The sequence below is a fragment of the Heterodontus francisci genome, chromosome 8, assembly GCF_036365525.1.
Source record: "Heterodontus francisci isolate sHetFra1 chromosome 8, sHetFra1.hap1, whole genome shotgun sequence".
In the NCBI taxonomy this organism is placed as follows: domain Eukaryota; kingdom Metazoa; phylum Chordata; class Chondrichthyes; order Heterodontiformes; family Heterodontidae; genus Heterodontus; species Heterodontus francisci.
In genome coordinates, this window is record NC_090378.1 from 58,483,053 (window position 1) to 59,575,329 (window position 1,092,277).

At 42.4% G+C, this 1,092,277-nt stretch overlaps 1 protein-coding gene, 1 long non-coding RNA gene and 1 pseudogene across 15 annotated transcripts; 2 read left to right on the forward strand and 1 right to left on the reverse strand.

The window, feature by feature from the left end:
- Window positions 1-1,593: 1,593 nt before the first annotated feature.
- nfia (nuclear factor I/A) lies at window positions 1,594-517,927 on the reverse strand. Of its 14 annotated transcripts, XM_068037191.1 has the most exons (13): window positions 515,007-515,084; window positions 509,944-510,055; window positions 507,905-508,436; window positions 256,500-256,562; window positions 209,864-209,938; window positions 190,946-191,063; window positions 161,922-162,049; window positions 111,922-111,996; window positions 110,464-110,592; window positions 86,152-86,339; window positions 63,700-63,865; window positions 60,908-60,999; window positions 1,594-7,346 (listed from the first exon to the last, which is right to left on the reverse strand). In XM_068037191.1, exons 2-13 carry the CDS (start codon window positions 509,962-509,964, stop codon window positions 7,329-7,331), a joined length of 1,605 nt encoding a protein of 534 aa, XP_067893292.1. In that variant the 5' UTR covers window positions 509,965-510,055; window positions 515,007-515,084; the 3' UTR covers window positions 1,594-7,328. The 14 variants fall into 14 exon arrangements, with proteins under 14 accessions (XP_067893292.1, XP_067893293.1, XP_067893297.1 ...); XM_068037192.1 differs by lacking the exons at window positions 509,944-510,055; window positions 515,007-515,084 and adding an exon at window positions 517,587-517,927; XM_068037196.1 differs by lacking the exon at window positions 509,944-510,055 and having other exon boundaries at window positions 515,007-515,061.
- On the forward strand, window positions 210,923-216,824 carry LOC137373000 (PHD finger protein 23B-like; annotated as a pseudogene).
- LOC137372847 (uncharacterized) lies at window positions 517,816-523,711 on the forward strand. Its single transcript, XR_010975509.1, has 3 exons — window positions 517,816-518,144; window positions 519,131-519,368; window positions 523,210-523,711. It is a non-coding gene; the product is annotated as an uncharacterized lncRNA (long non-coding RNA).
- Window positions 523,712-1,092,277: the final 568,566 nt, after the last annotated feature.

A 1,092,277-nucleotide genomic window follows, 5' to 3' on the forward strand; every position in this document is an offset into this window, starting at 1 on the left:
GGCAAGGGTAAGTTCTATCATAAATTTCTCCATTTATGTCACCCCTTTCCTCCCTGCCCAACCTCCCTTTCTTCGGCATGGCAGTGGTACACGTGCCACTCCGTGTGGGCACACCCAGTTTTAGTGGAGCTCTGATGTAAAATTGCACTTACATTTGCAGTTTACAGCAGGTCATTCGTTTGCGACACTGGACCCAGTCTCGGTGGGTGGCTGCACGGCTACTGACCTCCTGTGCCACCTCCAGCCAGGCTGTCTTGGTCTGGTGGGAGGGCCTTTATTGGGGAAGGGGACCTCCTGCCTTGCACACACAGCCTGGAAGAGAGTGAGCTGGGGGGCATCACTGAACTGTGGTGCCACCCTGGCACACCCCTCTGTCACCATGCAGGTAAGTTTCTATGTTCACTGATGGATCGGTCTCTGCAGTTCAACTGCTGCTTTCTTCTGTCTTCTCTATAGGTGCAGGCATAGATGATGTGCTGGCTGCCTTTTAAATAGGGTTCCAGTACATGACCATCAGCTGTGCCAACATCGATCATGGCGCCGGATGTCCCCACCCCCCCACACGTAATATGGAGGGGGCACAGCGGCAGCCGATGTGCGTGGGCACGCTGCCGGGATTTGAGCGCGCCACCGTACTTTGCGGTGCGCTCATAAAATGCATCCCTGTGTGTTAAGAAGCTTTGCATCTTTATTGAATAAGTCTTGTTTCATAATAAATCAACAATTTTGTTGTTTATTAAAGAAACCTGATTGGTAGATTTTTATTCTGAAACTAATATAGGTGAAGCATATAATTGGCTGTATCAGTAACCTAGTAAAACATTTAAATATATGTTGTGACCAGTGAACCTAGAGAAAGACAACGCATTCCTCCAAACTCGGTCGTAACAAGATCCAGAAAGGGATTTACCCAGAATAAAATTCTACACTTTAAACAGTGAAACAAGTGAAGGCAAAGATAAAGAATGGAGAAAATGGACAACTAAGAGACAGAAATATAACATGCTCCAAGATGGATACCATAGCGCATATGAACTTTCAACTGAAGGGGGTACCTGAATTAACTTAACAAGATGGAAGAACAGTACAAGAATTTTCTTGAAACAAGTTATATTAGATGATTAATTTGGTCATTATTCTTTTATTTAAAAATAAAACCTCCTTCTGAAGAGACAAGTGTTGCTTTTATATAGCAGTTTCCTATGTCTCTTAATATTTTGAAGTACTTCACATTCAATGAATTACAGTGGCTGTTATCATCTTATTGAAGGGAGAAATTTGGAAAATGAGAATTTTAAGAAAACAGTAAGATGCTCTGTAATAATAGTGCTAATGGGACTATTTTGTCAGTACTATAAGCTGAACAGTTGCTTTTGGAAACATAAAAATCTATGGTTGCTAGGGCAAAACAAGGAGGCACAGCAGCTGAAATTCAACATTGGCAAAATGGCAGTAGGGGATTGGCTGCCCAGTACACACACTGCCTGATTCCCCCCCCACCCTGCCACCCAGTTTTCTGTAGGACGTTGTTTGCCACTGTAACTAAAAGACCGCATAAAAATGAGACATGAATACAGAGTACAGTAGCATTAGCATTTTATTTTCCTTTTTTTGTTGCATAGGAAATGCAGCACTTGCTTCCAGTAATCGTATTGTAATGTGAGAAGGTGGTAGCACTAATGGTTGAATACAAGAGTTAAACTAATCCACACCAGCTCAAAACTTGCAGAGATTTAGTTGAGTAAGAATTGATGCCCACAGTGTTTCTCAACCAATAACATACTTTCACATACACGTTTTTTTTTAAATGACCACGAGAACAGAATCATTGCCAGTACTAGAGGCACAACATTTTTACTGAATTCATCTAAAGTAAATGTTCAACCGTGCATGAAACTAAACAGCCACTTTTTTTCTCGTTTTAAAAATACGTGCTCTGGTGTGAAGGTAGGGGTGGGCACGGGTACCCATTCACCCGCCTGTTAAAGTGCTACCTGCTCCCAAAAATCTGAAGTTCTCTAAAGTCCTTCTGTTGGGAAAGGAGCTTCTGACCCAGACAAAACAGCACTGCTGCACAGTAATGGGACGGTAAATGCACAGACGTCATTTAAAAAAAAATCAAACTGAATTGCATGCGATGCCACTTATAGGTAACTGTCAGGTAAGTGTTGTCGGGTACACAGTTTCTAAATTTTGAACTGTGCCCACCCCCTAGGGTGAAGCAAAATAAACAAACAAAAAAAAGTAATACTGAAAATGTTTTTAAAAAGTAAATGTATTACCTCGAAAAATACTGAAAACACCCCCAAAAATAGACAGATGTGTTCTCAGTGAAATATCTTTAAAACTATCTGACAAGAACCAAGTCAGGAAAAAAAATGACTAACATAAACTTGAGTAATATTTATACAGCTCAATAAGCATTATGGAATAGCATGCAGTAATATTGTATGGTTACTTTACATTTGCTTAATCATCAGGAGAAGGTTCTGACAGACAGCGAAGGCGACCGTTGTAGAAAATTGTAGTTCAGAAGATTCATATAATACAGATTTCACAGGCACCACTTTTTTGTAATGTTTCAGGTAATATGCTGGTATTCTTATTTCTTTTATCTAAAGCTGGCATTTATAATAATGACAAAAGGCAAGGATTGACGTAAACTCAATAGATATCAAGGTTAACCATAGATTTTGTGCATAGTTCCCATGCAGAAAACACTGCTACACATTTACACTGTCATAAAGCAAGTGAAGTGAGCCCAAGTTGTCACATTTCATTGCCAGCCTGTAATAGCACCATGTAATGGATTTGCATTTAACAGTAAATTTAATTATAAAGTTGATGACACAGTATTCATTACAATTAAGTGCTATGGAACAGCTTCAATGTTACCTGCTGCACATCAAAGCAATTTTCGGTACTGGTTGCAAACATTTTTTAAACTTTTTTTTATTAAAAAGACGTCCTAAGTTATGAGCTGAACCGTTGTGCAGCCTCGGTTTGCAGTTGCAAAGCTGAATTTTACTGTCAAACGCTGATGCATGCATTACTCTCAAGACAAGACTTTTTATTTTAGTGCATCTGAATCCTGCCAGGTGCCATTGAAGCTCTCCTTATATTATCAAGCCAATCTCAAAGTCATGTTCATATGGTACTTTGTTCCATGGAGGCCTTCTATCAAAGATATTTCCAGAGACACAATTCAAAGTGTAATATTGTTTGACATTCCAAAAATCACCACAAGGAAAAAAACTGTCTCAAGCTGTGTATCTGATTTTTTTGTCCAGTATATATTTTAACAACACTGCCACTACAAAGCTGCAATATGCATGAAGAAAAAGGTGAGAGAACCTGTCATGGAACTTGCATATTCCTACGGGCTGACTGAATTTTGTGAACTATGCTTTTGAAAGGAAATCTCATTCTTGTGTGGTCTTTATCCCTCTCCCTCCCTTTCTGGTGAAGAAAAGCCGATCTAGTGCTTCGGGCAATTTCTAGTCTGGCTCTACAGTTATTTGACTAAACTCAATCTTGACTCTGAAGTCATTCAATCAGAACTGCAGACTTATTGTCAGACAAAAACCCATGATCATTGTTTTGCACAATTACAAAAGACAGAAACATACGTTTCTAACCTGATGTTGCAGACTTTAAGCTTGTTTTTTTTCTACCTCAGCTACATTCTAAGGTTACATTCTAGATATGATGCAAAGATAATTCAATACTCAAAGGGTTAAGTTAACATTTTCCAGCTTGAAGGGGTGGGGGTATGGGGTGGGGTGGGGGGGGGGGGGGGGGAGGGGAAAAGAAAAAAAATCACACTTCCCTTGGATTAACAGAATGACATGCTGTCTATACCTCCAGAATGAAACTGAGTTCTCATCTTGTTGTGTTCTTTGCATGATACTGTGAAAGAGAGTTAGCTTAATAATACTTACAACCCTAGTCTGTTTCGTCCTTTACACTTTTGCCTACACACTATCATTTTTTCAAACCTTTTTTAAAAACTTTTCCTTTTTTTTTAAACTTTAAATTTGTTCAGGTTCCCCTAGCATCTTTCAGACTTGAAACAACAAATACCTTCAAAAATACAGCATGTAATATCCATTTACAATGGTTCTTCAGTAGCCTATACTTTATAAGTATAGGAATATGCCATACCGATCAAAGAAGAAAAATAAAGTACTTAAATACATACAAAAAAAGGAAACAGGAAAGTTTATAACTCAAATCCAGTTCCCAGAGGAATAGCAATACTACGAATGCTGCCTTATAACAATCAGAAAATCCACTAAGCTAGGTTGACAGATTTTTTTTTCTCAATTTTAACAATGTTACAAAAGTTCCTGCATTACAAAATAGGGCAGATTAAATCAGTGTAATTAATACAACTATACAACATACAAATTACAAATCTGCTGAATGGGCAGCTCAACTTTTTTTCTTTCCTTGCTTTGCAGCCACGACTAATCGCACTCACCAACAAAAAAAATAAAAAAAATAATTAACTGCCCGAACTATTGCTTTTTTTTAAAACTGTTTTAAAAACAGGGTGCAATTTCTTTTACTTAATATTTTGTATGTACAACCAATTCTACTCATAAACCTTGGCTTTTAACAAGGCTCTTACAAAAAAAGTTTGTCCGTGCTATTCCCTTCACTGTGAAGCACTGCAAGCTGCTCTTTATAGTGCACATATGTCAATGTAATGCCCAGCTACGTGCTAAAGGAAGGCTAAGGATGTGGATTACAAGAAATTACATCGAACAATTACAATCACACAATACAGTATTGTGGAACACTTACTCACCACTTAGTAGACACCTATCAAAATCCAGAAACTTGTTTTAATCATTTTAATATACATAATCAGTAAACAATTTGAAAACTTGGAAGTTTCAAATGTGCATAAAAAATGGGCATTTTTTTGATTTTCTTGAATGCAAATTCCTTGCAGTCTGCTATGCTGAGAAAAAAATGGGTCTGGGATTTGAATGAAAGTTTAAGGCTCAAATGTGAACAAACTGTTCTGAAATTTGTTGGAGCAGGGTTCAGCTTAGTGCTTCACAGTTCTACTGCAACTCTAAGGAGAGCCCTTCCTGTCTGTGCATTCAGCGTTTACAATTTACAAGACAAACACCTAACAGACTGCATTAACAGCAGCACCAACTTTGGTCAAATAAAAAAAAATAAAAGCAAAACTTGCTAAGCATTTCTACATGATAAATCAGGTATTGCATATTTTTTTCATATATCTGGGAAAACAAAGGAAGACGCCAAATAATATTAAAACGTAGCAACATCCAAAAAAAATTGATACACTAGCATCTACAGATTTCAAAAGCACTGACTGTACAGGACAATGAAACCTAATCCTATCTGCGGCAAAACTGATTTGTTTTCTACATGTTGAAACTTTACAATGGCTGACATCAATGTCGCATTTAAAAAGTGTCTCTGATTGCTACACCAGGAAAAGACCCAAGAGGATTGTTACGTTATAGGAACATGTGCAATGATTCCACGTATAATTGCTATCCAGGGCAAGGCACATTGATGCGGAATTTTTTTTATATTATTCGTGCAAATCAAGAAACTTATTCCATTAGGGAAAAAGTGAGGAGCAAAAGTGTCTTCCCAAGACTTCCTGTTTACTGATTGTATAGGACAGTAGTAGAGGCCCTTTTCTTAGGCCCAACAAGTACGGTTCAAAAGGCAAGTGCCCAGAATAGGGATTATATTTCTTGTGTCTTAATGCACTATACATTTCTCCTACATTGTCTATATAAAAATTAGTCACTAACACTAGATCATGCATTTTAAATGTCTGATTGGCTGGCAAGCCAAACAGAGAATATATACGGTTGGTATACCATGGGAAAATGGTTTGTTAAATATTTGCGAAGCACACCTCATAGCACGGATGAGGGTTTGCTTTGCTGTTTGGTCAAAAATCTATTTCAATGCAGTGTTTTTTGTTTCTTACATGTACAAGTTGCTTAAATCGATAAGGATAGATTCCTAGATATAACATGTGGATCTGAATTTCAGTGTTCTAAGGTGGAACACTAAAAAACTCGTCAAGATCATAATCCATGTACTGTGTCTTTGAGCTTAGAAAGAAATTTACTTGAGTACAATGTGGCGATTTTCTATTATGTGCTTAGTTAAAACAACGATTAGCTATAATTCTGAATGTAGTTTACATGATCTGGTAAAAGCACCATTAGCTTTTTTTTAAATTTTTTTTTAAATCTTCCTTCAGTTTACTTGAGGGATGCAAGTTTATTTTAAAAAAAATAAAAAAAGCAAAAAATAGCTCCCCTTTTTTTCTTGCAAGGCTATGATTTTACCCCAATAGTTTAGAGTCCTGGGGTGGGAGGACTTGGAAAACAAAAATAGAATTTTCAACAATCTCTATCATACAAAGATATTTAACTATCCAATGAAATTGCACTTTACTCAATTAATCAAAAAAATTAAACCTTTGTGATTGATTCCTGTCAGTTTCAATCAAAGCAGACCATCCTCCCCAGTTTGCATGGATTTCTCATTTTTAACATTTTTTCTTATTAATTGTCGGAGAAAATAAAACAAAAAAAATGGTGTGAATGCAGCATTTTAACTTTCTTGCTGTGAGATGCTTGAATTTTATATACCTTTCAGGATGCCTTTCGGAGCCATGATAACTGATATGCGTCAGTATATAGCTGGGTTTGCATTTAATTAATTTTCTGGAAAAAAAGAAGAGCTGTATTTTGTGATATGTTGCAGAGAAAGCTGCCCTAACTATTTCCATGGTGTTGTAGTATTTTATATCTTGCAGGATTTAGCTATGGAACTTCAAAATGTGTGTGTTTCATTATCTTTCACTAATATTTCACCTTTTGAGGGTCTCCTGCTTGCTGGAGATAGCCTGAAATAGTTAGACTCTACATAATTGTGTAATAATCATTGTCAGTAAGTGATAGCGGACTATTTCTATCCGGTATGAGAAACTACCTTTCTATGCCTATGTTCTACTATTAAAACACTTCAGAAATTTCTAACAGAGCCTAAGTATTTCAGTTCCTCAGTAACAGACCCTTACATATCAATAGCACGGTAACAAAAATGACGAGTATGACCAGTTCTTATTAAGTAAATCCATTGCTGTGGTCTTCATCATTCAGCCTTTAGGCGTGCTGTTTCATGTCATTTCTTCTGTTAAATTCTATTGATCTCCCCTCCCCCCACAGCTTGAAGTGAAGATGTCTTGCTCCCATGTTACAGAGTTGGGAAGGGGTCAGGTGGTCTGTCTGCTGGGTGGTGGGAAGCTATGGCCTTTATCCCAGGTACCAGGACTAGAAGAAAAAAAACACAGGATTAGATTAGGCAGTAATCAGCAAGACGCAACACAACAAAAGTAGTCTCAAAGTTTTTTCAAAAATATAATATTCAATTTCTTCAGCAATTGAATTGTGGTAGATAATGAAACATTAATAGAATATCGATTTTAGTCACAATAATGACTCTATGCTCTTTATACGAGCATATGTTTTGACACTGTACATTATATGTACTTTATCCAAGATCCTAAAAGGAACACTGTTAGGAGAGTTGAATATCCATTACCATTTGCCCTTTTCAAATGCATATAGCAGGTCAGAGCCTAACTGTGATAATTCTGCTGATGAGTCATACTTGAATTATTAACTTAGTTTTTGCTTTCAGGCACTAATTCAACTGCTACACATTAACAAAATTTTTCATTTTTATTAGTCATTTTTTTTGTTTCACAAAAATGGTCTAAGAAAGGCAAAACATGATTCAGCTTTCATGTGCATCTATTCTTATTACACCTTTACAATGTTAATTGTGTAATGCAAGAAGAGAATCTGAGGAACAGGAATAGGCCATTCAACCCTTCGGCTTGTTCCACCATTTAATTAGATCATGGCCATCTTTGAAAACATTAAAAATGGAATCACTCCACTTCATTTTTGAATACACCTTGGATCCAGTTTACAGAAGTTTACATGATTATTAGGCACAATTTTGTTTCTTGAGGGCATGTCCCATTGTTCTTAATGTTACTCCAGTTGGTTGAAGCTTCTGAATGCCATAAAATGGGTCATTTACATAGGATTAATTTAGTTCCTGGAGGAAAGCAAGGTCTGGTTTTAAAGTGCAAACTGGTTGTTGCTGTACAAACTTCTGTGTGGATTTTATTTTTGCAGCAACCGGGCTGATGTGCTAATTGCCAGAAATAACTATTTTACAGAATTTAAAGATGATTACATACAAATAAGATTGGACACACTGGCCTACGTATTATCATCAATATGACACACTTTTCTCACTGAAGGCAATGGCTTGTAAGAAGGCAAAAAACACAGCATCTCAGGTTTCAGTTACAGAATAATCTTCATTTAAAAACAATCTATGCAACACGCCATCTAAAACCTTAGTTGAGGCAAAAATGGACAAAACACTCAAATTTATTTTGTAACATCGGAGTCAATCTACTGTGGGGAGTCAAGAGCAATGAGGTTTAATGAGGAGTGTAGGAAAACATGCTGGGGCAGCACCAGGCATACCAAAAAATGAGATGCCAACCTGGTGAAGTGACAACACAGGACTGCATGCCTGTTAAAATGCAGAAGCAGCATACTATCAACAGAGCTGAGCAATCCCACAACCAATGTATCAGATCAATGCTCTGCAGCCCTGCCACAATCCAGTCGTGAATGGTGTTAGACAATTAAGCGGAGGAAGAGAAGGCTCCAAAAACATCCCCATCCTCAATGATGGCGGAGACCAGCACGTCAGTGCAAATGATGAGGCTGAAGCATTTGCAACCATCTTCAGCCAGAAATGCTGAGTGGATGATCCATCTTAGCCTCCTCCTGAAGACCCCCCACTATTAAAGATGACAATTTAATTCACTTCACATGATATTAAGAAAGAACTGATGGCACTGGATACAGCAAAGGCTATGGGCCCTGACAACATCCTTGCTGCAGTACTGAAGACTTGTGCTCCACCACTTAGTCAAGTTGTTCCAGTACAGCTACAACACTGGCATCTACCTGACAATGTGGAAAATTGCCCAGGTATATCCTGTACACAAAAAAGCGGGACAAATCCAATCCAATCAATTACCGCCCCATCAATCTACTCTCAATCATTAGGCTTGGATCTGCCAGGGCCACTCAGCTCCAGACCTCAAGACCAAACGTGGATAAAAGAACTGAATTCCAGAAGTGAGATGAGAATGACTGCCCTTGACATCAAGGCAGCATCTGACTGAGTTTGGCATCAAGGATCTCTAGCAAAATTGAAGTCAATGGGTACCTTCACCCCAGCGGCCGGCACTGCCCTGCCTTCAGATCCCCATCCAGGGAAACAAGGCACAACACAAATGGAGAGGGGAAAGGAGGGAAGTTTCTCAGTGCGGGGTGCGGCGGGGATAGGGTCAAATTAACGCCATGGGTGTAGGGGATGGTGGGAAGGGTTATAGTTTAAAGTTTGTGCAGTTGGGGGGGTAGGTCAGATGGTAAAGGCAAGTGTTTTGGGGGAGGGAAGGGCAAATAATTAATGTAGGTATTTTTTGGGGGGGTAAGAGAGGGGCAAAAGAGATGTTTTTATTTATTTCAATTCCATTTTGTTTTAAATATTTAAATTTCCCGGTGGGGCGGACAGCCCTTTAAAAATGGTGTCAGCAGCTGCGCACAGGCAGCTGACGCTATTGCTGGGGATGGACAACCCGCCTCCTCCACGTGATCGGGGTGGGGTGGGGGGGGGGGGGGGGCGGGTAAGTCGCGGTGGCTCTCTGGCGTGCGGCCTATTTCGGCAGCGGGCTTATAGAATTCAGCGCATTATCTTTTCCGTTTGAATCAGAATTGTACACATATACCTTTTGGCTATGAATATTTGTACCTCAAAGATAATCTAGATTTTTTTAATACATTCTCAGGATGTGGACATTGCTGGCAAGGCTAACATCTATTACCCATCCCTGCTTGCCCTGAGAAGTTGGTGATGGGTTCTTGAATCACTGCAGTCTATTCTTTATTTTTTTAATTTTTTTTTTAGAGATACAGCACTGAAACAGGCCCTTCGGCCCACCGAGTCTGTGCCGATCATCAACCACCCATTTATACTAATCCTACATTAATCCCATATTCCTACCACATCCCCACCTTCCCTCAATTCCCCACCTACCTATACTAGGGGCAATTTACAATGGCCAATTTACCTATCAACCTGCAAGTCTTTGGCTGTGGGAGGAATCTGGAGCACCCGGCGGAAACCCACGCGGTCACAGAGAGAACTTGCAAACTCCGCACAGGCAGTATCCAGAATCGAACCCAGGCCGCTGGAGCTGTGAGGCTGCAATACTATAACCACTGTGCTATCCTTAGTAGGAGTTTATTTGAGTATCTTGCTAGGTCATTTTAGAGGGCAGTGCAGAGGGACTGGATTTACACATGAGCCGGCCTGGGTAAGGATGGCAGATATTCTTCTCTATAAATGGTGCTGGTATCAGTAAAAGAAACCATGAAACGATCAGATTGTCATACAAGCTTGGATTACCAATACCAACTTTTTCCTAGATTTTTTAAAAATTGAATTCAAATTCTCAAAATGCCATGATGGAATTGGAATTCATGTTCTGTAGATCCACATCTCTAGATTACAAGTCCCCTAACATAAGCACTAACTACCATATTGTCACTGCTGGAAAGGGTTAAAGTTGAAAGTGCAAGGTTCTCTATTCAAAATCAGCATGAGTGCATAGATCTTAACGCAACTCAACATCAATTAGCAGATCAATGCAAAGGGAATACTGCAGCTTCAGCAGAACCGCAATTGGTTGGTATTTAGTATGCACGCTTTGAAAATTGGTATTCAATCCTGCCGTTTATGCTGCTTCGCTAATTGAAAAGTACTGTTTGAGGGAAAAAGATCAGTAATAGAGTGTTTTACATTTCATATCATTATCTTTAAAATAAAAACAATGTGCATTTGTATAGTTTTAATAAATTGGTTTTCAGCCTATCCAAATGAAGTATATTTTATTTAACCGTTCTGGTCACACACTGAAGTATTCTAACCTTTTGGGGTCTACAAGTATTTTTTCCAAGCTTTTTAAAAATTTTAATCAACATACTTAAAGGAATACATTTATGTAACCATCATTGTACTTGGTCACCCATATTTTACAGCTCTATTAAAATTTGCCACTAACATTTAAAAGTGAACTTTCTAAAACCAAAAGAGAAACGAAGAAATGTACACAACCTGTACTTAGAGGACTTTTTTATTTACATGGAGTTTACAGTTAAAGTAAGCAAAAAAGAATGGAACTTAAAGTGAAAACTGTGGTACTACCAGCATTCTTAATTAGAAAGTCCACATTCCCTATGAAATAATACTGACTTTTGTCAGCAGGGGGTGCAACTGAACACAGCACCTTCCTTCTCTCTTAACTGCAGTGTTGGTTTGCAGTGCTTCTGCCCATCCTCTTAAATTAAGACAAGGTTCTTTCCCACTCCTTACTATTCACTGCCTGGCATGCAAGGTTACCCGAGAGCAGTGCTGTAATCCTTCACAGAAGTATGCTTTATTGATTACTCTGGTCTATTGTTCCCTTTTTAAGTCCCCCAAGTTCAAGATCATCCTGGTGTTACATCATGTCTGGTTTCCATTGGTTACCAGACAGACCCAGACGTGACTATCATTATCAAGAAACACTCTGCTCTCCACCCACCAGCCTTCAAGCGGCTCTGACGTAGCAGCTCTACTGCCGACACATTGAAGTATTTATTCTGTCTAATTTATGGTCCATGCTGTAAATGAGACCACAGTCCAAAGAGCAACACTTGTATATATAATTAATTTGTCTTTCTCAAGCATATGGGAAAATTAGACAATGACTCAATTATTGCATTTTTCTCAAAACACACATAAAAAAGCTTACTACCAACCTCCAAAAAGTGTTTGCACAAGAAAAGGACTTTCAGCCAGAGGCTGGTTTTCCTTTTTTTAAAAAAAACTATTGACATTTGATGAAATACTTCAGCTATTTCACTGTATTTTATTATATTTTTAAAAAGTCAATGCGAAGGTTGCTTCATTTAGCTCTACAAATCAACTTGTGACATTTTTTTCCATTTACAGTCTATCCACACGCTCAGAGAGCCACTTTAAGGTTAGTTTTTAATCAATAGAACTTGCTGACTCTGTACTTTTCTGTTGTGCAGTGCAGTTCCTCTGCGTGTGTCTGGCTGTTACTTCAAGAAATGTCTTACAGTAGCAGTAATGAAATGTCATTTGAAGTTTTTCTCAGGAAGATGGCACTGTGGAGGAAATTTTGCCAGACAGATAAGCAGGGCTCTTCTTGTTGGTACAAAACAGGCATCACTCTCCACAGCATTATCTTTCGTACCATCATTCCTCCCTCCTCCCTACATATCTCACCCCATCTCACTCACTGTAATTCAGGATTATGGGCTTGAATTTCTCACTAGCAATCAATACTATTGTGGTGACCAAAATCAATGGAGACAGTGGGCAGATATGGGTCCATTTTTAACAAATGCAATTCTGGGCAAATTTACTTATAAAGGAACAATAGGTGCTATAAATTTTTATTAGCTATGACAAGCATTATGTTCTAAATTTAATTACCAAAAGACATCTTCACCACTGTGCTAAATTACTTACAAAAGGGCTATTCTTCATCCTTTGAGTAGAGATCTCTTTCACACACTTCAGCGAAAATTCCAGTGGGTCAACATGAGAAAGTATCTCCTGCCATGCCCATGTCCCACTGATGATACATAATTCTCCCCCATCCACAAATACAATTCAGACTGATTGTGTTACCTCCTAATAACTGTAGGTTCTTACTTGATAAAATTGCAATGATTACATTAAGTAACTGTGCAATGGCACAATCATCACACACTAATTGCAGAGCACAGTGACAGTATGACCAAAATATTTATCCACTTGCAGCTTGTTTGCTGTTGCTGCTCAAGCAGTATGATTTAGCTTAAAAAGTCCTAGAGACAGACAAAAATGGGCCATGTTAATTTGGTTTGACACCTTGAGACATATCTGAATATGGAGGTGAGAGCCCTTTAAGGTATTATGTTTACAACTCAATGTGCAGCAAGAAAACATGATTGCAACATCACCATATAGTGTTGGGGTTTGATAGATCTGAACATGGATAGGCCACTAGTGGGAAGGAGGTGTAGGCAAGTTATAGAAAGATGCAAGAACTATAGTGATATTGGGGGACTTCAATTATCCCAATATGGTACACAGTGTAACAGTGTAAAGGGCAAAGAGGGAGAGGAGTTCCTGAAATGTGTACTAGAGAACTTTATCCGTGTGTTTCCAGCCCAATGAGGAAGGGGAAGATTAATCATATCATTAAGTTTGGGGAAGTTATTAAAATGGACAATGAACAATCAAACAGAAAAATACTTAACTGATGGAGGGCTAGCTAATTTCAGTGAGTTAAAAAGGGATCTGTCCTAGGTGGATTGGAATCAAAACATGGAAGGTAAAACAGTCATTGAACAACGGGAGGCCTTCAAAGAGGGGATAGTTCGGGTAGAGAGTAGTCACATTACCACAAGGTGAAAGGAAGGGCATCCAAAGCTGGAGCTCTCTGGATGATAAAGATATAGGGGTTATTTTGGCCAAAAAGTGAAAAGAGGTGCTAAGTGGGTGCTGTGCTAATAAAAAAACGCCTCTTTGAAAGTCTGGGATTGACACGCAATTTTGAGCTAATTACCATAATTTGAACCTGCCTAACCAGGCGCTAACCAAAAACCTGCAGGTTTAGCACTCAAGTGCTGAGTGGCCACAATTTTCGTGGAGGACTATACGTGGGCTTCTCCCATCGACTGCCACTGAAGGTGTGGTGTGTTCTGCTTGGCACACAGTGGCAGGTTTCAGGTTGGCTCAGGGATTCAAGGAGAGGGTACACAGAATCACAGAATTGTTACAACACAGGAGGCTATTCAGCCCATCATGCCTGTGCTGGCTCTCCGAAAGAGTAATTTACCAAGTGCCACTCCCCCGCCTTCTCCCCGTAGCCTTGCACATTCTTTCTGTTCAGATAACAATCCAATTCCCTCTTGAATGCCTCGATTGAACCTGCCTCCACCAACCTCTCAGGTAATGCATTCCAGATCCAAACCACTCACTGCGTGAAAATGTTGCCATTGCTTCTTTTGGCAATTACCTTAAGTTTGTGCCGTCTTATTCTCAACCCTTCCATCAATAGGAACAGTTTTTATCGATGCAGTCTAGACCCGTCATGATTTTGAATACCTCTGTCAAATCTTCCTTCAACCTTCTCTTCTTCAAGGAAAACAGTCCCAACTTCTCCAATCTATCAACTTAACTGAAGTTCCTCATCCCTAGAACCATTCTTGTGTGTCTTTTCTGCACCCTCTCTAATGCCTTCTTTCCTAAAGTGTGGTGCCAAAACTGGACACAATACTCCAGTTGAAGCTGAACCTGTGTTCTATACAAGTTTACCTTAACTTCCTTGCTTTTGTACTCTATGCCCCTCGTCATGCTCATGCAATACGAACTTATGAACTATAAATATGAACTTATGAAGTATAAACCAGAAACAGACACTTTCCTGTAAAAAAAAATATAGTTGAGAAGTCAGGTAACATTTTCCTTCCTGCCATTACACATGGAACTGCAAGAACCCTGAGCTAATTTTCATGTTTGGACAAGTCTTGGCAAAGTCATTAAAATGCAAACGATCCTTCCTGTGGTAATGGCTGAATTTCTCCAACTAATTAAAAGAAAAACTAGGTTCACAATACTGTTGCAGACTCTTCGATTCCAAACTTGAAATCCAGAAAATGGATGTGAAAATCTCTATTTTATCAAGATGATATGTGGATGAGTGATACCCAGACTCCATTGCCTGACAATGGCCTAACCATCAGAAACTATTTATGAGGAAAATGGAAAGAGATGCTCTGGTCACATGACAGAAACTAGGTTTCTGATAAGAGGTTTTAATAAGGCATATTCCAGGCAAACAAGGAAAAAAAACAACTATGTCAATGAAGAAAAATAAGACCACCAGCTTTAAGCCACAAGTAGGTAAAGACTCGAGTTGGCCTTGAACGCTCCACCTGAGGAACTATATCAGGGCTTCACCACTGAACCTTGACTGGAGTATAACCAGACAAATCTGCTGCTGTGAACATAAAACAACAGCGAATCCATCCTCCTAAAACTCAAGAGCTTTTCTTCGGTGTACAGAAAAGGATTACAGGCCTGCATCCTTTCAAATCTTCATCAAGGGGTAAAGCAAGTGTAACAGAGAACTCTTGAAATCATAAGACCTAAACATATGATACGTTTATAATCGCAATCTTTTCCCGAGTGTGTCTGAATCTGTATGAGTGTGAGAGTGGGTGCAGTTGCGTATATCTGGGTGTTGAACAATAAACATTTATCTTTCTTTTAAAACTTACGAGAAAACCTGACACTTCTTTGTTCCTGATAATTAGAACACTCGGGAGTTAAAATATATTTTTTTTAAACACGCTGTTTTCAGTCAGTCGAGAAGTGAAAAAGGGGAAGCCATCCCTATCATCTCCAGTCAGTCCGTAACACCCTATTAAGAAAGCTTAGGATGCTGAATGCTTTATTAATTGCTCTCTCAACCTTTCCTTCCCTTTCGATGATTTATGCACATATACATCCAGGTCCCTCTGTTCCTGTACCTCCTTTAGAATTGCATCCTTTATTTTATATTGTCTCTCCACGTTCTTACCAAAATGAATCACTTCACACGTCCCTGCAGTAAATTTTATCTGCCTATTCCACCAACCTTTCTGTGTCCTTTTGAAGTTCTCCACTATCCTCCTCACAATTCACAATGTTTCCAAGTTTCGTATCATCAGCAAATTTTGAAAATGCGCCCTGTACACTGAGATCTAGGTCATTGATAACTATCAGGAACAGGAAGGGTCCTAACACTGACCCTTGGGGAACTGCACTATAAACTTTCCTCCAGTCCAAAAAACATCCATTAACCACTACTCTCTGTTTCCTGCCACTCAGCCAATTTCGTATCCATGTTGCTACTGTGCCTTTTATTCCACAAGCTATAACTTTGCCCACGAGTCTGTTGTTTTATTTTATTTATTTTTATTTTATTTTAGAGATACAGCACTGAAACAGGCCCTTCGGCCCACCGAGTCTGTGCCGACCAACAACCACCCATTTATACTAACCCTACAGTAATCCCATTTTCCCTGCCACCTACCTACACCAGGGTGTCACTTTATCAAATGCTTTTTGAAAGTCCATGTACAACACATCAACATCATTACCCTGATAAACTTTCTCTGTTATCTCAACAAAAGAACTCCAGCAAGTTAGTTAAACATGATTTGATCTTCATAAATTCATACTGGCATTTGCCCAAGTGACTTTTAATTTGTCCCAAATTATCATTTCTAGAAGTTTTCCCACCACCGACGTTAAACTGACTGCCTGTAGTTGCTGGACTTATCTTTACACCCTTTTTTGAACAAGGATATAACATTTGCAATTCTCTAGTCCTCTGGTACCACCCCTGAATCTAAGGTAGACTGGAAACTTATGGCCAGTGCCTCCGCAATTTCCACTCACTTCCCGCAGTATCTTTGGATGTTTCTCATCCAGTCCTGGTACCTTAACAACTTTAAGTGCAGCTAGCCTATCCAATACCTCCTCCTTATCAATTTTAAACCCTTCAAGTATCTGAATTACTTTCTCTTTCGCCATGTCTTGCACAGCATCTTCTTCCTTGGTAAAGACAGATGCAAAGTATTCATTTAATACCTCAGCCATGACCTCTGTCTCCACGCATAAATCCCCTTTTTGGTCCCAAATCAGCCCCATTCCTCCTTTTAGCACCCTTTTACTACTTATATACCTAGAGAAGACTTTTGGATTCCCTTTTATATTAGCTGCCAGTCTCTTTTCATAATCTCTTTGCTCCTCTTATTTGCTTTTTCACTTCCCCTCTAAAACTTCCATATTCAGCCTGGTTCTCAGTTGTATTATCCACCTGACATCGGTCATAAACACACTTATTCTTCTTCATCTTCATCTCATTCTCTTTCGTCATCCAGGGAGCTCTGGATTTGTTTGCCCTTTCCTCTTCGTGGGAATATACAGGTTCTTGGATGAGGCACTGGAGATCCTGGTGGAGGATGCCTGCAGGGGAGAAAGACGCCACCTCAACCTCTTGTCCCTCTCTCCTGCAGCAGCTGGTACTGTTCAGCCCAGCCTCATGGTCTCCTCCCACAGACCAAGGAGGGCCCACAGCAAGATGCCCATGATTTTTTGATTTAGAGATACAGCACTGAAACAGGCCCTTCGGCCCACCGAGTCTGTGCCGACCATTAACCACCCATTTATGCTAATCCTACACTAATCCCATATTCCTATCACATCCTCACCTGTCCCTATATTCCCCTACCACCTACCTATACTAGGGGCAATTTATAATGGCCAATTTACCTATCAACCTGCAAGTCTTTGGCATGTGGGAGGAAACCGGAGCACCCGGAGAAAACCCACGCAGACACAGGGAGAACTTGCAAACTCCACACAGGCAGTAACCAGAATTGAACCCGGGTCGCTGGAGCTGTGAGGCTCCTGGTGACTACCAAAAGGTGAAGCAGCACAGTACCTACTCTTTTTAGGTGAAGTCTTCAGAGAATTTATGTAATAATACTTGAGTGTTGGTAAAGTCTTGACAGATTGTCCTAGAAAGTTTCCCAATGTGTTTCAGAAGTCCTCTTTACAGTTCCAGCAGCAATGACCATGAAATGGTGAATATTCCTTTAAGTAGCACTTGAATTCTACATCAACGCTGTGTTTACTCCCAAACAGCTGGTCGCTGTTAGGAGAGGGAGATAGTTGAAGTGCTAATCACTAAAATGCCATGCAGCCTTTTTAATGAGCGCTAGCAGGCATTTTTAAGTGGCTGATTAAAAGGCCTCTGGGCAGCCGTTCCTCAGGCTGACTTCAACTCCTTTACCAACCTGATGTCTTGCGCTAAATGCGGGCTAAACCAACATTTCAGCTTAAGCTCGAATCTTGGCTCCCTCTTTACCTCCTTAGCACCTAAGGTCTTTGGCAAAAATCACCACCAGGGAGGTTAAATAAAACAGAAAAAGGAGGCTTATGTCAAATGTATGGTTTATAATACGATGGAGAACCAAAGTACAAAAGAAGGTCTAAAAGAAAATTAGAACCAAGAGGGACAAAGGGAAAGTAAGGGAATAGATTAGTAGCTAACACAAAAGGGAACCCAAAAGTCTGTTATAAACAAATAATAAAGCAGCAGTGAACAAAGTGATTAGAGACAACAAAGATATTGTTGTGCAGGCAGAGGGCATGGCTGAGGTATAAAATGCATCTGTCTTCATTCGGGAAGAGGATGCTGCCAATGTAACAGTAAAGGAGGAGGTAGTAGTGATACTGGACAGGATAAAAATAAAGGAGGTAACTAAAAGGTTGGCAGTACACATAGAAAAAAAAATCATCTGGTTCAGATAAATTGTATGAGGATAGCAAAGGTAGAAACTATGGAGGCTCTGGCCACAATCTTCCAATCCTTCTTAGATATAGGGGTGATGCCAGAGGACTGGAAGATTGCAAGTGTAACACCCCTGTTGGAAAAAAAAGGGAGAAGGATAAACCCAACAATTACAGGTCAGTCAATCGTCAGTCTATCGCCAGTCATGGGGAAACTTTGAGAGACAATTAGCTGGGACAAAGCTAATAGACACTTGGAAAAGTATGGGCTAATAAATAAAAGTCAGCATGAATTTGTTAAAGGCAAATTATGTTTGACTAACTTGATTGAGTTCTTTGATGAAGTAGTGGAGAGAGTTGATGAGGACAGTAAGGTTAATGCTGTTTTGTTACGACCAGGTCAGAAAGGCGTCTAGGGGTCTTTCCCAGCTTCACCTAGTCTTATTGTAACAGGGTTTAATTTTAAACACACCGTGTTTTGAGCTCCCACTTGGTGAATCCTTTTTCACCGCTTTCCAATTATAAGGCAAAGAAATGAGCACAAACAGGCCTTTTTAGGTTTAAAGAAGAAAAGTGAAATTTGTTAAAACTTAAAACTCTAATTCGGTTAATGCCTACATATACACGCCGCGCCCCATGCTAGCATGCATACATGATACGCACATGCAAATAGAGACAGAAAAGAGAAGGAAAAAAAAAAGAGCTTTGAGGCAATATCAGAAGAGTTTCTTGTTACTATGCTTCGAGCTCACTGTAGTCCTTTTGTAGGCAGTTCTTGTTTGTAGGTAATTTTTGCTTTTGTTTGGGCCCAGTATTATTCTTAAACCTTGTTCACTGTAAGAGACTTTTCTCTCTTGGGGTTCATATGTCTTCAGTGGTTTTCAGTTCCATGAGAAACAGGAGAGAGCAGACAGGAGAGAGATGTTCTCAGTCCAGGAGTCAAGAGCTTTCTGAGTTTTAAAACTATGTGGCAAGTTCAAATTCAAAAAAACTCCAACAGCCAGTTAGTCATGTGACTAAAATGGTCTGACCACATCTTTTGTGTATTGGGGAAGCAGGGACTGGTTCCTTTGTTCCAACACTGTCTGCTCGTATGCAAGAAAAGTCTTTCTGGCGAGGGGCCTGGCAATTCCTTGTGATAGGTCCTCTTTTCTTCGAAGCAACAATTTTAAGTTTTAATGTTCATATGATGAAATTAATGTCTCATTCTTGGCAGGTGGGGACCTGCATGACATGTGTATATCGACTTTCAAAAGGCTTTTTATAAAATGCCACATAATAGGCTTGCTAGCAAAATTAACACAGATGGGATTATAGGGATAGTGGAAATATGAATATAAAATGAATATAAAATTGTCTAAGGGACAGAAAGCAAAGAACAGTTGTTTTCAGACTGGATGGATGCATGCAGTGGTGTTCTCCAAGGGTCAGAATTAGGACCACTGCTCTTTTTGATACATATTAGTAGTCTGGACTTTGGTATACCAGGTATAATTTCAGATGATACAAAACTCGGAAATTTAGTTGCGGATAGTAACAGACTGATGAAAGAGGCACGCTTGCAGCAGATGAAATTTAACGTAGCGAAGTGTGAAGTAATACATTTTAGTAGGAAGAATGAGGAGAAGCAATATAAACTAAACTGTACAATTTTAAAGAAGGTGCAGGAACAGAGAGACCTGGGGACATATGTGAAGAAATCAGTGAAGGTGGCAGGACAAGTTGAGAAAGCTGGTAAAAAAAATGAGATCCTTGGCTTCATTAAGAAAAGCAAGGAAATTATGCTAAACCATTATAAAACACCAGTTATGCCTCAGCTGGAGTATTGCTTTCAAGTCAGGGCACCACATTTAGGAATGACGGCAAGGCCTTCGAAAGGGTGCAGAAGAGATGAGGTACCAGGAATGAGGGACTTCAGGTATGTGGGGAGACTGGGGGAACCTGGGGTAGTTCTCCTTAAAGCAGAGCAGGTTAAGAGGAGATTTGATAGAGATGTTCAAAATCACGAACGGTTCTGATTTTGTAAAATAAAATAGACATCCATGAATATGGCTACTCCTGGTGATCCTGTTGGTCTTTTACTTCCCTGCAAACCTCAACTTTCGAAACAGGTTCAAGTCTTCGTAGCCTTTTGCTGTATCAGTTTCTTCCTGAACATACGAATTAGGAGCAGGAGAAGCCCACTCGGCCCCTTGAGCCTGCTCTGACATTCAACAAGATCATGGCTGATCTGACAGCAGGTGTTCCCTCTCCGTTGAGGCTACCACTGCTGGTTGTCTTCCTTTCTTACAGCCTGCTCCCTTCAGAAAATCTGTTAAATTTATCTAGAATCAAAAATCAATAGCTTGTTGTCCTTTTCCAATAGCAAAGTCCACAAGTCTGGATTCAGCAGCATCACCTGGGTCTTCCATTGTTTCCAGGTGTTAGCAGCTGCCATGCACATTTCCATTCTCAGAATCACTGGCCGGAATTTTATGTTGGGTGGGAGGCCCCGCCTACCGGCCAAAAAGTCGGTGGCAAGCCTGCCTCCATCGGGCCTGGGGAGCCACACTGGGATTTTCTGCTCCCGCCCAATGGAGCTGCCAACCAATCAGTGAGCCGGCAACTCTTAGTCCCAGCAGCGCCACTGGGAGCAGTGGCCACTGCTGGGACCACACCCAGCCATCGGAAACAAGAGGAAGGATGGCCCCGGAACTCAGGTTAAGTCTTTGGGGCCTCGCCGGGGACAATCGGACAGGCCTTAGCGAGGCAAGGGGGTTTGGTTGGGGGTGGGGGTAAGTGTTGGGCATTGGGGGTGTTTGGGGCTTCGGAGGCGGCCCACTGTGAGGCAAAGGGTGTCCGATCAGGAGGGTCCCCCCGCCCAGCCCACAAGAAGGCCGCCTAGTTTTACCAGGTGAGATTCTTGGGGCATTTGGCATCCGACTGCCGCAGGTAATATACCCATGGTGGTGGGAGGAGGCCCTTAAGTGGCAGTTAATTGGCAACTTAAGGGCCTTGATTGGCCGGGGGCAGGTGGGTCCTTTCTTGCTGCCGCTGTCCCGTGTAAAATTGCAGCGGAGCCTGGAAGGCATCAGGAATGGTGCCACCCCAACCACCCCCCCCCACCCCAGTCAAACTCAATTTTTTGGCCCCTCCCCTCGGCCACCACTAGCCCGCTTGTTGGGGGAGCGTAAGATTCCGGCCACTGACTCCTTGTTTACGATCTGAAAGTCTGGGAGAGTGAAACCCATTGTTCTTCAGGTGTTATGCCTCCGCCATCTCTGTTTTTCCAAAAAGTCTTTGATCGGTGTTCTCTGTTGTCCTGTTAACCAAGATTTCTGACTTGACTTTAAGTCGAGTTGATGTGAGGTCACCTGACTTTGATTCCATCTTAAACTTTTAAAAATCAGTTTTAAAACATAATCATGTTACAAAGTCCAGCGTTCATAACAGATTGCATAGAGATGTAAATGTGAAAACAATTAGTTGACTGTTTTTAAATGGACTTCAAATATGCTGCTAGTTACAGAGTCATAGGAGCAGGGCACTTATCTACCCTCTTAGGGAATGATGCGTGGTACAAGTGAACTCAAGGAGGGGGGAAAAATGCATATGTAGATGGTATGCAGTTCATGTCTGACGGCAAAGAACAAATACTTAAAAAGCTGTGCGGTTTTGGCTAAAGAGTGAATGAAAATGAGTTTACATTTGTCATGGTCCCAGATTGTCTCCAAGCAAGAAAATTAGGTATGCACTTCCGAAAATTGTGTTTCTGGATGCAATTCACTAATGGCATCTTGCAGATGAGGAACACTCCCTTAACAGTCCTAGTTTCCTTTTAGAGCTCTAAGCAACAACGCATCATTACATCAGGGCAAAGGATCATTCAGAAAACCCATCTTAAAAACTTCAGCCTGTCCTTCCTCAGTATTCAAGGTGAAATGTGAATGGAAATGTCGCAATTTAAGATGCGGATTTAGTTCTTCGATTGCTATTCAAAAAGCAATGTAATCTCATTCCCACCAGAACTGCTGAGTAAGCATTTAATAACTGCCTGCATATGTGTTGTCATTTCAAAGGTATTCAGCTCATGTAATGCAAAACAGTCACACACAGAATGTGGTTATAAAACACTATTTTAATGGTGCAAACTGATCCTGTACTGTGATGCTGAATAAAATAACATTTTATATTGTTCATCAGTCAAAGATCTATTGGTCAGTGAGATCTCTTATGAGTTTACAACCCTAAGCAATTTGATAAGACTGAATATTAATAATATTCTACCACTCAAATATTTTAAACAATTCTGAAGCAAACACCTCAGAAGTTTCAAATTATTTAAAAGTATAGGTGGATAGAAAAAAAGTGGCTTAGTGCTTGGCTCCCAATCACCAGACAGTCAATTCAAGTTCCAGGGACTGCCTACCACTCAAACACAGTGGGCAGATTTCTGCCAGCAGTGCTTGGGTCTGAAGTATTGCCTGGAGAGAGCACAGAAAACCTGGCAGGGAAGAACGCACAGTCATCACTGAACCCACACCATTTTTCTCACAACCAATGGATCAGATCAAAGCTCTGCCATCCTGCCACATCCAGTCATGAATGGTGGTGCACAATTAAACAAAGGGGAGGCTCCATTAACATCCCTATCTTCAATGATGGCAGAGCCCAGAAGGTCACTGCAAAAGACAAGGCTGAAGAATTTGCAGTAACGCTCAGCCAGAAGTGCCAAGTGGATTAAAAACATAAAATACTGGAAATACTCAACAGGTCTGGCAGCATCTGTGGAGAGAGAAATAGAGTTAACGTTTCAGGTCAATGACCCGTCATCAGAATTGGGAAAAGTTAGAAATGTAATAGGTATTGAGTAGGTCAAATGGGGAGGGTGTAAAAAGAACAGAAGATAAGGTCTGTGATGGGGCAGATGTCGGAAGTCGGGAAACATTAAATGACAAAAGAGTTGGTGGGGCAGAGTCAAAGGCCGGGATTTTGTTGAGCTCCTGACATCGGGCTCCCTGGCTGGGAGGGGGGGGGGGGGGGGGGCGGGGGGGGGGGGATGGTGGTGGTGTTGGGGATTGGGGCGGCTGGGGGGCTGTGGGAGTGGGCTGGAAGATTGCATCAGCAGCGGCTCGCCACAGAGGCCGAAGCCTAGATTGCCAGGCCCGATCTTCCTGGCAGCAAAGCTCCATGGTGTATTAAATATTAAATAAAGGAAATGAATAAATTAACATACCTTTCAATGCAATCTTGGCGGCTGTCCGCGATCTTCTGCACAGCTTCACTTTCCTGTCCAGGGAAAGCTGGCGCTACCGAGGTAGGGAAGGGGAAAACCTAGAGTAGTAGGGGGTGGGGCGATGGGGTCAAATCTGCATGTGCAGTGTGGTGGAGGAGAGGGGTGACCTCTGTTCTTTGTGCTGTTGGGCGGGGTGAGGGGGAAGGTCACATCTTAAATGTAAGTGTTTTTGGGGGGGGGGGGGGCTGGGGGAGAACGGGGCAGCCATTTATTTTGGGGAGGCGGAACAGGCCAAAAATCAGTTTACAGCATTTTTGGTGGTGCTGTGGGGGATGGTACAGGCCTCAAATGTGCAGGTCTGGCAGCCCTTTAAAAATACTGCCATGCCAGCGCAGAGGCAGCTGATGCCGTTGCCAGCGTCGCAGAGCCCGCCCCCGCCAGAGATTGGGACTGTAGGCCACCCAGCATATGCAATGAGCCGCCACGTGCAAGATCACGGCGATAGGGCCCGCATTTGTTTCCCTCTTGGTGTTGGGAGAATATATTTCAGCCCGAAGGGTGTAACAATGGAATAAATAACGAAACGATGAGCCCAGAGGAGATGTGAATGGCAGAATAATGAACAGCTACCATCCAAAAACAAAACAAGGGAAAACAAGAATAATTCTGAAACATGCAAAAAAAAAAGGAATCAAAATGGGGGGTAGAGATTATGCCCTTCTGATATGTCTTCCATCGCCAGGACCACTTTTTTTTTATTCCTTCATGGGATGTGAGTGTTGCTGGCAAGGCCAGCATTTATTGTCAATCCTAATTGTTCTTGAGAAGGCTCCAGACCTCATTACAGCCATGGTTCAAACATGCACAGAAGAGCTGAACTCCACAGGTGAGGTGACAGTGACTGCCTTTGACAACAAGACAACATTTGACTGAGTGTGGCATCAAAGTGCCCTAGCAAAATTGAAGTCAATGGCAATCAGGGAGAAAACTCTCGACCTAGCAGAGAGGAAGGTGGCTGTGTTTATTGGAGGCCAATCATCCCACCCCAGGATATCATTGTAGATATTCCTCGTGTAGTGTCCTGGGCCCAACCAGCTTCAGCTGCTTCATCAATGACCTCTTCCCCATCATGAGGTTAGAAGTGGGGATGTTTGCTGCTGATTGCACAGTGTTCAGTTCCATTCGCAACTCCTCAGATAATGAAGCAGCCCATGCTCGCATGGAGCAAGACCTGGACAACATTCAGGTTTGAGCTGATAAGTGGCAAATAACATTCGTACCACATAAGTGCCAAGTAATGACCATTTAAATTTTTTTTTACTTTATCCATTCATGGGATATGTGCGTCGCTGGCAAGGCCAGCATTTATTGCCCATCCCTAAATGCCCTTGATGAGCTGCCTTCTTGAACTGCGGCAGTCCTTGGGGTGTAGGTACACCCACACTGCTGTTAGGAAAGGAGTTTCAGGATTTTGACCCAGTGACAGTGAAGGAACAGCGATATAGTTCCAAATCAGGATGGTGTGTCGTCTGGAGGACACCTGCAGGTGGTGGTGTTCCTATGCAGCTGATGCCCTTGCCCTTCTAGGAGGTAGAGATCGCGGGTTTGGAAGGTGCTGTCGAAGGAGGTGAGTTGCTGCAGTGCATCTTGTAGATGGTACATACTGCTGCCACTGTGCATCGGTGATGAAGACAGTGAATGTTGAAGGTGGTGGATGGGATGCCAATCAAGCAGGCTTGGACGGTGTCGAGCTTCTTGACTGTTGTTGGAGCTGTACACATCCAGGCAAGTGGAGAGTATTCCATCACACTCTTGACTTGTGTATTGCAGATGGTGGACAGGCTTTGGGGAGTCAGGAGGTAAGTTATTCACCACAGAATTCCCAGCCTCTGTCCTGCTCTTGTAGTCACAGTATTTATGTGGCTGCTCCAGTTAAGTTTCTGGTCAATGGTAGCCCCTAGGATGTTGATAGTGGAGGATTCAGCGATGGTAATGCCATTGAATGTCCAGGGGAGATGGTTAGATTCTCTCTTGTTGGAGATGGTCATTGCCTGGCAAGTGTAGCACTAATGTTACTTGCCCCTTATCAGCCCAAGCCTGGATGTTGTCCAAGCTTTGCTACATCTGGACACCGGCTGCTTCAGTATCTGAGGAGTCGCGAATGGTACTGAACATTGTGCAATCCTCACTTATGACCTTATGAAGGAGAGGCATTTATGAAGCAGCTGAAGATGGTTGAGCCTAGGACTCTACCCTGAGGAACTCCTGCACTGATGTCCTGGGACTGAGATGATTGACCTCCAACAACCACTACCATCTTCTTGTCAGTGGAGTGTTTTCTCCCAATTCCCATTGACTCCAGTTTTGCATGGGCTCCTTGATGCCATACTTGGTTAAATGCTGCCTTGATGTCAAGGGCAGTCACTCTCACCTCACCTCTGGAGTTCAGATCTTTTTTCCATATTTGGAAAAAAGCTGTAATGAGATCAGGAGCTGAGTGGCCCTGGCGGAACCCAAACTAAGAATCAGTGAGCATATTATTGCTGAGCAAGTGATGCTTGATAGCACTGTCGATGACCACTTCCATCACTTTGCTGATAATCGAGAGAGGACTGATATGGTGGTAATTGGTCAGCACGGATTTGTCCTGCTTTTTGTGTGCAGGGCATACTTGGGCTATTTTCCACATTGTCGGGTAGATGCCAGTCTTGTAGCTGTACTGGAACAGCTTGGCTAGGGGTGCAGCTAGTTCTGGAGCACAAGTCTTCAGTACTATTGCCGGAATGTTGTCGGGCCCATAGCCTTAGCAGTATCCAGTGCCTTCAGTCGTTTCTTGATATCACGTGGACTGAATCGGATTGGCTGAAGACTGGCATCTGTGATGCTGGGGTCCTCAGGAGGAGACCAAGATGGATCATCCACTCGGCACTTCTGGCTGAAGATGGATGAAAATGCTTCAGCCTTGTCTTTTGCACTGATATGTTGGGCTCCCCCATCATTGAGGATAGGATTATTTGTGGAGCCTCCTCCTCCAGTTAGTTGTTTAATTGTTCACCACCATTCATGACTGGATGTGGCAGGACTGCAGAGCTTAGATCTGATCCGTTGGTTGTGGGATCACTTAGCACTGTCTATCGCATGCTGCTTCCGCTGTTTGGCATGCAAGTAGTCCTATGTTGTAGCTTCACCAGGCTGACACCTCATTTTTAGGTATGCCTGGTGCTGCTCCTGGCATGCCCGCCTGCACTCTTCATTGAATATAAGTTTTGACTCAGCATAGCTGAGTCAAGAGTTTACAGATTGTGGTTGAATACAAATTCTGCTGCTGCTGATGACCCACAGTGCCTCATGGATGTCCAGTTTTGAGTTGTTAGATCTGTTCGAAATCTATCCCAATTAGCACGGTGGTAGTGCCATACAACATGATGGTGGGTACCCTCAGTGTGAAGATGGGACTGCGTCTCCACAAAGACTATGACTGCACACTGGTCACTCTTATCAATGCTGTCATGGACAGATTCAACAGGTAGACTGGTGAGGATGAGGTCAAGTTGTTTTTTTCCCTCTTGTTGGTTCCCTCACCACCTGCCGCAGACCCAGTCTAGCAGCTATGCCCTTTAGGACTCAGCCAGTTCGGTCAGTAGTGAAGCTACCGAGCCACTCTTGGTGATGGACATTGAAGCCCCCCAACCAGAGTACATTCTGTGCTCTTGCTACCCTCAGTGCTTCTTCACCTCCCCTGGACTTTCAACAGAATTACCATCGCTAAGTCCTCCGCCAGTAATATCCTGGGGTCATCATTGATCAAAAACTTAACCGGACCAACCACCTAAATACTCAGGCTACAAGAGCAGGGCAGAGGTTGGGTATTCCGCAGCAAGTAACTCACCTCCTGACTACCCAAAGCCTTTCCACCGTCTACAAGGCACAAGTCAGGAATGTGATGGAATACCCTCTACTTGTCTGCATGAGTGCAGCTCCAACCAAAACTCAAGAAGCTCGACACCATCTAGGACAAAGCAGCCCAATTGATTGGTGTGTATTTATGGATTAGAAACTGAACCGAAATAAGGGCATTCGAGTAGTTGTACATAGTTCTAAGATGTTCTTTGCACTTTTTCATTTGCACAATAGATAAGTAGAGGTTTAATCACCATTATCACATCCACCACCACAAGCAGTCACTCCCTCCACCTCCAGTACACAGTTGCAGCAGTGTGTACCATCTACAAGATGCATTGCAGCAACTCACTAAGGCTTCTTCAACAGCACCTTCCAAACCCATGATCTCTAACACATAGAAGGACAAGCACAGCAGGAACATTGGAAAGTTCTTCTCCAAGTCATGCAACATCCTGATTTGGAAATATATCGCTGTTCCTTCACTGTCGCTGGTTCAAAATCCTAGACCTCCCTACCTAACAGCTGTCGTGGGCGTACCAACACCATATGGACTGTAGTGGTTGAAGGTGGCAGTTCACCATCACCTTCTCAAGGAAAATCTGGGATGGGTAATAAATGCTCGCCTTGCCAGCGATGCCCTCAGCCCATGAACGAATAACCAAAAAAAAGACTGGATGGGCAAGGTTTATTCCTTAACAGAAGAGTTAATACTTCCAACATTGTTAAGGGGCTAGATTTTTAAACACCCATGGGGATGGGGTCAGCTATGGGCGCACTTTGAAAATAGTCTTCCAAAGTCTCTGGAACGTGCTGCTATTTTCAAAATGAGGATGGCTTGGGGGGGCGGGGGGAGGGGGGTGGCGGTGACGGTGGTGGGAGCTGGTAACCTGCTCACCTCCAATTAACAGCCTGTTAAGCTCCTTAAAGAGCTCGTTAATGGCCTGGTGAGGGCCAGATGTTGATCTTCAAAGTGGAGACTGGGAAAAGGGAATGGTCGAGTGCACCTCAGCTGCTGGGAGCAATTCGGGGAACCAATATGTGATGCAACTGATGAATAAAAGCAAAAGTAGCGTGATTCAAACTGAGCGGGTCAAGTACCTTCCAATTGACTGCCTGGCCACTTGTTTGCACTATGACGCTGATGGCCCTCTTATCTCGTATCAGCTCCATTCTGAAAAGCAATGGTAAGCCTGCTGGTCATGGCTGCTGTCTGCCTTTGAGCATTACAATCTGGAGCTGGTTCCAGCCTCCATGCAGCACCTGCTCCACTAAGCTCATCTCCAGCCCAGTTTGTGGCCACAGGGGAGGGAGCACTGTTGAAGTAACCTTGGTGAGTTGCTGCAGTGCATCTAGTAGATCATAATACTGCAGCCACAGTGAGCTCATGGTAGATGGGATGAATATTCAGGCCAGTGGCAGAGGCGCTAATTAAATGAGCTGCTCTGACCTGGATGAGCATAGGCGTTCTCCACAATGTCCTGGACAATATTTATCCCTCAACGAACATCATTAAAAGACAGATTAGCTGGTTGTTATCTTGTTGCTTTTGCTTTTTGTGGGACCTCGCTGTGTGCAAATTGGCTGCCCTGCTTCTTACAGTACAACAGCAACTATGACTTGTGGCTGTAAAGCTTTAGGACATCCTTAAGTTATGAAAAGCACAGATGTCAGTGAAAACAGATGAGATTAGCACACACCTTAGTCACCCCTAGATGTTGTTATGAATGCTGGACTTTGTAACATGATTATGTTTTAAAAATTATGATTTCTGGAAGGTCAGGTGGCCTCACATCCACTTTGTTAAAGGACAAGACAGATCAAAGACTTTTTTTGAAAAACAGAGACTGCAGGGCTAACAACTGAAGAACAATGGGTTTCACTCTCCCAGACTTTTGGGTCGTAAAACTGGGGTCAGTGATTCTGAAGATGCAAATGTACCAAGCAGCTGTTAACACCTGGGGACAATTCAAGACTCAGGTGGCTCTGTGAAACCAGACTTCTGGACTCTGCATAATGGAACAGGTCAATAAGCTATTGACTTCTGAGACCAGATAAATTTAACAGATTTTCTGAAGGGAGACAGGCTGTAAGACAGGAAACCAGCAGTTGCAGACTCAAGGCAGGTTGTATGAAGGGTACCCAGCGGTTGTAGCCGAGAATGAGTGAGTGAGTGAGAAAGAGAATGAATATACCTGCTCCTCTCGGAAGCCTGATACTGAAAAAGATTGCAAAGACTTGAACCAGTTTTGAAAGTTGAAGCTTGGGGAGAAGTAGACCACCAGCGGGATCATCAGCAATCACCTTATTCACGGACGTCCAGGTCAGAAGTGCCCAGAGAAGTGAGTAAAGAGGACAGTGATTTTTGAAAAGATCAGAGATCTAACCCATTGCTACTGGGAGGAGTTTGAGACTTTTAACTGCAAAGGATTGCGCCATCAAAAAGGACTATGTAACGTATACGTACGTGAGGTTTTCAAGTATTTTAATAAGTAAATACCTTTCCTTGTAATCCAGGGTATCAGCTACTTACAAAGAACTCTTTAGTTAATGGATATTTCTGTTAGTTTAGTTGTTATAATAAAAGTTTTAAACATGAAATCTTTTCAAGTAATTCTTTAAATTGGTCTGGAGGTTCATATCTTGTATTTTTAACGTTAACGGTCTCACTGAGGTCGTAACAATATAAAGAATGTTTGCAATGGGGTGGACTCCATTACTGTTAGAATGTGTCATTTTTGGATCAAACAATTTACTTTTCCCACTAATTAACTCTTTTAATGTGGTTGTGTTCTGAATATGATATAATTTGCAGCACATAAAATGATTATTTTATGGGTCAAGACAGATCCTGCCACAGTGATAATTTAGTTGAAACTATTAAGGACACCACAGCTGCGCAGCACATTACATATCCCTCTACATTGTGCTTAGATTTATTTAATCAAGGAGAGAACCTGTTATTGGTGAATCTTCCCCAGTCAGGTTGGATGTGGGCAATTTTTTGGTCAATTGCCCAAACTGGGGTGGGATTTGAATCAGAGGTTTGAGAAAGAAGAGTGTGAAACTGGGAAGTGCATCTCCTTATTCATCATTCACAAATAAAATCTGCTAATAGAAAGGATTGATAATAGCAGACCAGGTTGGGAGACAGACTATGGAATGTTAACTATATTTTTTTTAAAAATTTTAAACCTTCCTTGACCATTACTTACAAATATTTCTGCAACAATGAAGTCACCATTGCTGATCAGAATTAAAGATAGCATGGTAAATGAGATTGACTTGCTTAAATGTTGGTTGTGATGTCTCAGTAGCATATTGAATTGAAATTCTTTTTGTACCTATTTCTTTGTTGCATTGCACTTTTTCATATTGTATAAATATATAATGAAAATCCTGACAGCTAACAGGATTCTTTTTAAGGCGGAATTTTGTGTTTGAGTGTTGACAATCCAAAATATAAACATTAATTCAGTAACCACAAAGTCACTGGGGTAAAATTAAGCTTCAGCAGGTGCACAAAGTGGACAGTAGCAGAGCAGCCGCCCGTTAGACACCTCACTCGATTCTCCTTTCCATTGATTTCAGATAACGTGCCTGATAGCATCAAATAAATTTTCACAGGATTTGGCCAACACTGACAAGGTCACATTTATTTCTTGACCCAAGCTGCTTTGAAATGGGCCTTTTTCCTGAAGCACTGCAGTCCTTGTCGTTCATTGCTCTGAGTACAATTGAGACTTCACAATATTTTCACCAACAGCAAGTGCCTGTTGTTAGAGACACTTCTGTAGTATAAACAAAGCAGTGCAGATGCCTCTAGACGCACAGAACACACTGTTAGCTGTCTTTTTTTTTCAGATGCTGAACTCCTGATTTGCCAGTTTACATTGCTGGCCTGTATGGATCTTCCTGAACAAGAAAAGCCATACAGACCAGCAATTGTGCATGTGCCCTCGAAGCAGTTCCGCAATATTAATGTACCATTAGATGGAATGGTCTAGGCCTTGGGGGAATTTGCTGGTCTGGTTGCTTGCTAATGATGTGCACACAGTGGGAAGGCAACATTTACACCACTGTAGTAGTAATGGAGGGAGGAGGAGCTGATGAAGTTGTTATTTTTTAAAGCTGCCTCAGAAACGTGGATTGAAAAAAAAAATTAATACAACATCCCCACGATCAATTTGATGGTTCGCCCTGGAGTCCTACTGTGTCGCAGCCAGTGTTTATAAACTAAGTAAAATGGCAAAGAAATAAATATGATGATTGGGAAATTCATGATGATAGAACTGATGCTCAGGAATTTGTAGCAACTCTTGCACAGGCTCTCAAAATAAGGCTTTTATTACATCTTCAACTACTGATGAAAGATAAAAAAGTCTCGATTTTCTATAGTAGCATCTGTGGAGAGAGAAGCAGAGTTAATGTTTCAGGTCAGTGACCTTTCATTCGAACGGTCTGAAGAGTTCTGATGAAAGGTCACAGACCTGAAACGTTTACTCTGCTTCTCTCTCCACAAATGCTGCCAGACCTGCTGAGTATTTCCAGCACTTTCTGTTTTTATTTCAGATGTCCAGCATCCGCAGTATTTTGCTTTCACCTCGATTTTCTATTCTGGGTTACTTTAATTTTGGCATTGGCATTAACCTGCTTAATGTTTCAATGTTAAAATATCACTGACAGTAAATACAGATTCCAGTCTTTCATGCCTACACAGCTTACTGTTGACAGAAAAAAAATGAAGCTAACTGGTTAAAAAAAAAGTGTAAATCACAAAATACCTTGTAACAATTCAGTAATTTTACAATAATTCTTTGTTTCCTGTAAATAAATGTTCCATTCTGCAAAATAACAGAATGAATGAATTATATATTCAACATTTGAAGTGGCCAAAATCTGGTCTTGGATTCTGGATGAATGTTATAAAAAAAATCTAATTATTTAAAATGAGGGTAGACAAAGGGGAACCAGTGGATGTAATATATTTGGATTTTCAAAAAGCATTTGATAAGATATCACACGAGAGGCTGTTACACAAGATCAAGGCTCATGGGGCTGAGGGTAATATATTAACACGGATAGAGGATTGGTTGAAGGTCAGTGAACAGAGAGAATTAATAAATGAGTAATTTTCTGGTTGGCAGGCTGTTAATAGTGGGGTGTCACAAAGATCAGTGTTGGAACTTCAGCAATTTACTATCTATATTAATAACCTAGATGAAGGGACAGAGTGTAACATATACAAGTTTGCTGACAATACAAAGCTAAGGATGTGATTGTATTGGAGGGGGTGCAGAGGCGATTCACCAGGATGTTGCCTGGGATGGAACATTTAAGTTATGAAGAGAAGTTGGATAGGCTTGGGTTGTTTTCGCTGGAGCAGAGAAGACTGAGGGGTGACCTGATCGAGGTGTACAAGATTATGAGGGGCATGGACAGGGTGGATAGGGAGCAGCTGTTCCCCTTAGTTGAAGAGTCAGTTACGAGGGGTCACATGTTTAAGGTGAGGGGCGGGAGGTTTAAGGGGGACTTGAGGGTGGTGACGGTCTGGAATGCCCTGCCTGGGAGGGTGGTAGATGCAGGTTGCCTCACATCCTTTAAAAAGTACCTGGATGAGCACTTGGCATGTCATAACATTCAAGGCTATGGGCCAAGTGCTGGCAAATGGGATTAGGTAGACAGGACAGGTGTTTTAATGCATCGGTGCAGACTCCATGGGCCGAAGGGCCTCTTCTGCACTGTATTATTCTCTGATAGTTGGGAAAGTAAGCTGCGAGAAGAACACAAAGGGGCCCGCAAACGGATATTGATAGGCTAACCGAGTGGGCAAGAAGGTAGCAGATGGAGTGGGGAAATGTGAGGTTATTCACTTTGGTAGGAAGAATAGAAAAACAGATTTGGGGTAAAATTCATTCAACTTACCTCAATTCCCAGGAGCAGGTAGCGACATGGACTGCTACCCATGTGGCATTCTTCAACGATATCAAGCTGCACTAAGCGAATGAATTTATCCCCATTATTTTTTGAATTGTGAGAAACTATTAAATGTTGGTGTTCAAAGAGATTTAGGTGTCCTTGTACATGGAACACAAAGTTAACATGCAGGTACAGCAAGCAATTAGGAAAGAAAATGGTATGTTTATCTTTATTGCAAAAGGGTTGGAGTATAAGAGTAAGGAAGTCTTGATGCAATTGCACAAGGCATTGGTGAAACCACAGTTGGGAGTACTGTCGACAGTTCTGGTGGGAGGGAGAGAGAGAGAGAGGAAGGAGAGAGAGAGGGAAAGGAGAGAGAGAGAGAGAAAGGAGAGAGAGAGAGAGAGAGAGAAAGGACAGAGAGAGAGAGAGAAAGGAGAGAGAGAGAAAGGAGAGAGAGAGAGGAAGGAGAGAGAGAGAGAGAGGAAGGAGAGAGAGAGAGAGAGGAAGGAGAGAGAGAGAGAGAGGAAGGAGAGAGAGAGAGAAAGGAAGGACAGAGAGAGATGAAGGAGAAGAGGGGAAGGAGAGAGACGAAGGAGAGGAAGGAAGGAAGGACGGCTGGCCAAGGCAGGTTCCCCATGCTTTTTCGGCCCGGCGCGACTAAATGCAGCCCTTGGTCATTTTTATTGAAGGGGTTAAACCTAAAGTACACAAATACACAGAGAGTAAGCAGTGGTGAATTTAGAAGTTACTGCAGGGGGAACAGTTGGGAAAATGAGATAATTAGTCAAAGAACAATCTGAGAGCACGTTCCCCACTCATCGCCCAGGAAATTTTGATATTTTACTCTTTATTTTGTCCATTTCAGGCATTTGGAGCTTACTATAATTTTGCATTTCAAGGAAACACACTTCATCATATTCCAATTATTCAAATACCAGTGGATCTCCTCTGATGATGCTCATGGTCTGTTGAAAATACACTGTTTTATAGGAACATTAGTATCATACCATGAAACGCACAATTGGACTGGATCTTCAACTCTCACCACAATGGGTGTGAAACATCATCTCATCCAAGTGCAGAGCAGAAAATCTGATGAGAGGATCGCACATTGTTGCAACTAGTCTGAGTTTGCAACTTCACACATCAAGACTCAGACATGTAAATTTCTGTGTCATACTTATATTTAAAAAAATTCAGCATGAAGTCTAATTGGCCTGAGCATCTGTCAAGAGCAATCAGCAGATAATTGAATCCAAGTAAATCTGATGGAGGATTTCATGTCAAAACAGACCCTTTTTGATTTTCTTACCATTTAACTTAACAGGTGGACAATCCTCCTTGCCCAGTTTTTCTCTGTGCTCTGCCCAAATAATATTTTAATGCCCAGGAAGTACAGCCTGAAATCTACCCCTATATATTATTCTGCTGTTAAAATGCAAGTGTGTCTTTAAAACTATAAGTTCTAATTGCTTTACATCCTTGAAGTCAATTATTTGCTGATTGGGTCAATTAAAGGTCAGACTGGCTTTGTTTTAACACTTCTAAGTGTATAGAACGGAAATTTGCATGCATTAAGTCTGACACCTGAAGTGAGAAGACACAGAAACTTATTTTTAGATGAAAATGAAAGTAGTTATGCAGACTTTGATGCAACTTCATAGGATCCCATAACTTTAGTTAGGAATTTACCCCTAAATACATCATGTTAATTTGTGAATGGAAACCTTTTATAATAAGCATCTCCAATAATATCAAACGGTAGAGCATTCCACATCCACAGGACAAAGCTTGCTCACTATTGAATCTGTCTTTCTCCTGGATCCTAGGACAACTCAGAGATAGGTGGAGGATTACCTGGGTTGATTTACATATTTTAAACGTCCTTTATTTTTAAGCAGCTAGATAGGTTAACACCTCCATTAAAATATCAGATATAGAAATGTCATACAAGGGAAAGGAGCCCCTTAAGCATGTTCCACCATGCAATTAGATCATGGCTGAGCTATATCTTTAATCCATCTACCCGCCTTGGTTCTGTAACCCCAACAAAGATCTATCAAGCTCAGTTCTTAAATTTTCAATTGATCTAGTCTCAACAGATATAGATATAAAGAACTGTTCATCTGCTATTATCACCAATGGCAATTTCCAGTCTAATTGCTTTATTTTATCCAATCAAAAATGTCTATTTTGGTGCATTGGGAATAAAAATCATTATGCATTGGCAATCATAAAGAAACACTAGAATGCACAAAAGCATGATTTGCAGTAACAGGTATCTGACACGGACTTTTGTGCTCATGGGTGGACCTGATTAATTGCCTCCAGTCTGGGATTTGAAATCTATTGCCCTCATATTAATGCTACCATCACATTTTTCCATAGATTTTGATGATTCTGTAATACAGGGATTGTGGGTTGTTTCCCCAGGTATTGAAAGTGCCAAACTCCATCATGTATGCATAAACAAATTGTAAACAGCTTTCAATGTTAAAGAGAATAAGCAGCAACCTAAACCAACATTGTTTAATACATTAGCTTCTAGCCACCTGTGGCTAATCCAGTAGATGCAGCTAATTGCCTTTTTGATTAGTTAGTAAAAACAGGCAATAGATAATCATTTGAGCATGTGATCTCAATACTCATACTCACATTCCTGACAACACAGCTGCCCGCTGACGTCATCAGAGTGCACCAAGTGCGTCATCGTGTATCCGTGCCTGGTCCATCTTGGCGCATGCGTAATAAAGCCTTGCTTCTTCGGGCGGCGCATGGTGACTGATCAAACGTGGGAGTGAGTGGCTGAGGGGAGGGAAGTGGCACGGCCTAAAGCTAGCGGCTGGAAGGGAGGGTGGTGCAGGGAACGAGCGACTGACCAGAGAGCGGGGTGGCGCAAGCTGGGAACAATCGGCCAGGGGTTTGAGGGGGAGGGGGGCAGCAGCGAGGTCTGGAGCGAGCAGCTGAGGACGGGAAGTGAGTTGCCAAGCAGGGGGGGGGGGGGGCGGGAAGAACGGCCAGTGGGGTGGGAGCGATTAGCTGCGTTCGGGTGAAATCAGTCCTGGTCAGTCATATAAACAAATCACAATAACAAATTGGCAGCACATTTTATACCCTGCCCGATTTTCTTTTCCATCGATCCAGGTAGCAATTCACTATCTTTCAATGGAAATTCAATCATAAAATTCCTTTTGTATTTAATAGGATTACTGGAATATTAAATGGATCTGAGGATTAGTTAGTATCCTATAACTACATAGCAGCATATTACTGGGCTTCCATCCTATTTAATGTAGGGTTGGTTTGCTAGAACGATCTAGCCATAAGCATTTCCTGTGATAAATTGAGCAATGCCATCTTTAATCCTGGCAGATGCCTGAACGTCGCAGACACTGACGTTCCAGTTGAAGAGCCTGCATTTGCGCATGTGCAAGTACTGCACCACCTAATGGTTGCATTGTCAGCAAACGCAGCCTTTTGTATATTTGTTGGTAAATTGGTGAGATGAAAAGCAGAGTGTGCGAGTGCTTTTTGATTGTTGCATTTGCTTTACTTCCTTGGTTACCAAATGTTAATAGATGTTTGTTAAGTAAATATACACATGTGAAGTACATTTTACTGTATTATGAAAGTGTCCCTATGACGGGTTGTACTAAAATGTGCTAAAATGACATTGGCATGGCCACATCTGTGGTTAGTGGGCAATTTCCATTGGGCAACACTGCCCTAACAAATAGAAATCAATGGTACACATCATGGATCACAGTTTTACACTTGTTAAATCCTAAATATATGCATCTCAGTGTCATTTTGAAAAAATAAATAAAATATATCGCTCCAACTCCACTATTTTACTTTCACGTCCTAGAAATTCTAGAAATGCAATTACAGGAATGTTGAAATAAAGCCAGATAATCCATTCACGCCGAGGAATATCATCGTTATCTCAAAAACAGCTGCAACCAGTCTTTGAGAAAATAAACCCTCAGATAAGACAACAGCTAGGCATGACTCAGAAAATTCCTTTGAGGAAAATGAAAACTTTTTAAAATAGCATTTTAGTAGCTTATTTGTTATACATAACTGATTTGGAGAAAAACTTGAAATAAATGCATAGGCTACAACTCTCAGAAACCATTTTGAAACTTTTCTGACTCAAGTCTGTGTATAAGCAAACGAGGAAAGGTGTAACATTTGATTTGTGAGTTGAAAGGTGGGGCTATTAGAACCAATCTGATTGGTTGATACTAGATCCTCTGATTTCTGAGAGAAAATTCTTTCCTAGTCACATGGGCTGAAATATTGACAATTGGCATTTATATGTAGCTAATGAAAAATGGAACACTTCTGCAAGTAAAATGAGTGCCAAGATCTCATTCATTTAGCCACTTTTCCTGGACTACATATATCAGGTTGCTTCAGTTGGTAGCACTTATCTATAACTCAAAAGATTTTAGGTTTATGCTCCACAATGGACATAAGCATATGATCTAGGTTGATACACAGTGCAGTGCTGCATTGTTGGAGATGCTGTCTTTCAGGTGAGATGCTAAACTGAGGCCCCATCCACCCTGAGCCGGTAGACATAAAAGATTACATAGTACTATCCCATTCCTGGTGTTTTGAGGATTGAATTCCCTGATTCACGCAATCAATTATTGTATTTTCCTTTATCCATGTACTTAATTTTTATTTTTTAACCTTTTTAAATCTCAGGACAAACAGTAAGAAAATAAGCAAGATGTACCTGGCATTTCACAACACAGAAAGGGAGCTTTAGGATTTATTAGCAGTGGGAAACCTATGCCTCAGTAATACTGTTGTCTGCCTAATAAGAGCTGAAACATTTACTTTCCAGTTGTCTAATGGAAACTAGACTGGGCGAGGGGTTCAAGTTGGCTTGAAAAAGACATACCCAATGGTGGATGGTTAAAACTGAATTACTTCCCTGTGCAGGCTCAGTAATCTGATATCTCAGCCAGGCACCACCTCCACCAAGGTGCTATTGAAAACTAGTCAGAAAACATGGCATATTAGTCAGCAATCTGCCACAGATGGAGTTCAGCATGGGGAAGTGTGAAGTTATCCATTTTGGACTCAACAGAGAGATCAGAGTATTTTCCAAATGGTGAGAAGCTCGGATCCGTGAAGGAGCAGAGATTTAGGGCTCCATGTACAGAAATCACTAAAAACTAATGGATAGGTCCAAAAAAATGTAAAAGGCAATTGGAATTTTAGCCCTCATCTTAAGGGGGCTTGGAATACAAAGGGGTGCTATATTTATAGAAAACTCTGGTGACAGCCCATTTGGGGTTTTGGGCACCGCACCTCAGGAAAGGTATATTGGCCTTGAAGGGGATGCAGCTCAGATTCACCAGAATGGTTTTGAGCTGAAAAGGATTCAATTATAAGGAACGGTTGTATACACTAGGCTTGTATTCTCTTGAGTATAGAAGATTAAAGGCTGATATAATTAAGGTGTTTAAGACGATTAAAACATTTGACAGGGTAGATGGAGAGAAACTGTTATCTCTGGTGGGGGGATCCAGAACAAGGTGGGGGGGGGGGGGGATAAATTAGAGCTAGACTATTCAGTAGTGAAGTCAGGAGATGCTTCTTCACATATAGGGTAGTGGAAATCTGGAATGGTCTCTCAAAAAGTTGTTGAGGCTAGGTCAATTCAAAATTTCAAAACTGAGATTGATAGATTTTTGTTAGGCAAGGTTAATAAGAATTATAGAACCAAGGTGGGTAAATGGAGTTAAGACACAGATCTAACTGAATGGTGCAACAGGCTTGAGTGGCCGAATGGCCAACTCCTGTTCCTATTAATTGAAGCTAGAGGGGAAGAACTGTCAATGGACTTTTTTTTCCTATTTGGCCACAGAGAAACCTATGGTTCAAGTGGTGCTAGCAATGAGCAATTTATCCTCCGCTGTTTCTAATTTATCACACTGTTTGTTCAGCATCCAGTACTAAATGAGCAGAAATTTCCTCCAATTAAATATTGGGAAGGGCAAAGCTATCATCTTCAGACCGTCACACACTCTGTTCCGAGCCAGTGACTCCATCCTCTCCTGGGCAACTATCCGAGACTGTTCGTAACCTTGGTGTTGTATCTGACCCAAGATAAGGTTCCAACCATATATCCACTCCATTATCAAAACCATCTACTTACACCTCTATTCAGAAAGAACCTACAGTTTCTATAACATCGTCCAACTGCAGCCCTGCCTCAGCTCAACCATGCCTTTCTTACCTCTAAACTTGACTATTCCAACTCTGTCCTGGCTGGCCTCCCATTTTCCACCCTCCATAAACTTGAGCTCATCCAAAACTTTACTGCCATATCCTTACTTCCACCAAGTCCTGTTCACCTATCACCCTTGTGTTCACTGACCTACATTGACTCCCGGTCAGTTAACACCTCAATTTTAAAATTCTCAAACTTGTTCTCAAATCTCTCCATGACCTCACCACTCTCCATCTCTGTAACCTCTTCCAGCTCTATAAATCTCAGAGGTCTCTGCACTCCTCTAATTCTGACCTCTTGCCCATCCCCAATTTTAATCGTTTCACTCTTGGCAGCTGTGTCTTCAGCTGCCGAGACCTGAAGCTCTGAAATTCCCTCCTTAAACCTCTCCACCTCACTTACCTCCTTTAAGTTGCTCCTTAAAACCAATCTCTTTGACCAAGCTTTTGGTCATCTGTTCTAATATCTCCTTATGTGGCTCGGTGTCAAATTTTGTTTGAAAGTGCATTGGAATGTTTTACCACGGTAAAAGTACTATATAAATGCAAGTTGCTGTTGTTGACAATCCTCCCTGTTAGTAAGAAGTGGTTTTAATTGGCTAAATTGCAGCAATACCCTATGTACAGGAGAAAATGACTAAGCTTAGTCTTTTGCAAACCTAAGCCTGAATTCTGCAGGCTTAGGTAAATAGAATGTATCCTATTGGGAAAGAATGCATATGGATATCAGGCAAATGGAAACACTATTTGTGCAGACCTGACTGAATAGATGTGGAAGTGGACCACATCCCAGAGTATCTATTCAGAAAGAACCTACAGTTTCAATATTACAAAATTCAGCTAATTTAAAAAAATGATTTCAGTGTTTTTGCCTCCACTACCCTACCTGAAATCCATTCCATTTACAGATCATTCTATGTAAAGAACTTCTTCCTGGCATCAGCCCCAAATATGTCTTTTGCTAACTTGATAAATGCCCCCTTATTCTATTCTCAAAGATTTAATTTAAAGTATTATATCACATTTACTTACTCATAATAATTTACTATCATGTTTACCTCTGTAAGGTCACCTCTCAGGTACCCATTGTATTAATATAATGTATTACTCCTTTCTGCATATTGTGGCAACACAGGATCGTATGATTACATAGGACAAAAGAACAGAAACTGAACATTAGGCAGCAGCACAGAAAGAACTTCTGTGTACATTTAAAGATTTTTGTTGCTTTCTTTTGAGTTATCAGCTGATACTGCTCATTGTACTTTATATCACAGTCTGCGATGCAACCATTCAGCAGTGATGTTTTGCTTCATCAATGTGGACATCTGCATGCTGAACTCTGACCCCATGCAACAGTAACTGCCTGTTAGAGTTAGCCTGATTTATGTTGTTATCTTGTGGTTGGGTGAAGGGGAGGGTTAAATAGTTTCTGGTATAAGATACAAATCCAATCACTAATCTGACTTCAGCGAGATAGAGAAGGAGGTGAAAAGACTAAGTAAGATTGATCTCATCAGGCTTGGTTAGGAGAGGATGCTGTTAACCAGAATTTAATTAATACCTCAGGTAGAGTTCAGTGGCTGGACATTACTACTGAGGTCTATTGTCCACATGCAAGCAGCTGGATGATTCATGGATCCTGACTTTAACGTCATAGAAAAAATGAAGTGCTTCACTTCTTGCACTAGCTGCCTTGTGGCCTTGCCTCAGACCTTACGACCCTATAAATCTGAGGGATAACTAGAGAGCTTGGAAAATGTTGCACCACTCTGTTGCTGGGAGCTTACTGGAAGTATGGCAGAACGAGGAGTGGCGATGAGGAACTTCCTGGCTAATAACTCTCTAGTTTGTACTGTGGTACTTGGCGTGAAATAAGTGTTGCATGTCCAACTGCTGATCTACCATGCTGTTACTGTCAGGTGCTACACTACCCTGTCACACATTTAGGTTATACAATGTCTTTCTGTTATTCATCTCAATTTTAAAATGTAGTTGGTCTCCTGCAGCACCATTCAGCATTTTTCTTAAGAAATTACACTGGCTTACAGGAAGTCAGTCAATGGCACTTCATACAACTACTTCAGCTTGCAAATGTGAAATCCATTCAGCCACTGCATAGTGACACAAGTAGCCAGCGTCACTGGGTGCTCCATGTTTGTACTTGCACTTAAATAATGCAAGTAATCCACGAGTATAATGAATATAATGGTGCTAATAATTACAGTGGAGTTTACTTTCTGCAGACTGGCAAGAATACTATCACTGGCTGGTATTGAAACTAAAAAACTTAAAACAATTATTTGGGACTGAGAAAAAGAGGCCAAAAATTGTCTGCCTGCCAGATTACCCTGCTGTCCTTGCACACATTCCTCTTATTCCTCCAGGCAACATGGTGGGGGGGCAGCCTCTTTGCAAAGTGAAGTTATGAAGTGTGTAGTACACTGCCACAATCCTTGAAGTACTTGTTGGACTATATTTGAGTGCTACCATGATCAGTCCAGGGACCGAACTTCCAACTGTCTACTCGATGATGATTCTGGTGGCAGGAGAGCCTCTACTGTAGTGGTGCTCAGTTGGTACACTAGGAAAGGTCACAGATGTCATCAACCATATCTGTAGAAACGGTCCCGATCACCTAGGATCCATCAGGACACGTGATTTTAGTTCAAAAAGTGGTGGGCTGATGAGCAGCCTCAAAAACTGTGGCAGAAAAATGAGCATTATATTCAAATGCATGTGAGAAGCAACCTTTTCTTTTAAGGTAATTGATGGGATTGCAAAAAGGGCCATGTATATGGCCATGTGAGTACAATTCTATGAGTTTCTGGATTTTGGATTTTCTTGCCGCAAAGTTAAGTTGTGACATCTCGTCGTGGTGCTGCTACATGTCTATGGAGAAACAGATGTACTGGCAGTTGTAGCAAACAATGAATCTGTAACTTACTTCATGCATCTGTGCACAATTAATTGGTCAACAATGCCCTGAAATAAGACTGTGTAATAGAAATTCAAAGTGATGGTGGCCTTTACAGCCACTAATATTGCGATGTCTGTGGTACAGGTGGTCTCTAAGGCGTTACCAGCATGTGGCATAATTTATAATTCAGTGACAGCTTCCAATGTGAAGCACAACCTCTACAAACATTATTCATGACTCAAGTAGAGATAGGAGCACTTAAGTTGATGCATACAGATGAAGGATATAAGATGGCTCTTGGGCTGTGTGATGAATCTCACCTCCTCCAAGAAACAGAGATAGAGAACTATTTTGAAAAATAAATCGCCTTCTCTGGAGCATGTGTAAAGGGATAAAATCTGAAGCTCCAAAGCACAAGAAAAAAATGGGACCTGAAGCAGGATTCTTCAGGAAAAAATACTGCAAATGGTAGAGAAGAAACAAAAGTTAGAGTACTTCATAGTTTGACTTCAACACTTCCATTACATCACTTGTTTTGAATTTTAATATATCGGACTATATTTGAGCAGGTACTACTTGCTGTTGCCTTCAACTCTGTCAGAAAAATTATCATTGGCATTCCAGTGAGTAGGGATGTGGCATTTGGCATACCTGCCTCATTTACACTCCTATCAATTTCAAATTTCCTCAAATTAGATAGTAAAAACTCAAAGTCAAGCCCATGCTAAGATATTCACAGCTTCTGCTGGTGTCCTGCAGTTAACTCCAGTGCAACCTTCTGCCTGGGATGCCTTCCTTCTTAGTCTACCAGAAAACATGGTCACATTTCCTCCACCACGATAGTGCTGGGATTGACATCATATCTGACTTCTCCCATAATAAGAATTGAAATCAACATTTCTTTGATCCTATGCCTAAGCACGTATAAAGCAACTGCATACATATGTTATTCTGCGTGTGTGTGTCTCACTATTTATTTATCATTAAGAGAATCCATTGCTGGATACAAAACAATCGCATATTTGGACCAATTCATATTTTTGCAAATAAACATAAAAGGCTAAAATTTGGATCAATCCTGCCATTTAATTTGGTTTGGAGTCCCTTTCTAATAACATCACTCAAATCTCTACTCTTTTGTGCTTAAGACATTTTTCTTATTTTGCAGACACTGCTGATTATTCAAAATATCTTTCCAATAATAAAGTTTAAAGTTTATTACACACAGATGAACTGATTTTTCCTTTTTTTTGGTACAAACACCCTGTCTGATTTTAAAGATTTAAAATGATCTTAGAAAAAGTCATAATAAGAGAGTGATTTTTAAAACATTACTGTTGATTCAAACGCAGTCAGAAGTGCTGCTTCTTTCAGAGGCAGGTGCTGTAAGTTGCAGAAATGCTTTGCAGATGAAACATCCCCCATCATGGAACATGCACAGGAACAAAAAAAATTAATGAGAAGTAAAGAAAAAGCCTCTTAGAGAGTGTTAACTCTGCCATTTCACTATCTCAAAGAGTATTTTATGCTTGAGTAATAGCTTCCTCTCATTATGCCTTTCTTTTGCTCATGAAAAAACATCAAAGAGCACTGCTGGCCTACCTGATCTACCAGAGGGGCTTTCAGGATATTGCGGTGCAAATTCTAAAGAACCCAAGTGTCAGCTGCGAAAGACCCCTGCCGACAGGCCAGTTCAACACAAATATTTCACCAGTCATTACATTTCGGAAATCTCTTGACAAAAGACAGCTCATTTCCTGCTTTCTTCCCCCTTTTCTTTTTTTTTTGGAAATAAAGCATTGTGGTGTTGTTGGAAAATGATTACAACAAATGTATTCACAGCATTAGGATTATAGGGAAAATGTCCGGTTCCTGTTAATCAAAAAGAGCAGGAAACATGCAACCATGATAGAAAATATGGCAACATGATTAACAGGAGTAGCAAGTCATCAGTTTTACTTTTTAGGAAATATGGTCAGCATTAGATGAGCAATTAGATACAGGAAGGGCAACCTGCCCTTTTTAATTGCTTATTCTTTTGTCATAAATAGTAAGCAACAATAGCAGTTATGGTGGATCACTTAGGTAAAATATTGGGTTTTCCCGAATGGTATACATTAAATTGCAATCTTATTTAAATATTTAGCATTGCTATTGTAGAGTATAAAATTTATTTTGCTTAGTCTCATAAAAGGTAAATATTGCAGTTATTAATGTATTTACTTATTAACATACATTTGTACTTTCTGAAACTCAGCTCAGAAATGTTTGAACATTTCTGCATATGCACAACTTGGTCTTGGTCTAAAATGTAACCTTTTTGTCACATTTTTACATGGCTCGCTGACCGCACTGCCACTTCGATCAGAAATTGTGAGTTTGACAAAGACTATCTGACTGCACTTAGGCACAAAATTAATTATTTTGCTGCAGAGTGGCACTTTTTTCAACCCCCTCCCCTTCCCACCCCCAATTCCCTTTCCTTAGGAATGCAGCTCTGCAACAAGTTCAAGTTCATGCCACAGGAAGACACTCTTGAGCAGCTTGCAGTGAGAATTAATTTGCATGTGATCCCTCTGAACTTATGCTGTGCAACAGCAAAGTTGTTTCCAGGACCACTAAAAGGAATTTTCTTAGCTTTTTAAAAAAAAAGCTGCATCAGCACACAAGATGAGAGGCGCGATCTCAGTAGCTAGCTATTAACTCTTTAGGTTCTGCATTTTCTGTGGTTTGCCTGGCAGGAATGCTTTCTTTGCAAAAAATATTAAGCACTTGTAAATACTGAATTTAAAAACACGTGCAGTTCTTGAACTACTACTTTTCATACGTAGTGGTTATATATTATGTAGAACTTTAATTAATTGTACATATGACACGACTGAATAAATAAATACTTTATCAGTGTTCACTCATTACCAATTAATACAATTAAAAGGAATTAGAAGGAATTAACATTTGTACATTGCCTTCCATCTTCTGAAGCTAACTGTAGCATCCTCACTATCATGCCAGTCAACAGGACTGGAGTTAAGTGAGCTGAGCGCTCACTGAAGTTGCACTGGACTGACCTTATGGGATTTCTCAAAGTTAACCCTCACTACTAATACATGGTAAGCTCCTGGCTTATATTAGAGCATGGCTACCTGACCCGAACCCGGCAGAACCCGACGACATGTCGGGTTCGGGTCGGGTCGGGTCGCTCTTCCTGGTCCGGCATTTGGGCTTGGGTCGGGTCGGGCTGGGACAGAGACAGTGGCAGTGCTGCCTTTTGGTCAGAGAGGAAATGGGAAGTAAGAGTATGAGTAAGTGTCATCAATTTCCAGTAGTCGGGTTGGGTCGGGTTAAAAACCAAAGGACTCGGGCCCGGGTCGGGTTCGGGTTAGATGTTTTCAGGTTGGGCCCAGGTCGGGTTTAAATTGTATATCTGAGCAGGCCTTTAGCCTATATATTAGGCCTGGTGCTGAGAGCTCACCAAAGAGGCAGAGTGATGGAAAATTTAAAGGAAGGCAACTATTTGAAGGGAGTTTGTACAATAGGGGTAAATAAATTATTTCAGCCTTTCCGAAAGCTGTTCTGAAGTTTTATACATTTTTCAATCACAGTCAGCTTTTCGGTGAATTAGCAGAGAAAATAGCAGAGGGAAACGAGAAATGAAAGAGGAGCTGGAGCCTGGCACTAGGGGCAGAGCAGACCCTCATTTCATCATAGCCCACCTGGGCCTAATGCTGGAGACCATGAAGGAGAAGAGGGAGGTCCTCTTCCCAGAGGGTGGCAGAAGGAGGCCACCTCATACTGTAGTAGAGGCACCTCTCGCTTCAGTGTTATCCCTCTCTGCCCCCCTTCCTCCTGCTCCTCCCCGGATGAGCTGTCTCCTTCCAGGGCCTCAGTGTCCCCAAGGTCCACACCTCCCTAGAGGGCCATGTTATGGAGAGGGCAGCAGGCCACCACAATGACTGAGACCTTTGCAGCAGGGTATTGGAGGGTGCCACCCGACCGATCCAGGCACCAGAATCACATCTTCATAAGCCCGTTGGCCTGCTCAATGGTTGGCCTGATGAGCAGGTGGCATTGGTTGTTTTGCCTCTGTGTCTCTGTCTGGGGCTCATGTAGAGCGGTCAGTAGCCATTTCAAGGGAATTCCCTTGTCCCCTTAGAGCCAGCCATGCACTTTGGGGGATGGAGTGAAGGACCTGAACCGGCGGAGCATGAAGAAGTCATAGCAGCTGCCAAGAAAGCGAGTGCACACATAGAGGAATCTCTTCTTGTGGTTGCAGACCAGTTGGACATTGAGGGAGTGGAAGCCCTTCCTGTTGATGGATCTCACTGGTTGGTCATTCGGTGTCTTGATGGTCACATGGCTGTAAGTGATGATGCCTGAACCTGGGGGAATCCCGCAATAGAGACTGAACCCAGTGCCCTCTGTGCAGGCACAGGTCCATATGTGTCAAAGTTGGTGTAGTCCCTGCCCTTTTGAAATGGGCATCCGTGACCTGCCCGTTGGCCCAATGAAATGCCAACTGTGAGATGCCACCTGGGTCCACAGCTGATTCCAGAACAACCTGGTTGCATAGTTGTTCAGGGCGACGGAGATCTTGACGGCTGCAGGCATGGGAGTGCCAGGAGGGCCGTGGAGCCTCAGGTCATTGAGGATCAGAGCACAGAGGAACAAGATCAACTGCCTGGCTAGGTACAGCCTCCTATGGTACTGTTTTTTTAAATTCATTGATGGGATGTAGACATCACTGGCCAGGCCAGCATTTATTGCCCATCCTAATTGCCCTTGAGGAGGTGGTGGTGAGCTGCCTTCTTGAACCGCTGCAGTCCATTTGGGGTAGGTATACCCACAGTGCTGTTAGGAAGGGAGTTCCAGGATTTTGACCCAGTGACAGTGAAACAATGGCGATATAGTTCGAAGTCAGGATGGTGTGTAACTTGGAGGAGAACTTGCAGGTGGTGGTGTTCCCATGTATTTGCTGCCCTTGTTCTTCTAGTTGGTAGAGGTCGCGGGTTTGGAAGGTGCTTTCTAAGGAGCCTAAGGTGCTCTGTCTATTACAGTAGCTGACTCTTGAGCTGTGCATTCGATGTTTTGGGTAGCGCCTTTGTCTCCTTGCAGCACCCCCACTGTGCTCCTTTGGCCTCCTTCTAGCCAGGAAGTTGCATCTGCTGCATTCTGGCTGCTCTCACCGATGTCAGAGTAACCAGTTCCCATCTGAACTCCCTCAGCTGGGCTTGGTACGTATACTAGGACTTCCTCTACCAACCCCAGCTTCCCCTATGATACCAGCGGGCTCAGGTCCCTCTCTAGTTTCCTGCCACATAGCAATGAGAAATGCAACTCTTCTAGCTGCAGCAATAGCTATGTGGAGATACATCTGAAGCAGGCGAGATTTATTTCCTGTCTCTGCTTTATTTCAATCAGCCCTTCCCATGGCACTCCACACCGTTCACGTCTTCACAACCCTATCAGTAGGACGTGCGGAGGGCATTGTGTTCAGCCTCTATTGTATTCCCCCAAGGCATCTTCCCCATTCCCAGCCTTCAAAAATTGTGAACTGATACTGACAAATCTTTAGATCACACTCGCCTCTGTACCCGCACTCAATGGACTTTGAAAATCCGGCCCTATGTTTTTTAGGCTCCAAATAAACATTACCTATTGTCAGGAGGAAGAAAAATGGGTGGAAAATTTTTTCATAAAATTGCATACAAATTAAGAACAAAAGCCAGTAAATAAATGTATATGACTGGAACGTTAAAAAAAGCTAAAAAAAACTGTCTGACCCTTTAAAAGCCCTGACTTCCATTAAACTTCTACTACACCTACTCAAGATGTGTGAAGGAAGCATGCAGCATGATTCAGTCTAAAGAGGACAGAAAAATGATGCAAGTTGCAATGTCATATTTAAATTAAGGTGTGGCTCATTTCCAATGAGGTCACTTAAGAGAGTCTAAAAGGCCTGCTGGAAGATGACACTTGGCAGGTAGGCACGAGTATCCAGTCCTGCACCGCCTTCTGGAGAACTGTTATTATGAAAGCGTAACTGAGACACCTCTGGAGATGATGCTGCTCCCTGCTTGACTGAAAAGGAAAGGCATAGGACGGGGGTGGGGGAGAGGGGGTTGCTGTTCTGGAGGTACGGGTATTTAGTTGCTATTCATAATATTCAATATTTTACGTCATGAATTCTGGATGTGATTTGTAATGAGATACATCGTGTCATTGGTCGTTGTTTTTTAAAAAAAAACAGGTAGTCAATCAAGCTTTCTAATCATTGTAAGCTAAAAATTACTATTGCTGGACAACATTTTGCTGCAGAAATAGTGGCCTCTGGAAGAGCTGGTTACAGAAGTCATACCTTAAATATCAGATGGTATTAAGGGCACACTCAGAGCAGAAAAGTCATCTTTCATTCCCTCTTCCCCCGCTTCCACACTTATCTCAATTCTTCTTCCTTTTTAATGTTAGAGTCCATAGGAACAGAAGAATAGGAGTAGACCATTCAGCCTCTTGAGCATATACTGCCATTCAATTAGATCATGGCTGCTCTGTATCTGAACTCCATCTACCCACTTTGGTTCCATAACCCTGAATACCTTTGCCCAACAAAACTCTTATCAATCCCAGTTTTGAAATTTTCAATTGACCCAGCCTCAACAGCTGTTTTGGAGGGAGAGTTCCAGATTTCCATTACACTTTGTGTGAAGAAGTGCTTTCTGACATCACCCCTGAAAGGCCTAGCTGTTATTTTAAGGTTATGCCCCCCTGTTCAGAATTCCACCAGTGGAAACTATTTTTCTTTATCTACTCTGTTAAATCCTTTAATCATCTTAAAAACCTCAATTAGATCCCCCTTAATCTTCTGTACTCAAGGGAATATAAGCCTTAGACCAGCTAAGAAGGATTAGAAGGGCAGAGCATATCCATAACCAAGTTAAGAAGCAGTCAAGGCAACAAGAATAGTCTTTTATGGTGATAGGCCAGGTGAAGAACGAAAGAGAAGTTGTGGCGCATCTTTTGGTCTAAATTATTAGATATTAAAGATTTGAAGAAATTACAGAGAAGAGCATAAGGTGGGTCCCTAGAATCAAAGGTCTGAGCTATGAGGAAAGATATGAGACATTGGGGCTATTCATCCTTGAAAGAAAACCTCTGACAGGTAATCATATAAAGAACAAAGAACAGTACAGCACAGGAACAGGCCATTCGGCCCTCCAAGCCTGCGCCGATCTTGATGCCTGTCTAAACTAAAACCTTCTGCACTTCCGGGGTCCGTATCCCTCTATTCTCATCCTATTCATGGATTTGTCAAGATGCCTCTTAAACGTCGCTATCGTACCTGCTTCCACCACCTCCCCCGGCAGCAAGTTCCAGGCACTCACCACCTTCTGTGTAAAGAACTTGCCTCGCACATCCCCTCTAAACTTTGCCCCTCGCACCTTAAACTTATGTCCCCTAGAAACTGATTCTTCCACCCTGGGAAAAAGCTTCTGACTATCCACTCTGTCCATGCCACTCATAACTTTGTAAACCTCTATCATGTCGCCCCTCCACCTCCGTCGTTCCAGTGAAAACAATACGAATTTATCTAAACTCTCCTCATAGCTAATACCCTCCAGTCCAGGCAACATCCTGGTAAACCTCTTCTGTACCCTCTCCAAAGCCTCCACATCCTTCTGGGAGTGTGACGACCAGAATTGCACGCAATATTTCAAATGTGGCCTAACTAAGGTTCTGCACAGCTGCAGCATGACTTGCCAATTTTTATACTCTATGCTAAAATATGGAGGTATACAGATAGTAAATCTGGAACATTACCTCCAAATAGAAGGAAGCTGTTTGAACCTAACTTTGCACAGTCAGATCATTAGCACAGCTTCAGGTATAGATTTGGATGGATGCAAGAAGCAGGCTAATGACAGATGTGGAAGACTGCCTGTAAGTGAAATTGAACGGATGGAAACAATTAAAGTGTCACCATTGAATGACATTAATGATGAAAGACTCTGGAGAACCTCGGAAGGCAACTCAACCTTTCAGCAGCCTTTGCTAAACTTGAAGAGGCAACAATGAAAGGAAAGGAAAGGAAACCTAAGGTGCTTAAACCGGTTTTTCAAGTAAAAAAGCCCATGTTTCAGTTGGACGTTTGCCTCCGATGACTTGGGGTACCGGAATTCTTTATAGGTCTTCTCGTTTTCATCTACATTGCTCCAGGGCAGTTTGGTCTTGGTGTCATGGTCCACATTGACATCATCACAGGACCAAACATGGACAATGCACAGTCCATCGATAAAAAACTCTGAAGTCTGTATTCAGGAGCCCAGCACCTGACCTCCTGCTAACAGCTGTTCAAGTGGAGGTGGTGCTGCGTGAGGTGGCTGCATGGAGGTGGAACTAAGTTTCTAGCCACAGCTGATCATTTCTACCACTTGATGTATTAACAGTAATTGAATGTGTCCTTGCAATGAATGGCACAGTTTGCAGCTGCTTTTCTTCCAACTCAGAACCTGACAGGGCTGTACCTCGCAATCACTGGCAGGTTCGCGTACCTCGAAATCACTGGCAGGTTCGCGTACCTCGCAATCACTGGCAGGTGTGTGTACCTCGCAATCACTGGCAGGTTCACATACCTCGCTATCACTGGCAGGTGTGTGTACCTCGCAATCACTGGCAGGTTCACATACCTCGCTATCACTGGCAGGTTCACATACCTCGCAATCACTGGCAGGTGTGTGTACCTCGCAATCACTGGCAGGTTCACATACCTCGCTATCACTGGCAGGTGTGTGTACCTCGCAATCACTGGCAGGTTCACATACCTCGCTATCACTGGCAGGTTCACATACCTCGCAATCACTGGCAGGTGTGTGTACCTCGCAATCACTGGCAGGTTCACATACCTCGCTATCACTGGCAGGTGTGTGTACCTCGCAATCACTGGCAGGTTCACATACCTCGCTATCACTGGCAGGTTCACATACCTCGCAATCACTGGCAGGTGTGTGTACCTCGCAATCACTGGCAGGTGTGTGTACCTCACAATCACTGGCAGGTGTGTGTACCTCACAATCACTGGCTAGCAGTTATGCCAGGGCCTGCAGAAATGGTTGATGACATCTTGATGGTTCTGACCAATCAGGAAATGCTGGCTATCAATCACTCTGACCTGCGTTCTCTCATGCAGGGCCTCTGGAAGTGGGATACTTCCAAGGAAGTAGTCAACATTACAGTTAGTTAGGCGTTCACATATCTTAGTGGCGTCATTGGGTCTGTTAATTGAACTGAACATCTGCCAAAACAAGATACATCTATGTCTGCAGCTATAGGTGTGCAGGTACCAGCAAGTGTGGATAGAGCATCTTTTATGTATTCCTTCACAGGTCTTTGTGCTCTGTCAAATATGCCTGATAGAGGCTTCCAATTAGGAATCCCATTGTTGACAGTAATGGCACTGGGGGCAAAAAGTAAATAATTTACAACTGGCCCAAAGATTTATGAGAACCTAAGTATCAAGAAGGGAAAACAAGGAGTTAAGAAACTACTGAAATACCCGACAACATTTCTCCATTACCTCCAGTATTATAACTACTCCCACCTAGAAATCCTAGACACCCATTGGAAATGAATATAATTAATGACTGACATTCAGACAGCACATCAAGATGGACAAGTACCCAAAGTTATATTTAAAAGAAGTGCCCACCCATTAGGGGTGACTGCTCCTACAATCACAGGTCTCTCCTGCTGGAAAATGTACCAGCTGCAAACTGGGTACAGTTTTAGCAGGGCAGGATTTCTGTTCCTGGCTGCCCATTTTACTCCACTATAATGGGTGACTGGGAGCAGGAAAATCTAAGCTACTCTCTAAACTAAGAAATAATACAACAATAATACACAATGCTAGTGCAACATATAATTTTAATGACCCAAAACATGTCGGGGTAGAAATTCATATTGGGCAGTGACGCGAACCTGGCAGCATTGGATTGGCTGCCTTGCAGTCAATGGAACAAAATATCAGTCACTGAGTAAATGTGAGCGGCCGATCTGATACCGCCCGTTCTGCTACAGCCAAAACCTTTGCATTCTTTGGATTTATTGCCTTGAATGCATTCAGTGGATAGATTATTACAGAAATTCCTCTGATGTAAGTGCACAAGTTACAAAAAGGAATGTGTAAACCTTGTGCAGTATCTTACTTTATGAAGTAATAATTATTGTGAAAGGTAGCAACGATTTTCTTCAGTATGGAACTTGATTGGTATAACCCACAAGCAGGTCTTTTTAACATTTAAACCCAGACTTTATAAACTAACCGTGAGTAATGTGGTGAAGTTAAAGATGGCATAAAACAAAACAAACCTTGGCTACGCTAATCCTTTTCAGTGGGATATGCACAGAATTAAAAATGCTGAAAACTGTGAATATTTTGCTATTTTTCTAGCATTATAGTTTTATATAAAATAGAAGCAGTCCATTTAAACTCACCTACAGGTCATCAATGCCATTAAGGATGGATTTCAATTCAAAACACCTAGGAAAGAAAATCTGCCAGTGTTGTCTAGCCATACTGCTTATTGCATGAACTAAGAATCCATTTTATCGATAGGCTGAATCCTATAATGCCATTTGTGTCAAAATGTGATCGGATTGCAGTCTGAAGAAAGCAGCAGAGGGGGAGAAAATGCTGAAAGTTGGTCAATGTCTCCATCACCTACAAGAAATCAAACACTGCATTTCTGTAAAACTATGCAATTCTGCAGAGCTCTGAACTGGGGTTAATTAATAATGCACAACCACCTGATTAACTGAAGTGCTCTTTCCTGTATAAACATTTAAAGATGCATAAGGTAGAAAAAGTAGATGTCATATTTTATTTTTGATGCAGTGCACTCTCGCCTTCCATTCCTCTCCTTCAACAATTACTTACTATGCTGACAAAGTCAATAAATTGATCTTCCTCCTGATGTGCTATACAGCAGGCTAATCCAATACTGTGCTATCTGCAGTAAAAATAATCAGGGAAGATGGATGAAAGAGACAGCAGTAATATATGCATATCACTGCTCTCCTCTGGCACCAATCTATGGATAGTCAAATTTTTTTTTAAAGTAAATCAGATTCGCCAACAATGTTATCTAAACCCAAAATCCTCATAAAGGGTGCCTTGTTCCAATGATACTAAGCAAACTTATGGCTCGATTATAACAGAATTGCTTCCAATGAATTTGCTAAGGTCCTGGTACTGTAAATTTATACTCCAGGACCAACTACAGAGTACCAGCAGCAAAAAGTAACCAACAGTGCACGTGCAAGATTGCACAGTTACAATTAAATTATTAGGCTCCAGACGTTACAGAGATATCATGTGAAGATTAACAATGTAAGGACTGCCGAACAGCAGCTAGAAAGAATATTTGCAGAGTGATTGGAACGTGCTTCTGATGGCAACACAGTGATAGATGAAAGACTAAAATCCATCTATTTCACCTTTGACCATCCTGAGAGTCACAAGATACAACAATAATGAAGTTCTTGACTAATCATGGCAATCAATTTCGATCATTTAATCTACAACATATCCAGACAGGAGGTGAGGACAACTCCTAGTGGTGGAAAGCTTTGGAAACTGTGGGTCCAAAGTCATCTTTGGCTCCTCTTGAGATTCAGGCCATCAGGAGGCCCCAGTGCCACCTTAATTATACTACACAACCCACAGTTGTGTGTTAGGTTCATGAATGGTGTAACAGTTATGCATCTAGTTGTGTGCTTTATTTATATTATGGCTTTTTGATGCAATGGAGGTAAAACTGGTCTTCAGCAGCATTGTAATACGGGCAACAAGGAATTGGCAGTCTGATTTTCTTTTCTGCCAAAGACCATTTTCACCCCTAATGTCTTTGAAAAGCTCCACTGCATAATGAAGAAAGAATGGTGTAAAAATCAATCAGAGAAAGCTCAAGTTAGCCAATCAAATAGCCATTTTTTGTTACTGCAAAGTTTCAAAAAAATTCTATATGTGCAGCAAATGATTATATCAGAGCTACAGAGACCATGACACAGTATAAATGGTGAAATAGCTTACTCCAATAATCATTGGTTCTGGGCAGTCGGTAGGTGCATAAGAGGGAGATTGGGAGGAGCATTTTTGTCAGTGGTGGCAGCGGGGTTGGGGGTGGGGGGTGGGGGGAGGGGGGTGTGCTTGAGGAATGGATGGTTGGTGGAGGGAAGCCCAGGGGCAGCAATGGCACAAGATTTCACTTCTGCTCTTCCTGGCCCAAAAGGAAATCTAAAAGTGTTTTTTTTTTAAACATACCTAACTTTTCTAATTACATGGCTTTAAAACATGGTGCATTAATGTTACAGAGCCAAAGTAACATTTGTTAGCTCACAGAAACATCCCTGCAAAAATCTGATGCCAAATAAAAATCATAGATTATTGGAGTGAACTGCAATTCTTACATTTTAGGAACAGCCTATTAACTTACCCTGAGGCTCTTGTAACATGGCAATTGATTAATGGCTTCTCATGCAACCTGTCGGACACTGGGGTGTACAGCAGCAAAGATTTAGACTGAACTTAAACATTTTATGTCTAACAGCACATTTACTATCACACAAAATGAATGAGAACAAATCTAGCTGAAATTTGTTCTTTTTCTTAAAAAAAGATACAGCACTGAAACAGGCCCTTCGGCCCAACGAGTCTGTGCCGACCATCAACCACCCATTTATACTAATCCTACACTAATTCCATATTCCTACCACAACCCCACCTGTCCCTATATTTCCCTACCACCTACCTATACTAGGGGCAATTGCTAATGGCCAATTTACCTATCAACCTGCAAGTCTTTGGCATGTGGGAGGAAACAGGAGCACCCGGAGGAAACCCACGCAGACGCAGGGAGAACTTGCAAACTCCACACAGGCAGTACCCAGAATTAACCCGGGTCGTTGGAGCTGTGAGGCTGCGGTGCTAACCACTGCGCCACTGTGCCGCCCGTTCTGGCCCACTGGACCTGTTCTGAAGAGGACACCTACATAAAACCTACCAAGCCCATTTTGTTGTGAACCACTTCAGCATGAACGCCATGATAGATATCAGAGCCTAGATTTGAACTGCTGGTGGGAGTCAAGTGAGCATAGCTGAGTCGGTCAGCAAACTATCCACCCACTGCTTCTCAGTGTGAGGCCTGGAAGATATTAACCTGTGGGCCTCATCTGTGCGCTGGTGGAGGCCACCCATTGAATGCTCAAAGGATTGGTCCTCAGCAGCCATTAAGTGCATAGGCTTGGGGTGAGGGGGATCGTGGAGGCATCTTTTTCAGGGGGTGTGATTACAGGGGAAGGAAAGCCCAGGGGTAGAGAAGGCACAAGATTTTACTTCGGCTGTCTTTTTTAACATACCTTCCTTTTCTAGGCATCTTCTGGCTTCAGACCCACTTGCAGGTTAGCCGAGCAGGGAAGCCACAACTAAAAATTGCAGTCAGACTCTGAATGCATCACTGGAGCCAGAACTTCATGTTTATCGCACGGCCCCAGTGCCATCCGGGCAAAATGTCCCTGAAAAAAGCAGGTTAAAATAACATCTCACAAAGGGCAGTGGGGTGGGAGGGGATATTGCTACCCCAATTTTAGCTGGCTACCCACCCAGTTTTCTGTTGAGTGGACAGGTTGAAAAATCGACCTCTGGTGTGTAATCCTGATTCAGTATTTCCCACCCATGCATAGGATAAGTGGAACTGTCCAGTTATACTGATTTTCTTATTGAGGCAATTCCATGTCATACAAAGACACTGGCAAATGCTTCTTTTTAAATTAAATTAAATTGCTAGCAGCAAGCACGACAGGCTATATACATCATGTTTATGGGAAAGGGAAGTTTGTTGATGAAGAAGAGAGGGTAACATGTGCCCCATCACCTGATAGGATTGAATTGGCACTTGTGTAAAATCAACCTCTGAGGTGGGCTTTGTTTATTATGGCAGTGACTCGAGATGCATAAATCAACATGAATATACTGCATTCCAGAGGTCAGATCTTCAGTCCAATTTGACTTCTGAAATGCAGCATCGTCTGGTCATAAAATAACATAAGTGTCTCTAGCATTTACATATAAAGTGGGACTATTAGAAAAATATGAAGAATTATCTTCCTCCTTGGCTGGTTAGTTGAAAATGTGTTTCTCATATTCAGCTGCCTTAAGGTTGCAGTATCTCTACAATCTATTTCCCAATTTAGGTCGCCTGTTACTTTCAAGGTCCGTTATTTAGCGATCTGTGTTCTCGTGCAGGATTTTCTGTAAATTGATTTCATTTGGAAATAAATAAAAAATGAGAAAGTAAAGTTGCTATAATATAATTCTAAACAGTTAAATATAAGCAAAGGTGCCCACAGATGTCAATAAAGGTCTAGATAAGACTTAAGGAATTAAAAAATGCTTTAACTGTCCAGTAAAACATGTTATAGCACTAGGTCGCTGCTTGCATTTTTCTTGTTCAGGCAGCAGTACCAGCTTAAAGAGACAAGACTGTTCCCTGGCTTATTTGGAATTTATTACTTTTTAAAATAAAAAACATGTAATAAACACAAATTGAAGCTTTTATGACAAGACCTGTATTAGTGGATATTTAATAAGGTTTTGATTTAAAACACAGCTTATGCAGACCTTCAGATAAGAATTCTGTAGTTTCAGTTATTCTATCTTTCATCCAGCAGTGTACTTTCCGTGACCCTTCCTTTCTCAATCCAAGAGGATTCAGTGGTATGCTGTTTAACCTGTACTGTCTGAACAGCTGTATACTACAGCTACTAGCAAATGCAGAGACGGGAAGCAAACATAAAATGCTACAGAGAAAACTGAGTAAAGCCGATGCATTAGGAGCAATAAATTTTCATGTATTATGGTGCATGTCATCATTTTGCAATGTTATGAGGGTGATTTGCTCCTGTGTTAGTTTTAAGAGCAATCTATTGTTTTGTGATAATTAAGTTCAAAGATCTAATGAGACTTATTTCATGATGTACCAAGAACAAGTAACTAAATGTTTGCAAAGTTAACACTAGCAGCTCAGGTTGCAGGTTCGATAACTTACAAATAGTGAAATGAATACCAAAATTACCAGTCCTTTACATTAGAATTTGTAAACTTGTGCAATAGTCATTTTTTAATGCTAGCATTCTATTAGTAAACTGGACAATGCAAGAAAACATAACTAGCTATAGGGAAAACACAATCTTAAAAAACAAAATTTGATTTAGTTTTTCAGCTTTTATTTTTCCTCCCCTAAACTTAATATTTTTACAATTTTGCTTCTTTAGGTTCATCCATCCTGCTGTCATCCACCTTTTCCTAGCCAAACAGGTGCACAGACAGTCTAAACTCTAGTCTCTCTCAGAACCTCTGGCGTGAGCACAAGAGAAGCTTGAAAGGAGTTGATGATTTTCATCTCTTACTCTTTCAAAAGAGTAACTCACATTTGCATCTTCTTCTCCTCCCTCCCGCAGATCTATCAAGAACACAAATTCACCATGCATTCACAGACATAATCTGTCTCCTCCTACCATTCCGTTGCATATAATGTTAGTGCCTCAATACTGCCATTTTTTTATTATTCATTCATGGGATATGGGCATCGCTGGCCAGGCCAGCATTTATTGCCCATCCCTAATTACCCTTGAGAAGGTGGTGGTGAGCTGCCTTCTTGAACCACTGCAGTCCATGTGGAGTAGGTGCACCCACAGTGCTGTTAGGAAGGGAGTTCCAGGATTTTGACCCAGCAACAGTGAAGGAACGGCAATATAGTTCCAAGTCAGGATGGTGAGTGACTTGGACGGGAACTTGCAGGTGGTGGTGTTCCCATGCATTTGCTGCCCTTTTCCTTCTAGTTGGTAGAGGTCATGGGTTTGGAAGGTGCTCTCTAAGGAGCCTTGGTGCGTTACTGCAGTGCATCTTGTAGATGGTACACACTGCTGCCACTGTGCGTCGGTGGTGGAGGGAGTGAATGTTTGTAGATGGGGTGCCAATCAAGCGAGCTGCTTTGTCCTGGATGGTGTCAAGCTTCCTGAGTGTTGTTGGAGCTGCACCCATCCAGGCAAGTGGAGAGTATTCCATCACACTCCTGACTTGTGCCTTGTAGATGGTGGACAGGCTTTGGGGAGTCAGGAGGTGAGTTACTCGCCGCAGGATTCCTAGCCTCTGACCTGCTCTTTTAGCCACGGTATTTATATGACTACTCCAGTTCAGTTTCTGGTCAATGGTAGCCCCTAGGATGTTGATAGTGGGGGATTCCGCAATGGTAATGCCATTGAATGTCAAGGGGAGATGGTTAGATTCTCTCTTAGGGGAGATGGTTAGATTCTCTCTTGTTGGAGATGGTCATTGCCTGGCACTTGTGTGGCGCAAATGTTACTTGCCACTCATCGGCCCAAGCCTGGATATTGTCCAGGTCTTGCTGCATTTCTACACAGACTGCTTCAGTATCTGAGGAGTCACGAATGGTGCTGAACATTGTGCAATCATCAGCGAACATCCCCACTTCTGACCTTATGATTGAAGGAAGGTCATTGATGAAGCAGCTGAAGATGGTTGGGCCTAGAACACTACCCTGAGGAACTGCTGCAGTGATGTCCTGGAGCTCAGATGATTGACCTCCAACAACCACAACGATCTTTCTTTGCGCTATGCATGACTCCAGCCAGCAGAGAGTTTTCCCCCTGATTCCCATTGGGCTTCCTACAGACAGAACTTGCTTAAAGTTAACCCTACTAATGTTATAATTGCTACCTTAAGGTTTAAGAGTTGCTTGAATAAATGGTTAAAAGATTAGAATGTGGGCACAAAAATCAAAACAAGAAGTTTTTATGTCAGAAACAATCGAGGCTACCTGCATGAGCCATCTCTTTAAAAATAACAAGAAGGTTCAATTACCCATTTATAATGTCATTTGTAAACCACAGAGCGTCCACTTGCTGCAGCAGTCCAGTCTGCAATTGATGGCATTAAAACTCCACAGACCATCTGGTCATCAATCACTGGTTATCTGTAGAATCAGCTTAGGGTGGATACAGGATGAAAGTGGAATCATCCTGAATTTCCAGCACTAGTAAGTGGCATAAGGATCCACTGAATTCTCTCACATATATGAATCTTACAGATTGCAAGAATTACATTTTAGCATAGACTAAATACCTAATACTTCAGCCTGATTTTCTGTGAAACTTGTTCTTTTTATTGATTAGTCTGTACAGCTAGAATTATGCTATCTGTTCATATGGGAAAAAATGGATTAATGGTTCCTAAAGACATTTAGAGGCTTTACTATGTAAGTAACATGAGACTGGACTAGACAGTTTTTCACAGCGACTCTCATTACACAGTGGTATTTCCACAGCCTCCCTTGCTCACTTTTACATTTAAATCTGTCAAGTAAGATGGATATTACTTTTTTAAAAGAAGGTATGATGTGTTCTGTACTTTAGTTTTCCCTTAAGTGCTATTCGTATTAATTTATAGATTTTTTTTCTCTAGCCCACCAATTTGAAAATGTAACAGTTCAAAAGTATAACATTTTCAAAACCTATATATTACAGAACTTGAGACTCAAATAATTATTAACTAAACTAAAACAGCTCTTCCAAATTATGCAGAATGAATCCTAAGGCACTTAAGACTTTTAAAACAGCTGATGCAAACAGCATTTTATATTGCAAACTAGAGTCTGCACAGCACTTCCACTGTCTTTTGCAGAACAAATATAAATGGTTAATGTAGAAAGAAATGTAAATGCAAAACTAACAGGCAGATGTACTTCATTAGTTTCCTTAAGATAAAGAGGGTGACAACATCTTCTCACTTTACGTTTACTTGAAACACTACCAAATGCCAGGTAACATAAGAGGATGCATGGATTTTAAGTTCAGCTAATAGGCAGATCTCGTGTATGTTTCAATAAAAAGACATATTCCTTTTGTAGCTTGAGCGTAAAGACATTTCTGAAAGATTCCCAAAGGCTATTACAATATGCTGTCCGATAGCAGCAAATGAATGAAGTTCATTGCACAGAGATACAAGGTCACAAAAAGCTACACTGAATACAGAAAGGTTCAAAGCTGCCCACCTGTGGCTGTTGAGGGATATTTACAAAGCTGGGATCCCGTGGTCCAACACTCACGAATCGGTTTGCAGGGGAGGTGCTGGGTGTCGAGTAGGCTGTGAAGGGAAGGGATACATGCGTTCAGGAAGCGGCAGTGGGTCGCACACAAACAACAAACATCTTAAGCCTGACTGAAAGACAGCAGGGTCTATGGAGGCACTTACCCAAACTTACGCCTGGTACTCCTTTTTATCACCTGATAATGAACATGAAGCTTGAAAAACTACAGCTTCCATTTTTTTTTTTAAAAGGACACATATACAGACAAGACAATGATCTTTTTTTGTAGGATGATTATCACAATGCTACAACAATCTTCCATTGCAAAACAGTATTTAAACTTCATTTCTTTGAAGATGTATTAATGTGGAAGCATAATTGTCAAGGGTCACAGAAAGTGCCACTGGTTAATATCTGTTATCATCTGTGGTGCAAGGGTCTGAGGAATGAGGAAACAATATGAGCAAGTGAGCTAAAACATAGACAACAGAATTCAAATGGAAATGTCAACCAAGATGCACAGTAAAGGCAACATTTCAGTATACAGCATAGTTAACCATCAGCTAATGTAACCATCAACTATTAAACTAGAACTCTGAACAATAAAAACAACTTGTCCCCAGTTCTCAGATAGTAAAACTGCTCTTGTGCTATTTCCTTTAATGTTTCACATGAATAATGGAAGTTAAATAAGGGGAAACAGGGCTAAAACATGTAATGTTACAGGAGATTGGCCTTGCCTTGATTTGGTCTTGGAAAAATCTACATGACATTTAAAGAAGCTCAACTGGAAATTACCAGCAGAAAGAATCACAAATATTGGGGTAAAAATTGTCCTGGCCACTTTGTGTAGCAACATCGTAAATACATTTGTGAAACTTTCCTCTGGGTATTTCTTGTGTAATCAAAAATACGCTGTAAAAGAGTGTGAGGAATCATTCTAAATGTTATTATGATGTTGCTGCATGTAACAGCCAGAAGAATTCTTCTCTCAAATTCTTCCTCCAAAAAGTTTCCAAATAAAACTTTATTTAAGGTGGAGTAACATTGCTACAACCTGCCAGGGCTAGCAGCTCACTGCATACTAGTGAGCTGAGCTAACTGTAGCCATACATTGCTGTCCACCTGCATACTGCAGTACACTGACAAGATGTAAATAATTCCCCATTGTATGCGTTTCTCCTGCTGACTCAGAAACAGGGCGGAGAAACCACTGGAGAAAGGACACCAATCTCCTAATTGCAAAAAATGTAAAATATATTATGCCTCAACAGGAAGGAATAGATGCACAGGTAGCATCTTTTAAAAAATAAAAATGTGATTCCTTCCTAACTGTAGACAAGTGCAGTTAATCATGTGCTAGATCCACACTAATGAGTAAAAGGAATATTTGTAATGATTATTTAACAACATTTATTGCCTCATTTTTATTGGTGGCAAAACATATTATTTTGTATCTTCAATTATGCTTTCAACAACATATGTGTAGTGTTTTCTGCTGGGTTCTACAATGTTTTATTTAGCCTCAATTTACTTCAAATCACATTGCTTTTACCCATATATAGTAAACGTGCTGCAATTCACAAAAGAATAGCAGTTCCAAATCTATGACTACATCAAGCAGACAGGATTTGTTTTCATATTTTATCACTAACATGATTGCTTGCAGATAGCAAGGTGGTTTAACACATGATTGTCCTCAGAATATGCCTCAAACAATCCAACATGTTTATGCTTTCTACCCCACTCTACTGATGATTTCATTAATTGAAAAGCCTAAAGGTTCATGCAAATCACTTACCTCAGTCAAATATCATGAGACACACAGTTATGCAGTGTGTGGACTCCTGATTATTGATGTGCTGTTGTGGTGATGGTGGTGGGGTGTCTATGGATCAATATCTGAAAGATTTGGAGCAATCTGGATACTACAATGCTTACTGGGGATGGAGAAATGAGAAAGAAATCTAAAGTTTCTTACGTGGGTGGGTGGGGGCAGTAATTTTCAACTTGGACCATGATTATACCTCCTGGCCCGAAAAAGTCTTTAAAAAACCAAAAAGAATTAACTTTCCCTGAGCAGTCTTCAGCAGTCCCTATAAGGAATACATGACGCATGCCATTTGTACATTAAAATTGCAATAGGGGTGTTACACCAGATTACATATTTTTCCAGACGTGTGGTGCCTATTTAAAAGCATGCCTGAAAATTGAATCAGGTGGAAAAATGGGTGTCCATCATAGCTTTCCATTGCCGGTCTCCCATTTAACAGGTAAGAAATGGGTGGCTGACAATTAGAAATACCCATGTGTGCATGAAGGCACTTTGTTAATATATTCTTTGCCACATTAATGGGACCATTTACTAAAAGAGATAAGAAAACTCTGAACAGTTTTTACATTTTGGTACATTTATGGTTTAAGGGAGAAAATACAATTAAAAAGAAAATTACTTACAAACTGAAACAAAAGCAAGTGTAATTTAAAGCATTTATCTAGAAGCCAGCAAACAGATAATCACAGAAAAAAAAACACTTTACACTCAAAGGAAATCAGAAGTAAAACTCCAATTCTTCCATTCAGATGCATGGCTTTGATGGTCAGTAGCTTTATGAAGACAAAGGGTTAACCAATTCTTTTCAACATGAACATATTACATATTTAGATACAAGTGACTTAATGCTTGGACCACCTTAGAAGGCCAGCACTACATATTTTCATGCAATATGACATGGGTTTTGCTGAAGTAAACTTACTGGGTGAAGTAGGTGATGCTGCTCCTCCATCTGTAGATGTGGTGGTTGGTTTTGTGTCTGGCACTGGCAGAGGCACAGGCCTGGCCATAGGTGGAGGAGGTGGGGGTGGCAACATTGGGGTGGGAAGGAATGGATTATGGACTTTGCCTTGGCTGCTTCCATTGGGCTGTGAGACAGAGTAAAAATAATAATGAATAAGTTAAAACCACAGCTGTAGAAAAGGTTTCGTAAGCATCGATTACGGTTAATGGAAGCATCAATGTGTAAGAAATATGACACTGAAAGAAGTTAAACTACAGAATTTCTTCTTCTCAAATTATCCACACTTATGTGCATTCACAAAATTAAATTGTGGCTGTTCTTTTTGTCAAATCCTTCACATGCTTCAACCAACAATAATGTTCCATCTCAGTCTGGTCAAGCTAAGGACCCATTATTATATTTGATGATCTGGTATTAATAACAGATCATAAACATGTAGCAGTACCATTTTATTATTATCTCTATTTTCAGTACACAGCTGAGCCACTGCTGTTATATTCAGGACCAAGTACTGAAGAGAAATGGGCACACAAAGCATTAGTAAGCCTTTAGCTATCTACACAGATAATTTACATAATAACTTCAGTAGCTGGCAATCTTATGCTCAAAATAGAGGGAAAATGTGCTTTTTGACCACTTCAATGAAATGCAATTAAAATTGTGGAAGGGTATACCATCCCTAAATACTGACCAGGAAAAATGTTATTTCATCAGCGGTAGCAAAAGTAGCAACCAATCACTGCGCAATTGCATGAATTACCTTCTCACACCTTGGAAACAGAATTACATCACACTCCCTGGCTGCAGTCCCAGCAGTGGCCACCGCTCCCAGTGCCACTGCGAGGATTGAGATCTGCCAGCCCGCTGATTGGCCAGCAGCACTTGGAGGCGGGACTTCCTGCCTCAGGGGGCAGAAGTCCCACCTGAGGTCAATTAAGGGCCTGGGCCACTTAAAATTGTAGCATGGCTCTCAGGCCGGCGGCGGCAGGTTCACCCCTGACTTTTTGGCCTGTCTCCTGCCCAACGTAAAATTCTGGCCAAATAAATTGCTGTACAAAACATATACAACAGCTCTTCAAAGTTTACCTATTTTCTTCTAGCAATTTTAATAAATGATTACTTTTGTCTACTAACGAATATGAAATATTATCCAGGGATACATATGCAAGAAAAAGATATGTAATAACACATATTATTATATGCGGCACAGTGGCGCAGTGGTTAGCACTGCAGCCTCACAGCTCCAGGGACCCGGGTTCGATTCTGGGTACTGCCTGTGTGGAGTTTGCACGTTCTCCCTGTGTCTGCGTGGGTTTTCTCCGGGTGCTCCGGTTTCCTCCCACAAGCCAAAAGACTTGCAGGTTGATAGGTAAATTGGCCATTATAAATTGTCACTAGTATAGGTAGGTGGTAGGGAAATATAGGGACAGGTTTGGTAGGAATATGGGATTAGTGTAGGATTAGTATAAATGGGTGGTTGATGGTCGGCACAGACTCGGTGGGCCGAAGGGCCTGTTTCAGTGCTGTATCTCTAATCTAATCTAATCTAATCTAACACTGTGACAGAATTCCAGATTTTTGCATTGATCATGTGAATAACATTTATAAAAAAACTGAAAGGGAAACCAGCAGAGCAATGCCGATCCTCAATTATTCTAGCAGACCAAACCATGGAGCACTGCGACATGTTAGTACTAAACATGAAGAGAAGAATTAGAGAAATTGCAGGGTAACAGCATTGAAGTGGTTCCAGCCTTGGGACAAAGGCTAGAAAGAGCATGTCGAGGTGTAGAATGAAATAAAAAATTTCCTTACTGAAGGAGTAGCGGGTGGAAATAAACAGTCAAATTTGCAAACCTCCACAATTCAAAATTAACTGACTAGGAAAAATTGAATTAATCATTGAGTTTGTTTAGGAAGAAAAATATAAAAAAATATACAAGCTAGTGGGAATTGAGCACTCCAGCCATTGACTGCCATTGTTTGAGAAACTTGTGTCAGAAGATGAAGACTTCAGCTTCACTGCATCACAAAAAACAAGCACTCTATGAACAAAATATACTAAACAGTAGTTTTACAATGAGCTCAAGGTTGTTTTGTTTAAAAAAAAACTAGAAGTGATATGATTATGCTAATTACAAGAGATTAGATTAACAAATTAGCTTTCTAAAGAAGTTATATTGCAGCCAACAAACAGGTGGCATCTTAAACTGCTTCAGCTCAATTCAGAGTTTCTGTGGGATATGCCCCTTCGTGTAATCTGTGGTCTGTTCTAACACACCACTGAACAAAAATGCACAAGCCTATACACTGATTAGGGTATATATTCCACCTTTCACAAATGAAGTGTATGTGTCCTTGATTTGTAGAAAATACTAGTTGAAGATCAAGATGATTAAGGTCTTTAGCTTCCTTGCAAGTGGTTAAAACATCAGGCCCAGATGAAATACATTCCAGGCTGCTAAGGGAAGAAATTGCAGAGGTTCTGACCATCATTTTCCAATCCTCTCTGGCTACAGGCATGGTGCTGGAGGAATGTTAATATTGTACCGTTGTTTAAAAAATGAAGAAGGGATAGCCCTAGTAATTACAGGCCAGTCAGCCTAACCTTGCTTGTGGGAAAATTATTGGATAAAATTCTGACAGACAGTATAAATTATCATTTAGAGAGGCATAGATTAAGAAAGGATAGGAAGTTTGGATTTGTTAAGGGAAGGTTACATACGAACTATGAGCAGTAGGCCATTCAGCCCCTCGAGCCTGCTCTGCCATTTGATAAAATCATGGCTGATCTGATTGTGGCCTCAACTCTACTTTTCCATCTACCCCCTATACCTTTTGACTCCCTTGTCAATCAAGTATTTATTTAACTCAGCTTTAAAAATATTCAATGACCCTGCCTCCACTGTTCTCTGGGGAAGAGAATTTCACAGCATAATGACCCTCTGAGAGAAAAAAATTTCTCCTCATTTCCATCTTAAATAGGAGACCCCTAATTTCCAAACTGTGTCCCATGTTTCTACTCTCTCTCATAAGAGCAAATATCTTCTCAGCATCCACGCTGTCAAATCCCTGCAAGATTATGTGTTCCAATAAGATCACCTCTCATTCTTTTAAACTCCAATGGATACAGGCCCAACCTTTCCTCATAAGATAACCCCCTCATCCCAGGAATCAGTCGAGTGAATCTTCTCTGAACTGCTTCTTATGCAATTATATCTAAGGAGATCAAAACTGTACACAATACTCTAGATGTGGTCTCACCAATGCCCTGTACAACTGTAGCAAAACTTCCTTTACTTTTATATTCCATGTTCTTTGCAATTAACAACAACATTCCATTTTCCTTCCTAATCACTTGCTGTACCTGCATACTAACTTTTTGTGATTCACGTACCAGAACATCCAGATCCCTCTGTACCGCAAAGTTCTGCAATCTCTCTCCATTTAAATAATATACTGCTTTTCTACTCTTCCTACCAAAATGGACAAGTTCATATTTTCCCACATTATATTCCATCTGCCAAATTTTTGTCCACTCACTTAACCTATCTAAACTGCTTTGTAGACTTCTTACATCCTCCTCACAACTTACTCTCCGACCTATCTTGGTGTCATCAGCAAATTTGGCAACCATACATTCTGTCCCTTCATCCAAGTCATTGATATTGATTGTAAATAGTTGAGGCCCCAGCACTGATCCCTGTGGCACCCCACTAGTTACAGCTCGTCAACCTGAAAATGCCCCATTTCTCCCTACTCTCTGCTTCCTGTTAGCTAACCAATCCTCTATCCATGCTAATATGTTACCCCCTACACCATGAGCTCTTATTTTGCGTAGTAACACTTTATGTGGCACTTCATTGAATGCCTTTTGGAAATCCAAATACACCACATCTACAGGTTCCCCTTTATCCACATTGCTTGTTACTTCGTCAAAGAAATCTAATAAATTCGTCAAAAACCATGTTGACTCTGCCTGATTGCATTAAGAGTTTCTAAGTGCCCAGCTATAACCTCCTTAATAATAGATTCTAGGTCGGAGAGTAAGTTGTGAGGAGGATGTAAGAAGTCTACAAAGCAGTTTAGATGTTAGGCTAACTGGCCTGTAGTTTCCTGCTTTCTGTCTCCCTCCTTTCTTGAATAGAGGAGTTGCATCCACTGTTTTCCAATCTGATAGGAACTTTCCAGAATCTAGGGAGTTTTGGAAAATTACAACCAATGCATCTACTATCTCCGCAGCACTTCTTTTAAGACCCGAGGATGAAGTCCATCAGATCCTGAGGATTTGTCAGCCTTTAGTTCTAATATTTTTCTCAGTACCCTTCCCCTGATGTTTGTAATTGTTTTAAGTTTCCTCCTTCCCTTTCACCTCTTAATTTACAAGTATTTCTAGGATGTTATTTGTATCTTCTACAGTGAACACAGACAAATATCTGTTTACCGCTTCCACCATTTCCTTATTTTCCATTATTAATTCCCCAAACGCACTCTCTAGAGGACCAATGCTGACTTATGTTACTCTTTTCATTTTTAAATACTTATAGAAACTCTTACTATCCGTTTTTATATTTCTAGCTAGCTTTCTCTCATTCTCTAATTTCTCCTCTCATGTTTTTTCGTCATTCTTAGCTGGTTTTTAAATTCTGTCCAATCTTCTGACCTACTGCTAATCCTTGCAGAATTGTACGCTCTTTCTTTCAAGTTTATACTTTCTTTAACTTCCTTAGTTATCCACAGATGCTGCATCCTTCTCCTATAGTCTTTCTTTCTCACTGGAATGGTTGTGTCTGACTAACTTGATTACATTTTTTGAGGAGATAACGAGAAGGGTGAATGAGGGTAGAGTGCTTGATGTAGTCTACATGGATTTTAGCAAGGCTTTTGACAAGGTCCCACATGGCCGACACGGTCAGAAAATTAAAAGCTCATGGGACCCAATGGAAAGTGGCAAGTTGGATCCAAAATTGACTTTGTGGTAGGAAGCAAAGGATTATAACTGAGGGGTGTTTTTGTGACTTGAAGGGTGGAATTTTATGCTCTCCCCCGCGGAGATTAGGAGGCAGGGACAGCATAAAATCAGGTAGGATGGTGGCGGGGGTGGGGGAGGGGAAACGCCACCACCATCCAGCCACCACCAAAACTGAGTAATTAATCCCTAATTAAAGTCCTCTTCCAACTGCAGCCGCAATTACCCATGCGGGGGTGGCCCTGCCACTGTACGGGAAGCATGGCATCAAAAACCGTGCAGTCTGCTTCCTAATAGTGCCTGAACGAGGGACCCGGCATCAGGAAGGGGGGGGGGGGGGGGGCGGCGGGAGGGCTCGTTGAGGGTCGACGCCCCTCCCTCCTCCCCCTTGACCCCCACCTCGCAAGACCCCTCCCGCCCTAACCTACCTTAAGCCTGGTTCCAGCGCTGCTCCTCGGTATCTGGTCACTGCAGCTACACAGCCACCGCCTCTGCAGTGGCCTCTGATTGGCCGGCAGCTCTGCAAGGCCAGAACTTCTGGCGACAGGGTCCTAAATCCTATGGAAGGCCCACCGCTCTCCAGTTAAGTGCCCACGTGGCACTAAATTCAGTGGGCCTTGCAGATGAGAGGCAACGCAGGGATCTCAGCATCGGTTTTCCCTGATGTCAAGAACCCTGCTGCCAGCATTAAAATTCCCCCCTAAGTATGTTTCCAGTGGGGATCCGCAGTGCTCAGTACTAAATCCCTTGCTATTTGTGATATATATCAATGACTTAGACTTGCATGTACGGGTCATGATTAGGAAGTTTGTAGATGATACAAAAATTGGCCGTGTGTTTGATAGTGAGGAAGAAAGCTGCAGACTGCAGGAAGATATCAATGGATTGGTCAAGTGGGCAGAAAAGCGGCAAATGAAATTCAATCCAGAGAACTGTGAGGTGTTAGGAAGGACAAACAAGCTAAATGTTAGGATTCTGAGAAGTATAGAGGAACAGCAGGACCTTGGAGTGCATATCTACAGATCTCTGAAGGTAGCAGGACAGGTAGATTAGGTGGTCAAGGCGTCAAATGGGATACTTTCCTTTATTGGCTGAAACCTAGGAGTATAAGAGAAGGGAGGTTATGCTAGGACTGTATAAAACACTGGGTAGACTGCGGGAAGAGTACTACATACAGTTCTGGTCACCGCATTACAGAAAGAATATGATCGAACTAGAGAGGGTACAGAAGAGATTTACAAGGATGTTGCCAGGAATGGAGAATTCTAGATATGAGGAAAGATTGGATAGGATGGGGTTGTTTTCTTTGGAACAGAGAAGGCTGAGGTGAGATTTAAGTGAGGTGTATATAATTATGAGGCACCTAGATAGAGTGGATAGGATGGACCTATTTCTGTTAGCAGAGGGATCAACAACCAAAGAGCATAGATTTAAAGTAATTTTTAGAAGGATTTGATGGGAGTCGAGGAGTAACCTTTTTTTCACCTAGAGGGTGTTAGGAATTTGGAACTTACTGCCTGAAAGGATGGTACAGGCAGAAACCCTCATCGGGTTTAAAAAGTACTTGGATATGCACTTGAGGTCCAGTAACTGATAGGGCTACAAACCAAGAGATGGAAGCTGGAATTAGGCTGGATAACTCTTTGCCGGCTGGCATGGACACAATGGGCTGAATGGCCTGCTTCTATGCCATAAATCTTTTTATTTTTCTGTGGTGGTAACATACCATTTTCCTTCTGTTTCTTTCTTGATATCAGTTTGTTGACTTTAATAGATGAAAATTGGCCAATCAAGGAACAATTATAATTGTGTTATTTTCATATTTTTCCAGCATTACAATTAACAGTTAGACTGCACAAATCACAAACAAATTTTGTATTTGGCTGCGGAGTGTGTAGATCTTACTAAAAATGAAGTGAAGTACTCAAAGCTCAGGTTGTGATTTTCACTCAAGGGTCCTCATTCACAGCGTTCTCAACATTTTGTCCATGGAGGATGCCTAAGAATCTGCTCTGAACTCAGGAAGTCTGACAATACCCCACTGCCTAGCCAATTATTTCCTAGGCCTGGGAGAATCTATGAAAGAAGCGTTAATGACTTGACAAAGCACTTCAAGATATAGTAATAATGTACTAACTTAATATGTGGGAGACATTATCCAAAAGTGTACTTTTAACTTTGATTTTTCAAAACTATAAGTAGAATTAATTCAACAAAACATTGGGCCAAGTGTAACACAAGCTGCTGATTCACTATTGCTCATTTTGCTCTACTTGCCCAAGACAAATTTTACATCAGTATATTTAGCAATAATAACTGGTAACCATGATACAAGAGAGAAACTGCAACAGCAATTTGCTTTCCAGCTCTCTCCACACAACTTTCTGCATTTTGCTTTTCTAACCAAATTTTTCCTTCCCTTCCCCAAGAGTGAGGGAAAACATAACACCAACCTCCCCCAATCAATCCTTCAGGATCATTACATCCAATACATATCAAAAAAATCAACATTCACCTGGAGAGGTTCAAATTAATTAAGGATGGCCAGCATGGATTTGTAAAAGGCAGATCATGCTTGACTAATCTAATCGAATTTTTTGATAAAGTAACAGAGAAGGTTGATGAAGGGAATGCAGTGGATGTTGTTTATGTGGATTTTAAGAAAGTGTTTGATAAGGCACCACATAAAAGGCTTGTTAACAAAACTGAGGCTCATGGACCAGGCGGGTCAGTGTCCAATTGGATAAAAATTTGGCTTAACGATAGAAAACAGCGAGTTGTAGTAAATGGTTGTTTTTCAGACAGTGGTGTTCCTCGAAGGTCAGTGCTGGACCACAGCTTTTTTTGCTATATACAAATGACTTGGATCTTGGAATAAAGAGTAGAATTTCAAAATTTGCCGATGGCACCAAACTTAGAAGTGCGGTAAACAGTGAGGATGATATGAACTGCCTGCAACAGGACATAGATAGGCTTGCAGAATGGGCAGACAGATGGCAGATGGAATTTAATACTCACAAGTGTGAGGTGATGCATGTTGGCAGAAGGAATAGGGAAAGGCAATATATACTTAATGGCATAGTTCTAAGAGTCTGCAGGGTGCATGTGCAACAATCTTTAAAGGTGGCAGGACATATTGAGAGTGGTTAGTAAAGCATATGGGATCTTGAGCTTCATAAATAGAGGCATCGAGTACAAAAGCAGGGAAGTTATGCCGAAATTTATAAAGTTCTGGTTAGGCCAAACTGGAGTATTGTGCCCAGTTCTGGTCACCACACTTTAGGAAGGATGTGAGGGTCCTTGAGAGGGCGCAGTAGAGATTTACTGGAATGGTCCCAGGGATGAGAGATTTTAGTTACAAGGTTAGGCTAGAAAAGCTGGGCATTGTTCCCCTTAGAGGAAAGGAGATTGAGGGGCGATTTAATAGAGGTAAACAAGATTATGACAGGCTTAGAGAAGTTAGACAAGGAAAAATTGTTCCCATTAACTAGGGGATACAGATTGAAGGTTTTGGACAAGAGTGGGTGGTAATGACCTGGAACTCGCTGCCCACAAGGGTGGTGGAAGTGAAGTCAATCAATGGCTTTAAAAGGAAATTGGATGGCCACTTGAAGGAAATAGACTTGCAGGGCTATGGGGATCGAGCAGGAAGTGGGACTGATTGGATAGCTCCTGGAGAGCTGGCATGGGCCTGTGCTTCCTTTTGTGCTATAAATGACTCTGACTCTAATAGAAAATTATAGTAATTAAAAAGTCAAAGCTCCAGTGAATGACTGACTTCTGAAATGGTCTCCTTGGCTGCAGTAGTTCATGTGTTGCTCAATGCTCTTGTGCACAATTGCCTTCACGGTCTTCCATACCTCCCTGCTGCTTCTCTTGATGAGGTCCATTATCTATGGCAGCTTTGTGGAGTGTGCAGCATACAACACAGTGTCACAATTTTGCTCACCATCTCTGTGGAATACGGTGAGGGTCTCCTGATCAATCCAAGCATCTGAAGCATTATTTTAAACTTCCCAAATATTTTCTCCATAAGGATGGTGCACGTGTATTGCTGAATTTGACCTCTCCTGGGATATGGCGCTTATGTATTAGGCATGGTTGCGCCACATAGCTCGCATTTATGAGCATCTACCAATCTTTTTTCAGTCCTTAATGAGTTGTGTAACATTGAATTGCCTCAGATGAAATATTATGTCTTCCCCAGGAAGTGTACATTGACATGCATAACCTTCTGATATGCATAACTTTCTGACAGTGGTAATATACCACTTGCAGGTTCCAGGAATAGTTTTTCCTCAGATTTATGTATGCCAAGGAATTGTTGGCAGTGTATGGATGGCTACATGCATACAATCAATGATGCTCTCTAACTTGGGAAAGTGAGCCTCATGGGAAAACTGTACTGCCTCTCTTCCTACTGATAGTGGTCCTTTCTGATGAGTACATTGGTGAGTCTGTGGCAAAACAGAGCTTCAATTATGCTCGCTTTGCTGCAGTGAATGTCAATGTAATTGACTCCTGTGATGTTCCCTGAAGCATAACGTTAACAGCGCTCGTAACATTCACTACCAGTGGGCAACTATGGACCAGAAAGCCCCCTAAAAATAAGAGCTTCTCTGTTGAGCCTCAGTCTCATCATGTACTATTCCCTCATGGGGTTCAAATATCCACACCTGCTGTGTTAGATCCATTCTCTGGATAGTTTGTTCTATTAGTTGTACACCATATTTGGCCTCTCTGTTCCTTGGTCACCCCCTCCTCTGATGCATTTTCATCATGCACTAACTGGCAATGGTTGTCCCATTGTTGCAGGATGACTATTCCACAGCACTATTCAGCTATCAGTGGTCTTGTGAGATCTTTCCCCATCATTTACGAACTAATTCACAGGTAAAACTGTGAATAATGAACCCAATCTTTGTGCTACCGCCACAATAAGCAAAAGTACATCGACTGATTTTATGATCAGAGATCAAGCGGCAAGTCAGTGTTTATGATCAGAAAACTGTTTGGGATTTGTTATGATTAGATCTCTACCCATTTTGTCCCTTGTTTGATTTTCCTATCAAGATTTTAATTAGTTCAGGAAGTACTTGCCAGTTTTTATGACAGAGACATGTAAATCAGTTCACGATAATGTTCACATTATAACCCAATTCACATCATAACCCAATTTCCCATCATTTCCACCCATTTCATGCTATTTGCTTTACCCACCCTATAAACTGGTTTTCAAGGTTAGGAAATTGGAGCAGGAGTAGGCCATACAGCCCCTTGGATCTGCTAGTTTCCAGGTGTTGAGCTGCAAATAAAAATCATTTTAAAAAGGCTAATAGTGAGATTGCAAATTATGAGCCACGACCAAATTTTTTGGCTTCCTTTCGCCCTCTGCTTTAACTGAGTTCTTTCAAGAGCCTTTACAACTCTTGCTGTGGTGCTATCTAAGAATTCCATTGTATTGCTGCTTTTCTGAAAAAGAGGAGAAACAAGCGGTGGATGCTGGGATAAGAGAGGTTATACTATAGGCAACAGACACCCATCTGCTAGTACCTTGAGACCAGAATGTACAGGCAGAGGTGTAAATACTTGCCAAAGGAGCGTGCTTGCAGAGGCTTCAAACGTCAGGGAAGCTATTATGGAGTTATACCACTTGCTGAAAGCAAACCTGCAGCAAGGCACCACCACATTAACAAATGTACTCAATTTAAGTGCATCAAGATCACTTCAAATGGCTACTAGGAACATTGCAAATATCAGCCAATCAGTAGTGTAGCGGTGTGTGAAGTAGGTCACTGACACACTATTTATGTGAGCATTGGATTTCATCTCCTTCCCATGGACACCAACAGCACTTTAAGACAGCTCTGCAATTTTAGAGTGGCAGGATTCCTGAAAGTGCAAGACATTATTGATTGCACCCACGTGGCCTAAATATTCCATTACAGAAAGCCACTGCTTGCGTGAATCACAAATGATTCAACACTCGGTCAATGTTCAACTCATCTGTAACCATCAGCAAAGCAAAATGCAAGTAAATGCATCTTTTCTCAGCAGTCATCATGACGCCTTCAGTTTAAAGCATTCCATGGTCTCTGAAAATTTCACCTTGAAATACAAGCTTCAATAGAACTGGAGGATCAAAGCCATCTTCTGCAGCTGTGGCTCATGACACCTATTTGCTGTCACAGCGTCACGGTTATAATGGCACAGAAGGAGACCATTCAGCCGATCAAGTCTATGCCAGCTCTCTGTAGAGCAATTCAATCAGTCCCATTCACCCGTTCTATCCCCAAAGCCCTGTAAGTTTATTTCCCTCAAGTGACCATCCAATTTCCTTTTGAAATCATTCATCGTCTCCGCTTCCGCCACCCTTGAAGGCAGCGAGTTTCAGGTCATTACTACCCTCACATCCCCCCTGCATCTCTTGCCCAAAACCTTAAATCTGTATCTCCTAGCCTTTGTACCGTCAGCTAATGGGAATATCTTTGCTTTGTCTGCCCTATCCAAACCTATCATAATCTTGTACATCTTTATTAAATCTCCCCTCAATCTCCTTTGCTCCAAGGAGAATAACCCCAGCTTCTCCAACCTAATCTTGTAGCTAAAATCAATCATCCCTGGAACCATTCTGGTAAATCTCCTCCACACCCTCTCAAGGACCCTCACATCCTTCCTAAAGTGTGGTGACCAGAGCTGGATGCAATACTCGAGTTGGGGCCTAACCAGAGCTTTATAAAGGTTTAGCATAACCTCCTTACTTTTGTTCTCAATATCTCTATTTATGAAGCCCAAGATCCCATATGCTTTGCCAACTATTCTCTCAATATGTCCTGCCACCTTTAAAGATCTTTGCACATGCACCCCCCTGGTTCCTCTGTCCCTGTACATTCCATTTAGTCTACATTGCCTTTCCCTATCCGTTTTGCCAAAATGCATCACCTCACATTTCACTGTATTAAATTCCATCTGCCACTTCTGCTAGCCTATCTATATCCTGTTGTAGTTGATTGGTATCATCCCTACTGTCTTCCACACCTCCAAGTTTTGGTGCCAGTACATGACCTGACCATAAGTATAATAAGATGGATGCCCCTATCAGAGTTATAATCAAGAATACCACTGGCATCCTGAAAAAGTACTTTAGGAGTTTCGATTGGTCTGAGATATGCCCCACTATAGCCTGGCAAAAGCTTCTAGGATTGTTACTCACTGCTGTATGCCAATACCAACACCACCAAAACAGACCAACTGGTCACAGAATCACTTTCACCTCGCTGCTGTTTCTGGGGCCTTGCTGTGCACAAATTACCTGCCACGTATTTGTGCCTGTAACAACAGTAACTGCATTTCAAAAAGTAATTCATAAGTTGCATAGTTTTGTTCCTTTTCTGTTGTTGTGGGTTGCCTTCTCCATCAAAACGAGTACAAAAATGGAAAAATAGTTATTGTAGCATTTTACGACATTAAAGGCACTATATAAATACCTGTTGCTATTTTCACCATGATATTTTGTGATACCCAAATATCAGAGTGCAGCCCATATGGATGTGCTGATCAGTGCAAATAACAGGCAGTTAGATTACACTGGAGACTTCTTGTGCATTGAATGCATATATATCAGCGAAGGAACAATTCTAGGTGGTGGCTGGGGGTCAAAAGAACATCCTGCAGCCCTCATGGGCAATGATGGCAACCAGTTAAAAGTACTTTAAGAGAATGCGAAGCAAGGTTAGTGTAAGTATCAGACACGCTTTGTGTATCATATTAATGGAAGGTATGGATGGTTTCTCTAACCTAGTTTCACTCAATAACGTCATTAAACTTCTTCCTGCATTGTTGCATTTGGTTGAGTGGTGGAGCTGGCAGTGGAAGATGTGGTAGCCTCATCCCATTATCCCTGGGCAGATCTCTTTAGGAGCCTGCATCTGTTCATGTCAAAGAAGGCTTCCTCCTCTGTTTTAATTCAGGACTTCTACAACCTCACTAGAAAACCTGGCTGCTCTCTGGTTTGCTGTTCCTGCTGAACATTTTATCCTCCCTAAATGTTGCTTCACTGGCAAATTGAAGGAGTACAACATATGATCCTTTAAGTAGTTACAGGACTTTAAATCCTTTATGAGCAACAAATTTCCCGCTTTCAATAGATAACCTTCCAGTTAGCCCAGACGATTTCGGCAAAGCAACTGCATCAGAACATAATGGCACTATTCTTTTTCCCTCAAGAGGAGATTCGCACGCAACTGACACATTGCACAAATGTGAGCCAAGAAATTCCAGCCCTATTCCTGGATGCATTGTTTGATTACACAACTTCACACAATATGGTCACACCTTTGTCACAATTTTTTGTGTCAACCTGTTCCATTATCAATTCTTATGTCCAGACATATAATGGAATCTGTCTTTGTAAGTTTGTCATGCCGCAATTTCAGCATCAACTCATGGTGATGCTGTATTTCATCATCTTTTGCATAACTTAGCCCCTCAGCCTGTACTGGAGAGAAATTCCTATGCTCCAACCAACTCTGTTTCTTTGTTTCTCCAAATTGTCCTACAATTTGCTATTTCAATATAAACTCCTGCTGCCTCTGAAGCCTACACTGGTCTTGACTTCCTGTGAGCGATGCTGTGGGAGATTAACTAGTAATACTACAACGAGGCTGGCTCTGGAAACTACGGTGGGATATGTAACCTGTAATATGTTGTGTTGAAACAATGGCTTTGGTTGGGGGATGGAATAGATGGCAAGCACATGGAGTTTGTGGCGAGCATTTCAATTTTCCGATCACACCTCCTTACCCACATCCAGTGCTGACCATGATAAACATGAGGGCCAAAGGTCCTCTCCTGCACCACCACCCCTCCCACACCGAGCCCCCGCTCCGGACGCTTGAGTAGCATAGCACCCTGCAGGAGCATTCTTCCTGTGAGGAATGGCTGCAATCCTGATGCAGCCCTGCCCCTGGGGGGACCTTGTGTTGGAACTGGGTTAGTGGGGGCAGAAGTAGAATGCCCTCAGGTGCTACTGGTGGAAAAAAACTCAAATAATTCCTTTAACTTATGCCTCCATGTATCTTCGAGCTGATCAAGACCCCCACAGACCCTTGGTGCATGGAGAATCATGACACGGGTTCCACTGTGATTTTTGTTGGCGGACCGCATACACACAGTGAGACAGGAGGCTAGGAATGCCATACTCACTTTATTTGCTTGTTATGTTACAGAAACCCCAGAAATTGTGGAACCAGGAACCAGACAGGACAGGCCTTTGCCCCCATTCCCTATTTTATGCGCTAGGGAACGGAGTGTTTCACAGGTAGAAGGAAGAGGAAAATCTATCCCAATATTTCTGTTGAACTTTTTTAGTCATCTAGGATAAAACTGCATGCTCAGTTGGAAATCTATCCTGGTTAACAAGATTGTTTAGATCACAATCCATCAGCAAATCAACTTCAATCATGAACATTGCTGCAGTGATGCAGGCTTTCCTTGCATTTGTTCATGGAGAACTCAGGTTAACCTGCTTGCTTTTTACAATACTGAATCTGCACTTGTAGTATTCAATAATTCAAGAGTTTTTAGATGAGCTGAGCAAATGAATACTCAAGCATAAATGTTGGTGTATTGATTTGATGTCTAGACAAGTATGTATCGTCTAACTCACTGCAGACATTATTCACTCCCGTGTCGTGTGGGATATCTGAAAGCATGTTTGTGTAGAATAATGTATCAAGTATAATGAGTTTTGTATATCTGCTATGAATCGAACCTCAAGTGGTCCATCAGAATCTTGTAGTTAAATTAGATGTTCTGTTAGGTGTTCTGATGGTATGTAATTGATAGCTGATTTTAAAATCATACCATTCGCAAACATATACATGTGTTTATAAATTAATCTATCTGTATGTACTTAAGACTGAACAAATTGCTTTAGCCGTATGAAATGCAAAATGACTGCGAAGAATTATTCCCTTTGTCAACAAAATAAAAACAGACTCTTATTCACTGACCTTTATGCCTCAGAGAGATGGCATATCTTCTTCTGAGATTTTGCTTAATAGCACCGAGTCAGCAGCAAAGCTGTGCATTGAGTGGCAGTGAAACACTGGGAAAGTCAGAATTTCCATTTAAACCAATTTACTTAGATGCTTAAAATTATGACTTTGCTCATTACTGTGCTTTGTAGAAAAATAAATTATGTACAAGGAATAATGTACTAATTATCCTAATGTAGATTCGGAAAGGTAATCCACAAAAGTCACCAAGTCTGTAATAACTCTGCTAAGACTTCCCATTTCAATACTAAATAGATCCACAGAGATACTCAGTTACAGTGCAAGATCAGTTGGCATCAGTCGACTGTTCTATTTTTATCCAGGTCAGACTAAACTGTAATCTTATAACAGAGGTGTTCCTATCTGTGAGCTCTTCTAACAGCCTTGTTGAAGATGGCAGAACTTCTGGTTGCACTGACAGATTGGATAAAAAAGCCTCTATTACAATATTGTAACGGGGCTTATTATGACTTGGCAAAAAGGTTCTATCACCATAGGAAGCAAATTAGGATAGCAGAGCCAAGAGATAAATTTTACTTTGCTCAACCCTGCCTTTCTGCTCATGATTTCTGATTTGTACACTTGATTCCTGTTACCAACTCTACTGAAGATCGAGTCATTTGCATGAGTTAAATTTCATGCCTTTCATTCTCCACTAACACCTGTATCTCTCTATTTCATATTTCCTTCTCCTCTCTTCCTGAATCATGTTACAAAGTTACCACCAATTTTGTGCGCTCTCATTTTTTGATAAGTGCATATTGGCAACATTCATAGACACTCCCTTACCCACCAGGCTTGTGACCTCCTCAAAAATTCAATTGGTCAGTTCAATTAGTCAGATATGCTGACTCTCTGATCTGCTGATACTTGTCTAAACGCTCAGTCACCCTGTTTCTGATGATAGATTCCAGTAATTTCCTCAAAATTGATGTTAAAGTGACCATCGTCTATAGTTACCTGGTTTCTCTCTCCCTCCCTTCTTAAATAATGTGAGACATTATCAATTTTCCAATCCAACAGCGCAATTCCTGAACCTAGAAAGCTTTGGGAAATTATGACTAAAGTATGTACAATTTCCACACCTATTTCTTTTAATACCCTGGGGTGGAACCCATTGGATCCTGGAGATTTCTCTATCTCATGTTCCATTATTTTCTCCATTACTTTTCCTTGTCTTTACTACTTAAACTATTCTATTTTTCCCAGTCAGCAAAAAGTAAAATCTCAAAAGGACTGAAGGAAATTGCTCAAAATGTTTTGAAAAACTTTTAGCCACTTTCTTCCCCAAGATCAATGATATATTAAAATTCATAATGGGTCACAGAATTCCATGCAGTGTGTTATGCCTGTAACAGATACTTTTGATATTAAAAACTATCATAACCTTATATGACAGAACAGTGGGTTCGAATTTAAAATTATGGATGGACTCTGCATGCATTTTCCAACTTTGACATCAAATTACTTTCCTCCAATCTATAATCAACATCAAGGCGATTTCCAAGTAAATTTGGAACCATTTTCATTCCATTAAGTATATTCAGGTAAGATTTCATGTACAAAAGGGAGCCTACCACATATCCTAAATTGCAAATTGACTGTCCAGTATTAAATGGGTCCTGTAATATCTCTGGCCCAGTGCATCTTGTAGAATCTTGTTGCTAAAGCCAAGCATTGACTAGTCCTGAAACTTCAGGACTGATGCAGATGCGTGCAGCTCCATAAGAACATAAGGAATAGGAGCAAGAGTAGACTAAAAGGCTCCTCGAGCCTGCTCCATCATTCAATACAATCATGGCTGATCATTTGCCTCAGTTCCACTTTCCTGCCCGCTCTCCATATCCCTTGATTCTCTGAAAGACCAAAACTCTGTCCATCTCAGCCTTAAATATACTCAACGATGGAGCATCCACAACCCTCTGGGATAGTGAATTCCAAAGAGTCATAACCCCTTGAGTGAAGAGGTTTCTTCTCATCTCAGTCCTAAATGATTGCCCCCTTATCCTGAGATGGTGCCCTTGTGTTCTAGATTCCCCAGCCAGGAAAAACAACCTCTCAGTGCCTGTCAAGCACCTTCAGAATTTTGTATGTTTCAATAAGATCACTTCTCATTCTTCTGAACTCCAGAATGTATAGGCCCTATTTATTAAGCCTCTCATCATAGGACAACTCTCTCATCCCAGGAACCAATCCAGTGAACACTCGATGTACCACCTCCATTGCAAGCATATCCATCCTTAAATAGAGACCAAAGCTGCACACAGTATTCCAGGTGTGATCTCACCAAAGCCCCGTACAATTGTAGCAAGATTTCCTTATTCTTGTGTTCCAATCCCCTTGCAATAAAGGCCAGCATGCCATTTGCCTTGTTGTACTTGTATGCTGACTTTCTGTGTTCCTTGTATGAGTGCACACAAGTCTCTCTGAACATCAACATTTAGAAGTTTCATGCCTTTAAAAAAAAAATCAGCTTTTCTGTTTTTACTACCAAAGTGACTAACCGCACACTTCCCCACATTATACTCCATCTGCCACTTACTGCTCAGTCACTTAACCTGTCTGTACCTCTTTACAACCTCTTTGTTTCCTCCTCAGAGCTTACATTCTCAACTAGTTTTGTATCATCAGCTAACTTAGGTACATAATTCTCGGTCTCTTTGTCTAAGTCATTCATATAGATTGAAAATAGCTCAGGCCCCGGCAATGATCCTTGTGGCACTCCACTAGTTACAGCCTGCCAACATGAAAATACCCCATTTATCCCTAATCTCTGCTTCCTGACTGTTAACAAAACTTCTCTTCATGCTAATATATCAACCCCAACCCCATACGCTCTTGTATATTAGGCTTTGTGTGGCACTGTATCAAATGCCTTTTTGAAATCCAAGTACACTACATCTACTGGTTCCCCTTTATCTACCCTACTAGTTACACTCTCAAAAAACTCTAATAAATTCATCAAACATGATTTCTTTCATAAAACCATGATGACTTTGTCTGATCATACTATGATTTTCTAAGTGCATTGTTAAGACTTCCTTAATAATAGATTCCAGCATTTTCCCGATGACTGATATCATGCTAATTGGCCTGTAATTTCCTGTTTTCTTTCTCCCTCCTTTCTTGAATAGTGGTGTTACATTTGCTAACATCCATTCTGCTGGAAATTTTGGAAAATCATAAACCGAGCATCCACTATCCCTGCACCTACCTCTTTTCGAACCCAAAGAGGTAGGCCATCAGGTCCTGGGGATTTGTCAGCTTTTAGTCCCTTAAGTGTCTCCAGTACTTTATTCTCTGCTCATACTAAATATCTTAAGTTCCTCTCTCTCCTCTCTCTTATTAGCCCCTTGCTTACCTTCTATTTCTAGTACGTAATTTGTGCCTTCAGACACAAAATATTTGTTCAACATCCCTGCCATTTCCTTGTTCCCCATGATTAATTTCTCCTGTCTCTGCCTCTAAGGGGACAATGTTTATTTTAGCTACTCTATTCATATACTTGTAAAAGCTCTTATAATCTGTTTTTATATTCCTGGCTATTTTACTCTCATTCTATTTTTCCCTTTTTATCAACTTCTTGGTCACTCTTTGCTGGTTTCTAAAACACTCCCAATCCTCAGGCTTACTACTATTCTTTGCAACATTATAAGCCTCTTCTTTTAATCCAACACTATTCTTAACTTCCTTAGTAAGCCGCAGATAAATCTTTCTTCCTGAATTTTTGTTTTCTAATTGAATGTACTTTTGTTGAACAGTTTGAATAGTTTCTTTAAATGTTTCCCACTGTTTGTTTACTGCCATACCTTTTAGTCTATTTACCCAATCAACCTTAGACAGCTCTCCCCTTATACCATATACCTATATATGGCTTTATCAAGTTTAAGATTCTTGTTTGGGACTGGAGTATGTTGCTTTCAAACATAATGTGGAATTCAACTGTATTATGATCACTTTTTCCCCAGAGGATCTTTTACTATGAGATTACTAATTAAACCTGTCTGATAAGTGAGGTCTGATGTAAAACATGCTTTGTTCTCTCCTCTTTCCATCTGAGAGTGTTTTGCTGCACCTTCCTGTCACTTAGAGTGTTTACCAACTGCCACCCCCACTCTCACTGAGTGAGTTTTCCAGTTTCTCCTACCTTGAAAGTTTCTTGGCTGCCCTCACTACTTAGAGCTTGCTATCTTTTCTACTAATCCTACATGATGTGAGAACTGCATTTGGCCTTAACTCCATGTATATAATACCACAAGAGGTCAACTAATAGATAACACATTTGGCCTTACTGCTCCATCCCACACTGGCTAATTTATTGGCCTCCCTTCTAACCCCACCCTGAGCACAATTCCCACCGCACCACCCCCCACACCCACCACAAAAATAAGTTTTATTAACAAATCATGGTAGATGGTGCTGGAAGACAGCAAGTCCCAGTAGGCGGAAATTATGATAGACAGTAATGAGCAATAAGTCATGGAATGCATTCAACTACTCACCCCACCACCACCACTAGCTCAAATGCCCATTCACTCATGCTGGCTGCATTTCCTGTTCCAACCCACCAGCTGGCTGCCAAACCCCTTACCAAATCTCCTCTGGCTGTAGTTCCCCTTCAGGGGCTACCCCTACCTCGCTTCATTTCCTCTTTTAGAATAGTCCCCCATGACTAAATTTCACTTCTAAAACTACCTGCTCCACTGGCTAAAATAAAAGCAAAATACTGCGGATGCTGGAAATCTGAAACAAAAACAAGAAATGCTGGATTCACTCAGCAGGTCTGGCAGCATCTGTGGAAAGAGAAGCAGAGTTAACGTTTCGGGTCAGTGACCCTTCTTCGGAACGGTTCCGAAGAAGGGTCACTGACCCGAAACATTAACTCTGCTTCTCTTTCCACAGATGCTGCCAGACCTGCTGAGTGAATCCAGCATTTCTTGTTTTTGCTCCACTGGCTGGCTGCCCCATGCCTCAGTTACTGTAGCCCTACTGATATAATTCCACCCCGAGAGCACTCCGCCTTCCTTGTGTCTGAATTTACTAGTTTATGTGATGCAGGGCAGATAATGATATCCTTTTAGTTTGCCGTGAAGGTTGCTGAATTTGACAGTCTGTTCATCTGATATTCTAGATGGCTGTATAGGCCTGACCTCAATAAAATTATTTGCATGGTCTAATAAAGCAAATGCATTAACCACATCTGCTTGCTTGTGTGTGTGTGTGTGTGTGTGTGTAGTGCTGTGTGTGTGTGTGTGTGTGTGTGTGTGTGTGTGTGTGTGTGTGTGTGTGTGTGTGTGTGTGGCTGTGTATGTGTGTGTGGCTGTGTATGTGTGTGTGGCTGTGTGTGTGTGGCTGTGGCTGTGTGTGTGTGTGTGTGTGGCTGTGTGCGTGTGTGTGTGTTTGGCTGTGTGTGTGTGTGTGTGTGTCTGTGTGTGTCTGTGTGTGGCTGTGTGTGTGTGTGTGTGTGTGTGTGTGTGTGTGTGTGTGTGTGTGGCTGTGTGTGGCTGTGTGTGTGTGTGGCTGTGTGTGTGTTTGGCTGTGTGTGTGTTTGGCTGTGTGTGTGTGTGTGTGTTTGGCTGTGTGTGTGTGTGTGTGTGTGTGTGTGTGCGGCTGTGTGTGTGTGTGCGGCTGTGTGTGTGTGTGTGTGCGGCTGTGTGTGTGTGTGTGTGTGTGTGTGTGGCTGTGTGGCAGTGTGTGTGTTTGGCTGTGTGTTTGGCTGTGTGTGTGTTTGGCTGTGTGTTTGGCTGTGTGTGTGGCTGTATTTGGCTGTGTGTGTGGCTGTATTTGGCTGTGTGTGTGTGTGGCTGTGTATGTGTGTGTGTGTGGCTGTGTGTGTGTGTGGCTGTGTGTGTGTGTGGCTGTGTGTGTTTGTGTGTGTGTGTGGCTGTGTGTGTGTGTGGCTGTGTGTGTGTGTGGCTGTGTGTGTGTGGCTGTGTGTGTGTGGCTGTGTGTGTGTGTGGCAGTGTGTGTGTGTGGCAGTGTGTGTGTGTGGCTGTGTGTATGTGTGGCTGTGTGTATGTGTGTATGTGTGTGTGTATGTGTGTATGTGTGTGTGTGTGTGTGTGTTTGGCTGTGTGTGTGTGTGTGTTTGGCTGTGTGTGTGTGTGTGTTTGGCTGTGTGTGTGTGTGTGTGTGTGTGGCTGTGTGTGTGTGTGTGTGTGTGTGTGTGACTGTGTGTGACTGTGTGTGTGTGTGACTGTGTGTGTGTGTGTGACTGTGTGTGTGTGTGACTGTGTGTGTGTGTGACTGTGTGTGTGAGAGAGAGAGATAGAGAGAGATGTACTTAAAAAATAACTAACGGCCAGAAAGCTTGTGTGGAAGGCCAAGTGTCCAGATTTGTACCAGGAAAATGGAAGCGCTTCCTCTCTCTGTGACACATGTGCTTCCTCAAAGGTCTAAAATGTCACAACAGCAGTGTTCAGTGACATGCTGGCCTTGCAGCTGGCTATTCTAGCTTCTGTTATTAAAAATGTTCCATTTCATTCTTGGAAACCTTCTGTCACAGGCCCAGTGTCAAAAAATGCAACATTGCTGTGATAACATACTTGCCCTGGGAGGGGGAAATGAAGAGTCATTTCCTATCTGCTGTTACATGCCTTCTAGTACCCAGCTATACAGCAGCAATGAGGGAAGGCTGCTTATTTGGTCACAGATGGTGTGTGGCCTGCCAAATCCTGCACAGTGAAAAATAGTGGTAGTAGTATAGGATTTTCACAGTCCTAACAAAAAAACTCCTTATCTGACTGCAACATATCAGATCTATATTCCATATAGATGCACACATATATATAAATATTTCAGTCTGAACTCTCACTGAGTGTATGAAATAACAGCTAGGTTCTTCAATTTTAGAAGTTACAAGACAATTTGCAACCTCTGTTTAAGTACAAGATCTTTACTGACACAATGAATGGTTTCTCCTGCTTCTCGATGAACCACTGCATAACAGTACAAAAGGTTATATCTCCCACATGGTGGTATGGGATCAAATTTGCCATGTTTTTAATCTCTTGTTATTTCAAATCTTTAAATGCATTATGAAAGGTTTTTGGCCCTGATGTTGAGTGAATGCCAATGGAAAAGCAAATTCTATAGAGAGCATATTAGACATATACACAGACACAAGTATAAATATAGATTAAATCCCAGGACTTTGAAAAGCTTAAAACATGAATCCGAGAAAGAGGTAAACTTATATTTTTAGATGTTTCATTGCCTGTACCATTTAGTGATTTGAAATTTGCAGCCTCACTAACCATGATTAAAGGGGACACATAACTTTGATTTACAAGCTTTCAATTATATCTCGTGATGCAAAGTGCCATGAAGCTAGAAGATTCTATCTATCTGTTCATCTATATTAAAAATAAAAAGTGGCCTTACATTTAGGAACCCCACCTGTCCTGACTGCTGGCTGGTGTCAGGGCAGACCAGTTGGACAAACTCCTTCAGGGTTTCCTGACTAGGGTGTGGATGATAACGGATGGCCGTGTGCGAGAAGTAAGGACCTGGCTGCTGGATGATGGGAGACGTTGGAAAATGTAGAGTTGAGGCTGTCGCATGAGGACTGGCTGTAAGAAAAGAGAAAAGATTCTGTAAACTAGGTTTCAAAATCAGGTCATAATGTTAGTTGGTGATAGAGTATTGTTATCAAGGTACAAGCAATATGGATAAATGCCACTTCCAATCACTGAAATCCAGTACCAAGTGTAGCATACAGGAAATTATTACATTGTTACTTTACCTTACATTACTTATTACTTAAAGAATAAAAGGTAGAAACAATTTGTTCCCTTCCAGAGTTTTCTATTGTGGAGTGCAACTTCTTAAAATGTGCAGATGCATAAACCCAGAGCTATTGGTCATTTCACAATAATATAGGACATTTAAAACTAAAATGCAATGTCCAACAATGCATAATACCTTCAATTTTGCAGTTTATAGGAACATAGATACTTTTGTTCAGATTTACTTCCAATTTTACTTTTTCTCAAAAAAATCCTTGCTCTGAAAACTACTGGCTGATGAAGAAAAAGAATTATTCTAGCCATCTGAAATAATTTGCTTACCCACTGTTTTTTTCAGGTTGTTTTTTTTCAGGTTTGCTCTTGCTGCTGTTCAATATTCAGTGTATTCACACCTAATCTGTACTAATGCTTTGTCTTTCAACACACCATTAACATATTGTTTGCCTTTGCTCCGTGACCTTTTGGTCAGCTATGTGGCCTGGTCCAATCTGCACCTTCTCCTTTGTTATCTCTTGCCCCACCCCCACCTCACTTGCTTATAATTTGTGACTTTTCTAATATTTGTCAGTTCCGAAGAAGGGTCACTGACCCGAAACGTTAACTCTGCTTCTCTTTCCACAGATGCTGCCAGACCTGCTGAGTGATTCCAGCATTTCTTGTTTTTGTTTCAGATTTCCAGCATCCGCAGTATTTTGCTTTTATTTTATTGAAATAATTCCTTACCTTTTTGGCCATGTAATATGCCAGATCAGTTATCATTTACTATTTTCATCTCATTGTTGTAAAAGTGAAGGTGAAAATACTTTACAAATAAACAGTTAAATCCTATTGAGGAGCTTGGAGAATACGTAGAAGCAGTAAGTGCCACTTCGGAAGTGACATGACCTTCAATTACTGATATTGAACATTATTCCACATGACAGATAGAAGACAATACCTCGCAACAAGAACTATCAATCCAATCACACCTAATTTCAACAGTGACACTTGATTGGCTAAAGGATATCTGCCTTAATCAACTGAGGGCAGTTCTGCTCAACAAGCGATATCTTAGTGGTATTATAATGCTACCAGTTGTAATGTAGGATACAACCATTCCTGTGTTGCAAGCATGGTTGCAGCTTATATGATCAGGAATATCAAAAATAATCTTTAAGAGCTCCTCTTCCACATAGCAAAATGAAATTGAAATACACTTACAACTTGATTGAAGAGAATATAGAGCATATTTTCTTCTGGGCATTAAAGTTAAGGAAAAAATAGATGGAGAGAATAGAGAGCAAAACTAGAAAAAGGAGACATTGGTCAGAATTTTGGATCTGGGGTCGGGACCCGACGTCAGGTGCATTTCTGGGTCCCAAACCCGTGTTGCGTCGGCATGTTATGCAACTTTAAATGAGTAGGTCAATTCTAGGCTAGGGGGCACACTGACCACCCAATTAGGGGCAGTGGAGGCAGGACAGAAGTGAGATTGAAGGCTGAGATAGACTGATATTTGGTCTCCCAGAGAATCAAGGGATTTCGAGAGCAGGCGGGAAGTGGAGTTGAGGCAAAAGAGCAGTCATGATTGTATTGAATGGCAGGGCAGGTCTGAAGGGCCATATGGTCTTCTCCTGCTCCCATTTCTTATGTTCTTATGTTTTCCTATCCTGCACCAGGTCCTTGTTGACCTGCAATGGCTCCCGTTCACCCAGTTGTTTGCATTTAGAATGTTCAGCTTCATGTTCAAATCTTTTCATGGCCTCACCACCACCACCGCACCGACCCCCCACCCGCCCTCACAACACCGTCCCCCCACCTTATCTCTGCAACCTTCTCTAGCTCTGCAATCCACTGAAAACTGCTCTCATGCTACAGCAATAGCCTCACCATTCTTCTGAATTCTCTCCCTAAACCTCTCTGTTTCTCCACCTTCAAGACACGCCATAAAACGTACCTCTTTAACCAAACTTACAGCCTCATGCCAGTTCATTTCATTATTTGGTTTGGTGTTCATTTTTGTCCGATTATGTTTCCATGAAGAACTCTGGGATATATTTGTAAGTTTTATTTTATTTAGAGATACTTAGAGATACAGCACTGAAACAGGCCCTTCGGCCCACCGAGTCTGTGCCGACCAAGAACCTCCCATTTATACTAACCCTACAGTAATCCCATATTCCCTACCACCTACCTACACTAGGGGAAATTTACAATGGCCAATTTACCTATCACCTGCAAGTCTTTGGCGGTGGGAGGAAACCGGAGCACCCGGTGAAAACCCACGCAGTCACAGGGAGAACTTGCAAACTCCACACAGACAGTACCCAGAATTGAACCCGGGTCCCTGGAGCTGTGAGGCTGCGGTGCTAACCACAGTTGTTATTTCATTTTTATTCTGTAGAATGTAAAGACTGAGAGAATACTCCCCTCACAGCTTAATGAGTCATTCAGACCAGAAAAGTCTCAGTTCACTTATCAGTCTGTGATGCTCATTGATCTCAACTAATGTAGCAATTTTTTGCACTGTACTTGGTCTCAACATCTGATAGTAGAACAGCCAATCTTGATCACTATCCAATGACCTGGAAGGTGTGCGTCCAGGTAACTGCATAAGAAAGGATTAGGCTGGGCTGCAATGCACGCCATAGTCGCATAGGAACATCGGTACAGGAATAGGCCATTCAGTCCTTCAAGCATGTTCCATCATTCATTTAGATCATTGCTGATCCATATCACTTAATACCTTACTGAAAAATATCTATTGATCTGAGTCTTAAAGATTTCAATTAACGCAGCATTCATAGCCTCTGCAGTGAGTTCCAAATTTCCACTACCCTTTGTGTGAAAAAAGAGGACACCTAAATGGCTTGGTTCTATAATTTTATTATGTCCCCTTGTCTGGATTCCTTACCAGAGGAAATAATTTTCTGTATTTACCCAATTAAAACCCTGTTATCATGTTAATGACCAATTAGAACACTCCTCAATCATCTAAACTCAGGTGCGAAACAAACCAAGTTTATGCCAGGGCATATGATATTGGGTGAACGTATAAAAAATAGCCTCTTTGGTGAAGTAAAATAGAGCAGCTGACATCTATGGATCTGGTCCCCAGCAATAGCAACAGTATCCACAGTAGGAGGTGACAAAAGTGCAGAAACTTGGAAAAATGCATTAAAAATGGAATCTGAAATGGATCTTGAAGAACAGACGAGAAGAACATAATAAAAACAAGAAGTGCTGGAAATACTCGGCAGCTCTGGCAGCATCTGTGGAGAGAGAAGCAGAGTTAACGTTTCAGGTCAGTGACCCTTCATCAGAACTTATCTGCAGTATTAGACAAGTAGAACAGCCTTCTTTCTGAATGAAGCTTCCCTACTGACAGAGACTGCCACTTGTGATATCTGACTCAAAGGATGAATGCAAAAACAAAGCTTAATGCTACCATTTGCTCAGAATCACATCTTAGGGACATCATGAGGGCAGAAATTTAAGTTCAGGTTCATATATCCTGGAAAAACAAAATTTGTTGTGCAAATGGTTGATAGGGAAAAATAAGCTCTAGTCTGTCAGGCAAATAGACCACATGAGACAACCGTAAGTGTGGACAGTCCCAGTCCCAGGAAAATTAAAAGATTAAGTTCAGAGCTTTAGTAATCCACACAGCCAGGCACCAAAGTGGACAGATGAAATATGTCAGCATGAAGTGTAAAACTGGAATAAAAACCGTCTTTCACGCCAGCCCTTTCCTAACCTACACTGACCATTCATGGAACCCCTGGAGAAAAAGATAATGGAATACTTTCAAAAACATCATGCATACTATGAAAAGTGGAATAAAATTTCTTAACATCTAAATTGGGACAAAGTTCAGAATATTCTTATTTATAGCCTAATCCGTTTTGGATTGGAGGTTCTAGGGGCAATTTTCATGCCACTGTCCTCATGTGTGCCAGCTGATCAAACACAGTAGGACAGAAAAGGGGGCATTCCCCTTTTGGCAACGACTGCCCTTCCAGCATGTCATGAACAAGGTACAGTTACATTGTAGTACTGAAGACTTGTGCTCCAGAATGGGCCGCTCCCTTCGCAGAGTTGTTCCAATATAGCTACAGCACTGGCATCTTCCTGACAATGTGAAAAATCGCCCAGGTATGTCCTGTCCACAAAAAGCAGGACAAATCCAATCCAGCCAATTACCGCCCCATCAGTCTACTCTCAATCATCAGCAAAGTGACGGAAGATGTCATTGATAGTGCTTTGAAGCAGCACTTACTCAGCAATAACTGCTCATTGATGCTCAATTTGGGTTCCGTTAGGGCCACTCAGCTCCAGACCTCATTATAGCCTTGCTTCAAACATGGACAAAAGAGCTGAATTCAGGAGATGAGGTGAGAATGACTGCCCTTGTCATCAAGGCAGCATTTGATCGAGTATGGCATCAAGGAAACCTAGCAGAATTGTAGTTGATACGAATCGGGGGAAAACTCTCCACTAGTTGGAATCATATCTAGCAGAGAGGAAGATGGTTGTGATTGTTGGAGGCCAAACATATCAGCCCTAGGACATCGCTGCATAAGTTCCTCAGGGTAGTATCCTAGGCCAGTTGCTTCATTAATGGCCTTCCCTCCAACATAAGGTCAGAAGTGCAGATGATCGCTGATGATTGCACAGTGTTCAGTACCATTCGTGACTCCTCAGATAATGAAGCAGTCCATGTCCACATACAGCAAGACCTAGACAACACTCAAGCTAGGGCTGATGAGTGGCAAGTAACATTTGTGCCACAGAAGTGCCAGCCAATGACCAGCTCCAACAACAGACAATCTAACCATCTTCCCTTGATGTTCAATGGCATTACCATCGCTGAATCCCCCACCATCAACATCCTCGGGTGTTACTATTGACCAGAAGCTATACTGGACCAGCCATATAAACACTGTAGCTACAAAAGCAGGTCAGAGATACCATCCAAGGCAAAGTAGCCAGCTTGATCGACCCCCCATCTACCACCTTAAATATTCACTCCCTCCACCACTAGTGCACAGTGGCAGCAGTGTGTACCATCTACAAGATGCAATGCAGCAACTCTCCAAGGCTCCTTTGGCAGCACCTTCCAAACATGTGACCTCTACCACCTAGAAGGACAAAGACACAAGAAGCATAGAAACACCAACACCTGCAAGTTCCTCTCCAAGTCACACACCATCGTGACTTGGAATTCCTTCACTGTTATTGGGTCAAAATCCTGGAACTCCCTCCCTAACAGCACAGTGGGTGTACCCACACCACATGAATTGCAGCAGTTCAAGAAGGCAGCTCACCACCACCTTCTCAAGGACAATTAGGGATTGGCAATAAATGCTGACCTTGCCAGCGACCCTCACATCCCAGGAACAAATAAAAAAAACCTTAAAGCTACATTGTGCACTTTCTAGCACCTCCCTTGTGCAGCATCGCCTCATTCAGAAGGCTGCCCAAGACAGCCCAGTGCCAACTCCTTCCATATCTGTCTTCGTAATACCTATTCTGAACATTTTTACGCACAGGAGTAGGGAGAAGTCACGTTGCCAAAGTCACATCATTGATAAATGTTACTGCTTCTGTCGCAGAAAGCAGTGCATCACTAGAAGCAAATGTCACAACTGCAGGGGAAGCAGCAACCCTGCAACCTCTGCCCACGTCCAAGGAACTCATAGCCTGGATTTGGAGAAGGAAGCAGTGTATGTAGTGGCAAGAAGCATGGCCCGAGATCAAAGTTTGTGCATCACTTAACCTTCCTGTTCACTCCATCGTTTCAGTCACGTAATCGTTGACACAAAAGATGGCATACATCAGCAGCTCCATCCTGTTTGTTGGTGAAGGCTGTATGCCAATAGGTTACAGGGACATGCCCGAACCACTTTTCCTGCATTTCTCTTTGCAGCTGTGCAAAAAATCATTTGCATGGCCCTCATACCTGGACTGTTCCAGCTCCTGTTACTCAATCTCTCTTTGACCAGCAAAATGATTGAGCAGAAGCAGGAAGCACCTGGCTGGTGAGATTGCTTTCATCCACAGCCAAGGAGAAGAAAGATTTACATCTCCAGGGCCCAACATTTTGAAAGATTCCTCTGGGCATAAGCATGAGGAAAATTAGAATTTGCAATTAATGCTACTGTCTCTCATGATAACAGCACATCTACTACAAGTTCACTCTTTCCAATAACTTCACAGGTGCCAGAAGGTGGACAGAGACAAAATGTGCCAAGTCATGTAGAACAGCAGAAGCCCAAAGCAGGCACATCTTAGAATTCAAGAGCCCCAATCGAGATCCCTGAGCCTCTCCCAAATGCCAGCAACCTCATAGGCTTCTGTCACAGAGATTGCAGTAAAAAGGTGCACCAGATTAGGTATTTGAGCATAACACACACCCACTAATCGAATGGGGAAGCACTGAGGTGGCAGGCACTAGTTTCAGAGACGCTTGTTTAATTGGAATTTTCTGAACTTTTTATCAAGGTGAAGGATGGCACTGCTGGGCACTGCAACACTTCCCATTTCAGGCACTTCCACGTCCAGGTCAGGTATTGTACAGTAAGATGCTGTAAATCTCTCTCTACTCAGGTGTCAGATGTGGTTGAGTTTGTAGCACTCTTGCCTCTGAGTAAGAAGGTTGTGGGTCCATGGCCCACTCCAGGACTTCAGCACAAAAATTAAGGTGGACACTCCAGTGAAGGAGTGTTGCACTGTCAGAGGTGCCATCTTTTGGATTAAACTGAGGTCCCATCTGCCCTTCAGGTGGACGTAAAAATTCCATGACACTATTTCGAACAGCAGCAGGGGAGTTATTCCCAGTGTCCAGGCCAATATTTATCCCTCAATCAACATCACAAAGATTATCTATTCATTATTACAATGCTGTTTGTGGGAGCTTTCAGGGCACAAATTGGCTGCCATGTTTCCCACATTGCGGCAATGACTATACTTCAAAAGTACTTCATTGGCTGTAAAGCGCTTTGGGACATCCGATGGTCGTGAAAGTCGCTACAGAAATGCAAGGCTTTCTTTTTCTGTCTTAACAATATGCCTCAACTCTCACTTCACCTTTGTGACACTATAGCCATTCCCTCCATCCTGCGGTCCCTTGGAGTAAAATGGTCAATTAATGCCAAATTAAGGGCAGTTTTGTGCTATTGACTCATGTCCAATATGAACTGGATTGAAGTTGTCCAAACCTCCATTTCAGATAAGATCATTACAACCAACAGACTTTCATCCCCTCAGTCTGGGAAAAAAATTGAACCAAGGTGGGTCATTATCTAACCCACTGCACCAGCCAATTGCCCCATGTCAACATTTTATTTTGGAAATTTCCATTTCAGGCACACTTTGTGATGTGACAGCGACAATATATTATGTGCACCGCCATTTACAAAATGGGTAAAATAACATGTTAGTCATCTAAGTGGGATGATAATGTCACTTTAATAGATTTTACACCAGCTCACAAATAACCCCTGGGTCATCTGTTCTGCTGCAATTTCAGCTATTTTTGATTCTCAGAACTCAAGAAAGACTAGGGGTGGTCAAAGTAGACAATGTTTTCGATTTTTGAGAGGGAAGGGAAGAGTTAAAAGGCAGGATTAGAATCCCAAAGAAATATTCTAAGGAACTATTTATTCTCAGTGTACCAGATACATTGTTGCAGCCGCATTTGCTGCATCTTCGAGCTGTCTTGCCAGATGGCAGTAGCAGAAAGGACAGAGGATTGCTGATGCAGCACATCAGTCCCTCTTTTTCATGTTTAAAGCAGTAAGATGAGACTACATAAACAACGTAAAAGCTATAATTTTGAGCTACAAGTAATTCACTTAACATTTGGATGATTTATGGGGCTGTCACTGCAGTGCCTTGAAGCCTGTAACTCACAAGGTTATACTGTGGATGTTTCATTCACTCAGTTTGTATTTGTTATAGGAGTGGTACTTTCATACTTTTGGGAAAGGGAATAGGCTGATCAATGTCAAAAAATCTACTGCAAGTCAACTCTGGTAAGACTCTTGCACAGCTGTAGTACATTCTAAAGTATCTATTCTGGAATGACAGCAAGGGGTTATTTTCTTTCAATTAAACTTATCTGTGCCTTAGGACTTTTACCAGGCCATTCCAACAGAACAGATTTTTACTTCTCCCATTTAAAAAAAATGTGATATGCATGTGGAAAGTGTTATGACAGACCATTTTTTGTAGGTTAAAAAAAGAACCAATTGTTATCAAGAATTTCAGCTACACTGAAGGCTGTGTTTGTCAATCTAAAACATTCCAATTTTCAGTGCTCATCAACAATAGAGCTTCTGACTTTCACACTGCAACAATTTTTATCACAAACTTCAGACATTTTCATTTTCACAATTGCAAGTCGTCTGAGCCGAGAGGTGTAGGGAACACGGGAAAGGGACCCCTGTCATGGCAATATTTCTTCTTCCTTTCCAGCCATGATTTAATTGAATGGCAGAGCAGGCTCAAGGTGCTGAATGGCCTGCTCCTGCTATTATATTCCACACAGCTTGCTTACTGGCTGCCTATTGCTGATGTGATTTTTAGCATTACAATAGAGCAGACATCATTGTTAACTCTTTTCTGGCTTTGGAAACTTTAAAGATGATTCAGCAGACTGACTGAACCTTTTGCAAATTTTACTGCAAAGCTTTTTTAAAAATATTCAGTCATGGGATGTGAGGGTCGCTGGCAAGGCCAGCATTTATTGACCATCCCTAATTGTCCTTGAGATGTCGGTGGTAAGCTACGTCTTGAACTGCTGCGGTCTGTGCTGAAGGTACAACCCATAGTGTTGTTAAGGAGGGAGTTCCAGGATTTTCACCCAACAGCAGTGAAGGAACAGTGATATATTTCCAAGTCAGTGTGGTGTGTGACTTGGAGGTGGTGGTGTTCTCATTCGCCTATTGCCCTTGTCCTTTGAGGTGGTAGAGGTTGCGAGTTTGAGAGGTGCTGTTGAAGAAGCCTTGGTGAGTTGCTGCAGTGCATCTTGTAGACAATACACACTGCTGGCACTGTGCGCTGGTGTGGAGGGAGTGAATGCTGAAGGTGGTGGATGGGGTGCCAGTCAAGCCGGCTGCTTTGCCCTGGATGGTGTCGAGCTTCTTGAGTGTTGTTCAAGTTGTACTCATCCGGACAAGTGCAGCATGTTCCATCGCACTCCTGACTTCGGCCTTTAGAGAGTTAGGAGGTGAGACACTCGCTGCAGAATATCCAATCTCTGACCTTTTCTTGTAGCCACTGTATTTATGTGGTTCATCCAGTTAAGTTTCTGGTTCATGATGACTCCCCCAGGATGTTGATGGCAGGTTAATTCTGCGATGGTAATGCTTTGAATGTCAAAGGGAGTTGGTTAGACTCTCTTGTTGGAGATTGTCATTGTGTGGTGCAAATTTACTTGTCACTATCAGCCCAACCTTGAATATTGTCCAGGTCTTGCTGCATGCAGATACAGACTGCTAAATTATCTAAGGAATTGCAAATGGAACTGAACACTGCAATCATCAGCAAACATCCCCATTTCTGACCATATGATGGACAGAAGGTCATCGATAAAGCAGGTGAAGATGGCTAGGCCTAGGGCACTGTCCTGAGGAACTCCTGCAGCATTGCCCTGAGGCTGAGATAACTGGCCTCCAACTACTGCAACAATTCTCTTCTGTGTTATGTATGACTCCAGCCAGTGGAGAGGTTTGCCCTGATTCTCAATGACTTCAACTTTACTGGGTTCCTTGATGCCACACTCGGACAAATGCTGCCTTGATGCCAAAGGCAGTCACTCTCTCCTCACCCCTGGAATTCAGCTCTTTTGTTCATGTTTAGTCCAAGGCTGTAATGAGGTATGGAGCTGAATGGCCCTGATGGAACCCAAACTAAGCATCGGTGACCAGGTTATTGCTGAATAAGTGTTGCATGATAGTACTGTCGACAACCCCTTCCTTTACTTTGCTGGTTATTCAGAGTAGGCTGATGGGGCATTAATTGGCCAGATTGGATTTTTCTTGCTTTTTGTGGACTGGACATACTTAAGCAATTTGCCACATTGTCAGGCAGATGTTAGTATTGCACCTGTATTGGAACAGCTTTGCTCAGTGGTGGTTAGTTCTGGAGCACAGGTCTTCAGCACTACAGCTGGGATGTTGTCAGGAGCCACAGCCTTTGCTGTATCGAATGTGCTCAGGCACTTCTCGATATGACATGGACTGAATCAAATTGGTTGAAGACTGGCTTCTGTGATGGTGGGGCCTCAGGAGGAGGCCGAGATGGATCATCCATTCGGCATTTCTGGCTGAAGATGGTTGTAAGTGCTCCAGTCTTGTCTGGTACCCACATGCTGTGCTCTGCCATTATTGAGGTTAAGAATGTTCACGGAGCCTCCTCCTCCTGTTAGTCCTTTAACAGTCTATAGCCATTCATGATTGGATGTGGTATGAATGCAGAACTTTGATCTGATCTTTTGATTGTGAGATCACTTAGCCCTGATTATAGAATGTTGCTTCCACTGTTCAGCATGTATACAGTCCTGTGTTGTAGCTTCACCAGGTTGGCACCTCATTTGTAGATCTGCATGATGCTGCTCCTGGCATGCTCTCCTCCCCTGCTCATTGAACCAGGGTTGGTCCGCTGGCTCGATGGTAATGGTAGAGTGCGGAATATGCTGGGCCACGAGGTTACATGATTGTGCCTCTGCTGATGGTCCACAACACATCATGGATGCCCAGTTTTGAACTGCAAGATCTGTTCTGAATCTATCCCATTTAGCATGGTGGTTATGTCACACAACACAATGGAGGGAATCACCAGTGTGAAGACAGGATTTTGTCTCCACAAGGTGATCCCTCCTACCAATACCATCATGGACAGATGCATCTGCGATAGGTAGATTGGTGAGAAAGAGGCTAAGTAGGTTTTTCCCCTTGTGTTGGTTCTCTCACCACTTGCCACAAGCCCAGTCTGGTAGCTATGTCCTACGGTCAGTAGTGGTGCTACTAAGCCACTCTTGGTGATGGACAGTGAAGTCCCTCAAAGTTCAATTTTGCATTATTTGAAGATATACTGCAGTCAATGTTTAACGTCTGTAGTGTGATGCTATTGGGATGAATTTTACCAGCTCCTCAACGCGTGGGCCGTGGCGGGGGGGGGGGGGGCCGGTAAAATTCAATGGGGAGAGGCCTGCCTTGACCCCTGCTGTTGAGAAGGGCCTGCTGCATATTACCAGCGGCGGGGGGACCTTGGTGTGCCTGCCCCCGCCACCTTCTAAATATTTAAATTAACAATAATAAGATGTAAATTAACTTAACTGCAGGCAGCGGCCGTCCCATGCCAATTTTATGGCCGCTGAACGCAGCTCACGAGCACAGAACCTGGTGGGGAGGGGGGAGGACTAAAATTTTCAGGGCGGGATGGGTGGGGGAGCGGGGAAAATAATTTTTATTGGCTGTGGGGATGGTGGGAAGGGGTTGAAGGGCAAATGTTAGAAGGTTGGTGGGTGGCCGGGGGTGGGGGAAGTTCGGAAAGGGAACAAAGTAATTTTGCTAATAACAGGCAATTAAAAGACCTTGGTTGGGGCCGGGGGCGGGGGGGAAGGGCCACCATATCCTAATTATTCATTTTTTTAAAATCAGCACTACTGTAACTTTAAAAATTTAATTCTTTGCTAAGGGCTTAAAGCCCTTTAAAAATGGCGCCGCACCTGCGCAGTGGTGCCGGATGTTGTTGCTGGGGATGCGGCAGCCACCCCCTATACATCATCGGGGGCGGCCACCCCGCCCCCTCTATTCAAATCAGCCCTGCGTGTAATATCGCGGGGAATGTGCGGCAGCACTTCTGTGTTGGCAAGCCGCCACTCTCTCAGCGCGCCGCCGCGGAGTGAAATCCATCAAGTATAATGGCAACATAGAATCTCACTTAAAAGCAATTTTTTTCTAACAATGCAGCCATACATACACACATGTATATTAAGTTTGTGATGAAACATCAATATTGGAATGGCAAAACGGGTTATAAAAATATTTGTCTACGTGTGAGAAAGTGAAATCTGACTTGTTTCTCGGAGGAATTTAGTAAACGTGAGAATGTTGTATTCAGTTAAGGTTTGATGAATTCAATTCATTTAACCCAGTCTGTTTTGGTCTTTTTGAGAGTACAGCTCTCCTGTGCCTTACAACAAGCTAGTAACATGTTTAAGCACAAGTCAATCTAAAAAAAAACCCTCTTTAGAAGTTTGCTGCAGGGATAACAAAATTACCCAGCATGGTGCCACACATACCCATCTCTGCAAGATTAGTGTAAATAGAGCTTTTAGTTATGCATTTGCTTTGTAATTATTGAGCTATTACAACAAGTAACTGCACTATCATGCCTCTCCATGAGAATTTCTCAGTAGGAGGGCTTCATGTTAATCTATGATAGTGCTCCTCTAAGGAGCTCAGTCAGATACAAATATGAAAAAATAAATGTCAGAAGTAGATTGGTACAGCTGTAATGACTAGCTCATGATTGTATATAATGCATCGACCATGGATAAAAAGAGTCTAGAAAACATTAAAATTTGGCTGGAAAAACATGCAAATGGCAATAGAATGATGCTAGCCACTGTTGCCAGTTTTACTCAAATGCAGGACAAGAATGCAGTTGTTATGATGGTGCTTCTATATTTTTTGTTAAGTTTTTTTGAGGACTCGTGTATTTTAGAATTATGGACATTGTTTTATTTGGGAAAACTGAAAAGGATTCCATGGATTTTTTTTTTCCACTGCGGTATTAAAAGAGGTCATCGGAAGGTCTTTTGGACTTGGTTTGTAAATAACCCTTACTGGAAGTCTCTTCAGACAAATACCCAGCAGAGGCTTTGTGACTTGGAGAAGATATTTACAGAGAAGTGACAGGTCAAGATTTACAGGGGTCAGGAGGCTTGATGCTTGAGATATTGTTTTTGGTTTCACTTTGGACAGTCAGTTGGGGTTTGGACAGTGTTTTGAAAGATGTTTAAAAAAAAACAACCTGCCAAGGACAAAGCCCCAGCTCAGCCTTTTTTCCATCTCTTTGAAAAGCCTGCCAGCTTTTCTATCTCTTTGAGAAGCTCTTAGAAGCGAGTATAAGAAATAGAGAAATTGATGCTGCATTCTTCCTGAAAGGCCTACCAGAAACCCCTGTTGCTGCGTTTCTCCTTGAAAGCCTGCCAAACTGATCCTCAATGTCGCCAGAAAAGAACTGTTCTGGGAAAATCCCAGTGATAGCCCATCCATGCATATTTGGGAAGCCAAACCAAAAAGGGACAACTAACATCTTTCCATATCTTTTTTTTCTTCAAGAATTAGCAAGTATTTGGCCAAAGTATTATTTTTTGTCTTTTTTTTGTAAAGGAGCTCTAAAGATAAAATCTCTATTTTTCGGTTAACCAGTGTGTGTGTGTGTGTGTGTGTGTGTGTGTGAGAGAGAGAGAGAGAGAGAGAGAGAGAGAGAGGGGGGGCAAATGTAAAAAGGAACTTTCACATTTCAATCTGTGTGTTAATGCTTTGCTTTGTTACTGGTTAAGTCTTGTTTTATAATAAACTGATAATTTTGTTGTTTAATAAAGAAACCTGGTTGGTGCATTTTATTCTGGGATAAAAATAGAGTCTATGATTGACAGTATCGATAACTGGGTAAACATTTAAATATATGTTGTGACCTGTGGAGAAGTGGAACTAGAAAAAACAGTGCACTCCTCCTGCCTTGGTTGTAACACAGTCTGGGAGGTAGAATCTCCACTTAATAAGACAACAAAAATACTTCTGTGCTGAAGCAAAGCCTTCCCTATCTTTGAAAGTTCTTTTAAGAACTAAAACGTCCTGTGAAGGCTTACTTATGAAACTACCGATGATGGGAACTCCCTGAATACAGAACTATATTGTTCACGTGATGCACCTTTTCTTTTATAAGAGTACCATGTAAAATCCAAGGTTTCTTCTGGTCCTTGATGCCTTACTTAAATTTCCAGAAGTGTTGGCCCATTAGCATTTCCCTAAAGAATATATAATATGGTATGAAACTACTAATCTTCTGGAGAATTGTAAGTTAATCAGAGCCAAGCAACATAGATTTCTAAAAGGCAAGCCTTGCTTTACAAACCTTTGAAGAAATAGAGGCGGTAGATAAAGGAAACACAATGGAGATGGCTTGTATTGATTTTCAAAGAAAAATTCAGTAAGATACCACATAAGTGACTTATGCAAATATAATGAGACGTAGAATAAAGAGGGATCTGGTCACATATAGAGAGACATAGTTGATAGGAAGAAAGTCAACAATGGAAGCAAAAGGAAGTTTCTTGGACTGGGAAGCTGTCATGTTCCGCAGAAGCTATGCTGGGGTCGCTCTTATTTACATACATACATATCTAACATACATGCACATATGATCTGAACTTAGGAAGTGAAAAAATGTTGGCATTTACTGTTTACGCCAAATCAGACAAGCAAGAGGAGGGGATGGCAAATTATGAAGAAGATTGTTAGAAACTGCAGGAAAACACCAGCTGTCAGATTGGGCAAATAGGTTCAAAATAGAGAACTGTGAACTAATACATTTGGAAATAATAATCGGAAAAAGAAATACACTTTTGATCAAGTAGATGAGAAGGGGAATTTTGGTGTACAGACATACAGGCCTATAAAATACAACAGATAGAGCATAAGAAAAAAATGAATCCTTGGTTTGGTATCTAGAGGTGTAGAATAGTAAAGCAAAGAGATAATGCTGAACTTGTACAGAATGTTAGTTAGACCCCAATTGGAGTGCTGTATTTGGTTTTAGGCACTCCATTATTGAAAAGATATAAAAGCAATGGAAAAGGTGAAGGCAGAATTCACTAGGATGTTACCAGGGTCAAGAAGTCACAGGAGAAACTGGAGAAGCTAGGCATTATTTTTACACCAGAGAAAAGCGTAAAGGATAACCTGATAACAGTCTGCAAATAATGAACCTTTTTGAAAAGGTATATTGTAAAAAGTTGTTTCCACTGGCCAGCGAGTTGGTAACAAGAGGACACAAATCTTAGATAAACACAAAGAATTAAAAGGGGAAGTTGGAAAAAATCCTGATGCAAAGAATGGATGAATGTTGACTTTACTGCCAAAATCCACCGCTGAGACAGACGGCCAGATTTTCAAAGGGCCCCAGGGTCGGGAGCCGGTGCAGACGCAATTCGAAAATCGCAGTTCAGAGGTCATCTCTGGAATCTGATGGCTCTGGGACAGTCTGCAATCTTCAATTTGAGGGCAGGGAAGTCACTTGCCTCCAATTAAGGGCCCATTAAGCTCATGGGGGAGCTTGTTAAGGAGCCTGGGGATGTCCGCACAGTAATTTTCAATAAGGATTCAGGCAAGCCCAACCAGTCTGGGTGCACAATAGTGCACAGCTGTCGGGCTCACAATGGGCAGGGGGAAAACATTTTGGTGGGAGATGAAATGTTTTGGGCCCATGGGAATCTTGCACTGGACCCAACGCAGGACATCCTAAAAAAATTTTGGAAGCGCTGCCTCGCCTTTTTATTCCGTTGGCCCTCCATGGAGTTGCCTATTCTCATTGACAAGGTAGTGGCAGGCCTCAGCGTGGCTGCTGCCTGCCTTTGCCGTTCGCGCTCTGCAGGGAGCTCCCGCCTCCTGCCGGCATTGTGGCACCAAGCTCACCTTCTGCTCAATTAGGACATTTACATTTGACAATTGCATCGCTGAAGCACGGGATCAGGACCCGGAAATCATCCGAGTATCGGGTTCCCAAACCCATTTTGAAAATTCAGCCCAGAGTGCACAAACAAACATTCTTTTAAAAGGGAAACAGATAGGTAGTTGAAAAGGAGGAATATTAAAGGATATGCAGAGTGAACAGGAGAGTAGGCACTACATTTTTGGGATTTACTTGAGATGTTCTATTATGGTTCAACTTCACCAACCACTCCTTTAAGCAGATCTCACATCTCCTATAATATGGAAAGTGCCTTTACCTGTCCAATATCTAGGCAAATGATGCCAAGACCCAGAGGTTGAACAAAGAACCCTAGCCATTTAATGCAGACTAGAATACATCATGGGATTCTCATCAACTTCAGTAGGTGGATTGAATACAAGCTCAGACTGAGACTCAGGCTATAAATGACACTTCATTTTAATGTAGAGTAGGTAAATTAACTGTACTTAGTATAAAATAGTGAGTGTACTGTGAACTTTAGTCTTTTCATTTATCAAAGTAAGGTCTCGCAAACAATGAACCTTCAAAACTGATGCTGACTTACGTGATGAAACAGATTCTCCACAACTTCAGTTTCCTGTTTAGCCTGAGCTGGGTTTCTGCCTCTATATCCACTCCATCACAAAAATTATCCACTTCAACCTCAGCAACATCACCTGGTTCTGCCCCTATCTTAGTCCAACAGCCACAAAAATCTTGATGCCATTATGACCTCTTAATTTGATTACTCTCCTGATCGTCTTCCCATCCTTCAACCTCCAAGAACATTAGCTCATCCAAAGTTCCACTGCCCATAACATAATACAACTAAACTCACCTATTAACCCCGCCCATGCTCAAAATCCCACCATGGTCTCAGCCTCTAGTTCTGTAACTACCTCCAGTTTTACAACCCTGCTCTCTACAAATTCTCTGTTCTCTGACTGCAGCCTACTGTGCATCCCTCATTCCCTTCACCCCAACATTAGAGGCTGTTCATTCAGCTATCTAGGGTCCACTCTCTGCAATTCCCTGTTTAAATTCAGCTCATTCTCTATTAAAACCCTCCTTAAAAGCCAACTTTTTGACCAAGTTTTTGTTTGCCCCCTATTAATCTCTTTTTGCCGTTCATTTATCCTCATATGTCTGTCAATTGCCTTGAGACATTTGTCTATGATAAAGGGTCTATAAATGCAATTTGCTCTTGTTTTTGTTGTTGTTGTTGTTGAAATGCTGCCACAGGGCCAAAGTAGCTCAGCATCGTCCCTCTGCTGGCTTCAGACCATAGACTGGTTGAGTAAACTTACCCACAAAGGTATCATTCCACTTCCATTGAAGGCAGATTTCATTCACAAACAACTGCATTTTCCCTAATTAAATTAAAAGATTAGCCATTCTTTGACAATTGCAATGATGCTCAATAGTTGAAACATAACTCTCTGCCCAACCATCCATCAAAAATTCTATAAATAGGTACAGCCCAATTAATATTAGCATATTAAAACCATTTTTGTCTGACATAAACCCAAGATGTGCACACATATTAAACAGCCTTTCATTTTCTCAAATGAAACTGCATACTTCTGTACCTCTCAGTCACAACCCTCAGAAACAAGAATTAACTTTGCCTGTGCTGTTTCTAGTAATAAGAAATTGAAATCAATAATTTAATATAAAAACACAATTTTATTATAGTGGTATTACATTAGGCAGTTCAGGTGGGTAGAAATACTAGCATATACTTGATGGACAAAATGGCCTATTTCTGTGCTATAACATTCAGCAATTTTAAAGACCATCAAAATACTAACTGCCATGATGCTAAAACTAAGTATGAATTATTACATTAAAAGTGCAGCTTTCATTAAACAGAATTAAACTGATCTGATTCAATCTGCAGTGCTGATGTGATACAGCACTTACATTCTGCTGCACCATGGCGTGGGAGGGAAAGATGTTTGATCTCTGCTCAGTTCTTGTTTAAAAGTTTGCTGAATAGGGTAACATTAAACAGAAACTGCATCATTTCCCTGTAGGGGAATGGAGTTATGCCAAAGTAGACATTTGTAAATGAAAAAACACATCTGCCCTCTTAACTGTAAACCAGGTAGACCAGAGGAATCGAATCAATCAGGTAAATGTTTTAAAAAGAAAATTTGAAAACTCTGATTCAATTCCCTAAAAATTCATTGTTCACATATTGTTCACACTGTAGCAATTTAGTGCAAAATCTAAAACACTTTTGTCACTTTTGGATTGCATGTTTTTGAATAGAACACCTTTAATATTCATTGCATGGGGTCTAAGAAGTGTGCGCCACTGACCTACAAGCTAATTTGCAATTGATTTGCAGCTTCTAGCCAGAAAGCCTAGAAATGAGGCAGTTAGGCCTCATTATAGCTTTCACTTTGAATGTCATTTTTGTGGAAATGTGTAAAGACCAAATGAAAGTTGCTCTTCGTCAAAGGGATTCAAACTATGCAGTGTGGCTAAAAATTGCCAAAAAGGTGTAGTCTCTGGTGTGCAGACTCACAACTACCGGTGTGAGATGACTACTTGGACAAAGCTGCACAGGAAATTCAATGTCTTGTAAAAACAGCAATGAAGGATTTTTTTTTAGGTTTCATTAACATTAAAAAAATGTAAAGCCCACCACATCAATGAATAGTTGTCTGCTCGTTTTTCACAACCAAGAGATCTAGACTCAAAAGAGCATGCACACATACAACATTGCTACCAGAGTCAAAAGGTCAGTTCTCTACTAATAGCACCATGCTGACACGAGGCAAGGCCGCTCCCTGGTTCTAGATCCTCCTAGAACTATTTCAAGTCTGCAAGATTTTGTGACTAAAACCCACCACCGTTTCTCAGCTTAATTACCTCACTATTCATTTGAAATGTGTGAAGAGGATTGCAAGAAACCTGTTTAAAATTGAGTGACAATTAAACCTGTGGTATCCTTTTGAAAATGATCAACTTGTAAAATCCAGGAGTTTCTAAAATTATCAACTGCCATTCTTTGTAACTTGCATTGAATTTTTGAAAAAGCCGATCAAGAGTACTAAAATTGACATTCTAATTTTTTTAAATCATCAGTCAGTGTTACCGTTAGACAGGTGAACTCAATACCCTGCAGTTCTGTTCAGTATAAAACAGCTCTTTATGAGAAATGTCATAAACCAAAAGAGAAAAAAGGACTTACTTCAATTTTAGTTTATTTTCTTAAATAATTTGGGTCTTTCAAAGAAGCCATTAAAAAGAATACAAAAAAGAAGAATACAAGTATAAAAAGAATATGCACCGCTTTTCCAAACAGCACTGTGGTACTGAGGCAGGCAGATCAGGAAAATTCCAGGTTTGAACCCTGGATTGCCCCAAGTTAGCCAATGTGGAAATACCGCAATGAGGATCAGCATTCAGAGAACTGCTCCAGGACGTTAAAACCAATTTTTTTTTTAAACCAGTCTTGCCACTCAGTGGCTCCTTCCTGAATTGAGCGGGTATGGATGTGGATGCGAGCATTTTAAGCTTTAAACAACTTCCTGTGTAAATTGTTTGTAAGTGGGAGTCATGAGAGTATTCAGTATGATTGCTCTCTTCAGCAAAATTTTAAATTCTCCCTGATGGTACAAATGTCATAAAAGATAGAAATGTCTGCTTCGTGGACTGTACATGTTGGTTGTTGGAGAACACTCGTAAGCAACTGGTAGTAACTCTGCTCATTTTATTCAGTAGGCTTTTTGTTTATTGAAATGAGGGATCTCAGTGCTGGGAATGAGGAATTTTCCATTTCTTCATTCATTCCCACAGTGGATGCGAGATGCATGGTAAAACCCCCTTTACTCTGCCACAACAATGTGATTTAACTATGATCAAAAAAGCACCACGATTGCAGTAATAGCCTATTCAGTACTAATCTGTGCTGAACATTATATGATATGGGCCCAATAAGAGCTAAATTGAGACTACCAGTTATTTCATGTAATACCCTTACAGCCAGCAACAACACATTCACTCCATCAGTTTCAGAGGTGAAAAAAATTGCGTTCACCCATTATGCCACCAACACACTTTCAAATTTAAATTTTACAAGCAATCAATCATATTTTAAAATTACCCTACACACGTTTGGATTCTTGTTCCAATGAGAACCGGCCTTGACTGCACTTTCTTCCCTTGAGACTAGATTCTTCTCACCAGCATTCAGAAATCCAACACATAGTAGTATCTCATTTTCATTACTGCGAGCAACTGAAAAATTTCCCCACCCAATAAAAAAGTTAGTTGATGGAATGATGTTTGGTTTTGTAGCATCCAAAAAGTTATTTTGTTCCAGCGCTTTTCAGATCACTCAATGTGAAAGAAAAATTAAATAAGTTTTGCCTTGCTTCGAGCAACAAACCACCCCAAACATTATTCAACTGAAATTTCAAAATCATCACAGCAAAAAAAAATTTAACTTCAGCCTCCACAGGCAACAGCAAACAAAAATCGTGTCACCAACAACTCCAAAAGGCGGGTTGTTGGAATAAAAAAACTAAGTCATGCCAAAGTGCATAATTTTAATTGTGGATCAAAGGATGTATAAATATTTTGCAATTCAAGAATGTAGCAGAATCCAGAAAGTTGGCAAGGGATAGAGATAAACTGTGCACGGATTGAAAAGCTTAGGGAGTACTTAGGACCTGTCATTTGTTACGACAGTTGCAGAACTAATTGATTAAGTGGCTATGACTAATGATCCATGTATAAAGGTTTGTTTTTAGGTCCAGATGAATAACTACGTTTATATACCTTGACACCTAAATGTATGCAAAACCCAGTCTAGATTTTTTTTCAGACAGGATTTTTTTTGAAGTTGTTTGTATTAGATTTATTTTCTTTCAAACATCTCATCCTATCTCCTGCCTTACAATAGCTATGAAATAGCTTTAGATGGAACAAGCATAGCTAAATCCTAATTGAATTTGATACTTGATTTAAACATCAATTCAAAACACATAAATAAACTAAATTAAGACACATTGTTCTGAGGCTGTGAGAATCATATAGTACTGCAATCTCTGTTCAAAGTAATGTTACAATTTGAAGACCATTCATAAAAGCTACCACGGAAAGAATGTTAACATATGTACACATTAGGATTCTTCCTACCCCCAAACAGAAAGAAAAACCTGGTGTTCCAATAATATTAAAATATATGTGCATTTATAGAAGTGATTTTCATCCCTCAGAAGGACATCCCAAAACAATTCTCACTTTTGAAGTGTAGTCATTCTTGTAATGTCAGGAAATGCAGCAGTCAATTTGTGCACGGAAATGTTCCACAAACAGCATTGACCAGTTAATAATTTTTTGGTAGTGTTCGTAGAGGCTCCTGCTCTTCTTCAACTAGTGCGATGGGATGTTTTACATTCAACTGAAAGGGCAGACGGGCCCTCGGTTTAACACCTCATCTGAAAGGCAGCAATGCAGTACTTGCTCATTACTGCAATTAATTATCAGCCTAGATTATGTACTCATATTCGGGAATGGGACTTGAACCCACAACCTTTTGACTCAGAGATAAGAATGCTAGCACTGAGCAAAGACTAATACTTAAATATGACACCAAAAGAACTTCCTTACATTCCTTTTCTCCAATAATACAGATAAACTTATTTATTTCTACAAAGCAACAGCTAATCTACTCAGTACTAATTCAAGCTTGTTCCTTCTGCTTGAACAGATCACAACACTGTTGGAAGATTAACACAAACGATGAGCCTAATAACAAAAAGTAATAAAGGATGCAAGCAATTGTTTTTACTTCACGACTCATCTACACCTTTCTTGTGAAGTAAAAACCATTAAAACACTTGCTGTTAATTGCTTTTTTGTTCTACAAATTAAAATAGGCTATTCATTTCCCTCTTTAGAATCATATAACACAGAACGAGGCCATTTGGCCCATCGTGTCTGTGCTGACTCTTTGAAGAGCTATCCAATTAGGCTCACTTCCCTGATATAGAATCATAATATCAGCAGCTTTTATCTACTGAACTGGTATTGTAATTGCATAATGTTTAAATGGAACTGATAACTTCACAAACATTTGTTCAAGTCATAGGTTAATTTCGGTCATGCAATTGGCTTCAGTTGGTGACTAAAAGTCAAGACTAAAAGTAAGGTTTACACAGCATTTGAGTAATGACACAAAGCATCAAGTAGTTCAATTTTCTCTATGTTGATGAGCTCCCAAGTTCAGTCATATTGCAATGGGGAAGTGCTGAGCACAAGTTGGAAGGTTCCCCACAGAGAGCGATGAAAAGTAAAAGACAGAGCCAGCTTTGGACTCCTGTAATTGTTAGATGATGACTGGTACAGATTGATGCCTGGCAGTAGACTGCAAGTCCGGTGTGGTCTTTGGAGATCAAAGTTGGGGTGGTGGTGGTGGGGGCGGGGGGCAAGATATTAAAGGCCACCATATTAAATACATTGTTTTTACAGGATGTTGATGGTTTCACACTTTCAAGGTCCTCCCCTATGTTTATATTTGTTTTAACTTTAATTGTCTTTTTGAAGTCAGGGAAAATAATCTCTTAATGATAGGATAGGAGATGAGAGTAAATAAGCTTGATGGAGTTGTCTCTCACTGTGTCCTCCCTGTGGGAAAATGTCTTTCTTCTATTCAGTGATTCCTTCATTCCCTTTTCCACCTTTTTTTAATAAAAATTTTGTCCCAAACCTCTGCCTATGATGCAGCATAAAGGCCCTCCAGATGGTGTACAAGATAGTCCGAGGGCATTCCAACCTTTCCACCCTTTCTTTAGGGTCATGACAGGACTTCATTATACAACTGTTAGATGGTGCATCCATGAATGAGAAGCTACTGCGTGGAGAATAATAGGTTAAAAACATGAAACCTAACAGTTCCCTGCCACAGCTCTTGATACAAACGTACTTCTTTCTTAAAAGTATAATCTTTTGGGGACAACAGTTGCTACATTGAAAGAATGGAAAGAATAAATTAGTACAGCATCACGTGACAACAGACACCCCATTGACATCACCAATGGGTCTTGCAGGAAACATGCCAGTGGAGTGCAATAGAGATCAGTAAAGCTCTTATCCATTCATGCAGTTCTGGAGCCATGATTCACTTCCTTAACCGGCACCATCCACTTTTTATTGGCAGATACGGAGCACTAAAACTTACTCGGTACTAATTTCCAAAGCTCATCATGGCTCCCCCACTCCATTCACGAATAAGAACTATGTTGAATTCCAACTTTCTTTGTGCACATGCATTGAAACCAGTTGGTGGGACTGGCACAGTAGCTGGACTCTTTCATTCTGCAGGTGGAAATAGCTACTCACTATCATGTTTATGAAAATAGAAGTTGGTTTGAAAACCACACCTACGAAAAGCGAAAGGGCAAAAGAGATGGGTTATGATTACTCCAAATGTACCTCTTACCCCCAAGAAATGCTCGCTAGCATTTTCAGAAAGTAAGGTATCTGAAGTTCACCTGCATTGAGTTTTTATTCAGCTGTAGTTTTACATTTAGAATCCCAGAAAGCAGGGTCTGATTCTGTGTAAGGCAGAGATTTCATTTTTAATCAAACTCTGGAAAATGTGCATTTATTCATCATTAATTGCTGAAGTTGTACATGTAAGATAATTGGACGTTCTATAATGTTGAGAGCTCAAATGCATCCAGCAGATAGTCACTTATCTTGAGCAATTTTGTAATTTCTTAATTTTAGTAACAAGTCGAAAAGAGATTAGATGGGAAAATGGTCCAGCTGAGACATGTCATTAGTTATTACAACAACCAGACACGGCAAATTATAATAGGCACATATAATGAAGTCATTGAAAGAGGTTTTTAAATATAGCTTGAATAAAAATAGCTGATTAAAAAAAACCTCTGAATTGACAGAAAACATGGGAAGCAACCAGCTGTTAACAAAAGCACTGAACTTCGATTTTATTTCAAAACTTCTAAGAAGTCACCAATAAGAATCCTTTCCATCTTATTCTACAACCAAGCTGGAAAAAAGAACACCGCTTCTCAGGTTTTATAGCCCACAATGCACATAAGGAATTCTTTCCTGGAGCTTTTATTTTCTGTACTAGCAATAATTCAAGGCACCAAACTACAAACTACTTGGCCAAGACCCTAAACTCTTTAGTAGGAGCTACAGGGAAGGGCTCTCAGCGGCCGTGCCTCACCTCTGGGTGCTGTAATCACAGGCCGATGATGATGTGTAAATGCCGTTCGAGGGGAGGAGGTCTGCGAAGGCGTGGGACTGCTGAAACCAGACTTCTCTGACTTCTTTAGTGGAGTAGGCGATGGCATTCCTGGCAAGAATGATCGATAAGTGCAATTTTAATAATGCTAGGTCATGAAACGACAGCCTGTGCAATGTGGAGGGGAAGGGGGGTGTAAAAGCAGCATGAATTGGGGGGAAAGAGAAGAGGAGGGAAAGGGAAGAGATTGCAGACAGAGAGTTAGGCAGCGCAAAAAGCATTCTGCATCATTCACGTTCTATGGTGCCTCAGCATGTTTACTTAGCAACCTCAAACAACATTCCTTGTCAGGTTAATAATAGAGGAAAGAGTATGCATGCAAGAAAATGTTTTCAAGTATGAGCTACATTCATAAACCATGCTGCTCTATCTAAACTAAACCTGCAAAAGAATTCCATTGGAGTTTTAGACTGAAAATGCCAGAAGCGTCAAACTTCTAGTTGTTTCAAAGAATTCACAGAACGTACATTTAACACCATAATCGAGGATACTGCACAGCCACCTGGGAAACACCCAAAATACTCTAACAGGGAATTGGCCTCATAAACCATGATTGGCAAGGCTACAGTTGGATAATGGAAGTCAGGTCAGGAGTAAACGGTTTCTGTACCCTGTGGATAAATGTGCGGTACTCTAAATAGCCCATGAAAGAATCAGGAAATATTAGTAACCTGGATGACTTGTTCAAACTTTTTCTTTTAAAAGGAATTTTTATATGAGCAGATGCTTTTGTGGAAGTGGAGGGTTACCCACACCCAAACAGTGCCAGGTGAAGTGACCACATACACGCCAATGTTATGGCACATTGTTAAGTTTCAAATAGCCTCAAGATAGAGATACTCTGCTGATTTGATGTGTTGCTAAGATCCCAGGGTCTCCGAGTCAGATACACACCATTTCTATGGAATGCTGTTATGCGCTAAGTATCCCCAAGCCAGTACAATCTGTTGCTATGATGTGTCACTAGGCTCGAAGTAGCCCCACGGGAGACCCCATACTGTTGATATGACATGTTGCTAGGCTCCATGTAATCTCAAGTCAAAAACATTATACTGCTATGGCCAAACACAAGACCCCAAATAGTTCCCTGTCAGACACGCACTGATGCTATGACTCAGCACTAGTTGCTCCCCAGTAGCCCCGCACATTCACTGGATGTTATTCATTTGGTTCACTGGGCTACTTCTATGGGGTAAAAACATTTAAAGAACAATAGGTACATAATAAAAGCTACAGTAAACTCATCTTTGTTGATTTCAGCAAATCTCCAGCTTTCATCCTCTCCAAGTATTAATTACAGAGAAGTTGCATTTCATTTTCAAATCTTTTTTTCCCAATGTAATTGATAAACAGTACAATATTGGTAAAAAAAATAATTACTTGAATGTACATCTGTAGACTTCAGCTGTGTGACCTTTGAGTTTGTGAGGTCACTAAAGAAATATGTTTCCGGATCTGAAAGAAACAAGCAGCAGAGGAATGGAGCAAATTTTTATATGTATTTATTGCTTAAATAATTTTAATGGTGATAAATGTACTTTCAATAACATCAATAAGAGGAGTTTGACACTTCTTTGGCATGTTACATGCATACTAACTTTCTTTCATTCAATTAAAAAGAATGTCAAGCAACAAATCCACTGCTGACTGTCTTTTTAGAAGCGTTCAGTGTCCGACTGCTTTAGAGTCAAATTGGTCACCAATATTCACACAGCAGTGAAAAGGTGGTACAGTTAAGAGTTTTTTTTTGTGCAGTTGTACTTTGCATAACCTCCAATCCCATGGCATTAATAATACTTTGAATGTTTTAGGCACAGACCCAATTCTCTGAAGGTAGCAAAAGGCTGGGGATCTCTATCAGTCAGATGGTGTCACACCACTTCCTGATGCAGTTAATACCAGACCAGGCAAATAACAAAACATACAACTTTGGCAGGCATTTACCCTCAGACACATAGAATGGAATTGTTTGAGAAGTTTTAAATGCTGTAACAAATACAATTCTTCACAAATATGCCACTTAGTTGGACTCATTTACATTTCAACCCTTTATTATTCGAACTTGTAGAATCTCTTTAAACCTTTACTTACGTAAATGACAAAGTATTAATATTTGATTTTTGAACAATGCCTGAAGTTATTAAAATACTGAAGACAAACATGATTATTTTTCCCAAATGAGTCATGGCTTATTTTAGCTTTTCTTTTAGAAATATCATGAATATATAAGCTATTTATGCAAAATACCAGTAAAAGATTTGCATATTATTTACATGCGGTAAACTAGTATTTAAGGGAAAGTTTTTGACAATAAGTAAACATACAATAGCACACATCATAGACTGGAATCAATTTACGAGGTACATTGTTAAAATTAATGCCTAGTTCAGAGCTTATTATTAAATCCAACAGATTATAATAGTATTATAAAAATCGGCTGGTACATTCAATGAAAGTCATTTCCCAACGAATCAAGGATGGGCACAAATGAGAGAGAGAAGGATGAAAGGAGACACTTCTCTTCCTCCAGGGCTTTGGATCAGTACCATTTTCAGATTGTGTGATCTTTATCTCTAATTCTAGCAGTTATCCTGTCTATTACAAGCCACAAATATTTACCAAAACTGAATAAGTATTTACAGTGAAAAATAAGCAAATTAAAATTGTTACACTGAGGTCTTGGTAATTCAAAAATGAGCTTCCTAGAATTTTGCTACACTAAGAGACTTACAGCCAGCCTGCACCCATCGAAACATATCAAATTTCTTAAGCTGGTGCTTCGGAGAACTTTACAATTATGTAGGCTACTGACAAGGAAATCTTATATTTTATCATTTCTGTAGTCATCACCCAATGACATCTAAAGCAAATGGCAGTTGTAAAGCTGCAAAAGCCCACAACTTGCTTATATGGGTTCAGAATCCATTATTGAAGCATTCAGCTTATTACAACAACAACTTAAATTTAAACAGTGCGTTTAACGTAGCAAAGTCCCAAGGTGCTTCACAAGGGCTATTAATCAAAATTTGACACTAAGCCACAGAAGGAGCTATCAAGACAGATGACCAAAGGCTTGGTCAAAGATGTAGGTTATAAGGAGCATCTCAAAGGACCAGAGATAGAGAGGCAGAGAAGTTTAGGGAGGGAATTGCAGAGCTTAAGGCCTAGGCAGCTGAAGGCATGGCCACCGATGGTGCAGTGATTAAAATCAGGAATCACAAGATGGCAGAATTGGAGGAAAGCAGAAATCACAAGCTTATAGGGCTAGCTGGAGGAGATTACAGAGATGGAGAGGGGAGAGGCCATGGAGGAATTTGAAAAAAAGATGAGTATTTTAAAATTGCGGTGTTGCCAATGTAGGTCAGCAAACATAAGGGTGATGGGCGAACGGGACTTCCTGCGGGTAAGGTCATGGGCGCCAGACATTTGGATAATATCAAGTTTATACAGGGCAGAGAGCACTGGAATAGTCTAGTCTATTATTAGACATTTTGAATAGAACTGGTCCCATTGGCAATCAGTTGGAGAAATTCTGGCCCTTCCCCACAACCACCACCCGCCCACCAAAGTTTCTTGTTTTTCTTCCTAAGGCAGTGAATCATGTTGGGATATAGCTCCACAAGATATCTATGCGTGCCCAGAGAATGAGTGTTTCCAGGCCATTCATCACAGCCAAGCTCAATGTTGTCTCCATCAAATATATACACATAGGCACTTATCAGCAGAAGACACTGGACTGGAAGCAGCAGCAATAACCATGTGTTCAATTTCAAATTTCCATCAAGCAGGAACAGGTGGTAGCAGCTTAACTGCCTATTTTAACCTCATCTGATTTTCCTCATCATTGACTTCAGTACATAGGAAAATCAGGCGAGATGTAAAAGGAACAGTCAACCAGTTACCTAGCAGCAATAGTAAAGACTAACACCCACAATTAATTTTTCCTTCTCTTGTGCCTATGCTAACTGAAGCACAAAACTTTGTTTCTTTTCCGCAACAATTTGCTTTCCTCCTCTCTCAAAGGTGCTGATAGATTGCTGGAGTATAATTTCAAGGTATTGCATGGTTCTGTTTAAGTGCCATTATTCATGAGTAAGCCATGACAGTGAGCAACATTAGCCTATTCAACCACAGCCAAGCCCCATTCAGCCCTTAACCAATGTTGTGCGTATGCAGGTTCAACAGGAATCACAGTCATAAGTAAGAAGCTTGTCAATTTCCCTTTCCCTAACAAAGGGCATCGAAGCCAATGGATTCCTTCTTCACCACTGCCCCACTAATAATCAGCTAACTCAACATAGCCTAGGCATTGAATTGTGGTCTGTATGACTCAGCTGCTCAATGGATAAACTCATTACAGCATCAGGCCAGCAAGTGCTTTGGAAGTCACATCAATATTTTGGAAGCTTGTCTTTAATTACAAATTACCATGATGGTAAGACTAATGAGCATCAAAAATACTCTGCATTTAGGATAAGCATCAATACTATGCTCCACCCTCGCACTGCTACCCACAAACCCCCCCCCCCCCCCCCCTTTTCTGTTGCTCCCAACTGATAAGCAGTATCTTAATACAATAGATGTGCAGAAGCAGTGAAGCTCATGTAAAATAAGTTGTGGGCAGGGAAAAAAAAGAAAAGCACCCCAACTAATAGAATATTAGTCAGAATAGAAGAAATAACGCTTCTGGATTTCTGTCTACTTGTCTGCTGCCAATTCTATTTTCTGAAGTGTAAGTTGGGTAACGGAGTGGAAAGAAGACTAATCTGCCCTGTTCCTCTGGAAAGAAGAGCTGTCAGCTCTCTGGCACTGCTACAACTAGTGAAGCAGAATAAAGGTACTTCAATCTGTGTTGAAGAAAGCCCCTTTTGTTGAACATATGGCTAAAGAGTCAAGCAGGTTGTGACTAAAGTGGGATGTTACAAAATAGCGACAAGGTAAATCAAGAAGTCGTGGTTAAGTGACTCCAAGCTTAGATTTTAATGGTCTGCCGATGGTTGGAGGAACTTGGATAATAAAGAGGTCAATTGATGAGGTCCTGGGAAACAATGAGTTAGAATAAAGAGACAACGTAACAAAATTAAGATTCATCACACTGAGGACATAGTGAGAAGGAAGTGAGGTACAATATTAAGAATGACGTAAGCAGTTGGAAATGGACCTCCCATTCTAGGTATGCAATAGATTGTTGCAATATTTAGGAAAAATAGTTTAAAATCTTTATCAGGACTTTAAAAGCAAGTTAGTATGGAATTTTAAAATCATTAGGAGTGACTTTTTCTGATTTTTACTTCTGGAAATTTGTGTCTATATAGAGAATGGAAGGGTCTTGGCTCAAACTGTCCCCTACAAGAAAAGAAATGAGAGTAGTTGACAAAATACATATGTTCTGTGAGGATGTGATGCAACATACTCAATCCATATCTGCAAAGTCTGTGTTTTTCAAGTTGTTCAACAACCACACACAATGATTACCACAATACAGTGTTGCAAACCATGTTACAAATTTGCTGCATGTGGCATGAATGCTGACTAACAAAAAAGAAAAACTGCAGACACTCTGCTGATTGAATGGCATGAAACTACAGCCATGGAACGCAATAATAACTACACTGCTAAAATTGGACAAAATAAAATGAAGCAAAATAATACTGACAGGTTCCTTTTAGAGGAACCGATGATAGTCAGATTTTCTGTTTTCTGTGTAACCAGCAAAAGTGTTTTTATATTTAAAAAATAACCACAACAAATACAGGCCTGTTGCTCTAAAATCAGTCATAGGGAAAATGCTAGAATCTATAATAAAGGATGTGATAACAGGACAATTAAAAATAATGGCAGAGTCCACATGGATTTATGAAAGGGAAACCATGATGAGGTCCCGCATGGGAGATTGGTCAAGAAGGTAAGAGCCCATGGGATCCAGGGCAATTTGGCAAATTGGATCCAAAATTGGCTTAGTGGCAGGAGGCAGAAGGTGATGGTCGAGGGTTGTTTTTGCGATTGGAAGCCTGTGACCAGTGGTGTAGCGCAGGGATCAGTGCTGGCATCCTTGCTGTTTATAGTGTACTTTACTGATTTAGACGTGAATATAGGAGGTATGATCAGTAATTTCGCAGATGACATGGAAATTAGTGTCGTAAATAGTGAGGAGGATATCCTTAGATTACAGGACGATATAGGTGGGCTGGTAAGATGGGCAGAGCAGTGGCAAATGGAATTTAATCCTGAGAAATGTGAGGTGATGCATTTTGGGATATATAATGGATGGTAGGACCCGAGGAAGTGCAGAGGGTCAGAGGGACCTTGGTGTACTTGTCCATAGACCACTGAAGCCAGCAGCACAGATAAGGTGGTTAGGAAGGCATTTGAGATACCTGCCTTTAATAGCCGAGGCATAGAATATAAGAGCAGGGAGGTTATGATGAAGCTGTACGACATGCTAGTTAGGCCACAGCTGGAGTACCGTGTACAGTTCTGGTCACCACACTATAGGAAGGAGGTGATTGCACTGGAGAGGGTGCAGAGGAGATTCACCATGATGTTGCCTGGGCTGGAGCATTTCAGATAGACAGAGATACTGGATAGGCTAGGGTTGTTTTTCTTAGAGCAGAGAATGCTGAGGGGGGACCTGATTGAGTTATACAAAATTATGAGGGACATAGACAGGGTAGATAGGAAGAAACGTTTTCTCTTAGCGGAGGGATCAATAACCAGGGGGCATAGATTTAAGGTAAGGGGCAGGAGGTTTAGAGGGAATTTGAGGAAACATTTTTTCCACCCAGAGGGTGGTTGGAATCTGGAACACACTGTCTGAAGATGTGGTAGAGGCAGGAACGCTCACAGCATTTAAGAAGTATTTAGATGAGCACTTGAAACACCATGGCATACAAGGCTATGGGCCAAGTCCTGGAAAATGGGATTAGGATAGATAGGTGCTTGATGGCCGGCACAGCCACGATGGGCCGAAGGGCCTGTTCTGTGCTGTATAACTATATAACTATATATGTATATAACTTGCCATATTGATATTTCAGGAAAACTGTTTTATACCAGGAACTGACTTTCTCTGGGGACATAAGTTTGAATACAACCCAAGCAGATATGAAAATAGTTTCTTCTTTCATTGTCAGTAAAGATCCTAAGTGGGCAGTTTGTTCAGATCCTAGAGGATATATTCATAGGGCATAAACTACCTAAAGCTCTTCACTCATTAATAGTCCTACTGAAACAGATTATAATGGCAAGGTTTGTGTGGGGAAAAACTTATCATGTTCTTGTGAGGTTGGAACAAAGTTACAGTTACAGAAATCCTACCAGAGCTGCACTGAAAACATTCTATGCCTAGAATGATGGTGCTTGATGTGGGCACTGGGGCAAGTCAAGCCATTACCAGCATTACGTTTTTTTAAAAAGTCAACCATTTTCAAGTAATCGCAAGGAAACCCCACAGTAGTAATCTACCAAATCCAAATTTGTTTGATATCCATAGTGAATATTTTGTAATAACTGGCCAGTGGATCTGGGAGTGTCACTGAATCAAGGATTGATTCATCTTATTCAGTGGCAGAATGCACACTCTCATGTGGTACACTGCCTCCTCAGTTAAAAGATGGGGCTCATCCATCACTTCTTTGTTTTGCTGATACACCTGCATGTGATGACTCCAACCAGGTCTTCACAGTCATTATAACAGACGTTATCTTACGTGCCTGTAGAATGTGAGTTATCAAGTTCATAAATCACATTCATCAAGTAATAGAAACATTGAGTACAAAAGCAGGAAAGTTATGCTGAACCTTTATAAAGCTCTGGGTAGGCCCCAACTATAGTATTGCATCCACTTCTGGGCACCACACTTTAGGAAGAATGTGAGGGTCCGTGAGAGGGTGCACCAGAATGGTTCCAGGGATGGGGGATTTTAGTTACAAGCTTAGGTTGGAAAAGCTGGAGTTGTTCTCCCTAGAGCAAAGCAGAATGAGGGGAGATTTGATAGAAGTGTACAACATTATAACAGGCTTAGATAAGTTAGACAAGGAAATACTGTTCCCACTAATTGATGGTACAAGGACTAGGGGGCACTGATTGAATGTTTTTGGCAAAAGGTGCAGGGGGAACGTGAGGAAGAATTTTTTTACGCACTAAGTGATAATGACCTGGAACTTGCTGTCCACGAGGGTGGTGGAAGCAGAGATGATCAATGATTTCAAAAGGAAACTGGATGGGCACTTGAAGGAAATAAACTTGCAGGGCTACGGGGTTCAAGCGGGGGAGTGGTACTGACTGCATTGCTCTGTGAAGAGCCAGCATGGTCTCGATGGGCTGAATGGCCTCCTTCAGTGCCGTAAATGTCTCTCTATGAATAAAACAGTCTCATCAGTGCAGCAGTGACAGAGGATTGTCTCTGCACTGCATTCCATTAAAGGACTTCTGCGACTAAGTAGTGGAAAGTCCCTTCTCTATTCTACACATTTACTCCAGTAAAGCAAGTTAGAAGTTTTGAAGCTATAATAGCTGTGCATCCAAACTGGCAGTTTCACGATAACTTGCTCTCTGCCAGTGCATTTTATTTATTTCTTGCTGGTGGTACTCATGGATTTTTACACTTGGAATGAGGAATGCCACACATGGAGAACAAAAAATTTGACATAGAACAAAAAATGCTGAAAATACTCAGCAGGTCAGCCAGCATCTGTCGAGAGAGAAACAGTTAATATTTCAGGTCAATGAACTTTCATCAGAACTGGCTAAAACAACAGACTTCAACTCAGTGAATAAGAGTGGTCAGATGTTATTTTTCCCAAATGACAATACAATATCTACATCTCTTTATTTGTATAAAATTTGGTCTATAGTCGAAAACAAAGTAGAAAATGACAGGAGCATGTTAAGGTCTGAACATACCCATTAACTTATTTCTCTAAAATTCACTATCCTGGATCACACTGAATAATCCTGATTTCCAGAGTTAAAATTGCCCACCAAATAAGTAAATTTGACCAATGCTAACACTGCTTATCCTGCCATTTATACATATTTCAATCTCCATCGTCATTAGCATGGGTTAAATGCCATTTTTCTTATACTATATTGGCAAATACAAGACTATGCAACCTATAATGCCTTCAATTTTATCATTGCAGTTAACAACCATTTTCAAGCTCAAAATAATACTCAAACCACTTCTTGACAGTAGAGAATTCATATGGCAAGAGTTCTATTTCTAGTCTACTGAGGACAAAACTACAAAAATGCAAAAAAGCAATAGTGTTTTTGTCCATTGCTATATCCCTGTTCCTTCATCGTCACTGAGTAAAAATTCCCTAACAACACTGCAGGTGTACCTACACAAATGGACTGCAGCATTTCAAGAAGGTGGCTCATCACCACCTTCTCAAGCGCAATCAGGGACATAAATGCTGGTCTTGCCAGCAACGCCCACATCTCATGAATGAATATATTAAAAAAAATCCTTAAATGTCTGCTTCATTCTGATTGGCAGGATCATGGGTTTAAGAGCTGCCCCGACTATTTAAATACTTGAAAATGGGATGTGGAATGGGATCACTGCCAGATGAAAGCAGTGGAGAGAAGTTCTGCCCCATCATACTTTCAGTAACGCAATGGTACCACTGAATTTATATCCTAACATTTTACAAACTATTTTCATAAACTAAATATTTTAATAAAAGTCACTCCAAAGAGGCATCTTCCATAGTTTTTAACGCTTTTAATGATTTTTAAACCATCGCCTAGATGTAGATTTAACGGTGAATTGCAATTTATTGGTTTGCCACAAAAATCCACGTCAAAAAAGCACAATCAAACTCACTTCCTCATTCAGAAAGTTTTTAGAGCTACCAACAATAATCCTTCTAGTTAACCAAACACATAATTAGTGGGATGACACTACAATGATTTTCTGAAGCTCCTTAAACACACGTTCCCCATATTATCAGGGTCAGAGGCCTGTCCTGCACTAGAAGCATTTAGTTCATTAATACAGCTGGCCAGCAACTAGATTATTATGAACCTGTGCGAAAAATTGCAGAAAATCCATTAAGGTCAGCATGTCCCTGCAATGCAACTGGAATATCTGAGCAGCAATCTAGTAACACATGACCCATTTGGAATAGGTACTTAAAGAGATGTCCTATAAAAAGTTTTACCCCTTGTTGGATCTTCCTCCCCTTCCCCCATAGCACCCCTTTCCCCCTCTCAAAAGGCTAATTGGAAGCTGGGCTGCAACACAAGAGTTTTTGAAAACCAAGCATGGCTGTTGTGTCAGATCTCATTCAGAATATTGTGGTTAGTCTAGGGGCCTCTGCCTTATAAAGCATGGGCTTTTAAGAAAGTCCATCAATGATCTGCCAGCATGATCCCAGAGAAAGAGGGACTGAGCTAGGATGTGAGGCTGCATAAACCTTGGTTATATCCCCTGGAGATCAGGAGATTAAGAAGGTAACAGATTTGGATATTTGAAATAATGAAGGGAGTTGATAGTGGTGGAATCCACAACAAGGGAACATAAAATTTAAAGTTCAAGTTAAGCCAACTTACAGTCAACTCAGAAAAAAAAATCTCAACACAAAGGATTGAGAGAAAGTGGAATGCACCACTCCTTGAAGGCCAGGGGTGCAGAAATACGCTTGTGTGTAAAAGTGAAGTGAATAATTAATTGGGAAGAAAGGGTATTAAGGGGTATGGAGAAAGAGCAGGAATTGGGATTAAAAAGACTCAAGTTGCCATGATTAACATGCAATTGGGCAAATGGCATCCTATTGTTTATATATTCTAATCAGTTTCACATTGCTGATCTTTATAACAGGTAGACAAATGGCTTCCAGTATTTAAAATTTAGAAATCCATCCAATATTGTGGTAGTCTAGGGCTGCCAGGCTAGTGTGAACTGTGATATCTATCCAGCTGAATGAACAAAACTATTTGTTTCAATTAAAAGGTTTCTTTCCCAAAAGCAGTATCTTACTTATAAGGAGCAAAGTTAACTTGGCCACTTCAATTACAGGCTGATAATCAGCCAATCAATAATGAACCCCATGAAGCTTTTCAGTTGAAAATGCCAGTGGATGGCGAGTAAGTCCCAAGTGTTCTACAGCAAATGATTAAATTAGTTAACTAGGGAGAGAATAAATTTTGAACAATTTAAAAAAAAACCTTTGCAATCACAGCTGCGCTTCTGTTGAAAGGGGCAGGTGACAGAGACATTTATCAAGGTAGTTTCATAAACAAAAATGTCATCTCTGAATGTCAAATCATTAAATAAATACATTTTTGATACTGTAGAAAATTATTTGACAGTGGAATTATCCCTAAGAATCACTTTATTTACAAAAACATTTAGTGTGCATACAGAGAAAACCGGCATTTTTTGTTGGAGTTTTCAATTAAATTTTAGAAGATTTGTGCACATTCATCAGGCCTATTACTTATATTCATAAGGGAATAATTTTCATTCATGTCGAGAGCTGTCCAATTCCTAGAACAAAAAGTAATATCATTAATACTCCAGCTTTCCTGAATGAGCTGAGCTGCAAACCTGAATGATGAACTCCTGCAATGGTTTTGTCGGTTGAAATCAAACTGAAGCCGAGTCAGCGTTTTCTCTTCAGACCTTATTACTGTATGGCACTGATTTTTTTTTCCCCTATGTCTTCTACCTCAACAGACAAATCAACTTGCCCTCAACCTGTCATTCACCTCAGCTGAGTTGTCAGCAGAACTGCTGTATTATTAGTGTGCTTTTTTCTGCCTGTGATTGGCAGCTTTTTTTTCCAAAAGAAAATATATTGTTCCATGTACTTGCTGTTCTCCAATATATTGACAAGATTAGCTAAGCCTTCAGAGCATATCACATAATACAACTGGTCATAGAGCTTGATGTACGTTCAGAATACTATTATGAAACCTGAATAGATATGCGTGCTTGTGGCAGTCACAGTTCAGCAACCAAGTACTTCTGGGAAGATGGCAATGGATGGGATTAGATTATTCAGAAGTTGAGGAGGAAAAGTGGGATTCAACAGTTTGGTTCTCTTCCAGAAGTAACGCTTACAAATATTTGTGCGTGATCTAGGTACGCTATTTATGGTAACCAATTTTTTCATATTTAGATGACAATCATATTAACAAAATAAAATAATGTAACCTACATTTGTTGTAACTAATTTCTAACAAATTACATAGGACTTACAGCACAGAAACTGCCCATTTGGTTCACAAGGTCTATGCTGGTGTCATACTCCACACGAGCCTCCGCCCACCCTACTTCATCTAACCACCTCGGCATATTGTTCTATTCCTTTCTCCAGCACGCTCTTACCTCGCTTCCCCTCAAATGCATCTAGGTCATTTGTCTCACCTACCCCCAGTGGTAGCAACTTCCACATTCTAACCACTCTCTTGAGTAAAGAGGTTTCTCCTGATTTCCTTATTGGATTCATTAATGATTATCTTATGTTTATGACCCTAATTTAGGATTTCCTCACAAGTGGAAACTCCTTCCCCATGTCTACCTTAACAAATCCCTTTATAATTTTCAAGACTCAGCCTTTTTCTAGAGAAAAGAGCCCCAGCCTGTTCAGTCTTTCCTGATAGTTATACCCTCTCAGTTCTGGTATCATTCTTGTAAATCTTTTTTGTACCTACAGAAGTGAATCTACATCTTTTTTTAAATATGGAGACTAGGACTGTGTACAGTACTCCAAGTGTGGTCTAACCAGGGTTCTACATAAGTTTAAAATAACTTCTCTGCTCATAAATCCTATTCCCAAGTTCTTTGTTTGCATTTAACGGCCTTATTAACTTGCATTGATACTTTAAGTGATTTCTGAATCTGTACTCCTAGATCCCTTTGCTCCTCTACCCAATTATACACTTATTTTCCAAGGAGTATGTGGTCTCCTTATTCCTCTTACCAAAATTATGCACCTCAGAATCAATCTATATTGAAATTTATTTGTCAGTTACATGCCCATTCTGCAAGTTTATTAACATTTCCATGGATTTTGTCACAGTCCTCCTCAGTATTGAGCCACAATTTGATGTTATCCACAAATTTTGAAATTGTACTTTGGTAACCTGAGTGCAAATCATTTATCAAAATGGTGAGCAACAATGATCCCAAAACCAATCCCTGTGGAACACCACTTCCCACCTTCCATCAGTCTGAGTAAATACCTTTAACCCGTACTCTCTTTTCTGTTTTATAGCCAGTTTGCTTACTATACTACTATTTTCCCTCTAACTCAACATGATCTTAGCCATGAGTCTACTTTATCGAAGGCCTTTTGAAAATCCAAACATATTACAACTGTGTAACTCTTGTCTTACTCTGTTATTTCTTCAAAAAATTCAATAAGGTTGGTCAAACATGACTGTCCTAGTTGAAATCCAGGATTATACTTACTAGCTTAACTCACAGTTAAAGAAAAAAAATAACAGCTAATTATTTATAATTGGAAAGAACATCCATCTTGCCAAGTTGTACAAGGCTCTACTTATAGAGCTTACTTCTCTCCTCCAGAAATATCTGAGTAGCCCAATCATGGGAATACATAAATAGATAAGAAACCCATCTAGTGCACATCTTACAGACTTATATATCTCTTTAATTCATATTATAGATATTGGCCAATATCCTGACCTCGGGATGTATAGTCTTCCCTGAGCTAGTCCATACAGAGAAGGCAGGGTGCTTCTTGAGGGACACAAGGGTCTATTCAATGTGATACACTACTGAAATAGCACCATTACATCTGATCAATATGATTGGAGGGATCGTTCCATCTGCGACACCCTGGTCCACTCCTCCATTACCCCACCACCTCATCCGCTTCCCACGGCACCTTCCCCTGCAATCGCAGGAGGTGTAATATCTGCCCATTTACCTCCTCTCTCCTCACTATACCAGGCCCCAAACACTCCTTTCAGGTGAAGCAGTGATTTATTTGTACTTCTTGCAATGTAGTATACTGTATTCGCTGCTCACAATGTGGTCTCCTCTACACTGGGGAGACCAAACGCAGACTGGGTGACCACTTTGCGGAACACCTCCGCTCAGTCCGAATGCATGACCCCGAGCTTCCGGTTGCTTGCCATTTCAACACCTCCCCCCGCCGCCCCCCCCGGCTCTCAGGCTCACATCTCTGTCGTGGGATTCTGCAGTGTTCCAGTGAACATCAACGCAAGCTCGAGGAACAGCATCTCATTTACCGATTAGGCACACTACAGCCTGCCGGACTGAACATTGAGTTCAATAACATCAGAGCATGACACCCCCCCCACTCTCCTTTTATTTTTAGTTACTTTTTCATATATTTTTTGTGTTTGTTTTATTTTATTTCATCTTAGTTTGTTCAGTTTGCTTACCCACTATTTTTTTCATGTTTGTACCTGCGGCTGTTCAATTTTCAGTCCATTAACACCCTATTCTGTACTAATGCTTTGTCTTTCAACACACCATTAACATATTGTTTGCCTTTGTTTCATGACCTTTTGGTCAGCTATTCTGTGACCTTGTCCTTTCTACACCTTCTCCTTTGTTATCTCTTGCCCCACCCCCACTTTACTTGCTTCTAACCTTTCACATTTCTAATATTTGCCAGTTCTGAAGAAGGGTCACTGATCTGAAACATTAACTCTGCTTCTCTCTCCACAGATGCTGCCAGACCTGCTGAGTATTTCCAGCATTTCTTGTTTTTATTACATCTGTCCTGATATTCTCTCTCTAAATGCAGAAAAGCTATGCGAACGATGGAGTGGAAATTCCTTCTTGTGATACTAAAGAGCATTCATAGCCTTAAGTGATGCATTTAGGAGGTGGATTCTAACCCTATACTCACCCCACGTCCACAGAAAGCATCAAGACCTCAATTTGCCTGTATTCCCACTCCATTGACAAGAATGTCCACTGTCTCCCTTCCTCTTTATTCTGGCCATATAATCCTTGGCGACATATCAGAGGAACCCCAGGCATCCATCCAGGAGGAAGTGGACATAAAATACCACTGATGACACACTACTATATGCAACTAACCCAGCTACTTCATCTCTCGGCGTCTTGTGAATCATCAGAGAATTTTGACACCTTTCTGGTTACAAACTGAATTGCTATCAAACATCAAGCATGTACCTCATACAAGAACTCTCCTTACAAATTCAGGAGTCCGACTCCTTTAGAGTCTAGTTTTAGCTACTTTGGTGTTCATGTTTTTCTGAAATTTGCCAACTTGTATAAAAGGAACTTTCTCCCTCACTCCCAAACCAGTCTATATGCACACCCAACTAGATGGAATAAACTGCCCATATCACTCCTGGATAGGATGAATAGAATAAAGGTGACTATCCTCTCTGCCTCCTCTACCTATTTCAAATGCTGACCATCAAAGTACCTGTCCAACAATTTCATCATCTGAGCAGTTAAATGTCCAATATCTACTGCTTAAGCAAGAAGATCTCTGCTTCCAGGAGAAGATTAGATTAGATTAGAGATACAGCACTGAAACAGGCCCTTCGGCCCACCGAGTCTGTGCCGAACATCGACCACCCATTTATACTAATCCTACACTAATCCCATATTCCTACCAAACATCCCCACCTGTTCCTATATTTCCCTACCACCTACCTATACTAGTGACAATTTATAATGGCCAATTTACCTATCAACCTGCAAGTCTTTTGGCTTGTGGGAGGAAACCGGAGCACCCGGCGTAAACCCACGCAGACACAGGGAGAACTTGCAAACTCCACACAGGCAGTACCAGGAATCGAACCCTGGTCCCTGGAGCTATGAGGCTGCGGTGCTAACCACTGCGCCACTGTGCCGCCCAAAGAGGGGACACTTAGTCTTTCACATCACTGGCAAATCCAGAACCATGTAATTGTGACCTGGTCCCTCATTTCTCATCAAAATCCATGATTTAGAGAGCAGGACATTCCTACCAATCCCTCTGCAGAGTTTATCATCCATTCACCCTCAGAAGAGAACAACAGGGTATGATAAACCAATCAAGGGGGTTGCTCATGGCAAAATCTGTTAACTGGTCAAAGGGCAGAATCTGTGGGGAGCTGGTCTAATAATCCACCTCAGAATTCTCCTGGGAGCTCCCAATTGTTGCTGCAAACACATCTCATTCTGCCTCCATAAAGAATCTGCCAGGTCTATCTCCTCAAACTGGTGCAACAGGGAATTTCAAAAGTAACCTCAGATGAATTCAGAGCTTGACATGAGAAAGGGTTCACCCTGTTAGGTCACATTATACCCTCCCAAAGTTAGCCTACAAAATGCACCTCTCCCAAAACTGGATCCAAAATTGGCTCAGTGGCAGGAGGCAGAGGGTGATGGTCAAGGGTTGTTTTTGCGAGTGGAAGCCTGTGAGCAGTGGTGTGTCGCAGGGATCGGTGATGGGACCCTTGCTGTTTGTAGTGTACTTTAATGATTTAGACGTGAATATAGGAGGTATGATCAGTAAGTTCGCAGATGACATGAAAATTGGTGGTGTCGTAAATAGTGAGGAGGAAAGCCTTAGATTACAGGATGATATAGATGGGCTGGTAAGATGGGCGGAGCAGTGGCAAATGAAATTTAATCCTGAGAAGTGTGAGGTAATGCATTTTGGGAGGACTAACAAGGCAAGGGAATATACAATGGATGGTAGGACCCTAGGAAGTACAGAGGGTCAGAGGGACCTCGGTGTACTTGTCCATAGATCACTGAAGGCAGCAGCACAGGTAGATAAGGTGGTTAGGAAGGTATTTGGGATACTTGCCTTTATTAGCTGAGGCATAGAATATAAGAGCAGGGAGGTTATGATGGAGTTGTATGAAACGCTAGTTAGGCCACAGCTGGAGTACTATGTACAGTTCTGGTCACCACACTATAGGAAGGATCATGTGATTGCACTGGAGAGGGTGCACAGGAGATTCACCAGGATGTTGCCTGGGCTGGAGCATTTCAGCTATGAAGGGAGACTGGATAGGTTAGGGTTGTTTTCCTTAGAGCAGAGAATGCTGAGGGGGATCCTGATTGAGGTAAATGAGGGGCATTGATAGGATAGATAGGGAGAAACTTTTTCCCTTAGTGGAGGGATCAGTAACCAGGGGGCATAGATTTAATGTAAGGGGCAGGAGGTTTAGAGGGGATTTGAGGAAAACTTTTTCACCCAGAGGGTGATTGGAATATGGAATACACTACCTGAAGGGGTGGTAGAGGCAGGAACCCTCACAACATTTAAGAAGTATTTAGATGTGCACTTTAGAAACGTCACAGCATACAAGGCTACGGGCCAAGTGCTTGAAAATGGGATTAGAATAGATAGGTGCTTGATGGCCGGCACAGACACGATGGGCCGAAGGGCCTGTTTCTGCGCTGTATAACTCTATGACCAATACTATTATCTCCAGATGAAACACTATTTCCAGAATCCTGCAATACTTTGCCGTGTTCAGTGTAAGCAAATCCCCAGTTGGCTTATTCCAATCCCCAAGAGTCTCTTCAGACACCTCTCCACTCTGGGCATCATACTTCCCTCCATGACCAAAATAGAACTAGTTTGTCTGTTAAGGGAGAAATAATGGCAAGAGGTATGAAGTCAGGAAACCAATTCAAGATGATACAGCCCACACAAGTTCCACAAATTTTATCCTTGCATACAAAATGATTGCTAGAGTGGCTGTGGCTGCCCTCTTACACATATTTGGTCATGCCCTCAGGTTCAGTCATTCTGTTCAGTGTTCTGGGCAATCACAAAAACCATGTCCGACCTTAGAATTCCAGAGGAACAATTTTGCTTTGGATTGATCAAAATCGCTAACTGATTACATTTTTTGCTGGAGGACAAAGTGATACCAATTAATGCATGAAGTGTTTACTGGAACAGTTTGTGTTGAGGGCTCTTCAGCCATTCCTCAACATCATAGCTAAAAATGACTGTTGCTAATGCCAGTGCATAAACACCTGAAGCATTCATATTTCATTACCTATTTTAGCAGAAGAATTAGCCTGATTAAATTGAAGATAAAGGATTGTCATACAAAAGCATTAAGTGTTCGTCCATTGATATCTGCAGCAGTAATGTCTAGCCTTATATCGGTAATCCTTTGATTTTTTTTCATGTTCGACTTATTGCAGTCACTGATGTTTTAGTCAGCCATGGCCAACCATCCATATATTCTGACTAAATTATTATTGAAACTTTAATTAATCAATGCATTCCTCACAATTCCCAGTACTCGAGCATTCAGAACTGAAGATAAAAGATCATGTGGAAAGCATGGAAAACTGTTAAACAGTTAGGGGCTCGACACCGAATTGTTAACTCCAAGCTCAGGGAGTTGGCGGTGGGGGTGAAAGAAAATCAAATATTTGTTGGCCAAATTACACTATTTCTCATACAATAGCCCAAGAGTTACTGAATTTCATTCTGAGGGCAGTCACAGTAACTCAGTTCCCCACCACAAAGGTCAAAGAAAAGCAACAATGATTCCCTTTGGATTATTCAGTAAATTTGCATATTCATTTCAATCAATTCCTTTCAAAAATATCTAGTGGGTGCAGCTCTGCCAACACACTCACAATTTGACTTTTGGTATCAGTGTTTCTTCTCACTGAACTGTATAAAAATATGAACTTTCTACTTTCAGATATACAGATAGAATTTAACCCTTACAATGACAATGTTAATCACAGGATTTGTTACACTAAACATTATGAAATTCCACCTTATTTGGCAGAGGGAGGGTTAAATCCAGTATGCATCAATCTTTCTATTGTGAAACCATGCTAATAGATCTCTTTTAATAATTGATGGCATGTTGTGCTGGAGTTGCACAGACTGGCACAGTTATGATATAATATCCTGTGGTGCCAGTTACAAAGTGATGCCTGCAAAAGGCCCCTAGAGTAAGGTATCAGATTCTCTAGTTTCTGGCACTGTTTCAACAACATTACAGTAAATATTTATAAAGTGAGCAAGTAAGAGCAGTTGATTTAATGTTTGAGGTACACCCTGAAACTTCATTTGGAAATCAGTTAAGGGGGTATTTAGAAATAATGTACTGTCATGTCAAAAAAAACCCTTGCAAGTCATAGAATGTATTAGATTAATTCAGACGTATCTGACATGGTGGCGTCCATGAGGGCTGCCATCTTTTGTGACTAACAACGGGAGAACATAATATAAAAAATAGGAGCAGGAGCAGACCATTCGGCCCCTCAAGCCTGCTCCGCAATTCAATAAGACCATGGCGGATCTGATCATGGCCTCAACTCCACTTATCTGCCTGCCCCCATAACCCTTGACTCTCTTGTAGATCAAAAATCTGTCTAGCTCAGCCTTGAATATATTCAATGACCCAGCCTCCACTGCAGTCTGGGGTACAGAATTTCAAAGATGAACAACCCTCTGAGAGAAGAAATTCCTCCTCATTTACATCGTAATGGGAGGTCCCCTAATTCTACATATCCCACGAGGGGAAACATCCTCTCAGCATCTACCCTGTCAAGCTCCCCTCAGAATCTTACGTGTTTTAATAAGATCACCTCTCCTTCTTCTAAACTCCAATGAGTTTAGGCCCAGTCTGCTCAACCTTTCCTCATTAAATGACCCCTTCATCCCTGGAATCAACATAGTGAACCTTCTCTGAACTGTCTCCAATGCAAATGTATCCCTCCCTAAATAAGGAGGCCAAAACTGTCTGCAGTACTCTAGGTTTGGTCTCACCCCAATGCCCTGTACAGTTGAAGTAAGACTTCCCTACTTTTATACTCCTTCCCACTTGCAATAAAGGCCAAAATTCCATTTGTCTTCCTAATTACTTGCTGTACCTTCATGCTAACCTTTTGTGATTCATGTACAAGGGCATCCAGATCCCTCTGTAGCACAGCATTCTGTAGTCTCTCTCCATTTAAATAATATTCTGCTTTCCGTTCTTCCTGCCAAAATGGACAACCTCACATTTTCCTACATTATACCCCAATTGCCAAATTTTTGCCCACTCACTTAACCTATCTATATCGCTTTGCAGACTCTTTGTGTCCTCCTCACAACTTGTTTTCCCAACTATCTTTGTATCATCAGCAAATTTGACAATACGCTCTGTCCCTTCATCCTAAATTATAAATAGTTGAGACCCCAGCACTGATCCCTGTGACACCCCATTAGTTACAGTTTGCTGACCTGAAAATGGCCCATTTATCCTGACTGTTTCCCGTTAGTCAATCCTCTATCCATTTCAATATATTACCCGTAACACCATGAGCTCTTATCTTGTGCAGTAACCTTTTATGTAGCACCTTATTGAATGCCTTTTGGAAACACAAATACACTACATCTATTGGTTCCCCTTTATCCACCCTGCTTGTTACATCCTCAAACAACTGCAATAAATATGTTAAAACACAATTTCCTTTTCATAAAACCATGTTGACTCTGCTTGAATGTGTTATGATTTTCTCAATGTCCTGCTACTACTTCCTTAATAATGGATTCCAGCATTTTCCCAAAGACCGATGTTAGACTAACTGGCCTTAGTTTCTTCCTCCTTTCTTGAATGGAGGTGTTACATTTGCAGTTTTCCAATCCACTGGGACCTTTCCAAAATCTAGAGATTTTTGGAAGATTACAACCAATGCATCCACTATCTCTGCAGTCACTTCTTTTAGGACCCAAGGATGCAGACCATCAGGTCCATGGGACTTTTTAGCCTTTAGTCTCATTAGTTTTGCTAGTACTTTTTCTGTAGTGATAACAATTGTTTTAAGTTCCTCCCTCCTTTTTGCCACCTAATTTTCTACTATTCATGGGATGCTTTTTGTGTCTCCTACCATGAAGACAGATACAAAATACTTGTTCAAAGTCTCTGCCATTTCCTTGTTTCACATCATTAATTTCCCAGTCTCATCTTCTAAGGGACCAACATTTACTTTAGCTACTCTATTCCTTTTTATATACTTGGATACTTATATCCACCTAGCACCAAGACATCGCAAGACCCAAAAGTCTAAGAGGAAGTCCAGCAGCTCACCACCACCTTCTCAAGGGCAATTAGAGATGGGCAATAAATGCTGGCCTGGCCAGTGACATCCACATCCCATGAATGAATTAAAAAAAAGGATGAAGATCAATGTCTCAGCCCTAAAGCAGCCTGACTGGAGAGAGGAATTCCAAGTGCAGCTCACAACCAATCTGGAAAATCTTCACGCATCCAACTCAATTTCAGAACAGTGGGAACAAATAAAGTCAGCTGAACTAGACTCCTGTGTCCAGACCACTGGGTTTGAGCATCGTCACCACCAGGATGGTGCAACGAAAACAATACTGAAATATGTGACCTCCTGGAACAATAACGAGCAGCCTTCATTGCCTGGCAGAACAACCCAAGTTTGCAAGACAAGAAGGCAGCATTCCAACAGGTCAAAGCTGACAGCCAACGACAAATCGGAAAGATAAAGGACAAGTGGTGGGCAGAGAAAACCCGAGAGATCCAACAATATGTTGACCATCATGACATGCAAAGCTTTTTTGAAGCCACCACGGCCATCTATAGACCACAGGATGGTGTCACTCTGCTTAAGGATGACAATGCCATCTGTCAATGCTGGAAAAAACATTTTCAACAACTCCTCAACTGTGAATCCACAGTGGCAGCTGATACACTTCAGGCTATCTCCCAGTTTCCTGTGGTAGAATCCATGGGTGAATCACCATCGATGGGAGAGCTGCAACAAGCAATCAAACGGATGAAAAACAACAAAGCCTGCAGCCCTGATGGTATTCCAGCTGAAGTCTTCAAAGCTGGTGGGCTTTTGCTCCCATTCAGACTCTATGCACTCATCCTATGGATTTGGGAGGAAAAAGAACTCGCCCCCCCCCCCCGCAACTTCAGGAAGGCAACAATTGTAACTATCTTCAAGAAGGGAGATAAATCATGTTGTGGAAACTATTGAGGTATTTCCCTCTTATCCATAGCAGGGAAAATCCTGACACACATTCTCCTGAATCGCCTACTCCCTGTGGCTGAGGAAATCTTCCCAGAGACATAGTGTGCCTTTAGACCTTCCAGAGGAACCTCTGACATGGTCTTTGTTACCAGACAAATCCAAGAAAAATGTCGAGAACACCACCTGGAACTCTTCAGTGAATTCATCGACCTGATCAAAGCATGTGACTCAGTAAATCTTGAGGCTCTGTGGAATGTGCTCCAAAGACATGGATGTCCAAGAAACTTTATCACAATCCTGTAATTGCTCCATGATGATATGACTGCAACTGTCTTGAGATCTGAAACAGATGCCTTTAAAATCCGAACTGGGGTCAAGTAAGGCTGTGTGATAGTCCCCATACTATTTACAATCTACCTGATAGTGTCTATTCACCTCGTGAAAGATCAACTTCCCTCTGGTGTGAGTATTAAATACTGCCTAGATGGATAAATCTTTAGCCTCAGTCTCCTCCGTGCCAAAACTAAACTGACCACCATAGACACAAATGAACTAAGTTTGTGGATGACTGCATTGTTGTTACCACTCTGCACCAGATTTGCAAGCCACTCCTGATCTCTTCAATTCTGCATACGAGAGACTTGGCCTGTCCTTGAATGTTGCCAAAACAAAACTCATACCGCACCTAGTCAGCCAAATATTCCACCTCCCATATATGTTGAAGGAGAGACTTTGGAATATGTTGAGCACCTCCCATACCTTAGCAGCCACCTCTCTCAAAAGGCCACCACTGACGAGGAGATTTAACACCAGATCAGCTGCACCAGCTCAGCCTTCTGCAAACTGCAGCAGTGAGTGTTTGACAACAAAGACCTCCGCACGTCAACAAAAGTCCTAGCAGTTGTTGTCACCACACTCTTGTACTGCAGTGAGACCTGGACTGTGTATCAGTGACACATAAGAGCGCTAGAGAAATTCCATCAGCAATGCCTCCGCCACATCCTCTGGATTCAATGGGAGAACTGTCGAACAGATGCTAGTGATTGAATTTTATGATTTAATTTTACATCCAGTTTAAAAGAGAGCAGAAGTGGGTCTAGACGAGTATTTTAAACTTAAATAAATGTGGCATGAAAGCTGAGCTAGCTGAAGTGAACTGGGTTACTAGGCTAGGAGATAAATCAATAGAGAAGCAGTGGCAGACATTTAAGGGGATATTTCAGAATACTCAGAAAAAGAATATTTCTATGATAAAGAAAATTCTAAGGGGAGGACCCACCATCCGTGGTTAACTAAAGAAGTTAAGGAAAGCATCAAACTTAAGGAAAAAGCACAAAGAAGAGTGGCAGTTCAGATGATTGGTCAGAATATAAAAGAATGGCAGAGAGTGACTAAAAGGTTAATCAGGAGAAAGAAATTTGAGGATGAGAGAAAGCTAGCTAGAAGTGTAAAGACGGACAGAAAGCGTTTCTACAGGTATTTAATAAGGAAAAGAGTGAGTAAAGCATGTGTTGGTCCTCTGCAGAGTGAGAATGGGGAGTTAATAGTAGATAATAAAGAAATGGCGGATGAAGTGAACAAATATTTTGCTTCTGTCTTCACTATAAAGGATACAAAAACATTCCCGTAATAGCTGTAAATCGGGAGGTGGAAGGAAGAGAGGAACTTGGAAATTACAATCACCAGGGAAGCGGTGCTGGGCAAACTGATGGAGCTGCGGGCTGACATGTCCCCAGGTCCTGATGGACTTCATCCTAGGGTCTTAAAAGAAGTGGCTAATGAGGTAGCAGACGTGTTGGTGTTAGTTTTTCAAAAGTCGCTGTATTCTGGAAAGGTTCCATCAGACTGGAAAGTAGCAAATATAACCCCTCTATTCAAGAAGTGGGGGAGGCAGAAAACAGATAACTATAGCCAATTAGCTTGATGTCTGTCGTGGGGAAGGTGTCAGAATTGATCATTAAGGAGGCTGTAGCTGGGCACTTAGAAAAACTCAAGGTAATTGGGAATGGTCAGCATGGCTTTGTGAAAGGGAGATCATGTTTAATCAATTTATTGGAGTTCTTTGAAGGAGTAACATGTGACGTGGATAAAGAGGAGCCTATTGAAGTACTGTACTTGGATTTCCAGAAGGCAGTAGACAAGGTGCCACATAAAAGGTGGAGCTCATGGTGTAGGGGATAACATAATAACATGGATAGAAGATTGGCTGGCAGGCAGAAAACAGACAGTATGCATAAATGGGTCGTTTCTGATTGGCAGCATGTGATGAGTGGAGTCCCGCAGGGGTCTGTGCTGGGGCCTCAACTTTTTACCATTTATATCAATGACTTAGATGAGGGGAGCGATGGCATGGTAGCTAAATTTGCAGATGACACAAAGATAGGTGGGAAAGTATGTTGTGAAGAGGACATAAGGAGTTTGCAGACCGATATCGATTGGTTAAGTGAGTGGGCAAAGATCTGGCAGATGGAGTATAATGTGGGAAAATGTGAAGTTGTTCACTTTGGCAGGAAGAATAAAAAAGCAGAGTATTACTTAAATGGAGAACGACTGCAGAATTCCGAGATGCAGCAGGATCTAGGTGTTCTACTGCATGAGCCACAAAAAGTTAGTATGCAGGTACAGCAAGTAATAAAGAAGGCTAATGGAATGCTATCCTTTATTACGAAAGGAATTGAAAATGAAAAAAAGGATGTTATGTTTCAGTTATACAGGGCGTTGGTAAAACCACCACGTCTCGAATACTGTGTTCAGTTTTGGTCTCCTTATTTAAGGCAGGATGTGAATGCTTTGGAGGCGGTTCAGAGGAGATTTACTAGATTGATACCTGGAATGAGTGGGTGGTCTTATAAGGAAAAACTGGACAGACTGGGCTTATTTTCACTGGAGTTTAGCAGAGTGAGGGGAGACTTGATTGAGGTGTACAAGACCCTAAACGGTCTTGACAAGGTGGATGTGGAGAGGATGTTTCCTCTTGTGGGTGAGTCCAGACTAGGGGGCACTGTTTTAAAATTAGGGGTCGCTCTTTTAAGACAGAGATGAAGAGAAATATTTTCTCTCAGAGGGTTGTGCAACTTTGGAACTCTCTGCCTCAGAAGGAAGGTGGTGGAGGCGGGGTCACTGAATATTTTTAAGGCGAAGGTAGATAGATTCTTGTTAGGTAAGGGAATCAAAGGTTATCGGGGTAGACTGGAGTATGGAATTCGAGACATAAACAGATCAGCCATGATCTTATTGAATGCTGGAGCAGCTCAAGAGACCGAATGGCCTACTTCTGCACCTAATTCCTATGTTTGTAGTGCCCTTCTTGAAGCCAGCTGCACAAGCATTCAGACAAAACTCCTGCAAAACCAACCTCGATGGACTGGACACTGTGTCCGGATGGCCAAAAACCATCTCCCCTGCCAGGTCCTGTTTTCTCAACTCTCAAATGGCCAGTGTTCCAGGGAGGTCAAAGAAAACGCTTCAAAGATACTCTGAAAGTCTCTTTGAAGCGTGGCAGCTTTGACATTGAGGACTGGGAGGAGCTTGCTACCAATCGTTCAAAATGCGACAACTGTCCATCAAGCTGCATCATGCTTTTGAGTCCAAACGCCCTAATGATGAGACACTAGTGGCAGAGAAGGAAAGAATAGGAAGCAAATCCTGCACTCCTGATCCCACTACCTCGTGGGACATCCTGCCCCATATGCCCAAAGATCTGCAGGTCGAGAATTGGCCTGTTCAGTCACCTGAAGACCCATGGCAGAAACTGACGACCTTGAGTAGACATCATCCTCGGTTTGAGGGACAGATGATGCCATCGACGACAACTCTCCTATTCTAATTTCTCCCTTTTTTTTTTAAGTCATCCGATACATGCAAAACTGTAAACCTATGTAGGATGGGTTTTCAATTTTGTTACACAGGGCATGCTGAGACAGTGCGATTCACAATTTTGACAATAGAGGTGCGTAATGAAGGACACACCACCATCTCTTCAACGGGAAGGATAACATTTGGAAAGGGACCCAGTAATTAGTTGCAGAGCTGCCATAACAGTGCTGGCACAGCGGACTTCGAAGGTGGGAATTGAGGCGGGTCAGTTGCAGGATGCCGTTCCCAGTGCTGGCCATTATGGGGAGTAGGAAATCAGTCATGGTTGCCCCAGGGCATCATCCCAACATCCTAAGAGGCTCAGTAGAACAAAAGGTGACTTGGCACTTGGTGCCCGGGCTTTGAACTGAGTTGGTACCCCTTAGCATCGTGGGTGCAGAAGAGCAGGGGAAAGGCTGCTGAGGACAATTGGGTATCCACCTGCCCAGAAGGAAAGCTCCAGCTGGAATTGGGGGAGCAACTGTCAGACTTTGGGCTCAGTGGCAATGAGGGGCAACATCCTCTACAGAAAGAGCAGAAACCCGGTCATCAGGAAGGCATGGGTGAGGAAAGAAGGAAAGGGAGGCAACAGAGACCAAACTCTCAACACAGGATCTATTGCCGAAGTCGGAGCTACTTGGAGATCAGGGTTGCAGGAGACTGCGACTCTCCAGGCAGATGGTCACAGACTTCTGTGCCGTTGTTGCCGAAGACCTCACACTTGGAGCACTGGTCACCATGCCCTGCCAGTGACTCTCAAAGTCACTGTGGCTTCAACTTCTTTGCTACTGGCTCCGTCCAAGAATCAGTTGTGGACCTTAGTGACATCTCAAAAATGGCTGCACAGCACTGCATCTTGCTGATCACTGATGCCCTCTTTGCCAGAGCTGTGTTAAATGGATCCAAGCCAAACAGTGAAGAATGAAACTAGACACAGAACCTTTTCTTGATATTCAGTTTATTCACAGAATGCAGCATTACATATCTCTGCCTTCTGTTCACCAACAACCCTGGTGTCCATCTGGCTCTCTTTATATTCACTTCAAATCCTTAAATGAACAGCTGTTTACCCGTAACATCATAATTAACCATTAACAAGCTGGACAGTACACTCATGCGATGATAGACGTAGCCTCGCAGGGATAGACTGCATTGGGTTTTGCCGCCATTGCCGGATTTCCCCAGGTGCAGGGCATCATTGATTGCACTCATGTGACCATCAGGTCACCCAGTGACAGGCCAGTGAGATGATCAACAGGTAGGGCTTTCACTCGCTCAATGTCCAACTGGTCTGTGACCACAACAAGAGCTTCCTCGAGGTGTGTGCGAGTGTTCCTGGCAGCTGCCATGACTCCTTCATCTTCCACCAGTCCAGGCTACCTCAGATCTTTACTCCAACCCCCAAAGTGCGTGGATGGATCCTCGCGGATATGGGATATCCCTTGAAGAAATGGCTACTGATCCTTTTCTTTTATTCATTCATGGGGATGTAGGCGTCGCAGGCTAGGCCAGCATTTATTGCTCATCCCTAATTGCCCTTGAGAAGGTGGTGGTGAGCCTCCTTCTTGAACCGCCGCATTCCATGTGGGGTAGGTACACCCACAGTGCTGTTAGGAAGGGAGTTCCAGGATTTTGACCCAAGGACAGAGAAGGAATGGCGATATAGTTCTATGTGGAAGCACCAGAGTCACAGAGGCGATACAACCAATGTTACCTGCTCAGTAGGATAACCATAGAGTAGGACATTGAGCTCCTGAAGATGCAATTCCGGTGCCTAGACCAGTCAGGTGGTGCCCTTCAATACTCTCCTGCAAGGATCTTGGTGATTGTGGTGGCCTGCTGTGCTCTTCATTACATGGACCTCCAGAGGTGTACGGACCTTGAGGACAATGAGGCCCTGGAAAAATACAGCTCATTAGGGAAGGAGCAGGAGGTGAGACAGGAGGAAGAAGAGGAGATGGAGGAAGATGATGTTGAACAGAGAAGTGCCCCTGCTCCACGATGAGGTGGCCTCCTCCTGCCACCATCTGGGAAGAGAACCTCTCTCCTCTCCCTCACAGTCTCCAGTATTAGATCCAGGTCAACATTGATGAAGGAAGGAGCTATCCTGCCCCGGGTGCCAGGCCTCCGGCTCCTGTGATGTCTTGCTTCCCTCTGGTGTTGTCGAATGCTTTGGGACAAACCGCACATCTCTCCCTCAGGACAACCAGCAGCCTCAGTGATGGCTAGCGTGGGAGTCTAATGAGTCCCATACCTCATCTGACCCACCTCCATTCCCGTCCCCACTGGCTCCAAGTGGACAGAAAACCTATCTCCGTACCAATTAAGGGCTTCCCCACACGAAAATCTTAACTTTAGTCAGTTTCCCACTGGAGGCAGGTTTCTGACCCGAAAACAAACCCGGCTCCTGTTTCCCATCTCTGCAGCGGAAATTCAGCCCCAAGTCTTTAAAGTAAAATTAGAAGCAGTAGATGTTTCGATATCAATTCCTGAGGCACCCCACTCAGCATTTCTCCCCATTTCAATGTAACCCTGCAACAAGTACTGACATTTCCTACCCTTTAACCAATTTAATTTGCATTCTCAGTTTTATCTCGAATCCTGACTCTTTTTGCAGCTTTATATGCAGAATATTTATTTACAGACAATTGCAAATTGCAGTGTTTGAGAAATTTGGAACATTCTGATATGGTATCAGAAAGAGCCCATATTCATTGGCAGCCACAGAGGCTCTGGTTTCACTTTGGACTTAGAATCCCAGGTGTAAATTCATACTAGAGTTCACTTACCTAGTATTTACGACTTTCTGGTTTATAAACCAGAACTACAGGACAACACGTCCTTCAAATTGCCCTTGTGGTTGTACTCGGATACATGACAAAACCATCTGCCAGACTATAACGGTATCTTATAAACAAGAGGGTTAAGGATGTCTGCAGAATTCTACTTGCATGTGTTTTTCAAGAGAGGCAAAAAGAAGGAATTACTATTCAAGCAGATGATATAGTTGCACCGAAATATTAAGTAACAAATAATTTATTTCATGTGGAAAATCTATGAAAATATAACAATTATTTTTGTAAAACTGCTCAAGGCATTCCACGTCGACTTATATAATAAAACCTTTTTATACATTTAATTTGAACATTTTTCTCTTGTGCTGCTTAATGCATATCTAAAAAGTATAACACCCTCACCTTTTCAAAAACAGTCTGCTTCTATATCAGACAGTCTTAGTTTATCCCATGCAATCTCCCACAGCTTGCTGCAAAGTCAGTAAAATGTAGTACGAAATAAGACTCTACAATATTATAATGTTGATAATTAATAAAGGTCTTATAAAAACATGATCACTATTTCTTCCAAAAAACATTTATAAAGAGAATTCAGGTAATGATCACTTATTAATAGCTTGCACTACCACATTTTCTCCAGGGTTGGGAATTCACAGGATTTGATGAAAACTGCAACTCAGTTGTAATGTGACCAAGACTGGGAATTGGTATGATTAAGCCTAGGCAGTCGATATGATCGAAGTTGGGGATATGAGATGGAGGAAAAAAACATAATCCGACAGTATCAGCTGCAGCAATCCTTTACCGCAGAACCAGTTACAACATCTCTACAAAGTACAATCCAATCAAGCTATCTTTGGTCACGCATGGGTCAGTGTTTGAACTGGTCCCCATTGCAACTAAGTGACTGACCTCTTCTATACCTGGCTGGCTACATCCTCTGACATATTTAGTCTGCTATTGCCAGTAATCAAAAAGTTAGACCCATAAATGACAACATCTATTATTGCTGCAATCTGAATATGGATCATGAAGGCTTCAGAATTTAAGCTTAAGATTCAACCTCGGCCTGCTTCTCCTGTGCCCAAACCCGCCCACTCACTTCCAAACATTTTTTTCAAGCTGGCAGAATGCAGCAGGTGGTCTCATTAGTGGCATTTCCCAAGACTGCTGTCCAGAAACTAAGCCAGCAAGGGAATATTTGCAGAAAGCCAATGCTTTTCTATTTCCAGGGGTGGCTTCACAGCCGCAAATTTGAATTTTTGTGAACTTGTGCCAAACAATTTTTTTTTCAAGTGTTGTAACTTTCCATTCAAATGTCCACTTCCTAAACTTTTGAAACTAGTGCTGGGTGATATAAATCTCATGGAAGCTGGAGGAGAATCCAGAATGTGATGTTCCCACTGTGGCACTGGGTATTTAAAAATCAATCCACTGGTCTTCCTTTATTGGCTGTCCGTTATTGTTCTTTGAGAGACTTGGGGAGAGGTGTAAGTATAGGTTGGAGGACCTTCTTAATGTTCTGCTCCTGGGACTGGCCGGGGTGGCAATTTACAGGTGTATCCATATGGGAGCTGGTCCTGGCTGCCTGCCACTCTTCCACTCTGTCATCCGTGCCTGGTGCCCTTGGCGAAGGAGCATACGGATTCCTCGAGACCATCCATGACCAATGGGCACCGCAGGAAACGGAGCATCTTATAGACACTGACATCATGAAGATTTAAGTGCCTTTTGGTTTTATTGGCACTTTATTGCTTATTTTGGCATCTTTTAGCTTGATTGGACCATGTTTGTTTATATTAGTGAGGCCCTTGTGGGGTACTTGTGCTGATTCTTGTTAGGTAGCACTGGGGCAACTTGTTGTACCCTTATCAGCTCATCATAATAGACCTGTGCCATTTTTGTCCTCAGTTCCACAGTGGAGTCACTTTGAAGAAGTTGCAGTGGAAAACACTGGCACAACCTCTACTGGAGACACTCAGAGACATTCTATGCAATTCTAGCAAACATTTGGTGTAACTGGGTTGTCAATTTTCCTTTTATATTCCTCCCTGTCACTGTATTAGAAACTTGCTCCCCAGCTCCTTCAGCATTCCCCTTTCTGGCTGACTAAACGACTCATCTGGATGTTCCCTCTGCTGTTCTCCAATGTCCCCCACGTGATAACCCCAATGCTATCAGAGGTACCAGGAAAATAATATTTCTGCCGAGGCAGAAAAAGAGAAATAAGGGGAAAATGAAATAGAATAAGCACAAGAAATAGAACTTGAGAAGAAATAAAAATAGAATTAACAGAAGAGTAAAAAAACAGAAGTGGAAGAGGAGCAAGGCAGACACTTCTTTATTTACACCCACAATATCCTTAATTAGAGGAGCGTAGGTGGTTGAGTTTTCTGGTGAACCTCAAATGAAAAGAACTGAGAACCACTGAATTAAATAGTTTTATTCAAATTTATTGTCCAGAATATAATTTAGCTCGCATGAGACTAGAGTAAAAGTGAGCATAAAAAATACAGAAACAAAATATAATTTTGCAACAGAACTTCAGGATTTTGCTTCAACAAAATCAAGTATTCCCACACTTGCTTTCCCTCCCGAGATGTTGAAAAGCCTCCCCTCTCCATTGGAGCACCTTCATTCAGGATTTCTTCTGAGGTCATGGGACTTCAAGTAACCGGCATCGGCTACTACTGTTACTAAACGCTTTGGCATAAAATCGGAGCTCAGGAGTGAAATAGTTCTGGATGACTTACACAAGCATTTACTAATGCTGTAACGCATCACTTCCTATACAGGCTGAATTGGTTTCTGAAATATACCATGGGATAGGAATCGTTCACCATCATAAAAAATTAAAAAAATTCATATAACTGAGGAAACACATCATTATGGACAAATCCTAGTGCCAGACCATCTTGTAGAGCCTGTAAAACAGGAGCCTTAATGTATGGGGAGATGTTTTTAGTTGTTGAAAAAAACAAAAATAATTAATGTCAATTTTGACAGGTTCAGGACAAAGACAATGGCTGAATTTTTCTAGCCAAGTGGTGGCAGGAGTGCCGGGAAAACAAAGGGTAACCGGGTCAGGACGGCTCACCTGGGAAGTGGTTTGCCTGCCCACTGCATGGATTGGTGCAGGCAATTTAAATTATTCAGATTCCAATTAGGTACGATTTTGCTCTGCCACCAGCGTTTTGCTGGTGGCAGAGCAACCTCCTGCCATGTGGGGAGGCCGCCAGCTCCATGGAGATGGCCTACTGGACTGTCGCAGGGAAGCCATCAGAGCCAGAGGCTCCATCCCCCAAAGAGAGGGCCACGGGCAGGAAAGGCCATACCTACAGCCTCAACAATTCCCCCAGAGGGCTTTCCCCTCCATTCTGCGGGGCCAGCGGCCATCCCACCTGTGAAATATTGAATTATTTTTACGCCTCCAAGGGCGCCTCCATTTTGAAGCCTCATATTCTCAGGCTTGCCTCAACAACGCCCAGCTCGCTCAGTGGGACTGCCAAGGTTCTGGAGCTGCCAGCCCTCTGACTGCCGTTGACATCAGTGTCCCAGAGCATGCGAGAAAATCCTGCCCAATATCTTCAATTAGAGGTAAAAAGGGAAACCTGAATAATGATATTTGAGAATGTGAAGGAGCAAAGTACGCGTGAAATTAAAATTTGTTGGTAGCAAAAACTGGGTGTTAATGAGTGGTTGGCAGCCTATTTTACACCCCACTTGATTTTCATTCACTTCAATGGAAAACAAAATTGGGCAGAGTGTAAAACGAACTGTATTGGAACATAGGAGCAGGAGTGGGTCACTTATTCCCTGGCACTTATTTCACCATTCATTGAGATCATGACTGATCTATGACCGAACTCCATAAACTTGTCTTTGCCCCACATAAGATCATATGAAATAGGAGCAGGAGTAGGCCATTCAGCCTTTTGTTCCTGCTCTGCCATTCAGCAAGATCATGGCTGATCTTCTACCTCAACTCCCGTGCTATCTCCATATCATTTGATTCCCTCAATAGCCAAAAATCTACCAATCTCTGTCTTGAATATACACAACGACTGAGCATTCATAGCTCTCTACCCCAGAGAATTCCAAAATTTCACAACCCTGAGTAAAGGAATTTCACCTCATTTCAGTCCTAAATGGCTGATCCCTTATTCTGAGACTGACACCTAGTTCTAGACTCCCTAGCGAGGGGAAACATCTTTCCCAGCAGCTACCTTGTCAAGCTCCTTAAGCATTTTATATGCTTCAAAGAGATTCTTATTCTTCTAAACTGGTCTACTCAATCTCTCCTCATCGGACAATTCCCTCATCCTAGGAATCAGTCTAGTGAACCTTTGCTGCACTCCCACTAAGGTAAGTATATCCTTCCTGAGGTAAGGAGACAAAATTGTACAGAGAACTCCAGGTGTGGTCTCACCTAGGCCTTATATAATTGCAATAAATTCTAAGTGCATATTCCCTAATGCCTTTAGTTACCAAAAAAATCTTATCAATCTCAGATTTAAAATTATTAATCAATTGCTTGCAGAAGACAGTTCCAAACATCTACCACTCTTTGCGTAAAGGAGTGTTTCCTAATTTCACTCCTGAAAAGCCTGGCTCTAATTTTTGGACAGAGCCCCCTAGTTGGAGACTCCCTAAGCAGTAGAAGCACTTTTTTTTCCATCTACCCTTAATATTTTGAAAACTCCGATCAAATCTACTCTTAACCTTCCAGGGAATACACCCTAGTTTGTGTAATTGCTCCTTGTAATCTAACCCTTGGAGTCCAGGTATCATTCTGGTAAATCTATGCTGCACTCCCTCCAAGGCAAATATATCCTTCCTAGGGTGTGGTGCCCAGAACTGCTCACAGTACTCCAGGGCTTTGTATAGATGTAGCATAACTTCTACCCCCTTGTATTCTAGTCCTCTAGATATAAAGGAGAGTGTTCCATTACCCTTTTTGATTATTTTCTGTACCTGTTCATAGGATAGGATCATAGGAAATAGAAGCAGGAGTAGGTCTTTCGGCCCGTCAAGCCTGCTTCGCCATATAAGCAAGGGGGTAGGAGGTTATCAGGGGTAGGTGGAAATGTGGAGTAATCAGTTCTGCCATGAACGTATTGAATAGCGGAGCAGGGTCGAGTGGCCTACTCCTGCTCCTAATTCGGATGTTCGCATTCCAGCAGATCATGGCTGATCAACTACCTCTATGCCATTTTTCCCCATTATCCCCATATCCCTTGATGTCGTTAGTATTCAGAAATCTATCAATTTCTGTCTTGAACATGCTCAACGATTGAGCTTCCACAGTCCTCTGGGGTAGAGAATTCCACAGATTCACCACCCTCTGAGTAAAGAAATTCCTCCTCATTTCAGTCTTAAATGGCCTGCCCCTTATTCTGAGACTGTGTCCCCTTGTTCTAAATTCACCAGCCAGAGGAAACATCCTATCCACTTCCACCCTGTTACAAGAATTTTGTAAGCTTCAATGAGATCACCTTTCATTTTTCGAAACGCTAGAGAATACAGGCCCAGTTTCTGCAATCTCTCCTCATCAGACAATCCTGCCATCCCAGGGATTAGTCTGGTGAACCTCCATTGCACTCCCTCTCTGGCAAGTATATCCTTCCTTAGATAAGGAGACCAAAACTGTACACAATACTCCAGGTGTGGTCTCACCAATGCTTATACAATTGAAGCAATACACCTTTACTCTTGTACAATTTAATGATCAATGTACATGTATCCCCAAGTTTCTTTGGACTTTCACTGTTTCTAGCTTTTCACCATTGAGGGGGTATTCTGCCCTATCCTTTTTAGGTCCAAAGTAGTGACCTCACATTTGCCGACATTGAAATCCATTTGCCACAATCTCGTCCATTCACTTAATCTTATTACTATCTCTTTGTAATTTTATGCTTCCATCTACACTGCTTACAATGCCACCTATCTTGGTGTCATTGGCAAACTTGGATACGTGGATTTCTATCGCATCATCTAAGTTGTTAATAAATATGGTGAATAGTTGAGGCCCCAACACTGATCCTTGCAGGACACCATTGGTCCCATCCTGCCAATTAGAGTACCTGGCGATTATCCCCATTCTCTGTTTCCTACCACTCAGTCAATTTCCTAACCAGGTCAATAGTTTGCCTTCAATTCTATGGGCCAATGGTTATTTAGGAGGAACTTTATCAAGTGCCTCTGGAAGTCCATATATATAACATCCATAGATACTTCCTTACTTTAATCACCTCCTAAAATTCAATCAGGCTTGTTGGGAGTGACATATCCTTGACAAATCTATGCTGGCTCTTTCTGATCAGCTGAAAATTTTCAAGGTGTTCAGTCACTCTATTCTTAATTATAGACTCTAGCAATTTTTTGACAACAGATGTTTGGCTAACTGGTCTATAATACCTGATTGCCCACACTCACATTTCTTAAATAGTAGAGTGACATGCATAATTTTCCAATCTAAAGGAATGGTTCCTCAATCGAGTGAACTTTGGAGGATTACAGTAAGGGCCTTTACAATATTCTCACCTACTTCCTTTAAAACCATGGAATGGAAATTCTCTGGTCCTGGGAATTTGCCACTCTTTAGTGTCATTATTTTCTTTACTACTGTTATTTTGTTTACAGTAATCTTGTTGGGTTCCCACCCCTAATTCATTAGTTTGCTTGGGATGTCCAGCATGCTATTTTGTTCCTCTACTGTAAATACTAACACAATGTAATTATTCAACATGTCATTTACAATAGTTGTCTACTCAATTGCCAAAGTCAATTTCATTACCAGATAGTTTAATGTTTTGGGTATGCCCCCGACGCAGGGAAAACTTAACTGCCTCTTTCAAAAGGTGGCTGACTCGTCACACCAGTTTTATTTTTATTAGCTTGATATACGGGATGGACAACAAATGCTGGCCATGCCAGCGATGCTCACATCCTATGAAAGAATTTTTAAAAATTGCTTAATATCTTTCCATGATCTGAACTGACCAGATCTGATTTGTTCTGCCGAGTGGTGGATGAAGCACACCATTGCATTAGCGGAATATTCAAAGCACACAGCCAACCCCACAATAATCGCCATATCTGGGCGGAATACAGCGGAAACCCTACAGAGTGCAACAACTACATTCAACACAGCTTTTTCGTTCAGCTTCCAGGTTTTGCAACAAATGCTCTTGTTTATCTTGGTTGGGGCCTCAGTGCATTAGGAATGCAAGTAGGTATTTGAAATGGATAAAGTGCAGGGCAAAACTGCAGCCTAAAGGGAGTCAGCAAAGTGTAGTTGTAACCAATGACAGCTAACAGTCACCTCCAAAAGTTAACATTTCAGGTCATTCACACTCTGAAATGGTGGACTGAAAAAACACAGGCTTAAAAGAAATCAGTGGGGCATAGTAAAAAGACTTTCGGATCCAACTCTGAAGATAAGTTTTCACACTTTGCTGTGCTTGGAACTAGGGCTTTGGAGCTGGTATTTTCTTATCATTGGAGGGATTAAGACCAGTGTTTCTGGGCTATGTCACTCTCTTTGACAGCCTAATGATGCAGTATTAACATTTGCTGTATCTGCAAACAACACCGTCCCCCCTCCCCCACCCCATCTCCCTTGACAGCATTCATGACTAAAATATGACTAAAAGTCAAACTGCACACACATATAATGGGGCTATGGATGTCACTTTCCATGAGAGTTTTCCCACAGTTTCACCATAACTTCAGCAGAAGAGTTGCGGGAATGCCAGACAAATGCCATTTATGCCATCTTCCTGTGGTTTCTGCAGTTCTTCCAGCGAAGTAACGGAAAACGTGCAAAAAAAACTCCTCAGAAATTCACCCTCTATGTGCTTTATCCCTAAACCAGAGGATTCAAGTTAAACAGTCTGACTGGTGTGCTATTTAATAATACTAAATTCTTTCCATAAAATATTCAAATGTAAACATTCTCTGCCTGCTGACCCATGGAAAAGACTCAGCTTGTTTTAGTTACAGTTTATCATTTTTCTCAAAGGAGCTACAGCTGTAAAATGGTCTTTCCATATGGCTGGTTAACTCTTTGATGACTAAGGTAATATTATTCTGCCACATTTAGAGCTTTGTACATACCTCTGTCTTTACTCTCCTCTCCTAAATATGATGACTCATGCTAGGCACCAGCAGTTCTTTGGGGCACCCCCCAAATGGCCATGCTAAGTTCAGACAGTGGACAATGATCAGGATCAGGAACTCCACTAACTTCTTTCCCTCATAGTCCAACATCACTGAGGCTACTTGTAGTGCCCAAATGCCACCCGCCTCAGCATAGACCAGGTCTTTAACCTGTGACCAACCTGTTCTTTGGGGGGGTGGGGGAAAGGGGGGCTGCGGGGGAACAAAAGAGCAACCAGAATCTTGGTGGTTCCACTCTTATTTGTGGTTTACAGTATTCCCTGTAACCCTCAACACAGCAGGATTATGTTACAGAGCAAAAGTGATAATACTCAGAAGTATAGATTTTGTTTGAATATTGAAATGTTATCCTCATCTGGTATAGAATTTGATTCTTTGACTTTAATATGATGATTTCTATTTTACAATCTTGCAAAACTGTTGGCAGACTGCTGGAGCACAGGCAGTATTGGGTCAAGAGTGTAGAGGGCTGGCTTCACTGGGTCTTGCAGTTTAGTTCTTCCTACTAATGAAGTATGTTCCCTGTGGAATGAGTGCATGGAGCTCAAGGAGACACACAGTTGGCCAAGGTTGGGAACTCTGGAGAAGGAGCCAATGCTTGCCACTGAAGGGTGAGGGGACTTTTTGTGTAGGAAAATAATGACTGATCTTCAAGATCAAAATAATATCTGGAAGAATTGTGGGAAAAACTTTTGAAGATGATGCCTTGGAGATCTGCTGCAGTACGAATAAACAAATCTGCATTTGACTTTCCTCCGTAGTGGTGTTGCCACCAAAGTGTGTTGGGGTGGGACATCTGCCCATGGGTGCATTCCTGTTTTGACCCCATCGTAGATTCCTTGGACAGAGTCATTATAATATTTAGGATGGATTTCCAGCACTATTACTGCTCTCTATTTGGGAGGCAGGCCACCAACATAATATCAAGGAGTAAGCCTTTGATAAGTGCTTGTAAGAAATTTATTGGAGGGTTCTGCAGGAGGGCACAGAGCCCCCAGGTTTCATACTGCTCAACAGGTTTTACTGGTCCAAATATGGGACAGGAGGGAGGATTTATTTGAGATTGAAGGGAAGAGGCCAACTAAAGAAATGGTCTTGAACTGTGAAAAAAGGTGGCCTTGGCAGTCAGTGTTAACCCCTTAAATATTCAATGGGTTCACAAGGATATCCAAATCAAGATGGGACTTTCAGAGTACAGTAGCATAGTGGCTATGTTACTGGACTAGCAAACCAGGGGCCTGGACTAATGATCTGAACGAGAGTTCAAATCCCATCATGACAACTGGGGAATTTAAATTCAATTAAATAAATCTGGAACTCAAAATCTACAATAAAAAGCTGGGGAATCTAAGTTTAATTAAACAAATTTGGAATAAAAAGCTAGTGACCATGAAACTACCGGATTGTCGTTAACAATCTATCTGGCTCACTAATGTCTTTTAGGGAAGGAAATTTGCTGTCTTTACCCAGTCTGGCCTAGATGTGACTCCAGACCCACAGCAATGTGTTTGACTCTTAACTGTCCTCTGTACCAAACTGCTTTAAACATGTCCAAGAAGGAGAAAACTGGATGGACCATTAGACATTGACCTAGGCACCGGATTTGGACATGACAAAGGCATACCTAGCCCAATCAACCCTCACAAACATCCAGGGACTAGTGCCAAAATTGGGAGAGCTGTCCCACAGATGAGTCAAGTAAGAGCCTGACATAGACATACTCAAAGAATCATAACTTTCATTCACAGTCACAAACTCCTCTATTATTATCCCTGGGTATGTCCTGTCCCACTGACAGGGCAGGCCCACCAGAGGTGGCAGCACAGTGATATACAGTATGGAGGGCGTGGCCCTGGGAGTCCTCAACATCAACTCCAGACCCCATGAAGTCTCATGGCATCAGGTCAAACACGGGCAAGGAAACCTCCTGATTACCACCTACTGCCCTCCCTCAGCTGATGAACCCAGGGTTCTGAAGAAGGATCACTGACCTGAAACGTTAACTCTGCTTCTCTCTCCACAGATGCTGCCAGACCTGCTGAGTATTTCCAGCATTTCTTGTTTTTACTTGGAAGAAGCACTCAGGGTAGCAAGGGTACAGAATCTACTCTGGGTGGGAGACTTCAATGTTTATCATCAAGAGTAGCTCGGTAGCACCATTACTGACCAAGCTGACTGAGTCCTGAAGGACATATCTGCCAGACTGGGCCTGCAGCAGGTGGTGAGAGAATCAACAAGAGGGAAAAACCAGCTTGACCTCGTCGCCACCAATCTACCTGTCACAGATGCATCTGTCCATGACAGTGTTGGTAGGAGTGACCACCGCACAGTCCTTGTGGAGACAGAGTCCAATCTTAACACTAAGGACACTATCTATCTGTGTGACACTAGCACCATGCAAAATGGGATAGATTCAGAATAGTTCAACCAGCTGGCATCCATATGGCACAGTGAGCATTCAGCAGCAACAGAATGGCTTTCCACCACAATCTGTAACCTCATGGCCCGGCATATCCCTTACTCTACAATTACCATCAAGCCAGGGGACCAGCCCTGGTTCAATGAGGAGTGTAGGACAGCATGACAAGAGCAACACCAGGCATACCTAAAATGAGATGCCAACCTGGTGAAACAACAACATAGGATTGATACATGTTAAACAGCGGAAGCAGCATGTGATACAGAGCTAAGCGATCCCCCGACCAACGGATCAGATCAAAGCTCTACAGTCCTGTCACAGCCAGTTGTGAATGGTGGTGGACAATTAAACAATGAACATCCACATCCTGAATGATGGTACAGCCCAGCACAAGTGCAAAAGACAAGACGAAAGAGCTTGCAATCACCTTCAGCAAGAAGTGTCAAGTGGATCATTCATCTCGGTCTCCTCCTGTGATTCCCAGCATCATAGAAACCGGCCTTCAGTTAATTCAATTCACTCCACATATCATCAAGAAATGCCTCAGCGCACTGAATACAGCAAAGGCTATGGGCCCGACAACATCTTGTCTGTAGTACTGAAGACCTGTGCTCCAGAATTAGCCAGGCCTCTAGCCAAGCTTTTCCAGTACAGCTACATCACTGACATCTACCCGCCAAAATGGAAAATTGCCCAGCTGTGTCTGGTTCACAAAAAAGCAGGACAAATACAACCTGGCCAATTATTGGCCCATCAGTCAACTCTCACTCATCAGCAAAGTGATGGCATGTGCTATTGACAGTGTTATCAAACTACACTTACTCACAAATAACCTGCTTAACAATGCTCAGTTTGGGTTCTGTAACAACCACTCAGCTCCAGAACTTATTACAGCCTTGGTTCAAACATTGACAAAAGAGCTGAATTCCAGAGAAAAGTGTCTGCCCTTGACAACAAGGCAGCATTTGACAGAGTGTAGCATCAAGGAGCCCGAGTAAGATTGAAGTCAATGGGAACCAGGGAAAACTCTTCACTGGTTAAAGAGTCATACCCAGCACAAAGGAAGATGGTTGTGGTTGTTGAAGGTCAATAATCTCAGCCCCAGAACATCACTGCAGGAGTTCTTCATTCTGGCTTGATCTGATCAATGGCAAGGAGCATTCGTGCCACACAACTGCCAGGTAATGATTGTCTCCAACAACAGAACTACGTCCCTTGACATTCAATGCCATTACCATCATTGAATGTCACTCCATCAACATCCTGGGGGTTACCATTGACCAGAATCAGCTACATAAATACTGTAGCTACAAGGCCAGATCAAAGGTTGAATATGCTGTGGCAAGTGACTCACCTCCTGACTCCCCAAAGCACTTCCACCATTTAAGTCAGCAATGTGAATGAATACTTTCCACTTGCCTGGATAAGTACAGCTCCAATAACACTGAAGAAGCCCAACTCCATACAGGACAAATCAGCCCGCTTGAATGGCACACCATCAACCGCCTTATGCATTCACTCTCTCCACCACCAGCGCAGAGTGGCAGCAGTGTGTACCATCTGCAAGATGCACAGCAGCAACTCGTCAAGGTTTCTTCAAAAGCATCTTCCAAAACTTGTGACCTCTACTACCTGGAAGGACAAGGGCAGCATACACATGGGAACACCACCACCTCGAAGCTCTTCTCCAAGTCCACTCTGAATTGGAAATATATCGCCACTACTTTATCATCGCTGGGTCAAAATCCTGGAACTCCCTACCTGATAGCACTATGGGAATACCTTCAGCAAACAGACTGTAGCTGTTCAAGGCAGCGACTCACCACCAGTTTCTTAAGGGCAATTAGGGATGGGCAATAAACACTGGCTGTACCAGCCATGCCCACATCCCAAGAATGAATAGATAAAAATACCTTCTAACAGCGCATATAAAGAAGCTAATTTAACTTTGCCCTCACCAAGTTGAACACTATCTACAAAATACCAGAAATGTGCACAAGGTACAACAAGGCCCTGCACACCTTTTTCTGCAAGTATGCCTTCACTCAGAGTCTAACCTGAAGTAGTAAAAGCCTCACGTGATATACAGCAACACACTTTGTACACCTTTTAAGGAATGATTATTGACATTTGGGTTGAATTCCATATCGCAGCAAGTAGAAGAACTTCACACTATCTAATTTCTGCTTAAGAGGAGAAAGTGGGCCAGAAAGATCATCTGAGAACAGCCACAGGTGGGGATCCACAGACCTCCAGCCTTTTGCCCCATAGCAGCAGAAAGCCCTGGAACTCTTAGACAAGCAAATAGAAGCAAAAGTTGACAGAGGAGTAGGAAGGGAGCTACCAGCTGCAGATTCATCCTAAAATTCAACTTCTCAAATCTCTTCCAGTTCCTGTGGCACATGTATATCTGTTATCAACAAGGCACTGTAAATTCTTAAAGTCATATCTTATACTGAAAGGGCTATGACCAATGTGCTTCTCCTTCTATACATGTTTATCTTTCTTCTTTCCTGCCCTCCTAAGCAATTCCCAGCAGTAGGCAGAAAAGAAGTAATAAGAGCAATCCAGCCCCTGTGCTTCAGGCCCATACAGCTGCCAGGCTGTTCACTTACTCTGCCAAGTACAGCCTAGAGACATTCATCCACAGCAGTAGCTGGCCAGCATGAGGGGCGTGCACAGGGTGATGCACAGAGTGTTGAGCAGTCAAGAGGAGCTTGAGGTGGAAGATGCGATCATCAACTGGGAGTCAAAAGAAATGTAGACTCTGCTAAACATCTTCAGGATCCAGATCTCATGGATCCTAGATATACAAGATGCTTATAAAGTAAACACAAGTGCAGGCACTGAGGATGCATGTTTCAGAATGTGCTGCAGTTGGGTCTACAACTATTATCAGTGCCTTGGGTTAGAGAACAGAAAATCAGCCAGGTTTACATCTCTGGTTGCTATCCCGTGTGGAAGTGTCCATCTGCACGTTTGGTGAGGACATGATCAGGTGATTGGTTTTGCTGTGACACTGCTTACAGCCAAACACTCAATATCAAGGCTCACACATGAATATTGACCACTTGGTAAATTTGATTTGAAAAGATACAAGAGTAATAGGGTCAAATAAAGAGTGTAAACAATGTTACTTCTTAACAGTGCAAAATAAATGCAGCAAGGAGACATAATAGGTCTATGAAATGGTTGTAATATTACCTTCAATGAAACACATGCTTAAATGTGCAAGAGAACACCTTAGGATCACAGTCTACTTTAGCCTCCATCAAATTATCTTTGCTGCACTTAGGTGCTGCTGGTTTTCACAAACGTAAAAAAATACCTATTTTATCTTTGCGGATTAATCCTAAAGCAAACTACATGTATAATAAGATAAGTCACATTTAATTTACATCAACACTACTTCCAGATGATTTATCTCATGAAAGTAAACATGGCAACTATTCTAGGAACAGAAAGTACTGCCAGTGATTGTTAATGGTACTTGATTACTGCATTAATTGCACCATTGTTGATTTCATTGTGCCAAGTCATGTTGTGGATTGTATTTCTGACATTAATCTTAACCCTTCAATTGCACCTTTTCTTTTCAAAGAAACAAACATCAAGGAAAAGCAATGGTGCCAGGGAAAGTACAGGTCACTTCCATCAATCACCTATCACTGTTACTTTGCTACAATGGACCCAATATTGCAATTGTACCAGATAAGGCAGAAGGCTATTGCTTGTTGTAAATAACAAGATGGCATCTGGCTCACACAAGACTGCTTCATGTAAGGTGAAACACAACAGCACATACTAGAAGTCCTCTATCAAGTCTCAGGGAACTTTGCATTTCAGAAAGATTTTTAATGAAGCACCTTCACAAACATGTGCCAAAACAATAAGATTTGGTAAACATATAATCAGGTACTTGTATCCTTTTTTAATAATAAACTCATGTTTGAAAAAGAATACTTGGATTTCTGTTGAAATGCAATGTGAAAAGAATGTGAATTTATCAGATTCAGAATTTCAAGACTCAGCTGTGCTGTTGTAGGAATTGGAACCTGAACATCTGCCCAGAAGGAAAGGTGGGGGGGGGAGGGGGGGGGGGGGGAGGAGCACCATAAGGTTTAAGTTAGCTATCGAAAAAGACAAGGAGCAACTCAGAATAAAAATAATTAACTGGAGGAGGCCCAGTTTGAGTGGAGAGAGAACAGATCTGGTCCAGGTAAATTAGAATCAAAGATTGGCAAGCAAAACTGTAATGGAACAATGGATTGTCTTTAATGATGAGATAGTTCGGGTACAGTTGAGGTACATTCCCACAAGGGGAAAAGGTAGGACAACCAAGCCAGAGCTCCCTGGATAAAGAAAGAGATAAACAGTAAGATGAAGCAGAAAAAGGGTGTGGATGACTGATGTCAGGTTGATAATAGAACACAGGGACACAGTCTCAGATTAAGGAGTCAATCATTCAGGATTGAGATGAGGAGAAATTACTTCAAAGGGTTGTGAATCTTTGCAACCCTAGAGGGTTGTGGATGCTCCATCATTGAATACATTTAGGGACGAGATAGATAGATATTTGGTCTTGCAGGGACTCAAGGGAAATGTGGAGGGGCAGGAAAGTGGAATTGAAGCCCAAGATCAGCCATGATTGTATTGAATGGCAGAGCAGGCTCGATGGGCCATATGGTCTACTTCTGCTCCTATTTCTTGTGTTCTTGCATAATACAAATAAGAACCAGGCTGAATATAGAAAGTTCAGAGGGGAAATGAAAGAGGAAAGGGCGGCAAAGAGAGAGCACAAGAAGAGACTGGTAGCTGACATAAAAGAAATCCAAAAGTCTTCTATAGGCATATAAGTAGTAAAAGGGACCAAAAAGAGGATCTACACATGGAAGCAGAGGGCATGAGGTACTAAATGAGTACTTTGCATCTGTCTTTACCAAGGAAGAAGATGCTGCCAAAGTCATAGTGAAAGAAGTAGTTGCAATACTGGATGGCCTAAAAATTGATAAAGAGGAGGTATTAGAAAGCTTGGCTGTACTTAAAGTTGATAAGTCACTAGGACCGGATGGAATGCATCCGAGCATACTGAGGGAAGTAGGGGTGGAAATTGAAGAGGCACTGCCCATAATCTTCAAGTCTTCCTTCGATACATCTGTGATGCCAGAGGACTGGAGAATTACAATGTTACACACTTATTCAAAAAAGGGTATAAGGATAAACCTAGTAACTACAGGCCAGTCAGTTTAACTTCAGTGGTGGAAAAGCATTTAGAAATGATAATTTGAGATAAAATTAACAATCGTTTGGCAAGTGTGAATTAACTAAGGAAAGCCAGCACAGATTTCTTAAAGGCAAATTATGTTTAACTAGCTTGATTGTGTTTTTTGATGAGGTAACAGAGAGGGTTGGTGAGGGTACTGCAGTTGATGTGGTGTGCGTGGTCTTCCAAAAGGCATATGATAAAGTGCCACATATTAGGCTTGCCAGCAAAGTTGAAGCCCATGGAATAAAAGGGCCAGTAGCAGCATGGATGCAAAATTGGCTGAGTGACAGGAAACAGAGAGTAGTGGTAAACAGTTGTTTTTCGGACTGGAGGAAGGTGTACATTGGGATTTCCTAGGGGTCACTACTAGGACCACTGCCTTTCTTGGTATATATTAATGATCACAGGGAACAACTTCAAAATTTGCAGATGACACAAAACTTGGAATGTTGTGAACTGTGAAGAAAATAGTGATAGACTTCAAAAGGACATAAACAGGCTAGTGGAATGGGCAGACACACCGCAGACGAAATTTAATGAAGAGAAGTCTGAAGTAATACATTTTGGTAGGAAGAACGAGGAGAGGCAATATAAACTCAAGGGTACAATTTTCAAGGGGTTGCAGGAACAGAGAGACGGGGGGAGTTATATGTGCACAAATCATTCAAGGTGGCAGGGCAGGTTGCGAAAGCTATGGGATGCTAAATAGAGGCATAGAATACAAAAGCAAGGTTATCATGAATCTTTATAAAACACTGGTTCAGCCGCAACTGGAGCATTGTGTCCAACTCTGGGTGCCGCACATTAGGAAGAATGTGACGGCTTTAGAGAGGGCGCAGAAAAGATTTACGAGAATGGCTCCAGGGATGAGGGACTTTAGTTACGTGGATAGATGAAAGAAGTTGGGGTTGTTCTCCTTAGAAAAGAGAAGGTTGAGAGCAGATTTGATAGAGGTGCTGAAAATCATGAGGGGTCAAGACAGAGTAGATAGAGAGAAATTGTTCCAATTGGTGGAGAGGTCAAAAAACAGACTACATCGATTTAAGGTGAATGGCAAAGAGCCAACAGCGACCAAATAAGTACAGGCTTTAAAAGTTTAAAAGAGTGGTTATATGGGAGTTAGGTTCAGACATGCTGCAGCATGACAGGGTTAGCAGTAGACTTCTATATCTAACACTTCCCCAATGGGTAATTTCCAATATAAGTCAGGGTTTCCCCTCAGAGACAGTGAGTTAATCTTTTCCATTCATGTGCATCTCCCAGTGGCTGTTTTAAATCAGTATTGGCAGAGATTTGGGTGTCAGGGGAGGGGAATTCCTGTGGAACTGAGAAAATTAATTTTAGAAATAAACAATACACAAGGGCTAGATTCTGAAATGCATCAGAAATACATATTATATTACAATTATGAATAATAATTTCAATATGACATTATTAAAAAACCATCAACGTTTCAGTTAAAATCTGACATTTCCCTCTTGCGGTTAGGTCTGGTCATAAACAACAGTGAGACAATAAGCACACCCTTAACAATTATTGTGATTTTTCTTTTGCAATTTGGGGCTGGATTTTAAGCGTCCACCGAAAAAATGGCAGCCCGCACGCGCGACCTGCGCACTGCCACAATCTCCTGCGCAGTGGTTCATTTAAATACCCGGGTCGCCCCGCCCCGTTCAATCACGTGGAGGGGGTGGGCTGTCTGACGCCGGCAATGGCGTCAGTTGCCTGTGTGCAAGCGCTGGCACCGATTTTAAAAAGGGCAGCCAGCCCTGTCAGTTAATTTAAATTTTTAAAAGGAACCACCCCCACCCCCCTGCCACCGTTCAAATCAATATTCTATTGCCCCTTTCCCACCCCCAACAACAATATTAGGTATCTGCCCTTCCCCCCAAAACACTTACCTTTCAAATATGATCTCCCCCCACCCCGCCAAACTGAACAAGATTCACAGTTCACCCCTTCCCACCATCCCCTACACTAATGACGAAAGTTTCACCCTATTCCCCCACCCCCCGCCACTAAAAATCTCATGTTCCCCCCCTTCCCCACCACTGCGGCACTTGCTTTTCCCAGACGGGAAAATGAAGGTACGGGAGTGCCAGCTGCCATTCTGGAGATCACGGCCCGACCGTTAGATTGCAGGTAAATGTATCTACCATATGTTAATGCAGGTCCCATCACCCAGCGGCTGGGGGGCTGCCACAGAGCCTTGCTGCCGCTGGGAAGATCGGGCCTGGCCCTCCTGGCTTTGGGCTCTGTGGTGGGCTGCTGCCGGAACGATCTTCCAGCGTGCCCATGCCACGGCGCCTGACATTGGGGGCCCTGTAAAATCCAGCCCTTGCAATCCCCCCTCCCCAAATACAGCTTCAAAAACAATTTAAAATAGTCTCATAAATAGGATACCACTCAAGTGACTATCTGAAGTTAAATTTACATTTACTGCCTTTTAAAATATACATGCTACCAATTGCACCGTCACCTTTCCGTATGCTTCCTGTCCCCAGGTGACCTGTTGCCAGGCATCTCCTACGATCATTCTGCTACCAACTGGCAGAAATATGTAAGAACAGGTGGGGTTACTACAGCACCCTCTCCGTAAGTCAATATTTGGGTTTCATCGCTTTCCAAGTGCTTGCACACCAAGCAGGAAGTTGAAAATAGGAGCTACTAAATTTCTATAGTAGGAATAGATGTAAATACTGTGCATTAAAAGAGCACATCAGAGATTCATACAAGTAACGGGTAGGTTTCTGACTTTGCACTCCCAGTGAGCAGCTCCACATGCGGACAGCATATATTGAAAATTCAGGATCATGCTATGCATGATTTTTGAAACATTTAATGGTTGGAAAATCTTGGCCAGCACGCATTTGAATTTCTGATATGCACTTCTGGCAGACAAGGCTTCTCATCGGGAGCAAGAAGCTGCAAGGTTACCCCTCTAACACTAGTCAAGTCATGTAAAGGGCTTTTTTTTCCAATTTGTTGAAAACGTAATCAGATGTTACTACAAAATAAGTATTGAAAACATTAAGAAAATTTCAGAATCTCCCACTGAACTTCAAGTACTAAAACAATGGATTTATTTTCCTTATACCACAAGGTTCCTTAAACTCTAAAAATAGCAAGTTCTTTCTTAAGTGATGCTTCACTTCAAGCAGCTGCTCATTTAGGCAGTTCCTTACAGCTTCCAACTAGTCTGGACAGGCAAGAAACCTCAGACGCCATGACATCCCACTACAGTTGGTTCATCTTCTTCATGCCAGTGTTGCTTGGTAATCGATGGAAAAGTTACAAGCAATTACACAATTTAGCATAAATTATTAAATATATTTTTAAATGACCCCACAATATAAATTGTGCACGACTTACTGGAGGAACTGGTTTCTCAGAAATACTTTATTAGGATTATGGAACAGGTTTGAGCAATATTATGAAATTACTTCCCTCCAAACCTTCATGGAGAGCGAAGATTTCACATTGAGAAATAAGGCAAGATCCACTTAGTTCATGTCAGTCAAGAGCTCAATCAAGAAGCTGCTATACTGACTCAGTGGGGATCATAGCTTTTCACTTCTCTGTGTTGTCTGCTGAAATATTGGGTCATACAAGAGTGTGGAAGGCAATTAAAAACAAAAACTAATCCTGGAACTCCCCGATGACACTGCCTAGTGTGGCGCTGTGCCATATAGAACAAGAAAATTCCACGGTTGATTTTCGGTCTGTATGAAGTTGCCTGTTATCAGATCAGATGGTGTAATTAGCCTCAGCCTGGGCTAAAGGTGGAAAAAACATCAGCCAGGAACCTGCTCCTGATTACTAGCTGGTGACACCTGCTGGAAAGTGCATGTGTGAATGCCCTTAAGGACAGCTTTGGCCTCGAGTCCGTCGCACTTAAACAGCTTGTCAACACTTATTGCCTAGTCTCGCACATGAAGAATGGCTAGAATGGGAAAGGTAATAGATGGTGGGTAGCACCTACAGAATTGTACCCAGCATGTTCTAGTGCCTTCAGAAGAGGAAGGGGGAAAAAAGGATTTTCTCTTACCAGGCTGAAGAAGTTAAAAACAATTCTTGTTGAATGCTCGCAGGTAGGATGAGTACTTTCATCTTGCTTATACAAATGTACCCTTTTAAACAACTCATCACACAGGAGAGCTTTTACTGTTTCTTTTATACTCCTGTTTAGAAGGTAAACACTGTCATTTAATATCAAAGGTTGAAATAAACTGCTACTAGTTGTGACACAGACTATTGCCTACTCAGGTGTTGAGAGCAGACCACATGTATCACAAAGTGCACTTAACAGGCAGCCAACTCCAGCTAAAGTTACACCAAAACAAATGTACGACAGCCCTCGTTAGCAGTACCTCATCCAGATCAGCTAAATGGTTCTTAATACTGATTTTTTACCATATGTCAGGATTCTGCTCTGGATGGCAAACTGTGTTGATCTTACTAGAATGTTTGTACTCATGGATTTGCCAGTGGTAATGTACTGTTATGTCATGGAATTGAAAAACTGTTTAGTACTGCCAGCCATTTTGGGCAAGTGGATAAATATGTGCATCTGGAAAAGCCTCATCCATCTTTAATAATACAATGTTAACCCATGGCAATCACCCATATTACATATGGAAATTATAGCACAGAATCAGGCCATATGGCCCAACTGGTCAATGCTGGTGTTTATGCTCCACATAAGTCTCCTCCCACCTTACTTCATCTCATCTTATCAACATAACCTTCTATTTCTTTCTCCCTCATCAAGCTTCCCTTTAAATGCATCTATGCTCCTTGCCTCAACTACTCCATGTTCCACAATTTCAACATTTTCTAAATAAAGAAGATTCTCCTGAATTCAGTATTGGATTTATTAATGACTATCTTAAATTTATGACTCCGAATTTTGGAATTTATTGATACCAGGCATGTTCTGATGTTGATAGCACTGATGCTTCATAGTGACTTTACCCTGCTGTAATTCTAATTGATTACTTTTTTTTTAACTTTGCAAGCAAGAAAATAAACATAAGGAGATATATTCAGAATTTACGAACAACTAAGTGACCCTTTTCTGTAACTGTAAAGTCCAATATTTCAACAGCAAGAATATTTACCCATGTTTACATTATCTTTTGATTCCCTTTCACACAATTGACATATGTAACGATATATTTAGTTTTTTTAGTTTAGTTTTACTTTCGTGATACAGCACTGAAACAGGCCCTTCGGCCCACCGAGTCTGTGCCGACCATCAACCACCCATTTATACTAATCCTACACTAATCCCATATTCCTACCACATCGTCACCTGTCCCTATATTTCCCTACCACCTATCTATACTAGGGGCAATTTATAATGGCCAATTTACCTACCAACCTGCAAGTCTTTTGGCTGTGGGAGGAAACCGGAGCACCCGGAGAAAACCCACGCAGACACAGGGAGAACTTGCAAACTCCACACAGGCAGTACCCAGAATTGAACCCGGGTTGCTAGAGCTGTGAGGCTGCGGTGCTAACCACTGCGCCACTGTGCCGCCCCTTTTTTTTTGCTGCCCCAAGACTATTTTATGGTACCTTTTCAAACACAATTAAGTGTGTTTATATGCAATATATGGAAGAACATTTACTGGTCGGGCATCCCTTTCTTCTAATAATCTCAAAAACACAACTTTTGAAAATTTAACAGCGTGTGCTGGCATTTAGGTTACTTACAATATTATATTAATAAGAACCATATTTGTACCAAGGTTTGGGATTTTCAGCCTTCTGTACTTTTTTCTCAACAATTCCCTCCTTCGTCAACCAAAAGTATGAGTATGGTCTCTACCAATGACGCTTGAGCCAATGGATAGTAAATGTATAAGAATAATGCAGGTTAATTCAGCAGTCCATTTTTGTCACCATCATTTGGGTAGCATCTCTTTACTGTTTTGTATCGTGCTGAAACAGCCTGGTTGTGATTCAAAATTCATTGGCAGAGAATCAAATTGATACTCTCCTATTCTACGTCCTCCATTGTGTAACACACTTACATACCAATACACTATAGGAGACCTAAACTTTGTAGAAACAATGCTCGACAGCACTGGCTGCTATTTTCATCATTATACAATTCATAAACAAACCAATCCCCCACTCCCCACCTCAACTACCTTAAAATATAATTTTATATAGCTATGATTTTGGCCATTACAATGCATTCTCAGTCATTTCAGTAAGGGTCAATAGTTAGCTGCATTTCCTCGCAAGCATAATCAATTCCTGTACCTAAAACCAAAGGCAAGAAGTGACTAGGACAGAAATACCGACTTCATTGGTCCATTCTCAATTAGCTTTGTTAAATTCCAATTGAAAGCGCCAAAACTATCTGTCATTATCTTGCACAGGCTGTACTTAAGAAAAGATCACAAATCAAAAATGCTATGTTTGTTTTTGGCTTTCAGACAGTTCAAAGCACTGTTCCAAGTATAAATTTACAATCTAATTTGGATTATCTTACTTACAGTAACTTGCTAGTGGGCAAAGATGAAAATATGAAAATAAACTAACAGTTAAAATAATTTTCCTGACCAAAATTGGAATTGAAATTTGCCTGTGGACTCTGAAATCACCAGCAAATTCTATCAATAGTTTTGAAAGATAATTTCAAAGACAAGCCCTGAAGGTTATTTATGGCTCTTATAAAAATGTACCTCATAACATTTCAGTTAACTTATTATTTTAACAGCTGCAGCATTATTTTTAAAAGGAATGAAGCTTCAGTATTTTGATAAATTTTACATTATAATCAAAATTTGTCAATAAAAAGCATCCTTATCCATCTAAATATGATAAGCACTTCGCAAAAATGATCAGCTTTGACTGCCAATCACTTATCTGAGAATCAATTGGGCTGCTTACCTGGCTCCACCTCATGCCAACCACTGGACTGACTGCCACTCCCTGGAGATCGACCTTGGTTGGTATAAAAAGGTTCTTCACCAGGGCTGTCCATTTCATCTTCCATAGATTTGTGGCGCTTTGCAGAACTGCAACAGGGAGATGAATGTCAGGTCTGTGCAGTCATGCTCAACCCATGTACCACATTAGGGCCACAGTCTCATCGTTAATCTCTTTACATTAGAGACTGTCACAGCCTCCAAACTCATGTTCAATCTGCATCCACTAGATCCTGTCAGGAATGCACAGTCATGCTCAATCTCTATACTTCAGACCCTGTTCCGATGACAGGCACATTCAATCGATTTAGATTGGACCTCTTCCAGTATACCATCTCTGGTATCTATACAAATAAAGTTATTCTATAGTTTGTGCTTACAATTACTTTTTTAAAATCTAGGGCTGAATTTTGTAGAGGTGGCAGAAGTCCTGCCACTGGAGCTGAAAGCGGGAGGCACCCCTGCTTCAGCTGGTGGTGGACCCGGGGAGGCCTAGGTCCTACGAGAGCTGTTACGACGGAGGCGGGAGGAGTGCACTGTCCTTCTCTAGCTCCACTTCTCCACAAGTCACAACATATATTTAAATGTTTACCCAGTTACCGATACAGCCAATTACATACACTATTTTAACTTCAGAATAAAATCCACCAAACAGGTTTCTTTAGTAAACACCAAAATTATTAATTTATTATAAAACAAGACTTATCCAGTAAAAATGCAAAGCATTAACACATTGATTGAAAAATGAAAGTTCCCTTCTAACTTAACCCAATACACACAACTTAAAGAAAAAATAATGACGTTTTCACAGCAGAGATCTTTTTACAAAAAAGACAAAAAAAATACTTTGGCCAAATACTTGTCAATTCTTGAAGGAAAAGGATAAGAAATGGAATGAAATCAGTTGTCCCTTTTCTGGCATCCCAAATACATGTAGACAGCTGTCACTGGGATCTTTTTGAAGCAGTTCTCTTCAGGCAACTTCAAGGATTAGTCTGGCAGACTTTCCAGGAGAAATGCGGCATCAGGGGTTTCAGCTATCGCACACTGGATTCTCAGGGTTTCTCAGAGAACTGGAGAGAGGATGAACTGGTTGCATCTCTCTTAACAGGCTGACCCCCAACCGACTCAAAACAATCCCAAAACGAAAACAATTCTTGACCACCATAAATCTTGGCAAGTCACTTCTCTGTAAACAACTCCCCCAGTCACCAAGGCTCCTGTTGTTTATTTAGCTTAAGGCATGTGACATCCAGTAAGGGTTTGTTTTTTTAAACAAAGTTCAAGTTTTAAAGTCCTTCCAATGACCTTTTTTTAAAAAAAAAACAAAGTCCAGCATCTATAGAATCACTTCAGTCCTCCAAATGAATCCATCTCTACAATCTTCAACCACAAGTCCTCAAAAAAAAGTAAAAAATAGAAACAATTTCATAACAGAGTCTTGTCAGTAAATGTTAGCAAAATATTCGAACACATGAGGATCACAGCTGACCCTGGCCTCAACTGCCATCACTTTTGTATTCTACAAACAGGAGTTGCTGATCAACAATCCTAAACAGGAATCCTGGCCAATTTTCCTCTTCCCAATCCAGGAATGCTGAGGCAAATTATAGCACATCCACCACTGCTGTACAGGTGATTATCACAAACCAAGAAATAAGCCTGGATTTTGGCTATCACTGAGTTATTGAGGGGAGATTCATGAAATAATGCATTGTAGATATAACAGCCAAGTTTACTGATGAAGTTTATATATGTCATTCAAAGCTTGAAAACAACCACAATGCAGCAACAGTACCCCTTTAAGTGTAAAGTCAAATAACAAAGATTTTTCTTTTGCATTTAGATCTAAAAACAAATCATCTGATTAGACAGATAATGCATTGAAGCATTTAAGGGGAATCTAGATAAGCACATGAGGGAGAATGGAGTGGAAGGATATGTTGATGGCGTTAGATGAAGAGGGATGAGAGGAGGCTCATGTGCAGCATTAACACTAGTATGGATCTACTGGACCGAAAGACTTGTTTCTGTGCAGTAAATTCTTTGGAATAATGTAACTGAATCTCCACCAAGCTGCTCCAACACCGGACCTCTGGAATCACGCTTCACCAGTAGTAAAGTGAGCCTGACCCAGTTGGAGTATCTGGGGTCAGGTCATTTACATTAATCATGTTCGCACAAGTGTCAATACTGGTGCATCAAGGGCCCCTATTCGTGGGGAGAGAGGGCAAAATGCAGTGCTTGAAAGCTGTATATGTATAATGCCAGCTAGACTGGCTTAAAAGTTCTTCACATTGCTCCCTTTATAAGAGGACTGGTTTCAAGGTCTCAGACTGCTATCCTGGGTTGTTCCAGCCATGATTCTGGCCTGCACTTAACTCAATTTAGTTGGACACTTGTGCCTTGCAGCGTCCAGATCATTCAGGGGTCAGGAAGCAGGAAATCCAGCCGATGATTCCAACCCATTGGCCTCACCTCTTTTTATAACGAAAGGCTTTCAAGGGATGATGGAACTTCTGTCTGCCCTTGCCCCCGCAGGAAATTCCCTTGGCTTGACAGTCAGGGCAGAAACACGGTATTATCAGGTCCTGTCAGTCGTAGTACATTGGAATGCCACTGGCTGAAAGGAAATTGTGGCCAATATCCTTTTACGGAATGGAATAATTAACGTGATGAAAAATTTGAGGCTTGGAATACAAAACTACCATAATTTATTCACAGTTTTATTTTAGGCACAAAAGTACTGTACTTACAAAGAATAAAACCAAACATCCTAGAAGGATGAGACATACTGATGGAGAGTAACTTCTATAACACAGATACAACTGAATAAAGCTTAGAAATATCTGTAGTTTGGGTCTGGAAAAGTTACTAATGGTAAGAGAAACTCACAAAAAAAGAATGATGCACTGGAAATTCTTGCAGCTTTACAGACACGGAGAGTGGAATCTTATCAGCACAGCAGAGGCGGATTTTTGAAAGTTGCATGTCGGATCAGCACCCCGACATAATCCCGCGTCCGTTTGAACAAGCTGGAGGCGGGCTGCCACGGAACTGGCAACCCGTTCCATAGAGGTGGGCAGCCAATTAGGATAAGTAAAGTCCCACTTAGCTGTCATTTCCAGAACTCGTCGGCATCTTGCTGACGTCGGACAGGTCCCCACTGAGGCCCAAGTCCAGCAGGTACCTGGAGGTAGCTTCTCAGCTGCAGGCTGGGGGCTATTGGAGTCTCCTCTCAATTGCGCAATTAGGGATTTCCCTGCCCCTGACAGCTGTGTGCATTCTTTATTTTTAAATTTTCCTCACGCTTCAGAGAACACCTCCATTTTGAGGTGCCCTCACAGTCCCCTGCCTACTTCAGCAGCATCCACTTCTCCCGGTGGGGCTGCCAGCCATCCAGTGCTGTGGACGCTCTGATTGGGCCTCCCGCCATCCTTAATTGGACGGTGAATGCGGAGGCAACTCTTAATTGGCCACCTCCGCTGGTGCAGCTCTGATCCATGCAGGGTCGGGATCCAGAAATGGTCCCGACACCTGTAAATATTCTAAGAGCAGAAGATTCGGTTCTGAATCTCAAGGAGTAAGATGGATTTTCATTAAAGTTGGCAATTTCCCTGCATCCATCGACAGATTCTATGGCCCTTTTTTCTCTTTGCTTTAGTTCAGTGTCACCCCAGTTTCCTCTTTAATTTTTTTTTAACAATTCTGCAGCTGAGCTTAACCTTAATGAAAATTCTATGATCGAGTTCCAGCTGACAGTTGCAGTAACTAAGCCATATTGATAAAACTTCCACAGTGTGTTTTTGACGCTACAAATGTTGCAACTGCTCTGCATTTTGCAGTCCATTAACATGATTTTTCTTCATTTATCACAAAATTCAACCTTGCTAGCAGCACAAAACAAGTGGTGTAAAAGCCACACAATATCATTAAGAATTAAACATCTGCATAACTGCTCATTTTCTAAATTAATCAAACCAGCCACAGAGGGATTGACACCCTATAGTAACATGAAGCCAAATGAGTGAATCTGCTTTCAAAGCAACATAAATAAAAAGGTTGTGTGAACATATCCAATCGTTGTAGCAAGGTATTACGTTGGTAAGCATGGAAGTACACAATACACACAATATTTATCATATTAATATAAAAGCAAAATACTGCAGATGCTGAAAATCTGAAATTAAAAAAAGTGCTGGAAATACTCAGCAGGTCTGGCAGCATCTGTGGAGAGAGAAGCAGAGTTAATGTTTCAGGTCTGTGACCTTTCATCAGAACTGGCAAAGGTTAGAAAAGAATTAGATTTGAAGCAAGTTAAGGGGGGGGGGGGGGAGAGAACAAAGGGGAAGGTGTTTGATAGGGCAGGAGAGATTAAATAACAAAGCTGTGCTGGGACAAAGGCAAAGAGTGTGTTAATGCTTATGGTGAAAGACAAAGCATTAGTCCAGAGAATGTGTTAATAGCAGAATAATGAGCAGCTCTGACTACATGAAAAGCAGGCACATGATTAAAAAATAAAATATTTTAAAAAAGGCCAGTCATGCTCTGAAGTTATTGAACTCAATGTTCAGTCCACAAGGCTGTAGAGTACCTAATCAAAAGAGGAGCAGCACCTAACCGATTTAGAGTTTAAGTTTAAGTTTTAATAAATTTCACTTTTCATCTTTAAACCTAAGAAAGCCTGTTTATGCACATTTCTTTGCCTTATAATTGGAAAGTGGTGAACAGGGATTCACCAAGGGGGAGCTCAAAACAGTGTGTTCAAAAATTAAACCCTGTTACAATAAGACCAGGTGAAGACAGAAGAAGACCCCTAGACACCTTTCTCACTTGGTCATAATACCATGTGTATCTGTAAGTAAGTGTAGTTTCCGGGCTGGCAGATCTACTGTGGGCATGATCTTCTCCATATACTAGCTACAAGAGAAGTGTAGGAAATAGAATAAACCCCTTTACCTTACTTTCGTAGATCTCACCAAGAAATTCAACATGGCCTGCAAAGCAGGGCTCTACAAGATTTTGGGAAAAATTGGTTGTCCACCGAAGCTCCTCAGTCTCATCCGCTCCTTCCATGTCAACATGCCCTGCACTGTACAGTTTGATAGCTCTACTTCCGACAGTATCGGAGTGAAGAATGGAGAGAAACAGGGTTGTGTCCTAGCCCCCACTCTGTTTGGCATCATCTTCTCCAGCCTCCTGACCTTCGCCTTCCCTGCAAATATTCAAAGAGTATACTTGCACCCTAGGTCAGACAGCAAGCTCTACAATCCATCAAGGCTGAAAGCGAAGGCAAAGACACATCAGCCAGAATTTTACATTGGGTGGGAGGCCCCGCCCACCGGCCGAAAAGTCGGGGCAAGCCCGCCTCCACCGGGCCTGGGGAGCCACGCTGGGATTTTACGCTCCCCAGGCCCTGCCATCACAAGCAAGGTGAAGAACAGCCCTGGAACAAAGGTAAATTTTTGGGGCCTCACTGGGGACAATCAGCCAGGCCCCGGCGAGGTAAGGGGTGTCAGCTGGGGGTGCGGGGTGGGGTGATGTTGTACAGTGGGGACGGTTGGGGCTTTGGGGGTGGCCCTCCATGGGGCACAGGGTGCCCAATCAGAGGACTCCCCCTAGTTCGTAAGAAGGCCTTCAGCTTTTACCTGCCAGTGTTCTTGGGGCCTTTGCCGTCTGCCCGCCAAGCTGACACTTAGGACTAAGCTGATGGTTTATCAGGCCTGTGTTGTCAGCACCTTGCGGTATGGCTGTGACATAGGGGTGACTTACAGATACCAGGAAAAGAAGCTCAATAATTTCCACCTTCGCTGTCTGAGGCGCATTATGAATATATCTTGGCAGGAGAAAATCACAAATGTGGCAATCCTCTCAAGGCAGAGCTCCCAAGTGTGTGGGCACTAATTGGACAGAGGCAGCTTCAGTTGGTCGGACACGTCCGTAGGATGGAAGACTGTTGCATACCCAAAGACCTTCTGTATGGTGAGGTAGCCGGGGCCAGACCACCAGCAGGGTGCCCAAAGCTCCGCGTCAAGGGCGCTTGCAAGCATGACACGAAGGCCTTAAATATCGACTGCCACACCTGGAAATCAGGGAAATGGCGACACATCCTGTGGACTGGCATTCACTACCATGATGACCAGTTGCTACAGCAGCTTGGCAATAGGCGCCAACGCCGAAAACAACAGCTCACAGCATCACTCGGCAGCTTCACGTGCGGCACTTGTGGCAGAACCTTCTCCTCAAGGATTGGCCTTCACAGCCATCAGAAAAGGTGCACCAAGAGAAGACACCCCACCTAAATGGATTGTTTGCTGTGTGTCCATCATCTTTTGTAGATGAAAGGATGCCAACCAACCCTCTTATCTAAAGAGAAAAACTGCACTTCTCAACAGGTCTCCAATCCATCTCGTCGGCATTAGACAACTTCAGAAACTGGAGAACAGAAGCAGTTTCAAAGCTGCAATAGATTTCAGTTCAGAAACCTTCTGATAATATTACTGCCATCTCACCAAACGCTTCATATCAATTTCATTACAATGCATTTATTAAAAATAGAGCTCAAATAATTCAGTATTGCTTACAGACCCTGCACACATTGCCGTAAGAGTTCATTTATCATAACTACTTTTAAGATATTGATCAAAACCCAAAAAATTAACACACTTTGTACTCTTTTTTTTAAACTAATAACACCATCATAAAATAGTAGGAATAAGGAAAGAGTACCTAGCCCATCTAGTCACTTAGATTTACTCAAATCGTTACCATCTCTCTCTGTATGGACACCAAGCTATATTCTGCCAATCTCTGAACTATCCTGCATGTACACCTACTCCTTTTCTACTACAATCAACTTTGCATCATTGCACTGGTGGCCTGACCATTCTGGAAATTGCAGGACCTGTGCTCCCAGCAATTAGGTCAGGATATGTCCAGGAGTCTTCACTGCCAATCCCAGCAGGCTTTCCAGGGTTCAGAAGAGGCTCCCTACATTACATTCTGGTCAGCACCCAGGCCACCAGAGGTATCTTGAGTGTGGCCCATGATGGAAAGGATGGGGATTCTAGAACCACTTGCATTAGGAGGTGGCGGAGAGGTGCAGTGAAAAGGGTTTGCTGGGCCCTTCCGAGAATTATACTTCAAGTGCCCTCAGAAATTCCCCTTGTAAGGAAAACACAATTAAATCATTTGAAACAAATCTGCTCCTTTTCTTTTGGGACTTCAGGCTGGTATTGTGGAGCACATGCACAATCCTTCAGTGACCAGTATGCTAGGTATACTGTTACCAATTCTATACCAAGAATATAAGGGTTCCCTACATTGGGTGGGCTGTCCACAATCTTGCCCACCCCTACATCAATGGCCTTATGACTGGAAGAAATTGTTCTGCCCCTTCCAAGACACAATAGAATCTCTTATGTAAGCCTTAGCCCAGCCAGGTCTTGACCTAATTTATTGTCCTTCTGGTACACATCTGCTGGATTTTAAGCCTCATTCCCTTTACATTGCAGAACCACTTCTATAATTTAATTTTAATTTAATTTTATTTAGAGATACAGCACTGAAACAGGCCCTTCGGTCCACCGAGTCTGTGCCGACCATCAACCACCCATTTACTCTAATCCTACATTAATCCCATATTCCTACCACATCCCCACCTTCCCTCAATTCCCCTACCACCTACCTATACTAGGGGCGATTTATAATGGCCAATTTAGCTATCAAACTGCAAGTCTTTGGCTGTGGGAGGAAACCGAAGCACCCGGTGAAAACCCACGCTGTCACAGGGAGCACTTGCAAACTCCGCACGGGCAGTATCCAGAATTGAACCCGGGTCGCTGGAGCTGTGAGGCTGCGGTGCTAACCACTGCGCCACTGTTGCTACCAACTTTTCTGCATCTCCCTCTAGAATGTCCGTTCACTTGTGAACAAGGCCCTTGCCATCCATGCAAAAGTAAAATACTGCAAATGCTGGAAATCTGAAATAAAAACAGAAATAGAGAATGCTGGAAATACTCCACACATCAAGAACATCTGCGGAGACAGAAACAGAGGTAACAGGCCGAACTTTATCAGAACAATGCCACATACAGCGGGAAGGCCGGTAGCAGGTTGAAAACCCATTTGTAATTGAAGCAGACTTTGCCATGGTATTAGCATCCCACTTCTGGGTTTCCTGACCAGAGAGGGCTGGCAGGATAACATGCCAAATCTGTCAACGGAAGGATTTCTAGTTAAAAAGACTCTGGCAGGGCTCAGGATGGCTGAAATGCACATTGGTTCCTCTGGTTTCACCAATGAGAGGAATGGAAAGGAGACCTGAGAAGACTGCCACCCACGTCTTGAATTCTTACCTGGAGGTTCTCCTCTGAGATCTGAGAGACTGGTGAGGTAATGTTTGCCAAGGACAGGAGGAAGAGGTTAGCCTCATAAACCAAGCAGGCATGGATGGAAGTGGCCAAAAAAATTAGCAGCAGAAATATGATCCCTTGAAACTGGAGACAGTGCCCCAAGAGGTTCAAAGACCACAGGAGGGCAGGGAAGATGAGTGGCATCACATTTTCAGGTGCCAACTTCCACTCTCTGACTTGCTCAGCATTCTCCTGCACAACACTCCTCAGAGCAACACACCTTGAAGCTCCACTCATTCCTCTCTCTCCAGGCATGTCCTCACATCCCCATCTGAGCAGCTGACACTCACTCACCCTCACCTTTGGTCCATCTCACAGCCATGCCACACAGTTACCCTCCACAAATGATGTACTTTCCTCCTCGCCACACAACCGTTTTCTCACAACTCTCTGCTTTCTCTTCATGCAGGAAAGAATGCAAAATTCCAGGGAGAAACAGAGAACCTGGGGGATCCCTCCAGTGATAGCCACCTTGACAGCAACTGCCAATGTGTGCCCACCAAGCCCACTGGCGAGGTGATCTTGTTCCAGGAGGTTGCGGATGTCAGCAACAACCTGCCATGCAAACGCCTGAGCCTCCTGAGGCACTGGTGCTCACACACGTCGAGAGAGCTGATCCTGTCTTGGGGATCTCGCCTCTGTGCAACTGGATCTCTGTGCCCATCCCCTCTGTCCTATGGAACGGCACATGACTGAGGAGAAGGCAACTTGTGCTGCTACTGGTGTTGCTCCTGCTGCTCCTCTTGTTCCTCATCAGAGGTGCAAGGTAGAGCTGCATAAGTTGCTCGCTTGCTATTGTGAAGGCTGACAGCAGGGAAGTGCAAATCAAGGTCAGCGAAGTCCCAAGACAAGTGAAATGACTTCTAAGACTTTGGAGATCACCTGCCAAGCAGTAACGAGTTCTGAAAAAAGGTCATCGACCTGAAATGTTAACTTTGTTTTCCTCTCCACAGATGCTGCCTGCTGAGTCCTTGCCATCCATGAGCATAATGTGGATCAATATCATGGGCTTGACGGAAACCTGGCTGAGGGATGTTGACGCCGTCTCTCTAAATGAAGTTTCCCTGCCTGCCTATACCTTCCACCACTTGCCCCCATCCCACAGACCTTTGCGTCGTTGGTTTGGCTCTTATCACCAAATCACATCTTAGTCTGTCCCCTTATCCTCTGGCACTTTCTCCTCCTTTCAGCATCTCACCTTGCGCCACCCCTCTCACCCCTCATTTAAAATCTTCATTCACTACCACCCACCCAAGTACCATGAAAATTTACTCAACGAGATATTTTCACTACTTTCTTCCCTTAGCTGCAGCACCGAGCTTTCAGCTGTCAAGGCCCTAAGGGGGAAGACAGTGTCGCAGTGGTAATGCCACTGAGCTAGTAATCCAGAGGCCGAGGCTAATGTCCTGGGGTTACAGGTTCAAATCTCACCATAGCAACTGGTGGCATTTAAATTCAATTAATTAATAGAAGTCTAGAAATAAAAGCTAGTTCCAGTAATGGTGCCATGAAACCATCATTGATTAAAAACTCATCTGGCTCACTAATGTCCTTTAGGGAAGGAAATCTGCCGTCCTTACCTGGTCTTGCCTACATGTGACTCCAGACCCACAGCAACGTGGTTGACTCTTAACTGCCCTCTGAAATGGCCTAGCAAGCCGCTCAGTTGTCCAGGGCAAATTGGGATGGGCAACAAATGCTGACCTTGCCAGTGATGCCCAGATCCCATGAAAAAATATTTTGAAAGAGCTCTGGAATTCCCTCTCTAAACCTCCCACTTCTCTTTCCTCCTTTAAGTTTAGTTTAGTTTAGAGATACAGCACTGAAACAGGCCCTTCGGCCCACCGAGTCTGTGCCGACCATCAACCACCCATTTATACTAATCCTACACTAATTCCATATTCCTACCACATCCCAACCTGTCCCTATATTTCCCTACCACCTACCTATACTAGGGGCAATTTATAATGGCCAATTAACCTATCACCCTGCAAGTCTTTTGGTATGTGGGAGGAAACCGGAGCACCCGGAGGAAACCCACGCAGACACAGGGAGAACTTGCAAACTCCACACAGGCAGTGCCCAGAATTGATGCTCCTAAATCTTTGATAAGCTTTTGGTCATCTTCCCTAGTAGCTTATGTTGCTCGGTATTAAGTTTTGCTTACTAACCCTCCTGTGTAGCGCCCTGGGACACTTCATTGCGTTAAAGGTGCAATATAAATACCAGTTGTTGTATTGAGCAAACTGTGCAGCACTTTTTTCAGCATAAGTGATGAGTGCAGGAACAAGCCAACCAATAGAAAATGTTCTGATTTTAAATGAAACACTGTTACTTAAATATTTGTTCAGAAAATGCATTCCAGAACCATAAAGTCAAAAAAAAGATTTTATTTTGAAATTGAGTCTTTGAAGTTAAAAAAAAAAAGCTGATCACATTTTTAAAAATACTGTGAATGGTTAGCTGTACCTATCCTGGGTACACAAAATCAATCAAAACTTTACTTGGTGTACATAAATAGAGAAAAATAACAGAGGAGAAGCAGCACAACTTTTGTACTCAAATACTGAGTACTCCTCCCAACGAAAAAGTTGAAGCAAATCCAAAATGAAAAAGACCACTTTGTCTCACATTGATGAAGGGTTGAAGCATTGGGAATGAAATGGAGCAACAGTTTTCATAAACAGCTAAGCAGATGAAATATTGGAAGCCTATAGGGTTCAAAACATACAAGAAACTATACAAGCAATGAGTGCTAGGCCTGAATCTAGCTCTCCCCAACAGCATGGATAGACATATGGATGAAAATGGAATAGTGTAGGTCAGATGGTCGGCGCAACATCGAGGGCCGAAGGGCCTGTACTGCGCTGTAATGTTCTAATTCTAATTCTAATTCATGCAAGGATCCATTTAAATACCACTGGAAATAGCTTCCTCTGGACCTGTACCGCCCATGGGTTGAGGAACAGCAGGAGAGAAGCGGGTCAAGTCAAAAGTGGTCACAGGATATGACAAAATGTTAGCTGTATTATTTGATCCATACCTGCATAGATTAATTAATTGCTCACAATAGTGCAGTAAAAACCTATAGGTAGCACTTCTACTTTTGTCACTAAAGAGTTGAACGTTCCACTGCATGACATATACATTTGGGAGTAAAGACCCACCTTCAGCAAAAGCACCAGTACCAGCTGCAGGGAGGTCCCTGCTCGAGTTAATGCAGTTACACAGGCTTCTTGTGCCTAGCTCCAAATGAGGATGTAAAAGAAAGACTGCATTTATATAGCATCTTTCATAAGTTCAGGACTTCTCAAATGCTTTCCAATCAATGGTGTACTTTTGAAGTGTTGTAATGAAGGAAACAAGGTAATCAATTTGTACACCGCAAGGTCCCACAAACAGCAATGAGATAATTACAAAATATGTTTTAGTGATGTTTGGTGAGGGATAAATATTGGTCAGTTCACCACAACAAGCAAAGACGTTTATTGGCATTCTGATGGATGGCAAAGACACTGCACTCCTTAATTTCTTTTCACATTTTTTATGAAGCCTATCACTCTCTCTATAAAACGTAAGCCGTACCCTATGAGAGTTACCATTTGAAGCAGTGTACACAACCACTACCCTTTTGCATACACTCTTTCTTTATGTCAAAGCCGTTACAACTGAAGAATGGCAAACAGACATTGAGTTGCTTTGATTGATGTGCTCCATGAAGCCAATTCTCCTTCAAATAATACAGTCACAGTGGATTGCTGCACAGTGAAGCATTATGATTACTTCCTGGATAGTGGCTACTGACATTCATAAAGACATTTCAGTGGTCACACACCACCTTACCATTATAACTGAGCACAAACCCTTCTTGTTAACACTGGCTGTCAGAGATGCCATCTTTCAGATGAGATATTAAAATGACAGCCCAGTCTGCCCTCTCAGGTGGAGTTAAAAGATCCCATGGTACTATCTGAAGAGCAACAAAGCTCTCCTTGTGTTCTAGTCAACATTTATCCTTCATTGAACATCACTATCTGATCAGTTATCTCAGTTCTGTACATGCAATCTTGTATGCAAATTGTTGTGTTTTCTCTCGATTGCAAAGGACTTAATTGGCTGTAAAATGCTTTGGGACATCCTCAGAACATGCAAGGCACTATATAGAATCATGGAATAGAATCGTAGAATGGCCTCCTTCTGTGCTGTAACTATTCAGCCCATTGAGTCTGCACAGGCACTCTGCAAGAGCAATTTAGCTATGTAAATGCAAATTTGCAGATCATACAAAACTAAGAGGGGCTGCAAATTCTTCTTTTGTTACAAACAGCCCTTGTTCCCAAATGTATAATGTACAACGTGAGGGAACTCTACCACCGAGTCAAAGAACTGTCCTCCTTCCACCTTTGGCCTCCTTTCCCTGTGAAAAATGATGAAGTGTCTCTGTATCCGATGGTGAGCACTTGTAGACAGCCAGTAGTGGTAGATGCCCCTGTGATAGATTTGAAAGGTTTAGTAGCAGGAAAGTTTCATGTTGTGGTAACTTTTCCTTCTATGGAAAGAGGTATCCCTGTTCCAGAAGTTGCTGGCAGCTTACCCTGCAGCCATTTGTGTGAAGGAATGGTGACAAAGACATGTTTCTTGTGATATGTTCAGGTAGGTGTGCTGGGTTCTATCAATGCAGATCCTGGGATAATGACAGAAACATGCAAAACACTCATCCGTGTTGCTGCACTTGCATTTTTTTTTTGGTGCTTCATGAACTCAAGATCATAAAGATGAGGAAAATCAATTGCCCCATCTTAATTTACCTGCCATTGTTTGGCCCACACGTATTAGTTTAAGTCATTCTTCAATTGGGCTACCTCCTACAATTTCAAAGCCCCTCTGACCTTGGTATGATCTGCAAATTTGACTAATTTGCAATGAGTTTCTGAATGCAAGATGTAAATTAGAAACAGTGGTTGAGTGGTTAAGAACATAAGAATATGAAATAGGAGCAGGAGTAGGCCATTGGGCCCCTTGAGCCTGCTCCACCATTCAATAAGATCATGACTGATCTGATTGTGGCCTCAACTCCACTTTCCTGCCAGTCCCCCATAACCCTGGACTCCCTTGTGGATCAAAAATCTGTCCAGCTCAGCTTTGAATATATTCAATGACCCAGCCTCCACTGCTCTCTTGGGTAAAGAATTCCAAAGATTAAAAACCCTCTGAGGGAAGAAATTCGACATCATCTACGTCTTAAATGGGAGACCCTTTATTCTGAAACTGTGCCCCCTAGTTCTAGATTACCCCAGGAGAGGAAACATCCTCTCAGCATCCTGTCAAGCCCCCTTACAAACTTTTTTGTTTCAATAAGATCACCTCTCATTCTTCTATGCAGGAAGGTAGATGCAGGAAGGATATTCCCGATGGTGGAGGAGTCCAGAACCAGGGGTCATAGTCTAAGGATACGGGGTAAACCTTCCAGGTCTGGGATGAGGAGAAATTTCTTCACCCAGAGAGTGGTGAGCCTGTGGAATTCACTACCACAGAAAGCAGTTGAGGCCAAATCATTGTATGTTTTCTAAAAGGAGTTAGATATAGCTCTTGGGTCTAAAGGGATCAAAGGGTATAGGGGGAAAGCCGGAACAACTACTGAGCTGGATGATCAGCTATGATCATAATGAATGGCGGAGCTGGCTCCAAGGGCAAAATGGCCTACTCATGCTTCTATGTTGCTTAACTCCAATGAGTATAGGCTTAACCTTTCCTCATAAGACAACCCCTTCATCCCAGGAATCAACCTAGTAAACCTTCTCTGAACTGCCTCTGAACAAAGCAAGTATATCCCTCCTTAAATAAGGAGGCCAAAACTGTTCACAGTACTCTGGGTATGGTCTCAGGTGCAGCAAGATTTCCCTACTTTTGTAATCGAGGCCAACATTCCATTTGTCTTCCTAATTACTTGCCATATCTGCATGCTAACATTTTGTGATTCATGTACAAGGATATCAGATCCCTCTGTACTGCTGCATTCTGTAGTCTCTCTTCATTTAAATAATATTCTGCATTTCTATTCTTCCTACCAAAGTGGATAACCGCACACTTTGCCACATTATACCCCATTTGCCAAATTTTTGTCCACTCACTTAACCTATCTATATCCCCTTGCAGACTCTTTGTGTCCTCCTCACAACTTTCATTCCCACCTATCTTTGTATTACCAGCAAATGTGGCTACAATACATTCTGTCCCTTCATCCAAGTCATTAATATAGATCGTGATTAGTTGAGGCCCCAGCACTGATCCCTGTGGCACCGCACTAGTTAGTTTGCCAACCTGAAAGTGACCCGTTTATCCTGACTCTCTGATTCCTTTTAGTCAGCCAGTCCTCTAACCATATTAATATATTACCCCCCAACATCATAAGCTCTTGTGCAGTAATCTTTTATGTGGCACCTTATCGAAAGTCTTTTGGAAATACAAATACACTGCAGCTACTGGTCCCTTTTTATCCACCCTGCTTGTTATATCCTGGAAGAACTCCAATATATTTATCAAACACGATTCCCCTCTCATAAAACCATGCTGCATCTGCTTGATTGTATTATGATTTTCTAAATGTCCTGCTATTACTTCCTTAATAATGGATTCCAGCATTTTCCCAATGACAGACATTAGACCAACTGGCCTATAGTTTCCTGCTTTCTGTCTCTCCTTTCTTGAATAGAGGTACTACATTTGTGGTTTTCCAATCCGCTGGGACCTTTCCAGAATCTAGGGAATTTTGGAAGATTACCACCAATGCATCCTCTATCTCTGCAGCCACTTCTTTTAAGACCATAGGATGCAGGCCATCAGGTCCTGGGGACTTGTCTGCCTTTAGCTCTAATAGTTTTCCCAGTACCTTTTCCCTGGTGATTGTGATTGTTTAACATTCTTTGCTCCCTTTTACCTCTTGTTTTTCAAGTACCTTTGAGATGCTTCTTGTGTCTTCGACAGTAAAGACCAAAACAAAATACCTGTTCAATGCTTCCGCCAATTTCTTGTTACCCATTATTAATTCCCTAGAATCACTCTCTAGAGGACCAACGCTCACTTGAGTTACTCTTTTCCTTCTTAAATACTTGCAGAAACTCTATCTGTTTTTATATTTCTAACCACTTCATACTCTAATTCCTCCTTTTTTTTGAGTCATTCTTTGCCGGTTTTTAAAATCTGTCCAATCTTCTGATCTACCGCTAATCTTCGCAAAATTGTGCGCTTTTTCTTTCAATTTGATGCTATCTTTAACTTCCTTAGCTAGCCACAAATGGTGCATCCTTCTCCTAGAGTCTTTCTCACTGGAATATAGCTTTGTTGCCACTACTTCTCTACGGTCCTATTTCTTAACCTAATTTTCCAGTTCACTTTGGCTAACTCTGGTGGCCAAAATAGGAAGGCATGTTGTGATGAGGAAACAAAGAATCTGCAAAAGGATATAGATAAGTGAGTGGGCAAAAACTTGGCAGATGGAGTTCAATGTGAGAAAGTGTGAGGTCATCCACTTTGGGAGGAAGAATAAAAAGGCAGATTATTATTTAGATGGAGAAAGACTACAAAATACTGCAGTACAGAGAGTGCTCTCGTACATGAAACACAAAAAGTTAGCATGCAGGTGCAGCAAGTAATTAGGAAGGCAAGCAGAATTTTGGCCTTTATTGCTAGGGGATTAGAGTTTAAAAATAGGGAAGTCTTGTTACAACTGTACAGAGTGTTGGTGAAGCCACACCTGGAGTACAGTTTTGGTCCCTGTATTTAAGGAAGGATATACTAGCATTGGAGGCAGTTCAGAAAAGGTTCACTAGGCTGATTCCTGGGATGAAGGGGTTGTCTTATCAAGAACGGCTAAACAGATTAGGCCTTTATTCATTGAAGTTTAGAAGAATGAGAGGTGATTTTATTGAAACATATAAGATTCTAAGGGGACTTGACAGGGTAGATGTTGAGAATATGTTTCCACTGGCGGGGGAAATCACGAACTAGGGGACATAGTTACAGAATAAGGGGTCACACATTTAAAACTGAGATGCGAAGGAATTTCTTCTCGCAGAGGGTGGTGAATCTCTGGAATTCTCTACCTCAGAGTTGTGGAGGCTAGGTCACGAAATGTATTTAAGGAGGAGGTAGACAGATTTATGAAATCTCGGGGATTTGAGGGTTATGCGGAGCAGGCCCAAAAGAGGAGTTGAGGCCTGGGACAGGTCAGCCATGATCTTATTGAATGGTGGGGCAGGCTTGAGGGGCCGAATGGCCTACTCCTGCTCCTATTTCTTATGTTCTTGTGTTTTCATACCCTTGTAATTGGCTTTATTTAAGTTTAAAACACTAGTCTTAGACCCACACGTCTCATCCTCAAACTGAATGTGAACCTAGTATGCTATGATCACTGTTACCTAGAGGCTCCTTTATTATGAGATCATTAATTAATCCTGTCTCATTGCACATTACCAGTTCTAGAATGGCCTGTCTCCTGGTTGGCACTAGAATGTACTGCTCTAAGGAACTGTTCCGAAATACACTCAATGAACTCATCTTCCAAGCTACCTTTGCCAATCTGATTCGTCCAATCTATATGTAAATTATAATCACCCATGATTATTGCAGTATCTTTCTTACAAGCCCCCAATATTTCTCCCTGTACACTCTATCCTACAGTGTAACTACTGCAAGGGGACATATAAACTACTCCCACAAGTGACTTCTTTCCTTTGCTATTTCTTATCTCTTATCTAGTGGCGCAGTGGTTAGCACCGCAGCCTCACAGCTCCAGGGACCCAGGTTCAATTCTGGGTACTGCCTGTGCGGAGTTTGGAAGTTCTCCCTGTGACTGTGTGGGTTTTCGCCGGGTGCTCCGGTTTCCTCCCACCGCCAAAGACTTGCAGGTGATAGGTAAATTGGCCATTGTAAATTGCCCCTAGTGTAGGGAATATGGGATTACTGTAGGGTTAATATAAATGGGTGGTTCTTGGTCGGCACAGACTCGGTGGGCTAAAGGGCCCGTTTCAGTGCTGTATCTCTAAAAATAAAAAAATCTTGATCTTTTGAACAAAGATCATCTCTCACTACTGTACTGTCATCCTTAATTAACAGAGCTAACTCATCAGCTTTTCCTAGCCTTCCGAAATGTCAAATACCCTTGAAAATTCAGGTCCCATCCATGGTCACCTTGCAACCATGACTCTGTAATGGTCATCAGGTCATTCATATTTATTTCTGTCTGTGCTAACAATTCATCCATTTTGTTACGAATGCTGTGTGCATTCAGTTCTGTCTTTTTACTATTTTTGCAAACTCTGGCCTTATCCGCTGGTTCACTCTTAAGTTTATAAGTTCTGTCCTTTCCTGCCACAATCTGGTTATCATTACCCATGTCGCTACTCTGCACTATTGCTTTGTCTTTTCCCTTTAATTTACCACTTCTCCCCCTCACTTGATCCCTCTCACCAACTGTTTCGTTTAAAGCCTTTGCTACTGCCCTAGTTATATGACTCGCCAGAACACCAGTCCCAGCACAATTCAGGTGAAGACCATACCAACGGTACAGCTCCCATTTTTCTCAGTACTGTTGCCAGTGCCCCATGAATCAAAACCCATTTCTTCCACACCAGTCTTTGAGCTATGCATATAACTGTCTAATCTTGGGCAGCAGAGTTTTGGATGACCTCAAGTTTAGAGGGTAGAATATGGAACACCAGCCAGGAGTCCGTTGGAATAGTCAAATGTAGAGGTAACAAAGGCATGAGTGAGGGTTTCAGCAGCAGATGAATTGAGGCAGGGGTGAATCCGGGCGATATTAGGGAGGTGAAAATAGGGAGAAAAACAAGAAACGCTGGAAATACTCAGCAGGTCTGTCTGAAGAAGAGTCACTGACCTGAAACATTAACTCTGCTTCTCTCTCCACAGATGCTCCCAGACCTGCTGAGTATTTCCAGTGTTTCTTGTTTCTTGTGGCGAGTCGAAGAGACTTAGCAGTTGGCAGGAAAAAAGACAGAGGCGCAAGGGGAGAGCCAACTGTGTAACAGCCCCGACAAACAAATTTTTCTGCAGCACCTGTGGAAGAGCCTGTCACTCTAGAATTGGCCTTTATAGCCACTCCAGGCGCTGCTCCACACACCACTGACCACCTCCAGGTGCTTACCCATTGTCTCTCGAGATAAGGAGGCCAAACAATGTTTTTATTTCAGATTTCCAGCATCCGCAGTATTTTGCTTTTATTTTAGGTGAAAATAGGGGTTCTTAATACGAGGTTGGAAGTTCATCTCGGAGTCAAACGTGACACCAAGGTTGCAAATGGACTGGTTTAATCTCAGACTGTTGCCAGGGAGAGGGATGGAGTCGATAGTTATTTGGAGGTAAACTACTTTTAGAAGTCACATGATCCACAGTAAGAAAAAAGTGTCCTATTCCTTTGATTTTTCCTATTCTACATTTTATTCCTATCATCATACAAAGCTTGAAATCCTTATACAACATATACAGTTCAACAACGTCCAAAGCAAATAAAGAAGGATACAAATAAATTACTGGGTTATTATCTACGGTCCCTGCATTTAACCATTTTTATCAATAACCAGAGCTCATTAGAGAACTGTAATAAGGATAATTTGTTGTGCTATTTAAGTACATATTCTGCTGCACTTGAAATGGCTCAAATCAAACAAAATTGCTTCAAAACAAAGCCTTGCACATCAGTTTTGCGTTTTAAGTAACACATGTGGGGTGTTTAACAGCAGAATGCAGTGATGATCTGATGGATTGGTGTTTCAAGGAGACAATGGGCGAAGAATTGGGCTCGATGGTGCCTGTTCTATGAACACTAGAGTGACCTTTGTGTTTCAAAACGGTGTCTGCCGTGCACGTGTATACTTCTAACGTGAAGCGCCCTGGATGCCATCTCAGTAAAGGGGATAGCGTGCACACACGCACGTCAGTAAGGACATCATCACCAAAATCTGCCAGCTGCAGGAACAACTCCAATCTCAGGAACAGGACAAGGACCACATTGCCAGTGGCTGTGAACAGTTACACTTCTGGCTCCTTTCAGGCTGGTGCTGGATAACAACAACATCTCAGTTTGCAATCCACCATTGTGTAAGGGAGGTCACTGTGGCTCTGTATTCAAAGGGAGGTAACTTCATTTCATTCCCTCCTGCCAGATAGAAGCAGGTGTAGTGACCACGAAGGTTTCTAAGGTTTGCAGGCTTCCCCATGGTACAGGGTGCCACTGACTGCACACACATCGCTTTGTGGATGCCACATCTCAACTCTGCACTGTACCAAAACCAAAAGATGCAGCTGGTGTGTGACCATAGGTAGCAAATCTTGCAGGATCATGCCCAGTATTCTAGCAGCAATCATGATGCTTTCATTGTGTGGCAGTCCGTGTGCCAGCTGTATTTTAGCCATGAGAAACCAAAGGTGGCTACTGAGAGACAAAGGCTAGCCGCTGATAACATAGCTCATGACTCCAGTTTGCAAACAATCCACATGTGTGCAGCAGCCATGCAATGAGAGCCATGCTGCCACAAGAAATGTGGTACAGCAGACTATTGGCGTGCTGAAACGACCTTTCCATTGCCTGGACCACACTAGGCGAGTGCTGCATTACTCAGCTGAGAAGGTCTCAAGATTTGTGATGGCACTGTAGAGGCTACACAACCTCGTCATCATGAGGCAAGGACTGTTGCCACCAACTATAACGTGAGAAGCTGAGGATCAGGAGCATGAGGAGGAGGAGATGAAGGGAGGCTCCAATCTGGACAGCCCTTTTCTGTACAGGCTGTACGTGAAGATGTAATTCAAGTGCGATGCTAGTAATTACAACCCAATTCTCCATTCACCAACTGACACACGCTCCTTACCTTTCCTCTATCACTGATCATCCTTTCGGCCACAATGCAAAAATAAAAGCCAACACCAAATAAACATTGCAAACCAAATTTATAAATGAAATCATGCCATATACAAAAGTTAACTAATTACTCTTGTGCATTCCTGTTTTCCGAGTGGCTTCGCCTACCCTAGTGCTCCTATGAAGTGCGACACCAGTGACTGCAGCATGGTTGATGGAAGGCTGCTGACTTTCAGTGGAGGATACTGCAGATGGCCTTGGGGAACAAACTCAAGCAGCTCTGGGCCTAAAAGGCCTGGCTTCAGACTGCACCATCTTAGCATGGGTGGCAGTGGCACGGACTTGCTGGCTGGCACACTAAAAAAGGGAACTGGTGGAGTGGGAGGGGTGGGAGGAGGAATGCTGCCTTCCATTGGGTCATGCCTCAGCAATCCTAGTAATTTGTTGGAGGACAGATTTCTGGACTGCTGTGACACCTGGCAAGCCCCTTTGAATACTGTTAGCCACAGGTATGATGGCAGCAGTTTGAGCTGACTTGGCAGCAAGCACAACAACAGGCTGAGCTTCCACTGCAGAACACTGACTTTTGGTGGCAGCTGCTTGTGCTGCAATGGAGGCTCAGGTATTGATCATTAGCTGTTACATCATGGTTAGGTCCACGGGTGTGTTGATGGAGTTGGTCACCAGTTCCACGCTGGAAAGGATTGACTCCAAACTCTGTGCAAAACTGTGTTAAGTTAATGATCGCCTCCTCCATGATCCTTGACACTGACTGCAGGCTTTCTGGCATGCTTCTCAATGTACGAAGTATTTTGTTGTCTACACCCATCAGCCTTTTTCTGTAGTTTGGCCTATCGAAGTCCCATCTGAATCCTCTGTTGCAGCATGGTTGGTGGAAGGCTGCTGACTTTCAGTGGAGGATACTGCAGATGGCTTTGGAGAACAACCTCAAGCAGCTCTGGGCCTAAAAGGTTTGGCTTCAGACTGCACCATCTTAGCATGGGTGGCAGTGGCACGGACTTGCTGGCTGGCACACTAAAACAGGGAACTGGTGGAGTGGGAGGGGTGGGAAGAGGAATGCTGCCTTCCATTGGGTCATGCCTCAGCAATCCTAGTAATTTGTTGGAGGACAGATTTCTGGACTGCTGTGACACCTGGCAAGCCCCTTTGAATACTGTTAGCCACAAGTATAACCCGTGTGTGACCTCTCCCTCCAGTGAGCTGGCACCTACACTAGGTGATTCACTTTGGAAGGAGTAACAGGAATGCAGAGTACTGAGCTAATGGGAAGATTCTTGGTAGTGTAGATGAACAGAGAGATCTTGGTGTCCAGGTGCATAAATCCCTGAAGGTTGCTACCCAGGTTAATAGGGCTGTTAAGACGGCATATGGTGTGTTAGCTTTTATTAGTAGGGGGATCGAGTTTCGGAGCCACGAGGTCATGCTGCAGCTGTACAAAACTCTGGTGAGACCGCACCTGGAGTATTGCGTGCAGTTCTGGTCACCGCATTATAGGAAGGATGTGGAAGCTATGGAAAGGGTGCAGAGGAGATTTACTAGGATGTTGCCTGGTATGGAGGGAAGGTCTTACGAGGAAAGGCTGAGGGACTTGAGGTTGTTTTCGTTGGAGAGAAGGAGGAGGAGAGGTGACTTAATAGAGACATATAAGATAATCAGAGGGTTGGATAGGGTGGATAGTGAGAGTCTTTTTCCTCGGATGATGATGGCAAACACGAGGGGACATAGCTTTAAGTTGAGGGGTGATAGATATAGGACAGATGTCAGAGGTAGTTTCTTTACTCAGAGAGTAGTAGGGGCGTGGAACGCCCTGCCTGCAACAGTAGTAGACTCGCCAACTTTAAGGGCATTTAAGTGGTCATTGGATAGACATATGGATGAAAATGGAATAGTGTAGGTCAGATGGTTTCACAGGTCGGCGCAACATCGAGGGCCGAAGGGCCTGTACTGCGCTGTAATGTTCTAATAATTCTAAATAATAATTCTATGTTTGTCTCCTGCCCTGGTGGCACCATACTTGTGCCCAGTGTCTCACTAAATGCAGATTCTGCCTCTATGCCATCCTCTAAGATACGGCCAGTGTCAGTATCTGAGCTAGTGGTTGCAAGTGTGAAATCAAGTGACAGTGTGTCTTCAGAATCACAATCACAGAATCATTACGGTGCAGAAGGAGGCCATTCAGCCCATCGTGTCTGCACTGGCTGTCTGAAAGAGCAATTCCCTCAGTTCCATTCCACTGCCTTCTCCCCAATACTCTACACATTCTTCCTTTTCATATAACAGTCTAAATCCCTTTTCAATGCTTCAGTTGAACCTGCCTCCACCACTCTCTCAGGCAGTGCATTCCAGAACTTAACCACTCGCTGTGTGAAAAAGTTTATCCTCATATCACTTTTGCTTCTCTTACCAAATACTTTAAATCTGTGCCCTCTCATTCGCGATCCTTTCACGAGTGGGAACAGTTACTCTCTATCTACTCTGTCCAGACCTCTCATGATTTTGAATACCTCTATCAAATTACCTCTCAGCCTTCTCTTCTCCAAGGAAAACAGTCCTAACTTCACCCATCTATCTTCATAACTGAAATTCCTCATTCCTGGAATCATTCTTGTGAACCTTTTCTGTACTCTCTCCAATGCCCTCACGTCTTTCCTAAAGTGCAGTGCCCAGAACTGGACGCAATACTCCAGCTGAGGCCGAACTAGTGTCATCATCACGGTCTTCCTCTACTGCCTGGCTTTTTTTTATTCTTTCATGGGAAGTGGGCATCGCTGGAAAGGCCAGCATTTGTTGCCCATTCCTAATTGCCCTTGACAACTGAATGGCTTACTAGGCCATTTTAGAGGGCAGTTAAAAGTCAACCACATTGCTGTGGGTCTGGAGTCACATGTAGGCCAGGCCAGGTAAGGGTGGCAGATTTACTTCCCTAAAGGACATTAGTGAACCAGCTGGGTTTTTACAACAATCAATGATAGTTTCATGGCACCTTTACAGAAACTAGCTTTTAATTCCAGATTCAGAATCGCAGAAAACTAGTATGCAGGTGCAGCAGGTAATAAGGAAGGCAAATGGAATTTTGGCATTTATTGCTAAAGGAATAGAGTATAAAAGTAGGGAAATGTTGCTGCAACTGTACAAGACATTAGTGAGACTGCACCTGGAGTATTGCATATAGTTTTGGTCCCCTTACTTGAGGAGGGATATAGTAGCATTGCAGACAGTTCAGAGGAGGTTCACTGGATTGATTCCAGAGATGAGGGGTTTGTCTTATGAAGAGAGATTGAGCAGTTTAGGCCTTTACTCTCTAGAGTTTAGAAGAATGAGAGGAGATCTAATTGAGGTATGTAAGATGATTAAGGGAATTGACAAAGTAGACGTACAGAGGATGTTTCCTCTGGTGGGGCAATCTAGAATGAGAGGTCATAGTTTCAGGATAAGGGGTAGCAGATTTAAAACAGAGATGAGGAGAAATTACTTCTCTCAAAGCGTCGTAAGTCTGTGGAATTCACTACCCCAGAGTGCGGTGGATGCCGGGACATTGAGTAAATTTAAGGAGGAGAGAGACAGATTTTTAATTAGTTGAAGGGTGATGGAGAACAGACAGGAAAGTGGAGTTGAGGTTGAGATGAGATCAGCCATGATCGTATTGAATGGCGGAGCAGGCTCGAGGGGCTGAATTGCCTACTCCTGCTCCTAGTTCTTGTGTTTTTATGATTTTTATTTATCAATTGAGTTTAAATTCCACCAGCTGCTGTGGTGGGATTTGAACCCCTGTCCCCAGGGAATTAGGCTCAGCTTCTGGATTACTAGTTACATTACCACTACACCACCCTCTTCCCTAGGTTGCACTTTGTGGGTATCTGAAAAAAAAAAGGTGCAAGGGTAAAATTATGATGCAGGGAAAGTAAGAAGTACATATTTACACCATCTGCAGTTTCTCAGTCAGCAAAGATTGTGGGATGAAGAGCCAATGGGATGTGAGAAGGAGGATTAGAAAGAAAAGACTTGCATTTATATAGCACTTTTCATGGCCTCTGAACATCTCAAAGCACTTTATAGCCAACCAAGTACTTTTGAAATGTGGTCACTGCTGTCATGTAGGAACTGTGGCAGCCAATTTGAACACAGCAAGAACAGATAATCTGTTTTTATGATGTTGATTGAGGGATAAATATTGGCCAGAACACCGGAGATGACTCCACTGCTCTTCTTCGAAATATTGCCGGAGGATTTTTAATGTCTACCTGAGAAGGAAAACAGGGCCTTGGTTTAAAGTCTCATCCAAAAGACAGCACGTTTGACAGTGTAGCACTCCCTCAGTACTGCACTGAAGTATCAGCCTTCTGACTCAGAGGCAAAAGTGCTACCAACTGAGCCACGGCTGACACAGTATTAGATATGAGGACACAGTCATCTTCAATGGGTTAAGCTCTACTGGTGGCCACCGCCTCAGCAATAGCCCTTCCAATAATGGCCAGCCCATCTCTTCCATGGGGATTAAAACATACAGGTGCGCCTCTCCCCCTTCCAGTTAGTTTCTGCTGTTTCCAGCTTCTCCTGCAAGAGACAAAATTGTGTCAATGAGTGTCATGCTTGGGTTATGTGGCTGTCATGGTTGAATAACTGACGGTATGTGTAAGCTGTGAGATATGGGAGTTTGCAGCAGTGCTAAAAGGGTGAGAGGGATATGTAACATAGTAATGTTACGTAACCAGTGATTGCTGGTAGATGAGTGATGGGGGTGTGGTGATTTGAGCATTGGCTAAGGCTACGGGTTCAGTTGGCAGGATATGACATTTGAAGCTGCATTCACCGACCTTCACCACTCGTATAAGGTCATTAAACATTTTGCTACACTGCATCCAGGACCCCTGGACTAAACTCCTGGCATTGATCTCCACAGCTAATTGCTTCTACCGCCTTCTCACTGTGGCCGGAATTTCACGTGCCACCCCTCCCCACCCCCACAGGAGCGGGCTGGTGGCGGGGATGGGGTAGGGGTCGTAAAAGTGAGTGGGAGGTGGGGAATGCTGTTCCCAATGCCTTCGCGCCCCTGCTGCAAATTTATGAGGAGCGGCGGTAGCGTGAAACGGCCCGCCCGCCCCAGGCCAATCAAGGCCCTTAAGTGGCCAAATAACTGCCACTTCAGGGCCTCCTCCCACCACCGCTGGTATTTTACCAGCAGTCGGCGAGTGGCTGAGGTCCCCAAGAGGATACCAACTGAAATCTGGCAGCCTCCTTGTGGGCTGGGGGCTCCTGATCGGGTATCCTGTGCCCCACAAGGACGGCTCCCCGCCCACAGCCCAACTGTCCCCACTACACTACACTACAGTACACTCCCCTCTCCCCTCCACCCCCCAACCGAGCTCCCTTGACTCGCCGTTGCCTGGCCGATTGTCCCCAGCGAGGGTCCAGAGACTTACCTTTTTTCTGGGTTGGCGTCCCTCTTGCTGCTGTGGCTGGGTGCAGTGCCAGCATAGGCCACTGCTCCCAATGGCACTGCTGGGACTGTGAGCTGCCGGCCCACTGATTGGCCAGCAGCTCTTGGAGGAGGGACTTACTGCCTCAGAGGGATGGAAGTCCCGCCCAAGGCCAATTAAGGGCCTGGGCCACATAAAATCCTGGCGTGGCTCCCAGGCCCGGCGCAGGCAGGCTTGCCCCCCGACTTTTTAGCCGGTGTGCGGGGGCCTCCTGCCCAACGTAAAATTCCGGCCCAATGTTTCTGGAGGCCCTCCTGCACCCTTGTGAATGCAGGACATCTCTTCTCCTTTCCACCTCCTCCACCAAGACCTCCAGTGCAGCATCAGAAAACCTTAGTGCATGCTCTCTTCCATGGTCAGCACTATTCTGAATTATGTCAGCACCCCCAGCAGCCACATTGCATCTTTCCTTCAAGAGGTGCAGGCTAGCTTTAAGTAACAAAATGGGGCCTCCCGCCAATGCATGCAGCCAATGATAAAACGCTTAGCACTGGCTGCATGCAGCATTCATGATAATGAGCAGGCAGCACACCACAGGCTTAGGATAATCACACATTGCAATCCCACACCCATTTCTGGGGTCTATCCAATATAGCACACATATGTTAAACTTATTCCATGTGATGAGCTACAAGTTCTAGGTACATCAATATTGAGAGCTACTGACTGGAAGGACAAACCCTCTGTCAGGGTGAAAAAATGATTGGTGGGTGGGGTTGAAGGGTGGGGGGAAGGGAAGGGGGGATAGCCTATTACACCTGGCTACTTTTGTATACCACTTAATGCTAGTGGCTGGATTCAGTGCACCAGCAGTAGAGGCATGGGGCACTTGTCCTCTTTGTTATGGATAATGCATGCTGCGAAGTGACCCAGAAAATACAGGGAGAGAAAAATGTTGCATTCAGAGAATTTTGGGCATTTTGTCTTCTGCAATCCTGGTACCAAGTACATACCTGTTAGTGTCAGTAGAATCACTGCAGCTATGCTCAGTGACGTTCTGATGCGTGATACATAAATAGATAGATTGCAAAGCTGGTGCATAGGTAGGATGAATCTCAATGTGCAACATACAGCAAGAGCATTCTTAATGGTGGTATGCAGCAAACGGGGTCTGAATAGTGATACACAATGAGAAGGATGCCAACAGTAGTATGGAATGAGAGGATCCTAAAGGTAGTATACAACTAGAGAGTGGACCCGGCAGTTGTATGTAGTTGGCGATATCCCAGTGGGTGGGTTTAAGAGGGATTCCAATGGTGGTACACTGCAAGATAGATCCCAAAGCTAGAAACACAGAAAATAGGGATTCCAATGGTAGTATGTAGTGCAAGAAACCTCACTGCTGGTGCACACAATGAAAGATCTGAACAGTTGTGTAATGAGAGAGTAGCATGTAGTTAGAGGGATCCTAATGGTGTTGCACATCAAGAGAGATACTGGTAAACAACATTATAATGGGAATACACTACAAATGGCACATCAGTGGTGGAATGGGGAAACGCAAAGGTAACATCCTGACCATAATGAGATTCACATTGTGGCACAGAGCAAGAAATTATACAAAATAAAATCCACTAATAAAGCAGTTTTCTTAAAATATTTAATGGCTCAGATTATGCTCGAATGGGGCATCTTGCAACATGCTCCGTTAGTTAAGACTTGGTTGTACACATCTAACTTTACAAAAATTTTGCCCACAAAATTGCTGGAAGTACAAGCCAACAGCAGCACAGCGGGGACAACAGGCAATTGACAATGTTAATCCTTAACAAAGGGATTAAAGGATTGAGAAGTAAACAGAGGAATGGACTCAGAAGTAGGATGAATTAGAGTAGGTGAATCCAATGTCAAACCAGGTACAGAAACAGAAATAAAGAGAGAGAAAGAAAGATTGGATTAAGAGATAAACAGAAAAAGTAAGAAAAAAAAATTAAGAAAAAGACGTGACAATTTTAAAACCTCGAACAATTCACAACCTAAAGGAATGAAACTTCACACTTTTTATTTGTTTATTTTCTGGACAAAAGAGGTTGATTGCCAATCATTAATAATTATCATATTAAAGGGTACTTACCTCGTTAATTACTGGACTTAACTTTCTGTGGCAAGTTTCATGGGCAATGATGTGCAAATGCAGCAACTTCATGAAACATATGGGGCGGTTAAGGGCAAGGTGCCATTTTCACAAAGCCAACAGCAAAACAGCACAAATCACCAGCAACTTGTGGGAACTTGAAATTCACTGGGTAGCTCTTCCTTTTCATTTCCTCGCCGATTTGCACATTAATTATGATGGGCTTTGTTCACACACCATTATTTTTTCAGCAAATTCTGGCCCAATAACTCATTCAGAGGCCCAAATTCTCACTTAGCATTAAAGAGAATACACTGATACTGTAAGCCTGCATTTCCATTTGTGATGCTAACCTGTTTTGGAACAAATTGTATGGCGTTCTTCAAACGAAGGAGACACAGGGCGAGCGTAATTAATAAGAATTTCAGAAAAATTCTAAAATGGTTCCCAATATTTCACAGAAGCAAAACTCAATGAAATATTAACAATCAAAAGATGGCACTATACCGAGAGTTCATGAATCACCATGCATGATTAATGAAAGGGTTGTTGAAAAAGAACCAAGAATTAGCATACTAAGACCTGTGGCCTGTGCAGCATTCTTTAAAGAGATCTGGGTAGCATTTAATCTGCATAATGGTCTAAATTTGGCATGTAATTCAGATTCATAGTAAAACAGGAGCCTGATAATGAACACCTTTAGTACCACTATCAAAAATCATTATGTGGCACATTACTTGAATGTATTTTTAGGGGTAGTGGAGAAATTCGTGAGTAAAAATGAAGGGACTGATCTAAATTCTGGAGTCTTATCAGATAAGACTGTGCAAACAGAATTTACATGTGATATTGTTTTTTGACAGTCATGGTATGTTGCTTTAAACACTCAGTTGTAGCATCCTCTTCACCTCAGGTCATCCAAAAGGTAAAGTCCAGTTTCCAATGACTGAAACTCCTATAGACATTTGTCTCAGATTATTTTGTAACATCTACTTCATCATACCCATTTCAAACAATCTAAGGCTTTATCTTGGAGAATATTTTATTTTCACTTTACAATAATTACCTTTTAGTAACTGCACTCTCAAAGGTTACTTCATGATTCAGTATAAATCCTTTAATTACCTGCTCGAGGACGTGCTGGGCAAAGACCTCCTCATGGCCCCAGGGCTCATGCTATAATATGAAGATCCCTCCAAATCTGAGAGGGAGAAATTCGGGCCTGATCCGGCAGCTATTGGTGCTGGAAGATGTAAAGATAAAAACAAATATCATTTATTTTGAAAAGAAAAAAATTTGTGACTTTTCAGAAAACTACTAAAATTTACGATGGATTTGCGTTATATTACAGTAAGCTCACTTTAGGCATCTTGCACTGGGCAGTCTTTTAATAAGAAAATGAATGACATCCTGTAAACGTGTGGCAACAGTAAGAAGTAGCATGACTGATTAGGACAGAATTTGACCTGGGATCAGGTCCATCACAATTCAGACACCTTACAGCGAGAAAGCTGATGCAGTGTGTGCAATAATGCACCAGGAAAAATAGCCACATCACAGTCCCATTGACTTCAAAGAAAATCAATCATAGCTGCAATCTCAAATGCCTAAGCTTAAGGTCTTACCTATTGCTTCTTTAGGCCTGAATAGTAAGGACATTTGCTTTTAAAGACATTAATCACTTTTATATTAAAATGACAGTATTCTTTTTGTTGCTTAGCATTGTCCCGAATTAAAAACTGCCAAAGACAAAAGCTATATGACAATCATATTACTCATTCCAACTTCGTAAAAATAATTTTATAAATCTTATGTGAATAAAATAAAGCAAATAAAGGCAAGATTTGAACAATAATTGTGCAAAGGTCTAAAATAATCTTTTCATAAGTTAAAAAGGGACTCAACATAATTAAGACTACCTTCATTGCGAAAGAACTCAAGCATTGGGCTGCCTTACTGAAGTATCGTATCATAATATGCCTGGACTAATAATATTTGAGAACTGACATAAATCAAGAAATAGGGCACTTTTAAAGTACATAGTTTACATGTAATAAAATCATATGGTTTTATCAATCCTTTAAAGCATAGTGTTATGATCAGGTGAGAAAGAGGTCTAGGGTTCCCTTTCAGCCTTCACCTCGTCTTACTAGTCCCCCTTGGTGAATCCTTGTTCACCACTTTCCAATTATAAGGCAAAGAAACCAGCACAAACAGGCTTTCTTAGGTTTAAAGAAGAAAAGTTGAAATTTATTAAACTTAATTAAACTAATTCGGTTAATGCCTATGGATAAATGCTGCGTCCACGCTAGCATGCATACGCGATACACACGTGTAAGAGACAGAAAAGAGCAGGAGAAAGATAAAATGGAGAGGTTTGAGTCATATCTGAAGAGTTGTTGTTACGGTTCTTCGAGCTCACTGTAGAGTCCTTGATTGTAGGTAGATCTTGCTTTTCGTTGGGGCCCAGTATTCTTCTTAAACCTTGTTCACTGTAGGAGATTTTTCTCTCGGGGTTCATTAGAACATTAGAACATTACAGCGCAGTACAGGCCCTTCGGCCCTCGATGTTGCGCCGACCATCTGACCTACACTATTCCATTTTCATCCATATGTCTATCCTCTTTCTTTTGGGCCTCCTTATCTCGAGAGACAATGGATACGCGCCTGGAGGTGGTCAGTGGTTTGTGAAGCAGCGCCTGGAGTGGCTATAAAGGCCAATTCTGGAGTGACAGGCTCTTCCACAGGTGCTGCAGAGAAATTTGTTTGTTGGGGCTGTTGCACAGTTGGCTCTCCCCTTGCGCCTCTGTCTTTTTTCCTGCCAACTACTAAGTCTCTTCGACTCGCCACAATTTAGCCCTGTCTTTATGGCTGCCCGCCAGCTCTGGCGAATGCTGGCAACTGACTCCCACGACTTGTGATCAATGTCACACGATTTCATGTCGCGTTTGCAGACGTCTTTATAACGGAGACATGGACGGCCGGTGACCACTTAAATGCCCTTAAAGTTGGCGAGTCTACTACTGTTGCAGGCAGGGCGTTCCACGCCCCTACTACTCTCTGCGTAAAGAAACTACCTCTGACATCTGTCCTATATCTTTCACCCCTCAACTTAAAGCTATGTCCCCTCGTGTTTGCCATCATCATCCGAGGAAAAAGACTCTCACTATCCACCCTATCTAACCCTCTGATTATCTTGTATGTCTCTATTAAGTCACCTCTCCTCCTCCTTCTCTCTAACGAAAACAACCCCAAGTCCCTCAGCCTTTCCTCGTAAGACCTTCCTTCCATACCAGGCAACATCCTAGTAAATCTCCTCTGCACCCTTTCCAAAGCTTCCACATCCTTCCTATAATGCGGTGACCAGAACTGCACGCAATACTCAAGGTGCGGCCTCACCAGAGTTTTGTACAGCTGCATCATGACCTCGTGGCTCCGAAACTCGATCCCCCTACTAATAAAAGCTAACACACCATATGCCTTCTTAACAGCCCTATTAACCTGGGTAGCAACTTTCAGGGATTTATGTACCTGGACACCAAGATCTCTCTGCTCATCTACACTACCAAGAATCTTCCCATTAGCCCAGTACTCTGCATTGCTGTTACTCCTTCCAAAGTGAATCACCTCACACTTCTCCACATTAAACTCCATTTGCCATCTCTCAGCCCAGCTCTGCAGCCTATCTATGCACATTCATGTGTCTTCAATGGATTCAGAGGCTTGTGAGAAAGAGATGGGAGCAAACAGGAGAGATATCTTCTCAGTCCAGGAGCAAACAGCTTTCTGCCCAAACTGTTTGCACAAATTCAAAAAACTCAGGTTGCTCAGCAGGTTAGTCATGTGACTAGCTGGTTGGACCATGTCCGTTTGTGTATTCGGCCATCTTAGCAGTTAACCTGGAATGCGAGCTCTCCCCCACCTTCAACGTCTGGTGATCAAAAGTCCATTGTGGGTTGAATGTCACAGAATGGCTGCTTTGTCCTTCCAAACACCTTCTGTTAATATGCAACTGTCTTTTCCAGCCAAGGCTGATCTATTCAACAAGTCCTCCCCTCACTCCAGTAACAGTTTAAAATCAATGCTCATGACAAAATTAATGTGCCTCCTTCTTGGCAGGTGGGGGCCTAGCATGACAATAGCTTCATAATTGTGTTTAAAAACAAATTCGCAACAAATACTTATATGATAGCTATTCATATTCGAATTCTAACTTTATCACAAATTCCTTTTTAGTTTTAAATCAGAATAATGTGCATTTTACCAATCTTGGACTGCACAGTAAACATGCACTGTATCCCATGCAGCATATATAGTGCACCTTAAACATTACAAGCACTTCAAACACGATGACAAGGTTTTCTGTTTCTACACTCCCCAGTCCATAAACTTGTTGCCCAGTATAATGCATGGGCAGAAAATAGCAGGCTGGTGAGTACAGAAGCAGAAATCTTGACTGGTGTGTATGTACATACGTTATAATAAGGACATACATATATATAAGCACCTGATCAGATTCTCAGAAACACACCTGCCCACCTTCCAAACTGTGCTCACAGTTATATTAAGGAACTGCCAGTGAGGCTTAGACAAGGTTGCAGGTAGTGGTCAGAGCAACCTCCTACTTAATGTTTACCTTTTTTTTGCTGGAAGAAAACTGGCTTTGTCTCAATCATGGCAATTAGGCCCTAAATATGGCAATGGAGTTTTGCTGCAGACCAGTAAAGGAAAAATCATGCTAAAGATATTAGAATACAACTAATTACTGCTCCATGACATAAATAAACATTTTGGAATCTAGTTTGCTTTCCTTTCCAATTTCAACTTAAAATTAAGCTGCCTTTATTCTTTTTCAAGTTCAGAGTTATTGATCCACACCTCCTACAAACAGATACACATATGCACACTCCTCCCCCTGCACGAGGACCACTAATGCCTCCATGACCCAGGAAAGTAGGCAGCCATTTTACACCTAGAAATCTGCTGCTGTTGTTCTTAAGCTGACCACTGGAAGGCAAAGGAGATTGGCATTGAATGATTCAGTCTCAAGACTTTTCCCTCCTTCACTTTGCACAAGTATCTGACCTCCACTCTTTCACATCATGTCCAAAGACATCAATTAGTCATGCAAGGAATTGTGGGTAAAACTTCACATTCTAACATTCTACATCATTTTACCCAGGCGTATCAACTTGCTGTGCAACTGCACTGTCATGACAGTTTATATCACCAGTATGTAAAGAAACATTAAAAAGTGGAAGTGTTTTCAGAAAAATCTTGACTAATGCAGGAGCCACCTTGTACAGCAGTTGGTCAATTAACAGTCAAAGAGTGACAAACAAAAGAAAACTGTTCCCCGCAGCTGTTCATATTAAACTCCTTAGAAAGTCAAGAAAGATTTTTTAAAAAACAACCTTTAGGAAGCAGATTGTTTCAAGGTTGACCTTTTGTGGCTTCACAAGTTTTCTCCTCAGGTGCTAAAGCTGTAAAATATTTGACAAATGGCCACTTTTCCACCGTAAAATAAATGTATACTAATTAAAATTGACAGGATTACTTTGGTTTGGTAACTTAACCCCTTCAGACGAGGAATTTCTTTACAACTTCCATTATAAAAATCTTAAATTATCTTAAATTAAAGATCATTGCATGTATTTTGATACAGTTTACTGAAATATTGCAAGGTTTGATCAGTTTTATCTCATATTGCACCGTTGTTCTCAATGCCAGCTACTCTTTTCTCTGTAGACTTCCTAACTACACTACATTAGACACTGCCGCAAGCTGCCAGAACTGCCAAGCAGAGATAGGGATCCTTACTGCATTGAAATCAAGACTCATTACACGTTTGTACGCTAACTCTCTCCTTCCCAGGACCTCAAAACTGTGGAATTCAATCAGTGCTCCTACAATTTACAAGTTTTAAAATCCAAAGTTGTCATTACCTAACCACTAATACATATTTTATTTCGTCTTCCCTCCTACTCTTTTCAAATTTACCAATTACCTGCATTACGGGCCTCGGGCCACTCCAAATAAAAGAAGCCTCTTAAAGCCAATTTAGATCCATCATTAATTCATGACAATTGATTGAGTAGTCTGCCAATTCAATGTTTGTGCTCTAACTTAAACAACCTAAAGTTACTGTAGAAGGATAACTATATCTTACAAATAGTCTAAACCAATTGCTGATCAGTGCTGAGTTAGATGATCTAAGATGAGACAGCAATTGGGATAGAATAACCCCAACACCTCAGGGCTAGAGACAGGAGAGAACATTTAGTTCAGGTTTCACTCCTGATTGCTATTTAGTGGTTCGCGATATGAAGTGCCTGTGCACAGATATCAGGTGAGGAAAAGACTGGGTCAATGAAAATGTTCTCTGTGCTGAAACAGTCTGCTGACATTCAATAATTGTGCTCACAACATGAAGCAAGGTGGCTGACAGTGCCTGTGTAACCACATGTGAGCAAGAATCAATATTTTTTTAAAAAGCGGGGTGAAGAAAACTGGGACAGAAAAATCCAAATTGGTAGGCATCATGCAAGTTAATGCACTGATACTACGGTGTTAGCAGCTGCTTTTCTGCACATACGGAGTAAGCAATCTCAGCTGGGCTGTTAGGAGAGAGTGGCAAGAGTATACATTCTATAATCTGAATAAGATCCCCACCACCCCTGACCAAGTGTTTTACTGTGATGTGCAGTCATTTATTCATTTTGTAATCACTGCACTGCAGTACAAGATCAATTTCTGGCCTGAAGAAGAATGTTTGCAACCCATTTCTAAAATTACTGGTAGCTATTGACCAAACAATTATCTTGAGTTCCATTTACTAACACAATAAACCACCAACTTCATGGAGATTTTTGTGCAGCTCTAATAGGTTATTGATTGAGCGAGGTTCAGTAGAATGGGGATGTATTGCAAAATCAAAGCCTGAAGTAAAGTCACTGCAAAGCACCTATGCTATAGACTCAAATAGATAACCATTTCATTTTTCAAGTAACATTAACAGAATTAAAAACTAGCTGGGCTCCCTTGGTGGTGCACACAAGTAGTGTAGGAAATGCCTTAACAGGAGGTGGTGATCCAATCTCATCCAGCAGAGGGAAGGAGGAAACATACCTGTGTGTGGAAGGAAACCTGGGAGCAGAATTTCTGCTTCGGCTGCAATCGACGATCCAGGTACAAATTGTGCTCAAAATTTCACTAGTTTTGAGAAGTGTGTTTTTTTCCCCCTTGAGTTTTTACTAAAACTCATTTGCATATCACAGAATGTTACACAAGCCAAGCACCAGTGCAATTGGGCAGCATTTTAAAATGTACCCTTTTTGAATAAAAATGTTTATAAAATTATTCCTTGAGCTATTTAAGAGTGGTAACTTGTGCAATTTGATCAATACAGCTGAAAGAGTTTATCAAAAAAGATATGCATTTATAATTAGTGTTCCAGCACCTGTTAGTAACCCGATTCTTAAATTACAGAAAATTAATTTTTTTAAAATATCCCAAACCATTTGTTAGTTATATTGGGTACTGGTCCTGGTGCCCAAAGGAACCAAATTAACATTTACAGACTCCTCATAGGCCTGCAAACGAGTGCAATTGGAGGAAACTCCAAATGGCAATCAACGGTGAGGGCCTGGCCAGTTTTGTGGGCAGGGCCTGATTCTAGCATGATATTTTTTAAACTAGCACAAAAGATCGCAGATACTCCATTTGTACTGAAGATAATTTGTGCTTAAAATTCCACATGGTCATGCCAATTTCAAGCAAATTGTGCCAAAAAACAGCACAACCAAGTGGGAACTCTATCTAAATTTTAATGATTTAACACTGGACACCTCAGAGATGTAACAATGGCACAATAGCAGAACATGTAGCAATGGAAACCTCTAACACTGCACCACCTAAAGGTTTAACAGACAATGTAGTTAAACTTTTACATTGAAAGAAGTCATTGACAGGGATGGACATAGGGATTTTCTATACATTTTGAAATGGAACACTGTTATTAACCTATCAATTTTAATAATTGATAGACACACAAATAATTGTAGTCTCTGAGATGTTTCCCCATTCTAACGTGCACCAAGTCCTGTTCTCCATCCTGCTTTCACTGATCTGCATCAACTCACAGTCACCGAATGCCGCAATTTTAAAATTTTCATCCTCGTGTTCAAATCCCATCATGTCCTTGCCCCTCCCTATCTCTGTGGACTCCTCCAGCCTACAATCCTCCAATTCTGGTCTCTTGGACACCCTCCAAGCTCTGGAATTTCCAAATCTCTCCGCCTCTACCTCTCTCCTCCTTTAAGATGCAGCTTAATACCTACTTAATTTACCAAGCGTTCGGTAACATGTTCTAATGCCTCTTTCTTTGGCTCGGTGTTTTTTGTTGTCTGATTATGCTCTTGTGAAGCACCTTAGGACATTTTACTACATTAAAGGTAATATATAAATACAAGTTGTTGTCAAGAAGTAAAAAAAATCCCAAGACTGTTTACTGAATTTTCTTGTAGTTTCGGCACTTCTTTTAATATAAGCTATTTCTAAGAACTGCACAATAGCCCAGAATATAATTTCAAAATTCTGAGTGATGTCTTTGCTGAAGGACAGAACACAGTTACACTCCTGTACATCCAGCATTAAAGACTTAAAGATCAGGCACAGTAGGGCTATCCATCTCCAAAGTTTTCCTTGCACTGTCCTAACACTGTATGATCCAACTCTAGTGTCCATAAAGCACCTTCTACAGTAATAGCAATTCAACAATGAATGCTAAATGACACTAATTTATGCCTGGAATTTCCTCGCAGTTTCTCCCGCTCCAATGCCATAACTTTGCTGGAGGCTCAGAGGAAACCCTGTTTATGACATGAGGAAATTCTGGCCTTTAGTCTCTGTTTAGGACAATAAAGTTTTAAATGCGCAAACCTGAACTAAGTTCACACTGTCCAAAATGACAGTAAAACATCAATTTGCAAACGGAAGTGACTTTCATTCAATAACCTGCACCTAATTCAGACCCAGGCAAAACAAAAATCCATTATGCCATCATCTCCAATTGTCACAGAATCTAATAAAATCTCTGTGATCTTCCTTCCTGATTTAGGCTGCTGTGGTAATGAACTATATTTCATCAATTAAGTTATCTTGGGTAGCTGTGAGGGTAGTACAATTGGCATCAGTGTCCCTCAACTAGAGAATGGGGGGGGGGGGGGGGGCGGGGAAGGGCTCACCAAGATAGTTACACAATACAACAGCCTGCATTATATAGTGCATTTAATCTACACAAATGTACCAATACACTTCACAAAGGCATAGTCAGACAAACATGGACACCAAGTCAAAGAAGGATATTTTAGGAGGGGTGACTAAAAGCCTAGTCAAAGAGGTAGTTTTTAAGGAGGGTCTTCAAAGAGAGAGAAAGGTGAAGGTTTAAGAAGGGAATTCCAGAGCATAGGGTCTACCAGGTAAATTTAGGTACATATGATAAATGGCCACTTCAGCCAAGAGAGTGGAAAGAAAAGAATAGGAAATTGTACTTCTGAACTGTAGGGACTTGCATGGAAATTTGCTATATCAATGCTCAGACATTCAAATTAGTGCACAAAAATATTGATCAATGAAAACTAAATGATTTCTGCAAAAGAAAATAGAAGAGAAGGCATCCTCTGTTCACAGGCATTGTGTGAGTGAAAAAATATAAGCACAGCAGAATAATGAAAAGGTGCTTGGTCAGGCATGGCACTGTCGACTCATCAATGTCCTAAAATCTACTGGCCTGGAAGAGAAAGCTATCTGAATAGTCTAGACTCCAGACTAGGTATAAGATACATGCATATGAGTTGGTAACTTGATCATGAAGTGGATAAAGATCAAAAGTACAATGAACTGAGGATAAACATTTTAACCCTGTACAATATCTGTTCAGAAATAATTATGCATGAGGTGCTGATAAGATACAATATTAAAGAGACCACCGTCAGGGACAGGGTGCCTGACTGTGAGTGAGGCAGGTAAGGGGATTGAGAAGACAGAAGTGGAGGGGCCTCAGCCCTTGTAATTGTCCAACAGGTTTGAGGTTCTTTCAGCTTTTATGGATGAGAGCAAGGGCTGCAGGGTGGATGAGCAAACTGACCATGGCACTGTGGTACAGGAAGCCATTCAAGTGGGGGTGAGTAAATAGGAATGTAGTGGTAGTAGGAGACAGTATAGTCAGGGGTATAGACACAGTTGGGCTGGATTCTATGAGCCCGCCGCTGATCTTGGTGGCGAACTCAAAACACACCAAAGACTCGTCGCAATCTTAAGCATGGTGGTTCATTGAAATATTCGGGGGGGCCTGCTCCCCCAGTCACATGGTGGGGGCAGGCCGTCCATCCCGAGCAATGGCGTCAGCTGCCTGTGCTCAGGCGATAACGCCATTTTTAAAGGGCAGTCAGCCCTGCCAGCTTATTTAAATATTTAAAGACAAATTCAATAAAATTAAATAAATACACTTCTCTTGCCCCTCTCCCATCCCCCCAATAACAATTACATTAACTATTTGCCCTTCCCCCCAAAACACGTACCTTTAACATCTGACCTACCGGCCACAAACTGCACAAAGTTTAAAGTACAACCCTTCCCACCATCCCCTACACCTATGATGTTTATTTGACCTCATTTCCCCCCACATCCCGCACTGATAAACCTACCTTCTCCCCCCTCCCCACCAATGTAGCACTTTGTTTCCCCGGATGGGGATCCGAAGGCACGGGAGTTTTGGCCGCCGCACCGAAGATCGCGGCGGGCTCTCAAGATCTGTGGTAAGTATATGTAAAGGCATTAATTTTATTAATTTGAATATGGTGACACGGGTCCTGTTGCCAAGCAGCGGTGGGGGGGGGGGGGGGGGCGCGGTGCCGCCATGGTGTCTTGCTGCAGCTGGGAGGATCAGGCTGGGCCCTGCCGGCATCAAGGTCCATGGTGGGCCTCATCCGGAGCCATTTTCAGGCCGCTCCCCGCTCCACCACAGATCTCTAGGGCTGCTTAAAATCCAGGCCAGTTCTCTGTAGCCAAGATCAAGAGTCCAGAAGACTGTGTTCCCTGCCCGGTGCCAGGGTGCAGGACATCTGCTCAGGACTGGAGAGGACCTTGCAATAAGAGGAGGAGAATCCAGTTGTTGTGGTCCACGTGGGTATCAACGACATATATCGGACTTGGACAGAGAGGTCCTCAAAAGTAGCATGAGCAGCTAGGGGCTAAATTAAAAAGCAGATTCCATGAGGAATTTGGCATAGGGTAAATAAGATTAGAGTGATGAATGTGTGGCTCAAAGACTGGTGTGGGAGAAATGGGTTTCGATTCATGGGGCACTGGCACCAGTACTGGGGAAAGTGGGAGAGTCTTCACCTGAAGTGTGCTGGGACCGGTGTTCTGGCGAGTTGTATAATGAGGGCGGTAGAGACGGCTTTAAACTAAACAGTGGGGGTGGAAGGGATCATGTGTGAAGAGATGTGGTAAATCAAAGGAAACAACAAGGTAGCGATTTGGGTAATGATAATCAGAGGGTGGCAGGAAGGGACAGAGCGTACAAACTTAAAAGTGCACCAGCTGATAATGCCAGAGATTGCAGAAATGGTAAAAATAAAGTTAAAAGCTCTGTATCTGAATACACCCAGCCTTAATAACAAAATGAATGAATTGTTAGCACAGATACAAATAAATATGTATGATAGCCATTACAGAGACAGGTTGCAAGATGACCAAGGCTGGGACCTGAATATGAAAGGTATTTGACATTTTGAAAAGACAGGAAGCTAGGAAAAGGTGGTGGGGTAGCTCTGTTAAATAAGAATGTCATTAGTACAGTACCGAGAGATGACCTTAGCCCGAAAGAGCAAGATGTTGAATCAGTTTGGGTAGAGATAAGAAATAGGAAAGTTAAGAGGTCACTTTGGGAGTAGTGTATAGGCCCCCTAACAGTTTATACACTGTAGAACAGAGTATACAGAAAGAAATGTGGCATGTAAGAAAGGTACCGCAATAGTCATGGGTGACTTTAATCTACACATAGATTCGGTGAATCAGATTGGCAAAGGTTGCCTTAATAATGAGCTCATAGAGTGTATTCAGGACAATTTCTTAGAGCAGTACGTTCTAGAGTCAACCAGGGAGCAGACTAGTCTAGACCGGGTAATGTGCAATGAGACAGGAGTAATCAATAACCTCATGGTAAAGGAGCCGCTAGGCGACAGCAATCATAAGACAGAAATTCACGTTCAGTTTGAACGGGAGGTTTAAATTTGTGGATAAAGGGAACCCTGTAGATGTGAGTGATTTGGATTTTCAAAAGGCATTTAATAAGGTGCCACATCAAAGGTTACTACACAAGATAAGAACATAAGGTAACAGGAAGCAGAAAGTAGGGATAAGTGGGTCTTTTTTGAGTTGGCAAGCTGTAACTAGTGGAGTGCCACAGGGATCAGTGCTAGAGCCTCAACTATTTACAATGTATATCAATGACTTGGATGAAGGGACCGAATGTATGATAGCTAAATTTGCCGATGACACCAAGATAGGAAGAAAAGTAAGTTGTCATGAGGAGGTAAAGAGCCTACAAAGGGATATGGGATATAGATAGGTTAAGTTAGTGGGCAAAAATTTGGCAGATGGAGTATAATGTGGGAACATGTAAACTTGTCCACTTTGGCAGCAAGAATAGAAAAGCAGTATGCTATTTAAATGGACGAGATTGCAGAACTCAGTGGTACAGAGGGATCTGATGTCCTAGTACATGCACCACGAAAAATTAGTATGCAGGTACAGCAAGTGATTAGGAAGGCAAATGGAATGTTGCCGTTTATTACGAGTAGTGTGTCCAGTTTTGTTCTCCTTATTTTAAAAAGGATATAATTGCATTAGAAGCAGTTCAGAGAAGGTTCACTTGACTAATTCAGGGGATGAAGGACTTATGAAGAAAGGTTGAACAGAATGAGAGGTGATTATATTGAAACATATAGGATCCTAAGGGGACTTGATAGAGTGGATACCGGGAGAGTGTTTCCTCTGGAGAGTAAGACTAGAAGTAGGGGACACAGTTTAAGAATAATAAGTCTCCCTTTTAAGACGGAGATGAGGAGAAATTTTTCTCTCAGAGGGTTGTTAGGCTGTGGAATTCTCTTTCCCAGAAAGCAATGGAAGCCTGGTCACTGAATGTATTCAACGCTGATTTCGGTAGATGTTTGACAGACAAAGGAGTCAAGGGTTATGGGAGGCAGACATGAAAGTGGAGTTGAGACATCAAGCAGATCAGCCATGATCTTATCAAATTGATGAGCAGGCTCTAAGGACCGAACGGCCTACTCCTGCTCCTAAGTCCTATGTTCCTAACTAGTCTGATAGTGCCATCAATAAATGACAAAAAGTTGAAATAGAAGCTAAAAATCAACACCAAGAATGCAAAAACAGATGAAACTTTTGGAGCAACCAACAATTGAACATTTTAAGTAAATGAAATGCTACATTTGGTCAAGGCTTTATATGGATATGAAACTCATCCCTCCATGCTGCAACACTGAAAAGAATAAATGCATTTGAAATGTGGATATGTTACAGAACGCATGATGCTGACAAGCTGCTTAACTTAGTGAAACCAAAAAAAAGCTGCTGAGATAGCCCAAAGAAAGACCAGATACTCTGGAAATATCATTTGTGAATCGCAAGAAGTTAATATGTGTATTGATGAAGGGGAAAAAAAGAAATGTGCACGGAGCCACAATATCAAGGAATGGTCCAAAGTCAAGATGATGATTCTACAGCTGGCGTGGGATCAAGGGAGATTCACCATTAAGACTGCCATCCTCTGTTACAGAGATGGCATCTGAAGGAGATTTACCATTGTGAATGTGAATAGATAAGATTCTAAGCATGGGGTATTGAAATGTGTGAGAATTGAAATTTGCTCATTTGGATGTGAGTAGACTTTGCAGAAATATTTTGAATCACGCAGACTGGTGCTCATTGACCTCCTACTGCCAGTGTCCTCTTCTGGCGGTTAACAAGAAATGTGACCTGTTTACACTAAGGATAATTTTTAAAAAGAGCAAATCTTAAGATTTTCACCAGCAATAACAAGATGCCCAACTTGGATTAAAGCTTAGGCAGGACATCCCTTTGGACTTATGCAAGCAACACCCAGTGTTGACAGCTCTGTCAAGCACTGAAGAATTGTCCTGTTTTTAGCAGGTGGCCTCAAGTGTTTGACCAATTGTTAAGAATATCTTTTTCTTGGGGATTTTATCTTGATACATCAAGAATTTATTTCTTCCATGGTCCTATTAATAATATTTTTCCACTCTGCTTAGAATCTATTGTTACATATTGTACTTTTTGATCTTTAACTAAATAATTTGGGCCTTTTATGGAAACTTGTTCTACAACAAAGAACATATACAATATGGTATAGATGGAAACCATTTTTTGACTGACCCCATCATCTGGGCATGCTGACGGTTGAGTAACTTCCATGAGGTCTGACAGAAGCTGGTGAATTTCATGAGATACAACTGCTGAATACCATATGTGAGACTCAGCACAACACTGTCAAGTGTGAGATCTCATTAAAAATAAATCTGAAAAGACTATTGATTGAGTTGACCAACAATGCTGTTATCGATGGAAATGAAAGATTCAGTATGGTGGGAATTTGTTTGTAATGCTTCTGCATCTGGATTGTCATGATCAAAAACAATCGATGCACATTTATCTAACAAACAGGATGATGATTGGCCACTTTGAAGGACAACTACAAGCATTTGCTGACCTCTTGGCATTGATAAAGTTGGTTTCTGTCAATCAGAGATGGACTGTAGCATTCTGTAATAACCTTTACATTCAGTGGAGCATTCACTTAATACTAAAATATTAGTTCTTTATAATACAGTGGCAATTGTCTTTAACTGTTTAAACTTATGCATTAATATAATCTGTAGAAAAGAAACAAGATCACAAAATGTATTATCTTCTCTATTTTAAGAGAAATTACCTGAATTAAATGGTGTGGTGCAGCGTATAGGACCATTAGCACATGGTAGCTAAGAAATGGGAGCAGATAAACATGTTCTGTTCTTGACTGTGCTATGGAGAGACATTAAGTGGAGGGCAGCTATGTTCTCAGTTCCAAAATTGGAAAAATCATCACTGGACCACAATTTCACATCCCCATCAGCCATTTCAGAGTCACATGAGAAATAGTTTGCAAGCAGATCACCTGCCTATTCACTTGACTACAGAATGACTGTAAGTCAGGGAGATTGGAGTAACAAAGGATAAGACTGTGGTGAATCTTTTTTCCATTTTTTTTCAAACATACAATGCTTATGTAAATTCTCTCAAATGACAAAAAGTAATGCTACATTTCTCCATCTAAACAAAAAGTAGGTATACCGGCCACTTTTCTACAAAGACACTGCCCCCTTTACAGTTTCTGCTTTACTCAGCTCGTCATGTCAACATTGGTTTAATGAACGAGCCAGCTGATCCGCGAACCTCTCAATGTGCTAAGCAGTGTTATCAAATACCTGGTGGAAAAGAAATTATAGAAATCTGTTTAGCTCTTCGAGTTTGTTCTTTTAGTTGTTTTTAGTACTGATTAGCACTTAAAAATATATTTATACTATTTGTATACTGTCCAATACTGCATGATTATTGGTTCAGTACAATTTTATTCCTAAACATGTCATTTTCTAAAGAAAACTCAAAGACAAGCAATACGAAACATTTGATTTCAGTTCATTCTTTGTAAGAGCAAAGCATTCTCCCCTCCTTACTGTCTGAAGAGAACAACACATGCTAAGATGTATTTTCATGAGCATCACCCAGCACAGTTCCCGTACCTTGCCAGAGTGATCACTTTATTTGACAGTCCTGAGATTAAGCAATGATATGTTATTTGACTGTGGAAGAGGTCACACCAGAGCCTAATCCTGTATCCAGACGTCCTGACACATGCACCTTCCAGCAGGGGTAATTGGATAGTTACCAGGAATGGTAATACAGACTGAGATTTTAGTCCAATCTCGTGAAACCTCAAAGCAATCCTTACTGTACATGCGGCAGTTAACTGCGATTGTACAAGACGCTGAAGCATTAAGAAGTGGTACTACCACACGGTGAGACATTGCCCCACTATCCTTCATGCAGCGATTTCCTTTTCCTAGCTACATTGCAGGAGGGTGCACCAGATTGGAGACCTGGTTTCTCCCTGAAGAGAGGGTAAGAGCATTGGCAGGAGAGTGTACAAGGCTAGTGTCTAATCAACATTCCGTATAGTATTGAGAGGGGCCACGATGAAGGTACTAAAGGCAGAATTGAGAATGTTTTGGAAAGCACTGTGCAGTTACGATGAAGCATGCCAGCAGACCAGAAAGAACCTTGAAGTAATACAAAACCTGCATTGAATAACAAAGTGTCCATTCTTTTCTTCCTCCACAATGTTGGGACAATGTTTTACATTAAGAGAACTGCTAGCTGCTTTTTTTTGTGCTTTGGCTGCTGTTTGACTCCTTAAGAGAGAAATGGGATCAGTCTCAGCTGATAGACGACCAAAGGGCAAAACATAGATGGTGGGACTGTGTATAGAAAGATACAAATGGCAAATTAATAAAAACAGAAGCTTAGTGGCTGCCAGTTGGAAGAGCACGATCTTGTGGTGTCTATTACTTACATAAATGCCAGAAGTTGGATCTGTTCTGACGGAGGGTTTGCACTTGAAATGTTAACCATCTTTTGTCAAGCATCTCTTGTCAGATGCTGGCAGGCCAGTTGCGTATTTTGAGTATTTTCTGCTTTTATTTTGTGCCATAATAGTGTAGGCAGAGACCTGTGAGCAGTTGGTATGCTCACAGTCATGCCAACAGTTGATGTATATTCCCAAAAGAACAGAGTGGGGAGAAAAGGAGAGTTTGGTCCTCACATGAGAAAAACAGCTGACAAGTTAGAAAATTCTCATTGGCAAAATCCAGGTGCAATAGTTTGCTACTGAAGTGGAAGATGTGTCCTCTGCTCACCTTGTCTGAATACGCAATGCACACATTCAGGGGCTTTTGTTTGTTACTGTGGGTTTTAAAAGGGTGTTCAATGGTACAGGCTGCAGGACAAAAGAGTACAAGATCATCTTAGATCAATGGAGTGGTGCTGTAGCTTAAACGAGAAAAAATACTTGGGATGAGAATCACTGGAGCTCCAAACAGAAAAATAATGCTGCAGTAGTGAAAGTGGGCAGAAACCAAATGTTCTTGAATAGGAGCAAAGTGCTCTTGTTCTGAAATGGGGCTGATAGCAGTGCACTAGTTTTTTTTAATGAGACTAATCAGAGACTATTATTGAGATGTAGTACATGGCTAAGCAATATTAATTTCAAGCCAACAGCTCTGTTCAGATGATGTCAAAAAAGAGAAAACAACATTCAAGGATCCTCTTAAGTCAAAAGAACAAATATTGCTCGAGGGGCAAAAATTATTTTATACTGAGAATGTGCCCTTGGGGCATCAGCAGCTTCTCAGTAAACTTATTCAAGATATGGTCTTCAAGTCAAATATTAGCTGAAGATAGTGAATTGAAGCAGCATATTCAAACTCCAGCCTGTTATATTACAGTGTTTACTAAGGTTAGGTTTGCATCCCTGATTTCCTGCATATCAAGGGATGAAATTCTGCAGAAGCAGCCCAAGTTCATTGCCCTGTCACATTCTATGTTTCTGGTGGCCAGAAGGGACCTCACTGGGTTTCCTAAGTCTCTTCATTTGCATACTACTTGCATACTCCCATTGTGGTGTATGTGATGTGCTGCAAGCCTGGGCACAAGCAGAAATGTGCAGATGTCAATTGAAGCAACAGCTGCAGTTCCCGATGGCTAAAGATTGTTTCCTGCTGCTTCTTCTACTGAGTTGTATGAAGTATGAGGTGAGCCAGGAGTCTACCAATTCCTGTGGTGGAAGGAGGACGACTCGATTTTCTGAGAAGGCCTGGTAAATATGCTAAGGTGGGGATGGCAACAAGGGCTACCATTTCTGGCTTTGGGGCACCATCAAGGGCCCAATCAGCACAGCTCCAGGACATCACTGTTGAAGCTCTGCAAATAATGTCCTCCACCTAACCATCTTTAGCTGCTTCATCATTAACCTTCCCTACATCAAAAATGTCATTTGCTGACAACTCCACATTGTTCGGCTCCATTCGCATTATCCCCTGATAAGGCAGCAGCACATGCCAGCCTACTGCGAGAACCTGGTAACATCCAGATGTAGGAACGCAAGCGGCAGTAACATTCACACCATATAAGTGGCAGATAATGAATATCTCAAACAAGAGAAAGCGTAGCCAACTCCCCTTGACCTTCAATGGGACCACCATCAACGAGTCCCCGACCAGCAGCAGCTTGGGGACACCACTGACCAGAAGTGTAACTGGATCAGCCACATCAACAGTGCAGCTACAATAGCAGGGCAGAGACTGAGTACTTCCAGTGGGAAGAGGTTGATTGTGTGCAGAGGTTACACCATACTGGGCTGGAGGGACAGGCTCAACAGACCAGCTGATTCTTTTATGTTCTTTTTCATTTGTTTTGATCTGACATATGTCATCCATGGCACCATGAAATAAGCCAGTGGCATAAATGATCAAGAGAGTCATGACTAACTTCTGCAGGCAGGGCCATGTCAGTAATAGAGGAAGTTTGGAAGCAAAGTTCCATGACTGCCTCCCTGCTGAAATATATGTATAAGAGACATGGCTCCTCTGACATGCCCAGAAAACTGTGGCATGTTCCAAAAACATGGACCCCAGGTGGGTGCTAAGCCCTCCTTCACTCCGGGTGCATCTGTCTCTGCTCCTGGCTGAAAAACCCTTCATTCTCTTTCTCCTTAAGAGCGCAAGAAATTTCAGCGGAATTTCCATTCTATCCAAAGAGTGCTGTAGCCTAGCTCAGACAAGCTATCAAACTTAGAGGGGATGCAAAAGTGAAATTACAACAGAATAAACCAACATAATTTAGGAATTGAAGCTAACAATGCTACTGAAACATCAGTATGCAAAGAAAATAAAATGGGCCGAAAACAAGACCTTGAAAATCACTGCAAACAAGTAGGCAGCACAGCTTTAACCAGACCAAAGGATACCTCTGGTGGCCAATTATCTGGTTTTATAGGTACACAATGACATCAAACCATTGATGCAATATGTTAGAAATTTTGATGCAACCAGCACATGCCCAAATGTATGAAATCAAAGGCTCTAATGGAAGTCACACCATGGAGCAGCACAAACCACGTGTAGTTCACATGCAGGCAGAAAACCTGGAGAATTGTGTTTAAAATGCAAATTAAAGCCTAGCTCGGGTATAAAATTAAAACCTGACCCGGGCCCGACCAGACAACAGACAACCTGAACCTGACCCGGGCCCGAGTCCTTTAATTTTTCTAAATGCCCAACCCGACCCAAAAATAACAAACATATTAATGAAACAAAAAAAAATCGTTAATTAAAACGAAAACAAAACAAAACAGTACAGTCCAGCCCAACCAGACCTGAGCCCGAATGCTGGACACAGCATATAAACCCGACCTAAACCTGACACACGTCATCAGGTTTGGGTCGGGTAGCCAAGCTTTAATGCAAATTGGTTGCAAGATCACTGCCACTTCTGTGCCTGGTACATGCCTTGCACCACCAGTGCATGGGAGAGGAATTTCAGTCTTGTGCACTTCATAGGGGATGGTTACATGGTTGCATTCATAAAGGCATTGGAGCTAGTTGCCAATCCACCCTCATGGCTGGATCATGGTATATGCAATACATATAAAAGAGATCAATGATTTACAAAAGAAAGAATACCAGCATTACTGTGGTGCAAATAAGTGCAACTTTATTTTTAAAAATCTGGGATGATATTTAATTATTTGATGACTCTAACTGAGATATTTGAGCTACAGCTGGAATTTCATCCGCACCTTTATTAATCATGTATATGTTTACATATAATGTTTCCACTTACTTTGTGACACTCTCACCAGCTCAGTGACACTGAACACACCTGATGTGACAAAGCTGTCTTGGAAGCCCAAATGCCCTGCAAAACATGGAAATAAAGAAAAGTTAGCTTCTGCAGAGCACAAATTTGCAAACTGGAATTTTGTATTTCACAATAAAGTATGGACATCCTCAATTTAAAAGGAAAGACGTGAAACCTTTATTAAAAATACTCTCAATTAACCAAATAAGGTAAATAATCCAATTGAAGGCCTGCTCCCAAAGGGGAGAAAACAGTCAGCAATTGATCACTGATTCTTAAAGAGTGGACTGGTAATACAAAATATGAGATTACAAGTAGAATAGTAGATACCATAAAATCTAGTTGGAAATTGTAATCCATGTTGTTGTTTTTTGTAATAAATAAAATGCTAGGTTGTACTTTTTTCTTCTAGCTTTTTCTTGAAAGAAAATGTCAACTTAATAATGTTTCTGCCAATAGCCACTTGAATGATATATGACCATTGACTCATACATATTTTGAGAGATAAGTTGGCCACTTGCAGGGCTCTTCAAATTTGCTGCACTTCACGAACACTTTATGCCTGCCGAAAAGAAATATATAACAGAAGGAAGGGAGAAATAAACAATAGGCAATGGGGCCCGGAATCTGAAAGCCCTTATCTGGCTACAGGAAAAGAGTGTAAATTGGTGGCTCAGTATTAGTGGAACCCACAGCACGGAATTCTGCATCTTCAGGTAGCTCCCATGATCAATTCCGATTCATCCTGTTCCAATCTTTCACACATTCAGGCTCTCTATCAATCTCAGGAATAGCATTTACAAACTTAGCATCATAGCACAGCATGTCCTATCAAGTCATTTGTTTTTACAAGATGGCAGTCTTGGCTCAGTGGTAGCATTCTCATCGCTGAGTCAGAAGATTGTGGTTCAAGCTCCACTCCAGCAATAATCTCATCTGGCACTTCAGCGCAGCACTGAGGAAATAAATGCTGCACTGCCAGAGGTGCCGTCTTTTGGATGAAATGTTAAAGGCCCTGAGAGGCCCTGTCTGCTCGCTCAGATGGATGTAAAAGATACCATAATCATACATTTTAAAGCAAAGCAAGGCAGTTCCCTCCGGTATCCTGGCCAATATTTATCCCTCCAACCATATCACAGAACAGATTATCTGGTCTTTATCGCACTGTTGTTTGTGGGGCTTCGCTGTGCACATATTGACGACTGCGTTTCCGACATTACAACAGTGACTACGCTTCAAAAGTACTTCATGAGCTCTGATGTACTCTGGCACGTCCTGAGATCATGAAAAGTGCTATAGAAAAGCATGTTCTTTCTTCTTTCAACATGATTGTAATACTTGTTCCTCATAGATTACAATAAGAGCTCCCAAGAAGCTGCCCATCCACAATCCTGAAGCATGATGAGTGTTAACACTTCACAGTAGGCAGTGACACTCACTCCACCTGTTGCAAGCACCTGCAGAGGTCCATCCATTCAAGGGGATTTGGGTCTTGGGACTGTGGAGGGAGCATAAGGAGGAGCATGTGGAGGTGGCAGTAGAAAAGCAGGATCTTGCTAACAAGAGGGACAGTTCAAGGCCACCCATAGCTGATGACTTCTGGATTTTCCATCCACAGCCAGTACACAATTGTTTTCTGAGCTGTCAATTCTTGGAGTCTATTTGCACATGTGCACCCAGAAAGGTATGATGGCTATTGTCTGCTAGCTCTAAGCTCTGGAATTCCCTCCAAACCTGTATCCCCTTCCTTTCAGCCCCTCCTTAAAATCTACCTCTTTGGTCAAGCTTGTATTCACCCCCAATATCTCTTTATTTGACAGCGTCAATTCTTGTCTGTGTACTTACTCTTCTGTGAAGTGCCTTAGGATGTTTTCTTGTGTTCAAGGTGCTATACATTCTGCAAGTTATTGTTGCTGCTGCTGCATCTGTATGGTTGTGTTGAAGTGCTTCACAGAACTGCAGGCCACTCTGGAACACTTAACACATCCTGGGCCATCTTCAGCACAGGGGTCCAAAAGCAGTTGTGGGTACACTTGAGAATATTTTGATATTTGGGCTCAAGTGTCGGTGAGTGTGCCCTTACCAGGGAATTACTATAGCAGCACAGTGCTCCCTTGAAGATCACAGGTCATGCTGAAGGAGCGCCCAGCAGGAGTGAGTCAAGATTAAGCTGGGTGTGGAAGCCGTCACTCAGGATGATTCAACATCTGTGCCATCTGACTGTTCCACTCAAATAACCCAGGTTGAGGTAGAAAGAGCGCCCAAGCATCCAAAATAGCATCAGGTGTGGCTTCAACAATTGCAAGGCCAACTGATGCCCCCACACAAGCCACTCAAATGACATTGAGCAGCCAGCCTACTCACTTCCTTCTTTCACCTAGAAAGAGCACTAGATTAGTTAGTATGCAGATTAGGTAGACTACACACAGTGACAGAGGGGAAGCATGGGATGCAAAATGATAAAGATGCCTATGCAAAGTAATTCATATGAGCAACTATTTTGATTACATTTTCCATTATGGCCAGAAAGGTTCAGTTGTAATGGGGCAGATGAGCAGTGGGTGTGCAAGGTAGATGATGTTAAATAGAGGATAATGGAGTATATCTTGGTGATTCATGTAAGCAAGCACACTTGGTCAGAACTGCTTATGCATGGATACAGTACAATATTTAATGAGTTGTCCACGACCGAATGTTGCAGACTGGCACATTCCAAGGTCCAGGACTACGTGCTGAGGGACGCACTAAAGCTTGGGGCAGCCGCAGCAAAGGCTCAATGGGGAAAGACCACAGTGTAAGGTCCCCCCACCAAGCTGAACTGAGGGGCTGGATCCATGGGAAACCCCTCGAACTATATCGGGAAAATTTTCATTTGCTGTAAATGTAAAAATGTAATTGGCATGACAAATGTGAAATGGAAGGGTTGTGAAGGAACTCATGATTGTATTGAAGGAAACTGATCCCCCTTGCAATGTTTGTATTTTTTGGTGCTGTTTGAAACTGTTTGGCAATGTAATTTTTACAGATTTTATGAATAAAGTATATTTTGGAAATTAAAAAAAAATTAATTGATGTATTGCATATTGCAATTAGCCAAAGAATTATTGTGGGCTGCGTTGATGCACATGGAGGCACCTCTTTCGGCTTTGCTCATTTACCCAGTAACTCCTCTTCATCCTCACTTCTTTACGGCAAGAGGGATTCGTAGAGGAATGCTCACTGTAACTCAGCAGGGTGTTGCAGAGCTGTCAATCCACCTGAAATACTGTGATGTGGGCAAACAAGGTTACTGAAGCAAGGTCAAAAAGCCCAAATCAAAAAATACATAAGGGACTGAACTTCCACCAGCCCAACTCCAGGGGTGGAATTTTATGCTCTCCCCCGCGGCTGGTTTGGAGGTGGGGATAGCATAAAATCAGGTGGGATGGTGGCAGGGCTGTCCCGCCACCATCCCGCCTTTACCAAAATTTAGTCTGAGGCAGGAAGGCCTGTGAACCGTCATCCCGCCCAGCCGCCAATTGAGGTCTTTTACTGGATAATTAACCCTCAATTAAGGGTCTCTTCCAGCCACAATTACCCATCACCACATGGGAAGCACACCACAAAAAACTGTATGGACTGCTTCCTGGCTCCGGTGATTGGGGGGGGGGGGGGGGGGGGGTTGGTGGGTCCCCCTCATTCGAAAGTACAGTGCCTGAACGAGGGACCGAGGGATGGGGTGGGGGAGGGGGTGCTGCTGAGGGCCACCCCCTGGCTATGCTGCCAAACCCCCTCCCCCGTGAGACCTCTCACACCCTGACCTACCTTAAGCCTGGTTGCAGCGCCCCTCCTCGGTGTCTGGTTGCTGCAGCTACAGCAGCAGCCACTGCCTCTGTGGTGGCGCTACAGCTGCCAGCCTCTGATTTGCCAGGACTTCTGGCAACGGGGTCCCAAATCTTGTGGAAGGCCCACCGCTGTCCAGTTAAGTGCACGATTGGCACTAAATTCAGCGGGCCTTCCGTAGAAGCGATGACTTGGGGATCTCAGTGTCAGTTTCCCCCAACGTTGAAACCCCTGCAGCCAGCATAAAACTACCCCCCTTCCCCCCCCCCCCCAGCTGTTTAATACGTTAGTTAAAAATCATGCGGCCAAAAATCTGCTGACTGCATACCATCAGTTACAATAGCAGGCCTAATGAAACATTTTTCAGGTTCTTTTTTGCTCCCCTTATAAAGGAAGTTGATGGGGCACTTCCAGCATGTTTCCAAGGAACTTGCACATTCCCCACTCCGTCGAAAGTGGGCACATTCGGTTGGAATTATCTGCTTCCTCCAAGTGGCAAGTGTCGGGGATGTGCCCTTCGTGGCCTAGTCCCATCATTGCTATGGGAATCAGGACTGTCCACCAAGCCCAGATAATCTTCCAAGGTCAGTGAGGGAAGTTTCCTGCAGGCGCATTCCAAAACTTAGACCAGAATGTCACCTTCATCCAACGCTCATATATAATTCTACTACCACTGATTCATCCCCTGCCATCATCTGTTGATCCCCTACTCTAAGGAACACTAATTTTCTTCCCCAACTGCCCCTGAAAAATAATGAAGCAGTGTTAATATCAATGGCTCGGATGTTTTGCTCAGTGGCAAAAGCACAACACTTGGAGTTCACGTCACTGGCAGCTGCCTACAGACTTTATGTGGGCTTTTGAGCTGAAACTTGCTGTCTGATCCAGCAGAGTGCCCTATACAGTAGATCTATGACGTGTGTGCAGGGCAAGCAATAGCATGGCTCTTCAACCAACCAGAATGAAGAATTCTCAGGGAGCCACACAGAGTCTAAACCAGGAAGTATAAATTAGAATATTTAATTGATTGTAAAATCATAAACAGAAAGTGAAATAAAGAGATGGAAAGAAAGTTAAGATTGAGAGAGAGAAAAGAGACAGTAAAAAGATTACTTTTTAAAAATCAACAATAATTAAATTCTGAAGGATTGAGACTCCATAATTGTAAAATTATAATTTTAGTGCCGAAGAGGTTGTTTGGCAGTAATTAAGACTTATCATTAAAATCCACTTACACCTGGATGCATCAGCCCTAACTTTTTCTGGAGGTTTAGTGGGTAACAAATAGCAATTTCATTGGCACTGCAACTTCTTTCCCTCACTGGACTTCAATGTCAAATATCTCGGCGCGATACTGGTGCAGCGTGGCTTGTGGAGGAGCAGGACAAATCAGACAGCACCTCTGGATTTCTGCATTTAACTGCACATGTGCAGATTAGGCAGTTGTTGTCCGATCTACTCCATTACAACAGTGAGTGCCGTTAGCCTCACTGTTATGTTTAATGCAAAATCCGGGCCTATAAATTCCTCTATCGCAATTTTAGACAGATATTTTTAAAGGTACTAAATGATTCTCCTTTGGGTGCTTTTTTACATATTAGCAATTGTGTGTGAAAACTACTAACCTTGCTTGAGAGCTTGTGAATTTTGTACTTATATCCTATAGGCCTATGCGTGTTGCCCAACAGAAATAGTTTTCTTACTTGCCTTTCATTATTTTGAATACCTGTATCATATCTCCTCTCTTTTTTCTTAGCGCCAGTAAAAATAAGTTTAGTTACTTCAGCATTTCTTCAAGAATATTCTTTTAAGGCCTGGAATCATCTTGATCACAGCTCAGTGTCCTCCAGATGCACCAATGTACCCAATTTGCCTGGTTAATAACAGCCTCATAATGATTAGATACTTTCAAAATATGGTTAATGATCACTTCAAATTTCTTTTCAATTTTGGCCTCTGGCAATGGAGACCCTTTCATGTTATACACATGTTTAATATTACCTGTCCCTGTATATATTACTCTATGTCAGTGGTGTCAAATGGACTCAAATCTGGCCTGCGGAACAGTGTCAGCTGGCTCATAGACATCCCCTCAGACAAGACCTAGCTATCACGAAATTTCCCAAATGTCCTCAAAATCTTGTCAGATGAGGCAGCTGCTTTTGCAGCACTTCAAGTTTCTAAAGTCAGTCTCTCCTTTGGCTCAGATGTTTCTCGAACTCCTCACCTCCTGGCCATGCTTTTTGGCTCATGCTGTTATGTTGCGTACACCGCTCCCCACCCCCCATCCCCCCGGGTTGTGCTCTCTGATCCTCCAATCACAGCTTTACTTTTCCCCACCCACTTAAGCAGCTTTATCAGTTGGGTTTGAGAACTCAGCTCACAGTCTGACCGGAATTTTCCTCCTGCAAGCACACTTTCACGCTCTGCAATCCAGCCTAGTGCTCCTTTGCACCACACTTAATACTGCTTTAACTGAGATATATCTCATATTACTTGACATTGTGTAAAAATGTATTCTATCCCCTGAGACTGGATGGTGCATTCCACAGCAGACTGAAGTTGAAGGATTCGATCTACCCAGAGTCTGAGAAATCAGAGAAGAAAATGACAGTTGCACAAGGAAATAGAAAAGGATAGGGGATTGGATGGGGAGAAATCTAGCTCCTATTAAAAGGAGCAAGAAATTAGAGATGAAAAAAGAAAGAACTGAGGAAAAGATCAGAAGATCATTGAAACGAACTGTGATGAGGTGGTGATGAAAGCAAGCTTTCTCTATGAGCGTTTGAGAGCAAATTCAGACAACTTATACTGGGAACTATAAAATGGAATTCAAAGAGTGTCTCAGTACATTGTGGTGAAACAAGCTGTAGTTAAGGTGAAACACGGATAATGGATGAAGATATCACGGTGGGATCAGGTGGTGACTCGCGAGGCCCAGTGACATGTTATTGTCAGAAGCCCTTTGCAGACAGGCCAGTGATTGAACATAACCAGCATAATACAATGTTTTTGTGCCAAAATCCAAAAGTCTAATGCCCCTGATGTCTTTTTCTATGAGAAATGTGGAGATGTGAAAGAACAGAGTAAATTGGGCTCAAGCCAGAAGAAGCTTCCTTGAATGAAGTATTCCTGAGCCTGTTTTGTGACTTGTTTGCATGAGGTAAAAAAATTGAAATGGAAAAAAGGGCAGTAGGTCAGCCAAAGAAAGCCTGTAAAAAGCCAGAAGTGAGTTACTTTATTTGAGCAGTAAAGGTTACAAAGTATACAGATTGCCCTGTGCAGGAAGGGTTGATCCTTTCCTCTCTTCTTGCAGTTTTCCTTTCCACTGTGGAGGACTCAAAGATAATGCAAGGTACATGCAACAGTGAGTATTATGTGCTTTTGGTTTAAAGTGAGAAATCACTAAGGCAGAGAGTTGTGGTTGTATAACAGATTAACCCTAACCCTCACCCTGTGGAGAATAGTAGATAGCTCAGTTTCAAGCCCATCCTGATTTTGTGCCCTATTAGGAATCATCCTTCTCAAGCTATTGCTCGCTCTCAAATAATCGATCGCTAATTCTGGTCTAATCAATATTTGCAAGCATGTTTTTTACCTGTCTATTCCACTGATGATCATGCACACTTCTGGAACTCTGTTCTTGAAGACTTCAAAGAATAATCAATCTGTTATTGCCCTGGACATTGCCAAAGTCTTGGACTGAGTCTGGCACTGTATGCTTCTAACCATGTTATCATCATGCAGTCTCCCATCAAAGCTGCATTCGTAGCCATCTAGTTTCCTTTCAAATCACTTTATTTGGTTTGTAGTGGTTGGCTCAACCAACAGCTCTTTTTCCATTAATTCCAAGGATTACTGTTTCTTCTTCATATCAATTACCTCCTTTACTCACCATCCAACTCTATCCACTCTTTTGCTGATGATTCCACTTTACATTCATCAACGCTCAGACTGCATGCTCTCAGTGTTCACAACTGCCAGTTCTCTCGCAATGTAATGGTTGAATCAATACATTTTGATCTCTTTCAAGGGTCAACGGCGCTAAGTAAATCTTGTTTCTTTCAGTTCTTTAAAAACAGTTTCTTTGTATTTCGCACAGGGATCATGTCTTATCTTTAATGCTTAACATTAGAGCCATTAATGATTTTAACCAGTTAATGACTGCAAATATAGTGCATAAAGGAATTTCACACAAATGGATTAACCAATGTGCTAAAAACAGTGCACAAAGGAATCTCAACACTATTATGTGTTCACTTCAGTATGATATCGCAGTGGTGATTTGATCAGACATTTGAATGAAATAAATAGACTATTTCAGCCAAGGGATGGTTTTGGTGATTTTGCTTTTGATACAAATCTGCTTTTAAATTGCTATGGCAGTTGAATGGACTGAGATATAGTACAATAAGTGCACTGTTTCTGTGGAAGCAAGAATCCTCCAAAATGCACTTCACCTCTATCCCCTCCCCCAAATTCCAGCAACTGAAGTCCAAATTGCATGCATTTTATTGTTATTACAACTTGCTCACAGCATAATTGAAAGAGATGGGACTGGTAGGTATGCAAATTCAAATTGAGATAGTAACACACACATGCTGGAAAGAATAAGGAGGCATTCACCAATGATACATTTTTCCACAAAAATTAGTAAGCACTCAATAAATTTCAGTCGCTTCGGCCCAAATACACAGATGTGTTGTTCCTGTAAATAAGTCACAGCATTAAGTCTCCAAGGTCAGATTAAACACCTCCTTCCTGTATTTTTCTGGCTGGAAAATGCCAAGGGAGGGACTGATCACTCAGTGTAGAAAGTGAAAAGGAGTGAAATTGGACAACAGTATCAGCATAACCTTTTAACTGCAGCAGTCATGGTTGACTGTCCTTTGACCCTGAGAGATTATCTGGGATTTCAATGACAACTGTTAGAACTGAGTGTTTTTGAATAGAGAACAATAATCAGAGGCCGAGCAATAAAAGGCAGCAGAATCCCTGCCCAGATCAGAGCACTGATTGGAAAATTGTTTCCTGGTTCAGATTTAATAGACTGTAATAATGAGAATTTTGTAAACAAAAAAGTGAAAAGAGGACTAAAATAACTACATGCTCAACATAAAGTCAGAGCTGCAGTTATCCATTGGCACTTCCAGGGCTGCAGAAGCTGTCTACATTTAATTCTCTTAGGCTCTTATAGACAGATGAAAGTTGCCTTCCTTGTCTGTCTTCATTGTCTGGGGTAGGCTATCAAACAATATCCATTATAAGTCCACTGATTCCACAGCTACCCTGACTACACCTCCTCCCACCCTCGTTCCTGTAAGGACTCTATTCTCCCAGTTTCTCCTTCTCGGTCGCATCTGTTCTGAAGATGCTATCTTCCATACTGGTGCTTCCGATGTGCCTTCCTTTTTCCTCAACCAAGGAATTCCCTTCACCGTGACTGACAGAGCCTTTGACGGTGTCCTTTCCATTCCCCACACTTCTACTGTCAACCCTTCCCCTCCCTCCCAGAACCATGATGGGGATCCCTTTGTCCTTGCCATCCACCTCATCAGCCTTCACAAATGGGGTAGTGTAGGAGGCCACTTCCACCGTGTCAAATGTGATACCACCAAACATATCTTCCCCTCCCCTTTCAGCATCCTAAAGGAACTGTTCCCGCCCCGACACCCTGGTCCACTCCTCAATCACCCCAGCAGCCCCTTCCCTTCATATGGCACTTTCCCATGAAAGTGCAGGAGATGCAACACCTGCATTTTTAACTCCTCCCTTCCCACCATCCAGGGCTATAAGCATTCCTTCAGGTGAAATAGCATCTTACTTGTACTTCTTTCAACTTAGTATACTATATTTGCTCCTCTCTATTGGGGACAGCAAATGCAGATTGGGTGACCGCTTTGTGGAACATCTCTGTTCAGTCTGCAAGCCTGTTGCCTGTCATTTTAATTTTTGTCCCACTCCAATCTAATATCTCTGTCCTCAGCCTCCTACACTGTTCCAATGAAGCTCAAAGTAAGCTCAAGGAACAGCACCTCATCTTTGGATTAGGCATTTTACAATCTTCTGAACTCAACACTGAGTTCAACAATTTCTGATTATAACCACTGCCCCAACTTTTTCAGACAGCAGCTATTGATGATGATTCTGCTACTCCCATTTACACCTCCATTATACCCGTCTTGTACTTGTTGACTTGTCCCCTTGCCATCTCCTTTTGCCTTACGCCATAATCCCTTTTGTCATTTAATCTCTCCAGTTTTCGACCCTATTACAGACCTTCCCTTTTGTTCTATTTTCCCCTCCCCCACCATCCCTGCCTCTATATTTGCTTAAAATGTGTTGCATCGCTAACTTTGTCCAGTTCTGACAAAAGGTCATCAACCTGCAACGTTAACTCTGCTTCTCTCTCCTGGCCTGCTGAGAATTTCCAGCATTATCAGATTTCCAGCATCTGCAGTATTTTGCTTTGACATTTGCCTGCTTTTCACATTAGGGTCCACTTATGTTTGAGGTTATGTACATTCTTTCAGAATCTGGTGACTCCTTACTTACGTTTAAGGGGTTAAACATTAACCTTTGAATTACTAACAAAGACTGAAATCTATTAACAAATCTACCTTGTGACAAACATCCAAATATCTCTTCAGACTACTAGAAAAGATCGGATGTCCACCAGAGCTACTAAGTATCATCACCTCATTCCATGACAATATGAAAGGCACAGTTCAGCATAGCGGCACCTCATCAGACCCCTTTCCTGTCCTGAGTGGTGTGAAACAGGGCTGTGTTCTCGCACCTACACTGTTTGGGATTTTCTACTCCCTGCTGCTCTCACATGCGTTCAAGTCTTCAGAAGAAGGAATTTTCCTCCACACAAGGTCAGGTGGCAGGTTGTTCAACCTTGCCCGCCTAAGAGCGAAGACCAAAGTACGGAAAGTCCTCATCAGGGAACTCCTCTTTGCTGACGATGCTGCATTAACATCTCACACTGAAGAGTGTCTGCAGAGTCTCATCGACAGGTTTGCGGCTGCCTGCAATGAATTTTGCCTAACCATCAGCCTCAAGAAAACAAACATCATGGGACAGGATGTCAGAAATGCTCCATCCATCAATATCAGCGACCACGCTCTGGAAGTGGTTCAAGAGTTCACCTACCTAGGCTCAACTATCACCAGTAACCTGTCTCTTGATGCAGAAATCAACAAGCGCATGGCAAAGGCTTCCACTGCTATGTCCAGACTGGCCAAGAGAGTGTGGGAAAATGGCGCACAGACACGGAACACAAAGGTCCAAGTGTATCAAGCCTGTGTCCTCAGTACCTTGCTCTACAGCAACGAGGCCTGGACAACATATGTCAGCCAAGAGCGACGTCTCAATTCATTCCACCTTCGCTGCCTCCGGAGAATCCTTGGCATCAGGTGGCAGGACCGCATCTCCAACACAGTAGTCCTCGAGGCGGCCAACATCCCCAGCTTATACACTCTACAGAGCCAGCGGCGCTTGAGATGGCTTGGTCATGTGAGCCACATGGAAGATGGCAGGATCCCCAAGGACACATTGTACAGCGAGCTCGCCACTGGTATCAGACCCACCGGCGTCCATGTCTCCGCTTTAAAGATGTCTGCAAACACGACATGAAGTCCTGTGACATTGATCACAAGTCGTGGGAGTCAGTTGCCAGCGATCGCCAGAGCTGGCAGGCAGCCATAAAGGTGTGGCTAAAGTGTGGCGAGTCGAAGAGACTTAGCAGTTAGCAGGAAAAAAGACAGAAGCGCAAGGGGAGAGCCAACTGTGTAACAGCCCCAACAACCAATTTTTTCTGCAGCACCTGTGGAAGAGTCTGTCACTGTAGTATTGGCCTTTATAGCCACTCCAGGCGCTGCTCCACAAACCACTGACCACCTCCAGGCGCTTGCCCATTGTCTCCTGAGACAAGGAGGCCAAAGAAGAAGAAGTACTGAAAAGCACAGAGCCCAGCAGCTTTTCATTACAATAGTTTTTGTCAGTAATATATTTTATCATATATTCACATTTACAAAGTACAAGTGTTTAAACATTTCTGTAAATTCTGTAAAATGCATAGTAATTTGGTTTTAAAGTACAATGTTGTATTCATACCTTCTCCTTTTCAACTTTTTGCTCTTTATTTGCTTTCCCCTCTTATTTATTCTTCCCTTTAGGTCTCTCCCACCCACTCCTGCTCCCCATCCTCTAATCCCATGTCATGTAGCAGTACTTAATCAAGAGGTCAAGCTGGTAACCCATGGCCAGGTCTGGCTCAGTCAATGGAATCTGTAACTACTGCCTACAGTAACTCTTTCATTTCCTCACATAAACAGCCCAGTGAATGTGTGGGGGATCATAACCAGGTCTGATCAAACATTAGTTCTTGCCAATGCTACTGTTGTCAAATAATGACAGTTTTACAGGGCTCTGTGACTTAGTGGGAGTCAGGGAAATACTAGGACTGAGATTTATAAGATCAAAAAATGAGACGTTGCAAATCAATTTCCACTGAGCAGCAAAAAAAAAATTCTATGGCCCCTGGTGAGCAAGTGTCCACGTGTAGGGAGGGAAGAGTGATGTCCAACTCGAAGATCCTCCAAACTCACTTCTTCTTCTATATCTTCATCCTTGGCCTCTTCATACCATCAAACTAAAGGTATTTCCACTGAGAAATTCATGCTAGGTGTGAAAAGCAATACACTGAGCAGGGCTCAGTACAAGTAACAGCCAAAGTGCTGACTGAAGCCTCAAAGGATTAAAAAGATTTCTATGTAGGAAGTGAATCAGTAGCAGCACACAAAATGACTTCCCAAGTGTGTTATCTGCCCATGAATACTTTTCAGCAGCTCTTCCCACCCCTTAATATACTGACAGTAATTATTTGGGGTGGGTTTGCATTGTTAATGAAGGATAATTGGTGGAAGTGTTAGTCACACATCTTGACCATATTCAAATGTGCTGAACTGACCTTCTGGAAGGCCTTAAAGAATGCAGGTGTTTCTGTGGTGGATTTCAGGCAGTAGTCTTTAAGAGTGCATTTTAATTTATTTACTGTACTGGGGGCAGTAATTCAACAAAATCTGGGGCAATATATTGTTTCTAAAATGTAAATATTATAATTAGAAAATGGAAGCCAGATTGCTGGATTTTACTGAAGATTATTAATGGCTCCCACAGGAGCTCTGATGTGATATGATAAACTTTTAACAAAAAGCTAAGTGTGAGTATCAGCATATTCCCCTAAAAACCTAAGAGGAATCAATCTTGTATGTATCACCTTGAGCCTCTGCTTCAACTAAGGTTACAAAAGGTTGCCAGCTCACATACAACATACACATGGACCAGGTACTTAAGTAAGGAAAAATGACCAAAATCTAAATGATTGAGCTTCGATTTGTGATCACATTAGCATTGTACAGTTTGTGCAACGTGAATGAAATGAGCATGAAATATAAAAATGAAAAAGGCCTAACGCATTTCATACTTCAATACCCAACACTTTGAGCTCTCCTAAATTTCACCTATTTGAATTCAAGATTAAATTGAAACAATATTGCTGATTCCTTACAGCTACGAGGGAGGAGGCCATAATAGCATTATATAGATCTCGCTATGGTCTGGCATCGTGCCAGCTTGTTTTGACATAGATTTGGTTACAAGAAAAATTTGACACCCTTCAAATGTGCTAAGTTAGAACCAGCTACAAATTATTTGTTAAAACCTACCTCTTTGACCAAACTTTTGGTCATCTGACTAATATCTCTTTCTGTGGCTCGGTGTCATAGTTTGTTTTATAATGCTCCTGTGAAGCGCCTTGTGATGTTTCATTATGTCAGAGGCACTATATAAGCTGCTGTTGTTGGTTTCGAAAAACCTGCTTGATTTTCATGTTTCTATCACAACAGGATCTTTAAATCTAATACAAAGTTAATTTTTGCAATGATTTAACACTTCACTGGCACAAGATTAAAACCTTTACTGGGGGCAGGATGACCATACAGTGGTGAACCCGTTAGTTCTCACCAAAAATAAGAATTGTGAATGAATGACATTAATAAAGAAACAATAGCCCCTAGGAATTTGGTACTGAAAAAAAAACATAATGACAAATAGTATTGAAGCCTTAGGAATGTTGGAGTAATAGATTCAGGGAAGTGGTATAAAACCCATCTAGAAGCCAACTGGGTCTAGGTTATCTGGTGTTTAGACTGGCGACACAGAACGAAAGACTTGAGGATGGATCATTTACTCAGACTTTCAGCTGGAAAGTAATTTCTGTACTGAGGAAATCTAAGAAGGCACATGAATTGTTTAAAAACTGAGCACTGATTGGAATTTCAGCTTGTTTATTTTTTTTAAGAATACTAAAATTGCAATTCTCGAATGTATGCTTTGTATGATTTGACATAAAATAAGTAATTTCTGCATATTAAGATTTACCTTCTCAGCTTACATCATCATATGTTTCTGCAAATTTTCAAAGCAATTTAAAGGTGACATTAGTCCAAACTTCAGGTGCACATTACAAGGAAGTGTACACTGAATGCAACATAGATTAAAATGAACCCCACAGGTGTTTTCAGATATAACACATATTGCCATATAGCACAAGTCCATTTTCATGCCTGCTAATCAGGATATATCAAAGTCATCTCTGGCTCATGGTGTTAGGAAACAGGGAAGGCAAGTGAAGAGAGCAGGACTTCCACGGTGCAAGATTGCAGAATGGAGGTGCATTACTCTAAAAGGAGCTACTCAGCTGCTTTTATGTGAAGTTCATACAAGATAATGATGAGAAGAGGACAGAACATCAGCATGAAAGTCCATTTTGAACAAGTCTGGTGTGCAAGGCTCGCAAAAAGAGGACAGAATTCTCACATGCCCTTCCATAACCAAAATTCAATTTTAAAAAACGTAGCTTGAATTACAATAGCTATCAAAACTTGACTGTGATCTACAGTGTATGTCATGGAGATAAATGTCACAGGTGTCAATGACAGCCCAATGTGGGCATTTAATCTTTTTAGGGGGAGTTAGCCCAATGCACATACCCAAACAAGCCTGACAAAGCACTGTTACACGGCCTTCAGGAGATGCTGGCAGCTTCTGGAACTTAGGAAAAAGGAACATGTAAGCATGAGTCTTCACAACACTGGACAAACAAGGTAATGTTCTGAATGAGTTTTAACTGGAAGAGAGATCCTTCCGCAGTTGGAGGTGGTAGCAACAGACTGCAAGCAGGGCAATTTTACTATGATTCCGACATGAATGGCCAACAGCAATAATTAAAGCCAATTTTTTTAAAATGCAAGTCGGTATAATAAGGAAAGAATCACACTCTGTTGCCATTATTGAGTACTGTTAAAAGTTGAAGAGCTCATGCTTTTATTTAATCTGGGAGCTCTCTTAGTAGCAGACTCTTGGAAAACCCACAAGTGTTCAACAGTGAACAACACAACACTAGCTGTGAAATACAGGTATACAGCCATTTTCTAGATCTTCAGCCTCTGCTTACAGCAATTAATAGAATATTTCCATCAGGAAATTGTGAGAAACCTGGATATCTGAAGATCTGCATAGCTTCACTGCATGAGAAATGAGAATAAATACATATGTGTGAGTGCCATTCGCAGAGGGGAGCAGGTCTGTATCCACAAAAAGCCCAGGCAAAGCATTTTGAAATGCCGGAATGGCTGAGAAAACACCTGCTGCATCTGAATCAGACTCTAATTGCAGTGAAGTGACTTTGCACAGAAATCATCAGTGCATTTTGTCTAAGAATGTTCCGCTGAGACCTGGATTAGTTTTATTCCATTCCCACATGCAGAATTCCCTAGCTTTGTCCCTGAGGAATGGCTGCACTGTCATTACCATACTGCACATCTCACTCTTTTTATTTCATCATTGTGATATTTCACTGTTAGCAGCCGAATGGACAGATTAATGTAGCAGTTAAAATAATCTACAAAAAGTATAAGGATATGTTTTGTGAGTCAAGGCTTCTGACCTCCTTTGACAGGTGCAGATGTCAGCTCTCCTGGCTTCCAATTTTCTAGTAACTAGAATTAATCATTAGAAAATCATGAGTGCTACAAATTTGACTCAATATTTTCCACTCCTGATTCTCCAATTTACTTCTCATATTGAACAACTTCTCCTTCAACTCCACTCAACTTCCTTCAAATAAAAGGTGTTGCTATTGGTACCCACATGGGTCCTAGCTATGCCTCCTTTTTTGTGGGATATGTGGAACATCCTTTGTTCCAGAAACAAAAACAGAAAATGCTGGAAATACTCAGCAGGTCAGGCAGCATCTGTGGAGAGAAAAGCAGAGTTAATGTTTCAGGTCGATGACCTTTCATTAGAACTAGCAAAGGTTAGAAATTTAATACGTTTTGAGCAAGTGAAGTGGGTCGGGGGTGGGGGGGGAGGGAGTAGGGAGAATAAAAAAGGGAAGGTCTTTGAAAGTGCGGAGGGTAGGAGACAATAAATGAGAATAAGGTTTCATGGTACAAAGCCAAGTAAAGAAACAAAAGATGCGTCTGGATGAGGTGTACATGGCTGTATAAGGCGCCACAATGGCACAGTGGTTAGCACAGCAGCCTCACAGCTCCAGTGACCCGGGTTCGGTTCTGCATACTGCCTGTGCGGAGTTTACAAGTTCTCCCTGTGACCACGTGGGTTTCCGCCAGGTACTCCGGTTTCCTCCCACAGCCAAAGACTTGCAGGTTGATAGGTAAATTGGCCATTGTAAATTGCCCCTAGTGTAAGTAGGTGGTAGGATAATGGTGGGGATGTGGTAGGGAATATGGGATTAATGTAGGATTAGTAGAAATGGGTGGTTGTTGGTCGGCACGGACTCGGTGGGCCGCAGGGCCTGTTTCAGTGCTGTATCTCTCTATGACTCTATGAGCACTAAAGTAAAGGGATTAAAAGAAACAGGGTGAGGTGGGGGTGACAAAAAAAAATGTGAAAGGGGAAAAAACTGGGGGCAGAGGTTACGATCTAAAGTGATTGAACTCAATGTTGAGTCTGAAAGACTGTAAAGTGCCCAGTCTAAAGATGAGGTGCTGCTTCTTGAGCTTGCACCGAGCTTCATTGGAACACTGCAGTAGGCCAAGGACAGAAAGGTCAGAGTGGGAGCAAGGTGGAAAAATAAAATGACAAGCAACAGGAAGCTCAGGGTCGTGCTTGGAGACTGAGCAGGGGAGGCCTTGGTGTAGTGATAATGTCACTGGACTAATAATCCAAAGCCCAGGCCAATGCTCAGGGGACATGGGTTCGAATCCCACCATAGCAGATGGTGAAATTTGAATTCAATTCATAAATCTGGAATTAAAAGCTAGTCTAATGGTGACCATGAAACCATCGTCGATTGTTGTAAAAACCCAGCTGGTTCACTAATGTCCTTTAGGGAAGAATATCTGCTGTCCTTACCTGGTCTAGCCTACATGTGACTCCAGACCCACAGTAATGTGGTTGACTGTTAAAATGCCCTCTGAAATGGTCTAGCAAGCCACTCAATAGTTCAAGGGAAACTAGGGATGGGCACCAAATGCTGGCCTATCCAGCGACGCCACCATCCCACAAAAAAACAAATTTAAAAAAAAAAGCAGAGCTGTTCTGCAAAGTGGTCACCCAGTCTGTGTTTAGTTTCCCCAGTGTAGAGAAGACCACATTGTGAGCAGCGAAAACAGTATACTAAATTGAAAGTAGTATAATTGCTCTTTCACTTGGAAGAAGTATTTGGGGCCTGGACGGTGGGAAAGGAGGAGGTAAGAGGGCAGGTGTTGCAACTCCTACGCTTGCATGGAAAGGTGCTGTAGAAAAGGGAAGGGAAATTGGGGTGACTGAGGAGTGAACAAGGGTGTTGCAGAGGGAACGGTCCTTTGGAATGCTGAAAGGGGAGGGGAAGATGTGTTTGGTTATGGCATCATGCTGGAGATGGCAGACAGTGATCTGTTGAATACGGAGGCATATTGGAAGAAGAGGTAAGGGAGGAGGGCTGAATAGGACAAAAGGCAGGCATAGCTAGGACCCTTGCGGGTACCCCTAGAAATCTTTTGTTTGCAGGAAGTGAGTGGAGTTGAAGAAGAAGTTATTCAATATGAAAACAAGATCAGCCAGGCAGAGGAGAGTGGTGGTGGATGGGGACTGGTTGGGCCTCTGTTCTGGAAAGAAGTGGAGAGCTCTCAGACCATCCTGATGTGGTGGGGGGGGGTGGAGGTGTACAGGGATTGGACATCCATGGCACGGAGGTGGTGAGTACCAGGAAACTGTTGAAGTGGCGAAGGGCATCAGAAGAGTCACGGACGTACGTGGAAAGAGACTGGACAGGGGAGTAAAAATAGAGTTGAGATAGGAAGTTCAGTGGGGCAGGAACAGGCTGAAACAATGTGTCTACCAGGACAGTCCTGTTTGTGGACTTTAGGAAGGAGGTAGAAGCGGGCTTTATGGGGTTGGGGAACTATGAGGTTGCAAGCTGTAGAGGGAAGATCTCCAGAGGAGATGTGGTCAGTGACGGTCCTGGAGACAGTGGCTTGATGTTCGATAGTGGCATCATGGTCCAGTAGAGGTAGGAGGAAGCGTCAGAGAGTTGGCATTCGGCCTCTGCTAGGTAGAGGTCGGTACACCAGACAAAAAAAGCACCACTCTTGTCAGCAGGTTTGGTGACAATGTTAGGGTTAGACCTGAGAGAACAGAGTGCTGCAAGTTCAGAGGGAGATAGGTTATAGAGTGAGTGAGGAGAGCAGAGGAATTGTGATGGCCGATGTCACGCCAACAGCTCTCAATGAAAAGATCAAGTGAGGGCAAAAGGCCAAAGGGAGGGGTCCAATTTGAAGGAGAATATTGGAGATGGGTAAAAGGGTCCACTGAGCGGGGAGATGATTTCTGGCCAAAGAAGTGGGCACGGAGGTGGAGGCGACGGAAGAAGAGCTCAGCATCATGTCATTCGAAATTCATTGAGGTGGGGGGTAAGGGGATGAAGCCGAGTCCCTTGCCGAGGACAGATCATTCTGAGTCAGAAAGGGGAAGGACAGAAGGTATTGTGAATATACAGCAAGGGGTGAGATTTGAGGAAGAGATGGGGTCAGAGGGAAGGGAAGGGGTAGAAGGATCCAGAGGGGTGTTGGTTGAAGCTTGCGATCCTTCACACCTGAAAGGAAGATAACAAGTTTTTTTGTTAAAGAGCCAGATAAGATGAAGAATGAAATGAAACTGCAGATCAGGACAGATCTGAGATAGAGTGAGTCAGTGCTGCTTAAGAGAGAGATCAAAAGCATGCATGTGGCAACGCATGACGTGAGAGTGGATCTTAGGATGCGGCGAGAACAATGGTTCAGGAATGCTGAATGCCGAGGAAATATCGGTATGAGTGGATCTGAAACATGAAGGGTGGAATTTCAGTTGGAATCTGAGTAGAATAAGTTGGAGCTGGAGATAGTTGCTGAGGAAGGAGATGTGGCTGTGAAAGTGAGTTTTGATAGTAACCTGATCAAACACAAAAGGGGAGATAGAAAGCAATGAAGGTGAACAAGGCAGAAGGGGCAAATGGAAATCCTGTCGGAGACCAGAATTTCTTCAAGGTGGGCATTCCTGGAAAAGTGGCAGTGAATTAAACACTAATACAAAAGCAAGATACTGCAGATGCTAAAAATCTGAAACCTCAAATCTGTTCCAGTCCTACTCAGACCCCCCTCCCCCTCACCTTTTTTTTCCAGTAAACTGATGATTGCATTGGTTCAGTTTTCTGCTCTCACCGTGAACTGGAAAATTTCATCAACTTCACTTCTAATTTCCATCCTTTACTTGCCTTCATATAGTCTATCTAACACTTCCCTGCCCTTCCTTGACTTCTCTGTCTCCATTTCTGGGGATAGGCTATTGTTATGACCAGGTGAGAAAGAGGTCTAGGGTTCCCTTTCAGCCTTCACCTGGTGTTACTGTAACAGGGCTTAATTTTAAACACACCATGTTTTAGCTCCCCCTTGGTGAATCCTTGTTCACCACTTTCCAATTATAAGGTAAAGAAACCAGCACAAACACACGGCTTTTCTTAGGTTTAAAGAAGAAAGATTGAAATTTATTAAACTTAAACTCTAATTTGGTTGGCGCCTATGGCTACATGACACGCCCACGCTAGCATGCATACGCCATACACACATGCAAATAGAGACAGAAAAGAGCAGAAGAAATAAAGTGGAAAAGTTTGAGGCAATATCTGAAGTTTTTGTTACAGGTCTTCGAGCCCTCTGTAGAGTCCTTGATTGTAAGTATATCTTGCTTTTTGTTGGGGCCCAGTATTCTTCTTAAACTTGTTCGCTGTAGGAGACTTTTCTCTCTTGGGGTTCATGTGTCTTCAGTTGATTCAGTTCCCTGAGAAAGAGATGGGAGCAGACAGGAGAGGCTGTGGCGAGCCAACCAGGAGAGGTCTTTTCGATCCAAGAGCAAACAGCTTTCTGCCAGCTTTCAGTTCAAAACTGTACAATTTAGAAAAAAAAAGACTGCCAAGCAGATTAGTCATGTGACTAACTGGTTTCACCATGTCTGTTTGTGGATTGTATTGGAGCAGGGGATAGCTCCTTTGTTCCCAAACACTGTCTGTTAATATGCAAAAATGTCTTTCCAACCAGAGGCCTAGCAACCCCTTCTCACAGGCCTTCTCTTCTTCCCAGCAACAATTTGAAATTTAATGTCCATGTGGTGAAATTAATGTGCCTCATTCTTGGCAGGTGGGGGCCTGCATGACACTATCAACTAATTTTCATTATAAGCCCACTGTCTCTCACAGCTATTTTGACTCATACCCTGTTTCCTGTAAAGATACTATTCAATTCACTCAGTTTTTCCAACTTTGTCGTATCTCTTCAGATGATGCAACCTTTGATACCTGCGCTTCCGATATGTCTTCCTTTTTCCTCAACTGAGGATTCCCCACAGTGCTTAACAGGGACTACGACTGGGTCTTCCCCATTTTCTTCACTTCTGCTCTCACCCATTCCCCTCCCTCCCAGAACCACGATAGGGTTCTCCTTGTCCTCACCTTCCACCCCACCAGCCTCCACATTCAGCAGATTATCCTCCGCCACTTCCAGTATGATGCCAACACCAAATACATCTTCCCCCTCCTCTCCTTTCAGCATTCCGAAGAGACTGTTCCCTTCGCGACACCCTGGTTCAGCCCCCAGTCATCCCCAACACCCCTCCCTATCCGACAGCACTTTTCCATGCAAGCGCAGGAGATGCAACACCTGCCCTTTTACCTCCTCCCTTCTCACTGTCCAAGGCCTCAAACACTCCTTCCAGGTGAAAGAGTGATTTACTTGTACCTCTTTCAATTTAGTATCGTGTATTTGCTGCTCATTGCTGCTCATGATATGGTCTCCTCTGCACAAGGGAGACCAAATGCAGACTAGGTGACTGCTTTGTGCAGCATCTCCATTCAGTCAGCAAGCATGACCCCGAATTTCCAGTCGCCTGTCTTTTTAATTCTCCACATTGTTCCCACTCTGACCTTTCTGCCCTTGGTGACTGTTCCATTGAAGTTCAACGTAAGCTCAAGGAACAGCACTTCATCTTTCAATTACCCACTTTACAGCCTTCTGGACTCAGCATTGAGTTCAACAATTTTAGATCGTAACCTCTGCCCCAAATTTGTTTTTTTTCTCTCAGTTCTTTCTTATTTCCTTGACTTTGCTTTCAGACAGCAGCTATTCAGGATCCTGCCATTCACACCTCCTCTGGAAATATCTTTTGTTTCTTTACTTGTCTCATTACTACTCCCTTTGGCTATGGACCATGAAACATTTGTGTCATTTAATTTTTCCTGCCCTCCACCTATCACAGACCTTCCCTTTTATTGTTCTTCCCGCTTTCACTTGCTCAAAACCTATTACATTTCTAATTTTTCCCAGTTCTAATGAAAGGTCACGGACCTGAAACGTTAACTCTGTTTCACCACAGATGCCGCCTGACCTGCTGAGTATTTACAGCATTTTACTATCTCCAATTTACTTTCCTGTTGAGCAAGGATGTCCATGTTGGGAATATAGTTTGGTAAAATGCAGCCTACAGTGTACAGAATACTGTATTTAGTGTAAGTTTGCTTGAATCAAACTTCAGACATCTTGCTTTGTATGCAAAATAATTTGAGCCTGATTGGTTCAAATTGTATATTCATAAAACCATGGCAAATCAGAGCGGAACCAGTGGGAAACATACCAATCAGAAGTAGGCACAATGGATACAAATGTTTTCTGTGCAAAAAAAAACTAATGCAGGTGAGAAAAAAATGACCCTTTAAGATCTCCACAAATCTCTCCATTGCAACTCTTATAGAAGCATGAGTCCCATTGTAGCACTCATCAGCTGCTGTTCTTGCAACTTCCGGTGGTGTAATTTTTCATGGCAGCAAGGGGGCATGATTTTTCCCCCATAAGCCACAGTTACTTCAGATTCTTCTTTAAAGAGATCAGGGAGAGCAGAATTCCTGAGGATTAATGTGCCACGGCAACTTGCAGGAAATCGGCATTGACATGCAGAAGTCTTTGCATCTGGTTGCACACAATCTGTACATTCATAGAGCGTAAGCCTTTCTATTCATAAAGTTTAAGGGGTTTACTGTAGGAGCTTGAAACGTGTGTGCCATCAATTAAACCCCGCACTTCCAGGGAACCCGACAACTTGCTAAAACTGTTTGGCTCGATCATGATACTACTGCCAGGTAGTCATGCCAAACTGAACAAGCTCCACCGAAAATGATGTTAATAACTTGACAAATGCATGCCTGCTCTCCCAGCAGCTTTAACAAATGTACAGAGGGAAGGGCCATCAAAGCCACTGCAGGTCAAAAAACCAGCACAAACATCTCCCATCCCAGAATACACTACAATACTGTTCTGCTCCAATAATAAATGACTTCAAAATGCGTATCAATTTGAGGCCACCATTTGTAACATAATATATACAAAGGATAGAAATTTCCTGGGATCTGCTGCCATTCCCCTACCGTAATTTTGCTGTAAGTGTGGCAGAAAATCCGTTTATGTGCTAAGTGGGTTTTCTGCTGCATTTTTATCAAAGTTATGCAGAAAGAGTGGGAGCAACTCTGAGGAAATTTCGGGCCAATAAAAGTTCCAGAAATTACAAGAAAGTGATTAAACTTAGTTATTCGGCAGTATTTTGTGTTTAAATGTGTAACATTTTCCGTTAGAGGCCTATGCCTTTCTGATAAGGCTAAGATTTGAGTTCATGGAGAGTTCATGGAGCTCTCATGAAGAAACAGGTTCACATACTTACGTAACTGTAATATACTTGAGGAACAAATTTAGTTTTCTTCTTCGGTGTGTAAGGAAAACACTATTTACTTTAGTTTCCAAGAAGAAATCAAAATGCACTCACTTCACTATCTCACAACATATCTCTTTCAAAACTACTTTCAGCTGAAACAAGACTCCAATCAACCTCACCTTCTTGCAACAGTATGCCTCAGTGAGGAGGTTCATTCGTGTTATTGAAAGATTTGTTGATTGACAATATTGATTTTGCTGTGCTCCAAAAGTGGTGTGCATGTGTGAAATTGACGAATGTACAGAACTATGTATTATAACTGGTACCTTTTACAGAAAGTAGGAAATTGTGAGTGCATGTGTGGTATATGCAATTATAATAATAAATGCATAATTTCGTGTGCTGGAAACATGGATTGCACAGAACTCCTTGTGTGCCTTATAAACTACTTTACAATACTCAACAAATAGAAGCTGATAATCAAAGAATCAAGTCTTTATATGCTAGAATGAGTAATTAAATGTAAAGACATAGTCTATCTACTCCCTCCCATAACAAAAAAGCCAATTTTATTCCCTAAAGCTACTTGTACATGGCTTGTTCTGACCAGATAACTTGTCAGTATGCATCTAGATTATTATATGAAAATAGTAATGATATGTATTTTTTATAGTGCATTTCATGTACATGACATTCCTAGTGCTTTACAGAGAAATAGTAACAAGAACAGATGCTAAACTGAAGGAGCGCACTTAGAAGAAGTGACTGAAGGTGAGATTGAAAAGATGGTTTTGAGAATGTATTCCAAGGAAGTCAGTAAAGTAGAACAGCTGATGGATCAAGGGAGGCACTTTAGAAATTAAGGCTAAGACTGAAAGTTCTGCAACCAAATAGTTGGGTGAAGGGAAGGGAAGCTGGAGTTAGCCGTTAACAAATTACTCTCTACCAAGTTAATGTGGCAGATCTGTGGAACTCTGATGTTATATATAGACATACATACAAACAATACTGAAATACAAAAAGGGCAAGAAAGTTTCATCAAGCCCGCCCCATCAATGAACAGAGCAACCTTGCACACCATTCACTCACCCCCAGTGAAACATCTATTGGGAAAGGCAAAAAGAAAGAAAAACCTGCGGCCAATTCAGGAAAATGTCTGAAGTTGTTCTTGGACTCCCCAAGGTAATCAAGCAATCATAATTAATTTGAGTTCAGCCTCTGCAACTGGAAATGTGCTCTTCTCTTGTGGACTTCTCAAGTTACCTATAAAAGGACTGTAACACCTCCACACTGACAACGTCTCAGCATTTTATTGACAGGGCAATGACTGTGAAGAGAAATATGTCCTGCCATTGAACCAAGCTATTTTCCCATGAATTTTATAACAATGGCCTGTGAAATGAAACAATACGCAAAGTATTTTTGAGTCAAACAGTAAAAAAAAAATTATTCTAGCTGCCTGATTGGATCTTCTCAATCTTAAAAGGAACTTCTCCAATGCCAGGTCACACTGTTACAAAGTATGGAAGAAGAAGTGAGTTCAGTAGGAAAACTTTATGTAGAAGAACACGCCCCACTTAATTATGTCTTCTCTTGCCTAACCACTGCAGCATCCGTAACAAAGCAAGGATGCAGGCAACTGGTGAAGGATTGATACACAGGGGTGGGCAGTACCAATACTCATGGTGGAACAAAAATTGAAATGACAATGCACTGAGTTGCATAGGACTTTAAATTAATGTAAAATTAATCAATTATGATAGTAGCTGATCCCAGCAGGACAAAATCACAAATGCAGCAATCCTTTCAAAGGCAGAGCTCTCAAGTGTGTTGGCACTAATCCAACAAAGGCAGCTTTGGTGGATCGGACACATCTGCAGGATGGAAGACAGTTGCATACCCAAGGACCTTCTGTAAGATGAGGTAGCCGGGGCCAGATGACCAGTGGCCTAAAGCTCCACTTCACGGATGCTTGCAAGCGTGACATGAAGGCCCTAAATGTCGACTATCACACCTGTGAGCCACTAGCTTGCGAAAGAGGGAAATGGTGACACATCCTGTGGACTCACATGCATGACCACAACGACCAGTCGCGACAGCAGCTCGGCAAAATGCGCCAATGCCGGAAACAACAATTCACAGCATCACTTGGCAGCTTCATGGGTGCACTTATGGCAGAACCTGCCCCTAAAGGATTGGCCTTCACAGCCATTGGCAAAGGTGCACCAAGAGAAGACATCCCACCTAAATGGATTGTTCGCTGCATGTCCATCATCTTTTGGAGATGGAAGGATGCCAACAACAAGTAGCTGATTTATTTATTCTGCACAACTCAATCTGCTAAATGTTACTGATTCTTATTCTTTACTGAAGTAAAACAAAATCCCATAGGAAAGCGTAAGAAAAAAAGTACTGAGAAGCTCAAAGAGCCGACTCAACTGATTTGGACTTGAAATTTGGAACTAAACCTTAAAGCAACATTTGTGTGCAACTCTGGAGGTCAAAAACATTTTTTGAAGTTGAAACATTAAATACTGAAATGTGATTTCCTCTCCAAACTTTTCACTCTGAATTCCATCTAATTACTCTAAAACATCACCGCTTATCGTAAGTACAGTTTTCCTCATTCTAGCAAAGAAATCAACACTTACATACAATTAGAATTTACCATCATGTGCGGGGAGGTGGGGGACGGGAATGAAAGGTAACTACCAAGGGCCACCAAGAAATTTCCATGAATATGCTGTCAACTAACCAAATGGTCTTCTGCTTCTTCACTGGACATCTGACCTCACCCCGGAATTCTTTGATCACAGAGGGCAGCAGAGATATTGAATAACAACGTACAAACCAACGATTCATCAAGGAAGAGAGAGAGAGAGAAAACAGAAGGGTAGACTGACTAAGAATTTTGAATGAGAGAGAGAACAGTTTGGCAGATAATCTAATGTTCTTTTTCTGAGTCATGATTCACATATGATCAGGATTGCAACTATGTAATGCAGAAATTAGTGGTAACATTTAATTGTTGAAGCCATTTGGATGACATGGGGAAAATTTTCAAATGTTTACTATTTGTGGTGAAATTATAAAATCAAGTATAAAGACTAAATTTATGATTTTGCTGCAAGTAGCAAACAGAGGAAATCTCTTTTCTATTGCCAAAGTCCATCCTAGACTGTTAACACAAGTTGATAATGCTTGGGAGAAAACATGCAAGTTGCTCCAAGCACCTGCAGCTTGCTATAAGTAAAACCCTCCACATAGTGGTTGATAAAGTAAGTATAGTACAAAAACAGTGAGCTCTAACTTTACTTCATAGTTTCTGTCCTGCTAAGGACTAAAACAAGGGACTAATCAACAATCCAGTTACTAATGTTTTAAGATTTTGATCTAATATGAAACAAACAGACTTCTGTTTGGCAAAGCTTGTGGGTCTAAAGTATGAAGCTAAAAATCCATACACACTGGCGTTCCTGATCTAGCAACACTTGCAGACAGGATAGCTAAGACACTGAGTTGCATGACTGATTCTTACAGTGTGCCCGCCAAAGATGAATTCCATGCAGCAGTGTTAGCTTTCATGGTTGAAGACTTCTGAAATGTCAAGAGTCTATCAACTAAGGGTAAGAAGCCATGCTTGCTTAGAAAGATGCAGAAATTGCTTTGTCCTATTTGGTCTACTGTTGGTGCTGTTCATGAGATATGTTCATGTTCACATGAAATTTAATTACATTTATTAATAATTAATAATGAAATTTAATTGGTGTGACACACAGTTAAAGGAGAACAAAGATGTATGCTTTCATTGACTAACAGCAATTACGAGAATTGCTGCCTTAATTTTGTGAATAAAAATAGTGTCAGGAGGAAACAGCGGCAATGCACTGAGAACCCCGCCCAGTCATCAGTCACTGGTGCAAATCCTTGGTGACCTGCTGTAGGTTGCTACGAAGTCTATCCCTGGCAATCATTTGTAGAAAATTATCAATCTGTTTTGAGATGTAGAGTCAATGGGGTCAATGTTAAATACTAATACAAAAGCAAATTACTACGGGATGCTGGAAATCTGAACTAAAAGCAGAAAATCGCTGAAATTCTCAACGGTTTGGCAGCATCTGTGGAGACAGAAATAGGGTTAACGTTTTAGGCTGATGATCTTTTGTCAAAACTGGCCAATTTAACTGGTTTTACTTGGCATTAAGGAGTCAGTAGCGGCCACAAAATAGGGTCATAGCCTTATCGCCCCATTAACTTTGATGATGGGCTTAGTATTTTTAAAAGGGCCTACCACTGGACACCCAAAGAACCTGCCTGTTTCAGAACATCGGACTATTTCAATATGCAAATTGTGGTCGTGGTACTCCAATAGTCATTTTGTGTTGGAAATGGTCAGAATGTGTGCCGTGCAGGTTCTGGTCAGAATGTGTGCCGTGCAGGTTCTGGTCATTTCACTGGGTTATAGTGCCAAAGAGGCCCAGCCACGATAAGTTTGATGTTATTTTCTGCAGCACAAAGGAGAAGTGCTGCTCTATATCCGACAAAAATAATCTGGCTTCCCCCATACCACCCCCTCTCCGCCGTAGTTCGCCAGCTTGATATAAATGAGGTTGATGCCTCAAAATTCCGGCAGCCTCTTTGCCATAGGTACGGGCGACCAGCGGGTGCCTTTTATCAATCCCACCAGTACAGCAGCTGATTTTCCAGTGTGTTGATGGGAATAGAAAAAAATCACAGACCTGCCTTAAGAAACACAAATACTGTGAAGGAATTATGTAGCATTGCTGGGTGTGGGAGATGCAGATCAATCCAGTACACGGTTGCTGGTCACACCAGCAGTCCTAACTGTTTTTTTTGAAGTTTTCAATAAACTCTTGGGCAGATCAATGGCTTCCACTGATTTTTTGCTGTTGAAGGTCAGTGCTTTTAACTATTAGCATCCACTTTAGCTTACTTATCTATGGCTTTGTCCAGGGCATGGGAACGGAAACGATAACAGTTCACCATGATGCAACCAAGTGCTCCAGACTCACAAAAGTTGGGTTTGAGGTTGCAACACACAAGAACATAAGAAACAGGAGCAGGAGTCGACCATAAGGCCCCTCGAGCCTGCTCTGCCATTCAATACGATCATAGTTAATCTTCTGCCTCAACTCCACTTTCCTGCCAACTCCCCATATCCCTTGATTCCCTGAGACCAAAGATCTGTCACTCTCAGTCTTAAACATACTCAACGATGGAGCATCCACAACCCTCTAGGATAGAGAATTCCAAAGATTCACAATCCTCTAAGTGAAGAAATTTCTCCTTATCTCAGTCCTAAATGATCAACCCCTTAATCTACTATGCCTCCATGTTCTAGATTCCCCAGCCAGGGGAAACCACCTCTCAGTGATATACCCTGCCAAGCCCCTTCAGTATCTTGCATGTTTCAATGAGATTACCTCTCATTCTTCTGCAGACCAGCCTACAACAGTGCCACTCGCATCACTTCTCACCATGCCTCAGTCATGATGGCCACTAATACTGCCATCTCAAACCTGCTGACTCACCTACATTCCAGTACTGCCACTGCTGTTGCCACCCAAGTCTCTATCTGCTGCTGACTCTACATGCCTGAACCCAATACAGTTGCCTCTCACTCCCCATTGTTTAGAGGCAGACAGCCAGTTTTCCTTTAAAAATTCATCATCTATTAGTCGCAATTATTTTCTCTCATTTTAGCTGTGGAGTTTCAAGATTGTTTTCACAACTTTCTTTCCAATAATAATGTTCTAAGGCTCGCCCCAGATTTTGATAATACAAGCTGAAAAGTGTACTTTACTGAAAGTTAGAATGTTCTGTTTTGAAGGATTATAATACTGCATTTACACACAGTTACATTACTGCATATACACAGACTGGTATAATACTTCAGTACATATTCTCCAATAAGAAGTGAAAATTCAAATGCAAACAGCTTGGTTCCCCTTTAGTTTATTTGTCACAACAATTTCTATTTTAGTGTCCAGATATGTGACTTATCTGTCACAAAGAAAACAAAATGGAAAATGTGGCAGTTTGGTTCGCTGAGAGTCAGATGCATTTCATGATATTACTGAAAGAACGCGAAAAACAAAATGGTGTCATGGAAGTCACGAAACATTCAAATTCATAGCAGATGAGGAGGTTGCATTAAGTTTAAAATAGAAAAAAATAAGAAAAAACTCATAAAAAACATCAAATATTGCTAAGAACATATCTGAACGGATGTTCAAATATGCAAGTGGGTACGTTGGCAAATTTGAACCACTCAGTTCTATTTACAAAGGGGATTTGAGTATCTCAGAATCCATTTGTTAATTTCTTTCTCTAATTTTTATGACAAAGAAACAAACCTGGTTCCAAGTGCTGTACAGACTACTCGCAGCTGAGAACTGATGCAAACCAGATGTTTTTCTTGTCATAATAAATATTATGTTCTTGTAATGTACAGTGTATAGGCACAATCTTTGGTCTTTTTCTGCAATGCATACTTCAGTGTACTACAATGTTTGTCAGGAAATTAATCCCAGCTGAGAACACCTGTTTTATCTGCAACCTTCAATATGTGGAATCTTCATTGCAATGCATTTACAAAATCTTATAGTCACTATTATTGATACCACAGTAATAGATCAATAAAATTATCATTTGAAAAGATTAAAACAAAAATATTTATCGGGAGCCTTGCTGCACCAAATACATTCTGCAACAAAGGGATAAGATATCAACTTGTGGTCGCAAATTCATTAGTTTTTGATCTTAGCCAGGGAGGTACAAATTGGAGACAAGACACTTTTCCTTAGGGATCAAAAAGGAAATAAATCAGAGAGTGAGTCAAACTGACCTATGTTAGTTTGGGGCACAGACTTGGGATTATCACTAGAGGAACGAAGGAGGAAGTTAGAAGAATTGTTTCACACAGAGAGTCATTACACAAGTGGCCACCGAGGCAAAGACTGTAATATCTTGTAAAAGGGAATTGGATAAGTATTTTAAATGGAAGAACATGAAAGAGTATGGAAAAGGGAAAGAAATAGGTCCACACTGGATAGTTCAAATTATTTAGTAAACATCTACACTGATGTGATGGGCTGAGTGGTCTTGCCTGTTTTGTAATTTTTGTGAATCTAAGATATGCTGTTGCAAAATTGCTGTCTACCAATATAAATGAAAGTTTGCAAAGGTTTAGAATTAGCCAATGTCCAGATCTGGTCAATCAGTTTATAAGTAGCGGGGGCGGGGGGAAATATATGACATCTCATTAAAAACTGGAGCTGGTAAAAATTAATGGCAATGCATCTTGCATTAATTAACTAACTTGTTGTAGGGAGAACTGGCTGACCACTGAGCTCTGGGGTCCTAACTCAAATCCAGCAGAGACTGATAATATAAAATTCCTTTTATGGACAGCTGTAAAGGTGCTCTGTGTAATCACTGTGAAAATTCTGAGCTGGAATTGGACTAGAGCACAAAACTGGCCATAATTTGGAATAATCTACCACCAAATTGCCCGTTTTACTCAGAGAAGCTTGGCATATAGAGTCAAGCTATGTTAATATTTAAGCCCATTGTCTACACACATGCACTTTGCAGATTGAGTACTACAGGCTATAGCTATGAACAATTAGCCATCACTTTTTTAATCCATAGTCCTCCTCATTGCTAATTATTTGCCAGATTCCCTCATTCACACTGTGATCCTTTTGTATGGTTAAATGTTCGGCACAACATCGTGGGCCGAAGGGCCTGTACTGTGCTGTACTGTTCTATGTTCTATGTTCTCCACTGATATCTGCACAGCTATCATCAATGATATTCAGCTGTCCTGTCAGGAGATCTGCCAGACCGTAGCAAATTACAGATTTTGTGTTTGCTGAGGGCTATCTTCTCCTATTCATAGTACGGTAATGGTGGAGGGAGCACCTGGTCTCCCTGCTGCTGGGTCATGGCTATGGTATTGTCACAATGACTGAAGGCACTGGATACTGTAAAGGCGATGGACCCTGACAATATTCCGGCAATAGTACTGAAGACCTGTGCTCCAGAACTTGTTGCGGCCCTAGCCAAGCTGTTCCAGTGCAGCTACAACACTGGCATCTACCCGGCAATGTGGAAAATTGCCCAGGTATGTCCTGTACACAAAAAGCAGGACAAGTCCAACCTGGCCAATTACCGCCCCATCAGTCTACTCTCAATCATCAGTAAAGTGATGGAAGGTGTCATCAACAGTGCCAGCAAGCAGCACTTGCTTAGCTAACCTATTCAGTGACGCTCAGTTTGGGTTCTGCCAGGGCCAGCTCTTGACCTCATTACAGCCTTGACATCAAGGCAGCATTTGACCGAGTATGGCATCAAGGAGCACTAGCAACATTGAAGTCAATGGGAATCAGGGGGAAAACTCTCTGCTGGTTGGAGTCATACCTAGCACAAAGAAAGATGGTTGTGGTTGTTGGAGGTCAATCATCTGAGCTCCAGGACATCACTGCAGGAGTTCCTCAGGGTAGTGTCCTAGGCCCAACCATCTTCAGCTGCTTCATCAATAATCATCCATCAATCATAAGGTCAGAAGTGGGGATGTTCGTTGATGATTGCACAATGTTCAGCACCATTCGCGACTCCTCAGATACTGAAGCACTCCGTGTAGAAATGCAGCAAGACCTGGACAATATCCAGGCTTGGGCTGATAAGTGGCAAGTAACATTTGCGCCACACAAGTGCCAGGCAATGACCATCTCCAACAAGAGAGAATCTAACCGTCTCCCCTTGACATTCAATGGCATTACCATTGCTGAATCCCCCAAGATCAACATCCTAGGGGCTACCATTGACCAGAAACTGAACTGGAGTAGCCGTATAAATACCGTGGCTACAAGAGCAGGTCAGAGGCTAGGAATCCTGCGGCAAGTAACCCATCTCCCAACTCCCCAAAGCCTATCCACCATCTAACAAGGCACAAGTCAGGAGTGTGATGGAATACTCTCCACTTGCCTGGATGGGTGTAGCTCCAACAACACTCAAGAAGCTCAACACCATCCAGGACAAAGCAGCCCGCTTGATTGCACCCCATCTACAAACATTCACTCCTTCCACCACCGACGCACAGTGTCAGCAGTGTGTCCCTTCTAGAAGATGCACTGCAACAACGCACCAAGGCTCCTTAGACAGCACCTTCCAAATCCGCGAACTCTAACAACTAGAAGGACAAGGGCAGCAAATGCATTGGAACACCATCACCTGCAAGTTCCCCTCCAAGTCACATACCATCCTGACTTGGAACTATATCGCCGTTCCTTTACTGTCGCTGGGTCAAAATCCTGGAACTCCCTTCCTAACAGCACTGTGGGTGTACCTACCTCACATGGACTGCAGCGATTCAAGAAGGCAGTTCACTACCACCTTTTCAAGGGCAATTAGGGATGGGCAATAAATGCTGGCCTAGCCAGCGACGACCACATCCCATGAATGAATTAAAAAAAATTACCCAAGGCAGGGGTCATTTGTTGTGAAGCACAGGCTCCCAGCAAAACCCAAGTGGGATCCTGCAGTGGCAAGAGTGCAAAATCCTGGTGCAGCTGCAGCGAAACCACTTGCTGCATAGCTCGGAGGCCCAAATAAGAAGGAAAGACATTTCCTTTCAGCCTTCACTGAGGGCAAGGCCTAAAATGGTAGGCTTCTGTTGTGGGATGACCTTAAGAGCAGACCACCATGAAAAAGCTGTAAGTATAAGTCACCAGAAGAAGTGATGTTGTGTTACACCTGAGCAGGGAGTTGTGGGTGCAGCTCGGCAGAGTTAAATGTGGTTCGGATACGTTCTAAAGTATAATAAAAACCCATGTTTTTGTTGGATATTACTTGAAGTCCTGTGAGACTTACAATAGTTCACATATCAAAGGAACAAGTAATACTATATGATGTCAGCGGTGGGATATATCTTTTCTGAAGACCACCAAATATTACATCGTGGCAACGTTTGATTTTTTTTCCTGAACAACACACTAAGAAAGAATAAGGGACAGCTCAGTTGCTGATGAGAGTTCCGATGAAGGGTCACTGACCCGAAACGTTAACTCTGCTTCTCTTTCCACAGATGCTACCAGACCTGCTGAGTGGTTCCAGCATTTCTTGTTTTTATTTCAGTTGCTGATGATCCTGGAGAGCAGCTTGCAGGAAATCTCACAACAGTGCAGCAAGCTAGGACCATAGACATGACCCCAGGAGGTGTTGAAACTCTGAGTACAGCAGGCAAATCAGAGTTTTCAACTAATCTGGCAGTGGGTCAAAAAATTTGAAAAGCAGTAGCTGAAGCCATTACTGTTTTAGTTTTCCCGGTTTTTTTTTGCTTTGTGGGTGGGGCCTAGGCTGAAAAGAGAGGGAAGAACCCAACAGCGCCACTGGAGGTGCACAGTAGTGAGAAAACTGGTTGCGGCAGCTGCTGGTACTGCAAGCTGCAGCCATCTAAAAAACCTGAGTTTTAAAAAAGGTTGCATTTGCTGACAATGCAGTGCTGGCACATGCGCAAATGCAGACTCACCCACTGAAACATCACTGTCTGCAACGTCTCAGGCAGCTGCCAGTAATAAAAGATGGCGCTGCTCAATTTGTCACAAAAAACACATTAAAACCAAATCCCCTCAATGGCTGCGATCGCCGTCTCCATCCCACCCCCAACAGTACCCCAAAGGGGGCAGTGAAGTGGCGAGGCCAGGAGCAAGCAGCTGAGGAGGGAAATGGCGAGGCCTGGAGCGAGTAGCCGAGAGGGGGAAGCGGCGATTGAACTGGGGATGGCGGGAGGGAGCGGAACACTGGAATGAAAGCAGCGATCGCGGCTGTTAAGGCGTGAGGATGTCATTGCATGGTGACGTCAGTGCGCGCATGCGCTCATTCAGACTGTCAAGTTGGCAAATGTTCGCACACACTGATGACGTCCGCAATCGCTTTGTGCATGTTCTGCGTTGTCAGGAATCACTGTGTAAAAAAAAACTCACAGTTTAAAAAAAACAGAAAAGCCGTGTAAACAAACAGCTGCTCTGTTTTAAAAAAGGATGTAATCTTACTTTTAAAGGGACAGGCCTGCAGAAAACTAATCTGTCTAAAAAAGAAAAAACAAAGTGTGCCTGCGAAAAGGAAAACCTGTAAAAAGTTCTATATTTATTTTTTTTTTAAATCAGGATCATTAAGACAATGGCTTTCAGATGTCCAGTTATAGATGGAAGGCGTCAGACACCATGTCTGAATTTAAAATGTTTCAACAGTGAATGGAACTGTGTTTTCTGGATTAAGAAGTGAATGAAGGAGAAACAAGCTATCAAAATCACACTGGACAACGAGGGCCTGCAACGGATCAATACATCAGGATTGTTAGCTAAGGATCAGAAGGACCCTAGCAAGCTATGGACATTCCTGGAGCAGCAACTCAGGGTGAAGGTAAATTTCTGTTTACATAGGCTTGAGGTTATGACCTTCCCACAAAAGCAAGATGAGTCCATTGACCAGTTTGTTGCAAGGTGCCGAGACAAAGCTCTTGTGACTTTGCAGGTATTGAATTGTCAGAATGGATTATAGAGCAGATAATCACATCTACCCCACTAGAGGACTTTCAAAAAAACCTGCTAGTAAAGAAGAAAGGGCACACCATAGATGTACTACTCAATGATGGAAGGAAATTTGGAGTCATCATGGCTGGGCACCAACAGTTACAAGCGTTGGAGATGACTATGACAATTGGTACGATAACCGAGGCTCAGAAGTCTGCTACGCCTTGTGGCAAATGTGGCCTGACTCACCCAATTCACAGCTGTCTGGCATACCGGGACCAATGCAAAGCTTGTGGCAAGTGAGGTGTTATGACTAAGGCGGGAGGAGTGCACTGTTTATTCTAGTCCCACATCTCCACAGGTCACAATATATATTTAAATTTTCCCACTTACCGATATGGTCAATCATATACTCTATTTTTCCAGAATAAAACACACCAATCAGGTTTCTTTATTTATCAACAACATTTTCAGTTTATTATAAAACAAGTCTTAACCAGTAATAAAGTAAAAATAAAAGGTCATTTTGTTTAAAGCTGTTACAAAAAAAGACAAAAAAAAAACAGACTGAATACTTGCTCACTCTTGACGGAAAAAAAAGCAAAAGATATGGAAAGATGTCCTTTGTTTTCGTTTGATGTCGCAAATACATATAGATGACTGTCACTCGGATCTTCCTAGGATAGTTCCTTTCAGGCAATGTTGAAGATCAGTTTGGGTCGGCTTTCCAAGGAATGCAGCTAGAGGTTTCACAAAGGCCTTACAGCAGAAATGTGGAAACAGGAGTTTCAGTTCCCACACATTTGATACGCAGGGTTTCTTTCAAAGGAAGAGAGAGAGGTGAGCTGGGTTTTCTTGGCAGGCAAAAACCAACTGTCTTTTGTAACAATTCAAAGTGAAACCAAAAACATTCCAGAAGTCAAGTCTCCTAACTGCTATATATCTTGACCTGTCACTTCTCTGTAAACATCTTCTCCAAGTCACAACAACAAACTCCCTGCTGGTATTTTGTGTGAAAACAGGTGCCTTCCAGTAAGAGCATGTTTACAAGCCAAGTCCAGGAACCTTCTGGTGACTTGTTTTTAAAAAAAACAAAGTTCAGCAACTCTTCAAGTTTCCAGATGAATCAATGTCCATAATTCAACTATAAGTCCTTAAAAACGTATTTTACAAAAAAACAGAAGTACTCTGGTAACAGAGGACATTGGGCAAGCCTCAAATACTGCACGCAGGAATGGTCGCAGATCACACACACATGCAGAGAGAACGTCTGCAAAACAGGATGGCAAACGCAACAAAAGGTATGCCAACACACAACAAAAACCCAAACAGGTACATCCGGTCAGCAGAGAGACAGATTACCAGGATGACACTGATGAAGAATGCACTCATGTCAACGGCGAGCAAATATTTCACATAGTTAATTTGGATCAACATGTCAGCACTGTCATGCAATCTGTAGCATTCACCATGATCGGGATTATATGGCTGTAGAAGAGTGGCAAGCATAAACTCAGAGTAAAAATTGACACCAGGCACGTACAAACATTATCTAAAGAATTGGGAATATATGGTACGACCCACGACACCTTGGCTGACTGCCTACAATGGTTCTCCAATCAAGCGCATTGGAAGAATAACCTTGCAGAGCAGCTATGGGAGCTCCAAACAGCTACCACAAATGTTTTATATTGTAGACACAACTGGACCAGCTATTGCAGGACTTTTCCAGTATGCCAAGATTTACGAATCGTCACAATACATGAGCTCAGCACTGCACTGAAGATGGTAGAAAATATCCAGGTCGAACGTATCAGCTTGGTCCATGTATAGGATAACACAAAGGCTGGGAATCTTGACACGAACAGGCGATATGACCAGGAGTCTCTCCTCGGACTTCAGTTTGTTGCAGCAAGCAACCAAGGCCAGAGGGATTGCCAGTGATTGGTGATGTTTGCCAGTCATCATTTTTCTAATCTTTCCAAACAAGGGAAGATGAAGGCTTCGTATGACAGGTAGGCAGGACCCGAATTAGCTCGATTGCAAGTAGGACAGAAAGTCAGAGTCCTTAATCATGCATCGGGAACTTGGTATCCTGCAGAATTTGCAAGGATATGTAACCAGCCCAGATTGTGTGAGGCCCAGACACCCAATGGTGCAATTCTCATATGGAACTGAAGTCAACTCAGAGAGTTGTACGACAACATTAAATGTGACAATTTTGTGGCATCGCGGACATGTTCAAAGACAAAGTCTGAAGAGGAACATACAGAGGCTACAAGCTCAGAGGAAGAACATGCCAACCAGATTTCTGAGTCACCAGAGTTTCAGAGGAGTCATCAAGAAAAGCTCAGCTCTGGGAAGAGATTTACAATAACAAGATCTGGATGAATAAACAAACGTTCTCCACATTTTAGAGTGTGTTAAATTTACTCACTTGTAAATAATGATTTGTTTAAATCATGTACAGTTAGTCCAAACCCCAACACCATTGTATATTGTACATATATTTTTATCTCCAGGGAAAAGGGGGATGTTGTGGGATGACCTTAAGAGCAGACCACCTTAAGAAGCTGTAAGTGAAGGTAATCGGAGGAAGTGATATCGCATCACACATGACCAGGGAGCTGTGGGTGTAGCCCAAAAGAGTGTGATGAGTTTAGATGTAGCTCGTGCAGGAACTGTTTTTATAACCTATTCTATAACCTTTTACATTTCTAATATTTGCTAGTTCTGCAGAAGGGTCACTGACCTGAAACGTTAACTCTGCTTCTCTCTACACAGATGCTGCCAGACCTGCTGAGTATTTCCAGCATTTCTTGTTTTTATTTCAGATTTCCAGCATCCGCAGTATTTTGCTTTTATTTAACTGTTTTTATGTTCTAGTTTAAAGTATGATAAAATCCCATGTTTTCTTTGGATATTACTTGGATAGTCCTGTGAGTCTTACATAGTTCGCATATTAAAGGCACAAGTAATATTACAGTTTCTGCTGACATGCTGTATGGACAGTGAGGAGGTCAATACTAGGCCCGCTCATTCTGTGACTTTAGGGGCTTATTGTTGCTACCCAAGGGAGAACCACCAGCTTCCTCCTGGCAGATTCTGGGGTTGGTAGAGACAGTGCAGTGAGGGAAATGGGATGCCTTGCCGGGCCTTCTCTTTCCACCAGAATTTAAATGCAAAGGGTGGAGAAGGAGTAACTGGCAGCCATCCTGGCAGGGAAATTGAGGCAGGAATGTACTGATAAGCCTCACTGCTTGATTTTCGCCCAATTTCTGCTGTTATCCTACCCAAAAATCCAGCCACAAGTGTCCAAATGACTCTTAAAGGAGACTGAATGCTCACAGATTGCCATTCTATGATGCAACCTTTTAGAATTAAGTCACTGAGTTTTGTTCAACCACAATGAAACAATTTAGCCGTGTTCAGCACTTGTATGTATTATTTCAACTGCATGCTTTATTTTACGTGTAATTTTATATATTTTCAGCTTTTATTCATATTAAATCAAGATGTGACTGGGTTCACTTTGTAAGTAAAGAACTAGAAAATAAAGTAACAGCATATCCATTTGGATCATCATAAAATTAAGTTCCAGAACGCTCAAGCTTTATTTCCTGTGAAAAATGAAGCATTATTGGCTAAACTGTAGAGATTGGAGAAAATGGAAACTGGTGAAAAGCAAGTTCAGTATAAAATTGAAACTACATTCAACAATTAGGGGCAATGGTAGCAAGGCAGAGCTTGCTCAGTGTACAGAACAATTGTCATTAATTCCAAATTTCACCAGATCTTAAGTCATTTTATTACGTCAATCAACTGGGGGAATTAAACCTACAGCAGCTGCTAAGCCTCTGCATAAAAACGGAGAAATACTTTTGTTGTTTGAAGGCCTAGAAGGACTCTTGGAGCAAGGACATTAGTTTTCAACCTCTGAAAAGTCAATGGCAAACTCCCAAAGAGAGCATTTCTATCACTGTCTTACTCCCCCATCCCTCCACCTGCTGACATTCAAGTAATTTTTCAACTCGCTTCCCAACATGTATCTTCCTATTGGGAGCAGAACAGTACTGTTTAGTCTGGGACTTCACCAGGGCTAATGTCAATTCTGATCTGTGAATGCAAGAGGTTTGATTTGAGCAGCATGACTCCACTGAGGTCAATTTTCTATCTGGGAGGTGAAATGCTCGGCTTGCTTGCTGTGCTCCATCTAGTGGCCCTACTGACTAAATTATCCTTATTCAAAGGGACAGATCCAAGGGGCATATTAGGGTAAAGATTTTGATTGATGAAGATCAAATCTAAACGCTTAATGCACTTGTGTGACATTCCCGTGTGCGCGGTTTTGCCTAGACTTTCACGCATTTAAAATGAATTGGTTAATACATGTGTAGAAATAGCACACACACAAGTATAAAACTAGCACTTATTCGTATGTGAACTTCACCAATACAAATTTCTATCTTATTGTCTGGGGTCTCAACTCGTCATTGATTATCTAGCCATGATTAAGAGTTTCACTGCTTGAATCAGCAGATTGCCAGGAAGATTGTTCATTTGAAAGGTTGGCAATTCCACTCATAATTAAATTAAAAAATGAAAAAAATTCCTACTGTTTATCTTTAATGGTAGTCTCTCAATGACCAATGTCAACAGCAAGCAGCAAATATCAACTCACAAGCCAGGTTGCATTTAAGGTCCCTGTTACTTTAGAATAAGTCACTTAGCAAGAGTGTGTCTTCAATTTACAACAAATCTTACCTTGCAGTAAACAGAATAATGTGAGGGAGCAACAGATAAAATAATTTTATCATGATATTCAGATAGTGCATTAATAGTTTAGGAATTTCATCTGATTACAAGGTGTAATTACTGACTTTAACTTACTGCATACTATTATAAATATTATTTTGTGGAATATAAATTTATTTATTTAGAGATACAGCACTGAAACAGGCCCTTCGGCCCACCGAGTCTGTGCTGACCATCAACCACACATTTATACTAATCTCATATCCCTACCACATCCCCACCTGTCCCCACCACCTACCTATACTAGGGGCAATTTATAATGGCCAATTTACCTATCAACCTGCAAGTCTTTGGCTGTGGGAGGAAACCGGAGCACCCGGCGAAAACCCACGCAGACACGGGGAGAACTTGCGAACTCCACACAGGCAATACCCAGAATTGAACCCAGGTCGCTGGAGCTGTGAGGCTGCAGTGCTAACCACTGCGCCACTGTGCCGCCCCATTATTCAGTAATTTATACAAATGTGTTAACATAGAAAGCTCCTACTATATCTGACAGTAGATTGCTTTAGTGTTACATTTTCATGGTTAGTCCAATTTTAAAACAAAATTTTTTTATAGCAACAAATGCTTTGCAGAAAGTGAAAATTATATTTCCATTTTTTCCATTAGGCTCTTTTGACGTAATAATCTAGACATTAACTTCATCAAAAGAAACGCTGTACATATGTTATAGCACACTAGCAGCTGATGGCATTTCACCTGAAAAAGAATTGGATTACTTGAGAGGCTAAGTGTAATAGTGTTATGATTTTTGAGTAGCATTACATAATTTCAAAGTGTAAGGTTCATATTCTAACACAATTACACGAACAACAATTTGCATTTATATAGCACCTTTAATGTAGAAAATGAATTGGTTCATCCAAATCCAAGGCATTTCACAGAGGTACAAAGAAACAAAATGGATACTGATCTTAAAAAAAGGTAATATTAAGAGGAATCACCAAGAGCTTGGTCACAAAAGCCATATTTATTGTAATACTGTAACAAATTCATTCTATTTATATACATGCTACTAACCAGAAAACTCCTTGCATATGCACCTTTGTTTACATTTATCCACTTTGTTAATTGCAAGCAATCAAAAAGTAACATGGTTGGGACTTTGAATCATCTCAGTTTGTGGCTCTAATTTGCAACCAGTGGCAGCTAATATGTCTCTTCATTTCTTTGCCAAATTGGTTGCCGGAGCAAGCTGGCCACTCTGGAGAATAACTGATATGCTCATTTGCTTCGTGGTAAGGATTGTCTCCTGTTGGATAAGCCATGAGTCAGCTGTAACACTGGTGCTGAATATTTCCACAGTCCTCTTAATTGAAAGGGGGAGGGGCCGGGGGCTCCAGAATTACGATATGGACATAGTTGCCACATGTCCAATTTCAGTACAAACAGCTTGCTTTTTGGATCCCTGTTCATTCCATTTGCACAAGGGCTAGCAAAATAGCATTTCTGGATGTTGGCTGAACTCTTTCAATAAAATATGGTAGTTATCTTCCTCTGTGTACGCATGGCCACAGCATATTGTCTGTCAATTATCTGTGGTTTGACAAAGTTTTGAATCAATAACCGTGGAGAATTTATATACAGTTTTATTAACATTTTGCTGAGGTTGTTACTGATGGAGGTAAAGAACTGAGCTAAGATCTCACATCATGAGACTAGACAGGTCCATGAACAATATGCTACATACTAGTTCAAAGGAGTAGACCTCAGTGAAGCAAAATGGCAATAAAAACCAGTATTGCACACAAAGCCAAACTAGAGTATTGGGAACCTTACTATTATTTCTTCCATTAAACTAATTAAATTTAGGCCAGTTGCACTGATAATGAAGTAAGACATCTGCAATGCCCACAGGAAGCTGGAAAATAAAGTAAGGGATGTAGACCTCAACTGTCAATGTGTTCAAATAGCTAATTTCTTACCCAACGTGGAGAAAGAGAAAAAACTTAGTGAGTGTGGCATTCAAGCTCAGTAAAATGGTAATGACATTGTGGACATATTCTCCCAGGTGATTTTTTTTTTAGATTAGAGATACAGCACTGAAACAGGCCCTTCGGCCCACCGAGTCTGTGCCGAACATCAACCACCCATTTATACTAATCCTACACTAATCCCATATTCCTACCAAACATCCCCACCTGTCCCTATATTTCCCTACCACCTACTAGTGACAATTTATAATGGCCAATTTACCTATCAACCTGCAAGTCTTTTGGCTTGTGGGAGGAAACCGGAGCACCCGGAGAAAACCCACGCAGACACAGGGAGAACTTGCAAACTCCTCACAGGCAGTACCCGGAATCGAACCCGGGTCCCTGGAGCTGTGAGGCTGCGGTGCTAACCACTGCGCCACTGTGCCAAAATTTGATTCCAAACTTAGTCATCACACAGATTAACTTAATAGTTATGAAATATAATTTGTTCAATAACACTTTTCATTTAACCCCTTTTGATTTTTTTGTGTTAATTTGTTTGAGACACATCCATTTTGGTTTGTAATAAGTCTGTCACTCTAACTAGCTCAAATCCTATGGTCTTGCTCATATTGGACAGAATGTCCTCCTCCACTCCCCCGCCCCCCCCCGAAGAGATCATACCCTTAATTGCTGGCTTCTCTTTCTCACAGAGTAACAGTAATGAATGAACCCATGCAGTTTGTAATCAGAAATAAAGAATCAGTTACCTGGTCACTGGGTCAAAATCCTGAGACTCCCCCCTCCCCCCCCCCCCCCCACCCTAACAGCACTGTGGGTGTACCTACACCACATGCACTTCAGTGGTTCAAGAAGGTGGCTCACCACCACCTTCTCAAGGACAATAAATGCTGACCTTGCCAGCGACATTCACAACGCAAAAACAAGTTAAAAAAAACTGGTGTTTAGCTAGCTTGGAAATAATCTTTTGCCTGGAGTGTCAGCACTGTTGAGTATTTATTGTATTTATTAATTTCCAATCAACCAGGAGCAGTGGAAATAGATGGATCTCATTGTAAAAACCGAATTATGCTCATCCATGTATTTTATGTAAAATAAACGAGTTCGTTGCTTTACAATTGTACCTCATCTTGCTAGAGTTCTTTTCTGTCCGTCTTCCATGAAGGTGGGAAAACACACAGATCTATGTTATAATCCCTGGATCACATTACCATTGAACTAGATATTGGACAGTAAAAAGGGGCACTCTGAATAATAGGTAACATAATGTCTACTTACAGAAGTCATGGATGATGTAGGATCCAAGAAAATATCTAGGGTAAAAACTGAAAATTTGCAGCAGAGTGTCTCAGCTTGTCATTCCACAAAAACATCAGCATAGGTTTGGAAGCAGGTTGCTTGCTTGTATTTGGATAGTGCATGGCACTGACAGAAATGCTTTAAAAAGGTTTTACTTCACCTAAATAAAATGATGTATGATAAAGCAGAGGGCCACATACAGTCCTGAGCCCATGAAAACTGCCCTTTGAAATCTCGACAATTCAGTGCTAATTACACTTAGGATTTTGTAGGCCTGTAGGTTTGTAAAGGACTCTTAGTGTTTTTGTCTCATTGATGGGCAAAGCCTAATCAGAACACTGAGACCTGTTAGTATTAGCAAGTTGAGGTATATGTAAATGAATGAGAACTGGATTTAAACATACCTATGCAACCCACAAAGACAAAAGATTGGATATCCTGTTATATATAACAGTGAGTACAGCTGACATTCTTAAACCTTCGCTCCCATGAGCTAAGACGTCTTTAGAAGTGCTTGATTGAATTACTGCCTTGTAACCTCACTGCCAACCATCTACTCTCCTCAGTTTATTACCCATTCTTTTTGTATTAGAGAAGCAAGCATTACTAATAGAAATTGGACACAGGAAACATTAGGCAATCTTTGCAAGTGGATTAGTTTTGACTGACCATGAAAAAGAACTTGTAGTTGCAAGCTCAATATTTTAACAAAACACAAAAATAGAATTCCGCCTTTGTAATGAACTTTGTTCTACAAAGCACAAAGTTCCTTTTTTTTCCTTGCTTGCATCTCACAAATTAGATTAAAATTGTACCTTTGGTGATTAAGTGCAACATTTATGTACGGTTAGAATTGCCCTCCTTGGGAGAACTAAATAAACAGTAGAAGTCCCACCTATCACAACGCACAGTATCAGGATTTTGAGGAAAACACATGCATAAAGCCATTAAACAAAAATTATCAGCTATTCAGATAAGTTCATATTCCCTATCTGTTGCTGAAATAACCAAGGTTAAGGCGCATAAAGGAAATTAATCACTTTTGTTTTGGATTTTAAAAATTAGTTGATATCCCAAAGCAATAGTCACAGACAAACATTTTTTTTAAAGCCTCTCTCTCCCTACAATTGTTTCTCTGCCTGTTTCACACCTTTCCAATTCTTCTGGTCTCTCTGGCTATTTGTCATTAACTCTTGCCGTCTCCATTTTTTTCTTTTGTATTGCTCTCGTTCACATTCCCTCATCGATACCACTGATCTTTGTTCACAATATTACTCCGTCCCTATTTCTGTAAGCCTTCCACAGACATCTATCTCATATTAGACAAACACTGACAGCAACATCCAGAAGTCCACACAATCCAGTCCACTTCACTTTACTGTGTGGATAACAAGTGCAGTAAATGAGGAACAAAGAAGTTGGGAGAGGGAGGCAAATGAGGGAAAATATATAAATTAAGTGCATTACTGTCATGTCAAACTAAAGTCGGGCTGTATAACTGAAGGCCAAAGCCATTACTGTTAGCGTCCTTAAGTATGATATTCTACAGCAGGCTCATCATTTCAACTTCCATGACCACATTCATGTTGCAGTAAAGGAATCATTGCAAGATACAGTTAGTGATCTAAAGATGTTCTGTGTTTACACATCTTTAACAAAATATGCAAGAAATAGACATACTAGTTAGATCTAATTGCAGAATTTCTGATAATTACTGTATGCCTCCATTTAAAAGAAAATATATATACATTGGCAAAGAGTCCAATTTGGAAAGTTTGCCTCTCTTGTAACATGAAAAAACAGTCAGCACCAACAAGCCTTTTTACTGATCAATCCCATATTCCTTAATCCCTTCACTTTCTGCAAGTTTCGAGAGTGTCCAACTGAAATATCAGTTGGGCTAAATGTAACAATAGCTACCAGTAAAATACATGTTACATAATCTCCTCAGAATCTGAATTTCTATGTCTTGCAGCACTGGTGTACAGTTACAACAGAACCTAGGTGCAAACAGTTTGCTAATATTACACACCTTGGGGAGGCTGAAAGCTTGTTCAGCTATTTATTGTGAAATCAACAAAAATCATAACTCAGTCCATTCATTAATTTCAACAGATATCCTCGAAGTTAAAACACAAATTCAAATGTTAAGAGGATTCAGGACAGATAGGCTTTAAAAAAGTTCTTGTTGTGCAGACTTTTGCCATGGTTACTTTCTTTTCAACTGATAATGAAGTATCCTAAGCAAAGTACCACCAATAATGTATGCTAATGTAGCTGTATAATTCATTTATTACTGTAGATGCAAGTGTTATATTGAAGTGAGCTTATAATTCATCACTCAAGAGGCTAATGTGTGCCTCAGAGATTTAAACACCGCTCCACCCACTCATTTCCTGTGGGTAACCTTTCAGACTGAACACCAAGAATTCTGATGTCTAAATATAGATGCTGAGAGCACACATTTCTGTATGAGCAGCATGTACTGTAACTGTACTGTGCAAAGATCTGTCTGAATTATTGTATTAATATCTGAAAGTGAAGCTGCCTACACAGAATTATATCACAGTCCACGCAAAGTCTTCACCCTCATAGTAATCTTGAAACCATAAGCAAAACATTTTCAAATTTAGTAATACTTTCACAACTAATCAGAACTGTAGGTATATTTCCCTGGTTTGGAGTGCACACGAAGTGCAAGGACAATTGTATTTATTATCTGAACTGAAAATTAAATGCAAATGAGGTGAACTATATGAGGTTCAAGAAAAGTTAATGCCTGTCTCAAGTAATCCTTATCTACTGTTACCTTCATTACCGAAGATCATTTGTTAAAATTAGATTTTGGAAATATTTCATTCACCTGAAAAAATTCCAAACTTAATTACGAGCAACATCTCTGCTTTTACAGAAACTTACAGCTAGCATCACCAGTTGAACAAACTGTATGATCATGGATGGGATGTTCCATGGAGCTTGTGGGCAGGTTCAATGCTGTAACAAATGACCACAAAAAAATCGCCACTAGAGATGCCATGCTGGCTTTCGTGGCAGGTTTAATCTGAAGATGACGGATCTGCTACTGGGAACACTTCTTTCAAGTTTCCATCTTACAACTTTAGTACCAGTTACAAATCAACAGATGATCTGATAAACATGCTAAGTGCATTGCAAACATTTTCCAATGAGGACTGATACTCAGCTTGGCACTCAGCTTCCCTGCAGACTGGGAATCAGAAGCCTCACTGGAAAATCTCAACTTGCAAAGGGTTAAAGTTGTTAAACAGAATTGCTGGAGCTCATTAAAAATGATTCCATCCAGCTTAACAACACCCATTCTTTTGAATGGCATCAAATTTGTTGCACAGTGTTAAATGTGTGTTTCCGCAAAATACATTCCTCATCAATGTCAGGTGCTCAATGGTTAATGAAAACTAAGCTGGTATGTTTTTCTATTCCACAGTTGTATGATTCTTATATCTCAATGCAATGCGACATCTCACAGAAGAAAAGAATTCAAATGTATTAAAGAATCAGATCTGCAGCGCATCAGATTTTTAAAAAAACTTTTGTTGATTTTGACAATATTCCAAGCTAGCATCACTGAGGGCTTTCACTGACAGTAACTGAATATAGAACTGCAGTATTCATTGTTAGCTAACATACCTAATGCCAAAGACTTCAAAAGAAACTTTATTTATGTCTTTTCTTCAGAGCCGCTGATGGCATTTAATTCTTACAATCAATTCCCTCATGGTTTAAGAGCAAATTATTACAAACTATTGGAAAAACACAATCTAGTTTTAAAAGGATAGCTGTTCTTCTGCAGAGTTTATATAGTGAATACTGCTACGGTATATCCTTCATGTCAGATTTAATACATACCATTTTCTGGCTGGTCCTTGATATCCTCACTTTCCTGGCTAGGACTTTCAGACTGACCTGAATCTGAAAGACAGAAAATATAAGCCGACCTATTAGAATGGATTATAGAAACTTCATCATAGAAGCAGACCCTGTGTCATTGCTAGTTCCACATCCGAACTATCTATTCTAATCTCTGTGCTTGCCCCATAGCTTTTAGTATTTTATTTCTTCAAATGTTTATCTTGTTCCCTCTTACATGTCATGACTGACTCAAGTTCAGTAGCTACTTGTGATAATGTGTTTCATCATCCAAGATATATCTTTTTTGTTGAAGAAGGGGTTGTTCAGAACAATTTTGAGAATACAGGAAGTCCAATCACGTCAACACAGAATGGGATAAAATGAAGATAAATTATCTTCTCAAAATTGCAATAACATTCTGGCAATTTTATTATTGTTGATAAATGTGATTGATTGTAAACCATGTGGTGAACAGCTGCCCAGTTGCACATCGTATTGGGGCACTGGTCTGCTGCAGGGCCTGTGATTCATTATAGTGAGTTCTCAATCTCAGCCAGGTTGTCCTGGTGAAGGGCTGAGCTAACTCCAAGTCCAATCATTTTGGTGAGTCATGACCTTGAAAATGATATATTGTGTCACGACTGTGTTATGACCAGGTGAGAAATGGGTCTAGGGTTCCCTCTCAGCCTTCACCTGGTCTTACCGTAACAGGGTTTTATTTTAGCTCCCCCTTAGTGAATCCTTGTTCACTTCTTTCCAATTGTAAGGCAAAGAAACCAGACAAACAGGTTTTCTTAGGTTTAAAGAAAGAAGGTTGAACTTTATTAAACTTAAACTCTAATTCGGTTAACGCCTATGGATACGTGATGCGCCAATCGAGCATGCATACGCGATACACACATGCAGATAGAGACAGAAAGGAACAGAAGAAATAAAGTGGAAAAGTTTGAGGCAATATCTGAAGATGGCTTTGGTTAGTGTTCTTCAAACTCGCTGTAAAGTCCTTGATTGTAGGTAGGTCTTGCTTTTCGTTGGGGCCCAGTATTCTTAAACCTTGTACGATGTGGGACACTTTTCTCTCTTCAAGTTTATGTGTCCTCAATGGGTCCAGAGGCTTGTGAGAAAGAGATGGGAGCAGACAGGATAGATCTTCTCACTCCTGGAGCAAACAGTATTTCTCAGTTCAAACTCTTTGTACAATTTAGAAAAACCCAGGTTGCCAAGCAGGTGAGTCATGTGACCAGCTGGTCTGACCACGCCTATTTGTGGATTCTCTTGTCTTAGCCGACCCTGGAATGTCTCTTCTTACACATAATACCTGGTGCTCAAAGTCCATGTTTGGACTTGCTGCTGTTCAACCTTCAGTCCGTTAACACCCTATTTATACTAATGCTTTGTCTTTCAACACACCATTAACATAGTGTTTGCTTTTGCTCCATGACCTTTTGGTCAGCTATGTGGCCTTGTCCAATCTACACCTTTCCCTTTGTTATCTCTTGCCTCACCCCCGCCTCACTGGCTTATAACCCTTGACATTTCTAATATTTGCTAGTTCCGAAGAAGGGTCACTGACCCGAAACGTTAACTCTGCTTCTCTTTCCACAGATGCTGCCAGACCTGCAGAGTGGTTCCAGCATTTCTTGTTTTTATTTCAGATTTCCAGCATCTGCAGTATTTTGCTTTTATTCCATTGTGGGTTAAATTGGAGCACTGTCTGTTAGTATGCAAAAATATTTTTCCAGCTAAGTGTCCGGCGATTTTTTTTAATAAGTCCTTTCTTCACTCCAATAACAGTTTAAAATCAATGTTCATATGACAAAATTAATATGCCTCATTCTTGGCAGGTGGGGGCCTGCATGACAATTGCTTATAGGGAGAATCATTTCACTGTGGATGGTGGATGGTAATGTGGTATCCTAACAAAGTTTCCTTCAATCACAATACATGTTAATTCTTCTCCTAACCTAATTAATTCTTGTCCCATTTCCAATGATGCATCAGTATTCTTTGGTGTTCCTGTGGGTGCATGCACCAGCTACAGTGTTCAGCCATTAATCTTTGTGAAATTTTGCAAATAGCAGAACTGTGCTATCAACCAATGTCTAAAACACTTCAACATTCATTACCACTGCATCCCTCTCCATCCATACTGTACTAATATCACACTGGAAAATACGTCATCCTGTGGCCATACTTTTTTTATTTCAGTACCTGGGTGTCAGGAAAATTCATGTCTGCAAATAGCAATCTCTTCAAACACTCAAGCACCTTCTTTACTCAAACCACTTTCTCAACTCACAAGGGCTACTGGTAGTCTTCAAGGACACGTCAGTTAAATGGACAAGGCAACTTCGCCTCTCATCATTGTGGCATATTTGACCTCATATGGGGAATTCTTCAATACACTCATAGTCCTGTAACATTGTCTTCTCTCCTTCCAAAGTAAAAAAAGGCATACAATAAGCACTACAGAGGGAGGATCATCATCACTGAAACCTCTCAGTCTGCAGGAAGAGGAAGCTGTGGACTTAAGCAAATTTACATTGCACCATGAAGAGTGGAGAAACAGCCACCCTTAGCTGAGGAGCCCAGAGAACCAGAATTCAAAAGCCCAGTCATCAAAAGATCTATGATTTGGGAGCACTTTTCAGGTGGTTTTCACGTGAGATGATGGATAGCTGAAAGGGGTCCACTCCATGTATTTCCAACATACTGCAGAAGTTCCTGACAATCGGCAGAACACCTTGAGGCTATGACAGCCCGAGTGAACATGGAAGCATCAAGATGCCAGGAAGAATTCCTAAAGACATTGATGGCTTCTCAAGTGGCATCTAACAGTGCTGTAATAGATGTTTTAAACAAGACATTTCAGAATGCTTCCAAGACCTGTTGGAAACTATTCTGTTTGGGATGACAGCAATCAGTTGCACCTCAGAAACTATGACCAGCACCAGTGGGCTACAAGGAGTGGGTGCAGAGGTCATTGTCTCTCCGGTGAGTGGCAATGAATCTACTTCCTTAACTCCCATTCCTTCACATGGGCTTGGTACCTTTGGTACTGCAAGCATCAGGCAGCCAGAAGCTAATCCCTTGGGGACAGCAGCTATCCTGAGGTGAGATTCACCTCACATCGCTATGGTTCATGGCGACCATCCCAGCCACTCACCACTCGACTTTATCTCATTCAGGATGAGGTTCCACAGTACAAATGGAATCAATGGGAATACGGCTTGAACATTCCTTTGGTGCAACCTTTCCACTAAGTAAGTGATAAAGGTATTTCTCCAAGAAAACATACCTCACTTGCCTCATACAGTAATAAATTGCCCTCTGGCTTATCTAAGATGATGTTCCCTGTGGCGGCCTGAAAGGATCCTGTTGCATAAAAGCTTAATGCTGTGGTGACCTTGACAGCTTTGCAGAGTTTTTTCAGTCCTCGAGGCTTTATACAAGTCAGCCTGTAACAAATGGCATAGCTTGGCAATGTGCCTGCAGTGAAGTGCAGGCAGCAAAGATAGCTCTCCTCCATCACGCGGAGGAAAGAGTGGTGCAGTTTGTAAACACAAGTTCTTCAGCATCAATAATACTGCCTGAGGCATTTTTGATCTGAAGATGTACGCCGTGAAAATCTTTAAGATGTGATCCCAGTGACTATGCTGGATTTCCACCAGCCATTGCTCTCCGTTGCCAGAGTTTGTGGACTCAGCGGACTGGATTAGAATTAGAACATTACAGCGCAGTACAGGCCCTTCGGCCCTCGATGTTGCGCCGACCTGTGAAACCATCTGACCTACACTATTCCATTTTCATCCATATGTCTATCCAATGACCACTTAAATGCCCTTAAAGTTGGCGAGTCTACTACTGTTGCAGGCAGGGCGTTCCACGCCCCTACTACTCTCTGAGTAAAGAAACTACCTCTCACATCTGTCCTATATCTATCACCCCTCAACTTAAAGCTATGTCCCCTCGTGTTTGCCATCACCATCCGAGGAAAAAGACTCTCACTATCCACCCTATCTAACCCTCTGATTATCTTATATGTCTCTATTAAGTCACCTCTCCTCCTCCTTCTCTCCAACGAAAACAACCTCAAGTCCCTCAGCCTTTCCTCGTAAGACCTTCCCTCCATACCAGGCAACATCCTAGTAAATCTCCTCTGCACCCTTTCCAAAGCTTCCACATCCTTCCTATAGTGCGGTGACCAGAACTGCACGCAATACTCCAGGTGCGGTCTCACCAGAGTTTTGTACAGCTGCAGCATGACCTCGTGGCTCCGAAACTCGATCCCCCTACTAATAAAAGCTAACACACCATATGCCTTCTTAACAGCCCTATTAACCTGGGTAGCAACTAAATTACATGGCGGTCTGCCCGTACAGGCCGCATGCCAAAGAGCTGCCACGATTACAAGCGCGGTGGCTCATTTAAATAGCCAGGGCGGGCCACTCCCCCCGATCACGTGAAGTGGGGGGGCTGTCCTACCCAGGCAATAGCGTCAACTGCCTGCACACAGGCACTGACGCCATTTTTAAAGGGCTGTCAGTCCTACCGGTAAATTTAAATATTTAAAGATAGTTTACATGAAATAAAATAAATACATCTTTTTTGTCCCTCTCCCACCCTAAATAACGATTAAATTAATTATTTGCCCTTTCCCCCCAAAAAAACACTTACCTTTACTATCTGACCTTCCACGAACCCCTCCCCCCCCCACAACTGAACAAACTTTAAACTATAACCCTTCCCACCATTCCCTACACCCATGATGCTAATTTGACCCCATTCCCCCCCACCCCCAACAGCCCCCCACTCACCGAGAAACTTACCTCCTCACCCCTCCCCACTAGTGTTGTGCCTCATTTCCCCGGATGGGGATCCAAAGGCGCAGCAGTGCCAGCCACCAGGGTGAAGATTGTGGCGGGATTTCAGGAGGCGACAGGAGACTCATCAATTCAGGTGATTTCATTTATTTAAATATTTAAATGATGGTTCCACCACCACGATGCCTCACCACCACCGGCAATAACCAGTAATTTCCACCAGTCTACTCTCCAAGTTACAGTGGGAGACTAGCTAGACTGCCACAGAATTTCAGGGCTATTGTCTCCACAGGCAGCGGTCTCCTCTGTCCAAATCATGCACCACTGTGAGAACATCTAAAAAGATTGCTATCTCCCTGAATAGGTGCAACTTAATTAATTAGGAAAACATCAGGGAAGTGTGGCTTTGCAAACTGAAAGCTTTTGCACAAGCACACATTAAGGAAGGAAATAAAAGTTTGTAACAAGTTCAGTGCAGAAGGAGACAGATGCTCCCAGCCAATAAAGTACACAGTATGGCAACAGAGAAAAAAAAATCCGCACTTCTCAGTTCAAGTAGCACTCCAAAGCAGGCCTGGGTTGTTTAGCAATCATGCACTCGTTTCACATGGGCAAGGTGAATGCTGGGGGTGAAGTATCACTCCAAATCATGAAATTCAGCAATTTAAATAATGCACAAGTTAAATGAGGTCTCTCCATGTCCATAGCTTGGTCTCATTCTGGCAGTACAAAGCAAGTCAAGCATGCAAGCGTTTACCCTCCATACCAAACATCCTCCTGATCCCCCCCTCCCCGTGCCCGCTGCCAGAAATGCCCTGTGCTGCTGGGAAGACAGCACCAAATTGGTTCAAGACACAGCACAAAATTAAGAGGTTACCTTGAACTTTCAGCTATCAAACTGTAGCCTGCCTTTGAAGTATTGTAGTATCGTTCAAAAGGTCATGACATCAGGATATAGTCAAACTAACACATCAACATCTTTAACCACAAACAAGCACAACGTGCCAAACTCTCAACTACCTTACCATTGTTTAACAGCAGTTAACAACCTCACAGCTCTGCAGGACCTATCTTCTTTGTTTGAGTCCAAATAGAGGAATCCAAAATCTGTCTTTCATTGTTTCTTGGTCTCCGCCAGTGCTGCTTCAAATCTAGCAACAAAGAGATGTTGACTCGTGTTGGGATATAATTCCATGGATAGTTGCAGCCGCCTTCCACCTTACTGTGAACGTCAGTGGGCTACCCGACCGCGAGAAACCTTGCAGCTCAGCAAAAGACTTTCCTGACTCAATGTCTACACCTGCATGATGTCAGCAGAGGTCACCAGCGAGAACTTAGGCATTTTTTTCGTTTCCATTTTCTGAGGTTCTGCAAAGATTCAGGATTCTCACTGAAAAGTGCCAGCAACAGGGATAAACCTGGGACAGTCCTGGTCATATGTACCACATGATGCATTCGTCTCCTGAGTTATTGAGGCATTTTTTGGCTTGCTTTCTCTGTTTTCCTTGGTATATCCAATAGGTTAACTGAAATAGAGAGGACAGGCCAGGGAGAAGTACAAGCCTGATATTGTTGTGTTATTTTTCTAGTTAGCTCCCTTGTTATTTTCTCCTTATTTTTAATTCTTGTCCATGTTATGACCAGGTGAGAAGGGGTCTAGGGGTTCCCTCTCAGCCTTTGCCTGGTTTACCTGTAACAGGGTTTAATTTTTAAACACTGTGTTTTTAGCTCCCCCTTAGTGAATCATTGTTCACTGCTCCAATTGCAAGGCAAATAAATCAAACAGGTTTCCTTACATTTAAACAAGAAAGGTAGAAGTTTATTAATCTTAAGCTCTAATCCAGTTAACGACTACGAATATGTGACGCTAGCGATAAACACACACACACACAGATAGAAACAGAAAAAGTAGAAGAAATATAGGGGAAAAGTTTGAGCCAATATCTGTTAGTTACAATCCTTTAAGTTCAATGTGGAGTCTTTGATTGCCAGTAAGTCCTGCAATTTGTTGGGGCCCAGTTCACGCTTCAACTTGTTCCGATGTAGGAGTCTTTTCTCTCTTGAGGTTTACGTGTCTTCCATGGGTCTGGTGGCTTGGGAGAAAGTGAAAGAGAGAGACAGCCAGGCAAGAGACTTGCTTGTTTCAGGTTCAGTTGCACGGCCTTCTGAATTCAAACTGTTCTGTGGCTAGTTCAAAAAACCTGGACCAGCCAGTTAGTCATGTAACCAGCTGATTTAACCAGTCCTGGATCTGTGGATTGCATCATCTTAGCAGGGCCTGGAATGCACTTCCTTGCACCTTCAATGTCTGGTGATCAAAATCCATTTGGGGTAATTGGAGCAGGGAATAGTCCTTTGTCTCCACAAGCAGCGTCTCTTAGTATGCAAATATCCTTCCAGTCCAGTGTCTGGTGATCTTCAAACAAGTCATTTCTTTACTCCAGCAATAGTTTAAAATCAATGTTCATATGACAAACTTAATATGCCTCATTCTTGGCAGGTGGGGGTCTGCATGACCCAAGTTCTTTACCAACCAGCTTAAATGGACTCATTTTTACTAGAGCAACTTGTATTTGTTTAGCACTAAAACATCATAAAACATCCAAAGGCACTTCAAAGGAGCATTATCAAACAAAATTTGACTGAAACCACAAAAGTAGATATTCTGGCAGATGACCAAAAGCTTGGTCAAAGAGGCAGGTTTTAAGGAGATCTTAAAGAAGGGAAGAGAGGTGTAGAGGTTTAGGGAGGGAGTTCCAAAGCTTAGGGTCTTGGCAGATGAAGGCAAAACTGCCAATGGTGCAGTGATTAAAACTAGGGATGCTCAAGAGGCAAGAACAGGAAGAGCACAGATATCTCAGAGGGTTGTGGGGCTGGAGGAGATTACAGAGATAGGGAGGGGTGAGCCCATGGAAGGATTTGAAAACAAGGATGAGAATTTTAAAATTGAGGCATTGCTTAAACGGGAGCCAATGTGTGTCTGTGAGCACAGAGGTGATTGGTGGACGAGACTTGGTGTGAGTTAGGATACAGGCAGCAGTTTTTTGGATGACCTCAAGTTTATGGAGAGTAGAATGTTGGAGTCTGGCTAGGGAGTGTTTTTGAAGACTCAAGTCCAGGGCTAACAAAGGCATGGATGAGGGCTTCAGCATTAGATGAATTGAGGCAGGGGCAGAGTCGGGCGATATTAACAAGGTGGAAATAGGCAGTCTTAGAGATTGTCTGGATATGTGGTTAGAAACACATCTCTGGGTCAAATATGCATGAAGGTTGTGAAAAATCTGGTTCAGCCTCAGACAGTTGCCAGGGAGAAGGATGGAGTCAATGGCTAGGAAACAGAGTTCATGGCAGTGACTGAAGACAATGGCTTTGGCCTTCCCAATATTTAGTTGGAGGAAATTTCTGCTCATCTTGGCATTTACTTTGCATTTTTCTTATTTTTTTTTTACACTCCCCAGTGTCATTTTCATTTTGCATACAGAACAGTCCAGGTTACGACCTCCAAAGTAACACAGAGGGCTGAATTTTAACCTAAATAAGTGAGGAGTGGGGGTGTGGGGGGTGTTGGGTCAGGAAGGAGAGTCAAAGTCTGAAAAATTCTAAACCAAATCCACCTCCAACCCACCCATTTCCAGCTGTAACTGAGGCCAGGTGAGCAGATGACCAACTTGGTCCAAGGAGGTTGGCAGAACCTTTGAATATGATCATGAAGCAGCAAATCTCATTGTCATTCTGCTTTTCAATTTTAACTCTGGCCGGATAAGTTTCCCACATGTCAGGAAACCCAGTAGATTCAGGTGAATGTCTTTACACCTACCTCCTGGATCCAGAAGTCTGCCTGGGGCCTCTCTGTGACTGGGCACCGCCCCTCCCCCCGCCCCCCCCCCCCCCACCCCCACAACAGCATCGCCCAACACAACAATCCCCCCTGAGGCCCCCTGCCAAGGGATCAGCAGCCCACCCAGTCGCCTTCCCCACCCGAATCAAACTCCTTCCCCCCACCCCAGATTGAACCCCTCCTCTGAATCTTTGCCCCCCAATGAGAGTAAGCTTGCAGAGAACATATAAACTGACTGGAAAAGCTTCTGTAGATATGTGCAGAGAAAAAGATTAATGAAGACAAATGTGGGTCCCTTACAGTCAGAAACGGGGGAATTTATAATAGGGAACAAAGAAATGGCAGACCAATTAAATACATACTTTGGTTCTGTCTTCACAAAGGAGGACACAAATTACCTCCCAGAAATGTTGAGGAACATAGGGTCTAGTGAGAAGGAGGAACCGTACGAAATCAGTATTAGTAGGGAAATGGTATTCGGGAAATTGATGGGATTGAAGGCCGATAAATTCCCAAGGCCAAATAATATACACCCCAGAGTACTTAAGGAGGTGGCCCTAGAAATAGTAGATGCATTGCTGGTCATTTTTCAAAATTTTATAGACTCTGGAACAATTCCAATAGATTGGAGGGTAGCTAATGCAATCCCACTATTTAAAAAAGGAGGTAGAGAGAAAACAGGGAATTATAGCCTGACATCAGTAGTGGGGAAAATGCTAGAGTCCATTATAATAGATGTAATAGCAGAGCACTTGGAAAGCAATGAAAGGATCGGACAAAGTCAACATGGATTTATGGAAGAGAAATCATGCTTGACAAATCTACTGGAATTTTTTGAGGATGTAACTAGTAGAATAGATAAGGGAGAACCAGTGGATGTGGTATATTTGGACTTTCAGAAGGCTTTCGATAAGGTCCCACATAAGAGATTAGCGTGCAAAATTAAAGCTCATGGGATTGGGAGTAAGGCACTGACATGGATAGAGAACTGGCTGGCAGACAGGAAACAAAGAATAAGAATAAACGGGTCTTTTTCCGAGTGGCAGGCGGTAACTAGTGGGGTACCGCAGGGATCAGTGCTAGGACCCCAGCTATTCACAATATATATTAATGATATAGATGAGGGAATTAAATGTAATATATCCAAGTTTGCAGACAACACAAAGCTGGATGGGAGTGTGAGTTGTGAGGAGGATGCAGAGAAGCTCTAGTGTGATTTGGACAGGTTGAGTGAGTGGGCAAATACATGGCAGATGCAGTATAATGTGGATAAATGCAAGGTTATCCACTTTGGTGGCAAAAACAGAAAGGCAGATTATCTGAACGGCAATAGACTGGGAAAGGGGGAGGTGCAGCGAGACCTGGGTGTCCTTGTACGTCAGTCATTGAAAGTAAGCATGCAGGTACAGCAAGCAGTTAAGAAGGCAAATAGTATGTTGGCCTTCATAGCGAGAGGATTCGCGTACAGGAGCAAGGATGTCTTGCTGCAATTATACAAGGCCCTGGTGAGACCACAGCTGGAATATTGTGTGCAGTTTTGGTCTCCTTATCTGAGGAAGGATGCTCTTGCTTTGGAGGGAGTGCAGCAAAGGTTCACCAGACTGATTCCTGGGATGGCAGGACTGATGTATGAAGAGAGGTTGGATCGATTAGGCTTGTATCCGCTAGAGTTTAGAAGAATGAGAGGGGATCTCATAGAAACCTACAAAATTCCAACAGGACTGGACAGACTAGATGCAGGAAGGATGTTCCCGATGGCGGGGGAGTCCAGAACCAGGGGTCACAGTCTAAGGATAAGGGGTAAGCCATTTAGGACTGAGATGAGGAGGGATTTCTTCACCCAGAGAGTGGTGAACTTGTGGAATTCTCTACCAAGGAAGGCAGTTGAGACCAAATCATTAAGTATATTCAATAAAGAGTTAGATATAGTTCTTAGGGCTAATGGGATCAAGGGATATAGGGAGAAAGCGGGAACAGGTTACTGAGTTTGGATGATCAGCCATGATCATATTGAACGGCAGAGGAGGCTCAAAGGGCCGAATGGCCTACTCCTGCTCCTATTTTTCTCTGTTTCTAATTAGTTTTCTGGTTTTTGAAAAGAAGACATGTAATGACTAATGATGGAAAAAGTAATTCTACATAGTAGTAGTTCTGTTAGACATGATCCTGACACTAATTCCAAACTATCAGAAATGATATTTACAACAGTATCTTGCCAAACTATCTCCAGATTATTGAGCATGCAGTGGGGTTTCAGAAACACTCCTGTCCCAGTTTGTAGATATGACAAATCATTGCACTTCAGAAAGAAAGTAATTCACTGTGTGAAATGATTTGAGATGCTTGGACTTGAAAAGCACAATATCAATGGAAGCATTATCAGAAATTGTTATAATCATCAAGAATTTTGCAGAATACTGTCATTGGTCCCCATGTACCAACATACACATGAAGACACCAGGAAAGATTCCACTCGTGCACGTATTGCAAGTTTTAAAACAAAAAAAAAATTTGCAAGAACCATTCAAACATTTCCAACTCAAATGTAATCAGCTAATCCAGAGCCTTTCCAGGAAGTGACTCCTCTCCTAGCGGGGGTCCTCACAAGATAGGACCTGTTCAAAGATGGACAATGACAAACTAGTTGAGCTGACAATTAGAGTAAACTGCCCAGTTGCAGGTTAAACAAACAAAAAAAAAGTGGTCCTCCTACAAAATAGCATTGTAGAACAACACAAGTCAAATTAAACAGGATAAATAATTTGACGAAATTCCTGGCAGTTACCCACTCTATATGGGAAGAAGTCTTACCGATCTAGCTACAGATTCTATATCTGAATGCCCTTCCTCTTTCTAACAGATCACTTTGTACAAATTAATGTTCATGTTATTCTTTTAAATCTCTAGAATGATGTGCTACAGTTTTTATATAGTTTTAAACTTCAGTCGATGATCTTAAAAATACTGAAATCCAATCTAGGCCTCGATACATGATGTGACACGTGCTTTTTACTAACGCTTATCTTGTGAACTGCCACCCTGTGAAAACTGAATCATTTGTGGTTAGACTTTCAACATTTGATCGTATCTACATTTGGAAGAAGCCTAACCTTTGAGGGAGTTTGAAACCACTTACAATTAATCTTGTGGTTTTTGAAAAAAGACATGCAATGACTAATGATGGAAAAAGTGGCTTAACATAGTATTTCTGCTAGACATGATCCTGATACTAATTCCAAACCATTAGAAATCACACATATTGCAATATCTTAAATATAAAATTATTTTTCAGCGCCCTAGTAAATAACACGTTGGCATTTTGGACCATGAACTTTAGGACTTGAGTTTAAATCCCAATAATAAGTGATACTGATAGCCAATTTCCAGGGAGGTTTTGCTGGGTTCAGCCAGGGTGCTAAAGGACAATGAAATTGACACAGTTCAGGGCCTTTCTAGAAAGCCTGCCAAGTTGACTGAGATAATATTAATAGATTTTAAAAATGGTGCACTGATTTTTAAAAACTTGCTCTGTTATAAAAAAAAATAAACCTTTACTTTACCTTGCATAAAATCCAATTCAACATCAACTTGCATCAAATTTTACCACAAAAACATTTGAAATATTTAAGTCTTTGTACTAGACATTCTATATAAATATACCATTGTTAAAATTATGCACTAATTGAAATGTTCCACCTTATTCCTTTGACAGATGTTCTTTAACCAATGAAAGCACTATTCATAAGAAACAACGAAGAAATGTGATGCAGTATTTATGGGTAAACTGCTTATTGTTGCAAGACTAATATTTCATGATCCTTACTTCAGCTTGTTTTTGCATAACACAGAACTGATGCTGTTTACAAGCCTCCATGAATCACAATTCAATATGGAAATCCCTTTCAAACTTCTTAGTTTGCTAGTCAACAAAACAGTTTTTAAAGCAACTGTCTTTTAGTTTCTCTAGAGAAAATTCCATGGCCCGAGCAGCAGACCAGTGGAGCACACGTGAATCACATTGTAAATCTTGGACTAATGCCTGGGACTTTAAGATTTAATATAGCTTAATGCTTGAGATGTGAAAGAGAAAATAAACGAAATGACAAGGTATTCCTACTTTTTTTTTTAAACAGGGAAAATATAGTTTCATTCAAATGTGAATCTAATAATTATTCGCCATCACCATCACCTCCCCTGTCTCTCATCGTGTTGGCTCAGCCTTATTTCCAGACAAAAATAAACACTTTTATACTTTACTTGTTTGTATTCCTCTCAGCAGTGTGCTACGCATCAGCAGCTAAAAACAAAGAAACTTTTAGCTGCTCAGACACAGTACAGAAGCGCCTTGAACAACGAACCAGGGGAGAACATTCACAAAGCCTGACAGTCCGTTCAATGCGAACTTCAGGGCCATAATGCATTCCAAGTCCCTGCACTAATTAAATATGCATTTGCACAGCCCGATCGATGCGAGTCATGGATCGGGTGACACACCTGCGCATCTTGGGCCGAAAGCTCCCAGAGAAAACACAACCGCCTCCTTATCTTTTTTCATAGGCTCTCGATTTCTTCACCCAGATAACTAATTTAATTCTCTCACCCTTCAGCGAAACTGGATTAGGAAAGTCAATACTTTCTTTGTGCTCTGATGGTGGATACTGTGCTTTTTATTCAGTTTTGACCTTTCAACAAAGACAACACAATGGAATTGGTTCCTAAAGTAAGCTGATGCTCTCAGTCTCACAGGGAAGTAAAATACAGCAGAAAACAGAAACCCCTGTAGAAAGGTGTCCCCACCTCTGGGGAAGGTGAATAAAAATAAGATGCAAACAATATATATCTACAAGCAATAAAGTGGGTCTTAATATACCGCAGATTTAACTCTCAGCTGTCAGCAAACACGGTTGGAATGATGTCACCATATAATGGATAACTACTGTACCACACAGTGAAATGTTAACTATCCATGAATCTGTAGTTACAGGACTGGATATTGCAAGTAATTTTTAAGCAAAAAGAAAACCACACTCATTTTTAATGTAGGGATTGTTCACGCTTCCCTTTTTGCTCCATATTAAATGTTAAGCCCCTGATACTGTAACAGGAAATAGGGCCTCTGCACAAGGCAGAGCTATGGATCCCTAAAATATTTAGAAATTTTACATGCTGCTGTAAGACTGAGATAGAAGCAAAAACAGAAACAGAATTCAAGTCCGAAAGAGTCATCTCATATTGAGGTATGCAAGCCAAAGCCCTAATTCCTGAAATTTTAAGGCACTTGTGATTACATTTCTGACATTTTTGTTGTCCAACTAAAATCTATAACATTTTGATGATAGAAAAGAAGTGTAAAAATGTACCAGCTGTACATAAGCCACATAATATGCAGAAGTTGCTCATGTGTCTTTTTTATAAAATGCATATGACCAGATCACTGCGTGCGGGAAGTAGATTTTGTCATCACTCCTTATGTTTCACAAAAAAAGGTGCCTGCTTAAATTTAAGCTAGGGCAGCAGTTAGATGCTACAAATGCCCTCAGTGCCCTTGGGCTACGGCATTACAGCTCCTTCTGAAAAGAATCAAAGGAGGAAAACACAGCTGCGATATCTCCCACTGTCTGATCAGTGGCCACTCCTTGTGCAGGTTTGCACATGAAGCATGACCACTTGGGTGAGATACTGGATGGCAGTGGGACTACACTGCAGCAGGAGTTAGCATCTGCAGAATGAAGGGAACACAAATAAAGGGAAAACATTTCAAAGTAAAGGTCTAGCTTTTTGTGACAGCATAGGAGTTATTTTGTATTATTGCTGGCAAATATTTGATCAAAGTAGCAGAGAAAATGTGCACATCATGTAGGTTACAGGTCCAAAGTGAAAAGTACAAAGAAGGTTGGCCTTCTTAAAAACGATGGGCCAACTGTGAAGTATCACAAGGCAAAGGCCAATTGGCAGATTAAATCACTTTCTATAGGTGTTGTCGGTCAAATGACTGGATAAACTACACAGCGAGTGGGCCATGAAAAAAAATTATTGCTAGTTACCTCAGACATTTGGCCCCACCAAAATCAAAAACAGGATCTCAATGTCTTTGTTTGTTCTGATAATTGAAAAGCAGCCGGTGATGCAACAAATTTCTCTGCTTAGATTTGATCATTTTCATTACTTCGTTTTTAGTACTTTCGAATGTGATGCAAAAATTTGTGGCAGTTAGCTATTCGGCTAATCTCACCTTTGCTGGTTCTCTGGAAGAGCTATCGCCTTAGTCCTAATACACTGCCTTTTCTTCATATCATTTAATTAGAAGATAAGGTGAAATTTTTTTTTAGACTCATGAATAAACCCTAATGTGCTTTATTCCGATCACCCTGAATGCTACTTGAACAGTGGGAGCTGGTTGCTCATCCTCCCATATAATGTACTGTGATTTCTTCATTTCAGTGGAACAAGTTTTTTTAGAAAAAGAAAAACAGTTGAAAAGTGTTCTCCAGGCAATCATCCCCCAGTATAGCTTAGTGGATAAATGGACCACACTGTGGTGAGTTCTTACTGCAGGACTAGAAATTCTACTCACTGTCCTTAGGTTAGGAATTGGAAAAATTAGATTAGGCACCAGCCCAGCTCCTGATAATTATCCAACAACCCTTGTAGGAAGTTTAGGTATGTGGGCACCAGGAGAGATTAGCACTCAGCTGTGAGCATCCAAAAACTGAATAGCTAAACACTCGCTGTCCACTCTTAAACATGAAGAATAGCTACTTGGGTGCGATATTGTACAATACCAACTAGAGTTTTCAGTATGCAATAACCCTCAGGGTCAGAAATGCAAGAGTAGGAAATCAGATGATGTCGGAGCTATGTTAGATATTGGCTGTTTCTAATGCTATATTCCATTCATGTACATGACATATTCCGATCATTACAAGTCTCAGCTCCAGCACTAAAACATAGAAAAAGGCAGCGGCATCGGAGTACAGAGAACTGGAAGTGCATTGTAAATACAATTGTAGCATAGATTTATGCATTTATTGACTATGGTAGGGGGAATATGTTTTTTTTTTAATTTTAAATGCACTACATGACACAGGTGATGGTGTTGGCTACTCCTGTGGTCAAGAAGTTTTTTATATTTTGGGAGACACAACTAAATCTTAAAAAGCATCAGCAGTCAAGACAGAAAAATGTTGCTATTCTGTGTTGGGATGAACATTGTTCTGCCCACTGTAGAAAGCACAGCACTTAGAGACTGCAGATGCCAGAACAAGTAATAATGATAAATAGTCCTAATATAAAGACAACACCAACTATACAGGAGCTCATTGCATGTTTACATTACCGAAATATCAATTATCACTGCAAGCACACTTACAACAACAATTGCTTGCTCCAATAGCTAAAGAAGGCCACAATTTTATGTTATCAGCAGTTCCAAAACAGTGCAATTAATGTTTACTTTTATACGTACAGTAAACCATACAAACATTAAAAAAGGAAATGCAGTATTTACATGATGTGCTTTGAGAAACTGGTAACAAGAGGTCATCCGACTAGAAACTAATAAAGAGCCTGCCAACATTCACTAGATTCACTGTATGAAAAATGGCAATTTTGATCAAGGTAGCTGACACATCTGCAAATATACCCCCGCATCATTTAGGGTGGAGAGGAGAAGGGAAAGAAATGGTGCTGGAAATACACAGGTTTGTTAATATCTGTAAAAAGATGGGTAGTAAAATGTGAAGTATTTTTCAAAAATGTGAACCTATCTTTTTTCCTTTCAGTGCTGACAGATCTGTTATGTATTTTCAGCACATGGTTTCTTTTATTTTTTTAATTACAGTTTATCGAAGGGCAAGAAAAATCCAGTGTTTCAGTATTGCAGTGCAATCTTTATAAATTTTTTGCACATAATTTTTTCACTGATCTTGGCACAAACATCTTCCATTGCAAAGTAAACTCGGTGTACTTTTAATGTAGTGAACATTACTCTGAAGGTGAAGGATTAACCCACCAATCAATTTCACCTCATAGTTATATGACAGAATTCTTGTGTCGTTATCAATGTGGGACATTAAACAGAACTGCAGAATCTGCAAGAAAGCAGCAAGAGACAGAGTTGAAAGTGATAGAGAAAATCCAAAAAATAAATGGAGGAGTGATGGACAACAGTGGGAAGATTGTAAGAAATGCTATGAAATAAGTGTGAAAGGGGTTAAGAAATCACTTTTTAAAAATCAGACAACCAAAATTATTCACCACACTAATGCATTTGTGGACTAATGAGAAGGTAACTGACACAGATATGTGAAAATGCTTTCACTGTCAGATCATTCAAGTATTAAGGAATTTTGCATTTAGTAAAATTTGGTAGACTGGAAGTAGAATCTGGACTTTGGCTTTTGAGAAAAATATATCGAAGTTTGGATCATCAAAAACAAACTGAATAAACGGGTTTGAAATATCTGAACCTCCAAACCATCAAATCAGTTAACAAGTAGTTTAGGTGATAAAATGTTATTTACCGTGCAAACTGCACTGAGAATTGTTGACAAAATTATCACATGATTCCATTTTTCAGGACTTTCAAGATATTTTTCTTAATTGTACATTCAGGTAGCATTTTCAGAACTTCAGGCTTGACTAGTTAGAGAAATCTTACAATTATGTGACTCAGCTAAAATGCATTCTAAGAAATCATACCCAACATGAATTATTTAATATAATAAAAAAAACACATCAACAATCATGTGGATTTTCAGCTCTGGGATTGGTGTCAACCACAATTTGTTAGGAAAGGAATAAATCTCTGCAATTCATAACCACTAGTGTTTTTTAAAATATATGTTAACAAACCATTTCAAAAGGCAGACCATTTGAATGCCCAAATGTATCTTTGCCTCGTGCTGCTCTACTAGTTTGTCCCATGACAGTAGAGTGGTCATTCTCTCGGACATTCTCTGAGATATGGCAACACCATTAGTGAGTCAATCTACAACATCTGCTCTGTGATACGTTCTTGGACATAATGGTAAGCCCGGCTCACACAGCAAATTAATTAACGAAGTAAAAACCTAATTAAAAATTCTGACCATTCGGGAATTGCAACTGTCTGGGACAGAAGTAAGTAACCCTTTAAAGCTGTTATTTCACTTGGTTGATTTTTACTCAAGTCCATGGTAATATTTCTATTTTGGTTTACCAACTTCCTTCAGTAATTGTAGTAAATGATTCACAATATTAATTTAAGCAGTGATAGAATATTTGCAATTGTGTTGATATATTTGTTACTTACACTCAGTGAAAGCAGAAATAATGCAGGATATTAAACTGATATGGTAGCTGGGGTGCTGCCATGTACTGCCATACAGTGATAGGACACAGACTATTTGACTCCTGACCTGAAAGGTACCTGCTAATTACTCCATAACTATCTCTGTCAGCTGCATGTAATTTTCTCTGTAAAGTGCTCATGGTTGTCTTTCCGTGAAGTTCAGCTCTTCAATCCAAACACCAGACACACTCCTATCGAAATTGAGACTCATTTATCAGGGATTGGGTTAGAAGAATGCATTTAACCTACGACATCCTTCTATGCAATACAATGGAAACTCTTATACAGTTTGGGAACAAGGAGTTTTAGGTGATGATAGTTTCAGTCTAGCAGATAATGCTCCTTTGCATTATCCACACAAATATTTGCAATAATGCACAGTTGTCCAAAAAGATATGCCAAGGAATAATTAATAAACAAATGCTGAGGGGAAAAAAAATCAATTCCACTACAGGCTTTTACAGCCTCTGGATCCGGTGTGACATGCACACATTCAATGTTCTCTGTGTTAGCTTCAACTGATTACAGTGGTCATTTATGGACCATGTGGGAAATTAGGGAACTTTGAAAGCCTCTCAGCATCATTAAAAGAATTCATTATGCTTGCAAGAACCATCTGTAGGGTGCAAGGGTCTACTCAGATGGCACAAGATTGTCTCAAAGTATTATTATGAGTGCTTCTATATTTTTAAAAATATTTTTTGAAGAATTATTTTAAAGCTGAACATTGGTTTATTTTGAGAAAACAAATGCAGGACACCAATATATACTCACCATCATGGATATGGCTACTCGGTTCCCAAAGACTATTCCTTTGAGAACAATTTCTGCTAAGTCAGTGGTAGACAGGTTAACCCAGTTCTTCACTAGATATGGATTACCGATTGAGATTCAGTCGGATCAAGGTTCCAATTGTACATCTAAAGTTTTTCAGGAAATTATGGATAATTTGGGTATAACAAAGTTAAAGTCTTCAGCATACCACCCACAGATACAAGGAGCTTTAGAAAGGTACCATAAGACCCTCAAAACAATGATCAGGACATACTGTCATGAATATCCCCATGATTAGGATAAAGGGCTAGAATTTCTTTTGTTTGCCACGAGGGAAATCATCTATTGAGTCTACCGGTTTTAGTCCTTTTGTATTAGTTTATGGACATGAGGTAAGAGGGCTTCTAAAACGAATTACAGTTTTTAGAACGGAGGGACCAATCTTCTGTGCTAGATTAGATATCCGTGTTCCAGGAACGGCTCAGGAGAGTTTGCAAAGCAGCTCAGGAACACCTTAAAGCTTCCCAAACAACTATGAAAAAATGGGCAGACAAGCATTCCAAGACCCGGACATTTCAACCAAAGGATGAGGTGTCAGTATTACTGCCTTTACAGGGTGAACTGCAAGAAGCATGCTTCAGTGGTCCATATAAAGTGGTCAAAAGAATTGGCAAAGTAAATTATTTGATTGACACTCCAGATCGCCGGAAAAAGAACTGGCTGTGTCACATCAATATGTTAAAACAATTTCATCGCCGGGAGGATGATAAGCAAGCACAGGTATGTCAGGTAGTAGGAACAGAGAAGGATGAAAGGGATAGTGAGGATGAAGCAGAAGGAGGCCTAGACAATTCTCAGATTGAACCTCCTACTATCCGGTTAGCTAATACTGAATTGTTAGGGAGATTAGACACTATGCTTTCATATTTAGATACAGAGCAACGAGAAGACCTAACAGGGCTACTCACAGCATTTAAAAGAATCTGTACGGATAAACTGGGATGTACAACCTTAGCCAAACATGATGTGGGTGTAGGGGAAACCTGTCCTCTAAAACAGCATCCTTACTGCGTAAGTCCAGAGTAACAGGCCCAGGTAAAAGCAGAAATCCAATACATGTTGGAAAACCACCTAATTGAACCCAGTCAAAGCAGCTGGAGTTCCCCAGTGGTATTAGCGCCTAAACCTGACAGTTCAACTGGACTCTACATAGACTATAGAAAAGTTAATGTAGTAAGAAAGACAGACTCCTATCCGATTCCTCACTTGGAAGACTGTATTAACAGAGTGGGCAGTGCTATGTTTCTTCCAAAATAGATTTGTTAAAGGATTATTAAAAGAAACCTGTTTGGTGTGTTTTATTCTGAGAAAAATAGAGTATATGATTGACCGTCGGTAAGTGGGAAAATTTAAATATATGTTGTGACCTATGGAGAAGTGGGATTAGAATAAACATCGGTTGTAACAGTAGTTATGTAATTCTATTTTGTACTTGATTTTCATCAGGAATTTTCTTTCTACATTCCATGGGATATGAAAGAATTGCATTTAGAGCTTCGGAACACAGACAGGCAGCTTCTGAGAAACAGCACATTTAAAAAAAAATTTAATTGACATTATTAGCCTTCTTGCAGCACGTAGACACAATCTGCTTATCAGCAGAGCATGAAGAATTAGTCAAATTGAGACAACTGTTGAGAAGTTAAAAAAAAAATGAAACCAGTTATTTATAACAATTTTGTAAACTACACTTTTCCAATTCACAGCTGCTGTGATCACAGGCTGTGCATGCTCCAGACCATTTTCAGAGTAGGGTATGTAGGAGATACTGAGCATTTACCAGAACAGGAAAAAATATATATTTTTGTTTACTGCCCAACCAGCTGGCAGCAAGTTCAAATTCCAAGGTGGCTTGTTGTGAAAATAGGTGAGTTTGTTCAGTTCTTTGTCAGACCGCTAGGTGGAGCCATGCACAAAAGTGGCAGACTGCATTTCTGGGAGGGGGGGTTATGGGGAGATTAGAGTTTATAAATTTCTCTAATTACAGATATGAAATAATACAAAGCTCATCCTATCCAATTGACATCACAGCAGTCAGCCAAACAGTATGACACAGGGCGAAGAGCAGAAGCTGCTGTCAGACTGATGCTACAATGTCAAATCAGGGCCGACAGTCAATTATAAAAAATAAAAAAAGGAAAAGTTCATATTACTTTATTTCAGTGATTAAATTGAATGAGATAAGTTTATTTTTAATTTCATGTTATTTTGTAAAGTACTTTGAAATTAATAAAGAAAGTCTTGGTGCTTTCACAATAAGCCTTCAGGTTTCCAGTTGAAATCATTCTAGATTCAATGAAATAATCCCTTAAATAGCTTTCTGAAGCAGTTACTCATCATGTAATGGGACAGGTATGTGTTCTACAGCTGCTTTTCTCATTTCCAAATGCACCAAAACCCTTGTGCCTAATTCCTAGAGCTGGGTTATGCTATTCTCAGATGGCATTTCCTATATTTGAAGAAAACACATGCATGAGCTTCATCAGAACTATCTCAGATGAATCATAAAAAAGACAAGAAAGAGACTATGATTGTCTAAGTAGAAATACAGGTGAATAATCACCAATAAGCAGGTTACCAGGGACTAAAATTAAAGCAAAATTCTGCAGATGCTAGAAATCTGAAGGAACTGCTACCAGGAACTCCTTAATGCCAGGAGCCATTACAGTTTTGTGCAAAGATAGTTCGACTGGAAATGAGAAAAGGGAAATAGTTCATATTGGAGCGCTGGTAGCATAAAAATTGGCATCTGCCTGTTGGAAATATTCCCCTCCTTCCATTTTATCTTCTGCTATTTCTCACTGTAACTCTCCCTCCACCAACCAAGTGGGTGAGACAGGTTAGGCCACAGACGTCTCTGCACTGCTGCCAAAGTCATTTTGACTGACAGCACGATTATGCATTGCAATGTTGCTTGTGCAGTTCTCGAAAGGCCATCATTTACTGCATACATTTATAAATAGACACAAATTGCAAAAGGATGCCATAGTACTCTATATCAACAGAATAAGGTTACATCCACAACACACACTAATACTTCTGGTTTTGTGGTTGCATCAGAAGTAAAAATATGAATCTACCTGCCATTTTTCCTCGTCCTGTCACCCTACACAGCTTTTTGTCTCCTATGTCCCCTCTCAATGACCAAAATAACTCAAGACGCTTACCTCATTTATTCCCAATTTATCTTAAAACCCTACCTCTTCTTGGCAGCACTCTGCTAGTTAGAGGTAGAACAGTTGACAAACTCCACTGGGGTTGCAAATGCCAGACCTGTATCAAGTAAAAGCCAATGGGAGGCGCATTGCTCCGAACAAGATTGATAAGCAGCAAGTTTTCCCCAAAGAGAAACATTTCATGCCAATGATGCAGAAAATTGAAGTCAACAAGAATGTTACAATTAGATATTGAAATTAATAACAAATTTATATTGTTATGACAGTGCTTCTATATTTTTTGTTAATTTTTTTTGAGGACTCGTATTTTAGAATTATGGACATTGTTTTATTTGGGTAAACTGTAAAACGATTCCATTGATTTTTTTTTCCCACTGGGGTTACTGAAAAGACACTGAGAGGTCTTGTTTGAAAACAGCATTTACTGGGGAAGTTACCTGCCTTCAGATAAATCCCCAGCAGGGGCTTTTTGACTTGGGGGAAATGTTTACAGAGAAGTGACAGGTCATGATTTATAGGGGTCAGGGGGCTTGACTCTTGAGATATTGTTTTTGGTTTCACTTTGGACAGTGTGTTGGGGTGTGAACTGTTTTGAAGGCAGTTAGAGAAAACTAGCCAAGAGAGCAGTCATAATCAGCACCCTCTTCCATCTCTTTGAGAACCTCCTGAGAATCAAGTGTAAGAAATAAAGAAATTGATTCCACATTTCTCCTGAAAAGCTTGCTAGAAACCACTGATGCTGCATTTCTCCTGGAAAGCCTGCCAAACTGATCCTCAACATTGCCTGAAAAGAACTGCTCTAGAAAGATGCCAGTGACAGCTGTCTACGCGTATTTGGGACACCAAACCAAAAAGGGACAACTGATATCTTTCCATATCTTCTGTTTTTTCTTCAAGAATTAGCAAGTATTTGGCCAGAGTATTCTTTTTTTCTTGGTAACAGAGCTCTAAAGAGAAAATCTCTATTTTTCAGTTAACCGGTCCTAAGGTAAAAGAGAACTTTCACATTTCAATCTGTGTGATAATGCTTTGCTTCGTTCGTTACTGGTTATGTCTTGTTTTATAATAAACTGATAACTTTGTTGTTTGTTGAAGAAACCTGGTTGGTGCATTTTATTCTGGATAAAGAATAGAGTATATGATTGACCGGATCGGTAACTGGGTAAACATTTAAATATATGTTGTGACCTGTGGAAAGGTAGAACTGGAAAAAACAGTGCATTGCTCCTGCCTCGGATGCAACAATATCTCCCAAATACTGAGGTATTTTAAACTGGATAGTGGTGCTGATGATATCAGATAAATAGGGGTTGCAAACTGCACCAGTTGACTTTAGAAAAAAGTTTGGAGCAAATTTTGAACTTTGCCCACATTGAAGTGATGGTGTCAGTGCCAGGGAGTGGAACATTTCCTATGTTGTTATCTTAATATCAGCATCAAGCAGCATCAGCAGGAAAGTTTCCTCTAATTAACCTCAATAAAGTGCCTGAACCCCAGTACCCTAATGCACTTTCATTTCCTGTACTAGCCATTCTTCTGATTTCTCGGTGTGATACTGGCAATCTAATGCCAAATAGTGTATAGCTTTGTGGACTCGTAACAGTAGGAATTGTGTTGAGAGTGCCCAAACTCATTTCACTTGGGGGGAGCGGGGAGAGAGAGAAAGGTTATTAACATGTATTATAAACCAAATAAGATCTTTCTGAGAAGTAGGGTTTCACCAAACAGTTAAACTTGTGACTTTGGGGTTTACTCTCCCATTTTGTCCACTTCATATCATATGGTGAATTATTTAGACATATTTCATTGCTCACTGTTTATTAAACAAAATAGCAACGTAAATAATGTGACATTATGAGAATTATATTCTGTCCCATTGTTGAGAGCATATGCAGTTCTGTAGTGAAATCAGGGTTTTTATTTCTTAAATGGTAAAAAGAACTCACCAGAATTTTTTTGAAGGCTAATGCAATATTACTTAATAAACTATTGCATTCTGTGCAGCAAATTTATTGTAATTACCTACCATGCTTGTAAATATAGATAGACTTTGGGATATTTTTCCACAGAAACTAAAGGCCTGTGACAGAATAGGCTCCATCAGTCCAACAGAACAATTGCCTGCAATTAACAATGACTCTAGTTCTCCAGACATGCAACAAAAACCCTTGGTGAATTAAATTAGCATTCTGGTATTGTAATTGCAAATACTATGGTTTTAGATATATTTTCATAATTACTGCTATTGCATTATTCTTATCCCACCAATCTCAACTGGTAACCACCAATTTTAAAAGCATAGCTAGTCAATTGTGGTATTGCACATACGGACTTACGACAAAGTCCAGTTTTCAGGTCAAGCAGGTTAGAAGGCAGTGCAGTAACTGGATCCAGGTGGGCGCCAGCAGAAATAGATGGGCTGACAAGGATGGGGGGAAAAGAGAGAAGCAAAAGAGGCAGGAGGGGGAGAGTGACTGTGAGAGAGAGAGAGAGAGAGAGAGAGAGAGATACATTAACAGAGACAGACAGGAAGAGTAGGATTGAAGTGGGGGACAGCAGGATGAAGAGGAGGGGATTAGGGCAGGTGGAGGATAAGAGCATCAGAGGACTATGAAGGGATGCCAAGGCCTAATTCGTTATGGTGGTAAGGAGGGTGACAGGGGAGGGAGTGTTTGATGGGGGTGGAGAGTCAGGAGATAAACAGAGAAAAAAGGATGGGGAGAAGGGTGGAGTAGAAGGGGTAACGCCAGATAGGAAAGGGTGGGTCGCAGTTGACCAGGGTTAATTATTCCTCAATAGGAGAGGGGAGAAGCACCAGACTAAGGCCAGATTCCATTTCCGTGAGGCGAGCAGGGGTGGGGTGGGAGGGTTGCTTGTTGTCTCACATGGAGGGGAAACAAGTTACAGAGTGTGGACTATCAGCTCAGGGTCGGGGATAATGCTGAATTAATTCTGAGTGAGGAGCTGGAAGAGGCAGAAGCATGTGGGAGAAGGGAATTTGCCTTCTGTTGGATGGAGCATCCGTTACTGCCCACAGGGGGCAGGAATCGACCTGAAGCTCTTCTAAGCTGGAGGAGAGGAGGGGCCCCAACTGCTGAAGCCGCTGCTTGAGGTTGTGCTAATGGGCCACCTGTAGGTACAGTACCTTTGGGGTAATGAGAAGAATTGAGGGTTGGTGGGGGAAGGGATGAAACTGTACCTAGCTGCTCCTGTTTGTTTTATCAAATTTAAATTAAATATAAAAAGTAAATTTGAAATACTTTATAACAGTTACTTTGTGTTTTCTTTAAGCTCTAGCAGGACTGCAAAGTACTCTCCCCAGCAATCTTCTGGTGAAGAGATTCTGAACCTCAACCACAGAGAGAAGCAGCTTTTGAATAACAGTTGTGACAATGAGGGCTGACACTGGTGCAGGATGACCTTCACAGTAAACCAAGGGATTCATGTAAACATCAAGCAGTAAGTCCCAACTGCAATTAAAATAGGATTTAATTTTTTTTTTACCTTGAATGTAATTAAGCATTGCTATCTGTTTAAAATCTGCATATTACAGCAATGTAAACTTTAATAAACACAAAAAACAATCAGCCCTATCTAATGTAAACACAATGGGGATTAGCAGTGTGCATTGTTTGGGACTATGGATGCCGTTTAGAGAGCAAAATAGCATCCAATGGACATTCAAATCGCACACTGGATGCCATCTTGGTAAAGGACAAGTAAGAAGTGTTCTTTATCCACGTCTGAAGCAAGCATTAGTCCATTTACATATGCAAATAAGGGACCTAACATCTTTTCTGGACCCTGCTGCCACATAAGCAAAAAAACCATAATCACTGCTGCTCATTGTCCCGAGATCTCTGAACTCATTCCCGACTCCAACCTCCAGGCCCCAATCTTGCCTTGGATCCAACTGACTCGCCGCACTGTCATCAGTACAAGGTCTGAGTTCTTTCTACCTGATCCCTGACAGCACTCCCAAACCCCCACAACAGCACTCCTGATCCCCCCCCAACAATACTCCCGATCCCCCCCCAAACCCCCTAACAGTACTCCTGATCCCCCCCCAACAGTACTCCTAATCCCCCCCACACATTACCCCCGACCCCAACAGCACCCCCGACCAACAGCACCCCCGACCAACAGCACCCCCGACCAACAGCACCCCCGACCAACAGCACCCACGACCAACAGCACCACCGACCCCAACACCCCCGACCAACAGCGCCCCCGACCCCAACAGCAACCCCGACCCCAACAGCACCCTAGACCCCAACAGCACCCCCGACCACAGCACCCCCGACCCCAACAACACCCCCGACCCCAACACCCCTGACCCCAACAACACCCCCGACCAACAGCACCCCCGACCCCAACAACACCCCCGACCCCAACAACACCCCCGACCCCAACACCCCCGACCCCAACAACACCCCCGACCCCAACAGCACCCCCGACCCCAACAGCACCCCCGACCCCAACAGCACCCCCGACCAGCAGCAACCCCGACCAACAGCACCCCCCACCAACAGCACCCCCCACCAACAGCACTCCCCACCAACAGTACTCCCGAAGGCCTGCAATCTTCTTACCCAATCCTCTACTGAACCACAATCACAAACCCCAAGGCCCATCTGTTCCTCCAGCAGATCCCCATGATCCAACCCAATCACTTACCTGCAGTTGGAAAACGAAACTGTGCGGGCTCCTACCACAGCACTGTCTTCACTATGACGAGGTCCGCGGCCCAAAATCCAGGATTCCTCGGACCTCCCCATTTGAGCGTAAGGTGGTAACACTATATGGGTATGGTGCCCAAAAATAGGCACACCCAGGTTTCTAGGCCATTGTCTCCAGAAGGCACATAAAACTGACCAAATAAAAGGAGTAGTTTAACAGTTTCATAAAGGATAATATTGTTCAATGAAACATTTCTTGAAACATTTTCCTTGTCAGTAAACTCATCAAATGTACAATATAAAATATTTATGTTTTATTTTCAAAACTTCTGAAAATAAAACTATTTAAAGATTACAAAAACACACTGGAAAACTTTGTATTTTCCCCAGTGGGCAATATCGGGCCCACTGCGTTGTTTCTGAAGCAGGCTGTTCTGCAAACTGTGGCAGTCTGAAAACTCGAAGTGAGGCACCAACAACCCTTTAGTACTTATAGTTATACGCACATTCGAATGCTTCAATCTAAGCTGAGTTTTTAACATCTGAGCCTCGTCAAGCTAATAATTATTTACTTGTGTATACATAAATGAAAGTAAGTTAATGAATATTGTAGGAAACATTAAAAAAATCAAGTGGAAAGAATAAACAACTTTAAAATAGTATTCCTAGGTAGTTTCCCTTTATATATGAGAAGTGCAAATTTATTGCATCTACAAACTAATCGTGATTGATGGAAAACTCTGAGTATGTACAGTGATACACTCAGGGTAAAGGAGTCTTATTATTTTCTATGTAAGATCATCTGTCAGTTGTAGGTCAAAGTCATGGCTGCAAACTAACTGTGCTCTGAGCCCTGTTGTGCTCCCAGTTGGGGGAGGAGAGAAGGGAAGGGGAGAGGCAATGGTAACCTCTAATTAACCCCATGGTCTGTGGGACAAACAATCCTGCCATAAACCACTTTACTCAGCCTTTTCAGCCACAACATGTTGAAAGATTCATTCTTCATTATGACAAGTGCCACTGGTGTCTTTAACACATTGTAACCTAAATACATGCTCTTAAACAGCTGTGAAACCATCATTAACGTACTAAGGTTAACATTAATACAACGATGCACTGTGCCCCTCCTGACAGGCAGTGGGACATTAGGGAATAAATGTGATCACTTCAATCACAGACAATTAAAACAATAGATATGAATAGAACAGTGCCAAAATTTTGTAAACTTTAGTACAATGTAAAAACATTGTTTCTTTAGTAAAAATTTATTCCGGAGAAATAAACTGTAAAGATGCGCCCAAAAACATTCTTGGTTTATCTCACAACAGGAAAAATGCCTACTTCTATCTCCAAAACCCAGAATTATATATAAACAGTCCTGATATTTTTGGATGCCATCAATTTGTACAGCTAGGTGGCATGCACATGTAAGTAAGGCAATATCAAAAATATGTTCTTGAGTATTAACTGAACACTGACAAGGATGATTTTAATATTTGAATGCCAGATTACACTGGCCAGTGACATATCTCATGCTTTTTAGAAACTGACAGAGAGATGAAGAATATATAGTCACTTCCCAATCTGCTTTTAATACTGGACAAGTCTTTTTTTCCTTCATAAAGATTTAAATTGCAGCTTTATCATGAACTAATGCTGGAAGCTTGAAAAAATCCAAATGTTTTATTAATCTCCTTCTGCTCCCTCATTGATTCTGAAACGTTTAAAGGATTACTGCAATAATACTATGAACATAGGAGCTGGAGTAGGCCATTCAGCCTGCTCCACCATTCTAGATCATGGCTGATCATCTACCTCAATGCCATATCCCCGCACTATCCCCATATCCCTCGATGTTATTAGCAAATAGAAATCTATCAATCTCCGTCTTGAACTTACTCAGTGACTGAGCTTCCACCACCCTCTAGATCAGAGAATTCCGAAGATTCACCAATCTCTGAATGAAGAAGTTCCTCCTCATCTCAGTCCTAAATGGCTTGCCCTTTATTCTGAAATTGTGTCCCCTGGTTGCAGACTCCACAGCTAGGGGAAACATCCTTTCTGCGTCTACCCTGTCTATCCCTTTAAGTATTTTGTAAGTTTCTATGAGATCACCTCTCAGTCTTCGAAACTCCAGAGAATACAGGCCCAGTCTCCTCAATCTCTCTTCATAGGGCAATAGGGGAGGCGGTGGCATAGTGGTATTATCACTGGACTAGTAACCCAGAGACCCAGGGTATTGATCTGGAGACATGGGTTCGAATCCCACCACAGCAGAAGGTGGAATTTGGATTTAATTAATAAATCTGGAATTTAAAAAAAAAGCGAATCTAATGATGGCCATGAAACCATTGTCGATTGTTGCAAAAACCCATCTGGTTCACTAATGTCCTTTAGGGAAGGAAATCTGCTGTCCTTACCTGGTCTGGCCTACATGTGACTCCAGACTCACAGCAATGTGGTTAACTCTTACATGCCCTCTGAAATGGCCTAGCAAGCCACTCAGTTGTACCTAACCACTACGAAGTCAATAAAAAGGAATGAAACCGGACGGAACACCCAGCATCGACCAAGGCACCGGAAATGACAACGGCAAACCCAGCCCTGTCGACCCTGTAAAATCCTCCTTACTAACATCTGGGAGCTTGTGCCAAAGTTGGGGGAGCTGTCCCACAGACTAGTCAAGCAATAGCCTGACGTAGTCATACTCACGGAATCATACCTCACAGACAATGCCCCAGACACTGCAATCACTATCCCTGGGTATGTCCTGTCCCACCGGCAGGACAGACCGGTGGGACAGGACATACCCAGCAGAGGTGGCGGCACAGTGTCTACAGTAGGGAGGGAGTTGCCCTGGGAGTCCTCAACATCGACTCTGGATCCCATGAAGTCTCATGGCATCAGGTCAAAAATGGGCAAGGTAACCTCCTACTGATTATCACCTACCGCCCTCCCTCAGCTGATGACTCAGTACTCCTCCATGTTGAACACCACTTGGAGGAAGCACTGAAGGTGGCAAGGGCACAAAATGTACTCTGGGTGGGGGTCTTCAATGTTCATCACCAAGAGTGGCTTGTTAGCACCACTACTGACCGAGCTGGCCGAGTACTAAAGGACACAGCTGCTAGAAGGGGTCTGCGGCAGGTGGTGGGGGAACCAACACGAGGGAAAAACATACTTGACCTCGTCCTCACCAATCTGCCTGCCGCAGATGCTTCTGTCCATGACAGGATTGGTAGGAGTGACCACAGCACAGTCCTTGTGGAGACGAAGTCCCGCCTTCACTTTGAGGATACCCTCCATCGTGTTGTGTGGCACTATCACCGTGCGAAATAGAACAAGAACAAAGAACAAAGATAATTACAGCACAGGAACAGGCCCTTCGGCCCTCCAAGCCTGCGCCGATCCAGATCCTCTCTCTAAACATGTCGCCTATTTTCTAAGGTTCTGTATCTCTTTTCTTCCTGCCCATTCATGTATCTGTCTAGATACATCTTAAAAGACTCCATCGTGCCCGCATCTACCACCTCCGCTGGCAATGCGTTCCAGGTGCCCACCACCCTCTGCGTAAAGAACTTTCCACGCATATCCCCCCTAAACTTTTCCCCTTTCACTTTGAACTCGTGTCCTCTAGTAATTGAAACCCCCACTCTGGGAAAAAGCCTCTTGCTATCCACCCTGTCTATACCTCTTTCGAACAGATCTAGCAATGCAAAACTGGGCATCCATGAGGCGCTGTGGGCTATCAGCAGCAGCAGAATTGTACTCAACCACAATCTGTAACCTCATGGCCCGGCATATCCCCCACTCTACCATTGCCACCAAGCCAGGAGACCAACCCTGGTTCAATGAAGAGTGCAGGAGGGCATGCCAGGAGCAGCACCAGGCATACCTCAAAATGAGGTGTCAACCTGGTGAAGCTACGACACAGGACTACTTGCATGCCAAACTGCATAAGCAGCATGCAATAGACAGAGCTAAGTGATCCCATAACCAGCGGATCAGATCTAAGCTCTGCAGTCCTGCCACATCCAGGCGTGAATGGTGGTGGACAATTAAACAACTAACTGGAGGAGGTGGCTCCACAAATATCCCCATCCTCAATGATAGGGGAGCCCAGCACGTCAGTGTGAAAGATAAGGCAGAAGCATTTGCAACAATCTTCAGCCAGAAGTGCCAAGTTGATGACCCATCTCGGCCCCCTCCCGGAGTCCCCAGCATTACAGATGCCAGACTTCAGCCAATTCGATTCACTCCACGTGATATCAAGAAACGACTGAAGGCATTGGATACTGCAAAGGCTATGGGTCCTGACAATATTCCAGCAATAGTACTGAAGACCTGTGCTCTAGAACCTGCCCCACCCCTAGCCAAGCTGTTCCAGTACAGCTACAACACTGCCATTTACCCGGCAATGTGGAAAATTCCCCAGGTATGTCCTGTACACAAAAAGCAGGGCAAGTCCAATCCGGCCAATTACCGCCCCATCAGTATACTCTCAATCATCAGTAAAGTGATGGAAGGTGTCATCAACAGTGCTATCAAGCGGCATTTGCTTAGCAATAACCTGCTCAGAGATGCTCAGTTTGGGTTCTGCCAGGGCCACTCAGCTCCTGATCGCATTACAGCCTTGGTTCAAACATGGACAAAACACCTGAACTCAAGAGGTGAGGCGAGAGTGACTGCCCTTGACATCAAGGCAGCATTTGACTGAGTATGGCATCAAGGAGCCCGAGCAAAACTGAAGTCAATAGGAATCGGGGGAAAACTCTCTGCTGGTTGGAGTCATACCTAGCGCAAAGGAAGATGGCTGTGATTGTTGGAGGTCAATCATCTGAGCTCCAGGACATCACTGCAGGAGTTCCTCAGGGTAGTGTCCTAGGCCCAACCATCTTCAGCTGCTTCATCAGTGACCTTCCTTCAATCATAAGGTCAGAAGTGGAGATGTTCGCTGATGATTGCACAATGTTCAGCACCATTCTGACCCCTCAAATGCTGAAGCAGTCCGCGTAGAAATGCAGCAAGACCTGGACAATATCCAGGCTTGGGCTGATAAGTGGCAAGTAACATTTGCGCCACACAAGTGCCGGGCAATGACCATCTCCAACAAAAGAGAATCTAACCATCTCCCCTTGACATTCCTTGGCATTACCATCGCGGAATCTCCCACTATCAACATCCTTGGGCTACCATTGACCAGAAACTGAACTGGAGCAGCCATATAAATACCATGGCTACAAGAGCAGGTCAGAGGCTAGGAATCCTGCGGCGAGTAACTCACCTCCAATCTCTCCAAAGCCTGTCCACCATCTACAAGGCACAAGTCAGGAGTGTGATGGAATACTCTCCACTTGCCTGGATGGGTGCAGCTCCAATAACATTCAAGAAGCTCGACACCATCCAGAACAAAGCAGCCCGCTTGATTGGCACACCATCCACATTCACTCCCTCCACCACCAACGCACAGTGACAGCAGTGTGTACCATCTACAAGATGCACTGCAGCAACGCACCAAGGCTTCTTAGACAGCACTTTCCAAACCCGCGACCTCTACCACCTCGAAGGACAAGAGCAGCAGGTGCTTGGGAACACCACCACCTGCAAGTTCCCCTCCAAGTCACACACCATCATGACTTGGAACTATATCGCCGTTCCTTCACTGTCGCTGGGTCAAAATCCTGGAACTCCCTTCCTAACAGCACTGTGGGTGTACCTACCCCACATGGACTGCAGCGGTTCAAGAAGGCAGCTCACCACCACCTTCTCAAGGGCAATTAGGGATGGGCAATAAATGCTGGCCTAGCCAGCGATGCCCACATCTCATGAATGAACTTTTAAAAATTCTACCATCCCAGAAAACAGTCTGGTGAACCTCTGCTGCACTCCCTCTATGTCAAGTCTATCCTTCCTCGGGCAAGGGGACCAGAATTGCACACTATGTTCCAGGTGTGGTCTCATCAATGCTCTATACAATTGAAGCAAGACTTCTTTGTTCCTGTACTCAAATCATTTTGCAATAAAGGCTAACACACCATTTGCCTTCCTAATTGCTTGCTGCACCTGCATGCTAGCTTTCAGTGAGTTATGAACAAGGACACCTCGGTCCCTTTGGACATCACCACTTTCCAATCTCTCACTATTTAAGAAATAGTCTGCACCTCTATTCCTCCTACCAAAGTGGATAATCTCACACTTATTCACATTATGAGCTGGATTCTATTAGAGCACCACCGAACTGGGCGGCCTTCCGACATGGAAATGCCACCACCGAGCCCCCGCGATATTACATGCGGGGGCTCATTTAAATAGAGGGGCGGAGTAGCCGCCCCCGATGACGTAGAGGGGGTGACTGCCACGTCCCCAGCAAGGGCATCTGGCACCACCGCACAGGCGCTGGTGCCATTTTTAAAGGGCTTCCAGACCTTCAGTAACACTTTAATATTTAACGTTCCTGATCTCCGGGAAATAAAAATAAAAGTTTAGTTCAACTCTAAATCCCGTCTCCCACCCTCCACCCCAATGGGTAATTTATATCTAAATTGCCCTCTCCCCCATAATAAACTGTTATTGATATCCCGAACTTTCCCTCCTGAAATTTGTTCCCTTTGACCCTCAACCCCTTCCCACTATCCCTACAGCCAATAAAAATTGTTTTCCCCGCTCCCCCACCAGTCCCGCCCTGAAAATTCTATTCCACTCTCCTCCCGCCCTCCGTACGGAGTTCCGAAGGCACACTAGGTGTGTTCAGTAGCCATGAAACTGGCGTGGGACAGCTGCCACCAGCAGGTAGGTTTATTTAAATCTAATTTCTGTTCATTTGAATATTTAGATGAAGGCCCTACCCCCCCAGGCGCAAGGGGGGGTGGGTGGGGGTGGCCGCACCGATATCCCCCCACCGCAAGTAATATGCGGCGGTCCCCTCTCAACGACGGGGGTCGAGGCGGGCCTCTCCCCGCTGAATTTTATGGGCCCCTCCACCTCGACCCACGCTGTCGAGGGGCTGGTAAAATTCAGCCCTATATTCCATTTGCTATGTTCTTGTCCATTCACTCACCCTGTGCGAATCCCCTTGAAGTGTCTTTGCATCCTCCTCACGACACACATTCCCACCAATTTTTGTGTCATCTGCAACCTTGGAAATATGACAATTGGTTCCCACATCCAAATCATTGAGATAGATTGTGAACAGATAGATTGCGGTATCTCACTGGTCACAGCCTGTCAACTGGAGAATGACCCATTTACTCCTACTCTCTGTTTCCTGCCTGTTACCCAATCCTCAATCCATGCTAGTATATTATCTCCAATCCCATGCGCTTTAATTTTGCTCAGTAACTTCCTATGTGGGACTTGATTATAAGCCTTCTGAAAGTACAAATACATCCACTGGTTCCTCCTTATTCACTCTGCTAGTAACATCCTCAAAAAACTCTAACAAGTTTGTCAAACATGATTTTCCTTTCATAAATCCATGTTGACTTTGTCCATTCAGTCCAATCAGACCATTATTTTCTAAGTGTCCAGTTATCACATCCTTTATAATAGATTCTGGTATTTCCCTAGGACCGACGTCAGGCTAACAGGTCTGTAGTTCCTCGTTTTCTCTCTCCTTCCTTTCTTAAACAGTGGGGTTACATTTACTAAAGTTTTCTTCTCACAAAAATAACTGGAATCATTTTAACTGCTAAAAAATGTATAAGTTCTACTGCATGTGAGCATAGTTTTGAAACAAATAATACCTTCTTCACCTACCATTCCTAATTTTCTTTCAACAGTTGCACTTTATATTATAAAAGAACAAAGAAACCAACTTGAAGTAGAAGGGCAGAGCTGTTTGCGGAAAACAGCAGTAACCAGGTACTCATACATTGTTTAAGAACATAAAGCAAGGTCCCACAAGCCTGCACCACACACTTCAACTGGAGGTCCTTCCCATTAAAAAGAAGCTTTCAAAAGGCGATCATGCAACGTACAACTTAACACACTACTTTAAGAATGGACAGTTCAGATTGAAAAATATAAATAAGGATTATCACTTCCACAATTTGGATTTTCTAAGTTCTGTGGTTTTACACCAGCTGAATTGGAAACCATCTGGAAGGGAGAAACATAGTTATTGTTCACTTTAGCCCAGTGGTTATTAAACCTCTTTTGTTGAAGAACTGCTTTCCAAATGAGTTAGTAATCATGGACCCCTCATCTAAATTATAATACTATATAATAATCATAATACCTGGGAGAACTTGTATTTTGATGTCCTTTCTTTGAGTTTATGTAGTATGTAATCCTAAAATATTTAAAACAATGCCCCTCTCTTGAACAAGGCTGAACTCACCACCAGTCCTTCTAACTGCGGGTTTACCTGGCGATCTTCCTCTCAGTACTCTTCCATGCGCACTCCCCTCTGCACTGAACATGTGGCATCTGCACTCTGCTCTCACCTCCCTCCGGCAGCTGCTCATTCGCATACTGCTCGACTATTTTGCGGACCCCCATAAAGTCACTACAGACCCCCAGAGGTCCACAGACCCCAGTTTCAGAAACATTGCTTTAGACAGCCAGACTCTGTTTCTGGCATCAGGTCATAAGGAGTGAAATAAATTTTAAAAAAGCACGAATACAAGTACAATACATCTTCTCAAAGCAAAGTAACATTAATTTCAGAAAGATTAGCTTCCACGTGTTCGCATCACTGACCGAAAATTGAGTCATTCTAATGCTGAGGAACAAATCAGAGTTTGTACATTATTTAGTTGCATTTAATTTTAAAAAAATAAAATGATAGAGTCATGCTGCACCTTTATCAGGCCTGTCATTTCACATCAGTTGGTGAAAGATTTTAGTCTTCAGGGTTATGCTCTTAAACCCTCTTAAATCAGTTGTCTGGGTCAACTCTATCTGGGATTGTGCATGGTCATTGTCAAGCACAACAGCTCATGAATGACTGTACCACATCTTGAAAGACCTGTGTACTCCTGAGATTTATGTGAATCGAGAAAGCCTAAACATATCAGTGTAATTTTTCCACTAGGTTGCCTGAAATAAGCCAAACCAGTGTAAAAGACCAAGGAATTTCAAGTGCAAGTTATATCCAGTGCACATCAACTTTCATGCTAATTTTAAAACGTATCACTGTGGAAGCCTGACCTGTCCACAGAATTAACCACAGCCCAAGATTGAATTAATGAGCATGGTGAATTTCCGCCATTTGCGCCTGTTTACACTCAATCGAGGAGGCTCTTCAAATTAAGATATTTTTTCCTTAGGTGCAGAGGCACCAAGAGGCACCTTTGATAAGCTTTTAAATATTTAAAAAATATTTAATTTACTGAGAAACTGACTCAATTAAACCTAGTAAATAGTTCTGTATAATTTTTTAAGTTATTTAAAATCAGATTGCTCACTGGTGCTGAAGTAGACACCCTGAAAAAAACATTTTTTGTGGCATACCCATTTCAGCTGTATTAATAAAATTGCACCAGGTTACCACTGTTAAATATATCAAGGAATATTTATTTTTAATGCAAGGGAAAAGAACAACAAAGAACAGTACAGCACAGGAACAGGCCATTCGGCCCTCCAAGCCTGCGCCGATCTTGATGCCTGCCGAAACTAAAACCTTCTGCACTTCCGGGGCCCATATTCCTCTATTCCCCTCCTATTCATATATTTGTCAAGATGTCTCTTAAACATCGCTATCGTAACTGCTTCCACCATCTCCCCCGGCAGCAAGTTCCAGGCACTCACCACCCTCTGTGTAAAAAACTTGCCTCGCACATCCCCTCTAAACTTTGCCCCTCGCACCTTAAACCTATGTCCCCTAGTAACTGACTCTTCCACCCTGGGAAAAAGCTTCTGACTATCCACTCTGTCCACGCCGCTCATAACTTTGTAAACCTCTATCATGTCGCCCCTCCACCTCCGTCGTTCCAGTGAAAACAATCCGAGTTTTTCCAACCTCTCCTCATAGCTAATGCCCTCCAGACCAGGCAACATCCTGGTAAACCTCCTCTGCACCCTCTCCAAAGCCTCCACGTCCTTCTGGTAGTGTGGCAACCAGAATTGCACGCAATATTCTAAGTGTGGCCTAACTAAGGTGCTGTACAGCTGCAACATGACTTGCCAATTTTTATACTCTATGCCCCGACCGATGAAGGCAAGCATGCCGTATGCCTTCTTGACTACCTTATCCACCTGCGTTGCCACTTTCAGTGACCTGTGGACCTGTACGCCCAGATCTCTCTGCCTGTCAATACTCCTAAGGGTTCTGCCATTTACTGTATACCTCCCATCTGCACTAGACCTTCCAAAATGCATTACCTCACATTTGTCCGGATTAAACTCCATCTGCCATTTCTCCGCCCAAGTCTCCAACCGATCTATATCCTGCTGTATCCTCTGACAATCCTCATCATTATCCGCAACTCCACCAACCTTTGTGTCATCCGCAAACTTACTAATCAGACCAGCTACATTTTCCTCCAAATCAATTACATTCTAAAATGCTGCCTGATTGTGCTGGTTCATGGAAAACTTTATGTTTGTGATCATATAAATGAGATTGAGTAGAAACTTGAACTATAACTACACTTCAGAAAACCAGCACAATTTGCGCCCAGATTATCAATTACACTCAAGTGGAAACTCTACTTCATCACATTAAAATACTCTCCCTTAAAAGGTTAAAACGTTATTTATGTTGCCAAACCTGATGTTACAGTACTGAAGATTCTAATACTTCTATCAGTCAATAATGTTGGGATAATTGGGTACGAAGACAAGTAACCAGCCCCACTCATTGTAAGATCTAGGATTCTGAAATTGGACCGTGCAGAATCTCATGTCCAATTTTCAAGAATCCAATAATGGTTTCAAACAGCCATAGTGGAGAAATAGTTGGTGCAATTATTATGTACTGCTCCTCGGTGTTTTTCACATCTTTTGATCTAGTATTTAATTAATTCACTCAGAGCATCTAGTGGCAGAATATTAACACTAATCTGGACACCCATGCATTCAATTGACGCAACATCATCCCATTGGGCACTTGAAACACATGGCTAAGCCTAAAATAGTTCCAAGCCACTTGCCAGTGTGTTTTTGGAGTAAGTTCCATCACTTCACAGCCTGTACCAGCAAGTAGGGTGTCCCAGACTCAACAGAATGTAAATCCTTCCAGAACATCTCTTCATAATGCTACAGCAAGTGCCAAAACCACATTGTCTCCTCACAGCTGCAAAAGGGAATTGATTTCATGGAAAAGCAGGAATTAATTTTTTTTTTAAAGGAAAAAAGCACCAAAAATTTCTAGACACATTAATACTTTTTTACATTTTTGCTAATGGGGATTTACTATTTGTTTACTTGTTGTCACAGGGAAAAAGGTTCAAAACTAGTAAAACGACTCTGCTGTTTTTCACATCTTCAGTGTTGAAAGCTGAAGACAGTGAGAAAAAACACTTGGTTTCCCTAAAGTCTCAACTGTTCTCAGTTAAACAATAGTGAACACATGATCTTGTGCATATTGCTGACACAGCAACTTAACTGCCTTAAAGGATCTGTGGGAAATGTCAAATTTATAGCCCTTCGGGTGATTGGTAGAAGTTTTTTTTAAAGCAGGCCTGTTGCAGAAACTAGGCCTGGAGAATGTTCTTGGCTAAATCCCAGCTAAGCAGAAGGAAGCCCTGTCCCATACTTCCCTTGGGATCTAATGAAATATATAGCCTGTAGGGCTCCATTCAATTTAGTTATGCAGAATATTTCTTGCATTTGAAAGGCCAGCTCTAGCTGACACAAGCATCATGTGTCTTGGGCTGCCTGCTGCTAGGGTGCTCCTGTCTACCTGAGTTACAGTGAAAGGTTTTCTAACTCTGCCTCTTACCAGATAACTCAAGAAAAACACCTGAGTCAGTAAGTAACAGCAGTCCAGACATGAGTTCCTAAGCAATCTCTGCATGTTGAAGCTGTTTGAAAACTGGCTTCCTGCTATTGTCAGAGCCCTGGGCAAAAACAGAAACTTGAAACACAGTAGTTTCAGGAAAAGAAACAACTTCCAAATTGAGAGGTACAAGCTATTCGGTAATAGATCTCCAGCACTGCCCAGAATCATCTCAATCTTGTTAACATTTGCAATATTTCTCAATTAAAAATAATGTAGTTGAATGAAGGCTCACAAATGGAGTAGTTTAATACCTTAATATCATTTGAACTCTCTTTTAAAGTAATCATTTTGGTACTAAAATGGGAACTGGGTTAAAATAATGATTAAAAAGTATAATTTAATGATTTGGAAAATAAAAATACACAACTATGCTCCTCCTAGCCCCGCAAGGGATCTTTTTTTATACTTACCAGGAGTGCTTCTTTGTCTTTCCCATCCCCACCAGTCACTGACCCACTTCAACCTGGCAGGAAAGCAGTGTGCCCCAGTTAAAATGTCATCAGGGTCCTACTGTTGAGGCTCGTTTATCTGCTTACAAGGCCCTACAGGTTAATATTAGAGACTGCAGAAAAGGGTAAGGATCCAAGTGTGCAAGTACTCTGCTCACTTTTAACTACCGACCAACCAGTTTCTACTGGGCGAGTATGGTTAAAATCAGCCCATTGATTCCTGTCATGCTTCAGTAACATACACATTGCAGTGTGCTCCTGAGCCAAACAGTCCAGGAAGTCACAGGATCCTGCTCAATATGAAGTTACCCAACATCATCAGGGCAATAGTGGATAGACACGATAACTGATTGGAGTCCTACAGGTAAGGACACAAATCCACAATCTCCTCCTGGAAGTCTAAGGGCGAATTATAATGGGCATCAGAAGTCTAAATCTACGCTAAGTAGTAAATTATAATGAAAAACCAATTTAGCTGATGTGTTGGTTGGTTGTGTTCTCACCTCTTCGGGACTTAAGTACATAATCTAGGCTTCGGCACAGTAATGTTGCCCTGCCAGGGGTCTCATCTGTCAGATAAGATTTTAATTTGGATTCTGCCTATCTATTCAAATGAGCGTAAAAGATCCCATGGCACTATTTAAAGAAAAAACAGTGTTCTCTGCATATCTTAGCCATATTCATCACTCAACAAATACCACCAAAAACAGAATAACCAGTCATTTGCCTCATTTGCTACTTTCTTGCCACATACCATGCTTAGGTAAAAACAGTGACTGTACTTCAAAAGTAATTCATTGGTTGTGAAGCACAGTAGGACACCCTGAGGTTGTGAAAGACACGATATGAGTGTAAGTTTTTTTTCTTTATTTCTTCAGTAAGATAATAATTTGGTTTAAGAGGCAACTCAGTGAGCTGAAATTTTCCAGACAGAGAATATTCTCGGTCATCGGGACTATTTCCAGGTCCGCAACCCAACCATCAGCGCAGTGCTCCTTTCGAGTCAATTTTCGAGAAGGCAAGCAATTAGCAGGACACCTTTGGGTTTGCCATCCAATTAGAGACAGCGGCGGGTTGAGGAGAATGGAGGGCCAATCAGCAGGCCAGCAGCCTTCACAGTGGCTGAAGTGTCAGTGTGCCACTGATGCAAAAGCCTCAAAGAACAGGGGAGTGAAATGGCTGCGAGAAAAGGCTGAGGGAACCGACAGCCATCTCTGAACCCTGAGCACTGTAACAGCAGTCTCCAGGAGCTGTTCTTGCAATGGCAAGCCTCTGCCTGCGAATGCCTTCAAGCTTGCCGTTTACACCTTTAAACGATCAGAATGCATCTCATTTTTAATGCCACTCCCCCGACCTCCCGCTTTGCTGCCGCCTCCTTTGAATAGCTAATTTTCTGACACAGCATGGGGCTAGTGCAACGCGATCAGAATTGCACTGACCTTGGAAAATTGCTGCTAATTGTTCACTTAACAAGCTTACTTGGCTTTCCGCCACTGCTGGGCTGGGTGCCATCCGGGAAAAGCGGGAGGAGGTTGGAACATGTCGGTGAACTGCGACATCGCATTTTTCTCCTATTTTGCTCGCTTTCCCACCTCCAAACCCTCCTCCAGTGGCCTGGTCAAATTCCCCCGCTATGTGTTTCTGGAATGCGAAGGGGAAGAGAGGTATGGTGCAAAGGTAATAAATGGCACAGTCCCCTTGTGCCTAAAAGGTCTAACAATTTTAATTTTCTTTTGCTCCTCCGGCTGGCTATCGCTCTCCTTCCCAATCTCCATCTTTACCTTTTCAATGAAGAGTGCAGGAGAGCATGCCAGCAGCAGCACCAGGCATACCTAAAATTGAGGTGTCAGTCTGGTGAAGCTACAACACAGGACTACTTGCATGCCAAACAGCGGAAGCAGCGTGCAACAGACAGGGCTAAGTGGTTCCACAACCAATGGATCAAATCTAAGCTCTGCAGTCCTGCCACATCCAGTCGTGAATGGTGGTGAACAACTAAACAACTAACAAGAGGTGGCGGCTCCACAAATATCCCCATCCTCAATGATGGGGGAGCCCAGCACACAGTGCAAAAGACAAGGCTGAAGCATTTGCATCCATCTTCAGCCAGAAGTGCCGAGTGGATGATCCAACCCAGCCTCCTCCTGAGGTCCCCAGCATCACAGATGCCAGTCTTCAGGCAGTTCGATTCATTCCACGTGATATCAAGAAACGGCTGAAGGCATCAGATACTACGAAGATACTGGATACTGCAAAGGCTCTGGGCCCTGATAATATTCCAGCAATAGTACTGAAGACTTGTGCTCCAGAACAAACCACGCCCCTAGCCAAGCTGTTCCAGTACAACTACAACACTGGCACCACCCAGAAATGTGGAAAATTGCCCAGGTATGTCCTGTGTACAAAAAGCAGGACAAATCCAACCTGGCCAATTACAACCCTATCAGTCTACTCTCAATCATCAGCAAAGTGATGGCAGGCATTGTCAACAGTGCTATCAAATGGCACTTGCTCAGCAATAACCTACTCACTGACGCTCAGTTTGGGTTCTGCCAGGGTCACTCAGTTCCAGACCTCATTACAGCTTTTGTCCAAACATGGACAAAAGAGCTAAACTCCAGAGGTGAGGTGAGAGTGACTGCCCTTGACATCAAGGCAGCATTTGACTCAGTATGGCATCAGAGTACTAGAAAAATTGGAGTCAATGGGAATCAGGGGGAAAACTCTCTGCCGGTTGGAGTCATACCTAACACAAAGGAAGATTGTTGTGGTTGTTGGAGGTCAATCATCTCAGTCCCAGGTCATCATTGCAGGAGTTCCTCAAGGTAGTGTCCTAGGCCCAACCATCTTCAGTCGCTTCATCAATGACCTTCCCTCCATCAGAAGATCAGAAGTGGGGATGTTCGCTGATGATTGCACAATGTTCAGCACCATTCGTAGCTCCTCAGATAATAAAGCAGCCTGTGTCCATATGCAGCAAGACGTAGACAATATCCAGGCTTGGGCTGATAAGTGGCAAGTTAAATTAGCGCTACACAAGTGTCAGACAATGACCATCGCAAACACGAGAGAATCTAACCATCTCCCCTTGATGTTCAATGGCACTACCATCTCTGAATCCCTCACTATCGACATTCTGGGGCTTACATTGACCAGAAACTGAACTGGAGCCACCGCATAAGTACTGTGGCTACAAGGGAAGGTCAGAGGCTAGGAATTCTGTGGTGAGTAACTCACCTCCAATCTCTCCAATGCCTGTCCACCATCTACAAGGAACAAGTCAGGATTGTGATAGAATATTCTCCACTTGACTGGATGGGTGTAATGGAATACTCTACACTTGCCTGGATGTGTGCAGCTCTAACACACAAGGAGCTTGACACCATCCAGGACAAAGGAGCCTGCTTGATTAGCACCCCATCCACCACCTTCAACATTCACTCCCTTCACCACCAATGCACAGTGGCAGCAGTGTGTACCACCTACAAGATGCATTGCAGCAACTCACCAAGGCTCCTTCGACAGCACCTTCTAAACCCGCAAACTCTACCGCCTAGAAGGACAAGGGCAGCAGATACATGGAAACGCCACCATCCTGACTTGGAACAATATTGCCTTTCCTTCATTGTCACTGGGTCAAAATCCTGGAACTCCCTTCCTCATAGCACTGTTGGTGTACCTACACCCCAAGGAGTGCAGCAGTTCAAGAAGTCAGCTAACCACCACCTTCTCAAGTGCAATTAGGGATGGACAATAAATGCTGGCCTAGCCAGCGACGTCCACATCCCATGAACAAATAATAAAAAAATTGCAGCCAGTGGACTTGCTGAAGAATAACACCTTCCATTACTATCCATGTTCTGTGTCACTCAACACTGGATTACTTTAGTACTGTCTTGATTTAATCTTTCATTCAGCAAAAACTGTATCTTGAACATCGACTAGAGAAAATTCAATTCAAATGCTATCAAATGTATTTTGGTATAAAGAAGGAGCTCGTCAGCAGATGGCAAAAGGACATGTAAAGATAGAAAGCTGAGGATGAAACCTGTAGGATTGAACAAACCAATGAACACAGGTTATTTTCAAGCTGGCAAATTCATTATATATATATATATATATATATATATATATGATAACCTTAGAAATGAGCCAAAGCTGACCACAACTTCAAGAAGGTTGTAACATCTCCAAAATATTTAACAGTTCAGAAGCTGATCGAGACATGGTGAATGACATGTGGAAAGGAGTAATTACACTGAAACTATAGTGAGGACACAGACTTTATAATTTAAGCTGTAACTGTACCCAATATTCTTCCACTCATATTTGAGAGAATCAATTACAAGTACATACCATAAGCCAGATTTAGAATACAATTGCGCAAGGCAGAAGAAATCACTTCCAGAATGGTCATGAGTATCCCCCACTGCCAAGAATTTTTTTTAACCCTTTATTTGGTGAATTTATTTTGGAGTCTACAATGAATATGGAGATTGCATTTTTATCAAATGGAAGGGTCATTTCCACAAGTTAAAAGCTATTCTTTTATTTGCTAAGCAGAACTGAATGATTTTCTGTATAGTTTAACACTTTCTCCCAGTGGCAGCTGATAATCCAGTGGGAGAAGAAAATTTCTAATGAATTTTCATTTCTTAAAATAACTGCTGACTAGCAAAAAGTTTTAGAACCTGATCTTATTGACCATATGATTATACTAATCCAGACTCAGCACCAGATTTAGAAATGCACACATTCTTAAAGATCCCTCCCCCATCCATCCATTCATGGAGATTTATTCCAGTGAATGTTAAGAACTTTCATATATTACAATTTATGTAAATTAATTGTAAACAAAAAGATAAGTGGCATTTGTTTTTTTTACCAGTCCAACTTCCTCAAAAGCAACCAAACAGTAACTCTTCACTTTCCACAGAGTCATTCAACTCCTCCACATCCCCTTGTATACTTCATAAACGATCTACTCCCTCTGACCAACCCCCTAATTCAGAAGCTCTCAGTACACAGTCCAATCTCCACCCAGTTCACGGAAGTATTCCCCCATAAGCCCCCAAGTCTCTTAGTTCATACTGGCACTCTGCTCTTTCTCTTCCACAGTTAAAACTAGCACTCTTCTCTGCTATCAACTCCCCAACCCCCAAGTTCATACTAACTCTACTCCTGCTCGACATCACCTCCCAAATTCAACCTGGCACTCTTGTTCCCACCCCCTTCAATTCAAGCTGGTGCTGTCCTAATGCTCCAACTTCCCATATCATGCTGGTGTTCTTCTTCCTCTTTTTTTTCACCAGGTAAGCCACTTACTCTTTATTGCTTTAACCAACTTCATGCTGGCATTATTCCCTGTTCAGCTCACATTCTACCCTATCATGCTGGCACTCTCCATCCCAGTACCCTAGTTTAAATGGATATTGTGATGTGTTACATCCAGACTTGAAAAAAGTCTTTGAAAAAATTCAACATGAAAGAATGTCTCAGAAGCTTAGGGTAATGCCAGTTAAACTTGGGGCTCAATGAGAAAATGGCTAAAATACAGGACCAGAGGGTACTGGACTGGGGAGATGTACTTAGTGGCGTGCCCCTGGGATCAGTTCTGAGAGATGTACTGAGTGGCATGTTTTAGGGATCGACACTGGGAAGATATACTAAGTGTAGTGTCCTAGGGATTGGTGCTGGCGAGATGGCCTGAGTATGATTTCCAAGCGATTAATGTTGGGGAACTGTAGAGAGAGGAGTGCCCTAAGGAGAGGTATGAAATGAAGTATCTCCTATTTACTCAGTAGGAAGGATATGGCCCAGTAAGGGTTAACAAATTTCTTAGAATGGAGCTGGAATACACAGACAGTTTTGTGAACTTTTACCTTATTGTACATCAGAAACAAAAAGCAAGTTGATCAGATACTTTCTCCTAACAGAAAAGCTTATTCCGGCTCACAACAATACTTTGTTTCTTCATGATTGCATTAAGAAAATTTAACCTGATATTTGGAACATTGGATTTTTGATTTTGGAATGTTGATTATTCATCTAGAACATTGAAGGGAGAATATTTTGACTCGTTTGACATTGTATTAACTATTAAACTATAGAAGTTTGTAATGGTTTAGTGACAATGTTGTGAAATGGTTCTAGGTTTTAAAATATGCGTTTTCATGGTCTTATAGAAACACTTGGGAACTTCCTTTTGAACATTTATTGTAATGCTGCAAATATCATGGGGGATATACTTCATTACCCTCCAGGGCGTCCCATTTCCTGGTAAATCTAACATAAGTGGACAATGAAAAATTCTGGAAGCATAAACAACTGCAAGATTAACCAAAGATAGTGGTGATGACCCTTGTGCCAGGACAAACACAGCAAATTTTGTTTTAATCTTTTTGAAATCATTTCTGAATTGCTAAGTAATTTGACTTTCAGTGCGGACTGAATAAGGAAGGCATTCCTCGAAGGAGAAATGACACCTCGCATGAAATAAACATTTAGCTGGCTAAAGCAAAACCACACTGTTGTGGGAAGGAAAGCCCACAAAGAATGAAAATAGAAAGGGTCCAAGGCCTTGGCAGAATGACATTATGAAAAAAAAAAGTGAGCAATGACTCATTCTGGCAGTCTACCTCAAACCCTTCATAGCCTCTGGCAAAAAGCCTCAAAGGAGACCCACGGCTACTGCCAAGCTGTGAAACATCACAAGTATTATCTGAGAAAGCATCTAGATTTTTTTTGAAACTGTTTTGTTGATATTTCTTTAGTTGTCAAAAAAAATCTTGTTAATGGGATACTGCCCCATGAATGCCAATAGTATCTCCAATATTACATGCAACAATTCAGAACACATTTCAGGTTTTTTTTTAAATTACAAATTAAAGGTTGTTTTATGAGACGACGGTTTTTTTTTAACACTGCCTGAATCATCATCATTACTCTTCGAGCCTAAGTTTTTGAAATTGCATTCGTTTGATGGCAAGGTTAACACTTTTAAGATGAAAAAGTTAACACTGCATTCGAGTAATACTAATCCAGGAATCTATGCAGTAGTACATTAATTAGTCTTAATTTTTTTTTAAGTAACAAAATTCTTTTTAGTAACATATCTTGCCACTTCTGCTATATTAAATGATCTGATGCTAGGGCAGGTGTTTTGTTTCTGATATCATACGCATAAGAGTCGTTCAAACCAAGTTATGAACAGGAATTATTTGTGAGCACTGAAAAAAAATGTTAAATAATATTTAAAATTAAATCCAATTCTTGTGTCAACTCAGATGTCTCTAGGGAAACATGCAAATATTGATTCCAAAACATAATTTAATGTCTCTCTCTTTTCCCAACATTAAAACGTTAATTATTTTTAAGCACTGCAGTGGCTGTGCATTTAAACTAACAGGAGAGTACAGAAGGGACTAAGATGAGCATTGAGCTGAGGCCAAGTTAGTTCCCATATGAAACTGGGACAGGTTGAAAGATGTAATTGCTGTGCATCTCCTGGTGGCCAGTTTAAAGCAGTGTTGGTAAGGAACTGGGATGTGATAAGCTGCTAACTCTTTGAGACTTAGGGAGACCATTGGAGCTTTGCAGCAGCATTAGTTTTTCCTTCTTCATTTTCCCTTCCCTATGCTTTACATCATCCTCCAACTGACATGACGGATAGGTAACCTATTCACTGTTCTTGCTTTATGCCAATCTAAGATACCATTTTGTCAACTCAAATTGAGTGAGACTACTACTAAGAAGCCACTTTTTATTTCTTGTATTGCACTGATAGACAACTTGTGTCTGGTAGCACTTTGTGCTGTCGTATTATTGGTAAGTATGATGTAAGTGAGGTGGTAACGCAGAATCGGTGATAGCGAATTGGTAGCCTGTTTTAAAGCCTGCTTGACTTTTGTTCCATATTGAAAGGACATCATTCATTTTCAAATTTTTGATAATCCCCAAGTAAAACTTAAGTTTTCAAATTTTATAAAAATACAGTAAAAGAAACGATGAAGACAGACTTGCATTTAAGTGGTGCCTTTCACGACCTCAAAACATCCCAAAGAACTTTACAGCCAAGTAAATACCTTCTTTTAAGTGCGGGCATTGCTGTAATGTAGGGAAATGCAGCAGTCAATTTGTGCACAGCTGGATCCCACAACCAGCAATGAGATAATGACCAGATAATTTGTTTTAGTGATGTCGGCTGAGGGATAAATATTGGCAGGACACCAGGGAAAACTCGTGTGCTCTTCAAATAGTGTCATGGGATCTTTTACGCCCAAATGATGTACTGTCCCTTTAAAAACTGGCAGGCAAAAATTGTGTATGTGCGCACTGAGGGAGGGAGGATCTGTGTCCTTCCTTCTCTGCTCCCCTCCAGTGGGCTACAGGCCGCAGAGTCAAAACAGTTGGCAACAGCCTGCCAAGTCATCGAATCTTGAAATAATTAGCAGCATATCTAACAGAACCTCAGGGTGACAGGGTAAGGAAATAGCCAAGAAAAACAAAGTGGACAATTCATTTTCTGCAAACAAATTTTAAAAAGTCATGCCTTGGGGCCCTCTGCCTACTCTGATTTAAAATAAGATGGAAATAAATGAAATGGCTCTGAAATCCTATTCTAGCTACATGGTGCTCACAAAGCACAGCAGCAGCTGAAGGGACGGCTCAATGTGCAGCCATTATTGAAGCTAAAATCTCCACTTCTAATATACTAGATGATTATCCAACCTACTGTAACAGCAAAATGTGAAAGGTTTTAAATTAGAAAAGTTGAAGCCAAAAGCTAATGAAGTAGCAGGGGGAAGGAAGGGGCTGATCTTTGTAAAGCCTATATACATAGGAGAAAGGAAAGTCAGGGGTTAAATTTCAGCAAAGCAAGAACCTCCATTTATGGGTTCTGAAGAAGGGTCACTGACCTGAAATGTTAACTCTGCTTCTCTCTCCACGGATGCTGCCAGACCTGCTGAGTATTTCCAGCATTTCTTGTTTTTATTTCAGATTTCCAGCATCTGCAGTATTTTGCTTTTACCTCCATTTATGTGTTGTCTTATCACATCACTCAGAAACAACCCAAAACACTTCATATAGAATTAATTGGAGTCATTTTTGTAGGTAGGCAAGTCCATAAATAGCAAAAAGATTGGTGATAAAAACAAGAAATGCTGGAAATACTCAGCAGGTCTGGCAGCATCCGTGGAGAGAGAAGCAGAGTTAACGTTTCAGGTCAGTGACCCGAAAAAGATTGGTGATGTGGTTTAAGAAAGAATACTGGCCAGGGAACCTAGAAAAGTCACTGTTCTCTTTTGAAATTGTGTCATGGAATCTTTAAAGTTCACTTGTACCATGTGTACAGTAAAGTTTAATATTGCAACTGAAGGATGGAACATCTGACAAGGCAGCATTCCCTTGGTATTGAGTGGAATCGAGATGCCTGAGTTGGTCCAGAATTGGCCCAAGAGCCTCATTAGTATTAAAATAGTGAGGGGCCAGTGTCTGCTGTGCCTCTATAGGCAGTTCGGCCATTTGCAGGAACATCTCGGGATTTGGTAGAAGCTGCAATGGAGGGTGGGCACGAGGACTGAAATACTGTGGAATGAAGTGAGCACTCCTGCTCCTCCTAGCAATTTTTTTTAAATCGTGTTTGAATGTCTTTAAAAAAAAAAAATACTGGCAGTCACCCAGAGACCACTTAAGAATCCAAAATGGAGCACACTTGGCTCCTACTCCACTCTGAGATATCCAAATAAGCAAAAAGGGGGGATAAAGCAGGTGTTCGGTCTCTCATTTACATATGTAAGGAGCCTAACACAGGTTTTAGGTATCTGGCAATGAAATCTACAAAATGGCCCAACACAGTATCAGGTTGGACATCTTTCAGACGACCTTTGGGCACCTGTAAAACGAGGGCAACAAAGTTCAATTTCTACCTCAACATCTTGAGAGAGGGCATGTTCTTCTTTGCAGTAATATCTAAATTTTTATGAACCAAATTAAAGTTATTTGCATATACCAGATTACTGGTAACTTGAGTGCATTTTAATAACATATTAGAAAATATGCATGAATGCAACTATCAAAACTAACTGATACAATGTGGACAAAATTCAGACTGTATATATCATTGATCTATTATTGTTCTGCAAACTATCCTTAACATTCTTGCAACTGTCTCCTTGGATAGATTATATGATTGTTTCTCCTGTCAAAATTTGACCAAAAAGAGTGGAACACTTCTGCGGCATTGGATAAATTCAGAGAACGCTGACTTCATGTTTTGAAATAAGCTGCAAAGGTTCACACAAAGGATAGAAGGATAATGTATCTCCACAGAGACATGATCCCTTTACAAGGCCTCAATTGTTGGGATACAGTAAAGCTATGAGAATTCAGCTCCAAATTTTGTCACAGATATCCAACCTAGATATAATGTATGTGTTTGAAATGAACTGAATTAAAATGATAAAATAAATATATATAAATTCTCCACAGTCATTAACACCAAGATATGAAGGGACATAAATTTATCCCTGCTAGGAATGAGTAAATGTTTTGTGTTTGTCCCTCCCTCTGCTCTCCAAAAAAATTAGCTTCCTACATCTACCCTCACGCAGCCTGATAACCTTCATGGACACAAATGTCTCATTTCACTTCAGCAGTGCAGTAAGTCTCCATTTCACGGTCAGTTCTATCAATGACCATACACAATGTTCTGAGCAAACTGGAAATACCTCACCCTTTAGTAAAAACCTGCACGGAACTTAGGACAGCATTCCAACCTAAATCGTCTCATCAGAGGTACAGCACACAGACTGCAGCCATTTTAACCATTACAAAAGTTCACCATGCAAGAATAAGGGTTGGAGTGAGATGCAGTTTTGTGATGGCAGTGGCAAGGCCTAAGCACAGACAGGCCCACTGGGAGTCCCAAAATTATGGGCTGAATTTTACCAGCCCCTCGACGCCACTGGGCGCGGGGGGCCAGTAACGTTTTGCGGGGAGTGGGCCCATCTTGACCCGCGATGTTGAGAAGGGCCTGCCGCATATTATCGGCAGTGGGGGGGACCTCGGTGCGCCACCCCCCCGGCAGCCGGGCCTTCATCTGCATATTCTGCATATTCAAATGACCATAAATGAGATGCTATTAAACTTACCTGCAGGTGGCGGCCGTCCCACATCGATTTTACGGCCTCCGTTCAGCCTTCGCACGCCTTCGGAGTTCCGAGGCGGGAACCTGGTGGGGAGGAGGGAGGAATAGAATTTTCAGGGTGGGAGGGGTGGAGGAGCAGGGAAAACAATTTTTATTGGCTGTGGGGATGGTGAGAAGGGGTTGAGGGTCAAAGGGAACAAATGTCGGGGGGGGGGGAAGAGTTTGTGAGACTAATGAAATTTTATCATGGCGGTAGAGAGCAATTATGTATGATTTGGTCATTGGGGGGGTGGGTGGGAAACGTGATTGACACCTGACATAACATTTTATTTTTAATTCCCAGAGTTTGGGACCTTTAAATTTTAAAATGTAACTGAAGGGCTTGAAGCCCTTTAAAAATGGCGCTAGTGCCTGCGTGGTGACGCTGGACACCGTTGCTGGGGACACAATGGCCACCTCTACCTGTCATTGGGGGCGGCTGTTCCGCCCCCACTATTTAAATGAGCCCCCAAACGAAATATCGAGGGGGCTCCTTGGCGGCCCTTCCGAGGAACGCAGCGCACAATTAAAATTCAGTCCGATATGTTAATATTTCTTCAAATAAATACATTCCTCTTCTAATAATCCTGTGATTTAGTTGGGGATGCAACAATGACTATTATAAATTTGCATAATCAATTAATGGTAATAACATCAATCAGTACTTGATTCTCTTGAAGAATACAATGGTGTACCTGTGAATGTGCTGCCTTACAGTGCCACTAACGGTCAATGGGAATCCAGTGTACAAAATGTAGCCTTTGGGAAAAACATTAAAAATAGCAATGCTTTTGTCAGAAATGCTCCATCCATCAATATTGGCGACCACGCTCTGGAAGTGGTTCAAGAGTTCACCTACCTAGGCTCAACTATCACCAGTAACCTGTCTCTAGATGCAGAAATCAACAAGCGCATGGGTAAGGCTTCCACTGCTATGTCCAGACTGGCCAAGAGAGTGTGGGAAAATGGCGCACTGACACGGAACACAAAAGTCCGAGTGTATCAGGCCTGTGTCCTCAGTACCTTGCTCTACGGCAGCGAGGCCTGGACAACGTATGCCAGCCAAGAGCGACGTCTCAATTCATTCCATCTTCGCTGCCTTCGGAGAATACTTGGCATCAGGTGGCAGGACTATATCTCCAACACAGAAGTCCTTGAAGCGGCCAACACCCCCAGCTTATACACACTACTGAGTCAGCGGCGCTTGAGATGGCTTGGCCATGTGAGCCGCATGGAAGATGGCAGGATCCCCAAAGACACATTGTACAGCGAGCTCGCCACTGGTATCAGACCCACCGGCCGTCCATGTCTCCGTTATAAAGACGTCTGCAAACGCGACATGAAATCGTGTGACATTGATCACAAGTCGTGGGAGTCAGTTGCCAGCATTCGCCAGAGCTGGCGGGCAGCCATAAAGACAGGGCTAAATTGTGGCGAGTCGAAGAGACTTAGTAGTTGGCAGGAAAAAAGACAGAGGCGCAAGGGGAGAGCCAACTGTGCAACAGCCCCAACAAACAAATTTCTCTGCAGCACCTGTGGAAGAGCCTGTCACTCCAGAATTGGCCTTTATAGCCACTCCAGGCGCTGCTTCACAAACCACTGACCACCTCCAGGCGCGTATCCATTGTCTCTCGAGATAAGGAGGCCCAAAAGAAAAGAACAGTGCCACTAACGGTCAATGGGAATCCAGTGTACAAAATGTAGCCTTTGGGAAAAACATTAAAAATAGCAATGCTTTTTTAAAAAAAAAACAGAATCTTTGAACCCAAGTAAGAGGTTGTCATTATACATAACTTCATATTAGTAGACTTATAAGCAGGACCATCTGCAAAACTTCAACAGATTTTGAAGCCCGAGTGGTTGTGGTAGGGGTGGTGGGGGGGCGGGTGCAGAAACAGGACTTGCCAAATGTTGGTTATTTTTACACTGTCATTTAGTAAGTGCAAGCCTACGGCTTAAGGCTACTTTGGACAGTACTAATGTTAGTTTTCAAATTCCAAAAAAGTTGGCATTTTCTTACAATAGTCGACTAAAAAGTCAATCAAGACAATTATTGAGAGCGGGTCCAATTATTCAGATCCAATTAACTTTAATCACACTGGGCACCATCTACCAATGTTATACATCACACTTGGAAGAAGCCTTGATATACCAACCTTGATATATCAGCATTGAAGTTGTGTTTTTAGTGCTTTTCAGAATGCATCAATTGGGGCGGCACAGTGGCGCAGTGGTTAGCACCGCAGCCTCACAGCTCCAGGGACCCGGGTTCGATTCCGGGTACTGCCTGTGTGGAGTTTGCAAGTTCTCCCTGTGTCTGCGTGGGTTTTCTCCGGGTGCTCCGGTTTCCTCCCACAAGCCAAAAGACTTGCAGGTTGATAGGTAAATTGGCCATTATAAATTGTCACTAGTATAGGTAGGTGGTAGGGAAATACAGGGACAGGTGGGGATGTGGTAGGAATATGGGATTAGTGTAGGATTAGTATAAATGGGTGGTTGATGTTCGGCACAGACTCGGTGGGCCGAAGGGCCTGTTTCAGTGCTGTATCTCTAATCTAATCTAATCAAAAGGACTGTGCAAACCATTTTCATGTATGTGGAGATGTCACACATTAATACTGATAAACTGTAGCCAGCTGATGCTTACCACATGGCAAGAGTCACACACTTTCTTTGTATTGCATTGTACTAATACATTGTTGATAACACATATGTCCACGTACAATATTTACTTGGGGAAAAACTGTTACAAATGAATGGAACTAGTTAATGCATTTTCTACATAAAAGTATTAATACCACCTTGACTGTAGACTGCAAGATAACTACTTATATCTAAATATTTCAGAAACTGTTACAATCAGTAAGGTGAACAGACAAAAGGATGAAGGCTACCTTCCTATTTAGATAAAACTGAATAATTGACACAAAGAGGAAAGATGATACAGTGAACAGAAGTGAGAAAAGTGGGCATATTTTACCTCATGAAATACAAGGTAAATTAAATACGCTTTTATATTTTAAAACTAATATATACATTGTTATTTTCACTTTGATCTGAGCTACTGACTGTAAGGGAACAGATAATACTTAAAAGAAAGTATATGTGCATAATGTCATGTGGGAGTTACACCCATTGGCAGAAGAAATCAGAAATTTGACACCCACTGCCCATAATTTACCGATCATTAAACTGGATGTGCCCAAAACGTCCAATTTTCATCTTTTCCTCCTTTCTTGCGAAATATAATTTTTTTCAAAGTGTTTTTAATGGGAGTTTTTAGCAAGTCAGACTCCCATCTGCAGTGCCAAACTGGCCTATTACCCCCAATGGCACAATAATTTCAATGCCTACAGCAGTAAAATATTACAAAAGTAAGAGAGTAGAAGCGTTGTATTAATGCAATGAGATTTTACAATTTTGTGCTATTTATAGATTTACAATGTACTGGGAGCTGAACTTTGAAGGGATCTTCCACAGGGTGCTACCTCTGGATGGAAGGAGGGAAATAACTTGAGAGATCTCTGAATAACCAAAAAGCCAGTCTATTCTGCCAAATTTGCCCTGCCCAGCTGTATAACATAAGGCTAAGTGACCACATTAATATCTTACCAGATTGTACACTGACATGAACTTTGACAATGGTCTGACTGAGAGTTTCAGGAGGCTCTGGAATAATGGAGATAGTATTAAATGGTTAATGTATTGTTGCAGATACTTTGTTTTGTATAGTGTATTCTACAGATGCCTTGTACAGCGGTCAGTCTCTCCACCACTCAGCAGCACAATATGTACTCTGTTTTCCAAGTAGTATGTTTTTGCATGCTAGTTTTGCCTTGGTCAAGGATTCATTGTCTTCCTATCTCTTATTTGTGTGCTCCTCAAAAATGATTGTAACCCCAAGGACTATCACAAGAGAAATTTGATGAAGCTGATTCATCTGTACTGTGACATAGAAGAGATCATTTCATTAGTAAGCGCGAAGTGCACATGTACAAAAATCTATAAGGACTGCCCACAAGTGCATAGAATATGCATCTCAGCTCAGGTAAATAAACTTATCATCTGAAATCAATGAGTTCTGGCAAATTTTATAAACAATGGATTCAAATTACTTCTACTATATGGGAAGACTGTTAAAAAGGAAAATATTCCACACTTACCAGGCTGATCAGGGCTTCTCCTAACTATAGTCTTTCAGAGTTTCCTAGATTCAGGATGGTGCCTCTGGATTGGAAAGTTGCACATGTCACTCCACTTTTTAAGAAGGGTGAAAGGGGGAACCAAGGAAATTACGGACCAGTTAGCCTGACATCTGTGGTGGGAAAGTTGCTGGAGTCTACAATCAAGGATAGGGTGACTGAACACCTAGAAAAATTTCAGTTAATCAGGGACTGCCAGCATGGATTCATGCCTGACAAATCTCATTGAATTTTTTGAAGAGGTGACGAAGGTAGTGGACAGGGGAATGTCTATGGATGTTATTTATATGGAGTTCCAAAAGGCATTTGATAAAGTCCCACATAAGAGACTGTTAACTAAGGTAGAAGCCCATGGAGTTGAGGGCAAATTATTGACATGGTTAGGAAGTTGGTTGAGTGGTAGGCGACAGAGAGTGGGGATAATGGGTAAGTACTCCGATTGGCAGAATGTGACTAGTGGTGTCCCGCATGGATCTGTGTTGGGGCCTCAATTATTCACATTATTCATTAACGACTTGGATGATGGCAGAGTAAGTCATATATCCAAATTTGCTGATGGTACAAAGTTAGGCGGCATTGTAGACAGTCTAGACGATAGCATAAAATTGCAAAGAGATATTGACAGACTAGGTGAGTGGGCAAAACTGTGGCAGATGGATTTCAATGTGGGCAAGTGTGAGATTATCCATTTTGGACCAAAAAAGGATAGAGCAGGGTACTTTCTAAATGGGAAGAGGTTAAGTACAGTGGATGTTCAAAGAGACTTGGAGTTCAGGTGCATATATCTTTAAAATGTCACAGGCAAGTGCAGAAAATAATCAAAAAGGCTAATGGAATGCTAGCCTTTATATCTAGAGGATTGGAGTATAAAGACACAGAGGTTATGCTGCAGCTGTACAAAACCCTGGTTAGACCCCACTTGGAGTACTGTGAGCAGTTCTGGGCACCACACCTTAGGAAGGATATACTGGCCGTGGAGGGAGTGCAATGTAGGTTTACAAGAATGATACCTAGTCTACAGGGGTTAAGTTACGAGGAGAGATTATACAAATTAGGACTGTTTTCGCTAGAATTTAGAAGGTTAGGGGGGATCTGATCGAAGTCTTCAAGATATTAACAGGAAAAGACAGGCTAGATAAAGACAAACTATTTCCACTGGCTGGAGATTCTAAAACTAGGGAGCATAGTCTAAAAATTAGGACCAGACCGTTCAGGAGAGATGTTAGGAAGCACTTCTTCACGCAAAGGGTGTTAGAGGTTTCGAACTCTCTCCCACAAACAGCAGTTGAAGCTAGAACAGTTGTTAATTTTAAATCTGAGATAGATAGATTTTTGTTAAGCAAAGATATTAAGGGATATGGGCCATTGGCAGGTATATGGAGTCAGGCTGCGGATCAGCCATGATCTCATTGAATGGCGGGGCAGGCTCGAGAGGCTGAATGGCCTACTCCTGTTCCTATCTTCCTTTATGGAGCAGATGAAAGCACTTGGTGTTCCTGCATTCAGGTAAAACTAGTACTTTTCTGTAGTTTTTTTCCTGTAGCTTAATTTTTAAAAATTAATTCATGGGGTGTGGGCATTGCTGACAAGGTCAGCATTTATTTCTCATACCTAATTACCCTTGAGAAGGTGATGGTGAGCTGTATTCTTGAACCGCTGCAGTCTGTGTGGTATAGTTACACCCACAGTGCGTTCAGGTAGGGAGTTCCATATTTTGACCCAGCAATAATGAAGGAATAACTATATATTTAAGTTAGAATGGTGTGTAACTTGGAGGGGAGTTTGGAGGTGGTGGTGTTCTCATGAGTTTGCTGCCCTTGTCCTTCTAGGTGGTAGCGGTCATGGATTTGGGAGGTGCTGTTGAAGGAATCTTGGTGAGTTGCTGCAGTGCATCCTGGAGATGGTACACACTGCAGCCACAGTGCACCAGTGGTGGAAGGCGTGAATGTTTAAGGTGGTTAATGGGGTGCCGATCAAGCAGGTCGCTTTGTCCTGGATGGTGTCAAGCTTCTTGAGTGTTGTTAGAGCTGTACTCATCCAGGCGAGTGGAAAGTATTCCATCACACTCCTGACTTGTACCTTTAAGATGGTGGAAAGGCTTTGGGGAATCAGATGGTGAGTCATTCGCCACAGAATACCCAGCCTCTGACCTGCTTTTGTAGCCGCAGTATGTATCTGGCTGGTCCAGTTAAGATTCAGGTCACTGGTGACCCCCAGGATGTTGATGGTGGGGGAGTCGACAATCGTTATGCCAATGAATGTCAAGGGGAGATGGTTGGATTCTCTCTTGTTTGAGATGGTCATTGGCTGGCACTTGTGAGGTGCAAATGTTACTTGCCACGACAAGTCTGAATGCTGTCCAGGTCTTGCTGCATGTGGGCACAGACTACTTCATTATCTAAGGAGTTACAAATGGCTAAGCACTATCTAATGGAGAAACACTGATAAATTTTGTTCACGAGGTCACAGAACATACAGATGTTCAACATTCTGTGGTTGATAGCACCAACTTTGTGCCATAACATTATGCTGCCTAACCATCAAAAGTACTGTAATGCCTGCAAGTTAGTCATTGCCTCTTTAGTTTCAAAAACTAATTTCTCAAGAGCAATTTGGGAAAATCACATGCAACAGCCTGGGGCAGATGGAATATATCTGTGGCTGGACTGCAGAAAATTTTGAAATGTAGTAATAATTAGGCCAGAAAATGGGAGCACAAAGTCTCTCACATTTATTATGACCCTGACTGATCAACAGATGAGATGGATATCCAACAAGCTAACCTCTAATGAACTGCCCTATTTCTCATTTCTCTTCCAAGCTGTGCTCCATTTGGCAAGGTTCAGTACAACACAAGCCATCCCCTGGCAGACAACTTTGTGTATACGCATCTAGTATCTTGAAAGCATCAATTCCTTGCCAAGTGCCACTATAATCCTAAAAACCTATCTTCACAGCCAACTCCTCAGTCACAGAAATACAGTGTTTGTATTGTGTAACTTGAACCTGATCCAATTTTTCATTCGAGGTAAAAATCTGCTCCTTGCCCTCCTCTGTCTTCCTTTTCTGTTTTGCTGCCACATAACCACCTTGTTCTACTCTGCGGCAGGTGCCAAGCAGGCCAGCAGAAGCTCCTACCTGCACCCATCCAAGTTCAGATTGCCTGCTGCACAGACAGGGGATCCCCATTATGCCATCGCCAATTACTGTAAAGTTGGACACTATCTCTGGTATTTAGACTATGCTAAGATCCTAATCGGCTCCAGTATCAATGTGATTTAATTCACTCACATTTCATTAGGTTCCTCTGACACAAAAATAGATGTTGGCTAAGGTACAGCAGTTTGTCAATTTATTTCCCTGTTAATATTTACCAGTTGCTAATGATGTGCCAACAAACAAAGGAGCTGAAGTCAGAGTCTGTACTTCTATACCGTAGCACTGAAATAAAACAGGCTTGAAGTTCGAAGCAAACTACGCCTGCGCGAAACCCTTTGCACTCCAGCACATGCTGTCTTGACGTGGCTTCACATCAGCCATTTTATGTAATAACAGACGCCATTTTAAGTATTCATGAAGACTGATTCCAAGTACAAGATTATACGTTTCTCTTCACTGTTTTTGTACTTGAAGCTTATGAATTTCAAAGCCAACTTTCTCTCAACATGCTGCTTTATAAATAAAATGTAAAATAGTTCTCCTTTTTATGATTTACGCAAACAAAGGCCTTTATGTGGTAGCCATTTTACAACTGTTTTTGCTTCCCTAACTATTGTGCTCTGAACATAAGCTTGCCAAATACAGCAAGAGAATTGTGTATTTACTGCTTGAATTGCTGGATGACATTATTGCTGTCTGTGCCAAAGAGCAGCTGCCAAATCCAGCCACATTCTGCTTTAAAAACTGAAGACGAAATCCTGAGAACGCAGTTACAATTTTGAACCTATGCTCGGCTTTGCCCTTGGCAGCCATTTTAGAGGTTGGCAACCATTTTGAGAATTTCTCTGGCACAGCCACAGTTCACGTTGTCACACGTTAAGTGAACAGCGGATAAGTAACCAGGTTGGTACTAATTAAATAAGTGCAGGTAATACAGGTATAAATTGTTCTTCCTAGCTGTGCATAAAAACATGTTTACTTCATCATAAAAGTCTAGGTACACACTATGCCACTCAGCTCACAGGCTACAACGCACTTAAAAGAATATTTATTTCAAACTGAAAAAGTCCATCAATATTTCTTCTTACCCTGCCAAACAAAATCTGCACATGACAAATTCGACAGCTAAAAGAAAGCTCTAATTTCAGTTGCCAAATAAAATAGTCTAATATTTTTTCTTTTCAACACCTTGCTACTTTTTTTGTAAAACAACTTAACCCACAAAATTCTGAATGAAGGAGATAGTAAACAGACTAAAGCACAGATCAATATGCAATAGCAGTTCTACTAAAAAAAAACCTTGGGTTCCATTCTCAGTGAAGAGCAAAACAGTAACAAGAACGCATCAAACATGGAAACAAAAATTCTGAATTTGGCATAGCAGCCTTTATAAAGGATATAAGATGTCAATATGCATTTCTAATGGTTAATGAGCACATTACAAAAAAAACAATGTCTATATTGTTTAGACACTAGTTCTAGCTTTTGAACAACGTGAGAACAGCAGTACGTTACAACTAAGAACAGAGCAATTTCTCATTCAAACAGCTGTTTAAAAAGGCTTTTTGTGTGACCATGCAGTCATTCAGTTCTGCACTGGCCACAAGATTACCCCAGTATGCTGTGCTGTGGAGCAACACAGGTAAACAGTGAGCCCCTGATAAACACAAAGGAGAATTCCTTCAGAAAATCAATATGTATATTTTTAGAACTATCCTCCTCCTTCCCTCTCCTAGTACAGTACCAACACACAATGCAGAACAATTGGAAGACTGTATGAACATAATGCAACACTAAGCTTGTTGCAAAAGAATAATTCTTTTCAAAGCAGTATAACTAGACGATTCTTTGATTTAATAACTTGTGTTGCGTGGTTCAATTCCATCATTCTGAAGAGGTCATATCACACTAGAAAAACACACACACACACATATTTCAATTGTACTGAAAAACATTTTAGGTGTCAAATTTTAAAAACAGAACAGTCAAAATAATTGAAGTTGAAAACTTCGAATTTCTTTTTGCCATCTGCTGAGTGTGCCTCACAACAATTAAGTGTAATTGCTCTAATTTCCAATTGCTAAGTTCAATAACTATATTAAAACAGAACTGATAAACAATTTAGAACTCAAAATTCTTGAAGAATTAGTAAAGTTAACTCAATATAAATGATTACAATATAAATGTGAATAAAACATTGTTAAATGAACAAAATTTCAAAACAAATGCCATTTCTTTTTTAAAAAAATGATTATTACTTTACTGTTAGCTCCTGTTAAAAGACACATTTTTGCATTGTACACAGCCGAGTGTTTATGTAGACTCATATTGTGTTGCATTCTACTGCCTATTGATGTTTGGCTGCATCTCACACATTTTACAAAATATTACAAATTAAAATTAATGGAATAGTGTTCTTTCTAAAATTAGGCATCAATGTATCACAGCAATAAAGGAAGGGAAACAGCATTGTTAAGGGAACAGTTCTATCAGTGAATAAAATTTTGTGGCAAAAAGGTTAATCACTTAGAAGGAATCAACTCTACCTACAATCTGTATCATGTTAGAATATTCAGTCAGGAAACTGATAAATTACTGTATCGATTCAGTTCTGCTTCACTTAACATAATTATAGCACAGTAATGGATAGCATGAGTGATGTGTTTTGCTTTAGATAAGTGCTGGTAGTTAGTGTGGTATTCTGGGATATTAGAATTAAAAATTCTATCCCGATCAAGTGTCAAACTTAATTGTATTTAACCCCTTTACTGACCCATTGTGAGTTTTGTTGCGCTTTCACTGTAGCCCCATCAGACATCCCATTCAGTCTCAATAGCAATATATCGACTCTGATGTGATCTCTCTCATTACAGTCAATTATTGCCCAGAATTAGTTCGGACATCGGCTGGCATTGAAATCACCAGCCTGTCACGTGAGGGCCATTTTCTTTCTCCCAGAGGAAGATAGCAGGAGATTCACATCAGCCATTGATGCCAACCTAATACAAATCCTCCTGCTGCACAGCTTTGTACAAATCCCTTAGTGAGAGATTGGGGGGGGCGGCGGTCCACTATGGCGGTCAGTGTAAACAACTGCTGCACCATTTAGCATGCACTTGGAAAACCAGCTGCAAACTTGCAGAATGAAGACTAATGCACAGCTGTGGTGTGAACGGGGGCTTAAGCTGTGGCTATGGGCAAGCTGCTGCTCAGCTGATCATTTTGTTTGAAGAGAAATTGTTGATGCCATCATTTGCCATGCATTTCTTCAACAAAATGCAGACTGCAGCTACATTTTGCAAAGCGCAGCAAAATAAAGCAATTTTAAAAATATGCACTAAATATTTCAGGCAAATGTTTTGACACCTCAACTGCTATATCAAAGAATGCAGGCAGACATTAATAATCCAGAGATAAACCGATGTATATGAAGTGATAAAATGTATACTTTTAAACATTTTGGGATAGAGTTATTTAAAAGGAACAATATCTTGCATTCTAAGATACTTCATCAAGCAATCCCTTAACATAATGAGCCAGTGCCTTTCTTCTAATGTCCCACGGAGTCGTTATTCACCATTATAAGATAGGGCACAGTAAATGACCTGCACTTGGCTCTACATTTGAACCACATTCCTGGGCTAGAGTTTCTTCTGCTATACCAGTTATATAGCAGCAAAAGCTGAAAGAAAATTGGGTGGGAAGCCTATTATGGCATCCCTTCCCTTAAAACTACCAACCTGGATTTACCTTTCTCCCCTACTACATGGAGGACGCTGGGTGCAGGCTATCCCACCATATGCAATTGATGGCATAATGATATTTTCTGGATACCCATTTGCTTTCTCACTTCATTGGCCTGCCTCCAATGACATCAGGGGCCACTAGGAAAAGAGTGGCGTTGGGCCCTAGGGTAGAGGCGAAAATGGCGCTCAGCAGAATATTGGGCCAATAGTTGGCTTTCCTCTTCTTCCAGCTTATCAGCTCATGGAGAGCTCTACCCATTCCTTTAAGATCCTTCCTCCTCTTCTGTTGTTACAAGAAGGTTCACTAGAGAAGGTTCACTAAGTTGATTCCTGGGATGAAGGGGTTGTCTTATGAGGAAAGGTTCAGCATGTTGGGCCTATACTCATTGGAATATAGAAGAATAAGAGGTGATCTTATTCAACCATAAGATTCTGAGGGGACTTGACAGGGTTGATGCTAAGAGGATGTTTCCCCTCATGGGGGTATCTAGAACTCGGAGGCACAATTTCAAAATAAGGGGTCTCCCATTTAAGACAGAGATGAGGAGGAATTTTTTCTCTCAAAGAATCATTACTCTTCGGAATTCTCTATCCTTGAGAGCAGTGGAGGCTTAGTCATTGAATATAAAGGCTGATTTAGACAGATTTGTGATCTACAAGGGAGTAAAGAGCTAGAGGGGGCAGAGAGGAAAGTGGAGTTAAGGCCACAATCAGATCAGCCATGATCTTATTGAATGGTGGAGCAGGCTCAAGGGGCCAAATGGCCTACTTCTGCTCCTATTTCTTATGCTCACTACTGTCTTTTCTCACTGTAACAGCAGCGGGCTCCCTTTTAGTGGCAGAGATTCTGCTGGGTGCCTGCACTGCACCCATGAAATAGGCCCATCCCAGGAAAAAGGGCAGTGTCATGGTGGGGTTAGAACAACAGGTAGAAATCCCACTCTCATCTCTCCTCTGATGGCAAACACACCCCTAGTGTTATCTGGCTTTGTAAGTAGCAGAATAGAAAGCAAACACAGAAGGTGCCATGTTCTGCTAGTTTTCTCTTACAGGACAAGTAGCAGACAGGCTGAGTCACCTGAGGATCGTCAATTAGTATCAATAAAATACGGTCACTCCTATCGATTGAACCAATAACAATCAGATTACTTTCTTCACTAGGCGCTGCTTCACAAACCACTGACCACCTCCAGGCGCGTATCCATTGTCTCTCGAGATAAGGAGGCCCAAAAGAAAGAAGAAGAACTCCTATCGATTGAACCAATAACAATCAGATTACTTTCTTCACTAACAGGTGTGATTACGTGGCATCCAAGCACATTACAAACCAGGTCATTAGCTTACAAAAATGTGAATCAAAAACGTAGAATGTACTTTCTTTCTTTTAATTTGAAACAACTGCACAACAGCATGCTGCAGCTTTGTAGTGGAAATGCTTCAATGTTTATATAGGATAAATAACCTAATTACAGATATTCAATTGGCAAGAAGCATCAGGGTGGATAAAGTAAAACTGTACTACAAAAAGCAAAATACTGAAGATGCTGGAAATCTGAAATAAAAACAGAAAATGCTGGATATACTCAGCAGGTCTGGCAGCATTTGTGGACAGAGAAACAGACCTGAAACGCGAACTCGGTTTCTTCCTCCACAGATGCTGCCAGACGTGCAGAGTACTTCCAGCATTTTCTGTTTTTATTTATTGAAGCGCAACGTTTCTTTTTTTTAAATTTCCCTGGATTTGGAAAAAGTGCAAATTTTGGAGCTGGTTCTTTAAATGGAATCTTGTACATTGAGTCTTGCATCCAGCCAGTGACCATCACTCCTCGAAAATGTTCACTTTGTCAAACATCTAAAGCACTTGTTTCGCGCAAATGTGATAGCTCCATAAACAGCAAATTATATCTGGGCAATCTTTTTTTCAAAAGTGTGGACATTAACAAAAAAAAAGCCAATCATTCTTTGCTGGTTTTCCCTAACTTGCATAGCCTCTCCTCTGCCCAAAGGGGGGAGCTGTGAATTTACACAAACCTCTCAGCAACAGCAATTGGCCTCTAACTGACCCCAGGACATGTCGATTTAAATCATTTTGCCACAAGGTTGTTAAGGCCAGATCAAACAAAACTCCACCCTAGTCAATAAACACAACCAGTGCTCCAGACCTCAGACTATCTCCAAGCAACACAACAGAAGATCAGCTACACTGTTGTAACGGAACAGCTGGATGCAAATTTTTACTTATACAATCAGCAATTCAGAATAATACCCAGAGTGTGTTCTATGTCATTGAAGACAAAAATCAACTACAATTCAGGCAAATGGTATAGATTCCCCAACTAACTTTCAACCCCACCATATGCCTAAACACATCATTCCCACAAATCTGATCAGAACAGTACAAAATGAAATGTATTTATTTTATGTTCTTCTATGTGATCCTTAATAAGCCTGAAAGCTTGCCAGCAATTGGTGCCTGACCAAGGGTGACTTATCAAGACAACAGGAGACAAAGTCGAAACACCACAGATCAATAGGGTGCAATCTCAGATATTTCAGTGCTACTTAGCTCAGCAGTACTGTCATTTTATAATTGTACATAATCCTTTACATTATATTTCTGAGGCTGCATGTTGACCACACATAGACAAGACAAAGCATGACAGAAGCATTACCATGGTCTCTATTCACTTCGGTACATATTATTTCGAGCACTATCTGGGCTATCCTGCCCACAAAGACTGAAAGCTTTCTACATAGGAGTTAAATTATTATTCACATGAACATTATAGTCACAATTTGATTGCTATTACTTGTTCTCAGAATGCAGTCAATACTGGCAAGACTGCATTTATTGACATGTGGTGCTGGGCCTTCTCCTTAAACTGCTGCAGCTTGTGTATTAAGGATATTTCCACAATGGTGCTAGGTAGGGAATTCCTGAATACTGGACCAGTGACAATGAAGGAACTGTGATATATCCTAACATCAGGATATTGTGAGACTTGGTTATGATAATGTTCTCATGACATCGCTGATTTTTAAAATTTGTTTCATGGGATGTGGGCATCGCTGGCAAGGCCAGCATTTGCTGCCCATCCCTAATTACTCTTGAGAAGGTGGTGGTGAGCTGCCTCCTTGAACTGCTGCAGTCCATCTGGTCCGGCCACATCCACAGTGCTGTTAGGGAGGGAGTTCCAGGATTTTGATCCAGCGGCAGTCAAGGAATGGCGATATAGTTCCAAGGGCTTGGAGGGGAATTGGCAGGTGGCGTTGTTCCCATGGGTTTGGAAGGTGCTGTTGAAGAGGGCATGGTGAGTTTCTGCAGTGCATCTTGTATATGATGCACACTGCTGCCACTGGTGGTAGAGGGAGTGAAATGTTTAAGGTGGTGGATGAGGTGCCGATCAAGCGGGCCACTTTGTTCTGGCTGGTATCGAGCTTCTTGAGCGTTGTTGGAGCTGCTCTCATCCAAGCAAGTGGACAGTATTCCATCACACTCTTGACTTGTGCCTTGTAGATGGCGGACAGGCTTTGGGGAGACAAGAGGTGAGTTACTCACTGCAGATGTCCTAGCCTCTGATCTGCTCTTGTAGCTGCAGTATTTATGTGGCTGCTCCAGGTCAGTTTCTGGTCAATGGTAAGCCCCAGAATGTTGATAGTGGGGGATTAAACGATGGTAATGCCACTGAATATCAAGGAGAAATGGTTATATTCTCTCTTGTTGGAGATAGTCATTTCCTGGACTTGGGTGGCACAAATGTTACTTGTCACTTATCAGGCCAAACCTGAATGTTGTCCAGTTTTGCTCCATATGTACACGGACTGCTTCAGTATCTGAGGAGTTGCGAATGGTACTGAACATTGTATAATCGTCAGTGAACATCCCCACTTCTGACCTTATGAGGGAGGGAAAGTCATTGATGAAGCAGCTGAAGATGTTTGGGCCTAGGACACCACCCTGAGGAACTCCTGCAGCCAAGTCCTGGGGCTGAGATGTTTAGCCTCCAACAACCACAACCATCTGCCTTTGTGTTCGGTATGACTCCAACCAGTGGAGAGTTTTCCATGATTCCCATCGACTTCAATATGGCTACGGCTCTTTGATGTCATACCCGGTCAAATCACTCTTACCTCCCCTTGAGTTCAGCTCTTTTGTCCATGTTTGGACCTAGGCTGTAATGAGGTCAGGCGCCAAGTAGCCCTTGTGAAACCCAAACTGAGCATCAGGTTGCTGCTGTTTAAGTGACAGTTGATAGCACTGTCGACAACACCTTCCATCACTTTGTTGATGATCAAGAGTAGACTGATGGGGTGGTATCGGCTAGATTGGATTTGTCCTGTTTTTTGTGGACAGGACATACCTGGGCAATATTATACATTGCCGGGTAGATGTCAGTGTTGTAACTGTACTGGAACAACTTATCCTTCTCAATAATCACAGGGGAAGGAGATGCTGCCAAAGTTGTTGCAGTGCATCCTGTAGATCATACATACCACAATCACAGTTGCTTAGTGATGGAGGGAGTGAACATCGAGTCCAGTGGTAGGGGCACCAATCATGTGAACTGTCTGTTCGGCATAATGTCAAGCTTGCAGTGTAGTTATGGCTGCATTCTTTCAGGCAAGTGGCAAGAATTCCATCACTTTCCTGACTTGAGCTTCTTAGATAATTGGGAAGCGAAGACCATCTCTATTGAGCAACAGAAGCTACTTGTGTTAGTTGATTGTTATTTCCTTTGAGCCTACTGCAATGGTGGTTTTAATAACGATGCTACTCAGTTTTTGCAGTACTGACTATTTGGACTACTTGCTTGCTGTCCTGAAGATACCACTACCACAACTGAAGTGAGACAGAGTCATACCGGGCATCGTGTTTTCTTCTGGAACCCTCAAGAATGGCTGACAGCAAAACCCATAATACTTCTCAAAACAAACTAGATAGAATATTATGACAAGTTTGTTGCATCAAGAATTGTAAATGTGTAACAATTTGAATATTGCCTATACTAGCCAAAATAACAATAAAGCAAATTTTAAGATCGTATCCCTCTCCAATCTTGAATAAATTTGATATCATATAGAAAGACAGACTTGCATTTATTTAGCGCCTTTCAAGACCACCAGACGTCTCAAAGTGCTTTACAGCTAATGCAGTACTTTTGAAGCGTAGTCACTGTTGTAATGTACTGACAACATATTGACAGATATCATATGCAAATGCATACGAAGTTGAATTACATAGAATTAATAGCACAGGAACAGGCCATTCATTGCAACTGTTCTATGCCATTGTTTATGTTCTACATAAGGCTCCTTCCACCTTACTTCATCTCACCCTATCAGCATATCTTTCTGCTCTTTTCTTTCTCATTGTTTATCTAGCTTCCCCTTAAATGCATCTATGCTATTTGCCTCAACTATTCCAAGTGCTGCTATCGAGTTCCGTTATAACTACTCTCCAGGTAAACAAGTTTCTCCTGAATTCCTTGTTGAATTAGTGACTGTCTTATATTTCTATCTTCTAATTATGAAAGTATGATGGCAGTGTTTCTTTTCCCCTGGAGCAAGGAACAGTGGACTTTTATATACTGGCTCACTATAGTTAAAAAAAAGTTAGAAATGTAAATTACTGATATATATACAGAACGGGGCATAAATTCCTTGCAATAAATCAGTGGATTAATTGACCAGTACTCAATTCCAGCTAATTAGACATAGCCTGAACAATGTATCATGACAAGTCTACCTCAACACAGATATCCAAAATGTTATGTTTTTAGAGGCCTGAATGACTACTTTAAAACTAAACCAAACTTCACTGAATCGCTGCATATATCAGCTCATTTATCCTGACAGGGATGAGTGTCCTCTGAGCTTGTTGACCAACAGCCCCAAAGCAACTCTGAGTTTTCAAAGAAAAATAAAACTGCCCAGGGCTTTAATTTTGTATATGGCAGATAGAAGACCCCTAACATTGCCTGAATCAATCATGCTTACATAATGGGCAATGCAGATTGCATTCAACTGCAAATGGTTACTAGTCTGACCTTAAAAATTACATTTCATAGGCAGTGACATTTTTATTTGTTCATGGGATGTGGGCATCGCTGACTCAGCCAGCATTTGTTGCCCATCCCTAAGTGCCCTTGAGAAGGTGGTGGTGAGCTGCTTTCTTGAACCACTGCAGTCCATGTGGTGTAGGTACATCCACAGTGCTGTTAGGGAGGGAGTTCCAGGATTTTGATCTAATGACAGCGAAAGAACATTGATTTAGTTCCAATCAAGATGGTGTGAGACTTGGCAGTGTTTCCATGTATCTGCTGCCCTTGTACTTCTAGGTAGTAGAGGTCGTGGATTTGGAACGTGCCATCAAAGGAGGCTTTGCAAGTTGCTGCAGTGCATCTTGTAGATGGTACACACTGCTGCTACTGTGCACCAGTACTGGAAGGAGTGAATGTTGAAGGTGGTGGATGGGGTGCCAATCAAGCGAGCCGCTTGGTCCTGGATGATGCCAAGCTTCTGGAGTGTTGTTGGAGCTGCACACATCCAGACAAATGGAGAGTATTCCATCACACTCCTGACTTCTGCCTTGTAGATGGTGGGCAGGCTTTGGGGAGTCAGCTGGTGAGTTACTTGCCACAGAATTCTCAGTCTCTGACCTGCTCTTGTAGGCACAATATTTATCCGGCTGGTCCAGTTAAGATTCCAGTCAGTGGTAACCCCCAGGATGTTGATGGTGGGGGATTCAGCAATGGTAATGCAGTTGAAAGTAAAGAGCAGATGGCTAGATTCTCTCTTGTTGGAGATGGTCATTGGCTGGCATTTGTGTAGCCAAATGTTATTTGCAACTTATCAGCCCAAACCTGAAAGTTGTCAAGAACTTGCTGCATGCTGGCACCGACTGCCTCAGTATCTGAGGAGTTGCAAATAGAACTGAACACTGTGCAATCATCAACAAACATCCCCACTCCTGACCTTATGATGGAGGGAAGGTCATTGATGAAGCAGCTGAAAATGTTCGGGCCTAGGACACTACTCTGAAGAACTCATGCAGCCATGTCCTGGGGCTGAGATGATTGGCCTCCAACAACCACAGCCATCTTCCTCTGTGCTAGGTATGACTCCAACCAGTGGAGAGTTTTCCCCCGATTCCCATCGACTTCAATTTTGCTAGGGCTCCGTGATGCCATACACAGTCAAATACTGCCTTGATGTCAAGTGCAGTCACTCTCACCTCATCTCTGGAATTCAGCTCTTTTGTCCTCTCTCCTAACTTCAAGACTCATGGCTGGTGACACATTAAACAATGCTACTGAATGTTGCTCTGAGGCTGAAGTATTTCTGCTAAAGCAGTTGCAACCAGTTACTGTTCTGAAAGAAAAAATGCAATAACCCCATGTTCAGGTATTTTTCTTTCCAAAACAGAAATATTTGTTTCAGCTAAGTAACCGTGTTGAGATCGATCAGTACTTGTTAATGTTGATTCCCTTCCCTACTCAAGTTACATAAGCTGTCACTGGGAATCAAATCAACCCTCGGCCAGCTGCAGTAGAAATCAAACCCCTCTGACACTCGATAAAAGCCCGGGCTGAGCCACAAGGTTTCCATTAAAAACAGTCTGCAGCAGGATGAACAGCTCAAAACCAGCTATTGATCAGTCCATCGATCTTCAGGGGAGGGAACCAAGATGGGAAATGTACCAATCGGGATAGGATTTCTTTTTTTTTCATCTCTGGCTTAGTGGTTGCCTAGCTCTGGGTCCTTCTAGGCTTAAAGCCATCAGACATTTCTGACGGAACTAGCCAGGATGTCTGACTGAGATAATTCAAGTTGAAGGCAGACAATCTGCTGTGTGAGCTGATTAGCCATTGACTTGCAACTTGACCTGTCTGATCCGTGACAGGAGCTTCTTAAAAGGAAGGCAGCCTGATAGAACAAATTCTACAAACCAAGTTGGCCCACTGATAACAGTAAAGCGACTGCCTCTTTATACTCAGAAATAATCCTTCTTCCTTTTCATTCTCAAATACTGGCAGTAGGGAGACACTGCAGCATATCATTTCAAACAAAAACTGTGCTTGCAGTCCAAAACATTTAACCAACTGAAGAGTACTGCAATCATCTTAAGGCCAAATTATTACAAATGAAAAATTGCCGTATTTGATAAGAGAACACATTTTCTGCACAATTCCTTGATTCTATTTCATAACATAATGAAAAACAAATTTTTTGCAGATGATATATTCCTAGATATTACCTATCCACACCTTGAAATCTGCCAAAGGAACAGCATTTCAAAAGATCTTCTGTGTTTTGCAGAATGCGACGATTTAAACTTTAGCAAAAATAGGTGGGGCTGATGGGATGATTGTCTCTGCTGGGAATCCCACCAATTTTGCCCCTGTACTGCTAATGACGTGGACATTCTAGCTGTGCATGTGCAGTAAGCAGGGCCTACAATGCCATTCTCCAAAGGCATAAGATTGGCTGCTGTTAGGAAAATGGCAGCTCGACCAAAAAGCACAATCGGATTAAAAATTAGCTGTTCACTCGCTGCAGCCATACTTGTCTGCCAACCTCAAACCCCACCTAACTTGCCAAGTATGGTAAAGAGAGCAGGTACTGGTCCCTTTTATGCAAATGACCCCATTCCCAGGTTTTGGGAGGGAGTCATCAGTGCAGCAGACTGTCACCGCGACCCAACTGGAATTTCTAGTTTTAAACTGTGCTGCAAGAGGCACTCTGTGCATGCATGTCAGAACTCGTGTACAGTTCTCTCTTAGGCAACAGAACTGAAGTTTCGGACAGGCAGTATAAATGCGTATCGCATGGCTGAAACCTGAGCTATTGGCCCGAGACTGGTGACTGCAATTTAACGCTGTATAGGACACATTCACTGCACATACACCACATTGTCAGCCGCGTCCTCCCAACTCCCAACCCAACTGCGATTTAACAAAATGTTCCATCGCATGAGCAACAAATTAGTCTGACATTTTCTTCCAGGACACAAAGCTGCAATAGGTAGGAATGAAATATGGTTACTATTGCCATAACAGTGTAATAGTATCATAGCAATCAATTTATAATCATCATAACATTACCTACAAATAGCAGTCATGTTTTAAATTGTAATGAAGGTTCTCGAGGAAGTCTTTCAAATGACATAATTGTTCTTCAGAATAACAGCTAACAATGCAAACAAAATTTAGAGTTCACTTTAGGTATAACTCCTTTTTCAAATAAAAAGCTGTGATTCTAAAACCTTATGAGGGAGAGATAATATACTGTATTTTAATCTGCTTAAAAATATCTCACTATTAAACTTTACAATTTTCTTTTTTATGTAAAGAAACATAGCATTAGTGAGCACCACAGTCCTAAAGAGTTAACAAGTTTTGAAGCAGCTGGCATTGAGCCTATAATCATTCAACATGTCCTTTATCACAGCACATGGTACAGTCTTCTGCCTACTGCTCTGTGCCAGTCTCACGGTCCAGGTGATAGCATAGCGACAATGCACCAGTATTGAATTCTTTTACAGACAAAGAATGAGCTCACTCGGAGTGAGCCCAGCTTACTGTCTGCTGCTCATGACTACACAGCCTGTCTGCTGAAAGACAAAGATATCGGCAAGGGAGAGTTTGAATATAGTTTCTGGGTCCCTGCGTTTCAAAGGAACTGAAAGCCAGCGGCCCGAGGGGTGAGGCTGGCTAGTTGCTGGCATACTTGGCTGTGCATTGAGCCAGGTGGCCTAAGCATACTGGCAAACGACTGGCATGGAGCCCAATGCAGATGGCTTGCATCACTTTGGTCTTTCCCCATGAAGCCTTTTAGACTGTGAACACAGATTTCTTTCAGGTCAGAGAGCAGCTTTCAGCACTAAATCAAAGTTCCAATAAATATCCCATTGTCTTATTCTTTGTTCGTGCGTAGCAGAAAAACTTCAAGTCCTATTCTCTATCTTTTTACAACTGACACCCAGCTTGTGGACTGTATACCCTACCTGGCCTCCCTCGTTTTTAAAAAAAAACATGCCTTCAGGTTAAAATAATCTCCCCCCTGCCCCAACCCCCCACAGTCAGAGTCTTTTATTGAAAGAGAAAATTCTTTCTAGCCTCCCACTGAACGCATTATAGATTTCATCAGTCTCTGTGTAGTTTCAGGTTTTGTATAAAACTGTAGATGAAAAGTATATTTATAAAAGAAATACCAGACCCCCAGTTTTATTTATACCATTGCAGGAGGTCCACAGTAAACTACAGGGAAGCATTTCAAATCTTGAATTTTGGATATAAATTATGCAGGAGGCCTTCTTGTCCCTAATTTATTTCTAAACGTTACCTTATTTCATTTAGCACCGTGTATGCTTCTAGTGTTTAAAACTGCTCTTTACTCCAGATCCATTATTTTTTCCAATGAGGATTTCACGCCTAATGATTCAATGTATTACAACAAAACTAATGTCTTTGAAAACCATACAAAAAGGGCTTGCGTGTCTTCTACTGGTGAGGGGGGGGGGGTCTTTCCAGTGTTTCATTATTAATGAGGGAGTGGTTGCTGTGCATTAATTCAGAGCTGATGACAGCATACGTTAGAGCTGCACTGAAAGTGGTGGTTCACTTATATAATATGGGTCAATCCTACTGATCATCAATACTCAGATCAGGGACAAGTTTCTGTTAGTTATCAGCTGGTGTCTAGGATGGGTGCGAAAGAGGCTGCCAGCCTAGTTTTTCACCTCTGCATCATAATTCTTACCAGCTAATCCATACAATAGTCTAAGTATTAAGAGCTAGGCAGCATGTTCACCTGTTCTATGTGACACATGATCATACCTCAGTAATAGGAGCCAGGTATCTGGAAGTATTTTACCCTCTGACAATTTAAAACCATCTTCAGCTTTCATTTCTGCTTATCACAGAGTATCATAAAAATTAACTGGTTGCATATTTCTAAAGAAGAATAAAATATCACTGTCAATAATTCTCCAACATCTTTGAGAATCCAATGTGCAGGGGGGCTGGCAGAAGTCTGAGTCAAGTCATCCAAAGTAAAAATTTAGAAGGAAAAAAAATTTCCATACCTGTGCACAGCATTTTTATTCAACATGACTTTTTCAATGGAGCAAGGCTTCATAAATGAAATTGTAAATTAAATTCTGAGATGGATCGAAAAGTTATAACATGGTACTTAAATAATCTGTTTATAACAAATATCAAAATATATTATTGTAACAAAATGAGGATCCAGCAGTTTCTACAAGTCTACCAGTTATCTTGTTGAAGTACCGAAAAGTGCTTTACAAGGTAATTACTTTTTTAAGCCATGTGTTATTTCAGCAAATGATGTCCCACAAACAGTAATGTGATAAATGACCAGTTCATCTAGTTAAGGGAAGAATGTCGACCAGAACAATGGAAGAACTCCTTGCTATTCTTCAAATAATGCCATGGGATCTTTAGCGTCAATCTGAATGACTGGTTATTATTCTAGAGTCACTGAGGCCACAACCTTCTAACTTTCATAACAGTCTAGTTTTTAAAGTTCGGGGTAAATCGTATGGATTGTGAACATCAAAAGTCACCATCCCATTCAGCTTTGAGTAGGAAACTACAAGTAGTTTGTGGGGCCATCCTTTATTTGTGAGAACCTGTTCTGCACATCACTAATTTAAGTTGGACGTGGTAGAAGACTATGGATAGCATCTCTCCATTCTGACACAACTGCAGCAGTGCTAGGCCTTCCACTAATTTAAATGAAACAATTAATATGTCAATAGTAAGTAGTTACCCTCAGTAAGCTATATGTAGGGGCCCCATAGGAATACAGTACCTTAGATTCCAAAGTAAGGTACATGCAGAGTTGATATTGGTGATCAAATGACAACTGTGGGGAGACGTAAATGATCATTTCATGTTTTAGTCTTTCGATTTATCAAGTTCGTGGAAAAGTTAACAACACAATTGTCAGTTTAAAACTGAGCTAGATCATTTCTGTTCTTCCAGCAATGATCCCCAGTTAAGTCAAGAAGGCATCAAAATGAAAGATAACAAAGAAGTTCAATAATTTCTGTCTGCGCATGTCTGAAAGAAGCCCATCTTTCTGATTCAATTTTATCTATTGCATTTTTCAATGCAGCCAGCTACATTGTTCTACATTTGAAATTCATATTTTTTTTATAGCCGTACCCTCTTTTGATTTCCTCACAAGTTGGGAAAATGGTTTAAAATACATTCATTAGGCAGCACTTATGAGATCATTAGTTGTGCTGGATTGCACAATTCTTTCCTCTAGCTTTTCTCAATAAAATGTGCAATCTATCCTACCGGAATCAAAGAATTGATCAAAATATGAATTTCTTTCAAAAACCTGTTTTTGTGTTAGTGGCATCTTTGTTTTGCCAGCTAAGAAGAAATAGTCTGGAATCATTATTAGTTAATTTTCAATTTCTCTTTGTTCTTGTAGATTCTACTCCTACGGTGCTTAGCTGAAACGATGCGCGATATCCCACTTACAACTTTTCTAATGGGGCTTGATGGAGCCACTTGGAGATGCACAAATGTGACCCACAGATTTGTCATTTTCACAGCTCTCCCCCAGCAAACTCCAACTCGTTCAATACTCGACCAGCCATATTATGTCCCATATGAAGTCCCATTCACCAATCACCTCTTGCCAACCCCCAATGCCTCCACATTTTCCAATGTTGTCAAAGTTCTGCATTATTTTACTAAAGCTCTCCACTTTGCTACATCTCTGCTCATCTTCAAAAGGTTTCTTAAAGCTTCAACCTAGCTTCAATTCCAGAGCATGGGGCCTAGACAACTGACGGCTTGGCCACTAATGCACAAGAGGCCGGTGTCAGTGGAACAGAGTTCACGGGCCATTATAGGGTTGGAAAAGATCAAGATGGAAATTTGAGGCATTGGGAGACTGGGAACCAATGTAGATCAGAGAGGAAAGGATGATGGATGTGTGGGAATTGTGAAAGACGGGATATGAGCAGCAGAATTTCAATCAACTGAAGTTTAAAGGAGGTGCAGGATGAGAGGCTAGCCAGGAAAGCATTGTAGTAGTGGAGTCTGGAGGTAATAAAGGCATTTCTAAGGAAAAATGGAACAGATGATGTTACAGATTCCCAGACAGTCTTTTTGATGGAGATGCTGTGGGGTTCAGAAGTGTAACATGGAGTTGAATGGCAAGTGGAGGCTGCAAGCAAGGGCACTAACTTTGTGGCGAGGGCCAAAAATAATAGCTTTGTCCCCCCCAATATTTAGCTGAAGAAACTGCATCTCATCCACAACTGGATGTCAGACAAGTAGTCCAGCAGCACAGTGGCAGCAAAGATTTTGAAAGAAGTGGTGGCGAGGTCGAGCTGAGTTTCATCTGCATACATAGGGAAGCTGACCCAATGGGCCCAATTTTAACTCACTCAAAGCCCATTCACTTACACAGAGTTAAAACAGGGCCCCATGTCTGCAGATGCATTGGATATCTCTTCATGGCTTCCCCCGCTCCACTGCTGTATCTCTGGTTCAAATCCCATTTACGTGTGAACGGAATATCCACTAAACTTCTGCCAAAATTACAACAGCAGAGCCAGTCCAGAGGATATTCCTAGTGATATTATTGCTAAGGGGAAGAATGTAGAAGAGAAAGAGGACAGGGCCAAGGATGGACCCTTGACTTCCAATGCGAGGGAAGTCCCACCCAAGTAGACAACTGACGAAAGGTTTTGGATGAGGATGGTCTAGACGGCTGACCATGTAAAAAGCTACAGAGATGAGGAACAATAATGCATTACAGTCACAGAGGAAGTCAGGTTGTGGCGTTGATTTTATGTGCGGTCAACAGGTACAAGCTGACTACCCAAGTTCCATCCACAACATAATCATTATCCATAAATCATTTTTTTGTTATTTTAAATCATTTGGTAGGTATTTCCAAAATCAGGACATTCTTCATATTCAACAAGAATTGGTTTTGTTCCTTTTATCTAGCACTTCATGAAAGGTTTTGCTTCCAGGTAGATATTATAGCTATTAAATCTTTTGGTTCCGAAAACACAGACAGACTGGCATAGTGATGTTTTGCTAAGCCTGAAAACCATATTGAGAGGCAATTCATTTTACACTTGGCAGTAAATTGCGAACTGACGTGTCACAAATGGACATAAACCTTTGCAACTGAAGTTATATCAACAATGAAAGCTGTAAAAACTCAATTTGGTTTTTCTGTTTGGAGATTGAGTTGTTACTTTTGTATTTAAAAATTACCAAATAAATGGCTTCTTAAAAGAGAGAAGAATGACAAAGAAAATGTTCTTTCTTTTGAAATAAATTAACTATGGTTCATACTGCTTGCATTTTTCATACTTTAAAAAAAAATACACAGTGCTGTGCAAGTGCTCCCTCTGGTACCAAGCTGTGTTGGGGGTTGGGAAAGGGGGGGGGGGGTCAACCTACAAGCTCACTTTTGGTAACATTCCCAGAACATATGAGAAGATATGGCTCCACAAAGCTACGTGAAACAGATGTTTAAAGAACTAATGCTAACAGACCAAAAAAACGTCCAAATAGAATCTAAGGAACTGTACACAATAAATCCAATCCCAGGGTCTTTCTTCAGTGCCATGAGAGTGCCTTAGAGACATGCAGCATAGTTTGGAAAAATAGCAACATCCGCTCACTCTGCTCTGCTGTACTCAGTTGAAATATGCACAATGTCCCATTATTATTGAATCATTATCTGGCTACAGCTCTGACAGAAGCATCATATGGGCTATGAAAGACTCCTTTCTTTTCATGATTAGCCTTTAAAACATTTCCTCATGTTACAGTCCTTTACTGCCTCCCAGAATGCGCTGCTAAATTACAGTGCTGAAATTAACTGTATGCCGTTGTGATTTTATGATAAATAAAGGGGAACTGAGCTGGCCTGACCCAGTATGTGATTAACCCTTCACTGAATATTTGAAAGAATAGAAGTATAAAACATAAGACACAGAACTTTTAGAAACCAGTGCAGTGGGTGAAAAAAAAACTGTTCAAGAAAAGGATTCCAGACGTTTGCTAAATTATCAACACATACACAACATAAAGATGATTAATTCCAACTGCTGCAATACTGACAACTATTCCTTCATTTACTCACTTTGTGCCTTTCATTGCCAAACTAATTCTAATTTCTATTATCAACCTGCAACACAAACACTGTTGAATACATCAGTGGCTGGAACAGCTGTAGAGAAAATTATCCAAATCAAACCAAGAATTCAAATCACTGCTCTTGAATTTTCCTTTTATATATATATAAAAAAATGGAAAACAACAGTCTTGGGTGTTAATGGGTTGTAAAACATAGTAGGATTTAACCCCAACAGTCATATGGAATAGTGAGTGTATAGACAGGAATGCACATTTAAGTGAAACAGATAACTGCCAGCTTATGTCATATAGTGATCCACAAAAAATTGGACTGATATTTCATGAACGGGAGAAATTTCATAGGGGAAGGCCACGATGTCCCCCGCCCTATGCGCCCTTACCAACCCAATCACGCCCCTTTCCAGTCACATCCCTTCATGGTCTCCCACCTTCCCAGTCATTACCTTCCTAGTGGCACCCCTTCCCCTAGTCACACCCCTTCCTGGTCTCCCTCCTTCCCAATCACATCCCTTCCGACATTTGCACATATTTCTAAAATATTTAATATATTTGAAGCCAACCTTTTTCCAGCCAATTTTCACTCCTTATGATGAATTTCTTTTTAAAGCATCTCAAGTAAGGCATTTCATGCTTGAGCTTCTACAAAATGAAAGAAGACATGCCAGGAAGATCAGCAGGGCCCAGATCCTTCCACAGACCTTGGCACAGCCACCTGCCAATGACCAAACTACATCAGCTTAGCACATGTGCCCTGCTGAGGTATGGACATGCTTAAGATTTAGTGAAAGAGCTGAGAGTTGTGCAAAGGTTTGGCAAACTGTAAATGTGGAACAAGTTGACAGATCCTATTTTCTTGCATGTGCCAGCTACCTGGTACATGATATTGCTGCTCAGTCTTACCTCACCAGATTCTTTAAAGCACGCTGTCCTTTTCCCATTTCTATTTCCAGATACTTTTAACAGTGTTGAGTTTGACCAGCACCTCCTGCTATGCACAGTGCACTATTAAATTGTCCTGGAGTCTCCAGGAATTAAAGAGCAATCTTTGAAGAAAGGACATTGTAGCACATTTTTTTAAAAATAAAGGAGATGGGAAAATAGGCTGTTTGATGAATCCTCCTGGAATATCTCCAGTCATAGTTGGAAATTCTAACTGCTCTCCTCTGGGGAGCATGACCTGGCGTGGTAAACAGGGTAAGCCTCCTTGGACACATTTGAGAATCATGTGCTCCACACTGCACTGTGCTTTCAACCATGTCCATCATTTATTAGCCACTCTCTATACATATTTTTCAAAAGCTGAAATCTGCAGTCTGAGCATCAAAAGAGGTGCCAACATTGTTTACCAACCACGGACAGCCACTTACATTTGTGTGGATGCACCCCTTTAATTTGGAGCACTGGGGCCCCTTCATTACACACCTGCACAAGCTAAAAAATCTAGCAATACCAATCAGGCAGAACAAGCAAGCATGATTAGTAAAGTGGTGCTCCCAGGACAAGGCCAACCCATTGCAGAAATGCATCAGCAGGTGTGGTACGAAGCTAAAATGGACCATGAACCCCAGGTTCAATCCCCACTGAATGCTAAGGTCGCTGATAGTAGCTCATATCAACCAGCTATGGCATTCCAAACTAGAAAGGGAAAGGAAATAAGCAAGGACTGTAGGTCCTTGTTGGCTTAATCACAAAGCAGGAGAAAGTGCAAACTCAGTCTCCAATACCACAAATTATGAAGTTAAGTATCCACATTTGGGGACATTGCAGGCTTCAGCACACCACAAAGAGTGGGCAAGCTCATCCTGGGACATGGTGGCCTAACTTAACCCCTAAATCTTCAACTAAAAAAAAACGTTGGAAGACTAGATAACAAAATAAGTAGACTAACCCAGTCAGCCCTTAAACTGGACTTGCTGCTCTGTGCAAATGGAGCATTGGAAACTCATTCCAGTTGTGAGATAAGACTGCCAAACTATACATTATAAATGAAACTTTTAGAAACCACAATTATCATGAAGTTTCAAGATTAGCACTACAGTGTGATTTTCAAATGTTATTTAGGATCATAAAACTGCAGCACTTAAAAAAAAAATTCCCATTTAAGAGGAAAGCAGAATTTATTTTACAGTATAATGCCATAGGAGTTGGGAACTGAAACCCCCAGTTAGTATGATCAGTGGAGAATTTCCAAGTCCCTTGGGAGGCAGGAGTACTGTGCAGCTATGCTGCATATTCAGAGGCTAAAAATGAAAATGACCACTCATAGGTCCCAACTGCCAGCAGCGCAGGGGTCTTTCACATTTGTACTGACCTAACAGTTATGGAAGTTTATTTAAAGGCTGATGGACTCATTCAGCAACACATAATTCTATGTCATGCTGCTGAATACAATATGTATTTTGGCACCATGGCACAAAACAAACTCTATTAGCATTGGCGCCGTGCACCTAGCAAAAATAAAGATCTTGCCCATATTAACTTAGCCTTCAGCCTGACAAACACATATTAATTTTATAAACTGGGTGATTTCCAAAATACCTCCAGAATGCTGCTCAATTAAAGCTTAATTTATAAAACACAGCCTTTATTTTATTATGGAATATTCTTAAGACAGGTTTGTAAGTGACTTATACACAGATCTTAGTTCTCCATAGGCTGATCATATAATAAAAAAGGCAGAACCTAATTTTTGCCACCAGATGCCTCTAGTTCACTGCACAGCAAATAGGCCGTAACATGTTTTCAAAATAAACAGAAGACATCCAGAGGCTGAAAAGACCAAGGGCCGAGTTTTTAGATCCTTATCACGGTGTGAGTAAAGTATTCTGGTTAGACATTCTAAACGTATTTTCACAAATAATTCTGTTATTTGATCTATCCAAGTTTCCGCTTAACTCAGTGGTAGGATTCTCGCCTCTGAGTCAGAATATTGTTAGTTCAAGCCCAACTCCAATACCTCCACACAAAATCTACGCTGACATTTCAGTATAGTATGGAGGGAGTACTGCATTGTCAAAAGTGCTGACTTTTAGATGAGGCATTAAATCAAGGCCCCATCTGCGTTTTCAGGTCAACATTCAAGATTCCGTGGCATTGTTCAGAAAAAACAGGGAGTTCTTCTGGCCAAGAACAATCTTTCAAATAACATGTGCAAAACAGATTAACTGATCTCATTGTCATCGGTGGGACTTTGCTGTGAGCACGTTGGTTGCCACAGTTGTCCACAAAACAACAATGACTACACTTCAAAGGTACTCCATTGACTGTGAAGTACTCCGGGATGTCCTAAATGCACTATATAAATGCTTTCTTTCTTAGACTTTTAGCCAGGATGCAAACCATGTATCTTCAACAAACCTTTGCTGCAGAGGGCCAAGCAAAACCTTTAAAAATTAACAATGGAAAGTGTGTAAATTATGCCAGCTCAGCTCTCTGGGAAAGAACTTTATTTAGTTCTGAAAAGGGAAGTACAATTAATTTTAATTAAGGGAACACACTGGAATGCCTAGCTACCAAGGATGAAGGTTTCTGCTTGTAAACTCCTGGGGCTGAATTTTTGCTCTGAGGTTGGAACCCAGACATTGGCTGTATTTTCAGGTACCTGACCCCGTGTCACACTGGCACCTGATGCCCAACACAATTTTTAATAAGCAGGCCAATTAGTGGCCAGGGTGCGCAATCGTCGTCCAATTAAGGACAGTGGGTGGGCTCCCGAGGCTGGAGAGCCAATAGAAGGCCCTCCAGCACTGACAGATTGGCAGCCCCAACCTCACAGGGCGGCCTGCGGCCAAAGCTGTGGCCATCTCACAATCGCAGCCGGGGGTTGGGGAGGGGTCAAAAATAGTAGATGGAGAGCTGGCACCATCCCCTGGTACGCTGCCAGGAGGCCACCTCCATTCATTGGTCAGGATTGGGCCTCAGCAGGAGGCCCGGCTGCTGAATGGAAATTTCCAGTCGGTCCCTGCAGAGTGGCCTTAGTGGGCCCTTAAGGGGCTTAATTGGCCAACCGCCACTTATGGGCAGGTAGCCATCACCCCACCCCACCAAACTCTTTGAAAATGGCCCTCAGACGGCAACATTCCAGCAATCCGGCACAACGGCCGGCAGCAGAAAATTGCAAGTCCATCAGCCTCCGTTCCCGCCTCCTCAGCCCTTCCAAAATCCAGCTCCCAAGGTCAATTAAGGGACAATTGCAGCTACTTGTAAATTTCTGGCCCCATGTCAGCGTTCCTCAGGATCTTTCTTCTTTTCTGAATTAATTTTGAACTGTAACGTGTGCAGCAGACAGATAAATTAATAAAATGGCCAGACCTCCTGTGATGTTGCTCACTAGTAATAAGAGATCTGGAGTATGGTTGTGATATTCAGCTGCTGAGATGGAATTACGTTTAACCTTGTCTATCTCTTTAAAGCCACTGTTGAATTACTCCCTGTGGGGAAGTCGTCCATACATATTCTGAGGTAAATTCAAGCTTAACGGCTGAATTTAATGGTCAGATACTTGTAAACGCCCCAGCTCCTGCCATTGGTGAGCAGCAAAAATATTGAGGTTAGAAACACCAACAGTAAATGACTTTTTTCAATAATACTCTTTATGTGAGAGTATGACAGGTCTGCACTACATACAAATCATATTTATCTAGAATATATAAAAAAAAACTTAGATAAAACACACACTTCATATAATTTAGGGAGGGGGCCATGGTGGCATAGTGGTAATACCACTCAACTTGTAATCCAGAGGCCCAGGATAATGCCCTGGGGACACGAGCTCAAATTCCACCACAGCAGCTGGTGGAATTTAAATTCAATTAATTAAAAAAAATCTGGAATTGAAAGCTGGTCAGTAATGGTGCCATGAAATTGTCGTAAAAACACATCTGGTTCACAAATGTCCTTTAGGGAAGGAAATCTGCCATCCTTACTTGGTCTGGACTACATGTGACCCCAGACCCACAGCAATATGGTTAACTCTTAACTGCCCTCTGAAATGACCTAGCAAGTCACTCATTTATCAAGGGCAATTAGGGATGGGCAACAAATGCTGGCCTTGCCAGTGACGTCCACATCCCAGGAAACAATAAAAATAATCACTTACTTCCTGTCACACTTTAGCAATGCCATTTCAGATGCCACACTTCGACATATGCTCTGACTCACTATAAGCAATGTCACTGGAGATCTGCTGGTAACGTATTAAACAAAAAATAAAACCAAAAGAATTATTCTTGGGTTCTGTCATGATTAGTATTGGTAGAGATCATCCATCCCTCTTTTCAATCACACATTATGCGCATCATAGAGTTAAAATCAAAATGTCAACTAAAAGAAACACTGGACTGAATTGTTGGGCCGCGGTGAGGTTGGGAACAGAGGTGGATGGGGCCCGAAAATACTGGCGCTGGCTGGTATGCCAGTTTCCTGACCCTGTTCCCGGTGTTGGCCATTTTTGACGAGGTGGGTTTGGGGCCAGCAGGGTTACCTGGCCCAATGAGGCGGGCAGCCAATTAAGTTCATTAAGAGCCTTGTTAAGCGCAGCTAGAGGAGGCCAACTGGGATTTTCCCATCACCTCCAGTTTCCTGACGTGACGGGGAGAAGTTTAACTGCATGGAGTCAGGCAGCTAGCAGCAGGTTGGAGTGACAGTGTTCCAGGCAAGCTGAGAGGCCCTCCCTCCTTGCTTGGGTGCAGGTGCAGCCAAAGGCCACCCTCTAGAGGGATTCCTCCCCTACTGTAGTGGCCTGGCTGCTGAATCAGTTTTTTATTGAAATTTTTAAATTAGTTGGTGAGAGGGTACCTCCGTGCTGAAGCACCCTCTCAGTTATTTACCCTCTACTGCAGCCTGCTGCTCCTCTCAAGCTGGAAAGCCTCTGATTGGCCCTCTAGCTTCAAGGGCCATCCTGCCGCCCTTAACTAAACAGGAAACATGTCTCCATGCCAATTAAGGGAGATTCTCCGTGAAAATCCCAAAGAGTGACTGTTTCCCAACCAGGGGCCGTCTTGGAACCCGGAAATAGTCCCGACTCCTGTTTCCTGCTTCCGAAGTGAAAATTCAGCCGAATATGTTCAAAATCTATGCTATTTGTTGCTGTGTCTCTCACCTTCATAGTCAAATGGACTGGAAATTCACTTAAGCTGTAGGCTACTGGTGCCATCAAATGCTAGCAATTAACTATATAAAACGTACTACCTAAACCAGAGGCAAAGTTCCTGAAGATCCAAATTGGTGGGTGTGGGTAGCACTGTTCTTGCTTTATTCAGGCACAGACAATGGGAGCATTGCAACACTAACTAATTTTCTTAGAATCCTTCACATTCAATACTAAAACTTGTTACTATAACAACCCTGCATTCCTTAAAATAAAACTGAAGGCCAGCACTTTAAACAAACCATTTAATCTTCACCCAGTTATTCCAGAAACTTTCTAATCTCCTCATAAATGCAACTCTCAGGCACAGAATTATAGGTTCAAACCTAGGGCAATCATATAATTTTAAGTGGTTAGGTGTCTAGAGGAAGGCCCTCCCTTCCAGCCCAAGCTTTCAGCCTGTGCTAAGGTCCTGCCTTCAACCACTACTTGTGGTTTTCCACAGCCACAGGATCGCAGTGACACGAAGGCATAGAATTGTTCCCCATAAAAAGAAAATGTTAGCCAAAGTGCAGTGGTGGCACACAGCCAATGGAGACTGCTGCAAAGAGGTGTTCCCAGTCTCAGCATCCACAAACTATATATCAATAACCCTCAATTACACATTTTGTAAACCACTTCTTCAAAAACAGAACTGAAAGAAAACTGCAGTTTGCCAACATCCCATTCATGAATTTGGTCTGCCATTGCCCCCTTACAGTAGCACTCCATGCAATTCATATTCAAACAAAAATAATAATCAAAAGAATATGCCAACTCCACAGGTGGGAGTGATAGAGATGTGGTCTGTATGCGCTGCTAAAACTGGGCTCAGAAAGCACAGTTCCACTCCAGGACTTGAGCACAAAAATCAAAGCTGACACTCCAGTAAGAAATGGTAAGATATTAGGAGGGGTCAGACTAAGAGGAAATACAGTAAGATCTCATACAGTTTTACAATGTATGTATGTAAAGCATGGACTGTGGTAATTAATGTTGGTGAGCTGCAGGCACAAATAGCCACATGGCAATCTGATGTCACGACGATAATGGAGACCTGGCTCAAAAAGGGGCAGAGCTGGGTACTAAATATCCCTGAATACAAGGTGCTCAGGAAAGATAGGGAAGGAAAGAAAGGAGGAGGGGTAGCAGGATTAATTAGGGATAATATTACAGTGTTGGAGAGAGAGGATACCCAAAAGCAGTCAAGGACAGAATCTATTTAGTTAGAGATAAGAAACAGAGGTACCATTACACTACTAAGCATCTTCTAGTGGGAAAGATGTAGAGAAAATTTGCAGGGGAACTACAGAGGTGTAGACCTATAAAGTAGTGATAATGGGTGACTTTAATTATCCTAATATAAACTGGGATAGCAATGGATTACAGGGCAGAGAGGGGGAAGAGTTTCTGAAGTGTGTTCAGGAGAATTTTCTTGATCAGTATGTTTTTGACCCAACAGGAAAGGAGGCATTGCCGGATCTGGTTCTGGGGAATGAGGTGGGTTAAGTGTCAGTAGGGGAACATTTAGGGAACAGTGATCAAAGTAGCAAACGGTTTAGATTAGCTATGGAAAAAGACAAGGCACAATGTACAGAAAAAATATTTAATTGGAGGACGGTCAATTTCAGTGGGGTGAAAGGGGTCTGGCCCAGGTAAACTGAAATCAAAGATTGGAAGGCAGAATTGTAGTTGAACAATGGGCTGCCTTTAAAGAGGAGATGGTTGGGGTACAGCCAAGGTACATTCCTAAAACGGGAAAAGTTAGGGCAACCAAAGTCAGAGCCCTGGATGGCATACAGGATCCTTGGCTTTATTAATATAGGCACAAAGTACAAAAGCAAGGAAATTATAATGAACTTTTATAAAACACTGATCCAGTCTCAACTGAAATATCATGTCCAATTCTGGGCAACAGACTTTAGGAAGGATATGAAGGCTTTAGAGAGGGTGCGGAAAATATTTATTAGAATGGTTCCAAGGATGAGGGACTTCATATGCGAGTATAGTTTGGAGAGGTTGGAGTTGTTCTTAGGGAAAAGAAGATTGAGAGGAGAATTTATAGAGGTATTCAAAATCATAAGGGGTCTGAACAGTGTAGATAGCGAGGAACTGGTCCTTTTTGTGGAAAGGTCAAGAACCAGAGGACACCAATTTGAGGTGACTGGCAAAAGAACCAAATGAAACATGACAACACATTTTTTTTTTTACACAGTGTATGGTTAGGATCTGGAATGCATTGCCTAAGAAAGTGGTGGCGGCAGATTCAATCGTGGCTTTCAAAAGGGAATTCGATAAGCACCCGAAGATAAAGTATTTGCCAGTTTATGGGGAAAGGGCAGGGAAGCAGGACTAGCTGCATGGCTCTTGCAAAGAGCCGGCGCAGATTCAATGGGCCAAATGACCTCCTTTGTGCTGTAACCATTCTATGATTCTACAACAACAGATTATCTGGCCATTATCACATTGCTTTCTGGGGGAAGCTTGCTGTGTGCAAATTGACTGCCGCGTTTCCTGCAGCAGAGACACTTCAAAGTACTTCATTGGCCGTAAAGTGCTTGGGACCCCCTGTGGTCATGAAAGGCGCTATATAAATGCAAGTCTTTTTATACTGAAAAGTTTGAAAGCATTCGAGAGCTCTGTGACTAATGCTTTCAATTGATGGAGAAAAAGGAAATTTATCAAGATCAACTTTGGCAGATTTTGAGGGTTGCATTTAATTTATGCACTACTTTAAACTAGTCATTATTGTTCTAACCCCAGCATTCACATTGCATTAGTGTCATCTTCTGGTTTCCCCCATCCTCTGAGTATCTCCTATTTTTGAATCTGATCACTTCCATCCAAGTTACTAGAAAATCTGTAATCTTTGAAATACTTGTCATTTTATATCAACAGGCAGCCTTTTCTGTGTAAAATAGCAGCTTTATGTTCAAACAGCAATGACTCCAGAATGTCTGCTTCTCCTCCAAAAGCAATACCAGAGATATAGTCTGATACACACTGTCCACTTCTCTTCCCCCACCCCTCCCCCCCATGAACCTATCTGGGGCCTCTGCATTTTGAAATATGGTTGACTGCAAATGCCAACCACTCGACTTGGTGACCGCTTCTGAATAACACAAGAGAAAAGTTGGTACCATTGCTGTGCGCTCAAACAATAACAAACTCAGATTATTAATAATAAAATTACAAGCATTTGAGCAATATTTTAAGTTTTCAAGTCTTAATTTTAAGTTATGAATAAGCCTGAAAAAATTGTTCTATGTACTAAAATAGTCAGATGGTCCTTGGGAGAAAATTAACCAATAGATTTTAAATTCCAAAAGTATCGCAAAGCTCTCACAGAAACCATTACCCATTTTTGTAGTTCTCTAGGTTCAACCACCCATCAGAAATAAACTTTTGGAGCAAAACAAGTTTATAATTCAAAATATTCAGAGACTTTGAAAAACACAAATATTCAAAGTAGAATAATGACACAGCATCAAGTTTCCCAGCAGTTCTTTGGCATTTCAGTTTTAACCACAGATAACCAAAGGAACATTATTTTTGTTATACGAGAACCTTTTAGTTTGCCTTGCAGGATGCCAGCAGATTTGTACTAACCCTAAAAGAATCATAAAGGACAGGATACTTTTCAGCATATTGCTATCAGAGTGAAAAAATTGTTGCAGTTAAACATCTAGTGCAGTTGATGTGAGTAAACATTGTGAACATTTTTGAAAGTGACTGGCTGGCACAATGGAATAGCACATTTTTTCTTCAAACACACCTCGTGTACATGAAATAAAAGTCATCTCATTCCGTAAGAGCTCTATCTAAAGACTGTTTTTGCTGGTCCAAACACAGTTTGTGGAGGACTCTGGCCCACAGCAGAAAACCATCCATAATTTGGCACAAATTGGAACCAAAATTTGAGGGTACACAGATGGCTGGTGTGGTAAATGGAAATAACAAGCACACTGATCTCTCCCAATGACCAGTTACCCAGAAACCTAAACAAAGAAAAATAATGATGTACAAGGGGAGGGCTGGAATGAAGAATACCCATTAGTGGATACACTGCTTAAAACATGCTGAGCAAAAAATAAAAGTATTCTACATTTTCTTAAAGTAAACTTAAAAATAAATGTATAACCTTGCCACAGTAAAATTTTGTATTTACTGGTGCCAGCACATTCAGCAACATATATCAGGTAGATTATAATGTACAGGTTTAGGCACCTGGGATCATTTTTTTGCTTCTTAGCTATGTTGGTCACTGCGCCTCAGTGTGCATTTCTTTCTATTTATTTAAGCTCGAGATGCAAGTTACTTTTGGTAAGGGAATCATTTTTCCTTGTCTAATGTTAACATTTATCAAAAGGTTCGATGGCAACTTTAGAGTTATAAACCTTCATGGAAATGTTAGCTGGCACTAACGAGTCCTTGTAAAATTTAGGGCTTGGTCAATATATGGACATGGAGGGATCAAAACAAATAATATCCAGTCTAATCTTTTGAAATCTCTGTTGGAGGTTCAGTTACTGTGCCCAGTCGTTTCAAGAATTTTATGAAGGCATTTCTGCAACTCTGTAATTATAGTAATTTAATTTCCTTGTTCAATTTACCTAAACAGTCATGGTTGATTTGGATACTAAAGAAAAGGATTGCTTTATCTTGTCCTACCTAATCTGCACTTCTGTATTCATATTGAGCTACTCATCCCATTCTGAATAAATTCTCTTGTGATGTCAGCCTTAACAAGTTATCCTTAAGGCCTGCATTTAAAATGCTTTCTTTTCCCGAGAAACAGTCATCTCCATATTACTAAGCGAGTTAGCTGAATTATTTTAATGCAAAACCAACTGTTTTGTTAGAACTTTGCTCATCTTATACATCTATCAGTAAACATTCTTGCAATGCCATGAATTATATGCTTTATTGGGTGGAAAGAAAGGTTGAATTGCACAAAATTGCTCAGATTAGTGAAGATCAAGGAACACAGGCAATTTTCATCTTGCAAACTCGACATGGTGACAAGGGAACTAGAGGCCCCTAATATTTTTTGGATCATTGTGTGTAATTTTTTATTCTCTTCTAAGCTTCTTCTGCTTTTCAAGGACTTTCTTGACAAGCCTTATTTGCAAATTTGCTAAATTAAAGCAAAAACACAAGTTTGACGCTTAGAGCCCTGACTGCTCAACACTAATGGTGGCATTATGACTGAGTGTGCACTAAAGCAGGCATTAGGAGATTCTGAGTCTCCAGCAGTAAAGCCAGACAAATGTAGTTAACTCTCGTGCTTTCTCATCACATATTTCTACCTCAAATACTGCAAAACATTCAGTAAAATTGAAAGCAGTCTTGAGGAAGTTGCTGGGCATACAAACAACACTAACTTCAGAAAGCATTCCTTTTCTTATTTAAAGAAAAGATAAACATAATGCATGGGCAATATTTTTATAACAATGGACTTATGGTGTCACTTTTAACATATTTTTGGCAGTTTTATGTAAAATTGCCAGTAATGTGCATCAGTATTCTGTTCATTCATATATCCTACAGCAGCTCATACTAAGATTCTGAGAATGTTTATATGAATACACACTGTGAGGTAAGTTTTTTGAAAAATGAATGGATGGAAAATCATTCATGCTGTAATCAGGCATGCTGACTCCAGCACCTGAACTCCCACTATCACCGTCACTGATACAGCAAATGTGCACTGCACCTGAAAAGAGGATTTGCACCCTCATTACATGAAGAATTGACTTTTTAAAGCACACTCCTTGTAGGTCTCCATCCTAATTCAGAACTGAGGCCCGAGTCCTTTGCACCTAAAGTCCCGCAAACTCATCACCCCATCCTCACCCAGCTCCACTGGCCCTATATGGCAACTGCATAGATTTCAACATTGTCATCCTTCTCCTCCTCAAATCCTTTCATGGCCTCACTGAATTCTATTTAAGTGATCTTCTTCAGACATTCATACAGCCCCTCTCTGAGTCTGGGACTATGGCTTTATCTTCACTCCTTTCTTTCATCTTGAAGGTCAATCTTTTAGTCCCTAGCAAAATGTCTCTGGAATTCTCTCCCAAGACTACTTTGCTTTCAGCTTTCCTCCTTCCTTATGTCTAGAAACCTACATTTTCAATCATGCCTCCGGTATTGCCCTCAAACTCTTCTTTTCATGCTTGGTGTCCACCTCTTCATCCTGTAAAGGATTCTGAGATTTCATTCACATACTTAATGTATGAAGCCGTTTCTATTTGTGAGTGTGCAATTTGTAGACTGTGAGAAAACCTGTTGAAGTGAAGTAAATGAGGAGAAACTTCAAAACATGAGGTGTCTATAGCCAGAACGCAAGATACATTTAACCATTACAAATTTTTGCATTCAAGGATTTATATTTGAGTTGGCTATTTACACAAATGGACAAATATTGTAGGTAGAGATGTTATACTTGATGACTGTATTTTGTATTTTTTTACAGACTGCTGTGACGTTTCATGCTACTTTAAAGAGACATGAGAACAGCACACATTAGCAGTGGTTTTCTTCTGCCGATTGATCAGCTCATGGTGAAACCTGAGGTGGTAAATGGGCAGAAATTTTTAAAAACCTGAGAGTCTGAGGCCCCCCCCCCCCCCTCCCCGCCCAAATGGATTTTCAAGCAAACCTTGAACTGGGCACCCAATGCTCCCACTCTGCACAGCTGGAAGCCTTATTACTAACGGGGTCATATACCTGTTTAGGAACTCCAAATCAAATTGCAAGTACCATTGGATGGAGATATACTCTTCCCATGGGCACTGGCCATTGAGCAGCCTATTCAGTGGTCCTTAAAAGGATGCCGGAGGCTGCTCCAGACACATTATAGGCAAGTTTTCAAAATGATTTCTGTGAGGTCAGGAGGTGCATGAATGCTCCTCCTGGTATCACAAAAATCTTCTGGTTCACTTCCAGTCCTTCTGTGACCCCGACTCCTCCCTGTGATTGCCTCCTTCCTCCCTTTAAGCAAATATTTCTGGCTCAGCTCCATGAAGGAGTTGGTGGATTTCCTGCACTCCTGGATCAGCGAGCTGCCCATCAGCGCTCACTGAGTGCCAGCAGTTTGCTGATCGTCTTTAAACAAGGTCCAACCATGAAAATGGCTCAGTAAGGCAATCTGGCAGGCCGTGCAATCACTGTTGTTCACTGCCTGCTTGATGTACACAATAGTTGAAAATTGACCCCCTTATGTTGGGGATAATTTTATTTGAAAATTACCCTGGTGTCCCAATACAGCACAGCACTTTCTAATATGTAACAACTGCAGTGGGAGGCATGTTATGTTCCTGGACACAAACCTGGTGGGGACTTTCACAGGAAACTAGTTCTTTTCCAAGATGGATTGTTTTCTTTTAGTGCAGAAAAGTTATTTCAGCCCTCAAAGGGTTAAGAAATTGTCAGAAATGTAGAAATAGGTATAGCACTAAAAAATAAATCAAAGAGGTTATGGTCGTATAAACTATATAACAGCAGTGGGAAGAATTACTGCAGTTTAACAAGAGTGATTTTTAGGGTGTTTAATTGCTATTTTACATTTAGCAGGCCAACTGATTTATGTTCTTTCATATCATCTCTTTCTACTTCAGCACTATCCTCCTCCCCCTCCCCCCAAAGACTCCTGATAGGGAATTGAAGATGAACATTGCCTAGTCTAGACTATAGCCAACACCACAGCAAGCTGAAAAGCTCAGATATTACAATCTGCCTTTAACAAATCCAATAACGTGCGCACATCTTGACTGCAAAATAGTCACATCCTACCCCAATACTGCATCTGACTGAGGTTCCATTAAGTCTAGCTAAGCTGTTCAGCAACTGTTGGGTTGCTGCAACGAAAACTATCATTCAGATCAACTTTTGATTACATAATAATTTGTTATTTTGCTGAATTCTGGCACTAATCTCCCTTCGTTTGGTTGGAAGCCAGAAATTAGAGTGCGTCATTTCACCAGTTTTCAACAGTGAAGCTCTCATCTCACCCAGCGAGCACTCTGCACTCTTGGACAGGGGCCAGGAAGGGAAATCCATTTTACATGAAGAATGTGAACAGCACAAGGACTTACGAGACAGTTTTTTTGCCTTCTTAAAATAACCTATGGACAACTGCCAATCTAGCTAGACACATATAACTTCAGAAATTTGGCATCAAAAACAGAGTTAAGTATCTGAGAGGAAGAGAGAACAAAAATATGCTAGAGACTGGGTAACGGCTGTGAGTGCATTCGTGGCATATCACATGATCTGGCACAGCACACCCAATTGGTTAGGTTTTCAGCAAAGTACAGCCGCCATGTAAGGAGCTGCAAGCTGTATTCTGTTCTGGGGACTTAAAATGGCGGCTTCACATTTCAATAAAATGGATAAAGTGAGCCCTAAGACCCCTTGTGAACTGACTTTGCTGCAAAAAAACAGTTTCAGGGGCAAATAAAGAACAGCAGACCTGAGTAAAACCAGATTCTCTCAAAATTCAAATTACAACACAGCACATACAAACGAGTACTGACAAAGTTCCAAAATCCACAACAATTTAAAGGAGAACGTAAAAGACGCAGAGCACATTGACCTCATTACAATAAATTACTGTACTTCAAAAAAAAAAGCAACAGTGAACTCAAATCATTTTAACTGTCTGCCATTTAGTGTGCAAGAGGCCTGAATTTTGTCTAATATATGAAACCACCGGCACTCATGCAACTTTTTGAAAAAAAGGACACATCTACCTTGGCTCAAAACCACATTTACTCAACACAGACATGACCAGCTGAAAAATGCACATCTTTATACACAAATATTTGCCTCTGGCTGAAGTTCAAATGCCGTAACTGGCTGCCAGACACAACAGTGAAGTAAGGAGCAAGTGAAAGTAGCCCAGCCAGGGCAACTGGCAGATAAACAATCAGCACTGATTTGTGAGCCTCCGACAGGCTTTTGCTATTGAATGACTTAGCCACCAGTCACAAGGTGCTCCCACCCTGTTATTAGTGGTTAATCTTTTTAACAAGAAGCCTTCCCACAGTTAATACCTAACCTACAAACATGCAGTCTATTTTTACTGCAACCCTTTCTTAGCTTGCAAATGGTTATGTGGCCACAGACTAGACGGGCAGAATTATGAGCAAAAACAATTAACCCTTTAGGAATATAATACATTTCAAGATGAGCCCACACAAGTTAGTTACAGTGAATTTCAAAAGCAAACTATCAGAACACACTATAAAGAATAATCAGGAAAATCATGTTTGGTTTACACTGTATCTACAGTGGCTCTGGCATGGCTCACACTGGATGCTCGCTGTGAGATAAGGGCAAGACTATGCAGCAGTTACACTATTCTAAACTGCATATCCTGTTCATACAACTTCCCTCACAGAGGTCACATTCAGTTCATATTATGGTGACCCTGAACCAAATGAGTTTGCTTAGGATTTTTAAGTTGTGTGCAAAGGGATGTCAATTACGAATCTGACGGATGCAGTACGTTTGTATTTTGCGCTGAAAACAGGAAATTTGCCTCCAGCATTTATAACCAGCAGATTGCAAATCTCTACACACTTCCCAAATCAGAGCAACTACAAGATCATGTGCTGAGAGTCTCTACTTAAGATTGGAATCAATGACTCTGTGCTGGCTACAAGTAACAATTTAATATCCTCAGTTGTAGATTTACAACAAATGTGAATTTCCAACTCCACAGGTTTTACATGGCAGCTGTGTGGTAAACAGGAGAATATATCTAGTGCACGTGGATTCCAACTGTTTCCAAATCCAAGGACAATAATTGATCGACCAGAATTATCTCTATTTTGGTCAATCTGGGCTTCAACGGGATGAGTATCAGGTGGGGTTCTGCAATGAGCAGGCGATCCGCTCAGACAGATTATCACCCGAGTAGCGAAGGTGAAAGTTTACCCAGTGGTTTTTTCTTCAGTGCCTCAAAATTTTCCAAAACACTTTGACTTACGCCGAGAAATTATGTTGTGCAAATTAATTATAGAAATCCTTAATTTGTGTCAAGTTGGAGTCATACGTAGTACAAAAGAAGATAGTTGCAGTTCTTGGGAGATCAATCATCTCAGCTCCAGCACATCACTGCAGGAATTCCTCAGGGTAGTGTCCTAGGCCCAACCATCTTCAGCTGCGTCATCAATGACCTTCCCTTCGTCATAAGGATGTTCGCTGATGATTGCAAAATGATCAGCACCATTCGTAACTCCTCAGATACTGAAGCAGTCTGTGTCCATTTGCAGCAAGACCTAGACACCATTCAGGCTTGGGCTGATAAGTAGCAAATTATATTCGCACCACACAAATGGCAGGCAATGACCATCTCCAACAAGTGAGAATCCAACCATCTCCCCTTGACATTCAATGGCATTAACAACGCTGAATCCCCCACTAACATCCTGGGGGTTACTACTAACCAGAAACTGAACTGGACCAGCCATATAATTACTGTAGCTACAGGAGCAGGTCAGAGGCTGGGAATTCTGCAGCGACTAACTCACCTTCTGACTCCCTAAAGCCTGTCCATTATCGACAAGGCAGAAGTCAGGAGTGTGATGGAATGCTCTCCATTTGCCTGAATGAGTGCAACTCCAACAACACTCAAGAAGCTCGATACCAGCCTGGACAAAGCTGGTTGAGTGGCACCATATTCACCACCTACAACATTCACTCCCTCCAACACCAACGCACAGTGGCAGCAGTGTGTACCATCTACAAGATGCACTACAGCAACTCACCAAGGCTTCTTCAACAGCACCTTCCAAACCTGCGACCTCTACCACCTAGAACGACAGGGCAGGAGATGCATGGAAACACCACCACTTGCAAGATCCCCTCCCAAGCCACACATCATCCTGACTTAGAACTATATCGCTGTTCCTTCACTGTCGCTGCACCAAAATCCTGGAACTCCCTTCTTAACAGCACTGTGGGTGTACCAGATGGACTGCAGTAGTTCAAGAAGCTGACTCACCACCACCAAGGACAATTAGGGATGGGCAATAAATGCTGGCCTAGCCAACGACGCCCACATCCCACATCCACTATTTTAATGGATATATTAACCTGATTAAAAGAATGACAATTTAATTGATACAAATGCATTAACTGTTCATATAATACCTCATTTCCAGTCTTTAAAATCTCATTATTAAAATGTTCAAGCTGCTTTTTCATCTATCCAGCAACTAGATCAGGTATTATAACTGGAAGCTCATCAGAAGCTTTAGAAACAGTGCTACTGACTCTCATGATTTCATAGTATTAAAGTATTTACAGCACAGAAACAGGCCATTCAGCCCAACAGGTCTATGCCAGTGTTTATGCTCCACACAGGCCTCCTCCCTCCTCTCTTCACCTAACCCCATTAGTGATTTATTCATTTTATACTATTGTTTGAATAAGCATAATTCATCAGAAAAGCGGAGAATTTTTTTACTCTCTATTGTATCCCCACAACTCATAATCATTAAGATAATAGCCTAGAATCAACATATTATTAACTAAATTGTTAGTGTTGGCAACAGTGAGGGGGAATCAGAGGCATAAATCAAATGGTTCTGGAGGAATTTATAAAAGTTTATGAAGTTGAGAATGTAGCAGATACTCCATGCATTGCATTACACAAAAACATAAGAAAGCATGGAACATGACAGCAATTCAGCCCCAACTATTTCCACCGGCCACCATAGGCTCTATCCTACTTATTTAGTCGAGTAAGGGAAAATCCTGCTCCCAAAATGTAATCAAAAACCCCAGAGTACTCACCCATCCCCATACCTCGACTATTCAATCCCAATCTTGCGTGTCCATAGACAACATACCCAGTGGTAGCGTTATTACTTAGTCCTCTCAGTTTCTACATATGGCTATAATTCCCAATCTTAGAACCAGAAATTAATCAGCAGCATTAAATACTTTTTCTGGTGATCTATTCTACATTTTCACAACTCTATTAAAAAATATTTTTTCTAATCTCCTAGTTTACTTGAAGCTTCTTAATTTTAATCCAGTGCACTCTTTGTGCTCACAATCTAAATTAAACAGCTGATTTACATCTATATCAGGTCTGGCAGCATTTGTGGAGAGAGAAGCAGAGTTAACGTTTCAGGTCTGTGATCTTTCATTAGAACTGGAAAAGGTTAGAAATGTAATAGGTTTTAATCAAGTGAAGGGAGAGGGGGGAGGAAAAGAGAACAAAAGGGAAGGTGTTTGATAGGACAGAGAGTAGGAGGGATTAAATGACAAAGATGTCATGGGACAAAGGCAAAGAGAGTGCTAATGGTTATGGTGAAAGACAAATCGGTAGTCCAGAGAGAGTGATAATGGCAGAATAATGAACAGCTCTGACCAAAAGCACAAACATGAAAACCCAAGTTTAAGGCAGGCACGAAGTTAAAAAAATAATAAAATAAAATAATAAAAATTGTTGAACTCAATACTCAACTCTTAAAGGGTAGTCACTGTTGTAATTTAGGAAATGTGGTAGCCAATTTTCATACAGCAAATACCCACAAATAGCAAAGTGATAATGACCAGATAATTTGTTTTTAATTATATTGGTTGAGGGATTAATATTGGAAATGAAACCGGGGGACCTTTCCTTCTCTTCAGAGTGTCACAGATCTTTTATGTCCATCCAAGAGAGTAGATGTTTAACATCTCATCCAAAAGACAGCACCTCCAACAGTGCAGATCCCCCTCAGTACTGCAATGGAGTGTTAGCCTAGATTATGTGCTCATGTCTCTGGAGTGGGACTTGAACCCCCAACCTTCTAAATCAGAGGCAACAGCGAGTTATAGCTGGCACCTAAAAGACTGAGGACTTCAAGTAAAAAAATTATGAATGTATTAAAAGACACAAAAGACAATTTAATGCATAAATTAATCATACATTGCAAAATATGTAATTTTTTAGCCATTTTTGGACATGAGAAATTTAAGTTACTGAGAAAAAATAGCAGATGGAGATTCTTCAAAAAGCATTTTGAGCAATTTGATTGGTTCATCCTTGACAGTGAAATATTTATAATGTCCACTTTTTCAAAATTCAATAGCTGAGCACCTACTAAAGTAGACATCCCACAGTCCTGATCAGTTGTCTACTGGGTATTCTAGTAGCAATTTTAAAGACAATGGCTAACCAAAGTGCACACATAAACACTTACAGTGCACACCAGTGTAAGTCAGGATTGAGAGCATTGTTTTCAAGTGTTAGTTGAATGTCTTAGTGAATGTCTGCGATGCATTATGGTACGACAAAATCACAAATGTGGCAGTCCTCTCAAAGGCAAAGCTCCCAAGCGTGTTGGCACTAATCAAATAGAGAGGGCTTCTTACATGTCCGCATGATGAAAAATGGTCGCATACCCAAGGCCCTTCAGTATGGTGAGGTGCCCAAAGCTCCACTTCAAGGATGCTTGCAAGTCTGACATAAAGGCCCTAAATGCTGACTATTGCACCTGGGAGTCATTAGCTGGCAAAAGAAGGAAATGGCGACTCATCCGGTGGACTGGCATACCACGACCAGTGGCTACAGCAGCTTGCCAACAGGCACGAGTGTCAAAAACAACTCACAGGCAGAATTTACATCTCAAGCATTGGCCTTCACAGCCATCAGCAAAGGTGCACCAAGAGAAGACCCCCATCTAAATGGATTGTTTGCTGTGTGTCTAACATCTTTTGTAAACAGAAGGATGCCAACATATAGTATTAGCACATACAGGGCAGAGGCATTTATTGTCAATACATTTGTGTGAGTCAAAGCTGGAGCATAGTCAGAGTTTCTCACTTTTATGCAAGGAATCTCCACCAGGAAACATTCAGAATGTAGGTTCCTGGGGGAGTACAAAGCAGACAGTTTGATTATAGTGGTGATTAGACTGAATCTGACAATATTGCAAAAGTGAGAGCTCTGCACAAATGTGTTTTTCTAAATTTCCTGTTGTCAAGATTGTGCTGTGACTATTCTCAGCATTGAAAGATCACTGGATTTATGATTTCAGCAAATTCTTCAAATCCAAAACACAACAATTTTAATCTACCTTTAATTAATTATGTTTAATGGGTAGTATTAGAGGGCTGAATTTTATTTGGGTGACGGGCTGTGCAGCAGCGCCCTTTAAACTCAGCAGGGTGCCCGCATTCAGCGGCTGCCGAGGAGCCCCTGCGATATTTCGCACTGGGTTCATTTAAATAGCGGGGACGGAGCGCCTGCCCCCGATGACATGTAGGGGTGGCTGCCACGCCTCCGGCAACGACGTCCGGCACCACCGCACAGGTGCTGGTGCCATTTTTAAAGGGCTTTAAGCCCTTACAAATAATTTAAATTTTTAAAGGAAAAATATAATTGATTTTTATTAAATATAAAAATAAGTGATGGAAGCCCTTCCCCAAATCCCCCAATGATCATTTCATTACCCAAAATGACCATCAACTGATTTTTCAAATACCCGAACTTGCCCCCCCAACCTTCAATCTTTTGCCCTTCAACCCCTTCCCACCATCTCCACATCCAATAAAAATTGATTTCCCTGCTCCTCCACCCCTCCCGTCCTGAAAATTTTGTTCCTCCACCCTCCCCGCCATGTACTCGGCTCAGAACTCAGTGTGGAGTTCCGAAGGTGCGTGAAGGCCAAACGGAGGCCGTAAAATTGGCGTGGGACGGTAGTTAAGTTATTTTGCATACATTTATTGGCAATCTGCATATGGAGATGAAGGGCCCGCCACCAGGTGGTGGTGAGGGGGGGCAGCACCAAGGTCCCCCGCCGCTGGTAATATGCGGTGGGCCGTTCTCGACGTCGTGGGTCGAAGCGGGCCTCTCCCCACAGAATTTTACCGGCCCCCGCACCATGACACATCAAGGGGCCAGTAAAATTCAGCCCAGAGAGTTAATCGCTCTTTAGCTGGTTAAAAATCCATTTGAATACAATAGAAAGTTTTGCAGCAGAATAATGGTTAACACCTAATGATGGTTGCCAGCCGTGGCTCAGTTGGTAGCACTCTCACCTCTGAATCACAAGGTTCCGGGTTCAAGTCTCACTCCAGGGCTTGAGTACAAATAACAAGGCTGACACATCATTGCAGTACTGAGAGAGCACTGCACTGTCGGAGGTGCTGCATTTCAGATGAGATGTTAATTGAGGTCCCATCTGCCAGCTCGGGTGGATGTAAAAGATTCCCTATTTTGAAGGACAGCATGGGAGTTATTCCCCATGTGTTGGCCAATATGTATTCCTCAATCAACATCACAAAAACAGGTTACCTGGTCATTATCACATTGCTGTTTGTGGGTGTTTGCTGCGTGCAAATTGGCTGCCGTATTTCCTGCATTACAACAATGACTCACTTCAAAAGTACTTCATTAGCTGTATAGTGCTTTGAGACAACCGGTGGTTGTGAAAGATGCTGTATAAATGCAAGTCTTTCTTTTCTTTATACTGCCAAACGAGATAACCTGACAAGATCCTCTAAACTGGGATATAAATTATTACATTTATGAAACTAGCTCATTCCCAAATCCAGATGTGGCAGAATCACAGAGGATGCTGTGAATTTTAACGGCTTAATTTGATCCAAACAATAAAAGTAAAAACCCTCACATTCAGCACTACCAAATGTGCTGCAAAAATTAAGTTTGTGATTTCAGCTTCATTCCATACAGCAGGTTGTTAAAAGCAGAAACAGTCGTAGCAGGCTTGGGATTAGGTTAAAAGTGTGGAATATCAATAGTGAAAGAGGCATCATCACATTGGACCATTATATGCTACTTGTTTTTCTTGTAAGAATGAATGTAGATAAAGGGCTTGAAAACTGTCACGATGACAATCATGCCAACCCTAACAGCACAGGAAAATCTGGGACTGTTCAAGAGATCCCTTTGTATCGCTTCAATAATCTATTTTTTTTTTCCTTCTGCAATGCAAATCTTCAGCAACCCTGCTAACCAGACTGTCCCTGCTCCCTGTTGAATTATATTTTCACCACAAACCACAAATGAGCAGTGATGTTGCCACACTGGTTTGACCTAAAAAGCCCAGTTCTAAGTGAATTGGAACTAAACTACCAGAATCAGGGTGCGTTATGTGAAAAAGGATCAGCAAGGAATATTCTTTGCCCATCAAGTAAGGCAGAATTAATGTTGAAAGATTTTACCACCAATGCAACTAATAGTCCAGAGACTGAACAGAAGTTATGCCATTAAACAAATGGCCTAGTGAAATGTTATTTTCCTGAAGTTTGATGAAGAGGAAAAAAATGGAGTTCAGTGAGGGAGAACAAATGTAATCAGAACATGATTCTGCAGCCTAGACAGGAGGAGACAAAGTTTCAAGTACATGCTTGGTTCCTGACCTTGCCACAATCTTGACCTAGACATGGGTACAACAGCTGAATGCCAGACGTGAGGCGAGAATAGCTGCCTTCAATATCAAGGCAGCATTCAACTGAATATGGCACCTCCAGCAGACAGCACACAATTCCAGGAAATACTAGGCCATTACAGAAGGACATGCCGACATCTAGCATTTAGAAGCACAGAAGAGAAAGCAATGGCGATAACTAACTTCAGCTTTGCCATTGTAAGTTGGGAATTGTGGACTTCTCGTGTCTCCGGGAATGTAGACCTTTTTTTAAATCAGTATTTCTATGTGTTCCGAAATCTTATCAACAACTATCATTCTTCACCTAAAAGTAGCTGATTAAAATAAGTCGGCTGTTCAAGCACACCAAAGTTGACAACACTGTACACCAGAGGCTGCAAGGATATAGTGGAGAAGATTGCTGAAGAGCAACAACTTGCAGTGCCCTTGAACCAGGTCTACACTGGTAATCATGCAACGACTCTGACACCCTTTCCCTAATACTCAGTAGGTCAATGCCACCCACTCAACAAGGTGCAGATAAATGTCCCTAAGGAATTGACCCATGGTAAGACAGAGGCCATAAGAAAATCAGATGAAGCAGATGTGGAAGTGGAGCCTGATGTAGTTGAGCAAAGGCATAACCATGTAGGTTTCCTGTCTACTGAGTAAACAGATGATGATCTGAAAGGCCTTGGTTCTTGAGATGCAGACAGGGCAGTCAATTCAATGTGGAAACATCGAATAAAGGAATGAAAATTTTGGGGTACTGTCTAGAGAGGTCAATGTTAGATGCTTTGCAAAAGATATTTAGTACCTTTTAGGAGGTACTAAAAGGATATTCAGTTCATTCACCCTCAGGGATTTAAGGATCCTTCCGAATCTATGAGGCCTATTCTCCCACTGATCACTGGTGATCAGTAGGCTTCAGAGGCTGCTTCTCATCACAGCAACAGCGCTCCATGAGCTCCCTGTAAAAGCCTTCATCTGTGTAGGTTTGGAGGCCATGACAAAAGAGTGAGCCTGACCCAGGTCCATCAATAGGCCTTGAGGACTCACAAAGAATAGTCATCTCCAACCCAAGAGTCTCATAAGACTTATCTGAATTAAGTCTATATTGATTCAGAAACAGTTTCAAAGCAGTGGCGCAGTGGTTAGCACCGCAGCCTCACAGCTCCAGCGACCCGGGTTCAATTCTGGGTACTGCCTGTGTGGAGTTTGCAAGTTCTCCCTATGTCTGCGTGGGTTTCCTCCGGGTGCTCTGGTTTCCTCCCACATGCCAAAGACTTGCAGGTTGGTAGGTTAATTGGCGATTATAAATTGCCCCTAGTATAGGTAGGTGGTAGGGAAATGTAGGGACAGGTGGGGATGTGGTAGGGATATTGGATTAGTGTAGGATTAGTATAAATGGGTGGTTGATGGTCGGCGCAGACTCGGTGGGCCGAAGGGCCTGTTTCAGTGCTGTATCTCTAAAACTAAAAAAAAAACAAATCCTGGTTGAAAGATTCCAGTTTTTATAATCTCTAGCCCTTGATGGGGGAATCTCATCACCAGTACCTTGTAAAATATTGAGCAGTTGAAAAGAATGATAACATTATATCAATTAAAACATGCCTGAACAGGTCTTATTTCAGAATTTTAAAGAATTGTTTAAAATGGGTAGTGCCATCATCAGGGTTAGTGACTGTCCAGCAGTATTCATTATGCCCAACAGTGTCTGGGAGCTGAATTGACATCAGATAATCATTATTTGCACAAGGTTCTGAATATCTGTTTCAACTGTGTGCAGATTAATCCAGTTCTCTCACACCAGAGGATTTAATAATTCCTTCAAGACAATCCCCAATGATATAATCAGCACTGTGTATTTGAACACTTTTTTCCCCCAAAATCAATGATTAAGAGAAAGCACAAAAGGTTATTTTTATCCTTCTAATCTCAAAAAGATTTTCTAATGGCCAGACTTAATCTTCAATATTACCTTAAAAATGGCTACTTATTGACAAAATACTATACTTTTATACACTCATTCAAAAAATAGAGCTTAATGCTCTCAGTAAAACTGTCGGCAGCCATACATATTGCAACTTTTTTAATGGTCAGTGTACATCTACAGTTGTCAACAAGAAAAATGCACCAGGAACCAAGCTAAATTTTGCCAGAAAGTTTTTGATTCAAGAGAATTACATAGCTATTTCCCCACTTAGTTTTAAATGTATCCTGATACAAAAGCTCAATAATTAATAATCAACATTACCTTAAAGTGCAGCTGTTCACACAGATTATTAACTTAATTGCTATTTCATTGTTTTGTTTGTAAGGAAAGTGAGGGGATGCAGCTGTACCATGACAGTCAAAGTAAAACTATAATTTAGAGTGTGAACTGGCACATACATAGCAGAATTAATTTTTTTTAAATTTTAGAGATACAGCACTGAAACAGGCCCTTCAGCCCACCAAGTCTGTGCCGACCAACAACCACCCATTTACACTAATCCTACATTAACCCCATATTCTCTACCACATCCCCACCATTCTCCTACCCTCTACCTACACTACGGGCAATTTACAACAGCCAATTTACCTATCAACCTGCAAGTCTTTGGCTGTGGGAGGAAACCGGAGCACCCGACGGAAACCCACGCGATCACAGGGAGAACTTGCAAACTCTGCACAGGCAGTACATAGAACTGAACCCGGGTCACTGGAGCTGTGAGGCTGCAGTGCTAACCACTGCACCACTGTGCCGTCCTTAGTTTAAACCAGACAGAAAGTCACACAAGTCCCTGAATTAATCATGAAGTAGGTAAAATAAACGGCAGTCCCCAAAAAACCCAGCAAAAATCAAAAGTCCTGGATAAATGTGGAGGTCACAGGCAGTGTTTACAGTGGGTACAAGAGACTTGTGAGCCAGGCACACCACTTCAGAAGACACATGATCATGCTTGAAACTGCAGAAAAAAATCAATTAAAAGATTCTGTGTTCTGCAAAGACTCTTGGGTTGGGCAAAGGTGGAAATCTGTGCAAATTCACAACTGTCCATTCTTCACTGGATTCAGTAGAAGAGAGAAGAAAATAATTTCAGTGATATTGATAAGAAAATGCTTCACACACATCCTCAACATTTAAAGATCAGGGCACTGATTTTCACTGACTCTGCCATGCCAAACTGGGCACAGCACTTTGAAAATTGTAAAACGTATCTGCTCCCAATCCTCCTCCCACCTTTTCCCATCAGTTCTGGTTATAGGCAGCTGCCTCATTGAGGCATGCAAATTAGGCTCCTATGATGTACAGAGGACATAGATGCAATTTTCAAGTACTAATTGCCGCTGCATGCGGTGCACAGACTCCGCCCGTTGGTACGAGATGTACAGTGGCTAACCAGCAGCTCTTAAAAGCAACAGCACAGTTAAGTTTTCAGAATGATTTTTATGGGGCCAGAGCAGCATGAATGTTCTTCCTGGCCCCACAAAAATCCTCTGGCCAGCTGCCAGTCCTTCCGTGTCCCCGTCACCCCCTTATTGTCTCCGCCCCTTTACGTCTTGACTTCCAAATTGGGTCCAGAGAGAAGCCACAAGATGTTGTGCCCCTTCTCCGTTTGGTGAGACGACTGTATCTGCCGGTCTAGCCATTGCAGCTCACAATCTGATGCAAATAAACCTGACCACTAAACTCACTCAGGCCTTTCGCCAAGGGCATCAGGCAGATGCAGCAACTACATTCTGCACAATGCTCACTGAGAATAGAAAGCAGCCCCCTAGGTTTCAAGTCCTTAACCCTTCTGCTCACTTAATTAACAAAAACAATAATACATTGAAGACAACAGCTTTACTAATGTTCAGGTGAGTCAAAATGTTACTACAATGTAAACATAAAGACCTCTTTGGTCATTGAAATTTGATTGAAGTGTTCTTGCAGCATTAGATGTATTGTAAAGATATCTAGGACCAGCCAACTGATGTTCTATTCTATGTGTATTCACAGTCTGATATCTGAACCTCCTGCAAAGTTTTCTTATCTGTAGGAGCAAAGGGAAAACCTGGTATTAAAAAAGCAGTGCTGACAGCATCCAAGGAGATGTCACAGCATTAACAATCCAACCTGATCAATGAGGGAGGAGGCTGGAGCCTAGATTTTACAATTGGCAAACCTGACTGCAAGAGTGCAGGATGTGATTCATAGCCACTCTATTTAGTGAGATGTAACCTTACTGAAATGTCTGGGATCAAATGCCTTTTAATAATTTGGATGAGCGTCAGGTGCTACAATTGCCCCCAGTGGGTGACTGCATGTTGGGGAGGGTGGAATAAAGTGTTCTGCTGCCATATTTAAAATCTTCCATCAGTAGTTTTTTGCTACATGAAAGACATTCCTTACTCTCAAAATGTCTGTAGGTTTGGTGCAGGGCCAAGGAGATCCTTCATTACAGTTTCTGCTAAGAAAGTGCTGCTACATGACGCTAGGGTCTGGATCAATGCCTTCTTTGGAAGTCACAGATGCAGTGCCCTAAGACTTCTCAGGTTAGGGGCAAGGAGTTGGCCAGTGCAGTTAAGTTCCAACTACAAAATCTCATACCTGACCAGTCAATGCTGGAAAAAGTTTAATTACTTGACTAGATCAGGAAAGGTATTAAGTATACCTGGAATTTATAATTACCTTTCTATGCAAGAAATGTATTTTGCAATGATTGGGTGGCAACAATTAATTATAATTAGCAGGTTACTTCACTTAAAGCCACAATGTTATCTATTTTCTAAATAATCAAAAAGCATGATGCTTCATGTCTTGGTCTGGTTAACAGTAAAGAAAGCAGCTGGATTGATTCTGCCATGATTTTATAATAAGCATCAGAAAACTAACTCACTGTAAAATTAGATGCCTTGATCCATCTGCTAACTTTACAATAAGTCTGGTGCCAGGTTATTATATTCAATGGACAAACCTGGGCAGATAAAAGGCATTGGAAGTTTTAAGACCAAAATCAATGACAACAATTTGATTTGTCTTCCATTTGATTTTGACCATTTGTTAAGCCATTTACATTTTTATTGTAAGTGCATTCCACTGTGTCTTTGTACCCTTTTCAGCAGAGTTGTTACTCAATAAAAGTCAACACATTTGCATGTATACTTGACAATATGCAGCTATATCAGTTACTACATCTGTCCCAACAAATCTGCGAACATTTTTCTCACCAATTTCTCCCCTTTTGTCCTGATGGTGTTGCTTCCTTTTGGGGGTGCGGTTCGATGAGTGCCATCTCGAATCTAACTCAAGTGGTCAATCTTCATGCGCGAGCTTTGCCAGTGAGCGACCATGGGCAGTATCACAGCTGAGCTGATCTTATCCTCACTCAATGTCCACTCACACAATCCCACGAGTGTTTGCTAGACCATGAGCAGAAGTGAGACCCCTAGCTGATTCAACCCACCACTCTCGCCCCAAAAATATTCAGGCAGCACTTTGACCAATTGTCGTGTACTTAATGCCACCCCAGCTAAAATCAATCAACTCAGACAGGATGAGGATAAAACCTAGAGTGATCCTGATCTGTGTGGTTTAGCTACTCACTCGATAAAATCTGTACTACTGAATGTGTTTCAGTACAAATTTAATACGGTGAGCAACATGACAGGCTTTGAGTAGAGTTTTTGGAGTGGACTCAGTCAAGAACCAAAATACCTGAAATCTCTGCAACACTGACTGGAATCCTTTAGTAAGAGGCTTCAATGTGACAGTGGGAATCTAAATGTGAACATTCAGATTTTTGATCAGGTCAGATGCCTTCTCTACTCTAAACTACCTTGAATGTAAAGAGAGATCAATGAGTTTTCTAATTTCATATTAATCAAATTGAGAACATCCAAATCTATTCAACATTAATTCCACTAGCATTTGGATATAAACCTTAATTCTGTAGTAAGCTGTAATCTTACATCTAATAATCACCTACTGAAAACAAATGCATTAATGGCAAGTTACATCTGGGCATTAAATTGTGGATTAATTAGTAACAGTGAAAAGATAAATTCCTGATTAAAAATTGAACTGAAACTGCCCCTTTATTTGCTTTCTCTTAATGTGAATTGTCTGCACTAATGAATGCCTTGAAATTAATCACACCAATCATGTAAGGCAATGAAGCATCCAATATCATTTTAATAGTAATACCATTCCAATATGTAATACATGCATTTCAACAAATCATTCTGCAGGGTCACAGACCAACAACTTACTCATTTTTCACAGTATTTGAAATATAATTAAGAACACATTTGAACTTTTTCTCAGTGCTACTCACAGTATGATAAAGGTAAATGGATATAAATAAAGGAAATTATTTATAGGTAAAGGTACATGTAAAATGGGCTTACAAAATGATGGATAGGCTTCTCAAATTAAGCCTTACAATTGCTTGATTTTCCCACTGAATTCTTTGCTCTGTTTGCAATTTCACACCTCTACTTGTAGAACATTTAGCAAAGAGTCAAGAAGCCTCAGCTTTCCTTCAATACTGCCAATTCTATTCCCTTGCTGCATTTCACAGTAAATTTCTATCTCAGGACTCTCTAATTCAGTGTGGCGCATTGGTAATGACCTGAACGGTAGATGTTTCACACATACATATTTAATTACAGCAGCTGAACAAATTACATATTTATGCTTTATAAAGAAGATTGTCATTCTAATTCATTTGCTATGCATGCAGGTACAAGACTCCCATCTGTGACTGCATCTGCACAACAAGAGGGTTTCATGGGATAACATGCTGTCAGCAGAAACACTGAAACCTGTATTAAATGGTCATTCCATGTACTGATCAAAAATGGCACCTTAAAACAGATTGCTTCTTAATCCAGCATGGTCAAAGTGGTTCATTTGTCAGTTTATTATGGATAAGGCTCAAATAGTGACTGGCTAGTATCTACCTGCTGTAATGGTAACAGCATACAACATATAATGGATATAAACTTCCCCATTATTATTTGCAGATTATGTCTCATGAAACTTGCAATAAACATTTTGTAAATAATAATCCTGGTGTCAATAATCTCATGACACAGCAGCATTGGATATAGGTGTGGTGCCAGAGGATTGGAGGTCTGCTAACATTATACCTTTGTTTAAAAAGTGAGCGAGGGCTAGACCGAATAATTATAGGCCGGTCAGTCTAACCTCGGTAGTGGGCAAATTATTGGAATTAATTCCGAGAGCCAGGATAACTGTCACTTAGAAAGGCACGGATTAATCAAGGATAGTCAGCGTGGATGTGTTAACGGAAGGTCATGTCTGACTAACTTGACTGAATTTTTTGAGCAAGTAACGAGGAGGACTGATAAGGGTAGTATTGTTGATGTGGTCTACATGGATTTTAGCAAGGCTTTTGACAAGTTCCCAATTGGCAGACTGGTTAATAAAATAAACGCCCATGGGATCCAAGGGGATATATCAAGCTGGATAAAAAATTGGCTCAGTGGCAGGAAAGAAAGGGTAATTGTTGACAGGTGTTTTTGTGACTGTTTCCAGTGGGGTTCTGCAGGGCTCAGTACTAGGTCCCCTGTTTTTTTTGTGGTATATATTAACGATTTGGACGTAAATGTAGGGGATGATCAAGAAGTATGCTGACAGCACAAAAATTGGCCACATGGTTGATAGCGAGAAAGATAGCTGCAGACTAGCTGAAGATATCAATGGAGTGGTCAGGTGGACAGAAAAGTGGCAAATGGAATTTCACCCAGAGAAGTGTGAGGTGATGCATTTGGGAAGGTCAAACAAGGCAAAGGAATACACAATATATGGATGAATACTGAGAGGTGCAGAGGAAATGAGGGACCTTGGAGTGTATATCCACAGATCCCTGAAAGTACCTGGACAGGTCAATAAAGTGGTTAAGAAGACATATGGAATCCTTTCCTTTATTAGCCAAGGTATAGAATATAAGATGTGGAAAGGATGTTACCCTTTGTGGGAGAATCTAGAACTAGGGGTCACTGTTTAAAAATAAAGGGTCGCCCATTTAAGACAGAGATGAGGAGAAATTTTTTTCTCTCAGAGGGTTGAGAGTCTTTGGAACTCTCTCAAAAGGCGGTGGAAGCAGAGTCTTTGAATATTTTTAAGGCAGAGGTGGATAGATTCTTGATAAGCAAGGTGCTGAAAGGTTAATCGGGGGTAGGCAGAAATATGGAGTGATCAGTTCAGCCATGAACTTATTGAATGGCGAAGCAGACCCGAGGACCGAGTGGCCCACTCCTGCTCCTTATATGTTCGTATGTTCGTATAAAAGTAGGGAGGTTATGCTGGAACTATATCAAATGTTAGTTAGGCCACAACTTGAGTACTGTGTGCAGTTCTGGTCACCTCATTACATAAAGGATCTAACTGCACTAGAGAGAGTACACAGGAGGTTTTTATTTATTCATTTGTGGGATGTGGGCGTCGCTGACTAGGCCAGCATTTATTGCCCAACCCTAATTGCCCTTGAACTGAGTGGCCTGCTAGGCCATTTCAGAGGGCATTTAAGAGTCAACCACATTGCTGTGGGTCTGGAATCACATGTAAGCCAGACCAGGTAAAGACAGCAGATTTCCTTCCTGAAAGGACATTAGTGAACCAGATAGATTTTTACTACAATCGACAATGGTTTCATGGTCACCACTAGACTAGCTTTTTTTAATTCCAGATTTATTAACTGAGTTCAAATTTCACAATCTGCTGTGGTGGAATTCGAACCCATGCCCCCATAGCATTAGTCTGGGCTCTGGATTACTAGTCCAGTGACATTACCATAACACCACTGCCTCCCTGTTTATGAGGATATTGCCAGGACTGGAAAATTGCAGCTATGAGGAAAGATTGGATAGGCTGGGGTTGTTCTCCTTGGAACAGACGACCTGAGGGGAGATTTGATTGAGATGTACAAAATTGTGAGGGGCCTGGATAAAGTGGATGGGAAGGGCCTATTTATCTTAGCAGAGGGGTCAGTGACTAGGGGGCATAGATTTAAAATGATTGGTAGAAGGATTAGAAGGGGGATGAGGAAAATTTTGTTCACTCAGAGGGGGTGGGGGTCTGGAACTCACTGCCTGAAAGGGTAGTAGAGGCAGAAAACCTCATCTTATTTAAAAGGTGCCTGGATGTGCACCTGAAGTGCCATAACCTGCAGGGCTATGGACCAAATGCTGGAAAGTGGGATTAGGCTGGGTGGCTCTTTTATCCGGCCGGCGCAAACACAATGGGCCAAGTGACCTCTTTCTGTGCCATAAAGTTTCTATGATTCTAACAGAACCTGCTGAGAATAGATATCCACACAGATAATTAACACTGGTACACAAATGGAATAAATCAGTATATGTAAAAACAAAATCCACATAATAAACTATGATATACTAAGGAATCATTCATACTGTAAACTAACCTTGATCAGTTTGGCATGAATTTACTGCCTTTAATCACTTCCAGATATGCATTAACTTTATTTCATATGTTCCCTTTCCTCGCCCCTCCCACACCACAGTGAAGAAAGACCAAATGTATTACACACCAGAACAAGAGAATCTCACTGGTGATCAAGAGCATTAATGGCTAATGCACAAGTGCGTTTTGCATAAGTGAAAGAATATCCTGTATTCCTTGGGTTTTGATAATTGTTCAGATATTGCACTAAGTCTAGTCATGTTAAATTGAGGGTATTGACTTGCTGAAAAATGAAGAATGATGCAAGACTGAGCTGCATAATGCTTGAACCAAAAAGGCAGAAGAAAGAATCAAGTCAACATTACCAAGATGATTTTATTTTCGGTTTACTTTATATGACATTTTTGGTGGAACAGCAAAGAGATGAACAACTATAAATGTACTATACCACACCTCATTCTTCCAAGGTTGGGTGTGCATCATAAGCTAAATATGAACCACATTTGTTTTGGCACTGCTCACCTGGCAGTTAGTCGTACATTCTGTTTCTACATGCAAACTTATACCACTGTGAAGATAGCATTTCCTTTCTGGAACTAGTTTTTCAATGTACCGTTTTATCACCCCATCCACTAGCAGATTATATACTTACTCATCTGGTTGCAAGTTTTATACACCTTTTACTTTGTCAGTATAATGCAAACAGAGAACTGGTCTCATGTTGAATTCATTTTCATCTATAAGAGTTGCAGATCTTGAACTGGTGCATCCTAGTCAAGCAAGCTGACTTATCTCAGGTAAAAATGGGCCAACAGTTTAACTTTACAGTGATTTTAAGATTTGTTGGATACATGGGTTTATACAAAAGCCTTTAATCTCACTGAATGCCACCTATGCTAACAGCAAAGAAAATCCATTATCATGTGCTTCCCAAAGTTTACGCAGTGAAACAAACAAATTAGTTCAGGCTATTGCAGTAGCAAGAAGCAGTGTAATTATGCTTTAATTAGGGCTATCAGCAGCTCCCATAATCTGTTAGGCTACTGCCAAAGCAGACAGACGAGCAATACAGGAGCCGATACGTAAACGATTGGAAGAACAGCTGGCCTTGCTTGTAAAGTACTTAAAACCTAAGGTACTACATGTTTTTATGAGATAACAATCTTAACTGGTTAAATTTGGCTCATCTGGTAAGAGTAAACTCATCAGATTGGTTGCAGACTTTGAAGCTGCTGTGTCCATCAGATCCATTAGAGCGTGACAAAGATTGCAGTCATATTGTCAATTTAGTTATCTTTGTTGTTTCTTCCTGAAGTGACTTTCTCTGATAGCAATTTCTGTAATCATGTCTAGCCAAGTAAATTAGACATGGTACAGACTGTCAAGGGTATCAGCAAGCTTCTTGTCATATTCTACAGATTGCCCTGACTTGTATGAGAATGGGTATAATTGTTTGGATGGCACCATTATGTAAATTTCATATAAAACCAATTAAAGAGTAGCTCTATTTGGAGGGATTCTCTACATCATAATGAGAAAGCATAATAACAGAGTAAAATAAAAAGCTACATAAAAACATAGGTTAAGTATTTGCTTTAAAGGGGCAGCATTCTTTTGTACCTGGAAAGAAGACTTACAGTTATAAAGAGCAATTCACAGCCTCAGGATGCCTCAAAGCACTTTACAGCCAACTAAGTACTTTATTTTGAGTTTAGTCTCCGTTGTAATGTAGGAAATGCAGCAGCCAATTTGCACACAAGTTCCCACAAACAGCAATATGACAATGACTAAATAATCAGTTTTTTTAAAATGAAGTTGGTTCAGAAAAGAAAAAGATATTGACCAGGACGCAGGGGAAAAATCCCCATCTATTCTTTAAAATAGGGGCATGGAGTCTTTTGCATCAACCTGAGGAGGGAGAAAGGGCCTCAGATTAACCAAAAGACAACAATTCCAAAAGTACAGCACTCAGTACTGCCCTGCAGCATCAGCCTGGATTTTGTGCTCAAGTCTCTGGAATGGGACTTTTACTCTGAAAGTTCTGATTCAGAAGTGAGAGTACTACCTATTGAGCCATAGCAAAAGAAAGTTTTCCTTTCAAAGAAAGTTTTGGAAAGAAATTACATTGTCAGAATGCATGTAGAAAAATAAAGACAGAATTGCATTTATATAGCGCCTTTCATGACCACCGGACGTCTCAAAGTGCTTTACAGCCAATGAATTATTTTTGAAATGTGGTCACTGTTGTAATGTAGGAAACGCGGCATCCAATTTGTGCACAGCAAACTCCCACAAACAGCAATGTGATAATATCCAGATCGACCTGTCAATATGGAAAATTGCCCAAGTATGTCCTGTACACAAAACGCAGGACAAGTCCAACCCGGCCAATTACTGCCCCATCAGTCTACTCTCAATCATCAGTAAAGTGATGGAAGGGGTCATCAACAGTGCCATCAAGCAGCACTTGCTTAGCAATAACCTGCTCAGTGATGCTCAGTTTGGGTTCGACCAGGGCCACTCAGCTCCTGACCTAATCATGCAAATAGCTGTAAACGGGTATGATATAGTCGGGATTATGGAGACCTGGTTGCAAGGTGAACAGGTATGAGAAATGAACATCCAGGTACATTCAGTATTTAGGAAGGACAGACAAAAAGCAAAAGGTGGTGGAGTTGCATTGCTGGTTAAAGAGGAAATTAACACAATAGTGAGGAAAGATATTAGCTCTGACGATGTGGAATCTGTATGGGTAGAGCTGAGAAACACTAAGGGGCAAAAAACGTTAGTGGGAGTTGTATATAGACCCCCAAACTGTAGTGGTGATGTTGGGAATGGCATTAAACAGGAAATTAAAGATGCATTCGATAAAGGAACATCTGTAATTATGGATGACTTTAATTTGTATATAGATTGGGCAAATCAAATTAGTCACAATACCATAGAGGAGGAATTCTTGGAGCGTATACGGGATGGTTTTCCGGACCAATACGTTGAGGAACCAACTAGAGAACAGGCCATCCTAGACTGGGTATTGTGTAATGAGAGAGGAATAATTGACAATCTAGTGGTGCGAGACCCCTTGTGGACGAGCGACCATAATATGATAGAATTCTTCATCAAGATGAAGAGTGATGTAGTTGATTCTGAGACTAGGGTCCTGAATCTTAGTAAAGGAAACTACGAAGGTATGAGGCATGAGTTGGCCATGACGGATTGGGAAATGTTAGTTAAAGGGATGATGGTGGATAGGCAATGGCAAACATTTAAAGAGCGCATGGATGAACTGCAACAAGTGTTCATCCCTGTCTGGCGCAAAAGTAAAATGGGAAAGGTCGCCAAACCATGGCTTACAAGGAAAATTAGAGATAGCATTAGATCCAAGGAAGAGGCATATAAATTTGCCAGAAAAAACAACAGACCTGAGGATTGGGAGCAGTTTAGAATTCAGCAAAGGAGGACCAAGGGATTGATTAAGAAGGGGAAAATAGAGTACGAGAGCAAGCTTGCAGGGAACATAAAAACTGACTGTAAAAGTTTCTATAGGTATGTGAAGAGAAAAAGATTGAAGACGACAAATGTAGGTCCCTTACAGTCAGAAACAGGGGAATTTATTATGGGGAAGAAAGAAATGGCTGACCAACTAAATGCATACTTTGGTTCTGTCTTCACAAAGGAGGACACAAATATCATACCAGAATTGCTGAGGAACACAGGGCTTAGTGAGAGAGAGGAATTGAAAGAAATCAGTAATAGTGGAGAAATGGTGAGGGGGGGGGATCTCATAGAAACCTATAAAACTCTAACAGGACTTGACAGGGTAGATGCAGGAAGGATGTTTCCGATGGTGGGGGAGTCCAGAACCAGGGGTCATAGTCTAAGGATACAGGATTTCAGGACTGAGATGAGGAGAAATTTCTTCACCCAGAGAGTGGTGAGCCTGTGGAATTCGCTACCACAGAAAGCAGTTGAACCAAAAGATTGTATGCTTTTAAGAAGGAGTTAGATATAGCTCTTGGGTCTAAAGGGATCAAAGGGTATGGGGCGAAAGCGGGAACAGGTTACTGAGTTGGATGATCAGCCATGATCGTAATGAATGGCGTAGCAGGCTCGAAGGGCTGAATGGCCTACTCCTGCTCCTATTTTCTATGTTTCTATGACCTCATTACAGCCTTGGTTCAAACATAGACAGAAGAGCTGAATTCAAGAGGTGAGGTGAGAGTGACTGCCCTTGACATCAAAGCAGCATTTGACCGAGGATTGCATCACGGAGCCCTAGAAAAACTGAAGTCAATGGGAATCAGGGGGAAAACTCTCTGCTGGTTGGAGTCATACCTAATGCAAAGGAAGATGGTTGTGGTTGTTGGAGGTCAATCATCTGAGCTCCAGGACATCACTGCAGGAGTTCCTCAGGGTAGCGTCCTAGGTCCAACCATCTTCAGCTGCTTCATCAATGACCTTCCTTCAATCATAAGGTCAGAAGTGGGGATATTCGCTGATGATTGCACAATATTCAGCACCATTCACGACTCCTTAGTTACTGAAGCAGTCCAAGTAGAAATGCAGCAAGACCTGGACTGATAAGTGACAAGTAACATTCGCACCACACAAGTGCCAGGCAATGACCATCTCCAACAAGAGAGAATCTAACCATCTCCCCTTGACATTCCTTGGCATTACCATCACTGAATCCCCCACTATCAACATCCTAGGGGCTACCATTGATCAGAAACTGAACTGGAGTAGCCATATAAATACCATGGCTACAAGAACAGGTCAGACGCTAGGAATCCTGCGGCTAGTAACTCACCTCCTGAATCCCCAAAGCCTGTCCACCATCCACAAGGCACAAATCAGGAGTGTGATGGAATACTCTCCACTTGCCTGGATGGGTGCAGCTCCAACAACACTCAAGAAGCTCAACACCATCCAGGACAAAGCAGCCAGCTTGATTGGAACCCCATCCACAAACATTCACTCCCTCCACCACCGACGCACAGTGGCAGCAGTGTGTACCATCTACAAGATGCACTGCAGCAACGCACCAAGGCTCCTTAGACAGCACCTTCCAAACCCGCGACCTCTACCAACTAGAGGACAAGAGCAGCAGGTGCTTGGGAACACCACCACCTGCAAGTTCCCCTCCAAGTCACACACCATCCTGACTTGGAACTATATCGCGTTCCTTCACTGTCGCTGGGTCAAAATCCTGGAACACCCTTCCTAACAGCACTGTGGGTGTACCTACCTCACATGGACTGCAGTGGTTCAAGAAGGCAGCTCACCACCACCTTCTCAAGGGCAATTAGGGATGGGCAATAAATGCTGGCCTGGCCAGCGATGCCGACATCCCATGAATGAATTAAAAAAAAATCTGTTTTTGTGATGTCAATTGAGGAATAAATATTGGCCACAACACTGAGGATAACTGCCCTACTCTTGTTCGAAATAGTGCCGTGCGATCTTTCACATTCACCTGAGCAGACAGATGGGGCCTCAGTTTAATGTCTCACCTGAAAGATGTCATCTCTGACAGTGCAGTACTTCCTCAGTACTGTCTCGGCCTTGTTTTTTGGGCTCAAGCCTTCAAACTTAAGCGTTCTATAAACATCCTGCCTTTTTGTACAGATCTACAAGCAAAACGTGGATTCGGTTTCTGACAATAATTTTAGAGAAAGGCCATGTAGAATAAACTTGGAGAAAATCAGAGCCTGTGATTCCGGACTACTGGAATCATGGCTGACGGTGCTCTCCAGCGTTTACTCCATTACAGTGTGCAGAGTCAGTGTGAAGGCACTTCATTTACATTGGGCTGGCAGGCTTCTGGATCACTATGAGTAGGAGCACAGCTCCTCAACCCCTGCCCATGCACTCAAAAAATCCAGTAACTATCCGCTATCGTAGGGCAACTAGGGCTGCCACTGAGACACCACTCTTCCTTGGCAACCCATCCCCTCCAGATTATTAAACTCTTCTTGTGGGGGTCTGGTCCATTCCCCTCACCTAAATTTCCCCAACAATCATCCATGGTAGAGTCCACTTACGCCCAACTCATGGTCGGCATCTCTCCTAGCATACTGTCCTCCAGTAATACACAACTGAGCTGGGGAAGTGGTGACTCTCAATGCAGCCAGTCACTCTCCTAGTATCAGCGGTCTTGCATGAAAGGGCAAGAGGTTGTGCAAAATCCTGGAATTTGTGGGAATCCAGCCCAACCAGGCCTCTGTTGTATCCCAAAGGCAATGAAAGGTCACTGACCTAAAACATTAACTCTGTTTCTCTCTCCATAGATGCTACCTGACCGGCTGAGTACTTCCAGCATTTTCCGTCTTTATCTCTGGTGTATTCCAACTGGTTCTACAGGACTCCTGCTGGAGTTATAGTGGGGAATCCAGCAGAAACTTCAGGGAAGTTCAGACCACCTAGTTTAAAAAAAGCTAAATGCCAATTCACTTACTTTACAACTCAACACTAGGATACTCATGGTATAATGAAAATACTAACTTTTAAAATGAAAAAATAAAGGGCTAATAATACCTAAATTTTCTAACTGGTATTATTTGAGACTCTGCCAGTAAGGCATTTATGATGAGTTATCACTAGTGTTAAAAAAAGTGCTTCTTGGACTATCTTGGTCTAAGAGTCAGTTGCGTTCTGTTAACAGCATTCATACCTGGGTCAGATGTTGTGCACGATTTCAGGTTTGAGTATTCAGTAGAGGTTGCAGTACAGAGCGAATGCTTCACTATCTGCATGTTCCAATGGTGTTGGTGATTATTATCAATTTAAAGAAGAGTGGGGAATTCTTCTAATTTCTTGATCAACAATCCTCCCTCAGCCAACACCACCAAAACCAGATTAACTAATGATCCACCTAATTGCTGTTTGTGAGGCATTTCTGCAAACAAAACAACTGCTGTATTTGACAATATAATTCAAGGTAACTCACTGTAGGTGAAATACTTTGGGATATTGCTGAGGGATGTGATTAGATGCTATCAATACAACTTTCTTTCTTGTTTAGTTTCTAAGGATAGTGTAATGTCCTGATTGCTCTAACCACAATGATTAATCTTAGCTTGTTCACAGCATTAAGCCAAGAATTTCCATTCAAGGAAAGCTGAAGTAGAATAATGGTGGGGTGTTACTCACATCCATCAGCCTCAAGTCACGTGGGTTGACCGCACCACAGTTTCCAGGGTAGCCTAATTCTAATATTGCAGATGAGCTCCCTTGGAGAAAGGTTTGGGCAAATCAATTGTAGAATATGACTTGCAAGCAACATCTCTCAAGTTGCTGGAGAGCAGAAAGGCCTCAGGTTCTCTGATGATACAGTCCAAAGTCTTAACGTTCTGAAGTTAGACTGCAGAAGGATGTCCTGTTTCGATCTGGGTGACACCGGCCCCAAAGGAAAGCAGTACAGCAACAGGGAATAAATGACACTGCTACAGTACCAAGTGCAGCAAATCTTTGCTGCAAAAAGTATAATAGCCTTATTTGGTCTGCCAACATAACAGGAGCCAACCAATACCTTGCAAGGAGGTACTATATTCAGCATTTCAGCCAATGACTTTCCTGCACATTGTCCTGTGTGCTTAACCTCAATGGTCTTGAGGTCAGCAGTGCCCTTTACACTCCTTGGGCTGGATCTTGTTCTACTGTCGCCATGAGCAGTAGCAGGTGAAGAAAATGGCGGCTGCCACACGCAGGCCCTGTGCCGCTGCATCGCTGCGATCTTGCGTCCGGTGGCGACTTAGCATATGCACAGCGGCCAATCCCCCAATCACGTGGCAGGGGCGGCCTCGGCAACACTGTTCACGGCGTCACCTGATGAAGGAGCAGGTGCTGGCTCCATTTTTAAAAGGCTGCCAGCCCTGCAAACAACACAACATAGTGCAGAGTTGACCCCTTCCCCACGCACCCCACCCAACATTCACAACAGAATGCAAAGTTGACCCCCTTCCCCCCACTATACACAACAGAATGCAGCACTGACTCCTCCCCCACCCTATCCAAGCGAGTGCAGAGTTCACCCCTTCCCTATCTCAGTGGTGCCAGCTTTCCCTAGACAGGAAAGTGAAGGCACGTGAGTGCCCCACGTCACACTGAAGATCGGGAACTGAAGGTAAGATCGCTGCTGATTACATTTTAAATAATGCAAAGTTGTAATTTAAATATGCAAATTCTGGTCTCGTCGCAGAGCGGAAAAGGGGCCGCCATGGAGCTTCCCTGCCAGCAGGAAGATCGCGCCCGTCAATCCCGGCGTCAGGTTCTGTGGCGGCCGCTGCTGCTCCGATTCTCCAGCCCACCCCCCCACCGTGGAACCCGACATCGGGTTGGGAACAAAATCCAGCCCCTTGGCGTTACGAGACGTCTTCTTTCACTTACAACCTTATATTGCATTCAACCCACTGAAAGCCTCACTTGGTATGAAATAAATTGTAGCATGCACCGATCATAAACCTCACCATGATCTGCTTAATAACACCTGAGTTTTACTGAATCTCATGGTAAACAATGGAAACTGGGACACCAGCCATCAGAAGCTGCATCATGGTGGAGTCCATAAGTGTGCAAACAAAATTGGCCACAACGTCCATGCTGAAAAGCATGGGTTTCAAGCTCTGCACAATGCCCTGTGCCAAGTTGATACTGGACCCCTCCATGCTCCTTCACATCGACCGCAGACTTTCTACCAGACTTCCCAATGCACTAAGCATTTTGTTCTGCCTACCCATCAGTGTTCTTCTGTAGCCTGCCCCATCGAAGTCCTCTGCAGTAGAACCAGTATGCGACTTCGCCCTCTGGTGAGCTGGTACTTGTGTTATCCTTGCCCTCTGCCCTGGCTGCAGCCCACTTATGCCCAGTGTCTCACCACGTGCGGATTGCACCTATAACCTATTCTCTAAGATAGGCACAGTGTCAGTATCTGAGCTGGTGGCTGCAAGTGTGAAATCAAGTTTAGAGATACAGCACTGAAACAGGCCCTTCGGCCCACCGAGTCTGTGCCGACCATCAACCACCCATTTATACTAATCCTACACTAATCCCATATTCCTACCACATCCCCACCTGTCCCTATATATTTCCCTACCACCTACCTATACTAGGGGCAATTTATAATGGCCAATTAACCTATCAACCTGCAAGTCTTTGGCATGTGGGAGGAAACCGGAGCACCCGGAGGAAACCCACGCAGACACAGGGAGAACTTGCAAACTCCGCACAGGCAGTACCCAGAATCGAACCCAGGTCCCTGGAGCTGTGAGGCTGCGGTGCTAACCACTGCGCCACTGTGCCGCCCTTGACATTGATGTGCCTTCATCATCACTCTCTTCTTGGTCTTCCTCCACTGCCTGGCCAGGTTGCACCTGTTGGGTATCTGAAAGGAAAAAGGCACAAAGGTAAGACTGTGGTGCGGAGGGGAAAGTAAGAGATGCATGCTTACACCATCTGCAGCTTGTAAATCAGGAGTGTGTGGGTGGAGGGAGAAGTGAGATGTGAGAGGAGGATTAAGTATAAGGATACTGTCCGTTTTGATGGTTTCAGCCCCACCATTGGCCACAGCCTCAGCAATGAGTGTTGCAATAATTGTCGGCACTGTCTCTTCCGTGTGAGTTAGGACATGCAGGCGCACTGGTCACCCCCTGATTAGCTCCTGCTGAGTCTGATTGTGCGCCTCCTTGTCCTACAAGAGAGAGGGAAGTGTGTCAGTGAGTGTCGTGCAATCTGTTTCGCTGATGCAACTGTCATGCTGATAATGTGTGCAAGCTGAGAGATGTGGGTGTGAGGCTTGCAGCAGTGCTAAGTGTGTGAGGGTGAGGTGAAACATATGATTCAGAGGGATTTTTGGTAGGTGAGTGATGGGGGTCTGGTGATTTGAACAGTGGCTGAGACTACTGGTGCAGTTGGTAGGATATGGCATTTGAATCAAAATCGTTACAGCATGGGAGCCCATTCAGCCCGTCGAGTCCATGCAGATTCTCTGCAAAAGCAATGTAGATAGTCACAATCCCCCACCCTTATCCAATAGCCCTGCAAATTGTTTCTCTTCAGCTGATTATCCAGGTCCCTTTTGAAAGCCATGATTGAATCTGCCTCCAACAGCCTCTCAGGCTGTACATTCCAGATCCTAAACATTCACTGAATATAAAAGTTTTTCATGGCACCTTGGTTCTTTTCCCAATCACCTTAAATCCGAGGCCTCTGGTTCTCGAACCTTCTGTCAATGGGAACAGTTTCTCTCTACCTACTCTTTCTAGACCTCTCATGCTGTTGAACACCTCTATCAAATCTCCTCTCAACCTTCTCTTCCCTAAGGAGAACGGCCCCAGCTTCTCCAGTCGATCCATATAACATGCATTTGGAGGTACTCACAGATCTTGACCACTCATGTGAGGTCATTGAACTTCTTGCAGCGCTGTCCTCAGGGCTCGACGCCTGGCACTGACCCTCCACAGCTTTCCCTTCCCACTGCCTTTTGACCGTGAATCTGGAGGGCCTCCCTCACCCCGCTGCAGATGCAGGACATCTCTACACCTTGCCATGTCCTCCACAAAGACTTCCAGCGCAGCATCCGAAAACCTTGGAGTCCACTCTCTCCCCTGTTGTGCTATTCCTCACTGTTTCCCAGGTCAGATTCTCTTCAACCACGACTCCCAATACCTGCTCCAGCAACAATGCATCTTCCCTTTAAGAGGTACAGGTTAGCTTTAAGTCGAGCAAGCTAGTTTCGAGCGGTGCTAGCCACTCACAATATAAGCCCTTGGTCAATGTGTCCAGCCAATGAACAGCACAGTTCGCATTGGCTGGACGCAGAGATCATTCAAATGAGCAGAAAGCACGAAGATGATGTGTTGCCTGCATTGCCATCAACAGGCATGGGTTAATCAAAAATGGCAATCCCCACGTTCATTTTTGGGAGCTATCCAATTTAGCCCCGTGGAACCAGAAAAAAATAGAAGCAAAGTTTTCTCTTTGTGGATCGTTAATGCAATCCCTTAATTATATGCCAGCCCAATGGTCCTCAAAGTCACTCAGAACATTTTACTAGTCATCTTCATGTCAAAAGTGACAGTATAAAAGATGAAAAACATTAGTATAAAAAAAACAAGACAGCAATCGATGGATTTAATTATTTACAATATATTTCTCAAAAAATGAATACGGCGAAGAGATGCAAGTCGTCAGATTGAACGGTGAGAGATGTCAACAATGATATGAGACACATGCTAATTACAAATTGCCTGTCTCTTTTTCTTTGAGATTCAACAAAGTCCATCTAACAGCTGAGTGGGCTCAGTTCACTAGTCTGGCTGCTCTGGGGACCTTGTAATGCAGGCATTGATCTTTACTAATTCAGAGCACACTGTACTAAGCTTTCTCAAGAAGGTACAATGAGAGCTTTCAATTTTTAACCTGGTGACGTCTTTTACAGACTAATGCAGAGACTGCATTTTTTTTCACTCTGCATATTAAGAAATCATATAATGACAGCTCTTTCAGCCCGGCTAGAAGCCTTCTGTGATTTATGTTATTTTTCTGCACTTATTTCAATCCCCTTGATTTTTAAGTACAAGTGAAAAGAGAATGTCAGTCATCCCTTATGAACAAAGTACTTAATGATTCTGCAGCACAACGCCCATGACCAAAAAGACTGGTCAAGCAAACCCACTACTTATTTATTTCCCAAGTGTATAACAAAAGCCACCCTCTCCAAGCCCCAAATCTGCTCAGGGTGAGGCAAACATATTAGAATATTGTCCACAAGTGCAGGTTAATCTCAGATAATTTTTTGATGACCTTACATGCTAAAATGTAGTAAGTATATCTCAACCTGGTAAATTACATTTTTTTGGAAGGATCCCTGATACCTGAGATAATTTTGGACATAATTGCATAATTGCAAAAAAGATTAAAACATTTTCCAGTAATACAGGAAATGCTGAACTTTAATAATATACAAAAATAAATTTGCTCTCCTTTCTTCCACCTTCTCTCCCAAAAATGCATTACTAAATCACAATAGAAACATTTCATTTGTGTCATAGACCTCAAGATCCACATGAATACTGAGGAGAGGTGACAACTAAAGCCAGATATAAACCTGTGGATCCCCAACTGAACTGGTCTGTGAACAATGAATAACCATGCATGCTATTTCATTTAAAGCGCACACACTACTCAACCCATCAAAGTGTTCCTGTCTTCCCACCTGTAATCTAGTCATAAAGCACTGCCAAACGTCAGAAATGAATTGCAGTTTGATTATTGGTTACTGTGAACCAACTCCCACCTTGTCCTCCCCCTGGCCTTTTGATTTTCCCACTTGAGAATATTTTTCTTAAAAAGGCAAAATTGCTGAAATTCATATCTTATTTTCTGCTCTCTGAAGTTATAACAAGGCTGCTTATCGAGGAGAAGGTTAGCACCATAAGATTCTGAATATTCTTATTGTAACAGTGAGAAAACTCAGTAAGGATTGGTATTACCGTACATTATCATTTAATGTGTACAAATCCTTTTAACATTTGTTTCTTGGCCATCAATACAAACATTCCAGGTCACCATCAAATGGCACTTAACTAACTTTCCTCCTGTTCAATTAGTGACTCATTGTTGAACTGCTAACATATGTGACACTAAGAAAGAACTTGCATTTATAGCTTGTCTTTTACAACCTCAGGATATCCCAAGGTGTTTTACAGTCAATGTAGTACTTTTTAAGTGTAATTACTGTTGTAATGTAGGAGAGACAGCAGCCAATTTGTGCACAGCATGGTTTCACAAATAGCAATGAAATAAATAATGGGATCATCTGTTTTTAGGTGTTGGTTGAGGGATAAATGTTGGCCAGAACACTGGGAAGACTTCAATGCTCTTCTTTGAATAGTGCCATGGGATCCTTTAGATCCACCTGAGAGGGCAGATGGGGCATCTGTTCAACATCTCATCTGAAAGACCTCTGATTCTTTAGCGTGCATTTCTGACTCAGAAGCGAGAGTGCTGCCATTGAGCCAAGGCTGACACCCAATGGAGTTGAAGTAGGAGGATGGTTAGAGATATACGAATTTTAATAGACTCAATGCTCAACATGTATAATCACTGTTCAGCAGTAGTCAACAAAGCAAATAGGATGCTGAACTATAAAGTCAAAACCCTAGAGTGCAAATTGGAGAAAGTCATGATCAAACTGACTAGGGCCAGTATAGTGACAGTCACCAGTGGAATTAGGCATGCTGCAGCTGCTGGAAATCTGAAATAAAAACAGGAATTGCTGAAAATACTCAGCAGGTCTGGCAGCACCTGTGGATGGAGAAACAAAGTTAACGTTTCAAGTCGATGACTTCTGCTTATTTTGCATTTTCATGTGCCCAGTTTATGCCGCCTTCCAGTATATTTGTATCCAGTTTAGTCCCATTTGTAGTTGAACTAGATTCTGGAGGCTATTAGTAGTTTCTTGCACGTTTGATCTTGTGTAGTTCTAGGGACACCAGGAATGGGCCTCATGCAGCTGGTAACCCCAAATAAAGTAAACCTGATGGACTGACCGAGACCAGCAATCAGAAAGACCTGTTTTAACCTTGTCTGCCCAAATCACTGCTAAATATAATACAAAAGTAACTGATGATATTCTCTGTGGCTATCACCATGTTGCATTATCCTTTCCTGTGCTCAGTGACCTCTCCACAGTCTCTGACATACCATTCTCCTCTCATTCCTCTCCTCTGCTAGTGGTAATATTACAAAAGCAAAATACCACAGATGCTGGAAATCTGAAATAAAAACAGAAAATGCTGGAAATACTCAGCATGTCAGGCAGAATCTGTGAAGAGAGGAACAGAGTTAACAATTCAGGTTAACGATCATTTATCAGAACTGGCACAAGTTAGAAATTAACAGGTTTTAAGCAAGTGCATTGGCAGGGAAGGGGGGTGGGGGAGAGAAAGAACAGGGTGGAAGGCAGAAAAGATCAAATGACAAAAAGGATGATGGAGAAAGGCAAAGGGAGGGATAATAGTAATGGGACAAGTAAAGAAACAAAAGATGGATCTAGAGGAGGTGTATAAGGGAATGGCAGAATCCTCACCAACAACTACCACCCAAAAAAATGGGGGCAGAGGTTATGATTTGAAACTGTTGAACTCAATGTTAAGACTGGAATTCTATAAAATGCCTAAGCAAAAGATGAGGTGCTGTTCCCCCAGCTTATGTTGAGCTTCACTGGAACAGTGTAGGAGACCAGGGACAAAAAGGTCAAAGTGGAGCAGCAAATTAAAATGGAAGGTGACAGGAAGCTCGGAGTCACATTTGCGGACTGATTGTAAAGCAATCGCCCAATCTGTTTGGTCTCCCCAATCCTCAAGTATAACAAATTGAAAAAAGTACAAGTAAATCACCTGATAAAAGGGAAGGTGTTGCATCTCCTTTGTGAGCATGGGAACGTGGGGTCGGGGGGGGGGGGAGGTGTTGTGTATGATTGAGGAGTGGACCAGGGTGTCATGGAGGGTGTGCTCCCATCGGAATGCTGAAAAGGGAGGGGAGGGAAAAATGTGTTTGGTGCTGGCAGCATCACACTGGAGGTGACAGTAACGGTAGAGGATGACTTATTGAATGTGGTGGCTGGTGGGGTGGAAGGTGAGGACAACATAGAAACATAGAAAATAGGAGCAGGAGTAAGCCATTCGGACCTTCGAGCTTGCTCCGCCATTCATTACGATCATGGCTGATCATCCAACTCAGTAACCTGTTCCCGCTTTCGTCCCATACCCTTTGATCCCTTTAGACCCAAGAGCTGCATCTAACTCCTTCTTGAAAACATTCAATTTTTTGGCCTCAACTGCTTTCTGTGGTAGCGAATTCCACAGGCTCACCACTCTCTGGGTGAAGAAATCTCTCCTCATCTCAGTGCTGAAATGTTTACCCCCTTTTCCTTAGACTATGACCCCTGGTTCTGGACTCCCCACCATCGGGAACATCCTTCCTGCATCTACCCGGTCAAGTCCTGTTAGAATTTTACAGGTTTCTATGAGATCCCCCTTCACTCTTCTGAACTCCAGCGAATATCATCCTAACCGACTCAATCTCTCCTCATAGGTCAGTCCTGCCGTCCCAGGAATCAGTCTGGTAAACCTTTGCTGCATTCTCTCTATAGCAAGAACATCCTTCCTCAGATAAGGAGACCAAAACTGCACACAATATTCCAGGTATGAAACAAGGGAAACCCTGTCATGGCTTTGGGACGGAGGGGAAGAGGTGAGAGCAGAAATGTGGGAAATGGAACGGACACAGTCGAGGGTCCTATCAACCAGAGTGGAGTGGAATCCTCACCTGAGAAAAAAGGGACATAAATCAGAAGTGCTGGCATGGAAGGTGGCATCGTCAGAAGAAATGCGATGGAGATAGAGAAACTGGAAGAATTAAAATAAAGTCCTTACAGGAAAAGGGCTTGGGTGAAAGTGTAGTCAAGGTAGCTGTGGGAGTCAGTGGGCTTATAGTGGACATTGATCAATAACCTATCCTCAGAAAGGGAGAGAGAGAAGGAAAGGAAGGAAAGAGTCAAAGATGAACCATGTATTGATCATTATTGTTGGTACTGCCCGTGCTTGGTTCCACACTTACCAATCTGTTCGTTGCTTGAGTATCTCTCGCAACAACTTCCTTTCCCACCCCCACACCATAACCTCCAGAATCCCCAATAGATCTACCCTTAGACCCCCCCTACTTCTTCATCAAATGTTGCATCTCGGCGACATCATCCACAGACATGGAGTCAGCTGACAACAACCAGCGCACATCTCTACCACTTCTCTTAATTCACCACCGTCTCTAGGCTCTCAGAATGTTTGCCCAACCTCCAATCTTGGATGAGCTGCAATTTCATCCAGTTAAACACTGGGAAAACCGAAACTATTGTCTTCAGCCTTTGTAACTAACTCTGTACCCTTGCCACTGCTTCCAACCCCTGCCCATGACTTAACTCAAGGTGAACTAAATAACTTTGTGTCCTATTCAATCTTGAGCTGAGCTTCCAACCAGATACCATTTCCAAACAATAACTGTCTACTACCCTGCCTAAACTCCCTGTGCCTCTCCAACTCCCTCTACTCCTTAAAGCCCACCTCTTTGATCTAATACTTCCTTCTTTGGCAATGCGTCTTTTTTATTACAGCGCTGTCTAATGCCTTGGGATATTTTTTCCACATTATAGGTGCTATATAAATGCAAGTTATTTTTGTTGGAATGATCACATATCTGCTAGAATCTGCTTTGCAAGAGTAAAGAGTCAGCTCTGTCATCAGACATTAATATTACTGAGCTATTATAACTATATGATTTCAAAAAAGGCACAACCAGTTTGTTGGGGGATATGCTTGTGGCTGTACTGAGTTACAGTAATATTCCAATTAATTGGTTAGTGGAGAAAAGAAAAACTTTCTTTAACTGCTAAGTGTGACAGCATATTGTAATTATAGGTCTGAACTTCAATTACTATGTTCAGTGATTTTTGTGGTCAACAGAAGTGCTGTATGGTCAGCTAGCAGAAGTACAGGCATATTCTTAATGTTAAACAAGAGAAAAGTGGGTTGCTTTTTTTAAAAAAAGCAAAGTGGTTTGCTTTTTTTGTTTCAAAGAAACTGTGCAGAGACCACAGTTTGCTGTTGTCTTCCCCTATTGTGGCTGAGGAGTCGTAATTCAAACCATACTGAGCTGTAAACTGCCACGTTTCCAAGTCCAGCATTCCAGTCTAATCTCCACACTGCCATATACTGTTCCATATGCAGTGTTAGGTGTAAGGTCTTCATTTAGGGAAATCATTCCCCGTGGGCACTGCTTAGATACAATGCAGAACGCAGACTTTGTGGCAGCTGAGATGATTAGACCTGACCCTGTATGAAAATGCTCCGTACAGTACTTCCATCTCAAAGAAATTTGATCACTTACTACACTATATACCACTTAAGCCTGACTACTGGTAGTCACGCAACGATTCATATACCACTCCCACCACATACACAAAAAAAAATTCATTTAGAAATCCATTGTGTTAATTGGCCTTTTCTATATACCCCCATCCTTCACTATTTTAACTCAATATCACCAGCCTGCTCAAAGACACATGGTAAACTGAAATTTAACTCTTTACTTAGCACAAACCCAGATTTCTCTGGAACTAGAATCATATTCAAGAACCATAAGAGATAAAATCCAATTCCTTTTTTAAAAAGCAACAAATTAGTAACTTCAATATTCTTTTACTTATGTTGTTTTTAAAATATTTTTATTTAAACAGTGAATCATAATCCTGTATTACAATGGTGACTACACCTAAACAAAAGTACTTTATTGGCCATAAACCACTTTGAGATGTCCGTTGGCCGTGAAAGGCACTATATAAATGCAAGTTTCCTTTCTTTATTGGCTCTGAACTTCCATGCGTTACTGAACCTAAATGGCATGTAGTTACTTTTATTACCAACTTTTTAAAACCTATTTTCAGAGACTGCCCTCAGTGCACTGTTTAGCCCTATTACGTTCTACACTGGGAGATAGGGTCTGTAATATTGCTGCACAGGAAGGAGACCCAGAGTGCAAATACTCAGAAGTAGCTCCCATATTTACTCTGTTGAAACTAGCAGCCTTAACTCGATGGCATATTCATGAGTCCACATCTTCATCGATATCAGATGCTGTCAGTCCCACAAACTTGACATGATTTACACTTTGGAGTGCAGATGGTAGAAGAAGACCTGTAAGTCTGATGTCAGCTTCACTCCCATAATGTAAATACATCTGTAAGGAGCTAAGTAAGAATCAATAAAGATAAGTCATTAATCTATGAATTGTTGGGTTTTACTATGTATACTAGTCAAGCTCCTTTGCAATGTGGTTGACTCTTAAATGCCCTCTGAAGTGACTTGCAAGCCACTCAGAGTCATAGAGAGATACAGCACTGAAACAGGCCCTTCGGCCCACCGATTCTGTGCTGACCATCAACCACCCATTTATACTAATCCTACATTAATCCCATATTCCCTACCACATCCCCTCCCACATTAATCCCATATTCCCTACCATTCTCCTACCACCTACCGACACTAGGGACAATTTACAATGGCCAATTTACCTATCAATCTGCAAGTCTTTGGTTGTGGGAGGAAACCGGAGCACCCGGCAGAAACCCACGCGGTCACAGGGAGAACTTGCAAACTCCGCACAGGCGGTACCCAGAACCAAACCCGGGTCGCTGGAGCTGTGAGGCTACGGTGCTAACCAATGCACCACTGTGCCGCCCTTCAATCACCTGTTGTATCTAACCGCTACGAAGTCAATAAAGAATGAAACCGGATGGACCACCCAGCATCAACCTAGGCACTGGAAACGACAATGACAAACCCAGCCCTGTTGACCCTGCAAAGGCCTTCTTACTAACATCTGGGGGACTGTGCCGACGTTGGGAGAACTGTCCCACAGACTAGTCAAGCAACAGCCTGACATAGTCATAGTCACAGAAACATACCTAGCAGAAAATGTCCCAAACACCGCCATCATCATCCCAGGGTATGTCCTATCCCACCGGCAGGACGGACCCACCAGAGGTGGTGGTACAGTGGTATACAGTCAGGAGGCAGTTGCCCTGGGAGTCCTCAACATTGTCTTTGGACCTCATGAAGTCTCATGTCATCAGGTCAAACATGGGCAAGGAAACCTTCTGCTGATTACCACCTACCACTCTCCCTCAGCTGATGAATCAGTACTCCTCCATGTTAAACACCACTTGGAGGGTGGCAAGGGCACAGAATGTACTCTGGGTGGGAGATTTCAATGTCCATCAACAAGAGTGGCTCGGTAGCATCACTACTAACTGAGCTGGCCAAGTACTAAAGGAGATATTTGCGAGACTGGGTCTGCGGCAGGTGGTGAGGGAACCAACACGAGGGAGAAAACATACTTGACTTTGTCCTTACCAATCTGCCTGCCGCAGATGCATCTGTCCATGACAGTATTGGTAGGAGTGACCACCGCACAGTCGTTGTGGAGACAAAGTCCCACCTTCACTTTGAGGATACCCTCCATCGTGTTGTGTGGCACCATCACAGTGCTAAATGGAATAGATTTCGAACAGATCTAACAATGCAAAACTGGGCATCCATGAAGCACTGTGGGCCTTCAGCAGCAGCAGAATTACCATCACTGAATCCCCCATTATCAACATCCTGGGAGGTACCGTTGACCAGAAACTGAACTGGAGTAGCCTTATAAATACCGTGGCTACAAGAGCAGGTCAGAGGCTAGGAATCCTGTGGCGAGTAACTCACCTCCTGACTCCCCATTGCCTGTCCGCCATCTACAAGGCATAAGTCGGAGTGAGATGGAATACTCTCCACTTGCCTGGATGGGTGCAGCTCCACAACAACACTCAAGAAGCTCAACACCATGCAGGACAAAGCAGCCCGCTTGATAAGTACCCCATTCACAAACATTCACTCCCTTCACCACCGATGCACAGTGGCAGCAGTGTGTACCATCTACAAGATGCACTGCAGCAACGCACCAATGCTCCTTAGACAGCACCTTCCAAACCCGCGACCTCTACCAACTAGAAGGACAAGGGCAGCAATTGCGTGGGACCACCACCTGCAAATTCCCCTCCAAGCCACACACCATACTGACTTGGAACTAGATTGCCATTCCTTCACTGTCAATGGGTCAAAATCCTGGAATTCCCATCCTAATAACACTGGGTGTAGCTACCCCACATGGACTGCAGTGGTTCAAGAAGGCAACTCACCACCACCTTCTGAAGGGCAATTAGGGATGTGCAATAAATGCTAGCCTAGCCTGCGACACCCACATCCCCATAAATGAATTTTTTTAAAAATCAGCCTCAGTCATGTCACTGTCCCACTTCTTGCGTCACCATCTTTTACCAACTTCCAGGAGATAAGCTTGGATTGTTGTCATATAAAATGGGTGATTTTTTTTTATCCACTTACCTGAAAATGCCTAGTCAAAGTGATAAGATGCAGGAATCCTGTGATTGCATTACCTTAGGAGATATTTATGAATTGCACCACAGCCTATGCTGTGCATATGCTCTCACTCTGTTGGATATGCAGTGACCTGCAGTAATCCATTGCCAATAAGCTGCAAGATGCAAAACACTGCAGATCCTCAGGATGTAAAGCCAGATACCTTCCTCTATCTGACATTGTGAACCAAAGTTACTCAAGGCATGGAAACAATATGGCTCACTAAAATGGAAAACAGTTCAGGAAACCCTGAAGCAGCCTTTGTACTGTCGCAATACCATGCTTGCTTACAATGCCCTGTATCCACAAAATTAGCTGGCAAAAGGGTTTGCACAAGAAAAAAAGGCTACTCTATGACAAGTCTAAGTACGAATCACTAATTTCTGTGCAATTCCTAAAATTTCTCAGTGATTTGCAGTCAGTGATAAAATAATAGCCAACCCACTGCCAGAGGCACCATTGGAACCATGCAAAATATGCAACTAGAGGATGCCCTGAACAGATCCAACAAGAGAACACCTATGCAGTGCTCCATGATCATTTTGCCAACTATTCTCACATTACCTTATGCAAACATCCCTTTTCATAATTGTACATGTGTGGATTTGACACCGGCATAGGTCAGTAGAATTTGGAATCATTGTCTAATAAAACATAAGGGCCTCCAAACCTCCACCACCTTTGTATGAATACCAAGGATAACTCCCCTTCTCTTCAAAATAGTGCCGTAAGATCTTTTATATCCATCTGAGAAGCAGACAACACCTTGGTTTAATGTCTCATTCGAAAGACAAGACCTCCCTAAGTACTGCACTGGAGTGTCAGCTCATATTTTTGTGCTCAAGTCCTGGAATGGGACTTGAACCCACAACCTTCTGAATCAGAAGGCAAAGATGCTACCAACGGAGCCATGGCTGACAAATATATGATCAAAGAAATGTATGACTACAGTACCCTTTTGTCCAATTGGAACCTTAAACTACTAACTCTTAAAGCAATTATATCCCAGAATCATGCCTGTCGTGTCAACTTTGACAAAGATAACTAATCACTTTCCACCAACACAAATGTTTTTTGATTTGATTTTGATTTGATTTAGAGATACAGCACTGAAACAGGCCCTTCGGCCCACCGAGTCTGTGCCGACCATTAACCACCCATTTATACTAATCCTACACTAATCCCATATTCCTACTACATCCTCACCTGTCCCTATATTCCCCTACCACCTACCTATACTAGGGGCAATTTATAATGGCCAATTTACCTATCAACCTGCAAGTCTTTTGGGTTGTGGGAGGAAACCAGAGCACCCGGAGGAAACCCACGCAGACACAGGGAGAACTTGCAAACCCCACACAGGCAGTACCCAGAATTGAACCCGGGTCGCTGGAGCTGTGAGGCTGCGGTGCTAACCACTGCGCCACTGTGCCGCAATGTTGTGCTGCAAATACCCGGTGCCAGTTTCCAGTTAGCACCCCACATAAAAAATTAACCTCGTAACATTTGTCTCACCCTGACATTTCCATGGCTTCAGGCTCTGCTCCCTGTTACTCTCCACAGTTCCAGTCTCCCACCGTCACTCTGCACTGCTCCAGACTCTCATCCCGTCACTCTCCACGGCACCGGACTCTCATCCCATCTCTCTCCACGGCCCCGGACCCTCATCCCGTCTCTCTCCACGGCTCCGGACTCTCATCCCGTCACTCTCCACGGCTCTGGACTCTCATGCCGTCACTCTCCACGGCTCCAGACTCTCATCCTGTCACTCTCCACTGTTACATGCCATATACTCTGGTCTGTTCAAACCCTGACTACAGACTGCATCATCACAGTGATAGTGTGCTGTGACTGAGGTCTGAGTGTTGGCAAGTACTGGTGTCCTCCCAATATGGATATAGACTGAAACTCCAGTACTTGTATAATCACACAAATCATACAATATTAATAAAATGTGAAGAAAACTTTCTTTCTAACATATACTGTGGTCCTGTAGCACAAGTAATACAAAACAAATGTTGCTGCAACTTCAGCATTGGGACTCATACTGAAGTTTCTCTCTGTCGATAGGGAAATTCTGCACTTTGTTGCCACTTCTTAGCCCCAGCATTGCACATGCTCACTTCCCCAAGGAAACTAGATCATTTCTATGAACAGTGGATTGAAGTTCCAAGCTTGAGTCCTAATGAGAGTTCTAGTGAGAGCAAAAGGAAAGAATGAAAGACACACTGGAAGTAAAACAGAGGCAGAAACATACAGAAAGGAGAAAATATTTGAGGGCAAGACGAGTGCAAGACCTACAAAAATAGACAAACAAATGATAAACAAAGTGATTCCACGATACCACTTAGAGTGGCACGTGCACGAAGAGCCTCCCAGGAAATTGCAGACATGCAGTCCATGATTTTCTGAAAATTAAAATCAAAGGAAGATTCTGTGCTTCGGGCAGTTAATTTACCAACGAGCACTGCTCCTCGCTAGAAGTGCCAGATTACCGAATCAACTATATTGAGTTAATGAGAGAAAGAGAGAAAGAGAGACATATGGAGAGTAAGTATGTGAGAAACATAAATAGTTGGAAACGTAGCCATAGTGAAAGAACATCTTTCAAAAAAGAGGGAGAAACAGTGAGAACAAAGCTCAGAGATGAACAGAGATATGTAAAAGTAAATCTAAGGGCCTGGAAAAGGTACAACAATGATAGAAAGAGATAAAGATAAACAGAAAAAAGCATTGAGAAGAAAGATTTAGAGTACATAATAATCAGTCAGTTTTAAGAGACCAACACATTTTTTAACATTTAAAATTAGTCCTTGTTACAGGACATCAATTAGTGTTTAAATATTCTTGAGGCACAGCAATGCAACACCTCTAATGTTCAGCCACGTAAAAAAAAAGTGAACTGTAGTAGCAAAGAACTTAACTATAATTGCCTGAGCCATCTGGAGTTGCAAGAATGCAAGCAATTAAGTATGAATAACGAAACAATGCACTTTCCACAACATTTTAAAAAGACAACAGGACATTTTCCTGTCATAGCTGTGTTAAATTTAATGTCTTAGTTAATAAAACAGAAATAAATGTTGACATAAAGAAATACATTTTTTTCCAGCAAATAACCTCCACGCACAACCCTAATATATCTCTTTACAGTTGAGATGAAGTGTCAATAGATAAGATGTTATTCAAGATGACACCACTTCTTTGCCTTCATTCACCCATTCCATTGCAATTATTCAAATGTTTATGTTCTGATGCTAACGTTGGCTGTGAAGTTACATTAAAGTTATCTTCAGTTTACTATGAAGTTATGTACGATAAGAAATGCTATAGCCACAACTGGAATTTTTAATATTCAAATTAATTTGTTGAATAGCTTACTCAGTACCTTTCAACACTCACACCCATCCACAAGAAACATAAATGGTCAGCGAACACCTGAATAAATGCAAATTTTTCCAAAAATAAATACTTCTCCATGATGTTAAATAAAATCCTGCGTAAGGATTCAAATTAGCTATAGGATGACATTCTGGTAGATTTCTCTATCTCCAAAGTTGATAGAGTGGTGCAGGAGGCAATACCCCCTTGCGGATTTTTACTGTCCTGCATCCACTTCACTAGTTTTTCGGGTAGAACCAGGGTCCTCCTTGAAAATCCAGATCAAATCCAAACTTTGCCTTCAGTGGCGCAGCATTACTTCTCCATTTGGTCAAAATTTAAACTGAATGAAAATCTGAGCCTGAACCTAGAAAGCTAAGTAGTGTCTTGATTGCTGCTCTCAAACTTTCAACTTGGCACAATGTTTAAGCTCAGCTTTTGGTTCCTCCTTCCAAGAGCATTACACAAAGAATGGAACATTCCTAGTTGTAGATGGTTAGTTCATATGGTCAGGACCAGCAGAACACCAACAGAAAATGCAAAGAGTTTTGAAACAGGAAGGTAGATATAAGGCCAGAGAACTTCTGGCAATGTACAATTTGGCAGCACAACAAGATGACTGACAAAATATACCTTCCACATTATTCAGAAGTATTTGAAAAGTTGAATAAAAGTACTGTAAATCAAAACTCAACTCAACTCTCAGTCTGAAGTGGGTAAAGTTTAATGCTCCATTTAAGAGGGAAAGTTTCTGAAACTCTTATCAACTTTAAAGATTTTCACACTGGAATGATTAAAAGATTTTTTCTGAGCTATCATATGTCCCTAGGTTTATTGCCAGCCCCACTATTTTGCAAAATGAACAACCTCCATTTCTTCACAAACTAATCCCCAAGTAACTTTTAATCCCTTTTTAATTACAAACTTTAGCAATTCAATTACCTGTCTTGGCTTTAACACAGGCAGATGTCAGATAAGATTTTATTTTCTCTATTGCAATATTACTTTATTTTAGACCAACTGACTCGATAACTACACCACAAAAGAACACTTGAACTATTGAAGAAACTAAGGGAGTAAAATTTTAACCTAACCCACCAAGTGGGAAACCAGCAGGTGTGGGTCACCTCCCCCCGCCCTGGCCCCGCCCCCAGTTTTGCAGCCTGCTCAGTTTTACCCCCCATTGACTGTAATGGAGCATTAAATTTGTTGTGGTGCAAAATGGGCAACAGATGGGAACCTGCCTATTTCTTCCCTGGCAGGTTAAGTTAAAATTATTTCCTAAATGTTTCATTGGTAAATGTGCCTTTTTCATGTCAGCTACGCTGGAACACAAAAAGAAACCATTTGTGTTACTTTTATCAAATTGTGTTTAAATTTATTAACTTGGCTCAGTTGGTAGCACTGCCATCTTTGAGTCAGAAAGCTGTGGGTTCACGTTCCACTCCAGGATTTCAGTGCATGAGCTGGACTGCAGCACATACTAGGACTGTCTTTCGCTTGAGCCTTTAAACTGAAGCCATGCCTATTCCGGTGGGCACAAAATATCACATTGACTACTTGAAGAAGAAAATGGAGCTCTCCTGCACCAGCTATTCCTTCAAACAAAATCTCCTCATCCAAAAAAGTTAATCAGTCATTCAGTCAAGCTCAATATTTACTATTAGTTACCTCTCTTACATTTTCATAAATGGCTCTGAACCTTTCCATCGAATGAATAAGTTATTTTTTCCAACTTATTCATTTGCTGAAGGCCCTGTATCTTCTTGTAACATTGTACCATGGGGTCATCAGTCTTCCAGTATTGTTCCCAAGAAACTGAGAGGTGATCTGGCGAAAGTCGACTGGCTACAGCTACTTGAAAGAAAATTAGTGGCAAACCAGTGGCAGGCATTCAAAAGCGAGATACTACAGGCACACTGTAGGCATGTCCCCACAAAGATAAAGAGTGGTACTGCCAAATCTTGAGCCCCCTGGTTAGCTAGAAGCTTACAGGATAAGTTAAAGCAGAAAAAGAAAGCTTATGACGATCACAAAAAACTTAATACTTTAGATAGCCTAGAGAAGTATAGAAAGTGCAGGGGTGAAGTGAAAAAGGAAATTAGAAAAGCAAAGAGAGGACATGAAAAATTATTGGCAGGCAAAATCAAGGAAAACTCAAAGATGTTTAATCAGTACATTAAGAAAAAGAGGACACAGTGGCACAGTGGTTAGCACTGCAGCCTCCCAGCTCCAGCGACCTGGGTTCGGTTCTGAGTACTGCCTGTGCAGAGTTTGCAAGTTCTCCCTGTGACCGCGTGGGTTTCTGCTGGGTGCTCCGGTTTCCTCCCATGACCAAAGACTCTCAGGTTGATAGGTAAATTGGCCATTGTAAGTTTCCCCTCGTGTAGGTAGGTGGTAGGAGAATGGTGGGGATGTGGTAAGGAATATGGGATTAATGTAGGATTAGTATAAATGGGTAATTGTTGGTCGGCACAGACTCGGTGGACCGAAGGGCCTGTTTCAGTGCTGTATGACTCTATAAAAACTAAGGAAAGGGTAGGGCCTATCAGAGATGTACAAGTGAACTTATGCATGGCTGCAGAAGTTGTCAATGAGTTTTTTTCTCTGTCTTCACAATGGAGAGACTTGATGCAGACATTGTAGTTAAAGAGGAGTGTGAAATATTAGATGCAATAAACATAAAGAGATAGGAAGTACTACAGGGTCTGACATCCTTGAAAGTGGATAAATCGCCAGGGACGGATGGATTGCATCCCAGGTTGTTAAAGGAAGCCAGGGAGGAAATAGCAGATGCTCTGAGCAGCATCTTCAAATCCTCACTAGATACAGGCTAGGTATCAGATGATTGGAGGTACCAGACGACTGGTGGTCTGCGAATGTTGTACCATTGTTTAAAAAGGGTGCGAGGGATAGGCCAAATAATTGTAGGCCGGTCAGTCTGACCTCGGTGGTGGGTAAATTGATAGAATCAATTCCGAGGGACAGGATAAACTGCCACTTAGAAAAGCATGGATTTGTAAGGGAAGGTCATGTCTTACTAAATTGATTGAGTTTTTTGAGGAAGTAACAAGGAGGATTGATGAGGGTAATGCAGTGAATGTGGTTTACATGGACTTTAGTAAGGCACTTGACAAGGTCCCACATGGCAGACTGGTCAGTAAAATGAAAGCCCATGAGATACAGGGGAATGTGGCAGGTTGGATCCAAAATTGGCTCATTAACAGGTAGTAGTCAATGGATGTTTTTGCGAATGGAAAGCGGTTTCCAGTGGCGTTCCACAGGGCTCAGTGTTAGGTCCCTTGCTGTTTGTGGTACATATTAACGATTTGGACTTAAGTATGAGAGGCATGATTGGGAAATTTGCTGATGACACAAACATTGGCTGTGTAGTTGATAGTGAAGAGGATAGGATTAAAGGGGACACGAGGAAAAACATTTTCACCTAGAGGGTGATGGGTGTCTGGAATTCACTGCCAGGAACGGTGTTGGAGACAAAAACCCTCAATTCTTTTAAAAGGTACCTGGACATGCACCTGAAGTGCTGTAACCTGCAAGGCTATGGACCAAGTGCAGGAAGGTGGGATTAGATTGGGTGGCTAGTTTTTTTGGCTGGCACGGACACGATGGGCTGAATGGCCTCCTTCTGTGCTGTAAGTTTTCTATGGCTCTTACATGCTGTCTAGGCTGACACAAGTTTTGCTATCCTGACTGAAGGTGGAAGGCATCACAGCTGAGCTCAAGTTGTCCTTGTCAAGCAATATCCACATACTTTTGTTTTAGGTGGATAGCCATCAGGAATAGAAATCCTGATCAACTATTCCCCTCTCTAGCCCAGGGTGCTAAAGCCAAATGCAGCTCCTCAAATCCTCGCTGAAATGAGTTCCTCTATAAAGGTGAAAAAAGTTATGGCCAAACCTGCTAAACTACACCACTGCTGACTTGTAAAACAATAAAACTGTTAATTAAATAGAGGTATTTCCTTGGGTGTTTTGATCCGCAAAAACAAAAAAAATCTGTTCTAAATATTTTGATAAAATAAGAACATTTTAGTTAAGCTCACTTAAATATAGGTCTTGTGTTATGAGGGCGAATGGAATTTGTTGTGGCTTACCAACATGCAACATGACTTCACTGCAAAGGCAAAGAGAAAATTAACTCCTTGTGGAATTTTACAGATACAATTGCTTTAACTCAAGAGTCTGAATAAAGGGGTCAAAAAGGTGCTTGGTTGGGTACAGTTTCAATTCTAAAGGTTCAGGCACATCAGGATTCATTTTGACTTTGGATGACTGTAAAACATGTGATTTAATTTCTTTCCATTGATTTCAATAGCAAAATAAATTGTTGGAAATCAATAACTAAGATTTCATCATCAAATGAAGAGGAGATTTTTAAAGATATAAATATCTATGGAGTTCCATAGCATACATAACTTAACGCTACTAACACCAGCCCCTCCACTGTATGTTTTTAACCCCTCCATCGTATTTTTCACCAGTGCAATCACAAAATGGACCCCTTCAACTATTACGAGTGGAAGTACACCCTACCTTTCATATTTAATTGGTTGATGGTTGTATTCTGCTAAAAATATAAGCTAGTGTTACCAGACTGTATACACATCAGTCAGGGAAGAGTCACTGTGAGAGCCCACAATTCCGTAGCTTCAACATGACAGGATCATAGTTAAATGGGGAAATATACTTTGGAGCAAAGCCAGTGCCGCAGACAGGAATAGGTGACTCATGCACTACCCAAGCACCGCACCATCATCATAAATAACATAGTAGCTTTGGATAATAAGCAGAAATATTCTGATGAATGATAGATTGGAAATGTTAACCTGTCTTTCCACTTCAGATACTAATTGGCCTTCTGTACATTTTCTAGCATTTTCTACTTTCCAATTCAAATTTCCAACACTGATGCAAATTTTTTCAGCTCCTTACCTTCTGCAGAGACTTGTTCACAGCAGTTCCAATTTAAAATTACACTAAGATATCATTAAAAAGGATTTGCAATTTTGAAAAGCTCAATAAAAATCCAGATGATTTAAACATCGAATGATTTACACAATGGATATGAAGAAACAACTGGACATACAGAAAATATTGTTTTTGTGACAATTTTAAAAGTTTTTGAATCAAAACCCTTTGATCATGCACAAAGTTACAATAAATAATGATGCTGCATTCTATAAAGCAGAGTCAACATTTGTAATACAATTCAACAAGTTTCAAGCGCCTATATCGGAAGTATAATTTGCTGTCCAAAATGTATCTTAGCAATTCTCAATTGCATTGTCCTTTACAGAAATAATTAAGATACTTTCTGGGCTATTTGAATATTTTGGAATATTTCCTGACAATAAGGTCATTTTGGATAAAGGGCCTTCACTGCAGTTGATGTCATCCTTCCAGAATACCAAAACTACCACCTCCCCAGGGCAGCACATAGTTGCTTCTTAAATGCGTCCAGTGCCATCCTTCAATTATTGACCCTCGCAAACCCTTGGTTCTATTGCACTGTATAACCTGTAAATTATGGGACCTTTATTCAAAGCAAAATTATAATTGTCACAGTTGTGGGGCGCACAACCAGCTGATCATCATCAAATGATGAAAAACAATCTTTCCGAAAGGGAAAAGTTACTGTGTGGTCCTAATTCTAAAATGACTTTGGCAATATGGGACGTAAATAATTGAAAACATCTTTGTGCCACAGACCATCGTTGGATAAGGGTTTAATATGATTTTATAGGAGTGGCAATCATTCTTTCCTGTTAAAGTTGTATTAACTTACGTAAACATTCTTATTTTGTTCATTTATATCAACGAAACAGTTCACTTGCTAAAACACACTATTATATGATTCCAGATATAAACACAACATATTCTGTGAGTCCTTCATTAAAAGCAATAACATATAAAAACAATCAACTTACAAGGTAAGGGATTTATTTTTCTCCTTGCTCCAAGATAGTTAATAACCACACTTTTTAAGTATTTAATAATAAATTAAGTGTGCACAATTTTTAAACAGAATAATTCTGCACAAAACTGGTGCCAAAAAAAACAACCAATAACAATGCACTTGAAACCACAAACACTTCTCCAAAAGCTAACAAGCCACTTAACCAGAATGAATGACAGAAAGTCTTTGAATCCAGCCATGCAGTATGCAGCACTTCTCAAAAGTGGTTGAGTTGGAAATCTGTAAAACCTTTTCATGGCCTTGACTATCCAAATGTATTCCAATAAGGGAAAAAATGACAGGACATTTTGTAGGGCAAGGCAGTCTCCTAACAAGCCATATAAACTATGGAGATACATCACAGACCATGTGAATTTGATATTAAACAATTTGAGGGTCCAAAGAGGCACAAGCAAGTTACAAGTGTTGAAAGCAACAGCAAGACAAGAATACTTCTAGAAAGTAGCAGCCCAGGACATATATAATATATAATTGAGCTAGAAGAAAAGTCTTTACATCTTTAAAAGAATAAAACTAATGTACTTGCACAGAGAAATATTAACAAACACATAGTAATGAAGGCAGTGAAAATAGCTAGGTTATGCATAGTATATTACATATGCCACAAAAGCAAAGAGAATGCACTGCAGAAAGAAATTTCCATCAGCCAAGTTACCCTCCCACACTGCTCTTAAGTTTAAAACCAAAATCTGTACAAAACAGGAGAGCATAGAGTGAAACATTTTATTGATCTACCAATAAAAGATAATATAAGGAGACAGAACTGAAAACAGAAAATGCTGGAAGTTCACAGTAAATCACTGGCATCTAAAAAATGTAGACATTTATCAGAATGGAAGAGAGTTCATTTGTTCAAGAGTAGGGCTGTCAAAGATTTTGTCCCTAAGGAAATCAGAGGGGTGCACAAACTGAAACGTATCATATTCTATGGTTTTCACAATGTTACCTGAAAATGTCCACAGATATTTATCATGCAAACATTTGCAAGTAATGGCAATACCATACCCAAATTAGTAAGCTTATATACACACAGGAAGTAATTTTTTTGGGTGTCTGTTCCCTTTGATATAATTTAACAGAAAATCAGGGAAGACGTGTACACGAATTCCCAAAATGCACTCTATTTTGGGAATGCACACTCAGAATTACTCCTGTAATGTGCCATCTGCTTGTTTAACCCAGCAAGGGGTCTTCCAGGCACATCCAAAATAGCAGAAACACAACCCACTGTAATTTAAGCACCTGCATACATACAGCCTTTTCATGAGAATTAGATAGCAATGTGCCTGAAGAAGCACAGGGTGAAGCACTGATGAAGAATGTGTTACAGTACAGACCGGTGGGGAGTTGGGGGGGGGGGGAAATCAGGAGATGCCAGCTGCAGATCCTTTGTGCTTAACTGTCCCACCTGAATTATCTGGGGATATAGACCTTAGTCTCTTGTTTTTCAAAGGGAGGACGCTAGAACGCACAACCTATCAAGAGCTCTTACTTGCTTCAATCCACGCATGCTCAAACTGGACGAGCAGTTGTTTGCACTGCAGTCTGCCATTCATAGATTTTCTCTTCTCCTCAAAACAAAGTGTTGAATATTCTATTAATTTCAGCTGCTGTATTTTAAGAACTTTAGAACCACTGCAATTTAACCAATTTGCCTCTTAACCTATGACTCATAATTTTTACAGAAACATTATCACATTTTGTGAATTATAACTTTAATGGAATTACGTAAATTGCAATTAACTCCCTAAATTTAGATCATAATTTATAGCCTGTTAAGTTCTTCAGCAACACAAAAGTAGCACAGTTAATCTTTTGCTATGTTGCATGTGCAGAAGGTGGACATAAATATGTAGGTAGACATTTATTGCTCTAGGACCCCAAATTAATAATTACATTAGTTTTACTCATTAGCACTAGTCACAGCAAATCATTAAAGAGTTCCTTCTTGACAAATGTGTCACAAACTATAAAACACTGCAGCATAACTGGTATTTGACATTGTCTATCTGATTCTCTTGTCACTTCAGCTCAGTAATAATTGTTACACCAAGCTGTATAGTTTGCAAAGTCCATTAGGATCTTTGAAGACTGAAGCTATTGTGTTACTTGACCAGTTAAAGGAATATAACAATGCTTATGATGAAAGACTTCAAATAAAATGAACCAAGGTGAATCAATGATCCAAAGTATTTTCCAACAGGACAATAAAAAAAACACTATCTGTTATAGATGATCAAATTCAACCAAAATCACAGACAATACTTTTTATCGCAAACATCAAGTTCCCAAACCAGGTTTCTGCAGTTGAAGAAATGGCATATTCAGCAACTTTGGATGGCACTTGCATAATGGAAAGGAATGACAATACTGTTTTCCACATGTGGATAGTTTTTTTGTGCAATAACATTTAGGGATCAGTTGGGACCTTAACACTTATGCCTGCAGAATAAAACAAAGGCGATGGAAGAGAAGGGTTTCATTGGTAGTACGTTATTTAGTCAGTAGTTAGAATCATAAGAGTGTTCAGAAAAAAAACTTCCAGTGTTTCCCTCACAAGCCAGTAGCACATCTGCATGAATAATTTATCATTTGTCTTGATGATCTGACCATTCATTAGAGGAAATAAATTATGGTTGTGTCTTCATTCCAAGAAAGAAGGTATTGGTTCAGCCATTAAAAAATGATTCAACTTTGAGTTGATGCTTTGCCGACAGATATCTAACAGATAATAAGGCAAGGTCCCCAGTGTACTAGATTTGGGTTCCATACTGGAAATAGACCTACAACACTATGGTGTCAATTGTGCAACCCATCTCCTGAGGTTCTGCACCAAGATTACCCCACAGTCTTTCAAAATGCAAAAGAATTACCTACTTTGAGACCAACATTGTTTTCCTCCCTCAACCACCCTTTTGTGTTGTAAGCATTGCATTTATGATGAGTCTGCCTCATCCCTCCCTCTCCTCCACACTCTCTTTTAAGTTTGATATGAATGAGTCGTTCAAAACAGTCACCAAAGCAGCACTCATTATATGCAGGGTCCTAAAAATGTTAGTTTCACTGCATTGTTAACTGGTCATGTTTCAATGTTAGCTTCCTTCAACCTTGGCTTGTGCATCAATTTGTAAGCAAGAAAAATTTACATTTATATCACGCCTTTCATGACCACAGGATGTCTCAAAACACTTTACAGCTTATTTTTTATTTCCAAAATATACTTTATTCATAAAAAATTTGTAAAAAATACATTACCAAACAGTTTCAAACAGCACCAAGTCAAAAATACAAACAGTGCAAAGGTGATCAGTTTCCTTCAGTACAATCATGAGTTGCCTCACAACCCTTCCATTTCATTTGTCATGCCACATACATTTTTACATTTTACAGCACATAAAATTTTCCCGATATAGTTCGAGGGGTTTCCCATGGATGCATTTGAAGTGTAGTCACTGTGGTAATGTAGGAAACGCAGCAGCCAATTTGCGAACAGCAACTTCCCACAAACAGTAATGTGATAATGACCAGATAATCTGTTTTTATGATATTGATTGAGAAATAAATATTGTCCAGGACATTGGGGATTACTCCCCCGTTTTTCTTCAAAATATTGCCATGGGATCTTTTACATCCATCTGAGAGGGCAGATGGGGCCTCGGTTAAACGTCTCATCAGAAAGGTGACACCTCTGACAGTGCAGCACTCCCCCAGCAATGCACTGGAATATCAGCCTTGATCTTTGGGCTAAAGTCCTGTAGTGAGACTTGAACCCACAACCTTCTGAGTCAGTGACAAGACTGCCATGACTGACACATGTGAGGACATTTTGCTTTAAGGCTTGTATTGCTTTCAACCTGTTGTTATCTGCAATTCAAAAAAATGGAAGCTACTGATTAGCTAAGAGTCAAGACGACCGACATGACCTGCACTTTCCAATACCTTTTTTGCTGTTCATTTAGACAAGCTGCTACCTTTTATTTACTGCTTGTTCCAGCTCCTGAAACAGAGTGCTTTCATAGGCCGTGCTTGACAGTGGCTACTGTTTAAATACTGGTACCTTGTTTAGAGAGGAGGATTAGGTCACGGTCCCTTTTGTTTAACCACCTGTAGCTTCAACAGATACCATTACATTTGGAAATCAGTTCCTCCCCCACGAGTGTTTCATTTGCTCTTCAGGTAGTTTGTGTTGTGTAAACATGCCAGCTGCAATTGGGTGTCTTCATCAGTTATGAAAAGATACAAACTGCTTCAAGTGGCAGACCACCCACACCATCCTCATCACCACCCCCCCACCCCCACCCCTTCCTCCCACATACAAACACAAACTCTTTATTTAGCAAAGGTTTTGTGAGTGCTGTTGCTCTTGTTTTATTTTTGGAATTCCAAACAATCAAACATCATCTAATGAAAGAAAACAATGTTACATTTGGCAGCTCAATACAGTTAATAATTCAATTTTGTACAACTAAGTTATTTGATTGCTTGAACAGAAGCGTTGATACTTAAGGAATATTTCCTAGAAATTGCTGTTTACGATACTAAGGCTTAAAATGTTCATATGACATTTTGCAGTCCTTTGTTTTAACATAACTATTAAACCACAGGACTTCCATTAAATAACTGCTTAGGAATGCCACATGAAAAAATTATCAATGGATGTAAACTCTAGGTCCATTTTTGAATCTTCATACTCAATTGAAAAATAAATAGTGTGGGTGTTACAACAAAGGCCCATATTATCCCAGAATGTTAAAATAGAACATGAAAGGACCCAAGGTCTAGCAACCTTATAAAAGAGAAATGATGTGTTACACACACCTAGTTGATATGTCAAATTAAAACTAAGTGTAGTCTTCAAGCGGAGTGGGTTTGAGGGTAGGGATAATTGAACAAAGGTATGAAGACGTAATGCAGTCTCTATTTTGAAGTCATACATTGCCCTTATTTTATATTTCCATTATAAATTCCTATGTCCATATTTATAATGGAAACTACCTTTTGTAAATTCATCACTTTGTAGTTACCAATGGTGACAATGCAACACCTCAACCGACAGAAAGATGAAATTGCAGTGTGACAAGTTTACATAGGCAGTATCCAGAATAAATGTAGACATAGGAATTTAGAATGGAAAACGTTGACAGGAAGTGTGCACAGAGGTAAGGTTTTTCAGACTTGAAAGTGAATCTTCAGTGCAACTGAACACAGGAAATCAAGACCAAAAGCAGTCTTCAGGTGAAGGGGAGATAACTGAACTAGGGCAGACACACAACACTCCGTCCCCATTTTAAAGTCATGCATGTTGTTCTAATTTTGATTTCATTTTATTATTTATAGTCGAATGAAAAAATAAGATAATTTAGGAAGCAAAATTAGTTGAAGCACACATGTTTTCTCTGCAGTACTAAGAGAAGAGCTATAACACCAATACTGGCAGAAGGATGAAATTATAGCAAAAGTTTACGTAGGCAGTTTTCATTAAAAATTTGAACATAGGAATTTCTAATGGTGAAACCTTGACATAAAAGTGACAAAAACGTCACAACAGGAAATGTATGCAGGCATAAAATTTTTAATACATCATGGATATATGACCAATAATAAAAAAAAATTAGCGCATTCTCTACTGGGAAGATAGCTTGTCCAGTAAGTAAAGGTACCATCTGGTGTTGTACGCATACAGGACAGAAGGGAGCATGTTCAAATCTTGGTCTGTGTTGAGTTAGATGATGGGGAGCAGTTGATGGCTAAAATTAATCTCATTACACTTAGCTTGAGGGGGGGAGAATCATCCAGGACTCCCACTCCTGATTACCATCCTGTGATCGGTGCTGGAAAATATGCTTGTGTGGAGATTGAACGAGCACAATATTGGAGTCTGCCCTGTTCATTCAGTGACTGAATAGCCTGCCAAAGCTGGATTTTCTGATTGGCATTGAAATAACAACAAACAGAAAATATAAGTTTCATTGTCTAGGCTTAGAAATGAAGAGACATTTGGATAAGGTTTAAGGTCAATGCTACCCAGACGGCATATTCAGAAGAGATGGGAGAAAAATTGAAGGAATTTTTTTGAAAATTAAGCCAATTTGCTATGCCATGCAGTGTTCGGATTGCGTTTGTGTCCACTGAAGCTACTCCTTTAGCCCAGATATAAAATGGCTTTTGGAAAGGCCCAAGATCAAGATGCCCGTCTACCACCTTGCTTAGGAAATGGCATGGGAGGCACAAACTTTACAATGAATATACATTATGTATATATATGATTTTTAAAACCTCTGTGCCTACTTGTTCTTATATGGATGAGCAATTGTTTTGGATCTAGCTAATTTCTCACCTTAACATAAAATTATTTAGAACTTTCAGGAAACTTCCCTGTTTACTCACTAGTGACAGTTCATGATCCCTCTCCTGGTATCCTTCCTAGAATTTTCACTTTGAAATAAAGCCTCATTATAGTGGACGGCGCATACCAAAGGATAGGGGCATAGTAGCTCTTGAGCACAGGATTGAGAGCTTGCAGATGTAACTATTTACTAGGGTGGGGAAGGAAATATTTTGGTGCCGCTCCTCTAAAACTGCTGTTAAAGATACATTAAAACAAGTTTAGCACTTTGTGTAATTACCATACTGTAAGAACAGTAATCTTTTAATGAACATTAGTGGATAGATTATTGGAATTACACAACCTGATTGGAGGCTGATCAAACTTCCATTAAAGTAGCAATTAAAATCTGACATTCTGAGCAGGCATTAGAATGGGAAAAGCAGTGCATCACAGCTCTTAAGAGTGCAGTGCACCAGCTACTTCTTAATGGATGCAATATAAAAATGCACGGGTTAATGTTAATTAAAAGTGATTTCCACATGCTTTGGAAGCTCTCTGTCCTTATTACAGTCTGGTACTTAATGTTTTGGCACAAAAGCTACATTGAAAAACAGATTTTACTATCGCATTTTTTTTTAGGCTACGTGTGCTCTTGTTAATGAAACTAACTGAATATTTGTCAGATTCAGTTCAGTTGCACAGCAACATCAGAGTTCAGGTGTGACAGTCAAGCAAGAATCCATGCAAACCTGCGTTCAACTAGCTTGGACTCATAAAGCTACTTCCTTTCTTACTCAGAGTGGCGTGTTCTGCTTCCTTGTGGCAAGTTATCTGAACTTCTTATTTTCATTGTTGGATCACATTTTACAGTTCCTTAAAGTAATCTAATCTGGATAAGCAGGTTTCAAATTCTGACCAGACCTCTGTACTAAGTCCTCCAAAATTATTGCCAGGTATCAGCCTACCATTTTTTTTGGAAATAGCTTGCCTTAAAAAAAAAATTACTGAACATATTACAGCTTCCATGCTTAGGCAGCTATCAGTCTCCAATAGGAGCAGTCATCTTGGAAGAATCAGCTTACCAGGAAATGACACTAAGTATTATACTGAAGGCTAGATTTGAAAATAACTCTGGGGCACAGATGCAGTCTGCTTCTCATATACTGATTAAGCCTGACATACATTGAGAATGTTTTTAAAACCTTCACAGATGTTAAAGTTTCTCCTGTCTTATAAATAGCTGTGGTCAACTGATACCAATATGGTACTGAGTGCTACAATTTCCAGTAAAATACCACTGTTGCCATCCGGACTCAAAACATAAAACATATTGACAGGGTGTGGGCACTGCTCCTATACATTAGTTTGCTGGATCTCAAGTACAAATTGATACAATTATGCATTCAAACCGTAGAAATACTTTGATAAAGTGAAAACACACAGAATAAGGGAAACATAATTGCAATAAAAGATAGCCTAGGACATATGGATCAGGCAAAGATCCTTAAAGCTATAAAAATCTGTAGAGTGTTATTCCTTAGAATGCAACAGTTGATACAGACCAACCAATTATCAGCAGTGAAAGTTAGTTTGTGGAATTATTACTTAATAAGACAATCTGTCATTCTGTTGTTTAAGGTTCTAAAAAGCTGAACAATATTTTGCAGTGGGCATTTCCCATCATAATGAAAGCTTATTAAACAGGTCATTGTTAAAAGTCTTTATGCATAAAACACTTTCAATTCATCAATAATCAGCTCCTGTGCAAGGCATTATGTCTTCAATAGGAAGTCACATAATCCAACCATGTCTGGCAATCCCATTTTGATGTTGGAGATGTATTTGTATGGATTATTTATCCAATCTGACAAGAATCACCAAAAAAATCTGCAAGCAACTGAAACATATGCAATCCTACCATATGCCCCACGCTCAGTAAGTCATAGTTTTGCCACACTAAAAACAGCCCAACTTTGGGCATTAAGAAATGAAGTCTGGTTATGCTCTTCTATCAAATCAGGAGTGTGATACAATACACTCCAATAGCATGGATGACTGCAGCTCCAACATCACTCAAGAAGCTTGACACCATCCAAGACAACGCAGCCCACTTGATCGGTACCCCATTCACCATCCTAAACATCACTCTCTCCACCACCAGCACACAGTGGCAGAAGTGTGCACCATCTACAACATGCACTGCAGCAACTCACCAGGGCTCATTCGGCAGCAACTTCCAAACCCCTGACCTCTACCACCTAGAAGTACATGGGTAGCAGATGCATGGGAACACCATCACCTGCAAGTTCCCCTCCAAGTCTCTCACCACCCTGACTTGGAATTATATTGCCATTCCTTTGCCGCCACTGGGCCAAAATCCTGGAACTCCCTTCCTAACAGCACTGTGGGTGTTCAAGACAACTCTCAAGGGCAATTAGGGATGGGAAATAAATGCTGGCCTTGCCAGCAATGCTCACATCCCATGAACCAATAAAAAAAATGTACCCAGGGACATGAGGTGGCATTGGCTCTAGACGAGTAGAGTTTATCCCCACCAGGGGATCTATCAAGGCAAGCTGCCTAGACTCCCAAAGAATGATCAGAATTTTTTTTCAAAAGTAGAACAGCTCCCTTGAACATGGGTCAATGGAAGACTGAGTGTGTTTCAGGGCAGAGGCCTGGGCCTGGCATCGCCACCACCTGAAGTGACCAGGCACTGGATTTTCTGGCTGTTTGGGCAATTAGGTGCTGGAGATGCACCTGTTGGCCCATGGAGAATACTTGCCCCTGTTGACCCCACAAACTCCAACACAGTGAATACTGGAAGACATCCCCAGAACCACACATCATGGGGCCATAATTTTATTTAAAGTTATACAGTTTTGTAATTTTATTTAAATTTTTTAGGAAAAACAATATTAGAAAAAGTGACTAAGTGAATAAAATAGTCAACATTTTTGCTGAGTTTTTAATAGCAGTTAATTTTTTTTGTTTAATTTGTACATTGTATTCATATTGCACAGAAAACAAACAAAGCTAGTCAGTTTGGTTCAGCGGCAATACTCTGAGTCAGAAAATTGTGGGTTGTAACCGCACTTAAGGATCTGCGCACAAGATGTAGGCTGACATTTTAGTGTCGCAGTGTGATAATGCTGCATTGTTGGAGGTGCTGCCTATCAGATGAGGTATTAAACTGAGACCCTGCCTGTCTCTTCAGATGGATACGAGAAAAGAGCAGTAGGTTCTGCTATCTAACATTCATGCCTTAACCAGCATTGCCAAATACTTTTTTGTAAAATTTGGCTGCTGTGTTTGCCTACAAAACAACAGTGACTGTGTTTTAAGAAAGTAATTCATTGGCTGCAAAATACTTTGTGTTGGCCTGGATCCAAGTCTTTCTATTTCTAGTCATGCCTCGCCATTCCATTTAGCCCAATTACAGTATGTTACCACATACTATGGTTAATAGCTGGCAAAGTATCCCATTGTTGTGTACTTTTCTCAATGAATATATCGAACTCTTTCCAAATACGCAATTGTACAACATGCTTAATACCTTAATACATACCATAATGGCAATAATGGCCTAGAAGTGGGTTGAAGGCACGCCCGTTGTACAGGGCACCAAAGCGCCCAATATGTCAGGTGGCATTCTATGCTGGAAGACTGCCACCTAACATATTAGTAAAAGCAGAAAAAGAGTCCAGGACTTGCTCCTGAAACAGGCTTTAGGGTCTTAATATATGTAAATAAGAGGCCTGTTCCAGTCCCCCAGTACAAAATTTGTTTGCTCTGAGCTGTGTTCAGGAAAATGTGGTCCAAATACAACACAATCAGTGGTTCTTAAAGGGACTGATAGAGGCTGCCACCAAAAAGATAGGCTGTTAATACTTAACTGAATGCAAAGCCTGAAGCAACAGGCGTGCAGTGCCAAAGGCCTTTTCCTGATTGCCCCCTTCCTCTTGAAGCCTCCCTCCATACGGCCGCCAACCACCTCCCCCACCCGCTCCCTCCCCCTTTTCCATCACAGGGATCATTTGCTGCCCTGCCAGCCTGCACCAATTTCTAAGTCATTATCTTAATACATATTATATAAAATTGAAGATAACAATCGTTCATTGCAAAGCATACTTGCCAACACCTTGCAATCCAAATTAATGCCAATTAGCTCCTTACACTTTGGATTAAAGGTTAAAAAGAACCACTTGTAAGTTGTTAAATGATTTAATTGACTTACAAAAAAAACCCACCTGCCACATGCCAAACACCCTTTCATTACTCCTACCTCACTGTAAAGTTGCTTTCTCATCACAGGTGCAGTCTTTTGGCCTAGTTTCAATAATTCTAAGCTGAGGTAGTCTCAGGCTGTGTTAGGTTTCATTCTTTCATTCAAATTTGCTCCCCTCCCTCAACAGTTAATGCAGAAAATTGGCCAAAATCTCAGACTTGTTTACAATGTCAGAAAAAGTTGGATTGAGGCTAGTCTGGGCAATCTTCATTGTCTGGGCAGCCTGACAGAATCTTAAAGTTGACATTCAGTCAGGAATGCTAGTTTCAAATGAGCAGTTGACAAGGCCAACTGAGTTATGGACAATCCACAGGTATTTTCACCTGCACATTTCAAGAACTGGAAGGTAGACTAATATGGTGTGAAATGGCATCGATCTACTGTTGATTCACTAGTTTTGCACACATTGGCATGGAAGTTGCCACATTTTCTGGGCTTGAACTCATAATTTGTTAATCATGTTTTGTATCATATTCCAATTGTTTGCATTACCAGCAATTCTTTAAGCCAGTTGTTTCTGCAATATTATATCTCAAGACTAAACTTTTTCAATCCAAATCTTAACCATTTTCTGCAGTGAAACAAATGTAATCAACCATTTATTTTATAAATATCATTTATTTCACCATATAAAATAAGTAATTTTTGAAAAGCTAAGCAAACCATTTCCTGTTTAATAGGCTGAATTGCAACACAAAAACAATAAAATCATTGTCTTACTTTCCTGATTATGATCTCAAAGTCTTTAAAGAATAGATTATTCATTCATATATTTTAATTCTATGAAGAGTGAATCCTAACTTGCATATTTTTTTCCCAAATGCAGAAAATGTTATGATAAAATTTGGTTTTAAAAGTACTAACAGTTCTCAAAAGCAAACTAACAAATCCCCATTTTAGACAAGTTGAGGTCAAGCATTAGCATTTCTCAACCCACCATCGAATGAAAAACACACTCGGGCACTTATTCTGATGAGATTGAAAAGTATGACCATGTGGTGAATCGAGCCATGGGCTGAGATGCTGAGAAATGGCAGGGAAGGAGTGCCCTTTCCAAAATATCTCCAAATTTCCTTGCAAAACTGATGCACAATAAATAGCAGCATCATCAACTTTAGGATTTAAAGCTTACAGGATACTCGGGTGCAGTCTACATCCCAAACAGTAATGGGTATTGACGGTCCTGTTAAATCTTTTGCACCCAAAAGACACTCTAGTTCAGCAATGTCACAGATTGTGCATCATTGTGCATTTTACTTGGGTTGCATCTTTGGATCCTGAAACCTAGATGATTAGTTTAGTTTGTTTATATGTTGAGGAAGAAATGGTGGGCTTCTCAGCTGGGAAACAAATTGGGAAACCTAAACAATGACAGAGGTTAAATTCCTTAAATATGGAAGAATAAATAATAATTCAAAAATTTGCTTATGCAAGATCTTCTGATTAAACAATCATAACTGTAATGTAAGAAAAAAATGCAATTTCTTTAGAAAGATCAGATAGACATTATTATAATCTGAATTTATAGGTTCATTTTAGCTGCACAGAGTACTGGTTGCTGTGCATTCTAAGTTTAAGATTTTGTTCAACTGCAAAGTGTCATTGTCCTTCTGACATTTCCACTGAACTCCATGGGATTCCAGGTTCCCAAAAAACATGAAAATCCCACATTATTACATGTTAAAAATACCAGAATCTAACCTGTGCTGCTCAACACTGAAGTGACAAGCCCTAGAATTTTCCTACAGACTTAAATTTAGTATTTGCTCCAACTAAACCTGAGAAGCATTCTGAATTTCAAAATGTCTGATGCCTGAGCCTTGGAAAGGCATGTTAAAATTCAAATCATATTTTACCTTCAAAACAATTATGTCCAAGTCTCTATAGAATGCATGCTTATTTTTCCTATGTACTGATTAATAAAGAATTTAGTTTTGTTGTCCTCAGCTGGACTACCTTAAAAATAAGGCTAATGGATTCTAAAGTAGGCCATTAAAATTTTCAGCAGCATGCTTAAATATAGACATTTCTATAAAAGAAAAGCCAAATTAAATTCCACCAATTTTACTGTTGGCAATACTATTTTATGGACACCAGGAAATCTTTCTAGATTACAATAAACTTGATTAACCAAAGGATCAAACACAAATTGGGACACATTTTGCCACTTTCACAATGTTTAGGAGGAAAAGCTCTGAAGATGCAATTGCATATCTGATCTTGCTGACCTTTCTTTAAAAAACTCTCTAAAAAGTATATCTTTGAGTATCCTCCACGTTCTGCTTCAAACTAAGATGATTTAAAAATAAATCCAACTGTACTTTGGGGAAGAACATCAGCTAAAAGGCAGCTTTGTTGAATAAAGCACGTCCCTCCTACAATGAAAGAAAAAAGATCCTAAAAGTACCGCAGTATTCCCGAGATAATACTGGAGAGAAAATATGGAAAGTAGTATTATCCTGATGCAGCCATAGTTTGTCAGTTAAATGACTGCTGTCAGAACATAACTACTAGTACAGCAATATTCATGTCTTGAGAATTGTAGGAACATTTTGCACTTATGTAACTAATGGAGCCTGTAAGGAATGCGCTTACAGAAGGAAATATCATGAATATGAACACAATCAATGAGGATCAACTCATATCAATCTAAGGCTATTCCCTCCCCAACTTTATAGTGCATATTGCTATAGGAACCTATGGAGGTTGGTATCTATATCAATGTCCGACAGTTCCAATCTCTCTCCTCAACTTTCTGATTTTGGAAAACTGTTGTCACATACATGAAACAGATATTTTTGGTTTATTTCAAAAGTTGAAAATACAGTTGTGTGTATTAGAGCATTTTTAGTTTTATTTTTAGTTTTTAGAGATACAGCACTGAAACAGGCCCTTCGGACCACCGAGTCTGTGCCGACCAACAACCACCCATTTATACTAACCCTACAGTAATCCCATATTCCCTATCACCTACCTACACTAGGGGCAATTTACAATGGCCAATTTACCTATCACCTGCAAGTCTTTGGATGTGGGAGGAAACCGGAGCACCCGGCGAAAACCCACGCAGACACAGGGAGAACTTGCAAACTCCGCACAGGCAGTACCCAGAATCGAACCCGGGTCCCTGGAGCTGTGAGGCTGCGGTACTAACCACTGCGCCACTGTGCCGCCCTTGTCTCTTCACTAATAGAATGTAGTCTAAAAAACTGATGACAATGGTCATTAATTACAGCAAACAATACCAAAAATGGAATAGAAAATCTTTTGCTGTATATGTTATGTACATATATGTCTACTAGTTTCCGTCCCATAGTGTTGCTCATGTGTAATCTGGAACACTGTTGTAGTGGAAAACTAATAATCAGGCCACTGCTTAGGTACCCCTGTGAGGAAAAGGTCTAAATAGGGAGAAGGGTCAATAGAGGCTAATTATTGTTGTTGGAAGCTACTTTTGATTGGTAGCTGTTTTTACTCTTCTCCCTTAGCTATCCAAAAGTCAGAAAAAATAAGCAAGCAATAACTGGGTTGCTTAAATTATCTGGGTATAATTTGTTTGGTGTTACAGACAATGTGTAATGTCTGTAGTGTAGTATCTGGAGAATGATGGATGCTCTCTAAACCTTCAAATGAATACAGACATAAAGCTGACACCTTATCAAAGTATACTGTCAGAGTTCAGATTGGTTTCTAACCTAGCTTACAGCTAAACCATAGCAATATATGGTGAAGCCGCCCAAGGTTTTAATGTTTTCCTTCTTGCCAATTCAGCAATTCAACAACAACCTTTAGTGCTACCAGGCTCACTGAAACCCAGAGAGATAAATCAAACTGAAGAGCCAGAATTATATTTAAACTTCATTTTGTATTCCCCACAGTTCACCTCTCAATCTACTGAAGGTGCTGAACCATGCTGGTATAGAGCTCCATGATTACTGCAGCCTCGTACCTCATCCAAGTGATCATTTTTCACGTGTGAACCTGAACAATGAATGTCTGCAGGTTGTTGGCACCACAGTCAAACCCAGTGAGTCTGTCATCCAATATTGTTACAACCAGGTGAGAAAGAGCTTCCCTTTCAGCCTTCACCTGGTCTTGCCGTAACAGGGTTTAATTTTAAATAACCGTGTTTTAAGCTCCCCTTGGTGAATCCTTGTTCACCACTTTCTAATTATAAGGCAAAGAAACCAGCATAAACAGGCTTTCTTAGGTTTAAAGAAGAAAAGTGGAAATTTATTAAACTTAAACTCTAATTCGGTTAACTCCTACAGATATACGACGCGCCCAGTATTCTTCTTAAACCTTGTTCGCTGGAGGAGACTTTACTCTCTTGGGGTTCATGTGTCTTCAGAGGATTCAGAGGTTTGTGAGAAAGAGATGGGAGCAGACTGGAGAGAGATCTTCTCAGTCCAGGAGCAGACAGATTTTCCTGCCTTCAAACTCTCTCTGGCCAGTTCAAAAGAAAACCCTGGAAAAGCCAAGTAGTCATGTGACTAGCCAGTCTAACCAGTCCTGTCCCTTGTGGATTGTAACCTCCTTAGCAGGCTCTGGAATGCGCTTACTCACCTTTGATGTCTGTTAGTATGTAAAAAAAAATTTCAGCCATGGCTGATCTGTTTAACAAATCTGACTCCATCACCTTCCCACCCTTTGTGTTTTTCGGATTTGTGGGGGTGATTAGGAAAGATTCACCCCTAAGAAACCCACTTATAAATTAAAGCAAACTCATCGGCCAGAACGGCCACTTGCCGCGTTCTCTGGACCCACTGCTCTTCTCCATGGGTCTTTATGAAGAGTTGGAGAGAGTGTTTAAATTCCTCTAACAGAACTACTTCTCTGAGATTCTCATAGCTGAGCTGTACTTTAACAGCCCTCAGCCACTGGTCAAAAGCCAGCTGCTCACTTCTTTCAAACTCCAGATAAGTTTGATTAGTTTGCTTTTTGAGGGTTCTAAACTTTTGGCGATAGGCTTCAGGTACTAATTCATATGCCCCGAGGATAGCATTTCTGGTCAGTTCATAAGTTGATGAACTCTCATCTGGCAACACAGAATAAACCTCATGGGCTTTTCCAGTTAGTTTGCTTTGAAGTAAAAGAGGCCAGGTCTCAGCTGGCCATTTTAGCTGCCTTGCCAGTTTCTCAAAGGACCCAAAAATGTTTCTACATCCTCCTCATTGAATTTTGGAATTAGTTGAGCTAGTTTTAATAATTTTGTACCCAGCCCTGAATTACGTTCCTCCATATTGGCCATGCTTTCACTGGGGTTACTCTGTCGCCCTCTAGTTAACTCAAGCCACTTCAACTCTCTCTCTTCGCATTCCTTCCGGAATATTTTTTCTCTCTCCCTCTCCTCAGATTCAAGTTTCCTCTGTTCCAATTGTATTTTTGCTAACAATACCCTGTCAAGAGTCTGCTTCTAACCCTGTTCCTGCTTCTTCAGATTCAAGGGAAAAATAGTTGGCCACTAGCCTCAGTGATCCCAAACTGGTCAGTCATTTTCCAAAACTCCTGCATAGACAATGCTTTTAACATATCCCAAATTACTTCACCCTGGCTTTGAAAGCTACAAGCTTCAGTTGCAAACATGTTAGTATTCAATCACACACAACCACAAGAAAACCTGTATTGAAATCTTGCTTTTTTTTTTTGCTTGGGAACAATTTGGCTTCACACTTCCAATTTCTCTTGTTTGTCTGTGGGTCAATTCCGGATGCAAGCACCCAAATTTCTGTTATGACCAAGTGAGAAAGAGGTCTAGGGGTTCCCTTTCAGCCTTCACCTGCTCTTACAGCAACAGGGTTTAATTTTAAACACACCGTGTTTTTAGCTCCCCCTTGGTGAATCCTGGTTCACCACCTTCCAATTATAAGGCAAAGAAACCAGCACAAACTGGCTTTCTTAGGTTTAAAGAAGAAAAGTGGAAATTTATTAAACTTAAACTCTAACTCGGTTAACTCCTACGGATACACGACGCGCCCACGCTCGCATGCATACGCGATACACACATGCAAATAGAGACAGAAAAGAGCAGAAGAAAAAATAAAGTGGAAAAGTTTAAGGCAATATCTGAAGAGTTGTTGTTATGGATCTTTGAGCTCACTGTAAAGTCCTTGATTGTAGGTAGATCTTGCTTTTTGTTGGGGCCCAGTATTCTTCTTAAACCTTGCTCGCTGTAGGAGACTTTTCTCTCTTCAGTGGATTCAGAGGCTTGTGAGAAAGAGATGGGAGCAGACAGGAGAGTCCAGGAGTCTCAGTCCAGGAGCAAACAGACTTTCCCGCCTTCAAACTCTCTGTGGCCAGTTCAAAAGAAAACCCTGGAACAGCCAGGTAGTCATGTGACCAGCTAGTCTAACCAGTCCTGTCCCTTGTGGATTGTATCCTCCTTAGCAGGCCCTGGAATGCACTTCCTCATCTTCAATGTCTGTTAGTATGTAATGTTTTTTTTTCAGCCATGGCTGATCTGTTTAACAAGTCATTCCCTCGCTCCAACAACAGTTAAAAATCAATGTTCATGACAAAATTGATGCGTCTCATTCTTGGCAGGTGAGAGTCTTGAATGACAATATACACTTTGGGAAATTCAGCAGCTCCTCCATGGAGCCAAGCAAGCAGTATTCAATGAAAGGGGGCAGGGAGTGATCGCTGGGGTAGGGGATCCCAGAGGGTCTACCAGTGGTTGGGACAAATTTTGTGCGGCCACAAGGAGTTCTTCCCGGCCCTAAAAATATTATTAAAAGAAATGACTGAAGGCATTTTCCAGACAACCTACAGCTGTCCATTTAAGAACTATTAGTTAAGCCACCATGTTCAGTTCCACTGAGTGGACTTGCAGCGGGGTCTTAATTACCCCTCAGGGTCCCAACTTAAATATATTCATTGGGCTCCTACCTCTTTCCAGCAGTTAAGGTCAGCCTGAAAATCAGAACAGTTGGACCTCCAGCAGTCAATCAGCATTTTTTTTAAATACACGAATTTGGTCCCGCTACTGCTTTAGCCTAAACAGGGTGGTAGCAAAACAACAATCAGCTCCAATCTTAGGCATATGCACTTCTGTAAAAAAAAATGCAATGGATTGGGCTCGATGGCTTTGTTTTCACAAAGTGCTTGAAGCCAATGGTAGGCTCAGGAACATGCACTTGCTTTTATGAAAACAGTTGTTTACTTCTCTGATCATATAATGTTAAAAGGTTACTAAAATACATAAAAATAGCCAGCACAATTTAATGTCATTTTTTTTTTTAATATCCAAGGATTTTGTGAATACAAACAACCCTGTCAAAATTCTGGAGAAAAAAAAACTACAAATGTTTTAAAATTGCTGACAAGCCTACAGAACGTATTAAGTTAGAAACCCAACACCTATATGGGCGGCGCAGTGGTTAGCACCGCAGCCTCACAGCTCCAGCGACCCGGGTTCGGTTCTGGGTTCTGCCTGTGCGAAGTTTGCAAGTTCTCCCTGTGTCTGCGTGGGTTTCCACCGGGTGCTCTGGTTTCCTCCCACCTCCAAAGACTTGCAGGTTGATAGGTAAATTGACCATTGTAAATTGCCCCTAGTGTAGGTAGGTGGTAGGAGAATGGTGGGGTTAATGTAGGATTAGTATAAATGGGTAGTTGTTGGTCGACACAGACTCAGTGGGCCGAAGGGCCTGTTTCAGTGCTGTATCTCTAAATAAAATAAATAAAAAAAATAAAATAAAATATCTAATCAAAAATTAGTTGTCGTATATTTATCCTTCTCTAAAATCAATATTTCTCTCACTTGATTAGGCACAGCATTTCCAGACCTGTGAGACTCATTCTTTCAAGAGTATTTCAGGCTCCTTCACCTTTTGTAGCATTCCAGTGCCACATATTATCTGCAGCCATGGAAACAAGAACATGTCCTGCTCTCGGGCCTCTGTCAATGTCACTCTTAAACCATCCATATCAATGTTTCCAACAAGGGATTCTCCTGCTAATTTTATCTCCTCTCCTGTGGCAAAACACCTAGCCTCCCCAAGGTGATACATCTAGTATGTGAGGGAATCCCAAATATGATCCCATGTTACAACACTTTGTGGTGTTGTACCTTTACACTCCAACTCAAGGTGTCACTATGCCATTTATAGCACTTACTTATGAACATTATGTTGGCAAAAGTAGCTTGAAAGTCCCTTATCTCCGTCAACAATCTGGTGTATCACATCAAAATGATACTCCTTTTGCTAATGGCACTATCATCTGCAGAATGATATTTTCCACCTGAATGCCAGACAACATAACAACATGCAACATATTGCAAACATTTGTAGACAGAACTGACATTGGTGTGTAGTCATCAGCACAGAGAACAGCAAATCCATAACTCTGTTTGAGGACTGACCATGCTGTCACACATGTACCTCTACAACTAGATAATACTAGTGTTATTAACAAATGTTCCTTGTTTAGTAATCATATTTCAACTAAGTTGTGGGTAATCAAGTTGTAAGTAGCTATGAAAGCTGGCCACAGAGTGGGGAATCAGCCCCACATACCACTGTTGGTAACCTTGATGTTTGAGAATATGGATAGCCAGTTTGGCAGACCATCTTTTGTTCTTGGAATCAGTGGACCAGTGGTCTTGGTAAGGTTACCTTCTCCATCCTCTACAATATCAAAGTGACGTAGGTGGGATATTAACCCTCCTCAAGATCATAACTGGTTTTGCAACACAACCGTTGGTAATCTGTAAGCCAGACCTCCATTTTTCTTTCAATAACACCTAACCTGCTGCAGTTGTGCCTCAAATTGCATTATCTATAGTATTTGCACACCACACCAGTTGTAAATCTTCACACATAGTTCTTGTAGCTAAGGAACTTAGTTCTAAAGCATGTCATCATTTTAACTCCATTCCTTTCATGCAGAAGTTCAAATGCAGAGTTCTTCTTCTTTGGCCCCCTTGTCTCGAGAGACAATGGGTAAGCACCTATAGGTGGCCAGTGGTTTGTGGAGCAGCGCCTGGAGTGGCTATAAAGGCCAATTCTAGAGTGACAGACTCTTCCACAGGCGCTGGAGATAAAATTAATTGTCGGGGCTGTTACACAGTTGGCTCTCTCCTTGCGCTTCTGTCTTTTTTCCTGCCAACTGCTATGTCTCTTCGACTCGCCACTCTTTAGCCCCGCCTTTATGGCTGTTCGCCAACTCTGGCAATCACTGGCAACTGACTCCCACAACTAGTGGTCAATGTCACAGGACTTCATGTTGCGTTTGCAGATGTCTTTAAAGCGAAGACATGGATGGCCGGTGGGTCTGATACCAGTAACGAGCTCGCTGTCCAATGCGTCCTTGGGGATCCTGCCATCTTCCATGCGGCTCACGTGGCCAAGCCATCTCAGGTGCCGCTGGCTCAGTAGGGTATGTATGCTGGGGATGTGGGCTGCCTCGAGGACTTCTTCGTTGGAGATACAGTCCTACCACCTGATGCCAAGGATTCTCCGGAGGCAGCAAAGATGGAATGAGTTGAAACGTCACTCTTGGCTGACATATATTGTCCAGGCCTCGCTGCCGTAGAGCAAGGTACTGAGGACACAGGCTTGAAAAACTCGGACTTTTGTGTTCCGTGTCAGTGCGCCATTTTCCCCACACCCTCTTGGCCAGTCTGGACATAGCAGCGGATGCCTTTCCTATGTGCTTGTTGATTTCTGCATCAAGAGACAGGTTACTGGTGATAGTTGAGCCTAGGTAGGTGAACTCTTGAACCAATTCCAGAGCGTGGTCGCCGATATTGATGGACGGAGCATTTCTGACGTCCTGTCCCATGATGTTTGTTTTCTTGAGGCTGATGGTTAGGCCAAATTCGTTGCAGGCAGCCGCAATCCTGTCGATGAGTCTCTGCAGACACTCTTCTGTGTGGGATGTTAATGCAGCATTGTCAGCAAAAAGGAGTTCCCTGATGAAGACCTTCCAAACTTTGGTCTTCGCTCTAAGACGGGCAAGGTTGAACAACCTGCCATCTGATCTTGTGTGGAGGAAAATTCCTTCTTCTGAAGACTTGGACGCAAGTGAGAGCAGCAGTGAGAAGATCCCAAACAGTGTAGGTGCGCAAACACAGCCCTGTTTCACGCCATTCAGGATAGGACAGCCAACAAAATCGGAACTCAGTGATGCCATTGATTCTCCAGCCAGTGGAAAAGCCCCTGGAAAGGATGGCATTAGCCCTGAAATAATCAAGAGGGCCAAGCCTCCTATACTCTCAGCACTCCATGAACTGCTTTGCCTGTGCTGGGATGAGGGAGCGGTACCACAGGACATGCGCGAAGCTAATATCATCACCCTTTGTAGGAAATGTAGAGTTAGCCATCATTTATTGAGAATATTTCTTGCAGTGTGCATTATGTGTTATGGGAAATCTCTGACTTGCCATTTAGCACTCTAACAACATTTTTCCACATCTTTTTGTGCTCAGTAACCACCATGAGGTAAACTGGTCTTTGTTATAAGTATCTCTGTTACTACAGCACCTAAAATGCAATTTGTTTATTAAACCATTACCGCAATCAACTCAAAATTGCAAAAAATGAGTTTTATGGAATCCATCTGTGCAAGAATACTTTAATAATTACTGATTTTCATTACCAGTGTGAAACTGAAAAATATTGTATGTAGGACTGGATTTTTTGATTTTCAACCTTGAACGCAGGAAAATCTAACCCTAAATTATACTTCTGATATCCATGGCAGAGTTGGAGTCTACAATGCTATATGATCTTCCCATTAAAAAGGGCATTAATGCCTAATGCAAGAACCTAGTCATATTATCAGATCATATCACAAGAATATACTTGATGTAGAAAATACACGAGAGACCAGAAAACAAAGGTGAGAGATTTAAGTCAATAGGGTACACGGAGTATCACTGTGTAATATCCTACCCATTGTCATTAATGGTCAATGGATTGTGACATCATCAGGATGAATCAAGTACTTAATACTGAACATAGCCTAAAAGTTAGAGCCAAGTCTTTCAGGAGTGAAGTTTGGAAACACTTCCACGTACAACAGGTGATTGAAGGGCGGCGCAGTGGTTGGCACCGCAGCCTCACAGCTCCAGCGACCCGGGTTCAGTTCTGGGTACTGCCTGTGCGGAGTTTGCAAGTTCTCCCTGTGACCGCGTGGATTTCCGCTGGGTGCTCCGGTTTCCTTCCACAGTCAAAGACTTGCAGGTTGGTAGGTAAATTAGTCATTGTAAATTGCCCCGCGTGTAGGTAGGTGGTAGGAGAATGGTGGGGATGTGGTAGGGAATATGGGATTAATGTAGGATTAGTATAAATGGGTGGTTGTTGGTCGGCACAGACTCAGTGGGCCGAAGAGCCTGTTTCAGTGCTGTATCTCTCCATGACCCCAAGTTCAGAACTCTCCCGCTAACTGCAATTTGACGTTGGGTCAATTTTAAATTTTAAATCTGTGATTGATAAAGTTCAGTTAACCAAAGGTATGAAGGGACATAGGGAAAAGGTGGGCATATGGAGTTGGACACAGATCAGCCATGTTCTCAATGAATGGTAGAACAAGCTTGAGTGGCTATCGAGCCTACTCTGTTCCTAATAACAAAGTCATGACCCCATAATCATCCTTTACCAGCTGATAGGCAGGCAGACAGCCAGACAGAGTGCCAAGAAAGTTATAAACTATGGTTGGTTGGATCTCTTATCTGATGTCTGTATTGGATTTAGAGCTGGCATTTGATCTTTAAAATTACCACACTGTCAATATTGGATTGGAAGATCTCGGTCTATTTTAAATAATGTATAGCCTTTGTGCTTTAACTTGTTTGTTTTAAGACTTAAATAAAAATATCTATAAATATCTGCTCTGAGCAGCACAAACGTAGGAGTCCTAGAACACTAGCTATGCCAGAGTGGTAGGACATGAGTTTATTCCCACCATCTTCCACTTTGCGAACTTTCAATTTCCACATGACTGAGAAGACACTGAGCAGAGTGGAAACACTTCCCCACAGAAAAACATCAAAAAATATGAGAATCATCTCAGGACTATCACATCCTAAACAAACTGCAGAAAAGATGGAATGTAGAAAAGAAATTCAAATAATGTCATACATAACTTTTTTTTTTAAATGACGAAATACAAAATACTTATCCCACATTGAAAACTGCAGGAACAAAGGGGGAAGAAATTGAACTTGCACCCCAAATTGGGCACAAAGTTGACAGAGTGATATATTGACATCCCTGCACACCAGTTCGCACCGGCCTGAAGCCTGAGCCAAATTCAGCTTTGAGCCTCATTTAAATGCTACCGGCAAGCTGCATGTGCCAAACAGGCACCTCATGCAGTTCACCCACTGGGAAGGGCATAATATCAGCTGGCTGTCAAATAGAAAACATCAGCAGCTTCGATCCAGGGGTGCGGAAAGAGGTGGCGATCTGGCGGTTAGTTTAAAATGTCGGCTGGAGTAAAACCTGAATGTTTCTTGAGCCTATTATGAGCAGCCTCTCGCAGTCTTTTCAAGGAATGCTTGTTAGGCTGCTTAAAACATTATATAAATGTTGTATGATTGCCTTTAAGAGTGATATCCCTTTAAGATCTTAATATGCTAATGAGCTAAGTACCAGGATGCAGTCATATGACTACAAGCCAGAATCACTCTGCTACTGTAATACCTAGATGCAAGTTCTGTAAATAGTTAGCTCTGTACTGTATAATAGTTTAGCTGTAATAAACCTGTTTGAGATCTTCAACCAACTGGACTCCAGGCATCTCATTTATGTTGCATCAGACAACATAAAAAGAATTCATTACATGGTGGCAGCTCATTACAATAACTAGGTGCAGTATGCTCCACAAAAGATTCACTCATTTGTACCTGAATTTCACATCTGAAATCTGATAACCAGCAGTGGACTCTGATTTGCATATTCAACGCCCTGACAACTATTTCAGATGGGCGCCTGGATGACTAAAAGTCACCCAAGCCAATATGACATCTGGAGCACTCCAGTCCAGACGTATCACAAAACAAAATTCAAAGTACTAATGCCCACTTTCATGGATGCAAAACAGTTAGTTTAAGTTGAAATTTTCCCCCAAGAAATCAGGTCCACTATGAGCTTACCAGCTGCCTAATGCTGCCAATTAATGATTTATGTTTATTTACTTCAGCAGACCTATTTATACACGAATATTTTTACCATCACAAGGCCATTGAGCAACAAAACTTGTTTGCAGCATGCTCTTCAGCTAGCTAGAATGAATTACAAACAAGAGGTAAACTTTGTCTCACAACTGCAAGCACAGACTTGCCAACAATGGTGCATTTAAAATACTAATTAAGCTATTTAAGCAGGCTGTAGAAAAATGTGTTCCAGACAGAAATTCACCTCAGCATGTTACTTAGCCAGACTGCCTAAAATGGGACTTCATCTAGATTCCAGGACAAATCATTTTGCAGCCTAAGTCCTTCACTTCAATATCTAGGACATATGCCCATCTGAAAGGTCCCAAATCACTTTATAACGATTGAGATTAAAAGAATACCCCTTAAACTTACCTTTAGACTTTGCTTAAGAACCAAGGGAGTATGTGAACATTTGGCAATGGATATGGCTAGATATTACATCTGCTTTTGTTTGAAGTGAATAAAGACTCTTTCAAGTACTGGTCATCATCAACGTTTTGGGCTCATTTTCAAAAAATGTTAATTGCAAGTTACAAATCTTGATATATGTCCAAATCAGCATATGTGTGGCACACACATAAGGTTAATTCATAGTGGAGCGAAAGGGTTTCTCATGAGTAATGTTTGGACTAAGTGAATTATCAAGCTATTAGATATGTGGAATGAATATCACATCATTGTCAGTTTCCTTTATAGCGAATACATTTTTTCCCCCCAAATTGTTATGGTCTCAATATCTTGTAGGCTGGCCACAATAACACCTCCTCTCACGAGGAGGGCAGGATAGATTGGCCCAAGAAGTTATTCATGGCTACCATCAATAAAGCTTCATAATTGTTTCGACTTATACAAAGCCAGCTGGACAAGATAATTTTTGTGTTTGATTACAAGGTTGACATGGCATAACAAAAGACAAAGTAGATTTGTACTGATTAGGATGTAGGATCTAATAGCACAGAGCACTGCCTCGTCTTATGGTTTGGTTTGGTTGAATTGGGCGTTGGGTGGTGGGGGGGGGGGGGGGGGGGTGATAGGTAGGGAGGGGAAATTGTTTCCCAGGTTGTAAATTCCCACTTCAGCAGACCAAAGGGGCTCTCTAGTCAACAAATTTTGAGTTCAATTACATCTGATTTAAATACTAGTAATTAAATGTCTAAATTGAGTACAGCTACAGGGGCTTTCCTATATAAGTGAGAGTGTGAGAGGCTACATCCTGGTTGTTCGTATTGTGTTACTAACATGTAAACACATACACACCAGTTTTCCATCTCCCCTCCTTCCCCCCCAATCACAAGGAATTACCATACTTTCCAAGAATAGTAAACTCACTACTCCCTTTATCGGAACCTAGTTTCTATGACAGCAGATTTATCAAGGACAAGAGCAACTGGCTCCCCAACATAGCTGTCTCTCAGTGACCCAAAAATAGGATTGAGGGCAGTGGACCCAAGTCAACTTTCACACAGAAGTCTCTTTGATTTGGCAATAAAATTAAAAAAGGCATAATTATGCCCCAAATCTACAAGATAGCTTGATTACAGAGGATGCTTTGATGAGGTCATGTTGGTTCCTTATGCTGCCACCGTATAGAGTCTAGCCAGAGAGGTTCTTAGACTGTATTGTTTAAACATTAATCTTTATTGCATAGTAACTATATACACTCCACAGTAGCCTGTGTGTCTCCTTCAAAAGCTACGCTGTAACTGTTCTCGAGTCTCTCCCACATTATCTCTTACTTCATCATGGTGGGCGGTAATCTATACATTCTCTCAAGATTAACCCTTTGATACCGTTGTACTACAGCTCCCCCCAAGTCTATATCCCAATATATATTAACATATTCATTTTTTTTATTTACATGCTGCCCCATCTCCCCCCCTCAAGTCTCTGACTTCACAGATTCAGCCTATCAGAAGGCTTCACAATTCTCCCTGATTTTGTCGTCGCCAGATGTGGAAGATTGGTAGTCTTTCTCAGATCCCTTGTTTCTTAACTTGGACAGCCTTTGTTGAGGTTTATAGCATTCAGTGCTTTTTGAATTTCCGGTTCATTATCTGAGTCGTCTAAATGTCTGACCGATTGACGTCTTTGATGTAAAGGAATAAGATTCTTTTCAATTCTCTGTTAAAAAACCTTCTTGAGTTCGTACCAGATAAGATTGACGTTGGTTCTCGTCTTTCTGGAGAATAACCCCTTCTCTATTTCGGGCTCTTACCCTTACCTTTGCCTTTCTGACAACTTTGATAGGTTTCTTGTACGGTATCTTGTGTTATAATTATGGGCTGTTCCTGGAAAAGGACTGCCCCTATCCCCGTGGGCGAGGCATCAACTGCGATCGTAGTTGGAAATGAAGGGCGAGAATGGGCTAAAATATCCGGCGAAATCAGCATCTGCTTGATCCGTTGGAATGCTTATTTCTGATGTTGCATCCCAGTGCCATGCCTGAGCTTTCCTCAGGAGTTGCAAAGGTTCAGTAATTTGGGCTAAATTAGGTAGGTATTTTGGACAGCTTGTTAGGTGAATAAATCCACATTCTTCTTCAAAATGTGTGAAATAATCATTTGGAAATTGTGGTCCAGTATGAGATACTATCTGATCAGGTATACCATGTGCTGCGAAAACTTCTTGTAAAACTCTGATGACTGCTTCAGTTATGTACATCCACTTAACTTCAATCCATCTTGAGAAGTAATCAACTATAATTAGATAGGATCTTCCCTCAAAGACTAATAAATCCATCCCCAACCATTCCCACAGTCTAGTTGGGAACTGGGTCGAAATTAGAGGTTCTCTTGAATCTTGTCTGTCAACTGCACATACGTCACAATTCGAAATCAGTTCTTCGATATCCTTGGAGATTCTTGGCCACCACACGGACACCTGAGTGCATGCTCTACATTTAGTTATGCCCAAATGACCCTGGTGTATTTGGTCCAAGATCTCTACTCTGAGTGGCTCTGGAATCACCAGTCTTTCATCATATACCAATGTATCATCCACTATGATAAAGGGTCTTCTTCTGTGTTCGAAGAAGATTTTCATCCTCTTATCTTTGGGACTTTGTTGTGGCCACCCATAATTTTGCCAAACTGACTGACCATACCATGAAACCATTGAAGATCATGGTTCAAAGTAGGTCCTGGATAGTCACTAACGGCTCTCGCCTTTTGCCGGTCTGCCATTAAACCGCTACGGCTGACAATGTATCCCAAAAAACAAATGGACGTCTTAGAAAACTCGTAGTTCTCATTGAGTGTTACGACTTCGTCCTGCAGATGATTCAAAACCGCTCCATCTTTTTGTGAGTCTATGGACTCCCTGTGAATTAGGATGTCATCCAAATGGCAGATTACACCTTCCAGGCCCTGTAGAATACTTGACATAGTTCCCTGGAATACTTCCAATGCTGACGTGATACCAAATGGAAGATGGTTAAAGCAAAATCTCGCAAAGCAAGTAATAAAAGTCATCAATAACCTTGGCTTCTTATCTAATGGAACTTGCTAAAAGCCACTATTCTTGTCAAGCTTCGTAAAGACAGTGCTTCTGGATAACTTTGCCAAACTTTCATCCACTGAGGACAACGAATAGATTTCATGTGCCACCGCCTTATAAAGTTGAGTTAAGTCTACACAAATGCGAAGAACCCTGTTTGGTTTAGGAACTGGAACTATATTTGAACACCAATCTGCAGCCTCAGTAACAGGAGAAATGATTCCCATCCTGGTCACGTCTTCTAGTTGTTTTTTTTTAATTCATTCATGGGATGTGGGCATTGCTGGCTAGGCCAGTATTTATTGCCCATCCCAAATTGCCCTTGAGAAGGTGGTGCTGAGCCGCCTTCTTGAACCGCTGCAGTCCATGTGGGGTAGGGTACACCCACAGTGCTGATCGGAAGGGAGTTCCAGGATTTTGACCCAGCAAGAGTGAAGGAACGGCAATATAATTCCAAGTCAGGATGGAGAGTGGCTTGGAGGGGAACTTGCAGATGGTGATGTTCCCATGCAACTGCTGCCCTTGTCCTTCTAGGTGGTAGACATCATGGGTTTGGAAGGTGATGTCTAAAGGAGCCTTAGTGCGTTGCTGCAGTGCATCGCAGATGGTACACACTGCTGCCACTGTGCATCGGCGGTGGAGGGAGGGAATGTTTGTGGATGGGGTGCCAATCAGGTGGGCTGCTTTGTCCTGGATGGTGTCGAGCTTCTTGAGTGTTGTTGGAGCTGCACCCATCCAGGTAAGTGGACAGCATTCCATCACACTCCTGATTTGTGCCTTGTAGATGGTGGATAGGCTTTGGGGAGTCAGGTAGTGAGTTACTCGCCGCAGGGTTCCCAGACTCTGACCTGCACAGTATATATATGGCTACTCCAGTTCAGTTTCTGGTCAATGGTAACCCCCAGGATGTTGATAGTGTGAGATTCAGCGATGGTAATGCCACTGAATGCCAAGAGGAGATGGTTAAATTCTCTCTTGTTGGAGATGGTCATTGCCTGGCACTTGTGTGGCGTGAATGTTACTTGTCACTTATCAGCCCAAGCCTGGATATTGTCCAGGTCTTGCTGCATTTCTACTCGGACTGTTTCAGTATCTGAGGAGTCGCAAATGGTGCTGAACATTGTGCAGTCATCAGCGAACATCCCCATTTCTGACCTTATGATTGAAGGAAGGTCATTGATGAAGCTGAGGATGGTTGGGCCTGGAATACTATCCTGAGGAACTCCTGCAGTGATGTCCTGCAGCTGAGATAATTGACCTCCAACAACCACAACCATCTTTCTTTGCACTAGGTATGACTCCAACCAGCGGAGAGTTTTCCCCCAGATTCCCATTGACTTCAGCTTTGCTAGGGCTCGTTGATGCAATACTCGGTCAAATGCTGCCTTGATGTCAAGGGCAGTCACTCTCACCTCACCTCTTGAGTTCAACTCTGTTGTCCATGCTTGAACCAAGGCTGTAATGAGGTAAGGAGCTGAGTGGCCCTGGCAGAACCCAAACTGAGCATCACTGAGCAGGTTATTGCAAAGCAAGTGCTGCCTGATGGCACTGATGACAACATCTTCCATCACTTTACTGATAATCGAGAATAGACTGATGGGGCAGTAATTTGCCAGATTGGGACTGTCCTACTTTATGTGTACAGAACATACCTGGGCAATTTTCCACATTGCCAGGTAGATGCCAGTGTTGTAACTGTACTGGAACAGCTTGGCTAGGGGTGTGGCAAGTTCTGGAGCACAGGCCTTCCGTACTATTGCCGGAATGTTGTCAGGGCCCAAAGCTTTTGCAGTATCCAGTGCTGTCAGTCGTTACTTGATATCACACGGAGTGAATCAAATTGGCTGGAGACTGGCATCTGTGATGCTGGGGACCTCAGGAGGTCGTCGAGATGGATCATCCACTTGGCACTTCTAGCTGAAGATTGTTGCAAATGCTTCAGCTTTATCTTTCACACTGATGTGCTGGGCTCCCCCATCATTGAGGATGGGGATATTTGTGGAGCCACCTCCTCCTGTCAGTTGTTTAATTGTCCACCACCATTCACAAGTAAATGAGGCAGGACTGCAGAGCTTGGATCTGATCCGTTGGTTATGGGATTGCTCTGCTCTGTCTATCGCATGTTGCTTACGCTGTTTGGCACGCAAGTAGTCCTGGGTTGTAACCTCACCAGGTTGACACCTCATTTTGAGATATGCCTGGTGCTGCTCCTGACATGCCCTCCTGCACTCTTCATTGAACCAGGACTGATCCCCCGACTTGATAGTAGTAGTATATGAATACGTGAGTATGACTATGTCAGACTGCTGCTTGACGAGTCTGTGGGACAGCTCTCCCAACTTTGGCACAAGCCCCCAGAGGACTTTGCAGGGTCGACAGGTCTGCCATTGTCATTTCCGGTGCCTAGGTTGATGCCGGGTGGTCCGTCCGGTTTCATTCCTTATTGGCTTTGTAGCGGTTTGATAAAACTGAGTGGCCTGCTAGGCCATCTCAGTGGGCAGTGTCAACCACATTGCTCACATGTAAGCCAGACCAGGTAAGATTTTCTTCCCAGAAGACATTAGTGAACGAGATGGGTTTTAACGACAATCGACAAGGGTTTCATGGCCATCATTAGACGAGCTTTTAATTCCAGATTTATTAATTGAATTCAAATTCCACCTTCTGCTGTGGTGGGATTCGAACCCATGTCCCCAGAGCAATACCCTGGGTCTCTGGGTTACTATTCCAGTGACAATACCACTACGCTACTGCCTCCCTTGCTTCATAAGTGGGTGCGGAATCCTCCTCGGCGTGAAGCAACAAAGTGGTTTAGCATCTTTTCACAACATAATACTATATTCGGTCTTCAGCCTTCCTAAACCTGTGAACAATTTTAGGAATTCCTCTTGAAAGTGACTCCAGGATTCTTGTTGTTTAACCTCTTCAACTTTCTCTATAATATGAAGGTCAATATAAGCTCTTCTACTTAAGAGTGAGAACTTCTGATTTTTTAGGACATACAGTGTTTCTAATATCTGCTTTCTCTTATATTGAAGCGTCACTTGTAACTTCCCCTTTACTTCAAGTACAACACCTCCTGGGCCACGTAACTGAGTTTCTGTTGTTTGCAGAACGTGTGTGGATAGTCACGGCTCTTTATCTGGCAGGACCGTCACACTTGCTCCAATGCCCAGTTTGAAATTAGTGATATGTCCATTGACACATAGGTCTGCTGACCAAAATGCTTGTTTCGGATCATTGATTTCGCCCAGAAAGTATTTTGATTGGTCTGCTACAGGAGGTTGTGAAATTTCATTTACCTCTCTATTCTTAACTACTTTTCCTTTAGAGGTTGAGATAGTCGAGATTTTATTTTGGCACATCTTACTGAAATGCCCTACTTTTCTGCAAGAAAAGCATTCTGCTCTATTAGCGGGACATTGTTCATGCCTGCGGGAATTTTATGCACCACAGCACTCGCAGGGTTTAAAGGCGTCTTTCACTACCCCCGCTGCCGTGTACCTTTATTCCTGGTGCGTCTTGTTCAGCCCTCTGGTGAAGGAACTAAACAGTTACAGGAGGGCTCCTGGGCCAAGCTCTTTTCTCACCTCACAGGATTGGTCTGTTATTGCTGCGCAAATTGAAGTCGGAATCACAAGCTTTAAAGACTTAGTCAAATTTGGCTGATGTTTCGTCAATACGTTGTCTTGCTATTATATCAGCTACAGCAACAATTAAATATAATCATGTATTCACTTGTTCTGTTTCAGACTTGCTATCCAATTTCGATGCAATTCTGTACCAAGGAACCTTTTCCTCCATAGTACCCAGTTTTTGAGTCTGATTGGATGATGACTTTTGAAACTCTCTGGCACTCCCAAATTTTGATCCATTTTAAACATTTTTATAGACTTTTTACTGTGTTCCCCTTTAAGAAACTCTTTTTTCAGGATAGCTTGCATTGATGGAGTGTTGCAGGTGCTTGACAGAGTTCCTGTTAGTTTTTTTTTCGGCTTCTGGTAGAGACTTCCCCTTTCCTTCAGCAGTTCAGTGAAATGTTTACACAGCTGCCTATTGGACTTGACAGAGCTGTTTGATAGACAGTTCCAGTTGCTTTTTTCTAGCTAGAGTTAATTTATTTTGTTCAAGCTTGACTGCTTTAATGCTTTTTTTCTCTTCAGCTTAGCTGCATTAATGGAGACTCTGCTGTGTTCGGGGGCTTCCGCCCTTTTTTCTTCACTATTGGACTGTTTTCTCAGTTACCCTTTCCTTTTCAGGGTTTTCGCGCTCTCTGCCCTCACGTTCAGTTAGTTCCCTTTTTTCCCCCCTCTCGCTCACACGCAGCCTTTAGAGAATTAATTTTTTCAGCTCTTCACAGGTCTTGTTTTTTAAAACCGGGATTTCTCGATCGTCGGCACAATGACTAATCCGATCGCTTACTTTTCAGCCACACTTCCATTCTATGGAGCTTTTCTCCACCTTCTACGGTACGTAGCTTGTTTTTTTCTCTTCAGCTACTTGTTTTAAGGTTTCTTCTCTTCTGGCTGAAGGATGACTGTTGCTTCAAATTTCCTCTTCTGGGTATAGGACTTCGATCACAGCGCTGTTCACCATATTAGATATTTGGTTCTTTATGCTGCCACCACATAGAGTCTAGCCAGAGAGGTTCTTAGACTGTATTGTTTAAACATTAATATTTATTGTATAGTAACTCTGTACACTCCACACTAGCCTGTGCGTCTCCTTCAAAAGCCACGCTATAACTGTTCGAGTCTCTCCCACATGATCTCTTACCTCATCATGGTGGGCAGTAATCTTTACACTCTCTCAAGATTAACCCTTATACTACAGTTACAGAGAGTTTGAAAGTTGAAAGAGGACCTTATAGGAAGCTTATATTTGCTGATTTGAATTTGGTAAATAAATTGAGAACAGGTAAGGGACTGAAACCGAAAAACCTCCGATGTGAGCTTGAATAGAAACAATGGAGTTGTCAAATTAATTACAGATTAGTTGACTGACACATTTAATTTTTAATCATCTTCAATCTGTCACAAAAGGTCTTTTCTCCTGTGAGAATACAATTCCACACCTATTTTTCATAAATCCATGTGATACAATTCCACTGACTTTTTTAAAATCAAATTTTGTTGATTTTAATATGTGTGTAATATTTCTACAGTTTATGTAGCTATATTTATTTCTCATTGTATTCACAGATTTTCTTGTGGGATAATAAAGCTGCAAGTAACTAATTTCATACTTTTTTACATTGTGGTTTAATTTGGTGAAGCACACTTTCATTTTATACAACAGCAGACTTCCAGAGTCCATCCAAGATCTACAGTGGAAAGAAATTGTAGGTAACAAATAGGTGAAAAATGAGAGGTTGCTCGCCAGCAAAGAAAAAACTTTGCCTCACAAAAGAGCAAATGCACAAATAACCTATTATGCTACCCTGCAGGCAAGTACTGAGTATATTTACGAGCATCCTTGCAAAATATTTACATAATTCTCAAAGTTAATTTTATCAACCCGCTATTATCACAGGCAAGAAAAAAACCTTTCAGATTATATTTTTATAACCATAACTTAGAAATGTATGAAAAGTTTTAAATTCTAAATACACTACGTGATATGTCAGAATCCCATTCTTTTTTGTTTTGCTTTTTTACATCTCGGTCACAAATCTTTTTAACAATTTGTCTCATTTCTATGCCTTATAATCACTGGTCAGACAGCAATCTACTATGAACCTTACTAAATCTTTAGTTTATGTTAAACAATCCTAAAATTTACAGTTTAACCAAGGCAGTCAGTGCTATCCCGCAGAATGTCCTTGGAGGGAACGTGCAGGGTCCATGGTGCAACCCACAGCTGAAAAAAGCAACACATCTTCAGGCAAACACAAACTGAGAAATACTAGATTACAGGCCTGCTTGCTGTGGTTCCATCCAAAAGAAACAGTGAAACCACAGATTATATTTGTTGGCTTTTCAGTTGATAAGTCAAGTAACAGACACAATATTCATAAATTGTGACATTCTCCACTCTGGGTGGCTGTTTGACTACTCTTGGTCGACAGGCAGCTGATCCCTGAACAATTTGCCAAACCAGTGACATCATTCGTCAGGGCTGCTCTGACTCGTCTTCCTCAGGCACTCGATTTCTAAGTGTGCATGAATCAGCACTAGTGGCTGGTGCGGAGTGCAAGAACTGAGCCCAGACTTACTTTTCACATCCAAATATTATGTGGTCTAATGTAACAGGAGCCAGGAAAGACTAGTCTGGGAAAAAAAAACTAGGAAAAAAAATTTAGTTCTATATAGGAAATTTACATAACATTTGATACGCTAAGGTTTGCCATCCTAGATTCCAGGGTCAAACAGCAATGACACTGACATCATATTATGCTTCCATCTTGCATGTATTATCTGCCAGTGTTGATTTATTTCTTCATCAAATCCCTCCTCCTTGGTCTCAACAACCTCACCACTAAGGTTGAACCAGCCAAGTCCCACACAGCCTCTCGTAACATCATCCATAAGGATCAATATCTGTCTTTTTGCCACAGAATTCGGATGATAGGTGGCCAAAAGAAAACCATCTTTGGTATGACAATAAGAGAAAGGTTTCCTATTTCCCCTCTAGGAGGGGATAGACTGATCTAGTAATAGCCACATCTTTGGAGATTCCTTAATTAGTATAGGATATATAAAGTATAAAGGATGAGATAACGGGACACTTGGAAAATAATGATATGATTGGGCAGAGTCAACATGGATTTGTGGAAGGGAAATCATGTTTGACAAACCTGTTGGAATTTTTTGAGGATACTTGTAGCATAAAGGAGAACCAGTGGATGTGGTGTAATTTGGATTTTCAGAAAGCCTTTGATAAGGTCCCATACAGGAGTTGAGCAAACAAAATTAGAGCACTTGGGACTGAGGTAATATACTGCAAAGGGTTGAGAATTGGTTAACGGACAGAAAGCAGAGGGTAGGAATAATTGGGTCATTCTAGGATGGCAGGCTGTTACTAGTGGAGTACCGCAAGGATCAGTGCTTGGGCCACAGCTGTTTACAATCTATACAAATTATTTGGATATGGGGACCAAATGTAATATTTCCAAATTTGCGGATGACACAAAACTAGGAGAGAATGTAAGTTGTGAGGAGGATGGAAAGAGGCTTCAAGGGGATTTGGACAGGCTAAATGAATGAGCACGAATATGGCAGATGGAATATAATGTGAATAAGTGTGAAGTGATCCACTTTAGTAGAAAAAAAACAGAAAGGCAGAATATTTCTTAAATGGTGAGAGGTTGGGAAGTGTTGATATCCAAAGAGACCTGGGTGTCCTTGTTCATGAGTCACCAAAAGCTAATATGGAGGTGCAGCATGCAATTAAGAAGGCAAATGGTATTTTGGCCTTCATTGTAACAGGATTTGAGTACAGAAGTAAAGATGTATAGTTTCAATTGTATAAAGCATTGGTGAGACCACACCTGGAGTATTGTGTACAGTTTTGATCTCCTTATCTAAGGAAGGATATACTTGCCATAGAGGGAGTGCAAAGTTCACCAGACTAATCCTCCTGGGATGGTGGGATTACATTATGAGGAGAGATTGCTGAAACTGGGCCTGTATTCTCTTGAGTTTCGAAGAATGAGAGGTGATCTCATTGAAACTCACAAAATTCTTACAGGGCATGACAGGGTGGATGTGGATAGGATGTTTCCTCTGGCTGGTGAGTCTAGAAATAGGGGACACAGTCTCAGAATAAGAGGCAGGCCATTTAAGACTGAGATGAGGAATTTCTTTACTCAGAGGGTGGTGAATCTGTGGAATTCTCTACCCCAGAGGGCTGTGGAAACTCAATTATTGAACATCTTCAAGACAGAAATCGATAGATTTCTGAATACTTTAGACATCCAGGGATAAGGGATAGTGGGAGAAAATGGCGTAGAGGTAGATGATCAGCCATGATCTGTTTGAATGGCGGAGCAGGCGCGATGGGCTGAATGACTTACTCCTGCTCCTATTTCCTATGATCCTAGTAGCTAGTTTATCATGACCAAAAAAGTTCAGATATTTTCTCTTTCTTACTCTTAATTATGGGGATAAAATTCAAAGTGTGAGAAGCTGTGGACCAGCACTAATGTATCAGCCATCTGTATACAACCTGTCTGACTGTCCTTTCTATTAATATCAATGAAAGAGAAAATCAGGTGGAGTGTAGGTACAGCAATGGTCAGCAGCAGCCTGAATCTTTACTGTATCATCTTGCAGGCATGTTGCAGTGCTGGCCTATGGACTGAAGAGTGGCACAATGGAAAATTTGTGGCAATCGATCTGCTACTGCCAGTTTTGAACCTCTGCCGATGTTGAATTTTACCCTGTTTCCTAAACCATGGGACAACTTTCACCTTTACATATAAAACAGTTCCAACCTGCACTATTTTCAGACCTGCCAGAATCCCAAGTGCTACTGACATGCAATTTTCATGCAACCTTATTTGCATAATGATTCACAATTCCAAGTGTAAACACCATTAATTCTACGCTGCACTGGTAGGAGACAAGAACTGAGTGTAAGTCAAATTTAAAGCGGTGGCAACAATTAAGGGAAAGTGTCACAAGGAGAGGGGGCACAAATTTTCCACTGTGCCACTCTTCAGTCCATAGGCCAGAACTGCAACATGCCTGCAAGAAGATACAGTAAAGATTCAGGCTGACCATTGCTGTACCTGCACTTGTGCACGTTCTGTCCTACATGGTACCAATGGAGACCAGGCGACAGATGGAAGAGTTCGGCATCTTCCTCTCAGCTGATCCAGATTTTGAGAAGGCAGGTTACCACATTCATTCCCAGCTGGTTTTACCTGGGCCCACAGAAATGGTTGGTGGCATTTTGATAAGTGTGGCCAAAAAGCTGACACTGGCGCTTGGTCACCATAGCATGCTATATTTCATTCAATACTATATAAAACAAGGCAAGGTGTGATTGGGTTGCTTCAAAAGAACCATCATAAGAATTATACTGGCATTCACATCTCATCACGTTAATTCACATCTGGCGCAGGCATGATGGGCCGAATGGCTTCCTTCAGTGCTGTATCAGATGATTGGTACAGCCTCCACCAACAACATCTGCTAAAGTGAGACTTGCTACCTCTCTGCAGATATTGTGTTGTGAGTGCAGAAGCATACAGGAGGGTCCAGACCATCTTTCTGGACCTACTTGGCATTTTTCCACTGATCCCTTCTTCCACTGAACACATAACCTTAAACAAACAAAGTTTTCTGGTGGCAAGCCCTCTATGCCAATAAAGGCAGCTTGGGTTAAAATAAATAAATAACTGCACCTGCTACTAAGGCTTATGAAAGCCTAAATGCCAGCTGGGGTCGACCAAAAAAAAGAAAACTCTTTAAAGGGGAAATGAGATTACCAGCTTCCCATGATAGTGTGCGGGCCTTTGAACTGACCTTCTGCCTGTAGCTCTGCCAAGTTTTGCCCTCACCAGGTTCTAATCATGTGCTGGAGACATGGTGTTCAGCATACCCCAAGGTCATAATTAGCCTGGCAGTCTCCTTCCCCCCACCCACCTTTTTAAATACAATAATAAAGCTTCTGTCTTCAATATATCAGGAGTACAGTTTGCAGGATATATTACTGACTTACAAAACATCTCAATGAACCACTCTTCAGCTTACAAAATAACTGAGGTTTAGAAGTTTATACTGCAGGAAACAGGTTGCCCATCATTGTGACTCACGTGCCCATGTGACGCACACATATCCAACTAACCACATTCACAAATGCAGTGGATGATGAACTAAATTGAGAAAGGTGGGGAGAGGGTGATCTTTAATGTATTTCCAGAACAGGCCGGTCCAAAAAGTTTTGTAACAGGCAGAAGTGTGCATCTGAATGGATACCGCATCAGTCCAATTTTCTTTCATTCTAATCAAACTTCTCCCCTTTCTCTGCTCCAACCTTGAATGCAGTGAACCATTTTTTGATATGGTTCCATAGCAGCAGCAGCCCTTCCCTATGTGCTCAATTGTGTCCATCCTTCATGACGGAGTATTGACAGGCTATTCAACATGGGGAGTAATCCAGTCATTACCTGTGCATCCAAGGGTCATTGGATAGCAGTTAGAAATTGCCTAGCCCTGGGATGCTGAGAACAAATGCATTGTCCTCACATCAATTCACTAGATGAGACCAGCTTAAGAACAGGCAATGCCATGTATTTGCTCATTAAGTCATTTTGGGAGTCCACTCCCATTACACTTGAATGAAACAGGGTTAGAAGCACAAAGCAACACATCAATTCATTACTTTACGCATACATGCTTTAATAATCCTGATAAATCCACTTGTTGGCACCCTTCCTCCTACGAAAGATGATGGACATGCAGCAAACAATCCATTTAACTAGGGTGTCTTCTCTTGGTGCACCTTTGCTGATGGCTGTGAAGGCCAATCCTTGAGAGGAAGGTTCTGCCACAAGTACTGCATGTGAAGTTGCCAAGTGACGCTGTGAGTTGTTGTTTTTGTCGTTGGTGCCTGTTGCCAAGCTGCTGTAGCAACTGGTCGTTGTGGTAGTGCACACCAGTCCACAGATGTGTCACCATTTCCCTCTTTCGCCAGCTAGTGACTCCCAGGTACGATAGTCGACATTTACGGCCTTCATGTCAGCTTGCAAGCATCTTTGAAGGGGAGCTTTGGGCACCCCACTGGTCGTGGGTACCCAAGGACATACGACCATCTTCCATCCTGCGGACATGTCTGATCCACGAAGTCGCCTCTGTTTGATTAGTGTGAACACGCTTGGGAGTGCTGCCTTTGAGAGGATTGCAACATCTGTGATTTTGTCCTGCCAGGATATACCAGGATATAAATCCACGAGAGTGTCATTATCTTGAAATCACCAGAAATCCTTGCGTTTCAATACTTATTAATTGCTGACTCATAGTTTTCTGTGCATGTGATACATTCATTGCAGGCAGCATGTCCTTCATGTAAACTGAAGCTAAGTCTTTATCTTTCACATCCCCCTCCCCCTCCATCTGACTGTACTTTTGGTCCTTTTGAACCCCTTTCATCTACTGAGTTTAAGCCATTCCCAGGGTAGCTACTGGGTTGCGTATAATTTGTCTAATTAAATTTAAAGAAGGGCTATTTTTACAGAGCACTATTTCATCAGCCCCCCTCCTTGCACTTCACGCTGTGGCCTTTAATGAGGCTTCAAACATCACTTTAGCTCAGCTTTGGTTTCAGTTAAGATGGGTTGGCCTTGTTAAGGCAGTCTTCATTTGTCAGGAAAAATTGCTTTATTGGGGTCATGGAATGCAAGAGCTTTGATTAAAGCTAATCAAGGGAAAAAAAAAACTGGTCCCAAAGCATGTTCAATTGACCTTTAGTAAAATCTATCATTAGAACCCTCCTACAGAATCGCCTAGTTAAACAGTCATAAATAATATCAGGTTTCTTTATAGAGTCACAATTTACAGCATGTAGAAGCAGTCAACCTCCAGCTGCTCCCAGTTCTTGGGGAACTAACGGATGCTGAAGTGCTTATTCTTAAAATGCCATGGTTGCATTTTTATCTGGGATAAGTAAACAATCAGAAAGGTTTTCAGTTAATTATCTAAAAGCTGCAATACCATTCCTGTCTTGAGATATATCCATGTAACCCAGGTCCTGTTAAATACCATCAGTTCGAACTAACTGTAGACTATAAATGCCAATAAGGAGTTTATCAGTAAAATAAAATATAGCGAGAGTTCTGCTTAAAGGTCTAAATTGAAAGTTAAACCTATCGCTGTGGGCTCAATTTTAACCCGACCCACCTGTGGGCAGTTCAAAACAAGCAGGTCACTTACTTGCAACATTAAACTTTCGATACTTCCTCCCTCTTCACTACTTACATGGAAGCTAGAAGAGCAGCCAAGGGCTACCCAATCTTTGTCCACTGGCAGCCTCTCTGCATCCTCTACATACCCATTGAGTGGAAGGTGGACCTGGGGCATTTAAAAAGAAACGCGGCAGTTTCAAATCACCAGAGCCTCCTGCTGCCTCTGCTGAGCAGGAAATCAACTCGCTGGCACGGTTTCTGACCAAAAGAAAACACTGAGGTAAAATCTACAACTCATTTTCTGATGCTAACTGACCTATTGTGTATTTCCAGCATACTCTTTTATTTCAGATTTTCAGCATTCCCACTTTTTCTTTTTGTCATCAATACTGGTAAGGTATTTGGTTTGAACAGAGCTTTACAATAGTAAGATAGAAAAAAACAAAAAAGTTAACAAACTGATAAATGATTTCATAACCTCCTTAAAGTGACTGACACTCTTTGAAGGTTTATAATGTAAAATTCAATATTGAAATATTAAAACAGGTAATCCTAAAGCCCAGGAAGGGGCTTGCAGGCTTCACGGATATAGCAACATCTGATTGGTATAAGTATTTCTAAAAATGTAGGTACAGTCATGCCAGAGCAGAATTTGCTGATCAAAATATCAAAAGGATGCAATGGTTTGGATAATGCTCACTGATGGATATATAGTTACAGTGACAGTACAGCTCAGCCTCCAGTGAAAACTTTCATGCAGTCACACTCTCGATTAAAGATTTAATTACAATGAAATGGCCAAAGCTTGAGAGTTCTTACTTCAGTGTTAATGCATTAGGACAATCTTCTAGCATATCTCCAGGAACTTGGGAAATACACACAAGGATATCCTGCTAACAACTTTTTAGAAATGAACAACTCCATAACCACTGTGCATCTCTGACTGTGCAGGCAAGTAAAAAATCTGCAGGAAAATAAATGGCAATAATGGAGAAGCGCTTGCCAATTACAACACCTAATACAAAAAGGTCTCTATTGTGTAACATAACTTCAGACTGGTAAACCCATAAATAAACACATTTAATCTTAAAATGGAACTTTGCATATTGCGTTGGAGGCAGTACAGAGAAGGTTTACTAGACTAATACCTGGAATGGGCGGGCTGTCTTACGAGGAAAGATTGGACAGGCTAGGCTTGTATCCATTGGAATTTAGAAGAGTAAGGGCTGACTTGATTGAAACATATAAGATCCTGAGGGGTCTTGACAGGGTGGATGTGGAAAGGATGTTTCCCCTTGTAGGAGAATCTAGAACCAGGGGCCGCTGTTTAAAAATAAAGGGTCGCCCATTTAAGATAGAGATGAGGAGAAATTTTTTTCTCTCAGAGGGTCATGAGTCTTTGGAATTCTCTTCCTCAGAAGGCGGTTGAAGCAGAGTCTTTGAATATTTTTAAGGCAAAGGTAGATAGATTCTTGATAAGCAAAGGGGTGGAAGGTTATCGGGGGTAGGTGGAAATGTGGAGTAATCAGTTCAGCCATGAACTTATTGAATGGCAGAGCAGGCTCGAAGGGCCGAGTGGCCTACTCCTGCACCTAATTCGTATGTTCGTATATTCTACTTACTACTGTAAACTACAATCACTCATAAAAGAAAATTAAACAGGGCTGGTCTTCCTCTCCCAAGTAGTGGGTGCACTGCAAAGGAAAAATGGGCACTAGTCCTTTGTTCCCATTCCCCTTCTGAATCGCAATGAACACATATTCCCTCCCTGGCTTTTCTGGCATCTGTACCTGTAGAGGGTACAGCAATATATTAATTTTTGTACCAACACCAGAGACCACTTCACACAGATTTCCTTGAAAAGCACTGAATGCAGTTTAGAGCCAAACTGCACCCCCACCACCCCCCAAACAAAAAAACAAGCATGACTGATTTCACAGTTATCGTTTAGGTGCTATCTGTCTAAAGAAACAGATTGGCATGGTCATGTTAAAGCTTTATTTTGAGCTTTTTGAACATAAAAAAAGTATTGTTGTTCAGAACTTATTGCAGAATGTTGTTAGTCTTCTATACTTAGTGATAGAGGCTGTTTTCAGTACTGTGCCAACGCCACTTTTACAATATCCTCCACACCCCCCCCCCCCTCCTCAGTACCCCACCCAGACCATAAACATGCTCCATGCAACCTGAAATACAAGGTAAAGCCTCACTGTCAAACCGGCACCATCCTCCGATTCCAGGGCCAGCTGCATACTCACACTGGTTTACTTTGTTTTTCCACATAGTGCTTGGCATCTTTTTAGCACCAGCTTACCAGCTCTCAATGAGGCAGATAACAAGGGCACTCAGACTGCTAAACATGAAGACTACCAACATGCAATTCAAAGTTTTTGGCACACATGCATTAATTTAGGAACTTGCTGTTCATCATGACAAAATGTTCAGCTAAAAATCCTTCTCCATTACCTTTAAAAAAAAAACAAAATTCCTTCTAACTCTCCTATTGGACATGATCTCTACCTATCCCTTTAATAGTCCAAGGAGTACCTAGACTTCTTCCTGTCTTATGGCCAAGGGTATGCCCCAATTGGCACTGCCTTTATTTTAATTAGGCCCGAAAGTAAGTTTGGTCACTATGGGCTCTGTACTAATTGCTCTAGAAAACAGAAAGATCAGCCCTAATATCTGCTGCTTCTCAGATAATGCCATCTTTCTAAAGAGGCTCAGCCATGTTCTGCTGCAAGATTTAAGATCTTGCTTGGGGGTGTAAGGAGGTGGAAAATGGAAATGAATTTTCACTGCACCATTGGTTTGTCAAACCAAGACAGTGTCTTGCATGGCTTTTCTACACAATACTGTTCTAAAGTATTATACAACAACTCATGTTCTCTGTTGGACCTGATTTTTTCCTTTTACCCCAATCCAGAAAACTCTCTGTAACCTCTCTGGAAACACTGAGCTAAAATAAAGAATGACAAAAGAAGATCTGCTCATTTGGAAAGAGAAACATTTATATCATTCATTTTAAATTTGGAGAATCAAAGTTTTTTTGTTTGTCTTTATTTCTGCCTACAACACTACTACAGAAAAAGTGGCCTGCAAATTGATAGCTTGATTTTGATTATTTAAAAAGTGATAAAAAGAGAAAATGACCAAGTAATACAGCACAGTAGATGAAGAATTTTGATACACTGTAAGTGACAGACTATTTTACCAATACCAGCTTGAAAGAAAATTAATTTTCAAAAGGAGTAGACAGTGAATTGATTTAAGACATAAATTATGGCACTGGCTCTTCTACTCCTGAGGTCTGAGTGTAAATCCAGTTTGGGAATGAGGGATAAATGTCCACTCTTCCTGACAGCTTTATAGCTATAATTTTAATGAATTGCTGGCTGACATAGACCTACCTCAATTTAGAAATACTTGCATTGAGAGTCCTAGAGTGACAAGGAAGAGAATGGAAATTATCAGCCTGTGCTAGATAAACCAAGCTGAGCAGTTCACCCTCCCGTTCTTTTAGCATGTAATTCTATAGGTCATTTGTCCGAATAAATCCTTCACATCCTAGATCTACAATTAAAGTATTTTGCAATCTTTGGAAATACCCACTAGGCAAACTTACCCAGATTGTCAGACTTGTAACAAAAGCCCTAACATAATTGTAAATGTTGATGTAAACCCAAATTATTTTTGGGTTTTAAAATCAAAAACAGAATGACAGTAAGAGAGGAAATTGTCAAAATAACGACATACAGTCAAGACCACAAGTTAATCAACTAAAATAAGTTACAAATTTAGGGAATGAATTGACTTATGAGGCAAATTCAGGGTGTTTTATATACGTTTGGTATTGTGATTCATATCCTGTTCTATATTACATGGGTTATATTAGTGTGATCATAGAATATATTTGCTACCAGTGCTCACTTGTATACTACTTTAATAATTCCATAAATGTTGGCACAAATAGGAAAACATAAACAATCTGGGCTTTGTTCAGAATGGTGTAAACACATTATCACGCAATGCGCTGAACACACAATTAACTGGGAAGCTGTACCACTTTTACGATGGTTTGATGTATTCAAGCATTCAATTAATCGTTTCAATAACTGATAGAGTATTCAATTACTAAAATAAGCAGTTGGCACAGCCTGAGAACAAAGGCACTTTGCATTGTGAATGCTGAAAATTGGTGATCGCTACAAATGGCTAATTATTTCCAGTGTAGGTCTAGGGTTAAGTAATTTTGAAATGAATACCTGTCCATTTAGTCAGTAACAGTTGTGTCTGCAGTTTCCAGAAAAAAAGCGTCCAACTGTTAACAGTCATAGGGTGTTCTCCTTCTAAAGACCTTACCAATTTCTTAAGCCAGTAAAACAAACAGTCAAGTATCATGAAAAATTAGAATAAAAAAAAAACCTTCTTGTCAAACTGAAATACATTAAACAGAAATTGACAAGCAGATGTTATTATAAACACTTATGGTCAGCTGTAGTACAACAAAGCTATACAAGAATCATAGGTAAAGGTCCACTTCAGAATGACCACTCCACTGACTCACATGATACATTCTCCATTGGCAATCACTAAACACCTGATCGTTCACAATTTAAGTTACAATACTAACTGTCCAATAGAAGCACTGAAACACTCTGCGACCATAGCATTACAGGAGGGGGTTAATTCCTAGCAGCTTCCCAACTTTTCAGGCTTACCATTGAGAATGATTGGAAGCAAAATCATAGCTCCCTGGCCACAGCAAAAAATAAATAATGTACTTCAGGCATTTGAATAGGATTCAGTGAACAGAGGGGACCAAGACCAGCTCGCAGAAGTATTGACTATGTCAAGTTTGCTGGGAAGGTTCCAGGACCCTACATCTGCTTGGCAACAACTCAAAAAGAGATAGAGTTACTCCTTCGTTGGTGCAGAGCTTTCCCAGGCTACAATATATGAAAAACAGCTTTCTGTACATCAGGGAAGAGCCTAGCAGCACTGCATCATACATATTAATCTACCCACTCTTAAACAGGGCTTACTGTCATATGGTGCACTAAGTTTACAAGCATCTACCACTGTCATGTCACGTACTCCCCAATGATGTGATCTGTTTCAGTATTATAATATGAACTTTAACATCTTAGACTTAAACACAAAGGCCCTTTACACCAATATGCTTAAAAACATTTAGAAAAAGAATTATTGACATCAACTTATTCAAAAAGTGACCCTGCTTATCTTGCTTAGTTAAAATTTCTCCCTCTCCCCAAAAGCATGTCTTTTTTTAAACAATAAAAAGTACAATACAAAATTAACACTATTATTTATTACAGAGTATAGTGGAATGGGATCTGATTTAAATATAGTTGAGCCAAATGTAAAAATCCAATGTTAAGGAATATCTCATACTGTGTATAATCCCAATACTAACATATTTATTAGAAATTTAGTTGAGTTTCTCAATATTCAAGCCTATTTTATACTGTTAAGCAAATACTCATTGAAATGTCCCAGGTACCAGACACAGATTCATGCCTACAATTCTCCCACACTCACAGGCAAGGAATTAAAAAAGTGCACTCTGAGCTGCTCTGCTACAAATTCTGGTGACCAGTTCCATAACTATATAGCAAGAGACCTGGAAGTAGGGCTTCTATCTGCCCTTTAGGCCAAGATTGATATGTGGGATAAATTCTTGCTTCTTTCCTTATATACCCATCCTTTTGTGAAGACAGCGATTCACCATGACATGCATTATCAATGGTGTTAGCAGCATTTCTTTGCATGTGACTAAGAACGGAGAGTATTGCAGGCTTCTCAACTATGGGGACCACCACAGCAGAGTCTAATCCTATCCACACTGGATAACAATGAGAAGCAGGAACCCTGACTGATCATTTTATTTAAACTACTTCTGGGACGCTGAGACAAGTTGTGGCGTCTCCAATGCCACCACAGCTGAGTTGGACTAACTTACCCTAGATCAAGCATCAATCCTATGATCTTCCAAGCCTATATGATTTACTATCACACAATACCGTGCATTTAACAAAGGAGTCAGAAGAGCAGCTTTAGCTAGAATTATTAACAAAGGTGAGGGTTTTTTTAAAGAATGTTTGGGTTAAAATATTGTAAATAAATTCCAGTAGGATATTTGAAGTGTTTCACACAACGCCCAGTGTTTATATTATGTTTGAACAGTAAACTCACTCCAAAGTTGCATTGCTTAAATAGGCACAGTGGCGCAGTGGTTAGCATCGCAGCCTCACAGCTCCAGCGACCCGGGTTCAATTCTGGGTACTGCCTGTGTGGAGTTTGCAAGTTCTCCCTGTGTCTGCGTGGGTTTCCTCCAGGTGCTCTGGTTTCCTCCCACATGCCAAAGACTTGCAGGTTGCTAGGTAAATTGGCCATTAGCAATTGCCCCTAGTATAGGTAGGTGGTAGGGAAATATAGGGACAGGTGGGGATGTGGTAGGAATATGGAATTAGTGTAGGATTAGTTGATGGTCGGCACAGACTCGGTGGGCCGAAGGGCCTGTTTCAGTGCTGTATCTCTAAACTAAACAAACTAAACATGTAGCAATTACATAATTATGCCAATCCAGCACTTCATACATGATTTAATATTCCCACTGCACAATTTGGTACAGAAATGTTGAAGTTTACTACTTAAAAAGGAAAAGGGCAACAAATATAAAATGTTCAAAACAAACAAACATTTAAGAAAAAGTCTGCAAGGGTGTTTAGGGCTGTATCCACACAGCAGCAGATTAACCATGGGCAGTTTCAGACCATAGTAGTAACAAATCAGCAATTCTGGTTTTAAACCAATTCAAACTACATTAACAAGAATGCAACATAATTGTACTATATACATCAAGGAACCAAATTGCATTAGAAATCAGAGCTGCTCCTGTTACCAATCCCTAACATAACCAGATCCAGCTGGATTGAACTAATGCCAAACTCCATACAGGAGTAGGTCAAGAATATTGGATGGGGAGCAAAGGAAATTCTAATGGAAAGAGTTAAGCTTCTTTTAAAAAAAAACTATTCACTTCTGTGGTAAATTCATGAAATGGCAACATCCAGGTGCAGCAAGACCTGGACAAAATCCAGGCTTGGGCTGATAAGTGGCAAGTAACATTCGCACCACACAAGTGCCAGTCAATGACTATCTCAAACAAGGGATTGACGTTGAATGGCGTTACCATCGCTGAACCCCCCACTATCAACATCCTGGGGGCGACCATTGACCAGAAACTGAACTGGACCAACCACATAAGAGCATGTCAGAGGCTGGGGATTCTGCGGCGAGTAACTCACCTCCTGACTCCCCAATGCCAGTCCACCATCTACAAGACACAAGTCAGGAGTGTGATGGAATACTCTCCACTTTCCTGGATGGGTGCAGCTCCAACAACATCCAAGAAGCTCAACGCCATCCAGGACAAAGCAGCCCGCTTGATTGGCACCCCATCCACAACCTTCAACATTCACTCCCTCCACCAGCTATACACAGTGGCAGCAGAGTGTACCATCTACAAGATGCACTGCAGCAATGCACCAAGGCTCCTTAGACAGCACCTTCCAAACTCACGACCTCTACCAACTAGAAGGACAAGAACAGCAGGTGCATGGGAACACCACCACCTGCAAGTTCCCCTCCAAGTCACACACCATCCTGACTTGGAACTGTATCGCCATTCCTTCACTGTCGCTGGGTCAAAATCCTGGAACTCCCTTCCCAACAGCACTGTGGGTGTACCTACCCCAAATGGACTGCAGGGGTTCAAGAAGGCAGCTCACCACCACTTTCTCAAGGGCAATTAGGGATGTGCAATAAATGCTGGTCTATCCAGCAACGTCCACATCCCCCGAACAAATATTTTTTTTTAAATCTTCCCCCCGCCACTCCCATAATCTTCCAACATAAAAGAGCTTTTCTGCAGTCATTATAGACTCACAACCTACAAATACAGTACCTCAGCGTGACTTTTGATGGTTCTTTTTGAACACCAGAAAGGATTTTTATAAAGGATGCAAATGAGAAGGTTGGAAAGTTTGAGCAACAAAGGTTTGAAGATTGGAACAAAATTGTTTTCATCCCAGCAGTAGTATAAATGCTCGAACTACTCGATTTATTAAACCGAGACTGGACACCATTCACACAAGGCTTTGTATGACACATTTTGATGGCTTTGGAACTGAGCTAAAGAAACCAAGGAAGATAATGCAACTTTAATTTCTTCAAAATGAGCTCTGTGAAGATCCAATCAGCAGTTATTAGGCTTCTTCAATTGTCTTCCTGCTGTCTTTTAGCTATTTTAAGAGGTCAATTAAAATGATGATGCCATCATTCATATCAGCTAACCAATGTAAAATGGTAATCCATGGTAATATAGCTCTTTGCAAGATTTCAAATACTTTAATCACAACAGATTATATCAGTTTAACACACAACTAGCTATGTGAGTGTTGGTACCATTAACCATTTTCAGGTCTGAATATTTTCCAATTAAGCTGCACCACCTCAGACTAGGGTTTATTCTGATGGTACCCTTCAATCTGCTTTGCTAAGTGTCTTTTTAATATGGAGGCTAGTAGCTGCCAGGGCAATATTAAATTCAGATAGGGTATATCCACTTGATAATATATATTAGGAAAACATCAGCTTAAGTCTTTACTGTAGTAAGCAATATCAACTTTCAAGGTTAATCTTTTCACAGCAATATGTCAAGATTGCACAATGGTGTTGTTTCTTCACAAGAGTACTGTTAGTTAAACTGGTCTGCATTAACTCAGCCAGCAATACTGCCAAAAATATTCATGTGCACTTGGTTTTTCCCCTACTCTGGGAATTAAAGTAGTTTTAATTGACAATACTCACAATAGTTTCAGAATAGAGCGCTACTATCTGCATTAAAAGATAACACATAGTATTACTGCGACAGGAGAAACCATTTCTGGCAAGAAAAGGTAATTTATATTGGCAGATTAGGTTTCTGTTGAATTAGAGTGCCAGTCTGCAGGTTCAAAACAGAATTGATTTAAAATACTATTGAACAAAATCAAAAACTATGCACACCATTCTCCTTTGTTTATCTGTCAGCTCATAAAAACATGGCGATATTGAAGAACAAAACCAGCAGCAGCGTTAAAGCAATTAGCTCTTCTTTTTTTATTATTAGCTTTTAAGCAGGTTGAACATGCCGTTACTCACCATTAAAGAAGCTGGGGCAGGGGAAATCATTTTATAAGTATCACAAAATAATCAACAATCCCAGATAAATGGATTATTCTTCAGGTATTTCCCCAAGATCTTTGCCCAAGAAAACAAGGCTTTGTTGTGGTCCTTCATAACCCATGGTATTTGAGCAAGGAAGATGATGATGTGAAGGGAAACCCCAGTCATAATACAAGTGGTTTCACTTAAATGCAAAAAGGGGAGGATTTCTTCTGGTCACTATGTGTTGCGGATATAAACACAGTAGGAGGATTTCTTCTGATCGCTATTTCTAGTACAATAGTAAGCATGTTCTTTTACAATATATCTCCAATTTTGCTATAAAATATCACTGAAAACCTTTCCACTATAGTTCACTCACAAAATGTCTGGAGTTCCTCACTCTTCCCCGCCCCCCCCCCCCCCAAGGTTAATTGCCATCTTTTTTGTCCAAAAGCTGTTTTTAAAAAAAAAAATTGTTGTAAAATGGGGAAAATAATCTGGTTTGTTGACATGTGCTAGATAAACAGGGTACATGCTCATTAAGGCAAAAGATCAGTGCCAATTTGCATCCTCCAAGGTTCAAGTTTGCTCATCATAAGTTGTTTGTATGATACCTGTAAACTTTCAGCAAAATAATTTTTGTACTAGAATATAGTGCCTATAAAATATTCAAAATTACAACTATATAAACTGTGATATAGACCTGTAGGATAACAGAATGAAAGCTCTCCAGATATGGCACTGTATGAACGATTTAGTATGGCTGCAGTGCTGAATAAGTCATAATTATGTACAATTAATTTATTAATAATTGATAAGATTTGAAGTAAAGATTTATTAATCACTTTTATATCAAGCTAGTTCCATTTCTGGCAAAGATGATGAAATCTGTTCCTACCCTTTGGGCAGCCCAGCAGCTTTGAGTTCAGATCTGGCTCATTAACCAGATGGCCACAGGTTGGCGCCCCTAGGCCATCAATTTGTACTCATCACAAGACCGGCACCAACTTGGGGTCATGGAATTGAAAATTCCTATGGGTCTCCAGCTCCTACAAACTATAAAAGGTCAAATGGTCTCAATTAAATGTTTAAGCTTTTCTAATGGCTCAGCTGGTTAAAGTAGTTGGATCATACATCCAGGAGGGCTCCAGGTTCATTACCTGCTCTGATCTGAGTTAGTCTATCTCAGCCAAGATAGTGGTGGAGACGTAATTTCCATGCCTACGAACTAACCAGAAACCCATATTGGAAGTGCCAGTGGGTCGAAGGAGCTAGGACATGATCGAATTGGGCTAGGATACCTCCAATGGTCAAATATATGCTGACATTCATTGTTAGCGCTCACGCTTAAAGAATGGTCATTTGGTTGAGGCATAAGGGTAGTCATCTAGGCAAGACACCAGAGAGCAGCAGACACTATACAGCTGTACCCAAGAGAGGAATCAATGCCTTCAGGTGAGGAAAAAAGGAAAAAAATTAGTGTCCCTGATATTCTGTGGGGAATCGCTTGGTCTTTTCTTTAGCTTCACAGGAAGATCAGTGGAACCCCCAAAGAAATGATGTAAATGGAGGGAGACTGGGAGAATCCCTGTAGAATTTCTAGGCTAAAGTGTATTTAATACAAGTGGGAATTAAATTAACAAAACTTAACTGGATTTAAAACGCAGACATGAAAAACAAATGGGAAAATACTGAAATTATTGGGCTGGATTTTGTTCCCAGCCCGACGTTGCGTTCTGTCACTGGGGGGACAGGGTGCCAGGAAATTGGAGTGGCAGCAGCTGCCACGGAACCTGGCGCTGGGATTGTCGGGCCCCAACTTCCCAGCAGCAGGGAAGCTCTATAGCGGCTGCTCTGCAACAGGACCCGACTTCGCTTATTTAAATAATACATTTGCATGAATTAAAATATAAACCGCAGCGATCTTACCTGTAGTGTGACAAGCGGCACTCACGCGCCTTCACTTTCTGTCTAGGGAAAGCTGGTACCACCGAGGTGGGGAAGAGGTGAACTCTGCACTTTGCGTCTTGGGAAGAGGGGGAAGGGGTGAACTTTGCACTTTGTTGAACTGTCTGCAAGGCCGGCAGTCTTTTAAAAATGGCACCAGCACCTGCTTCCACATTGGTGAAGCCATGAATGGCCTCGCCAATGCCACCCCGCCACATGATTTTGTAGGGGGCAGCCATCGTCAATATGTAAAGTGGCCACTGGCCACAAAACTGTGGCGGCACGGGTCCCATGGGGGACGGCCACCATTTTTCGCGCCTAATCCAGCCCATTATGTACATTTGGGAAACTATATTAAAACTGGGCCAGACATTATAATACATGAATATGTTCGCCAACACACAGGATGCTTAAAATACAGGGCATTCGGCTGAACCAGTCCATGCTGGCATTCATGCTCCACTCGAGCCTCCTCCTACCTCTCCTCATCTAAATTTATCATCATAACCCTCCATTCCCTTCTCCCTCAGCTTGTCTATCTTCCCCTTAAATGCATCTATGCTATTCACTTCAACCATTCTCTGTGGAAGCGAGTTCCACATTCTCACCACTCTTTGAGTAGAGAAATATCTTAATGAATTTCCTATTGGATTTCTTGCTATTTTATACTGATAGTCTCTAGTTATACTCTTCCCCAAAGTGGAAATATTCTCTCTGTATCCACTCTATTAAAGCATTTCATAATTTTAAAGACCTCTATTAGGTCACCTCTCGGCCTTCTTTTTTCAAGAGAAAAGAGATTCAGCCTGTTCATCCTTTCCGAATATGTTTACCACACATTTCTGGTCTCATCCTTGTAAAACTTCTCTGCACCCTCTCCAGTGCCTCTATATCCTTTTCACAATATGGCAACCAGAACTGCACGCAGTACTCTTAAGTATGGTCCAACCAAGGTTTGATACAGGTTCAGCATAACTTCCCTACTTGGCTATTCTATCACTCTGGAAATAAAGCCTAGTGCTTGGTTTGTCTTTTTCTATGGCCTTGCTAACCTGTGGCACAACTTTTAGTGATTGGTGTATTTGTAATCAAAGATTCCTTTATTCCTCTACCCAACCTAGACTTGCACCTTCCAAGTAATGTGATCTCCCTAGTCTTTCTACCAAAATGTACTACCTCACATTTATCTCTGTTGACATTCATTTACCGATTATTTTCCCATTCTTCAAGTTTATTAATGTCCTCCTGTTATTTGTTGCAATCCTCCTCAGTATTGACTATCCCCCCTAATTTGGTGTGATCAGCAAATTTAGAAATTGTGCTTTTGATTTCGAAGTCCAAATCATTAATGTAAATTGTGAACAGCAGTGGTCCCAGCACTGATCGTTGTGGAACACCACTTCTCACCTTCTGTCACTCTAAATAACTACCCTTTACTCCCACTCTCTGCTTTCCGTCAGGAAACCAGCTAACAATCCATTCTGCCACTTGTCCCCTGGCTCTGTATTTTCTGACCTTATTCTTTAGCCTATTATGGCACCACTTATCGCAGGCCTTTTGAAATTCCAGATTAATTACATCTACTGCATTACCATTGTCTACTCTCTTTCGTTACCTCCTCAAAAATTTCAATAAAGTTGATCATGAGATTTTCCCTTCAGAAATCCATGTTGGCTATTCATTATTATATATTTTTTCTTTTCTAAATGTTCTTCTATTCCCTCCTTTAGTAGGAATCCCATTATTTTTCCTATCACAAATGTTAAGCTGACTGCTCCATAATTTCCCTGGGCATGTTCTGTCCCCCTTCTTAAATACAGGAATATAGGAATCACACAAGAGTTCTGATTTTAAAAAACACAAAGGCTTAGTCAAAGGACCTAATGTAATCCCATGGGCCAGAATATACTAAACATAACCATGATGCTTCCTGTTGGGGCTGAAATTCCCATCTTCACTAAATATAGCAAAAGAAAATGTAAAAATAGCATTCTATCTTTCCTTTAGAATTAACAAAGACGGGAATTCTGGCCCCCTAAAATATTCATGACCAGAGCCCGGCCTGTAAATCCAGCCAATATTGTTTCTGCACAACACTAAAGTCTGGCAGTCACACCTGGCTGAGTTTGATTTGCTAATGCTGTCGTGGAGGTCTTCACAGTATAGCCAAGTGTTTCGATGGTTATAATTTCTTAAATAATCTAATTGCAACTTCCCTAGTCCACCACAATCCTATGTCCCACTGATCAGTCACACACAGCCACACATTGTGAAAAAAGCTGCTGCTCAGCTGGCTCATCTGAACAGCCTTGCATTCAAAGAGCAAAAGTCAGTAGGAATTTCCTTTTAATTTTTCAATTCTGTTTCCCCATTTCACCACCTTTTGATGAGTGAACAATTATGTTTTTTTAAAGTAAAACTTTGACAAACCATTGAAGTCTGCCTGCCAACTGAACTTCTTCCTAGAATGATATCAAACACAAAGGGAACAAGTGAAATAAACATTTGAAAGCCATAGTCAGCTTTATAATAAAATGTAAATATTGGGATTACACAGTGTAGGGATGTAAAAAAATATTCTTTCCACCTCTGGAATCTCAAGTTCAATCGAGCACAGGCCAATAAGAAAGAAAAAGACTTGCATTTCTATAGCATCTTTCACGGCCCCAGGAAATCCCAAAGTGCTTTGCAGACAACGAAGTACTCTTTGAATGTAATCACTATTGTAATGTGTAAGGATGAAAATCTTCTTAGATAGTTACAAGGGTTCCACATGAAATAAGTCTGGGGAATTCTCAATATAGTTCCAAATGGATGAGATACCCCAGCACAAATGGGTACCATATGACAGAATCACTAAGACAGGACAAAAGGATCACTGACATGGAAACTGGAAATGTTGGAGTTATGGCATATTGCTGAGGTACCACAGAGGGGCACAACTATTGTTAATACTGAGTGGAAAATGTGGAAAATAATTCCATTCCCAAAACTGACAACCCACAACAAATTTAATTTAAATAAAGTTCTCAATCACTACACTTTCTGGGATGGCGGGACTGTCCTATGAAGAGAGATTGGGGAAACCGGGCCTGTATTCTCTAGAGTTTCGAAGAATGAGAGGTGATCTGATTGAAACCTATAAAATACTTAAAGGGATAGACAGGGTAGATGCAGGTAAGATGTTTCCCCTGGTTGGGGAGTCTAGAACCAGGGGACACAATTTCAAACTAAGGGGGAAACCACTTAGGACCCAGATGAGAAGAAATTTCTTTACTCAGAGGGTTGTGAATCTTTGGAATTCTCGACCCCAGAGGGTTGTGGAGGCTCAGTCACTGAGTTTGTTTAAAGTAGAGATTGACAGATTTCTAAATACCAATGATATAAAGGGATAAGGGGATAGTGTGGGAAAAACGCATTGAAGTGGATGATCAGCCATGATCGTATTGAATGGCGGAGCAGGTTCAATGGGCTAAATGGCCTACTCCTGCTCCTATATTCATATGTCCAATAAGCTCAAGCACAAGATCACTCTGTCCTTGCTGGACTGACAGTCTTCATTTTAAGTTTATTTAAAGGGACATCATTTGCTTGTAGACAAACTTTGGTGTAGTCCAAGTTGCTTGGACAGCTCCCTCCAACATTCTAACTGAAAAGCCAGCAATGCTGACCAATGAGTTCATACTACACGTTAGATCAGCTACAGCACACAGCTTTGCAATAAAATCTCCCTCCTCCCACAATTTTTAATTGTACTTCAAAAATCTGAAAGAGCAGACACAGTGACGTCAATGAATACACCTCCATTTACAAACCTGCTAACGTGTCTTGGAAGACACATTAGCAAGTATCAATAGGTTCTTTGAAGACAAACAGAGGCTGGCTAGGTTCCCAGATGCCACTGAAAGGGATGAGAACTTTGGTGTAGTTGCAGGCCAAGGCAGAATGAAAGGGTTAAGGGAGAATTCATCAGTCTCAGTAATGAAATATAAACAGACTATTCGGCACAGCTTGTTTATGAATAACAACTACATGCAAAACTGGACCCATTCACCTCCATTTCAAATTGACCCCACAGAACCTTCAGTTTACATTTGAGAACCAAAGATAGATTATACATTTTCAGAAAGCGAACAGAGCAACAAAATTAAAGTCCAGACTGAAATTGATCAAAATGGTTTATTTCATATATTTGTGTCAGTGCATTTCGTTTTCGTTCCATGGTATTATTCTGCAGCTTCCCCCAGAGAACCAGAAAGCTTTATTGTTAAATAAAATTGCTTAATATATCCCATTTTATAATTTTTTGCCAAACATATTTAAAGTTTAAGAACAAAAAAAAAATATTCCAATATGCTTTTAAATGGGAACACAATATATAGCAGGCATTGTAGTTGACAAAATTTCGGAATATATTTAAATAGAAATTGCAACTATGCAATTTTTCAAAATCTTTTCTTTAAATGCATGTCATCTGAGCCTGCTTCCCATTTTCACAGCAGGGACACATGCCTTTGTGCTGAAATGTCTCCCAGATTTATTTGCCAATTTGGGAGATGTGGTTTTAAATTTCTCATTCAAAACTGTAAATTGGGGTTGTTTGTGGATCCCAGCAGAAAATGCTGTGTTTAAAGTATATATACATTCTGCTGTACAAAAGGAGCCCTTTATTCCATTAAGATCACTATCCAAAATATTGGTTGTTAAATCAATAAAAGAAATTAAGCTAAAATTCCCAAACTACGGTGGACTTTTTTTTCGATTTAAAGACCCCAAATAAGTCCTCAATTTTTAATGAAGCATAAGTTTGCAACATCAAATATCATGTTGGCAGCAAGACTGTAACAGTACCGCAGGGTCTTCCGACAGCTGAGTGTTATCTGTCCTTCCACGTACACCCTCTTCATCTCTCTTTCTTCCTGGCCCACATTCACGCTCTCCAGATGGACCATCAGTTTCATACCCATGCCAACATCATCAAGAACAGCTTGCACAATGTTTGGGGAAAACAAAGATGATAGATTAAGTATCAGATGTGATGTTGAGATGGGGGAGGGGTGTGTGTGTCTGTGTGCGTGCGCGCGCCGTATGTGACTATGACTTTGTAGCTTAAATGCAACTTTGAAACACAGCTTCTTAAACCTGCTTTGCTGAAACAATGTAGTCAGTCCTTTTAAGAAGTGCTGTTTAAATTGAGGCTGGGAAGCTAAACTACAGTTTCTATGCAGTATGTTACATTGCAGGCTTTGATCCAACCCAATTTCCAAAGAGGTACAATCAAAGTCATTGCAATAACTAGTTACACCACTTGCAAAAATAAAAATTACAACTATCTTGCAGCAACTTGGTAGCATTTTGAATACTAAAGGGCCACTGTGGACTCTGCATATTTAAATTTTTGCTGCAATTTTGAATAATGACAAACAAAAAAAACAGGAAATTACTTTGTAATTTTAGTATAAACATTTCCTTTTTCTTTCTTTTTCATTTTGAGGCTGCAGTTTGGTCCACAGCACAGCCAGGCCTGGCAAAGTTGCAAGGTGAGATTTTAGCTCACTCAAAATCCATTCACTTACACAGAGTTAAAATCGGGCCCGCAGACATGATCTGATGTCCTATATAAAATTACCGCACGCTCTGAACAATATGTTCTCTGAATGTTCTGCTAGCTCTTTTCATTCTGAAGAATATTTTTCACATCACATGAAACAAATATATTTGCCCAGCTCATCTTCTTTCCTTGATAAACAAAGCTGAATATTATGGGGCACAGTCAAAGTGAATTCCGGCATAAATTTTGATTAAAGTAACATCTGGAGGAGTGAGGAAAGTAGCTGGAAGTTTAAATCTAATCTTATTGTGGGGACAGGGTTCACAGGAAACTCACAACAGTGAAAATCAACACAGACTATTAACAGCGTTTCAGCATTATTCAAGCTACATGGACTGTTCCAGTGTAACGCACAGCCGTCTTCCCAATTTTTTTCTGGCAGCAATGAAGCAAATTTAAGATATTCAGGAAGAAATCAGAGAGATCGTAATTTTGGAAAATTAAAACATTTCGTAATGAAAACACCTTCCTCCTCTCCAAAAATGTGATGCAGTATTTTTATTTTGATGATTGCAAATTAACAGGCAAAAAAAAAGCTCTGGCTGAGAAGGTTGAGTGCGCTATACACGAGTTGCTTATCCAGGATTTCTGACATGAGCTCATAATATTGTTGAGATCTAAACATTAGCATTTTTTAAAAGAAAGCATCCTACTTTTCTCACATATAGAGAAATATAGTTATAAGTGCACTATAGAATAAAATCTGTAGCCAAAACTATAACAGATACCCTCCTTTTCTATTTAAGTACATTTAAAACTTTAAATACATAGTTACGTTACAATACACTTACAATATATCGGAACTACAGCATATTCCAGACATTTCTTATGGTAGACTGGCACACAATAGCAAGGAATCTTATTACAAAATGTATGTTATGTCTTCAATTACTAATGTACTAATGATCCCAATTATGGCTGATTTATAACTGCTTGCCAGTTAAAGGATCTTAATTTGAAGAAATGCAACGCATGACTTTCACATTTCAAAAATTAAAATTATTAGAACATATTTTCCTATTGCTTTGAGTACCACCTTCATTTCAGGGTTACTCTTGCACAGCTGGATTATGTCTGAGGTTTGTCTGCTCTTTCTTCTGCTCAAGTGGCAGAATACATTTCAGGGAAGATGTTTTGACCAGTAGATGCAGTTGCATGGCCTATATAAGAGTACTTTTTTTTTAAACTGAACAAAAATAACATAACTTTAAATAAAAGATCTACTGTTGAAAAGAACATGAGCACTAGAATTTTTTGAAAAGCAGAAACAAAAAAAAAGGAAGATAACGCAAGAAAAATAAATAGCTAAAAAGAAATTCACTGACGCTGAGCTATTTTTATTTAATTGAGAATTTTCTGAATAAACGCCTCATTAATTGCCTACAAAATAAAGCTCTGCATTCTATAGGTTGATAACCTAAAAAGTCTTAATAATTGCATACGGCAATTATCCAAGTTATTACTTTTGGATAAAGTGCTAACAATGCAGCTCAAAGCAGATAGAAGCAGCTCAATGCAATGGATGAACAATAAAACTGCATGCATCAATTCAAATAAAGAGTCTATTGAGCTTTTACCACTGATTTTAAAATAAATGCAAGAAGGCAATTACATCAAGCTATCTTAGCTCCAATTCAACAAACAATGGATCATTGTCAATAAAAAAATACATTTAAACAAGGAGATTAATGTCGTATAAATGTACTTAAATTAAACAACTGGAGAGACTATGTAAGCCAAGAACTGATTTCTATAAGTCATTTTACTGCCATCTCTGTAATGGCTTGAAAAAGAAACTCTAAAATACACTAACAATGTTTTTTAAATATTCTAGGGTATTTTTGTGGATGTTTGAGTAAATAATTGTACAAGATGTGGCTGTTTGAACAATTCAAGTTCTATTCTGCAAGGAATATTTAACACCACATATACATATCTATGGGAATGGTGATCAACAAAGCAGCTTCTACCAACAGATAATAACAATCCAACTGCAAGTTATATTTATGCTTATGGTTAACAATTGAACTCAGTTAAAATTGCCTTCTGGAGTCACTTCAAACACCTGCTTTCTACTTCCTGTGCTGCAGTATTATTTGATTCGGTCTTTTTTACTGAAAGTAATATTAAATACTTTGAAACAACAGAATAAAAGCCTGTCTCCTTGATGCAATAGGCATTTTTCCACACTAGATCGTTGCTAATTTTAAGATTTTTAAAAAATAAAATAATTTATTGTTCTACATAAAAAATGAAATGGGACATTCCACAAATAAAATAATTTACTGTATTTATTCAATATCTAAATTAGTTTGTACAATTAACACACAAAGATTGACAGGGAATGGCTGGTCTTGTAATTCTATTGGGTAGTAATATTTATTTAGATAAATGGTATTTCTTCCTTAAAGTATATACAATTTAATTTTTAAATAAAGCTTTTTCTGCTTCTTTCTGCTTTAAACTACATTTCTCCAGTAAATATCTTAAAAATATCAACAGAAAATTCTAGAAAATAAAATCTTCAGCAAGCTTGAACAAAGTATGATGAATAGCAAATACCTGCTGGTTAGTTAGCGGAAGGAAAACAGACTAGTCTTTCTGTAAAGGTGAACAATCCACTCAAAGGAAAAAAGAACAATTAATTTCTTCAATGAAAACAAACTGATAAAATTACTTCTTAACTGCAGCCACTTTAGGCAGACAAGTTTAAGTCTGACAACTTGTTCCAGCGAAAACTGAAATATCAATTTCCCTTTCATGACAAATTGAGGTTCTTTTTGAGTTCAAATGGATGCTATGGGAAAGCTTGAAAAACAAATACTGTGTAAGCCTATAATTAGCAAATAATGGAGGATTCTGTGAAAATGACCCATAAGCACAAAGGTTTAGACAATCTATAATACCTCCACTTCAAATCAAATGGATTGTGTCTAATGTTGTGACACTCAAGTAACTCAAAGATACTGCTTCTCAAACCTGCATCACTCCTCCAGAACTCTTTTAGGGAAAATCAGTAGAACATTTAAAAATTAAACATTTTAAGAAAGTAAATATATATAGAAAGTTTTCAAAAAAGAGAAGACAAAATAGCTGTAATTTTCCAAAGCCAATGAGGGAGAGTTTAGTCCGATATCCTTTATAGAAGTAAGTGTTGTACAAAAATTAGCATGTTAAAAGTATGTTTGCAGAAATGCAGAAGATCCAAGAATAAGATAAGATGTTATGTTTTATATGTACTGTCTTGTTTAGATCAAAATTGGACAGCAGAAACCCTAAAAAAAAAATACAGTCTGGTACTGTGAGAAGCATTGTTTAAAAAAAATTCATACAGTTCATTCCTTTCCTGCTGAATAAATGGGAGTTGCATTGAGTTAGGTAAGTAAATGCAGCTATGAAAAAAGCTGACAAGTAACTCTTTCCCAAATGGACAAATTGCAAATGTAAATGGTTAATATGACAGAGAGGACTACAAAGTGGTCAGGAAGCAAAGAGCATCAGTGCTCCAATAACAGTTATGTACAAGGTTGAAAGGATTGGAATTTCTTTTGGGAAGGGGGGTGGTGGGAGATAAGCAGCAAACTATTGCAAACTTAATAGTCCTTGATGTGAAATCTCATTTGTGTTTTTATTTTTTGTTTTTATTGAATCTTCCTGTTTGTGAAGTGTTTTCCTCCACTCATTCAATTTCACAATTACAAAACTTGAGGTGAATTTAAATCAAGTTCTCATTTCAAGTCAGTCTTTTTCTCTATCTCAAGAAGTGGTGTTCTGACCTTCATTAGATTCCTATATGCTCTAATCCACTAACACTGACCGTGTACCCAAAATGCCAAGCCAGTTATTTGTACCATAAAATTATTTAGTTGCAAAATAAGCCTACTGCTCAAGATCTGAACAACTGTAAACAGTACTGATTTAGTTCTGTTTGTCATTAAAGACACTCAATTTTATACAATACCTGTAACTGAGATACATAAAATAACAGTGAAAAATAAAAACAGAATAATGCTTGAAGTACACAAGTGCATTTTCTAATTTATTTCAACAGTTGCAGCGTTTCATTTATATCTTTAAATAAAGAAATGGGGAAGAAAAATGTGCTGTTAAACTATTACTAACCATATGTTTTTGTTTAAATCTACCTTAAAATCAAAATTAACTACACTTAACCACAATGGCTTTGGCAGTAAAAGGCCGACTTTTCAAAATGCTCTTTCCTTTGAAAGTTTAAGACATGTCAGTACGTCAAAAAGTCTACATAAATAGCAAATGGAAACAACAGTTATTTCCCAAGCAGTAGAGACTGCAATCTCTATAAAATTAACTATGTAGCTTCTTAAAAATAAATACACGCTCGCCCCCCACCCCTCCCCCAGCACTCATCGAGATGAAATGGGAATTTAACTATATGCACAATAATGCACTATGTATTTCGGTGAACAACACAAAGACAAGAGAACAAAGCGGAGCTTTTTTAAATTTTACTGCTGCATAACACTACTTCTTAAAAAAAATTCTCTTTAGCCTTTATTTATACTGACCACCGTTCCTTATCGGCTACCAGCATAAAGACTACAATCTAGTATGGATTTTGTTCAGTGGATTTATGCCTGTTGCTAATGCAGACCAAAAAATAGACTCAAACAGTTCAAGCTAATTTTATGTTCATGGTGCAAAAAAAGTACAGAAAAAGAAACTGGTATGACTATATCTTGCAAAGGTTGTTTGTAGAAAATGGTGGTGGTGACAAATTTCTTAAGTTAGAAGAAAATTATGAAAGACAAAATCAAAACTTTTGTTTGTGTTCCAGTGTTTAAACAATGTAGTAACATTAGAATCTGTTCATTCTTGATACATTAAAACTAGTTACTCCATCCAATGTTTTTTTTGTAAACTACAATGAACAGTAGTTGGATGAATTCTACTAATAGCATGGCATTCATTTTACACTGTATCAAAATCCACATCCCACTCTTTTTTCTTATAACAAAAAGATAATGTTGCATTCGTCGGAACTGCAATACCCACAGCTCAACCGCAGACCCCTAGTATGGGTTTTTTTGGGAATATTTTGGGAGCAAATTGCTTCTCATCAGAAACATAGTCACCCTTCCGAAGAAGGGTCACTGACCCGAAACGTTAACTCTGCTTCTCTTTCCACAGATGCTGCCAGACCTGCTGAGTGAATCCAGCATTTCTTGTTTTTGTTGCATACTAATATGCTGTTTGGAATCCAAACTTTCAATATAAAAAGAAAAAGTAATTCCTTTAAAGAACAAAGCCTAGGTGCTCCTCAAATTTGAAAAAAACAGTGGTAATTGCAACTACTTCATCCTGCCAGCCACGTCTATTATTGAAAAGAATTCAACAATGGAGCTGTCGAATTCATAACTATAGAACAATGAAATCAATTTTTAAAAAATCTATCTCCAGAATATCTTCTGGAAAAAGATTATTAAATATATCCTCCTTGGCTCATGAGTGCTTGTAGCTCAAGATTTAAGCAATGCATTTTATGTAGTCAGAAGCAGAGTAAAATGAGCTTCGAGGCAAGTATTTTAACTTATACTATGGGAAAGTAATCACAGATAGTTACGAGGATGAACATCAACCTCTCAACATGAGAACAGATTAAAATGCTAACATTGGGTTCTTGGCCTTTTTTCGTAGAGAAAAAGAAATACCATGAATTCTACTAAAACATGATAGGTTCATTAAGGTATTAAATCCAACTAAATGTTTTTTGAATGGAACAGTTCCACTCCACTTTTCTGCAACAATTTAAAATACATTCTTTAAACATTCAAAGTAATGATGATAAAAGTGGGTCATTCTACATTTGCAGTTTTAAACAGTCAAGCAAGTGCAGGCCGTAACTCTTTAAACTGGCTAAAATTCCTGCAAACCATTTTAAAAGAGTATCAGCAGACTATAGGAAACAGAGGCACACTACCCCCAAAAAAATTCTTCTCATTACCAGATTACTTGAAATTTAAATCAAGTTTCTCTTTTTTTTTAAAAAATACTCCCTTTAAATGTATACGAGGCCAAAACAGACAAGGGGGAAAAAAACATATTCTTAACCAAACCAACTGCAACCAGTGTCCAAACCACATGATGAAAGCCTTGTATCCCAGAATTAGTATTTATTAGAGCAGATTACAGAGTCATTGCTTTCGTAAGTTGAGGTATTGCTGGAGAACTCAGTGAGTCAACACAATATTGGGAAGAATACCTCAATTGAGCTTTCTCTCTAATTTCATTTTGAAAGAATACCACAGCCCACAAATCTGAATTATGCTAAACTTCTTCTGCCATTAACATTACCAATCACCTATCAGACCATTTGTTCATTTCATTATTTAGTGGTTTCAATTTTTGGAATTATTAGTAATTAATTTCCACTGTTCATAAAGAACTGACTTTAGTAAAATATTCAAAACCTAGTTAGCTCAGAAAGATCGCCGTTTTGCTTGATTTAATCAATACTGTGGGCATGTAAACTTGTTATGTGCAACATGTGATGTGCCTTGATAAACAAAAGTCAACAATGCTGATTTTTTTTCCTACTTTACTGAGGCTCCTTGTGTGACAGTATAGGTGTGCAAACCACATATAAAAGCACCATATCACGTGTGATAGAATAAGATACACAATGAGTTGGTTCACAGAAATCAACTACCACATGAGTTGGCCGGATTGCTCAACTGATCAACTGCTGACTCCAATGCAACATCCTCTTTCCATGCATTTAAATCAAGAGGGTTTGTTTACAATGTACAAGTCTACTTATTAAATCTAAAGTGTACAACCATAAACATTCTTTGTGTCCAAAGTATAAATACTGACATAATCTTGTACAAAAAGATAATCACAGCCATGATCTCCTGCACTTATGAAGTCACCCTGACTACAAACTTCTCAACCCTTCTCAGACTAGAAACCAAAGCCAGTGAATCCTCTTATCCATCCTTCTGCAGCCCACTGCAATTTGTCAAAATGAGAACCTTTAATGTGGGTGTCAGGATATTGTATAATTTAATGAAATGTTTCACCTGCCCATTTTCCCTAAACATCATTGCCTAAAGCCTATTGATCTAATAGTTAAGAATGCCTTCAAGACATGACATCATAATATTAATGAGATTGTGTCCAGAAAGTAAAATTAATTATAGGTCATGGGTACTTAATTAGATCTAATGGATTTACTGTCCTTAACTGCCCCTTAGAATGATTTATGTATGCTTTATGAAAACATTGATATTTTATAAAAGGCTATTATCAATAGTTCTACCATTTCTTTCTTTGTTGCGTACATGTGCATTAAACATAGAATAAACAAAAGCCATTTTGGTGGACCTATTTTCTTTATCTTTCTGTACACAAATAGTACATATGCAAGGACAGCTGCAGACATTATAATGTTTAACCCGCCCCTCCATTCCAGTAGCACTTTGGTTAGCTGGGGGCGGGGTGGGGGAGAGCGAGGCTGTGGGGGGCAGTTGGAGAGGAAGCTATACAATACCTTTGGGTATTTTCTCCTTTTGAACAGAGAAAACCAAGGGAAAATAGCACATTTCCCATCTTTTCAGCATTCTGCAGAGCGTCCCTTTCTGACACAGATATGTGTAACCAGGAAGCAAAGTTCATACTGAAATGTCACTCATCCTGTGGAACTCAGGCAATCCTTTACTCAAAACTCAACTTTCCGACTTTAGAATTTAAATAACTCCCTCTTGCCATTAAATTCACGTGATCGAGTTGTAATTTTACGCAGAAGAATGAATTGAACATTGAACTTTGTGGCCATATTTATGCAAGAATTTTTCTTTAAATAATTCGGTGACATTTTGCTTGCAATTTACTTGTAATAGTCATGTGTAGCAGTGTTGCTTGCAAAATGCCTCAAATCTTTGCTTTCTCAGCCACCACCACTTACTTGTGTGCATCTCTTCATTGGAGGCATAGCATAAACAAGCTTCAACAGCTGAAGTCTGACTCTATCTGGGAACAGCATTGGTTAAACCATCTAGTTCCCATTTAAACATTAGCAGAATTATTCCTCACTGCACTGCAGAAGAATAAAATCAGTTCTCAAAAAACTTTTTTGGCAATGACATCAGAAGTATGCTGGCATGTTTCCAAAGATCTAGGTACAAATCAGTAAAAGTCGAGGTTGGACAGTAATTGTGCTTTTTTTGTCAAAGTTATTCCAACTAAAACACATACAGCAACTTCCTATGAACAGAAACAACAAATTAAAGATAATTATGTCTTTCCTTCATTAAAAAACAAAACAAAAATTACAGGCAATAACCCAAGGCTATTATCAAAGTAGAGTGAATAATTAATGTTTACATTTTTTTGCCTTCAGTTTGCATAAACAACTTTGTATTTCTCAAAATTTAAAAAATTAGTGTGAATCAATCTTGGTGCTACTTTAGTCATTAATGTCCTGCAAACCTTGAATTTCAAGCAGCTTCAGTTATTTTTCCTTAGCCTGGACCACCATGATTTAAATATTCTGGCATTTTATTTGCACACTTCAAACAAGAATAATTAAACTGTCCAGTGTAGAAGAATCTCAAATTCAATTTGTGTATAAAATCTTACATTTCAATTCTAAATTTTAGATTCTAGTACCTTAGATTTGAGGAACTGAATTGCCTTTTCCTGTTCCTAACATTTCCCATTCTAGTACTGCTACTTTAAGTTGTCTTTGTACTGAGAAACTGCAATGGATATTTTATCTGCAGATATACAAAACAAGGCCAATAAAATCATAAATTAATTTAAAATTATCTAACAAAATGTCCGAAATCAATAGAATGCATGATAACCAGCAGCAAGATATGATAAATCTTTCCGTTCATGTAGGGCCTAGTCATCTCAATTGAAGGATATTTATCACCTTGCACTGAAGGCCAAGAAGCATTTGTTATATAGAATCACTGCACCGTTGGAGGTGCTGTCTTTCAAATGGAACATTAAATCGAGGCTCCAACTGTCTGCTCAGGTGGGTATAAAAGATCCTGTGCCATTAATAAGAGCACTGAGTTTTTCCAGTATTGTGGTCAATGCTCCTCTCTCAATCAGCAGCACCAAAAACAGATCATTCATCTCGTTTACTCTTTGTGGGACCTTGTAGTGCACAAATTGTCTGCTGTCCTTGCCTACGTAACAATGGTGACTGAATTTTGAAAGTGATTAATTGGCTGTGAAGCACTATGGAATAAGACATTACATGAAAGGTCACTGACCTGAAACGTTAACTTTCCCTCTCCACAGATGCTACCAGACCTGCTGAATATTTCCAGCATCTTCTGTTTTTATTTCATATTTCCAGCATCTGCAGTATTTTGCTGTTATTACATGACGGAAACACTTTCTCTACTACTATCCATGTACATGCATTTTTGGTGAAAAAATTAACATGCAGTTAAGATTCAGTGTGCATTCCCAGCTACCTGCAGTCTGACTCTTCCTATTGGCACATCAAAAAGGGTTACCTTATCTGACCATTCCTCTCCAGCCATATGCTCCTGGCTGCAACCTCTAACTCCACATTAGAGACAAAAATATTGTTTGTTTCCCACTCTGACGCCACTTCACAAATTGCCACACCTGATAATGGCAATGGCCTTCTCATAGCACATACTGATACCAACTCAGGATTTCTTAACAAGAGATTTGGTTAATTGTGAAGCATTTGAGGCTAGTCAGTCTCTCCTCTGTTACTTGAAGGGCAATTTTTGCCTTACCCACCGGGCAGACCTATCTACCAACATCCTGCTCCGTTTCCATTGTCTTCCATTTCAACCTGATCTCTAAGCAGGCAGCAAGGATGCTGCCTGAAGTCGGAGGGTTCCTTCATCGTCAGGCCCTAATGGCTATTTTAAACAGTGGTTTGAATAAGGGAGTTGATGGGGCTTTCCCGCCAAGCGAAGATAGTGGGAAGATGATCTGGGCTGGATGAGGTCCAAATGGGTATGTTTTTTTCAAAAAACTATTTTTTAAACATTATGCGCTGAATTTTATAGGGACCATGACGTCGGGAACGGTGGTGGGGAGCACGAAAATTGCTCCGGATGAGGCCCGCCACCGACCTCGATGCTGGCACGGCCCATCCCAATCTTGATGGTGGTGGAGAGGCTTCCGTTAATTGGCCTCATTTAGGTCTTTAATGGGCCTGATCGACTACCTGCTGCGTGCAGGGTGGTAGCCCTGCCGACCGCAATCTCACCACCACAAAAATGGCCCAGAGGCGGGATGGAGCTGGGGAACTGGTGCGCTGACTGCTGGAGCTAACTTTTGGCCCACCAGCCTCCAATTCCTGCCCTGGCAGGGGCCGAAAATCCAGCCCCATGTCTCTCTTGCCTCGGGCATTTCCCCTTCTCGATGAGGTCCTCCCAAAACCCCTTCCTGGTGGCTTACTTTAGTGCTGGCATCTGTTCCTTTGGTCTCAGCCAAAATTACATGCCCAGCCACCAGTTAGCTGCCACCTTCCATCCGTTTCAAGTGGACAACTGACAGAGGACATGCAGATGAGATGTGAGAGTTAAAACTGCCTGGGACTAATGCCTGCATGATTCCTGCTCCAGGTTAAGATAGGCCATTTTGGAGTTTTAACGGCACCCCAGTTGAAACTAAGCAAAATTCTCCTGAACAACCAACAGAAGAGTCATTAAGATTCTGATCTGCCATCAACCAGATGGGGTTGATAATCTTTCCTACCATTTGAATTATCCTCATCAAAGACCTTGACACGTCAGGTCTGAGTGACAATCTATACAATTCCACAGTGACAAACTGTCTCAAAGTCTCTGTTGGATATTCCCAAGAGACTTTTTAAGTTATTTTCTTCAAAACTGTATGCTATCCTGTGCCACATTACACTTTGTATTTAAAAGTCTGTGACATGTGCCCTGGTGTTGCTGTCCATCCAGTTGTGGAACAGCAGCATATGCTGACTTACCTGTCAATTTTCCCTCTTTTTGAAGAGGAGTCTTCACACAACTGGCAGTTTCTCAGATGATCGGGTCTGGTGGGCTTGGGCAATCACAGGAGGAACTGGAGTAGGGAGGGAGCACTGCCTACCTCAGTGCATTTCATTTTAATAAACCAAATCCAGTGCACCATACTAAGTAGTTTGTAGATCTAACAGAGCTCTTCCATGCAGCTGGAACAAAATTTCTACAATGTTTGACCATTTACCCAGATTCCAGCACTGATGTCTGCTGCGTAACACTCTACAGAACATGACATTTACATTTTTCAGCATTACATTTACATTTATATACGATGAACAAAGTTTGTAGCAACCACTATTTGACTTTTGCGCATGGCGGTTCAGGGTCTTAAGAACAAATTTTTTATTAATTATACGAATATACGTTAATCATGGCTTAATTTTATTTGGAAATACAAAAAGGGATCAATTTGAAGTTAATTACCGAAGTTTCTAGAGCATGTTGCAGTGGATTTCAATTCCTGAGCTAGTCTACGTTGTATAGAGTGTCACATATTATGCAAATTAAATGTTAATTTGGGGAACTCTGAATTAAATATGCTTGTGTAAACTCGTCTATTGGTAGTGAGCTGTGGGAATCTGGACAACTGTGTTTTTTAAAAAGGCAGCTGTACTAACTCCCACTGAAAGCATGGCAGAGATCGTTTTCATGTCTTTACAATTTGTGTTTATGAGGTGATAACATTTTTACAAATGCCATCATTTTTGCTTTTTTATATTGCAAGTGACAGACCGACATTTTACAACCAGCTTACAGAAAACAAGAATTGAGCTCTCTGTCTGTAACGGACATTAACTGTTGAATAGAGATTCATATGCAAATGAGGCAAGGGCTGAAGAAACTTTGACTCAAAGCTGCATATCGGGTCTGACCAACGATGTCTGCAAAACCAAAGGAGGACAAGAAATTTTTTAAAAACTGATATTGGGGATAAGCCAGATTTAAGTAACTGGAGGCTTACTGGATTCTCAATTAAGATGTTCCTTCCAGCAAGGTTTTCCATAAAAATGCTGTCATTTTCTGTGACAACCACAGAGCCAATTGTTAAAAATCTGTCAAGTTATAATGTGATCTTTCACCCAAGATTGGAAATGAGCTATTTTCAATATCTGACATCTCAACCATTTCAATTACTTCATCAAACCTCGGTCTTTTCTGAGACCAACAGGGGACTTTGCCAGTGCATAGAAGTCCATAACAGAACTGTCACTAGCTATCCAAATTCAGCCACAAAATAAACTAAGTTGCCTTAGAACATCATAGTGCGCAACGGGGAGAAGGAATACTCAGCAAATGTATAGATACACAAACAGCAGAACATCTACCTATTCAATTTTGCATTGAAAATCCCATTTATTAATGTGCTGTCCATAAGTTTCCAAAATAAAATGTGGTCATCAAATCTTATAAATCGCACCCAGTGGCGTCAGATGGTGATATTCTGGTGGAGTTGCGGCAGGAGAGAGGGCTGGAATTTGGGGTGCAATTCAAATATGCCACATTTCTACCCAATTTAAACAGTACAAGAAATTCCAATCCAAAAATGTGGGAGGGAGCATATACTTTTACTGTCCATCATTCCAACATTCCAACAGCAATTTGGGGGCACATGAAGGAGTTCTTCCAAGCCACCCCAGGAATCCTGCTATCTACATCCAAGAGACACAGTAGAACCTACACCAGCAGGCATAGGTTCTATTTTGGGTCTGCTGAAGGTCTCCAAACAATGGCAAATCCAAAAATAATTGATCGCTGAGAATCAATTATTATAACCAGCCTAAAATGTTGTCCCACCTCAATCCTCAGAGCTATCTTGCCTCTGGCTCGCCCTCACAGCAGCAGGCTACCATTCTAACATCACACTGATTCCATCAGGCACCCCTGTTGTGTGGTACAGGTGTGAGCATCTTCCCCTATTTTCTAAATAACCCTATCCCTGTTATTGAAATGAATTATTTTGAAGGGCAGTCACCTTTGTTATGTAGACAAATATGGCAGCCAATTCTACACAGCAAGATACCATAAATGGCAAGTGAGAAGAATGAACAGTTAAGCTGTTTTTGGTGATATTAGTCAAGGGATAAAAGTTGGCCAGGACATGGGGAGAATTGCCCTGCTCCTCTTCAAATAGCACCATGGGATCTCTTATGCTCATCTAAGTAGGCATTCAAGGCATATTTTAAAATTTCAACCAAGGAATAGTACTTCTGCTAATGCATTACTTCCTCAGTACTACACAGAGGTGTAGGCATGGATTAAGTGCTCAGATCCTATAATGGTGCTTGAACCCTTGTCCTTCTAACTCAAGACAAAAGCAAGCCACTGAGCCAAGCTGGCACTTATAACCTATAAGTAAATTTTCCCCATTTATTTCTTTATATCTTGATGTGGAAGTATCAGTTATTAACTTTAATAACGTTTTCAGTGAATTTTTAAAAATCGACAGAAAACCAAGCCTCAGAATGCAAACCTTCATTTATTAAATAATCTGCACAATCTTATCTGGCCCCTATCTACCTTTGGACTTAGCAAACAATTGTAAATGGTATGAGTAGCATTGACCAGGGAGTTTTAACATAGGTTTCTATTTGAAGTCAGCAAGGGCAGTCTCAATTATGTTCCAAGTAGTTTTGAGCCTACAGCACAAAATTGGGAATAATTTGCACAGGCCAGCATTCAATGAACAATTTCAAGTCTGAAACAATGATGGAAAATTCAAATTGGCACAATGGAGGGATGCTTTTTGGAAAGAGTTTTTTTATTCGTTTCATGAGATGTGGGCGTCGCTGCAAGGCCAGCATTTATTGCCGATCCCGAATTGTCATTGAGAAGGTGGTAGTGAACTGCCTTCTTGAACCGCTGCAGTCCATCTGGTGTAGGTATACCCACAGTGCTGTTAGGGAGGGAGTTCCAGGATTTTGATCCAGCGACAGTGAAGTAACAGCGATATATTTCCAAGTCAGGATGATTAAGGCATATTGTCAGGGTACAGTAGACAGTGCTTTATTTGCCAGACTATACACATCTTCTGGGTTATAGAAATGAAAATTCCATTCCCTAGCACTAGCATTCCTCATTTCTATAATGAGCTCAAATAAAGAAATTAAGTAACTGAGAAGGCTATAAAACTGCACCTTGTATTCTTTACTGAAAGGATTAAAATATATATAAGCAGAGCACTATCTTCACTATCCTCGTCCTCTTTGTTCCAATGTAGCACTTATTAATTTTAACACACTGCTACTCCACAAAACGGGGACAAAACAAGTTATATTACACAGGTAGAAGTCAGAAAACCAACAGAGTAGATTTTCTTAAATTCTATCAGTTGTTAGCATCATGGTCCATGAATGACAAGGCAATGCTAGGTATCTATAATCCCTAAGCAATCGTTAGTCAGTGATCCTTTAAGCTGTCATCAATCAGTCGGTATCACCCACATTTGGGGAGCAACATATTGTTTTCTGTAGTATCGACAGATTCATTATTCCTGTCCCATCCTTTCACTGAAACTGACTGCATTTCCTTTCCAACGTGTGCATTTCTGCATAGGACCATTTTAACACTCTTAGTCCATAGCCCGGTCCAAGTGCATTTCCTGAAGTGTAACCACAGTGTGATTACTATACAATTGGACAAGTTAACCTGACCATGCAAGTAACTAAAGTACCCCAAAAAGAAAGCTTTGTAAAGTCATTTTCTGTGCAAGTCCAAAAGTCTGGTCAGAATATAATAAAAGATTATAAAATGCTGCAAACATTCAGCAGGTCAGGCAGCATGTCTGGAGAAAGGAAAGTAGGGTTAACATCTCAAGAGCAGGTCAGAGGCTAGGACTCCTGCCGCGAGTAACTCATCTCCTGACTCCCCAAAGCCTGTCCACCATCTACAAGGCACAAGTCAGGAGTGTGATGGAATACTCTCCACTTGCCTGGATGGGTGCAGCTCCAACAACACTCAAGAAGCTCGACACCATCCAGGACAAAGCAGCCCGCTTGATTGGCACCTCATCCAAAAACATTCACCCGCTCCACCACCGACGCACAGTGGCAGCAGTATGTACCATCTACAAGATGCACTGCAGCAACGCACCAAGACTCCTTAGACTGCACCTTCCAAACCCGCGACCTCTACCAATTAGAAGGACAAGGGCAGCAAATGTATGGCAACACAACCACCTGCAAGTTCCCCTCCAAGTCACACACTATCCTGACTTGGAACTATATCGCCGTTCCTTCACTGTCGCTGGGTCAAAATCCTGGAACTCCCTTCGTAATAGCACTGTGGGTATACCTATCTCACATGGACTGCAGGGGTTCAAGAAGGCTGCTCACCACCACCTTCTCAAGGGCAATTAGGGATGGGTAATAAATGCTGGCCTAGCCAACGACGCCCACATCCCATGAATGAATAAATGAAAAAAAAGGTCTATGGTCATTTGTCAGAGCTGCCCAGTGTTTCAGATTTCCAATATCTGCAGTACTTTCCTTTTAGGTTAAATAAAGATCATATATGTTAGTCAATGCCAACAAAAATTAAAAATTTCCGATTGTAAACTTGGAAGAGTTGCACTTTTTGAATGAAAAACTGAAGCCCCCACTTTCACAGAGCTGTTTTACAGCAAAACAGTTACAAAGCACAAGGGCAGAATTTATTCATTACTTGACCATCAAGTTACAAGAATTTATCAAAATCTATCAATTAATTTCAAAAGACCAGTTGATACAATTTAAATAACAAAAATAAACTAGCTGCTTGCTTTTTATATGGTGTTAGCAAATTGAGGAAACTTGCTAGTAATCTAAATTAACAGATTTTGACTTGTGTACATATAAATTGGTAAACCTTTACAGTTTCACAAAATCAACAGATGTCAGGACACTTCAGAACAACTCAAGCTTTCAAGATTTATCACCCAAATATTACCTGATACAATATCAGTATGTGAAATGAGCTTCAGGATTTCTTTGCTACTTACTGACTATTTAAATCTACTTGACAAGGGAATTAAGGCCATCATGTAAAAATTGGGACGCAGTAAAATATTCTACTTGCTTCATTCTAATCCTTGAATTTATGATGAGATTGTTCATTTGGTTTTGCAACAGGACAGTTTCAGACTCCATTCTTTTCAGTGAATTCCACCTAAATATTGTCTACTAATATTTCTCAGTTCTTTCCAAGACAATTGCCTCAAACTAATTATTTAAAATTCAATAAAATTAAAACTCCCGACATCAGTGGCATGACCCTATCTTCAGACTGCTTAATATGGATTGTATAGTAAACCCCATTTGTTCCTTTATCCTTTGGATGAAATTCATAGAGTCATAGTCATAGAGTCATAGAAAGATACAGCACTGAAACAGGCCCTTCGGCCCACCGAGTCTGTGCCGACCATCAACCACCCATTTATACTAATCCGACATTAATCCCATATTCCCTACCACATCCCCACCATTCTCCTACCACCTACCTACACTAGGGGCAATTTACAATGGCCAATTTACCTATCAACCTGCAAGTCTTTGCCTGTGGGAAGCAACCAGAGCACCCGGCGAAAACCCACACGGTCACAGGGGGAACTTGCAAACTCCTCACAGGCAGTACCCGGAATTGAACCCGGGTCGCTAGAGCTGTGAGGCTGCGGTGCTAACCACTGTGCCGCCCTTAAAGTATTCAACCCTTAAAGTACTATGCAATTCTATTTCCAACCATTAAAGAATAATTATGAAGAAAATCTGAAAATTACTATCTGTAATGTTATCATTCAAATACTTAACATAGCTGCAGCAAATCCTCCCTTTGCTGTTTAATGGAGGCGTTTACCCATTTGTTTTAGATGAATTATATTAAAATAGAACAGGAAAAAATGGATACCAATACATTAAGCATTTGTACAATAATGCTGCTCAGTAATTTCCAGACTAATATTAAAATGGTGTATTTAATGCTCTCTTTAAACCACAGCTACTAGTTTGACTCTGGTACCATTTTACTAGCAGTATGAGCTGGCTGCAGTGTGTAGCACTGGCAGCTCTGCATGCTTCTGTACTCAAAGTGCTTCTCTGCCTCACTGCACTGGAATACCGGAAGAAACCTTTACACTGGTGAAGAAGCATAGGTCCTGCCAGTCTTTTCAACCAGCATTCTTGTACTGATGGATATGAAATTCCAGGGCTCCAATTTTTATTTTGAGTGCACATTGGGCAGGTGGCAGAAGCAGCGATTGCACAGCCTTACTTGATGACACTAGCAAGAGAGACCCAAATCATTTTCATGGTCAGGCCTCATTAAAATCCTTGCAGTGAGCTGCCAGCACTGAATGAGCACCATTGACTTGTTGATCGGGGTGAAGGAAATCTGGTAACTCCTGAACAGTAACAAGCAGGAAGTAGGCCCGCAACTCGACAAGTTGGAGGGGGGTGGGAAGGGCCTATTGTGGATGCGGGGCACAAAGAGCCAGCAGGAAAATTTCATGCTCCTCTTGGCCCCCAAAAAATAAGTCACACAGCTTTTTTGGGGTTTTTTCAGAGCGACCAGCAATGGTCCCTGTAAGGACCGCTGACTTGGCTTAACAGTCAGAACATTCAAATTGTGCTGGGGTTCCAAGACAGTGTGAGACCCCTGTTTGCATATGTAAGTAGGCACCTGCCTGTTTTGGGCAGGTGCTTTGCTCATCTGTTTCCTGGCCCACTCCAAAATCGCAGCAAACCAGATGTCAGCGGGAACAGGGCGGTAAATAAAATTCGCCGTGTCGAAGAACGGGGGACAAAAATCATCCTCAGCCACATGTACTGGAGAAGAACCTCTCTGTGCTGGGGAGGCCAAGTGCCTGCAGAGATGGTTTTTACAGAAACAATCTCTCTTTGTTAAGGGTTCCTTCCATTTAGTATGTTTATACTGGAAAATGTTTTCAAATAAAAACATTTCTGCATTTTGACTCAAAAGCCAGTGATGAGTCTCAGGACAGTAATACGAATGAGCTACATATGTGGAAGTGCTCGAACACCATTGCAATGAGAAACCTGAGACCATCAAACTGGCTTAACAAGGGAAACAAGTGAGTTTGAAGGTCTTAAAAACATTCTTCAGGTATTCACTAACTGTCCTGCTTTCTAGTTTCAGTTATGCCTCCACGTATCCCTGTTGAGTTGCATTTAATTATGCATGCCCTGACTTAAATGTCAGTAATGAGAGTGATTGCAGTTAAGTGAATAACTTCTTTACTACAAATGTTTGTTTGCAAGTGAGGGGTTTAAATGAACATGGAAACATCAATATTCTTGTGATCTACTATTAACTGCAATGGAAAGCTGTTTCACAATTTAAAAACCACTTTACACACAATTTGAGGTTGCTGCATTATATTATAAAATCAAGGAGCTATTTACCCCATCAGTCAAGAGGTGTGGATGCTTCAGGAAGCAATTATTTTTATAGTCCAAACTGCATAAGAAAATAGACTATCTGGGGAAACAAAAATTACATGATGCATTATTGGTTTACTACTACTGAAAGCAATGGGTGCAAAATTTGCATCCGTAACATTTATTTTCTGGGCAGTGTGACTGTCCTTCCCGTAGAGGTCCAAAATAGCATCCGTGGCACGCACATACTTCATGTGCGAGTTGTGCCGGACACCATATGGTGATGGCATTAGCGCACACAGTGAGCGTCCACCAGAAGAATGCAGAAAGGCAGAACATGATGTCAATCAGTGTGTAACACCATTATGATGCCAGCACTGCTATTTTGGAGCTCAATGCTCCAGCTAATGCCGTCTCTCAATCAACATGCATTTAGCAGCAGAAAGAACCCACCCACCACCAGCGCTACTTAAAGGGATCATTAACGACTTAAAGGTTAGTTGCCGAATCATTTCCACTGCGGTTGGTATGATTGTACAAGTGTTTGGTGGTTTCTAGACTTCTTTAAAGTTGCTAACGTCTACAGGGAGTGGTGTACCAGGCGCTGAAGGACTTTGTCCTGACTTCAAAGCTTCTACACAAACCAGTTGCTCCCAGTCATGGGCTCAGTAGTGGGCATTCCCCTTGGAATACAGAAGGACTTAGAAAGCACACAGATCAGGGCAAGCTGCAAGAAGGGAAAGAGGCGGGGGTAAAAGTACTCTAAAGCAGGAGGCCATATCCGTTCAGGGTGTTCAGGGAGCAATTGACCTATATCAACCTCAGTGAGGAATAGTGTGCACTTCATAAGAACATCTTCACTGAAATCTTCCACCTGATGCAGCTACAGCCCCAACCTCAGAGCAGGACAAGGACACCAATGCCAATGAGTGTGATGGTGACTGCAGACATGAACTTTTACACGTTAGGCTTGCTCCAGGCTGGAGCAGGCAATTTTGCAACACCTCATAGTTTGCTATCCACTGTTGTATAAGGGAGGCCACTGAGGCTATCTATTCAAAAAGGGTTGACTACATTTCATTGTCTCTTGCCAGACAGCAGCAGGTGGAGTGAGCACATGGCTTTGCTAGAATTGTAGGCTTCCCCATGGTGCAGGTTGACATTGACTGTATACATATCACTTTGCAGATGCCACATGTCAACTCTGCCCTAAAACAGAACCAAAAGGGAATAACTTGCTCAACAACCAGCCGGTATATAACGAAGTGCAGAAAACCATGCCGGTCAATGCCCAGTATCCTGGCAGCAGTCATGATGCCTTCATTCTGTGGCGGTCCACCATCTGCATTTGGGCCACCACGCCAAACCAGAGGGTAGCTGCTGGATGACAAGGTCTATTCACTCACAACATGGTCATGAAATATGATAGAGCAGACCATTGGCATGCTGAAACAATACTTCCACTGCCTGGACTGCTCTGGAGGAGCCCTGCAGTACTCAAGATTCGTGGTGGTCCGTTGCATCATGCCCAACCTCGGCATCATAAAGGCACAGACTTTGCCACCAGCTATAAGGCAAGGAACTGAGCAGCAGGAGGAGGTAGAAGTGAAAGGGAAGAGGCAACCTAAATAGCCCTTTTACAGCCAGGATGTCCATGAACAACTCATCCAATTGCATGATCAGTAAACTCAACCCCAATTCCCGATTCGACAATGGCTCCGCATGTTCCCTTCCCTCTGTCACTGAGCAAAGTGTCCATTTGGTCACAACACAAAAATAAAAGCCAAAACAAAATAAACATTCCAAACCAAATTTTGCTATACTACATATAAACATAAACTAATCACCTTTGTACATTCCCTTAGTGCCTATATTCTAAGTTTCTTTGCTCTACACATTACACACTGCTACTCCAGCATGACAGTGTAAGGATGCTGACTTTTAGTACAGAAGACTTCACATAGCCTTGGAGGACGACCTCGAGCAGTTCTGGCCTTAGAATGCCAGCTTCACACAACACCATCTCGGCATGTGTGGCAAGCAGTCAGGGCTGGCTGGCTGAGAGGCAACAGCAAAGGCACTGGTCCAGTGGCAGTGATGGGAGGATGAATGCTATCATGCTGAGAGGACATGCTCCACACAGCTATGCCACTCTCCTAAGACAGTGCCTCAGCAATCCTTGAAATCTGTTGGTGGATAGATTGTTGGACTGCTGCAACAGCTTCCAAGCCCTTTGAACCCTGGTATCCACAGTCATGATGGCAGCTATCTGATCTTGCATGACAAAAGGCTGAGCTTCCACTGCAGCACCCAAAAATTGGGTGGCTTCTGTTTGTGCAGCAATGGAAGCTGAGCTATTGACCCATCAGACACTGCATCATGCTTGCGAATGGAGTTGGCCATAGTGGGGAAAGCAAGAGGTGCATGCTAACGCCATCTGCAGCTTTAAAATCAATCAATCAAGAGATTGCGGGATGAGGGTGATCTGGAATATGAGAAAGAGAATTAAGGATGAGGTACCGTTATCTTTGATGGCTTCATGCCACTGGTCACAACCTCAGCAATGGCTGTTCAAATGATGACAACCACCGTTTCCTTCATGGCAGTAAGGACATCCAGGTGCGCCTGTCCCCTTCCAGTTAGCTCCTGCTGCCTCTGGTTGTGCACCACCTTGTCCTGCAAGACAGGGAAGTGTGTCGATGAGTATGGTGCAATCTGTTTGGCAGATGTGGCTGTTGTGGTTGAATAGCTGACATTGTGTGCAAGTAGTGAGCTGCTGGTGTGGGGCTTTCAGCAGCACCAAGGGCTGGATTTTGATCCCAGCCCGACGTCGGGTTTTGTGGCAGGGAGGGCCAGAGAATCAGAGCGGCAGTGGCTCGTCACGGAGCCCGCGCCATGATTGCCAGGCCCAATCTTCCCGGCGGCAGGGAAGCTCCGTGGCGACACTTCGGCCACTTCGCGGTGGGACCATGCTTTAAGTATTGAAATGACCTGTTTGCATACATTTTAATGGAACTTGCCGCGATCCTACCAGCCGTTTCCAATCTTCAGTTCAAGGTGCGGCACTCACGTGCTTTCACATTCCCATCCTTGAAAGGCTGACGCCACTGAGAAGAGAGTCCTCGGTCTGCAAAAGTTGGTAGGTAATACGCTGCTCTTATTCGTTTTTGCAGCGAACTTGGACATTTGCATTAAATTTAAGTAGCCAGAAATGAGGTGGGGTTTGGAACTCTGCATCCATTAATCATGTATCGGCAAGGTGGGTGGAAGGAGCCAACTCTGCATGTTTTGCACTGGGGAGGGGGTAGGGACAAACTCTGCATCTTTGGAACTGTCTGCAGGATGGGAAGCCTTTTAAAAATGGCGCCAACTCCTGCTCCCGTCTCAGGTGACGCCGTTCATGGCATTGCCGAGGCCACCCCTGCCACATGACTGGCCAGGGAGTGGGGGGGGGGGCGCGATGCATATGCTAATGAGCTGCCGGAAGCAAGATCACAGCAGCGTGGCGACGCATGCCCATGCGTGCTGGCCGCCATTTTCTCGCCCACTGCCGATCCTGGCAGTGGGACAACACGATTCAGCCCTAAGAGTGTGAGGAAGAAGCTGTGAATGTTATGTATGATTCGTGATTGAGAGAAATTGTTGGTAGGTGAATGATGATGGTGTGGTGCGTAGAACAGTGTCTGAGGCTGGCAGTTCAGTTGCTGGTATATGGCGTTTGGAGAAGAAACCACTGATCATAACTATTTGTGTAGAGTCACTGAACTTCTGCGGCATTGCATCTAGGTCCTCGGGCTTAGACTTCTGGTGTTGACCACCACAGCTATCTGGTCCCACTGTCTGCTGAGTGTTTGTCTGGAGAGACTCCTGGCTCCCTCTGATTATAGCATTTCTCTCCTCCTATGCACCTCCTCCACCAAAGCCTCCACTGTAGTGTCTGAAACCTTGGAGCATACGCTCTCTCATGTTGTGCCATTATTCAGTCTTTTTCCATGCCAGAGTGACTTGTATAAGAACTTCCACCACCTACTCCAGCTACAATGGATCTCCCCTTTAAGAAGTGCAGGCTGGCTTTAAATAGCGCAGGCTAGCTTTAACTCATGCTAACTTGTCATGATTTTAAGCCCCCTGCTAGCCAGTCAAATGCGCAGTTAGTGTTGGATGCAAGCTACAATCATGGTAATGAGCAGGCAGCACGAAGTTGCCATACTGCCTGCATCACATTGAAAGGGTGCAAAGTAATTGTGCATTGCAAGCCCTGCGCCCATTTTAGGGTGTTGTCCGATTTAGTCCAACAGCTCTACATGACAGATGAACACATCTTAACTCTGCCTGATGTTTACTGCTATCAAAGAGGAAGGGTAGAAGTCTTCTTTAAAGCACGTATCCAGACCCATTATCTGTGTTACAAATTTTTTTCAGTTAAGAATATAGGCAATTCACATCCACACTCAAGCCTCTAGAATAAAAGCAAAATACTGCAGATGCTGGAAACCTGAAATAAAAACAGAAAGTGCTGAAAATACTCAGCAGGTCAGGCAGCATCTGTGGAGAGAGAAGCAGAGTTAACATTTCAGGTCTGCGACCTTTCATCAGTTCTGATGAAAAGCCTCTAGAATATTGTTTTATAACCAACTTCTAGCGACTATGAGGTAGATCTTGACTTTGTGCAACTGTTTCAAACTTATGACAGCTAATTGAAATCCCCCTGAATCTTTATTTCCATCAACTCCAATGAAATAAAATTTGGGAGAGATGGTAAGCGGGCTGCCAACGTCCTATCGCCCATTTTCTACTATCACGCAAAATGAAGATCTACCTATGTGTGTGAGCCACGTTGATTTTCACCCTCTCCTTGCATCCTGATAACTGGCTGAGATCAAGAGCTCACAGCTTGAGGAGGTCACCAGCATTTATCTGCATCTCAACATTCTGCGGTGCAGCAAGTTGCCATTTGACCCACTGAGCCGTCGAAACTTCTAGACAATTCAAATACTCACATCTCTTGCATTGCACTAACTGAGCTGGGTTCAACTGTTTTGTTGTTTGGAGAATTAAAAGAAAATAGCAATTTTTATGGAATTTTCTGTCTACTCCTCTGGCAATTTGCACATTTCATTACAACAAGCCATGGATTTGACAAGGAAGCATTTCTTTGACTGGTAAAAGGAAATCTGTTTGCACACAGCAACATTAAAAATAATTCTTTGCAAGTTCTTTTTTAAAAATTTATTACAAAGATATTTTGTTAGCGTTCACACAGATTAAAGAGAATTAATATTGGGCACTAAGGGAAAACAATTTTTTGTTGTAAGTCATCCCACTGAGACTCTGCTGCAGCACACAAAGGAGAAGGATACATTATCATTTTCAATGTCATGTGTAAGGGAGCTCTAAAGACAAATCAGTGGCATAACAGAGCTAAATTTGTGGAATGCGCAGTTTGTAGATTTGTGCTGGTGACTATTTGATTTTTTAAAAATCAAATATGATTAACAGTTCTAATGGAAAAAGACAGTGTGGTTTCAAGCAGGGATGATATTGTTTCAAAATTCTGTAAATGTCGCTATTCGGTACAAAGAATTTCAAACTCATGCTCCTCATCTTAGTCATAAAATTGGGGAGATGCTGAGCAGAGGCAGATACTCCCCCCAAGAAAAGTGGGAGAGAGTAAGTGGGGGGAAGGGGGGTGGTGGTGGAAGTCAGCACGTTCACTGTATTTAAAACATGTTTTCCTAGTTACATTTAAGGTAAAGAAATCCAACTTTTCTCAGGTAAAGTTAGTTATATTACTTCATGTATTTTTCTACTCACCTCAGAGATGTTTACTTCCAGATTTTTGTGTTGCAATTTGCAGAAAATCAGGGTATGCAGCAAAGGTAACCAGCATGAATGCATAAATTGTGTGTTTCTCAAACCGGACTCAGTGGTGCAGACTAAAACCTCCTCATAATGGCTGATGCAGAAATAAATATTTCTTAGCACAGGTCTTCTTCCTTACCTCTTATTTGTGCATTGGAAACATTTATAATTTGGCAGTGACGCAGCTTTAAAAAGAATATGTGGTCAATCCAATGAGAAAAGTTCCTACAGTATCCACCATGACACTAGGCTGCAAGTCCAACACATTCTTTTCAAAGACCACACTCTAGAAATTCAATCGGGTGCCTTAGGGTCCAATAAAGCAAGCAGTGAGCGGGCACTCATTCTGTGTTGAAGGTATGCCACCCACCATATTGGATTGGACTCCTCTGTAAGCATTCAGGGCATACTCTGGATACATTTAAAACACTCATTATAATATTTACACAAGGGCCCTACGAGGGATAATTGTTAGCTTTTGGCATGAAGGAGAGATGAGGGCTGTTGAAAGCAGCTGCATTCAGACATGCAGTGTGTAATGCAAGATAGTAATAAGAAGGGAAAAAGTGAATTAATGTGTGACATCTCCTCCTGTGTTGCCACTTATCATGGCCATGACTCTGCCTCTACCTCTACCCTTGATAACCAGCATATCTTCCTCCAGAGGGGAAAGGGTGTGCAGGTGAGCTCAGTCTCCTCCAGTAGCTGCCTCCTGCCTCATGTTGTGTGTGACCTTCTGCAAGAAAGAAGGGAGTGTCGGTGACAGCATCATGAGCTGTTATGAAAATTTGCCTGTGAGTTCAAATAGCTTGTGTGTTGTGTGCAAATTGTGAGGAAGTAAAGGTGCAACAGTAGTAAGTGTATGCGAGTAGGAAGAGAAGGGGGTGCAGTGAAGTGTTTCAGCGACTGTAGGAGAGTGAAAAGAAATGGGGGTGAGGAGTACTGAGAGTAGTGAAGCAGCAGGTGATGCAGGTTTGAGGAGACAGATGTTGAGGTGAGAGATAGGATTCTTACCATGACAATGCTGCTGAGGTCATTGAACTTTTCCTGACATTGCAGCCATCTCTTGGGAGCTAAGCACATGACATTGATCTCCTCAACAATCTCTTACCACTGGCAGCAGAGGTGTTGCTTGGAGGGCTTTCTCCCCTGTTGGGGAGGACGGGATAGGATCGCCCTCTTCCTGTCCACTGCCTAGACCAGCGCCCTGTCCCTTAAGAGCCCATTTTCAGGTGTGATTGAATTTCTAGGCCCAGTAATTTTTATAAAACTGCAATATTTACACTAAGTCCTCTGGTGCTATTTAAACCTAACCAAAATGGCAGTTTATAGGAAAGACTGTTCCATATCACATGAACTAGATTTTAAATAGTAATTACTATAGGTAATAGCAATACTTTTACTATAAGCCAAGCTGCTTTAATGAACCAGCTTATGCCACTGGCAGGCAAACCCCTCTCATGCCTATGCTAAGCCAATCTTGAGCAGGCTACTGGACAATTCCAAGTTATCAGGCCTGACTTGCCCTCTGCTTTTCTCTCCCCAGTTGGGAAATGCCTGGTCTCTGATTATATTTTGGCTCTTTGCTACAGAAATGTAACTGAGAATGTTCACCTGTGAGGTGAACAGTACCATGAAATGAACAAAATATTCTGAAAAATATATGTAAGAGTAGACTGTGGAAAAAACAGAATTAATAATGATGACATCTCTCATGTGCAGGTCACAAAAAGGCTTAAGCATCAGAAATACTTCCTTAATTACCTAATGCATGGACAACGGTTTTAGGAATGCTACTATTTTTATTTTCAAGCCTGGGGCATAAGTACTGTATGACGATAGCTGTATAAAAATGAGATGGTGGCATGTACTGAAGGGTGAATGTGGCCACACAGACCTGTACTGAGTCAGCTGTATAGTGGATTCTTCTCATTCCGTCAGTCTAATGGTTAGCAATTGAATTTAATTAGTAAAGCAGCTCAGAGTAACAGCACGCTGCGCAGAGTGAAATGAGAAGCTCTCTACAGAAGACTTGCAAAGAATGTCTTTTTTACTGCCATTCTGATGAAAGCCAAATGCTACCCTCACAGATTTCAACTATAAATTAATACAGTAAAATGCAGAAGGGAATCCCTTTCCTCACACTATTTTTTTAAAGTAAAGGAACAACACATGAACCCTCCTCTAATTTTGCTGCTAACAAGACAGACTCAATTTTGCCTGGCTGGTCACAGCAAGCAGGCAAGTTCCAATGATTGATTATTGTGGTATCTCTGTATCTTTGACTTTGAACCATGACCTCTTTGTGTACAAAGAGGGTTGGGACCTACCATTTGCCATCTGGAAAGAGGGACTGTGCACAGGGAAAAAGATCCAGTATTAATCATCCAATTAAGAACTGACCAAAATAAAGTACTAAAGTGCTATGAAATTCAGTCAATTTAATAATTTTCTGATTTAATTACATTGTCGTACAACCTGCTCTCCAGAACTAGCAGGGCTCATTTACACATTTCCTATTACTCCCCACACTAAAAAGTAGGCTCAAGTTTGTCTTTGCTCGACTAATCTGCAAGCACTTTAATTAGCCTGAAGAAAAGTGATTGTTCACTTCCAACCAAAAGAAGAAAGGACCAAATTCTCACCTATTGTGGGCTGTGGAGCATTTTGCTAGACAAATTCACCAATTGGTCTAGTCACATACAGCAGTATTCTCTTGATTTCTAGGGACCAGCTATGCTAAACTACCTCTTTGAAAATCCAGTGCAATTATGCTAAGTTTCTACCAGGAGGGGTGACTCTATTGAGAAAAGTTATCTCCAGGGGCACTTTGACTCCCCACTGAGAACATTATTTTTGCTGAGTAAAAAGAATGTTGTATTGATCTGATTATACTGCATTCCCACAATAGAACAGCATACTCGATGCTGAGAAAACAGTTGCATGATACTCTGCATCTGTTGTGACCTCACCAAGGGTAATTTGGGTAGCACCCCTCTGATTAGTCTACCTTGGATCTTTTCACTCAAGTGCCAAAACGTCTTACTTTATACAACAGAGTAGAACTTTAACTTTTTAAATGATTTCTTATATTATCACAAAGCAATTTTCTTTTCAACAAATCCTACACAAATGCAGGAGGCAACTTTCCCAAAATGAATATCACTCTGACTGAATTTATTAACTACCCCACAATATTTAGAAGAGCAATTTAACAGCTTCATCTAAATGATTAAGTGACTCAAGGATAAAACAGTGTGGGGGTGTCATTTCAGGTAAGGCTAGCACTCAAGCCTTCCTTCACAAACTGTAATGAAATCCTTCAAATTACACTACTGGGGTGTATGAGCTGAATAATAATACTATTAACAATGCATCGTGCCAACAGAATCATGGCTTGTTTTGACTACACAGCTTGCTCCAAAGTCACTGACTTCTTTTCATTTTCTTCACTTCATGCCGCAATTTCATTCAATTCAGACCGGCCATCTGAATTTGTTCCTAACGTTCCCAATTCTCTCATCATTCTTGGAAAGGGACTTCACATTCCATTACAACTAATGATGGGAGCATCTCCACTCATTGAAAACCCTTGCTCAAGCTATGATAATTAACCCTTTATGCCTTCTCTGGACTGGCCTCTTTGAACTCACTTGTTCTGATATATTCAGATTCTTTCTCAACAGTCTGAACTTCGGATCTCATTTAGAACACCGATGAGGAAAGTAGATCTCCCATCATCCTGATGCACAGACATTCTGAGACTAGTGTACCATTTTCTTTCCATTGAACTCTTCAGTTGTGGTTCCATAACTCCTTCTGGCACTTGGCTCACTTAACTGCTGACTGTGTTTAAGCAATGGTCAGCTGTGTATAGGCCCAAACCCAACCAGAGCAGGTTGAGTTAAGTGGCTTCAACACAGCATTAGGAGAATACACACACATGTAAATGCACACTATTATCTATATTAAAAAAGAATGTTTAATCTTGACTAACTCACAGATCAGCATGGGTTGTTACATTGTTGAGGAGGCTGCAGTTGATGGATTGGGGGAGAAGAAATGCAAATAAAAGTGAGTTTTAGATTTGTAGCCCTAATGATCAATGAAAATCAGTGCAAAGTTTTCAAGAAGTCTTGAACTTTCTCAAAACATCTGTCATTTAGATTTACGTGTTCCAAATCACACTCAACTAATACGAGTAACCTACTGCACTGGTGGTAAAAGCATTATTCCAAAAGAACCTAAGAGCAGAGCAGTTGGTATTTGGACAGGTATATTGTGAACTGACACGGAACACAAAAGTCCGAGTGTATCAAGTCTGTGTCCTCAGTACCTTGCTCTACGGCAGCGAGGCCTGGATAACGTATGTCAGCCAAGAGCAAAGTCTCAATTCATTCCATCTTGGCTGCCTCTGGAGAATCCTTGGCATCAGGTGGCAGGACCGTATCTCCAACACAGAAGTCCTCGAGGCGGCCAACATCCCCAGCTTATACACCCTACTGAGCCAGTGGCGCTTGAGATGGCTTGGCCATGTGAGCCGCATGGAAGATGGCAGGATCCCCAAGGACACATTGTACAGCGAGCTCGCCACTGGTATCAGACCCACCGGCCGTCCATGTCTCCGCTTTAAAGACGTCTGCAAACACGACATGAAATCCTGTGACATTGACCACAAGTCGTGGGAGTCAGTTGCCAGTGATTGCCAGAGCTGGCGGGCAGCCATAAAGGCGGAGCTAAAGTGTGGCGAGTTGAAGAGACTTAGCAGTTGGCAGGAAAAAAGACAGAAGCCCAAGGGGAGAGCCAACTGCGTAACAGCCCTGACAACCAATTTTATCTGCAGCACCTGTGAAAGAGTCTGTCACTCTAGAATTGGCCTTTATAGCCACTCCAGGCGCTGCTCCACAAACCACGGACCACCTCCAGGCGCTTACCCATTGTCTCTCGAGACAAGGAGGCCAAAGAAGAAGAAGATATTGTGAATTACAACACATTAATCTGATTGAGGGCACTCAGGTGATATCATAAAGTCTACAAGTGGTTTCTGTTTGTCACCTGAACCCTAATATTAGATTGTCTTAAATTTACTTGAAGTTACGTATAATAAATACACAATGAATTTTATTTTCTTTGCAAATGTTTAATCTTCACCAAATCACCTGTACATTGCCTATCAGAAAATGTTGTGTGATAAAGGACCGGAAGGTAAATTAATTTTATATATAGCCAAAGAATAGTGATGTATGACCTGAAATACTACCACATTATTTTTACTCAGATTAATATATTTTTAACACAGTGAATCATATCTTTTAAATAGTACTTTTATAATGCCACATGCTTGCTATCTCTAAAACAGTCCTCGCTTCCCTCTGTCCTCAGTAGTACTATGTGTCAGGATATTACAATGGCACAGCACAGCCCACGCTCTACCACCTGAAAACAGTGACAAAAATGCTGCAAATTATCACAACAATGGCTAGTATTCAGTGGTACTTTCAGCCTAGAAAAGATAATTAGTTACAGGTCCAAATAGGTAAAAGCACAGTGGCAAAGTTTGACTGTAGACGGTTTCACACTTGAACCAATGTAGTCAAATGAAAGAGGAAATGTCTATACAGGACCTAGAACTTTGACATTACGTACTCTGCATTATAAAAAAGGTGCTCATTAAAATCAGTTCCACTTCTCTCGCTCTCTCTATGTCTTTTTCACTATCTCATACGCAAATGCATGGGAACACCACCACCTGCAAGTTCCCCTCCAAGTCACACACCATCCTGACTTGGAACTATATCGCCGTTCCTTCACTGTCGCTGGGTCAAAATCCTGAAACTCCCTTCCTAACAGCACTGTTGGTGTACCTACCTCATATGGACTGCCACAGTTCAAGAAGGCAGCTCACCACCACCTTCTCAAGGGCAATAAATGCTGGCCTCGTCAGTGACACCCACATCCCATGAATGAATTAAAAAAAGTTAAATAACAGACAGGTATAAATTATCACTGTGACCCTCATTAGGAAACTATTACCACAATCTTTCACATTTTTAAAAAAATATATTAACTAATGAATTGCGAGCTTTTGCTTATAAAAAATATCAACAGGTTTTTGTCATCTGTAATGTTCTTCTTAATTTGGCCCAATGAGCATTGAAGCTTCCTCAGGGGAACAAATTTCTTACGTTCGATCGACGAACCTCATTCTCTTTTTTTATTTAGCAGCCATAAGGCAGTTTATTTTACCACTTTTTCTACCATCTGTACCAACTTTCCCCACAGACCACTGCAGCTGTCCAGTGTAATGTGTTCAGTTCCTTTTATTTTCTGTCCAAATAGCTCGTAAACAATTCAGCAATATTTATAACTGTTGTGTCCCTTTTGTTCTGGCTAGCATAAGGAGAGTCTGGTCCTGCTCTTTTTAATCATACAGAACACTGTCATAATACATTGATAGAGTGATAAAAATTTGGTTTTAAAATATCTTGGAAAAAAACTATGCAAATATATTAATAATTAAAACTCAACAGCAAAATGGAAATGCACACGAATGAAACTCCACAACAGAAGGCCACCATATGTCCTATTTGTTTCAAAACATAAAGGCATGAGATATGGTGGCATGTCAACAGTGTCACCCATCATTACTAGCTGAAAGTTGTATTATAAATCCAGCCAACATTTCCTATTTGAAATATTTGCAGCACCTATCAGCTGCTCTTCTAGTGTCTGTAAAAATATTTTTAAAACAAACAGTCACTATATAAGCTGTGGCTGTCAAATCTGATATGTAAGGGAGTGGGTGTGTCTTCTCAGAAATGGAAGCCTTTGTATACACGAAGGTTAATTTCATCCACTGCTTATGCCCAATTCTACAAAAACTTCCAGAGACAGGTACTGTGCAAGGTACAACTCTCTCATTTACTATACCATGTAGCTCATTTACCTAGTCTCAGCCATGGATGCACTCTCAAGATCGTGGCTCGGATTTCGCAGTTGTAATGACGGTAATACCGTCACTGTGTGAAAGTAACTGCAATTTCTGGCGTCCACACATGTACAGTTAAACAGGGAAATCCAGAAGTTGCTGTCAGTGATTCCACTCTCCTCCATAGGATGTACTACTGAAGTCCCCACAGATGGAAATCTTAGAAATCACTAGAATTGACGTGAATTTCCACTTTTTACATTATTAGTCTCGCTGTAAGAACCCTTGAAAAATTTACACCTTGTTGATTGAGGTGTAACTGGGTTTTTAACTGCATAAAAAGTCATAATTACTTAACAACCTTTTTGGCCCTGAAAGTTAAATTTAAAATTGTGTAATGTCAAATTTCTCCATTACGATAAAAAAAAACACAGGTTTTTAATTTTCTTTTAAGGTTTATTATCTTTCAGCTTCTACCTTAATGCCATATATGGATGTCCTAATTGTTAATTTGCTGTCTATATAATAATTAAAAAGTGAAGGATAATCAGTGTTTTTGAGTTGTTAACTTATATTGTGTGAACAAAAAGCTGTGGAAATTTTGAACGCCTGAAGACATTGAGCAGTATTCAAAAAGCAACAGCAGGGATTTGGGAGCATAATGAGATCAGACTTTAATTCTGCAAACCCCAAATCCTGTCAGGCTATTAAATTATCGATTAAAGGAAACAAAACTTATGAAAAAAAAATCACTGGCTGATGTAATACTTTTTTTTGTAATTTAATTCCTCTTCCCCTGCCCTCCCCCCACAACTCCCACCACCCATGCTTACATTCCTCTTGTGCAAAAGCTGCAGGTCAAGTTTTCAGACATCTCTACACAAGTGGCATCAACATTCTCTTTAGTCAAATGTGGAACTTAACCCTTACGTGATAAAGCAGCAATGCTGTGGTATGGATTTGATATGAAGAAAATGCAATAAGGGTAATTACGCCAACTTTTTGCAGTGTTGCAAATGGCAGTCTAAGGTAAGGCTACGTTAAGTGTTATTTTTGCCAGTTTGCAAATTCTAATGATGGTTTAACATGACGGTGATCTTGTCATATCGGCAGATTAAAAACATCAATAGTTGAAGAAGAGCTATAGTATAGCCTATGGTTTTGTTTGATCATTTCAGAGAAGTCAGTAAAAATGAGTATTTCACTTGCACTGTACTTTTCTGCACTGCAAAACATGCAATAAGTTCTCTTTTTTTTACACATTAAATGCAGCATTATGCTGAATAAAGCCTAGACACAGGTGGGGTGCACAATTCTTTATAAGAAAAGATTTCCTCTATATAAGTATATTTATCAGACCATGAACCCAAATAGAAAGGACACTGTCTATGACTGAACAAGGCAGAGACTACTGTAGTCTCAAGAAGGTGCTAAAAGCTTCCCATCCACATAGAAACTGGGAATGAAAGAGTGGCAAGAGCTGGGAGGGCTGGGGGTGGGGTGTGGGGGTGAGAAGGGTGGTGGAGAGATGACAGAGGAAACACATTTTACTTCAAAACCTGTAAAATATACATGTGAATAACAAAATATACAATATATACTCAGAGTTGTTACCAGTGCAACTCGAAATTAAAATCAAAAGATAATTTTAAAAATTACAGGTACCTGTTATATGTAAACATTCTATTTATTACTGAACAGTATGTGCCATAGTAAAATAATATTGTATCAATGCAAGTTTTAAGCATAATTTATTAGAAGTTAGTAACTTAGTTGTATTTACAATATACTGGCTGCTAAGTTTTGGGAGGACCAGGAAATGGAAGGATCCCCCGCGGACTAGTGCTCTGATACAGGTGCCATTTCAGACACACAAGAAATGGTATAAGGTCCCAGAATAGGAAAATCTTTAGCGCATCTGACAGAGCAGTGAGTGGCAATGCCCTGCACAAAAGCGGAGAGTCGCTGATTTTGCCGATGAAGAGTTGATGTGCTCTACCAAATGTGCTCAGCCTAGTTGTATAATGCTATATATGCATCAGCTTTACCAGACTACACATCAAGATGGACATTGCTAATGGGTCGATTCAGCAGACTTCATTGATGGTGGTGATGTGGAAGGATCAACATCTGTTTGTTTAGTTGACATTTGCCCTAAAATATTGATGGGGACCTTCTAGTTTGTATGCTGCAGCCCAGAGAAGGCCCTGTGGAGTATTCAGCAACAATTGAAGTCTTCCCAACACTCAATAAGCACAGCATGGACTCTGTTCCTTGGGTAATACATGTTCTGTGGTTGCAGCTGGTTCCTCCTCACCAAAGGACTTAATGTCCCACTGTTCTCTGGTTACTGTCCCCTTCAAATGGTTATAGCCTTAGAGATTAATTCAGAAAAGCTGGAGAGGCATGAAAAAGGAAGTTCCACTAATGACTTTTGGCTAATAATGCACTTAAAATGCAGAAGAACTGCTGCAGAGGCCAGTTAGGTGCAGAACCAATTATACAATTCAAATGCAGTTGAAGAATATGGGCACAGGACTTTATTTACATGAGTAAATATACTTACTACAACAACTTACATTTATATAGCACCTTTAACATAACAAAATGTCCCAAGGCACTTCACAGGAGCATTATCAAACAAAATTTGACACTGAGCCTCATAAGGATATATTGGCAAGAAAAAGAGGTAGGTTTTAAGCAGCATCTTAAAGGAGGAAAGAGAGATTGCAAGGAGGAGAGGTAGGTTTAGGGAGGAAGTTCCGGAGTTTAGGAGCTTGGCAGCTGAAGGCACAGCCACCAATGGTGCAGCGATTAAAATCACATATGAACTGGAGGCCAGAATTAGAGGAACACATATCTCAGAGGATTGTAGGGCTGAAGGAGGTTATAGAGATAGGAGGGGTGAGGCCATGGAGGCATTTGAAAACATGGATGAGAGTTTTAACATTGAGTCAGTATATAACCAGGATCAGATATAGGTCAGTGAACACAGGCGTGATTGATGAACGGGACTTCGTGAGAGTTAGGATACGAGCAGCAAAGTTTTGACTGAGCTTAGGTTTATGGACGGTGGAAGATGGGAGGCTGGCCAGTAGTGCACTGGAATAGTCAAGTCTAGAGGTAACAAAGGCATGGAAGGGGGTTTCAGCAAATGAGCTGAGACAGGGCACAGTCTGGCAATGTTACGAAGTTGGAAGTAAGCAGACAGTGACGGAGCGGATATGTGGTCAGAAGCTCATCTGGGAGTCAAATACGACATCAAGGTTGCAAGCAGTCGAGCTCAGCTTCAGACAGTTGTAAGGAAGCGGGATGGAGTTGGTTGTTAGAGATCAGAGTTTATGGCAGGGACCAAAGACAATGGCTTTGGTCTTCCCAATACTATGTTGGAGGAAATTTCTGCTCACCCGGCACTGGAGGTCAAACAAGCAGTCTGGCAATTTAGAGACAGTGGAGAGGTCGAGAGAGGTGATGGTGAGATGAGGCTGGGTTTAAAAACTGCTACTAGCATGGTAATTAAGGCAAACATTGGCCCAGATTTTGCAGTAGTAATGATGGCAAAACTCTCAGCATTCACTGTCATTACTCGAATGAAACTGACAGCAACTTCTAGAGCTTGACTTTTAGGCTCCACTGGGGCTGTGATCAGAGGTGGCAGGCACTAAATTGTGGTTACAGCCTGCGTGCCAGCTCCCCAGTTCCATCCCACCCCCAGGCCACTTTTGTGGAGATGGGATGGGGGTGGGTAGCAGGGCTACCTGCTCACATGCAGCAAGTTCTGCCAGGGCCACTCAGCTCCTGACCTCATTACAGCCTTGGTTCAAACATTGACAAAAGAGCTGAACTCGAGGTGAGGTGAGAGTGACTGCCCTTGACATCAAAGCAGCATTTGACAGAGTATGGCATCAAGGAGCCCTAGCAAAACTGAAGTCAATGGGAATCAGGGGGAAAACTCTCTGCTGGTTGGAGTCATACCTAGCGCAAAGGAAGATGGCTGTGGTTGTTGGAGGTCAATCATCTGAGCTTCAGGACATCACTGCAGGAATTCCTCAGGGTAGTGTCCTAGGCCCAACCATCTTCAGCTGCTTCATCAATGACCTTCCTTCAATCATAAGGTAAGAAGTGGGGATGTTCGCTGATGATTGCACAATGTTCAGCACCATTCGCAACTCCTCAAATACTGAAGCAGTCAGTGTAGAAATTCAGCAAGACCTGGACAATATCCAGGCTTGGGCTGATAAGTGGCAAGTAACATTTGCGCCACACAAGTGCCAGGCAATGACCATCTCCAACAAGAGAGAAACTAACCATCTCCCCTTGACATTCAATGGCATTACCATCGCTGAATCCCCCACTATCAACATCCTAGGGGCTACCATTGACCAGAAACTGAACTGGAGTAGTCATACAAATGCCGTGGCTACAAGAACAGGTCAGAGGCTAGGAATCCTGAGGCTAGTAACTCACCTCCTGATTCCCCAAAGCCTGTCCACCATCTACAAGGCACAAGTCAGGAGTGTGATGGAATACTCTCCACTTGCCTGGATGGGTGCAGCTCCAACAACACTCAAGAAGCTCGACACCATCCAGAACAAAGCAGCCCGCTTGATTGGCACACCATCCACAAACATTCACTCCCTCCACCACTGACGCACAGTGGCAGCAGTGTGTACCATCTACAAGATGCACTGCAGCAACGCACCAAGGCTCCTTAGACAGCACCCTCCAAACCCGCGACCTCTCCCACCTCAAAAGGACAAGAGCAGCAGATGCATGGAAACATCACCACCTGCAAGTTCCCGTCCAAGTCACACACCATCCTGACTTGGAACTATATCGTCGCTCCTTCACTGTCGCTGGGTCAAAATCCTGGAACTCCCTTCCTAACAGCACTGTGGGTGTACCTACCTCACATGGACTGCAGCGGTTCAAGAAGGCAGCTCACTACCACCTTCTCAAGGGCAATAGGGACGGGCAATAAATGCTGGCATAGCCAGTTTCGCCAACATCCCATGAATGAATGTTTTTAAAAAGTAGCGACTGAAGTAATTAACGGCCTATTAAGGCCTATTAAAGGAGGTCGACTGGGATTTTCCCTTTCATCAGAACAGCCATCGACCCGAAATGTTAACTCTGTTTCTTTCTTCACAGATGCTGCCTGAAATGCTGAGTATTTCCAGAATTTCCTGCCTTTATTTCAGATTTTCAACATCCGCTATATTTTGCTTTTGTACCAGGAAAAACTCCTCTGCCCTTTGCATTTTGCTCATTGCAACTAACCTCTGGTTGTCCACTTTAATTCACCCCATCTAGTTTTTAAGCAAGCATACTTTCTTCCCCTTCATTCTCTACAGTATCTCAACACTTACAAGTAAGTATATCAATCCTGAGGCAAAATGCCCATTGATACCTCTATACAAGTTTCCCAAATCAAATTCATGAGGTATATGGGCCTGTTGGATTTTCTTCCAGGTGCCCCATCTCATTATATTGTCCAGTATCCATAGAGAGGGAAAGAATCAGGGAGGTGCAAGTCATTAGCTCAGAAAGGAAGCTATTTTTGCAGACAGGATTTTGGGGCGGGGGGGTGCTTTATTCAACTCGTATTTGTTGTCTGATATACTGTCGCTGCCCAGTTTTTCATTAACCGCATCCCATTCCCTTGGCAAAGGTCTTTCATGCTGTCTGTCTATGTCTCTTTCACCCACAAAGGCAAACATCCCATTTCCAGATCTCTAAGATGCTGGTCAGAATTTAGCACAAAGGGAAGAGAACATAGGAACACAAGAGACAGGAGCAGGTGCAGGCTATTTGGCATTTCAAGCCTGCTCCGCCATTCAATAAAACCATGACTTATCTTCTACCACAACTCCACCTTCCCAAACTATCCCCATACCCCCTAATTCCCTTAGTATCCAAAAATCTATCAATCGCGTCTTAAATATACTCAATGACTGAGCATCCATAGCCCCTCCGAGATAAAAAATTACAAAGATTCACTACACTTTGAGTAAAGACATTTCTCCTCATCTTAGTCCTAAATGGTCAACCCCTTATTCTGAGACAGTGACCCTAGTTCTAGATTCCCCAGGCAGGGGAACCATTTTCTCAGCATTTACCCTGTCGAGCCCCTTAAGAATTTTATGTTTCAATTAGATCACCTCTCATTCTTCTAAATTCTAGGGAATATAAGGCTAGTCTCCACAATCTCTCCTTACAGGACAATCCCCTCATCCCAGGAATCAGTTTAGTGAACCTTCATTGCACTCCCTCTAAGGCAAGTATATACTTCCTTACGTAAGGAGACCAAAACTGTACACAGTACTCCAGGCATGATCTCACCAAAGCCCTGTATAATTGTTGAATGACTTCTTTACTCAGCTTTTATTATGAAGGGATTGCAGTCTAACATATCTTTTGTCTTCCTAGTTGCTTGATGTACCTGCATGTTAACTTTCTGTGATTGGTATAAAAGGACTCCAAGGTCCCTCTGAATACCAACATTCCCCAGTCTCTCATGATTTTAATTTTTTTTATTCGTTCATGACATGTGGGCTTAGCTGGCTAGGCCAGCATTTATTGCCCATCCCTAATTGCCCTCAAGAAGGTGGTGGTGAGCTACCTTCTTGAACCACTGCAGTCCTTGGGGTGCAGGTACACCCACAGTGCTGTTAGGAAGGGAGCTCCAGGATTTTGACCCAGCAACAGTGAGGTAACGGCAATATAGTTCCAATAGGATGGTGTATGGCTTGGAGGGGAACTTGCACATGGTGGTGTTTCCATGCATCTGCTGCCCTTGTCCTTCCAGGTGGTAGAGGTCACGGGTTTGAAAGGTGCTGTTGATGGAGCCTTGGCGAGTTGCTGCAGTGCATCTTGTAGATGGTACACACTGTGCACTGTGAAGGCAGTGAACGTTGAAGGTGGTCGATGGGGTGCCAATCAAGTGGGCTGCTTTATCCTGGATAGTGTCGCGGAGCTGCACCCATCCAGGCAAGTGGAGAGTATTCCATCACACTCCTGACTTGTAGATTGTGGACAGGTACTGGGGAGTCAGGAGATGGGTTACTCGCTGCAAAATTCCCAGCTGCTGACCTGCTCTTGTAGCCACAGTACTTTTGTGGCTGATCCAGTTCAGTTTCTGCTCAATGGTAACCCCTGCTTTTCTATTATACCTACCAAATTGGATAACTTCACACTTCCCCACATTCTATTCTATCTTCCATATTCTTGCCCACTCATTCAACCTGTCTAAATTCTTTTGCAGCCACTTTGCGTCCTCCTCACACGTTACTTTCACACCTAACTTTGTATCGTCATCAAACTTGGATATCCCACTTGTCCCAAGTTACCTTTGGCTAAGGTCAGGAAATGCAGAATACTAGAACATGAATCTGCTGGGAGCACTCCTAACTTCATTGAAAAAATTCAATCCAGTATTCGGTGTAGCTTGGAAAGAGTTAATGCTAATAATGGACTCAAGTCTCAAGCCTACTGCAAATCTGTAAAGCAATCCTTAATTTTGAAGTCTTTTGGAGTACATGAAACACAATGTACCAATGCTCTCTTCCCAACTGCCAGCAGCTGCGTTGCATTGCATTGTGGGATGCCAAGGCAGCTTTTCAAGTCCAAGTCTCAGAGTGCTGTGCATTACAGAGCAAGTAGCGGCTCTTTTACATTTCTTCTGTTGATTGAGTTTTACAGTGTATTGATTGTTCTGACTGCAACCATCAAGCTGTATATGCAGCAGTATCTGCCCAGCTCTAAATCAAAGGACAAGGCATTTAGCAGCTCCATCTGCCCGAGTGATGCTTTTTAATCACGTACAATACTGAATAAATCGGGATTGGGGCTGCATCATGATCCTGTTTTAGTTCACTGATAGAAGTTAAAAAGATGCCCACAGTCAATGTTGCTGTTGTCATAACAGATGGAGCTGCAAAACACCTTATTGTTTGATTCTTTGATTTAATTGATAAAATAATTTTCTATACCAACTTCTAAAAATATTTCCAGGTTATTTTACTATGTTGTGCATGTGCATATATAAAGGCAATTTTTAATTTTTGTTTCATTAAATGCTCAATGTGATTGTTCCTTATTTACCAAACCTTGGATTGAACTGCATCAAGATCATGGCAATTGAAATGTTATTATTCTCTATTCTGAAACAGAATACTCAGTTACATCTTAAAATGGAAATGTTCTCACTTAAAAAGGATGAAATCAAGCAATGGACAAGTTATGTTAAAATTCAAGAAAACACTGATGAAAAATGTGCTAACAGTGTGACTACTGCAGCGAACCTGTACCCAGTGACTGCTGGAATTGTGCTCTCATTTGAAAGTACACTTCCTAACTGAAGGTAAGCTTTCTCATTTAAAACCATTAAGTATTACGTTTAGCACTTTCTAAGATTTATGACATTGGCAGTAGCAGTAGTTTACAAATTCAAAAGACCCATAATCCATCAGCATCAGAGGCGTGAATGAGTTAACAGGGTTTCTCACAAGTGAAACATAACCCTCAATTGCTGCCAAGTAAACAAGATGATTGCCCTTCCTCACCCGAACCCCTATCTCTCACACAAGGAGCACTGTCCCAGAGTATCACAGAAGAATGACAGACAAGGATTGGCACTTTGATTGCCACTGATGCTCCTGTGACATCACTGAGCGTTGTGCACAATAGTTGATACTTTAACTGAAGTGTTAGGGTAGCGGGGCAGGTGGAAAGAAGAAACAAATATTAGAAGATCTTTTTTTTAAAAACTGCTTATAATGTTTTTAATGTATTCTATAATACAGCCATATTCCAATACAGGAATTTTATCAATTAAGCATTCAGCACAATAGCTTGAAGATGTTCACAATTTTTTAATAAAGCAAAACAAATTAAATTTAATTAAAATAATATTTGTTCAATCTGGCGCTAACGGTTTTTTTGTGAGGGGGGGGGGGGTGGTCCGGCATTAAATCAATGATTGAATAATTAATGTGTATTCCATAAACCTGTAACGTATCACCATCTTATAATGCAAGATTCTGGTTAGAACTGCTACAAGTCAAGAAGTTCCCATAGCAATACAAACAGTCACATTGTTTGACACACCATACAGTAAATTTCAATTAACTCTCCCTCCCCCCACCTCACCTTATCCAAAGAGGTAATTAGATGAACACGGCAGTTTCTGGCTAGTTCTCAGCCCATGCAAAACTACGGATGAACTGTCTGACTACAATTCAAATGCAGTCCTCATCAAGTTCAAATACAATCAAAGTCTGCACAATAAAGGCAGTGCAGTGGCTTGCGTTCTGGCAGGGCTTAAGACAATGAACGTCTTGTTAGAAGGCATCTGAATACAAAGAGTCTATTCTCAGCTGTTAGCTGAAGCTGCTGTTAAGAAATGGGGGGAAAAAATCTCAACCCATTAAGGTTTGACTAGCTTCAGCCTTTATGAATGCCTCCCCTGAAAAACTTGAATATAGAAATGTAGCCCTTGATATACCAGAGGAAGAAATTTGAAGTTCGTCTAGGAAGTACAAATGTCCATTCCTGATGATCCCAAATCCCAATTCCCATTTTTAAAAAAGCAGGAATTGCAAATTAAATCAGAATCAGTGACTCACTCTAACTTAACTTTCAACTCGCTTTTGTTTCAGATTTGCTTTTACAATTTAGTAAACTGAAAATGTTCAGCAAGTTCAGAGAATGCAATTACCTAACACCAATACAAAACATAAAAAATGAGTTTACTTTATAAGTGCCGGTGATACATTCACAACCCAAGATGTACATGCACATGACATCAATTAATTTGCTATCCTTTAACCGTTTGCATTATGTGACATGTTCCAAGTGCATCCTTACAACAAAACACTAGATTCGTGGCAACTTGGTGAATGTCAATTGTGACCATTAGGGAAAACCTGTAAAACAATATCACTGGTTCAATATCTGATATAAATATGGCCAGGAATTATATATACTCATTTATTCACTACCAAAGGAGTTTTTTTAAAGAATAAAAATCTCTACATCAACACAATGCATATTACAAGCCTCGGCTCTGTGCAAAGGTACAAGTTCAGTAAAATTAAGCATCTACTTTCCTATTTTATCAGAAAACAGAACCCTAATAAATTTCTGGCAGGAGGTGCTGGCTGTGCAAATGAATATTTTTTCATGGTCAGATTATCACAGACAATATTCTGGCACTAGGTAACATTAGTTTAGGATGGAGTGAATTTAAAATATATCAGGAAACCAGAGAAATATGAAGTTGGTACATCCCAAATCTGAACTGCATTAAAATAAATTCTGAATATATTTTGAAGATATTCAAAGCTGATTATCAGATTCAGGTACCTTTTTAATCTGATACTTCAAGCACTAATTTGTGCTTTTGGATTTGACACTGGATCTATTCTTGGCCCTCTCTTTTTTCTGATCTACACGCTGCCTCTCGACAACACCATCTGAAAACACAGCATCCCACATGTAAGCTGATGAAACCCAGTTCTACCTCACCACCACTTCTCTTGACTCCTTCACTGTCTCTAAATTGTCAGACTGCTTGTCTTACATTCAGTACTGGATAAACAGGAATTTCCTCCAACTAAATATTGGAAAGACCAACATCATTTTCTTCCCAACTTCGAATTCTGTTCCCTACCACCAACTCCATCCCTCTCACTGGCAACTGTCTGAGACTGAACCAGACTGTTCACAACCTTGGCGTCATATCTGACCCCAAGATGAACTTCAGACTACATACCTGCACCATCACAAAGACCGCCTATTTCCAGTCTCGTAACATCATTCCACTCTGCTCCTGTCTCAGCTCATCTGCTGCTGAAACCTTCATCCATGCCTTTGTTACTTCTAAATTTGACTATTCCAATGCTCTCCTGGACGGCCTCCCACATTCTACCCTCCAAATACTTGAGCTCATCTAAAATTCTGCTATTTGTGTCCGAACCAATGTACCCTCTGATCTTCCTTTGGAGTGTGCGGGTGATTTATTTATGTGCGCGGCCCCTTTAAATTTTTTTGCACAGCCGCGCACACCGTGCACTCAAAGGGGCCAACTTGTCCGTGGCCTGCGTGAGGACTTTTGGGTTGCTGTGCAGCTTACAAAGAACATTAGTCCTAATCTGCACCAAGGCCTGTTCACTCGTCAACCCTGTGCTTGCTGATCTACACTGGGTCCTGGATAAGCAATGCCTCAATTTTAAAATTCTTTTCCTTGTTGTCAAAGCTATTGATGGCCTCATCCTTCCCTAACTTTGTAACCTCTTCCAGCTCTACAACCCTTAGAGATATCTGCGCTCCTCCAATTCTCGTCTTAAGCATTCCCAATTTTAAAACACTCCAGTCTTCAGCTGCCTCAGCCCTAAGCTCTGGAATTCCCCCCTAAACTTCTTTACCTCTCTTTCTTCCTTTCAGACACTCCTTAAAGCCTACCTCTTTGATCAAGCTTTTGGTCATCTGCCCCAATATCTCCTTTATGTAGCTCAGTGTCAAATTTTGTTTGATAATGCTCCTGTGAAGCCGTTGGGACATTTCACTGCATTAAAGACACTATGTAAATACAAGCTGTTGTTGATTAAACCAGTCAGGCACTGCACTTACTGAATTGGTCAGTGAGTATCATCTGTTAAAAAAAATGCCTCAATGTGGCAACATATTCAACTCAGACTTCTAGCAGAACTGCTGAGCTGAACCCTGGAATCAAGAGTGGTTCATTGGGTGTTAATGGCGACAGTCCCCTTTCAACTAGTTTTTGCAATTTATATTTATTTATTTAGAGATACAGCACTGAAACAGGCCCTTCAGCCCACCGAGTCTGTGCCGACCAAGAACCACCCATTTATACTAACCCTACAGTAATCCCATATTCCCTACCACCTACCTACACTAGGGGCAATTTACAATGGCCAATTTACCTATCACCTGCAAGTCTTTGGCGGTGGGAGGAAACCGGAGCACCCGGCGAAAACCCACGCAGTCACAGGGAGAACTTGCAAACTCCGCACAGGCAGTACCCAGAATTGAACCCAGGTCCCTGGAGCTGTGAGGCTGCGGTGCTAACCACTGCGCCGCCCATAATTGGTGTACAATATGAAGAATGTTCCACTTACAAATTTAATTATGAATACAGTACAACTGTTGGGTTTATAATGGATATTGGCATTTATACCTCATATCCATACACATACTATATGTACATAATCAGCAAGGGCAGGGATAACTACAGAACAGCTGCGTATTCCTAACAATTCACTTTTAACTTGGTACACTTTAATATAGTTTATTACAATGACAAACTATAACTGTTACATTTGAATTCTTAATTATTACAGAGAATGTAACAGCAGGTCAGCTCATGAAATAATTTCCTTTCTGCAACTTCTTTCCAACCACTTTTCCCTTAGTATATCATATGTGGGGAAAAAGGATTCGCTTCTACATGATAAACAAACAAAAAAAATCTCCCCCCACCCCCAACCTGTTCTTTATTTTTTGTATACTCTTCCTGACCCAAACATAATGTTAATGCTTGGACAAGAGCAGTTACCATAGAAACATTCCAAAGCTGTTCCAGAGGGTCGTCTTGTGGGTAGATTTGAAGTCATTCAAATCGATGCCAATCAATGGGAACATTCTTTCCAGTGCCAAGTAAATCCAACTGTATTTAAATCAGGACTGTACATGCGTTTACTTAACCTTTAACTGGCTGTTGATTTATTTCAATACACAGTACTAATCTCTATGCCGCATACCTAGGGTTAATGAAGACAACCTGCTAAATAGGGTTTCCTTCCCAACAAGTCCCAAAAAAAAGACTTCAATAGAGTGTCAGCACTTTTCCTCTTTGAACCCAAGCAAATCAGGATTTCTCCAGCAGACTGAAGTTTAGAAACATTTGTTTACGTTTCAATATAAACTGAGTCATTGTAGTGATAAATAATAGCTTGTCTGTTGGTTACCTTTACAAATGGTTCCACAAATTTGATCAAACACAAGCCTTCACCTGATTGCCAGGTGAGGAGTCAATAAGAATTCACCAAAGGCAAGGGACAAAAAAAACAACTATGTGCTGCAGACCAACATTGGTACGGTATGTGCAGGCTTCAAGGCTGTAATTTTACCACAGAAACAATCATCGTCTTATGTTGAACAGTGGTCGAGTGACATTGTGATCATTTTTTAATCTAAATCATGGTGAAGTGCTATTTCAGTTCAACTAAAATTTCTTCCACTCAAGTGTAAGCCTCTATTTATTTATGGGGCTTTCTCCAGTTGTTGGATTCAATATCAATTTCATTCATTAAAGATATTTTTCTATATCATGGAGTTAAAGTGCCACTTAATTGAGTCAAGCATTAACTAACTTGCAAATACACAGTAGGTTTAAATCTTTCTGAAAGATTAATTTGTTCTAAATATGTGCAAATTTACAAATTTTAAACCACCATGATGATGCACAGAAATGATAAATACAGTATTGAAGCAGTTATTGCTCACATCTGCACAGCCAGGACATATGCCTCGTCTCATCAAGGTTTCTTTGTCTTTCCCCAAAACTGCTGAAAACATCCAAAGCAACAGGTATTATGGCAGCTTTGTAGAGTGCAATCACATTTTTCTAATAATGTTAAATTGTGGTCAATAAGAGATATTATAGCAGCCAACAATTCCTTTTAGGTCTGCAGTGTAATATCAATCTGAAATTTTTTGATTGGCTCTCATGCTATTGGTTTTAGTCAGTGGATTCTTATTTTTCTTTGAAATGTGTTGGGGGAGCAAGGTGATTAGATATTCTCAGGAATATTGCCCTCTGAATACTTAAGACTGAAAGAAACGCGAAAGAATAAAACCAGTAAATGACAAGAGCGAAAACAACTATTCATTTCATCTCAGATACAGATCAACATGATACTTGGCGTTTAACAATGGTAAAATGTAGACTCAAAGCATTTGTTTCAAATTACCGTAGACAACACTTAAGTTTGCTGAGGCACTAACAAAAATGCAAGTAAGTTAGTCAAAAAAAATCCAAGTGGTCACCCTGGTCAACTGTATTCTTAGCAATCGCTAGGTGGTCAAACCACATTGCTGTGTTTACAATTATGACTCATACCCACTTGGGGCCTTTTCTCAAGTAACCAGTTAATCTGTTGTGTACAGTTATACATTCCACAGTTCTCGACTCAATTTCCTTCTAAAGCTAGCGGTACTAGGGAGCGCTGTTTCATGTTTGGAGGGCACAGAAATGTTTGATTTATATTTCTAAAATGTGATAGACTTATTTTAAAAATGTAATATTATCTTGGCTCTTCCAAGTCTCTTGCTTCTCATAGGAGTCTCTCACATTTTTTAGTTGATTCAATATGAACAAATGACTATATATCCATTTTCCCTTGTTTTTTAATCTCTTGCATGAAAATCCTCGGCGCATGCAGTTCTGTGACCTGTGCTCCATACTTGTATTATTATCTGCAGTGTTCTACATTTTAAATACTATTACAAAATTGAGTAACATATTGTTTATATAAGGTTCATGTGCTACAGGTGAAGGGAATAGAGGGTTTAAAGTTCTTTAAAATAATTAAATACTCACTTTGCAACATTTAATTCTCAGGAAAATTAAACTTTAAAAGGCAGATTCTGAACAAAAACACATTAATTTCTCTGAGAATGGAAATGGACAGAATAACAGCAGGTAATCCAGTTGTTAAAACTTTTAGTTCAATGACCTGTTGAAGTCAAACACTGAAACTAATGCACATTCTAGAAACGATCTGCTCTATCAGTAGGTGCTCCCGCTTAGGTTCCAGCACCTCTTGGAGCTGCATGTCAAATCCTAAAGCAAGCTCTTGTGTAATGGCTTCTTCAATTGTAACTGGAAAAGGGCAAATTAATCACAGGTTTAAGTATCTACTTTACATACTTCTTTCTACAACACAGCAATTTTAAGGACAGCTGTATTTTTAGAATAGAATTCAGAGTACATAGCTGTTGACATAATAAATAGCTTTTTCTTTCTTTAAAGATACTTCCATAAAGAAGTACTGAACAATTTTCTTGCCTGGACTTAATGAATTTATTATTCGTGAAATAAGCACAGTGGTAATGTCATGGAACTAGTAATCTAGAGGCCCAGGCCAATGCCCTGGGGACACAGGTTCAATCCCTCCACAGCAGCTGGTGGAATTTAAAGTCAATTAATTAATAAGTTCCATTAATTCCTAATAAAAATCTGGAATTGAAAGCTAGTCTCAGTAATGGTGCCATGAAACTATCATCGATTGTCGTAAAAACCCATCTAGTTCACTAATGTCCTTTAGGGAAGGAAATCTGCCCTCCTTACCTGGTCTGGTCTATATGTGACTCCAGACCCACAGTAATGTGGTTGACTCTTAACTGCCCACTGAAATGGCCCAGCAAACCACTCAGTTGTCAAGGGCAATTAGGGATGGGCAACGAATGCTGGCCTTGCCAGTGATGCCCACATCCCATGAAAGAATAAAAAAAGAAAAAAATTAACATTAGCAGTATTACTGGATTACCACATCAATTGCTACAATGAATAAATTAGCTCCTGACATACAAACTTTACAATGTCTCCCAACTTGCGTCCACTCACTTTATGTTAAAGAAAATATTGCTAATTTTTAAAGTTTAGTCTAACCCTGATTTATGGCAAAGATTACACTACATGGTGCACCAGAAGAAGATAGCAGGAAGGGAGATAATATATCCTTGCATTATTTGGGAAAGTATTACAGGAGAACTGCCTCCTAATGGGTGGGTCATTATGTTAACTGGGCCATGGTAGTTTATGTATGTAGTAAACAGTTAAATAAAAAGTTAACTTTATTTGGATTGAGGAAAGAACATAACAAGAATGCAAAAATTCCCACTGTGAAACAGCTAATTTATTAAATCTGGTGAGGAATTTAATCTCTGGTCCTTAATAGCTGAGAAAGGCAGCCCAGTATTTAAAAAAGCTAAAGGTATATCTTGGTTATGGTAAATTATGCCTCAAGAACAAAATTTGAGGATCCAATCCAAAATAGGCAGCAACAACATTTTTAAGTTCTTAAAATAAATAAAAAAGTGAGCCTCTTAGTAAACCACACAAATCCTCATTTGCTTTCCTGCAGGCAACAAACAGCAATAATTCCCTCTGTTAAGTATGTACTTTCATTGGAACTAAGACTAATTGTTCAAGATTTGTCTCTCTTTTGAGACTTTTTTGTACTTATGTTTTCAAAAATTAAAGTTTTTGAAGCATTCATTCAAAATACAAAAGCCATCATTGTTGCGAACTGTGATAGCAGCCATACTAAGCACATTCTGGAACAATCTGTTCATCCATTTTAATAGTGCTAAGTTACAAGTACCCTAAATCTTCCAAAACAATTACTTCATGGGCCCAACTTGCGATAGTGCAATAAAATATTTAGGAAGAAAATGCAAAATATCGACAAAGTAACGTGTTATATTAACTGTAAAAGCAAACAGCAACTTTGCTGAATTAAAGAGACACCATTAAATAGTCAGTAATCAGTGATGTCAATCTGTTTACACATTAACCAGAACATTCAGAGACATCCGTTTCAAAGGATGCACTTTGTGGCACTAATTGCAGCTTGCTCAAACTTACATCCTTTACAACAGCGCTTAATACTTTCTCTTAAGAGTCAAAAATAGGTGGGGGGAAAGGGCTATTCTGGGTTCGGAAATATAATGAAAATCAGTTTCATAAATCGGGGACCTTTTCTTTAATAACATCCTGCTTGAAGGCTGTGGAAAAACAGCAACAGAACTTTTCCTCTAATAACACTGACTCAGTTCAAAGTTTTTTTCATTTCAGTTCTCAAGTTCTTTGTATAGATAGCAATATTACATGCAGAATCAACAGACTACTGCTGCTATCTGGTTTGGTCATTAACTCTTGACAAAAACACTACAAAAAATGTCAAATTAATAAACCAGTGTCAAATTCTAGCCATCGTTCTGGATGCAGTATCCTGACAAATATTCTACAACTTATTGTTTTTACCCTTTTTATATCCCAGTTATTGCTGCCACTGAAGCTTGCAATCAAGCTTGACTACAGACAGCACTGAATTTTTTATAGCAAGTTCCTACATTTGCTCTATCGGTCTCCACTGGAATTCTGCCAGGTAAGCATGATGAACATCAGCAAGGACAGCAATTGTCTTTAGCATTTACAATATATGGTACTTCACATGTCTGATTTACACCTGCATCCTTAGAAAAAGGAAGGAGTTTAAAATGTTTCCAAATTCTGTGTGGCAGACAACAACTAAGTGTTATTTCTGAGACCAAACACATGCAGCTTTCGTTTCGCACTGTATTTGGAACCAAAAAAAAAAGCAAAATAGAAAAAAAAAGTATAGTTCAGTTCTTTACTGCCATTTGTGAAAATGTCAACGTTATTTTAATGGCCTACTCGAAAGCTAACCGCTATGAAACACCGAAAGCCACGGGAGCAGGCCTGCATACTTCAAAAGCCTAGATTTAACCACGAAGACAATGGCTTACAAAAAGTATTACTTTCATCCTACCCACATCTTTCTGACTACAAACAGCACTCCCAATGACTACATAGGTTTTTGTTATGCAGGAATAATCTGCGACAGTAACATTTAGCAGCTGAACACTGGAAGCACTCCTGGTGTTGAGGGACATCAAAAAAAGCAGGCACAATCACGCAGCTGTTCAATAAGGCTCTTGCGGTTTGTCACTGGACTAATTCTTATCATTTGCATAAACTAGGCCATAAATCTGTGTTCCTAATACTGAGAATTGAGTATGTCCCGGAGAGCTGGTGCTCAGCTAAGACAAAACCTACCCTTCGTTTTTTTTGGAGAAGGCGGTCTGTGTGGTAAGATAACACACTTGCTCAAGAAACATTTTACTCAGATACAATAGTTTTATATTTTTGTTTTAGAAGAATATGTTAAATGATGAGTTTAAAAAGTAACACCCATTGTTTTCTCACTCCTTATTGAGCTTTCATTTCCTTGATGTTGTCCACACAAGTACCCAAGGAACCAAGCAAGAGTACTTTTTTGAGATTTTTCTCTTTCACATTGCACCAAGGGTACTTTTCTACAGTATTCCCACTGGGGCCAGGCTGACTTATTTTGAAGTGGTGACCCTTATCAAACATCAGTGAGGGAGTGATTTCCACCCAATCACTGGGGTCGGATTCAAAGACTACTCTCCGTAGCAACAGCTCAGCCTCAGTACACAAATACACCACTGCCTAGAATATTACTGATTCAATGGATGGACAAAACAAACTTTAGTTGTGTCTTCCACACCCAACCCCCCCAAAATCCCCACCCGACCTCCCCAATTACCCCTAGTCTGGAAACTTGCTATTTTTTCATACTTAAAGATTTCCCATTGCTTAATCCTTACTAAACCCAGAGGCCTCAAAGCATTCAGTATGGTTTCTTTGCACTATCTAGCTAACAGTGTGGGTCATTAATTAATTAAGTGCTTTTAAAACAGCTGGTTTGGCCTAAATATTTGAAAGCGTTAATCAAAAATGCCTTGATTTCTGTATTTGTCACAGATTTGGAAATGGTACATTTTTTTGTTATTAAACAATGGTGAATGATGCAACAAGAACACGTTTCTGACATTGAGAAGAGAAAAAGAAACTTATATTAAATGTTCCGTAATCCCCGTTGGGGCATTTTTATTGCCAGTTCTTGGTTAGACCACAAGATGGAGCAACTAACAAACATGGACCTCCCGTGTAATGGGGGTGGTGGGGTGGCTAGCAATGTAGGGTAAGGAAAAGCAGAAGTAATTTCCCATCGGCTAATTGTGAAGGAGCATTTATAGCGACCATGGAAAATTCCAGTGCCCTAAATGCTACAAATCGGAGAAAGCACCATAGTAGAGGATCACAGCAATCAGGCCTAATTGGAATAACCGAAAAACATAGAGACAAACAAAGAGAGAGGGGAAGCGAGTGGACATTGGAGCACAGGTGAAAATAAATCCCAGTTTAATAAATATACCACTTGGTGCTTGCAAGAAAGAGTTCTACTGATATGACGAAACTCAAAAGTTGATGTATGAATCCTTGAAATACTTTGTTGGATCCAGTGAGTTAGTAAAAATTAAGTCCATTTGGACTACTGATACAGAAACTATCCTTCTATCTTTCATGTTAATCTGCTATTTAATTGCAGGGTACATGTTTCACTGACTGATTTTGAATGCCAATCATCGCTGCATTTTTTTCCCTCTAGGAGTGTCAACATTTAGCAAATGCAAAAGCTTTAAACCATATTGTTCTCACCAGCATTTACACCATGACTACCTAGAGCTTCTGTTTGCCAGGAAAGGATTGAGGGAGTTTAAAAAAAAATGTTGGCAGTGTATTTGGTCACACAAAAGAGTAAAGTCAGGAAGTGCCAATGCAAGAACACGTCACTGCAACTAACTCACTTTAAAAAAGACAATAAAACGTTCCCCATTACATTCATTTTTGTTCTAAATGGTTTCATAACAGAGAAAAGTAAATCTTCAGTATTTAGTATTGTCTTTATGATCTTTAGCAAATAGAGTTATCCACTTTTTTGTTTTGTTTAACTATTTAAATGGGCGATATTTGTCAGTTGGCAGCTGTTTCAGTCAAACCCTGCCTTAGAGTACCAACATATAGTATGGTTGTGCAAAGTTTGACAAACTCCACATTCGTTCACAGCACAAAATGAGATATTTAATGAGCTAACATCTATAAAAAGAAATTACAACAAAATTTGCAATGTTGAACTTTTTCTCTATTTATTATTGCCGTACCTTTTTAAAAACAAAGTAAAATTATGACTCCTGGTGAGATCATTGAGAGAACTGGTTATGAGGAGTTACCAATTGAAAACGTTAAGATTACTTGAGGTATAGCCATTAATCCAGGGTGCCTCACTCACCGTATCGGTTTAACAGTGTAGATTAATTCAGTTTCCTTGAACTAACATCACAACCAGTTACTTGACAAGGTCATCAAGCCCTTATTGCTTAGTCAAACTTTAAAATGAGTTAACAGAACAATACAAAAGGAAACAAAATCAAAAAAGATGTTCAACATTAATTATAATTATTTTTAACAATGTAGTCTTTAAGAAGGGGAAACCACCTCTTTAAAATATCTCCTCTCATGTCTGAGGAAGGGACTCAATCACTACTCAAGATTTTGATCTTTTTCTAAAAAGAAGAAAATCAAGGCATTTTTTAAAGTGCTTGAGGTCCATGAAAGGCCAGAGAATGGAGATAACATTTTTGATGTATGCAACCCAACAAAATTTGACTCTATAAAAAGAAACAGTATCCATTTTGTAGTCTTACAAGGAATACATTTAATACCAGTCAGCCATCACGTAGACACTTCACAGCGTTCTCAAGGCTTCTAATAAAAGTCAATCAAAGCAGATAATGGCAAAACTGCAAAGACTGTACTTTACTGGCCCATAAAAATATAGTTGAAAAAACATTAAAAAGGAGATGTTGGTATAAAATCTTTGTTTAGTACTTTTTAAAAAGGACTCGGGTGGTTTGATCTTTATTAGTTTTGAATAACAATTGTCACTGGCCAAACAAAAAGCTACCGCCGCGAAAAAAGTCTGCAAAACAATTTCTCACTTTGTTCTTTTTCTTGAGATCTTTTGTTCACTCCAGCAGGTTTTGTTTTTAATCCAGCAAGAGGATTTCCAAATTAACTGCCATTTGTGAGTGTACAGACTAACCAGACATAATCTTCAGAAAGTGGGTCAGCCTGAAGCAGCAGAAGGCGCGTCAGGTGAATAAAGTTTCAACATGTTGGATATCGGACAGTTTGGCACAAGCTACCTTCCAGGACAGGGTTCAACGCAAGGAATTTATACTGAAAGAAGCATCTGCACCACTTGTTCAATTAACACCTTTGCGGCCTCCACCCCCCACCCCGACACACAAACACACATACACAGATAAAAAAAAAAGAGGAAAGGAAAATAAATTAAATTAGTCTATTCAGCAAGTCAAACTGTATCTTTTTGTTGGACTAAACTGGTGGAAATTTAAAAACTGCAAAACAAATCTGATCTATAAAACATGTCCCTTTTCATGTATCTCATCGTTTCTCAAAGGATTAATATATCCGCAATAAATTTAGTCAAAATGTTGATACATTAGATTACAAAACAGTATTCATTTAAAGACAGTTTTGAAAAACATTGTATATAAAATGAAATTTGAAAGGGAAGCTACACTTTTGAAAAAAGCTGGGAAATGCAACAAAGAAGGTTCCATTGCTATAACTGATTAAAAAAAAACTATTGCTGAAGTTTAAAGAATTAATGCCAGGTTTTCAATAGAGAATATTAACACTAACAGCTTCCAAAACTAAACTATGACATCCAGTCACTGTCTGGGTCTTATAACAGACAGCAGAAGCGGATTAGAGCCGATGTCAAAACATGCTCCAATCCAAATGGCTGGGGTCTCCCAGCAGTGAAGCCAAGGCTCTAACCAAGTGAAACGTTCAGCCCTGCTGTGTACTGCACTGACCACAACAAAGACTGTGGTTTCTACCACACTCACCCTAAATAGCTGAAAATTATTGTTATTCATCATGGCATGGAAAGAAAGGGAAATGTAAAACTGCGGCCATGCAAAAGTGGGGGAAATTGCCCTCGTGATATTCAAGGCTTTGTTACCACCAGATAAAATTTGTGGCTGGTAATGGCTTACATACTAAGGATCTTTAGGGAGTCCAGCAATTTGTGTTTGTGGGTTTTGAAAAAAGTCAAATGTTCTTCATTATTGCAATTTGCTGCAATTATTTCATACGTTTGTGCTCGACTGTAAATAATGATTTTAAAATTGTGTAGATCAAACATTTTAAAGTTTAAAAAGTTCATTCCTGCAACTATTCATTTCTTTAAAAATTTTGAATTACTGGAAATATTTGAATACTAATTATATCTCAAATCTAAAAAGAGATATATTGACATGAAATTAGCAAAGTATTTTCTTATAAATAATGCAACAGTATTATTGCAGTTGTAATTGAGAAATAATTTACAATCACGCAAAAAGGAACACAAGAAAGTACAGGACTGGAAAAGACTCTATCGTCTATCTAGCATGTCCCAAAAACTAACAGGCCTCATTCACTCATTCCCTCCCTCAAATTTTTATCCAATTCTTCCTTAATTTTTTTTTCAAACATGTGTCTCCACGGGCAGTCTATTCCACATGCTCTACATAAATAAGTTAAACCTAAACTCTTGGTGCACCTTTTAAACCTGAGCCCATCTCCCCTGGATCTACAGTTTGTAGCAACCTCTAACATGTTTAGCATAGATTTTATATAATATATATATAAAATATATACACATGCAGACACATAAGGATTGCGTCAATATTTGGGCAGAGGTCTCCTCATCTTCTTGATTTTGATTGTCCCTAACAACTCAGAACATTTCTCCTAACTTCTGTAATTCTGACAGCATTAACTTTAGTCCTGCAGCCCTTCACTGTAATCAATATTTGTGTACTATAGGAATGTTAATTGTGAATGCGGAAAGCTGGAGCAGGTCTAGAAATGATTTCAAGATTTCAGTCTGAATATATCTAGCTTCGCTGATCACCACATTTTAACACAGGTGGTAATGCATTACTATTGGCATTAAATATAACACTGATCTAAAATTCTAGGCGAATGTCTTTTTTTGATGATAGCATATGCAAAGGGATTAGGGAATACATTCATGTTCAGCAAAGAAAATTCAGCAACAGAATGGTTAACAGACCCAGTAAAAATATATAAGGTTACTTAATTAAAAGAGTAATTTTGATTCTTGCAACTCCTTATTCACCTTTGAAACAATTTATAGATCTCACTCTTGGTGGTCAGGGTAAAGAATTTGACAGCGATTCATGGGATACACCAGAACAACATTTCATCAGATTTCAACACTAGATTAAAATGAGTTATAATGAAAATAAGCATTCAACATTTGATGATCACTTTTTTAAAATATTCCTACTGGTAATGGAGGTTAAAACACACCTTTTTCTAGGTTGTTTTTATTCCACTTAATGGCAGAAAAAAATGAGAAAAGCAAGGGGCAAAACAAATCTTTAAAAGAAACTTCTAAATGAAAACCAGCCAACGCTGCATCTAAATTCTCATTTCACTTAAACTTGACTGAAGGATTCCCTTAACTCTTGGACTCGATTTCAACCCAGTTTCCCTTTCCACAAGTTGTTTGCACAGGCAGTGGGTCACAACAATACTGACAAGCTGAAGACAGCACTCGCATGAGTGGCCACTAATAAGCAAAGATCACCGTTTATCTAAGAGGTCAAATGCCTGGTGGCTGGGGTCACGACCTAAACAACTTATGTCATGACCCTCACACGTGCCTGGACTGATGCCATTCTGACTTGGGTCAGCTGCTAATGGTATAGGCCATAAATTAGATTGTGCCTCTTCAAAAGAAAGTTTGCCTTCCTCCAGTGCAGTATCTTTCTAGGTTGTCACTTGATGGCTGTGTGGGGTATTGGACTGACAAAGGGAATCAATGGGTACAAAGAGCTTGTCTATTAACTAACAAACTAAATGAATAGATAACTGGATCATTTAGGAATGTTCAATGCACTTCATTAATACATTTCAATTATCTAAGTTTACGAGAGGGTTTTTCAAAGGCTATTCAGTACTGTTAAGAATTTCGCAAACATTAAATGATATTTTGTCATTACCAAACTTTTAAAATCTAAATTATTTTAATCTTGGTAAAATGCATTTGATGATTATATTTTTTTCAGTTATCGGTGGTCCTGCAAGACCACAATGGCCTGTTTAATCTAAAGACTGATTGCTAACATTGCTGATAATTTTCAATTATACCCCACGTAACTTTACCAAATGCCACTACAATTCTGAGATAATCTGAAGTACATAAAAAATGTAAAGTGTTTATTCCTATAGTTGTTGGGCTGTGATTCTTATTTCATTTCCACACTTATTCCATAAAGGGAGAGTTCTCTGGAATAGGTTTGAAAGTTCTTCTGCTAATCTATAATTAAACCTTTAACATCCTAAACAAATAGAAACTCAGGCCAGGTGGCATAACACTAGTCACTGGTACTTTCAATATTACAGATCTTTCGAGCAATCCTAATTTAAATCAACTGACAGCAAACAATACCTGAATTCACGCCATAACACATTCCAAAGCAAAAGTGTTATAGTTTGAGTCAAAAGAAAACAATAAAATCAAAGTGCATTATTGATCACAGTTTCATATATTTGTTTAAAAAAATGTATACTTCAAATACACCAGAAATACCTTGTGGTTTTCCAACAATCACTAAATTGGTTTTAATTACAATAGGTCGATTAATAATATTCACAGTAAAATATTTCTCCACTTCAAATTGTTGATTATTTGTAATTAGCTGCCTTGGTTCTTACACAGCTTTGTATTATTTCCAAAAGGCTGATGCATTGCTGAATAGCTATTTAAATTTATTTAGACAAAAGATTGAGAGAGATTATTTACCCATTCAATGTATTGAGCACTTGTTGAAAAGTTCAATTATCTACACTAAATTTCAGAACTGAAAGCACCCCTTTTTAATTTTAGAAGAAAATTGTTTGATTTAATAAAAACCTATCAGCGATATAATCGCTGCTCCCTAAAACATGGCGCTTCAGATCAGACTACAGGAAAGAGCCAAGCGTCAGCGAAAAAAAGTGGCCACGTATTCCCATGTTGGCTTTGGCATGTTGGACAAAGCACTTTTTAGAGTTCATGCTTTCTGCCAACACTGGCAGCTGCTCAGTCCATTGAAAACTCCTGAACCTTCCAAGCAGGCCAAAAACGGATCCAGTAGATTTTCTGCACACAACTCTGTGAGCATCCAATTTAAAAATACATATTGTTTAAAAGTACTGTGTATGTTTTGTTCCATTTATTTCAGTGAACATGTGAGTACACTATATTTACAGGATTATACATTTTTGTTGTGTTTAATCCTGGCACATCCCTCCCCACTTCGTATTTTTAATAAAAAGTGGCATGCAATGTGTGAAGTGTAATAGAATTGATTTTCCGAAGTATTTTGACTGCTTTGGCACGTCAACCTTTAGCAGTTATCTCTGTGTTATTTCCAGAGCCAATGGCCACAAAGCTGACTCAAGTTTCTAATCTGCCAAAGCACTGCTGGCTTAGGACAAACAAAACTACTAAAGGTGGCAATAACAATCATAAAAAAGCCTAAACACAAAATGTTTCAGAAAAAAAATTACTAAACTGTAAAGGTTTTTTTTTAAAAGGACATGAACAAAGCTTGCTTGATGCTTTTTCCAAATGCCTGATATTCTGAAGATCAGTGATTTGCAGTGACATGGTTGCAACAGGAATAAGTGCAAGGCTTTGCACAACACTAGTTCATGTTAAAAGTGGCAAACACCAACAGTAAAACCCTAAGTGTACAAGAGAATCAGACAGCTGAATCATTTCTTGCATTCATTTTATTCAATGACCACTACCTGCATTCTCATGATGTACCTGTAAATAGAAGAATGTCTGAAAAGAACAAAAGATCTTTATCAAGAAAGTTGGTGCAGAACATGCTGCATTATTCTGTCACTGTAAGCATTGTGTGGAATCCAGAGTTTGACACTTCACTTGGGCAGCAGACAATTGCAGTACAAGACACCTCAGTTCTTAGTTGCAGATTGCCACTGCTACACCCAAGCAGGCATAACTCATGAGCCTAAACTCTGGCGCATTGATTGACCCAATTTTTCAAACCAATGGTCACGCTTTTTGAGTTGTATGTGCTTTGTTTTGTATATTACACATTCCCACTAAAATTGAAGTAATTTTTTTTAAACACATAAAATGTACTTCCTGCAGGAATTTTCAATCTTCCATCGTAGGCTGTGAAGGGTGGGAGGGGGAAAGAAAGAGAGAATGCTGATTTGATCCTAAGGAAAAACTTTTTCATGAAGGGCATGAGAAACACAGCTGGAAAGTTTAACAGCAGTTTTCAGATCCGGCCTGTTATGACCATTTGTGACAATTATACAAAAAAGCAAAATTGCTGTTTAAAATCATAAATTGTGTTACCCACTTTAGGCTGCACTTTGTAACAGGACAGGGTCTAGATTTCTATAAAAGCATGCAGTAGAAAGTTACCTTTACAGAAAAGTATATACACGAGACAGCCATTACACAAGGTTAAATTTAAGGTGAGAACACATGCAGCGTAACCATTTCACAAGAACTAAGATCAAGCTTATCTTTTGAAAGAAGAATTTCGAAGAAATGCTTCTGAAAAATGCACTTACCCGCTGCCTGCGCAAAGTACGCCAAATATAAATCGAGTTCCTTAACAGAAACTCCTATATGATGCGGCTGTACGCACAGCCCAGGGTTAGAGCACTGCGAGGACTTTACGAGTCGTTCACCATCAGTACTTTCGAGCGGAATACCTTTGAATAAAATCACCATAACCAGGTCCAGCCTCCAGACCTTGTCTGCTTGACGCAGACAGTCAATTCGCCGCATCTTGCCTTTCTGGTCTGGGTTTGAAAGCACGCAGCAAGGAGGCTTCTTCCCAGTGACTGTGAGCACAAAATCCTCTCGATACTCAGGTCGGATGTCTTTGCGCAGCTTTGCCAGAAGTCTGGATGCCCATTTCTGCTTCACCTCTTGTTTTTCGCTCAGGAGTTCATCCTTCACCGCTCTCTCTTCCTCCTTTGACATGCGCTTCTCATGCTTCTTGAAGTATTTTCGCTTTCGGGCTTGCAAGTTGAACCATGTGTACGCAAAGGCTCGGACATGGGGCAGAAGTGCTTCAATGAAGGGATGGAATTCATCCTGTGAGAGGAAGAAAAACCAGAGGAGAAAGAATCAGCAAAAGTGAAGTTTTAACAAAAGAAGTAGCATCACACTTGAACCTTCATCAGAATTCTTTTCCTATTAACAAAGAAAATTGAAAAATCAAGAGGCATTTCACTTAAATAACAGATTTAATTCAATACCATTGTATACTCAGACCAGTGCTGTATTTTGTTCGAAGCTTGACTTAGAAAAATTTATGCCATGTACAGTGAGTATTCTTTGTGTAGAACAGTCAAAAAGATGCCGACAGCGTAACTGAAAGCACCCATGTAGGTAACGTCCAAAACACTTGCCAATATTCAAGACGCTCCCTGCGTGTGCTCAGTTTGTTTATGAAGAGCTTTCCCAAAACAGTAGAGAGAAGGATCCCTCGACTAAAGCGTGGGTGCTTTCATTAACCTTCGCCAGCTTTAAAAAAAAAATGCAGATCTCTTCACTCTCCGTCCCCAACCCCTTTGCATGTGGTGTAGCCAGTATGAGCCCGCCTATTTGGCAAATTCCACTCACTAGAATGCCAATCAACAGCTCGTACGAGGGGGCTTTGTGCAAAGAGAGGATAACCCCCACCCCCCCCCCCCCACCTTCCACAAGATGGTTTCAAACACAGCAAGTCTGTACAGTCAGAAAAAATCTGCATATTCTTCATTGTGAATTCATGCTATTTTCTCAAGAAATGGCACATTGAGCTGTGCCCTTGTGGAAAATAAAAATAAAAACACTCCTATACATTATTTGGAGCTCCATCCAGATGATGCCAAATAGGAAGTATTGAATACTTTATTAATAAGTAGTTTGTTTGCAATCCTTATTCAGTAATGTGATAAAACAAATACCCCCGCCCCCCACAGCACCACCAATAAATACATAAATAAATACCGTAAATCCAGGCAGGGAACTGTGATCATTATCAACCTTTGAAATCCAGTTTTCAATCAATAATATTAAAGTGACTGTGGCAAACTGATACAGCATAAACAACAACAAAGCAAGTAGCCCCAGCTGATGTGTTTCACACTGCACTATTTTAAATATTACATATCATGTTATTTTACTTTTAGAATTAGCTAGTCAAAGCCAAACATGCTGATAAACAACTGTAAATTTAAAATAACAAAACACGTGTATACATAAAAACCTACAAAAGAAAAGGAAAAAAATTCTGAGCACAACTGCCATCTGTCTTTTTCTTTTGTTTAAACTAAATGCTGCATAAAGTGTTTTTAAACAACAAAACAAGACAGCATCACTTTTACAACGACAAACACAAAATGTTTGATTTAACGACAGAAAGATTTTTTTTGAAATGGTGTACATTTTACATTGTCTATGCTGAATAAAGTTGTGCATTTTCATTGTATAAATGAGGCCATAGCTGTACAGGCTGGAAGGGATTTTGCTTAATGAAATAAATTAATGAAAAAATGTTGCATTGGTGGGAACATTTAGAGGATTTTTAGATTAAAGTGAATTTTCATTTACCAACCTTTCTCCAGCCACACGACATCTGGCCTGTAATTCTTCAAGCTTAACTGAATTCCTTTACTACAATCATCTACACGTAGGTAACAATCTGTCCTGTAAAGGAGATTTTCAAACTGCCAAAACAAATAATGAAGCTCAAATTTATTAAGTGTCTACCCTAAGCAGATATATGCTTCTTTCTATAGTATCTCAAAGATTGGGGAGATAAAGGACAAGACAATCCATTTCTTCCTGGGCATAATTTAAAATCAGCTGACTCATTTTTTAACAAATTATTTTCAAAATGTTAAAGAATTAATGTAGCTGTTTCTTTTTTTCCCTTTTTTTTTTACTACTTTTCATTCAAAAATTCCTCAAGTCAACCTCTACCATATGATTTAACTTGGTCACAGTATAATAAAGTAGCATGGAGATAGAAATCTCTACAGATATAGCTTCACCGTATAACATTTTACTCTAGTGAATTCAGATTAATTCAATTCCGCACTAAAATGACTATTCTAAATATGGCACAAATCGCCAACTCTAGAATTCATTCCAAGGTAAAGACTCACTCCTGACAGAAGTGCATTTACGGTGTGAATATGGTCATAGTAGAGCTGTGGATGAAAACCTAGAATCAGTATTTGACCTTGGCTGCATGTATGCATGGAACAAGGGATGCCAGTGTGGTGATACTATATCACCACATTGGTGTCCTTTGCTGCGGCCTCCAGATGCCACAAGTTCAGATCTGATGTCTGTTACGTTGTATCTGCAACAGAACTCAGACCTGCAAATCCACTTGAAGTGGAGAGGTTCAAAATAAAACATTTGCTAAACAAAAAAAAAACTTAGCAATAACTTTGAAAGATATGAATTATTACTTAAATGTTTTAAATATACTGGCTAATTGACTTAAGGATATTAACTGTGTGGACTATTGTAAGATATAAGCATTCTGAGCGGGGTAATCTATAATGTTTGGCAGTCTTTTGAACATGTACATTTATGTTTTAATCCAGTCAGAAGACAACTAGTTTCATAGATTCTTGCATCAACTTTATGTTGGAAATCATCCAATGTACAGTTTCCCTGTTCTACCTCAGAGCTAATTCAGAGAATAAGCTTTACACTACTTTACTTCAACGTCAGCGTGAATCCTAAATCTTCCACATCGCCTGACAGCTTTCCTCAATCTCAACTTTCGAATTAAGATACTTAACTTTGGCTGCAAAAAATAAGATCAAAAAACAAAAATAACTTATAGTAAACTGAACTGTGTAGCAATAAGCAGTGTCCAGGCTAGGAGTTTTAATTGTCATTAGTATATTTACCCTGCTGCAGTCACTTCTTATATTGACAAATTAAACAGCCACAAAACGATTGAGATATTAAACACCTGTAACAGTTAAATTATTTTTTGTAAATTAAAAATAAAATAAATAAATAAAAATAAAATAAAGCTAGTTTCCATTACAGGGACCAATGACACAGAGTCGGAGAATGTGTTGAACTGATTTTTTTTGCTAATTACATGAACAAAAAATAAACTGCATTTTCTCATAACTAAAGTTTGTTGTCCTCTTCACATTTTTTTTAATGAAGGCCCAAGTTTGAACCGATTTCTAAATATTTTAAACATTTGGAGGCCAAACCACTTAGTTCCTTAAGTGACAATCAGTGAAGTTGTGGTTTTGTTGTGGCTCTATTTTCATATAAACCTCAGCAATGCACTACAGTGCAGCAAGCACGTCCTTCCCTTGGCACTGCCACATCAATTAGTGTATACTGTATAAAATGAAGAAACCAACAAAATAAGCACCAATTTTCCTTTAAGTGGTCGAAAACTTTGCAGACTTGCACTACGGCACCAATAATTGGACTATTTTATTGTTTACAAACAACTGTCTCTCAGGGCTGAAAATCACATTCTCCACTCGGTTCCAATTAATGTTCATGTTTTTCCACACTTTTCTTTTGCCGTTAATTTATTAAAACAATCTAGTGCATTTTTAGATCATTCTATGCAGTTCTTATTCTTTTACATTTTAATTAGTTCTGCCAAGGAAACAGTAAACAGAATCAATTTCTAAAAAAAAGTTATTAAAGTTATATTTTAAAATGACTGATTCAAACTTACATACCACTATCACCTATTTTTTAATATCTATATATACATATATTTTTGACAGGCTATTTCAAGATCAATTGACCTATTCATTTTGTGCAGTGTAATGACAATTGTACTAATTGCCTCCTAATTTAAAACATTCAAATACAATTTCAACTTCCTTCTTATGGTGCGCTTGGCTTTTTAAAAAAAAAGAAATTATTATAAAGCAGGTTTCTCAAAATATTTGTTAATAAAATAACTCAGTGGGGTTGGGGGGAGGGTTGCAACTGAGGGACTCCATAACTAAATTACTTGCAGTTAACCACCCCATTATTCAAAATGATATAAAGCCAAAAACTATGCTGAAATGTAATAACAATGTGTATAACATTAGAAATTAGAGATTTCTTATGCATTAAATTGATACAAAAATACAAAATGCTTTATATGTACGGGATACTAAAGATTCAGTAGAACTTATATTAAACTTTTATTTCATTTCAAAAATATTGACTAACTTCCAATTTTCTACTAAGTAGCGAAAAACAGAATAATTTAATGTGCTTTGTGTCCTTTAAAGCAACACTGAAGGCTAACTTTAGAAATATAAAGACCAACAGTTACTTTAAGATGGTCACAATGACTTTATGTTGCTGTTAAAAAACGTCAATAAGGCATAATCCGAACCTTTTGTATAGGCAGTTTAATAGGTTAAAACAAAGTTTCTATGAAGATCTTGATGCTGCCCCCTCGCCCAAACAAAGAAACTTATTTATTGATATTAAAGTAGATTCACAGAAACGTTGCAAAGATTGGTCATTGTTGATAGAGCTTTAAAAACTTTCAATCACGTGCAAATGTTTTCAAGGAACGGGCTGGCTAGCAAAGATTCATTAAAACGTCTATATTGATATTATCGGAAATAACATTATTTTCCAAAATAATTTCTATAAGTTGCGTAATATATAAAATCAACGACCCTGAACCTACTGCATAGGATTAATTTTAACCGAATATGTTGAATTACCGGGTTAAATATCCCACGAGATATAGAAGCATAAAATAAAGCAGATTTCAAAGCAAAACCGCAATCTGGAAACTTGAGTGCGGAGAAGAAACACCGCACGCCAGCAGACAGCGCTTTCACGGGGAAAAGCCTGACTTTTTAAATACTCCTGGAAGTAGTGACAATAAAACCATACTGAAAAGTAGAAAGCTTTATGGTGGCTACAGAACGGTAACAACTTACCGAGAGGAATGACATTGTTGTGGGAGTTGGGGGGGGGGGGGGGGGGAGATGGGGAAAGGGGGGGGGGGGGGAAACAAATCAAAATAATAAGGAACTGCACAAGGAAGCCGATCCCGTCCCAAACCACAATGCCCGCAACCCATCTGATCGGACGATTTGTAGGACTGCCACCCAAAGTTCAAGCTCTTCGTCCTCCCAAGAAAAGTAACTTGACGTGAAGACACTCCACACCTGACGGCATCTCAGTGTCTTGCAAAAAAAAACCTCTTTCTCCAAATCTCTAAAAATCCGAATAAAAAAACGCGAGCAAACCGAGCGGGGTACTTGCCGAAATCATTGGGAAGGCGGTGCAATCTGGTGAGGAAGCAGCAGCGGAATTGCTATCAAAGATATTAAAATTAAACTTCCGCGCACCGCTGTTGTGAGTAAACTCCATACCTTACAGTCACAACAAAAGCGTGATTCCCCATCGCCTGCTTCCCCCTCCCCCAAGAAAAAGCAGCGATCGCCACACTTTGCTGCCTGTGAAAAGTCTCAAGAAATACACTGCACCTCTTTAAAAAGCCGCTCTTGGAAAATTTGTGTTTTTGCAGATTAAAAAAAAAATTCAGTCAAAAAAATAATAAATATTAATACGTATCCGCCATTAGCCATGTGCCTCAGTGGGGCAGATCGCTGAACCCAGTCACTAATCTGAGAGGCAGGAGGCATTAAAAAAAGAAGAAAAAGTTTAATAATAAAATCATGACGGGCTCTAAAAGGATACAAATGTTGCAAAAATGTATCCTACCTGGGTGAGACAGAGCGGAGAGTACATTATTGTGGCGGTGCTGGTGGTGGTGAGAGGAAAAGCCGGCTTTCACATTTCAGTCTCGAACTGAAGCCAGCTCTCTTCTCCATCCTGAACTTTAACCCCGCCTATAGTTAGTATATAGTCTACATCCCAACTCTCCCTGTCTCACTCTGACAGTCCGGGCGCTGCTCCTCACATACTTTCCCCGCCCTCTCTCACACTCACACCTTTTATTTTTTGTCTCTCCCGCCCGCTCTCGGGTTGCTTTCTACAGCTGCGATCTCTCTGGATATGTGAAAAAAAAAGAAAAGTCACACTTGCGGGCTGTCAGTGAAGCGAGCCCGCGCTCCTTTTCTCCGCCCGATGCGGGACGACACCCTCCCCGGCCCTCCGCAGCTCTCCCAGCCGCTCTTTGCAAAAAGCCAAGGCCGGGACCGAGCCTCTCTGAATAAAAGCCGCTGCCCTTTCCCCAGCAGCAAGCCAGCTCTCTGCGTCAACACACCAGTGCAGCAGCAAAAGTCTGGCTGGAAGCGGCGCCTAATGTGGATGCCCACTATCAACTTGGACTTGAACGTGGGGAAGATCGAGTGCATATAATCCTCGTCGCCCTTTTCATGACAAGAAACTCTTAAGTCGCCACGAATTTTATTTTTTTTTAAAGTTAGTCAGCCTGCAACTTTGTTGTAAATAAATTAAGATATTTTCTGCATTAAAGCAAATCAGCAATATATATGTTTCCCTGCACCAAAAGTTAGTTGCGAAAGCGAATTGAGATTTTTTTTCTCCCCACCCCCATTAAGTCGGTTTAAAAATCCATGAAGATGATTTGTGGCATATCAGGTTTTGGCGCCTTTTTTAACAGTAAATTGCAATACATAACGAAGAATCATGTGGCTGTGTATTTGTTTTTTTTTCATCGCGCGTCACCTAGTCGAATGTCACTTCCACGACTCCTCCGCCCGGCTGCCGTTCATTGTTTGACATTTTCTCTGCCTGCGCTAGTGACCCATATGTAACACAACGAATGGTGAAGGATCAGCCGGTCAGCGCGCATGCACTCTTACTGCAACGCACTCTGGGCCTTGTAGTCTTTGCTCCTTTCCACTGCGCAACTCCAGTTAAAAATAATATATGAAGCAGTGGCTAATACCACAACTTGGAGCAAACAACACAATTAATTGTCACATATTGTGAGATTTTCTATTCACGTACATATCCATGTATCTCTGGAGAAATATGCAATGCTTTGCGAAATGTTTTTTTTTCCCTCTCCCTTGCAGTACAGATATAAATAGCTCATATTAAGGTATTTAATCTGGTGAAAAAGGGCCTTAGCATTCTGATGAAACGGTCAAGAATGTTCGAATGCATTTGGGTGCAGTTCTGAACTAAAATCACAAATCGAAACCAGAACTGAAATACGAGAGGAATAAAAATATATGACACAAAGTTAGGAGCTCATCTCAATAGAAAATATTCCAACATGTTGCAACCATAACCAGACTTGTTATCATTTAAACTTTTCACTGCGTTAGCGACTTAGCAATAACTTGAAAACATAGCAGGGGTTCTTCTCAGTGGCACGTTTGTTCAATTGTCCCCAAATAAAAACGTACATATCTTTCTATTGGCATAGGGTTTAAGGCATCTGAATTAGTTTACCTCGGGTAGTTCTGTAGTACAGCAGCATTAGATTTTACTGGCCAATATTACTCTAAGCATTTAAGTTAATTTTATCCAAAACTCCCATTGAAAAGTTATTTTTGAATTTGATAGGCCAACAATTGGGCCAGCACGTGTATTGATCTTCAAAGGGCATTGTTAGGGTGCCCACATATAATAAAAAGTTTCATTATAGTGATACTCAACGTATATATCAAAAAGTGAAAAGTACTGCATTCCTGGCATGTTAAGAAGACAACGCAGAGCACAGTTTGGGATGGCAGTAGAATGGATGTGGCTGCTCTCCAATGGAGAAAGTGCCATGTGCAAAGCGTTTCAGTTCAGTGAATTCACACCACCTTCCTTTACATAAAGTCCTACAGTCATAACACCCATCACATGCACACTTGGTAAGCCATATACAAGTCGACGCAAAACAAATGCATCATTCTTTTAGACTATGGATTACTACTCTACTACAATACAAGGATGAATTATTGCGGAGTCTACTTTTTTCCCCCAATTCTTGCGTTCATATGCTGCAGAAATCCCTATGGCTGTGGTCGTGTATTTGAGCGTCATAACTCATTTGGAACCTTACAAAATGGTTTAATCTAAAAATATACACAACATTGCAGCAGTTCTAATCCAAACATTTATAAGATTGCCACTGCCCCTTGTCCTGGAAGGACCCTCCCTCCGAACGCAGAGGAAGATATCAACAGTCTTATTTTGTTAGCACTGCAAATTTACTGGCGTTTTAAAGTCTGGCATGCCAATACTTAATGTATGGGCAACATTCACTGCCAAATTGTTTAATTGCATGTATATTATGTATAATTGCAAACGTTACATATAATTAAATGAAAATGTCAGCTTTTGACATTGTGCGGCGTTTGTACTTCTGGATTGACTGAGAAAGTTTCATGATACTTAAAGAAACGTTTAAATAAATACATGATCCTTCGAAAATATATTCCTAGGATTTAGATTCAATTTTACATAATATCCAGATTTAAAGAAACATTCGCATCGTTTGTTGTCTTAAGACAGTGCGAATTATTTATTCCGTGAAAAATTCTCACCTCATTTAGCACAATTACAGGTACAATCCAGAAAAAGCACAGCTTTTGCAAGGATGAGCCCTTTATGTAAAATGTTTGCAGTGTTTTTGTCACACAATGTATACTTGAATACACATTGTAACATATTTTATAAAAGCATAAATGGTATGCACTTAACATACAATTTTCTGCTATTCGTCCTAGTAAATACTCATTGATCCAGCTGTACTGTACATATCTGAACTACAGTTCCCAAGATACCCTTCCAACAGTCTTCCATTCCACCTAAATCTAACGAGAGCGGAAGCCTCGCCTTTCTACGCATTGATTGGCGCAGTGCAGCTTTGAGGATGTCAATGCAAGTTTCGATTGGTACAAGGAGTTGCCTATCATGTCAGGTCAAGTTCATGTCTCTAGTTCGGCTGACCGTTAGTAGAAAAGATTTTTGAGACCGAATCACACGTCTCGACAGAGCGAGCGCGCAATGTTTTTTTTTGCCTTCTCTTGGATCAGGCAAGCGATCGGGGAAATTTGCCAAGCTCAGCGCTTTCCAAGCTGAAAGCAGCAGCCCAGTCTTGGCGCAATAATAGACATTATCCACATGGACACAAACTGGAACCGGCGTGAATAAAAAAAAGACATCCTATCATCAATTACTAGGCTGAAACATTATTAAAAATACTTTAAATATAATATATCCCTGTTAAATATTATTTTGCATTCAAGTTGAGAATATCTATTAAAAATCATAATTTTAAAAAGTTCATTATGTATCACGTACCATTGCCATGTAAAGAGTACGTGAGAAACTTTAAATTGTTCAGACGTTTAGCTTCATTTGTTGTCGCCTTTTTTGTTGCTATTTTTTGGTTTTAATATATAAACTGGGAACCGTTACAAACCGGAAGCGAAACCAAGCAAAAGCCGCTGCAAAAAAAAAGTCGGCGAGAGATGTCTGAGGTTTTTTGTTTCCAAAGAAGAAGCCCCTTTGAAAGCGTTCCAAGATCGCTCCCAGTTCTCTGGCTCTGTGTTGATGGCGAAAGAGCACTTTTGTGGAGCGCCCTGAGAAGTTGCAATCGATTTGCAGTCCTTACTGTTTATTTCCGCATCGCTATTTGCATAGAAACCACGCACAGAGGCGACCGCACGTCCGACCAATCGACTTCCAGAATCCCGGGAGACGTGAGTCGCGCGAGCGTCTGGCCTGGGATTCCAATCCCGGGCTCGGGTTCTGTTCCAGCACCGATATGGTCCGCACGGTGTGAGGCTTCTTTCATGTTATATGTTTATGCAGAAGGCATTTGTAATCGGCTGTGATTTTTTTGAATAGCAAGCGTAGGTAAGCAAATGTGAAAGACGATTGTTTTCTTTGTAAAGTACAGGATTTGTGTGTATTCCTCTATCCAGTCATTTGCTTATGCAGTTCAATAGATCTCGTCCGTCCTTTTTCTGTTCAACTTAGTTTATAACAAAAATGGTCCATGTACGCATTTATACATATAAGTTTTTAATCAATGCATATTGTTGCAAATAAAAATAAGCAATCTGCTAACCTAGGTGGGGGCCGAGAAGTATTACTGGTGTATACTGATCATTGTACGCTTTGTGAAGGAGCTTTTCTGAAAAAAATACCAGAACTGCTGTACTCAAATGGCAACAGTTGCCACAGAGGAGAAAAAAACACTATAAGTTTAAATGTTTTTTGCGAGGTTGACACTGATACTAAGAGAATGAGAGTTTTCTTAATTTGAAATAAAATGCTTTTCTCTACCTTGGCCCGTTTTATATGTGAACAAAGTTGTAATAGGAACACAATTATTAAACAGCATTTTAACTTTAGTCGCATGGAGTAATTATTAAATTATTCAATAAAGATTCTGTTTCAAAGAATGTTGTCTTTTATTATACTATTTATATTAGGTAGCAAACACTCATTCTTCTGCTTAATTGCTATCGGAAACAGGTCTTGTGTTATTCATGTACATATTAATTACGATACGTTTTGCTTTTATGAATACACCAGACTTTTTGGATGTTTACTGGGATTATCACTAAAATCAAATATTTAAAAAATTTGTATGTATAGTAGGTTAGATGAAGCAAACACTCTATTTTAAGTCGGTGATCATTATATCTATATATATATATATTTTAATAATGTAATTGCACAACTGAATGAAATAGACGTTGTCCTGTCTCGTATCACAGGTTGCTATCTCTGTTCTGAGAAGCCTCTAAATAACATTATGGCAGTGCAGGCTTCTAAGTTTAGTTGAATTTTTGTGTTGTCACAACCTGTGAGAAATCTGCTTTCGTTTTACACAGTCACGGATCGACAGCAAATTGGCACAAATAAGCATGAAAAGATGATTATATACAGCACTTCAAACCTGTTCAGGAACGCACCTATTTATTTTTGATCATCATTTTCTTGTTAATGTATTACCCGCCTGGATATATGAATACAGATTACTTGCTGTGTTTCTCGACCAATAAAATGCTTACACTTATGGTGGATAGCTTGTGGTAACTGAAGGCACCGTGCGATGGAACACATTTTCGGGTAGGACATAAGTAATAAATATGGAAATATATAGCCGCAAAGGACGCTCATGAACGTCTGTAAGATTTAAAACATTTTAATGGATAAACATGGATGTGCGAGCTTTTTGTAATTTACATTGCATGGTTTACTTTAAAAGGAGAGATTTAATATATTTACATAGATTATTGGCATATTCAAAATAATAGACACTGAAATTAGACTTAATTTATTGCATTCAGCTGCACATCAAATAGTATACACATCCTGTACAATCTAATTGCACCAACCCTATTCCAACTGTAATCAAGCTCAGTTTGTTTATTGATTAAATGCAGAATGGCACAAACATTTTTTGTGCGCACCATATGGACGTACCACAAAAAAACAGACTAATGCAGTGTTATATTTGACACACTTGCTTTCATCGCTGCACTTGTTAAGCAGTCGCTGGTAAACATTATTGATTTCCCATAGATTTTTATTTACCATTTCAGAACAGTTTGACAAACGTGTAAAACTGAAAGGTATATTTGTTTCCCTCTTGTCGGTTACAAGTTAACCCAGTCACAATTGTGGCACTCAGGAATACATTTGATCCGGCAGCGAGCGTCTTTTAAAAGGTTCCCACTGCAGATACACTGCAGTCTCGATCAACAACAGCAGCAGCCAGCAAGCACCCAGAGGAACTTCGGAAAATACAGTATGTCGACCACCATCATTATGCTGATTTATGAAGACAAGGTTCTCAAGGGTTTCGCCGCTCCTAATTTCAGCAGTGTCATTTCGACATTAATCAAATATGATTTTTTAAAATGGAATAATCTCTGACGCCGAGGCGATTGCAGTGTATAAGAAAACTATCCGACTCTTTATAAACAAGGCAGTGTTAGGTGCAAAATAAAGTCTGAACAAAACTAGACGCTGCGACAGCACGTACAAGGCGAGCTGACGTTTACTAAAAGAGATCACAATGCAAAATCTGCCCGGTATTTAAAAAACAAACAAACACAGCATTGTTTCATCCTAATGCAAGGAATCAACATATTTTTCCTAATTATATGAATACATGTCACTAGCGCAAATGTCCGTGTAGATTTGGCGCTGGAGATATTGATCTGAAGACATTCCAGAACAGGGAGTGAGAAAGACAAAGTCTTTTGTATATATTTTTTTCTGCCGGTCTTTGCAAACCATAATGCTAAGATCCCAGATCTGGTATTAACACCGTGCAATGCCACAACTAGAGGGCTCTAATAGCCACAACAAAAAAAGTGATTTACTGATTTTGGAAAATGTTGCGAGAGTTGAATGCCCTCCCCCAGTTAGAATGGTGCGCTCCACCGTGTTCCGATTTTATTAACCTTCACTGTTACAACGTTTTGTTTTTCTTCCGAAATATTGCCCTCAAGAGTAGAATCATTGCTTTTCTGAAGGAATAGTTGTAAAAGCGGCTATATTAAAACAAAGTTCTTTACTATGTTCTTCCTTTTACACTCTTTCGGCACCCGTATGGAGCGCATTCGAGGGATTTCTTACTAAAATGGAGTCGAAAGCCCATAAACTTTCACAAATTCCCATTCATTCTCATTTAAGATTTTGAAATATATCATCACAATAATGAGTGAAATGAAGGTGTTTACAATCTTAAGGCGATTGACTGACGCAAATAAGAGAAATATATGTATTTATAAATTCCTTAAGAGGAGGACTGTACCATTAATTTAAATGTTAACCGGCAAGTTCAACATTTTCACACTGTGGTGCATTTCGGCACCAGTTGTCGACAAACCGCCGGATTATTATAGTTTAACGATACAATAATACTAATACGAGCTTTATTTTTAAAAAAAATTCTAGCTGCATAATAGAAAGACAAATCTGCTAAGAAGGGAGAAGACAAAACTTTTCTTTGACTTTTAAGTTTAAATCGCAGTTTTTAAAGTTTTAAAGTTGCTTTCTGTATAAAAGGCTCCACAGCTATTGTTTATGAATATATAATGATTATCGATCGTATATTTAAGACGATGAATTGAGGATTTTAAACTCCGATGCTTCGCTTGTTATCCAGCGTGAAGTGTTGCAAATTCATTAGAACTTCCTCAAATACACATATGAATTTGTTTTACTGTTAGCATCTGCATTATTTAAAGACGTCTGTGTATTGTTGCTTGGGCAAATTTCCATGTTTAAACTACCCATTTCACTTAAAATGTTAAACAGTTTAACTCTTTTGAACAAATCAATATCGCAACACAGAAAAGTTTTAATCTCTTCTCGGCCGTAATTTTGTCACATGTACAAAATTAAACAAAGTAAGGTTCGATTTCAAAAGAAAATTTCAATTGTATTCACATTTGAGCCCACATTACAACTCAGGGTTTATTTACTACGCTCAAGCACCTGCATCGTTATATATTCTTAACATAACTGATTTACAACAGATTTCTATAACTATTTCAATTCCTTGTATAATTTGACCCTTTTATTTGAAGATTTGATTAGTTCCTTCTAAGAATGACTTTAGTTCCTTCACTATGTGAGTAATTTGATTACTTATAAATTGGTAACTGAACAATTTAGTTCTTTCAAGGTACGGGCAATTTGTGAAATTATTTTGTCTAAGTACAAAGTTAACTATTTCTGCGCATGTATAATTCCACAAGGGAGTGCAATATCAGGCATGCTGTGAAGAAACCTTGGATATTTCTTCTCCATTAATTAGAAAATCGACACCAACTTGATAGGGAAATCCTGGACTAAATGGAGATCAAATATATCTAACCTATTACTTGCATCGTTCCGAGTATCTGCAGAAACACGAATACTTTATTTCAGCTTTGTTTTTACACAAGACAATTACCTTAAATAACGGAAAACGTGTGTTTGTTAATTATATATCAAGCACAAGAATTCAATGATAAATTATTCTCAAATTATGTCTCAAGTAGTAATATTGGATCTCAGTAATTACTCATGGCTAACTTGAACAAACATGGTATTATTGACAATTCAAAACAACTAGCTCCCCAAAATAAAATAACTTCGTCTTTTTCAGGACAATTAGCACATATAAAATTAACTAGTGATTCCTATGCCAATATGATGAGTTTGTCAGGAGTCAAATAACGCAATTAAATTAAATTACCTTTCAAAGAAAAATTACCAGGTTTAAATTGAGGCAGTATATTCAACAGTTTCAACACAGGAAAAACATGATCGATTGGCAACATATTATAAGTGAATGGTTCCCCTTTATTGCTTATAATTCGGAAATTAATACTTTAGCAATATATAACATCCCATAAAATAAGTTAAATTATGCGAACTGTTTTTGCTAGTTAAATATTAATGAAATTAAATATAATTTACATGAAAACAATAAGGTATGTCCATTTTGTTTATAGCTTACGCGGAGTGAAAGTTAGAAGACAGGATATTTAGATCTGGATTAAGTATATGCAGAGTTACGTTGAGCATTTACATTTTTAAAAATGAAATCGGGAATGTGCAGCTGCTATGACTTGTTTATTTGGAAAATTGATGAATTTTAATCACTGCTCATCAGTGGCAATATATGATTACAGGGTAGACAGATGATAGACATATTTACATATGTTTAATAATAAATAATACTCGGGATTGGCGTTATTAAACTTTTATCAGTGATACGCCCTTTTCATTTCACCAGTGGCTACAAAACTAAATGCATACATTTAAAACTCCAGGTTTAATTCGTGACTTCGTGTGCTGCATGGAAATCCTATATTTATTTATTTGGCAGTTTACCGCATTTTGTTTGCGTTACATTTTTGAAAGTCTTCTTTTGAACTAAGTAATTTCCAGCTGTTTCTTTTTTCAGAACAAGCTCATGCTTAAAAATAACTATTTCAAAAGTGGACTACGGAGCAACGGTTGGAAACTTATCTCCCAATTCAAAAAAGGATCAAATTTTATTCGCTTTGTGTGTAACCCATCAAGGAACGCATTACATGACAACAGATAATATAAAAGCAGAGTAATAGCGACAATGACAATTAGGATATTTATTCATGTACAATATGCGAGGCAGTATCGATTTTAATCAGTAAGTTAAAATAATATGCTGAACGAACGAATTTTAAATCAGCACATATTATCCCAAAAGGATTATAAGGATTAACATACTGTTCCAAAACTGGGATGAGCGATTGAAAAGACTATCAACGACATGGATACTTTGAAACCAGGCTTCTTATGCGAAACTAAGAGATAATTGAGAAACTGCGTTGAAAAGTACAATATCAAAAAGGTTGAAGCTGTAAACACCTTTAAGCTTCTAATTATAAAACGTATCCAATTATATTTCTGAAATATGCAAAGACATAAAATATAATTTTTGTTCATTTAGAAACATATTTGAAAGTAATTAATTTATATCATAACTAAGCAACTGGAAGATAAATAGAACCAATTGAAGTTTTAGGGCAACACTCAACTTTGACACTTTTGAGAAAACTTGGAGTTCAATGTATACAACCGCATATATCACTTCGGCAAGTTTGTAATGACATTTCTGAAGGTGCACAAAATGGCATGTAAAATATTACAATGCTCAAACTGCTCGTTTTGCAAAAATTCTGAAAGTAATCCCTCTTAGAGAATCTAAAATATGCAGCCTCGCGCTACATTCAAGTAGTTACTTAAAGTAACGTTACTAATAATAATGGACATCCGGATTAACCAAGTGATCAACAGCTGAGTTGAAATTTCCGGTATTTATTTTCCTCATTATATTTTTGCAACAATATCAGAGTTAAAATTAAATCCAGTTAGACTACACATTTTACTTCACCGAGTTAGATGAATGCCGGAATTCTCCAGGCAATATTTTGGTTTACAGTAATATTGGCATTGCATTTTTCAATACTAGCATTATTGTTAATGAATTATTCAATTTCCATTTTGGTGGCGATTCCTTTATTCATTTTTATCTATTTCCATGGAACATAGATAACTTATAAAAAGAATGTCAAAACGAATGTACTTATCTGAGCACAAGTTGATATTTAAGTTAAGCGAGAGATTCCATGCTTCCAAGTTAGGCTACATCACTAAATTCCTTCGTCATTCTTGTTAGTATTTTATTCATTTGTATATTACTGTCATGCGTTTGAAGGTGAAAAGTTGCCAAACTGCAGATTAGTTCGTTATTACCATTATATTAATAATTCTGTTGCCATTATTCCCTCCTTTGTCCTCTCTGCACTGCTAACACTGGGAAAGTAATAACCATGTACCTCTACCTGGCTGTACGATAATTCGGTATAAAGTAACTATTTCAATGCAGGAAAAGGGTTTTTTTGTGCTTTCTTTTATGCATGAAACGAGATAGAAACCGATACAGTTAGACAGCTGAATAATCAGCAGCTAAGGTGATATAGCAAACAAATTAAAACGTTTACGGTACAACGGATACCGTAAACAAAATTTGCCGTAGAAAATTACAGAATGGGACGACAGAAGAACATTTCAGGCAACTTAACAGAAACTTGTTAAGCACTGTATTCCTTTTTTCTACAGGTAGATAATGGATAAATTACATCGATTATTTTGAACGAACATCACAAAATGTAAATAAGATTTTGCATTAGGAGAGCAAAGCTATGTATTTAGTATTCGTTAACCTCTGTAGTAAATAGGTTTCCGCAATAATTATATCTTGTTAAATGTTTCATTGAATAAATTCCGATTACTGTTACAGTTAGCCCTACAATTGATTATCGGAGAATTAATTAGCAGGTTCAGACTAATTATTGTTCTACCGGTCAGTAGAAATAAATGTTTGCGCAAACTTATAGCAAAAATGCAACAATCAGGATAGAAAGAAAGAAAGGAAGACAGAAGACTAACAGGCAGAACAATGAACAGGTAACAACAAAAGAACTCCAGTTAAAACCCTGGAACACCAACATTTCATTTTGATTTGGCCCTTTTTAGGCTGTAATGCTTATATATAATTTGTATTTTTAAAATGTAGTTTCTTACCTAAGTGTTGCATAATATAGTTTGTAATTTATTTTTCTTAACTATCTCGTTTAAATTTTAATATACTGTATAGTGTTATACGATTTTATAATAGTCCACAAGGGATATCATTTATAGCTCTTAATATTTAACTATATTATAGCACCCAGTTGCTTTGAGAGAAATAAGGAAGCATCAAATGCAATACATATTGCAGGTCACCATTACTGCAAAGTAATGTTTTGCAACACTTGCATTTTAGAAACTACTTAAATAAAGCAAATTGTGTCATATTAAATATTGTAACCAATATTGTAATCACTGCATACTAAACTATAAAGCTTGGCAATACTTTAACTAAGTGAGATATAAAGTAATTTATAGATTAAGTATAATTTTAAAACGATTAAATAAAAAATACTTGTTATTCACTTAAATATATTTGGCCATATTGATCAAACTGTAATAGAGATGGACCCATTTCAGGGAAATTATGTTCAACAACCTTCAAAATAAAACTCATTTCACTGAAAAAAGACACAAAGACAAATTGTGATATTTGTTTTAAAGTCTGTGATAATTTGAATTGTCTTCCATTTTGTGCGATTACAATTACGTTGTTGTTACAATTAGGGTCGTCTTTGCATGTTGCTTCTCAATATTTACTCTTAAAAATCTAATACACATATATGCATTTGTAAAACGTTTGTTAAACTGAAATGCAAGTGATCACTAGCGCAGAGGTGTTTCAGAACCCTGCACAAGGCGCTTTTACTAGAACTTATTTGCTAATATGCAGTTTGTGCCATTTGTTGAGTTTGCTGTTAATAGTCTGATTTCATTAGCTTCTGTATGAGATTTAAATGTCATTCTTCACACGTCTGCCAGGATAAATGCCCGCATTAAAATCTAAATTAAAAACTGTGCATGATGTGTCCATAAAACCTCATATGCAGGCCTGCGTTGTGCAATTTTAATTTGCGTAATAACGTCAGCATTAATCATTAATATTTATGCCACACACCTTTAATGAATGAGTGAACCTCAGAAATTCTAATAAAATTAATCCATGAACGCAATATAACATTTGATAGATTTCTCCGCATCTGAGATTATATTGCATAATTAAATTCAGCTTGAATAGCATAATATTGTTTATATAATCAATTTAAAGGTAACGTACAAAAAACTTAAACACAAGCATCAGATTGTATCAGCAACATGGCCAGAAATTAAAAACAAATACTTCCAAATGTCAATGGTCCTTCATGATCGGGTAGAGAGAGTATATGGTAAACTAACTTGAGTAAAAGGTACAAACAGGTATTATGGTGAATTATCTGGAATAGTGAACAGGCTGTATATGGCAAATTGCCTGAATTAAGGGATACACGTGGTATATTTTAAATAGACAGTATGGACACGATACATAGAAAAATTATCTTAAATACTGTAACACACAGGCCATATCCTAAAATACGTTAAATTGTAGATACGCATTTGGTATATGGCAAAATATCAACCAGTGGGTACACAGATGGTACATTCTAAATTTTTGAAATTATGGATATAAGCTGATCGATAGTAAAATAGCTTTACATCGTGCCAACATAAATGCCCCAATTTGTTTTTAGGAATCCTCGCCCAGTTTATTTTGCTACATAGAATGAATGATTTAATTCATTTAGATTTGAATATCCGAGCTCATACTTTATACTGTTAGTAATTTATTCTGTTTATTTTTGTAAATTGTTGACAGTTAAATATTCTTTAAGTTTTGTGAATGGTTGATCGGAGATTATCCGTCATGCTGGCTATTAGGTTGATTAATAAGAGAATTTATGTTTGCTTTTCTTCACAGTTTTAATTGTTTCATTTCCGATCTACGAAGGTCACCCTGTAGGTAAATATATGAGAATTTGCTGATTTAACTTTAGATAGTGGCAGTAAATGGGATCGGTGAAATTGCTCTAAGACTTTCCGCTAACATGAGAACCAGAGCGCCACTAGGAGGCAGGGACAAACTCACACTACGTGAAAGACGCAGGATCTTATGGAAGCGCATGGTGGGAGGGGTTGGTGAGCAACAGCATACTTAGGTTTGTGAGTGTGTTCGTGTGTGTGAGTGTGTGTACGTGAGAGGAATGTGTGCTTATGTGCGAGAGGCAGTGCGTATGAGAATATGCGTGTGACAGAAGCGAATACACATATTTGTCATTGTGTGTTTTAGAGGAAATGTTTGTTGGGTGTGTATGTGTATGAGAGAGAAATGTATATGACAGAAAATCTTGTGAATGTTAACTTTAGTGTGCAATGAGGTTCGTATGTGTGGACGCGCCCCGTATCCACTCGAGAATGCAGTTTTAGGAAATTTGACTGTGTGTTGGCGAAAAAATTTCTGAGTTTGACAATGTCAACAAATAAAAGTGCATATTAAAGTGCACACGCAAGAGCCACTTGAGTGACTAAGTAGTATGAAAGTGTACATTTGCAGTGTGAAGGTGTGTGAATGAATATGAATACATATGAGTGAACGTGTGAGTTGAAGTCGGCGTGTGACATTGTGGCTATCTTTAAGACTACAGTTATACTGCAACTGCCGGCTTCAGAGCAGTACTTGTGGGCAGTGAAGCGTGCGCTTGAATGCACAAGCACAGCTCCAACTCCCCTCGACTTTTTTTAAATATTCGGAGAGCAGGAACAGCAGTGTCGCTTTCTCACATTAAAATAATCTATGTACGCTTTTCAAGTTTTCAGATGGTTTAAACCATTTGGCTAGTGTACTAGAGTCAGTTCCTGATCCGAGTACTGAGTTATACTGCCACTTGTCTGTGACTGCGCACCTTGACGGAACAATGGGATCGTAGACTGCGTGCGTCTAACTGACTATTTAGTATGCATCTATGGATTTACCCAAGAATGTCCGTTACTTTGGGGTACAGGCGAAACTGTTCTAGGTATGCACTCATATCATTTGCCATTCAGCACCTGATCTAACTCCAGGCTGCATTGAAATCAAGCTTTGTGGGAGACCCTGCAGAAGTCCTCTTACATCAGATACATCACACTGGCTACAGCATAATTCCAACTCAAATGCAGAGACCTGTTTTAAAAATGTCCATTCAGTCATCCAATATTTTATAAACTTACTTTCAATGTTTGCTTTAGCGTTATGAGAAATTGTAAGTTCCTGGCGACTCTCTCTTGACATTAAAATTAGGGAATGCGCAGAGTTCCTTTGTTCTCGGCTCAGCCAGTCACAGTTGTCAGTATAACTGAAGTATACCGAGTACTTTGGACAGATAGGGGTCTGCCACCTGTTAGCTGCAATTGCATAACTATTTATGAGCGTGCATGTGACTGTATGAATGTGTTAGTATTTATGAAACAACGTTGGTGTTTGCCTTCCATTAATTTTATTACAGATCAATATTTCGTTACTGTTAGCATGATTGTATTAATAACAGATAATTATAATAATGGTAGGGATCACTTTAACACGATACTTTAGTGATGGAGTAGGATCTGTTTCTTACATTGTAACAGTGACTACACTTCAGAAATACTTCATTGGCTGTAAAGCGCTTTGAGACGTCATCACGCCGTGAAAGGCGCTATATAAATGTAAGTTTTCTTTCTTTTTCGGCTGTTCGTAAAGTAAATTTTAGCTCAGTTGAATTTTGCCGGACACCTGATAACAACGAAAGGCACAGATGGAGGACATGTTGACCTGCGGTGATTACATTGGAGTAGACAGACCTAGTGTGGTCTCACTTTACAGAAACGATACCATTTTGGCGAACTGAAAATTCCCAGCAGCACTACAAAACCTGTAATGGCAATCTTCTGCAACTTCCCTCATGGCACATTTTTGTTTTAAGAGGGTCCCCCTCGATTTCACCCAGAGAGTGGTGGGAGTCGGGAACCCAATATCTGGAAGGGTGTTAGAGGCAGACACCCTCATCACATTTAAAAAGTACTTCGGTATGCACTTGAAATGCTGCAACTTCCAGGGCTTTGGACCAAGAACCGGAAAGTGAGATTCGGCTGCATAGCTCTTTATCGGCCAGCACAGACGGGATGAATCAAATGGCCTTCTTCTGTGCTGTAAATTTTCTATGATTCTATGTTTCTTCTATGATTTTTAATATATCAATATTGTGAGAATCCGTCCCGCCCACCCCGCCGCAAAAAACACTTCCAATTATGTAGATGCCGAGAACCAAGCTGTTCTCGTTACACGAAGGAATATCGGATCGATTTTGATGGACCAGTAAGGGTGACACTGAGTTGCCCCAATGCTACTGAACAAGAATCAGCACAAGTGCCCCTATAAGGGCACCACCAATGTAATAAACAGACATACGCGCCAATCAAACGAAAAGATGCCCAAAAAAAAGCAACAAAGTCCTAACAAAACCTGAAAAAGAACCCCACTAACTAAACCATAATGTTTGATCAGTGAGATATGACACCTAAAGTGGAGGGGACTAGGAAGCTCGGGGCCGCAATGATAAATGAATCATCTAATTTTCCAGTGTCCTTAATGGACGGAATTCACGAATTTTGTAATTCCTAGAGTGAAATGGCGACCATTCAGCGATCATTCTATGATTAGTATGGCCTCGTTTTTTATTTTATTAAAATAATATGTTTTGATAACACAATGGGGTTGGCAGTACCTGGTGACACTGCTAATACATTAATTCGGGGCAATCAAAGACGTTAAATATTCGATACAACAACATTTATATTAATAAACATAGAACACACACGAACTTATATAAATAAGCGTAGAACTTGGCCGAAAATTAGCTTAGTAAAAACACAGCAAGTGCTCCTAACCAGCAAACTGGAATTTAAGCAGTTTACATTAAATAGGCATTATCCAGTGTAAATCTATCACAAATTAATTTTAGATGGGATATCTTTTTACCCATTGTCTCTCGAGACAAGGAGGCCAAAGAAGAGGTCCTATCCTGTAATATCTACATTGATAGCTAATCATGCTCATTTAAACCAAACCATGGCTAAATCAATGATCACTGCTTTAAGTAAATAGGCTTTTCCCCCAATTATTAAATGCGTATTTTGTAATTGTCCAGCTCAGGAGACAATATTAGTTGCGATGCTACATTTTGTATCTGAGTTTTGGTTCATTTTCCTCCTTCCCTGACACACTATTCTCACTCTTTACAAAACGTCACCAACTCTTTGGTAATGAAAGGAATGAACACAAGTAGTTTATAGGAGGGTTTAACGTGCGCACTTGTTGCTCATTACAATATAGAGACGCAACGCTATTATTTACACTCTCACTTGCAACAAGTTTGAAGCCTCCACATTTTCAATCAAGTACAGACAGAACATTCGTGTAATGACACAAAATCTAAATAAGGTTTTCTAGTATGTTGCTTTTAGTCGTCACTTCAATTAGACAAGGTGGCAAAAACGGGGGACAAGAGAAAGGAAACTAAGTTGTGCAGTCGGTCCTGGTGCTCTTAAAAACACAACCAAACCCTCATGCACCTCAACACTGCGTTTTATATGAACACTGTTGTCATAAGGTTGCTTGTCGCTATTTATAGATAATGCTTAGATGCATCAACTCATCCCCTACAACGCTTGGACTATTGATAGAATCGGAAAAATTGCATGGCCTAAACAATGTGCCTCCTTTTTATTATGTTCGCGCATCAGAAAAATATTTTATGCGTATGAGTTAGTTGGATACAAAACTGAAGACATACTATCAACAGATTATAGTAACTAACTGGCTCTTTCCTTTCTTGAACAATTTGAAACTTTTGATATACCAATTGTCATAATCCCACCTACTTATCAATTTCAAGCTAAATAATAGCTTTCAGGATGACTACTTCATTCAATGTTGCGGTTGATGATGTAATAACAAAATGAAACTAGACGTTCCTTATTATTGCTGACGAATATTTAAAAGGAAGGGCGATGGGGCTCATTCCAAATGTGTTTCAAACAGGGGTTGCATAAGAGCAAAGTTTGGAAGATTTCTGTGTATTGTAAAGCAGACAGTAGGGGCCGCTCTCCTAACACTGCAGTGAGCTATCTCCGCTCCAGTGAACAAGCCATCTGGAAAACAGATAGGCTCATGGGACATATGGTTTGGGATCAATGCAAACAACAAAAAGGAAATATATCCAGGCTTTTATGACAGATTCGAAAAACTGACGTTTTGTTTAACTTATTTATCATCAGCTGCTTATCTTAATTTGTTGATTTTGCAAAAATATCCATGCAAACAAATTGAATAATTTTCTAGGCCAAATTAAGCAGTGCACTCTGGCAATCAAACAGAGCCTTGTTTAGAGAACATTATTGATGGAAAAAAATTGTCCGGTAGCAGAGCAATTGGGTCATTCAATTTCGCCTTATGGTTATGGTTAGAGGAAAAGAATGTGATATATAGATTAGTACAGACACATGACTTGCAATGGAGATACAAGGGATGGAGAACAAGGAATATGGGCAAAATTTTACTGGTGGGCTAGGAGGTGGGGTGTGGGGGTGGGGTGGGGTGGAGGGTGTGGTTGTTGGCAAATTGCTGGGGATGCCAGGTCAGAAGGGCTCCTGGACACAGTCCCACCACTGGGCCATTTTACCAGTGCTGGGAACGTCAGTGGTTCAGTCACTTGCCAACTGGAGGCGGGTGGCCAATTTAACCAATTAAAGGCCCAATTAAGGGCCATTTTTCTGGGTTGTCGGCATTTTTCTGGTGCCAGAGTGGCCCCCCGCCACATGGGGTCACTGCCAGCTACATGGAGGCACCCTCCCAGTGACTTCCTGGCGGGTCATAACATCCAGAGGCTCCATGGCCCATGGAGGGGGTCCCTGGCGGCAAAAGCTGCCTCTGTGGCCCTCACGCTGCTGCTGGAGGGATTGCCAGGACTTGCCTGCCTGGACCCAGCAAAGAAAAAACATTTATAACTTCCCTCAAAATGCCTCTGCCGGCCATCTGATTGGGCTGGCAACATAGAGAGCCAGCCCGCTGTCCTTAATTGGTCTGGCATTAGGTCCTGAGGTTGGGACTTATCCCCTGCTGCCTGTGAGTCTGACATATTAGATATGGAGACCTCAGCAATTTTCGGTCACCCAAGTCCTCCGGCATTGAAGGTTGCTTTCTAGGAACAAAAAATGGGCAAATAGAGAACAAGATATACTGAAGCTGGATTGATGCTATTTCAATTGTGAGGCCAGTTATCATGCTAATTACTAGAAACCAATCTCATTTTTCAAAATATGCTTGTAATTTATTTCCTTGAACATTTTAAAAGTGATTTGCTCCAACTTTTTATGACAATCATTGTAGTTGCCTACATTACAGCAGTGACTACATTTCAAAAGTACTTCATTGGTTATAAAGTGCTTTGGGATGTCCTGAGGTCATGCATTGTCAGTTTGGTGCTTCCACGCAGTTACGTGGCAAAGGGATTGCTGCTCTACCACAAACTGAATACCACCAATTGTCACACAGTATGTGGGATGGTCCCATAGTAAATCGAAGAGTATACCTTCACCCATACTGCCCATCATAGATGCAGTCTACTAATAATGAGGGGTGTGATATGTATATATTCAAAATCTTATATTTAGTCTGAGGTTACTATGCATCATAGTTGGTGTGTCTTAAACTTGAGGATGTGCCATAATCTGTTGAGCTAAAATTCTATACTCAAATCCTTATTGTAGCTCCATCATGGATTCCAGAAAATGTGTTAAATGCCTCCCCAGGAATACATGTTGTCTAGCAACAAATTTCATAGACGACTTGTCTGTTTCCAGTTTGAGAGGATGAAGTGACACCACTTCAATTTCCAATAACAGCAACATCAATAAATAAGTACAATGAAAAGATTATTTCTGTTATGAATTCTGTATCATGATGGTAAATATACACACAAGGTAAATATACCACTCAGATAAATATTCTGGGTGCAAATTATGTGTATCCTCCCCTATTTCTTTCAGTTTATTATATTATCACCAGAATGCTGATGCCCAGATTTGTTTTCCCATGAATAATAGAAATCACCCCTTTATGTTGGTGTACTTTTCTTAAACCTATTATGCTATTTACAAACTGGAGTGTCTTTTCAATATCTCAACCAAATCTAAATCTGAATTTACAACAAAACCTTTCCAATACGGCAGTATGTGGAGTTGGAGAACCGATGACACCTGTGAAAAGATAGTATGTCAGAGACCTAGCTAAAAAAAGGTCATTGACCTGAAATGTTAACTCTGGCCGGAATTTAACATCCGACCGGAGGCTCTGGCCACAGGCAGAAAATGCCTCTGTCGGGCCTGGAAGCCACGCTGTGATTTTACATGGCCCAGGGCCTTAATTGGTCTCGGGTGGGGCATCTGGCCCTCTGAGACAGGACGTCCCGCCACCAAGAGTTGCTGGCCAATCACCGGGCCGACAGCTCTTCAGTCCCTGCAGCATCACTGGGAGCGGTGGCCACTGCTGGGACTACACTCATCCAGGACTGGCAACATGGACGAGGTCAGGAATGCAGGTAACTGTATGGGACCTCGCTGGGGACAATCGGCTGGGTCTTGGCAAGGTGGGGGGGGGGGGGCGGGGTTGGGGGAGGTTGCTTGAGAGGGGGAGGGGAGGCTCTCCAGTGGAGACAGCTTATATCACAGGGGGAGGATCCTCTGTCGGGCACATGGTGCCCAAACAGGAGGCCCCAACCCCAGTCCGCAACGAGGCCGCCAGGTTTTACTGGGCGGCCTTCTGAGCTACTGACCCACCTGCCCACTGCTGGTAATATTCCAGCAGTGGCAGAAGGAGGCCCTTAAGTGGCAATTATTTGGCCATTTGGACCATTGTTACTTCCGCCGCTGCTCGTAAGATTGCAGCGGGGGCAGGAAGGTGACAGGAACACACGCCCTGCCTCCGACTCAATTTTACACTCCACCCCCCTGCCTGCCACAGAATCCTGTGGGGGGGTGTAAAATTCTGGCCTCTGTTTCTCAGTCCACAGATGCTGCCAGACCTGCTGAGTATTTCCAGCACTTTCTGTTTTTACCTAGCTAATACACTTGGGCATATCACCTAAATTCAGTAAACTACAATCAATAGCATTTCTAGATGAGAAATGTGCACTTGATCAATTTTTTTCAAACAACAAAAAATGAGTACAAGCCTAACTTTTTTGCCTCATTCTCCCTGGGATTGTTTCTTGTGGTTCATGCCAGTTCAGAATTTTTGAAAGTATTCAACCCATTATTAGAGCTTACTTCTTCTAAAATTAAAGTCAACCTATTCTTACATTTTATCAGAAGAGACTCTGTCCTTGTTGACTGAAAGAAGGTTTGTGATTTTGCATAGTATTGATTTCCCTCTCTCTGCTGATGGTTCCAAATTTACTCTATATCCATTTTTTTACTTTAACTTTCTTATCCTTTTTCCTGTATATCTTTTCCATTCCCATGGATCATAAGAACATAAGAAATAGAAGCAGGAGTAGGCCATTCAGCCCTTCGGGTCTGCTCTGCCATTCAATGAGAGGTAGTGAGAGATAGAGAGATACAGCACTGAAACAGGCATTTATACTAATCCTACATTAATCCCATATTCCCTATCACATCCTGCCACCTACCTACACTAGGGGCAATTTATAATGACCAATTTATCTATCAGCCTGCAAGTCTTTGGCTGTGGGAGGAAACCGATGGCTGATCTTCTAATTCCATACCATTTTCCTGCACTATCCCCATATCCCTTGATGTTTTGAAGATGTAGAAATCTATCGATCTCAGTCTTGAACATACTCAACGCTGAGCCTCCACAGCCCTCTGGTATCGAGAATTCCAAAGATTCACCACCCTCTCTGAGTGAAGAACTTCCTCCTCATCTCAGTCCTAAATGGCCTGCCCCTTATTCTGAGACTGTGTCCCCGGTTCTAGATTCTCCAGCCAGGTGAAACATAGGAACATAGGAGTAGGAGTAGGCCATTCAGCCTATAGAGCCTGCCCCACCATTCAATACGATCATGGCTGATCATCCACTTCAATGTCCTTTTCCCACATTATCCTCGTATCCCTTATGTCATGGTATTTAGAAATCTGTCAATCTCTGCTTTAAACATACTCAATGACTGAGCTTCCACAGCCCTCTGGGGAAGAGAATTCCAAAGATTCACAACCCTCTGAGGAAAGAAATTTCTCCTCATCTCTGTCCTGAGTGGCTTCCCTCTTATTTTGAAATTGTGTCCCCAGGTTCTAGACTCCCCAACCAGGGGAAACATCTTAGCTGCATCTACCCTGTCTATCCCTTTAAGTATTTTGTAGGTTTCAATGCGATCACCTCTTATTCTTTGAAACCGTCGAGAATACTGGCCCAGTTTTCCCAATCTTTCTTCATAGGACAGTCCTGTCATTCCGGGAACAAGTCTGGTTATCCTTTGTTGCACTCCCTCTCTGGCAAGTATATCTTTTCTTGGGTAAGGTGACCAAAACTGCACACAATATACCAGGTGCAGTCTCACCATGGCTCTATATAATTGCAGCAAGACATCTTTACTCCTCTCCTCAAATCCCTTTGTGAAAAAGGCTAACATACCAGTTGCCTTCTTAATTGCTTTATGTACCTTCATGTTAGCTTTCAGTGACACATGAACAAGGAAACCCAAGTCCCTTTGAGGTTCAACACTTCCCAGCCTCTCACCATTTAAGAAATACTCTGTATTTCTGTTTTTCCTACCAAAGTGGATAACTTCACATTTCTCCACACTGTATTCCATCTGCTAAATTTTTGCCTACTCGCTTAGCCTCTCCCAATGCCCTTGAAGCTTCTTTGCACCCTCCTCACAACTCACACTTCCACCTAGTTTTGTGTCATCTGCAAACTTGGAAATATTACATTTAATTCCCACATCTAAATCATTGATATAGATTCTGCCATCACTCACGGTTCATTATTAATTTCTTACTTTATTCTATCTGCTTCCATGTTCTGCTGTTCATGTCTTTAAACACTTCTCTCCTGTCCCATGCACTCTCACCTCCAATAGCAAGTGCAAAAAGCTCATGTATTTTTTTGCTAAGATTGAGACCATCGGACAAATGTGGGTTAATTAAGCAAAGCCAGCATGGATTTCTTAAGGGAAAATCATGTTTAACTAACATGCTGGAGTTTTTTGAAGAAGTAACAGAGAGGGTTGATGAGCGCAATGCAGTTGATGTGATGTACATGGACTTCCAAAAGGCGTTTGATACAGTGCCGCACACCAGACTTATGAGCAAAATTATGACCAAAAAGTTCATGGAATAAACAGGACAGTAGCAACCTCGATACAGAATTGGCCAAGTGACAGGAAACAAAGAGTAGTGTCATAGAGTCATAGAGTTATACAGCACAGAAACATTGTGTCGGTGCCAGTCATCAAGCACCTAACTAATCTCATTTTTTAACTACTCTAATCCCAGTGTTTAATGGATATTTTCCAGACTGGAGGAATGTTTGTACTGGAGTTCCCCAGGGGTCAGTGTTGGGACCCTTGCTTTTCCTGATATATATTAATGACTTAGACCTTGGTGTACAGGGCACAATTTCAAAGTTTGCAGATGGTACAAAACTTGGAAGCATTGTGAACTGTGAGGAGGAGAGTGTAGAACTTCATAAGGACATGGACAAGTTGCTGGAATTGGTAAACAGGTGGCAGATGAAGTTCAATGCAAAGAAATGTGAAGTGATTCATTTTGGTAGGAAGAACATGTGGAAACAATATAAAACAAAGGGTGCAAGTCAAAAGGGGGGTGAAGGAGCAGACGGACCTAGGTGTATATGTATATAAGTCGTTGAAGGTGGCAGCACAGTGGTGCAGCGGCTAGCACCGCAGCCTCATAGCTCCAGTAACCCGGGTTCAGTTCTGGGCACTGCCTGTGTGGAGTTTGCAAGTTCTCCCTGTGATCGTGTGGGTTTGCTCCAGTTTCCTCCCACGTGCCAAAGACTTGTGGGTTGATAGGTAAATTGGCCATTGTAAAAACAAAATTGCCCCAGTGTAGGTAGCTGGTAGGAGAATTGAGGGAAGGTGGGGATGTGAGAGGGAAAAAAATGGAATTAATGTAGGATTAGTATAAATGGGTGGTTGATGGTTGGCACAGACTCATTGGGCCGAAGGGCCTGTTTCGGTGCTGTATCTCTCTATGACAGGTTGAGAGAGCAGTTAATAAAGCATACAGTATCCTGGACTTTATTAATAGGGGCCTAGAGTACAAGAGCAAGGTGGTTATGTTGAACTTGTATAAGACACTAGTTTGGCCTCAGCAGGAGTGTTGCTTCCAGTTCTGGATGCTGCACTTTAGGAAGGATGTGAAGGCATTGGAGAAAGTGCAGAAAAGATTCACGAGAATGATTCCAGGGATGATGAATTTCAGTTATGAAGATAGATTGGAGAAGTTAGGACTGTTTTCCTTGGAGAAGAGAAGGCTTTGAGGAGATTTGATAGAGGTATTCCAAATCATGAGGGGCCTGGCCAGAGTAGATAGGGAGAAACTGTTCCCTGTAAAATGAAAGCCCATGGGATGCAGGGGCATATGGTAGGTTGGATGCAGAATTGGCTCAGGGACAGGAAACAAAGGGTAGTAGTCAACGGATGTTTTTGTGAATGGAAAGCTGTTTCCAGTGGCGTTCCACAGGGCTCAGTGTTGGGTCCCTTGCTGTTTGTGGTATATTTTAATGATTTGGACTAAAATGTGGGAGGCATGATTAGGAAATTTGCTGATGACACAAAAATTGACAGTGTAGTTGATAGTGAAGAGGATAGCTGTAGACTCCAGAATGATATCAATTTGGTTGAGTGAGCAGAAAAGTGGCAAATAGAATTCAATCCAGAGAAGTGTGAGGTAATGGGTTGGGGAGGGCAAACAAAGCGAGGGAATACACAATAAACGGGAGGATATTGAGAGGGGTAAAAGAAGTGAGAGGCCTTGGAGTGCATGTCCACAGGTCCCTGAAGGTGGTAGGACAGGTAGATAGAGTGGTGAAGAAGGCATATGGAATGCTTTCCTTTATTGGCTGAGGGATAGAATTCAAAAGCAGGATGTAATGCTGGTACTGTAGAAAACGCTGTTTAGGCCACAATTGGAGCATTGCGTACAGTTCTGGTCACCACATTACAGAAAGGACATAATTGCTCTGGAGAGAGTACACAGGATATTTACAAGAATGCTGCCAGGGCTTGAAAGTTGCAGCTATGAGGAAAGATTGGATAGGCTAGGGTTGTTTTCCTTAGTACAGAGGAGGCTGAGGGTGACTTAATAGTGGTGTGCAAAATTATGATGGGCCTAGATAGAGTAGACAGGAAGGACCTGTTTCCCCTAGCAGAGAGGTCAATTAGCAGGGGGCACAGATTTAAGGTGATTGGTAAAAGGATTAGAGGGGACCTGAGGAAAAACTATTTCACCCAGAGTGTGTCAGGAATTCACTGCCAGGAATGGTGGTGGAGGCAGAAACCCTCAATTCTTTTAAATGGTACCTGGACATGCATCTGAAGTGCTGTAACCGGCAAGGCTATGGACCAGGTGCTGGAAGGTGGGATTAGATTGGGCGGCTAGTTTTTTCAGCCAACATGGACATGATGGGCTGAATGGCCTCCTTCTGTGCCGTAATTTTTTATGCTTCTGTGGTTCTACTCGTGAAAGAATCGAGAACGAGAGGGAACAGATTTAAAGTAATTGGTAAAAGAAGCAAAAGCGACATGAGGGTAAATTTTTTCATGCATTGAGTGGTTAAGGTCTGGAATGCACTGCCTGAGAGTATGGTGGAGGCAGGTATAACTGAAGCATTCAAAAGGGAATTAGACTGTTATATTCTTCCAATCTATCCTCGATATGAGGGAGCTGCCAGAGGATTGGAGAGTGACAAATGTGACACCCTTATTCAAGAAGGGTGTAAGGACAGTCCTAGCAACTACAGGCCAGTTAGTTTAACATCAGTGGTAGGTAAGGATTTAGAAACAATAATCAGGGAGAATATCAATGGACACTTAGAAAGGTTTGAGTTAATTAAGCATAGCCAGCACTTTAGGATAAATTGTTAGTTTGTCTAATTGAATTTTTTGATGAAGGAACAGAGAAAGTTGATGAAGGGAACGCGGTGGATGATGTTTATATGGATTTTAAGATAGCATTTGATAAAGTACCACATAAAAGGCTGGTTAAGAAAATTGAAGCTTGTGGAATAGGAGGGTCAATGTCCAATTGGATAAAAAAATTAGCTTATGGACGGAAAACAACAAGTCGTAGTAAACGGTTGCTTTTCAGACTGGAGGATGGTAGACAAAAAAAGACTGCAGGATCGCTCCGGGCAGGGGGTGAAAATGCAGAGGTGGGGTTCCTCCCAACTTTTCAGCTCAGCACCAGGAGCCCCGCCTCCAGCACAAAATCCAGCCTGATGTGTTGTTCAAAGCAGTGTGGCAAGGGAAGGATCCCTTTTGGTTTTGGCTGCATTTAGGGCGGCAGTTGTGGGGAACACACAGCTGACAGTGACTCCATTCCCATTCCCTGCTGCAATCACTAACCCGCATTCTCAATGTGTTCCGTGTTCACTCACCCTCTTATTATCCATTTCCCTTACTATCTCCCATCACTATCTCTATCTCCTCCATTTAAATGACCCACTCAAGCCCTGTATTCTCAACTCCTCTTTCTTTTTCTGTCACTCATTACCACCTCCCCCAGCCACTTGCTCCACTCCTACTCACTCTCTCCAAGGGCAGGTGCTAAGGTTCCAATGGGCTCCTCACCCTCAACCAGTTTCTCTTCTCATTTCCTCTTCTCATTCACCCCTTTCTTCCTACTTGCTGTCTCAGAGGCTTTTTTTACTTTCAAATTTCAACTACTTTTAAAGAAATCAAATATGAATGAGGAAAAAAAACCTGCCTGCTGTTATGATAGGTATTTGTTAGTATGTTAAATATAATCATTTAAATATATGTTTATGCTAATATGTATTCTTTTGGGCCTCCTTATCTCGAGAGACAATGGATACGCGCCTGGAGGTGGTCAGTGGTTTGTGAAGCAGCGCCTGGAGTGGCTATAAAGGCCAATTCTGGAGTGACAGGCTCTTCCACAGGTGCTGCAGAGAAATTTGTTTGTTGGGGCTGTTGCACAGTTGGCTCTCCCCTTGCGCCTCTGTCTTTTTTCCTGCCAACTACTAAGTCTCTTCGACTCGCCACAATTTAGCCCTGTCTTTATGGCTGCCCGCCAGCTCTGGCGAATGCTGGCAACTGACTCCCACGACTTGTGATCAATGTCACACGATTTCATGTCGCGTTTGCAGACGTCTTTATAACGGAGACATGGACTAATATGTATGTTATCACAGGAATTAATGCAAGATCATGTGATTCAGTTCTCTTGCACAGTCAGTTAGCATGTGTAAGCTGAAGCACCAACAAGTCTCTATTAAAGCTCTGCATTCAAACCTTTATGCCTGCCCTTCAGCTTTGTTTGTATTAATCTAGAAAGAGATAATACAATATGGTGGCAGTGGTAGTGAGTCCACAGCATTGATCAGGAGCTGAAAATGACAATTCAAGTCAGAAGCCCCACCTGAAGTGCTGTGACCGATCACAGCTCTCACATCAGGAGAGCAGCGGTGTGAGTAGACTTGAAAGGCGATTTGGACACACTCCCGGTTTTGCCTCAAGCCGGCAAGACAAAATTTTCACTGATCTCAAACATTAACTCTGTTTGTCTCTACACAGATGCTGCCAGACCTGCTGAATATTTCCAGCACTTTCTATCCTCATTTCAAAGTCCCAGCAAGCACAGTATTTTGCTCTTAAGACAAAATTATCTGTAGTTTTAGCCGCAGAGATCAGTACAGCATCAGTGTTTTGTCATGGATCCCGTCTCGCAGTCACGGCACTAACACGCCATTAGCCGACCTCAATGCCAGGGCCCATCCCGCCTAAAAGCTCACAAGCCCATGCTGCAGCAACACAGTTCAGGCGTGGCTCCTGCTCAGCTCTGCAGACATCGCGGCTTGCTACAACTTTTAAAGCAAGGTTTACTTCAGGCGGAGAAAGGAGTAGAAGGCTTAGGCAATGGCAGCAAGATTTCCAGAGATGGACTGGAAAGCACCTGATGAACCAGGCAAATTCAAATTGTTTAAGCAGAAGAATGAACTATGTTTGCTAGACCATGAGGTTGTGGATGCAGAGAAGCAGGTGATAAAAATTAGGATCATCATAGGAAACGAAGAACTGAGCTGAATCAATACCTCTAGTTTATTTGAGGCTGACCAGAACGATCCATCAAAGCTATGGGCAACATTAGAAAATCAGCTTAAGATGAAAGTTAATTTCAGAGTACATCGTCTAGAACACATGTGGTATAGACAGAAAGCCAACGAGAGCTTGGGCGACTTTGTTAACTGATGCAGAGAGAAAGCAAGAGAATGTGACTACTATGAGACTGAATTCTTAGATCAAATTATGGAGCTGGTTATTGTCTCCTCTCCTACTGAGGTGTTCCGGAAAGACCTCCTGGAAAAGCTAAAGGGACACGGCGTGGAGAATATGCTACAAGACGGACGCAGATACGAGGCTATTACTGCAGGGAGACTGTGTTTGCAAGCCTTAGTGTCTGAAATGCCTGTTGGTACAATATCCAAGGCACCCAGGCAGAACTAGGTATGCAGTAACTGCTGGCTCTCTGACCAACTGCATAGATGCCTGGCATACGCAGACATGTGCAAGGCATATGGGCTTAGAGGGCACTGGATCAAACTTTGCAGAAGGTCCAGCAGTAGGAATGTGGGGAGAAGCCAGAGCGGGCAGTGCTCAAACTGCAGAAGTACATCATGTAGATTCGAAGGGAAGCAAGTCACTTCCAGGCATTGCCAAAAGCATAGACCAATCCACAAAAGGGGAAAACGCCTGACCAAAATGGATGAGGTGGATTGAGATGAAGACACTACAAGTGAACAGCTATTCCACACGATCGCCTTAGCAGACAGGTCCATTCCGTTAAAAAAACAGAAGCTTTTGCAACACTCCAGATCATCTGCCCAATAAGGCTGGAAGGCATCAACTGAAGTGAAGAGTGACACAGGAGCAAGTGCCAACACTCTACGTTTCCGCATCCTCAAGGACATGTACTGCGAGGCATAGGGGCCTGTGGTCCAACATGAAGCTTATGACATACAATGGCTCAACAATAAAGTGCCTAGGTTCCCTTGACCTAGAATGTAGGTACAAAGAGTCAACATGGTCTACTCAGATATTCTACATGGTGGATGTGTCAGGACCAGCAGCAGCAGGGCTGCTGGCATGCAACAAACTTAACAGTCACCATCCGCGAACTGACCGAGTCAGAAACCCACAGGTACACACCTATTGGATTGGTATGAGACCTCTAGAGGTTGTACCCAGACTGGTTGGGAATTTCCATGGGGATGCAGTCCTACACCTTAACGAAGGTGCAATGCTGTCAATCGCGAAAATGCAGCATGCACATCTGAGAAAAGTTGACGATGGAACTGGATGGAATGGAAAACAAGGTATCATTCGACAAGTGCAACATCACAAGAACTGACGCAGTTCCATCATTACCACAAACAAGAAGGACTGTTCAATTTGATAATGTTTAGATCCAAGGAAGCTGAACAAAGCCTTAAAGAGATGTCCTCATAAGATACCAATGCAAGAAGAGTTAAACTCAATGTTTGCTGGAGTGAAACACTTTTCCAAATTCGATGCAAAAAACTGATATTAGTCCATACATTTGTCAAGAGGGTTGCAAGAGCTAACAAAGTTCAGAACTCCCTTTGGCAGGTACTATTTCCTCCATTTACCATTTGGGCTGTCGGTCAGCCAGGATATATTTGAACAGCATGTGGACCGGATAACAGAACAAGTCCTGGGTTGTGTGTGCATTGCGGATGACGTTGCCATAGTATGACATAGGGAAGAAAAGCATGATAGAAACCTACACTTGCTAATGGAGACTTCCAGACACGAAGGTTTGGACCAGGATTTTTCGTTGGGTGGGAGGCCCCATCTACTGGCCGCAAAGTTGGTGGCGAGCCCGCCTCTGCCGGGCCTGGGGAGCCAGACTGGGATTTTTCGCTCCCCAAACTTTTAATTGGTCTTGGGTGGGACTTCCACCTCCTCAAGGCAGAAAGTCCCAGCTAATGGAGCTGATGGCCAATCAGCGGGCTGGCAGATCTTAGACCCAGCAGCGCCATCAGGAGCAGTGGCCACTGCTGGGACTACACCCAACCTCAGGAGGAAGAGGATGGATGTCCCAGGAAAGGAGGTAACTTTTTGGGGCTTCGCTGGGGACAATCAGACCCTGGTGAGGCAAGGGGGGTGGGGGGGGGGGGTTCGGTTAGGGGGGCTGGGGGTGTGTTGTACGTTGGGAGCGGTTGGGGCTTCGGGGGCGGCCCTCCGTGGGACACAGGTGGGAAGGCCCCCACCAGCCCGCAAGAAGGCTGCCTGGTTTCACCAGGTGGGGTTTTTGAAGCGTCCGCTGTCTGCCAGCCAAGGGTAAAATACCCATGGTGGTGGGTGGAGGCGCTGATGTGCCAGTTAATTGGCGACTTAAGGGTCTTGATTGGCCTGGGGCAGGAGGGCCGTTTCTCGTCACCGCCTCCCCATGTAAAATTGCAACGGGGGTGGGAGGGGGTCAGGAAATGCCCCCCCCCCACCTCCCACTCAATTTTACGCCACCCCCTGCCACCAGCCCGCTCATTTGGGGGGTGTAAAATTCCGGCCTTGGTTTCCAACAGCAAAAAGTGTTCCCTTAAGGCTGATCATATAAATTTCTTCGATGCCTTTACTCAAGTTCAGGTATTTGCCTGGACTCTGGGAAGGTTGAGACCTCCAGTCAAGGCTGACACCGCAGGACAAGGACGAGCTCCAAAGGACGTTCTGGTCTATTCAACTTCCTTGCTGCATACATACCAAGCTTCTTGGAGAGCGCTTCTCCACTAAGAGAATTGATGAAGAAAGACATGTCATTCCTATGGCAGGATGATCACCAAAATGCTTTCAATGCGTTGAAACAAGCATTGTCAGCCGAGTCATTTCTTCAATACTATGACTCTTGGAAGGCAACAATAAAATAAGTTTTTAAAAATTCATTCATGGGATGTGGGCGTCGCTGGCCAGGCCAGCATTTATTGCCCATCCCTAATTGCCCTTGAGAAGGTGGTGGTGAGCTGCCTTCTTGAACCGCTGCAGTCCATGTGGGGTAGGTACACCCACAGTGCTGTTAGGAAGGGAGTTCCAGGATTTTGACCCAGCGACAGTGATGGAACGGCGATATAGTTCCAAGTCAGGATGGTGTGTGACTTGGAGGGGAACTTGCAGGTGACGGTGTTCCCATGCATTTGCTGCCCTTGTCCTTCTAGTTGGTAGAGGTCGCGGGTTTGGAAGGTGCTGTCTAAGGAGTCTTGGTGCGTTGCTGTAGTGCATCTTGTAGATGGTACACACTGCAGCCACTGTGCATCGGTGGTGGAGGGAGTGAATGTTTGTAGATGGGGTGCCAATCAAGCGGGCTGCTTTTCCTGGATGGTGTTGAGCTTCTTGAGTGTTGTTGGAATTGCACCCATCCAGGCAAGTGGAGAGTATTCAATCACACTCCTGACTTGTGCCTTGTAGATGGAGGACAGGCTTTGGGGAGTCAGAAGGTGAGTTACTCGCCTCAGGATTCCTAGCCTCTGACCTGCTCTTGTAGTCACTGTATTTATATGGCTACTCCAGTTCAGTTTCTGGTCAATGGTAGCCCCTAGGATGTTGATAGTGGGGGATTCAGCAATGGTAATGCCATTGAATGTCAAGGGGAGATGGTTAGATTCTCTCTTGTTGGAGATGGTCATTGCCTGGCACTTGTGTGCGCGAATGTTACTTGCCACTTATCAGCCTAAGCCTGGATATTGTCCAAGTCATGCTGTATTTCTACACGGACTGCTTCAGTATCTGAGGAGTCACGAATGGTGCTGAACATTGTGCAATCATCAGCAAACATTCCCACTTCTGACCTTATGACTGAAGGAAGGTCATGGATGAAGCGGCTGAAGATGGTTGGGCCTAGGACACTATGCTGAGGAACTCCTGCAGTGATGTCCTGGAGCTCAGATGATTGACCTCCAACAATCACAACCATCTTCCTTTGTGTTAGGTATGACTCCAACCAGCGGAGGGTTTCCCCCTGATTCCCATTGACCTCTGTTTTGCTAGGGCTCCTTGATGCCATACTCGGTCAAATGCTGCCTTGATCTCAAGGGCTGTCACTCTCACCTCACCTCTTGAGTTCAGCTCTTTTGTACATGCTTGAACTAAGGCTGTAATGAGGTTAGGAGCTGAGTGGCTCTGGCGGAACCCAAACTGAGCGTCACTGAGCAGGTTATTGCTTAGCAAGTGCTGCTTGATGGCACTGTTGATGACACCTTCCATCACTTTACTGATGATTGAGAGTAGGCTGATGGGACGGTAATTGGCCGGGTTGGACTTGTCCTGCTTTTTATGTACAGGACATACCTGGGCAATTTTCCACATTACAGGGTAGATGCCAGTGTTGTAGCTGTACTGGAACAGCTTGGCTAGGGGCACGGCAAGTTCTGGAGCACAGGTCTTCAGTACTATTGCCGGAATATTGTCAGGGCCCATAGCCTTTGCAGTATCCAGTGCCTTCAGTCGTTTCTTGATATCATGCGGAGTGAATCCAATTGGCTGAAGCCAGGCATCTGTGATGCTGGGGAGTTAAGGAGGAGGCCGAGATGGATCATCAACTTGGCACTTCTGGCTGAAGATTGTTGCAAATGCTTCAGCCTTACCTTTCGCACTGATGTGCTGGGCTCCCCCATCATTGAGGATGGGGATATTTGTGGAGCCATCTCCTCCAGTTAGTTGTTTAATTGTCCACCACCATTCACAACTGTGTGTGGCAGGACTGCACAGCTTAGATCTGATCCGTTGGTTAACGGATTGCTTAGCTCTGTCTATTGCATGCTGCCTAGGCAGTTTGGCACGCAGATAGTCCTGTGTTGTAGCTTCACCAGGTTGACACCTCATTTTGAGGTATGCCTGGTGCTGCTCCTGGCATGCTCTCCTGCACTCTTCATTGAACCAGGGTTGGTCTCCTGGCTTGATGGTCATGGTAGAGTGGGGGATATGCCGGGCCATGAGGTTACAGATTGTGGTTGAGTACAATTCTGCTGCTGCTGATGTCCACAGCGCCTCATGGATGCCCAGTTTTGCATTGCTAGATCTTTTCGAAATCTATCCCATTTAGCACGGTGGCATTGCCACACAACACGATGGAGGGTATCCTCAATGTGAAGGCGGGACTTTGTCTCCACAACGACTGTGCAGTGGTCACTCCTACCAATACTGTCATGGACAGATGCATCTGTGGCAGGCAGATTGGTGAGGACGAGGTCAAGTATGTTTTTCCCTCTTGTTGGTTCCCCCACCACCTGCCGCAGACCCACTCTAGCAGCTATGTCCTTTAGGACTCGGTCAACTCGGTCAGTAGTGGTGCTACCAAGCCACTTTTGGTGATGGACATTGAAGTCCCCCACCCAGAGTACATTCTGTGCCCTTTCCACCCTCAGTGCTTCCTCCAAGTGCTGTTCAACATGGAGGAGTACTGACTCATCAGCTGAGGGAGGGCGGTAGGTGGTAATCAGCAGGAGGTTTCCTTGTCCATGTTTGACCTGATGCCATGAGACTTCATGGGATCCAGTGTCAGTGTTGAGGACTCCCAGGGCAACTTCCTCCCTACTACATACCACTGTGCTGCCACCTCTTCTGAGTCTGTCCTGCCGGTGGGACAGGACATACCCGGGGATGGTGATGGCAGAGTCTGGGACATTGTCTGTCAGGTATGATTCTGTGAGAATGACTATGTCAAGCTGTTGCTTGACTAGTCTGTGGGACAGCTCTCCCGACTTTGGCAGAAGCCCCCAGATGTTAGTAAGGAGGACTGTGCAGGGTCAACAGGGCTGGGCTTGCCCTTGTCATTTCCGGTGCCTAGGTCGATGCCAGGTGGTCCGTCTGGTTTCATTCCTTTTTATTGACTTCGTAGCGATTAGATACAACTGAGTGGCTTGCTAGGCCATTTCAGAGGACATGTCCGAGTCCACCACATTGCTGTGGGTCTGGAGTCACATGTAGGCCAGACCACGTAAGGAGAGCAGATTTCCTTCCCGAAAGTACATCAATGAACCAGATGGGTTTTTACAACAATCGACAATGGTTTCATGGCCATCATTAGGCTAGTTTTTTAATTCTAGATTTATTAATTGAATTCAAATTCCACCTTCTGCTGTGGTGGGGTTTGAACCCATGTCTCCAGAGCAATACCCTGGATCTTTGGGTTACCAGTCCAGTGACAATACCAGTATTCCACTGCCTCCCCAATCTTGACACATTGCAGAAAGGTCTCTGTGTATGTCTTCTTCAAGACGGAAAACTTGTCACATTTGGTTTGAAAAGTCTGTTGCCAGCACAAGCAAATTACTCCAGTATCGAAAGAGAAACTGGGGTTCACCCAGGTTTCATGCATACTTATTTGGAAAAGAATTCCCGGTCGAGGACAGATCATAAGCTGTTGGAGTTGATCTGGACAAAACTGCTCGTGAGTACACCACCTCGACTCCAGAGGTTATGCATCAAAATTCAGGGCTACAACTGTGTGATGTGAGTTACAAACCCGGTAGTCAGATGATCTTATCGAACACTCTAAGTAGGCTGCCCAACCTTGGGAAGGCATGAGACATACCAATCGACTTCCAGGTGGATGAAGTCTGTGCAAGCTTGGGGGTTGTTTACAATATAGATCTCATGTGCTTTGGTCCAAACAAGTGAGAGGAACTCCAGAGGGAGACTTCTCAAGACCCCAAATTCTGGGCTTTATGGCAAATTGTTGTAGAGGGTTGGCCTGAGACCATTCAGGAAATCCCTATGGATCTAAGAAAGTATTGGCAATATCGAGCCAAAATCGGTATATCCAATGGAGTACTATTCAAAGGATGCCAAGTACTCATCCCAGCAACACTTCAGTCTGACATACTTAGACAGTTCAAACACACACCATTTGTCATTGTCACCAGGTCTGGTCGAGTCAGTCAACAACCAATATGGTTCCAAATGCAGACAATACCTTGAAGAGGAGTGTTCCAAATATTCTTGTTACAGTTGTATGTTTTATGTAAATAATGTTATAGTTGTCAAATTTTTTTAATATCTCATAAGGGTTGCTTATTAATAAACATATTAATGTTATACTATATGGGGTTGTCATTTAAGGGAAGGGGATGTTGTGATAGTGTATTTGTTAGTATGTTAAATATAATCATTTAAATATATGTTTCTGCTAATATGCATGTCATCACATAAAATGATGCAATATCATGTGATTCAGTTCTCTTGTACAGTCAGTTAGCACATGTAATCTGCAGCAACAACAAGTCTCCATTAAAGCTTTGTGCTCAAACCTTTATGTTTGTCCTTCAGCTTCATTTGTATTAGTCTAGAAAGAGATAATACAACACCTGCCTACTATGTTTTTGGCTTGTTTCCTTCTCTCGCTCTGTCCCTTTGACTCATAGCTGTTAGACATTAGAATCTTTTCCTCAAAAGTTCTGTCAGCAAAACAATACAGGTAAGGGAATTAGGAAAATTCAACTACAGTTTTTAAAAATTGAAATAACATAATCTGACGCAAGACATACTTACCCTCACCATCCACCCCCAGTTTCTTTTTCACTTTCTAAAATTTAATGGAAGAAAGACTTGGATTTATATAACGCCTTACATGACCTCAGGACATCCCAAAAAACTTTACAGCCAATTAAGTACTTCTAAAGTCTCATCATGTTGTAATGTAGGAATTACAGTAATGTGCACAAAAGAAAGGCTGCAAAAGGTATGCAACGAGAATCCTAGAATTTTTATCCCTCTCTCTGTCACATGAATTCAGCCTCATTGTGTATTCTTTTTATTAAAAACTTGACTTGAATTTTATCACAGTAAAGCTTTTGAAATGGTCCTGTAGGACCTTTTCAAACAAAGAAAAAATATTCTCCAGTATGGCTGACTGAATAGTACTCCAGGGAAATTATGTGTGCTGCATATGCCCAGACTGCACAATCCAAATTCAGCTCAGAGTCACAGCCCTGAGCAAAAATATCAACTGCAAGCCCAGGGTTTTGGGAGAGGCTGAGACTTTCAAATAGAAACTTTTAGGAAGGATTACAAGACACAAATGACAATTCAATGGATTAATTATGTTTTGTGAATATGTAGTTCTTTGAATATTTTGTTTTGGTTGAATCCTTATTTTGATATCAGAAATTTCTACTACTGAGAAGAAAAATGACATTGAAAAATGATATTTTCATAAAGTACATTGGGAGAATTCTAGGAACACAGTAACTGGATTCAGCAATCAAAGTGATGTGTTTATATTGATCATTTCAATTGTAAATTAGACATACAAATTTATAGTGGAAATAGTTAATAGGTAATGTGACAACAATTGGAAGGCAAATGGTGTAGATAGGAGTGTGCACAGACCTATATTAAAAATATATTACTTTCAATCTCCCGTGACTCTGCAAACAGGGAATTTAGGCTGAGTGTAACCTTCAGGTGAGGCAGGATTAGAGGCTGGAGATAATTGGATCAGGGAAGGAAGACATAATTTAGTTCTCATTTTGAAGTAATATATTCTTTCCTTACTTTTATATTTCCGTTATGAATTCCTACATCCACATTTATAATTGAAAGTGCCTGTTTTAATGTATCATGCTTCTACCAGAGCCAACCTTGCTCCTCCCCTGGCAATCATCACTGGGAGAGGCCAGAGATAAATAAAAACAATTTAGTTAGGAAAATGAAATCTGCAAAATTCCTCTCCAACCTCCACAGACAATTTTTAAGCTTCTGGAGACCACAGTGGCTGGCATCCCTATCACTGTTCACCCACCTGTTTAGTTTAGTTTAGAGATACAGCACTGAAACAGGCCCTTCGGCCCACCGAGTCTGTGCCGACCATCAACCACCCATTTATACTAATCCTACACTAATTTCATATTCCTACCGCATCCCCACCTGTCCCTATATTTTTCCCTACCACCTACCTATACTCAGGGCAATTGCTAATGGCCAATTTACCTATCAACCTGCAAGTCTTTGGCATGTGGGAGGAAACCGGAGCACCCAGAGGAAACCCATGCAGACACAGGGAGAACTTGCAAACTCCACACAGGCAGTACCCGGAATTGAACCCGGGTCCCTGGAGTTGTGAGGCTGCACCACTGTGCCGCCCTGACTTCAATAGAATGAGAATATATATATTACTGAAATATGGATAATAACCTGAATTAATTACCTCTCCATTTCCTGATTAGAGTCAACAGTATTAATTGAAACCACTTTCCTCATACAAATAATCTTAAGAGTTAGATATAGAATCGAGAACACATCCAATCCAGTTTTTGGTTTCACAATTGAAAACATATTTCTCTTCAAGCAAAATAATATCAGTCACATTCTTGACTTTTTAGCAAGAAACCTGGTTAACATTTTCAAATAGAATCCTGATGTACTGAAAGCATAAGACAGGGATTAAAAGTTATCAGCCCTGGTGATGGTACATAGAGAGAGGGAGAGATCAGTTCAATATATATGCATTAAAAAAATTTACTATGAGAATCTATTTTCAAATTATGCAGGTAATGTCTGGATATTATTGATGTCAATTTTGATATATATGTCTCTTAAAACTCAACTTCAGTGTCATTGCCAAAATGTAAAACAGGCCTAGCTGGGCTGATTCTTCATACCACCTAACAAACTGCACTCAGTTTTATATTAGCAAATATCAGAACGCATCTCAATGGCATTTGATTATAAATCAAAACAAGTTATTGTAACCTTATGTAACTAATCAATAAGACTACATTTAGGACATTGTCTGTAATTTTGGGTTCTCTGCCTTCAAAGGGATATTGATTGGTGGTGTGAAAGAGATTCAAAGTGAAAAAAAATGATTAAGCAAGGGATCATAATTTTGGTCTTAAAAGCTGTGAGAGGTTGAGGAAATATAGGTGTAAGTAAGTTATTCAGCTTGAACTGCAAAGTAGAACTAAAGGGGATGAATATAAAATTTACATGCTGCAAGCAAAGCTATAATTTAGAAGCATTTCACTTGTGCAGAGCTGTGGATCTGTCGTATAGAATTCCATCAAAACTACTGTAGAAAGGTGATAGAGAAATAACAAATAAATACTCATTCAAGAGAGAACGGAAAGTTAGAAGAACAGATATACAATAAAAGCTTTGTTATCCAGCACTTTTCCATGGTCATCTGTCTGCAGTGCTAGTTCAATCTCCTCTGAGGGAGCTGGTTTGGCCATGGCCCGAGTCACCATACAATCAGGGGAAAATGCAGGGGACTGTCTCCTGCCACTGCCCTGTCTCTCTAACTTCCTTTGGTTTCTCTAACACTACTGAGGACTCTACCACCTTCGCTCCCACCAGGTCATTACCGAGTAGCAGGTCGACACCGTCCATAGGCAAACTAGAGACAATCCCCATGGTCACCATTCCTGAAACTAGGTCGCACTCCAAGTGCTCCCGATATACAAGTACGGGCATACACCGTCCTCCGATACCATTCACTATCATTCTCAGATTCACTGCACTCTCTGGGGGAAAGGTCATGACTTTTCCCAGCAAAAGGCATACGTTGGCCCCTGTATCCGTAAGTATGAGGATGGGCTTGCTTGCCCCACTCGAGGGGTGAGGGGTTATTCTCCCTTTGGATACAAAATCCTGATAACCTTCAGGGATCTTGTTAAATTTTCCTGCACCCACTGCATTATTTTTCATGTGTCCTACTGCTGTTGTACTTAAAGCCACAACCTGCTCTGCTGTGCTTTCCATCAGGGTCCTTTCTCCTGCACTGGTCGGGTGTGCCCTGACTAATCCTGTAGGCTTTCCCTGTAGTTTCCAGCAGTCAGCTTAGAGGTGACCTGCCATGTTACAATGGAAACACACAGGTCTCTGGCTCTCATTCCCGCTCTCTGTCTTTTTTGGCTTGAGGAGGGCCGCCTGTGTGTCCAGCTTTCCCTTCTCTCCCAGGACTGTCTCGGCTCTTATTGCCCTTCCACCTTTTATCCCTTTCGGGGTTGTGGGGGTGACTAGGGAAGGGTTTTCCTTGGGGTTCGGACCTGTACATGACAGCGAACTCATCAGCCAGAACTGCGGCTTGCCTTGCGTTTTGAACTTGCTGTTCCTCCACATGGGCTTTTTTAGAAAGGGGAAGAGAGTTTTTAAATTCCTCTAGAAGAATCACCTCTCTGAGGTTTTCAAACATGGGCTGTACCACTGGTCAAAAGGGCCCTTAACCACTGGTCAAAAGCCAGCTGCTTAATTCCTTCAAACACGAGGTAAGTTTGATCAGACTATTTCCGGAGGGTTCAGAATTTCTGGTGGTAGCCTTCTGGTACTAGCTCATATGCCCGAGGATAGCATTTTTAATCAATTCATAGTCTGATGACCTCTCATCTGGCAACAGTGGATAAACCTCATGGGCTTTTCCTACAGCTTGCTTTGTAGCAATAATGTCCAGCTCGAGGCTGGTCATTTTAACTGCCTTGCAAGCTTTTCAAACGTGACAAAAAATGCTTCCACATCTCCCTCAATGAACTTGGTGATCAACTGGGAGAACTTTAAGAGCTCATCACACGGTCCAGAGTTTCACTAGGGTTATCACATCGCCCCCTAGCTAATTCAGGCTGCCTCAGCTCCCTTTCCTCCTGACTCCTTCTGGAACATTCTCTCTCTTTCCCTCTCCTTTCTCTCCTTTTCTCTCTCTTCTCTCTCTTTCTTTATATTCTCTCCCTCTTTCTCTCTTTTTCCCTGTCTTCCAATTCAAGTTTCCTCTGTTCTAATTGTACTTTAGCTAACATTACCCTGTCTGAGTCTAACTCCAACCCTGTTTCTGACTCTTCAGGTTCGAGTGAAAATGGTTGGCCAACACATAGGATTTCAGATTTCTTAGCTTTTGTACAGAAAGTGATCCCACACTGCCAGGCTACATTTCCCAACTCTTCCATAGATAGTGCCTTTAACTTATCCCAAGTTACCTCGCCCTGGCTTGGGAAGCTACTGGCCTCGGACGCGAACATATTAGTATTCTAGCAACACAAACCACAAGAAAACCTTTATTGAAGTCTTTTTTTGCTAGGGATCTATTTGGTTTCCCACTTCCAATTTCTTGTTTGTCTATGGGTTACAACGCTGGACTACAGCCCCTAAATTTCTGTTATGACCAGGTGAGGAGGGGGTGACAGGCTCCCCTTTTGCCCCTTCTCTGGTATGACCACAACAGGGTTTATCCTTTTTTAAGTGATTGAACTTACCACCTCAGTGAGCAATTGCTCCTGTTCCTCTAATATAATTGCAAATGAACCAATCAGACAGGTTTTCTTGAGTTTAAACAAGAAAGATGTAAGTTTATTATCCTTAACACTCTAAACTGGTTAAAATTACTAAAATATGCTACGCATTCACGCCCACATTCACACGAGAGACACACACAGACAAGTAGATTACAGAGCGAAAACAAAGTTGGGTGGTTGGAGTAGAGTCTGAAATAAATGGAATTTTAATGCTGAATCTCAGTCCCTGAGTCCTTCGTTGAAATTGTAGTCTTGAAGTCCTCGCTGGGCCACGTGCATAGTTGTAGGTTTTATTCTCAGTCCCGGAAGGCGGAAGAGGGGGTTTTATTCTTGTCCCCTAGTTGCTGGCTGTGCTGGTCTGTAGGTGTGAGGCTTTACCAGCTGCACCTGAGGCTTTTCTGGATCTTTACTGGAGAGAGGGAAAGAGAGAGAAAGAGCTGTTCCCTTGATGGCTTTCAGTTACTGTCTGCTTTCTGACTGACAAAGCTTAGCCTCTCCAAAGCTGCACAGGAGTCACATGACTTTCCCAAACCTCTTTGTTGGGTTTGTGAGGACCTTCTGGAAAAGTCTTTGAGGTTCATGACGCCACATCTTAAGCTGTTCAGTCACATTTGGAGGGGGTTGGCTCTTTCAAAGTCAATGGGTGTCAATGGCTCTTGATGACCATGTTGACAAAGCCATTTTCGGTAATTTAATCAGAGAGCACCCCATTGTTCTGGCTAGGTTGAATCAGTCATGATGTCTCCCGTCTAATCCTTTGGTGTTTCAAATGCAAATTTTCATGGCCATCTTGGCTGCCAGGTTACTCTTTTTAAAAGAAAGTTATTTGCAAGAATTTCCAGCAAAAGTTTCAGGCAAAGTTCCAATCGATGAAATTAATGTTTTCCATTTGGCATGTGGGTTTTCATGACACTAGCATAACCTTTGATATTTTAATTGACAATGTAGTGCAATGTAAAAATGGCATATTTGTAGCTCAAAACCTTACATATGAACATACAAACATACGAATTAGGAGCAGAAGTAGACCATTTGGCCCCTTCAGCCTGCTCTGCCATTCAATAAGATAATGGCTGATCTGTTTGTGTTACAAATTCCACACTCCCATCTACCCCCAATAGCCTTTGTTTCCCTTGCCTAACAAGAATCGATCTATCTCCGCCTTAAAAATATTTAATGACCCCGCATCCACCACCTTCTGAGGCAGAGAGTTCCAAAGTCGCACAACCGTCTGAGAGAAAAAATTTCTCCTCCTCTCTGTCCTAAAAGTATGACCCCTAATTTTAAAACAGCAACCCCTAGTTCTGGACTCACCCACAAAAGGAAACATCCTTTCCACATCCACCTTATCAAGACCGTTCAGGATCTTATATACTTGAATCAAGTCTCCCCTCACTTTTATACACTCCAGTGGAAACAAGCCCAGTCTGTCCAATCTTTCTTCATAAGACAACCTGCTCATTCCAGGTATCAATCTAGTAAACCTTCTATGAACCACGTCCAATGCATTTACATCCTTCGTTAAATAAAGAGACCAAAACTGCACACAGTATTCGAGATGTGGTCTCACCAATTCCCTGTATAACTGAAGCATAATATTTTACACTTACATTTTCAATTCCTTTTGTAATAAAAGATAGCATTCCATGAGCCTTCTTTATTACTCGCAGTACCTGCATACATTTTTTTGTGACTCATGCACTAGAATACCTAGATCCCTCTGCACCCCTGAATTCTGCAGTTGTTCTCCGTTTAAGTAATACTCTGCTTTCTTATTCTTCCTGCCAAAGTGAACAACTTCACATTTTCCCACACTATACTCCATCTGCCAGATTTTTGCCCACTCACTCAACCTATCTATATCGGTCTGCAAGCTCCTTATATCCTCTTCACAACATACTTTCCTACTTGTCTTTGTGTCATCTGCAAATTTACCTACCATGCCATCGCTCCCCTCATCTAAGCCATTGATATAAATTGTAAAAAGTTGAGGTCCCAGCACAGACCCCTACAGGATTCCACTTGTCACATCCTGCCACTCAAAAAAGGACCCATTTGTGTATATTCTCTGATTTCTGCCAGCCAGTCGATCTTCTATCCATGCTAATATGTTACCCCCTACACCATGAGCTCCCACTTTGCGCAATAACCTTTTATGTGGCACCTTGTCAAATGCCTTCTGGAAATCCAAGTACAGTTTGTCAATGGGCCCCCCTTTATCCACAGTGCATGTTACTCCTTCAAAGAACTCCAATAAATTGGTTAAACATGATTTCCCTTTTACAAAACTAGGCTGACAATTCTCAATTACCTTGAGTTTTTCTAAGTGCCCAGCTATAACCTCCTTAATGATTGATTCTAACACCTCACCCACGACAGACGTCAAGCTAACTGGTCTATAGTTACCTGTTTTCTGCCTCCCTCCATTATTGAATAGAGGGGTTAGATATGCTACTTTTGACAGTGAAATAACAAACAAATGAAGTGCATTTTTGACTCATTGTCGGACTTACACATAATCATACTTGGGATTGCTGATCATTACTCTGACCTAGTCAGAGCTAGTCTAATGATGGCCATGAAACCATTGTCGATTGTTGTAAAAACCCATCTGGTTCACTAATGTCCTTTAGGGAAGGAAATCTGCTGACCTTACCTGGTCTGGCCTACATGTGATTCCAGACCCACAGCAATGTGGTTGACTCTTACATGTCTCTTCTGAAATGGCCTAGCAAACCACTCAGTTGTACCTAACTGCTACGAAGTCAATAAAAAGGAATGAAACTGGATAGACCACCCGGCATCTACCTAGGCACCGGAAAGAACAACGGAAAACCCAGCCCTGTTGACCCTGTAAAGTCCTCCTTACTAACATCCGGGGACTTGTGCCAAAGTTGGGAGAGCTGTCCCACAGACTAGTCAAGCAACAGCCTGACATAGTTATACTCACGGAATCATACCTGACAGACAATGTCCCAGACTCTGCCATCACCATCCCCGGGTATGTCCTGTTCCACCAGCAGGACAGACCCAGCGGAGGTGGCGGCACAGTGGTACACAGTAGGGAGGGAGTTGCCCTGGGAGTCCTCAACATTGACAGTGGATCCCACGAAGACCCATGGCATCAGGTCAAACAAGGACAAGGAAACCTCCTGCTGATTACCACCTACCTCCCTCCCTCAGCTGATGAGTCAGTACTCCTCCATGTTGAACAGCACATGAAGGAAGCACTGAGGGTGGCAAGGGCACAGAATGTACTCTGGGTGAGGGACTTCAATGTCCATCACCAAGAGTGGCTTGGTAGCACCACCACTGACCGAGCTGGTCGAGTCCTAAAGGACAGACCTGCTAGACTGGGTATGCGGCAGGTAGCGAGGGAACCAACAAGAGGGGAAAACATACTTGACTTTGTCCTCACCGATCTGCCTGCCACAGATGCATCTGTCCATGACAGTATTGGTAGGAGTGACCACTGCACTGTCGTTGTGGAGACAAAGTCCCGCCTTCACATTGAGGATACCCTCCATCGTGTTGTGTGGCAATGCCACCGTGCTAAATGGGATAGATTTCGAACAGATCTAGCAATGCAAAACTGGGCATCCATGAGGTGCTGTGGGCATCAGCAGCAGCAGAATTATACTCAACCACAATCTGTAACCTCAGGGTCCGGCATATTCCCCACTCTACCATGACCATCAAGCCAGGAGACCAACCCTGGTTCAATGAAGAGTGCAGGAGAGCATGCCAGGAGCAGCACCAGGCATACCTCAAAATGAGGTGTCAACCTGGTGAGGCTACAACACAGGACTATCTGCGTGCCAAACTGCGTAGGCAGCATGCGATAGAAAGAGCTAAGCGATCCGTTAACCAATGGATCATATCTAAGCTGTGCAGTCCTGCCACATACAGTTGTGAATGGTGGTGGATAATTAAACAACTAACTGGAGGAGGTGGCTCCACAAATATCCCCATCCTCAATGATGGGGGAGCCCAGCACATCAGTGCGAAAGGTAAGGCTGAAGCATTTGCAACAATCTTCAGCCAGAAGTGCCGAGTTGATGATCCATCTCGGCCTCCTCCTGAAGTCCCCAGCATCACAGATGCCAGACTTCAGCCAATTGGGTTCACTCCGCGTGATATCAAGAAACGACTGAAGGCACTGGATACTGCAAAGGCTGTGGGCCCTGACAATATTCCGGCAATAGTACTGAAGACCTGTGCTCCAGAACTTGCCGCGCCCCTAGCCAAGCTGTTCCAGTACAGCTACAACATTGGCATCTACCCTGCAATGTGGAAAATTGCCCAGGTATGTCCTGTGCACAAAAAGCAGAACAAGTCCAACCCGGCCAAATACCGCCCCATCAGCCTACTCTCAATCCTCAGTAAAGTGATGGAAGGTGTCATCAACAGTGCCATCAAGCGGCACTTGCTCAGCAATAACCTGCTCAGTGACGCTCAGTTTTTATTCCGCCAGGGCCACTCAGCTCCTGGCCTCATTACAGCCTTGGTTCAAACATGGACAAAAGAGCTGAACTCAAGAGGTGAGGTGACAGTGACTGCCCTTGAGATCAAAGCAACACTTGACCGAGTATGGCATCAAGGAGCCCTAGCAAAACTGAGGTCAATGGGAATTGGGGGAAAACCCTCCACTGTTTGGAGTCATACCTAGCGCAAAGGAAGATGGTTGTGTTTGTTGGAGGTCAATCATCTGAGCTCCAGGACTTCACTGCAGGAGTTCCTCAGGGTAGTGTCCTCGGCCCAAGCATTTTCAGCTGCTTCATCAATGACCTTCCTTCAATCATAAGGTCAGAAGTGGGGATGTTCGCTGATGATTGCACAATGTTCAGCACCATTCGTGAATCCTTAGATACTGAAGCTGTCCGTGTAGAAATTTAGCAAGACTTGGACAATATCCAGGCTTGGGCTGATAGTGGCAAGTAACATTTGCGCCACACAAGTGCCAGGCAATGACCATCTCCAACAAGAGAGAATCTACCCATTTCCCCTTGACATTCAATGGCATTACCATCGCTGAAGCCCCCACTATCAACATCCTGGGGGCTACCATTGACCAGAAACTGAACTGGAGTAGCCATATAAATACCGTGGCTACAAGAGCAGGTCAGAGGCTACGAATCCTGCGGCTTGTAACTCACCTCCTGTCTCCCCAAAGCCTGTCCACCATCTACAAGGCACAAGTCAGGAGTGTGATGGAATACTCTCCACTTGCCTGGATGGGTGCAGCTCCAACAACACTCAAGAAGCTCGACACTATCCAGGACAAAGCAGCCCGCTTGATTGATACCCCATCTACAAACATTCCCTCCCTCCACCACCGACGCACAGTGGCAGCAGTGTGTACCATCTACAAGATGCACTGCAGCAACGCACCAAGGCTCCTTAGACAGCACCTTCTAAACCTGCGACCTCTACCAACTAGAAGGACAAGGGCAGCAAATGTATGGGAACACCACCACCTGCAAGTTCCCCTCCAAGTCACTCACGATCCTGACTTGGAACTATATCGCTGTTGCTTCACTGTCGCTGGGTCAAAATCCTGGAACTCGCTTCCTAACAGTACTGTGGGTGTACCTACCCCACATGGACTGCAGCGGTTCAAGAAGGCAGCTCACCATCATCCCTTCTCAAGGGCAATTAGGGATGGGCAATAAATGCTGGCCTAGCCAGCGACGCCCACATCCCATGAATGAATTAAAAAAAAGTATTCCTAAATAAAAGGTGGCTGAAAAACATGGGAAAGAAAGATAGTGAGAGACATGGGAAAATTTAAGAAGCAGGAGAAAGGGCAAAAGACAACACAAATGGAAAAGAAACAGGTAAGAAGCTCCCAAGAAGATTATAAAGATTCATTTACTGTAAAGACTCACAGTGCATACCAGTAGTAGTAGAATGGGGTCTTAGTATTCTACTGTATGCAAGAAATAAATCTTCCGGAAGCCTGATTTTGCAAAGAAAACAATCAAAGCAGTATGTACACAGGAAACTTGGCAATGAACTGGATGGTGAACCACATACTTTTGCATCATTTAGATGGTTATCACTTGTGGTGATATGGTTCTAAGACTTTAGCACCTGCGTTCAATCCATTTCCAACTGAAGTGTGATTAGCAAAGCGCTGCATGTCATTACCTGGGAACAAGAGTGCCTTTTACTAATTTCAACACAAATCCTGATAATATGATATAAGTTGGAAAACCCAACCAATATAAGACTTAATAAAAAAAAAATGACTGAAACGCACACCTGTTACTCAGCTAGGGACAATGCTTGAGTGTAATCTCCCACGACGGTCTGAGAAAAGAGCTTTCCTATACTACTAAGTAATTACAATATCACATTCTGTAACAGATTGTTACTGGGCCAGAAATAGCAACCTCCAGAATGAATGAATAAACAACAAATGTGAGCATATCCCCTTTCTGAAATGTTATCATCCTCTCCAGTGACATGAAATATAGGCCTCGCCATAAGCACAAGAAATAAATTGTAATTAGATTTGTTCAATAATACTTCATTTGAATGTCATCCAAGTTCTCAAAAGTCTAAAATTAAATGATATAAAAGCCTCTACATGTCTTTGCAGCATGTTTAAGTTAATCTTTTATTGACATCAAATTCTTTTAATGATATTTTGTTTAAAAAGTACCAGTGACTTGGTTTTGTAATGTGTACTGTGCCTCTGGAATTTAACTAGGAATTTATGATTGCTGAAGGACATTTCTGTTTCCATCACCTTAATTAAGTATGGCAATTTTTTTGTCTTACAGTGAGATGAATAGACGTAAAAGATGGCGGACAGTTGGGTGCATTGTAATTATGCACTTATGCCCAAAATTCCACAACGTTTTAAGGCACATAATTTGTTAGCCCAGATTATTTGCACCCAGATTATTGGTGTATCTGGCACAAATGCAAAGGAAATGCCAGGACATTTGTTTTTCCCAGTGTTTTACTTGCTTGTTTTGTGTTTGTTTCAGTAACAATCATTCAGCCATCTCTGAATGATCTCGTTATAAATTCAATTCTCAGTAAATGAATTATTGAGGTAATACCTTTTGAAAGTAAATTAATGAAGAGATAATGGTGTCTGAAATTGAAATGACACAACAGTTTACATAAATATTTCAATTGGAATGTATTTAGTAAGAAGCTCAAGAGTTTAAATTAATCTCATAAATTAAAAATAGAATTTGACTGTGGCTCCTATGCTAGTATATTCTGCAGGAGTGTTAATCCTGTTTTCCCAGATTCAGGATTGGCTTTGACTTCATATTCATGAAGCAGAATCATACAGTGTGATTCAAACAGCAATCTCTCTAGGCCATGAAGGATCAATAATATGTGTTCTCATTATGCTGCTAGGGAAAATGGATTGTATTCATCTTTTATCATGGTACTAAAAGGTACATGAGATTGATTCTGGATCACTGCTCTTCTGCTTTCCCCTGTACCTCTGTAGGGAAGGACATGACACTTTACCATGATTCCACAGCTAAGATCAGAAACTCAGCAAGTGGGGAATTATAGCCATGAACCTGTTCCCCAACTCTCCATGGTGCCTGAATTCCTTTTTACCTCATTTATTGAATTTTAAAAATTTATTATTTACCTGATCATTCATAGATCAAGGATTATTGACATTGAAAGTAAAGCAAAACTTACAAGTAGGTCACTGAGCAGGATACAACACATCAGGTGCTATCTTGCCACTTTGTATGATGTACAGCTACAAAATAGTGGGTATCCAAAAAAAGCTTGAGTTGTCTCCTCGGTGTTTGCAGATCAGTTGTCAATCGCGTTGGTTATACCTCATGCTAAAACAAAAATTTCTCATTTTTAAATTGCTATTAATAAGACTATCCTGATCATGAATCCAAGTTGATCTTAGTACCCTAAGGATATGAAAATATCTGCCATGGCTTTTATCCAATGACGTCAGTTGAAAATGTGTGTGTGTGTGGGATGTCCCAGTGCAGAACTGGGTTTGGCTGTGATGGCTTCAACATTGAATAACCTGCCGCCACTAACTATTCAGAATCGTACTTGAAGCGTGGGTGAGAAGGTGTGACTGCCCACAGAACTGTATCTTAATGAGTCAGCATCTTCAGGAGAGGACTGGTTAGATAAGAAAATTGGTGGAGAAAAAGAACCTTTAAGAAAAGCACACATACCCTAAAAATAATTGTGTTGAACTGCTGGTCTTCAATTAAAAAGCAATGAGCAAGGATAAAGAAAAGCTGTGCTTCTGTACAAAAACTAATTTACATACTTTAAAAATTTCAGGACAAACATACCATTTTTGCTACACTCCACTTTGTATTGTGTTTGTGGTACAAATTATACTAATGTGAATACAGGGGAAAAATTTAAACGTGAATTTTGTTGGTGTTTTCCATTAAAACAAAAGACAGTCTATTCTGATTTTACTTTGTTCATAGAGTTTAATATGAATGCCTGACAAGGTTAAGAAAAAAAACTGCATCTTCAATTATTTCCCTACAGTACAGTTGCTGATACATTATTGAACCATTTAACCAATTGGCAGTCATCAATGACATTACACAATAATATATTGCTCCCAATAATTACCTTGTGCAACATTGGCCTAAAATAATACAAGCATGAACAGTATCTGAAAAGAACAGCTGTACTGCCGACGTGCAGGGAATATCACGCTGTAATCAGTTTTAGCATGATTGCGACTAATCAGAAGTTGAGGTGTGACAGGATAACATGCTATTTATCTGGGATAACAGGCCAGTCTTGTTAACGGGATTCAAATATGTTCTATTTTGTAAGGCAGTCTTTTGCAGAGAAAACTTACAGCAATTGTGTGAATTGGATCTTACACAAGCTATATCTTTAAGACATCCTGGCCAGTTAAACCTAATGTAATGCAACTAAACAGTCATCTGTCAGTTCTATTATTCTGCACAGAGATCATTCCTAAACAACTTGTGATATATTGAATGAATACACTTCTTTGGCACTTGTAAAGGATAATGTTAGTGAGGAGTGCAGTATTATTTTATACCTGTGTTAGATATGACTGTTGGAAAAGCAGCGGATTTATGACTTGCCAAATATAGCCTCCTTATCCTGTCAATTAGTGAGACTGAAATTACTTCTGTGCTCTACCTCTGGACACAGTACAAAGCTCCTTAATGAGGAATAAATGACAGAAGATGGGGAAGCCAGTCATTTGTCAGGTTTATCCAAAACATGGATAGGAGTCTATCTGATACTTTTAGACTCAGAATTTTGAGCCAAAAACTAAATAAACAATAAAGCAGAAAATTCCTCTGGTAAGATGGCTAGAGTACTCTGCAACATTGATAATTCAGTTTTCTCAGATTTAGGACTTGTATTTACTGTGTAACATTGGTGTTTAAATCTCATCATGGCTTGAGATTCTGTGACCATTTTTTTCACAGGTTGTAATTGTAGTGTATTAATTTTTCTTTGAGCCTCCTTATCTCGAGAGACAATGGATACGCGCCTGGAGGTGGTCAGTGGTTTGTGAAGCAGTGTATTAATATTAATATAGAAGTGTATTAATCCAGTCCATGTTTTACATCTGATCTCTACTGATAGGCCCCTCCAAAAAAAAGCAGGAAAGGGAATGTTTAAGAGTTGAGGTCAGAAATGTAGAACTGCAGAAACCAGTTAGTGCAGTCTCTACTAGTGCAGATTATTGCAGTTGTTTTCAGCAAATATATTTATTCCATTCTGAAATTCATGACATGCTAAAATTAATGGCGTGGATTTTGTGGTTTTGATGATAATGAAACTGTCAACTTCTATCGTCATTACTCTTGTGAAACTGACACCAACTTCTGGCGTCTGCACATGCTCAGTTGAACAGAGAAATCTAGAAGCTGCTGTCTGTGATTCTCCTCTCTCCACAGGTGTGGCGTCTTCGCAGATGCAAATCAATTAGAATTCACTGATTTGACACTTTTTACGCTGCAGAAATTCTTGAAAAAGTTAGGCCTTGTTGAATGAGGTGTAACTGGGTTTTTAATGGTGTACTAAGTCATAATTAATGCTGAACAATCTCTCTGCCCCTGATGAAGTAATTTTATTTTTGTGGAATGTCAAATTTCTCCATTCCATGCTAAAAAAATTATAGATTTTTAATATAATAAAAATTAATTAAAAAATTACGATACTTCAGCTTCTAACTTAAACCCATGCATTATCCCAATTTTTATTTTGCTCTCTGTAAAATTATAAAAAGTGAATGATAAAACCTGATTGATACTTCCTGGTTTGCTGTCTGTGAGAATTTTTCAATGTGATTGGCTATTTAGCCTCCTCGATGACATCACTGTTGCTGGACATTGGCGATCCCCTATAGCTAACACTGAAATTACATTAATTTCAGCAAAGGTGAAATTCACTCTGCAGAGATCCCTAGATCTTTTTAGTCAGCCTTCTTCGAGGTCAGTGGTGAGTGCTGTCACATCGCCGCTGACTGCAAAGTCTGGGTCAATAGTTCTGAGAACTAGTACCTCAGATATTGTATACTCTCTAAACAGGCTTCAATGACAGATTTGTAAATGTAATTACCTAGAACATTTCTGTCTTATGCCTACAGCTCATATGATGGTACCCAAAGGTAATTTTAGATATCTCAATCGATAATATTTCTCTCTAAAAGCATTTTTTTGACTGACTCCTTTAATCTCTCCATCTTTTAACCATGAACCACATACTCTATTTTTCACGATTTATCTGCTGCAAGTGTCATCAATTTAGTAGGATTGTTACATTTTGTGTTGCCAGTTATAATCATCCTCTTTGTATGACTATAAAGCCCACATAAAGTCCAGTGGGTGGATAAAACATGATTAGAAAAAAATGGTGTAATCTGGAAGTATATCCTCAATTGGGGAATTAAAACAGATTGGGATGAAATTGGTCTATGCCAGTAGTGTGAAACAGGTTTGCAGTGAATCAGCAGCTGACTTTCCCTGCGCCTGATCTTCTTTCCACTGAAATTCATAAAACGATAATTCAAACTTGTTTTGGAGACTAATTTCCTAGTCTCATTGTTGCTTTTACCTGGTTTGAAATTTAAAATCTTGGCAATATTTTCCAAGTCAATGTAAAATAAACACTGGCTCAATGTATAACCGGCTGCCGATTCGCTATGAGCCCATTTCACATTACTGGTGTAGACCAATGTCACCCCTTTTGTCTTCATCAGCTTTATAATATAAAAGTGCTTCTAGGTGGATGTCAACAAAATGATCCGTCTGCATAAAACCACAGGCCCTGAGCATGAACAAAGTGATGCTAAATTTGCAGTCATTTTGGGAGGACTTTGAACAGATTGTAAGAGGAGGGTTCAATTGAAAGGAAGTTTAAAAAATCAAATAGAAACGAGAGAGCAGAGGTGCAGGGTGGTGAAGAGGCGAATGGTAATCAAAATGTGACAGGAAGGGGTAGAAAATATAAGCAGAAGAGTGCAGCAGAAATTAGAACCAGAATGAGTAATAATGGCAAAAAGTCAAAGCTTAAGGCTGTTTATCTGAATGTAGGCAGCATTTGTAACAAGATAGATGAGTTGACGGCAGGGATAGAAATTAATGAGTGTGACTTGATAGCTATTACAGAGACGTGGTTGCAGGGTGACCAAGACTGGGAACTCAATGTTCAAGGGTATTCGATGTTCTGGAAAAATAGGCAAAAAGGAAAAGGATGTGGGGTAGCTTTGTTAATAAAGGAAGGTATCAGTGTGGTGGTGAATAGTGATATTGGTGCAATAGATCGTAATGTGGAATCAGTTTGGGTGGAAATAAGGAATAGCAAGGGGAAGAAGTCATGGGTGAGAGTCGTCTATAGGCCCCCGAAGAGTTGCCTCACTGCAAGACAAAGTATAAATTGGGAAATAACAGAGTTATGTAAAAAGGGCGCTATAATTGTCATGGGTGATTTAAATCTGCACATTGACTGGACAAATCAGATTGGCAGAGGTAACATGGAAGACGAATTTTTAGAGTGCATCAGGGATTGTTACTTAGAGCAATATGTTGCAGAACCTACCCAGGAACAGGCTATTTTAGATCTAGTAATGTGTAAATAGGTAGGATTAATAAGAGATATCATAGTTAAGGATCCTCTAGGGATTAGCATTCTACATGGTAGAATTTCAAATTCAGTTTGAGGGCAAGCAACTCGAGTCTCAAACCAGTGTCGTCAACTTAAACAAGGGCAATTACAGAGGTATGAAGACAGAGTTGTTCAAAGCAGGCTGGGAAAATAGACTAAGGGGAAGGTCAGTGGATGAGCAATGGCCGACATCTAAGCAGATATTTCATAATGCTCAGCAAACATTTATCCTGGTCAAAAAGAAGGACTCGATGAGAAGGATGAATGACCCGTGGTTAACAAAGATGGTCAAGGAGAGTATCCAATCAAAAACTAAGGCATACAAAGCAGTACAAACTAGTGGTAGGCCAGAGGTTTGGGAATTTTTTTTTAAGAACCAGCAGCGGATGAGTAAAAAGCTAATAAAGAGGGAGAAAATTGATTATGAAAGTAAATTGGCAAGAAATATAAAAACAAACAGCAAAAGCTTCAACGGGTATATAAAAAGAAAGAGAGTAGCTAAAGTGAGCGTGGGGCCCTTGGAGGATGCGACTGGAGAATTGATAACAGGGAACAGGGAAATGGCAGATAATTTAAACCAACATTTTGCATCTGTCTTTACGGTGGAGGATACTATAAACATCCCATAAATATCAGATAAGCAAGGAGCTAATGGGAGGAAAGGTCTTGTAACTGCCTCTATCACGAGGGACAAAGTATTTGATAAATTAATGGGACTAAAGGCAGACAAGTCACCAGGACCTGATGGCCCACATCCAAGGGTTTTCAAGGAAGTGGCTGCAGAGATAGTGGAGGCATTGGTTGAAATATTCCAGAACTCACTGGATTCCGGGAGGGTCCCAGCGGATTGGAAAACTGCTAATGTGATGCCTCTGTTCAAGAAGGGAGGGAGACGAAAAGCAGGAAACTATAGGCCAGTCAGCCTATCATTGGTTGTTGGGAAAATGCTAGAGTCCATTATTAAGGAAGAAATAGCAGGAAATTTAGAAAAGCTTAACATAATCAAACAGAGTAAACATGGTTTTATGAATGGGAAATCATGTTTGACAAATTTGCTAGAGTTCTTTGAGGATATAACATGCAGAGTTGATAAAGGGGAAGCGATAGATGTAGTGTATTTAGATTTCCAGAAGGCATTCGATAAGGTGCCACATAAAAGATTATTGCGCAAGATAGGAGCTCACGGTATTGGGGGTAATGTATTAGCATGGATTGAGGATTGGTTAACTCACAGAAGACCTCAGAGAATCGAGATTAATGGGTCTTTTTCAGGTTGGAAAGACTTAAATAGTGAGTGTCACAAGGATCAGTCCTAGGGCCTCAATTATTTACTATCTACATTAATGACTTGGAGGAGGGGGCAGAGTGTAATATATCCAAATTTTCTTACGATACAGAAATAGGTGGGAGGGCAAGTTGTGATGAGGACATAATGAATCTGCAAGGGGATATAGATAGATTGAGAGAGTGGTCAAAAACTTGGCAGATGGAGTTTAATGTAGGAAAGTGTGAGGTCATGCACTTTGATAGGAAGAATAAAAAGGCAGACTATTATTTAAATGGAGAGAGACTTCAAAAAAGTCCAGCACAGAGGGATCTGCATGTTCTTGTGCATGAAACACAAAACGTTAGCATGCAGGTGCAGCAAGTAATTAAGAAGGCAAATGGAATTTTGGCCTTTATTGCTAGGGGGTTGGAGTTTAAAAATAGGGAAGTCTTGTTACAATAGTACAGGGTGTTGGTGAGGCCGCAGCTGGGATATTGTGTATAGTTTTGGTCCCCGTATTTAAGAAAGGATATACTAGCATTCGAGGCAGTTCAGAAAAGGTTCACTAGGCTGATTCCTGGGATGAAGGGGTTGACTTATCAAGAATAGCTAAACAGGTTAGGCCTTTATTTATTAGAGTTTAGAAGAATACAGGGTGATCTTATTGAAACTTACAAGATTCTGAGGGAGCTTGACAGGATAGATGTTGAGAAGATGTTTCCGCTTATGGGGGAATCTCAAAGTAGGGGATATAGTTACAGAATAAGGGGACACTCATTTAAAACTGTGATGCGAAGGAATTTCTTCTCTCAGAGGTAGTGAATGTCTGAAATTCTCTACCCCAGAGAGTTGTGGAAGCTAGATACTGAAAGTATTTAAAGAGGAGGTAGATAGATTTTTGAAATATCGGGGAGTTGAGGGCTATGAAGAGCTGGCACGAAAGAGGAGTTGAGGTCTGGGGCAGATCAGCCATGATCTTATCGAATGGCGGGGCAGACTTGAGGGGCCGAATGGCCTACTCCTGCTCCTATTTCTTATATTCTTATGTAAGTCATATCCATATTCCATTTCTGGTATGCAGCTTAAACTAAAGAGGAAGACATCGGAATCAGTTTGGATATGACATGTCCAAATGGATAACAGACCACTGTACTGTTTATTTTAGTTGTTTTTTTCTTTCTCAGGATACTAAATACACCAATACATTGTGCAACATATTGAAGATGGCTGAAATGACCTGTCTGCGTCTTTCTGTCGTTGTTGTTCTGAATTTGCCATTATGAGACAGAGTTACAGTATTTTGGGTACAACTTTCCCTCTGATTTCCCATCCCTAAAACATCACAGTGAGAACTGAAACTCAGAAGAATTGGGGAAACAGACCTGGTCCTACCAGTTCAAAGCACTAAGCATTGATTTAATAATATACTGTATTAGTGTATTGCTATGTCCAATATATTTTCCACTTTCAGCCCTTCAATGAACCCATTTAATTGGCATGTTCTTTACTTTTTTCAGTTAACTTTTTCCTTCAGTCTGCAAGGATTTTAGTTTATCCAACAAATGTATTTCTTTGGACTGCATGCACTTCTCATTGCTGAGCTGAAGGAGCTATTTGCATTAGCCTGCACATATGCTTTTTCCTTCAACTGCAATGTCTGTTTTAATTGCCATTCCTTCTTCTTGTTGGCACTTGTTTTCTGCCCTTTTTATTATTCTTTCTGAGTTTGGAGTTGTTGCCAGTGTCATGAAGACCCCATCTGCCACGAATGAGGCATATTAATTTCATCATATGGAACATTAATTTTAAACTGTTGCGGGACTAAAAAGATGACTTGTTTAAAGAAATCACAGCAGTGGCTGGAAACATTTGTATGCTAAGAGAAAGTTGCTGGAGAGACAATGGAACTGCTCCCTAATCTAATTAACTCAAATGGATTTTGATCACCAGACACTGAATGTGTAACACGCCAGCATTCCATTCAACACCTCCGCCATGCGCCCCCCCCCCCCACCACTGCGGGTGTCTGCTCAGTTGAAAGGAATCCACATAAACGCAGGAGAGTTTGTTAAATAATAACTAGTCACGTGACTAACCTGCTGGCCCAGGGTTTTTGAATTGCATTCACAGAACAGTTTCAAGACAGACACTGCAACTTGAAGACAAAAGAGAAGGAAGGTCTCTCCCTGGCTCTCTCTCCCTCATGAATTTCCAGATCAACTGAAGCCACTTAAACCTCAAGAGAGAAGACTCCTACATCAAAACAAGTTTGAAAGCGTGCACTGGGGCCCCAACGAAACGTCAAGATTTAACTGCAATCAAAGACTCTACATCGAACTCAAAAGATCGTAAATGAACTCCAGCTATTGCTTCAACCTTTTCCCCTTTATTCTTTCTCCTCTTCTGTCTCTATCTGCATGTGTGTTTATCGTGTATGCATGCTAGTATTGTTGCGTCACGTCTTCGTAGTAGTTTTAACCAAATTAGAGTTTTAAGGTTAATAAATTTACACCTGTTACGACCATGTGCGAAAGGTGTCTAGGGATCTGTTACTATCTTCACCTGGTCTTATTGTAACAGGGTTTAATTTTAAATACACTGTGTTTTGAGCTCCCCCTTTGTGAATCCTAGTTCACAGCTTTCCAATTATAAGACAAAGAAACCAATTCACACCGGTTTTCTGAGGTTTAAAGAAGAAAGATGAGATTTTATTAAAACTTAAACTTAAACTCTAATACGGTTAACGCCTACGGATATATGACATGCCCAGGCTAGCATGCACAAGCGATGCACACATGCAAATAGGGACAAAAAAGAGGAGAGGAAAATATAGTAGAGACGGGTGTGAGGCAATATCAGGAGAGTTTCTTGTTTACTGTGCTTCCAGCTCACTTGATTGTAGGTAGTCTTGCTGTTCGTCCTGGCCCAGTGTTCTTCTTAAACCTTGTTCCCGTAGGAGAATTTTCTCTCTTTGAGGTTCATGTGTTTTCACAAGATTTAGTTCCATGGGAAAGAGATGGAGGCAGGCAGGATGGAGAGGAGGTTCTGTTCTAACCGGGAGCACATGGCTTTCTTAGTTCAAATCCTCTGTTGGATGTTCAAATTCCAAAATTCCAACATTCAGTCAGTCATGTGACTAAAACTGATCTGAACACTTCTTCTGTGTGTTCAGCCATCTTAGTAGTTAACTTGGAATGCTTCAACGTTTGATAACCAAAAGTCCATTGTTGGTTGAATGTGTCAGGGCATGGTCCTTTGTCCCTTGTTCCAACGTTGCCTGTTACCATGCAAATGTCTTTCCAGTCAGGGCTGGCAATTTTAAGTTTTAATGTTCATGTGGCGAAATAATGTGTGCCTCAGTCTTGGCAGGTGGGGGGGGGGGGGGGGTGGGGGGGCGGGGACGGCGTTGCCTGACACCTCCACACCCGGGGGCAATGAAACGTGATTTGAAGAAAAACGACGCATTTCATTACAGGGTTCGAGAGAAATATACGATACAGAAAGAAAAAACATGCATTTCTCTCATTCATTTCCATTCATTCACCAATCCCAAAGCCTATTAAAAATGGTCTTTTCTGACATTCATTAGTTTTGTGGATGAATCCAAAGCTTTTAGCTTCATTATCCAACCCGAAGTGAATTCCATATGTTGAATAATCTTTGTGTAGGGACCTCCCTGATACTAGTTCTAAATGAACTTATTAGTTTGAATCTGTGGATGGAATTTTATGCTGGAAGCAGGGTTTTCAACGTTGAGGGAAAGCGACGCCAAGATCTCTCATCTCTTGTATGGAAGGCCCGCCAAATGGAGAGGGGGTTCTATTTAAACCGGGAATACATGGCTTTCTCAGGTCAAATCCTCTGTTGGATGTTCAAATTCCAAAACTCCAACATTCAGTCAATCATGTGACCAAAACTGGTCTGACCACTTCTTCTGTGTGTTCGGCAATCTTAGGTCATTCGGCCCTTAGGGCCTGCTCCGCCATTCACAAAAAATTATTGCTGATCGTCTAATTCTATATTCTGTTCCCGCTTTCACCCCATATCCCTTGATCCCTTTGGCATTAAGAAATATATCTATCTCCTTCTTGAATATATTTAATGACTTGGCCTCCACTGCCTTCTGCGGTAGAGAATTCCACAGGTTCACCACCCTCTGAGTGAAGAAATTTCTCCTCATCTCGGTTCTAAATGGCATACCCAATAGACTGTGATCCCTGGTCAAGTGTCAATCAGGCACTTATCTGAACAGCGGCAGGCCTTCCATACAATTTAGGACCCCACCGCTGGAAGTCCTGGTCTTGCAGAGCTGCCAGCCAATCAGAGGCTGGCAGCTACAGCTCCACTGTGGAGGCAGTGGCTGCTGCTGTAGCTCCAGCGATCAGACACCGAGGAGCGGTACTGGAACCAGGCTCAAGGTAGGTCAGGGCAGGAGGGGTCTTGCAGGGTGGGAGTCGCGGGGGAGGGGGTGGGGAAGGGTTGGCAGCAAGGGCAGGGGCTGGCCCTCAGCGGGACTCACGTCCTGATGCTGGGTCTCTTGTTTGGGCACTAAGTACCTTTGAACAAGGGGACCACCCCCCACCCCCCCCACGCCCCCTTCCCCACAGCAGTTGGGAAGCAGCCCGCATAGTTTTTCGCTCTGTGCTTCCCATGTGGCAACAGGGGTTAATTACCCAGTTAAGAGCTTCAATTGATGGTGGGGCAGGAAGGCTGTTCACAGGTCTCCCCGCCCCAGACTAAATTTCGGCAGGGGCGGGATGGTGGCAGGGTCCCCCCCTGCCACCATCCCACCTGATTTTTTGCTCTCCCCACCTCCAAACATCCATGGGGTAGAGCATAAAATTCCACCCTGTGTCCTCTTGTGTTATTCCCATAGTCTAGTTTAAAGTAATTTTATGACTTTGCCATGCTGTTCATTATTTCATATACCTTAATGCAATTACCTCTCAGTCATCTCCTTTCAAGGATAAAGAGCCAAAATTCTCCAGTTTTTCCTTATTATTCAGTGCTGTGACGCTAGGGTTCAGTTTCATGACTCTTTTCAGAACTGCCTCTAGGGTTGGAATGTCTCCCTTATGTTTATCTTGAAAGTCTGTTTCACCACACACTGGTTAAACTGATTGTTACTGTGTCATAAACATGGTCTAAAGTATGTTGCCACCATCATTCTACAGGAAGCTCATAAGTTACCAGTGTAAATCCACCGTGTTTTCTACATAAGATTGAAACAGACCTTCTTTCTTGCAATTCAGGAAAAAAGGACAGAAAGAATTTTCATGATATCGTGTGTCTCCAGGACACCTCAAAGCTCTTCACAGCCAATAAATTACTTCTTGAAGTGTAATCACTGTTGTTATATAACAAACATGGCAGCCAATTTGCACACAGCAAGGCTCCACAAACAGCAATAATATAAATGACCGGTTAGTCTGGTTTGGTTGATGTTCACTAAAAGAGAAATGTTGGCTCAAACACCAGGAGAACTCTCCTACTTAACTCTCCTACTCTTTTTCAAATAGTGCATGGGATCTTTTACATACACCTGACTATGGAAATAGGAGCTCGCTTTAGCATCTCATCTGAAAGACAGCACCTTCAACAGTGCAGTACTGCCTCAGTGCTGCACAGCCTAGTCTACATGTTGAAAGCCTCCAGTGAACATTGCTAAAATAGCCATTATCTTGCAACTTACTTCAGAATTTCTTTATTTTCCCTCTTCCTATTTTCACAAAGTAAACTTACCGCTTAACTTTTTCATCTGGGATGACTCATAAATTCTCTCAGATCAACTGTAGGTAAAAAAGGTTGGATTTACCTGAAATCATTGAAAAAATGGTGTTCGGGCCTTCTACTCACCTGTATAATGCCGCTGAATGTTCCTTGGGGTGGGGCATAATTTTGTGTGCAGGGTGGGACTGGAGCTGAAATGCTGCTCCTCACTGGATCGCCGCTGCTCAGAGGGAAGTAAATTGGATCTAACTGAAGCAGTTAAATGGCTGCTGCAGCTGAAATGGTCTGAAGCATAGAAGGTGAATAATAAGTCGGGTGGGTGGGAAGGGGAGTTGGGGTGAGAGGAAGAGAGCTGGAATTTCACCTGCAGGTGGAAAAGCAATGGCAGAAGGCAGAGCACTATCTGGAGTATCTGCAATAATCAAGGACTGAAGACACTCAGAAGCTGCAGTGAGGTCATGTTGGCAAAGATAACAGCAAGAAGACAAAAACTCTTTGGCACTAAGAGAATCAAGTCCCATGAAAAATGAGGTGCAGGCAGTCTACAGGGAGGTGGCTCTTGTGGTCAGGAGCATCTCACTACCCCATAACTGGCAATACAATATCAGAGCTGTTTTAATAACCTCATCAGGTTGACCAAGGTAAATGAAAGAATGATAAAAGGAGAAAACTCTGAAACTCCTGGAAAGACATAACAAGGAGGCTATGGGAGATGGATAAATTGGAGGAGAATTGTCAAGTGCAGGTTTACAATGGATTGCAATATTTACACACCTGTGACAATTCAGTAATTTGAAAGACCTTCTGTTACTGTCCAGCCACATTTTCTAATTCACAGCTCAAAGAACCCTCCGAGATTGAATGTCCACTGTGTCCGTCAAAGGTGCTGAATGTTTATATAAAGAATCACGTGACAAGTAGCTTAGCACCTCTAGAGGGCTCATTCCTACATCTCATTCACCCACTCTGTTATGGCATCTTATTTATTCAACCACCAGTCAGGTACAAGTAGTGATGTAGACAGAATTACTTTTCAGCGGGGTGTTCGAATATCAGCTTGCCAGACCAAACAAAACTACATCTGAAAGTCTGTATTTCAAATGGGAATTTCACAGTTAACTTTAAATAGAAAAATTATTACATCCATTAATCTATCAATTCAAATAAAACAAATTAAAAGTAAAAACAGTCTCGTTGAACAAAAAGTTTTAAGTACAAAGTCAAAGCACAAGTTATGTTTCATTGGTCTATCAATAATTTTGCTACTATTGACTGCAATATCATGGCAAACATTGACACCACAACATTTGGCTCCGTTGCACTGCTTGTGCCAGTGCTATGGAAGCCTGGAGTGCGTAAGATAGTGACCATACTGCTTTTGGCCACTTCCAGTGCAGCCTGTGTGGCGCGCCATGATTGTAAGGGCACAGGAGCAGACTGGATAGATCCTGATGTCAAACAGCGTCTCACGCTGATTTGGCACGTGACCTGCCACTTTGGACCTTACAGGTCCTTTTAGCTCCCTTTCTTAAAACACTTCCCACTGAACATGGCTTCAGCTGTATAAGGAACACCCACATTGTGCTATTTATAGGGATTACAATAGAACTTCCAGGCGAGCTGCTTTTGACTTTCTTTTACTGCTGCAGAGTGAGTGGAAGTACCGTGTTCAATGTTGTTGGGAAAAGTTTTTGGATTCAGAGGGAGTGATGCTGGAATTTGACAAGTAGGCCTGACAGCAGAATGTCTGCTTTCACTAATGGAGGCTATATTTGAACTTGCTCTTAGGCTGTAGCACGACAAGGACGTGGAGCATACACGGAGGAAGGGGAAGCCTTACACAGAGGAAGGAAGACAACTCCCAATAGAAAGTCATCCCCACCAAGGGTCTTCAGACAGCATTTCTCCTACCTCCACCAGGAACAGTGTCTAAGGTAGCAATGTTTCACCAAGGAGGTGGTCACCGAACTGTGCCACCTTCTTCAAGTGGACCTGCAGTTGCAGAGCAAGATGATCATGGTGCTGCCAGTGGCCACAAAGATCACTGTGGCCCTCAATTTCTATACCAGCAGATCCTTCCAGGCTGGAGCAGGTGACATTGCCAACCTATCAGAGTTCATGCATGCCAGAATCATTGAGATGAGCAGGCAGCATGAAGTTTGCATGCTGCCTGTCCCAACTCAACCGGACATAGGGTAATCACACATCACACTTCCCATGCCCGCTAATGGGCCTAATCAAATTTTTAGCCCTTAGAGCACAACCCCAACTGATTGGTTTTCACTGGTCGAATTGTGCAACTGATTAGCCGTGGAAGAACACCTGTTTGTTCTGTGTTCTACGAGATCTTTCAAAGGAAGTGGTTTGGGGCATTCGAAAACTCTGAACAACTTACCCTGCCCCACTCTTGCCCCTTTCAGAGCTCAATTTGGCTTTTCAAACACCTTCATATTTATATCTGTATTTAGTCAATGTCATATTAGAAGCTTGGCTGTCAGGAATGTCTATTTTATATCTGCTCTACTTTAGTTGATTTATTACCAGCTGTACATGTCTACAAATGATTGCATCCGAAAAGATTACATTACGTAGATCACATTCTTGTGAATCTTCCAGTTCCTTGATTCTCACAATTTTTGTGAATTATACATATTTTGTTACTGATGCATGGCTGAATTATTGGGCTAGATTTTGCCAAGCCCATGACTTCAGGCTCCATGGTGGGGGTGGCCGGAATATGGGTCTGGCAATGGCCTGCCACGGAGGCTGACGCTGGGAGGGCCTGACCCGACCCTCCCGGAGGTGGCGAGGCTCCGTGATGCCACCGCCCCCCGCTGCTGGGTGATGGTGACAGCATTTCAATATTTAAATGAATAACATGAATAAATTTAAATAAACTTATCTGAAATCTTCCGGGCCCGGGGCCCGCCGTGATCTTCAGCGCCGTGGATGGCACTCCGGCAGCTTCAATTCCCCACCCGGGGATAGCTGGCATGACACTGGTGGGGAGGGGGGAGGAGTTAGGATTTTCAGTGCTGTGGGGGGGACGGGGTCAAATAAACGTAATGGGCAGCACAGTGGCGCAGTGGTTAGCACTGCAGCCTCACAGCTCCAGGGACCCGGGTTCGATTCCGGGTACTGCCTGTGTGGAGTTTGCAAGTTCTCCCTGTGTCTGCGTGGGTTTTCTCCGGGTGCTCCGGTTTCCTCCCACAAGCCAAAAGACTTGCAGGTTGATAGGTAAATTGGCCATTATAAATTGTCACTAGTATAGGTAGGTGGTAGGGAAATGTAGGGACAGGTGGGGATGTTTGGTAGGAATATGGGATTAGTGTAGGATTAGTATAAATGGGTGGTTGATGTTCGGCACAGACTCGGTGGGCCGAAGGGCCTGTTTCAGTGCTGTATCTCTAATCTAATCTAAACATGTCTAGGGGATGGTGGGAAGGGGTGAGCTTTAAATTTTGTGCAGTTTGGTGGGGGGAAGGACAGATTTAACAGGTAAGTATCTTGTGCGGGGGGAAGGGCTAATAGTTAATGTCATTGTTATTGGGGGTGGGAAAGGGGCATTAGAAATTTATTGGATAAATTTTAGGGGGATACTGCTTTAAAAATTCAAATTGATTGGCAGGACTGGCTGCCCTTTAAAAAGGGCGCGAGCACCTGCGCACAGGCAGCTGACGCCATTGCCAGGGAGGGATAGCATGCCCCCTCCAAATGAGCCACCATGCGGGAGATAGTGGCAGCTCTTTGGTATGTGGGCCACCATTTTTTGAGCTCACCGGGACTCTTAAATTCCAACCCATTATATTGCAGCCTTCTAGAATAGATCTTAACGCGCCTGGAATTCAAAAAAATCTGCAAAACCGCCACACACCACTTAGCAATATATTTATATTTTTCAACACTGATGCTTTTACATTTCAATGAGACGTTTCGCGGAACTGAAATGTCTATAGAAATAGAACAGTCAGCCGGTTAAAACATTAATTCAATGGTTAGATGTATCCTGTAATAATTTAAACTGAAAGCAGACTTTTGTGAAAATTTGGTTGTTGGATGGTATAGTTCAGATTTGCATCCCCAATTAAATATTTAGAACCTCAAGTTCGGTTATCTGACTGGATATTTTGACCAGTGTTGGCCATCTCTTAGGCTAAGGATTTACAGAATATACTGATTACTAAGGTTTCTCATTGACTGGTTCCAAATATCTTTAATATGTTCCAATTAAACCTGTGTGATGTATACACCACACATGTAATACATGGTTAGGTTGCAATATGTAAGTCCCAAGACATTCACATTGAATAATAAATACATTGGTTCTATAGAAAATAACGTTTTTTCCATGTTTTTTTAAGCTAGCCAGAAAGGTTAAATGTATTGTATCCAAATGCCCACAGTAGTGGTATTTTGCAATACTGCATTTTAAAATGTTAGGCCCAGAAAAAGACATTGGGTCACTGGTACTTTTGAATTTATGAAACAGAATTTACTTGAATTGGATTTGCTGTCTAGGTTTATTGTTCCACAGTCCCAAAATTCCAGAGGGGTATTAACCCTCTTAACCAGGACTTCTGCTCCCTGATGCTGTCCAGAGCTGACCACACTGTAGTTTCAAGAATTAGCTCATTTGCATGTCCTTTGACATTTCATTATGGCAAATCCCAAGTAACATGGGAATATTATGTCGGGGGAGCTCGGAAATTTGTATTGCGGCATTTAAAAAGCCAGGAACTGCTGAAGATTGCAGCAACAGACTGGGGTAGCAGGAGGTAAACACTAAATTGTTTGCCAGACTGAGTTTACTGTCAAGTATATGTCATGGAAGTCTCCTGTGTGATGTTGTGCCACTTTTAAAGCATGTTTTTAAGTGAAGGACCTGGCAGAAGCAACTAAAGAAGGCAGTAGGGAGGCAGAGAAGAAGGGCTCAAGGTTTCACACACAGTGACCTATAACCATCCTGGATGAGGTGAATCTCTCTTAACAGCAATTACTTGCATGCAGAATTGGCAATAGACCTAAGCAGTCACTGCGGCATCCATGTGACTGCAAACAAAGCTACGGATTTCTACACCCTCTGTGTCTCCCCAAGCCAAGGGATGCTTACCCATTCTTATCTTGTATCTTTCTTCCCTATAGAATCATGACAGCAGTGGGTGGCATCACATTTCCCAGGCACAGGCACTGAATTTAGTCTCCAAGGAGTCTGGAGTCCACAGTTCTCATTTGTGGCAATATCAGGGAAGCCTATTCTTTATAACAGACATGAATGGAATATGTGATTGTTTCATTAGAACCTGCACCAGCCCCCACCTCAGCTGCCAGGAAGCAGCCGGGCCCCCTCCTCCATGGAAGTACAGACTTCAGCCTTGGTGGCAATGGGAGATGGAATAGAGACACCTCTTTCAATACCCTCTCGTTTCACCTAGGAGAACAAAGGAATAGGAGAAAGAAAGGCACATACACTGCGTGAGGTGAAATTATAATAGCATGTTCATTTTTGAGTTCACTGTAATAAAGGAGAATATGTCCTTATTTTGTGTTCAATTATTCATGATTATAGTTATACAGGAAAGGGTGCACTTACTCCATGTTGACTTATTTGATCAGATGACTAAGACATAGAGCAAAGAAGTTTTAAGTGATCAGTTGTTCTCAGATGCCTCCTGCGGCAGTCACTGAGGAGTCTTTGGGTGACAGTTATCCTTATGCTCTCTTCCATGTACTTCTCAATGTGCCTCCAAAGCAGATAATGCCATTCCCCTGGAATGTCCATATGCAGATATTTTTGGCTTGCAAGATATGCAAGGCAGAGCAGGCTACAACTATACAGGACACATGAGTTAGTGCATAGTACTGAGCCCCTCCTGACTTATCAAGACAGCAAAAGCTTGCCTTTAAGACCCTGATTGTCCTCTCACTGACCACTTATTTATCAGCATGTTCCTCTGTTACTGTTCTTCCAACTTTAAGAAGAGACATTCTCTATGCACCCTGGGATTTCCTTCCCACAAAAAGCTATCTGTCCTTGACCAGCTCAGGGAGGGAAGAGTTCCAAAGGATAAACACACCATGGCAATTTCCTGCAAATCCCATGTCCTGCAGATTGTTTTCAAGTTATCACAGACAAATGGACATTGAGCAAATGTTACCCGCTGCTGTTTAGGAAGTTGAAGGGTTTGACTGTTGACACTCACAAAGTAATGTGGCTGTCATTTATTGCAGCCCATAACAGCATAAGATTAGATTGACCTATTTCATTCAGACCTTGCTGTGATGCCAAACTGGATAAGCTCCCTAACTCTTCAAAAAAACTGTATGAATGCATGCCATAATGGTGCCTTGACTGATATTGCTACCTGAAATAACTCGGTGGCATAACAGTTGAGTATACTCATGACTTACATAGGCAGAGCTATCTGGGTAAAAAAACTGTGGCCGCAGGCTTTAATACAGTAGCTGGCAGAGCTCCTCTATTGCACCTTTGATGGAGTGCACTTTTCTAACAAGGGGACCCTTACTGAGGACTTCATAGGACCTATCTGTCCTGTAAGTTCTTTGGGGAAGGTTAATACTTTGAAGGATGCATCCTCCTCAAATGCTACTTCACTTCTTCATCCTCTCCTATCACTCTTTCTCCCTTCCTCTGTTATAATGGTGGTGAAAGGACCACCCATTGGGAATTCCATACCTGGACTTTAGAACGTCTCAGTGTGGGTAGGGGAAGATATCCTGGGAGGGTCTCATAGTCCTACAAGCAGTCAGAGGCATGTCCAGCACTTCCTGTGAGGGGACAAAAGCAAACGAAATGCTCCAGACCAAAGCTCTGCTTTTAACTCAGGAAGTCAGTGTGGAGCCAGCAAGGTGAGTGGCTTGCTCTAACTCCCCTGATGTGATTGCCAGACTATTTGAACTCCTTGGCCTCATTACGAGAGCTCAGATCCAACTCCTGCCCTAACCCAGTGAAAATGATATGGGCTGGTGTGAGAAATCGTGCAACATCAGGTTGTTGCCCCGCCCTCAAGGAAATAGCTCCCTGTATTAAAGAAGATGCTAATGTGCTTTTTGCATGTCTGATTTTTCTGGTTGTAGGTCTCAAGCGTACTCTGCTTGATAGAATTTGAGAATGGAACTACCCATAAATGGCTGGACTCGGTATTTTAAATTAAGCCAAAAAGAATATGACAAAATTATGTTACAAAAATCTTTCCGGCCTGGCAGCGTTCTCATGCCAAGTTCCCCAAACTGAATGGGATTAAAGTAACACAGTTATGACCTCATCATGAGACTTTTGCATTTTAATGAGGTCCTCGCCTATCTGGCGAGTGCCTCTGAAAGATGTCCAAAACATGCCTGTAAAAACGGTATGGGATGCAGTTGCATAGTGAAGAAGATGAATAGCACATTGCCATGATTTTAACCACCCCCTGCAACCTCCCCCCACCCCCCCCCGCACCCTTGCAAGTCTCATTCTTTCGGGTTTGGGTGGGGGGTTATAATCAGGCCTACAGTTTTTGCACTCTTCAGCTCAAAAGCTCCTCATTTCCGTTAGTTTCAGCTGTTCTTGGCCACAAGTCTGCCATAAAAACTCACTGTAAGATACCCTTGTGCATTGCAAATGTAATGTTTGCAAATCTGGCACACCAACACCACTGGCCCTCATTTAAATAAGTGTTAATGAGCTCTATGGGGACTCAGCAGGCAGATTATGGGAAGGCCAAAAACATGATCGGAACTCAGGCGCACGCACCGATTTTGGAGCTGACAATCTGCAGAAATCGCTTCTGCAATTTTAAGTCATTGCATTGAGTTGCCCTGATTGTATGTTTTGGAAATGGCAAAAAGAACAAATAATTTCAGTCTCTGATTTGATTTTCTTCATACAAACCTGGTGGTACAAAAGATGTGGAAACGCTTAGAAGGTGTAGTTATAGCTAAAGTGTCTCCATCTGCAGGAGGGAGATCATTACATTGTTCCACTTTATACAGCAGCTGAACATTCAATTTAGGCAAAAAATAATTCTTGTTTTGAATTATAAGGCAGCATGTACTAGCAGCCCTGTAGGACAGGTGGTGCTGTGCTTGCCTCCTCAACCATATGGTTGCTGGTCTGAGCTTCAGTTCTGCCTGTCACTCAAATTTGTCTGCGAGTGCTTGGCAGCCAGTTCCCAGCCTGGCAGCTAGATGGAGCGCCATGATATGCCATGTTGCTCCATCTGATGATCAGGAAAATAACTAATGCAGTCAGCTCACCTTGCTGCAAGTGCTCTTCTGCTTGGCTGAATTTGGAGCACCACTGAGAGCTACTGCAGAGTAATCCATACCCCAAACTGTCCTTTTTTGCATCGTGATAAGCACCTCCCGTGGCAAGGGAGGGGAAAATGAGGATTTAAAATGAAAACTGAAGTCTAATTGAGGAGTAAGAACCATGTTTATGATTCCTTAAACAGCAATGGATTAAAGTAATGTGAAACAGACTTGCATATAAAGGCTGAGTTAAATTCTTGCTGCTTGCCTGCCCTTGTATACCACATTTGCATCAGTCTATAATTTGATACTGGCCAATGCATGCCCTGTTTCGGGAACAAAATTTTGTATTAAGGCTTAGGGAGATTGAGTTCAGCTGAATTCAGTCAATCTGATCCGAATTTGATCTGCTGTGCAAGTGTCATTCTGTTGCCAAATCCAAGGTTTAACACATGCATCTTTTCAGGCTATTTCTCCTACTTTACTATTGTCCACTGTAACCTTCACCCTTTGTCGCAAGGTTAAGCCTCTCAGCACCTGATATAACTAGATGGAGAATGCATGCTCCAAACATTTGTAACTGAAATTTGCAATATGATTTTCATATTTGAGCAGCCTTATGTCTGTTTCAGGCAGGCAGACAGGTTGCTCACTCATTTTCAAGCCCATCTTAAAGCTGTGTCAGAAGGCCTATGAGAATCAATGGGGTGGCTAAGGTACCTTTCACCCACCTGTCTGAAGAACAGACAGCCGTGATTTGAAAATCTTCCCCATGGCCTTTAAGAAAGAAAGGCCATTGAGTGGAATAAATGAACTCAAGGCCCAAGAAGAGTACAGCACTTCTGTTTCAGAAGTACCTTCAGGGAAGCTTCCGAGAACCTTGGCATCTGCCTCCTATGCATTTCTGAAAAGCTTTTCTTGGAGCACCGGGGAAACAAAAGATGCAAGCTCGCTTCAAGAAGTGGATTCCTGCTTTAATAGGCCTCTGACTGACCTGCTGCAAATTGCGCACCAGCTGTGGGCTGGTTTTCGTTTGGACCAGTGGGGTGGATGAGAAACCTACCAGTGAGATTATAGTGGGACCCTGGAGTTAGAATAACTCGGCTCAATTTTTGGCTGTCGTGGGTGAGTTTTAAACTGAAATCAAAATTCTCTTGCCTAAAACTGGCCTGAGTTCAAATGGTAATAATCTTTACTGTCAAAATCCTTATAGTATTCCATTCATTTTGATTTAACCCTGATTAAATCACAGTGCTGAATACTGTATTATATTTGCCAACATTTGCTAAATGAGATTACAGGTTCTGTGAGTTAATGCTATAATCTTTGAAGAAAAACAGATATCAGGATATCCCCAGTAAAGTGGGGAACATTCACTGTTACAGGATCTATTTTTTGTAGGTATCGAATGTACCTTTTTCTATTATAAATAACAAAGGCTCAGTACATATTCTTTTTCATAATTATTTAAGATTGTGACCTGTAGACCGAGAAGTGCTGTTAAAATTAAGATTCCTCTAAAACAAATAGAAGTTCTGAACATTAATAATATTGGAAATGCATGTAATCAAAATCATGAAAGAATCTGCTGCCATTAATCTCTTACTATCAACATATCATTGTATACTCATGCAGAAAAAACCTGAATGATGATGGCAGCTCTTTACATATAATTAAATTTATAGTATTAAAACTTGCCTCATTGCAAAAGCCCATTGAAAACTAATTTATTGAACTAAATTGGGAAATTCTGTGCTGGTCCAGCTTACAACTAAAGGGCACAATCACCTATAAATTAAAAAATGTAGTAATCAAATGAAAACTCACACAATGGAGCTAATTTTAATTTGGCCAAATCAGTGTTTACTAGGTGTACAACAGGCTTAAAATGGGGTTGGGAGACCTATTGCCCCATTAACACCAGCACTCCAGCCATTGCTACTTTTGAAGGGGCCTATCTCTTCATGGCCGAAGCACCTCCTGCTTCAGGTCCCTTTAAATGTGCAATTCAAAATCTTACGATGTACATACTTTAAGACAGAAACGGGCAGCTTGTGCATCATCCACTGGCGGTACAGCTGCAAAACCCCTTTAAAGGTAAGTTTAAAATTATTTTTATGGGGCCAGTAGAAGCAGGAGTTTTTTTCCAGACTTCACAAAAATAAGCTGGGCTGCTGCCGCCTCTGATAGAGTCATAGTGTCGTTTATGGCACAGAAGGAGGCCATTCGACCCATTGAGTCCATGCTGGCTCTCCGTGGAGACATGCAGTCAGTCCCACTACCAGGCTCTATCCCCGTAGCCCTGCAAGTCGATTTCACTCTGGTGGCCATCCAAATTTCTCTTGAAGGCATTGACTGTGTCTGCTTCAATCAACCTTGTGGGCAATGAGTTCCAGGTCATTATCACCCGCTTTAGAAAAAGGTCTTCCTCATATTCCCTCTGCATCTCTTCCCATCTCTTCATCTGTGTCCCCGAGTCCTTGCACCATGAATGCGAACAGTTTTTCCTTGTCTAACCTATCTAAGCCTGTCATAATCTTGTACATTTCTATTAAATCTCCCCTCAATTACCTTTGTTCTGAGGAGAACAAACCCAGCTTTTCCAACCTAACCCTGCAACTAAAATCCTCCAACTCTGGAACCATTCATGGACACTCCTTACCCGTCACCCACACCTTGTTGCCAGCTGGGTAGTCTAACATATTGTGAGAGCCTGAATCTGGCAATTGCATCTGGCTATTCATTTCAGGCAAGTAGCCTGCTAGTTCTATTAAAATGAGGGTCGGGCCTCGAATTGACTCCTGCCCCTTTGCTCCTGCCTTTGCCCCTGACAATCAGACACTTGCAAATTGCCATGGGCTGGATTTTACTAGCCCTTTGGGGATGGGCTGGGAGACGGGAAGGCTGGCACGATGGCACAGGAAGGTAGTGCATAGTTTTCCTGCCACCATGCCATCTTGCCGGTGGTGGGAAAGGTAGCAGACGGCTCTCCCGCCCAGACCCTAATTGAGCCACTTAAGTGGCCAATTAAGGGCCTTTTCTCGCCTCCACTGGCATTTAACCACCAGTGGGTAGGGGCCCTCCACTGCATGGGGAGACCGTCAGGTAAACCCTGGCAGCCTCCTGGTGGGCTCCAGTGTGTGGGGGGGCCTTCCTTTTGGGCACTCTTTGCCAATGGAGGGGCTCCCCGGTGGCAGTGGCTGCCTGCAGCAATGGCACCACCTGCCCTCACCAACACACTCCCCACCCTGACTGGTCCTGGCACCCCCACACCCCACTTACCTGTCTGTGAGGGTGTATGGCCACAATGCACCTTCATCATCCTGGTGCAACCCCAGCACTGGCTACTCTTGGTGGCACTGCTGAGGTTGCTGATTGGCTGGCTGCTCTTCGGGGCAGGTTGTGTCCTTAATCAGTGCATAATTGACTGCCACTGACAAGATGAAGCCCCGGGCTCTGCTCTCCACGAAGCGGGTTCGCTCATTAAGTTAGCAAAAGATTTAGACTGCTAGAAGATGCTACCTGTAAGAGTTCCAGACAAAAGGGGAGATCTGAACTCTGCTCACCTGCTGGGAACCAAGCAAGTGTGTAGTTGAAATTGGCTGTAGTACTAATCATTTGAGGTCCCACAGGTTTCCATTTTAACCTGTTTTTCTGAACAGGTAGCAAGTATACTCACCAGAAACCAATGGCGTCCGTCTTTAAATCTGCAGATTGGACTCCAGTTATGTCACTGGGGCCCAACTGCTATTTTAACTACAGGCCTACATGGGGAAGTGATTGTGGTTTTCCTGTCAGGTCAAGTTAGCGGGAAGAGGAGTCAGAGCCAGAAGAGGCCATAAAAGTATGCCGTTTTACTTTTGTTCACTTTCCTTCTGGAAAGTATTTCTGACTGGCTGTGCACTCTCAAGTACTACATGATTCAATCCACACATCATATGAAATTTATTCTAGGAGAAAATGTTTCACAGTCCTGATGCTTTCCAAATTGTGAAATCCTTACTGTTTGAATTTAGCAATTTTTGTTTGATCTATTCACCGTTACTCTTGTACTTAAAATGGTGTCTTTGTTACTTCTATGTTTTTCTTCGAGTTTTCATTGAAGAGTGAATTCTATTGAATTATTTTACAACAGTTCTACCAATCTGGGGGCGGCGCAGTGGTTAGCACCGCAGCCTCACAGCTCCAGCGACCTGGGTTCAATTCTGGGTATTGCCTGTGTGGAGTTTGCAAGTTCTCCCTGTGTCTGCGTGGGTTTCCTCCGGGTGCTCCGGTTTCCTCCCACATGCCAAAGACTTGTAGGTTGATAGGTAAGTTGGCCATTATAAATTGCCCCTAGTATAGGTAGGTGGTAGGGAAATATAGGGACAGGTGAGGATGTGGTAGGAATATGGAATTAGTGTAGGATTAGTATAAATGGGTGGTTGATGGTCGGCACAGACTCGGTGGGCCGAAGGGCCTGTTTCAGTGCTGTATCTCTAAAAACTAAAAAAAAACAATCCAAAGAATGGAACATGCACTGACTGAAGCTTTAAACGACAAAAAAATCATGGACTCTGGCCTGTGTAAAGTTTGACCCAGTAATTGCTCCTTTCAGAGAATCAGTCTAATTGTGTTTCACATGATTCATTAATTTTCTTTATCATCTTTCATTTTTATTAGTTATCATCTCCCTTGCCTAGGTCACTCTACCAGGATGGGAGTCAGAGAAGTTTCTTCCATGCTTCTGTTAATGTTGCTCGGCAGCCTGGAGTAATTAACCTTCTTTCCTTACAGCTGCTCAATGACTCAATGGGTATGTAAGCCATCCGGTGTGCTTCTGAGCCATACTGAAAGTTCCCTGGTTCAATCCCCGCTCTGTGCTGAATTAGCTGCTCTCAGCCAGGACAACATTTACAGGCAGTACAATTGGCTTCCACGCTCCTGGGACTGAAAGCAAAAAAATGAGCCAGAGCTTCCACTCTTTATTGCTATTGAGTAATCCCGACTGGAACATGCACATGTGGACATTGGGTGAGGATGCAATGAGGCTCAGCTGCAATATCTGCCTAACATGATAACACGTGTCCAGGTTCCTGCATAAATAATGGTCACTTGGGAGGCATTGGATGGTTGTTGGCACCTGTGGATCCATACTCCAACATAAATCATGCATTCAGGCGAGGAGGAAAAAAAACAAGAAATCCCTCTCTCCCTACATAGAAGTGCTGAGATTGGGAACTTAGCAGAGAGAGAATCCATTGTCCTTAACTATACCAAGCATTTCAAGCTATGCTGAAGTGGTAACACAAGATTAGAGCAATAATTTTGGTTGTTTTGAAGTATTAAATTGATGATATATCTCATCTGCAGGAAAACCCATGGCCAACAGCATCAATAGACTGCATCAAGGGCAGAAGGAGCACCTGACTGCTCTCTAATTAGTAAAGGACCAGTCTGGTCTGGGACTTTAGGTTGGAACAGTGCAGTATTTACTCTGCAGCACAAGAGCTCCCAAAACTGCAGCACAGGAACACAGAACTGCCAAACATCAATAATTAATGAAGTGTGAAAGAACAAATTTTAAAACCAGCTTGATCTTTACATGGATACATACCCAACAGCTGAACCGAAGTTCTGGAGTACAAAATAAATTTAGGAGAGTGTCTATTGATAAATGCATCTCATTCGGGTAAATCATAATGAACAGGTAACTGCCAAACCGTTTTGCTCATTTTTACTATGATCAACAAGATTCAGTCCAACTCCTAACCTTTCTATCATACTTAAATTCATCAAACACCCGTTGGAATTTTATTTTTTCCAACTATCTTACACTTCCAACCTTCCCCATCTGTGCCTGTAAGTGATCTGTACAGCTTGAGTATTCAGTAAGGCATGGCACAGTGGGCTGGATTTTAAGAGCACGCCGCCGATCTCAGCGGTGAGCTCAGAAAATGGTGGCCTGCCTGTGCGGGCCGCACGCCAAAAAGTCGCAGCAATCTTAAGTGCGGCAGCTCATTTAAATAGCCGGGCGCGGCTCGCCGCCCCCCCCACCCCCCAATTTCGTGGAGGGGGCGGGCTGTCCATCCCTGGCAATGCGTCAGCTGCCTGTGCGCATGTGCTGGCGCCATTTTTAAAGGGCAGCCAGCCCTGCTGCCTAATTTAAATTTTTAAAGGCAGACCCCCCCAAAATTAAATAAATACATTTCTAACGCCCTTTTCCCACCTCCACAATAACAATTACATTAACTATTTGCCCTTCCCCCACCAAAACACTTACCTTTTACATCTGACCTTTACCCCCCAAACTGCACAAAGTTTACAGTTCAACCCTTCCCATCATCCCCTACATCCATTATGTGCATTTGACCTCACCTCACCCACACTGAAAATCTTACCTCCTCCCCCCTCCCCACCAGTGTGCTGCTGCCTTTCCCCAGATGGGGATTTGAAGGTGCGGGAGTGCTGGCTGCCGCATTGAAGATTGCAGCAGGCCCTCAAGATCACAGGTAAGTGTATGTTAAATCATTCATTTTATTGATTTGAATATTTTAATTTTGTTCCTGTTGCCCAGCAGTGGGTGGGCGGCCACAGAGCCTTGCCACCGCTGGGAGGAACAGGTCGGGCACTCACGGCGTCGAGGTCCATGGCTTGCCTCCTCCGGACCCATCTTTAGGCCCCCACCCACTCGCCACAGAACCTGTTGCCTGGGGGAGAAAAAGATCCAGCCCAGTATGTGTGTAATGCAAAGTAACAATATTGTTTATTAGGATAGTTCCCATTCATATTTAACTTGCTTGAAATTTTAAAATAGTTTCAATTCTATGTTAAACATTAGTGTAAAATCAATAGCAGCAGGAGTCATGGTGGCATAACCCAGAGCCATCAATGACTTATTCTGCATCTGGCTCTGCCTGTCATATGCTTAAATCAAGTGTAAGACTGAGGCACAATGTGGCTTTCGTGCAGAGAGATCGACCGTTGACATGCTGTTCTCCCTTCGTCAGATACAGGAGAAATGCCGTGAACAACAGATGCCCCTCTACATTGCTTTCATTGATCTCACCAAATCCTTTGACCTCGTCAGCAGACATGGTCTCTTCAGACTACTAGAAAAGATTGGATGCCCACCAAAGCTACTAAGTATTATCACCTCATTCCATGACAATATGAAAGGCACAATTCAACATGGTGGCTCCTCATCAGAGCCCTTTCCTATCCTGAGTGGCGTGAAACAGGGCTGTGTTCTCGCACCCACACTTTTTGGGATTTTCTTCTCCCTGCTGCTTTCACATGCGTTCACGTCCTCTGAAGAAGGAATTTTCCTCCACACAAGATCAGGGGGCAGGTTGTTCAACCTTGCCCGTCTAAGAGCGAAGTCCAAAGTACGGAAAGTCCTCATCAGGGAACTCCTCTTTGCTGACGATGCTGCTTTAACATCTCACACTGAAGAGTGCCTGCAGAGTCTCATCGACAGGTTTGCGGCTGCCTGCAATGAATTTGGCCTAACCATCAGCCTCAAGAAAACGAACATCATGGGGCAGGATGTCAGAAATGCTCCATCCATCAATATTGGCGACCACGCTCTGGAAGTGGTTCAAGAGTTCACCTACCTAGGCTCAACTATCACCAGTAACCTGTCTCTTGATGCAGAAATCAACAAGCGCATGGGAAAGGCTTCCACTGCTATGTCCAGACTAGCCAAGAGAGTGTGGGAAAATGGCGCACTGACACAGAACACAAAAGTCCGAGTGTATCAGGCCTGTGTCCTCAGTACCTTGCTCTATGGCAGCGAGGCCTGGACAACGTATGTCAGCCAAGAGCGACGTCTCAATTCATTCCATCTTCGCTGCCTCCGGAGAATACTTGGCATCAGGTGGCAGGACCGTATCTCCAACACAGAAGTCCTCGAGGCGGCCAACATCCCCAGCTTATACACACCACTGAGTTAGTGGCGCTGGAGATGGCTTGGCCATGTGAGCCGCATGGAAGATGGCAGGATCCCCAAAGACACATTGTACAGCGAGTTCGCCACTGGTATCAGACCCACCGGCCGTCCATGTCTCCGCTTTAAAGACGTCTGCAAACGCGACATGAAATCCTGTGACATTGATCACAAGTCATGGAAGTCAGTTGCCAGCGTCCGCCAGAGCTGGCGGGCAGCCATAAAAACAGGGCTAAAGTGTGGCGAGTCGAAGAGACTTAGTAGTTGGCAGGAAAAAAGACAGAGGCGCAAGGGGAGAGCCAACTGTGTAACAGCCCCTACAAACAAATTTCGCTGCAGCACCTGTGGAAGAGCCTGTCACTCTAAAACTGGCCTTTATAGCCACTCCAGGCGCTGCTTCACAAACTACTGACCACCTCCAGGCGCTTACCCATTGTCTCTTGAGATAAGGAGGCCAAAGAAAGAAGACGTTGTAGATGTGAATTATTTACAGCAGATGTACCTAGACCTTTAAGTATGAATCTAGTTTCAGTGCAAAGATTTCAGATTGACAGATAATATTAAATCGTGCATTTAAGTCCATTGACCAATAATTCATTCGCATAAAAAACAAGCTAAGTAAATATGATTGACAAGTAAATTGATTCATGTCCGGCAAGTAGCAGAACTATGGTGAATTGATGCAATCTGTCGTATCTTATTGTGGAAATGGAAAGAACAGTTTGTCATGTGAAGTGAGAATCAATAACTGACATACAATAATTTGGAAGGTTCCTGAAATCCTATATAAGTATGAGACATTTGTTTGACTCAAACATTCTTTGAAAAACAATTGGAAAAGAGCATATATTCTCAGATTCCATCCAGAGTATACCCATGAAGCAAAAGTAGTCAAGCCGAAAGTCTCTGTCCTGTTTTCTTTAAATTGTAAACACCTCAAGAGTGCTTACATTTTTTCAATATATGTTCTACTCAAAGAAGTTTACAACAAAGTATGGACTGGAATGTTTATGGAATTCAATAGAGAACACAGGGAATAAAGCTCTCACAGTAAATTAAGCCTGATCTAGCTTTTATTTTCTTGATCTTTGTTTTTCATTAGTTTTTGATCTTGCTTTTCATTTCAACACAACAGTGATGGATCATTACTCACTAAGAATTCTTGAAAGGGATAATAGAACAAAAACTGTGTTCTATCGTTCATTGATGCATATCACTGGACTAAATAATAGATGGCTATCTGTACTGCTATTTTCAAAGTAGGCTGATAAATTAGAAGGCTGAGTCCTTCAACCAGTTTGTTCTTGTCAACTTCTCACTGAAGAATATTACAGTACAGTTGGAGTCGCATTATTGGTGTTTAATCACTGCCTGAGCCACTGCATTGATCCTGATATTTACCTTTGGCAAGGAGGGAGCAGGGTGACAGTCAGCAGGCAAGAAACCTGGAAATATGGGAAACACAGGGGTCCTGCTGAATATTTTTACTTGATTTCCTGACTGACAACTGGCCAGATTAAAGGCTGGCTGTCAGGTGGGAAAGACTACACTAAAATGTAGCAGCTGGGAACCGCTGTAGACGATCCCCAGCAATCGAAAAGATCGGGGTTGGTGTAGGGTGTGCCCAGATTGAAGGTGGAGGAGTTTTCAGATCGTGGGTAAGAGAGCTCATGGGGGGGACCCAGATTGTGGGGAAGAGAGATTGTTGCGGGAAGAGAGAATGGCTGGGAAGATCAGATTTCGTGGGGGTTCAGATTGAGTGGGGGAAGAGACATCGTAGGGAGATCAGATCACAGGGGAACACAGCACACGTAGGAGGACAGCACACGAGGAAGGAGAGTTCAGGGTGGGAGGGTGCGGGCAAAGGAATTCCAGCTGATGGTTGATCATAGCAGGTTGGCTTGAGGGGCCGGTGGTGGAGGAGGGGGAGAAAGCACTCCTACTCCTCCTGACCTACATTTACCCACTGCAGCCTGCAGTTCCCACCTCCCTTTATCTGCCGGGATTCCTGCACCCTGGGAAACCCAGCCTGTAGCCATTAAATCCAAATTGATGATGAAATCTGAGGTACACAGCCTCATTTAAATCGGTAAATTACCGACCTGCTTTTCTAGAGCAGGTTACTTTTCTGATTCCAAAATGGCCCTGGTTCAGTCAGAAGTAGATGCATTCGCAGCAGGTTGTGGTTGGGTTTTCCATTTTTACCAGCAAAAAATCCACCCATACTGGATATTCTGAGCTGGTTAAAATTCTCCCAATGTGTCTGTTATTCTTTGCATCTTCTGAAGATCATTAACTGCCATTAAACAGTAGCAGCAGTTGCTCAGTTCCACTGACCCTCATTGAATTAACAACAAATTGCATTCATGCAGCACCTTTAACATAGAAAAACATCCCAAGACACTCACGGGACAGTAATCAGAAACAAATTGACACTGAGCTAAAAAAGGGGACATTAGAACAGGTGACCAAAAGTTTTGCCAAAAAAGGCAGGAGTGTCTTAAAGAAGAGAGAGGTAGAGAGGTTAGGGGGAGGGAATTCCAGAGCTCAGGGCATAGATGGCTGAAGGCACAGCCATTATTGGTGGGGGGAAGGATCTCAGGACTACACAAGAAGCCAGAACTGGAAGAATGCAGAATTCTTAGAGGGTTGTAGGGCTGAAAGAGGCTACAGATACAGGGAAGGATAAGGCCGTGGAGAGATTTCAACACAAGAAATGTATGAACTGTAAATTCAAGAGGTTGGTGGATTGAGAGCCAATGTATTTAAGCTATTGGAGACTCTCAGCACATCTTTAGGAAAGTGGGAGTTCTATCACTGCACCTCTAATCCTGGCCTATTTTCCAGGGTCAGGCCACTTCACATATTTTAGGTGTACTCCACTGGGAATCAACCATCGATAATTCAGCCTGGTTGTGACCAGCCTCGGAGACCTTCGACCTGCCACAGCATAGTGTGGCCAACAGCCTTTGTGCTGGCTGATAAACTTTAAATAAAGAATGCTAAATTTTCAAAAAAGTCTCCTTAGTGTACACATTTGTTTGCTCTGATGTCAATTGCATAGGATTTTTCACTTTTCATTTTGAAATCCCTTTCCACCATGCATAGCATTGAACAGGTGTTTTCTGTGCTCAGCACTGCTATGGTACAAATAGCAGAAAATACATCGAATGATATATTCACGCAGCTTGCATGCTATGACACCACACCTGACTCTGAGCAGAGTTATTATGTGTCCCCCCCCCCCATCATTTCCAGTGTGAAATCCCTGAAGTGGCAGGGGCAAGTGGGGAATCAGTGGAACAGCTGCTGATGAATTCCCACCCAAAGTTATTGCTGGGGAGTTGGCGCAACCCAAGTGGAAAATCTAAGCCCTTGTGTTAAGAGCATCTTGGAGAGCTTTCTGAAGATGCAGTTGGTAACAGCACAGTACAATTGAGCCATACAAATGAAGAAGGTCCCAGCTTCCATTCCTGATCCATGCTGAGTTAGCTGATATCAGCCAGGATGCAGCCAGAATTAGCCGTGATACCCTAGTTGAGGAAGGAAAGAAGTCAAAAAGGTTTCCAATCTTGATCATCCAGTGACCTGTACCTAAAAGGTATGTTCGGACAGGGCTGATGTAATTCTCTCCATGGTTAAATAACCTTCTAACACTTATTGTCTGGGCTCCCACATGAAGAGTGAACACTTAGGCAAGGTACCAGAGAGCTGCTAGTATCCATGGATAGCAAGAATCAAAGCCTTCATGAGAAGAAGGGAGAAAACAAGGTGGAAAAAAAGAGCATCTTGGGAAAGAATCCTTTATCAGGCCTTGACCACCCTCAATTAAATTTACTAATGAGAATGTTGAATTATCAAAGACTGTGATTACAGATCAAACACCATTAAACAATACTTTTCAAGATGGAACAAAAAGACTTTGCTATGTAGCTGCAAACAAATGGATAGTGTCCACGGTATCAGGCAAGGCAGGTTTGCTCCTGAAATTAGTTTGCCTTAAATTAGAATCTGAATATTGTTATTCTGCTCATGTCTAAAGGACCACATGCAGTGTGTAGGATTCTCTTGAATAATACTTTCAGATCAGTAAGAAGCTAGTTTTTCAGCACACACATTGATTATCTTGATGTTAGATGAAGCTATTTTCATTTTGTGATCTTCATATCAAAGGCAGAGCTCCTTGGCTCCTCTGCCAGTGGACTGTCTTAAACTGGTGTTGATATTACATATTCACATTCAATATATCTCAGCATGATAAAGCTAATGTAAAATCATGAAGCTATAATAATGTCAAAATTTGTGCTTCAAGTTACAATATTACTTTCATACTTCGCAACCTTATCCTAAGACTGTAATTAAATTTTAATGGTATCTGCAACTCATAGCCTGCAGAACATTAGCTGGAAATATGAAATTTAAAGGAACTAGTCAAAGTTAAAAGTAAAATATCCCAAGGAGCTTCATAGGAGCATTATCAAACAGAACTTAACACCAAGTTACATTTATAGACAATGGGGGTAGTGCGGGAAAATGGCGTTGAGGTAGAAGATCAGCCATGATCTAGTTGAATAGCGCAGCAGGCTTGAGGGGCCAAGTGGCCTACTTCTGCTCCTATTTCCTATGTTCCTAAAAGCTTGTTAGGCTGTAAGAGGCATCTTAAAGGAGGAAAGAGAGCTGCAAAGGTCCAGAGGTTTAGGGAGGAAATTCCATAGTTTAGGGCTGAGGTGGCTGAAAGCACGTCCACCAACGATGGAGCGATTAAGATAGAATTGGAGAAGAGCAGAGATATCAGAGGTTTGTAGAGCTGGAGGAAATTACAGATGTAGGGAGGGGTGAGGCCATGGATTGCTTTGAAAACAAGAATAAAAATTTTAAAATTGAGGCGTTGCTGGACAGGGAGCCAACGTAGGTCAGTGAGCACAGGGGCGATAGGTGAAGATGACTTGGTGTGAGTTTGGATATGGGCAGCTTTGAATTTTGGATGAGCTCAAGTTCATGCAGGGTGGAAGATGGGAGACTGACCGGGGAGCATTGGAACTGTGAAGTAGAGAAATAACAAAGCCATGAGGCAGGGCATTCATATATTATCACATCTATCAGGAATATCCTAAAGTGCGTACATACAATTAATTACTTTTTAAAATATAGTGACTGTTATTATGTAGGCACAGCAAAATCCCACAAATTGTACAGAGACGATAGTGTTGGTTGAGGGTAGTATGGTGGCCAGGACACCAGAAGGATTTTGCTCTTCTTCAAGTGTTGCCTAAGGATTTTTAATAGCCATTTAAGCCACTGAAACAGGGAGATAAAGACAGAACATCCATTGTTGCCAGACTCACTCACTATAATATTCAAGTGTCAAACTAGATTATATGCAGTGGTTAGCACCGCAGCCTCACAGCTCCAGCGACCCGGGTTCAATTCTGGGTACTACCTGTGTGGAGTTTGTAAGTTCTCCCTGCGTTTGCGTGGGTTTTCGCCGGGTGCTCTGGTTTCCTCCCACAGCCAAAGACTCGCAGGTTGACAGGTAAATTGGCCATTATAAATTGCCCCTAGTATAGGTAGGTGGTAGGGGAATATAGGGACAAGTGGGGATGTGGTAGGAATATGGGATTAGTGTAGGATTAGTATAAATGGGTGGTTGATGGTCGGCACAGACTTGGTGGGCCGAAGGGCCTGTTTCAGTGCTGTATCTCTAAATAAATAAATAAATATGCTCACGTAAACAAAAAGTAAATAGAAAACTGCAGATGCTGGAAATCTGAAACAAAAACATATGCTGGAAACACTCAGCAGGGCAGTCGGCATCTGTGGAGAGAACAGATAAATTAACACTTCAGTTGTGAAAAAGATTGTCACACCTGAGACATTAACCTATCTGTTCTTGCCCCAAATGCTGACACTTTTTAGCATTTTCAATTTTTGAATTCTATGCTTAAATACTGGACTGGAAAATAAACCCACAATCTCATGACTCAGGTGACAATACTACCAAATAAGCCAAACTCCACTTGGTTAACTGTTGGTTGGTAAGCTGACAAGTTATATGATGCTGTATTATGATTGGGTGCTGTGTAGTGCTCTGTACATCTGGTATAACCACCAGAGGCCTGCAAGTATCCCAATGGAGAAAGTTGATAACAAGAGGCAAGAAAGCACCTGCTCACTCCAGGCAGAGTGGTTCATGATTTCAAAGGGAAGTAAAGTATGTATGTGACTTCCACCTTTACCCAATATTTTATCCATCTGAACTAGCAATAAATTTGCTTCCTTTATAAAAATAAATGAACGTGAAAAGGTAACTTTTTTCTCTCTTTTGAAGTCATTGGGGACTGAATTTTGCACCTCGCTTTATCTGTTTTCTGGGTACGAACAGGTCTGCATCCTACCAATTATTATCACTGATCGCATGTGACCAAAACACATAGGAAATGCATCGGTTGTCATTTTGATTAAGGAGCCCCTATGCAAATAGTGGATCTAATAGTTGTTTTATGCCATACTACTAACTTTTAATACATCTGATCACAGTTTTCTTGGGTCTTAAAGCAACCAAACTAGTGAAAAGTAGGTAGCTACCAAAAAATGTTACTGACTTGAATATGGGGCCAAGAGGAGTAGCAGTAATGTTGGCTCCACATGGTCACTACTAGCCACCACTGCAAACCCACTCCCAGTCTTACCCTGCCCCACACCCTCTCCACAACAGCCATCATTCATCCTCATTAGGACCAGCACTTTGCCATTTGGGGGCTGACACATTTCGAGTTCTGATGATGCTAGTGGACCAATTTTGCATGGTCCTTTGGCACCTTCCCAGTCCAGCAGTCTGTGGCTAGGTTTGGTGCAAGCTAGTTTCTACACCATTGACATTTGCTGGGATTTTGAATATGGATCCCTCTGGATTCTCACTCAACTGGTCATCTTCCTGTGACCCTAAACACTAAATGTCAACAGGCTATTCAGCTATGAATTGCAATATAGCTAAATCTACTTCTGCCCTTATGCAACTGCTTTCAAGCACGAATCATTGTATAGCTATCAGGAAGAGGAAACATTACTCCTTTCTAGTCTGGAGGCACTGAGGTCAAATAGAGCATCCCAACTGCTGCCTTGTTTGAAAGTATTGAACACAAGATTGCAAGAATGTTATGGATAATGATGCCCATTTGGCTCATCTTAGTTAATTTATCTAGAAAGATCCTCAAGTTACCCCTTTTTAGTATCAAATTACTTCTTAAAAATTCCAAGGCTTTTGCCTCCACTATTCTCCCTGGAAGTTTATTCCATGTGTCAGTCACTCCTTGTGGAAAGCAGAATTTCCTGATAATAATCCGAAATTGACTTTTAATGAATTTAGGTTCTTGTTCCCTTTTCCTAGTCAGTATTTAAATTAAAGTAATATTCCTGATTTACTGTTTCCATTCTCTTAACTATCTCATTTACCTCTACTCCTGAGATGTGTTGTTTCCAGGGTGAAAAGTCCAATCTTTCCTCATTACTCACAATTTTGCTACTAGCCATTTGTTTTATGGCTCTTGTCTATGATTCAGTAGTAGTCCCAACACTGAAGGCATGTCCCACTCAGTACCTGTTCCTACTCTGCCATAGCTCCTCTAATGAGTACTCATTTTATTCTACCTTTCAGCCAATTTATTGTCAATTACCAGGTTTACCCTGAATCCCTAACGCTAATAGCATTTAGTGTGAAACTTTGTCAGATGCCTTTTGGAAGTCTGGGTACATGTCATAGGACTTCCAACAATCCATTTGGACTTTAACCTCCTTGTAGAATTTGAAGAGGTTAATCAGGCAGGATATTCCTCTCCTGAATCATGTTTACTGCTGTTAACTAGGTTATTGTTGGACAGAGAATTCCCAAATTCACTGATAATTAATTCCATTACTTTACATGGAATGGAAATAAAACTAATTTGGACTTATTTGTTTGTACCCCTTTCAGCCCATTTAGAACTTTTAATGAAATTGTATTGAATGACACCAACCAGAGATGAAGTGTTAGACCTTCAGCTTTGTGTGGCCAATACCACAATGTATGTCCTGTGAATCACTAAATCATTCAGGGAGCCAAGTACAACTTTTGTGGAAAAATTCCATCTGATTAACCTTTACTGCACTGCCAGGCAAATATAACATTTCACCTACAAGATGTATATTGTCAGAATTTTCTTACTTAGGGTCAGAATAAAATCATATTGGTGCAGTTGACCTGTTATGCTGTGATATAATTCAGATCAAAATATAAGAAGCTTAATTTGAAATTAGTTGAAATTATGAGATCACAGACCTTTAAGGAACATAGTAATTGCTAGTTGATAAAAGACCAAGGTTCATCCAGTTCAACTTCTACCATCCTGGTAGTGCCTTGATACAATGATAATAGAGTTGTTGACTAACCATAGCCATCAATTATTCTACAACAAACATAAGTCAAGAAAAACACCAGCTAATTAGAGTTTATTTTGGATAATTGTGCTGAAAAAAAGACGAAGAAAAGCACTTGTTTGGAGGTGTGAGAATTATTCAATCTGGGTCAAAAATGTGGACAAGTTGCCTGATAAGCTTCACTATAACTGTGGAACAATTGAATTAATACAATGAAATATGTTAGTACAGGTCTGAGAAAAGCCCTACAGCAACCAGTGTTATTTTTTGACACCCAGCTTGTGGAACTGTCTGGCCCGTAGATTGGGGACTACTATAAATATTCTAACAGCCTAAGGTTAGCAAGACTGGTTATCCAGAATTTTTCCATGCATTATACCTGAAGGGAGATCTTCCCTCCCTCCCCCTACCCCCACCAATTTATCGACTATTACTACAGTGCCTAAAGCTGTGTTACCTCAGACAGATGATGGCGGGTACTTGCTATGTTGGTCCTAATGTTGCCAATGTACCCTCCATCACAAAAAATGTCAATACAGAGTAGTGGAATTGGACTAAAATAAAAAAAGAGTATCCATTACAATTTCTTTGCCCAGCTAAAACTTATTCTTTACCAAAAGTATCCTTTAGCACTTCAAGCATGAATGTTTTCTGAACCTCTTAATACATGAACACATTTTCTACCATGGAAAAGTTAAATTTAAATTGACGCTGATTTTTAATGCTAAATGGGTTTGAAAAATATATGCATGTGCATTTGATGTTTAACAGTTTAGTTTAAATTAACTATTCTAATTAAAATAGAAACTTGAAATATTCTGGAAGTAGGAGAGCAAAATAAAGGTTTAACTGAGCTATTGAATATTCCAGGGAAGTGCAGTCAATTGAAGGGCAGGAGGATTGGAAACCAGTGAGTCTGTCACATAATGCTGCAATTATACTGTTTTAAAGTGATCTGCCTGATACTCTTGCCACTGTGGAAACCACAGTATACTTATATTGCAGGACAGTTTTCATAGCAGTTAGCAGTAACTGTGCATGCTCACTTTTACTTTTTTTTAAAGTCACAATTGGCAACTATTTCACTGGTGCCCATTACTTACTCAATGTTTTGCAAAGCTTCATGCAGGCTAATGATAGCAATAGCACTCAGCCAGTCTGTATGGGTCAGACATGAACAGCTCAGCTCCTCAGCCCATCAGCCACCAAGAGTCACGACTGCCTCCAACATCAAACCAGGCAACATTTATGCAGCCATTAGAGAGGTGAGCTGAGTCCACCTCTTTTAGTGATACACACCACCTCCAGTAGCATAAGTGTTTCCTGGCTTGCTTTTTGAGTTTGTCATTGATTTCAAAGCTATTGTTGGTAGTAATTCGACAATTTCAATACACAGATACACATGCTGTCACCTGTCCTTTAACTATAGAACAATGACTGCATGCTGAAGCCTTCAGAGATTGCTGTAGATGGATGTTGAGAACTTGTTTGAGAGGGATTAGTGTTGGACAATAGTTAAGTTCCTCTCTCAGAGTTTAGAGCTAATAAAGAGCTAAAGACTTTTTCTGTTTTGTGTCCTTTACCTGTCATAAGATGTTTTGCAATCAATTGAAACAAAGAATCACATTGGAGGAAAATTTCCTCTGTGCATTCAGGATAAATGCATTTATAATTTTGCAATAGATAACACACGGAAGAAGTGTTCTGTCATTTTGTTTTACTTGGCAGCCTTTGTACCTATAGCTTGAGCTGTGAATGCTCAGTCAGTTGTGTATATTCAAGACAGAGATCAATTGATTTTTGGATACTGTACAGTACTGTACAGTGTACAGTTCTGGACACCACACTATAGGAAGGATGTGATCGCACTGGAGAGGGTGCAGAGGAGAGTCACCAGGATGTTGCCTGGGCTGGACTGTTTCAGCTATGAAGAGAGACTGAAAAGGCTAGGATTCTTTTCCTTAGAGCCGAGAAGGCTGAGGGGGGACATGATTGAGGTATACAAAATTATGAGGGGCATTGATAGATTAGATAGGAAGAAACTTTTTCCCTTAGCGGAGTGGTCAATAACCAGGGGGCATAAGGTAAGGGGCAGGAGTTTTAGAGGGGATTTGAGGAAAAATTATTTCACCCTGAAGGTGGTTGGAATCTGGAATGCACTGCCTGAAGAGGTGGTAGAGGCAGGAACCCTCACAACATTTAAGAAGTATTTAGATGAGCACTTGAAACACCATAGCAAACAAGGCTACGGGCCAAGTGCTGGAAAATGGGATTAGAATAGGTAGGTGCTTGATGGCCGGCACAGACACGATGGGCCAAAATGCCTGTTTCTATGCTGTATAACTCTTTGACTCTACTAAGGGAATTAAGGAATGTGGGAATGATATGGAAAGGTAGGGTTTAGGTAGAAGATCAAATCATGATCTTATTGAATGGTGGAGCAGGCTCAAAGGGCTAGATGGCCTACATTTGCTCCTATTCTTTATGTTTCTTATGTTCTGATTTTGGTTAGTCGTGCAAGTTATTAGATATTTCTTAAGTCAGGAGGAAAATCAGAATTAATTTTCAAACTCCTTCAATGATATAATGTGAAATGATGTGGCAGTGATCCACTCTGATCCAATTTTCCCAATTCTGATCACTATCTAATAACACATGGTGGAAAATATGTGAGGACAGGATCAGGCCTAACTGTGATCTCCCCCATGGTCAAACAACATAAGAACATACATAAGTGTGGAATGGGAAAAGGCCATTTACTACATCAAGTCCATTTCCTCCAATGGATTATGTACAATTTGCTTTGTCATGATCTTTTTAAAATCTATTTTTCACACAATCTTACCTGATGCTGATCAATGTACTCACTCAATAATCAGCTGGCAATTGCCATCCATGCTCACACATGAAGAGTGGATACTTGAGCAATAAAGAAGAAAAGAACTTGCATTTATATTGTGCCTTTCATGTCTTCAGGATGTCTCAAAATACTTTATAGCCTATTTATTACTTTTGAAGTGCAGTCATTGCTGCTATGTTGACAATTTAAGCATAGCAAAGTCCCATAAACAACAATGAGATGAATGATCAGTTAATATTTTTGGTGGTGTTGAATGAGGGAAAAACCTAGGCCAGGACATGAGAGAATTCATTTTCTCTTTTTCAAGTAGTGCCATAGATTCATTCACATCTACCTGAGCAGGGAAATGTGAGCTCAATTTAATGTCTCACCCAAAAGATGAGACCTCTGACAATTCAGTATTCCCTCAATCCTGCGCTGAAGTATCAGCCTAGGTTATGTACACAAGTCCTGGAGTGAGACTTTTTAAAATTTCATTCTTGGAATTTGGACATGTCTAGCAAGGCCAACATTTATTGCCCATTTTTAGTTGATAACTGAATGGTTTAGTAAAGGCCCTTCAAAGCGTAGTGAAGAATCAATTACATTGCTGTGGGACTGGAGTTACATATCGGCGAGAATTGGTAAGGACAGCTAGTTTCCTTCCCTAAGGGACATTAGTGAACCAGTTGGGCTTTTATGACAATCCATCAGCTTCATGGCCACTTTTACGGACATTAGTTTCATATTTCTCGACTTTTGAAATTGAACTTTTGCCCTGATGGTAAAAATATTTTATTTTCAAACTCACTGGAGCTCCTTTGTGTCTTATTTTAACAAAGGAAGTAGCCCATTCTTAGTCACTAAGATTGCAAACCATCTGTTCAGATGCCTCTACTTCTCCCCCCTCTACCTTGTCTTTTCTCACTAGGTGAAATTCCACAAGCTCCCTGAATCCTGGCCTTAGCCCTGAATCCATGGGCTGGATTTTACCTCAGGCAGACAGGAATTCGCCACCGACTTTTATGTTGGTGGCGAACCCGCTTCCGCCTAGCCCAGGGATCCGTCCCCCATTTTACGGGTCCCTGGGCTTTAATTGTCCTGAGGCGGGACTTCCACCCGCATGAGGGAGGGAGTCCCGCTTCAGTGAGCTGCCAGCCAATCAACGGACTGGCAGCTCTTAGTCCCAGCAGTGCCACCGGGAGCGGTGGCCAGCACTGCTGGGACTGCAGCCCAGCTGACGACATGGAGCCAGGAGTGAAGGTAAGTTGGCATGTCTCACCAGGGGGATTGGCCGTGCCCTGGTGAGGCGAGGGTGGTCGTTGGGGGCGGGGTGGGGGGGGGGTTGTCTTGAGTCCTGGTGGTGGGTTGGGAAGCTGGGGTGACCCTCAATCGGGCACCCTGTGCCCCACTGCTGTGGCACCCCCACCGCTGGCGCGCAGAAATGCCAGCAGCTATTGCTGCTGTAAAATACCCGTGGAGGCGGGCAAGGGTCCTTAAGTAGCCATTAAGTGACCACTTAAGGGCCTTGATTGGCCTCGGGCAGGCAGGCCATTTCCCCTCCCCTGCCCGACCGCCGTAAAGTTGGTCGGAGGTGGGACGGCCTCCCGCAGCTTCCCGTTCAATTTTATGTCGCCCCCATGCCACCATCTGACCGGCTGGGGTGGCGTAAAATTCAGCCCCATGTCTGTCTCTAATTTCCCCTACATCTCATGCCTTCTCTTAGCTCATCTTATCCATGAGACTGATTTTAGGTCCCTTGACCCTATTTCAACCAAACTGCTAATCACCCAACTTCCTTCCTGGCCCCCATGCTGACTGATAATGCAAATGGTTACCTCTCCTGTACCCTTAATTTGAAAAACCATTGTCCCTCTTCAGGAAATCCACCCTTTACAGTTCTATCCTTGTAAACTATTTCCCATTCCTTTCCAAAATCTTTGAACATGTTGTTGCATCTGAAATCCATGCCTATTTTTTCCTCAAAATTAAAGTTTATACCCTGCCAAGCATCAAAATGTCCCTCACCAATGTCACAAATGACATTTTCTGTGATTGTGATGCATTATCCCTCTTCATCATCCTTGATCACATTGCCTGGTTTGACATGGTCATCCAATGCTGTCCTTCTCCAATGCCAGTCCATGATCCAGCTCAGTGGTTGTCGCTCTAGTTTCACTTATACCTATATTGACCTACACAGGCTCCGAGTCCCCCAAATTTAAAATTCTTATCCCTCTGTATAACTCCTTTCATGACTTTAACCTACTCTTTCTGTGTAACTTTAACCTTAAACTCCCTGTTGTTATGACTTTGACCTCTTATGTGCCCCACCCCTCCCCATTTCACCCCACCATTGGCATCCATGCCTTCAATCACCTAGGCCTTGCATTCTATAATTACCTCCCTATCCTAGGTTTCCTTATCTCCCTCTCTTCCTTTAAGATCCTCCTTCAAACCTACCTCTTTGACCAGTCTTTTGTTCACACTTCCTAATAGTCTTTCCTTAGCTCAGCATCCATTTTGTTTTGATTATGCTTCTGTGAAGTGCCTTCAGATGTTTTTCTATATTAAAAGGAATATATGTGGATGGGCTGGAGAAGCTGGGGTTGTATTCCTTGCAGCAGAGAAGGCTAAGAGGAGATTTGATAGAGGTTATTGCACAAAGTAGCAGTTCATGGTGTAGGGGGTAACATATTAACATAGATTGAAGATTGGCTGGCTGGCAGAAAACAGAGTATGCATAAATGGGTCCTTTTCTGATTGGCAGGATGTGATGAATGGAGTCCCGCAGAGCTCTGTGCTGGGGCCTCAACCTTTTACAATTTATATCAATGATTTAGATGAGGGGAGCGATGACATGGTTGCTAAATTTGTAGATGACACAAAGATAGGTAGGAAAATACGTTGTGAAGAGGACAGAAGGAGGTTGCAGACTGACATAAATAGGTTGAATGAGTGGATAAAAATCTGGCAGATGGAGTATAATGTGGGAAAATGTGAAGTTGTTCACTTTGGCAGGAAGAATAAAAAAGCAGAGTATTACTTAAATGGAGAATGACTGCAGAATTCCGAGATGCAGAGGGATCTAGGTGTTCTCGTGCATGAGTCACAAAAAGTTAGTATGCAGTCACAGCAAGTAATAAAGAGGGCCAATAGAATGCTATCCTATGCCCACCTTTATTATGAGAGGAATTGAAAATAAATTAAGGATGTTATGTTTCAGTTATACAGGGCATTGGTGACACCACATCTTGAATACTATGTGCAGCTTTGGTCTCCTTATTTAAGAAGGATGTAAATGCATTGGAGGCAGTTCAGAGGAGGTTTACTAGATTGGTACCTGGAATGAGTGGATGGTCTTATAAGGAAAGGTTAGACAGACTGGGCTTGTTTTCACTGGAGTTTAGCAGAGTGAGGGGAGATTTGATTCAAGTATATAAAATCCTGAACGGTCTTGACAAGGTGGATGTGGAAAGGATGTTTCCTCTTGTGGGCACTGTTTTAAAATTAGGGGTTGCCCTTTTAGGACAGAGATGAGGAGAAATCTTTTCTCTCAGAGGGTTGTGCGACTTTGGAACTCTCTGCCTCAGAAGGTAGGAGGCGGGGTCATTGAATGTTTTTAAGGCAGAGGTAGATAGATTCTTGTTAGACAATGGAATCAAGGGCTATTGGGGGTAGATGGGAGTGTGGAATTCGAAACACAAATAGATCAGCCATGATCTTATTGAATGGCGGAGCAGGCTGGAGAGGCCGAATGGCCTACCTCTGCTCCTAATTTGTATGTTCATATGCTTGTGTTTAAAATAATTAAGGGTAGAATAAGTAGAGCAAATAAAGAGAAATTGTTTCCAATGGCTAAAGTGTCAATAATCAGATTTAAGATGACTGACAAAAGAACCAGAGATGACATGACGAAAAATCATTTTACATGAGTGGCTAAGGTTTGAAATGTACTGCTTGATAAGGTCGGTGGCTACAGATTCAATCGTAGCTTTCAAAAGGGAATATGATAAATACTTGAAGGAGAAAAAGATTGCAGGATTATGGGGAAAGAGCAAGGGAGTTGGACAAACTGGATTGTTCTTTGAAAGAGCCAGCCCAGTCTCGATGGGACAAATGCCCTTCTTCGGCATTATACTATTCTATGTTTCTATGGTAAATAACTTCAAAATAGCCAAGCAAGATGTTGTGAATTTTAACACCTGCCTGCCAACTTCAAAGTGCTGCTTATCAGTACACATTCTGAACAACTCAGATAGCATGTCTGTATTTGAATTGAGTAGTTTGGCTGTTTCCGCCAGTAAATGTCCAGCAACCACTTAACTAATGGTGCCAACAATATATTGTATTAAGCTGGGATATGAGTTCTACGGGTGAAGCTGAGGTTCCCTTTTTAAACTCTTCAAACGCATTATCATCATCCAGCTCCAAGTTCATATCTCCCATCACTTTATCTTGGAAATTCTATTGTTATGGTTTCTGCCTGCCTTACAGCATGAAGATTGCTCTCGTTAAAGTTCCCAACAATTGTAACTGTGACCACAGTACCATATCTCTCCTCTGGCTGTCTGCAGTATGTAACACTGGGTGTGATTTTAACCATACCCAACTGACTGAAAAGGGGTGGATGGGCAGTTAAAACACGTCATGTTACTTACCTGCTCGTCAGCGATTTTCACGTGCCAGCTGAGCAGGAAGAGAGTATTTATTTTTATTTTTTTATTTAGAGATACAGCACTGAAACAGGCCCTTCGGCCCACCGAGTCTATGCCGACCATCAACCACCCATTTATACTAATCCCATATTCCTACCACATCCCCTATATTCCCCTACCACCTACCTATACTAGGGGCAATTTATAATGGCCAATTTACCTATCAACCTGCAAGTCTTTGGCTGTGGGAGGAAACCGGAGCAGCCAGCAGAAACCCATGCAGTTACAGGGAGAACTTGCAAACTCCGCACAGGCAGTACCCAAAATTGAACCCAGGTCGCTGGAGCTGTGAGGCTGCAGTGCTAACCACTGCGCCACTACACTCACCCAAAGACAGCAGGGTCCTTTGTACCATATGTGTGTTGGGTTCAGTTAACACCAGCAATGTGGCTCCATTTACGGTTGGGTGTCCAAAGGAATAAGCCCTTTTTACTATGGAAATCTGACTCTGATTGCCATTTTATGTCAAAGCCTGCTCAGTGCATGGGCGATGAAAGTGAAGAGGCCCAACTAAAGGTAAGTGTTCAGTTATTATCGTGGGCCCAAGAGGAGCAGGTATGCTCCTCTGGCACTCACAAAAATAACTTGGGCTGCTGCCACCACGGTCTCTCACCCTCCGTGATCGTGACCCCTTCCACAATCCACCTTGCTGGTGGCAGTTCTGGCCCAATTTCCAGTGCTCAATCTGGCCTGTGATAACTGTTTGGCACCCTGCCTGATGAATTTAAATGAGGCTTCAGCCACTAAATGATAGGGGCTTTTTTGCTGCTGGAATAGACAACTTAGCCAAAGTCAAATCTCACCCATTGAGTGATAAGGCAGATAGCTGCAATTGATGTTCAAATGTGGCTCAGTTGGTAGTATTCTTACCTGTGAGGCAGAAAGTTGTGGGTCCAAATCCCTCCCTAGAATTTGAACATAAAAATCACAGCAAAACTTATGTGTAGTACTGAGTTGAAGGTGCTAGCTTTTAGATGAGATTTTAAAACCAAGGCACTGACTGCTCTCTCAGGTGGATGGAAAAGAGTCCATGCCACTCTTTTGAACAAGAGCAAGGGCGTTATCTCTGGTGTTCTGTTCAATATTTATCCTTCAATCAATATCACAGAAAAAGATTATCATTGCTGTTTGTGAGAGCTTGCTCTGCGCAAACTGGCTGCTGTGTTTCCTCCACTACAACAGTGTCATGAAGATCCCCACCTGCCAAGAATGAGGCATATTCATTTTGTCACATGAGAATTAATTTTACACTGTTGCTGGAGTGGAGAGATGACTTGTTTAAAGAGATCAGCAGTGGCTGGAAAAATAATTGCATTTTAAGATACAGTTGCCTAGGAAAAGACAATGGGAACTGCTCACTGATTCAATTAACAGAGATTGGTCTGGGAATGGTGATCCACATCTTGTCTGTGTAAGAGACAGCACTACAACCACCCCCGCCCCCCCACCGCTCCACAACCGAGAGGTTTAGAATCCACAAACGCAGGAGTTTGTTAAAAATGTGAGTCACATGATTAACCTGCTGGCCCAGGTCTGGTTTTGAACTGCTCACAGGACAGCTTGGGTCAGACTGCAGATTGCAACTGAATTTGGAAGAAGAGAGCCTCTTTCTCTCTCTCGCTCTATCTTTCTCTCTCTCACAAATCTCTGGATCCACTGAAGTCAATTAAAAGTCAAGAGAGAAAGGACTCCTACATTGAAACAGGTTTTAAAGCATGCACTGGGCCCCAACGAAACAGGAAGACTTACTGGCAACCAAAGACTCTACATCGAACTCAAAGGACCGTAAATAGAAACCCAGCTATTGCCTCAAACTTTTCCCCTTGATTCTTTCTACTTTTTCTGTCTCTAGATGCCTGTGCGTTTATCGTGTATGCATGCTAGCATGGTCGTGTTGCGTATTCGTAGTCGTTAACTGAGTTAGAGTTTAAGATTAATAAACTTATTTTCTTGTTTAAATCTAGGAAAACCTGTCTGATTGATTTCTTTGCTTTACTACTGGAAACCAGTGAATAAGGGTTCACTGAGGGGGAGCTAAAAACACGGTGTTTTTAAAATTAAACCCTGTTACGGTTAAACCAGGCAAAGGCTGAGAGGGAACCCCTAGACCCCTTTCTCACATGGTCGTAACCGAAATTTGGGGGCTAGCATCCTGGATTTGACCCACAGACAAACGAGAAATTGGAAGTGGGAAGCCAAATTGATCCCAATCAAAAAAGAGAAAAGATTTCAATACAAGTTTTCCTGTGGTTGTGTGTGCTGGAATACTAACATGTCTGCAACTGAAGTCAGTAATGCCCTAAGCCGGGGTGAAGTAACTTGGGATAAGTTAAAAGCACTGTCTTTGGAAGAGTTGAGAAAAATGGCTGAGCAGTGTGGGATCACTGTCCGTGTCGAGGCTAGGAAGTCTGAACTCCTAAGACTAGTAGCTAACCATTTTCCCTTGAATCTGAAGAAACAGAAACAGGTTTAGAAGTAGACTCCGACAGGGTATTGTTAGCAAAGTTACAATTGGAACAGAGGAAACTTGAATTTGAGGAAAGAGAAAAAGAAAGAGAGAGAGAGGAAAGAGAGAGAGACAGAAAGAAACTTCCTGAAGGAACGTGGAAAAAAAGAGACAGGAGAAAGAGAAAGAAAGAACCTTTCAGAAGGAACCTAAAGCAAAAGAGACAGAGGAGAGAGAGAAAGCAAGAGAGGAGAGAAAGAAAGAAAGAGCCTTCCAGAGGAATGCAAAGAAAGAGAGCTGAGGTGGCTTGAGTTAACTAGGGGGAAACCCCAGTGAAAGCATGGCCAATATGGAGAAGCGTAATTCAGGGCTGGGTACAGAATTGTTAAAACGTTCCTAATTGATCCCAAAATTCAATGAGAAAGATGTGGATGCCTTTTTTGTATCTTTTGAAAACCGCCAAGGCAGGTAAAGTGGCCAACTGAGACTTGGACTCTGCTACTACAGAGCAAGCTAACCAGAAAAGCCCATGAGGTTTATTCCATGTTGCCAGATGAGAGTTCATCAAATTATGAACTGACAAAAAATGCTATCCTCGAGGCATATGAGTTAGTACCGGAAGCCTATCGCCAAAAGTTTAGAACTCTCAAGAAACAAGCTGATCAAGCTTACCTGGATTTTGAGAGAAATAAGCAGTTGGCTTTTGACCACCGGCTGAGGGCTCTTAAAGTGCAGCTCAGCTCTGAAAATCTCAGAGAGGTGATTTTGCTAGAGGAATTTAAAAACTCTCTCCCACTCTCCATAAAGACACATGTAGAGGAACAAAAGGTTCATAGAGATGGCAAGCCAAAGTTCTGGCTGATGAGTTTGCTCTCATCTGTAAGTCGGTTCCCCAGGGGAAAACCTTTCCTCGTCACCCCCTCAAATCCGAAAAGGACAAAGGGTGGGAAAGTGATAGAAGCCCAAGCAGTCCTGGGAGAGAAAGAAAAGCGGGAGACGCAGGGGACCCTCCTGCAGCCTAAAAGGAAGGTGCTGTAAGTAGGAATGAGACCCGGAGAACTGTGTGCTTCCATTGTAATAAAGCAGGTCATCTAAGAGCTGACTGCTGGAAACTAAAGGGAAAACCTGTAGAGTTAATCAGGGCACACCAGCTCAGTGAAGGAGAAGGGACCCTGATGGAAAACACAAAAAAATAAGTTGTGGCTTTAAGCGCAGTAAGAGTGAGACCCAGGAAGCATACTGCTGTGAGTACAGGAAAATTTAATAGAATTCCTGAAGGTTATCCCTTTTACTGGGAAAAGGCCTGACCTTTACCCCAGAGAGTGCAGTGTATACCAGAATGGTGGTGAATGGTATTGGAGGGTAGTGTATGCCTGTACTTTTACACCGGGTGCACTTGGAATGTGACCTAGTTTTGGGACCGGTGACCTTAGGGATTGTCCCTAGTTTGCCTGTGGACGGGGTTGACCTGCTCCTAGGTAATGATCTGGTGGGGACAAAGGTAGAGCTTCCCCAGTAGTGAAAGAGAGACCGCAGGAGGTTAGAGAGACAAGGCAGTGGCAGGAGATGGTCCCTGCAGTTCCCCTGCATATGTAGTGAATCAGGCCATGATCAAACCAGCTCCCCCAGAGGAGATTGCATTGGCACTGCAGGCAGATGACCATGAGGTCTGCCTGTCTGAGACTTTCTTTGGAAAGTTAGGAGACCCAGGGAATGAATTAAATGGATCTTCCCTAGCTGAGGCTCAGCGAGCTGACCCAGTATTGAGAGAGTTAGCACAGGCTGCCCAGTCTGAACTTGAAGCAGCGGGAGTCCCTGACTGCTATTATCTAAATAATGAGGTACTGATGTGGAAGTGGAGTTCTCCTCACAGACCTGAGAGCAAGGAATGGACAGTGGTTCGCCAGTTAGTGGTGCCGCAGAGGTACCGGAGAGAAATATTAAGAAGGGCCCACGAGACTACAGTGGCTGTACATGTTGGCATACGAAAAACCAAAGCCCGCGTAAGACAGCAGTTTGACTGGCCAAAACTCCATAAAGATGTGGTGGAGTACTGTAGGAATTGCCGCATGTGCCAGGTTGAGGGGAAACCCCAACCTACAGTGAAATCTGCACCCCTAAGTCCTGTATCAGTGTTTGGAGGATCCTCCAGCACAGGGCTGGTGAACTGTAAGGGACCCCTGCTGAGAACAAAGGGGGACAGGCAGACACAAAGCTGGCGAAATGTTAGAAAAGAAAGGGGAAAAAGGGAAAAAGAGGGCAGATTAAAGGGCTCCGGGAGGAATCCCGGATGAAAATCCCTATTGTCTGGTCAGCCAACGACGAAATATTTGAAAATTTAGACCCCACATTCTCCTATGTAAATGCAGACACTAGAAGCACCCCACCAAAGTTGTGAACAGCATTACAGGAGTCTGCAGAGACAAAGAAAGTTCTCAAGAGGGCAGAGAAACCATGACGGTGATGCCTCACCTAGTTGATGTGCCGCAGGGGAGTACAATCTGGACAAAAACCTGCAAGCAGGAGTGTCCCAGAGGACAAAGGGAAGATTAGCAACGAATTCTCCCCCACAGTTAGCAGAAAAGGGAACCAACCATCCCCTGAGGTGTAAAGCCCTTGCATGACTCATCGAAGCATTGAAAGAGAGTTCAGAGTGGTTCCACCCACTGCTGCTGCCCATGAGCAGAACTCCAACCTAGAGCTAATAAGATCTAACCCTCCCCCTGCAGACCTCAACAGGAACAAAGACACCCTAGGCAGTCCTGGAAATGTGCAAACTGAAAAACTTCCCCAAACCCACATGTTTATTGGGATGCCAAAAAGGGCAGTTTAAAGCAGCACTGCTACCAAGAAAAGACAGACTGTAACAATTTTTAGGATTCCTGAATGAATGAGAAAAATGCATGTGTGTTTTCCTGCACCTACTTTCCTCTCTGGTCCCTTTTTAATGAAATGCTCTTCGAAAAAAAAATCGCATTTCATTCCATTGGGTATGGAGGCGTCATAAAGACCCCATCTGCCACGAATGAAGCATATTAATTTCATCATGAGAATTAATTTTAAACTGTTGCTGGAGTGGTGAGATGACTTGTTTAAAGAGATCAGCAGTGGCTGGAAAAAAATTGCATTCTAAGAGACAGTCGCCTAGGAAAAGACAATGGGAACTGCTCACTGATTCAATTAACAGAGATCGGTCTGGGCAATGGTGATCCACATTGTGTCGGTGTAAGAGACAGCACTACACCCCCCACCGAGAGCTTTAGAATCCACAAACGCAGGAGTTTGTTAAAAAAGTGAGTCACATGATTAATCTGCTGTCCCAGGTCTGGTTTTGAACTGTTCACAGGACAGCTTGGGTCAGACTGCAGATTGCAGCTATACTTGGAAGAAGAGACCCTCTCTCTCTCTCTCGCTCTATCTTTCTCTCTCTCACAAATCTCTGGATCCACTGAAGTCAATTAAACGTCAAGAGAGAAAAAACTCCTACATTGAAACAGGTTTTAAATCATGTGCTGGGCCCCAACGAAACGGGAAGACTTACCGGCAACCAAAGACTCTACATCGAACTCAAAGGACCATAAATAGAAGCCCAGCTATTGCCTCAAACTTTTCCCCTTGATTCTTTCTACTTTTTCTGTCTCTAGCTGCATATGTGTTTATCGCGTATGCATGCTAGTGTGGTCGTGTCGCGTATTCGTAGTTGTTAACCAAATTAGAGTGTAAGATTAATAAACTTCCATCTTTCTTGTTTAAATCTAAGGAAACCTGTCTGATTGATTTCTTTGCCTTACAATTGGAAAACAGTGAGCAAGGATTCACTGAGGGGGAGCTAAAAACACAGTGCTTTTAAAATTAAACTCTGTTACAGTTAAGCCAGGCAAAAGCTGAGAGGGAACCCCTCAACCCCTTTCTCACATGGTCGTAACAACAGTGACTATATTTCAAAAGTACTTAATTGGCTTTTAAATGCTTTGGGATGTCCTGTGGTTGTGAAAGGCAATATATAAATGCAAGAATTTTTCTTCTTTTTTCCTCTATGCTTAAGCGAAATGGCTTTTTCCAGTTCCTAAAAATGCTTTATAATCTTAAAGTTCAGCAAGGTAGTGGCCATCATATTAGAGAATGAAAAGAAAGATTGCAATGGATACATCCTTACAATCCTTATGTGGTGAATCTCACATAGATTGAAAAACTTGCATTTCTATAGTTCCTTTCACAACCTCAGAACATCCCAAATGCTTTCAGCCAATGAAGTACTTTTGAAGTGTTGTCGTTGTTGTAATGTAGGTGGATTGCTGGGACAAATACCTTCCCAGAGGGAGGAGATAATCAGAGCATGTGTCAATCCAAGCTGCCTTCAAAAATCTCCCAGCAGCCACTTTAAATGTGAGCATGTTGTTCACATGCTGCCACCACACCCCTCCACCTCCCCCCCCCCCCACCCCCAACACACTCATTGCCCCCTTAGTCTGGGAATGCTGAGTGACATGTAGAGGCGTAAAGACTGTAAAGAAAACTATTAGACAATATTTTGGCTCATTTCTTCCAGTTTCAAATCCAGCAGTTCTTTATAATATATTGTTTAGCTGAAAAAAAGTTACCTCTCTCTTATTTTCATCATCATTTAAATGACACGAATTCAACACCACAATTAATAAAAAGAAAATGTGTTTAAAAAGTGTGCAATTTGCACCTCGTTGTAGGGCCCACCAGGAGGCCTCTTTGCAATATAAAATATTGTGAACTTTTTACTCGTGTGAGGAGAGAAAAGAAACAGTGTAATCACTGTGCAAACGTTACAGCCACCACAGGGGCTCGAGATGTCAAATTTGTATCCTGATAAATGCATCACTATTTTGCCAAGAAAGTTTCTGTCAATATCAGGACTTCTACATAGTGGGAGTCAATGGGAATGGGTTTTTTGTAACTTAATGCTTGAATGTGGTCAGGTCTGGCTTTCTTTAGACTAACTGTCTTCAAAATAATCTTCCCCCTGGAGTCTGGAATTAAACAGACTGCGAAGACCAATGTGATTTGCGCAGCTGGTGAAGTAAGAATCTTATTATGGTAAGGTGGGATTCATATCAGGAGTGGAGCTGGGCTTCAAGCTGTGCCCAGATTGGGAAATCCAGAACAGGAAGCAATTCCTTTCTCCCCCATTTTGTGTGTTGTTTTCTACAGCTCTTGAGATCATCATTCATGCTGCGTTCCCTGAGCTAAAGGGCAGGCAGGGAAACCTATGCTCAGACCTGTGGCAATGTGAATGAGAGGCTGGCTGTTATGATGCGTGCAAAAGCCACAAGCTTGGCTCACCCTCCCAGTGTACTTTTCTTCCTCTCTCATCTGTTTCTATATTGATGTTAATGGCTCATCTGAACTTACTGGGGCAATTTTCTTCTCACTGTGATGCAATTTTCGACTGGTCCTCAAAATAGGCAGCCCGTGCTCCCACTCGAAACAGGCGGGAGCCTCATTACAATGCTTAAATTAGGGTTCTAAACTGTATTTAGGGCGTTGATGCAATCTTGGTCTTCCACTGAGTTCGCTCCTGCACATTCCGCTGTCTCCTTGCATGGTCTGCTGACTCCTTGCATGGTCCATTCACACCATATACACTCTGCTCACTCTACACAGGCTCAGCTCAGTCCTTGCATGGTCCGCTCACTTTGTGCAGGTTCTTCTCACTCCTTGCAGTGGAACTGAGCACCAAGTACACAAACCAGTGCTACTCCTTAAAAAGGACAACAGCAGCTACTCCAAAAACGTTTAAACTTGGCATTGCCAATGATTTCTGTGGGGTCAGGAGGAGCTGCGTCCCCCACTCTTAATACCTCACTTCCAGCTCAGCTCCACAGAGCTACTGCTGGACTCCCCCACCCCCAGCTTTAGCACTGGCCGTCACAGATATTAGCAGAATGCGGTTTGACCAATAAAATGGTTCCGCCCTCTTGCCAACGTCTTCTGTTGGGTGACCTGATCCCTCCAACCACCACCTCACAAAGTGTGCCAGAAATGAAAATTGGTTACTGTGTCTCTGTAGTACCTTGCATATATACTTAGTGCCTTGGTAATTATTACAGCTCAGCTTTTATCTCTCCTACCAATGCTCATCCTTCTCTGTACTTGCTATTTCACTTTCGGTCATTGTCTTGTCTGTTTCTGCTCCTTCGTCTGTTCTCACCAACTCATCTCTGTTCTTGACCACATCTCTGCTCACTGACTGCTACATTCCCAACTTTTCTCTATACAGTCCCTCTGTTCAGTTACTCATTACTCAGTCAAAGATCTGGAACCTACCTGGCCAACAATTCCCTATATCCAGGCCCGCATGACAGCATGTTAGTACATTAGTGATCTTCACCATTGGACCCTACAGTACTTTGTACTTTATTACATGTTGCAGATGTTTCCTTGGTAAGTAGTTCTCATTTTATAAGTAAACAATGTGATGAACAGAAACCATTATCAATCATATATATTATCTTGCAGGTTCCAGTTTATACTTTGTGGGAGTAGAGTTTACCACAGAAAGCTTAATGAGACTGTGCTGTAATGCAGCATGCCAAGTAGTGATAAGAGATTGTGATTGATCACACCATCAGCTCCTGCTCTCAGCAATTTCACGGTAGGCAGCTATTGAATAGAAGGCAGGCAAATTTGAAAAGGGAAAATCAAAGGGAGAGTCATCCTGTACTATTCTTATGGACCTCCAAGTAGCCAATTACAGAACAACATTGACACTTCTCAGACTCCTTGCCAGGCACAATACATGGCACAGTGGGACCAGAGAATTGGGAAAGCAAGAGCATTATTAAAACAAGAAAAAAAGCCATTTTTGTTTGACATACTGACAATTCCCCAACAAATTTAACCCATTTTCTCTTACAACTCCTAGAAAACACTTTACAGACTGGAGTAGGTGTTGAGTGCATGTGTATGGTTTGTGTGCATCTGTGTAATTGTATACTTGTTGGGTATGTATGAGACATATCTAAATAAATGTGTATATGTTTGTTTTGCTAAAGTGTAATGCGTTTCCATGTGGATATGTATGTATGTGTGTGATTTGTCAATGCAAGTATGAGTATTTGTGCCTGTGAGCAGGAGGCAAGTGGCTTTCCATATGGATGCATTTGTATACATTTGATATATGTGTAGGATGTGTAACTGACATGGGTATGACTATGTGTTGTGGGCTATATATATATATATATATGTCTGTGTGTGATGTGTGTGTGTGTCCTGTACATAAATTTCTCATGCAAGTTTTTTTATGTGTATATATGTACTTACGTGTATCTCACAGGAGTGAAATTTGTAGATGTGTGACATTGCAATGATGGTGAATGATAGGTGCCTTGTATTTGCTACACTTTCGTTGTACTTTATTCTGAAATAAATGAAACACTACAGTCCTCATCTCCCACTGAGAAAAATGCACTTCAGTTTTCATTCCTGTTTTGATTTACTACCCTGCCACTGTCAGCTCTCAGATTTATTTTCCAGGATTTGTTCTGACTCTATATCTCACTGTAGCCCTCATGTGGAGATCGCTCCAAGCGTTTCTCACATTTCTGCATTTCCTTATTCTCTTCCATCTGTTCCACATAAACAGATTTCACACTACAACTGCTGTTCTTGTATTTATTTTTTGTCTCATTGCCATCTGAATGCAGAACTCTGTGCACCGAAAGTTTAACCAAATGACTCCATTATCCCCTATTCCTTTGGCAAGTAGAAACGGTTGAGTTAGAGGATTAATGTTCCTTACTAAAAGTTCTCTAGGGGCTTGGAATGTCCTGCAGGATCAAGTTACATACTACAGCGCAGAGCAAAAATCCTGTAAAATCTCCAACTCTTTTTCTGTAGGATCATATAGAAAATAAAACTCTGAATATTCAATCTCTACATTCCCATAGGATCCCATGATGATCCATCTTATGTATTTTATCAGATGTGTACCTTAGGGAGATTTATTTATCTAAATCAAATTTCCCTAAATACAGACAGATATGTAAAATTTATGATCTCCATTTTATGGTTTCGTTCTGGAAATTACCCCATCAGCAATTTTTAAATTTTATTTGGAGAGTGGAGCAGTCAGAGCAGCATTCAGATCTTATTTTAAGGACTATGGTGCAACAACGGCATCCCTAACTGATTCAGGATAAGTTTGCCTTGTATCATCTCCAGAAAGAATATCATACACATTTTCAAAACCGGCAAATCAAAGCGAAGACTTTTCATTTCACAATTTGTCATTCATATTGCTTTTTTTCCCCAAACTTCTTTTCTATCCTGAAGGCAGTGATTCAGTCTTGGGTACAGTTCCAAAAAGTACTGGCAGCCCTCCATTATTTTGCCCAGGTGACCATTCTTCATATGCGAGACTAAACAGTAAATGCTGACAATCTATTCACAAGGAGTAGATATCACAGCTGAGCCCAATTCTGTCTTTAGCCAATAATTACAAACATACACTTTCTAGCAGAGGGTCACTGGACAGTGATCAAAATACAGACCTAGATGGATTTCCCTCTCCCTCAGCAGTAGGGGTGCTGAGGCAATTGTACCATCGTTACTGCTGCTCTGGCTGTGAACTTTCAGCTTTGCACAGAATGGGGACTGAATCTGGGATCTTCCATGCCTTTATGGCTCCATATAACCCTGGGTGCTGAATTTACTGCCGAATCACTGGGATATCTGTTTTAAAGGGAAAACTTATCAAAGGTTGACAAACACTCTCTATTTTTCAAAATTGGCTGATTGTTTTTAAGGATAAGTCTACTTTTACACACAGCATCGGATAGTTTGGCTGTAACAAAGAAAAAAGGTCTCTCTGAACCAGGCTTAAGAGAAGAGGCAACCGAGTACTGTATTATTCACAAGGTGGGAAGAAAAATTGAGTGGACCTCAAGCAGGTGTGCCTGCTAGTATCTCTGGTCCTGGCATAGGTTTGAGTGCAGGTTGCTTAGCTACTTTGATGGAGGAACTTAGCAAATTCATCTATAAAAACAGGCGATCCAAAAATAAAAATTATGAGGGGTTGGTGGTAAGATAATAAAAAGATGGGATATACAGCAAAGAGAACAATTGCAGTTTAATATTTATGCTCAGCCACTACAAGAAGACCCCAGCTAACACATTATCAATAATTTATTGACATTATTGATTAAAGGAATTGGGCCCAGCTATACAGGTCAGGAAGGTAAGGTCGACAGCATCCAGGACAAAGCAGCCTGCTTGATTGGCACTCCATCCACAAACATTCACTCCCTTCACTACTGACGGACAGTGGCAGCAGTGTGTACCATCTACAAGATGCACTGCAGCAATGCACCAAGGCTCCTAGACAGCACCTTTCAAACTTGTGACCTCTACCACCTAGAACGACAAGGGCAGCAGCTGCATGGGAACACCACCACCCTCAAGATCCCCGTAGCCCATGAACGAATATATATATAAAAAAGTTTAATTTGCAGACTGTGTTGAGTTAACTAATCTCATCAGGATGACAGTGGAGATATCAGATCAGTCCTGCATCCAGTGACCTTTGCTGGAAAGAATAGGTGTATGAAAGCCAGGTAAGGACAGGACTGAATTTAGCTGTCGCAGTTGGTAACATGCACCAATTAGGCTCATGTATAAAGATGACCACTTAGTCAGGTTTTGGAGGGTTGCTTCTTTCTGCTACTGCTGTTCACAAGCTACTATATTGAGTTTTTTTAGATTAGATTAGAGATACAGCACTGAAACAGGCCCTTCGGCCCACCGAGTCTGTGCCGACCATCAACCACCCATTTATACTAATGCTACACTAATCCCATATTCCTACCAAACATCCCCACCTGTCCTTATATTTCCCTACCACCTACCTATACTAGTGACAATTTATAATGGCCAATTTACCTATCAACCTGCAAGTCTTTGGCATGTGGGAGGAAACTGGAGCACCCGGAGAAAACCCACGCAGACACAGGGAGAACTTGCAAACTCCACACAGGCAGTACCCAGAATTGAACCCGGGTCCCTGGAGCTGTGAGGCTGCAGTGCTAACCACTGCGCCACTGTGTCAGTTCTTCGGCCACAATTTGAAATCCGTGTCAGTTTTTGGCGAGTGAGTTTTGGTCTCAGTTTAAAACTAATCTGCTTTGGCCAAAAAATCTGCAGTATTTTAACTCCTGGCTCTCTTTATAATCTCACTAGCAGATTTCCCACTGAATTAGCAGACCTGAACGGAGCCAGACCACTTCTGGGGGTCAAATTTTTGGCGGGTCACCCGAGGTCTACTTAAAGTAGGAATGCACCATTTAAAGTGACTTGCGATCCCTTGTGTCTGGAGGAAGAATCTTCTAAAAATAAGTAAGAAGTTCATGCCAACATTCTCAGAAGTTTCTCTGAAGGTGCTTGTGGAGAGGTGACGACGAGGAGGGAATTCCTGCTCCCATCAGAGTCAGGAATGTTGCCAAAAAGGTTCTCCAGTAGGCATGGAGAGAGATTTCTGAGGTCATCAGCTCCAGCAGTGTCACCCCCAGGACCTGGATACTGTGCAGGAAGTGCTTCAATGACCTCACTGGAGTAGCAAGTATGGATACGGCTTTTCATTTATCGCTCTATCTCTCTCTAGGAGGCATGACAGAAGTCCTTCATCCCTCTCCCCAATCACTGAAAAAATCCCAACCTTTCCTCAATTCCTTCTCCACCCAGCACAAGGCCACATTACAAAACCACTCATTCTCGTCACAACATAAACTCACCTCTTCATACCAGTCATTAGTATCATTCTTCTCTCACTTGCTAGCCTTTGCAAAGCAGAAACTTATGTCAATGCTCCTTCCTCACTTCACATTCCATACACTTGCTTCCCATTCGACAACTTCTCAACCTGCTTGCATCTCACTTTGTCTCCTTCTTGGCATATGAAATACTGGCACAAGCCCTGTACAACTGCACTCTTCAGTAGCTGCTCACTAACCCTTTCATTTCTTTCTGAAGGACAAAACGGGGCGCAATAATCATAAGAGGAACAAGTCTGGAGGAGGACATGAGCGAACCCCATGAGCCTGAGCGAGCTGGAACAGCACACCACAGAAATAATTGAGCCTGCCAGAGCTGTGCACATTTCAGTGCTGGGGGCTTCACATAGGAACATAGGCACAGGAGTAGGCTATTCAGCCCCTCGAGCCTGTCCTGCCATTCAATGAGATCATGGCTGATCCGCGGCCTAACTCCTTTTACCTGCCTTTGGCCCATATCCCTTAATATCTTTGCTAAACAAAAATCTATCTATCTCAGATTTAAAATTAACAGCTGTTCTAGCTTCAACTGCTGTTTGTGGGAGAGAGTTCCAAACTTCCAACACCCTTTGTGTGAAGAAGTGCTTCCTAGCATCTCTCCTGAACGGTCTGGCCCTAATTTTTAGACTATGTCCCCTAGTTTTAGAATCTCCAACCAGTGGAAATAGTTTATCTTTATCTAGCCTGTCTTTTCCTGTTAATATCTTGAAGACTTCAATCAGATCACCCCTTAACCTTTTAAATTCTAGTGAAAACAGGCCTAATTTGTGTAATCTCTCCTCGTAACTTAACCCCTGTAGTCTAGGTATTATGCTTGTAAACGTAAGTTGCACTCCCTCCAAGGCCAATATATCCTTCCTAAGATGTGGTGCCCAGAACTGCTCACAGTACTCCAAGTGGGGTCTAACCAGGGTTTTGTACAGCTGCAGCATAACCTCTGTGCTTTTATACTCCAATCCTCTAGATATAAAGGCTAATATTCCATTAGCCTTTTTGATTATTTTCTGCACTTGCTCGTGGCATTTTAAAGATCTATGCACCTGAACCCCCAAGTCTCTTTGGACATCCACTGTACTTAACCTCTTCCCATTTAGAAAGTACCCTGCTCTATCCATTTTTGGTCCAAAATGGATAACCTCACACTTGCCCAGATTGAAATCCATCTGCCACAGTTTTGCCCATTCACCTAGTCTGCCAATATCGCCTTGCAATTTTATGCTATCATCTACAATGCCGCCTGACTTTGTATCATCAGCAAATTTGGATATATGACTTACTATGCTATCATCCAAGTCGTTAATGAATAATGTGAATAATTGAGGCCCCAACGCAGATCCCTGCGGGATACCACTAGTCACATCCTGCCAATTGGAGTACTTACCCATTATCCCCACTCTCTGGGACCTACCACTCAACCAACTTCCTAACTATGTCAATAATTTGCCCTCAACTCCATGGGCTTCTACCTTAGTTAACAGTCTCTTATGTGGGACTTTATCAAATGCCTTCTGGAAGTCCATATAAATAACATCCATAGACATTCCTCTGTCCACTACCTTAGTCACCTCTTCAAAAAATTCAATGAGATTTGTCAGGCATAACCTTCCCGTCGTGAATCCATGCTGGCTGTCCCTGATTAACTGAAATTTTTCTAGGTGTTCAGTCACCCGATCCTTGATTATAAACTCTAGCAACTTGCCCACCACAGATGTCAGGCTAACTGGTCTGTAATTTCCTTGGTTCCCCACTTCACCCTTCTTAAAAAGTGGAGTGACATGTGCAACTTTCCAATCCAGAGGGACCACTCCTGAATCTAGGGAACTCTGAAAGACTATAGTTAGGGCATCTCCAATGTGCTCCCCTACCTCCTTTAATACCCTTGGATGGAAACAAAGAACAAAGAAAATTACAGCACAGGAACAGGCCCTTCGGCCCTCCAAGCCTACGCCGATCCAAATCCTCTATCTAAACCTGTCGCCTATTTTCTAAGGGTCTGTATCTCTTTACTTCCTGCCCATTCATGTATCTGTCTAGATACATCTTAAAAGGCGCTATCGTGCCCGCGTCTACCACCTCCGCTGGTAATGCGTTCCATGCACCCACCACCCTCTGCGTAAAGAACTTTCCACGCATATCCCCCCTAAACTTTTCCCCTTTCACTTTGAACTCGTGTCCCCTTGTAATTGAATCCCCCACTCTGGGAAAAAGCTTCTTGCTATCCACTCTGTCTATACCTCTCATGATTTTGTACACCTCAATCAGGGCCCCCCTCAACCTCTGTCTTTCTAATGAAAATAATCCTAATCTACTCAACCTCTCTTCATAGCTAGCGCCCTCCATACCAGGCAACATCCTGGTGAACCTCCTCTGCACCCTCTCCAAAGCATCCACATCCTTTTGGTAATGTGGCGACCAGAACTGCACGCAGTATTCCAAATGTGGCCGAACCAAAGTCCTATACAACTGTAACATGACCTGCCAACTCTTGTACTCAATACCCTGTCCGATGAAGGAAAGCATGCCGTATGCCTTCTTGACCACTCTATTGACCTGCGTTGCCACCTTCAGGGAACAATGGACCTGAACACCCAAATCTCTCTGTACATCAATTTTCCCCAGGACTTTTCCATTTACTGTATAGTTCACTCTTGAATTGGATCTTCCAAAATGCATCACCTCGCATTTGCCCTGATTGAACTCCATCTGCCATTTCTCTGCCCAACTCTCCAGTCTATCTATATTCTGCTGTATTCTCTGACAGTCCCCTTCACTATCTGCTACTAAACCGTCAGGTCCTGGGGATTTCTCACTTTTTGGTTCCATTAATTTCCTTGTTACTGATGTTTTACTTACGTTAATTGTATCAAGTCCCTGTCCCATATCGGCTATTAATTTTTTCGGGACTTCCAGCAAGTTATCTTCCTTTTCAACTGTAAATACTGAGGCAAAGTAATTGTTCAACATGTCTGCCATTTCCCCATTATCAATGACAATACCTCCATTTTCAGCTTTTGGTGGGCCTACATTGCGCTTGACTACCCGTTTTCCCTTTATGTAACTATAAAATTTCTTCTTATTGATTTTGATGTCCCTTGCAAGTTTCCTTTCATAATCCCTTTTAGTAGCTCTTATAAGCTGCTTTGTGACCCTTTGCTGGTCTTTGTATTGATCCCATTCGGCTGGATTTGTGCTGCGTTTTGCATTTTTATAAGCCCTTTCTTTTAGTTTTATGCTATCCCTAATCTCTTTAGTTATCCATGGCTGTTTTTTCTGTGAAGTGGAGCTTTTTCCTCTCAGGGGTATATACTTGCTCTGTATTTTGTTAAATGTTTCTTTAAATATTCTCCACTGTTCTTCAGTCATTTGACCCATTAACAGATCTTCCCAGTTTAACATGGACAGTCTCTGTCTCATCCCGGTAAAGTCAGCCTTACCGAAGTCTAAAATTCTAGTAGCTGATTCGTGCTTTTCACTTTCAAATGCTACTTTGAATTCGATTGTGTTGTGATCACTATTTGATAAATGTTCACACACAGGCTACTAATTAAATTTGGCTCATTACTCATAACTAAATCTAATATTGCCTGTTCACTTGTTACATCTAGGACATATTGCTGTAGGAAACTCTCCCGGACACATTCCAGAAATTCACTACCGTTCACTGAGCAAGGAGTCTAACAATTACTTGTACATCTTCATTAAGCTCTGGAAAAACACACATTCACCTAACTTGACTATGTCACCTTATATTATGGTGCATGTCTTCCAAATTATGCAGCCTCCCAAGGCCATCTTAAGGATTGTCTTTCCCCCCTTACTCTGGGTCCTTCTCAACAGTGACAGATCGCAAAGGAGACCCTTGAGAGCAAGAAAATCTTTCTGAGGCAGTATGTGCTGCATCACTCCCAAGCACCAGCCCAGAGATTGACTTCATTGTTCTGTTAGAGAGTGAGGTAGAGGGGTCTGAAAATGTTGATGTACTTAGGTACTACTCACTGGGACAGCCCAGGAGATAGCTTGCTAGAGGGCGAGGTCTTCTTTCAGATCTGCTGAGGGAAACAGAGATGAGACCTTCCCAGGGTTACAGCAATGAGAAGAAAACTGTTTGCCTGTCAGAAACAGTTATACCAGGTATTGGAAGTCCTCCCAAGGACTTACACTGCCATGACTGAAAGTATGAAAGAGTCCACTTCCAGCCTTTCAAAGCTTTTGTGCTGTCAACTCCTACAGCATCAGCATTTTTACGATTTTGAGGATCTAGCCACCTCTAGGGAAACTGTAGTTGAACATTCATAAGAGAAGTCGATGTTCACATCTTTTTCAGCTTTGTAGAAGCTCAAACGACTACCATGCAGACTCTGAGCTCAGACCTCGGATTTGCCTCAGATAGACAGACATCCACCTTGGAGAAATTGGTGGACAAAGTGAACAAGCACTTTGAAGGAGTCACATCTTCTATCAATGAGTGATGAGCCATAGCCTCATGGGAGTGGCAGTGACACAACGGGAGTGGCACACATTGCCTTTGCTAGGATGTCAGCACATTTACTACCTCACCACCTCTGCAACCAATATCAAATATGATGCTAGAAAATCCAGCTGGGCCAGGCTGTCCTGGCAGAAGCTGAAGTGCTGAAATCTGCAGCCAAGCTCTCTAAGACTCACCAACCAAGAGTCGCGGCTGCAATCATCTCAAGGGTCCACACATTAGCAACAGTGGACTTCCACCAGCTGTGCTGAAACTGCTGAGAGAGCACCTCATAGGGCTAATAGAGTGAAGAAACCTGCTGTTCAGAAAGACGCCATTGGTTGAGACTTGGGTGTCAAAAGATTTTGGTTCAATCTATGGTTTGTAAATAAATTCAGATTCCACTAAACGTTTTTCACATTTAGGAATGTGGTGTCTGATCTGTTTTTGTTGCAGCCAATAAGCTGGCAAAGCTAGAATTACACTGATTTAGAGGTTGGCTGAATAGTTTGACTGCTCTTTAATGCATAATAAAGGGAGTGTTGAGGAGGTAGCAAGGTCAGTTAATGTAGAGGGACTTTTGCCACTTTTCAGGTGAATAGATTAAGCAGGTCAATGAAAGCATTGAGAGATCAACTGTTTGTGGGCCTCTCTGGCTGCAAGGAGTTGCACTGCTTCTCTTTCTTCCAATTCTCCCTCATTTTCACCCATTCTTCCTCGTTGGATGATGCCTTTTTGCTGTTGCTGTGCCTCTTACATCTCAATTTTTTATTCTACAGCCACACTGTGCAGAATATAGCACACTATTATGATATGACCCATTTTGTCTGCAGCATTTTGGAGGGAGGCTTAACTTCAAGATGCCAATGATGTGCTCACTGATATTCCAATGGCTATTATTGTATCTGTGTTACTCAGGCATGGTGGAGTTGCAAAGGGTTGTTGATCAGTCAGGAATGGAGGTATCCTTTGTCCCCTATCAACCACCCATTCCTGGAGAGGAGGAATAGAATGGGGATGGATGAGTGTCTCAAGTTGAAAGCATCATGGCAACTGTCAGCGAAACAGGCACAAACTAGATGATCCTTTGGACGTAGATGGAATACCAGTTGGACGTGCATGGAATGATTTGAGAAAAGCTCCTGGCTTGTCCTCTGGTGACCTGATAGCTACACACGTGAAGTCACTGATGCTCTGTACACAAAGGAAGCCAGCTACTCCTAAAAGTCCCACAGCTTTCTCACTCTGGAAAGTAATGTACTAATTGGCTCTGGTTAAGAGGGCATTGGCGATCTGCTTAATACAGCTGTGCACTGCAGATTAGAAGATGCTATCTCCTGTAGCAATCTGGAAAGAGTCAAAGGCCAAAAAGTTCAGGGTGGTGGTGCCTTTCACAGCCACTGATGAAACATGGCCCCCAGTACAGCATGTAACAAATCCTGCCATAGGAGGCTGTACAGATCTGTACAGAAGGTGAAGCATGGCCTAATGCTCCTCTAAGATATCCAGGTAGGTGACTCATCCTAGATTTACTGATGCTGTGGAATGGCTAAGGCAGCTCCCCTCACCCGCTGTGCTCAACCGGCCCAGCTGCTGCTTGTCCTGGAAACAGAGGCTGCTGCTGCTCGTCCACCAGCTGCTCATCAATTCAGAATAATGTCATCCACGATAAGGTGGAAATGCTTAGTCAGGGTGAGGAAGGCCAACAAAGTGAAAAAGAAGCAAATTCCAGGCTTTGAAATGCCAATAACCTGAAAAACACAGAGACAAATGTTTAAAAGGGGAGAAAATGGGGAAAGAGCAGGGGAGTGGAACTAATTACATCGCTCTTTCAAAGAGCCAGCACAGTCACAATGGGCAGAATGGCCTCTTTTCTGTTATAATATTCTATCATTTTATGATGAAAAGAAAAAAGAAAGACTTTCTTGGCCTCAGGATGATCCAAAAGGCTTTACAGCAAATGAAGTACTTTTGAAGTTGTCACCGATGAACAGTCAGAAATGCAACAGCTAATTTGTGCACAGCAAGGTCCCACAAACTGCAATGTAGTGACGTCGGTCGAGGAATAAATATTGGCCAGGACATCAGGGATAACTCTCCTGCTCTTTTTGAATAGTGCTGTGGGATCTTTTACTGTCAGATTGGGTGTTGGTTTCAATATTTGTAGTGAAGTGAGAGGAAGACCCTTAAGGCTAGACTGAAAGTAGGCGATCAGGTGGTGGTAATAAGGATAGTGGTAAAGAGTGAGGGGTGTAGGTGCATTAGGCATGGGAGGAATGCTTCATGTGAGAGCTTTTGGCTGAGCTGCTCTGTAAGACCTCTAGCAGCTGGGGCCACTGGTGGCCAGTGCTGCTCCTGCTCTTCCTCCTTTTCTGGCACCTCCTCCTGCAATTCTTGTTGTCTAGACAATGGTAAAGGCTGGTCCCTCATTATTATGAAGTTACATAGCATGCAATACACAAGGAAAAATGCTGAATACACAGTCAAAGGTGTACTTCCTTCTCCTGAACTGTTCCAGGCAGTGGAGCATTTGTTGATCATGCAGACTGTTTTGTTGATATTTCTAATAGCAGCATAGCTCTCATTGTAAGCCATCTTTGAAGCTACGCCCTGGATTCTGACAGGAATCTGAAGGGGATATCCTCTGTTGCCCAGTAGCCAGCCTATGACCTGATGACCTGGTTGGAATAAAGTCAACAAAGAAGACTGCGGAGAGGTGAACCAATCATGGCTGCTGCCATGAAAGCAGGCACAGACCTGCAAGCTGGACATTGAGGGAGTGGAATCCCTTTCTATTCAGAAAGATACCAGAATGGTGACTATGGATGCACCCCAGGAAAGCCTGCAATGCAGGTGAAGCCTTGTGTGCACTCATCCTGTTTCACGGTCTATAGGGAAGATGGTGTAAGTGTTCCTCCTGGTGTTGTGAGCCTCTATCATTTCTGAGATACAGCAGTGATCATCGAATTGTGAGATGTCGCTGATGTTACCTGCTGCAGTTTTGGAGGAGCTTGTTGTATAAAAGTTAAGGGCCATGGTGACCTTGATAGCCACAGGCAGTCCTGATTTGAGACCTGAGTTGTAGTGACAGGTGGTGACATAGCTTGGTGACAGTCTTCATGGTGAAGTGCAGACCCCTCACATGTTGCTTTTCAGTGAAGTTCATGTAGGAAAAGTGCTCCCTGAAGACCCACTGTGGATATGGCCTCCTGTGTGGTACCCTCCTCCATCTTCATCCAGCTGATCCCTGTGTGGTACCCTCCTCCATCTTCATCCAGCTGATCCCTGTGTGGTACCCTCCTCCATCTTCATCCAGCTGATCCTGCTCTCTTCAGTCAACTTTGTTGCTTCCCCTCATCCTCCAGCCCAAAGGATTATCTACCGGACCATCCACAATGGCAAGAAAACTGTGTTCAAGGCTGACAAAAGCAGTCCTGCTCCAGCAGAAACTTTTTAGCAGAAGTGACAATTCAGTTAGAAGACAGAAAATAGGCAGAAAAAGGCCCAGGAGTTAACCAGCAGCTTTAAAGAAAAAGCCAGCAGCTAACCTGTTTGGAGTGGATGAGCCCATTAAACAGCACTGCCGAAGTGTCCTTGCTGCCTTTTAGTGCCATATTTTGCTGGGCATGTTTATCACGTGGCGAGTCAGGCACTGGGCAGCCCAACTTCACAAAAGGATATACAGTAAAAGTTTTGTTATCTGGCACTTTACCAACCGGAAAGCTCTATTATCCGGAATTTCCAAACTCTTCCGAGGCTTGTCTCCCAGTGCTGAGTTTTCCCGAGTGCAGCCGATTGTTCTCGGTATGACTGTATTGTAGTTAGTGATGCTGCTGATAGTCATCTTAATGACAGTGCCGGCAGTCCATCTCGTTGTGACTATATGCTTATGCAGTATCGCAATTTATCTCCCAATCACCTTCTACATCGAGTGCTTTAGTGTAATTTATACATAGGATTACTGTTCCTCAAAGCTTCTATGCATCTTTACTGCCTCAAGATTTCTGTATTGTACATCTTCCTGTTCTTTGCATGTAATCATTTCCCTTAAACTTAAAACTATTGCATTGTACTGCCTTGGTAGTACAACTCTTGATTTACCGGAATTTCGATTACCCGACACCTCTCAGGTCTGGTACATGCCGGATAACAAAGATTTTACTGTAACAAGTGTGGGCACCTTATTTAAATATTATATGCACATTTTTAATATTTCTGGTGTGTGCCCTCTTCTCCTACAGTGAAGATGTACTTCTGGCATGGACTATGCACATAAACACTCACCATGTAAGCCCTGAAGTGTCCATTTAATGTCAGTAAAACAGACGGAGTGCAATCAAATTTCTGGGCCAGGGATTTTCTGTTGTTTATGACAATTGTGTAAACAATTGTGAGTAACCAAATTATTACTTTTTATACCAGTCAACCCTATTGGTTAGAAACTGCCACCATGGTGAATTATTTTGAAATACTGTGTAGTATAAATGTTGGTTTGTGTCTCATCCTTCACCTCATACTTAACAAATGGTGTGGATAAGGCACCTTTAAAAATAAGACAACTCCATGATACAATTTTTATAGGTTTACATTATTATGTTTTCTGGTGTTTTATAATGATAATTGTGGTTCCCCTTCCAATTTCATCATCAGTTACACTTTCAATAAGCAAATTGGAATCCAGGGCTGAATTTTTACCCCCATGTAGGGGGATGAGTATATAAGCGTTGGGAATGAAAATTAGCGCTGCCGGTCATCGTGTCGTGCCGTCGCCATTCTGACTGTCACTGATTTTGCTCAGGGGTGGAAGGTGGGACCCAGTGACCCACCTGATTTGGATTATTAGCCAATTGAGTTTGTTAATGAGCTTGTTGTCAGCTTGTCAAGGGCCAGTTTTAAATTTTTGTGGTGATGCAGGATGGATCAGGAACAATCCAAGTGGAAAGAGGCAGCAGCACAGCGAGGAGCCAGTCATGGCCGGTGGGGGCCATAAAAGGGTGCATGGCTTAGAGGGACACATATCCATTGGCACATAGGTGCCACCAGGTGAGCAGAGCTAGTGGAGCAAGTGTGCACTCGGGCATTGGAGAGGTCGTTACCCTTCAGGGATTGTAGGGCAATCAGAGGACTGTCTGCTAAACATTGTGAATGTAGCTGAAAGCAAGCAAGGCACCAGCTGGACATGGGATAATGGTACTTGGAGATAGGCTCAAATAGTGATGAGGAGCAATATCCTCAGGAGCAGCTGCAGAGTCCAGACATGAGGAGGGAAGAGGAGAGTGAACAAGGGGCAGGAAGGCAATGGAGGCCATACCTTCAGCATCGAGTGTACCACCAAAGAAGAAGCTACCTGAGAGAAGCAGTGCCGCATGAGACTGCGCCTATCTAGGCAGGTGGTGACTGAGATTTTTTCCCTTGTTGAGGACCTCAGAGTTTGCAGTACTGCTTGCCATACCCTGCCAGTAGCCATTAAAGTCACTGCGGCCTTGAACTTCTTCAATTCTGGCTCCTTCCAAGGATTAGCAGTGGACCGTGTAGGCATCTCACAACCTGCAGTGTTAATTGTCTATCAATTATGTTTAGTTATATGCAAGTGGAGGGAATTAATTGGGGTTTTACTTGAGCACATACAGAGAGGCACTTGCTGAAACTGTGTGGGGGTTGAGTTAGGAGATGAATGTTTGTAATGTTTCACTCTACATAAACATAAGACGGAGTAAAGATTGGCTCCAGTGTCATCCTTCCTCCACTAGCTTTCTGGAATATAACAGGCAGCATACCATTGTATCTAGCAGGTCACTGATGCCTTATTTGAGAAAGCTGGACAGTACATATAATTTCAAACAGATGGGGCCTCTCAGGCACAAAGGGCAGTGGAATTTGCCTCAATTGCTGGATTTCCAGGGCATCATCAATTGCACCCATGTGGCCATCAAGGTGCCAAATGATCGGCCAGTGAGTTCCATTAACAGGAAGGGCTTCCACTCCCTCAATGTTCAGCTGGTCTGCAACTACAACAAGAGCTTCTTTCATGTGTATGCTTGCCATCCTGGCAGCTGCCATGAACACCTTCATCCTCCGGCGGTCAAGGGTGCCACAGCACTTCATTCCACTCCCCCAAAACTCTGTGGATGGATTCTAGGGGACAAGGAATATCCCTTGAAGAGATGGCGACTCACCTGTCATGAAGACCCCACATGCCAAGAATGAGGCATATTAATTTCATCATATAAACAACAGGTTGCTGGACTAAAGAGATGTATTGTTTAAAGAGATCAGCAGTGGCTGAAAAAATTTGCATTCTAAGAGACAGTTGCCGAGGAAAAGACAATGGAACTGCTCCCTGATCCAATTAACCCAAATGGATTTTGAACACCAGACATTGAAGTTGGAACAAGCCAACATTCCATCCCCCCACCCTCCCCCCCCCCTCCCCCCCCCCCCCCCACCCTCCACCGGACTGTGGGTGTCTGCTAAGATGAAAGGAATCCACAATAACACAGGAAAGTTTGTTAAAGAACTAGTCACATGACTAACCTTCTGGCCCAGGGTTTTTCAATTGTGCTCACAGGATAGTTTGAAGTCAGAGACTGCTTTGAAGACAAAAGAGAAGGAAGGTCTCTCCTTGGCTCTCTCTGTCTCATGAATTTCCAAATCCACTGAAGCCACTTAAACCTCAAGAGAGAAGACTCTTGCATTGAAACAAGTTTGAAAGCGTGCACTGGGCCCCAACAAAACGGCAAGATTTAACTGCAATCAAAGACTCTACATTGAATTCGAAGGACAGTAAATGACCTCCAGCTATTGCTTCAAACTTTCCCCCTTTATTCTTGCTCCTTTTCTGTCTCTATCTGCGTGTGTGTTTATCACGTATGCATGCTAGCTTGGTCGTGTCGCGTATTCGTAGTAGTTTTAACTGAATTAGAGTTTTAAGGTTAATAAACTTACACCTTTCTTGTTTAAATCTAAGAAAACCTGTCTGGTTGATTTCTTTGCCTTACAATTGGAGAGCAGTGAACAAGGATTCACTGAGAGGAGCTAAAACACGGTGTTTTAAAAAATTAAACCCTTTTACGGTCAAACCAGGCAAAGGCTGAGAGGGAACACCTAGACCATTTTGTCACCTGGTCATAACACACCGCTTTACATGTCCCTGAGACAGAGGCACAGAGGTGCTACAACCAAAGCCATCTGTTCACCAGGACCATCATCGAGCAGGCCATTGGGCTTCTGAAGCTGTGGTTCTGGTGCCTGGACTGGTTGGGTGGTGCCCTGCAGTACACTCCTGCAAGCGTCTTGCACATTGTGATGGTCTGCTGCACTCTCCATAATATGGCCCTCCAGAGAGAAGTGGATCTTGAAGAGGGTGAGGCGCTAGATCAACATAGCTCATCAGAGGAAGAGGAAGAGGATGAGGAGGAAGAGGAGGGGGAGGAAGATGCAAAGCAGGGAGGTGCCCATGTTGAGCAGGGAGGTGGCCGGGGCCAGCTCAGGGGTCAAAAGCTCAGATCATGAATGCCAGGGCACATCTGATCCAGACACATTTCACCTGAGTGCTACTGATTCGGCAGGTCTGGATGCATTGGAACTCACTTTGATCTGCCTATGAGAACACTTCCATTGAAGACACAACCTTGAATAGATCCACTTGTACCGCCAAGGCATGGAGCACATCTTTCCAGTGGTCCCTATGTCCCCTTTTTTAAATTCATGGCAAGGCCAGCATTTGTGGCCCATCCCTAATTGCCCTTGAGAAGGAGGTGGTGAGCTGCCTTCTTGAACTGCTGCAGTCCATCTGGTAGGGGTGCACCCACAGTGTTGTTAGGGAGGGAGTTCCAGGATTTTGACCCAGTGACAGTGAAGGAACAGCGATATAGTTCCAAGTCAGGATGGTCTGTGACTTGGAGGGGAACTTGCAGATGCTAGTGTTCCCATGCATTTGCTGCCCTTGTCTTTCCAGGTGGTAGAGGTCGCGGGTTTGAAAGGTGCTGTCTAAGGACCCTTGGTGAGTTGCTGCAGATGGTACACATTGCTCAACTGTGCATCTGTAGTGGAGGGAGTGAATGTTAAAGTTGGTGGATGGGGGCCAATCAAGTGAGCTGCTTTGTCCTGGATGGTGTCGAACTTCTTGAGTGTAGTTGGAGCTGCACTCATCCAGGCAAGTATTGCATCAAACTCCTGACTTGTGTGTTGTAGATGGTGGACAGGTTTTGGGGAGTCAGGAGATGGGTTACTTGCCGCAGAATTCCCAGTCTCTGTAGCCACAGTATTTATGTGGCTGGTCCTGTTCAGTTTCCAGTCAATGGTCACCCCAATATGTTGATAGTGGGGAATTCAAAGTCTACAGCTTCCCTTCACCATTTTATCCCTCTTTTGCAGTCGTGCCATTAAATAATGGAAGCTCTTGGATTATGGCTCAACATTTGTGTTAATAAGCCATTACAAAGTTCACAATCACAACTGAAATAAATGCCAATGAACCACTCAGTGCTCTGACCAATGCAGTGGCCTCCACTCTCGGCCACTTCTATGTGGTGCTCCCCTTGTGGCCTTGGATGAGGCAGAGGCAGCCTTCTTGTGTCTGTCTGCTTGCAGCTGAGATGCACGTGGCAGTTGTTCTTGTCGTGGAGGTGTAGAGGCTGCTGCACCGGCATCAATGCAGGGGCAACCTCCACCACATAGCCCTGCTGCATCGGTGGTCCCTCAGTCAGAGGAACCAAGGAGGCCAATGATGATGATGGTGCGCCATGATGGGGTGGCACCCTCATCCTCATCTGTGACTGTGCTCTGGATCACTGGAGGAGACCACTAGCTGGGGCGCAACTGGCATATACTCCATGCCTCTTTGCACCATCAGCACCACTGACCAGTCAATGTTACAGTGCATTTCAGTGCACTGTTCCCGCATCCACACTGAGTGCTGTTGCATGTGACTCTCCAGGAGGTTGGCCACTCTCTCAATGGAGGAGCTCATGCATGCAAAGCCCTGAGCTATGGTGGTACATGAGCTGAATGGACTCTTCCTTTCGGAGCCCATGGCGCCACACTGCCTCAGGAAACTTTGATATGTGGTCATACATCTCATGCTGCTGTTCAAAGTAGAGCCACCTTGCTTGTGACTCCCAAGGCCCTGCATCTGCAACTAGCTGAGCATGGCAGTGTCTTCCCTCCATCCTCCAAGGGGTCCATCCACAGCTGCCTCTGCCTCCGTCACCTCCTCCTGCTGATTAGTGCCCGTGTTGTTCACCCAAGGCCACCCTTTCTAACCGCATGTGAGGACCCACTGATGTGAATGTATCTGCGCTGGTGGATGCTGCACTTGAATGATGTGATGTACTGGCTCTGCTGGTTCAGTTTTTTGAGAGACCCCCGGTGATGCTGCTGCACTGCCATACTCCCCCTGCACAACTGACCCTGTGGGAGACATAAGGTGGAGATCATGAGAATTCGCTTGTGACAGCAGAAACCTCTGCAGAGTTGCAGCTTCCCAATGCAGCTGAGTCTCTGGCATGCTGTTGGACAGGGAGGAGTGCATTCCATCCCCTTCATCTACAGAATTTAATATCTTTACAACCTCTCTTCCAGGTATTTCCATCTCTCCATTGCCCACTTGGTCATGCGGGGCCACTTTGGCAATTTCCGTTGCCACCTCTTCCATGGTTGTGAGCATGGCGAGCTGGGGCATTCTCCTCCCGTGCGTGCCTTCTCTTGTGAACTCTGTGCCCTCTTCGCCTGCAAAAAGGAGAGAGAGCTAAGGCAATGCTGGTCTCTCTCACCAATGCCAGTGGCTCATTTAAATAAGAAGTTGCATGTATCAGTGCTGCCAGGTCCTCAACAGCCTAGGCACTGGGCATTGCTGACGGGTTATGAATTACCTTGGGCACACATTTGTCCTATGTTCAGGAGCACCATGGGCCCTCAGGCTGCTCAGCTGCTGTGTATTCTGGTGGCTGCAGAGCTAGAGCCCTGTCATCTGAGTCTCACATTTCACTCATCTTGCCAGAGCGAAGAAGGTCATTAAACCTCTTGCGGCACTGCACCCAAGTCTTCTGGATAACACTTTGGCCACTGCCATGTTCTGCCACCCCTAGCCAGGCTTGCTTAGTTTGGCTGGGTGGCCTTCTCCTGCCACCCTTTGGGAACCAATCCTCTTGCCTCTCTCTTACTGCCTCCAACAAAACCTCTAGGGCTGCATCAGAAAACGGTGGGGCATGCCTGCCCCAGGTGCCAGGACTTTGCCTCTCCTCCTTCTGAGCTACGGCTTCCATTGCAGTGCAAAATGGCAACCACTATTATGGCTGCTGTCATGCCTTTAAATCGGGCCCGCACTTTACAAGTCCTGCCTCCATCCTGTGCCTGCCACCGCTAATTGACTGCTAAACCCTCCCTCCTGCCAATTAGCAGCTCATCTTGGTCAAAATTGCAGGCTGTGATTACTTCTCCTCACCACCCCCACCGTGGTGCGGGGTCAGGCCCGGAAATGGTTCTGACGTTGGGTTCCTGACCCCAAACAAAAAATCCTGTCCTTGGATTTCATTGTAACTAAGGCTTGTGGAATACTACAATGAAGCCTGCACCTCAGTTCACAATTCTGGAAAACAGATGCAGAATGAAACAGAGGCATTTTGAGATGGTCTTGAGTGCACTGGATGATATTTTCTTATCACTCTTACCACTTGACAATATAACTGGGGGAGGAACAATCCTAATTTGTCTAAATTCCTTGGGTGACTGCCAGTTAAGTGTCAATGGATATTCTCAACAAATCTTTTATGAATCTGTAATCCTTGGAGAGATCCAGTATCTTTACTTTTATCCCCAAGAATGCTGCTGTCACTTTCACAAAAGATATATAGTTCCAAGTGCTTGTTTATCGACATTGAAAGAATGCATTGAATTTCTGCCGTAACATTTTTCCCACTATCTTAACACAGAATGAGAAAGCTCTGAATTCAGGATAAAACTTTTACATAGCGGTTGGTGGTTGTTTTTATGCACTTTGACTTGATTCTGTAAACATAACCTTCATTCCCTCAGGCTATAACATTACTGAGTCCTTACCATTGACACCAGGTCCCTGGCTGGTTGCACAGATACAGATGCCTATAACACCAAGTATACTGTACAGAATACTGGGTTAAAGCAGAACAATATTGAAAAACACGCAAAGAACATGTGATCAATAACGAAGTGTATTTTGCGCAGAATTCATAAACGATTAATTCTTAGTTGCATTGCAATTTAGTAATTGCGTATGTTTAAACCGATGAAATAAAGTGCATCATTTGTCTTTGATGTTCAATCACAAAATACTTAAAAAGATCTTTTTGCTTTAAAAAACCACAAAAGGAATTTTTTAAACATTTATTTCATTTGTCGAACAACTATTTATTTGAGGGGGGGGGGGGTTGAATTGCAATTAGAATTTTGAAATTAGTTTTTCTCAAAATCACTTTAAATGAATATTTCAATAATCAACACTTTTGTTTTCAAAGTTTCAGATCCACAGTAGACTTTCTTTCCTTCTACAGAAAGGATCCACCTGTAATAACATCTTTCCTTGACAGCGGTGGTAGTGGATTCGAAATATCATTGATAATTGTCTCAGGTAATAAATAACAGGAATATTGCAGACTTCTATTTAAAATAAGATCTAAATATATTTACATATTATTCATTTTGTTCTGGGATCAGTGGATGTAACTTTCAACTTCTGTGGGGGAGTGAAACGCGTGATATTGCATCAACCGACCATCAGACAACCCACCCGATTTTTCTTTCCAAACGGCTGGAAGTACCATCCATCGTATTTTACAGAACAAATAAAGGCAATTTGGCTCATTATGTCTCTTTCAAAGCCACATCAAATTATCATCTTTCCCCAACCCCTTTCCTATATCTTTAGCAAAAATATTATTTTCCAAACACGTATCCACTACCCTTTTAAAAGCATTCTGTTTTGGTAGGGCACTCTATGTCCAAACGCTGCATTGCATAAAGAATATTTTCCCAAACTTTCTCTTTGTTCTTTTGGTGATGACCTTAAATTTATGGCCTTTAATTACTGACTCACTGACCAGTGGAAAGATTTTCCCTCTTTACCTTGTAATTACGTCATAATTTTGAACATGCCCGTCATGTGTCATCTTAACCTTCTCCGATCTGGTGGAGAAAGCTAGTCTCTGTAGTCTTTCCACATAACTAAAGTCTCCCAACCCTGATATCACTCTGGTTAATTTCTTCTGTACCCTCTCCATGGCCTAATGTAGGATGCTCAAAGCTGAACACAATATTCCAATTGTGGCCTAACCATTGATCCATTTAGGGTTAGCATTTCTTCTTTGTCTTTGTACACAAATTCCCTATTTAATAAAAAAAACCTACATATGCCTATTATCAATTTGTTTCACTTTTCAAATGTTTTTCATCTAAACTGTAAGTCTCTCTACTCCTATAATCGTTTTAAGTTTTCTCAATGAGTGTATATTTCCTCTCCTTATTTGACCTCCACAACTGTAGATCTTCACCTATCTGCTCAATATACTAACCTATCCATATTCTCTTGTGTCATGTGCAAATTTTGACATTATGTTCCATACCAGAGTTCAAATCATTTTATGTACATTGAGAAGGGCAATGATCCTAACACTATCTTCCATGACACTGCTGTTTAAGAAACATTTATTAACCACTACTCTCTGTTCTCTATCCTTTAGCCAACTTCTTATAATGCTGCCTCATTTGGTATAATACCATGCATCTCAATTCTGCCATCAAGTCTCCTCTGAGGCACCTCAACAAACATCTTTTGACAATATCCATTGCATTTCCTTGATCCATACACTCATTATTTCCTCAAAGATAGCTATTACATTTGTTAGACAGGAATTGCCTTATACAAATTTCTGCTGGCTGTCTAATTAACATATGTTTCTGAGTACTAATAACATCTCAATTATGCCACTAAACGCTTATCGACTACTAATATTAAGCTGAGTGGTTTATAGTTACTCGGTTTGTCCTTTTCACCATTCTTGAATAGGGATATAACTTTAGCAATCTTCCAGCCTTCTTGCAAAGTTTCCATAAGCAAGGATTGTTGAAAGTTTGTATTACTCTTTATTACCCACCTGAATTGGACAGCAGAAGAATGAATTAAATAGAAATCACTAATTTTATTCTATAACATTTGATACTTTATTTATTCATTCATGGGATGTGGGCATTGCTGGCAAGGCCAGCTTATAGCCCATCTCTAATTGCCCTTAAGAAGGTTGTGGTGAGCTGCCTACTTGAAAACTGCAGTTCATTGATGCAGGTACTCCCACAGTGCTTTTAGGGTGAAAGTTCTAGGATTTTGACCCAGCAAAGATAAAGAAATGCTGATACATTTCCAAGTCAGGATAGTGTGTGACTTGGAGGGAAACTTGGAGGTGGTTCTGTTCCAATGCTCCTGCTGCATTTGCCCTTCCAGGCAGTAGAGGTTATGGGTTTGGAAGCTGCTGTAGAAGAAGTCTTGGCAAGTTGCTGCAGTGCATCTTGTAGCTGGTATATACTGCAGCTACGGTGCACTGGTGGTATAGGGAATGGCTGTTTAAGGTGGTGAATGGGGTGCCAATCCAGCAGGATGCTTTGTCTTGGATGTTGTCGAGCTTCTTGAGTGTTGTTGGAGTTGCACTCATCCATGCAGGTGGACACTATTCCATCATGCTCCTGACTTGTGGATAGTGGAAAGGCTTTGAGGAGTCAGGAGGTGAGTCACTTGATGCAGAATACCCAGCCTCTGACCATCTCTTGAAGTCATAGTATTTATGTGACTGGTTCAGTTAAGTGTTTGGTCAACGGTGACCCTCAGGATATTGTTGGTGGGCGAATCAGTGATGGTAATGCTGTTGATTGTCAAGGGGAGGTGGTTAAACACTCTCTTGTTGGAGATGGTCATTAGATGGCACTTCTGTGGTGAGACCGTTTCTTGCCACTTATCAGCCCAAACCTGAATGACGTCCAGGTCTTGTTGCATGCAGGCATTCACTGTCTCCTTATCTGAGGAGCTGCGAATGGAAATAAAAACCATGCAATCATCAGCGAACATTCTCACTTCTGACCTTATGATGGAGGGTTATTGATGAAGCAGCTGAAGATGGTTGGGCCTAGGACACAGCTCTGAGGAGCTCTTGCGGTGATCTCCTAGGGCTGAGACAATTGGCCTCCATAAACCATCTTCCTTTGTGCTAGGCATGACTCCAGCCAGTAGAGAGTTCTCCCTCGATTCCCATTGACTTCAATTTTACAAGGGCTCCTCGATGCCACACTTGGTCAAATGCTGCCTTGTGTCAAAGGAAGGCACTCTCACCTCACCTTTGTAATTCATTTCTTTTGTTCATGTTTGGACCAAGATTGTAATCAGGTCTGGAGTTGAGTAATGCTTTTTTTTTCAAAATATACTTTATTCATAAAAATCTGTAAAAATTACATTGCCAAACAGTTTCCAAACAGCACCAAAAAATACAAACATTGCAAGGGAGATCAGTTTCCTTCAATACTGTCATGAGTTTCTTCCCAACCCATCCGTTTCACAATTGTCATGTCAATTACAGTTTTACATTTACAGCAATTGAGAATATTAACGATACAGTTCGAGGGGTTTCCCATGGATCCAGCCCCTCAGTCAAGCTTGGTGGGGGAACCTTACACTGTGCTCTTTCCCCATTGAGCATTTGCTGCGGCTGCCCCAAGCTTTAGTGCGTCCCTCAGCACGTAGTCCTGGACCTTGGAATGTGCCAGTCTGCAACATTCGGTGGTGGACAACTCTTTGCGCTGGAAGACCAGCAAGTTTCGGGCAGACCAAAGGGCGTCTTTCACCGAATTGATAGTCCTCCAGCAGCAGTTGATGTTTGTCTCGGTGTGCGTCCCTGGGAACAGCCCGTAGAGCACAGACTCCTGTGTTACAGAGCTGCTTGGGATGTACCTTGACAAAAACCACTGCATCTCTTTCCACACCTGCTTTGCAAAGGCACATTCCAGGAGGAGGTGGGTGACCGTCTCTTCCCCACCACAGCCAACGCGGGGGCACTGTGCGGAGGGGGCGAGACTTCGGGTGTGCATGAAGGATCTGACGGGGAGGGCCCTTCTCACCACCAGCCAAGCTACGTCTTGGTGCTTGTTTGAAAGTTCTGGTGATGAGGCATTCCGCCAAATGACTTTGACGGTCTGCTCGGGGAACCATCCGAGATGATCCACCGTTTCCTTTTCCCGTAGGGCCTTGAGGACATTCCGTGCAGACCACTGCCTGATGGACCGGTGGTCAAAGGTGTTTCCCCGCAGAAACTGCTCCACGAAGGATCGGTGGTACGGCACCGCCCAACTGCATGGAGCGTTCCGCAGCAATGTGACCAGGCCCATCCTTCGCAACACCGGGGACAGATAGAACCTCAGCACGTAGTGACACTTGGAGTTTGCGTACTGGGGATCTACACACAGCTTGATGCAGCCGCACACGAAGGTGGTCATCAGGATGAGGGCCACGTTGGGTACATTTTTCCCGCCCTTGTCCAGAGATTTGAACATCGTGTCCCTCCGGACCCGGTCCATTTTAGATCCCCAGATGAAGCGGAAAATGGCTCGGGTGACTGCCACGGCGCAGGAGTGGGGTATGGGCCAGACCTGCGCCACGTAGAGCAACAACGTGAGCGCCTCGCACCTGATGACCAGGGGTTCTTACCCACAATGGAGAGAGATCGCTGCCCCCACATGCCCAACTTTTGTCGTACCTTGGCTACTCGCTCCTCCCATGTTTTGGTGCACGCCCCGGCCCTTCCGAACCATATCCCCAGCACCTTCAGGTAATCTGACCTGACGGTGAAGGGGACAAAGGATCGGTCAGCCCAGTTGCCAAAGAACATGGCCTCGCTCTTGCCGTGGTTAACTTTGGCTCCCGAGGCCAGTTCGAACTGGTCGCAGATGCTCATCAGTCTGCGCACGGACAGCGGATCCGAGCAGAAAACGGCGACGTCATCCATGTACAGGGAGGTTTTGACCTGAGTGCCTCCGCTGCCTGGGATTGTCACCCCTCTTATGCTCGCATCCTTCCTAATAGACTCAGCAAAGGGTTCAATACAGCAAACAAACAAGACCGGGGACAGAGGACAGCCCTGTCTGACTCCAGATTTGATCGGGAAACTTTCCGATTCCCACCCGTTGATTGAGACTGCGCTACTGATGTTTGTGTAGAGCAGTTGGATCCAATTGCAGATTCCCTCCCCAAACCCCATTTTGGAAAGCACGTCCATCATGTAGGTGTGCGATATCCTGTCAAAAGCCTTCTCCTGGTCCAGGCTGATGAGGCAGGTGTCCACCCTCCTGTCCCGTACGTCGGCGATCGTATCCCTGAGTAGCGCGAGACTATCAGAGATCTTCCTGCCGGGTACAGTACAGGTCTGATCGGGGTGAATCACCAACTCCAAAGCAGACTTGACTCGACTGGCTATGACTTTGGACAGAATCTTGTAATCAACATTAAGCAGTGAGATGGGCCGCCAATTTCTGATTTCTGCCCTCTCCCCCTTCTGCTTGTAGATGAGGGTGATGATGCCTTTTCTCATGGATTCTGACATGCTGCCGGCCAGGAGCATACTCTCGTATACTTCCAGCAGGTCCGGGCCGACCCAGTCCCACAGGGCTGAGTACAACTCGACCGGTAAGCCGTCGGTCCCGGGAGTTTTACTCGTCTCGAAAGACTCGACGGCCTTTGTCAGCTCGTCCAGAGTTAGCGGCTTGTCCAGTCCCTCCCTCCTGCTGTCATCTAAGACCTCTGTGATAGATGACAGGAAGGACTGGGAGGCTCTGCTGTCTGTGGGCTTCGCGTCATACAGCCCAGCATAAAAGGATTTGCTGATCCTTAGTATGTCGGACTGCGAAGACATTACCGAGCCATCTTCTTCCTTCAGGCTGCTGATAACAGAGCTCTCTCTGTGTACCTTTTGGAAGAAGTAACGCGAGCACGTCTCATCCTGCTCGATGGAGCGGACTCTGGACCGGAAGATGATCTTGGAGGCCTCCTTGGCAAAGAGCGAGGCCTGCTGGCTCTTCACCTCTTGGAGGTCCTCCTTGACCTCGACCCCCATTGACTGCAACCGGAGTAGATTTTGCATAATTTTCTGGAGTCGGGACAGTTCCCTCTGTCTCTCTCTTGCCTTCTGAACACCTTTGTGGATGAAGAACCTCTTGATGTTCTCCTTAATCGCTTCCCACCAGTGAACTGGAGATTCAAAGAGGGGTTTCACGGTCCTCCAACCTTTGTAATCCCTTTTGAGGTCCTCAACGTTCTCTGGGGTCAGCAGTGTCGCATTGAGCTTCCACGTCCCTCTGCCAGCCCGCTGGTCGTCCTGTAAGTGACAGTCGGCCAGTAAGAGGCAGTGGTCGGAGAAGAACACCGGCTTGACGTCGGTGGATCCGACCGTGACAGCGCGGGACACAAACAGGAAGTCAATCCTGGAAAGGGCAGACCCGTCCGATCTTGACCATGTGCATCTGCGCTGCGCTCCGTCTGCAGGTTTGCTGAAGACGTCGTGCAGTTTGGCATCCTTAACTATTTCTATTAGGAATCTGGACGTAGCGTCCAGTTTGCTGTCGTCACTGCCAGATCGTCCAGCCGCATCGATGATGCAGTTGAAGTCACCGCCTAGGATGGTGAGTAATATTGGCCAAATCTAAACTGAGCATTGTTGAGCAGGTTAGTGGTAAGTGCCACTTGATAGCACTGTTAACAAGCCCGCCCATCACATTGCTGCTCATTGAGAGTAGGCTGATGGGGCGGTAATTGACCAGTTTGGATTTGCCCTGCTTTTTGGGGACAGGACATACCTGAACAATTTTCCACTTTGTTAGGCAGATGCCAATGTTGTAGCTGTACTGAAGTAGCTTGGCTGGAGGTGTGGCTGCTTCTGGAGCACAAGTTTTCAACACTACAGCCAGGATGTTGTCAGGGCCATTGCCTTTGCTGAATCGAGTGCGCTCATTCGTTTCTTGATATCACATGGAGTGAATTGAATTGGCTGAAGACAGGCTTCTGTGATGGTGGGGAACTTAGGAGGAAGCCAAGATGGATTAAACTAAAATAAAAACAAGAAATGCTGGAACCACTCAACAGGTCTGGCAGCATCTGTGGAAAGAGAAGCAGAGTTAACGTTTCGGGTCAGTGACCCTTCATCGGAATGAAGGGTCACTGACCCGAAACGTTAACTCTGCTTCTCTTTCCACAGATGCTGCCAGTCCTGCTGAGTGGTTCCAGCATTTCTTGTTTTTATTTCAGATTTCCAGCATCCGCAGTATTTTGCTTTTATTTTATGGATTAAACTAACATTGTTACAGATGTTGTAATACTTCTGCATCGGAATTATAACAAATATAACCTAGCCAACATCAACTGCTACGTTATTTTAATTGTTTGACTGAAAGACCACACAAGTCTGTAGGACTTTCTCTATTCTTGAGAAGTTGCCTGCTGTCATTGGAACCAGTTTTGAAGGAATGTGAGGAAAAATGGATAGCTTTTGTTTCCACAGCAACGGGCAAAGAAAGTAAGGAAAGAGGATGACAAAAAGAACATTAAAGGACAAAATTTTCCCAGCAAAAAAATACTGAATCCTTCTGGAGGCCTTCAGTGGTCCTGTCCAACTGTCAAGGATTTATGAGGTGATAATCAATGATAAAGTACCATTTGTGTTTCACACTAACCTTAACTGTGACCTTCCTGGATATAAGCAAAATGAATGCAACTTTCATGTAGCAAAATTGTGAAGCAATCAGAGATAACAAACTTATCGAACAGTTCTGACAGGGCCTACATTAAAACAAAACAGAGAACTTCACCTAAAGGTATGTGTATACTTTCCCTGAAGTACATTCATCATAAATTATTGCAGGATATCTCAGTCTATTTCCTATGATATGATGAACAGGCAGAATATTTTTTGATTCACATTTTGATTTGCTAACTGACCCATATTGTGCTGAAAAAACATAGTTTATTGTGTTAAAATATATTACTACTGCATTAAGAGTCTATTTCTTTTCGTTCTTGGCTCACTATATAAAAATAGTACTGGCATTTATATACTACATTATAACAGTAAATATCTCAAAGTGCTTCACAAGGTGAATTTGTGAAGTGTCAGCTGTGACTCAATGGGTAGTACACTCCCATTTGAATCAAACGAAGGTTCACCAGACTGATTCCTGGGATGGCAGGACTGACGTATGAAGAGAGATTGGGTTGATTAGGCTCGTATTCGCGCGAGTTTAGAAGAATGAGAGGGGATCTCATAGAAACCTACAAAATTCTGACAGGATTGGACAGACTAGATGCAGGAAGGATGTTCCCAATGGCGGGGGAGTCCAGGACCAGGGGTCACAGTCTAAGGATAAGGGGTAAGCCATTTAGGACTGAGATGAGGAGGGATTTCTTCACCCAGTGAGTGGTGAACCTGTGGAATTCTCTACCACAGAAAGCAGTTGAGGCCAAATCATTAAATATATTGAAGAAAGAGTTAGATATAGTTCCTAGGGCTAAAGGGATCAAGGGATACGGGGAGAAAGCAGGAACAGGGTACTGAGTTTGGATGATCAGCCATGATCGTATTTAATGGCCGTGCAGGTTCAAAGGGCCGAATGACCTACTCCTGCTCCTATTTTTCTATGTTTCTATGTTTCTATAAGATTGTGGGTTCATGTCCTACTCCAGCATAAAAGCTTTGGCTGACATGCCAGTGCAGTACTGAAGGAGTGTTGCACTGCCAGTGGTGCTGTCTTTCAGATGAGTTACTAAGCTGACATGCAGTAGGATGTAAAAGATCCCATGGCACTTTTGATGTCCTGACTAATATATATCCCTTGATCCACATTGCAAAGAAACAGATTATCTAGTTATTATCACATTGCTGTTTGTGGGAGTTTGCTGTGAGCAAATTGGCTACTGTAATTCCTACATTACAAGAGGGACTACTTTTCAAAAGTACTTCAATGTCTGTAAAGTGCATTGAGACCTTCTGTGGTCATGAAAGGCGTTTATAAATGCAAGTCTTTTGTTTCTTAGTTCTCATTTGTAAAAATGTTCCATAAAAATTTTAAGGGTGTTTGGAAGAGTCCTGGTTTATTTGCTCATTTGATTGACTCTAATATTAATTATGGTTTTATTCTCTTTGAAATTGTTGCTGCAGAGCTCCAAAGGGTTATATTTATCATGGTAGCTGTCAGCTTCCTGATAGAGGTTTTTTTTAATATATAGCAGCTTCAAGGATGTCCTCCATATTGTATTGTTTCTTTTTTACATTTTGCATTTGACACATGTTGTGGGATTATTCTTCTGCTCCCAGCAGCCCCTTGTTCCTTACCTAAGTGGCCATTTTTCATTTGTGAGCTGAGACGGAGATACTGGTAGCCTTTTGCAGACAATCCCAATGCTGGCTACATTCATGTTTTTTTCTGGCAGGGGTTACTTGATAGGAGTGGGAACCTTGGGTCATTCAACACAGGAAAAGCATTGAATCTGTGGTTTCCTGGTCTGTATACCTCAGCTCCACACTGGGTGGTGCACTTATCCTCCATACCATTGAGTAAAAGCAACTCTCCGTATTTTCAGAAGCATCAGACTGTGTGACTATCCATTTGATATCTGTGAATTAATGCTGTGGATTTTCTGGCTTGCCTGATCCTTTCGGAAGATAACGCAGGCCTTCTAGAGGGATGTTAAAATTGCAGTTTTGAAACAAACACAATTAATAAATTCATAACTCCAAAGCACACCTGAGGGGTTCATTTTGACAGACGTGTGTTCACACTGGTGTTTAAATTACTAATCTGTTTTTTTCTCCTTCAAGTGGGATTTCTGGCTGAAGCGCTGGCACTAAACCACAAATAAGACTGTCAAAATTAACCCTTTAATTATGTACTGGAGTCACAAATTAAATATTACTTTGATCCAAAACAATATATATTATATTCAATGTCAGAGCAAAGCCATAAAAAACAATCAGAAATGAGGCTTCAGATACAAGCAATATAAACAAAGTGCAATATAAACTTATGAAAATCTTCATCTCACATCTGCAAGTACTTGGCATTGCCAGATTCAAGAAACAATCTCTCTTTTCCTGTTTTTACACTTTCAATTTATTCTTTATGGTTGTATCTACAGTACCTAGCTTCTCACCATTCAGCAAATATTCTGCTCTATCTTTCTTAGGTCCAAAATAGTGTCATCTTAGTGACCCTTCTTGTGAAGAAGGGTCACTGATCTGAAAGGTTAACTCTGCTTCTCTCTCCACAGATGCTGCCAGACCTGCTGAGTATTTCCAGCGCTGCTTGTTTTTATTTCAGATTTCCAGCATCCGTAGTATTTTGCTTTTATTTTAGTGTCATCTTACCATATTTTCTCTGCCTATCTTTGGATAAGTGAAGGCATATACATGACAGCGTATGAGAAAAGCATGGTTTTTAGTTTGTATATCATTGTTCCACTCCTACTTTACACAAATCAGAGGACTTGCAAGACCTGTTTGGGAATATTCAGTCTGTACTAATACTGACCAGTAGCAGATCTGCATCTGTGCTCATCTCCAGTGGGCTGGAAGGGTGAAGATATCATTGTCTCTGCAGAAAGAGGCTTTGAGCATTTTGCATTATGGCCCACTCTCCAATGCCTATACATGACTTCAGACATGCGCCCAGCACCACAACCCCCCACCCCCACACTGCAAGAGAAAGGTTACAAGAAACTGATCTATCTGGGACTGCTGCTTCCCTAAGATGAGAGTTCTCTCCGACCTCTAAATCTCCAGAAGAAGCTTCCCAGCCACTGCCACTTAACATCACCACACTGATGGAGAATCTCGTATGAGTATTAGGTTAGGAGCATTTGCTTAGTTGTAGATAGGATCAGTGAAATTTTTGGCACTTTTCGGAGAATACGTTGTTCTTTAAAATAAATACGTGTAGATGCCTGAAATGACTCTTCAATATACCATTGTTTAAAAAATGACAAATGAAAGAGCACCTCAGAGTGCACAGTTGCCATCACTGATTATAACAGTCTCAAAGTAAAGATGGACCTACCTTGTCACATTCTGAGAATGCTTGGCACAAGGATCCTTAAACAAACATGGAATTGGAAGTCATTAATTGGAAAGAGCTAGAGTTCAACTAAGAGTAGCTCAATGGATGCAGCTGTAGTGCAATGGGAATTGGATGCAAAAGCCCAAGACAGAATTGAATTGCATCGATTGCTCCCTGTTTTATGTGTGTCAATAGCACAAGAGGAACGATGGTGAATGATGATCAAAATGAATGTGGCTTGTGCACATAGAACTGATTTTCTGCTTATGGTTTCGACTTTGGGGGTTTGGTTGATGGCAGGGAAAGTGTAGGCATCTGTTTTACAAAGGAACTTGGCAGAAGCTTTTGACAGTGAGGGATGATGTGAAGGTGTGGGGGAGAAAAGGAAGGTGCGATTTCTTTGGTGAGTCAACCTTTATTTATTAAACACACTGAGCTACCAGTTATGCCTTCCTTTCTCTGGCTGCTGGAGCTCCTGTTCCACCTTCTCCCTTTCCCTTGTTTAGTTTATGGTGATGGAGGTCCTTCCACCCAGTCATCATCATCATTGGTTTCAGCTTCCTGAAGCAGTGAGCCCTTCTCTATCACAAAGTTAAGTAGTGCCTAACAATCTGCAATGATTCTTAAAACTCTCACTGGGCTGTATTGCAGGACTCTATCGTATTTATACAGACTTGTAGAACAGGACTTGAGAATTCCCAAGGTCTGTTCTATGACACTTCGTATAGTGGCATGGATGGCATTATATCTGAAAACCTTGCTGGAGTCATTGGCCATAACTGCAGAGCATAGCCCTGATCACCAATCAACCATACAGAGACGTGGCTCTGAATCAGGAAGAATTCCAAAGGATATCTTCCTGCAGCTCCTATCACTGCTTATCTAGTGGTGGTAAATATTTTGGGCGGGTTTAGGATGGATGTTATGGGAAATAGGTCAGAGCTGTTAGCTACATCTTTTTACCTCCACTTCCATGAAGTGGGTTGGCCTCCCAGCAGTTCTTAAAAGGAAGTTCTGCTTTTTGGGGAGGATAATTCAAGTGCTGTTATTGCTGCAATGGATTTAAGGTGGTATTCTTGGAGAGCACATTTTGCTGCTTACTGCCACATTTACCCTAAAATAGGCAGTAATTGGAAGGTCTTAATCTTCAAAACCCCACTATGATACCACATAACATGACTTTTGCTGGTCAGTAAAATAACTTGAGAATTGTTAGGAACAAGATATCAACATTGGTTCCAACAAGTTTGTCCATTTTTGATTTGTGTTTTAGGACTGGCACTCTGGACCTGAGTTCATGAGTTCTTTCTTCCTTTTGGTCATGTGAGCCGCATGGAAGATGGCAGGATCCCCAAAGACACATTGTACAGCGAGCTCGCCACTGGTATCAGGCCGTCCATGTCTCCGCTTTAAAGACATCTGCAAACGCAACATGAAGTCCTGTGACATTGATCACAAGTCGTGGGAGTCAGTTGCCAGCGATCGCCAGAGCTGGCGGGCAGCCATGAAGGCGGGGCTAAAGTGTGGCGAGTTGAAGAGACTTAGCAGTTGGCAGGAAAAAAGACAGAAGCGCAAGGGGAGAGCCAACTGTGTAACAGCCCCGACAACCAATTTTTTCTGCAGCACCTGTGGAAGAGTCTGTCACTCTAGAATTGGCCTTTATAGCCACTCCAGGCGCTGCTCCACAAACCACTGACCACCTCCAGGCGCTTACCCATTGTCTCTCAAGACAAGGAGGCCAAAGATGGTCTCCCTTTTTTGCACTTTCTAGATCCTTGTTCCTCTCTCTCCTCTACTTCAATTGTTATTCACAATACTCGGTATAATGCTCAACTGACTTTATGGCGGATGAGCAGCCAAAATAATGCATGTGCCATCACATTTAATGAGATGTTATTGCAAGTGTTAGGAATATTGCCAAGCTCTATGGGCCAGTAGAGAGTATCATGACGTACGTAAGCAACTTTGACTCAAAGGCCACTGTTAAGTGCTTGTAAAACATGAAAAATACATTTAGACCAGCAAAAAAGCAATATTTTTATGTCATAATTTTAAAAGTATCCTGTTTGAGATTAAAGCTGAAGCATACTTGTTTTTTTTTTGATAAGCCCAGCCTATGTGATTGTGAATGGATTCCAGAACTGCCTGTAAAGTGCTCTGGTCAATTTCAAGGTTTCTGAACTGTTGCCGCTGTGTTTGTGGATGTCTGTCGGGAAATAACATTTCATAAAGGATTATTAAATACATTAAAACGTTGCTGCATCGAATGGCAGTGGATGGGGCAGACTGAAGATGACCCAACCAGCTGCTTAAATTGCCTGAATTAGCCTGCACACTTAATGCAGTTAAAGCAGTGCCTTTGCAATTGGTCTATGGTAATGACAAATAGTTAGCACCATTTGTCCAGTATAGGTGACTGTCAGGGGTAAGTGGAGATGGTGTAAGTAGTGAGGACTGTACTTTTCCCTGCAGATCCCTATTTCAACTGATCAGCATAGTTCCTCTCAAGTTATTCCCAGGCTTAAATCTCCCTTGAATGAGGCATGACTGTCCTGTGGACTTCTGTCAGCAAACTCTAGCAGGCCCGGGGTGATGCCCATTGATCATTTAAGAGTAGCAATCTGAATTGTCCCATTGTCCACTGTTGTTGATCTTCCTGTCCAGCATATTAGTTGGAAGCTAACATCATCAAGCACCTTTCTGTCCCGTTTGCTCTACCCCGGGCTCTATTGGCTCCTCTCTGCATTTTCCTCCAGAATATCTGCTCACTCACTTTGCTATCAGTGATCTTATTGTGGATCACTGTATTAGCATTGACCAAAACCTGATACATAGTTGATGACATGCCGCCCCTGACCAAAGTCCACTCATCCAACCCTCTTCTGGTTATACTTTCCACCAGTGCTCTGTCCATACTGTGTTGGCAAGCAAGTAGCCCTTATCACCAAGTCACACCTTGGTCTCTCCCTTTACTGTTCCAGCACCTTATCTATCTTTAAGGACATCACCGTGTTCCACCCAGATAGCCTCTTCTTTAAAATTCTTATTACCTACCAACTCCTCCACAAGCACTACTCAAGTTTCTTTTTGAGATAGCCTCCCGTTTCCTTCTTTCAGGCTTTGCGCCCACCATTGCTAGATTCTTCACCTCAGTGATCAATGTTTGATCATCCCTTCTAACCTTTCATTCCTTGGCTAGATGTCTGTTTTCCTCAAGTGTTGCAAGGTGCTTTGCGAAGTTTTTCTACATTAAAGACACTGTACATATGCAAGTTGTTATTTCAACCCCATATACTTGATTTCTCATCATAAGTTAAACTCAGCAACCCTGCTGTCACAGTTTGGAGCCATGCTAGGAGGGAGGGTAGATCAGCAGTAGGACGATAATATTGTAACACCAATTCTCTGACCTGCACTCCAGTTAAATGAGATTCCATGTTGGTAGTGCAGCATAACTGAATAAACTTCTTGAGCAGAATTTTCCCAGGTGACAGGCTTGGAGGTGGGAGGAGGGATGGGAATTATGGGGGGCTGGGAAAATATAGGGGAGCTGCATTGGGATGGGCAATTGGGAGGCAATTGAGGGGGCTGATTAGAAATGGAAATACTGCAATAAATACTGAGTATTCACAGCTGCTTTCTTACCTACTAGTGGGAAAATGTTTGTTGACTGTACTTTTGCTGAAAGTTTACTTTCTACACTTTGGAGTTATCTGAAACACATCAGGATGGATGATGCCTTGGCTGCCTTAGATTGGACCTCGGATGAGGAGCATTTTGATCACTAGTAGCAGCAGCATTCCTGCTTTTCAGAGACCTGCAGCTGGACATCAGAGAGGGCCCAGCAGGGAGGGGAGCAGTAGAAGGATGCAGCTTGCAGGAGGTACTACCCACATGTTTGACATGTTTGACATGTCAGAACTGAAGTGCTTTAGGAAACTCATGTTGCATCATGTGGTGCCAGACATCTGCAGCTTCCTAAAAGAAGACCTGGTGGTCATGCGTTACCAGTGGCTATGGATGTTACCATGTTACCACTTCCATTGCTCTGCCGGAGAGATATTCGGGATGTTCCAGTCAGTTGACCACAAATGTATAATACAGGTGACTGATGGGTTTTTGCCAGGGCCGACAATTATGTGGACATCACCTGAGATGATGGCAGTCAGAATAAGCAGGCGCTCAAGTTTGCGCCTCTGGATGGCTTCCCACAGGTGCAGGACGTATTCACTGTCTTCTCTTAGCAATCCCACACCCCCTTGATTGTTGTTGTGTCTCATCTTGCTTTCAATAGAAGCCCGAGAAACCCAGGGATGCAATGTTAAGCTTAAAACTGTGTTAAAATATTGTTCCAGTTGAGCAATTACCATATGCTTGGGCTTCCACTCCATAAATATGCAGCTGACACAATCACAATGATATTTCTGCAGGCCTGCACAAGATTTCCAGTGAGTTGCCATGATGCTTTCAACCTGCAGCAGTCAAGCTCACTGATGCCTTTGGATCCGGAAGCAGACTTAAGGCTGCTCGGAGATAAGGGATTTCTACTTCAAACTTGGCTCATGACATCTGTCAGAAACCCAACCAATGAAATGCAACAATACTACAATGAATGCCATATGACCACCAGATGTGTGAATGATCAAGCCATCATTATGCTGAAGATGTGCTTCAGATGCTTAGACAGATCTGGAGGTACCCTTCAGTACACATCAGTCATGGTGTCCAGAATGGTCATGGTGTGCTGTGCTTTGCACAACAGCAGTGAGGTTTGGACCCACAAGAACACACAAGGAGGAGGAGGAGGAAGATAAGAAGGAAGAAGGTGATGAAGACAATGCAGCACAAACTGTCAGGGATTCTAGGGATGCCCTTATCAATGCAAGGTTCACTTTGGTTGCACCAGTGGACCGAGGTCAGTACCACATGCAATGGCCAGGCTTTGTGTCCCCGACAATGCCACAGGCACAAAGCAATTCTGAAAACAACCAATCATCCCTTGCACATCCCCTGCTTTGGTCCTCATTAATTCTTGCCTTCCCATTCATCATCAAACTAGTCAAAAGGTGACTTTCTAGTCAGTAACTAAGAATGAACAAGTTGGGAAGGTGGTGCAAAATAATCCAATTTATGTGATTCTACTGAAGAGCAGAAACTAAATAATGTAACTTTTTCTCATACACCCATGTGTGCAATGACAAATCTTTACTCTTCTTTTTCCTTCTTCTCCTAAGTGGTGAATCCCCTGTGGCTTCAATAGAAGTAGAGGCAGTTTACTTAGATCCCTGCTGTGACTACTGAGATGCTCTTTGCTAATGACCTCTGTCCTCTAAAGCCTTAGGGTGCCACCAAAGATTGCTCCACCTGTACTTGTGCAGGAGCAGACTCAGCCATGGGACAAGAGGCAGCAAGTCAGGTACTGACTGCCGTGTGAGTCAGCAGTGAGAAGTGAATGTCACCTTCTGCGATCATTCCTCGCATGGGCCAGACTCACTTCATTGCTACCACTCTGCTGGAGAGCAGCTTGGTGTGGATCAGTGCAGCACTTTAAAGCCAAGGCTAAGCTATCTGCCATCCACTTAAGGCAGTGGACATGTTGGCATCCAGAGTCTGCAGTGCCCTGGTCAAGGTGTGCATGGACTCACATGACTGCTATTTTTGATGCTCCATGGAGTTGGCCACTCTATCCATGCAAGAAGACATCCATGCAAGACAATGCCCTGCAACATTAACACATTCATGCTTGAGGCGGACTCCTCCATTTCTCTGCAATTGCGGTCATTGTGCTCAAAAGGCATGTCAGTATATCGCACATTTTCTGCTGCCCTTTTCCTTTTCATCGAGGGCCCTTGGGGTACAGTATCTGTGTGCAGCTGAGCAGGGCTAGAAGAGGGTTGCACCTTTTGACGCAGACTCTCCAAAACTGTCCCTGCCACCAACATTTTGTCTTGTTTACTTGTGAAGTGTGGCTCACCAGATGAAAATCTTACTGGTCCACCAAAGTGTGAGTATATGATCTGGTTCATGAATCCTGTTACGGTGCACCTTTAAGAATGAAACAGCTCCTCTAAGGAGTCAACGTCCATGAGTCCATGGAGTTCTGCTTCATGTGTGAAGGCCCTGGCAGAGAGAAAAATATATGAATTAGTTTTGGCATGGTAAGAATGTTAAAAAATTTCATTATGAAGATCATCATATTTCACTTGCTTTTGAAATCAAGCCAACATGAGTGAGTGTTGTACAACATGTGGGCCATTGTTATTTAATTGTATCACCAGGTAGCTGGAAGGCTCCATCTCTAATAGCCAGGGACACTGGAATGGCACCGACCTCCTCTGTAGTTGTTGGCTGTGAGATCTGTGGAGGAACACCTCCAGTTCTCTACCTCTTTCTGTGTTCTGTGTTCTCTTCTCCTGTAACAGAAAGAACAGACTTCTGAGTGACTGTAATGACATGATATAGTATTTACAACACAGAAACAGGCCATTAGGCCCAACAGGTCCATGTCAGTGTTTATTGCTCTACATGAGCCTCCCCCCACCCTTCTTCATCTAACCCCATCAACATATCTTTCTATTCCTTCCTCCCTCATGTGTTTATCTAACTTCCCCTTAAATGCATCTATGCTAGTCATCTCAACTACATCCTGTGGTAGTGAGTTCCACATTCAAACCACTCTCTGGGTAAAGAAGTTTCTCTTGAATTCCGAATTAGATTTGTTAGTGACTATCTTATATATATGGCCCCTAGATCTGTTCTCCTGCACAACTGGGAACATCTTCTCTATGTCTACCCTATCAAACTTTTTCATAATGTTAAAGAGCTCTAACAAGTCACCCCTCCCCACCCTGTTAGGTATAGCCTCTCAGTAATGTTCCCTCTAAACTGTATGGCTATGTGGCCATATAGTAACACAAAAGTTCCCACGCAGGCCCTGCAAAAGTCGACCACTTAAGTTACTGCGTGTGTGCGACTGTGCAAAAGGTTTAAAGGGCCCATGCACAAATTCTCCGCACACTCCAAAAAAAAATTAGAGGATACGTTGTCTCTCAGTTCAGGTATCATCCTAGTAAATAATTTTTTGCACCTTCTCAAGTATCTCTATATCTTTTTTATAATATGGAGTCCAGGACTGTTCACAGTACTCTAAGTGTGCTCTAACCAAGGTTAGAGTTTATACAAGTTTAACATGACTTCCATATTTTTCAATTCTATCCTACAAAAATGTATCACTTAACACTTATCTATATTGAAGTTCATGCCAATTACATGGCTGTTCTGCAACTGCAACTAATTGATGCAGTGCATTTGGTGAGGATGACATATCATGGAGAGGCATGTCATTGCACAAGGATGAGGGTGAGTGGCAGCAGCAGATGAATAAATGGGGATCTGAATAAGTGCATAGAAAGAAAAAGATGGGTATGCTTGCAAGGTAATATGTGATGATTGATGTGATGGACTAGGCTTGACAAGGCAGAACGAAGGGGTGCAGTAATGTGCACAGCACAATGTTAGTGAATGTACAATTGTACTCACCTTTTCTGACCTTGTTAGGTCATCAAAGTATTTCCTGCACTGAATCCAGGAGATTGACACTTTGCTCCTGCTGTTCACATCCTGGGCCACCTTCAGCCATGCCTTCTTTGTAGCAGCAACAGATTTTGTCCTCCCATTGTTGGACAAGACTATCTCTCTCCTACTCCTCATTGCACCCAACAGCACCTCAATGGGGGAATCATTGAAGCGGGGTGTCTTGAATCCATGGTAAAAGTTCTTCCTCTCTTGATTCCAACTCTAAATCCTTCAAATTCCATCTTAAAATCACAAGATGATGAGATCATTAGAAATAGGAGCAGGAGTAGGCCATTTGGTCCCTCAAGCCTGCTCCACTATTCAATAAGATCATGGCCTTAACTCCACTTTCCTGCCTGCCCCCCATAACCCTTGACTCCCTTGTAGATCAAAAATCCATCGAACTCAGCCTTGAATGTATTCAATGACTCAGCCTCCCTGCTCTCTGGGGAATAGAATTCTAAAGATTAATGACCCTCGAAGAGAGAAGAAATTCCTCCTCATATCCATCTTAAAAGGGAGACCCCTTATTTTGAAGCTATGCCCACTAGTTCTAGATTCTCCCATGAGGGGAAACATCCTCTCAGCACCTACCCTGTTAAGTCCCCTGACAATCTTATATATTTCAATAAGTTCACCTCTCATTCTTCTAAACTGCAATGAATTATAGGCCCAACCTGCTGATTCTTTCAAAGAACAAAGAACAAAGAACAGTACAGCACAGGAACAGGCCATTCGGCCCTCCAAGCCTGCGCCGATCTTGATGCCTGCCTAAACTAAAACCTTCTGCACTTCCGGGGACTGCATCCCTCTATTCCCATCCTATTCATGTATTTGTCAAGATTTGCCTCTTAAACGTCACTATCGTACCTGCTTCCACCACCTCCCTTGGCAGCAGGTTCCAGGCACTCACCACCCTCTGTGTAAAGAACTTGCCTCGCACATCCCCTCTAAACTTTGCTCCTCTCACCTTAAACCTATGTCCCCTAGTAAATGACTCTTCCACCCTGGGAAAAAGCTTCTGACTATCCACTCTGTCCATGCCACTCATAACTTTGTAAACCTCCATCATGTCGCCCCTCCACCTCTGTCGTTCCAGTGAAAACAATCCGAGTTTATCCAACCTCTCCTCATATCTAATGCCCTCCAGACCAGGCAACATCCTGGTAAAGCTCTTCTGTACCCTCTCCAAAGCCTCCACGTCCTTCTGGTAGTGTGGCGACCAGAATTGCATGCAATATCTAAGTGTGGCCTAACTAAAATTCTGTTCAGCTGCAGCATGACTTGCTAATTTTTATACTCTATGCCCCGACCGATGAAGGCAAGCATGCCGTATGCCTTCTTGACTACCTTATCCACCTGCGTTGCCACTTTCAGTGACCTGTGGACCTGTGCGCCCAGATCTCTCTGCCTGTCAATACTCCTAAGGGTTCTGCCATTTACTGTATACTTCCCACCTGCATTAGACCTTCCAAAATGCATTACCTCACATTTGTCCGGATTAAACTCCATCTGCCATTTCTCCGCCCAAGTCTCCAACCGATATATATCCTGCTGTATCCTCCGACAATCCTCATCACTATCCACAACTCCACCAACCTTTGTGTCTTCTGCAAACTTACTAATCAGACCAGCTACATTTTCCTCCAAATCATTTATATATACTACAAAGAGCAAAGGTCCCAGCACTGATCCCTGCGGAACACCACTAGTCACATCCCTCCATTCAGAAAAGCACCCTTCCACTGCTACCCTCTGTCTTCTATGACTGAGCCAGTTCTGTATCCATCTTGCCAGCTCACCTCTGATCCCATGTGACTTCACCTTTTGTACCAGTCTGCCTCATAAGACAATCCTGTCATGCAGACCCCCAACCTGCCAAGAATGAGGCACATTAATTTTGTCATATTAATATTGATTTGAAAACTGTTGCAGAAATGAAGAAAGGACTTGTCTAAACAAAAATCACTAGACCCTTGGCTGGAAAGACATTTGCATATTAACAGACATTGCTTGGGGAGATAACTTCCCTTATCCAATTTAACCCACAATGGACTTGGAGCACCAGACATTGAAGATGAGGGAGCTCAAATTTCAGGATGACTGCTGGGATGGCCGAATCCACAAACAGACATGGCCAGACCGGCTGGTCACATGACTAGCCTGCTTGGCAACCTGGTTTTTCCAAATTGCACAAACAGTTTGAACAGAGAGACTGCTGTATGCTCCTGGGTTGAAGAAGACCTCTCCTGTCTGGATCTCCCTCTCTTTCTCACAGAACTCCAAATTCACTGAAGACACATGAACCCCAAGACAGAAAGGTCTCCTACAGCGAACAAGGTATAAGAAGAATACTTGGCCCCAATGAAGAGCAAGATCTACCTACAATCAAGGACTCTACAGTGAGCTCGAAGAACCGTAACAAAAACCTTCTTTTGCCCACTCACTTAACCAAGCTTTATCTCTTTGCAGACACTTAGTGTCTTCCTCACAACTTGCTTTCTGACCTATCCTAGTATCATTAGCAAATTTGGCTACAATACACTCAGTTGCTTCATCCAAGTCATTAATATAGATTGTAAATAGTTAAAGGCCCAGCACTGATTCCTGTGGCACTCCACTAGTTACAATTTGCCAACCTGAAAATGCCCCTCCCTTTTACTCTTGATTTTCTACTATTCTTGGGATGCTTTTAGTGTCTTCTATTGTGCAGGCAGATACAAAATACTTGTCCAAAGTCTCTGCCTTTCCTTGTTTCCCATTATTAATTCCCTAGTCTCATCCTTTAAAGGACCAATGCTGAATTCAGCCACTCTCTTCCTTTTTATATATTTGTAGAAGCTTCTACTGTCTGTTTTTATATTTCTTGCTAGTTTATTCTCATACTTTAATTTCGCCCTCTTTTTTTTTAAGTCATCTTCTGCTGGTTTTAAAATTTTTCCCAATCTTCTGGCAGCATTGTGTGCCTTTTCTTTCAATTTGATACCATCCTTAACTTCCTTAGTTAGCCACAGATGATGCATCCTTCTCATAGAGTCTTTCTTTCTTAATGTAAGATATATTTGTTGAGTTATGAAATATCTCCTTAAATGTTTGCCACAGCTTCACTATTGTCTTACCTGTTAACTTATGATCCCAGTCCACTTTAGCCAACACAGTACTCATATCCTTGTAATTGCCTTTATTTAAGTTTAACACAATAGTTTCAGACCCAAATTTCTGACCCTCAAACTGAATGTGAAATTCCACCATGTTATGATCACTCTTGCCTGAGGATCCTTTACTATGAGGTCATTTATTAATCCTGTCTCATTACACATTATCAGGTCGAAAATAGATTTCTCCCGGGTTGGTTCCAGAAGGTATTATTCTAAGAAACCATCCATAATACATTCTATGAACTCATCCTCCTACCTTTACCAATTCGATAAATTCAATCTATATGAAGATTAAAATTACCCATGATTATTGCAGTGCTTTTCTGTGCATTGGTCCTTTAAATATTGGAGTTGAGATTTCTCATGATGCCAGCTGCTGTGCAATTAATACCAAATTAGATGTAAAATAATAATGAGGTGGCTTTGTCACAGGCAGATGTGCTGAAATTGCTTCTGAGTTTCCCATGCGATGTCAAACACCCTGCTTCCAATAGGCCTCTGAATTAATATTGGGGCCCATGTTTTCCCACAGAAGAAAATTCTCAAATGATATCCAAGGAGTCAACCTTTCTGGAAAATCCAACATTCTCCTCACAATATCCCTTTCAGTGGCAGAGAATTTATCAGTCTGCTTTCATTTCTCCAGAAATTTGTTTCACCTGAAATGCATAGCAACAGGGAAAACTGTGGGTGGCACATTTTGAGGAAAGACTTAGTTATACAAATGACTCTTTGATCATTCGACAATGTTTTGTTTAACCAATGCTAAGGAAATACATGAGGTCTGACAAATCAGTAAGGAAATATGAAATAGTAAAATGACAGTAAAGCCATAAAAAATCTTTTGGCTGCTGGTCATCATAGCAGTGAGTGGTGATTGGAAGATTCCATCATAGCACTACCCTACAGGCAATGAGACTATTTATACAACGATATAAAATAAATAACCACGCTCGTTCTTTTCATGTGACAGGTTTTGTCACGCTATATGTTTTACAAGAATTCCTTACTCAGAATCCTATGCTTACAATAACAACTGAGCACCAACTGGTATGCTGCAAATTTTAAAATGCAGCAAACTCTCATAACACCCTCTGCAGTATTTAATACACCACAGTCTCTGGTGCACTCTGATATATGGTAGAGCATTGATACGCTGGCACATAGCAGCTCTCTGACACAGCTAAACAGCACATTGCTCAATACATTGCAGCACAAAGAAACATTGCAGTGCTCCGACACTCCTGATGTAAGAGGAAGAAAGAAAAGAAAAAAGAAGGAAAGAAAGAAAGAATGGGGTGCCATATCAGCAAGGCATGCTGGTCAGCAGTTACACTGCAGTTTGAAAAAAAAAACTACTCTGTGGCAGAATGAAGAAAGTAGGATGAAGGGTCACAGACCTGAAACGTTAACTCTGTTTCTCTCTCTAAAGATGCTGCCAGACCTGCTGAGTATTTCCAGCACTTCCTGTTTTTACCCCATGAATGCCCAGTTTTGATCTGCTAGATCTGTTCTGAATCTGTTCCATTTAGTACGAGTGCCACATGGTATGATAGAGGATGTCCCCAGTGTGAAGATGGCACTTCTTCTGCAAAAGGACTGTGTGGTGATCTATCATGGATAGATGCATCTGCAATAGTTAGATCGGTGAGGATGAGGTCATGTGAGTTTTTCTCTTGTGCTAGTTCTCTCACCATCTGCTGCAGGCCCAGTCTGGCACCTATGTCCTTCAGAATTCAGCCAGCTTGGTCAGTAATGGTGCTACCGAGCCTCTCTTGGTAATGAATATTGAAGTCCCGTAGCCAGAGTAGATTCTGTGCCCTTGCTACCCTTAGTCTTCTTCCAAGAAGTGTTCAACATGGAGGAGCACTGATTTGTAGCTGAGGGAGAGTGATATGTAGCCTGCCGGTGGGACAAGACATACCCAGGGATGGCGTTGGAGGAGTCTGGAATTTAGCTGTTAGGTATGATTCGGTGAGTATGACTATGTTAGGCTGTTGCTTGACTAGTCTGTGAGATGACTGTCCCAACTTTAGCACAAGTCCCCAGAAGTTAGTGAGGAGGACTTTACAGGGTCAATTGGGCTAGTTATGCCTTTGTTGTGTCCAGTGCCTAGGTCAATGCCAGGTGATCTGGTTTTATTTTTATTAGACGTTTTCATAGCAGTTTGATGCAACTGAGTGGCTTGTTTGGCCATTTCAGAGGGCAGTTAGTGTCAACAAGATTGCTGTTGTTCTGGTGTCACTTATAGGCCAGGCTGAGTAAGGACGGCAGATTACAGCCAATGCAGTATTTTTGAAGTATCGTCACTGCTGTAGTGTAGAAACTGAAGCTGACAGTTTGCAAACAACAAAGTCCCAGAAGCAGTAATAAAGTAAAAAGCAAGATAAGCTGTTTTTAGATGTTGGTTGAGGGGTAAACATTGGTCAGGACACCAGGAGAACTCCCTTGCTTTTATTCAAACAATAACACAGGATCTTTTACATTCACCTGAGAGGATAGGTGGTTTAACATCACATCTGACAGTGCAGCACTGAAACGTCAGCCTAGATTTTGCACTCAAGTATCTGGACCGGAACTTGAACCTACAGACTCACAGGTAAGAGTACTACCAATGGAGCCAAAGCAGACAGTGATGATTGGGCCTATTTCAAAAATCAAATTCACAATGGCAACGTATGAATGTTTATAGGTTTTGACCATTATGGTACAAAAAAGCCTGCCCTCAACACTGAAACAGGTGCTGCTTTGAAATTCCTCTCCTCCCCATGATGTACAGACAACAGGAATGCCACAAATTCCAGTGGTGGAATGGCTTTCAGGAATTTCAGGACCCCCAACTTTAAAAACGTAGCATTGGCACTTAAATCCATTTCAGTGAGCAAAGTTATTATCGCTGTTGAAGTTAATTAAAGATTAGTATATGGAACATAATATTAGCCATAGATCACTGTCAGACCATGGTGAGGCTCATTGGATAAAATAAGAAGTCTTTTAAGTTTTTAATAAAATAAGACTTTTATGTCATCATTAATTAAAAAGGTTCATTAAGTTTATTAACTAGGTGGAGCTGTGCCAGCTGAGGAAGTGGTGCTCTGTGGACCTTTAAGCCATAAATAATATGAAGCATGGAGTGCACTACAAGTTTTGACAGTTATTTAGCAGTTGTATCCAGTATGCATATGGAATGAATTGTATTTGAATGATCGATTTTGTCAGTAGTTATGCATGGTATGAAGAAAACAAGTTGTGCTATTTACGCCAAAACCTTGATAAAAGTAGATCTTCCCGCAGTATAATGCAATTTTACATTAAGAAAGTGGAACATTAATAAACACATGGCAACAATTTGCATAAGACCTCATACACATGAGGCACATATGCAGGCACCCTTGTTTAAATATATATTTGTTTTAATATTTCAACATGATCTACATAAACAGTGTGGAGTTCTCCTCTCCTGATGAATGCAATGCATATTTTAAAGTTATTACTGGATGATCCTGTTTTCCCTCACGCAATGTTCTGCTCCACAGGCATTTCTTTCTTATTAACTGTTTACAGCAGATAGATTGCGGCTTTTGGGCTGGACAAGGTCTACCACAATGCTTGAGCTGTGGGACTGGCAGTCCTCACAGAAGTGTCACTGTTGCTACCACAATGCCATGCCTTCCTCTCTGTTGGCGGTCTCCCCCATTGGCTTGTTGCTGTTGCATAGAGCCAAGGGAGGTGCTGGGTTTCTTTGTGGCCTCCTTCTGACTGCTGTCTCAGCAATCCTTCACAAGCAGCATGTTGCACAGCCTCTGTCGATAGGATTTCAGAGACTCTAAGTACCAGAAATTAGCTGCTTGAATAGTGGGATGTTGGGCAAAAAATGAAATGAGGTCTCAAAGAGAGATACAGTGAGAGTTCAGATGTGTGCACAGTGGCTGAATATTATCATTAAACAATCCACAAGCAAAAATAATTTAAGTAGCTAGTACTTTTTGTTCCTTCGCAATGAGGTGGTAAAAGATGTGGAAAACTTTGGGAGATCAATTTATCAAGCAGGCAGCTGAGCTAAAGAGCGGTGTTTACATTTATTTGCAAGGAAAATTTGGTCTTTTCAGCAGGAGGATTATCATATGCTTAAAGGTGTTAAAATGGCTCAGAGGCAGTCAGGCATGTGTAAGTACATTTAGACCAAAAAATGTTTGCCTGGATTTTCCTTGGATTTTAAGCCTGCTTTTAAACATTATTGAAATGATAAACTTAGCAAAAATAGGGCAGTAGTGTCTCTGAAACCACCCAAAAAATTGCAGCAGAGTTTTCTGTTGCATATCAGCCAATGCCCTTTAATGCTACTAAAGCCCACCCTGCCATATTAAGTAGGGTCAAGTGGGCGTGGTCAATAATGTCACTGTATTGTCTCCAACTTCCATCCCAAAATTAATCCTAATTAAAAGCACCACCACATGAGTGCTGATGTGAGCAGCCCCGAGGCATTGAGAAGGTAAATTGGCTGCTGAAGTTGAAGACTAGTGTTACTACCCTGAATATTCATTTTAGTTGTTTGGTGCTCTCCAGGATCTGTCAGCACTTTTCTTTCCACACTTAAGCAACTTTGCAAAAGTACTGTTTTGGACTGGGGTCATGAATTTTCCAAGAGGGTTCCCTCTATTCCTATGTTTTGAAGTGGAGGAAAATTAGTATATGAAAAAGGTTCTACTGGGGCACATTGAGTGAGGCATTCCAGAAGACATTTGTTTATTTACATGTAAATGCATATTCCTTGGTTTTCTTCCCTTCCTCCCTCGCAAGTCAATTGGGGAGACATGTCAGCTGCTGGCTGAAGACTTGTAGCCCATTTCTACCAGGAGAACTGCAGTGTCTCTACCAGTCAAAGTTACCACTACCTTGAATTTCTTTGCAACTGGATCCTTCCAGTGAACATCAGGAGCTCTTTGCCACAATGTTCAAGCAGTAGCTCAGTTATTGTTAAACCAAAAGAACAAGCTTGACAATTGTAAAGCATAGTGCAATGAGTAGTTGATGGAATCATGCGCCACTTAAATCCTTGTATGACAACCCATTCAGTCTCGTAAGCAGGGGAAGGCTTTCATTCAACTGTGTAGCTAGTGTGCAATGCCAGTCACCTTATCCGACAAATTAACACCCTCCATCCAGCAATCTGTCATGATGCTTTTGTCATGTGCAAATTTCCTCATACCAGCCCTGATGATTCAAAGCCATGTATCAGAATTGGTGATCAGGGCTATGCCCTGAAGTCATGGCTTATAGTTAAGTTTCCACAGAGAGGGAGAACGATATAATGAGGCCCATAAGAGAGCAAGACATGTGATAGAGTAGCCTTTAGACATTCTACCATTTTATTTTAGTTGCTTGGATAATCTTGTGGTGCCCTGCAATACAGCCCCTTGAGAGTCTCCAGAATCATTGACCTTCAGTATGACCTGGTGAGGGTCTCATGTGTCGCCGCGGTTTGCTGTGCACTGCATGACCCGAACCGGGTGTCACAGTGCATTAGATACAGTGTCCTTTCCCCCTCTGGGACCAGGTTTTGCAGTGCCTCTGATGTTGGCAGCATCACAGGAAATGTCCCGACATTGGACTTCCTGTCCAATGTGTCCCGTCCTGATTTTATGTCCCCACATGCCTGCGTTTCCGTCTACTTCATTCCCTTAAAATTCAGCCCTAATTGTTTTTTCAAATGATTTTGGAGTATTTGCCACCACTACTCTATCTGAAAGTTTATTCCACATGTTGATCACTTTTTATGTGAGGATGAATATCCTGACATCAGTGCTAAAATTAAAACCTAATATTTTGAGCCTGTCTATCCTGGTTCTATTTCCACAGTTTAATTTCTAGCATTAACTAGCTTTCTGTATAGCCTTTTCAATCTTATATAATACAATAAAATAATCCCTCAGATTCCTCCTGTCAAAGCTGCAAAGGCCAAGTCTATCCAGTCTTTTCTCATAACATATTCCTGATACTGAGCAAGTTGCCTTGTGGCTATGCACAAACTTTTCTTTTGCAGGAAGAGACATGAAAGGAATATGAGCAGCATTGTCAAATCTTTCCTTATATCAGCACATACACCCTGGATAATGGCATCTGCAGGTGCACTTTCCCTTCAAATCCACTGTCATTTATGATTACCTAGATTACATAGGATATATGGCACAGAAACAGATCATTTGGCCCATCCAGTCCCTGCAGGGTCACCCGTGCAGGTGGTAGACTGTTAATCCATCATCCGGAGGGAGATCCAGAGAATCGTCTTTAAAATAATTGCTTTTAAAATGAGTACATTCTATTAAAATTTAAAATCGTAGGGTAGAGTTTCCATCTTGGATGCAATTGTTGATTTTCTGTCTTTTGTTTGTTTTTAAGTAGCGCAAAACATTGCGGAAACTTGATTTGCACCAGTTTTGAAAAGTGTTCTTACCCATCGCACCCACTGCCCGAGTTTCCATTCAAACTCATTTGCATATCACCAAATATAAAATCTGCCACGAATCAGTGCAAGCGGGCATCATTTTCAAATGCAATTTTAAAAAAATTTGTTTTAAAAAATATTCCTTGATATATTTAAGAGTGGTAACTTGGTAAAGTTTGATTAATACAGCTGGGTTTTATCACAAAAAATAAGCATTTTAAATCAGAGTGTTAATCCACCACCTGTGATTAACCCAATTTTAAAATACTGAAAATGACTTTTAAAAAATATACAAAACTATTCTGTGGTTAGATTGGGGGAGAGTAATGAGTTCCTTAATAAATTTTTAAAAAATCATTCAAAACATGCCTATTCGTGCCCTTGCACTCAAAAGGCCCAGCTTAATTTTTGAAGCCTTCTTTAAGATTTGCAAACGATACAATCAGCAGAAACCCGCAAAACTCTGGGGGCGTGGCCTGTTTTGCAGTCGGGCCCTGCTTCTAGCGCAATGGTTTTTAAGTAGCGCAAAACATTGCGGAAACTTGATTTGCACTGAATGCAATTTGCACTTCAGTTTCTGTGATCTTATGCACTGGTTATGCTGTTATCAGGGATATTGTACCAAAAAAAACGCAGCATAATTGAGCTGAAACTCTGACCTTTGAATTGTGCCAATTTCAAGCCGAAGTGATATGGGTCTGGTGCTAATATATATCATTAGTCTATTCACACCAGTGAAATGTTCAATGCCTTGAGCCAAGTTGTGGTCGAAATCTGTAATCAATTTAAAATGCTCACTTTCAAAGAAGTGTGATATTTAAGAAACAATTTCAAAAACTGCCACTGAATTGGAAGTATGAGCCATATATATATATATAATATATAGTAGTGTAGATTATTTACTTTATGCTGCAGTCTTTGATGTGCATGCTTTAACGGGCCATCATTTTATTTATTAGTGGCAAAGAACTAAGCTATTTGGGGTTTAGCAGAAATCCTATTTATTTTATCCTGCTGTGCACATACCAGAACCTGCAATATAATTTTACTTAAGAGCACAATCATCTTAGGCAAGGGACAATCAGGCTATTTAGTTAGATAATGGGACAGATTTGTAAGTAGGAGGATCTGTTGTCATACGCCACACGAGGGAAGGTGGCCATTTCTATTCTGTGGGTGCATAGGTAACAGATATCCATGGTGGAGCCTACTCCTGCTCCTACTTCGTACGTTCGTATGTAAGTTTATCTTGAGTTCTTACATTTTAATTAATTTACTCTGTAAGGTGCTGTCTTTCTCCATTGCATCATATTGTCATAGGCTCTTTTACATTTTATTGAAATGATGCCTCTTCATTTATTTTCCTTGAGGAGCTTACTCACGTCAGGTTGTGATCCAATGGGCTGGAATTTAGCGAGTCTTTGACAACGCGATCCGTGGCGGGGGGTGGGGGGCTGGTGGTGGGGGCCTGAAGATGCACCCAGATGAGGCCCGCCACAGACCTCAATGCCGGCAGGGCCCAGCCGATATTTCTAGTGGTGGCGAGGCTTTGTGGCGGCCTCCCCGCCACTCGGTGACAGGACTGCAATTTAAATATTGCTATGGTCCTGTAGTTTTTTTTCGGGAAGTATGCAGTGTGCCTTTAAAGCTGTAACAGGATCAGTACTGCTTTAAGGCAGCAAGCTCCAGAGACTGAGTCAAAGAATGCATTCTCGTTGCCATAGGATACAGTCACTCAGAGACTGAGGATCGAGAGATACATTGTCACCGACTGACATTTGAAACTAGCTGAAAAACTGGCTTTTGAGACACAGTTAACAGATACACAGACTGTCAGCCAGCATATACTGAAAGAAAAGAGAGCTGTCTCTTGGTTTATTTAAACCTTATTTATTATACTCTTCAGAAATTAATTGGCTTGACATCAGAATTCTGAAAGAAAATAAGCAAATTCCTTTAACTACTGAACTGTAATTGCTGAAATTCATCGCTGGAAAAGAAGAGCATCAATTCAACTGCTGAATTAGACTACGGACTGTTCTCCTGTGGAGAACCTTTTTACCCCCATTGGATGGCTGTGAGGACTTCAAGCAACCTTGAACTGTTCCACATTGGAAGATTTCACTTTGACAGGAGCATAAATATGCAAAGACTCTAATTTTTCTATTTTAATTGTTTATATCTTAGTAGTGTTTAAGAATTTAGTTTTTCTAATTCAACAGTTTATTTGTTGATCTAAAGACACCTGGTTTGGTTAGCCTCATTCGGGGATTAATAGATGGTACAATTTGGCTGGGTCTTTAATTTGGAAAGTTTAAAAATGATATGTTAGGTGATCAGTGGAGGGACCGGGCTGAATCAACAGTGCATTTCTCCCACCACAATCAGAATCGTATATTTTGATTGGGGGCTTTGACTTGAGTGGTCGGTCGCAACAATATTTAAATAAATGAAAATACCTGAATGAATTACTCTCGTTGCCTACCGATCTCCCGCCGCAATCTTCACCCCAGCAGCCAGCACCGCCGTGCCTTTGGATCCCCGTCTGGGGAAACGGGGTGCAACACTGGTGGGGAGTGGGGAGGAGGTAATTTTCTCAGTGCGGGGGGTGAGGGGGTGGGGAACAGGGTCAAATTAGCATCATGGGTGTAGGGGATGGTAGGAAGGGTTATAGTTTAAAGTTTGTGCACTTGGGAAGGGAAAGGTCTGATGGTAAAGGTAGGTGTTTTGAGGGTGGGGGAAGGGCAAATAATTAATTTAATTGTTATTGGCGGGGGGGGGGGGTGGGAGAGGGGCAAAAGAGATATATTTATTTAATTTCAATTATTCTTTAAATATTTAAATTTGCCAGTAGGGCTAACAGCCCTTTAAAAATGGCGTCAATGCCTGCGCACAGGCAGCTGACGCCATTGCTGAGAATGGACAGCCCACCCCCTCCACGTGATCAGAGGGGGCAGCCCGCCTCAGCTATTTAAATGAGTGGGCGTGCTTGGAATCACGGCGGCACTTTGACATGTGGCCCACACAGGCGGGCTGTCATTTTTTTCACCTGCCGCCGATTTTGGTGTTGGGCTTATAAAATTCAGCCCAATGTGTGTGGCTGCCCTTTGCTGCCTCACCCAAGTGGCAATTCTCCATATGTTAACCTTGACACTGATCCTTGGCAGGTTATTCAAGCATGGGGAAGGGTAGGAGATTTCAACTTTCTTTGCCTGGTATCCATATGTTCACTTTTTAGCAACAGTTGCTAGATAGAGATCAGGATTGCAAACTAGGGCTTATTTTCCTCTGCATGGTCTAGAGATCATAAAAACAAATATAACACCTCTCCTGACACCCTAGCTGAGATCAAAAAACAGCAGAGATTGAATGTGGAATGAGGACCTTCCCGCATAGCTTTTAGCTTTTCGACATAAATACTCAAGCTTTGGAGATCAAGAGAGAGATTAACAAGAACTTTGTTCCAGAGAAAATGTTTAACAGAGGCAGGATAGGGAGCAGACAGTTAACCAGCTCACAGGAGCTGGGTTGGTCATTCAAATATTATAAGGAGGCTACGAGCATCAGAGTTAACCTGTCTTCAAGCTTAACCCTGGCCAGCTGAATTTCTGGGAGGTGAGGACAACTTTGGGGAGAAGTTAATTGCCTTTACAGCATTATTTGTGTGCCAAGAGGAGCAGGAGTGCTTCCTGTCAGCTTACCATTGGTGACCTCCTCTTTCCAGGACCCAAAGACCCCTCCCCCTTGCAATCAGTGACCACTGCCCCAAGATCAAGCTACTATTAAACAAGCTGCAGGCTCCCTACCAGCTCCTGGCCTGTGGTCTCCTCCGGAGATTTCCCTGCTCAACAGGGAGCCAACCAGGCTGGATTCTGGGCGGGGAACCTATTTGAAATTAAAGATGTACGCTGTGATGTTAAAACTGCTCAGCATGGAGAACCCCTCCCACAAACACCCTCCATTGGCCCCAGCCATCCTGGCTTACAAAGCCCACCCCAGTAAAAGTAAATATCAGGGTCTTAGACCTTGAATTTGTCAACCAATGTCAGTTCTAGCACAATGTACCCTTAACAAACTTAACATGGGAGATGGTGGCATTGTGGTAATGCCACTGGACTAGTAATCCATAGACTTAGGCTAATACTCTGGGGACACAGGTTCAAATCCCACCATGGTGGCTGGTGGAATTTAAATTCAATTAATTAATGAAAATCTGGAATTGAAAGCTAATCAGTAATGTACCATTGATTGTCATAAAAACCCATCTGGTTCACTAATGCCCTTTAGGGAAGGTAATCTGCTGTCCTTACTTGGTCTGGCCTACATGTGACAGCAATATGGTTGATTCTTAACTGCCCTTTGAAATGGCCTAGCAAGCCATTCAGTTACACAAAAGTTGAAAAGAAATAAAAAGTGGATCAAACACCCGGCATCAGAAATGACAACAGCAAACCCAATCCTGTCAACCCTGCAAAATCCTCCTTACTAACATCTGGGGGCTTGTGCCAAAATTGGGAGAGCTGTCCCACAGACTAGTCAAGCAACAGCCTGACATAGTTATATTTAGGGAAATGTCCCAAACATCACCATTCCCGGGTATGTCTTGTTCCACTGGCAGGACAGACTCACCAGAGGTGGTGGCACAGTTGTATACAGTCAAGAGGGAGTTGCCCTGGGAGTTCTTAACATTGACTCTGGACCCCATGAAGTCTCATGGCATTAGGTCAAACATGGGCAAGGAAACCTCCTGCTGATTACCACCTACTGCCCTCTCTCAGCTGATGAATAAGTATTCCTCCATGTTGAACACCACCTGGAAAAAGCATTGAGGGTGGCAAGGACACAGAATGTACCCTGGGTAGAAGACTTCAATGTCTATCACCAAGAGTGGCTCAGTAGCACCACTACTGATTGAGCTGGCTGAGTCCTGAAGGAGATATCTGCCAGACTGGGAGTGTGGCAAGTGTTGAGGGAACCAACAAGAGGTGAAAACCTACTAGACCTTTCCCTCACCAATCTACCTGTTGCAGATGCATCTGTCCATGAAGTATTGGTAGGAGAGACCACTGCACAATCATTGTGAAAACAAATTCCTATCTTCACACTGAGGATATTGCCCATTGTGTTGTGTGGCACGACCATTGTTCTAAAAGGGATAGATTCAGAACAGATCTGGCAGCTCAAAACTGTGCATCCATGACGCGGTGTGGACCATCAGCAGCAGCAGAATTGTATTCAAACACAATCTGTAACCTCATGGCCCGGCATATCCCCTACTTTACCATTACCATCAAGTCAGGGTTCAATGAGGAGTGCAGGAGAGAATGCTAAGAGCAGCATACCTAAAAATGAAGTGTCAACTCAGTGAAGCTACAATGCAGGACTACTTGTATGCCGAACAGTGGAAGCAGCATGCAATAGACAGAGCTAAGCAATCCTACAACCAACTGATCTGATCAAAGCTCTGCCATCCTGCCACATCCAACTAACAAGAGGAGGAAGCCCCACAAACATCCCCATCCTCAATGATGGGGGAACCCAGCACATCAGTGCAAAAGGTAAAGGCTGAACCATTTGCATCCATCTTCAGCCAGGAGTACTGAGTGGATGATCCATCTTGGCCTCCTCCTGGAGGTCGCCAGCATCACAGATGCCAGTCTTCAGCCAATCCGATTCAATCCACACACCAAGAAACGCCTGAAGGCATTGGATACTGCAAAGGCTATTGGTCCTGACAACATCCCGGCTGTAGTACAGAAGACTTGTGCTGCAAAACTAGCCATGCCCCTAGCCAAGTTGTTCCAGTACATCTACAACACTGGCATCTACCTGACAGTGTGGATAATTGCCCAGGTATGTCCTATCCACAAGAAGCAGGACAAATCCAACACAGCCAATTACCACCCAATCAGTCTACTCTCGATCATCAGCAAAGTGATGGAAGAGGTCGTCGACTGTGCTATTAAGCAGCACTTAAACAGCAACAACCTGCTCACCAGTGCTCACTTTGGGTTCCGCCAGGGTCACTTGGCTCCTGACCTCATTGCAGCCTTGGTCCAAAAATGGACAAAAGAGCTGAATTCAAAAGGTCAGATGAGAGTGCTCTGGATAGCAAGGCAGCATTTGACTGAATGTGGCATCAAGGAGCCCTAGCCAAACTGAAGTCAATGGGAATCAAAGGAAAATCTCTGCACTGGTTGGAGTCATACCTGGCACAAAGGAAGATGGTTGTGGTTGTTGGAGGTCAATCATCTCACTCCCAGGACATTGCTGCAGGAGTTCCTCAGGTCCGAGGCCCAACCATCTTCAGCTGCTTTATCAATGACCTTCCCTCCATCATAAGGTAAGAAGTGGGGATGCTCACTGAGGATTGCACAATGTTCAGTACCATTCGCAACTCCTCAGATATTGAAGCAGCCCATGTCCATATGCAGCAAGACCTAGACAACATTCAGGCTTGGGCTGATAAGTAGCAAGTAACATTCACGCCACACAAGTGCCAGGCAATGACCATCTTCAATGAGAAAAAATTTAACCATCTCCCCTTGACATTCAACTGGATTACCATCACTGAATCCCCCACTAACAATATGCTGGGGGTTAGCATTGATCACAAACTGAACTGGAGCAGCCACATAAATACTGTGGCTACAAGAGCAGGTTGGGAATTCAGTGGCGAGTAACACAACTCTTGACGCTGCAAAGCCTATACCCTATCAACAAGGCACAAGTCAGGAGTGTGGTGGAATGCTCTCCACTTGCCTGGATGAGTGCAGCTCCAACAACACTCTGGAATCTCAACACGATCCAGGACAAAGCAGCCCGCTTGATCAGCACCCCATCCACCACAGGCGCACTGTGGCAGCAGTATGTACCATCTACAAGATGCACTGCAGCAACGCACCAAGGCTCCTTAGACAGCACCTTCCAAACACGCGACATCTTCCACCTAGAATAATGAGGACAGAAGGCTCATGGGAACACTACCACCTGCAAGTTCCCTTCCACCTAGAATAATGAGGACAGAAGGCTCATGGGAACACTACCACCTGCAGGTTCCCTTCCAAATCACACACCATGGAATTTATTGGGGCGCCGCCTTGCCCCACGATTAATATCGCGGGGGCTCATCTCCATAGAGGCCACGAGCCGCCCACCCCCCCATATTACGTGGGGGGATGTGAGACTGCCGGATCCGGGCTGCACGCCAGCACAGCTGCGAGTCATGTGCTGGGGCCCTATTTAAAGGGCTGCCAGTACAGCAGCTGTGCCTGTACCAAAGAAGACTTGTGGACAAAGATTTGCAGAGTAAAGTGATGGAGACACAGCAGTGTCACAGGGTGGCACCATGGTTCAGTGATGCCTCCCTGAGCGCCATTCTCCAGGCTGTGTGCGCAAGGTGGAAGGTCCTCTTCCCCAGCGATGGCACGAAGAGGCCCTCTCACCTGACCAAGGCAGCCTAGCTGGAGGTGGCTCACGAGGTGACCAGCCATGTTGCCATCCAGCGCAACTGGGCCCAGTGCCAGAAAAGAATGAATGACCTGCTAAGAAGTGCGAGAGTAAGTACAAATGTCCATCAGTGCTCCTTTGAATCTGGGTGCACCCACACAGACTTGCATACGTGTGCTACAGCTGTGCCGAAGGACAGGAGATTGGGCGGGGAGGGAAGAGGCACCATGAATGGTGTGATGTATGGCACAACTTACTCTTGTCTGATGCTCAGGGAATGGCACCTACATAAGTGGCTCACTCAGAGGTGCACACCAAGAATCTCCCACCTTTGTGGTCTGCAACTGTCTGTTGACATGCGTCACCCTTTCATCATGCCATTGTTAATATTTGGCCCCTTTCCACTCCAGGCGAAGCTGGCACACGATTCTAAGGAGTCCACCCGCACCGGAGGAGGTCCTGCCAACCGACTGACGCTGACCAATGCCGAGGAGGATGCCCTGCAGATGGCGCCAAGACAGCAGGCACACTCATTCAGGCGGATTGACATTGGGCTCCAAAGTGAGCAGACGTCCAATTGATGTTAAAGATGGGCACTGTGTACTGTTGGTTGGGTAATGCTGCTGACAATGTGTTACAGCAGAATTGTTCTTTCCCCATTGTCCCTTCCATTTGAAAGAATGGAACAGCTGGGCGAGCACCATCCGCCACCTTGGACGAAGAGCCAGACTCCGAGGAAGCACCGTCCCATGGCACTAATGCACCTTCCACCAGCGCAGATACTGTCACCTCGGTGGGTATCGGCTCAGCCTGAGAGTGTGGGTCACAATCTGGTGAAAGCACTGCACACGCGCCCAAGCAGCTGACTGAGGCTGAGACAGCCATGGCCCCTAACTGTCGGAGGCCCGTGAGTGACCAGGCCCATGCTGAGGCCCAGGCTACTGATGACTCTCAGCTGATGACAGAACAGGGCAGGCCGGAGCTGTTGGAAAAGCTATGGCAACTGCTGGCGGAGATGTCACAGGCCATGTACAGCTTTGAGCGGATGATAGTGGAGTCCATCCATGCCATGGCTGCTGCCATGTCCATGCATGTGAGCGCCTTACGTCATCCATTAAGGCGGTGGTGGCCCTCATGGTGACCCAGACTCAAATGATAGGCTCACACCTGCAATCCCTCGCCACTACCGTCACATCCATTGAGCAGTGGCTAGGTGTGAGAGGGACCGGGGCACGGAGAAGGCCCTTGCTCCTGGTCCCTCCTGGGAGGGTAGAGGGGTTCCAATGAACCCTGAGATGGAGGAGGCGAGCCAGCGCACCATATCTGGGGTCCCTCCTCCAGGCTATTCCAATGTGGATGCTGGCCCCTCTGTCCCTCCGCCTGTGAGTGAAGCCCTAGCAGTTGTCATACCTGAGAAGGGTCCTGTGATGACGCAGGATCCTCCCAGCCAGCCGGGGCCCTCCAGGCCTCGTGCGCACAGAGGACAACCACTGAAGTCACCAACAGCCAAAGGGCAATCTGAACAGCAGCCTTCCTGCAGTCAGGCTGCTAGCGCAGAGGTTGCACCGAGAAGGGGTACTCGCAAGCAGCTAAAGATATCACACTGACACAAATGGGAATGCATGGGTGTCACAGCAATGTATATAGGTCTTTCACTAAGTGTTCTGCACCAACATGTGTGTCCTTTTCTCTGTGCGAATGATATGTGCCAGCCTGTACTGCCAATGTCACATCCTTGGCCCTGTTGGCCCTTCAGGAGAGCCAATGTATGCAATAGCATCGTTCCCATGCCACCATTACTAATGAGCGTTTCTATGGATGTAGTGACATGGACATTGGCTCAGTCAGCTGCTGCCTCTAATGGTTTACACAGGGATGCTGCAGATGTGGACTGGTGCACAGCAGGTGAGCGAGGGTGATATGTGGCTTGCAGAGCTCTTGTCAGTTCCTATGGAGCAGACAGCCTTTGTCTGATAAGCCACTTTGTACATCCCTAGCTCACTGCTAGCCCTACGTACAGAGTCTGGGTGCTATCTGCCCTCCCATGCTTCTTACATGTTGTAGGTCTTCAGTGTCCTCATAGTCCGAGAAGAAATCCTGTTGATGTCTCTCCTCATCGTGCCAAGCTCGGCCCCTTTTGGGTGCGTACTTGTACAGAGCAGCAAAGAAAGGAGCTGGCCTTTTCGGCCTGTAGTACAGGGCATCACCCTATCCATACAGGCATTGGAGGCGCTCTTTCAGCATGCCGATCTCCTGCTCAATGGTGGCTCATGTAGCTCAGTGGCTGGCATTGTATCTCTCCTCTGCAGCAGTGGTGGAGTCTCTCACCGGTGTTGGGAGCCACGTCTGCAAGGGATAACCCTTATTTCCAAGATGCCACCCTCCATCGGAGCCAGTTCAGTGAACTGCAGTGGTAGCCGGGACTGGCGCAAGACCCGGGTGTTATGGCAGCTACCTGAGAAGCAGTCACACATTCGCTGCAAGCTTCTGCAGTGTTCACATACTGGCTTCACCTAGTTTGAGAGGGCTCCTTTAATGGTGACGTCTGCAGGTGGTAGCCTGGCAGTAGGCCTGATGGCCACATGAGTGCAGTCTATGAACATTACAACCTATGGTTCTCTGGCAATGGTGCCAGAACCAATGGCCCTCTGGGCCTGGCTGTGAGAGTCTGTCCTGAAGCAGACATAAAAACTGGCTCTCTGATGCATGATCTTCCTGATGCAGTAGTGCGCTGCTGACTTTGTGACCCCAGGAAGGTCTCTGGTGGGCCCCCAAAAGGCTGCAGAGGCATCAGGCTTGAGAACCGCTGCCACTATGAGGAACAAAGGCATGGGATGTCCACTGGAGCCCATGGGCTGCAGGTCATCTTGAGCAGGGCACAGAGACGTGTCACCACCCTCTCTGTATGCGCAATCTCCTCTGACACTGGTGCTCTGACATCTGATGGCATGTCATTTGGGGCCCGTAGATGAACGGCAACCATAATGGCGGGCTCCCTTTAGCGGCTGCTGCTCATGACCAGGAGCCTCTACGTGGATTGCACCTGCCTGTTGATATTGCATCTGGCGCATACGGATCCTCACGTGCAGAGGATCACACAATGTAGGATGAGCCATACCTATTTCCATGTGATAAATAAAGTTGAACCCTGCATGTATTCAAAGGTTCCTAACAGGGCAGGGATTGGTGTTGACGGGTACATCACCTGCTTTCCTGGATCAACTATGTGGCGTGGCATTGCCCATCTTGGCCAACACTCAAGAGTGGCACAACATGACCACATCAAGATCCTACCAGCTGAATTGATTGTTCCCACCATCCTTAACACCATAATGCTCCTGCCCTTTTATGGCACCCTCCCCACACACAGTGTGCCTAGTGTGCCATTGCGCCCTCACAAACACAGAGCATACACTGTTAATGGAGGGATGATACACAGCACCTCCCTTCATCCCAGCACAGCTTTCCCTCCAGTAATCCCAGACCCCCTCATTTTCAGAATGCAGAGTGCGACTCCTGCATATCCCCCCTCCCTCCTCTCTTCCAGAATGCAGAGTTAGACCCCTGTACATCCCCCCTCCCTCCTCCCTTTAAGAATGCAGAGTTAGACCCCTGTGTATCCCTCCTCCCTTCCGTAATGCAGTGAGGACCCGCTGGCTTTTCAGATCGTGAATGGGACAGCATGTGATGGCTGCCCATTCAACTAAAAATCCGTCAATGTCGGTGGAGAGGTGATGGGCTGCATAATCAGCATAGGTAAGCAGTCATTACCAATTAGGGATGGGCAACAAATGCTGGCCTAGCCAGTGACGCCCACATCCCATGAAAGAATTTTTAAAAATTCTTTATGTTGTATTTAGCCTGTTAGCTATTGCACAATAGTTTATGTAGATTCCACATGGTTTGGATATTGATATATTGCATAATTATTTAAAGAAGAATATAAAAAAAGACATCAGGAGAGACAAGGAAAATTGGATTAAGTTTAGAACACAAAAGGAAAATAGGACTGAGTAAAATTTAAAAAGGTCTAAACTCAACACTGGCAAGAAGGCCAGTTATCCAGTTAACACTTTTTCTGAATAGTGCTGTCTTGCGAATTTTCACCATGGAGGCAATTTTAACTCTATACATCATTCTGGCAGAATCGGGTAGCAAAGATACCCAGAGTTATCAATCCACCCTGGAGTCAGTTCAATGAAGGTCCTGTGTTGTATGTTAAAAATTCCATGGCACTATTCAAAGAAGGCCAGGGATTTCTGTCAGTGTCCTGGACAGCATTTCAACCAATACCACCAAAAGTAGATTAACTGGTCATTGCTGTGTGTGAGATCTTGCTGTATACAAAATGGCTACATAACACAAGTGACTGCACTACGGAAAGTAATTTATTGTATGTGAAGAACTTTGGGATATGTCAGAGCAAGATATTAAGGCACCGTACAGATGCAAGTTTCTCACTCTTTCAGGCCACTGCTGGAACTAAGTCTGCTTGAAAATCTTCCAAGCCTTAATCAATTTGAATAAAAAACATTACATAAGAGACAAAACAATCTTTTTTATTGGCTACTGATCTCAGGATTTACCATACAAATCCGAATGCTCCAAACTTTATACCTGGTCTATGCTGTGTTAGATAATCTTAAATGAGATGACATTTGGTTATTACAAATGGCCCCAGTAGGGAGGGCAAAGATCAGCATGGGCTGCTGTTCCTGATAGTTGTCCAGTGATCAGTGCTGGAAAATGCATGCATGGATGTTAATGTGGACTGGATTGGATTGTCGATATCCTCCATAGCAGGTAGTCTGCCAGTAATCACTTGGGTTTTCTGCTCCTGTGTTTGCCAGCCTGCATTTTTTTTATCCATTAAAGTGACTGACTGGAAATTCATGTGCTGGAAGTGAAAAGCGCTGCTTTCATTTTCTAGATTTATGCATGGTGATTGTCTTCATAGGCGAGATGCTAGCAAACTGGTCATAGAGTCATAGAGTTATACAGCACAGAAACAAGCCCTTTGGCCCACCTTGTCTGTGCCGGCCATCAAGCACCTATCTATTCTAATCCTATTTTCCAGCACTTGGCCCGTAGCCTTGTATGCTATGGCGTTTCAAGTGCACAGCTAAATACTTCTTAAATGTTGTGAGGGTTCCTGCCTCTATCACCCCTTCAGGCAGTGTGCTCCATATTCCAACCACCCTCTGGGTGAAAAATAAAATTCCTCAAATCCCCTCTAAACCTCCTGCCCCTTACCTTAAATCTACACCCCCTGGTTATTGAACTCTCCACTAAGAGAAAGGTTTCTTCCATTCTATCCTATCAATGCCCCTCATAATTTTGTATACCTCAATCAGGTCCCCCCTCAGCCTTCTCTGCTCTAAGGAAAGCAACCCTAGTCTATCCAGTCTCTCTTCATAGCTGAAATGCTCCAGCCCAGGCAACATCCTGGTGAATCTCCTCTGCACCCTCTCCAGTGCAATCACATCCTTCCTATAGTGCGGTGACCAGAACTGTACACAGTACGCTAGCTGTGGCCTAACTAGCATTTTGTACAGCTCCATCATAACCTCCTTGCTCTTATATTCTATGCCTCGGCTAATAAAGGCAAGTATTCCATATGCCTTCCTAACCACCTTATCTACTTGTGCTGCTGCCTTCAGTGATCTATGGACAAGTACACCAAGGTCCCTCTGACCCTCTGTACTTCCTAGGGTCCTACCATCCATTGTATATTCCCTTGCTTTGTTAGTGCTCCCAAAATGCATCACCTCACCCTTCTCAGGATTAAATTCCATTTGCCACTGCTCTGTCCATCTTACCAGCCCATCTATATCGTCCTGTAATCTAAGGCTTTCCTCCTCACTATTTACGACACCACCAATTTTCATGTCATCTGCGAACTTACTGATCATACCTCTTATATTTACGTCTATATCATTAATGTACACTACAAACAGCAAGGATCCCATCACCGATTCCTGTGGGCTTCCACTCGCAAAAACAACCTTCAACCATCACCCTCTGCCTCCAGCCACTGAGCTAATTTTGGATCCAATTTGCCAAATTGCCCTGGATCCCAGGGGCTCTTATCTTCTTAATCAATCTCTCATGCGGGACCTTATCAAAAGCCTTACTGAAGTCCATGTAGACTACATCAACTGCCTTACCCTCATCTACACATCTAGTCACCTCTGCGAAAAATTCAATCAAGTTTGTTAGACATGATCTCCCCCTGACAAAGCCATGCTGACTATCCCTGATTAATCCCTGCCTCTCCAAGTGGAGATTAATCCTGTCCTTCAGAAGTTTTTCCAATAGTTTCCCTACCACTGATGTTAGACTCACTGGCCTATAATTACCTGGTTTATCTCTGCTACCCTTCTTCAATAATTATACCACATACGCTGTCCTCCAGTCCTCTGGTACCTCTCCTGTGGCCAGAGAGGATTTGAAAATTTGTGTCAGTGCCCCTGCTATCTCCTCCCTTGCCTCTCATAATAGCCTGGGATACATCTCATCTGGTCCTGGGGATTTATCCACTTTTAAGCCCGCTAAAACAGCTAATACTTCCTCCCTTTCAGTGCTAATTTGTTCCAGTATATCACAATCCCCCTACCTGATCTCTACACCTACATCATCCTTCTCCATAGTGAACATAGTTGAAAAGTAATTATTTAAAACCTCACCTATGTCCTCCGGCTCCACACACAGACTGCCACTCTGGTCCTTGATGGGGCTTACTCTTTCCCTTAATATACTTATAAAACGCCTTGGCATTTTCCTTTATCTTGCCCGCCAGTGTTTTTTTATGTCCCCTCTTCACTCTCCTAATTACTTTTTTAAGTACCCCCCTACACTTTCTATACTCCTCTATGGCCTCCGCTGTTTTCAGCGCTTTGAATCTGCCATAAGTCTCCTTTTTTTCCCTTATCCAATCCTCGATATCCCTTGACATCCAGGGATCCCTGGACTTGTTGGTCCTACCCTTCACCTTTATGGGAACATGTTGGCCCTGAACTCTTACTATTTCCTTTTTGAATGACTCCCACTGGTCTGATGTAGACTATCCTACAGGTATCTGCTCCCAGTCCACTTTGGCCAGATACTGTTTTATCATATTGAAATCGGCCTTCCCCCAATTCATTACTTTTGTTTCCGGTCCCTCTTTGTCCTTTTCCATAACTACCTTAAATCTTACAGCGTTATGGTCACTATCCCCGAAATGCTCTCCCACTGACACTTCTACCACTAGTCCGGTTTTATTCCCTAGGATTAGGTCCAGTACCGCTCCGTCTCTTGTAGGTCTGTCTACGTGCTGGCTCAAAAAGCTCTCCTGTATGCACTTTAGGAATTCCGCCCCCTGTAAGCCTTTTGCACTAAGACTATTCCAGTTGATATTGGGGAAGCTGAAATCCCCTACTATTATTACCCTATTTTTACACCTCTCTGAGATTTGCCTACATACCTGCTCCTCTATCTCTCCCTGACTGTTTGGAGGCCTGTAGTACACTCCCAGCCAAGTGATTGCCCCTTTTAGTTTTTAAGTTCTACCCATATGGCCTCATTTGAGGAACCTTCTAAGATATCATCCCTCCGTACTGCAGTAATTGACTTCTTGATCAATAGTATAATGCCACCTCCTCTTTTGCACCCTCCCCTATCATGCCTGAAGATTCTATACCTTGGAATATTGAGCTGCCAGTCCTGCCCTTCCCTCAACCATGTCTCTGTGATAGCAATAATATCTATTCCCATGTGTTAATCAATGCCCTCAATTCATCTGCCTTACTAGTAAGACTCCTTGCATTAAAATAGATGCAATCCAGCCTTGCATTATTTGCTTGTGCCTTAACAGGTCTATATTTGCTCTGCCTTCCAGACTGACTCAGTTTCGCTTCTATATTTGACTGTGCCTCCACTCTGTATCCCACCCCCCTGCCAAATTAGTCTAACCCCCCCACCCCCAACAGCACTAGCAAACCTCCCAGCGAGGATGTTGGTACCGTTCCAGTTCAGGTGCAACCTGTCCAATTTGTACAGGTCCCACCTTCGCCAGAAACAGAGCCAGTAATCCAGGAAGCTAAAGCCCTCCCTCCTGCACCATCTCTTCAGCCATGCATTCATCTGCTCTATCCTCCTATTCCTATACTCACTAGCACGTGGCATTGGGAGTAAACCAGAGATTACAACCTTTGAGGTTCTGCTTTTTAATCTGCTACCTAGCTCCCTAAATTCTTGTTGCAGGACCTCATCCCTCTTTCTACCCGTGTCGTTGGTACCAATGTGAACCATGACCTCTGACTGTTCACCCTCCCCCTTCAGAAAGTCCTGCAGCCACTCCATGACATCCTTGACCCTAGCACCAGGGAGGCAACATACCATCCTGGAGTCATGTTTGCGGCCACAGAAATGCCTACGTGTACCCCTTACGATAGAATCCCCTATCACTATAGCTCTCCCACTCTTTTTCCTCCCCTCCTGTGCAGCAGAGCCACCCATGGTGCCATGAACTTGGCTCTTGCTGGTTTCCCCTGAGCCATCTCCCCCAATAATATCCAAAGCGGTATATCTGTTTGAGAGGGGGATGACCACAGGGGACTCCTGCACTACCTGCCTTCCTCCACTTTGCCTGGCGGTCACCCATTCCCTTCCTGCCTTTGCAGCATTTGCCTGCGGTGTGACCACCTCGCTAAACGTGCTATTCACAACGATCTCAGCATTGCGGATGCTCCATAGTGAATCCACCCGCAGCTCCAGCTCTGTAATGCAGGTAGCCAGTAGCTGCAGATGGATACACATCCTGCACACATGGTGGCGCTTGCAGAACTGTGCCCTGGGAAAGTTGGCACCTTTATGAAGAAATAGGCAGAAAATTGAAAAAGAAAACAAAAAAATCACTATTGAACTTGTTCCCCTGAAAAGATCAGTAAACTAAGGCCAAGTGAGTAGTTCCCTAACTTACATAGTTAGATCTGTTCGATAGTATTGTTTGCAAAGATTCTTGATAGTTAAAAAAATGAAGCAACCACACCACCTGCTGCAAGACAGACTAATCTACAGCTGCACAATGTTCAAAGAGAGTCAGGTTATCTTGGTGCATGGCTTCAGACCAAATCACCAGAGAGATGCTGGAACTCAACTCTAATAAGAAATCCATCCGCCCTCTTCCCCCTCCCCCCACCCCCGACAGCACACACCCCTTATGTACCTATTCTGGTTCTAGTATATGAGCATGCTTTATGCTAATACCACAAAGCAGGAAGGATCCTGCTTGAATGACACTCCAGGGATGGATTTGAATTAAACATCTGAAGTTAATGAACAGTAAAACCAGATTTACAGGACCGTGAAAAGGCCTGAAAGGGAGGTCTAAAATGTTACAATGCTCCCTTTGTTTCCCAAAGCTCACAGTCTAAAGGTTGTCTGAACAGGTAATGCTAGAAGCTCATTCGAAATCTGCATAATTTCTGAAGTGTAACAAGTTTAGACAGGGGATGTTCTTTCAGGAAATGACATTTAAAATGAATAAATTTTTTTGTATGCTTTTTTGATGAAGGTTATCAATTATATTAATTTACAATATTTTATCAGTAACATGGAATGAGATTTTAACAACTGGAAGTACTTTAAGCTGATGGTTCTCAAACAGTTTTGGTTGAAGGATCCTTTTTCAAATAGATTAGTAATCACAGACCTTCCATCTAAATTATACTATAGAGCCACATAATATGAAAATACTTCATGTAAAGAGTGCATTAATAATGCTGCTAAGAAGATAGGTATTTACTTAAAGATATCAGTGAGATGGTTGTACCTTTTTCACACTGCAGAGCCTATCTATTCTTGGTAGGAGAAGGACAGAACAGAAGCCCAGATAAAGCAAAGCATGGAGAGCGAGGAAGGGAGCAGAGCACGGAGAGGGCAGGAGAATGGGGAGAGTAGAGCATTGAGATAGCACTAGGGGAGCGGGAGAGAGGAGGAGCATGGAGAGCAGAACCCAGAGAAAGTAAAAGCATGGAAGAAACAGAGCATGGAGAGAGCATTGGGGGAGTAGGAGGAGAGCAGGAGCATGGAGAGAGCACTGAGGGAACAGGGGGAGAGCAGGAGCATGGAGAGAGCACTGGGGGAATAGGAGGAGAGCAGGAGCATGGAGAGAGCAGGGGGAGAGCAGGAGCATGGAGAAAGCACTGGGGGAGCAGGAGGAGAGCAGAAGCATGGAGAGAGCAGTGGGGGAGCAGGGGCATGGAGAGAGCGCTGGGGGAGCATGGGGAGAGCAGGGGCATGGAGAGAGCGCTGGGGGAGCAGGGGGAGAGCAGGGGCATGGAGAGAGCGCTGGGGGAGCATGGGGAGAGCAGGGGCATGGAGAGAGCGCTGGGGGAGCATGGGGAGAGCAGGAGCATGGAGAGAGAGCAGAATCACAGAGCGAGCAAATCCTGGAGAGGGACAGTAAAAGGTTACTGTCCCTGTCCTACATATGCTCCTAGGCCACTGAACTTGTAAAGGGTGGACAAAGGCTCCCAGCATATCTGGCTCCCAGTCTAATTTCCAGCCCTCCACCAAATTCATTTTCAATGTTCATTCTCTCTCTCGTGAAACACTCAGACATTTGTCTCTGGGAGAAGTGCAATATAAATTTAAGCTGTTGTGTTGTTTTAGTTATATGTCCTCTCATCCTCTAAGCTTCTTTCATTGCTTTGCCACGTTGTCCAGACAAACTATGACCAACTAATGTCTTGAAAGCTACATGTGAGTCTTCTGTGTCTGAAGTGATGTTCTTGGAATGATTTATTCAGCTGTGCTGCTCATAGACTCGATGCTTATGTGCTCATGTGAAGACACAGATTGCCAAAGGATGTAATTGCACACAGCAAAGAAGTTAGCATTATTTTTACTTAAACCTATTCTGGCTAATTTACATGTTACGCTTTAACTGTATTAAGCCAAATACTCACTGGTGGCAGTGGAAACAGTGCCCATCCTCAGCTACGTTCCACTCATTGGGGCTTAAATGCACAATTGCTTAACTCAGAGGTGAAGGCACCATCTGATTTCATTTAATTTTGATGAACTCCTCTGGTCTCTGAAATAATCTCTAGCTTGAATTTCTTCTTTTTAGGAAGAATACTTTTTTTTAGAAAATGGAATTCATGCATAACTAACTGCCAAAATTAAATGTTCAATTAAGTATTTTTTTCTCAAAATGGTTTAATATGTTAATTCATATATTTTTCTGTCCGTTATGAGCATCCATCTTCTTGATTTCAGTCTGACCTATTGTAGGTTGTGGTAAGTTTAACATTTTGCAATATGCTTGTTTTAAGTTGATTATTTTCTGGGAATATTTCATGAATATGATTGTGTTTTCATTCTGTTGAACAAACAGTTGATGAGCTTTAATCTTCAAGTTTGGTATTAGGGTCCAGATTGTGATTCTTCAAAGTGCTGAAATTGCTTCACCTCGACACTAAACCTGCAGGCTAACTGCACTCTAAAACATTGCAAATATGTAACCAGAAATACAAATAATTTAGGCAAAGCAAAATTCAAGTAATTTCCCTTTTTTCATTATCACATTCATGTTTCCACTCATTCCAGTGGGATGAACACCAACTGATTTAATAAAGCTGACAGCAGGAATGGAGTAAATGAGCTAAAATTCAAAAGTACTTAAGATTGTTGTTCATTTAATTAGAAAATATTTCATTTCCAATAATATTCAAAAATTCAATACTCGTAATCTGATACTATTTTATTACAATTTTGATTTACATTGGTTTCTCTCCTGAATAACCTCTACCATATTTCTTCAGTAACCTGGACTCCCATTTTGTAATGTTTCTGAATCTCCAAGATGACCATACCGGCCAGCCCATACAAAGTGTATGGTGCTTCCAGGATGTCATCCCTGTCCAATTTGCTCCCTCCTCTGTAGGGTGACTGCTCTGTACCTCCTGCTTGATGATACTCAGATTGGGGATTAACAAGAGTGGATGATCAAACTTGCATCTCTCACTCAATGGAATTGAGTGTTAATAGTCAAGGTGAGAAATTCATGTGCCCTGATTTTTGGGTGCAGGGCTGTGATTCGTGGCGTGCATATGTCCGTTCAGATTGAGGTGGATGAGACACATATTCCGTCCAGCCACCTTCTCTGAATAATTTCAGTGCTTGCTCCTGCGCCTCCAGCACTGGTCCTTCCCTCTCAAGGCTGCCAGCAAACTCTGCACACAGCAGGAGGCACCAGCAGTGCTGCTGCAGACCACATGGTACGAGCAGCCTGCATCTTAAAGGGAAGCTGCATAAACAAAAATTGCTGCAATGGAAGTTCTTGCAAACTGCACTACCAGGTACATTCAGAGGGATCCAGAATAACGGATGGGGCGTTGGATGCACTGGTGGTGCAGGTGGGCATGAGGAGAAATGTCATGGTCCCATGGGAGGCCAGGAGACCCTCAAGGACCATCCACAGAAGAGTGGGAGTGGGTGGTCAGGAAAGTCAACTCCTGGAGTCTGGACCTGAGGACTTGGCCACAAGAGTTCTAATGAACTCAAACTGGTGGTCAGGGTCAGTGAATGCATTGTCACATGACACTTCCCAGCTACCAAATCACCAACCCCTTTTGCTGCTCAGTGTACCTGATCTCTCACCCAGCAGCACTCCCTGGCACTCAGGACCTGTGCCTAATATCCAGATACACACCTTACCTTAACACAACTACCAATGCTGCCAGCCTCACACCCGCATTTCACTGTCTACACATACCTCCAGCTATTCAGCTATGGCACGTACATCACTCAAAAACAATGCACAGAAATACTGACAATCTAAACTCTCTTGCAGGTGAAGGTGATACACAATAAAAGAGAGGACAGCAGAGCCAGTGGAGGACAAGGACGCCTGCATCTCCTGAGCCCAATCGAGGAGATGGCTCTCAGTGTCATGGGCCTTTCTGTGATGGTGTCCATGGCATCTGGCATTACTGAGAACATTCAGGATAATGGCATCTTCCTTGCCTTAGGCCTCCTCGCAACTCCCAGCATGCCCTCATCCTGCTATCTGGCATGATGAGTAAGCTGCAGATGGTATGATCAGAACCTCTTGCTTCTCACCCCACCTCCCCTTCCATCATGACAACCTTCTTTCTGCTTTCAGACACCCAAAAACTTCTGCCTGCCCAGTAACAGGGACTCCAGAAGAAGGAAAGAGAGCATCAGCACAGCACTGATGAAGAGGCCCTGTCACTTGATCTTTCACTCATGGCCACCAGCTCAGATACTGGCACTGCACTTACTTTGGAGGCTAGTATAAAGTTGGGAACAGCGTGTGGTGAGTCACAGGGCACGAGTGGGCTGGAACCAGGTCAGGGTTAAATGATAGTTCATTTGCCAGCTCACCGTAGGACGAGGTGGCAGACAAGTACTGCTGCAGAGGACTCAGATGAAGACCTTGATGGGGCAGCATTCAGCAGAGAGGACATGCACACCGAGATACTGGATGCATTGGTTGGCCTGCCAGGCAGCCTCCTGTAACTGTCAAGGAGCATGGAGGAGTCTGTCTCCAATTTGGCAGAGTGCATGGCATGGAGCTTGCCTTCTCTGCAGCCTCTTTTCCATCTCCCTGTTGCGCTGCAGACTCAGAGCCAATCGCACTGTTCCTTCCATACCTGTTACAGCCTTTGTGCACACAGGTCACCTACTCTTCTGCCATCCTTATGAGGATCTGGCAACACACTTTGGCAAATGTGGGAACTCACCAAAACACCTCCAAAAACTCTCCAGAGTATTTTCAGGCACTTTGCAATAGAAAAATTCCAAACATTTGACTTACCTGTAATCAGGGTGCCTGACCCTTTAAATAATACAACTGTAGGATCCAACATGCTGCTTCACACTTCTTTTTCAGGAGTGGACACCGCGGCATTGCCAGGTCCTGCATTGCCCTATTTTTGAATCCTGGCATCACAACAGCCAGTTGGGCTGTGTGATTTTGGGATAGTCTCAATTCAATGTGTTTGGGTTTATGCAGGGGACACAGCTGCATGCACCCGTATCAATGCAGAACACCATCTGATCCACACAGGTAGCAGCCCGGAGCAGAGCCTGTCCCTAAGGAAGCCGGGTAGCCCTTTGTAGCGCAGTTAGAAGCAGTGCTACGTATTTCAGTTTCAAGCCCACAAGCCTCTGAATTTCCATCCCATCATTTGAAGCTTTAACGTCTTTCTTTAAACCTATTATAAAGATATTATATACCAAACATAAGGATTTAAAATACTGACTGTACCAACCAGGTGAGAAAGGTGTCGAGGGGTCTTTCTCAGCCTTCACCTGGTCTTATTGTAACAGGGTTTGCTTTAAACACACCGTGTTTTGAGCTCACCCTTGGTGAATTCTTGTCCACCACTTTCCAATTATAAGGCAAAGAAATGAGCATAAACAGGCTTTCTTAGGTTAAAGAAGGAAAGTGAAATTTATTAAAACTTAAACTTAAACTCTAATTTGATCAATGCCTACTGATACACGCCGCGCCCCACGCTAGCATGCATATACGATGCACACATGCAAATAGAGACAGAAAAGAGAAGAAAAATAAGTAGAGAGGTTTGAGGCACTATCAGAAGAGTTTTTTGTTACTGTGCTTCGAGCTCACTGTAGTCCTTTTGTAGGTAATTCTTGCTTTTCATTGGGGCCCAGTATTCTTCTTAAACCTTGTTCACTATGGGAGACCTTTCTCTCTTGGGGCTGCTGTGTCTTCAATGGATTCCAAATCTGGTGAAAAAGAGATGATCAGACAGGAGAGATGCAGCAGCAAGCCAGTCACGAGAGGTTTTTTCCAGTCCAGGAACAAACAGTTTTTCTGAGTTTTAAAACTCTGTGGCAAGATCAAATTCAAAAACACTCCAACACCCAGTTTGTCATGTGACTAAACTGGTCTGCCCATGTCTATTTGTGTATTAGGCCATCTTAGCAGTTAACCTGGAATGCTAGCCTCTCCACCTTCAACATCTGCTAATCAAAAGTCCACTGTGAATTAAATTGGATCAGGGAGTGGCGCCTTTGACCTTTCCAAGTACTGTCTGTCACTATGCAAAAAAAGGTGTTTCTGGCGAGGGGCCTGGCAATTCCTTGTGATAGGCCCTCTTTTCTTCACAGCAACAATTTTAAGTTTTAATGTTCATGTGGTGAAATATTTGTCTCATTCTTGGCAGGTGGGGGCCTGCATGACACCACCACACCCAGGGGAATGAAATGCGATTTGAAAAGAAGTGGCGCATTTCATTAAAAGGTTTGAGAGAAATATAAGATACAGAAAGAAAAACCATGCATTTCTCTCATTCATTTCCATTCATTCAGCAATCTTAAAGCCTATTGCAATTGTCTTTTCTGGGTGCCAGTGCTGCTTTAACTTCCCATACTTTGGCATCCCAGTAGCCATGTGGTTCTTTGGGGAAGCTTTTCTTCAGTTTGCACATTGCCATGACTGCCTAGGGTTTTGTTCCTGTTGAGGTATTTTTTTTTTTAGGAGAGTTAGTAGTGGGCGGGTCTATCTGAACTCTCTTTCAGTGTTTTGCTGATTCATGCAAAGGCTTTTTTACTTCAGGGGATGGGTGGTCCCCTTTTCCTCTGGCTGTGAGGGAGGCTTTTTTGTTAATCCCCCTTTGTTCTCTGGGACACTCCCAGCTGTAGGTATGTGTGCAGACTTGACTGCACTCTCCTGTGGCACTTTGACTAGGTGAGGCATCACCCTCATGGTTTCTGTGCCCCCTGGAGGTCTCTCTTTGTCTCTTCAGTTCCTGTAAATACTGTTAGCAACTCTGGTGGGGTGCTTCTAGAGTCTGCATTTACATAGCAGGATGTGAGGTCTACCTTTTCAAATTTTATGGGGTTGGCTGACCAGACAATAGGGGTTTTCATTCGGGATTCCTCCTGGACTTCCTTTAACCTGCCCTCTTGGTCACTTTTTCCCCTTCTCTTTCTAAACCTTTGCCAGTCGTGTGCCTGCCTGTCCCCTTTTGTTCTCGGCAGGGGTCCCTTTCAGTTCACCAACTCTCGGCTGGAGGGTCCTCCTAACACTGGTACAGGACTTAGGGGTGCAGGTTTCACTGTAGGTTGGCGTTTCGTCTCAAACTGGCACATGTGGTAACTCCTGCAGTACTCCACCACATCTTTGTGGGGTTTTGGCCCGTCAAACTGCAGTTTTATGCGGGCTTTGGTCTTTTGCATTCCGGCATGTACAGCCACTGTAGTCTCGTGGTCCCTTCTTAATATTCCTCTCTGGTACCTCTGCGGCACCACTAACTGGTGAACAACTGTCCACTCCTTGCCCTCAGGTCTGGGTGGAGGACTCCATTTCCTCATCAGTACCTCATTCTTTAAATAGTAGCAATCAGGGACTCCCTCTGCTTCACTTTCAGACTGGCAGCCTGTGCTAACTCTTGCAATACTGAGTTGGCTCGCTGAGCCTCAGCTAGGGAAAATCCATTTAATTAATTCCCTGGGTCCCATACCTTCCCAAAGAAAGTCTCGGACAGGCAGACCTCATAGTCATTTGCCTGCAATACTAATGCAGTCTCCTCTGGGGGAGCTTGTTTGATCATGGCCTGACCCACTACACATTCAGGGAAACTGCAGGGAACCGTTTCCTGCCACGGCCATGTCACTCTGACCTCCTGCGGTCTTTCTTTCACTACTGGGGGCTAGCACCTTCTCTCTTGCCAGATCATTACCTAGGAGTAGGTCAACCCCGTGCACAGGCAAACTAGGGACAATCCCTATGGTCACCGGTCCTGAAACTAGATCGTACTCCAGGTGCTGTGTAAAGGTACAGGCATACACTGCCCTCCAATACCATTCACCACCATTCTGGTGTTCACTGCACTCTCTGGGGGAAAGATCAGGCCTTTTCCCAGTAAAAGGGATGTAGTGGCCCCTAAATTAAAGCAAACTCATTGGCCAGAACTGCCACTTGCCGGCTCCCTGAACCCGCTGCTCCTGTACATGGGTCTTTATTGAGAGTGCAGAGAGTTTTTAAATTCCTCTAACAGAAGTACTTCTCTGAGACTCTCATAGCTGAGCTGTATTTTAAGAGCCCTCAGCCAGCTGCTTACTTCTTTCAAACTCCAGATAAGTTTGATTAGCTTGCTTTTTGAGGGTTCTAAACTTCTGGCGAAAGGCTTCGGGTACTAATTCATATGCCCTGAGGATAGCATTTTTGGTCAGTTCATAATTTGAAGAACTCTCATCTGGCAACAAGGAATAAACCTCATGGGCCTTTCCATTAGTTTGCTTTTTATTAAAAGAGACCAGGTCTCAGCTGGTCATTTTAGCTGCCATGCCAGTTTCTCAAAAGACACAAAAAATGCTTCCACATCTTCCTAATTGAATTTTGGAATTAATCAGCGAGTTTTAGCAATTCGGTATCCAGCCCTGAATTCTGCTCCTCCACATTGGCCATGCTTTCACTAGGGTTGCTCTGTCACCCCCAAGTTAACTCAAGCCGCTTCAACTCTCTTTCTTCACATTCTTTCTGAAATATTCTTTCTCCCTCTCTCTCCTGCCTTTCATTTTCTTCACATTCCTTTTGGAAAGCTCTCTCTTTCTCTTCCCGTTCCTTCTGGAAGGCTCTTTCTCTCTCTCTCTTCTGCCTCTCTCTCTCTTTTTCTCTTTCTTCTAATTCAAGTTTCCTCTGTTCCAATTGTATCTTTGCTAACAATACCCTGTTTGATTCTGCTTCTAAGCCTGTTTCTCCTTCTTCAGATTCAAGGGAAAAATGATTGGCCATAGAAACATAGAAAATAGGAGCAGGAGTAGGCCATTCGGCCCTTCGAGCCTGTTCCGCCATTCATTATGATCATGGCTGATCATCCAACTCAGTAGCCTGTTCCTGCTTTCGCCCCATACCCTTTGATCCCTTTAGATCCAAGAGTTATATCTAACTCCTTCTTGAAAACATACAATGTTTTGGCCTCAACTGCTTTCTGCAGAAGCGAATTCCACAGGCTCACCACTCCCTGGGTGAAGAAATTTCTTCTCATCTCAGTCCTGAAAGGTTTACCCCGTATCCTTAGACTATGACCCCTGGTTCTGGACTCCCCCGCCATCGGGAACATCCTTCCTGCATCTATCCTGTCAAGTCCTGTTAGAATTTTGTAGGTTTCTATGAGATCCCCCCTCACTCTTCTGAACTCCAGCGAATATAATCCTAACCGACTCAATCTCTCCTCATACGTCAGTCCCACCATCCCATGAATCAGTCTGGTAAACCTTCGCTGCACTCCCTGTATCGCAAAAACATCCTTCCTCAGATAAGGAGACCAAAACTGCACACAATATTCCAGGTGTGGTCTCACCAAGGCCCTGTATAATTGCAGCAAGACATCCCTGCTCCTGTACTCGAATCCTCTTGCTATGAAGGCCAACATACCATTTGCCTTTTTTACCGCCTGTTGCACCTGCATGCTGACCTTCAGTGACTGGTGTACGAGAACACCCAGGTCTCGCTGCATATTCCCCTCTCTCAGTTTATAGCTGTTCAGATAATAATCTGCCTTCCTGTTTTTGCTGCCAAAATGGATAACCTCACATTTATCCACATTATACTTCATCTGCCATGTATTAGCCCACTCACTCAACTTGTCCAAATCACCCTGAAGCCTCTCTGCACCCTCCTCACAACTTACCCTCCCACTCAGTTTTGTGGCATCTGCAAATTTGGAGATATTACATTTAGTTCCCTCATCTAAATCATTAATGTATATTGTGAATAGCTGGGGTCCCAGCACCAATCCCTGCGGTACCCCACTAGTCACTGCCTGCCATTCGGAAAAAAACCCATTTATCCCTACTCTTTGTTTCCCGTCTGACAACCAATTTTCTATCCACCGCAATACACTACCTTCAATCCCATGCGCTTTAATTTTACATGCTAATCTCTTAAGTGGGACTTTGTCGAAAGCCTTCTGAAAGTCCAAATAAACCACATCCACTGGCTCCCCCTCATCAACTCGACTAGTTATATCCTCGAAGAATTCTAGTAGATTTGTCAAGCATGATTTCCCTTTCGTAAATCTATGCTGACTCTGCCCGATTCTACCACTGTTCTCTGATTGCTCTGCTATAAAATCTTTGATAATGGACTCCAGAATTTTCCCCACTACCGACGTCAGGCTGACTGGTCTATAATTCCCTGCTTTCTCTCTACCTCCCTTTTTAAATAGTCAGGTTACATTAGCTACCCTCCACTCTTTAGGAACTGTTCCAGAGTCTGTAGAATCTTGGAAGATGACCACCAATGCATCTGCTATTTCTAGGGCCACTTCCTTAAGTACTCTGTGATGCATACCATCAGGCCCTGGGGATTTATCAGCCTTCAATCCCATCAATTTCCCCAACACCATTTCTCCACTAATACTGATTTCTTTCAGTTCCTCTCTCTCACTAAGCCCTGTGTTACCCAACATTTCTGGTATGATATTTGTGTCCTCCTTTGTGAAGACAGAACCAAAGTATGCATTTAGTTGGTCAGCCATTTCTTTATTCCCCATAATAAATTCCTCTGTTTCTGACTGTAAGGGACCTACATTTGTCTTCACCAATCTTTTTCTCTTCACATACCTATAGAAACTTTTACAGTCAGTTTTTATGTTCCTCGCAAGCTTGCTCTCGTACTCTATTTTCCCCTTCTTAATCAATCCCTTGGTCCTCCTTTGCTGAATTCTAAACTGCTCCCAATCCTCAGGTCTGTTGTTTTTCCTGGCAAATTTATATGCCTCTTCATTGGATCTAATGCTATCTCTAATTTCCTTTGTAAGCCATGGTTTGGCTACCTTTCCCGTTTTGCCTTTGCCACTAGCCTTAGGAGTTCAGACTTCCTAGCCTTGCCACAAACAATGATTTCACACTGTTCAGCCATTTTTCTCAACTCCTCCATAGACAGTGCTTTTAACTTATCCCAAGTTACTTCATCCTGGCTTGGAGAACTACTCGCTTCAGTTGCAGATATGTTAGTATTCAGTCACATACAACTGAAAGAAAACCTGTATTAATCTTGCTCTTTTTTTTATTGGGAACAATTTGGCTTCCCACTTCCAATTTCTCTCATTTGTCTGTGGGCAAAGTTCCGGACGCTAGCATCCAACTTTCTGTTACTTCACCCTGGTTTATTGTAACAGGGTTTGATTTTAAACACACCGTGTTTTGAGCTCCCCTTGGTGAATCCTTGTTCATCACTTTCCAATTATAAAGCAAAGAAATGAACATAAACAGGCTTTCTTAGGTTTAAAGAAGAAAAGTAAAATTTATTAAAACTTAAACTCTAATTTGGTTAACGCCTACGGATACACGCCACACCCCATGCTAGCATGCATACACGATATGCACATGCAAATAGAGACAGAAAAGCGCAGAAGAAAAATAAGTGGAGAGGTTTGAGGCAATATCAGAAGAGTTTCTAGTTAATGTGCTTCAAGCTCACTGTAGTCCTTTTGTAGGTAATTCTTGCTTTTCATTGGGGCCCAGTATTCTTCTTAAACCTTGTTCACTGTAGGACACCTTTCTTTCTTGGGGCTTCTGTGTCTTCAATGGATTCCAAAGCTCATGAGAAAGAGATGATCAGACAGGAGAGAGGTGGTGGCAAGCCAGCCACGTGAGGTTTTTTCCAGTTCAACAGAAAGCAGCTTATGAATTTTAAAACTCTATGGCAAGTTCAAATTCAAAAACACTCCAACACCCAGTTTGTCATGTGACTAAACTAGTCTTACCATGTCTGTTTGTGCATTAGGCCTTCTGAGCAGTTAACCTGGAATGCTAGCCTCTCCACCTTCAACCTCTGGTAATCAAAAGTCCATTGTGGATTAAATTGGAGCAGGGAATGGCCCCTTTGTCCTTTCCATGTACTGTCTGTTTCTATGCAAAAAAGGTGTTTCTGGCGAGGGGCCTGGCAATTCCTTGTGATAGGCCCTCTTTTCTTCCCAGCAACAATTTTAAGTTTTAATGTTCATGTGGTGAAATATTTGTCTCATTCTTGGCAGGTGGGGGCCTGCATGACACTGACATACAATTTTCAATCCTGTGTTTCTGCAACCGAGTGTTTTATTAGCACAAACAATACCCTCTCATAAAACACAACCCCTTAAAAAGTGACTCTAAGTGTCTTATTTTTATTACTTAAGGAAAAGCTATAATAAATTAGCTAGAGGAACTAATAAATATCCATGATAGTGTGCCAACTCCCTGTGTGGATTTGTCTGGCCTTGCTTGGTGTAAAGTTATGGGCATTTATTATTTTTTCCTCATTAAAGAAGGAAAGTCCAAGGTAAGTACTTTCAGTACAAAGTACTCCTTTACAAGTCTATAATTAACAAAAAGATTTGAATGAAAGTACCGTCAGCCTTTTGCAAAACATTCTTCAACATGCCCAGTAAAGACATATCATATTCCTACTCTTAGATGCAAACTTTATTCAAGGTGGACTTTTTAAAATTCACTTTACCTATTCAAAAAATGGTGCAAAATTCTGCAAAAGATGGCCACTTAAGGTCAGATGACCTGGCCTGTGTATTCAAACACTGTCTCACTCGCTGTTAAGGACAAAAGGATACATTCTGGGCTAAGAGGTGTTAATTACATCTGTCCTGAAACCATCAAGAGACATCCCTGAATTGAATGAGTTCATCTGAAACAAAGATGTGAATAGTCACACCATAACAGGATTACACTCATCTAGCCATTAATGGATGGCCATGTATTCCACATCCTGGTGCATTGTGTGGTCACACCAGGGGAGAAAAACCATGTGTCAGGTACCAGAAATGCTAATGATGAATTGCGACCTTAAAAGGCTATCCTCTGAAGAGAGAGGGGGAGATTGCAGCAACATCACAGAAAAGCAGTCCAGCGAGAGGCTGTCGAAAGAGATCCAGCCAAAACAAGGAAGGAGCCCCGCTGCTAATTCTATGCTTCAACTTGCTTCAGCAGAGAACTGAAAGTGACCACTACCTCCAATCTGAAACCTTAATGGCCAGAAATCTACAACACCTCAACAAGACTACAAATAACCCAGGCCTGCATCTTTAAAAGAGATTGCTCTACTTAAAAGATTCAGCAGGTTTATTGTAAACCACAAACACCTACCACATCTTGAACCCTTACCCTTTGCCTTCTATCTTTTCTTGAGAGTGCATGTGAGAGTGAATGCGTGCATGAGTGGTGTTGTGAACATTTCGGGGAATGTATATTGTTCAATAAATAGTTAATCTTCTGTTTTAAACCTACAAGAAAACCTGTCACTGTTTATTTGGCAAGTAAAAATTCAGGGGCTAACTCATCATTAGGGAGGGGCAACAAATGCTGGCCGAGCCAGTGACACCCACATCCCAAGAATGAATTTAAAAAAATACTGAACAAAACACGATTACAATCAGTTGGGAGGTGAACAGTGGGATTCACCCATATCTGACCATAACACAAGTCAATTCTCCTCTTTCAGGGACCCATTGTCATTTTCCAGCTTAACCACCTCCAGACCATCTAAGTCAATATGCTGCGCAAATTTCAATGCAAATGATTTGAGCCAATCTCACTAGAAGTGCTTGAAACAGTATTTATAGCTGCCAGTGTGATCCTGCTCTGATGCCATTACATTTTTCTTGGTCAGTGTCATTATCAAATGTAGAGGGTGCTCACTATTAGGAGATGCAGTAGTGCAAATGGGCAGGACATCAGTTTAAAAATTAAAAACAACATGACAAACACATTGAGAAAATTAGAGCAGTTTTTTTCACAGAAATGACTTGGGAAACAGTTCCATTTAAACATTGAAGGAGTTATTTTGGCCAAAGGGTGAAAACAGGTACTAAATGCTACTCAGTGCTACTAAGATTAGCCTGTTTGAAAGTCCAGATTTAGCACATCATTTTGGTCTTAATTGATGATTACATTATTTGAGTTTTCTTGGAGATGCTAAACTAAAACCCTGCAGTTTTAGCACTCAAATGCTGCTTAGACACAATTTTCATGGAGCAGTATAAGTGGGCTCCCTGAATCCACTTCCACTGAAGGTTTGGAGTGCTCTGGCTGGCACACAATGACATGTTGCAGGATGGCTCAGGGACTGAAGGAGATGATGCACAAGTTCTCGGACGCAGCACTGGAGGTCCTGATGGTGAAGGTCCAGTGGAGGAGGAATTTCCTGAAACTGCAGACGGTGGGATGGGCATGGGGGAGGGGTGGGTGGGAGGAATGCCACCTCGCCCTCCTGTCCCTCTCTCCTGCAGCAGTTGGTGCTGTCTGCCTGTGCTCTCCACCCATTCTTTCTCCAAACCAAGGCGCCACCTAGCAGATGCTAATGACCAAGCCCTCCCTTTTTACTGGTGACTCATAAGATGTCCGATAGGTGGAGTAGCACAGTACTTTTTAGATGAAGTCCTCAGAGAATTTCAAGAATAAATGTTGCTCAAGTGTTGAAGTCTTGACAAGGTGTCCCAGAAAATCTACCGATGTTTTTCAGAGGTCCTTTTCACAGATCCAGCAGCAATGAACATGAAATGGGGAGTATGCCTTTAAGTAACACTTGAAATTGACATCAATGCTGTGTTGAGTCCCAAACAGCCGATCGCTGATAGGGAGGGTGTTAATTGAAGTGCTAGTTACCAAAATGCCATGCAGCTTCATTAATCGGCACCAGCTTCTGACTTGCTGTTGTAGCCACAGTATTTATATGGCAAAATCCGGACCAGGGTCAAGCCAGGCTGTGTGATAGCCCCCATACTATTTACAATCTGACAGTGGCTATTCACCTCATGAATGATCAGCTGCCCTCTGGTGTGAGTATTAAATACCACCTAGATGGAAAACTCTTTAACCTCAGTCACCTTCGTGCCAAAACTAAACTGACCACCATAGAAATACATGATCTACAGTTGGTGGATGACTGTAGTGTTGTTACCCACTCTGCACCAGATTTGCAAGCCGCTCTCGATCTCTTCAGTTCTGCATACAAGAGACTCAGCCTGTCCTTGAATGTTGCCAAAACAAAACTCATCAATCCACACCAGGTCAGCCAAATATTCCACCTCCCATATATGTTGAAGGAGAGACTTTGGAATATGTTGTGCACTTCCCATACCTTGGCAGCTACCTCTTACAAAAGGCCACCCTTGATGAAGAGATCCAACACCGGATCAGCTGCGCCAGCTCAGCCTTCTACAAACTATGGCAGCAGGTGTTTGACAACAAAGACCTCCACAAGTCAACCAAAGTCCTAGTGTACAGAGCAGTTGTTGGCACCACACTTCTGTACTGCAGTGAGACCTGGACTGTGCATCAGCGACACACAAGTGCTAGTGAAATTCCATCAGCAATGCCTCTGCCACATCCTCCGGATTCAATGGGAGCATTGTTGAACAAATGCTAGTATCCTTCTTGAAGTGAGCTTCACAAGCATTCAGGCAAAACCAACTTCAATGAACTGGACATTGTGTCCGGATGGCTGAAAACCGTCTCCCCTGCCAGGTCCTGTTTTCTCAACTCTCAAATGGCCAGCGTTCCAGGGAGGACAAAGAAAATGCTTCAAAGACACTCTAAAGTTCTGTTTGAAACGTGGCAGCATTGACATTGATGACCAATAGCAAGCTCTTCCCAATCGTTCAAAATGGAAACACTTGTCCATCAAGCTGCATCGTGCTTTGAGTCCAAACACCTTAATAATGAGGCAGACAGGTGGCAGAGAAGGAAACAAAAGGTAGTAAATCCTGCACTCTGGATTCCACTACCTCATGGGTCGTCCTGTCCCATGTGCCCAAAGATCTGTGGTTCGAAAATTGGCCTGTTCAATCACCGTAAGACCCATGGCAGAAACCCATGGTAGACATCATCGTCGAATTGAGGGACAGCTGACGACAATGATAACGATTTATATGGCTTGTCCAGTTAAATTTCTGGTCAATGGTAACCCCCAGGATATTGATGGTGGGGGATTCAGCAATGGTAATGCTGTTGAATGTCAAGGGGAGATGGTTAGATTCTGTTTTGTTGGAGATGGTCATTGCCTGTCCCTGATGTGGCACAAATGTTACTTGCCACTTAGCAGCCCGAGCCTGAATATTGTCCAGGTCTGGCTGCATGTGGGCACGGACTGCTTCATTATCTGAGGAGTTGCGGATGATACTGAATACTGGGCAATCAATGAACATCCCCACTTCTGACGTTTTTTGGAGGGAAGGTCATTGATGAAGCAGCTGAAGATGGTTCGGCCTAGGCCACTATCCTTAGGAACCCTTGCAGCAATGTCCTAGGGCTGAAATGATTTTCCCCCAACAACCACAACTATCTTCCTTTGTGCTAGGAATGACTCCAACCAGTGGAAAGTCTTCCCCTGATTTCCACTGACTTCAATTTTGCTAGGGCTCCTTGATGCCTTAGACATATATCACTGTATATTACCCATGGCCACCTTCTTTGGATTATAAAAATGGGCAATAAATCTGGCCTTCCTAGCATTGCTTTTATCCCATAAACAAATACAGAATGATGGATGTTTGTTTAGTACTCAGTCAATTCTGAAGCGCGTTACAACTCCAGAACAATCTGCAATGTGGGCGCCCCAAAAGAGGACAGGCAGGAGTCTCACCTTCTTGCATTGAAGATGTGACTACTGCTGTTATTGCCTTAAATGGTAGAGTGGAAAAATCTGCCTTTTCTGGGTCCAAGGTACTGGTGCTGGAATATAGACAAGTATCTCTCAGGGCTTCAACAATCTGCCTGACACCACTCGGGCAGCTTTCTTGCTGCATAGCGCCCAACTGGATTTGAAGCCCAGTTGTAATTGCCTGACAGGTGTGTGCTCTGACAATATCACTGCCTTGGAGGACAAAACCTCCCTGCCAACCTGAACATGTGATAGAGAGTAGCCAGAGCCAGGTTACCATTACAGTTACAGAAGAGACACAGCCAGCAGCAGGTGCCTCAGTTGCCCTAAGACGTTTATTTAATGATACATTTGATTAAAATCCAAATCGCTTAAAAAGATGAAAACCTTAAGGAGATTCAAATAGGGCCTATTTCATTAAGATTTCAATATTAACTTATTCATGTCCTGAGGACCAAAGTAACATTTCGGCACCAAAATCAAAACAAAGCCATATCTCTGGCTTAGTTTAGAAAATAGCTATGAGTTACAAAATGTCCATCAGACTTATAAATTCCTCTTAATCTTCTGTATAATACTTCTCATAAATTTACAGAAAATCACTTTTACAGATGTTACATGAAAGGAAAGACAGGCACATTTTGAAAGCTAATGCTTAAGGAAAGGGAAACTTAAACTTCAAAAGCTAGTTTATATAGGCCAGCAAATAGGAAATTTGTCCTTTTACCCAATTTTCTAGCGACAGATTTATGAAGTTTAATGCATTCCATTAAACAGCCTGCTTGTTATTCCTGCTAGTCAGCTATTTTGGCAGTAACACTAACATCAGAGCTTTGACACAATTTTTCTTTGACTGACTCTGTAATGTCCTCATCTACTAAACTGAGATGCATTATTGCACATGAAGCAAACATATTTCAGGCTCAGTGATAAGGTGGGTTGAGCTATGTCACATCAATTATGTGCAGCTGTACTCTTCTCAGTTATTTCCTTCATTTTTCCTCTTGACAGCTAACCTTGTATTCAACCTTCTGATATTGCAAAATGAAAGTTGCAAAGAGCAGCAAACTTTTGATTAATTCATCCCTAATCTCCCTCACAGGAATTAACAGAACAAAAGGACAGACAAAGGCAAAAATGGCAGAATTTATATCATAGTCAAAGTCCATCGGTTGCAACATATGATTCTGCATAAATACACATAAATTTTAGCAATCTGTTAGAAAATTAGGAACTTCCACCTGAAGGCTAATGTTTTTGTATGCCAATCAATTAGGATTTCAAAATTACATAGAGGATACACAGTTGGCATTTTCTTTTGATATTATAGTCCCTAGTGGAGTGAGCCTTTGGCTTAGTAGTAGCATTACTACTCAGAGTGAGAAGATACATGTGTCAAACCCCAATCCTGATAGTCCCAGTGCAAGTGAGTAGGTCCCTATCGTGTATGTTGCGGGATCCCATAAAACCGTTGCAGTGTATAGAACTATCTCAGTAGTCAAGATTTGAGCTCAAGGCTATTTTGTTACACTTGCCAAACCTGATACCATAATAGTTTCAAGGTCAAATCTTGTCATTAAGAATACAGTTGTTCTTTTCACAGATAAATAGCAAATATGTCATACTCATTAGGATAATAGTTAAAAATAAAACTTTAACTCATATCTCTCAAAACTGCATAATTTTTTTTTCAACTGATCAAGTCAATTGTGCAGTTTTACAATGTTTCAGGGGAAAAAAAGGCTCAGTTACTGAACTTTATTTGCCCAATAACACTCATTAAACTTTTGGCAAACTGTGACATTCATTTACATTTAACACATGTAAGTAGATTACATAGTTAGCTGCAAGAACAATGATTTCTTTTTAGCAGTTTAACAAATACTTGCCAGAAGCCCAGAAGAATGTAATTTACAGTATTTAACATAAGTGCCTGGAGTGACTCTAGTGAACAACTTTAGGTGCCAAATTGAATCTTGCCATTTAGCAGTTAAAGCTAATTGTACAAGAATGTCAGTGTGGTGCCATAAGCCACTATATTGTTATTTACAACTATATAAAGCAGCTCAAAATTCTACTCTATTTATATTCCTTACTTCCATACTGAGCCATCAGAGAAGAACAGTCACCTCTATAACAATATTCAGTCACATGATGAATTATGGGGTGCCACATCAGCAATGGATGCTGGTTAGCAGTTACACTGCAGTTTGACAAATACACTAAGCCATGGTGAATGAAAGTAGGAATTTTCACTTGGCTCATGGAAGTACTACTGAACCACATGGAGTGCATTCTTCCAGAGTACAGAGCTTCCATCAACTGATTCAACATGAAGGAGTACTGATTCATTGATGGGGACAGTAAGTGATCAGTAGGAGGCCTCCTTGACATTGTTTGACCAGAAGTTATAATACTGGAGTCCCGAGTCAGGGCCACTCCCAACTGACTATATATCATTCCACCCCCACCTCTGTTTGTCCTATCCTGCTGGTTGGCTGACAGTTAGGATACTGTGACGACAACTCTATTAGGCTGTTACTTGACTAGTCTGGGCATGCAGGAAGAACGAAAAGGAGAACAAAGAAAGGATTAAAGGAAGATAAGAAAGGAAGAGTGTAAAGTGAGAAAGAGAAGAAAGGGAAAAGAGAAAGAAGCAAGCATTAATATTACGCTTTTCACAACTTCAGGAAGTCCCAAAGCAGTTTACGGCCAATGAAATACTTCTGAAGTGTAATCACTGTTGTAATATAGGAAACTTGCACACAGAAAGATTCCACAAACAGTAATGTGATACAACCAGATAATCTGTTTTAATTTTGTTGGTTGAGGAATAATTATTGGCTAGAACACTGGGACAATTCCCCTGTTCTTTGAATAGTCCCATGGGATCTTTTATGTCCCTCTGAGAACATCTCATTCAAAGGACAGCAGCTGCAACAATGCGGTTCTCCCTCAATCAGCCTAGATTATAGGCTGTAGTTTCTGGAGTGTGATTTAAATCTACAACTGTTTAACTCAGAGGTGAGATTGCTATCTCTGAGCCAAGCGAACTAATTGCACTTATATCAGAATTTTGGAAGCTCTGTGGTCAATTTTCAAATAGGAGCTGATAAATGACCAGGTTTTTATTTATATATAAATTTCAAAACTTGTCATGGCGGCATTTGAACTCTGTTTTGCTAGTCCAGCACCATAACCAGTAGACTAGGGTACCCTTTAACATAAACTTAGTTTTATTATATCAGGAAGAAATAGACAAAGTCCCAGTGAATATTTTCAGGAACTATGGAAATACGGACACTAAACCTGAGGATTAGGGCTAAAGTGAATTTTGCCTTGTTATTCAAAAAAAGGAATGAGACTTGAATCATAGATTGATTACTCGCCAGTAAGTCTAACTTTAGAAGAGAAAATCTTCAAATCTGAATCAGTTGTCTGGTCAGATATAGAATTGAGGCTTTTAAGTACAAACATAGATCATCAAATATTGTGTGGAATATGAGGATTCCTGAACTGCCAGGACTAAAGAAATGTTTTGCGAAATGAATCATTTATGGAACAATACTGTAGAAAAGCAAAATACTGCGGATGCAGGAAATCTGAAATAAAATCAGAAAATACTGGAAATACTCAGCAGGTCAGGTAGCATCTGCGGACGGAGAAAAAAAGTTAATGTTTTGCGTTGATGACCTTTCATTAGAACTGGAAAAAGTTAGAAATGTAAAAGGTTTCAAGCAAATACAGAGGCAGGGTTGTGGGGGGTGGGGGGGAGGGAGGGAACTAACAGAAGGGAATGTCTGTGATAGGGTGGAAGGCAGGAAAGATTAAATGAAAAAAAAGAGGTAATGGTGCAAGGCAAAAGAAGATGGCAAAGAAATAAGTAAAGAAACAAAAGATGAGTCTACAGGAGGTATAGCTGTTGTCTGAGAAAAATGGGGGCAGTGGTTATGATTTGAAATTGTTGAACTCAATGTTGAGTCCAGAAGGCTGTAAAGTACCTAATCAAAAGAGGAGGTGCTGTTCCTTGAGCTTCTGTTGAGCTTTATTGGAACAGTGTAGAGTTAGGTAGAAATTCTATGGCTCCAAACCCCCAATGCCGCTTCTGGTGCAAATGTGCACGAGAAGATTGGATGAGGTGAGGACAAAGTATGACTGACATGTCATCCATAACCAAATGGTCTGGTGTCACTGACTAGGCTGAAATGTGAGGAATGGCGACTTAGTCTAGCTTTCAGAGAGCAGTCAGTGCCAATGGAACAATACCCCAACAACAGCCAGCACTTTCAGGACAGAGGAAGAAAGTGGGTAAAAAAAAATTATATTCTGAAGTTTTAGTTGATGGGATAGGGAGGAATATTGCAGAGTTTTAACACAGAAGAGAATATCACTTGGGTATAGTTCCTTATACAGCAAATTATCCCTTGCCTGTCAGGTATCCTTTTCTCAATCCATGCCTTTATGTTCTGAATAAAATATTCCAGCTCCTTGTCCTTGACATTTCAGTTTCCTATCTACGCCAGTGAACTGTGGCAAGCAGTGTGATAATATCTGGTGGCAAAAGGCTGGGAGCAATCGTTAAAAAGTAGTTACTGGCTGTTCCCAGAAAAATGAACAATATTCACTCTGATTAGATTATTTACTACCATAGGCTGTCTAAAATAACATTTGCTTGAAACCCATCTTAAATTAGAAGTATGTGGGTTTTCTCACTTCTGATTGAAGATGAATTATCACATGTATGATTATGTTACTGTATATTATGCCATTAATGTAGGTGTTTTCGTACTGAAAATCCTGGGGCAAAAATTAACAAATATGATTTTAAATCTATTCCTTAGAACACCTTAACCATGCAATACATTTTTAACATTGAACTACTATTCCACTTACTCACATTATCTTACTTTTTGATTTAGCTATGGCTATGGCCAGAGTAATCCCATTGTTATTGTCGACCTGTAATCATGCCACAACATAATTTAGACAGCTCAATTACATTAAACCTAAACTACCAGAAACCCTGTACTTGTTATCTGAGCCATATTCTGTGACATGTTCAATAATTCTTTGGCCTCATAAAAACAAAATTAAAGAGTAGCCTAGTAAAGATCAAAGGTTAAATAATCACATTACACATCATTGTGCAATCTCTTGGTTTGGTTCAGGTCAGTCTGTGCCACCCAAATATTGACATATGGGGGGCCATTTTAACTCTGTATAAACGAATGGATTTTAAGTTAGTTAAAATCTCTCCCACGAAGTCTAAGTACAGATGAACTCTGACTGAGACTTCCAGTACAGAGTTGTTACTTTCGCATGCAATTTAAGTACAATCCAGATTCCAAGGAGGTAGGGCCTGTTGAATGTGACACTGACTGAGAAGCCTGACATCACCTTGTGCAGTGCAGGGAGATTCTTCCCACTTTCAGACAGGAGGTAATGTGATGTGTGGCACAGTGTGGTGGGGTTCCAGGCCTCATTATCTGGTAGTATGTGAGGGTGCTGGGAAGATGGTTGCGGGAGAGATTTGGTCAAGGCCACAGGGAAAAGAAATGTGAGGAAGGGAAGAGAGGAAATCGAAGGTAGAGAAGGAATTCACAGAAAGGGAAAAATCAAAGGTGAGAACACCTTTGATTCCACCAGTAACTAATAGTAACTCACTGAAATTGCACCAATAACTAACAGAGATACTGGTAACATTGAGCTGCCTCTTATTACCAACAGTAATACTCACCAATGGTCTATATGTAATTGACAGTAATAGGTGTAACACACTGATATCCTACCTGAAACTAGTAATAATTCTACAACCCTTTAACTACAGTCAGAACCCCCACTACACTGCACTCCACTTGGAAGAAGCACTGAGGAAAGCAAGGGCATAGAAAATACTTCGGGGGAGGTGAGGGCGGTGGAGCTTCAATGTCCATCACCAAGCGTGGCTCAGTAGCACCACTATGACCAAGCAAGGACATATCTGCCAGACTGGGCCTTTGCAGGTAGTGAGGGAACCAACAAGAGGGAAAATCCTACTTGACCTTGCCCTCACCAATTTCTTTTTCAAAAATATAGTTTATTCATAAAATTTGTAAAAGAACATTACATAACAGTTCAAATTTGACATTACATAAAGTTCAATACAGATCAGTTTCTTTCAATACAGTACATGAGGTGCCTTGCTTTCTTCTTTTGGCCTCCTTATCTCGAGAGACAATGGGTAAGTGCCTGGAGGTGGTCAGTGGTGTGTGGAGCAGCGCCTGGAGTGGCTGTAAAGGCCAATTCAAGAGTGACAGGCTCTTCCACAGGTGCTGCAGAAAAATTTGATTGTCGGGGCTGTTACACAGTTGGCTCTTCCCTTGCGCCTGTCTTTTTTCCTGCCAACTGCTAAGTCTCTTCAACTTGCCACACTTTAGCCCCGCCTTTATGGCTGTCTGCCAGCTCTGGCGAATGCTGGCAACTGACTCCCACGACTTGTGATCAATGTCACAGGATTTCATGTCGCATTTGCAGACGTCTTTAAAGCGGAGACATGGACGGCCGATGGGTCTGATACCAGTAGCGAGCTCGCTGTACAATGTGTCTTTGGGGATCCTGCCATCTTCCATGCGGCTCACATGGCCAAGCCATCTCAAGCGCCGCTGACTCAGTAGTGTGTATAAGCTGGGGATGTTGGCCGCCTCGAGGACTTCTGTGTTGGAGATACGGTCCTGCCACCTGATGCCAAGTATTCTCCGGAGGCAGCGAAGATGGAATGAATTGAGACGTCGCTCTTGGCTGACATACATTGTCCAGGCCTCGCTGCCATAGAGCAAGGTACTGAGGACACAGGCTTGATACACTCGGACTTTTGTGTTCCGTGTCAGTGCGCCATTTTCCCACACTCTCTTGGCCAGTCTGGACATAGCAGTGGAAGCCTTTCCCATGTGCTTGTTGATTTCTGCATCTAGAGACAGATTACTGGTGATAGTTGAGCCTAGGTAGGTGAACTCTTGAACCACTTCCAGAGCGTGGTCGCCAATATTGATGGATGGAGCATTTCTGACGTCCTGCCCCATGATGTTCGTTTTCTTGAGGCTGATGGTTAGGCCAAATTCGTTGCAGGCAGCCGCAAACCTGTCGATGAGACTCTGCAGGCACTCTTCAGTGTGAGATGTTAAAGCAGCATCGTCAGCAAAGAGGAGTTCCCGATGAGGACTTTCCGTACTTTGGACTTCGCTCTTAGACGGGCAAGGTTGAACAACCTGCCCCCTGATCTTGTGTGGAGGAAAATTCCTTCTTCAGAGGACTTGAACGCATGTGAAAGCAGTAGGGAGAAGAAAATCCCAAAAAGTGTGGGTGCGAGAACACAGCCCTGTTTCACGCCACTCAGGATAGGAAAGGGCTCTGATGAGGAGCCACCATGTTGAATTGTGCCTTTCATATTGTCATGGAATGAGGTGATGATACTTAGTAGCTTTGGTGGGCATCCAATCTTTTCTAGTAGTCTGAAGAGACCACGTCTGCTGACGAGGTCAAAGGCTTTGGTGAGATCAATGAAAGCAACATAGAGGGGCATCTGTTGTTCGCAGCATTTCTCCTGTATCTGACAAAGGGAGAACAGCATGTCAACGGTGATCTCTCTACACGAAAGCCACACTGTGCCTCAGGGTAGACGCGCTCGGCCAGCTTCTGGAGCCTGTTTAGAGCGACTCGAGCAAAGACTTTCCCCACTATGCTGAGCAGGGAGATTCCACTGTAGTTGTTGCAGTCACCTCGGTCACCTTTGTTTTTATAGAGGGTGATGATATTGGCATCGGGCATGTCCTGAGGTACTGCTCCCTCGTCCCAGCACAGGCATAGCAGTTCATGTAGTGCTGAGAGTATAGCAGGCTTGGCAGTCTTGATTATTCCAGGGGTAATGCTGTCCTTCCCAGGGGCTTTTCCGCTGGCTAGAGAATCAATGGCATCACTGAGTTCCGATTTGGTTGGCTGTATGTCCAGCTCATCCATGACTGGTATAGGCTGGGCTGCATTGAGAGCAGTTTCAGTGACAGCATTCTCCCTGGAGTACAGTTCTAGGTAGTGCTCAACCCAGCGGACCATTTGTTTGCGTTGGTCAGTGATTATGTCCCCTGATTTAGATTTGAGGGGGGCGATCTTCTTGATGGTTGGCCCAAGAGCTCTCTTAATGCCATCATACATTCCTCTGATGTTTCCGGTGTCTGAGACCAGCTGAATATGACTGCATAGGTGTTGCCAGTAGTCGTTTGCGCAGTGCCTGGCTGTTCTTTGTGCAGTACTTCTGGCTGCTTTAAGTGCTACGGATGTTAACTCGCTGGGGGCTTTCTTGTAGTTCAATAGTGCAATGCGCTTCGCGGTTATGACAGGTTCCAGCTCTTCTTTATGAGGTTGAAACCAGTCTGCATTTCTCCTCGCACTTTTGCCGTAGGTGGTCAAAGCTGACTCATAGATGGCATCTCTGATGTGGGCCCACTTGGTCTCAGCATCCCCTGTGGGAGTGTTTTGAAGGGCTGACACAAGTGAATTTAGAAATTTTTGTAACAGCTGTGGGTGAGAAATTCTGCTCGTGTTGATGCGTGGGTGGCCCTTCTGCTTGGAATGATGCAACTTCTTTGGTCTGAGTCTAACCTTGCTGCACACCAGGGAGTGGTCGGTGTCGCAGTCCGCACTTTGGAAGCTGCGCGTGATTTGAACACTGTTTAAGGCGGCTCGCCTTGTGACAATGAGGTCTAGCTGGTTCCAACGATGTGATCTTGGGTGCCTCCATGAAACCTGGTGACAGGGTTTAGTGTGAAAGAACGAGTTGGTGATGCAGAGGTTATGATAGGTACACAACTCAAGCAGTCTCTGCCCGTTCTCATTCATCCTTCCAACGCCATAGCGCCCAAGGCAGGAGGGCCATGAGTCATGGTCGGCCCCAACCCTGGCATTAAAGTCCCCCAGCAGGAATAGGTATTCGGTGTTGGGGATGCTGCTAATGATGTTATGGAGTTCCTCGTAGAACTGATCTTTAGCTTCATGTGGGGAGCAGAGTGTTGGAGCATAGATGCTGAGTAGGTGTACTGGGCCAGAGGTGGTGAGCAGTCGGATGGACAGTATGCGTTCTGAGCCATTTGAGGGAGGTTCTATCATGCTGAGCAAGGAGTTTCTGATGGTGAAGCCCACTCCATGCTGTCTTGGTTCTTCAGGATCCCTGCCCTGCCAGAAGAAGGTGTAGTCTTGCTTGCTAGAGATCCACTCGCGGGGAGGCGTGTCTCCTGAAGTGCTGCAATGTCTGCATTGAGTCTACTGAGCTCGTTGTTAATGATGGCGGTCTTCCGAGAATCGTTGATTTGTGTAAGGTCTTCCGACAGGCCAGGACACATAGTTCTGACGTTCCAGCTTGCAAAGTGAAGGGCTGGTACCTTCTTTCCTTTTTTCGTGTTGTTTGGTGCGGTGTTTCAGTCCACCTTTCGGGCAATGTCCCTGAGCTCCAAGCACCCATTGAAGCAGGTAGACTGTGGCGGGACAGAACCTTATTGACCGGGGGCTGCCCGGTTTGAGGCAGGCGGTAGCTGTCCAGTGAGGTGCGATGACCTCTCCCACCGACAAAGGCAACCCGTGGCGCCCAGTTTCTACGCCAATTTATCTGGACTTATAACCCGTAACTGCTGCCTTCTGTGTTGTTTCAGTCGCTGTGAGGCAACTATGGAGTGACCTCTCCATGGCGCATGCCTGGGCAAATTTATGGAGGTTGAGAGTTGCCCAGTCGTCAAAACCCCCCTCTCAGCCTTTCTGGTGGGGGCCAAATGAGTGCAGAGCACAATGTTTGGCACCGGTATGGCTGCAGGAACTGCCGGAAACATGCCAAAGGTGACACATGACCGCCTACTGGGTTCCGCTCCAGATTTTCTGTTAGGGTTTACTCCCTTAGCCTTGGTCTCTCCCGAGACGCCCACAAGGCAGTGGGTTTGTTAGGGCCCCTACACAGGTGTAGGATGATGTCAGTGGGAGGAGGGGATGCGAGGGGGAGGGGTGCGAGGGGGAGCTGGGAAGGGGGCTGTAAGGGGGTGGGGGGGGGTGCAGTGGAAGTGGGTGGAGGGAGGGGGGGTGCGAGGGGGAGCTGGGAAGGGGGCTGTAAGGGGGTGGGGGGGGTGTGCAGGGGAAGAGGGTGCCGGGGGAAGATGGTGGTGGGGAGGGCTGGGACGGGGTTGTGAGGGGGTGAGCTGAGAGGGTGGAGCAGGGAAGAAAAAGGGGGGGGGGTGTGGAAAGGGGGGAAGGGGAAGGGAGGGGAAAGCGGGTGCAGGTAATAAGCCATTTCTTCAGTTCCCACCATCGACGTCCGGAAAGCTCATCCGTCTCCTTCGGGAGGTGAAGCATCTTTGGGCAGACTTACAAAGGTGGTTATATTCACTAAGGGTTTTTTGATGTGGTTTAAATAAAGGCATACCGCATTGCTGACAGTGCACTGCAGATGCTCTCCGAGCCATCTCCCGCGGGCGCTTTGAAGTTGCGGCCGAGGAGCCGTTCATGGATTTTTTGGGTGTTCGGAGCACCTTTTCTCAAGGCTTCCCTAGGGTCCCGCTGCTCCTTCTTCTCCTCGCTACACTTATTCAATTACAGGTCATGTTTAGAATATACATTTACATTTCATGTTAAACATTCTCTATGCATTCAGCCAAGGGATTTTACACAGGTTCCAGCCCCTCGGTATACTATGGTGGGAGGCCCTTAGACTGAGGCCTTTCCCATTAAACCTTTGCGGAGACTGTCCCAAGCTTTAGTGTGTCCCCATGTAGTCCTGGACCTTGGAATTTTCCAGTCTGCAACACTCGGTTGTGGATAATTCTTAGCACTGGAAGACCAACAAGTTTCGGGCAGACCAAAGTGTTTCTTTCACTGAGTTGATGGTCCTCCAGCAGCAGCTGATGTTTGTCTCAATGTGCGTCCCTGGGAACAGCCCATAGAACACAGCGTCCTGTGTTATGGAGCTGCTTAGGATGAACCTCAACAAAAACCATTGCATCTCTTTTCCAGACCTTCTTTGCAAAGGCACATTTCAGAAGGTGGTGGGTGACGGTCTCCACCCTAATGCAGCCACCTAAAGCAGAGTGTGCGGTGGCACTGAGACTCTGGGTATGCATGAAGGATCTGATGGGAAGGGACCGTATCACCATCAGCCAAACTGCATCCTGGTGCTTGTTTGAAAGTTCTGGCAATGAGGCATTCTAACCTCACCTCACCAATCTACCTGTTGCAGATACATCTGTCCATGACAGTATTGGTAGGAGTGATCACCGCACACTCCTTGTTCAGCCAAAGTCGCATCTTCACACTGAGGATACCCTCCATTGTTTTGTGTGGCACTACACTGTGCTAAATAGGACAGATTCAGCATAAATCTAGCAGCTCAAATCTAGTTATCCATGAGGCACTATGGGCCATCAACAGCAGCAGAATTGTTCTCAACCACAACCTGTAAACTCATGGCCTAGAACATCCCTCATTCTGCCATTGCGATCAAGCCAGGGGATCAACCTTGGTTCAATTAGGAGTGCAGGAGAGCATGCCAGGAGCAGCACCAGACATACCTAAAAATGAGGTGCCAACTTGCTGAACCTACAACATAGGGTTACATGCATGTTAAACAGCAGAAGCAGCATACAATAGACAGGGAAAAGTGATCCCACAACGAACGGATCAGATCTAAGCTCTGCAGTCCTGCCACATCCAGTTGTGAATGGTGGTGGACAATTAAACAACTAACCAGAGGAGGAGGCTCCACAAATATCCCCATCCTCAATGATGGGCAGGCCCAGCACATCAGTGCAAGGGACAAGGCCGAAGCATTTGCAACCATCTTCAGCCAGAAGTGCTGAGTGGATGATCCATCTCGGCCTCCTCCTGAGGTTCTCAGCATCATAGATGCCAATCTTCAGCCAATTCGATTCACTCCACATGATGTCAAGAAAAGGCTGAAGGCACTGGATACAGCAAAGACTATGAGTCTCGACAACAGCCCGGCTGTAGTACTGAAACGTGTGCTGCAAAACTAACTGCGCCCCTAGCCAAGCTGCTCCAGTACAGCTACAACACTGGTATCTACCTGATACTGTGGAAAAATGCCCAGGTACGTCCTGTACACAAAAAGCAGGACAAATCCAACCCAGCCAATTACAGCCCCATCAATCTACTCTCAACCATCAGCAAAGTGATGGAAGGTGTCATCAACAGTGCTAACAAGTGGCACTTGTCAGCAATAACCTGCTCACTGATGCTCAGTTTGGGTTCTGCCAGGACCACTTGACTGCAGACCTCATTACAACCTCAGTCCAAACATGGACAAAAGAGCTGAATTCAAGAGGTGAGCTGCGAGTGATTGCCCTTGACATCCAGGCAGCATTTCACTAAGTGTGGCATCAAGGAGCCCTAGCAAAACTGGAGTCAATCGGAATCAGGGGGAAAACTCTCCGCTGATTGGAGTCATACCTAGCACAAAGGAAGATGGGTGTCATTGGAGGCCAATTATTTCAGCCCTAGGACATGATTGCAGGAGTTACTCAGGGTAGTATCCTAGGTCCAACCATTTTCAGCTGCTTCATCAATGACTTTCCTTCAACATAAGGTCAGAAGTGGGGATGTTCGCTGATGATTGTACAATGTGCAGTACCATTCGCGACTCCTCAGATACTGAAACGTTCCTTAGCAAGTAGCATTCGCACCACATAAGTGCCAGCCAATGAACATCTCCAACAAGAAAAAACTAACCATCTTCCCTTGACATTCAATGGCCTTACCATCGCTGAATGCCCCACCATCAACATCCTAGGGATTACCATTGACCAGAAACTGAACTGGGCCAGCCATGTAAATACTGTAGCCCCAAAAGCAGTTCAGAGGACAGGAATTCTTTGGCGAGTAACTTACCTCCTGACTCCCCATAGCCTGTCCACCATCTACAAGGCACAAATCAGGTGTATGATGGAATACTCTCCACTTGCCTGGATGAGTGTGGCTCCAACAACATTGAAGAAGCTTGACACCATCCAGGACAAAGCAGCTTCAACATTCACTCCCTCCAACACTGGTGCACAGTGGCAGCAGTGTGTACCATTTACAGGATGCACTGAAGCAACTCATCAAGCCTCCTTCGACAGCATCTTCCAAACCAGCGACCTCTACCACCTAGAAAGACAAGGGCAGCAGATGCATGAGAACATCACCACATGCAAGTTCCCCTCCGAACCACACACCATCCTGACTTGGAACTATATCACAGTTCCTTCATTGTCGCTGAGTCAAAAAACTGGAACTCCCTCCCTCATATCACTGTGGGTTTGCCTACACTACATGGACTGCAGCAGTTCATGATGCAGCTCACCACCACTTGCTCAAGGGCAGTTAGGAATGGGCAACAAATGCTCATCCCATATGCATCCCTAAAAAAACAAGTGCGGTCAGACTCCCCAGCAATGCCACATTTAACAGGCACCGTCTCCTTGGAATCAGATTTGGACTCAAGTTCCATGTGAAGGTGACAATGCTGTACTGGGAGTTTCAGTCACAGCTGATCTGTACTTAGATTTTATCATGGGGCCCGATTCTAACTCTGTGCAAGTGGGTAGGTTTTGAATCAGTTAAAATCTTGTTCTATATCTCAACACTGGGCAGCACAGACTGACTTGAACCAGAAGCAAGAGATCACACAAATGGCACTGGGCTTGGAGTTTGGGGGACTTCTCACAGGGCACATCCTCCTAAACTCAGCTCAGCACCAACATTTCAAAACAACTGATAAAAACAGAAAGTGCTGGAAATACTCAGTAGATCTGGCAGCACCTGTGGTGAGAGAAACAGAGTTAATGCATCAGATCCATGACCTTTCATGCGACAAGTAAAGAGACAAATGATGTGGCGACAGGAGCTGCGAATGGCAGAAAAATTAACAGCTACCATCCGAAAGCAAAGCAAGAGAAAAACAAGATTAACGCCGAAACATGCAAAGAAAAGGAATTAAAATGTGGGAAGAGATTATGATCTGAAATGATTGAAGGCTGTAAAATGCCTAATCGAAAGATGAGGTGTTGTTTCACAAGCTTGTGTTGAGCTTCATTGGAACACTGCAATAGACCGAGCACAGAGATGTCAGCATGAAAGCAAGGTGGAGAATTAAAATGGCAGGCCACTGGAAGCTCGGGGTCATGTTTGTGGACTGACCAGAAGTGTCGCACAAATTGTCACCCAATCTGCATTTGGCCTCCCCACTGTAGTTATAGCTTATAGAATAAAAGGGTAGCAACATGGATATAGAATTGGCTGAGTAACAGGAAAAAAAAAGTACTTGATGTTTTTCGGGCTGGACGAACATTTGTAGTGGAGTTCCCCAGGGATCAATGTTGGGACCCTTGCTTTTCCTGATCTATATTAATGACCTAGGCCTTGGTGTACAGGGCACAATTTCAGAGTTTGCGGATGATATGAAACTTGGAAGCATTGTGAACTGTGAGGAGGATAGTGTAGGACTTCAAAAGGACATAGACAAGTTGGTGGAATGGGCAGACAGGTGGCAGATGAAATTCAGTGCAGAGAAATGTGAGTGATTCATTTTGGTAAGAAGAACATGGAGAGACGATATAAAATAAAGGGTATAATTCTAGAGGGAGTGCAGGAGCAGAGGGACCTGGGTGTATATGTGCATAAGTCATTGAAGGTGGCAGGGCAGGTTGAAAGAGCAGTTAATAAAGCAAAAAGTATACTGGGCTTTATTAGGGGGCTGGAGTACAAGAGCAAGGAAGTTACGCTGAACTTATATAAGACACTAGTTTGGCCTCAGCTGGAGTATTGCATCCAGTTCTGGGCACTGCACTTTAGGAAAGATGGGAGGGCATTGGAAAGAGTACAGAAAAGATTCACGAGAATAATCCCAGGGATGAGGAACTTCAGATTGGAGAAGTTAGGATTGTTTTCCTTGGAGAAGAGAAGTCTGAGAGGTGATTTGATAGAGGTATCCAAAAGCATGAGGGGTCTGGACAGAGTAGATACGGAGAAACTGTTCCCACTCATGAAAGGATCAAGAACGAGGGGGCACAGATTTAATGTAATTGGTAAGAGAAGCAAAAGTGACATGAGGAAAAACTTTTTCACGCAGTGCGTGTTTAAGGTCTGGAATGCGCTGCCTGAGAACGTGGTGGAGGCAGGTTCAATTGAAGCATTCAAAAGGGAATTAGACTGTTATATGAGAAGGAACAATGTGCAGGGTTACGGGGAGAAGGCGGGGGAATGGCAATAAGTCAACTGTACTTTCAGAGAGCTGGTGTGGACATGATGGGCTGAATGGCCTCCTTCTGCACTGTAACAATTCTGTATATCTGTATTCTGTATATCTGTAGAGTAGACCACATTGTGAGCAATGAATACAGTGTATTAAATTGAAAGAAGTACATGTTAACTGTTTCTCTTTCCACAGATGCTGGCAGACCTGCAGAGTATTTCCAGCATTTTTGTTTTTGTTTCAGATTTCCAGCATCCGCCGTATTTTGCTTTTGTATTTCTAAACTGCTCCCTGGCCTTGGACTAAGAAAGGAAAGTTTTAATAGAATGAGAGAAATTATTGCACAGGAGGAGGCCATTTGGCCCTTGGTGTCTGTGCTGGTGTGCCATTCCCCCTAGATTCATTTATTATCCTCCTTTTCAAATGCTTATCCTTTTCTCTTTTAAATGATGCTGTAGTCTCTGCTTGAAAAGTAACCGTGCTGAAGTATCCCTTGGACTCCATTCGAAACTGGGCTGGTGGAGTTACCGCTATAAATGTTGACGGGGCATATAAATTACAACCAAGGACACAAAAACTAAAGGCAAAATAAGTAACTACAACACAAATCATCCAATGACAGATAAATAACCCAATCTCCCCCTGAGCTAAAATCTAGAAAACCCCTATACTAATTTACGTACAAAACATTAGAAGATTATGATATGCATAAATTCTATTCTGAGAGAATTTACCCCATTGCCCCAAATCATCATTGCACGAATATTACAATTACAAGTCCAGAATATAAAATGTACAATCGCCATGAGTCACTAAATGCATTGCCTTAATTCCCCAAAAATAGCAGTTGCAGAATGATGTGTGTATTATAACCAGCAGGAGAAGCTATGGGTACATTCAGCATAGTTTGTTACATAGAGTGAGTACAGCAAGAATACAGCATCAATATTCTAGTTCCAGGGAAAGAGTACAAAATATTCCACAGTGAAAACCTAATAAGAGAAAGTCTGATATATTGTGTGTTCTTTGGTTTTATCCAGTCATCCTGACCTTCGTTAAATGTAATAAAAGTTTTGTGCCATCGAGGAGTAGAACACATTTGCTACTGATCTCAAGTGTCTTATGAATTGAGATCAAACCATGTACATCATCCTTAGTCCACCAAGTGCATGATATTGGGGCAGAGGTCAGAGAGCATTGTAGAGTTGTGTGGGTGCACTTACAGTCCACTAATTGTGTAAACACAACCCGATGAGTTGTGAATGAATTCCACAATTGATGGGTGGAAATAGTAATATATTTATTGCCAGATTGTTTGATTTACTTTCACAATATAGACTTCATGATTCGTAAAGACATTGGTTAATGGTTGATTCATTGGTTATATGAATTGGCATTTCTGTTTGCAGAATTTGTTATTGACTGTACGAATTGGTGCATCCACATTTTTCATGTTTTGCAGTAGCACTCTGCAGTTATTTAGAGAATGGCGTCATACTAAAAAGCCTACAAAAGATGCTGGAAATTAAATAAAAACAGAAAATGCTGGATACACTCAGCAGGTCAGGCAGAATCTGTAAAAAGAGCAAGTGTCAATGACCTTTCATCAGAACTGAAAGATTCTAGAGATGAACAGCTTTTAAGGAGTGGAGAGCCAGGCAATTGGGCGGGGGTTGGGAAGCAGGAAAAGAACAAAAGGGAGTGGCAGAAATGATAAATTACCAAAAGTAATGATGGTGCAAAGCAAAATGAGGTGATAATGAAGCATGTCAGAAGCAAAAAGTGGGTCCAAAGGAAGTGTAAATGGTTGCAGTAGAACAGCAGAGGAGGAAGGAAGCATGAAAAATCTGGCAAAGCGAAGGCTTTCATGACCCAGGAATGTGACAGCTAAAAGACAGAGAGACCCAGCGGGTATGGACCACCCAGCTGGTCATATACCAGTGTTCCTATTTTCTCTCAGACAATGGGGTGCTGGTAATGGGGTTTAGTTGCCCCACAACCACTGGGAGTGGAGGTGGTGTGAGCAGGAGGTCATCTGTTATGCAATTAAACACTTCCACTGCTTTTTATTTTATCAGAATTCTATCATTTTCTATAATTATGTTTCATATAATATTCAACATTAATGTTTAACAAGGAATCCCTTTTGCAAATAATGCTTAATAGATACTGTACAACGCAAGAATTTCCTCAAGTACTAAAGTACATAATCCTGTAATAGAATATTTGTTCATTCTCAAGGAAGTGGGATAGGTGCGTAGGAGATGACTAGGTTTATAAAATACATTTTTATGGTGATCATTTCCTCTAGTTGCTCCATGTAGCAACATAACAGGCATAGGAAGAGTTCCTCTGGTTAGTATTTGTATTGATTTTGTAGAATTGCACTCTTTTGGACATGTTTATGATTTCCCTAGAAATACTGACTAGGGAAAAGGAAAGGAGTTTTCCAATGTATGAAGTGACTTACATTAGGCAGTGCATTTACCCACACAGTCATCAGAGCAGCAGCTGCCTCTTTTTCAATGTATCTTATAGTTGTGAGGAAACATTCTGTATAAAGAAAAGGGTACTTTAATTACTGATTGTTTGTTTTCTATGACACAATTTTCTATGTTATTTGCAGGGTTCGGATAGAATTATTGTTTTGTGCTGTGGCACAATATTTGTTTTTGAGTTTGAGAACTTTTATATGTAAGGGTATTTTCTGCCTATTCTGAGGACTTTAATGTTGTGTTATTCCCAGCTGAAAAAGTAAACAAGTGACTTGTTATTCAGCCATTGCCAATGTCACACTGAACCAACACTTAAGAGGTGTACGGTATCAGGCCAGAGGTGATTCTTTCTCCAATTGTTTGTCTGCTCAGTTTCTCCCCACAGCAACCAGGCTGAAATTTGGGACTCAATGCAATAGATCTTGTTTTGAGCGATAGTGTAAAACAGATGATAGCAAATCAGCAGTCGATTTTACATCTACCCTGTATTTTATTTCCGTGTTACACCATCACACAGATCTACCCTAATGTGCAGAGGATAAGGGGTGCCAATCCACATCCGATCACAATGTAGCAGGTGCGCTACAACTTGTAAGCGTCTACAGTAAAGTGATAGGATGATTTGAACGGTAGCATAAGATGGAAAAACTTTAGCAATCTTCATATCGGAATAGATTGGAATTTAGTATGGATTGGCTTTATTTTGTGGTCCAATTGTTCAGTTATATTACACAATTTGATTTGATGCAAAGTAGTTTTTGCCCTCCATGAATGCAAACCTATTGTAATTTGGGTGTGAAGTCACCCAAATCAAATTTAGGCAAGGAGTGTGAGACCACCTCCAGGAGATGCACTTCAATTTTGCATTAGCTCCAGTTTTTTTCAAAGATAGAACAAAGAACAAAGATAATTACAGCACAGGAACAGGCCCTTCGGCCCTCCAAGCCTGCGCCGATCCAGATCCTCTATCTAAACATGTCGCCTATTTTCTAAGGTTCTGTATCTCTTTTCTTCCTGCCCATTCATGTATCTGTCTAGATACATCTTAAAAGACGCCATCGTGCCCGCATCTACCACCTCCGCTGGCAAGGCGTTCCAGGCACCCACCACCCTCTGCGTAAAGAACTTTCCACGCATATCCCCCCTAAACTTTTCCCCTTTCACTTTGAACTCGTGTCCTCTAGTAATTGAATCCCCCACTCTGGGAAAAAGCCTCTTGCTATCCACCCTGTCTATACCTCTCATGATTTTGTACACCTCAATCAGGTCCCCCCTCAACCTCCGTCTTTCTAATGAAAATAATCCTAATCTACTCAACCTCTCTTCATAGCTAGCGCCCTCCATACCAGGCAACATCCTGGTGAACCTCCTCTGCACCCTCTCCAAAGCATCCACATCCTTTTGGTAATGTGGCGACCAGAACTGCACGCAGTATTCTAAATGTGGCCGAACCAAAGTCCTATACAACTGTAACATGACCTGCCAACTCTTGTACTCAATACCCCGTCCGATGAAGGAAAGCATGCCGTATGCCTTCTTGACCACTCTATTTACCTGCGTTGCCACCTTCAGGGAACAGTGGACCTGAACACCCAAATCTCTCTGGACATCAATTTTCCCCAGGACTTTTCCATTTACTGTATAGTTCACTCTTGAATTGGATCTTCCAAAATGCATCACCTCGCATTTGCCCTGATTGAACTCCATCTGCCATTTCTCTGCCCAACTCTCCAATCTATCTATATTCTGCTGTATTCTCTGACAGTCCCCTTCACTATCTGCTACTCCACCAATCTTAGTGTCGTCTGCAAACTTGCTAATCAGTCCACCTATACTTTCCTCCAAATCATTAATGTATATCACAAACAACAGTGGTCCCAGCACGGATCCCTGTGGAACACCAGTGGTCACACGTCTCCATTTTGAGAAACTCCCTTCTACTGCTACTCTCTGTCTCCTGTTGCCCAGCCAGTTCTTTATCCATCTAGCTAGTACACCTTGGACCCCATGCGCCTTCACTTTCTCCATCAGCCTGCCATGGGGAACCTTATCAAACGCCTTACTGAAGTCCATGTATATGACATCGACAGCCCTTCCCTCATCAATCAACTTTGTCACTTCCTCAAAGAATTCTATTAAGTTGATAAGACATGACCTTCCCTGCACAAAACCATGTTGCCTATCACTGATAAGCCCATTTTCTTCCAAATGGGAATAGATCCTATCCCTCAGTATCTTCTCCAGCAGCTTCCCTACCACTGACGTCAGGCTCACCAGTCTATAATTACCTGGATTATCCCTGCTACCCTTCTTATACAAGGGGACAACATTAGCAATTCTCCAGTCCTCCGGGACCTCACCCGTGTTTAAGGATGCTGCAAAGATATCTGTTAAGGCCCCAGCTATTTCCTCTCTCGCTTCCCTCAGTAACCTGGGATAGATCCCATCCGGACCTGGGGACTTGTCCACCTTAATGCCCTTTAGAATACCCAACACTTCCTCCCTCCTTATGCCGACTTGACCTAGAGTAATCAAACATCTGTTCCTAACCTCAACATCCTCGGTGAATACCGATGCAAAGTACTCGTTTAGAATCCCACCCATTTTCTCTGACTCCAAGCATAACATTCCTCCTTTGTCCTTTAGTGGGCCAATCCTTTCTCTAGTTACTCTCTTTCTCCTTATGTATGAATAAAAGGCTTTGGGATTTTCTTTAACCCTGTTTGCTAAAGATATTTCATGACCCCTTTTAGCCCTCTTAATTCCTCGTTTCAGATTGGTCCTACATTCCCGATATTCTTTCAAAGCTTCGTCTTTCATCAGCCGCCTAGACCTTATGTATGCTTCCTTTTTCCTCTTAGCTAGTCTCACAATTTCACCTGTCATCCATGGTTCCCTAATCTTGCCATTTCTATCCCTCATTTTCACAGGAACATGTCTCTCCTGCACGCTAATCAACCTCTCTTTAAAAGCCTCCCACATATCACATGTGGATTTACCTTCAAACAGCTGCTCCCAATCTACATTCCCCAGCTCCTGCCGAATTTTGGTATAGTTGGCCTTCCCCCAATTTAGCAATCTTCCTTTAGGACCACTCTCGTCTTTGTCCATGAGTATTTTAAAGCTTACGGAATTATGATCACTATTCCCAAAGTAGTCCCCTACTGAAACTTCAAACACCTGGCCGGGCTCATTCCCCAACACCAGGTCCAGTATGGCCCCTTCCCGAGTTGGACTATTTACATACTGCTCTAGAAAACCCTCCTGGATGCTCCTTACAAATTCTGCTCCATCTAGACCTCTAACACTAAGTGAATCCCAGTCAATGTTGGGAAAATTAAAATCTCCTATCACCACCACCCTGTTGCTCCTACATCTTTCCATAATCTGTTTACATATTTGTACCTCTATCTCACGCTCGCTGTTGGGAGGCCTGTAGTACAGCCCCAACATTGTTACCGCACCCTTCCAATTTCTGAGTTCTGTCCATATTGCCTCACTGCTCGAGTCCTCCATAGTGCCCTCCTTCAGCACAGCTGTGATATCCTCTTTGACCAGTAATGCAACTCCTCCACCCCTTTTACCTCCCTCTCTATCCCGCCTGAAGCATCGATATCCTGGGATATTTAGTTGCCAATCATGCCCTTCCCTCAACCAAGTCTCAGTAATAGCAATAACATCATACTCCCAGGTACTAATCCAAGCCCTAAGTTCATCTGCCTTACCTACTACACTTCTTGCATTAAAACAAATGCACCTCAGACCACCAGTCCCTTTACTTTTTTTTTATTTCCAAAATATACTTTATTCATAAAAATCTGTAAAAATTACATTGCCAAACAGTTTCCAAACAGCACAAAAAAATACAAACATTGCAAAAGAGATCAGTTTCTTTCAATAATGTCATGAGTTTCTTCCCAACCCTTCCGTTTCACAATTGTCATGTCAATTACAGTTTTACATTTACAGCAATTGAGAATATTAACGATACAGTTCGAGGGGCTTCCCATGTTTCCAGCCCCTCAGTCCAGCTTGGTGGGGGAACCTTACACTGTGGTCTTTCCCCATTGAGCCTTTGCTGCGGCTGCCCCAAGCTTTAGTGCGTCCCTCAGCACGTAGTCCTGGACCTTGGAATGTGCCAGTCTGCAACATTCGGCGGTGGACAACTCTTTGCGCTGGAAGACCAGCAAGTTTCGGGCAGACCAAAGGGCGTCTTTCACCGAATTGATAGTCCTCCAGCAGCAGTTGATGTTTGTCTCGGTGTGCGTCCCTGGGAACAGCCCGTAGAGCACAGACTCCTGTGTTACAGAGCTGCTTGGGATGAACCTTGACAAAAACCACTGCATCTCTTTCCACACCTGCTTTGCAAAGGCACATTCCAGGAGGAGGTGGGCGACCGTCTCTTCCCCACCACAGCCAACGCGGGGGCACTGTGCGGAGGGGGCAAGACTTCGGGTGTGCATGAAGGATCTGACGGGGAGGGCCCTTCTCACCACCAGCCAAGCTACGTCTTGGTGCTTGTTTGAAAGTTCTGGTGAGTCCCTTTACATTCATCATCTGCTCCCTGCCTGCTCTTCCCCTTAGTCACACTGACTTCATTATCTAGTTCCTTACAGGCTTTTGTTACTACCTCCTTACTGTCAACTGACCTCCTCAATTGGTTCCCATCCCCCTGCCACATTAGTTTAAACCCTCCCCAACAGCATTAGCAAAAGCACCCCCAAGGACATTGGTTCCAGTCCGGCCCAGATGTAGACCGTCCAATTTGTAATAGTCCCACCTCCCCCAGAACCGGTCCCAATGTCCCAAAAATCTGAACCCCTCCTTCCTGCACCATCTCTCAAGCCACGCATTCATCCTGACTATTCTTTCATTTTTACTCTGACTATCACGTGGCACTGGTAGCAATCCTGAGATTACTACCTCTGAGGTCCTACTTTTTAACTTGGCTCCTAACTCCCTAAACTCTGCTTGTAGGACCTCATCCCGTTTTTTTACCTATATCATTGGTGCCTATGTGCACAACGACAACTGGCTGTTCACCCTCCCCCTTTAGAATGTTCTGCAGCCGATCTGAGACATCCCTGACCCGTGCACCTGGGAGGCAACATACCATTCGGGAGCCTCGTTTTCGACCACAGAACCGCCTATCTACTCCCCTTACAATCAAATCCCCTATGACTATAGCCCTTCCACTCTTTTTCCCGCCCTTCTGAACAGCAGAGCCAGCCACGGTGCCATGGACCTGGCTACTGCTGCCTTCCCCTGGTGAGCCATCTCCCTCAACAGTATCCAAAACGGTATACTTGTTTTGGAGGGAGATGACCGCAGGGGACTCCTGCGCTGCCTTCCTGCTCTTTCTCTGCCTTTTGGTCACCCATTCCCTTTCTCCCTCAGCAATCCTAATCTGCGGTGTGACCAATTCACTAAACGTGCTATCCACGACCTCCTCAGCATCGCGCATGCTCCAAAGTGAGTCCATCCGCAGCTCGAGAGCCGTCATGCGGTCTAACAAGAGCTGCAGTTGGACACACTTCCTGCACGTGAAGGAGTCAGGGACATCAGCCGTGTCCTTTTCATTTGTTACTATTTTAATGTTAGCAGAGCATTGATAATTCTGTCAGTTTTTTGTTAACCTTAAAATTCAAATGGTATTTGAATGTTAGTGAATGGTGTATATGCACCTATAACCACACATATTCATACATTGTGGCAAGAGATTGTTGTGTAACTCAGGTTTGCTGATTCCATGTTGCTCTGAGAAGCAGCAGTGCCAAACACTATCTGTGGTACAGAGCACCCTAAACTTTTACCAAATTTTACTCCTATAGATGAAATATAACATCTGTTATCTACCTCAGTATGTTACCCAATTATCTATTTACAAATAGATTTCTACCTGGAATTTTTTTCCCTACAGTCCATAAATTCATACTTGACAGCTGCTAATGTCTACTTAAGTACCACATGTCCTCAGTAAGAGTTGGGATAATCTTATCAGTATCAGTGGGGACCAAATAGTTAATTAATAGCCTGTTATTCCTTCCAATTGCACAATGAAGGCTGACTTCCAGACAATTAGCAGCACAGCAACCTACAGTGATATCATCAACAGTTCATTTTAAACTGTCGGGATGTTCGAAACTAAAGTAACCTGAGGCCAAATGGACGTTTTCCCACAGTAACAAGTTGCTCTAAATATTGAAACACATGTTTTCAAAATAAAATAGGCATACTTACTTTGGAATTTGCTTATTTGCTGGAATAGATAATTGAAATTTTATAATTAAATATGAAATAATTCACTTTTGAAGTGTGGTCACTGTTTTGCAGGCAAACATGGAAAACAATGTGCACAGCAAGATCCTACAAACTGCAATAAGATAAATTTCATATCTCATCTGAAATACTGCACTCATGTGCCAGACTAGATTTTTTGGACTCAACTCCTGGAATGGGACTTAAACCCAAGCCTTCTGACTCAGGCAAGAGTGCTACCTCTCAGCCAAAGCTGACTTGCCTTTGGATAATACTGGGTTTATATGATTTGTATCTTCCCTTTCCTTCTTTCTTTTCCTATTTTTCTTCCCTTAGATGTCCCCTTCTGAAGTTAATCACACTTGCTGGGTATGTTTCAACACTGGTTCTGACCATCCAATACCTTACCCAAGCAACTATTTTCCACATGAGAGAACAGATTGCAAACCCTGGCAGGCCATGCAATCATGGGGGCATCATAGATAAGCCCAATGCTGTTTTCATTCAACATCTAAAAACACATGCACTTACCAGCATGAGTCACTGAGTAACAATCAGAAGTGGCAACATTGGCTGATACCCCCCACTTTCAGGCTAAGGACTGATGAAGCCAATTGTAGAGCCCTCATTGCAACTTCAGAACACACCAATGATCAAATCTTACCATTTGAAATTTTAGCGTATGTCAATTGACAGACAGAGAAATGGACCAATTTAATTTCTTCCTGGTTCAGGGCTATGCTATTGGCGGAGGCTTCCTTTAGCCTCCTCCTCCATGCTTCCTCCCAATTATTTCATATTATTTTCTTTTATCACATCGCTCATCATTTCATCACTGTTCAAAAGCTTAGGGAGGTCTTTCATCGAGGTCTATTATATAGCCTTTCTGGTCTTCAAGAGATTGGTGCCAAAAATGGAGTTTATATATAAATTTAAAGGAGTAAGAATGGAGTTCAAATGCTTTCTTGGGGTCTGCATTGCTAACTACAGATAATGGGTTAGGATAATAACTTTTTTCCTTGAGTAAATCAAATGATAATCTTCCTTGAAAGGTCAGAAATAACTCACAGGCCGTTTACATTTCAACCACTCAAATGGGATTATGGTTTCCCCAGTTACTGTCACGTATCAAAAACAAACCATTGGAACTTTACCATGTGAATTGGCAGACTGCGGAATGGACAAATTTAATTTCTTTGATTGATGAAACATTAAATACACATGTTGGGTGGGAGATAATTATACTTAGCTATTAAAAGGGAATTTTGACTCACGAAGCCTGGCGGGAACATGTGTTAAAATCAAAGCAGCACACATACCTTGTGTTTCCTGCCTCACGTTTATTTTAAGACTGCTGTTTTCTTGGCCACTTCAGATAACTGGCTAACTCAGGCTTGAGACCCAAAAATATATGCAATTTATGGCCTTATCACAGATAGAACCCCGATTAATTTGTAACCGCCTACTGAGTGAGGTGCCCCATGCAAACTCTCCACTCAATAAAACTTGGCAGACACCAAACATGTCTTTGTGGGGCCAGGTGGAACAAGAATATTGAGTTACTGTCGTTTTGGGTTCCACCAGTAAATCCCTCCTGACTGCAACTTACCTGAATGTTGGCCTCTGTGCTGCCAGATTTTTGTTGACCCAAAGCTTGTGAGTTGCCACCAAACAACTGTTTTTTTTGGGCAGCTGGCCAGCGGAATGTTAATGAAACACAGCCATTAAAACAGCCCGGCCCTTTAACTGCAACTCCAGGGAAGTGGCCCACAAGTCCCACTAACTTCCTACCCGAGAGTTAAAGTCCCCTTGAACACTGTACGTCACAATGTGAGAATGTGGATTTAAAATGTCTAACTGTAACAGGAAAGAATTCTCACCACAGAGATTATTCATGACTTTATGACTGGACATCTAAACTCTGTTGATCATCTGGTTACATCTCGAGAACTATGAAAGGCTCATCCAAAAGTTACATCAATTATCAATCTGTAAAAAGTAGCCCCAAAAATGTGGCTTAATTCTACATTTTCTTCAGGTATTTTATTCTGTATCTTGCGGTGTTTTGTTGTATATCGCTGTCACTATGCTGTATATTGTTGGTAGCATAGTTATATTGTTCTTTACAAAGGTCTCGGAGTCTCTGGCTGGCTAAACATCAACTCTATTTATATTTACATTCTATTTACACTCTCCATGAAGATCTCTAGCTAACACTTCTCATGGTGCTTCTAGCTCCTTCCAAGCCTACTGCCCATGTGACTATTACCATGTCATCACTACAGAGGGAGGGGTTACTCTCACTGTCTCAAACATTCACCCTTTCAGACCCTTATACAACATTTTCCTCCAAGTCTTTGTCTTTGTATTTTTTATATATATATATATATATATACACATTCATTTTGACTTTACATACTACCCCATCTCCCGCCCAAGTCTCTGACATCACAGATTCAATCAGTGAGGAGGATTCACGACTCTCGCTGATCGTTTTCTCGTTGGACTCGGAAGATCAGTAGTCTTTCTTGAAAGTCTTGCTTGATGACTTGGTTGGCCTTTACCAATGTTTATAGTATCCTGTTGTCTCTGCGTTTCTAGATCATCATCTGGTTCCTCCAGATATATCACTGGTTGTTGTGTTTGAGGAATATGGATAAAGTTTCTCCTGTTTCAGCGTATAGTATCCTCAGGAGTGTGTATTACATAAGATGTCGGATGAACTTCATCTCTCTGGATGACTGTATCTTCACGTCCTAGATCTCGTATCCATACCTTCTCTCCATTCTTTAACATTGGTATGAAATCTCTTTATTGTAATTGCGAGCTTGTTGGTTCCTGTAAGACTTCTCTCTTTCTTGACCTTTTTCGTAGTCTTGTACGTCTATCTCCGGAAGTAGTTTTCTGGGTAAAATAAAGTTGAGTTTGTAGCTTCCTGCCCATCAACAGCTCTGAAAGAGACAGTCTACATAACAATGAAGTAGATTGATAATTCAATAGTGCAGTTGGAAGATCTTTGTTCTTCTTCAACAATGATTTAATAGTTCGTACTCCTCTCTCTGCTTCACCATTCAATTGAGGATAACAGGGGGAACTTGCAAGATGTTCAACTCCTCACTTTCTCACAAATTGTGTGAAGTATTCATTTGCAAACTATGGTCCATTGTCTGACACAACCTCATCAGGAATATCATGCGTTGCAAAGATCTCTTGTGAAGCTTTAGTAACAGCTTCTGTTATTGTTGAGTACAATCTTTTCACTTCGATCCATCGTAAAAAATAATCGATCACTATCATGCAAGATTTTCCATTGGACATAAATAAATCCATTCCTAGACATTTCTACGATCTGTTTGGAAATTGTGTAGTTATCAGAGGTTCTCTCTGGTCTGGACTGTGTACTGCATATCTCTAACAATTCAAGATCATATTCTTGATATCTTTAGATATTCCTGGCCACAGAACAGATGATTGAGTTCGTGCTCTGCATTTTGTAATTCCCATGTGGCCTTGATGAATTCCTGTCTAGATATCTGATCGAAGAGAAATCAGGATAACACCAGCAAATTGTCTACCATTGTGAAGTGTCTCCTGAATTGGTACAACATTTTCATTATCTTCCCACTAGGACATTTCTGTGGCCAACCTTGTGTACAATACTGGTGTATCCGTATACATTCCTCATCCCACTTTTGAGCATGATGAATTTCTTGTAGTTTCTGTGTACTTGCCGGCCACTGTGACGCTGTGTATTGTGAATACAACTCTATCTCTTCAACCAAGTTAACATCCTGTTGTGTAGGATGGTCAACTGTTGCCCGCGATAATGCATCAGCAGAAGCTTGCATCGTCCCCTGAACATATACTGGCTCGTAGGTATATTTCATCAACCTCTGTCGGAATTTCTGAATTCACGAAGGCATCTTGTAATTTCCTCTCCTCCAGTAATGAAACCAAGGGTTTGTGATCTGTCTCAATAACCACTTTCAGGTCAATAATGCAATCTGAAAACTTCTCGCAAGCCCACAAGACTGTGAATGTTTCTTTTTCAATGACAGCATATCCTGTCTCTGGCTTAGATAAAGCTGTAGATGCATAAGAGATTGGTCTTCTACATCCATTTGGCTGTTCTTGAAAGTGGACTGCCCCCAACCCTATAGATGAGGTGCCTGCTGCAATTATAGTTGGTAATGAAGGGTTGTAATGTGCTAATATCTCTGGTGAAACTGGCATCTCCTTAATTCTTTGAAAAGTCTGCTCTTGATGTATCTTCCAACACCAGGCTTGATCTTTCTTCAAAAGTTGTCTTACTGATTCTGTTACCTGTGCCAAATTGGATCAGTATTTTGTCAACTGATTCACCATTCCTAGGAATATTTGGAGATGTTGGACTGAAGTTGAATTGGGAATTCACTAATGGCTATCGTCATTTGTGGGTCTGCCATTATGCTCTTGCTACTCACAATAAGTCCCAAGAAACAAATAGACATTTGAGAATTCACACTTATCATTAAGTGTCAGCTCTTCTTCTTGAAGATGACTTAAAACCACTTTTACTGTCTGGTCATGTTCTTCGACAAATGTCCCATGGACCAGGCTGTCATCCATGTGACAAATCACCCCTTTTAGGCCTTGCAGAATATTGGACATGAGCCTTTGGAAGATTTCAGGCACGGAAGTTGTCCCAAATGGAAAACAATTGAAGCAAAATCTTCTGAATGGTGTGATAAATGTTGTAAGTAATCTTGACTGCTCATCCAAAGGAACCTGCCAAAAGCCACTGTTTGTGTTGAGTTTAGTGAACATCATGCTTTTGGGTAGCTTTGCTAGGCTTTTGTCTACCGATGACATAGGCTGAATTTCCCTTTTCAATGCTTTAAGCTGTGTTAAATCCATAGAGATATAGAGAGTGCCATTTGGTTTCAGAAATGGAACAATAGGCAAACACCACTCTGTTGGTTTTGTGACAGGAGAAATGACTCCCATTCCGGTCATCTCTTCCAGCTGATTTTGTACTTGCTTCATCAATGGGTATCTTTCTGGGTGCAAAGGTACATACCGATCTGGCATCGGCTTTTAGCGTAATTCTATATTCTGTCTTCAGCCTTCCACAACCCAAAAACAATTTGGGATAGTCTGCTTGAAAGTGACTGTTTGACTCTGGCTGTTTGACTTCATCCACCTTTTTGAGTAGATGTAGGTCTAAGCACACTTTTCTGCTTGACAGGGAAAATTCTTGGTTTTTCAAAACGTATGGAGTTTCCATAATCTGTCTTCCTTTAAATTGGAGAGTTGCTTGAAGCTTACCCTTCGCCTACAGTTGGATCCCTCCTAGACCATGAAACTGTGTGTCCGCTGGTTGCAAGCAATGTATCACCCATTGCTCTTGGTCAGACAGAACTGTGACACATGCACCTGTGTCCAATTTGAAATTCGTAATATTTCCATTAACATCGATGTCTGCTATCCAAAATCCTTGATTGGGGTTGTTAATTTGCCATAGGAAGTCTCCTGGTTTATCATCCGCTGGAAGTTGTTTCATCTCATTCACCGCTCTGTGTGTGAAGGATTTTTGTTTTGTAAATTGGAGAGAAGAGGTCTTGCTCTGGCACATCTTTCTGGAGTGGCCTGTCTTTTTGCAATTAAAGCATTCAGCTTTACAAGCAGGACACTGATCACATCTGTGGGTCTTTCTGGCTCCACAGTGTTGGCACGGTTTCCCAGTGTCTTGCACCCTCTCACCTGTGTGTACCTTCTTAAGCGGGATTGCTTTCCCATCCTAGGCTTCAGAAACTGGATCATTATTGGATTTTTTCTGATCCAAGGCTTCTTTTCAGGCCGGAGAATAGCTTTGTTTTGTCTTCGGACTTCTGCCTGGCGCACCATCTGAATTGCTTTTCTCGAGTGTGAGGTCATCTTTGGACTGCAAGAGGTCTGATAAGGACTCGTCAGCTATTCCCACTACTATATGGTAGCTGATCAACTCAGACTTCAGTTCTCTGTAATTGCAGCCCTCAGCCAATCTGTAAAAATTATTGATGAAAGCATTCACGGATTCGCCTATCTTCTGGACTCTTATTAAATTTTGCTCTTTCCAGGATCTTACTACTTCTCAAATTGAAATATTTGTCGAATACTTGCAACACATAAGAGCAGGAGTAGGCCACTCGACCGCTCGAGCCTGCTCTGCCATTCAATAAAATCATGGCTAATCTGATTGTAAACTCAACTTCACATTCCCGCCAATCCCCAATAACCTTTCACCCCCTTGCTTATCAAGAATATATCTACCTCTGCCGTAAAAATATTTAAAGACTCTGCTTCTATTGCCTTTAGAGGAAGAGAGTTCCAAAGACTCACAACCCTCTGAGAGAAAAAATTTCTCCTCATCTTGGTCTTAAATGGGTGACCTCTTATTTTTAAACAGTGACCCCTAGTTCTAGATTCTCCTGCAAGGGGAAACATCCTTTTCATATCCACCCTGTCAAGACCCCTCAGTATCTTGTATGTTTCAATAAAGTTGCCTCTTACTCTTCTAAACTCCAGTGGATACAAGCCTAGTCTGGCCAACCTTTCCTCATTAGACAACCTGCCCATTCCAGGTATTAATCTAGTAAACATTCTCTGAACTGCTTTCAGTGCATTTACATCCTTAAATAAGGAGACCAATACTGTGCAGAGTACTCCAGATGTGGTCTCACCAATACCCTGTATAACTGAAGCATAACCTCCCTACTTTTGTATTCAATTCCTCTTGCAACAAACGATAACATTCTATTAGGTTTCCTAATTATTTGCTGTACCTGCATACTAACCTTTTGTGATTCATGCACTAGGACACCCAGATCCCTCTGCAACTCAGAGCTCTGCAATCTCTCACCATTCAGGTAATATGCTTCTTTTTTATTCTTCCTGCCAAAATGGACCATTTCATATTTTCCCACATTATACTCCATTTGCCAGATATTTTTCCACTCACTTAACCGATCTATCTCCATATGTCCTCATACTACCTATCTTTGTGCCATCAGCAAATTTAGCAACCATACCTTCGGTGCCTCCATCCAAGGTCATTTATATAAATTGTAAAAAGTTGAAGCCCCAGTACTGATCCCTGTGGCACACCACTTGTTATATCTTCAAATTTGTCTGAAGCTTCATATATGCCTTATCTTACACATCAGCAATGGCACCCACAGAGTATAAAAGAGTATTAACTTGCTCAGCCTCCGTTTTAGTGTGTAGCTGAGAAGCTATTCTAAATCTTAGGAATCTTTTTTCCACCTTGACATATTCTGTATCTGATTGGGCCCTTCCGAACTCTGGAAGCTTTCAGGCATTGTATATTTTGAATCCATCCTGTGCTAAACTCTTTAGGGTATTCCCTGCTTATTTTAAACATTTTAATTGTCTCAATGGAGGTGTTCCTGCTCTTCTTGGAGGTTTCCAGCTCTTTTCAGAGGTTTCCCGTGCTTTATTGATGTTTCCCTCTCTTTTTGGGTGTTCTCATGCTTTCCCTCATGTAATGGCTGCCGACTCCGGACTTGCCCTCACAAGGGATTGACTCTTTATCATCTTCCTGTCTCGCCTGCCCAGTGCACTGTTAAGTAACGTGCACCTTTTCTAAAAGGTTTCTCCCCGATCCCTGACTGTTGCTCGTTACTGTGACTCGCAACCCGACCGCTGGACCCAGGTTGCTCTTACAGACAACACACTTCTGTGGTTCAGCCTGAAAGCCTGTGCGGCTGACTCACTGACTCTCCATGTCTGATCGTCATCTATGGAGAAGCTCCGGAGCTCTTCTACCCTCTCTATGAGATCTGCAGTCTTTTGGCGCCACTGTACCAAGTTAGGCTTCTCAAATCTTCTGGGCGTGTTCACCGTTGTGATGCAGCCACGGTTTACCATGTTGTGTGGCACCCACCATTGTTCACCATATTGTATATCGCTGTCACTATGTTGAATGTAGTTGATACCATAGTTATAATGCTCTTCACAAAGGTCTCGGAGTCTTTGGATGGCTGAATGTCAACTCTTTATGTTTACATTCTATTTACACTCTTCATTAGGATCTCTAGCAAGCACTTCTCATGGTGCTTCTAGCTCCTTCCAAGCCTACTGCCCATGTGACTATTACCACACCATCACTACAGTGGGAGGGGTTAGTCTCACTGTCTCAAACATTAACCCTTTCAGATCCTTATACTACATGTCTCACTGCTTCTCTGTATTATTCTACCTGTTGATAAGTTTAATTTTTACTATGTCTGTACACAAGGATCTGATGGTGTGATATTTTCCAACTTTTGAGGAAGACAGGAGAATGTGGGGAACAACCATGTGATCTCCAGTAGTCAATAATAAGCCTGGGGTCAGACCATTCAGTTACTGATTCCATAAAACTAAGTTTGCTTCATAGAAAGGCTGAACTGTCATTGACTCACTCCTACTTTATTTCTTCCCCTTTGTGAAAGTGTTTTGTCATCCTTTGGCACTTTTCTTTAACTATCCCACTGAGATTAACATCAACAACAATGACTTGAATTTATATAACGTCTTTTACATTGTAAAACATTCCATGGTGCTTCACAGCAGTGCAATCAGACAAAAAATTGACACTGAGCCAAAGAAGGAGAGGTCCAGACAGGTGACCAAAAGCTTGGTCAAAGAGATATATTTTAAGCAGCGTCTTAATGGAGGGGATGGATGTTCAGGTTGAGGGTGGCTATTCCACAGCTTACACATCCAAAGGATCATCATTCGCCATTTCCTCCAACTCCAGCGTGATGCCATCACCAAATACATCTTCCCCTCCCTTCCCCTGTCAGTATTCCGAAGGGATTGTTCCCTCCACGACTCCCCGGTCCACTCCTCCATCACCCCTGACACCTCAGTCCCTTCTCATGGCACCTTCCCATGCAATCGCAGGAGGTGTAATACCTGCCCGTTTACCGCCTCTCTTCTCACCATCCAAGGCCCCAAACAATCTTTCCAGGTGCAGCACTGATTTTCTTGTACTTCCTTCAATTTAGTATACAGTATTCACTGCTCACAATGCAGCCTTCTCTACATTGGGGAGACTAAATTCAGATTGGGTGACCGCTTTGCGGAACACCTCCGTGCAGTCCAAAAGCATGATACCTTCTGGTTGCTTGCCATTTCAACTTACCACCCTGCTCAATGCCCACATTTCTGTCCTTGGCCTGCTGCAGTGTTCCAGTGAACATCAACGCAAACTCAAGGAGCAACAACTTATCTTTCAATTAGGCACTCGACAGCCTTCCGGACTCAATATTGAATTCAACAATTTCAGAGCATGACTGGCCTTTTTTTTTTGTTTTTTGTTTAAACCATATGCCTGCCTTAAACTTGGTTTTTCATGTTTGTGCTTTTGGACAGAGCTGCTCATTATTATTCCATTAACACTTTCTCTGGACTACTGCTTAGTCTTTCACACAACCATTTACACTCCCTTTGCCTTTGTCATATGACATCTGTCCTGCCCTCTGCCCTACCACACACCTTCCCTTTTGTCTCTTCTCCACCTCCCCTCACTTCACTTGTTAAAACCTATTACATTTCTAATCCTTGCCAGTTCTAATGAAAGGTCACAGACCTGAAATGTTAACTCTGTTTCTCTCTCCACAGATGCTGCCTGAACTGCTGAGTATTTCCAGCACTTTCTGTTTTTATTTCAGATTTCCAGCATCTGCAATATTTTGGTTTTATATTAGACTTTAACATACCTAATGGCATTGGTATTCAAAGCTGCTAACTTGACAGCTATACAAGGGGTCTAACTGTAAATGAACCTTGCTGACTTGGCCAATTTAGGACATTGACTGGAGCTTTATTTTGTGATAATTAATGCCTAGCTGACGCTAAGTTATGATGATTCACTTGAACTGCCTTTGTAACCTTAAGTTTATTAATTCTATTAGTTAATTACATCTGTTTAAGCATTTTGCATACATGTTATGTTTCGTACTAAAATGCTGCCAATAATAACATAAGTGTTAGTAAATAAATATTAGCTTATGATTTCATTGTTTGACTCTTTTTGACAATTTGGCTAGAAACCGTTGCCAAGTCTTGTGCTCAGTTTCAGGTAGATTTTAAAAAAAATTGCTATCATTTGACTGCATTACTTTTTCAATATAATATTTCTGTAGGAATCAGATATGCCTTTTCTGATTTAAAATGCCTCTATATTTGCTGCACCAAAATTAAGTCACATAATGCTCCCCAGCTCTATGTTTTAGCCCCCTCATCCAGTATTAGGAACTTCTTGTATTAATGGCGGCCTCCTCAGCTGGTGAAGATACCAGCTGGTAATATACCAGTGGTGGCAGAAGGATGCCTTTACATGGCAATTAATTAGCCACTTAAGGGCCTCAATTGGCCTGGGGCAGGCGGGCCATTTTCCACCTCCCTCGCTGCTGGTAAAATGGCAGTGGCAGTGGGTAGGGGACAAGAATGGCGCCCCCTGCCATCCAGTTGATTTCTCCCCCCAGCCTGCCTCCAGTCTGCTCCTGGGTGGGAATTGGGGGTGTAAAATTCTGGCCAAGGCTTAAATGAATGGAGCAAGTGTAATGTTTGCTGTCCATACAAAGGTAGATGGAAAAGTAAGCTGTGAGGAAGAAGCAAAGAGGCTGCAAAGGGATATAGACAGGTTGAGTGAGTGGGCAAGAAGGTGGCTGATGGACTATAATGTGAAGAAGTGTGAAGTCATCCACTTTGGTAGAAAAATAGTATAGCAGAGTATTTTTTAAATGGTGAGAAACTGGGAAATGTTGATATTCAGAGGGATCTGGGTGTCCTTGTACACAAATCAAAGCAGGTTAACAAACAGATACAGCAAGCAACTGGGAAAGCAAATAGTATGTTAACCTTTAGTAAAAAGGGATTGACGTATACGAGTAAAGATATTTTATTACAATTATATAGGGCTCTTATTTCTTATGTTCTTAAAGAAAAAAAAGTCAATTTCAAGAATGACTGTAGGAAATTACTTTCTAACTTCATAAGCAAAGTGAACAACACTTCAGGAGACTGCAGTAGCTCTAAACTCTTCAAAATTGCTATTAACTAGCAACTTCAACAATTCTCCAGACCAGAAAAGTCGCAAGTGAAATAGCTTGCCCTCTTATAGAAACCCACAATTCAGAGCTCTATTCACATTCAGAACTGCAACAAAGTTGTAAGCTATGGTCATGTTATTCCAAGTGGTTTTGCGTGTGAATGTGAGCATGGACAGTTTAAAGAAGCTGTATCATCCTGCTAAAGAAGCTTGCAAAGTAAAAGCTCTAATAGTTAAATCAAGAGATAACCAATCCGACATAGCCAAATCCTGGAGCGAACTGTCATTTGGTGGTGATGATGGCTTTAAGCATATCCTAAGAGATACTTGAAATTATTCAAAAACAGCATTAATGAAAGTGGATATTGATAGTACCATGCTGAGCAGCTCCTCGCTGTGATTTAAACTATGGAGTTTCATCTTCCAAGATTATACAGTTTCTTTATAAATGATAAAATAACTTCAATTAATCTGTTTCGAAAGGAAATCCAAAGCACTTTAATGCAAGTTTCTAGTCTGTGGAAATGAAAAGAAATCCAAAACCACAAACGAAACACCCTAACATCTTTCAACCGTGCCTCTGTTACGTAACACTGAGGTATGCCTGCACCGTTAGCTGACACCACCTTCGTAAGACAGAGTCCTTCTTGTAAAATTTCAATTAGATACCACTTCTCAGGTTCTTACTACACTTTTCAGAAGAAAAAAGAAATCATTCAGCTCCACAAAGAGAGTCACAGATGTTTCAGATATTTTCTGTTCTGAGCTTTTGGCACTGTTATTACTCCAGGATCCAGTTACTTTCTGATCCCCCTTCTTTCATCTGCTCAAAAATGTACTGCTTCACTATCTAGACTATAATCTCTTTGCATATAATGACTAAGACCCACTCATGGTGAATTGTTCCTTAATGCATGAACACTATTTTAGCCCTCATCAAGACAACCTAAAAAAAAACTCAATGAATCAATGTTTAATTATGAGCTTCTGAGTTGCGTGGGCCCAAAATGTTGAACTACAAGGATCTTTATATTTATGGAGCTCCCTTGAACATTTGTTGTAGATTTAAACAGCTGTTACTTATGAGGCAACGGGAATTCTTAAAATCATGAATATTCAGGTCTAGCCACCAGAATGAACATCAGTTAATAGAATAAATGTCTAAACAGTTGTGAGAGGCCTATTAAGGCCTACTCAGGATGAAGAAATAAATTCCCACATTGACATATTTCAGAGTGTTTAGTCACGGCATTTTGGGCACCTCAACAAAAAAAACTCTGCAAAATCTGGTGTACATATTAAAGCTGTGGTGCTCTACAATAATATTTTCTAAAGGTTAAGGTAAAGAAACCAATCTGTTAAAATATTTTCAGCATGCATCTAAAATGTCAGAATCTGACTTTTCTCTTTCCAGCATTTTCTATTTCTATAAAGATATATCTATGTTTTCATAGCTAACATAAATCTCAGGAGTCAACAATTTAATTTTTTTCTGTATTTGCTAGTATTAATGAAAAAGGCTTGTGTCATCAATAGGGTGATACCAGTAGGAAGAGAATACAGTTAATGGCCTAAATTTTTGAAGATGTACCATGGAATCTTACAGCACAGGATGTAATTGAGGCCATCATTCCTGTGCCAGCTCTTTGAAAGAACTGTCCAATTAGTCCCACTCCCCTGCTCTTCCCCCATAGCCCTGCAAATTTTGTCTGTTCAAGTATATATATATATAATTCCCTTTTGAAATTTACTATTAAATCTGCTACCATCACCCTTTCAGACAGTGCATTGCAGATCCTAACAACTCGCTGCATAAAAAAAATTCTCCTCATCTCCCTGTGGTTCTTTTGCCAATTATCTTAAATTTGTCTCCTGTGGTTCAGACGCACCTGCCATGAAAACAGTTTCTCCTTATTTACTGTATTGAAACTCTTTATAATTGTGAACAGTGGCAAGGTACCTTGCTCATTGTCAATGCAAAATACAAAATTGCAAAATCATCTGCAATGTACTTGCAATGTGTGCTGCCAAGTGAAATTTTTCATCATTTGCATCGACAGCTAAACCATGGTCCTATTTGTATGTATCAATGATTACTTCTATTAAAAATGGGTTCATGAATATCAACAAAAACTGAGAAAAAGAATATTGGTTTTACATGTTAAGACTTGTTGAAGCATTTCAAAGCAAAATAATCAAAAGGTAGTATCTAACTTTACATCAGACCTGTCAGCAGGGAATTTAATGAAGAACAAAATTTTAATGTATTAGTACAGCCATAAAAGAAGTGAAAAGTACAGAGGAGCTTTCTGCCCCTTGTATGTGCATCTTCTAGTGCAACAGGATGAGGAGAACTGTACCAGGAACTATTCAAGATGTCAGGTCATCACAACAGTAAGCTATCTGTACCTGATGCAGCAGTACACAAGTAGGCTCCTAGGAAGGCTGCAACTCAGGCACATGGCTGTTGTATATTACCATTCGTGCACCTCCCACAAATCCCATGGCATACTAAATATGCAAGAGTTGTTATTTTGTCAATGTAAAAATGATACACTCCCTCACCCAACAGAAAGTGATGCGGCTCAACATACAGTTCCCGGATCGGGTGCACAATGCTTTCCTTCAGAGGAATCCGGTTCTTTGAAGGAGCATGAAAGTTGGATAGCTGACTCCTGGGCTACATGGTGCATCTGTACAGTCCAAGGACAACCAGGTACACAGATACACCAGAATCCTCATTGAATAAACATTAGTGATGTTGAAGTAACATTATAGATGCATGGAAGAGCCAGAGGTTTACAATCTGCTCCAGTTGAAGTTAGCAAATTTGCAGTTGTATGCTGCACAAAACTGACGTGGTCGGAGCCTGCCTACAAACTTGGATGGGGAGCAGCTGCAAGCTGTGCAAGAGCAGGAGGCCACTGGTATGCAGCAGCCACCAGCAGTACACCAGGTGCTGCAAGCAGGGAGGCAGGTATATGAGGATCTCATTGCCCAACTCTTCCAGTGAGCGATGCATTTGGACACATTTTCTATTTTACACATGTACAACCGGAGAACAGTTATTTGTTTTACCTGTATATTTTTTTGCTGTGAACTTCAGCTTACTTTTCAAACAGTTGATGATTCTTTTGTACACAAGAATGAAGGTATGCAAGACACATTAAAACTGAAATAGTTTTAAGAAGTATTTCAATGTTTGTGATATCTGGGAAATAATTTCAGTGTTTCAGTCATTTCTCCTGATATCCCACTGTTAGCAGAAACCCCCGAGAAAGAACAGCTGTTTACATCATTTCTCCTGGGTTGGTGCCAATCTCCCACCAAGGTTAGGGGGTGGGCGGTAGAAGGGAAACCCCTCACTGAAATTCCAGTTCTATAACCCTGATTTAAACTTGGGGTGGGCAGGAGACCCCTACGGAGAACTGGCTGTGAAGCTCAGGTCATTTTAACTCCTGGACCTCATTCAAATTATTCTAAACTGTCTCCTGCCCAAAGTGACGTCAAGGTCAGTAAGCAGGAGCAGAAAATCATCCAGCAGCAAAACGGTGCCTGGAACCCAAGGGAATGGCTACATGAGAAATAGGAGCAGGAGTAGGCTAACTAGCCACTCAAGCCTGCTCTGCCAGTTAGTGGTGGAGTGAGGCATGGTTTCCAAATAGGTGCCGGTGTTGGGAGGCAAACAGAAGGTGTGACTGGGGTGGCCCAGGGATTCCTTGTGGTGCTCAAAGGAGCATGATCACAGAAATAATTTAAAAAAAAAATTACCCTGGCCTCTTCGGATCACTCTGCTGCCTGATGAGCTACATGAGATACAAAAAAAACCTACTATTAGTAACCGCATGTCAGTGCCTACATTCATTAGCCAGGACACTGGGAATAACTCTTTTGCTCTTCTTCAAAATATTGTTGTGGAATCTTTTATGTTCACTTGAGAAGGTAGAAAGAGCCTCGCTTTAAAGCTTCATCTGAAAGATAGCATCTCTGACAGTGCAGGACTCCCTCAGTACTGCACTGGAGTGTCAACTTTGATTTTTGTGCTCAGGTTCTGGTGCAGGACTTGAAGCCACAACTTCTGACTCAGAGGCAAGAGTACTATGATCTGAGCCACAGCTGATACTTAAAGATTTCTTAAATCCTTCTTTTATTGTAAGGAAACTATTCTGTGATAACTAGTTTCTGTTAAACTATTCTCTTGTTCTCACAGATGCACCTTTACCCTTGGCAGCATTACTGCATTACTACTCTATGTAGTCACATTTGAATCTTAAAAGTTGGCATAAGGAAAACTAAACTCCTTTTCCACAATGACTTTGCTAACACTGGAATTTAATTGAAGCAAATATTGAAGTATTACTGTTGTTTTTATTGAATAAACTTTGGATTATTACTGCAGTTTCTTAAAATGCAAAGATCTTATAGAAAATCCAGTTTATGCTGTTTATAATAGAATGCATCTTTTAATCAGTTACCTTTACCTTCGACAAAATACAAAAAAATTGCAAGAACAGTAATGTCACTGAATAATTATAATAACGATCCCAGTTTAAGTGAGTTATTCTTAAGAAAGTCAAGAATAAATGGAATAAACTCTCCATATTCAGTAAAGTGCCTGACAGATCAACAAAACATCTTTTTATCACTACCCTATATAAATTTTGGTTAATATAATTTTATGTTTGCAGCAGCAAATTATGTAGCTAACAGGATTTGTGGTTGATGTCTTTTGATCTTTCAACAATTTGTATTGGCATTTATCCATATGACAACACTATAATTGTGGTCTACAGCCTGACTTTTAATGTGCACTTGTGTTACTCCATCCTAAAGCCCATGTGGACTACACAGGAAAAGCCAAACCTAATACATAAAGGCTGGTATTATAGAACATGGTGATGATCCTCACTCATGCAAGACTACTGACACATTTGTGTATCCATGTTTTATCCACAAGAAAACTTTTCTCCTCCATTCATTTTAACCATACATATATATTCCTTTATAGATGTTTCTGAAAGCAAAACTTACTAGCATGGCTGAGCACTTGTCATCAGGTTGTCAGACAACTGGTGGAAGAACACAATCAAATTGTGTATTTTATGTCAAATCTGTAGGCAGCTAGATTACACATTTCACATCAATATGAAGCAGTTTTGGCTTTCCATTGGTACAAACTACATATTGTAATTTGGGTATGCAGTGAATTCAGCAGCTGTTGTGAGTCTTGCACCACTATTCTTCGCACTGACTGCAGTATAATTGCAACACGTAGAAAACAAAGTTTAAAAGTTCCCGAGTGGCCTACTGAGAACTTCTGAAATTTAATTTTTGATCTTTCCAATGCCATTTGCTCTTTGTTAGAATTAAAGCTTAAGCAGCATTTGGAGTTTATATAGTACATTGGATGTTTTCATAGAGGGCACTAAGTCTAAAACCATTCACTACACTCTTAATTGTGTTCAAAGAAAATATAATTGCTGCAAAATTCAGATGTTTAATGCCTGTATTTTCACCGCTTTGGGTGCAGCTTTGGTACCAGATTGGTGTCTGTGCTGCACATGCACACTCATGGTGGGGGCCACACTGGACGTCATTTTGGATAGGTCGTTACTGTGGGCACAGGGAGCATGTGCCAGAAGTATGCAGAGTAGACAGATCATGACGACAGTCAACGTGTAATGCTGATTTGAGTGTAGTGCCATTTTCGACCTGAACTCTCCAGCTAAAGCCTCCTCTTAACTTAGCACAGCTGAACATGCATTCAGCAGCAGAAAGGACCCCTCCTCCCACCAGTGCTATTTAAAAGGATCATCAACTACTTTCAGGTTAGTTTCTGATTGATTTCTACTGGTTGCTGCAGAGTTAGTAGAAGTGTTTGGAGCTTTGTATTGCTATTTAAAGTTGCTGAAGTCTATAAGGAGTGGTGTGACACACGGTAAAGGCCTTGGTTCTGATTTCATTGGTTCTGCTCAGATCACTTGCTCTCAGTCAGGGGTTCTGTAATTTGTATCACCTTTGGACTGCAGCATGACAGAGAGAATGAGCAGAGGCAACACAGAGGAGAACAAGCTGCTCGAAGAGGGAGGAGGAGGAGGGGGAGAAGAGCTCTCATCAGGAAGTCATATCCACCCAGAGATTTCAGGAAGCATTTCTCCTACCTCATCCTCAGTGAGAAACAGTGGGCTGGATTCTATGTTGCCGTAAAAGACGGCTACCCGCACGTGCAGGTTTCACTCTATGGAGCTGTTGCAATCTTATACGCAGTGGCTCATTAACATGGCTGGGCGGACTGCCCCCCGATGATGTGGAGGGGGTGGCGAGCCGTCCCCAGCATAGGGCTTTTTTTAAAGGGCTTTTAGCCCATCTGGGATTTCTTAACAAAGAAGTAAAAATTTATTAAAAATATTAAAACCGGTATTTTTGCACCTCTTCAACCACCCCTCCCCCAATAACTACAATATCAAATACTTGTCTTCTCCAGCCCAAAACACTTTCCTTTTTCCAATGACCTTTCCCCCCTCAAAGTGCATCAACTATAAACTTTACCCTATCCCACCATCCCCTCCACTAATGAGACCTTATCGCTGCTCCCCCTGCACGTTTTAACATTGGTCTCCTTGCAGGTTGGAACAGGGAACATCTCCAAAATCTGGCAGTTCGCTGCCCACTGCTGTATGAGAGAGACCTCTGAGGTTCTGTATGCAAAGAGAGGGGAATACATTTCATTCTGTCTTGCCAGAGAGAAGTGGGTGGATCAAACATACGGCTTCACTAGGACAACAGGCTTCCCATGGTGCAGGGTGCCATTGACTGCATGCACCTTGATTTGTGGGCACCGTATGTAAATTCAGAGATGTGTTGCAACCGGGATTCCACTCTCTCAATGTCCAGCTGGTGTGCAACCATATGCAGCACATCATTCAGGTCAATGCTGGGCATCCTGGCAGCAGTCATGATGTCTTTGTTCTGCAGCAGTCCATCAGCATTTAAGTCACTATGAGAAACAAGAGGTTGGCTACTGGATGACAAAGGTTATCCACTTAGCACCTGGTCCAGGGCTCTGGTATGCACAAGTGGGCAGCATGCATATAACGAGTGCCATACTGCTACACAAAATGTCCTTTGGAGTGTTGAAACAAAGCTTACATTGCCTGGACCACTCTGGAAGAGACCTGCAGTACTCTCCAGAGCATGTGTCATGGTTCGTCATGGTCAGCTGCATTCTGCACAACCTTGTCATCATGAGGGCACATCCCTTGTCACCACGCATATGGTGAGCAGCAGAGCAGGATTACAAGGAGGAGGAGGAAGAAGAGGATGAAAAAAGGAGGTAACAAGCATATCCCCTTTCCAGCTGGACAGTCTATGATTGGCTCATCCGGCGCTGTAGCAGTGACTGCAACCCAATTCCCCAATCAACAATAGCTCCACAGCTTTACATCCCCTCTGTCACTGACCACCACAGTGTCATCTTGGCCACAATGCTGAAATAAAAAACACCACCAAACAAACATTCCAAAAAACTTCACAAATCAAACCATCCAATATTCCATGCAAAATTCAACTAATCACTCTTGCGCATTCCCTTTGCCTGTCCTAGTGCTTCTATGCAGTGCTATCCCAGTGGCTGCAGGATGGTGGTGGAAGGTTGCTGGGGGTGGGAACTGCAAATGGCCTTGTAGGATGCCCTCGAGCAACTCCGGCCCTAGAAAGTTCAGTTTCAGAATGCTCCACTTTGGCATAAGTGGCTGCAGTTAGGGGTAGCTGACTGTGAGGCAACAGCAAAGGGCACTGGCAGAGTGGCAGTGTTGGGAGGATGAATGCTGTCATCCTGAGGAAGAACAGCAGGTTCAATCTCTACTGAGTCACTACCACTCCAATGGTGCCTCAGCAATACTAGCAATGTGCTGGAGGACAGGTTACTGAACTGCTGTGAGACCCTGCAAGCCCCTTTGAGCACTCATATCTGCAGCCATTATGCTAGCAATCTGAGCTTGCGTGACAACAAGCTGCACTTGTATGACTTTAGTCTGACCTTCCATTGCAGCACTCAGACATTGGGTGGCTTCTACTTGTGCTGCAATGGAAACTAAAACGTTGTCCATCAGACACTGCATTATGGCTTGATCCACAAGTGCTGTCATGGAATTGGCTACCACTTCCATGCTGGAAAAGATGAGCTCCAAGCTCTGCACAAAGCCCTGTGCCAAGTTTGTGCCTGACTCCTTGACAGTGACAGCAGGCTTTCTGGCAGGCCTGCCAATGCACCAAGCATTTCTGTGTGATACTCATCAGCCTTTTCCTGTACACCACCCCATTGAAGTCCTCATCTCTGCAGAAGAACTTAAATGCTAACACCCCTCCAGCAGCTGAACACCTGTGCTAATCCTTCTCCCTGTACTGGCTGCTACTCACTCATGCCTGGTATCTCAACATGTGTAGATCCCGCCTCTAAGTTTCCTTCTAAAGTACGTGCAATGTCAGTATTTGAGCTGGTGGCCGGAGTGTGACAGTGAGTGACAATGTTTCTGCATCTTCAGCATCTTCTTCCACTTCCATTTCTTGCTCCTGCACCACTGCCTGGCCAGGTTGCAGTTCCTGGCTATGTGAAAGGAGGAAGGCACAATAGTAGGGCTGTGGTGAACAGTGGGGGGAAAGGAAGACGTGCATGTTTGGACCACGAGCAGCTTGTAAATCAGAAGGGATTGTGGGATGAGGGGTAGTGGGATGTGAGAAACAGAATTAGGTATGAGGATACTGTCATCTTCAGTGATTTCAGCCCTGCCATGGGCCATAGCCTCAGTCATGGCCATTTCAATGATGGTGGGAATCATCACCTCCATTGGGGCAAGAACATGCAGCCATGCCTGTACCCCGTGATTAGGTGTTACTGCCTCTGGTTATGCACCACCTTGTCCTGCAAGTGAGAGGGAAGTGTGTCAGTGAGTGTGGTGCAATGTGTTTGGGTGATGTGCTTGTCATGATTGAATAGCTGGCCAAATTTAATACAGCTGTTTGAGGTGGGAATGGTGATGTGGGGGGATAGAGAATCGCATCGGAACAGTCAGCCCGGAAATCCAACATTTGTTCTGGATTTTTTGGCGGCGGGAAAGCACCAAGGTGGCATTGCCTCCCACCCCCTCCACGATGCGACGGGAAGCTATTTTAAATTGCTGAGCAGCTGTTTATAATGCATTTACATCCAATTATCCTCGATTTAATGGTTGGCCCTTGATATAGTGGACAGCGGGCAGCACTTACATGACTTTGGGTTCACGACTATTAAAACCTGGTGGCACCGAGTTGAGAGGCTTCAGTGCCACGATGAGGAGGCAGCCTGTGCATTGCTGCATTGGGGAAGAGGGGGGTTCGGAGGCCATTGTCGGACTGTGTTGCTGTGTACTCAGCAAGTGGGGGGGGGGGGGCGGGGTCTCGAGAGCTCTGCAAGGGGTAAGATTGGGTTTGGGGGGGCTGTATTGGGTTAACAAACTGCTGTGTGATATGTTTGCTTGTTCATACTACTGGAAGAGAGGGTCCGCTATCCACAGTGTTGGGCCCTGAGGGCCAACAGGGATTCCGCCGGGAAATTGTCAAAAGCTCAGTTGCCAAGACAGTGTCATCTCTGCATTGACAGCAATCTGAAGGCCCACAGGTCAACTGGAGTGGGTCTCATACACCCTGTATTTTTGGCCTCCATGGCGTGATGCGATGCCTCTGATGGACAGAGTGCCAAGAGACTGCTGTGCCTATCCGTGAAGCTCCATGACTAGAGCAATAGCAGCTGGCCAAGGCAAGAAGGGCCCACCTATGCCAGAGTGTACTGGACCCGAATCAGCTACCTCCAGAAGTCTGAGTGCCATTGTGAACAAAGTCCAGGGAGGCCGTCACCGACTTATGCACCCTGCAGCAGGATGAATTGTGACATATGGGATTTGGTGGTCACTCTATACCAGTGGTCCTGAAGATCACTGTGGCACTAAACTTTTATGCACCTGGATCTTTCCAGGGATCCACCTGGGACATGTATGGGGTCTCTGAAGCAGCAGCCCACTGCTGCATCAAAGAGGTGACCAATGTTTAAGAGGGCCGGTGACAATGTGCGCTACCGGACCAACCCTGACAGTTAGGCAGAGAAGGCAATCAGATTCGGCACCATCACTGGATTTCCTAGGTGCAAGGCGTGCTAAGTTGCACGGATGTGGTCATCAAGGTTCCAACGGACCAGCCAACCATATTCATCAACAGAAAGGGCGTCCATTCAATCAACGTTCAACTGGTCTGCGACCATCAAAAGCATTTCCTGCAGCTGTGTGCCCGCTTCCCGGGAAGCTTTGACCATTCCAGGTTCCACAGCTGTTCAGGCCCCTCACTCACCTTGAGGGATGGATTCTTAGGTAACCCACTGAAGACTTGGCTTCTTACGCCTGTAAGGAACCCTCGCAAAACAGCAGAGGAGAGATACAACACTTGCCACAGTTCCACTTGAGTGACCTTTGAGCAGGCCATTGGGCCACTGAAGATAAGATTCTGCTGCCTCGATTGATCCAGTGGAGCCCTGCAGTATGCCCCTGCGAGGGTCTCGCGTATCGTGGTGGTCTGCTGCGCTCTGCACAATCTAGTACTGCAGAGGCGGGAGGCCTTACATGACGATGAGATGCCTGAGCGACACTCGTCCACCGATGAGGAAGATGAAGAAGTGGGAGAGGAGCAAGCAGCACTAGATGGTGAAGACCTTGCGCCTGAGGCCAGGCAGATTGAACGACATGCTAAGAAGGCAAGAGACAACCTCACCAAGACCCACTTCCAGCCACCATGATGTCCACTCACAGAGATACTAATAAAGACTCACCTCAATGCATGTAGTCTGTCGTCTCCTTTCCTTTTGTGTTCCCTGATTTGCGACCAGTTGTAACCCACACTACTGCCCATGGGAGCACATACGTTAATGAAGTCTGTGGTCCTATTGGCAATCCATGAAGATGGAAGGGAGAAGTCAGCAGCTCACAATTATGGCATAAGGAAAAATGGCTTTCAAACAATGATTGCAAATAATTTGAAAATAACTTTTAATTAATCAATACATGTAATATTTCCTAAACGCGTGAATCCCCACCTGAGGCTAGATGCTTTTTAAAATATATTTATGAGTGCTCCTATGTGGTGTGAACCCTGCCTGCGACAGCAGCTGGGCTGGAGGCATGCTGCCCCTTGGCCTGTGATGACTTTGGTGGCTGTCCTCTGGATGCCTAAGGCCTGGACTGCCCCAGCTGCCTTTCAAGGCTCATTTGAACCTCCCTGCTGACCATAGAAGGACAACGATCAGGAGAAGTCTTCAGATTCCTGGTCCTTCTCTCGCCTTATCACTGCTGTGTCAAGCTCATGGCCAAGGTGATGGTGTGCAGGTCTGCGTGGATCTGTGGGATCTTGTTCTCCATGAGAGTCGCCAATCTCTCAATGGAGGAAGCCATGCACTCACATGCCTGAGACGTGGCAGCAGGCATGGCATGGATGGACTCCTCCATCGTCTGTTCATGGCTGCGCATGACCGCTGACATCTCCGCCAGATGTTGCCTTATCCCTCCCTGCAACTCCAGCATGCCCTGTGCTGTTGACACCAGAGGCACGTCATCAGCCTGAGACTCAGCATGAGCCTCGACACCCACAGTCCTCCAACTGTCAAAGGCCTCGGCTGTCTCAGCTTCAGCCAGCTGCTCGGGCGCATTTGCAGAGCTCTCAACAGGTTGTGACCCTGATTCTACAGCTGAGTGGAAACCCACCGATGTGAAAGTATCTGCGCTGGTGCCCATACATGATGTGGGTCTCCAAAAGTGATGTGTATGTCGAAGGAAGCCAATCCTCACTCTCTTACAGAGGGACTTCAGTTTCTCCATCGGAGATTGTGCGGCCTGCCTGGGTCTCCGCCAATTCCAAGGTCTCTTCCTTGGCGGGGATGAGAGGACACAGATCTGGAACTCCTCCGCCAGTCCGGACTGCCTCCCTCCCATTATGGGCCCTCTTGTCCTGCAAGAGGAAGGATGGAGATCGTAAAAATTTGCAGAGAGATCAGCATGACAATTCTGCTACTCGTCCCCTACTGGGGCATCTGATATATCTCATGCTGACATGCTGTCAGGGAAATTAATGGGATATGATGGAAAGTGGCCTGTGGCCGAGATGCAGTCATGCATCTGTCAGGATGAGGTAAAACCCGAGCCCCTCTGCCATCGCTGTGGTAGTGCCATCCTCTCCATGTCGCGCACCCTCCTGCGTAGTCACATGCAGTCCCCAAAAAGGAAAAAGGTATGAAACATGCACCTTGGCCGAACACAAGAGGTTGTTGACCCTCTTTCGGCACTGCACTCAGTTCTGGTGGGTGACATCACGGCTGCACAAGTGAATGCAGGACTGGCAGGCTTTTAAATGTGGCGCCAGCATCTGCTCCGGAGTCAAGTGACGCCATATTCGGCAACTCAGATCCGGCTCCTGCCATGTGATTGGTGGGGGGAGGGGTGGTTGTGGCGCATTTCTACTATGCAAAATGGCAGGCTCCTGCATGATCGCAGTGGGGCGGCTGTGCACATGACAAACAGGAATGGCACCTATTTCCGAGCCCACTGCTAGGACCAATGGTGGGCTCATTGAATTCAGCCCAATGTGTGCAGGCTGTGAGATATGGGTGTGAGGCTTACAGCAGTGCTAAGTGTTTAAGGATGAGATGAAGCTATGAATGTTAGGTATGGGTTGAGCTTTATAGAGATTGTTGTTAGGTGAGCGAGGGGTGTGTGTAGTGAACTTAGCGGTGTTTGAGGCTTGTAGTACATTTCTAAAGGATATAGCATGTGAAGATGAATTCACTGATCTTGACCACTCATGTGAGGTCATCAATCTTCTTGTGGCACTGCATCCAGGTCCTCAGGACTACATGACTGGCATTGCCCAGGATGGCTATCTGCTCCCACTGCCCTGCACTGTCCATCTGGAGGATCTTCTGGGCCCCTATGGATAGAGGATCTCTCTCCTCTGTCCCCCTCCTGCACCAAGGCATTCATTGCTGTGTTGGAGAAACTTGGAGCATGCTCCTTGCCCTATTGTGCCATTATTCAGTGTTCTTCCTGCTCAGACTGTCTTCCCCAGCAACTTCCAGCACCTGCTCCAGAAAGCAGGTGCAGCTGGCTTTAAGTGGTGCTATCTTCTACTAACTCCCTTACTGAGGCATGCAGCTACTAAACTGTGTTTCGCACTGGCTGCATGCTACCATCATGGCAATGAGCAGACAGCACAAAATCTGGAAATAGGAAGGACCAGGCACGGATTAATTGTGCATTGTGATCCCCCGCTCCTGTTTTCGGGTCTATCCAATTTTGCCCTCAATATTTTTTAAAAATTGCATGTTTAAGTCCGTCATTATATTTACAAACCTTCTAAGTTTTAACTAATAAAAGATAAATCATGATTTAATTCTCTTTGTTATCAATAAATGGACAAAAGTCCATCCAGGAAGCTTGTGTTGCGTGATGGCATCCCATATAAAGCAACAGATGGAATAAATTAATTTGTAAATCGCTGTTTAACTCAAAAGGCATTTCATTGCGTGAGTGGCCAAAGAGACATGTGCCTAAGCAATCAGGCATTTCACAGGATGCTTGGTAAAAACAGCCAAAAACTGTCTTACTGTGTTCACAGGACTACAACTAGAAGACTTGAAATTATAATGGCAAATCATTTGAAAGACAGGGAATACTTTATTCACAGTTCAGGAAAATGTTGTTTGAAGTTGAGTCTAGTAGGAAACAATTAGACACCCTCTTCAGTATGAATGTTACGGTCTATACTTTACCTCAGGCTAGACCATACTGCATTTCAAGCTTTTGAAGGAAAAAAAATATTTTTATCAGAATAAGGAAGGAACAGATCACCTGACCTTTACCACAAAGTGATCATGACAAGCTTCCTCAGTGCCTGTGACCTTTATTGTAACCTTCTAAATTTATCCTTCTAAAGACTGAAAGCAGTTCTGTTCATCACAGTGGCACCTTTCACGCACATAGAGGTGAAATGAAAATATTGTAAAGCTCATTATCAACACTTAAGTGCCAGACAACTTTTAGGTTACGGCACTTTACCAATTGTACGATATTTCTAAAATTTGTTTCTGCAAAAGCACAAGTTATATTTGTTACACATAATAGTTCCGTATATGGAAATTCAAATGTTATTTAACATTTCTTAAATTTGGACTTGATGGCGTAACATTTTATATTGTGGTCCTGTGATATGAAAATCACATACAAAATATCCCATGGCTGAGCCAAGATATTGCACCCAGCACACAATTAAACCAGGAGCTGCACACAGTCTCCTGGGTCTGCTCAGAGTGATATTTCTGAACTCAAACATGGACATCCCTCTGGGCTTTCTTAACCATAACTCATTGGTATGAAGCAGCTCATCTGATCAATGGAGAATTGAACACTATGGAAAATTGCTCAATCTCTAAAAATAGCATAAAAAGATGACATTAGACTGAATCAGGAGAATTTAAAAAAAATCATGTCCAATTTCCAGGCCTCCTGCTGATTGTTGGTCACCATCTTAGCAACAGGTCTACATTGCTCAAACATTAAATGAGAGGTTCACCTCTCTGACTATGGTAACTCATAAAGAAATAGTATACAAACTAAAACTCAGAAGATACTGGTTGAGTGGATTATTGTAGTAGTAGTATGAGTGTAAATATTATTACTCACTCTCAGTAAGTCTCCACAGTTGCTCACACACCAGCTACTCTATAAAGCTCACTTACTATCACAGAATACCATGGAAAGAACCAAAGACAGACAGAAAGACTTGTATTTATATAGCACCTTTCACAATCTCAGGGTGTTTCAAAGCACTTTACAGCCAATGAAGTAGTTTTTGAATTGTAGTCACTGTTTTATTATAGGAAATGCAACAGCCAATTTGTGCACAGCAAGCTCCCACAACAGCAATATGCTAATGACCAGATAATCTATTTTAGTGATGTTGATTGAGGGGTAAATATTGGCCAGGACACTGGAGAGAACGCCTCAGCTCTTCTTTGAAATATTGCCATGGGATCTCTTACGTCCACCTCAGAGGAAAGACGTGGCCTCAGTTTCACGCCACATCTGAAAATAGCACCTCCAACAGCACAGCACTCCCTCAGTATTGTACTGGAGTGTCAATCTAGACTTTTGTGTTATGTACTATGAAGTTAATGTATAACCATATACTGTAACAAAAATTAACAGTTGAAATAAATCAAATAAGTCTGTAAAGAAAATGCATAGGTGCCGCTGTCTAATATGATTTTTGCACCACTTGCAAGATCGTTGACATAAAAGGTCTTCAGCATTTGTTTTCATTAATTAGGAGATAAACTTAAAAACGTGTGATATATTTTCTCTATGTGCCATGCAGCACAGTGGGAAGGAGGAATGGGCTGCTCCCAACCTTTATGCTGGCTGCCAGAAAGTGCAGGATGACACTCCCTCTGACCTTCCCTCTCTCATTGTGGGCAAGCACCATGCCTTTTCTTGGAGTTTCTTCACAGAGGTGTGGCTGAGATTGGGAGCTCATCACACGGAGGGCCACACTTCTTTGCTGCTGTAACGCCATACTGCAACACATTGGCTATTTTTCTTGCCTTGCAGATCAGGTATCACACTGTGCAATGTTCACCAGCCAGGACTGTATCACTGTGCAACCTGCTCAAGCTCAGGACAGTGTTGCAATCATGTGTCATTCCTCTTCCAAATGACAGCAGTAAAAACTCTGAACAGAGACTTGTCCACTATCCCAACTTCATGGCTGACCTGCAAGGAGTACAATTCAAGCAAAATGAGGCAAAGCATATTAGTTTTTACTCCACCAAAGACCAACACATTGAGAAGCGAAAGGCAGCCCTAGGACTCAAGCTCTCATCTTCCTGGTCAGGAGTCAAAAGCTCAACCATTAGATTGCCATACAATTATTTAATTTTAAGGGGAACTGAAAGGAAGTAGAATATTAGAATAAACTGGTAAATGGATACTGCTTTTTCCTAATAATCTACATCGACTTGTCAGCAGAGCAACAATCATTTAGAACTAGGCTCAGCGGAACTAGGAAAGCAGTCTTCATCAAGCAGATAAGTTGTTTTCAAAATGGTTGATTGCAACAGGATGGAGGCATTTAATGCATCCTTCCGTCTCTGTCTGATCACAACAGGGCTGAAGTCCACATGTGCATTAACCCTATGAGTACTGAATTATCCATAGTGAGCCTTTGTAACCTGTGTGTAACAAAAATGACCAGGCATTGCAATCTGAATAGTGACATATTTCACAAAAGTGCATGATTACTTTAATGCATGTTTGTAAAAAAAAAATCAGATTATAGCTTAGATATTATAGGCCTACACTGCAAAAAATTTAGACAGTTTCTAAAAAGAAAATGATCAGTGGATGACAGCCTATAAGTACTCTTTACATTTTATTTGTCACCGGTAAATTATTATGAAATGTAAACTAAGAGGATGCTCAGGTGCACTCCGCACAGTTCACAATTTAATTCATACTGTACAGGGAGATGTCGTGAAGCATCTCTATTAAGGGGATGCTGACAGGAAAATTGGAAGGGAGGCTTCATTAGCCCATCCCAGCCTATAGTCCCTGTTTAATTACATCACAATGTAAAGGTTAACATTTTGCAATATAGATGCCCCAAAAATCCACAGGGGCTTGTGCCAGTCTTTCGCCATGACTCCAGTAGGAGTCGAAAACTCCTGCCATAGAAAAATGGCAGAGGCCTGGCTGCACCAGGAGATTCTGGCAAACTTTGTAAGAAACTGAACCTCTGCCCACCCTTTACAAAGCAAATGTCATCAGGGATATATCCGGAGGCTGCCATGGTGAGTAAGTTGAAGCTCATCACCCTCCAAATGCTCAGAAGTGGAAGAAAAAGCCTATAATTGTGCAAAGATGGGTGGCAGGTCAGAACATTGGACAGAATGTAAAAAGCAGCAAACAACAACTAAAAGATTAATAAGGAGGGAAGAATTCGAGTATGAGAGAAAGCTAGTTAGAAATATAAACACTGGTAGTAAGAGTTTCTATTGATATTTAAAAAAGAAAAGTTAACAAAGTGAGCATTGGTCCTATAGAAAGTGAGCCTGGGGAATTAATAAGGGATAATAAGGAGATGGCAGATGAATTGAACAGGTATTTTGCATCGGTCTTCACCATAAAGGATACAAGTACAATCCCAGAAATAGCTGTAAATCAGGAAATGGAAGGGAGGGAGGAACTCAAGAAAATTACAATCACCAGGGAAGTGGTACTGAACAAATTGTTGGAGCTGCGGGCTGACAAGTCCCCAGGTCCTGATGGACATTATCCTAGGGACCTAAAAGAAGTGGCTGGTGAGATAGTTGATGCGTGGGTTTTAATTTTCCAAAATTCCCTAGATTCGGGGAAGGTTCCATGAGATTGGAAAATAGCCAATGTAACTCCTTTATTCAAAAAGGAAGAGACACAGAAAGCAGGAAACTACAGGCCAGTTAGCTTAACATCTGTCTTAGGGAAAATGTTAGAAGCTATTATTAAAGATGTTATAACAGAGCACTGAGAAAAATTCAAGGTAATCAGGCAGAGTCAACATGGTTTTGTGAAAGCGAAATCATGTTTCACCAATTTATTAAAGTTCTTTGAAGAAGTAACATGTGCTGTGGATAAAGGGGAACCGGTGGATGTACTGTACTTAGATTTCCAGAAGGCATTTGATAAGGTGCCACATCAAAGGTTATTGCAGAAATTAAAAGCTCATGGTGTACAGAATAACATTTTGGCATGGATAGAAGATTGGCTAGCTAACAGGAAACAGACAGTAGACATAAATGGGTCATTTTCTGGTTGGCAAGATGTAACGAGTGGTATGCCACAGGTATCAGTGCTGGGGACTCAACTTCTTATAATTTATATGTATAACTTGGATAAAGGGATCGAATGTATGGTTGCTAAATTTGCTGATGACACAAAGATAGATAAGAAAGTAAGCTGTGAAGAGGGCAAAAGGAGGCTACAAAGGGATATAGATAGGTTAAGTGAGTGGGCAAAGATCTAGCAAATGGAGTATAATGTGGGAAAGTGTGAAATTGTCCATTTTGGAGGGAAGAATAAAAAAGAAGCATATTATCTAAATGGCAAGAGATTGCAGAGCTCTGAGATGCAGAGGGATCTGGGTGTCCTAGTGCATGAATCGCAAAAGGTTAGTACGCAGATACTTCATGTAATTAGGAAAGCTAATAGAATGTTATTGTTTATTGCAAGGGGAATTGAATACAAAAGTAGGGAGGTTATGCTTCAGCTATACAGGGCATTGGTGAGACTACAGTGGCTCAGTGGTTAGCATCGCATCCTCATAGCTCCAATGACCTGGGTTCAGTTCTGGGTACTGCCCGTGTGGAGTTTGCAAGTTCTCCCTGTGACTGTGTGGGTTTCCTCTGGGTGCTCCGGTTTCCTCCCACATGCCAAAAGACTTGTGAGTTGATAGATAAATTGGCCATTGTAAATAAATTACCCCTAGTGTAGGTAGGTGGTAGGAGAATTGAGGTAAGGTGGGCTTATGAGAGGAGAAAAAAATGGGATTAATGTAGGATTAGTATAAATGGATAGTTGGCATGGACTCGGTGGGCTGAAGGGCCTGTTTCAGTGCTGTATCTCTCTACAGCTGGAGTACTGTGAACAATATTTAAGGAAAGATGTAAATGCATTGGAAGCAGTTCAGAGAAGGTTTACTAGATTAATACCTGGAATGGGCGGGTTGTCTTATGAGGAAAGGTTGGACAGGCTAGGCTTGTATCCACTGGAGTTTAGAAGAGTAAAAGGCGACTTTATTGAAACATATAAGATTCTGAGGGTCTTGACAGGGTGGATGTGAAAAGGATGTTTCCCCTTGTGGGAGAATCTAGAACTAGGGGTCACTGTTTAAAAATAAGGGGTTGCCCATTTAAGACCGAGATGAGGAGAAATTTTTTCTCTCAGAGTCGTGAGTCTTTGGAACTCTCTTCCTCAAAAGGCAGCAGAAGCAGAGTCTTTGAATATTTTTAAGGAAGAGGTAGATAAGCAAGGGGGTGAAAGGTTATTGGGGGTAGGCAGGAATGCGGAGCTGAGATTACAATTAGATCAGCCATGATCTTGTTGAATGGTGGACAAGGCTTGAGGGGCTGAGTGGCCTACTCCTGCTCCTAATTCGTATGTTTGCATGTTCAACCTCGTTCGTAGGGGTCCAGGCCAGGGAAATGGTGTGGACCACTGATGAAAGGGGATATTTAACAAAATAGCTTCAGTCTGCTGATTTCCCAAGTGGCAAAGGGGGATATGGCTGGAGTTGATATCAGGGCCGGAAGCTTAGGCAGCCCCTGCCCCCCCACAATGAAGGGCAACTGCTGGAATTTCCAGTCACTTGCAGCAGATAGAGTCATAGAGTTATACAGCACAGAAACAGGCCCTTCGGCCCACCATGTCCATGCCAGCCATCAAGCCTATCTATTCTAATCCCATTTTCCAGCACTTTTTCCTCAAATCCCCTCTAAACCTCCTGCCCCTTACCGTAAATCTATGCCCCTGGTTATTGACACCTCCGCTAAGAGAAAAAGTTTCTTCCTATCTACCCTATCTATGCTCCTCATAATTTTGTATACTTCAGTCAGGTCCCCCCTCAGCCTTCTCTGCTGTAAGGAAAATAACCTATCCTGTCTCTCTTCGTAACTGAAATGCTCCAGCCCAGCAACATCCTGGTGAATCTCCTCTGCACCTTCTCCAGTGCAATCACATCCTTCCGACAGTGTGACAGCAGAACTGTACACAGTACTTCAGCTGTGGCCTAAGTAGCATTTTGTACAGCTCCATCATAACCTCCCTGCTCTTATATTCTATGCCTCGGCTAATAAAGGCAAGTATCCCATATGCCTTCCTAACCACCTTATCTACCTGTGCTGCTGCCTTCAGTGATCTATGGACAAGTACACCAAGGTCCCTCTGACACTCTGTAATTCCTAGGGTCTTACCATCCATTGTATATTCCCTTGCCTTGTTAGTCCTCCCAAAATGCATCACCTCACACTTCTCAGGATTAAATTCCATTTGCCACTGCTCTGCCCATCATACCAGTCCATCTATATTGTCCTGTAATCTAAGGCTTTCCTCCTCACTATTTACGACACCACCAATTTTCGTGTCATTTCGAACTTACTGATCATACCTCCTATATTCTTGCCTAAATCATTAATGTACACTACAAACAGCAAGGGTCCCAGCACCGATCCTCCCAGAGATACGCTTGTATTTGGTGTTTGTATCCATTTGTCTCATAAATTAGATACTATTTCATGGACCCTACAAATTCCAGTGGGTCAATTGCTGGAGGATATCCACAGGCACATCCCCAAATGTAACTGTCCGGATCACATTTTGAGGATTTTTGGTGTCAAAAATTAGATTGCCAACATTTAAAGGAAGATTTTCTACATCTGCTGGGATTGCAGATTGCAGATCTGCACCCAGAGACTATGAATTTCTGTCCTTTAATTTTGATGGATGTAAAATCATTGGCTGGAAGGTGTAATTTCCTTGTATGCATCAAAACATATCTTTCCTTCTGTAGCATAGTGTCAGATCTGCTCAGTAGGTAGGACGCTTCCTCTCAGACAAGTTATTTTCACATAAATCTAAGCTGATGCTTTGCTGTTGCACTGTTAAAGGGGCTGTCTTTTGGATGAGACACTAAATCGAGCCTGCCTGTTCTGGTGATTCAGGTTGAACATAAAACATTCCATGACAATTCTCCTGGGATCTGGACCAACATTCTTCCCTCCACTATCACCACTAAAAACATGAATCTTATTTCCTGTTTGTGGGACCTTGTTTGGGTACAAATTGTTTGTGTGATTTACCAAATTAACAACAATAACTGCACTTCAAGAACTTTTAACTGGTCAAGAAGCACTTTGGGATATGCTGAAGCTGTAATATGATAAGGTACTATATGAATGCAAATATTTTTTCTCACTTCATTGCAGGTTAGTTTCGAATAAGAAGATACACTTTCAGGCATTTTATTCACATTGGTCCAGTATAGCTACAATATGGAGCAAATAATCAAACCTGATGCTTCTGATGAGCATTTTCTTTTCTTTCCTCTGTGATTTACACTGATCTGCTACACACTGGCTTTCTGCAAGGCAGATACCTTCGGGCAGGAGCCAAGGAGAGAGAAAGAGAAAAAAGGGAGAAGGACAGAAGGAGCGGTGGGGAGTCAGCGAGAGTCCGAGAGAGAGAGACCAACAGATAAAAGCATCGGTGGGCAGTCAGTGAGAGAGTCAGGGAGAGAACTGTGAGAACGAATCAACAGAAACAATCAAGGAATTACATTACAGGACAGCAGGTAAATGATTGGTTGTTGAGAGAGCCCTGAGGTAAGGAGCATGGAGCTGAATGTGTTCAGGGTCAGAGCACTAAAGTGGAGTGAGTATGGGGGTCAGGAAGCAAGGTAAAAGAAAATACTAACTATATTCTAAAAGAGGGAATAGAGATTTTTTTAGATCATGGATGGGCAGCTGAGACCTTTTGCTTGCAATTCCTGCACCATATGGGAACCTCAGGACACTTCATGTGTCTTGGGGGAACACATGTGTAGGAAGTGTCTCCAGCTGCTTGAGCCTGAGCTCAGGATTTCTGACCTTCCACAGCAGCTGGAGTCACTTCAGAGCATCCAGAAGGATGAGTTTCCTGGATCGTACATTTCAGGAAGTGGACACCTTACAGGCAGTAGGAGTTCAGGATAGTAGATGGGCAGCCATCCAGATGAGTAGGAAGAGTCAGGAAGTGCAGGAGTCTTTGGGTGTGTGCCACTTTTAAACTGGTGCTCAGTTTTGGAGACTGCTGGGAGTGACAACACCTTGAAGGAATGCAGTTCAGATCATGGCACCAATGGGCAAGGGACTGCACAGGAGGGAACAATAAAGATTAGAAGTGCATTCATTATAGGAGATTCTTTAGTTAGGGGGACAGACAAGCATTTCTGTAACTGTCATCATGAGTCCTGCATGTTGTTTTACTTCCAGGTGCCAGGGTAAAGGACATCATGGAGAGGGTGCAGAATGTTCTGCAGGAGGAAGGGAGTGAGCCAGAGCTTGTGGTACATGTTGGTACCAACGACCTAAAGAGGGCAGGTATTGAGGCCTATGATCAGATTTTCAGGAGCTAGGAAGGAAGTTAAAAAGTAGGACCTAGAAGGTAGCAATCTCTGGATTACTCCCAGTGCCATTCACTAGCAAAAGTAGAAATAGGACGATAGGGTGGATCAATGCGTGGCTTGAGGCATGGTGCAGGAGGTGGGAGGGCGTCAGATTCTTGGGGCATTCGGACCAGTTCTGGAGCAGGAGATGCCTATTCAAAAAGGATGTGTAGCACTTCAACAGGACTGGAACCAATGTCCTCACATCAGCTTCACTAATGTGTTTGGGGAGGGTTTAAACTAAATTGGCAGGCATTTGGGCACCAGAATATAGAAGTAGAAATGAGGAATAAGGTGCATAAAGTCAGAGTGTTGGATCGTACTGGAGAAGGACGTAGTACCATATTAGATAGGAGCAGGCTAAGAAGGAAAACGAGGAATACAAAGACAGCTTTAGAATGCATATATGTAAACGCAAAAGTGTGGTGAATAAGATTGGTGGGCTACAGGCACGAATAGCCATGTGGAAATATCATATCAATAATGAAAAAGTGGCTTAAAAATGTTGAAGACTGGGTGCTTAATATTCACAGATACAAAGTGTTCAGAAATGATATGGAAGGAAAAAACGAGGTGGGGAGGCAGTACTGATTAGGGAAGACATTATAATGTCAATGACCTGAAACGTTAACTCTGCTTCTCTCTCCACAGATACTGCCAGACCTGCTGAGTATTTCCAGCATTTTTGTTTTTATTTCAGATTTCCAGCATCTGCAGTATTTTGCTTTTATTAGCATATACTAATTGAGTACTTTGTCTCAGTATTTACCAAGAAAGAAGATGGTGACAAAATATCTGTAGGAGTGGAGATAGTAAAGGTACTAGATGGGGTGAAATTTGATAGGCAGGATATACAGGAAAGGCTGGCTATGCTTAGAGTGGATAAGTTGACATGCATCCCAGGTTGATAAAGGAAGTTGGGTGGAGCTAGAGGAAGGGCTTTCCATAATCTTCCAATATTGCCTCGATACGGGGCAGGTGCCAGAGGACTGGAGAGTGGCAAATTATTCAAGAAAGGTTGGAAGGACATTCCTGGTAACTACAGCCCAGTTAGTTTAACATCTGTGGTGGGTAAGGGTTTAGAAACAATAATCAGGGAAAAATTAGAAGGACCATGGAGAGGTTTGAGCTAATTAAGGATAGTCAGCACATATTTGTAAGGGCAGATCATGCTTGACTAATCTAATTTAATTTTTTGATGAAGTAGTAGAGAAGTTTGGTGAGGGGAATGCAATGGATGTGATGTGTCTGTATGGATTTTAAGAAAGCTTTTAACAAAGTACCACATAAAAGGCTGGTTGATAAAATTGAGGCACATGGAATAGGAGGGTCAGTATCAGCTTGGATAAAATTTAGCTCAAGGACAGAAAACAGCGAGTTGTGGTAAATGGTTGAATTTCAGACTGGAGGATGATAGACAGTGGTGTTCATCAGGGTTCAGTGCTAGGATCACTGCTTTTTTGATACATAAATGACTTGGATATTGGAATACAGAGTAAAATTTCAAAATTTGCTGATCATACCAAACTTGGAGGTGTGGCAGACAGTGAGGAAGATAACAATCAACTGCAACAGGACATAAATAGGCTAGCAGAATGGGCAGACAAGTGCAGATGGAATTTAATACAGAGAGGTGAGGTGATGCATTTTGGCAGAAGGGATAGGGAGAGGCAATATAGACTTAATGGTGCAGTTCTAATGAATGTGCATGGACAAAGGGATCTGGGTGTTCATTTGCATAGTTCTTTGAAGGCAACAGACCCATATTGAGTGAGTAAAATAACCAAGCTTATGGAATCTTGGGCTTCGGAAATAATGATATTGAGTACAAAAGCAGGTAAGTTATGCTGAACCTTTATAAAGTTCTGGTTAGGTCACAAGTAGCGTATTGTGTCCAGAGCTGGTAACCACACTTTCGGAAGGATGTGAAGGTCCTTAAAAAAGTGCAGAGGAGATTTACCAAAATCTTCCCAGGGATGAGGGATTTTAGCTACAAGGTCAGTTTGGAGAAGCTGGGGTTGCTCTTCCTGGAGCAAAGGAGATTTTGGGGAGATTTGATAGAGGTGAACAAGATTATGACAGGTTTAGATATGGTAGCCAAAGAAAAGGTGTTCCCATTAGCTGATGGTACAAGGACAATGGGGACACAAATTTAAGGTTTTGGGCAAGAGCTGCAGTGGGGAGTTTGAGGAACACCTTTTTCACACAATGAATGGTAATGATCTGGAACCTGTTGACCATGAGGGCAGTTGAAGCAGAGAAAATCAATGATTTCAAAAGGAAATTGCATAGGCACTTGAGGGAAATAAACTTGCAGGGCTACGGGGATAGAGTGGGGGAATGGGACTGACTGGATTCTTTACAGAGAGCTGGCATGGAATTCATGGGCCGAGTGGCTTCCTTCTGTGCTGTAATGACTCTATGACTTAAAAGGGAGATGGATAGGATAAGATGGAGTGTGAGTGAGAGAAAAAAAGAAAGGAAATTTTAAAAAGCATCTAGTAGTTTTGATTACTTGCTTTACATTGCCCCGGTGTTGCGAAGGATGGGCCTGGTCACATTGCCGCGGAACGCACCATGCAGTTGGGTGGCTCCGTACCACCTATCCTTCGTGGAGCAGTTTCTGCGGAAAAACACCTTTGACCACCGGTCCATCAGGCAGTGGTCTGCACGGAATGTCCTCAAGGCCCTACGGGAAAAGGAAACGGTGGATCCTGTCGGATGGTTCCCCGAGCAGACCGTCAAAGTCATTTGGCGGAATGCCTCATCACCAGAACTTTCAAACAAGCACCAAGACGTAGCTTGGCTGGTGGTGAGAAGGGCCCTCCCTGTCAGATCCTTCATGCACACCCGAAGTCTCGCCCCCTCCGCCCAGTGCCCCCGCGTTGGCTGTGGTGGGGAAGAGACGGTCGCCCACCTCCTCCTGGAATGTGCCTTTGCAAAGCAGGTGTGGAAAGAGATGCAGTGGTTTTTGTCAAGGTTCATCCCAAGCAGCTCTGTAACACAGGAGTTTGTGCTCTACGGGCTGTTCCCAGGGACGCACACCGAGACAAACATCAACTGCTGCTGGAGGACTATCAATTCAGTGAAAGACGCCCTTTGGTCTGCCCGAAACTTGCTGGTCTTCCAGCGCAAAGAGTTGTCCACCACCGAATGTTGCAGACTGGCACATTCCAAGGTCCAGGACTACGTGCTGAGGGACGCACTAAAGCTTGGGGCAGCCGCAGCAAAGGCTCAATGGGGAAAGACCACAGTGTAAGGTTCCCCCACCAAGCTGGACTGAGGGGCTGGATCCATGGGAAACCCCTCGAACTGTATCGTTAATATTCTCAATTGCTGTAAATGTAAAACTGTAATTGACATGACAATTGTGAAACGGAAGGGTTGGGAAGAAACTCATGACAGTATTGAAGGAAACTGATCTCCCTTGCAATGTTTGTATTTTTTGGTGCTGTTTGGAAACTGTTTGGCAATGTAATTTTTACAGATTTTTATGAATAAAGTATATTTTGAAAAAAAAAGATTACTTGCTTTACATTGCAGTTACCCCTTACACTGTTACCATTCTGTCAGCTCTAATAAGATTTTGCAGTGGAAGAGAAACCTGTCATCAACCAACATTACCATTTTCCAACAGAGAGCATTGTATTGTGAACAAAAGAAGGAACTTTGGATAATTTATTCTTCTATCTGAGCCTGGATACAGTGAAGCTCATTGGAGAGTCTCCACTATCACTCCAGCTGAAATAACCTAACTGGACACAAGACCAAGGATTGAACTACAGTGCGATAGATTGTGGTGAATTTAAACCACTAAGGCATTTGGAAGCCTGCTAAGCTAATAGTGTTAAAACAGAAATCTGAGCAGCATATTGTGAATGGCAACAGTGATTTTATGACCTATGTATAGCTGAGTTATGTGATATGTAATATGAAACCTAGTCAGAAACCAGAATGTGTTCATTTATATCATGCTACAATATTAGTTGGGAAGAAATGTCTTGCTGTAAACATGTCACCTGTCTGTACAGGAGTTATGTATTTTCCAGCTTTTTAAAATACTTCAGGGACTGAACAATGCACTCCTCACATACTTACTTCAATGTTTATTTGTCTTTATTTAAAAAATATAACAAAATGCATGTTTATTGTATGTGTAAATGAACTTTGTAGTATAGTGTAAGAGAAATGATTTATGATTTAGAAATGAATTAACTGTTAAATTTAGCAATTCAGATTTGCTGAACACACACATGTATAATTACAAACATGAATAAATGCACATGCATATAAAAAGGAGCAGTATTAGTTGCTCAATTTCCCTCACAGTGTCTGTGACAAAACAATCCAGCAGACACAGATAATGAGACAGCTCTTGATGGTTGCAGAACTAAGCAACAGGACTGTCCAATGGCCAATAAGGTTACAGGCCAATGAGACAGTACTGAAAGCATGCTACCAACTCAGGGTTGAACTCTTAGAAAAGATAAGGTGCCCAATGCCTGCATCTATTCAATAGAATACAATAAAACTATGGTAAATCAGGTGCTATATAGGTAAACTTGAAGGAGTGCTCGGTTGTTGTAACACAGGAATATTAACTTACTTGGGTGTACTTCTGGCTTAATCTTAAATATAAACAGTGGAAATCTTGCCATTAAGTCTTTTTCTGTCTCCATTGCTCCACTAACTGGACAAGTTGAGTGAGTGGGCAACTGCATGGCAGATGCAGGATAATGTGGATAAATGTGAGGTTATCCACTTTGGTAGCAAAACAGGAAGGCAGATTATTATCTGAACGGCTATAAACTGAGAGAGGGGAATATACAACAAGACCTGGGTGTTCTCGTACACAAGTCGCTGAAGGTAAGCATGCATGTGCAACAGGCGGTAAAAAAGGCAAATGGTATGTTGGCCTTCATAGCGAGAGGATTCAAGTACAGGAGCAGGGATGTCTTGCTGCAATTATACAGGGCCTTGGTGAGGGCACACCTGGAATATTGTGTGCAGTTTTGGTCTCCTTATCTGAGGAAGGATGTTCTTGCTATAGAGGGAGTGCAGCGAAGGTTTACCAGACTGATTCCTGGGATGGCGGGACTGATGTATGAGGAGAGATTGAGTCGGTTAGGATTATATTCTCTGGAGTTCAGAAGATTGAGGGGGGATCTCATAGAAACCTATAAAATTCTAACAGGACTTGACAGGATAGATGCAGGAAGGATGTTCCCGATGGTGGGGGAGTCCAGAACCAGGGGTCATAGTCTAAGGATAGGGGGTAAACCTTTCAGGACTGAGATGAAGAGAAACTTCTTCACCCAGAGAGCAGTTGAGGCCAAAACATTGTATGTTTTCAAGAAGGAGTTATATATAGCTTTTGGGGCGAAAGGGATCAAAGGATATGGGGAGAAAGCGGGAACAGGCTACTGAGTTAGATGATCAGCCATGATCATAATGAATGGTGGAGCAGGCTCTAAGGGTTCCTATTTTCTATGTTTCTATCTTAAATTTTGGCTATAATTTTCCAGCTTTCCTACTGCTGCAATCATCGTTCATTTCAACTTCAATATTCACCGTCAGCAAAAGCTTTGCTTCTCCTCCACTGATTGGAAGCAAAATAATATTTTTGGAGCAAATGGGATTTTGACTCCAGTAGTCACCTGCTGTCCCCAGATGGCAATGCGTGCACCTCTTTACACTCTGTATATATCCCACTAAGGCTGGAGAAAACAACACTTTGAAGTATCTTGCGGCAGTGTTATTTCTGCTTTGAACTGCAGTAAATAGAAACATAGAAAAATAGGAGCAGGAGTAGGCCATTCTGTCCTTGTTGCCCGCACCGCCATTCAATACGATCATGGCTGATCATCCAAACTCAGTAACCTATTCTTGCTTTCTTCCCGTATCCCTTGATTCCAATAGCCCTAAGAACTATATCTAATGCTTTCTTGAATATATTTAATGATTTGGCATCAACTGCTTTCCATGGTAGAGAATTCCACAGGTTCACCACTCACTGGGTGAAGAAATCCCTCCTCATCTCAGTCCTAAATGGCTTACCCCTTATCCTTAGATTGTGACCCCTGGTTCTGGACTCCCCAGCCATCGGGAACATCCTTCCTGCATCTCGTCTGTCCAGTCCTGTTAGAATTTTGTAGGTTTCAATGAGATCCCCTCTCATTCTTCTAAACTCTAGCAAATACAAGCCTAATCGACCCAATCTCTCTTCATATGTCAGTCCTGCCATCCCAGGAATCAGTACAGTGAACCTTCACTACACTCCCTCTATAGCAAGAACATCCTTCCTCAGCTAAGGAGACCAAAACTGCACACAATACTCCAGATGTGGTCTCACCAAGGCCTTGTATAATAGCAGCAAGACATCCTTGCTTATGTACTCAAATCATCTCACTATGAAGGCCAATATACTATTTGCCTTCTTAACTGCCTGCTGCATCTGCATGCTGACTTTCAGTGACTGGTGCACAAGGACACCCAAGTCTTGCTGCACCTCCCCCTTTCCCAATCTATCGCCGTTCAGATATTAATCTACTTTTCTGTTTTTGCCACCAAAGTCATAACCTCACATTTATCCACATTATACTGCATCTGCCATGTATTTGCCTACTTGCTCAACCTGTCCAAATCACACTGGAGCTTTTCTGCATCCTCCTCACAGCTCCCACTCCCACCCAGCTTTGTGTCATCTGCAAACCTGGATATATTACATTTAATTCCCTCGTTTATATCATTAATATATATTGTGAATAGCTGGGTTCCTAGCACTGATCCCTGCGGTATCCCATTAGTCACTGCCTGCCACTCGGAAAAAGACCTGTTTATTCCTACTCTTTATTTCCTGTCTGCCAACCAGTTTTCTATCCATGTCAGCACCTCACCCCCAACTCTATGTGCTTTATGTTTGCATGCTAATCTCTTATGTGGGACCTTATCGAAAGCTTTCTGAAAGTCCAAATACACCACCACTGGTTCTCTCTTATCTATTCTACTAGTTAAATCCTCTAAAAATTCTGGTAGATTTGTCAAGCATAATTTCCCTTTTGTAGATCCATGTTGACTTTGTCCGATCCTGTCATTGTTTTCCAAGTGCTCTGCTATTACATCTTTTATAATGGACTCTAGTATTTCCCCCAATATAATATTACTTTTGCTAAATGCAACTTTACTGAAAATTAACAGTCTTCTTGCCGCTCCAGGAACTGCCCTTTCTGGTTTCTTGCTAAAGCTCGCTCATAACCTCATCATCTCTATTCTCTCCTGGTGGTACTGTTAGTTGCTCTCCTAAAAATAAAGCTCACCTATCTGGTTCATTATTTTCAACTCTAATTTCAATGATCTTGGTACACAATCTTCCTTCATTACAGTTACTGTCCTGGTTAACATTTCTCTCTCAAATTACACCAATTAAAATAACAAATTAACAGGTTGCTGTTGTGGGACCTTACTGTTAACAAATTGGCTGCCATGTTTGTTTACATAATGATAGTGGCTGTGAAATATTTTAAGACATCCTGAAGATGTAAAAGATGTTAGGGTCTGAAATTCTGTTAATGGATGATAAATACCTCATAGTTCAAGGTAATAGGGTGAACAGGTGTTGGGTGTTAATTAGTTAATTGTATTCAAGTGTCCATATATAAAGAAGAGCCAGCCAGCACTGGCGGGTGTTGTTGTTTGGAGAACAGAAATAAACTCTGCGACAAGCAATAAACAATCTCCACCAAAGCATCCTAGTCTCAGTGTCTTCTTCACAAACAGGCTTGGAGATTTCTCTAACATTGGTGGCAGAGGATGGTTGCCTGAAAGTGAATATTGGAGACGAGGGTTTGTTTTCAGAATGGAGAATAGAATTGGAGTTTTTTTTTGAGAAAGCTGCATTTGGAGTTATTTTTGAAGAAAGATGACTGAAACCAAGTGTCAGGTGTTGGAATATAATTTTCCACTGCTGTTTTGTGAAGTCGAACCATACGACGAATGGAAGAATGAAGTTGATACATAGACACGGGTTATGTCTTTACCGAAAAGGAAGCAAGGAATGGACCTTACACTTTCACTTCCCGCCAGAAGCAAGATCTGGGCAAAGTGTTCTCGGAGCTAAAGGTTCATCATTTGTTCGATGAGGAAGGTTTGGACAAACTCTCGAAATTTATGGATAAAATTTATATGAAAGATGACTTATTGAGTGCCTATGAGGCATGGTCGGACTTTGATAAATTTAGAAAAATAGATGGTTCTTCCATAGAAGAATATACTATGGAGTTTAACCAACTATATGCAAGATTGCAGAAATTCTGCTTGGAAATTCCTAGATCAATACTTGACTTCAAATTGTTGGATTGTGCTAGGATATCGAACATGGATAGGCTCTTGGTATTAACTGAAGTTAGATTCAAAGAAAAAGATATGCTGTTTGATCAGATGTCTGATGCCCTAAAACCATTTTTGGGAAAACATTCCTTTCTGGCTGCTTTCATGGCACAGATGGGTTCTTTAGCAGTGAAACTGAAGGTGGAGGATACAATGTTAGCAGCATTTCAAGGCCATTCAAGTATGGGGCCCAGACGTCAGTATGAAAGGAGAAACACACACAAAGTGAACAAGGATAGAGACCCTTTTGGCAGCTATAACAGATGGCAGGAATTGGGTAATTATGGCAGAAGGAGGAACCCCAGGAATAACCAAGGGGTGGTCAACAGGTGTTTCCGATGTGACTCAAAGTATCACTATGCTTTGCATTGTCCAAAAAGGAATAACAGGGTTTTTGAGATGACACATGATGTGGAAGGCGAGGATGACCCTACTGATCAATCAGAAGGAATTGTACCGGTCATGAGAAGCTTCAGTCAGGTAATGAGCGTCCTGGTTGCAGATTCGTTCAATTGCGCAGTACTAGACAGTGGGTGTATGACCACAGTATGTGGAGTGGACTGGTTAAGGTGTTACATGGATTCTTTAAGTAAGGCAGACCAAAGTAAGGTCAAAGAATACAATAGTTCTACCTGTTTCAGGTTTGGGAATGGCAACACGTTGAAATCACTAAAAAGAGTGGTAATTCTGTATAAAATAGCAGGGGAAAACCATTTTATTAGTACGGATGTAACATCCAGTGATAGACATTTGTGGTTAAGTAAACCGTCGATGAAAAAGGCCTGGATGAAATTGGATATGGAACATGATAAGGTGATTGTCTTTGGGAAATTTGTAGCTTTGCGGTTTATGCATTCGGGACATTATCCTTTAGCGAGAACTAACATCTCTAAGCAGGATGTTAAAGAAGTATTAATGGCATCTGGGGATAGGGATTTAAAGGAGAAAAGGCAAATTATTTCAAAACTACATCGACAGTTTGCACATCCATCTTGTCATAGGTTGAAGATGCTGTTAAAAGATGCAGGGGTGGTAGATGATGACTACACTGAACTTATCAAAGATATCAGTGAAAAATGTGATATCTGTAACAAATACAGGAGGATGCCATCATGACCCATAGTGAGTCTCCCATTAGCAAAGGACTTCAATGAAACCGTAGCGATGAACTTGAAGGTATGGGATAAAGAAAAAAACATTTTTATTCTACACTTTATAGTCGTGGCGACTGGATTCAGTCTGTCGACAGTAGTTTATAGCAAAGGCAAAAAGTAATAGCGGACAAGATAATGGAAAGGTGGATAGGAACAGGACTGAGAGCATTGGCTAGCTTTCTAACTGACAATGGAGGAGAATGGAAGGGTCACTGACCCGAAACGTTAACTCTGCTTCTCTTTCCACAGATGCTGCCAGACCTGCTGAGTGGTTCCAGCATTTCTTGTTTTTATTTCAGATTTCCAGCATCCGCAGTATTTTGCTTTTATTTTAGAATTTGCCAATGATGAGTTCAGGTGTATGTGCGAAAATATGAATATTGTAGCAATGCACACGGCAGCAGAAAGTTCCTTTCGTCATGGGATTTGTGAGAAAAATCATGCCATGATTGGCAAAATGCTCCGAAAAATGTTAGCAGGCCAGCCAAATTGTACATTGACTGCTGCTCTGGTGTGGGCAGTACATGCGAAAAAACACGCTGCAAATGGTTGGGGGTTACAGCCTATTCCGACCAGGTGAGAAAGGGGTCTAAGAGGTCCCCCTCAGCCTTCACCTGGTCTTATTGTAACAGGGTTTTATTTTTAAACACAGTGTTTTTAGCTTCCCCTTAGTGAATCCTTGTTCACCACTTTCCAATTATAAGGCAAAGAAACCAGCACAAACAGACTTTCTTAGGTTTAAAGAAGAAAAGTTGAAATTCATTAAACTTGAACTTAAACTCTAATTCGGTTAATGCCTACAGATACACGACACACCCAAGCTAGCATGCATACGTGATACACACATGCATATAGAGACAGAAAAGAGCAGAAGAAAAATAAAGTGGAAAAGTTTGAGGCAATATCTGAAGAGTTTTGTTACGGTTCTTCGAGCTCACTGTAGAGTCCTTGATTGTAGGTAGATCTTGCTTTTTGTTGGGGCCCAGTATCCTTTCTTGAGCATTGATGCAAACAGTAGCTTTTCTCTATTCTCCTGTTTCCCACATGCTCTTATCGATCTTGGGGAACTCTCAGCTCACCTAGTATTCCATTGGTGCCTATGTGTGCTTTGAGGTTCTACTGTTGATGCTTCTCATAAAGTTATATTGAAACTGACTGCTTTTCAAAATCTTTAGAATACAATTTTTTCCCACCAATTAATCTCTTTGCAATGCTTCTCAAGGCAAAACAGGCCAGAAAGCAAAAGTCAGGCAGAATTTTTCCTCATCAGAGAATTTAGTAAATAAGCTGAAATGAAGGGTGTGGAGGTATAGTTGCTATTTTGCTTTGTGTAAGTATCAATCCCAGTTCTTTAGAAATTAAAAAATATTAAAAATCAAGAGAACTTGGAACCTATTCTCTAGCAAGTGGCAGAATTTCAACCTGTTCATCACAGAGCTCAAAACGGATTTGGCAAATAGGATTTAATAATAGAAAAACCCTTGCCTGAATGAACTTTACATACTCCCAAATTTATTCCTTGACTTTTGACTATAGGAAATGAATATTGACAAGAAATAGTTACACTTTGGCTGTACTTGATGATTCAGGCAAATGGATACAGGAGAGTTGAAGGGATCAGATAACAGCAAGAAACCAGAAACTCCAATAGACTAGTGGCAGAGGGAAAATCAAGTAGATTCAACTTGCAATATTAACTCTTGTCCAGTGAGCTGTTGAGTGGAAAGAATGAATACAAAAAGGATTAAGAGCAGAACTTTTGATATAATCTGTAATGATTCTGAATTGCAGATGTTTATAGACAGACAGCAAGAAACTGCACTGTTTTCAGAAATACTAACCTTGACCACTCATGATACTGTAGATGTTGCTCTTGGACATTAAGCACAGTGGTATCATGCTGGCTGTCCACCTACATCTGTCAGGTTTCCTGCTCTCAGAACTTATAAATGAATGCTCCATGCCACCAAGTGCAATATGGCAGCATGCAGGAGGACACAGGAAAGGGGTGCTTCTGAATTCATTTTAAAAACAGTAAATACATAATAATGTAACAAATAACTTGGGTTTCGAATGTACTGCAGGTACCAATTTGAGAATGGAACCTGCTGAGAATGACAGGAGATGCAGACTTGAGTAATACTGCCTGGTTGCCATCCCTCTTTGATCAGGAAATTGCTCACTTCCACCTGAATGCTAGTTAAATTTTATTCTCAAAAAGCAGGTAATAGAACACACAAGAAGAAATAATGGGGGCTTGTAAGAAAGGTATGGCAATAATCGTGGGTGATTTTAATCTTTAGATAGATTGGAAGAATTAGATTGGCGAAGGTAGCCTGGAAAATGAGTTCATGGGGTGTTTTCGGGACAGTTTCTTAGAGCAGCATGTTCCAGCCAAACAGAGAGCAGACTACTTTAGATCTGGTAATGTGTAACGAGACAGGATTAATTAATGACCTCATAGTAAAGGTGCCCCTGGGTAGCGGTGATCACCACATTATTGAATTTCGCATTCAGTTTGAGGGTGAGAAGAGTGGATCTAAGGCTGGTGTTTTAAACTTAAATAAGGGTAATTATGAGGGTTTGAAGACAGATCTGGCTAAAGTAAACTGGGAAATTAGGTTAAGGGATAGGTCAGTAGAGATGCAGTGGCAGACATTTAAGGAGATATTTCATAACACTCAGCAAAGATACATTCCAGTGAGAAAAGAAGACTCTAGGGAAAGGACGCACCATCCATGGCTAACTAAGGAAGTTAAAGATAGGATCAAATTGAAAGAAAAAGCGTACAATTCAGTGAAGAGCAGTGGCAGGTCAGAAGATTGAACAGAATATAAAAACCAGCAAAGAATGACTAAAAGAATAAGGAGAGAGAAATTAGAGTACGAGAGAAAGCTGGCTAGAAATATAAAAATGGATAGTAAGAGTTTCTACAGGCATTTAAAAAGGAAAAGAGTAAGGAAAGTGAGTGTTGGTCCTCTAGAGAGTGAGAATGGAGAATTAATAATGGAAAATAATGAAATGGTGAGAAATTGAACAGATTTTTTGCATCTCTCTTCACTGTAGAGGATACAAATAACATCCCAGAAATAATTGTGAATCAAGAGTTGAAAGGGAGGGAAGAACTTAAAACAATTACCATCACCAGGGAAAGGGCACTGAGAAAATTATTAGAACTAAAAGCCGCCCAATCCCAAGGTCCCGATGAACTTCATCCTAGAGTCTTAAAAGAAGTGGCTGCTGCGATAGTAGATGTATTGGTTTTAATTTGCCAAAATTCCCTAGATTCTGGAAAGGTCCCATCAGATTGGAAAATAATGAATGTAACTCTGCTATTCGTGAAAGCAGGAAGCAGAAAACCACAGGCCAGTTAGCTTAACATCTGTCATAGGACAAATGGTGGAATCTATTATTGAGGAGGTTATAGCAGGTCATTTAGAAAATCTCAATGCAATCAGGCAGAGTCAACATGGTTTTGTGAAAGGGGAATCATGTTTGACTAATTTATTAGAGCTCTTTGAGGAAGTAACAAGCAACATGGATAAAGGGGATCCTGCGGATGTTGTGTTCTTGGATTTCCAGAAGGCATTTGATAAGATGCCACATCAAATGTTCCTAAAGAAAATAAGAGCCCATGGTATAGGGGGTAACATATTAACATGGATAGAGGATTGGTTAGCTAACAGGAAACAGAGTTGGCATAAATAGATGATTTTCAGGTTGGCAAGCTGCAACTAGTAGAGTGCCACAGGGATTAGTGCTGGGGCCTTAACTATTTACAATCTATATCAATAACTTGGATGAAGGGACAGAATGTATGGTTGCTAAATTTGTTGGTGACACAAACATAGGTAGGAGAGTAAGTTGTGAAAAGGGCATAAGGAGTCTGCAAACGGATATAGATAGTGTGACAGAAATCACACCTGCCAAATGGAAACATATTAATTTCATCATATGGGACACTACTTGAAACTTTTTTTTACTGGACATTGCAAATAACTTGTTTAAAAAAAAAAGCAGAGTTGAACGGCTGAAAACAAAGTTGCACATTTGCATGCTGAGAGGACAGGGGCTGGCTGAGAGACATGAATGGAGAGACAATGGGGGTGCTCTTTGATTCAATTAGCAAGATTGGTCTGGGCAATAGTGGTGATCAACATCCTTTAACTTTGTAAGAGCCAGAACTCCACCCCCCATCGAGAGTGTCTGGAAGGCATTCCCCTCATCAACCTCTGTTGCTTCATCAAAAAATTCAATTATATTAGTCAAGCATGATTTACCTTTTACATATCTGTGCTGGCTCTCCTTAATTAAACTCAAACCTCCAAGTGCCTTTGTAGTTTTTTCCCTGATTATTGTTTCTAAAACCTTATCTGCTACTGATGTTAAACTGACCTGCCTGTGGCTACTAGGAATGCCTTTACAACCTTTCTTGAATAAGGGCGTCACATTTGCCACTCTCCAATCCTCTGCCACCTCTCCCTGTATAGGCAAGATTGGAAGATTATGGAAAGCCCTTCCGCGAGTTCCATCCACCTTCCTTTTATCAACCTGGGATGCAAGCCATCCAGACCAGGTGACTTATCCACTCTAATCATAGCCAGCCTTTTCAGTACATCCTGCCCATCACTTTTCACCCCATCCATTACCTCCGCCATCTCCACTTCTACCGATATTTTGTCAGCATCCTATTCGTTTGTAAACACAGATACAAAGTATTCATTAAGTATTCTAGCCTTGCCTTGTGCCTCTAAGTATATATCACTCTCTTTGTCCCTAATAGGACCCACCCTGCCTCTTACTGCCTGTTTACTATTCACATGCCGGTAGAAGATTTTTGGGTTCCCTTTTATGTTAGCTGCCATTCTCTTCTCATATTCTCTCTTTGACAGTCTTATTTTCCTCTATGCTTCACCTCTAAACTTACTGTATTTGGACGGGTTCTCACTTGAAGATTTGACCTGACATTCATCATACACCCTCTTTTTTTTGTTTCCTCATATTCTCTATCTCGCTTCTCATACAAGGAGCCCTGGCTTTGGTTCCCCTAATTTTCACCCTTGTTAGAATGTACCTAGTCTGTACCTCAAACATCTTCTTAAAGATCACCCATTGCTCCATTAAGGTTTTCCTGTCAGTCTTTGGTTCCATTTTACCCTGGCTAGATCCCCTCTCATACCATTGAAGATAGTCTTCTTCCAATTTAGACATTCTACTTTAGATTGTTGCTTGCTCTTCTCCATTACTAATCTAAACTCTATGATATGATGATCACTCTTACGCAAGTGCTCCTCCACAGGCACTCAGTCCACTTGGTCCACCTCATTTCCCAGCCCCAGATCCAGCAATGCTTCCTTCCTAGTTAGGCCAAGAACATACTGGTCAAGGAAGCCCTCCTGAACACAATCCTGAAATTCCTCCCTCCTTACCTTTTACTCGAACATTATTCCAATCGATATTTGGGTAAAGTCCCCCATTAGCACCACTCTATATTTCTTGCACATCTCTGTGATTTCCCTGCAGATTTGCTCCTCTATCTCTCTCTCACTATTTGGAGGTCTATAGAATACCACCAGAAATGTGATCATACCTTTCTGCTTCTCAAATTTAACCAAATGGATTCTGTTCATGCTGCCTCAAGGTCATCCTCTCTTTCCAACACTAAAATGTTTTCCCTAATCAGTACTGCTTCCCCAACTCCCTTTTTTCCTTCCCTACCTTTTCTGAACACTTTGCGTCTGTAAATATTAAGCATCTAGTCCTCACCATTTTTAAGCCATGTTTTCATGATTGCTACGACATCATATTCCCACATGGCTATTTGTGCTTGTAGCTCACCAACCTTATTCATCACACCTTTGTCTGTATATGCATTCTAAACCCATCTATGTATTCCTCGTTGTCTTTTTTAGTCTGCTGCTATCTAATATGGTACTACTTCCTTCTCCAGTACTATCTGATATAATCACTCCTTTATGCACCTTATTCCTCCTCTTTACTTCTATATGCTGGTGCCCACCTCCCTGTCAATTTAGTTTAAACCATCCCCAACCACACTAATGAACCTCTCTGTGAGGTCATTGGTCCCAATCCTGTTCAGGTGCTACCTGTCACTTTTGAATAGGTGCCTCCTGCCCCAGAACTGGTCCCAATACCCCAAGAATCTGATGACCCCCCCCCACCCCCACCCCACCACTGCACCAAATCTCAAGCCATGCTTTGATCCTTCCTATCTTCTAATTTCTAATCTCGCCAGCACATGGCACTGGGAGTAATCCAGAGATTACTACCTTCAAGGTCCTACTTTTTAACTTCCTCCCAAGCTCCTGAAAATCTGACCGTAGGAAATCAATACCTTCTCTCTCTGTCATTGGTACCGACGTGTACCACAACTCTGGCTCACTCCCTTTCCCATGCAGAATATTCTGCATCCTCTCCATGATATCCTTTACCCTCGTATCAGGGAGGCAACACAACATGCAGGATTCACAATGATGGTTACATCAACATTTGTCTGTCCCCTAATTATGGAATCTCCTATAACAACTGCATTTCTACTCTTTTCTGTTCCCTCCTGTGCAGTCCCTTATCCATTAGTCCCATTGTCTGGACTGCACTCCTTCAAGGTGCCATCACTCCCAGCAGTTTCCAGTGCTGAGTACCTGTTTGAGAGTGAAACACACTCCGAAGACTCCAACACTTCCTGCCTCTTCCTACTGTTCTGGATGGTCACCAGCTACTATCGTGAACATTTATGGCCTGTGAACTGACGACCTGGTGGAATGTATGATCCAGGCAACTATCAGCTTTTCTGATGCTCCGCAGTGACTTCAGCTGCAGGTCGGCATTGGACCTGTTCAAAACTTAGGTTTGCATACAATTGCTTAAAATTAATGCATCATTTTAAAAATTAAATGTATAATTTTCCAGGGAGTATGGCCCTGGAGCATCCTAGAAATAAATCACCAATTTTGTGCATTATGCTTTTGGATTTCATAAGAACATAAGCAATAGGAGCAGGAGTAGGCAGCTTGGCCCCTCAAGCCTGATCATGGCTGATCTGATCATGACCTCAATTCCACTTTCCTGCTTGCCCCCATATCCCTTGACTTTTAGATTAGATTAGAGATACAGCACTGAAACAGGCCCTTCGGCCCACCGAGTCTGTGCCGAACATCAACCACCCATTTATACTAATCCTACACTAATCCCCATATTCCTACCAAACATCCCCACCTGTCCCTATATTTCCCTACCACCTACCTATGCTAGTGACAATTTATAATGGCCAATTTACCTATCAACCTGCAAGTCTTTTGGCTTGTGGGAGGAAACCGGAGCACCCGGAGAAAACCCACGCAGACACAGGGAGAACTTGCAAACTCCACACAGGCAGTACCCGGAATCGAACCCGGGTCCCTGGAGCTGTGAGGCTGCGGTGCTAACCACTGCGCCACTGTGCCGCAGATCAACAATCTGTCTAACTCAGCCTTGAATATATTTAATGACCCAACCTCCACTGCTCTCTGAGGTAGAGAATTCCAAAGGTTAACAAAACTCAGAAGAAATTCCTCCTCATCTCATTCTTAAATTATTCTGAAACTGTGCCCCCTAGTTCTAGATTCCCCCACGAGGAGAAACATCCTCTCAGCATCTATCCTGTCAAGCTCCCTCAAAATCTTATGTTTCAATAAGATCACCTCTCATTCTTCTAAATTCCAATGAGTATAGGCATTTCCTCATAAGACAACCCATTCATCCCAAGAATTAACCTAGTGACACTTCTCTGAGCTGCGTCCAATGCAACTACATCCCTCCTTAAATAAGGAGACCAAAACTGTACACAGTACTCCAGGTGCAATGCCCTGTACAGTTGTACCAAAACTTCCTACTTTTATATTCCATCCCCCTTAAAAAATTCTCATCCTTATTTTCAAATCCCTCCCTAGTCTCATCCCTACTTATCTCTGTAATCTCCACCAGCCCCACAACCCTCCGAGATATCTGCGCACCTCTAATTCTGGCCGCTTGTGTATCCCTGATTTTAATTGCTCCATCACTTGTGGCCACATTCCCTCATAATCTTACATGTTTCAATAAGATCACTTCTCCTTTTCTCTCCAGGTGTTTTTACCCCTCCAATACAATCTAAGAGACAAAGCCCTTATATTTATGTGTTTTCGTGTTAGGCCTGCTCTTCAGTTACCAGCTATTTGAGGGGATGAGTCAACCTTTTTGAAATTGTTGGGTGGTTATTTCCAATTTTCTAAGTTGACATGTTCAGAGAAGTTCTTGCAGAAGATTTTCTGGTAATGCACAGGAGTGAACAGGACTATGAGAATGTAATGCAATAAAGGAGGGGCAGAGGAGGAGGATGGTTTGGCCAACATTATTAAAGTCCACAGAGAGGTGGAGGAGGAATAATACACTGATGATACACAAAATGTTGTTGGCAAATTTTACTAGAGCAACCTGTGTTGTGGGTGGACCAAAAGCTAGACTGAAAAGATTTAAATCAAACAAGGTGGGGAGAGAGTTGGGTGACAATGATGCATTTCAGTCCTGAGAAAGGAAAGGGAAGTTAGAAATGGTAAACAGTTGGAGAGAACAAAGGAGACAAGGGTAGTCTTTTAAGGTGCAGGGTGAAATTGGGGAGTCAATATCGACCTGAGGTTAGGGAGCACTTGATGTTGCTGAGCCTTAGACTAAAAGAGGCATTTGAATGCTCAAAGTCTGAGTCAGGAGTGGGTTATGAAAGGTGGGAGCAGAGTTTAAAGGAGGGCATGGGAGCTGGAAGCAGAGTTCAGGGGCAGGGTGTGTTGGAAATTGAAAGCAGAGATTAGAGAGAGAATGGGAGCTGGGAGCATTGCACCGCAGCCTCACAGCTCCAGCGACCCGGGTTCAATTCTGGGTACTGCCTGTGTGGAGTTTGCAAGTTCTCCCTGTGTCTGCGTGGGTTTCCTCCCACAGCCAAAAGACTTGCAGGTTGATAGGTAAATTGGCCATTATAAATTGCCCCTAGTATAGGTAGGTGGTAGGGGAATATAGGGACAGGTGAGGATATGGTAGGAATATGGGATTAGTGTAAGATTAGTATAAATGGGTGGTTAATGGTCGGCACCGACTCGGTGGGCCGAAGGGCCTGTTTCAGTGCTGTATCTCTAAAACTAAAACTAAGAACTTCGATACATATCACCCATTTGGGGGAGGGGAAGAATTAGAAGGGGGCTTACAATTCTAAAGTTGCTACCTGGAGCCTTGACTGATATGTTCATATGTTCAATTACACCAGGTTTGAATTCCCTATTTGCAATTAAACATTTTAAAAAAAGGAAAAAAAAACTCCTGTATTTGCTGCTACTGAAACACAGAAGTATTAAAATATAAAGAAATGCCCAAATATGGCAGAGAATAGTTTTCTAGCAAAAATGATTTCCCTTTTAGATGAAAAAAATGCAATGTCCAGCTTCAAATACGGTGGGAAAAGTAAAATGAAATTGGTGCACGCCCCCTAGAAAGTGAATATCACATCTTCAACACCTGTATTTCCTTTCAAGCTTTCCTACATTCCCCACAACGTTTCCTGCATTACAACAGTGACTGCATTTCAAAAGTACTTCCTTGGCTGTGGAACACTTTGGAATGCCCTGAGGTCATAAAAGCCACTGTATAAATGTGTCTTTCTTTTTTCTTCCTTACTTTCATGTACTTAACGTGAAGGAATTTTGAGTATCTCTGCAACAACAACAACAGCTCATCTCAGGGTCAACTATGACACGAAGGTTGCGAACAGACTGACATAATGTCAGACTGTTGCCAGGGCAAGGGATAGAGTTGGTAGCTAGGGAATGGATAACAAAAGCAAAATACAGCGGATGCTGGAAATCTGAAATAAAAACAAGAAATGCTGGAAATACTCAGCAGGTCTGGCAACATCTGTGGAGAGAGAAGCAGAGTTAACGTTTCAGGTCAGTGACCCTTCTTCAGAACTGGGGAATGGAGTTTGGAGTGGGAACTGAAACAATGGCTTCAATCTCCCCAGTATATAACTTAGTTGCCCATGTTCCAATGTAAGTTAGATTTAATTGCCTGTGTTACATCACTGACTTTTTTTCAGGATCATTTTTGATAGGTTTGTTTTTTTGAAGCTTCTGCTAGCTTTCTAGTTTGCTATGTAAGAGTTTCTATTCCCATACTATTAAACGTCACTGAATCTAAAATTTGACTTCGTCACAGTAAGGCACTTGGGTCAAAAGTTGAGGTATGCAGCATAATTGCATAAATCACGTCTTCTTGAAATGCTCTCCCTTGTAAAAACTTGAATATCTGCCTACATGAATATCATTTCACACCCCCCACCCTCTCCCACACCCGTCCCCTCCTCCTGACTCTTGCTGGGACATGATTAATTGGGCGGATGCAACCCTTTAGTATCTCATCCAAGTGGCTTGTCTTGTGTGAAATGGGGCAATGAGTCTCAGTAGATTGTTTGACTGTCAATGATATCTGAGTTAATCATCTTTTCATTTGCTATTCACACTTGTTCACCTTCCAGCATTAGTCACTGGATAGCAATAAAAAATTGGAACCGTAACTGATTTATTGGTTTCCAGATCAAGGGCAATGAGGCCCAATTGTATCACCTTCTTCTTTTATCTCCCAGTTCTGATGAAGGGCTATAATTGATACATTAACTACTTTCTTTTCTCCACAGATGCTGCCTGACCTATTGAGGATTTCCAAAGTTTTCCTGATTTTGTTTTGTCACACCAACTGCTGCCTTGGCTGGAATCAGTAGACTTGGCACAGAACCTTCTGCAAAGGTTAGTATTACACCTTGTAGTACTTGACCCAGTAAGCAACTATAGACAACATTTTAACTGAGTCAGTTTTTCTACCTCCTAGTTGCAAATGAGAAAAAATGGTTTCATAATAACTGTGGGCACTAAAAGTTTTAAAAGTGAATAGCAAATCTGAATACAAGGTTTCAAGTGCAGCAACATCGTAAGGTGCACTGGGCACATCAAAGTAGCCAACCTTTAATAAACTTGCCTCATATAATGCACTAATTATCCATGGGAATAAAGATGGATTTAGAAAACTGGTGATACAGCATGCTGCCTTCAGTTGGACATATTCCTCTACCATCCATTCTAGAAAGAACTCTTACAGGAGAGGCAGATCAACTCATTTTCTTGCTCACTTGTTAGAAAAGAACAGATCAATCAACATAGGGATGGGGAGGACCCAAAAGAGAAGATTATTAGCAATCAGTATAAATAGAAAATCTAGGCTCCTAAAATATGATGTTGAATTTAATGGACAAGAAAGGAAGAAGTGTCAAGTAAGTTTATTTTAGTTAAGTTTACATTTCTGCATTACAACAGTGACTATACTTCAAAAGTATTTCATTGGCTAGATTTACGACCAGGTGAGAAAGCTGTCTAGGAGACCCTCTCAGCCTTCACCTGGTCTTACTGTAACAGGGCTCTATTTTTAAACACTGTGTTTTGAGCTCCCCCTTGGTGAATCCTTATTCACCGCTTTCCAATTATAAGGTAAAACAATGAGCACAAACAGGCTTTCTTAGGCTTAAAGAAGAAAGGTGAAATTTATTAAAACTTAAACTTAAACTCTAATTCAGTTAACGTCTATGGATACACGATGCGCCCACGCTAGCATGCATACGTGATACACACATTCAGATTGGGACAGAAAAGAGCAGAAGAAAAATAAAGTGGAGAGGTTTGAGGCAATATCTGAAGAGTTTGTTATGGTTCTTGTAGATCACTGTAGAGTTCTGCTTTTAGGTAATTCATGCATTTCGTTGGGGCCCAGCATTCCTCTTAAACCTTGTTCACTGCAGGAGACTTTTTCTCTCTTGGGGTTCATGTGTCTTAAATGGAATCTGAAGCTGGTGAGAAAGAGATGGGAGCAGACAGGAGAGATGTGGTCTCAATCCAGGAGCCAGGAGCTTTCGGTTTTCAAACTCTGTTTCTCCAATTTAAAACCTTAAGTTCAAAACTCTGCAACAGCTAGTTAGTCATGTGACTAAACTGGTCTGATCATGTCTGTTCTGTGCATTGGGAGCAGGGACTGGTTCTTTTGTTACGACACTGTCTGCTAGTATGCAAAAAATGCCTTTCCGGCGAGGGGCCTGGCAATTCCTTGTAATATGCCCTCTTTTGTTCCCAGCAACAATTTGAAATTTAATGTCCATGTGGCGAGATTAATGTGCCTCATTCTTGGCAGGTGGGGGCCTGCATGACAGCTAGAAAGAAAGAATTAGCATTGATATATTGCTTTTCACATCCAAAGGACATCCTAAAAATGTAGTCTGAAGTGCAGTCACTAATCTTCTGTAAGTAATTTTCACAGTGTTTTCCCACAAACAATGAATGACCAGATAATCTATTTTGACAATCTCAGTTGATGGATGCATGTTGGCTAAGACACCAGAAGAACTTCCCTGCTCCTCATTAAATTGTGCCATGAAATCTTTTATGTCCACTTGAACATGCAGATAGGGTCTCAGTGGAACATCTCATCTGAAAGGCAACATCTTTGACAATGCAGTGCTCCCTTAAGATTACACCAAAAACATCAGTCTAGATGATATACTTCAATCCTGGAATGGAGTTTGAACACATTACCTCCTGCATGATGTGCAAAACTGTTAAAAAACTGAGCATGAAGCTAAAAGGATACCTTTGTTTGTTTTTCACTAGAAGGCAGATCAGACAGGATTATAAAGAATAGGTGTGTCTCTCCGATGGCTTACTTAGTATGGAACCGAGACAATCAGACTAGTAAAGCTCTCTGTGACCTTGTCCTATCTCTTGCCCCACCCCCGCTTTACTTGCTTAAAACCTTTTACATTTCTAATATCTGCCAGTTCTGTTGAAGGGTCACTGAACCGAAACATTAACTCTGCTTCTGTCTCCAGATGCTGCCAGACCTGCTGAGTATTTCCAGCATTTCTTGTTTGTCGTAAAGTTTCAGGTTTATTTCCTGGTCTATGTCAAGCTCTCTAGTCTCTGCTATCTTTGGATAGTAATACAACTGGATTTGGCGCCAAGGCTACAGTCAGGGATGCCTCTCTTCGGGGCCTCTGTTGGTGGGTCACACTTGAAGAATGGCCATCTCTGTGAGTAACATGTGGCACCCTACTCCAGTAAAAGTCAATAACCTTAAGAGAGGAAAGAAAGAAAAGAGGAAAAGAGAAAAAAAAACTAGGTCAATTGATGACCCTCAGAAGTGATTGCATTGGGATTTCCTGTAACTGTAGAAGGGAGGCTTCCATTGTAAACAGTTCCCGTATGGTGGAAAGTCAATCAAAACTGTGAAGTATTAAATGGTCTCTGATAGCCCAGTGCAGGAAATACAAGTAATGCCCACAATTGATAGATAATTCTGTGAAAGAGAAGCATTTTATAGCTTTTACTTAAGCTGCAGTAACCTCAGTGATCTAAATGGTTTTCAAAAACAGAATCAAAGGTTTTTAGTAGGATGAGTTTTGAAAGACAGGGGCTTGGATATTCCATTTTTCTGGAATTAGGGTGGTTCTTTGATTTTTGCCCACCATAAAGCTATGCCTCTGACCCTGGGTGATCGTCCTGCCTTAGGGTCATTTAACTATTTTTTTGTTTGTTCCTGGATCTTCGCTAGAGAGCTCAGAAGGTGTTGTTGACCGGGGTGGGAATATGGGGGAGGCTGAGATTTACGAGTGCTCTGTAATGGGAAGATGTCTAGTTTTAGCTGGTTAAACTGCAGCAGTATTTCTACACACACTTAAGGATTCCTAACCTTAACACAGAACTATACAGAATATACAACACATCAAATGGTCATTTGGCACAACCAGTCCAAGCTGATGTTTATGCTCTATTCCAATCACTTCCTCCTATCCTTCCTCAGTCAATTGGCATTATTTGCTATCCCCTCCTCCCTCATATGCTTATCTCACCTCTCTTTAAATGCATCTATACTATTCGCCTGAACCACACCCTGTGGTAATGAGTTCCACATTCTTATCACTCACAGAGCAGCAGAGTGGCGTGAGTATGAGCGTCAAGTGGGCAAGGTTAAAAGGGTTGAATTTTATGGAGCTGGTGGGGTCCCGAAGCAGGGCCTAAAAGGCAGGGAACCCCGCCTTAGCCGTTTAGAGATCCCCACAGGCTGTGTTTAACGGCACTTGAGCAATTAACTGCCCAGTGCCATGGTTCCTGTCCCTTTAAGGATGGGGATCCCACCACCCAGAGCTGCTAGTCAATCAGAGGGCCAGCAGCTCAGTAGTATTAGCAGCGCCACTGGGAGTGGTGGCAACTGATGCTACTATAGGAGGCCCAGGACCAGGACCAGCACTGGAGTCCCAGACACCATACAGGTAAGTGTGGTGGAGTCACCGGGGCCAGTCTGGCAAACCCAGGGAAAGAGATAGATGGTGGTCATTGAGGGAGGAGGGGTGTTCACAGAGTGGCGCGGGGTTACAGATTTTCCATGGAGGAGTCCCCCCATGCCTAAGCCTACAGGCCTTGTCCTATTGGGCGACCTCCCCGTGTGGCAGAGCCCCCCCCTCGCCGCTGTAAAAATATCAGCGGCGATGGGAAAAGGCCCTTAAGTAGCCATTAATTGACCACTTAAGGGCTTCCATTGGCCTCTGGATGGAAAGGCTGTCTTTGGCCTTTCCCACCCTGACAAAATTGCATAGTGATGGGAGGACAACGGGCACTCCATCCGCCGCCTTCCGTCCCTATTTTATAGGACACCCCACCTCCCATCCTGTCTTGCAGGGCTCATAAAATTTGGGCCTAAAGTATTTTCAAATACTGGTCAAAGTATAACAGTAAGTGAATTAATAAGAAGAGCATTAGCACAGAATTGGTCTAGAGGCAATAATTAAAATTAATAGTTTATACAAAGGTAATAACTAGATTGTAAAAGAGGGAATGCATTTTTTTAGGTCATGTCTGGGCAGCTGCGACCTGTTGCTTGCAATCCCTGCACCATGTGGGATCTTCAGGACACTTCATGTGTCTTGCAGGACCATGTGTGTAGGAAGTGTCTCCAGCTATGTGAGCTCAAGCTCAAGATTTCTGAGCTTCAGGGGCAGCTGAAATTACTGTGGAACATCAGAGAGGATGAGTGTTTTCTGGGGCATACATTTCAGGAGGTGATCACCCCACAGGCAGTAAGAGTTCAGGATAGTAGGTGGGTGGCCATCCAAAGAGTAGGAAGATGCAGGAAGTGCAGGAGTCTTTGGGGTGTGTGCCTCTCTCAAACCAGTACTCAGCATTGGAGACTGCTGGGAGTGACGACCTTGGAGGAGTGCAGTTCAGACCATGGCACCAATGGGCAAGGGACTGCACAACAGGGAACAGAAAAGAGTGGAAATGCAGTCATTATAGGAGATTCCATAGTAAGGGGGAGAGGCAGGCATTTCTGTAAATGTCATCATGAGTCCCTCATGGTGCGTCGCCTTCCTGGTGCTAGAGTAAAGGATATCATGGAGAGGGTGCAGAATATTTTGCAGGGAGAAGGGAGTGAGCTAGAAGCTGTGGTACACGTCGGTCCCAACAACATAGAGAGAGCAGGAATTGAGGTTCTAGGGTCAGATTTTCAGGAGCAAGGGAGGAAGTTAAGAAGTAGGACCTCGAAGGTAGTAATCTCCGGATTACTCCCAGTGCCACATGCTAGCAAGAGTAGAAATCGGAAGATAGGAAGGTTCAATGCATGGCTTGAGTCATGCTGCAGCAGAGAGGGCTTCAGATTCTTGGGGCATTGGCATCAGTTCTGGGGCAGGAGGCTCCTATTCAAAAGGGACGGGTAGCACCTCAATAGGACTGGAACCAATGGCCTCATGGGGAGGTTCACTATTGTGGTTGTGGAGGGTTTAAACTAAATTAGCATATTAGATAGGAACAGACTAGGAAGGAATACAATGAATACAAAGACAGGTTTAGAATGCATGTATGTGAATGCACAAGGTGTAGGTTGGTGAGCTAGAAGCACAAATAGAAGTATGGGAATATGATGTAGTAGCAATAATGGAAACTTGACTTAAAAATGGTGAGGACTGGGCACTTAATATTCGAGGATACAAAGTGTTCAGGAAAGGTAGGGAAGGAAAGAAAGGGAGGTGGAGTGGCAGTACTGATTAGGTATTTTATAAGCATCCAAATAGTGAGAGAGAGAGACAGGCGCAAATCTGCAGGGAAATCTCAGAGATATGCAAGGACTATAGAGTGGTGGTATTGGGGACTTTAATTACCCAGATATCGATTGGGATAATGTTAGACTAAAGGGAAAGGAGCAGGAGTGATTTCTGAAATCTGTTCAGGGAACTTCCTTGATAAGTATGCTCTTGGTCCAACTAGGAAGCAGGCATTGCTGGATCTGGTGCTGAGGAATGAGGTGGGCCAAGTGGACTACATAACTGTGGGGGAAAAATTAGGTAAGAGTGATCATCATATCATAGGGTTCAGGTTAGCAATGCAGAAGAGCAAGAAACAATCTAAATTAGAACTTCTAAATTGGAAGAGGGCTAACTCCAAGGGTATGAGAAAGGATCTAGCCAAGGTCAAATGGAACCATAAAACAAAACAAAAACTATTGGAAATATTCAGCACTATTGATGAAAGTTCACAGACCTGAAACATTATCTTTGCTTCTCTCTCCTCAAATGGAACCATATCGTGACAGGAAAAACTGTTATGGAACAATTGGTGATCTTCAAGGAGGAGATGTTTCAGATACAGGCTAGGTGCATTCCCACAAGACTGGTGGACCAAAGCCAGGGCTCGTTGAATGACAAGTGAGATAGAGAATATGAAGAAACAAAAGAAAAAAGAGGGTGTATGATGCATGACAGGTGAATTCTGCAAGAAAAAACCAGGCCAAATACAATAAGTTGAGAGGGGAAGTGAAGAGTGTCATGCTCGGCTCCTACCTGACAAGAATAAGGCATATTAATTTTGTCATGAACATTGATTTTAAGCTGTTACTGGTGCGAGAAAATGACTTGTTAAACAGATCAGCTGTGGCTGGAAAAATACATTTGCATATTAACAGAAAGTGCTTGGAAGGACAAAGGACCATTCCCTTATTCATTCAACCCACAATGGACCTTGATCACCAGGTACTGTGTGCAAGAGGAGCATTGCAGAGACTGCTAAGGTGATACAATCCAGGACTGGTTAGATCAGCTGGTCTCCAGGCTCTTTTGAACTAGCCCCAGAGTTTGAACTTAGTAAGACTGTTTGCTCCTGGACTGAGAAGATCTCTCCTGTCTGCTCCCATCTCTTTCTCACAAGCCTCTGAATCCACCTAAGATACATGAACCCCAAGGGAGAAAATCTCCTACAGCGAACAAGGTTTAAGAAGAATACTGGGCCCCAACGGAATGCAAGTTCTACCTACAATCAAGAACTCTACAGTGATCTCAAAGAACCATAAGACAAACTCTTCAGATATTGCCTCAAATTTTTCCACTTTATTTTTCTTCTACTCTTTTCTGTCTCTATTTGCATGTGAGTATCGCATATGCATGCTGATGTGGGCGTGTCGTGTATCCATAGGTGTCAACCAAATTAGAGTTTAAGTTTAATAAATTTCAACCTTCTTTTCTTTAAACCTAAGACAACCTATTTGTGCTGGTTTCTTTGCCTTATAATTGGAAAGCGGAGAACAAGGATTCACCAAAAAGGAGCTAAAAACAGTGTGTTTAAAATTAAACCCTGTTACGGTAAGATCAGGTGACCACCTTCCTCACCAGGTCGGAACAAGAGGAAAATAGGGCTGGTAAAGAGAATATGAGAATGGAATGTCAATTAACATAAAAGGGAACACAAAAATCTTCTAACGGCATGTAAATAGTAAGCTGGCAGAAAACGACAATATGGGTCCTATCAGGGACAAAGAATGTGATATATACTCAGAGGTGCAGGGTAAGTCTAGATTAATTAATGAGTACTTTGTATCGTTGTCTACTAAGTAAGAGGCTGCTGACAAAATATCGGTAGAAACAGATATGGTAGAGGTAATGGATGGGGTGAAAATTGATAGGCTGGATGTATTGGAAAGGATAAGTTGCCTGGTCTGAATGGCTTGCATCCCAGGTTGCTAAAGGAAGTGGGAGTCATAATCTTCCAATCTTCCCTAGATAAGGGGGAGATGCCAAAGGATTGGAGTGTGTCAAATGTGACACTCTTATTCAAGAAAGGTTGTAAGGACATTTCTGGTAACCACAGTTTAACATCTGTGGTGGGTAAGGTTTTAGAAAAATTAATAAGGGAAAAAAATCAACAGGTACTTGGAGAGGTTTGAATTAATTAAGGAGAAACAGCACAGATTTGTAAGAGCAGATCATGCTTGATTAATCTAATTTAGACTTTTGACCATTGCCGGGGACAGAGCAGTGGCTCCCTCTACGTCATCGGGGGCAGCCGTTCCGCATCCTCCATTTAAATGAGCTCCCACGCGAAATATCATGGGAGCTCTGTGGCAGCCAGTCTGCGCGGGTGGGCCACTGACCTCAAATTGCACTGCCGCAATTTGTAGCACGCTACTAAAATTCAGCCCATTGAGTACAATAGCAGGGAAGTTATGCCGAACCTTTATAAAACTCTGGTTCGGCCACAATTAGAGTGTTGCATCCAATTTTGGTAACCACACTTTAGGAAGGATGTGAGTGTCCTTGAAAGGGTTCTGAGGAGATTTACCACAATGGTTCCAGGGCTGGGGGCTTTCAGCGAGAAGGTTAGTTTGGAGAAGCTGGTGTTGTTCTCCTTGGAGTAAAGGAGATTGAGGGGAGATTTGATCTAGGTGTACAAGATTATGACAGATTTAGCCAAGGTAGACAAGGAAAAGCTGTTCCCATTAGTTACTCATACAAGGATGAGGGGACATAAATTTAAGGTTTTGGGCAAGAGATGCAGGGGGGAATGTGAGCAAGAACATTTTTACGCAATGAGTGGCAATGACCTGGAACTCACTGCTTTTGAGGGTGGTGGGAGCAGAGATGATGATATCAAAAGGAAAACGGATGGGCACTTGAGGGAAATAAACTTGCAGGGCTATGGTGTTCGAGCAAGGGACTGGCACTAACTGGATTGCTCTGGAGAGAGCCGGCATGGAGTCGATGGTCTGAATCACCTCCTTCTGTGCCATAATGACTCTATGATTCTCTGGGTAATGAGTTTACTTCTGAATTCCCTATTTGATTTCTTGGTAACTATCTTAGATTGGTGACCTCTAGTTTTGCAAGAGAGCCTTTGCTGTGCCTTGCTGTGTTCAAGTGGAAAAAAAAGCCAAATCATTTTTTATTGGTTTTACCTGGCCCTGGAGAGCTGAGGACTTAAGAGCAGCTGTCAATTAACAACAACTTGCATTTTTACAATGCCTTGAACATCGTGAAATATCTCAAGGTGATTCACAGGAGCATAATCAGATATCACTTAAGCCAGCAATAGAAAATATCCTCTAAATGACCTCAAGATGTACCAAAAATCAATTGTCCTATTATTGACCATAGTTTGTGCCTATTTATACTAGTTGGACTTTGAGGTCTTAAAAGAATGTGCTATTACTTGCAAGTCGACTGTAATAACCAAATAATACTTCAAGGCCTAGAAATTCAATCGCCCATCTTTTGGGTGCCAAATGGCGCCTTAAGCCTCTGCAATACAGCAGGCAGGAATTGCTTGGTCATTACAAACTGAAAATGTACTGCGTGCCATACTGGTACATGGAAAAATACAGGTCATACCTCAAACAGCTGTTAGGTCCTTAGTGCATGATTATTGTAGTATAATGGTTTCAAAGGGTTAATCTTCAGAGAATGTAAAGATTACCGGCCACCATGATGAGGTAAGAGATCGGGCTGAATTTTACCAGCCCAGCGACACTGCGGGTCCTGGTGCCGGGGTTGTTAAAATTCTGCGGGGAGAGGCCCGCCTCGACCTGCGATGTCACGAAGGGCACGCCGCGGATTATCGGCGGCGGGGGGATCTTGGTACGGCGCCCCTACTGCCTGGCGGTGGGCCCTTCATCTCCATATGTAAATTGACATTAATGATATTCAAATTAACTTACCTGCCGTCCCACGCCCCCTCCGTTCGGCTGTCATGTGCCTTCAGAACTCCGCATGGAGTTCTGAGGTGAGAACCTGGTAGGGAGGCGATTGGACTAAAATTTTCAGTGGGGGAGGGGTGGAGGAGCATGGAAAACAATTTTGATTGGATGTGGGAATGGTGTGAAGAGGTTGAAGGGCAAAAGATTGAAGGTTGGGGGGGAGGTCCAGGTATATGAAAAATCAATTGTTGGTCATTTCGGGCAATGAAATGACCATTGTGGGGGGGGGGGGGGGGGTTTGGGAAGGCACTCCATCACTTAATTTTATATTTAATAAAAATTCCTAATTTCCCTTTAAAAATTAAAATTAATTGTAAGGGCTTAAAGCCCTTTAAAAATGGCGCTAGTGCCTGCATGATGGCTCCAGACACCATTGCCGGGGGTGCGGCGGCTGCCCCCTCTACTTCATTGGGGGTGGGCGCTCCACCCCCTCTATTTAAATGAGCCCCAGCGCGTAATATTGTGGGGTCTCGGCGGCCGCTGAATGCGGGAATGCCGCTGTGTTCAAAGGACGCCGCCGCAGAGTGCGGTGCCCCAATAAAATTCAGGCCATCATGTAGGAGAGACTTGAACAGTTACAAAATGGCTTTTGAAGGAGACACACAGACTAGTGTGGAGTTATATAGTTACTATACTATAAAGATAATGTTTAAAAAATACAGTTTAAGAACCTCTCTGACTAAACTCTATACGGTGACAGCATAAAGAACCAAATATATAACATGGTGAAGAGCACTGGGATCGAAGTCCTATACACAAGAGAAAATTTGAAACAACAATCATCCTTCAGCCAGAAGAGAAGAAACTTTAAAACAAGTCGCTGAACAGAAAAAAACAAACTACATACCATAGAAGGCAGAGAAAAGCTTCATAGAATGGAAGCGTGGCTGAAAAGCAAACGATTGGGTGAGTCATTGTGCTGACGATCAAGAAATCCCAGTTTTAAAAAAAGCCTTTGAAGATTTTCTAAGGCTCCATGTGAGCGAGAGAGAGAAAAAAGGAGAAAACCCAATCCGTCACTTGGGCTGAACGCGAGGGCGGAGAGCGGGAAAACCCTGAAAAACGCGCAAACTGAAAAGAAAATTCTAATAGTGAAAAAGAAACATGGGAAACCCCTGAACACAGCAGAGTCTCCATTAACTCAGCTAAGCTGAAGAGAAAAAAAAATCATTAAAGCAGTCTAGCTTGAACAAAATAAATAAACTCTAGCTTAAAAAAAAGCAGAGGAAAACCCTTGAACTGTTTATCAAATAGCTCTGTCAATTCCAATAGGCAGCTGTGTAAACATTTCAGTGAACCGCTGAAAGAAAAGGGAAGTCCTTACCAGAAGCCTATGAAAAAACAAAGAGGAAACACTGTCAAGCACCTGTTACACTACGACACTCCATCAAAGCAAGCTTGCCAGAAAAAAAGTGTTCCTTAAAGGGAAACTCTATAAAATTTTTTAAAATTGATCAAAATTTGGGAGTGCCAGAGAATTTCAAAAGTCATGAGGGATCCAATCAGACTCAAAACTGGGTACTAGGAGGAAAAGACTCCTCAGATACAGATTTGCATCGAAATTGGACAGCAAGTCTGAAACAGTGCAAGTGAATACATTATTATATTTAATTGGTGCTGTAGCTAACGATATAATAGCAAGACAACGTATTGGCGAAACATCAGCCAAATTCAACCAAGTCTTAAACGCTTGCTATTCCTACTTCAATTTGCGCAGCAATAACAGACCAATCCTGCGAGGTGAGAAAAGACCTTGGTACAGGAACCCTCCTGTAACTGTTCCGTTTCTTCACCAGACGGCTGAACAAGAGGTGATGGAGTTATTCCTCTTTGAGGGAGGATTCTATTTAATTAGGGTTGATTACTTCTCAAGATGGATTGAAGTTAAATGGATGTATACAACAACAACTGAAGCAGTCATCAGAGTTTTACAAGAAGTTTTCGAAACACATGGGGCTGAATTTTAAGCCCCCCCCCCCCCCCCCCCCCCACAAAGAGCGGGAAGGTGGCGAGGTGTGTAGGGGGGGTGGGGGGGGGGGGTGGTGGTGTGCGGTGGGTGGGTGGCATAAAATGGAGCGGGAGGCTCCGGGAGTCCTTCCTGACTTGCACCCGCCTCCGCCACTACTTTACACAGGGCGTTGGCGGAAAACGGCCCGCCTGCCCCAGGCCGATTAAAGGCCATTTAAGGGCCTTTGCCCGCCTCCACAGGGATTTTACCCATGGCTAGTCAGGTAGCCAAGGACCGAGAGAAGCCACCTGACAAAAGCCCGGGGTGAGGGGGGCCCTCATGGTCAGGCCCCCTGTGCCCGATGGAGGGCCTCCCCACTGCCCCAACCACTCCGAACACCCAACATGTCCCCCCAACTGACCACGCTTGCCTCTTCGGGGCCCGGCTCATCACCCTCAGCGAGGCAACCAAAACTTACCTTTGTTCCAGGCTCCCCGACATCATCTTCTTCAAGCTGGGCTGTAGTCCCAGCAGTGGCCACTGCTCCCGCTGGTGCTGCTGGCGCAGTTAGCCTGCAGCCCGCTGATTGGTCGTCAGCTCTATTAGGCGGGACTTCCTACCACAAGCGGGTGGAAGTCCTGCCTCACTCCAATTAAAGCCCGGCGACCCACAAAATACGGGTCGGATCCCAGGCGAGGCGGAAGCGGGTTCGCCACTGACTTTTCAGTTGGTGGCCGGCTCCTGTCCACCCAAGGTTAAATCCCGGCCATGGTATACCTGATCAGATTTGAAAACGATTACTTCACACACTTTGCAAAGAACAAAGAACAAAGAACAAAGATAATTACAGCACAGGAACAGGCCCTTCGGCCCTCCAAGCCTGCGCCGATCCAGATCCTCTCTCTAAACATGTCGCCTATTTTCTAAGGTTCTGTATCTCTTTTCTTCCTGCCCATTCATGTATCTGTCTAGATACATCTTAAAAGACTCCATCGTGCCCGCATCTACCACCTCCGCTGGCAATGCGTTCCAGCTGCCCACCACCCTCTGCGTAAAGAACTTTCCACGCATATCCCCCCTAAACCTTTCCCCTTTCACTTTGAACTCGTGTCCTCTAGTAATTGAAACCCCCACTCTGGGAAAAAGCCTCTTGCTATCCACCCTGTCTATACCTCTCATGATTTTGTTAACCAAACAAGCTCTCCTAAGTAACCACAATCAAATGGTGAAGCTGAGCGAGCCATCAGAACCATTAAAACTATGTTGATGAAAAATAAAGATTTCCAATTAGCACTACTGACATACAGAACTACTCCATTATTATAGTGCCACCAGAACTCTTAATGGGAAGAAAACTTCGAACACAACTTCCAACTCTACCCAAGAAATTACTTTCAAGTTTGCAAAGCAAGGATTATTGAAAAGTACAAGACAAAGAAAAGTCATATCAAAACAAATAGACCCATAATTATAAAAGAAGATGCAGTACAAGAAACCTACTAAGGTTGTCAGAAGGGCAAAAGGTATGGGTACGAGATTAAAATAGAGAAGGGGTAATTCTCCAGAAAGATGAGAATCAACAGCAATCGTATCTAGCACAAACTCAAAAAGGTTCTATATGGAGAAATAGAAGGAATCGTATTCCTTTACATCACAGATGTCAATTGGTCATACATTTAGATGACTCAGATGATGAACCAAAAATTCAAAAAACCCGAATGCTACAAACCTCAACGAAGTCCAAGTCAAGAAACAAGGGATCAGAGAAAGACTACCAATCTTCCACATCTGACAAGAAGAAGTTCAGGGAGAGATGTGAAGCCACCTGATAGGTTGAATCTATGAAGCCAGAAACTTGGGGGGAGATGGGGCAGCATGTAAATAAAAATAGTGAATGTATGTAAACATATAAAAATAGAAAGTGCTGGAAATACTGAGCAGGTAAGGCAGCACCTGTGGAGAGAGAAGCAGAGTTAACATTTCAGGCCTGTGACCTTTCATCAGAACTGGCAAAGGTTACAAAAGAATTAGGTTTTAAGCAAGTTTAGGGGGTGGGGTGGTGGGGGAGATGGTGAGGAAGAGAACAAAAGGAAAGGTGTGTGATAGGGCAGAGGGTAGGAGAGATTAAATAACAAAGCTGTCATGGGACAAAGGCAAAGAGAGTGTTAATGCTTGTGGTGAAAGACAATGCACTAGTCCAGAGAGAGTGTTAATGGCAGAGTAATGAGCAGCTCTGTCTACACGAGAAACAGGCATATGGTTAAAAAATAAAAGAAAATCATAAAAAAATAGAAAAATATTTTTAAAAAGCCAGCCATGCTCTGAAATTATTGAACTCAATGTTCAGTCCGCAAGGCTGTCGAGTGCCTAATCCAAAGATCAGATGCTGCTCCTCGAGCTTGCGTTGATGTTCACTGGAACACTGCAGCAGGCCAAGGACAGAAATATGGGCATGAGAACAGAGGATATGTTGAAATGGCAAGCAAACAGAAGCTAGGGGGTCATGCTTTCGGACTGAGCTGAGGTGTTCCACAAAGCGGTTATCCAATCTGCATTTGGTCTCCCCAATGTAGAGGCGACTGCATTGTGAGTAGCGAATACAGTATCCTAAATTGAAGGAAGCAGTAGTAAATCACTGCTTCACCTGAAGGAATGTTTGGGGCTTTGGATGGTGAGGAGAGAGGAGGTAAAAGGCAGGTATTACACCTCCTGCGATTGCATGGGAAGGTGCTGTGGGAAGGGGACGAGGCGTCGCGGGTAAGGAGGAGTGGACTAGGGTGTCGCAGAGGGAATGAACCCTTCAGAATGCTGATGGGGAGGGGAAGGGGAAAAGTGTTTTGTGGTGGCATCACGCTGGAGGTGGTGGAAATGGTGGAGGATGATCCTTTGGATGAGAAGGCTGGTGGGGTGGAAAGTGAGGACAAGGGGAATCCTGTCACAGTTCTGGGAGGAAGGGGAAGGGGTGAGGGCAGAAGTGCAGGAAATAGGTTGGATATGATTGAGAGCCTTGTCAACCACTGTGGGGGGAATCCTCGGTTGAGGAAAAAGGAAGACATGTCAGAACCATTGTTGTGGAAGGTTGCATCATCAGAACAGATGCGTCGGAGATGGAGAAACTGGGAGAATATAATGGATTCCTTACAGGAGGCAGGTGTGAGGTAGTGTAGTCAAGGCAGCCGTGGGCGTTGGTGGGCTTATTAGGAATATTAGTAGACAGCCTATCCCCAGAGATGAAGACGGAGAAGTCAAAGAAGGGAAGGGAATTATCGGAGATGGACCATGTAAAGGTGAGAGAAGGATGTAAATTGGAAGCAAAGTTGATGAAGTTTTCCAGTTTGGGGCGAGAGCAGGATTCTCAACCAAGGATTCCCCCCACATTGTGGTTGACAGGACCCTCAACCGTGTCTGACCTATTTCCCGCACTTCTGCCCTCACCCCTTCCCCTCCCTCCCAGAACCACGACAGGATTCCCCTTGTCCTCACTTTCCACCCCACCAGCCTCCACATCCAAAGGATCATCCTCCACCATTTCCGCCCCCTCCAGCGTGATGCCACCACCAAACACATTTTCCCTTCCCCTCCCCTGTCAGCATTCCGAAGGGTTCGATCCCTCCGCGACAGCCTGGTCTACTCCTCCATTACCCCCGACATCTTGGCCCCTTCCCACTGCACCTTCCCAAGCAATCGCAGGAGGTGTAATACCTGCCCATTTACCTCCTCTCTCCTCACCATCCAAAGCCCCAAACACTCCTTCCATGTGATGCAGCGATTTACTTGTACTTCCTTCAATTTAGTATACTGTATTCGCTGCTCATAAAGCAGTCGCCTCTACACTGGGGAGACCAAATGCAGATTGGATGACCGCTTTGCGGAACCCCTCCGCTCAGTCCGAAAGCATAACCCCGAGATTCTGGTTGCTTGCCATTTCAACCACCACCGCCACCCACCCCCACCCCACACTGCTCTCATGCCCACATTTCAGTCCATGGCCTGCTGCAGTGTTCCAGTGAACATCAACGCAAACATGAGGAGCAACAGCTGATCTTTGGATTAGGCACTCGACAGCCTTGTGGACTGAACATTGAGTTCAATAATTTCAGAGCCTGACTGGTCTTTTTAAAAATATTTTTCTATTTTTTATTATTTTATATTGTTTTTTTTTAACCATGTGCCTGTTTCTCGTGTTGACAGAGCTGCTCATTATTCTGCCATTAATACTCTTTGGACTAATGTTTTGTCTTTCACCACAAGCATTAACAAACTCTTTGCCTTTGTCCCAGGACAGCTTTGTCATTTAATCTCTCTGCCCTCTGCCCTATCACACACCTTCCCTTTTGTTATCTTCCCCACCAACCACCACCCACCTCCACCCCGCCCACCTCCACCCCACCACTTCACTTGCCTAAAACCTAATTATTTTCTAAACTTTGCCAGTTCTGATGAAAGGTCGCAGACCTGAAGCATTAACTCTGCATCTCTCTCCACAGATGCTGCCTGACCTGCTCAGTATTTTCAGCACTTCCTGTTTTTATTTCAGATTTCCAGCATCTATAGTATTTTGCTTTTATTTTAGTGTGTAAATATATATCAGGATAAAGACTTGGGGGGATGATATAGTATAAGGGTATCAAAGGGTTAATCTTGGGAGAATGTAAAGTTTACTGCCCACCGTGATGATGTAAGAGATCATGTGGGAGAGACTCGAGAACAGTGACAGCGTGGCTTTTAAAGGAGACAAACAGGCTAGTGTGGGGTGTATATAGTTACTATACAATAAAGATTAATGTTTAACAATACAGTCTAAGGACCTCTCTGGCTCGACTCTATACGGTGTCAGGATACGGAACCAAATATATAATGCAAATACGGGGCCTCATTCCTGTTTGATGCCCCTTCTGCAATGTTGGATTGCTCTGATGCAAACAGTGCTGACACCAGCTGCATTCAGGAAACGTGGTCTACGTATGGACTAACAGCTCTTTCATGGGACCGCTGGGTGCTACCACAACAAAAGTAAGATTATAAAATATCCTTACTTGAATGTGAAGCCACAGGGGCCACTGCTGACCATTGCTTACCCCACTATCATGCTGTCAGCCCCTCTGATATCCGCTGTCACACTTCCTGATCTCCGCCAATGTCCCTCTCCTGATCCTATCCATTCAGACACAGGGATTGCTTTCTGAGACCCCTGCACATACTCAAAATTCTGGCCTAGGTGTTACGTGGCATAATGCATCTCTGCTTATAAAAGAGTGGATCCTCTGACAAACCACTGGTAGTCCAATGCTACTTTTAGTATTCTCAGAAATAGCCTCGGCCAAATTGGTGAGGAATTTCTCCTCATTACATTTACGCTTGTTACGTCCTGTTGTTATGCCGCTAATTTATGCAAAACGGTGCAGGTATCCTTCCCGCTCGTTTCCCTTCTTCATGGGGAAGCAGATATTTTTCACTTGGTACTGTACTCCAGCCCCCAACAACAGAACCAAGGCCAGAGAGTCACCTTATTGGAAACTGTGGCCAGAAACTCTACCCTAACATGTTAACGTTACGTACTCTTACCAACTAAAATATTGTAATTAGTACTATTTTCAACACAACTTGCAAGTTTAAACATAATTCCCTCAATTATTATCTACCAACACCCAACCCCACCCAACATGCACCCCGCCACCCCTCCACTGTCTTCACTATGACAGCTGTGCAGCTTGTAAATAGGCCAACTAATTAAACTGTGCAGGAAGACAAATTAAATGGACATGAATGCAAAAGTTACTGACAAACTTTTCCTTTTGTTTGGAGATGAAGAGCTGTTTATTAGTTTTTTTGTGATGATGCCATATACAAGTGGTGTTCTTTGGACACAGTTTACATCATTCTATCTTGGGTTTGTAACCAGATGAAAGAGATATTGGCCAAATGTCTTCATGAACATGTACAAACTGGTAGCTTACAATATGGAATTGCAAATACGGATTAAAACATAATTAAATGGAGACATATTTAATGCATTTATCTTGATAAATAAATACGTTCTTTGCCAAACAAAAGAATATGAAATATTTGGAAAGAAAAGTTGAACCGGCAGGATTAATTGACATAATGGTGGCATGCAGTGTCTCATGGTAAATAAAATTACCAGTCAGTTGAGGTTGTGCTTATTTTAAATTCGGAAACTTAGGTGACAGGTGGTAGTGCAGGATGCACCAGGAAATAAAGAGTAATAGATGAGATAAAGTAAATCAGGAAATAAAGGTATGGTGGCACCAGTTTTCAAACCTGCAGCCTGTAGGAGTGAATGAGCTTCCAGCTGAAACATTCAATTATCTGTCCTGCATTTTTAGTATTCTCTGCTCTTCTCCATATCATTTTCTTTATGTGGGAAATCAGCCACTGGGCTGGATCTTCTTCTCCCGCTGGGAGCGGCGGTGGGTGAAAAGAACGGCGGCCCGCATGTGCAGGCCATGTGCTGCCATGCTGCCGCGGTCTTCATCGCGGCGGCCCAGGATAGTGAGCTGGTCAGACCGCCCCCCCCCCACCACCCCCGCCACAAATCACGTGGAGGGCAACCGGCCCTGCTGGGTTATTTACATTTTTAAGGGCTACCCCGCCCCACTCCGCCCAATGTACCACCGATAAATCTATCACCCCTTCCCCCCCCCCCCCACAATAACAATTCAATTCAACATTTGCCCTCTGCCCCCACAGCAAATCACTTACCTTCAACACTTGACCTCCACCCCCCCTCCCCCGCCACCGCCAAACCGATCAAAGCGCAGAGGTCTCCCCTTCCCACCCTCCCCTACACGTAATTAGCATTAGCCCCCATTTCCCCCTCCCTCCCCCACCCCTCCACCACTGCACTAAAAATCATAAGTTCTCTCCTTCCCCACCACAGTGGCGTCTGCTTTCCCTGGATGGTAAAGTGAAGGTGCATGAGTGCCAGCTGCCGCTCGGAAGATCGCGGCCTGAAGGTAAGATCGCTGTTGATTTTATTTAAAGGTATTGACTTCATTACTTTAAGTATGTAAATCCGGGTCCTATCGCCCAGCGGTGGGGGGGCCGCCACAGAGCCTCGCTGCCGGTGGGAAGATTGGGCCCAGCACTCACAGCGTCGCCTCCCTGGTGGGCCACTGCCGGAACAATTTTCCGCCCCCCCCACCTACCCCACCATGGAGCTCGATGTCGGGAGCTCAGTAAAATCCCGGCCAGTGTTTCTGCTCCTGATCTAATGGAAGTGTGAACATTGGCTGAGGACAAGATTGCACTTGCCTAGTATGATCAATAGCTTGCAAATACTCATGGGCCAGAATTTTACACCCACCAAATGAGTGGGCTGGTGGCGGGGCTGGGGGGGGGGCATAAAATTGAGTGAGAAGCGGGTGGGGGGGCATTCCTGACTCCTTCCCGCCCCCACTGCAATTTTACGCGGGGCGGTGGCGGAGAGAAATGGCTCACCCACCCGCCCCAAGCCAATCAAGGCCCTTATGTGGCCAATTAACTGGCACTTAAAGGCTTCCGCCTGTCGCTGCAGGTATTTTACCCTGTGGCCTCAAAAAGCCCACCTGATGAAACCAGGTGGCCTTCTTGTGGGCTGGTGGGGGGTCCTCCTGATTGGGCACCCAGTGGCCCACAGAGGGCCAGCCCCTGAAGCCCCGACTGCCCCCAACACACAACACTCACCCCGCCCCCCCCAACCGACCCCCCACTTGCCATGCCGGGGCCCAAACGATGTCTCCAGCGAGGCCCCAAAAAATTACCTCCTTTCCCAGGTTGCCCTTCCTCTTCCTCCGATGGCTGGGTGTAGTCCCAGCAGTGGCTACTGCTCCCGATGGTGCTGCTGGGACTAAGAGCTGCCAGCCCACTGATTGGCTGGCACCTCCATTAGGTGGGACTTCCTGTCTCAAGGTGGTGGAAGTCCTGCCCAAGACCAATTAAAGGCTTGGGCAGTGAAAAATCCCAGCCAGGCTCCCCAGGCCTGGCTGAGGCGGGCTCGCCACCAACCTTTTGGCCGGTGGAAGGGCTTCCCGCCCAACGAAAAATTCCAGCCATTGTTAAGACACGTGTGAATATTGGGCCCCCGTGATGACTCTTTGAAAAAGGTTTCCAATTAGTCTCACTCCCTTGCTCTCCACATAGCCCTGCAAATTTTTCCTTTTCAAGTATGTGCCTAATTCCTATTTGATTGTTACTGTTGAATCTGCTCCCACCACCCTTGCATTCCAGATCAGAAAAACTGCACAAAAAACTTTCTCCTCATTTCCCCTCTGGTTATTTTGCCAATTACCTGACATCTGTCTCCTCTGGTTACTGACCCAAATGCCAGTGAAACAGTTTCTCCTTAATTACTCTATCCAAACCCCTCTTCATAATGATCATCTCTATTAAATCTTCTCTTAATCTTCTTTGCCCTAAGGAGAACAATTACAGTTCCTCTAGTGTGTTCACGATGTTAAAGTATAAATGCACTCATATTTCTGACGTCAGTGTTTTTTCATTTGCTTTGGATCAGAAATTGGCTAGCTGAAAGAAGACAGAGGGTGGTGGTTGATGGCAAATGTTCATCCTGGAGTTTAGTTACTAGTGGTGTACCGCAAGGATCTGTTTTGGGGCCACTGCTGTTTGTCATTTTTATAAATGACCTGGAAGAGGGTGTAGAAGGGTGGGTTAGTAAATTTGCGGATGACACTAAGGTCGGTGGAGTTGTGGATAGTGCCGAAGGATGTTGTAGGGTACAGAGAGACATAGATAGGCTGCAGAGCTGGGCTGAGAGATGGCAAATGGAGTTCAATGCGGAAAAGTGTGAGGTGATTCACTTTGGAAGGAGTAACAGCAATGCAGAGTACTGGGCTAATGGGAAGATTCTTGGTAGTGTAGATGAACAGAGAGATCTTGGTGTCCAGGTGCATAAATCCCTGAAGGTTGCTACCCAGGTTAATAGGGCTGTTAAGAAGGCATATGGTGTGTTAGCTTTTATTAGTAGGGGGATCGAGTTTCGGAGCCACGATGTCATGCTGCAGCTGTACAAACCTCTGGTGAGACCGCACCTGGAGTATTGCGTGCAGTTCTGGTCACCGCATTATAGGAAGGATGTGGAAGCTATGGAAAGGGTGCAGAGGAGATTTACTAGGATGTTGCCTGGTATGGAGGGAAGGTTTTACGAGGAAAGGCTGAGGGACTTGAGGTTGTTTTCGTTGGAGAGAAGGAGGAGGAGAGGTGACTTAATAGAGACATATAAGATAATCAGAGGGTTAGATAGGGTGGATAGTGAGAGTCTTTTTCCTCGGATGGTGATGGCAAACACGAGGGGACATAGCTTTAAGTTGAGGGATGATAGATTTAGGACAGATGTCAGAGGTAGTTTCTTTACTCAGAGAGTAGTAGGGGCGTGGAATGCCCTGCCTGCAACATTAGTAGACTTGCCAACTTTAAGGGCATTTAAGTGGTCATTGGATAGACATATGGATGAAAATGGAATAGTGTAGGTCAGATGGTTTCACAGGTCGGCGCAACATCGAGGGCCGAAGGGCCTGTACTGCGCTGTAATGTTCTAAAAAAAAAGATAGTGGCTTTGAATCTCTTTCCAGAGAGTCCCATTTGAATCCATGGAATATGAAATGGTAATGTTTCATAAAAGATTTTTAATAATTCTAATGGGTCTCGAGTGAACTTGCTCATAGATGCTTTGGAACACAGAGCATAATGTTGGGACATGAAGCCTGTACTGATTGGTGGGCATTGTGTTATTTCTCACTCAGGTAGTGAGGTTTTCTCTTATCCATTGGGATAGGTATAGAGCCTGGATCCTCTCAGAAGTGTACTTCACATCTGCAAGGCTGAGGTTGGACTGCTTTCACTCGTGCTGCTTTTAGAGCTTTGCACTTGGTGGATGTTGAACATTTAAGAATTAGGGATACTTCACTAGCATAGTGGTTTGTGTGCCCATTTCAGAAACACATGAGGGCTGAATTTTATGCAGCTAGCGGGGGTCCCAATGCAGGGCCAGAAAGACGAGGGGAGCCCTGCCTTGGCCATTTTGGAGACGCCAGCTGCATTAAGAGTCATGGCGCACAATTAACTGTCCGGCACCAGAATCCCTGTCCCTTTAAAGACGTGATCCCACCTCCAAAGCCTGCCGGCCAATCAGAGGGCTGGCAGCTCAGTAGTCCCAATAGTGCAACTGGGAGTGATGACCACTGCTGGTACTGCAGGAAACCCAGGACCAGAGCAGTCATGGAGCCTTGGAGAGGGGGCGGGCTCGCAAGGGCCAGTCAGGCAGGCCCCCAGTAAGGGGTGGTGGTGGTGGGGGTTGGGTTGCTGAGGGTGGGAAGGCTGTTGGCAAGGGATGGCGCTTTCGGCTGGGGGCCCTCCAGGGGCTACTGATTGCCCAAGCAGGAGGGCCCCCCCTCCCACCACCACGCCACCACACCCCCACCCCACAACCAGCTCACCCGGAGGCCGCCTGGTGTTACTGAGTGGACTCCCTGCATGCCATAGGCACTCTCCGCTGCTGATAAAATGCCAGTGGGGGCGCGATGAGGCCCCTAAGTGGCCGTTAATTACCCAAATGGCCTCAATTGACCTCTGGGCGGGAATGACAACCTCAGCCTACCCTTGACTAATTTGAATGGTGTCGGGAAGGCGACGGGCACTCCACCCTTCGCATTCCCTTGCAATTTTATGGGCCCCCACTCCACTCTGTCTGTCCCTAGAGGGCTGATAAAATTCAGCCCTTTGTATGCAGAGCTTCAAGAGGTTTGAGGAGTCATAGAAGAGTAGCTCTGAGTTTTTCCCGTGTCTGTATTACTTTTCTTTCAGCTGTGACCTCTTTGTCTCTTTCACTCCATTTCTCTGCTAATCTCCTCTATCCTCTATTTTCTTCTCTCACTTGCTCTGTTATTTTCTCCATGTGTCTCCATTACTCTTACCCTTTCTCTCTCTAGCATAAATTCACCAATTCTGCACTCTCTGTCGGGAACTGCGCATAGAGCAAATGCAGGTCAGAGAATCAGCACTTGTGACTTGTGTTGTCCTATTTATGATCAGTTTTTTTATTCATTCTCAGGATATAGGCATTGCTGACAAGGCCAGCACCTATTGTCCTTACTCTCTTCCAGAATGTCTCCCCACTGCATGTGGAGAATGCACGAATTTCTGTTTGTGTTACTCTCTCTGTTATTATCTTCTTGAATCTCTGTTGTCCTCCCTATTTCTCTCTGTTTTTCTCAGACCCAATGAACCCAATGAGAGCCAGTATTATCAGCTATGGAGGAGAGAAAATGAGAAAAGAAAGAGGATATAACACGTTCACTTTTATTGGGTCATACTTCTGGAAATAATAACAACCGAACAAGCCATATAAATACCGTGGCTACAAGGGCAGGTCAGAGGCTCAGAATTCTGTGGTAAGTAACTCACCTCCCAACTCCCCAAAACCTGTCCACCATCTACAAGGCACAAGTCAGGAGTGTGATCGAATACTTTCCACTTACCTGGATGAGTGCAGCTCCAAAACTCAAGATGCTTGACATCATGCAGGTCAAAGCAGCCCATTTGATCGGCACCCCACCCAACACCTTCAACATTCACTCCCTCCACCTCCACCACCGATGCACAGTGGTAGCAGTGTGTACCATCTACAAGGTACATTGCAGCAACTTACCAAGGTTCCTTTGACAGCACCGTTTAAACCTGTGACCTCTACCATATTGAAGGACAAGGGCAGCAGATGCATGGGAACGCTACTATCTGCAAAATGCCCTCCAAGTCACACACCATCCTGACTTGGAACTGTTATCACCGTTCCTTCATTGCCGCTGAGTCAAAAACCTGAACTCCCTTCCTAACAGCACCATGGGTTTACCTGCACCAGATGGACTGCAGCGGTTCAAGAAGGTGGCTCGCTACCACCTTCTCAAGGGTAAATAGGGATGGGCAATAAATTTTGGCCTTGGCAGCGAAGCTCATACCCCATAAATAGTTAAAAGCAAAATACAATACAGGGTGCTCGAATAAAACCTTGAATGGAGCACACAGTAATACTGTTATATAGCAATCCTGGAGATGTTATATAAAAATGCAGTCTATGTTATTGGGTTATAATACTCCTCTCTTATTAATAATTTACATTGCACACCTATATTACTACTGTCTGCACATATGCCAGGGTGTATAGATTATGGATTGAAATGCCTAACAGTGCAACTAAGTTATGCCAGTTATTTCACAAATAGTTTATTAGCATAATTGACTGTGTTATGCCAATTTTCACACCATAATTCACATTTATGATGCTGTTGTTTCATACGACTTAATTCACCTCACCCAAGTAAAATAATCTCTGCTTCCCACAGTGTACTCTGGATATTTACGCAGTCAGGTTGAGTTTGTAAGTTAAAACTTAGGATTTAAAATGAACTATTTGGTCTTGTTTGCTGAATTGATGTGGTCTGCAGTCTGATACTTGTGACGTGGTTCATTGGGCCTCTGTGAATGTTGGGTTCTCAATGTTTGTCTCATCAAGCAGCTGTGGAAAGTAAAGCCAGAAGAGAGCAGGCAGAGCCAGAGACACAAGCCAGCAGTACGTGTTAATGAGGCAGATGGATTCACAGAGAGAGAGAGAGAGAGACCATGAGAGCGAAAATGAGTGCTGGAGACAGAGGGAGAAAATGGCAAGATCCAGGCAGGCCCTTCAGCCTATATTTTCCAGGGCCAGTTGAAAGTACGGCAGGTTGGGACTTTGCCTATTCACTACTTGTGCCTGTAACCTTTCACATTTTCCGGACGGGGTAATTTAATATGCAGGATTGTTGTAAAGTGGGAATCCTGCTCTTTCCTGGTGGTCTGTTGCCAGGTGGGGATGGGGAGAACAGTGGTACAGGGGTGGGTGCTGAGGGGAGCATGTTTTAGCTGCAAATTACAGGCCCAGTAGCTCAGAAAATGCTCTGAGGAAGAGAGCAATAAGACAAGAAAGGGATGAAATGACAAAAGGAGGACTTGTATTGGATATGTCTACTGTGACAAAATCCCAAGATTTACAGAAACTCCAGCGCTGTGTATCTATGGCAAGGATAAGGACAAGAAGGGTCAGGCTCGATGGCGCCTGACAGGAAGGCTCAGAGTGCAGAGTGCTGGTGACCAGGAAGGAGGAGGGAGGGGTGGGGTGGTGTGGGGGGGAATAAATGACGTGCCCTTGGCTGTAGGTGGGGACCCAGATCCCAGGCCCAGTCTTCAGAAGAACAACAATTTAAGAATATAGATCTCATATGCAAGCAGTGGAGACAATCTACTTGTGTTTTGGAGATAGTGGGTAAGTTGGAGGAGTCCATGACCTTCATCTGCAACTCAGTTGAGGAACTTACCCAAAGCATACAGAATATTGTGGTGAGCGTGGCAGCAAGATTTCAGGAGCAGATTATAATGGTGATCGTTGCTTCCAAAGTGACAGCCACAGCTGCTTCAATAGAGTTTGCTGCATGACACCCTAAGAGCATCAAAACTCAAGGCTTTCATAGCTTCCTTGGAACTATTTTGTCTCCTCATACAGACTGTTAGACCTGTTGAGCGGCTGCCCAATACAAGTGGGCTATAAGGATTGATCGTAAATGCCATTGTTTCGCACAACATTGACAATTAATTTTAAATGATTATTCTACCATAGAGATTAATAGGCTTTCAACATTTATTCAAGCTTTTCTTATTTTGAAAAATCCTGTTAGCTCATTATGGACAGAATTAGTTTAAGTGTGTCGCAAAGTGCTGCCCTTTTTCATTGTTATTTAGACTTGCCAACAAAATGGAGGGCGCAGCTAATTTTTAAAAGGATGATTTTAGTTGGTAGGAACTGCAACAGACAGACCGTCAGAATACACCTACTATAATAATCCTTTAACATTTCTTAAACTTTTAACAAGTCACTTAGCAATATAAATGTCAAAGTTTATTATTCCAACTGTAGACAGGGCAAGTTTTACACAAAATGGCTACTTGAAATTTCATAGGATCTTATTTACCCAGGAAATATTATCAGGATCTCATATGAAAGAACCAGCACAGTGGAATGTGTCAAACCATTTCCAGTAATACTTGTAAAGCTTTGGATTCCAAATATTATGCAGCTTTTCTATAAATGATAAGCTCTCCTGTTATGCATTTCCAGGCACATATTTGTAAATAGAGTCAAATGTGAATGTTCATAGCTTGCTTGTAATGAAGAATGCATGTCACCTAATTCTCACAAGCATATTTATGGCTAAAAGTATTTCTGGATTAGTTTTAATAGTGATTTTAGCATTAAATATACAACATGAGGGCTTATCTTTATAGAAAAAGCAGCATAATATTTAGAATCCAAAGCTTTACAAGTATTACTGGAAATGGTTTGACATGTTTTGTTTGCCAGTTCTTTCATATGAGATCCTGATAAATACTTTTTATGTACATGCTTATTTTTCCATTAGTGAACATTATTTCAAAAAATGACAATATTCTTGATTGTAAAAATGTGAAAGGTTTCGAATTTTAATAAATCCAGTTAAAATATGTGCATGATGTTGCATATCCCAAGAATTAGCAAGAGATTTCAGCTTCAACTTATAAACATCCTTCCCAAAAATACAACTATTAGAATTAGAACTGCTATCCAACTTTGTGAATTATATGGGAAGTCCAATAACCACTAACGTTGCTGCAGCCGGAAGAGATGGGATGAACAGGTGTGTACGATAAATATTACACCAATTATTGTTCCTATCTCAGACCAAAGTTTTTACCCTTTTATTAATGTTACTTTAAATATTTTTACAGGTTTTTGTCCATGCTTCTATTTTAAATTTCCTTCATTGTTGTTCCTTATCTCTTCCTATCTCCCTTCTTCTAGTGTTTTTTAATAGTGTATAAATACCATAAAATGACATGGTGGAGAGAAACATTTAGGACTGAATTTTCAGGCCGTACCAACGTTGGGAAGAGAGGTGGATGGGAACCGAAAATTACAAGGCCAGCCAGCGTGTCGGAATCCTGATCCCGTTCTCAGGGTCGGCCAAACAAGAAGGCTGCCCGCCCCCATGTGGCGAGCAGACAGTTAGGCCCATTAAGAGCCTTGTTAAGCAGGGATTTAGGAGGCCAACTGGGATTTTCTCGCCAGCCTCCAGTTTCCTGATGCAATGGGGGTGAACTTTACCACCTGGATTGCAGGCACCTAGCGGAAGTCAGGGGTGCCTGTACCTTCAGGAAGACCTAAAGGGCCTCCCTGTCGGCCTGGGTGGGGGTGCAGCCAACGGCTGCCTTGTCGAGGGGCTCTCCACTTAAGAAATAGCTGAGAGAGCACCTTCTTGTCGAAATGCCTTCTCAATTATTTACCCTTTATTGCAGCCGGGTGCTTCTCTGAAGCTGAAAGGCCTCTTATTGGCCCTCAGGCTTCAAGAACCTGCCTGCTGCTCTTAATCGGACAGGGAACCTGTCTCCAGCAGAGTTAGAAGACAAGTAAATATTGGACTATGATGAGCAGATTTAATTCTGGCTCCATTTTATAATCACTCTATCCTTATTTTTTTTGAATATTAATTTCATATTATTTATAGTTACCAGCAAAACTAACTTAATTTAACAAGCACAGAAATAAAGTTGATTGAAGCATAGCACCTTTGCAGTTCAGGTGCTTGGAGATGCAAAGCTGAGAGACTACAGCCCCACCACTGGTGTGAAGGTGTAATTAGAGTGTGACAAATTTACATATGTGGTTCCCATTATAAATATTGCCATAAGAATTTATAGCAGAAAGGTGGTGCACAGAATCATAACCAAATATGACAACAAAAAGTGTAGTTTTGTAGATAGGACATGCATTATGATGTAAGATTTTCAATACATTAAAGATGGTTGGAGTAGATATTTACTATGGGGGTGGCTGGCCAGCTGCCCAATGGTGCTTGCAGGGGTCTCAGTCCATTTCAAGGGCCGGGACTTGTTATCATATGTGCAGAACCAAATGGGCATCCCAATGTAGCTTGCTGGCTGCAGGCTAATGCAATGTCACAGAGACTGGAGCCCCACTCAGTCAGGAAAGGTAGATCGCGGGTTTGTGATCATGGGGGGGGGGGTGGATGAGGGATGAGAATCTGAGGTGGTAGGACTTCATACTATCCTTGTAGAACCTATAGGAGCACTCCTTCTCCTCCTGGCCTCACAAAAATGATATTGACACTTACCTTTGTGGGCCTTTCCTGCTGTACCACCAGATTTTACCGAGTGGAGTGTCCATGGAGAATGTTCTGCCCAGTAAGCCACTAAAATAGCAGTGGGATCCTACATATGTCATGAGACCCCAATCTGCATATATTAATGAGGTCCCACTTGTGTCAGGTGGGTGACTCAGAGAAAGGTCCAGAGAAAAACGGCAACAGAGTGTAAGTGGGGCAGTAAGTGTACCACCGCCATTTTAATTCCACTACCTCTCCGTTTCTGCTGGTCAGAGGGAGTTAAAATTTAAGCCACTTTGTGTAAATTCCCTACCTCTTGTGCCTTTAGACTGATGGATGAAAAATCTCGCTGGCTGAAAGGTTTTCACACAACATAAGTTTGAGCAGTTTCAATTCATGGAAATAGGTCACATGACAAAACTGTTTGTGATTTGGGACTACTTTATACTAAATTTCCAAATTCACTCAGAAATACCAAAAGGCTGGCTGGATAGTTACTACAATTGTGCAGTATGGGTGATCTTCTGAGATTAGGGCTCAGAAACATTGTTATGGCTAAGCAGAAATAGATTTACTCTGCATCTACTGTGCACATGACATGATTTATCAAGAGTAAGAGGTTAACAAACTTAAGAAAAAGAAAACAGCGAGTGGAGTTCAGTAATCAAGTAGTTAAGTGTATTACATAGCTCCCATTAGCCAATGGATCCAGCAAACACTGGCATTCCTTGGCCAAGTGAATAGAGCATCCAGATTCGATGACTACTGCATAATTTAGCAATAACATTGTACCCGTGCAACTCAAGAGGCCTACTCATGATTAGAGATGGCATTATGTGTAACCCATCTTCCTTTGTCACACAACAAAGGGCCCCATGCAGAGACACTGGCCACTGAGTGACACTTCTGGTCTGTACCAGACAGTTCCACAGTACCAGATGCTTCAGCTGGTAGTTAAAGCGAAAGAAAATTGGCTGCCAAGCTATGCTATACCAAGGCAACTGTGCCAAGAAAAAGTTTCCTTCATGTTCTCCAACCTCTGACCCATCCTCATCACAGCATGGGGCCCACATTCATAACCTACAAACAATTGCATCATTCATCCTACTAATGCAAACTGTCTACAATTTAACCATCAAAGGCCTGAATTTGCTTTAGCAGTCTACAACAGCAAAACAACAAACAAGAACTACAGTTACACTAATAAGCAAAACTAGAGATGAAGTATTTAATATTTAATTTCTTGGGAAAGTAACTGAACAACTAGTTAAATCCTATAGAAGCTGCTTGATGAGACTCCTGCAAAGAGCAACTGTAATTAATGTTTAACAAATATACATATGTGGTTCCCATTATACATATGGTCATAAGGATTTCTAGTCAAAAAAAGTTGACATAGAAGTGTAAAAAATGACAAGAGGTGTGGTTTTGTACACATGACTGTAGATTTAATAGAGAACGATGTGTGACTGTTCCCACCAACCAATTTTTAACATATATATATATATATATATATATATAGGTATGATGTGTCCTGAATAGTAAACTTACTGGTAATTAGTTACCAAACAAAAACATTTTAATTCTATAACACCTGTGATTTAATGCCATATACCTTTTGGTTCTTTGTTACTGTCAGTTTTATTACCTTTCATCCATATTACACAACCTCTTCACTTAGTGTGCCTATTACATAATGATGAAAGATTACATTTTTTAAGACTTAACTATAACAAATATCTGACAGTGAATTTCAAGCTGCATTTAATTTGGGTGTTCCACTGTGGTTCATAAAACATCTAAACTTCACTCTTGCATTTCAGTAAATTACAGCTTTGTGAACGATTGCTAGTTCTCAATTATTCTACATTTTAATCTGATGAGGAACTACTCCTCATGAAATGATCCCAGGGGTTTTTCTGAGTAGACAAAATATTTGCATTCAGATAATTAAGATTTTACAAGGTAGATTTGCACTGCCCACCCCGTCCCCCAGAAAAATTAAGTGTTACTCACTTTTGGGACCTTTTTTGGTAGAGTCACCAATGGGTAGCAGTTAGAGAGCACAGGGCACACTCTGCCTGTTTCTATCCAAAAATGGCAGTCAGGGTCCTATGTATGTTATGGGATCTGGATTTACATTTCAAATGGGCCTGACTCAGGACTGTTAAAGTCAACCAACTGTAGGCCCAGGGGAACATTGCCTTGGTATCAGCGACAGTGATGACAGAGCAGCTTTTTCCACCAATTATGGGCGCTACCAGCTCATTTCTGCCAGGTTGGAGGCCTGAAAATTCATCCCTACATTTATGCACTCTAACTGCCTTGGATTTAACTAAAGTATTTTTTTATAGCTTTCTTAAGAGCAGTTACACTATCCTGAAACCTGCTATTAAAATCTGAAAAGATGGTTAGTCAAACTCAGTATTTTAAAATTCCCAAAATAGCTTTAATTCTGCAGTCCATAGAATGTATATCCATAATATTCAGTATTGGGCAGATGGAAAGTTAAATAACACAACACTCCAGTAAGTTAGTATATTTGTAAGCAAAATAAATAAAATGTAAAAATCAAAAGACCCTTTGAAGGAAGTTTGTTTTAATCACAAAAAATGTATTTTTATATCTTACTTCATTTTGTGTGGTCACAACTAAAAATCTGCAGTATGAGCAACACAAAAATGGAAAATGATCAACTTATTGACACGTTCTGCCTTACTACTTATATAATCAAGAAAAAATGAATGGATTGTGACTCTTGCTGAAGTTACTTCTTAAGGTAAGTGTCCTTGATTTAAATTATATAAAAAATGTTGAGTCACTTGATTTAAAATAGTTTCATTTCTAAACTAACTATATAAAAAGCCAAGTTGATAAAAAAAAAGTCTGAAGAATGTTAATAGGAGATTTACCATACAATTAAATGCAATTTATTGGTAACATTGTTTTATAATGAGCTAGTTACAAATGAATTGCTCAATAGTTCAGTCGGAGAAGTGTAGCTTTTGTAACTGAAGGACAGTAAAGGACTTCTGTGACTTACGTTGCAACCCACGCTAATAGATAGAATTCTGAAATTCTGCTGCTGTTTGTTAACTTTCTGCATGTTGGTGCTGTTTACCATGTTTCATGGTCAGAAAATGACATTTATGATGAGTTGCAATGTTTATTTTACAATGCTTCAATTGAAAAAAGTAAAATTAAATATCAGTAATATTTTAGGTTTCAGGAAATATATAAAAGGCTCCATACTTGTGTCAATATAAAATATTATTATTGAGAAACCTAGGCAAAATAACCCAGAGTGCAGGAAAGGTTGAAGGTTCCAAGGTTGAAATGACGAGAACTACCACGTACATAGTGACTTTCACATCCTAGATGGGAATTATTTCGGAGACAGCTATGACTTTGTTACTATTGATTTAGAATCTACTATAATCTTCTGTTTCCTGCTATTCTTTTAGCATTAACTTTTCATAAATATGACCTGCAATGAAAGAAAATTTGTCCGGTTAGAATATAAAGATTAAATTTCAGACGAGAAGAGCGAGTTGTAAGCTTGGTGGATAACTACATTCACTGTATGACTTGTACATTCAATCTGAGTTTTTGCTATCTCTTCAGGTAAATATTGTGACAGCTTCCATATCATAGGTGCAAAGTCCATGGAATTTAACCCCCGGTACTTAAAATCATTTAGTGCTGTAAAATAATATACTGTGAAGATCCATGCAAGAGAAAGATGATAATTCCAATATTATTACCAACATACAGAGTCTCTCCCTCATGAAATGAATTTCCAGGAATAAGACAAAATGCAATTCCACCTGTATAATTTCCAATGGATCAAGAAACTCTTTCAACGGTATGTAACTGAATACACATATATGACAGATACTTGCAGGTAGATAGATCAATGCAAGTGCACAAATATTTGTGTATGTGTACATACATTTACCATACCTAAGCACAATGCAGTTCTGCTTAGCCTCCAAATCATGCTGCCTGGTGTGTGCTCCAATGAAGGCAGCACACACCTGACGGACAGCTCTGTTCCATTGCACCTGACTGCTGGCTCACATGTGGATCCGTCTGCTTGGTAGCTTTTGCTCTGTATGAAGCTAATGGAATTTGCAGTTGATTAACCTCAAATCTGGAGTTAGATCTCGCCTGGCATAGCAGCTGGCGATGTCATGACAACTTGTATTTCTTAAGTGGATAAGACAGCCACAAGCACTACTGTAGTACTACGCTCAGACATTGAGGAGGACACCTAACAAACCACAGAGAGTGAGGGACATAGAGAAATAAAAAGAATCAGGGAGGAAAAGGAGAGTTTATAGTAACGAGAACAGTGGTAGAAGAATAAGAAAATCAGACAGAAACAGAGGGGGAGAAAGACAGCCTAATGAATAATAATATCAGCAGACTGGCAGAAAGAAACTGAAGGTACATTTACACTGATATTTTGCTTTGCACTGATACTGAAGTTATGGGGATGGGGGAATTTCCTGATCAGCCACCATAACTTCAGCAGAAGATGGGGGGAAAACTGAGATAGATGGAGCTTTTGCCGATCATCCACTGAAGTTATGTTGGCTAATCAGGAGAATCCCTGAGGAAATTCCTGGCAACCGTGTTCGCATGGATTGAAGACTTGACCTGAGTCCAGAGCAAGATTTCCTCTGGCCAGGCCCTAGCTCTGCACTTATACACAAAACTTTACCTACAGATAGAGTGTAAATGAACCCAAAGACTGACAGAAGGAGGTGTAGAAACAAAGGAAGTGTGAGAAAGAGGAAAAGATGGTGGAGACAAAAAGACATAAAGAAAAAAGCAAGACACAGACTAAAAGGGACAGGAAGAGTGGGAGATGTGAGACAGAGACAAAGAAAGATGAGAACTGAGCATGAATTAGGAAGGAAGACTTCAGAGCAGGCAGAAAATGCCACAATAATATGCAGCTGTTCTGCAGTATAGAGGAAAACTAGGAAGTTAAAACACAACCTGAAAACAGATTAATAAAAGCAAAATACTGCGGTTGCTGGAAATCTGAAATAATAACAGAAAGTGGTGGAAATACTCAGCAGGTCTGGCAGCATTTGTGGAGACAGAAACAGAGTTAACGTTTCAGGTTTGTGACCTTTCATCAGAACCCATCAGAAGTTCTGATGAAAGGTCACAGACCTGAAACGGTAACTCTGTTTCTGTCTCTGCAGATGCTCCCAGACCTGCTGAGTATTTCCAGCACGTTCTGGTTTTATTTGAAAACAGATTAAATTGAAAGAAAAAAGGGGAAAACAATGTGGTAAAAATGTGTTTATAATACATTCAAAGGGTTAGGCAAACCACAGAAGGAGTTAAACTAATGTTAAAGTCAACAATTGGAAGTAGGAACTTCCAGCAGGAAAAAAGGCACCAAATCTATGATCATACTTGAAGATGGTAGTGAACTGTCAACCCCATGCACAATTCAGATTTAATACATTTTTGATTTTAAAGTAACATTTACCTCCAATCTGATGTAATGAGTTCATTGCAATTGAAAATGACAAAAATAGAATCAGACAAGTGTAAAACTTATCCATGGTATGAATGTTGTTTTTAAATGAAGTGATACTGATGATCAGTGAGATGTTCTTTCTCCACCTATTACTTATATTTTCCATAGCTTTTTAAGTGTATTAGACCAGACTTTGTCTGCCCCATTGCTACTCCAGACTGTTTACAAGTGTGCACAGGATCAGCTGGGTGTCATGCTAACAATTTGTAAAGCCAACACTCTTCCTCTTGGTAACCCGCATCAGTCAGATCTTCATTAGCAAACTAGGAAAAGTCTGTAAAATTTGAACTGGGCGGGGAATAGAAAAAATAATTTTCTAGATTTTTGGAAATTGCCTCTGTACCGGTGAGTCGTGCTATCACTGTCACTACTAGTATGGTTATTAACCCTTTAACTAGAACATTCTGCTCACTGGGACAAAAGGACGGGCTATTTGCTGCTGTCATACGGTTACCAAATTGATATTTACCCAATGTATACCGCCAAATATTCATAGATAAAAGCTACTCAATTCAATCACATTTTCTTCACAGTTTCGGATTCAAAGCACGAATATAATGAATAAACTGAACTGTAACTTGGTTATTGGTTGCAGCCCTCGAATAAAGGAAAGTTGTTTTGTTCAGAAAGTGTAAGGCAGGGCGCAAGATAACTTAATTCAGCACTTTCGATCTTTTAGAATCGGACTTTTTCATAGCCTGGCGATCTCGGGGTGAGACAAAGACGCAAGCTGCAGGTTTTATTTGGAGTTCTTTTATGCGTTACGGTTAATTCAACACGGCGTGATCAACACAAGACTCAAAACTTTAATTGTTTCCACGGAGTCTGAGTTGGAAAGTTAGCAAGGCTAAAATTATCCCCAAAAAAGTTTCAATCGCGTAATATCATCATTTGCTCCATACAGAGCATTTAAAGCCTGCTCAATTACTTGTGCTATCAATTAAAAAGGTAACGAAGCGATCCCAAATCAGAATGGAGAAAAGCACCGTCACTGCTCAACAAACTTTCACCTGACATTGCATGGAAATGTCTAGAGGAAAAACATGAATTGGGGGAGATTATAGAAACCTGCATTTCCTTAACATTGACAGAATTGACCCTCATCTTGTCCACAAGTTAAGCGTTGGTGCCAGTTTCTAGCAACTTCCATTGAAACAAATACCTTCAAAGTTGCAAACACGAAATGGCTTAAGACGGGGTCGATTTGTTTTTATATAAGTAAAGCTTATAACGATGGATAATCAAATTAAATGTTCTCGGCGCAACAAATTAAATTCTAGAACAAAGCACACACAAAAAACAAATTGCTAAATATTAGAGAGAGTGCAATTTGTAAATATCTAAGAAGCTACTATCGACTCTGCAATTTCTGCATAAAATACACGTCTTATCCATCATACGGTCAAATGTATTTTATATAAATACAGGCGCACACAATAAACGCCACAGCGGAAATGATTTTTAAATTTGTTTTGTATCCACACAGAATGAATTGACAAACAAAAACATTTGCATTAGAAATATTTTGGCAGTGTTATAGGATCTACATGTTCTCAGATTCTATTGTGCATTGTGAATAGTGCTCCTCCTTGACATTTAAACAGAATCATCTTAAAGTGAGATCACCTAGTATGTGTAGAAGAGGTGAGGACGGCGGTACAAACAGGCGGACTCTGCTGAATGTCAAGTTGAAAAGCTTGGCTTTTTAAAAAAAACTAAAACCATTCGTCAAATCACACTGAACAAATCTTACCGCGAAGCAAGAAAAAACACAATTTGGATGAACAAAAATGACAGTGAATGCTGCAGCTGACAAAAACGTTACCGAAGTCTCAATAGCCATGCTGGAAATTTCATTGTTAGATAGAAAGACAGTATTTAATGGTGCTAATTGAGTTGCAGTTGTGTTTGATGTGTGATATGACAACATTAGTAACTTTAAATGAAAATTTTCTCATATATTGGTGCTAATTTGTGCTATATCATATACGTATCAACCTGGTTGTTACATTTATGTGTGGAAACACAACCAGATATTATTACTTAATATGAGTCACACCTAGACTTTTTGTAACTAATATGTGTTATTCCAAAGATTATTCAGAACAATTCTGTGAAAAATTGACTTTGCAGTATTAGGTATGTACTTGCTTATGGAATCTTATGTTAGAACAAGTAATTTTATTTAATGGGCAAGTATAGCCAACTTCTCAGTGACTAGTGAATTACATATGGAAAGGAAAAATTTTATTTACCATGATATAGCTATATTTTGAGATTTCATTAATATTGACCATGTAGATTAATGAGTTTCTGGCATAGATTTTTTTTCCAGAATATACACAAATAATAACATTTTTAAGTGTTGCATGAAATCTTCTGGCATTTTCTATGTCTGTGCAGATTTTGTAATTGTGTCGAAGAAAATCATTTAATATTCCATTCAGGAAAAGAAGTAAACCCATTCTTTCTGTCTTTATGCACTTGAAGCTGTAGTTTCCCCTTTTTCCTGTCAATGAACTGTGTGTCAATTTCAGGTCAATTTCATACATTCAGAACCAACCAACCAGTGATCTCTATGCACTGGAGTTGAATTAAAAGGAGGAACATCAGCAAATAGAATGTTGGAATTATAATATAATTAGCTTAAGAGAAACTCTTCAGAAGCAAAGAATTACAGCTATTCCAATGGGGCAAACTATACTTAATTACTATGATTTTTAATATAATCATCAATAAAAACTTATAAAAGTCGACAACGAAAGAGGGTAAATCTACCAATAAAGCAAAAAACTCACTCAGGGACTGATATGGAAAAACTTGCAAGATTTTAATACAAACTGTAAGGTTCCGAAAGCCAGTCTTTCTCATAGTCAGGGATGGTGACTGAAACATTTCAAAACTTAATGCCTCTTGATTGTCAATAAAGCAAAAAGCACATTTCTGCCACAGAACATTAGAGATAAAAACGTCTGTAAGAAAAACACAGCTGTGTGTAGATACTTGCTTAGGGTACGGGCCATTTGAACTGTGAGTACTGCTTATTAAATTTAGTCTTGTATTGCCTTTGGCAACAAAAAAAATCAATATTAAAAAATGTTCCATGCACAGAGCTTTGTTTTTACAGCATGTTTAGAATCTTTTCGGTGCCATTTAAGGTCTAAGAGACAGAAAATAGTCTGCATACCACACCTTATTGAGTCCTTAAAAAAAACAAAATTCATTACAGTACTCATTCCCAGCATTTAACATATTAATCACATTAAAGGCAAATCATGCAGTCATAAATATAGACACTGCATAATATTAATTACTCCAAAGCTGCAATCGTCCTATGGAAATCAACATAATTGTTAGTTTTATACCCCATTGCATTTAATGGTGAAATTAGAAGCAGGTCGTTAAAAGCGCTTTAGAAAGTAGTACAGCATGCACATCTTCCTTAAAACAGCTGTGCATTAACTTCACATGGATCGCTCCTCTGTAAAGTTTTAGTACAAAGCACCATTGAAATTTGATGACAAAAAGTGTTAAGCGCATGCAGAGGGGAAAAAAACGCCTCCTTTACTATATTGAAATGTTTACGATTCATTAAAAATAAAATTCTCCTGTCACAGCAGCGGTCGGGAGGGGGCAAATCTTCTACGGAAAATAAATTCTGCCATAATTATAGTTATCAGGTTGTAATTTAACTAACAATGGCACAACAGAACTTGCATTATTATCACTCGACTTGATTATACCAGGAAGATAGTAGCAGTTGTGCTGGTCCTGCCTAACCTGACAGGAACAAGCATGTAAAAGCAATTTTAAAAAAACAAAGGTTTGAAAGAACACAAATGGATATGACTCAAGCCCTGAGACAGAGGTCATGAATACCTTGACTTGAAACTCTTCACATTAATTCCCCCCATGAGACACCACATTTCCAAAACTGCATCTAAAATTTGTCCAGGAAATCACAAAATTTCAGTCTGCCAGCAGAAAAAGCAGAGCAAGATGTGCTGTACAAATCCACTTGCCAGGCTTTATCCTGCTATTGATGCAGAACAAGTAAGTTTACGGTCCAGTTGAGAAAGTATAATGCATTCATTGTCCCAACAACAAACTTTTTTACCCCCTTTTCTCTCCCCCCCTACCAACACCGCACCCCCCCCCCCCAACTCACATTGGTAGAATTTGTGTGTGCCTCAAGAATAATAATGACCAAAACAAATAATCACTTTTAATGAATCGCAAGCTAACGTACACGCTGAAGCACACAATTGTGATTAGCATCTCCTTCCCCCCACAACAGAACTCATTTGTATCTAGTACCACAATGGACTATTGTGCATCCTCCTGCATTCCGTGTATCCTTTTTGATTCGGCAAGTCAAAGGTTGTATGGCTCGACTGACTGTGAATTGTGCGTTAACCTCTCCGCACTGCACACCGGAACCATTCAACGACTTAAATCAGAGGCAAAGTTGCTAACTAACTACATAATGTAAAGGAACTCAAAAACACATGACTTAACTGACTATAGCACAGTACCTCACTATAATGAAAACAAACAGAAATGACTGAATACTTTATATCAGTGGTATACGGAAGTACTCCAGTATACTGACAGTGACTGCTAGAAACAGCTATAACATGCTGAAGTTGATCAAATCTTAAGTTGATGACAACTGTGAATGTTGAAAAAAATATAGATTTTCATGCAGTTATTTTAAACCAATAAAAATGCTGTAAGTCTCACAGTCACTGAAATACCTAATCACAAGAATTCTGAAACACAGTCAGACTTGCATGCATGAGTCTACCTGATCAACAGACACTTTTAAATAGCACAGTTCTAATTTCATGCTTTTTAAAATAAAAACAAAATTAACACTTTGTCCTGTCAATCACTTGTACTTTCTTGCACGATTCCAGGATAAGCGGGTTACTATGTAGTGGTCATTGTTCAAAAATCACAGAGGAGAAACTGAAAGTGTGAGATTACAGCTCTGAATAGTGTGAAAATCAAATGTTAATTTGATGAATGCAAGGTCTGGGACATTCAGTCAAAGAGGGAGGGAAAGTAAAAAAAAAACAGCTTTTGCTGCCAACTCACCATCCACCATGTCCTGGCTGAGATGTCATAGCACAGCTGCCATTTGATGGAGCTGTCGGAGGGTTTCCCGGCCATTATGCTGTCAGCAACCTTCATCTGATGCAGCTCACGGGAGATAAGACACCTAATTGAGAAAACATTTGCAATGGCATGTTGGGCAACATTGTAGCCCAATCCATACCATATGGAATCATGGGTAAAGTCTCCTTGACAATGAACCAATCTCACAGACCCAGTGGCAAGGTGAACAGGAACTGAGGAGTCATCTGTTCAGTACTGTCTTCGCTTTAAAAAAAGAGCCCACTGCTCAATATCAAAGTGAGGCGGCAAAATAAGGGTTTCAACACTGAGATGATTCAAGCCTGCAAGCTTTTGGTGAACATGGGGATTTAATACGAAAAACACAGGTAGTGGACTATGGACTGAGAATGCCATAGGCTGTTAGCCGAAAATTTCTGCATGACAGATGGAACTGCTTAGAGTATCATGCAATGTTTTGTTTTTACAGACTTTGAGGCTGATGCAGTATCTGTTTCTACATTGCATGCGTAAAGAGCTAATTTTCTCAAACATGAAGAAAAATGTGCTGTTTTCCTTCAGTTTCTATTCCTGTTTCAGCTTTTTTGCATCTAATATTAAGCAAAATTTAAAGAGGTTGTACTATCTTTAAAATAAGAAAAGCACTTTCACCAGAGAATTAAAATGATCTGTGCTTTAAACAGCAGGAACTGATAAGAATTATGAAAAATGCTTTAAACTATAAGGCTTACATTTTTTGAATAAATTGCATTGCAACTCTTAAGAACACAACGCAGTATTGTCATAGAATCTTTACGTATTTTAAAGTAGTTTAATTCTGATCAACAATTACAGGCAAAATTGGCATATGACAAGCAGCATCCTTGTGTTTAGTCACCCAGAACACTTACCGGCTTATGTTACTTCGAGGTTTATTAAAATCAAACCCCTTTTTCCCCTAATTACAAATTCTTTGCCCTTAGAGAAATTTGAACACTGACAGAACTAAAAGAAGGAATAATTTTAAGACAGCATGGAGGCTTGGGAATTGAAAGCAGAAATTGTCTTGGAGCTAAACTAAATACAAACAAAACAAAAAGTGTGCCACAGTTTTTTTTCCCTTCTTTACTAGCAAAGCATGTTGTATCAAAATCAATATCATCTTGGTGTCTTTGAAACAGGAGAATCAACCATGCACATCCATTTTAAGTTATCCAAGTCTAATCAATTCCTTATGGTTGTAATTGCAGATAAGTCTTTTATTTCTTTCAAACAACACTCTAGGAATCAGAAAGAATCTTGCTCATGGATAGAGGAATTAAATATTTGAATTAAAATGTATATTAAGGAAATTAGAAAGTTTAGTATTTACTGAGCATGACAGCTACAATTCAACATTTTGGCATGAATTGGAAACTGTTACTCACACACTTTATTCTTCTGTAATTTTTTTGTAATTGCTTGCAACTGCTTTAATTAAATCTTTAAATGTAGGATATCATTTTACCCAGTTTCTAAAAACGATCACGCTGAAACTGCACCATTGCTTCTGAAAATGAACATTGCTGGGCAAAAGCTAGGAAAAGTGAATCATTCTTTATTTACAAAATATAATTCTGCAAACAAATCTCTGAACCCACAATACAGTGAATATTTTTAAAAGAAGGAAATGTATGGTTAATGCAATAACTGTAATATCAATTGTTAACTGGCACTGTTGGTGCAATAGATTTCAATGACTGAAACCAATAAACTACGAATAAATATTTTTCAAGAATTTATTTATAGCAAAGCTGCAATGTGCTAACTTGTATATTGCATTAAAAAGTATAATTGCATAATTTCTGTTCAATGTTATCATGCTAAAAATGGCACACTGCTCTTGTCCTCCCAAAAGATGTTTGACATTTGTTTGGGAACATCGTTCCTCTTTTAGATGCGTAAAATGAAAATCTTTACATTCTTATTTTGCACTTTATGTGAAGGAAAATGACAACTATTTGTCTAAAAGACAGATTACTGCCCTTAATTGAATGGGAGCTTGCTTGCACTAAAAACAGAATTGTCCTTGATTGCAGAAATTGTTCTGTAAGTGAATTTGAGTACTGTCTCTAAAAATTGCATATAATGTCACAGGTGAAAATGAATGATTTTAACAACTTGTGGGGAAAAAGAGCTGAAAGAAAGCAAAGGTTAATATAATCTAACTATGCATCAGGTATAGAATGTCAGAGCTGTCAAATTTCATCACAGTGTGCTGGTCTGCTAAGAGATTTGATTTTTCACTGCTGTCCTACCATGTTCAAGTCACAAACTGCCAGCAGCAACCAGCAAACAACCATAGGCTTGCAGTAACAGGCCTGAGTGGGAAGCCAGCCGAAAGAACCATCTGCTTCCGATTTCTAACTGAGCCAAGATGTGCAGTGAAGTGTCCTCACTGGCTCAGCCAGCCGCCCCACTAAAGTTATTAGCGTTACAAGTGAAATTATCTCTCCAAACAGTGGGGGTGCTGTAAGTCACCTCATGAGAGAGCTGAGCAGCATCATTTTCACTTCAGCACAAAGATGCTGTTCTTACAGTTTCACCAAAGGCAGGAGCAACAGAGCACCCGCTATATACCAGGTCCTACGTGTTCGGTTCCAGTCCACAGGAAGTTCAATGGCTTCTCTGTGACTAGATTTCATTGCAGAACAAAGACAAGCTTCTGTTCATTTTCCCCCTATAATGTCACATTGTGCTTACAAAAACAGAAATCTTTTTTCAGTCGTCTGCAAAAAAATAAGCTTCAGCTGCAGGAAAACCTTGGATAAAATTATCTAATTCCAAACCCTGCAGGCAACTATCAGTATAGGAACCAAAAAAATGCAAAAGGTTCACCATGACTAAAACTGTTTTTTTTTGTGGATAATACTGTTTGAGGATTGGGAGATAATTTAAAAGCAGTTTAGTTACATGAAAGCATGTTTTGTTTGGTACAGTGGTGGCTTTTCATTATTTTCCATATTCTCAATTAAAAATCTGATAAACTAAGATGACTACTGGTGTAGTTAATTACAACCACCCTGTACGTGACTAAACCATTCACAGTAGGGAATTTCCAAGGTCTGATCCCAATCTCAGACTGGGTACTGAAGGTGCTATAACTGGCCTTAGTCTTCCAGGTTAAGGGGAAAACAAACAACCAGGCTACCACTCCCAATCACCATCCTGTGACCTACAACTGGAAAATATTTTTGTGTGGCACTGGCTGATATCAAATTCAGACTTGCCTATGATGTCATACATGGTGGAATAGCCCATCAATATGTTCTCTGTTTAGATTCATGCTTGAGCAGTGACCATGTGAGTTCGGTATTGGCTGTTAGTGCTTATGGAAACAGAAACAGAAACACAAAGAGATAGGAGTGAGATTGTAAATTGAAAAAAAAACACCAGCAACCACAACCTTTAAACAGTCTTTGCTTTCTCAACACAGATAAAATTACCCAGAAATAGCATTTTTAATCCAGTAACATTACGAGTTTGATTGATATGCAACAATTGAAATTGGGAATAATTCAGTTACCTTTCAAGAATCTAATGAATAATGAATAGCTGCAGTTAGGTACATTTAGAAATGTCTCCGATACAGGAGTCTTATTTTTATGATGGATTTTTAGCTTAAAAATATTTAACTAGGGCCTCAACAAAAATCATTTAATGTGGTTGATTATTATGGCTCGATCATTTCCAAAAAACTTTTTTATTGTTTGGTAGAATCATCTTTTGGTGAGAATTTGGTAGGTCCTACATCATTTACAAACAACACACTCACTTTTGTATGTAAACATCTAAATCCAGGCTTGTGCCTCATGCTCTGTGACAAGACATAATTTCTCAAAAGCAATTAAATATCACTTTGCATCACAACTGAAAGTTTAACTCATCAAATTTTGTTCCATTTGTCTGTGCTTTTTTCCTGAAGGCAGTGACTATTGCAGAGCATAACTCCACAAGCACAGACAACACTGTCCACGTGGCCACTTCTCCTGCATAAATTAGATAACGACTATCAGCAGACTACTCCATTGTGGTGGAGGCACCACAGCTGAGCCCAATCCTGTTTTTCCCTACTGCTGCTTTCCAGCAGAGTTTATTAGATAACAGTCCAAAGTGCGAGTACAGGCAGATTTTCCATCTCAGACTTGGGAACACTGAGGCCAATTGCGATGGCGTAACATTGCCATCGCTTGGATTAGGCGACTCACCACAGAGAAAGTGCACTGGCCTTCCTGATTTACAGGGCTCAGTACTATATCGGGTTTAACAATCAAGGGAATGCCTGTGAAGCATTTAACATAATCCACAATTAAAATGTCTAGAGCAATGATACTTGCAGCCACACAAATGCTTTGAATACAAAATAAGCCCATTGGTTATTGAACTGTTCAGTTACTGTAATTAAAATACAAATATCTCAAGGTAATGATACTACAAAGTTTCCACTATATTTCACTTCTTGGATGTGCAAATAACTCAAAAATGATCAGCATCTCAACCTCAAGATTTTGAGTTAAGTAAGGCACGGAAAATATGTACAGATAGTAGTGAGGAGCCACAGTACGTTCAAGAAGAGTAATGACAGAAACCTTGCAAAGGATGATGGTGATCTCAAAGAGGAAAGTATGGGCAATCTCAGAGGCTAGCAGTAGTGCCTCAGGGAATGAAATGGCAGCTTTCTACGAGACACGGAAGAATGAGGACATGACATAACATGGAGGAGTCATCTGAAAATATTACGCTGTTGTCTAATTTTTGATTATTGTCTTCAATGCAATTTATCTTAATAACTGACATATTGTGACCTTCTTAGCCAACAGATTAGGTAAGGAAGCTGCCACATGACACACTGTAGAAGCTAATTAAGGACAAATAGCAAGGGTCCTAGTGGTTTTTATGTGAATGAGAATGTTCACTATATAGAGTCAATTAGGACAGAAACTGGTGCACGTAAATTTTTCAGATGTAACACGGATGCAAAGCATATCGATTTAGCATTGGGATAACCTCTGACCAATCTGTGCAGGCGTTGATTCTACTGCAAAATCTGTTGGATCCATTCGTTTAAGTGTCTCAGATGCCTAAAACAGATGTGAAGCCAATTAAATATGTAAATTAGGGGCCTAATGCCTGTTAAATGGCCCCTTTGATGAATTGGTCACCTCATGAGCGGGGCAGGCAACTGCCAACCAAAGGTAGGTTTTTGAATATCTTTGTTCAAAAAATATCTACCTATGGAACCTGGAGTAGGAGTGTTCCCCTGATCCTACAGGAGTTGTGATTGGCCTCTCTAATAATCTACTCCAACCCCCGCTCCTGGGACTCAGGACTTACTGGCAAAGTATTCAGGTCAAAACTGGTTTCTTCCATGGGGCAAGCGGCCTGTGGAGATGCAACTGGCACCAGCAATTTGCCACAAGTACTCTATAAGGTGCAAGGACTGAATTTTTTCAATTACTCGGCCTCTTGCTTTGGATGCACGGTACTTCTGCAGCGTTGAGTCTGGACTCAAACAGGCCCAGACTAATTTTTACCTCAATAAGCTGTAAATTTATCCATATAGTTCCTCTAGAATGAGCTGGCCTATAACTATTTCATAAATTTATTACAAGATTTATTCAATAATCTCTTATTTCTATGCTGTACAACACCAGATAAAGGGCACCATGATGTATGATTGTATGCTTTTGCTTTTAATTTCCTTATTCATCAGAAGTTGAATGATATTACCAGGCCTTGTGTGAGATTCTCTGAGGCCTAAAGGCACTTGCACCATATAGATCATCAAACCATTACATCAAATACCTTGCTATAGGGGAATGCAGAGGAACAAAGTGTTAACTGCGTTTGGTAACATAATGCTCTAATCAATAGATTTTAGGCATAACTGAGAATGGCACCTGTCGACATTTAATCTTCTGTGAAGACAGATTATCCTTTGAAAGATTCTCATGTCAATGTGTTAATTTGTGTATGAGAATTTGGGACCTGCTGAAAACTAATGATCTGTAATGAGAATGCTCACAAGTAATATTAGCATTGTTAAAGATTGATGCATTACTTATCACAAAGATCAAGATGCACAAATCACCTAGCTGTTCGCTCTTGACATTCCTTGATCCCTGTAAATCTTATTGTTGCTGCTATGATGATTGCTTTCACTCCAATGATACCCAATACCCTTAAACCTGTCCACAAGCTGAAATATGATTAGTAGTGTATCATCTACATAGATGCTTTATGGGGTAGTCGTTACATTTTGACTCCATAGCACTTGCTACTCTCTGTCCCACAACAGTCAGGTTTGGTCTCATTCCTAAGTTTCTGTTCTGAAAGGTCATTGACCTGAAACATAACTCTTTCTCTCTCCACAATGCTGCCAGGCCTGCTGAGTATTTCCAGTGCTTTCTATTTTTATCTCTCCTGTTGTTTTGGGAGCTGGAGATACTTCAAGCATGTTCGTAGCATCTTATCTGCTGAGAGGAACTTAAAGAATGTAAAAAGGTCAACCCTAGATCATACCTAGCACATTCTGCACCCCACACAAGCTTCATAAGTTTCGCCACTATACAAGACACCTGCCAATGGGACAACAGTCAGAAGAGCACCCTCTTTTAAATATCTGGCCATGCCCCCACATCCAACCATTCTTGGCAGTCGTGTGGAGGAATGCTAGGGCCATATTATAACCCAGAGTACCCATTTCCACTGAAGTGAAATGTCCCTCCCCCACTCCACAACAAGCAGGCTAGTACATTACTTACTAAACTGCACAAAAATGCATCCTCCCACCCCATTGTGGCAAAGTGCCACTCTCTGCCCAAGCAACAAGAGGCTGAAACACATGTGGGTCATACATCTATCAGAAAGAGTGATGTTCAACCTCCACTTGGAACTAGGGAAGTATCAAAAAGTCTGTTCTTGGAAACTTACCCAACTGACCCCCCAGCACTGCAATCCAACCATTGGCCATGAAGGAAGGAAATCACCTCAACCGATGTGGCCATTAATATTTGGAAGCTTTGTTCCTCCATGTCTAGACCTAAGCCCCTTGAAAAGATCGTACAAGCTGCCTCAAATTCTTGACCTGCATTATTCCAAGCACAGTCTTGCTGAGAAATCATTTACCCTGCCTACAACAACAATAACAACTCATATTTATATAGCGTCTGAACATAGTAAACCGTCCCAAGGCTTTTTACGGGAGCGTTACCAAACAAAATATGACACCGAGCCACATAAGGCAATATTACGGCAGATGATCAAAAGCTTGGTCAAAGAGGTAGCTTTTAAGGACTGTCTTAAAGGAGAAAAGTGAGGTAGAAAGGCGGAGAGGTGTAGCGAGGCTATTCCAGAGTTTAGGGTCTAGGCAACTGAAGGCACAGCCACCACTGGTGGAGTGATGAAAATTGGGGATGCTCAGGAGGCCAGAATTAGAGGACTGCAGATATCTTGGAGGGTTGCAGGGCTGGAAGAGAATACAAAGATAGGGAGGGGCTAGGCCATCGAAGGGATTTGAAAACAAGGTTGAGAATTTTAAAATCAAGGCATTGTTTAACTTGGAGACAATGTAGTTCACCAAGCACAGGGGTGATGGGTGAATGCACTTGGTACAAGTTAGCACTGTCATGGAAGTATTTTTGTTCTCTGTTTAAAAACTAAGTGGGGTCTGTATGCCTTTAAGACTGAAAGAAGTTTTAATATTCACTGGGAACAGTGTGTGTGAGCTACAAGCCTATTCCTAAGCAATAGCAAGAGAGATGCAGTCACATGCCGTATTGTATCAGTTTGACTGTGTGTAAAGACTGGCTGGAACTGGTTTGATCTGGCAGTCCAATGAAGCATGCTCTTCCCTGAAGGAAGGATTTGTCTCTCTCTCAGCAGAAAATCTACATTGGCCTACAGGGTGTGTTTCACCTAAAGAGGAAACAACCCTTGGAAAGGAATCTTTGCATTATTGAAGGTAGCAAATTTCTTTTTACTCCTGTCTCTAAGAAATCTCTGCCTCAGGAGTGACTTTCTGTTGCCTTTTGTGTTTCTGGGAGTTCTGGAAACTCTGTGAAGTTTCTATTGATTGACTGCTAATTCAAAATCTAAATAGACCTGTTGTTATACTCTTTGTTGAAAGATCGGTGTGGCATCTGAATATTCGACTCTGGGTCACCTCACCGAACTGAGAATGAAACCCATCAAGACTTACAGTTATTTTTATTATTCCTAAGAAACAATTCTAATTTTAAAACTGGTTAACCATTGGTTTTGAATGTATGTGTGTGTGCATGAGGGTTAGGAGGAATAAGCAGTTATAAAGTCTTTTCAGACAAAGATTTATCTCAGTATTGTTTAAGATTTAAAATAAAAACAAGAAATGCTGGAAATATTCAGCAGGTCTGGCAGCATCTGTGGAGAGAGAAGCAGTGTTAACGTCTGAGGTCTGTGACCCTTCATCAGAACAGTATTTTGCTTTTATTTTATTAAGATTTAGTTTATTAATAAATAGTTAATTTATTGTTGTTTAATGATACCTGGTTTGGTGCGTTTTATTCTGGGGTTAATAAAGTGTTTAATTTGGCTAATTTCCAGTAGGTGGGAAACTTTAATAATATGCTGTGACCTGTGGAGTAATGGGACTGAATTGACAGTGCATTACTCCTGCCTGGGTCAATACAGAACACAGACAGCAAAGTTTTGGATGACCCCAGGTTTACAGGGTGAGGGTAGAATGTGGGTGGCTGGCGAGGAGTGTATCAGAATAGTCAAGTTTGGAGGTAACAAAGGTGTGGATGAGGGTTTCAGCAGCAGAACAGCTGAGACAAGAGTGGAAACGGGTGGCATTACGGAGGTGGAAACAGACAGTCTTAGTGATGGTGCGGATGTGTGGTTGAAAGCTCATCTCAGGGTCGAATATGACACTGATATTATGAACAGTCTAGTTCAGCCTCAGACAGTTGCCAGAGAGAGAGATAGAGTTAGTGAAGAGGGAACAGAGTTTGTGGCAGATACTTCTTTCGCAATATTTAATTAGTGGAAATTTCTGCTCAACCAGCACTGGATTTTGGATAAGCTGTCTGATAATTTAGAGACAGTGGAGGGGGTCGAGGGAGGTGGTGGTGAAGTACAGCTGGGTGTCATCAGCATACATGTGGAAACTGATGTGTTTTTGGATGATGTCGCTGAGGGGCAGCATGTAGATGAGTAATAGGAGGGGTCCAAGGATAGATTCTTCGGGGACACCAGAGGTAACTGTGTGGAAATGGGAAGAGAAGCCATTGATGGCGATTCTCTGGTTACAATTAGATAGCTAAGAATGAAACTAACTCAGTGCAAGCCCACCCAGCTGGACAATGGTGGAGAGGCGTTGGAGGAGGTTGGTGTGACCAGCTGTGTCAAAAGCTGCAGACAGGTCAAGAATGATAAGGAGGGATAGTTTGTGTTTGTCACAACCACTTAGGATGTCATTTGTGACTTTGATAAGAGCTGTTTTTGGTACTGTGGTAGGGGCGGAAACTTGATTGGAGGCAACATTGTAAAACCAAAATATACAATGGTTTCATAATAGAAATGTATGCATAAAATATGAGAATGTACATCTAAATGTATAATACTTCATATAAGATACATGAATGTACTTGAGATTCTTATAAAAATAAATTTTGTAAAATGCTTGAATAGGGAGACATAAATATGAATAGCGTTGAGCAGAGTACTCAATCATAGTCATTGGTGCAGAACCTAACTTGGTTTTATTATAGCAGAGATGAAAATGACAACTTGTATTTATATAGTGCTTTTAATGTCAAAAAAAGTCCCAAGGCATTTCAAAGGTACGGCATCAAACAAGATTTGACATTGAGCCACATAAGGAGATATTAGGACAGGTTTTAAGGAGGATTATAAAAGAGGAAAGAGAGGTAGAGAGGCAGAAAGGTTTAGGGAGTGAATGCCAGAACTCAGGGTGCTAATGGTGGAACGATTAAAATCGTGGATGTGCAAGAAGCCAGAATTGAAGGAATACAGAGATCTCGGAGGTTTGTACAGCAGGAGGAGTTTACGGAGATAGGGAGAGGCGAGGCCACAGAGGGATTTGAGAAAATGGATCAGATTTTTAAAATTGGGAGCCAATGTAGGTCAGTGAGTACAGTGGTGACTGGCAAAGTGGACTTGGTGCAAATTCAAATATGGATAACAGAGTTTTGGATAAGCTTTAATTTATGGAGGATTTTTTTTATTAGTTCATGGGATGTGGGCATTGCTGGCTAGGCCAGCATTATTGCCCATCCCTAATTGCCCTTGAGAGGGTGTTGGTGAATGGCCTTCTTGAACCGCTGCAGTCCATGTGAGGTAGGTACACCCACGGTGCTGTTAGGGAGGGAGTTCCAGGATTTTGACCCAGTGACAATGAACGAACAGCGATATAGTTCCAAGTCAGGATGGTGTGTGGCTTGGAGGGCAACTTGCAGGTGGTGGTGTTCCCATGCAAGGTGAAGTGTGAATAGTTAGGTTGTTTAAGCTTACTATCAGGAATTTACCTTTATCCAGTATCTGAGAATCTTATTAACTGTTGTACCTGAAGAAAGCTAGAGAGGCCAACGTACATGTACTTTAAAAAGAATCATCTGATAAATGTTAGAACTCAACATCTGTGGAGAGAACAGGTATTCCCAATTTGGTATGTGCTCTTCTTCAGAACTGAAAAATAAGAGATGGAAAGACATATTATTATGATCAGAAATAATGGGGGATATATATAAATATTTAATATAAACAGACAAACAGAGAGAACCATCAGTGCAATGATGTTACAGATTATCAAGTCAATTAACAGAAGGATGGAAGAAACAAAATACATGAAACAAACAATGTGCAAATAACTAAAAAAGTGAGATTCAAAGATAATGCAACAAAATGGGAAATGGGTGAAATGGAAAACTTGGAAATCCTTTGTCCAATATTTTACCAGCTCCGTGGAGGCAGGAATAGAGGTGGTGGGGAGTGGGGGGGGGGGGTGCGGGTGGCGGTAAAATAGCACATGACCGCACCAGGGAGGCTCTCCGATGTCACCCTGCCATTGGCCGATTTTTCCAAAAGCGGTTAATGTGGCAGATCACTGGCTGGCTGAGCGGAGGTGGGCAAACACCTAAGACCCCTAACGAGCCAATAGATCAAGATTTTGTGAGATGATTTCAACACCAGCGATGAACGGGAATTGAGGAGGCTGAGAGTTACCAGCGCCAGCAATGTTGTGAAGATAAATGGAAAGTCTGTGAACCTGTCTGCACCATATGTCCTCAACCAAGCCAAGCTATCACCAAAGGGTGGGGCCAAAGTAATTTGTTGCAGCTGGAAATGTGTCACCCAGGTCCTAAGCCGCCACTGGAGGCAAGGCAAAGGTTCCTAGGAGGCTTAAGGCACTGAAGGCTTTATCTGGCAATGGAATTCGTGTTTTCAGATTCTGACTCCACCAGTGAGAAGGAGGGTGCCCTAGAGATGGGATGCAGCCACGTGGTGTGGCTATGCAGTGGCCAGGGGAGGTACAGCCGCCTGAGGAAGCCATTGGAGGTGGATGAGGAGGGCGCATGGGACAACCAGGGCAGCCTGGTTGCAGAAGGCGCTACCCAGCTCAATGGGTATACCTGTGGAGGCTCAGATTCATCAAGATGCCCGAGCACCAATGCTGATGCAGACTGCACCTCTCCAGGAGGTGGTAACAGAACTAAGTGGAACAATGGAACAGGAGTTGAGGCAACTGCAAAGTGGCGGCCACTCAATGCCTGTCACCTTAAAGGTGTCATTGACACTAAAATTTTTCAGCAGCGGATTGTTCCGGGGATTGTCTGGAAATCTCTGGTAGTATATCTCAGTCAGTGGCCCATCGTTGCATTAAGGGAGCAGCGGATGTCATGTACCATCGGGCTAGCCAGTATGTGAAGTTCACTACCAATCAGGGCAGTCAAGCTGAGAGACAGTTGGCTTTGGAGCCATGGCTGGATTTCCCCAGGTGCAGGGGATCATTTACTGTACTCATATAACCATGAAGGCTCCCTCAAAGCAGCCAGGTGCCTTTGTGAACAGTAAGGAGTTCCACTCACTCAATGTTCAAGTCATGTGTGACTACCATAAGCAGATCATGCAGGTGTGTGCAGCGTTTCCAGAAAGCTGCCACAACTCCTACATCCTTAGACAGTCCCAATTGCCTCAGCTCTTCAGGCCACCCGAACACCTTTGTGACTGGATCCTGGGGGACAAGGGGTAACCTCTGAAATCATGGCTTCTGACTCCTGTATGCAACCCCAATGCACAGGCAGAGGACGTCATATAACTACAAGGGCCACCATCGAGCAGGCCATTGGCCTGCTGAAGATGAGGTTTTGATGCCTCGATAGATCTGGAGAAGCCCTGCAATTTGTACCCACAAGGGTGTTCCGCATCATTATTGTTTGCTGCACATTGCACAACCTGGCGCTCCAGAGGGGAGTAGTGCTGGAGCCAGAGGAAGACACTGAGCGAGCCACATCCTCGGAGGAAGAGGATGAGCATGAGGCACCTCAACAGGTGCCAGTCGACGAAGCTGGCACCGGGGGTGGGGGGCTGTGCCAGGCCATAGGATACTGACAGACGTGGCAGGAGGATTCGCGACTCTGATCTGCAGATGTTTCCCTTGGGGACATGTGGAGGGGCAAGCTGAGCCAAGAATCTTTCTCCCAGAGGTGTCTTTGAGACCTGTCATTGGAGACCGTTTTCATTTCTGTGTGTCCATGACCAGTATGTACAAAGACTTTTATCAAAGCAGGTGCTTACAAGTTTCTCACATTTTACAGTTCAAACAGTCATTGGATTTAACTTCCGGCTAATGACCACTGTTGCATTGAAATAAAAATACAATTCATTAAAGGTTGCATTTCACCAACTTTGACGTTCATCACACATTACACACATTTCAAAGTAGCAAAACAACATCACCCAGTGAAGTCCAAGTGCTAGTATATGTATTTAGGTGTATGCTTATGGTAACTTCTATGGGGTGCTCCCCCTGCATCTCAATTTGATGTGGAGGCAGGCTGCTGCCTTTCTTGCTCCAGTGCATTAGATGGCCGTGGCCTGGATCCTTGGGGTGCTTGAACCCGACTGGGCCCGGCACATTTAGGGCCACCTGCAACTGTGCAGGGGCCACCTCAGTCATCAAAGAAGGATCCAGAGAGTGTGTCACCGTCAAAGAGGCTGAGGATGTGTCTTCAGCTGTGGAAATGCCCTGAGAGAATCCTCCATTGCCTGAAGCCAGCCCCTGCCCTGTCCTCTGAGGCCTCACATTCAATCATGTTTTTGCCTGGAGCAGTTGCACTCCTGGCAATGGGGAGATGCATGACTGGCCCATCTCACCCATGCATCGCTCCATTGATCTTATGGATGAGGCTATGCTCTGGATGCCTGCTTGCAACCCCTGCATCCACTCGGTGCTATGCTCCAGGTGTCTCTCCATAGGGTTGCCACTCTCTCAATGGAGGATGCCGTACGTTCACATGCCAGAGATATGGAGCCACGCATGGATGGAGTCCTCCATTGTTTGCGTATGGGACTTCAATGCCTCTGGAAATTCCAAAACATCTTCACACATTTGATGGATCAGCTGGAGCCTCTACTGTTTTGCTGATGACTCCCGAGGCTCGCCATCTGCATAGAAATGTGCATTGGTGGGTCTCTCTTCACTCCTCTGAGGGCAAGTGGTCGCAGCCAAGGCTGCCTCTGCTACCTCCTCCTGCGCATCTGTGAAGATTGTACCACCCGCTCACCAGATTGTACCACCCGCTCTACACGTGCAACGGAGCCCATCGACATGAGTGTTTCTGCGCCGGTGGAGGTTGCGCAGGAATGAAGTGGCGTAGTGTCTTCAGATGGCATTACATGCTGCAAACTTTCAGTTGTAGCTGTATCCCTGGTCTGTCCCTCATCTGCTGCTGGCCTGGTGAAGAGGAATTATTAAAATGAAACATGGGGTCCTTCAACTGAGGCCTCTTGCCTCCCTTGGTCAGGAGCCTCCAGTGGCAGTAAAGGCCCACACAGGTCCCATATGCCAGGCATTGTGTAGGGAATGTTGGACGCAACCAGATCTTTACACACTCTCCATGCCTTCTACACCTGCCTTGGCCTCAGTGACAGGCTGCCCTGCAGTGACCCATTCAATGTGCATGACCTCCACATCCCATCTTCTGCTTCCACAAGTGCCTCAAGGGAAGCATCGCTGAAGCATGGGGCAACCCTTCCTCTTTCCGCCGCCATCTTATACTGCCTTCTCAGCTATCCATCTCCTCCTTCTTGCCTGTGGGTTCATGCTAGCTGACTGCTGCACAGGTGTCTTTAAAAATCCCAGTTGCGTGCGATCTCCAGGCACTAGGCCCGCCACCACCATTAATTGGATGGTTCTGTCACCAGAAGCCCCTTAATTAGCTGCTAATGGTAAAATGAATGGGGAAGTCCCACCGCTTGTCTGTGTGTCCCAGCATCACATATTTCTGCCTGATGTCGGGACTGCCGCACAAACAGTAAAATCGGGGCTAGGAGAAAGGTATGAAATTAAATTAGGAACCTAGAACATCAGAACAGGAGTAGGCCATTCAGCTCCTTGAGCCTGTTCTACCATACAATTAGATCTGGGTATGATTTGAACGTCACCTCTATTTGTCTGCCTTTGCTACGAGTCACTTTATATTTTTACCCAACACAAATTTATTGATCTCTAGGTTTGGAAATGAGAATATGGCTAAAGTCTGAAGTTCTTGGAGCTAGTCTTCAGAGCAAAGTGTTGCCGAGTGCCTGAAGAAAGATGAGATATCGTTCCTGAAGCTTGCCTTGAGCTTTGTTGGAAAAGTGTATAAGCAAGAAATCAGAATGGGAATGAAACGGGGAGTTAAACTAGTAAACAGCAGGTGCACTTAGCTAATTGGTGTTTACCTAATGGCAAATACAGAATACCAAAGTAAAACACTGCAGATCCTGGCAATCTGAAATAAAAACAGAAAATGCTGGAAATACTCAGCAAATCAGGCAGCATCTGTAGAGATAGAAACAGAGTTAATGAGCTGAATCTTCGCCTTGGGGGCCGGAAACAGGAGCTGAGACTGTTTCTGGGTCCTGAATCTGCCCCTGAGGGTTTGGAATAGCCACTTGTTGGAATTTTGACTGGGGTGGCCCCTTACTTGGCATGGAGACAGGTCCCCTGACCAATTAAGGGCTGCAGGCGGGCTCGCAAAACTCGAGAGCCAATTAGAGGCTTCTAGTTACAAAGGAGCACCCAGCTGCAATAAAAGGTAAGTAACTGAGAGGGTTCTTCAACAAGAAGGTGCCCTCCCAGCCACTTTTTAAAAACATTGATTAAAAAATACAGCAAGCAGCCAGGCCACCACTGTTGGGGGAAGGGTAGCTGCACTGTAGGGCAGTCTTTGGCTGCACCCCACCACCCCCCAAGAAGGCACAGAAGGCCTGTAGGCCTTCCTGGAGCACTGGCACCCCCACCTGCCTGCCTCCAGTCAGTAAACCTGGCCCCCTCGCATCAGAAAACTGAAGGCTGACTGGAAAATTCCAGTTGGTCTCCTTAATCCCCGCTTAACAAGGCTCTTAATGAGCCTAAATTGCCTGCCTGCCTTGTGGGGGTGGGTGGCCTTCCTGGGCCCTGAACTAGCATCAGCCAAAATGACTGATGTCGGGAATTGGGTTGGGAAGCTGGCACACAAGCCAGGCTTGCAATTTTCGGGTCCTATCTGCCTTTGTTCCTGACATTGGTAGGACCTGAAATTTCAGCCCAATATTTCAGGTCGATGACTTTTCGTCAGAACTGGAAAAATTTAGAGATGTGGCAGGTTTTAAGCAAGTACAGAGGCAGGGTAAGGGGGGAGGGGAGGAAAGAACAAAAGGGAAGCTCTGTGATAGGGTGGAAGGTGGGAGAGATTACATGACAAAAGGGATTTTGGTGCCAGACAAAAAGAAATAGTAATTGGACAAGTAAAGTAATAAAAGATGCATCTAGAGGAGGTGTAAATGGGAATGGCAGAATCATCACCAACAGCTTCCACCCAAAAAGAAATGTGGACAGAGGTTATGATCTGAAATAATTGAACTCAATGTTGAGTCCGGAAGACAGTATAGTGCCTAATCAAAAGATTCCTTGAGCTTCTTCTGAGCTTCTTCTGGAACAATGTAGGAGGCTGAGGACTGAGAAGTTAGAGTGGGGTGAAGAATTAAAATGACAGGCAACCAGAAGATTGGGCAAATACAGAAGACTAGATTGGAAGAAATAATGTAAATTGCTGTCTCACACTGAAGGAATATTTGGAGCCTACACAAATGTGCAGTTGAATTAATGGAAGAATGTCACGGAGGACTGACCTGTGTATATATTTTGGTCTTATTTTTATTATTGTATCAATATATTTGTTCATCTCTTATTTTTCAGTTCTGAAAAGGGTCACACCCAAAATGAAGACTATTTGTTCTCTTTGCAGATGGTGCCTGACCTGCAGTATCTTTCCACTACTTCATATTTTTATTTCAGAGTTCCAACATCTGCAGCATTTTGCTTTTTACTGTACAAATGTTGGTGCATTTGTGTTGCAATGGGACAATGGATTCATACAGGGGATTTTTTTTTTGGCATTTATTTCCTGCTCCACCACCATAGCTTTGCCAAAATTGCAGAGGAAATCTTGCTGACCAGGCGCACCTTCAGGTTCATCACCAACTTAGTGAAACTAAAACATAGGGCCACATGCATGCTAAACACCAAAATCAGCAGGCTATAAACAGACGCATGTGCTCTGATAATGTAACCTTCCACGACAGCGCTTCCGATATGTCTTCCTTTTTCCTCAACCGAGAATTCCCCCCACTGTAGTTTACAGGGCCCTCGACCATGTCTGGCCTATTTCCGTACCTTTACCCTCACTCCTTCCTCCCAGAACTGCGACAGGGTTCCCCTTGTCCTCACTTTCCACCCCACCAGCTTCCACATCCAAAGGATCATCCTCTGCCATTACCCCCATGTCCAGCATGATGTCACTACCAAACGCATCTTCCTCTCCCCTCCCCTGTCAGCATTCCAAAGGGATCGTTCTCTCTGTGACACCCTGGTCCACTCCTCCATTACCCACAACACCTCATCCCCTTCCCACGGCACCTTCCCCTGTAATCACAGGAGGTGTAATACCTGCCCTTTTACCTCCTCTCTCCTCACTATCCAGGGCTCCAAACACTCCTTTCAGGTGAAGCAGCGATTTACTTGTATTTCTTTCAATTTAGTATACTGTATTTGCTGCTCACAATATGGTCTCCTCTACATTGGGGAGACAAAATGCAGACTGGGTGACCACTTTGCAGAACACCTCCACTCAGTATGAAAGCATATCTCCGAGCTTCTGGTTGCTTGCCATTTTAACACCACCCCCACCACCCTACCCCTGCTCTCATGCCCACATATTTGTCCTGGGATTGCTGCAGTGTTCCAGTGAACATCAACGCAAGCTCGAGGAACACCATCTCATTTACTGATTAGGCACGCTACAGCCTGCCAGACTGAACATTGAGTTCAATAATTTCAGAGCATGACGGGTTCCCCTTTTTATTTTCAGTTTTTTTTTCTTTTTTATTTGTTTATTTTATTTCAGTTAGTTTCATCATTCATTTTTTTTTTACCATGTGCCTACCCACTTTTTACATGTTTGTGCTTGGGCCAGGGCTGTTCATTTTTCTGCCAATCAACAGCCTCTCCGCACTAACGCTTTGTCTTTCAGCACACCATTAACATACCATTTGCCTTTGCTCCATGACCTACTGGTCAGTTATTCTCTGTGATCCTCTGTCCTATCAACACCTTGCCTTTTGTTATCTCTTGCGCCACCCCGCCTCCCCACCCCCCCCCCCCCCCCCCCACCTTTATTTGCTTAAAACCTATTAAATTTCTAACATTTGCCAGTTCTGATGAAGGGTCACAGACCTGAAATGTTAACATTGCTTCTCTCTCCACAGATACTGCCAGACTTGCTGAGTGGTTCCAAATTACAGTCAGTGTTGTTTTGTCGGAAAATTAACGCATGGCAAATTTCCAAAACAGCAATGAGATGAATCCAAAGGTGGTGTTGGTTGTGGGATAAATGTTGGCCAGGCCACTGGGAGAATTCCTGTCATTCTTTGAACAGTGGCGTGGCATCTTGCACATCCATCTGAGAAGGTAGATGGGAACTCGGTTTAACATTTCGTCCTGAAGATGCCACCTCCATCAATCCAGTACTCCATCAGTGCTGCTCTGATGGGGATTACTGCTATGATCCATTGCCACGAATAATTGCTGCCCCATCAGTCATGGCTAACTGTATAATATGTGAGCTTTTAGTACTCAAGCGGATCTGTCATTGAACATTTTTACTAAGGGATCTCCATCATATACACCAGTGTTTAATACACTTTGTTCAAGCTTATGTGCATGCTGATTTCATTCTTAATAACACTAAATTGCACTGTTTTTAAATAAAGCATTTCACCAGCAGGCTTCCTTTTTAACAGAATTAGGTTCATTTTTGACATTCCTTTCAGTTTTCATCTTTTTTGTTTGAACAATGAAGGATGATCATATCACTGAGGGGGATGATTTGGAAGAATTACTGATCCCAGTGGCATGTGGGAACTAAATCTATATAAATAGGCTGAAGCTGAAGCATTCTAGGTAAACAGTTGAAACAGAGGATATTGCAGGACTAGCAGAGCAAGCAGGGCAGTGGGATTAGTTTTGGATTGCTTCAGCAAAGAGCTGGCAGACACAATGGGGAAAATGTCCTCTTTCTGTACTGTTAGTGCCTGAGGTTCTAAGATTTAATGATGTTGTTAACTGATGAAATCAGACAACTCTCCAAGCTAGTACTCTTGATAATTTCAGCACAATTGTTAAAATACTAATATTAAGAAAGTCACGAATAGATGGATTATTCAGATTTATTTGCTAGGGTTTAATTTAAAAGAGGGATCCTAATGATAGGACTTCTCTGAAACCTAAAGTCTGGTCCATTATCAAGCAAATAAACAGGATTTTGCCATGATGGGAGAGGTATTTGTTCATAAACTGGAGTTTAACTTTTTCTTTCCATTTAATATTCTATGTACATCTCGAGGTCCACCCTAATTCATCTCATTTCATGGCCTGAAATGAATGGATTTTCAGAATGTTTACTCAAAATTTAGTTCTTAGAAACAAGGCACCAGCTTTGTGGTTCTCCTGTGTACCACTTTCGGGCCTAGATGTTTCCTCATGCCTTGGTGATCAGAACTGAACACAATACTCGACCTACTCAGAGTGTCAACATTGTGAACTAAAACTTGTACCCCATTGATTTATCAGTTCAACTTAGCATTCTGTTTGTTGTTTTCTGGTGTGCAATGATTAGCCATTGATCAGTACTGAGTTGACTGGGATTCTCCTACTTGGTTCAGTCTCTATCTACACTTACTAGTTCAACAAGATTAATTAAGTAAGGATATCCCTTATTTTTTTTCCAATCTGGAATAACTTGCACTTTACTTGTATTGAATTTCACCAGCCATTGTTTTGAGCACTTTCAAATCTTGTCTAGGTTCTTTTGTAGTTCCTCAGTTTCTTTAATAGACTCAACTGTCCTCTTCAGCAGTTTAATATGATCAGCAAATATGACCAACTTAGAAATGTAGGGGCCTTAGCATTAATTCCTGGGGCAATCCACTCAGTACGTATCTCAGCCTTATATGATTCCCCTTATAAGTACATCTTATTACTTCTTTGTCGGTCCATTTTAACCCAAGATACTCACTGCTGTAAGCATGTAAAGCAGCTATTCATGTTTATATGAATAAACTGTCAAGAAAACCTGCTATTCCAAAGGAGGAATTTTTAATTCATTGATTGGAAACCTATGTTAAACTTTTAATGAAACAAAAAGAGCTGGAATTCTACAGCTAACTTTGTTTTAAAAAAAGCTGGCAGTCAAGATGGCCACCGCAATTTGCATTTGAACACCTTGCACATTCCAAAGCCCCAAAGAGGAGTCACATGTTTGAAGAGCCTGTACCCAAAACAATGTCTTGTCCTATTGAGTGAACCACAGGAGATTGCTTTCATTAGCATGACATCCATAGCCAACCTGGGACATTAACATTGAATGGGCCAACCCTTCCAGGTGTAAACATTAACATCCTGAGGCCGGAGGGATTGAAATTCCTAAACTTGAATTTCATTCGAAGGTCCCAGACAATACACCGATGCAGTCATGTGACCATCTGTCCCTCTCTGTGAAACCCAAAGACTACAAGAACACAACTTCAGCTGGAAGACAACGCAATCACCCAACCCCACAAACTGTGTATTAATTTTTATTTGTACTGAACTTTAATCCAACCACAAATCTACTCCTCATCACTCTGTAATCTATTTGTGTATCGATTGTGTGATTCTCGCGTGAGTGTGTGCATGAATGTGTAGCATAACTTTATTATTTTATTTAGATCAGCTTTAGATTGTTAAGTAAAATAAACTCACCTTTTTCTTGCTTAAACTCAAGAAAATCTGTCCGATTGGTTCTTTTACGAACACAACAAAGGTAAAAATAAAGCACTCACTGAGGTGGTAAGCACATCCACTGTTTAAAAAGGAATAAACTCTGTTGCGGTCAAATAAGAGGAAGGACAAGAGGGGAGCCTTGTGACCCCTCCTCGCCTGGTCATAACAGAAATTTGACGGCTCGAGTCTGTGATCGTAACCCAATGACAAACAAGAAATTGGAGCGGGAAACCAAATTCATCCCTATCAAAATTTTAAAAATTTCAGTATAGGTTCTCTTGTGGCTTTCACTGCTAGAGTACTAACATGTCTACATTCAAAGCCAATACTTTACTAATCCAGAGTGAGGTAACTTGGGACACGTAAAATGCCCTATCTATTGAAGTGTTGAGGCATATAGCTGGGCAGTTGGAGATTGCTATCCATCCAAAAGCTAGGAAACCCGAAATCCTAAAACTTGTGGCCAAGTATTTTACACTTGAAACTGAAGAACAGGGGACAGGCTTAGTTAGATACAGACAGGATAATGTTAGCTAAGATACAACTAGAACAGAGGAGGCTAGAATTAGAATTCCAGAGAGAGAAAGAGCAGAGAGAATGTCAAGAAAGGGAAAAAGAAAGGGAGGAAAGGAAAAAAGAAAATTTTCCAGAAGGAGAAGGAGGGAGTTAAGGCAGCTCAAACTAACTAGGAGAAGACCCTATATACCCTGTAAAGGTACAGGTAGTGAGGGAGCTACCCTTAGCTCAGGACCAAGTGCTGAGCGCTTGAAGTTCTCTCAGTTGATTCAAAAGTTCAATGAGGGAGATGTGGAAGAATTTTTCATCACTCTTGTAAAGCTTGCAAGACAGCTGAAATGGCCGGCAGACAACTGGACTCTGTTATTGCAAAGCATGCTAACAGGAAAAGCCGATGAGGTTTATTCACTGTTGCCAGATGAGAATTCACCAGACTATGAGATGACTAAAAATACTACCCCAGGTGCATTTGAGCTCATACCAGAGGTCTACCATCAAAAATTTTGAACCCTCCGAAAGCGGCCTGAACAAACTTACCTCAAGTTTGAAAGAGTTAAGCAGCTTGCTTTTGACTAGTGGATGTGGGCACTCAAGCTACAGCCACATATGAAAATCTTAGAGAGGTGATCCTTCTTGAGGAGTTTAAAAGCTTGCTCTCCCTTCCCATTAAAAGCTACATAGAGGAACAAAAGGTTCCAAGAGCCAGGCAGGCCACAATTCTGGCTGATGAATTTACACTTCCACACAAGCCCTTACTGCAAGGGAAACCTTTCCCTAGTCACCTCCACAAACCCGAAAAGGATAAAAGGTGGAAGGGTGATAGGAGCCTGAACAGCCATGGGTGAGAAGGGAAAGCTGGACACACGGGGGGCCCTCCTCAGGCCAAAAAGGACAGTGCTGTGAGTAAGAGTGAGGCCCGAAGATCTGTAACAAGGCAGGACACCTTTGAGCTGACTGCTGGAAGTTATAGGGAAAACCTGTAGGATTAATCAGGGTACACCAGATCAGTGCAGGAAAAGGGGCCCTGATGGAAGGCAGAGCAGATCAGGCTGTGGCTTTAACTGCGGCAGTCAGACCCAGTCACCCCACTGCTGTGAGTGCGGAAAAATATAACAAAATACCTGAAAGTTACCAGGATTTTGTATCCCAAGGAAAAGTGACCCCATAACCCCTCGAGTGAGGCAAGCAAGCCCATTGTCATACTTAAGGATACAGGAGCCACCCAATTCCTTCTGCTGGGAAAAGGCATGACCTTTCCTCCAGAGAGTGCATTGAATGCTAAGGTGTTAGTGAATGGTATCGGAGGGTGGTGTATGCCCATACTTTTATATCGGGTGCACCTGGAGTGCGACCTTGTTTCGGGACCAGTAACCATGGGGATTGTCCCTAGCCTAACCGTGGACGGGGTTGACCTGCTCCTAGGTAATGATCTGGCGAGGGCAAAGGTGGTAGCTTCCCCAGTGTTTTTAGAGAGACCAAAAGAGGTCAGGGAGACAGGGCAGTTGCAGGAGAAGGTCCCCGGCATTTTCCTGACTGTGTGGTGACTCGGTCCATAGACAAACAAGCTCCATCAGAGGAGGCTGAACTGGCACTGCAGACAGATGACCTACTGTCTGGTTATCTGAAACCTTCTTTGGGAAATTAGAATACCAAAAGAATGGGTTAAACAAATCTTCCTTAGTTTGAGTCTCAGCAAGCCGACCCAATATTAAAAAAATTAGCACAGACTGCCCAAACCGGAGCTGAAGCAGAGGGAATCCCGAAGTGCTACTATTTTAAAGAATGAGGTGCTGATGAGGAAATGGAGACCTCCTCAGAGACCTGCGGATGAAGAGTGGAGAGTGGTTTACCAGATCTGGTGCCGCTGAGGTACCGCAATGAAATACTAAGAATAGCCCACAAACTTCCAATGGCTGGACATGTCACTGTACGAAAAACCCAAGCCTGCATCAGACAACATTTTGGGGAAGGCCCACCTGCAATAAAACCTGCACCCTAATTCCCATACCGGCTTTTGGGGAATCCTTCAGCAGAGTACTGGTGGATTGTATGGGACCCCTGCCAAAAAAAAAGGGGGCTACCAGTATCTTCTCACCATTATGGACGTGACTACCTGATTCCCAGAGGCCATTCCCCTAAGAACTATCTCTGCCAAGGTGGTGGTGGCGGGGCTAACCCAATTCTTTACCAGATATGGGCTGCCTGCTGAGATCCAGTCGGATCAGGCACAAAATTTATGTCTTGGATCTTCCAAAGAGTCATGGGTAATCTAGGCATAGCCTAGCTAAAGTCCTCAGCCCCCACAGTCACAAGGGGCTTTGGTATGGTACCACCAGACCCTGAAGACAATGACCAGGGCATACTGCTATGAGTACCCCCATGACTGGGACAAAGGGCTGGGATTTCTCCTGTTTGCTCTGGGGACTCACCCAATGAGTCCACTGGCTTTAGTCCCTTTGAATTAGTTTATGGACATGAGGTAAGAGGTCCACTTAAACTAATCAAGGAGAGGTTTTTGGGACACAGGGATGAGTCTTCCATGTTAGACTACATTTCCATGTTCTCGGAGTGGCTCAGGAGCACCTAAAAACCTCCCAGACAGCTATGAAAAGGCAAGCAGATAAACATGCCAAGGCCAGAACATTTTGGCGCAGAGACCATGTATTAGTATTACTCCCGATTCAGGGTGAACCCCTGAAAGCTCGGTTCAGTGGCCCATACTGAGTGGCAAAAATAATTAGCCAGGTAGATTATTTGATTGACACCCCAAACCAAAGGAAAAAACAAAGGCTGTGCCACATTAGCATGTTAAAGTAATATCACAGCCGGGAAGGGGACAGACAAGCACAGGTCTGTCAGTCAGGAAGGAAGGGGACGAAAGGGACAGTGAGGACGAGTTAGAGGAAGGCCTGGGGGATTCCCAAATTGAGTGCCCTACTACCCGGTTAGCCAACGCTGAAGTGTTGGATAACTTAGACAACACACTTTCCTATTTCAATGCGGAACAAAGAGAAGCCTTAGCAAGGCTGCTTACAGCATTTAAAGAAGTCTGCAAGGACACACCAGGGTGCACAACCTTAACCCGGCATGATGTGGAGGTAAGAGAGACCCTCTCCCATAAAACAGAACCCTTATCGCCTAGGTCCCAAGAAACTCACCCAGCTTCGGGAGGAAATACAGTACATGCTAGAAAACAACCTATTTGAGCCCAGCCAGAGCAGCTGGAGTTCCCCAGTTGTGCTTGTGCCCAAGCCCGATGGCTCAGCAATACTCTGCATTGATTACAGGAAGGTTAATGCAGTGACCAGAGCTGATTCCTATCCAATTCCCCACCTGGAAGACTGTCTTGATTAGAGTAGAGAATGCCACCTACATAACCAAAATAGACTTGCTAAAAGGATATTTGCAGGTTTGCTTAACACCCTGAGCCAAAGAGATCTCAGATTTTGCCACCCCAGATGGCCTATTCCAGTGCCAAATGATGCCCTCTGGTTTAAGGAATGTCCCAGCCACCTTCCAAAGGTTGATGAACCAGGTAGTGGCTGGCTTACCCAACTGTGTAGTGCACCTGGATGATTTTCTGGTATTCAGTAAGACCTGGGGGGACCACCTAGCCCAATTAGCCACCATCTTCCAAAGGTTACAGTCAGCTAACCTAGTAGTAAACCTTGCAAAAAGTGAGTTTGCTACTGCTCAAGTGACCTACCCATGACCTACCATGGGCGAGTGCAGCAAAAGTACAAGCACTGATGGATTTTCCCATCCCCAACTCAAAAAGGGAAAATATGCATTTTATGGGGACATGTGGGTTTGACTGCAAGTTTGTTCCAAACATCTGCACTATAGACTCCCCACTGACAGACTTACTGAAGAAAAGAGCCACGGTAGTGTGGTCAGAGAGGTGCCAAACAGTCTTTGAGACGTTAAAAGCCATATTAAGAAACAAACCAGTTCTGGCAGCTTCCAACTTTAATAATTCCTTTAAAGTGGCAGTTGATGTTACTGACCTAGGAGTAGGTGCTGTCCTGCTTCAAGACGATGAGGCAGGTGTTGAGAAACCAGTAGGGTACCTCTCCAAAAAGTTAGACTGACACCAATAGAGATATTGCACTGTGGAAAAGGAAATGCTGGGAATGTTGCTAGCACTTCAGCACGTTGACATCTGTGTTCAAAACGGATATAGGGAGACGGTGGTTTATGCAGATCATAATCCTGTAACTTTTGTGGAGAAATTCAAAAATCAAAATGCAAGGCTATTTCGATGGAGCCTGCTCTTACAACCCTACCATTTAAAATTACCCACATTGCAGGAAAAATCAATGTAATCACTGATGCATTGTCCAGAGTCTAACCCATTAGAGTCATCCCAGACAAAACTCCAAAAAATTAAAGCAGAATAGCTGTTGCAGACAATGCCAGCTGTAGCAATTCTAAGATTAATGTGTAAGCTTGAGGGGCTGAATTTTTATAGCTCGCCACTATTCTCGTGCGACGTGCTCATTAACATGTAGGGGGTGGACCACCCATCCATGATAACGTAGAGGGGACGGGCGCTCCATCCCCGGCAACAGTTTCAGGCCCTTCCATTTCATTTTAAAGTTTGAAGTTATAGGTTCACCAAAAAATTAAAATACAATTTAATTCACACTTTAATCCCCTCTCCCACCCCCCCAATGAATAATCAGTTTATTATTTGTCCTCCCTGCCCAAAAAAAGTAAATTTTCGATCATGACCTTTCCCCCCCAAACTTTCTTTACTTTAACCTTCAACCCCTTCCCACCATCCCTCAACCAATCGCGCTTGTTTTGGCCAATCACCCCTACCCTGAAAACTTCACTCCTCCCCACCCTCCCACCAGTATCATGCCTCGGACTTCCGAACGGAGATCCGAAGGCGCAGGAGTTCTGGCCACTGGCCGGAATATCTGCATGGGACGGCCGTTAGGACAAGGTAAGTGTTTATGCTTTCATTATAATTTATTTAATATTTAATTTACGTTCCGCCCCGAGGCCTCGCCGCCGCCGGTAAAATGGGGCAGGGCGTTCTGGTGTCAAAGTCCGTGGCGGGCCTCTCCCACCACGACCCCTGACATCCCCCGACGTCCGGGGTCTGATAAATTTCAGCCCGAAAAGTGAGGGTTTGAAAATGAATGTGTGTGATTTTTTTTCAACAACCTTATAATAAAATATTCCTGTGGTCACATTTCATTCCGCATGGTGCGGGGGGTGGGGGGGGGGTCAAGAAAACCTGCTATACCAAAGGAGGATTTTTTAATTCATCGATTGGAAACCTACATTAAACTTTTAATGAAACAAAAATAGCTGGAATTCTATAGTTAACTTAAAAAAAAAGCCAGCAGACAAGATGGCCACCTCAATTTGCATTTGAACACCTTGCATATTCCAAGGCCTCAAAGAGAAGACACTGATGAGCTTCTACCCAAAACAATGGCTTGCTTTATTGAGTGAATCACAGGAGATTACTTTCATTAGCAAGACATCCAAAGCTGTCCTGGGACATTAACATTGAATGGGCCAATCCTTCCAGGTGCAAACATCCTGAGGCTTGAGGGACTGAAATTCCTAAACTTGAATTTCATTAGAAGGTTCCAGACAATACACTGAAATGGTCATGTGACCATCTGCTCTCTGAAAGCTGGGACTCGTAGAGGCCTCTCAGTATTCCGAAGAAGGGTCACTGACCCGCAACATTAACTCAGCTTCTCTTTCCACAGATGCTGCCAGACCTGCTGAATATTTCCAGCATTTCTTGTTTTTATTTCAGATTTCCAGCATCCGCAGTATTTTGCTTTTATTTTAAGCCAGTGACTCATTCTGGGCAGAAGCCAGAAGGGCTGTCTGTCTCTCTCTCCAGAAGGCTGGGTAGGGTGCGTGAAGTCCAGTTGCTAGGTACTGGATCCAAGACAAATACACCAGGGGAAGAAAGCCTCCTACAATTCTGCCTCCAAGAAAACCCTGAGCCAGGTGGGCCAGCCACAAAGTGCACTTATACCAGCCAAAGACTTCAAGAACATAACTTCAGCTGGAGACAACGGAATCACGCAAGCCCACAGACTGAGATTAACCTTCTGTGCCTGCTGCCAAGGCTGGCGGCAGGCAAATAAATCGGTGGCCCGCCTGTGCCGGCTGCATGTTGTGGAACCGCCACAATCTTCTACACGTCAACTCATCTGAATGGCCAGGACAGGCTGCCCCTCCTGATCATGTGGAGGGAGTGGGCTGTCCATCCCCGGCAATGGTGTCAGCTGCCTGTGCGCAGGCGCTGATACCATTTTTAAAGGGCTATGAGCCCTACCGGCAGATTAAAATATTTAAAGATTAAGCAAATAAAAAAAAATTAAATACATTTCTTTTGCCCCTCTCCCACCCCTCAATAACAATAAAATTATTAATTTTCCCTTCCCCGCCAAAACACTTACCTTTGCAATCTGACCTTCCCCACCCTGCCCCCCAAATGCATAATCTTTAACCTCCAACCCTTCCCACCATCCGCCACACCAATTCTGTTACTTTGATCCCGTTTACCCCATCTCCCACACTGAGAAACTTACCTCCTCACCTCTCCCCACCAGTGTGGTGCCTTGTTTCCCCAGACGGGGATCTGAAGGCTCAGGAGTACAGGGCACTGGGCCAAAGATCGGAGCAGGAACTCAGGAGGAGACGGAAGTATCATTAATTCATAAATTTTAATTTAAATAAATATGCTAATGGGGGTCTCGTAACGGAGTGGCGGGGTGGGGGGATGGGTGGTGGTGCCACCACAAGGCCTTGCTGCTGCCAGCAATTTTGGGCTGGGTCCTTCCGGCGTCAGGGTGTGGGGTAGCCCTCTCCCAGAGACATCTTCAGGCCCCTTCCACCACGGACACGGATGGCTGGGGCAGAACTAAATCCAGCCCACTATGTTAATTTTTATTTGTTCTAGATTCTAATCCAACCACAAATCTATTCCTCATCACTCTGTAATCTATTTGTGTATGTATGATTCTCACATGTGTGAGTGCATGAATGTGTAGCGTAACTTTTGTATTTGATTTAGATCGGGTTTTTGGTTCAGTAAAATAAACTCAACTCTTTCTTGTTTAAACTCAAGAAAACCTGTCCGATTGGTTCTTTTACGATCACAACAAAGGTAGAAATGTCAAACACTCACTGAGGTGGTAAGTACACCCACTGTTTAAAAAGGAATAAACCCTGTTGCGGTCAAATAAGAGGAAGGACAGAGGGAAGCCTTGTGACCCCTCCTTGCCTGGTCATAACAATACGAACTAGGAGCAGGAGCAGGCTATTTGGCCCCTCGAGCTGGCTCTGCCATTCTATCAGATCATGGCTGATCTGTTTGTGGACACAACTCCATTTTCCTGCCCTCCGCCGATACCCTTTGGCTCCCTTGTGTGTCAAGAATCTGTCTACTGCTGCCTTAAAAACATTCAATAACCCTGCCTCCAGCACTCTCCGCAGAAGAGAGTTCCAGAGACTCATGACCCTCAGAGAAAAAAAATTCTCCTCATCTCTGTCTTAAAGGGGAGACACCTTATTTTTAAACTGTGCCCTCTAGTTTTAGTCTCTCCCACAAGAGGAACATCCTTTCAACATCCACCCTGTCAAGGATCTTATATGATTCAATAAGATCACCTCTCATCTTTCTAAACTCCAATGAATACAGACCCAATCTGTCCAACCTTTCCCCATAAGATAGCCTTCTCATCCCAGGAATCGGTCAAGTGAACCTTCTCTGAACTGCTCCAATGCAATATTATCCTTTCTTAAGTAAGGAGACCAAAACTGTACACAATACTCCAGATGTGGTCTCAATGTTGTACAATGCCCTGCACAACTGTAGCAAAACATCTCTACTTTTATATTCCATTCCCCTTGCAATAAACAACAACATTGCGTTTGCCTTCTTAATCACTTGCTGTACCTTCCTACTAACTTTTTGTGGTTTGTATACTATGACCACCCAGATCCCTCTGCATCTCAGGGTTCTGCAATCTCTCTCCATTTAATTAATATGCTGCTTTTCCATTTTTCAGGCCAAAGTGGATACGTTCACACTTTCCCACATTATACTCCATCTGCCAAATCTTTGCCTACTCACTTAACCCATCTATATCCCTTTGCAGATTCCTATGTCCTCTTCACAACTTAGTCTCCTATTTTTGTGCAAATTTAGCAACCTTACATTCTGTCCCTTCATCCAAGTCATTGATATTGATTGTAATTAGTTAAGGCCCCAGCACTTATCTCTGTGGCACTCCGCTAGTTGCAGCTTGCCAACCTGAAGTTGATCCATTTATGCCTATTCTCTGTTTCCTGTTAACTAACCAATCCTCTATCCATACTAATATGTTACCCCCTATACCATTACCTCTTATTTTGTTTAATAACCTTTGATGTGGCACTTTGTCAAATGCCTTCTGGAAATCCAAGTACACCACATCCACAGGCTCCCCTTCATCCACATTGCTTGTTACTTCCTCAAAGAACTCTAATAAATTAGTCAAACACAATTTCCCTTTCACAAAACCATGTTGACTCCGCCTGATTGCAGTGAGATTTTCTAAATGACCTGCTATAACCTCCTTAATAATAGATTCCAGCATTTTCCCTAGGATATATGTTAAGCTAACTGACCTGTAGTTTCCTGCTTTCTGCCTTCCCCCTTTCTTGAATAGCAGAGTATTATTTGCTATCTTCAAATCTGATGGAACCTTTCCAGAATCTAGGGAATTTAGGAAAATTAAAACCAATGCATCAACTATCGCAGCAGCCACTTCATTTTAGACTCTAGGATGAATTCCATCAGGACTTGTCAGCTTTTAGTTCTAATAATTTTCTCAGTGCCCTTTCCCTGGTGATGGTAATTGTTTTCAGTTCCTCCCTCCCTTTCAACTCTTGATTCACAATTATTTCTGGGATGTTATTTGTATCAGCTACAGTGAAGACAGATGCAAAAAACCTGTTCAATCCCCCCAGCATTTTCTTATTTTCTATTATTAATTTTCCAGACTCACTCTCTAGAGGACCAACACACTATACTTACTCGTTTCCATTTTAAATGCCTGTAGAAAATCTTACTATGCATTTTTATATTTCTAGTTAGCTTTCTCTCGTACTCTAATTTCTCTCTCATTATTCTTATAGTCATTCTTTGCTTTTTTCATATTCTGCCACCACTCTTCACTAAATTGTATGCTTTTTCTTTCAATTTGATACAATCTTTAACTTCCTTAGTTAGCTATGGATGATGCGTCCTTCCCCTAGAGTCTTTCTCACTGGAATGCATCTTTTCTGAGTGTTATGAAATATCTCCTTAAATATCTGCCACGGCATCTCTAATGACATATTTCTTAAGCTAATTTCCCAGTTTACTTTAGCCAGCTCTGTCCTCAAACTCTCATAATTACCCTTATTTAAGTTTAAAATTCTAGTCTTAGATCCACTCTTCTCACCCTTAAACTGAATGCAAAATTCAATCATGTTGTCATCACTGTTACCTAAGGGCACCTTTACTATGAGGTCATTAATTAATCCTGTCTCATTACACATTACCAGATCGAGAGTAGCCTGCTCTCTGGTTGGCTCTAGAACATGCTGCTCTAAGAAACTGTCCTGAAAACACCCTATGAACTCATCCTTCAGGCTACCTTTGCCAATCTGATTTGCCCAATCTATCTGTAGATTAAAATCACCCATGCTTATCGCTGTACCTTTTTCAGAAACTCCCATTATTTCTTCCTGGATACCCCATCCTACAGTGTGGTCACTGTTACGGGGCCTATAAACTACTCCCACAAATGACTTCTTAACTTTACTATTTCTTATCTCGATCCAAACTGATTCTACACCTTGATTTTTGGAATTATGGTCGCCTCTCTCAATTGTACTAATGCCATCCTTAATTAACAGAACTACCCCTTCACCTTTTTCTAGTTTCCTGTCTTTCCAAAATGTCATGTACCCTTGAATATTCAGGTCCCAGCCTTTGCCATCTTGCAGCCATGACCGAAATTTTACAGTGGGCCGACAGGAGCTGGACTCCGACGTAAATGTCGGTGATGAACCTGCTCCCCCCAGCCTGAGGATCCGTCCCATATTTTATGGATCCCCAGGCTTTAATTGGCCCGAGGCGGGACTTCCACCCACTTGAGGGAGGAGGTCCCGCCTCAGTGAGATGCTGGCCAATCAGCGGGCCGATAAGTTTGGGTTGCCTCACCAGGGGGATCGGTTGTGCCCTGGTGAGGCTAGGGTGGTCGTTTGGGGGAAGGGGTTGGGGGGGGTGCGTCTTGGATCCCGGGAGTGTGTTGGGAGGCGGGGGTGGCCCTCAATCGGGCACCCTGTGCCCAACTGCCATGCCCCCCCCCCCCCCGGGACGTGGAAAGGCTGGCAGCTATCGCTGGGCAGCCATTCACGTCCCCAGCACACTCGTTTGCCATGGGTAAAATACCCGTGGAGGCGGGCGAGGGCCCTTAAGTGGCCATTAAGTGGCCACTTAAGGGTCTTGATTGGCCTCGCGCAGGCCGTTTCCCACACCCAGCCCCCCCGCCTGACCTCCGTAAACTTGTCCGGAGGCAGAATCGGGGCGGGTAGGCCTCCCGGAGCCTGCCACTCAATTTTACGCGCCCTCACGCCACCATCCGACCCGCTGGGATGGCGTAAAATTCCGGCCCATGTCTCTGTAATGGCTATCAGATGATACATAGTTATTTCTTAATTGAGCTATAAATTCATTCGTTTTGCTACGAATGCCATGTGCATTCAAATACAGAGCCTTTATCAAAGCCTTTCTGGTTGTGTAGGGACTCTACGGGGCCAATGAAGTGCAATGGGTACCTATTTAGAAAGTATGTCATGGGGGAGAGTGCCTATAAACCTGTAACCAGGCAAGATCCGTGAAGAAAATGAAGGAAAATTCAGCTGATGAGACCTACCACCATACAAATGTAACATCTTTATTCAAGTAAGGAGGGAGACAGAAAGCAGGATACTAAAGGCCAGTTAGCCTAACATCTGTCATAGGGAAATTACTAGAATCCATTATTAAGGTATTTACAGCAGGATCTTTAGAAAATCATAATGGGATCAGATAGAGTCAACATGGTTTTGTAAAAGGGAAATCGCATTTAACTAATTTATTAGACTTCTTCGAGGAAGTAACAAGCAAGGTGGATAAAGGCAAACCTGTAGATGTGGTGTACTTAGATTTCCAATAGACATTTGATAAGGTGCCACATCAAAGGCTACTACACAAGATAAGAGCACATGGTGTAGGCAGTAACATATTAGCATGGATAAAGGACTGGTTAGGTGACAGGAAGCAGAGAATAAGGATAGAACAAGAATCATAGAAAAATTACGGCTCAGAATTCAGCCCATTGTGTCTGCGCTGGATAAATGGGTCTTTTTTGGATTGGCAATCTATAACTAGTGGAGTGCCACATGGATCAGTGCTAGGGCCTCAACTATTTACAATTTATATAAATAACTTGGGTGAAGGGACAGAATGTATGGTAGCTAAATTTGCCAATGATGCCAAGACAGGAAGGAATGTAAGTTGCCAAGAGGAGGTAAAGAGTCTACAAAAGGACATAGATAAGCTAGGTGAGTGGGCAAAAAATTGGCAGATGGAGTCTACTGTGCGAAAATATGAACTTGGCAGAAAGAGTAGAAAAGCAGTATACTATTTAAATGGAGAGAGATTGCAGAATTTGGTGGTACAGAAGGATCTGGGTGACCTGGTACTTGAATCACAAAAGGTTAGTATGCAGGTGCAGCAAGTGATTAGGAAGGCAAATGGAATGTTGGCGTTTATTACCGGGGAATCGAGTATAAAAGTAGGGAAGTTTTATTGCAGCTGCACAGGACCATGGTGAGACCACTTCTGGAGTACCGTGTACAGTTTTGGTCTCCTTATTTTAAAAAGGATATAATTGCTTTAGAAGCTATTCAGAGAAGGTTCACTCAACTAATTCCAGGGATAAAAGCCTAATCCTATGAAGAAAGGTTGAACAGGTTGGGCCTGCACCCATTGGAGTTTAGAAGAATGAGAGGTGATCTTATTGAAACATATAAAATCCTGAGGGAACTTGATAGAGTGGATACTGAGAGGATGTTTCCTCTTGTGGAGGAGACAGGAACTCGGGGACACAGTTTAAGAATAAGATCTCTTCCTTTTAAGACAGAGATTAGGAGAATTTTTCTCTCTCAGAGGGTTGTTAGTCCGTGGAATTCTCTTCCCCAGAAAGCTGTGGAGGCTGGGTTACTGAATTTATTCAAGGCTGAGTTGGATAGATTTTTGATAGACAAGGGAGTCACGGGTTATGGGGGGGCCGACAGGAAAGTGGAGTTGAGATCACACCAGATCAGCCATGATCTTGTTGAATGGCAGAGCAGGCTCGAAGGGCCGAGTCTACTCCTGCTCCTAAGTCCTATGTTCCTATATGTCTCATCAAACTGGATTCCCCTCCCCTTACCCCCACGGCACCACCGCTCATCATTGCTTCTCCACCCAGTGCATGCAAATAGCTGTGGAAGTGGGGCAAGGAAGAGTTAGGGATTTCCCTTCCTTTTGCCTCACTTACCCCTGCATTCTGGAGCTGCCATGTGCAAGGTGATGGTGCACCCCAGAAACTGGCAGGCTCAAGTTCATCCAAAGGAAGGAGAGGACCTTATAGTGGTTTTGTCTACCTCCAAGTCAGACTCAGTACTTTCCTGATGAGGACCTTTGTCTAAATTGAGGTCTTCATTGGAGTCTTGATTCCAATCTTCCCTTTTAAGATCTGTCTCCACTGAAATTTTCTACCCCCACATTGGCAGGCTATTTTCATCCCTCAGACTTCCTATTCCAGTATTCCCATATTCTGCTACACAATCTCAGTGGTACCACAGTCCACCCTTCCAATAATGCTAACACAGCATCCCCTTGCCAATATTCCCAGAACCCCTGTCTCACTCTTTCCATGTCTTAGGTCTCCTATGCCCCAACCCTACTTTATAATCCTCTCAGATCTTAATACAACGGAAGAAAATGACTAAGCAGTCCATCTAAACTTAGTGCCTCTAATCACCTACTCCTCCAGATTAGTCCAGTTCATCCTTAAATCTGTACCTTCCACTGTGTAAATTAACTAAATCTGAACTGTGCACCTTCCCTATTCTAAGCTTGAGCTCCTTCTCCTGGTTCGAGAATTTGTGGTTGTTGCAAACATATTATAGGGACTCAATTTATGTATTCTCGTAAGAATCTTGAATAATATCTCCCTGAACCTTCTCTACTCTGATCACAGACTCTTCAACCTTTCCGTACAGCTCAGATACCTTAAGCTAGCTATGGATTTGGTCACAGATCATATTTTTTGGATCCCTCCTCTTTCTCCTAGCCCTTCCTCTTCATAAACGGTCCGTTTTTAACATCTCTCACTTCTGACAGAAAGTTATTGATCTGAAAAACCATGCCTTCTTCTCTCCACATATGTTGCCTGACCTGCTGAGTGTTTCCAGCATTTTGTTTTTATTATCAATTTGGTTGTCCTTTTCTACATTGCTTTCGGTACTTAAGTATCTTGCTCTAATATGGTAATGAGAACTGTAAGTTGAAATCCAAGTTTGGCTGTACTGGTGCCTTGTACAGACTCATTATCACATCCTGATATTTGTGTTCTTTTTTGTTCTTTTGTGTTCTATCCCTCTGGCTGTATGCAGTTAACACGATCCAATTAGCTTCCTCTTCCCACTGCACATAGATACCAGGACTATCCCTTCTTGGTGCTCCCCACATTCGAGGATGTCTTTCTCACTCCTTCAGCCTAAGATTTTCCACATGTTCCCATACATTGATACCCACCTCACTCCACCAAACCATAACAGGCCCTTCCCCATGCTTTCAAACACCAGCAATGCCCTTCCAACATCTTCTGAGTTCTCCCAAACCCTCACATTGCCAATGCTCTCAGACCACATGACATCTGCTCCCAATGTTCCCAAACACTGGAATACATTCCTAATACTAGCGATCCACTTTTCCCCAACTGTCCAGTACTGTTACATACTGTAAACCATCACCTACCTATCATAAACTGGCACTCCTCCCCTACTACCTTCCACTGTTTATTAGGGTTTAAAAAAAGATAATGGATAAAATTAATTATACAGTTAAACAAATGTTTGATAGTAATCAACGCTGCTAATTTAGAGTTTTCATGCTACATGTGCATGTAATCACAGATTTTGATCCAAAATATATAATTAATATTTCCATAATATTCTGTAATAAAAACAAAATGTCACTTATTCAACCACCATAAATCAGTTGCCCTGATAATATATTGCACATTACATTGGATAAACAATGGGCCATCTGACTGACTATATGCAATGTCATGGGAGATGTAAATGCACACCCACACACACCTTACAATGAAAATATGAGCAAAATTTTCAATGGAATTTAAACTAAATAAAATCTTTCCACTGAACACAGTCAATAATTCATGTTTGAATTCTGTTTTAATTACTAAGCATAGTTTATCAATTAAGTATGGATACAATAAACATGCACATTCTTAAGAAATGACTATTTGGCATTGTGACTCACGTATAGTAAATAGGAACAAATAATGAATGACTGACCTAAATAAATAAACCAAAACATATAATATGTAATATTGAAAGTTTCACAATAACTACTCTTGTGACTGATACTTATTTAGTTCAGATATTTTTTTACTTATCTCTTTATTTCACAAATAGTGGAATGAAATTTAATGATGTCAAGTGATGTGATTGGATTTGGGCCATTGCTGTGGAGGATTGCCAAGTTCAAGGTAGCCTTGGGTCTTGCTGTATTCCATTGGTAGTGTAATGGGTCACCTTCATGGTATAAATACTGCTTTATGGTCTGCACTGATTACATCAATTGGTTTCATTTTTCTTCATTGAAGATAAAAACAAATGTCTGGAAGAAGGGATTTCTAAGAAAAAATGGTTCAGAAATATCAAATGAGCAGACTCCTACCTATTTATTGAATAACATTTCTCATGTCTGCAGTTGCTGTAGTGACAGTTGCGAGCATATGTCAATTTTATTTTTTCTCAACAGTTTTATAGCCTTGATTTTCTCAGTTCAGGAAAATTAGGGCTGTGTGCATCCACACTAGCAGCAATGGTGGGGGTAATAGTAGTTCCCTGGCTCAATTTTCTGCATTAAATGCCTCCTTCTCATTTGGATGGCCTTTCACTGCATGGATAGCTTGTGTGGAGAGTCAGTCAGCAATCTAGTTGGTTGAAAGCCAGATATTGTGGCGAACCACGAGGTCTCAACAGGCTGTTGTTCTCCTTGAAAGGGGAACTGACTGCAACTTTTCTGTTGCAAGTGTCAGGCAAACCCCCTACCTGCCAAGACTGAGGCACACATGATCTCGCCACATGAACATTAAAATTTAAAAGTGCAAACCCCTGACTGGAAAGACATTTGCATAGTAACCGACAGTGTTGGAACAATGGGCACACAGTCATTGCTTCTCCAATACACAGAAGAAATGGTCAGACCAGTTTTGGTGACTCACTGACTGGTGGAGGTTTTGAATTTGAACTTCAAACAGAGGTTTTGGACTCAGAAAGCTCCTGATTCCTGGTTTGACAACGTCTGTCTCCTGTCTGCTCTCATCTTGCTCACACCAGCATCGGAAATCTTGTGAAAACACGTGAACGTCAAAGAGAGAAAAGTCTCCTATGTGAACAGGTTTAAGAAGAACACTGGGCCCCAACGAACATGAAGACTACCTGCAATCAAGTGAGCTCGAAGCACACTAAACAAGAAACTCTTCTGATATTGCCTTAAACCCCTCTCTACTATACTTTCCTCTTCTCTTTTCTGTCCTTATTTGCATGTGTATATCGCATATGCACGCTAGAGTGGGATATTGTACAGCCGTAGGCGTGAACCCTACTAGAGTTTAAGTTTTAATAAAATTTTATCTTTCTTCTTTAAACCTCAGAAAACCTGTGTGAATTGGTTTCTTTGCCTTATAATTGGAAAGTTGTGAATAAGGATTCACAAAGGGGGAGCTCAAAACACAGTGTGTTTAAAATAACACCCTGTTACAATAAGACCAGGTGAAGACAGCAAAAAACCCCTAGACACCTTTCTCACCTGGCCGTAACACAAGGGAGCAGTAGAATAATCATATGTGCAATAAAGATTCTGCTGAAAACTCTGGCCTTCAGTGATGAATCTTTGAAATTGTTGCTGTAAAAAGTGTGACAAAGGAGGTGGAAGTCTGATGCTGAGGATCACCCACCTGACAAATCCTTGGTGTGAACTGCATGGGTGGAGGCGACAGAGTGGGTGATCGTAATCTTTCAGGTCTGCCATACCTGGGAACAAATGTGTAAAGGTTCAGTGATGTTGGGATATATGCCAAACTGAGTGTAGGCATCTTTGAATACATGCTTACTTGTCCTTTATATAAGGTATGCACCCAGTGCAAATACTCATCTGCTGCACTGTTAGGAAGCTAACCTACACAACTCTCATAGAGCATTTACCCTCCAGTTGTAACACACCTTCATTAAAAACTCAGAAAATAAAAGTATGAATATAACACTTCACAGGTCACCAGCAAGAGTCATGTCAGAAAATAAACCATGCAAACTTATGTGAATAGGTCTGCCACAGAGAGGGATTCAGCAAGGAGATAGGAGTGCTGTTTGGGAATCACAGATGCTTGCCAACGTGTTCCTGTGAGGCAGCTCACAACTATCAGGAGATAACCCCCCATCTTATTTGGTTGAGAATCTGTAGAGACCAACGGAGAGGGTAAGTTTGAATGCATTGTGCCACCACCCAGAAACTATCCTCCATTTATTTGATCCTTCATTTGATGACTGTGCCTAAATCTGTACAGCAGGAGCTACATTTGCTGACCAGCTGAATGATGCATTAAATGTTTTATGAACTTACTGCCTAGAAAGCCATTGCTTGATGAATACAATATAATTTTGAATACAACATTTTGGATACAATATTGGCTTGGTGATAGGAGGCAGAGGGTGGTAGTGGAGGGTTGTTTTTCAGATTGGAGGCCAGTGACCAGTGGTGTGCCGCCGGGATCGGTGCTCGGCCCTCTGTTTTTTGTCATATATATTAATGACTTGGATGTGAATGTAAGGGGCATGATTAGTAAGTTTGCAGATGACACCAAAATTGGTGGTATAATGGATAGTGAAGAAGGTTGTCTAAGGTTACAACAGGATATAGATCAACTGGGAAAGTGGGCAAGGGATTGGCAAATGGAATTTAATGCAGACAAGTGTGAAGTGATGCATTTTGGGAAGTTAAACCAGGGCAGGACATATACAGTGAATGGCAGGGCCCTGGGGAGTGTTCTTGAGCAGAGAGACCTTGGCATGCAAGTACATAGCTCCCTGAAAGTGTCAACACAGGTAGACAGGGTGGTGAAGAAGGCGTATGGCATGCTTGCCTTCATCGGCCGAAGCATTGAGTACAAGAGTTGGGACGTCATGTTACAGTTGTACATAACGTTGGTTAGGCCACATTTGGAGTACTGTCTGCAGTTCTGGTCGCCGCACTACAGGAAAGATGTGATTAAGCTACAGAGGGTGCAGAAAAGATTCACAAGGATGTTGCCTGGTTTGGAGGGCTTGAGTTATAAAGAGAGATTGGACAGGCTGGGTCTGTTTTCCCTGGAGCAAAGGAGGCTGAGAGGGGACATGATAGAGGTATATAAAATTATGAGAGGCATAGATAGGGTAGATAGCCAGAGTCTGTTTCCCATGGTAGGGGTGACTAAAACTAGAGGGCATAGATTTAAGGTGAGAGGGAGGAGGTTTAAAGGGGATCAAAGGGGTACATTTTTCACACAAAGAATAGTGGGTATCTGGAATGAGCTGCCTGAGGAGGTGGTGGAGGCAGGAACAGTAGCAACATTTAAGAGGCATCTGGACAGGTACTTGAATGAGCAAGGCATAGAGGGATATGGAATTAATGCAGGCAGGTGGGATTAGTATAGATAGGCATTATGGTCGGCATGGACGCGGTGGGCCAAAGGGCCAGTTTCTATGCTGTACGACTCTATGGCTTTATAAATTCTATTGTTTTTCTCATTCTTTAGGGCTTCACCTCTTCCCCAGATGAAGAGGCTTAAGGAAATAGTGGCACGCCCTCGGCATTTCATATCACATTGCATCCAACACTTCAGTTGCACCAAGCACCGCCTCAGCTATGAGGTTCCAGGGGAATGCAATTAGTGTGTCTGAAGAATGAACCAGCTGAAGCATAAATGAGAAGGAGAAAGTAAGGTGGTGGCAGCAGAGGATGTAGATAGGTCTGGTCAGGCTGTGAGCTCACACTTTTTGGCAAGAGCATGGAAAGGATTTGTAATCCTATTGGACCTGCCTAACTCAGTCAGAAGTTAATGTGCAAACTGAAGACATTTCCATATCTTTTGAGGCTGCCATGAGCAGCTGTCAGAGAATGTACATCAGTGCACATCCACCACCACTGCAATCCTGCAGAAGGGACTTAATGATATACAGCAAGTGCAATGGTATGGCCATCTGCAGTGAAGGAACAAGTTAAATTGTGCGCACAGTACTCAATACCATTAGTTGGGTACTATCACTAAATGGACTGCAGCAGTTCAAGAAGGCCAAGAACAACCTTCTCAGTGCAACTAGCTTTGCCAGTACTGCCCACATCCTGAGATCTAATACAAATAAATTACAAGTGACATATCTTTTTCCTGCAATTTTTATATTCAGACTGCTCAGAACAGTAACATATGCTTTGGTCTAGATTTTCTGGTATTGTGGAAGTAGGGAAGTAGGGCAGACTTTCAGGGTGATGGAACTTCCAATTGCCAAAAAGATTCACCCCAGCCCATTTTCTAACCTCTTGGTAATTTACATAACTTTAGCTGGACCCACAGCTACCAGTGGTGGTTTTACTGATGGAGAAGGTGTGATTGGCTGCATTGGGCCTGCAAGGTCTTCCACAATACAAGGTGACTGGCGACACTGTAGACACTGCAGCTGAAGATTAAAGACTTTTGCACAGGCTTTATATTTTAAATGCCCACCCTTCACCACTGGTGCAATACTGGACACCAAGGACAAGCAGGCATCCCTGGTGTCCATTGTCATTATGGCAAAAATGTTGGATGATGCATTTCCATCACTGAATAGGGGCAGGTGTACATCTTGCATATTGCTCAACAATTCCAACATAAAATCAAACTATAGAAAAGTTCCTATGTATTCAGCAGGGAATATCATCAAGCTATTTCCTGCCCCTGCCATTCCAATTCCACTGAAGGGGGCAATCCCATTCATAAAGTAGAATTTCCTCTCACAAGGACGTCATGCTGCTGATTTTTCCCTCAATATCACCCTGTGCTTTAACATGAATGGGGCAGAGATTGAATGAAAATGTTTTACCATAGACTGCTCCAAAAAACATTAAAGTTATTTACATGATTTTTGTGTGGCCAGGAGCCCAATTCCAGATTCTTTGTTCAACCCCTTCCCTGCTCCCCACCAGTATTGTCTCTCCATCCCTTAATAAGAAATTTCTTGCTCAACTCTGTGGCACTAATGCTGGATTTCTGACGCCAGCATTCCACCCACCCCCCCAACCCGCCGATCAGTGAGCTTTCAGAGCTCATTTAACACTGGCAGCCCGCTGGTTGTATTATAATGAGGCGCAATCATGTAAATGGTTTAGACCTCCTGTCTATATCATCAGCAGGTGCAGCAGACGTCCTGCCCTCCATCCACCCGCTATACATTGAATGCCAAAATTAGCTCCCCCTGCTGTACCATTCATAGCTTAATGATGAACAGGCAGTGTTTTCCTATGGCCTGTTGTCTATGCAGTGTTAAACAGTCTAACAGATGAAATTGAACTTGACGTTACTGCAGAGAAAGTTTGCACTAAGCTCTCCCCCACCAGTAGCATTAAAGTTTTGGAAATAGAATATGACAGAGAGACATCAGTAAGTGTACAAATATCTTCCTTTTAATTACATTTACTATGCTCATGAGATAGTTGTGGACGAGGCAGGCCATTTGCTAAATCGTACATTCCCATTCCATTCACTAGGTATAAGATCACCTCTCAGATGTCTTCTTTTCAGGTTGAAAAGCCCAAATTTCTCAAAGTTTTACTCATAACTCAGGGACCAGTCTTAAGACATTTCTCTGCCCAGCCTCCAGTGCTTGAATGTTTCCCTTGTTTCTCAGGAACCAGAACTGGACACAGTACTCAAGGTGCAGTCTGACCCGAGCACTGTACAGTTTGGTGCTGACTTCCTCTAACTTGCATTTTATTGCTTTAGCTATGTACTTCCATGATAATTTAGGTTTGCTCTAAATTCTGGTAGGCATGTTTTCCTTCAGAATTTTAGTTTTGGCTCCACACTTAATGGACTCGGATGTTACTGGCTGTATGTTTGGCGTTACGGGTTCTGTTTCGTTATGGGTGGTGACAAGGGCTATCTGCTGACCACCTTGCTCATGACTCTGGTGTGCAACCTGCAAACACGTGGGCAGCATGTATATAAACGAGGACCTTGCTGCCACATGAAACTTCATCCAGCAGACCACTGGGGTGCTTCACAGAATCACAAAATTGGTGCAGCACAGAAGGTGATTTACCTAGTGTCACTCCCCTGTCTTCTCCCTGTAGCCCTGCATATTCTTCCTTTTCAGATAACAATCCAATTCCCTCTTGAATGCCTTGATTGAACCTGCCTCCACCACACTCTCAGGTATTGCATTCCAGATCCTAACCACTCGCTGCTTGAAAAGGTTTTTCCTTATGTCGCCACTACTTGTTTTGCCAATTACCTTAAAACTATGCCCTCTGGTTCTCGATCCTTCGACCAATGGAAACAGTTTTTCCCTATCGACTCTGACGCCTCATGATCTTGAACACCTCTATCAAATCTCCTCTCAACCTTCTCTGCTCTAAGGAAAACAGTCCCAACTTCTCTAGTCTTTCCACATAACTGAAGTTTCTCATCCCTGGAACCATTCTTGTGAATCTTTTCTGCACACTCTCTAAAGCCTTAACAGCTTTCCTAAAATGTGGTGCTCAGAATTGGACACAATACTCCAGCTGAGGCTGAACCAGTGTTCTATACAAGTTTAACATAACTTCCTTACTCTTGTACCCTATGTCCCTACTAATGAAGCCTAGGATGCTGTATGCTCTATTAACTACTCTCTCAAACTGTCCTGCTGCCTTCAATGATTTATGCACATTGTACCACAATTTGTCAAGATCTGCTGCATCCTGTACAAACTCAACAACATGAGGACAAAGCCCTTGCCACCAGGTATAAGGTGAGTAGCTGAGAAGGAGAAGGAGGAGGAGTAAGAAGTGAGAAGGCAACCAACACATCCCTTTTCCGGCTGGGCTATCCATGATTGGCCCATCTGACAGCAGTACCAGTGAACGCAATCCCAATTCCCCATTCTTCAACAGGCCCACACCTTACCTTCCCTCTGTTACTGACCATCACAGTTTCCTCTTGGCCTCAATGCTGAAACAAAAGTCACCACAAAACAAACATTCCAAATCAAACAAACCATCCAATATTCCATGCAAAAGTCAACTAATCAGCTTGTGCATTGCCTTAGTGCCTGTCTTCCATGTGCCTTTACCTGTCCTAGTGCTCCCACACAGTGCTACCCCAGTGGCTGCAGCATGGCTGTTGAAAGGCTGCTGACTTTCAGTGGGGATACTGTAAATAGTCTTGGAAAATGGCCTCAGCAGCTCTGGGCCTAGAAAGAAAGGAGGACATGAGAGGAAGAGAGCCGTCATCCTGAGAGAGGACAGCAAGTACGTTCTCCACAGGCTATTGCCACACCACTGGGCGGCACCACAGATTGCTGGACTGGTGTGAGACTCTACAAGCTCCTGTTAGAACTGGCATTCACAGCCATGATGGCAACAGTCTGAGCATGCATGACAGTATATGGGCTTGCTTGATTTCAGTCTTAGCTTCCACTGCAGCACTCAGACTTAGCATGGCTTCTCCTTGTGCTGCAATGGAAGCCGAGACTCAGTCATCAAATGCTGCATCATGGTTGGGTCCACAAGTGTTCTCATAGAGTTGCCCATCATTTCCACACTGGAAAGAAGGGCCTCCAAGCTCTATGCAAAACTCCATGCAAAGTTGGTGTTGACTTCTCCATGCTCCTTGACAGTGACAGCAGGCTTTTTGACAGGTCTACCAATGCACCAAACATTTGTGTGTGCATATCCATCAGCTTTTCCTGCACGCCACCCCAATCAAATCCTCATCTGAGTCCTGTGCAGCAGCACTTCAGTGAGCTGGCACCTCTGCTACCCTTACCCGCTGCCTGGTGCATTACCAGGTGCATTTTCTGCCTCTAAGCTCACCTCTAAAGTACACACAGTGTCAGTATCTGACCTTCATCCTCAATCTCTTCTTCCTCGATCACTTCTTGCCCCTGCACCATTGCCTGGCCAGGTTGCAGTTCTTGGATATCTGAAAGGAAAAGACACAAAAGTAGGATTGTGGTGATGGTGGGGGGGGGGGGGGGGGGGGTGGTGGGGGGGTGTGGGGGGTGAAATGAAGAGGTGCATGCTTACACAATCTGCAGCTTGTAAATCAGATCAGGTCAAAATTCTGCAGTCCCACCACATCCAGTGTGAATGGTGGTGGACAATTAAAAAACTAACCAGAGGAGGAGGCTCCACAAGCATCCCCATCCTCAATGAGGGGGAGCCCAGAAAGACAGTGCAAAAGACATGGCTGGACCATTCGCAACCATTTCAGCCAGTAGTGCAGAGTGGATGATCCATTATGGCCTCCTCCTGAGGTCCCCAGCATCACAGTCTTCAGCCAATCCGATTCAGTCCATTTGATATCAAGAAATGATTGAAGGCACCGGATACAGCAAAGGCTATGGGCCCTGACAACATCCCGGCAGTAGACCTGAAAACTTGTGCTCTAGAACTAGCTACTCCTCTATCCAAGCTGTTCCAGTACAGCTACAACACTGCCACTTACCTGACAACGTGGAAAATTGCTCAGGGATATCCTGTCCACAAAAAGCAGGAAAATGAAATCCAGCCAATTACTGCCCCATCGGTCTGAATCAGCAAAGTGATGGAAGCCATCACTGACAGTGCTATCAAGCGGCACTTACACAGCAATAACTTGCTCGCCGATGCTTAGTTTGGGTTCCACCAGGGCCACTCAACTCCAGACCTCATTACAGCCTTGGTCCAAACATGGACAAAAGAACTGAATTCAAGAGGTGAGGTGAGAGTAAATGTCCTTGACATTAAGGCAGCATTTGACAGGGAGTGACATCAAGGAGTCTCAGCAAAATTGAAGTCAATAGGAATCAGGGGGAAAACTCTCTACTGGGTGGAGTCATACCTAGTACAAAGGAAGATGGTTGTGATTTGAGGAGGCCAAACATCTAAGCTCCAGGACATCACTGCAGGTGTTCCTCAGGGTAGTGTCCGAGGCGCAACCATCTTCAGCTACTTCATCAATGATCTTCCTCCGTCATAAGGTCAGAAGTGGGGATGCTCACTGATGATTGCAGTGTTCAGTACCATTCACAATTCCTCAGATACTGAAGCAGTCCGTGTCCACATACAGCAAAAGATCTGAACAACATTCAGGCTCGGGCTGCTAAGTGGCAAGTGGCAGGTAACGACCAATTCCAACAAGAGAAAATCTAACCATCTCCCCTTGACATTCAACGGCATTACCATTGCTGAATCCCCCACCATCACCATCCTGGGGGTTACCATTGACCAGAAACTTAACTGGACCAGCTATTTAAATACTGTGGCTAAAAGAGCAGGTCAGAGGCTGGAATTCTGTAGCGAGCAACTCACCTCCTGACTCCCCAAAGCCTGTCCACCATCTACAAGGTACAAGTCAGGAGTGTGATGGAATACTCTACATTTGGCTGGATGAGTGCAGCTCCAACAACACTCAAGAGGGTCGACACCATCCAGGACAAAGCAGTCCGCTTGATTGATATCCCATCCACCACCTTAAGCATTTACTCCCTGCACCACCAGCGCACAGTGGCAGCAGCGTGTACCCTATACAAGTTGCACTGCAGGAACTCGCCAAGTCTTCTTCGACAGCACCTTCCAAACCTGCAATCTCTAATACGTAGAAGGACAAGGTCAGCAGACATATGGGAACACCACCACCTGCAATTTCCCCTCCAAGCCACACACCATCCTGACTTGGAACTATATTGCCCTTCCTTCACTGTTGCTGGGTCAAAATCCTGGAACTCCCTCCCTAACAGCACTGTGGGTGTATCTACGCCAAATAGACTTCAGCGGTTCAAGAAGGCGGCTCAAGGACAATTAGGGAGGGGCAACAAATGCTGGCCTTGTCAGTGGCGCTCACATTCCTTGAAAGATTAAAAAGAAAGAAGAGATTGTGAGATGAGGGGGAAGTGGGATGTAAGAAGGAGCACTAGGTGTGAGCATACCGTCATCTATGATGGTTGCAACCTGGCTATCGGCCACGGCCTCAGTCATGGCCTCTCCGATGATGGTGAGCACAGTCTATTCCATCGGGGAAGGACAGACATCTGTACTTGTGTGCTGCTGATTTGCTGCTGTTGCTTCTGGTTATGTACCACCTTGCTCTGCAAGAGAAAGGAAGGTGTATCTGTGTGTGTAGTGCAATCTGTTTGGCTGATGTGCCTGCCACAGTTGAATAGCTGGCAGGGTGTGAAAGCTATGGGATGTGGATGTGAGGCTTGCAGTAGTACTAAGTGTGTAAGGCTTAGGTGAAGCTATGAATGTGAGGTATGAGTTGAGTCAATGAAATCATCGTCAAATGCCATACCCTTACACCAGCACCATTCATGTGAGGTCATTGAACTTCTTGTGACACTGCTTGCATTGATCACAATGGATATCTGCTCCCGTTGCCTTCTGCAAGTTTGTCTGGAAGGCCTCCTGGCTCCCTGCCAAGAGAAGACCACTCTCCTCCTGTCCACCTCCTGCACCAAGGCCTTTAGTGCTGCACCTGAAAACCTTGGAGCATGCTCCCTCCTCTGTTGCTGCACCTCCTCTTTGAGGTGCAGGCTGGCTTTAAGTAGCACAGTTTAGCCTTAAATGGTGCTAGCCCCACATGAACTTGAGCCCCTTGCTGAGGCGTGCAGCCACTTAATAGCCCTTTCAGTGCAGGGCTCTGCACCACAATGATGTAGATAAGCAGGCAACACAAAGTTTGCATGCTGCCTGTATCAAAAGGAACAGGTAGGGGATAATCACGAATCCTGTGCCATTTTTGGGACCTATCCAATTTTTCCCCTTTTGAATTAAATTTATCTTGCCAAGGCTTGATTATCCTAAGTTCCGAAGAAGGGTCACTGAACCGAAACGTTAACTCTGCTTCTCTTTCCACAGATGCTGCCAGACCTGCTGAGTGATTCCAGCATTTCTTGTTTTTGTTTCAGATTTCCAGCATCCGCAGTATTTTGCTTTTATTTGATTATCCTAATGCTAGTATATACATTTTTAAAAGTTCTGTTGTAATTTTTGTTTCTTTCTTGCCTCCAAGTCTAGGTGGTCTCCTTAATATGGATCTTGCACGATATGGCCAAAAGTAATTCCATGGCCACACTCATTGTCAGTTTCTGATCTTTTTCCCAGGTCACTTTAGGCACTCTGAGAAGGGACCTCTCCTAACCATGGTCAGGTTTTCCATTTCTTTGAGATAATCTATTTGAGACAAGGGAAACTCACAATCTAAGGGAAGCAAAGGCTAGGTTCCCAAGACTTCGGGGCTCCAGTTGAGAGAATCCAACATTAGCATTGCAGCTGCTTAGTATTTTTCAATGAGATTAATAGACATTGAATGGGTTTAAAATCTTCTCGCAGTTTTCACGATAGCAACTGGGAATTGAGACAAACAAACTGCTTTTCTGTCTGATGTAGAGTTTGATTTCTCTCATTCTTGGTTTTCAAGCTCTCCATTCAATCTTAAAATGTCTTAGATATGTAGTACAATCTTTCGACAGAGTTTGAATCCTTATGAGAGTAACTTATACAAAGGTCAAAGAAGGATTGCCATGCTACATTTCTACACTAATGATCAAACCTAATAAAGCAAGTAGTTATCAAATTTCTGTCAGTGAGTTGACAATGACACCATTGTCCAGACCCACCCTCCTTCTGAAGGGCTTTGGGCGATACCTAAGTATACACCAATTATGAGTTTCCCCAGGGGAAAAAAATGATGTATTTAAAAAGTCTTTTAGAACGTCTGGAATTATGGATCCTCTCTCACTGCAGCTTTGATGTGGTTAAGCAATTTAGGATAATTCTCATAATAGATGAAACTAGATACAATCTCACTTTTTATACAGTTTTTATATAGATAGGGTACAGGAAACTTCATGAGTTTATTCATTTAGAGGGTAAGATGAAGTTTCTGGAGATCAAAAAAATCAAAGACAGTGAATGTCCTCAGAGGTGCTCCCATTCCATTGCTGTAGCTTTACCGGAAGGGCGCGAGAACTCTATATGCAGGAGAGCGAAACATCTCCAAGGAGATTTTATTCAGTTTAAAAATGTAAAAAGAGTTAAAAGTTTTTTAAAATTCAATTATTTGCCCCTGATAAAGAGTAGAGCCTTATCCAAAATGATGGTCATTAAAGGGCATCACTGCCATGGTACATATCACTGCAGTTACATCAGCAAGCAGCAAACAAACCCTGGGAACTATAGCCCCATTAGTTTATTATCAGTAATTCGACAAGTAATAGAACTAATCACCCAGAAGAAATATGACTATGAAAATAACTTAGTAAATGACAGAAAGGAGAGGTTCTGTTTGACCAACTTGCTTTACATTTTTGAGGAGTGATTTCCCAAATAGACATTAGAAAGCTCAATGATATAATGTATCTAGGCTTCCAGAAAGCCTTTGATAAAGTTCCACACAAAATATTGCTGTATAAGCATAAAGTATGCAAAGTAAAATTTGGAGTGGATAAGGAACTGGCTGAAAGTCAGAAAGCAGTGCATCCTAACTGGAAACTAGTCTCAGGCTGGGAAGATGTACTGAGTGGAGTGCTCTAGAGATCACTAATTTATATAAGTGACACACATCCAGAAAAGTAATGAAAATGTTTCAGATTTGCATATGATACTAAACTAGGAGTCATTCAAGTTCAATGACCAGCTGAGAACCGAGACAATACTTGCAGGTGGGAGGAAGTATGGCAGATTAAGTTTAATAGGGTGGAACTTTCAGCTTCTGTGGGACCATAAAATGGTGGTGGTTCAGCCAGCTATATACACTCAGCCTGAATTTCTTTTCCATAGCCTTCTGAAGTCAATGCAGAGGAAAATCGGATGGAGTATATAATGGGTTTTGACGCTTGGGCAACTCTCAACCTCCATACATTCGCCCAGGCATGCGCCATGGAGAGGTCACTTCATAGTTGCCTCGCAGCGACTGACACCACTGACCACCTCCAGGTGCTTACCCATTGTCTCTCGAGACAAGGAGGCCAAAGAAGAAGAAGAATATAATGGTGGCCAATCCACTGCTGCCATTTTATGGACTTACAACAGTTGAAATACCCACTCATCAGGTTTTACACTTTAGTAGAAGAAAGTTGCCTGCCTTCCCTCATCTGTATTTGTCTTTATGAGCACCATAATAATGTCATCATGAACACTAAATTGAAACTGAAACAGGTACGACCTCCATTACAATACAAAGTGAAACCTATCGCATGTCCCAGCTGGTAGCTTTGTAGTGAAGCCCGAGAACTAAGCTGCTCTCATCACTTCCATCAGCTGAGCTCCCCTGCAATATTTCTAAACACAGAATCAGATTTAATAGTGCACTGTGTTCAAAGGTTAATAAGGCCAGATAGACAAGACTCAGGTGTAGATTGTCTATAAAATGGTGACTTAAATGGATTAGACTAATTATATTTTTCAACTAATAGGCTTTTGTAACACCTGTGTGCAATAAATTGACCATTTTCCAACATCAGCTTCTATGCTCAATAATGCCATCTTTTGCAATCCATTTTAAAATCATCCAATTACTATTGAGCAAATGTGAGTGCATTGGTTTAATTTTAATTATAACATTGTGCAAGCAGTTTATCTCATTTTATAATTTACAATTACATTGTATTTTTGTTATTATTCATTCATGGGATGTGGGCATCACTGGCTATGCCAGCATTTATTGCCCATCCCTAATTGTCCTTGAGAAGGTGGTGGTGAGCTGCATTCTTGAACCGCTGCAGTCCATGTGAGGTAGGTACACCCACAGTGCTGTTAGGAAGGGAGTTCCAGGATTTTGAGCCAGTGACAGTGAAGGAGTGGTGATATAGTTCCAAGTTGGGATAGTGTGTGACTTGGATGGGAACTTGCAGGAGGTGATGTTCCCATGCATCTGCTGCTCTTGTCCTTCGAGGTGGTAGAGGTCGCGGGTTTGGAAGGTGCTGTCTAAGGAGCCTTGGTGCGTTGCTGCAGTGCATCTTGTAGATGGTACACACTGCTGCCACTGTGCATCGGTGGTGGAGGGAGTGAATGTTTGTCGATGGGGTGTCAATCAAGCAGGTTGCTTTGTTCTGGATGGTGTCGAGCTTCTTGAGTGTTGTTGAAGTTGCACTCATCCAGGCAAGTGGAGAGTATTCCATCACATTCCTGTCTTGTGCCTTGTAGATGGTGGACAGGCTTTGGGGAGTCAGGAGGTGAGTTACTCACCGCAGAATTCCTAGCCTCTGACCTGCTCTTGTAGCCATGGTATTTATATGGCTACTCCAGTTCAGTTTCTGGTCAATGGTAGTCCCTAGGATGTTAATAGTGGGGGATTCAGCGATGGTAATGCCATTGAATGTCAAGGGGAGATGGTTAGATTCTCTTTTGTTGGAGATGGTCATTGCTTGGCACTGTGTGGCGCAAATGTTACTTGCCACTTATCAGCCCAAGCCTGGATATTATCCAGGTCTTGCTGCATTTCTACATGGACTGCTTCAGTATTTGAGGAGTCACGAATGGTGCTGAACATTGTGCAATCATCAGCGAACATCCCCACTTCTGACCTCATGATTGATGGAAGGTCATTGATGAAGCAGCTGAAGATGGTTGGGCCTAGGACACTATGCTGAGGAACTCCTCGCGTGATGTCCTGGAGCTCAGATGATTGACCTCCAACAACCACAGCCATCTTCCTTTGCCCTAGGTATGACTCCAACCAGCAGAGAGTTTTCCCCCTGATTCCATTGACTCCAGTTTTGCTAGGGCTCCTTGATGCCATACTCAGTCAAATGCTGCCTTGATGTCAAGGGCAGTCCTCTCACCTCATCTCTTGAGTTCAGCTCTTTTGTCCATGTTTGAACCAAGGCTGTAATGAGGTCAGGAGCTGAGTGGTCCTGGCGGAACCCAAACTGAGCATCACTGAGCAGGTTATTGCAAAGCAAGTGCTGCTTGATAGCACAGTTGATGACACCTTCCATCACTTTACTGATGATAGAGAGTAGACTGATGGGGTGGTAATTGGCTGGGTTGGACTTGTCCTGCTTTTTGTGTACAGGAGATACTTGGGCAATTTTCCACATTGCTGGGTAGATGCCAGTGCTGTAGCTGTACTGGAACAGCTTGGCTAGGGGTGCGGCAAGTTCTGGAGCACAGGTCTTCAGTAATATTGCTGGAATATTGTCAGGACCCATAGCCTTTGCAGTATCCAGTGCCTTCAGTCGTTTCTTGATATCACGTGGAGTGAATCGAATTGGCTGAAGTCTGGCATCTGTGATGCTGGGGACTTCAGGAGGGGGCCGAGATGGATCATCAACTCGGCACTTCTGGCTGAAGATTGTTGCAAATGCTTCAGCCTTATCTTTCGCACTGATGTGCTGGGCTCCCCCATCATTGAGGATGGGGATATTTGTGGAGCCACCTCCTCCAGTTAGTTGTTTAATTGTCTACCACCATTCACAAGTGGATGTGGCAGGACTGCGGAGCGTAGCTCTGATCCGTTGGTTATGGGATGGCTTAACTCAGTCTATCGCATGCTGTTTACGCAGTTTGGCACACAGATAGTCCTGGGTTGTTGCTTCACCAGGTTAACACCTCATTTTGAGGTATGCCTGGTGCTGCTCCTGGCATGCCCTCCTGCACTCTTCATTGAACCAGTGTTGGTCTCCTGGCTTGATGATAATGGTAGAGTGGGGGATATGCCATGCCATGAGGTTACAGATTGTGGTTGAGTACAATTCTGCTGCTGCTGATGGCCCACAGCACCTCATGGATGCCCAGTTTTGCATTGCTAGATCTGTTCAAAATCTATCCCATTTAGCACGGTGACAGTGCCACACAACACGATGGACGGTATCCTCAATGTGAAGGCGGGACTTTGTCTCCACAAGGACTGTGCGGTGGTCACTCCTACCAGTACTGTCATGGACAGAAGCATCTGCGGCAGGCAAATTGGTGAGGACAAGGTCAAGTATGTTTTTCCCTCGTGTTGGTTCCCTCACCACCTGCTGCAGACCCAGTCTAGCAACTATGTCCTTCAGGACTCGGCCAGCTCAGTCAGTAGTGGTGCTACCGAGCCACTCTTCGTGATGGACATTGAAATCCCCCACCCAGAGTATATTTTGCGCCCTTGCCATCCTCAGTGCTTCCTCCAAGTGGTGTTCAACATGGAGGAGTACTGAATCATCAGCTGAGGGAGGGCGGCAGGTGCTAATTAGTAGGAGGTTACCTTGCCAATGTTTGACCTGATGCCATGAGACTTCATGGGGTCCAGAGTCGATGTTGAGGACTCCCAGGGCAACTCCCTCCCTACTGTATACCACTGTGCCACCACCTCTTGTTGGTCTGTCCTGCCGCTGGGACAGGATATACCCGAGGATGGTGATGGCAGTGACTGGGACATTGTCTGTTAGGTATGATTCCGTGAGTATGACTATGTCAGGCTGTTGCTTGACTGGTCTGTGGGACAGCTCTCCCAACTTTGGCACAAGCCCCCAGATGTTAGTAAGGAGGACTTTGTAGGGTCGACAGGACTGGGATTGCCGTTGTTGTTTCCGGTGCCTAGGTCGATGCTGCGTGGTCCATCCGGTTTCATTCCTTTTTATCTTTTTAAATTCTTTAATCATGCCAACACAATCCCTATCGATTAGCAAAATAGATGAAAGACAATTTTCTATGCACACCATCACCCAACCACCCCACCCAATCCCCATCCAATGCCTTATTTAGTAAATGCACTGTTCTGTGTCAGACAGAGCCATTCAGATCAAGATAGTTTCAGGTTTGATCCTAGTCTATGCTGAATTAACAAATTTCAGTCAAGATTACACTACGGGTGCCTCAATTGGCCTCAGAATGCATGGGCTATGAAGGGAAGAATAAGCCAGGGTTTTCAATCCAGCCAATGAATCCTGCTGGAAAGTGTCTGCTTTTGAATGCAGACTTGGTTTTTAAAAGCAGTGATGAATAATTTTCTTTAATTCTGTTGTGCCACCAGTAATCAATCAATTATTCATTCATTGCTGCCAGTTTTCTCACTTTCCTTTTGGAATATGTTTAAGGTTCTTTCGGCAGCCGCTGGTAACTTGCCCAAGTGGCCATTAATCAATCATGCATGAGGCTAGGTAGTTGACTATTCAACTTCGAAAAAGGTCAGACGAAAGAGTAATCACTGTGGAGTCTGCTTCGCCCCTCACCTCATGTCTATTACTGTGCACTGGATAGCAATCAGGAGTGTGATTCTGAGTCAGATGTAAAATTTCAAGAAAATTTCTACATTGCACCAAGATCCAGCTCATAGCATCTCCCTCCAGATCTGACAGAATGCTATATATTTACATCCAAAGGCCATCTCCAAAACAGTGTTGGGTTAAATGGAGGTACACAGAGCGGTAGTTTGCCAACTACATTTATTTGCATGATTCTAGCAGGCAGATTAGTAGGAATTATTCTCGAAATTGATTTTTGTCAAAAAAATTACATTGATGTCTACTCAATTGTTCAGCGTCATTGCACAATGTTCTTCATCTCAGCACCTACATTTGAAACAAACACGAGACTCCTTTCTCTGTTGGCTGTAAGTTTCTTTTTTAAAAATTCATTCTTGGGATGTGAGCATCGCTGGCTAGGCCAGCATTTATTGCCCATCCCTAATTGCCCTTGAGAAAGTGGTGGCGAGCGGCCTTCTTGAACCGCTGCAGTCCATGTGAGGTAGGTACACCCACAGTGCTGTTAGGAAGGGAGTTCCAGGATTTTGACTCAACGACAGTGCAGGAATGACGATATAGTTCCAAGTCAGGATGGTGTGTGACTTGGAGGGGAAGTTGCAGGTGGTGGTGTTCCCATGCATTTGCTGCCCTTGTCCTTCTAGTTGGTAAAGGTCGCTGTTTTGGAAGGTGCTGTCTAAGGAGCCTTGACGCATTGCTGCAGTGCATCTTGTAGATGGTACACACTGCTGCCACTGTGCGTTGGTGGTGGAGAGAGTGAATGTTTGTGAATAGGGTGCCAATCAAGCGGGCTGCTTTGTCCTGGATGGTGTAATGAGTCTGAGGCCGTGGCATAACTAGGAATGGAAATGTGGATGGCATCAACTTATGATGGACAGGCCTGAGTGGGACGAGGGCAGCTCACCTTGTAGTTACAGCTCGATTGTTTGCTTTGCATCGATTGACAAGAAGGACTCGGTGGGGTCAACAGATGCAGAGCTGGTAGTGAAGAGCCAGTGGTAGATTTACAATGCCATGCTGAAAGAGGAGATCTCAGTGCATGTCACTTACTGTATCAAATGTGGAGTGGTGCTACAATTCGGTCATCTGGTCAGCGCTGACTCCAAACAGATTTGCCTGCATAGTCGGAAATGAGGAGCTGGAATATCCCAAGGACAGGCAGATGAGATCGGAAAGATAGCAGGAGCCCAATCTAGACATTCACACAGGCTTAGGTTTTGGTGGGCCTGGCAGCTAATTAGGTAGCTGTGGCTATGGCTATGGTCTGAGCAGCATCTGCTTTAACTCAGCCTGTACAAATGTGGCAATTATGTGAAATCTAAGCGTCATGCAGGTCTAGCAAAGAGTGCAGTTAAAGCACATTGATAAAACCAAGTCACAACAACAAAAAACAACTTGCATTTATATAGCACCTGGAACCTAGTAAAACCCACGGTGCTTCACAGGAGCATCAAATAAATTTCATCACCAAACCACATAAGAAAATATTAAGACAAGTGACCAAATGTTTGCTCAAAGAGTTAGGTGAGAAATGTAGAGAGGCTGAGGTTTTTAGGGAGAGAATTCCAGAGCTCGGGGCCTAGGCAACTGAAGGCACATCCACCAATTGTGGCACGAAGGAAATTTTGGGGATAAATAAGAGACCAGAATTAGAGGAGGGCAGATATCTTGGGAAGTTGTAGGATGGACGAGGTTAAGGAGATAGGGAGGGGCGAGGCCATGGAGGGATTTGAAATTAAGGATGAGAATTTTTAAATTTGAGATTTTGCTGGACCAGGAGCCAATGTAGGTCAGTGAACACAGGAGTGATGGGGGAACTGAATTTGGTGTGATTTAAATTATGGGCAGCAAAGTCTGGGATGAAGTTATGTTTATGGAGAGTGGACAATGGGTTGGCAGTCAGGAAACCATTGGAATAGTCGAGACTGGAGGTATCAAAGGCATGGCTGAGGATTTCAGGAGCCAATGGGCTTCAGAGGAACAGAGATCAGCGGTATTACGGAAGTGAAAATAGGTAGTCTTGGTGATGGGAGAGGATTATGAGGCCAAAAACACAGATGAGGGCCAAATAGGATGTCAATGTTGCAAACAGTCTGGTTCAGTCTCAGATAGTGGCCAGCGAGGGGAAGGGAATGGGTAGCTAGGGAGCGGAGGTTTTGGTGGGGCAGAAGACAATGGCTTTAGTCTTCCCAATACTTAATTGAGGGAAATTTCTACTCATCCAGGACTAGATGTCAGACAAGCAAGGTGACAAATCGTAGGCAGTGGAGGGATCGAGAGAAAAGTTTTATCCCTTACCCGGTTTGATCTAGAGGGGCTGATGCTGATCCACTAAGTTTAAAATGTGATGTATTTCATTCAACAGCACTAACCTTAGCAAATATAAAAATTCCGCAACCTCTCCCCGTTGCACATAAACAGGTCTTTGTGTTCGCGTACATATGCGTGTATACAAACACACACACACACACTTGATGATCCCAGAAGATTGGTAATTTAATGCAATAACAGAATTTGCCGAATATGCAGGCATTATAAATCAGTAGGCTTGGCCTGGCAACTGTAATTAGAAAGGTAATAAAAGCAAAATACTGCAGCTGCTGGAAATCTGAAATAAAAACAAGAAATGTTGGAAATACTCAGCAGGTCTGGCAGCATCTGTGGAGAGAGAAGCAGAGTTAACGTTTCAGGTCAGTGACCCTTCTTCAGAACTGACAAATATTAAAAATGTAAAAGATTTTAAGCAAGTAAAGCAGGGGGGTATTTAGCAAAGGTTCAGAATGGTGATGTAGATAATGGCAAACATAGGGACAGCCATACTATGGTTGGATGCTCGGGAAAATTTATAAACCTGACAGGGTACAGAGTGTCCTAATTATAACAATGAATCACCAAACAATTAAAAATTTATTCTCCAAGAATGAGAGTCGAAGTTTGTTTAAGACCTTTCTACAGGACAACTCAATTTAGCTGAAGCAGCTAGCTTACAAGAAGAATCTTCAACTCTTTCATTGAAATATAATGGTAAATGTACAGTATGTTTGCAAAAATAGTGGTTATCTATGTGATTAATACCCAATGAACACATAAGTGTTTTTTTAATGTTTAGATTTCTGTCCCAGCACAGCATCCACCATAAAATGTTGTCTTGGTGATTACTCACTTACTGATTGTAACCAGAGCAATCCCATAATATGGATCTCTTTACATAAATTAATAATCTATTTCCTTGTTTGTGATCAAGAAATGAGCTGAGAATTTTGGAGTTGCCTTACATGGGGAGTCAATAATTGCAAGTAATGAGTAATCAAACTGATGTAGCGCATGGTATTAAGTTATCTAGATTTCCACAAATATTTGAAGGCTGTATTCAGCTGAATGGCAACCCAGATTGTCTTGGAAACCAAAGAGTGAAAGTATTCGACAATGATCTTAGATCAGTACTATTGCAGTTCAGAATGCATATCTAAATCAGACAGACACAGTAAGACAAATGAAGTACAGCTCATGCGGATAGGATAACTGGGGGAAGTATGAAAGTTTTGACTGCTGCTAGGATATGCAGAACTGTTAAAAAGGATGCTAAATATACTATAATGATATCTGTAAACCACTGCAATCCCATTGCTGTGGCAAGGCATCAAATGGAAGTCAAATGCTGTCCTAATTAGGGGGAAAAACAAGCTATTCTACAGAAGTCACCTCTAGTCTGTTTTTTCTGCACCTCCTAGTGGACACTTTAGAGCGGCAAAGACCCGAAAAAAGCTCACCTGCCCCCTTAGGGTGCAATGCAGACACTCTGGAAATCAGCGCCAATGTTGAGGGTGTTTTCCTAGAAAAAAATTGACTAGAATTATTTTTTGTATAAACAAATATTGTGCCTACAAAATTTTAATACAATAGCCAATAAAATCTACAAAGAAAAAGTAAGGCTCAGCATTTCTGCAAGAGTAAAATTAGTTCTTGTTTTATTAGTGGATAAACTGGAAGATCTTTCATTACCAGCATGATCATAAAAGACATTGATATATATCAGCCATTTTTAACTACCATTATTTGAATCTCCTTGTATTTAAACAAGTTGAATAAATTAACAATTTCTATTTAATAACTGAAATACTTGTATTTTAAGCATGCTGATGTGTGACAGTGTGAATTGTGATCATCCAAGTTTGACCAAACTTTGTACAGAAACTAATTTAACATTTTGTGTGATTCAAAATAACAATTAAATATTTGTGACTAGATCAAATTCAAGCTGTAGGCAATTAAACAGCATCAGATTTTAATTCTATGATCTCAGCACATAACAGTACTCTGGAGAGCAGGCTTCTTGGCCTATCAAGCTGAGTAAAGCCATATCTTACTTGAGAGATTTAAATTGAATGAACTTGGTCCTAAGCTCCAAGGGCAAATTTCTTCTTTTTTAATTTTTTGTTTCTTTCTTTCAAATTTGAAACTACAGAATTATATAAAGTTCAGTATCATCTTCTGACACTTAAGCTTTTACCACTTCATAATTTCACTGCTTCACCATAATAAACTATGTGGAAATTAAGGAAGTGATCTGACTGCATTAGCTCCTTCATAAATAAAAAAAGCATGTCTATGTTTGAAATAAAATGCTTCCATATGATAATCATGTGTTCTAAATTTGGATATCCACTTACAAATTTTCCCTTTGTGCAATCAATACAATGGCTCATCAGTGTGGCATCCTGCAAATTAAAGTACATAGGGAAAACATAAATATTAACAGACCAACCTCCCCATCCAGCTGAGTTTGTGTGGAGGTGACTGGCTTTGTGTCTAGAAGAGAGAAAGTGTTGCACACACATCTTTTTAAAAGTTAGAATTTAATTGCAGCTTTCACAAATAAAGCTAAATTGTACAATATAACTTGCAGATAATGAAATGTGATGACACAGAAAATCTACAAGAAATAGAGGATAAAGACATTTGTACCATTCAAAATGATTCATCCAAATGTTTGAGCAAAAAAAAAGAGAAATACAGGGTGGTGACAGAGGTAATATCGCATTTGGAGAGAGATTAAAGAGATGTAAGAAAAAGCTAATGTTACCAACCAACTTTTCTTACTAAATCGAAGAGAAAATGAATGAGAACTTCAACAATGAGTACCCATTGATATTCTGCATCTCCATAACTCAGACTAAAATGCTTCAAAGACATGAAGTCATAAGGTTCTGTGCTCCCTCTGTCCTGAGATGGGAGGTGCAGGGGGAGGAGGGATACAGAGTCTTCATGTGGTGTATCAAATTGCATCAGCCAAATTTAATTTTCTTAACAGTTGTGAATCCCTATTGAGCTGCTCATTGAAGACCATATTAGTGTTGGCATGGAGAAGGCACTACATGATCATCTTTTGTCTTTTAGAAGTGACATTTCAAGAGAAGGCTTCCAAGGAATATTTTGAATAGGTTTCTTAAAATGTGCTAATTTTGTAGGTCGGGCTGAGAATATATCTAAAATCTGAGCACTGAAAATGTTGGTGTAGGCACTAAAGTATAATGAAAAGATATACAAGCTGTGATTTACAAAACTCATCATTAACACACAACTGCATTATTGAACTAAATACATTCTGATCAATATTAACATCAAAATTAAAGTCTACCTAGAAGTACAATGTTCTTCCATGTACCTTTGTTACTTTAATGGAAGTTCTGTAGGCCAGTTAGTTTACATCCGGACTATGTGGTTTCAGCTTTCCATCAACACAAACTGTAGTGCGTAAAATAAAAATTGCATTGTGAGACAACCTTCATCAGGACATTGTATCCAGCAGCATCATCATACTTGGCTGCAACAGTACAAAGCAAGATGTTTTAAAGTTTTAAGTAAGACTGTTGACTGTCTGCTAACATTAAAATTTAACCAGCATTCAACGGTCAGTGAGTGGAGCCCTGCAATTGTATGCAAGCTTGGAGCTCGGTTTTCTCTTGACATGGAGCCTGCGGTGTAAATTAGGTCTGTTGGCTCCATGTTGCTCTCAGCAGGTATTGGTCTCAAACTGGTAACTACAATGCAACAATGCCCATAGATTATGCAATTATTGTGCTCTACCAGTTTCCAATTACCAGGAACAAAGAAACAAGTAAAATGCCAGAAACCAATAAATATAGTTCAGATATTTACAGTGTTAGGGTATTATTATTTAAAATGAAATCAAAGCTTTAAAAAAAAATAAAGAGTGCATTGTTTTTGTCTGGCTGCTCAGGTTTTGAAGCCCAGACCACAAATCTTCAAAAACAGGATCCTCTTTAATACTTTGCGTCCTTGAAATGTAAAGCTGCAGCCACTAAACACTGTCGCTTCTAGACAATGTGTTGCTTAATTAAAAATCATTGCATGTACTGCCGTACACCACTTGGTACAACATCAAGCAGAAAGTTCTAATGCTTCATCACCCTTGCCAATGCCCTTTATGAACTGCTTTCCATGCATATCCCAGTTGCCACTTGTCATGTTTAAATCATTGTGCTGGCTGCAGTATTTGAACTTTTATCAATAAGAAACTTGAGTTTCACTGGGTACTGCAGGGAAGCCCATGGTGTATGACATGTTTGTAAATATCAGAGGACCAATATGAGGTGATCTTGGCCCATGGGTCAACCCCCCAGCATTCTGAACAGGACACTTTTGCTGTATTTTGTCTACTTTGAGCTGTTTAACATAATTAGTTTGATCAGCACAGCTTGCAACAAAGCCCACTTTTTATTTTTTGCCTTCAGTGCCATATTGCGAGTCAGTTCTCGCATTAACTATATAACAGGGTACAATATTAAGCGCCTCAGAGAAACATCATGTGCAGTATATTATCGGTATTCTTTCATTAACATACCTTGAAACTTACCATCTGAAAAGATGTTTTTAAAATAGCTTAGAGTTTAACCAACATTAAGAGGGCGCTAGTCTTTCCACAGCCATAAGGAATTTTTAAATATAAGATTGAAGTACTTGCTCAATAGACCACATTACATGTGGCATGTGTAAAAAAATCAAAGAAACTTTGTGGGTGTTGCATTGTATCAATCACTGCCAATATACAGGCCTGGATTTTGCAGTTGTAATGATGGCGAAACTACCAGCATTCGTTGTCATTACTCTGTGAAACTGATGACAACTTCTGGTGTCCATACATGCACAGTTAAATATGGAAATCCAGAAGTTGCTGTCAGTGATTTCCCCCACTCCACCACAAGGTGCGCTGTTGACATCGTCACAGAAGAAAATCAATTAGAAATCACTGATTTGATGTGAATTTCCACTTTCTACACTATTATTTTCACTGTAAAAATCCTTGAAAAAGTTATGCCTTGTTGAATGAGGTGTAATTGGGTTTTTTAATGATGTACTAAGTCATAATTACAGCTAAACCACCTCTCAATGCTGAAAAACTAGTTTTATATTTGTAGAATGTTAAATTTTCTTTTCTGAGAAAAATTCCATAAATTTTTAAAATAATAAGTATATATTTAAGTTTATGATATTTCAGCTTCTGCCTTAATTTCTTATGGATGACCCAATCTTTTTTTCACTTTCTGTATTATAAAAAGTGAATGATAAAATCTGCTTGTTACTTCATGGTTTGCTGTCTGAGAATTCTTCAATGTGATTGGCTGTTTAACCTGCCTGATGACATCATTATTGCACGATGCTGGAGATTCCATATAATTAATGCCAGAATCAAAGTAATGTCAAGAAAGGTGTCAGTTTCAAGATGCCGTTCCTCCAGCAGTCAATGCAGCCTCAGATTTTCACTCCAACACCCAAAGTGCATCGATAGATCCCAGGGAACAAGGGATATCATAAAGACTCGACTTGACTCTTTGGCAGCCCCAGACAGAGACACACAGTGATATGGTGGCATAGAGGTAATGTCACTGAAATAGTATCTAGAGGCCGAGGCTAATGTCCTGGGGATATGGGGTCAAATCCTATCTCGTTAGCTGGGTGGAATTTAAAGTCAATTAAATAAATAAATAAAAATCTGGAACAAAAACAAGAAATGCTGGATTCACTCAGCAGGTCTGGCAGCATCTGTGGAAAGAGAAGCAGAGTTAACGTTTCGGGTCAGTGACCCTTCTTCGGAACTGACAAATATTAGAAAAGTCACAGATTATAAACAAGTGAGGTGGGGGTTGGGCAAGAGATAACAAAGGAGAAGGTGCAGATTGGACCAGGCCACATAGCTGACCAAAAGGTCACGGAGCAAAGGCAAACAATATGTCAATGGTGTGTTGAAAGACAAAGCATTTGTACAGATTAGGTGTGAATATACTGAATATTGAACAGCAGCAAGTGCAAACCTGAAGAAAAACAACCTGAAAAAAACAGTGGGTAAGCAAACTGAACAAACTAAGATGAAATGAAATAAATGCAAAAAAAGATTGTAAAAAATGTAAAAAGGAATGTAAAAAAAAAAGGAAGAAACAATAACTAAAAATGACTAAAAATGAAAGTAAAGTGGGGGGCTGTCATGCTCTGAAATTATTGAACTCAATGTTCAGTCCGGCAGGCTGTAGTGTGCCTAATCGGTAGATGAGATGCTGTTCCTCGAGCTTGCGTTGATGTTCACTGGAACACTGCAACAATCCCAGGACAGAGATGTGAGCATGAGAGCAGGGGCGAGTGTTGAAATGGCAAGCAACCGGAAGCTCAGGGTTCTGCTTGCGGACTGAGCGGAGATGTTCTGCAAAGCGGTCACCCAGTCTGCGCTTGGTCTCCCCAATGTAGAGGAGACCACACTGTGAGCAGCGAATACAGTATACTACATTGAAAGAAGTACAAGTAAATCGCTGCTTCACCTGAAAGGAGTGTTTGGGGCCTGGGATAGTGAGGAGAGAGGAGGTAAATGGGCAGGTATTACACCTCCTGCGATTGCAAGGGAAGGTGCCCTGGGACGGGGACGAGGTGGTGGGGGTAATGGAGGAGTGGACCAGGGTGTCGCGGAGGGAACGATCCCTTCGGAATGCTGACAGGGGAAGGGAGGGGAAGATGCGACTGGTAGTGGCATCACGCTGGAGGTGGCGAAAATGGCGGAGGATGATCCTTTGGATATGGAGGCTGGTGGGATGAAAAGTGAGGACAAGGGGAACCCTGTCACGGTTCTGGGAGGGAGGGGAAGGGGTGAGGGTAGAGGTGCGGGGAATGGGTCAGACACGATTGAGGGCCCTGTCAACCACAGTGGGGGGAAATCCTCGGTTGAGGAAAAAGGAGGTCATATCAGAAGCACCGTCATGGAAGGTAGCATCATCAGAGCAGATGCGTCGGAGACGGAGAAACTGGGAGAATGGAATGGAGTCCTTACAGGAGGTAGGGTGTGAAGAAGTGTAGTCGAGGTAGCTGTGGGAGTCAGTGGGCTTATAATGGATATTGGTAGACAACCTATCCCCAGAGATGGAGACAGAGAAGTCGAGGAAGGGAAGGGAAGTGTCAGAGATGGACCATGTAAAGGTGAGAGAAGGGTGGAAATTGGAAGCAAAGTTGATAAAGTTTTCCAGTTCGGGACGGGAGCAGGAAACGGCACCGATACAGTCAATAAAAATCTGGAATTGAGAGCCAGACTCTGTAATGGTACTATGAAACATAAGGACATAGCTGCTAGACTGGGTCTGCAGCAGGTGGTGAGGGAACCAACAAGATTTTTTTTTTAATTTCCAAAATATACTTTATTCATAAAAATCTGTAGAAATTACAGTACCAGTTTCAAACAGCACCAAGTCAAAAAATACAAACAGTGCAAAGGAGGTCCGTTTGCTTCATTACAATCATGAGTTGCCTCACAACCCTTCCATTTCACATTTGTCATGCCAATTACATTTTTACATTTTACAGCAAATGAAAATTTTCCCGATACAGTTCGAGGGGTTTCCCATGGATCCAGCCCCTCAGTCTAGCTTGGTGGGGGGACCTTACACTGTGGTCTTTCCCCATTGAGCCTTTTCTGCGGCTGTCCCAAGCTTTAGTGCGTCCCTCAGCACGTAGTCCTGGACCTTGGAATGTGCCAGTCTGCAACATTCGGTCGTGGACAACTCTTTGCGCTGGAAGACCAGCAAGTTTCGGGCAGACCAAAGGGCGTCTTTCACCGAATTGATAGTCCTCCAGCAGCAGTTGATGTTTATCTCGGTGTGCATCCCTGGGAACAGCCCGTAGAGCACAGACTCCTGTGTTACAGAGCTGCTTGGGATGAACCTCGACAAAAACCACTGCATCTCTTTCCACACCTGCTTTGCAAAGACACATTCCAGGAGGAGGTGGGCAACCATCTCTTCCCCACCATGGGGGCATTGCACAGAGGGGGAAAGACTTCAGGCGTGTAGGAAGGATCTGATGGGGAGGGTCCTTCTCACCACCAGCCAAGCTACATCTTGGTGCTTGTTTGAAAGCTCTGGTGATGAGGCATTTCACCAAATGACTTTGGCAGTCTGCTCGGGGAACCATCCGACAGGATCCCCCATCTCCTTTTCCCACAGGGCCTTGAGAACATTCTGTGCAGACCACTGCCTGATGGATCAGTGATCAAAGGTGTTTTGTAAAAACCTACTTGACCACATTCTCACCAATCTATCTGTCACAGATGCATCTGTCCATGACAATATTGGTCGGAGTCACCACAGCACAGTCATTGTGGAGACAAAGTCCCGTCTTCACATTGATGAAAACCAACATCGTGTTGTGTGACACTACCACCATGCTAAATGGGTGATCAAAATCCATTTGCGTTAATTGGATCAGGGAATAGTCCTTTGTCTCCACAAGCAGCATCTCTTACTATGCAAATGTCCTTCCAGCCCAAATGTCTGGTGATCTCATTAACAAATCATTTCTTCACTCCAGCAACAGTTTAAAATAGATGTTCATATGATGAAATAATATGCCACATTCTTGGCAGGTGGGGGTCTGAATGACATGTGACACTTGCTCAGCAATAACTTGCTCACTGACACCCAGTTTGGGTTCTGCCAGGGCCACTCAGCTCCTGATTTCATTACAACCTTGGTTCAAACATGGACAAAAGATCTGAACTCTAGAGGTGAGGTGAGAGTGACAGCCCTTAATATCAAGACAGCATTTGCCCGAGTATGGCATCTAGGAGCCCTAGCAAAATTGGAGTCAATGGGAATCAGGGGGAAAACTCTCCGTTGGTTGGAGTCATAGCTAGCGCAAAGGAAGATGGTTGTGGTTGCTGGAGGTCAATCATCAGTCCCAGGACATCACTGCAGGAATTCTTCAAGATAGTGTCCTAGGTCCAACCATCTTCAGCTGCTTCATCAATGACCTTCCCTCCATCATAAGATCAGAAGTGGGGATGTTCGCTGATGACTGCACAATGTTCAGCACCATTCGCGACTCCTCAGATAATGAAGCAGCCCATGTCCAGATGCAGCAAGACCTGGACAACATCCAGGCTTGGGCTGATAAGTGGCAAGTAATATTTGCGTCACACAAGTACCATCTCCAACAAGAGAGAATCTAACCATCTCCCCTTGATGTTCAATGGCATTACCATTGCTGAATCCCCCACTATCAACATCCTGGGCATCACCATTGACCAGAAACTGAACTGGACAAATACTGTGGCTACAAGAGTAGGTCAGAGACTGGGAATTCTATGGTGAGTAATTCACCTCCTGACTCCCCAAAGCCTGTCCACCATCTACAAGGCACAAAACAGGACTGTGATGGAATGCTCTCCACTTGCCTGGATGGGTGCAGCTCCAACAACACTCAAGAAGCTTGTCACCATCCGGGACACAGCAGCCCACCTGATTGTCAACCCATCCACCATCTTCAACATTCACTCCCTTCACCACCGACGCATAGTGCCAGCAGTGCTTACCATCTACAAGATGCACTGCAGCAACTCACCAAAGCTCTTTAGACAGCACCTTCCAAACCTACGACCTCTCCCACCTAGAAGGACAAGGGCAGCAGTTGCAAGAGGACACCATCATCTGCAAGTTCCCCTCCAAGCCGCACACCATCATGACTTGGAACTATGTCACAGTTTCTTCACTGTCGCTGGGTCAAAATCATGGAACTCCCTTCCTAAGAGCACTATGGGTGTACCTACACCCCAAGGGCTGCAGCAGTTCAAGAAGGCAGCTCACTACCACCTTCTCAAGGGCAATTAGGGATGAGTAACAAATGCTGGCCGATCCAGCGACGCCCACATCCCATGAATAAATAAAAATAAAACTATCAATTGTTGTAAAAACCCATCTGGTTCACTAATGTCCTTTAGGGAAGGAAATCTGCTATTCTTTTCTGTTCTGGCCTACATGGTCCTCCAAACCCACAGCTATTTGGTTGACTCTTAACTGCCCTCTGCAATGGCCTAGCAAGCCATTCAGTTATCAATGGCAATTAGGGATGGACAATGCCCGCATCCCATTGACCAGGCTATTGGGCTTCTGAGATGCCATCCCAGCGCCTGGACCAGTTGGATGATGCCCTCCAATATCCTCCTGCAAGGGTCTCGGTCATTATGGTCAGCTGTGCTCTCCATAACATGCCCCTCCAGGAGAGGTGTGGACCTAGAGGAGAGAGCTCATTGGGAGAGAAGGAGGTGGAGGAATTGGAGTCAGAGGGAGATGATGCTGAACCGAGAGGTGCCCCTGCTGCACAATGAGGTTGCTGGGCACAACTCAGGGTGTGAAGGGCTCGTGATGATGCCATGATTGTTGGAGATTTCCTGATTCAAAACGTTTCAACAGAGCCCCTCTCACCCAGGTTGAGGGGTCTGGCATGGAACGGGGTCTGAGATACCCGCGTTACACATGTGTAGAGGGCATAGCCTCTAACATCTAATCACTTACTACCAATGAAAGAAGCACATCTGCCCAGATGCCATGCCCTCACTATGGAGGATCCAGTTACCTCTTTCACCACCTCATACCACTGTTCCTGTCTCAGCAGCAATAAAAGGAGTCCCAGATGTTTGGCTTGGAAAGTAACGTTTATACTGTAAAAAGAGGAAATCAGTAGACAGAGACAGTAAGAACACACCCCAGTGACCCACTCAGCACTCCTCACAACCTAGTAGCCTCTTCCTGTCATCCTGCAGCAAGAGCACCTCCCTCAGAGCTTCCAACATTAAATCCAGATCAGCATCGATGAAGCGAGGGACAGCTCTGTCCCAGATGCCAGGCCTCCAGCTCTCCTGGGACATCTCACTTTCCTCTGGTGCAATGGAAGGCTTTGGCACAACCAGCAGATTTCTCCCTTAGGCAGCTTCCTCAGTGGGGAGTCTAAATCAGTGCCCTATTTCATCTGGCCCACTTCTGTTTCCAACCCCAATGTCTCTAAGTTGTCAAGGAACTCATCCCCATACCAATTAAGGGCTCAGCCCCATGAAAATTGGGACTTTAATATCAGTTTCGCCCCATCAGTGCCCCCCACCCCACAACACCCTCCAGAGGCAGTTTCCTGACAGGAAAACAAGTCTGGCTCTGAACATTTAGCCCCAGGAATTTATCACCTTCCTGGTGGAGACTGCCAATCAGGAGGGACAGTGCGTTGGGCTTTGAGTGTTTCTGGATCAACTGCACCTACAGTGCCCTTCGTTCTCCTGTATAAGCTCAATTCCCCTATTGCAAGAGGAATGGATTTCATTCCTTAAATGTGCAACTTGACTTCAATCATAGGCAACAAATTATGAATATCTGTGTGCAGTATTTTGACAATAGTCTTGATGCCTTTATCCTGTACCATTGCACAATAGCCCTTCTCTTACACCCAGACCATTGGGTTAGAGGCTGGCTGCTTGGGTACAAGGGATATCTGCAACACCTGTCTCAAAGCTCCTGCCTGGAAGCTGGGCATAGAAGCATAGCATGCAGTGACTGTCACGTTAGACTCAGAAGGTCATCAACTTCCTCAAGCTAAGTTTTGACACCTCAATAGATCTGTTGTTTCAATATAGGCTGCAATGATTGTCAAGAGTTGTTATTGTGTGTTTCCTATTGCACAATTTTACTTTAGAAAGGGGGAAAGCATTGGAGAGCAGGAAGAGGTTGAGGAATCAGGTGCCACAGTGAAATTCCATTACTGTGTATTCCAATGCAGTGTTCATAGAGCAGACAACTTGATCCATAGTTAACTGCACATTCTGGATGCCCTACATGAAGACACCACACAAGTTGGAGCTGGACTCCTCCATGCTCTCTGCCGTTCAATGCAACCTCACTGAAACAAAGAAGTTTGTGTTGTAGAACCATCAGTTTCCTTTTGTAGGCTGGGTCCTCAAGACTGTCAGAGTCATAGAGTTATGCAGCACAGACACAGGCCCTTCGGCCCATCGTGTCTGTGCCCGCCATCAAGAACCTATCTATTCTAATTCCATTTTCCAGCACTTGGCCCATAGCCTTATATACTGTGGCGTTTTAAGTGCTCATCTAAATAATTCTTAAATGTTGTGAGGTTCCTGCCTCTACCATCTCTTCAGGCAGTGTGTTCCAGATTCCAACCACCCTCTGGGTGAAAAAGTTTTCCTCAAATCCTCTCTAAGCCTCCTGCCCCTTACCTTAAATCTATGCCCCCTGGTTATTGATCCCTCTGTTAAGAGAAAACGTTTCTTCCTATCTACGCCCCTCATAATTTTGTATACCTCAATCAGGTCCCCCCTCAGCCTTCTCTGCTCTAAGGAAAACAACCCTCGCCTATCCAGTCTCTCTTCATAGCTGAAATGCTCCAGCCCAGGCAACATCCTGGTGAATCTCCTCTGCACTCTCTCCAGTGCAATCACATCCTTCCTATAGTGTGGCAAGCGGAACTGTACACAGTACTCCAGCTGTGGCCGAACTGGCATTTTATACAGCTCTTCCCCCTGTAGCAGGCTACAATACAAGGTCACCCTCCACTGAGAATTTTCCTAAGCCACCTTGTCCACCTCCCCATGCTTCTGTGCATTGTTATCAGTGAATCACCTAGTCCCGACCTCTTTACACTAGCCTTTAATTAAATGGGATGCCAGTCTCTGAATTAATGCTTGCTTGGGTAGGGTTGAATGATGATGCATATTCTGGAGGGATGCCCTCCTCGTCCTCTGATCCCACTATTCCTTTCAGAGTTTCAGGATCTGAAAGGGAAGAGAGGAATATGAACTAGTAACTAGTGGTAAGGGTCAGCAGACATAGGTGAGTAATTGCTAGAAGCATGATTTTAGAGAGAAGGCCAAAGAGCCTCTAACCTCTTCAGATGTCATACCCTTGACATGGCCCCTACCCACAACATCTAGAACAGTCTCTTACAAAAGGGATGGTGAGTGTCCTCCTGGGCTGTATGTTATTCTGTGCCAAGTTTTCCTACAAGGACAAAGGGAGAGTGTTAATATTTACCTAGTGAATCATTTTCGGGATGTGCATGCAAGGATAGAATAGTGTTGTTGGCATATGAAAGGTGTGAGGAGAGAGAAGTAACAATTCAATAGTCTGTGCTGAGACTACAGAACTAGACAGAGAACAAGGAGAGAGATGAGTTAGAATCTTACTTTAGTAGCCCTTGCCAGGTCATTGACCTTTTTCCTGCATTGCAGCCAGGTCCTCAGAGCAATGCTTCTGGCACTGATCTACTCTGCCACCCCTGCCCACTATTGTTAGGAAGCTAGCTGGAATACCTTCTTGTCTGCTATTTTACTGGGGTTTAGAATTAAGCTGATTGTTGCCACAGTGCACCTCCCCTTTAAGAGGTGCTGCCTGCCTTCAATTGACATAAGTAACACCCAAAGTTCATTGGCCAATCCTGGGCACTTTCATCAAAAGCAAAAACAGGAACCTTTCTCCACTTCCAAAAGACAAGCGCTCCCCCCCAACCACCACACCTGAACAATGGCTCAACCTCCCTCTCCCAGATCAATACAAGAGTATCTTATTTCATCAATTACACTTCAATAACTATTCATTCCACTAAATAGAAGGACTACTTTCAAACTATGAAGACAGACAATGCTGCAGAGACAGACTGGGCATTTTACTTACATATTCTTTCAGACTTAACGGAATACTTTAGCAATGAACTGCATTATCCAGACTCTTCCCCATTATCTCCAGTAACACTGCCTGCAGTTAAAACTATATGTGGCATGTCAGCATCACCAAAAGTGTTTGCTTTCTCCTTCCCATTTGGCCCAGCTCTGATTTCACATCTGCCAAAACAAGAATTAAACATATGTAGCAATTTCACACTTAATTATCTTCATTGCATTCTTTACAACTTCAAGACATGGAAAAAAAACTAGGACTCTGAGCTGGATGCTTCCTCCAGCGGATACAAGAGTCATGCTCCAGTTCCGAATTGTTGGTACCGTTTGATTCTCCAATCCATCATCCTGTAAAAGCAACAACCATGGTTTGGCCTACGCGCAACCTTTTTTGTTCCTCCTATTTTTTTCACCTGGAAATCTATTTCCTTTTTAAGCAGATCGGCCTGCAGTGGAACAGCTGTGCTGCTGCAAAATCCCCAGTGATGAATGATTAGCAGAAATTATCATGTGGCTTTTTTTAAATTGGCTCATTTGTTGTAGTTAAAGCCTCTGGAAAAAAATCCACTTCTCCAAGACAGCAGCAGGAATGGCATCAGTACTTATTCACTGCTGTCCTGAGGTATTATCCTCACAAAGAAATAAATCAGGAGCCTATTAGAGTTCTTCACCCGAGGGACAAGCCCTGAGCCATTGAAAACCTTCATCCATTACATCTTTTTTGTTCATCAAAATGATGGAAAATTTATTTTTTTCATCATTTCTATTAAAAATAAAATCAATATGTCATGTGGGATTCATGCTACAACTGTACAGGATTATTTGGATTGTGAATAAATCACTGCAATTGGTTTATCATTTTGAGTGGAACTTTCCTAATGTTAAAGTTATGATAGATCTGTCCATATGATTCCCTTGTATGTGGTTTCCTTTATAATTTTCTACCCAAAGAAAAAAAAATTCCAAGGGAGGACCCACCATCCGTGGTTAACAAAAAAGTTAAAGATAGTATCAAACTGAAAGAAAAAGCAAATCATTGCACAAAGATGGGAGACAGGTCAGAAGATAATTGCAATTACGGAGACATGGCTGCAGGGTGACCAAGGAGAGGAACTGAACATCCAAGGGTATTCAATATTTAGGAAGGACAGGCAAAAAGGGAAAGGAGGTGGAGTAGCGTTGTTAGTAAAAGAGGTCATCAATACAATAGTGAGGAAGGATATTAGCTCAGAGAATTATGATGTGGAATCTGTATGGGTGGAGCTAAGAAACACCAAGGGGCAGAAAACATTGGTGGGGGTTGTATATAGACCCCCAAACAGCAGTGGTGATGTAGAGGATGGCATTAAACAGGAAATTAGAGACGCATGCAATAAGGGTGCAACCCTGTAATTATGGGTGATTTTAATCTACATATAGATTGGGCAAACCAAATTAGCAATAATACTGCAGAGGATGAATTCCTGGAGTGCGTACGTGATGGTGTTTTGGACCAATACGTTGAGGAACCAACCAGAGAACAGGCCATCCTAGACTGGGTATTGTGTAATGAGAAAGGATTAGTTAACAAACTTGTTGTGCGGGGTCCCTTGGGGAAGAGTGACCATAACATGACAGAATTCTTCATTTAGATGGAGAGTGAGAGAGTTGATTCCAAGACTAGGGTCCTGAATCTAAATAAAGGAAATTGTGAAGGTATGAGGTGCGAGTTGACTATGATAGATTGGGGAACGTTACTTAAAGGGTTGACAATGGCTAGCATTGAAAGAGCGCATGGATGAATTACAACAATTATTCATTCCTGCCTGGCACAAAAATAAAACTGGAAGGGTGGCTCAACCATGGCTTACAAAAGAAATTAGGGATAGTATTAGATCCACGGAGGAGAAATATAAAATGTCCAGAACAAACAGCAAATCTGAGGATTGGGAGCAGTTTAGAATTCAGCAAAGAAGGACAAAGCAATTGATTAAGAAGGGGAAATTAGAGTATGAGAGTAAACTTGCAGAGAACATAAAAACTGACTGTAAATGCTTCTATAGATATGTGAAGAGAAAAAGATTAGTGAAGACAAATGTGGGTCCCTTACAGTCAGAAATTGAGGAAGTTATAATGGGGGGCAAAGAAATGGCAGACCAATTAAATACATACTTTGGTTCTGTCTGCACAAAGGAGGATACAAATTACCTCCCAGAAATAGGGTGGCACAGTGGTTAGCACCGCAGCCTCACAGCTCCAGCGACCCGGGTTCGATTCTGGGTACTGCCTGTGCGGAGTTTGCAAGTTCTCCCAGTGACCGCGTGGGTTTTCGCCGGGTGCTTCGGTTTCCTCTCACAGCCAAAGACTTACAGGTTGATAGGCAAATTGGCCATTATAAATTGCCCCTGGTATAGGTAGGTGGTAGTGGAATTGAGGGAAGGTGGGGATGTGAGAGGGTAATGGGATTAATGTAGGATTAGTATTAATGGGTGGTTGATGGTTGGCACAGACTCGGTGGGCCGAAGGGCCTGTTTCAGTGCTGTATCTCTAAATAAATAAATGTTGGGGAACATAGGGTCTAGTGAGAAGGAGGAACTGTAAGAAATCAGTATTAGTAGGGAAATGGTGTTAGGGAAATTGATGGGATTGAAGGCTGTTAAATCTCCAGGGCCTGATAATCTACGTCCCAGAGTACTTAAGGAAGTGGCCCTAGAAATAGTAGATGCATTGCTGGTCATTTTTCAAAATTCCATGGACTCTGGAACAGTTCCAACAGATTGGAGGGTAGCTAATGTAACCCCACTATTTAAAAAAGGAGGTAGAGAAAAAACAGGGAATTATAGATCAGTTAGCCTGACATCAGTAGTGGGGAAAATGCTAGAGTCCATGATAAAACATGTAATAGCAGAGCACTTGGAAAACCAAGACAGGATTGGACAAAGTCAACATGGATTTACGAAAGGGAAATCATGCTTGACAAATTTACTAGAATTTTTTGAGGATGTAACTAGTAGAATAGATAAGGGAGAACCAGTGGATGTGGTGTATTTGGACTTTCAGAAGGCTTTCAATAAGGTCCCACATAAGAGATTAGCATGCAAAATTAAAGCATATGGGATTGGGAGTAAGATACTAACATGGATTGAGAACTGGTTGGCAGACAGGAAACAAAGAGTAGGAATAAACGGGTCTTTTTCCGAGTGGCAGGCAGTGACTACTGGGGTACTGCAGGGATCAGTGCTAGGACCCCAGCTATTCACAAGATATATTAATGATATAGATGAGGGAATTAAATGTAATATATTCAAGTTTGCAGACGACACAAAGCTGGGTGGGAGTGTGAGCTGTGAGGAGGATGCAGAGAAGCTCCAATGTGATTTGGACAGGTTGAGTGAGTGGGCAAATACATGACAGATGCAGTATAATGTGGATAAATGTCAGGTTATCCACTTTGGTGGCAAAAACAGAAAGGCAGCTTATTATCTGAATGGCGATAGATTAGAAATGGGGGAGGTGCAGCTAGGCCTGGGTGTCCTTGTGCACCTGTCACTGAAAGTAAGCATGCAGATGCAGCAGGCACTTAAGAAGGCAAATGGTATGTTGGCCTTCATAGTGAGATGATTTGAGTACAGGAGCAAGGATGTCTTGCTGCAATTATACAAGGCCTTGGTGAGACCACATCTGGAGTATTGTGTGCAGTTTTGGTCCCCTTATCTGAGGAAGGATGTTCTTGCTATGGAGGGAGTGCAGCAAAGGTTCACCAGATTGATTCCTGGAAAGGCAGGACCGACATATGAAGAGAGATTGGGTCGATTAGGCTTGTATTCGCTAGAGTTTAGAAGAATGAGAGGGGATCTCATAGAAACCTACAAAATTCTAACAGGACTGGACAGACTAGATGCAGGAAGGATGTTCCCGATGGCGGGGGAGTCCAGGACCAGGGGTCATAGACTAAGGATAAAGGGTAAGACATTTAGGACTGAGATGAGGAGGGATTGCTTCACCCAGAGAGTGGTGAACCTGTGGAATTCTCTACCATGGAAAGCAGTTGAGGCCAAATCATTAAATATATTCACAAAACCATTAGATATAGTTCTTAGGGCTAATGGGATCAAGGGATACGGGGACAAAGCGGGAACAGGTTACTGAGTTTGGATGATCAGCCATGATCATATTGAATGGCGGAACAGGCTTGAAGGGCTGAATGGCCTACTCCTGCTCCTATTTTTCTATGTTCTATGTTTCTAAGGTTGGACAGAATATAAAAAACAGCAAAGAATGATTGATAAGGAGGGAAAATTTTGAGTATGAGAGAAAGCTAGCTAGAAATATAAAAACAGATAGTAAGAGTTCTATAGATATTTTAAAAAGAGTTAACAAAGTGAGCGTTGGTCCGATAGAAAGTGAGTCTGGGGAATTAATAAGGGAAAATAAGGAGATGGCAGATGAATTGTACAGGTATTTTGCATCAGTCTTCACTACAGAGGATACAAGTACCATCCTAGAAAGAGCTGTAAATCAGGATATGGAAGGCAGGGAGGAATTCAAGAAAATTACAATCACCAGGGAAGTGGTACTGAGCAAGTTGATGGAGCTGTGGCTGAAAAGTCCCCGGGTCCTGATGGACTTCATCCTAGGGCCCTAAAAGAAGTTGCTACTGAATAGTTCTAGCGTTGCTTTTAATTTTCCAAAATTCCCTAGATTCGGAGAAGGTTCCATTAGATTGGAAAATAGCCAATGCAACTTCTTTATTCAAAAAGGTTCTTTTTCTTTTGGGCCTCCTTATCTCGAGAGACAATGGATACGCGCCTGGAGGAAAAAGGTAGGGAGACAGAAAGCAGGAAACTACAGGCCAGTTAGCTTAACATCTGTCTTAGGGAAAATGTTAGAAGCTATTATTAAAGACATTATAGCAGGGCACATAGAAAAATTCAAGATAATCAGGCAGCGTTATCATGGTTTTATGAAAGGGAAATCATGTTTAATCAATTTATGGGAGTTCTTTGAAGAAGTAACCTGTGCTGTGGATAAAGGGGAACTGGTGAATGTACTGTACTTAGATTTCCAGAAGGCATTTGAAAAGGTACCACATCAAAGGTTACTGTGAAAAATAAAAGCTCATGGTGTAGGGGGTAATATATTGGCATGGAGAGAAGATTGGGGCTAGCAAACAGGAAACAGAGGGTAGGCATAAATGGATCATAATGGATTTACACCTTCTCCTTTGTTATCTCTTGCCCCACCCCCACTTTACTTGCTTATAACCTTTTACGTTTCTTATATTTGCTAGTTCTGAAGAAGGGTCACTGACCTAAAACGTTAACTCTGCTTCTCTCTCCACAGATGCTGCAGACCTGCTGAGTATTTCCAGCATTTCTTGTTTTTATTTCAGATTTCCAGCATCCTCAGTATTTTGCTTTAATTATATAAATGGATCAGTTTCTGGTTGGCAATATGTAACAAGTGGTGTGCCACAGGGATCAGTGCTGGGGACTCAACTTTTCACAATTTATATAAATGACTTGGATGAAGGGATTGAAGATAATGGTTGCTAAATTTGCTGATGACACAAAGATGGGTAGGAAAGTAAATTGTGAAGAGGACATAAGGAGGCTACAAAGGGGTATAGATAGGTTAAGTGAGGAGGCAAAGATCTGGCAAATGGAGTATAATGTGGGAAAATGTGCAATTGTCCATTTTGGCAGGAAGAATAAAAAAGTAGCATATTATCTAAATGGTGAGAGATTGCAGAGCTCTGAGATGCAGAGGGATCTGGGTGTCCTAGTGCATGAATCGCAGAAGGTTAGAATGCAGGTTCAGTAAGTAATTAGGAAAGCTAATAAAGTGTTATTGTTTATTGCGAGGGAATTGAATACAGAAGTAAGGATGTTATGCTTCAGTTACACAGGACATTTTTGAGACACATCTGGAGTACAGTGTACAGTATTGGTCTCCTTATTTAAGGAAGGATGTAAATGTGTTGCAAGCAGTTGAGAGGTTTACTAGACCAGTACCTGGAATAGGTGGGTTGTGTTATAAGGAAAATTGGACAGGCTAAGCTTATATCCACTGGAATTTAGAATCATAGAATCATAGAAAGTTTAAGGCACAGAAAGAAGCCACTTAGCCCATTGTATATGTACCGGCCGAAAAATTATCCACCCATTCTAATCCCATCTTCCAGGATTTGGTTCGTAGCCCTGCAGATTACAGCACTTGAAGTACATATCCAGACTCCTTTTGAATGAGTTGGTTTCTGCCTCAACTACCCTTTCAGTCATTGAGTTCCAGACCCCCACCACCCTCTGGGTGAAAAATGCTTTCCTGAACACCCCTCTAATTTTTCTGCCAATCACTTTAAATCTGTGTCCCCAGTCACTGACCTCTCTGCTAAGGTGAATAGGCCCTTCACCTCTAGGCCCTTCAAAATTTTGTACATTTCAACATTCCCTCAGCCCTGTTCCAAGGAGAACAACCCCAGCCTATCCAAACTTTCCTCGTAGTTGCATTTTTCCAGTCCTGGCAACATCCTCGTAAATCTCCTCTGTACCCTCTCTAATGCAATTACACCCTTTCTGTAATGAGGTGACCAGAACTGCACCCAGTACTCAAGTTGTGCCCTAAACAATGAGTTATACAGTTCCAGCAAAACCTCCCTGCTCTTATATTTACCACAAAAAGCAGGGGACCCAGTACTGAGCCCTGTGGAATGTCACTGGAAATAATTACCCTTTGTTTCCTGCCACTGAGCCAATTTTGTATCCAGCTTGCTGCATTTCCCTGGATCCCATGGAATTTTATTTTTTTAACCAGTCATGTGGGACCTTGTCAAAAGCCTTGCTAAAATCTATGTAGACCTCATCAACTGCACTACCCTCATCTAATTCCTTGTTACTTCTTCAAAAAATTTGATCAAGTTGGTCAGACAAGATCTTCCCTTAACAAATCCATGCTGACTATCCTTGATTAACTTGTACCTTTCTAAGTGACAGTTTATCCTGTCTCTCAGAATAGATTCCAATAATTTGCCCACTACTGAGGTTAGACTGACTAGCCTGTAATTATTTAGTCTATCCCTCGCTCCCTTTTCAAACAGAGGTACAACGTTAGCAGTTCTCCAATCCTCCGGCACCACACCTGTATCCAGTGAGAACTGGAAAATGATGGTCAGACCTTCTGCCAATTCCTTTCTTGCTTCTTTTAACAGCCTGGGGTGCATTTCATCCAGCCTTGGTGATTTATCAACTTTCAAGGATGCTAATCCCATTAATACTTCCTCTCTCCCTCTGTTTATCACATCCAATACTTCACACCCCTCTTCCTTAACTACAATATCTGCATCGTCCCCCTCTTTTGTGAAGACTGACGCAAAATATTCATAAAGAACAATTCCAACATCTTGTGCCCCTACACATAGGTTACCTTTATGGTCTTTAATTGGCCCCACTCTCTCCTTAGTTATCCTCTTACTCTTAATGTATTGATAAAACATCTTTGGGTTCACCTTGATTTTGCTTGCCAATATTCTTTCATGCCCTATCTTTGCTTTCCTAATTTCCTTTTTGATTTCACCCATCCATGTTCTATACTCCTCTTACTTTCTGTAGTATTGAGTTCTCGGTGTCAGACATAAACTTTCCTTTTCTGCCTTATCTTACCTTGTAAGCTCCTTAATATCCATAGGGCTCTAGATTTGGCCGTCTCACCCTTTTTCTTTGTGGGAACATGTTTACTCTGAACCCCTTGAATCTCCCCTTTGAATGTCTCCCACTGCTCTGACACTGATTTACCTACAAGTAGCTGTTTCCAGTCCACTTTCGCTAAATCATTTCTCAGCTTAGTAAAATTTGCCTTGCCCCAATTGAGAACTCTAACTCCTGTCCTATCTTTATCCTTTTCCATAATTATGTTAAAACTGACTGAATTATGATCACTATCACCAAAATGCTCTCCCATTGCTACTCCTTCCACCTACCCATCTTCATTCCTGAAACTAAGTCTAAAACTGCGCTCTCTGTTGTTGGAATTGCTACATACCGGCCAAAAAAGTTCTCCTGAATGCACCTCTAGAATTCTGCTCCCTCAATTCCTTTCACACTGAAACTATCCCTAATATTGGGGTAGTTAAAATCCCCTACTATTACTGCCCTATTGTTCTTGCACTTCTCAGAGATTTGCCTACAGACCTGCTCTTCTATCTCCCTCTGACTGTTTGGGGGTCTATAGTAGTGTGATTGCCCCTTCTTTGTTTAGAAGAGTAAGAGGCGAATTGATTGAAATATAAGATCCTGAACGGTCTTGACAAGGTGGATGTAGAAAGGATGTTTCCCCTTGTGGGAGAATCTAGAACTAGGGGTCACGGTTTAAAAATAAGGTGTTAGACAGAGATGAGGAGAAATCCTTTCTCTCAGAGGGTTGTGAGTCTTTGGAACTCTCTTCCTCAAAAGGCAGTGGAAGCAGAGTCATTAAATATTTTGAATGCAGCGGTAGATAGATTCTTGATAAGCAGGGGATGAAAGGTTATCAGGGATAGGCAGGAATGTGGAGTCGAGATTACAATGAGATCAGCCATGATCTTAAAAATGGCAGAGCAGACTTGAGGGGCTGAGTGGCCTAATCCTGCTCCTAATTCGTATGTTCGTATTTGTCTCCCTTCTTCTCTCAAAAGCACTGACTTTAGCTAGAGGTACAGTTGCACATTTGCTGTGCCTTCCAGTATCTCAGCCCAAGTAATTGTTTTTCATGTGCCAGTTTGGACAATAACTATTCCCTTATGGAGGCCATCACAGCCATGCTAAATACTTTTTCAACTGATGTCCAAACACAGCCTTTTTCTAATGGGAGGTGGGGCTTTGAAGGTATTTGATCATGATTAGGAACAGGAGCATTGCCTAATTTCTCCCTCTCTAGCCCAAAGGTGCACAGGCTAATTGTAGCATTCCAGCTGTTGTCAACCAAAATCAGCCAACACAGCAAAGGCTGGAGAATTAAGTCTGGAACCTTCTGGTCTGTATAACGTTGTACCATATAAAATGGTGTATTTGAGCAATAAGCCACCAGATGGTAACCTCGGGCTGAATCTTCTGTGCCCGCTGTGAAAAAAGCGGCAGCCCGACGGTGCAGGCAGCATGTTGCAGAGCCGCCACAATCTTCCGTGCGGCAGCTCATTTAAATAGCTGGGACGGTCTGCCCCCACCCCCCCGATCACATGGAGAGGGCTGGCTGTCCGTCCCTGGCAATGGCGTCAGCTGCCTGTGTGCAGGCGCTGATGCCATTTTTAAAAGGCTGTCAGCCTTAAAGAAAATAAAAATAAATAAAGACATTTCTTCTGCTCCACTTGCACCCCCATAATAACAATTAAATTAATTATTTGCCCTCTCCCCACTGACATTTTTTTAAATTTGTTCATGGGATGTGGGCGTCGCTGGCTAGGGCAATTAGGGATGGGCAACAAGTGCTGGCCTAGCCAGTGATGCCCACATCCTAGGAATGAATAAAAAAAAAGCATTTATTGCCCATCCCTAATTGTCCTTGAGAAAGTGGTGGTGAGCAGCCTTCCTGAACTGCTGCAGTCCATGTGCGGTAGGTACACCTACACTGCTGCTAGGATGGTAGTTCCAGGATTTTGACCCAGTGACAGTGAAGGAACAATGATATAGTTCCAAGATCTGTGGCTTGGAGGAGAATTTACAGGTGGTGGTGTTCCCATGCATTTGCTGCCCTTGTCCTTCTAGGTGGTAGAGGTCGCGGGTTTGGAAGATGCTGTCTAAGGAGCCTTGGTGTGTTGCTGCAGTGCACCTTGTAGATGGTACATACTGCTGCCGCTGTGCGTCAGTGGTAGAGGGAGTGAATACTGAAGGTGGTGGATGGGCTGCTTTATCCTGGATGGTGTTGACCTTCTTGAGTGTTGTTGGAGCTGCACCCATCCAGGCAAGTGGAGAGTATTCCATCACACTCCTGACTTGTGCCTTGTAGATGGTGGACAGGCTTTGGGGAGTCAAGAGGTGAGTTACTCATCGCAGGATTCCCAGCCTCTGACCTGCTCTTGTAGCCATCGTATTTATGTGACTGGTTCAGTTCAGTTTCTGGTCAATGGTAACCCTTAGGATGTTAATAGTGGGGAATTCAGTGATCGTAATGCCATTGAATGTCAAGGGGAGATGGTTAGATTCTCTTTTGTTGGAGATGGTCATTGCTTGGCACTGTGTGGCGCGAATGTTACTTGCCACTTATCAGCCCAAGCCTGGATATTGTCCAGGTCTTGCTGCATTTCTACATGGACTGCTTCAGTATCTGAGGAGTCGCGAATGGTGCTGTACATTGTGCAATCATCAGTGAAGATCCCCACTCTGACCTTATGATTGAAGGAAGTTCATTGATGAAGCAGCTGAAGATGGTTGGGCCTAGGACACTACCCTGAGGAACTCCTGCAGTGATTTCCAGGACCTGAGATGATTGATCTCCAACAACCACAAGCATCTTCCTTTGCGCTAGGTATGACTCCAGCCAGTGGAGAGTTTTCCCCCGATTCCCATTGACTTCAGTTTTACTGGGCTCCTTGATGCCATACCCGGTCAAATGCTGCTTTGATGTCAAGGGCAGTCACTCTCACCTCACCACTTGAGTTCAGCTCTTCTGTACATCTTTGAACAAAGGCTGTAATGAGGTCAGGAGCTGAGTGGCCCTGACGGAACCCAAACTGAGCGTCAGTGAGCAGGTTATTGCTAAGCAAGTGCCGCTTGATAGCACTGTCGACAACACCTTCTATCATTTTACTGATGATCGAGAGTAGACTGATGGGACAGTAATTGGCCGGGTTGGACTTGTCCTGCTTTTTGTGTACAGGACAAACCTGAGCAATTTTCCACATTGCCGGGTAGATACCAGTGTTGTAGCTGTACTTGAATAGCTTGGCTAGGGGCGCGGCAAGTTCTGGAGCACAGATCTTCAATACTATTGCCGGAATGTTGTCAGGGCCCATAGCCTTTGCAGTATCCAATGTCTTCAGTTGTTTCTTGATATCACATGGAGTGAATTGAGTTGGATGAAGACTGGCATCTGTGATGCTGGGGACTTCAGGAGGAGGCTAAGATGGATCATCCACTCGGCACTTCTAGCTGAAGATTGCTGCAAATGCTTCAATCTTATCTTTTGCACTGATTTGCTGGGCTTCCCCGTCATTGATGATGGGAATATTTGTGCAGCCACCTGCTCCAGTTAGTTTTTTAATTGTCCACCAACATTCACAACTGGATGCGGTAGGACTGCAGAGCTTAGATCTGATCCGTTGGTTATGGGATTGCTCTGCTCTGTCTATTGCATGCTGCTTATGCTCTTTGGCATGCATGTAGTCCTGGGTTGTAGCTTCTCCAGGTTGACACCTCATTTGAGGCATACCTGGTGCTGCTCCTGGCATGCCCCCCTGCACTCTTCATTGAACCAGGCTACGTCCCCCGGCTTGATGGTATTGGTAGAGTTGGAGATATGCCGGGCCATGAGGTTACAGATTGTGGTTATGTACAATGCTGCTGCTGCTGATGGCTCACAATGCCTCATGAATGCCCAGTTTTGCATTGCTAGATCAGTTTGAAATCAATCCCATTTAGCACGGTAGTAGTGCCACATAACATGATGGAGGGTATCCTCAGTGTGAAGTTAGATCTTTGTCTCCACAAGGACTGTGCAGTGGTCACTCCTACCAATACTGTCATGGACAGATGCATCTGCGGCAGGCAGATTAGTGAGGACGAGGTCAAGTATATTTTTCCCTTTTGTCGGTTCCCTCACCACCTGCCGCCGACCCAGTCTAGCAGCTATGTCCTTTAGGACCTGGCCAGCTCGGTCAGTAGTGGTGCTGCTGAGCCACTCTTGGTGATGGATATTGAATTCCCCCACCCAGAGTACATTCTGTGCCCTTGCCACCGTTGGTGCTTTCTCCAAGTGCTGTTCAACATGGAGGAGTACTGACTCATCAGCTGGGGGGTGGGAGGTGGGGGGTGTGTGCGGTAGGTGGTAATCAGCAGGAGGTTTCCTTGCCCATATTTGATCCAATGCCATGAAAATTCATGGGGTCTGGAGTTGATGTTGAGGACTCCCAGGGCAACTCCCTCCCGACTGTATACCACTGTGGCACCACCTCTTCTGGCTGTCCTGCCGGTGGTACAGGACATACCCAGGGATGGTGATGGCAGTGTCTGGGACATTGTCTGTAAGGTATGATTCCGTGAGTATGACTATGTCAGGCTGTTGCTTGACTAGTCTGTGGTACAGCTCTCCCAATTTTGGCACAAGCCTCCAGATCTTAGTAAGGAAGACTTTGCAGAGGCGATAGGGCTGGGTTTACTGTACACGTTTCCGGTGCCAAGGTTGATGCCTGGTGGTCCATCCGGTTTCATTCCTTATTGACTTCGTAGCGGTTATATGTGACTGAGTGACTTGCTAGGCCATTTCAAAGGGCATTTCAGAGTCAACCACATTGCTGTGGGTCTGGAGTCACATGTAGGCCAGACAAGGTAAGGATGGCAGATTTCCTTCCCTAAAGGACAATAGCAAACCAGATGGGTTTTTACAACAATCGACAATAGTTTCATGGGTATCATTGGACTGACTTTTTTTTTAAATTCTAATTTTATTAATTGAATTCAAATTCCACCTTCTGCTGTGGTGGGATTCGAACCCATGTCCCCAGAGCAATACCCTGGGTCTCTGGTTTACTATTCCAGTGACAATACCACTACACCACCACCTCCCCATTTGACCATTCCCCCCCTACAATCTACACAAACTTTAAACTCCAACCCTTTCCACCATCCCCCTACACCCATGATGTTACTTTGACCCCATTTCCCACCCCCCACCTCCCCGCACAGATAAATTTACCTCCCCGCCCTCTCCCCACCAGTGTTGTATCTTGTTTCCTTGGATGGGGATCCGAAGACGCGGGGGTGCCGGCCATAGGGCCGAAGATCGCAGCGGTGTCATAAGTATCATTTTATCATTCATTTTGATTTATTTAAATATTCAAATGTGGGTCCCGTCGCCAAGTGAAGGGGAGCGGGGACGCTGCCACGAGGCCTCACTGCCGCCAATAATATCGGGCCAGGCCCTCCCGGCATCAGGGTGTGTGGAGGCCCTCTCCCGGAGGCATCATCAGTGCCCCCCCGCCACAGACCCCAACTCCTGGGGGAGAACAAAATCCAGCCCCTGATGTGTATTTTGCTAAGGTAGTTTATTGCAGTGATTTTTGAAATGCTGCTGCATGTTGTTTAACTAGTGCCAGTGCTAATTAGTGATTTCAACTTAGTGCAGTTTAGTTTGACCCAACATAATTCAGATCATCACACTCTAATTTTGATCCATGCAATGGTTAAATTGTAGTGTTGAAGTCAAGAGTATAATGAAAACTAACTTCAGTCCTAAGTTTGGCAGTTCTGCTTCATATATCTTGAAGAACAATGAAATCTGTCATTTTAAAAGTTGAAACCCACATTGTTATGAGCAGTGGTCGGCAATGTGTCCGTGGTAAAAATTTTGAAGTCTGTGGTAATTTTAAATAAAGAGATTAGAAATTTCCATGAAAATCCACCATTGGCTTTTATTCTATTTTGAGATATCAGTTGAGGACTGATTGACGGCATTAAAGATGGTGAACACAGTTCTAGATATTGACTGAAGCTGGTTTGCCAGCATTAAAGATGGCAGTAGTTGTTATAAGTATTGGCTGAAGGTGCTATGCCAGTATTAAAAACGGTGGCAGACATTTGTTGAGCAATGGCGCACAAGCACATCGCCTTACCAGCAGTGGTCAGTAAATAGAGAGGGGGGCACAGAGGGGGTGACAGAGAGAAGGGGGGACACAGAGAGGGGTGTTACGACCAGGTGAGAAAGAGGTCTAGGGGTTCCCTCTCACCCTTTTCCTGGTTTGACCATAACAGGGTTTAATTTTTAAAACACCGTGTTTTCAGCTTCCCCTCAGCGAATCCTTGTTCACTTCACTGCTCTCTAATTGTAATGGCAAAGAAATCAACCAGACAGGTTTTCTTAGATGTAAACAAGAAAGGTGTAAGTTTATTAACCTTAAAACTCTAATTCGGTTAAAACTACTAAATATACGTGATGCGACCACACTAGCACACGCAGCTAGAGACAGAAAAGGAGAAAGAATCAAGGGGAAAGATTTAAAGCAATAGCTGGGGTTCATTTACTGTCTTTTGAGTTCGATGTAAAATCTTTGATTGCAGTTACATCTTGCCATCTCACTGGGGCCCAGTGCACTCTTCCAAACTTGTTTCGATGGTTTTCTGTCTTGCTTTAGTTTCTTCTGTGGGTCCCTGTCTGTGCGCGAGAGGGAGAGAGAGCGAGACAGGGAGATGCTGTCTTCCTTCAAGTTCAGTTGCAATCTGAGCCAAACTGTTCTGTGAGCACAATTCAAAACTCCAAGTTGGCCAGCAGGTTAATCATGTGACTAGCCCCTTATTTGGAACAACCGCTTCTGTGGTTTGTGGATTGTCCATCTTAGCAGACACCCTCAGCAGGGGGGCGGGGGTGGGGTGGGGGAATGGAACGCTGGCTTTTTACACATTCGATGTCTGGAGAACAAAATCCATTTGGGTTAATTGAATCAAGGAGCAGTTCCATTGTCTTCTCCAGGCAACTGTCTCTTAGAATGCAAATTTTTCCAGCCACTGTACTTTTAAAATGCAGGTACAGCCATATTTCAGTCCAGTAAGAGTTTAAAAATTAATGTTCCATATGATGAAATTAATATGCCTTATTCTTGGCAGGTGGGGTTTCCATCACAGGGGGATGGGACAGAGAGAGAGAGGGGGGACACAGAGCAAGAGGAGAGGACACAGAGTGGGGGACACAGAGAGGGGGGGACAGAGAGAGATAGGGACACAGAGAGAGGGGGCACAGAGAGAGAGGGGGACAGAGAGAGAGGGAACACAGAGAGAGGGAGGTGGACACAGAGGGAGGGGACACAGAGAGGGGGGACAGAGAGAGAGAGAGAGAGAGAGAGACTCAGAGATGCAGAGAGAGTGAGACAGACATGGAGAGAGAAAGAGACAGAAACGGAGAGGGAGGGAGTCAGGCACAGAGAGAGAGGAAAGAGAGAGCAATTTAGATCACTTCTGACAGATGGACATCTATCCGGAATACTCTGCATCGCTACATCAAATGTGCGGGCAAACATTGACTACTTGTGCAAGCAAAAACAATGTCGGGTATCTCACTAAATAGGGAGAAATGTGTTTTTAAATTGGACTGTGTTTTGATAGCATCAGATTGGCTATACAATTTATATACAGATTAATTGCCCTCACGTCCGTGGCTGAGTCAATAATTTTGTCAAATGTCTGTGGGGCAACATGTTGATGCCTATCTCTGGTTATGAGCTGCTTGATGCTATAGGGATTGCTGTAGACAAATCAAATAGTCCCATGGAAACAATGAGGGTAATTCTGGCTTTGGGTTACAGAGTAAAATGGACGATATCAATTTAGCTACTTGTTATACATCCTTCCATGGCAGCAGTATGTACTGCCATAGTAGCCATCTGACCTTCCATGGCAGGACAACCTGCTGTCATAGATCTGTCAGTGATGTCACAAGACATTCCATCATGGTGGCTTCCACTGTGGTGTTGATGAATCTAACCACAGAATGGCCTCCATGCTCTGTGCAGACTTGACAAAAGTTGTAGCTGGACAAACTCTCTGGCAGGCTGCCCAGTGCACCAAGCAATCCCCCATGTATGTCCATGAGCCTTCTTTGGTATAGTAGGCCAACATCTGGGTCCTCTTCAGCAGAGCTAGCATGTGACCTTGACCTCTGGCATGCTGGCAGCTGTGGTGTCCTATTCCCCCTGAGCACTTGTACCCAGTGAGTCAATGCATACAGATCCCTCCTCAAAACTCACTTCTAAAGTCTGAGTGTTGTCAGTATCTGAGCTGGTCCTTGCAAGAGCCAAATTAAGTAATGGTGCTTCTTCAAAAATACTGTGCTCCTCATCCTCCAATGGCTGAGGCATGTTGACATTCTCAGCAGCTGAAATTAAACAAAGGGTTTAAGGTTAGGTTGTGGTGTCATGGGGAGCAGGGGGAAAGAAGTAGGTGTGAAAGCATCTGCAGCTTGTCACACAGAATATGTGGGGTGAGGAAGAGGCAAAGTGGAGGGGTTTTTTTGTTTGTGGGATGTGAGCCTCTCTGGCATTTATTATCATCCCTAATTGCCTTTGAACTGAATGGCTTACTAGGCCATTTCAGAGGGCATTTTAAGAGTCAACCACATTGCTGTGGGTCAGGAGTCACATGTTGGACAGACATGGACAGCAGATTTCCCTTCCCTAAAGGACATGAGTGAACCAGATGTGCTTTTACACAATCAGCAATGATTTTATGGTCATCATTAGACTAGCTTTTTTGAATTCCAGATTTATTAATTGAATTCAAATTTCACCGTCTACTGTGGTGGGATTTGAATCCATGTCCCCAGAGCATTAGCCTGGGCTCTGGATTATTAGTCCAGTAACATTACCACTATGCCACCGCCTCCCCAGTAGGCAAATAGAAACCCTTCAGACCTCTCCTTCAGCATTGCCAGTGGCTACGGCCTTCATTCTGTCTCTTCCCATAATAGCCAGGATACTCACCTCAAGGTGGGAAGATGGGATTTTCCTCCACCAGTGGCCTTATGACCTTCCTCTATTGTGGGTGACCTTTCCTGCAAGAAAGATTGAAGTGTGTTAGTGAAAGTTTTATGAAGTGTTTGGAGAATAAGGCTGTCACAATGGAATAGCTGAAAATCTGTGTGTGAGATGTGAGTTGTGTGGAAGTGAGGTAGGTAATAAAGGTGTGTGTGAGCAAGAGGCGAAGGAGGTTTGCAGTGATTGCAGGACACTGCAAGGTTATGAGGAAGGGCAGTGTTGTGAGTGCTGTCATTAATGAGGCTATGCGTGGTACAGCTGTGATCAGAGAAAATTTTCACAGTCTCCTTGTCTTAACAACTCTAGTTAAATTATTGAATTTTATCCTGAATTGCCACCATGTTCTTGGAGCAATGTTCCTGGCATTGACATCCTCAGCGATGCCCTCCCATTGTCTCTTGAGTAGATGCCTGGAAGGCTCCCTACTCCTAGGGGATAAAAAATGCTCATCCTCCTTCTCTCCACTTTCTGCATCAAGACTTCCAGTGCAGCATCAGAGAATGTTGGTGCCTGCTGGCTCCTTCCTGCAGCTATTTATTCCTCAAGTTGTTCCACAGTCTCTGCAACCAGAATGTTTTTCCTTTTTAAGAGCTGCTGGCTGCCATTAAATAGCATCCTGGACACCCAACATCCACCCTCACCCGATAGGTGTGTAACCAATGAATAGTGTGGGTAGTGCTGGCTGCATGCATAAATAATTGTAATTGGCATGATGCACAGATATTGCAATCTGTCTGCATTGATAGTAACTAGCACGAGCAGTCTGCACCCTGTCCCCTGTGTGGTGCCCATTTTCGGGCACAATCTGATTTCTAGGCCATTATGCAGAAATTTCCCTCAGGAGATTCGGCCCATCTCTTCAACCTTGCTTTGGCCTTCTCCCCTACAACTGCCTGGAATCTATTTCTACTCTGATGCACCTTAGGATGTTTACTGTATTAAAAGCAAGTAGTGCAAATAATAGCTGTTGTAGACGGTTAAAGTATAATAATCCACAATAGGTTTTAAGCCTCATTGTAGCTTCCAAGTACAATTAAACTGACCTTTGTTTCCCTGCTGAACAAGGTACAAGAAAAAGCTTGCATGATAGCTGACTTATCTCATGTTTAATCTTCAATTTCTCTTTCTGTCTGCCACATTTGTCATGCCTCCTTTTCAGTTGCTACTGTTATGGTCAGCCCAAATTCCCAAGCTCGGAGCAAAACATCCAATACACTTTGCCTCCTCCCTACATCCTAACTATGTTGAAGTCAATATTTATCACACCATCTCCCTCTCCAGTGCATTTTTCCTCAGGACATCAACACTTCTACATGCTGCCTTCTTCTGACAATCTTTAGGCTTTTAAAAACTAAGCTTGGCATTACCTGAACACCATTTAACTTATTTTATCTTTTCTCCTATCCTTTTCAAATTGATGCTTTTCTTCATTCTGATTCTTGGCAGGAATTTTAGGTCCCGCCAGGGTGGGAACAGAGGCAAGCAGCTGCTAAAAATAGCATTGGCGGCTGACGTGTTGGTTTCCCGTTGTCATTCTTGCCGCCGGCTTGTTTAATCAGGATGGAGGAAGGCGGGCCCCAGCAACCTGCTTGATTTTGCAATGAGGCCAATTAAAGTACTAAAGGAGCTCATTGCGAGCTCGCTGAGGGCCAGTTAGGGATTTGGGTGGGGCCCCATGGCTTGCACGCTGGGTCAGGGGCAGACCAGGTGCATGGAGGGAGCAACACAGGAGGAATCCTTCGACGGCCACATCATCAACTTAGGTGGGCTCTGAAAAGGGAGCATGGCTGAGAAGTGCACTCAGCCATTGGCACATAGGTGCCATTGGGTATATACAGGTTGCAGGGAGAGTGCTTTGTACATGCTTGATCAGTGCAGGGGGTCATTACCCTCCTGGCAATGCAGGGGCATAAGAGAAGGGGTACAGCTTCCAGACAATATAGGGAGTCCAGCTGAGTGCAGGAAGGCAATAGCTGGGAATGGGAGCGCGACTCAGATTTTGGTTCCAGTGTTGATGAGGAGCAACATCCTCAGCAGGAGAAGCAGAGCCCCGGGCTAGACTAGGGCAGCGAAGATGGACAAGGGGCAGGAAGGCAATGGAGGCCACACTCTCAGCAAATGGTCTGCTGCTGAAGACGGAGCTATCTGGACATGTCAGAGAATTAGTGCCATAGGAGATAGTGTCCATCCAGGCAGATGGTCGCTAAGATTTGTGCCCTCGTCTCAGACCTCACACTTCACAGCACTGTTCGCCATGCCCTACCAGTAGCCATCAAAGTCGCTGTGACCTTGAACTTCTTTGCCTCTGGCTCCTTCTAAGGATCAGCTTTGGACCTTGGTAACATCTTACAAACATCTGCACACCACTCGCAGGTCACTGATGCCCTATTTGCTGGAGCTGGTCAGTACATTTAATTCCAGTCAGATAGGGCCTCACAGGCACAGAGGGCAGTGGGTTTCACCTCCATTGTTGGATTTCCCTAGGTGCAGGGCATCATTGATTGCACTCAGGTGGCCATCAAGGAGTCGAGTGAATGCCCAGTGAGATACATCAACAAGAAGGGCTTCCACTCCCTCAATGTTCCACTGATCTGCGACTACAACAAGCGGTTCCTGCGTGTGTACGCTCATTTTCCTGGTAGCTGCCATGACCCCTTCATCCTCTGGCAGTCCAGGATGCCGCAGCTCTTCATTCCACTCCCAACCTCCCTGGATGGATTCTAGGGGACGAGAGTTATCCCTTGAAGAGATGGCTACTCACCCCTTTACGCAAACCCAAGACAGAGGCACAGAGGCACAGAGGCACAACTGAAGCCATCTGCTCACAAGGACCACTATCAAGCAGGCCATCGGGCTTGGACTGGTCAAGTGACTTCCTGCAGTATACTCCCTTTTATTTTCTATTTGTTCAGGGGATGTGGGCATCGCTGGCTAGGCCAGCATTAATTGCCCATCCCTATTTTCCCTTCAGAAGGTGGTAGTGAGCTGCCTTCTTGAACTGCTACAGTCTTTGGGGTGTAGGTACACCAACAGTGCTGTTGGAAAGTGAGTTCCAGGATTTTGACCCAGCAACAGTGAAGGAACGGTGATATAGTTCCAAGTCAGGATGGTGTGTAGCTTGGAGGGGAACTTGCAGGTGGTGGTGTCTTTGGCATGCTGTCACGCAGGGAAAAGTGCATTCCACCCCTTGATCTCCAGATTGTAATATCTCATTACTGTCTCCACCAGGAATGCCCATCTTGCTTTCCCTACTGGCTCTTGGTATTCCACCCTGGTGATCTCCACGGCTCCCTACTCCATGACAGTGACAATGCGCAGATGGGGTGCTCCTCCTTTCTTGGGCAGTTTGAGGCCTCTTCTCCTGCAAGTACAAATGAGAGAGAGAGAGAGAGAGATAAGACACTACTGTCCTCTATGGCCTTTGCCAACGTCTCTTTGACATAGGAAGCTGCATATATCAATTCAGACAAGTCCTCAACAGCACTATGGCTCTGAGCCTTGCTGAGGGGTCAGTATGTACTCTGGGTACACATTTTTCCCAGCTTCAGGAGCATCATGTGCCTTCAAGCTCCTCAGCTGGAGTTTCTGCAGTAGGTTGAATATCCAGAAGACTGTCATGAGGGTCTGGCGTTGTACTCACTTTGCCAAAGCGAATGAGGTTATTGAACCTTTTCTTTGTTGAATCATGGAATCACAGAAATTTTAAGGCACAGAAAGAGGCTACTTGGCCCATTGTGTCTGTGCCGGCCGAAAAACGATCCACCTATTCTAATCCCACCTTCCAGCATTTGGTCCGTAGCCCTGAAGATTGTGGCACTTGAGGTGCATATCCAGACTTCTTTTGAATGAGTCGAGGGTTTCTGCCTCAACTACCCTTTCAAGCAGTGAGTTGCAGACCCCCACCACCCTCATGGGGTAATGAGCATAGGTCTCCTCAGTGAGAGTCTGGGAAATGGTTCCTGTGTCTGGAAAAGCTGATTCAGTACCCATAGCCTCAGTCTCCTGTACATTGTTTCATTGCTGATGTTCATTGCCACTCTTCTCTGGGTAGTCCATGTTAATTTCTAATTGTACTGTGAAGTTGTGGAGAATACAGCAAATTATGATGTTTGAGACTTTGAGCAGGCTGCATTTTAGGATTCCAGGTGCTCTGTCTAGGCATCTGAATTTTTGCTTCACCATAGCAGCAGTATTCAATGATGGCTTTCATGAATGTGTGTACTGTATTCTACCTGTGTTTAGCATGTGTATGCAGCTGCCATAGAGATGCCATGAGCCAGGACTGCAGAGATTGCCTTGGTCTCACAGGAAGCAAATTTAAATTTTTGTTTCTGGGTCAAATATGGGGCAACAGTAGATTGCCTTAAAGTAAAGGCATCATGACTACTTCTGTGCAAGTGGGCATTGACCTACATGTTCCTGTGCAGAGTTACACACTGATAGACAAGTAGCCTTTGTGTTATTGAATGTAGCACCATTGTGTGTAGGAGCTGTTATGAACACGTGTTATGCTGAATCCATTGGTTGGAAACCTAAATTAAACTTTAAAAAGAAAGCAGGAGACAAAGAACATGAATTAAATTTTCAAAAACAAAGCAGCTAAAATGGCCACTGCAATTTGCATTGAAATACCTCACATACCAAGGTATCGAGGTGGAGACGAATGTCTGGTTAATCTCCCACCAGAACAATGGCTTGCAAATTTGAATGTGCTACCAGCTTTACCTCCATTAACAAGACATTCAAAGCCATCTTGGAACATTAACACTGGTGGAGACAAACCTCAAAGGGTAAACACTGAAACAAGAGAGAGAGATTGGAATTCTTAAGATTTGAAGTAATTAAGAGGCAAAGGAGAGAATACACTGGACAATCATGTGACAGTCTCTCAAACTTGCAGTTTCTTTTAGCTACAGCACATAAGCACCTGCTTTTGACCAGTGCAGAACCCAAGTGGGGTCTCTCTCTCTCTCCAGGCAACGCTGTAAGTTCAAACCCTGCCTGAGGGCTGCAAAACATCCAAGTCAATCATTGTTGCTGACAGAGACCCCAAGGAGAAATGCATCTGCATTACTCTCTCCAAGAAAGCCCTGAACCAGGTGGCCATCTCTACCAGCCAGAAACAATAAACTATCCTCTTTCTTGTTTAAACTCAAGAAAACCTGTCCGATTGGTTCTTTTATGATCATAGCACATAAAAGGGTTAAACCCTCACTGAATTGGTAAGCATATCCACTGTTTAAAAGAAATAAACGCTGTTGTGGTCAAACAAGGAGACGGACAAGAGGGGAGCCTTTTGATCCCTCCTCACCTGATTGTAACAGAGCATTTTGGGCTATGTGTGCGCAATTCAGTATATTGTGGACTTTTTGATATTCTACAATTCAGAAAAATTCACAGGCCCTCTCCTCCTGCTGCCGGTTCTCCATTGGAAAAGCGACAAAGTTGTTTTTTCAGAAAGCATATTGGTCACCTGCTTAACATATCTGAGGAGTTCAGTTTGATTACTGCTGTCCCCTGTGGTGGCTTATGATGTGCCCATGAGGTTGCTCCAGACAGTAGTTGGTGACAATAGTAAGCAGATAGTAAGAGGTAGAATGGGGCCTATTAGGGACAAAGAGGGTAATATATGAGAGGCACAGGGCAAGGCTAGAATACTTAATGAGCACTTTGTATTGATGATTACTAAGGAAGAGGAATTTGACAAAATATCGGTAGAAGCAGAGAGCGTAGGGGCAATGGATAGGGTAAAAATTGAGAGTGAGGAAATACTGGAAAGGCTGGCTATGCTTGGGGTAGATAAGTCATCTGGTCTAGGTGGCTTGCATCCAGATTGCTGAAGGAAGTGGGGTGTAAATAGCAGAAGGTCTTGCCATAATCATCTAATCGTCCCTCGACACAGTGAGATACCAGAGGATTGGAGAGTAGCAAATGTGACACCGTTATTCAAGAAAGGGTGTAAGGACAGTCCTAGCAACTACACGCCAGTTAGTTTAACATCAGTGGTAGGTTAGGTTTCAGAAACAATAATCAGGGTAAAATTCAACCGGCACTTGAAGAAGTTTGAATTAATTTAGGATAGCCAGCACAGATTTGTAAAAGGCATATCATGCTTGATTAATCTAATTGAATTTTTTGATGAAGTAACAAAGAAGGTTGATGAAGGGAACATACTGGATGTTGTTTATATGGATTTTAAGAAAGCGTTTGACAAAGTACCACATAAAAGGCTGGTTAACAAAATTGAAGCTCATGGAATAGAAGGGTCAACGTCCAATTGGATAATAAACTCAAGGACAGAAAACAGTGAGTTGTGGTAAATGGTTGTTCTTCAGACTAGAAGATGGTAGATAGTGGTGTTCCCCAAGAGCCATGCAAGGACCATGGCCAATTTTGCAATATATAAATGACTTGAATCTTGGAATACAGAGTAGAATCTCAAAATTTGCCGATGATACCAAACTTAGAGGTGTGGCAAACAGTGAGGATGAAAGGAACTGCTTGCAACAGGACATAGATAGACTTGCAGAATGGGCAGACAGGTGGTGGATGGAATTTAATGTAGACAAGTGTAAGGTGGCAGAAGGGATAGGGTGAGGCAATATAGACTTAACAACACAGTTCTAAAGAGTGTGCAGGAACAGGGGGACCTGGGGGTGCGTGTGCATCGATCTTTGAAGGTGGCAGGACATATTGAGAGCACGGTTATCAAAGCAGATAGGATCTTGGGCTTTATAAATAGAGGTATAACGTACAAAAGCAGGGATGTTATGCTGAACCTTTATAAAGCTTTGGTAGGTCACAACTAGAGTACTGCACCCAGTTCTGGTCACCATACTTCAGGGAGATGTGAGGGTCCTTGAGAGGGTGCAGAGAAGATTTACCAGAATGGTTCCAGGGATGGGGGATTTTAGCTACAAGGTTAGGTTGGAAAAGCTGAAGTTGTTCTCCCTGGAGCAAAGGAGATTGGGGAGAGATTTGATAGAGGTGTCCAAGATTATAAACGGCTTCGATATTTAGACAAGGAAAATCTGTTCCCATTAACTGATGGTACTATGACTAGGGATCACAGATTGGAAGTTTTGGGTAAGAGATGCAGGGTGAATGTGAGGAAGAACGTTTTTACACAGTGAGTGGTAATGACCTGGAACTCGTTGCCCATGAGGGTGGTGGAAGCAGAGACAATCAATGATTTCAAAAGGAAATTGGATGGGCATTTGAAGAAAATAAACTTGCAGGGCTACAGGGATCGAATGGGGGAATGGGACTGACTGGATTGCTCCGTGGAGAGCTGGCATGGACTCGATGAGCTGAATGGCCTCCTTCTCTGCTGTAAATGACTCTATGACTCTATGACATCAGTGACTTATCACAGTTTTCTCTTCATGACATAACAGGGAGGCAACTGAGGCTCTTCATACCAGCAGGAACACCTACATCTCCTTCTGTAAGACAGAATCAAGCAGGATGAGAAAGCATTAGACTTCACTCATACTGCAGGCTTCCCCCAAGGGTCCAAGGGTGCCATAAACTACACCCACATTGCCCTGTACGCTACTCATCACCAGCCTGGAATCTTTGTCAATACAATGGGATTCCATTCCCTGAATATGCAGCTTGTTTTGCAACCACAGGCGGCTCATCATGAAGATCTGTGCCCGCTTTCCTGGCCACGTATATTCCAACTAGTCATCAGGTCACAGACTGGCAAGTTGGTGACAATGTGTAGATCCTTATGAATTCTGTCAGGAGCATGGCAACAGAAGCAGATAATTTTAAAAATTAATTCATCGAATGTGGGTATCACTGGCAAGGCCAGCAGTTACTGCCCACCGCTAGTTGCCCTTGGTGGTGATGGTGGTGAGCCTCCTTCTTGAACCACTGCAGTCCATGTGGTATTCTCAAAGTGCTGTTAGGGAGGGAGTTCCAGGATTTTGACACAGCAAAGATGAAGGAATGGTGATATATTTACAGGTCAGGATGGTATGTGACTTGCAAGGGAACTTACAGATGGTGGTGTTCCCATGCGTCTGCTGCCCTTCTAGGTGGTAGAGGTCACAGGCTTTGGAGGTGCTATTGAAGATGCCTTGGCGAGTTGCTGCAGTGCATCTTGTAGATGTTACACAGTGTTAACACTGTGCGTCAGTGGTGGAGGGAGAGAATGTTTGAGATGGTACATGTGCTGTCAATCAAGCGGGCTGTTTAATCCTGGATGGTGTTGAGCTTCTTGAGTGTTGTTGGAGCTGCACCCATCCAGGAAAGTGGACAGCATTCCGCCACACTCCTGACTTGCACCCTGTATATAGTGGACAGGTTTTGGGGAGTCAGGAGCTGAGTAACTCACCACAGAATTCCCAGCCTCTGATGTGCTCTTGTAGCCATAGTATTTATGTGGCTGCTACAGTTAATTCCTTGCCAATGGTGACCCCAGGATGTTGATCGTGGGAGATTCGGCAATGGTAATGCCATTGAACATCAAAGGGAGGTGGTTAAACACTCTCTTGTTGGAGATGATCACTGCCTGGCACTTGTGTGGCACCAATGTTACTTATCACTTATCTCCAAGCCTGAATGTTTTCCAGGTCATGCTGCATGCAGGCACAGATTGCTTCCTTAGCTGAGGAGTTGCAAATGGTACTGAACACTGCAATCATCAGCAAACATCTCCACTTCTGACCTTATGTTGGAGGGAAGGTCATTGATGAAGATGGTTGGGCCTGGGACACTGCTCTGATGAACTCCTGCAGTAATGTCCTGGGGCTGAGATGATTGGCCTCCAACAACCATCTTCATTTGTGCTCTGTGTGACACCAGCCAATGGAGAGTTTTCATTGATTTCCAGTGACTTCAATTTCACTAGGGTTCCTTGATGCCACACTCAGTTAAATGCTGCCTTGATGTCACTCTCATCTTGCCTCTGGAATTCAGTTCTTTTGTCCATGTTTAGACCAAGGATGTAATGAGATCTGGAGCCAAGTGGTTCTGGTATTAGTAAGCAGGTTATTGCTGAGTTAGTGCCACTTGATAGAACTGTCAACGACCCCTTCCATCACTTTGCTGATGATTGAGAGTAGACTGATGGGACAGTAATTCACCAGATTGAATTTTTCCTGCTTTTTGTGGACACCACATACTTGTGCAATTTTCCACTCTTTCAGGTAGATAATGCCTACAATGAAAGCCGTGCCCATCACCAGAGATGTCATTGACCAGATCCCTAATCGTGTTTCCAGATTTGTGATCATGTGCTGTTTATCTAGGCGAAATTAGTAAGCTCTGAATCATAAACATTGTTGTTCCCATATGTAGCTTGCAGGATCTTCCCGGCCTGTTCAATTTCACTGGTGAAAATTTGTGCCATTTGCCAGTGTGGACAGCGATTCAGCATAACTGATATCCCCACAGTTTTGCTCTGTAACACCACAATTGAGCACATTTACGGAGCATTACAGAGACTTACATTGGGAACAGAGTGCACTAATTCTAATAGGTTGAAAGAAAACACACTTAGAAATGGCTGGCTATTTCAGAATTGGACGACTTTTGACCAAATTGGATTTAGAAGCAAGGCTGGCACCCTCCCCTGTTTAAACATGTCAGTTAGCCAAACCAGTCAAACCTATCTGGCCAAGTGCCAGTGTGCAGCTTTAGTGAAATCTGCTTATGCACAAATTTGTTAAATATAAAATCTGTTTAGCTGCTGTGCTTTTTAATCCAGCTCTTTATTCCTTATCATTTCTATGGTGTTTTCTTTGGTGTAATTCCACATTGTAAATTATAAATTCTATTCATATAATCTGCACAACCTTGCAAGCAACTCTGAATTTGAAATTCAATGTAAGAACTGCAGTCTCATCATGCTCCTGGATTGAAATCTAAAGAATTATCCCAGCAATATAATTGTATTATGTACGGAGAACAAGCTAGAAGTCTGCTTTTGTCTTCTCTTTTAGACAGATTTAGCTAAGAAACTACTAATTTAATAAGTTGGTCCCTTAGACTCCTATGTCCAACATTATATACTGCATAGTACATGATATTAATGTATTGTAAAAATGTGAGAAATCCTTTGTACAGTAAACATTGGGTGTTATTCTATTGATTTAAAATCTTTCTTAATGACCTCATATTTCATTATTCGATATAGAATTATACGTTGTCAAATTCTGTTTTACATTTTTTCCTACATCTAATAACTATGAAAGGATTCCTATATACTACACTTACATACTTTGCCTGAAGATTAAATAGAAGTATTTTGTTTGTTAAAATCTGCATATCAAAATAATTTCATTTATTAATTTTATTTATCCACATTTGAGCAAAAATACAGCATTTCTGACTGAGATGAGTGCAGGCAATTTGTCCCCATATCTCTGGCTATGGTTATCTTGAGCGAGAGTAACTCAACAGCCAATTTTCTGTTTGCCTCTCTCTCTCTCTCTCTCTCTCACTCTCTCTGGCTCTTTCTCTGTCTCTGTTAGGAACTGCTCATCTTCTGCTAAGTACCCACCAGGGCCAAGAGTGAATGTTCACTATGCAAGAACTGTGGGCATACAAGTGCCAATACCTTTGTTGCACAGTATGCTGGAGAATTGATACATAGCACCATGATAAACACACTATTGAGACATGTTTTGCCTACATTAATTGTGATTTCTAATCCGATTGTAAGAAATTTCGGAGACTTCACTCCTCTCACAATATTCCTCATTAAGATGGTGGACAGCTGATCCACAGACAGACATTCTGCAATGTCATTTTGAAATAAACCACCAAGATATGTGAGGTCAGGAAATTGTCACTTTATACTGCAGCACAACATCACGCCCAATGCATTGCTAGGATCACAAGATTACAGTTTTCTGAATCATTTGGAATCTTTTAACGTTATATGTTGTTTTTCCAAAAAGTATGTTTAAATAGTGTATATAAAAACAAGAAATGCTGGAAATACTCAGCAGGTTAACGTTTCAGGTCAGTGACCCTTCATTATCTTTAAACAGTGAGGTGGTTTCAATTCATTTGGGTCCAGTTTTGGCAATGGGGGAGACGGTGGTGTCGTGGTATTTTCACTAGACTATTAATCCAGAAACCTAGGGTATTGTTCTGGGGCCATGTGTTCGAATCCCACCGCAGCAAAAGGTGGAATTTAAATTAAATTAATAAAAATTGGGAATTAAAAAGCTAACCTAATGATGGTTGTGAAACCATTGTTGATTGTTGTAAAAACCCATCTGGTTCACGAATGCCCTTTAGGGCAAAAAAATCTGCTGTTCTTACCTGGTCTGGCCTACATGTGACTCCAGACCCATAGCAATGTGGTTGACTCTTAAATGCCATCTGAAATGGCCTAGCAAGCCACTATGACATCAATAAGGAATGAAACTGGACGGATCATCCGGCATTGACCAAGGCACTTGAAATGACCACAGCAGACCCAGCCCTGTCAACCCTGCAAAGTCCTCTTCACTAACATCTGGGGGCTTATGTCAAAGTTAGGAGAGCATTCCTACAGACTAGTCAAGCAACAGCCTGACATAGTCATACTCACCAAATCATACCTGACAGACAATGTCCCAGATTCTGCCATCACCATCCCCAGGTATGTCCTGTCCCACTGGCAGGACAGACCCACCAGAGGTGCTGGCACTGTGGTATACAGTCAGGAGGAAGTTGCCCTGGGAGTCCTCAACATCGACTCCAGACCCCATGAAGTCTCATGGCATCAGGCCAAACATGGTCAAGGGAACCTCCTCCCACCACCACCCCCTCCCCCTCAGCTGATGAATCAGTATTCTTCCATGTTGAACACAACTTGGAGGAAGCACTGAGGGTGGCAAGGGTGCAGAATGTACTCTGATGGGGGAATTCAATGTCCATACCAAGAGTGGCTCTGCAGCACCACTACTGACCGAGCTGGCCGGGTCCTAAAGGACATAGCTGCTAGACTGGGTCTGCAGCAGGTGGTGAGGGACCAACAAGAGGGAAAAATATACTTGACCTCATCCTCACCAATCTGCCTGCCGCAGACGTATCTGTCCATGACAGTTTTGGTAGGAGTGACCACCGCACAGTCCTTGTGGAGACAAAGTCCTGCCTTCACATTGAGGATACCCTCCATCGTGTTGTGTGGCACTACCACCGTGGTAAACGGGATAGATTTCGAACAGATCTAGCAATGCAAAACTGGGCATCCATGAGACGCTGTGGGCCATCAGCAGCAGCAGAATTGTACTCAACCACAATCTGTAACCTCATGGGTCGGCATATCCCCCACTCTACCATTACCATCAAACCGGGGGAAAAATGCTGGTTCAATGAAGAGTGCAGGAGGGCATGCCAAGAGCAGCACCAGGAATACCTCAAAATGAGGTGTCAGCCTGGTGAAACTACAACCCAGGACTACTTGCATGCCAAACAGCATAAGCAGCATGCAATAGACAGAGCTAAGCGATTCCATAACCAACGGATCAGATCTAAGTTCTGCAGTCCTGCCACATCCAGCCGTGAATGATGGTGCACAATTAAACAACTAACTGGAGAAGGAGGCTCTACAAATATTCCCATCCTCAATGATGGGGGAGCCCAGCACATCAGTACAAAAGATAAGGCTGAAGCATTTGCAACAATCTTCAGCCAGACATGCCGAGTTGATGATCCATCTTAGCGTCCTCCTGAAGTCCCCAGCATCGCAGATGCCAGTCTTCAGCCAATTCGATTCACTCTGCATCACATCAAGAAACAACTGAAGACACTGGATACTGCAAAGGCTATGGGCCCTGACAACATTCCTTCAATAGTACTGAAGACCTGTGCTCCAGTGGATAAATGTAAGGTTATCCACTTTGGTAGCAAAAACAGGAAGGCAGATTATTATCTGAACGGCTATAAACTGAGAGAGGGGAATATGCAGCGAGACCTGGTTGTTCTCGTACACCAGTCACTGAAGGTAAGCATGCAGGTGCAACAGGCGGTAAAAAAGGCAAATGGTATGTTGGCCTTCATAGCGAGAGGATTCGGGTACAGAAGCAGGGATGTCTTGCTGCAATTATACGGGGCCTTGGTGGGCCACACCTGGAATATTGTGTGCAGTTTTGGTCTCCTTATCTGAGGAAGGATGTTCTTGCTATACAGGGAGTGCAGCGAAGGTTTACCAGACTGATGCCTGGGATGGTGGGACTGACGTATGAGGAGAGATTGAGTTGGTTAGGATTATATTCGCTGGAGTTCAGAAGAGTGAGGGGGGATCTCATGGAAACCTATAAAATTCTAACAAGACTTGACAGGGTACATGCAGGTAGGATGTTCCCGATGGTGGGAGAGTCCAGAACCAGGGGTCATAGTCTAAAGATAGGGGGTAAGCCTTTCAGGACTGAGATGAGGAGAAATTTCTTCACCCAGAGAGTGGTGAGCCTGTGGAATTCGTTACCACAGAAAGCAGTTGAGACCAAAACATTGTATGTTTTCAAGAAGTAGTTAGATATATCTCTTGGATCTAAAGGGATCACAGGGTATGGGGCGAAAGCGGGAACAGGCTACTGGGTTGGTTGATCAGCCATGATCATAATGAATGGCAGAGCAGGCTTGAAGGACCGAATGACCTACTCCTGCTCCTATTTTCTATGTTTCTATGTTATGTTTCTAGTCAAGCTGTTCCAGTAGAGCGACAACACTGGCATCTACCCGACAATGTGGAAAATTGCCCAGGTATGTTCTGCACACAAAAAGCAGGACAAATCCAACCCGGCCGATTATCGTCCCCTCAGCCATTCTCAATCATCAGTAAAGTGATGGAAGGTGTTGTCAACAGTGCCATCAAGCGACACTTGCTCAGCAATAATTTGCTCAGTGACGCTCAGTTTGGGTTCCCCCAGGCTACTCGGCACCTGACCTCATAACAGCCTTGGTTCAAACATGGACAAAAGTGCTCAAGAGGTGAGGTGAGAGTGACCGCCCTTGACATCAAGGCGGCATTTAACCGAGTATGGCATCAATGAGCCCTAGCAAAACTGGAGTCAATGGGAATCAGGGGAAAACTCTCTGCTGGTTGGAGTCATACCTAGCGCAAAGGAAGATGGTTGTGGTTGTTGCAGGTCAATCATCTGAGCTCCAGGACATCACTGCAGGAGTTCCCCAGGGTAGTGAGCTAGGCCCAACCAACTTCAGCTGCTTCATCAATGACCTTCCTTCAGTCCTAAGGTCAGAAGTGGGGATGTTTGCTGATGATTGCACAATGTTAAGCACCATTTGCGACTCCTCAGATACTAAAGCAGTCCATGTAGAAATGCAGTAAGACCTGGCTTGGGCTGATAAGTGGCAAGTAACATTCCTGCCACACAAGTGCCAGGCAATGACCATATCCAACAAGAGAGAATCTAACCATCTCCCCTTGACATTCAATGACATTACGATCGCTGAATCCCCCACTATCAACATCTTGGGGGTTACCAATGACCAGAAACTGAACTGGAGTAGCTATATAAATGATGTGGCGACAAGGGCTGGTCAGAGGCAGGAATCCTGCAGCGAGTAACTCATCTCCTGACTCCCCAAAGCCTGTCCACCATCTGCAAGGCACAAGTCAGGAGGGTGATGGAATTCTCTCCACTTGCCTGGATGAGTGTATCTCCAACAACACTCAAGAAACTTGACATCATCCAGGACAAAGTAGCCCACTTGATTGGCACCCCATCCATGAACATTCACTCCCTACACCACCAACGCACAGTGGCAGCAGTGTGTACCATCTACAAGATGCACTGCAGCAATGCACCAAGGCTCGGAGGGCGGAGTTCCAGAGCGGTAAGTATAAAAAACGTATCTCGGGGATTCTCAGAGCAGACTCGGAGGGTGGAGTTCCAGAGCGGTAAGTATAAAAAACTTACCTCGGGGATTCTCGGAGCAGACTCGGAGGGCGGAGTTCCAGAGCGGTAAGTTACCTCGGATGGTGAAATAAATACTGAAAAAGTGACGTCACAGGAAAGCTGTGACCTGATTGGCTGGTAGGGAATCTGTACCGAATTTGAAAATAAAACTGATAAAAATTGATTAAAACACTAATTAACTAATTAATAAGTAGAGTAACTAAACCAGAGGGAGGAGATTACTGTATTTAGTTAGCATTCGGTATTTATTGTAGAAATCTAGCACTAGGGACCAAATAGTTAAATGTATCATAATTTAGTAAGGATTTAATAAGTATTTATTTATTTTATATCAATTAACTAATTAGTGCTAGAAATGTCAGTTTGAGAGGTAAAGTGCTTCACCTGTGATGTGGGAAGTCCGTGACGCTTCCAGCGTTCCGGGCGACTACATCTGCTGGAAGTGTACCCAGTTGCAGCTCCTCACAGACCGCATGGATCGGTTGGAGCGGCAACTGGATGCACTTAGGAGCATGCAGGTGGCGGAAAGCATCATAGACCTGCAACCTCTACTAACTAGAAGGACAAGGGCAGCAGATGCATGCGAACATCACCATCTGCAAGTTCCCCTCCAAGTCACACACCATCCTGATTTTAAACTATATCGCCGTTCCTTCTCTGTCACTGGGTCAAAATCTTGGAACTCCCTTCCTAACAGCACTGTGGGTGTACCTACCCACATGGACTGCAGCAGTTCAAGAAGGCAGCTCACCACCATCTTCTCAAGGGCAATTAGGGATGGGCAATAAATGCTGGCCTAGCCAGCGATGCCCACATCTCATGAATGAATTAAAATAAATTCATATATGCCTGATAGAAATTGGTCTTTGGGCCTCATCTCAGACTTGTGGTGGCACTTCCACAGGCAGCTCGACCAATGGGAAACTTCCCTTGCCGACAACAGCTCTCGGGTAATTGGAGAGGGCTAGGGTGTTGGGGTGTGATTGTGACACCTATAGAATCGGATCAGGATGGAGGGGAGCACTCTTGCACCTCCTGGTTTCACATAAAAGGATTTTTCTGGTTCACGGCTGTGGTGACCTCTGAAGAATCCAATGCTGAGTAGGCCCGATACCTGCCCAGTAGTCATGAACTAATTTAAACTTATTTAAGATATCAGCCCTGCTGCCTAAAAAGTGGCCCATGCAAATTTAGTAATGGTACCATTGTGTGATCGGGATCAAGTTATTTCACAGCTAAATTGGTATGCTTTGTGCCCTTTAACACCAGAAAAATGGGTGCAGCATATAAAATTTTGTCATTGATAAATAAAAGCTAGACTTAAGAGTAATATTTAGAATATTTCAGTTGATGGTTTCTGTGTTATAGTGCAAAGTAATTGTAATTACTTCAGGATTACAAGTTGTCTACTTTAGTTATCTGAAATTAGTTGTACTTATTGTTAAACCTTCAGGAAATTGATGTACAATAAATCTCAAAAACCTTAAAGGTTGTATTTGGAAATGTATCCCTTCAGAAAAGATGAAAGAATTATGTTCTGTTTCTGGCATATTTCTATTTCTTGACACTAGCAATATAAAAAACTGGAACATGTTTTGAACAGAAATATAAATGCAAAGTCACCAAATTTGTGCAACTGAGTTTAATTTGTAAATATCCAGGGGTTGAGTTTCTGCTCTGGGTGCAATTGGTGGTTTGACTGCAATATGTACCAAAATTATGGGGGATTTGAGAAGTATTTTTATTTCTCACATTTCCGCTCAAATTCATCCGCATATTGTCAAACACAAAACCAGCACTTCAGAACATAATTTGTTTCAAAAATAATTTGCTTTAAAAAATATTCCTTGATATATTTAAGAGTAGTAATTTGGTGCAGCTTGTTAAGCACAGCTCAGAATAGGTTTATCACAAAAAATAGGTGTTCTAAATCAGAATGTCTAGTCCAACATGTGTGAGTAACCCAATTTTAAATAACTTAAATTGACTTTTGAAAAAGACTATACAGATCCATTTGCTGGTTATATTGTATTCAGAAGTCAGTTTCCAAGTAAATTTTAAAAATATGCTCAAATACATTTAAAATGTGCCCATTAGTGTCCTTGCCATGAACAACAGATGCCCCTCTATGTTGCTTTCATTGATCTCACCAAAGCCTTTGACCTCGTCAGCAGACACGATCTCCAGACTACTAGAAAAGATCGGATGTCCACCAAAGCTACTAAGTATCATCACCTCATTCCATGACAATATGAAAGGCACAATTCAGCATAGCGGTGCCTCATCAGACCCCTTTCCTATCCTGAGTGGCGTGAAACAGGGCTGTGTTCTCGCACCTACACTGTTTGGGATCTTCTTCTCCCTGCTGCTCTCACATGCGTTTAAGTCTTCAGAAGAAGGAATTTTCCTCCACACAAGATCTGGTGGCAGGTTGTTCAACCTTGCCCATCTAGGAGCGAAGACCAAAGTACCGAAAGTCCTTATCAGGGAACTCCTCTTTGCTGACGATGCTGCATTAACATCTCACACTGAAGAGTGTCTGCAGAGACTCATTGACAGGATTGTGGCTGCCTGCAACGAATTTGGCCTAACCATCAGCCTCAAGAAAACGAACATCATGGGACAGGATGTCAGAAATGCTCCATCCGTCAATATTGGCAACCACGCTGTGGAAGCGGTTCAAGAGTTCACCTACCTAGACTCAACTATCACCAGTAACCTGTCTCTCGATGCAGAAATCAACAAGCGCATGGGAAAGGCTTCCACTGCGATGTCCAGACTGGCCAAGAGAATGTGGGAAAATGGCGCACTGACACGGAACACAAATGTCTGAGTGTATCAAGCCTGTGTCCTCAGTACCTTGCTCTACGGCAGCGAGGCCTGGACAACGTATGTCAACCAAGAGCGACGTTTCAATTCATTCCATCTTCGCTACCTCCGGAGAATCCTTGGCATCAGGTGGCAGGACCGTATCTCCAACACAGAAGTCCTCGAGGCGGCCAACATCCCCAGCATATACACCCCATTGAGCCAGCGGCGCTTGAGATGGCTTGGCCATGTGAGCCGCATGGAAGATGGCAGGATCCCCAAGGAGACATTGTACAGCGAGCTCATTACTGGTATCAGACCCACCGGCCATCCATGTCTCCGCTTTAAAGACTTCTGCAAACGTGACATGAAGTCCTGTGACATTGATCACAAGTCGTGGGAGTCAGTTGCCAGCGATCACCGGAGCTGGTAGGCAGCCATAAAGGCGGGGCTAAAGTGTGGCGAGTCAAAGAGACTTAGCAGTTGGCAGGAAAAAAGACAGAAGCGCAAGGGGAGAGCCAACTGTGTAACAGCCCCGAAAACTAATTTTATCTGCAGCACCTGTGGAAGAGTCTATCACTCTAGTATTGGCCTTTATAGCCACTCCAGGCGCTGCTTCACAAACCACTGACCACCTCCAAGCGCTTACCCATTGTCTCTCGAGACAAAGAAGCCAAAGAAGAAGTGTCCTTGCACTGAAAAGAACCAGCTTAACTTTAAGAGCCTCCTCGAAGTCTCACAAATGAGCACTATTAATGTAAAATGCCATTGCTAATTTATTTGATCAGAGGGCGTGGACAACTTTGTGGACAGGGCCAGTTTTATGGGCCAGGCTGGCTTCTGGTTTTGAACTGGAGCAAACAATCATGGAAACTCGAGTTGTGCCAAACGTAATTAGTGATAAAATTTCATGATCCTTTGCACTGCTTTGGCTAATTTCAGGTGAATGGCGTCAAAAAAGCCAGCACAACCAGTCCCCAATTTGTGTCACTTCATTCAAAAGACAAAATGCAAAAGAACAAGTGTCTCCCTGCTGAAGTTGCTGACACATATCCAATAGAATGATTTCTGGTCATTATTGAATTCAGTATGAGGGAACCTCATATTTTAACTTTTTTAAATTGCTTGTGGCGTGGTAGTATATGTTTCTGATGGTGGTTAACATCTGCCTGCCAAATTGCTCATGCTGAAAATGAGATCAGTTGGTGGACTAAAATTACAAGAAAGAATTTTGCACCTATTGGCTGCCTGAGGCCTATGTAAGTTGACTTTCAAGCAGACCCCAAAAATGGGCAACCAGTGCTTCCATTCAAAATAGGCAGGAGTTGTACATCAACATTTAAGTTGTAGGACGCCAATGCAATTTTTGAGTACTAATGGGTGCAGTGTGCACCGCATATGCATTCTCCACCCAGTGGTACGAGACATAGAGTGGCCTAACCAGTGGCCTTTAAAAGGACTTCTGCAGGTCACTCAGTAAAAGATATGTTTAAGTCTTAAAAGTGATTTTTGGGAGGTGGGAAAAAGCCCCTCAAAAATCGACACTGCAATGTGGCCCACCTTCAATGATCCTCTCTTGGGATGGCCTCCTGCCTTCCACTTACCTACACAGTTGAGATCCACGCAGGAGCCGTTGGACATTTGCTCCTCTGATTGTCGAGCTGCTCAAAATGCACATGCAGATTGCCAATGGTATCAAAATGAGTTCATACCATGATGTCTTTTCCACGATGGTTTAGCAATGTCTGAGCTTTCCTTACTGTTCCCGTAGTGGAAATTCATTCCTACTCAATATCCATCTCATGTCTCGGATCATGTAACAAGAAAACAGCCTGAACACACTGCAAGACAAGTATTAGTAGAGGCAGACTCAAGCTTATCTGGGAACAAGTACATTAGTGCAATACCGGAGGCATTTTGCTTCTGCTGCAATCATAGTGATGACATGAGGGATTTTGACAATGGCATTTAAGTATGCTGGTTATAGTCATTGGTCACCACACCTCAAGTGACGACTGTGAAATTGGCAGAGCAAATAAAATAACGTATCTGTTTGTTTTTTCTTCATCCTCCCTCAGCCCCATTCTAAAAGTGTAAACAACTCAATGAAGGAAATGTTTCACTGCTATACACACTTACAGCCAGGGACACAATGTATTAAAAGGCTGCAATATAATCAATTAGATGATGTAATTAACTAGGTAAGCAAAGCACCAAAGGATTACAAGATTACCTGAACAATAAAATGACGCTACAATCCATTTGGTTCACTAATGTCCTTTAGGGAATGAAATCTGCCGTCCTTACCTGGTCTGGACTACATGTGACTCCAGACCCACAACAGTTTGGTTGACCTTAACTGCCCTCTGAATTCAGTTGTCAAGGGCAATTAGGGATGGACAACAAATGCTGTCCTTGCCAGCGACGCCCACGTCCCATGAAATGAATGAATAAAACATATTGAACTGCACAGTTTGAAGTGTCTTACAAGGCACGGAATGGATGATTACATTTTTTAAGAAAGTTTTTAGGTGGCACAACCAGCCCATTACATTGTGGTAAGGCACCACAGTGTGTTCTCCCTCTACATCTGAGGCGGGTTCTCCAATTACACCAAAGATACCAGAGGATGCTCACCCGAAGGGCTGGATTTTATTCACGCACTGTGCTTCGTGGTGGCGCACTTTGAACTCCGCAGCCTTCTGACATGGAAGTGCCGCCGCAGAGTCCCTGCCACATTACGCGTGGAGGCTGATTTAAATAGAGGGGGCAGAGTGGCCACCCCCGGTGACGTAGAGAGGGCGGCTGCCGCATCCCCGGCAATGGTATCCGGCGCCACCGCGCAGGCGTCGGTGCCATTTTTAAAGGACTTTAAGCCCTTAGAAGTAATTATAATTTTTAAAGGTACATTATGCATTATTTTTTGTTAACAAATAATAATGATATGGGGGCCATTCCCTAACCCTCCCAATGGTCATTTCATTGCCCAATATTAACAAAACCTGCCTTTCTCCATACCTGAACTTTCCTCCCCAACCTTCCAACCTTTGCCCTTCAACCCCGTCCTACCATCCTACAGGCAATAAACAGTGATTTCCCCGCTCCCCCACCCCTCCCGCTCTGAAAATTTTATTCCTCCCTCCTCCCCACAAGGTTGTCACCTCGGAACTCTGTACGGCGTTCCGAAGGCATGTGAAGTATGAACGGCGGCCGTAAACTTGCTGTGGGACGGCCGCCGCCTGTAGGTGAGTTTGTTTACATATCATTGATGTTAATTTAAATATTTAGATGAAGGGCCCACCAAGGTCCCCCCGCCGCAGGTAATATACGAGGGGTCCATCTCGACGTCAGGGGTTGAGGCGGGCTTCTCCCCGTGGAATTTTACCGGCCCCCGCAGCCGCAACTCGTGGCATCGAGGGCCTGGTACAATTCAGCCCAAAAGAGTGCAAATACCCCAGCTCCAGGTCAGGGATGTAGCTAAAGGCCAGACAGAAGACCACCCTGCTGAGGACCCGCCTTCATTCAGGGCCAGAAACTCGCAGTACAACTGTCATATATTAGATGTAGAAAATCATAAACAAGCAATACAATTTGATCCACATTCATCTAGATTCAGTAGGTTCGTGTTTTAAACTGTAGGAGCAAATCTCCAATCACAATCAAGGTCAATGTCGTAAGTTGAAATCAAACAATCAGTGATATCTGTGCATTCCAACTTGTTGAGAATACGCCCCACAGTGAATATATTATTACAACACAATTTAAAAAGCTTAATACAAAAAATACCAACATGGGAATAACTGCAGAAATACAAACTGAGGCAAGGTCACTTCAGTTTGTTAGTTGGATGCTTATAAAAGCCCCAGAGAAAAGGATTTTTAATAGACTATTTTAATCAGTCAGACTTGCTGGTTTACCTCTTTCCCATCTGGAAATATTAGCAATTTCTATTGCTTGCACGAACATTAAACTCGTAGATCATAGCACAATTTTGACTAACTTCCTGAGATCTGTTCCTCTATTAATTACTATGTGTGACACTGCATGTCATTTCTGTGCATAAAGTACCATGTCCCATATGGTAATTCGGATGCACATGTGACAGGTTTGCAACCTGCCACCATATTGGATTTGCTGAGCCAAAAATTTAAACCAAATGTTCATCCTATTTATTTGATGCCAAATGAAAAGTACCCCATGCAGAATGGCAGGGAAGACTGGGAGCAAATTACTTAGAAGTCTTAAAGAGACAATTCTTACAGATTATAAAGCACTAACAATGGGATGGCTATTTGTGCCTCCTTCAACAAACGGTCAGACAGATCATAAATTCTACTGGAATTTTTATACTGGAGTATTATTCATCTGCAATGTTACAGTGTTCAAGTGCATAGCAGCACCATGTTTACGAGTACAATTTAATGAATACTAGTGGATCTCCAGTGCATCAGAGAATATCAGAGCTGAAAATCTGTTTTTTCTGATACACTCCTGCCATAACTCCAGGGGGAGTGTTGCACAAAGGCTGGAATTTGGGCTGAGACCAAATATGGTTGGTCGGTGTCCGAACTTGGGATTTCCATGGTCTTATGAGGTCACAGTGGAAGAGCTGCAGGACCAAAGTGGAGACTTGCAACACTAGGGGTTCCCACATCCCCAGCTCTCAGTGGAAGCTGGCACCTGATAAGACCTGGCAAGCCAGAGGAAGGGGTCCAGACTGAGATCATCCTAATACCACTGTGGCTAGGAGAAAAGGAGAAAGTTACAGGCAGGAAGACCAAACAGAAGGAGCCAGCTTGCAGAAATCCTGACCTTCCCAGTAGAATGTATAGGCCCAGGGAAATGTACCAGAGGTGATCAGATAATGAGGCTGTGCTCCTCTAGAGAGGCTGCCACAGAGTTGTGTGGTCTCCTATAACAAGACCAACAATTACCACAGCTAATGCTGCATTGCCTGTGGTCATTAATGATCCTGCAGCCCTGAACTTTTTTTGCCTTTTACTATTTCCATGCTGCCACAGGGGAGAACAGTAACATCAGTCAGTCTGCAATTCATTTCTGCATTAAGTAGGTAACTGATGCCATGCTTGCTAGAGGACACACCTTCATCACTTTCCCCATGGACATCCAGAAAAAAACAACTAGGCTCTGAAGTGATTGCTAGCTTCCCATAACTCCAGGGTGATGAGTAGAGGCCATCACTCATTCAACTGATTTGAACAAATTTCCATTAACTACTGCTTGTGTGCATCTTGAAGGTCTGTGTTTGCTTTCCTGCAGTTCCTATGACACAGCATTTCTCCATCATCCCTCTCTTGGTTCCAGTACAGCAAGTGAGAAGCTGCCTTCTTGAAACAAGGGCAATGTCCTGTACATTTAGCTCATGACTTCTCTCAGGTGGTTGAACTGGATTACAATCTGATCCAGGGTCAAATAGAGTCCTCATTGAGCTGAGGGATTGAAGTCCTCAAACAAAACATCTGCCTGGACAAATCTGGCGCTTCCTCCAATACAGTCCAAAAAGAGTGTCCTGTGGAATTGGTGTTTATTGTTTGCTATATAGATTTGCACTGCAACAGTGACAACACATGGACAAAGACCCTCAACATGTACCACTCCTGTTACACCGGCTATCAGGCTGTAGCTCATTACTTCCACTGATCTGAGGGAGAGCAGATTCTAGGACATCTGTAGTCTGATTGGAACTTTTTACATTTGGCCTCCCAGTCTATCAAAGTTGAGGAGATGGTGGATTCCAGGACCTACATGGACCATTTATGGACATCCCTGAGAGATGCTAATACTGGTGCCACAGATTCCTGCAAGGAGAACCCAACTGCAATGTCTATGGAGGTGCAGGGTGTCGCTGCCATTCACCAGAACCCCACAAAGGTTGGTAGTGGATTCCTTCACACTTGCCCACATGTATGCAAGTTCCCTGCTCACTTATGCTGTGTGAATCACCCAGTGCAGACTCCACTATCTCGCTATCTATACTTGTGTGAAGTGTTGATTTCTGTGCTGGTCCAATATATTCAGCAATTGCTGATGAACAGAAAGGAACTTTCTCTGAAAGGCTGAGGCCCTAAAATATTAATTTCTTCCTCTTCTGCAGAACTAGGATGTGAGCTTGCTCTGGGATGCTCTTTTCATCTGCTCCTACTCACTTACGCTCTGTGAATCACTATGTGCAAAGTCTGCTATCTCACTGTCTATATGATATGAGGTGATGATTACTTTGCTGGTGCTTAGAAGGTTGAAAATGGGTAATTCTGCATCTTTGGGGGGGTTATCCCCCACCACTTGTGTGAGTATAGGGCCCAAGTTGTCTGGAGGACCTAGAAAAGGGGACAGTGGGACAAGAGTTAACACGTAATGCTGAGGGTAAGCAGTAGCAGATGAGTGACAATGCAATGCAGTGCTAGGTTGTCAAGTTGTGAGTGTGTGAGACAGATGCCCAAATATGTTATGTGGGCCTCCACCAATGCTGTAATGCCTACCCTCTGCCAATGCTGCATGCCCTCCCTCCACCAATGATATTGAAGTCTGTCTTCCTCATTGGTGACAAAGCTTATAAAAAGAAGCTTCTCTTGCTGTTGAAGTCTTTTTTCGATTGTATGGCAGCTCTCGTGTGTACTCTGTTGAAGGGTTTTCAAAATGTATGAGGAAGCTTAGCATAGTTTGCATGCAGACAGGAAGAAGCAGTAGTACAGTCAAGAGGGGGGATACAGTTGTGAGGACAATAGGAGGTGTTGAGTTTTGAGCAGAAGATGTAGTGAAATGTCCCATTGTGATTAATGGAGAGCCTTGGGAGCAGGGGAGGGAAGGATTGCTTCTGCTGGGGATAAAGTATGGTGTTGCAGGGCTGTGTAGAGAGTAAGAGAGATTCGAAGAGTGGTCTTACCTTGGTGACCCTGGTAAGATCATTACATTTTTTTCCTGAACTGTTGCTAGATTCTAAAACTATGCTGCTGGTATTGGCCTGCCCAGCCACTTCTCTCCATTGCTACTGATGAACTTGCTGAGGTACCCATCGTTCATCAAGGGAAGAGAAAACCTTTCCTATTCCTCACTTGTTGCATGAGAAACATCATGGCTGCATCAGAGAATTGGAGTGCTCTTGCGATGCCATGTTGCTTGATGCCTCAATAACGCACTGTCCACTGACCGCCTTTGAGAAGTGTACCTCCCTTTTAAGGATTGCAGGGTCCTTTAAGTGGCAGCATGGATACTAGAGTTGCTGCCCTCCCAAACGGTGTTTAGTGTTAGCAGCTCACCATTTAAATAAGGCCTGACCACTGCTAATCAACCTCACTGGCATTGAAAATTAACTATTAAATCTCTTACTCTCTACACAGCCCTGCAACACCATACTTTATCCCCAGCAGTGGAGTCTCATTCCTTCAGGTATTAATTGTTGTTGGAGATTTTAAAAATGTCAAATTTAAAATTGATCTTTTTAACTTTTCCTTTTTGTCTCTTTTCGCTCTCACTCTTAATCCAATCATTCTTTCCCTTTCTTTATTTTTCTTTCTGTCCTGATTTGACATAGAATTCACCCACTCTAATTTGCACTTGCTTCTCAGTCCTTCTGACGTTTATTTCTCAATTTTTCAATCTGATTGGTTAAGGAGATATACAGTTACTTGTCCAGTTCACTCAGGGCCCAAATGCCCTGTTTCCCTCATTGTGACATTATCAGCTAGCACTTTCAGCAACTTAGTGGGCAAAAATGTTTTGTGCTAGAGGGTGCAGGGGCAAGTTTAAGTTTAGATACTGTTAGATACTCTGCTACAACAAAATCTGGCCCAATGTAAATGCAAGTTGTCGACTGAGGGATAAATATTGGCTAGCACACTGGGAATAACTCGTCCTCTCTTCTTCAACTATGCCATGGGATCTTTTATGTCCACCTAACAGGCAGATGAGGCTTCGGTTTTGCCAGCAAGGTATGTAATCATTACTGTCTGCTATCTTTGATATGATTCTTAATTTTTATTTCACATGCAAACATACAGGAATCGTTATCTCTTTTAAAAAATATATAACATTTACCTGGGTAAGCCTTTTAAAATTTGTCCTCTTGCTTTTCTGGAAATATATATAAAAAAACTAATCAGAAACTGCTAGACAGCCAAACAAAACTGTCCATCAGTATAGTTGACTGAACATCATTTAGATCCTGGAAATTAGGCATACTGCACATATTCAGAACCAGAAATACATGGAGAACTTCCATCAACTGAGTTAAGACACAAAACTGGCAGTCCTGTATACAACAACAATTTGCATTTATATTTCATCTTTAATAGAGAAAAACATGCAATGGCACTCTGGAGTGGCATAGTTAGCCAAAAATCAATGCTGAGCCAAAGAAGATTTTTGAGGGGCAACTAAAAGTAGCCTAACCAACTGAATGTGAGTGTTCCAAAAAAGATACAATCTTACAATGATACTGACAAAACAGTGGCCAAATTGTCCATAGCAGGGCCCCACACATTTACCTCTATTCCGGGGCATCTTCCATGTTGCTAGTCCTGACTGGATACAGTCCCAGCAGTGGCCATCGCCCTGGTTGCCCTGCTAGGACTGAGGAGCTGCTGGCCTGCTAATTAGCCGGCAGTTCTTGGAGGTAGAACTTCCTGCTTCAGAGGGGCGGAAGGCCCGACCTCTTCCAATTAAGGGGCTGGGCCATGCAAAATTGCCACGTGGCTTCCAGACCTGGTGGAGGCGGGCTCGCCCCTGACTTTCTTGCCAGTGGGTGAGGTCTCCGCCACAAAGTAAAATTCCAGCCAGTATCCTAGATCAATATTGAAGTAAAGCTTTGCTGATTGGTATCTTACAGTAACTAAAAGTATACTCCTAACCTATTTAGGAGATGAGTAAGCCAATCAGGAACTAGTGCAACTGAATAGGTTTTCAACTGGAGAATGGTGGCAGACAATTGCCAACATTAGGACCGTGGTTATATCCCAATTGATCTTGCATTGACCTAGAAGATATAAAAGACTGTGGAAGATTTAAGGTCATATGGTGCTTCAGTGAAAACAAAGAGCTTATTAAAACAATTATACAATCAGGCTTTTGGTGAATAGGGTTTTAACAGACGCTTTGCATACAACAGTAAGATGCAGACAACACTCTTTACTTTCTTCCCATCTGTTTGACTTGTACTTGGAAAGATCACGATTGACACTCTTAAAAGAGTGCAAAGGAGGGGGATGAATGGATGAATTATTAACAACCTTAGATTTGTGTTAGTATTAATTTTATATAGCAAATGGGGAAGGATCTGCAAGAGTTAAAAGGCAGAGTTGTGGAAGCCAGTAAAACAATAACATGGGTCCAGACGCTAAAAAATCCCATCAATGGTATTTTGCAAAGGTGTCACAGAGAAATACGGCACATTGTTAATATGCAGCAAACACTAGCAAATTGTGACAGAATTCAGTTGGTTGGACAGTACTTTTAAAGCACACAAACACCAACTGTTTAGTGGTGATAAAACCAAAGGGTAAAACTGGCAACGGGAGAATTTCCTGATTTTGCAGCAATGTGAAAGGACAGTATTGCACTGTGCCAAAACTAAAACCTTGCTTTGTGGTGCTGAAACCTGGAGCTAGTGGACTTACGAAGGCTATAAGCAAAAACAGATTAATAAGGAAAGGAGACACTATATGTTAAAAAGATGGGGAAGAATCCTAAATCACTCCAATTGACTTCAAATGACAAACCCTGTGTCTGGGTTCAGTTGGGCACCTCTGTAAACTCAGGTTTTCTTTAACAACAAATTAAAAGACAAGTTAGATGATGTAATCCATGTAAGGATGGATTTATTAGAGAAAATTTGTGACAGGTCTACTCTTTCTGTTGGTGGCTTTTCTCCTGTTCTTTCATGAAGCTGGGTATTGCAGGAAAACAAAAATTGTTATCTTGCCTAAAGATATATTACCTGTCACTAAGACAGTCAAAATGCCTCGCCAAAAGTAAAATTCACCAAGAAATGCTAAGCTATGCTCATGACTGTTTCCAATGTAATTAAGAATGTTCTCAGCAACTTATGCCCAATTCATAGCACTATATCCACACTGACAAAAATAAGTAAGGTACAAGGAATGGTTATTTCTTATTCATTATCTATTTGTGGGGAGTACATCATGAAATAAGCTGGTCATGGGATAAGGTAGGAATAGTATGTGAATCACATTTATAAAATGGGAATTCAATGTTGAGTAGGGATAAGTAGTGAGAAAGTTATGTTATGACCAGGTGAGAAAGAGGTCTAGGGGTTCCCTTTCAGCCTTCATCTGGTCTTACTGTAACAGGGTTTAATTTTAAACACAGCCTTGGTGAATCCTTGTTCACCGCTTTTCAATTATAAGGCAAAGAAGCCAGCACAAACAGGTTTTCTTAGGTTTAAAGAAGAAAAGTTGAAATTTATTAAACTTGAACATAAACTCTAATTTGGTTGATGCCTACGGATACACGACATGCCCACGCTAGCATGCATACGTGATACACACATGCAGATAGAGACAGAACAGAGCAGAAGAAATAAAGTGGAAAAGTTTGGGGCAATCTCTGAAGAGGGTTTTTTGTTACGGATCTTCGAGCTCACTGTAGAGTCCTTGATTGTAGGTAGATCTTGCTTTTCGTTGGGGCCCAGTATTTTTCTTAAACCTTAGTCGCTGTAGGAGACTTTTCTCTCTTGGGGGTTCATGTGTCTTCAGTCGATTCAGAGGCTTGTGAGAAACAGATGAGAGCAGACAGGAGAGATCTTCTCAGTCCAGGAGTAAACAGACACTCTCAGTTCAAACTGTTTGTACAATTCAGAAAAAACCCAGGTTGCCAAGCAGGTTAGTCATGTGACTAACTGGTCTGACCACGTCTTGGATTGTATCACCTTAGCAGAATCTGGAATGCTCCTCTTACACACAATCCCTGGTGTTCAAGGTCCATTGTGGGTTGAATGTGTCAGGGAATGGTCCTTTTTCCTTCCAATCACTGTCTGTTAATATGCAAATATATTTTCCAGCCACGGCTGACCTGTTTAACAAATCCTTTCTTCACTCCAGTAACAGTTTAAAATCAATGTTCATAACAAAATTAATGTGCCTCATTCTTGGCAGGTGGGGGCTTAGCATGACAGTTGTTTAGAACTTATGTTTAGGTGTGTTTTGTTTTCTTTTTAACTGTACTTTAAATTTATATTTGTACAACTTCTGGAGAATTGTCAATTATACGATTGAGGTGATCATTAATCACTGGCATTTAAAGGGAAGCTAGATAAACACATTGAGGAGAAAGGAAAGAAGGTTATGCTGATAGGGTGGGATGAAGTAAGGTGGGAGGAGGCTTGTGTGGAGCATAAACCAGTGGGGTGAATGGCCTGTTTCTAAGCCATACACACTCTATGTACAACATTTAATTGATCTTATCAGAATTTGGCCGCAACAAAATCATTTGAGTCAGTTATTGCATTCTTAAATAGGTAACTTCTGAACTTAAAAAATTAAAAGTGAAAATGGTAATACAATCAAATTATTCTTCTGAAACCTACAAAATATGGTCAATTCTTATGAGATTACTTCATAATTCCTGGCAATTTACAATCAGGAAATGGCTTGTTGCAATTTAATGGGATGAGTAACAGGTTTAAGTGATAGAAGAAACATATTCAATTTGAGAAAAAATGATCCTACTGGGATTAAAGCATGCAAATCCAGACTGTGTACTGTTAATGGAGTCAAATGAATCCATGAGACAGGCATCATTAATTATCTCATTTAGGCTCTTAGTAGTAGCATCTGTTTGTAGATTGCAGCAATCAAAGTCAGAGGGTACACAACAAAAGATATTTTTCCACTTATTTTTACTCCATATCTACAGGAAATGTACTTGTAGATTTATCTATTTTAGAAAAAGGGTAAGAAAATTAGAACTGTTTAATTAAAGAAATATTATCCTTTCCACCAATTGTCAATGTTCAGTTTCAGAAGTATTAAACATAAAAAGAAATCCAACATTCTCATTGAAGTTGTGGAAGAAGGTGGTCAATCAATACAAATGAAAGAACAACCTGATTCAACAGCATTTGTTATATCTTGGAACACTTCACATAGAATAAATGGTAATGAATCTTTCTATATAGATATCCATTTTTCACACAACCAGTTAACCTGTTCTTGACTTTTTTTGGTGAGGACATCAGGAGAATTCAATTTTATTTCCAATAGTGCATGGGTGCCTGGAAATCGCAGGGCAACCGGAATCGGGGCACGCAGCGGGTAGGGTGGGCTTGTTGCAAGTGGCTTAGGAAGCACATGATATCCATGCTGCCTGATACAATATGTGCAGCCAGCACTACTCTCACTACTCATTGGATTCACACCTGTAGGGGGACTGAATATTGATGACGCCACTTAAAGGCTGCCAGCACCTCTTAAAGAGGAAGTGCATTTTGGCTCCAGACACTAGGGAAACATATCTAATTTAACAGATGAGAGGGCATCAATGATCTATGATGTTTCCTTTAAGGCCCTAGCACAGGCAATTGGTAGAAGGAATCATGCCTTTCCTGCCAGGCATCAACTCAGGAGATAGCGGGAAAAAAATTGCTGAGCATGTGAATGCCACGAGCTTTGCACCCAGGATGTGGCTGCAATAACATAAGAAATTTATTCATCGGACTCAGGTTTTAAGGTAAGAATACTCTCATACTTTCTGGCCGCAGCTTCAACACTTACAGCTTCATTAATCACGACACTGACAAAAGCAACAGGACTCCCCACCTCCATTACGCTTCACTCTCCAACAATCACTGCACCACACCTGTTTCTCCTCATCAGCACACAAACACCACTATTACAAACGTCCCTTACCCACACCTACTATCAGCAATTCCAACATGAAAGTTACATTCTCCAAACACTTCACAAGACTCACAGTAACACATTCCCTTCTTTCATTCAGTAGCAGGTGGCATGGAACTCAACACAACTGGGAGGCACCAGAGGAGGAAGAGCCCACTAGAACAGCCTCTCTTTCTCCAAGGGCTGGGCTAGAATTGAGGCCATGGTGACTGGCAATGCTGGAGGAAATATTGTGCAGGGTTTCTTCATATGTAATATTCGTTGTCCTTTCTGATTTCTCTGTCACTCCGCACACCCTGCATGAGAAGCTGCAGATACTTTCTACGTACATTTTTCACCCTCTGTTGTCCCTCATACCATGAGCTAACCCTTGTCCCTCTCTTTTAATTTCAGCTGTTGAAAATATGGAGGCCAGCTGAGGAAGACCAGAGAAACTTTCAGGAAGAGGCGCCATTGTTCAATCTGACTCTCGCAAGCACCATGCAGATTTTAGAGGCTAGGTTAGAGATGGTGTCTCCACGGGGTGACTCACCAGACACTTGTGCACAGGTGCTAGGGCAGGGGCATAGGATGCCACACGTGCCAGCTAGCTGGAGGGTGCATACTAGTTCTGCTTCAGAGGACTCAGGTGTGAACTTTGAGTGCCCAGTCTATTGAAAAAGGCGGATGGACATCTACCAGGAAATGCTAAGTGAAGTGGGCAGCTTGCCAGAGAGCTTGTCCACAATGTTGCTGAGCATGATGAAGTCCAGCTCCAGGTTTTCTCAAGGTTTTGCACTGAAAATAAAGATCATTCTGTCCAAGAGCTCCATTAGCAACTCAGTGGGATCCACCACGATACAGCCTCTCCTGGACAATTCTGACAGCTTCCACGACACCACAAACTACAACCATAGAAGTTCAGATGGTTACTATGGCAGCTCATATTGTTGTCATGTAATCTCAGCTGACTGCCATCTTTGTTCTGGGAGCCAATGTCAACCAAAGCACCAGAGCAATCCTGCACTCTGTTCTAGCGCAGAACCATATGAGTGCCAGGAGAGTGACCTTGTCTACATGGGAGAAACATCTTCTCCCCAACCACCCACTCCTCAGTGCCCTTGATGGTTTCGCTCAGCCAGACTGCTGCAGTCCACGCTGAAATGCTAAAGTCTGTAGGAGGACCTCTGGACCCAGGACTGCTCGAAGTCACCCACCACAGCCATCTGAAGTGTTCACAGTGGAAGGTCAGCAGCCTTCCACCACCTTAGCTGTAGCCACTGGGGAAAACCTTTCTAGAAGCACGAGGATAGTGAAAAGAACACTCAAGACAGGCAGTAAGAGCTTGTACAAGAATGATTCTTAACTATTTGCGTAAACTATTAGAGAAAGATGTGGTGAAGTTGACCGATAAATTTAGCTTTTGTTCAGGTCTGGTGTTGGTGTTTATCTTTGTAGTGACGTAATGACAAAATCCATAAGTCTGGACTGAAGGAAAGCAATTGAATGGCGCTTGTAAGGATAGTGGTAAGGACTGTGGGGCAGTTTGTGAATGGGGATGGGAAGGCTGATTTAAGTGAAGCGCTCCACGATGAGCTGCTCTCTGAGAGCTCTGGCAGCTAGAAGCATGGGTGTTCCCTGCCTCCCTCCACCTTCTCTTCCTACTCCTCCCTCCACTCTTCCTGCCCCAGCCCCTCCTCCTCCTGTACTGGTTGTTGGCCAGTTGGTGATAAAGGCTCATCCCTCATTATGGCAAAGTTGTAGAACATGCAGCAAATGACAAATCTAGATACATGCTCAACTTCAAGATAGCATAAAAATGCATTCTTTGCTTGTACATCGAACTGCTGTTATCACACCTGGGGAGCAGTGCTTGTTATATTAGGTATTGTACTGACTGTACCATCACATGCAGAAATATGGGCAAATGTTATAGGGAGGCTGTCGTATTTGTCCTTGTGTAGAATTACTCTAGAATTAGGCAGTATGAAGAGGGAAGGAATTTTATTCCCCCAGGAACCCCTCTAATCACCCAGTTCCAGTACATTATCAGAGTGACACCTGCTGGAAAGTGCATACATGTGACTTTAGGGATCCGAATGTAATGCCCTACATGGTCAAGTAAATAACAGACAGGGGAAGAGTGAGGTAATTGAAGGCTGCTGATACTGAGAGCTGCACTCGAGCAAAAGCTTGCATCTTATTGGGTGGAGTGGAGAATTTGAGAAATGAGTTGTGTGATTTGTGATTCTTGTTCTGTTGCTCTCGGTCAAGGTAGTGGAGGAGTGCTTCAATTGACTTCAGTTCCCAAAGGCTGAAAAAATCAGCAAGGTTTCAATTCCAAATTGCTATTACGGATCGCTATTCCTGATCCAAGACTCCTTCTGGAAAGTATGTAAAGATGGATGCTTAATGAGGACAAGAATGAAAACATCTGTCATGATCCCATGTAACGAGTACCCGCTCTCTCGTTTCATGGACAAAGAATGGCGATTTGCTTGAGGCTGTGGCCCAGGAAAGATATATGTGAAACTGTAGCCTTATCTGAGTAAGTAGTAGAGTGAAGAAAATTGACTTAATTACAACAGTGTTCAGTACTATTCACAGCTCCTCAGATACTGAAGCAATCCATGCCCACATGCAGCAAAACTTGGACAACATTCAGGCTTAGACTGATAAGTGACAAGCAACATCCACACCATAGGGCGGCACAGTGGTGCAGTGGTTAGCACCGCAGCCTCACAGCTCCAGCGACCCGGGTTCAATTCTGGGTACTGCCTGTGTGGAGTTTGCAAGTGCTCCCTGTGTCTGTGTGGGTTTCCTCCGGGTGCTCCGGTTTCCTCCCACAGCCAAAAGACTTGCAGGTTGATAGGTAAATTGGCCATTATAAATTGCTCCTAGTATAGGTAGGTGGTAGGGGAATATAGGGATTAGTGTAGGATTAGTATAAATGGGTGGTTAATGGTCGGCACAGACTCGGTGGGCCGAAGGGCCTGTTTCAGTGCTGTATCTCTAAATCTAAAAGTCTAAATCATACCAGTGCAAACAATGACCATCTCGCACAAGGGAGAATTTAAACATCTTCCCTTGACTTTCAATGGCATTACCATTGCTGAAACACCACCATCAACATCCTGGGGATTACCATTAATTAGAAACCTAACTGAACCAGCTATATAAATACAGTGGCTAAAAGAGCAGGTCAGAGGCTGGAAATTCTGTGGTAAGTCACCTCCCGATTCCCCAAAGCCTGTCCACTATCTACAAGGTCCAAGTCAGGAGTATGCCTGGATGAGTGCCCCTCCAACAACATTCAAGAAGCTTGACGCTATCCAGGACAAAGCAGCCCATCTACTACTTTAAACATTCACTCCCTCCACCACCAATGCACAGTGGTAGCAGCGTGTACCATATACAAGACGCACTGCAGCAACTCGCCAAAGCTCCTGCGACAGCACCTTCCAAACCTGTGACCTCTACCTCCTAGAGGACTCCTCCAAGGACAGCAGATGCATGGGAACACCACTACCTGCAAGTTCCCCTCCAAGTCACACACCATCTTGATTTGGAAATATATCACCACTCCTTCACTGTCACTGGGTCAAAATCCTAGAATTCATTCCCTAACAGGTGTAGGTGTACCTACACCACACGGATGCAGCGGTTCAAGAAGGCAGCTCACCACAACCTTCTCAGGGGCAATTAGGGATGGGCAATAAATACTGGTCTTGCCAGTAACACTCAAATCCCATGAATGAATAATAAAAAAAAGGACTATCTGCGGATGATGTTTTTGTAACACAAACTAAGAACAAAATCATTTCTCAAAGTGCTGGCATCCATCCTTTTGGTCCTAATCAAGAAGAAAATTGTTTCTCACGAAAAAGTACTGTTAATTTCTTCAGTTACTGTACTTCAATAGATCCAGTATAAGAGACAGCATGGAAATCACGACTACTTTAGTTTATCAGCTTCCAACTTTTCCACTTATACTGTGTGTGAAAGTTCAATTGTACTCATTGCTTCATTTCAATGCAATATATCACAAATATGTTTTACTTGTTGCCCTTCTCAAAATGAATGCAACTTTTTAATGATAAGCAGATAAGCAGTTAAGATTGCAAAAATCAACTTAATTACCGCTCCATTTCCGCTTGACCTCAGAGACCACCATTTCAACTACAGCACTAAAGTGTGTGAGGAAGGCACCTACTGGAAACATGCAAGTGCCTAATAAATATATACGATTCAGGATTCCTTAATGTCATTGGGACCTAATGCTATTTCAGTTGGGTGGGACAGAAGTTAAGATCAGTGGCCAACCTGCTCAGTAAAACCTTGTGGGATTGGCCTCAGAAAATGACTGCGCAGAGTTGCTACAAGAATTTAAAGGAGAATTTAACTAAAAGCGGAAGATTATAGCAATGCTTATACTGCAGACATTATTGGATTTCCAAGTGATTGTTAAGCTCCCACATTGATTTTTTTCTCGACGTTTGGTTTCACTCAACTTAACAAGCACTTGCTGCTAGTCACAGGAGTCAGTATATATTATTTACTCCGGTTGAAGGAACAGTTGGAGGAAGAAGAGCAGTTGCAACCAAGATGAGTAGCAGCAGCTCTTTCAGAGCACAGCAGACAAGTGGAGCATCCAGAAGAGCCAAGTATACTCAAAGCCTTCTATTGTGTGGGTGGGGGCAGGGGTCATTGGCAGGGAAATATCCTTTTGGGTTCATTGTCTCTCAGGCTTTCAGAGCAAGGAGCAAGAAAGTTTTAAAAGTTCTTCTGTAGCTTGAATAATGGCTAATGAAAGTTCTTCAGGCTACAGAGACAACAATGTGGACATGGGAAGAAAAGCCATTTCTTGAGATGTTTTGACTACAATTAGATAGGTAAGAGTGGAACTAAGAGAGGGCAATTCCACCAAAATGATTCAGTCCCAGGGCCTTAGCTGATGCTGGCACTGGGTGTGCCTACATTATACCAGTCTAACTTAACCCTGGTGAATTGCAAGTATAATTTCCAGGATGCCACACACCGTAACTTACCTACATTTAAAGTAGCTGCTTGCGGAATCATGGGGAGTCCGCAGGCATATTCATAAATTACACCACTTCGATTGCAATGAGGGAACTCAGTAGAAACATATCCCACTCTGGAATCCATTACTTTAAATGGTTTTGCACGAACACATCACTTCATAAACACCAGTAAAAGAAGCAGCTTGATGCCATTGTAGATATTGTGCCACGTAAGGTAATCAGTCTGTTAATGCCAAGTAGCTACATGATAATTTCAATGATAGGTCGAAATGGCTGTGACGCACAATCAATTATTTTATGATAGATTGTTGCCCTATTCTAAGAATGTTATACCACAGTTGACTAGACCAGAAAAGTCCATTGTATACAGATAGGGTAAAGGGAAGCTTTATGTAATGAAGATTTGTTTATGGTCCCTGTATATCTTCAAAGAGGAAGGGTTTAAGATTCCAAGAATTGAGCCCTAGGATGATAGAAGAGCTTGTGATTTGTTGGTCTTGGGAGACAAACCAAGAATATTTTGAGATCTCTCAGCATTGCATTTATGAGGCACATGGAAGTTGATTTTATTTTTAGCTTCAGGCATTTTGAAAGCTGCTAACATGCATTTGGCATCACGTTCCAATTACAGAATTAACCCATTAATATACAGTCTAATGAGCCACACTCACTGCAATTCAAGCAGCATTATTGGAAATCAACAGCAGAATCCATACACTGGCCTTCAGACCTGGGAAGCGGTCAGCACTAAATTTTTTTAATTCTTTATATAAAGTGTCTGTTGTATTGGTTACACAACATCAATCTGTGATGAATGAACAGTAACCACTGTGATCCAATTACTAGCATTCCAGTCTCCATTAAAACTGAACTCTGATAAGAATTTGCATCTGCAGTAAATCCAGCTTCTTAATGCAAGGTGTGTGGCAAATGAAATCCTTCCTGACCTCTTTGCTAGCTGGCATTGTACATGCTTCCCTCTCTTCAGGTACTATCCTCCTCCCTTTCAAAACCATCGTCATCATACCACTTCTCAAAAAGCCTACCCTGCATCCCTTTGCCCTTGCAAACTACCATCCCATCTCCAAACTGCCTTTCCCTCCAAAGTTCTTCAATGTGCTGTTGCCTCCCAACTTCATGCCCATCTTTCCTGCAACTCACATTCGAATCTTTATTTAGGTTTTTATCCCTGCCACAGTACCAAAATGGTCCTAATCCAGATCACAATAGCAATTGTGGTGTACTCTCGTTCTTAATCCACTACAATAGAAATTGTGGTGCACTATCCCTCTTTGTCCACCTTGATCTTTCTGCAGCCTTTGACATAGTTAACTGCATCATCCTCCTTCAATGCCTTTCCCCGATTATCCAGCTCAGTGGAATTGCCCTCTCTTAGTTCCACTCTTACCTATCCAATTGTAGTCAAAACATCTCATGAAATGGCTTTTCTTCCCATGTCCACATTGTTATCTCTGTAGTCTGTTAAGGATCTATTCTTGGCTGCCTTCCCTTCCTCATACATGCTGTCTCTTGGTGACACCATCTGCAGACATGATGTCAGCATTCACATATGTACTGACAACAGTCATCGCTACCTCTCCACCATCTCTCTCTACACTCCACTGCCTCCTTGTTGTCAGAATGCTCATCTGAATCTGGTCTTAGATGAGCCACAGTTTCATCCAGTTAAACAGTGAGAACATGGAAGCCATCACCTTTAGGCTCATGCCATAAACTCTGTAGCTTCATCATTGATTCCGTCCCTTTTGCCAGCCATTGTCTGAGGCTTAACCAGACTGTTCACAATCTCAATGTCTTCCTTAAACCCCGAACTGAGCTTCCAACCCCATATAGGCTCCATCACAGGGATTGTCTACTTACGCATCTGTAACATCTCCTGCCTCAGCCCATCAGATTGCAAACAACCTCAGCTATTCACCCATTCTCTGCATCTCATAAATGTCTTTAGCTTCTTAATTTCCCTCATCATACCTTCTATTGTCTCATGCATGTTAACATCTCTGAAGCCATTAACTATCTCTCATTTTACACTAAAGCACTTTACTTATCATTCTATTTCTTCTCTTGTGTGTATGTTTTCTCCCCCTTCCCTTTATTCTGTTCCTTTTTAAATGCTGTTTATTTGCTGGACTACACAGATGCTGACTGACCTGCTGAGAATCTGTTTATGTTGCATATTTCTAGCATCTGCAGTTTTTTGCACTTTGCTTTAATTCAGTATATTTTAATTTTGTATATACATTTTCAATAACAGTATTAGCCATTAATGTAATGTGCTGTCAATCCCTATTGCTCCTTTACTTTTATATGAACAGAAATATATGTCTCCCTCTTCAATGTATTAACAGCTTTTGCTGTCACACAGATTTTACTTTATGCAGCATTTGAAAGCTCCCTATATTCTTGTTTAAAATGACCCAACAAATTAAAGTATAGGGCATTAAGCAGTTTTTCAGTGTTCGTGTTTCATTCTATCTGATTTTATTTTTATCCTCCAGTATTAGTTTAAAGCACAGTATGCTGTATGTGTTTATGGGAAACTATAATGCTATAGTTTCAAGATATAAAAAATGAGTTTAATTTAATTTAAAATTGTAAGAACTTGATTATTAAAAAATGTTAATAACAATTGACAAACAACCCTCCCATACATGGAGGGAGCTAAAAGTAATTGATACTTTCTTTGTTATCAATTATGAATCAAATACAGGAAAGGTGACATTTAGGAGGTGTTATATGAAGTGTCAATTGCTCTCCCAGTGAATGAACATTATCAACCAATCAATGTCTTACATATTTGAAACAGACATTTTTTGTATCTAATATATACAGATAACTGTGAGGATCTTTTTTTAAAATTTGATAATATTCTTGCAGTAGGGAATGTGCCAGAGGAGCATAAAATAACAAGTGGGAATTGATTGGAGAAAGAACAGGAGTTGGCAGCACCTCAACACTGTTGGATAGATGCGGATTGACTGTCACCACAACGTGATATCCTAACTCCTACCATGGTATTAGGTAGCAGTAATCTGACTGAGGAGGTCAAACAGTGGCAAACTACTTTATGGTTTATAAACATTACAGCCTTCACTCTGGAGCAGCCACTATTTTTGTAATATTCTATACTGTAAACTAGACAGTGTTTATTTCAAAAAAAGCAAAATACTGCAGATCCTGGAAATCTGAAATAAAAAAAGTGCTGGAAAATACTCAGCAGTATCTGTGGAGAGAGAAGCAAAGTTAGCGTTTCAGTTTAGTGACCTTTCATCAGAACTGGAAAAGGTTAGAAATGTAATAAATTTTAAGCAAATAAAGTGGGAGTGGGGCAAAAGAGAACAAAAGGAAAGGTGTTGATAGGACATAGGGTCACAAATAATAACTGACAAGGAGGCCATGGGGCAAAGGCAAAGAGTGTACTAATAGTGTGGTGAAAGGCAAAGCCGGAGAGGGTGTTAAATGACAGAATAATGAAAGCCCTAGCCAAAAGCACAAACATGAAAAAAACAATGGGCAGGCACAATGTAAAAAAAATTGAATGATGAAACAAACTAAAATAAAATTAAAATAAAAAAAAAATAAAAAAGTAAAACTAAAAATAAAAAGGGGGGTGGCAGTCATGCTCTGAAATTATTGAACTCAATGTTCAGTCCGGTAGGCTGTAGCATGCCTAATCTGTAAATGAGGTGCTGTTCCTCGAGCTTGCATTCCAGTGTTCACTGGAACACTGCAGCACGCCTAGGACAAAGATGTGGGCATGAGAGCAGGGGTGTGTGTTGAAATGGCAAGCGACAGGAAGCTCGAGGTCATATTTTCAGACCGAGAGGAGGTGTTCCGCAAAGCGGTCACCCACTCTGCGTTTGGTCTCCCCAATGCAGAGGAGACTGCATCGTGAGCAGCAAAAACAGTAAATTGAAAGAAGTACAAGTAAATCGCTGCTTCACCTGAAAAGAGTGTTTGGGGCCTTGGATAGTGAGGAGAGAGGAGGTAAAAGTGCAGGACTGAACATTGAGTTCAATAATTTCAGAGCATGACTAGCCACCCCCCCCCCCCCTTTTTATTTTTAGTTTGACTTTTTATTTTTTATTTTTATTTTTATTTCATTTTATTTTAGTTTGTTTCATCATTCAATTTTTTTTTACTGTGTGCCTGCCCACTGTTTTTTTCATGGCTGTGCTTTTGGCTAGGGCTTTCATTATTCTGTCAATTAACACCCTCTCTGCACTAATGCTTTGCCTTTCACCACACTATTAGTACACTGTTTGCCTTTGCCCCATGACCTCCTTGTCAGTTATTCTCTGTGACCCTATGTCCTATCGACACTATCCCTTTGGCTCTATTTTGCCCCACCCCACTTTATTTGCTCCAAACCTATTACATTTCTAACCTTTTCCAGTTCTGATGAAAGGTCACTGACCTGAAACGTTAACTTTGCTTCTCTCTCCACAGATGCTGCCAGACCTCCTGAGTATTTTCCAGCACTTTTTGTTTTTATTCTATATTAGTGTTTATTTCATGTTGTGTTAATTTTACATGTTAATTGTGTTGCTTCGAGTGTTCAGTGTTGATGACAATGTTGACAAAAAAGCATTAATAACTGATATAATTATGGCAAGTTTATATTTGTTCGCTGGGAAATAATAATAGCCGTAGATTATTAAACAGCTTGATTTGGAGTTTGATGTTGATGTGTGTAGTGTCTTGCATGTATTATGACTGAATTAATAATTCTGCATTGTTTAATATGAATTTGTATATTAAAATAATTATAATCAATACTCCAAGAATTGTTTTCAATGTAACGAATGTAGTTATTAAACTACATTAAATCCCCTTAAATGACATAATATGGCATCATTACTTGATGGCTCCTGTGAGTTTATTTAGTACATGCATAGTTTTTGCCAAGCATCTGCAAATCAATATATATCCCAGTCGATATAAGCTGTGCACGCAACTTACTAATAAAATCTATTCTACCTGAAATGACAGCCATATGGGGAAAGTAGTGGGTGCATGAAGCCCCAAGGTGTCTTTAGCCAGTGCACATGAAAGGTAGAGTCTGTCCTCTTCTATCACCCAGCAGCAATGGAACGTTTGTTCCCTCAAGGTAGGGCCTGTTGCCAGTGGCAGGTGTTGGGCTATCCTCTGGGATAGAGGCAGCAGGAATGGGCACTGATGTGTGGCTGAGACAAGATGCTGCAAATATGCTCTCATGTAGAATGTGACAGCAGCTGCGACAGTGCTGGAAGTCACCATTCTGTCGCCACAAAACCAGATGCTTCCTTCTTCAGAAAAGGAATTTACATATTTTTATAAATGTGTGCATATTTTTATTAAACGATAGCACAGATCAATTTTCACCTTTAAAAAATCATGTACTTAGGTTTCAATAACACAATGTGCACAATAAATGTTATTTTATTTCCCTCCCAACTTGAACCCACACAGAAGGTCTTTTGTTACTGGAATTGCAAATTCTCACATTTTCAAGTGATATTTTTGCACTACAGGAAGGCCAAGGGTTTAGGTATTGGAATAAAAATTAATTGAAGGAGATAAGTAAATAATGATTATGCAGTGTGATGCCATTGACAATGATTACCTTTCAAATACACGCTGAGGCATCACTTTTGTTAACTGTTTTTATCTCCTTTTCCTTTTGTAGATTCTAAATAGTTCTCACATTAAACCCTGAACCAATAGAATGAACTGAGAGAGTATGTGAATATAATTAGCTTCAATCACAGGGCTGCTTGTATTTGCGGAGTAGCAGGTAAAAGGTTGGCCCACGTCAAGAAAAATGGGATTGGTGAGTTAGATGTTTCAGCTTTTACCCAAAGCATCAGAACACCCTCTGGTGATACACCTGCTGCTAACTGACTAAAGTCATCACACATAGAGCGGACAGGTAAGGACGCCAGCCTCACCTGGGATCCTAATGTGCAGCAGGACGGATGTGAAGTATCCTGTTAGACCACTGCAGACTATGATTAAAAATCAATAAACATTTTGTGAGATTTAATTTGAAAATAATTTCAACATCATTTATGAATAAATGATAACTTGAAATCATTATAGGATTTGCCCATCTTCAATCCTGGTTTCTCTTTGTTAAAATGCAGCTATTTTAGAAATAAAAGGAGCACCATCATTCATGTAGCATTGCCAGGCAGAGCTTTTTGGGGATTTTCTTTAAGTTAAAATGTGACATAATGGCATTGTCCATTTTGTAATTCTGTTACTCACTTTGCAAAATAAGCCATTGTCATTACTTTGGGTAATTGTGTAGCTTCATACCATAGGACTGAACAATTGCAATTCTCATTCCAAAAGGGCAACAGTCCCCTTCAACCTTCAATTAAAATGGAAAATGTTAGGTATTTTACATAAAACATATCGGGTGCATATAAAATATCTGCCACTGACTTGCAAGCCAATTATTCAGCCAAGCACATGTGATGAATTAAACTAGGGTGGGGGGGGGGGGGGGAACAACAGTGATTTACGCATATCAGCAGAATCCTAAATTATTCTTTCAGCTTTCCCCCATTATGCAAGTGTACACAAGGTGTAATTTCGGACATGAGGTATTATGAGACAGATATGATAGTATTGCAACACTTAGTCTAAACAGCAAATGATCAGAAAATAAGCAAGTGTTCAAAGAAATCCATAAAATATAATGTGAAATAGAGGTTCATTATTTTCCCCTTTAATAAGGCAGAACTATTTCTACTTGAAGTGATCCTGCAGTACACTGAGGCTCTGAATGCTCTGGAATAGGATTAGAAAGAGCTCCAAAGGAAGAACAAGTACTAGCACAGGTCAAGTGAGTCCAAAGGTCCCCTTCTGTACTTCAGGATGGATTGCACAGCACTGTTAGCAGTAGAGAATAAGGTATGTGCAACACTTTAGAAATTTAACTGTGAATTCAAATCTCTGGTCCATTATCAGTAAATGTCCAGTTCAGGAATGAGTGGGCTTGGCATGGCATGAAACAACGATGCTCCCCACCACCTCTTATTAGTGCTGCTGGCTGTTAAAATTGACCACAAGTAGCGGTGTTGCCTCTGGAGGAGCCCTGAAAAACACTCTCTGAAATAACAGTAGCATCACCTCAGGCATATTACAGCACTGCTTTAATTCAGGGTTGCATAAAGTGGCAGAACTATTATATAAAGAGGGCACTAGTCCCTCCCCCTACCATCCTGAGTAATGTTTAACTGCAAAAGCTGTCAATTATACCATTATCATGGCTTTTATTTTAAATTAGTAAAACTCACAAGATTTTAATTTGAGAACTCTTATGAGATTATTTTTGGTTGATTAAATTCTATTTCACTAAAGTCAATGAAAGGATATCTGAAGGCTGTAGATGATAATGAACTGTTGGTATTTTCCAAAGCATCAGATAAACCAAATTCAGTATTAAAGAAAAATCATTTTAAGAGAATTTTGAGTAATGCAACTGGATGGGAACTGTGCCAAAACAGTCAATAACCATATGGCTCAGGGACTGTACCAGAACTTGCCATATGGGGGTGGGTGGCATGAAAAGCAGCAGGCCTTTTAAGCATAAATAAAATAATAAAAAAAACAACTTACTAAATTATTCAGGTAAGAATCAATTTAATCTAGTCTAAATACCAATTTATTCATGTAATTATTCTGTCGGATTTTAATTTTCAGCAAGCAAGTACATCACTTAATTGATTAAGGATCCACCTATTAAAAATAGTAACTGTTCCTGACTAGCTATTTATATTAAAATAAAAGCTTCACAAACCAGAATGATCCTACAATGGTGCTCATTTGTTTTCAGGTATACCAGGTGAATAAACAATGAACAAACAATAACCCAGGTCCTGATTATTAACTGTGGACTGGTAACAGTTACCAATCTGGTCTGGTATATTTTTTGCATCCAGTGGTACAGGTCTGACACAGTTAACTCATCAATTTGATAAAGTGGAAATCTACAGCAGTGAATCATTTAGTGATCACAAATACTCGGATGATTACAATGAGGACAACAACTTGCATTTATATCGCGCCTTTAATGCAATAAAACACCCCAATGTGCTTCAAACAATATTAAGAGCATTCTCAAACAAATTACACATTGAACCATATAACAAGATATGAGGGCAGATGATCAAAAGCTTGCTCAAAGACGTAGGCTTTAAACAACATCTTAAAGGAGGAAAGCAAAGTAGAGAGGCAGAGAGGTGTAGGGAGGGAATTTCAGAGCTTAGGGCCTAGACAGCTGAAGGCATGACCACCAGTGGTGGAGCGATTAAAATTGGGGATGCTTAAGAGGCCAGAACTAGAGGAGCGCAATATCTTGGTCAGTTGTGGGGCTGGCAGAGAATTCAGAGGGGATGAGGCAATGGAGGGATTTGAAAGCAAGGATGATAATTTTAAAATAGAGGTGTTGCTTAACATTGAGCCAATGTAGGTTAGTGAGCCCAGGGGTAATGGGTAAGAGAGAAAAAAAAAAGGGGTAATGGGTAAATGAGATTTGGTGCGAGATAGAACATGGTCAACAGAGTTTTGGATGACCTCACGTTATAGAGGGTAGAACTTGGGAGGCTGGCGAAGAGTCAAGTGTAGAGATGACAAAGGCATGGATGAGGGCATCAGCAACAGATGAACTGAGACAGAATTGGGTGATGTTCTGGAGGTAGAAATAAGCGTTTTAGTGACGCCCTGGAAATGTGGTTGATAGCTCATCTCAGGGCCAAATATGACACCAAGCTTGTGAACAGTCTAGCTCAGCCTCAGACAGTTGCCAGGGAGAGGGCTGGGATTTGTAGACAGAGAATGGAGTTTGTAGCAGTGACAGGAGACAATGGTTTTGTCTTCCCAATATTTATTTGGAGGAAATCTCTGCTCATCCAGTACTGGATGTTGGATAAGCAGTGTGGCAGTTTATACACAGTGGAGGAGTCAAAAGAGGTGTTGGTGAGGTACAGCTGGGTATCGGCAGTATCAGCTCTGTTTTCAGATTATGTTACCGAGGGGCATCATGTAGATTAAAAATAGGTGAGGGCCAAGTATAGATCCTTGGGGGTCAACAGAGGTAACAGTGCAGCAGCAGGAAGAAAAGCCATTGCAAGTGATTCTCTAGTGATGATTAGATAGATAAGAATGGAACCAGGTGAGTGCAGTCCCACCCCACTGGACGATGGTGGGGAGGCGTTGGCGGATGATGGTGTGGTCAACCATGTCAAAAGCTGCAGACAGGTCAAGAAGGGCAAGGAGGGATAGCTTACCTATGTCACGGTCACATAGGATGTAATTTGTGACTTTGATAAGAGCCATTTCGGTACCGTGGCAAGGATGGAAACCTGATTGGACGGAGTTTCAGGAAAGATGGGCACAGATTTGGGAGGCAACAGTATGTTCAAGGATTTTAGAGAGGAAAGGGAGGCTGCAGATGGGATGGTAGTTTGCAACAACGGAGGGGCCAAGGTTTGCTTTTTTGAGGAGGGGGGTGATGATAGTAGATTTTAAACAGAAGGAGACAGAACATGAAGAGAGAGAACCATTAGCAATATCAGCTAACAAGGGAGCCAGGAAGGGAAGTTGTGTGGTCAGCAGTTTAGTGGGAATAGGGTCGAGAGAGCAGGAGGTGGGTCTCAGGGACAAGATGACATGAGGGGAGACAGGAGAGAAACTAGAGAAAGATGTGAATTTTTGGTTTGGACAGGAGGACTGTTAGAGAAAGTTTGGCCTGGTGGGCAAGTGGAAGGCAGGAAAGCAGCAGAGGCAGCTGATCAGATGTTCTCAATCTTAGTGACAAAGACGTTCATGAGTTCATTGGACTTGCTGTTGGAGATGAGGGTGGAGGAGACAGGGGAAAGGAGTTTATAAAGTTGTTGTGTAGTCAGGCAAATAAATTACCCATATCTTTGCAAACCAGGACAATGCTGGAATAGTGAACAGTATTTGCAGATGAGAACAGAACCCGATAGTGTTTTATGTGGTCCAGCCAGGTCAGGCAGCGAAAGGCTAAACCAGTTGCTCGCCATATCTGTTCAAGTCTGCGCACCTTGGATTTAAAGTGGCAGAGATACAAGGAGGTGATCAGAGATGGCCACAATTGTGATTGATACAATGGGAGTAGCGAGGCTATGTGAGAAGGCAAGGCCAAGGGGATGGCTGGGAATATGTGTTGTGTAGTTTATAATTACAGAGGATAGGAAGCTCTGCTCGCTGCAAACACTGAGAACTCTGCTCCCCTTCAACACCGAGAACTCTGCTCCCTTCCAATACCGAGAACTCTGCTCCCCTCCAACACCGAGAACTCTGCTCCCTTCCAATACCAAGAACTCTGCTCCCCTCCAACATTGGGAATTCTGCTCCCGTCCAACACCGAGAACTCTGCTCCCCTCCAACATTGGGAATTCTGCTCCCCTCCAACATTGGGAATTCGGCTCCCCTCCAACACCGAGAACTCTGCTCCCTTCCAATACCAAGAACTTTTCTCCCCTCCAACACAGGGAACTCTGCTCCCTTCCAATACTGAGAATTCTGCTCCCCTCCAGCACTGGGAATTCTGCTCCCCTCCAACACTGAGAACTCTGCTCCCCTCCAACACCGAGAACTCTGATCCCCTCCAACACTGAGAATTCTGCTGACCTCAAACACGGAGAACTCTGCTCCCCTCCAACACCGAGAACTTTGCTCCCCTCCAACACTGGGAACACTGCTCCCCTCCAACACCGAGAACTCTGCTCCCCTCCAACAGTGAGAACTCTGCTCCCTTCCAGCGCTGAGAATTCTGCTCCCATCCAATACTGGGTTCTCTGCTGCCCTCCCACATGGAGAATTCTGCTCCCCTCAAACTCTGAGAATTCTGCTCCCATCCAACACTGAGAACTTTGCCCCACTCCAATACTGAGAACTCCGCTCCCCTCCAGCACTGAGAATTCTGCTCAGCTGACCTATTAACCCACAGTGGTGCAGTGATTAGCACCACAGCCTCACAGCTCCAGCAACCCGGGTTTAGTTCTGGGTACTGCCTGTGTGGAGTTTGCAAGTTTTCCTGTGTCTGTGTGGGTTTCCGCCAGGTGCTCCGGTTTCCTCCCACAGCCAAAGCCTTGCAGGTTGATAGGTAAATTGGCCATTGTAAATTGCCCCTAGTGTAAGTAGGTGGTGGGGATGTGGTAGAGAATATGGGGTTAATGTAGGATTAGTATAAAATGGGTGGTTGTTGGTCGGCACAGACTTGGTGGGCTGAAGGGCCTGTTTCAGTGCTGTATCTCTAAATAAATAAATTGCTGCAATAATGACCAATGAAAAACATAAGCCTTATTTATTCGGTAGAGTTTTTAGTGGTGTAGAAAGTCATAATTACTGCTGAACAACCTCTCATGCCCTGAAAAATTAATTTTGTAAGTGTGGAATTTCGTTCCCTCAGAGCAAAATTAAATATACTATATTTTAAAACAAAGAAACTTATTATTTAAAGTTTGTGTTTTGGTATTAATTTTTTCCCTTAATCCCATGTGCATGTGCCAATCTTTATTTCATTTTATGTGTAATAATTTAACTGTTATTTATATTTCCTGCTTTTTACTTCCTGCTTTGTTGTCTGTGAGGATTCTGCCATCTGATTGGTTGAGTATATTCAAAGACAGGTCAGTCGATTTTTGGGTACTAACGGAATTAAGGGATATAGGAATAGTGCAGGAAGGTGGAGTTGAGGTAGATAATCAGCCATGATCTTGTTGAACAGTGAAGCATGCTTGAAAGGCCAAATGGCCTACTCCTGCTCCTATTTCTTATGTTCTTATGGTTGATCGGCCTGCCTGCCCTATTCCTGGATGCCACTGAACCCCTGCAGAAGGCACAACATTCTAATTGACATCAGGAAAGTGGGAGTCTGCACTCCAATGTTCATGAAAACACTGTGGGCAGCTTTTTCTGAGATGAACGGTGAGCGATGTTCCCTCGCCACTGATGACAATATCTAGGCCTATATCTGTGATCTCTGTACTGCTCTTCTTGATCAATTCTCAGCACCTGAGCACCTGCACCATTACATGTTCAATATAAATTTAATGAATATGAATGAGAACGGGCAGAGACTGCTTGAGTTGTGTACCTATCATAACCTCTGCATCACCAACTCGTTCTTTCACACTAAACCCTGTCACCAGGTTTCATGGAGGCACCCAAGATCACGTCGTTGGCACCAGCTAGACCTCATTGTCACAAGGCGAGCCGCCTTAAACAGTGTTCAAATCACACGCAGCTTCCACAGTGCGGACTGCGACACCGACCACTCCCTGGTGTGCAGCAAGGTTAGACTCAGACCAAAGAAGTTGCATCATTCCAAGCAGAAGGGCCACCCGCGCATCAACACGAGCAGAATTTCTCACCCACAGCTGTTACAAAAATTTCTAAATTCACTTGTAACAGCCCTTCAAAACACTCCCACAGGGGATGCTGAGACCAAGTGGGCCCACATCAGAGACGCCATCTATGAGTCAGCTTTGACCACCTACGGCAAAAGTGCGAAGAGAAATGCAGACTGGTTTCAATCTCATAATGAAGAGCTGGAACCTGTCATAGCCGCTAAGCGCATTGCACTTTTGAACTACAAGAAAGCCCCCAGCGATTTAACATCCGCAGCACTTAAAGCAGCCAGAAGTACTGCACAAAGAACAGCTAGGCGTTGCGCAAACGACTACTGGCAACACCTATGCAGTCATATTCAGCTGGCCTCAGACACCGGAAACATCAGAGGAATGTATGATGGCATGAAGAGAGCTCTTGGGCCAACCATCAAGAAGATCACCCCCCTCAAATCTAAATCGGGGGACATAATCACTGACCAACGCAAACAGATAGACCGCTGGGTTGAGCACTACCTAGAACTGTACTCCAGGGAGAATGCTGTCACTGAGACTGCCCTCAATGCAGCCCAGCCTCTACCAGTCATGGATGAGCTGGACATACAGCCAACCAAATCGGAACTCAGTGATGCCATTGATTCCCTAGCCAGCGGAAAAGCCCCTGGGAAGGACAGCATTACCCCTGAAATAATCAAGAGTGCCAAGCCTGCTATACTCTCAGCACTACATGAACTGCTATGCCTGTGCTGGGACGAGGGAGCAGTACCCCAGGACATGCGCGATGCCAACATCATCACCCTCTATAAAAACAAAGGTGACCGCGGTGACTGCAACAACTACCGTGGAATCTCCCTGCTCAGCATAGTGGGGAAAGTCTTTGCTCGAGTCGCTCTGAACAGGCTCCAGAAGCTGGCCGAGCACGTCTACCCTGAGGCACAGTGTGGCTTTCGTGCAGAGAGATCGACTATTGACATGCTGTTCTCCCTTCGTCAGATACAGGAGAAATGCCGTGAACAACAGATGCCCCTCTACATTGCTTTCATTGATCTCACCAAAGCCTTTGACCTCGTCAGCAGACGTGGTCTCTTCAGACTACTAGAAAAGATCGGATGTCCACCAAAGCTACTAAGTATCATCACCTCATTCCATGACAATATGAAAGGCACAATTCAACATGGTGGCTCCTCATCAGAGCCCTTTCCTATCCTGAGTGGTGTGAAACAGGGCTGTGTTCTCGCACCCACACTTTTTGGGATTTTCTTCTCCCTGCTGCTTTCACATGCGTTCAAATCCTCTGAAGAAGGAATTTTCCTCCACACAAGATCAGGGGGCAGGTTGTTTAACCTTGCCCGTCTAAGAGCGAAGTCCAAAGTACGGAAAGTCCTCATCAGAGAACTCCTCTTTGCTGACGATGCTGCTTTAACATCTCACACTGAAGAATGCCTGCAGAGTCTCATCGACAGGTTTGCGTCTGCCTGCAATGAATTTGGCCTAACCATCAGCCTCAAGAAAACGAACATCATGGGGCAGGATGTCAGAAATGCTCCATCCATCAATATTGGCGACCACGCTCTGGAAGTGGTTCAAGAGTTCACCTACCTAGGCTCAACTATCACCAGTAACCTGTCTCTAGATGCAGAAATCAACAAGCGCATGGGTAAGGCTTCCACTGCTATGTCCAGACTGGCCAAGAGAGTGTGGGAAAATGGCGCACTGACACGGAACACAAAAGTCCGAGTGTATCAGGCCTGTGTCCTCAGTACCTTGCTCTACGGCAGCGAGGCCTGGACAACGTATGCCAGCCAAGAGCGACGTCTCAATTCATTCCATCTTCGCTGCCTTCGGAGAATACTTGGCATCAGGTGGCAGGACTATATCTCCAACACAGAAGTCCTTGAAGCGGCCAACACCCCCAGCTTATACACACTACTGAGTCAGCGGCGCTTGAGATGGCTTGGCCATGTGAGCCGCATGGAAGATGGCAGGATCCCCAAAGACACATTGTACAGCGAGCTCGCCACTGGTATCAGACCCACCGGCCGTCCATGTCTCCGTTATAAAGACGTCTGCAAACGCGACATGAAATCGTGTGACATTGATCACAAGTCGTGGGAGTCAGTTGCCAGCATTCGCCAGAGCTGGCGGGCAGCCATAAAGACAGGGCTAAATTGTGGCGAGTCGAAGAGACTTAGTAGTTGGCAGGAAAAAAGACAGAGGCGCAAGGGGAGAGCCAACTGTGCAACAGCCCCAACAAACAAATTTCTCTGCAGCACCTGTGGAAGAGCCTGTCACTCCAGAATTGGCCTTTATAGCCACTCCAGGCGCTGCTTCACAAACCACTGACCACCTCCAGGCGCGTATCCATTGTCTCTCGAGATAAGGAGGCCCAAAAGAATAAATTCCTGGCAATCACTTCCTCCCATTACTATCACCAGCAGTTCCCCCACCTCTTCCACAGAAAACCAACTGCCCCTATTGATTTTATAATGTTCATCAATGTTGAAATGACCAGAAGAAAATTTTCATGTATAAGAGTGATTTTTTTTAATTCGTGGGTATCACAGCCTAGGCCAGCATTTATTGCCCATCCCTAATTGCCCTCGAGAAGGTGGTGGTGAGCTGCCTTCTTGAACCCCTGCAGTCCATGTGAGGTAGGTACATCCACAGTGCTGTTAGGAAGGGAGTTCCAGGATTTTGACCCAGCGACAGTGAAGGAATGGCAATATAGTTCCAAGTCAGGATGGTGTTTGACTTGGAGGGAAACCTGTAGGTGGTGGTGTTCCCGTGATCTGCTGCCCTTATCTTTCTATGTGGTAGAGGTGGTGGGTTTGGAAGGTGCTGTCTAAGGAGCCTTGGTGCGTTGCTGCAGTGAATCTTGTCGATGGTGCACATTGCTGCCGCTGTATGTCAGTGGCTGAGGGAATGAATGTTGAAGGTGGTAGATGGGATCCCAATCAAGCGGGCTGCTTTGTCCTGGATGGTGTTGAGCTTCTTAAGTGTTGTTAGAGTTGCACCCATCCAGACAAGTGGAGAGTATTCCATCACACTCCTGACTTGTGCCTTGTAGATGGTGGACAGGCTTTGGGGAGATAGGAGGTGAGTTACTCGCCGCAGAATTCCCAGTTTCTGACCTGCTCTTGTAATCACAGCAGTTATGTGGCTGGTCCAGTTTAGTTTCTGGTCAATGGTGACCCCCCACCGCCACCCCCCCCGCCCAGGATGTTGATGTGGGGGATTCAGCATTGGTAATGCCATTGAATGTCAAGGGGAGATGGTTAGATTCTCTCTTGTTGGAGATGGTGATTTCCTGGCACTAGTGTGGCACGAATGTTACTTGCCACTTATCAGCTCAAGCCTGGATATTGTCCAGGTCTTGCTGCATTTCTACACAGACTGCTTCAGTATCCGAGGCGTCGCGAATGGTGCTGAATATTGTGCAATGATCAGCGAACATCCCGACTTCTGACCTTATGATTGAAGGAAGGTCATTGATGAAGTAGCTGAAGATGGTTGGGCCTAGGACACTACCCTGAGGAACTCCTGCAGTGATGTCCTGAAGCTTAGATGATTGACCTCCATCAACCACAACCATCCTCCTTTTCACTAGGTATGACTCCAACCAGCGGACAGTTTTCCCCCTGATTCCCATTGACTCCAGATTTCTTAGGGCTCCTTGATGCCATACTTGGTCAAATTCTGCCTTGATGTCAAGGGCAGTTACTCTCACCTCACCTCTTGAGTTCAGCTCTTTTGACCATGTTTGAACCAAGGCTGTAATGAGCTCAGGAGCTGAGCAGGCCGAGCGGAAAACCAAACTGAGCATCAGTGAGAAGGTTATTGCTAAGCAAGTGCCGTTTGATAGGTGTCGACGACACCTTCCATCACTTTGCTGATGATCGAGAGTAGACTGATGGGGCGGTAATTGGCCGGGTTGGAATTGTCCTGCTTTTTGTGTACAGCACATACCTGGGCAATTTTCCACATTGCCAGGTAGATGTAAGTGTTGTAGCTCTACTGGAACAGCTTGGCTAGGGGTGTGGTAATTTCTGGAGCACAGATTTTCAGTACTATTGCTGGAATGCTGTCAGGGCCCATAACCTTTGCAGTATCCAATGCCTTCAGTCATTTCTTAATATCACATGGAGTGAATCAAATTGGCTGAAGACTGGCATCCATGATGCTGGGAACTTCAGGAGAAGGCCGAGATGGATCATCCACTCGGCACTTCTGGCTGAAGATTGTTGCAAATGCTTCAGCCTTATCTTTTGCACTGATGTACTGGGCTCCCCCATCATTGAGGATGGGGATATTTGTGGAACCACCTCCTCCAGTTATTTGTTTAATTGTTCACCACCATTCACGACTGGATGTGGCAGGACTGCAGAGCTTAGGTCTGATATGTTGGTTGTGGGATCGCTTAGCTCTGTCTATCGCATGCTGCTTACACTGTTTGGCATACAAGGGGTCCTGAGTTGTTGCTTCACCAGGTTGACAATTCATTTTGAGGTATGCCTGTTGCTGCTCCTGGCATGCCCTTCTGCACTCTTCATTGCAGCAGAGTTGATTGTAATGGTAGAGTGAGGGAAATGCTGGGCCATGAGGTTACAGATTGTGGTCGAGTACAGTTCTGCTACTGCTGATGGCCCACAGCACCTTATGGACGCTCAGTTTTGCATTGCTAGATCTGTTCAAAATTTATCCCATTTAACATGATTGCAGTGCCACACAACACGCTGGAGGGTACCCTCAGTGTGAAGATGGGACTTCATCTCCAGAAGGACTGTGCAGTGGTCACTCCTACCAACACAGTCATGGACAGATGCATCTGCGGCAGGCAGATTGGTGAGGACGAGGCCAATTATGTTTTTCCCTCACCACGTGCCGCTGACCCAGTCTAGCATCCATGTCCTTTCGGACTCGGCCAGTAATGGTACTACTGAGTCATTCTTGGTTATGGACATTGACGTCCCCCACCCAGAGCACATTCGGTGCCCTTGCCACCCTCAGTGCTTCCTCCAAGTGGTGTTTAACATGGAGGAGTACTGTTTCATTCATGAGTGGGGGCGGTCAGTGGTAATCAGCAGGAGCTTTCCTTGCCCGTGTTTGACCTGATGCCATGGGACCTCATGGGATCCAGAGTTGATGTTGAGGACTCCCAGGGCAACACCATCCCCATTGTATATCACTGTGCCGCCACCTCTGGTTGGTCAGTCCTGCTGGTGGGACAGGACATACCCAGGGATGGTGTTGGCGGTGTCTGGGACATTGTCTGTCAGGTATGTCAGGCGGCTGCTTGACTAGTCTGTGGGACAGCTCTCACAACTTTGGCACAAGCCCCCAGATGTTAGTAAGGAGGGCTTTGCAGGGACGACAGGGCTGGGTTTGCCGTTGTTGTTTCTAGTGCCTAGGTTGATGCTAAGTCATTCCTTATTGATTTTGTAGTGGTTTGATACAAGCGAATGGCTTGATGGCCATTTCAGTAGGCATTTAAGAGTCAACGACATTGCTGTGGGTCTGGAGTCACATGTAGGCCAGACCAGGTAAGAACAGCAGATTTCCTTCCCTAAAGGACATTAATGAACCAGATGTGTTTTTATGACAATCGACAATGGTTTCATGGCCATTATTAGACTAGTTTTTAATTCCAGATTTACTAATTGAATTTAAATTCCACCTTCTGCTGTGGTGGGATTTGAACCCATGTCCCCAGAGAAATATCTTGGGTCTCTGGGTTACTAGTCCAATGATAATACCCACTACACCCTCACCTCGTCCTATTATTGTATTGGAAAGTGAAATGTGAAAAACAATAGGAATTCAATTGAACCTGTCAAGACCTACAGTTGCAAGTCAGAGCCAAAATCAAAGTGCTACAAGGTAAAATGTTTTGTTTAATCTGAAGAATATATGGAGGATATTGGATCAGTACTGATGTCTTGAACAACAATAACAACAACTTCCATTTATACAGCACCTTTAAGGTGCATTACAGGAGTGTTATCAAACAAAATTTGACACCAAGCCACAAAGGAGTGACTAAGACAGGAATTGGGTTGATTGACACATATCTTACAGTTCATTCACAGGCACCAGTGCATTCAATGGTCTTTCTTATAGGTGGGGCAAACCCAAAAGTGCAATGTCATAAGTGTAATGTTCTATTTATTACACATCTATTATTGCGATGATGTGCAAACCATGGCCATAAAAATCTGTAGCTGTTCTGGTGGACTCTCGCCTTATGTTCAGCAGGAGAAACTGGCAGCTGCTGATTTTTTGGGATGAACTTGGGGCAGCAAAGCCTCCACCCTGCCCTAATAAGGCCATTTATGTAATGGGGTGAAGGACCTGGGGATTTCAAGTGTTGGGATTCCTGCAATTCTGGCCTTCTGGCATTGATACTGCTAAGAAGGCACCTATATTTTTCTTCTGGAGGAGTGGAGATCCTGCAGCCCCCTCTGGCCTATGACTAATCAGTTGGACTCTTCAGCCTCTTCTATGGAGGGCAACTCAGAAGGGACCCTTGCTCAGTATTGCCATGCAAATGTGACACCTTCACCTGATCCTAAAATGTGGCAGGAACAACATCAGAGGTTTTGGACAGGTGAACTTGGAACCCATGGGCAAAATTTGAGCTGAATTGACTCACATGCGGAAGGGAGGACGGTAGCCTGTTTGGAACTCATTTGCAATTGAAGCAGGCTTTGCTCTGACTCTTTTAACTCAGCCACAGTATTAGTATCCAGGCTTCTGGGTTTCTCGATCATGTAGGGACAGCAGGCTGGATGGCAGACTGTATCTAACAAAGGAAGGATTTCTAGTTAAATGGACCTTGGAAAGGGTCAGAATGACTAAATAGTACATTGATTCCTAAGGCTTCAGCAGCCACAGGAATGGAGAGGAGACCTGGGAAATCTGTCCCCCAGATCTTGGACTCTTACCTGGAGGTTCTCCTGTGGGATTTGATAGACTGAAGGGAGGTTAGTTTTACTCATGTCTACTTTTTTCACTCACAGAAGAGGAAAATGTGGCCCTGAGTTCCTTTTGTTTTTTTCTTATGAACTTTAGACCTAGTATCTATTCATATTGCTGTCTGTTTCCCATTTGGTGTCTATCCTTGCTATGATAATTAACTGGCATCAACCTGGTTAGACTGAGCCCAGCTTGGCTGCAACGACATTAACGCATGCATATGTCAGCACACTTCATTACACATTTTAAATTTTCAAGGATCCTGTACCAGAAACACTTCGAAGTGAATGTGAGATTAAACAAAATTGATTTTCTACCACTGTTTAAGCTTGAAGCTAAGTAACTGTGTGTGGTCTTCCTGGTGCTTTCTTCTTTCTCATGTTTGACAATACATCATACAGTTAGTCGTGATCTGGGGATTACAATTACAGTGAGCTGTTATTATCTTTTACTTAACTGAGGTGCAGAACTGCTGGATGTAAATTCAGACTTTTATTTAAATAGACACAGTAGGGTCATAATACATATTGGTATTATCATTCTCTTCAGACTCAGAAATGTATATATTTCCCTTTTTTCATGATGTGGAGCTGCATCTAGTGCCATTTGAGTAGTTTCTTTGAACATTTAATAATGTTTCAGTTTTGGACAAAACTGGATTTGTACCGTTTCTTCACATTCTCCATTCTCCCTAAAATGAACTTTTAAAAGCTGAAATAAGCCGAAGAAGTTAACTCTGCTTCTCTCTCCACAGATGCTGCCAGACCTGCTGAGTAATTCCAGCATTTCTTGTTTTTATTTTAAAAGCTTGTTTCTGCAGAACTGTCAGTTTAAAATAAAACATGAGCCAAAGCATGGAATCTTTGTGGAATAGAACCACATATGGGACCTGGTTCAACCCTGGTCTGTGATGAATTGCCAAGATCACATTTGGGATGCTACAATTGGTATTAACACCCCTGGGCTCAGGGATGGGAAAATATCAGCCATAGTTCCCACTACTGATGACTATACACTAGCACCTGCTCTTAAATGCAGGTGGATGGGTATCAGGTGAGTCCTGGATTGGGCTTGGTTGTGATACTTAATTGACCGAGTAGTATCGTCAATGTCCACTCTCATACTAAGATTGGTCACTTGGGCAAGGTACGAGAGGGCAAGCCTGTGAAGCCATATCCCATATTGATTCTGCACCTTCAGGAGAGGGCAGGAAATTGAAAAAAAGAGTTCTTAAAGCGAGGAGACAGATCAACAAGTAGTCTACATAAATATGCTGAAGGGAAAGGGACTACAGCATAACAGTCGTGCACTTTAAAATATATCTTCATTAGTAACTATATTGAACTCATAGGCTGGATAGTTAGGTGATAATTCACTGCACTGACTAGTTGACTGGATCACTATCAATGTAACTTTTCTATTTCTATTTTATTGATACTACTGCGGTTACTACTCCTCTGAAATTTTCTGTCTTGTTCCTTGCAATTTCCAGCCCAGGGAACCATGACCTGCCATAGTTATCATCTTAGAATTGTTCAGAGGGTTAAAACCCTCAGCAAGAAAAGAGTGGTGCAGTGGTTAGCACTGCAGCCTCACAGCTCCAGTGACCCGGGTTCAGTTCTGGGTACTGCCTGTGCGGAGTTTGCAAGTTCTCCCTGTGACTGCGTGGGTTTCTGCTGGGTGCTCTGGTTTCCTCCCACAGCCAAAGACTTGCAGGTTGATAGGTAAATTGCCCCTAGTGTAGGTAGGAGAATTGTGGGGATGTGGTAGGGAATATGGGATTAATGTAGGATTAGTATAAATGGGTGGTTGTTGGTTGGCACAGATTCGGTGGGCTGAAGGGCCTGTTTCAGTGCTGTATCTCTCTTAGACTCAAAACCTAAAGAATAGTCAGGATGATTACAAGAAAAGTCTCTTAAGGGCATGCATGGGTATAAACCCTTTAGGAGCAATACAAAGGGAGGAGGAATAGTGATAGTAACTAGAGACAATATCAGAGCAGTGGGCAGAGAATATTTAAATCAAACAGTTATCCAAACAGAGTCCCTTTAGACCAAGCTGAAGAGTAGCAAAGGATTATTACTAGGAATGCAATACAGACTAGAACAGTAAAAAGGAAATTGTGGATGTGATTTGTAGACAAATTAGAGAAAAATGTATCAATGATAGAATTATAATTTTAGAAGATATTAATTATCCAAAAATAACAGAGGTTTTTGAGATAGACAGGATAAGTTCTTTTGAAATGTCCTCAGGTCTATTTTCTCAGCTAGTATGTTGCTACTCTAACAAGGAAGGAAGCAACACTTGACCTTTATCTGGTGTTATGGAGAGGTGGGAAATGGTGTACTGGTTTCTATTTGTCACCTTCCGACTGACCAAGGTAGTGGTTTGTTTAAATTATTGTTTCAGCCCCTGTGTTTTGTTGGTCAAATAAATTGATGGTGAGAGGTTTTCTTGTGAGTTTAAGAGTAAATATTTATTAAACAATAATCACCCAAAATGTTCGCAACACCACCCACAAATGCGTTCACTCTCTCTTGCACACTCAAAAAAAATAGATAGAAGCTAAAGAGTAAGAGGCATTAAATGTTCAAGGCGTAAAAGTCTGCTGTTTTCGGGGAAAAAAACATGTGGGATCCTCTTGGAAGATAAGTTTTAAAGTTGCAGGGCTGTTTGCTGGTCCTCTTGCCCTTGCTTGGTTGCTGAAGTCTCCTGGCAGTCAATACTTTAATTTGAAGATGGTGTTAGTATTTCTTAGTTCAATTTTCACAGCTGGAGGAGTTGTTCAAAAGGTACTCTCTTATTTCTCTGCTGCAGTTGGTTGCCAACTTGTCTCAGCAGGGTTCAGCTGTCTTAACTGGAATTGATCTCTCTCTCTCAGCCTTGTGCTGGAATTAAAGATGGCTTTTGATGTTCTATCTGTTGCTGGAGATCCCAGACTGATGTTCTTGATGTCTGATGACTCCCCTTTGTTCTGCAAAAAGGTTACTTTTAAAAGTAAATTCATAAAGCGTTGGTTTCGCCCATGTGACTTTAGGTTTTTTGTTCCTGAGGGGCTATACAATGGCGTCTGATTTCAGCCCATTTTTGAGAAGATTAGGGTGTTCACATCTTATTGTAGTGTTTGTAGCTGGAGACAGAGTGTCTGCTAATGCCTTTGTTTTAGCTCACTTCTGGATAGCTCCCATTCATGTGTCATGAGCTGTTCAATTTCAATGCAGACGGATTAATGTTTTTCAATTCTAGCAGTTGGGGGAGGGGGCCTGAGTAGGACTGGAACAAAGAATGCTCGACATATCCTGCAAGCAGGACCCTGAGCTTCCAGTTGCTTGCCATTTCAACACTCCCCCCTGCTCTCATGCTCACATCTCCGTCCTGGGATTGCTGCAATGTTCCAGTGAACATCAACGCAAGCTCGAGGAACAGCATCTCATTTACCGATTAGACACACTACAGCCTGCCGGACTGAACATTGAGTTCAATCATTTCAGAGCATGACGGGCCCCCCATTTTACTTTTATTTTGAGTTATTTTTCTTTTTTACATTTTTTACAACCATTTTTTTAATGTTTATTTCATTTCATCTTAGTTTGTTCAGTTTGCTTACCCACTATTTTTTTCATGTTTGGACTTGCTGCTGTTCAACCTTCAGTCCGTTAACACCCTATTTGTACTAATGCTTTGTCTTTCAACACACCATTAACATATTGTTTGCCTTTGCTCCATGACCTTTTGGTCAGCTATGTGGTCTTGTCCAATCTACACCTTCTCCTTTGTTATCTCTTGCCCCACTCCCGCTTTACTTGCTTATAACCTTTGGCATTTCTAATATTTGCTAGTTCTGAAGAAGGGTCACTGACCCGAAATGTTAACTCTGCTTCTCTTTCCACAAATGCTGCCAGACCTGCTGAGTGGTTCCAGCATTTCTTGTTTTTATTTCAGATTTCCAGCATCCGCAGTATTTTGCTTTTAGACCTGATAGTAGTGCCTGCACTATTCATTTTACTGACATTTTATTGCCTTTCTTTTTGCTCTAATGCATTGATCCTGCTGATTTGTTGCCTGTAATCAGTCAGTTTTATCTGTGGGTCTGGTACTTCTAGGTGCAACAGTGACACAATTTTGACCATGGCCATGCCACTGGGGATGCCACTATATTTTCTGATTCTGGAGGAGGAGGAGGAGGTCGGTGAAAACATGAGGCTCAGATGTGCTTATAGCTTAGTTGCTCTTGCTGCAGCTACTCTTACTTAATGATACATGTGGGTAGAACACAACACTCTTACCTTGAGATATCAGGGAAAATCTGTCTTAGAAGGCTGCAATTCACAAGAAACCTGACCTTTATTCTAGTTCCAGGACTGGAACAACTCTATCAGTGACTGTTGAAATGACCACTGCCTTGAACTTCAGCACTATCGACTCCTTCCAAGCAGCAGTTGGCGATATCTGCTAAATGTCACAACTAGCACCAATGCATCAAGAAGACCACAGGTGCCCTGTTTCCAGTGAAAACTCCTTCATCCATTTTCTCATGGAAACAAGGCAACAAATGAGAGAACCTACACTTCTATCATATGGCTGAGTTCCCAAAAGTGAATTGTGGATTCCACCCTCTTCTTAAACAGAAAGAGCTACAAATCCATTAATGGGAAAGTGGTCAGGGATCATATACACAGAATCGCACATGTCAATGGCTGCTACCCGGTAACAGTCACAATGAGTAAATAAACCGGGCAGAGGTCTTGCAGCTGATATGCACAGTGAACATGCTGCCTGGGGTTTTCTGGCTGGGCAGCACATTGAGAACTGACTGCTTGTGGTGCCCGAAGGCACAAATCTCACGACACGTGCTTATTTGATGGATTTGTGGGTGGGGCTGCACAATCTAACAATTTTCACTCCTTCATGCCAATTATGCAATATTGTTATCAAGTGCCTTTTATCAAGCACATGTCCTGTTCCTCCTCTTTACCTATATATCTAAAGTGTTCAGCATGCTGAAAAAGTAGAATACCAATTTCACAAACTTGTTGGGAATATAGATCTTCTTCGCTGTTTTGATTTGTTTTAATGTAATTTTAGAATTTCAACTAATATATATTTGCTCCATAATTTTCACTGTAAGATTGTATAGCAAAATATTTTCAAATATAAGCTGAACTACTAAAATATAAATAAACTGCACATATTGGAATAAAAGCAATTGCAATTAGTTACATGAAGAAATCTCCAATGTGTTCTATGGAACCCCATTATAGCACTTTCCTGATCAATTTCCTCATGCTACTACAATTAAGTCATTTATGGTGTTATATTTGCTCTGTGACTCATGAGTATATTAAGCATCCAGAAGAACCAAGCCTTGTTCTGGGTGATGAACTAAGTTCAAGAAGCTCATAGTCATCAGTTATGTCAACTGCAACATCTGCTAGTCCATCATTTCCCTAGATGATTTTAATAATCTCTTCATTGGGCTATGATGGAAATATTTCAACTTGTTATGTACAATACCCAACGATAAATAGTCAGCTTTATTAACTATTCATCAACTGCAGTCCACTGGGCTTCCAGAATCATGCCAGATGTACATGAGTTTATATAAGCTATATAAAGCCAGAATGGAAAGATTTCCTGAATGCTTCAGTATGTGTGCACTGAGTTGGTTTAACTATAAATTGCATTCTTCACAACGCTTTCTCCAGATGGGATGAAGAGCATGCTCTGACATGCATAATTCCTGCGTTGAAAGTGCCTTATCGCAGCCCAAAGTTCAGAGATCCCAAATCTTAGAGGCACGTCAAGAAAGAAAGATTTGAATTTATATAGAACCTATCATGACCTCAGGATGTCCCAAAGCATTTTACAACAAATTATGTACTTTTGAAGTGCAGTCACTGCTATAATACAGAATATGCATCAACCAATTTGCGCACAGCAAGCTCTCACAATCAGCAATGAGAGAATGACCAGATAATCTGTTTTAGTGATGTCGATTGAGGGACAGGTATTGACCAGGACACAGGGAATAATTTCCCTGCTCTTCTTCAAAATAGTGCCATGGAATCTTTCACATCCACCTGTGAGGGCAGACAGAACCTTGGTTTAACATCTCTTCCAAAAGACAGAGCTAGTCAAAATGGAGATGTCACATAATTGTAATAATCACAGAATTGTTAGAGCACTGAAGGAGACCATTCGGTCCATTGTGTGAGCAATTCACTCAGTGCCATTCCCCTGCCTTTTCCCCATAATCCTGTACATTCTTCCTTTTCAGGTAACTACCTAATTCCTTTTGAAATCCTCGATTGATCCTGCCTCCACTGCACTCTCAGGCAGTCCATTCCAGATCCTAATAACTCGCTGCGTGAAAAAGCTTTTCCTCATGAAGCCATTGCTTCTTTTGCCTTAAATCTGTGCCCTCTCATTGTCGATCCTGCCACAAGTGAGAATGGTTTCTCCCTAGCTACTCTGTCCAGACCCCTCATGATTTTGAATACTTCTATCAAATCTCCTCTCAGCCTTTTCTAAGGAAAATAGTCCCAATTTCTCCAATCTATTTTCGTAAATGAAGTTCCTCATCCCTGGAACCATTTGCGTGAATCCTTTCTGCACTCTCTCCAATGCCTTCACATCTTTCCTTAAAAGCAACACCTCGAACGGGAGACAATACTCCAGCTGAGGCCGAACTAGTGTCTTATATAAGTTCAACATAACCTCTGGTAGGAATTTCTCTACCTGGTTAACCATAACCCATGAATCGCTGTAGATCTATTATGTACCTTGGCTCTGGGAAATTTTTTATCGCCTTCATCTTCTGTGGATCTATTGTGATTTCAGATCCATCAATTATGTGGCCAAGGAACCTCACTGTCGCATGTGGGAATACACACTTGTCATTTAATGTGAACCCTGCCTCTTGTAATCTGTGTAATACTGCTCTTACCCTTGCGTCATGCTCTTCTTGGTTTGCTGCATGAATCAGAACATCATCCATGTGGCAGATGATTCCCTCCACGCCTTCTAGGATTGTTGAAACCATCCACCAGAATGTCTATGGTGCCAATGCAATACTGAATGGCAATCTTTTGAAGCAGAATCTACTGAAGGGTGTGATAAAAGTGGCGAAAAATTTAGACTCATCATCTAAAGGTAACTGCCAGAACCTGCTATTTGCGTCCAACTTTGTGAATATGGAGCTTTTCCCCAATCTTTTGTCTGTCATCATCGGGTGAATTTCTCTCTCTCTACCACTTTTTTGAGTTGGGTAAAGTCCACACAAATCTTAATGGACCTATTCGGTTTCCTCACTGGGACCATCCTAGAACACCACCAAGTGGGTTTTGTCACAGTGAAGATAACTCCTTGGTTGAGCTTGACATCAATTTCCTCCTTCACCTTTTCTAGGAGTGGGTGTGGAACCTTTCTTGGTATAAATAAACATTCTGGTTCTGTCTCTTTGTTGAGGGTAATATGGTATTCCATTTTTAATTTACCTTAGCCCTTGAATAGTTTGGGGAATTCCACTCTAACATCACTGAGCTGTCTCTCCTGTCCCCCGATCTCTTCCACCCTGCATAACAGCTGTAAGGCTAGGCACACTTTTTTACTAAGGTGCAAACCGGCTTGGTTCCTAATAACATAAAGGGTTTCCGGGATGGTGTTGTTTCTGTGTGTTAAGGTTGTCTGTATTTCTCCCACAACCTTTAACTGAATCCCTCCTGGCCCTGTATAATTTTATATTGGTTTTCCTAAGCCTTTCTTTCCTCGGCCAAGGTATTTGATCAGACAGGATAGAAACCTCTGCTCCCATATCTAATTTGAATGTGGTTTTATTTTCTCCCACTAAAATTTCAGCTTCCCAGCAATCTTTATTTTCTTCCCCTATACTTCTCCTAGGAAGGGAGTATTAATTGTTTGACGCTATTATATTTCCTCTACCTTTTTACCTACCTGCAGCATTTGTTTTCTGCTGCGACAGACCTGCTGAAAATGCCTCTTTCTCTCAGAAACATTCAGCTTCCTGGGCTGGGCAATCTTCCCGCTGGTGCCGCTCCTGGCCACACCTGCTGCAATTCAGCGTTGCTGCCTGTAGGTGTCTTTACTGCCTCTCGGGCTTTCTGGTGCCATTACTCTCTGCCTTCTGAACGGACCCGACTGATTCCAGAATTTTAAAGGCTGGGTTCTCCCGATCCCCCTGAACTAGTAGTTGATTACTCTTCCGCATTTCTGCCTGCCTGCTCAATAAAATGGCTTTTTCAAAGTTAAGTCTTCATTCGACTGAAGCTGGTTAGACAGTGCTTCATCTATAACCCCGACCAGTAATCTGGCCCAAATCAGTTCCTCTTGCAGACTCCCGTAGTCACAATCCTTCACTACTTTATACAGATCATTAATAAACAAATCAAAAATTTCACCGACTTTCTGGTTGCTTAGTTCTCTCCACTATTACATTTCTCCTGATCTGAAAGTATCCTTCTAATGCTTTAATCACCTCGCCATATGGGTTTTCTTTTTCGTCGATACCCAGGGTAGTCAGAATATCATCCGCACTGTCTCCCATGGTGTAAAGCAAAACACTGACCTGTTCTATGCCTGTTTGTGCTATTAAACCTGATGCGGAACAGGACATGTCGAATCTTCAAATACATCTCGGTCACGCTTTGACCTGGTTGGGCCTCGCCGCTCGCTCAAAGCTTTATGGTAGTGGTATCAATTTTTCCATGTTTCTTCGAAGTCTTTGATTGCTTCTGTTTTCTTATGCTGGGAAAGTCATTTTTACCGCTGCCACCATATACTATCTTGTCAGTGTGCTATTAGTATTGAATGCGGAAAGTAGACTCTGGGTCAAAGTAACAGGAGTTTATTTACAGGGGTCTTCTCACTAGGGTATCTACATGAACACTGAGCAGCACAAGGTACAGACTCGTGACATCACATCCTGTGATGATGCTTAAGGTCTAGATACATAATCTACCCGGCAACAGTTTATGTACATTATACTACAATTACTTCCTCCCTTACACTGACCCTACCTAATAACTTATTATTCCCTACTCTCACCTTATTCCTGTTTTCTACTTTTGTATGCTGGTGCCCAGCCCCCTGTCAATTTAGTTTAAAACCCTTCCCACCGACACTAGTGAACCTCCCTGCGAGGACATTGGTCCAAGCCCTGTTGAGGTGCAATCTGCCCCTTTTGAATAGGCGCCTCCTGCCCCAGAACTGGTCTCAATGCCCCAAGAATTTGAAGCCCTCCCTCCTGCACCATGCTTCAAGCCACACATTGATCCTTCCCATCTTTCTATTTCTACTCTCACTAGCACGTGGCACTGGCAGTAATCCAGAGATGAGTACGCTTGAGGTCCTACTCTTTATTTCCAGCCTAACTCCTGAAAATCTGACCATGGGACCTCAATATCTGCCCTTGCTATGCCATTGGTACCAACATGCACCACAGCTTCTGGCTCACTCCCATCCCCCTGCAGAATATTCTGCACCCTCTCAGTGATGTTCTTTATCTTGGCACCAGGGAGGCAACACACTGTGCAGAACTCATGATAATGGTTACAAAAATGCCTGTCTGCCCCCCTGACTATGGAATCACCTAAATTAACTGCATTTCTACACTTTGCTGCTCCCCTCATGTACAGTCCCTTGCCCATTTTTTTTTTTAGTTTTTAGAGATACAGCACTGAAACAGGCCCTTCGGCCCACCGAGTCTGTGCCGACCATCAACCACCCATTTATACTAATCCTACACTAATTCCATATTCCTACCACATCCCCACCTGTCCCTATATTTTCCCTACCACCTACCTATACTAGGGGCAATTTCTAATGGCCAATTTACCGATCAACCTGCAAGTCTTTGGCATGTGGGAGGAAACCGGAGCACCCGGAGGAAACCCACGCAGACACAGGGAGAACTTGCAAACTCCACACAGGCAGTACCCAGAATTGAACCCGGGTCGCTGGAGCTGTGAGGCTGCGGTGCTAATACTGCGCCACTGTGCCGCCCGCCATTGGTGCCGTTGCCTGGACTGCACTCCTTCAGGATGTCGTCACCCCCAGCAGTCTCCAAAGCTGAGTACTAGTTTGAGAGAGGCACATACCCCGAGATTCCTGCACTTCCTGCCTCTTCCTACTCTTCAGGATGGCCACCCACCTACTATCCTGAACTCCTACTGTCTGTGGGGTGACCAACTCCTGGAAAGTACAATTCAGGAAACTCTCCTGCTCCCTGATGCTCCGCAGTGATTCCAGCTTCCCTTCAAGCTTGGAAATCCTGAGCTGAGCTGAAGCAGCTGGAAGCACCTCCTATACACGTAGCTCCCCAAGACACCTGAAGTGTCCTGAAGTTCCCACATGGCGCAGGAATTACAAGCAACATTTCGTAGCTGCCCATGCATGATCTAAATGAAAACCCTCTATTCCCTTTTTAAACTATCTATTCAATACCCTGTTTAAACAATCAATTATAATTAATACCTCTAGTCCTGCTCTGTGTTTATACTCTTATCACAACACTTACTGTTGCACTCCCCAATTGAAATATTTTAAATTTCCCAGCTCCGAATTTGAACCAATACCCTCCCTTCTGGTTTCTCTCTCTATATATGGTAAATTAAAAAATTCGCCTTAGTTTTCAGTTTTTATACTAATGAATCGATCAAGTCTTATTTTATATTTGATTAACTTAGATTAAACTAAAAGTTTACCAGCATACTCACCCCGGCTGGCTTTCTGTTTCCCCGCACTCTCTTTTTATTTGTGATGTCACTTTTCAATTTTTGATTTGCCTCTGAACCTCTGTCTCCTCTCTCGCTTCTTCTCTCTGAATCTCTGAGCTTTTGGTGCGCTTTTTAAATCCTCTCCTCTCCCTCTTCTTCTTTCTGAATCTCCAAGCTTTTGGTGCACTTTTTAAATCATCTCCTATCCCACTGCTTCTGTCCATATGAACATAATAAATAGGAGCAGGAGTAGGCCATACAGCTCCTGGAGCCTGCTCCCCCATTCAATAAGATCATGGCTGATCTTTGAGCTCAATTCCACTTTCCTGCCCATTCCCCATATCCTTTGATTTCCCCTAGAATCTAAAAATCTATTGATCGCAGCATTGCATATACTTAACGTCAGAACATCTACAGGCCTCTGAGGTAGAGAATTCCAAAGATTCACAACCCTCTGAGTGAAGAAATTCCTCCTCATCTCAGTCTTAAATGATCAACCCCTTATCCTGAGATTATACCACCTAGTTATGGACTAGGCAGGGGAAACAGTCGTTCGGCATCTATGCTGTCAAGCCTTTCAGAATAAGTTTCAACTAGATCACCTCTCATTCTTCAAAACTCCAGATGCTATAGACCCAATCTACTCAACCAGGTACGTGATGAGAAGGCAGTCAGAACAGAGAGTCACAGAAATAAATGACAGGAGTTTAGCTCCAAAGACCTGGATGCAGTGCCGCCAGAAGTTCAATGACCATGCAGGAGTGGTCAAGGTCAGTGAATGTATCTTCAATGCCATATCCAGCCAACAGCACCAGTAGCTCAGTCCATCACTCTTCTACCAATAATCTCCAGCAATCAGGACTCATATCTCATAGAGTCATAGAGTTATACAGCACAGAAACAGGCCCTTCAGCCCATCGTGTCTGTGCTGGCCATCAAGCACCTAACTATTCTAGTCCCATTTTCCAGCACTTGGCTCGTAGCCTTGCATGCTATGGCATTTCGTGCTCATCTAAATACTTCTTAAATGTTGTGAGGGTTCCTGCCTCTACCACCTCTTCAGGCAGCATATTCCAGATTCCAACCACCCTCTGGGTGAAAACATTTTCCTCAAATCCCCTCTAAAACTCCTGCCCCTTACCTTAAATCTATGCCCCCTGGTTATTGACCCCTCCACTAAGGGGAAAAGTCTCTTCCTATCTAACCTATCTATGCCCCTTATAATTTTGCATACCTCGATCATGTCCCCCCTCATCCTTCTCTGTTCTAAGGAAAACAACCCTCGCCTTTTCAGTCTCTCTTCATAGCTGAAATGCTCCAGCCCAGGTAACATCCTGGTGAATCTCCTCTGCACCCTCTCCAGTGCAATCACATCCTTCCTATAGTGTGGTGCCCAGAACTGTAGACAGTACTCCAGGTGTGGCCTAATTAGCATTTTATACAGCTCCATCATAACCTCCCTGCTCTTATATTCTATGCCTCGGCTAATAAAGGCAAGTATCCCGTATGCTTTCCTAACCACCTTATCTACCTGTGCTGCTGCCTTCAATGATCTATGGACAAGTACACCAAGGTCCCTCTGACCTTCTGTACTTCCTAGGGTCCTACCATCCATTGTATATTCCCTTGCCTTGTTCGTCCTATCAAAATGCATCACCTCACACTTCTCAGGATTAAATTTCATTTGCCACAGCGCTGCCCATCTTACCAGCCCATCTATATTGTCCTGTAATCTAAGGCTTTCCTCCTCACTATTTACGACACCACCAATTTTCGTGTCATCTGCGAACTTACTGATCATACCTCCTATATTCACGTCTAAATCTTTCATGTACACTACAAACAGCAAGGGTCCCAGCACCGGTCCCTGCGGTACACCACTGGTCACAGGCTTCCACTCACAAAAACAACCCTCAACCATCACCCTCTGCCTCCTGCCACTGAGCCAATTTTGGATCCAATTTGCCAAATTGCCCTGGATCCCATGGGCTCTTACCTTCTTAACCAATCTCCCATGCGGGACCTTATCAAAAGCCTTACTGAAGTCCACCTGGACTACATCAACTGCTTTACCCTCATCTACACACATCTAGTCACCTCCTTGAAAAATTCATTCAAGTTAGTTAGACACGATCTCACCCTGACAAAGCCGTGATGACTATCCCTGATTAATTCCTGCCTCTCCAAGTGGAGATTAATCCTGTCCCTCAGAATGTTTTCCGATAGTTTCCCTACCACTGATGTTAGACTCACCGGCCTGTAATTACCTAGACTATCCCTGCTACCCTTCTTGAATAATGGTACCACATTCACTGTTCTCCAGTCCTCTGGCACCTCTCCCGTGGCCAGAGAGGATCTGAAAATTTGTGTTAGAGCCCCTGCTATCACCTCCCTTGCCTCACATAACAGCCTGGGATACATCTCATCTGGGCCTGGGGATTTATCCACTTTTAAGCCCGCTAAAACATCTAATACTTCCTCCCTTTCAATGTTCATATGTTCAAGTATATCGCAATCCCCCTCCCTGATCTCTACATGTACATCGTCATTCTCCACAGTGAAAACAGATGAAACGTAGTCATTCAAAGCCTCACCTATATCCTCCAGCTCCACACGCAGATTGCCACTTTGGTCCCTAATGGGCCCTACTCTTTCCCTGGTTATCCTCTTGCCCTTAATATAATTATAAAACACCTTCGGATTTTCCTTTATCTTGCCTGCCAATGTTTTTTCATGTCCCCTCGTCGCTCTCCTAATTACTTTTTAAAGTACCCCCCTACACTTTACTCCTCTAATGCCTCCGCTGTTTTCAGCGCTCCGAATCTGCCATAAGCCTCCTTTTTTTTCCTAATCCAATACTCTATATCCCTTGACATCCAGGGTTCCCTGGACTTGATGGTCCTACCCTTCACCTTAACAGGTACATGTTGGCTCTGAACCCTCACTATTTCCTCTCTGAATGACTCCCACTGGCCTGATGTAGACTTTCCTACAAGTAGCTGCTCCCAGTCCACTTTGGCCAGATCCTGTTTTATCTAATTGAAATCGGCCTTCCCCCAATTCAGTACCTTTATTTCTGGCCCGTCTTTGTCCTTTTCCATAACTACCTTAAATCTTAAAGCGTTATGGTCACTATCCCCGAAATGCTCCCCCACTGGTACTTCTACCACTTGTCCAGCTTCATTCCCTAGGATTAGTTCCTGTACTGCCCCTTCTCTTGTAGGACTTTCTATGTGCTGGCTCAAAACGCTCTCCTGTATGCATTTTAAGAATTCCTCCCCCTTTAAGCCTTTTGCACTAAGACTATCCCAGTTGATATTAGGGAAGTTGACATCCCCTACTATTATTACCCTATTATTTTTGCACCTCTCTGAGATTTGCCTACATATCTGTTCCTCTATCTCTCTCTGACTGTTTGGAGGCTTGTAGTACATGCCCAGCCAAGTGATTGCCCCAATTTTGTTCTTAAGTTTTACCCATATGACCTCATTTGAGGAACCTTCTAAGATATCATCCCTCCTTACTGCAGTAATTGACTCCTTGATCAACAGTGCAATGCCACCTCCTCTTTTATCCCCTCCCCTATCACGCCTGAAGATTCTATACCCTGGAATATTGAGTTGCCAGTCCTGCCCCTCCCTCAGCCATGTCTCTGTGATCGCAATAATATCATAATCCCATGTGCTAATCAATGCCCTCAATTCATCTGCCTTATTAGTAAGTCTCCTTGCATTAAAGTAAATGTAATCCAGCCTTGCATTTTTCACTTGTGCCTTAACAGGTCTATATTTGCTCTGCCTTCCAGACTGACTCAGTTTCTCTTCTATATTTGGCTGTGCCTCACCCCCTATTGGACCTCCACTTTGTATCCTACCCCCCTGTCAAATTAGTTTAAACCCCCCCAACAGCACTAGCAAACCTCCCAGCAAAGATGTTGGTCCCGTTCCGGTTCAGGTGCAACCTGTCCAATTTGTACAGGTCCCACCTTTGCCAGAAACAGACCCAGTGATCCAGGAATCTAAAGCCCTCCCTCCTGCACCATCTCCTCAGCCACGCATTCATCTGCTCTATCCTCCTATTCCTATTCTTGCTAGCACGTGGCACAGGGAGTAATCCAGAGATTACAACCTTTGAGGTCCTGCTTTTTAATCTGCTACCTAGCTCCATAAATTCTTGTTGCAGGACCTCATCCCTCTTTCTACCGATGTCGTTGGTACCAATGTGTATCATGACCTCAGATTGCTCACCCTCCCCCTTCAAAATGTCCTGCAGCCGCTCCGTGACATCCTAGACCTGAGCACCAGGGAGGCAACATACCATCCTGGAGTCTCATTTGCGGCCACAGAAACGCCTATCTGCACCCCTTACAATAGAATCCCTTATCATTACAGCTCTTCCACCCCGTTACCTCCCCTGTTGTGCAGCAGAGCCCTCCGTGGCGCCACGAGCTTGGCTGTTGCTGCTTTCCCCTGGGAGGTCATTCCCCCCAACAGTATCCAAAGCGGTATATCTGTTTGAGAGGGGGATGGCCACAGGGGACTCCTGCACTACCTGCCCGCGCCTACTACTCCGCCTGGTGGTCACCCATCCCTTTTCTGCCTGTGCAGCCATTACCCACGGTGTGACCACCTCGCTAAACGTGCTATCCACGATGTTCTCAGCATCGCGGATGCTCCACAGTGAATCCACCCGCAGCTCCAGCTCCGTAATGCGGGTAGCCAGTAGTTGCAGATGGTTACACTTCCTGCACACATGGTCGTCAGGGACACTGCAATCATCCCTGATTTCCCACATAGCGCAGGAGGAGCCTATCACGGGCCTGAGCTCTCCTGCCATGACTTACCCTTAGAATAATTAGTTACTCCCTTAATTAAAAAGTACTAATTACACTCGGGGCCTTGTTCTACCCACTTCAATCTAAGGTCCTTAATAAGCTACACTGAATTAAAAAAACACTTCAGTAGTACTCACCTTATCACTAGAGGTTTTTGTTTCAACAAAAAAAACTTTCCTCTTATTTTGTAAGCTATTTAAATGCACCAACAGCTGCTACTCACCCAAACAATCACCTTGCAGATTTCCCATGATGTGAGGGCCTCGAGCCCTGCGCTCTCTTTTACAGCTCCCCCTCCAGACTAGCTTCCGCCCAGTTCCGACAGTCGCCACCGCTCCTGTCTTGAGGTAAGTGAGGGCCTCGAGCCCTGTGCTCTCTTTTTCAGCTCCCGCTCCAGATCAGCTTCCGCCCAGATCCGCCAGCCACCGCCGCTCCTGTCTTCAGGTAAGTCTAACATTTTATGTTATCTAACATTCATCTGCCTCACCTCACACTCACACACCTAGCACTGTTGCAAGCCTTACACCCAAATCTCACAGCTTACACAGACTGCCAGATATTGAACAATGACAGCCTCATCAACCATCATATTGCATGACACTCAACGACAGCTTCCAACAAAAGAAAGAGCTGCAGGAGAAGCTCAGACTGCTGTCATGCAAGTTCAGCTTGTTGCCATCTTGGCTGTGGATACCTGTCCTCCAGCAGGTTACTAGGATTGCTGGGGCACCACCCCAGGGAAGAGGCAGTGTCTCCATGGGGCATCTTGTTGTCTTCTCTCTGCGTGCAGCATTCCTGATCCCACCACTACCACTCCGCCAGTTCCCTTGCTGTTGCTGACAGCCAACTAGTCCAAACTGCTGCCACCCATTGTGCTGTCTGAAGTTGGGTCTTCTAGGCCCAGAGCTGCTCAAGGTCATTCTCCCAGGCCATCTGCAGTCTCATCTACTGAACATCAACCACTTTCCACCAGCCGTGCTGCAGCCACAGGGGTAGCACTTCACCGGAGTCCTAGGACAATCAAAGATCCAGGGAAGACAAGCACTCAGGGAATGCACATGGGTGATTAGTTTAAACTTGTATGCAATATTGCATGATGTAATTTAGAAATTTGGTTTGGAATGTGTGTTTCCTGTTGGGCTTTATTTTGGACGGTGGCCAAGAGGACGATGTGATGCTCAGTGATAGATGGAAGAAAAGGATGGTGGGACATTTGGTGAATGGGGATTTGGGATTGAGGTTACTGATGTTGCACTTGAATTAGTTCTTCATGTACATTTCAGGTAGAAAGGGGCTGGCTAGGTTGCAATCTTCCTTCCTCTTCCTCCTCCTCTTGCTCCTCCCCATCCTCCTCTTGCTCCTCCCCATCCTCCTCCTAGTGCCTCGGTTCCTCAGCTTCCTGCCTGATAGCTGGTGACAAGGGCGATTCCTTCATGATTGTGTGGTTGTGCAGGTTGCAGCATACCAGCACAAATCTTGAGACCTGCTCAGTCGAGCACTGCAGGGCTCCTCCAGAGCAGTCCAGGCAGTGGAAGTGTTGCTTCAGCACACCAATGGTTTGCTCTAACATATTTATTGTAGCATCATGGCTCTCATTATATTGGCTCTCCTTCATGCTAGTTTATGGGCGGCACAGTGGTGCTGTGGTTAGCACCGCAGCCTCACAGCTCCAGCGACCCGGGTTCAATTCTGTTTACTGCCTGTGTGGAGTTTGCAAGTTCTCCCTGTGTCTGCGTGGGTTTCCTCCGGGTGCTCAGGTTTCCTCCCACAAGCCAAAAGACTTGCAGGTTGATAGGTAAATTGGCCATTAGCAATTGCCCCTAGTATCGATTGGTGGTAGGAAAATATAGGGACAGGTGGGGATGTGGTAGGAATATGGAATTAGTGTAGGATTAGTATAAATGGGTGGTTGATGGTCGGCACAGACTCGGTGGGCCGAAGGGCCTGTTTCAGTGCTGTATCTCTAAACAAAACTAAACATGCATTCAGCTGTGCGAGGTTAAAGAGTGGTAGTAAGTTGGAGCAGGCAGCTCCAAAATGGCAGCACTGGGCTAAATCTCTTTTGTACACTGATTGACATCATGATCTGCCTGCTCTGCATACTTCCAGTGGGCATTAAGTGAACCAGCTAACTCCTTTCACAATATGGTGTCCAACAAGCTTCATGTCAGAAGCCATTTTGGAACCTTAAAATGTATTTGTCGCTTCTCCTTTTCCCCATCTAATGTTTGAAGTAGCAGCTGGAGGTTTGTCTTGCTTGGGACAGACCTTCAGCTGTATCACAAAGGTGACTGACCTTTAAAAATATCCAAAGTAATTCAGAAATCCTGCACTGTGGGAACAGGGGCAGCCATGCATGGAGGGAAATGCAGTTTGGAGAGTTTGCATGATAGTGTTGTTGCTTTATCTCTGACCCATGATTTCTTTAAGCATGGCTCTTCATTTGGAGCATTGAATTGCTGCATTTGCCACTGAGACTCATTATTGTAACAGTCGGGTGTGGTGAGTGTAATGCTTGCTGACATCTTGCTGGGTCAAACTCATCAGAATTTTCTGTGGTCAGCCCCAGTGAATTATTTATAATAAACTCCCAGTTTGTATTGGGCCTAGCTTGCTAAAGGGGAATGGTGGTTTAGCAGCCCTTAAAAGGGATGCAGTTAAAATTTAAAGATAAGTGCCAGCATTGGAGGGTAAAATTTTTTCCTATTTTTACAAAGGCTGTGAATATTTTTAAACCCTTTCCAAAGATAAAAGGGGTAAAAATGTTGCGAGCACAAACAATAGCTGGGAAAATAAATGTAGAGGAGAAAATGAAGGTTTTTAGTAAGGCGCAGTACCAGAAGCTCCATTTTGTGGCTACCCTAGTGGAGATCCCTGTTTGGCACATTACAGCATCCACTCAGAGGACAGGAATACCTACATCACCTGAGAACAGGAAGATAGCACAACTTAAGGAATCTAACAAAGTGAGGTAGATGGCCCAAATATACATGCAAAAAAGTGGTATACTACTAGTTCAAAACCTTTATACAACTTTACAGCTCTTTACCTATCATGTACGTTCATACGAGAGCAGGGTAGACATAGGGGGGAATTTTATGCTGTCCCCTGCAGCAGGTTTGGAAGCAGGGAGAGCATAAAATCGGGTGGGATGGTGGCGGAGGCGGTGGGGGGGCGGTGGTGGGGGGGGGGTGGGTGAGTGCAGTTTCCTGGCACCATCCCACCTCTGCCAAAATTTAGTCCAGGGTGGGAAGGCCTGTGCCGTCAATTGAGGCCCTTAACTGGGCAAATAAGCCCCAATTAAGGGCCTCTTCCCACCGCAGCCACAATTAGCCGTGCGGTGGGCACGGGAAACATGATACTGAAAACTGTGCGGGCTGCTTCCTGGCTCTGAATGGGGGTGGGGGTGGGGTGAGGGTGGGGTCCTTCATTAAAAGGCACTTAGTATCTGAATGAGGGACCCAGCATTGGGAAGGGGGCCCATTGAGGGCCAACCCCCTGTCATTGCTGCCGATCCCCTTCCCCCTGCCCCACTACCCCCACCCCGAGAGACCCTTCCCGCCCTGACCTACCTGACATCTGGTTCCAGCGACGCTCCTTGTAGGTGCAGCTGCAGCTGCCAACTCTGATTAGCCGGGACTTCTGGCGACTGGACCCTTGATCCTGTGGAAGGCCCGCCGCTGTCCACTTAAGTGCCTGATTGCCACTAAATTTGGAGGGCCTCCCATAGAAGAGGCAACAAGGGCATCTCCCGCCACCAGGTTAAAATTCCCCCCATTCAATCTGCAACTTACATTCTTTAACATATAAATATATTCAAAGGGCTTCCTTCATAAATTCATTATAAATATTAACTTGTATTTGCATAGTTTCTTTAACATAGAAAAATGTCCCAAGGCACTTCACAAAGACATAATCATACACTAAGCCAAAGAAAGAGAGATGAGATGGGATGATGAAAAGCTTGGTGAAAGACGTGTTTTTTAAGGAAGATCTTAAAGATGGAGAGGGAGTTAGAGAGGTCGAGGAGAAAATTTCATAGTCTCGACTCTAAACAGCTGAAGACATGCACATCGACTGGGAGATGCATAAGAGACAAGAATTAGAGGAATGCAGAATTCTGGCAGTTGTAAGGTTGGAGGAAAGTACAGAGATTAGTACGGACGAGGCCAAAAAGGGATTTAATACAAGGATGAGAAATTTAAATTGGAGATATTGGAGGTTCAGGGATCAAGGCTGATCACCAAGGACATTTGTGATGCGTGAGTGGAACTTGGTGCGGGATAGGATGTGGGCAGCAGAGTATTGGGTGAATTGCTCTCACTACAGGCAGGTGGAAAGCCCACTAATGAAATCCTGCTCACGTGATGAGGTGGACGGTTCAATTTCTCCACTCACTAGCTGCCCAAAACACACGACTGTCAAAATCTGCCCTTATTGCTCATGGAGCTTCTCTTGGGCTCACTCCAGATGGGCAAGGAGAGCACCCAGCCCAATCTTGTTTGAAACAGATGGAAATCAGGCTTGGTTTCATTTCAATGCATTCTAATATTCAAAAAAGAAGACATAGCTCCTTTTTTGGCAAGACCACTTTAGGCTGGTCTAAAAGGCCTCCTGGAAAATTATACTCTGCATTGAAGTGACAGGAATTGAACTACTGGCCCTGGTCCATTCCTGTGTCGCCAGCCTTAGTGACTGAAATATAGGGCGTGAAATTGAATCAGGTAGCAGTGCTATAAAGACCTACCTGGCTTCCCTGAGTGCAGGCTGTGCTGCCAGCTGATACCAGTATGGCCTATGTGGTGTTCTCCAGGGATATAGCACATGAGTGTGCCCGAACATGTTGAATTGGTGCTATCCTGACGTCACACAGCCCAACTGCCTGATATGTCACCAGGATTCCAAATTTGAACAACGTGGGTCCTGGCAATGCCTGCGTTGTCCACTTTTGGAAATAGTAGCGTGAATCAGCAAGACAGACCTTACAGTAGTGTTACTTAAAGGGCCAGGCACCTAATTGCAGTTAAGGTAAATTTTTGGAGCTTTTTCTGTTGGAAAGTGTCAGAAAGTACTCTTTTTGGAGGTGTTTTGCTGCATTTGCCAGAGCGTGTTGTTATATTCATCAATTGTTGGGGCATTTTTTCAATGTACGAGAGAAGGTTGAAGGGTGCAGTAATTGCTGATTTTAGGATTCTAATTAATGGGAGTAGATAAAGTGGGTGCAGGAGCAGAGGGATCTGGGTGTATATGTGCGTAAGTCATTGAAGTTGGCAGGACAGGTGGAGAGAGCAGTTAATAAAGCATAAAGTATCTTGAGCTTTATTAATAGGGGCATAGAGTACAATATTCAGGAGGTTATGTTGCACTTGTATAAGACACTAGTTCAGCCTCAGCTGGAGTATTGCATCCAGTTCTGGGGGCCACACTTTAGGAAAGATGTGAAGGCATTGGAGAGAGTGCAGAAAAAATTCACGAAAATGGTTCCAGCGATGAGGAACTTCAGTTTTTAAGATAGATTGGAGATCCCTTGTAGAAGAGAAGGCTGAGAGGTGATTTGATAGAGGTGTTCAAAATCATGAGGGGTCTGGACAGAGTAGATAGGGAGAAACTGTTCCCATTCGTGAAAGGATCAAGAATGAGAGGGCACAGATTTAAAGTAATTGGCAAAAGAAGCAAAAACTTGAGGAAAAACTTTTTCACACAGCGAGTGGCTAAGATCTGGAATGCACTGCCTGAGAGTGTGGTGCAGACAAGTTCAATAGAGGTATTCAAAAGAGAATTAGACTGTTATCTGAAAAGGAAGAATGTTCAGGGTTACAGGGAGAAGGCAGAGGAATGACATTAGGTGAATTGCTCATTTGGAGAGCCGGTGCAGACAGAATGGGCCAAATGGCCTCCTTCTGCAATGTAACAATTCTGTGATTCTGTGATCCTCACAGGGATGGTAGAGGAGTAGGTTATCTGTCTGCACAAAGTCTGCAATAGGTACGGGGGTAGGAGTGCCAGTACTTCTGAGTCTGTAACATGATAGTGGGAGATGGAGCAGAGGTTGAAGAGAGGGCAAGCTCTGTATGAAGCCCTCTGCCAACTTGGAGTTGGACTCCTTCATGCTCCTTGACAGTGACAGGAGGCTGCCTGGCAGGCCTGCCAATGCACCCAGAATCTCAGTGTGCATGCCCATTCAGCACTCTCCTACATGTCACTCCATCGAGGTCCTTATCTAAGTCCTCTGCAGCAGTACTTGTCTGTGACCTTGCCCTCTGATGAGCTGGTAAACAAACCATCCTTCCACCCTGGCGTGGTTGCAGTCCACTCATGCCCAGTGACTCACCATGTGCTTGTTCCAGGGTGAGTGCAGTACCAGTGTCTGAACTGGTGGCTGCGAGCATCAGATCTAGTGATGGGGCCTCCTCATCAATACTGTGCTTTTGCTCTTTTTCCTCCTCTTGGGGCTTCTGTGGCTGGGCAGACAGCAGTTCTCTGGGTGTCTTAAAACAGGAACTCAGAAGGGAAAGGATGTTGTGAGGGAAGGGGTGGGGTTGTGTCGGCAGCAAGAGATCCATGATCACACCATCAGCAGCTTTGTTCAGCATGCCAGATAGCAGGATGAGGGTGAGCTGCAAGTTGAGAAGAAGCATAAGGCAGGAACATGCTGTCATCCTCAATGTTCTTAGCGGCGCGGATGCTGCCACGCTGTTGCAGCCAGCCCTATGATGCTGATAGCCATCTCCTCTGTGTGGCTCAGGAGATGCAGGCGTCCTTGTTCCTGCATCAGTTCTGCTCTGCTCTCTTCAGTTGTCTGCCACCTTGTCCTGCAAGAGAGAGGGCAGAATGTCAGTGATTGTGTAGCACTGTGTTTGGGTGATGTGCCTGCCATAGCTGAATAGCTGGAGGTATGTGGAAGCAGAGAGTTGGGTGTGAAGCTGACAGTATTGGTAAAGGTGTGAGGGTGAGCTGGGGTATCTAGATATTAGGCATGAATCCAGAGTGCCAGGGAGTGCTGATGGGGAGTGACAGGGGTGTGGTGCATTGAGCAGCATGAGAGGTTGGTGGTGCGGTTGGTAGAAGATGTCATGTGAAGATGCCTTCACTGGCATTGACCATCCACATGAAGTTACCAGACCCCTTTGGTACTGCTGTCAGGTCATCGGGTCCAGGAGTTGACCTATCCCTTCTGAGAGTGGTCCTTGAGGGTCTCCTGGCCCCCCGTGGGACCATGGCATCTCTTCCACGTGCCCACCTGCACCATCAATGCCTCCAGCACCACATCTGTCAGTCCGAATCCCTCTGTCTGCCCATAGTGTTCAGTTTATAAGAATTTCCACTGCAGCAGTCTTTTTTACAGCTTCTCTTTAAGAGGCAGGCTGCCTGTACATGCTGTGAGCCAAATTTGCCGGCAGTGTTGAGAAGGAGAGAGCAGCGTTGGAAATGCAGGAACTAGCGCTGAAATCATTCAGATGAAGTGGGTAGAGGAATTGTGTATCTTACCCACTTCGATCTGAAAGGGCGAGGGCATGCTGCGAATTGTAGCCCCACTGCCAAAAATCGATGCACATGAATTTCATGCCCATGTCCTTCAATCTGTAATCCACTAATGACTAGGCTACAGTTGGCCCTATCACCACTGACATGAGAACTGGAAAACTGGCTGATAATTCTGTCATCTTAATTCTGATTTGTCCCTATTCAGCTCTTCAGCAGTAGGTCACAAGCATAGTATTAATATCAGTGGGAAAAAACATCTTTTCCAGTTATCCCAGGTAAAAAAAACATTGATGCACCTGCTAACAACAGAACTCTCCAGCCTTATGTTTCTATAGTATTTCTTTCAAGTGAGTTGTTGCTTTTAATTATATGTAATTAATATATCTTGGTATTCATTACACAGTACTTAACAGCCATGACACATCTGAAATAAGCCTCAGGCATTGATTTTAGCTGACATTTCTGCCATAAAGACAAATGGATGATAACTGTGGTTTGGAATGTTGTCTCTCTGTGCTGCTGATGAGACCCTTTAAATCTCTTTTTGACTTGGGCATCCTAACCCATCATCACCAAATTATACACTGACCTTATACTTGTTCATAAAGTCTCAGATTATGAAAAAGATAACTGACAGGTAGAGGCCAAATTTGCATAATGAACTGTTTAAATATTCAGATCTCATTTGTGCTGTAAGGCATTATTTGTCTGTAAGAGCCTTAACAACTACTGACCCTTTCAAAAGCAACATCATTTGTCAAATCACATCAGGTTCAAGTTGGCTTACTGACAGCTCTGATCATTTCCTAGATTTTCAAGCAACTATGAAGTAATTTTTTGTGACATAGCGTTCCATATATATGCAAAACATTTCTTCTTAAGTTCTTCAGTGGTCACAAATATGTTACTTTGCTCTAAGGTAAAAAGAACAGTGCGGGTCAGTTAAGTATGCAAATTTGACATTTCATAACTCATTAACAGATTCACGTATTAACATCACCCCATACCACAGTGAACTGCTGCATGTTTTTGTGATTCTCACCTGATGAACCGAACATAATCATTGTGGAATCAGATGGCCGTTTGTGCAGGTGGCCGCTGGGATCAATATAGCTGGTTTAATGAGGAGATAAATGATGCCCTTTTTTTAATTTGAGAGATCTGGGCGTGGACTAGGTAAGACTAAAAGAAAAGGTTAATGATGCTAAGAGGCCAAATTTAGGGCTTAAAGTTTGTAGATCAGAGGAGGAATGGAAATGTGAGACAAACAAAGAGTTGCATAGTTTTGAGGTCCTGGGAAAGTATGGCTAGATCACTCCTTAAGTGGGACCTGATGAGCGTGCAGCTCACACTTTATACATGGAACATAAGAAATCAAAGCTGGAGTAGGCCATTTGGTCCTTCAAGCCTGCTTTGTCAATTAAAGAGGCCGTCAGCAGGACTAGAGCAAATTGATCTTTTGGCCTTATTTGTGTGTTACCGATGAGCTGCGGGCACCAGTCGCAAATCCAAAGGCAGCTCACTGGTCATGGTGGGGGTGTTGGGGGGTAGCGAGGTTGGCTGGCTGGGATGAGGAATTGACAATCTCGAGGTGTGTAAATGTGGCCTAGCAGCAGTCTGCAGTTTTAATGTGGAACCAGGCGAGCACTCCTGCTCCTCCTGGCTCCGCTGTCCAGCAAGTAAAAACCTTTTAACTTACCTTTGGGCCATTGGTTTGGCTGCTATGTGGCTGAGAAAACTGACCCCAACAAGCATGGTGCATACTAAGTTAATTTAATGACTGAGGTTGGAGGAATGCACTGTCTTTCTCTAGTTCCACTACAACACTGGTCACAACATATATTTAAATGTTTTACCCAGATACCGATATGGCCAATTGTATACTTTATCTATAAAAGTTTCAGAATAAAAATCCGCCAACCAGGTTCCTTGAATAAACAACAAAATTGTTGATTTATTATAAAACAAGACTTATTCAATAAAGATGCAAAGCTTATTAACACACAGTTTGCAATATGAAAGTTTTCACTGGAACGACGGAGGTGGAGGGGCGACATGATAGAGGTTTACAAAGTTATGGACAGAGTGGATAGTCAAAAGCTTTTTCCTAGGGTGGAAGAGTAAGTTACTAGGGGACATAGGTTTAAAGTACGAGGGGCAAAGTTTAGAGGGGATGTGCGAGGCAAGTTCTGTACACAGAGGGTGGTGAGTGCCTGGAACTTGCTGCCGGGGGAGGTGGTGGAAGCAGGTACGATAGCGACATTTAAGAGGCATTTTGACAAATACATGAATAGGATGGGAATAGAGGGTTACGGTCCCCAGAAGTGCAGAAGGGTTTAGTTTAGACAGGCATCACGATTGGCGCAGGCATGGAGGGCCGAATGGCCTGTTCCTGTGCTGTACTGTTCTTTGTTCTTTGTTCTATAAATATCTTCCCTTCTAAAATAATCTAGCACACACGCACACTGGTTAAAGAAAAAAAAAAGAAAAATGAAAAAACTGGCTCTGCAGAGATCAACATTTAAAAAAATATTTTGGTCAAGTTTTTTATTTATTTATTTTAATTTATTTTTATTGTCAATTCTTGAAGAAAAAGGATAAGATATGGAATGCTCCAGATGGCCTTTGATCTGGTGTCTGGGTACATGTAGACAGCTGTAACTGGGATCTTTCTGGAGCAGTTCTGTTCAGGAGACATCGAGGAGTAGTCTTGCAGGCTTTTCAGGGGAGCTATTGCATCAGTGGATTCAGCTATCACACTGGATTCTCAGAAGACTTTTCAAAACAGGTGGCAAAGGAGGTGTTCGATGGCTTCTCTCTTAGCAGGCCATACACCAACTGAGCATTCAAACAGTCCATGCCCAAATCAAAAAAAAACTCCTGACAACTATAAACCTAGACATTGGACTTCTCTGTAAACATCTCCAATAGCCAGCAAGACTCCTTATGTTTATTTAGCACTTCATTTTCTCTTCCAACAAGTTTTTTAAAAATCCAAAGTATCCTTCCAGTAACCTTTTAAAAACCAAACCAAATCCAGGCATCTCCTCAGTCTTTCAAATGAACCAATTTTCACAATCTTTAACCACGAATCCTCAAAAAAATATTAATAATGGAAGCACTTTAATGACACATTCACCCTTGTAGGAATGAAATGTCATTTTTAAATGCATTTCATTAGAAAGTGTGGACAACAAACAAAATATTTTTATAAATATTAAAACACATTTACACACTCATTCTCATTCGCTCTTTACCTGTAACTAATACGGTTATGCCCTGTACCATCTTTGTACTCAGATAACTCAGAGCAAAGTTAAATTCTAGACAAAGCATCAGCACTTACATTGCTTTCCCTGCAATGTGGATAATCTTTAAGTAATAGGGTTGCAATAGTAAACTCCATCAAAATAGTCTGGCATTTTGGTTTGTGAATTTTTCCACAAAGGCTAGGGGGTGATGATCATTATATACCAGTGTCTCCCCGTAGCCATGACAGACATATACTTCAAAATGCTTGAGAGCTAGTCGTAAGCCCAGGCTTTCTTTTTCTAGAGTACCTCTTTTAGTGTTGATTTATCTTTTTGGAAAAGTATCCCACTGGCTTTTCTATGCCCTTCTTGTTGTAACAGGACTGCACCAACCCCCAGGTCACTAGCATCAATTGCTACCTTGAAGGGCTTAGTGATATTTGGGACAGCTAACACTGGTTCATTGATCAAAATTGCTTTCAACCTCTCAAAAGATGCTTGGCACTGCCTTGGTTTTCTTTTGTAGCAAATCTATCAGTGGAGCAGCTATAGTGCTGAAATATGGTACAATCTTGCAGTAGAAGCCATACAGCCCCAAAAACCTCATGATTTTTCATTTAGTCTTGGGGCAGGAAACTCCTCCAATGCTTGTAGTTTTGCTGTTTCTGGCAACACTTATCCTTACCGTACTATTTGCCCAAGGTAGGTTACCTGCACTTTTGCAAATTCACTTTTGGAAAGGTTTATCACCAAATCAGCCAACTATAATCTTCTAAACACAGCTCCAAGTTGTTCCAAATGGTCCTTCCAAGTGTCATTGTAAACCAACACACCATCAAGGTAAACCACACAGTTAGGAACAATGGCTACAACTTGGTTCGTTAGTTTCTGGAAAGTTGCCGGGGCATTTTTTAGCCAGAATGGCATCGCTCAGCATTGGAAAAGACCGTCTGATATTTCTTTAGCTCGGGATGTTAAAGGAACCTGCCAGTATCCCTTTAATAAATCTATTTTAGTAATAAACGTGGCATTGCCAACTCTGTCAATACAGTCTTCCAAGCAAGGAATTGGGTTGGAGTTTGCCTTTGTTACTTCATTAACCTTTCTGTAGTCCATGCAAAATCTAGTTGAACCATCAGGCTTAGGCATTAACATGACTGGGGAGCTTCAGCTGCTTTGACTGGGTTCAATTAGGTGGTTTTCCAACATGTATTGGATTTCTGCTTTCACCTGGGCCTGTTTCTCTGGACCTAAGTCCTGAGGATGCTGTTTTATAGGAGAGGATTCTGCTACATCCTCATCATGTATGGCTAAGGTTGTACATCCTGGTTTGTCCCTACAGACTTCTTTAAATGTTGTGAGTAGCCTTGTTAGGTGTGCTCGTTGTTCTGCATCTAAATATGAGAAGCATAGTGTCTAATCTCCTTAACAATTTAGTTTTAGCTAACTGGATAATAGGAGGTTCAATTTGAGAATTGTCTAGGCCTCCTTCTGCCTCATCCTTACTATCTCTTTCGTCCTTTACTACGTGACATACCTGTGCTTGCTTATCCTCCTCCTGGCATTGATATTGTTTCAATATATTGATATGACACAGCCGATACATTTTGCAGCAATCTGCGGTGTTAATCAGATAATTTACTTTACCAATCCTTTTGACTATCTATATGGAGCACTGAACCGTGCTTTCAGTGGTTCACCCTGTAAAGGCAGTAATACTAACATATCATCCACTGGTTGGAGTGTTCGGGTCTTGGCATGCTTGTCTGCCCATTTCTTCATGGTTGTTTAGGAAGCTTTCAGATGTTCCTGAGCCACTTTGCAGGCTCTCATGAGCTGCTCCTGAAACATGGATACATAATCTAACATGGAAGATTCATCCCTCTGTTCTAAAAACCTTTCTTTGCTTAAGTTCAGAGGACCTCTTACCTCATGTCCAGAAACTAATTCAAAAGCACTAAAACCAGTAGACTCATAGGTGAATCCCTGGTAGCAAACAAAAAAAATTCCAGCTCTTTGTCTCAATCATGGGGACATTCATGACAGTATGCCCTGATCATCATTTTGATGGTCTGATGGAACCTTTCTAAAGCCCCTTGCGTCTGTGGTGGTATGTTGAGGGCTTTAACTGTGTTACGTCCAGATTACTCATAACTTCCTGAAAAGTTTGAGATAAAAAATTGGAACCCTGATCCGACTGGATTTCAATCGGTAATCTATATTGAGTGAAGAACTGGGTTAACTTCTCCACTACTACCTTAGCAGAAATTGTTCTCAAGGGAATGGCCTCTGGGAACCGAGTAGCCATATCATGATAGTGAGTATATATTGGTCTCCCACGTTTGTTTTCGGTAAAGGTCCCATATGGTCTACCAACACCTTACTAAATGGTTCCTCAAAAACTGGTATGTGAATTAGAGGTGCCGGTTTTATTGCAGTTTGCGCCTTTCCCACAATCTGGCACGTATGGCCTGTTTTACAAAACTGCACCACGTCCTTGTGAAGACCTGGCCAGTAAAAATGTCAATTTATACATGCTTGGGTTTTCCGGATCCCTACATGTCCACCCATAGGAATTTCATGGGCTATCCTGAATATTTCCTGGCAATACTTGGGCGGTATCACTATCTGGTGAACCACTGTCCATTCTTCGTCTGCAGGTCTGTAAGGAGGTCTCCACTTCCTCATCAGAATCCCGTTTTTAATATAGTAGCATTCTGGAACTCCCTCTGTCTCAGCTTCAGTTTGAGCCGATTGTGCCACATTAGGTAACTCTGGATCGGCTTGCTGAGCCTTGATCAGAGAAGACTTACTGAACATTTCCTTCAGATTATCCAAATCCCCCCAAAAAGTTTCAGATAGCCAAATATCTGTCTTTGGTGCCAATTTGACCTCCGAAAATGGAACTTGTTTAGCCATTGCTCGGATCACTACACATGAAAGAAAAATTCCTGGAACCTTTTCCTGCAACTGCTCTGTCTCCTTGACTTCACTAGGTCTTTCCATGATGACTGGAGAAGCTACTACCTTCGCTCTGGCTAAATCATTCCCCAGGAGTAGGTCAATTCCATCTACAGGCAAACTATAGAGAACTCCTATGGTTACCGTTCCAGACATTAGGTCACACTCCAGGTGTACCCAATACAAAGGTACGGGTATACACTCCCCGCTGATACCATTCACTAAATTCTTGGCATTCAATGCGCTCTTTGGTGGAAAAGTCATGCCTTTTCCCTGTAAAAGAGTTTGGGTAGATCCTACAACCCTAAATATAGCTATAGATTTACCAGCCTCACTTGAGGAATAAGGAGTTGCTTTTCCCTTTGGCAGGAATTCCCTATAGCTCTCAGGTATCTTGTTCACGTCCCCTGCACCCACAGCGCTTTTTGTACTTGGCCTACAGCTGCAGTCAGAGCTACAGCTTGATCTGTCATACTCTCGGTGAGGGCCCCTTTGTCTGCATTGGCCATGTGTACCCCAATAGGGCCCATGGGTTTACCCAGTAACTTGCAGGAATCCATACAAAGGTGTTGCACCTTGTGGCAACGGAAACACTGAGACCTTCGGACTATCACCCACAGCACTTGCCTTTCTAGCCTGAGGAGAAGATCGCGGTACATTCCCAGCTGTCCCTTATCGTCCCTGTCTACTTGCCTTCCTTTCACCCTCCCACCTTCTATCCTTCTCAGGTTTGTGGGGGTGATGGAAAAAGGGTTTGGACTTGTTGACAAGCTCGTAATCATCAGCCACCTCAGCTGCTTGTCTGGCTGTTGAAACCTCCTGGATCTCTACATGGATTCTTACTAATGGAGGAAGTGAATTTTTAAACTCCTGGATAACTATTTCTCTAAGGGTCTCATACTTGGCCTCTACCTTTTGTGCCTGCATCCAACGATCAAAGTTAATTTGCTTCAACCTCTCAAATTTTATATAAGTCTGCCCAGGCTGTTTCCAGAGGTTCCAGAATGTCTTCCTGTAAGCTTCAGGGACCCAACTCATAAGCAGCCAGAATAGCCTTTTACACCATCTCATAATCTGCATAAGCCTCCTCAGAAAGTATAGCATAAACCTCATGAGCTTTGCTTATCAACCTGCTTTGCATGAGCAGTGTCCAGTTTTCTTTTGGCCACCTCATCTGTTTAGCTAGATTTTCAAAAGAAACTAAAAATTCCTCTACATCCCTTCTCTTAAATTTTGGGAGGGCTTGCACAAAATTAAACAGCTCCCCACTGGGCCCTGGGTTGGAGTCAGATTCTTCCTCTTCAGAATTTTCCCTGGAGTCAAGGCTACCTTTTTTGTTTAGTTCTAGCCTTTTAAGCTGGTATTTCCTTTCTTTTTCCTTTCCATCTCTTTCTTTTTCTCTTTCAATTGCCCTTTCTCTCCCCTGCTGCTCAGCTTGCTCCCTTTGAAATGCCCTTTACTTTTCCTTCTCCTCTCTCTGAAATTCTAGCTCTCACTTCTTCCTGTCCAACTGAATCTGTTCCAGTGTTACCTTGTTTTCTTCCAATTCTACTCATCCCTCTGGCTCTTTCACTTCAATCTTCAGCTGTCTGGCCACCAGCCTCTGAATTTCAGGTCTCTTAGCTTTTGATCTAATATTGACCTTCAAGTGCTCCACCACACTTAACAGCTCATCAGTGGACAATGCCTTAAAAGAATCATAATCTATTCCAGACTGCTGCACAAATGCACTTGCATCAAAGGTAGCATCTTCCCTTTTCAATTATTCTTACCCCACTTACAATTCCACTTCGTCGGCTTTGGTTTATCCCAGACCGAGCCCCAATTATGTTATGACCGAGGTTGGAGGAATGCACTGTCTTTCTTTAGTCCCACTACTCCACTGGTCACAACATATATTTAAATGTTTTACTCAGTTGCTGAGACAGCCAATTGTATACTTTATCTATATTAGTTACAGAATAAAAATTTGCCAACCAGGTTTCTTGAATAAACAACAAAATTGTTGATTTATTATAAAACAAGACTTATTCAATAAGATGCAAAGCTTATTAAAATAGTTTGAAATATGAAAGTACAAATATCTATCCTTCTAAAATAACCTAACGCAGATGCGCACACACACCGGTTAAAGAAAAAAATAAAGAAAAATGAAAAAACTAGCTCTGCAGAGATTTACTTTTAAAAAATACTTTCGCCAAGTTATTGCAAATTCTTGAAGAAAAGGATAAGATATAGAATGTTCCAGATGGCCTTTGGTCTGGTAACCAGGTACACTTAAATGGCTGTCACTGGGATCTTTCTGGAGCAGTTCTGTTCAGGAGACGTTGAGGAGCAGTCTTGCAGGCTTTTCGGGAGAATTACTGTGTCAGTAGATTCAGCTGTCACACTGGATTCGCAGAAGATTTTTCAAAACAGGTGATACAGGAAGAGTTGGGTGTCTTCTCTCTTAGCAGGTCATACATCAACTAAGCATTCAAACAGTCCACGCCCAAATTAAAAAAAAGCTCCTGATAACCATAAACCTAGACATCTGACTTCTCTGTAAACATCTCCAATAGCCAGTAAGGCTCCTTATGTTTATTTAGCACTTCATTGTGTCTTCCAGTAAGTGCTTTTTTTAAAGTCCAAAGTGTCCTTCCAGTAACCTTTTAAAAACTAAACCAAATCCAGGCATCTTCTCATTCTTTCAAATGAACCAATTTTCACAATCTTTAAACACAAGTCCGAAGCACCTTCATGACAACAGTTACATACTAAATTTTGAAATCATATGACCCAGGAATTGTACATTGGTCACCTGGTATAGTAAGAAAGAAAGGATTAGCTAGAATGGCCATGCGGTAGCCTTCCCTAGTTAGCAATATAGAAGATGTTGTTCATGAGTGCATCCCTGGCAGGTCAACTTATCTGTTAACCCTGCAGAAACTAGTACCTGGCAAAGCCAATAAAACCATGGTAGCATATTCATGCTAAATCCACACAGCTGAAGAGACAAAATTTGTACTTGTTTTGGATGCTCATTGCTAATGGCTCAAAGTAATGCCAATGTCATTTATAGATGCATAGGCAATATTAATATGTGACCGTACTTGTTTTCCTGATATGAACATTCTGTAGAGTTGGTCCTGTCAATGCTTTCTGAATACAATTTTTCTTCATTTTTGACTAAGAGTGGAGTGTCTCTTAATACTCTTCACCCAGACACCTGCAGTCAAATGGTGAGTTTGAGCGGTTTGTATCCTCGCTAAATGAGGTGCTATCAGATCCTTGCAGTTGTATAAAACGTGAGCTGCACGCTCATCAGGTCCCGCTTCAGGAGTGATCTAACTTCTAGGCCACACTTTTCCAGGACCTCAAAACTATGCAACTCTTCATTTGTCTCACATTTCCATTCCTCCTACAATCTACAGACTTTAAACACTAAATTTGGCCTCTTGATATCGTTAACCTTTTCTTTTAGTTTTACCTGGTCCACATAACGGTATCTCAATTTAAAAAAGGCTGTCATTTATCTTCTCATTAAACCAGCTATATTGATCCAAATGGCCACCTGCACTAAGCAAAGTCAATTGCGAGGACTTTTTAACCAATCAAAATCTATTTTTTAATGAATTACTCTCACCTCAAAAATGGATCTGGAAGCATAGAGGAAGAGAAATAATGTTGAAAAATAATTTTACATATTGTTTGCTCACAATTTTCTTTCCTCCAATCCATTAGTGGAAGTGTTCACAGCCTGCTGTTCCATTGACATTGTGTGTGAACTACTACATTGCCAAGTGGTCAATATTTATGTCTAAGCCTCTATAGCAGGGTTGTCCAACATATGGTCCATGGGCCAGGATCTGGCCCGTGGCTGTTAACTGTACCTGGGGCCATTCCTCATCCTCGTCAGGGATCCAGGACTGGAGATGAGAAATTCCACAGAGTCAGACTGGCTTCTAAAAAAAATCGCCAGTCAGTTTCACAGCTGACAGGTCCTGACATTGGGAACTGCAGTCTCTGAACTTTGGACAGATTTGTGTTTTTTTTAAAAGCCCCCCAGGAAACCCCGAATCTGTCCGAGGTTCAGAAACCGCTGTTCCTGATGTCAGCACCTGTCAGCAATGAAACTGACTTGAGATTGAAAAAAAACTGATCAACCATCTGCTGAGTGTTCCCACTCTATGCAACTGTCAGAGAGAGGGAGAAAGGGGAACAGAGAGAGAGAGGGGCAGAGAGAGAGAGGGAAAGGAGCACATAGAGAGTTGGGGGGGGCAGAGAGAGAGGGGGACAGAGAGAGAGGGGAACAGAGAGAGAGGGGGCAGAGAGAGATGGGAACGGAGAGAGAGGAGCAGAGAGAGAGAGCAAGGGCAGAGAAAGAGGAGAGGGGGAAACGGGGACGGGGGGGGGGGGGGGGGGGCAGAGAGGGAGAGGACCAGAGAGAGAGCGAGGGCAAAGAGAGAGTGGGGAGACAAAGAGAGACGGGGGGAAAGAGAGAGAAGAGATGGGGACAGAGAGTGAGAGGGAGAGAGATCAAGATCGCTCCTGACAGAATGACATCTATCCAGAATACTCTGCATTGCTACAAGTCTGCAGGCAAACATTGACTACTTGTGCAAGCAATAAATGCCAGGTATCTCACTAAATCAGTGTCCAATATGATGCCCAGAAAGTAAGTCAATAAATTAGTCTTCTCATTTAAAGCTTCGTCACAAAAAATGCACCTTTGTTGTTGTTTTGATTAATAGTAAGATAAATTTTAATGCCATTATCTTTCCGAAATTGTCTCACCGGCCTCCCATATAAGATAAAAATTGCAATGTGGCCCCTCACGCAAAAAGGTTGGACAACACTGCTTTATAGTGATGGTTTTCAATCATGAGGATATAACAGCCTAGATTAATCCTGTCCCAGTCCAGTGACTGAAGTGTCCAACAAGGGTTGCTGGATAGCAACCATGACTATTTTCCCCCTTCCTGTCCTGGCAACACTGAGCCTAATTATTATACCCCATCTACTAATGTGACTGAAATTCACTAACTAAACGCAGACTGAGGCTCATAAACGAAATAAAATAAGTCATTTTGGGAGCTAAGAAAAACATCTCAAAGTTAGAAAGATAAATTAGATTAGGTGGTATAAAAGTTGAAATAATAGAAATAGCAGAAGAATTAATTTACTTCATTGCTTTATATTCTAATTATCTGAAGCATAAATTTACCTCAATCTAATGGAAAGGTGTTCTTTGGAGTATCCCTGAACCAAAGCATTCAGTTTTGCAAGTCTAATGGTTCTTTCTCATTGCAAGTAGTGAAGCTGAGCTCAAAATTATTCTATGACCAATGATGATTTTTAACTTCTGTTGAGTATTTTTAATCTTAATGGAGGATAGTGTTTGGTTCATTAAAAGTTCTATTACCCTTGTTTTCATGTGGTTTTTTTTGGGCTATCTGATTCATCATATTTTCTTTCCTCAAGGTGTTAACTCTTGAAGAGGCATAATTCCATTGATGCTGACAGCTTTGTGCTACTGTACACAAATGGTCATTCTTCATGTGTGGAATTTGTGATGGAAATCACACCTGCCAAATGGAAACATATTGATTTTGTCATATGGGACACTACTTGAACCTTTTTTTACTGGTCATTGCACATAACTTGTTTTAAAAAAACAACAGAGCTGAACAGCTGAAAACATGGTTGCACATTTGCATTCTGAAAGATGGTAGCATAGAGAGACAATGGGAGTGCTCACTGATTCAATTAACAAGATTGGTCTGGGCAATAGTGGGAATCCACATCCTTTGACTGTGTAAGAGCCAGAACTTCACCCCCCACCGAGTGTGTCTGAAAAGCTTTGAAGTCCAGTAACCCTCCAAGAAGCTGCTGTTTCAAACAAAGAGATGGTCACATGACCTATCTGCTGGCCAGACTGGGGTCTTTTTGAATTATGCCACAGAAAGGAATCAGACTGTAATTTTGAAGACAAAAGAGAAGACCTTTCTCTCTGTCTCTCTCTCCAGCAAAGTCCCAGGAAAACCATGGTAGCAGTTTCTACACTTCAAGACTACAGACAAAGCATACCTTCGGCCGTCTGGTACCAGAGAAGCAAGCTTGAAATTGTGCACCAGACCCCAGCGAGAACTCCAAGACCTTAACTTCAGTTGAGGACATTGTATCAAGGACATTACCACCCAGTAACTGAATTCAGTTTATTACAAACTCTACTTCAACCCCTACTCCCTAATTCTTTCTCCCCCTCTGTATCTATTTGTGTGTGTGTTGATCTTGTGTGCACGCGAGCATGATTGCGTAGCATATTTTAGTAAGTTTAACTGAGTTAGAGTGATAAGGCTAATAAACTTACATCTTTCTTGTTTAAACCTAAGAAAACCTGTCTGATTGGTTCTTTTGTAAATACAATTAGAGTGCAATGAGCAAAGGCTCACTGAGGTGGTAAGCTAAAAATCACTGTGTTTTAAAAGTTAAACCCTGTTAGGGACAAACCAGGAAAGGGGCAAGAGGGGAGCCTGAGACCCCTTCCTCACCCAGACGTAACAAGCTAAGCAGTGGGTTTTGTCTATTTTACCATGAGAGCCATTACTGCCAATTTCATCCTTGTCCTCAATAAACATTCATACTTTCCAGCAGATCCACTTCATAGCAATCAGGAGCAGGAACTATGGCTGTGTTTTTTCTAAAGCTCGACCTGTTAAGATCAGCTAACTGCAGAGACTGAAAATCAAGCCTGGGTCTTTCTGGTCTGTATTGATAAGTATTACATTGAACATTTGACCATTGAACCAGGGACACAAAATTTGGTTCTTTAAGTAAACAATGAGGCAATCCAGCATGGTAAAATCCTATGCCTTTAAATGTCAGATTGTTCAGGAATCAGTTCCTTGAATCAGCTATATTCCCTATACATTTAATGAGGCGCAGGTAATGCTTATTCCACTGAGCAGATATATTGTAATTATATAATCGATTATGTTCGTTTGCATACTCATTACTGATAATGTTTTATAACATTTGTGTACCCTCCCTGTAGTTGGGAAGATGCTGATTAAAACAATGTTGCCAGCAGTCAGCTGACTTCTCAAGATGCTTAATTTTGTTTTATTTTCGTTTAATTTGCTTGATTGTTACATACAGTATTCATGAGTTGAATAATATTTATACCAAATAAAATTTTGATTCAGACAGATTAATCCTCTCTAATTATTCAACAGATGAAACACTAGCTATAGAATCCCAATGAATCCATCAACCTGAGGCACTGAATGCAACGTCAAGCCACTTTCTGATTTCAAGTGGAAAACAAACTAATTATGTGGAAATATGGTAATTTAATGTGCTGTAGGACTGGTTCCTCATCTCATTAGTGTTGATCTTTATTATCTACTCCCTGTGTTATTTCTTCCAGGAAGAAATGCCCTTTCTAAACACATAAACAATTTTGACCAGTCTGCCATGTTTTACTTCATAAAGTTAATTTACATAATTGGAAGTTACTGCTCTGTAGAAGTGATATTGCTTTAAAATAGACAATTATCATTTGGTGCATTATTTTTATGCTAATGTTCAGCTTCTAATCATAAATAAAAATGAGGAAACCATTTTTCTAGCCAGGGATATTGAGATCTGCTCAACCTGTCACTGGGCCATCCAATCTAGCAAAGTAGCAATTTGTCAAATATAATATTTATGATTTACTCTTAACAGTATTTTTATTATTACATGATTTACTTTGTCTAAAAAATGGGTCCCCACTCCAAATTACATCAACTGTAATTTAATATATATTGCATATTTTTCCTGCTGCATGATGACCCTCATTCTCTTTCTTTTATTAATTTTGTTGGTTCCGAATAATAGATTATTAATTATGCATGACAAAAAGATAACAATCCAGTGAGATATTTCCTGACCTTCCTTTCCCCTTAAAAATTAACTTGTATTGTAAGCTAGTATAGATAATCAGTATGTGTTGCATACAGTTATACAAGTTTCTACACTCTTCAATGCAGAGCTTTGTTATCTACAGGGTATTCATTGTAAGGGTTGTCCTAACTTGTGCCAGGTACAACTACAAAATAATTTCATCCGATAAAAGTTATACTTACATCCATGTCCCATTAATATGCTTAGAATAATGTGTCAATTCATTGGAAGTACTGTATTTTATACATATAGAGCTAGGCAACAGTGTGAGGCACTGGGAAAGTTAGAAACTAAATAAAGCAGAACATTTAAAATAATTAAACTGTGGAGATATGAAGGAATTGATCTTTGGATACACATGCATTGGAACACAGATAAGTAAGAGCCACAGTAAAACCGATGCAGTTCAAGTATAGTTGAGAAAGATGGAAACAGGACTTTATTCATGTTTAGAAATTGTTACCAGCAAACTAAAGAAACAAAACATTATGAAAAATATTTTCAAACTACTTTAACTGTATCATGCAAGATTACCCTGCATTTCACATGGACTGACCTGCTGAAACTCTGGGGAAAATCTTGATCATTTACTCTCAAGGTATCTCTTGTATTCTATTTTTTTCCTAACTATTTGAGGTCATAATTATCATTTTTCCAAGTTCTGTTTATGTAATTTTAGGACTGTTTTGCATTTTACAACATGTCATGGCTCATGTCTTTCTATGGCAAAGGAAGCATCTTTGAACTTACTGAATCATTTTACTAAAATAAACAGTTCTAATTTAATAAAACATGGCCATCTTTTCAATTTTGCTTCCTTTGCTATCACTAGTATATGGTGCTTCATTATTAGCATTTGCTAGTGTACGATAGCATAAGTAGCCATTTCATTTTTGCCGGTAGGTTTATCTAATCCTAACTTATGATTGCATGTCAGATGTTGTGCACTGGAATTTGTAGTGTTTCCACCTGTCAGTAAATCACTGTTGCATCATTGTGTAAAGTGCTTTAACAGCAGAAAGTCAGGATTCAGCCCCTCTCCTTCCCCCATATAGTTTACAAAGATTTACAAGCTCCAGCCCACAAACAAAATTGTTCAAGTGCTATTTGTGGTAATATAACTGAGACACATGACTCCATTTTTTGGTAAGTGGATGACTGTAATCCTTCACTGATTCTATGTGGGACTCCATGGGCTGGAGTTTTGTTCTAGGATAACACGTGGCTTGGAACATTTCCAGGTTCCGGCCCCACGCTACGTCAATGCTGCTGACAAAACATTATTTTGAAATGTAAAGGGCTTAATTGGCCCGAGGGCGAGTCCAGCACTCAATGCGAGGTGCGGAAGCGTCCTGGAAGTGGGACCGAGTTACAGAGGGCAATTTTAAAAGGCAAGCTGTAGCCATGACTGGGCTTGCCATTGCCTGCAGGTATGGAGCAGCAGGAAGATCAGAAGGCCAATGCTGGCATGGGCATGCCTCGCTGGGTGGCACCACGATTTTCTGAAGCCTCCTTTGAGCCGTTGATGGATGCAGTGGCAGAGAGGAGAGAGGTGTTCTTTCCAGTGTCTGGAAGGAGAAATCTGCACAGAGAAACCAAGAGGGCTTGGATGGAGGTGGCGACGGAGGTCAGTAGCCAGGGACTCACCAGAAGAACATGGGCCCAGTGTAAGAAAAGGTTCAATGACATCTTACGGTCTGGTAAGGTGAGTAGCCAGTGGCACCCGAATGTTTGGTCACCAACTCTGTAAGCACCAGTATGCACACGAGCTGGCCTCACAGAATGTCCATAGTTCTCCCTACCATTGTCCGATCAAGTGTCCAGTCGCACCACTGAAGTACAGCCACCCTCACATTTGGGGCATCATTCAGATGGGGACATCACAGAGGGGAAAATCAGCCCATGTGTATATCATGCTGGAAGAGATGATAGAGGGCAGCCTATTCACGAATCTCTCTCCTCCCATCCTGCACAAGAAGAGAGCCCATAATATGAGGGGGATGGCCAGAACAGGTGGTGGTATGGCGCAACTGCAAACTTTGACCCCGATAGAGGTGGCGGTGGGTGCTGGAGATTGCCCGGATGCCCTTGAGGCAGTCGGTGATGGATGGTTCGATGGAAGGCCATGAATAACAGAGTCATTGGATAGCTCTTGTTGTGATAGTGTATTTGTTAGTATGTTAAATATAATCATTTAATATATGTTTATGCTAAAATATATGTCATCACGGGAAGTAATGCAATATTGCATGATTCAGTTCTCTTGCACAGCTAGTTAGCACGTGTAAGCTGAAGCAACAACAAGTCTCTCTGTGTTCAATCTCTATGCCTGCTCTTCAGCTTTGTTTGTATTAATCTGGAAAGAGATAATACAACCGCTCTATCTTGAGGGGAAGGGCATGGAGGAGACTCCTGCTCAATGTGTGCTGTGGATCTTTGACCGCTGTCATCTGAGGGGATGATTGTGCTGGGGCACCTGTTTGAGTAGGACCAATTCTCATTACCATTCTCCTGTGTCTCCCACGGGGCCAGTTGCAGAGGGGGAGAAGAGTGCACAAGCACAATCATCGCCACCCTCCTTGGCGGGGGAAGACTCCATTGAGCCAGCACCACCACATTATACCTCGGCACCTTCCATCAGAGCAGACATGCTTGCTTGAGTTTGGCCCCAGAGTAGTGTAGAAAGAGACACACTGGATGAACTACACATCACGGGGTGAATTTTACCGGCCTCTTGATGCTGCAGATCGCAGCGCAGGGGCCGGTAAAATGCTGCAGGGAGAGGCCCGCCTCGACCCGCAACATCGAGAAGGGCCCGCCACATATTAACGGCGGCAGCAGGACCTCAGTGCAGCCCCACCACACCGCCTCCCCGCTGCCAGGCGGCGGGCACTTCATCTCCATAGTAAAATAAGGTCTAACGAAATGCAAATTCACCTTCCTGCAGGTGGCGGCCGTCCCACTCCAATATTACGGCCTCCGTTCGTGCTCCGAATGCCTTCGGAGCTCCGTATGGAGTTACGGGTGAGAACCTGGTGGGGAGGGAGGAGTAATAAAATTATCAGGGCGGGAAGGGTGGAGGAGCAGGGAGAACACTTTTAATTGCATGTGGGGATGGTGGGAAGGGGTTAGAGGCCAAATGCTCAAAGGCTTGGGTAGACAGTTCGGGAAGGGAACAAATTATTTTTTGAGAATAAATGCCACTTAAATGACCAATGGGGTGATTGGGGAAGGGCCTCAAAATCTGTATTCATTGCTCATAAAATTTCCCGATGACTGCACCTTTAAAAATTAACACGACATTGTAAGGGCTTAAAGCCCTGCCCGGTGGCGCCGGACGCCTTTGCCAGGGACGCAGCAGCCGCCCCCCTTATGTCATTGGGGTCGACCATTCCGCCCCCGCTATTCAAATGAGCCCCTACGCAAACTGCAGCGCACTCATAAAATTCAGCCCCATGCATGAGCAGGAGGAGAAGGGTGAGGCAGAGTCAGCTGAGGGTAATCCCCCTTGGAGGACTGAGGACAGACACAGCGATGCTTCACTGGGCGAAGGTGCTCAGCCTCACAGACAAGGAGGATTTTCCTCAAGAACCAGAGGCAGATATGCCAGATTTCCCCGAGGCCTTGAGAAGCCATGGACAGGCAATGGAGGAGTCCATGCAGCGCTTGTACTCTGTCATGACCCAGGGATTCGATCGCATGAGCTCCTCCATTGAGATTGGAAACCTCTTGGAGAGCCAAATGCAGCACCAAACTGAGTGGGTGCAGGAGCAGCATGCTGATATGCACAGAGTGAGGCTTTCTGTTGCATAGACCGCTTAGTGTCACTGATGATGCAGAAATGCTCGGAGTGGATGCCAACAGTCATAGAGTCATAGAGCTGTGTTGAAGTTGGTGGCCTCAACCAGCATCCATGGGCGCCAGGAAAGGATTGAGGTAGTCAAAGCGACAAAGGGGCCAGCACTCAGGGGGCACTGTGTCACTCTTCGGTCCTTCGCCCTCTCCGACTCAGGAACCATCTGTGTACCAAGGCCCTGTGACAGAGGCAGCCCTGCAATGATGCAAGCACAGCAGCCTGTGCAGCAGGCCCCACAGGCATCTCCAAGATGAGGACAGAAGCCACGAATATCCCAGCCAGAGGCACAGACTAGGGAGCAGGCTGCCTCCACCTCATCCTCTGCAGTAAGGGGAGCACCCTGTAGAAATGGTAGAGAAAGAAAGGCATCACCTGGGATTTCACTTAATGGGTCACCTGAGTGCTGTTCTACACATTTGTATACTCTTTTGTTATCATCACAATATCACATGTTTATGTTATCAATCTGATATGTGTGTTATTGATATTTCATGACAGAAGGGGGATGTAGCATTGTGGGGTGGGTGAGGGGGTCATGGGGCCCTGGAAATGTTATATTCCCATGCCTGGTGATGTTGGAGAATGTTGTCAGAGGAACCCTCATTCTACCTGCTCAGAGCTGGCAATGGGACCTCGCAAACATGGGTCATAGCTCTGTATGCTGGAAGGTGAGTTTTGGGGTCATCAGCCACAAGGGCTTTGGGCAATCAGGTGAAATGCTGCTGAATCAGCTTGGTCCTTGAGGCCAGGCCAGCCTGCAGTTCATCCTGAGGTTTGGGACAGCATCGCCAGGCTTCCTGCGCTGCCTAGTGGCTGGCCACCTCTTGAGCGAGCCCTTCCTCCTCCTCTTCATCCTCTTCTTCCACCTCCCGGTCCTCCTCTGAGCTGGGGTGGTGTTCCAGCTTCTCCTCTTCATCCATCTCCAGGCCTCTTTGCATTGTCATGTTGTGCAGGGTGCAGCAGATGACCAAAATATGGGACACTCTGGCTGGCTCACACTGGAGGGCACCACCTGGCTGGTCAAAACAACAATCTTCAAGAAGCCAATGGTCTGTTCAATGCAGGTTTGTGTTAGCAGATGGCTCAGGTTATAGCACCTCTCTCCATCCATGTCAAGGTGTCGAATGGGTGTCAGGAGCCACCTCTTTAGGGGGATAATCCTTAACGTCCTGCAGCCACCCATGGAGTCTGGATGTGGGCCTGGAGAGATGCGGCACCTGGGATGAAGGATGAAGGAGTCATGACAGCTGCCTGGGAACTGGGCGAATACCTGCAAGATTCGCTTCCTGTTGTCACAGACCAGCTGGACATTCAATAATTCCTGGACATTTCTGTTCAGGAATCTGACTGGCTGGTCTGTTGGTGCCTTGATGACCACTGACAAGTGTAAGTCTTACAGCCCCAATAATGGCTACTCTGTAGCACTTTTGGAGAAACTGAGCTTTATTTTGGGCTACTCCACAATATGTTATCAGCCCTTCCAATAGCCCTCATGGCCCTCTGCATTGTTCACGACTTCTACACCCTGCCATGTTCCAGACATGGTGTTCTCCCGTGCTCTTCTATTGAAACTGCTCCTGACACGCCTTTCAATGAGCTCCTCAATAAGCTCAACAGGCAATTCATTGGAAGTGTTTGCACTTCCCATTCCCTCCCTCCCGGCATCCCTTGAAAATTGCTTCATGTTCTGGAGTCAGTGCTGACCTCTGAGAACGCATTCTTCAAATTGCGTGCTCACTTACTCCAGCTCCCACCAGACTTTCAAAATCCAGCCCCACATGTCACTTTTGATCTGAAAGTCACTTTGAGTAGCATCTTATGCTGAAGTTCAAACTTGCTGCATTTTCCCCCCACACCAAGCCATTATCAAATTTACTTCTTAACTTAAGATTGAAATATTTTAAGAGTTGCCAGAAATATTAAAAAGTGTGATTATGTATGTTGAACTTTCTGTTATATGGACATTATTTCATGCTGAACCTAAAACACATAAAGCAATGTATTTCCTTTCTTATCACAATCCTATCTGATGGTATTAGAATTAAAACCACTTGTACACAATTTGTTAGCCTATATTTAATTGATTTGTTTACGAGACAAAAAGCAGACTGTAGCAACTTATCACGGTGATAAGTCTCAGTGAGAAATTAGTTGATCAAATTTTCCTCAGTTTTAATATATACTTAAAAAATGTCCTCTCATGCCCACCAAATGTCTGCACAAAGCTTATTTGATTTACTGCTACATTACAGCTGAATATCAAATGATATTGATTAAAATGGAAAATATCTCCGGGACATTCTCACTTTCTGGGTGGGATTTCAATTCAAGGGTTGGGACCCCGACTCTGATTTAATTTACAGGTCCTGACCTAGCACCGTGTCTGCAACATGCACATATTGCTATTTTAATTGAAAATCAACTTAATTAGCCCAGAGTCACATGTGCCATTCAATTAGCATCAGCTGATGTGGGAAAGAGGCGGGACTTGGGGAGGAGCAGGCCCGATTTAAAGGGCAAGCAGCAGCCATTGCCATGGTTGCCGCTCATCTCAATAATGGAAGGAGAAGCTGAGTAGAGGGCAGTGGGTCGGGGGTCGGGGGTCGGGGGTCGGGGGGGGGAGGTGCCCATGCCAGGGCATGCCTCCGTTTTTCTGATGCCTCACTTGAGGTGCAGCTGGAACAAGTGACAGCACAGAGACATATCCTTCTCCCTGCCAGCAGCACGAGAAAGCTTTGAGGCTGACCGAGAAGGCACGGCTGGAGGTGACTCATGAGGTCAGCAGCAGAGGAGTGGTGAGGAGGAACTGGGTCCAGTGCAGGAAATGTTTCAGTGACCTGGTTAGGTAGGACAAGGTGAGTCCAAAGAAAGACCCAAATGGCATGCCTCCTGGTTAGCAGTCACTAGAGTGCAAAAGGGAGGGGCATCCTGAGGGCACATAGAGTTCCCCTGACCATAGGAGAGATGTGTGCACAGCAGCATTGATGGCTTGTAAGCATAGTTCATAAGCAGATTGTTATTGGACAGTAGGCTACAGTGAAGACTGCAACATCTTATGTGAATGAAAGGCTGCAAGTGGTGAGGGAAAGAGGCATTGTCCTAAAGGCATCTTTCTTCGCCTTGCAGGCTGAATGGGAGAACAACACCAGGGAGCGTGAAAAAGCCCATTTGGATGGTGGAGTTCCCCAGCTCATGCCACTGATGCATTTTGAGGAGCTGGCCCTGAATCTGGCCAGAGTGGCGAGCCACCGGATGTTGGAGATGGAAAAATGGGAATCCTACATCGACAGGGTGAAAAAATCTCAACATCCCCAGGTTCAGAGAATGATTGGCAATCCTCCCCGTGCAATGAGCTGTCAACTCATTATTTTAAGCAGCAAAGCATCTGTTGATTGTGCCAATTTCTCATGACCACCTTTACTAATGTCTCCCATAGGGCCAGCTGCAGAGGTGGAGTTAAAACACCACCAACAAATTCTGGAGGCGTCAGAGGAGGAAGACACATTGAGTCCTGCACCATCACATCTTTCTTGCATACCCTCCAGTGCAGACTCTTACACCTTGGTGGGTCCTCATGGGTTATTAGAGACGGTAACACAGGGTGAAGCGCACATCACTTCAGAGCAGGAGGATAAGGGGGAGGCAGAGTCAGCTGCAGCCAGTCCCCCTCGGAGGATGGAGGACAGGTGTAGTCCTGCTCAGCTGGGTGGAGATGCAGAGCCTCAGGAGCTACAAAACAGGCAGCTCTACCTGGAGAATCGGCATGAGATGTGTACCCACATGTCGGAGTTACCTGAGGCACCGCAGAGTCATGGGATGAGAATGGAGGAGTCCATTCATCTCATGTGCTCCACAATGTCTCAGTGCTTTGAGTGTATGAGCTCCTCCACTGAGACAGTGGCCAGCCTCATGGAGAGCCACATGCAGCATCACTCAGAGTGGATGCAGGAACAGCGCACTGACATGCACGGAATGCGTGATGCAGTCAGTAGCATTGACTGGTCAGTGGTGCAAATGGTGCAAAGAAGCATGGAGTAGATGTCAGCTGCACCCCAGTTGGTGGTTCCCTCTAGCAATCAAGAGCACCATGAGGAGGCGATAGATGATGAGGGGACCACCCCTCATGGAGCTCCAGCATCATCATCTACCTCCATGGCCCCTCCGATGGATGAAGTGTCTGTAGAGTCATGCCTTGTGACAGAGGCAGCCCCTTCAGTGATGCCGGTGCAGCAGCCTTTGGAGGTGCCACTCCCAGCACCTCCACGATGAGGCCAACCGCCACGGGCATCTCAGTCCCAGACAGGCACTAGTAAGCAGTCTGCCTCTACCTCATTCTCAGCCACAGTGGAGCAACTGATAGGAGTGGCCATGAGTGCAGGCCACTGCGTGGTAATGTTACTTTGTGGAACGCTTGTGTGTTTCTGTTGTGCATGACATCACACAGTTATGCAATAAAGCACTGGGCATGTTGTTGTATGCAGGCTTGTGTGCTTTCATTTCATCATGGCGAAAGGCAGGAGAATGGAAAATAACAGTCATCAAAGCAAAGGGATGTGTTGGGGAAAAGTGCATCAGGTGGAGACTCTGGAGCTTACAGCATTTCTGCCATTGGAAGGATGCTGAATTTTGTTGTTAACGGACGCTTGCTGTCACTCAGGTAAAGGAGACTCTCCTCTCCAAATGTTCTGCATACTGAGTCTCACTCAGGTGAAATATGTCTGGATCAAAGTGGTCCTGGCATCACTGCCAACTTGATGTGCGCTCCACCTCCTGAGCTTAACACGGTGACATCCCTGCAAAGCATGGGGACCATTCTCCAGTTCTCTTTCAGCCTCCTCCTCTGAGGAGCTGCGCCGTTCCAGCACTTCCCCTTCTTCAAGGTTGACACCACTCTTATGGAAAGCACAGCAGACTGGAGTGCACCGCCTGACCAGTCAAGGCACCTGAACCTCATCTTCAGGAGGTCGCTGGCCTGCTCTATGATGACCCTTGTGCCCTGGTGCCATCAGTTGTAGTGTCTCTCAGCCTCCATGGCAGGATCATGCACTGGAGTCATCAGCCGTCTCTTCAAGGGATAAGCCTTATTCGCTGTTACGAGTGCTTCCATTTTTTGTTAAATTTTGAAGATTTGTGTTTTAAAACTGAAAAGGAGTGCATGGATTTTTTTTACAAGGGTCACTGAGAGGTCTGAATTGTAAACAGTTACTGGAAGGCACTTGTTTTCAGATAAATTACCCAGCAGGTGTTGTTTTTGACTTGGAGAAAGAGTTTACAAAGAAGTGACAGGTCAAGATTTATAGGGGTCAGTAGGCTTGATTCTTATGACATTGGTTTTGGTTTCATTTTGGACAGTGAGTTGAGATATGGACAATAGCTTGAAAAGACAGTTGGAGAAAACTTGCGAAAGGAGCAACACCCAGCTCAGTCTGTTCTAGCTCTTTGAAAAAGCCAGCCAGTTTCCATCTCTTGAGAAGCTGAGAAGCAAGTGTAAGAAACTGTCTGAAGCTCCTGTTACTGCATTTTCCCTGGAAAGCCTGCCAAACTGATCTTCAACAACCCCTGACAAGAATTGTTCTAGGAAGATCCCAGTGACAGCCGTCTATACGTATTTGGGACGCCAAAACAGAAAAGGACTTCTGACATCTTTTCATACCTTCTCATTTCTCTTCAAGAATTAGCAAGTATTTTTGGCCAACGTATTTTTTCTTTTGTTTTTTATGTACTAGAGCTCTAAAGAGTAAATCTCTATTTTTTCGGTTAACCGGTGTATATATGTGTGTGTGTGTGAAGAGCTAAGATAAAAAGGGAACTTTTATATTTCGATCTGTGTGTTTATGCTTTGCTCCATTATTGGTTCAGACTTGTTTTATAATAAACTGATAATTTTGTTGTTTATTAAAGAAACCTGGTTGGTGTGTTTTATTCTGGGATAAAAATAGGGTATATAATTGACCATATCGGTAAGTGGGAAAAAATTTAAATATATGTTGTGACCCGTGGAGAAGTGGAACTAAAATAAACAGTGCACTCTTCCCGCTTCAGTTGTAACACTGCTAACAGCCATCCATGGTTTTCTGATGGCTGCATGAAGAGCTGCAGTACCTGTGATTGCCAGAGGATGAAGGCGTATTGGCAGCTTCCAGGATAGCATGCACACACCTGCACAAAGCACTTGCTGTGGCCACATACCAGCTGAACATTTAGGGAGTGGAATTCCTTCCTGTTTAAGAATCTCCTTGGCTGGTCAGTCCGTGCCTTGATGGCCACTTGGGCGTAATTGATGATCCCCTGCACATGAGGGAATCTGCCAAGAGAGGCAAATCTCACTGCCATTTGAGCTTGAGTGACAACTATCCACCTTGAATTCAATGTAATCCCCTGCCCTCTCAAACAGAGCATCTGTCACCTCCGTGATGCAATGATGCATTGCTGCCTGCAAGAAGCTACCATTGTCTGCTCCTACTCTTGGAAAGGAACCAGTTGCAAAAATGTGCAAGGTCACTGTGACTTGTACAGCCACAGGAAGGCCATGATGACGGTTCCTACGAACCTTCAGTTGACCCTCAATGAGGGCACACATGTCAGAAGCCATCTGCTTGGGCAGATGCAGTCTTCTGCGGCACTGACACTCCGATATGTCCTGGCAGATTCTCCTTTGGGGGTAGGCGCTATACGGAGGGGCCCCTTGTTCCTTACCCCTTCCTGCCCCTTGTTTCTTACCTCTGTTCCCTATTGCCCAGGGGTCTGCCTCTGCTTCTGCAGATGCTGCTTCTCATCGCTGGTTGATCCTATGTCGGAAGGGCTTAATCCCATTTCCTGTTATGTCCTTCCTTCCTTTCAATTGGAATGTGCAGTCTTCCTAAAGACCCTCTCATGAACCCGTGAGGTCTGTATTCAGAAGGACCTGTCCACCTGCAAAGCTGCCCTGCAGCTTAGTGGGCGGCACAGTGGCGCAGTGGTTAGCACCGCAGCCTCACAGCTCCAGCGACCCGGGTTCAGTTCTGGGTACTGCCTGTGCGGAGTTAGCAAGTTCTCCCTGTGTCTGCGTGGGTTTCCGCCGGGTGCTCCGGCTTCCTCCCACCTCCAAAAGACTTGCAGGTTGATAGGTAAATTGGCCATTGTAAATTGCCCCTAGTGTAGGTAAGTGGTACAAAAATGGTGGGGATGTGGTAGAAAATATGGGATTAATGTAGGATTAGTATAAATGGGTGGTTGTTGGTCGGCACAGACTCGGTGGGCCAAAGGGCCTGTTTCAGTGCTGTATCTCTAAATAAATAAATAAAATAAAAATAAATAAAATGCCCTTGACAAGATTGAAGGCATATTACAGATAATTCTCCTGACATTGTACCACTGATTGCCTGTGATTGAGGGCCTTCTCTGAGCCTTTCCTCTTCCATGGTGCCTCTTGCTGCTATCCCACCATTCTGACTTGCTTCTCGCTGTGTCACCACCGCCTCCTCCCTGTCATGGTTGAGACCCTGCATGGATCTTGTGCCTCATCAAGAAAATTCCAAGCTGGCCCTTAATGAGCAAACAACAAGCTAATAAAGTGGCTTAACTGGCCATTTATCCATTTCAGGCTGGTTGTCTCTTCCTGCTCTCCTTGGAGCCATTTAAACTTTGAGCATGTCAGTTTTGCGTCGGGAAATTGGCACACTGACCTGCGGGGTGGGTTCAAGCGACTGCCCGCCTCTGTTCCCGCCCTCATATTTAAATCAAAATCCTGTCCTCTGTCTCTGTGAGCTGGAAGATTAATAAACATTTCTCTCTGTCTGGGGTTGCCAGTTCATCAAATCATGTCCAATGCTAAAAGTGAAATTTGCAGTTATTTGTGCTTTGCCATAAAATGGAATTAGATACTGCACCTTTTATAAAACGTCCTTTCAGTTATTACCTATTTTCATGTGGTTTTGAGGGAGCTAAACTTTAAAATGGTTATTAACAGCTACTGCCTCAAATCTGACAGTAAAAATTTACACCAGAATTCTCCACCAGTAGAAACACCATTTCCCTTTAACAACCACACAAAGCCTACTCTGCTGCATTTAAATCGAGTAGTGTGAGTGTGGCCAAATTTCTCACTCCATTTTCCCAAACTTCTTCCCCAAACCTGATTCTAATTATTATCTCCAATGAAGCACAGAAGTGCCTCTGATGCACGTACTGCATTGAGGAGGCCATTGTTGCCAGTTGCAGGTTGAAAGTTTGTCTTGTTTTGCTGAATATTCAAGCTGTTTGTTAATCTAGAGGTTCTTTCAAGACTTTTACCATCGTTTTTAATTAGCTCTGCAGAAAGTACAATTGTGGATTGTGGACATGGCATTCCCAAAGAAAATTCCTCTTTATGCCATGTTTGTTTGTATCAAATACTACAAAGTGGTCAAGAAGGACAAGGAAGAATAAATCACGGATCATGGGCACAGGCAATGAGTATATAATTTGTGACTTTCACCAGCACAGTTTCAATGCTGCAAGTAGGGCAGAAACGACTGAAATAGGAGGTTTTGCGAATGATGGGCACAGTGCTGGATAAGGGATAGAACATGAGGGCGAAAGGAGATTAGTGGCAAACATCTGCATGGATGGTTTTAGTCTTTGGCACACACACTTAAGGGATATGATAGCGTGGACAATGAATTGGCATATGATGAGCCACAGAATACAAGGGAGCAAGAGCATGCAGATAAGGACCATGCAGATGATAATTATAGGGTTCTGCCATGAAGAGATAACATTAAGAGTATCAGACATACATGGAGATTCTGCAAGTCCTCTCCCAAAATGTGGAGATCATGGGTGAGATAGCAGTGGAGTCTGTTGTATAAATATCCAAGACAGGTTCATCTGAGTGTACAGCAGCATCTTAAACCAGATTGCATAGTATACAGAGCAGCATCTGAGAGGTACTGGAAGATATTCAGCTAACTTCCCCTCAGTGACTGAAATATCTTTCTAATTCTGAAAGGTTTGTTCTCTCACTGTTCGCTGGTAACTCAATCCTGTTCCCAATACCATGGGGAGCTTGTGTCCGTATCCCAGAGGCAGGATTAGGGTGTGATGGCTATGTGCGAGGAGCAATGATTTTATTTCAATCATTGGGAGGTTGATGAGTGAAAGCAGATCTTTGATGTGCTCAGACTTACAAATGATAGCACTCTATTAATCTGTGAAGGTACACTGAATGAGTCTGGCTCTTAGCTGTCTAGCAACAATTGTCACAGGACCAGTTTCCTGTTATTCACGGGCTGTGTATTCAGCATCAGCAATGTCATCAGGTTCTCTGGCATCTATGACATTTACCATCAGTCCTTAGATGATTGCAAAGTTGTGAAAGCACACATGTTTCACAATTCATGAGACTATGTTGACACATACAGGGCCTCCCAAGACTGATCTAGACACTGGAACCTTCCATTGAACCTCCCAATATCTAACACAATCCTTATCCTTGTCTTATGTGAGGTTCACTGTAGCATTCGTCTGTACCACTGGCGATCTACAAGGAGGCGTCATGGGCCATGTAAGTTGCTGTTGTCACTTGTGGCCCAACAGCCATCCTGTTCCTTAGCTCTGCTATTGGGCATAGTGGCGCAGTGGTTAGCACCGCAGCCTCACAGCTCCAGGGACCCGGGTTCGATTCCGGGTACTGCCTGTGTGGAGTTTGCAAGTTCTCCCTGTGTCTGCGTGGGTTTTCTCCGGGTGCTCCGGTTTCCTCCCACAAGCCAAAAGACTTGCAGGTTGATAGGTAAATTGGCCATTATAAATTGTCACTAGTATAGGTAGGTGGTAGGGCTATATAGGAACAGGTGGGGATGTTTGGTAGGAATATGGGATGAGTGTAGGATTAGTATAAATGGGTGGTTGATGTTCGGCACAGACTCGGTGGGCCGAAGGGCCTGTTTCAATGCTGTATCTCTAATCTAAAAGCATCAGGGCATTCACAGCATATCATGTGCAAGAAGCTGTGCCTGGCAATACAAATGATCCACACATTTGGGGAATGGAAGTCTTTGTGGTTCATGTAAGTATAGGTGTTTACTTTTGGGGCACACAATGCCCCATTTGTGTAATCAATAGTCCCCACAATCCTGGAGAATCGAACAATTATTAAAACTTTGACGGCCCTCTCAGCCATCTATGCGGGAGAACTATTGTACCCTTCAGCATGTGGAATCACCAACAAATAACTGAGTTCACAGACATTCTGATATATTCTGTGTTCACATGTTGATTTAATTTAAGGTGGTGGGTAATTTATTATTCCCACATGCTTTCTTTTGTTTCAGACTAGTTTACACGAACTGCAGCTATTTCCTTAGGGTCACACCATAAGAGCAGCAAAAGTAAGTGATACCTTATCTACATTGTTTATGTTAATTAAAAGGATAGAATTTAAAAGCTGCTCTTAATTGAGGGAATGAGGAATTCTTCCTCCCGCATATACTTAGCTATGTTCTGAAACAATTCTAAATGTATTGTAACCTTTTCTCAGGAAGTAACTACAGCCTAATGTCTACTAATTACTTTACTTAAGTTATAATGTTACGCCTGAGGCAATACATATTTCCAGATGGAATTCTACATTTATAGTATACAGTTGCCATTGAAAACCTGCAGAAGAATTTATTTCACATAATTTCCACCTTAAAGTGGGGCCAGCCACTGCAGTAAGAGCTCCATTGAATGACCAGCTCATACCGTGGAAGATATATACATCCATCCTTTGGCTGAGACAGTGAGTGAGACCTTATGTGCAAACAGCTTCTGCAGATGCTCCACCAGCATGCCCATTGATTTAAATGGACAGAAAAAGATGGGGCAGAGCCCCTGCCATTTTTTTTTATCAGCCAGTGCAGCACATAAGGTTCCAACAAAGATGTTGGGTCTCAGAGAATTTTGCCCATTTAGTCAAGCTCCAAGGATTCAAATGGACAATAAAGATTGCATTGAAAAATTCAAAAAAAAAAGAGCAAAGAATACTCCCATTCCACTCAATCAATATCAGCAAAAACAAGTTACCTGATGTCATCTGTGGCTCAGTTGGTAGCACACTTTGTTCTGAGCTAGTAGGTTTGTGGGCTTAAAACCCCTCCAGTGACTTCAGCACAAAAATATAGGCTGACACTCCAGTGTTGCATTGTCAGACATGCTGGCTTTTGAATGAAGTGTATTAAACTGAGGTCCTGCCTACTCTCTCAGGTGGACATAAATGATCCCATGGCACTGTTTCAAAGAAGACCTGGGTAGTTATCACTGGTGTCCTGGACGATATTTATCCCTCAATCACATCATAAAAACAGAATATCTGGTCATTATTGCTTTTCTGCTTGTGGGAGCTTGCTGTGTGCAATTGGCTGTTACATTTCTTGCATTACAAAGGTGAGGACACCTCAATAGTACTTCATTGGCTGTAAAGCACCTTGGGACATCTTGAGGTTGTGAAAGATAATATATCAATTCAAGTTTTTCCTTTTTTTGGCCATTCAGTTTATTGCTGTTTGTGGGTCCAGGATGCTTCTCTTGATGAATTTAAACCTGTGTTGTTCAGGTGTGTTGTAGCTGCAGCCAATTATGCTGTCACCTTTGTGGTAGCATCCAATAGTGGAGGGGTAATTGCTCATGACACTTGCCTAGGAACTTTGCATAAACTTGCATGATCCTGTTTCTGTGATTGGAGATCAGCTGAGCATTATGATAGTCTTTCTTTTCAGAAATGCTGCTGGTTAGCATTCTGGTGTCCTAATGGCCTTCTTCTGTGCTGTGTGATTCTATGTGTGCAGACAGTGATATCCTGGATGTGAGGGAAGCCAGCCAACTCTTTCCTGTTGACTGTTGAAGTGAGTGTGAAAATTGACAGAGAAGATTCAGTGATAAAGAAAGTAAGGGCTGTGGTGATTTTGGCAGTCACTGGCAAATCATGGTTGCCTAGTCCAGCAGGCAGCAAGTCCTGTTGCAGGAGGCTGCAGAGGTCTGTAACAGCTTACCTGGATTAGCCCAGCCTCCTAATGCATTGCTCTTCAGATAAAATCAGGAAAATAACTCTTGGCCTGTACACCCTCTTTGCTGGATATGACCTCCTACAAGCAGCCCCATTACCTGCTGTTTTCTAACAGGCCCAGCTGCTGCTCATTCTGGTTGCTATACCCCTTCTGCCATCCAAATGGAACTGACAATAATAGCACCCTAGAACTTGCTGAAAGTAGGAACGTCAAAAAATATTGGAAAGAAGCAACGTTTGAAGCTGAAAACTCTCCTGGTAATTCTGAGAGATGACTCCCTTTATGTTTCACTGGCAGGTTAGGTGCAGGGTAGGTCTTCTGTGATTTCACGTTAAATGGCATTGGGGTCATAATTGCTTCATGGTATCCTGATTGTCACAAGGAGTGAGGAGAAAATGTGGAGAAATTATGCTGAGTTACTTGAGTATGGATTGCTTTGCCACTGGAGGTAGTTAAGACAGAGATTATTGCATCTTTTAAGGGAAGTGTAAGTAAACATTTGACGCAGTGGACGATATAAGGCGATGGGGAGCAAGCAGGGCAGTGGGAGTAGCATTTTATTGCTCTAGCAAAGAGTTGGCAGATGTAATGGGCTGAACATTTGCATGGTACTATGTCAGAACTTGTAGTTGTCAAGGTTGGAGCCAAGCGACCTTAGATACAAAATAATGGTGTAGCTGACAAAAGGTCTGCAAAAGAAAACTGAGGAAGAAGAAGCACTTATTGGATTCCTGTAGGTTGTCAAGATTTCCCCTATGATTTCGTCACTTTATTCATTTTTACTGAAGGTAAAAGGAGAATATCCTTTTGTGGAGGTGATGTAGTTGCAAAGAAAAATGGGAAAATAAAATGTAATTGATACTTTCATTCATTAACTTTTTACCAAGCACTAAAATGTTCATTTATTCAGGTATATAATGACTGCCTCCTAGTTTTCCTTGCCTTACCAATCTGAGAATCTGGAGACAATATTATTGGGACCTCACTTTATTTAAACGTAATCCTCTATTGTACTGAGGGTGATGAGAATGTTCTGTATATGAATGCTCTGTAGGAATATGATGCAATTCTCTTTGCTGCATCCCTATGTACAACCAGATGTGTGAAGAACCCTGTTAATGTCTAAGAGGTGTCAAGAAAAATGATATGCTAAATAAGGAATATTAATCCATCAGTTAGAAGCTTACATTAAACTTTTAATGGAAAAAGTCCTGCAGATAACTTTTAAAAAACTGACAGCCAAGATGGCTACCACAATTTGCATCTGAAACACCTTTCCACAACAAGGTCTAAGAGGAGACAGAGGTCTGAGGAGCATGGACCCAGAACAATGGCTTCCTCTAAGTGATTGAATTATCTATGATTGCTTCATTAGCATGACATTCAAGGCAATCCTAACACCTTGACTTTGAAAGAGTAAACCCCTCCAAGTGTAAATATTGGCATTCCAGGGCGGGGGGAGCCAATTCAGAACCTTGAATCTCATTAGGTGGTTCCAGAGAATATACTGAGTCATGTGACTGTCTGTGAAAGCTGAGAGTTTCCTTGAACAAAGACAGTCAAGCCAGTAATTCAGACTGTGTCGCAGCAGAAAGGCTATGTGTCCCCCCCTCTCTCTCTCTCTCCAGATAACACCACAAGTTTGAGAATCATTTACGACTGTGGACCCTCCAAGCCTACAAATTGCGACAGACAGACCAGGGGAAGGGAGCCACCTACTAGTCTGTCTCCAAGAAAGCTCTGAGCCAAGCAGGCCAGCCACAGAGTGCACTTTGACCAGCCAGAATACAGCTTCACCCAGAAGAATACTGAATCATCCAACCTCACAGACTATTTCATTTACATTTATTCTGGACTATAATCCAACCACAAAATCTATTTTTCACTCTGTAATCTGTGTGCGTGTGTGTGTGTGTGTGTGATTCTTGTGTGAATGTGTGCATGAATGTGTAGTGTTTTTTAAAATTTATTTGAGAGTGGGTTTACATCGTTAAGTATAATAAACTCACCTCATTCTTGTTTAAACTCAAGAAAATCTGTCCGATTGGTTCATTCATGATCACATTAAAGGTAAAAGGTAAAATACTCACTGAGATGAAAAGTACCACCACTGTTTAAAAAATAGGAATAAACCCTGTTGCAGTCAAACAAGAGGAAGGGCAAGAGGGGAGCCCAAGAGGAGAGCCCACGTCCCCCTTCCTCACCTGTCCCTAACAGAAGTATCAGCTATATTTTCAGAGCATAATCATTGTCCTGTGCCAACTGTTGTATAAAAAGGTATGAAGATGTTCAGGATATTTACAAGACATTGTGATGCATATTTTTTGCTGTGCATTTAACATTTTTTGTAATCATCACAAAAATACCATGGCTTGTTGTCAACCAGTGTGCACCCACCACAACCACCCCACCCCCCCACCCCCCGCCACCCACACCCCTAACCCCCATTATACCACCACCACCCCCAACCCCGTGACCAGGTCTTCCAAACCAAACAATTTCTCACCCTCCCACAACTGGCTGGCTTCAGTGGAGCAGCCATTTGGCATCTGCAGATCACCAGCTGCATTCAAATGAGGCTTGAACCTGATAATGGTTTGGGCCTCCCAAAGCTGGCTTCTGGCAGGGGGCCCTGTCCTTCTGCCAACCTCACAGCGATTTTGGGTATTTGTTTAGAATTGCAGGCCTCCATCACCACCCAGCCCCATAACATCCTATTGTTGGTACCTTTATCACACATGGATGGAGTATGTTTAATGTAGCATTATCAGAGCTTTACAGTGTGTCACTATCACTGTTTGGACTTAAATTATACAACTCTACCATTGAAACACACACTCTAGCAAGACAACTGTAATGTGATTGGAAAATGATTCCAGAATTTTCATAACTTTTCACTTATCATCTTTACTGATCTATCCTTCATTGTATTGTTGTTTTTGTTACTTTAGCACGATACATTACCTTCCATTTGTCAATTATATATGCCATTTTCTATTCACTACTTAATCTTTGCCAATTTCCACGGAAAAGTTTACTTTTCTATTGTCACGGATCTGTAATTATTTTTATCCTTGGATTAATAACAGTGTATGCGCCTTTAAGACTTTGTTAAAAACAATGCACTTTTAAGGGAGAGAAGATTTTGGAGTTCCTGAGACAGTGTGCAGCAGCTGCATTTTGATACCCTGGGCAACAGCAGGGGAGAGAGAGGTCACATGGTAATGTTTCCATTTGCCTGTATGTGTGAAACTGGCTGAAACTGGCTGAAACCAGTTAGTTTTGGAAAGACTTTCCAGTGAGGAGAACTGAAGAAAAGGAGCTATTTCCTCTCAGCAGAAAATTCTACAAAAAGCTACAAGCCAAGTTAATCCCCTAAATAAAGAAGAAGAGCCTTTTTTTTTTCAAGAAACCAATTTTGTATTGCTGCGCTCTTTGTTCAAAGAACTGGTTAATGCTTGCTGCAGCCGAAGAGTTGAATGCCTATCTTCTGAAGGACTATTTTCGTCAAATCCATGTGAAGACTTCAAGTAACCTTTGATTATCTTTCACATTAGAATATCTCATCCATCAGGAATGTAACCTACAAAAACTTACTTATTTTATTTATTCTTAAGAGACGGCTAATTTTTAAAAACTCCACTTTTAAAAACGAGTTAACTGCTGGCTTTGAGTGTATGTGTGTGAATGCAGGAGTTAGGTTAAAATAAGAAGTTATAAGGTCTTTAGACTTAGGTTTATCTTAATAGTCTGTGAGGTTGGATGATTCAGTATTCTTCCGGGTGAAGCTGTATTCTGGCTGGTCAAAGTGCACTCTGTGGCTGGCCTGCTTGGCTCAGAGCTTTCTTGGAGACAGACTAGTAGGTGGCTCCCTTCCCCTGGTCTGTCCGTCGCAATTTGTAGGCTTGGAGGGTCCACAGTCGGAAATGATTTTCAAACTTGTGGTGTTATCTGGAGAGAGAGAGAGAGAGGGGGACACATAGCCTTTCTGCTGCGACACAGTCTGAATTACTGGCTTGACTGTCTTTATTCAAGGAAACTCTCAGCTTTCACAGACAGTCACATGACTCAGTATATTCTCTGGAACCACCTAATGAGATTCAAGGTTCTGAATTGGCTCCCCACGCCCTGGAATGCCAATATTTACACTTGGAGGGGTTTACTCTTTCAAAGTCAAGGTGTTAGGATTGCCTTGAATGTCATGCTAATGAAGCAATCATAGATAATTCAATCACTTAGAGGAAGCCATTGTTCTGGGTCCATGCTCCTCAGACCTCTGTCTCCTGTTGGACCTTGTTGTGGAAAGGAGTTTCAGATGCAAACCTTTAGAGTGTGTATGAGAGTGAAAGTTGGCATGTTGTTTATTATTTTATTAGTTTGATTTAGGTACAATAAAGTTAACCTCTTTCTTTGTTAACTCAAGAAAACCTGTCCGATTGGTTTTTGTTATGATCATAGCAAGTAAGTTAGCAAACACCTACTGAATTGGCCAGTACATCCACTTTAAGAAAGAATTAAACCTGTTGTGGTCAAACAAGGAGAAGAGGGAAGCCCTTCAATCCTTCCTCACTTGACTGTAACAATAATTAAAGTACGGTCCCGTTGTAGAGCAGCGGAGGTGCCGCCACAGAACTTCGCCGCCTCTGGGAAATTTGGAGCACGGAATTATGGCGTTGGGTTCCACGGCAGGCAATTGTGCTCTGATTCTCTGGCCCCACCCCCTGCCCCCCCCCCCCCCCCCCCCACCATGAAACCCGCCTTCAAGCTGAGCAGAAGATGTCTGCCCATATTTGAGTGGATGCATTCTAATTACATTTAAATGAAGGAAAAACACCACCCAAAATATTTTCTATCATTTGCACCATAGTCCCCGGAATCCAATGTTGCTATGGCAGCAGATAGGATGGATTTAAAACTTAATGTTTGGAAAGAATGTGCAATCAATTGCAGGGTTATCAATTGCACAGGCACATTTGATTTTTTTAAATGTGCTGTTTATTTCAATCCCCCACTGGCAGTACAGGGGCCACCAGCAATGCCATGCTGTAGCAGGCCTCCAAGGCCTACTGTTTTCAATTCCACTTCAGGTGAATCGCTGGCAGAGGTTGGGGAGTCCAGCAAGGATATATAAATACCACGAGACCTGAAAATTAATCAGAGTCAGGGATGCAACCTTAATATCATGCATATAAAGATATCTCAATTCTACAAAAGCAGTATATCTGGGCCACAATATCAATATCATACTTTTGCTTGGATGGCTATTCAGATCAGCCATGATCTAATTGAATGGCGGATCAGGCTCGATGGGTTGATTGGCCTTCTCCTGTTCCTAAGCAACCTCAAATAATTGAAAAAAAATTAGGTATAACCTTTTATGTTCAGAACATGTACAGAATTTGATATGTTCCTCTTACTCTTGTTGGCTGTACCTGAATTGCCAACTTTCAAATATATTCTCAACATGTATGTCGAGCAAGCCACTCTATTGATCATCCCCACTGAGACTTCAAAAGCTAAAACAAATGAAAATACACAAGACCTCACAGAGGGCAAGAGACAAAAGCTGAAAAACATACAAGTCACACTTTTTGAATGAGGTTCTTTAACCATTGATGGTAAGAAAATGGAAATCCACTGATTGTGCTTCATATCATTTTATATAGAAAGTTTATAGGTAGATTTATTACCAAGCAAATCTATTCAGTATTACAAAGTGCTATGTGCATGGGGTTGAGTGGTATATCCCATAAAGAATTTTTCTTCAATGCTGCAATGAGCTTAGTAATCCAGATAGAAAATGTATTCCATGATCAATAACGTACTCAATCCTGGATTGAAACTTTTCTTCTTCTGATACACCAAATATTTCCTTTGAACATCTCTGATACACCTTAAAGACACAAGATTGCTGCAAGTATATAAGAAAAATGGGATGTTACAAGGTTAGATCAATCAACTTAGCTTTCATCTAGATCCAGGCCTATGATTAGATGCTGTGAATGATTTCTCCATAAGCAGATGTTGTGTGATTGCCTATAAGAGTGATGGCCCTTTAAGATCTTAGTATGCTAGGAAGTAGTCATGTTACTACTGTAACACCAAGAGGCAAGTCTGTATATAGTAAGCTCTGTATTGTATATAGTTGTTAGCTGTTTAATAAACCTGTTAGAGATCTTCAACAACCTGGACTCCACACCTTTCAATTTATGTTGCATCAGACAACATAAAAAAGCTTTTCATTGCATGGTGACAGCTGTGGTGAGAAGAAAAAAAATCTAAGTTTGAAGACCACAGGAAAACAGCTTTTAAAAACTACCTCCCTACAGCTGGAAGAGAGAAAGTTAAAGAAAAATACTGGCCCAAACAGGGAACAAAGAAAACACTTACCTCAAGCTGTAGAAGACAGAGCTGAACGACAGGCTGCAAGGAAATCGGGTGAGTCATTCTGTTGATGGGCGAGGGTGACTGCTTTAAAAAAAAAAGCTTTGAAGTCCTTCAGCAGATCCATTTTTTTCCAAAAAGCTTTGAAGTGCCTAAAAATTGATCTTTTTCAAAGCCTCTGTTAAATAGCGGAGAAGACCTGACTCCCCTCCCACACTGATCAGGTCTGCACCATTACAGGAAGTGGCCAACAGCAAAAAGCATGGGAATCCTCCATTCATGCAGCTCACTGCTAAAGTTATAAAAAAAAACCCTTAAAATCACTCAAGGGCTTTCATTAACTCAACTTTAATTTAAAAAAAACTCAAATAACCACTTAAGCATTAAAAATTGCCTCTTGAAGGGCTGTATAAACAGACTAGCAAAAATAAAAACACTTGAAATGCCTGTCGCACAGCTGTGTAAATAAACAGACCAGAGTGCTGGAAGCTGGACAAACAGACAAGCTGCTGCTGCTGTCAATCAAATCAGCCATGAAAAGTTCTTAAAGGGGAAACAAGTACAGTCATAAAGCAAGTTCTTAAAGCAAGTTTTAAAGCAAAAGAACAGAAGAAAGATGGATTCTAAGTTTCCCAACTTGAACTGGAAAGCCATGGATATCGTATCTGAGTTCCAACTGCTCAAACAGAGAATGCAGTTATGCTTCACAGACCACATGATGGTAGAACCATAGACGCAAGCTCTAAAAATACAGATAGCGTTGGAAATAAGGGATTACACAGAATCAATACCTCAGGCTTATCTGACGAGGACCAGAAAGATCCCGCTAAGATGGAAAGTGCTGGAAGATCAGCTCCGATTACGAGGGAATTTCAGAATTCACCGCCTGGAATTGATGTCCTACAGGCAACAGCCACAGGAATCAATAGACCAGTTTGTAAGCAGATGCTGTAGTAAGAGCAATGAATGTGACTTCTCAGAAGCTGAGCTGTCAGACTGAATAATGGAGCTCGTGATATCAACACCCATTGAAGCATTTCAGGAAGACCTCTTTGGGAAAGAGAAAGGTCACAGCATTGATGCAATGCTGGAAGATGGCAGAAACTATGAAGCCACTGTAGCTGATAAATAGCACCTGCAAGCACTAGGTACAATCAACAGTATCGACACCATAGCCAGGTCAAAAAGAGCAAGCAAGTGGTGTGATAAGTGTGGTCTGTCCCACTCACGGCGAAATTGCCCTGCATTTCAAGACCTGTGCAAGGCATGTGGTGTAAAAAGATACTGGACCCACCTAAGCAGGAACTCTGACTCGAAAGACGCAGCCAGAAGACACGGTCGGATACGAGCCAACAGAAGACAGGTGCAGCAACACTGCAATAGCAGCAAGGAAAGTACCAGAGCTCTGTATAAATGCAAGCCAATACATGAGGTCCACAGCAAAACAGACCTGGTTCAAGAGCCAGAGAGAAGCAAGTTTCAGTCAGAAGACAACATTGTGAACCTGACACACCATGTCGATGAAGTCAAGCTACTAGAAGCTTTCACCACCATCAACATCACGTACCCAAAGGAAGCTGGCAAACACACACTCAAGGTCAAGATTGACACCGGCGCTAGTGCAAATATCCTACAGTTCAAATTCTCAAAGATATGTACTGGAGTCGTTGGAGATCGTTGATACAACCGACAACTGCCAAACTATCTGCATACAATGGGTCACCCAGCCCGTGCAGTGGTACAGATCTTGGTGAGTTTGCTTTGGCATACAAGTTGCTAGAATACATTGCCTGTGTTGAACATTACATTCTTCCACACACACAGCACTGGAATGTGGCATTGACCACATGGTGACACCAATGTCTTCTATAATAGACCTTAGTAATATGACCGTAGGCACATTTGGATCATCCTCCGCTGCTGTTATGGATGCTTTGGGGTCCAATTTCCACTCTGTTGTCATGGCTGGTTTCAACTCACTTGGAGGATTGTTGTGTGCATTTATGAGGGAAGATTCACAGGTCTTGTAGTGGCCCAATGTTCTGTAATCACACATCTCTGGGTATTGTGAAGGAATGCTTTCCAGCACTGCCATTGTTGGAGTAGTACTGGAGTAGTAGGCTGACACTCATGTCAGTCATTGATCTGTATCATCCTGTAGCTCTGTACAAGTAACGGTACGGCTCTGTCTTCAAAAGCAGTAAGTTCACAAAGACTGCAGCAAAGAAGATCTTTTGCTCTGATGCAGCTACATCAAGGTTAACTGCAGATGCAGATAGACATCTTCTGTGTCCTCTGCAACTTGCCAATTGGATGTCCAGCCATCTGTCACTGTCTCAGTTAGAAAAGCACTTAGTATATCAACTATCTAGATGCAGAAGTTCACAATATGCAAGGGAAAACAACAGTAAAATCACATGCATCACAACCGCAAAAGCTTTTAATATATTCTGCAACCTACTATTCTTTCATTATAAAGAATATAAAATGTTAGCTGCTTAAACCTTATAGAACCTATGAATTTTCAGGCCTCATGCTTAGTGCTCACACAACTGTACAGTTCTTTCACTGCTGACAGTGCAGATCCATAAGGCATCTATGAAAGTTGTAACTTTACAATTGAAAGCCTTGTCACAGTCACTTTCAAAGGGGTTTGTACATTAATATACTGTATCATAACCTAAGTTGATTGTAAAAGTCACTTAATGATAACCGGGATGGGGTGTAGCTTCTACTGTATGCCAATGTGCATGCGTTCCTTCAATTTACGTGTTAAGACTTCTCTGTTTGCATAACGTGATGGCACCTAACATAAAGGAAGACATTGGAACTAAGAAAGGGAGAACTCAACTTCCTATCAGGAAGCCACCCTGGGCAATGTTACTTAGAAGAGCATCCAGGAAGAAATTACTGAGGTGTCTCACTATAGAAGCCATTAGTGTCACCATGTGTTCAATATAGGAAACCACTCGACCAACCTAGGAATACCACTTTCCAGCATTGTGTGTGCGGGTTAATGTAACTGTTATCTAGTACCATCTAATTCTTCAGTATTGGCTCCATTACTCCCCCATAGTATGCATACAAGTATAGAAACAGATTACAGGTTTGGTATATTGTATCACAAACTGCACTAGAAGATTCGTTTTGAAGTCAGCATTGAACATTTGTCGCTTTGTTGTCATTGTAACCCACATTCTGTATATGGAGAGCATTTTTCATTGTAAGTTCCTTGTCAACCTCCCTCCTATGGAAAATTCCATTATAAGTATATTTAGTACCTTCCATGCCTGTAGATGGTATTGTGATTGCAATTTTCAATGTTAAAGATGTCATGGCAGCCTGTGCAGAATTATTCACATCTCTGTGACACAATAGCGGCAATGTCAGACTGTTGAGAAAACTGTTTCCAGTTTGCGTGCAGATGCAAGCTATGGCCACTGGGTGACACTGTGGAGCACTAATAGCCGTCCAATTTGATTTCTAATGTGCGTGTATAAAATACTTCAAAGTATCAAGATTTTTAGAATTATATTTTACTTTATTCTTCCTCCTTTGAGACAGCTTTTATAACCATGTTCAAAACAGTAAAAAAAAACATGTTTTCTACTTTACTGCAGTTTACCTGTCTTTTAATCCCTTGTTGGCTTGGTTGGCACCCCAGAAATAATTTTACCCCTAGTATTCATAAGTAATGTTTTATTTTACCATTCAAGCCCCAAAAGTATTATTTTGAATAAAGATCTTCATGTGCTGCTCTCCCACCCTTTGTTGCAGATGTGCACTTAGTGTGGCCTCTAACCCAAAATCCCCTTCACCCATATATAAAAGCAAAATACTGCGAATGCTGGAAATCTGAAATAAAAACAAGAAATGCTGGAAATACTCAGCAGGTCTAGCAGCATCTGTGGAGAGAGAAGCAGAGTTAACGTTTTGGGTCAGTGACCCTTTGGAACTGGCAAATATTAGAAATGTAAAAGGTTATAAGCAAGTAAAGCGGGGATGGGGCAAGAGATAACAAAGGAGAAGGTGTAGATAGGACAAGGTCACAGAATAGCTGAGGAGCAAAGGCAAACAATATGTTAATGGTGTGTTGAAAGACAAAGCATTAGTACAGATTGGGTGTTAATGGACTGAAAATTGAACAGCAGCAAGTACAAACATGAAAAAAAACAGTGGGTAAGCAAACTGATCAAACTAAGATGAAATAAAATAAACATACAAAAAAAATGTAAAAAAGAAAAAATAACTAAAAATGAAAGTTAAATGGGGGGGCCCGTCATGCTCTGAAATTATCGAACTCAATGTTCAGTCCGGCAGGCTGTAGTGTGCCTAATCAATAAATGAGATGCTGTTCCTTGAGCTTGCGGTGATGTTCAATGGAACACTGCAGCAATCCCAGGACAGAGATGTGAGCATGAGAGCAGGAGGGAGTGTTGAAATGGCAAGCAACCGGAAGCTCAGGGTCCTGCTTGCGGACTGAGCGGAGGAGTGGACCAAGGTGTCGTGGAGGGAATGATCATCCTCCGCCATTTCCGCCACCTCCAGCGTGATGCCACTACCAAACGCATCTTCCCCTCCCTTCCCCTGTCAGTATTCTGAAGGGATCATTCCCTCCGCGACACCCTGGTCCACTCCTCCATTACCCCCACCACCTTGTCCCCTTTCCATGGCACCTTCCCCTGCAATCGCAGGAGGTGTAATACCTGCCCATTTACCTCCTCTCTCCTCACTATCCCAGGCCCCAAACACTCCTTTCATGTGAAGCAGCGATTTACTTGTACTTCTTTCAATGTAGTATACTGTATTTGCTGCTCACAATGTGGTCTCCTCTGCATTGGGGAGACCAAACGCAGACTGGGTGACCGCTTTGCGGAACACCTCCGCTCAGTCCGCAAGCAGGACCCTGAGCTTCCGGTTGCTTGCCATTTCAACCCTGCTCTCATGCTCACATCTCTGTCCTGGGATTGCTGCAGTGTTCCAGTGAACATCAACGCAAGCTCGAGGAACAGCATCTCATTTATCGATTAGGCACACTACAGCCTGCCGGACTGAACATTGAGTTCGATAATTTCAGAGCATGACGGGCCCCCCATTTTACTTTCATTTTTAGTTATTTTTTCTTTTTTACATTTTTTTTTGTATGTTTATTTTATTTCATCTTAGTTTGTTCAGTTTGCTTACCCACTTTTTTTTTCATGTTTGTACTTGCTGCTGTTCAATTTTCAGTCCGTTAACATCCTATCTGTACTAATGCTTTGTCTTTCAACACACCATTAACATATTGTTTGCCTTTGCTCCATGACCTTCTGGTCAGCTATTCTGTGGCCTTGTCCAACCTACACCTTCTCCTTTGTTATCTTTTGCCCACCCCCGCTTTACTTGCTTATAAACTTTCACATTTCTAATATTTGCCAGTTCTGAAGAAGAGTCACTGACCCGAAACGTTAACTCAGCTTCTCTTTCCACAGATGCTGCTAGACCTGCTGAGTATTTCCAGCATTTCTTGTTTTTATCCCCTTCACCCATGCTGGCTTAGCCTGACATGCAGGGATTTCACTCTATACAGGCTGATTGACCTTTCTCACTTCATACTATGGCCTGTCTCTCTCTCTCTCTCTCTCTCTCTGCCTCCAGTCCCTATTTTCACATTTATGTACAACCTCACCCCACTCTAGCACAGATCGCCGTCTCTTAACCCTAACCTCCACTGGCCTCACCTTCAGGCATGTTCCTGTTTCCATTGTCCAATCACACTACAATGGTCTTGGAGAAGTGGTGGACGAGGTTACATGGGGTGGAGGATTCCTTGCAGGAAGTTTAATGGCCTTGCTGTTGGAGCCCCAATATCACTCTTTGGAACCCTCCCTGTAACAGCCTACATCTTCACCCATCCCTCCATTAAAACCCAAGATCCAAGTGTGTGCAGCTGTGTACATTGTGAAACAGTTATCTACAGCAAATCAGCTACATGCTAAGATGATGCCTGTGGGTACTGGAAAGACTCCACAGTATAACAGTTAAAGGCAGAGCAATATTCACTGCCACTGATAATACAGAGCAGATATAGGTTTTCCCAGTCTTTCTGTGAGCTTAAGCCTAACTATGCACCACTGCTCCATAATGCTCAATTAGCAAGTTCCATTAGTAGTTTTACTGACTGAGTAGTTGTTACTGCAAAAAAGTTCTGACAGAAGGTCAACAACCTGAAACATTGGGCGGATTCTTGTCCACTTAGCCTCTGGAATGGTGGGACCATTTTTGGTTCAGGAACTTGATTTCCTAATGGGTGGGCTTTGCTGAGCAATGGCAGTGTCATCTGCCTCTGGGTTGCTAGGCCAATTAAGGAGGGTGGGTGGGATGATGAGTCCATTCTGACAAAGGAAGGATTTCTGATTGAAGGGATCATGACAGGGTTACAAGGGCTCACCAACACATGTATTTTTGATGCTGTAGGAATGGAGAGGAGACCTGGGAAGGCTGCTCCCTCGAGTCTCTCTCTCTTACCTGGAGGTCCTGTTGAGGGATCTGAGGGGCTGCAGTGAGGTGAGCTCCACGGAGGATGAGAGAAGAGGACAACCTCTCCAACCAAACAGGCATAGATGGAAGTAGTCGAGGAAGTCAGCAGCAGAAGTGTGGTCCATCCAACCTGGAGATGGTGCACCAAGAGGATCCAGGACCTCAGGAGGGCAGGAACTTTGAGTAGCAATATACCTTCAGGTGCCAAGCCCCACACTCTGACTTTCCCAGCATTCTCCAGCAAAGCACTCCCCAGAACACACCTTGGAGCTCTACTCATTCCTCACTCTCCGGACACCTCACGTCCCCATCTGATCATCCAACACTCAGATTCACCCTCAACCTATTGCCCTCTCGCATGCCTCACAGTCACCCTCCACAAATGGTGTCCTTCCCTCCTCTCCACACAAATCATTACAAGCAGTCACACCTCTCTGTTTTCTCCTTGCAGGAGAAGAGAGCACACAATCTGGTGGGAGGCAGAGGCCGGGGCAGTGGGGGTGGGGTGGGGTGGGAGGGGGTTGGCCTTCCAGTGAATGGGACCTTGTGAGCCATGGGAAATGTTTGCCCACCTACTCCATTAAGAAGGAGATCTTGTTCCAAGTGGCTGCAGATTCAGCAGTGACCTGCCATGAGATTCTGAGCCTCCTGAGGTTCTGGTGCTCAGGCATTTCAAGACAGTTGATCGTCTCCCTGTAGATGCTGTGTTGGGAGTTCTGCCTCCTTCCAGCTGGATCTCTGTGTCCATCCCCTCTGCCCTGTGGGGGCAGGGTGGGAGGCATGTGGTCGAGAAGGCTGTTGCTGGTGTTACTCCTGCTGCTACTGGAGCTGTTAGTGGTGGTGTGGGCTCTCTCTTGCCCCTCAGCAGAGTTGGAAGGTGGAGCTGCTTCAAAACTTGACAGTTTCACTGAAGAAACTCTTCCTGCTGTGCATTCACCTTAGTGACTCTGGCGAAGTGCAGACGTATTGTGGAAGCCGTGCGTTGTTGGGTGTAATGTAGTCTAGTGGTGATTTCACCCTTCACCAGGCCACTGATGCAACTGAAGACATCTTCATACATATATAAGGAGACACCATTTTGAGAGGCACACTCAGTACATGGTTTACATACAGCACATATACACCAGTGAAGAAAAGACCTGGACCTGAGATTACACAATGTAGATAAGTAAGACAATAAATACCGTTTGTGTTGAATACAAATATAAAGCCTGCAGTTATCATTAAATGAAGACTTAAGAACACAGGACAACACTACAATTTCTGGCAATGAGGAGAAAAAAAGGAAAAAAATGACAAGGCACAGAAGCATCCGAGGACAGAAAGCAAAGATAGACAAAAAAAGAAATCGGGAGAAAACCAGGACTGGCTCGGAGAGAAAACGTAGTCTGGGGCAGAGAGAAAATCTGGGCTGGGACGGAGAGAAAAAGTTTTGTTCCAGATTTAAGCAAAAGCAATCAGCAAGTGCGTGCAACAATTGCCTGTCTTTCCAGCCTTTACAGAGATGAACCGCACCCCAGGACCACACTGGAGCAAATGGCTAGCAAGATTCAAATGCCTAATGATGGTACTTGACATTAATACACCCCAAAGAAAGAGAGTGTTACTCCTGCACTATGCTGACCCAAAAGTCGACACTATCTTCGATACACTCACAGCTCCGGAACCGACAATAATTTTGACACAGTGATGTATGCTCCAACAAGAAATTGTCATGCAGGCCCCCATCTGCCAAGACTGAGGTACACATTATTTTGCCACATGAACATTAAAACTTAAAATTGTGGCTGGGAAGAGAAGAGGGCCTATCACAAGGAATTGCCAAGCCCCTGACTAGAAAGACATTTGCAGGCTAGCAGACAGTGTTGGAATAAAGGATCCAGTCCCTGCTTCTCCAATACACAGAAGACCTGATCAGGCCAGTTTAGCCACATGACTAACTGGCTTGAACTTGCTGAGAGAAAGAAAGGCAGAAAGCTGTTTGCTCCTGGACTGAGTACACCTCTCTCCTGTCTGCTCCCATCTCTTTCTCGTGGAACTGAAGACCCATTGAAGACATGCGAACTCAAAGAGAGAAAAGTCTCCTATGTGAACAAGGCTTAAGAAGAATACTGGGCCCCAACGAAAAGTAAGAGCTGTCTACACTCAAAGACTCTACGGCGAGCTGGAATCACCGAAACAGTAACAAGAAACCCCCTTCAGAGTCTGCCTCAAACCTCTCTACTTTATTTTTCTTCTGTTCTTTTCTGTCCCTATTTGCATGTGCATTCTCGCATGGGCTCATCATATATCCGTAGGCATTGACCGAATTAGAGTTGAAGTAAGTTTAATAAATTTCACTTTTCTTCTTTAAACCTAAGAAAACCTGGTGTGCTCATTTCTTTGCCTTATAATTGGAAAGCTGTGAACAAGGATTCACCAAGGGGGACCTCAAAACACAATGTGTTTAAAATGATACCTTGTTACAATAAGACCAAGTGAAGACGGTAAAAGACCCCTAGACACCTTTCTCACCTGGTCGTAACAATATTTTCAACCAAGGGCAAATCCTCACTACGAAATTTATTTTGTCAGGTAAGCAAAACAAGGTAAATGCAAGACCCTTGAACACAACGTGTTAAGACTCAGAAGTCTGAGCCAGAATTACAACTTCACAGACGTGAAGAAATTATCTCCCAAATCATCGTGACCTGCCAATCATCAAGACTAAGAATGCAATCTCTTACAGAGGGTGAATCATTAAACCTGCAAAGGTTAGTTGATATTGGCAGAATGCTGGAAGCCAGCAAAAGACGAGCTGAAGACTTAGAAGGGAAAGAGGGAAGTAACAGAAGACAAGAATCCCTGTGGCCAGATCGGGATTATCAACAGAGTCTGTGAATACCACAACAGGAAGGTTTCACCAGAGAAACACACCAAACACAAGGGCACAAAGGAAACACAGGGAAAGATCTGAGGCACATCAAGGAAGATTAAGACAGAGATTACAATCACCTCACAATCAAACATTCAATCATCGCAGTGGTACATAGCCTCACTACAAAACTTGTCCTGTGAGAGGAAAGCCGTTTAAAGCCTGCTCTCAACTACAAGTACTGATGCCTGTCCATGTGTGATGTGTTCATAAGCAATTCGACAATCTCTGCAGTAATTGACTCGGGAGCAACAGTCAACACAATGGATGCCCCAACATCCCACAAGTTACAGAGAAAACAGAAACTGCAATTGAACGAGTTGATATCTAAAATCTTCTCCTATGAATTAGATACCCTGCTAGGGGTCCTAGGGATCATCCAAGTTACTCTCAAATCCTCCCAGGGGTCCACATGTCAGACTGAGTTCCATGTTGTTGACTCAAGCAAGGGAAATCTGCTAAGTTTCAAAACTGCCAGTGAATTGAAGATGATCACGATCAACATCGTGTTACGACCAGGTGAGGAAGGGATCTAGGGCTCCCCTCTTGGCCTATTCCTGGTTTGGCCGTAACAGGGTTTAACTTGCAAAACACAATGTTTTTAGCTTCATCTCAGTGAGTCCTTGCTCAGTGTTCTCTAATTGTAATTGTAAAGGAATCAACCAGACAGGTTTTCTTAGGTTTAAGCAAGAAAGGTGTAAGTTTATTAACCTTAAAACTCTAACTCAGTTATAAGTACAAAAAATACGTGATGCAACCATGCTAGCATGCATACGCGATAAACACACACACAAATAGATACAGAGGAGAAAGAATTAAAGGGGGGGGGAAGGTTTGAAGTAGTAGATGGAATTCAGTTACTGGTTTTGCGTTGGATGTTATGTCTTTGATTGAAGTTAAGTCTTGCAGTTCTCGTTGGGGCCCAGTGCACATTTTCAAACTTGTTTCCCTGGTACCAGAAGGCTGCAGGGTTTTCTGTCTTGAGGCATAAGTTACTTCCGTGGGTCCCTGGAACTTTGCATCAGAGAGAGAGAGAGAGAGACCTTGCTTCTCATTGGTCTTCAAAAAGCAGCCCGTCTCAAAACTTTTCTGTGAGCAGAATTGAACCAATCCCCAGGTTGGCCAGCAAGTTGGTCATGTGACTAGCTCCTTGTTTGAAACAGCATTGCCGGTAATGCTTATTGATTCTTCCAAGCTTCCCAGACACACTCAGTGGGGGTGGAGGGGGGGAAACGGCAGGGGCAGGGGGTTGGAATGCTGGCTCTTACACATTCAATGACTCTCAATGTTGCTTCATCATCATATATATACACATATTCAAGGGAAGATACAATGGATGGTAGGATCCTAGGAAGTACAGAAGGTCAGAGGGATCTTGGTGTACTTGTCCATAGATCACTGAAGGCAGCAGCATAGGTAGATAAAGTGGTTAGGAAGGCATATGGGATACTTGTCTTTATTAACCAAGACATAGAATATAAGAGCAGGGAGGTTATGATGGAGCTATATAAAACGCTAGCTAGGCCACAGCTGGAGTACTGTCTACAGTTCTGGGCACCACACTATAGGAAAGATGTGATTGCACTGGAGAGGGTGCAGAGGAGATTCACCAGGATGTTGCCTGGGCTGGAGCATTTCTGCTATGAAGAGAGACTGAAAAGGCTAGGGTTGTTTTCCTTGGAGCAGAGAAGGCTGAGGGGGGACATGATTGAGGTATACAAAATTATGAGGGGCATAGATAGGGTAGATAGGAAGAAACTTTTTCCCTTAGCGAAGGGGTCAATAACCAGGGGGCATAGATTTAAGGTAAAGGGCAGGAGGTTTAGCGGGGATTTGAGGAAATTTTTTTCACCCAGAGGGTGGTTGGAATCTGGAATGCACTGCCTGAAGAGGTGGTAAAGGCAGGAACCCTCACAACATTTAAGAAGTATTTAGATGAGCACTTTAAACGCCATAGCATATAAGGCTACAGGCCAAGTGCTGGAAAATGGGATTAGAATAGTTAGGTGCTTGATGGCCAGCACAGACACAATGGGCCAAAGGGCCCATTTCTGTGCTGTATAACTCTATGACACTATTGACAAAGCCCATCTGGCTAATTGAATCTGAGAGTACTTCCATTGTCTCTCTGGGCAACTGTTTCTCAGAATGCAAATGTATAGGCATGTTTTTAGCCACTGTTGTGGTCTTTTTAAACAAGTTATTTCATTGTCCAGTAAACGTTCAAATAATGTTCCATATGACAAAATTAATATGTTTCCGTTTGGCAGGTTTGGTTTCTGTCACACCTCCACATCCAGCCAAATGAAATTCACCATTAGGGAGAGCAATTCATTATAAATTAGAAGTAAGAGAATGTACAGGAAAACACATATGCATTTCTCTCATTCATTCAGAAATCTTAAAATTTGATATAGCCTGTCTTTTCTTTGTAGCAGTGTTGCTTTAAGCTGCCCCTTGTCACTTGAGGTGGGTCTGAGATAGTTATGTGTTGCCCAAGGGGTTTAAAGTTTCTTCACTTTTCACCTGCAATACTTTGGGAATGGTCATCCCAACAAACATGTGATTTTGGGTGGGTTTGAAGTTTGCACATTTCCATGACTGAATAGATTGCCTTTGTTCCTGTTGAGGTCTGCAGGGGGATGGTTAGATTTAATTTGCCCTGGTGTGGAGTTCTGATCATGGCAGTCGGCAGTGGGTGGATCCACTCTGATCTCTCTTTCAGTGCTCTGATAAGCCATGCAAGTGCTTTTCACTTTAGCATATGATTGGTTCCTTTTTCTCCTGACTGAGGGAGGATTCCTTGCTAATCTTGCCGTTGTCCTCTGGGACACTCCTGCTTGCAGGTGTTTGTCCAGATTCCACTGCACTCAGCTGTGGCACTTTGACTAGGTGAGGCATCATCCTCAAAGTTTCTCTGCCCTCTTGAGGATTTTCTTCATCCCTGCAGGTTTCTGTAAATGCTGTTAGCAACTCTGGTGGGTTGCTTCTGGTGTCTGCATTTACATAGGAGGATGTGGGGTCTAATATTTCAAGCATTTTGGGGTTGGCTGTCCAGACAGTAGGGGCTTTCATTTGGGAATCCTCCTGGACTTCTTTTAACCTGTCCTCTTTTTCCGTTTTTCCCCTTTCCTCTTTAACTTTTTGCCAGCCCTGTGTCTGTCTGTCCCCTTTTGTTCTCGGCAGGAGTCCCTTACAATTCACCAGCCCTCTGCTGGAGGGTCCTCCAAACACTGTTACAGGGGTTAGGGATGCAGATGTCACTGTAGGTTGGGGTTTCCCCTCAACTTGGCACATGTGGCAACTCCTACAGTACTCCACCACATCTTTGTGGAGTTTTGACCAGGCAAACTGCTGCCTTATGTGGGTTTTGGTTTTTCATATACCAACATGTACAGCCATTGTAATCTCATAGGCCTTTCTTAATATTTATCTCTGGTACCTCTGCGGCAGCACTAACTGGTGAACCACTGTCCACTCTATGTCCTCAGGTCTGTGAGGAGAACTCCACTTCCTCACCAGTACCTCATTTTTTAAATAGTAGCACTCAGGGACTCTCTCTGCTTTACTTTCAGACGGGGCAGCCTGTGATAACTCTCTCAATACTGGGTCAGCTCACTGAGCCTCAGCTAGGGAAGATCTATTTAATCCATTCCCTGGGTCCTCTAACTTTCCAAAGAAAGTTTCAGACAGACAGACCTCATGGTCATCTGCCTGCAGTGCCAATGCAGTCTCCTCTCGGGGAGCTGGTTTGATCATGGTCTGATCCACTACACATTCAGGGACTCTGCAGTGGACCGTCCCCTGCCACTGCCCTGTCTCTCTGACCTCCTTCGGTCTCTCTATCGCCACTGGGGAAGCTACCACCTTTGTCCCCACCAGATCATTACCTAGGAGCAGGTCAACCCCGTCCACAGGCAAACTAGGGACAAACCCTACGGTCACCGGTCCCAAAACTAGGTCGCACTCCAGGTGCACCCGGTGTAAAGCTACAGGTGTGCACTGCCCTCCAATACCATTTGCCACCATTTTGGTATCTACTGCACTCTCTGGGGGAGAGGTCAGCCCTTTTCCCAGTAAAAGGTGACCCCTGTATCCCTGAGGATTATTATGGGCTTGCTTGCCCCACCCGAGGGGCATGGGGTTATTCTCCCTTTAGATACAAAATCCTGATAACCTTCAGGAATCCTAGTAAATTTTCCTGCACCCGCAGCAGTATGTTTCCTGGGCCTTACTACTGCTTCAGTTAAAGCCACAGCTTGTTCAGCTGTGCTTTCCATCAGGGTCCTTTCTCCTTCACTGAATGGGTGTGCCCTGATTAACCCTACAGGCTTTCCCTATTGTTTCCAGCAGTCAGCTCTCAGATGACCTGCCTTATTACAATGGAAGCACAGAGGTCCCTGAGTCTCACTCCTACTCACAGCACTATCCTTTTTGGCTGGAGGAGGGCCCCTTGGGTGTCCTGCTTTTCTCTCTCTCCCTGGACTCCTTGGGCTCCTATCAGCTGCCAAACCTTTGTCCTTTTTGGATTTGTGGGGGTGATTAAGAAAGGTTTTCCCCTGGGAAACCGACTTGTAGATTGGAGCAAACTCATCAGCCAGAACTGCAGCTTGCCTCACTCTATGTACTTCTTGTTCCTCCACATGGGTCTTTATGGAGAGTGGGAGAGAGTTTTTAAATTCCTCTAGCAAACTCACCTCTCAGGTTTTCATAGCTGGGCTGCACTTTAAGAGCCCTCAACCACTGGTCAAAAGCCAGCTGCTTACTTCTCTCAAACTCCAACTAAGTTTGATTAACTTGCTTCCTCAGGGTTCGCAAATTCTGGCGGTCGGCTTCCGGTACTAACTCATATGCCCCGAGGATAGCATTTTTTGTCAGTTCGTAATATGACGAACTCTCATCTGGCAACAGGGAATAAACCTCATGGGCTTTTCCTCTAAGCTTACTTCGCACCAGAAGAGTTCAACTCTCAGCCGGCCACTTTAATTGCCTTGCAAGTTTCTCAAAAGATACAAAAAAATGCTTCCACGTCTCCCTCATTGAATTTTGGAATCAATTAGGAAAATGTTACAATTTCCATACACAGCACCGCACTACTTGTATTTTCTATGCTTTCACAGGGGTTACTCAGTTGCCCCCTAGCTAACTCAAGCACCTCAGCTCTCTTTCCTCCCGTTCCTTCTGGAAATTTCTTTCTTTCTCTCTCCTGTCTTTCTCTCTCTCCTCTAATTCAAGTTTCCTCTGTTCCAGTGTATCTTTGCTAGCAATACCCTGTTGGAGTCTATTTTTAACCCTGTCTCTGATTCTTCAGATGCGAGGGAAAAATGGTTGGCCACTAGTCTTAGAAGTTCCGATTTCCTAGCCTTGGCACACAAAGTGATCCCACACTGCTCAGCCATATTCCTCAACTCTTCCATAGACAGTGCCTTTAACTTATCCCAAGTTACTTCACCCTGGCTTGGGAAGTTGCTGGCTTCAGTACGGACATGTTAGTATTCCAGCACACACAACTACAAGAAAACCTATATTGAAATCTTTTCTCTTTTTGATTGGGATCAATTTGACTTCCCACTTCTAATTTCTCGTTTGACTGTGGGTCCAATCCGGATGCTAACCCCTAAAGTTCTGTTACAACCAGGTGAGGAAGAAAGGATCCAGGCTCCCCTTTCGGCCTTTTCCTGGTTTGGCCGTAACAGGGTTTAACTTTTGAAACACCGTGTTTTTAGCTTCCCCTCAGTGAGTCTGTGATCACTGCTCTCTTATTGTAATTGTAAAGAAATCAACCAGACAGATTTTCTTAGATTTAAACAAGAAATATGTAAGTTTAAAACTCTAACTCAGTTAAAACTACTAAAAATACGCGATGCAAACATGCGAGCATGCATACGCGATTGTCATGCAGGCCCCCACCTGCCAAGAATGAGGCATATTAATTTTGTCATACAAACATTGATTTTAAACTTGCTGGGAAGAAGAGAAGGCCTGTTACAAGGGCTGCCAGACACTTAGCTGAAAAACATTTGCATACTAACAGACAGTGCTTGTGGAGACAAAGGGACCATTCCCTGACACATTCAACCCATAATGGATTTTGATCACCAGACATTGAAGGTGTAAGGAAGTGCATTCCAGATACTGCTAAGGTGATACAATCCACAAAAACGAGGGCTGGTTAAACCGTATGGTCACATGACTAAACTGGCTGGTTCAGGGTTTTTTGAACTAGCCACAGAGTTTTTGAACTAAAAAAGACTGTTTGCTCCTGGAGTGAGAAGACCTCACCTGTCTGCTCCCACTTCTTTTTCACAAGCCTCTGGAGCCACTGAGGACACATGAACATCAAGAGAGAAAAGTCTCCTACATCAAACAAGGTTTAAGAAGAATACTGGGCCCTAACGAAAAGCAAAACCTACCTACAATCAAGGACTTCACAGCGAGTTTGAAAAATAGTAACCAAAGCCATCTTCAGATATTGCCTCAAACTTTTCCACTTTATTTCTTCTGCTCTTTACTGTCTCTATCTGCATGTGTGTATCGCATATGCATGCTAGCATGGGCACGTTGCGTATCCGTAGGTGTTAACCGAACTCGAGTTTAAGTTTAATAAAGTTCAACTTTTTCTCTTTAAACCCAAGAAAACCTGTTTGGCAAGTTTCTTTGCCTTATAATTGGAAGTTAGTGAACAAGGATTCACTAAGGGAGAGATAAAAAAATATTCTGTTTAAAATTAAACCCTGTAACTGTAAGACCAGGTGACAGCTGAGAGGGAACCCTATACCCCTTTCTCACCTGGTCGTAACAGCGATAAAGACACACACAGATAGCTACAGAGGAGGACAAAGAATTAAAGGGGAGGTGAAGGTTTGAAGTAGTAGATGGAATTCAGTTACTGGTTTTGGGTTGGATGTAAAGCCTTTGATTGAAGTTAAGTATTGCAGTTTTGTTGGGGCCCAGTGCACACTTTCAAACTTGTTTCACTGGGACCAGAAGGTTGCAGGGTTTTCTGTCTTGAGGCTTAAGTTACTTCAGTGGGTCCCTGGAACTTTGCATGAGTGGGAGACAGAGAGCGAGAGAGGCCTTGCTTCTCTTTGGTCTTCAAAAAGCAGTCGGTCTCAAAACTTTTTTATGAGCGCAATTGAATCAATCCCCCGGTTGACCAGCAAGCTGATCATGTGACTAGCTCCTTGTTTGAAGCAGCATTGCCTGTAAAGTTTGTTGCTTCTTCCAAGTTTCCCAGAAATCCAATCAAAGACAATCCCGCTGAGCCTGAACTAGACATTGACTACCTAAATTACATATTACATAATACATGCATACAAATTACATATGTCACGCTGTGCCTAAGGCCATGACGATTGAGGAAGTAAGAGAAGAATCAGGGAAAGATGAAACTTCTCATGAAAGGCGTAGAAACACAGAAGCATGATTGGAAACACCCTGATATAAAAGTATACCATCAATGCAAAGATGAGTTCACAGCACATGATGGACTCATACTCAAAGGCAACAGACTTGTCTTCCCGGCATCTTTAAGGAGAAAAGCAGTTGAGATCGCGCATGCAATGCATCAAGGAATCGTTAAGACAAAAGCCTCTGCAAGAGAAGATATGGTTCCCTGGAATTGACAAAATGGTAGAAGAAGCAGTAAGAGAATGCATACCATGCCAAGCAGCCAAGAATGAAGGTACGGAGAAGCCTGAACTACTTAGGATGACACCCTTGCCCATGAGGCCCTGTCAGCTGATTTTTTAATGATGTTTTCCCTCTGGTGAATACAGTTTAGTCACAGTAAATGACTACAGCAAATATCCAGAGGTCGAAATAGTGACATCAACAACTGCAAGAGCAACTCTACCCAAATCTTCGCAAGACAAGGGATACCAAATACAATAAGAACAGACAGCAGCTCACTGTTTAATGGTCATGAATTTGCTACCCATTTCAGATTCACCCATCAAAGAATCACACCCTGATGGTTGAGAGCAAATGGAGCAGTAGAACATTTTAATCGCACCCTAATGAAAACCATACGAAAAGCTCATGCTGAAGGAAAGAACTGGAAACAACAACTCTTCAGATTTCTAAGAGCCTGCAGGACAACCCCTCATTCAACCACAAATATATTATCAAGCTTCGCTCTGAATGGAAGACAGATAAAGTGTAAACTACCACAATTCACGTGTATTCAACACTACATGCATTCAACGGAAAGCTTGATGGCATGAGACAAGAGTCAAAAACAGAAGATAAAGACACATGCAGACCGACGGATGCATGCAAAAGATAGTGGGATAAAAGAAGGAGACAAAGTCCTGTTTGGCAAGAAAAAACATTAAAAGTTAGTTCACCATTTGACCCAAGAGTGGTTACAATAGTTCAGAGAAACGGAAATATGATCACAGCGAAGAGAAGAAACTACATTGTGAGGAGAAATATAACCTTCCTCAAAAGAGTCAGTGCTAAAACAATTCTAGAAGAAAGTGACAAAGACAACTTCAATGACTTCACACCTGCGACAACTGAAGAAGCAGCTCAGCCAAATCAAGCACAGCCAGGATTGATACTGCAAGATATTGGAGGCGGTGGCCTAGTGGTATTATCACTGGACTAGTAACCCAGAGACCCAGGGTATTTCTCTGGGGACATGGGTTCGAATCCCACCACAGCAGAAGGTGGAATTTGAATTCAATTAATAAATCTGGAATTTAAAGCTGGTCTAATGATGGCTATGAAACCATTGTCGATTGTTGTAAAAACCCATCTGGTTCACTAATGTCCTTTAGGGAAGGAAATCTGCTGTCCTTACCTGGTCTGGCCTACATGTGATTCCAGATCCACAGCAATGTGGTTGAAATGGCCTAGCAAGTCACTCAGTTCAAGGGCAATTAGGGATGGGCAATAAATGCTGGCCTGGCCTGCGACACCCACATCCCATGAAAGAGTAAAAAAAAAGATTCACAGATAAGATCATTGAGACCTCACCGATTACCTGTCCGATTTAAAGACTGTGTCATGCATCGATGATGAAGGGAGCCAGGCAGGAAAAAAGTCTGGTATTGAGACTGATGTGCCTGAAACCTCTCCCTTCCAAGTTCCAAACTTCAGTCCAACCAAAGTTTTGTTCAATATAATTTGGCATGATTAAGTAGATAATTTTTGTTATTTTTTAAAGAAAAGGGGGAAACTATAAATTTAGGAGGTAATGTAGTGTAGTGGTGACATCACCTTTAAGAAACTTCACCTTTAAGAGACCAGGCCACTGATGCAACTAATGACATCATCATACATATATAAAGACGAGGCACCATTTTGAGAGACACACTCAGCACATGACTTATGGAGAGCATACATATACACCAGTGAAGAAAGGACTTGGACCTGAGATCATACAATGTAGATAAGTAAGACAATAAATGGTGTTTGTGTTGAATCCGAATATTATGCCTGTGATTATTATTTAATGAAGACTTAAGATCACAGCACAGCACTACATTGGGAAAGCAGGAATTTGTAGTTAAAAAGGCTTTTAATTGCCTTTTTAATTGTCTCAGTTGCTTTCCTGCCAGACTCACGGGGGTTCCCTGCAGACTTGAACCTGCCCCAGAGAAAGGCGGAATGCTCTTGCCCAATGTCATTTTCCTGTACTTTCCCACCCTGCACAGACTGGAGCTTGCCTCCACCTGCTAAGAAAACTCTGCTCATTAACTCTGTTTCTCTCTCCACAGATGCTGCCTGACCTCCGGAGTGTTTCCAGGGATTTTGGTTTTTATTTCAGTTCTTCAACATCTGCAGTATTTTTGCTTTTGTTCCTGTCCAATGTGAATGCCTTGTACGCTCTCTTTGTTAATGGGCTACGCTCTCCTCCTATTGCAGCACTGTAAGATGCTGAACAATGCATGCATGCATCCATGCTCTGGGCACACAAGCTCTATGTGTTATCCACTTTTATCAGTGCTGTGGTGATACTTTGAAATCTTTCCCAATATTAAGCTCACTGGTACTAGGTCTTCATGAGTTTTCTATGACTGCTTTTAATAAAAGATCTTTTGACTTCTGTGATTTTCTTGACGCTCTAAGTTGAAGATGAAATCAAACAATTTCTAAATATTGAGATATTGCATCCCATTCAACTATTTATTCATTAATTCAATTTAAATGGATTTAAAAGAAAAACTGAAGGAAAAACATACAGTTTATACAACATTTATTTGGTGTCTGAAATGTGTTGTCTCTAAATGCACTTGGTGTTCTGAAAAAATATATATATTTGGATAATTGGGGAACATTTTATCCTGAATCAGGATTTTGTGTTTAACTGTCATGCTTTGGTCTGGAATTCTATTCAGTGAGTCTGAATGGGACATAGTTTGGTCAACTGAAATTGTATACTTGGATCAGAATTCTGCTTGAAGCAGCTACTTCTTTATCTGCAGTTGACTATTGTCTGCTTGAATGGATATATATGTGAGTGTTTGTTAGCTTATTTGGCACAGCATCAGATGCATGCTTACTCTAATTATACCTGCATGATCTACAATTTCAAGTTAACTATTGCTCTCACAGCTTGCAAAAAATAATGAAAAGTTCAAAGAAATGTGCATTTTACCCACAACGATGAATGTTTAGCATTATAAACTTAGCTTACATTCCTTTTCACATAGAAAGTTGAGGGACAGTCTGATCAAGGTTTTTAAAATGTTTTTAAAAAAAAACAAGATAGGATAGGCACAGAAAAACTATCTAATTTGCTGTGGTAGGGAAGTCAAGGACACGGGTATATTATTCTTAAAATTAAAACTCGGCCATTTAGGAAGGAAATCAGGAAGCAATTTCTCCACGCAAAGGGTGTTGGATATCTAGAATTCTCAGCCTCAAAAGGCTGTGGATGCTGGGAAAGTTAGAGCTTTCAAGACTGAGATTAATAAACTTTTGTTAAGCAAGAATATTAAGGGATATGGAACTAAGACAAGTAATTGGAGTTGATGTATAGATCAGTCATGTTCTAATTAAATGGCACAGCAGACTTGATGGGCTGAATGGTCTACTCCAGTTCCTATGTTCCTATAAAGGAGCCACACCATAACGTTATGGGGTAATTTAAACCTAACCCTTTGAAGTAGAGAATGTAAAATCGGAAGAGATGCACAGCAGATGGCTGAGCCAATCCTGTCAGGTTCTCACAAGGCAGGTTACATTAAAATTATCCCCATTGTTATTCAACTCGTGTACCAACATCTATTAAATCCATACAACTTTCTGGCGACAATTTTCTGTAAACTAACTGTGCACCTTTTACATTTCCTCTATATATTAAAATACCCATCAAAGCATAGAAGACAGGAGTTGAAGCAGATATGAAGGGAAAAACAAAAAGAACATTTCCAGTTTATTTTGATCCAAACTTTGCACAAATCCTGGTAGAAGTATCATATAAATGACAAACTTTAAAAATCTAAATGATATTTTTCATCTGGAGGAAAATAAATATTTAAATAGGAATAGAAAGAAAACCAGCAAATGCTGAAATCTGGGATAAAACAAAATTGATTGACTTGCCTTTCATTTCAATCACTGTCAGAACTCAGTGTGAAGCAACCTTTCTTTCTCAATGCTGATTCATCTGCTGTATGATCACAGTATTTTTTATTTTTCTGATAGGTTGCTTTCTTTATTGACATCTCTGCATTTGACAAGAACAGATTATTTTATGAGAATCTATTTGCAGCTATGCTCTGCCTTGCAAATCTTACAAGGCTTCTTCCAATAAAGCAAGACATTTTTGGAAGTTTATCTAGTTTGGAACTTTTCCTATAAGACACAGGGAGGCTGAGTGTTTAGAATGTGGAACTCGCTATCACATGGAGTGGTTGAAATGAATAACAGAGACGGTGGTGTGGTGGTAATGTTACTGGAAGTGATAAGCAAATTCTGCTACCTTGGGCCCACGATGACAGATAATCTGTCCCTTGATGCAGAGCTCGACACACGCATAGCGAAAGCAGCTACCACCTTTGGCGACTTGCGAAATGCACATGGGATAACACCAAGCTGACCCTTAGGACTAAGCTGATGTTTATAAGGCCTGTGTTCTCAGCAGCTTGTTGAATGGCTGTGAAACATAGGTGACTTACAGCTACCAGGAAAAGAAGCTCAATAATTTCCATCTTTGCTGTCTGCGGTATATCCTGGCTGTACAAAATCACAAATGCAGCAGTCCTCTCAAAGGCAGAGATCCCATGTGCATTGGCACTAATCAAACAGTGGTGGCTTCGGTGGATCGGACATGTCCGCAGGAATGGAAGACGGTCACGTACCCATGGATCTTCTGTATGATGAGGTTGCCGGGGCCAGACGACCAGTGAGGTGCCCAAAGCTCTACTTCAAGGATGTTTGCAAGCATGACATGAAGGTCCTAAGAGACAACTATCACACCTGGGAGTCACTAGCTGGCAAAAGAGGGAAATGGTGATGCATCCTATGGATTGGTGTGCACTACCATGACAACCAGGTGCTACAGCAGCTTAGCAACGGGCGCCATTGTCAAAAACAACAACTCACAGCATCACTTGGCAGCTTCACATGCAGCACATGTGGCAGAACCTGCCTGTCAAGGATTAGCCTTCACAGCCATCAACAAAGGTGCACCAAGAGAAGACACCCCATCTAAATGGATTGTTTGCTGTGTGTCCATCATCTTTCGTAGATGGAGGGATGCCAACCCCAATCCAGAGGCCCAGGCTAATAACCTGGGGACACCAGTTCAAATCCCACCACGACAACTGGTGGAATTTAAATTCAATTAATTAATAAAAAGCTGGAATTGAAAGCTTGTCTCAGTAATGGTGACCATGAAATTATCAACGATTGTCACTAATCCCCTTTAGGGAAGGAAAGCTGCTGTCCTTACCTGGTTTGGCCTACATGTGATTCCAGACCCACAGCAATGTGGTTGACTCTTAACAACCCTCTGCAATGGCCTGGCAAGCCACTTAGTTCAAGAGCAATTAGGGATGGGCAACAAATGTTGGCCTTGCCAGCAATTCCCACATTCCATGAAAGAATTTAAAAAAAATCAAGGGGAGGCTAGATACGCATATGGGAGTGTAAAAGAGGAAGGATTTTTTAATAGGGTGAAATGAAATAGGTGGTTCCCTGTGGAGCAAATACATGAGCAGTGACCTGCTGGCCTGTTTCTGTGTTATAAGTGATGTCTAAGAGTCTGCAGCCTTACCACATTAAAATGATTTAACTGGATAAGATGAGGAGAGAGTTTTCATCTTACTTTATTTGCCCTTTACCTGCCAATTTTCTCTGCTCTGTTTTTGTTCTCCTACAGGTGCCAGGTTCACTCACGTACCCTCTCTAAGTGGCCATGTGTCAGTCTAGACAGAAAGTGCTAGCAGCCTATCCAGCTGCAGAAGTTTGGGTGACATCACAACTGGGCCAGATCCCATCTTCATCCAGCATCCAAACATAGACTCCCAGCAAAGCTTACTGATTAGTGAACCACAATGGAATCCGTGGCTAGTTTCCCACTTCATAGCACAGAGAAACAAAGGTCAATTGCAGCACCCCAACAACCATGCTGGCTGAGATCAGCTAACTCAGCACAGACTCTAAATCAGACAGAAACCCTCTGTCCTATATGGCTCAAATACTCACTATTTTAACCAAATGGACCCATTGGAAATGCTTTCTTAACTTGAATTTATAAGGGGTCATTTTTTGAGTCGGCAGTATTGTACAGAGCTTTAGCATTTACAGGTTATCAGAAACTTGCGTGCACCCTGACCATGATATTTTGACTATTCATTTAAATATTTGGAAGTGATAGGCAGAGCTGGAACAAGAACTTGGAAATAATGCTCCTCAACTATGAGTTTGCCAGCAGGTCCAGGAAATTATGTGGGTCAGCCAGTTTTTTTAAAGCTCATGCAAAGCAATCTTAATATTACAAAATAAAGGCATTAATTATTAGGAGTAGTTTTATAACTGTCATATTACAGTAAAATGTTCAACCAGCAATAACTAGAATAGTGGGGGCAGGGCTATGAACAATTTCTAAATTCACTGTCTCCCTGCTAATTAATGTATCACCTAATTCTGCACCTGGTTGTTGGCTGGTGTTTATTGCTTTCTCACAGAGTGTGCAAGAGCTTCATTTAAATGTCTAAATTCATGGAAATGAATGAATAATTGGAGAGTTCCTGAAATCCCAGGGTTTCTGTACGTACACGCAGTGCGCTCAGTTCGTCCATTTATAACAGATGTTGAAGGCCAGTCACGTTGTGGAATTTCAGGAAATGATTTCATGAAACTGGATTGCTCTATACATTGTTGCTGCTGTTGAATTTGAAACTTATGGGCATTGGCTCCAGTTGCCCTTTCTTCTTGGATTTGCTAGAGCAGGAAGAAAAAGATCGCAAAGAGAGATGCCAGGGAGATCCCATTGCACCAGGATAACTGCTTGCAACTGCCAAAACGCAAGCAACCTTTTTACAGCCCCAGGCACAGATCTGGCAATGTTAGTGGAGAACCGCCTTCACAGGTTCAAGTTCAAGTTCAGCCAAGAGGCAATTATAGAGCTGTGCCATCTGCTGCAAACAGAACTGCAAACAGCCCCTATTATAGGAACAGCACAGCTATAGCAATCAAGGTCACTGCTGCCCTCAACTCTTAAGCCTCCAGCTCCTTCAAGGGGGCATCTGCAATGTAAGGCTATTTGCAGTGCACAGATGTATCAAATGAGTGAATGTTCAGTAGGGTCAACCACTCTAAACAGGAATTACAACATTAATGGGTTTCCTAGTTTGATCATGTTGCTAAATTCCCAGAAATGAAGGACCCAATGTGACCATCCAGGTGCCCCGAGGCAGCAAGCTGGTTGGGGAGGGCAGATAATTGGTCAGATCCTTATTGGAGATTGCGGAGTAGTGAGGTGACTCGGGTGTTGTTGTATGTGCCAGCAGAGAGTCAGAATATTTTTGAGGTCAGAAGCAGCAAATAAAAGGTATCCCTGTTTCAAATCTGCCCTACTTGCATAAGGGCCCTTGGATTAAATTGTAGCAGGTTAATGATGGAGTCACATGGATGCAATAATCCCATTCAATTGTTAATCTGCCAATGGGAGGAGAATCTTAATTGACCAATTACTCCATGAGCTTCACGTTTTATTGTGTTTCTCTTATTAACTGTACCAAATATGCAATTTTTATTTAAATGTTCATAAATGTAATTTGCAATTGTTAAATAGAAATTGTAAATGAACAAGCTATTAATAAATACATTAAATTAAGAACTTTGCCTTATTATGAAAAATTTGGTTGACTATTTTATCCTACCACATGAGGGCAGCAAATATAGCACTTTGGAGGCAGCTGTATTAAGAGCTGACCATTCTATTTAATGCAGATCTCCAAATTTTAATGTTTTTTAAAGACTTTATTGAGTTTAGTTACCTATTAAAAACTCTATTTCTAATAATTTGGATCTTTAAATTAATTTATCTCGGCTTAATTTTCTGACAAAGATCCTGTGAAGTGCCTTGGGATATTTTATGTTAAAGACGCAAAAATTCATGTTATATCTCTTCTTGACTATGTTTGAGAGTTTAAATAATACTAAATGTTTCAATGGGTAGGATTCTCCTCTTTGGTGGAGTAACAGCAGGGAGGAACTTCTGTCTGTCCCTCAACTCTGCCTTGACTCTGCCACATTCCCGTAGGTTCTGGGTCATTGGATACACATAGCTGGATGCCAGTGTGATTTCTGCCATCAAGAGGATTCTAAAGCAGTACTGCTGCTGCAGCTCCAGAAGAGTTGGCCAGGCACTTAAGGGGCAGATGAGCCCTGAACATCAACGGAGCTTCAGATCGATGGGCTTTGGAAGGGACCAAGGCCTACACAGGTAAGTTAGTGGGAGCCTATCTTGAGGGAAATGAGGCTCCTCCTCCAATCCCTGACCTTGCAGCCACTTTCATAAGACAGTCCTTGGAATTGGTACTAAGTGGGAGGGAAATGGGTCATTGTCCTGGGCCCTACCCCAGCCAGTGTTTGCAGCTGGAGAAAGGGCAGCCAGTGGCAGTGCCAGTGATAATCATTGAGGTTTGGGCAGTGAAGTAGTGGTTGACCTACTTAATTTATCACTGTTATCCTGTCTCATTTCAAAGGGATTGCAGAATATCCTGGCAATGTTTCATGACCACTATGCCACCACATTGCTATTTCCCTAATAAAAGCACAAGGTATTAGAATTATTATATATGACTGGAGTCTTGTCCAGTATTACCATATTATTACACATACAGAAACCATAGGATTGTATAGGAACAAGAAAAGGCTATTGGACCAAATAATCCTGTTGCTTTTTGATCAATATAGAGATTCTCAAATGCACATAATACATATAATATACATAGTCAGGAAAACACGATATGCCAAATGAGGAATATTAATTCATTGGTTGGAAACTTACATCAGAATTTTAATTGGAAAAAAATCCTACAGTAACTTAAAAAAAAACTGGCAGCCAAGATGGCCACCACAATTTGCACCTGAAACACCTCGCACACTCAAAGGCCCAACTGCAGAAGAAGTCTGAGAAGCCCTGGACCCGGAACAATGGCTTGCTCTGAGTAATTGAATTACTTAGGATTGCTTCATTAGCATGATAGTCAAGGCCTTCCTTTGAAAGAGCAAACCCCTCCGAGTGTAAGTATTGGCATCCTGGAACCTGTGGAGCCAATTCTGAACCTTGTATCTCATTAACAACAAAGGGGATTGAGAGAACCATATAACCATCTGTCCATTTCTGAAAAAACAGAAGTTTTGTTACACTCACAGAAGACTAGGAATAACTGAGTGTGCTGCAGCAGCAAAGAAAGCTTTCTCTCTCTCTCTCCACAGAAAACATCAAGTTTGAAAACTGTCTGCGACTGTGGACACTCTAAGCTTAAAGACTGCTACAGCCAGCGACCAGGGAAAGGGAGCCAACTACAGTTCTGCATTCAAGAAAATCCTGAGCAAAGCCATCCAACCACAAAGTGCACTTTGACCAGCGAGGACTTCAAGAATACAGCTTCAGCCGAGCACTACTGGACCATCCACTTCACAGACTATGGCCGGAATTTTACGCCGCCCAGCGGGTCGGATGGTGGCGTGGGGGCGGCGTAAAATTGAGCGGCAGGCTACGGGAGGCCTAACCTCCCCGATTCCGCCTCCAACCAAGTTTACAGAGGCCCGGCCGGGGGGTGGCGGCGGGTGGGGGTGAGAAGCAACCCGCCCGCCCGAGGCCAATCAAGACCCTTAAGTGGCCACTTAACGGTCACTTAAGGGCCCTCACCCGCCTCCACGGGTATTTTACCCGTGGCAAGCAGGTGTGCCGGGGATGTGAAAGGCCGCCCAGCTGCAGCTGCCGGCCTTTCCGCACCCCGGGGGGGGCCTGGCAATCGGGCACAGGATGCCCAATTGAGGGCCGCTCCCGCCTCCCAACACAACCCCAGGATCCAAGACACCCCCTCTCCCCAAACGACCACCCTAGCCTCACCAGGGCATAACCGATTCCCCTGGTGAGGCTGCACGAACTTACCTTCTGTCCCGGTTCCATTGCTCGGTTGGCTGGGCTGCAGTCTCAGCAGTGGCCACCGCTCCCAGTGGTGCTGCTGAGAATAAGAGCTGCCGGCCCACTGATTGGCCGGCAGCACACTGAGGCGGGACCTCCTCCCTCAAGAGGGTGGAAGTCCCGCCTCGGGCCAATTAAAGCCGGGGCTCCGTAAAATACGGGACGGATCCCCAGGCTGGGCGGAAGCGGGATCGGCACCGACATTTACGTTGGAGTCCGGCTCCCGTCCACCCAGCGTAAAATTCCGGCCTATGTATTTAAGTTCCATTTATTCTGGACTTTAATTCAACCACCTTCAGACAGATTAGAGGAGAGCAAGGGAGGCAGTGATGTAGTGGTAATGTCACTGAACTAGTAATCTAGCACCTAGGCTAGTGTTATGGGGACATAGGTTCAAATCCCACCATGGCAGATGGTGAAATTTAAATTCAATTAATAAATCTGGAATTAAAAAGCTTATTTAATGATGACCATAAAACCATTGCCAATTGTTGTAAAAACTCCTCTGGTTCACTAATGTCCTTTAGGAAAGGAAATCTGCCATCCTTACCTGGTCTGGCCTACACGTGACTCCAGACCCACAGCAATGTGGTTGACGCTTAAAAATGCCCTCTGAAATGGCCTAGCAAGCCACTCAGTTCAAGGGCAACAAATGCTGGCCTAGCCAGAGATACCCACATCCCACAAATGAACAAAAAAAATCTATTTTCCCTCTGTAATCTGTTTGCTTGAGTGTGAGATTCTCATGTGAATGTGTAGCGTATTTTTAAATCGGTGTTAGAGTGTTAAGTATAATAAACTTACCTCTTTCTTGTTTAAATTCAAGAAAACCTGTCCGATTGGCTCTTTCATGATCACAGTAAAGGTAAAGAGGTAAAACACTCTCAGAGGTGGTAAGCACAATCACTGTTTAAAGGGAATAAATCCTGTTGCGGTCAAATAACAGGATGAGCAAGAAGGGAGCCAGAGACCCCCCCTCACCTGGCTCTAACAATATGTATATATAATATTTGTAAGATTATCATTGAATCTTCAGGAAATTTTCAAAAAATTCTGATATGATGAAATGAATTATTGACCACACGTTATAACATTTAGTATGGGCATCCTCAATTGAAAGTAGATCCTTCAGTGAATCAGAAGACTAACAGTATGATTGAATGCAAAAGCAGTAAAGGATTTAAGGTGGCCCACCACCACCTTCTCGAGGGCAATTAGGGATGGGCAACAAATTCTGGCCTTGCCAGCGATGCTCACATCCCATGAGCGAATTTTAAAAAAATCTGCTTCAGCATTTCTGATCTTATGAAATGTCAACTTAGAAAAGTACAGCAGCAGAACATCTTGGAGAGGGACAAAGCTGGAAGATTAGGATAATCAAGTGTGGTGACAGATACCATCTGAGTTAGATGTTTATGGGAACAGAGCTGAGTTTACATGGAAAGGTTAATAGGTGGGGAAAGACTAAACTCAGCTTACTTTAATTAAAAATAAAATTGTGGGGAAGCATGATCCAGATTTTTATAATGCTGAGAGGCACAGGTAAAATAAATTGAATTCTGCATGATTTAGACCGCATCAAAGAATAAGGTGACTTATATTTAAAATTAATGCGTCTTGAAGTGAAATTGGAAATTAGAGGAAACTATTTTCCCCAAAAAAGCTGACTGGTTCACCTCTCCAAAAAGAGCTGATTAAGTATCTGGAAAAATAGTTATTTAAGCCTGTTTGCTTTTCATTAAACCCATTAATTGTTTCTCTGTGACAAAAGTCAGCATTTCTGACTCTTAAACTCTACCTGTTGTTCTTCTCTCCTTCCATTTTGTTCAGATTCCTGTTTCATTCAGATGTTTCTATGTGAAACATTAACCTATCTTTTCACTTTAGAGAAACTGGCAGACCAGCATTGTATTTCTTGCATTGTTTGTTTTTATTTCAGATTTGTAGTAGTTCCAATGTACCTCTTTTTATTTGAATAATTTATCTGGTTGCAAACCGAAGGTTATAGGGATTGCTTCAGATTAAGATGATTCAGTAGCCCACTAACCTGAAGGGTATGATTTTCCTGGGTGCCAGACAGTCACAATGTGCCTGAAATATCATACACCTATCAAGGTCTTAATGCATCTCTCAGACTTGCACCCACACTCCTATTTCCTCCACCTGTGTATTCTGGTGCAAAACTTTGCCACAAAGCAGGCCTGCCTGGGACACCCAATGAAGGTGTGAGAGTGGATAATATGAAGTTTTGCTTGACAACCCACAGCGATCTGACAGTAAATATTCAAAACTGTAGGTTAGAAGATTAAATAAGTGAAGTAGAGTCTATAATAGACAAAAAGAAATTATAAAAGCAAAATACTGCAGATGATGAAAATCTGAGGTAAAAACAGAAAGTGCTGGAAATACTCAGCAGGTCAGGCAGCATCTGTGGAGAGAGAAGCAGAGTTAATGTTTCAGGTCTGTGACCATTTCATCAGAACCAGACCTGCTGAGCATTTCCAACACTTTCTGTTTTTAATTTATAAATAAATTACGCCCTTTTTCATTCCTGAATTGATGGCAGACAGATGGGAGAATCCTTCACAGAAAGCTACATCAAACATCCAGGTGTTAAGGAGTTTAATACCTCAAAAACCTGGCCACCATGTCGCTGAGGGTATGTGCTCTGATGGTTGGTAACCCAAAAATCAAAATCAACTCCTAAGAGTATAAATATTCGTATCTTTGATTTACTAAAGTTTACTTTCTTACTTGGGAAATCTCACATGTTTTCTTTTGGGAGTAATCCTTTGTTATTGTTAATGCTGGAAATCTGGCTAAAGACTTTAATTCTAGCAAATATCACTTTCATACTTCTAAAAGCATTTATGTAATGTATGTAACATCTGATAATGTTAGGACAGCTGCAGAGATTCCAGTCTGGGGGTACTATGTCTTAGCTGTGTCATACAGAAGGAAAGCTAAATTCACACTGGATCAGTAAGAATTAGCAGCAATAAGGCCTGAGACCAAAATACCTTTGACCAGGTTGCCAACTAGATGAATGCTGTGTTTCTGGCATCCCAGACTTTGGGTATGGTCAGAAGAAAATGCAACCACTAATGCAAAAATGCAAATTTTAAGTAACATCAGAAATAGAGGAAATGCCAAAGGACAGGCATGAATTGTGAAGACTTCTATGCCAAGTTGTAAACAGTGCAAGTGTCATGTTACTGTTATTAAATAATGCATCTTCAGGACAACAATTGAATTAATGCACAAATGAGTTACAAATAATACAAACCTCCACATACATCTGGGCTTATTGTAAATTCACGTTTGTAAGGAAAGCATGATCCATCCAGTAAGGTAGTGATTCTCTACCCACTGTTATTCACATTATTTGAAATGGTGTGAATGAACTGATTTTTTTATATATTCATTTTTAACATCAAGGAGCTGTAACAAATCTGAGGGCACTGGATTCTAAGGGAATACCTTATGGTGGTTGGAATCACACTTGACAGAAGGGAAGATGGTTGTAGTTATTGGAGGTCGACTATTGCAGACCCAAGCCATAGCTGCAGGACTTCCTCAGGGCAACATCTGCAGCCCAACATCTTCAGTTGCTTCATCAATGACCTTCTCTCTATTGTAAGGTCAGAAGTAGGGCCGGTAACAAATGATTCCACAGTTTTTGACTCCCTCCAGAGTTCCTCTGATAATTAGCAGCCCATGCCAATCTACAGCAGGATTTAGACAATTTCGAGTATGAGAGTGTGATTTGAATATTGCATTCTCGGAATTCAGCACTGGGTCCCGCTGCCTCCGAAACATGAAGAGACTTTCAAAGGGCCACCAGGAGGAAGGGAAAGAGTTGGGTGCACGCCTCCAATAGAGTGCCGGTTATGCTCATTGAACATACAAATTAGGAGCAGGAGTAGGCCACTCGGACCCTTGAGCCTGCTTTGCCATTCAATAAGATCATGGCTGATCTGATTGTAACCACAACTCCATATTCCCGCCTACCCCGCCCCCTCCCCCCACTCCACCCCCTCCCTCTCCTCTACTCCCCTCCCCCATCCCACCCATCCTCCCCACCCCCGACTCTCCCTTACCCCCCAAACCCCCGCTTCACCACCCCTAACCCCCTTCCTTTCTTTACTCCACACATACCCTTCTGCCTCCCCTCCCTCCCTCCCTCCCTTCAACCTATTCCCCCTCCCCCACCACCCCATCCCTCTTCCTCTTCCCCTTCCCCTGCTCCCTGAAGAGGCTTTAACAGGCTTGTCAGCAGCAGTGCACAATTTTGAAAGGCTGGGAACGGGAAAGACACCATGGAGGTGGGATAGGGGGGGAATACAATAGGTTTGTGAAGAAGTGAACAGTGTGGAGGGCCATGAGGGTGATGGGAACAGCTGATTAAAATAAAGCAAAGGCAGTAAATAAAATTCAGCTGCTTTAGATGTATCTCAGTGTAACTATTGCTGCAGCTAGAAGAGTTACATTTCTCAGTGGAGAGTGGCAGGAATCCTGAGGGAGAAGTGAGTCCGCTGGCATCATTGGGGCTAGGGAAAGGCCTGGTGATCGCACAAGGTGCAGCTGAGGGAGTTCAGATGGCAACAGGCTACTCTGACATTGGGCAGGGCAGTCAGGATAAGGTGCAGCCTCCTGGACAGCAGGGGGCCAGAGAAGCACAGCAGAGGGCTGCAAGGGGAAGAAGGAGCTAACCCAAGGTATCGAGTCTACTGCCAAGGAGTCAGCTATCTGCAAATGACCGACTGCCAGTGCTGTAAGAGGCTGTGCCTATCCAGGCAGATTGTCTCGGACCTTTGTGCTTTGATTCACAATGACCTGAGGCCTCACGACCCCCAGGGCAGTCCCATACCTGCAGCCATCAAGGTCACCATTGCCCTGAATTTCTATGCAACTGGCTCCAGGGATCAGCTGTTGATCTAGGTGGCATCTTGCAATAGGCAGCTCATTTCACCATCAGGCAGGTCACGGGTAACATAGAATCATAGAAAGTTGAAGGCACAGAAAGAGGCCACTTGGCGCATCATGTCTGTGCTGGCCGAAAAACGATCGACCCATTCTAATCCCACCTTCCAGCATTTAGTCCGTACCCCTGCAGATTACGGCACTTGAGGTGCATATCCAGACTCCTTTTGAATGAGTATAGGGTTTCTGCCTCAACTACCCTTTCAGGCAGTGAGTTCCAGACCCTCACCACCCTCTGGGTGAAAAAGTTTTTCCTCATCTCCCCTCTAATTTTTCTACCAATTACTTTAAATCTATACCCCTAGCCACTGACCTCTCTGCTAAGGTGAATAGGCCCTTCACCTCCACTCTATCCCTCAAAATTTTGCACATTTCAATCAGATGTCCCCTCAACTTCTCTGTTCCAAAGAAAACAACCCCAGCTTATCCAATCTTTCCTCATAGCTGCATTTTTCCAGACTTGGCAACGTCCTCGTAAATCTTCTCTGTACCTTCCCTAGTGCAAATACATCCTTTCTGTAATGAGGTGACCAGAACTGTACACAGTACTCAAGCTGTGGCCTATCCAATGAGTTATACAGTTCCAGCATAACCTCCCTGCTCTTATATTCTATACCTCGGCTAATAAAGGAAAGGATTCCATATGCCTTCTTAACCACCTTATTGACCTGTCCTGCTACCTTCAGGGATCTGTAGACATTCACTCCAAGGTCCTTCACTTCATCCACATTTCTCAGTATTTTCCCATTAATCGTGTATTCCTTTGCCTTCTTTGAGCTCCCCAAATGCATCACCTCACACTTCTCCGAGTTGAATTCCATTTGTCACTTTTCTGCCCATCTGACCAGACTATCAATATTTTCCTGCAGCCTCCAGCTATCCTCCTCACTATCTACCACACCACCAATCTTTGTGTCTTCTGCAAACTTCTTGATCATGCCACCTACATTTATGTCCAAATCATTAATAAATACCACAAAAAGCAAGGGATCCAGTGCTGAGTCCTGCAGAACCCCACTGGAAACAGCCCTCCAGTCGCAAAAACACCCATCAACAATTACCCTTTGTTTCCTGCCAATCAGCCAATTTTGTATCCACCTTGCTGCATTTCCCTGGATCCCATGGGATTTTATTTTTTTAACCAGTGTGTCATGTGGGACCTTGTCAAAAGCCTTGCTAAAATTCATGTAGACCACATCAACTGCACTACCCTCATCTATCTTCCTTGTTACTTCTTGAAAAAATTCAATCAAGTTGGTCAAACAAGATCTTCCCTTAACAAATCCATGCTGACTATCCTTGATTAACCTGTGCCTTTCCAAGTGACAGTTTATCCTGTCTCTCAGAATCGATTCCAGTAAGTTGCCCACTACTGAGGTTAGACTGACTGGCCTGTAGTTATTCGGTCTATCCCTCGCTCCCTTTTTAAACAGAGGTACAACGTTAGCAGTTCTCCAATCCTCTGGCACCACACCTGTATCCAGTGAGGACTGTAAAATAATGGTCAGACCTTCCACTATTTCCTCTCTTGCTTCTTTTAACAGCCTAGGATGCATTTCATCCGGCCCTGGTGATTTATTAACTTTCAAGGATGCTAATCCCGTTAATACTTCCTCTCTCCCTACATTGATCACCCAATACTTCACACCTCTCTTCCTTAACTACAATATCTGCATAATTCCCCCTCTTTTGTGAAGACAGATGCAAAGTATTCATTAAGAACAATACCAACATCTTCTGCCCCTACACATAGGTTAGGTTTTTGGTCTTTTATGGGCCCTACTCTCTCCTTAGTTATCCTCTTACTCTCAATGTATTAATAAAACATCTTTGGGTTCACCTAGATTTTGCTTGACAATATTCTTTCATGCCCTCTCATTACTTTCCTAATTTCCTTTTTGATTTCACCCCTCCACTTTCTACACTCTTCTCAGCGTTCTAGTATTGAGTTCTTGGTGTCGGATATAAACTTTCCTTTTCTGGCGTTTCTTACCCTGTAAGCTCCTTGACATCCATGTGGCTCTAGATTTAGCCGTCTCACCCTTTTTCTTTGTGGGAACATGTTTACTCTGAACCCTTTGAATCTCCCCTTTGAATGGCTCCCACTGTTCTGACACTGATTTACCTTCAAGTAGCTGTTTCCAGTCCAGTTTCACTAAATCACTCCTCAGTTTACTAAAATTGGCCTTGTCCCAATTGAGAACGCTAACTCCTGTTCTATTTCTGTCCTTTTCCATAATTAGGTTTAAACTGACTGAATTATGATCACTACCACCAAAATGCTCTCCCACTGCCATTCCTTCCACCTGCCCAGCTTCATTTCCTAAAACTAAGTCTAAAACTGTACCCTCTCTTGTTGGACTTGCTACATACTGGGCAAAATAGATCTCCTGAATGTACCTCAAGAATTCTGCTCCCTCAATTCCTTTCACACTAAAACTATCCCAGTTAATATTGAGGTAGTTAAAGTCCCCTACTATTACTGCCCTATTGTTCTTGCACTTCTCAAAGATTTGCCTACATATCTGCTCTTCTATTTCCCTCTGACTGTTTGGAGGTCTATAGTACACTCCCAGCAGTATGAGTGTGCCTTTTTTGTTCCTTAGCTCAATCCATATGGCCTCATTTGATGAACCTTTCAACATATCATCCCTCCTCACAGCTTTAATAGTTTCTTTAATCAAAATTGCCACTCCCCCTCCTTTCTTATTCCCCTCCCTCTTGTGTCTGAAAACCCTGTAATCAGGAATGTTGACCTGCCATTCCTGTCCCTCCTTAAGCCATGTTTCCGTAATAGCTATGATATCATACTGTCACGTGTCATCTGCTTTATTTGCTATACTCCTTGCATTGAAATAGCTACTTTTGAGTACTGACAAACTCTTTTTTTCATTTTCTAACCCTTGTTTCCTCTGTCTTCCAGACTCATCCATTAATTTTCTGCCTTCCATTTTCATTTCTGATTTTCTCCCAACTGAGTCTACCCTCAGGTCCCCATCCCCCTGCCAAATTAATTTAAACTCTCCCCAACAGCACTAGCAAAACGTCCCCCAAGAAGCTCAGTCCCGGCTCTGTTCAGGTCCAACCTGTCCGACCTGTACAGGTCCTATCTCCCCCAGAGCCGGTCCCAATGTCCCAGGAATCTAAATCCCTCCCTCCTGCACCATCTTTCCAGCCAAGCATTCATCTGTCTTATCCTTCCATTTCTACACTCACTTGCATGTGGCACTGGGAGTAAGCTGGAGGCTACTACTTTTGAGGTCCTGCTTGCTAATTGCTTACCTAGCTCCCTAAATTCTGACTGCAGGACCACATCCGTCTTTCTACCTGTGTTGTTGGTTCCGATGTGGACTGCTGGCTGTTCACCCTCCCCCTTCAGAGTGCTCTACAGCCATTCAGTGACATCCTTGACCGTGGCACCAGGGAGGCAACACACCATCCTGGAATCACGTCTTTGGCCACAGAAATGCCTGTCTGTTCCCCTGACTATTGAATCACCTATCACAATGGCTCTTCCAGCCTTCCCTGTACCCGCCCTCCCCCCCCCACCTCCCGTGCAGCTGAGCCACCTGTGGTGCCATGGACTTGGCTCTGGCTGCACTCTCCAGGTGAAGCATCACTTTCCTCAGTATTCAGAACTGAATACCTGTTGGAGAGTGAGATGCACTCAGGGGTTGCCTGCACTATCTGCCTGATTCTTTTCAGCTGTCTGGCAGTTACCCATTCCCTCTCTCCCTGCATACTCTTAAGCTGCGGGGTGACCACACCTATAAACGTGCTATTCACATAGCTCTCATCCTCATGAATGCACCGCAGTGTCGCCAGCTGCCTCTCAAGTTTCAAAACCCGGAGCTCAAGCTGATGCAGTTGACAGCACAAATCGTTCTCCAGGATACGGGAAGCATCCTGGAGCTCCCATGTAGCACTGGAGATGCACTCTTGAAGTTGAAGCACCCCTGCCATTCCTTTATTTATTAGTTGAGCCTTTGCTACTGCTAAAAAAAGAAACCTTATCAATACTACAACAGCTTAGAATTATTAATAAAACTTTACTAGTATTGATAAATCCGATTAAAAATTAATACAGTTCACTAGTTAAGATAAACCTTACTCAAAAAAAAAATACTCACCAACTACTCACTTGTTCCTTATTGTTAATAGTTAATTTTTACCCATTTTTAGTCTGCCTGTTGTTGAGACACTATAACTCAGCTATTTACCCACACACCCTAACAGCAGTGTACTCACCCAGCTATCTATACACGCACCCTAACAACAGTTACTCACCAACCAATCACCTTGCAACTTTCCTGTGATGTCACTGTTCACTTGTTTTTTCAAACTCTGGTGCACCTGGACTCCTATCTGCTGCTTTCCTGGAAGGTAAGTGCTGTCCACCGCGATCCTTGGCCTTCATTTAACTGCTCCCTGCTCCGTGTTCCTCCCGCAGGTCTTCTCCTGTCCGCTGCTCTCCTGGAAGGTAAGTGCTGTAGGCTGCAATCCTCGGGCTGTATTTAACTGGTCCCCACTCCCTGATCCTCCCACAGGTCCGCTCATCTCCGCTGCTCTCCTGGAAAGTAACATATTTCGGAGGCCGGGAGACTACATCCACTTTGACACAGATGGGCCTGCGCAGGTGCAGAGAGTTGTGGGCTTCATCACCAGCAAAGGATTCCCGCGGGTCCAAGGTGTCATCAATTGCATCCACATAGCTGTCAAGGGACCGATACAACACCCAATCAGATTCCTGAACAGAAAGGGCTACCACTCATTGAATGTCCAGCTGGTCTGTGACCACAGGAAGTGAATCTTGCAGATCTGCCCTTTTCCTATAGCCATGTAAATGTTTTCTCTTCCTGGATAAAAATTATCCAAATCATTTTTGAGGGCCTCCACACACACTTGGGCAGTGCAGTCCAGATCCTGGCCATACGTTGCAATGATAGGTTTTTCCTTGTATCGCCTTTGATTCCCAGGCAATTGTTGTAACTTCTACGTTCTGCAAGAGGTGCAGGTGCCGCACCTCTTCAGGCTCACATCTAGTCTCTGTGGCTGGCTTCTGGGGGATAAGGGTTATCCCCTAAGGAGGTGGCTTCTGACGCCCATCCGAAACCTTGACACAGATGGAGAGAGTTATCTCCTAACATGCACCTGCATAGAGCAGACCATTGGCTTCTTGAATATACACTTCTGTTGTCTTGATCGTTCAGGTGGTGCCCTCCAGTATGAGTATCGTGGTCAGTTGCTGCACCTGCACCACATGACGTTGGAAGGAGACCTGGAGATGGATGAGGAGGAGGAACTGGAATGCCATTCTACCTCGGAGGAGGAAGAAGAGGAGGAACAGGATGAGGAACAGCTTGCTCCTGAGGCGGCCAGCGACCAAGAATTGGAGGACTGGCGATGCCGTCCCAAATCTTAGGGTGAACTGCGGGCTGGCAGGGCAGCAAGAGATACGCTGATTCAGCTGCACTTCACCTGATCACCCTTGAACCCTTGCAGCTGAGAAGCCCACACCTCACCTTCCAACATCGAGAACTATTACACACTATGACTCTTAACTGCAAGGCCCCATTGGCAGCCATGAACATGCAGAAGGAGGGTTCCTCCATCCACCATTGCCCAACATTGAAAAGCATGGGAACAGAGCAGTCTTAGATCCACAGGCCCCCACCACTAGTATCACAATGCGGTATCCCCCCTTTGGAAACGACACATCAACAACACACCTGTCATAGTGGTGTGGCATATTGTGAGGCATATGAAAAAACAAACAGATTTGCTCAGTTGCAACCAGGTGACCAATAGATGAATTCAGCATTGTGACACCTACAGGGTGCTCCCCCTGTGGCAGAGGATGAGGTGAAGGCAGCCTGCTCTCTACTCTCTGCCTCTGGCTGAGATGCCTTTGGCTTCTGTGCTCATCTTGGAGGTGCCCATGGGGGCCACTCCACAGGCTGCTGCGTCCACGTCATGGCAGGGGCTGCCTCTGTCACAGAGCCCGGGCACACAGATAGCTCCTGAGTCAGAGGGGGCGAGGCGCCAAAGGGTAGCACCAGTGCCCCTTGAGGAGTGGCCCCATTGTCTGCTACAAGGACCTTTAATGGCGCTTGTTGATGCTGGAAGCAGCCATCGACTGGGACGCAGCTGGCATCACTCTGAACACCTTAGTGCCATCAGCGACACTGAGTGGTCTATGTGACAAAGAGTTTCACTCCTTCTGTGCATATCAGCACGCTGGTCCTGCACTCACTGAGTGGTGCTGCATTTGGCTCTCCAAGAGGTTGCCTAATCTCTCAAATGGAGGAGCTCGTGCGATTGAATCCCTGGGTCATGACAGAGTCCATGTGCTGCATGGACTCCTCCATTGCCTGTCCATGGCTCCTCAAAGCCTCAGGGATATCTGAAAAATGGGAACTTATCTGCCTCTGGTGCTTGAGGAAGACCCTCCTTGACTGTGACACCCGAGGCCCAGCATTTTCGCCTAGCGAAGCATCGCTGTGTCTGTCCTTCATCCTCCGAGGGGCACTGCCCAGAGCTGACTCTGCCTCACCCTCCTCCTCCTGCTCATCCGTGATGTGTGATTCATCCAGTGCTCCCCTCTCTATGCTAGTCTGTTGCCCAACTCAAGTGAGTGGCTCTGCGCTAGTGGAGGGTGCTGAGGTGACTGCAGTATCCATGGATTCATCCCCAGCTGTGGGTGTGGCTTAGATACGGCAGGTTCCCTTGGAAGCCTGTCTACAACTGGTCCTGTGGAAGATGCAAGAGAATGGTAATAAGAATTGGTCCTACTGAACAAGTGCCCCTGTACAACCAGCCCCTCATATAACAGCATTCTATGGTCCATAGCTCGTATTGGGCAGGAGTCTCCTCCTGGCCTTCACCTCAAGAAAGAACTATCCAATGACACTGTTACTCATGGCCTCCCGTCTCACCATCCACCACAGAATGGCGACCTCCAGCACCACCTCCTCCACTGCTGTCTGCGTACAGGGCGGGACCACTCCATCTCCTATTCAGGCAACCTCCTGCATATTATGGGCTCTCTTGTCCTGCGGGGTGAGAGGAGAAAGATTCATAAGTAGTCTGCTCTCGCTCCTCTCTTCCAGCATGGCATACACGTGAGCTGATGTCGCCTTCAGTGATGTGCCCAGCTAAAACTCACCCAATATGTGAGGGTGGCAGCGTCTCTGTGTTGTGAGCGTTCACTTACTCTCACGATGTGAGGGAGATCTATGGACATTCTGTGAGGTCAGCTCGCGTGTATTCTGTTGCTTAGAGAGTTGTTGCCCAATGAACCGGGTGCCGCAGGCCACTCACCTTTCCAGACCACAAGGCCTCATTGAACCTATTCCTGCACTGCACCCAGGTTCTACTTGTGGGTCCCTGGCTGCTGAGCTCCATTGCCACCTTTATCCAAGCCCTCTTGGTCTCACTAGGGGGAGATTCCTCCTCACTGAGGTTGGATAAAATAGCTCTCTCTCTCTCAGAGCCTCCAGAAAGGCATTGGAAAAGAAGGGTGCTGCCCATGGATGCATGCCCAAGCTAAGGCAGGACCTCGAGCTCCTTGGTGATGCATCTGTAATAGCAACGACAAGCCCAGTGATGGCTGCTGCTTGTCTAAAAAATTGCACTCAACAATGTGTTCCTGCCTCTAGAACGCTTCTGGCGACTCTTACTGGGCGCCGGACTCACTCACAGGCCAATTATTTCATTTGCATTTTAAAATAGCGCCACATCAGCACTGGGTGTCGGGTTCCCGACCCCAAAAGAAAAATCCGGCCCTGTATGTTTAAAGATAGTTAATAAGTGTGGCCTTACTATCATCACCCATATCTTGAGAACAAATATTTTTTCTAAGTTGTACTGCCATGAATGCAGTGAATCATTAATGTCCCATGTTGTCCCTGTGCTTTCTACCCAGTTAAAGGGTCCATTAGAACCTCCCAAGAATAAGATAAACAGCAGAAATAGTGTTGCTCTCTGTACATTTTAACATGTGCACAGTCACATAATTCAGAAAATGGGCAGTTTTGAGAAGGAACCATAAAAGAACAGAAGTGTCCATTTCATGTTTTCCATTCTGTTGGTGGCACCTATTTCCATTATACTATACATAAATCTTTACACAGAAATACATTATTCTGCAAATCACGGTTCTACATATATGCTCTGCTAAAGACATAAAAACACAACAATACTCACAGGGGTCTGCAGAGCAATGTACATTAGTGTTAAGTAAATGTTGCCACTAATTAAAATGTCATGCTGCCTATGCCTGTTCTGTGAATACTGAGGGATAACATCACATTGATGAGCAAATGGTAAGATGCAAGGCTACAGTGGGAAAACAGATAAGATACATATCATTAAAGATAACATATGGCAAATGTCCTAAAGTAGCTGTTCTGGGGGGGAGGAAGCCATCAATCAGTTGCTGCTTTGGTTCTTATACTGCCTCTGGTCTTCAGTGGGCAGGTGTTATTGCCCCTCCTTGTTGTCCTTTTGCACTAGAGTGCACTGATCATTGGTGAATGATGTGTTGATGTCTATAACAATGACAGTGTTGTGTCATTATACCACCTTTTCAAATGCATCCATAGGGTTGTCATCAGACCAGTCCAGACACCAAAAGCACTGTTATTGCACATCAAGCACCTAATTTAGTCATGGGCTTCAATTCACCTGAACAAACAAAAGCAATATGAACCATGGGTGAAATGCACAGCCCACATTTCCCAGCATTCTAAACTCTACACTGCTACAAGGGCTATAAGAGCACATTTCATTACTGAAGTATCTTCGGTGTAACACAGTCTACCTTTGGCCCAGACCCTTACCTCCTTTTGTCAAACTGATACATAAAGGGAAATTCCATCAATCCACTACCCATCCTAAAAATCAGCTCTCTTTGCCTTTATGTGAAGGTACTAATGATCATCAGCTGAGCGAACAAATAGGCACCAGATAAGTGCACCCTTTACTATATGACTCTAATTTCCATTGATAACAAGGCAAAATTACAGTAAACATACTGCTTTATCCTAATAAAGTCCAAAATGAAGACAATCCAACCTGCTGTTTCTGAACATCATATCTCCCCTGAGAGGTATATGGCCTTTCTTTTTATGACCTAACGCTTCACCTAGATACAACCTAAGGTCATAATCAATTTGGTGCCAAATATATGCCTCAACCTCATCATCTCCCAAGGCAAGAACAGAGCGTGTCCCCATGAGCTCCATGGTCTTTTCCTCATATGGGACGAGTTATTGAAGGTTGGGCATGTTTCTCTCTTGGGCACTGTGCACCAATTCATCCTGCAACAATAGTGAGAAAATGAGGGGACAGTTGGCAGTTGAGAAGTGTGTGACAAGTGGCAGAGGAGGGTTGAACTAAGAGATGTGGGAGTATTAACTTGCTAAAGTGGAGGAAGGGGTTTAATGGTTGTGCATGAGAGTGATTTTTGTTAGATGAGATGGGTAACCATAGCACAAGATCCTGAGTTAGAGCCCCCACAATCCCTCACTTAAACTAGAATGCATTGTGAAGGATTAGTTATGCAAATGTTCATTTTAGAAAGTTAAAAGTGTGCTAACTGGGAACTAAAGCCATAAATCCACCCTGCATAGTTTTGAAAAGTATCAAAAAGAATGTAATAATAGCATAGTCTACAGAAGTGACATTTAAGAGGCATCTGGACAGGTACTTGAATGAGCAAGGCAGAGAGGGATATGGAATTAATGCAGGCAGGTGGGATTAGTATAGATAGGCATTATGCTCGGCATGGATGCGGTGGGCCGAAGGGCCTGTTTCTATGCTGTACGACTGTATGACTCTAAGATGTCACTACAGTAAAATGGAGACTAAAATTAACAAAATAAACCAAATAACATATTACAACTAAAACTACTATTAGTTTTGTTTAACACTAAAGAATCACAACAAAGCAACTCAACCCACACAAACCATATGCACAACCAGTCACTCAAAACAATGAAAGGTTACCAATGAAAACTGCAGTACAGGTAAACTATGAGGACAGGAACCAATGATTAACAATTTAGTAGTGCATCAAGCAGTACTAAATCAATAAATTCATAGAGCAGCAGGCACCAGACAATGTAAAAATAATACAGCAGTGGGAACTCCACTGAATTAATAAATTAATGGACCACTGAGCAGCAGTGAAATAACAATATAATAGAACAGCAGGTGCACTAGTAAATCAATAAATTAACAGAGCAACAGTGCATTACTGAATTAATAGACCACAAGCCAAAACCACTTGCACAACTACTCACTCATAGCAATGGAAGAATACTTTCAAAAACTGTACCATCATTGCGTATTCATTTCACAGTGCACAAAACACCAGTGATTCAATAAATTCATAGAGCAGCAACACCAAAAGCTAATAAACTAATATAGCACTGCCAAAATTAGCAAATTAATAAATTAATGGAGAAGCAGGCACTTGAGAATTATTAAATTCTTGTGGAGTGAGCATGGCAACAAATTAATGGAGCAGCAGGATCCAGCAAATTTATAAATTAATGGAGATGTAAGCACCTGTGAATTAATAAATTCATAGAGTGACAGACCAACAGATCAACCATTTGATGAAGAAGATCCAATGGAAGAATTTGTTAGCCAAACATTGTAGGGGACAGCAGGTCTTGCCAGAACTGACCTCAGAGCCAGATGCAGCATTAGTAATTTTCAGCCTTTGGGGGAGAAGTATCCACTTCAACTGGAAGGGTAGCTGGAAGTGGAGCAGACCCAGTCAAGTAATTCAAGAGAGAGCTGGTCTTACAGAGGATCTGGGACGAAGGGGTGCATATTCACCACCTAATGCTGGAAGCCTGTCAGGGCAAATGTTTACATAGGATTTTACTGTTATAAAATGTTAACATTGGAGACTGGATTTTTTGTATCTCTCCTGATGTTTCTTAGGTGGATAGATACTAACTAAATTAAAACAAAGGAAGCAGAGCCTCTGCCATGTTCTTAAAGTTTTGTTCTGAGTGGATCTTGGACTCTGGGATTGCCTGTTAGTCCCTGGTTTCCCCTATTCTATGGTTGGTGGAAAAGGCTCAGCATTTTATTGGAAGAGAGTTCTGCATAAGTTCTCTCAGAGCATGGCTGTCAACAGAACCCATCAGTAAGAGAACAAATATGATGCTGTAGTACATTTCTGGCACTTCAGCAGCTGCCTCTTCTTTCATTACAGCAGGTTCACAGAGCCTGTCACCTCCAGGCTTGCTGACTTCTCAGCAAAGGCCTGAGAGCCCACATCAAATGCAAAATTATCACATGGCCAGGAACACAGGCAGAATCAGAAGGAGGTAACTCCTTGGCAGGTAATAGAAAGAACATACATTTATTTAGTGCATTTCATGACCACTGGACATTATAAAACCAATTAATCACTTTTGAAGTGTGGGTAATGTTGGAATGTAGGAAATATGGATGTCAATTTGCACACAGCACGGTTTCGCAAACAGCAGAGATAAATGACCAGATAATAAGTAGTAGTGATATTGATTGAGATTAAATATTGGCCTGCACACCTGGGAAAACTCTGCTGCTCTTCTTCAAAATCGTGCCATGGAACCTTTTACATCCACCTGAGATGGAAGATGGGACTTCAGTTTAAGGTCTCATCCTAAAATCCGCACCTCTGACAGTGCAGGACTCCATCAGTACTGCTCTGGAGTTTGAACCTGGATTATGTGCTCTAATCTTTGGAGTAGGACATGAATTAATAATCTGACTGAGAGGTGAGTTCGGCACCATTGGAAATGCCTCCAACTGGATAACCTTGGCCAGGTATTTGGCATTATAAAATGCTGATTTGTCCACATAGAATCTTGCCATTATAAATAATCATGTAAAAAGTGTGACTCAGAAATTGTGCCACTGGAATTATAATTATTACAGACGTGAAGTGCATGCAAAACACAAGATTTATATCATGTTTTAATGCATCCCAGATTCAGTACTCAGGCTTGTTCTGTCTATTTCATACTAGTTACAAAAGTCAACTCTCATATACCACATTTGACTTGATAAAACAATGCTTGGAATTAATCTACTTTGACACCAGTTTTATCATAACATTCTCAACATAGCTTCAGATAAGTGAATAATTAGTACCTATGTCTGTGTTATCTGACAGTGACAGGCTCTAGTTAAATATTCCGTGCACTAGTGCATTCTTAATATGACACAGTGACACCTTAATTAAGATAGACAATTCATTCGGGTGGTTTATTTTGATAGTACCAAACTCTATCTTCTTAATGTCGAAATGCCTTTGGCATCTGAAACTTACCAATGTAGACAAATTCTCAATTAAGATTAGTCAAGCCCAGATAAAAGCAGACAAGCAGCATAGTTCTGATTCATCTCTGGATTAAGCATCTGAGCGTGTAGCAAACACATTAAAGACAGAATCATTGTTGTTCTGGGAAGAGAAATAGCATGAAATAGTTCAGCTATATTTTTGTCAGGATGGCATCATTAGTCTACCCTGGTGGCTTAGTTGGTAAATGAACTGTGTAGTGCAAAACTGCACTGTGTAGATCAGGAAGGTACAAGGTTTTAAACTCCAATCTGAGCTGAGTTCTGATCTCAGTGTAATTGTGATAAATGCATTAAAAGTGACCTTGATGCCATTTAGCTAGAGATGGAAAATTCAACCAAGGATTGTGGTCTTGATTGCTGTCTGACGAGATAACAGCTCTGTATCCACTTAAGGAAATGCTGTTTTTTTAAGGCAAACATGTCTTTAAATCAATACATGGATGTGAAAAGAAAGGTAAAAAGAAATAATTTGAGAATGATGCTTCAGAAACCCTGCTACAAGGCTCCGCAAACTCCAAAATACCTGGTTGCAGGTTTTGTAGATAGTGAGTGCAAGCTCTGAGGTCCATAAGACCTGCGAACAAACATATAAGAAGTTTTCAGGCACAATTTCCACTCCCTAGCCATGGACTCCATCCCTCTCAATGGCAACAGTCAGGCTGAACCAAACTGTTTTTAACTTTGGTGTCATTGTTGATCTCGAGATGAGCTTCCAACCACATATCCACGCTATTGCTAAGACCATTATTCCCACCTCCATAACATCACCCAACTCTGCCCCTGTCTTAGCTCATCTGCTGCAGCAACCCTCAACCACGCCTTTGTTATGTCTAGACTTGACCATTTCAATGCTCTCCTGGCCGCTTCCTACATTCTACCCTCTGTAAACTTGAGGTCATCCGAGGTTCTGCTACCTGTGTCCTAACTTGCACCAGGTCCTGTTCACCCAGTACCACTATGCTCACTGACCCTCACTGGCTCCAGATTAAGCAATGCCTCAATTTTAAAATTATCATCCTAGTTTTCAAATCCCTCCATTGCCTTACCTCTCCATAGCTCTTTAACCTCCTCCAGCCCCGCTACCCTCCATGATATCTGTGCGCCTCTAATTCTGACCTCTTGAGCATCCCCGATTTTAATCACTTCACTATTGGTGGCCGTGCCTTCAACTGCCTGGGCCCTGAGTTCTGGAATTCCCTTCCTACACCTCTCTACCTCTCTATCTCGCTTTCCTCCTTTAAGACACTCCTTAAAACCTACCTCTTTGCCCAAGCTTTTGCTCATCTGCCCTAATACCTGTTTATATGGCTTGTGTCATGATTGTATGTGTGGGCTTGAGTATTAGAGACTATATAGTATTTGGAAGTGAAACTGAAAGTAATTCAGTGTTTTGGGTGAAAACACCTGATCTGGGGTTTTTTGTAAGGTCAGATAGGCATATGCTGCAGTAGTGAACAGAACTCTTTATTAAAGTCTGTTAAATCTTTGTTAAAGTTAAATCTGTGACTTCAAGTGTGATTTTTCAGCCTGAGATGTGACATTGCCAATGAGGATATAAAGACAAACAATACAGAGGTAAGTTCAGAGATATTTGGGATTGTATCATGGCATTTGCTGGAGCTGATAGGTCTGCAGTCCAGGGAATTGAGCCATTTGATCCAACAGGTGATGCCAGTACTGTCAGCGTGAAATGAAAAGTGCAACTGGAGGTGTTTGAAGCATATGCTGACAGTCGCGGTTTGTTTTTGGATGGGGTGATGGAGGTGCAGAAAGCACAGCGAAGGGCCTTATTACTGTTCATTTCAGGTGCATCGGTGAGGGAGACTTTCAAGACATTGCCTGACATGGGAGAAAACATGGATTATGAACGTGCAGTGAAAGCTTTGAAGGACAATTATGTTGTGATGCCAAATGCCACATTCCAAAGGCAACAGAAAGAGGGGAAAACAATAGCCCAATTTGTGACTCACTTGAGGCAGGTGTTGGATGTATGTAATAATGTTGCAATGGATCTCAATAACCAGGTAATGTATCAAATGGTCCAACATTGAAAGTCTGATAAGTTGAGGCGTAGGCTGCTGGAAAGAGTAGGTGACTTAATGTTGGTTGACACTTTGAAAATAGCAGCTGCATTGGAAGCAGTGGACGGACAAGTTCACAGCATGATACTTGATCCCATTTCTGCCATCGGCATAACAAAACTGAGGTTAATCTAGTGACACAATGGAATCCAGATACGTGTAAATGTAAACAGCAAAAGTCTGAGTGAGAGTGTTTCAGATGTGGCAACTTGGGGCACTATGGAAGAGATGATTGCTGTCCTGCCAAGGGAAAGATATGTAAAAAATGTAGGGGCAGAGGCCATTTTGCCAAGAAGTTCAGAAACAAAGCTGAACAGAGTGGGAAGCCTGGCAAACCATGTGAAGGAAAGAGGGATGGAAGTAATACAACTGTGAGATGGGTTGAAGATGCAGAGAGCGAGGACATGAATAGCAATCATGGATACATGTTTTCTGTTGGTGGAAGCAACCATGAGAATGTTCCAGTGATTGTTGGGGGTGTTGAAGTGAGCATTATTGTAGATTCAGGCAGTGACAATAATGTCATCAGCAGAGCACTGTGGGAGGAACTGAAGACAAAGAAAATCAAATGCACATCTCGAAAATGTGTCAAAAAGCTTTATCCTTACACATCTAAAACCCTACTGTTGTATGTTTTGCTGCGACTGTGAGAGCTGGGAATCAGTGTGGAGGCAGAATTTGTAGTGATTGGGGAGGATGGTGAGCCTCTTCTGAGTAGAGAAACTGGTCAAGCTTTGGGGGTGCTACACATTGGATTGAAAGTGAATTCTATGAAATCCTAAACGGAGCTTCGAATGGAGTTTGGATCAGTGTTTCAAGGAACTGGGAAGTTACACAACTGCCAAGTGAGATTAACAATTGACGTGAATGTGAAGCCTGTAGCTCAGCCTGTACGCAAAACACCTTTTGGTCTGAGAGGGAAAGTTGAGGCAAAGATCGTGGAACTGGTTGACCAAGACCTCATAGAGCCAGTTGAAGGACAAACACACAGATCTTCACTAGAGAAGGAAGCTGAATCATTTGTGCGGTTTGTGGCAGTTCGTGCTACACCCAGAGCAATGACAACTAGAGAGATTGAAAGAGAATCAGACAAAGATCCAGAATTGAATGACATCAGACAAAGAATCCAAGATGGACATTGGGAGAATTGCCCATTCAGAGCATACTTTGTTATACAAGATGAACTGTACACAATTGGGGAGTGTGTTCTCAGAGGTAACAGACCTACAATGTCACAAAAGCTTAGGCCTAGACTGGTGATGCTAGCTCATGAGAGTGGATAATACTGAGCAAAACATACAAATCAAATTATGGTGGCCGGGGATCAAGAAAGATGTGGAGCAGTTTGTCAAAACATGTCATGGATGTCAACTTGTCAGTAGACCCAATCCACCAGAACCAGCACGCAGTAACCTGTTACCTACTGGAACATGGGAGGATGTAGCAGTTGACTTCTTAGGCCCATTTCCATCAGGATAGTCCATACTAGTGATGATTGACTATTACAGCCATTATTATGAGGTAATGAACTCTACATAGGCAGAGAAAATGGTGTTTGCATTGACTGAAATATTTGCACAGCATGGTCTATCAGTCACAAGAAATGCTGGAATCACTCAGCAGGTCTGGCAGCATCTGTGGAAAGAGAAGCAGAGTTAACGTTTCGGGTCACTGACCCGAAACGTTAACTCTGCTTCTCTTTCCACAGATGCTGCCAGACCTGCTGAGTGATTCCAGCATTTCTTGTTTTTGTTTCAGATTTCCAGCATCCGCAGTATTTTGCTTTTATATTATGGTCTATCAGTCATTTTGTATTCAGATAATGGGTCACAATTAATTTCATAGATCTTTGCAGGTTACTTGCAAGTCACAGGCATTCACCATCACAGAGTAACACCTAAATGGCCACAGGCAAATGGGGAAGTGGAAAGACAAAACCAATCCTTAGGGAAATGGATGAGGTTTGCTCAGGCTGAGGGTAAAGACTGGAAGGAGATGTTGTTGTCATATGTGGCCATGTATAGAGCAACTACATACACGGCGATGGGAAAGAGCCCAGCTGAATTGTTATTTGGAAGAAAATACGTGCCAAGATATCAAAGCTGAGAGAGCTTAGAGTTGATCAGGAGGTTCGAGATCATAATGCTGAGAAAAAGGGTGCTGCAAAGTTTTATGCAGACCACAGAAGGAAAGCTAGACCGTCTGATGTGATGAAGTATTGCTGATACAGGAGAGTCAGAGTAAGATGGATACACCATATTTTCCCAAGCCATACACGGTTATTGCCAAGAAGGGAAACAGTGTGACTGTGCAGTCACCAGAAGGAGTACGGTATGACAGAAATTGTTCATGCGTTAAAAAGTATCATGGTGACAAAGACACAACAGCAGATGAACCAGATGTAGGAACTGAGGCGAAGCTGACATTCAGAAATTCAGAAGTCCAAGCCAGTGATGCTGTTGGCAGGCAGACAGCTGGCTATCCAGAGGGAGAAACATCGGTTCCAGAGGGGCCATGACATTTCCTGATGCTGATGTGGTGTCCAGAGTTCCTGAAACAACAGGAAGACCACGGCACGAGAGGAGACTACCAAAATGATATGAAGATTTTGTGTTGTGATTATGTTTGAAACAAAAAGGGTGTACGCTGAATGCTGCCCTTGAAAGCAAATGTAATTGAAGAAATTCATTTACTCAGTGAGTTAGGAAAATAATTATTTTTTAAGTTTGGTTACAAAATGTATTACAGTATATTTGGTAAGTGATGGAATCTAAGCTGTAAAGGCCAAGAGGAAAATCATGGACATGTTTAGTCTGATAAGGGAGGAATGTCCATGATTGTGGGTTGAATTTTACCAGCCCCTCGACGCCGCAGGTCGCGGTGCGGGGGCCGGTAAAATGCTGCAGGGAGAGGCCTGCCATGACCCCGTGACATTCAGAAGGGCCCGTCGCATATTACCGGCAGTGGAGGGAACTCCGTGCGGAACCCACCCCCCGCCGCATGGCGGCAGCACCACAATTAGCATATGGTAAAGAGTACTTACTTTTGCTGATTATGCAGCCTGCTGCCTCTCCACTGACACTTCCGGATTTTTCGCTGAACGGGCGGCCATCATGTGCCGTCCCGTTCACGATTTGAAAAGCCGGCGGGTCCTCAAAGGTAGAAGTTGTTGCCACCGAAGGTAAATTCTGTTATTCAGGGGTCTCACTCTGCATTACAGAAGGGAGGAGGAGGAGGGGGAATATTCAGGTGTCTAACTCTGCATTCCTAAAGGGAGGAGGGATATTCAGGGGTCTAACTCGGCATTCCTAAAGGGAGGAGAGAGGGGGGATAGTCAGGGGTCTAACTCCACATTCCTAAAGGGAGGTGGGAGGGGGGGGGGGGATACACAGGGGTCTCACTCTGCATTCTGAAAGGGAGGGGGTCTGGGATTATTAGAGGGAAAGTTGTGCTAGCATGAAGGGAGGTACTGTGTACCAACCCTCCGTTAACAGTGTATGCTCTGTATTTGTGAGGGGGCAATGGCACACTGGGCCACCTGTGTGTGGGGAGGGTGCCAGAAAGGGCAGGAGCATGAAGGTTATATGAATGGTGGGGGCAAATCGATTCAGCTGGTAGGATCTTGATGTGGTCATTCTGTGCCACTCTGAGTGTTGGTCAAGACGGGCAATGCCATGGCACGCCACATAGTTGATCCAGGAAAGCAGCTGATGTACCCATCAACACCAATCCATGCCCTGTCAGGAACAATCGAATACATAAAGGGTTCAACTTTATTTATCACATGGAAATAGGTATGGCTGACCCTAAATTATGTGATCCTCTGCACGAGTATCCGCATGCGCCAACGGCAATATCAACAGGCAGGTGCGATCCACGTGGAGGCCCCGGTCGTAAGCAGCAGCCCCCAAGGGGAGATCGCCATTACGTTTGCCATGCATTTACAAGCCCCACATGACAAGCCATTGGATGTCAGAGCACCAGTGTCAGAGGCGATTGCACATGTAGAGAGGGTGGGGGCACATCTCTGTGCCCTGCTCAAGGTCGACCTGCAGTCCATCGGCTCCGGTGGACATCCCATGCCTTTGTTCCTCATGGTGGCAGCGGTTCTCAAGCCTGATGCCTCTGCACCTTTTTTGGGGCCCACCAGAGACCTTTGTGGGGTCACACAGTCAGCAGTGCACCGCTGCATCAGGGGGGTCACCAATGCCCTGCACCAGAGGGCCAGTGAGGATGTCCGCTTCAGAATGGACTCTCACAGCCAGGCCCAGAGGGCCATTGGTTCTGGAACCATTGCTGGAGAACCATAGGTTGTAATGTTCATAGACTGCACTCATGTGGTCATCAGGCCTACTACCAGGCTACCACCTGCAGACATCACCATTTAAGGACCCCTCTCAAACTAGGTAAAGCTGGTATGTGATCACCACAGATACTTGCTGATACTTCTCAGATACTTCTCAGGCAGCTGCCATGACACCTGGGTCTTGCGCCAGTCCCGGCTGCCACCGCTGTTCACTGAACTGGCTTAGAAGGAGGGTGGCTTCTTGGAGATAATGGCTATCCTTAGCAGGCATGGCTCCCGACACCAGTGAGAAACCCCACCATTGCTGCAGGAGATACAACGCCAGTCACTGAGCTACATGAGCCACTATTGAGCAGGAAATCGGCATGCTGAAAGAGTGCCTCCAATGCCTGGATGGATAGGGTGATGCCCTGTACTACTGTCCGAAAAGGCCAGCTCCTTTCTTTGCTGCTCTGCCCAACTACGCACCCAATAGGGGCCAGGCCTGGCATGATGAGGAGAGACGTCAACAGAATTCCTCCTCGGACTATGAGGACGCTGAGGACCCACAGCATGGGAGGGCAGATGGCACCCAGGCACTGCACGCAGGGCTAGCAGTGAGCTAGGATGTACGGAAGTGGCTTATCAGACAAAGGCTGTCTGCTCCATAGGAACCGACATGAGCTCTGCAAGCCACACATCACCCTCGCTCACCTGCTGTGCACCAGTCCACATCTGCAGCATCTCTGTGTACACCATTAGAGGCAGCAGCTGACTGAGCCAAAGTCCATGTCACTGAATCCGTGGAGACGCTCATGAGTAATGGTGTCATGGCAATGATGTTATTGCATACGTTGGCTCTCCTGAAATGTCAACAGTGCAAAGGGATGTGACATTGGTGCTACATGCTGGCACACATCATTCACACAGAGAAAAGGACACACATGTTGGTGCGGAACATTTAGTGAAAGACGTATTTACATTGCTGTGTCACCCATGCATTCCCATTTGTGTCAGTGTGATCTTTGTAAACCTCTGTAATACCTTTTATGGTCTATTTAAATCTCATGTCTTGAAATGCGCAAAATTAAGATTATTCACCCAGGTGTGGCACACCTACGAGAAGGAATGTTACACTTGAGTGGGAGAAGAGGATCTCAACTTCACAGGACACTGGGACACAGCAGGGTAAGTATGTGGCAGCAAAGCGAAAAGTGCTGGAGTAACTCAGCAGGTCAGGCAGCATCTGTGGAGAGAGAAGCAGAGTTAACTTTCAGGTCTGTGAACTTGGACAAGTTAATTCTGCTTCTCTCTCCATAGATGCTGCCTGCCCTGCTGGATTTCTGCAGCAAAGAACAAAGAACAAAGAACAGTACAGCACATGAACAGGCCATTCGGCCCTCCAAGCCTGCGCCGATCTTGATGCCTGCTGAAACTAACACCTTCTGCACTTCCGGGGCCCATATCCCTCTATTCCCTTCCTATTCATATATTTGTCAAGATGTCTCTTAAACGTCGCTATGGTATCTGCTTCCACCACCTCCCCTGGCAACAAGTTCCAGGCACTCACCACCCTCTGTGTAAAAAACTTGCCTCGCACATCCCCTCTAAACTTTGCCCCCCACACCTTAAACCTATGCCACCTAGTAACTGACTCTTCCACCCTGGGAAAAAGCTTCTGACTATCCACTCTGTCCATGCCGCTCATAACTTTGTAAACCTCTATCATGTCGCCCCTCCACCTCCGTCGTTCCAGTGAAAACAATCCGAGTTTTTCCAACCTCTCCTCATAGCTAATGCCCTCCAGACCAGGCAACATCCTGGTAAACCTCCTCTGTACCCTCTCCAAAGCCTCCACATCCTTCTGGTAGTGTGGCGACCAGAATTGCACGCAATATTCCAAGTGTGGCCTAACTAAGGTTCTGTACAGCTGCAACATGACTTGCCAATTTTTATACTCTATGCCCCGACCAATGAAGGCAAGCATGCCGTATGCCTTCTTGACTACCTTATCCACCTGCGTTGCCACTTTCAGTGACCTGTGGACCTGTACGCCCAGATCTCTCTGCCTGTCACTACTCCTAAGGGTTCTGCCATTTACTGTATACCTCCCACCTGCATTAGACCTTCCAAAATGCATTACCTCACATTTGTCCAGATTAAACTCCATCTGCCATTTCTCCGCCCAAGTCTCCAACCGATCTATATCCTGCTGTATCCTCTGACAATCCTCAGCATTATCCGCAACTCCACCAACCTTTGTGTCGTCCACAAACTTACTAATCAGACGAGCTACATTTTCCTCCAAATCATTTATATATACTACAAAGAGCAAAGGTCCCAGCACTGATCCCTGTGGAACACCACTAGTCACATCCCTCCATTCAGAAAAACACTCATCCACTGTTACCCTCTGTCTTCTATGACTGAGCCAGTTCTGTATCCATCTTGCCAGCTCACCTCTGATCCCGTGTGACTTCACCTTTTGCACCAGTCTGCCATGCGGGACCTTGTCAAAGGCTTTACTAAAGTCCATATAGACAAAAGCACTTTCTGCTTTGCTGCCAGATTGGGAGCAGCCCCACTCTTCAGCAGTCAGGTAAATATTCTTTGACAGCTGTCAGGAAGCAGGTGCTGGGGCGCTTAAAATAGGGCCCCAGCACCTGCTGCACAACTGTCAAAAACTCTCCCACTGCGCTGAATGTCCCACCTTTCTTCAGGTAATATGGGGAGGGTGGCTTGGCGCCATGATTCTAAAGAGCCTCCATGCGTAATGTCGCAGGGGCTCTGCAACGGCTGCTAAATGCGGGTGCTACACTGAGCTGAAAGGATGCTGTTGCACAGCACTGCGCCCGAATAAAATTTAGCCCTGTGTGTGCAGTCTTGAGTATTGGAGACTATATGGTACGTGGAAGTGAAACTGAAAGTAACTCAGTGTTTTGGGAAAAATACCTGACCTGTGAGTTGTTGTAAGGTCAGATAGGGAAGGCGGTGGCGTAGTGGTATTATCACTGGACTAGTAACCCAGAGACCCAGGGTATTGATCTGGAGACATGGGTGCAAATCCCACCACAGTAGAAGGTGGAATTTGAATTTAATGAATAAATCTGGAATTAAAAGCTAGTCTAATGATGGCCATGAAACCATAGTCGATTGTTGTAAAAACCCATCTGGTTCACTAATGTCCTTGAGGGAAGGAAATCTGCTGTCCTTGCCCGGTCTGGCCTACATGTGATTCCAGACCCACACCAATGTGGTTAACTCTTACATGTGATGGTATACTCTCCACCTGCCTGGATGGGTGCAGCTCCAACAACACTCAAGAAGCTCGACACCATCCAGGACAAAGCAGCCCGCTTGATTGGAACACCATCCGCAAACATTCACTCTCTCCACTACCGACGCAGAGTGGCAGCAGTGTGTACCACCTACAAGATGCACTGCAGCAATGCACCAAGGCTCCTTAGACAGCACCTTCCAAACCCATGACCTCTACCACCTCGAAGGACAAGAGCAGCAGATGCATGGGAACATTTTTGTTTGCACTGGAGTGCTGACTTGGGTTGCAATAGAGTGCTACAGTGGAAGTTTGGTAAGTGAGAATAATCAAGGGTTAATTTTATCTTAAATCTTTTATTTAGCAGATCAACTTAACAGTTGCTGTTCGGGTTGGGGAAGGTGAGTTTTAGACCAGCTTTAGACAGGGTTCACTCAGGCTCTGCTTGCAGCTGCACCTTGTTAATTAGAGAATTGGTTTAAACCAGTTTTCAGGGAGCTAGAGTGAGTCAGTATAAAAGTGAGCCATCTTACAGTGCTGACTTTGTTTGCACGAGAGTGCTACAGTGGAAGTTTGGTAAGTGAGGACGTTCGGTAAGGAGGGAGCGAGGAGCTCCTTTCATTTCCTACCTGTCCTCAGAGTGAGGGGAGCCCAGAGCTTCCAAAGAGCACAGCTGACTGGGAGAAGACTCGGAGGGCAGAGTTCCGGACCGGTAAGTATAAAAAACTTACCTCTGGTCAAAAAAAACTGAGTGATGTCACAGGAAAGCTGTGGCCTGATTGGCTGGTAGGGAATTTTATTTTACTGAATTTGAAAATAAAACATTGATAAAAATTGATTAAAACCCTAATTAACTAATTAATCAGTAGAGTAACTAAACCAGAGTGAGGAGATTACTGTATTTAGTTGGCATTTAATATTTAAAGTAGGAATCTAGCACGAGGGACCATATAGTTATAACAATTTAGTAATGATTTAATAAGTATTTATCTTAAATTAATTTATTAATTAGTGCTGGAAATGTCAGTTAGAGGGGTGAAGTGATTCACCTGTGAGATGTGGGAGGTCCATGACGCTTCCAGCGTTCCGGACGACTACATCTGCAGGAAGTGTACCCAGTTGCAGCTTCTGACAGACCACATGGATCAGTTGGAGTGGCAACTGGATGCACTTAGGAGCATGCAGGTGCCAGAGAGCGTCACAGCCAGGAGTTTTAGAGAAGTGGTTACACCCAAGGTGCAGGCAGATAGATGGGTGACTGCTAGAAGGGGCAGGCAGTCAGTGCAGAAATCCCCTGTGGCTATCCCCCTCTCTAACAAGTATACCATTTTGGATACTGTTGGGGGGGGATGGCCTATCAGGGGAAAACAGCAGCAGCCAGAGCAGTGGCACCATGGCTGGCACTGTTGTTCAGCAGGGATGGACAAAGCGCAGAAGAGCAATAGTTATAGGGGACTCTATAGTCAGGGGCACAGATAGGCGCTTCTGTGGATGTGAAAGATACTCCAGGATGGTATGTTGCCTCCCTGGTGCCAGGGTCAAGGATGTCTCTGAACAGACAGGGGGCATTCTGAAGGGGGAGGGGAACAGCCAGACGTTGTGGTACACATCGGTACCAATGACATAGGCAGGAAGAGTGACGAGGTCCTGCAGGGGGAGTTTAGGGAGTTAGGTAGAAAGTTAAAAGACAGGACCTCTAGGGTTGTAATCTCGGGATTACTCCCTGTGCCACATGCCAGTGAGGCCAGAAATAGGAAGATAGTGCAGCTAAACACGTGGCTGAACAGCTGGTGTAGAAGGGATGGTTTCAGATATCTGGACCATTGGGATCTCTTCAGGGACAGATGGGACTTGTACAAGAAGGACGGGTTGCATCTAAACTGGAGGGGCACAAATATCCTGGCTGCGAGGTTTGCTAGCATCACTCGGGAGGGTTTAAACTAGTGTGGCAGGGGGGTGGGAACCAGAGCAGTAGGACAGCAAGTGAAATAAATGAGGGGGAACTAGTAAATAAGGCCAGTAAGACTAAGAGGAAGAGCAGGCAGGGAGATGTTGTGGAGCACTGGTAGTCTGAAGTGCATTTGTTTCAATGCGAGAAGTATAACAGGTAAGGCAGATGAACTGAGAGCTTGGATTAGTACTTGGAACTATGATGTTGCTATTACAGAGACTTGGTTGAGGGAAGGACAGGATTGGCAGCTAAATGTTCCAGGATTTAGAAGCTTCAGGCGGGATAGTCGGGGATGTAAAAGGGGTGGGGGAGTTGCATTACTTGTTAAGGAGAATATCACAGCTGTACTGCAGGAGGACACCTCGGAGGGGTCGTGCAGCGAGGCAATATGGGTGGAGCTCAGGAATAGGAAGGGTGCAGTCACGATGTTGGGGGTTTTCTACAGGCCTCCCAACAGCCAGCGGGAGGTAGAGGAGCAGATATGTAGACAGATTTTGGAAAGATGTAAAGGTAACAGGGTTGTAGTGGTGGGTGATTTTAACTTCCCCTATATTGACTGGGACTCACTTAGTGCTCGGGGCGTAGATGGGGGAGAATTTGTCAGGAGCATCCAGGAGGACTTCTTGAAACAATACGTAGATACTCCAACTAGGGATGGGGCTGTACTGGACCTGGTATTGGGGAATGAGCCCGGCCAGGTGGTCGAAGTTTCACTAGGGGAGCATTTCGGGAACGGTGACCATAATTCTATAAGTTTTAAGGTACTTGTGGATAAGAATAAGAAGGTGAAGGTGCTAAATTGGGGGAAGGAAAATTTTTTTTTAATTCATTCATGGGATGTGGGCGACGCTGGCCAGGCCAGCATTTATTGCCCATCCCTAATTGCCCTTGAGATGGTGGTGGTGAGCTGCCTTCTTGAACTGCTGCAGTCCTTTTGGGGTAGGTATACCCACAGTGCTGTTAGGAAGGGAGTTCCAGGATTTTGACCCAATGACGGTGAAAGAATGGCGATATAGTTCCAAGTCAGGATGGCGTGTGACTTGGAGGGGAACTTGCAGGTGGTGGTGTTCCCATGTATTTGCTGCCCTTGTCCTTCGAGTTGGTAGAGGTCACGGATTTGGAAGGTGCTGTCTAAGGAGCCTTGGTGCATTGCTGCAGTGCATCTTGTAGATGGTACACACTGCTGCCACTGTGCATCGGTGGTGGAGGGAGTGAATGTTTGTCGATGGGGTGCCAATCAAGCGGGCTGCTTTGTCCTGGATGGTGTCGAGCTTCTTGAGTGTTGTTGGAGCTGCACCCATCCAGGCAAGTGGAGAGTATTCCATCACACTCCTGACTTGTACCTTGTAGATGGTGGACAGGCTGTGGGGAGTCAGGAGGTGCGTTACTCGCCTCAGGATTCCTATCCTCTCACCTGCTCTTGTAGCCACGGTATTTATATGGCTACTCCAGTTCAGTTTCTGGTCAATGGTACCCCAAAGGATGTTGATCGTGGGGGATTCAGCAATAGTAATGCCATTGAATGTCAAGGGGAGATGGTTAGATTCTCTCTTGTTGGAGATGGTCATTGCCTGGCACTTGTGTGGCGCGAATGTTACTTGCCACTTATCAGCCCAAGCCTGGATATTGTCCAGGTCTTGCTGCATTTCTACATGGACTGCTTCAGTATCTGAGGAGTCACGAATGGTGCTGAACATTGTGCAATCATCAGCGAACATCCCCACTTCTGACCTTATGATTGAAGGAAGGTCGTGATGAAGCAGCTGAAGATGGTTGGGCCCAGGACACTACCCAGAGGAACTCCTGCAGTGATGTCCTGGAGCTCAGATGATTGACCTCCAACAACCACAACCATCTTCCTTTGCGCTAGGTATGACTCCAGCCAGCGGAGGGTTTTCCCCCTGATTCCCATCGACCTCAGTTTTGCTAGGGCTCCTTGATGCCATACTCGGTCAAATGCTGCCTTGATGTCAGGGGCAGTCACTCTCACCTCACCTCTTGAGTTCAGCTCTTTTGTCCATGTTTGAACCAAGGCTGTAATGAGGTCAGGAGCTGAGTGGCCCTGGCGGAACCCAAACTGAGTGTCACTGAGCAGGTTATTGCTAAGCAAGTGCCGCTTGATGGCACTGTTGATGACACCTTCTATCACTTTGCTGATGATTGAGAGTAGGCTGATGGGGCGGTAATTGGCCGGGTTGGACCTGTCCTGCTTTTTGTGTACAGGACATACCTGGGCAATTTTCCACATTGCAGGGTAGATGCCAGTGCTATAGCTGTACTGGAATGGCTTGGCGAGGGGTGCGGCAAGTTCTGGAGCACAGGTCTTCAGTACTATTGCCGGAATATTGTCAGGGCCCATAGCATTTGCAGTATCCAGTGCCTTCAGTCGTTTCTTGATATCACGTGGAGTGAATCGAATTGGCTGAAGTCTGGCATCTGTGATGCTGGGGACTTCAGGAGGAGGCCGAGATGGATCATCAACCTGGCACTTCTGGCTGAAGATTGTTGCAAATGCTTCTGCCTTATCTTTCGCACTGATGTGATGGGCTCCCCCATCATTGAGGATGGGGATATTTGTGGAGCCACCTCCTCCAGTTAGTTGTTTAATTGTCCACCACCATTCACGGCTGGATGTGGAAGGACTGCAGAGCTTCGATCTGATCTGTTGGTTGTGGGATCGCTTAGCTCTGTCTATTGCATGCTGCTTACGCAGTTTGGCATGCAGATAGTCCTGTGTTGTAGCTTCACCAGGTTGACACCTCATTTTGAGGTATGCCTGGTGCTGCTCCTGGCATGCCCTCCTGCACTCTTCTTTGAACCAGGATTGGTCTCCTGGCTTGATGGTAATGGTAGAGTGGGGGAAAAGCCGGACCCTGAGGTTACAGATTGTGGTTGAGTACAATTCTGCTGCTGCTGATGGCGCACAGCGCCTCATGGATGTCCAGTTTTGCATTGCAAGATCTGTTCGAAATCTATCCCGTTTAGCACAGTGGTAGTGCCACACTGCACAATGGACAGTATGCTCAATGTGAAGGCGGGACTTCGTCTCCACAAGGACTGTGCAGTGGTCACTCCTACCAATACTGTCAAGGACAGAAGCATCTGCAGCAGGCTGATTGGTGAGGACGAGGTCAAGTGTGTTTTTCCCTTGTGTTGGTTATAACAATATTAGGCAGGAACTGAAGAATTTAGATTGGGGGTGGCTGTTTGAGGGTAAATCAACATCTGACATGTGGGTGTCTTTCAAATGTCAGTTGATTAGAATCCAGGACCAGCATGTTCCTGTGAGGAAGATGGATAAGTTTGGCAAGTTTTGGGAACCTTTGATAACGCGGGATATTGTGAGCCTAGTTAAAAAGAAAAAGGAAGCATTCGTAAGGACTGGAAGGCTAGGAACAGACGAATCCCTTGAGGAATATAAAGACAGTAGAAAGGAACGTAAGCAAGGAGTCAGGTGTGCTAAAAGGGTCATGAAAAGTCATTGGCAAACAGGATTAAGGATAATCCCAAGGCTTTTTATACATATATAAAGAGCAAGAGGGTAACCAAGGAAAGGGTTGGCCCGTTCAAGGACAGAAGGGAATCTATGTGTGGAGCCAGAGGAAATGGGCGAGGTACTAAATGAGTACTTTGCATCAGTATTCACCAAAAAGAAGGACTTGGTGGATGATGAGCCTAGGGAAGGGATGCAGATCGTCTCAGTCATCTCATTATCAAAATGGAGGAGGTGTTGGGTGTCTTGCAAAGCATTAAGGTAGATAAGTCCCCAGGGCCTGATGGGATCTACCCCAGAATACTAAGGGAGTCAAGGGTAGAAATTGCCGGGGTCTTGACAGAAATCTTTGCGTCCTCATTGGCTACAAGTGAGGTCCCAGAGGACTGGAGAATAGCCAATGTTGTTCCTTTGTTTAATAAGGGTAGCAAGGATAATCCAGGAAATGATAGGCCGGTGAGCCTTACATCAGTGGTAGGGAAATTATTAGAGAGGATTCTTTGGGACAGGATTTACTCCCATTTGGAAACAAACAAACTTATTAGTGAGAGGCAGCATGGTTTTGTGAAGGGGAGGTCGTGTCTCTCTAATTTGATTGAGTTTTTTGAGGAAGTGACAAAGATGATTGATGAAGGAAGGGCAGTGGATGCTATCTATATGGACTTCAGTAACGCCTTTGACAAGGTCCCGCATGGCAGACTGGTGCAAAAGGTGAAGTCACACGGGATCAGAGGTGAGCTGGCAAGATGGATACAGAACTGGCTCTGTCATAGAAGACAGAGGGTAGCAGTGGAAGGGTGCTTTTCTGAATGGAGGGATGTGACTAGTGGTGTTCCGTAGGGATCAGTGCTGAGACCTTTGCTCTTTGTAGTATATATAAATGATTTGGAGGAAAATGTAGCTGGTCTGATTAGTAAGTTTGCGGACGACACAAAGGTTGGTGGAGTTGTGGATAGTGATGAGGATTGTCAGAGGATACAGCAGGATATAGATCGGTTGGAGACTTGGGCGGAGAAATGGCAGATGGAGTTTAATCTGGACAAATGTGAGGTAATGCATTTTGGAAGATCTAATGCAGGTGGGACGTATACAGTAAATGGCAGAAGCCTTAGGAGTATTGACCGGCAGAGAGATCTGGGCGTACAGGTCCACAGGTCACTGAAAGTGGCAACGCAGGTGGATAAGATAGTCAAGAAGGCATACGGCATGCTTGCCTTCATCGGTCGGGGCATAGAGTATAAAAATTGGCAAGTCATGTTGCAGCTGTACAGAACCTTAGTTAGGCCACACTTGGAATATTGCGTGCAATTCTGGTCGCCACACTACCAGAAGGATGTGGAGGCTTTGGAGAGGGTACAGAAGAGCCTTACCAGGATGTTGCCTGGTTTGGAGGGCATTAGCTATGAGGAGAGGTTGGATAAACTCGGATTGTTTTCACTGGAACGACGGAGGTGGAGGGGTGACATGATTAGAGGTTTACAAAGTTGAGTGGCATGGACAGAGTGGATAGTCAGAAGCTTTTTCCCAGGGTGGAAGAGTCAGTTACTAGAGGACATAGGTTTAAGGTGAGAGGGACAAAGTTTAGAGGGGATGTGCAGGGCAAGTTCTTTACACAGAGGGTGGTGAGTGCCTGGAATTTGCTGCCGGGGGAGATGGTGGAAGCAGGTATGATAATGACGTTATAATGAGGCATCTTGACAAATACATGAATAGGATGGGAATAGAGGGATACGGTCCCCGGAAGTGCAGAAGGTGTTAGTTTCAGCAGGCATCAAGATCGGCGCAGGCTTGGAGGGCCGAATGGCCTGTTCCTGTGCTGTACTGTTCTTTGTTCTTTGTTGCATCACCACCTGCAAGTTCCCGTCCATGTCACACCATCCTGACTTGGAACTATATCGCCATTCCTTCACTGTCACTGGGTCAAAATCCTGGAACTCCCTTCCTAACAGCACTGTGGGTGTACCTACCTCACATGGACTGCAGCAGTTCAAGAAGGCAGCTCACCACCACCTTCTCGAGGGCAATTAGGGATGGGCAATAAATGCTGGCCTGGCCAGCGTCGCCCACATCCCATGAATGAATTAAAAAAAAAATGCTGCAGTAGTGAACAGAACTCTTTATTAAAGCCTGTTAAATCTTTGTTAAAGTTAAATCTGTGACTTCAACTGTGATTCTTCAACCTGAGATGTGACAGCTTGGTGTCATATTTTGTTTTACAGTGCTCCTGTGATGTGCCTTGGGATGTTTTGTTACATTAAAGATGTTATATAAATACAAGTTGTTATTGGGGGAGTTAAAATTAAGCCTACTTTGATTTGGTGCATTATTACTGTTGAACCATAGCATGATTAACATCATAGATTTATGTAAGAAATGATGTCAGCTGTGGCCAAGGATAGTTAATTCACAGTTTTTACAAATTCCAACATCTGAATATATTGTTTATGCTTTAAGGAGAAGATAAGAAGATACCACATAACCAAAATGAGAGAGCCTGAACTAAAGGGGAACAACTGTTACATTTTGAAGAATTGCCATTGACATATTTAGGCCCAAGCCCATCAGAAGATTGTGAGAGGGATTTTTTGGTGGTACCACTGCATAGGAAGTATTTTCCTTTCATTAATTTCTTTGTTCCCTTTAATCACTTACTGACTTATTCATCAACGCAGAAGCACACTTTGCACAGTCGTAACATAGCATACATAACCTCTGTTAAAAGGCATTCCATCTTTTGACACAATTGGAACACACCTTCCAAATCACTATTGTGGGGCTTCCCACTTCTCAAGCTCTGTTGGTTCAGAGGAACTTTAGACTTCACAGCATGTCATGTCAGGCCACACATTCCAACTGGAGCAGGCACCTTTACTGATACAAGAACCGTGGGGCATTTGGACATTGAGCTTGAAGAGAGCAATATAAGAGGAGGAACAAGAAGCAAGTAGCAGCAAAAGAACAGGGAGCAGCTACCATTTTTCAGCTGCATGAGCTAGGGATCATTACCCAGCTGTGGCTGCCTTCAGAGGGAGGAGTTGTTCGTGTCTTCCCATTATTTTATGAATAGACAGTTATTCCAAATCCTTTTTGCATTAATTGCCACATAACAGTATGTGAATTAAGCTTTGAGAAGATAACCAAATGAAATAATTAAAAGTCACAAATCTTTTCCAGAAATTAAACTTATTCAACATATTTGTACTGCTCCATGTTTTCATGCAATCACAAAACTCATTATGGAAAGTACAATGGACTTTTTCAGGCTAATTTCTGTAGTACATCCTTGGAATTTTTATGTTTTTTGCTCATCAGAGATGGAAAATGACACAACGTTGTATTTTCAGCAGCCCGTGTCAGCATTAAGCTGTCCCCGATCTGTTATAGTGCAAATTAACTGCAGAGCAAGCCTCCCTTTACTTTGCAGCAAAATTGTACCTCAGGATGGCAGAATCTTCGGAGAGCTATTCAATAGCCTTATGGTTGCACATTATACTCATTCCTAAATACCACTGGTTTTCTTTGGCATAGAAAGAAGAAACAGTTTTAGTATGATTAAGGGATGAATTGAACGCCTATGTGAGACTGCTGCTTGGTATTGGCTTTACTGCCTCAGGACACTAAACAAATCCTAATTCACTCGACCAACCATTATTCTAATATAGTACTTAGCGATCTCCTGTGACATTCCTCATGAGTAGTCTGGGGCCTAAAATATGGACTGTAATATTTTCCACAGTTCTTCTGCAGTCTAAACATGTTCAATCATCTCTGAAGCAATTTATTTAACTTGGATTGTATCAACCCTTAGTGAATAAATGCCATCCACAGCTAAGGTAGTTGCAAAGTAAAGATAATCCATTTTCAGAAACTACTGATTGATTATGATTGAATATATGTTTTACTGAATCCTTGTTAATGCTGGTTCAATCCAATACTGAACTTGGCACAATCCATCCTAAAATTGGGAGTTGGTATGAGAATTAGAATCTCCAGAACAGGAGTGCAGTTTCCTCAGAGTAAAACTGTGCTTGAAATTTACAGGAGTTTTATATTTGTCCCAGCACTGAATAAAACATGCACTGGCACAAAATAGTATAATGCAAGCCATTGGTAACTATTTGTTCACCCACATTCCAGATATACATCCTTTAATTTGGGAAAGAAGTGATTTTAATTTCTTGTGGTGTTAAACCTTTTCTTCCCCTTCAATTCTGTACAAAAGGCATTACTTAATAAAATGAATGTACAGCACATGGTGAAAACATTAAATGTGTACAACAGGAAGTCTCCCATGAAATATTTACAACAGAACAAATGCTTCTTGTAGCAGACAAGATTTACAGCAATGTAAATTAAACTGCGATGAGTCCAAAGCATTAGAAAATGTGCCTCATGCACTGAATTCTATCAGCCATTCCTTGAGCGATGTGAATTTTCGAAAGACTTAACAGCTTGTAGAATTAAGTTCAATGATTTTATGCAAGTATTAAACTGGCTTGTTTATATCACACTAAATGTTCCAATAGTCTGAAGCACAGTTTCGTTTTTCCATTTATCTGATACAAAAGAGAAAAAATGTTGTATAATTTCCTTGGTCCAATGACTTGTGGAATATCAATACCAAGATGATATCTACTAATTAAAGCAGGAATATATCTTTGCATTATTCTTGAATGAAAAGAGTTAAATTTGATTATTTTCAACTGTTAACTTTGCCAATAAATAATTCTGCTGGAACAACCCACATGACTGACGAGTATGATCATTAGAAATCTTTATTAATCTGATAAATTTGATAAGAAAAAGCCATGACTTCAAATAAAGTATCTGGTTCACACAAGGTAACATGTAGTCTACAGTGTGTTACAAAGAAGTATCATATACACTGAAATGCTACCACAGAGCATTAACAGGATGATTTTGATGACTTTTCAACCTTCTCTGAACTAATATGCATCACTCTGGATGTCTCCAGATTTTGTTTCTCTTTACATGTGTGCGTTTATGCAGTAACTGCACTAAGTTCTTAATGAATTCTGTTTCCAAGAGTGAAGGCCAACCAACACGCTTATAACATATAACATATGATATTAGACCATGATGCCTGACAACAGATGGTATCAGCATTTATTCAATTGAGTAATATAGATAAATGCCATATATTCTACATATTATTTACTTATATTTAAAATATTAATCAGTTTAATAGCTTTGTTACATTTTATGAATGACTGACTAAAAAATCTATGATCATTTATGATCACTATGATCATATTTCGAGTACATAAATATCGCTTGTAACCACTCATGTTAAAAAGGTTTACACCAAGATATTCCTGAGGTGTTAACTTTTGGTGAGGTGGAGGGGGTGAGGCTGTGTTGGTTGCTACTAGTTTTCTACGATGATCTACTATAATAGTTTTTTAAAATTTACTTTTATTCTCCAGTTGTGTTTCTGGCCAGTTTTTAAACCCAGTCTCTTGGACACTAAAATCACATCAGCTGATTTGTTTGCTTCACCAAGTTAACAAAAATGGCTTCCCTTCATTGACAGCTTAATGGCAAAAACAGATGCCTCCTCCAGCTGACAACAAATCCTGTTTTTTTGCATACATTCTCTCTGAAAGGAAGTCAGTGGTTAACTGCCATGAATTACACTGAAAAGATACCACTGTCAGAAACTTCTTGTTAAGAGTATCTCATTAAGTCTTCAGTTACATACAAGGACTGGAATTTTACGCCATCCCAGCGAGCTGGATGGTGGCGGGGAGAGGGGGGGTGATGGTGGGGTGGCGTAAAATGGAGTGGGAGGCTCCGGGAGGCCTTCCTGAACTGCTCCTGTCTCCACTTTATGTCGGGCGGGGGGTGGGGAGAGATGGCGAAAAAATGGGCCGCCCGCCCTAGGCCAATCAAGGCCCTTAAGTTGCCAATTAACGGCCACTTAAGGACCTTCACCTGCCTCCACGGGCATTTTACCTGTGGCAAGCGGGCGTCCTGGAGCCGGGAAAGGCCACCTGGTGAGAGCTGTCGGCCTCTCTGCACCCAGGGGTGGGGGGCCCCTGACATTCGGACCGTCCCCACTTCCCCCAACCACCCGAGGACCCAAGACGCCTCCCTTCCCCCCAAATGATCACTCTTGCCTCGCCAGGGCCCAACTGATCACCTCACGACGAGGCAACCCAAACTTACCTGCACTCCTGGCTCCACATCCTCAGCTGGCCTGTAGCCCCAGCAGTGGCTACCGCTCCCGAAGGCGCTGCTGGGACTAAGAGCTGCCAGCCCGATGATTGGCTGGCAGCTCAATTAGGTGGAACTAACTTCCTCAAGCAGGTGTAAGTCCCGCCTCAGAACTATTAAAGCCTGGGGACCCATAAAATGTGGGACGGATCCCCAGGCTAGGTGGAAGCAGGTTCACCACCGACTTTTACGTTGATAGCCAGCTCCCGTCCGCCTGACATAAAATCTAGCCCAAGAAGTTTATTTTGCATTGGTAAAATTATCAACATTATTTTCAAAGCAGTGTAAATATAACATTAAAACTTATATAAATAATGCTCCAGGAAGAATATTGTGCTTAACTGTGTCAATAATGTGTATAATGTTATCAAATGGTACACTTATACAGCACATAAACGTGATTGCGTGAGCAGTTCGAGGAAGGAGAACTGATTTATATTGCCTGCTTGCACCAATCTCATGAAAAATGTAAGGGTGTGTTTCGTCTTTATGTTGTTTCTGGTTCCCAGATGATGGAAAGAATCACACTTTAAACTTGGAAAAGGCTGGAGTCAGTCTTATTTATTTTAGTACCATGCTTTGTACTGTGGAACCTGGTTCAACTGGTTCTTGTGTTACATATAACATGACTCCCCAATGCAACTGTGAATGTGGCCCCCTACTGGAACACTTACACATAACAACTATTTCCTAGCTAATTAGTTCCTAACACTTTACAGATAGTATAACAATATATACATATATAATAGGGTGGTTCAACAGACCCCTTGGAAACATTTTAAACTTTACTTTGCACTAACCATAGTTATACTGGAACAGATACAAAAGCCAAATGATGAGACTACCTCCCAGAGGTGATCTTACATGACTTCTCAAAATGTGAACTGTACTCAGTTTGGCAACTTCAAACCATCTCTTACGGTCAGTTAGTATGGACATTTTCTTTAAAACTGTCGACTCTACATTGTGGCATTGCTACCCTTTAAAGCATTTGCTACAGAGAGCAACTTTGAGAAAATTGCCATTTGATAAGCCCACTCTTATGGCAGTTTTATTAGCGAAAGAGCAAAGACCTCGCGGAGCAGGACAAGCTGCTAGAAGAGGGAGGAGGTATTTCTCTGTGCCCTCTGGCCAATTGGCTCTGACCCCCTCTTTTCCCCCAGCCTGGTCCCAGTGCACTTGCATCCACAGTGCATCCCATTCTCCAAGTTATGCACAGTAATATCTGAGCTGGTGGCTGTGACTGTCAAAGTGAATGAGAGTGTCCTTTATCTTCACTTTCTTCTTGCTAGACAGGTTTTTGGATCTCTCAGAAAATCAAGGAATATGGGGAGCGAGACAGAAAGTGGAGTTGAGGCAGATGATCAGCCATGATCGTACTGAATCACAGAGCATGCTCGAGGGACTGTATCATCTGCTGCTGTTTCTTCACTGCCAGGTTCTTGGGTGATTGATAAAGGGAAAAGGGTTTGTCTATGGTGAAGGAACAGGGGAACTTAAGAAGTGCATTCTTACACCTTCAATGACTTGTAAATCAGAAGAGAATGAGGGATGAGGGAGAAGTGAAATGAGGGAAGGAGGATTAAATATGCAGATATCCTCATTTTCAATCACTTCAGCTCTGCTGGTGGCCACGCCGCAGTGGTGGACCTTTCTTTAAGGGCCAGGACTGTCTCCTCCATGGAGATTAAAACAAGCAGGCATGCCTGTCGTCCTCTGTTAAATCTTGCTGCCACCTGTTGTGCGCCTGCAAGAGGATTGTTGGTAGATGAGTAATGGGGGTGGGGGCAGGGGTGCGGGGTGGCGGCAGTTGTAGCGAATTGAGCATCGGATGATGCTAGTGGTTCAGTTAGAATCATAGAATGGTTACAGCACAGAAGGAGGCCCTTCAGCCCTTTGTATCTGTGCTAGCTCTTGACAAGAGTAACTCACCGAGTCCCACTTCCCCGCCTTTTCTGTGTAGCCCTGTGTCATGCTAGGCCTCTACCTGCCAAGAATGAGGCACATTAATTTTGTCATGAACATTCCATTTTAAACTGTTACTGGAGTGTAGAAAGGACTTGTTAAACAATTCAGCCGTGGCTGGAAAGGACATTTGCATATTAACAGACAGTGTTTGGAAGGACAAAACAGCCATTCCCTGATACATTCAACCCACAATGGACTTTTGATCATCAGACGTTGAAAGTGGGGGAGCTCGCATTCCAGGTTGACTGCTGAGATGGCCAAATACACAAATGGACATGATCAAACCAGCTAGTCACATAACTAACCTGCTGGGCAACCTGAGTTTTTGAATTTGTACAAACAGTTTGGGCAGAAACCAGAATGCTCCTGGACTGAGAAGATCTCTCCTGGCTGTCTTGCCACAGCCTCTCCTGTCTGTCAATCCAGGACTCCACAGGGAGCTCAAAGAACCGTAACAAAACCTTCTTCAGATATTACCTCAAACTTTTCCACTTTATTTGCCTTCTGCTCTTTTCTGTCTCTATTTGCATGTGTGTATCGCGGATGCATGCTAGTGTGGATGCGTCGCGTATCCGTAGGCATTAACCATATTAGCGTTTAAGTTGATTAATAAATTTCAACTTTTCTTCTTGAAACCTAAGAAAGCCTGTTTGTGCTGGTTTCTTTGCCTCAATTGAACCTGCTTCCATCACACTCTCAAACGGTACATTCCAGGTCCTAACCGCTCACTGTATAAATAAGTTTTTCTTCATGTCGCCATTGCTTCATTTGTTAATCACTTTAAATCTGGTTCTCAACCCTTCTGCCAATGGGAACAGTTTCTCCCTAGCTACTTTGTCCAGACCCTTCATGATTTTGAACATCTCTATCAAATCTCCTCTTAATTTTCTCTAAGGAGAACAGCCTTAGCTTCTCCAATCTTTCCATGTAACTGAAGTTCCTCATCCCTGGAACCACTCTTGTAAATCTTTTCTGCACCCTCTCCCAACCTTCTAAAATGCAATGCCAAGAATTGGAAACTATACTCCAGCTGAGGCCAGACTAGTGTTTTATAATGTTTCATCATAACTTCCTTGTTTTTGTACTCTATGCCCCTATTTATAAAGTCCACAAACCTGTATGCTTTATTAACCACTTTCTCAATCTGACCTGCCACCTTCAATAATTTGAGCACGTATACCCCCAGGTCCCTCTGCTCATGCATCCTCTTTAGAATTGTATCCTTTATTTTATATTGCCTCTCCTTGTTCTTCCTACCAAAATGAATCACTTCATACTTCTCTGCATTAAATTTCATCTTGAAATTGTGCCCTGCACACCCAAGTCTATGTCATTAATATAGATAATGATAACATAGATAAAGAAAGGTGGTCCTAATATGACCCGTTAGAATCCCACTATATACCTTATCCAGTCTGAAAAAGAACCATTCACCGCTACTCTCTGTTTCCTGTCAGTCAGCCAACTTCGGATCCTTGCTGCCACTGTCCCATTTATTCCATGGGCTTTAACTTTGCTGACAAGCCTGTTAAGTGGCACTTTATCGAATGCCTTTTGAAAGTCCATTTACACCACTTCAACCGCATTACCCTCATCAACCCTCTCTGATATCACATCAAAAAACTCAATCATGTTAGTTAAACAAGATTTGCCCTTAACAAATCCGTGCTGGCTTTCCCTATTTAATCTGCTCTTGTCCAAATGACTGTTAATTTTGTCCAGGATTATCATCGATTAAAGCTTTCCCACCACCGAGGTTAAACTGACAGGCCTGTAGTTTCAGGGTGTATCCTTACACCTTTTTTTTGAATAAGGCTGTAACATTTGCAATTCTTCAGTCCTCTGGCACCACCCCCCTATCTAAGGAGGATTGGAAAATTATGACCAGTTTCTCCACAATTTTCGCCCTTACTTCCCTCAGTATCCTCGGATGCATTTCATCAACTCTAAGTACAGCCAGCCTTTCTAATATCTACTATATCAATTTCTAGCCCATCCAGTGTCTCAACTACCTCCTCTTTCACTATGACTTGGGCAGCATCTTCTTCCTTGGTAAAGACAGATGCAAAGTATTCATTTAGTACCTCAGCCATGCCTTCTGCCTTCTGCCTCCATGCCGAAATTCCCTTTTTTGTCCCGAATTGGCCCCACTCCTCCTTTTACCACCCTCTTACTATTTATATGCCTTGAGAAGACTTTTGGATTTTCTTTTCTGCTAGCTACCAGTCTCGTCTCATATTCTCTCTTTACTTCTCTTATTTCTTTTTTCACTTCCCTTTTGAACTTTCTATATTCAGCCTGGTTCTCAATTGTATTATTGACCTGACAAATTTGTTCTTCGATATCTTTTACACTAGTTGGTGGCCTATAGAATACACCCAGTAGTGTAATGCTGCTGCTATTGCTTCTTAGCCCTAACCAAATAGATTCTGTCCTTGACCCCTCTAGGATGTCCGTTCTTTCCAGAATGGTAATGTTCTCCTTAATCAATATTGCTACACCACCTCCTTTCTTTCCTTCCCTATCTTTCCTGAACACCTTGTTTCCAGGCATATTTGCTACCCAGTCCTGCCCTTTTTTGAGCCAGGTCTCCATTTTCGCCACAACATCATATTCCCACATGGCTAAAAGCACCTGCAGCTCACCAACCTTATTTATCACACTTCGCATGTTCACATGCATGCCCAATAAAACATAATTTAGACCTTGTAACATTCCCTCTTAATCTGATCCCACCTAATACATTACTGTTTCCTACTCTCGTGCTACCTGTCTCTCCCAATTCACTATGCACCTTGTTTTTCCTCTTTTTTGTGACCTCCTGGTTCCCAGCCCTCTGTCAAGCCTCAGACAGTGTGAGGAAGGGTTGCTCCATGCTTCAATGACGTCCCCCCAGATGTGCTCCTGCAGGAGGTGTGGGAAAGGAGAGAAGTATTAGTCCCAGAGGACAGGAGGAGGAGGAAGCCAGCCAGCCGCGCAAAGAAAGCCTGTAAGTGGCTGAAGAAGTAAACAGTTGCAGGATCTTGGCATTAACATGGGTGCAGTGTCAGAAATGCTTCAATGACCAAGTAAGAGCTGGCAATGTGAGTGGCATACATGATGGCAAGGTGGCTGGCTTGCATGTCTAATTTGGTAGCCATGACATATGCAGCGATGTGGGCGCTCCATGCATAGGGACTCAACAAGGACCCATGTGTGTATCAAGGCAGAGGGTAGTGTCTGACACAAAAGCACCATGGCCAATCATTAGCCTTCGATGCAGTGCCAAGCATGGATGAATGCATGCAGCAGGCCTTCCAGTTGTACAATGATGGTCATTGAAAGTATTGCAGCCTTATGAGCAATGTAGGGGCAGGAGAGTTGTGCCACACTCTTTCTTTGCGTCATTGCAGGAGAAGAAAGCTCATAATGCAAGGAAGCGGAGATGGATGGGTGGTGGGGTGCCCTTTCTCGCTATGTTAACGTAGGTGAGAAACATAAGATCCTGAGGGGGCTTGATGGGGTAGATGCTGAGAGGATGTTTCCCTTTGTGGGGGAATCTAGAACTAGGGGCACAGTTTCAGAATTAGGCTGTCCCATTTAAGACAGAGATGAGGAGAAATTTATTCTCTGAGGGTCATTAATCTTTGGAATTCTCTTCCCCAGGGAGCAGAGGATGCTGGGTTATTGAATATATTCAAGGCTGAGTTACAGCTTGTTGATCTACAAGGGAGTCCAGGGTTATGTGGGGAAGGCAGGAAAGTGGAGTTGAGGCCATAGTCAGATCAGCCATGGTCTTATTGAATGGCAGAATAGGCTTGAGGGGCTGAATGGCCTACTCCTGCTCTTATTGTTTATGTTTATGAAGGAGAAGGCGATGCAGATTGGTAGGGTGGCAGCAGGCCAGGCTGTTGCAGAGGGCAAGGCAGTTGTGGAGTCCTGAGAGAGTAAGAGATACGATGGCTGTGGACATGAAACACACTCATTTGTCATTTCTGTGTGGCCTGTGTGGTTTATCATGACCATATGAAAATCATGAGCATCTACAGCCAGGATGATGGGGTTGCATAGGGAAGTGGTTAGTATCGCTCTTGTCTGTCCCAACGGGCCAGTAGTGGAGGTGGCACGGCAGGGGTTATCAGATCCAGCAGAGCCTTCAGAGGAGGAAGTCCAGTGCACCCTCCACCAATGCAGATACTCTCACACAGTGGGACATGAAGGGTGGTTAGAATGGGTAGCACCAGCTGCTGAGTGCGTCAAACACTTGCAGGAGCAGGTGACGGAGGCAGTCACTCCCCTTCGGAGGAGTCCATCTGAACCTGAGGAAATCCTGCCATGACTCTGAAGCCGATGGCCCTCTTGGCCTGACTTGCATTATCTGTTCAGAATCGTATGTACTCCCTTGCTCTCGCGAACAAAGCATTTGTCACCTGCCTTATGCAATGATCGGCAACAGATTACAAGATCCCACAAATGACGCCAGCCAATCCCTGGAACGACCCTGTATCAAAAAGGTTGAGCACCACAGTCACCTTCACTCAGGGAATGGGTGCCCAACACATCCCAGTCGCCTCAACTCCTCCTCCAACATGCCGCATAGGTCAGCAATGACCTGACTTGATAAGCAGAGTCTTTGGAGACACTGTTGCTCTGACAGGTCCATGAAGCTGAGCCATTGTCTGTAGACCTGTTGCTCTGGGTAGTACCTTCTTTGAGCTTACGCCTGCCTTACAGCCTCTATGCCTCCTCCATGTGCAGGTGCCAGTACAGTCATGCTGCTGTTGCTCCTCTGCCTGTTGCAGCCCATTCCCATATGACTGCTGAAGTTCCTCTCTCCTACTGTCCTCCTGACTGGAGGAGGCGATCTCTGAGTGCAGGGCATTCATCTCCCTTTGAAGCCTCCAACCCCCAATAGGTGTCACCCCTTTGCTTTGCCTGGGAAAACCTTCCAGTTACTTGCCTCCGCAGCAGTCCTTCCACACAGCAATATGTTAAAATGCACTCCCTTCCCATGGCAGCCATGAGCCCTCCTGCTTGGAAACTGTGCACTTCTTATTGCCTGTCAGTTACAGGCAACAATCACCGCTGTGCTCTTGTCTCATTGCAGCTTGTGAGCCACTGAAGCTCCTTGGGACCACTGCGCCTTCAACAAAATTCCAAACACTGCAAAATAACTGTTATTATATAAGAGCCTCAATTGGATGCCCTGCTGCTGGCCAGTAGGCTCCCATTATAGCAGCCTGGCCACCCGTGGGAAATTTGACCGGCAATGGGAGGATGGCAGGGAGCAGTCCTGATGTGTTCTCCTGCTATTTTCCTGTGCCCACTATTTCCAAACCCCTCTCCACGGGACTAGGAAAATTCAGACCTATGAGTTTAAATGTCATCATAAAAAGTTATCTAAAGCTTCTGGATTGTTATAAAAACTCACCTCATTCACTAATATCCTTTAGGAAACCTACTACTGCTACTTACTCTGGCCAGGTAGTAATAGACTTTTGGAATAACCAGGGAAAGTATTTACAATGAACAACTTAAATTAGATACGTTTTGACAAAAAGAATACGAGAGACGATTATTCAGTTGCTTCGGAGTGCCAGCTACACACATGTGGAGTGCATTTTGCCATGAAAGTTGACCTCACTCATTTTTGAGATGTACCTGGCAAGCCTCCAGCTCTGCAGATTAGGATCTGGGTAGCAGGATGCACCAAAGGTCAAAACTGAAGGAACTCAGAATTCTCAGAGAGTTGTCGGACTGGAAGAAGTTACAGAGATAGAGAAAAACTTTGCACAAGATAAGAGTTTTAAAATTGAGGCATTGGTGGATTGAGAACCAATGTAGATCAGTGAGCACAGGGATAATGGATGATCAGGACTTGGTGCAAGTTAGGATACGGATGTACAAATTTATTGAGAGTGGAGAATGAGAGGCCGGCCAGGAGATCTTTGGAATATTCTAGTCTGGAGGTAACAAAAGCATGGATGAAGGTTGCAGCTGCAGATAACCTGAGGCAGAGCTGGGTGACGTTATGCTGGTAGACGTTATGCTGGGGCGGCACAGTGGCGCAGTGGTTAGCACCGCAGCCTCACAGCTCCAGTGACCCGGGTTCAATTCTGGGTACTGCCTGTGTGGAGTTTGCAAGTTCTCCCTGTGTCTGCGTGGGTTTCCTCCGGGTGCTCCGGTTTCCTCCCACATGCCAAAGACTTGCAGGTTGATAGGTTAATTGGCCATTATAAATTGTCCCTAGTATAGGTAGGTGGTAGGGAAATATAGGGACAGGTGGGGATGTGGTAGGAATATGGGATTAGTGTAGGATTAGTATAAATGGGTGGTTGATGGTCGGCACAGACTCGGTGGGCCGAAGGGCCTGTTTCAGTGCTGTATCTCTAAACTAAAGCAGCGGACTTTGTGATGGAGAGTATATTAGGACAAAATTTCATTGTCAAATAAGATGCTGGGGTGGCCAACAGTCTGTTTCAGCCTGATTCAGTGATCAGGGAGGCGATTGGAATTGGTGGCGAGGGAATGGAGTTTGTTGCCAGGGCTGAAGACAATGGCTCTGGGCTTCCTAATGCATCGATGAATTGGAGGAATTACAGATCATCTAAGACTGGATGCTGGACAAGCAGGCTGACAACACAGAGGCAGTGGAGGGGTTGGCTGAGTGTTATCAGCATACATGTGGATTCTGATGCCATGTCGTCAGATGACGTCACTGAGCTGATTCAAATTGTCCTTTTGCGATACTACTCACCACAGCTGGCATGGAAAGTTTCTATGTACTGGTTCTAGTGTGATGGAAATAAATGAATTTTATGTTTATTATTCACTAAGGAGTCAACCATGCACATATTTCAAGAATTTTTCTGTTGTTTGATACAATACTGTTCTTAACTAAAAACATCTGGACTTTGCATGTTAGTGCATTTAACGATATTGTTCTGCAATCTTGCAAATGTCAGATCACAGCTGCTAATCCATAAGTAAAGCAAGCCCTGGATCTGAAAGTGCCAATGGATCTGACTCACTTTTATTGTGAAAGTTAGATGAAGGGCCAAGCCCACAAGTAGATCTCCAAAGTTGAAAAGAGCAGGAGAAGTGATTAGCTGATACTCGGCCTGAATGAAGCAGCACAATCTATGGGAGAAAGAGACATAAAGAATTCCAAGGCATAGAATAGGAGACCATGGGGCTAATTTTCACAGCGTCTGCTTGGCGGGAAGGGGCAGCAACAGGACGGAAATGGGATAGCATCACTTATTGGCCCATTTCCACTATAGATATGGCTGCCACCATTTTTGTTGGGGCCTTCGCATTGGTGGCCAAGTATCCTCCTGTTTCAGGTATGAGGCTACTTTCATTATGCTAATTGAAATCCTATGGCATACAGAGGACTCCAATGAAATTATGGGGTACCAATGGGTGGAATGTGTGTTGTATATGCTCGTGCATTGGGACCAGTTTGGCCTAACCAGTGGTCCTTAATGCATCTGCTGTACGCCCCCCTTCCTGGTGCCACAAAAATCTTTTGGGCCATTTGTGGTCTGTGAGCACTGGGACAATCAAATTGCTGTGCATCACATCGAGGACATCGGACAGCTGAAGCAGTCAGACCACCCACGCCTGCTGAATGTTTGCTCAGGGTTATCATCAATCCCTGTGTTTTGAGACTTGATTTCAAAATGGTGAGAGCGCAGGGATGAGGAAGTACATGTAGGACAAGGTATGTCAAGCTTAAGAGAAACCAACAAAGGAAAATGCAGGGTAGAGACCAAATCAGTCCCAGCAAAACAATTTCCAAATATGTTCTGGGAATAGTGCAGATGAAATTCTCCCTTCAAGAGAGAGCAGGTGCTAGAAGGAGAAGTATTGCCTCTTAGACTACAAGCTCTTTTGCTATAACCTTGACCAAAAGAAAGCTGCCAAATAACATCCTGAACTCTACAGCAGTATTCGGGATGGACTATCAACCTGACTTGATAGCAACTGAAAACAATAAGTTTTCTAATTCTCTATTAGACATTCCCCATGCAGCAGCCATAATTTTTAAAACAGGGACAGAAAAAGCTTGTCTAGATTCAAAGTTATACATGCAGGGAAATAATTTTTATATTGCCCCACTCTAGACACTTGAATACAATACAGTGCTGGACTGAGGGAGAGTTACATCATTGGAGGTGCCATGTTTTGGATAAGTCATTAAACCAAGATCACATCTGCCCTCTCAGGTGGGTGTAAAGGATCTCATGGCACAATTCGAAGAACAGCAGGGGAGTTCTCGCTCTCCTCCTCAACATACCTCAAGCAACACCATTAAATAAAACTGTTTATTAATCTTGTTGCAGTTTGTACAAATTAGTTGCCGCGTTTCCCTATATTAAAACAGTTGTTGTTTTTGTATCATCACACACTTCCCTTGGAGAATACCGTAAAGTAGAGGAACAATTTGCAGGCTGATTAACAGCCTAACAGGCTGCAACATGAACACTCCTTCCACACTTGTAACTATCTTTATACAAGACGATAGGATAGTTAGTCCTATATGGCTACCACAACCCATATGATGAAGAAATGGTGGTATCCTGCTGGATGTCAACCCAGAATTCAAAGCTCAGCTCCTGTCTCCACTCGCCAAGGTTCTCTGGAGTGAGGGTTCAATGCCTGACCGTTCTGGCTCAGAATCACTACCACTAAGTCAAAGGCTCACTCTATTATGACAGTGATTACATTTCAAAATAATTAACTGGCTGTGAAGCATTTTAGAACATCTGGAAGTCATGGAGACACCATGGGCCGAATTTTATTCTGGCAATGGGGGTCCCGGCAACGGGCCAAAAGGCAGGGGGACAATCCGCCTCAGCCCTCTGTTTGAGCCCCATTGCTATTTAATGGCAGACAGGCAATTAACTGCCTGCCGTTGGGGACGCCGTCTCTTTAAGGGACTCGCTCCCATCTCCAAGAGCTGCCAGTCAATTGGAAAGGCAGCAGTGCTGCAATATCAGCAGCGTCACTGGGAGCAGTGGCCACTGCCAGTACTACAGGTGGCCATGCAGGACAGAGAGAAGACCCCAGGAGAGATAAGTGGGGTCAGGGTTGATGGGGTCAGTCAGGAAGGCCCCGCGATGGAGTTGGGGAGGGAAGGCGGTGGTGATCACTGCTGGGGGAGCCAGAAGAGGGACCCCTCCCGACTTGCTAGGAGACCACCAGGTTTTACCTGGGGCATCTCCTGCGTGGTGGGTCTCTCCACCTTCTATAAAAATTGAGGTGAAGGCAGGAAGATGCCCTTAAGTGGCCATTAATTTGCCACTTAAGGGCCTCAATTGACCCGGGGTGGAAGGCTGTCCCAGCCTTTCCTGCCCCGGACAAAATGACACAAGGCCCAGGCAGTGTCAGGAACAGTTCACCCTGCCATTTTGTTTGCCCTCCCACCTCCGTGCCCACTTCCAAGGGTAGCACAAAATTCTGCCCTATATTTCTATGAGTTCTACCTTCTTTCTAATGGAGCATATATATCAAAACATGGCTTTATCACTGTGAGAATACCCACAGGCACTGTGGGTAAATGTACCAGGTACTGTGATACTGAACTGTATAGACCAATCTCAGCCCAGTCCTGGTGTGTGCAGAATTTGGTGATCTCAAGAATTCTACAACTGATATCAACACGCAAAAGTGGGAACAGTCAGTCATGGTTCTGACTCTGGATATTGCTATCCTGTTGCCTCAGCTGGAAAATGTTTGAATGTAGGGTGAGAGCATGTGATATCCCCCAACAGGTGAAAGGCTTGGCAACTCTTGCTGCCTATGGTCACACATAAAGATTGGACACACTACCAAGGTGCCAGACATCTATCAGTGCACATGGCATCTTGTTTCACAATTAATTGGATTCTTTAAGAGAGGTGGGAGGGAGGAGAAATGAGTTCTATGTAGATTTGTTCATCAAATTTCTCATCATCTATTGTGTAACTTGTTATAAGTGACAGAATTAAATACCAACAACAGCCTGTCACAGTCAAATGAGTGAAAATATTGTCATGCAGACCCCCCACCTGCCAAGAATGAGGCACATTAATTTTGTTATATGAACATTGATTTGAAAACTGTTGCTGAAGTGAAGAAAAGACTTGTTTAAAAAAGGAAATCTCCAGGCCCTTCACTGGAAAAACATTTGCATATTAACAGACATTGCTTGGGGAGACAAAGGGGTTACTTCCCTTATCCAATTTAACCCACAATGGAATTGGAGCACCAGAGATTGAAGGTGAGGGAGCTCAAATTTCAGGATGACTGCTGGGATGGCCGAATCCACAAATAGGCACAGTCAGACCAGCTGGGCATGTGACTAGCCTGCTTGGCAACCTGGTTTTTCTGAGTTGCACGAAGGGCTTTGAACAGAGAGACTGCAGTATGCTCCTGGACTGAAGAAGACCTCTCCTGTCTGCCTCTCCCTCTCTCACGGAACTCCAAATCTACTGAAGACACATGAACCCCAACAGAGAAATGTCTCCTACAGCAAACAAGGTTTAAGAAGAATACTTCACCCCAATGAAGAGCAAGATCTACCTACAATCAAGGACTTGACAGTGAGCTCGAAGAACCGCATACTAGTGTGGACGCGTCGTGCATCTGTAGGCGTTAACCAAACTAGAGTTTAAGTTTAAGTTTAATAAATTTTAACCTTTCTTCTTTAAACCTAAGAAAACCTGTTTGTGCTGGTTTATTTGCCTTATAATTGGAAAGCAGTGAACAAGGATTCACCAAGAGGGAGCTAAAAACATAGTGTGTTTAAAAATTAAGCCCTGCTACGATAAGACCATGTGAAGGCTGAGAGGGAACCCTCGACACCATTCTCACCTGGTCTTGACAAAACTTTGGGGGTTACCATCCAGAATTGACCCACAGACAAACAAGAGAAATTGGAAGTGGGAAGCCAAATTGTTCCCAATCAAAAAAAGAGCAATATTTCAATACAGGTTTTCTTGTGGTTGTGTGTGATTGAATACTAATATGTCTGCGACTGAAGCTAGTAGCTCTCCAAGCCAGGGTGAAGTAATTTGGGATAAGTTAAAAGCACTGTCTATGGAGGAGTTGAGGAAAATGACTGAGCAGTGTGGGATCACTGTACGTGGTAAGGCTAGGAAGTCTGAACTTCTAAGGCTAATGGCCAACCATTTTTCCCTTGAATATGAAGAAGCAGAAACAGGGTTAGAAGTAGACTCAGACAGGGAGTTGTGAGCAAGGATATAATTGGAACAAAGGAAACTTGAATTAGAGGAGAGAGAAAGAGAGAGACAGGAGAGAGAGAAAGAAAGAACCTTCTAGAAGGAGCATGAAGACAAAGAGAGGCAGGAGAGAGAGAGAGAGAGAGAAAAAGAACCTTCCGGAAAGAAAACGAAGAAAGAGAGCTGAAGTGGCTTGAGTTAACTAGGGGGTGACAGAGTAACCCCAGTGAAAGCATAGCCAAGATGGAGGAGCGTAATTCAGGGCTGGGTACAGAATTGTTAAAAGTATCTCAACTAATCCCAAAATTCAATGAGGAAGACGTGGAAGTGTTTTTTTGTGTCCTTTGAGAAACTTGCAAGGCAGCTAAAATGGCCAGCTGAGACCTGGCCTCTTTTACTGCAAAGCAAGGTAACCGGAAAAGCCCATAAGGTTTATTCCCTGTTGCCAGATGAGAGTTTATCAAATTATGAACTGACAAAAAGTACTTTCCTCAGAGCATATGAATTAGTACCCGAAGCCTATCGCCAAAAGTTTAGAACCCTCAAGAAGCAAGCTAATCAAACTTATGTGGAGATTGAAAGAAGTAAGCAGCTGGCTTTTGACCAGTGGCTGAGGCTCTTAAAGCTCAGCTATGAGAATCTCAGAGAAGTGATTCTGTTGGAGGAATTTAAACACTCTCTCCCACTCTCCATAAAGACCCATGTAGAGGAGCAGCGGGTTCAGAGAGCCCAGCAAGCGGACGTTCTGGCCGATGATTTTCTTTTAATTTATAAGTCGGTTTCCCAGGGGGGAATTTTTCCTAGTCACCCCCACAAATCCGAAAAGGACGAAGGGTAAGAATGTGTTAGGAGCCCAAGCAGTACTGGGAGAGAAAGAGCAGCAGAAGACACAGGGGTCCCTCCTCTAGCCAAAAAGGAAGGTGCTGTGAGCAGGAGTGAGACCCGGACGCCTGTGTGCTTCGATTGTAATAAAGCCGGTCATCTGAAAGCTGACTACTGGAAACTAAAGGGAAAACCAGTAGGGTTGATCAGGGCACATCCACTCAGTGAAGAAGTGAATCCAATGGAAAGCACAGCAGAGCAAGCTGTAGCTTTAACTGCAGTAAGAATGCAACTCAGGAAGTTTCCTTCTGCAAGTACAGGAAAAGTTAATAGGATTCCTGAAGGCTATCAGGGTTTTGTGTTTGAAGGAAAAGTAACCCCACACCCCTTAAGTGGGGCAAGCAAGCCCAAAGTAATTGTCAGGCACACAGGGGCCACTAGATCCCTTTTAGCTTGCTTTGTATAATAGAGGCTAGGTCTCAGCTGGCCATTTTAGCTGCCTTGCATGTTTCTCAAAGAACACAAAAATTTTCTCCACATCTTCCTCATTAAATTTTGGGATTAGTTGAGATAGTTTTAACGATTCTGTACCCAGCCCTGAATTGCACTCCTCCATATTGGCCATGCTTAAGCATGCTAGTTAACTCAAGTAGCATCAGCTCTCTCTCTTCGCATTCTTTCTGGAAGGTTCTTTCTTTCTTCCTCTCCTGTCTCTCTCCTCTAATTCAAGTTTCCTTTGCTCCAAGGCCTGACCTTTCTCCCAAAGAATGCAGTGAACAACAAAATAGTGGTGAATCGTATTGGAGGGCAGTCTACGCTTGTATTTGTACACCAGGTGCACCTAGAGTGCAACCTAGTTTCAGGACCAGTGACTGTAGGGATTGTCCCTAGCTTGCCTGTGGCAAGGGTGAAGGTGGTAGCCCCCCAGTAGTGAAAGAAAGACCACAGGAGGTCAGAGAGACAGGGCAGTGACAGGAGACGGACCCCTGCAGTATCCCTGAATGTGTAGTGGAACAGGCCATGATCAAACCAGCTTCCCCAGAGGAGACTGCATTGGCCCTGCAGGCAGATGATCATGAGGTCTGCCTGTCCGAGACTTTCTTTGGAAAGTTAGAAGACCCAGGGAATTAGTTAAATAAATCTTCCCTAGCTGAGGCTCAGCGAGCTGACCTAGTATTGCGAGAGTTAGCACAGGCTGCCCAGTCTGAAAGTGAAGCAGAGGGAGTCCCTAATTGTTACTATTTAAAGAATGAGGAACTGATGAGGAAATGGAGTTCCCGTCGTGGACCTGAGAGCGAGGAGTGGACAGTGGTACTGCAGAGGTACCGGAGAGAAACCGTAAGAAGGGCCTACGAGACTACAGTGGTTGTACATGCCAGTATACAAAAGACCAAAGCCCGCATAAGACAGCAGTTTGACTGGCCAAAACTCCACAAAGATGTAATGGAATACTGCAGGAGTTGCCACATGTGCCAGGTT

Bases quoted from the DNA above. Each gene is read 5' to 3' on its own strand.
- nfia (XM_068037190.1), bottom strand. From the start codon at position 514,103: ATGTACTCTCCGCTCTGTCTCACCCAG. The intron at 209,939-256,499 runs GTATGTATTAAA...CATGTTTTGCAG, and splicing joins CAAGGACCAGCCAGAAAATG to GGCATTTGGGCTTCCAAGAC. The intron at 86,340-110,463 runs GTGAGGCACGGC...CTTTTCTTACAG, and splicing joins TGTGATTACAGCACCCAGAG to CCAGTCCTCATGCGACAGCC.